The sequence below is a fragment of the Anabrus simplex genome, chromosome 10 (assembly GCF_040414725.1).
Source record: "Anabrus simplex isolate iqAnaSimp1 chromosome 10, ASM4041472v1, whole genome shotgun sequence".
Taxonomy (NCBI): Eukaryota; Metazoa; Arthropoda; class Insecta; order Orthoptera; family Tettigoniidae; genus Anabrus; species Anabrus simplex.
Genome location: NC_090274.1, coordinates 5647998 through 6779587, shown reverse-complemented (window position 1 = coordinate 6779587; position 1131590 = coordinate 5647998). Strand labels below are relative to the sequence as shown.

Sequence of the window (1131590 nt, the reverse complement as noted above, 5' to 3'; positions counted from 1 at the left end):
TTACAATATACTAAAATAAAATGCTACAAAAAACATTCACTTTCGCACAGGAAATGAACATATTCTACAGGGCTATCATTTATTATGAAGACTAGATTTGAGTAATTAATTCTGAATACAGATCTTAAACTAAGTAATCTTTTCTCATTCTACACTTAGATTACTATACTACCTCCATTTCTAAGGTCTTTGGTTTGTATACAACTTTAAGAAGTTGTATCTTGAAGTTTAAAAGTAAAAGTACAAATAACAAATTGTTCCATCTTTAAAAATCACCATCAATTAGACAGTTTTCATTGGCATTATCAAATATTTAAAACCACATATGAAGGAAGAAAAGACGTTTGTTTTGGTTCCTCCAAAATGTATGACAATCTGAACCAATGGTGCATGAGCAATACCTCGTATCCCACAATGCTCTTCCGATCCGTTATCCTCCTTAAGACTGATCATGCCTCCAAACCACACGTGGATATGCAGTCCATCAGAACAACGTTCATTGCAAAGGAAAACGAACCTTATTGTACCGTACTGTAGGAACGTATATTTTCATGAAATATTTACACACTCCTACATTATAATGCATTTCAGGTTCATTTTCCTTCACAAATTAGCTCAGGAAAATGAACACAACAAACATTGTTCTGATCGACTGCGCATTCACGTGTACCTGGGAGACGTGACCAGTCTTAAGGAGGATAACAGATCGGAAGAGCATTGTGGGATACGAGGTATTGCTCACGCACTGTCCACACAACATATTACGGTAACAACAAAAGAAGAAAATAACTGGAAAATTGCCAATGAATCAGTAATACAAACATGCACATATTTACAATACATTACAAACAAAATGCTACCAAAAACAGTCACTTACACACAGGAGATGAACATATATCATAGGGCTATCATTTATTCTAAGACAAACCTTTTGATGACAATTCCCATTCTATACTTCGATTACTATATCAGCTCCATTTCTAAGGTCTTTGGTATGTGTTAATGTGTACAACCTTAAGAAGTTGAATCTTGATGTTTAAAAGCAAACGTACAAATAACAAATTGTTCCATTTTAAAAATCACCATCAATTAAACAGTTTTCATTGGCATTATCAAATATTTAAAACCACAGACGAAGGAAGAAAATAATTTTAAAATACTCATATGAATCAGTAACACAAACATGGAGGATATTTTAAAAAAACACTACTTTAAAATGATACCAAAAAAGAAATTTATAGTAAAGGCTTAAAAAATACAACAATACTTAGGTGATGCTTCTGTGAAGCAATTCTCTTTAAGAATTGTTCATGTTTTTCTCAGGGCCCTCATAAGATTCCATTTTCCAATCTTCCACTCTCTGTAACCAATCCGGTTTCATTACTTTGATACCTCTCTTTAAAGTTGGATTTGATTTTGAAAGTCCTGACATAGTATTACCTCCAAATACCTTATTATGTAATTCTGAAAACTGTACCACTGTTTCGGTAGTTGGCCTTGGTCTTTTCCTGGGATAAATTTTCACTGACTCAGCAGGTACCACTGTTGCTGGATTTACATGATGGATTTCACCTTCAATAGCTGTCTTCACATGCCTACTTTCTTGTTGTTCACTGGCTAATTTATTAACCGTTTTCTTCGTTACTTCTAACGTAATAGTTTGTACCGTCTTCCCTGATTTGCTACTCACCACAGACTGTGCGGCTGACAATCTTGATCGTCTCCCTGAACGTGTTTCTACCCCTGATTGTGATGAAACACTCCTAGCTCGTCTCACTCGCTTTGAAGCAGTAGTTACTCTCCTTGAAGCTCGTCTTTGGGTATCCTTTTTCATTCTAGAACCGACTATCTCCACAGGCCACAAGGGGGAGCTTCCTCGCACAGACTTCTGACATCCTCTGCCTACGACAGTACCTCGAGGACGGCTAAAATTCAGAAGTATTCCTGTTAGAGGAGGTAACTTCCCTTCCAGCTGCCATAGCCTTGGTGCCGATCGTGTTGAAAATAAAGCAGGATCAGAAATGAGAATAAATCTGAATTCTCTGATTTTTTCATAGGTTTTCACTATATGTATGGAGTAAACGTAGAATAACCCTTCATATCGGTATCCAGCTGAAGGAGAGAATGCATTTTTCATGGTGTGGGAACGCACTATACGTATAGGGTTTTCATATATCATAGAATAGTACAGAGCAACATTTCCACCAGTCATAGTTTGATCACACTTCTTTTTAGACTTCTTCCTTCGTTTGTTGAATGTAGAAGATCGCCGGGTCTTGGATTTTCTGGCAGTAGATTTGTAATTAGGCTCACCATACACAACAAGACTGTCTCCAAAATCTTCGACTACCAAAGCATCTTTCAGCAGAAGAGAATAGGCTCCCTTATCACCAATGTGAATAGAGCTACGCAATGGGCGATGGCAACCACTTCGAGCTAATTTCACTCGATGAGTCCAAAGGGACTCAACTTCAATTCCAGGATAATGGCCGTATATTTTTCCCAAACTAGGGTGCACATCTGAATCAATGTCCAACAATGAAATTCCAGATGTACAGATAGTTAAAGCATCGGATTCACAACCTTTGATGCTGGATGGTCTTGAGAAAGATTTTCCAGTGCTACTCTCTGGATAAAAATTAGGAAGGGATAAATTTGTTATACTCTCACAGTGACGAGGTCTACTGTATTTGTCAGTATCACCAATGAATTCACCTTCTAGATCTCCAGCATCAACAATACATCCACTATGGAGACTTTCTTCTTCCTCTGTCTCTGTTTCCAACACTTCACATTCTGCTACTTCTTGTTCATCGCCCATCCCATCAACACCTCTACCATAATTCACACAAACGTTCTGAGGAACTGATGACCTATGTTGCATTTTATTCTGTAAGTAATCTTTAACTGACCTAGATAATGCTAGCTGTTTCTCACAATGATCCGCACTCTCCTTGCAGTCTTCAGCCCTAGCAGGAGACTCCTTGTCCACTTTGAAGTTTGGATCCAACAGGTAGCCGTAATGTGTTTCATGATCATAAGCCTGTATGAGTTCACTTTCAGAAAGCTCAAGTTTAATGTGAAGTGGTTTCTTGGGTTCATCCTGAGGGAAATATGTCTCAGTTGCTACCACAAATTCACTTTCACGTGAAAGGAAGTACCTCCGTACACTGTCAATTAGTTCACTGCGTGTAAAGCCAATAAAATTCCTAGGATTACAATAATCATGTTCCTTTGCAGTGCCTTCAACATCTGAATCATACGCCGTCAATCGATAAAAGCCTATCCTTGACTGTAAATTCTGGCTTTTGCGTTGAAGAGGGCAACCAACTCCACTAATCTTGGGTAAAATTAGAGACGGTCGTTTATATTTCAGATGGCCAAGTAAATACTCATAATTATTTTCATTATCGTGAAACCGTTTCCGAATTTCAGCTATCTCAGCACGCATCTTCGCTTCTAGAGCACCAGTTAAAATAATCGGCCTTTCCATGACAATAGAACCCGACAAAACGCGCTCCATTACGGATGGAGAATGAAGCTCTTATTTACTCTTAGTGGCTACGTCATTTGGTCGGACAGTGCTACCATCCGTTCAGGTAAATCCCGAAGGATGTAACCATATGTGGAATATATCGAAGTGCACTCGGAAGACCATAGGTCTCCTGTCGTTAAGTCGGTTGAATGGTAAGATCTTTGGTCTGGATAAAACAACTACATCATCTTTCGTTAAATATTATTATTATTATTATTATTATTATTATTATTATTATTATTATTATTATTATTATTATTATTATTATTATTATTATTATTATTATTATTATTATCAATAATTTAGTATGGACTGTCTTACACATGTACAATTTTAAACTTCCTTAATGTAAGGTTTTTGTATACCCCTAGATGTGGTATTTTCACACTCTCGCCCACACAGTTCCCATAATATACACTCGCTGGTGTGTTCATGGAATAGCTTAAGTCAAATACAGTAGAGACTGTACTCTACTGTATTTGCTTAAGTGTATCGGTACCGGTACATACCGTAATTTGTGCTGAAAACCATGGACACAATTCTAGAATTCTAGGTTTACACTGGCCACTTTCTCTTTTCGTCCGAATCGTTCGACCCCACGCTGCTGATACCGGTAGCTGGAGGTGATTCCTCAGATATTGCAGGTAAAATGTTTCTTTAGCCATGATATGATGATGCTTGTTGTTTAAAGGGACTTAACATCTAAGGTCATCGGCCCCTAGCCATGAGATATAAACTTACAAGCCTGGGTAGGGTGATATAAGTACATATGCTGACGGCATGGTCATTGACTCAACACACCGAGATAACTTACAGGATGTATTGGAAAATCTTGCAATCTGGGGAAACCTAAATGGCCTACACATAAATGAGGCCAAAGCGATAGGTACCGTATGATGTTCAGAAACGGAGGAAAACTAGGACTCCGCGATAAAAACATATACTTGAATCTTTGGCACACCTTCCGCTTTTATCCATGGAAATGGCTATGCAGATGTTCCGAATACAGATCACACCTACGGTCTAAGACGGGAACACCTGACAGAACGCAATAGGGAAGATATTGAAAAACTAAAAGTGATTTTCCTGAAAAGGAGTTTTGAGGGTTTTTTTTATTGCAGCGTAGTTGGCAATGTCATGTCTGTCTGTAATGAATTATGGGAGTGACGCCATATTGAATAATTTAGCCAATAGTAGTGTTCCTTCGTTTCCAAAATGTCGTAGATTTATTATTTATTATATTTTACTATAACGGTAAAGTAACTATTTATGGCTGGGTGGTGCGGCAGTAGCAGTGAACTACATCTGTCTTTCGTACATCTCATATGAAGAAAGATTTTTTAAGATTCCACATCCTTAGTGTCAGGATAAAGTTCCGGGACGGTGCTCCACGTCTGCCAATGACTTAAATTCTTGTATGTCACTTTATAAATTTGATTTCCAAAATCGCATTCTACTCTTTAGACAACGCATTTCCTGTATTTTTCGTTCGAGAAATCTGGCAACCCTACTTAGGTTTTGTATCAACAACTGTGGGGGCATATTTCTTGTATCTTGTAGTTGGATCTGCTGAAGAGAACTGATGTGTTTTAAAATGCCCGCCTTCAAGGAGACAAGTTAATATCCTTCTGTCATAACATTTATTTATTATTTTATATATTAAAAAATATTACATTTATTTACGTATCGTATATCAATATAAGAGTCGGTTTCCAAAACTCAACATGTCCATGTTAAAGTGAATTGAGAAAAAAATGAAGAAACCGTTATCAATGTTAATATCGAGCTTAAACCTGTGAGAATGTGTAGTGTATTATGATAAAGCCAAATATCATTATTGAAATAACAACAATGACAATAATGTAGGATTTCACTAGAGTTCTCTTTGGAGGTAAATAACAATGAAACTGTTTGTGGACATATGGAGCTTGTGGAAGTACAATTTGTCATGTTCGGTACTGGAACAAACAACAATGAACACGTCGCAGTGTGTTTTGGAATGGATTTTGAAGGAAGTTGGAGATTTGATACAACTAAGCATTCGTGTTTTCACGTTAAGTTAAAGATAGCTATTACCTATTTGATGGCAATGTTAAATTTTAAAATGGGAACTATTTCATCTCTGTGGTCTTGCTCCTTTGTATGATGAATCTTTTCGTGGGAGCAAATTTCAAATGCCAGTGAGCAGGCGGTGATAAAACATCACTGACTGCTTTCTTATTATACATTTATAAACATTGTTGGCGCAGGTTGCAGTCCCGAATTTGTGGAAAATGTCTCTATAATCCCATGGCTTTAGAATTATTTCCCGTCTTTGGATTTCTTTTTTCAATGCGAATAAATAGGGTACTCTGTCACGTGGTATAAAAGAATGTGCGTGTTTTTATGTGATTTGGAGCGTCACTTTGCAACCACTTACGTAAGTAACATAGCCATCTTAATTTGATTTTTGTTTTGCTCCCCACGACCATCGGCAAAAAGGCGAATAGTGTGCACAGTCGCAGACAAGACCATGTTGTTTAACCTGTGATGAACACTTTATGCTGTATTGTTGGACGTTTTAAAAACCGTCACTTTCTGTCGAGCAATAAATAAATGTGTTTTCGAGCTGTCGTAGATGTTCCTCCGCATATTGTAAAATTAAAATGTAAAGCTGGTGAGAGTAATAGAGAGTGAGGTGGGGGGGGGAGTTGCACTCAATGTATAGTTGTCCACCGTTTCACTCTTCACTGTAAGCTTTAATCAATTTTAATTTACTGTACTTATTTTTTACTGCATATATTATCACACAAACTGTACGCCTAGCTTACACACATTTCATTTGATGTATGGCATTGGCTGTTTTTGCAGATTTTATAATGTAATCAGTGTGTTGCTAATCTTGTTACCATTTGTCTCAGTTCTTGGTTTGCTCCAGTCCAGGTTCTGTCGATCATGGTACCCATCGAGAAGAGTCTTCCCATATGCTTTACTGTACCTTCTACCCTTGGTGTGCGAGGTAGCTGATATCGAGTTGGCCGTGCGGTTAGGGGCGTGCAGCTGTGAGCTCGCATCCGGGAGATAGTCCCCACTGTTGGCAGCCCTGAAGATGGTTTTCTGTGGTTTCCCATTTTCACACCAGGCAAATGCTGTGGCTGTACCTTAATTAAGGTCACAGCTGCTTCCTTCCCATTCCTAGGCCTTTCCTGTCCCATCGTCACCATAAGACCTATCTGTTTCGGTGCAACATGAAGCAAACAGAAAAAAAAGATATATATATATATATCGTAGTTTTTCTAGAAGAAATGGTTCATTGTATAATTCATACTCTAGCATAATGTAGTATTAATGTCAAAATCCTGGCTTTCGCTCGTTTTAATTTTTGTATGTTATGTTTTCCTCGTATATCTATCCTGTATGACAGTGTTGGTAGTATTTTAGCCTTGAAGATTCTGATTGATGTTTGTATGAAGAGGTTTCTTAAGTTCTGGATTGTGTACATAGCCTACACTTTATAAATGCTATATGTTCGTTTTTTTAAATTATGTGCATTGTAAATGTTGTTGATTCTAAAGTTACTCCTAGGTACCTATTTGTCCGTGGTGTATACTGCATAGTGTCCACATTCTGGAAAGTCAGGGAAATCTTCCCCAATGATGGATTTGAGGGGATATTTTTAGGCTCTAGTCTGCTGTAACCCAGGCTATTGTAGCATTTCTTTTTCACGTTTCTTTTCACATGAAGTGCTCTACAATTCTACATATTTTGTTGTGCCCTTATGTCATTTCTTTCAACCATTTTTATGTTATTCTTTTTATTTCAGTTCTAGAATGCTTGCTTGAAACTCATGACATTGGCCAACAAGCAATGTACATTAAATAAACTCTGGCCAGACAGTAAAGTGTTTCTCGAACTGAGTGGTTGGTTGGACATATTGGTAAATGATGCAACTTCAGCATATTGCAAAGTGTGTTGTAAATCGATCAAACTTAGTAATATGTTACCCATGCGAAAGGACTTACTCATATAAAATATATGAAAGCTAAGTCTTTCCAGCCAACAATTTCTTTTTTTGCAAAGAATACTTCTACTCCATCTCCACTTGAAGATATGCAGCCAAGAGTTAGCACTACATCCACAGTTGCAAAGGGATTAGCAATGCCAGGAACAGGTCAGATGAGTTTAAAGACTTTCAGTGTGAATGAAGATGATGTTACATCGGCTGAAGCCATGTGGGCTCTCCAGGTAGTCACTGGAAAGATGTGTCTCAACTCTTGTGATGAAACCTCTGCAGCATTTAAAACAATGTTCTCAGACAGTAAAATTGTTCAGAACTTTACTATGGGCAAGACTAAGGCTTCCTATGTTATAAATCATGGATTAGCCCTATGTTTTAAAGAAAGTTTGCAAAATGACTCTGGCTATGTTGTTTGTTTTGATGAATCATTAAACAAATTTGTCCAAAGAGGACAAATGGACTTGTGTGTAAGGTCTTGGGATGTAAATCTTCAAAAAGTTGCAACAAGGTATTTGAACAGTGTATTTTTAGGCAGGGCAACTGCTAATCTCTTAATGAATTTGTTTATACATGAACTCTCCTTAACTTTAGGAAATATTTTGCAAGTCTCAATGGATGGTTAACCTCAGTTTTATTTAAAAACTTGGAAATCATTTGCAAGTGCTAAACCCCAAGGGCACATCTCTTCTCAATATAGGCATATGCAGTTTACATACAGTGAATGAAGCCATGAAAACTGGGATCTTCAAAATTGACTGGGACCTTTTTCATTTTTTCAGATCTCTGTACAATCTTTTTAAAGATAGCCCTGCTCAATGTGCTAAAACGAAACTGTTATCTTTTAGATAAGTGCAAACTTTTCTTCTTTCATTTCTGTCTTTTTTGAGTGATCTTCAACTTTGAAAACTGCTTTGCATATAGACCTAGACTAATTGGAATTTGTTATATTTATCTACATTACAAACACAAGTTACTGTAATTGCTTTTGATCTCAAGAGTGCTTTAAACCCACATAAAATAGCATTAGATTGCTGTGGTAAAATAACTTCATTTTCATATTTGAATTTCTCGATTAATGAGTTGGTTGTACTTTGTTCGTTGCAAATTATAAGATAAAGGTTCATGTTACCATTAAAATTGTTCCGGTGAACACAGAGAGGTGAAAGAAGGTGCGGGCTAAATGAGTCTATCTACGAAAGTCAAAGATCCTTTTAAAACTTTGAAATAAAGGTTATATTTCTTTTCAGAAAATCAAATTGTTAACAAAATTCTTCACTTTGTGAAAGAACACGGAATCAGGCACAATGACTATTTTGACACCACAATAGAAAACCTGAGAATAGATGATTTACAAGTTCCTTGAGCTTCAAGCTCCAAATTTACAATTTTATGACGTTGCTAATGTAGCTTTTAGTTATATAAGGAGGGATATCTCGTAATAAATAATTTTCCAGAGCACTTTGCTCCAACCATTATAATTTACGGCCTTCCAAAGGCACCACTCATTATTACACAAATCTCAGAAAAGAGCTTACATGCTCTCCAAATTTTACCAAGGAGGCTGGCTCCCAATTTCTCACAGCCTACTCAAGGGAACATTGTACCAACCTTACAATTTCTGGCCTCTCTAGGCCCAATTTACAATTTAGTTAACACAGGGGTATCAAGTACCCATACTAATGGGCCTTCGTGAAAAAGAAGAACAGGTTAAATTACTGGCCCAAACTCAAAAATGTATGGAGGCGTACACTTGCGCTCCTGAAAAACCAAGTTTTAAAACCCTACTTGGGCTTGTGGCCCGATGATGCAGAGGCAAATACCACACTACTGAGGTGACTAGAAAGAAAGGTTAATTAATGCTTTACAGGAAGAGAAACAGTTACAAAATCGTTGTCACCTCAGATAAATTGAAGGGGAACTCGAGAGGGTTCTATCCCGATTTACACTTTAAGTCTTTATGAAATTTTACATTAGCAAGAAGTAGTTTACATTTTTAGGAAACGGATGGTTACATAGTTAGAAATTAGAACCTTTCCCTTGAGTAACTTTGCGGAGATAGCTACAGAGATGTAAAACTGGTGGCCATTACCTCGGCTGATGTTCTGCCTGCTGAAGAATGAGGCACTACGCCTCCTGTCTTAACACATACACTCAATAACTTGACGATCTATAAGACAAGATAGCTTGAAAAAGCTGCAGCTTTTATACCCGAGGGGAGGGTTCGAGAAGGCTCTGGATGAAATCCAGACACACCCTCTCATTTTTAATGGTTAAACCAAAAACCTACAAGAAGCCTGTGATTAGCTGAAAAACAATTACAGAAAATTTGTTATTGGCCAGACTCCAAAGCTGGCGGGATGATAAGGAAGTGTTGCAAACCCTGAAGTACCAAAATAAATGAAAGTTAATTTAGTTGAGAAAACTTATAAACACAAAACTTCTTCCAATCACTAATTATTCCACTTTGCACCAGAGTGCATGACCTCAGTTTTTTTTGTAGAGACATCTATGGAGAAAAGTTCAAACTTCTTGATGTACACCAAAACAAATAAATCCAATCAGTTTAGGAAACTTTAAAATAACATATAACTCAGTTATTCAGTAGTGACATCTTCTGGTCAATGTCCCAACTTTATGCATTAGTTGTTTCAAGATTGTTCGATAGATAGTGTTCTTTAAAGCGCGTCTTTTAAATGTGCGGGGTTGAGGTGTGCCTCCCGGTACAAAAATAATTGTTTATATGTAAAGTGCCACCAATGTAATTGTTCTTCCATAAAGAATTGGAAAAGAAAGTGGAGAGAGAATTAGGCCAGGTATGGTTATGGTGGAGGCTGGAATTTCCTTTTTTGTTCCTTGTAAAACATGCTGTTTGGCGAATTAACTTGTCACTCAGTTTGTGTGAGTCAGGGAAATTTTTCTTTGTAGGTCAGGAAAAAGTCAGGGAAACTTGAGAGAACATTTCTATGTACCGGAAATAAGACGTGGGCTACCAATTCGGTTATCCCCTTTTCGATGGCTGGTTTAATAAACGTCAAGCCATAAGCATTTTGAGCTGCAGCCAATAGCCAGCGGAGTAGCCTGCTGTGTTGTCAAGGCTGCTTCACAAGCTCTGGCCTCTCCTACTGTCAATACTCAACACGTGATCAGTGGGGATGGTAGCTTAAGGTTTAGCAAATTAAAGCCCGGCTTTGTGGCTAAATGAATAGAATGCTTGCCTTTGATCCAATGGCCCCAGTTCAGTTCTTGGAATCAACCTACTCATACTCTTAATTCCCCAGGCTTGGGGACTGGGTATTTATGACATCTTTGCCATTCATTTCATCATTAAATCACCACCAAGCCTTTCAGGCTATACACTGTTACTATTATTATTATCAAATTAAAATATAGAATTTTACAGCATTACCAACGGTCATACCTGTCATTCACTGATTAATGAGCTTCTGCGGTAGATTGGTCGTGGTGTGTGACCCATGATCATAAACACCCAGTCCCAAGCCAGGGAGGAGGTTGATTCCAAGGAAAATATGGGGTAGGCTTACCATTTTAAAATGTCAGCAATTTATCTGCATACTTCAGTTGCGAGAATGGTTTACCCAGTACCTGTTGTGTTACACACAGTTCAGCCATTTTACAAAAATAACCCCACATGGTCATTCACAATGTAACTTCAAATAAACTAAAATTGTTCTAAGAACAATAATACTACTGAAATACACAAATAATTTTCTCATCTATAAACAATCAGTAAGATGTCTTGCACATGCAGCAACAAACACGTGACACCGTAGTGCATGGGTCAATCGTGTCAGTTCAGAGTCTTCCGGAGAACTTTCGAGTCCTTGAGCTCTCTCTCCCTTGTTAACAGTGGCGAACTGACAGAGCACACCTATCCCCTTGGTTCCCGCAAATTCAGCAGCAAACCGCATCAGGTGAGTCGAGGGGAGATGGATGCAGCGCCTGGGCTGCAATATCAGTCTCAATAAACGAGCAACGTTTTTCTCATTGCTTTCAAGTTTTGTAAATAGAACAATGTGTCATATGCTTACATTATAATGTACTTTTAAGATTTCCATCGTTCTCATTTGAAGTTTGGGCTTCACCTATTGGTATTTGCAGGTTTTTGTTGTTTTGATGGGTTTTTCTTCAAGTGTAATTTGTTCTGCATTCCCTTTTGTTGAATGTCATTTCTTTCTGTTTTATTCTGGTTTATGATTAATATATTGTCTTTGGCCTATTCTGCTAGCCAACAGCCATACCATGTTGAATACAGCGGTTCTCGTCCAATCACCGCAGTTAAGCAACATTGAGCATGGTCGTACTTGAATGGGTGTAGAAGCTGAATGTAGTACCTCAAAGTCACTTGTTTGCGTTTGTTGTTTGTAGTTGCTCTTGGTCACTATCTCTGGGCACAGTTTCTTGTGAGGCTTGTAAAATAATCGGTGGAAATGTCCAACATCTTGCATTACAATTGAAACCGAATCTGGATGGATGGGTGCAGTTTGGCTTCTTTGGAAGAGATTTTTATGAATGCCTGAAAGAAATAAAAATGTGATCATTTTGATACCCTAAAGAAGTTGCTTTTTTTCTTATTTATTCATGATTATAAGTTTAAACTCAGACTAGTCTAATGCTGTGATAGTTTTAAAATGAAATATTGTAGATACAGTTCTCACCATGCTAGTTTATATCTATTTTTCTTCCATGTACAGATATCTCTATCTTTTCCTACTACGTCCTGGCTCGGCATCTATAATGATGTTTTCACAGACTCTAATCTCTTGTTCAGAGCCCATTTCATTAGTTATAAAAGCTACGTGAGTGTGCAAGTCACTGTTAATACATTAAACTACACATTATTTCTTACAAAAGTAAGTTTCGTTCTGTTACCAGAATACTTTGAACAGAACTTAAACTTTAAGCTTTAATATCTAAGGAATAAGAAGAGTTATGGAACAAAACTTTATCATGTATTAAATAGAAAGGCCCAAAGATTATGAAATATAATATATCTCATTTTTAAAATTTTTGTAGACATGTTGAGTTTTAGCACACAAGTATGAAGGATGAGTTCTCCACCTAATCAATACTTTATTTTACATAGTGTCAATATTATTTACATAAAAGGACAGTACGGGTTTCGACCTGTAAATAGGTCATATTCAGCTGTTGAAGAACCTGCTTATTAGCGACTGTACAGAATAAATACTACTAAAATTAAACAAGAATGCCATTAAAATAAACATGAATGCCACTATTCTAAAAAATACTTAAGGTTAAGATATATACATATGGTACAGTTTTGGGGGTTAGAGGGCTTTTTCCCTGGTCCCATGATTTCTACATATTTCAAAAATTATATTTGCTGAGGTTGAAATTGGATACAATTCTAAGAGTTTATCAAGAATCACTGACATTCTGGTGTCGAGTTCAAATATCTATGTTAATACCAATACTATGTCCAACGGTTTTATGAGATGTATCAAAGTGCATTGTTGGGCCGCAAATATGCGGGGACGTCGTGTTCATTAGAATAAGAGGTTTAGTAACCTGTTTACATATACATAGCTCATTCTCAGTCTATATCAATGCTGAAAAACATGATAGTTTATATTAAACTTCCTTGTTGAGGTTTACATTGCTGTGTGCGACATATTGTAATCAATGAAAGTAAGTTGTGGGTGCTCCCCTCTTCATACTTGCTTTCCCTCAGGTAAATTTAAAAAATCTGAGAAAGAAGAAAAGGAAGGTAGGTATTAGAATAACTGATAGAGAGTGCCTGTTAAATAGGTTGTGTAAATGGTGTGTGTGTGTTACTTACATGTGAGCTGGATATGTCCTTGAACATAGTTGGGAGCGTGTTGTTTAATTTTAATTTTAGTAGTATTTATTCTGTACAGTCGCTATTTAAGCAGGTTCTTCAACAGCTGAAGATGAGCTATTTACAGGTTGAAACCGGTACTGTCCTTTTATGTAAATAATATTGACACTGTGTAAAATAAAGTACTGATTAGGTGGAGAAATCCTTCATACTTGTGTGTTTGAACTATCAATACGGACTATGCAGCTAATAGATTATAGTATGTTGAGTTTTGGAACTGACTCAGTGAGCATTTGGCTGCAATAAAGTTATTATTTATCATATATCTAGCAAGTTACGTACCATTGAGTGCAGTCCACATATGGTTTAATAAATTTCTTCTGCTAGTTGAAATTAATTTGTTGACTTATATAAAAAAACAAAACATTGACAGAGCCGTTAAAGAATCAGAGGAGCCCAACACTCATGAAAATCATTGATTGTACTGTGCAGAAGATGTCTTGCAGTTACTGATAATTACAACTCTACTTTTGTATTATATCAAGTCTTTTGTAGAAAGAAGGAAACATCAACACATAATAGAATAAATATACCGAGAGAGATGGTTGTGCGGTTAGGGTCGTGCAGCTGTGAGCTTGCATTCGGCAGATAGCGGGTTCGAACCCCACTGTCGTCAGCCCTGAAGATGGTTTTCCATGGTTTCCTATTTTCACACCATGCAAATGCTGGGGCTGTACCTTAATTAAAGCCACGGTCCCTTCCTTCTCACTCCTAGCCCTTTCCTATTCCATCATCGTCATAAGATCTGTCTGTGTCGGTGCTACGTAAAGAAAATTGTAAAATAAAAAAGCAAAGGAACAATGTATGTGGTGGGTTTCATCTTGCCTCGTGACATGATCATACCAGTGAAAACTGACATTAAACATTCCTTGTGGTTGTTTATTTTGGAGTCGATCCTTCAAGCAGATGCCGGCAGATCACCGCAGCATTCAAGTTGTGTACCCTGCATCTTTCCAGCATATGAATGCCCCCTTCGATTTAACAACCTTTCCACTTTCACCTCGGACACTGGTATTAATATATTTGCATTTACCGCTGAGATTTTTCAGGGTTGCAAATAAGTTCTTTGATCACCACGTTCTGTAGTTTCCTTCACATCAGCAGCTATGTTGTCTCAGTATTGTCCAGTGGCGTAGTGATCGGACCGGTCGGTTGGTGGGGAAAGACGATAGAGAGTGAAAGTGCGCTAGTACAAACAAGTAGTACAAGTGTGTTATTTGTGAGTATAGGCGACATATATGCGTATGTAGCAGGTATTATTATATTGTTATATTTACATTTTATGGCCTTCATTGGCCCATTTTAGTCAGTTTTATAACAATGGTTTGTCAGTTTTCAGTCAGGCCGGTACTTCTTCATTCCCTTCGATCTTAACTTTCTTTCTTCATCTGAACTCACTCATTCCATTGTGCAGCTGTTGATCTTCATTTATAGTCTGATTGTCTGGTTTCTTTCTGTGAGGTTCTTGATTTTGTTTGTTATTTTTTTAAATCTTCTATTGTAATTAGTAGTTCTCTCATATCTTCCTTGATTTCTGTAAACTATCTAAAGTTGCTCTTACTGTTCCATGATTTCTCTATAATTCCGATGATCTTGTTTTCTGGTGTCCTGAGTAGATGTGAAAGAATGAGATTTTATTTCTTTCTGATTGTGCTCATTGGCGGTTCCATTTCCTTGTAGACTGTTTCATTACTTCATTAGAAGGCAGTCTCTAGTGTAGATTTTCTTGGTAGTTTTAGTTTACACACATTCTGATTATTATTATTATTATTATTATTATTATTATTATTATTATTATTATTATTATTATTATTATTGTCCCGTAGCTCAGGCAGCAGCATGCCGGCTTCTCACCACTGAGTTATGTGGTTCAAATCTCAATCACTCCATATAAGACTTGTGCTGGAGAATGTGGAGGCAGGGCAGGTTTATCTCCAGTTACTCCGGGTTTCTCTGTCATCTTTCATTCCAGCAACACTCTCCACTATGATTTCATTCCATCTGTCATTCATTAATCATCGCTCCAGAGGAGTGCGACAGACTTCGGCAACTGGCACACTTCCTATTCTCGCCACTAGATGTGGGCTTCATTCAATTTCTGACCCGGTTGAATGAGTGGAAACAGACTATGGATTTTCATTGTTATTACTATTATTATTAGTCTTCTTTCAGTCTTGAGTTTCTATCAGACTCCTTGGCTGAATGGTCAACGTTGAGGCCTTTGGTTCAGAGGGTCCCTCCCTCAGGGGCTCTGAACTTTGGAGCGTGGGTTGGCGACCACGAGGCCCTAAGCTGAGTCCTGGCATTGCTTCCACTTACTTGTGCCAGGCTCCTCACTGTCATCTATCCTATCCGACCTCTCTTGGTCAACTCTTGTTCTTTTCCAACCCCGACGCTATTAGGTTTGCGAGGGCTAGGGAGTCTTTCATTTTCACGCCCTTCGTGGCCCTGGTCTTTCTTTGACCGATATCTTCATTTTTCGAAGTGTCGGATCCCTTCCTTTTTTTCCCTCTAATTAGTGTTGTACAGAGGATGGTTGCCTAGTTGTACTTCCTCTTAAAACATTAATCACCACCACCTCAGAGGATCCCCGAGTTCGATTCCCACATGTGATTCATTCTTCTGGCTCGAGGACTGGGTGTTTGTTTGTGTTTGTCCCAACACTCTCCTCTTCATATTCAGACAACACAACACACTACCAACCACAACAGAAACGTGTGATAGCGACAATATCCCTCCACATTGGGTTGGCGTCAGAAAGGGCATCCGGATCATTCAGCTTTGTGAATTCAACTGAACATGGAAAACTTGTCTAAAGGCTCTGCAGCATAAATGACTTTATAGCGGAATGAAGTATCCTACTTACAGTGATCCCCATGAGTTACTGCTGTCCCATGAACACAGTAATTAAAACTGAGAGGAAATTCAACGCCTCACTTTTCACACCGTTAACCATCATACCATTGTCTGCTGTCCATCTCCTAACTTTATCCTTAATAGGTTTAATTCTAGGTCATCAGAAACATTGTTTTCCGATTTGCAAATCTTGTATTCTTTGCATATATCACATCTGTCCCGCTTTGGTTGAAAACAAATCCTCTTTAAACATCTTCCTGTACATTGATCATTTTACAAATTGACAGTTTTATTAATACAGTCCTGGTGGTAAATATCTTACATCTTGGTGATATTTAAATTAGAGTCAATGTACTCTTTGCTAGTACTAGATCTACAGTAGTGAGGCTCCTTCGTGGCCTTAGGTGTTCCTGCCATGGAACCATACAAACCGCCCTCTTGAGGATATTTAGGGGTTGTTCCTGCCATTTTGGCATTGTAGACATCTTTATTGAGATGAGCATTGTTTATCATTTCCTGACATACAACAAAAGTGTTGGGATAGATTTTTTTTTTAAATCATCAAGTTCTCTGTTTCTGGCATAGAACTTGCAATTGAAGGTATTCTTCTTTTGTAACTGAAGTATATTTCTTGTTGCATTTCTTTTGAAAACAGTAAGATATCATCAGCAGGTAATTTACTTTCTCTGAATGACTTTCTAGCTTGAAAAATGAAAAGAATTAGCAATTTTGCTCTAGATGACCAATATCTTGTGAGCATCTGCAAGCACAGAACACTGTATGATTTACAGTCAGATTAACTTCTTTAGCCTTGATCATCTTACCTCTGTAATTTGTATGCTCCAGGCCAGCTTATATACTTGCAACATTTTTCACTCCTGCTGGTTGTGTTTTCTCTTTCTGGTGGGCTCTTAACTTTCTTTCTTCTTAAGACGCCGTCTCCAAACGGAGGTTGGCAATCCTCGTAGCCAGCTGTGATCTTGAAGGTGCAGTACAAAAAACTCCTTCTGATGTACATCTTGTGCCATTGTGAAATATCCTTTATCCCTGGTTCCCTATGGGAATCAACATCTGATGGCCAGGTAGGTGCACTGCCGGTGGCTGCATGTAGCCTACCCTACACAGTGGCCTCCACGGTATGCACTAGCCATGTGTCTTGGTAGACATGCTATTTTATCAACTGATGAGCCCAACTTAGCACACTTGGGTGAAACGCTGCCAAGCAGGAATGAGTGAGCTGGAACATTTATAATGTCTTGAAAATCTCATTTCGATTTGCACTTCTGTCTTCCACTTGAGGTGACACCATTTCATGTCCAGCTCTCAAGAGGTATAGCTTTCACCTGTTATGCTTTGTAAGATTGAAATATACAATGTAGATGCTTAGAAAATATTTATAAGACCATAGTACTAGTCAAGGGACAATTCTTCAAAAGGAGGAGGATCTGTGAACATTTTTAATAATAATAATAATAATGTTATTTGTTTTACGTCCCACTAACTACTTTTTAAGGTCTTCGGAGATGCCGAGGTGCCGGAATTTAGTCCCGCAGGAGTTCTTTTACGTGCCAGTAAATCTACCGACACGGGGCTGTCGTATTTGAGCACCTTCAAATACCACCGGACTGAGCCAGGATCGAACCTGCCAAGTTGGGGTCAGAAGGCCAGCGCCTTAACCGTTTGAGCCACTCAGCCCGGCGTGAACATTTTTAAGGAAACTGTCAGTGATATGTAGAGTTGTAAGTTTAATGAAGGTTGTGCCACCACTAGTTATTCTACCACCGGGCGAGTTAGCCATGCGCGTAGAGGCGCGCGGCTATGAGCTTGCATCCGAGAGATAGTAGGTTCGAATCCCACTATCGGCAGCCCTGAAAATGGTTTTCCGTGGTTTCCCATTTTCACACCAGGCAAATGCTGGGGCTGTACCTTAATTAAGGCCACGGCCGCTTCCTTCCAACTCCTAAGCCTTTCCTATCCCATCGTCGCCATAAGACCTATCTGTGTCGGTGCGATGTAAAGCCCCTAGCAAAAAAAAAAAAAAAAGTTATTCTACTACCAAAGAAACAATATTGATCTACTTCCTTTGACTTCATTTCCTGATCTAATCTAATCTGCATTATTAAATTCTTTGTTTCTGGAATACTGGATACTGAGTTTCATTTGTTCTTTTCTCATTTATTTTGTAATTCTATATAGCTAATCTGTAGCCAATATTATTACGTTTTTCATTTGTAAATTTTAATCTTAAATTGTGTTCTTAATAATTGTTTTCTTCTTCTAATTTATGTTTTGATATCTTTAGAGTTTAAATTTGATATGTCACGAAGGAATGTAACTTGTCAAATAAATATATATAAGGTACATAAAATAGGAGTTATTCTGTACTTTGTTCAGAATTTAAACAAAAACAAAAAAAGTATTTCTGCATTGATCATGTCCACAATAACAAGAATATGCACTTTTCAATTTTCCATCATTTCTGTCTGTATGTATGCGCATCGTGAGAAAATGGCTGAAGAGGATTTAATGAAAATCGGTACATACAGTGTAGGTTATAAATAATTTTATTCATGCTGAGTGAAATGGTAGTTTAGGGGAAGGCCTAAAATTTAATTCTCAAATATCTATGTTATTAATGGTCCTATCGATAAATACTACGTAACTAACGTTATATAGAATTAAATTTCTGATAAATTATGTCAAGTTTTACAACTGGATGCCCTTCCTGTGTGTGTGTGTGTGTGTGTGTGTGTGTGTGTGTGTGTGGGGGAGGGGGGGCTGGTTCATCTTGCAGTGTTTCTGTGGTGGTTTGTAGTGTGATGTGTTGTATGTAGCCTATATTAAGAGAAGTGTATTGAGAACGAACACAACACCCAGTCCCTATTCCGGAGGAATGAATCACATGCACCTAAAATCCTCAGCTCGGCTGAACAGTAGGCAAGTGTGCTGACCATTCATCCAAGGAGGCGGACTGGATTGAAATCTGCTTCACTAGCTGAATGGCCTTATGGCATAATTTGACAGAATCCTTTTAAATATATATATATTTTTTTTGCTAGGGGCTTTACGTCGCACCGACACAGATAGGTCTTATGGCGACGATGGGATAGGAAAGGCCTAGGAGTTGGAAGGAAGCGGCCTTGGCCTTAATTAAGGTACAGCCCCAGCATTTACCTGGTGTGAAAATGGGAAACCATGGAAAACCATCTTCAGGGCTGCCGATAGTGGGATTCGAACCTACTATCTCCCGGATGCAAGCTCACAGCCGCGCACCTCTACGCACACGGCCAACTCGCCTGGTTCTTTTAAATAAGATTACTGTTTATATACCGTAACTAGCTGATGTGCCCGTGCTTTGCTACGGGATTCTCAGAAAGACTGACTTTGTGGATTTCCTACCTAAAGGCAACATAGGCCATTACAAAAAGGTCAGTAGGAATGTAGGGATTAAAAGCAATCTTATCGTATAAGATACTCGATCAAATGAAAAACAGCACATTTTCTCACTTTTAATGACCAGTACTACGGTGCCGATCTAACAGTCCAAAGTTCCATAGCTGGAATGACCAGGCCACAGACTGCCGTGAACACTCCTGTGCTATTGTTCCGTTAAATATGCACACTGCTCATTCCAATCAGTGCCTCAGAGTAGGGATTGAGAAGCTCGAATGCTATGATGAACCAGTGTGCTACGTACCAGTAGTATCAGAAAATTTATGAACCAGAGGAACCGCATGCTAAAGAAGAAAGTTATCTAGCTCCCCAGCTACTTCCTGCCAATATTCAGACAGGCTGTTACACTCGCTCGGTACGACCGGGCAAGTTGGCCGTGTGGTTAGGGGCACGCAGCTGTGAGCTTGCATCTGGGAGATAGTGGATTTGAACCCTACTGTTGGCAGCCCTAAAGATGGTATTCCTTGGTTTCCCATTTTCACACCAGGCAAATGCTGGGGCTGTACTTATTTAAGGCCAAGGCCTCTTCCTTCACACTACTAGCCCTTTGCTATCCCATCGTCACCGTAAGACCTATCTGCGTCTGTGCGACATAAAGCAAATTTAAAAAATATTTGGTATGCAGCAGTAATCCTATCTATTGGAGATGAGTTGCAGCAGAAGGCACAAAGCACATCACAACAAACGACGATCAGTGTATTGTTATTGTTGATCCATTTTATGAGCTTTCTATATTGTAGACCTTCACATTTAGTTTTCTTTAGATTCTGTGATATTAGGTCATCTTATAAAATTATTTATAGTGTAGACTGTAGTTCCTTATTCTCCAACTTTACACACCGATTTTCATTAAATTCTGCTAACCCTTGTTCTCATGACTCGGCGCTGATATGAACTTAGTAACAAAAGTCCAAATTCATGAATATATCTGTGATCATAGTTGGTAACAATCTATAAGACATAAATGTTCAGAAATTTAATACTATACAACTTTAGTTATGTAGTATTTATCGATACGACCATTAATATAAATATTTGAGAATTCAATTTTAGGCTTCCCCTAAACTACCATTTCATTCAGCATGAATAAAATTATTTTTGGCCTAGATTATAGCGACTTATATGACTTTAAATACCGATTTTCATTTAGAATTGGACCACTAATAACAAATATTTCAGAATTAAATTTTAGGCCTTCCCCTAAACTGCCATTTTTCTTACCACAAATGCAATTATTTATTGCCTAGATTGTAGTGACTTATTCCCTGACTTTGGGTACCACTTTTCATTAAGATACGACCACTAACATAAATATTTGAGAATTCAATTTTAGGCTTCCCCTAAACTACCATTGCATACAGCGTGAATACAATTATTTGTGAGCTAGATTATATCGACTTATTATCCTGACTATGCATACTGATTTTCATTAAATCCCCTTTAGCCGTTTTCTCGTGATGCGTGTACATACGTACAGACAGGAATTACGGAAAATAAAAAAGTGCATTTCAATGTTCTGTGGACATGACTGATCCAGAAATACCATCCTTGTTAATTCTGCGCAATGTACATCCAAAACTCTTATTTTATATGCTGTTCTTGACAATCACTGAATCAAGTGACATGAATTGCATTTTAATCCTCTACATACAAAATAAATGTCTAGGTAAGAAAGTTAATGAGTGCTGACAGTCTTCTTGCTCTTACAGCCTCAGATGTTGGACGTCAGCCAGTGCTCTGGTCCAGGGAATAACCCGGCCTTAACACCAGATTATCACTTTTTTCTATCCTCTTCCCTACCGTCACTTATCCTGCAGCAGTGTCTACTTCTTTACCGAGCAAGTTAGCTGCGTGTTTCGCATTACGTTCCCGTGAGCTTTAACTGGTGAGGCAGTGGGTACGAATCTCAACGTCAGCAGTCTTGAAAAGGGTTTTCCATCATTTCACATTAGCCTAATGCTGGGGCTGTGTATTAATTAGTGCATTGAGCACTACCTTCCCAATCCTTGTATCACTGAAAAATTTCTATGTGTACCCCCTGCAGGTGGGGGTGGAGAATACATCCACGGTATGCCTTGTCTCTTGTGAGTGACTTCTGTCCCACACAACGAGAATCTTTGAAAGGGTTCTCGACAAGCACGAGTGTGACATTGTACAGCATAGCTATAATCAGTGTGGCTTTGTTAAACAGTGTGGAACAACAGATGCAATTTTTATTGCTCAATAAATCATTGAAAGACACCGGGAGAAAAAAACACCTCTGCACATGGCATTTCCTGATCTTGGGAAGGTCTTCAGTCGCATTCCTCACCAACTAATATGATCTGTTTGGTGTGGGCACGGAGTACCAGAACAGCTCATAAATTGGGTTCAGATGCTCTATCAGAACACCAGCAGTCGAGTGAGGTGTGCCATTGGTATACACTATACATATGTAATGCGTGGCAGAAACAAGGACATCTCTTTCAAAACAAAAAACTTATCCCTGCAAGACTTTTGTGCCACACTGTGTAACTATCTCCACCAGCATACGTAGGTTTGCACCTTCCTAGAATCCTAGACCACTGCCAACAGCAAAATGATTGAACTCCAAATTACACTACAATTTATCTCTCTTTTTCTCTGATTTCCAGGTTATCTGAAGCATCAGCCCAAGTGATACAAAGTTATGCTTGAGTACTTACCTAATTAACTACAAGTACAAGAAATATATTACTTGGAAGATGCCGAATAGTTTACGAATTGTAAGTGTCAAGATCGAGATAGAACTTTCATATCACTGCTTAAGACTTCGTATCTGCAGTTTTTGTTTACAGACATTTCGTAAGTACAAAATAAGGTCTTAAAACAATTTGTTTATACTAATCAGTATGATTATTATCAAATTTTATTCATATTACTGTATTTGGCATTTTCTTTTCCATGTTGGACAGCTTTTAGTTCTCCTTTGAAATCTGATTTTGTTACATATAAGGTCTCCCATTGTTAAGCGACAATATGTTGCTCAGTCTTGTGCTACTGCAGTCAGAAACCTATTTGTTGTGCCATTTCTTCACAGTAAGTAGGCAACTATCATGGAACAAGTCATCCTATTTTGTGTTTCCCATATCAGAGTTGTTGTATTTTATGTCAAACCACTGTTCGAGGTTTCCCTTCTCCAATCTGTTGTGTCAGGCTGTATTTGTCATTTCCTAAGGTATAACTAAAATAGGCTCTTTACCCGCGGTTTGAGAGGGTTAAGACTTCGCACGACGGACACAGTCTACAAGAGATCTTGAACATTCTGCGATACATCCACTATTCAAAGCCCTGCAGTCGGTTCATTGACAAAGCCTTTAGCGTCCATCCTTCTACACTGTGAAGTCGCACCGGTAAAACACTTCACGACATGTCAACGAGTTTCAAAGAGGTCTTGGATGCAAACAAGATTTTGACACAAGTATGTCTTATGGCCGGGGGTCATCCGAAAATTTGTTTAACATGACGCAAAAAAATGTGCGATGGAAGTGTAACCATAGCAACCGTTACAGGTATGGGTGAATGGTCAGACATTGTTACCTAGTAGCCGTGAAAGCTGTGATGTAAGGTATGGATGGATGACCAGACAATGTTACCTAGCAACCGTGCAGGCTGTGATGTAAGGTACGGATGGATGACCAGACAATGTTACTGTACAGGCTGTGATGTAAAGCTATGGATGGATGACCAGACAATGTTACCGTGCAGGCTGTGATGTAAGGTATGGATGGACGACCAGACAATGTTACCGTGCAGGCTGTGATGTAAGGTACGGATGGATGGTCAGACAATGTTACCTAGCAACCGTGCAGGCTGTGATGTAAGGTAAGGATGGATGACCAGACAATGTTACCGTGCAGGCTGTGATGTAAGGTACGGATGGATGGTCAGACAATGTTACCTAGCAACCATTCAGGCTGTGATGTAAGATATGGATGGATGACCAGACAATGTTACCTAGCAACCGTTCAGGCTGTGATGTAAGGTATGGATGGATGGTCAGACAATGTTACCTAGCAACCATGCAGGTCATCTGAAATTAGCAGCTGTTGGTGGATGGCAATGACTGAGAAACATAATTATATGATCATTTGGTTTTCGCAAAGGGAAAAGTGGTGTGTGTGTGTCTCTCTCTCTCTCTCTCTCTCTCTCTCGGGTAAACGCTCGCTTACGTAAACCTAAAGACATATAGTGTACTAGTCTTAAAGGTAAGAAAACAGAATATAGGCTTACTTGTCAATTAAGTCACCTTTTAGCAGGTGTGTTATTTTAAATGCAGAAATACACTGTGTTGACCAGTATCCTACGTTCTTGAATTATAACTTTCACAGGCTTTTCTGTCCAATGTGATGTGTTGGTGATCTGCTTGCTTACTTCCATGAATTTAGTTTTCTGAATGTTTCTTTTAAAGGCCAGACAGGCTTCTTGCTTACTTTGTTGAAGCTCTTTAGCAGGAATTGAATGTCTTCCAAATTGTCAGGCTGTCAATGAAAGTTTTCTGTACCAGCCTCATTCCCAGCCTACTCGTAGAAGTAGGAGTTTCACCTTTTACGAATAAGGAGGTAGCAGATACTCCTTGCGTACGTTGCCAGAATTTGTGAAGTGCCACAGCCTCCATGATGGATTGACATGGTGAACGGCCTCCTGCAGTGTTCTCTCAGAGTAACCACATTGAAAGCTTTAGGTAGGGAAGAATGGCGGAGTATGGTTCATCGGCTAGAGGGCTGAATATTATGATAGTCACGACGCCTCAGTCATGAGGCAAAACGAAGAAGAAGAAGAAGAAGAACAGCAGCCTCCATGCTATCAGTGCATCTCTTCAGTACCCAGTACCATCAGAGGTACCAGAACTGGCTGAATGCCACACGGCTGGTTGGGATTTGAATTGACAGCTTGTGTCATGAGTTAGATATGGCTGTCGGCATTTGTCTTCAGTGGACCCATAGCGAAATACCTCTGTGGCTAGTTCCACGATAGGATGTGCAGCTAGATCTACTCCGTGGATCAAAGGTAAACACGGATCCCTCTGTTCATCGGCGATATTTCCAGGAGTTCATTCACCAGTATCCGGTCGTGCAACGTCTTCAGAGATGGTTCCAACATCTGTGAACATATGGTAAGCTCTTTCATCTCTGATCATATTAGTTCGAAGATCTCGCTTCCTAGTGTCTGTCGCGTGTATACTGCGGAGCTTTTTGCCATCTTAGAAGTTCTGCAGTTTACACTGGTTGACGAAGGAGACCACTTTCTCATGTGTACTGACTGCTAAGTTCTCTGCAGTCTCTTGACACCTATTTCCCACAACACCCACTGTTACAGCAGAATCAAGAACTAGCCAGGTTGTGTGAGGCTGGCACAAGAATCACATGGCTCCCGAACCACGTTGGGATTGCGGGAAATGAACATGCGGATGAAGCTGCAAAGGAAGTGGTTCTTTCACCTCCTAGACGTGTGAATGACCTGCTAAGGATATTTCTTCTCAACTACGTCGAACCATCTTGGTGTCTTGGGAATCGGAGTGACTAGCTATCCAAACTCCCAACAATCTGAGTTCAATCAAGAAGACAACTGCCGGGTGGCGGTCCTCGTTCCGGCCTTCACACAAAGAGTCCATAGTTTTGTGTAGGCTGCTGATAGGTTACCTCCTAGTTTACCATGGCCCACATCCTTGCAGTGTGTGCTGATCTCTCTGGCCTAAGACAGAACCTCGACCAGCAGGAGACACTCAAACTCTTACTAGCTGACAGCGAGAATAATGATCTCATTCACTTTATATGCGAGAGTGGATTAATAAAGGACTTATAAACTCAGTTTTCAACTTCCTTTTCGGCTTAGTAAAATTGTTTAATAATTTTTTAAAAATTTATTTCCAAATTTCTCTGTTTAATACATATTTTATTTTCATTTCCATGTGACTTTTTCAGAGAGGATGGTTACCTAGCTGTACTTACTCTTAAAACAACAACCACTACCACCACTAAATTGTTAGCAAGGATCACACCGTAATTTGCATAGAGGGTGATGTTTCCTTTATCAACTTCATCAAGGGCAATTTGAAAAATAGTTAAAATGACTGGAGAGAGGATTATAACTGTCTCGCAGCTGTTTGGTTCCTGTACAACTTTTTGATGATGTCTCTACTGCCGAGTCCCGTGTACTTCAAGTCTAAGGTTGTCAAAAGCTTTCTGATAACCAGTGAAGCAAGCAGTCACAGTTCGTTGTTGGTCAAGACAGTTTCTAAACCCAAGCTAAGTTTCATTGATGATTTTGTAATTTTTTGTCCATATTCTGGAGTGTAAAATTCTTTTTAAAAAACTCTCAAAGTCTGACTCATTGGTAGGGGTGATGATTTTTAGCATTTTGATTTAAACCTTTTAGTATTTTGTAGCATTTATACATTTTTAACTTAGCATATTATAGCATTTTGGAGAAAAAATATACAGAATCAGCTCTACCCTTGACTCAGCCCAGCCCGTTGAACAAGCAGGATTCTGCAGCAGCTTTAGCACAATGGACCACATTCTGACTCTGCGTGAAGTGATTAGTAGAGCAAATGAATACCAGATGCCTCTGTGCATAGCCTTTGTTGATTTTGAAAAGGCATTTGATTCAATTTCCATATCCAAAGGGCCCTACAACATCTTCCTTTCCTTGTCTTTCAATAGTACTTCCTTATCTTCTATCTGTCTCTCCACTTCCTCTAAGAAGTCCCGTTCATCTATGCAACCAGTTTGTGGGGCATACAATCACGCCATTTTCAAACTGGAGTCTCATCATCATCATCCTATTGCTGAGGTACTTTGTATACTCCAGATATTCTTGGATTTCTCTTCTAAGTATGATGGCCACTCCATTTTTTGCTTCAGGTCCTCCGCTGTAATACAGCCTGTATCCTTCTCTGAGGAATCTCCCCTGTACCCCTCTTCTTGGTCTCGCACAGTCCAAGTATGGCTATATCTTTTTCTATCATGAAGTCAACTAGTTCTTCTGTCTTTCCCGTTAGTGTCAGTACATTAACTGTTGCAATTTTGATGTAGTTTGGTGCTGGTTGCCCATTTTTCACAGTTCCCCCAGCACATGAAGAGCTGCGCGTCGCTTTTAGCAGGGGACGCCCTAACCTTTTCCGAGGCACCATATCTGTTTTGTCCATATAGGCTATTGTTACGATGGGCTCGCCACATATAAGGCATTTTATACCTACTGCCAGGTTCGATACAGGAAAATCAGTTTGGTTTCAGAAGTGGAAGGTCAATAATAGAGCCCATTTTCATTATGAGACAACTAATGGAAAAGCATTGGGAGTACGGGAATGATATGGTGATGACATTCATTGATATTGAAAAGGCATATGACAGTGTCCCTAGGACGAAAGTTTGGGACAGTCTGGTGCAAAAAGGAATTGGACAGGGATTAATAAAAATGATCATGGCATTGTATAAGGAATGTTGTAGTTGTAGTCAGTCGGCTTGAAGATGAACCTTTCCAAAACAAAAGTCATGTCCAGCAAGTGGGTCACAGCAGGAAGTGTGAGCATCAACAACATGGCGTTAGAGAAGGTCAATGAATATATCTATCTGGGTCAGTTGATGAATGTGAAAGGTGATATAAGACCAGAAATTTTTCGACGCATTAAGCTAGGATGGCAGGCGGGAAGAAACTCAACTGTCTTCAGATCAAATATGCCAGTAAATCTGAAGAAAATAGTTTATGATCAGTGCATTCTACCTGTGCTGACTTATGGCTGTGAGACATGGACACTGAACGAATTTATGAAAGGGAAACTTAGGACAGAGCAGAGAGGCATGGAAAGGTCAATGCTGGGTTTTACAAGGAAAGATAAGAAGAGAGCTGATGACATCAGATCAATCACTAAAGTTAATGACATTCCTGAGAGAATAGCCACCTTAAAATGGCAATGGGCTGGACATATTGCTCAAAGGGAAGATGACAGATGGACGAAGCTAGTGTTAGAATGGAGTCCAAGAGATCACCAAAGGCCTAGAGGAAGACCGCCAGACAGATGGGACAAAGACATCAAGAGAATAGCTAGTGCTACCTGGCAGAGAACTGCCCAAGACCGTTCTACCTGGAGAGTTCTGTTAAAGACCTACCTGAGTTCACGACTTAAAGAGGCCACATCATGTAATGATAGAATTGGCTGATGATGATGATGAATACTGCTAAATGAATAATATCTTTTGAATTAACATTAATGTGAAATTAAAGTCACAAGGTTAATAGTGAGATGAAAATTGATAAAGCAGATTATGCATTTATTTTAAATTAAATTGATATAGGTTAAAGTAAGAGTAAAGTAGAACAATTGATACAGCCAAAAATATAACACAGAAAAAAAAAAAGAGATTTATACTGATGCAAAACTAAAGTGAAAATAGACCCCCAAAAAAAGTAAAAACTTGTCATGCAAGTTCATGAATTAGCAACACTGTTTTCACCCAGAGATCAAAAACATCTTTAAAGCATCTAAATAGTTGTTATACTGAGAGTCAACTCAAGACCTTAGCGGTTCCTTTGATGTTAGTCAGACGTTTGGTTGGTGAAAAGGCTTCCGCAGCGCCAAATAGTTCCCTAGGTTTGTTACTTGTTCCTGAAGTCAGGAGCTTCCTTCAGTTTGGTTAGATATTCTGGTGAACTGACTTGATGAATTCAAATTTTTGGCCTGTATAAATATGGAAAATATATCACAGGTTGTGTGTTATTCGGGTTCGTTACCAACTCTTATATTTCATACGTAGATGGCTATGAATGTGATATTGATATCTTATTGCACTGTGTACTTAGTAAGTTTGTTCGAGTTCATTCCACTGTTGATAAGTTCGCATAATATGTGGGACGTTGAAGATGGATCCAAGAAAACTGTTGGCAATACTGGCTGCAACAGCGTGTTCAGTATTCATAATGGCTGCCAGCTGTGAGCAAGACGTGAGTGATGCTGTGACGCTTGAGTCCCCTGTGAAATACTTTAAAGCTAACAAGAGTGGAGAAAAATAAAGTAGAAAATCTAAACCAAATTGTTTTAAATGTTTACAGTAGCCTACGAGATTAGAATCCACTGTGGACTGTGAAAGACTTGAAAAAGACCGCGCAGCTGATCGGCGTTTCTGTGTACAGTGTTTACGCTGCTCGCTTGGAATGGAAAATACAAGTCTCCAGCGAAAGATCGATGTGTCAGCTCAGCATTCGCCATAAATAAAACAGGTTAACACAGTATGGGAATAGGATCCTTGGCGTATTCGATGATGATGATGATAATAATAATAGTAGTAATAATAATAGTGTGTACTTTATATTCGTAACTGCCCTCTACCTGCAGAAATGTTGTCATGAGAGGATCACGAGTTCGTTTTTACCTTCCGAATGACGAGACTACAATATTTACAACATTCCTGGAAGCATTGTATTTTGCAATCCCACTCACGGGTGGGTTTTTCAGCTTTTTTTAACTGTGAGAAACTGCCACTGACAGTCGTTGCACGAGAGCGGAATCGTATACGTATGTTGTAAGACTCCATGTGCCTCACACAAATCGCATTATAAAATAAAAATAAATCTTGCTTCTCTTGCCTCGGAATTCATCAGTAGTCTGTAGGTTTTACATGGTCAGTAAAGGAATAAATAGGTATGGTACGTAATCAAAGTACAGCTACGTGAAAGGAAGTGATTTCCTTTGATGCTTCACTATTTCAGAATGAAGTATAGTATGCGCACTTTTTAGTGATAGATTTTTGTACTCGTTGGAGAAGTAAGAAGGGTTCCGTTAATACTGCCAACTGAATGGAAATGAAATCTGAATTGAATCGATAATATGATCGATCGATATGAATTTTATAAACCTTTATTATTTTAAGCAAACAACTGTGTCACACACACAATATATAATACTATATAACATTTCCCGTTGCGAAACGTGTTCCTAGCATGAATTCTATAGTTTGGCTTTGCTGTGTAAATAACAACAGTACGAGTACTTAAAGTGTACGCCAGATGTCGCACGGCGATGATAAGCAATTCTGAGTTTGTGTTTCAAAGGTTGCCAATACGAATCTCGAAGATAACCTAAGTCGACCACTTCAGCACTAGGGTGTAAATCTATCACTAAAAAGTGCGCAGATAGTACTGTACTTGTCAGATGGACGCACGGCGTTAATGATAAGCTGGTTGTGGCGAAGATGGAGAATGGCGACGAGACGGGAAGGGGGAACAGGGGACGTGCTCACATGTGGAAGGATACTTTTCCTAAACTTTTGACTTGAATTTCAGTATAACATATTCCTCAGATTGAAACTATGAATTCCAGCTTGTGAGCACGGGGTAAGGAAATATTACTGAACAACTTTCCTCAAGAAAATTAATACACGCACTTTTCATTTTTCTTGAATGTAAGAAAGCTACTTTCATTGTGGGTACAGGATGGTTTATCTGTGATATTTTTAAAAAAATCACATCTCCAACTAAGCCTTAATAAACATTCCAAGGGTGTACAAACTCCTCAGTGGAAGATTCCAGAAGGAAAGTTTTTTTTAAATCGAGGATTTTGTATTTATATAGCATTTTGGTATAATTTTTTGCATTTTGTTGCTTTTTCAAAACACATCAAAAAGTGGTTTAAAGGTTGTGGAAAATGAAAATACAAGAGTACAAGCCTTTATGAGGATTTTGTACTTTATATTGCATTTGCAAAAAGTTCACCACCCCTACTTGTTAGTAGAGCCCAGATTTTTGAGCGCCAATAGGTTTAAATAGGGCAAGTAGATTAACAAGTGTTGGAACTTCCGTAAGGCTCTGTAGTCCAGAGAAGTTGGTTCCATATTTCAACACCACACGTTGCACAGATCATTTGGTCTGAACTGGTAGCAATTGAATTGGACACAACGTACAGTTTAATATTGTTTGCATGTGAATTGAGTGTTATTAAATGCAGTCAGCATGTAAAAATTAAAGCACCTCAATCCTAAGGTTTTTCTAAGGATGAAGTGCAGCATTTTAGCAGGTCAGTTGCGACAGGCCTGGCGCTTTATGGAACACTTAGTGTGCATAGATTCGAAAACTGAGAAGAACCTTTCAAGTGATAAGAGCAACATTTTCAATGCTATGGATTTGAAATTGCCGATTGAGGCAGCCTTAAAATTATGACAAGCATCAAAACACACTGAAAACTTTCCACGAAGTTATCCAACGTACTGATTACAGTTTAATCTATTGTAACTGTACGAGTCACCACCAAGAGCACACTGTATTTGGCAGAGCTCTTTTCGTCTTGCACGGGGCTTAATCAGTCACGACCAACCCACCTCTAGTTTTTAAATCTCCTTTTGTGTCGGCCTATATGGGCTACGTACCGTGGAAGGAGTTTGCTCACAGTTCACTGTTGACCACAAGCTGTCCTCACGCATAAGATGAGATCAATGGCACGGGATGAATGACGGTGGAGTAGAGGAAAATGGAACAGATAAGAGACACTATTTCACTAATTAAACCAGGCTCAGTCCTACAGATTTGTGAGTTAGTAAAAACAGTTCAGCTAGAGCAGCGATACTCAAGTGTATGATTCATGTGGCTGCTTGATTCACAGAACAGGAAACAAAACTGAACTACGCAATGAGAGTGTGTGAAATCGTTAGAATATGATTCTTAAAGTCAGTGTGTCCTTAGTGATGTACGAGTTTCTTCCAGATTAGGGTCTTTGCTGGTAGTGACTCCAAAAGTCTCAAATATCTAGAGGATGGTTGCCTAGCTGTACTTCCTCTTAAAACAATAATCACCACCACCACCTTCTCAAATATCCTTTGTTAGACTTCTATAACATGGTGAAATGCATAGACGCTACAATGGAAGAAAAGCTAAAAATGATAAAACCTGTTGTGGGGTGACTGTGGATATGACGTATGAACTTGTTTTTCTAACATTTTTGCTCTTCAGAGAATCAGCTGCTACCACATTTAACCAAAATGGTAATGCGAAGTCCAGATCATCTTGTAAAACAGCAGGAAAAGATTTTAAGTTTCTTTCCAACTGGAGGTGATAATTTTCAATAACTGTGTATACTCTCCATTTATTTTGACCATTTCTTCCTGCAAACAGTACTGCAGTGTGTTCTATAGACCACCTAATAATAGGTGCATTAATAATTAATTACATGAAGTCTAGCAATATAGCGCCGACAATCTGTAGGTTCAACTGTATCCTATTGCGCTACGAAGTCGTGTTAAGACCAATCAACACTAAACTACAGGAGTTCCACCACTTTACACTTCATTCGCTCTGGTTTAAATAAGCTTGTATTATGAGGAGTAGCAAGTATCTTTTTGCCCGCACAACAGTCCTGCAAATTTGCATAAATATACTATATATTACTCATCTACACAACTGAAGAGTTGGCTAAAAGCCTCCAAAGATGTGCATTCTAACATACTAGTGCTTAAAAATGTGGGCTGTACTCAGACTTAAACTAATATTATGATTAGAGTGAATAGAATGGACAAGGTATACTGGGTAAGGAAAGGTAATTAAATAATCAACAGTAACAAGACAACCAAATCAGTTTCATTTGTTTATTATTAATATCATAATAATAGTGAGGAACCATAATCTTTTAAGCATTACTGTTGCTTATATTTATTTCTCATGGACTTCAACAGAGAAGATAAGACCAGTTTCTTATAATAATGTACAGATGTCACAACTTGCCTTTTTTTTTCATTTTTGGTGAATTTTATACAACAGTACACTGTTTTTGCTGCCTTTAAAATAATTAAAGTATTTCTTATTTACAAATTTCTATGTAATAATAATATATTGCAGCACAGGGTAGGTAACATTTACATTATCGCATATATATATATATATATATATATATACATACACACATTGTCACACCCCACAGAAAAGGTCATCAGATTAATATTGCCTTCGCATAGCAATTTACAGAGGAAAAAACTCAAAATATATCTTTATTCTTCCCTACGTATACAAATAGTGCTATCATATGGAGAAGCTCATCAAATGTTTGTTACATGGATGCAGGTTTCTCATTACATATAAATCTTGAAAACTTCCTCAGCTTAGAGGAATGCAATCAACACTAGTGTTCGAACCTTTATTAATTATATAAAACTGCCTGCTATAGTCTAAACTTAATGCAGCAGTATTATTCATCACATAACTAGTCTAATCTTGAAAAATAGTTTCCAGAAGAAAGGAAATGTTGAAAAACATTTCTTTCATCAGAACAACGATACGACTTTTTAAAAAATCATATTTAAACACAATGAGAGAAACTTTTTTTTTCTTTCAAAAATATTAAGCAATATCATGGTTACACATTTAGGCCTTAGATCCTTCACATTGTAATAAGATTATATGTAATAATATAATTCTACAACTCATTTTGCTCATATCGATGACTTTATTAGAACTATGTGGTCATGCAGCAAAGCTCTGGATGCAGCAACTAAAAGAAGGAATGGGGAAGGCAAAAAGAGTCTTCTCAAAATATTGAACTTCTCAGGAACCCATAATATCTATAGTCAACATATTTTATGAATTACAGAGATGATCAAAATAATTTCTAAGAGACATTTTAAAGACGCTCGGCAAGTTGTGGCCGAATCTTAAGGGAGGGGGGAGGAAGTTTAAAAAATTAAATAGTCACTTTTTTAATATATACATAATAATTATTACATCTAAGACAAAAAACACTATTCTATATACACAGGTATAATAAAAAACTATCTTTTTTTATTATTTAGCACAGCCATAGTGACATTTTCCATCTCTAAACACGATGACATGTTTTTATGACGAGTCAGGAAAAAACTCAAGAAAAAGCAAAAAAAAAAATACTGAACAAGTTACATGGTGTAGGAGCAGAAATGTACACTGAAATGATCAGATTTTATTTTTCAAGTAGCATATTCAATTAGTGAACTACTGGATCATCCATAAAGGTCTGGGGTCCAGAGGCGTTTCGTTGTCCATAATAGCAAAAATTCTGAAGTATTACAAATGCACACCCCCTTGCATACAATATCAAACAGTAACTAAATAGGGAGAAACAGCCATTTTCCTTTCCTAGTACATATTTTGTAATCATTGCAATGAATGTGACACATCCCAGAGTAGCAGAAGAATACCCATCAGATTTAATAGTGGTGTAGAATATTTCAGGGATGCCAACATGTATGGTAGTGAGACCTAGACTCTGAATAAAAGTGACGTTAAGAATGTCGTGAGATGTGCTGGCACCATTTGAAGAAAATAAGCTGGGTACAGCAGATGACCAATACGGATGTGCAAGATCGATTTATTGATCAATCAGCTCCACAGAAGGGTTCAGACCGTTGAGACTAAAGTACGTGGTAAACACCCTCTCGCGGAAGGCTAAGAAACCCGCTAATAAAAACTTTCTTCACTGGTAGGTGCCATAACAATTATTGAAGAGGCTAAAAGGACAGCCCAACAAACTCACTTGGGAGAAACTAATCATAGGAGAAACTAGCTGTAGGACTGAACAAACATGATTAATTTGCCCCATTTGTGAAACAACTGATCCATCTCAGCACTAAAGATGCGAGTAGTATACAGTCTGGTATTTATGATTTGTTAGGACTATAAACACTAATCTATGAATTAGCAACTGCTACTGCGCTCATTTTCTGTCTGCGACTCCATCTACTGGTTCATTCCAAACTGCTGGCTTTGCAGGTTGCTTATCAAGTGTTTCAGGCTTCAGCCCCTTCAATGACACTGCCAGAGCATACAGAAGCTTCCCGAAAAATTAAGTCAAAGCTGTGGACGTATTAGTTGAAGAATCTGGTGGTACGGAAATTGCTCTCCCATGATAAATTAAAAAATTTACCATCTGGCCCTAATACTTCGCCCAGTTTCACTGAGTGAAAGCCAGCACAATGCCATCTGTGCATCTTGGTCATCATTTTGACATGTAATGAGATATTTCTGTTTATTAAGTGATTTGTCTAAAACGTACTATAATACTGCTTCAAAACCGAACAATTTTTAAAATTTGTAAGAATGTTCTGTGTAGGAGTTTTCAATCAATGACTTGGCCAATTTCTTTAGAAAAGAGCACAGAAAACTAGAAGTTACTAAACTAATGCAAAAGTCCTTTAATCACAAAGTCTAAAATGTCACAAGTCGTCCATTTCATGACCGTATCAATGAGTATAATCAATTGGACTGATTTAATTATACTAAACTTTTACTACTAAATGGTTCAATTTTGTCAAAATGGTCTCTACTTAAAATGGTCAGACTGCTCAATTCACGCAGAGCTTCGATATTTATTTGTACAAAGAACTTGCCTGAGTGATTCAAGTTTAAAAAAAAAAAAAGTATATACTGTAAATGCAATTGAAGCAGACATTTTGAAGAGCTTACAAAAGTTAATTTTAGAAACTAATGCTAACCTCAACAGTATAATGTAGATATATCACTATAAAAAAATACTTTTCCACTACTGGAACATTTGCACTCAAATTATTGATATTATGTTGACCTATTTTAATAATCCCATTTCTGGGTTTGTGTACGACTTGTTTTTGAATACCAGTATTTTTTACATACAGTATATGTGTGTGTGTATAAAATCCTTAATTTTGTCAGTCATTCACAGCGATACTGAGAAAACAGGAAGGTTTCAACAGCTGAAATTGGTTCTAGAATAAAATGAATGTTTTCATGTAACCAGAGGATGTATGAAAAATGTCATCCAATGATCACATGCTGTGAAAATAAGGGGGTTCAACTGGGAAAGTAACATAATAAAAACAAACAACATACCCCCCTTGGCCCACCACTGCTGAGCATCAAGCCCAGCGGATTATGAGGCGACGTGCAGTCAGCACAACAAATCCTCTTGGTTTTCTAGACCGGAGCCAACTTTTACACCATCAGACAGTTACTCAATTGTTCTCGTGTAGTCTGAGCAGACCTCAAAACTGCCCTTAGATCGAGGTTTAAATCTATCTTAGCCAAGATTCAAACCCTGAGGCCTCTGGTAAGACCACGGGGTCCGAATATCCCTTGAAATGCCTCAAAAGGAACTCCTAGGAAGTCTTCCATCACACCTTCTTGGTATCTGGTGGACATGAAATACAATAATCCCTGCACTCACACTGTCATTCGAGAGTCAAAAATTGAACCGAAACCAATTAGAACGACCCTGGAGACTCCCACGAGACGAATTATGGTTCTAAAACTAAATCACATAACTTTACCCCCAGTTGAAAAACTCATGGCTTACCGAGCGACCGCTGCTCAACAGGTTATGAGGTGATGCGTGATGAGAGCAATACATCCACCCGCACCAGGCACACTTCAATTGTTCTCATGAAGGCTCAGGTACAGGAAAAAAAGTTCCTAACATGGCCAGGAATTGAACTCGGGGTTCTCCGGTAAGAGGTATGCTCGCTACCCCTAGATTGCAGAGGCCAAATATCCCTTAAAATGCATCAGCATGAACCCCAATAACATGTTAAATCAGTTATGTCCAGTGGTCATGAAAATTACAAGTCAAAGGGTTGTCTCCCATCATCAATTTAATATCGTTCTGATCAGTGGCGAAGTGTGAACTAAGTAAAGGGGAAGACAGAGATTTTAAAAAAAAAAAAAAAAAAACCTATTTTAATCATATTATATATGGAATTTTATTTTTGATGCATACAGATCTGTATTCAATATTATGTTAACGAGAGTTCAATCCGCCTGTCCTTCATTTCGCCAAATATATCTATTAGTCCCGTCTTGCAGTCAGGCGTCTTGCTACGATGCCACAGCAGTTCCTTCTCTATAGCTGAAGTTCTGAAGTTAGACAGTCTCTGATTGGTCATCGAAATCCTTAAATAGGTTTTCGTTTGAAGGCATTCGTGGCGTGTTCACTGGAAACTGACATTAACGGAATAAACAGCATCAAATTAAGCAATTTTGCTGTTTCCGCATGCACACTCTGGAGTTCATTATTAAGAATGTAAGCCAATAGTAGTTGTGGTTATAATACTGTAACTAATATTGGCGGGCAAGAAAATGCATGGTACTTGAAGGGTTTTGATGCTATCATTCATTTATTAGGTGTAAGTTTGCTATACTTCGTATTTTAATATTATTATTTTTAGACGTGTTTTATAATAAAGTAAATTCAAATTAATTACATTGAAAGCATGTCTGAGATGGTAGCCAATAAGAACACCTTTATAACTGAGATCCAAATACTAACCAATGAGAGCAAGAAGAGACGCTGGTAAGTCTGTCTACTGGGCGGAGAAATCTCGCTATAGGAAAGTCCTAGTTCCACAGTCAGTGCCTACAGATAGCGTTAGTGTTGCTCTATCTGAAAGCTTTGAAAATCGAAGGGAAGAACACAGAATGGAGAGCGTCTACTTTCATCTACGTGCTTCGTGTAACTGACGTGAGCCCTAGCATTGCCGAAGTGAGACAAAAATAAGTAAGCGGGGAATACAGTAATGTCATGAATGTGGAAATAATATTCTAAAAAATAATTTAACTAGAGAATATTTTGTTCACAAAATGTTACGGGTACACGCTGTCTACCCTGTCTCCCTTGACGCTTCGCCCCTGGTCCTGATTCCCTTAATCATGGCTTGTGATGAGCGGCATTTTTCCTATATCCTGTATAAAGAGTTACCAATGTACAGAAGATAAAGCCTTTAATCCTCTGAACAAAGCATCCCGAAAAGTTGGTAAATAGATGAAGTGAGGAGATGGCGAGGCTACGATTACAATCAGAAGTTGTACAACATATATTTATGTTTTGTTTATGCAATATGAACAGAAATGTCTTCATTCATATATTACTATCAGCCAGGGTTCATGAGACAACCCCATCTTTGCACCCTAGACTGTCAAAGCACTGCAATGAAAGAAGACCAAAACAAAATTTTGCTGTTCCAACTTGAGTAAGTAACAACAAACAACAACAAAAGAATCAGTGACTATTTTAGAAGGCGGGCAATGCATGGAGGAATATTATTTGACCGAGACTTGAGCCAGCAAGTCTTCTCTAACTGTATACAAAATTGAAAGTTATGGCACAATGAATGTAAGCAAGAAGATGATTTCAGAAACTCTGGACGGTTTGGTTACCTTATGGATGGCCCATTCCCACAACTTGAACAATTAGCTACCAGATGACGGTCATTCAATGTATCAAACATTCACCATTGCAGATAAAGCAAATTTTTAACTAGACAATTCTGTGGTAAGCATAACAGTATTTATAGAAGGAAGCCTTTATATCATGCTTTATGGAGAGAAAAAACGAATCATACCCTTAATACAATCCTGTAACTACTACAATTATGCTTTGCAGTAATATTGTATTTTAAGAGAGATTTTTCTTTAAATAATTTATTTCCTTTCTTATTTATTATTAACTTCTTACTGAGAGATTCATCATTGAGGATATGAGAAAAGCAGCTTGATATGTTCAGCGTGCAGAACTTCGTACTCCTAGTAAATCACTGCAAACAAATGTTTGCAATGACTTTTTTTTTTTTTTTGCTTGATCCACATAAAAAGTGATTAAATAACATTAGTTTCACTAGAGAGTAATTCCAGGGTTCAAAAGCGCCACTCCACCAATGGGAAGAGCACAATTTGAAGCCTCATCTGCTAGCACCTTAGATTTGAAGAATTTGCTAGATTAAAATCTTCAGTCCTCTACCATTATTGTGCTAAATGTTGCAGTCATCAAAACAAGTGGTACAATATCATATCACACTTTTATTACTATCGATAATGAAAGCATGCACAGGTAGTCTTATAAAGACACCTTAATTTTCTGCACCAAGATGTCTCGATGTAAGAAAAAAACAGCAGCGACTTTCAGACGTATCTGCAAAAAAAACGATTTGACTTAGCACAGACACACCAGATCTTACTCGAGAAGAAAATCAGCCACTCTCAATAATCTCTCTCATTCTCGCAGCAGGAAATGTCTTGCCACACATCTTTTGCAAACAGGAATTTTTAAAACGTGTTGCGTTGATCATCAATTTCTATCTATGCCCTTCGTTGCATTTTTTTTGTATATTTTTTCACTAAACAGAACTTATGGCACTAGGTGGACAATATTCCTGTTGCTGCTAATGTGCTGGGTGATGACATATTCCTTGCGCGCAGACCTAACCGAACCCAAGTGCATCAAGCACATTACGAGACCGATCCGTTGGAAGGTGGCTGTGTCTGCTGGTTCTTGTTCCCTTGCTGCTGAGGGTTGTTACCACTGAGCTGTGCCAACGTCTCCTGCGACGCATGAGCCTTCAGAATGGTGTTTTCGAGCTCCAACTGGTTTATCCTATCCATTAGCTCTGCTATCTTCTCTTTGAGGACCTCCACCTCTTCGCGCACCGCAAACATAAGGTGACTCTTGACAAGATCCTGCAAACAGAATAACAAACTTGAATTAGGATAATGCATAAAGACAGATTACAGAAAAGTACATGGCATAAATTCTTCAAGGAACAGTAAAGAAAGGGAACAGTTATCATGCAGATAAACGAGGTGAGAGCAAGTCCGTTAGAAAGTTTCATGTTATTGAAACACAACATAAGGAGAGACTGTTTTTTCCTTCTTAAGTACAATATTCTGATGGCAGAAAGCGAAGCCGAGAGATCAAAAGACGCTTGCTCGTGGGCGAAAGTTTATGCTGACCTGGACTGGGTTCCTAAAGGCAAAGACATTAGCTTCAAAATGAAGATTCCTTTGGCGAAGGCTATAGTGTTCCTACTGTAACGTATGGTTGCAAAAGCTATTTGTTAAGGAAACCCAAACCATGAAAAATAGACGACTTCGAACTGTGGTGCTGGAGAAGGCTACTGGGAGTTTCATGGACAGCTCTTGCGCCGCCCTTTTCATCGTCACGTAATAACGTCTAAGTCCCACTTTTTCCTTGATCTCTTCCAATTATTGTTTCCTAGGACGGCTCTTCTTTTCTTCCGTAGTACTTTGCGTTCAAATATATTGGTGATGAAGGTGTTGTGTCTAATGGTACTTAGGACATACAATAAGGAGACCCGACCCGCGGGAAATGGCTACCATGCTCGGAGAGATCCAAGGAAAAAGGAGTCGAGGGCGGCAAAGGACGAGGAGGATTGATGGTATCAAGGAAGCATGTAATATGTGTTTGTAGAAGCTGCGCTGAACCGACTGCTGTGGTGAATTTTAGTACATGGGGTCACAAATAGTCGGAAACGACTGAACAACACACGTTCTTAATTTTCCTTATAGTAATTACGTTTTATATACAAACCATACTGCATTTTTAAATGGCATCAATTTAGTCAAAAAGCTCCATAGTTATAAGCCGGGTAACACAATCTAGCAGTTGAATGTTCTTGTAAATGCATTTTATTTGTAGTAAACTATCAGTAGCTGCATCTCTTGAGAGCCATCATGGAAGTTCCCAGTAAATATCTTTGAAATGCATTATTTTACAGTATTCTTCAATGTGGAATTCTACTCTGGGGAGACAAGGCGAGTTTTACTTCTCCAGGAAAAAGGCGCTGCGCATTATAACAAAATCCCCCGTCGTTGCCCTCTGCTGATATCTTCGTTTCATGACTGTTAAGCAATATGTCATAAAAATATAAGTTCAAAAATTTATGCAGAAACCGATAAAATCAAACCTAGAAGTGATCACTAATCCAAGGTAGTTAACAAAGTCTATCCCATGTATATTTTTATATGGGTTACATCGCGCATTCCTATCTACGAAATGTCACTGTAAAATTTGTCACAAATGGAACATAATAATTGCTTTTACTTAAATGAAGTGAAAAATCTGCGGTAAATTAAGAAATACCGTCGTTATTAGAGAAATATGAATACATAATTAAGGCCTGTATACAGGACGCCTTTATGTCGTATTTCGCTTCTGGTGCCGTCTTTTGTTAATTTCTTGAGGTCCAGGACTAGCACCGTGAAATAGGAGTGCTATGTCTGTGGACTCTTATCTTTGTCCATATTACTAGAGCCAAGACCAACTACAATATATCAGACCTTAATGCAGCTATCGATATTAGTTAAAATGGCGGCCCGATCGGTTTGTTCAAATGTAAACATGAGCATGTGCGAAGCATCTGTTTACTTCTTTCTGTTGGTTTGGATTGATTAGGAAACGTTAGTGTAGTCATGTTTTTTTTTTTTAAATATGGTTTTAAAACGTGTCGATCGTATTTTATGCCTGGATGTAATTCATAATACAGGAGATACACTCGCATTCAGATCAAGTGTACTTAATGCATCGTGACGATTTCGTACTTACAAGTAATTTATTACGGTGCATTCGGGGATAAATTTGTCAATAGAGAGGATGTGTTCCGTGTACTTGATGAGCTGTTTTTTTTTTTCCGGATAAGACCAAAACTCTGTGTTGGTGCCAATCCTAGTACATTTCTCAATTACTATACCTTTTGAGGATTTTAAAAGTCAGGTTACAAAAAGTGATAAAGCTATTTATTTATCTGTGAATGAAGATTATATTCTCCGTGTTAAATTAGAGGACAAGGTATCAATTGATATACTGTCCCTTACAGTACGTATTTACGTTACCAACGATGTGGATGTTAAAGTGCTTTATACGAAAATGAATATGCTACTAGAGAAGTTCAAGTTCATTCTCCTGTAGATTCTCTGAAGTGAACAGATGTAGCAGTTTGGTGGATCATTAGGCACTATCAGAATCATTGTTATGAGAGAATTGAAATTCGCGACAAGTTTATGTTTCTAAAAAATTTCTTGAACGAGGTAGGTTATTATAGGCCTACTTAAAACATATGGTAATAGAAAGGTCATTCAAATAAATGTATTTCTAAAACAAGTATTGATTTATAGGAAGAAGAATTACAGTCTGGAATAATTTACCAAGGGTGCTCCCTACTATATCTACACCAATTCGACAAATTTCCAATTTCTTTGAAATCACTTAAGAAAATACTAAGTAGACAATTGATACGTAATGTGCCACTTGGTTGACAGCCCTAAATTCAGATCATAGGAGATTATTAATTAATTGACTGAATTGAAACGTATCAAACATTCCCCCAGGACTGTTATTTTAGAATGCAATCCTATTATACCTATTTCCTTTACCATACTAGTTCATAGAAAATAGGTAACGTATATTTTGAATTATCCACATATTGCTTAGCTAAACAGAGGCTATTTCTAGATAGTGTTGGTCTATTACCCAAAGTAGAGTTTCTGTTCGTTATTATTGACATCTTAGCAATTCAATACGATAATCAAAAGGTTATCTTTGTGTATCACAGGCGTGTTTACATGGAACCGATTCGTCGGCCATGTTGTTTTTGTATTAAGGTCTGATATTATTGTAGATGGTCTTGCTAAAGCGGCCAGTTGAAACAGCAAAATGGAGGTCAATAGCATTCACGATAAGAAAAATAGCATGATCCCTGGACCAATAAATCACTAGTCCACAGAATTCTTCTTATGTACATTGGCCATAGCTTTTTGTCGCCTATTAAATCTTTCATATCGCGATACAATTCAGGAAATGATGTCATTGACACCTGAAGCAATAAAACGAAAGCGAAGAACTTCAGTGAACACAGACATCACACACGAAATTGTTGAAAGCGTAAGACAAACAAAAGACGTACGTGTGTTACTGTGAGCGTAGCACCAAAAGTACTTGTTAAGTAGTACAGTAGGTATACATAATATTCACCAAAGTAAAATATTTCTTAATTTACCGCAGATTTTAGACTTCAACTGTGTAAAAGCAATTATTATGTTCCATTTATGACAAATTTTACAGTGACATTTCGTAGATAGGAATGCGCGACGTAACCTTTTATATGCTTCAAACCACAAGTCCAAGCCATTTTATTGTACAGTTCAAAATTTTTAATAAATTGCCCTCAGATCTAAAAGAAATTGCATTCTATGTAAGACGATGTAAGCTTAGAAACGGATTAAATCCTGTAACTTTTCACTCAGTACAGGAATATTAGAGTGACGGGTTTCTCTGGAAACTGAGACAAACCAACTCAACTATTAAATATATCAAGTTGGGGTATTATATTCCCCAGCCCAGAAAACTAGACATTCCACGTCAAAGTGTGAATTCCGTCAACTTTACCGCATGCGTCTTGTAAAAGTACTATGAATCGATTACTAGCCGAGCTATTAAAAGCTGTCTTCGGAACATCATGTAAATTAATATAAAATTGAAAACAATGGAAGGAAGCTCGAAAGGCGAACCACACCTCTTTCCTTATTTTCGGTTTGCAGGTAAAGAAATTCCCAATAATTCTTCAGCCCATTATATTTGTCCATGCAAGCTGGTTTTATTGCATGTTATTGGCTAAAAGGAATAATACTCAAAGACATCTATTATTCCGGACCATGAAAACAACATCAAAACAATATTCATGTAAGGCAATTTACCTGCGTGTCAGGAACAATAACATAGCAGGGGTTTGGTCGACCTCTCTGCCGGATCTCGAAGAGACAGCTTTCAGAACGGTTAAACGTAGGATGAAAGACGGACTGCATGACATCCAACATGGCAGTGTCAAATATGATACCCCGACGAAGAAAAACACCCAGCCACTTCCTTCGCTCTTGTCGGAAAGGCAGCAAGAAAACCTTTTATCGATCACGAGTGAAGGCGCGCACACGTGCAAGCAAGCAGACAAAGCACAACCGCCTGACGCTTCCTGATGCACAATTCTTGCACTGTTCTTGCTGGGAGGGCGTCCAAGAGTCTAGCACTGTGCTCACTGCAGTACACTACTTATACAGTCTGTATGGTATCAGGCACAGGCCGAAGGTCGAGCTCTGCTTTTATTTTAAAAAACAAGGCCATAAAAGTAGAATGCAGCCAATGAGAGCGCCTGCTGATAAGACAAGGCTGCCTAGCGATAAGCTGCCTGCGAACAGCCATTACTAGCAGCAACAACAACAACTATCACATCAATTAAACCTTTCTCTTCTGGAATTCACATAACACTACACAAAACAATTATAACAAAAGGAAGACAGTCATGGCTCCACACTGATCCTTCGGATACAGACAAGAAATTTAGGTATCCCTATCATAATATATATCAACACTTTAATTTCGCGTGGCTATTTCTAGCCGAGTGCAGCCCTATATCAACACTGAAAAAGCAAGTGTTATGTTATGATATTAATAATATTATTTATAGCAAAGACTAGGTGTTTTCTAAACAGTTCTGCTTATGGCCTTTTCTAGCTGCCTCTGTGGATCCGTGGTAGAGTGTCGGCCTCCGGATCCCAAGATAGCGGGTTCAAACCCGGCAGAGGTAGTCGGATTTTTGAAGGGCGGAAAAAAGTCTATTCGGCACTCCATGTCGTACGATGTCGGCATGTAAAAGATCTCTGGTGATACATTTGGTATTTACCCGACAAAATTAATTCAATCTCAGCCATAGACGCCCAAGAGAGATCCGGTTTACTCTGTCTGCCATCTAGCGGACCTAGAGTAAAACGGAACGTCGAAATTGACGAGCAGACAGCCAGATGGCGTCAAATCGAAATGTCTGCACACGGTAGCTGAGGCCATACGATTATTATTATTATTATTATTATTATTATTATTATGGCCTTTTCTGGCCATTATGAAATAAAGTTATTCTACCGCACACTTCATGACCCAGTGTATTATATCACTGCCTTCACAATGTACCTACAACACAAAGTTAGTATTTCCTGTTAAAATACAAGAAGAAGCAGCTTCGGCAACTTCATTATATTTGATATTACTTTATCTAGGTTATTTTAGAGATGCCTATGAACTGGAGAAAAAATTAACAGTTCGATGTATTACTTCATAATATTCCTGTTCCTCTAGATAATTCAGGGTCTTCTACACAACATAGCCTTCCCCATTTGCTTCTAAAGAAACGCAATTGTGATACATAATACCAAAGCGTAACCTACATATTCTACCAACGTAAACGAAGAAATACTAACAATTCTTATGTTTCTTTCCCTAGAATTAATCGTTCTGCTATGGTAATATATAAAATTATTTGTGCAAACTGTGCGACGTGAATTTTTTTTCAATCGGACAAAAGAGGCACAGTTCCAAGTGAATAATGGTCAGAGGTCAATCAATGCCCTGTGGATGACATTTTCGTCAGAAAAAGCTAGGCTGGATCAGATTCTCTGCTTTCTCGTAATTAAAAGAAATATTTTCCATCTTTAAGAGATACTGCAGTTTTGGAATTTTGCATTGGGATAGTTTCTTTTGACTATGCTAGTAAATCTACTGACTCAGCATTCCCCCTTCCCCCCCCCCCCCCATTTATATACTGATCAACTCGGCCGGGATTCAATGTCGCAACCTTAAGAGCAGGTGGCAAGTGTTTGACAGTTAATTACAGATTTATCACCTCCCGACGAGCGACGGTGTATCAATCCGTGACTCAGCATGTAACTGGTACCAGCCAATCTTAACCAGATTACCTGCTGATGACATAGAAAGGGTGAACTTGGGGATGTGGTTTGGCCACCGCGGGACCTTGTGTCAGTCTCTTCACTAATCTCACTTGGTCAACTTTTGTTTGCTTCTGATCTGGACACTGTTTGGTTTGCAAGGCCTAGGCAGTCTTTCGTTTTCAACCCCTTTGTGGCCTTTCCCTTTCTTCAGCAGATAACTCAATTCTTCTCCTTTAGATGCAATGTGCCCAACTACACATCCTCTTAAAACAATAAGGATCCTCGGCTGTATAGCTGGGTTGTTCGCTGCCTCTCGTATCAGATAACTCCGTACAAGCCGTCAGTCCAGAACCTCGTTTACCTTGCAATAAATAAAATAATGTTCTATTTTAAACAGCGATTTTAGTAATGCATCGGTTTACTCGAAACCTCAACACGTACTTTCAAAATGGGTGAACATCTTCAGAAGTGGACTGTGCACTTCAGTGTCACACTTTAATTCTTTTAAATACTGCCCTTGCTTGGAGTGATTCTGGAAGTTCTGCGGGATTTAGCAAGTAACTTCCTGAGAACTTTCAGACAACATACAAGCAAGACCGATGACAAAGTGCTGACGAGAGTTACTGCATGTGCAATCTTTGTTAGATGAGTGGTAAAGTGCAACTCTAAAATCAAGCCTGGTATGTCTCTGAGTGGAAATGCTCAATCAATCTTCCTCTGCACAAATATCATGCAAAAACCTGGGTTAGTTTGTTGAGTTCCTGCTGCGTTTGCCTGAAAAAAAAAAAAAAAAAAATTCTGCACAGACATGCTCCGAGCAATGCTCATAACTCACAACTACAACAAATTTTATAACTAGGTTGAGATGTTTCCAATGCTCAAAGAAAACAAGCCATTACAGAATAAAATTCACTCCTCAGAAAAATGAGTCGATGAAAGGAACGTATGAGATCGGAAGTGTTTTTGTTCCAGAAATCTACGACCATCTTTCAGTAACTAAGACGAAAAACGCCAAATTTCGGCTCAAAATCAGCACTGACATCCACCAAAAGTTCCACTTAGAAATAAATTTGAAAGTAATTTTAAATTAAAAAAGAAACTCCAGTACTCTGATCGGGTCCTGCACTTGCCTACGTGTAGTGTAACAAAAGCCGCGATCAACACATGATAACATATAATACCGGTCATTTAGATAAGACAGATGATAAGCTTTATATCTGGACAATCCACGGGTGCAATCACTGTCTTACAAGAAACTAAACCAACTTAAACCACCTAAGTCATGACCTTTAACTCTACAAGATAAGGCAGAACAATATTTGGACAGATTTTGACAATCACTTCCTGCGAACACATCCGAATATTACGCGATCCAAGTTTATACTCAGTGGATTACAACTCTTGAGGTGCATTTACGTGGCACAGTGCGATAATTCAAAATATTACACAATACACGAATACTATCGCCCATAATCCGTCACCAAATTACCCTCAGAGGGTAAATGAAAAACAACTAAGATCACCAGCCTCAAGAAGACCCATCGGTGGTTAAGGGTATAGGGCTCTGGATCCCACGACCACGAATTCTAACAAGTCACAGATAGTCGGAGTTGTGCAAAAAAAAAAAAAAAAAAAAAAAAAGTAGATTGGCATTCTGTCTCTCCATGTAAAATATCTCCGCCAACGCTTGATGTTCACCCGACAAAATTAACAAACTTCAGGTATAGATCGAAGAGATCTGGTTTCTCTGTTATCTGGTAGAACTGTCAATTCAGGAACGTCGGAATTGACATGCAGGCAGCCGAAATATATTCACAGGGTAGCTGTCACAGAATAACCACTGTCGGCGTTGCCACAGTGAGATTTAAACACTTGGTCAAACCTTGGGTTCCTGTCCATTTAATGACACCCTACGGAATTCACATCATCGTATACGATCTATGACTGCTGAAGCCCTGAGAGAAAAGCCTTATACAGTCTACGAGGAGGTACATGGATTGTATCAGATAGGGTCAAGCCAGCGGATTGGCCACCGAGTTTAAGTAAAGGGTTCATAATAGACCCCACAATTAGAACCGAAGCATCACCAACTCAACCACATGTACAGCAGAAGAAATGTGATATGTATGAACCTACAATTCCATACTATGCCGAGAAATATCATCTGGACTCCATAGATGTTTTAGGATTGATGATAGGAGCATGAGGCACCATTACTCACACATTTCACAACTTTTGTAAGAAATTTAATTTGCATAACCAATTTATGAAGGACATTGGGTTAGCAGCTCTGAAAGAATCATCTATAGGCCTACTCTTGTTATTTGCTTTACGTCGCACCGACACAGATTGGTCTTACGGCGACGATGGGACAGGAAAGGACTAGAAATGGGAAGGAAGCGGCCGTGGCCTTAAGGTACAGCCCCAGCGTTTGCCTGGCGTGAAAATGGGGAAACCACGGAAAACCATCTTCAGGGCTGCCGACAGTGGGATTCGAACCTACTATCTCCCGGATGCGAGCTCACAGGTGCGCGTCCCTAACCGCACGGCTAACTCGCCTGGTCATCTATACTCTTAGCTATATCTTTGTCCTATGGGGAATTCCTCATAGATATAAAAATTGACTAATACACATTAAAAAAAATATTAAGTAGGCTTTAATAGATATCTATCATTAATGGACATATTTTAAACGACCCTTTTAATTAATTACTAATCACATTTTCATGTAAGCTTTGTCTTTTTGACAGCCTCCAAATGGGGGAAGCAGAAATAAATGCTTTACTCTCTCTCTATGATTGATTATAGACCATACCCTGTAGCGATCGGTATTTCATATACACTGCCTACCAACAGAGGCTGGGATGGGAAAGGATGTGTAGGGTTTGAAAAGTATCATGTCAAATTGTTTATGAACATAGAAAAACCCACGCTAATATCGAGTAACTTACATTTGATTCCCGAACCCCCCCTCTCATAGAACAAGAAATATTTAGCATTAGCTCCACTGCTCGTCGCTGACGACCTAGGCACTGTATTTTATGTTCCTCAATATCTTCATTATCATGAATCACGCAGTAAAAAGGTATGGAATATAAAATATCGAAAAATGAATTTCTTACAATTTTTGTTATGAAAAATGTAATGATCGCGATTATTTCCATTTTATTTATCGTACATAAAAATGCATCACCGAGTGAGTTGGCCATGTGGTTAGGGCCGCGCAGCTGTGAGCTTACATTCGGGAGATAGTGGGTTCGAACTGCACTATCGGCAGCCCTGAAGGTGGTTTTCCGTGGTTTCCCATTTTCACACCAAGTAAATGATGGAGCTGTACCTTAATTAAGGTCACGGCGACTTTCTTCCCACTCCTAGCCATCTCCTATCCGAGTATCGCAGATTGTATTAAAAACCCCGCAAGAGATATTTTTGGGTACAGTTCAAATTAACGGTTAAATTTGACATTTCCTCCCCCACGGTATACTAATAACACAATCCGGCTATCTCGGAACTTAAATACCGAGTTACACTGTTCTCCTCTGCTGTCGCCACAAACGAACACGCACATATTGAACTCAACCTGCTTTCGACTTGCGAACACCTAAATCGAGATAAGGCAAAAATGTGCAGTGTACCAAAAAAAAGAAAAAAAGTAGACACAGGAATCGAACAATAAATTCTTCCAAGTTGGCTAAAAAAGGGGTGGTTTCTTCAGGGTGATCGCCAACTTCTGGGGGACCGGATATGGCACTTTAAGAAGAATCGGCAAAATTACTTTTTTTTGCTAGTTGCTTTACGTCGTACCGACACAGATTGGTCTTATGGCGACGATGGGACAGGAAAGAGCTAGGAGTGGGAAGGAAGCGGCCGTGGCCTTAATTAAGGTACAGCCCCAGCATTTGCCTGGTGTGAAAATGGGAAACCACGGAAAACCATTTTCAGCCCTGCCGACATTGGGGTTCGAACCTAGTATCTCCCGAATACTGGATACTGGCCGCACTTAAGCGACTGCAGCTATCGAGCTCGGTGGCAAAATTACTAGAGGGCGGTCAATTATAAGTCTGCTGAGAAAGCATACGCTCCACGTTTTATACAAAATCTTGAAGGCTATTCAACCCAGTCCATCCCACAGCATACACGGGTGGTCAAGATTTAACACGATAATCTATAAAATAATTTTGGAAACTGAATTAGTCTGATTTTTCCTGGTGAACAACCTACGAGGTCCAGCTCAGAGCGGTTTACAAGGAAACAAAGTGCAGCGTTTATTAGCAGGGAATCACTTTTATCGAATTAACCTTCAAGACTTAGCAGAGATTCTACCACGTGATAGGAATTGTACTCTTCTATCATCGATAGCAAAGGTCAAGATGACGCAACTCGCGTGCTGACTAGAAGACAAAGAGATGCTACTCAAAAGAGTGTGGTAAACAAAAGCAAAACAAAATGATGTAGTGCAGGTGCTTGTCCTCTAAGCAAAAATATAAGAATAATAATAGGGTGCGGCCTCCGAAGGTCTTTTCGAGTTCACATCTGTAAGGATGGGGCCCTACCTATGATGATTTCTAATGATGAAGACCCAGCCCCCGAGCAATCGGAATTAGCCAATGAAGATTAAAATCCCCAACCCGGCCGGGAATCAAACCCAGGATCTTTTGAACCAAAGGTCAACACGCTAACCATTTAGCCATGAGGCCGTATAGCATTCTATGATGGCCTCATGGACCGCGTAAAGCAAAGCACTTGCAGCGTAAGTAAAGTTGTCTCTACTGTATACGAGAGGATAGGTAAGAGAAGGAATTCCGTAAGAGTGGAAAAAGCCCATTCGACACTCCATGTCAGAACCTTTCATTTTCTGCCTTAGTCTATCCCTGAGTATCTCGATTTGTCTTAAGATACAGCCTAGCATTCTCTATCTTCCTGGTCAAATTTCGTCAAAGCGGTCTCTTTACAAACACGATTCGGTATCTCTTCACTTGCGATCCGATAATTAAGTTGTGTATGAAACTGTACATGATGCTGGATTTAGAATGTTAAACTAGTAGTATTTCTTGTAATTTGTTTTCAATGGAATTGCTTTTTGTACTCGAGTTGTTTGGTAGTATGTTTAACTTGACTTTATTATCACTTACAGTGTAAAGCAGACCCTACACGGTCAATAAAACTGTCAGTATCGAAAAATATTGACAGTAATACTGATCGCGTGTGGACTGGAATGATGGAATGAAGGCCAGTACTGAAGCAGATCCGGATTTCCTGATCTGCGAGCGTCAGTACTGCAGAGTGGTGGGGATACTGACAGTTATACTGACCGTGTGAGTGCGCTTGTCATTATTTCTGTCAGTATCAACGGAGCAGCGGTGGACGACAAATGAGTTTCTCACCAAGGCCAAGTAGAGGTGCTTGTGGAACCGTCAAGTAGGCCTATTGCAAAAGTTTATCGAGGTATATAAAACGCTGCCAGAATAAACATAACACAATACTTTACATGTTTCCACAACTGCTGTACTGATGGAAACTGGTGACATTATAGCGGAAAACTTTAAATCTTCAAAATGTATATCAGTTGTAAGATACCTCACTGTCACCCCTAATCACTCTGCCACCGATAAACAGCACCGCATGTTTGTATTTTGCCTTATTACAAAAGGCTCTACCATTCGTAGTAATTTCGCAAAAGTACTCTCACGCATTCGGAGATAGTTCTGATAATCTTCTGCTTCGGTATATTGTGTTTCCCTCAACACTTCATATGAGAATATTCTTCTTTTCCTAAGCCGATCTTTAACCCATCGTTTACGTTTAAAACTGCGTTTCGTACAGTACTAAAATGATAGCTACAAAATGTCCGTCTTTTACGATCCATTTTGATAGAATACCGCAATTGCATGTTATAAATCTCATTCCGTAGTGACGGTTATTGACTTTATATGTAAAGTGAGAATGCCGCAATGGTAAGCTAGTGCACTGGTACTGACCAAAATATTGACAGTAATAATGATCGTGTAAGGTCGCTACAATATTGATGCGTACTGTCAGTATTACTGACCGTGTAGGGTCTGCTTTAAGCTAGTAGTAAGTTCAACCTATAGTATTGTAATTCGTAGTGTTAAGTACTGGAAATGCTTAAGTAGTGTGCGAATTTGTATATGATTATGCTGGATTCAGAATATTAAACTAGTAGTAGTTCTCGTAATATTTTCTTACCATGGATTTGCTTGTTGTACTCTTGTTTGTTTGTTGTTGGGTAATTATGTTTACTTTATTATTACGTTACTGTAAGCGACATTTGCCACCGGGATATTTCCCATTTGCAATGTATTTGTTGTTAATAATAATAATAATAATAATAATAATAATAATAATAATAATAATAATACCCATATGAGCAACATTCTTCTGAAACATCACATCTGAAAAGCTGCTTTCTGCACTAGTTATTTTCCATGTTGAACTTCCAAACAATGCCACACTTCACGCTAAATTCTTTAAAAAACGTATTTCTGTGTGTGTGATATGAGCATATTTATTTTCTAGCATTTATTACATTCTAGTCTACATTTTATGTCCTCCTCCTGACATAGTTATTCTACTGCCCAGGTAACAATAGTCATCTCCTCTGACTTGAGCAAGAGGAGGACAGTATCAAACATGACGAAGCAAACAGGGCTCTCCGGCAACAGAATTAATGGCAATTAAATTACATTAACGGCAGCGAAGAGTTACAATTGCTCACGGTTATGAACGCCCTCTGAAATAAAAGCGGCTATAAAAATGTCACGTGTAAACCGGATCGATCGTATGACCAATTTATCTAAATCATCACTTGCGAAAATTCTGTAATCGCAGCACTGCTCGGAAAGCCTCCTAAATCATCACTAAGTGGATTTCCATCCCACCATCCTACAGAAAAAAGTTTAAACGAAGGGAGCAATGGGTGGAGAGAGGATCTTTAAACGTTTCACATTTACCGAGACGAGGATTTTATTTTTAACGAAATACCAGACAGAAGTATGCTAGAGGACACAGATACGCTTTGGTCACCATTCATAATTATTTTCTAAGCGCTCCTTTTTTTATATCATTATTGACTTTCCAATAAAGGGGGAATGATTGTAGGCAGAAACATAGTCTACTAAAAACAAGACGCACATGAAACCAACGTAGCACTAGATAGGGATGGGCGCGACTGAAGCCTGGAATCCATCGGCTCCGAACACCGGGGACCGGGCTCGGTTCGCATGAAGCATCGCGACTAACTTGACTCCCGTTGCGGAGCCGCTAGCATGTCGAAACACGGAAAATAACATGAAATATCATGCATGTTCCTGCTCATTTTCCCATTGGGATTTTTAAGAGTATTGTAGAATGAAGTACGGTATCGTTAACGAAGACGACGAGCGTAATGGTGTAATTGAAAGTATCGGCATAGTAGACCACGGGCATTTAATTTCACGCCTTTGTCGTAATCAGGAAACTGATAAACAGATATCGATGGTAAATTATTATGAATTGCACATAAAAGATGAAAACAAATCTAATATGGGTAAAGCCACTAACATAACTCGAACATAGATTAAACCATTAAAAATAAACACACTATGCACTCTCCGGTTTTTCTTTCTTGTGTATATTATTTATGGGGTATTAATTTTCACTGTGAGTGCGATGTTACCCGGAAAGATTTTCCAGTGAACTGGTTTTAGGTTCGTCATAGATATGTCCTTTCAATCCAAATTGGCGACTATTTATGAGTTCTGTTTTCATATTGTTATTAACAATAATGAGTACCTACAAAATTGTTGTAATATTGGACTTTATGTAAGATATTATTATGATTATTTATTATAAACAGTAACTGATAAATTCTTGTCATATTATATGTAATACGTTCGCCGGTGTTTTGTTATAATGCAAATGAAGTTCATATTGGCGATTACTTCAGATTCTGTCACAATACATTTTTAGTACCGGTATTATAAACAATAATTGGTGAACAATTTGTTGTAATATTCCATTAGTAAATGAACCTTTTTCGTATTATGTAGTTCAAGTTCACGTTGGCGATTATCGGAGATTATTCTGTCAGAATATATTGTTAAGACCCTTTTCGTGACAGCTCTGGCGTGTCTGGGCCTCCTCTGCCCAGCCCGAAGGCCAGTAGATCAAGAGGTGACGCGTGGTCAGCACGACGAATCCTCTAGACTAGGGCCCCTACCAAACAGCCATTACAAAGCAGAAATACAGCTAAAAATCCCTGACCTGACCGAAATCTATTCCGGGGCATCCCTAGACTGCGGAGGCGACTATTATGAATCACAGTCGTCTTCTTTCTTTCCCTACCGCTTTTCCCACTCCTGAGGGGTCGCACATGTCGATTGGGCCTTGTTTTACGGCCGAATGCCATTCCTGACGCCAACCCTATATGGAGGGATGTAATCACTATTGCGTGTTTCTGTGGTGGTTGGTAGTGTAGTGTGTTGTGTGAATATGAAGAGGAGAGTGTTGGTACGGACGCAGACATCCAGTCTCCGAGCCAGAATTATTAATCAGAAGCCATTAAAAAATCTCCGACTCGACCGGGAATCGAACCTTCTGAACCGAAAGCCAGTACGCTGACCATTCAGACACCGAATAGGACATTATCAATCACCGTAATTGGTATAATATTTGTTGTAAAATCATACTCTAAGCACTCGCTTTCTTTTTCTTTTCCTGTCTTACGTCACTGAAGTGAATATTGCCGATTATTTAAAGGTATACTGTCAGATTATTATTACCACTACTACCATTATCCTCGTCACCATCGTCGCCAAAATAGACCTACAACATTAACAATAACGATGCTAATAACCCGAAACAATATTTGATGTCTGCTGGCTAATTGTCATTCATCGTATCACAAGGGAGGAGGAATGTGGAACTATAATCCACGCAGTTCCGAAAACCGTTGTTAGATGTCGTTATTGCATCAGTGGAGTCGAGAGTGTCGGTTCCATAGGCAGCAGTCTCGACTCTTCGCAACTCCGTTCGCAACCCATCCCTAGCACTAGACACACAGATCTCGGATCAATGACCACCTCCCTCCCAGCAGACAACAGCTGAGCGCGGCGCCACGCAGTCTAGCCCGCACTGCTAGTTCCCCACCATAACACTGGGTAGCGCTACGCCCGCCTGTCGGTCATGATCGTTCAGGTCTGACACCGTGGTTAAGCAGACCCCACACGGTCAGTAATACTGACAGTACGCATCAATACTGTAGCGACCTTACATGATCATTATTACTGTCAATATTTTGGTCAGTATTAGTGCACTTGCTTACCATTGCGGTATTCTCACTTTACAAATAAAAAAGTCAATAACCGTCAATACGGAATGAGATTTACAACATGAATTGCGGTATTCTATCAAAATGGATCGTAAAAGACGGGCCTGTGTAGCTATCATACTAGCACTCTGCACAAAACGCAGTGTTAAACGTAAACGATGGGTTAAAGATTGGCTTAAGAAAAGAGAAGAGTATTCTCATATGAAGTCGTTGAGGGAAATACAATACATCGAAGCAGAGGATTATCAGAACTATCTCCGAATGAGTGAGGATAGGCCTACTTTTGCGCAATTACTAAGAATGGTAGAGCCTTTTCTAATCGAGCAAAATACAAACATGCGGACCTGTTTATCGGTGGCAGAGAGATTAGCGGTGACATTGAGGTATCTTGCAACTGGTAGAAATTTTGAATAAAGATTTGAAGTTTCCCGCTATAATGTCACCAGTTTCCACCAGTACAACAGTTGTCGAAAAATGTGAAGTATTGTGTTACGTTTATTCTGGCAGCGTTTCATATAACTCGATAAACTTTTGCAATAGGCCTACTTGGCGGTTCCACATGCACCTCTACTTGACCTTGCTGAGAAACGCTTTTGTCGTCCATCGCTGCTCCGTTAATTAGTGATGGGCGAATGATACTCAGTTCGAGCAGGCTGGAGTCTGCTCGATACGGTATCGAACCTGTTCGAACTGTCAGGCGACCCCACACATATACTATGCGGAGCGCTGACGGACCAGTCGTCGTATTGGACTTTTTTTTTTTTTTTTTTTTTTTTTTTTTGCAAGTTGCTTTACGTTGCACCGACACAGTCAGGTCTTATGGCGACGATGGGACAGGAAAGGGCTACGAGTGGGAAGGAAGCGTCCGTGGCCTTAATTAAGGTACAGCCCCAGCATTTTCCTGGTGTGAAATTGGGAAACCGCGGAAAACCATCTTCAGGACTGCCGACAGTGGGGTTCAAACCCACTATCTCCCGAATACTGGATACTGGCTGCACTTAAGCGACTGCAGCTATCGAGCTCGGTTCGTATTAGACTAATACTACACTCAGTATATTTATGTGTGTGGGGTAGTGAACACAAGGGAAAGAGCATTTGTTTAATAGTCGTTCTGGTATTACGAACAACAGATTGATAAAAGCTATTTATTTCGTTAATACTTTCAATTTGCATTTTACATTTTGTCCGCTCTTCAGAAAGGGTTTTCTTTATAACTTTGTCGTGTTTTGCAGGCTTATTGGTGTTAATCATTACTTTCAAGTACCGATAGTTAACATGTTTTTCGTATGCTACGAGTTATTTCCTCATTAATAATTATTAATAATATATTATAATATACGAACTTGTTATTCCTTCAGACAGAGCAGTCAATGACCGGTAGAGAAAGGTCATGGACTTGGGACTACTTTGAAGAGCTTCCAGACAAATAAGTAGTAAAATGCACACGATGTGATGAAATATTCAAAAAACGATAATAAAAATACACCGACGATAAGGCACTTGAAAAAATTCATAATCTTCGTCCTTCGTCGAATGACACCATTCCAAATGAGCGGGAGACATCTCCACCTAAAACGACGTCGACATTTGCAGGTAAAATATCCTTAATAGGCTTCTTTTTAATTTCATGAATAGCACAGTGGACGGCCGCTCGCATTAGAATGGTGAAGGGTTCAGAATGTCTGTCTGCATGGGCGCCCGCAAGGGGGGGCACTTGCCCCCCCCCTGGAATTCTAAAGATGTTGATGTGCAATTGTTTAATATCATACCAGATTATTTCATAAACTGAAATTACTGACAGTCATCTAGCATATGTTATAACTGGAATTTTCTGTAAACAATTGAATGTTGCTGACGTTATATTGGTTTTTATATTCAAGAAAATTGTTAATGTGCCCCCTCCTGGAAAAGATCCTGCGGGCGCCCATGTCTGTCTGGACAAGGTCTACAAAGTTACTCTACTGTAGAGGTATACAGTTTATACCGATTTTACGTGCATAAGCATTACGTTAAGAAACCATGAATTTATTCACTGACTAGCTGATGTACCCGTGCTTCCCTACGGGATTCTCAGAAAGACTGAGTTGGTGGTTTTCCTAACTGAATTCAACATAGGTCATTACAAAAACGTCAGTAGGAATGTAGCGATTGAAAGCAATGTAATCATATAAAATACTCGATCAAATGAAAAACCGCACACCTTCTCACTTTCAACGAACAGTACTGCGGTGCTGATCTAACAGTCCAAAGTTCCAGAGCTGGAACAACCAGGTCGCAGACTGCCATGAACACTCCTCTGTCATTACTCCATTAAATATGCACACTACTCATTCCAATCAATGCCTCAGAGTAGGGATTGAATAGCTCGAACGCTATGATGAGCCAGTGTGTTACGTACCTGCAGTATCAGAAAATGTATGGGCCAGAGGAGTGGCATGCTAAAGAAGAAAGTTTTCCAACTCCCTAGCTATTTCCCGCCGATGTTCAGTCAGGCTGTTATACTCGGTACGCAGCAGCAGTAATCCCATCTATCGGAGTTGAGCGGCACGAAGAACATCACAACTAACAATGGTCAATGTAAAGTTATTGTTGATCAGTGTTATGCGCTTTGGATATTGTAGGCCTTCTGAAATACCACTCTTATCATAGTCGGTACAGTAAAACTGAATGAAACATAAATGATCGGAAATTGTATTGTCTATAACTTTTGTTATGTAGTACCGTACTTTTCGATAGCACCAATAACATAGGTACCGGTATTTAAAAATTAAATTCTAGGCGCCTTCCCCTAAGCTACCATTTCATCTCGGGAAAATAAAATTATTTACAGCTTAGACTGTAGTTTCTTATTCCCCGACTCTATATAGCGGTTTTTATTAAATTCTGTTAACCCATTTTCTCGTGGCTCGGCGTTGATATGGACTTCGCAACAAAAATACAAATCCATTAATATCTGTGTTATCAGAGCCGGTACGGTAAAAATGTATAAGACATAAATGATTGGAAATTGAATTCTATATAACTTTAGTTATATAGTATTTATCGATAGGACTGCTAATAATATAAATATTCGATAATTAAATGTAAGGCCTTCCCCTAAACTACCATTTCACTCAGCGTGAATAAAATGATTTATAGCCTAGATTGTAGCGGCTCATCCCCCGACTTTATGTACCGATTTTCATTAAATTCTCTTCGGCCGTTTTCTCGTGATGCGTGTACATACATACATACATACATACATACAGACAGAAATTACGGAAAAGTAAAAAGTACATTTTCTTTTTACTATGGACATGACCGATACAGAAATACCATTCTTTTCAAATTCTGAGCAATGTACAGACAAAACTCTTATTTTATATATATAGATTGGCAATTAGTCCGCCTCTGTGCTATAGTGGTTCGTGTGATTACCTGCCACCCCGGAGGCCCGTGTTCGATTTCCGGCTCTGTCACGAAATTTGAAAAGTGGTACGAGGGCTGGAACGGTATCCACTCAGCCTCGGGAGGTCAAATGAGCAGAGGTGGGTTCGATTCCCACCTCAGCCATTCTCGAAGTGGTTTTCCGTGGTTTCCCACTTCTCCAAGCAAATGCCGGGATGGTACCTAACTTAAGGTCACGGCCGCTTCCTTCACTCTCCCTTCCAATTTTCCTATCCCTCCGCAGGGCCCCTGTTCAGCACAGAAAGCGAGGCCGCCTGGGCAAGGTACTGGTCATCCTCCCCAGTTGTATCCCCGAGCCAGAGTCTAAAGCTCCAGGACACTGCCCTTGAGGCGGTAGAGGTGGGATCCCTTGCCGAATCCGAGGGAAAAACTTATCCTGGAGGGTAAACGAACTAATAACGAAAATTATCATTATTATTATTATTATTATTATTAATAATAATAATAATAATAATAATAATAATAATAATACCGAGATCAGTAAGTCCAGTCAGTTAAGTGCGGCCAGTATTCAGTATTCCGGAGATAGTGGGTTCGAACCCCACTATCAGCAGCCCTGAAGATGATTTCCCGTAGTTTCCCATCTTCACACCGCGTAAATGCTGGGGCTGTACCTTAATTGAAACCACGACCCCTTCCTTCCCGCATGTAGCCCTCTCCTATCACAATGTCGCCATAAAACCTATCTGGTCGGAGCGAGGTAAAAGCAAATTGTAAATAATTGTCTAGTAGTTACACACTATTCCCCCCGCCCACCGTCCCTGATGCGCCAGGATAGTAGTTCCTGCAACGGTACAAATTACTCGCATGTTGCCGCAACATTGTAAGAAGAACTTGTTTGTATTGTACTACATTCACATGAAGTTCTGGAGGCAATCTGTATATTCTGGGGAGGCATTTACAACGAATCGTCGCACATACACAGATTTTGGCTGTCTCTAAATGGCGAATACAGTTTGAAGGGATTATAGGTCAAAATATACAGAAGTGCACAGCAAACACAGAACTTGTTCGAACTATGACGTCATCTGTTCGAGCACATCGCTACCGACTACAGTATCCCCACCACTCTACAGTACTGGCCTTCATTCCATCATTCCAGTCCACACGCGATCAGTACTGTCAATATTTTTCGGTACTGACAGCTTTATTGACCGTGCAGGGTCTGCTTTAGAATGTTGGCCAGCAGAATACGGAAGGTGGCGGTATAGGCTACAATTTCTAATCACCAGATTGCGTGCCAAAAGCCTGGATTAAATTCCAAATCTTTCCGTAGTGCTCATATGGAGTGAGCGCACATGACGCCTTGAGCGGACTCCTTGGTGTTACTCGACAGTAGGCTATTTCTCGACACCGGGGTTCATCCTCTCACTACCACATCATCTCACATCCTGACGCACAGGTCGCCCATGACCGTCAATATAAAGGGCCAAACATACTTCCGGCACTAACAGTCATACGCTAAATACAAAATAAATCTGAACTACTGATCTACACAATGCACTAAAATTCGCAGTTAGGAGCAACCATCAACACTGCACAACCAGAGAGAAGAGTTTCACGACAATGATCTCAGGAGACACCTCGCGTATTTGCATTATGCACCCTTATTTAGCCATTGTTCGGGTAAAAGCTATTCGAGTTTGATGCAGAATTTGAAGTTTTCTAGCGCGTCCCTCACATTCCTAAACAACAAAATGTTACAAATTCACGTGCAATTCGAATATGTAAGACTCCAAGTGGAGCTGTCAGCAGATGAAATGAGACATTCCACTGACATGAGTGTTCTAGCAGAAAGCGTTCAACGAGTGTGGAAGTCCTTTTGCACAATTCTAGATCATTTTAAATCCTATTGTATAACGCACAGTACATTTGATTTCTGTTTGTAGCAATCCCTAATTTCGGAACATTACGTACCTCCCAACTGATCATACTGGAGAAAATGCTGAGTCAAGAAATGGCAGGCTATCAGTGGTCAATAAATTGATACACGATGACGATTACCATACTGACAAGGTTACAGCTTGTTTATCTTATCACAGCAGCATCACGACGAGCTCACATGTGCTACGTGACTTCCCACAGACCTCTCAACAAAGAACTGCTTCTAGCCCGCTGTCGCTATCACGGCACAAATACACAGACCAGCAGAGTATATGACGTACTTATATTCACAAGTTGGCAGGTTCGATGTTAGTTGAAGGTTCCCAAATACGGCAGCCTCATGTCGGTAGATTTCCCGGCACGTTAAATAACTATTGGGGGGGGGGGGTGAGGAAATTCCGCCAACTCAGTCTTCAAAACCGTAAAAATACCGTAGTTAGTGAGACTTAAGGGTCCCGACTTCGATTTCCAGTCAGGTTCGGGGATATTAATTGCGAATGGTTATTTTCTCTGATTCAGGGACAGGGTGTTTGTGATTGTCTCAACACACCCCCTATTGAATACATCCTCCACATCGGCCATGAAACAAAGCTAAGACCACACGTGCGACAGAGTTTAACCTCTACTACTGAGAAGATAAAGGGTGCTTTGACGTACAAACTGGGGTCATGTGAGGAGAATTTAGTACTACAGACTGATAAAACAACTGTGATGAACTCCTAGGGACCCCGGTACGTATCCCGGCTAACTCTCTCACAATGGAAAGAAAGAAGTAGTTCGTAATTTATTCCAGTCTGGTTCAGAAAGCTGGACATTCTTGATAGAAGGCAGAAAGCATTAACAGACACTGGAATGTAGTTGTTCAGAAGACACACGAAAACGACCTGGAGTGAAAGAAAATCCAACGAAGCCTTGGAGACAAACTACTAGTTTTTGGCTACTTGTTCTGACAACACAACAGCTTTATGGTGAGAAATTTCGGGGGTCCTGGTCCCTCCTGCCATGTCTATTTCCTAGCCAAACAACAAGGAAATAATTTAACAAGAAAAGTAAATCAGATCCATTCAGCAGTGGATGTCTAAATGCGACCAATAATATTTTCCTAATATCCGTGTTCCTCTCAAGATATTAGCTGTTTTGCCACTTTCGACTGTTTCTGCAGTCCACAATGAGATAAAGATATATCTGAGAAGTACGACATCCGAATCACGATTAAATAATCGTGTGTCAGATGAAATTGCACGGATACCTCACTGACGCTTGACCGCTGTCTCGCGAGGCTTCATTTCTAGGTGCCCTCTCGCAACAACGGGGGAAGAAAGTGATTACCATCTGCATTTCCTATTTTAAATTATTTCTACAACATCTGCAGGCACAGAGTGCCATAAAGATTTGGTTAGGCATGCACTGTACGTCGCACCGACACAGATAGGTCTTACGGCGACGATGGGGTATGAAAGGGCTAGGAGTGGGAAGGAAGCGGTCGAGGCATTCCCCAGCATTTGCCTGGTGTGAACATGGGAAACTATAGAAAACCATCTTCAGGGCTGCCGACAATGGGGTTCCAACCCACTATCTCTCGGATGCAAGCTCACAGCTGCGAGCCCCAACTCGCCCCGTAAGCTATCCTCGATATACGTGGTTCCTAATATTGTTGGGAGATCAGATGAATGCACATGCCCGGTGAGGCACGGGGCGAAGCGGTTTTCACCAGCAGAGCCAGTGACGCAATGGTTACCATTGCAACTCCGCTATTACCCAGGCGACTTTATATCAGCTCTTCGCTCTTGTCAGTTGTAATCCAACAAACTGCAAAGTGTGAGTCAATGTTTTCGCGCAGCAGATAAGAGCCGATCTGTCTGGGCAGAACAGGAAGTTCGTGCTTACAGCCCACATTCCTCATTCTTGCATTCTTCTCATCTCTACACAGCAATAGAGACTGAGCCTTTTAATGCAGTGACAGTGGTGCTTACAGAAGTCTCCAAAAAGTTTGGGGATGCACGACGATAACTTGGCGGCACCAATACTGTTTACCTTGAGCTGCACGTGGCAAGCCTTTGCTCTCCCCCCCCCCCCCCCTTTTATTGACATCCCTTTACATTCAACTTCAGTGCTTGCCACGCAGTTCGATCTGGAAAAAAAAAATGACTTTATATACATACTATATATATAAACAAACTCCTCATTGAAAAACGTTAATGTGGGGGTCTTTCAGTCTCTCAGAGACGAATGTCCAGCTCTTCCAGCCAAGAGAGTGCCTCAGGGGGTCACTCGGTGAATGTCCTCGATGGAACCAGCAAAAGCTCGCAGAGGGCAGTCCTTCAGAATGTGCAGGATGGTTTGCACTTCAGCACCACAGTCACAAGCTGGAGAGTCTTTCCAGCCCCAATGATGCAGAGCAGAAGCACTTCTTCCTACTCCGCAGCGTATCCTGTTGAGTGTGGTCCAGGTGGAGCGAGGAAGGTTGAACCCAGGCAACTTTGTAGTTGGATCCCTGATGTTGACAATGTCATGAGGGTGTGATCGAGACCATTCGCGTTTCCATATTTTATCAGGCTTGAAATTTGAATTAACCAATTCCTTTGTCGTCTTCCAAGCAGGTGTCCGTGACTTGAGTCTCATTACGGCATTTTCATCTGTATCTTGATGTATTAGGAGGTACCTATTCTTCGCTATCCTGGTCCACAGTCTAACAAGGGCACTTTGCCGTCTGATGTGAGGAGGCTGAATGTAGCTCAGTAATGGCAACCACTGAATAGGAGTAGAGCGCAATGTACCAGATATAATTCTCATTGTGTGGTGCAGGTGGACATCAACCAGACTAGTGTGGGAGCTATTGAGCCATACAGAGGAGCAATATTCAGCTGGAGAATATACTATTGCTAGAGCAGTTGTTCGTAGTGTGCATGCATCTGCGCCCCATGAAGTACCAGCTGGTCTACCCAGCAAGTTGTTATGGCTTAGCAGCCAGTTTCTCAAGATGGCGTCGATAGGTTAAGAACCTGTCTAAAGTTACACCAAGATATTTTGGGTTGGTATTACACTGCAGTGTGTGAGTTCCGAACCTGATCGTAGGCTGATGGTTTGCCAGCCTGTTATTTAGGTGGAACGCAGCTACCTCAGTCTTTAGTGGACTGGGTTTCAGGCGCCATTTTTTGAAATAATCACCCATCTTGTCAAGGTCTTGGGATAGAATGTCTTCTGCCTCATTGAAGTTTGTTGTTCTTGTATGGTAAGGTTGATATCATCTGCATAGATGAACTTGGGAGATACGGTTTCTGGGAGATCATGGATGTGTAAGTTGAAGGGAATGGGAGACAAGACTGATCCCTGTGCCAAGCCATTATTAAGTTTATGGAATCTGCTATGGACATGTTCTGTACGAATTTGGAAAAATCTCTTCCTGAGCATATTTTTTATCAGAGTGAAAATTTTAAGACATGGTAGGTATAGTCCTGATGAGTTTCAGGAGAAGTCCTTCTTTCCAAACGGCGTCATAAGCTGCCGTGAGATCAAGGAACAAGATCTTTCATTTTCCTCTCGAATCCTGCTTCAAGGAAGGAAGTCAAAGCAAGAACCTGATCACCAGTCTCGACAATGCCGGAAACCAGCTTGATCAAGAGGAATAAGGTGTTCAATTGCAGGAGAGATTCTATTGAGGATCAGTCTTTCTAGAAGCTGTTAAGAACTTGTACATAGTCGATTGTCAACTGTAGCACCAAACGCTAAATAATAAATAATAGGTTCGATCTGAAAGCTATATTTCGACATTACATTCCCGTTACACTTTTATCAGTCATATTGAGATAGACACTTCAATTCCGTCATGTTCAACATTGTTTCAACGCCTGTAACAATAGGTTTATTCTAAGGTCGATGACAACGATAAAATATCCCATAACCATTGTAAAAAGTGTCCGAATTGAAGAGAATCAAAACGTAGATACACTACTGCTCCCCGTATGGATATGTGGTAACCTGGCTCAAGTAACAAAAATCCCGACATTTATATGCGCTTTAATCAAGCGTATACATGATGATGGATCAGAATTTCAAGACTGCGCTGTGTTAAACCATGAGTTGTACAAAGAGTAAGAGATGATCTCAACCATGATCACGAGGAGGAGGATGGCGAGGCCTTCGGGTATGAGACTAAAATATGCCTCTCCGATACATGTCTACTTCAATTCTGCTACTGAAACTAAAATCTTCGTAAAAACTGGGAACTCCAAATATCCAGAGAATTGTATTGAGATGAATCGTAGATGACGGGTACTGTGTTGCCGCTCCGCATAGTCCAGACCTTAGCAGACACTTCAATTTGTAAATAAATGTACATTAAAACTTCTGCAGCACAACTGAACTTGGAAACGTTATGTTACATGGCCCTTTAAGGTCTATAATTAATATGTTCTTTAATTACATCGTAATGCCATTCTTTTTAATTTTTCACAGTGCTACTTCTTACACCCAAACATAAAGCTTCATAGAAACTCAACTCCAAATATCGGTTTCGACAATACAGGACGTTTCTGAAGAGAAACCTAAGGTCCACGAAGAACCCACTTCCGTTGCTTTCATGTACGTCGTTTCTTTATAACATTATGAACCTTCTCCAATCAGCATTAAGTGAACACATCAAGTATCCTTCGCCCTGGTCCAGTTTAAACTTCCTAAGGAACTCGCTTCTTCTGCTGTCTTAAGAAACAAGAAATGAGCACGAAACGTCTCCTTTGTAAGAGATGTGGCCCTAGGCAACGATATAACGGGAAGAGAAGCCTTGGTAGCGGAAACCCTTCAAGCGTAAACGAGAGGTGTTTAAACTGGTTACTTCAATCAGCCATTCAATAAGCCCACTGCGCCCACTAGAAGCAATTACACTGCGCAACAAGTGCATTCACATCAAATATTTCGTCACTTGAAAAATCGAGTCGCACTGCGATGGACGTGATTTTTGAACACATTCCCTTTTCTCTGTGATGCTTGTTTTAAGGACACAGTCCTATTTGCTAGGTTAATGCTTTATAAATGTAACAAGCCTAAACTTACTCTTGGCATATCCTTCACCAGCTCTTAAGATTTATATCTTTCTTCCTCCACTCTTTCATCATCTTCAGTTTTTAGAGAAGCATATTTTCCTACCAGCGACCCATCCTACATTCCCACGGGAACAATACAGGTCTTATTTCCTTTCGAGCCTGTACAGTATATTTACTGTAGGTACTATACACCTCGACTCGGCAACATTTATCTAGAGAGCAGAGGTACACGTCATGTCATTTATTTACATAGGGTATGTCTATAGGTTCGCTGTTAGTAGGCGTCAGAATGGGAAAAGCGGGCGATCTCTCCAAGTTTGATAGAGGTCAAACTGTGATGGCATGGCGTCTTTGTACCAGCACCTCTGAAACGGCTTGTTGACTGCGCTGTTGCCGCTGTCGAAAGTGTTGCAACGATGGGTAAACAACGACATGTCGTTCAGCGGGTCATTGATACCGGAGTCCAGCGGAGGTTGTCGCGCATTGTGACCGCAGGACCCTGAGCCAACAGCGGTGACCAGGGCATTATTTCACAGCATACGATTCAGTGAACATTGCTGCACATGAGGCAGACACAAAATCACCAACACTGGATTGGAAAATAGTAGCCTAGTCCAATGAATCCAGATTCGTAGTTCATCACATCGACGGTGACCATCGGAGGCTATGGTACCTAGCTGCAGTGTTGGGCGGAGGTGATGTGGTGGTGTGGGCGATGTTTTCACGGAATACAATGGGCCCCATAATTCCGGTACACATCCGTGACAGCTGTCTGGTATCTGGACATTCGTGTCAACAGGCGATCACTTCCAACACGACAATACGCGAAACATTGCTGGAATTGTGAAGGACAGTTTCGAGGAACACGAAAGTGAATTTGCTTTAATGTGGTGGCCACCAAATAGTCCGAATATGAACTTAATTGAACATTTTTGGTTCGACTTGAAGAAGCAGGTTCGTTCTACGTCACCGCACCGCAGTGCATGCCAACTAGAGGACTTTTGTTGTATTTGTGATATGATACACCCCAGGATGTCTTCCGCCACCTCGCCGAGTGACGGCGTGCCGAATTAGGTAGGTGGTCGTAACGTAATGAGTCATCGGCGTACTTAACTCAAAGCTGCGGTTTTTCAATGCCTGCCTGTTACTTCGTTCCTTTCTCGCCATTCCTGAACTGTCAACTTGTCAACGGTATTTTACCTTAATAAAATTGGCTTGATATTTTGATAAGAATTACGTGATTAATCTCAAAACAGGGTTTCTAAATTTAAGGTTGATGTTTTGCACTAAACTGTAACATAAAAGTGCTTATTGAGGGTTACCTTTTACAGAGGGAGGTGTATACCGCCATGGACTTTTCTTGCAGAGTTTCTTATACCCAACAATTCTTCCACACATTGGTAACAGCTGACTCAGCATAAGGCAAGAAAGCGCTCGGGTTCCTTGCTTTTCTTCACTAAAATTGCCACTACTCGGCTCCCTTTTCTTCGACATTAATGTTTCATATACCTGAACTTTCATCAACGGCGAAAACTGCACGATGATTCTCGAGATATCCCGCATAAACACATACGCATACGTACCTGGGATTTTATGACGAAAACATTGATTTACAATAGTGATTAAACGTATGCTAAAAAAAACCAATTTCCAAATTAGTATCCTAATGTCACGAGTACATCGTGGGTATGCGAAGAGAACATCTCAATACTTCTAACGTTCGTACTCGCAACAAATTTATATATTCAGTCCTTATATCTAAGGAGTCAGACATTACAATTGTATAATAATTTCTCCCTGCTGTTTACATTAGCCTTATTATCTTTCGAGCCTTTTTCTATCTACACTACCACAACGAACCCTCCTCCACACGTATGTTACCACTTGCTAGGGGCTTTACGTCGCACCGACACAGATAGGTCTTATGGCGACGATGGGATAGGAAAGGCCTAGGAGTTGGAAGGAAGCGGCCGTGGCCTTAATTAAGGTACAGCCACAGCATTTGCCTGGTGTGAAAATGGGAAACCACGGAAAACCATCTTCAGGGCTGCCGATAGTGGGATTCGAACCTACTATCTCCCGGATGCAAGCTCACAGCCGCGCGCCTCTACGCGCACGGCCAACTCGCCCGGTGTGTTACCACTTGAGCAACCTGCAGGAAATGAAGGGTGTACGGCATTTGATCCGATTAGCTTTCAACTTTTAGTAAGAGTGGGGAAGGGGAATGATGCAGGAGGGGAGAAATATAGTCTCATACTAGGCAACTCAAGATGACTTCGATGAAAGAAGCAAGTACAGATGGGGTACAAGGAAAATTAACACTTTCCAAAATAAATGAGAAAGATACAAATTCAGATTTTAAAATCTTTTAACTCGAGACTTAGTAATGAATTTCAAATAGAACATAAGGGATCCGAGAATAATGTTACAGGCAGTGGAAATGATTCTGCATCTTCAGATGACGAAAGCGGTTCAGACGTGAATAAATTTAAAACGTAAATCCAGGGGTTAAATTCCTTACATATCCATATTATTTATAAGAAGGTTTTATTCTTTCCTCATCGTCAACTTTGTGTTTATGTGAGGTTGGTGGACCGTTGAGGTTCAATATAGGACTTAATTCGAACACGCATTAATTCCAGTGAAAATGTATACTGAAGTCGGCAGTATTCAAAGACACAATACTAGGGTGAAGTCGTGCAATTAATGTTCTAAAACAATACTGATAACCCGTTCATTGTTAACAGCTGTACCAGGGGTATCATTAAATCATCCTTTCAGAATAAAACAAACTGAATAGCATATTGTAACATCAGCTGTAACATGAATCGAACGAGCATACAGAATGACCTTGGCAGGCACTGCTACAAGTGTTACGGCTAACCAACACAAGGAGACCTTGGGAGAGTCAAATTGTGTAGTCAGGATTTACGACTATTATACAGTAGCTCTCGCGATAAACAGCAGGTGCAAGTGGCTGCAAAACTCCGGGAAGCTAAATGGAACAGGTTACAACGAACACAACAAACAAGGTATCCCTACATTCTTCTTTAAGCGCCGGCTGTAACAATTGCAGTACATTCTTCGTGGGCAGTTGGAAAAACTCGCACTTGAATAGTCTAGTTTTAATTCCAATGGCGTACAATTCTTGAAGTAGTGAAAGTCGTTTAAAATATCAATCTACAAATAGCCTATCAAATTCCCCGGTATGTGTTTCTGTGAGGTAATATCGTGAACCACGGAACAGATTTAGAGAGCATGTATTATCCAGGAAGGTTTAGAACCTACCATAAAAGGGAGCCGAGCAGTGGCGACCGTAGTGAAGGAAGTAAAAGAGGGGGGGGGGGCACTAGAGCGCTTTCTTCGCGTATGCTGTCTAAATCTTGGAGGATAGACACCAAGTACTGTACGTGTTGAAGAATAAAATGTTTAAAATCTGTTTGTAGTAGTCTATATAGTTTGCATAAATGCCTCGGAAAAGCTACGTATTCGCCCGTACAGGAACGGCGATTCAGGCTCCTTAGCCTCTAATACATGACACGTTACTTCTCTACTAATGAATGTCTGTCTGGTCATCAGCCCAGAGGCTGGTTGGATCCTCAAATAGCACCACCAAAGGTTATGTGGTTATAAGGAAACCGAAAAAAACAATAGCAGCACTAAAATGAGGCGTACTAAGCAAGACAAGGAGTGAGGTCGTTTTCCATTGCTTTCCTCACTGGGTCAGAAAGTGCGATTGCAGCACGACTGACCCTATGAGCAACACCTTTCATAACACTCAGATGCACTGGTTGTGCTCTGAATGTCATTAGTCAGGACCACCCATACCCCAGCAGCTTCCATATTGTCACAGCCATGGATGAGACAGGGACTTCGATAAAAGCTACACTTTACTCTGGCCTGTGCCAAGGGATGGATACAAAAGTACTGTATCCATCAAGAAATGACAGTAGGCAATTACTAATGAATACTCTCCGTATTTACTCCAGTCATTTATATCCGCATAACATCATTCAATGGCTTAGTTTTGTTTCTCAGGGTTTACTTTAAGCTAGTTACAGAGGTAAATGTGGAAAAACGTTATGGAAGAAAAAGCACTTTTGAGATCTACGGGAATGGGTCAGATTTTCTGTACACAAGTATCATCACCACAAGTGGTTGGACTCATTGCTGAGCGTCTTGACCCCATGGACTAAACGTCGCCAGCTTGTCTCAAAACCTGCTGAAAGAAATCGCAACTGTATCAGGAGGAAAATTACGAATGTAACCTCTAAGGAAATCTCGTACGTTCCCGTGCGTAGCCGAGAGAGTTGCGAGTCGGAGATGAAATAAGTTCCACTAGCTCGGGAACTGTGTGTCTGTGTTCATCTACATACAAACCACAAGAGGGTTGCCATCAGGAAGCGCACCCGGCCGTAAAACTGTGTCAAATCCGCACCAAGTACCGATACAAATGAACTGGTAAAAAGGCCAGGGAGAAAATTCTCTAGACGTGAAAATAGCATTTCTAAAAGTTATGTCTATGGCTCGGAAGCATAAATCGTTGGCAAAGAGAGGATTAAAGCCATTCCAGCAACTGGAAAGAATACCCTAACGAGAATGTGCTTACTGGAGGTCAGGAGCTACTGAAACGAAGAGATCGGTTCTAATGGGATAACGCTTTTAGGCGAATGTTTTTTTTTGGGGGGGGGGGGCAGGACAATGCAGGCCAAAATTGCACTGAAGATGTAAATGCGAAATTCTTCGTTAGAATGAAACAACTAGCTGAAGAGAGGAGTAGTGTCCACCAATCTTCCACGCACGTAACGTGAAGCGCCAAATTTTCTTTGATTATGAAGTAAACAACAACGATCTATGTACCCTTGACGCCCTGGAGAGACAGACTTTAGTCACGCAGGTTTCGCACGGCTCGGCGTCTCACAACAATAGAGAGCGAGATTGCGTATTCAATCACGTGACTCTCGCCACCACCTGAGCGGATGTTTACACAACCAGCCAAGCCAGCTGCCGCTCATATTCTTCACTGTTCGATCACAAACTGTACAACTTTACATCACCAAAATTAAGCTTGAAAACATCTATTAGCAATCGCTCAATCCCTATCCCGAGATAGGTTGGCTAATATATGTATAATAGTCCTTCTGTCTGAACTTTTTAAAATATTCACTTACTTTTTATACCAGAAGGATGAAGTCAAATAAGCAGCAGCAAAGATGAAGCTGCAAAAGACCAGAGAGAGGCTAGAACTGAGCTACCGGTACGTCACGACAAGCCCGCCCACAGGGCGACGTGCGTCGGAATCTCAACAACATGCTGGGCAGTGTTGCCAGAAAGAATATCGCTATGAGTAGGAGGACTACGATAAATTAACATAATGATCACTCATTCTGTCAGTGCCACTGTCAAATCGAATTAAAACTTTACAATAATAATAATATATTAGAGACGAAAGGTAGAATGCCAATGTCCAGACAAAATTCTGGAACATGGACGTCTCCGAAAACCGTAAAAGTAGTTAGTGCGGCGTACAGCTATTATTATTATTATTATTATTATTATTATTATTATTATTATTATTATTATTATTCTCGAATGAGCCACTCATGGACACAAAGTTAATTAAAGTCATTTGCAGCTTTGGCTGTGCGTTCCAGACAGCTTTCTTCCTTGTGCATATTTATCTTCAGCTCAATTTCTGCATCTTCTAACTGTACACAGATCAGTGTTTAGAAAAATAAACGGCATCGGAAAATGATGCGAAGCGATATTTAAATGAGCAGAGAGGAGAGATCCATCCTTTATGTTTGCCAAGGACCCACCAATCCGCCCAAACTACTACTACTACTACGACTAAAAATAACACACTCGTATCTCTGGCTCTGAGATTTCACGTATCAGTCGTCTAATATCATTCTTCGGGGCGTCAAGAGTACTTCCATTACAAAGCCTCAACCCCCAAAACAGTACACTTGAAATCGGAGAAACGAGGGGGGGGGGGGGGGCAGTAATGAGCTTATGGGCAGTGGCGTTATCTTGCTGGAAGTAGTCCGCAGTCAGCTTGGTTATGTACTGTCTCGAGGCACTGCAGCAAAGTCACAGAAAAGACGCAGAAATTTGAGAACGGTTGCCGCGATTTCTTCTTTACCAGAATGTCTCGACTATACTATACGTCACCTTACTGATAGCTATCACAACGTTCAACAAGTATAGGGATATAAGGCTAACAAGAACTCTTACCGCTAACCATGCCCGATCGCGCACTATCCCCGCCACTTAAGAACACCTGCGCGACTTTTCGCTGCCTCTTCCTGTATGAGAAACTGCAAATCTGCGAAATGCAACCATTTTCTGTGCTGCTATTGGAGGGCTGTGATTAAGGCCGAGTTCGCAATATGTATGGCCACAGGACTGCCACATTCTGTGAATATAAGGAAACCGCCAAATTTGAAACTGGCATGGCGTGTGTCGGATGCGACTGCTCTAACCTCGACGTAATTCACCCCCTATGTACATAAAGCTGAAATATGACATAAGGTAAACAAGGAAATCTAATAAGGTTTATCACCATAAACTGAGAAGCCGGGTCGCTAGTTGACGAAGGCCATGAACACAATAGCAGTGATAACACTCTGCGCTAGTAACGGCCAGGAAGCGAGCTAGCAGGTGACCTCGGCGGTCTGCCAGTCCACACGACGTGTCCACTTCCTCATACACAGTCGCTAAAAAGTGTGTTGCACAGCTCGCAAAATTCCCGCAGTAACTGTCAATCAGCAAAGCGTTTTAAACGGATAGTTCTTCAAAGGAATTCTGTGGAGTAAGATGGCATCATACTCGTCCGCATATGATTAGTGAATGCGAAAGAAAGCCGAGAAAGATTCAGGTACTATTACACCGAGACAAGAATGTTTTCTTAAAGTTACAGAATTAAAATGAAATATGCCATCTATATAATTCGAAATTTCTCTCGCTGAAGTTGTTACGCACGGTCTGGGGTATGTAATATAAAAGATTCGTTTTCCAACTGAAATTCGAATGGATGAGGAAGGTTTTGACTACAGGGCACATTAATAAAAGCAAACTAGGCCTCCTATGTCTCAAAAACTAAGTGTCCAAATGAAATGAAATTTGGTGTACGTACTGTTCTCCAAACATACAGCCAGCAGTAGGCTATAAATTCCAAAAAATATGTTGGAAAATGCCGTATGAAAGTTTCGAAATTTGGCCTTAATATTCCTTACCTAGTAAGATTGTGGGCTCAATATTCTGAAGGTCACTTCTTTTCTCAATAAACTGTTTGTTAATGTTCCTTTGGTGGACATCGTTTATCGAAAGGCCGGAATTATTGGTTCAAAGATTAAAGAGAAGAGAAACTGGCGGTTCTGCAGTTCTGTAACCAATGATCTTAAAGTTGCAGATGGCTTCCCGGTGCATCAAACAGTGGCAGAGGAGAGCGCTAGCAGGTGTACGGTATCAGGCAAGGGTGGAAGGAGGGGAGTCTGGTTACCAAGGCAGCGAGCTTTTGTTCCGTCTGGCCGAGCCATCGATCGAGAATAAAACAGCACTTGTGCGAGTCGAGCTAAAAGCTAACAAAACGTGATATTCGAGATTATGTTTAAAAAATAGTTCGTATTATGTTTTTGTTATGGAGATTCGTTCTAGCAATGTCAATGACCAGCCAGTAATCCAAATTCTTGGCTTTCCATACCCAGAATATTCATATGATCATGCAAGGGAGCTGCGAGTAGCGCCATAAGTATTCAATTCCTTCACTAACGTTCTAATTAAGACACCTTTTCTTTGTGTTTTTCAGCTCAGATCCCCCGCGATCAATGTCTGAGCCCATGGGCGGAGTATGCAAAGCGTCGTGTAAATATGGCTCTAGCAGACACGATATTTTTTTATTTAGCGTATGGCCCATACAATCAAGTTGAGTACAGAAATAAATTAGGTACATAATTTACATACAAGAAAACAATGAAGAAAAGACTCCTTACAAATGAATGTCAAGATCATTGATCCACTGTCCAGTAAGTGCTCACGTCCGTAGGTTTAGCCTCAAAATACCCTACACGTGACACCTGGGTGGTGCTAAGCGAGCAACAATATATTTGGCAGCCAGTCTATCACTGCTATCTCCTGGCAATTGCATACAATGACATATCAAACACATCACAACAGCTCTCTAACAAGAAACATTGGACAAACCATTCGACTCCTCCAACTAAATGTCCAAAGTATCAGCAGACACCAATGCAAGTTGGCCACTCATCCTGCTACACATGAACAATAGAACGGGAGTTGCAGGGTAAGAGACTTGGGAGTTCATTTCTTGTTAATTGCCAGATAACAAAAAAGCATATTTCTAAGAAAAGGTTAATGATAACAATGGTATGACCTCAGCTACCGTAAATGTGGAAACCTCAAGGAAAGTATCGCAGGTAAAGTGTGATGTGGAATTTAAAATACTCTCCCTCTCCTTGATAAGACCAAACTATTCCAAGCATGTCTAACAACGGCCAAGTGCAGTAAAACGGAACAGGCTGGCTCCGGCAGTCTTATCATGAGCACATCCTTTCTCATGTAACAGTTACCACCAACACGGAAGTTTCCTCAATCTTGTTATTATCCGTTTACTTAGGGACATTTCTGTTCACAATTCCGTGTATTCGCAAGGTCTTACGTCCATGTGCTCATTTGCGATTCGAACCCTGGGCCTACAACAACACATGGGATAAGCGCAATTAGCGTCACGAATTAAAAATCTCGATTCTTTGAGAGTTGTAGCCTCCAAGCAATAGGCCATGCAGCAGAGATCGTGCTTAGCTACTGGTTCGAGGATGTTCTTATATTAGTGTGTGTAAAATGACAAAAATCAGGTAACAATGTAGAGTGGGTTTTCAGCACTTCCGGCCTGGCAATCGAGAACCTTACTAGAGAGAGAGGAAATATAGTACATCATAATTTTCATAAATAATAAATGAAACAAAACTTGAATAAATCAGCTAGCACTAGCAACACGAGATGTATCTTGTCTACGGTTCAAAAAAATAATGATAATATAATTCTAATGTATACTCCAACTAGTCTTAGACGCAAGGACGCCTCAGAGGTTCCTTAACATGTTAGAAGCCAACACCGTCAAACAAACGGCATGTGGTGTGGAACCCGTGATAATAATTGAAATGCTGCCCCGTTGCATGAAAGCTCCGGCATCTTGCTAACCTAGAAAGTGCTCGTCATAAATAGTCAGCTAGTATCAAGCTTCGCACTTTCGCTTTCCAGCGGCGCTGTACTCCCACGGTTCTTACTCTCAACTAACAGCCCCTTGCCAAAATAAAAAACTCCAAAATCCCGAAAGGAAGAATTTTTGTTTACTTCAAACCTATAAAGGTTTTTTGATGACTTTTCACCGGAGTGACACTGATACAAACAGTGCAGAAAGAAAGATAATAGAAGTTCTTGAAAGGAGTACACGAATGATGAGGAAGAAGGTTTTCTTTTTGCTAGTTGGTTTACGTCGCACCGACACAGATAGGTCTTATGGCGACGATGGGATAAGATAGGCCTAGGAATGGGAAGGAAGCGGCCGTGGCCTTAAGGTACAGCCCCAGCATTTGCCTGGTGTGAAAATGGGAAACCACGGAAAACCATTTTCAGGGCTGCCGACAGTGGGGTTCGAACCTACTATCTCCCGAATACTGGACACTGGCCGCACTTACGGGACTGCATCTATCGAGCTCGGTAGAAGGAAGAGTAAACTGGATAACAAGATAAGAGATTCCAGATCAAGTTGGTGGCGAGAGGAGATTGATGACAAACAACGGTTACGAGTGTGTGTGTTTTAATTATTTTTATTACAAACTGCTTTACGTCGCACCGACGCAGATAGGTCTTATGGCGACGATGTAATAGGAAAGGGCTAGGAGTGGGAAGGAAGCGGCTGTGCCCTTAAGGTACAGCCCGAGCATTTGCCTGGTGTGAAAATGGGAAACCACTGAAAACCATCTTCAGGTCTACCGACGGTGGGGTTCGAACCCACTATCTCCTGAATGAAAGCATATCGCTGCGCGCCCCTAACCGCACGACCAACTCGCTCGGTGATTACGAGTGTTTTATTGATAAGTTACATGAGCGTATGTCCATGAAATGATCAAGGTTTACCTTCATTATACCTGAAATGTTTTATAAACGTTTATGTTCGTGTACGAGTTGTGTTATAACTTACTTACGACGTAATAACGATAAAAGCACATATCTTTAGGTAAAATCAGATAAATAAAACGCAGTTTTTTCCGCGATTATTATTCAATAATTTCGTGCGACATTCAATATACGTGGGAGAAGGTGTTTACAAACTAAGTCAATTTATGTTAGAACATGTTACAGCCTTTTAATTTTTGATATCTCTGCAACAGCTCGAGTCTACATTGAAAAATAAAGGTTTTTCGTAAAAACAATGTTATCGAAACGTATTCCTTCTGGAATCTATACTCAATGCACTCACCTTTCCACCAGTGAACACATGAAGCCTCCCCACGTCTGATAAAAGCTCTTAAAATTTCTTAATGAGATGCTTTGCTGAAAGACATGACTTATTCAGATCTTTAAATTCTGTAAAAAAATTCTACCTTGGAACAGATATGACAGGAAGTAATAGTAATTTCGAACAACAATGTGAAAGAAGTCCATCGGGTGCTAAGAAAGTATGGAATCAAGGCAAAAGAACGAAACGGAGAAAGAACCAGAAGGAGCACGAGTAAGCCAAGGGATGAAAACAAAGAACTTGAAGAGATGACAAGTTGTGTAATCGCAAAGAATATGTGGTTAATAAAGAAATAATGGTGCTTATACGCACGTCCCAGTAAATATCTTCACGGTTTTGGGAGACGCCGAGGTGCAGGAATTTTGTCCCATATTTCACGTGCCGGTAAATCTACCGACACGAGGCTGACGTATATGATCACCTCCAAACACAACCGAATGGCGTCGGGATCGAAACCACGAACTTCAGTTCAGGAGGTCAACACTTGCGTTACTAGCCCGGCGCTCACAAAATTAAACGTACATATGTGAGTATGGTATACATAATAACTGTAATCCCAGATCATTTTATAAAGACAGGCATAGCTCCCAGGTGCCTACAGTAGTTGTAGAGACAGTCTCTACATTCAGTCCACGAAGTTTTCATAACGGGTGTGTGTCCTCGATAACTCAGACAAATGCTCGAGAGTTGCGTTTTAAGAACTAAGACCTAGCTCTCTTTTTGGATCAGTGCTAGAGTATCGGCCTCAATTTCAATAACAATAATAAAATAATGTTTGTTGTTTTACATTCCACTAACTACTTAATTTTACGGTTTTCCTTCCGGATATCAAAATCACTTGTTGAAAACTCACAAAGATAGTTGGACTTTTGAAGGGCGGAAAAGTGTCCATACGACACTCCATGTCGTGTGGTGACTGGTGTTTCCCTAACAAAATTACTTGAAACATAACCGTAGATCGCCCAACCGAGTTCTGGTTTCTCAGTCATCGGGTGAATAAAACGGAACGTCAAATTGACACACGGGCAATCTATATGGCGTCAGATCAAAATGACTGTACACGGTAGCCGAGATCATACGATTATTATTAATGCTGTTGTAAACATTTCAGTCAGCTAAGGGCTGCGATTACACAACTCACTTTCCAGAGTTATTTCCTTCATTCTCTGCTGTCTTACCCCACATTTTTGTAAATCGCGATGGGCTTCTTTTACACACGGGATTTTAGTTTTTCTGTTTTCCTGGGGGGAGGTTTTTTTACCGCAATTCTTTCTGAGTCTAAGAATAAAGTGTCTATTAAAAGCTAGTCTCCTTTTCTGTATTGTACTAGAGATCTTTTCAAACTCTTTGGACAGCTCTTTGTTTGGTCTGCTATGGAAAGTGAACTTATCTGCTGTTATTTTCCTTGGGTGCCATGATTTCCCTTTAAAATTTCCTCTTTTATATTTCCGAGGGGCCGATGACCTTCGATGTTAGGCCCCTTTAAACAACAAGCATCATCATCATCATTTTATTTCCGACAAGTACTTCCTAGTTACTGTTTCTTATAAACGGACCGTCGAAATCATCTAGCTTTAGCTGAAGCTGGCCACATCCGCGGTTGTCCATGCTGCTGCACTCACAATGGCCAGTCCCTTATCACGACATTCCTGAGCGAACAATGCTCAATAAAAGTACAAGTATTCGAGCGATAAAAGGTTGAACACGACGTCTTGCCATCCTGGTTAAACTGGTCGACATCTTGCTGAATAAGTGGCACAATACGGAACTGCAGCCAACTTTATATGTAACTGGTGCAGCCGATGGCGCGCCAACACTACATGTGTGGAGGAGCCAAAATTCTCAGCCCACGAGAACAACATTAGCTTTCAAAAAGGGTGGTCACAACTTCAGTGAAACTGCCGAGAAACAGAAGGAACTGAAGTATGTCCCAATCACAGGCTTAACGAAGTCAGTGGAACAAAAAATTATGGAAACAAATTAGTTGCATGACAATTAGACATGTTGGAACTGTATAAACACTGCAATCGTGAAAGACATTCACTGATTGAAGATAGTGATGGCAATTCATTGGATAGGGCTTTGTGTACCTTAGATTCTACGAACAGTGTCCGGCTCCGCCTGTCACCCGGTTACTGCATTGTTCTCGAGATCTTTTCAAACTCTTTGGACAGCTCTGCTATCAGCTGTTATTTTCCCGGCCGGGTCAAGGGGTTTTTAATTGTAAATGATTAATATCCTTGGTCCGCCGTCCTTAACGTTCCTTTCCTCACATTCAACACTCTACACTTCCGCAAATACACGCAGGTTCCTATCATATGGTGAAAGTAGTGGCAAAAGATCTGCAAAGGTCGATGCCACGAACAAATATCATTTAATTTATTCATGGAACACTAAGGTCATTTCGAAATATTTTTTGAAATAACGAGAGTGCTGGGAAGCAGAAAAATTGAGCGGATTGTTTTGAAATTATTCCAAAGCTTATTGAAGTAACAAAAATATGTCTGGAACCATGGAATTCTGTACACCTTCCGAAAATAAAAATCCACAGCGTGTTTCCCATCATTTGACCAGATGTAAACTGAAATAAATGTTGGGAACCAAGGATGAGTAAACTGGTCTATTTGAAATCCACGACGAAGCCTTCTAATCTTTAGAACGACCAAACTGGTTTTGATGCGGTTTCCACCTCTGTTTAGAGCATTTATCGAGGAAGGTTTTAGCGTATGAAATGGTGTTCGACAAAATGAAGCGAGCAGTGGCCATTTTACTGAAGGAAGTTGAAGAAAACACTGTCCATCCCCGAGTGCTTTCTTGGTTTACGCTTCCTACAGTCACTAAGTACGTGTTGAAGAATATAAGAGCATATACGGCTCTTTGTCAGTTACGTTATATACCTACCGTATATTTAAGAGGTAGCCCTCAATAAGCATTACGTTATAGTTTGCAGTAATTAAAAAAAAACACCAGGCGAGTTGGCCGTGCGGTTAGGAGCGCGCAAATGTAAGCTTGCATCCGGGAGATAGTGGGTTCGAATCCCACTGTCGGCAGCCTTGAAGATGGTTTTCCGTAGTTTCCCATTTTCACACCAGGCAAATGATGGGATTGTACCTTAATTAAGACCACGGCCACTTCCTTCCAACTCCTAGCCCTTTCATATCGCATCGTCGCCATAAGACCTATCTGTGTCGGTGCGACGTAAAGCCACTAGAAAAAAACAAAAACAAAAAAAACCCCAACACCCTTAAATTAGAAACCAAATTTTGATATTGATCATGTAATTCTTGTTAAAATAAATAATTGTCCATTCACTTCAATAAATTTATGAAGATAAAAATACCTTTTGCAGGATTTGCAGGAATGGTTTACATATCCTGTAAGAAAGGAACGAGCTAACAGGCAGATCTTAGATAAAGGACGTACGGAGGTATTTCCAAACATAGCCTACATCAGGAAGAACTAGTCAGGGGATGCCAATTCAGCCCCATTAACGCAGGGGAAAAGAAAACAAGAGCTCGATTCCGTCGCGCGTTCTTCGGAGGTCAAGTGGAGTCCTCCCATTACCTGTACGACGAGGGAGAAGTTACTATTTGTTTAAATAACAATGGTGAAGTTACAGCATGGACAAAAGAGAAGGCAGTGTCTCAAATTTTTGCCAATAATTACAAGTACAAAAAAATGACAAACATACGTTGTGACAAGAAGTTTCAGAAATATCAGCAGCAGCATCCTTTCTTTCGACACTGAGGTGGAGCCCTAGGGCCGTGAAGATTATAGTTTGTCGACCTCTATAGGTCTTGAATGCCCTATCCTACAAGTGTGTTGTCCTGCTTTAATGTTTTTTTTTTTTTTTTTTTTTTTTTAATGTATTGACGTTTACCCGTGGCTTTCCCGTGTGGAACGAATTCCAACCAATAGCGGCCCGCGTGAGACAACTGCGTCCTCGGTCGCAAGCAACCCACGAGCATCTTTGAATAGACATTTTTCTCTGAGTGTAAATCCCGTATGTATATACTTGCGTTTTTAAACTAAATGTATAATTTAATGCAGTATGTACAGCTAATAACTATTACATATCTACATTCATGTTCTTTTGATTACCTTATTCGGTGGTCGTTTAGCAACAGTGTACAGTACGAACACAGTTACAAAAGCAATTTACGTAATATATTACACAAAGTCCTAAGTCCGCAAAGTGGGAAGGAATTCCACCACCCCCTATGAATTCCTGGACGGAGCTCTAACAGCTCCAAACTACTCGTAAGGCCTGTCATCATAAATTAAAAAGCTAGTATACTGGATAATTCAAAAGGCTGCACAGAAAGTGAGGTAGCCCATAGAGGGGTCGAAGTACAATGTACAGTCTAGGATGAACACAAGCCTGGGAATGTCACGAGCAACATAATGGACTTTTCCCCCCAAAATTGTGTGCATTCCTTAACAATGCAGAACTGATAACAATGAAGTGCACACAGTAGTTAGAATGTTTACAAAAAACGGTTTGAACTTCCCCCACCACATTCAATGGACGTAGTAAACTCTGGCGAAGGTGAGGACCACCTAATTGATTATTAGAAATATGGAGCATTTTGGAAAAAGTAAATCCTGGTGCACAGTTTCGTCCTAGACAATACGCAGCCAACTGTCCCAAGTTTTGGTGCATGTGTATTTACCTTCATGTCTGCGCTGTAGCCGAGTGACGAGGCGCGCCTGACCAACCCCACAGCCTGACGCTGACTGCGGCCCAGCAATATCGACCCGCCTGCGGCAAGCTCCGTCCCGGGCCTAGCGAGCTTCCTTTACTCCAGACATGCACGTGCTACTCACAGACGTGGGTGGGCGACTGGTTCGATACAGGGGTGGATTTACTCAGAGAGACCATGCCACACGATAGTCCAGTTTTAAATGGCGAACACATATCTCGGCACTTGACATTCAGAAGAACTGCGCTTTCCTAGCTGGATGGCACCACTTTAAAAGGCCATACGATTAGCAGGGACATTCGTAGTTTTACGTGACTTGACATCCTGATCATAACCACGGAACCTCAAACTTTCTGTGGAATTCGAACCAAAAATCTCAGATGCATTGACTCGGACTAAATCCACGGCTGCCTAGGTGCATATCATTCGCACTACATGGTTCAGCGGAATAAAGGCTTCAATAACCCGGGCAGCAATTGTAGTGTACGAGATAGCACCCGGTCTACACGAATTCAAGATTGGATTTTTGGGATTGGAAGGGGAACATCTAGTCCCAGATAGAATGTTATTGCTTTTACGTCCCAAACCAACCCCCCATGGCTCAACAACCCCGAATGCCATGGCGTACCAAGCGAACGCTGGTCAGCCCAAAGGCCTGCACATTACGAGGTGCCATGTGGTCAGCACGACGAATCCTCTTGGCCGTTCTTCTAGACCGGGGCCGCCATCTCACCTTCAGTAGCTCCTCAGTTGTAATCACATAGGCTGAACCAGCCCTCAGCCCTGACCTGGACGCAGATACGCTACCCCTACACCGCAGAGGTCTCTACACTTTTCCGAGACGCCGACGTCGCGCGCACTGGTGTATTTGAACACCTTAAAAAATCCGCAGGACGAAGGTGGGATCGATCCCGCTTCTACCGCCTGAGCCATTCAAGCCCGCGAAATATCCAGATTTTTAGACCTCTTCGTAGATTCTCAATTGTTTCTATGCGTTCTAGGCCGTAAACAAGTATCATATTCAATTTTCCGGAAAACGTGGGATTCGACCAAGAGCTTCTCCAAGTTGTTACGTCACTATTATTGTATCACGTAAGTTGGGATCTGCGAGATGCGAGTGTGATAATTATTGGGGTTCCACCTAAATCGGAAACTGCTGATACTTGTGCCAGGCACCTGTCAGCCACCTTTGTCTGTAGGCGATCCCCTCATTCTCAAGAGGTAATCTCAGTGTTCCTTCCAACCCGACGAAAATTATTCCGCTTATAATACAGTAAGGCAGAGCAGGCCTACGAGAGGGCTGCTGGTGACGTACTTTGTCCTGGGTCAGTGTGTTGTAAGCATCCGAACGCCGTATATAGTTAAAATTAAAAACCCTATGTTCGTTCACATTCACATAATGGGATTACGGAAAAACTGTGATAATGCAGATCCTTATTGCATGATTATCTCATTAAAAAAATTACGTATACATAACCTATCACTTTCGTATTTTTGAGGGGGGTAAAAGAAGGGAAGGCGACAATTCGTGAATGGGGATACGTGTTTAACAATCGAAATTATATTGATTACACATCAATAACAAATATACAAGACATTCCGTAACATTTCTCTTGACAAGAAATAAATGGCCTCCAGTAATCACAAATAAACAAGATATTACTTTTATTCCTAGGTCCGACTCACTGGCTGAATGGTCAGCATTGAGGCATTCGGTTCAGAGGGTCGGGGTTTTTAATCGCTTGTGACTAATTCTTCTGGCTCGGGGACTGGGTATTTGTGTTTGTCCCAACATCTTCATATTCAGACAACGCACGAACACTACCAACCACCACAGAAACAGGCAATAGTGATTACATCCCTCAATATAGGGAAGGGCATCCGACCGAAAAACAGGACCAAATCCACATGTGCGACATAGTTCGCACCCGCAACCCCACACATGTGGGAAAAGCGGTAGAAGAAGAAGATTACTTGTATTCCTAGTCAGATAATACAAAAACTAAGGTACGATACTTATTTTACCATGCATCTAGTATGCGTTACTTATTTTGTTTACACTTTTTAACTACATCATTCATTGAATATTTGGTTCTATACGCGACCTCCTCAAAGCAGCCAAGGTGGAACGCCTGCTGTGGGTGAACTAGCGCAGTGAAGAAGCCAATTGTCTGCAGTGCTATTACCCTCCTCTATCTGCAGTGCCATCTCTATACATGCAAACACGCGACCTCAGATGTGTGATGTAGCACGCCCAGTCACGAATTTCTAACTCCAACGTGTAATACTGCCAGCGATAAATATTACAGCACGAGGGAAGCCATAGGACCATCTTCATAAAAGGTGATTCACGAATAGTCATCCAACCCATTTCTGAAGACATCTTGGATAAAAACCTGGGTTCCAAATATCATGGTCACGCTAAAGTGAAACTGCAAACGAAAAGTAGAAAATTCAGTTTTAAGTGGCAATTTTGCGAACACAGTAAACTGTACATTTCGATTGTGCTTTTGAGCTGGAACCCATTTTTGGTGGGAAGTGTTTCAGTTCATCCAAAATATAACTTTGTTAGTCTTGAAGGTCCTATGCCACTGGTCTTCCACAGGATCCTTTGCGTTTAGCGTCGGTTTCTCAATCCAGCCGCAAAAAAAATACGCTGCCTCAATCCGCCCTTTGAAGAGGCCGTTGAAAAATTGAAAAGAAAGCCAATACGTGCATAAAGACACTGAAAAGGACATCAAACAACGTTTACCAGTCAGGAACAAGCTATAAAACTCTAGAAAGTTTCCTGGAAAAGCCTAGGAAGAAGAGCGGAGTTGTTTGGATCAGGGGAAGGTGCAGATAAATCGAGACAGATTTCAGAAATGTAGAAAAGAAAGAAGTATAGGAAGAAACAGTTGCATAGTGACTCATACGTTGAGTACTCAACCCTAAAGTTCGTTGCACCTCAACAGACCCACCGTCAGCCGTTGCTTTCCGCCCCAGCAGCCCACTTCGTATCTAGCCCATACCGAGTATTCTCACCAGAATGTGACTCCAAGTGTTGTAGATGGTAAGGTTTACACAAGTACTCAAAAAATAACTTCCAAAAATTCCTCGGATCAAGTAGGTAAGAAAAAACGCATCGTATTTTCAGCTTTGCAATGAAGCCTGTTTCGTAATGTTACACTTGGAATATAGTGAACAGTAATGTACCGTCTTGTAACTAATTCCACCAGTTACTGTCACAGCCACTCAGGACGATGACAATCGCTTTGCTTCACACACCATCATATTCCCTCCCCATAACTTCAAAAACAAACGTCAATGCAGAGTAACTTGGCACAGGCTGAAAAGCAACACCTTACCTATAATGTTTTAGAACACATACAGATCCATGTCATGTTGTAATGTTACGCGCTTTGTTGCTTGCAGACTTCGGTTATGAATAAGTTCTCCCCATCATAAGATAATGCACGTTACACAAATCAATGCCAACTACACGGAACCTCCTCATCCCTGCCTTACCAATATGCAGAAATCTAAACTTTCAGATACATTAACGATCTAGGGAAGGTTTCAGAAAGTAGAAATGAACGGGTGTGGACTCACCATTGCTTGCTCGATCTTGTTGTCAATAGCTACGGCGCTCGTCCCCGAAGCACTGCAACACACAAAGAGAAACACCATGTAAGAGATCACACATCAGTTACACTTATCTTAAACAGGTGGGAACGAACTAGTTCAGACATGACATGAAAAGTCATCAAAAATAAACATTTTGGTCGTTTCACTTCTTTGTATAGAGTAAGCTTTGCTGAATCCAAGAATATAGGTCTGTTCCTGCAATTTAAATGGCGGCTGTCAGCTAACATTACATCTCCGAAAGTAGCATTTTTCAAATCTTGAGGCACATTTTTCTCACGAGCCATAAGAGCTTCTTTCATTGCCTACAAAGAAACCTTACAAAAAGTATATTATTACCTCAAATTAAAAGTAGTTTGGCATTAAACAACTCCCCCACTTGAATAGGGTAAAATGCTTTTTGGATACATTTGTCTTTCTTGCTGGTACTAAGGTTGTTAAGTTGTTAAGCGTGATTTGTGTTGCTATTTGTCGATGAACGAAGGAAGACACAGACAGCTGATATTATGCATGTATTTCTCTCAAGTCGATGTAGCAAGTTTGGAAGTCTTCGGAGAAATGGTTTCATTGATGCGAACCTACAAAACGGACCAGGGACTTTTTTCGCTCAGGCGAGTTGATCCAGTAATGACGCTACAAGTGTAGTCTAAATACTCGGTCGAAGGAATGCATCAAGCATGCTCACATCACCCTGCCAACAAGGACATCTGTCAGCAGCTGCACTGTGCCACACTTGGGTGTTACATCATTTCATGGTGAACAGGTTTTGGGACGAGTTGCAACTGGACTCGAAGGAAGAGCACGAGGGAAATGAAAGAGGCGAAGTACTTTCATGAGAAATTAGGGAATCGCAATTCACTGTCTGTTCTACATTTAAGTAACGCAAGAGCTTTACTCGAAACTGGAATGAAAATCGAAGTTCAGTACAAGTTATTCCTGTATTTAAAACTGAATGTGTCACGTATCAAATAATAGGATGACCTACATACGAACGGATGAAGAACTTCCTGCTGGTAGATATTTTTCTTTTCTTCAGATTAGGAACATTTAAAGTGCATACGTCATAGTACATATACCTTTATTATAAACGATTGTGTCTTTCAGTGATCGGTCTGCAAGCCTCTGTGAATTTTTTATTTATTTATTTTTTTAAATTTTTTTTGCTAGTTGTTTTACGTCGCACCGACACAGATATATCTTATGGCGACGATGGGAGAGGATAGGGCTAGGAGTGGGAAGGAAGCGGCCGTGGCTTTAATTAAGGTACAGCCCCAGCATTTGCCTGGTGTGAAAATGGGAAACCACGGAAAACCATTTTCAGGGCTGCCGACAGTGGGGTTCGAACCTACTATCTCCCGGATGCAAGCTCACAGCCGCACTTAAGCGACTGCAGCTATCGAGCTCGGTCCTCTGTGAATTAACGAACACCTCGACAATCTGGCTTCATGGTAGTTTCCTACATCCTTTTAAACCGTTAAAAACAGTCAGGATAGGGAAGGTAGCGGCCCAGCATTTGGCTGGTGTGAAACCACGAAAAACCATCTTCAGGGCTGCCGACAGTGGGATTCGAAACCACTATCTCCCGAATGCAAGCTCAGAGCTGCGCAACCCTAACCGCACGGCCAACTCGCTCAGTAAAACCGAGTCTAATGTCCATCGCGTTGGTCTCCCTCTGCTTCTCTTACCATCCATAGCAGAGTCTATTATTCTCTCAGATAAGCTATCCTCCATTCCTCTTACAAGACCCCACCACCAAAGTCGGTTTATGCGTACAATTTCAACCATGGAGTTCATTCTCATCTCCTCCTATCACTGTTCCCACACGTTTGTATCGGCAATCATTCTCGCTACTCTTATGTCTGTAAATTATGAATAAGAAATCCTGAGTCCACTCAGCTTCCACTACCGTGCAGCAAAGTCGGTCTGAAAACAGATCGATTTAAAGATTAGTTTCGTCCGGGAGCTGAAATACAGCATTTTTCACGATTCTTTCATTTGAAGATTAAAATGTTTTGAATTTCTCAAGGTCTTTTATTCCACGAACTTCACGAAGACAGCTTTCCAGTGAACTCCCAAGTTTCTAGTACAGTACTGGTAGCAATCCTCGTGCTCCAAAAACGGAAAAACGGTATTAACTTTCTGTAACGCAAGACATTCTGAGAACATCATGAATACATAGCCTCTTTTTTAAATTTATTGTTATACACTGGCAGGTTGCGTTGAGTTGTTGGTTTGGCGCTCGTCAACTATGTTCAGGGCTACAGGATCGAATACCTGCGTAGTCAGTTGGAATTTAAGAGTACTTCATGATGCGGGATCCAAGAAGCCATCGTTAAGAACAGGACAAAATTGCGATACTCCAGACCACTGACGAGACTCAAACAGATCACCTCACCATCATTATTTACAAGGGCTGCCTGGTCGAGGCAGTTCACTCGGATGGACATGGGTTCGATTTCCCGTCAATAAATCGAAAAATTTACAAACGAGATTTTCACTTCTGACGACACACAGGGCGGTGGAGGTTCACTCGTGAGTACCAGGCTGGTCACATATCCCACTTAGAGCTCCTCCCAGCGCCTGTATGAAGTGGTGATTGTGATTGTTTTAACAGGAAGTACAACTAGGCAACCTTCCTCTATTAACTCTAATCAGAAAGAAAAAAATGGAAGGGATCCGACACTTCGAAAAGTGAAGGTATCGGCCAAAGGAAGACAAGGACCACGAAGGGCATGGAAAAGAAAGACTCCCTAGGCCTAGAGTGCTCTAATACCGTCGGGGTCTGAAAAGAACAAGAGTTGACCAAGGGAGGTCGGATAGATGAAAGTGAGGAGCCTGGCACAAGTAAGAGGAAGTAATGCCAGGACTTAGCTGAGAGCCCCGCGGTTGCCAACCCACGCTCCCATGTTAAGAGCCCTTCGGGCTCTTTTTAGTCGCCTCTTACGACAGACAGGGGATACGGTGGGTGTTATTCTACCGCCCCCACCCACAAGGGGACCAGCGACTTCATGGCTTTGCTCATTGAGGGCTACCGCTTACAGACAGGGTTACATCATTATGAACTTCTTGTAACGCTCAACAATTCCTCCACACATACTTGGGTTCTGGAGTAGGCAGCGTAAGTCATTTTCTTCGATATCCTTCACCAAAATCGCCACTGCTGGTCTTCCTATTGTCGTGGATTAATGTTTAACAAACCTTTCCTGATAAATGTCCTATGCAAAGGTTAGTGGTTCTCGCACAGACTTCCATGCATTGTCGCATGTAGTAAGTTACATTGGCTCGTCAGATATCTGATTTGTAAAACCTTACAACATTTGTGGCCAAGTAGATAAAAAGCAAGTTCACAGCCACAGCTAGAACAGGTCGATAATTTCAACTATTTAGGTTGTGTGTTCTCCCAGGACGGTAATATAGTAAGTGAGATTGAATCAAGATGTGGTAAAGCTAATGCAGTGAGCTCGCAGTTGCGATCAGCAGTATTCTGTAAGAAGGAAGTCAGCTCCCAGACGAAACTATCTTTACATCGGTCTGTTTTCAGACCAACTTTGCTTTACGGGAGCGAAAGCTGGGTGGACTGAGGATATCTTATTCATAAGTTAGAAGTAACAGACATGAAAGTAGCAAGAATGATTGCTGGTACAAACAGGTGGGAACAATGGCAGGATGGTACTCGGAATGAGAAGATAAAGGCTAATTTAGGAATGAACTCGATGGATGAAGCTGTACGCATAAACCGGCTTCGGTGGTGGGGTCATGTGAGGCGAATGGAGGAGGATAGGTTACCTAGGAGAATAATGGACTCTGCTATGGAGGGTAAGAGAAGTAGAGGTAGACCAAGACGACGATGGTTAGACTCGGTTTCTAACGATTTAAAGATAAGAGGTATAGAACTAAATGAGGCCACAACACTAGTTGCAAATCGAGGATTGTGGCGACGTTTAGTAAATTCACAGAGGCTTGCAGACTGAACGCTGAAAGGCATAACAGTCTATAATGTTAATGTATGTATATGTATGCACAGCCACGAGACTTCCATTTTTTTACGTGAAATATGAACTACAGTGTCGCAATGTCGGGATTTAGAACAGCGGTCACCAGTACATGAACCTGTATTTAACATAACGTACGATGTACGGCAAGGTAAGACACGTACCGTGGAGGCGGTTTGGGCGGCTCTGGCTCGGCCTGTTGGATGAAGGCGACGGGAATCTGTCCCGGTACGAAGGACAAAGGGGTGGGACGAATGACATGTTCAGGAATTTGGTACAGGATCCTCTCGGGAGCGATGTGGTACGTCATCGGGCTAGGAACGTGAAATGCAACCGGGATTGGCAGGGGCTCTTGGATCTGATATGATGGCAAGGTGTCTTGGGGACAGCCTTGCGCCATATTACACTCACAATTTGTAACTAATACACAATTCTTAAAAAAGAGCCGAAATAGAACTGCGGATCACACAGCCAAGATGGTATTACCGCAACCATGGAAACAAAAAGACTGATCTTAACAAAGCGGCATCTCATATTGTTGATGGTAACAAACCATAGTCAGGACAGGTCGTCTTCTTCAAATGACGATCCGTTTCATGGCAATCTTGCCTTTGTTTAGTGCAGTTCGGAAGACTTCAATGGATGAAGGCCCGCGCCTACCAACCATTTTTCCTTGAATAGACTAAACGAGCCTCGTATCTCGTCACATGGCCCAGCTATTAAAGCTTCTTTGTTTAAATTGTTTTTACGATTGTTCACAATACTAACAGATATATCACCGAGCTGGTTACCCATTTTCACACCAGGCAAATGCTGGGACTGTACCTTAAGGCCACGGCCGCTTCCATCCCACTCCTAGCCCTTTCCTATCCCATCGTCCCCGTAAGACCTATGTGTGTCGGTGTGACGTAAAGTAAAAAAAAGATCTATCTTCAGCCCAAGAAATCCCAATATCCATCAGTAGATCCACTTCTCGGTGGCAACGTCCATATTTCTGCTCCATAGAAGAAAAACTGAATATTATGCTTAGATGGCTGTTCGTGTTCGCAGTCTGGTCCCTAGATTTTAAATTCATTTATCTCCAATTCCCATACCGTATAGTAATATTCTTTCTGGAAAGTCGTCCTGTTTACTAACGACCATATATTTTGTCTCTTTTACATTACAGTACTTGTGATATTTCAGAAACCATTTCTTGTAGACCTTCCAATGAATCAGCAAATACGACTGGAAAGTGGCTTTATTCGTCCTATAAAGTAGATTCAGTTTACGTAGTATATTTAATGGGAGAAGTTAATATTTCTGTGATGCTAGTCCTATCTGCACTAAGTGTTACTACTTCATTACTTGTGACTAAATAAGAAAGTTTATTATTTTGGCTAAACAGAACAAATAAGAAATATTTCCCAAGTTATACAATTTTAAAAACTTAAAAAAATTATTTCTGGTTTCAGTGGTCCGGCGTCTTGGCTCAATGTTCAGTGTACGGCCATCGATTCAGAGGATCCCAGGTCAGTCGAGGATTTTACTCGTGTCAGGTTAACTGATCTGCTCGGTGTTTGCCATCACAGCATTTTTTAATTCTTCTTTGCGTTTAGGGCATCTGTGGACCACGGTGCTTGTGTTCTGTGTTTTAATCGTCGCCTGTCCCTTTTGGCGTACTGGATCGTGTTCTTAGCGGCCTCTTGAGCCTTCCTGTTGGCCCAGTATTCCTTCCATTTTCACGCTGAATTCTTTCCTGCGCTCCTCTGACCAATTCCCGGCTCCTTTGTGTCTAGCTGATGTAAGGAATGATAGGAAAGGTTTAGTTTTGGCCATTAAACGGTATGCATTCCTGTCAGTAATGGCGGCTTTAAGCTCTGCAAGATCTTTGTCCACTTAATAACTGGCACTGCAGAAAACGCAAGTTATCAACTTACTGCAAATTATGAATGGTATGAGACTGAAGAGCAAACCGCTACGCAGCGATCATTTTGAAATTAAGAACATTTACTTTCGAGTAATTTATACCGATGATGAAGTTCACCGTCTCTCATCTAAACGGGCAGGTTCACTTCTTCCCGTCTTTACGACATTCTCTAAGAGGATTTCTCTAAGATACGGAGAGACCAAAAACATGCTGTTTATTTTAATAAAGGTGACTGACCAATCAGGTTCCTTCTACTAGCGATTTCGTTGACCGATCCAAAGTCTTTCAAACCACCGCTATGTACATAATCGCTTACAACAAATATTTCATTTTCTCAAGACCTGTGTGTATGTACACAAGATAGCCCACGGTAGCGCTGGTGGCATGTCAACACACTCACTATGCTCTCCGCCTCATGACCGTCTTCACAATCACTGCCCGCTGCAAAATCCTCGGGCAAATTCTGTAGACTTTTACAAAATATCTGTATTCATTACACATGCCAAATTGACGGAAAATTGATGTTTTATTAAATATTTGATCAAGTATAAAACCTCAAGGAACCCGTCGCTATTAGACAAACTCATCGCCTGGGGAAATTGTCTACGTAGGATAAATGCAGTTGTTTAAAATACTGTACATGTAAAAAATAAGCATCATTCCATGCTATAATTATTTTATATTATGGTCTTGACTGTATCGTTAAACAATATCACAGAAGGCTTGGCGGGCTTATTCTACTGTAAGACTGGTTGTAATGTTATGCTGAATAGTTCTGTCGGTCAGATTTTGATGCACAACGCCTAACTCTTCACAGGGATAGGTTTTTGGATCCTGCCATAATCAGTAGTACTAATGACGCTTTATTTTTCTTTTCGGAAATTTACTTTGTTGAAAAGAGCGCTACTGTCACAAGGGGTATCGAACTGCCTGTAAAGCAGAACGTTTATTCTTTACTCTGTGCCGTTTATAAGTTTTCTACTAACGACAAGGAGTCAAGATCGTCTTAATCTAGCCATGCTTCGTGTTTACTGTGAGGCAACTAATTCCAATGGCACTGACCGGAGTTCAGTACGCCGCAACACTTGTTAATCCCTCTTCTAAACTTCAGTCCATTGGCTAAAATTGTAAATTACTCTAAGGTTGCGATTGTTCAGAACATAATATATCTTTATTAACTAGTAAAGGTAGTGGAAGATACTTATAGTCTCCTTCGTTTCAGAGGGCCCTGGGTTCCATTTCCCGTCGGATCTGACATTTTAACCTTAAAATGGTTATTCCCCGTGTCTCGGGGACTGTACTGCATCTCACACACAGCACGGCAGATGCTGCCACCCTCGTTGCAGGGCTGCACCACGCTAGGAATAGCCACGCGAAATTAAAAGCATACATAGTGTGTACGGTCTATACGTACAAACAACCCCGTGGCCCAAACAAGACTGGCGTGCGAGGTTTGCGAGGCCACTACAACACGAAGGTAAATGTAACATGTCGAGGCGTCCATTAGGTATGCCAAGGAGCAGCTCACTGGCTGGCGGTGCGGGGAATGTGGGAGAAGAGAAAGTAGCACGCGGGGACATGCATGTACGCAAGCCTTGAACCGTGTATTAGCAATGGGGGGGGCTCAAACATGGCTTGGAAAATGAAAACCCAATCGCTCTAACGTGATTCTTTCTGATTCTCTAAATGGCCATGAAAAAGTTGTAATAATAAAAACTTGATCGATTCCTACATCCTTAACCCGCGGTTACTCGCATGGTGAGCGCGGCGCTCACCTTCGTACTATATTGCTTCTTGTTGGAATGTTACAAGACCTCCAACTTTGAAACTCCCTGTACCTTTCTAACAGATTGTTATGAAGGGGATGTGCCAGTCACTTTCACTATCTTTGAAAACAAACACCCGCAATTCATTATTAGGCACGGTAGTGTATGTTTGGTGAGCGGTGCGCTCAGTAGCGAGTAACTGTGCTACTTACATTTCGCGCTGTGTAATAAGTCAGGGTTTGTTTCATGCTTGTGTTTAATGTGAAATCTTTATACTGTGACTGTTGTTAGACAATATATACAAGTTACAATGCCATCCACTAATCAGATACTTTCGTGGTTGGCTGAAACGGAGGAAAAAGTGCTCTTGAACAACGAAACTGAAAGTAATGAAACAGATGAGGTTTACGAAACTTATCATAACTGTGTTTCAGAGTGTCTGCAAGTTTTGGGAAGGAGAGGAGATTTCGTTTATTGAATTCTGTGATATAAGTTTAAATGGCTTGTTTTATGGCCAGATGCCCTTCCTGACGCCAACCTTAGTTGATGAGTTAATAAAGATGAAATAAATTATGGTGAATGAAGTTGGCTAAATAGGTGGAAGGAATCGGCTGTAGTTTATGAATAGAATCTGTCCCGGCATTTGCCTGGACGCGTTAACAGAAAACTATTCTCAGGACAGCTAACGGTGGGGATCGAGCTCGCGCGTCTCCCAAATGTAGAGCTTGCCTCCATAGCCATTCCACTCGGCCGTGTTCCTAAATAAATAACTATCTCAAATTGACATATTAAAAATACCTCCAACTTTATATGGGCATATTATTACCTTTAAACGTAAAGGTGAGCGCTCCGCTCACTAGCGAGTAACGACGCACGTAAAGACCTAGCGAGTACTGCCGGGTTAACGAAATGTGGCATGGACAACTCTAGATATCAGATAAATCTGCACCTGTTTACGGACCACCTGTCCCTGTCGTAAAGCAAATAATAAAGGGAAAAATTCTGCTTCATCAGAGCTAACAACAATAATTGCATTAATAACCATGCAGTGAGCATAACAATAACATGTTTATTCCTATTTATTTATTGCCGAGCGCTGTGAAAGTACGTCGGCCTGTGGAGCGAACTCACCAGTCGCATGTGGTAAGAAGCGAGGCTCCTATTGTTATGTAATGTGGGACCCTACTACGGTATGGCCACTCAGCTACGGAGCAGATTTGTAAGGGGCTTGTATTAACGACAATAAATCTCCCCCTTTTCGCTGTCCCTTAATTGTATCGTTGATTTAAACGGTAATAGCAAATTTTAACTGGACTAAAACTCCTCATTTCTTAGGTTAATGTACAACTGATTGAAAACAGCAAATGCCATTTCTCCGTTAATATTAGCTGTCTCGAAAAACCGTACACAACAAAAGTTGTGCACAACGTACCGTGATTTCTGATCTTTTAAGCTTCATAAGTTTTTACCGCACGAGGTGTAACAACGGAGATATTAGCGATTATTACATTTTTACGTCAGTCCAAATATTATATTTCACCGTAGAGCTATTCACGGATTTAGATTTCCATTATTCTGATGTACATCAATGGCGAGCAACGCTGATGTGTCGTCTAACCGGCAACAGCGGTGGTAGTTATTGTGACTATTTTGTAAGGAGCGAGCCCGCGAGTCATTAGCCCCTGGAAGATGAGAAGAAAAACGTGAAGAAGCGATCACTCCATGAAAAGGAAGGTAGAAGAGGAGGCGTTGTTGAAAGCCTAGGTATACAGCAGCTAGCCATTCATAAAAGTCTTGATTGTCAGTCGTGATTCTTTTCCATGCCAACGTGAATAGCGTGGCGAATTAGGGATTTATCCGTACGTTACAAAACAGCTGCCTCTTCTGGAAACGAACCCGTGACCAAGGGGACAATCTTACATTCTACGTGGCTACTTGTGCCGACTTAACGAATCGCAGACCGCTTCATTATTTATATATACTACTTAACATAGCGGAGACATTTATCTGCTAGAAGGGTACGGATGAGTAAATTCAAGGCCCCTTGAAAGTTCAAGCCATATCGTAGCGGAAGGAGCCTTGGTCCTACACTGATATCACTTAACATAAAAAGCAGTAAGAACTGGTTCTGCTAGTACTATCGTTAAAAAAGTGAAGGTTACAAACAGGTGTTATCGTCACAAAAACTCTAGCGTCATCACACAATCTTCTTTGTATACGTGTAAACAAACATAGGAGCAGTTTATCGGCGAAAACAGCAATCATGTGTAATCTGATCGGAAAATGCCAGCGCAGGTTACAAGGTCCGACTGTCGCAGATTGCTCATACCTGTTTACCAAGAACAGGATAGTGTACGCTGGATGGCCTCAGCTACCATGTGCAGGCTGCCGTGATCACATTTGTGGATGTTCATTTTATAGTTACTCCTTGTCTCAGAGGCCAAGATCATTACTTGAGTGTATGTATTTCAGTGTCTAGTCTGATTTACAGAACAAGAGTTGCGAAAAAACGATCCTGATACAGTATTGTCCTCCAAGAGGAAACCTGTTTCCAGTTCGATAGATAAAACTAACGGCTCAATAAATTCACCAAACCGGTTCACCGTATAGTCCACAACAGGAGCCGAGACAATACAATATTCATTCCTTCGCCAAAAGTTTCAAGTACTGGAACAAGTGTCCGACCTTAATTACTAGCGACCTGGTGACCTACATGACGAGCTGGCTGCTGTACACGAAACGGGAAGGACCAGGCTGATGGGTAAAATACAGTGTATAGAGAAATCTCGCCAGAGCGCAATATCCTTCCTAATATTATTGTTTAAATCTGAATGTTTGCCTGGCTTTCTAACTTTCTTTCAGGTAAAAACTACTTGACCGAGCGCGCTCAAATTTGGCAAGCTTGCATCTGGTACCTTCGATTAACGTACAGACTGCAGCAAAACAAAATATGAAGTAACTCTTACGAATATGTACGCCTGAAACCCTTAAAAATGTGTATGCTGCCTAAATGATGAGTCTTACTAAAATGGACCCTTCCAAGTATAGTTAGAATTAAATTTCGGATAAAAGAGTTATGCTCGCTTTCTTCCTATCTCTAATAGTTTTCCTGGATGTACAAGAAGATTGCTCCTTTTTGCGTGTTAAAAGGCACTCACATGTCGAACGCGGAGTCGGAAAAACTATATATAAAATGCACGGAGCAAAGTTCTCAAAACCTCCCAGATCTTCTGAACATCAACTACACAGTAAAGAAATGAATTTTAAAACTCTCCTTCCCCCTTTATGTAGGCTTCTGTGCGTTTCCCCCTCGGCTGCTAAAGCCAATGTGTGTCGACGAATATAATTTGGATTAACTTCAAACAAGCCGAGCCGTTACCGGAGCGCAGCTGTGAGCTTGCATCCGGGAGATAGTGGGTTCGAACCCCACTATCGGCAGCCGTGAAGATGGTGTTCCGTGGTTAAGGCTGTGCCTTAAGGGCACGGCTGGTTCCTTCCTACTCCTAGCCTTTTCGTGTCCCATTGTCGCCATAAGACCTATCGATGTGTCGATGCGACGTAAAAGCATATTGTAATAATAATAATAATAATAATAATAATAATAATAATAATAATAATAATAATAATAATAATAATAATCGTATAGTCGTCAGCTACCAAGTTGAAGTATTTTGATTTGACAACATCTAGGCTGCCTCCTTGTCAATTCTGGTGTTCCTTTTTTACTCTGAAAATGGCATCTCTGTTGGGCGATCTAAGGCTGAGTGCCGAATTGACTTCATTCCGGTCTTCAAAAATCCGACTACCTCTACCGGCTATTGATCGAGGTGTCCGAGTAGCATAGTGTGTCCACAGTTCCCTAACTTGTGGAGACTAGTACGATAGTTCCAGTGTCACGTACGGTTGGGAGCTTCAAGTGGACTAGGATCGATACTAATGACGATCTGTCTCAATGGCTTCCAGCTAGTCCCGGGAGTGGCTCCAAACAAGACAGCACCTCTCGGATCTTCAAATACGTACAAGAGGAAATCAAATTTAAAATATTATTTCTTCCCTTAAGTATTAGGTGAATTCTGAACAGATCCGAATCCTTAGAACCTGACCAATCTTTCTCATTAAATAATAACCTCTAATGCAGGATTAGATATGAATCCGATTGTGTAACTCTGAGTGATTTAATTGGTTGTCTTGATTGCGAACAAGAGATTTAGTGTTGACGTGAGATACAATTTTAAAAACCGTTTCATATGTAATTTTTGTTCTAGTAGTATTAGCCTCCGTGGCTCAGGCGGCAGCGCGCCGGCCTCTCACCGCTGGGTTCCGTGGTTCAAATCCCAGTCACTCCATGTGAGATTTGTGCTGGACAAAGCGGAGGCGGGACAGGTTTTTCTTCGGGTACTCCAGTTTTCCCTGTCATGTTTCATTCCAGAAACACTCATCATTTCATTAATCATTTATGAATCACTACCCCAGAGGAGTGCGACAAGCTTCGGCAGCCGGCACAATTCCTATCCTCGCCGCTGGAAGGGGGCTTCATTCATTCCATTCCTGACCCGGTCAAATGACTGGAAACAGGCTGTAGATTTTCACTGGTACATTGGAATGTTTTAGATAACCTAACCTTATATTAAAAAAAAAAATTCTTATTGAATATGTTTAATAATTTAGTCTGAGGTAATCTTACCATTTAGAAGATTATCTTTTTTATTGTATAACATAACTAGAGGAGTAGTCGTTTATGGTGGATTAGTGAGAGGCCTAGGAGTTGGAAGGAAGCGGCCGTGGCCTTGCTTGAAACCACGGAAATCCACCTTCAGGCCTGCCGACTGTGAGATTCAAACCCACTATCTTTCGGACGCAAGCTCACAGCCACGCGCCCCTAACCGCACAGCCAACTCACCCGGTATTATTATTATGCCAATGAAAGAAGCGAGTGGTTGGGTCGACGAGGCATTAGCCTTTAGAGTATTGGTTATTATTATTATTATTATTATTCAAAATACATAAGTGAAATAGTTTATATTTGGAAACAAGTGGTTTTTGTCTTACATGCTTTTAATATTTTGTGTGTATTACCCAGTATTCCAATTGTGTGTACCAACTGAGGGTTAATTTTTCTGCAGCCCGTCAAATTAGAATTTTGTTCATATCCAAGTCAACATTTCTAGTCAAGTGGGTTGGGCAACTTGGTATTTCGGGTAATACTTAAAGAGGCTTTCTGAAGAACTTCGGAAGACTGTAGGTGCCTCTAGTGATTCATACTGCTGCCACAATCCACCCAAGATAAGCAGCGTGACATATCAAAATGATACATTCCTGCTCATATTCTCGCTTAAGCGCCTCTATTAATGTGTGTGAAACCCAAATCATCCCCTTCAAGTACCCACTTCTTTGCAATCTGGAAGACACCACTGAACCATTAGCTCCCTCTGTGGATTAGTGGTAGTGTCGGCGTTTCGATCCCAACCCGGCAGAGGGAGTCATTTTTTAAGGGTGGAAAGAAGTCCATCCAACAGGCCATGTCGTACGGTGTCGGCATGTAAAAGATATCTGGTGACACGTTTAGTGTTTACCTTACAAAGTTCATTAAAACTCAGCCACAGACGCCCAAGAGAGATTTGATTTACTCTGCCATCTAGTAGGCCTAGAGTAAAACGGAACGTCGAAATTGACAAGCAAAAACTCAGATGGTGTCGAAATTAAAATGCTTGCACACCGTAGTTGAGATCATACAATTATTATTATTATTATTATTATTATTATTGTACCCGGCGGTACACCTCTACACCGCACATTTAAATCTTACGCCAATTAGAACTCCTCTACAGGAGAAACACAGAACTTGGAATTAGATCTACTTAAACTTTTACTCAGAAGATGTCACCACCTTAATTTTGTGATGGGGAAGTTTCCAGTACTGTATGAAATTTTACGTGTTTTGCTTACCATTTATCAAGAAGTTTGGACTTTCTGCAACAGAGGACGCTACAAAAACTATGATCATGCACCCTGGTGCGAAGTGAAGGAACTTTATTTGAAGAAAATTTGTATTCATAAGTTTGTTTTTTACTAAAGTATGTTCATTTTTGGGTTGGCAATATTGACCTTTTCTTTCCGCCAGTTTTGAATTCAGCCAATCCCTAATTTCTGTAATTAATTTTCAGCCTATCACTGGCTTCTTCGATTTTGTGTGTAACTTTTCATCTACCAATAAAAGTAAGAGGGTGTGGCTTGATTATTCATGAAAGGTCTCGAACTTTCCCCGACGGTTTATAAACTGCGGATTTTCACGGCTCTTGGCCATTTGATCAACATCTGAGTGTATGTATGTGAAGCAGGAGGCGGGTAGTGCCTCTTTCATCAGGCAGCAGTTCTTCAGCAAGGTAATGGCCGTTTAACGCCTTTATTTCTTGCTAGCTCAGCAGTTTAACCCGCGGGAAAGGTCCGAAACTTTTACCACGTAACCTACTTTTCTAAAATATGTAATTTTCTGCCGGATTATGTAAAAAGTTCATAAAATCTGCAACTGTAATTCGGGGATAGAGAGTGATTTACCCTCTCGAGCTCCCCTTCATATTGGTTTGAGGTGACTACATTTTGTAACAGGTTTTCTTCCTTTCTGTAATGTCTTAAATTATTCTTATACGAGTGACCTCCATAGTTTGGGAACATCCCCTGTTTCATCGGCCAAGTGCCTTTTAGGTTTTAAGAATGCATATTTAGGAGTGCAAGTACACGCCTCCATTCAACTTGGTGTTTCGGGCCATTTACTTAACCTGTACTTTTTCTGCTAAGGCCCAGTAGGTTGAGTACGAGATACCCCCGTTTCATTTGTGTAAGTTGTGCCTTGATGGCAAGTAATGGTAAAGTCTGATATTTGCCTTGAATAAGCTTGAAAAAACTGAGAGCGTGTCAGCTCTTTTCTCGTGTTGTAAGAATGCCTCTGGGAGGCTTGACATTGTAAAGTGGGAGCAAGTGCTCCATGAAGTAGAATGTCAGTCCGAACAAAAGGCTTACCGTGTTATATAAATGCTAATCCAATAAAAAGAAGACCCACAAGAATGAAATTATGCAAAGCTCTTCCTAGTCAAGCTACTTCCTCGATCCCAGACCTCCTCTGAGAGAAAATATGTAGGCTACGTAAAACCTCCTTTAACCACACATTTGAAGAAGTCGATCCTGGTCAAGCTGTCAACTGACGGCGGACGAAACAACATATCGTCGCTGCCGGGACAAAACCTCCTATGTGAAATAATTTTAGCTTAGAACTTTGGCTGGTAAGGTTCTGTCATGTATGGTGCAATATCGTGTGCATATTGTCAAGGCATTCTCGCTCTTCACAATGTATGTGCTGCGGGTCAGTATATCTCCAAAACATATTATCACATAGGAGGTTTTGTCCCGGCAACGACGATATGTAATAGCGCTAGGAACATTTCCAGGTCATACATTCTGATTCGTAAACAAAGACCTGGCGTACAAATATCATTGTCGCTTATAATTTTATCTAGTATCTAATTCCGTTATTTATAAATTAGAAGATACATTAAAATGTCCTTGTTCTATTATTTATTTACATTCAGCATACAGTTTTGCTGCAAAATCAGTTTACTTGTTCTAAAAAAGATACTGCCCACTTAGATGATGGAAAAGATGAAATTATGTGAATGTTTCAACTCAACTTCGCGATTTTTATTAGTATATTGCTTTATTTTATTTTTTCTATATTATTTTATAGTTACAATGGAATAACCGAGTCCAAAAACTGACATTATACGGGAGAAAAGAAATAAAACTCTTAAACTGATATTTTTGTGCCTTTTCTAACGGTAATTTTATATTTTTTAAACAATGGTCGAGTACTCGTTTTGTCCCGAAACTACAAAAACATTGTATTTTAATGTTTTATTTTGTTTTGCTATTTGTTTTACGTCGCACCGACACAGATAGGTCTTATGGCGACGATGGGATAGGATAGGCCTAGGAATGGGAAGGAAGCGGCCGTGGCCTTAATGTACAGCCCCAGCATTTGCCTGGTGTGAAAATGGGAAACCACGGAAAACCATCTTCAGGGCTGCCGACAGAGGGGTTCGAACCCACTATCTCCCGATTACTGGATACTGGTCGTACTTAAGCGACTACAGCTATCGAGCTCGGTGTATTTTAATTTACTTGCCGAATTAAGTATATTATTAAACAATGACTGGATTTCGCAAGTTATTTCTTGAATCTTGTAAGAAACAAAATACATTCTAGAATGTTTGCGCCGGAGTAAAAACACATGGAGTTATAGAACACGGTGCGCATGTGTGTCGATTCTAGCTGAAATGGACGGTGTTGATCGAGATGGACTGTTGGTTGTTCATTTTCAGGTAGTTTTGTCAGCGTTTTTTTTCAATCTCGTATAATTCGGGATGTATTACATTATTCTCTGTAATGATTTTACATAAGGAAACAGCCGATAGAGCAGCACACAGTGGTACCAAATGACTTTTTAATACTCTGTTTTTTCTTCCTACCTTTCAAATGTATATAAGAGTACAATTGTAATAGGATCATAAATATGTCACAGGAAAATAAATAAATAAATAAATAAATAAATAAATAAATAAATAAATAAATAAATAAATAAATAAATAAAACAACCCCAATCCGAGCGAGTTTCTCTCTGAAGGGGATTACTTAATATGCTACTATATGTATAACAGAACGTTTTGGCCGGCCGTTGAAAGGGAGGATGTTATTTCAACCCAAAACAAAGGAGATTTTGTCCACCCACTCCAAGAGGCCGCGAGCCCACTTTGCGCAAGTCTGATTCCATTGATCAAAGTCGGTGTCTGGACGGGATCTTTGATAGCCAGCAGCCTTCGCCACCGAGCTACACTTGTTACAGCATCGTAATCGCATGATCGTATCACACGACATCAACGTACTGCTGATACCTGCCAACTTTCTCGATTTAGGCGGTAGATTCCCGATTTTCGACAGTTTTTCCCGCCTCCCGATTTTAGCTTATTTTTTCGGTGAACATCCAACATTTGCCAGAATTCCTTCGCTCATTGGCCGCTTTCAAATTAAATATCGACGTTTATTAATACGAGAATGTGTGATGTTTATTGATACCTGTATATCGATTGTCAATCTCTCGTTCTCGCGTGCTATGTTCGTGTTCGCTCACAACAGTCTAGTCAATTCTAGAGACTAAAAGCTAGATTTCCAGTACTTTTTAGTAATTTAGTGACAATTTCAAAGATAGCGACTAGTGACTTTTCTAGAGATTTTAGCATAAAGTCAATTCTGGCGAGTTTTAATTTATTTCTTGATAAAAATAACACTGCGGGCGCGTGATGCAATATATTAATCTATGCATTTGCTAAGTAATGACATCTGATTCACACGTGTGGAGCACGAGTTAATACTGTTTTCGGAAGACTTATCTCACTCGCATACTTCCTGTGGGGGAATAGAGATAGCCTCGTACAGCAACAGTGTTATAATATACCATAGCACTCCTGTATTGCGCAAGACATGTGGAACAAGGAGTTTCACCAATCGAATCTCCTGATTCCTACCGAATTTTCCTGATTTTCATATCCATATCTGCTGACTTTTGCTTTTGTAAAGTTGGCAGGTATGTAAATGAAGTAATGGTATAACTTTCTTTAAAAAAACACACACAAACATTTTGGGGACACCTTTCCGAGACGCCGAAGTGCCGGAATGTTGTTCCACAGGAGTTCTTTAACATTCTGGTAAATCTGCTGACGTGAAATACCACCGGACTGAGGCAGGACTGAAGCCGAACCCCTAACCTACTCAGTCCGGCAAACGGTTAAGTACCGAGCTCGATAGCTGCAGTCGCTTAAGTGCGGCCAGTATCCAGTAATCGGGAGATAGTGGGTTCGAGTCCCACTGTCGGCAGCCCTGAAGATGGTCTTCCGTGGTTTCCCATTTTCACACCAGGCAAATGCCGGGGCTGTACCTTAAGGCCACGGCCGCTTCCTTCCAATTCCTAGGCCTTTCCTATCCCATCGTCGCCATAAGACATATCTGTGTCGGTGCGACGTAAAAAAAAAGGTTAAGTATTACGAAGAGCAAGAACTGGCAAAGCGTTACTGAAACTGATAAAATGCCGGAAACTGGAATATTTCAGTAAAAATTATGTGAGAAAACAAAGACTATATTTTATAAATTATATTGCATGGGAAAATAGAGGGTCACCGTGGAGTTGGACGCAGAAGGAAGATCAAGTGAATCTTTAAAACTTCGTTAGGGAAACCATTCAAGTCAATTGCGAAGGCAGTAGAGGTGTTCATTTTTTTCTTCTCGCACGAGATAGAAAAGCGTTTGTCATAGTGACCACCAAAGTCTGGAGAACACGCTCAGCAGAAGAATAAACACCTCCACTGCTGTCGCTGTTGGCCTGAGAATAGTTTGTTTTCATAAAGCACAGCCAATCGATATGGATCAGAGTTGAGCAGTTTGTCTCTCTACTTGGCATGGGCTGATAACGCACATCCATGACTATCAACACTTCGCTGAGGAAACGTCCTCATATAATTGCATCATGTTGGGATGAAGCTTCTTGTAAATATAACCTAGTTATTTTCATCGCCAAACGAGGTGATGTCGGAGAGCATGACGGCGACACGATTCTCTCTCAACGACGCCTCAGCTAGACTGTAGGCAGTGAAACCCTCCAAACAGCATTGCCACTATTGTCAAGTCTATGTGATGTTATAAGTTGGTCCGAATTGTGATTGAAAATACATTTTTCAAGTTTATCGTCAACTCCAAACTCTACTGTACACGATCTCAGAGTTATCTTACCGAAATTTGTTTACAGTGAATACAAATCTTGACTTTCAAAATAAAGATGGGATTAATTTCGGTATCATTTCATAAAAACCTCAGAGCCCTCATGGTGAAACAAGAGATCTGCAACATCAAGGGAACATTTAAGCTTTTATTTTGAACTTTTTAACGGTTATTACTTACCTGTTACATAGAGAAACCGGCTACAAAATCAAAGCTGCATTTTTTAGAATATAAAATGAAAGGCATTACCGGTACATGCATTTCTTCATTAAAATAAAATAAATTATATACAAAATCTGTGAACATAGAACATTATAATTTTATTAGATATGCATTTTTACTGGAAAATATTAATCACCAATTTTATGCCACGCTGGAAGCAATGCGATTACTGGCTATGGCGTCCGACCAACCCGAGTCAGGAGGCCGTTCACAGCACTAAACTTTATTATGCAGTGTTCTTCGTTAAATGTTACGTAAAAATAAGGAAATTCGACAGGAAAAAATAAACATTTTACATTAAGATGTCAACTTCGCGTAAAGCACAACATTTCGCAAGTGTAAAATACTGATGACATGGGAGGCCAGGAAACAGAATATACCCGCTTTATGTACGATATAATCATGTTTTTTGCAAAAACTAAATATTCTTACTGATTACTCTGGAGGAGTTGGTGGTGTCAACAGCCTTTCTAGCTGCGTGTGACAAGAGGCAGTAGGATTTTTGAAGGGCAAGGCACATTCTATACTTGCTCCCCCCCCCCCACACACACACACACACTCTCTGGCAGAGTAAAACGAAATGTCGGAACTGATATGCAGGCGGTATAAATGGCACCAAATAAAGAATTTTTTTTGCAGAACGTTAGGCGAGATCATATTATAATCATTATGAGTTTAGTTCCTTTACTAAAGGCATCGTTCAGGTCACGTCCGTTTTACTGAAGAAGCGACATGTGATCGTCCCAATGGGCTTTGCGAATGGAGCAACTGTGATCATTTGCGCAGATGGTGATCTAGAACTAAGCTGTAAGGATAGTCTGAATGCTGTATTATCCCGCCATTTATACCTCCGGTGGTATTTGAAGGATTTTTGTATCCGTAGATTTACTGGAAAGAAAACACTCCTACGGGGCAAAATTTCGGGAACTTGGCTATTAAATAGCAATTAGTGTGACGTAAATCCACTAAATTACTATCAGCACAAGAGTACCGGGCAGTACCATCGAACTGAAGATGGAATGTGGACTATTTGGACGATAATATTTAATGACCCTCACGACGCGAGGAAGAAGCATGTTTATTAGCAGCGTAAAGGGCTAGAGAACAATAAATTAACTTCATAAAAGTAGAGGAATGTTGTCACGTGTACAACACGAGAACGATGTAAAACTAGTAATCTGATACTGCAAGGGCCGGGTCACCACTCGCGATCAAATTGTCTATTTCATGGCTCCTATGCTGCGATATCTGCAACCTGTAAACAAATCCCCCATGAATGAAAACAAACATTAGTCCGGGTAAAAAAACAACGGCTCTTGATACACTGTACCTGAACTGTATACCGCATAACAGATCGGCGCCTGCGCAATGAAACGAGTTGGAAGAATGTCCCCCCTTTTCTACTTCTGTCATCTCTGTAACCAACCACCTGCGCCACGAATGTTCTCCAGAAATAATCCATCCATAACTGAAATGAAAAAAAAACTGCCTCCACAGAGAAAGAAAAGTTACGATGAGACGTTCGCATTATGAGGACATACGGATTGGGAGGCCAGCAGCGAACTGGAGTCCAGTCCACATTTTTAATTTTCACAATCATATACTTTAGCTTTATTCGTCATTGCTAATATTCTGACACTCAGTGGCGTATCCTGGAATCTCCACTGAGGCATGCAACTAGTAACCATGCAGTTAACACAACGTATTAAGTAAATTTCATTCTACTCACCCTAATTACATGTAGGTGAATTCGAGCCAAACAGTTTTACTGTAAGTTTCTGGATTGAACGTGCGTACACAATTCTTGTTTTCTGTTTTTAAATTTACGAGGGTCCACCTCTGTGGTGTAGTGGTTAGTGTAATTAGCTGCCACCCCCGGAGGCCCGGGTTCGATTCCCGGCTCTGCCACGAAATTTGAAAAGTGGTACGAGGGCTGGAACGGAGACCACTCAGCCTCGGGAGGTCAAATGAGTAGAGGTGGGTTCGATTCCCACCTCAGCCATCCTCGAAGTGGTTTTCCGTGGTTTCCCACTTTTCCCCCGGGCAAATGCCGGGATGGTACCTAACTTCAGGCCATGGCCGCTTCCTTCCCTCTTCCTTGTCTATCCCTTCCAATCTTCCCATCCCCCGCAAGGCCCCTGTTCAACATAGCAGGTGAGGCGAGGTACTGGTCATCCTCCCCAATTGTATCCCCCGACTCAGAGTCTGAAGCTCCAGTACACTGCCCTTGAGGAGGTAGAGGAGGGATCCCTCACTGAGTCCGAGGGAAAAGCCAACCCTGGAGGGTAAGCAGATTAAGAAGAAGAGGAAGAAATTTACGAGGGAAGGTTGAGGTCTCCCGGCTTTAACTATTTGAATCTTTTCATCAAACGAACGGCCAGTAAATGGCTTTTCAAACTGATTTACAATTATATCCGTTTTAGACTCATCCATCGTTAATACCACATCTGCGCAAGATATAATAAAACACCGAAAATACAATGAATTAACTCACTAGTTAGCCACAACTCAAGCACTGGAGGTAAGTCACCCCAGTTGCATTAGTCAGTTTCGTCACGTTGGGTTCTCGCTGGGGGGTAATCTGTGGGTCCCGTTCGCTGTAAAGATGCCGACTTTCTCCAAGTTGCTAACAGATGGCAGAGGGTAGTACGGATATAGGGTGACAAATTCTGACCAAGTTCCAATTGCAGCGACATCGTTCGGAGGGTTTCAGAACTACGTCTGCCACCGAATGCAATTTTAAGATTGAATGCCTTTCTTCCTGAACTCGTCCATTCGCTGTCTCTTTCTTCCTAGAGTGGTGTAGACGGCGAGACTACACCAGCACCACACGTAGTCAAGCAACGGAACCAGTACAGTTGTGCGGACCTTTTAAACTTCTGAGAGATGAAATCGTTAATATTTGACTTGAAACAACCTAAAATCGTACATCAGACAGTTCTTAGTGTTATCATAACGCATGCAATGAATGCCTTGCATTCAAGGAGAATACGCCCCTGCTGACACTAACCTGATGTATTTCCCTCCGGACCAGCAGAATACAGTAAATGCCACGATAACGAGATATAGCGCGGAACAGTTCAGGCATGGCTGTGTGTCGCCTGCAGCAAACGTCATTTTAACATTTTTATTTTGTTTGGTAGCAAGACACAGGTAGTGTACTCTGTTTTACACTGGTTGTATAAAAATATAAAATATTAACAGTAAGAAAATAAGCAATAAAGGAGGGACTTAATAAATTCTTTAGAAATTAAATTTAAAAATAACAAGGGGAAAACATGTTTGTGTCACTATTAATGTCCCGACCAAGTTGTCAACGAGAATCGAGAGATTAGTCCTTCAGTATACGCTTCAGTTTGGTTTTGAAGAGATGATAGCGAATGAGTATGTCAATTTTGTGAAGGGCATTTGCTGTTGTGGGACGGCAATAAAATATGGAGCGTTACTGAAGTGTTAGATGCGCGCCAGAAATATGGAACAGTAGTCTATTTCGGACGAACACGTAACGGGAAATGAGGTACCGGTAACAAAGATGTGCGTTTAAGAGTGCCATTGACAATTCTGTTGAAGAAAGCAAGAGAATTGTGTAAGGCCTACTGTAGACCGTTACTTGTAGCACTAAATTGTAGGTAGTAAATAGGTTCCCGTGTACACGGAGATTGCTCACTACGATATATATGCTCAACATACGTCAGTCAGCGAGCCTAAGCATGAACCTTTTCAAAATCAAGGTTAAAAAATGGGTTAGGACAGGTGAAATGTATCTACTTTGGTCAGCTTTTAAATATGAAAGGAGATACAAAACCACAGATCTTCCGAGGCATGAAGCTAGACCGGCAAGCATTGAGGTGGCACTCAACAATCTTCAGATCGAACTGGTCTGACTTGTGGCTGAGAAACCCTAACAATGAATGAGTTTACAAAAGGGAAACTCGGGAGCTACATTCACCAGCTGAGATTTCGTAATGGTGCATATAGGTACGAGAAGGCCTGTGCAGCATCGTACAGTCCTCCCAGTCACATCTGGAGTTGTCGGAAGAGGTTAGAAGATACGAGACAGGAGAGAACACCCACCTTGAAATAGCAGCGGGCCGGCCATGTTGTTCGCTCGAAGGACGAACATGGAAAAACTGTGGAGACCTAGAGGAAGCCCACCGAACTGATGGGAGGAAGACATCCAGAAGATCCACCAGTAAAGAACTTGGACTTAAAACTTTAAAGAGGCCACACAGTTAACTGGCGGATGATCATGATGAACTAGAGCCTTGATAAACATTACGGGGAGGCATAACAAGCTTACCGAACTTATGTGGCGATAAACCTGGAATAATTACGTCGGCTAAGAATTCGTAGACAGGCAAGCGCAAGAAAAGAAAGGTTTTCAAGACATGCGAGAATAGACATTCTGCAGAGCACAGAATGTAAATACACAAAAACAGAAGCAGCAGGAGATAAGAGAAGTACGAACAGCTTACGTAAAGGAAACGCATGATATTATGTCAGCGGCGTGTGTATCAACAACACGACAAAACTCGCGATTATGTAAAAGTAGTATCTCGCAACATAACCTGTTACAGGACCGGCCACGGGTCACATCTTGGGTGGAGTACTGTAAGTTCAAAGGGAACGAGGCCGGCTATAAACAAACTTGTAACGACAACACTCAATACTAGACAGGATCCTCTTTTTATTATTATTATTGCATACTAATGTACATAGATGAAGTAAAAGGAAAATTCGCACCTATATAGTTACTCTTTGCTATAGTCCACGATCGATCTTTCTCGTTTAGGACACATGGTTTTTTCACAGTGGTTATTACACAATGCACATACACATTCATTGTTTGGTTCATGAAACTTTTTGTTTTGACAAATTTTATGGTGAAAACCATGCACTGCCAATCTTGTAATTACATTTCTAAGTTCTTGATTTTCTTTTACCCATCTCCTGTCGATCATTGCATCTGTGCTATAGAAGTCCAGAGGGATTTCTTCGCGCTTCTTCTCTCTTGCCTGGATAAGTTTTGTCGCTTGCTCAGTAGATGGCAGGGATAGTTTGTAACGTAAGTCCTCGGTGTAGTCAATATCAAAATGACGTTGCTAGGGGAACTACGCAGTTGAATGATCGATGACCCATACATTCAATAATTTCATTATTTACGTTTCAAAATGCTAGCTGGATCCGCATGTAAGCATCAAAAGCAGAATTGGCATTGCAAAAGTAGAATGGTGCACGATCCCACGGTCATCTCAAGTGTTAAACCAGGCGAAACGCAAGAAAACACCGTACTAAACGCAGTCTGATATAACTGATGTTAGGCGGAGATATTTCCTACAGTGGTTCGACAATCACGATACAGAAAATGCAAAGCAGGAAAAAAATAGTCCATTGCAGTCGCAAAGGTTCTGTGAAGAGACGACTCATGTATGCAGCACACACTAGTAGCGAAAATATCTTCACTCTTCTGTCCGGTCATCGCTGCCCAGATAAGGTAGATACTCTGACGTCAATGGCAGACAATTAAGGCAGTGATATAACAACTTATGAACACCTCGGAATGTAGAAATATTGTGTAATCGTACCATAGAGGCAAATTACATTTGAAAGAGTAATGACAACTGTGCTCCAGCCTGAATCGCGCGGCATTTACCTAAAATACACTCGAAATTATAGAATGCATAAGTGAAGTAAATTAAATCGAATAGCAAAGCTTATGCAGTAAGCTCGCAGTTGCGATCAACTATAATCTGTAAGAAAGAAGTGAGTTCTTGGACGAAATTATCTCGATATCGCTGTTTTCAGGCTGACGACGATAACGGAGTGAAATCTGAAGGGACTCGGCGAATCCTATCCATAGCCTGGAGTATCAGCCTAAGTTAGGCATGAACTCAAAGATGTGCTTATGAATCGGCTTCGGCGGTGGGGTCATGTGAGGCGAAAGGAGGATAAGTTAGGTGCGAGAATTCAGCCATGGAGGGTAACAGAAGGAGACTATGACACCATATAATAAAAACACGGTAATTTCATCCGAGAACTCTCTTCTCACAGCATATCGCGAGTTCACTGCATTAGCTCTGCTCAGTTTTTAATGATTTAAAGGTAAGAGGTGTGAAACCAGAGGTAGTTGCAACAGAGGTTTCCTGGCCTGGAACTAAGTCATTAATTCTTGCCTTATTTCATATACATGACTGCAATGCGACTGTTTAGCTGTCAATGGAAAGGAGACTGGCCTCTGCTCCGGAGCCTCCTATCGTTACTCAGGACGAGTGGCAATGAGGTGGCGGGAGATCAACATATCGCATCCAAGGTACGTAACTACCTTGTATCACATCTAGGACTGGTCTCACGAGAAAACGAATGGGCAAAAGTTCCTTTATAACAAACCGCCTTTATCTAATCAGGAAGTGTAAACAGTTTTGTTTGTTCTGCTAACCAGACAAGTCTCACTTGGCAGTGTACAGCCCCACGATCAGTGGCGTACTGGGTTGGAGAGTTTAACATCCCCTCCCCACGTTAAGTCTATTAGGTCGTGATGAGTACATGGTAAAGAGATGTTAAGCACAGAACAAAAATAGACACCAGTGGCTGCTTTACCGTCTGAGCTACGGTCCCTATGTCATATTTGGTCTGAGTACTTCCAGCAAAACTAGGGTGCGCTGTGGGCCAGTCCAAGTTCGGATCCCGTTCGCCATTTTAGTTCTCCACTTAACATCTATTCAGCATGTACCACACACAACAAGTACAACGCGGTCATATTCTCTTCAATGTTAACGGTATAATTACAGTTTCGGAAAGGCTGGGATACTCCCCGCCCCGTAACACGACAGAGAACTCGAGGGAACACATCCCTACTTTCATTCCATGCCTAATGCTTAAATATAGTGATTTCTGGAAAAATAAGTTAATGCTGAGCGGCTTTTCAGTGTGTTTTACCTACCTTTAGCCTTCAATTTCCCCAGCAAGCTTGCAGTGTTCACGAATCAGACTTGCATAGCCCGGGTTGCTCGAAGCATTCGATATTATAGTGCTTACTTATTCCTGGATACACAATACTGTAGCGATGTAGAGACCTCCATAATCGACACAAGTAAATCAATCAGAGTGGGCCGCATTCAATGCTCGACCAAAACCTCTGCATATTAGTACGCTGTATCTTGTGTCCTAATGTAAGACAATCAACACAATTCGTTTGAGGCAAGTACATTCGTAGTCCGACAAAACATGCGATGGCTACTGATACAGGTCCCTCTTATACTATTGGAATATATGCAGAACCAAATTACAAGATGAAACTCAAGGAAATCTTCAGAGAAGGATGGCGTAGCCTGTGGTAAGCTGGTTTCTACATCTGGCTGCACAACACGTCTATACGCCACATGCTAGTGGTTTACTTTGTTTTTGACAAACCTGGTAGCGGTCAATATGCTGATATTGGGGAAAATACTATGTCTAAAATTCTGTATAAGAACACCATTTGAAGCGTTCATTATTACACACACACACACACACACACACACACACACACACACACACAAATGTTCTATTCTGGGATACCCATTAGTTTAGTCCCAACGCTTATTGGTCACGTACGCAAATGTGTTATCAAATTAGATAACAATACTAATACAATTTCTAAATCTGCAGCTAAAGTGAATTACGCAACAGTATAACATCTGCATCTCTCATAAGTACGGTCCGTAAGTTGCTTTTCCAATACACTTTCAAAGAAAAAGCTGAGGCAACGCCCTGTACCTATTCCAGTAATTACAGTTACTGTACGGTAGACTTAATGATTGAATGTACATCATTTCTTTAAAAATAAGTGTTAAGAGTGGTGGTGGTGATTACTGTTTAAAGAGGAAGTACAACTAGGCAACCATCCTTTCTTTTAAGACACAAAACAGTTATAAATTCACATAATCTAATCATAATTTATGTAATAAATGCGCATAAAAAAATCTTAATATTCCCCAAGAGCAACCAAATGTGGATTCCTATTCAACATTCTCTCACGTCACCTAGACTAGGAAGTCCTTAGGAGTGCTAATCATGCACAGCACAAGCGTATTCATTTTAAGGTTCAATATCAATAGCTATTTATACAACTTGTGCGGCAAATACTCATTTGTTGCCAGAATGGTAAGCGCTTAAATTCCATGAGTGCAACAAGAAATTTCACGCGCCACTCAAGTTGTATACGTCATTTTATCTATTGTATTACCATAAGAAAAATATAGGTTGTACGAAAACACAAAACATTAAAACGAAGTAAGCTTTTGGATTTCTTCGTTTACAGTGTTGTAGCAAATACGTAACCTTTGGTATTGAAGCACACGAAGAAGCGGAACAACATGGGTATTTACAAGGTGAGGTTTTACGTCAAGCGGAGATTTTTACAGGCGAGTTGTGAAGGCAGTGAACTTAATTCAGTAGGTCATGAAGCGGGTGGTAAAATAACTTGAGTTAAAGACACCTATTTTTGTTTGGTAGTATATAAATGAAATAGCTCACCTGGTGGACATGATCGAGGCATAAAATCTATCTGGTCTGACACCGTGGTTAGTGGGTTCGAGTCCCGCTGGTCAAAAAAAAAAACGTATCAATGTTGGCTGGCAGGGTAGGAGAGGTCTCTAATAACTAAATTGCGTGCCAAAAGCCAGGATTCAATCAATTCCAAAGCTCTTCGCAGTGAGTGAGTGAGTGAGTGTTGATGGCAATTCGTACATTGCAGACCCCTCTGTGTTATTGGACAGAAGTATGCTATGTGCCGGTTTTACCATCTCCCTTCCTACTGCCATATAACACGTCATTTTATTTTACCTCATTCACTCCTCTGATAGGTTGACATCGGGAAGGGCAACGGTAGTAAAAACTCGCTACCAACACTGATTTCACTTCATACCAAACCCCGCAGAACAAAAGGGACAACGGTTGGACGTACACACACCCAACGAGGTTTCAACAGAGTGCAGGTAAATGTGTAGTGAGAAGTCGAGGGGCTACACTAAGAATGCTGCCTTGAAGCAACTACCGACAAAACAGGCAAGAACCACAAGAACTGTACGCCTACGTTCCATGTACAGAAATGTTGCCATCGCAGCGGATGAGAACGTTTAATGCTTGGCCACGTGCTGCTTAAAAGTCCGTAGTAAAACCTGTGCTCCACTGGGTCACAATAAACTACAGAAAGAGAAAGGTCTATATTATTACATGCCACGTTCATATCAAACAAGGCAAAAGCAAACCTGACGACTGCTTCTTAGGAATCCCAATCCAGTATTCCGGTAATAAATACTGTAATAGAAACGTTTACTTAACACAAGCTAATTGCTTTTAGAATCTCTCACTAAGAGATGCAAAGCAGTTCTGTACCTGGTAAGTGCAGAAAATTTATGTGAAAATGGTAAGTCACCCACAATTCTTGTTTCATTTACGTAATAAAAACATTGTGATTCGGAGGATAGTGGACTGTACCTCAATGCCACGACCACTTTCTTCCCAGTCCTTGGTCTTTCGTATCCCATCGTCGCCAAAAGCCCATCTAGTTCGTGCAACGTTAAAAAATAAAGAAAAACACAACCACCTCACAAAAACTGCGAAGTTATTGTGAGCGTGAATCCCAAGTTATAGTGTAGTTAGTATCAAAAGATGAGTGATGTACTGAGATACTGAATGGTGTTGCGGAATTTAGGGTAAAACTCCAGTGATGTCGGAGGAATAACAAAAAACAGTATACACGAGATGGTCACAAAGTTGCCAATGATGAAACCATTTAGATTAAACTTTAACTGCGCGACCCCTACGTGGCATCCACATAATGTTTAGTATTTCATACATGTATATTTTGCAAGGTAGCCACTAAGAGATGTGTGAAGCTCAAATGAACCCAATGACGATTACAATCAGCACCACATCGAATAAAGGTTGTCCTTAAACCCTAACAAGAGGTACCCGTATGTCAAATTCCTGGCAAATTCACTGAACTACAAAGCTAATCGTATTTCCTTCAAACTGCCATTCTAATTTCTACATTGGTTGATAGACGTAACCAACACCTCCGAAAACAGAGAATTTGAAGATTTATGACTATGTGAGAAAGGTTGTTCTGATCTTTTACATCGACGGTGTCTTTCACAGAACGAGCCAACACACATCCATTCAGCTAGCACGTCCAACATTAAGGATTGTTGTGTCAGTCCATAAACTTATCGTTCCCAGACAGGAAAACATTTCCTTGCATTTTATGTCAATAGATAATAGAGAACAACATGTTCGTTTGCTTGAAAGACACCACTTCTTAGAAAATGTTTGCCTTATAACTACACCACGCTCGTATGAAGTAATGGACGCCAAACAGTCCAAGCTTCGCGCTATGCCACTACGCATACCAGGCAGACAATCCATCACAGGGATCGATATGCATTACAAGTGCAAGCAAGAACTGCCATGTTCAGACTGCAACAAACATCACTTCACTTGGCAAATACGAAGCGTTTCAAGACCTTGTCATCGAGGAATTTAAAAAAACAGGAAAATGATGGAATTTAGTAAGAGATAAAATGCGGCACGGCGAAGCAATGAAGCAGCAAATATTGTTCTCGTTAATCTCAGCTGAGAAAACTAGCAACAATACTTACTTGGGGAAGAAATGGTCGATATACTTGAGAACGACCTCCCGTAGCCTATCCTGCTTCATGATGGTGGATGGATAACCAACTTGACTTAATACATCTGCTTTCATTTTCTTGTATAAAAATGGAACAATCGTTGTTGATGTTACAAAAAAAGAATACGAGTCTATGTAAAAAATAAAGTCTTTCTAAAGAATAAAATAAAATTTATCACAAAAATCAACAATAACAAAAGTAGCACACCCTAATATTATTCTTCAAGCGACACACTGTCTTCGCTTCCGCAATCAACTTCACACGCGCCGACAGAGGTATTATATACTCATTGCATGAAGCATGCAACACCGTCGTATATGAATCTGTTATGACGTGCCAGGAGTTCTGTGTATGACAGACGAAGAATCGCGCGTACTCCTACTCCCAAGCTTGCCTAAGGTGCGACTGACTACTTCCCGTCCGCTACGTTTTCTAGACTACTGCTAACTCCTGAAGGTAGTACTCCAGCGGGCCACTGCATGGCGCTAGCTGTACCGTCGCTGCAATATTACAAGGCCGGGAAGTGGAGAGGACGCGAGCTTCAACAACAGCTGCTCTTGACAACACCACCGAGTAAACTGTGTTCAAGGGAATGCATCAAAACTGTATTGTTTGACAGAAATAGCCGTTGAGCGTCAGGTATAAGTCTACGAGCCCTGCACGGATGCGGATATCCGCGGATTCGCGAAGTTTGTGTCTTGGCGGATACAAACTGTGTGGCAGCGCGGGTAATTTTGCTGATAATTTATAAGTAATGACGTTTATTGATTTTCACTCGGGTATACTCTTGTTTTTGCTTGTTCTTAGGTGACCCTTGACATTGGTATGGGAGAATAGTGATGCATAAAGAGCATTGAGACCATAAAGCCGTAAATGTGACCTAAGCCTAACTGGCTCCTGTCCGCAATTAATGGAAGGAAGGAAGGAACAAACGTCAATATGTCGGTAGTTGTCGCAAGAGAAGCTGCTAGGTGTCAGGCCTATTGTATTATGTTAACAGATCTACCCGTTTCAATACCTTGGGTGTAATATACTGAAGTTAAATACTTAAATTATCCGCGGATAACCATTTTGCGAGTGCGGATGGAGGAAGTGCGGATATTATTTTGTATATCCGCGCAGGGCTCTAGATATAACCAAACACTGCATTCAATAGTAAGAATAAAGTCAGAACTGATTCCAATACAAGAAGCAATAGCTGTTTCACGCAGCAAATTAATCCCTCATAAGTACAACTGTAAAAACAAAGTAAATGATTTAAATTAGAAGATTTAGAACATAAAGAAATTATTTACTGCACTTTGAAAGAACAAGTCTGTTAGGTCATGAGCCCAGAGGCTGGTTGGATCATCAAATAGCACCATCAAATGTTATGCGGTTATAAGGAAACCCCAAAAACCAATGGTAGCACCAAAATGAGGCGTACTAGGCAAGATGAGGAGTGAGGTAGTTTGCCATTGCTTTCCTCACTGGGTCAGAAAGTACTATTGCAGCAGCATGACTGACCCTATGAGCAGCACCTTTCATAACACTCAGATGCACTAGTCATGCTCTGAATGTCATTACTCAGCACCACCCATACCCCAGCAACTTCCATATTGTCACAGCCATGGATGTTGACTGGGACTTCGGTGGAAGCTACACTTTAGTCTGGCCTGTGCCAAGAGATGGATGCAAAAGTACTGTATCCATCAAGAAATGACAGCAGGCGGGAAAGAACACGAACTAATTTAAAATTATTTTACTAGTCAGTGTAAAAGCGAAGGGTGAACGGACGAGTGTTTCAGACTGATTTAAGACATAACACTGGAAGTTTTTGTTAGACTTAATACACGGTAGATCTCACCACCAACCGCGAAATACAGTTGTTATACCAGTATATTAAATAGTATTTGTACGACTGATTTATGTGTGTATACGAGCAACGATAACTTTCCCAAATAATCAAGCCCGACACTTCAAAATTTTCCTGAATGTTTACGAATAACTTTTTTATTTCAGTTATGATTTGCTTCATGCGAATTAATTTCGTATATGAATAAACTTGCCTGCTTCTTTCATTTTTCATGTACGTCATTTGGTTTGGAAGATAGAAATTGCTGGTGCTTTTTACAGTTCTAAAAAAGCAGAGGATAACATAGTCCTACTGCCGTTTATCTGGAAGTTTATAATTATATTAGAGACTCGCACTGTTGTAAGAACAAACAAGACGTACAAATCATTATGTTAGTCGTATTTGGAAATTGGTACTTTAAGTTACCTTAGTAAACAGTTGTATTTAAATCAAGAAATGGGTTGAAATAGAAAATGCTGTACTACGCGAGCAGCGCCAACTTCTGTCTTCCTACTTTTAATGTATTTCAGTACGTGGTATAAATTTCTTTCAAGGAGAGAATTTAGGGTTGTAGGTATACTTGAAGACCGATAGTTAAAGTACCCTCTTCTAGATCATCATCGAAGAGTTGTACGGGAGGTGGATGGTTTGAATTAGAGCTGTGCAAAACGACGTGTAGACTCGTTAGAAGAAATTGGTCCCGCCCAGTCTAGACTCCTGCTCGAACACGAATTGTCGATACCTGTTGATTCTCGCGGCACACTGTTCAAATATCGCCCACTTGACTGAGCACAATTGTGTCTGTCCAGTAGTAGAAGTGGACTCGCTCACTGCACGGCTCGAATTTGAATCCCATCGTCGGCAGGCCTGAAGATGTCTTTTCATAGTTTCCCCATTTTCACACTAGGCCACGGTGGCTTCCTTTTCAGTCCTAGTCTTCTTTTTAAATCCGCAACTCGTCGAGAACATGTTACTAGTGCTGGTAGTTAATGGGACGCAAGACTGATAACATCAACAAAACCGCTACACGATTAGGTGTCAGTGAATTGGGATGCTATTTCCTCAGCGAGTCTTACTAGTCGCCAAGCCTCTTATCTTCACAGGGACTGCCTGCCCTGTCCTGCACGTGGTCAGCCGTATTGTTTGGCTTTTGTGACGCATCACTAATATATTGTTGCATTATACCACAAGGCTGATAACTTTTCCCGCCCATCATAAAATACTAAGAGCGCTGTACCGTTGCCTACGAGAAACACAAGGCACACAAGGAACTGAAGCGTTGATTATAAAATCCGGGCACGGCCGACTAGATCTGTAGCTAGCCTAGAGCGACGCATCAAGTCGGCTGTGATCCGGGCTTATTGAATTCACAATCTCTCCTCTATATGTCAGCTAAAAGAAATGTTTGGTAGCGTTAACATTAATGAGTTAGGAAAAGAAACTGATTTACTGTGGGTTTTGTTTGTCAAACTTTGTGCACTGCTCATCAGACAAGAGGGTAGAAATGGAAGTTGTTACTTTTACTCTACATCCAGCAGAGAAAAATGGATGATCGCTACTTCCAAATAGAGCAAGAAGCAGAAATCTTCGTGATCGTCGAGGTCTGCACTTTGAATTTTCAGTAATGTCATTTCTGTGCAAATACAACAGTGAAAAGACAACCAACAATGTGCCTTCGGTGTTAATCTACTGTCCGACTTATAAACAGAAAAGTGAAAGTAGTTGTAATGTCCATTGCGAGACATCACAGCCTAAAGTGAAGACAGTAGACAATAATGCCACCAAAGACGTGGGAGCAGAGATTGATTCACCAGCAAAATGTATATACAGTTTGGAAAAAAATCAAATCACTGACTGAGAGAAACTATAGCTAAACCATTAAAGAGGATAAACTGAAAGAAGACCTACGAAAGAGGGAAACATTTGCACTTGAAGCCTCCATTTGTTCAGATCGAAGCCTGCGCCAAAACTTTTGTTAGATACAATTTGTGTTTTGTGGCACAGAACAGCATTGACGATTTATGAGGTTACTGAAGTGTCTGTGTATACAGTACGTAGTGAAACGATTACATACGAGCTGATTCTTACACACTACCCATTTAAGCATAAAAGGTTGCATATCTCAGAGAAAAATACTCTGGCGGGCTTGTTTGAAACGTCGCCTTTCTGTTATGTTAGTAGGCAGTAGCACACTGGCTTTTCATGATGCTCGTGAACATGAAGCTGCAATAGTATGTTACCTTAGTACAATTTTCTCGAGAGAAAACATGTGTATTAGAAAGTGTCCGTTCCAGTACTCACACACTTGTGTGATGATGGCAGTTCGCGTTTAGTTTTGAGCGCACCGCACGAGTGTGTGCAGCGTGATGAATACATGTTATATGTTGGATTAAACTATAACAATTCGTGAGATACTTCCTGCTTTAAATCCAGAATACGAGTTGTTCCAAGATTTGAAGCATTTTTTTAATTTATTTTTTTACAAGTTGGTTTACGTCGCACCGACACAGATAGGTATTATGGCGACGATGGGATAGGAAAGGGCTCGGAGTCGGAAGGAAGCGGCCGTGGTCTTAAGATACAACCCCAGTACTGGCCGCACTAGCTCGGTGAAGCAGATTTAATATCACCGATGTTCAGAAGCAGCCTCTTATGCCACCATATCCGGCTAGCGGCGTGTGCTAGATCGAAGATTAGCCTCCTGCCTGCCAGCCTGCTCCCGAGTTTAAGCACTCTCCCCTGCCATCTCGCTCAGGTACAGAAACTACAGGCACATGTTCATAACGCGGATGTGGAGTGGAATACCCAACCCAGGGGGCGGCATTAGATCATTCGAGGCCTAGGAGTCTCATCTTCACGCCCTTCATGACCCTTGTCTTTCTTTGGCCGATACCTTCATTTTTTCGAAGGATTGAACCACTTCCTTTTCCCTCTCTGCTTACCTTCCTCTCCACCACCACTCATCGTGGAGGTTCCGCAATCTTCTCCGTCCAGTCCACATTTCCTTTGTGTTAGACTCTATTCTGGGAAATATGTTGCTTTGTGCGAGGGTTAAAACTTCACATGATTATCCGGCCTGACGAAATACCTCATCGTGGGTACAAAGACGCAGAGATGTTAAAGCTCTGAGAGTTTTCAGGACAACAGTTTTGAAAAACCTGCCCAGTCTAGAAAGCCAAGAATAACTGCCGTTTTTGGTATAATATTTGTTGTAAAATCAAACTCTAAGCACTCGCTTTCTTTTTTTTCCCTGTCTTACGTCACTGAAGTTAATATTGCCGATTATTTAAAAGTATACTGTCAGATTATTATTACCACTACTACCATTATCCTCGTCACCATCGTCGCCAAAATAGACCTACAACATTAACAATAACGATTATAATAACCCGAAACAATATTTAATGTCTGCTGGCTAATTGTCATTCATCGTATCACAAGGGAGGAGGTTCCACGCAGTTCCGAAAACCGTTGTTAGATGTCGTTATTGCATCAGTGGAGTCGAGAGTGTCGGTTCCATAGGCAGCAGTCTCGACAACTGACTATGCTGACATCTCAGAACGGGGAAGACAAACCTAATGAACTACGCTGCATAGCCAGCTAATGTGAAAGCGGCCACTGAAGAAAATCCATTGTGTAAAAAATCACAAGTACTGTAGATCTAATCTCACATTTGTTCATCGAGTTGTAAGAACAGTCGGCTGATTAAAATTCCGGTTTAAAATATTAATCTTACACCCCTGAATTATTGTATTCCGTATTTGAACTAAATCCCTAACATTTCTTTCCTTGAAACTAATTAGCATTTCTGGAGAACATTACGCAATACTGCCTAGAATTAGTTCAGGGTTCTAAAGAGACAGACTTCTATAGAACGGTCCGATTCCTAGCAAGACATTCCACGCGTGCGTACTATTTCTTGGAAAAAAACTTGTGCAATTACAAACAGACCTTTCACAATTAAAAAAAAGAAAAAGTATTTCTTAAAGGAGAAGGAAGTAGCTAGAATGTGCTCTACATCCTTCTGAAAAGAAAAGCCGTGTATTCGAAGTACAGTAGAGGAAGTGTCGTCTTCCACATGAAGGGGGGAGAGAGAATTACTAGGCTTCGTTTTTAACAATTCTCGCTCGAAGGTGATGTTCCTTGTCTCTGGGATTTATCTTAACACATCGATAGATTGTTGTGTTTAAGAGTGCGCACAAGATAGAACTATTTTTCAGGCTCTGCAGGAGTCGTGCCAAGAGGTCAGAGACCGGTAAGTCAATGGAATAAATCAAAATAACTTTTCAGCCCCTGTACACGGAACAATCCATACATACATGAACAATATGTGACAACCTCATCGAGTATTCTTATCTTCAACAGTGATCCCACATTCTGTGAAGTGAAGCCTTGCTCTTACGGGTTAGTGCTCGTTTCTCATCGTATCTCTGCGTACCAAAGGCAATCAAATATCACTTTCTGCACTTCTATATAAATACAGGTTGAAATGCGAGGAGATTTACTGCAACTTGATCACGTTTCAGGGCGTCTCTCCGTGTACCACCAGATTTAAAGTATTTCTCCACATTTCGTGCACAATATTACAACGATGTGGTGGTGGTGATTATTGTTTAAAAAGAAAGTCAACAAGGATCCTCTATATAACACAAATCAAAGAGAAAAAGTGGAAGGGATCCGATACTTCGAAAAATGAAAGTATCGGCTAAAGAAGGACAAGGGCCACGAAGGGCGTGGAAATTGGAAGACTCTTTAGGCCTCGAGTGCTCTAATAACGTCGGGATCGGATAGATGAAAGTGAGGAGCCTGGCACAAGTGGAAGCAATGCCAGGACTCAGCTGAGGGCCTCGTGGTCGCCAACTCACGTTCTCAAGTTGAGAGACCCTACGGCCCCTTTCAGTCGCCTCTTACGACAGGCCGGGGATACCTTGGGCGTTATTCTACTGCCGCACCCACACGGAGAAATATTACTAAGGTCCTCTCAAATCTAGCTCCTACCGGACGAGTTGGGCGCACGGCTGTGAGCTTGGATCCGGGAGATAGTGGGTTCGAATCCCACCGTCGGCATCCCTGAAGGTGGTTTTTCGTGGTTTACCATTTTCACGCCAGGCAAATGCTGGGGCTGTACCTAAACTAAGGCCACGGCCGCTTCCTTCCAACCTCTTCGCCTTTCCTACCCGATCGTCGCCATTAAGACCTATCTGTGTCAGTGCGAGGTAAAGGCACCAGCAAAAAAAACTCCCAAAGCTCTTCAACAAAAAGACACGAGCTTATCATCCAGTAAGGGTACACTTAATGTGAAGTAATTTGCTGCCATTTTTACCTATGATGACTTGGCTATGAACAGGTCTTTGTACCTGATCTTGTGCTGCTTTACAGTGTGAATATGCCGCAACATGTTTGGAGATCCCTCGTCACCGACGGCGTAAAAATAGCCTATCTGGTGAAATGATAAATGCAGCCTGACATGAGATGGTATACGGTACAGCGGTACAGGACACACTAAACAGAAGAACGTACTCCACGATGGTCACCAACTCCCTCAGGGAACAGGCTATATGATGTTTCCCTCCCAAAACAAGCTCCGCAATGTGCGAGCAGCTACGATCACGTCCTTTACATGTGATGATGCCATTTGTGTTTTTGTTCTCTGTATCAATAAGGAGGCACAGCTGCGAGTTTGACCCACGCTGACGTACTAACAGTCAACTATTTACTGTAGGTCAGGCGAGTTGCGCTGGAGCAAGACGTCACACGGAGGACCCGACGATAATTTCTGCAACTAAAGAAGCAGCTGAGGTGTGGTTTTGGAAACGATTAAACTGAAAGAAGTTCGCACTCGCGCAGAGAAGACGAGAGATCGAGTTCGTATTTCAGACAAACACGAGGATTAAACGATAAGAGGAAACTTACATGACTTACAACCGCCCAGGGTGCTCTTAACTCACAGTCCAACCGATAAAGTGGCTCCGCGGTTTGTCCCACTGCCGGCACTGTAAGGCCACCACCACTCCTATCCCACTGTCACCACAAGACCGGTCCGTGTCGGTACGAGGTAAAGAAAACTGTACAAACTCACAATCCAAAAAGAAGCAAGGGTCCGGAAAATGTCGAAATTTAACCCTCATAAAAATATAGTTTTAGGTGTTTTTGAATGACCAATAGTTGATGGAAAACATGAACTACTGTTTTATCGGGCGTTTTTTCAACAATAATGAAAGAGTACAAACAAACCTCCACATAAATGCACATATAATCGACATAGAATACACATGAAAGGTAAAAAGGTGAATTAAAGGAATGGAAGCTAAAGAAATGCATACAAAAACTACTACCTTCTTTAGACTAAAGTCCATTCCGGATTTATGTATAACGACCACTTACATAGCATCGAGGTGACTGGTCTTCCCTTGGTTCACGCTGTACCATCTCAAAGTGATTCCCGGATTGGCGAGGACGCTGCAGAGATCAGCATTATGGAAGACTCAGTAGTTATACGGCATTCGAACCAACGGGCTATAATCACTCACTGGTCCCTCGGGACCTCTGAGAATAGTGGTCTCAGGAAGCGACCACAAAATGCCCTATGATAGGTGAAACTCTCAAATATGTCATAGCACGCCCGACAGCATTTATTTCTGTTAAATAAAAATTGCCGATTTCACTTTCATGGAGCTCGTAGTATGCTAAACAGTAACTGTATTAAATTACATATTGGACTAATTTGCATTACGTATTCAAATAAGAAGACCTAACCAGAACATGAAATAGGGGGTTTTTCGCCATGTTTAGAAAAGTTTCAAATAAAAGTTGCTTTAAATTTACTTTAGACCACTGTAGGTTGTAACAGCTTTTTTGATACGGTAGAAATATCTGAGATAACTGCAAATAACCGTCTGGTCCAGAAAACGAGAACATTTTTTAAGTTCCCACGTGAGCTAGATTATTTGTTAACAGTCTGAACATCTTCCTCTCAGAGAACTCTTATGGTCGCCCCTACTGACACAAATGACCTCGGTGTCATCATTACTCGACAGTGTATTATTTAACTAAAGCTAGATAGATCAATACGTCAGAATAAATTAATTCAGACTCCTCTAGTTACGTTTACATAGATTCAAAGCTGCCCCGAAGGTACTTTCCGACACACGGTCCCGCGTTTGCGACGTCCATCTTTGAAGCTCGGTCAAAAATCTTGGCACTCCATAACCATTGTTGTTGGCATGTAAAATATCTCTGCCGTAGGAACCGTCGCAGCAAAATTCCGCTTTTATTGCTAGGCAACAGGTGAACAGGATTATCGAAACTGCAACTCTGATCGCCTCGCAAACTTGGTTTTTACGTCCTACTAACTCCTCTGAATGTTTTCGGAGACGCCGGGATTCCGGAATTTTGTCCCGTAGGTTTTCGTTTACATGCCGATAAATCTACCGACATGAGGCTGGGACTCAGAGTAAGCCCACATTATTATTATTATTATTATTATTACTACGCAAAATGACCATTTGTTGCTCCACCACTAAAACATTAACATAATTACCCCTCATTTTGTTCTGAGAAAGGAAACAGCAATTGCTAAGGAGAAACGAACATTTCCAGGCCATGTTACGAGTGATGCTGAATTGGCAACAGTGCTCCTGTAATAACAAGCGGAACCAGAGAAGCTGTCTGTAGCCATGCAGACTGGAGGAGCTCGTCTCGGATGTTGCATCATAACGGTAAAAAGTGGCCAATGACAAGAGCGGCCGGAGCGGCTATCACAGCCCCCACCAAGTCGGTCGTATTAAGCACATTCGCAAGTCTCTATAATCATTTCTGTCAAAGACTTCTCCCACCGATAAGAGAAACACAAGGTCAATTATGTCATCTTTTTACACACGCACATCTACTCCTCGCTGCGATTGTCAAGTCTCTATCAAATTGTGTCTGTCTCAAATGTTTGCCTCATGCCATTATTAGGCCTATATTTTTCACAATCTATCAAATGTCTGAGGAAATATTAGTTCTAACCAAAATGTGTACGACCGAACGAGCTATTTGCAAAACTTCCATAAGCTAATTGTTGGATACAAAATAAAAGTGGCGGGATACCATTAAAATGATAGCTATGCCGGCACCTGGTTGGACACACTGCTTCGAGCAGTCGCTAACTCAGCCCCAAGACGTGGACAATAAGAAGAAAATCATATGTGAACACTTTCTTCAATCATATGGTCTTAACCGTGACCGGTTTATTTCTAGGAGTTCGTGGCACTACAATAAAATCCTTTAACTGGTGTGCGACGAACGAAACAGAGAAGAGCTGATAATTAATTAGTAGCTATTCTAAAACAACATTTATAAAATACTAAATAATGTTACCTATTCCGGACTTAGGTACGATGTTACTTTCTGTTTCTAAATAACACAAGGTATTTGTTTCTTATACGGTATAACATCAGCACAAGCGACTACAAGCACCCTGAATTTTACAAAAAAAAAAAAAAAAAACGCTAGTAGACGTAATGTCTACTTGGAAAAGCTGCTTGGACTCATACTGTACGGAATGCAACACATTCGTATGGGATAGATTTAACAATTATAAAACATAAATGTGGTGGTGCAGAACGCTTAACGAGTCTGAAAATGCCTATTATGTTGAGTATATATCTGGGGGTACCTAATCCTTTCAATATGTTCAAATGTATTTTGTTGTACCTCTCCTGCTACCAAATAACAACTCTTCAACTGACCAATGCTCAAGTCGGATGCTGCAATATTCGCTTAAATACAGGACGCACAAATCCAGACGTGGATCAGATAATAAATTAAGTGGAGATGTTCACGAATGTTTATCAACGCTGACGAGAATATCGTTACGGTTTGTTCTCACCGCGTGATCATTAAACCCTACTGACGAGGGAGGTATCGAAATGAGAAGTGCTTTGGAAGCCAAGCGGGAAGAAAAACTAAATGTGATGGTGTACAATGACTGACGGCAGTGGCTAAACACCAGCAAGTCCATGTCGTAAGAACTCTGGTGAAACTCGACAAAATTAATGAAAACTCAGCCAGTCTGAGATCTGGTCGAGCTGAGGCCAAAAGACAGCCTGCGATGTCCTGAGAATAGTTATTCCTGCATTAAGACAAATATCGGGACAGTTCCTAGTGTAGGCCACGGCCGCGAACCCTCTCACCTTCTCCGATACAAATCTTCTGGCCTGAGAGACGCACGCCACATTGCAGGAGGCCCGCCTCCCCCTTCAGGGAAGGAATGAAAACATTTACTAGTACTGTGACGTGAAACCATGGCAGAGTCTCATACCCTCACTAGTAATATCAGTGTTGCAGTCGCAGAGGCTTCCGCACTTAGGGCTGACATGGAGTGTGGTTTCTCTGCTCTAGCCAAACGCTGGGAGAAAACCTAAAATCAATGATAGTTTTAGGACTCCCTCAGTTGATCGGCAATCAAAGTGTAGTGTCAAAGTGTAAAGTGTATCCTTCCAGATATTTTCGTCAGCTTTCGCCTTTTCCATTGGACCTCGTTTGGTCAGTTATTGTTCTCTTCCAAGTAAGTTTACGAAGCCTAAATAAATCATTGCTCTGCCTCTTACCCAGCTTTCCTATATTTAGCCGATCTTCAGCAGTGACGGGGTCGGAATCCTTCCTCTTCTCCTAAAAATCCTGGTATGTTAGTCCAACCGTTTAAACTCTTAAAACTGCAATCATAAGAGTTGCATAACGTATCTTGAGAGAATCTGGAAGTAGAGTTGTATTTATTGTAACTATTTAACGAATAAATACAAAATAAAATAAGTAAATATAACATAAAGCAAATTCAACACACCACGTATTGGTAACGTGTACAAAGAACGGGATATTCAGCACTGCATTATATTATTTTTGCACTTAAAATCTGTGTGCCGCAGTCTCTCAACATGTCACCTGTCGGCTTCATCAGAATAAGACGCCGAGGTTCCTCGTGAACATCTGACACGAAGCTGACATTTGAGCACCAGGCTGAGCCACTGAGCCCTGCATACAGAAAGTGCTGTATACTGAGCGCTCTGTGGTCAAATAAAAAAATATTTCAATACTGATGAATTTAAGTATACAAACAGATGCGATAAAATGAAAGTGATATCATGAAGATATAAACGCCAACATTGTGGACGTAGAAAGCTACTGCTATTCTTAGTCACTGGAGCCATGTGCTAAAGAATCATAACACATTCGAGAAAACAGAAAAACACATCTACTGCCGATTTGTTGAGAAGAGACACTATGATTTTCGGCGACAGATACACAAATATTTAATAATAATAATAATAATAATAATAATAATAATAATAATAATAATAATACCTGGGTGAATGGATCCAACTCAATGGACTGGATAAAAAGGCAAACAAGGCAAGAGTCAGAAAATTAGATCTGGCCTAAAAGCTAACACAAAACAGGTATAACAAACGGGCAATATCCTGCAAGGCCAAAATCGGACATTATAACTCGGTATTAATACCAGAAGGATTGTACGCTTCAGAGTGCCTGATTTTAAATTAAGAAAAGGGGAGCTGCAAGAACTCGAAAAGAAGGAAATGAAGAAGGGTGGACCACAGGAGACTACTGACGGGACTTGGAAGAAAAGGAGAAATGAGGAGTCCTACAAGTACACTGAGGACACCTGGTAAACGGCTGACCGAAAGGTTCTTAAAATACATCATGGGATTAAAGGCAACCTCCAAGTGGGCACAACAGGTCAAGGGGGATGCGGAAGAAGTTGGATTTATACTGCAGATAGAACAGAGTTCAGAAGAAGAGTCGACAATCTGAAATCATTTGAAGAGAAACCACTAAAACGGAGGCCCGAACGGATCGTTTCCCAAGAGGTAAGATGAGAAGCGAAAGAATGAAGAAGTTTTGGGAAGAGAAGAGAAAAGGCCAAGAAGCCTTAAGTTCTACGCGGTCAAATTCGGAAAGAAAAATAAAAGGTTTTATGTCGTACTAACTACTTAACGGTTTTCACAGACGTCGAACCCACAAATTACGTTCACAGCATCTAAGCCGTTCAGCCCATTGGAGGCCGTCTTCGGAGTAGGAAGCACGCAAGAGTTCACAGCGAAGGACGTGGAGCAGGCGACCAGCAAGACTTACGAACTGCAGGTGAGTCTGGCCGCCGCAGACTATTTCAGTATAGGAATGTTAAGCCGAGCTGAGAAATGCACCGATCTGCTGCGATGGTGCGTCGCGAACTCCACTTGGCCATGACATACTTCAGTCATCGGAGGCGAACAACAACGTCGGCCGTGGGTTGTGAGTCACGCTACCTACACCACACGCACTCGAGGGTTAGAAATTTCGGCCAGAAAGGACACCCACTCATTTTTGTTGAGAGGAAACAGAGAGTTTACTACCGAAGCGCTGTGCAGAAAAGCTAATTAATAGGAGTACATTACAACTTGTGTCAGTGGTGCTGTTCTGTTGGTACATTTCATGACGTGATATTTTTCACACTTTTTTCCGCACAAACCGCAAATACAGTCGTCCGTTGCCTCGTGGAACGACTCCAGACTACAGATTCGGTGGTGGAAACAATGTGTTGCCAAACGTGTCACTACGTACCTCAGTTGGCATTCCGCTTCCTTCCAGTCTTCGGTTTCGTCTATGTTATTCCTTTTCGTTTGCAACTCTTGTAGGAGCACCGTGTATGCAAGAGCAGTTGTAGCCTCAGGTCCTCTACTAGAAAGGTTTCCCTTACCAGTACGTAAGTGGTTTTTTTTTCTTACTGGCTTTACGTCGCACCGACACAGATAGGTCTTATGGCGACGATGGGACAGGAAACGGCTGGGAGTGGGAAGGAAGCGGCCGTGGCCTTAAAGGTACAGCCCCAGCATTTGCCTGGTGTGAAAATGGGAAACCACGGAAAACCATCTTCAGGGCTGCCAACAGTGGGGTTCGAACCACCCATCTCCCGAATACTGGATACTGACCGCACTTAAGCGACTGCAGCTATCGAGCTCGGTGTACGTAAATGTAGCGCGACCACGTGTATTTTTAAGTATCTCGCTTTTAGGTTTTCAACCTCCCTTAACTGCCTCTTAGCTAGGTGTTCCCATATTAATTCCAGTCCATAAGTAAGTACGGGAATAACTTCCACTTCCAATAATTTCATTGCCGTGGCTACGGACATTTTCGATCTATGTTTGATGTCGCTTATGCTTTTTTTATAGCAACAGCTAGTCTTTCCCTTATATGGATTGTACAGGCCGATGCGGTTATTTTGTTGGTGATGCCCAGGTACTTAAAATGATTCCTTGGAGTCAGCACTTGTCCTCTGCATGTTATAGCTTCTCTTCTCTGTTGTCTACCTTCTTTTCTAAAAGCTACAAATTCCGTCTTTCTTTCATTTATCACCAAGTCATTCTCTTCTGTCCACTCTGCAACGAGGTCCATCGCTTTCTGTAGATCTTCTATGTTTTCTGAGGCGAGAGACATGTGCATAAATGTAGATGCGTGTGGTCGGTGCACCTTCCTTGACTCGGGAGACTATTTCGCTCGTGTAGATGTTAAACAATGCTGGACTAAGTGGATCGCCTTGTAGCACACCAACCGTTTGACTTATCCAATTTGATTTTGATAGACCATCCCACACCTGTATTTGATTTTCGGCCAGTATATTTGTAATTAGTCTTGTCAGCTCCGACTGCCCTACTAAGTTCTCCAGTTTTTCCATAAGCGCACTCCTATTCACTATGTCAAACGCTCTGCTGATATCGATGAAGATGGCAAATATCTTATGGTCTTTAATCATCTCCTCAATCTCTGTGAGTAGGTTTCCAACAGCCATCAAGGTGGATCGACCATGTCTAAAGCCAAATTGTTCTTCTGACAGAAGCAGGTCCACTGTGGTACTCAGCCTGAGTCAGTAGTCTTGTTAGCAGTTTAAAGGGATCTGATTCTAGTGAGGTTCTCTTCGTATAATGGAAAATGGCATGCGCTTTATACCAGTGGAAGTAAGGAAAGTAATATCTACAAGTAAACCTCTCAGGACACCCAGTCTGAAAGGGATCTGCAATGAACACTTAAAGCTATCATTGCCCTATCTGGAAAACAAATGGACAGAACTCTTAAATAGTGTGTTAAAAGAAGCCATATTCCATTTGACTGGCGTAAATCGATCATCAAGTTATTGTACAAAGGGAATAGCTAATTAATCCTCATTCCACCACCTATCCAGTAAGGCTCCCACCATTGACATAGGCTAATAGCCAAACAAACGGATCTGACCTTTCTCTGGAAATTCTTCTCATCTATAAATATATGTATTCCTTCAGAGGCTTTTCGCTAAACCTCTCAGGACACCCAGTCTGAAAGGGATCTGCAATGAACACTTAAAGCTATCATTGCCCTATCTGGAAAACAAATGGACAGAACTCTTAAATAGTGTGTTAAAAGAAGCCATATTCCATTTGACTGGCGTAAATCGATCATCTGAGAAAGATTTATTCTTTTTTTCCCGCGAGTTCTTCTGCCTTCCAGAAGTGATTTTACTAGCGCCCCGCAAAGCTATGGAATTTGATCATGGGATGTAAAAACCTTGCCCCTTTTAAAATTTAAATTTTGAACTGTATATACAGAAAAGCATTATGTAAAGGAATTGCTACATTTGTCTTTGAATGGGTGAATAAATGGCTGAATGTTATTGATTAGTTAACTAGTTGAGTGAGATAATGAATGAGCAGTAAGAAATCATACATAAATGATGATGCCTGTTGTTTAAAGGGGCCTAACATCTAGGTCATCGGCCCTCATAATACAGACATCAGTTATAGGTACATATTTTACAAATTTATTTGCTTGTTTATTAATTTAATAAACAATGTAAATCATGAACTTCTTCTTCGTCTTCTTGTCCCATTTAGGTGGGATCGGCTTTGCTGGTCGCTCTCCTCCAATAGCTTCTATCTTTAGACTCTATTTACGCACGTTCAATCGCACAAAAATCTGGGAAACATAGAAGATGACTTTCTTTCAAAATTCCCCTTTTGAAATAGTATGAACCTACTGTACAGGCGGTACCATCTCTTCTCGACCACCGGCTATCAACAGTTTACGAATATATTCGTCTTACAAGAATATAATATAAAATTAAATATTTCTTTCCAGCCAATTATTGTGCGGTGAAGTTTACGTAGTAAACAATGTCAATACTGTATTGCAAATATTATCTAATTTTAAGTATTGCTCTATGAAATATTTTATATGTACGTGGAGCTCGCCCTTCCGAATTGCGGTACCGATATTGCCTCTGACGATGGTCATATCCTTGTAATCCGGCTCCTTGGCCGAACGCTCAGCGATACCCTGCCGGGCTGGCTCGCAGACTGGGAGATTCTGTTCCTCTTCGTGTACACAGAAATATAAAGGGCATCCGGCCGTAAAACCTACATCAAATTCCGACCCCAGAAAGTGGTGGTAATAATTGTTTTAACAGGAAGTACAACTAGGCAACCTTCCTCTATATAACACTAATCAGAGAGAGAAAAATGAAGGGATCTGACAGTTCGAAAAATGAAGGTATCGGCCAAAGGAAGGCAAGGGCCACGAAGGGCGTGAAAATGAAAGACAAGACTCCCTAGGCCTCGCAACCTAATAGCATCGGGGTCGGAAAAGAACAAGAGTTGACCACGGGAGGTCGGACAGGTCAGATGAAAGTGAGGAGCCTGGCACAACTAAGTGGAAGCAATGCCAGGACTCAAGTTCAGAGCCCCTGGGACCCCTTTTAGTACCCTCTTGTGACAGGCAGGGGTTACCGCTCCCACTCACAGAGGGACAACACCGGAAAACTCAGATTACAGCCAGGAAGAAGACGACATACCGTTATAATCCGTCAAGCAAGTATTAGTATCTGTGCTCGCAAGATGCCGTGGTTCTCTAGTTCAGTCCTCCAGAAGAGTTGTTCAGCTTAAGTGGGCCAATGCCTATCACGGCTTGAGGCCCCGTGGTCGCCATGAAACACCGTCACATTCGAAGGCCCAGTTTTGCCCTAACCCAAAACAAAAGCTTTAATTTCTTTTTAATATCATGCATATGTAGGGCAGACCTCAAGGCCAGCACTCAAAAAGTTCACTGGTCGACTAATTTGCAAGCTACAATTACGTGCGCTAAAGGTCGACTGTAGAAAGTGCGCCAAAAGCTGATGCAATCGTCCGGACATTGACACCACCACCGGGTGCCAGAATTCCAGCGCGTAAATAAACTTTGAATCACTTCAGTTTGGGCAATATTTACACGAAATATCATCCCTTATGCGGTCTAGATGGTTTCATGCATGTGATGTACAAATCTGGCCTAATAATAACAGTCGACGAGGCTCCCTGTCGGTGGACTTCGTAATAACAATCTAAATCACCGAATACCTTTATTATTACAACTCACCCGGTAGAAATGATCAGATAGTGAGGACTGCATCTTCCATAATGTCTATATTTACACTGTTTAAATGGAACCATATTTATTTATTTATGTATTTATTGTGTCTAGGTCTGGGAAGGTAGCGGCCGTGGTTTTCATTAAGGTACACACAGCTAGCACTTGCCTGATGAGAAAATGGAAAACCACGGAACACCATATTCAGGTCTGCCGATGGTGGAATTCGAACCCACTATATCCCGAATGCAAGTACACAACGAATACCGGTATTTTGGGAGATAGTTGTAAGTTTGTGAAAAATGTAATAATCGCGAACATCTGCGTTATTCTTCCTCACAAGGTAATCACGCATCAAACACAAATAATCGAGGATCGTAAATGTTATAGGGTACTCTCCAACTTTAGTTGCGTAACATGTATTGATAGGACCTGTATGAACAGAAATGTTCGAGAATTAAATTTTACGACCTTTCCCTAAACTACTCTTTTCCCCGCTGGAATTTAAAAAGAATATAGCCTAAACCTAGACGGTAATGCTTTCTCCCCAGTGCATACATACATTACACTACGGAAAGTAAAAAAAAATCACTACCTTCTTATTCTGGACAGACCAACATAGAATAGCAATGTTTAAAGAGTTCTGACCAAGGTAGACAAGCAGATACAATGAACAGCAGTTTCCTCCTTACAATATTGAGTGATACATCAACACAGTATTCAATTTTAACCTCACATTGGTACATAACAGAAGAATAAATATTTTCTTAAAAGCGTTAAACAAAATTATAAACAATAAATTTGATTCGCTAGGACTAGTGAACTGTATCTCCTTCCATGTTTCACAAGTCAACAGCTCGCAATAACGTAGTATTTCAAGTTCAAAGATTAGAACACCTCTTCACCTGCAATTTACCATTTATTAAAATGCTATGTTGTTAAAAGAATCGCACATACAGTAATCAAACATTTGAAGGCCCGTCCTTTCAATTTATAAATTCAGATGTTATTCTCTTGTTTTGTCGTAACTGGTGTTCCCTTATGTATTAATCACTTATTCATTAATCACTTATTGTTTTAGTTTTGTTTTTGTTTTAATTCCCGTATTTTCATATTATGGAAAAATCCTGGATGAACTTTGGATAGTTTCCTTTGTATGCTTACATTCTTCAGTCTTTATTTTGTATTTATTTGTAATAACATGTAAGCCTGTATCGTTACCCTAAGTCACTGGGAACCAGGTAGGTTTTTTCTTCTTTTCTTTTTTCAGAAGTAGTTCAAGGAGGAAAAATTGTGCGTCTGGTACCGTTAAAAGCCAACACACTACCTGAACCATTAGTCCTGTTAAAAATAGAGCTCTAACAATGTTGCAGGAACAAAAAAAGATTGTTGACTGCCTTCGTGTATGCTTTATCCGAAAATAACGGGTACACTGTTAGTCTTATCAAAAAAGGAAGGTTTTACATTTACTATGCAAACAAGCCTATGCATTTTCTTTGTGACTTAACAGTTTTCTAGAAGATTGTATTTCTGTCGTGATAACGGAGCATGCGATCGCACGTCGATCACTGTACAGCTGAGTGGATCGTTATTTGTACCCATTAGTGCCGCAAGTTCAGCAATAGTTATACTCTGTGAGAGAAATGGGACAATGAAAGAACATGGGTGCCAAGGCGAATAAAACTGTACACCTGAATCATTACCTTCATCATGCAAAACAAAGAAGATACAGTACTGTTCCCTGGCTTCACGGTAACTGATGTAGAGGCAGAAGGGATCAGAGATTCTTAACAGGCACAAATCTTAATAATAATATATTTAATGCAGCCAAATAGCCATAACTGAGAATATAGATTACACTGATGGGTTACATATTTACATAATCATTTACAGACATTGTTCTTCTTGTACATAATTCAATGTGGTACTGTTCACACGTTTTTCCACACAGTGGGCACTCACGGTCTATACTTGGGTCACGGAAGTGTTTTAATTTGCAGAGTAGGTGATGAAAACCGTGAACTGCTAATCTTGTAATGACATGTCTTAATTCAAAATTAGCTTTTGTCCATGAGCGATTGTGCCATAGAAGTCTGGCTGGACTTCTCTCTTCTCCGTCAGTTTTGCCAGCAGTTTCTCTGATGCACCTGTGTTCGGTAGGGGCATACTTGTCCTGAGATCGTCTGAGTTCAACACGGGCGGAGCCGCAAGAACGGTTAATAATAATCGACAACGCTCGGGTAGGAATCAGAACAAGAGTAGGTAATTTGTAGCTACTGCCCGTTGGTTGCCACGAAAACATCTTCATTACTGTTTTTCTCGTAAATCCGTATCACTCTGTTGCCGCCGAACACACCACTGGTAGAGCGGCACGCTATTGGTGGCCAAGTTCTCAGTTCAGTCAACCTGTCTGTTCACCGCGACAGGTAGACAATATTGTCTGACAAAGTAGTTTTTGGCTGTTACAATCGATCATATTCCAACATAATATTTTGTTAGCTATAAAAAGTAGCATTTCCAATCCCGAATCAAGTGTTATCTCGGAGAAAAAAACAAACACGGCCACCAATTCAATCGGAATCGTATTACAAAGGACAACATTTTTGCATTGGCAGATAACATGTATATTAATTAGAGGTGGAGATTTACTGTGGTTTGAAATAGCAAATTTATAAATTTGTTCCATTTATGATTTGTACTTCAGCGTTCTGAACAAAAACCATTTGAGTTCGTCTGCTAGATAGGTAATGTCCTTCGCTGACATTAGTGTGAAATTAGAATCCCATTTACAGGCGTTGTCATCAGCAAGCGTTAAATCTTGCTCTGATCATGAAAATGGGCGAAGGGGACATTGATACATATGGTTCACTGTTTGTTCTTCACCGCAGTCGCACTTGCTGTCCTCTGATGTGAAACCCCATAACTTAAGTGAGGACTTAACCCTGCCGACACCAGTTCTTAATCGGTTAAGGGACCTCCAAACACTCCAGTCTTCATTGTAGCCAGCCGGAAGTTGTTCACGCGGCTCCATCCATTCTTGCTGCTTAGATTTCCACAAGGAAAGTCTTGCCTTATCTGGTGGTCCTTTAAAGGGCTTTGATGTTTGGAGGAAGCATTTCCTGGATTTCAGCCTAGATTGAGATTGTTGATGACCAAACACCGGGTGAGTTTCAACGTTGTCAACCTCCGGTCGTTCCTTGATCGGCAGCGACTTGTCAACGAACACTTGGAGGTGCAACGCCAGCAAGACAGTCTAGCTTCTCAACAGGGGTAGGTTTCGCGCATCCTGCGATTAATCTACAAGCTTCATTCAGGCCAGGGTCCACAGTCTCGGCGTGGGATGATCTATACCACACAGGGGATGCGTATTCTGCAGCCGAGTAATACAGAGCCAATGCAGTGGTTCTAAGAACTTGTGGTTTTGCACCCCAGTTTGTACCTCGAAGCTTCCTCAGCAATAAAATAAAAGTTAATTATGTATAATGAAAGTGTGCATTTAATTATAACATAAAAAGGGCGCATTTATATTGATAAAAATCAGAATAATAAATTTACAGAATAAACAATTCATGAATCACTGACGCTGTTGAAGGAAATCGTAGAAAATTTTGTTTTGTCGTTCGTATTCTCAGTCACAATTACCTGGGAGGGTCGCAAATACTTGAACAAACTCTACATGACATTCCAAGGGCGCACAAACTCTTCAGTTTAAGTTTCCGAAAGGAAAAGAAAAGAAAAACGTTTTATTTTTAGACGTCACCCGTTTCGCATTTTAGTAGGCTACATACAGTATTTTGCATTTTGAGTAAATCTCACATCTTATTACGCAGTCAGAACACATTCAAAAGTGGTTTATATGTCGTAAACAATGAAAATACGGAAGTACAAGTCGTAATAAACATTTCGCGTAATATCACCGGGAAAACTCGCGACGCCTACATGTGACACAACAACATGTGTATATTAAACAGGATATTTTGAACAATCTGTTGTGAACTCAAGCCCATAGCAACATGTTAAATGGATTATATTATATTCAGTTACATAGGTAACATAATATCAAGGTAGGATTTTTTGTTATTTTACGTTGTATGAAAAGGATGCTTGCTGTAATTGGGGTAAACATTCTGTCACATGTAAGCTATGTAATTGTGTTACGGAAAGACAAAGGAGGAAGCGACAGCATTCTGGTCTCTGACTATTCGACAAACAAACCGCCTTTCCGGGTGAGATTTTTAATATGACCATTGTATGGCCGTAAGAAGAATAAGAAGGAAAATATTCAACTTTCAACACAGTCCAAAACTGAGTTTGGGCGTACAGCTGATCGTATCTAAACGTGTCCTATTTGTTTTACGTCGTTCTGGCTCAAATAGGTGTTAGCACAGGTCTATGACTGGGAAGGAAACGATCGTGGCCTTAGCTGCTGTGAAAACGGGAAACCACAGAAAACCATCCTCCGGGCTGCCGACAGAAGGGTTCGAACCTGCCATCTCACAAATGTAAAGTCATAGGTATGCGACTCTAAACGTGTACCCAACTCACTCCGTAATAAATTAATATAAGAACATGAAGTAATAATTCCAGTCCCGTGGTGTAAGCGTAGGGTGCCTACCTCTTAACCGGAGGCCTCGTGTTCGATTTCCGACGATTCTGGACTAAAACCTGGAGCGGGGTTCACCCACTGAGGAGCAACGGACGCGGTCAAGTAAGCCAAGCAGTATGGTCACAACGCTGGACCCTGGATTCGTTTTGTCTGTTTTGTATGACTTATGCTGCCTGCATGTCAATTTCCATTTTACTCTACCAGACGACAGATGTTGGGCAATCTATAGGCGAGTGTCGGGTAAACTCCAAACGTGTCACTACAGACCTTCTACAAGACAACATCGAACATGGAAGTTTTGCCGTCCTTGAAACATCGGACTATCTCAGCGGAATTGGAACCCGTAATTTTGGTAGGAGACGTCAAACGAGGGAAAATAGCGGTGCTCAAAGAAAGAGATGAATGCGGAATGGCTGGATCGAAAGAAAAATGTTAGAGATATGGAATCAAGTTGATGAGAACTATTTCGCGGAAGTTGTTCAAGGGAAGTTTAGAATAAGAATGACAGATAGGAATATGACTGTACATGTTAATAGGTACATAAAGCTACATTAAAAAAAATTGCATGTCCTCAGCTACTGAGTTGCCATTTAGGTGGTTTCTCTGTGTTCCTGTCTATAAACAACAAAACAGGTGGTGTCGCTTTCATCGGAAACATCGCCCGGCACAAGTATCCCTACTTTCAAATGTCCTTGAGGTTAAGTGCAGACCCCGCCTTAGCGTGCATATCGTCACTTACCATCAGCCATTGGATTGAATTACTGCATTTATACTGAATGTGTAGGTATATGATATATTCCTTTGTATTGAGGTTACGGCATTGACCAAGTTAAAGAACGACCGTGGCCTTTTAGCAGATGCCGACAAACAGATTGACTGGCTTTTGGTTTCCCAAAGGAAACGTTCACTCACAGCTGCTTTATCTTGCCTCAGACACTTTCAAACTAAGCCCCATCCCCACGACTGACGAGTCAAGTAGCAGTATATCGAAGTGTCTAATATGCTCTATTGAGATGGGTTTCTGATCAAATAATACTGTATATAAGTCAGCGTGCTGCTTTATCGTTATGTTTACTCGTATTTACTAAACTCGAATATCAAAGAAAGAAAGAAAGAAAGAAAGAAAGAAAGAAAGAAAGAAAGAAAGACAGAAAGAACATGTATAAGTCGCAGTGGTTTGAAATGGTTGTCGTATATGAAAGTGTACTTCCGTGTGATATGACTGGTGTTGGTTCTGACTCCATAGCCGTGGAAACATAACAGACAGATTTGCAGACTGGATAACAAAAGTATGAACAAGCTGGCCTTAGAGCCTGTGAAGTGTTCCGCAGTTTTGAACGATGAACCTCTCTCTGCTAGAACTCTCTTATCATCTCGATCAAGACGACACGTACGTGTCTACTTGGAGGAAGCTGAATGGTTACTGCTGTTGAAAATAAACGTAAAGAGGAACGGGAAAACACTGTATTTTTATGAAAATGGGCGGTTGTTTCTACTGAAGACCAATATTTCGAGGAAAAAGCGTTCTTTATACAGACCATGAAAGTGGCACTAACGCAGGATGGCGAGGTCGCCTCTGTCCCCAGTAATGAACCAGCTACTCCATTCTCGTGTACGCCGAGTGAACTTCAGGACATTTGTCTCTCCAGAAGTGAATTCCTAATTTCGAGAAAAAATAGAACAATTTGGTGTTTTAAACCAATGTTCAATTTTATCACTGAGAATGTAAAATAGGAAAAAAGACAAAGCCAGTCACTTTTTCATCTGACTGACGCTAGTAATAGCTGCGACCAGTCCCTCTGATGAGTGACATGAAAGTGTAACTCACAGGCTCAGTTAGTGAGAACATTTGAGTGTGCGGCGAGAAACTACTTCACTCATTTCGCTAGTACAAGCTGGAGAGCCTAGCTTCACACATGACCAATTCTGGATTTATTAGATAAGCCCAAGAGGACTTTTTGACAATTCGCTTTACGTCGCACCGACACAGGTAGGTCTTATGGCGACGATGGGAGAGGAAAAGGGCTAGCAGTGGGAAGGAAGCTGCCGTGGTCTTAAGGCACAACCCCGGCATTTGCCTGCTGTAAAAATGGGAAACCACGGAAAACCCCCCAAAATATCTTTCTAGATAACATTATTCGTTCTTCCTTCCGACCTCATAGCGATGTTTTTCCAAGACCCTTCCATTAGGTCGCTCCTTTTACCCATGTGATATTCTAACCACTTTCACCAAAATGGTAACTCCTAAAAGAACTCAAGCAAATTATACACTGTAAAGGGTTTGCAGATTATTGACGTGAATAAACAATTTAGTTTAACAAGGATTAATCTCAAACTATGGTTTCTAATTTTAAGGATGACATTTTTACCGCAAACTATAACAAAAACGCTACCTTTTACAGATAGGTGCGTACAGTCTCATGTACACAAGGGACACTACCCCAAGTGTACACGCCGATTTTGATGAAACTGGTCTCACTGAAAATACCTCCAAAATGACGAACAATGACACCTATATTGTCTCGTAATCAATGGTCCTAGAGTGAGAGGAACTGCTCCTAGATCTGGTAAACTAACAAAGGTTCATCTGCAAACACAGTTTAGAACTGTATTCTTTCCACATGTCGATGTCTCTCACTTTTATATTATCACTATTGCCAACATTGTGTAGCTTTATCAGTTAATTAAACCAATTTCTCATGTTCCTTGCTATTTACTAGTTTACAAATAAAGGTCCCAACATCCTGGGTACTGAGAAAGCCAAAAGGGCCTTGAATCTTTGTAACATTTGCAGTCGATGAAATTAAGTTATGGTTTCTTTCTGGGAATTTAATATATTCATATCACAGGTATCGTTGTTAAAAGTAATTTCAGTAACACTAGTTTAATCAAAATCGGAGTGTACACTTTGCCCCTTGTATCGCTGGTGGTTTAGAGAGCGTAAGCAAAGAAACCGCTCGAATGACTGCTTCTATTTGACTTTCTTCACTAAAATCGCGTCTGCTCAGGTCCCATTTGTACATCTAAACCTTCCTCGATAAATGCTCTTATAAACAGCGAAATCCGCATCAAAATCTATTGGATGGTCCTCCTATCAAGGACTTAATTATACATAATAAATAAAAATGTGTATATATTATAGACTGTGTGCCTGTGACTCACGAACAATGAAGGATGAATGGAAAACTTTCCCAAGGTTGGACACGCAAGTACGCAGGAAGCAGAGCGATGACTACTTCTGACCAAGTGTGTGAACTCGCCGGTGTAAAGCTCCCCTCGCCGGTTCGGTTACAACAGATTGGGCGGCTTATCAAACAACGCTTCGGTGTGAAGCTCAACTACGCCTCAACAGGGAAAGGAAGATTCGCCAAAGGTGGGCGACACTTCAGCAATACCGCAGGCAAAGCCCATGTTCCTCTGCAACATACAGTGATCCCAAACAAGTCCCTATTAACGTATGCCCTACGGTCGAATTAGCTAGAATGAGGGGAGAGTTCATACTTATGATTAAATTTGCAGTCAGGCAGCCGTTACGGGCATTACAGAACTTCGCCAGGATGTGCAACAGGTTGTAATCCAATACGTCTGGTATCCGCCAATCAATGAGGCTTCGTACATGCAAACACATGGTGGACATTTTGAGCACTTCTTGTATATGACGATAGGTACTCGACGTGCGATGTAGGTCTACCAGGTACGTTTGTTACAAATACTCGCGAACGATTGGCCGTAGGACAAATGCTCATCGGGACATTTTGTGTTAGATTACTTCCCTAGTGCTCGGTGCTTCTAAGCTACATCTACATTCGTCTTCACTTGGATAACAACTGGGGTAGTCACTAGCCTAGACCAGGCCTATTCATGTCAGATGAGGCCCGCAGGACCTCTTAAGAATGGCTTCTGGATGAAGAACTTCATTACGTATACGCTATGTTTTGGATATTTTGTGTTCAAATGTATAGCCTACTTTTAAAGATGATTATTAAAAAGGCTTGCTATCACTACTCTTCCAAGAAGTAATTAAGTTTGTATCCGTTCAAATTCGAAGGACAATATTTTACTGAAAATGCAAACACCTTGTACGTAAGATCACTGAAAGCCCTGCGTAGTTGGAAATAATTGCTCTGAAATAGTCAACTGTATTGAGGACCGCTTTCAGGAAGTAAGAATGGTTTAGTTATGGGCTGATACTATTTCAAACTTAATCTCAAATATCGGAGAAACTTGCGTTGTTCTTAATAATCACGATGTTCGGGTCATCATACGTTCCTGAATCGGCCTTTTACCCCATGATGATTGCACTGACATAATACGAACCTCAGTTTCCCAAGTCAGCGCCACTACTCACATTTATTAGTTTCTAGATATATATAATAATTTGCAGGCCTTCGCGCTGAGCAGCGGTCGCTTGGTAGGCCTAGGCCCTTCAAGGGCTGTAGTGCCATGGGGTTCGGGTTCAGATATACATATTTTGTAATTTTGCAGTTCACATAATTTCTTGAGAGGAAGTATACAACTGCCTGTTATCTAAGTTACATATCATTTCTGTTATTGAAAACCTAAAACCTGTTTTCCAGTCAGTGACTGGGTCAGGGATGGAACGAATGAAGCCCCCATCTTGCAGCGAGGATAGGAATTGTGCCGGCTGCCGAAGCCTGTCGCACTCCTCTGGGGCAATGATTAATGATTGACAGACGAAATGAAATGATAGTGGAGAGTGTTGCTTGAATGAAAGATTTCAGGAAAAACCGGAGTACCCGGAGAAAAATCTGTACCGCCTCCGCTTTGTCCAGCACAAAACTCACATGGTGTGACGGGGATTTGAACCACGGAACCCAGCGGTAAGAGGCCAATGCGCTGCCGTCTGAGCCACGGAGGCTACTATTTGTTATTACCATTTAAAATAAAAACGATTCCATTATGTAAGAACTCTGTGTAATCAGTAGCTAACTAATCAAGTAATTCAATTAATACGTATCGTTAAAAAAACATCCCAGTGGCCCGTACACAAGACAGCACCTGTTTATACACAGAGGGCACAACATCACGTGAATTCGAAGCCATTTGTGTGTCGTGGACGAAACCTCTCGAGAAAACAGGGTAACATATTGAGAGAAGAAAGTGTCTTTCAGCGTGCAGAGGGTGCACTTAGCCTGCACTCCGCTACTAAAAGTCTGTCTCAAAATACAAATAACGTTATTAGTTTTACGTCCCACAAACTACATTTGTATGGTTTTAGGAGAGGCCAAGGAGCCAGAATTTTGTCCCGATGGAGTTCTTTTAACATGCCAATAAATGTACCGACACGAGGCTGTATTTGAGCACCTTCAAATACCACCAGCCTGAACCAAGTTGGGCTCGTAAGACCAGTTCTTTACCGCCTGACAACACTGACTTCTTTCTCATAGAATACCGTTGAAAGCGACTGCGAGCCAGTGTTGCCAACTCAGCGGATTTTCCGCTAAATTTGGCGGAATTAGAAGATTGTCGGCGGAGAAAAATATCATTTAGCGGACAGCGGGGTTTTTGGCGGAATTCTAGATTTATTACAGCGGAATTTAGTGTTTTATTAATTTTACGTTTTTTAAAAAAAATTGTACTCCAGTCTGTCTCCGAGCTATTCCGTATTTTTTATCAGGAGCTAGTAATCACATGAGAAAAACGTGTTATGAGATCATAGTATCATAAATTTGTAATGAGTGGGGAAAGGATACTTATCTCTTAGTTGACGAATGACGACAGATAATGAACGTGAGAGAGTAGCATTTATATTTATGCTATGAAGGAAGACCGTTTAATGAACTGACCTGTTTTGTGTGTGCCCTTGAGGTAGGGGATTCACCTAGTTTGCACCCGGCACTAAAACGCCCACAAGTTTTGCTAGTTGCTTTACGTCGCGCCGACACAGATAGGTCTTATGGTACGATGGGACAGGAAAGGCCTAGGAATGGGAAGTAAGCGGCCGTGGCCTTAATTAAGGTACAGCGCCAGCATTTGCCTGGTGTGAAAATGAGAAACCACTGAAAACCATCTTCAGGGCTGCCGACAGTGGGGTTCGAACCTACTATCTCCCGAATGCTGGATACTGGCCGCACTTCTGCAGCTATCGAGTTCGGTCCTACAAGTTTTAGCTCGCCGACTCGCAGGCAGGGGGGTTAATCCCAGTGAAAATCACAGATCAGGTCAGTGCAGACATTTACTTTTATTATTATTATTATTATTATTATTATTATTATTATTATTGCTCATTATTTGAGATCGGATTTCTTGGCGGAATTTTAGCGGATTTTTAGTAGCATTTAGCGGATCTTGGAAATATAAGTTGGCAACACTGCTGCGAGCTCACAGCATTAGCTCCGTCTAGCGATGGGTCGAACTAGTTCATTCCTATGAACTACTTCACTCATTCACACTCTTTCCTGTGAACCGTTCAAATGAAGTAGTTCGTTCATGAAGTAGTTCATGAAGTAATCAAGCCTGATGAAGCTGCTGAGTATGTCGTTCAGCAGCGACTTCGTTCACGGTATCTCACTCACTCAATAAAGCTTCATAATACTTAATAATATTACCAACAGACGGCAGAGCTATGTAATTATGGACCAAATAGCTTGCTTGCTTACAACATCTAGATGATGGTTGATAAGGACAGGGAAAAGATAAAGATATAACGAAGGAAATACATTTAATCTGGGGTCATCTTATTCTTTATCTGCCACGTGAAAAACACAAGGGTTACCAGCGTTATTCCACATATCATAATATTTTTTCCTCTTAAAATTCAATCCGAAATAGAATGAATATGACTACCACTGCCACAAATATCTATTTATCTACCTTGATGAATCTTTCATATAGTTATCCTCCTGTGAGCGGGGCGGTAGAATAACACCCACGGTATCCGCCTGCCTGTCGTAAGAGGCGACTAGAAGGGGCCCCAGGGGCTCTGAATTTTGTAGCGTGGGTTGGCGACTACGGGGCCCTTAGCTGAGTCCTGGCATTGCTTCCACTTACTTGTGCCAGGCTCCTCACTTTCATCTACCCTATCCGACCTTGCTTGGTCAACTCGTATTCTTTTCCGACCCCGACTTTATTAGAGCACTCGAGGCCTAGGGAGTCCTTCAATTTACGCCCTTCGTGGCCTTTGTCTTCCTTTGGCCGATACCTTCATTTTTCGAAGTGTCGGATCCCTTCAGTTTTTTTTCTCTCTGATTAGTTTTAATAGAGGATGGGTACCTAGAAGTCCGTTCATTTTGATTTATTATTTAATTCGTCTATTCCCCAAGTGCAGTTTTGTTTAATGAATTAAATGTTGTGTATGATATGAACACTGCTGCAAGGAAGATACTCTTTCGGTTGTGGATTCAGCGCACTTTTTACTTCCAGATTCTCAAGGCAAACATTTTATTTGCATGTCTGCTGTGCTCACTCTGTCGGATTGTCATTGTCTTTGTAGGCTATACATCTTTAATGGTGTAATAACACAATTGACAGGTAGGATGGGATTGGGAGTATTTAAGGAGGAAATGAATGACGTAGGTAGAGAAGAGAGAGAGTGAGCGAGCGACAGACAAATCGAATGAGTTGTGAATGATATGAAGTTTTTGAACTGTGAATGACGTGAAGTGTGAGAACTGTGAAGTGTTTGAACTACCAGTTCATTGAAATTGAGTGGTCAGTTCACACTTCATAAGAGTGAAGCGTTCATTATGAACGACTCATTCACGAGCTACCCATCACTAGCTCCGTCACACCTTGAATCAAGTGCACTCTAACCATCCTGGGAGACATGTTATTAGTTTTGCAATTCAATTTGCAAACGGCATTTTGGATTATGTGATAGTGAAGTTAGTTGTGGTATCTCGTAACAAAGGGTAGCAATAAGAGACAGATAACATTACTTAGATACTTTTTCATGAAAATAATCATTGTAAATAATAAAACAAGTGTTTAACAGGCTTTTTTTCGTTTGAAAATTCAAGTGATCCATGCAGTTTGCCGGTCAGTGCATTATAGATTCTGGTATAAACTCCAGTATTTTGATATATCCATACACTATGTGTGTTTTAGGATTTGTTACCTGATCATTCACACAACTGAAATCTGAATTTACGATATATAAAACATCTGATCTCCCATCTACCATTGTGGAACGGCCTTGTGGACGTTTGTAAAAAGGAACGAAGTAGACAATGCGACGACGCCACCATTTCCCTGAGCAAGCCCTAATCTATGACGTGAAGGATGACTACAGCGGAACACCGGTTAGGCGTGGGACACTCGACTCATTCCAGCGGTATCTCGTAGCGGCCCCCAAGGTCAGCGTGATAAAGCTCGCCACTTTCTCACAACCAAGGAAGACTGCTACAACTTGAATAAATAAATAAATAAATAAATAAATAAATAAATAAATAAATAAATAAATAAATAAATAAATAAATAAATATTTCATATCCACTGATGAGGATGTTGTAACATCCTAAAGAGACATCGAGGAGCCGAAATGTTAGTCTTGGAAATTTTTGCCTAATTTGTTGGAAAAAATAAAGAGTCACCCACATTATTAGTATTATGTTACAGATTTAAAGTCGCACTTAGTGGGTTTTTGACGACCCAATAATGGAACATGGGACTGGGTTTCGAGATTTTTACTTCTGGAGCGCCACTCAGGCTACATAAAAATGAGCACACAATTCGAACCCACTATCTGCCGAATGCTAGCTGATAGCTACGAGACGCAAACCGCAGAGCCATTGGCACGGTCATCTCCGACAGTTGTCAGTTTGCCTGGGATACAAGAGACAAGCGGCTAACGTCAACTGTCAATCGGTACTACAAACAAATTGTTCATTGCCCTCCAAGATGGCATGCCATAGTGAAGTGTGATAACACACACTTGGCTGACTGTCATGGCAAGGAAGGGCGTCGACGCTTCAGAAGACCCTACGAAACGGATTTTCATCCTTATGAGAAAACTGAAATAATATTGAAAATAGCGGTTCTTTAAAGCGAATGAAATGTATGTGCAGAAATCGATGATTATACGGTAAATTAGTGAATGATACCTGGCTTTCTAGTATCCTATTATACAGCATTCATCAGTAACAATTTCTTAACTTGCGAAGAGTCCACATTAATTTGTACGTAAACTGAATGTCTGTCACACCTGACAGCTAAATGGGACGCGGAGGCACATCCGGCCACAGAAAACAGCAGCAGACAGTGGACGGACAAATGGAAAACACTAGTAGTTGTGTTCTCTGCAAATCTTAATTCACAAAACAACACGCAATGGTGAATACAATCCTCCACATTGGCTTGGCGTCAGTCGCAGGCAAGAACAAGCTTTACATTGCGCTAAGTCCTTCGATCTCCATCTGTATCACGTCAAATGGGTTTCTCCTTTAAGCTGTATTCCGGGGACGGTACGTTCGAACCCCATCGTCTACACCTGTGAAGATCTATTTCCGTAATTACTCCTTTTTCGACCGGCCGCTTCCTTCCTTCCTTCTCTTAGCCCTTTCTAATCGCATTATCGCTGAAAGCTTCCCTGAGTCGCCCGCCTGGTAGTGTCGAGTCTGACACCATAGTTTGAGGGTTCGAGTTCCAGCGATGGGAACAATTTCAGCACCAAATATTGGCAGTGGCGGAAAACAAACGTCGGGATTCAATTCCAAACCTTTTTGCAGTGTTTGTATAAAGTGAGGGCATATGACGCTGTTGGTGGTTATTCGTCCGTCGGATGAGGACATTACGGCTTAAGCAAACCCTTTGGTGTTATTCGACAGGAGTAGGCTATGTGCCGGCACAGGATTTCACCCCATCACTGTCCCGAACCCAGACGCGCAGGTCAGTCATGGGCGTCAAATACACACACCTGCACACGGCGAGCAGAGTATGTTCTCGGACACTCCCGGCACGAAACATAAAATAACAAAATGCATGATTTAAGAGCGACGTAAAACATTTCGGAATTAATAAAAAAATCTTCCATCAAGTTATTTTAACTGGCCTTGGGGCGATACTACTCATTTGTGAAGGAAACATTCAAGATGCCCCCCACTGGAATGAGCAAGGACAAGTAACAACGGCAGCGCCACACACTAGTGAAGACGCCAGTGAATGCCTAAAGGTTTATCGGCTTATAGCTGACTGAGGGAGCTTACCTGATCCCAGAGTCGAGAAAACAACAAATTTACAAAGCTTCGGGGAAATCAGAAGTGTGTTCCCCCAGAAATAGCGAAGAGAATTGGCAGAGCGGGCACAAGGAGTGCAGGACTCCGTGACTCATACACACTTGAGTGTTTAGCGCTGGCCAAAAGCTATACATTCCTTGTACCGCGGCTATATTTGCACACGTTAGTCTGGTGCTGAAACGTGCCGGAGAGCTGGATTTCGCTTCAAGGTTTATTTCCTAGTCAATGGCGAAACATTCCGCAGATTTGCCAGTTACTTCTGTCACCGTAGGGCTACTCGTAACAGGAGGGGACGAAACAAGCTCAATAAACTCCCGTCAGGGTAGTGCACATGATTTGCTTACATATATCTTTGTGTGGGAAGAACGACTGTGCTGTCCGGCAATAAAACGGACGTCACTTATATGTCGTGAGTCATGCCGACATTTGTCAGGTGATTCAACCCATGTCAGACCACTTCAAGTTGTGTCCACCCTTGAGCATGACGTCTTCTCGATTTCTAAAATGGGCAAACAAACTGTTAAAAATTTACACACAGTAGTTACGGAACAAATTGTTTATATTGTATTTGCACACTTACTGAACAATTATGGAAAGAAACCACTAACAACCTCATTTCCACTATCCTCACAAACGCATAATAATTCACTAAACATCCAAAATATTTACCTTAATTGTACTTTCCTTACACATGGACACAGCCATGTTTGGAAGACAATACAGTTTGATTGAACAGTCCTCATGTTAAGATGAACTTATCTTTCACCTAATTAGATAGACTTTCCACCTACTGGCATCCAGTCCTGAGCAATACCATGCCACTTAACCTGTCTGTACAACTTCTTGTGATTCGCGGTTACGAGATGATCTGAAGAATCTCAGGTCTGGCTATCCACGACTGTCCAAATCCGCCAAACAGAGATTAACAGACTGTCATTTTGACGCAGATTCCTTGTGGAGGAAAGAATGAACCTTGAACACCAGACCTTTGTTTTTTGGCTCTATCTGACTAGAAAAAAAATCAACGGGGCTGTGTCGTGGTCGATGGAGAACGGACAGAGAAGGATCGAGGAGGGGCTCCACAATATAAAGCACATTCTGCAGGTCGACGCTCTGTCCACAACACTGCAAGTTCTGTTCCAGAAGGGAGGCCGAACACGGTGTTGCGTGCCGAAGGACTACCGAGGAATTCGAGAGAAACTGGAGATGTGAAGCGTGGATGGAAACGCAGAGGGACGGGGATCGTCACCTTTCCCTGTTCGCTCTGGCTTTCCAGTCTGCAGCAGCAAGGTCCCTCTTCGGCCGACCTGAGAGCCATCCTGCCCCAACCGACCGGTACTGTCTGAAACGGACAAGGAGACCGGAGGAGGTCCGGAAAAGTTTGAGCATAGACAGCAACCGATTGAAGGCACGGTACAACCAAGGAGCGGACACGACCGGAAATCATGAAATCGACCTAGGGTGGCTGTATAAGGAAGGTTTGATGGGATTAAATGACGTCATCGATTGACTAAAGGCTTTATGAATTCACCGACTGCAGGGCAACGAGGAGCTACTGAAACTTAACCCTTGCAAAGCACAAGAAAGCAGCTTGTTTCGGTCAAATAAAAATCAATGCTGAGGAACTTCTGAAAGAACAGTTTCTACAAAACATAAAATTCACAATAATTTGACAGCCAGGACTACTATACTTTGAATATGAGTGAAGAGGGTATAGTAATAGCAGGCAATGGCTCCAGTATCAGGATGTTCTCATTACACACCACCACAGATAAGGTCAGGTACTTACAATCCCCAGGTGTTGGATCTCTTGACCACTGGCCGAGTCTTGGACCCGGTTATCACTTGCTTCTTGACGACGGCTGCAGCTGGAGGCGGCTTCTTGGGGGTGTAGACAAAGCGCACTCCCGAGGGACCAGCTGCGATCTTCAAGACATCATTCTGACTGAGAGCTCTAGCGCGTTGTGGGATGGGTTTACCATTGTCATCAAGAAATTGGTGCGACATGTCAACTGTGCAACATCAACACGTACACCACACACCTGCAAGTAGCAATCTAGCTAGAACCATCCCAGAGTTAGTATTCTCATAGAAGAAAAGAAAATGGCTGAAGTCGGGATACACAGGGAGAGGCTCGTGAGGCCAGTCCTGGAATATGGAACAGCCGTATTGGACCCGTTCAAGGTTGCCAGGCGTTAGAAATGATTAAGATGGACACAATTTCCAGCATACCTATAATACTCAATGGATAGTGATAATGGTAGATGTTACACAAGATCGACACTTAAAAAAGAAACTTTATATGAATTAAATTAATATGAATCTGGTTTAACTTGGTTGCAGTTCTCCATATATTCAGGGTTATTCAACCTCAAATAACTCGACATTCTGTAATGTTATCAACAGGATCACAATACGACAATATCGGCTAAGATAACAGTACTAACTTTGTTTTTTAATGGAACTACACTTTATTCTAAACCTAGAGTACATTACAAATTCAGTGCCGTGATTATTTTGAAAATCGGACAAATACTTCGAGAAAATAGAATGTATTCAAAAGTGTTTCATTTGCCAGACGTGGGCTGCCCTGTTCAACAGAATGACGAACCAGACGACCAGAAGTAATGTAAGCTGTTGACATACACTATAATTCTTTAGAAACCCTATCCCAAGATAAATAGACGTTTCCAGAAAATACTTCAATATTCTGCACATTTTGTGTACATTTCTGTGTGATAATTTTGTGTAAGTCTCTGAACCGCTCAGTGTACAGTAAATCATAGTAAACCCTAGTGTTAAGTTATTGGAAATATTTTTGGATATGTATGCGATTGCGTCGTATTATGCTAAACTAGGGTTATTTTCTACATTGTAAGTGAATGTCTGGTGGTTATGTTACGCTATATGAGGAAATATTTCAAGGTTTTTTTTTGCTAGTGGCTTTACGTCGCAGCGACAAAGACAGGTCTTATGGCGACGATGGGATAGGAAAGGCCTAGCAGTTGGAAGAAAGCGGCCGTGGTCTTAAGGTACAGCTCCAGTATTTGCTTGGTGTGAAAATGGGAAACCACGGAAAACCATATTCAGGGCTACCGACTGGGATTCGAATCCATTATCTCCCGGATGCAAGTTCACAACTGCGAGCCACTAACCGCACGGTCAACTCTCCCGGTTTTCAAGTTATTAAGCGAAGAAAGCCAAGTCAACAACATTGTACTAAGTTTCACACCTCTCACCAACAACTGATTTTCACAATCGATAAGGAATATTATTAAAAACTGTCAGTAGAGAAATCGATTATCAACATGGATAGGATGCAGTAATTTTCACTGAACGAAACATAAAACAGATGTACATTCTGATGAAAGTGAGAACAATAGTAACTCGACGCCAGTATCAAGACAAAGAAAATGCCGTGTCATACCTTGGACCAGGAAGAGATTTGAAAAAGTGCACGTGTGACGATACGATAATTATGCGAGACACAAATTACCAGTTAGAGAATAGAATGTGGAACACGCAAAACACGACGTTCCTAGAATTAGCAATTGGACGCCGTGAGTCGAGAAAGAGACCAAATGAAGACGTTTACATTTATTTCATATGGGATGATTAAACACGTCGCCAGGCCGCAGTTTAGGGGTAGCAAGCATATCTCTTACTACCTTGAAGCCCAATTCAATTCCCCGCCAGGTCAGGGATTTTTACCGACATCTGAGCGCTGTTGGTGATTCACTCAGCCTACGTGACAATAATTGAGGAGTTTTCTAACGGTGACATAGCGACCTTACATTACGAGCTAGCACCTTGACCACTACGCTACGAGAACGCTTCTCAGAAAGCTGGCTTATATGACGGCCTATAACCGATGTTTGAAAATAACAAATCCTAAAATCTCGAAAATTAACTCTCATTTGCGAGAATTTTCAAACCGGTGTTGATTTTGTACCCGTGTAGAAAAAAATCGCCGGTACAGGTAATTTGAAGAATATTAATATGGTTCATTAATCCCGTATGCAAACTTGAGCCAAAAACCTGCAAAGTATCGTAACTCGAAGAACAGCCGCAAAACATTTGTAAGACCACGGCCTACAAGCCCGGAAAACGCTGACGTGATTTGAGGGAAAATCCTTCGAAATTCATTGTAACTTGAATACGCATGAAATATTTGAGGAAAAATCCTTGAAAGGTTTATTGTAATGATAAATTTCAAACGACACAACAAACAACAAAGCTTCCCACTTTTCCCAGATTTAGGTCTGGAAGTTCTTATCACAACGGAAAATGATACATCAAAAAAGTTCATCAAGAATGGTTAAGGAAGATCCTGTTCTCGATGTCCATTACCTTCAGTATTTCTAGAGTTTCGTCTGAATTATGCAGGACGGAAATTGCTTTTTCTGCAAGATTCCTTCCTGCGTACGTAAACGACGCGCACGACAGCTATGCACACTAAAAGCGACATTAAAAAAAATTCTCTGATTGAAAATATTTAAATTGAGATATTTCTTAGGAAAGATTCAAATATATTTATTGTAAAGATGTTACGTAGTTACCAGCCAGGTTTGAATTCCGTCCACCTAACTGCATACGGAACCCTACTATATAACTGTTCGGCAACCAGTCATTCGCTCTAGAGCCAACAGAAAATCTTGACCTAAGTTGGATCACCCCCTCTCCCCACTATTCCTGTGCGGCCATGGCAAACACATTCTTGATGGTCACGTCCAATTCAATCTATTTTGGGCTGCTGTTCGTCACTTATTCTACCACTGACCTCCGACGTTCGGCCTCTGCTTCTAATTGGCTGATCCACATTTTCTGCGGAGCACTGCGTACAATTTTCCAACCAGGACTACGACAGCGATCCAACAGTTGTCGGATTTCAAGCACGCTGCATACGTGTCCAAAACCAACGAAGTCGCCACTCACCAATTATATATTTGATAGCTACTTGATTAGAACATACCCTTCTAATCTGCGAGTTCCAATAACGGCCTAAAAGCGAGATGCCAAGAATTCTACGTTGAAAAACCAGCTTACGCAGATCTGCAGGTAACAACGGCCAGGCTTCGGAACCATACAGGAGAACTTGAATAATAACACCATTTTACGGGTGGCAATGACAGTTATTTTACTAAATGACGAGCAGAAACGGACACCTGTTCCTCAAATTTCATGCATCCAACCCCCGAAGCTCAAAACAACCCGTGTCCGCAACAACACAGCCTCCCCCTTGTGAGATACGAACGATTTTCGGCCGTGTGGCTATGTGACGCGAACGGAGGAGTCATCGTGAAGGTTTAGATAAGGAGATGATCGGATTCAGTAAAGTAAGAGGAACAGATGTTAATGAGACAAAAGTACTAGTTGCAAATGGGAGATTATGTCTATCGAGGTGCTTAGTTGACGTAAGTAGCCTATATAATGAACATGTAATTAACCCTTGCACTTCCAATGGACAACTTTCAGACCATTTCTTCGCCCCATCCCCAACTTACGATCGCAGAGCAAACACTAGGACACACACACAGGACAAGAATCTGGAGTGAACTGAGAGTAGACGGGAGGCGAGCTACTTGCTACTTGACATTCCTCCACAATGAGTCTTCCTCATCTTCGTGACGGCCACCCGCGCTACATCACACAGCACCACTAGTTGGCTCCTGTTAAAAGGTCACCTGCTAACACTCCACACTCGCGTAAATGAGTTATTCTAGTACAAGTGCTCACAGCGTCTCGAATGCTGATACTGTTAAGATGTTGATAGTTTTTCTTGCAGTCTCTAGTGTGTGGGGATGAAGACTTCTCGAGTGTGAAGTATTAACACTAACACCCCTTACCTAAGCTAGCTTGCCTGTCGCCGTAATTTGCTGTCGGGGGAGGGAGCACAGCTCCGCCTCGAGGAAGCTTCAAGTGCATGCGTCACCCAAGCGACCTTAAATTTCGCTGGGGGTAGCTCGCTATCGCGCCGGCACGGAAACCCAGCTCGCTGGAGAAGCTGAACTGCGGTAGTGCGAGCGGATTGACGAGACAGCTGTACTTGGTTTGGCTTACATGTTCGCAATTCTTTTTCTGCTAGTGGGTTTACGCCGCACCGATACAGATAGGTCTTATGGCGACGATGGGATAGGAAAGGCCTAGGAGTTGGAAGGAAGCGGCCGTGACCTTAATTAAGGTACAGCCCCAGCATTTGCCTGGTGTGAAAATGGGAAACCATGGGAAACCACGGAAAACCACCTTCAGGGCTGCCGACAGTGGGATTCGAACCCACTATCTCCCGGATGCAAGCTCACAACCGCGCGCCTCTAACCGCACGGCCAATTCGCCCGCAATTTTTAAACATTATAAAAAGCGTTCTAAGGAATAATTAGGAAATGTTAATACAAAATTCCCTACCCAGCAGCGCTGGGGTAGATGGCGTTCAGTGCACGCCACTGCGTTCGAACCACCATCATAGGCTATGTTCACGTGACTTCCAGCCCCTTCCCAACTTTTCTTCCTCTAAACGCAACAGGCAGAGAATAAAGGAAGAGGCCCTGCTAGCATCTGAGTAAAACGGAACATGTCCATTTTAACACAGGGAATTATTTGATTTATTGAGTTTTGATCTGTGGCAGTAACAGAGAGCTTTCATGTGCCAAAAACAAATATTTGAAAAATTGCCCATCCAAAATCTGCTATCCAGTTGCTAATTTAAGTTTACTTTCGTCTGGAAAGCCTGGATCTGAAGGACATATTTGGTTTACCTGGATGCTCCTCAAATTAGAAAACAATGCAGCCATTTGCTACTAGGTATAACGCAGCATACCTTCGTGTTTGAATTAAGAGGGCGCTTAAGAAAACAATACGCAGAGCTCGTAATATGTGAACTAGTATCTGTTAAATAGGAGCAAGTTTTTGTTGTAACAGTAATTACCGTTTTCTCGCTTTGCTGGACATTATTCCAATATTTATGAAATACTGTATTTCGCGAATGACCTTGTACAGTAAGATCAGAAAATTAACATTTAGAAGCGTCTTAACAGAGTACAGACACTAAGCCAAATCAAACACAATGCTCAAGGTGAACAGGCCACCAGACAATATTACATTCCGAACTATGGGGCATATAGTACATAAAACTATAACATAAAGCAGTGCCACACAAGGATCAGAAGTGTAGGAAACTATGGGAAGTTGCAGGCGTTGTGAATGTTACTGTCCAACTAGATACCTCTCGGAAGGAAAACATGGACGTGGCCACCCTAGGCATCGGCAAAGGAAAGGGAAGAGCGTCGCAAACCTAATGCCATCAGTGTTAGAGAAGATGCGATGTTAAGAGACGATACCTGAGACGCTTCCAAACGTGGACACGGAGAAGACGTTACTTACACGATCGAGCAGCACTTCACACTGACATTCCAGAAGGCCATGGCTCTTCTCTCCACGCCCACAAGCAGCGAGCATCACTCCAACAAGACCGGTTCGTTACAGGTAACGGCTAGCGCGATACGATTTGAAAACTGAGCTTGAACATTAACACGCCTAGATTGTTATTGTTTACGAATAAGGCCATTCCTTACAGGGAACTTGTAGGACTATCAATTAAGACATATTCCTGCTGTTACATAGGCTGCCTACAGCATTCTGAACAGAAATTCGGCAGTTTCTTCGTTTTTGCTAATAAGAAATGAACACGTTTATATAGAGCCTTAAGATCCACACTAAATAATATTTTAGTTTCCGTTATAAACAATAAAGAAGTATTAACATTTTACTTATTAGTTTCATATATTCATGTAGTGTTAGTAGAATTGCTCGTATTGTGTTTCATATAACTTTAAAATAGAACCATCGGTATATTCTACAGCCATCGCGTCATCATCACCAACCTGGTATTCTTCAGCAATTATAACACTATCGTACGGCAAAGTGATTATTATCATTAAATTTAGGACACGTTAATTGATCATTCGCCCAAATCAGGCCCACCACAACAGTTCCTTGTGACCACCGCTATGTGATGATGTAGTGGCAGCACACACCGGCCAAGGTTCCACAGAGCGCAGCAGTTCCCCTCATCTCGACATCTTCCTGCCAACTGACGGTTGTTCTTCATACGGCTTTACTCCTGTTTTCATAGCATTCAACTATTTGTTCCCGTAAAATTTCAATCCCTTTTCTAATGTTAGTGTGAACTGTTTGTGTTGTTCGTCTGTGAGTTTGTCTAGAATGTTCTTAGAATGCTACTTGCTAACGGTGACACAATTACAGTCTTCGGTGTCCTGAAACTATGAATACGATAGAACACAATGAGTAGATACCATACCAATAGAGGTGCAACACCCACCGACACTAAGCACCAGAGCACACACGCCTGACTCCACCAAGCGCAAGCAACAAACACGCATAACCTCCTCCTCCTCGTGCGCTAAAACATTATCCAACATGTGCCCGTTCTTTTATTTTCTCCGTGAGTTCGCGTGGTGCCAAAATTACGTCACTGCCTCTGAGAGGGACCCGGAGCAGGGCCATCTGGTACACAGATTGCGTCACGAGGCGTGCGACCGCCGGCAAGGTCAACATCGTTAAGCGATTTTTTGTAACGAGCTCATTAATTATTTTGCTCGTCGGCCATTGTTTTGTTTTCAACAAGAATTCTCCAGAACATCATGGAGTTGAAAGAGACAACTGCCATCAAGTTTTGAAAAATTTGCTTCTCAGGAAGGGAGTGTAGTTGTACTTCCTCTTAAAACATAAACCACCACCACCAGAATTAATTCCCAGATGTTATAGCAATACGTATGTAAAATCAGAATCATGTTTGGGAAATATAACCAGAGAACCGATTTGACTAGTAAAACAAATGTCTCCTTCAGGGTAAAAAGTTCCCGAGGTAAACTAGTAATGTATGGAAACTGTGATATTTCAGCGTACACTACATGGCTGTGCATTGCGCAATATGAAGATAAGACATACCAAGAGAAATCCTCCAAAGATCTCTCAAAGACGGAGTGTAAATATCGCCACCTCTGTCTCTCTTACCCTCCGTGACCGAGTATATTATTCTTCTCCATTCGTCTCACAAGATACCACCATCGGAGCTTATCTATACGCAAGGCTTCATCCCATCCATGACTTTTTAATAGTAGTTCCAGTTTTGAACTCAACCTGGCACTGAATCAGACCGGCTCAGGTCGCTTGCCACATGATCAACTACAGAACGGTGACTTCATAAGCCCCAAACGCCTTAAAATAAATTCGAAGTCTAATCTCCTAACCCTCCCATTTCTCTGTACCACCATTAACAAGGAGGTGATCGTTGTCCTAAGTACCAGAAGAGATCTCCCAGGCTTTCAAATTAAATACCGTTAAGAAGAGTTTCTACCTTCTCTACTACCTACGTGTAAAAAGCCACACACCGATATACAGACTGACTTCCACTGAGAAGTATGGACTTCCTTTCAATAATATTATTATGCTTTGCTTGCTTCAACCGATTATTACAAATGCTTACGTGAGAACGTGAAGTGATGGTAGCAAAGCGGGAAGCAAATTTATTGGCAGGTCTTCAGGAGCCATAATATTTTACAGTCCTACTACATGTAACTTGGGGGCCCTGATTGCAAACGGATCAGCTCCAGCGAACCAGTTCCAGGTTTCAAGAAACATCTGATAGCTGCAAGTTTCTTCTGATCCTCGAAGTGCCCGATAATAATTGACCCTTCAAGTAAATAAAGTATACCGGGCGAGTTGGCCGTGGGGGTAGGGGCGAGCAGCTGTGAGCTGGCATTCGGGAGACAGTCGGTTCGAACCCCACTGGTTTTCAGTGGTTTCCCATTTTCACAGCAGGCAAGGCCGCTTCCTTCCCACTCCTACGCCTTTCCTATCCCATCGTCTCTTTAAGACCTATCTGTATCGGTGCGACGTAAAAGCAAATTGTAAAATGAAGTGTATGCTGCCAGAAGGGTCAATCGGAAGTCAAGGCCCTAATGAAGATATACCTAACACAACGAAAGAGAGGCCTTGGAGAGACATTACATCACACAGCAGCTTGCGTAAGAGAGCTGTATGTCATTAAACAGCCCGTACAGGATCACAAAAACACGATGGATAATATCTGCGAGTAGTACTAACGGAGACCCCCCCCCCCTCCAATGACAGATCTGACTGGCTCGCTTCTTATACCATTCCACGTATCTGACTTCTTGTATATTTTATCATATGAACGCCAGTTTCAACTACTGCACAATTCTGGTGCTTTTCAATTTCTTTATTTGTGTTATTTATTTTCTTAGAAATTGTATTGCATTTTACAATTTACCAAAGTTTATTCGTATATTTTTGAAATTCGTAATGTGATCTCTCCCTTTTTTAAAAAGAGGGAAGCTAGACTTTTCTAAAAGGGAATCATTGTTTAATTTCATCAACTGCGAATATTGAAGTATTTAAGCTGCACGATCGCGATAAAAGTCAAGCAGAGGTACATATCTCCCCTAGTGCACCGTCAGTGTGGCGGACTACCCGCCAGCGTCTTGGAAAGATGTGGTAATCCAACTGATGAGCCCGCTGCCACACCAGGGCGATCGACTACGTCAAGAGAGCTCGAGACCTTTGAACAATTTGTTTTAGTATTGTAACACTATTCGGCTTGCAGAGCCACTAGATTCACGTATTGGTTGTATTAAAGGTGCGATCTGCACTTGTAGAGAGAATAATGGCTTATGAAAGAGGAAATCACGTGGGAAGTCAAAAGAATGAAAACTAATGGACAGGCAATTCAAAGCCTCATTGCACTGCGTACTAGCAAATACAAGCAATATTATTACATACCAGGTTTTGCTAATCCTAGATACAAATCACTCATCCCAGGGGAACAATTCAAGTTCTCATGTTTTTGTTTGTAAACAATTCACCAATCATTCTGCGTTATTTGAAACAGCTTCTTAACTAATGGTCTCGGTTGGATGTTGTGTAATTCAAATTGGATCGAGAATGTACTGACCAGGCATTATTTTCTGATGTGGACCAGTAGAAACCAAAGCGTGAATTGTTTAGCTTTAACAGAAGCAGCTGAGTAAATTCACTGCCAACAATTCATTTACAAGGTAATGTTCACATCCATAATAACCACAGAAAAATGTATTTGCACATAAGACAATCTCATTTATCCGGGTGAAGCCATTTTTGTTAACAATATTCAGAATAATAACAAGATAACACAACGTATTTGGTTCTTACCGGGGACTGTTTTGTATTGAAAAATGAAAACCTACAACCTGTTTTCCAGGCATTGACCGGGTGAGGGATGTAATGAATGAATCATATATAGGCTATTATTATGACGGGGTCGCCACTCCCAAAGTGATGTATGTTAATGACTGATAGATGGTATGAAATGAGAATGGAGAGTGTTGCTGGAATGAAAGATGATAGGGAAAACCGGAGTACTCGGAGAAAAACCTGTCCCGTCTTCGCTTTGTCCAGCACAAATCTTACATGGAATGACCGGGATTTCAACCACGGTATCCAGCTGTGAGAGGCCGAAGCGCTGCCGCCTGAGCCACGGAGGCTCTCTGTTTTGTATTCTTGAATGAAAAAATGAAATGGCGTATGGCTTTCTTTTAGTGCCGGGAGTGTCCGAGGACATGTTCGTCTCACAGATGCAGCTCTCTTGATTTGACACCTGTAGGCGACCTACCCGTCGTGATAAGGATGACATGATAATGACGATATTCTTGAATAATCTGGAAGTAAAATTTGGCTGTTTTTTTCAATATTATGAAGAAATCACTTTTCTTGTTAGTGTCAAAGATCAGAGCAATGACTTTGGTAGGTTGCTGCAAACATTAAAAAAGATAACTGATCTGTTTTTCCCCCGCAACGAGTGGAATCATCTCAACGAGTTGCGTAATTTTTATTCGTCAGCCTCGCACTGTGTATAGTGCACTATGCTTGTCTCAGTCTCATCCTTGGCTTTGACTGAGTGCAGAGGTTCCCTGTTATGAATGATATGAACATTTTACTCCCCTGGAGTGTACCTCTGAGGGGGCTTGGCAGGCAGATATCCACATCCTGGAAAGCAACAGGAATGTCTCTCACTCTTCTTCGCGGTAGATCTGTCGGGGATACGACATACAGTGTATGGTAGAAAGAAACATACTGTCAGAATTATCCTCATAATAATATTTTATGTTATACCAATTTCAAGTTACACTGAAGAAAACGGAAATTGCAGCACCCAGAAGGAGTGGTGCTACATTGTTGCAATTGAACATGCAGGATAAGTGTTCGGTTGTGATTCGATGATTACACTTTCAGGTCCCTCTGACCGCAAGTTTGGACAACAATCAATACAGGATGTGCCCACCTCGAGCTGCAATACATTGATGAATTCGTCGAGGCATGGAGTCAATAAGGCCCTGGATCGCTTCCTGAGGAATTGGGGCCCATGCTTGCTGCACTGTACGGGTCAGTTGTTACAGAGTTGTGGGTGGCTGAGGACGGTTGGCCAGTTGTCGACCCATCATGTCCCACACATGCTCAATAGGACTGAGGTCCGGGGATCCGGCGGACCATTCTAAGGTTGTGATGTCGTGGAGAGCTTCTCTGGAGATGCGTGCAGTGTGAACCCGGGCACTGTCCTGTTGAAACATCCCATTAGCAATGTTCGCCATCATAGGGACAACCACTGGATTGAGTACCCGATCAACGTACTGTCGAGCAGTCAGTGCCCTCAACAAGCACTAATTATGATTTCACATTAAAGCCAATAGCTCCCCAGACCATAATGCTTGGTGTTGGCCCAGTGTGCCTCTCGACAATAAGATCTGGGCGGCCCCTCTCCCCGGTACGTCGGCGCACACGATTCCGGCGATCACTGTGGGCAAGACAGAAGCGCGATTTATCACTAAAGACGACCCTATGCAATTCGTCGACCCACGTTGATCTTGCTCGACACCAGGCCAGCCTTACACGTCGCTGTTGTGGGGTCAATGGAACACCTTCGGCAGGGACACGGGCTCGTAAGCCAGCTGCACGCAGGCGATTAGCAACTGTTTGTTGTGTAACGTGGGGTGCCACAGCTGCTCTAATTTGCGCTCTTGTTGCATGGGGTTCCATCCGGGCCATCCGAATGATGCGGCGATCCTCTCTCACAGTTGTCTGTCGCGCTGGGCCTGTGCCAGGTCTACGAGTGTCGGTACCTTCATTTGACCACTGCTGCCATACACGTTGTACAGTAGATGCCTGTCGGCCAACACGTGCAGCGACAGTTCTTAGCGATAATCCAGCCTCACACAGCCCAATTATCAGAGCCTTCTCAAACTGCGACAGTTGTTGATAGCGTGCTCTTCTCCGTCGTCGAGGAATGTTTGACGGGGAACACTTCACTGCACAGACTGCAAGTCAACTACGCTACACCAGATGGAGTTGATTCCTCCGCGATCAATCACGTGGGGAGACCTGTAGCAACAATCCAATGGATCTGAAACTTTGATCGTTTACATACCTAATCAACACCAACGACCAATGCCTTCATGGTGTTGCAATTTCCATTTCCTTAAGTGTACCTACGAACAAAATCAGCTTCTTTGGCATACCTCTCGAAATGCAAATATATTATACAAGAATGAGGAGAAATGCAGTGTCTTCCCCCAAATTCTTTTAAACTTCAAGGACCAGCTGTTTCTTCAACGCTGAAGTTTTCTAAGGCCTTAACTCGAAACGCAAACAGCAAACCAGTGTGAGTTGTGACGGTCAGCGTCATCTGTTGAGTTGTGGAGAGCTCTCCATTACGTGACAAAAATACCTCACCTGTTCCAGTGCACGACTTCTTTGTCGTTACATTGACAAGACTGCTAGTCGTAACAGTCAACACGTTACTAAGAGCCTGGCAAAAAAGCTGAATCTGCGCCGTAATACAATCGAAAATACATAATGCTTACATTGATATTAGCGCTAGAAATTAGATAAGAAACATAATCCCAACGATGTTTATAGTTGACTAGCTGATATACCCGTGCTTCGCTATGGAATTCTAATTGTATACAGAATTGTAGATGGTATTAAATTGCATAGCTCATAACGTTACCATAGAAACATGACGGAGAAACCACCAAACGTCTTTTCTCATATGAAGACTGCGTTAGAGAATTTTCATTGTAATGGTAGGCCCGCATGCCTACCATCAGTCACAATCAGGTTGGGGAATTTCATTATAATGGCAGACACTCACTCTCCATCTGCCTTTTTACATCCTCAGAAAGACTGTCTTATTAGTGGTTTTCCCAACTGAAATGAACATAGGTCATTACAATGACGTCAATAGGAATGGCGCGAGTAAAAGCAAGATTTCACACGGAATAGTTGATCAAATGAAAAACCACACATTTTCTCACTTTTAACGAATAGTACTACGCTGCCGATATAACAGTCCAAACTTCCAGAGCTGGAAAGGCCAGGTCGCCGACAGCCATAATCCGTGAACACTCTTAGCCTTTTTTCGAGGGGGGGGGGGGACTATGCCCTTTTACTAATCTGTTTCCTAGGAGTACCCGATTAGTCGGAAAATCTCATTTCACTACAATGGCGACGGAAAAATTTATCTGACTTGGAGGCAATTTTTTCCTCCAAGCCAGAAGAGAAACCCCTTTTCACTAATAATTTTGAATAAAATGAATGTAGAATATCATAAAATTGAAGAGGAAGAAGCTCTTTTTAAGAAACGGCTCTTTTCAGGGTTGAATTTTGAGTTATTTAGTGCATTGAAGTGCTATAATTTGGAATATGCCTAAACTGTAATTCCAAACCAGGATACTACTACTACTACTACTACTACTACTAATAATAATAATAATAATAATAACGCCTCTGCCTTAAGAGTGCACACTGCTCATTCAAAACAGCGCGCCAGACTAGGGATCGAATAGGTGGAATACTATGATGAACCAGTGAGTTATGTAACAGCAGTACGGTGTCAGGAACCACAGGAATGACATGCTAAATAAGAAAGTTTTCTAACTCCCCAGCTATTTCCCGCCATTATTCAGTCAGGCTGTTATACTCGGTACACATCAGTAATCCCATCTATCGGAGTTGAGTGGCAGCATAAGAGACAAAGAACATCACCACAAACAATGGTCAATGTATTGTTATTTTTGATCAATTTTATGCGATTTCAATATTGTAAACCTTCACATTTAGTTTTCTTTCAACTCTGAAGTACCACTCTTATCATAGACGGTGCGGTAAAATTGAATAAACCATAAATGGTCGGAAATTGTATTCTCAATAACTTTTGTCATGTAGTACTTTCCAAAAGGACCAATAACATACGTATTTAAAAATTAATCTTAGGCGCCTTCCCCTAAACTACAATTTTCATACAGGGCGAATACAACTGTTTATAACTTAGACTGTAGTTTCTTATTTCCCGACTCTATATACCGACTTTCATTAAATTCTGTTAACCCATTTTCTCGTGGCTCGGCGTTGATATGGACTTGGCAACAAAAATTCATGAATATCTGTGTTATCAAAGCCTGTACAGTAACAATGTATGACATAAATGATCGGAAATTTAATTCTATATAACTTTAGTTATGTATTAGTTATCGATAGGACCACTAATAATATAAATATTTGAGTATTAAATTTTAGGCCTTCCCCTAAACTACCATTTCACTCAGCGTGAGTAAAATGATTTATAGCCTAGATTGTAGTGGCTCATCCCCCGACTTCACATACCGATTTTCATTAAATTCTCTTCGGCCGTTTTCTCGTGATGCGTGTATATACAGACAGATAGATAGATAGACAGACAGACAGAAATTACGGAAAAGTAAAAAGTGCATTTCCTTGTTACTATGGACATGACCGAGACAGAAACACCATTCTTTTCAAATTCTAAGCAATGTACAGACAAAACTCTTATTATATATATATGAGCACTGCATGCTGTGGTGGAAATCCCTACCAATATTGTGATGGTACACATATCACACCCCTGCAATGTATTTATCACAACGTATTATTACTATTATTATAAACTGGTGTATTAATATAGTAATATTTGAAGCATAAACGACCCCATATTAGATACCGGTACCGTAGTTTACGAGTATTTTGTACAGGCAGTTGGGAAACAGAGCTATCTGCAGGTCTGGAAACATATCTCGGGGAATGTCTTTGTGAGCCACAAGGAGAATCCAAGTTTTGGACAAGGAAGTACTTACGACGTAGCTAGCTACAGTACGCACCCAAAGGTCGGGAGGCGGCCATGTTGGTACCTATGCGCGGGAGATCTCTTGCTAATGATTGGGCAGACACATCTGAACGAGCTGGGACATAGAGAGATGGAGTGAGGAAAATGAAGACTATATATATGCATGCATATGAACGCCTCAGTCCAGCAAACGCTCTACTATTTACTGTTACGATTTGAGCACTGTTATAACTTGCTTACTGATACTTAGACAACTCTAGTTCTAGTGTACTGATCTAGTACATATACTTGGTCTTTAAGCTTTCATGGCCACTTCCATTAACCCCTATGACCTGGTGTCAAGGCATAGACTAAAAGCGTGTGTTTGTGCAGGCGAACGTATATCTAAACCAAGTATTAGAGTCAGTGCATAAAGAGATACAGCATGTCCAAATTGAGAGTCAGCAATTTGTGTTGATGCGCAAAAAGAGTGAAGGGCAATATCACTAAACTGAAACTATCGGTCATTGGGCTCACTACAAATGGCAGTACCGAGCTCGATAGCTGCAGTCGCTTAAGTGCGGCCAGTATCCAGTATTCGGAAGATAGTAGGTTCGAATCCCACTGTCGGCAGCCCTGAAGATGGTTTTCCGTGGTTTCCCATTTTCACACCAGGCAAATGCTGGGGCTCCACCTTAATTAAGGCCACGGCCGCTTCCTTCCCAATCCTAGCCCTTTCCTGTCCCATCGTCGCCATAAGACATATCTCTATCGGTGCGACGTAAAGCCAATAGCAAAAAAAAAAAAAAATGGCAGTGCAGTCCTTGCTGCCGTTTCCCACTGCTGCTGTTCTAGGATTATTGAATGTACATAAGGAGTCTTCCAGCATTGTTAATGTTTTGAGGGTGCACAGTATATTTTGTGTACAGATGAAGTTCTCATGTAAGGATATGTTAGAATATTTAATTATTTTAGAATCTATCGATCGAGAAGTTATTGGAGAACTTACGCACAGTTCCTATCATTTTCAGAGGGATAGGCATGGCCCGTAGCAGATGTACCACTACGCTGCTTTTTGTAACGCCCTGAGAGAGAATTATCATGTTCTATCAAAATTCTAGGGATCCATTTTAGTGAAACCTGGCGTGTACATCGATGATAAATATAACCAAGACAGGGTGAAGATCATTCCCCTCTTCGAGTTGCTAAGAACCTAGCTGACCTCTAAAAAGTCAGCAATGACTTCATGTACTTGACAAGTTCACTGCTATAATTGCAGTCGGGTAAGATTCCGACAAAGCAGCGACACACTTACAGAAATTCTATATTTGGATCACCGTTAGAGTGATGACTTCAGACAAACAAGGTTCTTGCTGTTAACTCTGAAGAACACAGAGACGAAACATGAAGAGGAATCCACTCAAACACTAAACATCGCCAGCAAATGACTCCGTCAGTGTTGAACGTTAATGCGAGAACCTACCTCAAATAATAATCCTATAAGAAATACATAGGGATCACAGAAATAACCGCAGAGAGTTAAAGGTGGTGTTAATTTATAGCTGTTAAAACTAGAGGCTCTACGATGAGAGCCAAATCGCTCTGAAGGACGGCCGATGATGGTGCTATTGGGTAGAAAGTTATTCTCCAAGCGTAACGGGACACAAGAGGAGAAATTGTTAATAACACAATGGAATGCGTTGAAAGTCATTATGATTACTTTGTACTGTGATCAATGGAACGTGAAATCCATTACGTACGGCTTAATGTAAAGAGGATTACAAATTGAAATGTATGTGCTGGTAAAGCAACACAATCCTTCACAGTTTACCGTTCACTCAAAGACACTAGTGTCCTGGTACACAACACTTCACACGTGGGTTTTTACAAAACTTGTCCAGAAGTCCTTTTTACCAGAGCTGAGCAGTGAAGATCAGAATAACTAGTGCTTCTGTAGAAAAGAAAAATGATGTTTAAAGCAAATAAAAATATAAACCGATGAAATATAAGAGCATCTGCAACGAAAACATAGCGCACGTATTACAAATTTAAAACTAACTGGAGAGGGCTCCACAGTTCATTCAACATCTCTAGATCCAGTAAATCTACTGCTTAGACATAACCCGTCGAGCAAATAATGTCTAGAACTATAGTGTTTACCACACGGTTAAATGGAAACACGCGGTATACAACTTTGATTGTTTAAAATGTGGACCGGAAGACCTTCTGAAGTGACAGTTCCAGTTACTAAAAACAACAGACTTCAGACTGTAACACATTTGACGTCTCTAACATACTAAACACCAAAGATCTTCAGTTATTCTTTCTGAAACTCGAATACTCGAGTTTCGTGTGGAGATACAAAATACATGTGTATCAGATTGAAAGGGTGCAAAAGAAATTCTTTTTAACTTTACATTTTCAAAGAACATCTCACCATTTACGTATGATTTGGTAGAACGAACTTATAATACAAAAATACACGGTTTAGAAAATCGAAGAGTAGAAAGATGTGAAGTTCATTTACAAAATAATATATTCACAAATTGATAATCTGAATTCGTTTCCCTCCGCACCCAAATCACTTTACAGACTATGCGATATCTGTAACAGTGCATTTCAGAAAAATAACGTTTTTTAACACAAACACCTAGAACATTTTTTTAAAAATCACCGTTTCCATAGACAGATAGCATAGCATGTTATAACCAGAACTCGTGCGTGGGTCACCTCATTACCCGAATTACGGCATGTCCACTGGGAGGGGCCAGTAAAATTGGAGTACAGAAGGTTTCCGAACGAAAGTGCATCACCCTCTTCTCCACGAGTGTGCGCACAAGACGTACTGAAGTTTGCAAGAGTGAACAAAAAGTTCGTTGTGCTTTACACACTAGTAACGGGCATGCCCAAAATACGGAACACCAAACGTTCTCTGCAGTACAAACTTAGAGAAGATGCCGGCAAAGAATATGTTATTATAAAAGGGAACCACACTATATTTTCGCAAAATTTGTCGTAAAGATGTAAGTACAGATAGAACTCAATTCTTTGCGAAATACTATAATGGCAAAAAAACATAAAGAAAATATTAAATCATGTCTAGAGTAATAAACATCAAAATTAGAACCGGAAAAAAATTAAAAATTGCCAAAATTTCTGCATGATTTTTTTTCCCTACTTACTTTAGTCGCACCGACACAGATAGGTCTTATGGCGGCGGTGTGATAGGAAAGGCCTAGGAGTTGGAAGGAAGCGGCCGTGGCCTTAAGGTACATCCCCAGCATTTGGCTGGTGTGAAAATGGGAAACCAAGGAAAACCAACCTCCTGTCTGCCGACAGTGGGATTCGAACCCACTATCTCCCGGATGCAAACTCACAGCCGCGTGCCCCTAAGCGTACGGCCAACTTGCCCGGTCTGTATGATGTTAGTATGCGGGAACACCTCTTTCAACAAGGTCAAAATTTGATATTTTTACAGATTTTCTTTTTAAAAAATACACAGGTAAGAAAATTCCCTCACAGTTCCCTCTAGACCCTGCTAGCCAAGGTTTGATCCAGATAAAAGACGCAGTACAAAACCAGAAAATATGGGTTTTAAGGGACGAAATGAAAGGCAGATTCGTGGCAAACGTTACTGTGGGGAAGTTGCTGACTGATCATGTTGGAAAGAAAACGCTGTTAAACGAAATTAGTCCTTAATAGAAAAAGTTAACCATACTACGAATGAAAATACGATGCATCTGTATTTTGCGGCTAACTGTACTTCGACGGTAATATTACTCCTTCACTAATGTCACAACGAGCACAACACGGTGGCCTGCGTGCTCTTAACCTTCGGGTAGCGAAGCATGGACCGTGATTATGACAACACCGTATATATACTGTATTACAAATATCAGAAACAATTTATAGTAAGCCCAAGCCCGAAATAACATGTTCGTTTAATTACATTAGTTTAAGTTATATTAAGTGGTGATTATTGTAATTTTACTATATATCAAAAGGAATGCTGCTGTAATTGGGATAAACACCTATATTAAATCAAATTTCACTATGATTTCCGTGTAACTGGAAGTCAGGTTGAAGACTGATAGTGTACGTACGAGCTTCAGCTTGTGTTTACGTTTTATGTGCAATGCTCATTTCCCAGTTTGATCGAGTGAGAACTGAAGCAATGATTCAGGGCGGACAGACACAAGAAGGAGTATCATACATCAAAGGGGTTACCCAAATGCCGTATCAAAACCATGGAGAAGGATCCGTTAGATCAATGTTGCGAGCAATGTAATTGGATATTTTTTTCTTTTTGCTATTTGCTTTACGTCGCACAGACACATATAGGTCTTATGGCGACAGAAGTTTGATAAATCAACCTACTGTCACAGATTATTATCGGGGGTAACAAAGGGTTAAAAGCGAAAATTAGAGATCCACATACTCACATTTTTAATTTTGAACCTAAAGGACGATAGCTTGAGTGTTTCTAAAGAGCGAGCTGAAAGTAAAGTAAACACTCACTGTTTACTGCATACCGGAGTCTCCGTCACAAAGACCTTCTGTACTCTTGGAGTACTGGCGCCACAACTTCACTCTTTGTCTTCTGTATACACGCAGTGAAGCTTTCTAGGTCTAGGGCTCTGTAAACCGAGTGGACGAACGAAACATTTGCAATACACGCTTACATAAACTCTTTGTTTCTCATCTATCAGCCTCGAGGACATTGGGACTACTTCTAACGAAAGTTTGGATAAAGACTGGAACAAGCATATTGTTGAGGAATGCCCACCATCTTGCGATGCTAAAAATTGTCTGCATTTCTTGGATGCTGATCTAGAAGATGTGTAGCGATATTGGTAGAAAACTCGAGGGAATGAGGAACATTTCCGATCAAAGTGAGCTTTGATCGTTGGGGCCTTAAATAAATAAATAAATAAATAAATAAATAAATAAATAAATAAATAAATAAATAAATAAATAAATAAATAAGAGTGATTGTAGTTCGTTGTTGCTGCTGCTACAACTTATAAATTATTTAGACATTAACGTGCAACTTTCTTCTTTTTGTTTTAAATCGTGGAGGGTTTAAAAGATTGTAACTGCTTCCATACAAGTTTGGCACTCACTTATACATCAGAGCAACATAAGTTTCTCAAATTACGCGTGACTCAAAATATGCAGCTAAAAATTTTTTTAATTATCGTGGGCGTGATACGGCGTGTGCAGTACATGGTAGAAAGCACTGTAGCCTGTACACTACAATACAATAGATGCGTGTGCCTACGGTGTGTAGTAGGCTACTCTGCCATATCAGATAGTGTACGTACGAACTTCAGCTTGTGCAATGCTCATTTCCCAGTTTGATCGAGTCAGCAATGATTCAGGGCGGACAGACACAAGGAGGAGTATCATACATCAAAGGGGTTACCCAAATGCAGTGTCAAAACCATGGAGAAGGTTCCGCTTAGACCAATGTTGCGGCTGACAGACCGAGGGCGACCTCGCCACATCAAGATTGGTATATCCGTGTAACAGCGCAGAGGAGACTGATTTCAACTGGTCTCAACAATTACAAGATGAGTTATTGCGGGCTTAATTCTGGACGACCGGGGTAAACTATCGTGACATTTTACTGACTTCAAAGGACAGCAGAAGCTGACATTGCCTTTAAGGCAGGTGAACTGTAGAAAGAGCCAATACGATAAGGAGTGCGGGGGACAGCATAAGGCTGAACTGGTGTGCGATCACTTACAATAACTGTTTATCTCTGGGTTTTCCTTGCACATAGCTTATCTTCATTCCTGCGAAACATACAATGGTATACTCCTAAGAAGATACGATCAAAACAAGTCACACTGATCAAAACCTCAACTGTCGCTTTTGCTTTACGATAGTTTACCTCTGACGTCCAATGTCATGTTTGCAGATGAAACACGGATGTCATTTAGGATACACACACGACGACAAAGAGTGTGGATACAGCATGTTCAAGAGTTACGTGGTGGTATCACGTCTTGAGCTGACACCATGCGTGTCCGTCGTACACTTATGATACTAATTCGAGCTACGTTAACTGCCAAGGAGTATAGGGACGAATATGGTGGCGAAGACGACAATGCTCGCCCACAACGAGGTGCGGGTATCAAACACATGAATTTGCGGAGTGTATTTACGTTATACTGGATTCAAATTGAACAGTGAGGTACCTCGGCAATTACTAGAGAGGGAATGTTCTTACAACTGCAGCTTTCCAGCGCACGCCTCTCACTCTGCTCTCGACCACAAATTTCTCCCATGCTCCACGTGCTCCTAATTTTCGTAACTATTTTTGTTGTTTTACGTCGCACCGACACAGATGGGTCTTATGGCGACGAAGGAATAGGTAAGGGCGAGGAGTGAAAAGGAAGCGGCCATGGCCTTAAGATATAGCCTGGTTCGAACCCACTATCTCTCGAATTTCGATAACTTCTTGGTTAGATGGTCACCTTACAAAGACATTCAGACTACAACTATCACTATCCCCATGGCAAATGAACAATATTTGCAGCTCAGCGAAGTTGATCGACTTTGCTCCTTTACGGTTGGCTCTATCAACTTTGACATGAACACATTCAAAATCAAAATATGTTTTGTTAGGAACTTCTTGGAATGAAGCTTCTCCCATATTTTACATTTATGTTATAGTGAACGGCCAGCTACTCAAAGTATATGATTTTATAACTTTTTGTTTATGTAATAACTCATTGAAATTCAAATTTCGTTTTTCTAAATTCTGAAGGAAACTGACGGATACCTTATTCGTGTGGACGTCCTTGAACCTGGAGCTCGACACCGCGCTCATTAGGATCTGGAGACAGTGAGTGAGATATTGCAGCAGGTGACAGCTTTGACGCGGAAATATTACCGTGAAGAAATAAGAACTAGTCGACACACAATCAGAGTGTAGCTGTAGGCTGTGGCGCACTCTGAACAGGATTCTGAACCAAATAAGGTGTTTTTATTAATCCGTGACATCAAGACCGTACAAACGATTTTAATATTTAGCCACGATTTTACACAGCCTATTTTGAACATTCCTGTTCCTAAAGATCTCAGACATGAAATTCACACGTTACTGTCGAAAGATCTGTCTGGAACTGACGGCTGGAAGATTCTCGAAAACAGAAGTCTCTTGACACACTCCTCAAATTCGAGGCAAGCAACCATGTTTGCCGATATCGGCATCATAGCGACGTGACCATCAAATGTACACGGAACCCGAACCACTGACGTTACTTTTCATCTCAAAAATCCCACAGGTATTGACAGGATCTCACCAAGGTTACCACGTCTCGAGCCCTGTCCTCCTTACTTTCTCGAACGAATCCAAGACATCAACATGAATCGTTCACTTTTTGTTATTTTCTAAAGGAAGTCTTGATCGTAACATAGGCGAAGAATAATTGTTAAGTCATTGGCTTTACGTCTCACTAACTACTTTTACGGTTTTCGGTGGCCGAGGTGCCTTAATTTAGTCCTGCAGGAGTTCTTTTACGTGCCACTAAATCTACCGACACGAGGCCGACTTATCTGAGCACCTTCAAATACCACCGGACTGAGCCAGGATCGAAGCTGCCAAGTTAGGGTCAGAAGGCCAGCGCCTCAACCGCCTGAGCCACTTAGCCCAGCTCTTAAGTCCCTAACGGATTATTTACTTTGGTTATAATGGATGAAACGTGATGTTATTGGTTTTTCGTTCACTAATTCCAGTTGTCGAGCACGCCGAGGTGCCAGAATTTTGTTCCACACGAGTTCTTTAACGCTTTCGAAGCCAATGGACCAGTGTTGTCGCATTTAACTACCCTCCAATGAGACCCACCTCAGCCACTTACATATAACAATATACCGTATTATTATTATTAGACACACACAGCAAGTATTGCCGATACTATATCAACGAAATAAAAAAACTAGATAATAACAAGCAATTACGTGAAAATAAGAAAGAAAATGTGTATGAAAATTACTAATGACTAATTCAACGTAACAATTACAAGCAATCGCACAGTAATTTTTACGAAATTGACAGAAGATGACAAAATATTCCGTTGCAGGTAGCTTATTACAACGCAGTCTCCAAGGAATTCACACAAATTTACAAAATATCCTACAGTTATATGAAAAGGTAAAAGTTTCGCTACAATGTTCCAAAGAAAATATTAATTATAGCAAATGTTCAGATTTATTAAGGATGATTTACAAATACCCTACGAAAACTGAAGTCTTTCTCATGTGCTCTTCCGCGCGAGCGTTAAAGTACCAGTAACTCAGAAGCCGGAACTTAAACCGCACCGTTGATACATCCTGGAACAAGTAAGTGTTCACATAAAGAAATAAATGAACTGGATTAAAGCCACTATATATATTTATTTAATAATACGTTCATTAATAAGTAAGTGTTCACTTTTCTCAGGACATCCCTAGTCAGAGTTGTGCCGCAGTTCCTTGTAGTTCTGTACCCAATAACGTCCAAATATTTCCGACTCTACGTGCCAACCACACACACATGATCAAATCTGCGGATTTTATTACTCTGGACCACGTCCAATGACTGTGGGCGAAAATACCTGAGTCAACAAGGTCAAGCAGGATCTTAAATTTTGCATGTAAATAACAAACTAACTCGCCGTTCTTCTGTATGAATGTATTTAATTTTCCTATAAAAAGCAACGTGACCTTCTGGATGTGAAGTATTTCTATGTTGCCGAGCCAGGTAGATTATAAACAGGATTGGGCTGTTATTGTTGATAAATTCTAACAGATGTGAACAGGAGAGAAAAACTGTTTAGAAAATCTTGTGTCCGCTAAAAATTACACGTATGAGCGTTTAAGAAAAACGTAAAATATTTTCCGCTGGTACAGAGGATGAAGAGTACTTCATTAGGAAACAAAATAACAGATGAGAGTGGAAGTAAGATTCCGCTAGCAGATATCTTGGACAGAGTTAATAACGAAGAAGTACGAGGAATAAGACACATCATGCTTGAAAAAATACACGAGGAAAAGAAGGAAAATCAGGCATGCAATGTTTTTTTATTCTTTTTGCTATTTGTTTTACGTCGCACTGACACAGATAGGTCTAAAGGCTAGTACACACCTAGCGACAAAGTCGCGGGATATTGTATGGGGACAGTTGCGAGACACTGTCCCGCGTCCACATCTATACAGCCAGTTTGCACAACAGGAATCGGCGCGAAATGGCACAAGAAATTGCTTTATGTGCTTTTAATGTTGTGAATCTATTTCTCCATCTCGTGAATGGACATACTGAACTTTTTAGCCAGAAACTCAATTGCTTCCCTCCTTCTGTCTGTTTTTATACTCTGTAGACGTAACATCCCACAGACAAGGGAGGGTGTGTAAATCCTCAATGATTTTTAGAGTAGTTTCCATCGCAAAACAACAGAACACGAAACACAACACCAACACGTGGCGGCAATCTGCACGCTGGCATCGGCGTGTCCCGGGACTTTGTCTCGCGACACGTCCAGACTACATAATGTTGCGCAACTTTTGTATCATGTATCCCATTTCGAATGGGAGACCTGCGACATGCAACTTTTGTATCGCGACAGTCCCAAACACGGAAAAAATGTCGCAGGACATCCCTGGAACTTGTCGCGATACACGTGTTCCGCAACTTTGTCGCTTGGTGTGTACTAGCCTTTATGGCGACGATGGGACAGGAAAGGGCTAGGAATGGGAAAGAACCGGTCGTGGCCTTAATTAAGGTACAGCCCCAGCATTTCCCTGGTGTGAAAATGGGAAACCACGGAAAGCCCTTTTCAGGGCTGCCGACAGTGGAGTTCGAATCCACTATTTCCTGGATGCGAGCTCACAGCTGCGCGCTCCTAACCGCATGGCCAACTCGCCCGGTGCATGCAAATCTGCTAGTCACTGTCTTGGAGGATTTTGCAGAGGGAAGAAATGAAGACTAGGACTATTGCAGAAGTACTACAACCAACCTTAGCAGCAGAAGCAGCAGCAAACGAATTAGAATTGATTTAATGTATGTATATTTAGGGCTTCTTTCTGTAGCTAGGGAGAAACATAGTAATCAGTCCTGTCTGGCGGAGGAGATTATCAAGTTTTTGTTGGCAAATATAAACCGAAGAAGGATGAGTTGGACTTCTTGAAAAAAAAAGTTTAAGAGGAAGACAATTTCGAAAAATAATGTTTTTAAAAATCCCAAGGTTCGCAAATGTAATACTGTCGAAATCAGAAAAGGAAAGATGAAAGATAACTTGGCCAATTAGTTTCCGTTGTTGTTTGCAATTTTGTTGATGGATGCATGTTCCATTTGTGGCCAAATTCCAATAAAGGAAAAGTACTTTGATACGCAGGTGAAAGATGTACCGACATTGCTTTACGACATATTCTGCCCAAAATGGGGGAAGGCGTGTTTCTAGCGGCTACGAGTGAAAGAAGGATCTGAACTGGTCAGATAGTTTCCAAGTCTACGTTAAAGTAAACGACAGCTGGCCAGCCAAGCTCTTCAAGGATGATTAGCAGCGGCCAATTAGCGCGGACATCCTGGCGTCATCGCCAACCTGCACGAGCTCCACTCTCCTTGCTCTCGAGCACCATTTCCATAATCTTTGTGGGTTATGTACTTTAACTACCGAAAAAGATCATCTGTGAGATATGAAAGAGGTGTAGTGCATCCGTGGCTCAGGCCTCTCACCGCTGGGTTCCGTGGTTCAAATCCCCGTCACTTCATGTCAGATTTGTGCTGGACAAAGCGGAGACGGGACAGGTATTCCGGTTTTCCCTGCCATCTTTCATTCCACCAACACTCTCCACTCGTAACTGTGCCAGATGCAGCTGAGATCCACGTGGTGAGTAGACATTCATATCACCGCGATATCGTTATTTCGTTTCCTACATATTAATTTATATTTTCTTCCTTTTTAGGCCCAATATACAAAAATGATGTGGATTACGTAATAATACGAACGTCCTGTACTGTGAACCAACTTCTTAAACCGCTTTGTGTTAACGAGAAATGTTTTATGCCATCTACCGGGTGTATACTGTACCGTTGAACTGGAGCGATGTGGTGTTCGTTAGTTTCAAATTGAAAATGCAGACTCTCACAAATATGTCTATTCAAAGCAAGAATGTGGCATTTCAGTGCAGTTTCTAATATTTCTCTCGGGACACACACTTCCAAAATAATCTTTACAATGACCGGACCTTTAAATGACAAACATTATAAAGAAATACATTATTAACAACACACACATTTTCTCAGCGATGTTCTTTGTGTCTAAGTCTTGTCTGAATAGGAGAGAAATATATTTTAAAAAAATACAGCGATCGACATGTTGGCAGGCCTGACATACTATTTAGATATAATTTCGAGAACTGACTATGATGTTAAAGGTCTCTTTTGCTGGTATTTAATAACAGCATGAAGGGCAGCAGTTCTTCAATTGTTGAAATCTTCGAAAAACTTCTCTTTTACCTACTATAATTTCGAGACTATTGAAGACGTTGACTGTGGCTGCTCCATGCGTTGTCGTGATGATGGAAGACATGTCGCAAGCCATAGAGTCTCTCCCAACACCCTGGACGTTGGCCAGGGTCTAGACCTCCAACACTTGATTTGCAACTTCCTACAGCCAAAGGAATCATTCTCTAGCGTAAAAATAGCAGTTTAGACAAGCCAAGGTCATCCGTTCACTGCCGGTTCGATTTTAATGCTCTGACGTACCTTTTGTTTTATTACCTTCCAGAAGGTCAAATCAACGATTCGAAGAATGGAGAAATCGACTCTTCTCAAACTCATTACACTTCCTTAAAGCTATCACGGCAAAACTGCATTCACGAAAAGTATACGAACGGAAAAGAACGGCATTTCCTCACAAAGCACAGTTTGGTAACTTGCATGAGTAGAAGATGTGTGTAGCCTATTTTTGTCGGAGACGGTAAATTGCTTCCTCAGTTTAAAACAAACTGACTCCTGAGATAACGAATGCGCTTGCTGTTTATAAATACACGACTGTAACCAAATTTGCAGGCTTACTTGCAGAATTCGCACAAATTATTGGTATCGTTAAAACAGTGGTCAGCTTCAGTTAGAAAGAATCAGTTAATTACTGTACCACTTGGAACGTTTATATCTCCTCAAGTAGTTGGCAACTCTGCTTCTTCTTCCATTCTGTTCGTGGAAAGATTCTACTTGGTTGATGTCGCAAAGAATGAGACGACCCATTATTATTATTATTATTATTATTATTATTATTATTATTATTATTATTTGCTAGTTGCTTTACGTCGCACCGACACGGATAGGTCTTATGGCGACGATGGGACAGGAAAGGTCTAGGAGTGGGAAGGAAGCGGCCGTGGCCTTAATTAAGGTACAGCCCCAGCATTTGCCTGGTGTGAAAATGGGAAACCACGGAAAACCATTTTCAGGGCTGCCGACAGTGGAGTTCGAACCTACTATCTCCCGAATACTGGATACTGGCCGCACTTAAGCGACTGCAGCTATCGAGCTCGGTACCCATTATTTTAACATGACCACAGAATGCGTACTTTTGATGAAATGGCGGTGACTATCTAGAGAGACTGTACTCGTCTCTTCTTACGGCACGGCCAAGGTGTAGACGAGAAGTTACACAGAGTAGTAAACCACTGGTGTAGGTTCAAGCCGCATTCTATAACACCGACTGGAGTCAGCAACGAGAAATGTGAAAGAAAAAGAAAATCATGGACCACTACTCGTCGTGTTTCCTGGGCATTATAAGAATCGATGAAAATGTTATTATTTCCTTATATGCAAACATCCCCTAAGTTTTCCTCATTAAAAACCTGTCGAACGATCGGGTGAATCTGCTAGTACGAATATTGGTTTCCAAATCTAAATGTTTTACTTACTTTGGAAAGAGCATTATAACTAATATAATGAATTCCAAAAATTGACGATGGTAATACGTATCACTGTACATAAGGAAATCGCAAGAAGGCATAGAAGGTGAAGAGACAAATATCTCAAAATTATGAGTTAAGTATACAATACGCTATTAGTGCCGTACTATTCTTTGCTTGCATAAACTTCGCTCAAGTAAGGGAACAGAGAAAAATGAAACGATACTCAGCGTGGTAAATATTTGATTATATTATTTTTATTTCATTATAATACAGCAATTATAACAGATAACAATGAATTCTCAGTAATGAACCTTGTAGAGCTAACAATTATATACAGTCTTCTTCTTCTTCTTATTCTTCATACGTTTCTGCTTATGCAGATCGTTCACAGAGCCTCTTCCAATCTTCTCTTTTTCCCCATATTATATCGTTCACCAGTATCTGCCACTGTAGTGCTCTCCGATTTAAGTCATCCTCTACCTGATCCCTCCATCTTGTTCGTGGTCTTGCAATTGGTCTTCTTCCAGATTCTGTCCACATTCCAGAGCTCTTCTTGGTAATCTTTCTAGACCCATTCTTTTGACGTGGCCGAACTATTTCAGTTTATTTCTCTCCATAATACGAAACATGCCACCGATCAACCCTCTAAAAACAGTTATATGTCTAAATTAAACTACTTCCAAAAATCTGCTCTAAATACGGAAATAGTCCCTCGAGCCCATGCCACAAATGTCTCTCGATCCATATTTGTCTTAGTAACGAATAGTCAGTTCATAGATACACTTATTTCCCCTTTCAACTTTTTATGGCTGGTCGGATGAAGTTTCGTTATATCCTACAAAACAATTCCCACATCAAGCAATGTCTGGTGCTCTGAAAAGCAAGATTTTGTGAATTACTGAAGAAAACAACTAAGAAAGTCAAAGTAATTAACTGTCAAGACTGCATCTTAATTGACACACTAACACATAAGAAAACTTAGAATTTTAATATTTTGGAATACTATTTAAAGATATAGTAGAGAAGACTAATGATTCAGCTGTGGTGTAGAAAAACGTGTCGGCCTCTAACCAGGAGGTTCTGGTTCGATTTCCGATGTATGCAAGGATTCTGTGTCGAAAAGCGTAAAAGTAGGCAGTGAGATGTCAAGCCGATAGCATTATAATTGTTATATAAGGATTTTAGAGTTGCCTCGTGAGGTCAGCTGAGGAGCTGGCCAATATCCACACAGCTCCGAGGGCAGTTGTATCTCTATATTAACGACACACACAACACATGTAGTCCTTGACCTGCAGTGCGTTTTGAAATACGCCCAGGATTATTGAAAGAAGAATTCTACGTATGATGAATCCTTGAGGAGAAGAGAGAACGGAGGGGACAGTAAAACCACGAATTGTGTAGCATCTTCATGGAACTACGAAATGCATACGAGTTGCTCTATGTCGCACCGACACATACAAGTCTTATGGCGATGATGGGGCACGAAAGGTCTAGGAATGGGACGGAAACGGCCGTGCCCTAAATTAAGGTACAGCCCCAGCATTTGCCTGGTGTGACAATGGGAAACCACGGAAAAGCATCTTCAAGGCTGTCAACAGTGGGGTTCGAACAGACTATCTCTCGAATACTAGATACTGGCAGCTATCGAGTTATAGAATTATAGCATTACAATTCAACATCTGGATCCTTGCACGTAGTTAACACTTGATGCGTTTCACATCCATCTCCTTCTGTTAATCTTTTTGCCCTTTACAGTCCGGTTCACCGATAGTGACACTATCTAATCTGAGTCGATGCACAGGCTGTTCATTCTAAGGTGATGCCACACATTCCGTTGGAGTATTGGGTTGCTGGGAGGAGTGCTGTAGGAATGACAAAAGGTTCTGTTCAACAAGGGAGGATAGTCTACCCTAAACCTCGGATATTACTGTGTACAGGTTGTGCGAAAATATTACTTTGCACATTGGGAGCCACATCTCGCCGAATGCAAACATGACGCTGCAGTACAGCTGAGAGAAATGGCGAGTGCGAATCCCATTGTCGACAGCCCTTTCACAGGGAGTGAATGCTAGGGCTATACCTGAATTAAAGTTACGGTCGCCTCTTCCCGGTCCTATTGCATCGTCGCCATAAGACATGTCAGTGCGACGTTAAACCCAGATTTAAAAAAAAGAAAGAAAGAAAACGAAGTAGAATACCACTTCAGATGAGTTACTGCGGTCTCAACATTCGAGCTCAGTGTCCAGACTGCCGCAGTAATATCGGTACTTCTGGATGTGCGACCAATACACGAGCACTCGAGCACGGCAAAGACGATTCAAGGACATTCTAGAGCAGCAAAAAACATACTCTGAACACCAACATACGCCATTATAACATGAAAGGTGCCTGAACCGGTTCGATTCCCGGCTAGGACACGGATTTTCATTTCACGTGGACCTGAGGGCTGGTTCACTGGCCGCGCATCATCTCGTAATCAGCAGGCCTTCGTGTTGAGCAATCTGCGTTCACGTCTCATAACTGTCGTTCCTAGGTGTGAGATCCGGAGAGTGGGCGGCATTATTCCCCTTTCTGGATTTGCCTAACTAGAACAGAATATCCTACCTGCTATTGTCCTCTCTCAAATCACGTCCAGAACCACAACCTCCATCCTTAAGCTAGTCTACACATTCGAGAACAATGGACGATGTTGAAAAAGACTGAAGTATTCATACCTGGTTACAAGGACAGACAGAAAGCAGTAAGCTCTTCAATACGTACCTGAAACAAAAGAGAACACGTAATTAAAGTCTTTTAAAATACAAATATACTTTATAGTTTCACTATTAAGGGTATTCACTTAAGAAAATGGAAATTGCAACACCATGAAGGCACTGGTCGTTTGTGTTGATTTTCAAGATATGGAACGATGCCATGTAGGTATGTAAACGATCAAAGTTTCAGACCCATTGGATTGTTGCTACAGGTCTCCCCACGTGATTGGTCGCGGAGGAATCAACTCCAGTATACGGACTCTGGTGTAGCGTAGTTGACTTGCAGTCTGTGCAGTGAAGTGTTCCCCGTCAAACATGCCTCGACGACAGAGAAGAGCACGCTATCAACAACTGTCGCAGTTTGAGAAGGCTCTGATAATTGGGCTGTGTGAGGCTGGATTATCGCCAAGGACTGTCGCTGCACGTGTTGGCCGACAGGCATGTACTGTACTACGTATATGGCAGCAGTGGTCAAATGAAGGTACCCACACTCGTAGACCTGGCACAGGCCCAGCGCGACAGACAACTGTGAGAGAGGATCGCCGCATCATTCGGATGGCCCGGATGGAACCCCATGCAACAAGTGCGCAAATTAGAGCAGCTGTGGCACCCCACGTTACACAACAAACAGTTGGTAATAGCCGCGTGCAGCTGGCTTACGAGCCCGTGTCCCTGCAGAAGGTGTTCCATTGACCCCACAACAGCGACGTGTAACGCTGGCCTGGTGTCGAGAAAGATCGACGTGGGTCGACGAATTGCATAGGGTCGTCTTAAGTGATAAATCGCGCTTCTGTCTTGCCCACAGTGATCGCCGGAATCGTGTGCGCCGACGTACCGGGGAGAGGGGCCGCCCAGATCTTATTGTCGAGAGGCACACTGGGCCAACACCAAGCATTATGGTCTGGGGAGCTATTGGCTTTAATGTGAAATCATAATTAGTGCTTGTTGAGGACACTGACTGCTCGACAGTACGTTGATCGGGTACTCAATCCAGTGGTTGTCCCTATGATGGCGAACATTGCTAATGGGATGTTCCAGCAGGACAATGCCCGGGTTCACATTGCACGCATCTCCAGAGAAGCTCTCCACGACATCACAACCTTAGAATGGTCCGCCAGATCCCCGGACCTCAGTCCTATTGAGCATGTGTGGGACATGATGGGTCGACAACTGGCCAACCGTCCTCAGCCACCCACAACTCTGGAACAACTGACCCGTGCAGTGCAGCAAGCATGGGCTACAATTCCTCAGTTAGCGATCCGGGGCCTTATTGACTCCATGCCTCGACGAATTCATCAATGTATTGCAGCTCGTGGTGGGCACATCCTGTATTGATTTTTGTCCAAACTTGCGGTCAAAGGGACCTGAAAGTGCAATCATCGAAGCACAACCGAACACTCGTCCTGCATGTTCAATTGCAGCAATGTAGCACCACTTCTTCTGGGTGTTGCAATTTCCATTTTCTTCGGTGTAAATGCGCTCCTCAGTTGAGCGTAACGACTCAAGAAGAATTATTATTACAAGCAATAAAGCCCGCTGGATGGAAAAATACAACGGACTCTACGATAAACAGTACTGTTGGCAATTTCTTCAAATGAAACCGGAAATACCCACATTATTGTAGGGTTTTCATAATATATGAAGTTGTGTGGAGCCTTTTCCATTACAGCTTTTGTCAATTTCAAAGCAATTGACTTCATTTTTATGGACTTCCGCTTTTCCGGTAGGTTTCTCCGAGAAACCCGTCACTTCAAGACTTTTCGGAATCCACCCAGCCAGAGCTTTAGAACGACGTAACAGCTGAAAATGGCCTGATAGAAATGAGTTAACATATGAAGCCGTAGCCTTTTAAACATCGTCATCAACCTTTTAAATTGCTATCGATTTTAGGAGATGCCAGCGTCTTAAAGTTTTGTCCCGACGGAAGGTGAGGACCTTATACCATTTCCTTGTAGACGACATTCGTTGTTTTTCTTGCTGATCTATGTACAGTCGCTCATAAAAAGATAAGAATTAGTGTACGGTATTGTATAAGTATCCCCTTGTTGGTGACGTGTTCTACCCAGCACGGGATCTTCGACGCTACATCCGTTCCTCAAAGGCTTTCAGTCTCGTTATAACTTCTTTCTCGATTGACACAGAGCACGAGTCTTGCACGAAGAATTGAGATACAGCTGTGCAGTTATACTGGTTAACTCGCCACCGAATCCCATGCGAATGAGACCTATCAGCTCCGTTAAAGAACATCTCTTCATGGCAAATTCCAGCAATTTAAGTTCCCATAAGACCGATAGTACTGAAAGGTATATTTAGCTTTGTGCTCACCCAGAAGCGCCTCAGGGTTTCACATTTCCCGCTTTGCACCTCAGTCCTGTCATAAACCATACAAGTGAAGTCATTTCCACAATACGTCTGTTTGTTTGCAACATGTCCTGTTTTCTATATTACGAATGTGAACAATGCGTCGTCTCGAGTGGAGCGCGAAGAGCCACCTAGTACTTGATTGAGGTGAACAACAGTGGCATGCCAAATACTCGCTGCTCGTACTGCTGTCACCGGTAGATGTGTGTGCGGGCTAATCTCGAGAACCACTCAACGGATTCTGATGCGGTTTGTTCCGTTGTATAGAACATATAGCAGGGAAGAAATAGACGTATTAAATACTAATCTGTGAGAAAGAGGAGCCAGCAACGGTGATTTTAGTGACGAAGTCGAAGAAAAAATTGTCTTCCGAACGATTTCTTGGATTACTCTGCCTAACCGTGAACGATAGACCCTAAGTGGAGGAATTGTTGGGCATAAACAACCGGGACAGTATACACCTATCTGTAAAAGGTAGCCTTCAACATGCGTTCTTAAGTTTGCCGTAAAATATCAGCCTTCATATTTTAGAAACCATATTTTGAGATGTATCTCGTAAGCCTTACCAAATAAATTGTCTATTTAGTGAAATATAATTAATAGCTAAATATCGTAGGAGGAGAAACGAAGGAGCTAATGGGCAGGCGACCGGAAGATAGTTGAAAAACATCACACTGAGTCCTGTCCACTGAGTAAGATACAACAGTCAAGCGATGTCAAGGAGGGGGGAGGGGGATGGGTGGCGAGGGCACATTACGCACAGTTTTAAACTATTACCCTCTCAAACAGTCATACAGCGCACACGGTTAATTGTGTTTAACGTCTCCAAGCGAGATTCAAGATGCACCTGCAGAAGACTTGATCGGCTAATTCATTTGCCCATTATTTCGTGGAGGGGGGCGTTTTCCACCAGCCATGTGGGCATCTCAGGACAAATCATCAGATCGGATAACAAATGCCCGTGAAGTTAATCATAGTGCGTTAGGCAAGCAGTTTAATCATTCACAAATATTTGTGTTTGTTTCCTTATTGACATTTTAAAAAGTAGCCAAGCAAATGTGTGCTATACATACTGTATATTCAATTTGCATTTCACCGGAAACTGCGCCTGGCATTCTCTGGGAGTCCGGTCTTTCCGACAACGGTCTATACACCTGGAAAATTATTTCTTCTATATTCATCAAGACGCCGGCTGTGAAAGCCGTGCTCAAAACAAGACACTTGTCAAAAAACATAGCCGATTAAGATATTCCCGATACACCCCTGTTGGGAAAGGGGGCCATATTTGTCTCGTATCGTCCCAGCATCATTATTACATACCTGTGACACCTGCGAGATCTTACTGCTGCCTGGTTTACAATGAATTGATGCATTCACAAAGACTTTCACCGTTTGCACACAATCAAAACTTGGACAACCACGCAGCCTGATATGAATGTTGAACAGTACACGCATCACTCGTCTGCGATGTAACATTATCCGTTCTCTGGCTTATTAGCCAACGAATGGCAAACCTGCCTCAATAAGGAACAATATTGACGCAAGGCAACTTCGATTATGACTTTTAGATTGGAGTCAATGGTTGAAGGTCTCTTGGTACAGTAAATGGATAATTGGCATGAAGCAGTCCATCAGCAGCAGAAGACAGCGTTGGCAGTCATCGGAAGGGTCACGGCTGGTAAAATAAAAAGTCTTACGAATAAAACATTCGCCTATCCCAGTGATAACATTCGCATCCTGCAGCTGTATCAGTATCTATGAGAGCAAATAACACGTCAACATCTTCTAGGATACGATGCAAAGTAGCGAGCCTAACATATTTCAACTCACAAAAATGGAAAATATAGCAACTAAGACAGAAATATACTGTACCTCTCACTAGACGAGTATAATTAGATCTGAGATGGGTAGTTACCAACAGGAGTAATGAAGGCCTGAAATGTATAAATGAAAATCAAGAATCGCTACTTACAGTCAAGAAAAACCGCATATCTGGGACATATCTTGTGATGTACCAAATATTACCTTCTATAGTTGATCAAAGAAGAATAAGTTACCCGGAACATTTGCACAGAACTGGAATTCATGAAAGACTAAACTATATGGAAGACCTAAAGCAAACCACCATTTGTTTGTTGAAAGAGTACATGGGACTATAAAGGACATTACACTCTTCTCTACCAAACTGAACAATGAATTTATTAACATGTCGTAACACTCGAAAATATCTCTCTCATCGTTAACGTAGTTTCTATCCACAGCCAATATATGAATTCTGCTAGTTATTTTGAAGATCAAGGATCTGATGCATAGTAATAAGCTTAATACATTTCAATGGGGAAAAAATGGAAAACATCACATAACATTAGTAAGTTCTCATCCAATACCTAACAAGCAGTACAAAATGTGCCACGACAGCTTCTGAGGTGAGACGACATAGTGATCTATTCATCTCAAAATCGCATAGCAAGATTTTCACTGTTATGTACTCCAATGTGTTCTCAAGAAGAGCAGAAGTTTCCCAGTTTTGTACAATTATAAATACACCAAGCAAATTTGAACAATTCGCCAATTAGTGTCGATATACGTCTTGCAAAGACGTGAGGGGTGAAAATTTGGACTCCCTTATTTAAACAAACACGTGGCAATCCTCTCCAGTCTGCAGGCATATTCTTGCTTGCTGTATGAAAAAAAAAAAAAAAAAAAAAAAAAAAAAAAAAAAAAAAAAAAAAAAACTATACACCGTGTTCTGAAAAAAAAGGGTTGCAGTAAATAGTATGCAGAAAAAGAACCAGATATAGAAGTTCTACAAACATAGGTCATAAACTGAATATCCTCTGTGAAATGAGCACATGTTTACCAGCACTGTGAAAAGAGCATATCTCCCACTGTGACCTGTTTTGCAAAAAAACACACGAGGAAACAGAATGCAGCCCTTTGTGTGCCGCACCAAATGCTCTTTTGCTTTATTGCTCTAGCTGTTCTATTATTCTATTTCCTAGAGGCTATAACATATGTTTGTTGTTCCAATATTGCTACTTTCTTGGACTTGACTGACTTCCCTAACTTGACAGATGGCCCCATCATGCCACTTCGATATTCCAAGACATTTCTTTCTTCCCTACACTTTTGCTTTTATTATCTCTTTGTGAACGAGAGGGGCTTTGAACAAAAAGATGGCGAGACGGTGTTACGAAATGTGTATTATGTGGTACACATGATTTTTGAAAGAGATGCAAACCTTGCCTTACTTAATTCTCTGTGCTGACTATGTTCAGCATCACTTGAAGTGTACGGAATCTGACCCCATGTATTTGTTATTTTACCTTTATTTTTGGTTGCCACGGCTACTTGGTTGTATGTCTTTGTGATCCCGTTTGTGTTACTTCTCGTTTTATCGCTGCGATGTGATATTCTCTGTTTTCCTTTCGCATTATTATTATTATTATTATTATTATTATTATTATTATTATTGTACCGGGCGGTACACCTCCACGCCGCTAATTCAAACATTGCGCCAGTTGATACTCCTCTGCTGGAGAAAGCCTGAACTTTAACAACCATGTTAATTCTAAAGTTTCTCAGAAGATGTCTCTACTGTAAATTTTGAAGTGTTCTGAACTATGTCAATTTCGATTCGTGTTTGTCTGCTCCATAGCAAGAACTTTGAACATTCTCTAACAGATGTCTCTACCAAAACTGATAACGCTCTCTGGTGTAAAGGAATGAACTGTCCGGAAGAAATTTAACATTCCTAAGTTTTGTTTTTGCTAAATTTTGTTCTGTGGTTTGAGAGTTGGCAATATAATCCTTTCTTTCCGCCTGTTTTGAATGTAGCCAATCAAGAATTTCTGTAATTAATTTTCCACCAATAAGGTGTTTCTTCTTCGTCTGGTGTATTAGTTTTTGCTGTTATCCAATAAAATTTTGTGGGCGGGTTGTAATCATTCATGAAACGTCTCGAATTTTCCGCGAGGGTATATAAACTGCTGATTTTCTGGTCTCCTCGCCACTTCAGTAACATCTTTCCTAGTGTGATTATATAGCAGGGGGCGGGAAGCGCCTCTTTCTTCAGGCGGCAGTTCATCCATCAGGTAATGGCCTTTTAATAACTTCTTTGCTTGCTACCTCAGCAGTTTAACCCTCGGGGCAGTTTCGAAACTTTTATCATGTAACCTTCCTTTAAAATGTAAAAGACACTTGGTATAAATTCCGTCGCTTTAACTACCAATCGGGATAGAGAGTGCCTAACCCTCTCGAGCTCCCTCTCATAGTGTTTTTGAGGTGACTACGTTTTCATAACCTTTTTTTTTCTTCGCTTCATAATGTAATAAAGTTTTCCTATCGTGTCACCTCTGTAGTATGGGATTAGCCCTTGCATAAGCGGCCTAGTGCCAAATAGGTTTTAAAAAGGTGTATTAGCAGTGCAAGTTACGCCTCCACTCAAGTTGGTATTTTGGGGCCATGTAATTGAACTGTTTCTTTACTTAATAGGCCTCAGTAGATTGGGTATTATTACCCCTGTTCTTATGTGCCTGGAGGGCAGCTTAAAGGTGGAGTTTGGTGTGGCCTTTGAATAGGCCTGAACTTTGAGAGCGGGCTGCTCTTTCTTAAATTTGGTTTTTGTGTGCCTCGAGCAGGCTTAACTGGTAATTGGGAGCTAGTGCTCCTTGGCATGATTGGGGTTTTCTGCCCCTTTGTTGAACCTTGTTCATAAGTAAAGTTGAGCTCATTGCTCAGGGATTGTGAATCTAGGGCTCGAAGCCCAAAATCCATTAATAAACTGTAATTGTACATCCTTAACTTGTTGATATGCTACTGAGTACCTGTTATTCTTGTTATTTCTTGATCTTGAAAAGAAAATATAAACTTTGTTAAAGTTTTAAATTAACTTTAATTTCGTAAGTTGAGACCTATTCATCCCAGCACCTTCTTTCACCTCTAACTACCACTAACTCCGTAACAATTATTATTATTCCTGAATGTATTTATTTATACTATTATGTAAGGACAAGAAGGTAACAGACCCATTTTGTGTGTATAGGTGCATGTCATTGTCTGTCTAGGTTGTGTATTCGAGTCCTGTACCTATTTCTCCTTCCTCGACGTCTCATCTTGGGCTCATTATGTTATGTGTGCATATAACGCTATCTTGGGTCAATTCATTTTCGCCACTAGAACAGATGTGAATGTGTCCGATAGCGTGATTATTCTGTGATTTGTCGCCGTAAGACCTATCTGTGTCGGTGCGACGTAAAGCAACTAGAAAAAAAAATTCTGTGATTTTATACGATAGGATGAGCCTTGTCTTATATTTACGGCCACCCTAAAACTTGGATTTAATCTTTCAGATCGAGCCCGTGTTCTGTGAGCGTACATGCTGCTGCGATTCCATCGAAGAGTGTGTCTGTTTTCCTTTTATGATACCTTGGGCATTTGGTCTACGTGTACACATGTATGAATGTCGGGTTTGTGCAATATTTATTTCTCGTATTTCCTTACGGGAGTTACTTTTTTTTTCGTGTTTGTTCTAATCCCCATCTTAGGCTGATTCTGCCATTTATATTTGTAGTTTGGGATCTCATTCTATTTTTCTTATTTTATGCTCTGGGAGGTGTTTTTTTTTTTTTTTAAGCTGTGGGAACCTATAGTTTTCCTCACTTTCCTATAACCTGTTTGTGTTTCACGGTTCATATTTTGGCAAAGTACTTCTTTGCCCAATTATTATCCTGTTTTAAATGCTAATTCCTTGGGATTGTTGTTACGCAAGAAGAAGAATTCTTAATTGATGTGTGTGATCTCGCCCCCTTTTTTCTGATAAGGTTGTGTATACGATTTCTCCATACAAAGAAAGAAATGTTTTGACCTTCTCTCATCATATCGTAAATCAATGATTGTTCCCCAGTCTCTAAATTATTATATTATTCTGAAGAAAATATGATCCAATTGAAAGAGAAGCTCGTAACATTAAAAGATCTCCCAATCATGTCATGCAACATTAAAAGGTCCATGATTATGCATGTAAGTTGTATTCACTTCCCCTACGTTTCCACTTTATGTTATACTCTGCTTTATCCTTACCTTTAGCCAAAGTTTAATTGAATAAACCCTATTGTGTTTTAAACTACAGCTGTCTTAGGTTATTACCTTTCTATACTGGGTGTTATTTGTCCAAGAGGCACGGGTCCAATTCCTGACCAGAGTCAGTTTCGACCACTCCATGTGTGTTTCTTCTTTGTAACGTTGAATGATGTGTGTTTGCGTATTTCTGTTTACTGTATTTCATTAGGCCTGAAGGAGGGTAAGTGTGGGGTTGATTTGTTACTACGTATTACACAACATATCTTTGTCTGTTTGTATCAAGAGGACGGCAATAAGTGCAGTTCGTAACAACATATTCGACAGTGCAGTATTATACAGCATGTTTTCCTGTAACAGTAATAGGGCACTGCCGTTGATTTTTCAAGTTCTAAGTGGGCTTATCGCAAATAATAATAATAATAATAATAATAATAATAATAATAATAATAATAATAATAATAATAATAATGGTATTACGCCCCATTCACTCCAGTCACCGTTTTCGGAGACAGCGCGGTGCCAGAATTTTTCCTGGAAGAGTTCTTGAACGTACTGATAAATCTACCAATCTACTAATTCCCAGCGGACTGAGCAGGGATTGAACTCATCATGCTGAGCAACTCACTACGCACTAAGATGATCATCAGGTAGCACCGGAAACAAAACCAATTCACTTCCCAATAGTTCAACTTTCAATACAATTAACGGCTAATAAACCATCAATAAATTTAAAAAATATTGTAGAAAGAGATCACTTAACAGTGGTTGAGCCGCACCCAAAACTCAGTGAGGGTTAGCTCTTAAATATAGTAATGACATCATACAAACGTCATCAACGACCTGGATTTGAAGCAGGTACTCGTGCTCGCGGTGACGCCTACGTGGGCGGACAACACAGAGACACGAAGGTGCAGTCAGTGCTCGCTGTATTTTTAACGATGACGACATTCTAGAAAGTAACAAACACTAGTGATCTCTCTTGGCTAGCGCAAAACTTCCTACGGGGTGACAGATACCTTTAAAAATACCAATACCCAAGCTATATATCAACAGACAAGGCCTAATCATTTCTAATAATAATAATAATAATAATAATAATAATAATAATAATAATAATAATAATAATAATAATAATAACAACAATTGTATAGCTTTAGGCACCGTGTGCAGATCTGGTACCAGTGGTACCAGAAGAAATTTGAGTTTGCTAACAGGTGACTACACGTCTCCAGTTATGCTAAATGACGCCATTCCCTACTACAAGTCAGTGAGTAACTTGAACAAGACGTTAAATTCGACTGAACATGTGACAAGTACCTGCAAAAAGAAAATCTGAAACGCTGCCGAACTATTTTCCCCAAGACGCCTCAAAATTCAGTTTGTTCGCTCCCTCATCTCACCTATTCTTGGCTACTCTTAGGCTATATTAATGGGCATAATTTACGAAAGTAATAATAAGAAACTAGACCAAACTTCAAATACCAGCATCAGATTAATTATTTAATCTGTCGTATGTTGTGATAGTCATTAACACCGGTCAAGACCGTCGTAAACGCATAACTCTTCTCGACTGAATAGAGATAAACCCCAATTATCTTTCTCCTTGCTTTAAATTCATGTACCGTAATCAAATATCACCATAACACACGATGCGGTTCCTCTCTCAGTTCCCCAAACTGCTATTCAAAAACGTTCTTTCGCATTGTTTACCAGATCATGCAATTCCCTCCTTGCCAGCATCAGGGAAGTGACTTCTCTTGAAACGTAAGCTGGATTGCCAAATGTAATGCACGAGTGAATGGCTGTTATTAATAGTACACTATTGTGACTACATTATTATTATTCTTGCGTTAGGGCCTACTAGGGACCACGTTGCAATTTCAATTCATCCTTTGTTGTTGTTCCCTCCCTTTCTTCCAATATTCCTTCATTGTTTCACTATGTTTCTTTTTTCTTTCTTCAGACCACTTTGTGACGGTTTTCTTTGCCTCCCTCCCTTGGAATCCTTCCATCTTTAAAACTTTCTTCCTGAAAATTTCTCTTTCCATTACTAATTCTTCTCTGATCTTTCTTTTCAAGTCTTTTTGATCCCTTGAATCCAGGTGGTTGTTGACTTTTTTTTTTTTCCAAAGATACGTGAAGATCTTTTCGGTTAGTCTATCGTCGTCCATTCTGAAAATATGTCCAAAAAATAGGAGTCTCCTCTTTCGTACTGTTATATGTTTTCGATGTTCTGATGAATTTCGTTATTACTTCTTAATTTTCAAAATTCTGTAGTTTTTAGAGGCCCTAATATTTTTCTTATAATTCTTCTTTCTAGTACTTCCAATCTTTCAAGTTTATAATTAAGTACTAAGCATTCACTGGCATATAAGTATTCTGATTTCACAACTGTGTTGTAGTGCTTAATTTTAAGATATTATTATTATTATTATTATTATTATTATTATTATTATTGTCAGTTGCATTGTTTAATTTTCTAACATTTTGATAAAATTATGTAATAGTGATTATTAAGTGTAAGAAATAGCTCAAAGCCCTAAAGACGATATCTGATCTAATTTAATTCGACAATTTGCATGTCCCATTTTATTCTGCCAGATGACATATCTGTTCGCGATCTACGGCTGAGTTTTAATTTGTCGGGTAAACATCAAATGTGTCACCAGAAATACTTTAACAGTGTCGTATGGACTTCAAAACTTCGACTACCCCCAGCAAGTTTGGGGTCCGGAGGCCGACACACGGAGGAAGCTCAATTAGTCAATATACGCCTCAAATGAAAGTGCATGTGCGTATTTTCGAGCGGTTTATCGTCGCAATAACACAAAGTTTTCGACGGCGGAAGGTTTTTTTTTTTTTTTTTTTTTTTTTTTTTGCCAGTTGCTTTACGTCGCACCGACACAGATAGGTCTTATGGCGACGATGTGAGAGGAAAGGTCTAGGAATGGGAAGGAAGCGACCGTGGCCTTAACTAAGATACAGCCTCAGCGTTTGCCGGGTGTGAAAATTGGAAACCACGGAAAACCATCTTGAGGGCTGCCGACAGTGGACTTTGAAACCCACTATCTCTCGGATACAAGCTCACAGCTGCGGCCAACTCGCTCGGCAAGGTTATTCTTAACTGTGTCAAAAGTCACATAATATTAAAGCAGAAAATAAATATCAATTTGACAGTGGTGCTATAAACACTACGAACAATTACAACCTGAACGTAAAAACAAGGACGGTGTCTCCCCGACAAGTGTGACGATTTCTCTAGCAAACGGTGGTCCACCGATTGATCCTTCCACACCGGACGCACCAGAACTCATATACACTGAAACCTACAGTAAAACGAATTGCTTTATGTTAGGGAACATGGGAAGTGCGGAGTTTTAACATTCGGAGAATGAAGTTGAAAAATCAAAAGCTGATCGATCCCAATCACTGTTATATACACAGACTTCAAATATCCTTTACATTCCGACATTTTAAAGAGTCAACAATTGATATGAAGGATGTGACAGTAAAATTACATACGGATTCAGCACTTTACTCATCCGATGTGCAGTTTTATCTCGGGACACATTCTATTAACAATTTGATCCCCATAGTTCGCTACTTTGTATACAAATTATTTGCTTTACGTTCCACTAACTACTTTTACGGTTTTCGGACACACCGTGGTGCCGGAATTTAGTCTCGCAAGAGTTCTTTAACGTGTCAATAAATCTACCGACACGAGGCTGACGTACTTGAGCGCCTTCAAATACCTCCGGACTGAGCCAGGTTGGGGTCAGAAGGCCACTGAATACAAGTAAAAGGAAGGCAATTGGCATGGGGATCCCTAAATATACGGAGAACAGGCGTTCAACTGATATTCATCATGTTGACGTTTGCTGAGAGCTGACTGCTCCATATTTGGGCCGTATAATTGGGACCGCTGAGAAGTAAACATGCGCCAGGAAAGGAGAAAGCTACAGGCGCCTCATTTTAATCCGTGAAGAGGAAACGTCGCAGTATTCGCGTGAAAATAAAACAATGTTAAGACGCCTTTTCAAACCTTTCAGCATTGTTAGAACAGTTATGGCCATAGTCCGCCGAGTTCATCTTCTCAGCACACGGAGCAAAGTCTTCGCGAAACGCAAACACTCCTGCAGTTGCCTTTCACAGGACAAATGTCTAAAGAATACACGTTATCTATAATTAAATATTGGAAAATTTGCTAAATATCCCTAAATTTAAAACTTACTATTTTATTAGGCTATAAAATCGTTGTCTAAAATAAATTGGGAACTGTTTGGATTCAACTTCACTGATTTCAATGAAACTTGAGAGAAAGATCCGTTCACATATCCTAAATTTAGTGGTAAGAGTTATTACAATAAATCCAACGATAATAATAATAATAATAATAATAATAATAATAATAATAATAATGGCGTATGGCCTCCAGAGAGGCCTTGTGCAGGTCTTTTTCTAGTAGACGGCCTATTAGGCGACCTGCATGTCTGTGAAGATGAGGGCCCTACCTAGGATGGTGTGTAATGTTGAATACGCCACATACACCCAGCTCCCGAGCCATTGGAATTAACCAATTAAGGTTAAAATCCCCGACCCGGCCGGAAATTGAACCCGGGACCCTCTGAACCGAAGGCCAGTACGCTGACCATTCAGCGAACGATAGTGGTATACTTTTAATTGCAGAAATACTGCTCGATGGTTCAGAGCACTTAGCTTAAGACCTTGCATATGCACTGTAGAAATTCACCGAACACTTCTACATCGAAAATGAGATTTTGACAAAAACAAATCAAACAAAAACCAACAATTCGCGTACGAATATATAATCATAATATTACGGTATTAATATTTCTGTGTTGTTTATACTAAAACTTTAATATCATGGAGTATTAAATATTGATCTATTTATAAACGTGCATAACTTTCTATCGTTACAAAAGAGCAAGCTGGTGAATTCCTATTCAAAATCACTCATTTAGTCATGCTGTGGACAGCCTGTGATCGGCGATGTTCTGGTGTCAGCCTGGTTCCCTTGTGAGAAAGAAACGTGTATTAACTTTGTTTTAGTATATTATCACTAGCTTAACTGCTATGGATGTAGCGTGGAGAACGACTAAATCACAGACTTAGGTTCAACTACAAGAGAAATGTAGCTCACCGATACCCACGTTATTTTTTCCAGGCAGGGTTTGATTACACATGATCCTGGAATTTTCTTTTAGGGATTTGGTCTTCTTCGGCCATGAAACCTTCCTCTGGTCAACTGTTGCTGTCTTCCCGTTCTTTAGCCGATACCTTCATGTTCATCGCACTTCTCGTTTCAGCCTCTGATTGAAGGGGAATCAAACCGCCCATACTACCGAGGAAGTTATTAAATCATGGTTATAGTGAGTTGAGTATTTACATTGTATTACACACAGCAATCGTTTTAAGTGGCGATTATATTCACACAACGCCTTAAAGGATCACGTCCCGAAACCACGATGAGATCATTGCGGCTTCACACAAGAACAATGACGAGCGAACGGTGACGACACATCTTCAAACAAACCTCACCACAGTGACGACATATCCGCTAAGTGGATTCTTTAGCAGTCCATCCGCCACACCAGAGGAGCCTTGTGACGATTTCTTTTTTAAAAATTATGAGCCGTGGAGAACGGTAAAGCGAGTCAACTTAATACTGACAATAAGCATTAACGAAAAACCGAGCGAAGATTTTGAGCGATGTGGCGGGGAGTATGAAAGGCGAACTAGCTTCTGTGCGTTTCCGAATGCATCTTCAAGCAAAATTTAAAGATACTCCTACAGAATTACAAACAAGGATATAATTTAGAATTAAAAACGCTAGTTAAACTTCAAAAAGAAATGGCAAAACTTCATGGCCCTGAAGAAATCTGTCTTAACATGCACAAATTGTACGATTGCTCAATTACCATGCCTCCTACACAACTAAAGAAAACAGGTGAGTTGTTGCCCTATGTCCCTTGACGTGAAGCATGATTTTTGTCGATATAATCGAAGCTCAAACTCGGGAAAAACAAAACCAACATGATTCACTACGAGTAAATAACCATTTGATTTTTTTGTAATGGAAGATTTGACTTGGAGAAAACCTGTGTTGCAACTTCCTAATTTGTTGATTACAGATATTCAGTCCTCGAAAATATTGCAAGATGTAGAATACAAAAAAGAGAATGATTCAGTCGTACGTTTTCTGAATAAATATTCTGAACTATTTTTTACGTTTGTAACATTGATAACTTCTTTCTTGAGTTCGCGATAATGAGATGATTTCAAATATTTTCCCCTCTACACATGCACTTGTATTCGCAATGATTTCCAAGTCATGAGCTCGCAGATCGGAACACACATTTTTTAGCCTTACTCTTTGCTACGTACAACTCCCATATCGACTGGTATGTCTCTCGCTATTCAGTCTACAAGCCTATGTGAATTAACTAAGCGCCTTTACAATATTTTGTGGTCTCGTCTACTTCCACACTTCTTACCCTCAAATCATTTACAACTGAGCCTGAGCTTGAGCTTCCTCTGCTTCTCTTACACATTATTTTACTTGGAAGCTTCTCTGCCTCCATTCGCGTCACATGACACTGAAGCCGCTTCATTCAACGAGTTCACTTCTAATTTAGCCTTTAACGCCTCACTCGAAGTGTCAACCTGTTTACATCAGCGATCATACTTTCTGTCAACTTTAACTCTCGTGCAACAAAGTCAGTCCCAGAGCTGACTTCTTTCTTGCATTAGCTTTGTTGCACCCTGATTATCACTAAGTATACTACCATCCAGTTCAGGGCTATCGCAATTACATGGGAGAGATTTTTTCTCTATTATTTTGGATTTCTCATCAGTTTATTCATTTTTCAATACAGCTTAATATGCATAGCGTAGGCAGACAGACCCCGAAAGGTTCAAATGTTTCACGTCTTTCTCAGATCAGATTCAAAATAGAAAGATGACATTAACATTGAAGGCCACGACTGTTTATGGCTAAGAAGCCGAAAGTGTCTACCGCGAACCAGCCTTTGTAAACTAATAAATACGAGTGGCCGTTAAAACCTACACATTCCGAAACCAGTTCTATTCGTAGGCGGCGGCAGAAAGCAAGGAAGGTCATGCATGTGACGTGACAGCAGTGACGACACTGCTCCAAACAAACGTCATGTGGGTACACTCATAGCGTGTGGTTATCCTGATTGTGTCATCGTCAATTATGTAGCGAGCGACATACCAGTGTCATACACAGTACTCCACGTGTTAACATGTTCAAGAATTTGGACTTTTTGTAAAACGACAAGCCACTCTATTCTCTTCGGTGTGTTTTTTCAATAATTTTGAAGCTAAAAAAAGAAATATTTGGAACTTCGCACCACAATGTTACAATCAGACATTAAACACTGTGGTCTAGGAATAATTTCGAGTTAAAAGCTAGTAAGTTTTTGTGCCGCCCACTCGTCCAAATACGGTTCCGAAACTATAAATATATCAACAACAAATGTAAAGCGACTGTTTGTATCCGTCTGCGATGGGTTAATTTTCGTAGCATTGCATCAAGTGAAGATGACTGGCAGCAGAAGAGACTAAGTCACTGTACTGTCATTGTTGATTTTGACAATTTGTTTTCTTCAGGTTCAGAAAAGTTAAGAGCATCGAGACCCCGCCCCCACGTCACCTCTTTTGTCCCTCACTCTTCCAGTGTAGTTCCTTTCAAACTTTTCTTCTCATTTCGACGACCATCTTCATTATATTCCTGAATGAAGGGAGCAGCTGATCACATGATTAGCACGTTACAAAGACGATCACCATCACCACCACTATCCGCATTAAGATTTTCATGGAAGTGAAGTGGTGCGGGCGGTGATTATTGTTTGAAGAGTAAGTATAACTGGACTCCCGTTGATGGACTCCAACAATATAAATTTGTATTAGTTGTCTGTGTTGGATAAGACATACGCTGAGTGTTATACAAGTATGTCCAACAGACAATTTCCCCTCTTTTGGGTGGTGGTGATAGAATACATCTACAATATTCCCTGCGACTGAAACGAGACCCAATGAGCTTGGCATTGCAGGTTTGCGAGGCCTAGACTTCCAAGGATCGCATTAGCCCAAGCGTGCTTTCTCTTAAAACAAACACCGCACCACAGCCGGGCAGTTCGGCTCGCATAGCTGTGAGCTTGCATTCGGGAGAGTACGCGTTCAAATTCTACCACCGCCGGTCCTGAAAATGATTTTCCAAGGTTTTTCATGTTCACATCAGACAAATTAACTAAGGAAATGGCCGCTAGCCCTTTCCCATGCTTGCGTCGTCGAAAATCTTCCATGTTTAGTGCAACGTTAAAGTACCAGCAATACTGTATATGAAAATATACAACCTGTTTTCCAGTCAGTGACCAGGTCAGGGATGGAATAAATGAAGTCCCCACCTTGTGGCGAGGATAGGAATTGTGCCGGCTGCCGAAGACGGTCGCACTACTCTGGAACAATGATTAAAGACTGACAGATGAAATGATATGATAATGGAGTGTTGCTGGAATGAAAGATGACAGGGAAAACCGGAGTACCCGGAGAAAAACCTGTCCCGCCTCCGGGTTGTCCAGCAAAAAATCTCGCACGGAGTGACCGAGATTTGAACCATGGAACCCAGCGGTGAAAGGCCGGCGGGCTGCCGTCTGAACCACGGAGGCTCCAATACCGTATACACGTACTGTATATGAAGCTGAAGTCAACTCCAATGCTGGATGACACATCCGTTATTAAGAGATTATTTAAACAAATATGACTGCCCGTGCCTCTTTCCCAGGGGCAGCAATTAAACAAAATATCCTCCCACATGTAAAGAAACTCCTCGATTTTATAAAAGAAAAAATATTATTAATTATTTTCGTGGGACTATTTCTAGCCGAGTGCAGCCCTTGTAAGGCAGACCCTCCGATGAGGGTGGGCGGCATCTGCCATCTGTAGGTAACTGCGTGTTATTGTGGTGGAGGATAGTGTTGTGTGTGGTGTGTGAGTTGCAAGAATGTTGGGGACAGCACAAACACCCAGCCCCCGGGCCATTGGATTAACCAATGAAAGTTAAAATCCCCGACCCGGCCGGGAATCGAACCCGGGACCTTCTGAACCGAAGGCCAGTACGCTGACCATTCAGCCAACGAGTCGGACAAGAAAAAATATAATCATGCCCTATTTTGAAAGAAGGCTAAGCACTAAATGTAACGATCGAGCCTCTTACCCGGAGGCCCAGAATTCAATTTCCGGCCTGGTCAGAGACTTTGAGTCGATCTGAGGGTTCTTCGAGGTCCACTCAGCCTCTGTGAGAACAACTGAGGAGCTACTTGACGGTCGAGAAAGATAACGGTCAATAGGATTCGTCGTGCTGACCATGTGCAACCTCTTAATCTGCAGGTCTTCACACTGAGCATCGGTCGCTAGGTAGGCCAACCGCCATCTTTTACCTTTTTATTTTGAAAGAGGTTTCATGTATCTGGTTCAGTTGTCGCAAGTCATGATGCTCGTTTAAAGGGGCCTAACATCTAGGTCATCGGCCCCTAATGGTACGAAATGTAATGACGAATTAAAAATTCAAAGTCATCCACTGACCAAATTAAAAAAGGTCATGAAGAATGAATGGATGGATATGAATTTAAAACAAACAGTGGATGCGACCAGAAATAGTATTACTGACCAAGGGACCACTTCTAAAGCACAATCCTGAATCGAGGATGCTTGTTGTCCAAAATCCAGGTCAACGGCCCCTCATAATGGTACTTATCGCTAGTATTTGTCGTGTTGGGGTATTAATCAAGCGTAGGCTCACGGTGTTCCACACATGGTACTACTCACAAGTATTGGACGTCGTAGAGGTAACGCAGGCCCATGGTGTTCCTCACATACGTGTACTAATCACGGAAGCCGGTATTCCCGTGGTGTTCTGCACATGGTGGGTGCTAATCACAGGCAACGCCCAGACCCGTGGTGTTTCTCACAATTATACTAATCACGGGTACTGGAAACCCACAGTGAACCCCTCTCCGCTACTACTAATCACAAACCTCTAGTGTACCTAACATAGTGGTACTACTCGCAAGTGAAGGCGACCCATGGTGTTCCCCGCGAGATGGTACTAATCAAAAGTAGTTTCATGGTTCTAATGCAATCACCCCTTGGTCGCCCCTTACGACAGGCAGGGGATACCGTGGCTGTATTTTTCGTTTGCGTCCCCCACCCACAGGGGGTAGACAGAAAGAAAAATGAACGGACGAAGAAAGACAAGGGCCACGAAGGGCGTGAAAATTAAAGACTCCCTAGGCCTCAAATGCTCTAATAGCGTCGGGGTCGGAAAAGAACAAGAGTTGACCAAGGGAGGTCGGACAGGATAGACGAAAGTGAGGAGCCTGGCACAAGTGGAAGCAATGCCAGGACTCAGCTAAGGGCCCCGTGGTCGCCAACCCACACTCCCAATTTTGAGAGCCCCTTTTACCGTGGGTGTATTCTTCATCTGCGTCCCCCACCCACAGGGTCATGTCCGGTGTGTCGTAGTGAAGGACAGCGACTACTAGTGCAAAGTCATCCAGGTTATCTTAAATCCTGTTCAAATATTTGCGCAATGATAGTGCAGTTCCGATTCGTGCGTAAGTCAAGAAAATCGAATGAAAAATTATCTCTGTGGCGACTGAGAGTAAATAACAAAAGTGACCTGGCGGTCGTAGATTTACAGAAAATACAACATTGTAAAGAGAAGTTTGTCTGCTACGTACAAGACTCGCTTACATTTCAACACGTGCAATCTTCTTCTCCTTCCTCGCAACGGTTGTCTCACTACACATTATCAAGGGAGTTTATTTCAGGCTTAACACTCAAGGACTATAATATGTCAAACACTGCAAAGACCATTTGCATTCGCGAACATATTTTACCTGGGCAGGTCAGGACATGAGCGCCATGACCCCACTGACTTTCTTTTGCTTGCTACATCTCTGCTGTAGCGTCGCCATCCTAGGGTTTCCTCATGGTGTTGATTATTGTTTTAATGGGAAGTACAACTGGACTACCAACTTCCCATTAACACTGACCAGAAGGAAATAGGAGGAGGTCAGATACTTCAAAAATGAAGGTATTGGCAAAAGAAATGAAAAGGCCACGAAGGACGTGAAAACTGGAGCACTCCCTGGATCTCGCGGTCGGCAGAGGACACGAGTTGACCAAGGGAGGTAGGCACAAGTGGCACAGGCCCAGCTTTTAGTAGCTCTCACGGCAGGCGGAGCATACCGATTCCATTGGAAAGACACGCCACTTCCTCGTGGTTTACTTTCATGATCAACTTCTCTATATTATGTCCAGGTGGCTACGCAATGTATCTTCTGAAATGATGCGAGAGGAAAGCCGTCAGGTCCTCCAGAATGTATCTTCTGATGGTTCAGAGAACTCGGCATTCTGCGCCACCACCACTTAATTCGACGTTTATGAAGTTACCAACGTTCAACGTTTAAGATTTTAAAGGGTGAATTGAATGACTAAAATACTGAAAATTTTAAAAAAACTAAAAAAAAAAAACTAAAAAAAAACCCCGGAAAGTGAGAGCTTTCTTTCCTACAAATTATAAAGCCCTCTGGAGGAAGGTAAGGTAAAGACTTCAATATTCGCAATATCGGTATCTACTCCATTGGACACTCAACTCTTGTAGTATATTATTACAAAAAAAAAAAAAAAATGCTATCTTCAGAAAGAAGACTTGTATCTATCTGCTCAGTTCTCGTAAACCTGATTGTACTATCTAATATATAACATATGTGCCTACGTTCCTCACTAAACATATAAATGTAATTTTATAATAATAATACTAATAATAATAATAATAATAATAATAATAATAATAATAATAATAATAATAACAGATATAAATGTCGGAAGTGTTATAGCTGAAACAAAACGGTAAGAGCTGTCTCTCCATGCACTGTCTAATGAGGTAAGGTAAGGTAAGGGTTATTCTGCCCGAAGGCAGGTCCGAACCTCCGCAGAGGTGTTCCTGAGCCGGAGTTTACGTGCGGTAGGGTGGCCAGTTCCTTTCCGCTCCTCCATTCCCTTACCCCCCACCAACAGCGCGTGGCAACCCATCCAACTCCTGACCACGCCCAATGTTGCTTAACTTGGGAGATATCACGGGATCCGGTGTTTCAACACGGCTACGGCCGTTTGCACTGTCTAATGAAGAAGATACCAATATAACTATAAATACTTTGAGAAATCTTACGCAGTTATGTTAACACGTCAAAGACGAAGGAGGAGGACCTGTTTCCGTTCTACGAGCTCTTGTCATAGAGATATACAGTAGTAAAGTGCAAGGGGCTAAACGAATGCAAAGTATTAAGGGGAGCTATGACAGACATCTTGAATTTGTACAGTTTAACAGTTAGCAAAACACGAGCACATATTCATGAGATACAGCCCCACGCAAAACTTGGAGCTTATAGTTAATTGATTGCAAACTTATTGACAAATAATTTTTATTTTTATATGTTGCATGGAAAATACTCCCTGCGGACAAATTTTCATGTTCTTTGGCTATAATTTGTCAGACTTGTCAAAAATGCTCGGGTAGAAACTACTGGAGATTTAACGTTTTCAATTTTACGTTTATTCAGTAGGGCACAATCTAGCTTCGTGCTATTTCACGAGTAGTAATACTCAACTGATAATAAAATGGCAGAACTACTGTACATTTAAAAAGATTTCCGAAAATTTCAGGTAAAGCCAATAAGAACCCTGTCGCAAGGAACATTTTATGCATGGCAGAGAGCTTTAAAGGTTTGAAGGTACATTATTATTATTATTATTATTAAGCGTATGGAATTTACAAAATGGACGAGTATATACAATATTATACAAAAGAAAAACGTTACTCACGTCCGCAGGATTTACCTCCATATTGCCCTGCACGAGGTGGTGCTAAGCGAGCAACAGCACATCGGCGGCCAAACTATCAACAGTCGATTTCCTCTGAAGGTAGATGAAAGCAATTGAAAGTTTTAAGAAACATGCAACTACCCTGGACTGTAAATTACTCCCTGAGGTGTCTTACGCATAGACTCATACTCCAACGGTATTATTGAAATGGTTGTCCAAAGAACGGAGAGACTCAACAAACCGCTACACTTTAAACCCGACATTTACAGGTTTAGAAACAGTGGTAGGAAAAAATTGATAACGGGATTGGAAGAGGAAGAGTTGAGGGATTTTTAAAAGATTAAAATTGAAACATCGCAAGTTTTCAGTGATGACTCGCCTTAAGCGGGAAGGAACTAAGTATATTCCTCACCGTAAAGGACAACAGTACTGCATCCTTCTGAGGTTCCAGCTGCGATGACTTCTTTTAAATCGTCCTTAATGCAAACGAGATGTTTCTGGTTAAGATCAGTCTTTTCATAGTGCTTTCTCAAACTTTTAAATTAGCAATTTTCCTTTTCACACTTACAATGGCAGACACGCTTTCATAACACTGAACACAACTGAGTGTCCAGGTAAACCATTAAGGGATACAATGAAAACATTTCTTCTCTGTTTCCTTGTCCACGAGTTCTACAATGGTAACATAACTTGTTCTTAAATTGGCCTCTAGTCTGATTGCGACGTGTAAATGTCAACCATACTCTGCAAATAACGTTTAGCAGATCTGTACGTACACTTGCGTCGTCGGAAAGCAGTTGGCTTCACCGGACAGCCGATTATATCAAATAGTTCAGCCTATTCCCGAGGTGAAACAAGTGTCGAGAACGGCGCTAGTTTCAGTTTAACGCCGTCCTTGTTCGTACGAAGCCAGCGCCTGCTGAAATCTTCCACTAATTGTTATTTATATTCGTGCGTGGGAGTTCCTCCTAGTTAACAGCTTCACAATGCTCCCAGAGTGAAGGTACTTTCAAGATAAAGACACTTCTGTTATGCGCCGACTGTTCCACCCGGTAATCCTCAGAGTTGGAAAAGTACAGAGGCATAATGTCAAAGTCGCCCTCCACATATAATAAACGGGAAGACTGTTAAGACTGAGAACATCTTCAAAGCTTCTATCACCACACGTAAATAAGTACGGTCAATTGAAGAAGCACGAAAAGAACAAGAAATAGAGGGGAGGAGGAGACGAAGAACAACAACCCGGATTTCTGAAGGGAGGAAGGAAAACGTTCAGCACTCCACGTCGAAGAATGTCGGGAAGTAAAGCGATTTAAGGAGTATCATTGCAAAAAGTATAATGTTCAGTGAACGAAATTTTACGAGAGAGAAAAGAAGTGAGTGCAGCAAAACCAGGCGATTAATCACGATGCAGTAAAAGTGTAATGCCTGTGCCGGAAAATGGCGGAAAATGTAATCATTTCAGAATTGGATTTCATGAAAATAGGAAAAAACACATCTGACGACATACGAACCGTTACGAAGCGTTTATGAAACTGTATTGTAACTGAAGAAAACTAATGCTTTTACAAGACCACATATATATTATAAATAAAAACTTAGGCTGCTTCCCTTTACGGACGTTCACTGTTATGGTTTCATACATGTCGCTATGTAAAGAATCTCTGGCGACACTTGACAAAATTAATTAAAAACTCAACCACAGATCGTTCAACAGAAATCCGGTTAAGTAAAACGGAACGCTGAAATTTACACGCAGGCAGCCTGGCTGGTTGAGTACTCAGCCCTCAATAGCTCCGGCATCAGCTATCGTACATGGTCAAGCCTTCGCTGAAGAGACATACAAGAGAAATGGGGAGTAAGGCAGTTTCCCGTTTCCTCACTGAGCCAGAAGTTGCTATTACATATCAGTCTGCCGGTATCGCTCAGACCTCAGTTACTTGTCTATTCTCAAAGCCAAGGATGAGACAGGTCAGTGTTCTTGAGCACTGTAAACACTACGTCTCATTGGCCAAACTGCTAACGTACCGAGTCTCACATATTAGTTGGCGTGCGATTTTTATCTTTCTTCTACATCTTTCGGTTTACCTCCCCTACACTGATATCTTGCTCCAGCATCTGTCCGTAAGCGAATGGCGACTAATTTGCAGAATATCCAACGTAAGGATGCAACGAACTTGTACTGTGCCCAACGTAACAGACAGAATACATCAGAATACACGGGTGTCTGGTCATTTCACATTAAAAAAAAAAAGATGATTTGAAGCCTCGTTTGAACCAGGATAACACAGGGTTTGACAAAATTTCATTTCATAGCATGAAAGAGTACACGAAAAAATTACACGAAACCGCACCAATCTCAATTTTGTCCACAGGTGGATATACGCACACCAAAAAAAGTTTTACATCGTCCTAGTGTGTTATTTGACCGTGTTGCTATCTTGACCTGTTCTGTGCAGAGCGGAAAGACCAACTAAAGATGTCCGTACACATACCCCAAAACACAGGGAGAACGCCTAGCTCAAATGGGAGGTAGTGTTTCAGTTGAAGTAGTACTGGTGAGGAAGCATTATAAGCCGTGCAGTGAGTGTGTAGGAAGGCGAACGTGTACACATTATGTCAAGGAGGGTCAACAAGGGCAGTTGCTCGACGTGTGGGCCGCAATCAAAGTCATGTCGTGCGAACATGGAAGCGGTACAGGACGACAGTGACTGTGCTTCACATAAGTTGTCCAAGAGGATGACCATCAAGCTCGGAGGAGCCACAGGCACAACTTCATGGTGAGACATCAGGGGCGCGTTATGCCTGAAAAGTCTCTTCAGTATTGGAATAAAGAGTCGCATAAGTCTTGTTCCTAAAGGTCAGGCCTCACGTCTCAAAGTCTGTCCAGCACGTGCGGCAGAGTGGTGGTGGGGCCCATGAACGGCACTCCTAGTCATGCAGAGACGACATCCTCCGACCCGGAGTAACACCGCATCGACATCAGTTTGGAGAATTCGCCTTAACGGAAGAAAAAGCGCGCATCCGTCGTACGGTTGCCATTAATTACTTCCTTCGTGCTCACGAAACCACGCTGTGCACGCCGGACAGTAACACTATCGAACATGTCTGGGATAAATTAAAAGTTGTTTATGGACGTCACAAGCCACAAACGGCTCCGTGAGATCTACGCCAAATCACCATTGAGGAGTGCGGCAATTTGGGCCAACATTATCTTGATGAACTAGTCGACAGTATGCCGAGAATTTGAACTCCTCTCATTACTTGTTTTGCTGGGAAATAACTAACGCTGATACGGTACCTCTGTATCTCTCTCCCCATTTTTTTTTTTTTTTTTGTTGAGTCAGGAATTCGTTGGTGCCAGGTGATGCAAAAGTTTTAGATGTGTGTAATACGGTCAGTAACGACACTCCTGGTGACACATTTAGTCTTTCTTTTTCTGCTGCTGCCACTTTTCCCACACTCCAGTCGGGTTGTATAGACCTGGACCTGTTATATAGCCGGGTGCCCTTCTTGACGCCAAATCTCCGTTCCCTCTGTGCTGACTAGTTAATATGGAGTATTGTGTTTATATGTAGACAAGTGTACTGAGACAAGCACAATATCCGAGTCCTAACTATCGAGCTCATGGATGACAAATTTAGTGTTTACGTCACAGAGCAATGTTAAACCTGGTGGTAGTTGGACCTGAACCGAAGATCCTTCTACTTCTCGTAGTGTAATTCACAGTAATGGGATAGGAAACAAAGGTGTTAGAAGAGCACGTGTCTTCACAATCTGTGGAGGACGAGAGAACTACGTCTGTTTTGTTCTCCGAGCCTCACGACCTCGACGTATCACAAATGAAGGCCTGTGCGTTGAAGAGCGCTTCCTGTTTACCGCGTTCAGCTATACACTGAATCATTTTAATACGACGCTATAAATAGTGGCATGCGAACTACACCGTTAACTATAACGATGGGCAGAGTAAAAGTTATTTATACAAACCAAGCGTAGACATTTTTTACATAGGTGGAAATATTTAAATTACACGAATGGAAAGCAGGTCACGTCCCGATATTGCATCATTTTATCTATTAGCATAACAAAAATATCAATTCTATAGAATTAAACTTATTAAAATGTTGTTATTTATTTAGCGTATGATGAATACTGTTGTATGTCCGGCGCTCCCTTTCTCGCTCCGCCGGCCAGCTGCACGCGCGCCTGTGTATCATTCTGCTAGCTTCGACGCGCAGCCCTCAGTGCGCGTGCCTGACCATCGAGTGTACTATAAATAGGAGCTCCCTGCCTGCTCACTTGCCAATGGACCAGTATTTGACACGCGGGAGAAGGCCGAAATTATAGCTGACACATTAGAGGCAGCATTCACACCGAATGACAGTCCTTCCGACCCCGAATTCACGCGGCAAACCGAAGCAAAGGTAGAGGAATTTCTGAACAATGCACCTAGGTCAGAAGTTAAAAAGACAAATATCCATGAAATAAAATGGATTATTGATCACCTCAACCCCAAAAAAGCCGCAGGGCCAGACGATATCATGAATCTAGTTCTCAAAAAACTAAGCACGAAAGCCCTCATAATAATTACCAATGTATTCAACGCCATGCTTAAGCTGCAATACTTCCCAGAACAATGGAAGCTAGCAAAAATCCTTGTATTCGGGAAGCCAGGGAAAGACAAATCGGATCCCAACAACTACCGGCCCATAAGTCTCCTAACAGCCTTAAGCAAAGTATTTGAGAAAATACTGCTAAAAAGGCTCGTAAACCACATAAAGGAGAAAGGAATACTAAGGAACGAGCAATTTGGGTTTCGTAACGGACATTCCTCCACACAACTCCTCACGCGGTTCCTAGAACATGCCACTATCGGGTTTAACAAGCGAAGGGATACAGGCACGGTATTCTTAGATATACAAAAGGCCTTCGATAAAGTATGGCATGAAGGCCTGTTAGTAAAACTGATAGACTACGAGTTCCATCCAGGATATGTAAGGCTAATTAAGTCTTACCTAACTGACAGGAAATTTCAAGTAGATGTGCATAACACTCTATCAAGTACTCGAAACATCAGAGCGGGCGTAGCCCAAGGCTCACTAATAGGACCGATCCTATTCGTCCTGTATACCAACGATATGCCGACCGCAGAGCTCGCTACCACGTACCTCTATGCAGATGACACAGCAATTACCGTCCAACACCCACAGCTCCTGAGCACAAGAAAGAGGCTCCAGGTAGCGCTGCGCACACTGGAACCGTGGCTCACTAAATGGCGCATTAAAGTCAACGTAGAGAAATGCCAAGCAGTGATGTTCACACGCAAAAACAGACGCACGCACCAACCCACCAACATCAAACCGCTGACACTATTCAACAAACAAATAGAGTGGCACGATAAAGCCAAATATCTAGGGATAATCCTAGACAAAAAGCTAACGATGCTACACCACGTCAGAGATTTAAGGCGGAAAGTTCAAATAAGGCTTGTTAAACTGTACCCCATACTAAACAGCAGATCCAGCATTAACACCAAGGTAGCAGTCAACATGTATAAAGCCTTAATTAGGCCAATCATCATGTATGCTGCCCCAGCTTGGGGATACACGGCCAAAACCAACATAAACAGCCTTGAGCGCATACAAAACAAATGCCTGCGAGCAGCGGCAAAACTCCCTTACGGAACGGCAATAAGGGAACTACGCACTCTAACAAACACTCGCTCTATAAGATACCACCTTAGAAAGCAGACACTACGAATGTACACCAAGGCGTGGGGCAACAAAATCAATCCCCTAATCAGGGGTATTGGAAGGTACGACCCAGACCAATACAAAAAGTACCCCACGCCAAAACAAATACTATTCAGCCACAGGAATAGAAGGTAACGGACTCCACACACCTTCTAAGGCATAACTCATCAAAATATACTCACCAAAATATACTCAAATCGACACCACTCAAAAAAAAAAAAAAAAAAAAAAAAAAAAACCACTGTATGTAAATTGTAAATAAAATTGTATATAACAATTTCCGCTTCCTTGTTCTATGTATATGTTTCAGTAACACGAGGGAAAGCAGCTGGCCAGCCCCTCAAGAAGCACCCATGGACAACAATCGCACAAGATTAGCCTCATTGTTTATATATATGTATGTTTCTGTGTATGTTTTTCTCTAGATTAGACGTGACAAGAGTGGCCACCACCGCAACGCAGGGACACACCCTAGGGATGAGCAAGGAAGAAGACGCTAAAGAAGACGCTAGCCCCAGCAATACAGCTGGCTTGGCTCATCCCTTCTCCATACATGGAGGCTTGGCACCAGGGAACAGTGGCGGCTGGACAATGGGACCTTTCCTGTGGTTCCAAAGCCCAGAAGCCATTGGACCCGCGCACAAAACCCCGCAGTGCCAAGAAGGCTGATCCCCATATAACGAACAAACATTTCTGGATAATGGACATGACCTGTGCATGATACCTACTCCTCACTAACACAACCTGGAAAAATTTCCAACCCACATCCTTGCATGTGCTATCTACAAAATGTCAGGTTTTACATGTAGGCATCTTTCTATTTCCGCCTATGTGGTTTTTTCCTGACCCTTACCACCCGATTACACCACTATTGACACCCACCACCACATCTGGCCTGGTAACATGCTGTGCATGGGGACAGGCAGATACTCCTGTAGTATCACTTCCCACTCTACCCAGCTATCTCTTTTCTTCTTAGAAACTAATAGCATGTCGGAGGCCATGTAGATTGAGTCGATGGTCACGGCGGGGGAGCGGGCTACGGGGGCCCCCCGTAAAAAAAAAAAAAGCTCACTTGCCCACTCGCCCCGGTGTCCAGCTCCAGAATACACCCTACGTCGAGCACGGAGGCTACTCCTCTTGAAAATGTGCTTCGACCAGGTGGACTGAATTTCTGGCAGTACGAGGTTTCACCTCTGGTCACCGTTCCCTTACCTGTTTCCGCTGCCTATGTTCCGTAATTCTTTGACAAGCCATTGTCATTCCCTAATTTATGCAAGCTCCCTTAGTTTCGCTAGGTGGAATTTCTTCAATCAATTGAACTTGCTTTTTAGGAATTCAGGCACTTCAACAAACAAGGACTCTCAAAGACATTCATGTTAGTGTGCCAGATAGTTCTCGACTATCAACGTGTCAATTCACAAAGACTATCTTTTCAAGATAGAAGTGTATATAAAGACTGTAAACCTGTACATATTGTATAAAGACAGACTTTTCTCAAGCTTCAATATTCTTTTTTGCTTCAAAATAAATTTCAGTTATTTGTGTAAATATCATAAAGTGAAGCAATAAAAGTTGTGTTTTGTAAATTTCAACCTTGGTTACAACAAATACAATATGCACAACAACCATCTCAAGTTCATAACTAAAGTTCCATATCAAAAGTTGACAGCCAGAAAAGAGCTTCGCTGGAGACACAGTGTATAAGCATGAAGTAAGGTTATGTTGTTATGGTGTGTACTCTTAAAATGCCCACGGAGAAGATTACCAGGAATTGCCAACAGAAATACACGGGTCTCTTTAAATAGCCTGGATATGGTTATGAACAAAATTATAATCCATTTTTTTTAAATATCCACCTTTATGTTTCCCGGGCATGTTGGCCGCGCCTGGGGTACGTCTTCTTGTTTGATGCTCATGGGCGATCTGTGCGTCTGGATGTAGGATGGTAATGAGGTAGGGATAGGGGGACACAGAGCTCCATTCAACGGACGAATCACCATATGAACACTGCGGATAGGCCCTAGAAACTTGACGGGTATGCCAGGAAGATGATGATCATACAAGGCAAGAAAGGAGACGTGGACGCGGAATTCCCGACACACGATGTAGCTACGCTAATACGAAATAAAACCACAACCTCCTTGAGAGAAAAAGAAGAATGGAAAGGGGTACGAACTGCAGTCGCTTTGGTGAGAAGCCAGTCAAATGTGATACCTAACGGATGAATGCACGCCGTAACATTAATCTAGAATTCGAAGGGAAAAAAAGAAGTTCGCTTAGGTGCAGCCAGTATACAGTATTCGGGAGATCGTGGGTTCGAATCCCATTGTCAGCATCGCTGAAGATGGTTTTCCGTGGTTTCCCAATTCCACGCCAGGCAAATGATGGGGCTGTACCTTAAGGCCACGCCTGCTTTCTTCCCACTCCTAGCCCTTTCCTGTGCCATCGTCGCCATCTGTGTCGGTGCGCTACGATAAGGGCAGACCGCGGGCCACACTTCAATCGTGCTCGTTCATGGCATGAAATGAAGAACGCTGCCAGTGTTTCGACTCCCCCACCTCCCTTGGTCAACTCTTGTTCTTTTATGGTTCTTCTGTCTCCAAAACAATAATCACCACAACGATAAGGATCTAAATGAATCCCTGAAAATTCAGAGCTTGAAATCACAAATCATTATATGAACACACCTGTGTCTTTTGATCTTTTCATATTATAAATACCCTCAAAGTATTGCTACAGGTAATTCTGACAACTTACGAAGACCCACAGTGGGATAAATTAAACAACTTATTTTCTCTCTTTCAACTCGGATTTTATTACATGACAACGCCTTTTTTTCTTTTGCTTACATTCTCTTCCAATTATTGTACGTTTGGCAAGGAGGTGCATCGCAATTTGCTTGTCTTTCACAAAATCTACAAATTCAGAACAACTCAAAATTAAAGAAGAAATTAAAATATCTGCTTTGATCAATTCGACACCTCATGTTAAATCTATTAACATCCGTTATATTGGTATAAACTTAAAATTAATTCAAGGACAAGAACGGAATTTGGGACATCCCACGTCCCGAAAGACTTTCATCCGGGACGCTGGATTCCCTCAAATTCAAGAAGTCCCGAGAAATTTAGGACGGGTGGCATCGCTGGTGTCCCCCCCCCCCCTGGTTGAGCAATGAAAGTAGGGTTTTTGAAATTTACTGCGAAATTTTACATGATTTTGATTATAGAACTAGGTGTCCAGTTATTATGATCACGATATCAACAGTCACACAAAACTACAAGGATGACTCCTTACTTTGAAGTCACTACGGCGAGGATTTTGTTGAAATTTCATCTTTTTCTGGAGACGCAGAAAAATAACGGCTTTACAATTTACAGGGTTTCGTGATAATTGGAGAATTTTGAAACATATTTTTGGGACACTTTTGTCTGTTAAAAAGCACTTTTGTTCATTCTTTTCATTTTCCAGGCATATTAGTTGAACTTCGTCCAAAATCCAAATTACGACCATAACTTCGAGCGTGTTTTTTTACTTCCATTGTTATTGCATTTTTTCGTTTTTTTTTCCGTTAATACCCGTCCTCTAAAGGCACACAGATATTTTACACATTCAATATTTGCATCTGAACACTCACCCCCACCGCAATGATGTGCAAGGTTACATCTAGAGAAGAACTCTCACTCGAAACATGAGATGGCCGTAATTTAGTAAACAGCGATAGTGTACATTTTAAGTACGCCCCATTCTTTCAGTTGAGGGAGAAAGTACATTTTCAATGTTAGCTGCACAGCTGAATCCATTACTGACAGTCCCAGTGTACAAAGGAAAGGCTGATAAACATACAGCGGATAATTGTAGGCCAGGCAGTGTTGCACATAAGCTCTGGAAAAGTATTTTTTCTGATTATAACAGACACGTTTGAGAAATTACTAACTGGTTTGACAGAAGGCAATTCGGGTTTAGGACAAGTTATTCCAGCAAGATATAATTTAGATTCAGGAGGTCTAACGGACTCTATCGCTAGTGGTTGATCCAAAGCTTTTATAGGCAAACTGGTGACGAAAATGAGGGCTACTAGACAGAAGTGACTATATTTCTGGAAAACAGAACTCAGATAATTAGAGCAGATGGAGCATTGTCTAACCCTGTAATGATTATGAGGGGTTCCACAAGGCACTGTTAGTGGAACTTTGTATTTCCTTCTATATAGGCCTACGTATGAATAAAGAACTGGAATTACCTTCGCGAATGACGCTATATTGCATTTTTTTTTTATTTTTTATATAATAATGTTATTTGTTCGGGGCATCTACCCATGTGGATCTTTTGCCCCTACTGGCACCATATTGTATGAACTTGCGTGTAACTGGAATGGTGGTAGTGTGGAATGTTGTGTGTAAGTCCCCATGCCAGGGATATTAATCATTACAATTAAAAAACCCTGACCCGGCCGGGAATCGAACGCGAGGCCGCCGGGTGACAGGTGGACGCGTTGTCCCCTACACCGCGGGATCGGACCTGTTATACTGCAAAGGTTAATATAATATGTTGCAGAATTATGTGACTGCAAAACAACCTCAACAATGTTGTGAAACGGACAGGAGACAATGGTATTATGGACGAAGGTAAGTTTCACCGAGAGGAAAAGTCCTGTGTTGACAGAGTGAAAGTACCTCAAGGGGATCACTGTTAAGTAGCCTACCTGGGCGTTAACGCGGTTGTACATAAAGGCTACAGATCTCTTCATATGGTTATGAAGGTATTTTGGATTAGAGATGTGTCGTTCCTGATTGAACTGCTCCTAAAGAACTGCTCCTCGGGATGAGTAAGTCTTCAAGGAAGGACTAGCTACGGAGTTGTAGTTCTTTAAGTCCCAACCGACCAATGAGACGCTTGCATGCGATATGAGCGGGACATGATGGAACTAAGAGTAGGAGTACACGGCCGACTTGATGCGTCGCTCTAGCTAGCTCAGCGCAGCGAGGGATCCAGTCGGCCGTGAGGAGTAAGACTAACCTGAACAGAAGGTTGGCCAATGAATAGTAAAATGTAAATTTTATTTGTGTAGATTAGTTGTATTATGTGATACCAGTTGCGAAACAATAAAACTTAGAGTTTATTTATGTTAGTGTCGACATAATCTTTTACATTTTCGTGTCGGGAGGACAGCTACAGAGCTGTAGTTCTTTTAGTCCCAACCGACCAATGAGAGGCTTGTATGCGATTTGAGCGGGACGTGATGGGACTAGGAGTAGGAGTTGGAGTAAGACTAACCAGAAGGTTGGCCAGAGACTCTTCTACAGGAGTGCGCTGAGGAAACTTTCTAGTGAAATGAAAATTTACTTGTGTAGATTGATTGCAATACGAAACACCAGTAGGGAAACCATAAACTTGGCCTAAATTTATGTAAGTATCGACACATTTTTTTTACATTTTTGTGTTCGTGATGTAAAGTACTCTAAGCTAAAACAGGCATAATCCAAACGCACATAATGTGATATTTAGAGAGTTTGAAATCATAGCCGAAGTTTCATGATCAAAATATTAATAATGTGGAATCACCGAACTCACAGTTTATCGCCGACCGGTGTAGCATGACGGTAAGCACTGCTTGCTTGTAACCTGGACTCGAGAGGCGCTGTGGGTTTGAATCTCCCCATTGGCTGTTCTCTAACGGTTTTCCGTACTTTTCCCTTTTCCCTCGAGGAACATGCTAGAACAGTACCTTCTTCAAAAACCATGGCCGATTCCTTCCAAATCCTTTTCCAAACCCCCACTTGCAAGTGAAATTAATACCACGGTTCGTGATCTATCTTGTGAATGATGGCCAAATTTCAGAGGTATTGTAACAGTGTTCCTGTAGATATTTAAAGAAAATGCACTGAAAATCCAACCATTAATAAATTTATTCTCAGTAACCTAATTGCTATGCCTTTTAAAACAATCATGATTGTTAATTTTTAAAGGTACATTCGGCTGCTGTGGTGCGAAGCGCGAGCAGATATAACATACCCACGTGCTGATCACGGACTTTAGCGAGCGAAGTTACTGAGGGAGAAGAGTAGGAACTAAAAGAACTGCTCCCAAAGAACTGTACATTTCAGGGACTGAGCAGTTCTGACACTAGTCCTTCTGGTGAACTACTCTTACCCATCTCTATAGTCCTCTCCGTGTAAGGACGTACCCTAAGGGTGCAACCTTACCCTTTCTCCCCTGTAATATTAAGATATTGATTTATGGTTACTTTTCTTGCTGTTGGGTCTTTTTCAGTGTCGGTAACCATACAGTTTAGGGACCCTACTTGCCGATACGACGTCTTACATTTACCGTTAATCTGGCACGTTGGCAACGTTCAATCACTGCTCTAGCGTGAAGTGCGTGTTGCCACCGCATCGCCGTTAACGTCACTAGTGATACATTTGCGAGAATATTTAAAGCATATTTTCTTTTTCTGTGGGATTGTAAATCTATTTGGCTAATACCAGGTAAGTAGGATTGTGGCATGTTCGGATAATGCATTTAATAACATAGTTTGTGTGAAATGATGAAAGTGCTCAAATACGTCAGTCTCATGTCTAGATCTACCGGTACATGAAATAACTCTTGCGGGACGAAATTTTGGCAGTAGAACTTATAACATTATTATTTTCAAATCTGCAGTGAACTTGAAAGCTGACCTAAATTCCGTTCACGGAGCTTGGCACATTAGTATTCCTATATGTTTCCTGATAAGCTTGAAGATATAACCAGCCTGCAGGCTGAAAATATGCCCAATAATCTCTCTCCTTACTGGTTATCGGTTTTGAAGAGAGAAGGAAATATTCGCGCAAAAGAAAGGGAAGTCATTGGATGTCTGGAACTTTCGAAAATCACACTGCAAAGACTTATTAAATAAATTGCATCGTTTAACACGCCCCTCTTTTCAAGAATATGGTTATAGTACGCCTACTGTATATCAAAATAAAGACAGATAATTTAAGTGAGAAAGTGTGTTTATTTCCTTAATTCCTCATTGAGGAGATATTCATAATTATCTTGATTTATTTCATCTTATCTTTTATCATTTACTAGGGTAGGGAAACATTCATTATCGGTGTTTACATTGAGGTTAGTTTGTTATGGTTATGTCTGATGATTTTAATATGTAACCAGGCAGGTTGGCAGCAGTGATCAGCCATTACAAAAAAGAGAAAAGAAGAGCATCGGGCGGCGATATTTACTTTCTGGGGTATTTCCTTACGTGGCAATTACTATATATTAGGATGTAAAGGACATGGCGTGAAGGTCCTCCAAAAAGCAATGTTACGAAAATGTTGCAAACTTGGGTTAAAGAGTAAGGGGACCAGCTACTTGGTTCCGAGCTGTCAGTGGGAAGATTACGTGGAATGTCAGTAAAGTTGTAATTCAAGAGAATAAACAGGCGAGAATAGTCGTTTATAGGACGAGGAATTAGGGAGACGTTCGACATCTCGTTAAAGGACGGTGGGAGAAACACGCAGACATTTCGAACTAGGAGGGAGGCGAGATATCATAAGGACAATGGGATGGCGGACTGCCAGAGGCAGCTTCCGTCTCCTGGAACGCAGCCTTGCCCTTCGAGACCCTTGACCGCACCCGTACCAGTCAGCTCGCGAAGGGATTATTTATGAAATATTAATTTCAATTTTCCCTTTTCTGCTTAGAATGTTAAAAATATTCTTAGATGGAGTCTGAAGCGCTTGATTTGTTTAGAAGTCAACATTTTAAATGCTGCCTGGCAACAGTAATGCCATTTAGAGCATGTAAGTGACAGACGAAGACAGAGTTTTAGGGCATCATCACGTTTTGTTTTCTTCACGCTCGCCTAAGTCTGGGGAGTCACTTCCCCCCAGACCCTAACTTTGTAATTCCTTTTCCCCTCGTTCTCAGAGTGCCCGTTCATTCACGTGTTTCTTCCTTTTTAAACAGTCACCACCATTATCTTCCCAGCTAAAAGAGGCAATCAGGACTCATGACGACTTCATACCACTTCCATACCGTCAAAGTTCGCTGGCAATAAAATTTGAATTAGCGAATATTTCGTGTAAAGTACGAGTCTGTTGGTATATGCTGTCCAGTCGAAACCAGAATCAAGGATGCGAAATCTATTCACATTTACTCTATGTCTTCGCTATCAGTCAGGGGTCGCTATTAGTGAAATGGCGTGTGGGTTCTTTCTTACGGAAAACGCGAGACGGTGGAGGCGAAAGGACAGACCCACCTTGACGGGAACAACGTGCGTGGTGGGTGCGTGGACATCACGTGACCGTGACAGCCAACCAGCGTGCAGCTCGTCCAATGTCAAGGCTACAGTCATCATCAACAAGCCACAACCATGAACCATCTCAATGCGACAGCAGCCCACATTATTTATGCATGGTCTTCGAAAGAATCCGGAAAACAACGTCAACCTTATCTTGGCAGCTCAACGTTAGTCCCCGAGCGCTGATGTGCCAAATAATATTGAAATATCTTTTCCCCGTCAGTCGAGCTTAAAGTATTCCTAGTCGTAAAGGTAGAGAGTTTTTATCTTACGTTCATCCCTACTACTACTACTAATAATAATATGAAAATATGTTTGGATGCTAACGAGCTGATGCATCTTGGATTAAATTTCACATTCAATTACGGGTTAACCAAAGTCAGAGAAAAATATATATGCCTGGGACCCTTCCGAAAAGGCTAGTCCTATAAAATATCGAGTCTTGCCAAGTGAATATGCATTTTCTTCCCAACCCTAACGTTAAATTTTCCAGGAAAATATGCCTTCGTGTGTTTCGGCGCATGTTTTAGCCGATAAAAACAAAAAGAATGATCAACTTGTTAGTTTCCTGCAAAAATAATCCTTTGCACTTCACCAAGAGTTTGCGTACAAAACATCTACAGCACTGTTGTCAGGTGACAGCTGAATCTCGGACACGCGGAAGAGAGACCATCGACACTTCCTTTCTCTGCAATATTGAACATAAAGCACTGAAACTTGGGATCTTCTTAATCCAAAACTAAAACAATGGAATGAGGCATGCTTCCGCATTCCTGGAAATTATTTTTCAATTTAGATGAAACTTTCCCCCTTTTTCTGTATTTAGATTCAGGCAATAGCAGACAAACTTTGTAAACTATATACACACATATGATTTATATACAACTCAATTCATAAGGCAGGTGGGAAATTTTATACCACTTTTTATTACTTCATTAGAAAAATGTATCCTTAATATTTGAATTTTGGTATCAGACTTAATTTCATTGAATTCGTTCTGAAGTAAGGTCATGAAAATCCAGAACACTGCACCCAATGAGTTTATTTCATGCAGAGAGAAGGCTTTATTAATAGGCACTTTGTGGTAACAGCGGTTTGTTCGACTCTTGTCGGGTTTTCATCATCATCGCCAACCATAATGTTGTACTACTATTGCGAGTATAGACGTCATTAAGTTTCCATTTTTAACAAAATGCTATTTATGGATTTAAGAAATAGAGGGACATCAAATTAATAAACAGTTTTCATGAAAACATCGCAAAATGTATTTTTATAATAATGAAACGATATAAACATGTACACCCAAAATGTTATTTATAATACTTTAAGGCCCGGTTTCATCAACACATGTTAGTACTTAACAAGGTGTTAAATCATTTTAACATACGATTTAAGAAAATTTGCGTTTCATCAACAAATGTTAAACTGCGTATTAAAGTTAACATCAGCCATTTCCAATGTTAAATGGCTAACATTAGCATTTATCAACCTGTTCCAAAATGGCTGCTGTGAATCTCGCTTTCGAGGCGGAATTGCTCTATTTAGATCTTATACAAAACAATCCTGATCGAAGAAGAGTTCAGCGACGTAATGACTTTGAAAATCTGACGGATCCGAAATTTCTTCATAGATACAGGTTATCGGAAACAGTCGTTGCTAAGGTTGTTGACGAAATTCAAGTGAGGTTAGAATATCCTACGAAGTGAAACTTACCTCTTTCTCCAATGTTGCAGGTACTGATAATATTACGAGTTTTTGCTACTGGTTATTTTCACATAATGGCCGGAGACAATGCTGGAATTTCTAAAGCCACTGTTAATAGAGTTGTTTGTCGAGTGTCTGCAGCAATAGCATCCATGAGAAGGAGGTATATAACATTCCCTTCAGTAGAAGAGCGTCAGCAAATTATCCGCGACTTCTATGAAATAAGCCGTTTTCCTGGTGTTTGTTCTACGTGCAATAGATTGCACACATGTAAGAATCCAATCACCTGGAGGCAATTGGGTTGAAATATATCGTAATCGAAAGGGATATTTCTCTGTTAATGTTCAGGTGATTAGTGAGCCTAACCTCCAAATCGGGGATATACTTGCTAGGTGGTCTGGTTCTGCACACGACAATACAATATTTAATAACTCCCATATCGGAGCACAGTTTGAAGTGGGACAATTAACGAAGTGATTTTGTTAGGTGACAGCGGATACCCGCTAAAAAAAAGTATCTGTTTACCCCCATTGAAACCCTCGCGGACTTTTCCCGCGCCTCGTCCTTTTCTTTTATCGTCAAGCCATCTTTGTGCTTGCACTCAATAACTTATATATATATATTTACTAACTAATTCAATTAACAACTCTTTTTCGAAGGAGGAAAAATTAGAACTACGATTCCGTTTCACTTCACGCGCCATATATTACAGCTGTGCTCAAACAAAAGCGCATCGGAGCGCGCTGTAAAACAGCATGTTCGTACCACTGCCTCCTTGATTCGCACCAGTTCGCAATATTGGGAGAGTTAACAGTCGATTAGTTAACATTTCACAAGATAAGTTTGATGAAACGCAAGAAACCTAACAAGATGTTAAATTTCTAACTCCGTATTAACTAACTACTTGTTAGTATATATTTAACATGTGTTGATGAAACCGGGCCTAAGCGTCCGACGTCACTCCCTCCTATTTAGAGGAGCTTTCACTTTTCCCACGTGTCAACCTCGGACTTATCAACATTACATAACTGTTTACGATGCATATACTATTACTGTTTTATTCTGATATGCTGAAAGAGTGTTTAAAATTACACACTCTGATAGTATACAAATAGTGTGTTCGCATTCTGGAGTTTACTTTATCGTGACTATTGACCGTGCGCTATACGGTTGTCACTTTTGACCGAATAAGCCATTAACAGTACTTCGTTAAAAATGAAACATTTCCGACATTACCCAAGAGTAAAAGTATCGGGTGCTGTTAAAGCGGACAGAGCCGCACAAATGATTGTGCAAGCATGATAATGCCACCCTCACCATATTCTAGATCCAGCTTCACATTCTACCCAACTATCTCCGAAGAATCTCTTTGATAATAAAGCTACGTTCCCTTACTGCCGCGATACACAAACCTTGTTTCGCGATTCAAGCTACGTTCTAAATTATTGTTCTCCATCTCCCCTCGGTCAAGGGAGTAACTGTAGGGGGAAAGTGCACGACGTCACAAATGAGTTACACAATTTGGACGATATCATAAAAATTACATATTTGGGAAACAAAATAGCAAACGGAGCGCCACGGAGACTATACTATAAGCAGGATCCATCAGGCAAAAGTAGCCTTCGAGACTGAGGAAAAAAATAAAATGAAAAGATGGAGAATCGATCTGTGTGGCTGGGAACCGTGGAAAATAGGAGCAGCTATTAGAGGCGCTAGAAATGTGGTGTTGCAGGCGTATACTACAGGACAGCTGGGTAAACAAGACTGCAAATGAGGAAATCCGTGATAATATTCGCAGAAAGGAAAACTGTTGGTGGAACTGAGTGAAAAGAAGACACACGATGGGCTACTCATGAATATGTTGGAAGGGAACACACTACAGAGGAAGGCCGCGATACAGAGGTTATCAATGATGCCGGTTGCAACACCTACCTGGAAAAGAAAAGGATGGCCCAGAGAGCTGCAGGAGATCTGAGTCAGTATTTTGTGTGTAGGCGACATGGATAGACCAAATCAACATCTTACTGAGAGCAAATACTGAAAGTTAGCAAAGCTTATGCAGTATGTAAAGATGCAGGTGCATTTTTTGTATTTGCAAGGTTTCGGTTTTCTTTAGCCAGGGATCACGTGAAGAGAGCGTGTTCGTGAAGTCATCAGTTATTGTCGAGCTCTGCTGTGTCACTTCATTACTCTCAGTGTTTTCTGGAATGTGAAGGAACTAGAATTCTGCTATTCGAGCTATCGCCTCTTAAACAGCTCTTGGGGAACATAAATATTACTATTGTATTATTTATCATTATTATTCGTGATGCAGCGACTGAATATCAAGAAAGGGAATACCAAACGAAAACAGGTGGATTATATCCAGTATTTAGGACGTGCTTTTCCCAGGATCGTAGTACAGTAAGTGAGATTCAATTAAGGTGCAAAAAAGCTGATTTAATGAGTAGCGATCAGCGGTATTCTGTAGTTTTAAAAGATCAGTTCACTGTCTGTTTTCGGATTGACTTTGTTGTACATAAGTGAAAGCTGGATGGAGTCAGGCTATATTATTCATAAGTTGGAAGTAACTAACACATAGGTAGTGGGAATGACTGTCTGTACAAACAGGTGAGAACAATGGCAGGAGGGAATTAGCAATGAGGAGATAAAGGTAAGGTATAAAAGTATGAAAGATCACAATATGAAGATAAAGTTGGAATTCAAGAGGACAAACTGGGACAAATATTCATTTATAGGAAGGGGAGTTAGGGATTGGAATAACTTACCAAGGGAGATGTTCAATAAATTTCCAATTTCTTTGAAACCATTTCGGAAAAGGCTAGGAAAGCAACAGATAGGGAATCTGCCACCTGGGCAACTGCCCTAAATGCAGATCAGTATTGATTGATTGATTGAAGGCTAAGTTACGGATAAATTCCATGAAGCTGTACGTATAAACTAGCTTCGGTAGGTGGGGTCATGTGAGGAGAGTGGACTTGACCATGAAGGGCAAGACAAGTAAAGGCAGACTGAGTGACGATACTCAGTTTTAAATGGCGACGACAGAACAAGGAAGGGTTAGAAGTGGAAAGGAAGCGTCCGCGGCCTTAATTAAGGTACAGCCCGAGCATTTGCCTGGTGTGAAAATGGGAAATGATTATTAATATCCCAGCTGGTGGCCACGATTGGTAAGGCGTTATAGTCTATACGGTCTGACACCGTGGTTTGCTGGTTCGTGTCCCACTGGTCGAAAACTATTTCACCAGCAGGATGTTGGCCGGACGGGTAGGGGAGGTGCTGCTATACAACTTCTAATCAGTAGATTGCGTGCCGATAATAATAATAATAATAATAATAATAATAATAATAATAATAATAATAATAATAATAATCGCATTGCCTCAGCTACCGTGTGCAGACATTTCAACTTGACGCCATCTGGCTGTCTGCTCGTCAATTTCGACGTTCCGTTTTACTCTGGTCCTACTAGAGGGCAGACCGAGAAAAACCGAACCTCTCTTGGGCGTCTATGGCTGAGATTTAATGAATTTTCTCGGGTAAACACCAAGTGTGTCACCAGAGATCTTTTACATGCTGACATCGTACGACGTGGAGTGTCGAATGGACTTTTTTCCGCCCTCAAAATCCGACTACCTCTGTCGGGTTTGAACCCACCATCTTGGGATCCGGAGGCAGACACACTACCTCTGATCCACAGAGGCAGCTTGCGTACCAAAGGCCTCGATTAAATTCCAAACCCAGTTCCCATATGGAGTGAGGGCATATGACGCTGTCCGTCGGATGGGGAGGTAAAGCCTTGGTGTTACTCAGCAGGAGTAGGCTATGGGCTGACATCGAGTTTTACCGTCTCCCTTCCTACTATCATATATCACGTCATTCATTTCATATCATTAACTCATCTGATGAGGTTGACGTCAGGAAGGGCACCCCGGCGTAAAAACTCGCTACGAAGATTCATCTCCCTTCACACCCGACGGAAAGGAACGGGACAAGGGTTCGACATATATACATGCAGTATTATAGGTAACAATAAAATACATTAAAACAATTACAGGACTTTAGAGAAGTCATTAGTTTCCTTAAATAACCGGACAAGGTTGTTCCAACTATTTCAGGTACACGTGGGGTTGGATCAGTTCACCAATGTGTGATTGTAACCTGGAAGAACTGGTCCAACGCTGTCCTCTTCATTCGTACCGTGGCACTCCTGACGATCTGTCCGCTCTCACACCCGGTTTACTGAATAGCTGAGAAGGATGGACCTTAAAGTTTGATTTTGCCTTGTGTATATATATTGTATAAAACCACCATACGATTAAATAAACAAACTGTATTTTTAAAAGGAATTAGTTCCTCACATGCCTGGAGGAGCGCACTGGTACTTCACGAGTATTCAAAGTAATCCAGTCCTTGCCCTGTAGCTGTATCCACAGACAAGCACTTTAATGTTACGCTAGTTGTGTATTCGATTCCCGATGACCGGCACATTTTCAGTTCTTGCGTATTAGAAATACAGTTTCATCTTTCGTATCCCCTTTCTCATGCGACGTTCCTCTAGGTTCCATATTTCATGTTTGTGTGTGTGTCAAGGGAGCGGGGGGGGACGGAGCGTACATAATAGCAAGAAAAAAGGAAATATTTGAAATGTGGTATTGTAGACGAATGTAAAAGAGAAGAAATTGGGACTGGAGCATAATGTGATTAGAATAAAAAAATGTTGTTTTGCAATAACACGTCAAAACTGAAAATCAGGCTTCCAGATCTTCCATCCTCTTTTACAAGAGTCGAGTATTTGTCCTTGACAGGCACCATTTTAAAAGGGCTTGAAGCATCTGAAATGTGGGTTTATAGACACATACTGCGCAAAGTACGAAATGTGGAGCTGCTGGAGAATATGAAACAAGCAAAGGAAATAGTGAGTACACTTCGTTCATGTCATGCGACACACAGAGAAATACAGTCTCTTCTACAAAGGAAGGTAACATCGAAGGCAAGCGAAAAGAACAGCGTGGCTAAATAATCTGAATGACTGGTATGGAAAATTTACCTTCGAACTGTTTGGAGCAGCAGTCGCTACGTGGATAAGGCACAAAAAGAGGGCAGGTTAGCTGACTGAAAAAAATATTCTCGACGAGGTAATTAAGAACTGCACGAATGAATGGGGAAATAAGATCTCGTTCTGGATAAATGCTATCTCCTAGAAAACTCTCTGGTAATGCGGGTTAGATCTTCCAAGCTAAACTGGAATACACAACGCTAAAACTTATCATGCACACACAAACATCAGGTTGAAATGCATACCCTACCTCAGCATCCGAGCCATATTTCGATGTAAGTTGGCCCTGAGTTGCCTGCGGCTGTACAGGCGTCCAGACGACGTCGTCGACAGTGCCTGAGAGTCCAAAGGCACGAGAGGGCAGCCACAGTCTGTATTTTCGGGCCCTACCATCTTCGGTCATTTCCACGTCTCCAATCTTGATTGCCAGCACAGTACACTAACAGGTTCTCTTGAAGCACATTCCATTTGAGACGCGATGAGAACACCACCGTCACTGCACTAAATGCTCGCAGACTTTCAACGAAGCCCTCTACAGTGTCGCATGTAATTTGATTAAGTTGTCTCTCAAGTTAAAGGAGAAAGAGGATACGGCTTCCTTCAGCGCTAGAGTTTTCGGCTTGAAAGGACAGGATAGTTACATCAATTTCACAAATATTTCATTCCTACAATTCAAAATCATTTTTATTCAACTGCAGAAGACTTTGTTTCCTTGTTATACGAAGGTGGTGATACCGAATCAACTGTATTACTGGTAAGATTCGGAAAAGAATAACACTAGTTGGCGGTGAATTCACTGCCTCGGAAATTTGCATATTTTTAGGACACTGACATCACCTGTAAGCACATACCGACTGTTTGATACTAAACAATATATTATTCTATCACCTCTCGACGTACAGCTTGGTTTATAAAAAATGGTGGCCGTTATAAATACATTTGGATAAATTTCCAACTCATTCTGAAGGAAAGTTAAAGGAGGGTTTATTTAATGGTCCCGATATAAGAAAGATCACACTTGAGTGTTTGATAGGCACGAAAGGGAAGGCGGCATAGGGAAAGCATTTACAGAAGACATAACGTTTCTGGGTAACAATAATCTGGGCTCTTATTTTTTTTTTAAATTAAGGTTTGCAATATTATCGCTGGATTTTATACAAGAACGTGACATAATTGATGAATTGCAAGATTGTACACACGTCACCATAAGACCTATCTGTGTCGGTGCGACGTAAAACAAGGATTGTACACATGAGAAATGAGACTGATATCAGTCATTTGTGAACTATACGAACATTCTACCACATATTTCAGTAGACTGTGTTACAGGTCGAAGTCAACATTCCTTGCGCGATAACACAAAACGAGTTAAATTTTCATATTTAGAGCCGCAGTGTTATAATGAATCAATTTAGTTTAGGTAATATTAAGTCGAAATTTTACTTTTTGCAAAGTCTGTTGGAAATAGATCTGGTAAACTGAAGGCACAAAACACACCACTGCTATGTGACATTAACAAGCGAGGAAGTAGTTTTACAGAAACTGAGAGCTGCCAATGTTAAAGACAAATATCAGATTTTACGTATGTCCACACTGAATGAAGAAGTCATAAACATAGCATCAAGACGAGCGAAAGTCACTGTATATTAATCAACGTCGAGAATGGAAACACGAGATTCACTGCATTTCTCATGTCTTGTCCTCTGACATCATTAACACTATGAATCTTGAATTGAATACTAACCGCATTAAGACTAATTTCCTTCTCTTCCCCGTGAGAGTTTAGTACACTTGAACATTCAGCTGCAGCAAAGTACGCTCTGAGAAGAAACTATTACAAAATTGAAAAATAAAATATTTCTCAACATATTAACAGGTGGACATAAAATCGTAAGTGTTAGTAGAACATTAAAATAAAAGCTTACGGTATTTTAAAATATACATTGAAAATATCTAGAGTTCCTTTTTCGAAAATGATCCAAAATGAAGTCTAACTAGTCATTCACAGTTATTTTGTCTGTCTGTTGGTGGAAATATTAGGTAAGTTACATGATTTTAGTTGTAATGATCGATAGCAAAACTAGACGATAGATTTTCTTTGAAATATCTGAACTGAAAAAAGTTTCTAAGCATTTCTGTTGAACTGTTGCATGAATAATAATAATAATAATAATAATAATAATAATAATAATAATAATAATAATAATAATAATAATAATATGGCCTCAGCATTTGAATTTGATACCGCCGACCAGGCCGCCTGCATGTCAGTTAGGCTGTTTCCGACTTCCTCTACCACATGCCAGAGAAATGGATGTCCGGCTTCATGGCTAAATGGTAGGGTGCTGGCCTTTGGTCAGAGGAGTCCCGGGTTCAATTCCCGACAGGCTCGGGAATTTTAACCATCATTGGTTAATTTCGCTGGCACGGGGGCCATCATTTCACCCTCATCACGACGCGCAGGTCGCCTACGACGTCAAATCGAGGCCTGCACCTGGCGAGCCGACATGTCCTCGGACACTAAAAGTCATACGCCATTTCATTTTTAGAGAAATGTATCTCCGTTAGCGATCCTTAGCCGAGTTTTAATTAATTGTGTCTGGTAAACACAAAATGTGTCAAGACATCGTATGACATGGAGTGTAGAATGGACCTGCCTCTGGCGGATTTGAACCAACACCCTACAACTGATCGAGATGATCACTGCCACGGGACCTCCAGATTTACGTGGAATTCGAACGGCAAGGACGTCACCTCTACACGAATTGCCGGGCTTGGTGAGAAGCCACTCGGCAAAGTATCCCTGCACTAAAGGGCTTCCCGTAGTTTCCCACCAGACAAATACAGAGGCTGTATCCTAATGAAAGCCATGACCCCTCCCTTTCCAGTCCTATGAACATTACCTTTTTTATTTTTACAAAACTGAAATTAAAGCACGTGTTCAGTACTTTTAGTGGATAAAACAGGCCTGTGTCTGCACTGAAGATCTCAGATATTCCATACTAAGTTTCAGCTCAATCAGCCCCGTAATTTAGGTGTAATTGAGCGATCTAAAGCTACAACCAGTTTGAGAAAATTTAGAAAACAATGCAGTTTCAGGTCGAAATTTTGCCTGTTGCCTCTGAGAATATTTGAGCAAAACTTCCATGAAATTCCGACGAGTACTTTAGACGCAATGTCGTTTCATTTTTAAACACTAGGATTTAAAATAAAAACAAGTTCAACTATTGGAGGATAACTGCACCAGCTGACGGAGGAAATTACCACTTAGTACGTTAAACGCTCTGGAAATACTTGAACTACGAGTTGTGCAAGTGTAAACAAGAAGATAAACTGTGGTCCTCTGCCTTAAGAAAGAGTGTGGGCGGAAAGATTATCGCCAGAACTAAACGAACCAAAGCTACTACTAGCTGTGCGGTTGTTGTGGCGCTGCGTGGCCTTATTTTAGCCGGACTTGTGTTTCTCCAGCGTGTGGTGACCCACTTCTCCAAGAGAAAAGTGAAAACAGATGAGAATTCGCCAACTTACTGCCACGCTCGTCATCACAGATCGAATGTTGGACAAAACGATACTTGGGTTTTCTCATCTTAAACAGGTGTTTGCACGACCTGAATATCGGGATTTCCAACAACTATGTTTATTTTTAAAATTTTAAAATACTTCAGCCAAAAAATGTGTTTTATTTTTTCCCATTTAATAGTTATTTTATTATCCTACAGCTTACGCCAACGGTGCGCAGATTCCAAGAGAACTTTGGTTCAAGGTGTCTTATGAATGACCCCTGATTTAGCTGGGCTGTATCGATCAAATGGTTGTGCGTTCTTGGCCACGCAGCTATCAGCTTGCACTTGGGAGATAGTAGGTTCGAACCCCACTGTCGCCAGCTAACCAAGAGTTTTCCGTGGTTTCCCATTTGCACATCAGGTGATTAAGGCCACGACCGCTTCCTTCGCTCTCCTAGCACGTTCCTATCCCATCGTCGCCATAAAACATATGTGTGTCGGTGCGATGTAAAGCAAAATAAAAAACCACCAAATTGTCGACTTCTAGGACTGCAAAATGCAAAGGGTCAATGTTTAAAGTTAAATTAGTTTCACACTAACCCCTCGAATATTCGTAAAGGAAACACATAGGTACAAGCAGTTTCCATCGAGTAAATTCTCAGTATGTTGACAGCACTGAGGCTTCCATTCAACAGTGTTGAGACATAAACCTGGAAAGAGCATCGAATAGCTCAAGCAAGATGTAAATAACTTTTGAAGAAATGTGTGTATATGCAATGGAAGTTTCATATGTTTTAATGCAAAAAAAGTTAGTTTGGTGTTAATAAAGAATAAAGTCGTTTAATTCATAATCGACTGTCCTACAATATACATTCACTAATTCGACAAGCTATATTCTGTAGTCATGTAACGAGAGAGATTCTGGAGCTAGAGTTGTATTCAGCGAACTGCAAAATTAACTAAGTAATGATAATAAAAGTGGATAAATATAAAGTAAATCAAAAACACAACCTATAAGCGCGCCGCATTCTCCCAATATGTCGGCTTCAACACAAAAGCTCTTTTTAGTTAAATGTATTGTTGGAAATGTTTCGTTTCAAACACGTGCGATAAAATGAAAGTAATCGAAAGCGATTGTCTCGTACCGGACTGGTCATTGCAGTCATGAGCTGAACAACAGTCCATCACATCATTTGCTTCGTTTTCGTCTTCTATTTCACAAATGTCAAGCACTAGAATTTTTTACTTTTATACATTTATTGTCCAATTCTTTTATCTTAACGTTATAACTCAATAAGCAACAAATGTTAATAAGAAAAAACATGAAAAAAAACGTCAACTTCTGATGACATTCGAATCAGGAGTCAGAAAAAACGCGCATTAATTAACGATAGGGGTAATTAAAGTGCTTTTGGAGCCTCATTTTTAAAGCTATAATTTTCATTTCCGGTAACATCGAAGCTACACTAGTACGCTACATATATGTGGAACAGACATAATGTTTTGTACCGCACAATTTTAAAAGTATCTGCGATAAGGGACCACTTTGGAGGCACTGATTTTTACAATTTGCTTTACGTCGCGCCGACACAGGCGACGATGGGACAGGGAAGAGCCTACAGCCCCAGCATTTGCCTGGTGTGAAAATGGGAATGGGTACAGATTTATCGGTATTTTAGTATTCCTTGCGGTGCCGTTTAAGTAATGGTAACGATATGTTTAAATAAAATTAAACACCTAAATTTACTATTGTGAAAAGTCAATCTGACAGTACCGGTATAGTGCTTCCAAAACCAGATTTATGTGAATGCAAATAACCTTCAACATACTGAGAATTTACACGATGGAAACTACTTGTTTGTTTACCAATAACTCGAGGGCTTAGTGCGAAATTAACTCAAATACATAGGTCTTTACAATAACTGATAGTAAATTCGTTCTACCTGACAACAGATCATAACTCAGCTCCCAACAGTCCCGTATATAATACAATTACTAACTAAAAACATCATAGTATGCTTCAAGTGAAATAAACGCACTGTCCGTTAAGAGTAGTACTGTAAATGAAACTTGGGACGCTTTATTGTCTATCCAATACCATAATTTCTACCCATTAAAATAAAGATACGAAAGAGGACATGTGCAGTGAACAAGAGAGTTAAGAAAACGCTGTCTTTACAAAAAAATATACCTCACATGTTTCCTTCCACTTGTTTGGTGAAGTAAAGATGTACCTCAAGAACAGGGAGGGGGGGGGGGGAGTATTAAAAAAAGTATCCGTTTGCACCTCACCCCAGAAATTACATCTCCAACTATCCCTGAATAAACTGAAAATATCCTCAATTTTATAGACGTATGTTCTGAAAGTCTCCTACTTCGTGTGCAAACAAAATAGCACTAAAGGAACAATAACAAGTGTAGCACTTTAAGTATTCTAGCCATGTCAAAACTCAGCTGCTTCATTTTTTTCAATTTATCTCTAAGAGACATCACATTAATTAAAAAACTGAACTCTAATTATTTTCTGATGGGCATTACACTGCATTTACGGCCTTATTACCAAACCAAGGCAGTTCAAAACGTCAATGAGCTAAAAATAGAATAACGTTATTACACGGGACCATGAATGCGATACGGATATGCACATTACGTACCCCTTCCGACAAAAGTACAAATAAGATCGTGAGGGTTCTCTCACAGCATTTTAAACAGGTCAAGTTCACAGAATCAGAGGTGAAACTCGCTAGCACTGAATGTTCGTACAATCAATTTTTTTTGCAGGAAAAGAGAATAAGAGAAGAAAGTGACACGAAACGCGCACCACACACTTACTCAGCAGCCAGCTGGTGAACACACTAACGACGGCACACCGGCTCATAAGCTAATCTTGGGGCGTCGTGACGTACGGCGTCGTGTCCGCCAGCTGCAATGGCTCGCGCTCCCCCAAGTACAGTCCGGCACATCTACATTACAAGTTTACAATCAGTGTCCAAGAGCTACATTAATTAAAGCCGGAATTTTGGCGTAAAATTCTTTATGGTGCAATTTAATCTACTTATCCAAACCCCATGACACTACAGCCCTTGAAGGGCACTGGCCTACCAAGCGACCGCTGCTCCGCCCGAGGTGTCATGTGGTCAGCACGACGAATCTTCTCGGCCGTTACTCTTGGCTTCATAAACCGGGGCCGCTATCTCACCGTCAAGATAGCTCCTAATCAAGTAAGCTGAGTGGACCTCGAACCAGCCCTCAGGTCCAGGTAAAAATTCCTGACATGGCCGGGAATCGAACCCGGGACCTTCGAGTAAGAGGCAAACACGCTACCCCTACAACACGGGGCCGGCTTAATCTACTTGTAATTAAACAAATATTGTAAGGAGGTCACATCACTATTTCGGACGATGTACTTTGCTTGGAAATCAACGTCATTACGTGGCAAACGGAGCACTGTGTACCATACAGAGAATTCTTATGAAATGTGAAATTTGAATGTTGGCGATACATTGGATGATTTATTAATATGAACAATCACATTTCCGAGAAATTCAGATTTCCATCTCGGCCTCCTCCAGGAGCTTACAAGGCACGTCTTATTAAGATGTATGGAGAAACTAACAAAATGAAACTAGAAGCTGTGTTCAAATAGAATACCAGGTCAGTTAACCAAGTCGCTCAAACTCAAGACAACTTCAAGCCGTCTTACTATTCCGTGAGAATTGTTTAATAAATTGACGTCAAATCTAAAAGAACTACCATTCAATACTACTTAGTGCAGGAATACTTTTAAATCAATGAGTTAGTTATATATTGAAATATTGTATGTGCATGTACATTTAAGGTTTCTTTTTTTGTACTATATCTATTAGGTCTGTAAATAACTTAACGACTGAATACACTGCGTTCTGTTTCTAGGGTGCTTCCAAGTGTGTCATTAATTCACATCTATTTGTATTTTTACATCGCTACACATTGACGTTTTGCTATTCTCCACACTGTTCCTAATTCTCCCAACTTCTCGTTTCCTGTTCTTCGAATCCTTTCACATCCTTTCCTCAAACCGCAATCTCATCAGCTACAGTTTTGTTCCATTCATTTTACGCCATGAGTTCGTGTGTATCCATCACAACTGCAAACAGTTGAGGTGACCATGCATTTAATACACAGTTCAAAAAAGGTAGGGGAACATGTTTTGTAACGTCTGGTATGCGAACGTCAATTTGGTAGATGGGGTTCCAATAGGCGTACAGCATATCTTGGGACATTAGCTACTCAGTGTATGTCAAATCGAAGTTATAGGCCTGCTCCATCTGCAGGCGTAACCATGCATTAAACAGTCAGGTGAACCCTCAAAGCAAAGTGAATAGCGGTACGTCCGTGTGTCGTTGAGAGGTACACAGACTACGGCGGTTATTTGAGCACGTTGTACGTAAACCAGCACATCGCATGAGACATCTTAACGACGTTCAAGTTGAAGGGCTGTCACTTTGATCCAGGAAGGATGGACTTTTCGTCGTGTTACTGTGGATCTCAATGTCTCTCCGTCAGTTATTCACCGCTTGTGGAATCGATACAATGAGACAGGCCAGTTCACAAGGAGGGTTGGATAAGGTCGTGGACGCATGACAACCCCACAGGATGACCGATATCTGACCATCTGTGCGTTGCGGTGTCGTTCTGCAACTGCCAGAGAACTGCAAGAAGACCTCAGGAGGGTCACTCGAGTCACAGTGTCTGACCAGACAGTAAGGAACAGGTTAAGAGAAGTGTCCTTACGACCCGGACGTCCGTTCGAGTGCCCCGTTTAACGCAGCAACATCGCGCAGCTCGCCTTCTGTTTGCCCGTACCCACGTCAACTGGCAACTTCGCCAATGGTGACCTGTGCTGTTCACAGACGAGTCCAGATTTCCCCTGACACAGTGTGATGGACGTCAACGTGTATGGAGTCGCCGTGGTGAGCAGTAAATGCCAAATGTTGCCCAGGAAGGCGACCGATTCGGACAAGGTTCTGTGATGGTGTGGGGTGGCATCAGTAGTGATGGCCGTACGGATCTTTCCGTCGTCCGTGGTAATCTTATCGCTGCCGGGTACATCGAGCAGATACTGCTACAGCATGTGTTGGTTGCTACAGCATGTGTTGGTTGCTGCATACGGTGTTGGCCCTGAATTCGTACTCATGCACGACAATGCCAGGGCTCATGTAGCGCGCATTACGAGAGCTGTCTTGCGAGAACTGGACATTCAAGAGATGAAATGGCCACCAGTGAGTCCCGACCGTAATCCCATCCAGCATGTGTGGGATAGGATTGACAGAAGTGTTCGTGGGCGTCCTGTTCCACCATGACTCTCCAAGACCTCAAACAGGCTCTCATTGAAGAATGGGACCTGAAACCGCAACGTGACCTCCGTCAACTTATACGGACATGCCACGTAGGTGCCAAGCTGTGATAAATGCTCGTGGAGGACAGACAGCGTACTGAAGCTCTCCAACTGATAAAAACCCACCCTGGAGGACTGCTATCGCTTTGTTTTCGCCCCTATTTGGACATTTCCGTGTTCTTCTGTATACTTCAACCATGACGAATAGAATACCAAGTGAGATCACTCACCGAGTTCAAGCGCGCTCCCACAGAGCGGCGCTAGTGGAGCTTAACAGCAATGCTACCCGGTCAGCTGTTTTACACTGATACTCAAATAATCAAATACAACATATGAATAATACTGTCAGAGAGTTATAAATAATATTCTCAGTCCCCACGAAGAAATATCTTTGAACTTTAATAAGAGAACACACGAAATAAATTGAAACATTACGAAAAGCGAAAGCAATATTGTGCTTTACATAATTAAAGAATACTTTTTAAACAGAGTACATTAAACATACACCATATTGTAAATAACACTTCACACTTTTCTAAAATAAATTAAATGAAGTAAATTACTCGCCAAAACTAGTTTGAGGCTACTTTCGATAGTTTAGGAGTAGACTTAGCAGATTGCCCGGCTTGCAGTTCTATGCGGATTTATCTCGCTCTGAAGACGAATGGGCAATCTAAATAGTGGTAGACCAGTTTTGGAATAATGTTCAAAGTGTGTTCAATACAACAGCCAGCTCCTGATGGCACAACTGAGATTGCCTCAATCGAGTCAAGACACACGTAAAAAATATCGCCCCACCATAAATTGAATCTCTTCTCTTGTTCAACTTCATCGAATATAACTATCCTATACCGTTTATTCTCGTCCATTTCATCCTTGAAGTAATCTGAAATAGCACTTATGCAATGAGGATTTACACCATAGGGATATTTAAGGCCTTTGCAGAGTTTCCTCAAATGGCTTTGTAAGGGAAGAGGTAACAAATTATGCCGCAGACAGTGTTATATCCTTCAGGTGATTTTATTCTAAGTAATAAATTCTCTAAAAGAAAATCACTTCTGTACCTCATACCATTGGGAGATTTTACTTGGCATTTCTTTAACACAGTCTCTCTCTAATAATTTTCTGCTTCTTACTAAGAAATTTACAATCTTTAAATTGAAATTCTGTGATCTTAATCTGCCCCTGTAGGAAATAATCCTAGCTTTGGCTGAGGAAAGACTGCATTTAGCTCGCATTATACGAATTGCATTCTTTAGTCACCTTTTGACAGACACTATTGTCTTTTCGGCATCGGTAAGAGAACTAGACTGACCCTGAATTTGACTACAACTAGGCTGACTTTGAACTTCACCGCCTACTGTTCTCATCACTGTTTCACTCACTTCGTGGTTCTTATTCCTTATCCTCTTGTTACTGTCCTCACTCCTTTTCCTACAGGGTGCCTTTCGCGATTTTACCTCAGTGGATAGATATTTCGGTAAATTTGGAAATAGATGAGGCACCGCTCCTGGCTTCAATTTCCACCTCACACGAGGAAGTCCATCGTTTTCACCATTCACAACGAAACAGTCCGCCTTTATAATTATCTTTCCGCGGAATAACTCTAGCCACTTCGCAAACAGATTATTTTCTTTTGGTGGTGTAAAAAATCGCTTCCTTCCGTAACCCGATTTACAACCAGAAACGAAACAGTACGACATTTTCCCGAAATAATAGGAAACTTGTTGATTGCACACACAAAGCACTGCACAGATACTAACACGGACTTTCAGAAAATATTAAAACAAAGAAACAAACGTTAAAATTATTACCACGACTTCACGCCGACAGTTTGGCGCACGTGTATTGCAGCTGGTACATTGTGACTACAGCGCCACGCACCGGCAGGGCCACTAACTACAATGTTAAGAGAGCGGAGTGATCACACTTGGTATTCTATTCGTCATGCTTCAACGGTAAAAAATAAAGGTTTAATTGGTAATATACCAGGGTGTGAGGTATTGTTTTGTGGACCATGGCAAACGTTCAAAAACATGTTCCTCTAATTTTTTTTGAACTGTGTAGCTTTTAAAACAATTTGCAGACCATTGCTTTCAGTACTGATATAGAATAAAAAATGTATTCGCTTACTTGTACATAAGGATACAATTTATTTGATCGACTTCGCCAATTACTAAATATTTATGTTATTTAAAGGCCAATAAATAGTTATATCTTATTCCATTTATTATCATAGACGGATATGCCTGCCTCTGCCATCATTCCATGTTTCTATAAAGTGTTGGGATCAAATACGTACACTGATTATTAATAATAAAAAATGAGAATAAGGTGAATGATAAAACAAACTACTATCCAATCACACTTGGTTAAGTTACTGGAATGAGAATGGTATAATTAAATATTTATTGCAATCAATCGCATATAAAATGCAACAGCAGAACTTGGTTAGTTCGAACCTGAAGGGTCCAGAGAAAAAATTGAATTGCGCAATATGATGCACATTAAATAATTACCGGAATCACAAATTCGAAACGATCCCCCCTTTTTCAGTGGTTCCTCGAGTTGCAATGGCTATATGTGTGGCCATAAAACTGTACACGACATTATATCAATAAACATAAAATAATCATGCCACTACAAATACTATTAATCCTTCACAACTACTTTAAAAAACTGTTAATTTTGCTTTGTTTCGTTTAAATTATTTGCGTAATAAGTGCAAAGTCTTCGAGTTTATCGACTGAAACAGATAATCACTTCGATGTTGTTGTCCAGCCCTTGTCGCTTAATCCATCAGCCATTAATGACGGGTATTGTACCAAGTGTCCACCGTCCAGTCTTCAGTAGCCAGCGGAATGTCTCAATGTGCCGACAGCTGTCTATCAATTCTGGGTTTAGGCCTAATGAGCGGATTTTCTCGGCTATTGAAACTGGAAAGTTCGCTATCTAGAAGGTTATTCGCATCAACTACAACTCCGTTTGCAGCACCTGCGTGATTGTAGTGTACGTTACTTTTCTCTTCCAGCCAGACAGCGTTCCACCATTCTTAAACACCCTTAAAAATATTAGAGTAATAGGGCATTTATACTCAATATACGAATTAAACACGAATGTTTAACACTGTGTTGTAATGTAATGTCAGGGGTATTAGAATTAAAAAACTACGTTCCGCTATATTTAATGATATACAGAACTTGTATAGGAAACATGCAGCACGCCTTTCAGTTAGAACTCCAAAATATTGTGAGGGGTTCGCGCCTGTACCTGCAAATTATGATGTGGTATTATCCAGAAAAAACTCCAGCGCACGCAAATGCAATCTGGACCAGAATACTGAGCGTACCTTTTACTGTATCGGCATCACAGTCCAAAGTACATAGTATGTTTTAAGTTTCCAACAAGGACTATACGTGTTGTTGGCAAACGTGTCGAGGTGTGACTTGGAAACAGACTGAAGGAAGGACATGCTTTGAAGTCTGGCTGTCAAGAGCAGGATCACTTTGCCAATATCAGTCGTTTATTTTGGAACGAACGAAAATTTAAAGCTAGCTTGGTCAAATGGCAACGAAGTATCGACTTTTGGCAATGGCAATAAATTCTAGCCCGGTCAAGACAACTCATTCTACATTTTCATCTAATTGTACCCCTTTATTCAGAATAAGTTTTGTATTCGATATCAAGATTATGTGACAGGTGAGTCTAAAGACTATGCTGAAGAGTTGTGGAAATAATTTATGACACTGATGACAAACACATTATTCATCATGTCGTTTGCTGGGGTAACAAGTTAGACAAGACATCAAATAACAAGAAAGTCAGACCGTCACCAAATAACTTGCCAAGCAATTAATTAGTTTAATGAGCAAAAGGAAGTCAATTTCAGTTTCAAAGCCAAGTTCATTTGCTCACAGATAAAACACTATGTGATGATAATTTATCACCATCATCATCACTCTTATTATGAACAAGTCATCCTTCCGCGTTATCACACAGTTTCGTGAGTAAACGACTTGGTTCTGAAACTACAACTGACTTTCCTTTGCCCAATATTACACAGTATCACGGAGCTTGAAAAAAAAATGCAGCAAACATCATATAGACATTTCCAGCTCGACAATACAAAACTGGAAAACATGAATGAATCATTTCAAGGATTAAAGACGTATATTCTCCTTAGATGGTGCAGGAATACTAACGCAGTACGCTCGCAGCTGCGATGATCGATATTCTGTACGAAAAAAATCAGCATTCGAACGAAATAAATTTTACATCGGTCTGTTTTCAGATCGAGTTTGATGTACGAGAGTGAAAGCTAGATACTGTATATTTTATTCACAAGTTGGAAGTAACAGACATGAAAGGGGTAAGAATGAAGAATGAGGTGTGTGAATAAACCGACTTTGGGATCATGTGAGACGGATGGAGGAGGAAAAGTTAAAGAGAATGGACTCAGTAATTGGGGGAGGAAGGTTATTTAATGAGATGGTAGAGCTTGTTGTAAATAGAAGACTGCGACGGAGCTTAGTTAATTCGCAGCGGCTGCAGACTGAACGCCGAAAGGCCTAACAATCTACAATGAAGATATACGAATGTGAGATGTAAAAAAAAAAGACAGTATTTCTAAAGCTACGAGGAGTATCGGAATTGCGCTCGTTGCAGTAGCATTTTCTACTACAGCCAGATCTCTTAAACACTACATCAAACACGTGTGTGTGCGCAACACGAACAGCGTAGGTACGTTTCTGTGAAAAGCACAGGAAGTATCGGATCGACGTCAAGTTCCAGGATACTTCAAAAGGAGAGACAATCCACTTCTCCCGCGTAATATCGGGGATAATTTGATCTCCAGTGAAGATATAAATATATCGTGCAGCTCCAAGTACCATAAATACGGATGTGCAACATAATTGGCGAGGATTTCTTAACTAAACTGAGCTATTTTAGGGGACACGCTCGAAGAATGAGCTGTTGCGTGACAAAAATGAACACAGTATTTGGGGAAAGGAGAGGCAATAGAATGCGAGGTACACTGCCCACCTTCGTAGCTGATTTTAGCTGCCGGTGAAGGCATTACATGGGATCGAATGGTGGTACATCAGTGGGTTCCAAACAACCACCACCGATCACGTACAAAATTATTTCTAAAGCTCTTTTAAACCGTTTAGAAAAGTAGCGAGTACCAAGCGGGTTTCAGGAAAGCTGAACAAATATGGAATTTGAAGACTATATTAAGGATCCGTCAAACTACCAGCACGATCGTCACTTCTGTGGACTTTAAGAAGGCGTATGATTCTTTGGACAGACAGACCGTTTTTGATACTCTAGAAGAACTCCGAGTGGACAGGAGGACCAGAGAACTAATCCAGCAAACTCTCATGAATACGACTTCCAGAGTGAAATTCCTGAGCCTTTTGAAATATGTACGGTAGTTCGTCAAGGTAACTGCATCTCTCCCATTCTGTTTAACTTAGTTCTGGACAAAGTTATTAGAGACTGGGAAAGGGACGTCAAAGGTGTGAGCATCGGAAACTTGGGAAGCAAAGTCAAGGTGAAATGTTCAGCCTTTGCTCATGACCTATGAGACATTAACTAAGACTAGAGATGAACTCAGATACGCCGCAGAGATATTACACAATACAGCATTAAAGGCAGACCTCCAGATATCGTACGAGAAAACCCAGTTCATGCAAAACCTACATAACAAAAAAACTCCACTGGAGATGGAAAATGGCACAATTTCACAGGTGTCCTCCTTCAAATACCTTGGAGAAATCATAGCACCATGGAGACTAGACAGTAGGGTAAACATGGAAAGAGCCACTAAACTTCATAAGGCGTACAGGCTAACGTGGAATTACTGAAACAAGAGAGAGTCATATCGCGCAATGCATAAATACGACATTACGGGACAGTTGTATTGCCGGAAGCTTTATACTCCTCAGAAACCGTAACCCTAGGAGGTCACTCTAAATTATAGAAATTTGAAAACGAAAAAACAAAAAGAAAATCCTCCATAAAATGTATGATCCCACGAGAGAAAATGGAATATGGATTACGAGGACAGGTTCACTGATGCTGTACGCAAGAGATGCCGGAAATTATAAGGCCGTATCTATAGAATGGAGAGCGACAGACTCGCCCAAAGATTATTTAAAGTAATCAACTCAAAATAAACTGGCTAGAAGAAACTAAGGCCGACCTCCAAGAAATGAGCATCACAGACGATCGTGGAGTAGCCAAGCACAGAAAACTGGTAGGAAGTGGTCCACATAGAACGCAAGATGCAACACAGTGCATTCATGAAGACATTTTGGGAGGAGAAGGCGGAAACCATTAGGCTAACGAGCACGTTCAAACGCGCTCTTTGAATGGACATAACGAAGAAAGAAGCAAAGAGGAAGAAGAAGAAATTCATTGCCATTGTGAGATATCGCAGTGTAACAACGAAATTAAAACACACATGACGTAACAACAGAGATTACATGAAACACCAACATATTACAAGAAATTACAGTCTATCAAAATGGGACATTAAACGATAACGAAAGACGAAAAAGGTATGCCTTAAATACGTGACCAACATTTCTTACGAGTAGTGTAACATAATTAAAAGCAATCGCACATCAATGAACACGAAATCTGAGGGAAATAACTCAGAATATTCCCCGACATGTAATGTAGCCTTCGCGAAATGTACGGAACTCCTACGGTTTATTTACTCACGTCCATCAATCGAAATGTGCGTTTTCATTGCATGAAAGGGTGTCTGTTTGGTTGGCGCAGACACATTATTGAATGTGGCCGACGAAGCTGGTGCCTGCGCGGTTTGTGTTGTCACCTTTCGACACTGGGTTTGAACCCCACTCTCGGGAACCCTGAAGATGGTTTCCCATTTTCAAACGAAGTAAAAGCTGGGGACGTACCACTTCCTTCACACTCCTAGTAGCCCTTTCCTATTCCATTGTCGCATTATACCTATCTGTGTCTCTTGAGATGTTAAGTAAACTGTAATACACATTTAAAAAAAATTAAAATTAAAATGTCAGTGGACGTGACATTAAAAAACGCTACGTTTCTCCAAAAATGAAATTGTTGCACTTTAATTATAATAGCTGCAACGTTTACCTACGCAATATTTAAATTTCCTGGTATTGTTTTCATTCCTAAGGGTGGTAATGAATTAAAAGACTAACTTTGAAAAAGTACTGCCCTCTATAATAGATCTGCAATGTTTCCATTCTCGTTGGAAATTAGACGACGTGGATACGTTGTTCTTCTGCCTCTCCTCTAGCCTGTTCTATCTTTACTAACATTCTTCCGAAGTGGAGAGGCAAAATAACAACTATCAACTGCATATGATTGCAAATATGCCGCATGTTAACACAACTGTTTTATATTATATCCTATTCAAACGAAAGTAATTTCGATTCTTTCCGTCCACTTAATATCCCAAGTCGTCGTGACTGACCAGCAACAAGGCGGAGCGGAGTTTGGAGCACTTCCTACTTCCACCTGCAGCACATCACTTACTACTTAGTCATATCGCAATGCCGCTACAAATTTGTTGACAGACTCACTCATACAAGGTGGCCACCAAGCCAGTCTTTATGACACTCGACCGCTTTCGATAACCCATAGCTCTACAATGTTTTTTTTCTGTTTTACTTTTTCGAATTCTTACAAGCCGCTAATTCCCTCGAACACTTTTTCGATTATTTTGAAGCCATTTCTTGTCCGTATGCCGCGATAATTTGCGTAAGAAAGAAATCTTTCGCACATCTTCGCAACAGGTTCCTGAAATGTTCGCTATTTTATTTATTTTTGCTGTATATGTGTAGAAGCAATTGAGACGACTCAGACAACACCTTACACGCCGGAGTACACAGCTGTTAGCCGGGCGGCACGGCGATTTTAGTACCCCAAAATAGCGGCGCTATTGCATCATCCTTCGGCGCCACACTCTTATTACATTCGCTGATCCTTCCTCTTTACAAGTGGTCTGAACATCAACACCCACAATAATTACAGTTGTCTATGGAACAGGTAATATTTAACATGTAGAGGTTATAGTAGCGGCGATTAGTGCCCGCCGCCCCCCCCCCCACACACACACACTTTGTGCAGAAAACATTAAATATTTATTCCATTTTAGCAGGCTGAAACTAGGAGTTATAGGATTCTTTTTTTTAAAAAAATGTACAAGCCCTGTTTTTTTATCAGCTAATTCCTTAAGTATTAGCGGAAATGCGCGCAAAATGTCGTTCATAGCGGCTAACCGTTTTGCACAGCGCCACAGCAAGTAGTGAAGACTATGCATATGCTGTGAGGAAGAGTAGCAGGGTTATATTTTTTTGCCGAGATCGTGGACACTGAGGTAAGATTCACTTGCACCCATTCTTCCGTCTGGCAGTCTCTTTAGTGCCTGTTAGTTTCATAGTGTGTAGTCAAATACTAAATGATTTTAATTGCATAATCACAACATACTTCTATTTACTTGTAATACACGTGTATATTGTTCCTTTGGTGGAAATTTTATTCTATAGTCTAGTATTGAATAAAAATCTCCAAAACTATTATTACCGCACTTAAGTTTGTAAAACCTTTACCTCTCTGTGGAAATTCGCCCAGAAAACATAAAAAATTACCGCTTTGTAGCTTTATTTTCAGTTATATGCATATACCCCAGGTACTTTTGTTGTCTGTACTCCAGTCGTCGCAACTGTAGATAGAATAAACAACACACGTACCTGAGATAAAGGCAACCCTAGCAAATGTGTTCAACTGCCGTGGGTCAGGAATGATGAGCATTACGTACCTAGAACAAAAGAAAAGTTCGGCAGGTTAGTAAATGTTTTTTGTGTGTAACAAGTCGTGAGGACTGGTTCAGAACAACAAATTACTAATAAACATAAGAGGTATTAGCACCAGACGTCCACTTAGAAAACAGAATAGAAATGTAGCCTATAAGGAGTAAGGCATTAAGGACAGCAATATTGACTTCTCTATGGAGTCCAAGTGGTACCTGGAACAGATACACAGCATTATCGTCATTAACATTGTCGAAGGGACAGTGTTGGGGCAGAAAGGAAGAAGACAGCCTAGGAAAAAGTAGGCTACTTGGAAGACACTGAGAAGGGACTATGATGAGACAATTTCATGAAAATGGAAAGGCCAACAAATGACAGAGGAGAGCGGTTGCATCGACAAGGCGTTGTCTTTAGGATGTGAATGAATATAATAATAACAAGATACGGACACTTAAAGACTTTCAGTGTTTCAACCGCCTTGGTTTGTTATTTGACCCTTCTACGTCCAACAGCCCAGCTTCATTGCGAAGGAAGAAGCTCCTTTTAAGGCAAGAGCAGAAAGGACACGACAAGAGTCCTCTAAAATACATTTTCTTCTAGGAATCAACAACCTGGTAGTTCACAACTTTTATTTTCGGACGGCTACACCTGCACATCCGACAGCATGCCAAGACAAGTGTCAAAAGAGCCGCAGTCTGGCAGACCACTACCATCATTGCATCACAAGGAAAAGGACCGACAGTTCACAGTGTTGCAATGCAATTCTCATTAAATGAAGCGGAAGTGGCGTCTTTCTTAAGTATTTATCATGTGGATCGCCATGAACTATTCTGACGACGTGTGCACCAGCGAATCAAAATGATACAACTATCTTCCTAGTTTTAAAAGGGTGAATGACATCTTTTGTAACTCTTTCAGATGAAGGAGCGTGCGATCAATGATGAAGTAAGTTCAATGAAAATCAGAATGGATTCAGACCGCAAAGGAAATGTCAGAACTAAATGAAAATGTTACGAGTTGAACAGACAGTTATGTTCCACAGATCATGACAGAGTAACAAGGTAGATGTTAGCTGTACTGAGCGATTAGGGGATCAGGAGTAGGGCCACGGTGAGAAATGATAGTAGAATGAGTTCTTGGTTCAAGAATTTCCACGGGTTAGACAAGGCTCTAAATCTTTCACCATTCTTGTTCATAGTACTCATGGATCATTTACGCAAAGTGATTAAATGGCAGGGAAGAATTCAGTCAAGTGGAAATGTGGAAAGTCATTTGGCCTATGGTAAACGGTACACTGTATCGAGAACCTGTTGTATATTATCCTGGAGCTTAAAAAGAGATTCGGGGAGTATACTAAAACTGGCATTACCAAAACTAAAGTAATGTCAGTAGAGAAGAAACCTAGGAGAATCGAATGTCAGGAAGGAAAAGAGAGATTGACAAGGAATTATTTTAAGTATTTACGATGTGTATTCTCCCAGGATGGAAGTGAAACTGAATCAAGGTGTAACGAAGCTAACGCAATCAATTTAAATGATAACATTCGCTACCAATTGCCTTTAAGGGCAACGTACTAAGAACGATGCAAGTTAATAGTACAAGAAATATTTCATTACGAAAGGCAAAGGACGAGATATTCCTGGTTCTTGCGTACCAGCATCCGCTAGGTTTTTGTGGAAGTTCAAGTGGACCAAAAAAGAATAAAGTCGGCTTGCCAAGCTGACAGTTAAAAATCACACTTTAATGTGACAAACTGGGCGTATCACTTGGACCTCACAAGCTAACGCCAAGCGTCTCAAGAACCGTGACGCCATCCCGCGTCATGCACATCAGTTAGGACGTCAACAGTACACAGTTCTGCTGTTACGCTAGCTACTTTATGACTTTGGCACACCATCTCGAAAGTCATGCGCATTGAAAATAAATTGAACCCATGATTGTCCCCAACGTACCAGGCACTTCTGAAAGGTCAGTGAAAAATGAGTTCAGGTGGAAGAAGTTAAAATACCTTATCCCCGGAGACTATCACCATGGCATTCGATACGTTGAATTATCTCTGGAATAGGTTGCAGAAGTATCTTAAATCAATAGTAACTCATCGATGGAGACGTGAACTATTTATGTTCACTATATCTACTGTAATAAACTGGACATCGAAGGCTTCGTTAATGAACCGACTTGAATGTGGATATATCACTGAATGAGGAAGATCTCGGGGGCAGACCATAACTCTCTCAAAACACAGCAAATCAGTCTATTCCGTCACAAATACAGTCTGATACAGTTGACCATAGAAGGGAAAAGTGGGGAAGTGTATCCTGGACGTGGAACTTCAGCAGCGGTTTGACATCCACGACATGGCAACTCTAAGACTGAACACACAAGGCAGGAAAAATTACTCCATGCTGGTGATCAACATTCTGTGAATAGAATAAGTTAATATGCCACATTTTCGTGATCCTAGAACCAGTGCCATATGCTGACATTTTAACGAATAGCCAAACGGGCATCATTGCGTAAATGTATTTGAATATTGAGAAATCTACAAAGTAACGTCTTCATAAAGGAAAATATGAGTTCTGTGGCAAATTTCATGATCTTATCTAAGAAATTAAAGGGAATTACACATTTTTCCAGCTTATCATAGTTATTTCTGGGGCCGCTTGCGCTTGGCCGATGCTTTAGGACCTGACGTCATGTGAGATCTCAACCCAAGATTGACCGGGATTCATTTAAAATACCAAATACATTTCTGTGGAACGTAACGTCACTGCTGCTTGTTTGTTGTCGAGGGCACAGAGTTCATCTGTCCCTAACACTATAGGAACTACTGCCGAGTGGAAGGAGAAAGAACAAAAGTTGACCCGTGGACAGATGACAAATATGTGAATGTGGTACCGAATTCAAGACCCCCTGATTGCAAATTTGTGATCACCTGAGAGGACAACAACGGTGAAGCCCCTGGCCGATATAGCAACGGAAGGAACGAATATACCAACATCAACACAAGCCCAGAACAGTACCAAACTACAAATCCTCAACACTAGAACTCGAAATATGTACTACAGAATTCATAAGGACCAATATTTTTAATGAATAGACAACTCAGATAGGAGTATATACAGATTAAAGAGTATAACACACCATAGTTACCTACTATACCACAAGCACATTACTGAAAGAAAAAAACCCGTATACAATTCTTTATTAGTTCAGGGTCGGGAGCAAAGCCTAGCCCTTGATCTATCATCAATCAATGACCAATATCTTCCCAGCGCATTTGGAATTTAAAGCCCCTTCCCCCCCGCCGGGAAGAGGGGTTTGGTTACTGCTGCTGGTACCGGTGCGAGTGAACGCTCCTCAGTCAGCCGTTTAATGGAAATTAAGTTGTTATTAGTGTAAGTAGCTAAGTTATGAAGGATGAATAATTGTGGTCATTGGTCACCCAACCTGTGAGTGACCATGCCAGATGTTGCTTAATGTTTGGAGTGTAGTTCTGAGTGAGTTAATAATTGGTTCGTAATAACTTAATGTAATTAAATGGAGCAAGTCTGATAATCCACTAAGTGTATGGCTGACGCAGTTATTAATGTTACAGATATGCGGCAGTATCCAACCACTAACCACGCCCGGAGTTTACCTTGATGGGGTAATGGGCATTTATTTGACAATTCCGCAGTGACTACGCATTCACTAAACTGTTGCGTTATACATTTAATGTGAGTGTGCCGGTGTTAATTTAGAAAGCGTCCCCAATGCCTTGAATAGCTACTGGAAGTTTTCCGTCGTTGGTGGTTTGGCAGACATTTCTTCAGCACGTTTACTAGTGAAGCTGTCAAAGTTTTCCACGGTAGTAACCCAGAGTTTAAATGCGAGAGCCAAGTTTCCAAAATGTCTTCCTGTTGCCAAGTACCGTCTTCTACTTCTTGTTCGCATACCGCCTCCGTACGCAAGTTGGCGATCCAATTGATTATGATAACTCACGAAACAGCGGCTCGAAAGATTTCAACGGAAGTTCGTCCATACCAGCGGCTCAGGTATTTTAAGTGCCTGGGAAAGTAAAAGTAACTAATTTACATTTGCAAAAACAAAATATTTTCAGTTTAAATTGCGAAATATACATTCTCTCTCAGAAAAGGTCGTAAGGCCCAAACGAAAATATTCTTAGAGACAAGTTTGGTGCCGAACTAAGAAAAGTACCAAAATCTCGTTCTGGAACTGGCATAGGTGATTATGCTAACGAAGACACGGGTTGCCAAAGCTACCCGACAGCGCTAGTCACCGCTTCACTATAAAACTACACATCCAATTAGTATTTTCATTCTTCCGCTTTCGTCCCCACTGCTCACCTCGCTCAACTATATGCTACCACTCTTAATTCTATAAAATAAATGCAGCCCATTCAGGAATTTTGCTGAAATTGACAAATGCGTGACTATGCTTTACCGAAGGATCTCTCACTACATATGAATCATATTGTCTAGTTTTCCCACAGTGTACTGTAAGAGACAGGATGTGTTCTTCGCGATAAGAGAGCTCACTGCTCAGCACGCGACCCAGACGATAACACAAAGAATACAAACACCAAGAAATATTTCAATCTGAGAGCTCGGGATCTTTAGGAAGTTGGAGGTTCACAAGGCCAAGCTCCAAGCAGATCATGGCTACAATTAAAGGGTTGTGTCCAAGATCGTGGTAACTTCATTTTACCAAAACTTTTTTACGAGACTCAAAGAACTTCCCGGTAACCGTCACTTTTGGGAGTTCCAGGACGTGATAAAAAAGAGAACTTGACTGCAATTTTTAAGACACTTGTTGACAATTTTACACAATCATCTTTACTGCCAAAATTAACAGTAATTTTGATATCCACTTAAATTATTTTAAAATCTCTTTTGATTAATTGTCGTTTATTTTCTGCTCAGAAAACTGTAAAATATCAATTTTTACTTGTGTTCTGAATGGGATGCCAGGCAGATGTCTCACGATTGTGAGGAAATATATACGGAATATTATCCCTGTTGCCATTTCTTGATGGATGCAGTACTTGGCACAGGCCAGAGCAAAGTGTAGCTTCTGATCCAGTGAGGAAAGCAATGACAAACTACCTCAGTCCCCGTCTTGCCTAGTACGCCTGATTTGGGTTCTGCCACTGTTTTTCTTCGGTTTGCCCATTGGTGGTGCTATTTGAGGATAGAACCAGCCTCTGGGCTGATGACCTAACAGACACATGTATTGTCCCAATTAACATTATTAGTGACAAGTGTGACAAGTTTCAAATGACATGAAAATAGCACACAGAAGTGAGATTTCTTCGGAGAATTATGTCGATGTACATAATATTGGTCTGACCTTCGTTGTGACCGGCCGAAGAAAAATACAAGGAAGGTATCTAAGAGACAATGTCGATATCCACAGTACAAGAAAGTATGTAGTCTCAAGGCAATCAGAGATCTACTGCTCATCCTGAATGCTGTAATTCGATGACGTACATTTGCATTGAAGGTTTTCGGCGAGCAAGGATGGGGGAAGAGCTAGGATTGGGAAAGAAAGCGGCCATGTCCTCAGTTAAAGTACAACCACAATATTTGCCTGGTGATGTGAAAATGGGAAACCACGGAAAGCCATCTTCAGGCTGCCGACGGTAGGATGCGAACCCACCATCCCTCGAATCGGTGACGCAGTACTGTATATTTATAAAACTCAGTAACTTTTGTCAAGCTTCATACTGAATGCCTCATTTTCTGTAAGAGGCACGTCGTATTCAGAAATCGGACATTTTCAATGGACAAAACGGAGGAGGAAATTGAACTCATCCTCTCTGCGGTGTGGTTGATTCATTCACGGCACATGCGTGACCCAAGAGACAAGCTACACTTTGGAATAGATGTTTGAATAAATTCAGCATATGCCTCGACGTTGTTTTTTTTAAATTTCCTCTCAATTACTAGGGTAAGGTGGTACATTTTTGATCAAAATGTAATTAATCGTCCAAACGCTTCATCTGCAGTACTATAAACATTCTTTCACATTGACAATGAAGTAGCTACCTCAAACACCGGCCACACATTACTAATAATAGTATTAAAATAAACCCCCATTATCAAAAGTGTACGAAACAGAAGCAATTGTACCACTTATACACGCATTGCAGTCCTCGCGTTCAATCCAAGGCCCTTTTATCACGAAATTCTCACAGTTATAATCCAGAGGACAAAACCACACCGGTTGTCTTTCGAATGCCCACGTTGAGATTTATCATCCTGAAGATTTGTTGTGCTTGATATGCCGGTTATCTTGTGATTTACTTTTACACTATTGTCATTCTTAAAGATAATTTTTGTTGGACTTAACAATCCGAAAATGCTGATCTGATGTTAAATGGGATGAAGATATTACCTTTCATTTTTTTTTTGGCGTAGATGTTTTTCAGGCGACGGTAAGATTATTTCCATAGAATCGTCAGGTAACACGGCGTTTGTAACTTTAAAAGTTGAAGTTCAAGTACCTTCCACAATGTTTGAATAATCTGGCGTTGAATTAGTGCTGAATTGTAGTCATTCATTACATTCGGCGACAGCATGATGATTCATTTTAGGCTCACTGTTTGAAGGAGTCTCAGGAATTTTAGACACTGTATTGTTTCGTTGATAACCAAATGACTGAAGGTTAATGAAGGTGCATAATTGACCATTTCATATAAACTCTCTTCTCTGACCTTCTGAGCTGCACCTGCAGTGATAAAAAAATGCAAAAATCTATGATCGAAATTGTACCATTCCATCTGATTGAAAATGTACCGCATATACGTGAACAATGGATCTATAAACTAGTTACAGTATCAAACTCCCGTCTTGAGGCTCGTAGAGATATGGCGTTATTACACACAGCACTTGACACTTCAAGAAACGGTTCCAGAACTGAACTACGGCAGCAATGTAAAATCGGTAGTTCCTTGTATTATTTTTCACATGCACAAAGGAGATGCTTCACTCTTCCCATAGCCGGTCACACGGAAGAATGAAATACCGCGGGTTTTCTAAGTTTGATCGGGATTGTACCACTCTACCCAATAGTGGTACCACCGTTATGACGTGTTGTATATAGTTCACTAAATTCTACACTACTTTTATTTCACTCAAATCGGTGAACACATCCTCAAAGTAGACTGGCCACCCGAGAACCGTTCTTATTGGCAAACACGTACTTGTAAATACAACTTTACTGTACTATTGTATAACGTTTTATAATCTTCACTCTTTCCGTCTCTCTTAACTCCCGGTTTATGAAAAGGATTCAAGTCAAACGAAGTTGAGGTGCACGTAATACCTGACAGAGAAACAGGAAGGCGAACGATCTCAAGTAAAAATGAGTGCACTTCAACTGTGGCCACGACTAGCCTCATGTAGGTTGTTACGTAACCAGGTAGCAGATCAAGGCCTTGTTACACGATCTGCCTGGCGACAATCTCGACTCGCTTCACACCTGCTCAACTGAAAATCTCACTTCTTTCTAGAGCTGAAATACGAAGAAACAATACTCAGCACTTCTAATTAAGAAATTCCAAGAAATACGATCTATTTCTGGAACATCGTAGAACAGTGACTATACCAGATTACACATCATGTGATGAGCAACATGCAGGTGTTCCTTGTGCTGGCATTGCACTTTTCTTACATTCATACAATAATTCTTAAAAATCCTGCTGCAGAAGCAGCGGGTTTTATAGCGTCCTCCCACAAACAAGAAAAAGTGATAACATTATCTGGCGGTATTCGTAACGGACATGAAAGAAGCGGGAATGATTGCTGGTATAAAACGATGAGAACAATGACAGCAGAGTACTGTTTGCAGTATCAAACTTGGAAGGGACAGTTGAGCCTGCGAGCTGCACCTTTGGGACAAAAATTCGAATCCGAGCGTTATCTTTACACTTATTCTGAGGATAGCAATACTCTCCACGCCGTTGTTCTTTCCACGCAGGAGTAACTGCACGGCCCTTTCTCGAGATCTTCCTTCAGGACACACACAAACATTACTTCTATGCGCTTCATGAAACTCGTAGAATTCGTCTCCGATACCCCGTTTCAAAGGAGTCTATTTTATTTTTGTCGGAGGGAGCAGTTTTTCCAGTGAAATATGCCTGAACAGTCACCTCTATTCGGCGTTCACCTTAAGAAATAGTAAGTTTTCTCTGGAAACGACTAATTTTCCCACGAGGCTTGTTTAAATATGACCACACTTTAGCGGACAGTGGCCACAGAATATATTTTTTGCACTGATCGGTCAGACACGAATTTGTTCTGAATACTCTCTGTTTAGCCCTGTAATTTGACTTCGTTCACAATTAACGTATCGAATTTATGTAGGACAGTTTTCGATGTTTCGTGCATGTCACCTACGGATCCACTCCCTAACTCAACTGTTCATCTTCCTGGTTTTCCTGTCAATGCATTTTTGTACCTTGTGGAGAAACGGTGCAGTCTCAAACTATCCGACCATGAAACTGACAGAAAGCAGTATGAAAATATCCGAGAAGTATAGGTAACAAGGGCTTTGAAACCAAATAATGTTTATTATTACTTCGCCTGATTCAATTTTTTGAAGATTTTTTTAGACTACTTCGTCGACTAGTGGTTGGACAATCCGCAAATGCCACTAGACTGTGGAATTGTCATGGAAAACTACACCGAACACACAATGTCGCTGAAGGATGAACTGTAAGTTCAATCGTCTGATAAAAATACATCATCCCCGCTTCCAGGAGTTGGTATTTTGTTTTAAAAAAGAAGCTGAAACTTCTGATTTTCAAATAGACAGGATGGATATGAATCTCGAAAGAAAAATGGCATTTTAGACGAAAGAATGGAAAGGTCTATGGCTAAATATGAGGACAGTGGAGACATCTAAATTGTTTTTAGAACAATTTCTTAATCATGAAAATAGACTGAAACCCGTGCCAATATTCTCACGAAAGATTTGTAAATATTTCCATAGTCAAATTTGTAAATAACCAAGATTGTACATAGACGATAAAGCAAGAGCTTTGCGTCGCGTCTCGTATGTGATCGTGCGGGGCTCTACGGCAGCCACATGCAGGGTATTTTAAAACGGTACCACTATTGGAAATGAGACTAGTCCTCCAGGTAGCAAACTGACCCGTTAAAACGCCCTGTGGAATTCGGAATTTTAAGACGACACGGGAGCAATGATTTATGTGAACGACTGGATTACTACGTTACGCATTTCAATGTCAGAGCTATGTCTACCAAATTATATTCACTAAGAAAAACAATGGAACATGACAAGTACTGGCTTAAAGTACTATTCCTTTAAACTTTCCCCATCTAAATCGCAAGAATGACTTGTTTCAAGAAAATGTTGCCACAACAAGCTATGAGATTGGAACCTAAGAAGGAGTTGCCACTCAGCTGTGTACGTAAGAATGCACAAACAATGTGACCGCAAGTGCAGTGATAAACCCTACAAGTCATGTCCGGGCTCGTGTGCTAGGCGGATATCGTGCAACCACATGGCTCTAGTCACACTTATTTCAGCATCAATTCCACGACACAGCGAAAGATTTCCGGAGATTCATACACTTTGTCAGCTGATTCACATACCCAGTGTGGAAATGTACTATTCCACCGGAATAAATTTCCTTATGCCTGTTCCATGGCTGACTGGATGTCTGCGCTGTCCTTAACACGACACACAACACTAAATCCTTTCCTGCACAGCAGACGACACCCAAGGGTCTGCCTAGCCGGCAACAACGAGTGTATTGTCCCTATGCTCGTGACCATCTGCAAGTTCACAACAATGACTTGGATAAACATAAAATGTGCACTAGAAGATGACGAAAACAAGGCGATAAAAGTGGTTCACAGGTCTTCATCTTTTCTCCTTTCCACATATTTTTATACTCCCTATGATATAAAAACAAGAATGCAATAAGGCACAGACATCTGACTAAAGTACTTCATACAAATGTTCGCGATAGCGTCAGCCAAAGTGCGCACGCCATTTAGGCTGCCTGCGCGTCGATTTCGATTTTCCATTTAGTTACCAGATGACAAACGGAGTTCTGTTGGTCTACATGTCGCTGGTTTCATTTTAATTTTGTCCGCTAAGCACTAGAGTACGACTACTAAACCCGCGATCCACAGAGAGAGCTAGCAAGATGAAGGTCCGGAAGATCTGGGAGGGTTCTGATATTTCTGTTGAATGCTCCACGATCCAATGATGGTGAATCGATCAATCATCATCTATATATTAGCCGACCTAGAAAGATTTAGGAGGGCCCGTTACCATGCACTTCGATATTGTCATATTTTCTTCGATTAGCCATTGATTCAGAAAGAAACATCAGGCACGACAGATGTTGATGAGCTGAACCGTAGTATCGGAGAAGGAAGATCTTGTAGGCCGTAAAATAACAATGTGCGTTTTTTTACATACAGGCTAAAAGAAGTACTGTACATCAATACAGGAACTTGAATTTCAGCCGATACATCTTCAATATTAATTTCACAATTGGAATTACTCAGTTTCTTCTGTTTTATCTCGTTCACTGTCCGGAAAGGATTTGACGGTTCTTAAAATTACAGATTTTTTAATTCCTCCCATGATAAGCTATAGCATAGGAAATGAGTTCTTTATGTTCTCCACCCAGAAGTTATACCAAATCTTCATTTCAACGGGGCCGCAACCGGAATGGTTCAGATAAGGAGTCAGTGTCTTCTCGTCACAGGGCTATACCCATGTTCCAGACATCTAAGCTGCCTGCGTGTCAGTTTCCAAGTTCCGGTTTACTCTATTAGATAGCAAAGAAAGGGATCGCTGATGGGTGAGCTACGGCTTGTCGGGTAAGCATCATGTCCAGATTGTGTGCACAAGGAACCTTTGTCACCTCTTCGAACATCTGGGTATCTCGGCGCGTTTCAATGCATGATCTTGTTGGAATCGGGAAGCCACTAATCCACAAAAGGAGCTGGAACCTTAAAATGACCGAGTTTTTAGTCCGCAAATGAAGCAATAACACCACAATACTCAAGACCTAATTCCGCAGCAGCTATCAAAAAACTTTCTCTGAAGGAGGTAATAATAAAGTCTAGAATCAGGAATAAAGATGACTGTTCTTTGCAAAGCTGATAAAGGATGACGTCAGCACTTTGCTATGCGCTGCACCTCTGACGACACATCGTAGTGAGATAAGAACGTAGGATGTTATTTAGGCTTATCATACAGACAATCTGATACTTATGCTAGATTCCCACATTTGTAGCTTTCTCTGTTCTTAGCAAACGAACCGGCTAGCGAGGACGAGACAGACATACAGACGACACAAAGGTAGTTTCTTTGTCTTCTAAATCCGCATCCCAAGGTAAATCCATGAGCTTCTGGCCAAAGTAACTCCCGAACAGAAATGCATGAATGTTTTGAAAATATCTTTAGTTGTCGGCTGATGGATATTCCTTGCAACTTCCGAGTGATATCGTAGTTCGTAATTAATAACAGTAATGTATAATTTCAATCATATTCATGAAAGAAACTGGATGGTAAACAGCACCACGAACGTTATCACCCTGGACGGGATGGGATCAGGATGTCCAGATTGCAAGACGCGTGTTTCTGAGGGTTCTAGGACATTTCGTACCACTTGAAAGATAATGGAAGTATTGCGAAGTTATATCCAGTGTCCACTAATGCCGCAGAAGCCTCCGCACGGTGTGACCACCTTCCGTCGGGCGCAACTGACCTGATTGGTGCACGTGTTAATTTTTATCTCGTATTCTCCATTCCACCTTTCAGTGACCGTCAAGCCCATATCGGCCAGTTCATCAGAATCTTTTATTTTACTTACTTGATAGTGAAATAATGCAGTAGTTTATAAATAATCACAATAATAGTAATAATATCCATCCTTGTGCTCAATGCGCCCGAAGATAATGTATATTGTATTGTTTAGTTTCAAGCTTCATATTTCCAAAAATCGACGTTCTTATGATACCTACCTAAACATAAGTTATAATTTAAACGGCAATAGTTCTCTTCAGCAAATGTTGTAACTTATTTTCGTTGTTATTTGCACCTCTGTTGATAAGCTAAGGAAGAGTTGATGTTATACATGTATTGTGATGTCAAAATGTGAAGATAAGAACGTACAAAATGGATCTTAAAACATACAGATTTTATGTGCAAGTGCTTTTAAGGTGTTCATTTTACATGAAGGTTTATTTTATCCTTTGCAGAAATCTGCTGAGAAGTTTCTGGTGGTAAATACTACACGTGTGGTCTGCTGACTGTCTTCCCGACATCTTAAAAGCAGTGCTTTTCTCCAGAAATTTGGGTATTACCGTACACTAACCAAAGAGCACATGCACAAAAGAAGTGATCTACTAACTTCATCTTACCTGCCGGGACTAGTCAGTGCAGCCTACAGACGAGCGCAACTACCACAGCACAGCTCCCGGCAGGCCACTGAACATACTAGTAGATCACCCGCTGAGTAACACGGGAAATACGTATTACCTTCATTTACATTTACCATCATCCATGCCCAGGGCCTCAGTGAACTCCTTTCAGAACAAATTAGACGGATCGCTGTAGGTACTTAGGAAAGATCTTCATTAATGGGATTGTGAATGAAGGTTGCATCTCTCTTCATACGGTTATGAGGACATTTAGGTGTCGTAGTAAGGATGTGAAGAAGAGGGCGTATAAGGTGCTGGAAGACCCCAAATAGAGTATGGTTCCAATGTATCGGCCCCTTACCTATATTACTTGATTCGAGAACGGGAAAATTATGATTGTTGTTTAAAGGGGTCTAACATCTAAAGTCATCGGCCCCTATTGGTACGAGATGGAACAAAACGACACGATAATTCAAATTTTAAAATGTATCCAATGACTGAAGTATATAAGAAATTGTGATGAAAAATGAGTATCGAGATTAAAACAATCAGTGGCTCTAATTCGCAATGCCCTGTTTTTAATAAAATTATAGAGAAATATAGGTGAAAATGGAATAAGGCATTGCGTGGACACACACACACACACACACACACACACACACACACACACACACACACACAAATTCAAATTACGAGTTACTGTAAAATAACACATTAAAATACACGAACTAAAATAGAGTCAATGGGATGAAATGAAATGTCGTATGGCTGTTAGTGCCGGGATATCCCAGGACGGGTTCGGCTCACCAGGTGCAGGTCTTTCTATGCGACTCCCGTAGGCGACCTGCGCGTCGTGATGAGAATGAAATGATGAAGACAACACATACACCCAGCCCTCGTACCATTGGAATTAACCAATTAAGGTTAAAATCCCCGACCCGGCCAAGAATCGAACCCGGTACCCTCTGAACTGAAGGCCAGTACGCTGACCGTTCAGCCCACGAGTCGGACAGTCAATGGGATAAAAGGGCAGTTCACAAAAATAAACTAAGACAAAGGACAATATTACACACGATAAAAAAAGGCCACTCTCCCTCATGAAACGGATGACGAGGTCTGCTGACTGCTTGTCATCGCGCAGGATGAGGGAGATGGTACTCGGGAGTTTTAGACTACGGCGTAGAACGACCAGGTCCACACACACGCTAAGATAATCGCCGCAAGTACACAACGGAAGGGGTTCTCCTTTCAATAAGTTGGAGTGCGTTAGTATACCATGGCCGATTCGAAGACGACATAATACCACTGCTTCCCTCCGAGAAGCCCGAAGGGAAGTCCTCCATACCTTTGTTATACCCTTTATCGCTCTCAGTTTATTTGGAAGTGGAGTGGTAGGGAGTGGCCTGTCACTCCATCTCCCAATGGAACATAACCAAATGTCTGAGCCGAGAGCGAATATCACTTGCTGGAACCTTGTAAGGTAACGGGGGCAGTGTTACTGCCTCCTTCGCAGCCTTATCTGCTAACTCGTTTCCCCTCTACACCCATGTGGCTTGGAGGCCACATAAACGTGATTCCCGGCCAGCAGGTCCTGGATCCGCTGCATCAGAGGGTGCCGAGGGACACAGGTATCAATAGACTGTAGCGAGCTCAAGGAGTGGGTACACAGAAGGAAGTGTCAGCGCTCATCGGACAATGCGTACCGTAGAGCTTCACAGATAGCATAGAGCTCCGCTGTGTACACACTACAGGTTTCCTGGAGAGCAAAAAGAAACCTATCAGTGTCGAGAACGAACGTACAGCCCACTTTCGTGTCTGTTCTCGAACCATCCGTGTAGACGACGACTGGACGTGGATACCGGCCAACAACGGACAGGAAGAGCCTCCGATAAATCGAAGGGTCCGTGTTTTCCTTCGGGCCAGTGTGCAGATCCAGGATTATTTCAGGGCGTCGTATTATCCACGGAGGTACCCCACATGGTTGCCTGACAAGGCAAACAACCGAAGGTACATCAAACAATCTGTGACTGCTATCCAAGCGTACTTCAACCGGCCACGTTGCTCGAGGACAAGCAGCTTACAGCCGACGGCGTCCACTGTTGAATACATAAGGATATCTTCGATGAAGTGGCATCTGTCGCAAATTTGCAATATACGATACAAGCATTTGGTTTCGCCTCAGGTGTAAAGGCGGCACACCAGATTCAGCGAGCAGACTAGGGGTTTGTTCGAAAACCTCCCGTCGCCAACCTAACCCCGCTGTAGTGGATGCTGTTACAGTTTCGCAAGGACGCTTCGTCTTGCTGAGCCATATGCTGCACTGCCATATTTATTTATTTATTTAGCGTATGGTTAACACATCACATTACATACAAGTACAATAGTAATACATACTATGTATAGTTTGAAGTATTTACAGGTTCAAATTCTTTACATAGTCAAGACACAAGGGTGAGAGCAGAAAAAAGTCTCTTGGGTTTCCCTGGTAGGCAGTGGGAGGACACTGCTCCACAATGTGCCGTACTGTGTTTCACTGCACCACATCTGCCATGGCCAGTGCGAATCCTGTTGATAGTTGTCCAGGTCTTCCGTGGAAGATCAAAACCCTTTGGTTTGTTTTTCAGCCATGGCAGATAGTGATATTGTGATGGAGCACTGGATATCCACACTTGCTTCCAGGCCTGAAGCAGATTAAAATTAGCATCTGCTAGGTTTCTGGTTGTTCTAACAGGTGGGTGTCTATAGATTTTAGCCTGTTAATAAGAGCATCATTCATGTTACGATGGAATGACAACTGACAGTTGTTCGTTATTTTCTTATAATCTCGTAGGAGAGCATTTTCTCGACGGAGGTGAGGTGGTGGAATATGGGAAAGGACAGGTAGCCAAGTGGGAGTAGATCTAATTCTCCCTGATATCATACGCATGGTGTGATTCAGCTGAGTGTGAATTAATTTGATAAGACTGCTGTTCAGCCATATCGATGAGCACAATTCTGCAGCAGAGTACACAAGACCAAGAGCTGAAGACCGAAGGGTAGATGCTAATGATCCTCAGGTGGTTTCACACAGCTTCTGTAAGATGATGTTTCTTGATCGTAACTTAGCAGCCACATTCTGAAGTTGTCTCTTGAAAGACAGAGTACTGTCAAGAGTAATCCCTAGATATTGTGGATATCTGATGTGGGCAAGACAAGTGTTCTCAAACTGAACCTTCAGTTCATGCTTGGCCATTTTGTTGCTAAGGTGAAAACATGCAACTTCACTTTTATTTGGATTCGGTTATAATCTCGATTTGCGAAAGTACTGTCCCAAGGTGGTAAGATCAGCTGTCAGTGTTTCTTCAATGTTTTCCATGAATTTATCTTGTACAGCCAGAGCCCAATCATCAGCATATCCGAATTTCCCAGAGCTAGTTTCAGGTATATCAACTACGTACAGGTTGAAAAGCAGAGGAGCAAGTACAGAACCTTGGGGAAGACCATTGTTTAAGAGTTTTATCACTGTTAGTGCCATTTCCCAGTATTACACGAAACTTTCTCGTGGTCAGCACGCTATCCATAAGTTGTGCAATCTTCTTACATGGCAAAACACGTAGTAGTTTGCAGATAAGTCCTTCTTTCCACACAGTATCATAAGCTGCACTGCCATAGTCTAACCGGGATAAAATATGTGCCCTATAGAATCGTAGGAGAAGCGTGCGGTCAGCTCCCCCTCCCCCACAATTAGTGCTGCTAAGAAACTTCAAGAGATTCAGTTTCTTGGTGCAATGCACTTTTAACTGCTGCACGTCTGACTCCCACGATAACTTGCTACGGAAAAGGAGTCCAACAAATCTGTAAGTGTCAGCTACGGGAAGAACGACATTTCCAAAATAACGCTCCGGATGCGGGTGAAAAGTGCGTTGCCAACAAAAGTGGACAACAGAGGCCTCTGCGGTAGAAAACCGAAAGCCATGTTCTAAGGTCCACTGTTCCACCCTCCTGATACCTTGCTGTAATTGTCGCTCTGCGACTGCCATGTTACGTGAGCTATAGTGCAACTCGGACACGGAATAGACGGAGGGACAAAAATTCGCAATAAATACAGGCAAGTTACCTCGGAATCTCCATTGATGCAGGACTGAAAGGATACCATATCGCCATGTGGTGCCATAGGCATTTACTAAGTCAAAGAAAACAGCAATCAAATGCTGTTTGCAGAGAAACGCATCCTGGATAGAACTGTCCACGGCGTACCTGGTTGTCAGTGGTCGAGCGAGCGGCTCGAAAACCACATAGGTACTCGGACAAAAGTCCATGTTTCTCCAGACACCAGAGAAGTCTGCGATTTACCATCCTCTCAAATAGCTTACGCAAGCAGTTAGCGAGACAAATAGGTCTATAACTTCCTGCATACTTAGGATTTTTGTCAGCCTTGAGGACAGCAATGACTATGCCCTCTCACCCTCTATCCAGATTAAAGATAAAATGGACTATCGTCACTAAGGTGTTTCAACATCTGGTTATGGACATTGTCTGGCCCAGGAGACGTGTCCTAGCAAAGCGCCGAGGTGCTGCAGAGTTCCTCCTCCGCAAAGGCACCTTATAGTCCTCTGAAGCTTGAGTGGCAAAACTAAGGTGATGACGTTCTGCCTCTCGCTTCAGAGCGAGGAAATCACGATGGTAATTCCCGGAACAAGACACATCCGAGAAATGGTTAGCAATCGAGAGTGGTTCAGTGACGAGACTGCCTGCAATGGAAATTCTCGGTACAGAAGATGATCCTTGGGTACCCGAAATACGTAGAAGGTTAGTCCACACTTGAGATGATAGAGTATGTGACGCCATATACGACACATCTCTCCCACGAAGCTTGCTTACTTGGCGAATAAGAACTCGCGCCTTAGTGCGGAGTTTCCTAAATATTACCAATTTGGCCACTGTCGGCTGTCTACGATAACGTTTATGAGCACGACGGCGTTCTTTGATAGCTGCTGCAATTTCTTCGTTCCACCAAGGAACGAGTTTTCGGCGAGGAGTCCCTGAGTAGGAGGGAATGGACTCCAAGCAGCAGCAAGGATAATTTGTGCCATGCAATTTATATCGCCGTCTACGGTCCGCATGGTCTTGTCGTTAAAGAATGCGAGCGATGTGAATTTTTTCCGATCAGCATGTTTAAGAATCCATCGAGGAGTCGACGGATTTTTGTTTCAACAAAGTAAGAATGATGGGAAAATGGTCACTGTCGCAGAGATCATCGTGTGTATTCCACCGAAATAACGGAACCAACGTTCGACTGCATAGACTTACGTCTATACGAGAGTGCCGTAAAATACACTGAAATGAGTTAGTTCACCTGTGTTCAAAATACATAAATTCAGCTCTGTTGCTAATGTTTCAGCTCTCTTCCCCGGGGGAAAGGCGTCTCAGAGCCCTATATGGGGCGATGGGCGTTAAAATCGCCCAATAAGATCCATGATATGATTTATGTTAGGAGGCTGACCTGGTGGAAAATAAACGTTACACACTGTTGCTATGACAGGCAGCGGTATCCAGTGGGGTTCTTAGAGGAACCTCCTGGCTACAGGTATCAGAACGAATAAAAATACCCACGCCACCGGTTGCCCGGTGAGCATAATATTGTTCTGTCGACTATAGTCTGAAATTTCCCAAGACCGTATGATGACCTGGTCTGAAGTTTGTCTCCTGAATACAGACTATACTCGTCGCGAACTCACTAATGAGCTGACGCAGCTTAGCAAGATGCCTGTCATAACCATTACAATTCCACTGTAACAGTACCACAGTGTGGACTAAAAGAGTGTTAGGTTATGAGCGACAAGATGCTCTTAAACCCAAACACTAAAAATATCAACATCTACATCCCAAGATTTAGATGACAGCTCGACGTCCATCCCGCCATCAACAAACGGCGGGACAGACCCCCCAGAACTACGAGGGGAGCGCGCATGTTTTGGAGCAGGCGTACCTGCTGACGCAGACTCATACACTCAGGATGGAGGGCATAATTTCCCTTCGCGGGAGAAGTGCGGGAGCGTCCGGTAAGGGCGCTCTTCTTCTCCGTCTTCTTTTCGAGTTTAGACAGGCTGGGACATAATTTCCCAGCCCTGGTCGACGATGCCCCGTCCGCCGGCATGGGCACAGCTTTCGCCGGCCTCTTAGGGGGTGGGGGGGACTTAGCCAGCCGGCACAGACTTCTTGTTGGTCGAAGGTTGGGTGGTGTCCCCCCCCCCCCCCTTCGAGTTGTACTCTTTGCGACTTTGCTCTCAGGAGCAACAGTCGCCTTGGGTGCAGCGATCATCACGGGTAACGATGCCGTGAAAGACGAACCTGGGAGACCCTGAGCTATCATGCTGTAGTCTAGTGTACTGGCAGGTTTATTCGTGGCATTAAACTTACGGCGCACTTTTTGCTGGATCTTCTTCTCACTCACATATGTCGGACAGTTCCGATCTCGAGGGGAATGAAGACCAGAGCAGTTAGTGCACCTGTACGGAGTTGTGCACTCCTCCGCGCCGTGAGCTGCTCTTCCACATGTACCACACACAGACTGATTCGAACAACGAGATACCATATGTCCGAATCTCTGGCATTGATAGCATCGCATAAGAGGCGAGATGTACGGCCTCACGTCGTAACGATAAGTATTAACTTGACTTTGTCTGGTAACACTGACACAACTTGAAAGGCAATAATAAGATCCTCGAGTTCGCCGTAGACGCCTTTAATGTGTCTAAGAAAAAGGATCGATTTTACCAGCTTAAAATCATGCCCATTGGTTCTCGTAGCAACCAGAAACCTAGGGAAGCTGGATCCCATTCCTTCACACTGCGCTTGTTCCCTGGGAGTTAAACCTCTCAAGGAAGCAAAAGTTAAAGACTTCGGTGGGGGACCACTTTGGGCTGGGTGATGACGTTTCGAAGCCATGCTCGAAATAATCCTCCCCGAATGCCACCCACTCCGATCAGGGGTCTCTGTAGCCGAACCAAGCAGCCAAGGCAATACCCACCTGGTCGTAGCAGGTACTGCCCAGCGTCCGATGTTGGATGACTGAGGCAATGAGCATGTGGACTTACTTCCTCCACTCACCCGCAACAGCACGTACCCCATAGCGTATACTGAGCACTAAGTATATAGACGTAATGATAATATGTCCTTCTGGCATTCGGCTGTGCGGGAACCTGTGTTGTCAGGCGCATACTACTGCAAGGGTACATGACGCTCCCACCCGCCGCTTCCTCGGTGGTTACTGTGCGGGCTTTCGGGCGTAAACGCACACGTAAGATGCCCATCTCCGAGCAGAACGCACATCAATCATTTGGAATAGGTCTACAACTAACCCTGAAAAAACAATAAAAAATAAAGAGACCATGGCCACATGATCCTTTTAGTCGCCTTCTACGACAGGCAGGGATTACCTGTGAATGTATCCAACCCCTCTCATCCACAGGAGGTCCAACACATGATATCAAACCGCAATCCATACCCGCAGGGGGTGAGAACGGGAAAAGATCCAGAACGATTTGTTCTGGGCGATTTCCGACAAAACAATAGTGTTACGAAAAATATTGCGAATTTTGTGCTGGGAAGACTTGGGAGTAAGGAGACAAACTCGTCGACTAAGCGGTATGTTCCGAGCTGTCAGTGGAGAGATTGAGTGGAATTACATTAGTAGACGAGTAATGTTTGAATGGAGTTTTAAGAAGTAGGAAAGGTCATAATATGAAGATGAAGCTGGCACTGAAAAGGACAATTTGGAAAAAATATTCGTGTATAGGAAGAGGAACTAAGGAATTGGAATAATTTACCAAGGAATATGTTCGATAAATTTCCAACGTCTTTTAAGAAAAGGCTAGGCGAACAACTGACAGGGAATCTATGACCTGGGCTGCCCTAAATGCAGATTAATAGTGACGTACTGATTGAAATCCTCTACAGGCCGGGAATAGAACCCAGGACACTGTGAACCGAAGGCCTCTCATCAATAAATGCAGATTTCAGAGGCATATTTCACTAACGGATTGTAAAAGTCGTAGAATCCATCACTTTCAACCATGAGAACAAAACAGGAAGCTGAATTGCCAACTGTGGCCTAGCACAACAAAGAGAGAGATGCAGCCTACGATCTATCACTCCAGAAGATTCGTTTTTTCGTGTTATGATTCCCTTATTTTATACCTCGCTTGTAGAATTTTTCAAAAGAAATTTCTTAGCTGTTAATTATTAGCTAAAAGGATTCTCTATGCCAAATTTCACTCTAATCGATTAAGAGGTTTCTGAGATATCGTGACGATTGAGTGAGATTTCGCACTAACTCACTATCTTTGGGTCAAATATAAGCATTCATTCAGTTTAATCTCGTTATCTTAATGGCATAATAACTGGATTCTAACCTAGTATAGTGGAGACTTGCTTCTTTTGTGCCCTTAATTTTCTTTCTTTCTTTCTTTCTTTGTTTCTTTCTTTCTCTGTACCATTTTACCTGGCGGTAAGGTCTCAAACGCCGGCTCGCAAGGAAGCAGCCGCGTCCTGCGGGCTGAAATTGTGGCGAGAACCTATGACGTCACAGAGCGGGTATAAACATACTCTGACCGGGCGAGTTGGCCGTGCAGTTAGGGGCGCGCGACTGTGAGCTTGCATCCGGGAGATAGTGGGTTCGAATCCCACTGTCAGCAGCCCTGAATATGTTTTTCCGTGGTTTCCCATTTTCACACCAGGCCAATGCTGGGGCTGTACCTTAATTAAGGCCACGGCCTCTTCCTTCCAACTCCTAGGCCTTTCCTATCCCATCGTCGCCATAAGACCTATCTGTGTCGGTGCGACGTTAAGCCACTAGCCAAGAAAAAAAAAAACCCTCACCATACTCTGTGCGCATGCGTGGCGATGAATCACAAGTTATGACAGCAAAACTACTGAATTCTTCTAAATTTGAAAAGTATTCAAGTCACTTCCCTGAAAGAGAATATGTCACACACACCTAAATTATTGAAGACGCATTTTTCAGTTTTATATTAAAGAGTAGCAAATTATAAGACGTTCTCTCAAACTACCAGATTGTTGAGTGTATTCATCACACACCTGTGACAACTACTTAACCGGAAATATGCTTTTCTTCCCTCAAAAGAACCGAGATCTTTCTTCGTAACAGCATGTCGCAGCAACGGCTTAGTGGCCTTGTTATAGTCTCAACTGACAAGGAAACGCTTTCATTTCTAGCTCTCCGATCTAATTGAGATCTGGTACAACTACAGTAGGATACGATTATTACTATTATTGTTATTTTATTCAGCTATATCAAAATTAGATTCCCAGTCGTATGTTAAGCAGCGCGTGGACAGGATTGAGCGGCGGGAAGCAGGTAGAAGTAGGGGAAGTAATGTGTGTGCGAGAGAGAAAGAGTGAGTACTATACCTGGTGTCGCTGCTGGAGGAAGCCGTGCTGGTGGCGCGCGCTACAGGGTTCCTGCCACGGAACTGACTCCTAATGTTACCTTGCAAGACCTCCAGATGCTCACAGTATATCGATTGTGGAACATCCTCTCTTCACATCGGAGGAACTACACTAAATATAGCCGGCTGCACGAAAACTCGGCCAAGGCTGGTTCTCTGTCACCAAACGCTTATCGCAACCGGACAGCTTTTAAACTCAAGGATCGTTACGTTACTTATCCATCTACATGCTCATGCAGAAATCAAATCAGAATTGTCAAGAAGCAGGTCGACAAAAATATTAGATTTTGGATGGTATGTGCAAGTAGGTCATGACAGTTTGTTACGGCCAAACCTTGACTTATCTTCAGAGGATAATTAATCTTAACTCTGTGGTAGCTACTTACGAGTCGAGCCACTTATAGTCCCAAACACATACAAAAACTTTTTTTTTTTTACAAGTTGCTTTAAGTCGCACCGATACCGACAGGTCCATATGGCGACGATGGGACAGGAAAAGGGGAGGAGTGGAAAGGAGGCCACCGAGGGGTTCGAACTCACTATCTCCCGAATGCGCCCCAACCGCACGGCCAACTCGCTCGGTAAAATCTTTTCTTGGAAGTTATCGTTTCATAAATCTTCAGTTAGAACATGACACAAACGTTTTCTGAACACTAATACAAGAAAACCCATAAATCGAGTTTAAGAATAGTACATTATGCCTATAATGGCAATAAATAAGACACAAGTATGTTTATAAAACGAGCGAGTTGCATACGACTGTCTATGCTCGACGATAATTATAACTATTTTTTAAATATTCATAAATTTCTGTCGAGATGTCGCTTGACAGTTGAGTTTTCTGAACAGGCGCAGGAGGGTTATTGATTTTCTGTGATTTGATCAGAGACGCTTACAATGTCATATGTTTTCAAAACTTTGATAGACGGTTATTACAAGCTAGCTTTATTTCAAGTAAAAATTGTTTATTGTACAGTTGAAGTGAATTTGCAGGAATGGGCCGTGTGGTTGTGGAGTACTGGAAGTAGAAGTTGCACTAATGTTAATGTGTGTGCCCGACAGGTTCGATTTTGCATTCCTTACCTAAATGGGTCAGTCAGTTGTATCATGATGAAAATCTAAGCTCTGATTGGTGAAGAACCTGTATCATAATGAAACATGAACTATAATGAACCTCATTAAGATTCAGTTTTCTGGCATATAATACTGTACTTATATTTCGGCTCCGTCGACCATAAAATAACTATTTTTACGATTTTCAGAGACACCGAGGTGGTGGAATTTCGTCCCCTAGGAGTTCTTTTATGTGCTAGTAAATCTATCGATACGAGGCACCTTCAAATACCACCGGACTGAGCCGGGATCGAACCGCCAACGTGGGCTCAGAAGGCAAGCGCTCTACTGCCTGAGCTACTCAGAACATATTGAGACGAAAGGAATCGGAATGAAAGAGATGTGGGCGAGGAAGAATGTTCTCAAAAATCTAAGCTGCAAATCGTTTCCATAAAGTCTTGGAATCCACAGTTGACTTCTTGTTCTGCTTATAATAAATATCGTGCTTTTTCCGCCGCAGGCGTTAGATATCATGGTGCCTTCAGATTTCGTTTCGGCAGAGGCCCTATAAGTAGAATATCCTGTTAAAACTGAGACTCACCTGGATTTCTTAATTCAGAATCAAATGGAACAACAGCTGGCTGCTACATAATCTCTATTTATGTAACTCGTCATGCATTTGTGACCATGTGGAATTGTTAACCGGAAGTGGGTCGCAACGACTTGCGAGTGTCGAGGTCACCTCGTCGCTTCATGGAGTTACCACTGTTCTTCGGCTCCGACAAGGAGCATTCCTCACTTGGAGAAGGAGGTTACTATAAGGCCGGGCGCACATTGAGAAGCAGTTGGTCGCAGAGCAGGACAGAGCAGAGCAGGACAGCACGCGGTTGACGAAACTGCGAAGTGCATGTGAGCGCACATTGCCACGCAGGGTCTCGTCGGTTTGCAGAAGCATCGTCCTCTAGTATATACTAGAGGGCGATGGCAGAAGGAATAAACATGTTTTCTTCAGACTATGTGATATTGGGGCATGCAGCGTAAAGGTGCTTCTTTTCTTATTCCTCAAGCATTCATGAATTTTTCTCATTTACCTTGTGCTGATGACCACGCGACCAGGCCAGTTGGCAGTGCGGTTAGGGGCGCGCAGCTGTGAGCTCGCATCCGGGAGATAGTGGCTTGGAACCCCACTGTCGTCAGCCTTGAAGATGTTTTTCCGTGGTTTCGCATGTTCACACCAGGCAAATGCTAGGGCTGCACCTTAATTAAGGCCAAGGATAGTTCCTTCCCATTCATGGGCATTTCTTACCCATCGTCGCCGTAAGACCTGTCTGTGTCGGTGCGACGTAAAACAAATCGTAACAAGGTGACCACGCGGTTGAACATTTTAAGACAATCCCAATAAAAACCACCAGTTTACAAGACTGAACAATATTTCCATGCTACGATGTTCGGCGTTCATATGGACAAAGCAACAAAAGTCTAAATTCATTTTGCCTGGTGTGAAAATGGGAAACCACGGAAAACCTTCTTCAGGGCTGCCGACAGTGTTCTTCGAACCCACTGTCTCTCGAATGCAAGCTCATAGCAAGGTGACCCTAACCGTACGGCCAACTTCCTCGGTAAATTCATTAATATATATCTCCGTTATCATAGCTGGTACGATAAAACAGTATAACCCCCCCCCCAGTGGCACTACAGCCCTGAAGGGCCTTGGCCTACCAAGTGACCGCTGCTCAGTCCGAAGGCCTGCAGATCACGAGAGGTCGTGTGGTCAGCACGACGAATCCTCTCGGCCGTTATTCTCGGCTTTCTAGACCGGGGCCGCTATCTCACCGTCAGATAGCTCCTCAATTCTACTCACGTAGGCTGAGTGGAGCTCAAACAAGCCCTCAGATCCAGCTAAAAATCCCTGACCTAGTCGGTAATCGAACCCGGGGCGTCCGGGTAGGACTCAGGCACGATAAAACAGTAGAAGACATAAATGATCGGAAATTGCATTCTCTTTAATTTTTGTTTCGTAGTATTCATTAACAGGATCAGAGAGAGAGAGAGAAAGCATTTATTTACAAATGTACTGCTAGTTGCCACAAGACACAGTCTACTAAAATAAATCAACAATGACAATCTATTGTGAACACGTTTTCATTTGACAAGATATGGTAAATTATTTTCTTTCCTTATTTCTTCACATAAATGTGATGGTAGATGACGGCCGCAGAGTCGGCGATGATGATCTCCATAATCAACATTAGATCTCGAAGTGAAATACGCAATGTTACGAGAACTTGGGTCACGGATTGTTACATAGATATTTGAGAATTACATTTTAGGCCTTCCACCAAACTACCATTGTACCCAGCGTGAATAAAGTTCTTTATAGCCTAGACTGTAGTTCCTTATTTCCCGAACTTTCATAACAGAAATTAAAATTAAAAACTGCATTGTAGTCCACATAGTACAAAACATGGTAAGACCGAACGGCTATGGTAATTTTCTCCTCCATTCCTCAACTAACTGCGTGACACGTGCGCAGGAAACTGTGTTTCGAAGACTGCGAGTGGTAGGCGGAAGTAGGTGCAGAATCGGCCTGCTCTGCTCTGTCCTGCCCTGTCTGTCAACTTGCGATGGTGCAATAATTTGTGTGGATTACAAAAATCTGCTCTGCGCTGCGCTGCTTTAGCTGCTTCGCCTGCGTCCCAATGTGCGCCCGGCCTAAATGTCTCCCCATCTCGGGAGTTCGCGCTTGAAGCAGATGCACAAAACAAGAGTGCTACCTCTCCAATCCTAGTTCCGATCAAAACAAGCAAACGCACACATGATTCAACTTTACGGTGTTGAAACACGAAACACGAGGTCCACGTGATAGGTAATGTCGACATTTGCTTCCACCACTGGGGCAGTGGATGTGCTTGGCTGGGGTTCCGGCAGCACGGAACTCTTGACAAGCTTTTTCACACTAGGCACTGATGCTGTGTCGTCGTGCACCTTACACAACGTATTGCGACACTGTTAGCCCCGCACCATTACAGTTTTAGTACTTCAAGATGGCAGACTCTCCGAGATGCAGAACAATACAAATTATTTCGATTTTAAAACTGTGACGTTTTTGCCACGCTGTCAAGTGTGGAACAAGCAGTGTCAGGTGCTGTATCGTTATCTCTGAGTTTCCATGACATTCTTATATTACTTGTAATACAATATTATAAGATATTTTCAGTGAATTTTTACTGACTGTGTTGTAATATTTTAAATTACATACTATGTGATGGGTGTGTCAAGCTACTCATTGCTGTCTGCTGTGCGTTCCCTTTCTTATTCTTATTACGTGTTCATGGAATTTCTTGCTTTGATATAATGTAACTACCTGTTGCATTTTCTCTTTTAATGAAGGTTATATTTTAACTTCACTGTTATACTAGCGTAATGGCTTTTTCAATCTGAAATCGCCATTGAGACTACTTTTTACCACAATGCAGTGATGGAGCACTTTGGGGAGATATCTGCGTTGACTCATAAATATCCGCCGCTTTGATGCAATGCACTTCTTAATAATAATAAACAGTCACTGATATTCATTTTAAACTGGTTCTAAAATCTTAGAAGTGCAGCATTTTCCTGCTAATGTGTAGTTAAACTTGCATGTATTAACAAGCTAAGGACTGTTCTGTACTCGCGGACGTGATGAAAGGGGTGCAGGAATTCCTAACTCTTCCTCGCTCAGACATTCATTCCACGACTCGTCCGAAATGTCTCGACAACGTCGTTAGTAGCAGACACCATCTTCCATCATAGCGCCGTAAATGAGCAAACAGAACAACTCACTGCCCGCCCTGGGATTCGCAGCAAGACAACTTCTCACTCGTACGAAGGTGTGTAAATCTTCAATAAGGACTGGATCCAAAGGTTAAAAATTAATCTTGCAAGGGGAAGCCACAGCTTGATCTACATCGAAAATGTTCGAGTGTTCGTGCCATTGACCCTCATTTGACGAGACGATGGCCTTGCACACAGGCAAGCAATTTAGTCTAGATGTTACTGTACAGCGGGCGTCTTTACTTCCCCTCTCCCCTTATTTTCCCTTTGATCACTTTTTCTCTGTCCATGCGCACTAGGAAGTACAGAGATTAAACATACACACTATGTAGCCACTCGTGGTTTGACAAATCTTCGGTTTTCGTTTGTTGTTTTTATAACCAGTGCTGGAGACTGAAACTGTTTACTGTGTATACCCAGAAATCAACTCAACACGACTGTACGATACAATTGGTATTTCATCTGTACCTTTCCCAATAAGTCCGTAAGGACAAAGAAAGAATACTTATATAGACATATAAAACGCTAACGTCTATGTTTCACAAAACTCAAGCTCTTAAACCGGAGGGAGTTTGTACCAAAATCTTCCAAATAGTCTCAATAGTAGAGGAAAAATCTTGCATTTCTTCAAAAGTCAACGGAAATATATTCATTTTCAAGATAAAATACTTCTACAAAGCCACACCGAGATTGAATCGACCTTGGACAGAGCGACAGCGACGCACTCTGTAAGAAATGCTGTATAGAGGAGGATGGGAACACACCGCCATGTTTTATGAAGTACCTTTCTTACTAGGAGGTTCCTGTAACTAGGTCACTCAATCTGTTCGTTTTCACACCAATTGGAAAAACAAAGAATGTCGTCTATCCACTCGCGTTGTAATGAACATTAATAAATCGACAATGTAAGCAAATAGAAATAGTTTGATCAAATTAATAGACATAGGAATCTATAAAATAGAACATATTTACAGTAAGTAATTATTTCTTTGATTTGCAGGTGAAATTACAAGTAAATGTAATAAGAAAAATATAAATTAAAAACAACAAAAAATCATGAAGAAATATGTTAATAAATCTTGAATGACTTAACAAACACATGTTATTTATTGAGGCAGCGCACGCCGGGTATGTACTAGTATATAATAAATAAGAAGAGAGAGGGGGGGGGGGGGTAAAAGGTAAAAATGAGAACGAAGCGATTCGAACCCGAGACGTTCGCTACCACACTGGAAAGACATCCCGCTAGCAGACCCACTTGCCTGTTGTATACTGAAAGAAGGAAGCTGACTCCTACACCATTCAGTATTTTCATGATAGTGCAGTGCTGAATGCATTAATAAACTTAATGGCGGCAGGCTTCCTCATAATATTGGGTTCCATGGTCAGCACATGCAGTACATGCCGAAGAGAGAAGTACAGAATAAACAGAGCCACCCGGACAAAAGTGGGATCCGAACCTACAGACCTTTCGATTTCATTTCGGGTGACCTGCCGCTCGTGTTCTACGCTTAACATCTCTTCGGCATGTACAGTGAGAATAATTGAAGTGTTCCGACTTCTCGCATGCCGTGGGAAGTCACGGGTGAGCGCCATATGGCTTCTGTCAACACGGCGCGATAACAAGTGTTCACTGCAATGCGCAGATGTTAGCACTCTGTCCCTCAGTTAGAAAATTTAAGGTATGTTGTGAGGTTATGGTTAAATACACTATAGAGCAAAGAGTATTTTTGGTCGAGTGTTATTTGCACAAGAAGAAGAAACCAGTTAAAAGGTGCCTTCGAAAATTCCGTAGACAATTTCCCGGTGCAACAGTACCATCAAAACGTTACGTGCAACAGCTCGTTTACAAGTGGCGTAGTACTGGTTCCGAAAGCAATAAGAAAAAGAAGCGAAGGAGAACAGCTCTCACACAAGAGAGATTAGAAGATATACAGACAAGACTCCAGGTCAGTCCACATAAGTCGCTTCGCGGATTAGCTCAGGAAAGTGGTACTTCACCTTCTTCAGCACGTAACGCAACAAAATTGTTACGTTTACGATCTTATCGGACTCATTCAGTCCATAGCATACTGCCTACAGATTTCAATGCAAAAATACGATTTTGCAATTGGCTAATAGTGTCCACGACGGTATTGTTGATCCGAACTTTCTTTTTATGAGCGACGAAGCCTGCTTTCATTTGAGTGGATATGTCAATTCACAGAACAGTAGAATCTGGCATACAGACAACACGCATATTTTACAGCCGAGACCTCTGTACGATGTGAAGGTGGGTGTGTGGTGCGCTATCAGTGCCCGACCAATTATCGGTCCGATATTTTTTCAGGACACGATTACTTCTGATCGTTATATTCAAAACACTCTGGACTGAACTGACTGAAGAAGAGAAAATGTACGGCTATTTCCAGCAGGATAGTGCAACGGCCCATACGGCGCGTAGCTTTATATGACGGTCACGGGAAATGTTCGATGATGATGATGAGATCATCAGTAAAGGCTTATGGCCCCCTCGTTCGCCTGATTTAAGCACATGTGATTTTTATCTATGGGGAAATCTTAAAGGAAAAGTTTACAGGAATAATCCTCGAACTGCAGAAGAATTAAAAACTGAAATTAGGAACATTGTGTGTTCTATCGGTGTCCATGAAATACAAACTGTGTTTCGAAATCTCATTACAAGATGTGAAGCTTGCATTGCAGCTGAAGGAGATCACTTTCAGCATCGTCTGTAAATACTGGTGAGTTCAGTTTAATTTCCTAGTTGATTTATTTATTTATTTATTTATTTATTTATCTATACATTTATTTATTACTGGCGAATTCAGTTTAATTTCCTAGTTGATTTATTTAGTTGTTTATTCATTTACTTATTCGTCCAGAGCATCTATATAGCCGGCGAGTTCAGTTTCGTTTAGTTTCTATAAGCGTAATCATGCCGCTTCTTTGAGCCGACTATGCCTGCTTGTCATGGCGGGCACTGCGCTCGCTGTCTCCGCTTCGCAGCGCGCCTAATCCTCGGCACTCCGCTCTGTACTTTCAAATTAATCACCCTGTATTAAACAGTACAGGATATATCCAAATTCCTATTACACACTTCGAGAGCTTGTGGGCGAGACCGAGTAGATGAACCCATGTCCAGAAACGTAGGCTCTCGTCCATTAGAAGCGGTCAGGGTCAGGAATTTTGACTATCACAGGTTAATGAGGTTCGTTGTTTAAAGGGGCCTAACGCTAAGTCATCGGCCCCTAATGATACGAGGTGTAACGAAATGAAAATTTAACCTTCGAAATGTATCCATTGACTGGAATCTAAAACGAATGGTGATGAAAAAATGATCGTGAAACAAAAATGCACAATGTCTTAATCACTGGTATGATGCTTACTACCTAAAGGGGTCAAAAATCCAAGTTACCGGCCCTCACAGTGGTACTAATCACACACCCATGGTATGTCACACACAATGGCACCACTTTCAGGTAACACAAACCTATGGTGTTTCGCACATAAGGGCACAACTCACAAGCAACGCAGACCCATGGTGCTCCTCACATAATACACAGTTTTAAAAAATTAGGGGAACATGCTTTTGAACGTTTGCCATCCTCCACAAAACAATACCTCACACCCAGGTATATTACCAACTAAACCGTTATTCTTTACCGTTGAAGTATACAAAAGAACATTGACGGATTCGCGTTCATTTTCAGAAATCAAACGGATATGTCCAAATAGGGGCGAAAACAAAGTGATAACAGTTCTCCAGGGTGAATTTTCATCACAGTTGGAGAGCTTCAGTATGGCGTATGTCCTCCACGAGCAATTACCATAGTTTAGCACCTACGTGGCATGCTCCGTATAAATCGACGGAGGTCACGTTGCGGTCTCCGACTCGTTGGCTGAATGGTTAGCGTACTGGCCTTCGGTACATAGGGTCCAGGGTTCGATTCCCGGCCAGGTCGGGGAATTTAATCTTCATTGGTTAATTCCAGTGGCCCGGGGGTTGGGTGTTTGTGTTTCCCCCAACAACCCTGCAACTCACACACCACACATAACACTATTGTCCACCACAATAATACGCAGTTACATGGTAGATGCAGCCCACCTTCATCCAAGGGTCTGCCTTACAAGGGCTGCACTCGGCTAAAAATAGCCACAAGAAATTATTATTATTATTATTATTATTATTATTACTTTGCGGTATCAGGTCCCATTCTTCAATCAGAACCTGCTCGAGGTCTTGGAGAGTCTGTGGTGCAATAGGACGCTCGCTCGCTCGCGCACACTTTTGTCAAGCCTATCCCATACATGCTCGATGGGATTACGGCCGGGGAGTCACTGCTGGCAACATTTCCTTTTTATTTCCGCCAGTTTTGAATCTAGCCAATCCCAAATTTCTGTAATTAATTTTCAACCTATCACAGGGTTCTTCTTCGAGTCTGAGTGTAACTTTGAAATTAACCAATTACATTGAGAGGGTGTGGCTGGTTTAGTCTTGAATGGTCTCGAACCTTCCCTGAGGGTTTATAAACTGCGGCTTTTCACGTCTCTTGTCCAATTGATCGTCGTCATACTGAGTGTGCGTGTCAGAGCGGGAGGCGGGCGGCCTCTTTCGTCAGCTGCTAAAACATCTACCAGGTAATGCCCACCTAACTTCTTTCTTTCTTGCTACCTCCGCAGTTTAACCCGAGGGAAAGGTCCAAATCTTTAACTATGTAACCAACTTTTCTAAAATGTAAAAACTTCGTGAAATCTTTAACTGTAAATCGGGGATAGAGAGTGAATTACCCTCTCGAGCTCCCCTTCACCTTGGTTTGAGGTGACTACGTTTTTATAACTGTTTTTCATTCTGTAATGTGATAAAGTAATTTCTATACGAGCCGCTTCAGTAGTCTGGGAATAGCCCCTGTTTCATCGGCCTAGAGTCCCTTAGGTTGTTTTAGTGTTCATATCTAGGAGTGCTAGTATACGCCTCCATTCAGTTTGTGTTTCGGGCCATTTACTTAACCTGTTCTTTCCCGCAAAGGCCCTGTAGTTTGGGTCCTAGATACCCCTGTATTACATTACCTTTCAATTTGTAAGTTGTGCCTTGATGGGCGAAAAGAACAGGTTAAGTAAATGGCTCGAAAGACAAACTGAATGGAGGCGTATACTAGCACTCCTAGATATGAACACTAATTTCTGATATTGCCTTGAATAGGCTAGAAGAAACTGAGAGCCTGTTAGCTCTTTTCCAAAATTTTGTAATTGTAAAGAGTGCCTCTGGAAGGCTGGATATTCAGATTTTGGAGAGCAAGTGCTCAATGCATTAGGGGATTTCTGCCCTTAACCAATAATTCTTCTTCCAGTTGTAATATTGTAAAAATAGGGGTTTCAAGCTCCAAAGTGTTAAAGTTCTGAATCTTGGATTTTTCCCAATCTTGTTTAAGTATTGTTACTTGTACCCGTAATATTAACATTAAAAAAGTGGTTACGTTTGAAGTTCTGAAAATATAACCTTTAGTTTGAGTTTTAAATTCCATTCTTGACATTGTAGTTAGACCCATTCACCCCGGTACCTTCTTTCACCTCTGTGCGTTCCACGGAAACCCCGGAATAATAATAATAATAATAATAATAATAATAATAATAATAATAATAATAATAATAATAATCCCAGAAGAATGGAGGGAGGCTATCATCCACCCCCTGCACAAGAAAGGAGACAAAACGAATGTCAATAATTATACAGGGATATCACTTTTGCCAGTAGCCTACAAGATACTTTCTATAGCACTCAAGCATAGGATAGAAAGGACATGTAGATAAACAATTAGTAGAATATCAAGCTGGCCTTCGAAAGGGGCGGTCATGTGCAGAACAGATTTTCACCATCAAGACCTTAATCAAAACTAAGACATTAGCAGTGAGAAGAAAGTGATAATGACATTCTTGGATTTCTTTTTTTTTTTCTTTTTGCTAGCGGCTTTACGTCGCACCGACACAGATAGGTCTTATGGCGACGATGGGATAGGAAAGGCCTAGGAGTTGGAAGGAAGCGGCCGTGGCGTTAATTAAGGTACAGCCCCAGTACTTGCCTGGTGTGAAAATGGGAAACCACGGAAAACCATCTTCAGGGCTGCCGATAGTGGGATTCGAACCTACTATCTCCCGGATGCAAGCTCACAGCCGCGCGCCTCTACGCGCACGGCCAACTCGCCCGGTAATTTCTTGGATTTCAAAAAAGAGCATACGACTCCATAGACCGGGACACACTAATGGAAGTGCTCAAGGAATTTGGAATAGACAATAAGACAACAACCCTGATTCATCAAGCACTAAAAAACATACGATCGCAGATAAAATTTTTAGAACTGCCAGAACCCTTTGAAATCAAAACAGGTTTGAGACAAGGAAATGACCTCTCTTCAATTTTGTTCAACTGTGTTTTAGAGAAAGTTATCAGGGAATGGCGAAAAGAAATGAGCAAGTTCAACTTTCCAAATGGAATTAGATTAGGTCATAAGAGAACTGGGCTTAAATTTGAATGCCTCGCATTAGCAGGTTATAAAGTTTTTTTTTTTTTTTTTTTTTTTTTTTTTTTGCAGAGTATTTGCAAATGGCAACTAAGCAGATTGAAGTCCTCAGAGAAACAGCAGAAAATTGCAAATACCTTTTGAGAAGACGGAGTACATGAACATAAATACCACTGACCCAACCTGGACAATGAGGACCAAGTACGGTGACATCAAAAAAGCTACAAAATTCAAGAACCTAGGAGAGATTTTGACTCCAAACATGAATGAGAAAGCAGCAATTCAGGAACGTGCAAGAAAGATGGAAACTGCATTTAGATTATGCCAGAACACCTACAAATCTTAGTCACTCTCCTGCCAGGCCGAATTAAAGCCCTACAGCACGATAGTCAAATCTGAGTGTTTATACGCAGCTGAGACAACAGCCACGAAGGGACTCTCAGATTTGGAAAAGAAAGAAAGAAAGGAGGTTCCTTAGAAAGATTCTTGGACCCATAAAATCATCAGACAAGTTTACGTTTCGCATGAGACCAAACCAAGAACTATACCAACAATTTGAAAACATCACCACCAGAACGAAAAAGAGGAGATTGACGTTCTACGGACATATTAAAAGGATGGGATCAGAGAGACTCGCCAACAGGAGAACAGAAAGACACAAGTCCCATGGGTAAAAAAAGTTCACCGAGATTTAGAAAAGTGTGGGATCACGGCAGAAGATATAATAAACAGAAAAATCTTCAGGCAGAGAGTTGCGGAGGTGAAGGACCTCGCTGATGAGAAAACGATGAAGAATGGAGTATTCTCGGCAGAAGAACGAGCACGAGCAAGCCAACGGATGAAGGAATACTGGAAAAAAGGGAAAGGAGAAAGAACTTGAGAAAGCAATGAAGTAGCCCATAGATGGCTGAAACGAAAATAATAATAATAATAATAATAATAATAATAATAATAATAATAATAATAATAATAATAATGGTCGTACGTCCTACGAACTACTTTTACGGCTTTCGGAGACACCGAAGTGCCGGAATTTAGTCCCGCAGGAGTTCTTTTACGTGCCAGTAAATCTACCGACATGAGGATGGCATATTTGAGCACCTTCGAATACCACCGGGCTGAGCCAGATTTGAACCTGCCAAGTTGGGGTCAGAAAGGCAATGCCTCCACCGTCTGGCTTCAGTTCTCTCTTTGGTACTAATTGTTCTGGTCGCCGTCTTTGATTTATCCTTTTCTATGTACAGTACCTCTGCTTCCACAGAATTTGTCTATTTGTCTTTTGAGTCTGCGTTTTTTGATGTGACTGTGCCTGTATGTTGTTCGCCCGTGAGCTTTGGGCCTACAATTTTCTCATCATTTTCCGCTCTTTTCTGCACACGATAGCAGCTCAAATGAGATGGATGCATCATAAGAAGTCGCAAGGGAGTGGTACTACAAGTGTGTCACGGATGACCTGACGGACAGGCGGTATTTTTAGATTTTGGCAGCAGCTAACAGCAACTCGCCCGCGACTTGAGGCACGTTCTACAACGGAGAAACAAATCTGCCACAGGGGTCCAAGGTGGCGAGTGGCAAAAGGGAGAAATGATTCAGCTCAGGCGATGGGCGTCGACTGCTTGGTTTCTTTCCCGTTCAGTAGTGGACAAGCATGGTTCTGATGCTCCCGCAAGTGTCGATATAGACCCAAACTGGACAGGAAATTTGTCTCGACTCATTACTCAAGTGCCCGTCAATTACCCTCTAAATATAGGTTATGTTCGCGAAAAGTGATATATATATTGTGCAGTAACAATAATCCATGACGGTGGTTTAAACAATATTATATATTCAAAAATTGAAGTTCTTAGACGGAAACGATTTCTTGGATACACTTTCATCATGAAAAAGCCTAAAGATCTTCAATATTTTAATATTCGCAATCGATGAAATTAAATTAATGTTTCCTTTTGGGAATTTATTTTTTTATATACAAGCCAAAGGCAGGTAGTTTTCCCCTGGGGCCTCCGTCATTTGCAGTGGCGTGTCTACGGAGCACTAGCCGACAGCGTCTTGGAAAAGTGTGGCAGTCCAACTGACGAGCCCATGGCCACACTGGGGCAAAACACTGGTAACTTCACGATTGCAGAAACCTAAAGAACTTTAATATTTTAAAATTATCTGATCATATGATTCGAAAGTCTTATACACACTAAAGACAACATTTAAAATTCAATTTTCTTTGCTTCAAAAGTCAAAATATTTCTTGGGTAAGATTCCAATTTGTTGCAAACATTTTACCTACCCGACAGAGGTAGTCGGATTTTTGAAGGGCGGAAAAAGTCCATTCGATACTCCACGTCGCACGATGTCTGTATGTAAAAGAACTCTGGGTACACATTTGGTGTTTACCTGACAAAATTAATTAATACTCAGTGACAGACGCCGCTCAAGAGAGATTCGGTTTAGTCTGGCAGTCAGGAACACCGAAGTAGACAAGCAAGCAACCAGATGGCATCAAGCCATACGATTATCATTAATGATAAAGTAATCTCCAAAAACTAAACTATGCCACAACGTACGGCAGGCACTTCACCCTTCCAACTTTTGCTCTGTTTACGTCGCTGACTGTACGTGAGAAATGCAAAAGACGGTGAGAAGTGGATAAAAGTTAGTCTATCAAAGAGAGAGCAAACAAATTTTCCAAGTCATTTAACTGTTTCAATACCTCATGTAGTTATCCGCTTTGTTTGAAGAGGCTAAAGAGCCAGCGAACCAGTCACCTTCGTACGAGAGCAATTTTGAATTTATAGTGAAGGCCTTGTAGTCCACATGCATTGTTTTTCTCCTGATGCATGTTCGTTCCTCGCTGGGACGTTTTTCTGAGCCTGTTAGCTCGCTCATTTATCCTTGTGCGATATTTAAGCAATTCCTGCGCTCGGACTAAAACGACAAAAATTCTTAAACCATCATGCTAACGAATATTTTCATCTTAACAAGATTACTGAGGTGAATAAACAATTTATTTTGATAAGGATTACGTGATTAATCTCAAAATATGCTTTCCAATTTTAAGGTTGATTTTTAACAGCAAACTATAAAAAACGTATACCTCTTCGTCTATGTAGTACAGCAGTGACTTCATGGTCCATAGCCTTCGAAACAGTGTTACATCCTACTGCGCTGCAATTCAGATTCACAGCCTTCGGAATATTTATATCCTGTCGTTGTGACGTTCGAATCGATGACCTTCGAATAATAGTATCTTGCTGGAGTGGCTTCCTGGACCATAAGCTACCATAAAGAAGAGAAAAAATCATTGTTTTCGGAGAAGTTATATACCACTACAAGGACGTTCAAGACACTAAGTGAAATATCTGTTTGCGTCGCAAAAACCAGTACACATGTGGATCTTTTGGAAGTTATCCCCACTCAAGCGCAGCTTACAGGCAGACGGAAGTACGTAAAGCTACATTTACATGTACAACAGACAGATCGTCACACAACTTGCGGCACATGACTACTGAGTATGTATTCAACTTTTCTGAGCAAATACTCGCTTAAGTGACAATGTTTGAGAAATGCTACATTTCCCAACCTCTCGTCATGTATAGAGGGCTAGTCGAAAATTTCCATCTTGAGGCGTGAATGATGCAGAATAGTTGTGGTGAGTTCAAGTAACTATTACCTGAGACAAGGAGAATGGTACTCTTGAAAAGGGCGATTTACGAAGTATAAAGAGTTAAAAAGTGGTCATAGGCTACCAAACTCGATTCTAGAGAGGCTACTGTGAAAGGAGGCTCAGATACAATCTCCATCGTAATCCCTTCACGTGTGGTATCTCAGATTGATGAGTATATGCTCACCTTGTTTTGTGATGGCTGATAGGTATCTTAGGAACGGATATTTACTGATTTATATTGCTCACAGAGTGATATATGAAAAATAAGTGGTTGAGTCTGTTAATGTGGTAGCCAGACCCGTGGGTGTAGGGGTGGCGTGCCTACCTCTTACCCGGAGGCCCCGGGTCCCATTCCCGGCCAGGTCAGGGACTTCTACCTGGATGTGAGGGCTGGTTCGAGGTCCACTCAGCCTACGTGATTAGAATTGAGGAGCTATCTGACGGTGAGATGGCGGCCCCGGTCTAGAAAGCCAAGAATAACGACCGAGAGGATTCGTCGTGCTGACCACACGACAGCTCATAATTTGGAGGCCTTCGGGCAGAGCAGCGGTCGCTTGGTAGGCCAAGGCCCTTCAGGGCTGTAGTGCCATGGGGTTAGTTATTAATGTGGTGCCTTGTTGAAAACTTGTCCCAAAGAACCGTGAACATGTGAATTCTAAACTTAAAACGTCTATATCGTTCTCCGAAAGAAAATGTGGACTGGTTAAGCCAATATTTATTTGAACCAGGAAAACTGGGCAGTTAAATTAAAAGCATTTTTAAGACCAGTAGGTGTTCTGTATTTCAATGTGGCATATGGAAATATCTCAGTATTCAAAAAACAACTCATGGACCTTACAGGGAATAAAGCTGAAGTGTGAATTAAAATTTGTCCTTCCTGACCCCAATATTTCTGTGATGGTTGGTGGTATGGTGTGGTAAGATAAACAGAAACACTCAGCTCCCGAGGCAGAGGAATGAACTGAACGCGGCTAAATCACCAGCCCGGCCGGGGCTCTCTGAACCGAACAATTCAACCAAGGAATCGGACATTAAAAAGGGCGAAATAGTCCCGTAAAATGTTTTACAATGAGCAACATTAAGTGCTCGGCAGTTGAGAATCGTACACAACAATGAACAAGCCGGACAATGGCCTCTCCCTAACTCAACTCTGTCGTGTGCCGCGTGATCTTCATTGCTCTCTTCTTCACCACGGGTATCATGACACAACAACGACTAGTGAATTTCAAACAGTTTGCATGGCTGCGCGCTAGAGTATCAAGGTTCTTTTTATTCTTACGAAAATGAGAACATTTTACTTGGTCTGACAACCTCTTCTTATTAAGAGCTCACACTCAAATTCCGAGTAAGAAATCAGGCTCACGGTGATACCAGGTAGTGAGGGCCACAGAAGATGTAGGGACGGGCGAACTGTTTTTGAGCTGGCACACGCAGGAAATGTTTCACAGACAAAACAAAGTGGCAGCACCCAAGTGAACATGAAAAACAGGATTTCTCAGTTTCTAAGTCACGTGTTGTTTGTGTTCAAGTGTAGTCAAGGACGGAGAAGGCTACTTAATTAATATTCAACATGAATATTCGCTTTCCCACTTTAAATGGGCTTGCTCAAATCTCATGAATTACAACAGAGGAAGCCGTCCGGCATAAACAGGTTTTTGAGGAAGGTTACTGCATAGTCCAGTTGTATCACACTGTAAGAACTCCATGATACTGTATAACAACAATAAAGGCGGCGAATATCGACATTTTTCAGATGACAAAAGTTACGGCAAATTATTTTCTAAAACGGTTTTGTCCTTTCATATTTTTTTCCTGAACCCAGTGTTAAGGAAGATATTTCGAAGTTTGTATTTCTCGCTACTTTATAACGTAGTGGTAAAATTTAAACTCCGAAACAAAAGGTATCCTAAACCTTAATAGTGGCCTACCTGTGTCTAAATGCCAAGTTACAACAAATTATCCTCAGCGGTTCTTGCGTGATGTTGGAACTTACATTCTGTACATACACGAAACATTTATTTGCCATGCATAAAAGGGGTCTGAAAAAGTGTTACACTGAAACTGCGGCAAAAATATCGAAAGGACAGTCAGACATTATTATTCTATTAATAATATGCCACACACAAATTTCCATCTTAGTATCTTAACTTGACTCCGTTAAGTATCAGGTGGCCACACCGCTATACGCCGCAGGCCCAACACTGACACCATATAACGCCGCGAGATAATATGTTGAGCTACCATCCTAACATTTCCGTACTGCGGGGCTGTATAGCAACCCCTACACATAATTTTTCACGCACTTGCAATTTTAAGTTTTCTTCAAATATCTTCTGTAACACCCAACACAGAAATATTGTACGCAATAACCAAAACATCCCGCTACGTAGGGCTGGCGTCAGGAATGGTACTCGAGCGCAAAACTGGGCTAAATCCACACAGAGTGCTGATTCCATGAAATTGGGAGATCAAGAAGAATAAGAAGATAAGAGTCTTCTTCAAGAATCCATATTAAAAACGAATAGGAAGAAGGAAAACGGTTCCAATCAAAATTACTACAAAAAAGTGCGAACAAATTTCAGCCAGTAAACCTTCGGACCAACAATTTCAGAATTCTAAGAGAGCGGTCAGTCCACAGTAATGAAGGCTTCGTTAAGTCCTTCTTACGACAGAGTATATTAGAGACCCCAAACTGAAGGAAAGCAAGCAAGAGTCTAGACTAACGAGATTGCTGATTCCGTGATTACAGCCAGAGGCCTTCCAGTTTCACTACAAGGATGTGTCTCAGGTGTTGTGCCATCATTCCACATGGAGTAATATGGATTCTTATCTTCTTATTCTTCTTGATATCCTATTTCCTAGGACGGCCACTCAGATTCTTCCCTAACAATTGTTTAAAAATGTGATAATATCGTGTGTAAGGATATGTCCAATAAATTTAGTTTTAATTTAATCTTCTTCCTTCTTTCACTTCTCCTTCCAGCATTTTCTGTAAATTGCGTTTGATCGTAGTTACTACGTTATACTTCTCGTATATTCCCTCGCACCTTACGAAACTCATAGATATTAAAAGTGCTTTTTTTTAACGTTGCAGTAACACATCCAAGGTTTTTTTGCGACGCAAGGTGGGTAAGTGATGGGATTTGGATGGTAGCAAACGTGGCCTCAATTGAAGTATGACCCAGCCATTTAGTGATGTGAAAATGGGAAACCACGCTGGATTCAACGACGGATTAGAAAACATAACAAATGCCCATTCCTTTATAAAACGCATTATCTTATAGATAACACTTTATTGGTTCTCTAGATTCGTCTTTACGTTGTGAAATCGCCACAACATAATCCACTGCATCAAGTGATATAAATAATGTTTAAACAAATTCTTTATAAGGACGCGATAAATTCATATTCTTCATATCCTCCATGCTGCTGTACGCATCTAGTCCTATAGCAACAGTGTTGCCAACTTAGCGAATTTCCCGCTAAATTTGGCGGAATTAGAAAACTGTCGGAGGAGAAATATATCACTTAGCGGACAGCGGATTTTTTGGCGGAATTCTAGATTTATTTATAGTGGAATTGAGGGTTTTATCCATTTTATGTTTTTTTTAAAATTTGTACTCCAGTCTGTCTCCAAGCTATTCCGTATTTCTTGTCAGGAGCTAGCAGTCACATGAGGAAAACATGTTATTTGGATCTGATGTTATGAGATCATGGTATCATAAATTTATAGTGCGTGAGGAAAGGGCACTTGCCTCTTAGTTCACGAATGATGACAGAGAATGAAACTGTGAGAGAGTAGCATTTATATTTATGTTATGAAGGAAAACCGTTTAATGAACTGGCCTGCTTTGTGTATGGTCATGAGGTAGGGGATTCACCTAATTTGCACCCGGCAATAAAACGCCTACAAGTTTTAGTTCGTCGGCTCGCAGGCAAGGAGTTAATTTCAGTGAAATTCACAGATCAGGTGTGTGCAGACATTTACTATTATTATTATTATTATTATTATCGCTCATTATTTGAGAACGGATTTCTTGGCGGAATTTTAGCGGATTTTTAGTAGTATTTAGCGGATCTTGAAAATATAAGTTGGCAACACTGTATAGCAATAGAAGCGAAAGGGAGTGCTAAAAGTTCACGTACCGGGCGAGTTGGCCGTGCGGTCAGGAGCGCGCAGCTGTGAGCTCGCATCGGGGAGATAGTGGGTTTGAACCCCACTGTCGGCAGCCCTGAAGATGGTTTTCCGTGGTTTCCCATTTTCACACCAGGCAAATGCTGGGGCTGTACCTTAATTAAGGCCACGGGCGCTTCCTTCCCATTCCTTGGCCTTTCCTCTCTCATCGTCGCCATAAGACCTATCTGTGTCGGTGCGACGTAAAACAAATAGAAAAAAAAATGTTCACGCATTTTTCGTACGATAGCACCAACTGTTTCTTCAAATCTTTGCATTATGTAGAGCACACCACATGAACTAAATATTGTAACTTCTGTAGCCGGGCTGAGTGGCTCAGACGGTCTGACTCCAACCTGGCTCAGTCCGGTGGTATTTGAAGGTGCTAAATACGTCAGCCTCGTGTCCGTAGATTTACTGGCACGTTAGAGAATTCCGGCACCTCGGCGTCTCTCAAAACCGTGGAAGTAGTTAGTGGAATGATATTAAATTCTGTAACTTGCACCACTGTTACCTGTGCTTCTCCATCAGCCTTATTCTCTGGCAGACTTTTTTTTCCTATGAAATCGCAGCCGGGACTCCTGATCCTTCCAACTGCCTACCAGTGGAAACGGCATGGGGAGCGCGTTGACTTATCAGAGGAAAAGTAACTAGCCTATAAGTACGTCCCTTAAAGAGCTAAATGGAAGTTCGGGTAGTCCGCGGCATAAGGAATGGAAATAGGAGTCATAAGCAAAGGTAGATCGGTCACTGGTAAAACGATATGCCTGATAATGACAGCTTAAGACCGCTGAATTTTGTGACAAGTTCTAGCTCGCATTTCGTTTAGTACGGATCACACTGCAGGAATGTATACTCAACCTTGCGAAGATCATTTACCTACGTCAACACTGTGATAAGGAATTAAATTTTGTATTGAAACTTGACTTCTTGACTGTGACACGACTAACTATTATCTGCCAACAAGCCGAGAGTGAGGAAAGTGTCGGTTAACAAGGAACAGAAAGAGATTTTCATATCATTTTCTAACACCAACACCACTTAGCGTAAAAAAATATCTACAATGAAATGGGAAATTTTGAATCTTATTTTGGCAATCTTCGCTGCAGAATATTATACATGCATACATACATCGTTACAGACCGTTATGCCTTTCAGTTAGGGCATATAAGCTGGAACAAAAACATTATTAAACGTAGGATGTCATTTCATAAAATAAAACTGGCATTTTCTATATTCCTTAAATGACGCCGAACAAAAATAAAATCAATTTGAAAACACATGCAAGTACCAGGCGTGTGAAAATATTGCTATGTGACAATGTTGTCGCGGCACGTACATCATTAAGAACGATCATCATTCTTTGATAGAAATTCGCACAATATTGAACCTTAGAGGCCAGAGATCTACATACATTATCACTATAGCGTTCAGTCTGCAAGCCTCTGTGAACTTACTAAACGTCGACACAATCCTCTATTTGCAACCAGTGCTGTGGCCTCATTTAGTTCTATACCTCTTATCTTTAAATCGAGTCTAACCATCGTCGTCTTGGTCTCTCTGTACTTTTCTTACGCTCCATAACAGAGTAAATTATTATCGTAGGAAGCCTATCTTTCTCCATTCGCAAGGATTAATAACTGTTTTTGGAGGCGCCGAGCTGCTGTCCGACACGAGACTCACGTATCTGAGCGCTCTAATACGACCGGCGAACATGAATCCGACAGTTGATGTGTAGTTTCCCCGTTTTATTGATAACGCGTTGCCAATTACAGGAATTACTTTCAGCTGCCTAAATACCATCAAGTAGCAGCAACAAAAACAGTGGCGATATGCGCCCTGTTTCCATTTAAAACTACGAGATTATATTTCACTTGTCAACTGTTGAACCACATTGATGCAGATTAGAAGTTGAAACTTTACTTGTAATGAAAACAAAGAATATTACACGAAAAAGGAAGCGATGGAGGAAAAGCGTAATCTCAACAAAATGAATTACACAAGTGTGTACAGAAAAGCATCGTGACCAGACTTTACATAGTCAATACCTCTCTGTATTTATGTCTCTCCGCCATTGTCTGTTTGCCGCGCGTGTTTCATCTTCGCTCCAATTTGGGTACGAAGTACATACACATACATTTCAAGCTTACAGTATAATGATCAAAATTACGAGTCTGCTATACGAATGAAATTATAATAATTACAATATTTATGCATCAACATTTATAATAGTATTTAGTTTTATGAGCGTTCTTTAAGTTTCATTGCTTGTGGAGAAACACTAGTTTCGTTACCTTTTCTGCCCTAAGTCGATTCCCGATTTTCGATTGCACTAATCCCAAAGAAAAGAATCTCGATATATATACAGATAATTACTCCAAGAAGTTCATGTTGCTCGTTGCCAGTGTAATCCGCTGCCGAAATCACACACCGCGGAAAACAGTTGATTTTAACAGCTTTCTTGTTTGCTTGACTAAAAACTCAACTCGACGTTCCACCTCGAGATCTTCTGCCTTGTGAAACAGTCTTTTCCATGTGGAAAAAAAGCAGCTAGCTTTCACTTACACTTTGCAGCTAATTCCGGTTGCCACACTCTGCGTGTCGCTAACTCTGAGTGTTTCACTTACACCGTGAAAATATGGCTACGATCAGAAATAATGAGAGTTCAATACCATAGACATACCAAGTGAAGAGGAAGGCATGGAGAGCTTTGGCCGCCACACACCGAAACCATGCATCAAAAAGTGATGTACATACCTGAAAGAGAAGAAATGAAAATAAATTAGGAACGATACGAAAAATACAGTAAAAATTTAAAAAACATCAGAACAATGGATTACAATGTCATCTTTTCAAGTAACTATGATTACAGAGACTGTCTGTCGCCTAAAGGGACCGAAAAACAGAGCAGTGAGTCATCATGGCAAGAAAACTGCGCACCTCGGAGTTCAGAACTTTCAAGACACACACATATCAGAAATTTCAGTAGTTAAAACTTGCAAATATCCAAAATAGGAACAATAATATATTTGGGTTGAGTGTTTTAAATTCGTATAAAGTAGATGTATGTATGTATGTATGTAGCCTATATCTACACCTGAGTCACCTTTACCTGAACAGGTGACATGTTCTTACGGCCGGATGCCCTTCCTGACGATAATGAAAATGAAATGAATGATGGCGAATGAAACTGAGTAGGAAGGCCCGGACGTGGAAATGGGGAACCACAGAACCCGCTCCAGAGCCGTGGCCACTCCGCTCGGGAAGTTGCATCATACATACTTCTGGGAAAAGGCAATCTGTTTCAAACTAACTCGTTATAGATAGGATATGAGCTCATATGAGGTGTGACGATATACACCCAAAAGGAAAATAAGTATAACGCTTCCGTACCAACAAATGCACCACCTCCAAAAATAAAACCTAAATTTTGTCCATACGCTATACAAACCTTTCCATGTCATAAAATCACCTTAGCAGTACGCACACGCACCTTAGAGACCGTTAGTTCACTTTATTTCTGTAAATGTTCATCTACTGTAGTTGGAATGCTAGGTGAAGATCCATTACCCTATACAAGAAGATATAGCTAGAAAGCTAAAACGATTTTGGTTAAGGACAAAAGGGGACAGAAATAGTGAATTTAGCGTGACAACATCAGCTGAAACATTTCAATAATGATTAAGGCGAATGAAATTAAACTGGACGCTAGACAGAACAGGAATGGGAGACTGTTTGAATGAAGAGAATCAGGACGAAGATAAGAAGCTGTTCAATAAAGTAACGATTAAAATGAAAGCTACTGAGAAGCAGATGATTATGGCGGAATATTGTTGGAATTCTGCGAAACTGTCCAAAAGTTGTTAATAAAGAAAGACTTACGAACAGAGAGGTATGGTATGATGACTAGTATATTTATATTACCAGGGTCAAAGAGAGAAACATGATGAAAACCGTTGTTTATGAGGAGAAATAATGAAAGAGGCGCATCTATTGAGAGCATGTAGGGAGACTGGCTCAATTAGGGTTAAATATCTGGGTAGTGAATTCATTCATATCCTCAAGGCAAGGCCTTGTCTCTCCTCTGCTGAGCGTTTCAGCCTGTCCATCACGGAATCCAGATACTTCTTCCTCGGCCTTCCTCTTCCCTTCTTACTCAGAACTTTTCCTTCCAGCATACTCGTGAGGAATGTGTTATGTCGAACTGTGTGCCCAAGGATTTTGATTTTCCTCTTTTGTATAGTGCTGATCAGTTTCCTTGTTTGTCTATTTCCTTAAGGACCGTATTGTTTGACTTTTTCTCTGTCAAAGTAATATAAAACAAAAATCCGTACATTCTAAAAGGAGAAGGGTGTGTGAAACAGCCTCTTGCTGATATTTTGAAAATGATCCACGTTATTTAGCACTTACTTTGTCATGACATCTTTTTTGATAGAGCGAGCGACGGCTGATAAAATATAGGAAATGGTAGCATGTATTTCGCAAAGGACTTGGTGCATTTAAATTTGTACATGAAACTCCACAGGACGTCTTTACAAAAGATAAATACTGTCTATTCGAGGTATTGGCACTATGTATTCATAAACCCCCATACACAGGAAAAATATAGGTATATTGCCTGTATCTGTCAACATCTATGAAGAAAAAAATAGCTGAGAGAGCCCATGTCCCTGTCACTCTCCAGGCCAGGAGACCACATGCGAACACACCGTACGGTTTCAGCTCTTGAGAGGTTTCTGACAAAGCGGTCACTGACCTACATCTCAATCCCTCTACCACCCTCAACCAGTCCTAGATGGAGCAGGGACGAGACGCAGCCACTAGTGGCTCTCGCTCTCGTTTTGGCACGAGCTCGGGGCTCAGCATCCCAGAGAGTGTGAATAATAATAATAATAATAATAATAATAATAATAATAATAATAATAATAATAATAATAATAATAATATTATTATTATTATTATTATTATTATTAAACTCTAATTAAACTTACGAAATAGAGGTGAGCCGTATTTATTTTTGTGTTTCGTATCCAGAGCTAAAAAAGAATGTTTCGAACGAACATTTCGGCCAGCTATGGCCGACTATTCCCTCAGGCTTTCTCGGTCGGCATCTTTTCTTTCTTCAGTCCACATTTTCAGCTTAGGCTTCTCCTGGATAGCTGCTTCTTTCTGACAGGACTACTATCCTGGACATCTTCATTTGTGATAACCACTTTAACAAAACCTTCATTTTCTTGTTTCAAAGTAGGAAAAAACGCTGTTGTTCAATATTTCCGGCGTAACGTAATCCACCTCTTTCTTTTACAATTCGCTTTACGTCGCACCGACACAGATAGGTCTTATGGCGACGATGCGACAGGAAAGGCCTAGGAGTGGGAAGGAAGTGGGAAAGTACAGCCCACCTGGTGTGAAAATGGCGAAACCACGGAAAACCATCTTCAGGGCTGCCGGCAGTGGAGTTCGAACCCACTATCTACCGATTGCCAGCTCACGGATATACGACACAAACCGCACGCCCAACTCACTCGGAATAATAATAATACAATTTAAAGTAGCAAGTTAAGCATGTTCTCGTGATTATCAGCTGATGCATTACGAGGACACCTGTCCTGCCAAATTTGGAGGTGCTTCACGGCAGGCTAATTGTCTGCTGTGTCACGACTTTCATCAGCACCTCTTCCAAAATAACCCGAGCGCGCCAGGCCTGACTCACGATAGGTGAGTCTTACATAACAGTGCAGCCACTGTTTAGCGACATTTACACCTAATACTGCCAGCTCAACTTCGCATAGGCAGAGCTCCTTTATAATCCACAGCCTGTTTCTAGTCATTCGACCGGGTCAGGAATGGAATGAAAATAAAGCCCCCATCTAGCGGCGAGGATAGGAATTGTGCCGGCTGCCGAAGCCTGTCGCACTCCTCGGGGCAATGATTAATGAAATGAAATGATAATGGAGTGTTGCTGGAATGAATTATGACAGGGAAACTAAGTACCCGGAGAAAAACCTGTCCCGCCTCCACTTTGTCCACCACAAATCTCACATGGAGTGACCCGATTTGAACCACGGAACCCAGCGATGAGAGGCCGGCGCGGTGCCGCCTGAGCCACGGCGCACAACAAATTCTACTTCGCTATGGATTCAATACAATTTCAAACGGTCAAGCATATCCAATATTTAAATGCAAAATTAACAAGAGATGCTATGCCTCATTTAGTTAGAAATCCTCCGGAGATAAATAAAGTCTATAAGATAGTAGGTGAGATATATTTATATTCCGGATTCAAATTCCAATTTTTGCCACAAATTGAAAGTATATTAAACAAAATTATGGGTTGACAGATTACATTAGTATCACGAGAAACAAGAAATTTCGCTTTTGAAATTTTATACATTACGTACATATAAGAATAAAATCAAGTGGTGCAAAATACGGGCTGTCTGAACAGTCTGGGTTATTTCCAATCACGCTAGGGGCTAATAAAATCGCAATTTTTAGATGCACTTTCCAGAAGAGCCCACACAAATCTCGTGGGACTTGTTATCCAGTCTTCTTTTACGGGACTTTCTTTTGAGTAAATGAAATGGCGTATGGCTTTTAGTGCCGGGAGTGTCCGAGGACATGTTCGGCTCGCCAGGTGCAGGTCTTTTGATTTGACTCCTGTAGGCGACTTGCGCGTAATGATGATGATGAAATGATGAAAACGAGACATACACCCAGCGCTCGAGCCATCGAAATTAACCAATGATGTTAAAATTCCCCACCCTGCCAGGAATGTAACCCGAGACCAAAGGCCAGAACGCTAACCATTTAGCCATGGAGCCGGACTTCTTTTGAGTGATACCTCATATTACGGATGCCACGGCTCTTGTCTTCGAAAGAACTTTCGATTTCCTCAACGAAATATCAGGATGGCTGAAAGGCCGCAAACCAGCCAGCAGCATCAATTTTGGAGTTTACAAAATGTTTGTAAACAGACAAATCCCGATGCGATGTGCAACCAAAACCTCGATTAACACTCTTTAATCTGTCGGCCAAGACCTTTTCTTCTATTTCTGAGAACAATTCGTAGAAATTATAGGCAAATATAGATTAATAAAAGGACTTTGTAGAAAATGAAAATTTTTAAATAACTTTTTTGACTGCATAATTCTTTGAATATTTGGTTTTGTACAGTGACGTGCGTAGTGCCTGGTCTACATTAAAAGGAACGAAGAGCAGAGTGCCATCCAATTAGCGGCCCAGTTGATGACGTAAGACATGGAGAAACCCTGCAATGTCACGGCTCCTGGAGGAGGTTATCGTCCTCGTAGAAAATGAAAATTTTTAAATAACTTTTTTGACTGCATAATTCTTTGAATATTTGGTTTTGTACAGTGATGTGCGTAGTGCCTGGTCTACATTAAAAGGAACGAAGAGCAGAGTGCCATCCAATTAGCGGCCCAGTTGATGACGTAAGACATGGAGAAACCCTGCAATGTCACGGCTCCTGGAGGAGGTTATCGTCCTCCTTACAAGGCGACAAGATGGATGGGTGGGGCCAAACTAAGCAGATTATGTTTCTTATGAGGTATATTGACAACTTCCATGACGCTGCATGTTTGCGAAGGTTGAGAGTTGACAAATTACAACGCTCGTTGCGCTGGTGGTTGCTGTACAACTGGGCAAACATCCCCTATTGACACTAATCAGAGGGAAAATTGAAGAAGTCCGACACGTATCTGATAAGGCAAGGAGTCGAGCTGACCACGGGAGGAACCTGGCTCCCCTCTTACGACAGGTTCAGAACTCTTATCTTTCGCGTGTATTAATTCCCCTTGATATTCGTTGTTATCGGATGCTCCGCACCGGTTGGTTAATAAATGATTCTATCAGTCTCCTGATAAAACCAATTATATGATTTCAAGGACATTTCAGAAACATAGCTCAGTTCAAAAATGGAGACAGAACAATTACAAGTTTAGCAACAAAAAGGTTTCTGCTTGAGCTGTGTGCGCCTTATAGGAGAAATGGTAATTTTCATATAATAATACAGTCGAAGAGCTCTTGAAATGTGGATGTGGCACTGTGCCGGGAATAACTCCCAATTCTTGCAAAATGCACCACATCTTAACTAGTGATAAATACACGAAAACGTCCACGCAGGTGGAAAAAGATTCTCCTGGCCGCGGACAATGGTTCAACATCCACGAGACAGCACAAGAAGAAGAAGAAGAAGAATTTATACTGTGTTGTACATAGTTATTCTTAGAATTGTACATCAAAACACATGAATGAAAAGAGAGAAATATGAGCAGTATGTGTTCAAAAGGCGCTGTTTCCACCGTGGAAAAACGCACGAACATGGAGCATGAGATGTGGTCTAACTGGTCTAGATTGCTTCTGGGGGCGAAACAGCAAAACATTTTCTGAAGTGGAAATGACACCTTTTGAAGGGACACTCCTCATACATTCTCAATAGTGATCGCGAAATGTTGTTAATGTTTAACATTCCATGCCAACAGTTTATGTAAATACAGTTTATCTGAAAAAGACGAAACAAAAATTATAAGAAGGTTCACTACTTCAATTTCTTAAGCTTTATTGCAAATAACTACACAAGTCTTTAAACTAGAGTGGACGAAATATATACAAAATAAACTATACACATTATGCAATAGTGCATATTTTACTGTTATGTAAAAATAAACTTCGGGACTTGTTAGCAAGAGAGAAATATGGGAAGAGAAACGTAAAAGGCAGAATAGTTATTTTTTCTCAAGTTCTCAATGTAAACTTATAAAAGACAGAACACTTCTGACTAATCTTATGCAGCCCTTGTCTGTTATTCTTTATGAAACAAAAACTGTTCCCGTTTATTTGCTGCTTTCAGGTGGTGAATTGTTGCTCTACAAGAATATTATGCTATTGCATTTAAGAGTATGAGCTATGTGCAGTATGTTGACACGGCTACAAGCATCAATGTTAACACAAGAAAAGGAATACAGTATATCTGGACAGAAACTACTACTCACGCTCAAGGAGTGTCACAGGATCGCACACAGTCTGTAACGCTCGGAACTTTGTTCACCATATCTACACACGCAAAGAATAACCGATACCGCACTGCACAGCAGAAGAGCACAACTACTCAAATTTCTTGGACACGTGTCAAAGGCAGCACGTGCTAATCGAGCGGCTGTTCCACTGTAAAACTCCTTGATGGCTATCGCACATTATCACGTGGTCACATCTTAACCTATGCCAAGCCTGGCAGAGGTCATTCGCCTTCTTCCCGGGCACCAGATCATGTGACGTCCCGGCATCCTATCAGGGTGTAGACACAGAATACGCAAGACAGGTCAGGATCTGGGCAACATCAGGTTAACGCCCTTTAAATGATTTTTTGGCAAGAGAGGACACACCGGATAGAGTAGAGCAGTCTCTACATGGAAATGTAAACAAAAATAGGAGGTGGAAATCGATAGGTATGCGCAACGCAACAGACCGCGTTGAACACGTAGTGATCTGTGTACACCAGGCATCTCCATACAGGCTTCCACTCTCTGACATCTGCTTTGTTAGGACGATCAATTAAGACATCAGAACATCACTGCGCAAACTGTTCCGAGCTGCTAACTATATCATAGATTTTTAACATTAAACTTACGAAATGCTAACTGATCATTCACCAAGTTTCATTGAAATGTGCAACTGAAACAGTTCCCCTGTGAGCGGGTGCAGGCTACGTAAACCTCACGATCATGTGCTTCCCCAGAAATGGAAATATTTCCAAATTTTACGACTTCCTAACGGGGAATTGAACTCAAATCCTAACTGCCTCAGCTAGGCAAATTGGTATTATGTCGCTCAAACTAAATTTGTATAGTTTGCGGAAACCCCGAGGTCGACATGCTAGTGAATCTACGGGCGTAGTTGAACCCCTTCAAATACCACCGGACTGAGCCAGGAATTAACCTGCCAATTCAGTGCTCTACCGCCTGAGCTACTGAGCGCTATCTTAAAGAGACGTGGAAATGCCCAAATTTTCCCTTGCAGACAGGTACTCAATGAGCCAGTAAATCTTAAGATACTGACAAGCATTACACACTGAAGCACTCTTTAATGATTAGTAACTCCATGTGGATTCGATCCCACATGGAAGGCCCAGTGTTTATTGTTTGTCGAGTTCGTGGAACATTGCATTTTCAAACACATTCCTTTTTTAATTGTAATATTTCACTTTTTTCGATTAAGCAATTACAAAACAACTGGTCTGAATTTACTTTCTGGACTAAGTAGAGTGCTATAAGGGGTTTACTCAAAAATAATTTGACAGCATTTTTAAAATACTGTCCTGTCACCTCCTCTGATATGGAGATCATGTTTAACGACTTTTTTTCAGACTAGAGGCATTCAATGTACACAAGGCGACTGTTGCACACTGTCACAGTAATGTCAAGCCCACGGACGAATACTTCGAAATTTAGTTCAGTGAATGTATTTATTTTGATTAATGAAAACGTAGTTTCTAACATGAGCCTTGTCAATTTTTTCAATAAACTACTACATTTCTTTAATTTTTAGAGAGTATAAGTAATAATTTAAAAAACAGTTGCAAACAATTCAATGCTACACTGCGAAACTTCAGTTTTTATAACTTTCCGAGTTTCCTTAAACGCATATTTGCGGACCTGAACTGTTTTTAATGCATGTAATTCAAGGTCTACTTATGATTTTGATTACATAATAACCATCCGGACTTCGATTCTTTGGTGACCAAAATTACAAAAACAGTTTGGTACCAAATTTTAAATGTCTAGGGTACGTGGAAATGTCTTATTAATTCATGTCTACATATCGCTACTCTCAGACTTCCATTCTTTAAATATATATGTCTGCTAATGCAAACGCCTGATCTAATTCTGAATAATAAGAAGATAACGGAGAAGGTTCTATGCTATGTCCTCTTAGAAGGTCGGCTACCATCATAGAGAATTTTGATTTAGATGATGCAACGCGGAAGAGCTTAAGAATGGAACAACTGGACCGAGTTTTCAGATTGTGAACCCAAGAAATGCGTTCTTTTGCCTTGCATCTTCGCTTGAATGACCATCTGCAGTAGAAGTGGATTTAATACTTCCTTTCTCTTTCCCATTCGCCGTATTACCTCAGCCGCAGTATCCTTCTGTATGTCCATAACACAACTGCCTCTAATCTGTCCATTTCTCTTTTCTTCACGGTCCATAGAACACACACAGCTTTCTTATCGGATGCAATTCGAGGCGGAGGTGGTTTTCACCATTTGCGATATGTGAGCAATTTGGCCAAAACATTGTGCGTATAAGTTTAGTTGTTTTAAATTCGAGGCAAAACGGGAATGTTTTTGAGAAATAAATGAAAGACTTCTGAAATGTCCAGCAACATGTGGACACTAAGAGGAAAGCCTAGCCAAGAACTAAATTGTATGAAAGTATATACCATACATACAGTACAGTAATTCACAACGTTGCTAGACTTCGATCGTCTACGAATACCGACCCGCAACACGTCACTTACTCTACTAATATGCGGGATAAATCCAGCGGAGAGAGTAAAGAAGTCGTGAAGCGTTAATAGAATGGTTACATCGAAACCTATCAGACGTGTCCTCCTTTCGACAACCACTATACCGCGATAACGTCGTCGTATAAAGAACTACAGCATGTGGTCTTTATTTCTCTTATGACATGCACATAAACGAGTGTTTGAAAAATTTAAGAATACGATAACTAGACAAGTATGTCACAATGATAAGTCCAGATAATTTTAGCCGCTCATGAGCCACGTCAGATAAAGTAAAGAGTTCGAGTGAATGCCCTTTTGTCACACTCGAAAGCAATGTTTCGAACGGTGTGCAGCACGTAGAAGTACTTAGCGGGACGTACAACATAAGTTCGTTTTCGCTTGGGCCATCTAAGGGCCTCTCTTCTTTATGGACTCGTTCCCTGTTTACAAGAAACTGTATGAACTACTCCATTGTACCGTTGTACCTTCCTCTTTCACCCCGATCTTTGTCCGGGCGAAATCTCATTCCATAATTATTCAAATAACGAGGGGATCGAAAAGAGAAAACGGTGCTCTGGAAACGTGGTGAGGAGTTTCAAATTTATTATTTATTATTTATTATTATTATTATTATTATTATTATTATTATTATTATTATTATTATATAATGCAAGGTGGCACCGCGCCGGCCTCTCACCCCTGGGTTCCTTGGTTCAAATCCCGGTCACTCGATGTGAGATTTGTGCTGGACAAAGCGCAGGCGGGACAGGTTTTTCTCCTTGTACTCGTTTTCCCTGTCATCCTTCATTCCAGCAACAGTCTCCAATATCATTTCATATGTCAGTAATTAATGATCACCCCAGAGGAGTCCGACAGCCTTCGGCTTCCTATCCTCGTCGCTGGATGGGAGCTTCATTCATTCCATTCCTGACACGGTCGAATGACTGGAAACAGGCTGTGGATTTTCAGTACATATGCAAATAAGCCAATTAGGAGTACGCAAAGTACTTGCCTTCCTTTGTGCCCATATTTATTTCATTCTTTTACTGTGGGCTTCCAGACCAGGTTGTTCCAGTCTTCTTTGGTCTGTCCTCTTTGTCAACTTGCCATTTGTGAATTTAGGATCTGAAGATTACGCGGATTTGGATATCTACTGGTGTAACTCCTGCCTGTTTGAGATCGGTTTTGATTTCCCCCATTTGTATGTAATAATTCTTTCAAGAGTCGGATCTCTTTCCCCTACAACTAGTTGATAAGAGATGCTGATAACCTACTAGGTTTAGCCATCGAAATAGCAAATCCATCACACCAAACAACCAAGCCACGCAGTCTATCAACATCATCTATATGATGGATATTTACTATACGCAGTGACCTCGTATTTCGTTTCAATTTTTTTTTTTTAATGGAAGTCTGTGCTACTCCGTTATTTTATTGTACTTCTTAAAGAATTTGCGCATGCTCCCTGCCATACAAGCTGATTGCTCTTGTCTTAGCATTAACGCTCACATTTGGCACAACTAAAATACCGGTACTGCCTTTAAGCAAACACCAACTGCTGCTATGCTTGAAGTTCCACTCAGAGGCTCACAATGACGGTTTCCTCCCACGAGTTCAATTCCCGTGAGTTCCGAAAACAAATTGCTTAGGAAAAACGTCCCATGAGTAAATAAGTTCTAGTTCCGAATGTCTCTGGAAAATCCTGCTGTCAGTTCTGAGGTTTGACCGGTTAATAATAGTACGACGCGACCTTGAAGAGTTAAATGGCGTTACCACCAGGTACCTAAGGGCTATTTTCAAGTCATTCGTGTTTGCGCCTTTGAGTGGAGCAGATAAACATGGAGTTCACGACTAGCATTAAAAGAAACCAAATTTTGATATTTAATGGTTAACGTTTATGTAAGAAACGGGACAACAAATCAAGTGAAGTGTGGATTTGTGCTCCAAAACCATGTGCCGGAAAAGTTATTTTTAAAAATCGGGAATTGATTAAAGAAGTGGACCATGATTCTGTTCCTGATGTGGCCAGCGTTGAAGGAAAAGAGCTCGCGAGGAGAATAACACTCCAGTCTCACAGGTAAGGATGATTCATATAACTTCTTATGATTTCTCTTTATTTATTTTTACAAGCTATTTTACTAACCAAATACAGAAAATGAACATAAGGTTGTTGGACTTTTGAGCCACTTTAAATGATTATATTAAATATAAGGCTAAGATTAAAACATGAATGATTAAATAATATAATATTTATCTTCATCTAATACGCTTAGGAATAATATCATCATGCTTAGGGAATTAATATGATTCATGTGATATGCTTACTTATTTAACAATTATTGTAATTTAACAATATTGTAATAATTAATTACATAATTACAAGCGGTAAAATGAACCATTCTAACGCCATGTATTGTTTTCAGATATACGACGAAGACTTCCGACACTTACATCAGACAGGATACGAGTTAGTGACTCGAATGCCTCAGTTCCAAAGTTTAAAGACTTCATTGTACAGACATCGGAGGAAAGCACAAGGAGTGCACAAAGAACCAATGCATCGAGATGAAGTAAATTTAGCTGAAGAAACTCTTTGTATGCAAGATGACACAAACTTCTTATTGGCTGACGTCTGTGAAGGCGAAAGATTGTTGATATTTGCGAGCCCTAGAGGCAAAGAAATATTGAAAAAAGAAAAAAAAGAACACTTCTTAATGGACGGGACATTTAAAAGTGACAGTAAGCAGTTCTGTCAAGTGTACACCATTCAGGTAGACTTGGGAAGCAACAAAGAGGAGATAAATGTAACGCCTGCTGTTTTCGCACTGCTTCCAAACAAGAACAAAGCCACTTATGTTCGCCTCTTCGGAGAGAGAAAAAAAAAAGTTGATGTAATACCTGAATGGTCTCCTGAAATAGTAAACATGGATTTTGAGGTTGGAGCTATCAAAGTATTTACAAGAACCCAAGTGCAAGGTTGTTTTTTCCACTTAAGCCAAAGTGTATGGAGAAAAGTGCAAGCAATTGGGCTTTCGGGTATGTATAAAACTAGCCAGGAAATCAGAAATACCATCAGGCAGTGTGCTGCACTTGCATTCCTCAAACCAGAAGACGGTTGGCTACACATTCATACCACGACCCCGGACAATGAAAAGTTAATCGAGTTTTTTTGTTTACTTTGTCCAGCAATTGCTTGAAAACATGCATATTTCGATTGAAATGTGGAATTGTCATGGGAAGGGGCATAGAACGAATAACTCGGAGGATTGGAACCATAAGCTGAATTTTAAATGCGGAAAACCACATTCCCGTGTAAGAGACTTTGTGTTGTATTTGAAGAAGTCTCAAAATTCAGACAAAAAAATTATGAGGGCAGAGTTGAATTTGCAAGCCATAAAAAGGAAAAGAAAATATGTTGCAATGGATGACAGAATCCAAAGGGCAACTCAACAGTGTGAAAAGACCGGTGATTTAACAGTACTTTTAGGAAATTTTTCTCTTGCTGTACATATTGATTAGAGTATAAAGAGAAGAATAATTCAGTTAAAAGATCAATTTGACGAAGCTACGTCCTGATTACTAAGTAACTTGTAAATAATATAAAAAACAGTTCAAAGACGAAGCGACATGCTGATACTATTTTAAGAACTTTATAAATATAACTCAAAACTGATTATTTTGACGAAGGCACATGCTGATACAGATAATGACAAGGCGAAAGCTGCTTATGGGAGCCACCGGTCCATGGCAGCCGCCCCCTCTTAGAGGAACCAATTCATTAAAGAAGGCACGCACTCCCGGCTGGCACTAACAATGGACCTTATTTGTTTCAGTAATAAACAAATTAGCACACTTTTTCTGTAGAAAACTAACCTGAAACTGATGGGACTCGCTGAGGTAGTGTAATTGGCAGATAGCGTAGCGCGGTCGTCTGCTCATAATAAATGTTAATTATTGGGGAGTGATTTCGAAATCCGAACATAGTGATTTTGCAATAATCTTCAGATATAGTTGATAATTTTAACTTCTTGGTGTTTTCTGTCCGATTTCGTTTTATTTCGTTAAAAAAAATCACACCTGCATTTCCAATTATTAACATGCGTAATGTCTAGAAGGTCGTTTTAGTTGGTTTTGTCGCAAACGCGAAAAACGCTGATTTCTAACTATAAGATATATAATCAGATGAATGTTGTTGAATGGGACAACTGCTTAAAGGACAATGTGACAGATTTTGGCAAATATTGTTCAAATACTCGAAATTTGCTTTCTGTCAAGGGGATCACGTGGCTGGTAAGAAAAAGCGGGGAGGATGACTTACAACATCAGGAGTCAATACATGATGTAGGGAGAAATGTTTAACGCAATATGTTGATAATAAAAGAGTAACGTTCTCATAACTGCATCGTTATGAGAAATAGATTACATGTGAAAAACATCTTTAGAACGAAATGCCTGGATCGTGCTCTCGCCTACAACATGGGGACCACATCCTCTCGCGCCCAGTCAGGACCCTCCTGACATTTCTATCAGTCAACGCACACCTCATCGAGCCCGAATTGAAAAGTTGCGCACAAGGAGCACAGAGAGGCCACGTTCGGCTGTTACGAGATGCACGTGGGGATGCGGAGCTTAGCAGACTGTGTCCTCCTCCTTCCTCTATGAAGTATACCCTACATCCAACACCAGATGCTTCGAACGCTGGGAACTTGTTTGGACAATCACAGTCTGAAATTGACCCTCAAGTCTATATTATACATATTTATACTATTTTAATTTATAAATTATAGCAGAGATTCTGACAGAATTGTATGGGTATATCGAAATGTTCCACACGCATCAAATTTTGTCTAAATTCAATGAACTTGTCTGAAAATGTTCAAACTTAAATCTAAAATAAAACTCCAGGTGTCACTGTACCGAGACAAGGAAAATATCACACGTAAAATAAAATGACAAATATAATATTAAACATTGTTGAGATTATTTCTGAATTTATCTCAAATATCCCTGTAATGTTGTTGAGCATGGTCTGCGGTATGCAATATAAAAATACGTTTTCAAATACAAATTTTAATGCATGTGGAAGGTTTTGATTACGAGTATTTTTAATAACCAGACTGAGGAAAAACTATTTCTCAAGAACTGATTGACCGAGCTCGACAGCTGCAGTCGCTTAAGCGCGGCCAGTATCCAGTATTCGGGAGATAGTGGGTTCGAACCCCACTGTCGGCAGCCCTAAAGATGGTTTTCCGTGGTTTCCCATTTTCACACCAGGCAAATGCTGGGGCTGTATCTTAATTAAGGCCACGGCCGCTTCCTTCCCACTCCTCGCCGTTCCGTCCCATCGCCGCCGTACGATCTATCTGTGTCGGTGCGACGTAAAGCAACTAGCAAGAACTGATTGTACAATTAAAATTAAATTTGGTGTATTATTCGGCCAGCACATAATAAGAAGTAAATACAGAATTTCAGACAATTATATTCAGAAATGTTTCAAATTCGGTCCTAAGGTGGCGATAGTGGTATAGGACATTTTAAGGGAATATGGATACCACCAGCAGCTTCCCGCCAGAGAGCAGACGAACACGCAGGTCAGGCTGGGCATGCGTACTGGGAGGCCTAAAATCGATAGCTGAGAGGCGAGGTCAAGAGCGTTGTCACTTGACAAACACACAGAGTACTGTATTTCTAAGAACACTACTTCCTTTGAGAGCAAGTTTTATACCCCCACTAAGGACACCGGATTAGGTGATCAATATTCTGACGTTGAAATGGAGCCCAGATCACTCAAAATGAACCCCCATGTCGTTTTATATTATGATACCCAACCGGAGATCAGGCAGCACATGATAATGATACATTCCTCGTCTTTCCTTCTTGATGCCGGGGATGGCTAATAGCGGGAACTCGCAGCGCGGCCGGGACTCTCTGAACCGAAGGCCGATACGCTAATCATTCAGCCACCTGATAACTTATGGTCGGTCGTTTCCCCGAGCTGACTAACCAGATATCTGTGGAAGCCGAACTCGCGTCGGATGCTCCACCGTTTGAGTTAGTAGCTATGGCGACTCTCTTCAACATGTGCTGAACACGAACTAATCAGATGCAAGTAAAATGCGGTCGTCAAAATTACATACTCCATAATCCTCTATTTAAACAGATAACTTGAATAAATTGAATACATTTTGACAGTTATTCCTTCAGTTTCATCAGCTTCATCACTGAAAGACGAACGTGATTCTTCCAGAACATTAAGAGCGACCGATAACAAGCGCTTCAACTTCACCGTCAACGACTTCTAGTATGAATAAAAATTCTTAGGAATAGAAACAAGTACGCTGAACCAGGCTCTGTCCTTGCATGCCAAGAGGCACTGATCTACGAAGATAACACTGTATGTCCGTTTACAACGCTGTATGGACAAAAATTGACAAGTGGAGCGTTCAGACTAAATACTCATCTGTTTTCTTGAAACATAGGTTGGAGATATTCAACTATGACAAGAATATAAGCAATGTAGCAACACTGTAAAACATGTTAGTAAAAAGTTGTTTGTAAAATATGTTTCAGTTCCATCTACAGTAATATTACAGCATTATATGGAAAAGTAAAGAAAAAAGGACGATGTACACCCTCCAGGTAGAAATTATCAACGTAAATAAACCTATTCTCGAAGTATTCCGCAGGGGTGTGTGCCATCACACAGCAAGCGAACTCCACGGCACGCTCGCCGATTCCTTTCTAGCAGCATACCGATGCATCAACGTCTTACTAACGAACTATTTCTTGATGGACACACAATTTTTGCACAGCCCGTAACCACACGGATAGATCATACAAAAGAGTATCCAATCATTAAGCTCCATCGTAGTGTAGCCCGGTTCAAACCCGGATTTCAGATCTCTATGTTTATCCCACAAAATCAATCGTCCGACAGAGGATCTGGTAGAGTTAAATGACACGCAGGTAGCCTAAATGGCTGTACATGGTACCTGAGGCCATATCATCCAATCATTTCCCCTCAGAATTGAACGAACGTGCTACATCAGAGAGTGAAATACTACGTTATGGCATGTTCTGTAATTGCCTGGCCCAAAGAAAGCAGGTCTGTGGCTGGAAGCTCGTTAGTCCAGAACTGGGTTAAGGAAGATTACACACTTACTCGGTATGAGAAATGGTTCCGTGAAAACAACTCGCCAAATGGAATGGCCTTCCCCGCATTTCACAACACACCGCTATTCCCCAATGTCAATCGGCATGAGTGGTCGTGATCTGAACAACAATAATGCAAACAGAAAACAATGGAACTCATTAACCATTAAAATCAAAAGTCAAAAGATAGTAACTTGTTCACAAGTACCTTCCATTTGCTAGCTTGTATCTTAAGGAAGTTCTTAGCTTTCATACAAGGCCCATCCAGTCGTATTTCTTTTAGAACTGGAGAAGGTCATTTTATTATTTGTGAATAAGCCCATTTTGAACTACACAAAATACTTCGTTTGCCCCGATATTTCTTCTATTATTGTATAATAACATTTCTTGGTCACACCCCACTTACTACTTTTTCGGTTTACGAAGACGACGAAGTGCTGGAATTTTGCCCAAAGAAATTATTTAACGTGCCGGTAAATGTACAAACACGAGGCTGAGATCGAATCTGCCAGCTGGAGGACAGCGCTCTACCGCCTGAGCTAGTCAGCCCGGCTTTCATTATTTTGCCGTGGACTGCAGCTCCCCCTCATGTACGATGAAGCATGTGGTGACACATTCGGTGCCTTCAGACAAGTTTACTCTGCCTAGAATAAAACGGAACGTCGAAAGTGACGAGCTAGCAGCCAGAAGGCGTCAGAAGATGAGACCCCGTCCTTATGCCCGTCATGTGACTAATGTAGTAAGTAATGTTTTATTTTACCTCTTCCATCTAACCATATATTTCATTGTATTGCTTCACTCTAATTAGATGAAATACAAATTCCATTAATAATAACAGAAGAATGATGGATGAGATTAAATTAACATGAAATAAATTGGATTTAATAAATGGAAAAATCCTTAAAACTACTATCCTACATGTGGAAGAGAGGTAGTACACAAAATTTAATAACATTTGAAAAACAAAACGGTTAAGAATTTCAAAGTAATCTTCTACCAGGGCATCCAGTACAAGAGAATGGTTGTGGGTAGCACCATCAAGTTAACAGATGATCCTTACCGGTGCATAAAATGTCTCCAAAGTGATTCCTCTGGTACTTTCGGGAAGGAGATTCCTCCAGTGACGTATGCTGGAATCAAAACTTGGGCAGGTTACCCCTTTTCGATGGTTTGTTTAGTGAACGTCAAGCCTTCAGCGATTTGAGCTGCAGAAGCCTGTTGTCTTCTCAAGGCTGCTTCACAAACTACTGCCCTGGCGTCTGCCACTGCCAGTGCTCAGTGGAGATGGCAGCCTAAGGTTTAGCAAATTACAGTCCGGTTCTGTGACTTATTGGATAGAATGCTTGCCTTTGGTCTGATAGCCCCGGTTCAACCCCCTCATACTGTTAGTTCCCCTGGCTAGTAGACTGGGTGTTTATTATGTCTTCGCCTTTCATTTACCCTCATTAAGTCACCAGCCTATACAGATGTCATGCACTATTATTAGACTATTATTATTAAATAAACATGTTGAATTTTACAGCGATCGTATCAATCATTCCTCGGGAGATCAGTGGTGGTGTCCGACCCATAATCACGGGTTCGATTCCAACCAACAAAAGAGAACACTAAACATGAAATAATGCATTTCATTTTAGCAGATCTACTTATAAAAAGAAAACTGTATTACTCCTATAACAGCAGCCCTATAAGGATGTAGAAGTCTTTTTTTTCTATTGGCTTTACGTCGCACCGACAGAGATATGTCTTATGGCGACGATGGGACAGGAAAGGGCTAGGACTGGGAAGGAAGCGGCCGTGGCGTTAATTAAGGTACAGCCCCAGCATTTGCCTGGTGTGAAAATGGGAAACCACGGAAAACCATCTTCAGGGCTGCCGACAGTGGGGTTCGAACCTACTATCTCCCGAATACTGGATACTGGCCGCACTTGAGCGACTGCAGCTATCGAGCTCGGTGGATGTAGAAGTAAACGGGAGTGAAATACCAGCGCTCTGTTATCTATAGGCACCGTGCAGATAGATTGAAATGCTACTACTAGCGCTACATAGTGGCCCGTTCTGAAACAAGAGGTGAGGTGTAGTGCGAGAGTCTCAGTACAACCTGTGTGACATTCGAACAAGTAGCGGGTTTAAAGCGATTCAATTCGGGGATCTAAGTGAATCATCATGCAATAAAGGAAGAAACCTTGCTGTCAGTGGCCACGTGAACGGCGTTGAAGAGTTAATTTCGAATGGTTTCGGATACATCACAGGAAAAGTCACCCGACAAACGTCTGTCACTTTGCCGCCTTATATCGTGAAACTTCAGGTGGGCAAGGTGTAGTTAGGTAACAATTTATAAAGTTTATTTAGTAAGGATTACTTAATGCATGTTTGCTAAGTTGTACGCATTTTTATTTTGTGTTCAGATTGACCAGAATCGTAATGTCTCTACCAACGAATGTTCCTGCCCTGCCGGCGCCAGAGGAACTTGCAAACACGTGGCTGCGGTAGTGTATTATATAAATAATGAAAGTGTTGTCTCCAAAACAGACCGTCCGCAACAATGGGGAAAACCGAGCCTGAAAACAATGTCAACAGAAAAATATAGAAAAGGCAAACGCGTAGAAGAACTGTTCGGTAAAAAGACTTTGAGGACATATCTTCCCCCCATCGAATTAAATGAGAATATTTTAAAACACATCCCTTGCAGTCTTCGTACAATGCTTCGAGGAGAAGCAAGTACTGAAATCGAACAATCGTGCAGGGCCGTAGTCATCTCATTGATAGACAGGGTAGTGAATGATGTGGAGAGAGAAGAATGTGAGGAAATTGTGACACAGCTATTACATTTACAAAGTCTCTAACGACGTGCGCTTGTCAGACAAATACACCTTTCGCACTGTGAGTGACGAAATGTTTTTTACCAGCAAAGTGCAGGTTGATACAGATCATATAATTAAGATCTCCCTGGATACTCTATCTCAATCAGGAAGCCCTCGGTGGTTTCAAGAAAGAAAAATAAGAATATCTGCTAGCACGAAAGCACATCGGATCAAAACTAGGCGATATAACTTTGATACTTTAGCTCTCGCATTTGTAACTGAATCTCCAATTGGGGGAGCTGCTTTGAACAATCTTTCTTACGGAAGTGAAATGGAAAGTGAAGCAATAGAATGCTATGGAAGTTCATTTGGTGTTCGTGTTATTCGATGTGGGTTAATAATCCACAAGAAAACCTTGGATTCGTGGATCTCCAGATGGCATAGTTCTCAAAGGAAATGTAGCTGACAGAGTGTTAGAAGTTAAGTGTCCATCTTCCTGTAAAGATAAACCAATAGTAGATGAGTCAGGAAATGTGCGAGTACGTTATCTTTACTTTGACGAGCAAAATAACATACAGTTAAAGACAAGTCATATGTATTACACACAAATACAAATACTGATGTACATAACTGGCTTGGAAAAATGTGATCTATATGTATACAGCAAAGCACAACAGTTGACAATACCTATTTATCAGGACAATAAGTATGTCGAGGAATGTCTCACCAAAATGACCAAGTTCTATTTCAATAATTACTTGCCAAACATTAGCGGTATTCCTAATAATAATAATAATGATAAAAATAATTAAGTATTTATTTGTCAATTCTTGTTTTTTGAACGTTGAACAGATCAAAATGTAAACAAAGAATATATAAAACAAACTGATAGTAGAACAATTCTTAAACTATTCTTTAATTATTGGAGCTTGCAAATTCGTTAACACGCAACACATATGCACTATGTCATCCACGTGTGGAAAAAGTTCTGTTGGCAATTTCTGTAATATATTGTATATTTTAATTATTTGAATACACCGTTCTACGTGAATTCTAACACTCGCAATATTGTAAGTACTGTCAACTTCCTCAGCTGTTAATCTCCCGTCATGTAAGAACAGTGGTGTCACGGTTACGACACCGCGGCCAGATAAGTTAGTTCTGATGCCAGGAAATCCTTTATCAGCCACGAACTCATCGCCAGGTTGAAGGAAAGTTAATAAACCACTGTCGGTTGTTATGAATGAGTCGCTAGCTCTTTCACCGTAACATTTAGACTTAAAGGCGATCATACCACTAGGCGTGATTGCAATTAAAACTTTTCCAGTGTAGCAACCCTTGTATTGAGTATAGAAATACACTCTCTGATCTACTTGGGGAGGCTGTTTAATCCTAAATTCCGTGCAGTCAATAATGACTCGACAATTACCGTAATTTCTCTTAAATGCTGGAGTCATTGTTTCTTGAACACTTTCCTTACTAGGCCAGAATATGAAATGTTTCGTAAGGAGTGTCAGTTGCATAAGCACGGTCGTATAAATACGTGAAATTGTTGTCCTGTGAACACCGAACAGCACTCTCAAAGCATAATAGGACAGTCCGGTTTTCATTTTCACTAGGAAAAACAGTAATCTGGTTTCTTTACATAATTTCGAAACGTTACAGTTTGGTAATAACGCAAGCAGCAAGGCAAAGACGTTGATGTTCACACCTGTTAAATCACGCATTTGTGTATTGTTCCTTATGGAACTGTAGCCTTGGAAACCTGGATCCTGATCGTCTTCCGTTCCACACATTTTATCACGTTTCGCAATGTCCCCTCCCAGACCGAAATTAAGTGGAATAGGACAGTGTATTTACGTCGTTTTCATTTATTGAACAAGAAAACATGAAGTCTGAACAATGAAAATCAGATGCCGCTGTTCCCACGGATGCGTCCGTGGTTATGTTACTTGGGCAAACTGTTCTCGAAAATTTTCCGTCTGATTCTTCCCTTTTTAATCGCTTGAGTTGTCTGTGAAAGCGCTGTAAGCTGGGTCGCAGCGACACATTCCTCTTCTTGTATTCATCCGAAAATATTGTCGGAACATAGGCTGGACTTAGTGGGTGTCCAGATCTTCTGTTTCCGACGAAATGTGCACTACATATTCTTGAATAAGTCGTAGGTTGCCAAAGTGATCCATCAGTGCTAAAAATTAAAGCCAAAATTAAATTAAATTGAACTTATTGCAAACATGTGCAGTACGTATGTGTAGACCTACTTACTTCGTTCGGTTAACTACTTGTATCCATCGCCTCCTTCGGTCCACTTCTATCGCTCGTTTTGGAAAACAATAAAATTGTACTTCACTTCCTATATTTGCGTAAGTATTGGAACATCCAACAACACAACGATTGCGTTTACTTGATCTCCTTTTCTCTGCCATTTTCATCGGAGTAACTACACGCTCACTCATAACAGAACAGCTACTGCGAGTCTGCAGTCTGCCTCACTTGTTGTTCTCCGCGCGGCCGCTAGAGCGACACGCACGGTGCCTATAAGCCAGAAGTATGAGGTAAGGAAGTATATACGATGAATAACGCATAGTTGATAGTCAGCAGTGGCGATCTGACGAACCGAAGCCTAGCACAGCTATCACCCCGGTCCCAGCACCGCGTGAGGTGGGTCTAGGGGTGAGGGACGAGAGTCTGGGCTGCAATATCAGTTCCTGATGACTTACTCTCAGAAATAAGTGCGACGTTTTTTCTCACTGCTTTCAAGTTTTGTAAATGGAACAATCTGTCAGATGCTTTAGACTTCCATCATTCTCAGTTGAGGTTTGGGCTTCACCGATAGCCTTGGTAGCCCTCAGTATCCACCACCGAGGTTCCAGTCACGGCAGGCAATTACTGTGAATGAATAATCGTAGATGGCAATTCTAGATGCATTCTTCTTCTTCTTCTTCTTCTTCTTCTCCTCCCAAAATCTAGTCATTCTCTCACAACTTTTTTTTCTTTCCCTGCCTTCTTCTGTCGAAGTGTTAGTGGTTCTGGTGTTGGTTTCGCCTACAAATTAGTAATTGTGATTAGGGTTCGGAATTTACATCTATCCCATATAATTTCCTGGAGGTCTGTTTCAATTTGACTAAGCCAGTTTATTTTTGGTTTTTAATGAAAGGGCAAAGTTGAAAATTATTTTAGTCAACCTATCCTCACTCATTCCAAGAATATACCCAAAGAATTTTAAACCCCTTTTTTCTGAAGATGTGCAAGATGTTTCGGCAATGACAATATATATCGTGAGATTTCCTTCTCATCCAGATTCCTTCTCTACAAACTGGGCCGAAGATTTTCCGGAAAAAACTTCTTTCTTGCTTTTCTATGTCTTTGGTTAATGATCTACCAGTCCTGATCAAGGTTTCCGATGCATGCAATGCTTCGGTTTTGATTACTGTACTATAATGCCTTACTTTTGCTTTCCTAGACATTGATATTTTGGGTTTATGAATTCCAGATGACCCTGTAGGCGTTTTGTTATTTACAGATTTCTCTCTCTTTATCTGCCTCTATCTGTATTTGAATGACCTCTCCTAGATATTTAAACTTGTTTACTCGAGAAATGTTGCCGAATTCGTAATCAAAGGTTGTTCACTGACCATGTAAATACCGTGGGGGTCCTTTCATGTACTGAGTTTTCACGTACGAGATTTTAAGTCCTGGTTTGATGGCAATTTCATGGAGTTTTTTCCCAAGCGAATGAATTGCTTCTTTCCTATCACTGCAAAGAATTGCTAAGTCATCTGCAAAGGCCTCGCACGTCACCTGAATTCTATCTCTGAGTAGAGCTGACCGTGCGGTTAGGGTCGCGCAGCTGTGAGCTTCAATTCGAGAGATAATGGGTTCGAACTCCACTGTCGGCAGCCCTGAAGTTGGTTTTCCTCCGTGACTTCCCATTTTCACACCAGGCAAATGCTGACCACGGCCTAGCTTCCTAGCCTTTCCCTTTCCCATCGTAACTGTACGACCTATCTGTGTAAGTGCAACGTAAAGAAAAATTGAATATTGTCTTACTTCTGAGTACTCTGCAAAATATCACTCCTTTAATTTCCTTTTCCCGGGTTCTAATTATTTTTTCCAAGTACAAGATTGAATGAGATGGGTTAGTCCATCTGCTTGTGGGATCCCTGTGTCAATATTAAAATATTCTTATTATTTATTAGTATTTATTATTATATCTGAAGCTGTAAAGATTTTGAGGGTAGCTTCCTTTCTGCGTAATGCTGGCCAAATGTCATGACTTGTCTTGAGCTCAGATTGTAGACAACTTGTTAGCAGACGGAACACAAAGAGAATACATTCGCTCGCTACATATTGAAGGAGCCCTCTACCTGTGCTCTGTAGCGTTAATAATGAACGAACCAAGATTTAGTAAGGCAGGCAGGATACAGCTCCTCTCGGTGCACTTTCAACACTACGTCTGGGCATTCGAGCGAAATTCTTGATGTGTTTCTCATTTTCAGAACGTATTTTACTGCAATAAAAGTTTCACACAACTTCAACTTTATGAATACGATCCTCCGTCCAGAACATGAAGGCTATGGCTCCTCGGCATTAACAACAGAAGTGTTTGGGTTGAACCAGACTGAATGCACACAGGTTGTCCTCAATATGATAAAATGAGTGATTGTCACCCGTTTCCTCGTCTGAGATAATAAGAGATTAACATGTTTATATAAATGTCAAATATTTAATACTAAATATTTTAGCTTCTGTTATAAACGATACAGAAGTATTAAAATACCAGGAATTATATTTATATCACGTACGTATGAGTAAAATGTTTATAGGGCGTGGAATTCTGTTAATGCTGTAAAAAATCTCATTTTCAGCACAAAATACTTCAGGTATCATTAAAACACAAGTACCGGTATATCTTTTAACACTAAATTTAGTCAATGTTAATTGATCATTCATTGAAATCTGTCTGGTTCGCCCTGTGAGATAGAGAGGTCGCCCCAGGGTCATGAGCCTCTCTACAAGTGGAAATATCCATGTCCTTGCAGGTGAATCGAGCAAGTACATTCGTAACACGTTTAAAATTTCCCCTTTTTACAAAATAAATCGGCGGTTCAGAGCAATACTATCGTAACTACCATTATTCAGATTTTACAGTAAAGCAGATTAGAATCTCGTGCACGCCGGATTTTTTTTTTTTTTTTTTTTTTTTTTTTTTTTTTTTGCTGGTTGCTTTACGTCGCACCGACACAGATAGGTCTTACGGCGACGATGGGACAGGAAAGGGCTAGGAGTGGGAAGGAAGCGGCCGTGGCCTTAATTAAGGTGTCTGGTGTGAAAATGAGAAACCACGGAAAACCATTTTCAGGGCTGCCGACAGTGGGGTTCGAACCTACTATCTCCCGAATACTGGATACTGGCCGCACTTAAGCGACTGCAGCTATCGAGCTCGGTAACGCCGGAAATCACCATGGAGACTTATGATATGACTGTCAGAGCTCTAGGCAATACTGACAGCCATAAGTCTGACATACACAGAAACTGTTCATTTGCTTCAATGTAAAACCTGAAAAATGCTAGTTACGATAGTATTGCTCTGAGGTGGTGGTGGTGATTATTGTTTTAAGAGGAAGTACAACTAGGCAACCATCCTCTATATAACAATAATCAGAGGAGAACATGGAAGGGATCCGACACTTCGAAAAATGAAGATTTCGGTCAAAGAAAGACAAGGGCCACGAAGGGCGTGAAAATGAAAGATTCCCTAGCCCTCGGAAAACTAATGGCGTCGGGGTCGGAAAAGAACAAGAGTTGACCAAGGGGGGTCAGATAGGATAGATGAAAGTGAGGAGCCTGGCACAAGTAAGAGAAGCAATGCCAGGACTCAGCTGAGGGCCCCGTAGTCGCCAACCTACGCTCCCAAGTTTAGCCCCTGGGGCTTCTTTTAGTCGCCTCTTACGACAGACTGGGGATACCTTGGGTGTTATTCTATCGCCCCACTCACAGGAGGAAGACCAATTTAAAAGAAGAAGCACTTTTATTAGTTTTGTAGAAGTAAACACAATAAGTGCTTACTCAACCACCCACGTCGTAAGAACCAGTCTGATGTAAAGAAACCAGACGCACCTGAAGGTACATCTCCGAGCAGACCTGCCTGTAGCCTACTTGCACTAAGTGTATACATATTTGGTGTAGAATGTGTGAACTCTAGGGTCATGACGGAAATCTCCTTCCTAAGAAAGGTGGACTTCCTGAAGGAGAACCGAACCGATGTGAGGAACATTTCGAACCTCGGCGTCTCGGAAAATCACCACAGTAGCTACTGGGAATAAGTCTAATAAGTTACTGTTATCAGAATTGGCATTTGTGATACTTATCAACACTGCACACGAATCAATGTGGACAGACGTACATATTTACTACTTTGTGTCGTCATTTTATTTCTTTAACGCTTCCCCCCCCCCCACACACACACATTGGAGAGATTGCACATGTGCACTTGACCCTGCTTTCCGGCTGGACGCCCATCCTCAAATCGTCGAGGGATGTATTCGTAGAAATCTTCCCTTCATATATTTGGCCCATTTTATATTGTTGCTACTTTAAGTCGTTTTTAAGGATTTTGTGACATATATTTGGGTGATCAAAATTCGGGGCCTGATTATTATTATTATTATTATTATTATTATTATTATTATTATTATTATTATTATTATTAATCCGGAGTACAAGGTACGCATTTCTCATTATTCCCAGTAATACTTTTAATTTTACACTTTCATGAACATTCCTGCGCGCGATATTGAAATACCACACTCAAGTCCTGCAGGATCAGGCGCCCCGGGGGATGAGAGAGCCAGGTCAGGGCCGCGGCTCACAAGAGCGGCACGTGCAGCGGGCAGCCGCTCAGCAGGGGTAGCGAGCAACTTTTTGGTCACGACCCGGGTACACTGTAAACAATTCTGGTATTATATTCCACAGATGGCTGCCTATGTACTGCAATATTACCAGCGTAATTGATCTCAGGTATCCTTACATAAGATCCCTGTGTCGATCACAGGTTCGCCGGTTTAAACCAGTGCATGCCAACACATTCTGCCATACGCTTCCCCCTCCCGCCCCATAAATGTCACAAGTCTCGGTATTTGAAAACTTGCGACAAAACTTACAATGAGAAATCCTACGCGTGTAGGGTACTATTTTAAATCTCTGGAGTGAACTATGTTCCAGTAACATTTTATCGAGCAAACCGCTAAAAACACTGTGAAAAAGACCCGAAATTAAACACTGCTTGAAAGCCGCCAGAGGGAGTAAGATTTTTCAAGGGCCGAAACACACTGTCATATCGTACGATGTGGCATGTAGAGATCTCTGGTGACATATTTGGCGTTTACCCTACAAACTCAAGTGGCAGCAATCCGCTTTACTCTCCTATTTGGTATGAAACTGACGCCAGGCAGCCCAGACGACGTCAAATTAAAATGCATACACTGTAGCTGAGGCGACACTTTTCAAAAAGGACCAAAATAAGAGTTTACCGTATTAATCCTTAGAACTAATCATCGAAGAAAGAAGTTTCGAAGAATGAAAGTATGATCTAAAAAAGGGAAGTTTCATAAAATGCGGCTTTGCAAATCTTGAATCAAAGTCGGACAGCGAAAGAAGAAGAGAAAGCAACGTCAGGTTCAAGAGGAGTCCTGCAGCGAAAACTAAAGACTCCCGATACCCTGAGAACTTAACAGGACGCGATCAACGGAGAACGGACAGCTGCTATGAACAAGTAGCCCCCGCATTCAACGACACTGCCGAAATATAACGAAGAATCGAGTTAAAGCCGTGCTGTAGAATGTTGTATTAGAGAACTTCCCCTTCTAAGACAACATTTTTTTCAGTTACCGTCTGACCCTGGCGCCTGAATGAATGCCGACGCCGTGACACTTGCGTAACTTCGTTATCATCTTGACAAACGTTAACACACATTATAGACTCTTATGCCTTCCATCTATTTGTGACTAGCTCTGCGACCTCGTCTCCGCTCCTCTCATCTAATTTTTAGAAAATGAGTGCCTTATATTCCAAGACAGAAGTTAAAAAGCTGCTCTGTATTCAAAGCGCTTTATATTTACAGTATTTGTTTTACAATTGACTTTACGTTGCACCGACACAGATAGGTCGTATGGCGACGATGGGATAGGAAAGGTCTAGGAGTGGGAAGGAAGCGGCCGTGGCCTTATAACCCACTATCTCCCGCATGCAAGCTCACAGCCGCGCGGCCCTAACCTCATGGCCAACTCGCCCGGTCAGGTCTTTATTGAACGAACTATGCTTGAGTTGTAATCATTTTGACCGGCAAATATCAAATGTATGACTAGAGATCATTTACACGCCTATATTGTAAAACAAGGCATGTTTTTCTGCTCTTCAAAAACCCGACTCCCTGTGCTGAGTTTGAACCCGTGATCTTGGTATTCTGATCCACCAAGGGAGATATAAATGGTAACTTTTTAGGTGCAAATATTATAAAATGAGTGCAAAAACGACAGAGTGTTGGAGAGTGAAAACAAAAGAAGCTCCCTTTGTCTGGCCGCGGCGCCAGCTCTAGCACTGCGGAATGCGTACTCCCAGCTGGGGGAGGGGCAGGCAGCTTCCACCATGCTGCACCACACTGCTGTATTATCGTGCACAGAGTACAACACGACAATGAGTTACAAAATGGATTTCGGGGCTCACGATGCCGTTTCGTGCGATGAAATGATTTGTTTTAAAATATACATATACGTCCATAACACACTTGTTCAACGTCGCAAGGATGGGAGAGGGAAACAATCTTCAGGGCTGCGTGTTTCACCCACCCTGAAGAAACCTGACAGTGGTTCTATCTACAAAACGGCAACACTGACACTACATGCGCAAAGTAGAAACAGTTATTGCATGAAGGCAGCAGCACTAATGGCCGGTTTCTGGTACACCACAGTTACCTAAATGCACTTGTAACTTTAACTGCGCTGTTAACTTTAACGAGTTTCCTGAAACTTAAATCCAGATTTATAATCCCTGGTAATAAACAGTACAGTTATCGTCACGTTTACTATCTCTCATCCTCCAATAGATGTCTCTACGCAAATGTTTTGGAGTTATTTTGGTAATATCTAGTTACTTTTACTAGCAGAAGTTTTCTACAATGAAAAATGGTTGGCAAGTATGTACACAGTCATCTCAATGAATCTGATTCAGCATGTAATAATCTCTCATAATATGAATATATGTACGATCTAATAATGCAAAAATGAGATAAATTTCCCCCTTCTTTCTTATTTACGGTACGCAGACATCGTCTTAAATTTCACCTTGATCGCTGTCGTCAATAGAATGATAAAAATACACCCCAATTTACCAACAGATCATTTTTCACTGATCCGGAGCAGAACAAGCGTAAACGAAAATAATCACATAAATGAAAATGTGCAGCACACTTTGGAACCTATCATTCCGGCAATGAAGTTCTGAACTAATGGTGCGATATCCATTTTCTCTCGCTGCAATTGTTGCAGATTTTTTTAGTAGACTGCAAACAAACGGAAAACTCGTCCTTAAAATACGCATATGCTGTTTTTCTCTTCAATGATGCTAAACATATTCGGAAAGATTACCGTTTCTTCAGTATCTCGGCGCCGAGTCCTACGTGCAAAATGTTGCTTATTCCTGCTCGTATCTCTCTGGGAACTCGCTCATTTATCATTCTTTTTTGATATGTAATTTCGCCTGATCTGATGCCAAACCCATTTTTTTTTTCGGGCTTTCATGGCACAACTTCAACATTACGAAAGCATTACAAATTGCGATCTCCAACAGCCGAAAGAAAATAGCCTTATCACTCAATGTTTCATTAGTAGTTCTCTAATGTACTCTTCGAACTGAGAATAACACTCGGGATAAGAACTCAGTGACGATACCAGGAACCTGCTAAAGAGGAGGAGAGAACTGAAAATTCACTCTGACTGTGACAAAATACAGTACTCTGAGCTGTGCAAAACCGTAAGAAAGAGAATTAAAACTGACTTAAAGAAATTCAATGAAGATACTCTAAGAACTTGCTTATCTGAAAAAACAAGTTTGAAGTCTGCTAAAAGGAAGCTACAGATCGGGAAGAAGCAATTAATTGATTTAGGTGGGGACAACGGACGAATTACTGATAGGGAAGAACTTCTTGAGTTCATCAGGAAGTTTCATAGCAAATTGTACGAGAAGGCTGATGATAACCTGTCTTTGCCTGACTTATCCAACATTTCCCAAGTCCCGGAAGTTCTCCCATCTGAGATCAGACATGCTATAAACAGTATGAAAAAAAGAAATCAGTCGCTGGTAGCGATAACCTTTCAGTTAGCGTTCTCAAACTTGCTGGTGATGAAACTTTAAGCACTTGGCAAAAATATTCACGTCTTGTCAACGCAATGCATTCACCCCTCCATCATGGAACAGAGCAATGATAATTCTCCTGCACAAAATAAGGAACATACATGACATTAGAAATGATCGTCCTATTAGGTTGCTTTCTGTCCTTTACAAGGTTTTCACCAAGGTACTGACAAATAGAATCAGTTCAACGCTTGATTTTGCCCAGTCAATTGAACAAGCAGGTTTCCGCCGAGGTTTTGGAACAATCGACCACATACTCACCCTTCGTGAAGTTATCAGCAGAAGTAATGGATATCGGTGAGTCACGCTACTGTTATACAAGCCTTAGCCCAACACGGCGTCGATGCTGCCTACATAAGAGTACTCCAGCATATCTACCAAACCTTTTCAGCCTTCGTGAACGTCAATGTGCCAACCGCGGATTTTCCCATTCAAAGAGGTGTAAAGCAAGGCGACCCCATATCTCCCAAGCTGTTCTCAGCAGTATTATAAATGGCCATGTCAAAAATCAACCGGCAAAAGTACAGGAATCAAAATCAATTGGAAAAGGCTGAACAATTTAAGGTTTGCAGATGACATTACACTTTTGGCCAACGACATCAATGAACTACAAACTCTAATACAAGATCTTGTCTCAGCCTGTCAAAAAGTGGGACTATCCATGAACCTTTCTAAAACCAAAGTAATGCTCAACAAATAGACCCTAGTAGGAAAGCTACACGTGAGAAACTCAACACTAGAAAAGGTCAATGAGTATGTCTATCTTGGGCAGCTTGTAAACATGAAAGGGGACTTAAGACCGGAAATCTTCCGACGTATCAAACTAGGATGGCAAGCCTACGGAAGAAATTCTTCAATCTTCAAATCCAACATGCCAACCCACCTAAAGAAGATAGTCTTTGACCAGAGTGTTCTCCCTGTACTGACTTACAGTTGCGAAACCTGGACATTGAGCGAGTTTGTTAAGCAAAAACTCAGAACAACCCAAAGAGCTATGGAACGGATCATGCTAGGCTTCACGAGGAAAGACAGGAAGAGAGCAGATTACATCAGGTCAGTCACAAAGGTCAGTGACATTTTAGAAAGGGTGTTTACCCTAAAATGGCAGTGGGCAGGCCATGTTGCTCGGGGAACTGATGGTAGGTGGACAAAGCTTCTGCTTGAGTGGAGTCCGAAAGATTATCTGAGACGTAGGGGAAGACCACCGGACAGATGGGATAAAGACATCCGGAAGATTACTGGGATCAATTGGCAGAACATCGCTCAAGACCGTCCCAGATGGAGAGACCTCATGAAAACCTACCTTGCTTCGGACTTAAAGAGGTCATAAAGTAAAAACGATTGAATATGGCTGATAGTGATACTGATAGTGAATAACTGCCACGGACTATTAATTTGAGATTTACTTATACTGACCAAGCAACATGCACGGACAAAACTATTCTCGTAACTCCTGACGTGAAGTCCACTTGAGAATTTCAATCGAACGTAACAAGCTAACCCTGACTGAGTGTGTGAAGTGTGTTAACACAGATAAGGTAACATAAACTAAAGCTCACAGCAAGATTTTTAACTAAATAAGTCCAGATGTTTTATGTTTATTGGGAGTCTATGAGACCTCATGTCACCAGTAAAGGATATTTCAACATTAACAAAAGCAATTAAAAATCAATATTTATTATTCAGCAGGCTTATATTAAATGCATACCGCTACCTAAGATATTTATTACTTAGTACAAATATAAATATTAATGGCAGATACTTCATAATTTCAGACTGGGTGTTCATTAACTGTTGGCGAGACTCATGATTCAAAGCCTGATTGAAGAGATCTTAACGTTATAGCTACACTGAAAGATCAATTTAATCTTGATGGAAATACGTTTGATTCGAGTTCTATTTTATTTGGCGATCCATTTCCCGTATTGGAAGATATATGTATAGCAGACGCGTCATGCTCTGAGGAGATTGTAACCTAAACACCTGGGACAGTGACTAAAGCCAGTGGTAACGTGGAAGTAAACGTACTGACCGAAATATTAAAACTCCAGCACACCCCAGCACGGTAAAACTACAATACATATATTATAATCAGTTCATTAAGACTAGAGCCCGGATTTCCATGCAAATGCATGTTTTTAAATAAGCCGGTCACACCTCTCAAACTTTGCAGATATTTGTTTTATGGTTTAACGATTTCAAATAACTATTATTTTTCCCTGCATGTTTACCTTTTTAGGAGAAAATTCATGCATAATGCATATTTTGAAGATTTTGGATTTAATAGCGAATATTTGGACATTTAATACTGCATAATATGACTTATCTTCTGACTTTGCCTTTTATGAACATCGGTGTGCAGAATTTGGGACCGTTTTTTCCACGTTATGCAGTATGTCTATTACTGAGAGACGGCGAGAATGAATTCGTGGCATCCTACGTTACAACCAAAGTATGTACATGAAGTCGAGATCCTATAAACCAATTAACCAAGCAGTTTCTTATTTGTTGCTTGTGTAAACACTGACGTAACCCGGATGTCCCCACGTCGATCTCCGTAATTCTTAGGAATGAAATGTCCCAGTTATACATTGCTATAAACGAAACCTTAAATTGTGCATTACTCATTTGTTCGTCTATAAACCTTAGTTTAACACTGAAGACTCTTCCCGGAACTCTCACTCGTCTGTTTTCTCCGGAGGCAATCGTTACCGGTTATTGAGAACATTCCGCAATCATCGCACGGAGAAGTAGGTGCACCAGATAGAGATAGGTTCAACAAAGTGATCCGTTCAAATCCTGACTTTGAATTCGTCAAACTTATATAAGAAGCATTGTGGTGACGAAGGAAGATCATTTTCTAAGTTGAAGAATATGCTGACAGATAAACGGATGAGCTCAAATCAAGGCAATATGGGATATTACGGTACCGTACTAGTTGTACACATTTCCTAAAGGAACTGAATTTTGATAGTGCATATTTTCCAGTTTATCATGCATCTTTTGCCATACGATAGTGCATGCAGTTACCAGTCGTTGCGCAGATAACCGTGAAGAAGCCGACAACTGTTGTTTCGGAACCTCATTTTAAACGTATCACCATGTTAAGTCGCTGTTAACTACGCATCTACAGATAACTATCGTTCCAGAAACCGCCCATAAGTACGTCAAAGTGCTGGTATTTATGTCCTGCAGGAGTTCCTTTATGAGCCAGAAAATCTACGAACACGATGCTGGAGTATTTGCGCACAACAAGAAGAAGAAGAAGAAGAAGAAGAAGAAGAAGAAGAAGAAGAAGAAGAGCTCGAAACATGCTGCCAATCTATACCAATATAATAAAGAGAGTGCGAATTTGAGTTTGTTTATATCTAGAGGGTAATCTCAGAAACTACTGGGCGGATTCTAAACATTCTTTCACTAATATAAAGATACATTATTCCTGACTGCTATAGGCTATATTTTATTTTCAAAACGATTCGGGGGTGGGGGACACGGGGGAGATATAAAAATAATAGGCTAATATAGGCGAAACATCGAATATGTCGTACAACGACGAGACAAAGCTCGTTTAAAGCCCCTTGACGCAAAGAACAAAACTTAGTAAGCTCTACGGGTCCGAAAACCATGTTTTAAGGCCCTAAAACCAACCGTTATGTAGATATTGGCACCACACTAACCTGCTCTAGGAATCGGATAAAGAAATGAACAGCCGTAATTATGGCAACAACAGCTCCAGGATATTAGAACAGCAAGATTATGCGTGTACGTTTGGGCATAACTGCCAACCAAAATTGGTACACACAATCCCTGAGCATATCTACAGCATCTCAAAAACTTAACATGCTATAGATGTGAAAACTGCTATTTGTAATATTTTAAAAATAGAAAACAGGTTATTATTTTGTTTTTGGAAAAACCACTTAACGTGGCGGGTAGGGGGGGGGGGGGGTAAAGGTACTGAAAAGGAGGTTGAATTACTTTTATTAGGATACTGATATCTCCGAACTGAAGATGTTACAGACGTAAAAATTGGTATTTGGAGTTTCCTATTAAAAGAAAGAAACATGTATTCTTTTATTTTCTGAAAATCCAGTTAAGAAAGGATGGAAGGATTGAAACATTAGTTGAATTATTTGTATGAGGACACTTACACCTAAAAAAACCTAAAGATGTTACAGACGTGAAAATAGATATTTGGAATCCCCTTTAAAAATTAAAAACGTGTACAGTTCTATGTCACATGGCCATCTTAGCCCCAAAAGGCAATACCACAAACTTATTTTACAAAGAGTTTCTGGGGTAAATAAAACTCAGTTTTGCAGTGAAGTCTTATACTTTAGGGATTTTCAGATAATGTGTTAGTACAGTGCTATGGAACGATTACTTTCATCAAATTACGAAATCCACGCGAGAGAAGCCGCGGATAACAGCTAGTATGAAATAAAATTGGCAGATTTTAGAATGCTAGAAATAACTACAGGGATAGCTTTTCAAGGCAATATGAAATCGAAGAACCATATGGTACTTAATCCCCAGTCTACTCAGAGTGTACACCGCCGCTTCATTTTCAATGTAGAGAAACGCGCCTTCCAAATGCGTGCATGGTCATGTCGTAACTCTATTCATGACCTGTTAGAACAGAGGAAAACTTTTCCGGGTCACAATGCTCTTTATCATTATTTAATGTGGGGCGAATGAACAGATTATCGTACCGGAAAAGTGGAAAACTTCAGTATTATTATTCGAAAATGTCCATAGGAAACGAACAAGTCTACACGAAACAAAACAAAAAGGCACGGACCGGGAAAAAATATAGAAGAGTATATCAATTGCCTCTCTTTGTGGATGATATGACAGTCCCTGTGAATGACGTCGATTCAGTAATGAGAGGAACAACAATATTTTAAGAAATGGCCATAAAGAAGCCAATTCCAACAATGATGAGCAAAGAACGAGGAAATATTGAGAATTCAAATTTACTGGGGAGATAGCACCTTCTGTGGTAGATCGTCGGCCTCCAGTAACCCGGTGACATGTTTCGTATTTAACCGACAAAACTAATTAAACGCCCAGTGACGGAACGCGCAAGATTACCGACAGCCTCGATGGCTTGCACTAGATAGCTCAGCTGGAGAATAACGTGGTGTACGCTGCTCAAACTTACGATGACTACAACTGGAAAGGTAAAGAAAGAAAGATCTTGAGCAAGAAGAGACAAGAGAATTGCACAACCAGGGTATCTCTTCAGAATGAACGAAGACAGGCGCACACGAAAAATCCCTGACCCACTTCGAGAGGAAACAAACTGCCTCAGACGGTTCACTGAAATCAGTTCTGATAGGCAGAAAATGGCCATCAGACAAAAGTACATTCACGATATAAACCTTTTCCCATGAATGGTGTCACAGTTCAAGATAAAGTGCTATTTTCAGAACTCTGGTCCACTGTGACCCGTGCCGAACATGCATCTTCATCATAGACCGTTATGCCCTTTACCGTTCAGTCTGAAAGCCTCTGTGAATTTACTAAACGTCGCCACAATCCTCTATTTACAACTAGTGCTGTGGCCTCATTTCGTTCTATACCTCTTATCTTTAAATTGTTAGAAGCCGAGTCTAACCATCACCGTCTGGGTCGCCCTCTACTTCTCTTACTCTCCATAACATAATCCATTATTCTCCTCGGTGACCTATCCTCCTCCATTCGCCTCACATGACGGTTTCTGCGTACAGCGTCATCCATCGAATTAATTCATTCCTAACGTATCCTTTATCTCCTCATTCCGAGTACCCTTCTGCCACTATTCCCACCTGTTTGTACCAGCAATCATTCTTGCTACTTTCATGTCTGTTACTTCTAACTTATGAATAAGATATCCTGAGTCCACCCAGCTTTCGCTCCCGTAAAGCAAAGTTGGTCTGCTAACTGACCGATGTAAAGATAGTTTCGTATGGGAGCTGACTTCTTTCTTACAGAATACTGCTAATCGCAACTGCGAGCTCACGGCATTAGCTTTACTACACCTTGATCAATCTCACTTGCTATATTACCATCCTAGGAGAATACCAAAGAGCAGGTACTTATTTTAGCAAGTAAACGAAAGAATCCCAACTTTGAATGTTTTGTACATAATCTTACTTCTTTTTTAAATATTTTTTTTTCCATAGAACTGATATTTTTGTTTTACTAATAGATAACATTCTGTATGAAAGTGTGCAGTAGAACTATTTTCTACTCGTGTGATTAAAATATCTCCACCCATGCAAAGAAGGGTTCCTTTTACGCACGAGTTGCAGAAATAACTGAATCGGGTATTGTAAAGGAGATCTAAGTCCGTAAATTGAAGATAAATACATTTTGGTATTAAATTAGGATCACTATATTTAACGAACTCAGTTGGCACATACTTGTTGTGTACACTATATCAGGTTGTATGTTGCCCACTCTGTAAACTGGCTTCACTGGAATATTTCATGGAATTAGCTTTCTCATTCTTTGTTTAGCGCAGACACACCATGGGAAGCATTATGGTTACGCAAGTCATAAAAATGAGACATGACAGCAATGTACCTCAATCTCCTAAACAGAAAGAAAGAAAACGGCACGATGAATCCTACAAGAGATATATGATGTCTGTTTAAAGAGCCCCGTGTTGTTGAGTTGCCACCCATAAAAGCATATCCTGCAGGCAATGTACCAAGAAAAGAAAGCAAAATCAAAGATTTGAGAAGGGTTTATGAGTATGTTGCTCAGGAATTTAGAGAGATTACCGAGTGAGTGGCTAAGCGGTTTCGACCCGTAGCTGTCGGTCTGTATTCCAGCCCCACTGCCGGCAAACGATCGCTTCCTTTCCACTCCTACCCCTTTCCTAATCCACATCTCCAAACGCAACAGACTGTGACTCCTCTCTGCTTTGTATGCTAATACAATAATGTTTTCATTTATACATATTTTGTTTTTTCAACATGCGTTTGTTCATGCCCAACGCAAGAAATGATTTTCTGACAAATATCACATATTCCATTAATCATTTCCCTCAATAATTCTGAAGATTATGATCGTAAACAACAGCAGATTGTAAAAAAGGTACCCACATTAAACCATTCAAAAATCCATAAACGTAGACTCAAATTACAAAATACTCCCACCAAACGAATTATTTTCACATTCATTTCAACTAAAAAATGTGATCATATTAAGTAAATACACAATTAAGAAACTTGAAACTAGAAGTGAATGGCTCAGGTACCGTTTTATAATATCCGGTCCAACTATTTTACATTCTGTATGATATGACAAACTTCGGGCAATGCCATCTTTAAATCAACAAAACTGCGGCTGCACTTACCCAATGAAGTTCTTGATGAAGCAGTAGACGGCGAACAGGGTGCTATCGTTGAGGTCCAGCTCGGGTTTCAAGCGCGGTAGACTGGTTTCTGCAGGGGGATGAGCGGTCGAGCTTCTCAACATCCTATGGTCTGTAGCAGTGGTCATCGTGTGTCACTTATAACCACCTTCTTCTTGCCTGCTTCCCATCGACACAAGAAGAAAAAATCTCAACTCTTTGTTCTCACTAAACGCTTTGCTTTCTCTTGCTGCGATCTCGATTATTGTTGTGTTTACTTCTCAACTTCTTTGCAATATATGATGATATAATTTAATTTACCCGTATTTTCCTGAGAAAAATTGAGGTTAAAAATAAAGATATTTTTGTGTGTTGTGCAGCAAGGCGGGTGACTGTGGTGGTACACTACGAAAATACAAACAAAGAGAGAATGTGTCCTGTGGATGGACTATGCTGGAGCGAAGGCAGGGGAGGTCTGTGCGTGTGTATTGCTGGTATTCTACGCTGCCCGGGATGTATTGATCTGAGCCAGGGCGCAAGGACGGAAGAACAAGGTCCGCCTTCCTCTACTGCAACAACATGTGGGTTCAGCTTTGTTTACACTATGGTCACTTCGATACACAAGGCACACACCTATTGGCTCAATTTCCAAACAGTCTTTCATAGAAAAATGTATTATTCAATTACGAAGCACCAAGTATTGAGCAAATTGTAAAAATATCGTATTACGGATCTTCAAAAATATTCAGCCTCAAAGGTGATTCTAGTTGATTAATATTTTACAAATATCATGAGTTTTTCAACAACAGCAAGTCCCTCCTAGTCAATTTCTTCCAAACAAAATTCATTAGACTTTAAAATATCTCTCAAAATATTTTTCCTCCTCTTGTGGGTTTTATTTAAAAAGTGTCTGTTTATTAATTGCCAGTCAAGGCGAAAATTAATAATAAACTTCCGACTGATACTAGTCTTCGTACTATGAAGTAAGGCACCTTTGGTTTATCGTCTTTCAAGAGTTCAGCACAGATTTAGAAATGCGCTACTCAGTTTCATATGTATGGTCTCCATTCAAGTACTGTAGCAGTCCGTCTTCTTCCCAAAGCAGATCATTCAAGTGAAGGCAGTATTGACATGTCAAATGACGACAGAATCTTGTAGTATGTAGCTATAAATATCAGAGTTTAATGTAACACAAATTTACGTACAAAAATTTGCTATCTTCAGTAAAACTCTTACAAATGATTGGTTATATATTTTTTTGAACTGTGCAACTCATGAAATATTCAACAAATTCGGTATTTTATAGTCTCTCAGTCAATAATTTCATGACATGTTGGGACGACGCAAGAAGTATGGAATAAGAAAGATTGAGAGATGGGTCAATTCAATGATTTTATCTAGTCAGGTCTAATGTCCATATAAAAACTTGCTAAGTAACATCTACTCTCTTCTTACAGCATGTTTTGGAGCAAATCTTGAACCAGGAGTTTTATTAAGTCTCTAATGCTCCTGCGCGGACGTAACTTCTATTTATACTGCTAAAATGCTGGCGAACCAACGGCTCCTGAACAGCTGTTGTGCTAAACTTAAATCCTTCGCTACATTACATTCCTTCAGCCAACGAAAACAGCATTTTCCATCAAAATTATACGCAAATAAGACGTTTTTTTAGAAAAAGGCTAGCTAATGTACTTTGAAAAATGTTTCAGGTCAAATGCTTCGCTAGATAGTCCTCAAATTGGTAAAGAGAAAAGAGGCACTTCAGTTTTAACTGAACACCGGCACTTACGGGTAGTAAATTGATTCTGGTAGAAAATATGTTTACTTTAAAGAACACGGTAGATTATCGAAAGAGTACAGTAGATTTCGTGAAAAAACGTATTGCACTGTTTGAAAACAAACTTCGGTTAATACAACTGAAGTTTCAACATAAACAGATGGAAGAATCCAGTTAATAGGAGTGTGTCAGTGCACAATCACTCCCAGGGCAGGACAGCACACCGATTACCACTTTTAGAGCTACAGTATTCACTCCGTGTCCTACAGTATACAAGCAAGGCGAAACAAATTAAATGGTCAGGTATAAGTTGTGTCGCATGGAATATGTCTAAAGGGTGGGACTGGACTTGGTCAAGGTAAACAAAACAAAATAAAACGCAGCAAGTGATTGCTGGTATGACTGGTAGGGTAGGGGAAGGGAGGGGTTTCCGGCGCGTGTCCTCAGGTAGGCGTGATTGGCACAAAATGTTCACGTGTCTTTGCTTTGCATGCAGTGAATGACCGCACTGCTCCACAAAAAGTCTTGCATGACGCCCACTAGACAAGCAACCACCGAACACTTTGCAATCTTGCCAAGTTATGAATAGCCAATACACAAAGGGAGCATTTGCTGAGACAATGTTCCGACTCCGAAGGACTGTATTCTGACGTGCTCTCAATGTGGATCGTAAAGAACAAATTTCAACAGTCTTTTATTCATTTCAAGGCAATTCTTGTAAACAACCGTAATCAACTTTCACACGGTATTCTATTCCATTTTTAAACATCGATGATGACAAAGATGAGATAAAGAACCAGAAAGAGCCAGGGTAAAAGAATGTACATACAGACCGTCATTTGTCCAGGATCTGCTGTTTGCGTCCACGCGGGCGCAGTCCACCAACCAGAAGAAGGAGAGAGGGCGTAACCAATCAGGTTCTGTAGAAGATCCAGTTTGACTGCATCAACAAGCAAAATATCTAGAGGAAACACGTGCTCCTTGGTTCGAAAAGCACGTTTCTCTTCAGCGATGTGTTACTACAATCAGAAATGAACGCAAGTTTAACACGAACACTGAGGACTAGCACAATGCTTCACGCTTCTATCCTGCGCGTGTCTTCCAGTAAACACGCTCTACACATACAACTTCAAAATGAAGTAGAAGAGAATCACAACAAAGAGAAGAGACTTGGTTTCTTCACTATTACGCAGATATGGGCGTATTCTTAGCGCGTTGAAATTAAAATCAGCAGGAAATGCCAAGGCTTGAGAACAGTTGAGCACACGATACTGTGAATACAGCGGGTTCTCTCAGGTAGTGATAGACATTATGATGCTCCTTTGAACGTGAAGAAAAAGTACGCCGCTGGCTCTTCCCACGTAGTTGTGAACACGTGACTTAAACGTGACGTCACAGAGCTGTTAGCAGCAGCGTGGCCACTGACCGACTGGCACGACCGAACACCACTTCTACTTACCTTTCTTTCTTTCGTAAGCACAACCGAGCTAGATAAGAGGACACTTGAAACATCAAGCCGAGTTAAAGAAAATTGTTGTTCAAGTAAGAGACGGCCTTGTGTCAGGTTTTCGACTCTTGGTTCAGTCCGCTGTGCTCACACATTCTACCACAACTGTGATAACGACGAAGCAGATGCGAACAAGCGGGAAAGAGAGAGAGCAAGCGAGCGGGATCAAAACATAACAAAATAAAAGCGCAGAGGAATGGAGAGTTGCCAAGGTAGGACAAGGACATTCGGTCACAGCGGTGGCACAGAGGAGGGGGGGAGCAAGCAACACACCGTGAAACAGGGTCACAGGCGAACGGATGTACAGCCCATGATGTCCACAACAACCCCCGGAGTCTTCCAACAGAGAAAGTCTTCTCTGCGAGAGAGCCACTTGTTGCATTTCCACCGCGCGTCATGCACTGGCGACTCATATTTTAAGTGTTTTCATATAATTATAATAATAATAATAATAATAATAATAATATAAATAATAATAATAATAATAATAATAATAATAATAATGTATGTCCTACCTTTGTCCTATTTCTCTACGGGCTTGGGTATCAAATGAGATGAATCTTCGTAGCGAGTTTTTACGACTGAATGCCCATTCTTACGTCAACCTCATCGAAGGAATTAATGAGATGAAATGAATAAATGAATGACACGATAAATGACAATAGGATGGAAAAGAGCGAAACCCGGTGCCTACACCTGTCGAATAGCACCAAAAGGTCTGCTCACGGCTTTACGCGTCCATCCGACGGACGGATCACCGACAGTGTCATGTGCCCTCACTCCACATGAGCACTGCGGAGAGGTTGGGAATTTAATGCAGGCTTTTGGCACACGAACTAGTGATGCCGGCCAACAATCTGATGGTGAATATTTTTTCCACCAGCGGGACTCGAACCGGATAACCACGGTGCCACACCTTACAGACTTCACACCTTAACGATCATGGCGACGAGGCGGGCCAATAATAATAATAATAATAATAATAATAATAATAATAATAATAATAATAATGTAAATTGAGTCCCCACGTCGAAGGCTGGTTCATAATAATCAGATCCACTACCAACTGCCACAGATAGAGTGGCCGTCTCCGAATAGATGTATTACAGATGAGGAGAGAGGTAGTTTCCCGTTGCTTTTGTCAACGAGCCATTCAGTGTACCAAGCTCACTGAGAAGCGCGCGCACACGCACACACCAAACAACCCTATGACTACACTTTCATACCATTCAGTGCAGGGACTGGCTGCATAAGGAGTGGTCATCGCTCATACCTCATACCACTTTCATATGGTCAGAGACAGGTCAGTGTTCAAGCAATCTGAACAGATCTGGATAACTGCTTCGTTCGCTCAATAAATAAACGTGATCTAAGAAGCCAAAGGCTGGTCAAGGGTTATCAATTCCCAAGCAACCTTCGTCTGATGACACGAGGCCGCGCCCTTATCAGTAATTGAAGGATACGAATGCTTGGTCTATTGTTCGTTCTCCGCTACACTATCTCCTGCTCTACGGTCTCCACGGGGTCGGGTAAGAAGTGAGATGACGTGGTATATAACAGTAGAAAGAGAGAGGATGTGCCATATGCCTTCACTCCAAATGAACACTGCGGAGAGGTTTGGAATTTAATCCAGGCTTTTAGCTCACAATCTAGTGATATATCACCAGCTGCCCTACCCTGCCGGCCAACACGCTGACGGTGAAAATGTTTTCGACCAACGGGACTCGAACCGGCTAAGCACGGTGTCAGACCACATAGACTTCAACGCCTTAAGGATCACGGCCACCAAAATTATAGGGTATTTATTTTCAACCCATAGTCCAAAATGGTGGCACAGGATGAATTTCCTTTCAATCGAACGTTTATAAACATAGTGCATTATATGTTCCACTAACTTCTGTTACGGTTTTAGGAGACCCATAGTTCCCGACATGAGAGTCTTCAAGCACCACCGAAGTGAACTCCGACTGAAGTCGAACTTAAACGTCCAACATGAATCCTGTCTCTGCCGTGAACAACTACTGACAACGAGGGTCACGCCACTTATTTCGGAGAATACAACAAAATTATTTTAGTTTTGTCAATGATCGGAAACAAACTGCTTTCAAAGATTTAGCTGCTATGGTGCAACGGTGTGGACAGGAGGTGGAGGAACTGGTGGGGCACTGTATTTTTCCGCTATCTACCTGCAAGCGCCGAGTGGTCGCTGCTCCCAAGACAGGTTTGTGTAGATCACATTACCCGTGTGATGTGGAAGTATGTTTACAGAGTGAGTCCAGTCGCCCTCGACAGTGAGACTCGAGGCAATTGTAATACTGTTAGTAGATTACTTTGCTATTTCGGAAAATGCACCTGCAGGTGAAGTGTCTTATCTGTAAACAAAATAAGAAATAATTGCCAGAAATAGAAGCTGCAATAGCACAGGTGAATACACTTGTAATAATCGATCATCAGGCATCATATGAAGATTGTCGTAGTACCATGGCAGTGAATGATAAAGCAATGTCACCAGTGGCGGATATCGACAGAAGCAACCATTCATGTTTTCAGGGATCACCTCCAAGAAAAACAAGATAGATATTTCCGGAAGGACATCTGGCTGATGTATAATAATAATAATAATAATAATAATAATAATAATAATAATAATAATAATAATAATAATAATTTCGTGTGGCTATTTCTAGCGGAGTGCAGCCCTTGTAACGCAGACCCTCCGATGAGGGTGGGCGGCATCTGCCATGTGTAGGTAACTGCGTGTTATTGTGGTGGAGGACAGTGTTCTGATAATAATAATAATAATAATAATAATAATAATAATAATAATAATAATCGTATGGCCTCGGCTACCGTTTGCAGACATTTCGATTTGACGCCATCTGGCTGTCTGCTCGTCAATTTCGACGTTCCGTTTTACTCTAGGTCCGCTAGATGGCAGACAGAGTAAACCGGATCTCTCTTGGGCGTCTATGGCTGAGATTTAATTAATTTTGTCGGGTAAATACCAAATGTATCACCAGAGATCTTTTACATGCCGACATCGTACGACATTGGCTGATGTATATAAAATACGGACAAAACAACGTAGGGAAGAACATGGAAATGTTGATCCTCCCCATCTGCGTCGTCCTGGATTAGTAACAGACGGACACCTCGTCCGAAACTTACTGTATACCAGTCATGCCACAAAAAATAAAACACTGTGTTACAAAACTTCGTAAACACTCTCAAACAACGACGATCGTTGGATCCAAAACAGCCTGGAGGATATGACAAACCGTGAAATGCGTGACCATTTGATAGGAAAGACAGGAAAATGCCCTAATGCATTGCGAGTCAGGCAGTTAAATTTAAGAAGAGAACTGACCATCACAATTCCCTGCTGTTCAAAGATTCCAACTCGTGGGTAAATAACTTTATTATTTCCTTTTTGTTTTCGATTTGCTTTACGTCGCACCGACACAAATAGGTCTTATGGCGACGATGGCTGCGAGTGGGAAGGAAGCGACCGTGGCCTTCATCAAGGTACAGCCTGATGTGAAAAGGGAAACCACGGAAGACCATCTTCAGAGCTGGCGTCAACGGGGTTCGAACCCAAGCATTCTGATAGCTACGTGACCCAAACTGTGCAGCACTTGTTCGGTTAAATGAAATAATAAGATCGTTTGTTGCAAAATAACACACAAATTTTGCAAGCGATTGGTTGAAGGGGTTTAAGCAAAGAGGTCATGAATTCGTGAGAAAAATCAAGTTGCTCATTAAGGAAAAAATCTGCCCCCAGATCAAGTACTTCATGCCGTCCAATCAAAATCTGGCAAGAGAGCTGCGATCAGAGATAGAACGCTGATGTATGTCCTCGTACGCAGCCCGCTGGCCGCTTTTCCGCAAATATGGCCATCACCGAACATCAAGCACATCTGGGGCGAACTCTACAGTTCGTGAAGGTGCGCAGCCTCTCCCGTTCATACAAGTATATTGTGAAATGTATCACATATAAAATGATGGTATCTTCTGACATCACAACATCGCACAGATACCACTTTTCACGCCTTCAATCGTTTGTGTATTTCCGGTTTCAGCTGCAAGATTCTCTCAACTAAGCAAATTTGCTGTTTTCCAATGCGCTACACCAAAGACTTTTCTGGAGTATTTCAGACACCCTTGAAGTACTGCTTCGAAGGAGGATTGATGGAAGTGTGTTTCCGTGAGAAATGTGACCAACCTCCTAGAATCAAATGTGCAGTATGCATGGACTACGCTTTTATTGTTGACTAGAGTATTTTTTGTCTCCCATCATCCAGTTAGGTCACAAAACTCTGCTGTTGGGTGTATGCCATATTAATTATTATAATACCATTGTTTCATTATACAGTAATCCATAAATAATGTCTCCATAGTCACTGTGACGACTCCGGTTGTAAGAGACCATACAAGCTACAATTTATATAGCGTATTCTTTTTCACTATTAACTGCATTACACATTAATATAAATGCCGCGACAATATATCGCGACCTTCCCTTGTGAGGGCTGATATCAAGACCTTATGCACAGGCCTACATTCCTATTCATTATGGGAAAGCTGGGGACATAGTTTGCTTCCCGACACACGCTAGAAATAGCCCTAACACTCGATTACACAGCCCGATAGCAGAATCTGCTAAGTGTGCACAAACAAATCGTCCCTGTAGATCAGTCAATTCTGCGCTTTATTGTGATATCTCACGACCAAATTGTGGTGACTATTTAGCTCATGGCTCCGATGACCAATCCGATATAATCAGGAAGTTAACCAATCAACAACTGCCTATAGTCCTAATTGCTGTGGGTGGAGGCGGTAGAATAACATTCACAGTATCCCCTGCCTGTTGTAAGACCCTCAGCTGAGTCCTGGTATTGCTTCCACTTGTGCCAGGCTTTATCCTATCAGAGCTCCATTGGTCCACTCTTCTTCTTTTTCGACCCCGACGGTATTAGAACATTTGTCGCCTAGGAAGACTTTCTTTCATTTTCACGCCCTTCGTGGCCCTTGCCTTTCTCTTGAGGATACCTTCATTCTTAAAAGTGACCGACATCTTCCATTTTCCTTCTAATTAGCGTTAATAGAGGATGGTTACTCTATTGCACTTCCGCCTAAAACAATCACCAGCACAATTTTATCGGTCCTTCGTGTACTTGTATTTATAGCGCACTCAAACATATTAATACACTTGACCAATCAACAGCATGTAACTGTGTTATTCTAATAAAGCAGACAGACACATTAACAGACGGCGGCTCAAAGTGTTTAGTTTAAGTTTACAAATTATGACAGTATATTTCCGTGCTCTAGGTTATGAATAACTGTGTGTTGTTATTATCATTACTTACTGATAATTTTATAGCTATTCAGATTCTCTGCCGATGAATTTTGGAGTTCTCGTTACATTACTACACATAAAACTGGCAACGTACTGTCCATACCACCCGTTTCTGGATAAAGAGAAACCGGAGAGACGGGCAGAATAGAAATAATTAAAATATGACTGGACTAAAGCCTTCGCGACAGAAGATCTAGATATCACCTTAACTTCGAGGGCCGCGCCAATCCAACGGATGAGCCCAAATGCCACGTCTGGGCGAAACTCTGCAAAAGCGCACGGCCTAACCACCCGAAAGCTGGTTCTGCATGACCGGACTTGGTCCACCCACGAGTTATAGCGACAGTGAGGAAAGTTTCTTACACCATACTTTTGGAACAGTACAACGCTAACAGAAAATAATTACATTTAAACAGTATCTTCAAAGAACAGTCACTTCGTTATCCCGTACTGTCATGTAGATTGCGATGTAAAAGTCGTTTTTCTCAACCACCGGGATATATTTCTGAAGTTGGTCATATCGCTTGCCGCAGCGGTAATGGTCATGCACTCGTCTCTTGCTGCGCTTGAAGTTGTTGTAAAGTCCACTCTCACGCACCAACCGATAATTCTAAACTTACCAGCACGGTTAAAGAGCCCCAAATCCGGGAGATTGCGGTACTCGAAGGTTGTAGTTGAACACACATCACCGTCATGTTCCGGCTTGGCGATATTTGAGCATCCCATGCCTCATTCTTCGGGTACGCGTTCCCTCGCTAGATAGTTATTTTCATTATCTTTCCAATTACAGCGGACAGATGACCACGCGGTTATGCACCTTACACAGACCACCACTATTCTCTAGAGGACTTACACCGAAGTTCGCAGTTGATGATTCAAAGGTTTTTTATTACAGATGGCGTAATAATATTCTGAGGTATCCATGCACAGTACATAGAAAATAAAGACGAATAACAATAAAACGAGGCATCACAAGTTGTTCACATTATCTTTTAATTGATGTACATACAGTTCTTCAGAACACTCACGATAGCTGTGATAAAAGCAGTTCAAACTTCGAAGTTCACTTCAAGTTGATAATCAAAGAAAGTCGTGATCTGACCTTGGTGAGACGAGATTGTATTTCGCGATCACCTCATTTTCGACACAGAGGTCACAGGCGATTATGAAAACACAAGGGTTATTATTTTGTAAAAAAAAAAAAGTACAAGTCATGTTAAACGCAGATTATATCCACACAAGAATGCAACACGATGCGTAGCGCTAAATGCTTACCTAGGCTCAAGGTTTAGGGATAGAATATAGACGTTGTCTATTGATATTTACGAGTGAAGAAGTCCTCAAATACCTTAGCAGAATATGAAACTTCCCGCCCGTAGCTATTTCTTCATGGATGCAGTACTTTTCATCTGCCTCTTGGCACAGACCAGAGGAAAATGAAGCTTCCACAGAAGTGTGACCTTATGGAAGTTGCGCAGGTATGGGTGGTGCTGAGCAAGACTAGAGCGTCAAGATGGTGTGGAAGGTGTTATGAGCCAGCCGTGCTGTTATAGCACTTTCTGACTCATTGAGGAAAGCGACGGCAAACTACCTCACTCCCCATATCGCGCCGCCATCGGTTTATGCATAACCTCTGGAAGTGTCTAGGCGTAAATGATCCACCAGATGGCAGTATAAGTTTTAGCACCCCATACTGACTCGTTCTGTTTGACTCCAAAGTAGGTGCTAACGTTTGTGAGGGAATACTGTAATCTGTAATTAGTGAATTCTTGAGAATATGCATTTGTGTTTTATCTTGCACAGTGAGAATTATGTTATCGTCTTCAATCATGTGAAGTCTATGAGGAGAAAAGAGAAATGGCATACACTATTTTCAGTTTGATCATGACCATCACTGAAATCCTAAAGGTTGAAGAACTGGTACAAATGCCTTCCGAGGAACTACTGATGTCGAGTCTGTTTATGAGCTTTCCAATGATGTAGCGAAATACCATGTTCCTCTCGACTATGTAAGGAAGGCAATTGAAGCTAAAAACAAAGCATGGTCATTGAAATAAATCCCCCATCACTTCAGGAGCTGCATACTCGTTATCAGAGAAGAGCGAGAAACAAAACCTGAGAAACTAAGGGTCATATCGGAGTACATGGAGTCTAATTTAAAGAGGTAAAGACTAATCTACTGGTTAAGCATCACAGTGATATAAGGCGCGGGGGGAATTGCATGAAAGATAGAGCGGATGGATGATGAACTGAGTGGGTGGGTGATTGATTTCGAAGCTGAATCGACGTGAGTTTGAAATTTCAAGGCAGTTCACGAGATTGTTAGTCGCAAAATTATGCAGTTTGTAACTTACAAACATGCTGAATAACAGAAATACCACGACTCTCCGGAGACCACACAGGACATCAATTCTTCTACGTTTTAAGAGAGACCCGCGTACGTCTGAATTTTTTAATGTGTCAAACGCCAAGGTTGCATTCAAACTCACTCTAATGTTAAAGACCGCAACCAGGATCGAAATTTTGGACGGAAACTGATTGGGTCCCGTCGTCACCAAACCTTGCCAGTCCATGTGCTCGAAGTCTCTTTTCTGGTACACCAACCACGTGCTGCCAACAATCAGAGCGAATTAAAAAAGCAATTACTTTTTGCACAAGACATTTCAAAACAGAGCCCACATAACCAGCCCAGAGAGCATTGACCTACCACTCCCAGAACAGAAGTGGACCGGTCAGAATCATAACACCGCTGCTGTATCTCTACGGAGCAAGATTACAGCTTCTTAAAACAATAACCACAACCACTCTGGGACGTTAGATACCGATACACTTGGCGCTAATACTGGGTGCAACGTCATTTAAGTCCTCTAATCGTCTGCCGGCGATACAAATAACTGTGCCGCGCAGAGAAACCAAAAACTGTACTCGTCCACCACCAGGCAAACATTACTGAAATTTCCGGTTTAGGAAGTCTTAATTCACGGGCTGGCGGGCGCCCTGTCAATCCGTGCTTGAAACAAGGGCCACACACATCTGGCAGCAGCGTGAAGCACAACTTTTACATACGGTGTTACTATGATAGCTGACATTCAGACTGCACATCTAATTCATTCAGTCACTGGATCACACGTGCTTAAGTCTTTCGATGATCCCTAGCATGAACGGAGTGGACATTCATGCAAAACTTCGCCACTCCACATTCAGAGTTGGGCGAGATTCGAAACCCCACTTATTGAGTAAGGAAACATATCTTCCATGTTTTGTTCTCACCCTGTTAGCGATGTGAAGGTTCTGTGACAGAGATCAAAACCTCGTGGAAAGCAACTGTTCTGTACCACTCCGGAGTCACTTGTGACCATTCCTCTGCCAAGCCGAATCCTGTTTATGTCAACTATTTGGCTGGTCTAACTGCTGCACAGATCCTTGATGTTCCTATGAAGTGAGAAGGAAGCATCAGATGACATCTTGTTGTACTCTCCAAGTAGTGTGTTGGAACGGCGCAATGTGGGAAAGGAATGGCAGACAACATGCTAGAGAAGACCGAGTCTTAGTGTATGCGTACTGTTCAGCCATACTCAATATTCAGCTGTGCAAGACAGCGAAACGTCCTTCTAAGATCCAATCAGCAAGAATTTGCCAAATTAATACCGAAGGCATAAAAGGATAAAAAGTGCACCTTTCTTCTTCTGCTGCCGTCTCATCACACAGAAGGTTGGCGAGCGAGCATCATGGAATATCGTGTATTTGAAACCACTGTCGGAGGCTCCACGTCCACCAGAATCTTCACATTTTATCGCGCTGTATTTGCCATTTTGGAAGATGTGACCAAAATAGGCTGCTCTACTGCTTCTTGCGAAGGTTAAGACTTCGTAGTTTACCTTATCTACGCATGGCATCTCGAACATTCCGTGATAAATCAATATTTCAAAGGCCTGTTGCCGGAGCCTTTAGTGTGCATCCTTCATACCGTCAACTCGTACGGCCACTTTCGAATCGGAGCTTACGACTGCACACAGGATGTTTTAATTTCAGAAACATACTCCTTCCAGTGCCGTTCTCGTTTTCATTTGGTGGGTATTATTATTATTAAGAAGAATGTTTAACGCCAGTAGCGGCGATTGGGAATTAAAAGTTGGGGGGGGGGGGGCAAAAAATGTACAGACAACAAAAAGTACATGGGTTAGTGGCATATAGCGGGAGGGTTGGGAGGGAGGAAGACGGCATGGTGTATGCATGTAAACTGAAAAAAACCTCCAAAGTGGGAATTGTCTATGCTCCCTGAGCTAAATTCCACAGAGAGGTAAATGTTTTACCAACTTAAGTGAGGCAATAATTTGAGATGATGATTCAATAATAGACTATACAATAAAAATTTCACCAAAGGAACAATAGTCTATATACATCTATTACAATTGAGTAGAAGTACGGCGTGATTATGCAATTAAAATCATTTAGTATTTGACTAGGTCTATACACTAAGAAAGTAATAGACAGTAAAGGGACTGCTAGACGGACGAATGTGCGCGGCAAGTCGGCGAATCATACCTCAGTGTCCATGATCTTGGCAAAAAATTATACCCCTGGTACCCTTTCTCACAGCTTATGCAAAGTCCCCACTACTTGCTGGGGTGCTATGCAAATCAGTTAGCCGCGACGAGCGACATTTTGTGCGTATTTCCGCTAATAATTAACGAAAATAAAGTAAAGAATTAGCTGAAAAGAAAACGAGGCAACTGCCCCCCCTCGCCGCCGCTACTGCTCCTTCTCTTCTCTTCTCTTCGTAACCCTCCTTCAGGTACCATCGATCTTAAAAAGACGAGTGTTGGAGTTTTATCCTGAAAATGAACTCTTCAACATACAGTATACTGGGCAACAGCAGTTTCCGCACGCCGACTGTACTGTATGAAGCATGGCCTACATGCGAGAAATGCCTTCAGTGCGAGGTTTCTTGGCTAATGCATACAAGGTCGGTTATGAATCAGCCCGAGGACAAATAATTTTCCCACACTGCGTCCTATTTCCCAATAGTTCACAAAACCAGAGAGTTAGATTAAACAGTAATGAAAAGATCCCTCTTTAAACACATGGGAAGAACACAAGCATTAAATTCCACATTAATCCGCAGCACGAAAGAAGGCCTAAACAGTTCCAAGATAAGTCGATTATTATATTTTCATGATGAACACAAACATTCTGCTCTCTCCAAGGACTATGTAACTGCTCCTCTACAATCAACATAGATGACTTGTATTAACTATAACGTGCCATTTTCAACTCCAGCGGTATAGTGCGTTTCGGATATGAAGAAAATGGCGGACTTTGCAGGTCTTCCTTCTTTTAAGAAAACCCACGATTTTGAAGACTGATAATTAAATTTAGAGAGCATTAACATTGAGAACATCGGTGCCGTACTTTCCAAAACGTGCGCCGCGCTGGAAGCCACGGAATATTACAACAATTTCATAAGTACATTTTCATTTCTAAAGCAATGTGACATAATGCGACAGTTAGCCAACGTAATGCAACCCAATAACTCAACTATTAACTAAATTTCCTAAAATATTACTAGATGAAGTCCTAACTTCCTGGATTGTTTTGGGAGCTTACCAAACTGAGAGGTACAAGATGGGGAGCTCACGCATGTACCGTACAACGTTATTAGCTGCCATCCTCACAGGACCGGGTTCAATTCCCGGCACTGTCAGAGATTAAGTACTGACAGGAGGGCTGGCACGTGGTTTAAAAGGCACATGCAGCTTACCTAAATTGGAGGTGTACAACAATTCGGGGATAAAAGGACTTGCATTTACTTTTCATCAACGCACAGCGAGGATATGTGTTACTGCGTTTCTTCGGCATAGCACAGTCAAACCATACTAAAAATGTACACATGGCATCTGATGAGTACTGCCGTATTATTATGGGCTACCTCACAAGGATTATTCGGTATGGTGTGGGACAAATTTCGCGTATAATGATTACGTTACATACTTAATTCTATGCAGGCTTCTTCGAAGAAAAACATATCTTATTATCCAATTGGATTTAGGAACAATGTGAGTAAATAGAATTACTATCAGTACACAAGTTCTAGAAGATACAAGTTTAATGATCTGATTGGAATAAAATAGTATTTCTTCATCCATCTCTCCGCAAAGGCCAGGGTAAAATGAAGCTTCCATCCAAGCCTGTTTCATTTATGGCTACGACAGTATAGTAGCTAGTACGGTGTAAGTGGTGCTGTAATAGCACTTTCTGCCTCAGTGAGAAAAGCAATGCCACTTCTCATTCCGCCAAACACAACTCATTTTGGCGCCGACGCACGTTTTTGTGTTTCACGAGGATCCAATCACTTGGAGCCGAGACAAACTGAATGTAGTTAGTGACCATCTTCATGTCCAGCTCCATGGCTAAATGGTTATCGCGCTGGCCCTTGGTCACAGCGGTCGCGGCTTTGGTTCCCGGCAGAGTTGGTAATTTTAACCATAACTGGTTAATTCCTCTGACACGGGGACTGGGTGTATGTGCCGTCTCCATAATCATTTTTCATCCTCATCGCGACACGCAGGTGACCTACGGGAGTCAAATCAAAAAGACCTGCACCTGACCTCTCCGGAGGCCACACGATTAAAAAAACGTCATTACAAATTCGGACTCTGCAGCATATGTCGCAGAGTTGTAGAGTGCTATATGACGTGCGTAATGAAACATACACACTCACCTGGACCACATGTTAATGTCACTACGTCACGACCAGGGAGCTCCTTACCTGCAACATAACAGAACAAAGATCATCACTCAATGGATCACATTATCGAGATCAATTAAGATAAATCAGCTCGAAGTCATATATAACGACAGTAAGTTATCAAATCGATAATGTTAACTAAAGTAACTTTCCATGGCATGTGAAGACCTTAAGAGACCACTGTATATAGCAGCAACGTCGTTTGTCTTCTGGCATGCTACAAAACTTCAGTAGGACTAAAGCCCGACACAACAGTTATATTACTTCAAATCAAAAAGAACTGAAAGGACGATAAACTAATAAAAGCAAACCAACCAATAGATAATAATAATAATAATAATAATATTAATAATAATATTAATAATAATCATAATAATAATATTAATAATAATCATAATAATAATAATAATAATAATAATAATAATAATAATAGAAAATGATCATAAGCGGAGGCAGCGGAAAACAATCGTCCTTAGCATCAAAACATTACAAGAATTCATTAAATATTTATCTTCACAAACAGAAGCTGCCTCTGTGGATCAGTGGTAGTGTCGGCCTCCGGATTCCAAGATGGCGGGTTCAAACCCGGCAGAGGTAGTCGGATTTTTGAAGGGCGGAAAAAAGTCCGTTCGACACTCCATGATGTACGATGTCGGCATGTAAAAGTTCTCTGGCGACACATTTGGTGTTTAACCGACAAAATTCATTAAATCTCAGCCATAGACGCCCAGGAGAGTTTCGGTTTACTCGGTCTGCCATCTAGTGGACCTAGAGTAAAACGGAACGTCGAAATTGACGAGCAGACAGCCAGATGGCGTCAAACTGAAATGTCTGCACACGGTAGCTGAGGCCATACGATTATTATTATTCACAAACAGATATAACAAATGTTTGAGGAATAATCCTGGTTATTTAAAAAAATATAGTAGACAACTGGCAACCTCTGACTATGAGCAGCACAAGACTAGACAGCGTCATGTCTATAATTGCTCATGATACAGCGCGGTCACGTTGAGAGAACCACCTTCATCCATCATGAGCATGACAGACTAGAATGAACTTTCCAGCAGAGGCCAGGTATTCAATAAGAACAATTCTCGATCCCAACGAGCACGGCGAAATGACTAGAATGGAACGTTTGTAGAGTAACTAGCGTCGAAATATACAAGATGAATTCGAAGCAGAGAGTAATCACTTCTTCTTAAGTAAGTACGGCCGTGAAAATAATTACGCTCAAGTTGATAACTAGATTCCAACAATAAGCATTCCTAATCCCAATTTGGATTCATAGGAGCCATGGGCTAGAATAAATCATTTTTTAAATTCCTTAAAAAAAAAAAAAAAAAAAAAAAAAAAATCGTGTCACATAGAGCCTATTGAGAAACAGTGGAACTCAATTTTCAAACGTCCACATTTCTGAGCAGAGATTTGGCACGGAAAGTAGACGTTACAATGCTTGTTTTGTGCCAATACTAACCTATTCGGCCGAGACTTGGGCAACGACCTCCAGGGAAAGCAGCAGAATCCGGGCAACGGAAATTATGTTCCTAAAAAGCGTGGAAGTTAAAACTAGCAGGCATAAAATCAGAAACGTGGAAATTAGAGGGAAACCGGAAAGAATTGAGATTATGGAGCAGAGGCCAAGAGGAATACTGAGGTAGAGACTGAGGAGGATACTGGAAAACGACATGTGGAGGTGGACAGAATACTTACAAAGCAGTGATGCAAGGAGAAAAACCAAAGAGGTGGCTGACGATCTCCCTGATCCAGGAGGTTCCCCGACAGGCGTGAAATACCCTATAATCAAAACGTTCCACATGCATTAGAATTTCAATTTTTTTATCTTATACATTACACACTACAGACCATGCAGAAAACTTCACAGAGATAACCGAGCGAGTTGGCTACGTGGTTCGGGCTTCTCATTTTCACACCAGACAAACGCTCCACACGGTCGCCTCCTACCCCGTCGTCGCCGTAACACCAGTCTGAGTCCGTGCGATGTACAACAAATTTAAAGGGAGATGCTACAGATAACAGAGCTGTAATAATTTTTTATGATGTACCAGACACATCTGATTCTCCTACTGTGAATTTTACGTTTTTTTTTTTGCCTCAGGATAACCATAAGTGAAATACTACAGCTGAATTTTATTTTTTGGTCTAAGTTTAGACATTCATGAAAAATATCACTAAATTTAGACTAAGACTGATGCATGAAAAACATTTCGAGAATGTAAAATAACATTTTACCTCCTTTTTATCTACTGACATGATTCATTCAACATCTACTGTATCAATACGTAATTTGGCCTTAATACAAAAAGGAAATGTCTCGGTCAAGTGGCCTGGCTGGTGGGGTCCGCCACTCTCTCATCAGACAGCTCTTGAGAGTCCAGAATTAATATAGTAATTCGCGGCGTACTCAAAGAATCCGTTTTTCCAAGATGCGGCAACATGTTCGACAACCACAGGACCGTTACGAGACGCGAGGGTGCACGTTATACGTGTTCAATGTTATAAGAACGTTCCTTGATGTTGAGAGCATGTTCCCACATACTGTACATAAAAGTAGTGTGATAAAGAAAATCTTCCATTACATCATCACCACACTAAAAAGACAACACAATGGGTAGAAAGTAAATCAAACCCCATGGCACTACAGCCTTTGAAGAACTTTGGCCTACCAAGCGACTGCTGCTCAGCCCGAAGGCCTGCAGATTACGAGGTGTCGTGTGGTCAGCACGACGAATCCTCTCGGCCGTTATTCTTGGCTTTCTAGACCGGGGCCGCTATGTTACCGTCAGATAGTTCTCAATTCTAATAACGTAGGCTGAGTGGACCTCGAACGAGCCCTCAGGTCCAGGTAAAAATCCCTGACCTGCCGGGAATCGAACCCGGAGCCTCCGGGTAAGAAGCAGGCACGCTACCACTACACCACGGGGCTGACAAAATGGGTAGAAGGAACAAGAAAAGATTAGGAGAGAGATGGGTTCAATCCAATCGAGATCTGGAATAGAGAAGTTGACTTTAAAGGGTTCCAGAAAAGCAAAGTAAAAAGAGCCACAATCATCTCGTCACCGAAAAGAGGAAAGGAGAACGAACAACACGAAAAAAAAGACCAAATTCTGGGAGAAGAAAACGAAGTATTTCTCGTGGTCCAGAATAGGCCAAACTCGAATAAATAAATAAATAAATAAATAAATAAATAAATAAATAAATAAATAAATAAATAAATAAATAAATAAATAAAGAGGAAAGGAGAACGAACAACACGAAAAAAAGACCAAATTCTGGGAGAAGAAAACGAAGTATTTCTCGTGGTCCAGAATAGGCCAAACTCGAATAAATAAATAAATAAATAAATAAATAAATAAATAAATAAATAAAATAAATAAATAAACGGGAAACACTTGAATAATATTGCTCGTTATCTCGTCTCGACTAACGTCCCGTCTACCCTCGCGTAACCAGTAAATTCAGAGACTACTTAGGAACAAACTTGTACAGCAAACGTAAGCAAAGAAAAATACTCCCGTCGGGTGGGAAAAGTCTTGGCAAAGAGATTTAACTCTTCCAAAAACTATGAACCTCATGCAGCGCAGTTACTTAAGCGAAGGTTTCGAAAAATACGACAGACCTGTTCTCAGAGTCCTAAAAGCGTCTGTGTTATTAATACCGTATGCCAAAGCACCTGTTGTCTGACAGCAGGAAGTGACGCTCGTTGTCAAAGGAAAACTAGCGTGTAATTGAACAAGCTGAAGTCTTGCAGCGAGTAGGGTCAGCAGTTTTAGGAACACAAAGTCTCCGAATTATTTTGTACAGTACAGTAACAATACGTAATCGTGACCGGAGTATTGGACTCCGCTCTACATAAAATGGTACAGTGTTTTTGAGATGGGCCTCACTTACTGCCTCTTGTACAGTTTTTGCATTGTGCGGGGAAGTCTATATCGGGCTAACTGCACAGAACATTGCTGTAAGATATTACGCAAGATAGGATTAAAGGACATTTAATACCTAGCGGGTTGCATTTCTGCGGGAAAATCTAGGGACAGCTGTACCACCCGGTATATCGAAAATGTAAATTTAGCTCAACGATGTTTGAAACTTAATAAGAACAGTTTCTACGAATATCAGGTGAACTTTACTCAGACGCGTAGGCGCACGTTACCTTACAATTTGTGACAAATATTTATTTTCAATTAAAATTACTAGACGCAGAATGCAGAAATCTATATTCAAAACTTTCACAGACAAACCAAGTACATGGACCTTACATAACGCACAAAGAGACGAGGTTATATTTCGGTCTCATCTTCGGTCAACGCCTCTGAGAACAACAACACATTAGATGGCGTGAGCGTGTTAGCGGGTCTGTCATGACGTAATAGTGGCAGACCACAGGAGGCCATGAGGAGAGCAGAAAGCCTGTTAGAATGGAAAACCTGTTTTATTTGCACACAGTACAGCCGCCTCGGGGCGAACACCTGCGTGATGGATGAGAGCTTGCCACTCTTGGGTAACCGCATCACATCTGCACAAGGGCAGTAAATGGGCCCTACTTGACCTATTTACACATTCAATACGTTAGAACTGTATAGTTTATCCAGCACAGCTTAGTAGTGCAGTGGATATAAACTTCCCGGCAAAGACTCCCACCATCAGCTGTTGTTGGCGTGTGCATTAATGACTTGCCCCAAAGCGGAACTAGTTAGAGCGTTGCGATAGGGTAGTGTAATCAATAAAGCCCGGATACTTAGGCGATACAAACTTACTGAAGCGAGAAACACGGGCAACAGCCTGCACGGCCTATCAGAACCCTTACAGTGATGTTGCTCTACTATACTACCTAAACAACTGGGGTATAGTAATCACATACGATTATATCTTTGTACAATTTCATAGTCTGCATGCATCATTCACTGAAAGCTGTAAAGTTACAGGGAGGGATTTCGACGGGTGGAAACGATTTAATGCGTTTGCCCTATGCCGACGACCTGGTAATACTGGTAGACTGTCCTGGAAAGCCTGCTGGATCTTAAAAAGTGGTACAGTAAGTATGATATGAAAATTAGCATTTTCAAGAGTAATATGATGGAAGTTCGGAGTAAATCTAGGAGGAACGAATGTCAGCAAGGGAATACAAAACTGGAACAGGTGGATCATTTCAAATACCTACTGAGATCATGTTATCTATCAGGATGGTAATATAGCAAGAGAAATTGAATCAAGGAGCAGCAAAGCAATGCAGTGAGCAAGCAGTCGATCAGCGGTATTCTGTAAGAAAAAAGTTCTCGTACGAAGTGGTCTTTACATCAGTCTGTTTACAGACCGACTTTCTACTTTTAGTTATTATACACTACTCGTAAGCCATGTTTAACTGTTTTGCATTTTTGTTTCTTTCTTTAATGATTTTTGTTATGTAATTTAGCCTATGTTTTACTTGAATTTCGTTGCAAAACCAATTTACTGAATGCAGACACTGCCACCATGATCTTTCCGAATTGCAATGTATTCGAGTTTAACGGAACGCGCTAGGTCGCTTGGCATGCTGAGAATCAAACCAAACTGCTGATTTTCGGCCATTTGATCAACGTCTATCTAAGGGTGTGGATGTGTAGCAGGAGGCGGGTGGCGGCTCTTTCATCAGGCAGAAGGTCTTCAGCAATGTAATGACCGTTATGATCTTATTTCTTGCTAGCTCAGCAGTTTAACCAGCGGGAAAGGTCCGAAACTTTAATATGTAACCTTTTTCTCTAAAATGTAAGTTCTGCCGGCTTATGAAAAACCTTATGAAATCTGTAACTGTAATTCGGGGATAGAGAGTGATTTACCCTCTCGAGCTCCCCTTCATTTTGGTTTTGACGTGACTACGTTTTGGTAACTGATTTTCTTCCCTTCCTTAATGTTTTATTTTCTTTCTTAGATGGGTCACCTCCATAATTTGGGAATAGCCCCTGTTTCATCGGCCTAGTGCCCGTTAGGTTTTAAGAAGCTGCATAGAGGAGTGCTAGTATTCACTTCCTTTCTTTTGTGCTTGGGCTATTTATTTAACTGTTATATCTTTTACACGAAGGCCCTGTAGGTTGGGCACGAGATACCCCTGTTTCATTTTTGTAAATTGTGCCTTGATGGCAAGTTATTGTAAGGTCTGATATTGCCTTGAATAGGCTTGAAAACTGAGAGCGTGTCAGCTCTTTTCTAGTATTGTAAAAGTGCCCCTAGGAGGCTTGACATTGTAAATTACGGAGCTGGTGCTCCATGTTTTAGGGAATTTCCGCCCTTTGAACAAATCATTGTTTGATGATGCTGAGCTAGGAGCTCAAACTTGTAAATCTAGGGGCTTGTAGCCCAAAAGTGTTATAATTCTGAAATCTTGGATCCTTCCTAGTCTTGTTTCTTCATCTAGTCAAAAGTTGTTAGTTTTTTGTTGTTATTAATTGTTAAAACTCAGAAAATATAACTTTTGTTGAAGTTTTAAATTAACTTTGATTTGGTAGTTAGACCCATTCACCCCTCTGCTGATCCACCAAACCACGGTAATAATAATAATAATAATAATAATAATAATAATAATAATAATAATAATAATAATAGGGAAGATGCTATAAAACATTTTCCGTTCGTAAGTCTGGAATCTGATTTACATTAGCCTATTAACAGCTAATCTAATCTATAACACACGCATCAAGTAAGGCAAGCACGGACAAACATTTTCTAAGACTGACAAATTGTATGTTTATGCCTGTTGTACACGATAAAAGTGTTGTAAAATTCTAGACTTCATAAGAACTTTCAATATTTCACAAGTTTACTTGTCAAATAGCTTGCAATAGTTGATAAGTTTTGAAAACTCTTCAAACTTCTTAAAAGTGATTTAGAGCAGGTTCTAATCGATCAAAGAATTGCCAAGTCTTCGACAGAATTGACCAACTGAATTCGAGTATAACGAAACGCGCTAGGTCGCTTGGCATGCTGGGAATCAAACCAACGAAAATGGCTTCGTCTTCATGGCCGAGAGATGTGTGTGTGTGTTAGTTGCTAAGCATGAGTCACATCCCTATCTATAATCAGTAGACTCTATACAGTACCACAATAAAATGAAAACGAGGAGATTGCAGGAGAAATATATCTAGGAAGTGGACAGCTTGTATGTTTATTACCGTAGTAACCTGTAAGTAAACACTATCACCAATGTTCGCTTTATACCAATCCTCGCATATTATTATTATTCAATTAATGTGAGACACTGTAATATATTATAGCACATCTGCAAATGATGTTATTCCAGTAAATTGCATGTTGAAGGTAACCAAATTAATCTTTTCACCGTGTAAATTATGCTTTATTTAAGGATATATCCACAGCAGCTGCTTGCCTTGCCTCCATTTGAAAACAGAATGCTATGAAAACCTGCCACATCTTTTCAAATCTTGTCAAACCTTCAGCAATGTTGAACAATTTTTGACAAAATTTGACTACTTCTTCTTGTGAAGTTATTGAACTGAAAGAAAAATACGTCACTTTTCCCGATAATGACATACAATATTTGTCCATTATTTTCACTTTTTTTTAAATCTAGAGAATCAAAATATCTATCAATCTGCTTCCTGCCGGATCAGAAACCTTGGCCTTAAGGCTGAAGGTTCCTTGAGTTTTTCCTGCCGATCTCTTGGTCGCTTTCCTTCCTGTGACCTGCGGAGAAAGTCAACAGCAGGACAGGCAGAGAAAGCAAGCGAGCTCAGGGACATTCATTACTTGGCAACTTTCATTTTTATTCAACACCATCACATCACATCACATCACCGCTATTGTTTGACACTGCAAAGCACGACGAAAACATCCGGCAGCACGCCTCACCCCGTTGCTAGGGTGGCAAAGGTGGTAGCGGGAAATCAACGTGCCAAACCGTCCGCCTCCATGGCTAAATGGTTAGCGTGCTGGCCTTTGGTCCCGGGTTCGATTCCCGGCAGGGTCGTGAAATTTAACATCACTCGTTAATTTCACTGGCGCGGGGGCTGGGTGTATGTGTTGTCTTCATCATCATTTCATCCTCATCACGCGAGCCGAACATGGTCCTCGGACACTCCCGGCACTAAAAGCCATACGCCATTTCATTTTCAACGTTCCAAACCAAGCCCCATAAACGTTAACTGACAGTGGAAGAATTCCACAAGTTAGATAAATTAAATGACTATCCTTCCCTACTTCACAGACCTGGACACGGAATAAACCCACGAACCCGAAAAATAGTAAACTCTTCTGATAACATAGCTAGTTTTTATAATTACCCTGTAAAGAAAAAAGATGACAGTTATTTTCATCTTCGTGAATTAAAACAATAAAGAAACGCAAATGTTTCGTTAGACTTATCACACTTAGCATGGTATCACACGACCTATGAACTCTCCATTAAAAAACTGCTTAAGTGTTCCTGTTCTACAAGTTCCCATTTCGAATAAAGCGGATGTTTTTCGCCGTTATATTTGTGTAAATAATACGCGTTAGAAGCCCAGTAATACTGGAATTCTACCCAGAGAGGGAAGGGGGTTCTTAATTGGCACCATGCCTTTCAGTAACTCTGAACTCAGACCAAGGAGCTGCCTAATATGAGAAGCAGCGAACTCAACCGCGGAAACCAAGCAATAGGCTGAAGATGGTGTCACCAAAATTTGCAGACCATCCGACTGAACAGCGGTCGTTCTTTTGTGCTTGCTAAAATAGCATTGCAGCAATGAAGTTCAGATCTCGTATATTCAGAGACACACGCGTAGACAGGTAGCAGCTATAACGCTGGCAGGGAACAGTTGGATTAGAATCCAAGAGCCATTACTAAAGGCGTCTAACACTTGTGGCCTACATTCAGCAGCATTACGTAAGGCGCTCAGTCCACTAGCTTCCGTGAACACACTCGTGTGAACCAATTACATCATCAAACTAGTGATGTGGGATTCCTGAAACTACTTCTAAGGAGCTTCATTAAACATTTTCCAAGAATGAAGGAAAAAGTGCACCACACAACCATCATTCTCGTCGACGAAATTCTAAACATTTTAAACTGTCGTCTGTATGATATTATTAACTGATGATGAATTATTCAATCGCGAGAGAGGAAATGGCCGCTCTATCTCAACATTTGTCGATCTAAATCAACAGGAAGGGTCTTGAAAAGAGGTATTCAAGGACAAAATTAAGGTGAAGAGAGCGATGGCTCTTATAAGGGCGGTACGTATATCTTGCCCTAGCAAAATAAATATTAGTATAGCTAAGTTATAAATGCTACATACATAAAACCTGGCTCCTTGGCTGAATAGTCAGTACAGCGGCCCTCAATTTGGAGGACCTCGGGTACGATTCCCGGCCGGAGAATTCTACCGCGTCTGGTTAATTCCTCTAGCTCGGGGACTGGGCATTCTGTTCGTCTTAATACATACACAACACACCGCACTACAAACACCATAGAAACGCGCTACGTGAATACATCCCTCCAAACAAGAGGATCCAGCCGTAAAAATGTGCTAAGTCCATGCTTTATTTAAAAAAAATATGTTTCACACTTAATGATTCCAAGCTATTCCTGACAAAAATTCAATGTAACATGAGTATTTGAAAATAGATCCTGGTATTGCTATGAAATGTGGAAAGCAAGTTCTGCATTTCGCAAATTCAGTATTTCTTGCTGGTTTTGGCCAAGTCAAAACTGAAACTCTCTGTCCTGTGGCTTTCATTTAAATTATTTTTCACCATTTCGTGTTAAAGCAAACTGCATTCTTCTTATAAAAAATGTTAGACCATATTTTACTCCATATTTTGATGTTAACCCGTATGTATGCACACGTTTAACCATTTCTTTACATCATATAGTAGTTTCCAAAATACGTCTTTCAGTTCTACCACATGGCTTCAATTCACAAAAAAAGACGCAACGGTAAAGTAAACGAATGCCAGAGAAGGAAATATAGGAAGGAAAAGAGGCTGGCACAGATAACAACAGGAATATCCGACTCAGTTCCCAGACTGCTTGACCGCAGAGTTCCACTGTTCCGAGAATCAACCCCGGGTCAAACATCTGACCTGTTTTTATCAGTGTAACAACTCTACGTTTATCCGCGCGAAACATCTCATCAGGCAGTGCGAGTCCGCCCCGCAGTCTACTTTAAACTGACCTTTCCTTTCTCAGTTCTAAGAAAACAAGAAAAAGAGAAATGTGCAAAGCGACGGGATGTCAAAATACGCAATCCCATTTTAACAGAGAAGGTATCCACATTTCTTAGGAAACATTTGAGAAGATATACTTGGGTTTCTTCCGCACAACTCAGAATAAGCAAACCCCACCGTTAAGCTGTGATGAGAGACAGAACCAGCAGATTTACATGCGACTTCTCAGTTCTAATACGTATTTTACACGTCGTGACGGCAGTCACCGCAAGTAGAAAGTTAGGAACAATGCCACATATGTCAAATATATTTCCACTTGATTAATATAGCCTATTATGTGAATAAGCTTAATAAAATTCTTAAGTTTATTTCGTGAAAATATACCGGGCGATTCTCCAGATATTCAGCTTCAAACTCGAGTGTACATACTTTCTGCGCTCATAGTAATAAAGTGATGAGTGCTATCCATGCAGTGCTGTATCGCCAAGCATCGGCCCGTCTTTGTTGTGTGCGATAACTTAAGTTGGTGTGGCCAAAAAAGAGATCAATGCTGGAGACTCGCCCGAGTTTTGCTCAGTTCCGCCTCATTTACCACGAGCTTTCAGCCCCCTTCATATTTCTTGTATCAACTCTGCGGATCGCAGCACATATTCAAATAACCTCGCAGCTCAACGAGGATTCACAAAGAACATCGCAGTCGCCGTCTAGAACTTAGCATAGTATTCTTAGCTTTCTTACGGAAGGCGGCGATGAAAGGCACTTAATGACCATTAACAAATGTCTTGTCCACGCTCCGCACGGAAGGAAATTTACTGTATAGAACTGATGAACACTAAACTGTTCAATATCGTAGCTTCTATTGATTTGTAGACAGAAAGTGAATATTTTGAGAAAAAAACAGAGTAACAATGAACTCGCCGAAAACTGCTGAGAGTGAACATACAACACCAAGATCGGCAAGAAACTCTAGTATTGACGTCTGCAAGTGAGACACCAACAAAACTGAGGTCTAAAATTAATGCGTGTGGTGTTAAGAGTAAGCATAATATCTCAGCGAAGCAACAATAATAAAGTCTCGCAATCGAAAAATGTTACAGAGATGCATTCCACACAACGAGCAGAAGACAAGAAAGTACTAAAACACAGCCGGTACTGTTAGAAACAACCTAACAATGGACCAGGGCGTAGGATCGGTGCCCCGCGAGGGATGTAGCTGAAACCATTGTTCGCTTTTCTCTGGCTGTTAATAATATTATTTTTCAGCTCCTAACGAACGGAGTGCAGGAAAATTCTGAATGCAATATTGGCAAGTTTAATGAAAACCGGAGCAGCAGTGTTCGTGTTTATTAATTTTTTTTTCTAGGGGCTTTACGTCGCACCGACACAGATAGGTCTTATGGCGACGATGGGATAGGAAAGGCCTAGGAGTTGGAAGGAAGTGGCCGTGGCCTTAATTAAGGTACAGCCCCAGCATTTGCCTGGTGTGAAAATGGGAAACCACGGAAAAACATTTTCAGGGCTGCCGATAGTGGGATTCGAACCTACTATCCCCCGGATGCAAGCTCACAGCCGCGCGACTCTACACGCGCGGCCAACTCGCCCGGTTTTATTAAATGTAGACAGATGGACAAAACTTATACAAATTATGGATATGGTCACCGCATAGTGGAAACTCGCAACAAGAAAACGAAAATACGCATACAAACTACATTCTTATTGTATTAGTAAAATTCAGTAGCATAATAAAAACATTATTTTCGGCAGCTGCCAAGACGAAAGGTGCAATTTCGGTATAATTCTCGCAAGGAATACTGTTCTGTAGCTACATATTATTTGAGTAGTGTACATGGGCGTAGCTATGTTAAGGGAGCATACGCAGTACATGTCAAATTTCTCTGTTAATATCACCTACACAATGCGGCTCCTAAATGGTTAGCGTGCTGGCGTTTGTTCCAAGGGGTCCCAGACTAAAACCGGTGATTTTAACCTCCAATGGTTTACTCCGATGGCTCGGGGCTGGGGGTTTGCACCGTCCTCAACATTAGAATTAATTATAGGAAGGTCCCCTTCCTCGCGCGGCCTTTCTAGACGCCACACAGCATTACTACTACTACTACTACTACTACTACTACTACTACTACTACTACTACTACTATTATTATTATTATTATTATTATTATTATTATTATTATTATTATTATTATTATTATTATTATTATCATTTGCATCTATGTAAATAAGTAAAGTTGTGCAATATATAAATTGGGATCTTTTCATTTTCATGCATTTTTACGACACCAGGAATAACTGCGATACTCAATATTATTATATGTTTCACATATTTCCTAATATTTCCGCAACTACAGTATTAAACAACGTTCAATTTCCAATTTTTTACATCTGATGAATGTTTACCGTACGAGCTCGAAGAATGTGGTTTACATCAAGGCCGCAGGAACTAACTGGCCCGCACTGATCAGGAAGATAATGAAGAAGACTAGAGTTGATCACTCGAATAATGAGGGGACTGGGGGAGGAATCATAATGGAGAATGCCTAATATCACGTGAGCCAGAAGAAAACAAAATTTGGTGACCTACAACGAAGTCTCTGGAACTATCAACAATAACAGTTTCTTTTGCTAGGGATTTAGGTGGCACGGACACGTCTTACGACAGGGAAAGAACTAGCAGGAAGTGACCATCGCCTTAATTAAGGTACAGTTCCAACATTCACCTGGTGTGAAAATGGTAAACCACGGATACCCGTGGGGTCGAAAGTGAGCGTAGTCATATCGCTCCGTGACAGCCTGGTTATACTGACTGCTGTTAGCTGAGCACTCATTTCTGCGAGATAGCATTACAGCTGGAATTAAAAAAACTAACACGTCAACGATGGGTACAGAAGCTAGACTTGAACTTGTCCGTCCAGCAGTGTGTGGCCTAGCGCCTGAATCTAGACCACATACTTCCTGTTAAGCGTAGGTGCTCTGCGGGTTGCAGAAAGGGTAGGCGTATCGGTAGCATTTTCTGGGAAAAGTTCCTTAGAAATTGTCCCTCGCTTGCAGGCTTTACTGTCCAGACGAACAATTGATCGTTGCAGGAACTCGCAGGCATGTTTTTGTTTCTCGTGCAATCGCAAGATCCTGAATGGAAACCTCCATCCCACATGTTTTATTGCTTCCTGTTTCTGAAAGAGGAAATTGAGTTCTTCCCAAGAAAGCTCCCAATACATAAAGAGAGCTGTTGTTAAAGTTTACCGATCCAAAAATATGTTATATAGAGGTGTGTTCATAATGTTCAAATTAGAAACAAACGAAATAACCGAGCAGTTTCCTAAAAGACACCAATGAATTTACACAGGAACGTTAATAGGTTCTTGCAAATATGCCTACAGCTATAGAATTCAATTCATCCTTGAAAATAATTATTAATTTCTTCATTTTAGGATTACTGCACATAGACATTAACTAAAACAAATTGAAATGTAATGAATGTAGTTGTTTTACTTATTCCACTGTTTAGGAGAAATGAAATAAGATGGTTTCATACTATTTCAAATATGACTTTAATTTAAAATTTACGAGAAATTAAAAATACGGTTCCAAGCTTCTTCAATTAATAGTTTACGAACACAAACTTTTAAAACGAAGTTGTTCGTAAGAAGTCCCTTGTCTGTCAAACTGAGTGCAGCTCCGTCACTCCCATACGTGAGGTTTGCTGAAAACATTGTGAGCTCTGTAGATGTCAGTGAAGCAGGATGCCACCTCACTTACACATAGTCCCAGTAAAATCTCCCCTGCAATGGGTGGGTCGTATAGTCGTAGCCTATTCCATAGCAACAGGTGTCCCGATTCTCGAGACTCAGCCGTTGCCCATATTACACGAACTGGGATGTGACTTCAGTAAGTCACGGAAGGTGCGACCACGGCGAAGATGGTTAGACTCTGTCTACCGGGCGAGGTGGCCGTGCAGTTAGGAGCGTGCAGCTGTGAGCTCGCATCCGGGAGATAGTGGGTTCGAATCCCACTGACGGCAGCCCTGAAGATGGTTTTTCATGGTTTCCCATTTTCACACCACAAATATGCTGGGGCTGTACTTTAATTAAGGCCACAACCGCTTCTTTCCCATTTCTAGGCCTTTCCTGTCCCATCGTCGCCATAAGACCTATCTGTGTCGGTGCGACGTAAAGCACTTAGCAAAATAAATAAATAAATAAATAAATAAATAAATAAATAAATAAATAAATAAATAAATAAATAAATAAATAAATAAATAAATAAATAAATAAATAAATAAATAAATAAATAAATCAAGACTCTGTCTAGACTGATTTAACGTTAAGAGGCGCGCTAACACGTCGAAGCTTTTCGGCTATGGAATAGCACTGGGAAGGTAGCCCCAGCATTTGCCTGCTGTGAAAATGGGAATCCACTGAAGACCATATTCAGGGTTGCCGAACCCACTATCTCCCGACCGCAAGCTCACAGCTGCGCGACCCTATGCGCACGGCCAACTCGCTCGGTGATAAGAAATGTGAATCTCAACGATGACATACACAGTATTTTGGAGGCGCTTGTTTTGCAAACTGAATGCTAAAAGGCATACGCGTCTATACATGTACAAAGGGCACTAGAAAAGTTTTGCAATACGCAAAATCGGTTGGCTGGACATACCTGTTATGGTGAGGGATGAAAAGAGGGGTCAAAACCGGTCTAAAAGACAGCAAGGCGCGACCTTCACACCAGTTGCTACCAAGCAGTGGGACTGAAAGCCAGTTAAGATGTCAGTGTGCTCTAAAGGTGAATATCGCGCAAGTTTTCGCTACAAATTTGCTCGTGGATTAACTGTTGACCAGTGCCTGGAGGAAATGACTCCTGTGCTGGGGAGAGACTGTCCACATCGGAGAACAATTTTCCGCTGGTACAAAAAGTTCCAGAAGGGAAATTTTGGGGTTGAAGACGATCCTCGTTCTGGGCGACCGTCTGAATCAGTGACTGAGGAAAATATTGAAGCTCTGAGGAAAATGTTGCAGCAAGAGAGGCAGTTGACATATCAGCAGGTAGAAGAGACTCTTCACATCCCTGCACCACCTATTCGTTCATTTCTACACGACCATCTCTATGTTAGAAAGGTTTGTTCCCTTTGGGTGCCCCATTCACTTTCAGAGAAACAAAGGGCACATCGAGTGAAATGGTGCCGAGAAATGCCAAAACAGTTTGAAAATGGGACTTAGCGTAACGTCAATAGCATCGTTAGAGGTGACGAAACTTGGCTTTATTATTACGATGTCCCAACAAAATCCCTGAACAAGGTGCGGGTGTTTGAAGGTGAGGGTACTCCTGTGACTGTGCGAAAGTCAAGGTCAGTGAAGAAAAGAATGATTGCAGTATTCTTTACTAAACGGGGCATCCTGACTCGGGTTGTGCTAGAAATACTGCAAAGTGGTACAGTGAGACTTGTCTGCCTCAGGTCATCCAGGCTCTCAAGCAGCTCCGTCCAAGGTCACGGCTCAACACTTGGCTCTTGTATCACGACAATGCTCCAGCACATCGTGCTAATGTAACAATGGATTTTCTTGCCAGATCAGGGTTTACTGTGCTTGATCATCCTCCCTACAGTCCTGATCTTGCCCCATGTGACTTCGCACTCTTCCCAGAAGTGAAGATGAAGTTGAAAGGGCGGCGTTTTGCATCCGGCGAGGAACTTCTGGCAGCATGGGATCAAGAGTGTGAAAATGTAACCGAAGAAAAGTGGCAGAGTTGGTTCAGTGACTGGTTTCCACGTATGGAGAAGTGTACTGAGTGTGGTGGAAATTATTTTGAAAAAGTCTAAAGAGTTCACTCACATTGCAAAACTTTCATAGTGCCCTTTGTATTGAAAAATGAAATAAAATGGTTCGAAGCTACCTCGGATAATATTTTACGAACGGATCCGTACTGTAAATACGTTTGCCTCGTTAGCTACTGAACATAACGAGTGCATTTATAAAATAATTTTCTAATTTTGTATGGAAATAGTAGGAAAAGAAACAACCTAATGAGGATTACAAGGTTCTCAATTCACTTTTAGCTCTGTGTTTATAACGTGTCCCTGTGCAGGTTGGTTGTCACACCGATACGTAATAACAACAAGCAAAGTTTCCCCACTATTGCCTAGACTCCCTGGGTTTTGGTCAACACAAACCGTCGGAGTAGGAAGAAAGCAAGAGCTGACCAAGGGAGGTCAGATAGGAAAGATGACGATAGCTTAACCCAAGTGGAAGAAATCCGAGGCTCAGCTACAGGCCTCAAGGTCGCAAAACTACGCTCCAAAGTTGAGGTCCCCCATTTTCGACAGGCAGGGATTCCGTGGATATATTCTACGACATCCTCCTCCAGTCCAGGTCAATGTGAATAATAATTAATGCTATTTTGTTTACGTCCCCCCAACTACTTTTGCGGTTTTCGGAGGCGCAGAGGTGCCGGAATTTAGTCCCGCAGGAGTTCTTGTTACGTGCCAGTAAATGTTCCGGCAAGAGGCTGTCGTATTTGAGCACCATCAAATACCAACGGACTGAGCCACTCAGCCCGGCGAGTAAATATGAATCTTCTGTATAAATAAAATAATATTGTCCGTACACTTCTAATTCTGGCCTCATACTTCGCGTTTTTATCTCTTATTTGCTATCCTCAAGTCAAAAGTGATTATCTACAGTTCAATTTGTGTCTGTCTGTCCGTGTGCAAGTGTATTTAAACATTACGGGTTGACAGAATTTCTTGAAACTTTAAGTACAGGGATATCTGGAGAGTGCACAGTGGCGCAGCTGCACATTATGAAAGCTGTGTAAAATATAATTTCCAATCTTTTAGGTTTCATACCTTCATCGTACGAATAATATTTAATATTTATTAAGCACAATAATAATAATGTGAAATGTACAGAAGCATTACACACTTAATAAGATAGCTGCAGGTCTTTAGTAAATGCACTGAGAGTTGTGTTCTGTTGGAACAGGTCATTAAGGGATAACGAGAACAGGGCATGTCACAGTCATCACGTGGCATGTAAAATCCATTCGTCAGACATAGGCCTATCTTCCCATGGAAGCCATAGATGCCAAAGCACGACCTTACGAATAATAACAAAGATATTCACGATTATCACATTTTCATGAACTTAAAAATACCTCCGGAAATAATACGAACGTCGAACCCATGTACCGTTTCTCTACGGGGCCGCGTATAAGAATTGAGATGAATCTTCGTAGCGAGTTTTTATGACTGGATGCCCTCCTGGCGTCAACCTCATGAGAGGAGTAAATGAGATGAAAAGAATGACGTGATCTACGATAGTAGGAAAGAGACGGTGAAGCCCGGTGCCGGCATGTCGAATAACATCTAGGGGCCTGCTCAAAGCTGTACGTCTCCATCCGACGGACGAATCGCCACCAACAGCATCATATTCCCGCACTCCAAACGAACACTGCGGAGAGGTGTGGATTGTGGCACGCGATCTAGTGATTGTATACCACCACGTCTACACTTACAGCCAATATTCTGAAGGTGGGAATCGAACGGCTAACCACGGTGGCAGACCATACAGACTTCACGCCTGAAAAATTATGGTCACCTACGGAAATAACAAATACATCTAAACAGTGTATAGGCTACTACAACAATTACAGAAAATCTGCTTTTTCATTTTCTATGCCTGATACAGATTCCCCAAGTCCATCGCTGACGAGCTAACTGACGGTGTTCCCTACTTGATCAGGAAGACAATGAACAAGACTGTCGCAATGAGAAGAAAAACATGACGGAAGAATTGGGGGGAGAAGGAATTAAACGCTTTAACAACACTGAAAACAAAACACGTGATTGTCACCGACTGAGGTGCGCTTCATCCCTTCTACTACAACCGATCTCCGTTAGATGATAGCTACGATAGCTAGTTGATTATAAACGCGGAGGTGTCCAAGTAACTCAAACAGCACAAGCAATTTCAAATGTACTGTCTAACAGATATATCAACGCTTAAAAAGGATAACTTCGTATGTACGATTCGGCGATGGTCCGATTTCAGTAATTTTACAGAGGCAAACAACGGTTTTTTTTTCTTTTCGATTTCACAAAATCTCTCAAGAGGTTTTTTGATGGTGATACTGCATGGCATCTTACAAAATATTTACTTCATACGACAGTTACTGGACATGCACGTTTTTCACCCTTTGGTGGTTGTGAATGACGGGGTATTCATTATATTTAAATACCTTTTTGAGAGAATCTTATAAAACTCACATTGAATGAGAGGCAAAATAATTTTATTTTTACTTGAAAACATTGCTTAGTTTAGGTGACGTGTAATTTGACAACTAGATCTGGCATCATTACAAACAAGTATTTCCCACTATCCGTGGTTTACTAGTTGGTCGCTGGATGGCAGTATAGTTCAGTTTTTCTATTTTGCTCATTGAACAATTTGACACACGAGGTTTTCAACCACGGGTCCAAATATCTGTACTTTAAGAAGTCCCACTTATGAGGTTTTCATCCTTAAGTGTCGATATTTGTTAATGTACTTGTTCCCTCTGGTCGTGCTTGTAGTTTTAAGCCGATCTACTTTTAGTCACGGGAAGACGAGTGTCTCGCATTCATGCAAATCGACTATGTCGAAATTCGACCTCGTAACCTTCAGCATGATAGGTATCCACTACGTGCCGAGGAAAAAAGAACAATGACAAGAAGAATATTATCACCGCAGTGCAGCTGCCACAGTGCCAATGGGCTCGCGAACAGTTCAGCTGATTGTGGGCAAGAGAAGTCACTTAGTGGTTTAACGTCGCACGGACATAAGGATGGAAAGGTAGCGGTCGTGCCCTTAATTAAGGTCCAGTCCCAGAATCTGTATGGTGTAAAAATGGGAAAACCATCTTTAAGGCTGCCGAAAGAATTGGAAAGTCCCCACCTCCCGAATGCAATCCCGCAGTAGTTCTTAGCGTTCGGTTTCTACACCGGTTACTTCAAGACATGTTCATGGATCTCAAGATCCAGCCGCAGCACGGAGGAAGCAGGCTAAGGCTGTCGCTGTGCCCTCAGCAAATAGAGAGGGCGGGCACGTAAAAATATTTTGATAGTAATTAAGTCTGATAAAACATTAAATATGAGGAACCCAGTGCCGGTAGTGACTGGGTAGGAAGTGATTGTGGTTTGTAACCATCCTGGGATTCTCCTGATGTTCCTGAGGGCAGTGAGATCAGAACTAGCATCTCCATTGAGACCCATTCACAAGGAAAATAAGATGTGAACAAACCAGTCACGTTATTCCATTACACCATTCACAATGACACGTAACACTTTAAGACTGCGAACTCGAAGCTTTCGTGTCAAACGGCAGAGCAATGCCTCAAGCAGCTGTGCCTTCACTATCAGGTATTTTTAATCAGCTATACATTTGTTCTCATTTATGAATGGTTATTATGTACTTTCCTGTTTTCCATTGTGAATGCTTCAGATATGTACTTTCTTATGTTAATTTTTATTGTGAAAGGGCCTTAAAACTGAATGCATATTTAATTCCAATTTTTGGATTTTATATAATAATATTATTATTATGTGCGTATGGACCCAATGGATCACGCAAAGCTCTAACGATTCTGTTTTCTGAGTTGCGAAACAGCTCTCATCCTTTCTCCGTGGATCCTTTTTCGTTCTTCTGTCCACTTTGCTCCAGTCTTCTTTTTCACTTCGTTCTCTGGTTGCACTTTCCATCCATTAATTTTTTTCCTATAAAGGTTTCTGTCCGCGGTGTCATTTGGGTTTATCTGGGCTTTTTCCAGATCCTTCTTCACTTCTAATACCCATGGAATATTTTTTAGATGTTCTATGTAGATGAGAATCTTGTGTGTCAGTCTACTTGCCGGCAATCTGTGGACGTGCCCATAGAATTTCAGACGTCTTTTACGGATGTCTGCTGCAATGTTGGAATGCTCTTCTGTCTCTCTGCGTAACCTTAGTCTATATCCATCTTCTGTTTTTCGGGGGCCGAGAATTTTCCTCAGGATTCTCCTTTCTTCTTTTAAAATATTTTCTAGGTCACCTTTCCCATTTAGTGTAAGGGTCTCACTGGCATATAAGACTTCGGGCTTTATTACTGTATTATAGTGTCTGATCTTTGCATGGCGGGACAAGCACTTTTTATTGTATATATTGTGAACCCTACCGTAGGCTTTCCGAAATTTTTGTAGGCGAATTTTCTGGGCAACCTTCTCGCTTCCCGTTGGTTCAAGTATTTCTCCCAAGTACTTGAAGTGTGGTACTCGGTTGATTTGCCCATGTGTCGTGTTCAAAGTTTGGATGTCAAGTTTTGAGCAGAAGAACTTGGTCTTTTCAAAGGAAATTTGTAGGCCAACCTTTCCAGCACATTCGCTAAGAGTTTCAATTTGTTTAATGGCTGTGAATACATCATCTGTAAGTATCGCCAGGTCATCTGCAAAAGCGAGGCATGATATCTCAATACCGTCTTTGGGTCGTCCTAGTCGTATGGGGCGCCAGTATCCCATGTCTTTCAATACCTTTTCCCACTCACGGATGACTTTGTCTAGGACGAGGTTGAAAAGAAGCGGAGATAAGCCGTCACCTTGTCGGACGCCAGTTTTAATCGGAAATGGTTCAGAGATCTGTCCCATGAATTTAACTTTGGAGATAGTGTCAGTGAGTGTTGCCTTGATGAGGTTGAGGGTCTTGGAATCAAGCCCCAGTTCCTCAAGAATAACGAAGAGAGACTGTCGATCAACCGAGTCGTACGCTTTCCTGAAGTCAACAAAAATGCAGATGACCGGTTTGTTCCTCAATGCTTTGTATTTAAGTGTTGCCTTCAAGTTGAATATTTGTTCTGCACACGAGCGACCAGGGCGGAAGCCTGCTTGATATTCGCCAATACTTTGTTCAAGTTGTTCTTGCGTTCTCTTCAAAAGGCAAGCTGAAAGAATAATAATAATAATAATAATAATGATAATATGTTTTCGCCTTAAAACATCATAGGACTGAGCCAGGATCGAACTCGCCAAGTGGAATTTAAAAAAAAAGAGCCAGCGCGCTATCGACACAGTCACTTCCCCTGGCTATCCGTATAGATACTGGAGTATAGAAATGAATAAATGAATAAATGAATAATAATAATAATAATATGTTTTCACTTTAAAATATCACAGGACTGAGCCAGGATCGAACCTGCCAAGTTGGGGTCAGACCGTCTGAGCCACTCATCACGGCCAAATTTAGCAAGCAAGCTTCTTGTTTTACAAAGCACATGCAATTCGAACAGCACGGCCGAGATATTTCATTTAATTTACAATTACCTAATTAAGAATGGTCCAAACCCCTTAGTTATGGCCCGACAGCTAAGGATAGTGATGGTTGAAAGTTCTACAACCCACATTCCTCTTGCCTTAGCTGCTCTACAGGCGGCATCGTAAACGAAAGTACGTACGACAAAGACATACACTTTTCCAAACATCCTGTCTGTACCTACCAGTTAGTTAGTAGTAATGCTCTGTGACGCGAGAGGAGCAGTATTGGTAACAATGAGGAAGCACATAGCAAAGAAACGTCATCGAGACTTCATCACCACAGGGCACGACTTCACGTTATGTATCAAGTCTTGCAATGTTTCGCTAAATTCCACATCCGCCTGAGAGCCCCGATTTCGTACTAGATGACTTTCTTTTACATTCCTGTCACTGAAGGCATTCGATTTGAGGCCTCTGAAGCAGTGCTCAGGAAATGCGGGGCGATTCTCAAGTACCTGGCGAAGAACGACCCGCGTTGTGTGTTCGAGGACCGCCAGAAACGCTATACCAAGTGAATTCAAGTAGATGGGGACTACTCTAAGAAAATATCATGTAAATAATGAAGCAAAGTAATAAACATCAGTGAGGGGAAAAGTCTGTCGTCCTTGATCCGCCCCCGGGACAGAGTTCGGCTTTCCCTTCGAAAGGGTAAACGTGCGTTGGTGACATTAATTCGTTTCAAGCAATGCAAAATGAATTACAAATGCAGTGTATGTCCTACAATACTTTTCTCTTAAGTTTAGATTAATATAGTAAATATATGTTGTATGAATAACCGCATAGCCTCTGATGGTGCCATTTGAGGATCCAATCAATCTCAGAGAAAAGACGTTGTGTGGATGTAAAAAGTTTTAGGAAGTTCACCCATTCAAACGAAAATAAGTACGTAATATCTTTCAAATAAATATCAATTTCAATCTTACCTAAGAAACGTTATTAAACAACAAATATTTCCAAGAGAAAATTACACTTATAAGGTTGATTTTAGTGTGCATGAGACTTTGAAATTGTGAAATAAAATAATACAGGATGTACCACCGAAAATAAAATTATTCCTTCTTATTAATAAAAAATATTCGATATTTTCAGGGTAACTAAAGGGCATCCAGCAGCAACACTTTCGGCAGCGCCATTTGTTCTGGGGACATACCTGTGCAGTAACCGGCCCTACAGCAAACAGGCCACTGATCTAACATCACAGATGATGCCTATAGGCGCAACTTCTAAAAGTAGCACCTTTCGATCTTGACTGTGTCGAAAGAACTCTGATAAAAAGGTAAATAAAACAGGATGTGAAGTAAACGCTTCAATCTGCAACGGGAAGCCCCACTTTGATATAGAAATACAGCCATAAACGTCCCCTCATAAAGAAGACTTCTCAGAATAAGTCTATGGCGCAAACACGAGGCACTAAGATTAGAAGCACAAAGGAAAACGTGCCGAAGAGGAACCATAACCTCTACACCTCTAACGTAAGAGCTGAGTGGCTGACCACTTTGCTCAGGGAATTACAAAAATGGCCCAGTTCTCACTGCTTTCAAATAAAAATATCAGGCTTCTATGACCCCCAGGTACTCATGCCGTGGGGGCGAATAACGTTATGTGGCAAGGCCACAAGACCAAAGCCCTTAATCCTTAGTTATGGAGCACTCTTATGTCTCCTTTACATTTACTTCCTGCTTGCAGGTTAACGCCCTGGATGTTTTGTTTGAAGACTTTCCAGAATTCATTCTGAAGCAGTAATGCTCAGCCTATGTAGGCTTTCCATTTATGCAAAACATTCGAAACTCATCACGTTTCAGCTCTGAACTGACAAACATTCTACTTCTGTCTAGCAATAGTACCCGCCGTGGACGGAATTAGCTGAAATGCGCGGCAGCAGAACAGACAAAGCATACGTCCATTAACAGCCACTGTATTGTTACTGCTGGTAGGGTCTCAGCATTTTGTAGGTCAGTGATATTAAGACATTGTAGGCCCACATTTTTCTCCTAATTATCTTCCTCGTCAATTACACCTTATAAAAAATTACAATCACCCCAACCAACTTCGCCAGTTCGTTCGTTATTATGACGAGTGAACGATATTTTCACGTCAGCCATGCTCGCCGTTGATGAACTCGATAATAAATACTTAAATGAGATACAACAAATATTTCAGGAAATATTTCGAAGTTCGTAAAAAATGTAATAACCTGAATATCCCCGTTGTTATTATTTGTAAGGTAAAAGTGCATAAAACAAACGATCGGATAATTATATTTTACACAACTTTTTCATACAGCTAAAGGTATCAGGGATATCTGAATTTCTTGTTTTAGTCCTCTGAATATTGCTACGCCACCCCGAACTACAGCGAGGCATCGACTCCAGAAGGTGTTGGAATCGTTCAGGAGGGATCTGGACCCACGCATCTTGCACTGCTACCTACAATTGGTCTTGTGTAGTTGGTGCGGGGTTCATGGAGCTTACACCAAAATCGACAGCATCCCATAAAAGCTCGATTGGATTGGCGCACTGTCCTGTTGAAACATGGCATCTCCATCAGGGTACTCTAGGGCCAGAAAGAATGTCCACATAACGCACATCTGTCAGCGCTCCCTGCAGCCGGACAATGGAGCCACACCAGAACTGAGCCACCTTCCGCCTGGACTCAACCTTGTTTACTCGCAGGATCCGGGGCATACGCCACTCTCTCACGCGCTCATCAGCTCGATACAACCGTTCCACTGTCCACTGCCGATGTTCGCGGGCCATTGTGCGTCGTAGAGTTCTGTGTCAGCAAAGGGACAAGGGTTGGTCGTCGGCTGGTAAAGCCTATTCAGTGCAGTTGCTTCCTTATAGTTCTGGTAGAAAGGGGTTCCTGGTTCCCAATATTCAACTGGGCGGAGATCTGATTCACAGCGGCCCGTCGAGCACCCAGTATGGTTCTGCGGAGGCGACGTGATGTCCGTTCCTCACACACCTGTGGTCTTCCCGTGCGGCGGTTTACGCGGGAGGTAACATTCTCCCTGCGATATTGAAGACCTCCGAAGCCCGAATTCGCGTGTAATCTCTGCAATGCTATGACCCATGCGCCGGCCACGTTCAAAGTCTGTAAACTAGCGACGACACTGGTGTCTGTGACAGACTGCTCAGCCACAACGCTCAGGGGTCATGCACGGCACATTTTCTAATGGGACACCCCTTCCCGTGACTTTTGGCCACTCAGTGTAATTTTCTTTGTTTTTTGCTAGTTGCTTTACGTTGCACCGACAGAGAGAGGTCTTATGGCGACGACGGGACAGGAAAGGCCTAGGAATGGAAAACCATTTTCAGGGCTGCCGATAGTAGGGTTCGAACCCATTATCTCCCGGATGCGAGCTCACAGTTGCGCGCTCCTAACCTCACGGCCAACTCGCCCGGTCCACTCAGTGTAAATACCGCAGTTCAAGAAATTATGTCGTGCCGTTTCCCTGGAATGTTGAGAAAAACAAAAATTGACCTGAACCTATTTTCGACTTTTATGCACCTAATCAGAGATGAATACAGACAAAATTAAGATAGTATTTATAGACAGATGATTATGTATTACTTTCGGAACGAAAAAGGTAATATCTGACAGAAATAATGAACCGTGCATTTGCGAGTTAATTCTATAATCGGATGACTGCCGACCACTCCAAGGATGAAGGTATCGGTAAAAAAAAAAGAGAAGACTATGACAGCGTCAAAAAAGAAAGACGCTTTAAGACTCGTGTAGACCTAACATTTTCGGCTGATTCCCTGATAGTGTAATCTTAGTTCTTCTGAAGTTGTGGAACCAAACACGAAACTTCTTCAACATTAAGGTACTACTACAGTACTATCACTACCGCCGCCATAACACGGGCAATTTTCATGAAAAGGTTTCTTTCACGCGCCACTAAATCTATTGACAGCAGTTTCTCGCACGTAAATACTCTGAAATGCCAAGCTAGAGCGGCGGTAGGTAGTGCAGAACGTTGTTTCAAGAGCCAAACCTTCCACTATACATTTGGCAAACAGCAAAATGACAAGAAGTGCTGTAAGCAATTCAATCCATGAATTTGAAGAAATGAAATACCGATAGAGAAATAAGCATCCCCTGAGTAAACCGACACTTGTAATTTAGAATTTCTTAATAAGCCCGCTCTCGTCCGTAAAGCGAATGCCGCCGAACGTCTGGGTGACGTGGCTCTGAGTCTGGGTTCAGGAGATGGTGGGTTCGAACCCCGATGTTCACACTCGGCAAATATTCAGGCTGAATTCTTCCGCACTGCGTCAGTGTGCCGTTAACCACTAGGGAACGACGAGATCTACAATACTCTTCTCATTGTTAATAATACATTGAAACTAGAAAGACGTCCAGAGCTACCACAGCGATCTGCACACTTAGAGAGAAAAGTGGAGCACTGAGGGATCTACCCTCTCAGCCTACCTCTCTCGGTGAAGACCGAGAAGGGGGCCGCCACAGCTCAAGTTATCCTCAGCCTGTTCGGACAGCTAGCCACGGCAGCAGGAGATAGTTGACACACTGTACCTCATACAACCACGTGATCACACAACACGCTCTGGAGGACCAGGTATCTGTTCACAACCTTACAATAACAGTGAAGATGAAGATATTTATTTGCATTATGCGACTGAGCCCATTTACGGCTGCACTAGAGGCGTCTGTTTGTCTTCGATATGTCTTTCACTCTTTGCTTCAATTCTCTCTTCGATACAAGTTCCTTCGGTTTGTCCTCATGGTCAGCTTGCCACCTGCGAATATTTTATCTAAGGAACTCCCTGTTTTGGATGTGTTCCTGTGCGATACTTGCCAATTTTAAGGTCGTTTCTCATTCTAATTATCCATTTCTTAGTATGTATTTTTGCTTTGATTCGACTACTGCACTGTTTTGTGAGTCTATCCGGGTTCGTTCTTCTGATGTTCCCGTAACAGTTTAAATGCTCGCCGGTGAGTTTTGGACCGACAACTTTAACAATTATTTTTCATTCTTTTCCTCTATGTCTGCTTTCCTGCCCTAAATTACTACTTCGGATCCATAGATACATTTTCATTCAATGCCCGTGTTGTAATATCTTAACGATATGTATTTAGAAACTCGTATTTGCTGTAGATACTTCGGGTAGGTCCATATGCGTTTCCAGTGTTTTTTACATATAATTTCGTAGACTTTTGTATAGATTCCATTTTCCTGACTGGTTTCACCGATATATTGAAATGATGTGTGTCATTTGTTTTTGCCGTATTTTACTTCTATTGGTGCCAGTTTGTTGCAGGTAATGTATTCTGCTTTTGTCGAATGATGTCTGGAGACAGACTTTCTGTCCTAGCAATTCTATCTGTTTCTGGACTGCTGGATGTCACAAGTCGTCAGCAAATGCTAGGCAATCTATTATTTTTACAATGTGCTTTACGTCGCACCGCACCTTACGGCAACGATGGGAAAGGAAAGGGCTGGGAATGGGAAGAAAGCGACCGTGGCCTTAATTAAGGTACAGTCGCAGCATCTGCCTGGTCTGAAAATTGGAAACCACGGAAATCCATCTTCAAAGCTGCCGACAGTGGGGTTCGAAGCCACTATCTCCCGAATGGAGACTCACAGTTTCGCGACCCTAGCCTCACGGCCAACTCGAGGCCTTCGGGCACTTACACGGAACTGTTTCATCGGAGAGCAGTGAACGAAAAGCCAAAACCTGTTTTCCAGTCAATGGTCGGATCAGAATAGAATGAATGAAGCCCCCATCTAGCGGCGAGGATAGGAATTGTGGCGGCTGCCGAAGCCTGTCACACTCCTCTGGGGCAATGATTAATCACTGAGAGATGAAATGAAATGATAGTGGAGAGTGTTGCTGGAATGAAAGATGACAGGGAAAACCGGAGTACTGGGAGACAAACCTGTCCCTCCTCCACTTTGTCCAGCACAAATTTCACATGCAGTGATCGAGATTTGAACCACGGAACCCAGAGGCGAAGAGCCGACATGCTGCCGCCTGAGCCACGGAGGCTACTCATGTGAGAGCAGTATGAAGTTCAAAGTAAGATGCCCAGTGAGAAATTTTCTAGAAATTCTGAATTTTGAAAACACGGACCAAGGAGAGTATTCGATCCCAATTACGATCTGCCATAATTATATCTGCAAATAATCCAGTGTGATGTTAGTCCACACCGAAGTTAACGAAACGAAGTTAATGAAAACATTTTTCCACATATTAATAAACTTTTGTAAACAAACTTCTTCAGCATTGTGTCCACACCAAAAGAGCTGTTGTGAGGTTACAATTGAAAGGGTCAGGAAGAAGAAATACAACTGCAGCTTTTATTATTTTAGTGAGTACAACTGAAGGTCCTCCCAGAATAAGGGTCTATGCACAAAACTAAAATATTCAGGAAACAGAAAAAAACGTCTGAATAATGAGAAAATGAAAAATATATATTTTGAAATAAATCAGAATGTTTAAGGATCACTTGAAAACCGAATGATCACAAATTAACCTTATTAATGTAGTAAAAAAGCACTTTCTCATTTTGAAATCATGGAATAAGGGTCTAAACCACATTTTCACAGTTTAATAAAGTGTTACTTATTGCGAGATGAATCACTTCAAATCACTATAGAATCCTCTGAACTCTTGAGCCATATAGTCACACATCTTCAGTAGGTCATTCTTTTTTCTTTTTTAATGGGCAGTGTTGAGCCGTAGAGTTGAGGCAATTCTTGAGGCAGGAATAGTAGCTGATTCCGTCTGTTCTTGACACCTTTAACTAAGGTATGTCTTTCCCGAGGAGCAATCAAATTGTGGCATCTTCGCTTAAACACAGGTGTGGGGTCATCTTCAGAAAACTTCAGTCACACTGCTTCAGTAACCTTGAATTTAGGGCCTTTCGCCAACATTTCGCGTCTTTGAAGTCATAACTCTGGACAGACAGACTAAACATGTCTGAAAAAGTTATTTTACATACCTGCAGTGAACTACTGTCACTACCTTTTGCTGGAACGTGGTATTCAAAAGAAGGTTTCCGATGTGAAGTGGCATCTGTTCTCTGATTACACCTCCTTTTCGGTTCAGAGATTTTGAGGCCCTTATTCACAAGAAACAAAGACTGCTCATAGTATTTTGTACACTACTTCTCCTTTTCACAGTCAGTGAGCTGAATACACCCATTCTTGTTACAGAACTCTGGATCATACACACGGCCCCGAAACAACGAAGAAGCAGAAAATTAATATAATGTTATACCCTATACCATTTTTTTTTTTTTTGTTATTTGCTTTACTTCGCACCGACACAGGTAGGTCTTGTGGCGACGATGAGATAGGAAAGGCCTAGGAATGGGAAGGAAGCGGCCGTGGCCTTAATTAAGTTACAGCACCAGTATTTGCCTGGTGTGAAAATGGGAAACCACGGAAAACCATCTTCAGGGCTGCCGACAGTAGGGTTCGAACCCTCTATCTCCTGATTACTGGATACTGGCCGCACTTAAGCGACTGCAGCTATCGAGCTTGGTCTATACCATTTTACCGTAGTGATAATTAAATGAATGGTTTGTATAATGCATTATGTAACAATGACCAAATTTATTCTAAGGACCTTCCTTAGCACAACATAACCTATTTATTATAGACCCTTATTCCACTCACCTGTTGTGGCCTCGTTTTTGCTTCTTTTATAACGCCTTTCGTTGTTGTATAAGCCTCACCGCTATTTCGTTTCCTTTTACGTTCATTATCCTTCCAGTTATCCATATTTATCTTAGTTTTTCTGGTTTTATTCAAGTTTTTTAACTCGTTGGACGAAACATTCAACACACTGGCAGCCATCTTGAATGAGTGGCATAGACCCTTCTTCCAGGCAAAGAAGTTTTTTAACAGATAAATGACCTATTTCTGTTAAAGTTATGACTATCATAGTTCGCATGCAATAACCGGAGAGGATATAGACCCTTATTCCGCAAAAAACTCAACTTGCTGAAAAATGTGGCTTAGCCCCTTCTTCCGGGGGGGCCTTCAATTAGAGAAACGCGCAGACGCGAAGTGTGGCAAAGAAAAATACTGGAAAGGTTAGCAGAATTAAGTTTCGAAAGAACACTTATGACAGAAATTTTAATTCATGATGGAGGCTTTCGAAATTCTCTTGAGAATGCCCCCGCGTGACTTTCAGTTCTCATTGACAGTAATTGGGTCGGAAATTGCCAGTACAAGTACATTTAAAGATTCCTAGCAACTGGTGAGTTACATACCTATTTGTCTAGAGTATCAATACAAGCAATTTCATTTGTTGAGTCTGAGGTGTTTGAAGCTTAATACATCTCAAGGAATTGGTTAAGGTACGACATAAAGAAAATCTTCGTTTTGATGATATACAAGCGGTTATGGGAGGTTAGGTTTTTCAGCGAGGAGCGAAGCTGGAAATGATACTATATTAGAACACAGCTAAAAGAACATAATACAGAATTGAAGGTACTGTATATCAGAACTTTCACTTGCGATTTGAGAATCAATTTTTAGAAGAAATCACTGTTTTCCGCGCTACGAATCTGCGTCCTCTAATTGCGTCGTTGCGCATGTGCGAATCGAAATGTTAAAGAAAACACGAAATGTTAATGAAAAGTTTCATTCAAAAGTAAAAGAAATGTTGCCATTGAATGTTCTCTGCGAAACGTAAAGAATTTAACCTTTTTTTCTTGACACGGCGGAAGCCCAAAAGCCAATACAGTATCATGTCTATAAAGAAATGTTGTTTATCAACATGCTCAATGTTCATTAACAGTGCTATTGGCAATGTTTCACTCTTTAGTCGTGTTTCTAGAAAGAAGTGCAAAATTCAGAACACGGAGAGTCGAGTACAGAAGAATCAACGGCCCATGCTACTGTCTTTCCCCATGTACTACACTTTGTCATGTATTTGTCCGTGAAGTAGGTGACACGCAATTTGTAGCGTCACTGTATTAACTAGACAAGTGAATGCATTTAAGGGGATGTTAGCTAGATGGCAGAAATGCTAATACAAAAAATACCAGCCAATGCAAACAAAAAGTGTAACAAAGCTCACGCGAATCATGACCTTCCAAATGCTATCCTAGTAAAAATGAAATGGCGTATGGCTCTTAGTGCCGGGAGATCCCAGGACGGGTTTGGCTCGCCAGGTACAGGTCTTTTGATTTGACTCCCGTAGGCGACCTGCGCGTCGTGATGAGGATGAAATGATGATGAAGACAACACATATACACAGCCCCCGTGCCAGGGAAATTAACCAATGATGGTTAAAATTCCGACCCTGCCGGGAATCGAACCCGGGACCCGTGTGACCAAAGGCCAGCACACTAACCACTTAGCCATCTAGCCGGACTGCTTATCCTAGTACTAATAGCGTAATGTTACATCGGGGCTAATAATTCTTTAATAATAAGTTATGTTCATCAAATTTTGACAAAAGTAATACAAATATTTCCTTCATATTCTCAAAGATTCAATAAAAATGGAAAGTCAATAGAGTTATTGGCCCTAGAGAAAAGTTAGATTGAATGTATAAACCAAACGCCGCGATCAATATTCAGATTCGAACGCTCAAATAAACATAGAAATATCGAGATCCTTGTAAAGAAAATCAACTTATAAAAGACAAAAATGATATTTTCCATATTCGCTAGCGGAATTATTCCTAAGAGCACAGCAGCATAAAGTGTAGCCCTCAGTTTTGGTTCACTTGCACTTGGGGACTCAGATTACCTTCTGTGTCAGGAGATGTACAACTTGTGCTCACATTTCCTGGTTGTGCTCCTCGCTCTGGAAGTTCGGTGAAGTGAAATTAAGTTTTTGAAATTAAAATAAAACAGGTTTAAAAAAATTTAAATCAGACATTTTACTTACTGGTTATTTTAAATATTTAACCTGTGAACTAGGCCGTACATGCTTGTAATTATTTTAAAGGTGTTTGTTAAATGAACTGGCAACACCGCTTAATATGCAGCTTCATTACACTTTTTAGTATGAAAATAAAAATATTAGGTGAAAAGTAACAATACTAATAATGTATTTATATGTCAATAATATTAACATCTGTGTAGTATACAAAACATAATACTGCATTTCAAAAGTGAATTGAAACACCGCAGAAGGGATTATGCAATTAACAGATTTCTTTTTCATATTTAATAACGTATTATAGGGCAACATTGGATCACCCGTTACGAGTTTTATTAAAAATAGCCATCAGGGAGATTTCTCTGGGGCAAATTTATTACTATGTTAACTGCAATGCACGACAAGTAGAAAAATCTCCTTCCATACTTGCCGATGATAAAACGGCTGTCATAAATTCAGAAATTAGGTTGTTCTGTTTTATTTTGCCTGTGCGTTGTTGGATTTATATTTCAAGAATCACACTGGGATTTAAATAATTAAAAACATTTTATTTAAAAATGCTGCTGCTATGATTAAGGAACGGGTGAGAAAATTTGCGACTATCACAGGATAGTTTCAACGGGACTTCTCGGCCTAAGTTAGCCCCAGATAATGACTATTTTTTACGCTCAGTATCCTGGACTGATGACCCCGATATCCCACGCTGGCTGTGTGGGGACATCAAGGTCGTGTATGCCATTTAGTGTCCAGCTTGTTGACGGTATCCAAAGGAGACACGTCACTCAACTGCTGTCTACAACTCTTCCTTTAATTATTTCATTAATGATGTACAGTGCTGGGATTTCTCTCTTGAAGAAGCCTGCCCTCATTCTCTCTCTTGCGCAAACCACGATTCAAATACGTATGCTACGTGTATTCGCCAGCACACTTGGGCCGATGGGCATTAGAAAATCTTGGATTTTTTAAATGGAAATAACTTCTAGTTAAGACATGAGCAGATGGCGTTCAACATCATCTCGGAATGAACTCATCGGGTAATTGTCAGCTCTGAACTCCGGCGTGCCACTTCATTAGTATCAATGACTTTTACACATATACGGCGGAACAAAATCAAACGGAGAATATTTTAGAAACGTGTGGTGCGAAGAATTGCGAAAATCTTCCTTCTTTCCTAAAATGTCGCGACATGTGAACAATAAATGGCTTCACAATGATCTAAAACGGATTCGAGAGGATGGAGCCGTTTATTAGAATGCCGAGCACATCTACTGCCCCAGTGATGTGAAAATACCAAATCCATGCAAACTAGATTCCACACCCATCAGACAGTTAAAACTCCGACAGAGCGCGGTTCGAATTTTCTCGAATGTACAGACGTCTTAGTCTTGTTCCAGACTGCGGACCAACGCACATCACTTCGTGCGGTCCTAACGCGTCCTCTGTTTGAGGTCACCGTTCGCCTGCCGCATGCACTCAGCCTATGTGAGAACAACTGAGGAGCAACCAGTCGTCGCGCTGACCACACGTCATCTCGGCAGAGCGGCGGTCGCACAGCTCATTGTGTCCAGCTACCTGGTGTTGGCGCAAGATTTGTCCGTACCAACTTCATTCCTGCATTTTCTGCTCTTCTCTAATGGCTGTGTTATGCATATGGACTGTAAATTTCACACCACTCAGCACCAACGTCTCAACATCCCTTTACCAAAGTATGAGCTGTTCCTAACATAGAATGTGACGAGAAGACGCCAGTGAAGTTAAAGTTATGTGATCAGCCTTTACCTGGTCGCTTAAAGAACACCAATGCAGCGGGAGAAAGTGGTGGTCGTTATTATAAGAGGAACCGTCTCCTTGTCATCAGATACAAGAATTCCAACGCTTCAAATAATCAAAGTATCGCGAAAGAGCAAGAATTGACCAAAGGAGGTCGGATATTGTAACAGTAAATGTTATTTTCGTCGACTAGCAAGGCATGAGACTTGACACAGCGCGTGTTCGGTCTCTATCTGAATCGTTACAGAGGAGAGGGTAGCAACAAGTAAGTATAATGGAATATGTCTAAGTTTATTGACGAGTTTATTCATAAAGTAAAGGTCAAAATTCAACATCACCTTAGTACACACGTTACAGTGGATTGGGCTGGTACAGGTACACTGCGGTTCGTCTGCACATCTTCCGAGAAGGTCTGAAAGATCTTGAAGATCTAGGAGCATTTGTAGAAATGGGCACGACACTGCGCTAGTGTTCGAAATGTACTTGTTAAGGCATTCGACCTCTGCACAAACAAAGTTATTATTAATAATTATTTCAAACAGATCACGGTGACGATAAAATGTCTCGAAAGTCCGACTGCACTTGATAATTATGATAGGTCACTGAAGTGAAGTTCACAGTCCATAATACTAGATCGAGTTAAATATGGAATTGGACTGAACTCGTAATGTTAACTGAGATTAAATCTATGAGATATCAGCCACTTAAGAAAGAAGTAAACACATCAGTTTATCGCAGTCAAATATTAATGATGTCGTAGAAAATAAAGTATTTCACTTGTGATTATTTTCAAGTTCACACAGTTCTATTTCGAATTAACAACTTGAAATAAACTGTAACTAAAGAATCTTATCCTGTGAATTTAGTCCCGTTCACAATTAATAATGCTGAAAAGAAAACATAGTTTGTTCTAGAACTGTCCTGAGTTCGATACAAGTCCTATCTTACGAAGTAAGAAGTGTCTTTCTCACGTCACAGATTCGAAACTAGTCTTACCAAGAATTTGATCACTTGGGAAAAATCTAAGTTCGTTGGCACTGTTTAATTCAGTTAACTATGTCAGTCACTTGGCAAAGTAGGCGTACACCTTGACGTTTTACTACCATGAAATTCTATCCCCTTGGTAAATTTAAACAATGAATTATGTACAGTTTGACGTTTCACTGCCAGAAAAGTTCTATCACGTGTTAAAGTTAAATACTGAATTATTTACAGGTTGACGTTTCACTGTCTAAAAATTCTGTCACCTTTAGAATTCAAATACTGGGTTATGTTAAGTCACTTTGTAAAGAAAACTCACTGGTTGACGTTTCACTGTCATAACATTTCTATCACTTGTTAAATTTAGACACCGCATTATGTTCTAGTACTTGGTAAAGTATCGTACTCGTGAGAGAAAAATACAAGTTCGAACCACACTGGTCTTATAAATAGTTAATCACCTGAAATACACACGTCTTAGCTTGTAGTGAAACTTTGTCACACGTAAACGATGCTGAAATTGTCTAAGTCTGATCGAAATTAGAGTTTTGTCACGCGGACTTTAACTCTCGTCGAGGATCGAACTGGTGTATTACATCACGGCGGCGGAGAATAACCATCAGCCGACCGACCGGCCTCGACTGTGGCCCAATGTAAACTGATTTTACAGCAAATATGCCTGCCTTTTTATACACGATCTTGGAGAATTGAGGCTACTTTATTCATTCAATATCTCCCTTAATATTTGACGTATTTCTTTCAAACTCGAGAATAATGATCACAAAAAATTAGGCTACACGATGACGTAGTTCATTTTCCCGTACGTTACTCCAATTAAAAGTTATTGATGATAGACTGTTTGGAATGTTCTATTGGCTGACGTCACAAGCTCCACGTCGCTCACAGCTGACGCTTGCAGGCGGCCGGATGTGCTCTCCTGGCGCGGAATATGACTTTATACATCGGACCAACATTCCTGGTACAATATGGATGATGAAAGTGAGCCTGGCTCAGGTGGGAACAATACCAGACTCAGCTAACGCCTCGTGGTCGCCAATCCATAATCCCAAGTTGAATGCCCCTGGGGTCCGTTTCTCTCAGGACAGGCAAGATGCATTCTACACGGTAAACTACTAAGCTAAAAACGATTACATCAGCGGCAGCTTTAGGCCGGTATGACTGAGCCCAACCACCTACTCGTTCGTGCTTGATTCAGCCTCCGAACAAGATGGATGACGGCATTAAAAACAACGGTTTACCTGAAGGATCGACCTTACAGAGGGACTGTAGTACAAGAAGATAGTTCGTACTAAACCTAGCAGATCTCACGCTGCCTCGAAGATGTCAGGATACAACGTCTATGAAGAGATGTATGATACGTTCTGTTCCCATCATTAATACATTATGTAGAACATTAGTTCTCGTACATCTTCCACCTGCTTACCAACTAACGCTTGGTCACTGGCTGCAATTTCCATCTGGACAATACTGCTCAATTGCAATAAGTATTCAACGCACCCTACATTATAAAGCCGATTTTTAATGTGTAATCCCTTAATAGTGAAAGCATATAGTTTGTTATCAAGCAATAAAAATTATAAAATACCTGGACCGTCGAACAAACATCAGAGTCTAAGAAGCAACCGATATTACTGATGGGACATTCGATTCATTTTTCTGAATCGATTCATTTGATTCCGTTCACGTTACTGAATTGATACAGCGATCCGATTCACGGCACATTAGTCACCGCTCCTACTGCATCTATGCTCGCTGCTGCCATCTGGTCTTCATACTATGAACTCCTTTCTTCGAAAAAAATGCTAGTCAATCTAATACATCGAAGGTTTCCGGCGACGCAGGATGGCAAAGGTCTGCGATTAGGAAAGTAGCAGCCTTAATTAAGGTACTGTAACCGTTCATGGCATCGTCATATGTATATAGAAACATCCTGGATAAAGAATATACCGTTTTCCGCACAGTTCTACGTTAAATAGCCGCTAAACGAGGATATTCTTGACGGTTCCGGGGCTAGAGCTGCTCGCCGTAGAGTCGCGCGCCCCTCCTCTCGTTGCGCGCAACTGGGAAAAATAAGGGAGTACAAGCGCTTGTAAGTGAAGTTCGCTCTTTCTCTGAGCGAGAGAGCTGGAACGAGAAAGATGTCACATGACTGAGAAGTGAGGTCACGAAACAGCCTGAAAGAATTCGTCTCAACATATGAGACAATATCACCCCATGTATTCCCCTAAATATCTAGTGGTACTAATGCTTAGCTTTCAACTGTTTCGATGATATTAACATTAATAACTCGGAAACACTTGATGGATAATTTCGAGTTACGACTTCGATGAATGAGGAGATTTTATACGGAGTTATCACGCCGAGAACCATTTACATAATAAGAATAATAGGAAGTACGCAAATAGTTGATGGCATGAAGAGAGTGAAACCAGATGCCCGACCCTGACAGGAGCAGGAAAACTTAAAAATCCCAGGAGTCAGGCTCCACCTACTGAGAATTGATACTGACGCTTTGATGATTGCAGACGAACACGCGAAGGACTCGGAGCGAAAATTGATCAGTGGAAAGAAGGATGTACAGGCTTCAATTTGATATCAAATTCAACTTTTAAATATACCTTCCAACGGACCGTTGTTTGACAAGGGGGCGTGGTCTGACTCCCTCTCCAAAAATAAGACTTCTCCCTATAAAGGCGAGTGGCGAGGAGGCAGTATACGCAGTATATCCAGCGCATTCTGTCTAATCAGCAGACACATTCATTAGTAAACATTCAGTTTCAATATTCAGTGTTTCACATTGTGAAGGTTCTTATTGAACAGTATTGTGTAGTGGTAAATGACAACACACAGTGAGTGACAGTGCGCTGAGTACCAGATAATCGTTACGTCTTTAATTTAGTTTGCTATGACTCGTATGTGATTAAAAAAATACTTCGATTGTGTGTCAGAGCGGCACGGGGTTGTAAACAAGGAGAGGTGGTCGATTGAAGTGAATTACTACGTGTGCAGTTATGAAATTGATCTGAGTGAATGTGGTGGATTGTGCCTAATTATACGGATTATATAAATGAGTTTAAATGAAGCAAGTAATTAAATACAAGGATAGTTCGATAGCAGTGTTACAGTAAGGCTTGAACCTACAATAACAGTAAGCGGCTTATTAGCTATCATTTTAGGAGATCGGGCGGCACCCTCCGTATTCTCTCAAACGCAGTGAGTTGTATATCGTATCAATGATTAATGAAATGGAGTGGGTCGACTAATGACCAGTAAAAAAAATATTAATACCTAACATTCATATCCTGTGATGGTGACCCGCTAGTGTGTGATGCTCCGAGATTAAATTACTTGTGGAGAACTGGAGTATGCAAATGAAAGTATCGATATCGGGCTACAGGACAAATACCGATATAGGGCTAGGGTGCTTGAGTTTATAAGTATCCTTAGTCATAACAGAGTTATAATGCATGACATAATTAATGCATTTACGACAAATTAGTTCTTCCTCATTTGCATATTTGACCTCCGAGAGCGTCGGTTTTGAAGACGTCCTCCGAGCAATCCGCCGTACGGTTACGCCAACGGAGCAGTGATATTCGAGAGCTTCCGACGCCAGACGAGGATTCAACCAACATGCAGGCGAATCGACAGAGAACGATTCTGGGAGCCACCGCAAGTGAAGGCATGCTGATGGCAGCTTAAATACATGACTGTACTTCCTGAGGAGAGCTGATGGCAGATATCTGAGTGCTAAGTACATGTTTATTGAACATAAGAGCATGATAGACACATTAACGTAAAAATGTAGCATGCATGTAAATACTCTGAATTCTATTTGGCCATAACGGTGCTTTAGAGGGATTATAGTTTTTTGTAAGATTTTTCTGTAAGATTTTCTTCGTGGTGCTGAACCACTTATTTCATTCATTATGGGAAAATAGTGCATGATAGTTATAAGATCCTAGCATAACTGATAGGTAACGTGACGTAATGTAAAGGGATAAAATTTCGTAGTATGATCCAGTCGTCTTGAAGTTACAATTAAATGCTTTGATTCGTCATAAGAGTTTCCAATTATTCATTCTTGATTGCACGTCACATAGTTGTAGAAACTCCTCCTGTCTAGATTTAAGACTGCAAACTCCACGACAACAAAGGTCAACTGTGGGGGTGTAAGTGAATAATGTAGATCGTGTTTAGCTGTGAATTCTCCCCTCTTTGAAGGTTAGGATCTTCTATTTAAATATGCATGTTCTCGGGGCATGAGGAATGAGAAGACTGAACCTGATATGTAAGTTCGTAATTTTGAATGTGTAGTGGTGTTAAATATATGAGTTCCCCTATTGAATATATATAATTAGGGCGATGTAGAATGCCGTCTTGAGAATAAGATAATTGAGGCCAAATGTAGGCGGGTATATGATGTTACGCTGATAATGAGTCGAAGAAAGAGATTGTCTTTGTGATGATATGAATATTTAAGATTAGCAGGTAAAGTATGAAGCTTTGCTTTGCGGGGAAGAAAAAAAAAAAAAAGAACGAGCGGGTCCGTCTGACAGTTGCATGAGGGAATGGCCAGTGGAAGCTCTACCAAAGTTTGTTTGCCAATTTGCTCTTTTCTCCCTCTAGTATAACGGAGACATGCATAAAATTACGAAAACGACATCGTCGTGTAGATCCCAGATGTGATAAATGAATGAAATCCTCCCACCTTTCCATTATTTTGGTTTATTAAAGTAAAAAACGCTATAGGGTTTTCAGGTTGTGACACCTCTCACATGTCGAAGTCCCTGGATTCAAGTCCCAGATTCTAGCGAGGACTGTTGCCCACCAGTGGCAAATGAGATGGATTGTGCCAAGATCTTGTTCTCTGCGTGGAGATGCAATGCAGACCGTTATGTTATTTCTTCTAGTGAGTGTTTATCACGTATCATATGTTGTAAGATATTGGTTGTTGATTGCTATATTCACTGTTTATAGGAACATCGTTGAAATGTCATATGTTAACATTAATGTATAGATAATCCCAGTGAAGCAGACGTTATGAAGGAGTTAATACTCCGTACGATAAGTTAGACACGGTCATTAACGTAGACAATGTGACATAACTATCATGTGTTTAAAATGCGCTCAGGAATTTTGTAGTAAACCTCAATTAACATGATCTCAGGATATTGTGATATATAACTTGAAGGATAAATTGAATGAAATAATTCATGCCGTAAAGTAGATATGCCTTCGGAAAAGATGTGTACAGTGTTGTAATAGGATATAATTACAAGAAGGTTTTCCGTGTGTTAAGTGGCTCTGAAAGGGGACGTTCTTTCAATGTATTCTCAGTGATTGAAGGTTATGAGGTGATAGATGCGTATTTGAGATAGACAGAGACATCCAATGCTCAAATCTAATTTATGAATCAACGCATTGTATCGGTAAATATCTCGGCATATTTTTATGTAGCGTATTATACAAGTGTTTCCTTAGCTAATTAAAAGGGTTTGTGCAAAAATAGATGATTTTCTTTATCATTTAGTAGTATATTCGTATTCCTCTGATATCCGAGACTCTTTTCCCCTACTTAGGATTAAATAGTTTAAGCCCCTTTCCGGGCATACCATGTACCCAAGCTCTTGAGCCATCCGAGGAAAAACTCAAGTAGGGTTTTCGATTCCAGTGACTTTTCGAGGGTCTCATCAGAGAAATCCTTTCAGCCACTTCATAAGCCAATTAAGATGAATTATTATGCACTGGAACGCTGAACAGGTGCTGTACAGTCCCAGCATTTCCTGGTGTGAAAATGGGGAACTACGGAAAACCATCTTAACGGCTGCCGACGGTGGGATTCGAACCCACTATCCCCCGAATGCAAGCTCATAGCTACGCGATACTAACCGCACATTCAACTCGCTCAGTTAGTTTTAAAAATATGTATTTTTCTATCAGCTGAGGATTTTTTTAAAAATCGTCATATTTTGTATAGGCTACCCGAGATGTACAGTAGCCCACTGGTTTTCTGATTCAACATACTGTTGGTTAAGTTATTGCATCAGTCGGCTCACTTACTGTCCACACATGATTGAAGTCTTATGCAACGATGTGGCATACGAACTGAGAGAATGCTGAGTCGTTCTTCCAAATATAAAACAGGTACTTTTGAGTGGTCATGAGCACGACTCAAATCATACGGCAGGCTAGAGTCGAGTTTAATTAATTGTCAAATGTCAACTAAGTTATAATTAAACTAATAAATAGTGTAACCTAATAGCCTATCTACTTATTAGCTACTTTAGAATTATGTTTAGACTACCTTTTCAACACTGCAAATGAATCCATCTATTATTTAAACCTCTCTGTAAGAAGAGGACAGTGAATGCAATAAACCGTATGTGTGTGTGTTTTCTCGCACTGATCCGTGACTGCGTACGATTCCTTCGGTGTGCCATGGCTCACTGTAATGTCTCGCTGCCGTTCGGTGCGCCATGATTCACTGTGTCGCTGCAGCGGAAGCTCGGCTCCCCGACAACGTCCAGTGTTCCGCTAGTGAGCCGTGAGTGCGCTACTCAGCACTGTCCGCTGGGAGTAAGCCGAATCGTGTGCCGTGAGCTCGCCGTTCCTGTGAATCGATTCACTGGGACACTTGAATGAATCGATACACTGCTTCGAATCATGCATTCAGTAGCCACCACTAGCCGATATGAGGAGCATTGATTATTAAACATCAAGTTCGGACTGTACGGCTACACATGCCTTCCAAAGCAGGTGATGTGAACTTTTAGCGAGGAGCAAGTGACAGAGGAGCCAAGTGACATCGACAACCGGAAGGATGTAGCCTCTGATCGGCCCACAACAATGAAGTCCTACAACAAGAAATCTCAGAAAAGAAAGAGAAAAATCACAGTGACCATGAGGAGCTTTGTGCCAGCGCAGCTTGTGGTTTCCTTTAGCCATTTAAGGACCCATAAGCTGTGACCTTGTTGCACACTTTTTATCATCACTGCAGTCAGAGTTCGCTTCCTTCCAATCCGTCGTCCGTTAACGTTCTAGTCCCCAACCTTTTTAAATGTCACGGCACCCTTCACATGTTTATCTTTTTCGCGGGACGTTCATAAAACATTGCATAATTTAGGCTACTGAACATTTTTATGATACATCATAATATTACGTTGACGTACCCATGAAAACAGTATTTTACAGGACATAAAACCATACTTTTAAACAAAATACATGAAAATATGTTAAACTTATCTCAAACAGTCAATGTGGTGGTTGAACGTGTCACTTTCTCGTGATTTGGTCCAATTGTAGACATTTGACTGCTGTGTGTGTGTTTTACAATTTTTCTCAAGCAACATGAATCCCAAGTCTAAATAACTTCAATTGTCTGTGTTTTTCTCCATTGTATGTTGAAGTTATAAACTCTTCACTATTCTTTCTCTTCAGTGAACTCGATTCTAACCATCAAACCATCGAAAATCAGGATCGCGGAAAGATAACAGAATTCAACCAAAGTGTACGACAAAATAAGTTATCACAACACACGGAACATAAAAACTGACCCAAAATTTTCTTCTTTTATTGCTAAAAGAGAAAGTGGTTTTACAAGTGCCACTGTTCTGAACTTGTGCCCAGCCAATGGTACATACACCTTCCTGATACACTGAGATAAACTTTATTTTAAAATATGTATTTGAAAAATAGACAATATGATTAGTTAAATCGGCGTTCTTCCAGGATCGGTGGACCACTATCACCGCTGTAGTACCATTACTTCATTTAGTTTCTTTATAGCTGCCATGCATCCAACAACACGAACAGAGGTTATCTGTCAACAACAGTACAGAAGCGGCTGTCTCAACAGAGTTCATTTACTGGCGAACAATTATTACCATGTAAGTGGTATTTTCAAATGGAGACCTTGCGTATTAACGTTTCAACGTATCATCTGTTGGACTTTCCAGGTTGAACATTAACAAATATGTAAACTGATTTGAACATACTTACTCAAAGTAATAATTATATGGATTCAGAAATCAGAAATAATGTTATTCTGTCACTTTGACAGGCTCGTTACAAAATTTAAACTTGACATTCATTGTACCTGTTTAGCCCGACATTCAGTGAAGACAATACTGTTCAAGATACGTGAACTTACGTCAAGTGAAGTACTCGCTGAAAGTTCAACAAACGCATGGAGGGGTGACCAGCTTGAACCTGCGTCAACCTTCTGATCCAAAGTCAACTGAAAGAACAGTAAATACACACAGGGAACAAACTCATTCATCATAGCGAATTTCTTCGTACCCATAAAAATGCAATTTCGCTGTTATTTCACGGAAACTCATAAATTGTACATCTTATCGCGGACTGGAAATACACACCATTGTCTTTTACTCTTTTATAGCATTTGGTCACGTTTCGATTAGGAAAATCCACAAGCATCATGTCGATCACTAGTTCTTAGATGGCTGAAGAAACCAATTCTGGAATGCCTCCTTGTTCTTCCACAACCAGGAGGCAAAATAATACTCCAAGGTTTAAGATGCCAGTTATTTTCAGGGAAGATCAACTAATCCCTAATGCCAATCAATCACCACAAAGACGGAAATCTTGAAAAAGCATGGAATCCAGCACACGACTTTGGAAAAAATTATAGTGGACATTTTAAAAGTTTCGTGACAATTTTAAATTAGTGTTTCCTTTCTGCACAATAATTTTAATATTTTCGCTTATGTTTATTCATGCTAAATTGTGGTCATTGACGGCTTGTGAACTGATATAATCACAGGTCCAAGGGTTTTGGGTGAAAATTTCCATGTTCGAAAGCCCTGCCGCCTTGGCAGAACTAGCGAGTTCTCGAGCGCGAGAGCTATCTACTGCGTTATTTCCGTCACCCTTTTTTGAACGCCTACTTTCGTTTGGATGTCCCATTTTAGTTTCATGAACCTGTGATCCGTAGTCACGATGAAGATGGAAGAATGTTGAGGCGTTTTGAGACTGTCGTTATCAGTATCACGGGCAGAGTACGAAGCTCGCACCACAGCACATTCGTCGTTCCAAGTTCGCCAGTACACAACGTCCCTAACGTCTAGTAAATCGCAAACAGTGGATTTTAAACAAAAATGTAAATTAAAACTTCGTTAAGATGCAATCCTGCTGTAACCGATGGACTAGTTTTGGTGGCGATCCCACTATCACCAGCACCACTGCCAGTTAACTTGTTCCCATGACAAATGTACATTTCCACCTCGGTGACGGACATGCCACAAACATCTAACATCCTGAATCTCCATTATTATAGCTCGTAAAGACATTTAAAAACTGGAAATTGATACTTAGATCATTTTGTTTACGTACACTATTTCGATAAAATTATTTCCGAAAATATTTCGAAGTATGTCAAAAATATAATTGTTGCGGATATACTCTGTTACTGATAGCACGGTAAACACGCATTAAACACAAAAGAGCACACATACTTTACACAGCTTTTACAATGTACAGCTATTCGATACTGTATTATTAACGGAGGTTTGGCCCCTCAGTATTCACACCATCCGTTTGTCCTTAAACTTAAATACCGAGTTTAAGAAGTTCTATCGAGAGAAAAAAGATGAAATGAACATACTTTCCACCTTAGTACATCTAATCCGAGATACCAATGAAATATGACCCAAACATTTAAGTGTTTTTATACAGATGTACAGTCAAAAGTGGACGTTCCGATCAGCACTTGCGAGTAAGAGTAGTATTCCAGATAAAAATGTACAGTAAAATACTGCTGTAACCACACCAACATTCTACTACTTCCCCTCCACAAAAATAGACGTACACTTACCTTGTGCATATGGAGCACAATGTCATCCAACTGTCGCCCGGAATTTTGTATTTAAGAAATTATCATAAAAGGATGCGTGGATAGGTCCTCAGTATTAAAATAAGACCTCTCCTAACTATAGAAGAAAATTATTCAGGAGGGATTCTCGAATATTTTCATTTTATGATGACCACTTAAAAGTGGATATTGAGGAGAGTTTTGTGGTAGCGTACTTAAGTAACTATCGGCGTGGAAGAAGAATAAGAAATTTGAGTAGTGGCACTTTCCGCTATCGAAAGCGAGCATTCATCAAAGATTTGGCGTTTTGGTTAAAAACCAGGAAAGCACGTTCCAACCATGTGCATCGTGCTATATCAGTGACATAAGCAAACAGCTGGGGAGATAAGGAACAAGCCAAATGAACTGATGACGAAAACATTGACATTGGAGAGCAAATGCCTTTTATCCCGATTTGTACATCATGAAATATAAACAGTTGAGAAACGTTATCGATATAGAGCTGACATCCTTGAACTTCTACACTCCTGGACCACCGATGCCCCGCAATACCGTGTCTATCCAACATGAAACATCCCTTTCTATGAATGAGCCCGCTTGATCGGATTCGTTTCCTACAGTCTACTGGATGTCAAAATAACACGAGTGTTGCGCTTGTTCATGTCAACAATGTTCTTACTTGCTGCGGTTTTCTTCAATTTGCACTGGATTGTAATTCATTTTTGGATAGACTGAGAAACATACTTCTTTTGTTAAGATTGTTCAACTTATTCAGAGCCTGTGAATGAGACGATCAGTTCCCAATGTTCATCTTTATACGGAGGAGGTCCATAAGTCTCACCAGATTTTTCAAAGAGGTTCGTGCTTTAATGTCTTCCATCCGAGTCTAAACGACAGCTGTTACTGTGTTTGCTGTACTTAGGTTTCGCCCAGATCCTACTGCACTATATCATCTGGTATGGGCTTTGATAGTATGAAAGTGACAGAGGTATGAGCATTCGTTATGCAGCCTATTTCTGTGGTAAATAGTGTGAAAGTGCTGCTTGTAGAATCACTTGGTGAAAGCATTTCACTAGCTTGGGCTCTGAGGGGAAAGCAACGGGTTCACTAGTGGCCTACAGAAATGCAAACTACAACGGATCTTGCGTACTCGCGAAGGTTTTCTCGCATGTACTACGGCAATTAATACAATTAATACAGTGATTATCACAAACTTCATTTTCCCTGCGAACATGACCACAATGAAGACTCGTTGTTAGAAAATGTTCGTGAAAATGGCGGTATAGTGACACTTGTCCACAGACTTTAACGTTACCTGCGATTTAGTACTGAGCCGCCTACCGTTTAAACGTAAACACAATGAAGACCGTGGACGAAAACAATCTGCAAGTGTTATTTCACACGTTGTTTGGTTCGAGATAACCTCCCTTTATCTGCAGATCATGTCTCTGCTTGTTCAGTGACGCCTTCGCTATTCGTAACAGCCGACGGTGAATCGCGCTAAGGAGTATACATACTTATTTAATGATAAATTAATCACAAACCGACGTTCATTTGATTCGCTGACGGCTGAAAATCCAGCTAACAAAACATCAGACCAAGAGAACTGACAAAGAGCCTGAAAGAAGCGGAGGTTCTGTAGACCACAATTGCAAATCTGGAAACCAGATCTGAAAACAAAGGAACATGAAAGAAGCTGAAGATAATTCAAGAAATGCCCAGTTGACCAATTCAAAAAAAAAAAAATGACTGGACGATATTTTTGAGCTAGAGTTCATAAAGAACAAGGAGGTGGTGTACTGAACATTCAAAGAACTGTTAGGAGAAAGAAAAGAGAGGCAGTGCAGCAAGCATGGGCCACAATTCCTCAGGAAGCCATCCAGGGCCTTATTGACTCCATGCCTCAACGAATTCATCAATGTATTGCAGCTCGTGGTGGGCACAACCTGTATTGATTGTTGTGCAAATTTTCGATCAGAGGGACCTGAAAGTGTAATCATCAAATCACAACCGAACACTCGTCCTGCATGTTCAATTGCAGCAATGTAGAACAACTTCTTCTGGGTGTTGCAATTTCCATTTTCTTCAGTGTACCAGATGTCAATTGGGAAGGAAATGCGAACGACAGGAAGCATGACCAACAAATGGCAGATAAGTTAATATGGGAAGGACAGCTGATTCAGAAAGTGATGGAACAAACTAGAGGGAAAAATATCCTGGATGTGGTGCTGGTAAAACCAGATGAGCTCTATAGAGAAAACGAAGTAGGCCCTAATAAATGGGTATTAGTGATCATGAAGCTGTTTCTGGCGTAGTTAAAAATAAATGTGATAGAAAGGAAGGTCTTAAAAGTAGGACTATTAGGCAGTACCATATGGCTGATAAAGCTGGCATAAGGCAGTTTCTAGAAAGTAACTATGATCGGTAGAAAACGGTTAATAAAAATGCAAACAGACTCTGGGATGGGTTTAAAGCAGTTGTTGAGGAATGTGAAAACAGGTTTGTACATTTAAAGGTGGTAAGGAATTGTAAAGACCCACCTTCTTATAATAGAGAAATAAGGAGACTAAGAAGGAAGTGCAAATTGGAAAGAAAGAGGTTTTTTGCTAATGGTTTTACGTAGCACCGACACAGACAGATCTTATGGCGACGATGAGATAGGAAAGGCCTAATAGTTGGAAGGAAGCGGCCGTGGCCTTAATTAAGGTACAGCCCCAGCATTTTGCCTGGTGTGAAAATGGCAAACCACGGAAAACCATCTTCAGGACTCCCGACAGTGGGATTCGAACCTACCATCCCCCGGATGCAAGAAATAGAGTTAGAAATAGCTGTGGAAGCAAGGAGAAATTGAAGGAACTTACTAGGAAATTGAATCTAGCAAAAAAGTCAGCTAAGGATAACATGATGGCAAGCATAATTGACAGTCATACAAATTTTAGTGAAAAACGGAAGGGTACGCATAGGTATTTTAAGACATAAAAAGGTTCCAGGAAGGACATTCCAGGAATAATTAATGAAAAAGGGGAGTGTGTACGTGAGGATCTTCAAAAGGCAGAAGTATTCAGTCAACAGTATGTAAAGATTGTTGGTTACAAGGAAAATGTTCAGATAGAGGAGGTGACTACAGCTAAGCAAGTATTAAAATTTACATATGATAACAATGACATTTACAATAAGATACAAAAGTTGAATAGAAAAGCGGTTGGAACTGATAAGATTTCTGGGGATATACTAAAGACAATGGGTTGGGATATAGTACCATATCTTAAGTACTTATTTGATTATTGTTTGCATCAAGGAGCTATACCAAATGAATGGCGAGTTGCTACAGTAGCCCTTGTGTATAAAGGAAAGGGTGATAGACATTAGGCTGAAAATTACAGGCCAGTAAGTTTGACATGCGTTGTATGTATGATTTGGGAAGGCATTCTTTCTGGTTATACTAGACATGTTTGCGAAATTAATAACTGGTTGGATAGAAGGCAGTTCGGTTTTAGGAAAGGTTATTCCACTGCAGCTCAACTTGTAAAATTCCAGCAAGATATAGCAGATATCTTGCATTCAGGAGGTCAAATGGACTGTATCGCGATTGACCTGTCTAAAGCATTTGATAGGGTGGACCATAGGAGACTACTAGCAAAAATGAGTGCAACTGGACTAGACAAAAGAGTGACTGAATGGCTTGCTATATTTCTAGAAAACAGATCTCAGAGAATTAAGAGTAGGCGAAGCTTTATCTGACCCTGTACTAATTAAGATGGGAATTCCTCAAGGCAGTATTATTGTACCTTTATGTTATATATATATATATATATATATATATATATATATATATATAAATGATTTGAGTAAAGGAGTGGAATCAGAGGTAAGGCTTTCTGCGGATGGTGTTATTCTGTATACTGTAGAGCAATAAATAAGTTACAAGATTGTGAGCAACTGCAACGTGACCTCGATAATGTTGTGAGATGGACAGCAGGCAATGGTATGTTGATAAACGGGGTTAAAAGTCAGATTGTGAGTTTCACAAATAGGAAAAGTCCTCTCAGTTTTATTTACTAATTTGGTGGGGTGAAAGTTCCTTTTGGGATCATTGTAAGTATCTAAGTGTTAATATGAGGAAAGATCTTCATTGGGGTAATCACATAAATGGAATTGTAAATAAAGGGTACAGATCTCTGCACATGGTTATGAGGGTGTTTAGGGGTTGTAGGAAGGATGTAAAGGAGAGGGCATATATATCTCTGGCAAGACCCTAACTAGAGTATGGTTCCAGTGTATGGGACCCTCACCAGGATTATCTGATTCAAAAACTGGAAAAAATCCAAAGAAAAACAGCTCGATTTGTTCTGGGTGATTTCCGACAAAAGAGTAGCGTTACAAAATGTTGCAAAGTTCGGGCTGGGAAGAGCTGGGAGAAAGAAGACGAGCTACTCGACTAAGTGGTATGTTCCGAGCTGTCAGCGGAGAGATGGCGTGGAATGATATTAGTAGACGAGTTAGTTTGAGTGGCGTCTTTAAAAGTATGAAAGATCACAATATGAAGATAACGTTGGAATTCAAGAGGACAAACTGGGGCAAATATTCATTTATAGGAAAGGGAGTTAGGGATTGGAATAACTTACCAAGGGAGATGTTCAATAAATTTCTAATTTCTTTGAAATCATTAATGAAAAGGCTAGGAGAAACAACAGATAGGGAATCTGCCACCTGGGCAACTGCCCTAAATGCAAATCAGTATTGATTGATTGATTGATCATAGAAGGTAAGATAGAGGCGGAGAAGATTATCTTGGACGCGCAACCACCGACAGTAACTCATTCCATTACAGTCGCCAATCTCCTGTGAGCAGATGACACTCCAAGAAGAACGTTAATTTGAACATACATCTCATGTTCCCCGACCGAAGAAGCGAGTTCGTCTGGTGAACTGGTGTTGCTCAATAGCAAGGGTCTTATTGTTCGAGTTTGAGTAGCCTATTTTTTTAAATCGTTCTTAATTCCCCAATGTTTCCTAATTTCTCCACATCTCAGATCGATCACTCTCAAGAGAGAACAATGAACGTTATCTAGACAGCTTTACAAGGCACTCGACTTGTAAACAGCAAAACAATAACCGGATGGAACCGCTCCCATATGGGTCGCCATTTTCCTGATAAAGAAAAACTTCGCCCTCGTGGCCGAAGAAATCTCAGGCTATATTATTATTATTATTATTATTATTATTATTATTATTATTATTATTACAGACTGCCCAGTCGCAACAGTAAAGACGTGTTCAGTCCACCTGTAAGGATGTGGATCTAATACCCCGTCAGGGAAGTTGATACAAGTTAGAAAAGAGATTTCCGCTTCCGCAAAATGCACACGGCCCTGAGGTGTCTAAAAGGATGCAGTAATAAACTATAAAGATAAATTACACAGGAGTAATCCGCCCGCAAGCCTTGTAAGCCAAGAAGTCACTAAAAGAAAAGAAGTCATTGAAAACTGGAAGTTAGAGACAGACATTTCTCAGAAAGACTCTAGGCCCGGTACTGGAAGATGGGGAATACAATTCACGGCTGTACTCCTCGACAGAAGGGCTCTCCGACTGTGCCAGGAAAAGAAGGGTCATTTTTGGTACCGGTAATATGGCAAGATTGTCTCCGAACAGACCAATCAACCATTTGTTCACCTTCCGGCAACTTGGATGACGGAGACTGAAGACGACAGAAAAGAAGAGGGGCTGACAGACTTACAAAACAGACAGACTGTGAGACAGATCTTGAAAAACAAAAGTCTGCGAGTTTCAGAAGAGAAAAGGAGTAGGAGGAAAGAAAAGAACTACACCGGGAGAAAATGCGACAAGACTGGGCAAAAGATTAAAGCCCAATGGCTGAACAAACGTGGTCCCTAGTAGGCACATTCGAAAGAAGAAGAGAGCAGAATAAAAGTTGGATTTTTGAAAAAGAAAAAAGGAATACTGTTAGTACTGTGTGAGAAAGACATTTCATATTCCATGCTAATATGATTACATAATAATGATGTGAATATCGCCCATCCTTAGACAACTAAAATAATCGGGCCGATGACCTAGATGTTAGGCCCCTTTAAACAACAAGCATCACTAAAATAATAAACGGACTGTTTTCAGTCGTTTACCGATAGTGCGATGAAATTTGGATGTGGTGGAGATACCTCGGCAGGGAAGACTGATATAAAATCAGCCAAGTGAAGGAAGTTGAGAAGATTCGCCTGGGACCCAGAGACCTACGCTCACTACAGACCCACGACCTCCCGCTCAGCCATATTACTCACTCAATGATAACGAGTGTAGGCCTGGGAACAGCCTGACTCACACAGGAAGAGACTGGTTACCGCTCAAGATGTGCTGAGCCCACAAACTTCGTTAACAGTCCAAGTGGCTGCCTGCATCCGTTTGTATCCACTCCTGCAGTCAGGAAGAGCTTGTCCTAGTTTATGATTGCTATATGGGACAGTACCGCATAACTATAATCTACCGTTTACCTGAGACCGGTAAATCATGCCCGCACGCCCTGTACGACAGAATTTACAATAAAATCACCGAAAAACACCTTCTACAATTAATGTTCCGAATTCTTAAGACTTCGTATTATTTTAGGACCACACAGCTAATTACAAATAGAGGATTATGGAGGCGTTTAGTTAATCCACAGAGGCTTGCAGACTGAACAATGAAAGGCATAACAGTGTACAATGTCTTATGTAGTCATAATTCTACAAGTTAAACCTTAACATTCTAATACACATGTCCGACCAGATACATAATGACATTTTCCCTAATAGGAATCTTGGTTTACCAGTGAGCGCGAACTGAAGAAAGAACGCATGTTTGTATACAATGAATGGTCTGTCGTTCCACATTTTTGAGGTTTCTTTAAGACAGTACGCATAAAGAGTGCGTTTCATTAACCAGTAGAAAGTCGCATCAAACAAATATTCTGACCCCTCTTTGGGAAAAGACGAAAGATTTCCAACGAAATGGGAAGTACTGCCTGTATTAGTGCATTAAATGTAAATGTGCCTTGGGACGTTTCTCATGTTACCGTTTCCGATAAGCCAAGTGCACAAATCGCCAATGAACAGATGGAATGCTTACAGGTGACTCCAGTCGAAAGTACTCCTAAGAAAGGGCAACGCTGGTGCAGGAGACTTTGTTCCAGAACTGTGATTGGCTTGAATGAACCCACCCAAAACAGGTCTTTTAAAAATCATACCAACCACAATATAAACAGTAAATCAGGCAAGATAAGTGGGCCTTTAGTTTTTCTTGATGAGCCTCTATTCTGTCGTTAGTTGCTCCTCAGCGTTGAACGTAACAATTCTAACCTCTCAGCTAGAGAGGTTACCACCTATACCATGCTCGGGTTCACCGTAGGTTTCTTGTGTTTGGTACTTTCTTGCCTTATGCCCGCTGTTTAGATCTGAAAGCAATTGGAACTAAACTCATCCTTCACATGTGCACTGACAAGAGATTTTGTCTCCGACTGTTATTTCACTGAGTTCTTTGGACTTAGTACCTCGCTACCTTTAGCTCTGCACATGCGAATCATTTCGAAGCTACAGCAGTAGCCCTCCATGTTCAACTGTAACTCTCTGCGTGCAATCTGTACTTAACTCTAGCACATCACACGTTGTTCCGACAGCTCAGTTTTAGCGTTGTACCCCTTAGAGGCACATGCACTCTACTAGTTTCTTGCCGGTAGTGCTGTTAAACGTCCACTCTCAGCCATTTTCCAGGGGGTAAAGATTTAGCTATCTTCCTTCTGGAAAGATTCAACTTCCGGTACAAATAAACAGAAGCCAACAAACCGAAAGACATTCAACGCCGCCATTCATAGGTCTGTCGGTAAGAGATTTCTCTTTTAAAGAAGATGTTCGAGAAAAAAATATATTGAAAACCACTTCCGACATGTCAGACCAGTTACAGCATTTTCGCCATAAACAGCACACATCTTCCCTCTGGTTTGTCCAGCGGTTTTGCCCTTGCGAGAGTAAAAGTGTGTAAGGCGCCTAAAATACTTCTTTAAAACCCCCATGCTGACAAACAGTGAAGTAGCCAGAGTGGAATAGATCCTTGGGATATCAGAATATAAACCGAATTAACAACTGACTAGATGGCTGTACCCTTGATCTGGGAACTTCTCCGCCATGGTTGTATAGCGGGCAAGTAGCATCGTCATGCGAATATTCGTCGTACCATGGCATGAACCCAATATTTATTTATTTATTTATTTATTTATTTATTTATTTATTTATTTATTTATTTGCATGTTTAGCGTATAAGATTACACATATTGCTAGAAAAGAAAAGAAGAGAAAAAAAGATAAGAAAAAGTTATAAATTACCGTCTAACTTGTACTGGAGTACATTCAGGGAATTAGAACCTCGACAATATGTTTGATCGCCCACATTTGCATGTTGGAATCAGAATTTGTCCCCCATTTGTAGAACAGGTTTACACAACTGCTATGATTCGTTCTGATCCTGTTGAGCGTCGAATAGGTTCTGCGAGGAATATTCAGCATAAGAGTGCCTGTGAGGAAAGTTCTAATCCCTCCATGTTTCTCGGCCACAAGGATATGGGAGCCCTTATAGCTGTCCTGATCGATGATTGTCTAGAACGGAGCCTGGAATATCCTCACGGTTAAGCAGATTAGGACGAATATCAAGGTCACGGGTCTGATGACTGGAGCTCGTTGTAAAATACGAAAGGTCATGGTCGATTTCTGCAAAATCTTTCGACCCGCATACGGATATTTTGATATCACTCTGGCAGCGTTAAAAGGATCACTAGCCATCTACAAAAATCATACATATTTCCCATATATTATGGTGTTCATTTTTAGGTGAATGCCATTTCATAGATATTGTCTTTTCATTTTATTCTTATTCCCCAAAATAGGGCTTCATTGTTATTACATTGTTTTTCATCATCACACTGCTTAATGACTGTTGCTGGTACTCTGTCACTGCTGCTACGGTGAAGTGAAAGGCTGGCAGCTGAGATGGATTTCATTATGATAAGCTCAGTATTAGCTGGTCGTCGACGAGTCTTGAGTGGCGACTATATCGTAAAAAGAAGGGAACTGTAAGGGCTGATTACCTAAAGATTGAAGCTGCAGTACGTAATAAGGTACCACACAGCTTTTGAAGGACGTTATTTCTTGAAGTCATTTCTGCAGCTGTCCTAGTTTCGAGTTTTTATTCTTAATATCCAAATAGCTAAAACATCCTGAAAATTCTGGATTACTGCAGGGGTTATCGAATCATAGACTTGGAGTGTTGGTATGAAGAGAAGTTTCTCTCTTTGATAATCAAGAGCAAATAGAACGAAAATGAGAGGCAAGCACGAAATGACGTCAGCCGAGCAAGCCTACAGGTTGCCATGGCAACGCATGGAACCCAATACGTGCTTCAAGTGGTACAGTCACACATATTGCTGACCACCACTAGCAGTACCTGGCTGCAGCTCCAAAATCACAACTTCAAACCCAACAAAGGTGAAGGGATTCTAAAGGCGGAAAAAAGTTTAATTTGGCACTCCATGTCGTAAAAGATATCTGGTGACACACTTGGTGTACCGCGACGTTAATTAAAACATAGCCGCAAGTCCACCAATAGAGCCATCTGGTGCAAAGAAGACAGAACGTTGAAACTGAGACGCAGACGCGTCAAACCAAAATGCAGCAGAGGCTATACGATTATTAAAATACTGCGTTAGTCATGAAACTGTTACAACCATATCTTTGGTACCTTCTTTCTGTAAGGCGGATTCAATAATCCTCTCCAAGTTGCCTTTTACCTTCCCCTTCAGTACGGCTCGTCAACGTCCCCAGGAATGACGTATGAGATGGAATTCATTTCGTGTCGTTATATGATCATACCAGCGGAACTGTTCCTCTTGAATCCTCTCGCTGGTAGTAGCAAATAAACAGCAACGCTGGAAGTTCAAATAAACAGACACAAACAAGTCGGAACGATGGCACGGAGGAAATGAACAAAGCGGTACGCATAAATCGGCTTCGATGTTGGGGTCATGTGAGGCGAATGGAGGAGAATAATGGACTCGATCGGAGGGTAAGAAAAGTACGACGAAACCAAGCCAATGATGGTTTAGACTCGGTTCTAATGATTTAGAGGTCAGAAGTCTGGATCTAAACGACGCCACAGACCTAGTTGGATACGGAGGATTGTGGAGACGCTTGGTTAATCCACACAATATTGCAGAGTGAACGCTGGAAGGTATCTATAATGAAGATGTATGTAGAGACCCAGTTATCCGATGTAAACGGACCAGCGGGACGTCGGATTACCGGAATGTCAAAAGTAAAAGAGAAAAACACATTATCGTGAAACACTTCTGGAAGTAGTATTATTGATACGAAGGTCGATCAAATATACACGGGATTTTTGTTCCTGAACATCAACAGTTGGTTTCTCCTATGCTTAGGCGGGACCGTTAGGAGTGGGGAGAGCGTGTTGTTAGATATTCCCCGCCGTTTCGTCAGTTGCTCACTATGTCGGAGCAAAAGGCACACCATTCCACTGCACAACCCATAATTATAAAATTTCTTGCTCGTCCACGAGTTACAGCGGCGGAAATTTGCCAGAGATTGACTGCACAGTTCGGTGATCAAACAGTGCCAAGGACGCGTGTGTTTGCCTGGCAGGACGATCGCCGTCCTCGGACCAGCATTACAGACTTACTAACGACGATCGACGGGCGACAGTATCAGAAATTGCAGAACAAATCGGAATCAGTTATGGGAGCTGTTAGGCAATCATCACAAACGACTTACAGTTCCGTAAAGTGTGTTCCAGGTGGATCCTTTGCCTTTTGAGACGTTTGGAGGTCTGTCAGAGGCTTACAGCAATGTTTGCGGAAGAAGGTGATGCATTTTTGAGTCGGATAGTCACCTGCGACAAAACATGGGTCCACCATTACACTCCCGAATCCAAACAAGCCAGTAAGGAGCGGCGGAGGAAAGAGGAGGCAGCACCAGTGAAAGCCAAGACTCGACTGTCAGCTGGCAAGGATCTTGCAACCGTTTTTAATTTTCTTTTTTTTCGATAGGCGAGGCATTTTGCTGACTGATTTTTTTGCATGAGCGACGCACAATCAATGCTGCTTACTACTACGAGCTGTTGAACAAGGCGAGGGTTGCATATCGCCGCAAGGAACGAGACCAGCCGATTCGACAGGTCGTCCTCCTCCACGACAGTGCGCGGCCTCGTACTGCAGATCTAACTGTCTCGAAGCTACAGAAAATGCACTGGACTACATTTGATCATCCTCCTTACAGCCCTGCGATATCCGCTTAAAGAAACTCCAGGAGGGCAACGATTTGAAGATGACGAGAGTGTGGTGACACGACCCTGTTCCTTTTACGATAACGGCATCAATAAGCTGCCCATACGCTGGGACAAATGCATTTCAAAAGCAGGAGACTATGTAGAAAAATTGTCATTGCCTTGTGTTTTTCAATAAACGAGTTTAAAGAAAAATAAAATCCCGTTTATATTTGATCCCCCCCCCCCTCATATTTACATTCAATGTACATTACGTTTAAACATCTAAGAATCAAAGGATGTTGACATAAATTTTAATTTGTTTCTGAAGTTTATAGTAGATTTTTCCTTGCCTGCCGACTGTCTTTTTTCACGTCATCATGTTACATTTTCTTTGTAGAAGTAACACGCCAGTGCTGCAGGTTTTTCCTTCTTGCTGCAATGCTCTTTCAACGGCTCTGAATCCTTCATTTTCTGTAATTTTGGCACCATCTTCAACTATGTTTAACTCTTCTTTTGTTTCGTTTTCACCACTGTAAACAATGCCGACAAAGCAGTCACTTCAAACTCGTCATTAAGGACAAACCGCTCACTGAGGTCTTCATCAGTTAAGCAATGGTACCATATTGCCCATATTTTCCGTGCTGGTTTCTTAACTGTCAGATTTTTTCTCTGAACCCTTCTTCACTTAACAAAACTGACCACGATTTGCATGTTGTATCAGGTAAAATTAAATGCTGGATAAATGAAGGTCGGGTAAGCGGGACTCTAGTGTATGTATCTACCAGGTCTCAAGCTTGCGGATTACTCACTGGAAGCTTGGGAAATCTTTGGACATCACACACATACACACAGTGAATCCAGGGACAGATTATGTCAACCTTGTCGTGAGGCTTAAGCTAACGCGCAAGGCTGACATGTGGAGTGTTGAATGGCTACATTAGACGGTGAAAACAAAGATAACGTACATGACTCAAGCATCACTGCGATAATAAAAACCTTACCGTCCATAAAGTGTGTAAACATCACACCTCCACCTTGATGTTTGACAGTACGTGTTGCTCGCCACCTTCAGCAACAACCGACCTCCTCCCAGAAGATCACTGGAGGGTAACACTCGCTACTCCAATCATACCACATTTCATTACGTGTGGCTAGTTCTGACCCACTCTTCATTTCATACCGAATGTAACATTGGTGATTTGTTTCTCTGGATTCACTTCAAGCCAGTCACACGGAACAGCAGCAAGACTGCATGGAGTCAGGTGTTAGTCAGGTAAACGCAGAAACCTAACGGAAGAAGAAACACCTATTGTGATTTTCTCTCCACGCAGTTGTACATTTACAATCACGTGTGCAGCATCAATAATTTACGACATCAGAGACACTTGTATTTTCAAGGCAATGAACCATGAAAGTAGCAGGGGTCACGCAGCACGAAGTGTGTAACCCGGCCAGGGATGTCGGGGAGAACCGCCCAAAAAAGAAAGTTGCCTACAATTTCAAGAAGCTGTTGAACCGCTTCGTGATGCTGACAAGCTGGTCTCGAACAACACGTTTATACTGACGAGTAATGAGAGTAACCATGAGCAATAGGATCTGCATTACGTGAAATAAACCGGCAAGATCAGGAAGTCTGAACGAACAACGACACCTGCTTATGTAATTCAATCCATTTCACTGGTAATTAAGCTGAGGATATTTCCTAAATCGCCCGTTTGTTCCTGAAACTGTAAAATATGAAGAGTAAAGTTAAAAATCCGCTTTAGGTCAACTCATGACGAATGAAAGGCATTCGTAAGTGGCTACAAATTCCAACCTTGACCGTTAGACCCTCATTTACGATAAATGTTTATTTAAACGCCTAAAACCCTTATTACATTTCTCTTTCGGTATATCTCGATAGTCGACGGGGAGTATAGTCATAGCACACTTTGCAAGGCTAAGACAACAGTTGTTTCCGTACAGCTTCAGTCTGGCACTTCCGAATAGAGTAGAAGTGCTGTTTAGGAAATGATTTAACAAGTAGCTGCTGTGAACCACAAGTGTCTTGGATCTATTTATGAGAGCATCATCATACAAAAAGCTCGCCGCAGCATGATACTATTATTTCAATACATTGAATACAATACAAAATAAAGCAACTACAATTTCAAACATATTCGGTTGCTGAGGTATCATCTCCTACGTGAGCGTACATAAAACACACGTGACTGAACAGCCGCACACTGACACTGTTCATTCGTCCGTCACTTTTACTGAAGGCCACAATAGGCTTCTACATATTTGTTCTGAACTAAGGGTTGCATGAGCTAGATTGCTCCTGAGTCCTAACAAAGAAGAGCGTTTGCGTGTAAGCGAGCGGGAAATAAGAAACAGAAATTGAAAACCCGCAGTTTGTTTCCAGTCATCAGACCGGGTCAGTCAGTCTAGCGGCCTGTCGCACTCCTCTGGAGATATACCAAGACATTTCCTGTTTATTTAAAGAATTTATGTCAGTTTTATTTGACAAGGAAAACTACGATGTAAGATAGAATATGAGTGCACCGAGCGAATTACCCGTGCTGTTAAGGGCCCGCTGCTGTGAGATAGTTGGTATGAACTCCACTGTCGGCAGCCTTGAAGACAGTTTTCCGTTCTTTCCCATGTTCACAGCAGGCAAATGCTGGGGCTATACCTTAATTAAGGCTACGGCCGTTTCCTTCCCAATCCTAGCACATCGTCGCCGTAAGACCTGTGTGTGTCGGTGCGACGTAAAACAAATTGTAAAATAAATATGAGTGCAAAGTTTGAAATTCCTGGTACGTCGGGAAGTCTAAAAATCTTCGGACATAAAGCGTAATACATTTTGTTAGTCAGCTAGATCTAAGACGTATGTTAGGCGGCATAACACTACAGCTGACAGTACAAGACCCTCTGACGGAATACGAGTTTGGTGACTTCATCGCTCCCATTAAACCCGAGCAGGTGAAGTTTTAACAAACATTTCACTATCTTGTTCGCATTATCTATCCGCTGTCAGTTCACTGTTCCACTTTATAACGCGAGTCATCGCTAAATATAGCGATTGCGTGATAACATATGAACAAATTAGCACGCAAGCAAATCAAGTCTCCAGGCCGAAAAACATCCTAATTCCATTTCTAAAAGGCTCACGGTGCATGGTACGTTCTCCTAGCACTATCACTGTGAGGGAAATAGTTTAACTGGTTTATCTTATGTTGCACGACGCTTTAAAATACGCATTCAAACTTCAGGTGGATTTTTTATAAGAGTCGGGCAAAAATAAAATGTTTATTGTTACTGTTTGTTTACTTGTATACCACTTAAGCGTAGACCCATTAAGAATCAACTATCATAGTACCAGTTTTAAATTTCCGTCTTGCCATTAAAACCCTTTCTAAGGACAAACTGATTATATTATATAACATCTTATGATTTAATTGTGTAATAGATTATATCCGGTCAGATGAATACATTGACAGGACGGACCAATCACCCGTTGTACATTATATGAAACTAGTCAATACAGACCAACTAAGGGACCGAAAATGGTCAAAATTGTCGAATCTTTTATGTGGAATACAGAAAACAAGTTGTCTATTGAAAATAACGAGGAAGAGAAAGGATAATATTTAGTTAACTTTCAATTACATGAAGTTTCGTATTCACTAGCAAGTAAACTATCCATAATCCCACAGTATGGCTAACACCCTGCTTCTAGTACTCATAAAATGATAATAGAGTACTTAATATATGGCAAATACGTATGTACTGTACATTTTCTGTATAAAATGTGAATTAAGTGCCTCCACAATCCTCTGTTCCTTCGTTTAGTTCCACATCTCTTAATATTCAACTGACCGGGCGAGTTGGCCGTGCGGTTAGGGGCGCGCAGTTGTGAGCTTGCATCCGGGAGATAGTGGGTTCGAGCTCCAATGTGGGTAGCCTTGAAGATGGTTTTCCGAAGTTTCCCATTTTCACACCAGACAAATGCTGGGGCTGTACCTGTACGGCCGCTTCCTTCCCACTCCTACTCCTTTCCTATCCCATCGTCGCCATGAGACGTACCTGTGTCGGTGCGGCGTAAAAAAAAATGTTCAAAACTAGATCGGATTTTTTCCAGGCAAGTAATATAATTACCGGTATGCGTTCTGTGGGCCTGTTAATAAATACAAAACTGTGTATGTAATTTTAAAATTACATTGAAATGACCTTTTTGAGACGCATATTGTGCATTTTCGATTCTGTTCTGCTACAAGAACGCTTCTCTGAATTCTAGCTTATAACTAGTGTACGTAAAGAACTTGAAGGCCATTAGGAAGCAGTGTTCGCCTTAATGGACGCACCGCCCGGCGCTAGGTCCGGCCACATGGCGTGGTGGGGCCTCACAGGTCGCCTATAAAACCTGCACCAGGCCACACGGCATAACATTAATAGATTTGTGCTCCAAATTAAAACGTTAATACTGCAAAACTGTATATTTAAATGATAAAATAGTCATTATTGTCAGCAGAAGTGCTGGAATCGCACGAGAGCACATGGCGTCACCGGTATTATGAACGAGCAGTAGAACGCTACAAATCCTGTTTGTGATAACAGCAAAATAGTTCAATTTTGCACTTAAAGTTTACCCGTGTGTTGTTCAGTCGTTAGCCTAAGAGGAATAAAATACAATTTTACCATGTTCGTTTTGTACAGTGTATTCCCCGCCCGGCTACCTCGCTGACGAAAATTTCTGGGGAGAACTGACGAATGGATATTCATCGTGTACGCTAACCACACAACGGACTCCCCTTGTTAGCTGTACGAAGAGAATAATGTCTGCCTTCTGTTTAATTCGCGATTTGACACTTCGAACAGTTACAGCTTGCGTCAAGGTGTGTATTCTTACGCTGCAAGGAATGGAGTATTGAACCAAGAATACTCTCAAATCCCTAGGTTTAAACAGATGCTAAAATATGGCCAAAATTTCATAATGTGAAGTTCTCAAAACCAATCACTAGGCAAACAATCCAGTTGTATCGCTAGTCTTTACACTTCGGAAGCGGAAAGTTCCGGGAGCGCCACAATTATTCGTTTTTGGCGATGGCCAAGTTTCAATATTCCAGAGCTAGTACTTACACAGTTGTTTTATTGTCTTGATTGCAATGTACTGTTCTGTACGCCGTAGGTCGTGACAACAATCTTCCATGCAACTTTTATTTCTATCAGAGTTTTAATCTGACTGTTCACCTTCTGTCGCTCAGGTTTTTCTCTGAAAGGTAGTTCAATTCTTTCCCTTTCAGAACTTGCTTTCGTGGATATAAGAGATTCGCAAGGGCTGGCCACTCTTTTCTGTAGACAAGAAGAGAACTGGGAGGCAAAGCAGCCCAGGAAGTGTTCGGACCAGGTAGTCCACTATATTTAACGATGAGGTCATGCTGCACGCAGACTGCACGACGCCATCCCAACCAACACAACGGAGTCTTTGATATATCGCCTGCTCGGTCAGGCTTGCCAAAAAACTTTAAGTAGGCCGCGGAGAGAACAAGACAATGGCCCGCCAACCAAAAGCATTCTCTAGCTTTCCTTTGCGGTATAATTTATGTCTCGAAAACTACAGACTTTATTTGTATGGAGCACAAAGTCTGGTATCTGCCTTCAGTTTGTAATGAACAGACCAGATTTTAGACACTGCTAAAATAATATAGGCTCAATACAACTATTAATCACGCCAGTAAAACATTAAGTTCCATAAGCAGGCGTGCTCACTAGAAGGCCTTTGGGAGCAGTGTTCTCCTTATGACTTCAATGGACGCAGCGCCCTGCCAGTTTTACAAACCGCACGGCTTAACATAACATAGATATTATGTGTCCCAGGGCTAAATGGTTAGCGTGCTGGCCTTTGGTCCAGAAGGTCCCCGACTCTAGGGAGTTAATCATTTAAGATTAAAACCCCCAAACCGGCCAGAAATCGAACCTGGGATGCCGACCATTCAGTCAAGGAGTCTGACCACAGACACAACAATTTTAATTTCAAAACAATCTTGGTGAGAAGTCTGTGACGATGCCGTCTTAATTAAGAGTTTCCACTTCGCTACGACTGGTTTCCTGACTTTGAAAGAAAGAAAGAAAGAACCACTGTATAGTCTCAGACCTGCCTGCCATTTCCGACATTCCGATTGCCCTATCTAGCAACAAAAACAAAATTCTACTGGACGGTTCCTATGGCTTATTTAATTTAATTTTGTCAGGTGACCCTGAATGCGTCACCACAGACTACTTCAGCCAGGATCGAACCCGTGCTCGGACACTATTACTGGCCATCGAAATAGCTAATACATAAAGCAATTTGATCTTTCAACGACTATTATCCTAGTTTGTCAGCTCTGTGACGTAGGCGTCTTACCCAGCCCCGTGAGATATAAGAAGCAACGGACACGGACCTGGTCAAGAAAGCCCAAGCGATATGGCCGAGGACACTCCAATCCAATACCTGCAGGCCATTTGGCCATTTGTTAGGCCAAGGACCTAATGGGCTGTAGTAGCATTTTTATTTAGCTTGAATTTAGTAGCTGACAATAAAGAAAACAAACAAATACATAAATAAATATAAATAATGTTGATCTTTCAACGAGTATTATGTTCGTTTATTTAATACTTTTCATAAATATTTTTCAAACCTACAGTATTTTGCCTTAAAACAGAAAAACTCTTAAATAAAAAAACATAACCTGCAGAAAAAACTATTCCCGGCGATACCAACGCAATCTTGTGAATGCAGTAGGTTATACAGAACTGATGACGACTACCTGTAGCCAACGCCTAAGCACCTCGCCCATCTGTTATCTGGACTGTTCAGCGATTAACACTCCATGACATCATACACTCACATTATCGAGTACCTGACATGTACAGTACCCGGTGTGCTTTGGTGGAATACGCTTCTGGGAACAAGACATTTGAAGTATGGCTTCTACAGTACCATCACCAATTTCCACATTTTGTAAATTGTAGATATAGTAATTAAAAAATTATTGTAGCCTGCATACATTATGAACATGGTAATTTTGTTCGACTAAAAACGTTCCCATATTATGAAAAGACCTTCCAATGTATAGATTAAATTGTACCTAGGTAATATTTTAAAAACGTTAAGCTATGTTTTAAATAAAACTTACTTTAAATTTAAATTTCAAACATTTCATGTCTTATGATAAGAGCCAATCCTAATGGACACATTAATAAATTCAATGATTTACTGGCAAGTCCAACAACGGAGCGCTTTGCGTGACCATCTCCCCCTTGAAGATGCTTATCGAAATGAAAAGAAGAGGAAAGGTGCTCGCGAGAGAGCCCGGGCAGGTCCCGATCGCTTCCTTCCCACTCCTGGAGGGACGAAAAATAAGGAGGAAAGATAAGGGGGAAAGAAATGAAATAGACCATCCATAAACAAATCACCTAACTAAATACAGATAAAATATGCCAAACGCGAGGAAACACAAGGCAACATAATTAAAAGGTGTATATTTATCCGAAACATTCGTACGTTAAATCGCGCACCCCACCTGTCTGGAGTGCGTATTTCTGGTCGTTTAACATGGATTTTCCATCCCTCCCTCCCGTGTTGGCAAGCGAAAGTGCGGGGTGACACCCCAATAGCACGTCTTTGTCTACAAGTTACATTCTTTTAATTCTTCTGATTGCACGGTATCCTAGAATTCACACAATATTAATGAATAAAACGACCCAAACCACTCGTACTAAAACATTTATTTTCTAATCGAAAACAGAAGATATTTGTTTTCTGTTTTCGAACAGAATCCCACATGACCGAAGCGTTAATTTCGGCAGTTAAAGGAACCACGTGTTCATTCAATAAGCAATAAAAATAAGATCTAATAGTCAGTGAAAAACACTTGTTTTAACTTTTCATGAAAATTTCCTTGTCCATTATCTGGCAATACACATTTACTCATTTTAAAAAACCGACTCGTATCTATTAGACAACATGAAACACTGAAGTATTCATCTATGGAAAATACAAACATTACTTCCACAACTGTTCATGTGAAGGCTAACTTTCATAATAAGACCCGATCTGCGTACGTTGTGTCTCCCAGAATTACATTTACATAAGGAAAAAAAAAACCTCGTCGGTTTTCCGAGAATCAAAAGCATGTATTTCTGTAACATATGGCCTTACTTATGTTAAACGGTCGTTCAACTGCAAGGCTCACATTGACAGATAACGTAATGCAGACTCACTGTAGTGCTCCATATAAAGCCAGCAGCGATTTGCATTCAGTAGTGGGACGAGAGTCTGTTGTTAAAGGACCGTACACGTTCGACGTAGTACGAATGAAGCTACCAGTACGGAGGAGGCGATGAAGAATGTAAAACATAGGGGAAGCTTGCACTTAACCATTAATGCTATCAACGCTTAATACACTGTGAGAACAGGGAACAGTATTCTGTCATTAACAATTGTGTAAGTTTTAAATAGTAGTTTGAAGGTCAGTGGTCTGTCTCAAATGCTTATAGGAGGTACAACGGTACATCAATATCCCTCTTGTAATCCATCACACCACAGGAATTGAACACAGGCTCATTAATAGGACTGCGTACTTTAGTTAAGAGCACAGCAATAACGGACTCGTGTCAATTCCAAGAGGCTGCACTACATCCGGAGCAATGCGGACGGGTCCTTGCTACACTAAGAAAGAATAAACGACAAAAAGTAGTGGGTAATTTTGAAGCTCTTAGGAATTCATAGTTTGACATTTACTAAGCTTATCCCTGAACTTCACAGAATGCAGATGACGTGGCATTGAGTTGTCGCCCACTTCTGTGATCAACTCCACAACCATGAACAGATAGCAAACAATGCTACAGCACAGCATTAAGTGCTCGTCACTTTAATGGCCAACAACAAATGACATGCAAACGCTTCTAGTATCATCATTACCGAACAGAACTTCCTGTGGCTACCCATCCAGTCACGTTGTCTGAACATGGACTCCATCCACACTGCCACCGACAGCACTCAACGAATACAAATCGAGACACAGTCGTGCAGGAGTAACGACCTCGCTAATACCGGACATGTCGGAAACCATGAACCATTTCGACTGCTACTTCCTCCAGTATTCGGTTTGGAAACTGGTCAGCCTCTAACAAGCGAACTGTTTGCATTGGACCAGACAAGCTACGCATACACTACTGCAGGGCTGAAGTTTGGTTCAGTTTCTAACGTGACGGACTGTTCAGGGGGACGGCAGGGTTGCTATCCATTGTCAACAAATATTGCCTTCGTAGTGGTATCTTTAACATGATCCAGAAGACCGTACAACAAACGATAATTACTTACACCAAAACCCGCCCGCAACTACTGCAAAACGATTTCAATACTTTTTCACGCAGTAATAACCATAATTATAATTTCCAAAACATGAGATGAACTTACTCTACATTTGTAAACTCAAGCATTCCAGATGTCTTCATGTTAAGTGGAACAAAATTTCTAATGAATTAGATTGTCGCGCTTTCAATATTTTACCAGAAACACATTTTAAGAAGCGAAAAGAACCCGTTTATTATATCATTCGTATACATCACCTTCAACTGCTCATTGCCAGACCCATTCTGACTTCATAATTGTGCGACTCCCTCGTGCAATGCATTTTATCTTAAAAGTGTATCATATGATTGTAAATTTTACTCATATTTTGTAATTTTCAATACATTAATTCTAAGCCAATGTAATTTCTATGCAGCTGAAGATAGCCTAATGACACCAAAACATGTACTGTTATTTTTAATCTGATGTTTTTGCTATTTCGAATAGTGAATAAATTTTAATGTACTGACTAGGTGGAACAATTATACTAGCTTTTTACAACTTGCATAATTATGTTAATTATGTCGTCAATAAGGAAACATAAAGAAAATCATTTCATGTAATAACCATACATAAACAGTGCATCGCGACCAAACAGGATGCAATGAACGCGGACATACTGTACGTAAGGTACGCGCCGCAGTACTGTGCTGCGACTCTCTCCAGTCACAAGGAGAAGCCACCTGGTGTGACAGAACTAGCAATGTAACTTGCACTCCCCGTGTGTCCCAGTGCCATAACTGTGCTTACAAAACTCGCGACGTAGAGCAAAACTGAAAATATTCACTTTAGTCCTTCTGCGGGACGTTGCCAACTGTACTATATTGTAGCTCTCACTTTCCTTCAAATCCCGCATAAAATATTATATTTCGTTAGGTCAAACAAGGAACCTGTCTGCTGTGGACAGTGTCTTCATTAATCATTCTGCCAAGTATCATTGCAATCTGTCTGGATACAACGGTCCACGTCCCGTTCTTCCACCTACAGTAAATGAGCAGGTAACTCGCCCGGCGTGCTACGACTTTCAGATAACGCTCCCACCTTGCACTTCCAGGGTCATCTATATATAAAATAAGAGTTTTGTCTGTACATTGCTCAGAATTGAAAAAGGATGGTATTTATGTATCGGTTGTGTCCACAGTAACAAGGAAATGCATTTTTTTTAAATTTTCCGTAATTTCTGTCTGTCTGTATGTATGTACACGTATCACTTGAAAACGGCTAAAGAGAATTTAATGAAAATCGGTATGCAAAGTCGGGGAATGTCACTACAATCTAGGCCATAAATAATTTTACTCACGCTGACAGTAATGGTAGCTTAGGGGAAACCCTAAAATTTAATTTTAAAATATTTGTGTTATTAGTGGTCCTATCTTAATGAAAATTGGTATGCAAAGTCTTGGTGTAAGTCGCTATAATCTAGGATAAACTAATTTTATCCACGCTGATTGGTAGTTCAGGGGAAGGCCTAAACTTTAATTCTCAAATTTTGTTGTTATTAGTGGTCCTACCTCAATGAAAATTGGTATGAAAAGCAGGGGAGTAAGTCGCTATGATCTAGGCTACAAGTAATTTTATTCACGCTGAGTGAAACGGTAGTTCAGGGGAAGGCCTAGGATTTAATTCTTAAATATTTCTGTGGCTTGGTTCTAAAAGGGCCAATGTCATTTTTTATTGAGATATTAACTGATACAAACGCTTGCAACATGTTAAAAGGGCCAATATCTCTGTTAAGCACAAAACGAACACTTAACGTTTATTCAAATAAGCCCTTGCCAATAATGTTAGATTACCAATAAAGATTAGAGACCTGGAAATTTTTAAAAAATACGATATAAAAATGAGTGTTTAATAAGGTGAATTCCACAGAGAAAGTATAAAGTTATTTAAAGTTAGATGTTGAAAAAAATAATTAGAAAACTATAAGCAAAACGTCAATAGGTTTTTTGACATTGCCCCTTTTAGAACCAAGCCACAGATTTATGTTATTAGTGGTCCTGTCAATAAATACTACATAACTAAAGTATAGTACTAAATTTTGGATCATTTATGTCTTATACATTTTTACCGTATCGGCTATGATAACAGAGATATTCATGAATTTGGATTCTTTTTGCTTAATTCCATATCAGTGCCGTCACGAGAAAATGGGTGAACGGAATTTAATGAAAATCGGTATGTAAAGTTGGGGAATAAGGAACTACAATCTGCGCTACAAATAATTTTATAAGATGCCCTAATATCATCGAGTCGAAAGAAAACTAAATGTGAAGGCCTACAATATGGAAAGCTAATTAAATTGTTCAACAATAACATGACACTGACCGTTGTTTGTTGTGATATGCTCTGTGTCTTCCGTTCCCACTCATTTCCGATAGATGGGATTACTGTTCCGTACCGAGATTTTTAAAATTTGCTTTACGTCGCACCAACACAGATAGGTCTTATGGCGACGATGGGATAGGAATGGGCTGGGAGTGGGAAGGAAGCGACCGTGGCCTTGATTAAGGTTTAGCCCCTGCATTTGTCTGGTGTGAGAATGGGAAACCACGGAAATCCATCTTCAGGATTGCCGACAGTGGGGTTCGAATCCACTATTTCCCGGATGCAAGCTCACAGATGCGCGCCCCTAACCGCACGGCCAACTCGCCCGGTTGTACCGAGTATAACAGCCTGCCTGAATATTGGTGTGAAGTAGCTGGGGAGTTAGATAACTTTCTTCCTTAGCATGCCATTCCCGTGGTTCATAAATTTTCTGATACTTCTGGTACGTAGCATACTGGTTCATCATAACATTGAGCTGTTCAATCCCTGCTCTGTGGCAATGATTGGAATGAGCAGTGTGCTCACTTACATTAACAATGGCAGAGGAGTGTTCACAGCTGTCTGCTTCCTGGTCATTCCAGCACTGGGACTATGGAGTCTTATATCGGCACCGTAGTACTGTTCGTTAGAAGTGAGAAAATGTGCTTTTTTTCATTTGATCGAGTATTTTATATGATAACATTGCTTTTAATCGCTACATTCCTACTAACTTTTATTGTAATGACCTATGCTGACTTCAGTTAGAAAACCACAAAGACAGTCTTTCTGAGAATCCCGTAGCGAAGCACGGGTACTTCAGCTAGTATATAATATTACCAACCAGATATTTGTCGAGAGCCGTCAGCTCAGCGTGTAGATAAAAATACAAAGCCCAGCAACACTTATCCGTACCGTACGCAACAAATGTATGTTCACAATTTCTAATCAAAAACCATGAATGACTTGCTTAATATTTCTTTTTTCGGTAACGACCATTGAGCTGATGGAACAGCAATTACGGGGCACAGATGAATATAGAAGATCAACAAAAGATGTGTGGTTGTATTATTCTTCTTTGTCGTTTGGGCCTAGTGAGAACCACGGGGCTCGTATCTTCTCACTTGAGCCTTCTGTTTTCTCCTCTTCCAGGATTCCTTCAATTTCTGGCTGTGAGCCAGCTTTATTTCTTACGTCCACATAGGTCTGCTGGTTCTTCCTACTCGTAAGTGACGTTGGAAAAATCCCCCGCAGGATGGCTTCCCGAAACCGTGGGCGGAGATGTATGGACTCTTTTTTTTTTTTTTTTTTTTTTTGCTAGTGGCTTTACGTCACACCGACAGATAGGTCTTAAGGGTACGATGGAATAGGAAAGGCCTAGGAGATGGAAGAAAGCGGCCGTGGCCTTAAGAACAGCCCCAGCATTTGCCTGGTGTGAAAATGGGAAATCACGGAAAACCATCTTCAGGGCTGCCGACAGTGGGATTCGAACCCACTATCTCCCGCATGCTAGCTCACAGCTGTATGGACATGACTGAAGAGATCCACTTATTCTGGATGCCTTCCCTATACCTTCCACAGCGAAGATCCTGTTGATAAGTCATGTGGGGTAGGTGCCCATAGAAGACCAGGCGCCTTACTGTTGTACGGGGCAATGCGTCCGCCTGTCACCCGGCGGCCCCGGGTTCGATTTCCAGCCGGGTCAGGGGTTTCTAATTGTACATGATTAATGTCCTTGGCCTGGGGACTGGGTGTTTGTGTCGTCCTTAATGTTCCTTTCCTCACATTCAACACTTTACACTTACGCAATTTCCAAATAAACGTAGGTTCGTAACATATGGTGCAAAGTAGGAGCAAAATATATTCTTAGGTCGACGCCCCGAATAAATAGCATTTAAAAATCATAATTATTAATAGTTTGTTCTTGTTAACATTTGGAAAATTTATATCACAACCTTGTGTCTAGTCTAATGTATACGGACCTTGGGAGCCTTCGGTACTGAGAAACGTTACATATTCAGCATCGTAAGCTAATTAAGGAGTGAAGCTAGATGACATCTAATGTTGAAGACTGCTCACCCCGACCCAGCCGGGAAACAAATGGAATCCGGTCCCGCTGGACCCAAGGTCACTATACTAACCAGTTAGCCACGCATGATTACGGCGTTCTAATATGATACTTGTCCATTTCTTATTGTTCTACGAGCTGATGTACCCGTGCTTCGCTACGGGATTCTCAGAAAGACTTGACTGTGGATTTCCTAACTAGTCAACATAAGTCATTACAAAATGGTCAGTAGGAATGTAGTGATTAAAAGCAATGTTATCATATAAGTATTCGATCAAATGAAAAACCGCACACTTTCTCACTTTTAACGAACAGTACTACGGTGCCGATCTAACAGTCCAAAATTCTAGGCTGGAATGACCAAGGCCGCACAGAGCCATGAACACTCCTCTGCCATTATTCCGTGAAATATGCACACTACTCTTTCCAATCAGTGCCTCAGAGTAGGGATTGAATAGCTCGAATACTATGATGAATCAGTGTGTTACGTACCAGTAGTATCAGAAAATTTATGAACCAGAGGAACCGCATGCTAAAGAAGAAAGTTATCTAGCTCCCCAGCTACTTCCCGCCAATATTCAGGCAGACTCTTACAGTCGCTACGACCGGGCGATTGACCGTGTGGTTACGGGCACACAGCTGTGAGCTTGCATCTGTGAGATAGTGGATTCGAACTCCACTGTCGGCAGCCTTGAGGCATTCCTTGGTTTCCCATTTTCACACCAGGCAAATGCTGGGGCTATACGTTATTTAAGGCCAAGGCCGCTTCCTTCACATTCTAGGCTTTTCCTATCCCATCGTCGCCATAAGACCTATATGTGTCGGTGCGACGTAAAGCAAATCATAAAAAAAATAAAAAAAATAAATCTCGGTACGCAGCAGTAATTATCGGAGATGAGTGGCAACATAAGACACAAAGCACATCACAACAAACAATGGTCAATGTAATGTTACTGTTGATCAATGTTATGAGCTTTCTATACTGTAGACCACATTTAGTTTTCTTTCGACTCTGTGATATTAGGGCGTCTTATACGCGCAGGTCGCATACGGCCGTAAATCAAAAGACCTGCATATGGCGAGCCGAACTTGTCCTCGGACACTCCCGGCATAAAAAAGGCCATACGCCATTCCACTCCATTCAGGGGCGTCTTATAAAATTATTTACAGCGAATACTGTAGTTCCTTATTCTCCAACTTTACATACCGATTTTCATTACATCCTGCTTACCCACTCGTGACTTAGTAACATCCAAATTCATGAATATCTCTGTGATCATCGCCGGTACGGTAACAATGTATAAGACAAATGATAGGAAATTTAATACTATATAATTTTACTTATGTAGTACTTACTGATAGCCTCCGAGGCTCAGACAGCAGCGCGTCGGCCTCTCACCGCTGGATACCGTGGTTCAAATCCCGGTCACTCCATGTGAGATTTGTGCTGGACAAAGCGGAGGCGGGACAGATTTTTCTCCGGGTACTCCGGTTTTCCCTGTCATCTTTCATTCCAGCAACACTCTCCATTCTCATTTCATTGCATCTATCATTCATTAATAAATCACTTTGGGAGTGGCGACCCCATCGTACTAACAGCCTATATCTGCTTCATTCATTACATCCCTGACCCGGTCAATGACTGGAAAACAGGTTGTAGGTTTTCATTTTCAGTACTTACTGATACGACCACTAATAACATAAATATTTGAGAATTACATTTTAGGCCTTCTCCTCAACTAGCATTTCTCTCAGCATTAATACAATTATTTATAGCCTAAATTGTAGCGACTTATCCCCTGACGATGCATTCCGATTTTTATTAAGATACTACCACTAATCAAATAAATATTTGATAATTAAATTTTAGTTCTTCCCCTAAACTACCATTTCAATAGGCGAGAATAAAATTATTTATGGGCTAGATTGTAGCGACTTACTCCCCGACTTTGCATACCGATTTTCATTAAATTCTCTTCATCCGTTTTCTCGTGATGCGTGTACATAGGCTACATACAGACAGAAATTACGGAAAATCAAAAAGTGCATTTCCCTGTTACTGTGAACACGACTGATACAAAAATGCCATCTTTTTTTAAAATTCTGAGCAATGTACAGACAAAACTCTTATTATATATATATATATATATAGACTGCGAGCTCACATTTAGATGGTGGTTTCGCCAGCCTTAAAGGCGTGACTGCCTCCCGTTTACCATCACAGAATCGCCAAACACCTTCAGTGAGAGGGCGAAATTTAATCTACGGAGAGAAAAATCTAACCCTCAATGTGTACCAGTTGTTCGAAGCCTTTATAATAATGTTACTAGTAACACATTCCACCGAGAACCTTTCACGGTTTTCGGAGATTAAGGGAGGACCGAATCTCGATCATGGGTTGTCTTAAGTGTCAGTAAATCTACGGACCGAGTCTGGCATATGTGAGCACCTTCAAATATCACCACACTAAGCCTCTAGCAACAGCTCTTTCTATTCATAAACAGGTAGGTCTACAGTGGTGGAAATATTTATTGCATCACCTTTTATAATTAACAATTTTTGTTATAATCATTGAATAACTAAGCTCAATTGCCCTGATTTATCCCTATTTCTATCAGAAATGAATAGGCGCAATATTTTTTGTCAATTTCATTTTATTCTTATTTTTTGTTTCTATAAAAAGATTTTTTTAATCATTTGACACTTTCTTGAAAAATGGATGTAAGTGGATGTGTGAGCTATTCTGTTTGCTCTTCTGAAAAATGAATACTAATTTTGAAAGAAACACTGCAAATTAATGTTGTAAAATCACACTGATCGATTTCAGTGTTTGTAACAGCACAGTTGCCCCATATGAATGCACTATTGCCATTTAATACTTTGTTGTTCCACCACACACCTTAATCACCGCTTGGCATCACGAAGGCATTGAATGAATTAAATTTTTCATGTACTCAGTACATGAAGCCACAGACAAACAAGGGTCTCCAACAGTTCCCATTTATTCCGTGCCTTGTTTTAGGTGACAGTATTTCCCATAACCTTCCAACAGTTCTCAATAGGATTGAGATCAGGGCTATTTCAAGGCCACTCTAACACTTGAACCCAATTTTGTCTACGAAAGGATTTTACCTGAAATGTAAAAATATGTTATAATAACCACGAACGTTGTCTGGTTCGTGATTGGTACAAATAATCATAGGGCTCACCTTCAAAGCTCTGTGGCAAGGAGCGGATTCATCCTGAAAAATCCAAGTGGAAACATCTCCAGACAGGTCTCTTATTGTTGGCATAAGCTTCCTTTCGATGATGCTTATGTAGGCATCCGCATTGACAGTGCCATTTATGAAATCCAGACGACCTACTGCGTGACTGGAGATGCACCCCCAGACATCTGTCCTTGTGGGTGTTTGACTGTATGATGGCGAAAATTCTTCACTTTTCCCCTGACGCACAAATACTTTTCCATCTGAGCTATGCAGATTCAATTTGGACTCGTCTGAAAAGATCATTCTGTTCCACATATCTAGTGTCCATGTCACATATGCGTTTGAGCATTTTAGCCACTGTTGGTGCATTGTCTTGGTCAATAAAGGCTTCCTTATAGGATGACAGGCTGAGACTCCAGCTTCCAGTAGCCTATTTTCTATAGTTCTACTGTTTACCGAGATGTCATACATGTCTTCCCAGTCTCGCTTTAGTACAGGTGATGACAGGCGACGATCCTTGAGTGAATGCCTTTTCAATACCCTGTCCTGTTTCGTAGTAGACGCCCTATTTTGACCTCTTCCTTTCTCATGATCAACATTTCCTTTTTCCCTGTATTATTCAGTAACCTCGAAATCGTTGACTGAATAAAACTTGTCTTAGAGGCTATCTCTAAACCGACAGATGAATAAGCAAGTATAGCAGCTTTCTTTTCTGGCGATAATTCAACTGATCTACCCATCTTCTCCCTGCAAAGTCCCAACTCAAAATGACTGTATAAACACTGGCTTCATTGTAAAAACAAACAACAACAACAAAGAGTTGTGCATTGTTGGAATGAATATGAGAAGAAGTCAAACTTTCAAAGCAAGAATATGTCAACAATGTTTAACAACAATGGGAATGGTATAAACTAAAGCAAACAGCTGGAAAAGACAAAAAAACAAAGTGATTCATGGTGATGCAATAAATATTTCCACCGCTGTAATTTACAGCTGTAAGAAAAACATACCAAGCTATTATGTGTAAATGCTGTCGTTTTTATTATGTGTTTTGATTTGTACTTCATTCTTAGAATTCATTAAATCATGCACAGCATATTTTAAATTATTGTGTTTATAGCTGCTCCTGAAGAGGGTTCTAATTTTCTTTAAGATTTAAATATTTCTCATTACTTAACTTTAATAATCTTAATTATCTGATAACTTTATTTTATTTGGTGTTAACCTTACGTCCAAAATTGGACTTATGTAAGTTTTTAACATTAATTTGTTATACATTTCAATTCATGTTTAATTCCATTAACTGTACTTTAATGTTTTCAAATTATTTTATCTTAGTCTGCCTACGAAGCCCAACGGTTACAACTTTTTAGCTGCCGTCTTCGAAGGTCCGGGTTCGATTCCCATTGCGGCCAGAGATCTAAGAATGGCAGATGGGCTGGTATGTGGTTAAAATGGTGCAAGCAGAACACCTCTGCACCAACTAGGGACGAGGACTCAAGTTTCCCTTTTTAATATTTTATTTTAGACTTATAAACATAATGTGGTTAAGTGTAAGAGAGGGCCAAGAACTTTAATTATGCCACTGAACAAGCCAAAATAAATAAATACATAAATGACGATGTCCTTGAGAAAAGGTTCGATGTTAACCTTGCTCATTGTGTTCCCCCAAGAGACTACTGCGCTTCTTGCTTCCCACCAAAACAAGCCTACGACTTCCTTGCGGTGCACTGTTAATAATAATAATAATAATAATAATAATAATAATAATAATAATAATAATAATAATAATAATAATCCTATGGCCTCAGCTACCGTGTGCAGACATTTCAATTAGACACCATCTGGCTGTCTGTTTGTCAATTTCCACGTTCTGTTTTGCTCTAGGCCCACTAGATGGCAGACTGAGTAAACCGAAACTCTCTTGGGAGTCTATGGCTGAGATTTAATGAATTTTGTTAGGTAAACACGAAATGTGTCACCAGAGATCTTCTAGAGGACTTTCTTCCGCCCTTCAAAAATCCGACTACCTTTACCGGGTTTGAACCCACTATCTTGGGATCCGGAGGCCGACGCTCTACCACTGATCCACAGAGGCTGGTGCACTGTTGACAACTGAGGATACAGAATAGAGATTTTTATTACCATAGTCCGAGTAAAATTAGAACTACCCGTGGGGAAGCAGCTCACTCCGATAGCTGGCCCAGTAACCTCATGGATTCTATTTTTAGCTCAGAAAGAGACCAATCTACTGTAATTCTACAACTGAAAAATCTTTACACGACTTACAGCAGAAAATACATTACTTCTCTAAAGCAACAACATGTTGGTGTGTATTTTTCGAATATTTAGACATTCGTAACTCGTACAACACGAAGACAAACTCAGTAAAACATAGCAAATGTACCCAATAAGAGAAAAAAGTAATCAGTGAGGCTCTAGGTGACATTTCATAGTAAGTAGGAACTTTATTTGAGCCGCGCTGAGTAGCTCAGACAGTACAGGGCTTGCCTTCTGAGCTTAAGCTGGTGGGTTCGATTCGGGTTCAGTTCGGTGGTATTTGAAGGTGCTCAAATACGTCAGCCTCGTGTCTGTAAATTTAATGGCACGTAAAGAACTCCTGCGGGGCAACATTCCGCCATCTCCAAAAAGCGTGAAAGTAGTATGACGTAAAACAATAGCATTATTATTATTATTATATTATTATTATTATTACAGTATTTGAATATGGTCTTAAAACTCTAAACCGTACTGTACTATGACATTTTCAAGTAAGCAAATTAATTCTGAAAGTATAAAGTGGCTAACTGCGTGAGAGGCTGTTTTGGCCTTGACGTATCTCAGTGGCGCGTGCGACCTGACCTGGTTTAAAGTATTGATTGTGCCCACAGATAGCGGGCGCCCTTGCTGCTCGCTGTTCAACCCCCTTTACTTAATGAACTCTCGTTATCTTCCCAGTGTTATGGAATTAATATCTAATTTCTACTTAAATTAGGCCCAGTTGTTTGCCTTTCCTTCTTTAAGCCCAAATACGCCTAAAGCGCTATTTTCAATTTCTTCTTTCTCCCAAAGATCTCACCTGTACTTACTTGTCAGTACCAGAAGTGAAGAAATTATCCGAGACAATTTATGATTTTTTTTTGTCAATTTTCGTCAATATTGTATTTTATCCCTGACAGTTTCAATACTGTGAAACAAACAACTGTAAACTGAATAATCTGAGAAACGACAAGCAGATAGCGGCGATGCCAGAAGAAAGTTTCACGTTGCTGTGCCCACACAAGGTTTTTAGGCAGTAACAAGGCTCTTCCACAATGTAGTGTACGGGTTCTGATGGGCCGTGTGTACACAAAACTCCTGTTGTGCAGTGTGGAGTATACTTGTAACTCGCTTCCTCTCAACAAAAAGGGTGGAAACAAACATTTAAAAAAAGTAAAATTAAGACTATTTATTGAACAGAGAAATTTGAAAATGAAATAAAATAAAAACTATTTTTAAGTCTGAAATAACATAGAAAACTTGAAACTTAGGCCCTTAATTAAGCCACGGTTACACATCTCGTGCACTCTGCACCACATGAACCTCTCTCCGTCAATGCCCGAAAGACAACCGCCACATGGTAATTAGCTCTCAGCCCTCCTGGGAGTACTGATAGCCAGCCACTCCGACGTAGCTGAGAACACATATCCGTAGCAGGTACGTTTATAGACCTAGGTGGTAAAAGTGCTCCTTATCCGCCAGTTCATTTCCCGCAATCCCACCGTGGCTTGGAAGTGATTCTGGTGCCAGGGATGTGATAATGACGCAATACTTTCTTCTTACTTTTTACATTATTTTTAACTGACTGCTCATATCCAAGGCTCAATGTTGCAGGATTTAATCTCGAAACAGGATGATGAGCGTGTTGAGAGAGGTCTGCACTTAAATACTACCGAGTGTTCACACTGCTACAAAAGACGCAGACATACTGGATGTTTATTTCACGTGCCAGTCAATCAACTGACACGGGTGTCTCATTTTTTAACACTTAAATGGAGTGGAGTACGGTGGGCCCATATAATGTCACCACAAAACATCAGGGAACCACCACCTTGCTGCACGTTGCCCACAATAGTCAGGAACAAGGCTTATGCGACACTCATAGGAGAAAAGGACTTTGTGCCAATTCTGCAGAGACCATTCAGCATAATGTTGGGCCCAACTGTAGCACGCCTTATGATATATAGGTTTGAGATCTAGTCCTTGCCATGGACGTCGAGGGTGAATTTGTGCCTCTTGTAACCTCTTTCTCACAGCTCGAGTTGAAATGCGGCGACCTGCGGCTGCCCGAAGATTCAGCGTCCCTCCGAATTGATGGTCATCGGCCGTAGTCGTAGCTATGCAAGATAAGTCGTCCACAGTTCCTGCCTCCATGTCAACACTGCACGTCCTGTCGTTCTGAAGGCTCATTACACCGCTTAGAACACACCTAGAACTGAAATGGTGCCTCCTATGTGAGCGTTGCGTTCTTACAGGACCTTCAAGATTGGCAACAATCGGAGACTCATATTTCCTTTCTACAAGAAACTCAGAACCGTCAGGTAATATCTTTAAAACTCCTTCAAATCCTGTTCTCTTCAAATACTACGAATTTATTATCACTAGAAGATAATAGGGTAAAGTGTCCCCAGTTCACATCACTAAACAAGGATTTCCTAGTTGCTACTAGTTTATTTATTTATTTATTTATTTATTTATTTATTTATTTATTTATTTATTTATTTATTTATTTATTTATTTATTTATTTATTTATTTATTGTGTACGTAATATGATCATGAGTCCCAATTACAATGTTCACAATTGTTACTCAGACGTTAAAGAAAACACTAGCCAGAATATTATTTAAATTACTTCCAGTGACGCACGTCACATTAGAAAACATGAAGGATAAAAAACTAACATTATATTACAGTTCTAATTAATACTAATTAAAATTTAATATAATACTTATTCATAATTATTAGAACAGCATTTTTCATTTGCAATCTAATAAATGAATAATATGATTGACAAAGTTTATGATTTTTTTGAAAGTTCTTCATATACTACATATAATGTTCAGAAGTACAGTGTATCGTGACGAAGTGAATGTAGCTCCTGTCATACTAAAAATATCAACGTAGGGATGAATATTATTGTAAAGTCGCATTGCTTTGTTAATTGGAGAGGTGTAATGAATGTAAGTATTAGCCTTTGAAAGTCATTGAGATTGAGTCATCAATTCTATAATTAGTCTACAAAGGAAAGTCAAATCTTTGCAATTTTGTCTACGGTGCAAGCCATTCACACCACGTTTCTTCAGTATACTTGAATAATTTATGAATGTTGGGTAATTTGCTGTGACTTTGTAAGTCATCAATTTTACAAACTTGGATTGAGCATTCCCGATAAGATAGATGTTTCTTGTAGTCACGGGATTCCAAATAATTGAGCCACACTCAAGTCTGCACCATACAAATGAGTTAAATGAAGTCAAGAGTGCCTTTGGGCGAAAGGTACAATTGCGTATAAACATTTTGAGGTCGCACAAGCTCTTAGAGGTTCCACGCTCTTCTGTTACCGACGATAGGATTCGAACGCAAGCTTACAGCGCTGTGGCACGGTCTGTATCCGTAACTTCTTAGGTCTTTCTTTTGTTTCATGAAGTATTTGTGTTTCAGGTTGCTGAGAATCTGAACTTACAGAGAAACCGTCCACCAATGTCTCAAAAATGCGAGATCTCGTGTAAACGAATGAGGTTAATTGTCCACGCATGTTTTAATACGTAAGTCGTGTTACCAGGAAAAGGGCGACAAATTACTCACACCTCAGTGCGTACTACGTAACACTCCTAATGAGAGGTGAGAAACAGATGCTATTGACTTACAATGTTAATGAGAAAACAAATACAGCAGGTAACACTGACGTCATCATCGTGGCGTCGCATGAAGTCACTGCAACCAGTAGGTGGCAGGTTGAAGGGAAGAACGTACAATACCACCACAACAGTAAGGTAAAAAAGTAACTAACATACCTCAACAGATAATATTAACATCTGCGGCAGTGTCTGCATCTTGCTTACCTGTAATGAAACAAGAAATAATCATTTAGAAAATGACCACAAGGACAATTCAATTTCTTTACACTACAAGCAGTATTTTAGTTCGACCATGATTATCATCTAAATGGAAATCTCGATCAAGTGATACGATTCTGAAAAGTGGCCGACTGAACAGAGTGGGATTGTGTTGAGATACAAGTAATCTGTCTGCTGCAATCACTGTTTTAATTAGAATACAGCAACGGCATGTCCAATCAAGAGAAGAAGGTATCCCGACCTCCTGCAGGTATCCTCTTGATTTTAAACTTCCCGGCCTACCAATAATAATAATAATAATAATAATAATAATAATAATATGCGTTTAACTTCCTTCAGAAACTTTTTTTTTTAAAGTTGCTTTACGTCACACCGACACAGAGAGGTCTTATGGCGACGATGAGACAGGAAAGAGCTAGGAGTGGGAAGGAAGCGGCCGTGGCCTTAATTAAGGTACAGCCCCAGCATTTGCCTGGTGTGAAAATGGAAAACCACGGAAAACTATCTTCAGGGCTGCTGACAGTGGGGTTCGAACCACCTATTTCCTGAATACTGGATACTGGCCGCACTTAAGCGACTGCAGCTATCGAGCTCGGTTCAGAATCTACTGATGTTAAGAAACCGATCCTACATGAGATCTTTAACACACTGGCAGTGCCGAAGGCGAGGTACTCGGCAGCTGTAAAATATACGTGTGATAACATTCTCTTCGGTCGTGCTTGTACTCGAACTGATCAGTCTTCGAGTGCGCATTTATTGCTAAATTTTGAATGAAAATGTAACAAGACTTATATTCCGGCTGTATCTAAATTCCTATTACACAACTGAAGGGGCTGTAGATGGGACCGAGTAGATAAGATTTTCAGTAGAACTCCATGTCCGGAAACGACCAGCGCTATACCGCCTGCTGTGTCAGTGAACGGAGCCCTCCAAGTGTGTCATTTAGATTTCACGACTGTGCCTAGGATCACCTTCTCGTATATTTCCTTCACCAATTAATACAATGAAATATAAAGAAATGAACTAGCCTATCTAATGATAAGAGTATGTAGAGTTATATTCTGTTCTTTAGCAACATTACTGAACCGGGTGGCTATGACCGTCAAGGCATCAAGTCTTCATGGTTAGCCAGTTACCTTCAGAGTATTGGCCGGCGGGTACGAGAGGTAGTGCTATACAATTTCGAATCACTAGATTGATTGCCACAAGTCTTGAGTTCAATTCCAAACCTTTTCGTGGTGTGCACATGGAACGAGGGCATGTGACATCCTAAACACAGTCGTTCGCTGGATGGAGACGTTAAGCCCCTTGGCGTTATTGGACAGGAGAAGGCCATGTGCTAACGGCGGGTTTCACCTTCTCCCTACTTCATCATCGTCTCACCCAGACGCGCAATCAACTAGAGACCAGAAGCCACATGACGTCAGTGAACCTGGATTACACTACTCGTCAAATGTTTATAAGAAAAACAACTGTAGGTGTGGGTGCTGGTCAGGCGAGCAGTGATAACGTCGCTAACGAACGCCAAATGTGGATCTAAACAGCGCACAGTCCGTGCAGTGGGCAAAAGACTGCATAATTAATTAAATTAGCGAACAAAGTAGCCTGTGTACGAGAGATGCGAGGCATGACGTAACGTAACGGCCTTCACTATCCGCGGAACTGAAAATCACAGCACCGAGACAAATAATCTTAGGGCCATCTTTCACTGTAAGCAACGAAGTTCTAAGCCTGCTACACTAAACAGCTCTTCCTGAGCTAAAAGTGTTCTATTTTAACGTCAACTGATCGTGTCCACATATGAGCATGCCAGACCAAATCTGGTCACGGCGGTGATGAAGAACTGAAACAACCTTTACCAAACACCGTGTTATTTGATCAATTACGGCAAGACAAGGCTCACACCTGAGGGCATGCGAAAGAAGAAGGGGTGAAAGAAGAAGGAAAAAGCTTCAGGAATGCTGTAGTTAACACTTTCTCCCGCTCACTCCACATACCTGATGAGTCATTCATGCGAGATCAAAATTCTTCCTGGCAGAGGATGCACTTTCGTTTGTGTGAATACTATTTCTCAATCTGTCATATGTGTAATGTAATTTACCCTCAACAACCACCACAATTGGTATAGAAAAAAGCAGCAAGAACCACGCTCGATGATTTCGGTCCTACAAGGCGTGTGATAGAAATGACAGAGAAACTTAGGTGGTAATCTCTGGAGGCTGGAAAGAAGAAAGGCCGAGTTTCTGTCATGTACAGCCATAGGTACACTTTTCTTAAAAATAATAATTGTAATCGAAATAATTGTATGTAATCGAAATGATTGTAAAGTTTGTTGTCGGTATCCACAGGGTTGGTTTGTATCTACATACGAGGTGAATTCTATTTTGATAATAATTAAAATAGAGTCTGATGAGACAGTAAATGCGAGGAACATCCAATATCATGCGATCATTTTCCCTTTTTGAGTTACTACGTAACACCTGTACAGAAGAACCGGCGTGGAAGGATATGAACAGTAGGCTGGGAACAAGTGCATTTGATGTTGCCTTGAGCAGGTCTTCCGTTGTGCAACTGGCTGACTTTTACCGCATATAATATAAACTTAACCCTTTATTTACTGATGGGGCTGTGGTAACAGTATTGTGAATCTAGATGTTAAGACTAGATGGGATTATGATGGTGTGAACGTATTTTATGAACGCTTCGTAAACTTTTCGTCCAAATCTTAAGTAAAAGGCATTTTTGTTTACTGTATATTAAGGATGCTTCCAAAATGTAAATAAAATAAAATTTGTTCAACTGATTAAAATGGCAGAAGTATAAAAATAAATGTAACGCGGGACTTTCAAGTCCTTGCAGGTTTCAGGCGACAAAATGGATTCCAGGATATACTACCGGGTCGGTGGGATTAATTTCAGTGCATTTCAACATTTCTGGTAAACACTAAATGGATTATTTCATAAGCAAGGTGATCGCGTTAACACGTTTTAAAATATTTCTTTGACACAGTATGCTTTTTAGGCACACATATTTCTAACGGTGATTTGTCCTCTATTATCTTAATTCTTTCCAGGAAATTTCAGATGAAATTATACACGAGTTGGAAAATATTCCTGATTGTGAAAATCACCAAATGAGTATGTTGGTGAATGCGTCTTGCAAGGAAGAACGAATCAAGACCACTATCAACATCTTCTGGATATAAATGAGAACAATTAAGTTAACTGCTTCCAGAACAACTGATCAGTCCTGACAGGACTTTGAAGTGCCACTACCTTATTTCAAGCATTTGTTTCCTTCATATTAATGTTTTATTCATTGAACACTTAACACAGAGACTTAACAAAAATATAACAAACCAATCTGTATATTGAGATAATTAAGTAAACATAGCATTGAGATGCCAACTTAGTGTACTGTTCTTATTAATTTTTGTTTAAAATTCCCTCAAATGCAGGGCTTAAGCGTAGACACGTCGGTGTGTTTGCCACACAACAACAGGTCCTTGAACAGAGGGATGTGGTAAGAGAGGTATGGAATGCAAGGTTTCCTACGACCAGTCTCTAGACGCACTCGCCACTGCACCGTCTCTGGTTCGCGGCACCTCATCTTGGTGACGCTCCCTTGACGTGTCCGTTCGCTGAATGTCATTTTGAGCTGGTTGCATTCCTCTTTATACTTTGATACATTCTTGCTATTTCGCCACCAGTCACGAAAACTCTCCTATTTTCCCTTTTCTATATCTTGATGATGCTCAACAATCTTTGTTCGCTGGTTCATTAGCTACAAAAGCTCACCTATACCAACGACGCTACAATCAGTTTCGTGTCTTGAAACAAAGGAAATCACCACTCATGTTGTTTGGTCTATGGTGTTATCAACAAAACTTGATGATTTCCCTTGGTCCTTTAGTCTTTCTTCTATAAATATATCATTACGTTAGCTCACGTACAATGTAACTATGCGTTGCAAATCAGTTTCATCAAATTTTTGAACGTGACGCCCAATTTGGAGACATTTCCACGCCAATCTACGGTAACAACTGAAATCTCTTTCTTTTCTTGTTTATGTAATGAAATAAACCACAGGTAGCTCAATACAGTCCGGTAGCAGCCTATATAACGTAATATGGAAAATGTCTACAAGCGATAATTGCCATCATTCCCTCTTATTCCCTCCGTTTCTACGACAAATCGACTTGTATCCAGCTAGAGCAACTGTTATCAATGGTAACCAGTAAGAAAAAAGCTAGTTCTGGGATGAATCTATCCTTACATTCGTCTACATTTAGCCGACTTTGATGAACGGGAGTGAAAGATAGGTAGAACAAAAGCCTCCACCCGGTCGGCCGGCGAGTACACCTACCAGTCTCGACGCAGTGAGTTCAGATATCACAGCCGACGCGCAAGGAACAAATAGGAAGGTAGAATTTGGTGTCGTCTCATTCGCATGCTGGATGACATCGAACTAACATAGTTAGAGAGAAATGTATATTAAGGTATTAAAGATAAGATTTATAAATTTAAAAAACAGGTTCATTAGAAAGGAATAAGCATGTTCATTATTTTTAGTGTCTCTTTTAATACAATCTAAGATTACAACCTAAAAAGTCACTACAGGAACAGCCAGCGATGTTGTTAGATTGGTGGAGCCTCATATCAAAGGCCTAGGAAATGGAAAATGTATTCCAAAGCGGCTTCTTTAAATGTAGTGCGAATTTCATGCGGAATTTCCATCTGCGACTTCTTTGGGACTCTCTCATTCCCTTATACAGCTGTTGCAAAGGCTTCCAAATTTTCTTTGACTGATATCTAATATGCAATATCACCTTCGAACAGAATCGTGTTTTCTTTGCGAAGGATGGACAACTTGACTCTTCTGCAGTGCAGCTACACGACTCGCAGGACGCCAGAAAGTCGAAACGTAAACTGTGGGGACCGAGCAAGTGGATGCGCGATTTAGGTCACGTAGCTGAGCTTGTATTCGGGGTTCATAAACTGTCCGCAGCTCTGAATATGGTTTCCCGTGGTTTCTCATTTTCACACCAGGTAAATGCTGGGTTTTAAAGAAATCTGTCGGGTTCGAACACTGATTTCTCGTGGACTCAGGATATCTTATTCATAAGTTGGAGGCGAAAGACATGAAAGCAGCGAGAATGGTACAGATGGAAACAATGGCAGGAGGGTGCTCAGAACGAGGAGACGAAGGCTAAGGTAGTAATGAGCTCGACAGACGAAGCTGTGTATATAAACCGTGTTCGGTGGTGATCATGGTTATGTGCGGGTATGTTACCTAGGAGAATAACAGACTGCCATGGCGGGAGGGTAAGAGAAGCAGAGGGACATCAATGCGACGATTCTTAGACTCAGGAGGTGTACTATAAATTAACAAAGGCTTGAAGACTGTATACCCAGTAGTGTAGCCAGGATCGACCGATGGGCTGATGCTGATGGAATATAATCAAGATGCACGCATGCATGTCTTATCTATAAAAGGACACCGATGAAAGTGAACTATGTTGACATTAAGATTGCAGTACAGGACATTAAGAACAATACGATCAAGGCCAACAGTTTTACAGCGAATGATATGTTCAGTTTACAATGTACAATCCAATTTTCGAGACTCTTAGAAAATAGATTCGACAGATCTGTTGATTTAACAATTATGTCTCTGAGTGTATGTTTAGTTTTGATAGTTTACTGTCAGATTCTGTTTATTTTCTTTTTGTAAAAAATCCATTGGGGAGGGGACTTCTAAACCCAGACCCCCCCCCCCCCCAATTGGTTACTCCCCTGACGCAACTTGACATACACCTCGGTGACAACTAAGAAACTTCAGTCTATTTCTCTTGTAATATTTGTCAATAACATAACACGGAGTAGAGCTCTTCGTTACCTGGTTTCACTGCATTATCTTTACCCGTGGACTGGCGACCTACTTCCTTGGTACCTGACTCAAACACAATGCTAATCCATTTTATCGCTGGTATTTACAAACAAGCAGGCAGGTGAGCGATGTGGGTTGACGCGTGGCACCTGGCGTGTTCTTCCACGTGAACTCTACACTTGGCCTTGACCATCAGCATCCGCGGACTTGATCAGCCTGACTGCTATTGGGGCAGACTCTTAATCTCTACAGAAATATACATCACTCGCTAACCTACACGGTTACTGCAATATCAGTATGACCAACACTCTGACGCTAACGTTGTTTCCGACCACACACAACCCCAAACAAGTTCCAAATCTTAGCTCTTTACGCTTATTGCATTTAATATATTCATAAATATTATCACCTTATCGATGATCGACTACTTACAAACCAACAAGCAGCTCGAGGAAATGTCCTTTTTGAGCAATTAAGCCCATTGTGGAAGTTCTCCGCAAACACAAGCAGGGGAAGATCGCACACCGTATCCGCTATGGCCGGTTTAACCGCTAAGAGTTTTCCAAGGCAAATCAAAACCACATGGATGATGACTGCTTGCTATTTCCACGGAGCCGTACTCTCCCATTCCTCTCGCTACTTCTGACCTTGCACTGCAGTTCTTGGCTGTTTGGAGATCTAGATTTGAGACGCTGGAATCCAACAGATATGACACTAGGAATGAGAACAACTCTATTCAGCGAAATCTAGACATTTAGAGCCTTTTTAATCTGGGAAACTCAACACTGCCGTCCTAAGCCTCAAACCCGTGACAGATGAGTAATTTCCTAAATTACAAATCGCATCACTTTTTAAATTAACGTCAGTATTAAATTAGAAGACGCTCCACAAGTATCGGAGAACAGAACGTACAGTACTTATGTCATCACTGTTTTATGAGACAAGGCGCCAACGGTCACGAGTACGAAGACTTATGGCCTCGCTACGATCTGAGTTCTTCACGACATGGTCACTATATGGCCCAGATCAAGGTTTTACTTGACGTTTGACGCCATGTTCGAAAAAGAGGCAATCCTAATGACTTAGATGTCGCCGTGTTGCCGATCATATGGCTTTGTTTATGTGAATATGTTCTGGAGCCTCAAGTTTCATTGTGGTTGACGCTTCGGTGTATTTTGTTCAAATATTTCGTTACCACTTAGTTCACAATTTATTTAAATTCTTTCGTGATACGTTTACACTTATACAAGAAGTTTAGTAAGATTGAGTAATTTTAGGTTAGTTAAATGTAGTAAGGTTTTATTTTTTCATTTCCCGTTACAATATAGTTAAACATTTTACTCATAACCGATTCCTTTTCTGTAGGTTAGCATCGTAGTTTTCGCATTTACAATATTTTGAGTTAGGGGACCAGTCAGCGAGTTTGAAGTGTATTTTTCGCGGGAGCTTGAACCCTACGTGAACATGTTGACGGCTGAGAGTGAACAGCGGGAAGGAAGTTATTCAGGAAGCCTGCGAATTCTGGATAGAGGATCATCTCTGTGAAGAGTAGAGGCTCTCATCATAAGACGTTATAAGTGAGGTACGTTACTCCATACTACTTTCTTTCTATATCCCTTGTAATATTGTGTGTTCGACTGACAACTTCGATATCGTAACAGCAAGTGCATTACTGTGTGTTATGATGTTCATTGTCAATTGTTGATAGTTCGTATATTATTTGTAAATGCGTGCTACTTTTCTTGCGTTAATTTCATAAGAGCGGGTAATTTCCTCGCTAATCCTAACTGTTTGTTTTTGTGTTTCATAAATATAGATATATCCGCAAGTAATGTACGTGTTTATTCTGTTTGACATTCCCCAAGTGAACTTAACATTCGCGAGTGATTCATTCAGCTGAAAGTCTGGAGAATAAATTCGTTCCTGAGATTGCAAGGTAGCAAAACGCTGAGAAGTACACTCCTTGCCCATAAGCAAGTGCCTGTTCCTCTATATCACGTCTGTTACAACACAACGAGCTCCCACTTCCTTCCTGCCCCTTCACCTAACGCCACCTCAGAAAATTGATCTAGAAAGTGTCAATGAACTTCAGGTAAGTCTACTAGTTAGCTTAGTTCTTTATTTTACAGCAATATTGGTCGTCGTTACTGTTACTGTAAATTCAAAATACATGTAAGGGATGAGACACAGAACTGAATAAAAATAAAATACCATCAGCAGATGCCCGCTACTTTTGAAAATTTGCAAGCAGACTTAGCAGATTTCCTTTGCCATGATGTAGTACCGGGAGGAAAAATATATGGTGGCGAATATTTTATTGTATCCCGATCTGCAACCCGGAACGGGCCAGAACTTTTTAACAAACACCTACACTACTTGCTATCACGCACAAGGAACAATACTGACAATCCTTCGGCACGGACAGAAACACGGTTAAACATACATCGCGCTAACTTACTATGTCTGCATCACGAGAAGTCGCAGCAGTTAGTAGGTATGGCACGAGGAATAAAACATTAGTCATGATGAACTAGGCAATCTCGCGGTGAAACAGATGCCAGTTCACTTTATAACCGATCCATTTTCTACATTTCGGAAGCGATTTTTCTGATATCTGGATTATAACGGCTCTAAAGGTATAGATACTTACGGTATCATTTGAATTAAGAATAAAGCTGGGTCATGTAGGAAAACGCGATTTCTAAAAAGAAATCATGAACAAGAGCGTGTGCCAAGATCCAAAATGTTCACCATACTCTTCAATTTTCCTTTTTGTGCTTTTTATACCCGAAAACGTTTTGAGAAAAGCCCAAAATAATTTTCGGAGAAAATATTTTTCGATAGGATGATTAGTTCTAGTTCTCTCACTATCAGGGTAAACAGTGACGCGCTGTTTTCTTCCCGAACACTGATAAGTGGCTTACGCAGAGTTATCACATTCCTTTCTTATACGTTGAATAGCTTTCACCGAAAAGCCGCAATATTTATCTCCCCTAGCAGGTGGGTTTGTTAGGGGAACATAAAAGCGTTTCTGTGCGACTTCCCCGTCATAGCATTTTGCAACGCTTCACAGTTTCGGTCCCTATTCTGTACTGGCATAATAACTATTATTCCTGAGCTCATATCATGTCTGACTATAGGGCTGCCATATACGGAGCAAATCAGAAAAACGAGCAGTTTGAAGTTAACGTGGCCTGCGCGCGATGCGACTACTCCCTAACCTTACTTTTTGTCACTCTGTAACTCGTCACATTTTAACAGGACTCCAGAAGATGCTACACGACCTAACCTGGGAGACCCTCAGAATGATCTTGTCACTGTCACGTTTTGTCACTCTAAGAACGGCAAGAAATTAATTCCAGTTTTGACCACTCTCAAACGCAGAATGTGCTAGTCTGCCGTGCAGACTTTTAATTAACCGACTTTGGGAAGTCTTGTTTTATTACTTCCGTGCCGTTATGTTGCTATGTTCTGCGAATGGTCAACGGAAGTTCTTCCTAACTATTACACAATTCTGCTTTCTTACTACTGTATACGTAGTCCTCAGGGGCTATCTACAGTTGAGTGAAGTTAAAATAAATATATAAAAACAGCTGTGCCAACAAACGTTCGTCAATCAAAGAGCATCTGTATTTTGACTTGGCATAGTTCATTTGTGAAAACAGTGTCTGACATGAAGTAGAAGCAAACATAGCCCAAACGTTTGCCCCAGATAATCTTAATTTCATGTGCTTAGCAACTGGCGAATGTGTGGATACATCTCCACTAACAGATGTTTAGAATCAAATCAGTCTTACCTTTACTGGTTGAACATGCATAAGATTTACAGAAGTCATCATTTTCCACGGTCTGCCTTGGGAACACAGGAAAACGGTTGTTCCAAATCACCAGCTCTCTTCGCGGATGTGGGAAAATGCCGGTCTCAGGACTGAGGGTTTAAATCCGGCAGAGGTAGGAGTTCTGAAGAGCGGTCATTCGGCACTCAATGTACAATGAAAAAGTTCGGTGTTTAACTGGGAAACTTAATTAAAAATCAGTCATAGATCGCCGAACAGAGATTTGTTTTAAAACTGAACGTTGAAAGTCAGCTGAAGTCCGATCACATAACGGAAAATGCACGAGAGAAGAAAACACTCGGTATGAACAGGAAAACGACCATCAAGCATAGAGGCCAGAAAGCACTCCGTGAAAACATTCGTATGGATTCTTCTAAACTATGGACCCTGCGAAAAGTATTGAGAATACCTTGAACTGCTAGTCACAGACGGGAACGTTCTCAAAGCTTACACAAGAGAAGAAACAACTTCGTTTGCCACTGACTTTCGTCATTTCGACTGGTGCACCACCGCGTCTGAAGGGAAAGCAGAAGGTAGAAGGAGCAAAGGAAGACCTAGTGTACAATTTATAGACAGCATTAAAGACAAGTACACCTACTGCCACTTGAAGCTGTTGGCCAAAGAAATTAAATCCTTGGAAAACGTGCATGTTAACCACCAACCTTAGGATTGAGGGTGGGGGGATTGTTGCTCTGAATGTGCCATGACGACTTTCCAACTGCAAGTGCACCGCTGCCCGCCACAGACTGATATTCATGTTCACGATACGAATGAGTGAAGGACGAAGTGCCATTTCTCGTAGTTTGCACGACTTGTTCATGAACCAGGAAAGTGGTATACATTATAGTCTCTGATTTCGAAGCAGAGGTTGTTCAACCGTAAGCCTAAAAGTAAGTTGTCCTGATTTTGGTAAAGCAGCCGCAACTTTTTTGTTTTTATTCACAACTGATTTGCATTTAGGGTTTACTTAGAATAATGAATAAAAATGTTATTGGCTTTACATCCCACTAACTATTTTTACGGTTTTCGTAGATGCCGATGTGCCGGAACTTAGTCCCCGAGGAGTTATTTTACCAACATGAGGTTGAGCACCTTCAAATAGAGGGTCGAACCTGCCAAGTTGGGGTCAGAAGGCCACTGAGCCACTCAGCCCGGCTAGAATAATTAAAAAGAAGACAGGAGTAGGCGAGGTGTGCAGTTCAAACAGAAAGACGCGAGCCGATCATGTCCTCGGAGACTCCCGGCACTATACGTTAAACAAACCCGTATCAGAGCTGCGTACCCGGAGGCCTAGGGTTCGATTCCTGGCCAGGTCAGGGCTGTTTCGAGGTCCACTCAGACTACGCGATTACTGATTACAATTGAAGAGTTATCTGGCTGCTCCGGTTTAGAAAGCCAAGAATAACGGCTGACCACATGACACCTCTTTTTCTCGTATCAGAGCTGCTGGGGATGATTAACCACTGCCGGAGGTATGTCTAACGTTGCCAAGAGCCTTTCAAAGATCAACGAAGCAAGCGAAGACAGTTTGTTGCTGGTCAAATCTTGCACATATACCAGGGTTTTCTCACTACAACAATAAATAATGTTATTTGTTTTTACGTCTCACTACATTTTTATGGTTTTCGGAGACGCTGAGATGCCGGAATTTAGTCTCGCAGGAGTTCTTTTACGTGCCAGTAAATCTACCGACACGAGGGTATTTGGGCACCTCAAACACCGGAGTTCTCAGTATCAAGACTTCCACTGACGTTTTCCTTATACAGCTACACGAGTGCAGAATGTGACTCATCAGATTTATTTTTCTTAGTTTCGACCATATTTTGGGAGCCGTACAGCAGCAGCACTGGTAGGACAATTGTTTTGTATATCCTGAATTTTGTGTTTCTGGATAATACGTTTAGGTTTTACCTCTTGGTATTCGTTATTATTCCAAATTACACTGCTATTTACAATCTTGAACCCCTTCAAATAATAGATTTTGTATTCTGAGAGCACTGGTTGCTGTTCTACCTGCCCTGATGATACACCTAAATTATGTCGTTAACAGCTGTCCCTATAAATTCAAATCTGTTCTCTTGCAAAGCTGGGGCGGGCCGTAGTTTAATAGAAAGACGGCGAGTGTCGCTAGAGTAGTCTCGTATTAGCACAGGAATTAAGGAGGTCAACTCCAAGGTGCAGCAGCCTCCATACTTCCTTGCAGATCTCAATGTTCACATCCCTGGAGGCTTTTCCGACAGCTAGCAAATATCTCATGAGCAGGATTGGAAAGTTCACAGCACAGCCCACACAAACCTTGTCTGTTCCCCTTCCTTCTAACTGCACGCATTCCTTATTAACATTCTTCTCTGTCAGCACCCACACGATTTCTCCGCCCTGATCAGCCTCATTTGGAGGGCCAGAATACCCTTCTCCGAACGTCCCAGCAGCAGCAACAGCAGCAGCATGTAACATCCTTGTTCCCCAACAAGAAGAATTGCTTTGACACTCTGTTCAATGCAGTAGACAGTCAGAATATACACAATGCCCTTTCCATTACAGCTAATAAAACATGTAACACCAAACGAACGATCACTAGAACATGAATAGAGAGAGAATAAACACAAAAAAGCATCACATCCATGCTGAACAAACAAGATACTTGTACATGCTTACATTTACAACAGCTACAGACCGCGATGCAATCAGCAGACCTACGAATACATCTACACTTCGTAAAACAGATAACAACCAGGGAACTTGTTCTAGGGTAGAGTGCGGTGGTGACTAAAGCAATCTCCATTACATCTCTACAAATCACAATCATCCCTTCCACGTCATAATTTTTTTTTGCTGTAACCTCAACGGAGCTAAGAAAACCAGCTCTGGAAACAAGACATTTTCATAGCAGACTTGCACAACAAGATCTTGACGGGTACGGAGTATCACGAGCATTTATCTTTATGGGAATATATTACACAAGAATAGGGATGACACCATTTTATTTGATAAATTTGATGACTCCGCTGGTTAAACGACGGAAATAGCAAAACATCTAGTGATCGTAAAGAACGTTACGGTTCATATCGATTAGAAATGAACAGAAACGCCTTCTGCTCCTGCTCGACCAGCCTGGTTCGCGCGAGTACAGCCAGTCTCGACGCAAAAGAGTTCTGCCCGCACGGAACATAACCGGGACACACGGAATAGGGGAAACTAGAGAGCGAAGAGTAGAAAACATGGCCACATTCCGAGAGGAATATGTGTTAACGATATGGTTTATAAAGTTTTCAGCAAGTAGTGGCAAATGGTTTCTTTACAAAGGAATTAACACGAAACAAGGGATATGGCAAGAACTAGTAGGACGATTACGTCACTAATTTCTAAGTTGACGAATATCCCGAAGTCGTCTCCTTAATATAATCGAAGATTACTACCCAAATGTCACATATGAGAAAGACACTACGGGAAAAGCTGCGGATATTTTGCCAGGTGCGACTATTGGTGGAGCCTCACATCAAAGGGCTAGGAACTGGACAATTTCTTCCAAAGAGTCTTATTTAAACGTAGTATCCCTACTTACGCAACTTCCAAATGATACGGTTTTTTCCTCTCATTTTCTTTGTACAGCACTGTAGCAAACTCTTCCTGATTTTCTTTGACTAACTTTAAAAATATGAAGTGAAGCGGTTATTTCGGAGAAGAAAACATGATGTACAACTACGTTGGATCGGTCTTCGCAGGTCTGCAGTCTTGCTACGGGGTTTCACCACTGACGCGCACTTCATCTCTAAACTCTACTAACCACGAGCATTTCAGCCGCGCCGTCTGAAGAGTTCACTGCACGCTTCGTAGCAAGTGATTGCCTATCGAAAGATCCGTTGTTGAATTTTGTGAATTAAGGCTCAATATTTGTTTACTACCGCACAACATGTGTTTATGATTCGTGAAGTTCAACCCCGATTTCAAGAAAGATAGTTCCAGGTCGTATTACAAATCAGGGTCATTATAACAAACGGAAAATGTTCAGCCTAAGCAAGGAGACAAACAGCGTAATGACATTCGTCATCATTAGGACAATTCTCCAAAAAATCGCTGAGGCACCCTTCACAACGGGTCTCCGCGGAAAGCTACTAAACTGTTACACACAAACCATACAAAATAACAGTGGCGCGTGCTCTTTACTCGAGTGATCCTGTATGAAGGTGCAGATTTTATCACCGGATTTTGGACAACATATATAACGGTGAAATATACCCCAAAATAATATTTTTCTCGGATGAGGCCACGATAATTGTTACTTTATGTCAGGGATAGTACGTCAAAGAAGTGAAAACACCCGCCAAGCAAATGGCAACATTAAGCAACGTGAACTACAGCGAGGGATGTTTCGTAACGCTAGTAAGAAACGCGCTTCTTAAAATAGTGGTACCTGCCCGGTGGATGAATGCGGAAAGAAGCTAAACTGAAGCATATCATCTTCTTTAAGGATACTGGGACCTTTGCACACCTTTCAATACATGCATTTCATGTCCTTCCATTTGCCAGAAGGGTGTGCAAATCCCAACATGAAATAGGAAATTCTTTCCAAGACAAAAATAATAATAAACCTAAATCCGTACTGACTAATTTCATACAGGACTGTATCAACATTATCTCAGAGAAAAAGATTTTTTACGTGTTTTAGTAGACTTTTCTCACAACAATACTCGCATTTTCTGAAGGAAGATGTAATTTATGTTTGTTTTAATAGCTCTTGTCACAAGCTAGTGTTCTCGCTGACCTACGTACACCTAACTAGAAGAATGTACCAAGTGTAAATTATTTTCATTGAGCTAATTTTCAAACAACATGTACGAAATTATGCAGTGTTACATTGTTGTTGTTATTATTTTGCTTCGAAAGACTTCCTTATTGAATATTGGGATTTTCATATCTCTCTGGTAAACAGAAATAGGCCTTCGTGAAATATAATTTGAAGTAAGTATTCAAAGGTGTAAAATGTGACTTGCTCGACCCAGTATAAACATTATCAGTGCAATCATATCAAAAATAATTTTAAACATTTTGACAATGTTATATGGAAGGAAGTATAAACAAACAAAACGAGTTAATGAAAAATACTAAAAATCAAAGTAATTTCTACTTAGTACATGGTATTATATTGCAAACGTGTAGCTCAAGGCCGATGAACTGGGGGCTGTTGTATAGCTCATCCCCGCTGCTGAACTTGGCGCTCGCCGATAGCAAAAACACTGCAGAGCTGGATCTTAGTTGAATGTGTAAGTTACATTTGTCTTCCTGAACCACTCTAACTAAATTTCACAGTATACTGAATCAAACGTGCTTAAGAAGAACGGGTACGTTTAAGTACAGCTACGACATGACTACAAAGAGGTGAACCAAGGGTTAGACGTTATTGGGGATCGTAAAGCCAATGTTAGCAGAAGAGCATCACAAGCAGTGTTATGACGAACTCGAAGAAACAGCAACAAAACACGAACAACATCAAGAGCACAGGCGAGGTGGGTGCCATACCTGTGCTTGTCAGTGTCTGAGGAGCCACTGGCGGGAGGTACTGGTGACGTGGCACGACTGTGACACGCCGTCACGTGAGAGGCGGGAGACACCGCGCCAGGCACGCTTAGCGTGTTGCTGGGGGTGGCCTTGGCGGCGGGCTCTGCCGCTGTGAGTGGAGGTGGAAGCAGACCCACCGTCGGGGGTGACGTGTCTGAAGACGAGTCTTCGGCCTCGTAGCCGGTGCCATCGCCACAGTCAAGATCTCGGGGGCGGCAAATGTGACGGCCCGAGGAGGTAGCAAGGGCTCGAGCCAATCCAGTAAAACTACAGATAGGGGAGAGAAACAAGAAAGACATGAAAGGTATACAGCTACATAAAGTACGCCAATGATACAAGGCTAGAACCACCTGTATTACGATCGACAGTTAAAAGCCCACGACAGAACTGCAATTAAATCTGTGTTTCACTATCTAGCCAACTTGTTCAAGGACAGTAACCTGCTCCATCCTGTAAAGTGTGCGTACATTTCTATGTGATGGTATGAAGTTCGTGGTAAGTCACTATACCCAATCAATCTACTGTAGGCCATTGTGTGAAGATGGATTTGTATGTGACTGTGTTGCAATGGCATATTTGCTAAATTTTGAGTGAACTTCAAGAAAGGAAATGAATATGAAAATCCATAGCCTGTTTCCAGTCATTTGACCGGGTCAGGAATAGAATGAATGAAGCGCCCATCTAGCGACGAGGATAGGAATTGTGCCGACTGCCGAAGCCTGTCGCACTCATCTGGGGCAATGATTAATGAATGATAGATGAAATGAAATGATATTTGAGTGTGTTGCTGGAATGAAAGATGACAGGAAAAACCGGAGTACCCGGAGAAAATCCTGTCCCGCCCCTGCTTTGTCCAGCACAAATCTCACATGGAGTGACCGGGATTTGAACTATGGAACCCAGCGGTGACAGGCCGGGGCGCTGCTGCCTGAGCCACGGAGGCTACTCAAGAAAGGAAATATTTCAAGTTATTTTCCGTGAACTTCGTACGAATTTCTTTGGGATTGCTTTTAATTTTTGTTATATACGAAACGTGTCGCCCACGATGTTTCGCATACCGATATCGTACGAATTGATTTTTTTCCTTAGATCCCGCCACTATACTACCACTGATCCACAAAGGGGCTTCAGACGTACACGGCCACTAAATTACATAATATATTGAGGGCAATGGTCATGTTTTCATCGTGCGAGCTAACACGTTTCGATCGTCTTCAGAGCTGGAACAATACTGTCACTCCATCAAAACTAGACTCCGGTCAGAAATGTGGCCTCCAGAGTCAAGGAGAAAGAAGATGAAGACAAAAGTATGACGGACAGCCATGGTCTACTTAGCACACAGCCGTCGCTTTTATTCAAATATTCAAATTATTTGGGTGTTTAGCAATTTCCATCGCGTCTCGAATGATTCGAAGTGTGAACCGTTTTACCGTACAAATGACAGATGTTTCATCAAACAGGATTTTACGGTCATTATGTACGGCATGCTCTGCCACAGCAGACTTCTCTGACTGGCGCGATGTTTTCCTTGACCCCCCGCTGTTACTTTCCGACATGTTTGGATAACATAAACAGATCCATAAGAACACGCATATATTCCAGCCCTAACAATATTACGTTTGAGTATGGTCTTTATATTGTGCCTTATGAGAATATTGTTAATCTTATGCGCGAAAGATGATGATAATGTGAATTGGCGTTGAAAAATCAACCCTCTGAATTATTATACTGCATTAATGAGGATCGGTTTAACTAGGGACACATTACGTTTAGCTGACATTGTTCGTTAATATCTCACAAATTACATAAAACAGCCTGAGGTTTGTTAGCCCGCTAATGTAGCCAACAGCAAATTCAAACTTCACACATGCCTGTACGGATCTCGTTCCCTGTTCTAAAATATACATGATCAAATCATGGATCCTTAACCGGCAATCGTAACACAGGCACTAGGAGAAAAACTAGGCATTCAGAGCATTCTTCAACACCGTTCAGGACCATGCATACACTTCTCCACGCTCCATTTGTAACCAAGTGTCAGCATCCCCACGTCCTCGAGTAGTGCCGCAGCTGAAGAGAACAAAGCCCCTTTCCGTCACTGTACATGTTGTTCGTCAAATGATCAGCCATTCCGTGCCCGAACGACAGCGTTTCACACAGAGCTACATACCATCCTGGACATTCTTTTCGCACAAATGTATATGCTTATCAATAATCCTCCATACATACTCGGGGTCAAGCGCAGACGTTCATATTTAGTTTCTTTCCTTTTTTGGTGTTAAATCCGTTTTATCACCAAGTTCCTTCGTTACAATCGTATTGCTCGACCGCTTTAGTCCATTCCCTCTCCGATAGATCACTTCAGTGGTTGTAAGGAGTAGCCCGTGGAAGTGGTGCTTTTTGTTTTAAGAGGAAGTACAACTCTGAACAAATTAAATGGAGACAAAATTAAAATAAAATAAATGTATTTATTCAATGGTGCAATTTGGAAATGGTATAAAACAGAAAACTAGCACAATTTTATTAAACCGAAAATATATCGAACGCCTCAAAAGTGAATGCAAGTTCCCTGAGTACCAGCACACTTGAAATGTGCGTGCCCTTGATTACTGTACTCTCACATACAAAGCGAATGACGAGATCGGCTAGTATGCGTTCGAGTGTCTCCTGCAGGCCACACTGCGGGATCTTCCCTCTTTAGGACGTAACAGTGCATATGACCTATCCTCAGCCTACACAAAACTACGGCCTCTCTTCGCGAGGACCGCCACATGGTCGCTCTCAGCGTGCTGGGAGTTTGGATTCCTTAGCCACTCCGATTCCCAGGAGGTAGCCAAACGTACCTTGAGCGCCAGCATCACACCACCTGTACCAGTGGGTATTGTGGGAGACAGGTGTCAACAGACTGCCGAGAACCTAACGAATGCGTACACAGGGAAAGTGGTCCCTTTCGGCACAAACGACTTCACGGACGTATTTCGTTTGCTTCATACTTCGTTTTTATCTCGCATTAGTAAAGCGTACAAAAGTGAAAAGTGAGTTCAGTTCAATTTCTGTCTGGCTGGATCACAGAAAAAGAACTAGACAGAATTTCTTGAACCTTGGTATTTAAGTCGTAGGATATAATATATTTGATCAGCAGTATTCGGGGATCAAAACAAGAAATGTCAAATTCCTCCGTTAATATTAGCTGTATCGTAGAGCTGTACAACATAAAAGGCGTGGAAAGTGTAATTTTCCATGTTTAATGTTTACGAATAATAATAATAATAATAATAATAATAATAATAATAATAATAATAATAATAATAAGATATTCGCGATCATTATATTTTTCAGGAACTTCCACAAGGGATCTACAGAAAATATCGTTCTTGCAGCTAAATCCTGCGCATGACAAAAGTTATAGAAACTACAATTTCCGATCATTTGAACCGCACAGTTTTCTGTACGAAGTCCATGGAAATGTTGTTCAACTGTCGCGCTCATCAGCTTTCACTGCTCAGGAAGAATTAAGATAACCATCGAAATGAGCGACAAACGCGAAGACAAAGAAAAGGGGAGGTGCCTAACATACCCTAGGACATCAACAATAAGATTACATTGCTCTCTCGCTCTCACTTCGGCCACCATGACGCAAACATCACTAAAGTCTTCAAATCTAAGAGTGCGTGTTGAGTGCCGGTAACTTTCTGCATCATTATCAGAATAAACAAACAGAAGAGAACAAAACACAGAGGTTGCAACTCACTGGTCGACGGCAAGATCAAAGGGCTCCCGAAGTGCGGTCGTAAACCGGGCTCGTGGGAGGGCAGCAGCCCAAACTACGTCTTCGGCTGGAGCAACGGACGGCCCAAGGTGAGCTACTCACTGTCGCGTGGCCTCCATTTGAACATCCAACATTTACCTCGAAATAGGAACTACAAACCATGTTCATGCTCAAGAAAAGGCAGATCCTGTGTCCGCGCATCTTACCTGAAGGCTCGAGTTCTATTCTGGATCTGAGGCAGCCTACGTAAGAACAGCAGAGGAGCTCAGTGAAATAGCGGCCCCGCAGGCCAAGGGTCACCATGCTGTAGCGCCACGAGGTTTGGTTTGTTTTTCGTTTAAAAAAAATAGTATTCTTAAAAACGCGGGAATAAGCAAGACATAGAGTTTTCCTTCGTCTTCGAGTTCCCTGAATCCTCAATACCTGAAGATATCGTATTCTTAGTCGTTTCTCTTCCAGGCTTAAACATTTTCTTTATAACATATCCACCCGCGCTGAGTTCTGGTCACGCTGCCTTGCACGAGACTTTTTCAAGAACCGTGCCAACATCTCGAGCGAAACAAGGCACACAGATTAGCATAACTATTCTTATGCTCTTCACAACAACGAATAAAAACTACTTTTGAAAACTCTCCCGAACAGAAGAGTAAGAAGAAACTATTAAGGTAATTATTTGACAATCTAATGTAATGAACCTGATCCGGTTCGAGACAGTCCAGTCTCAGAAAACAAAGACCAAGCTACTTAAAAACAGGGTCTCCATCGGATTATCTTACACACCACAAGTCGCTCAGTCACCTGAACTCCAGTTGGTACCGCAGCCTCTTCGGCCTGTCACCATGACATTCGTGCATCTCGTAGTCTGCAACGAACTCAGCGAATCTTAAATTTGCACGGCAGCCTCCTGTGTCTACAATACAAAACTAGGTCATTTCAAGTAAAGTACGAGGGAAGAGACCGCTCGGCCGACTTTACTGTACGTGAGAGAACGCTGGGTGGATTCGTGATATCTTATTCATTAGTTGGAAGAAACAGACTTGACTGCTGGTACAAACAGAGGAGAGCAATGGCAGGGTACGTTAGGAACGAAGCTGTGGTGGTGTCTCAGAGGAGGATAGAGGACAAGTGACAACTACATAGAAGCTGAAGGAGCCTCAGTTTCTGATGATCAACTACACGAGGTCACAGAACTACAGTAGTAGAGGACTGAGGAAACACACGGAGGCTTGCAGAATGAACGCTAAAGGACACAACAGTCTCTTCTTCCCAATTATCTGGGATCGGCACCTGTATGTTTTAGGCCAGTTTCACGGCCGAATGCCAACCCTACGCGTTGGTATGTATTCACTACTGAATATTTCTGTGGTGGCAAGCAGTTTGTTGTGTATCAGGACTGGCAGAACAAGCATCCCCCATACCAGCGGAATTAACCAATTATGGTTAGAATTCCCGACCGTGCCAGGAATCGAACCCGGGACCCCTGTGACCAAAGGCCAGCACATTAACCATTTAGCCATGGAGCCGGACAACAAGGTTAAAATCCCCCAAAAGGCGGGAAACTATCCCAGGGCCCTTTGAACATTACCACTCTATAATGAAGTTAAATCATGTACCTAGAAGTTTTGGGTGGATCGTTGGCAGTTCTTCAAATCATCTCACACGCAGACGCCATGGGCGTCAAATACAAAACCCTGCACCAGGAGAGTTAAACATGCTCTTGGACAATGTCGGCACTAAAAGCCATAATATAAATAAAAAAGTAATAGAAATAAATAAAATACAAACTGAAAACTATTTGCAAGCGTGTTGCCTCATTACCGCGTGACTCAGGACCATGGAAAAACTACGGATGGGATAAAAAAAAACAAGTGGGTCATGCTAAATGTTACGTGCGATACAATTGGTGCTGTATGAGCCTTGAGTTATTATGGCGGTCTTTTCGTCCTGGAAGCTCGCTCGTATAAACAAACAGAAGGAGCTGGTTAGAACATGGTGTACAGTTGTGCCGGCCTGTGCTTGACATAATCACGGTGCTATCCAAGCACCGTAAAACCCACGTACGAAAACACGTCGAGGAAACCCACAACAAACCTGCGCAACTTTCTCAATTTTGTGGTCCCTACATGTTCGGGATAATGACCGCTGCTCGGAAAAGCTCTGTGGTTGTTTTGGATGTCGGGTTCTCAGATTTTAAAAACTAGGATATCATTTTTTCCCAACACTTTTCTTTCCTTGCACTTTGCCTTACAAAATGGATTGCAGTAGCTGCTATCTGATTCTGTTCCTCAAAAATTGGCCAAGCTTCCTTGTTTTCACCGTGGTCCGTAAATCCTTGTCTTCCTTCAATCTCCACAGAACTTCGTTGTTTGTCACATGGTCTCTCCGTGATACCTTCAACATCATCCGGAACAACCGCATCTCCAAAGTCTCCAACCGCCCTTCTTTAATGACATTGAAGCGTGGATATTAACAAAGCAGAGAACACGTAACAGCGAAGAATTCTCAACTATGTGTCTATTGTTATATCCGGGCTTTTATCAGCCCGTTACAAAGCGTAAAAAAAAAAAAAAAAAAAAAAAAAAAAAAGTTTCTAGTTCGCAGAGGCTTACATGCCAACTTCGAGTCTACAATTTCTTCTACTTTCTTGTGTCAAGATTACTTCTTATCTTTTCTCTCCTGTCTTAGTTACGCCTCGTAAGCTTCTAAATCCGTCGGTATGAACATTTCGAGGCTAAAGTAGTCTCTTATTTTCTCCATCTTCCACTCCATTTACCTTCTGACAATCTTCGAGGGGTCGAAACATTCCTTCTATTCATATTACGCGGAGTCATTTCGCTATATAGTCCTCCGGGACGCTATTCCCCACTGTGTAACAATCTGGGAGCACTGAGAGAAGGGAATGGTCATCCGTAGCATACAGAAGTTATACAATGGGTGTAATTTAATTAGTAGAGTTCACAAAAATTGCCAAGTCCAAATTGGTCCTATTTTCTAAATCACAAAAACAGGCTGTCTTGCGAGGAATAATCAACAATATCGTAGATCTTAAGTGTCGTTTTTGAAATGTTAAGGAACTCTTGTGAACCAGTAGTCTGATTCTGAGTAAGAGATATTATCCAGAACCGAACAGGCTAGAAGTGTGTTGATCAGCATTAGAATCTTCTCCACCAGCCTTCAGTTCCACATTCGCTGAGCTGCGCTGTCGCATTTTCCCTGTTCTCTACGGAACGCCAAAATCAAAGCTTTCGAGATGCATTTTTTCAAAAGAATGCTTCGAATATCCTGGATAGAAAGGAAAGATGATACCTTAGATGGAGTGAAAGAAAAGATCAAAGACAGGAAGCTCCGAATGAAGTGAGCCGTGAATGGTATAAAATCGTTGAACTCGTCACTAGGAGAGAGATAGAAATGGTATGTTTTAAGAGGAAGTACAACTATGAAACCATCTTGAAGGTAGTGGGAGGACGCAAGATTTCACGATCAGGACCCTGTACCATTGGCTCGGACGAACGGGTATTCATAACCAACTGAATTACGAGCCTCGGATGGAGACGGCGACCTAAGAGTCCAGTTGCACGAGGATGTAAAATTCAATTCTGGAGCTGCGCTTACTCTCAGGCGAGCAGCGTCAAGCCTTGACCTACAGTGAACACAAACTGCATCGTAGTGTAGAAAGACACGCATAGCTTCCACCCTTGTTGTACATAAACATATTAACGTGGACATTTGTTTCCCTTTTCTTGAATTTCCGATTCAGTTCAGTATAATTAGGCATACCTTCCTTCACATGAGAAAAACACAAGCAAGCAGTTTTACGCGAGAGTGATGTTGTGATCATAACTCTGGGAACTCCAATGTTACGTAGCATCCGAACTAAAGCAATGCGAATTTGCATTTCAATCGAGGTGAGAAAACAGCGTCACCAGGACATCAGGCTCCCAACTTTAGAACCATCAAATCCCTAATGATACTACGAATTCAGCTACCGAGTTGAAGACCTCGAGCGGTGTCATCTATCAGTTTCGACACAACGATTGCTCTAGCCAATGGCGAAAACGGAATTCTACTGGACGCAGCCTATGGCTGACCAGGAGACCTTGGCAACGTGACCGCTCCGAATTGATCCATTTTCAATACACGTGCAGATTACGGCAAGAAATTTAACGGTATAAATTGCAATTCCAAGAAATAGAATTTGGATATTTCGAGAGTGGTTCACAAGACCAGCTCGCGACTCATTCTTACAGCGAACGCAGGGCGCAACAAACTCGCGATTTCACCTGCGTAGTGTTTCCGTGCGTTTTTCTTAACATTCGGACGGTATGGTTTTTGTATTACAAACACACTGAAGCTATGCGCAGTTATAATACCGGTTGACTAATGTGCTTCTCCGTAGGAAATATAATGTTATGTACTGTAAATGTACACCGATGAGCCATTATACAGGGTGTCACAAAATTTTACGACACATTCCTTACACATAGCCGAAGAAATTATGTTATATGAACATAGGTCCGGAAACCTCATCGCCTCCAACTCATTAATCATGGGGAACACAGAACGTACCAGCATACCACATGCAACTCTTTCTCACAGGAGATGTGCAATATGCCCTCCGTGAGCATTGATATATCCTTCAACTCGCCGTCGTAGTGAATCTCGGAAGCGCTGTTTCCCTGGAATGTCGCGTATGGTTTCGCAGCCTTCCATAATACGAGCACGGAGACTCTTGAACATCTTGTACAGGGGTTCGATACACAAGAACTTTCAAATGCCCCAATAAATAAAAGCCTAGTAGGTTTAGGCCCGGAGAGCGTAGAGGCCAGGCAATTAGTCCACCTCTACCTATCCCTCTGTAACCAAATCTGTTATTTAGAAGCCGACGGACATTAACACTAAAATGAGGAGTGCTCCATCGTGCATGAAATACATGTTTTGTCGCACAGCTAAAGGCACATCTGCTAACAGATCAGGTAGAACATTCTCTACGAAATCATGGTAATTTTGTCCGTTGAGCCTGGGTGGAAGAACGTCAGGCCCTACCAAACAGTCACCAATAATGCCGGCCGAAACATTGACAGAAAATCTTTGACGATGACTTGCTTCAACAGTTGCATGGGGATTGACTTGAGCCCATACGTGCCGATTTTCAATCTGATCCTGTGAAACAACGCTTCATCTGTGAACACGACCGCTGCACTAAAATTAGGGTTGACACTTTGTTGAATAAACCATTCGCAGAAGAGTGCCCTTGCAGGAAAATTAGCTCCTGCACACGCTGTAAATGGTCTGGATACAGCTGGTCAACGTTCACTGTTGCAGGTACTTGCTTTGTACTGACACGAGGGTCGTTGTCAACTGCACAAAGAATTGCCGCCTCCCGTTGCGGTGTCCTCGTCCTTCTAGGCCTCCCACGGTTGCGAGTATCAGGCTGAAATGCCCCATGTTCCCTAAAACGACGAACAATGGCTTCAAACGTTTTCCTGTCAGGGCACCTCTCGCGGTACAAACGTCGAGCGCAAGCGCTATTGCCGTCTGCTATGGGCATCTGACACCGCACGAGCCACGTAGTAACCCGTGAGGTCGTACTGACCACTGGAACAGCTGATGTTACATGTAAACAAGCAATGCCGTAAGTCGCATGGCAACAGGGAGATGTAAAACAAAACACTGACGGTGCATAACGAGACGTAACCAAGATTCTGAAGTTCTGTTCTTGAGTGTTTCCCATGATTACTGAGTTAGTGAAAATGAGGTGTGACATGGAAACAAAGCGTTTCCGGACCCATGTTCATATAAAATTAATTCTTCGTCTATGTCTGAGGAATGTGTCCTGCAATTTGTGCCGGACATTTTTGTTACACCCTGTTCCCGGACCCGGGAACGTTTTACGCACCTACAGCGTTGAGAGATACACGTGACACACTAGCAGCATGTCATACAGGACAGACTCACCGTTTGTTGATTCTTCGGCGTCAGAACATGAAAAGCGGGCGATCTCTCCGAGAATTTTATAGAGTTCGAATTGTGATGGTACAGAGCCTTGGTACCAGCATCTCTGAAACGACGCGGTTTGTTGGCTGCCCTTTTGCCGCTCTTAATAAATGACAGACAGCCGTGTGTCGACAGGCTCGTTGATGCTAGACGCCAGCAGTTGCAGTAGCGCGTTGTTCGGAGTGACCAAAGGGCTACAGTTCGAGGAATCGTCCAGAGGTACAACAGTAGCGCCCAGGGCAATGCGGCCGGGCATTCGGTTCAGTGGCAATGCTGCGCAGTTGAAGACACAGTGGCACCTCAATGATGACTGTCCTAAACCGACAGCAGCGCATGCGGTGGGCACAAAATCATGAACGTCGGGCTGTGAATGACTGAAGAAGAATCCAGATTCCTGGTTCATCACATGGATAACCAAGCGAATGTATGCCGATTACCATCGGAAGCTATGGCACCTGTTTGCACTGCTGGGCGGCGGAGACAGGTTCATGGCGATGGTCTGATGGTTTGAGACATGTTTTCATGGGGCAAACTGGGGCCTGTTATTTCGGAACACAAATCCCTGACAGTCGTCGATATTTGGTAGTTAATGGTAACGAAGTTTATCCGTTCATGTCAACAGTGAAGCACTGGTTCGAGAAACATGAGAATTAGTCCCCAAATAGCCCAGATACGAACCTATTTAAACATTTACGGTTCGACATAGGAGAAGCGGGTTCGTGCTACGTCACCACCGCCTTGCAGTGTGCGCCAACTGGAAGACCTGCTGTTATGCTTGTGGTATGAAAAACACCAGGATACTTTCCACTACCTCCTTGAATCAATACCTCGCTGAGTGGGTGCGGTTCTGTGGGCAAAACGTGGTGCTACACCGTATTAGGTAAGTGATCATAATGTAGTGGCTCATCGGTGTAAGTCCCTTGCTGCTAAAATGGCTGTTTCAAGAACTACGTGATTATTTCTAGTTTGGTGTCACAATCGGATTTCCAGTATTTTAGCCGTCTATTTGATCGTGACAAATATCATGCACCAAATCAACACGCGTCTTCGTCGATGTATGTATTGTTTGGCAATATTATACATAGGACATACAACGTTGTAAGAGTTGTGTTGTGACTAGGGGGAGGGGGATATCCCAAGCCTGTGAAAAACAGCAACAAACAAAAAACACTACGGAGGCGAGACAGCAGACAGACTGTTCGTTGCGTTGCGCGTTCACTCGTGCCATACGTGCTACTCTTGTAAAGCACTCTCGAAATGCGTAATTCCATTTGCTCGGAAGTGGGTGATATGAACCAGAAAAAGTTCTCGTTTAGGTCTGGATGAACACTCCAAATGGATCAAATCAGTAGATACATTTTGGTGAGGTTTCCTTGTGATTTGATTTAATGTTGTTTCTTTGTTTCACAAGGGCCACGGCTTTTGCAAACAAAAAACGATGGTAATAGTCGTATGTCCAACTTTTTGTTATTAACTACATAATATGTAAATTAACTATATATGTAATAGTTGGTTAAACAAGCTGAAAAGGATGCTACACAAAACAGGAATGGGAGACCGCTGGGATAAAGCTTTTCCGAACGAAAAGATGCTGAGTATGAAAATAACTAGAGTGAAAGATATTGAGAAGCATATCATGTCACAATGCAAAACCAAAGGAACATTCCTAGAATTCTGCGCAATTAGCATAAAATTGATAACAAATAAAGCGAGAGTTACAGATAGAGAAGGAAGAGATATGGTGAGGTGGTCAATGCGTATCTCTAAGAATACAGTCAAAGAGTTATTTGTTACGCGGAGAAACTATGGAAGGGATAAGTTACATCTTTTTAGATTTTGCAGGAGGCAGACTCACTTACGGTCAAATATCTGGGTAATGGATATGAAGCAAGCTTAGAAAGAAAGAAAAAAAGAAAGAAAGAAAGAAAGAAAGAAAGAAAGAAAGAAAGAAAAAGAATTCCATACAATTGTAACAACATTAAACAAAACGCAGATCCCGCCGGGAAGGACAGCAAAATTATTTTGTATTTTAAAAACTATGTCGCAAAAGAAAAGAAGCGTTAAGGTAAATAATGAAGGATAGAATACACATTTGCCCTGGAATATATAACGCAGTAGTAGGACAAAAGCGTGATAATTTTTAAAGTGGATATAAACAATTCTTACGGTCAATTGTAATGTTAAACTGTAATAAGAAATATCAATGCATTTATCAACAACAATCTCCTCAGTTTTAGGCGATCCGGAATTAGGGGAAGGGAGTATTCTATTCCAGATAAAGCAGTAATTCGCAGAATAGAAGACTACTTCAGATACAAAATTATACGTGAAAAAGACACAGAAACTCTCTGCGTGATAGAGTCTTTAAAATAAAATTACATTCTGATGTGTAAAAAACGTTAAGGAGGATCGATATTTATTAAATACGATAAAGAAGAGGAAAACGTTCCTTGGAAACTAACTGAGATATGTCTCTGTTCTCCAAACCATCATCGAGACCAAGGATGCCATAACTCAGGAACTCTGCCACCTGTTAGCAATGCCTGCAAACAGTAGCCGAAGCCATACGAATACTGTTATTACGGTGGATTACACTTTGAGTACGTTATTTACAATGATTTCTTCTTGTGATTTTACGAGCTGGAAGCTTCTGATATTGAAGTCTAACACAAGCAGCTGAAAGATAAATGATAGCCTCTGGCTTCCGACAACACGGAATATAAACCTTGACAGCTCACTTTGTAACTTACCGGTGAAAGGAAAGCTAGACAACATGAATCATAGTCATCAAAGATGTAATGCGGCAGACTTGAAAAATGTAGGCCACCGTGTAAAATGCCTTAAAGGAGTAATATTCAGATTTGCGTGATGGGCAGGGCAGACAAACTGCAGGACCACAAAGGTCGTCAACAAACCGGTCACGACATGAACACTCCGGTAGGAAGGTCACAGTACTTCGTCATGGCATAGTTCAGATGCAACGCTCGTCGCTACTTTTGATTTGTTTTCGCGCGCTCCTGAGAGTTGAAACTGGTGAGATGCCACCTTGCTTCAGAATTTCGGTAATAAGGAAGTGTTCGCGACTTCCGACAAATGAGTAGTGTTAATGTCGCACACTTGGGAGTGAGGAGGCGAACAGCTCGACTAAGCACAATGTGGTGAGACAGTAGCTTGAGTGGAGCTTTAAAGAGCACGAAGAGGACAGATCATACTCGTTTATAGGTAGGAGAGTTAGGGATTGAAATAATTTACCAAGGGATGTGTTCGATAAATTTCCAACGTCTATGATATTTAAAAAAGAACTAGGTAAACAAACAATCGAGTATATGCCATGTAGGCGACAGAACGAAATGCATATCAGCTGTGATCGATGAGGAGCAATTTTTAATTTCCTTGCATACAAAATTAGTTGTTTTTCCTCGTCATATGTCGGATGCACGTGCAGACGCCTGTTTTTATTTTGCGTGGAATTCTTTTCGGTTTGATATCAATTTCCCTTGCGCCTGCTGAAACAAGAGCGGCTCTTTAGTGCTCCACGCGAACAGTATGTAAGTAATACACGACAGTACAACAGACCCTCGAATTCAAGGAAGTCTGGATGCTGCGATAGCACCCAGACGCAAGGGGCCTGAACCTGCTTGAACACTTCCTAAAGCTATAGTAATGATCGAAGGTGCATACGTTATTAATTTCTTGTTCATTTCCAGGAGATCTGGGAGGATTTTATAGTTTTTCCGACTCCGCGCTGAGTCATAGTCGGTCGCATGCGCGAATGCTTCTTTAACACAACAAAAAGTGCACATTTCTAACAAATTGTTAAGATTTAAACAAATAAACCGTATAGGAGCATTTGTAAATCCTTGACGTATGCTCCCCTTGTTTGTAAGGCTAACAATTTAATCTTTATAATGATTTTCTTTGGATAAAGCAAGCGTTAAAACACAGAAAAACGTTCCCCTGGAAATCAATTAAGGTAAACGTACCAGGAATAGACACATTAAGAAAATATATATCATTCTTATAGCAGTATGTCACCATTGTTGCTGGCCTCTCTCTACAATAAAGATCATTTAGATGCACAAACCTTGTTTTGTGATATTTTGTCTAAACATAATGTATATCTTGATGCATTATACTTTTGAGATAGATTTTCTTGGAATGTGGCTTTGAACTGGTAACTGACACACACATTTCTTGAAATTCTGGTATTACACACACTCATGTGCCAGTAATTGAGAGGGGATATTTGCTATAGTAAATGGGTTGACTGGTATTTTATGTTTATTTACAGACATAAATGATTAACCCTATTAATAGAAATAAGTGATGAAACTTGAAATTAATTGAACATATTTCAATTGGCGTTTCAAACTGACATAGTTTCTTTTCTCCGGTGCCGAAAATAAGGGGCGGAGAAATAATTTTAATAACCTGGTAAGAACTGATTATCATCTTCTCTTCGACGTTCTTCATGAAAACAGTTCTCAATCTATTGCATGGATTAAGGGGAATAACTCAACATTGCTCGTTTACACTTCTTCAACATGACCAACTTGTTTGACCTTCCTTTTCGTCCCCTCTAATGAAAAAATCATTTTCATGAGCAGTTTCAGGTGCAGCTTCGTTGTGCGACAACTGTAAATTAAGTTCATCCAGCGCTCGACGTTCTTCATATACTTCCTCTTCTCGTATTTCTCCACCACTCTGAAATTCATCGCTGCTTTCGAAGTCGAAAGTAACATCATCTATGATACTTCTTGATGCAATAGACTCAGATTCATCTCCTGAAGATGAATCTATCACAGTCTTTTCCTTCTTCCTCCCTGATTCGCGTTTGGCTTTATTTGCCTTTTCTTGTGCCTTTTTCCTTTGTTCTTCTTCCTTTCCTTCCTTCTTCATTCTATTCAAGGCCCTCTCCTTCTTCTGCTCTTCGAGTTCCCGTTTTTTCATTTCCTTACGTTCATAGTATTCTTGCCATTGCTGTGAAGTGATGACACTTGGTATAGTTTCTTTCGGGCATTTCCTTTTCTTGCTTTTTAGTAGTTCTGGCCAGAATAGTGCTCTTTTGAAGGGGCTGGGTATCAAACTGGAGCGAATACTTTTATTTTGCTAGTGGCTTTACGTCGCACCGACACAGATAGGTCTTATGGCGACGTGGGATAGGAAAAGCCTAGAACTTAGAAGGAAGCGGCCGTGGCCTTAAGGTACAGCCCCAGCGTTTGCCTGGTGTGAAAATGGGAAACCACGGAAAACCATCTTCACGGCTGCCGACAGTGGGATTCGAACTCACTATCTCCCGGATGCAAGCTCGCAGCCGCGTGCCTCTAACGGCACGGCTAACACACCATCCCAAACTTGTGAAGACGTAAGTCTTAACCCCTTCTTCACCCATAAAATGTTCAAGGACATGAAGACAGATGGCTAAATCTCTTTCTTTCAATAGAGGTGTGTTCATTTCAGCACTTTTCTTCTGTCCAGCTGTTGGAGCGCTGGGATACCACATTTTCGGAAGCCACTTTGTAGACTTGACTGCGAATGTTTTTCATCAATAACTTCCTTTAAAAGCATTGAGATTGCCAGTGTTTGTTAGTCTCCACTCGTGACATCCATTGGTTGCAGAAGATGCGTAGCGTTTGGCAGAAGTGCTATAACTATTATACCATGTTCATCACAAAATCTGCTAGTATACAGAGTGAGAAAGGACGAGTGTCCATCAACAAAAAGAAAAACTGGGGATTGAATTTTCCTTTCAATGAGCCACGGATAAAAAACGTTAGCTATCAATTCGTAAAACAGCGCACCCGTCTGATTTTCCAATTCCCCATTCCTTGGGAACGCTGTTGGCTAAGTCCTGAGGAATTCTTTCATACCTAAAGACCACAAGGGGTGGGGCAAGCATTTCCCGTAAAAAGGAGAGTTGGGTACTCTTTTTCATCCGTATTTACTTGCTGGTAAACACTTTTGTCTCCTTTTTGAGCAAGTACTTTGCTTCCTTTTGGATTGAGAAAAAAGGCTGATTCATCAGCATTGAAAACTCCAATATGGTACTGGAGAACAGCAAATAAACCTTTGTCCTTCAAGTAGATTTCTACTTCCCGATACCAGTTTTGTATATCTTCTTCTCTCACTACAGCCCTGGGCAACACGACTAGATGTTGGGATTTCTTCTCAAAAAGCTACTGAACGATGTCCGACCAGGACGGCCATTTACAAATTTGTTCTCCCTTTTCAGTTCCTTAATTAGCTGCTGAACACTGTCCAATACATCGTCTTTTGAAAAAGGAAATCCAGATTTAGCCAGAGATACAATCCAGTCTGAAATAGTTCTTCTTCTTCTTCTTCTTCTTCTTCGGAGTTTAGGGTGGAACAAGGTTATTTTCTTCGGGCAATTGGAGACTTGCACTTTGCTTTATACATAAGTGTAATTCGACGAATACCATGTTGCCTCGCTGCAGTAGAGATGGGAACACCTCGCTTCACGTCTTGAATTGCATTGAGCATACTTTCTTCTGGATAATTCCAGACTTAGGTCCCATTACTTCGCTCTAGAAAAAAAATAATATCCTGCATTACCACACAAGGAAGTCATACAATATATAAAACACATCGATCTTATTTGCATTCACTGAAAACGAGACTACTGAAAAACTTTTTAAATTATAATTCAGTAATAGACATGCTGCTGCATCAGAAATAGACACCCCTCCCAATTACTAGTCACTGCAGTCAGAATAAAATAAAACCAAAACAGACATTCTCCATTGAATATACTGTGATCATTCATAGCAAAGAAACAAGTGAGAAAAGAAAGGTCAATATACCCAGCAATAGACATAAGTGTCTATTTCTGCACGAGGTCACTTTGAAATTTAAAAACCACAAAAAATGAAATGTACACTGTTTCCTGACTAAGAAATGACCGGAATCTGTTTCTAAACTGTAAGTACTTAGAATTTACAGACCAAAATTAAAACTCACCTCCTTAAACAAATCCTTAAGAAATTCACCTGTATACACACAACCGACATCAGCGTGCGGCAGCGCTAGTTCATACGGCGGCTCCTGGAGAGTGCGATCTACACCATTGTGCTTGGTTCAACTGTACACTTCGCGCGAAAACCTTATTTTTCATGTTTTAGTGTGAAAGTGACAATTGCTAATGCACTATCTAATACCAGTACATTTACCTTAGGGCTTCTCTAGGAAACTGAATTTGAAGTACGCTCGGCAGACTCCAGTTTTTAACAGGACTGACCGTTCAGGTAGCGCATTCAGATACCGAAGTCGTGTATTTCCTTTCGCTGCATGGTCCCCTTAAAAGACAGTGTGATAGGAGGTAGTTGACATATAATCCGAATGTACAAAATTTTGGCCCGATGGGTCAATTTCTCGTAAACGAGGGGATGTTTCTCCCCTTAAAACAATAATTGCCGCACCACTTCACGGGGCTTTCTTGAAGAAACTAGAAAAACCACCACATGTCGTCACGCAATATACGACGTGATTGACATGGATGAGAATTACGAGGCAGAGACAAAAAGAACTCCTCTTTGCGAACTTTACTGGCATTCTCGATGAGCGAATAAAGGCAGTAGGTTACAGCACGGCAAGTAAAACATGGTTACTATTCTGCAATGAGCTGTTTGCAGGCTCGAACCGACCACACAGCTACACTGCATGTCAAGTGGAGCGGAGAGGTGGTCCGTTACACACCAGGCAAGTTGGCTACGCAGTTTGGGTCACGTAGCTGCGAGCTTGTACGAACACACCGCTGTCGGCAGCACTGGAAGTTTCCATTTTCAAAGCCAACAAAGGTTGGGAGGTCGCTTCCTTCCCAGTCCTATCCTATCATCAGGGCGACGCAAAACAAATAGCCATAACGTCAATTTATGTATATTTTATATTGTTTGTAGAAAATGCCAGGGCGAATCTCGCCAAGGTGGAAGAGAAAGATGATTTATTACAAGAAATATCAAATGTCAGCTTCCCGCCAACAATGAACTAAGCAAGAAATCGAATCGTTTTATAAAATATTGAAAGCTCTTTTATAACTCACAAATGTCGCAATAAATTTGATAAATTGGAGAACAGATATGTCGTGAGATCCACGTCAATTACAACTGTGTTAACTCAGATGTTGGGCTAACTGGTATTCCGATATTGAGAAGTGAAACAAGACTTACTTCAAATTTAATTTTGAATATTTCATGTCATGACAGACTGACATAATAGGAAATGGTTTTGAATCTACGATGTTGACATCCGGACACCGACAGATGAAACCCCTGGAACTGACTCACTATGCTTCGTCTCTTGTGCTGCCACTCAAGATTGCATTACTGTTGCAATGGGATTAATCCATTCATGACTCATTCACAGGAGAGTGTTTCGATACCTCGAAGAATACGGGTATCGCTTAAAAGAACGATTACGAAATGTGGGATATATTAAATACTACCTAGACTTGGCGAACCTAAAACCGTGCGAATCGGATGAGTAAACAAGGGAGATCGAGCAGGAACGAAGTCGGAATCAGCTAGAGTCCTGTGATCAACATATCCACGTCCTACAGGCTGTAGAAATGGATGGGAAAGAAGTGGAGCAGAGGGGATTGCTAGCGCTCCCTAAACTTTTATTTTCATGAATAATAATTAGAGCTCAGATGTTCAGGTTGTAAAAGGTAGAATACAAATATACCAAAGCAAATAAGAAGTATACTCTACCCGGACAACAGTTCTGCTATGAGATTTGCATAAAGCGTAGGGTCTCGAACTATTAGAACCCCTAACTATTATGCAATCCTCGCTACACCACCGAAAGGCGGGTAGATGACAGTTCCTACCAGGTAAGTTTGTTTGCATTCTAACCCATTACTGCCTAAAAATTTGGGCAATAATAATAATAATAATATTAATAATAATAATAATAATAATAATAATAATAATAATAATAATAATAATAATAATAATAATAATAATGTGTTCGAGTTTAATCAGCGAGAGAAATCTTGACAATTGTAACATCCATCACGTGAGCGTGTGAAGGTCCCTGAGAACAGGTTTCCGAAGAGAACACCACATCAGTGGCCATGAAATAGTCGCAAATAAAGTACAATTTACGAGACAATCTCATGTCGCGGGCGCAGCTCGACACATCAAGGTTGAACAGCTTGGTCCTGCCATACTCTTGTTTTTAACAGAAAACAGTACTAAATATTGCGCTTTCACGGTGCGTGGTACTTAGGGGCTACGGAAAGCATACGTTCTTCACGACTATACTGTCAGTTACACGCCGCATTTTTCCTCTACGTCTCCTTTTATGACACGTAACGGGCGGAATTTATGGCACACTAACTCCATAAATTAAATTTACTTCATATCCATACATCAAGAAAATTATTTTGCTTGAGATAAACATTTATTGATGACATTGAAGGATCGCGGATTCGACTTCTATGTATGAATGTATGTATGTATGTATGTATGTATGTATGTATGTATGTATGAACCGTAGCGTGCAAATTAATACGAACTCAATTTTCTATGACTAATGCTGGCAGAATCGTGCGTTCCCGATTTCAATCTAACTGCATTGTAGGTGTATGGCGGCATTGTTGTTAACATTAGTGGATGTTCTTTATGACGCAGACGTATTCGGGGAAGGTCGTATACGTTTTCAGTATTGTGTCGTCTTATACTACTGTAAATTGATAATGGATACCACCACACGTAAACGTTTACATAATGAACATACTTCTATGACACAAAGAGAAATGACTTCACAATATGGTGCTGGTGTATTCAATTTCGAAGCGATACCTAGAAATCAGGTCATTTTTATTGCTGAAGGAAGGAAACTGTGGTTCTCGAGTGGGAGAGGTGTTCATGTTACAGCAGTGTTGGAGGAAGAAGACGAACACTAAACGCAAAAGGCGACTGATCTCGATCGAACTACAGTATGTGAAGACTGGACTATGGAAGATTGGAAGAAAGTCGTATTTTCAGATGAAAACCATGGGGTGTGCACGTTCCTCGGGAGTGTAAAGAAAGAGAAAACGTCGTCACCGGCCCATATTAAGTAAGGACGTGAACATGTTTTATCTAGAATGGTCCCCGCTAAGGGTGTGATGAACAGAGAAATCCTTCCAACGAGGATAGTGCCGGTGTTACAAAAACTTTCTTTAGAAGATGACAATTTTCCACAAGATCTTGCACCATGCCACGTATCCAAAAAGCTCTAGAAATTCTTCGAGGACAAAAACATTGAAGTGCTCCCTTGGCCCGGCAACTCGCCTAATATCAACCTCATCGAAAATGTATAGGCCATTTGTAACACGATAGGAAACATTGAAAAATGTTAGTGGAACGAATTTCCTACCAAATGATACAGGTAGTTAATCAGGAACATATTACATAATTGAAATCTAAAGGTGTCCTCAATGTTCTAATTTTAGTATTTAAATTCCCCTTAAAAATTACATGCCAGGAAAATATACATTAGAGAGCCTACAGAGAATCTTTGAGGATCTGACAATTCTCTCTCGAATTGAACAAAAATTATTCACATAGCGCTAGTGCACATTCATTAAGCTCAAGACATACGATGCTAGCGGTGATTCGCAAGGAGGAAGTGGAGGGAAAACAGTGTAAAATACCGCCACATTCCACTTCCGTGACGGGCTGTTTCATAACGTCGAGTAAGCACAAGGTTTCACTTCAAGCGCACGCAAAGCATAACGAAGTAATAGCACCACAATCCGATCTGTGGGCAGGGATTGCATTCCAGTAATAATTATTATGATACCGGTACTATTTGCGTGGCCGATCTCCTATAAGAATATCAGGAATTTCGTCCAATGACACCTCCCGATCGCCATAATGTTATCGTCTTCATGTTTTCGTCTCTTGGCGTACTGGCATCGACATGTATATTTATCAAAAGTTTACACTAATAATAATTTCGTTCTAGCCGAGTGCAGCTCTTGTAAGGCAGACCCTCCGATAAGGGTGGGCGGCATCTGCCATGTGTAGGTAACTGCGTGTTATTGTGGTGTTATATGTGGTGTGTGAGTTGCAAGGATGTTGGGGACAGCACAAACACCCATTTCCCGGGCCACTGGAATTAACCAATGAAGGTTAAAATCGCCGACCCGGCGGACAATCGAACCCGGGACCCTCTGAACCGAAGACCAGTACGCTGAAATATCTTTACACCTTCTCTGGCCTAAACATCACGTGTATTCAATAACACATTTGGCTACAATCAACAAGAAGTCGACACATTAGAAGGTTTTTTGCCAGAGCTTTCTAACGTCGGACTAGCACATCGACATCGAAGGTTTCCGACGCGAGGATTGGGAAGAAGTGGCCATGGCCTTAATTAAGGCACAGTTTGAGACACGTTTAGAGCTGCCGAGCAAGTTCACGGCTGCGCGACCCTAACCGCACGGCCAACTCGCTCGGTCCAAACAGTTTATTTCCATGATGACAGTTTTGTTCTCTGACAGGTCACAGGTTCGATGTTTATTGTTCATTTTGTAGTTACAGTGATACCTCGATATCTCGCACCTCGGGAGCTAGATTTTATTTCGAGTTATCGAAATGTCGATATAGAGAATACCGTTTTTGAGCATAACTGAATCATATGTATCTACGGGCTTATAGTGAATACATTATTGTTAAGAGTATTTCACGGCATCACTTCAAATTATAACCCTTAGTACAGACAGTAACACACACCCGTCAGTCTCTTCTCTTCACTTTGAAACTTCTCGTCAATACCACGCAGCCGAGATTCGTAAATGGAGCTTGTCATCCGCGACTTCGGGGGTTGCTTCCGTACGTGACCGGTAATTAATTTACAGCGAGGCTTCACCGATTTTCCGAACATTATAAGTTTTAGTTTTTCGGTTCCCGTCATGATAGCTCCCAACATCACTGTAAACCTCACAAACCACAAATGCCATACTGCACAAAATTCGAGTTGCTTCAACGGACGAAATGTTTGCTTCGAGGAATCGAGAAATTCATGAAACCGAATTTCGAGTAGCCTAACAGAGAAATAAATACACGTGAAGAATACGACATATGGCCGGGAAATTTAAGTTTTTTCGTGATACTGAAAATTCGAGTAATGGAGGTTCGACTGTAATGGCTACAAGTCAGGCTCCAGATTATCGCAGTACAAGATGCTTCTTGTGTGTGGGAGTCGTGAAGGTGAAGTCAAGGAGAGAAGCAGGTGCGGAATTAAAACAGTAAGGCGGGATGGTTACGAAACCGTGAGTTAAACTAAGGTGTGGAAGGTTACAAGGAGCAGGTCTATATAACGTGAAGAAAGAAAACATTGTTCAGCAACTCAAGGTTGCAAACAATAACACGCCAGCATTTCCTGTAAACACCAAAAACTGAGGCCAGCTTTCCTCTCCTGGTAATACACTTTCATCCTGTTTGGGCTGGACAATCCCGCAGTTTTATTGTCTGTGCTAATAAATATTCTCACATGCACGTTACTACGTAGACGACCAAACCTTCATATCACAGGTACATAATATTTTAGCTTCCACTTTAAAAGATGCAGAACTATTAAAACCGTAATATTTTGAAACATTCATCGCCTGTACTGTACTCATTTGTAAAATACGTATGTAAAGCGAGAAATTGTGTTCGTATGATCAAAATCTCATTTTTGGTATGAAATCGTTTTGTAACTTCAATCAATCAATCAATCAATCAATCAATCAATCAATCAATCAATCAATCAATCAATCAATCAATCAATCGCTACTGATCTGCATTTAGCGCAGTCGCCCAGGGGGCAGGTTCCATGTTTGTTGTTTTCCTAGCCTTTTCTTAAATAATTGCAAAGAAATTGGAAATTTACTGAACATCTTCCTCGGTAAGTTAATCCGTAACTCCTCTTCCTAAAAACGAATATTTACCTCAATTTGTCCTCTCGAATTCCAGCTTTATGATCACATTGTGATCTTTCCTACTTTTAAAGACACCACTCAAAGTTATTCGTCTACTAATGTCATTCCACGCTATATCTCCGCTGACAGCTCGGAACATACCACTTAGTCGAGCAGCTCGTCTCCTTTCTCCCAAGTCCTCCCAGTCCAAACTTTGCAACATTTTTGTAACGCTACTCTTTTGTCGGAAATCTTATACACTGGAACCATATTCTAGTAGTTGTCTTACCAGGCACTTATATGCCCTCTCCTTTACATCCTTACTACAATCCCTACATACCCTCATAACCATGTGCGGAGATTTGTACCCTTTATTTACAATACAGGATAGAACTATTGGTATCGCTTAACCAAGGTCATTCTAAGCCATCATCAGGTATTAGCCCGGCTGCGTGGCTAAATAGTTAGCGTGCTGGCATTTGGTCACAGGGGTCCCGGGTTCGATTACCGGCAGGGTCGGGAATTTAAACCATCATTGGTTAATTTCTCAGGCATGGGGGCTGGGTGTATGTGTCGTCTTCATCATCATTTCATCCTCATCACGACGCACAGGTCGCCTACTGGCGTCAAATCGAAAGACTTGCACCTGGCGAGCCGAACATGTCCTCGGACACTCCCGGCACCAAAAGCCATACGCCATTTCATCAGGTAATAGCTCCAAGCAATCCAGCTATTGCACAGCAAATTAATTATGATAATGCCGTTGAATTTACGGCAAAATCATTATCACCATTAAACTTAGAGTCCATTGAAATCTGTCTGCTTTGACCCGAAACGTTTCCTTGTTAGTTGCATGGTATAGTACACAGGTACACAAAAATTTACTCGCAAGTCTACGTGTGTTTATGAACCCATGAATACCACCTTTTGCCACTTTTACTTCTGAAAATGTAACCATTAAATCACAGGAGCACAAATTTGAGTAGTAAGTATATTTAGCTAACATTCGTTATTTGTAACCCCAGTAGGTCCCACAACTTCCCTCGCGTCAAAAACACTTTTCGAGAAATTAGATGCGCTTCTGATCCAATGTCCACGACGTTTGCTTATACACTTTTCGCCACCGAAAATTAGTCTATTTTTGTACGACCTATTCCTCAAATCCTGCAAGCCCTATTGCTATCAACTTCAATATGCCTTATATTAGTCCTCAATGGACAGAAAAAGTGTTCTTAATTTTTCCGTCTTTGACTGTTTTATCTTCAATTTTTTCACGGTAAAATTTGCACTAAACCATTTTTTTATAATTACGTTCAAAAATTGGTAACATTTGGCATGATTCCCCTTTTACTCTAAAGTCAATAATCAGATTAATAACCTGAAACTCAGTCGTTTAGATATTTGCACTGTAAGAGGAAGAAAAACAAGAAATTAATGACCTTTTATCAGAGAATATTTTCACACACTTTCTATAAAGGATGGACTAAAGTTTGAGGCTCAGGTTACACACAGATCCTGGGAAAATTTCACGTAACTATTTTGAAAACTGTAGAAGTTATGATGTAATGGTTTTAAAATAAACAGTTTTGAGAAAATATGCCATAAATGTATGTTTAAAATAAACAGTTTTGAGAAAATATGCCATAAATGTATGCATGGCAGGCAGGAGTTGACTTAAATGTCCACCAACTTTGATCACATGGGGTTCATTTTCATTCACGACTTCAATTTTACAGATATCTGGGGGGGGGGGGGGAATCAGATATGAAGGTGAAATTTCATTTCAGATTACTATGGCCATAAACAAAACCAAGTATTCAGGATTGAAAGTTAATGGGGAAAAATACACACCACCAGGAAAGGCAGAAATCACCAATGCACACGAGATACAAAATCTTCCATTTGATAAAGCTCTGGACTTCAAATATATTGGTCTCAAAATTACTGAATACAAGAGGAAATAAAAATTGGAATCATAAATACGAATAGTCAGAAAGCTATTAGGCTGAAAATAATTATCCAGAAACACTAAATTCAAGATCGACAATACAATTATTTCACTAACTCCACTCTGTGGTTCTGAAAATTTGAAAATATAATTCTGAGAAATGTGTTAGGACCTCTTAACACCATCCGAATGAGCAGCAACTAAACCTGATGTTAATAGGAAGCAGACGTTTGAGATGGTGTGGGCATATCCTACGTAATGATGGCCTACTTCATGAAGCGCTACTTTGAAAGGAAGTCAATAGTGATGTTGAACAAGCTTGGGATAAAACAACTTGGTAAGCACATATGGGCGAGGCCATGGTTCTAAACCACGAAACCAGGCGAGTTGGCCGTGCGGTTAGGGGCGCACATCCGGCAGATAGTGGGTTCGAGCCGCACTGTCGGCAGTCCTGAAGATGGTTTTCCGTGATTTCACATTTTCACGCCAGGCAAATGCTGGGGATGTACCTTAATTAAGGCCACGGCCGCTTCCTTCCCATTCCTGGACCTTTCCTCTCTCATCGTCGCCGTAAGACCTATCTGTGTCAGTGCAGCGTAAAGCAACTTATAAAAAAAATAAACCACGAAATGGTGGCATATCAGAATCGTTCAGAGGCTTGTATTCTATAATGAAGACAAATTAACTCATAAAAGGAGGTTAAATATTAATCTTTGTGCTAATACTGCTACGTTTTGAGACGTGGTTCAAACTGGCTTAGGCCTCGTAGAGAAAGAATTAATAATAATAATAATAATAATAATAATAATAATAATGTAATTTGCTTTATGTCCCACTAACTACTTTTACGGTCTTCGGAGACGCCGAGGTCCCGCAGGAGTTCTTTTACGTGCCAGTAAATCTACTGACACGAGGCTGTCGTATTTGAGCACCTTCAAATACCACCGGACTGAGCCAGGATCGAACCTGCCAAGTTGGGGTTAGAAGGCCAGCGCCTTAACCGTCTGAGCCACTCAGCCCGGCAAAAGAATTTATAGTACACAATAATAGAAATGAAACCTGTATCTTCTTTTCTTGGACGGTTTTTGACCTTACGATCTTTCTCAGCAGAGGTCTTGGTTATGATCGTCGTATTCCACCTTGACCAAGATTTACAAACCAGGTATCTGCATAGCCTTATCCTTTCGGTGGGAAGATTGATAAAGGTCAAGACTAGTGTACGGTGGGTGGTGAGTTGGCGAAGGTCAGTCTGCAGTCTGGGAGAAGGTAGTGTGTCTGCACAAGTTTGACGTATGTTTAGTCGTAGAACAACTCAGTGAACCTAACAGCTAGCTCAACGGCCCCTAATGGTACGAGATGAACGGAATGAAAATTAAAACTTCAAAATGTATCCACTGATAAAAGTCTAAAACGAATGACGATGAAAAAATTATCGTGAAATAAAAACAATCAGTCGATCATGTTCACAATGCCTTAAGAGCTGGGATGATACTTATTACCTAAACGGGTCCAAAATCCAGGTCACCGGCCCCTGATAATGGCACTAATCACCGGTAAAGCAGAACCATGGCGTTGCCCCTACAATGGCACCAATCGCAGGTAAGGCAGGCTCATGGTGCTCCTCACATAGTGGGACTAATCACGGGCCACGTATATTCATGGTGTTGCTCACATAACGCTACCATTCTCAGGCAACGCAGACCCATTCTGAACACAGTGAAACCGACCGGTGGAACAACGTCCAGACCCGTACTGTTCCTCGCAAGTGTTCCGCACGTCATCACAAGTAATTACATGGTTCTAATATCGTCATCCCTTGGTCGCCCCTTTTAGTCGCCTCTTACGACGGGCAGGGATACTGTGGGTGTATTCGTCTGCGTCCCCCGCCAAAGGGGGTGATTTTACTTCTAAACTGACAGCTGGAAAACCAGGTGACCAACGCCTTACCTATGCTGCCAGTTTTCTACTAACACGATCGCAACACACAGCCCTCGTAAAATGTAATACCGTATGCAGAGAAAAATTCACAACACTTTAAAAACGCTGTATGCACTTTAACATCCGACACTAGAAAGATTTTTTAAATTAACAATAAAAGATGAGGAAACAAATTACAACTAATGGAAGGAGATTATAGCCTACACAGGGGAACACTCCACTGATCTGAAGAGTCAATGGCATCCTCCAACGATGTATCACTGTCGCTATCAGTATCACCAACTCCCAGAGAGATTACCAAACTCCCGCCGGTACATTACCATTATAGCTATATTATACCATAATAATAACATGAAAAATACAAATTACTGAAGAGAATGCAAGAGATCGCGAACTGTACCGAATACCATATACGCTGAACGAGATACACTGGAGTCTCGAGATCACGCTCTACCAGTATAAGCCGATATGAACGGCAGCTTGGGGTCTGCTCGGATTCAAGCAACTCAAACCTTAATGCTGCTATAGAATGAGAACAAAATGGCGCGATCGTAATCCCGCCGGATAACAAGTTATTTCGACCGTATTGTTAAAGAACGGTATATACTGGGGATATTCGCACTCTAACGGGTTATTAGTATGGTGGAGAGTTAGAAGTGTACGGATTAAACAATGTAGTGGTGCATAATATCGTATACTTTAGTGCTGTAACATTTCCCAAAATGCGTCGCTCGTGCTGTGTACCATGTTGTAGATGAAATAATACTGTTACAGATCGAGTACTTCAATTTTTAAATTCCCTGAATACGAAGGAGAAATAAATAAGGAATAAGTCACCGACCAAACCGTTCAACATACCGAAGTAAAATCTATGGTTATGAAGTATCTCTTACCTACAGCATTCTAAGCAGACGAATTGAACTTTGCTAAGTGCTGCGAACAAGATTTTATCTACTTTTGATGACTTCAGAATAACGTAGTACTGAGGGATAAGTGCTATTTTATTAAGGTAGACGATTTTGGTAGAATGAATGCCTGTTTTAAAGTGTCAAGTACCTTAAATGTGTTCTTTTATTAAAAACATGCTCGTGCACCAACCGAGACCTTCAGGCTGCTCGCCCACTGAAAGCGACTACACGCGATTACGAGATCAAGCGACTTTACGTGCGCATTTTTGTAACGGAACCACGAGCAGTCGACAACAGGCTACAAGCGACAGATCCCCAATGAGATTTGCCGCTTAGTCGCCTGCACTCCAGGGTTCCTGGAAGCATCCGGCTGTCTGCCGTCGTCATATGCAACACTATTTTTATTATTACTACAGTATCAATAGACATTTCCCATGGATGTAGATACTGAAAGGTTGATAAGTGCAGTTTGTGAAAGAACACCGCTGTGAAATGTGAAACATGAACGCTAAAATTCTCGAGATATACGACGCAAACTATGGTCGAATGTTGCAGGGTAAGTGGGTGTTGATAATGGTATAAGTACTATTATTTATTAATTTATTTATTTACATAATATGCCGGGCTGAGTAGCTCAAACGGTAGAGCGCTGGCCTTCTGTGCCCAACTTGACAGGCTCGGTCCTAAGGTATTTGAAGGTGCTCAAATATGCCCACCTCGTGTCGGTAGATTTACTGGTACGTAAAAGAACTCATGCAGAACAAAATTCCCGTACCTTGGCGTCTCCAAAAACCATAAAGGGGTAGTTAGCGGGATATAATACAAATAACTTTATTATTATTAGTATTATTATTCCAATACGGTAACGTGTGCAGTTCCTGTTATAATGTAAAATGAAAAGAAAACTAAAAAAGCACATTTAAGTGGAAACAATACCTAAACATTTTCAATTATTCGGTTCGTGTCCACAGAAGTATGCTACAAATTTGTCTCTGATGCCATAAGCAGTAGTAACACTTCTATTTTCGCCTAGTGAAGCATATCTGGTGGGTGCACCACTGGTTTCTGATTGTGACTCCTTTTTCTTCTTCTTTTCCTACCTCTTTTCCCACACCTATAGGGTCACGGGTACGAACTGCGTAGCACATGAGGATTTGGCCCTCTTTAAGGCCGGATGCCCTGACAGTCGCGCCTAGTCGCTTCCAGTAACTGCTGCGATAAGCTGTACACTTTGACGAGTCATATTTCGATTTACAATGATGGACATCTTTCCACCTCCAGTAAGATTTATACCCCCAGTGAATATTTTAAAGGATGTCCTGATATGTGATATGGATGTATAAGACGTAGGCAAATAATATTACAAGCTCACAGCTATGTTAGTATTTCTTTAAAACGCAAACCACTGGACCCCGCTAGTAGCGAGATGAGTGCTATGTAACATGACCGCTGGACCAAGATAAGTGGGCCATCAGTCCAACATTCACGGCTGAGTAGTAATAACAAGCCTCCACGCTTACGTCAGTATTTCATAAACGAACTTGTTAGCTTTTCACAAATATAGGAGAAGTCTATTTTTAACCATCTATAAAAAGAGCAATGGTGTAGTGCTTTTTGAATTTTTATTGCCACGTTTGATTATTTGTACGACCTATCTGTGTGGCTCGAAAATGTAAATTTATATTGAACGCCGACGAGAATAAATTAGGGAATAAGAGACGTCCAGAAACTATCAACCAATATAAAACACAACAGAATCATATTAAAACTTGAAAAACAAGGTCAATCTATAAAAATAACATAATTTTGTCCGCAGTTTCAAAATCTTGCCTTATACTTAGCTCCAATCTCGGATTAGGTACGAAAGTATGTTCAGCTAATTTCCTATGATATCGCGGGAAAACGGCTAAACATATTTTCTGGGCAAGTGCACTGAGCTATGCAGTGACGTAGCAATGCCAAATTAGTCCGTTCACAAGCGAAGTCCTACACGGTACAAATTGTGCAAAACCAATTCTTTACGTTCCATGAGTTTTAAAATACGGGGAATAATTAGGGAGATGTTCGCGATTATATAATTTTTTTATTAACTTCCAAATATCTCTGTAATTATCGAAAATGAGTAGATAACAAAAGTGATAGAAAATTCAAGGTCCAAATCTTTTCAATATGATACATTTTTACCGTACGGCTATTATAATAGAGTAAGCCACGGTTGCCAAGTGGTCGTGGAAGAAAACTTGTTCAGTTGTCAACTGGCAATGATGATGGTTGTAGAACCTGTAAAGTGAGAAACACTGCGCGATCAGGAACACAATGAATATCACTAGCTTGATTGTCGTAAAAAATGACATGGAAATGAAAACAATATATATTATTTTATTACCTGACTTAACTGGCTCGTTCAGAGAGGAACTTCCATAAAGTATCATCTCCCAAGGGAATCAGCTCGGACGTTACTGTTTTATTAATACTACATAGCTATTTACAATTAATCATTTAGCGTATAATGAATACCATACGTATACCAAGCATACGAAGTTCTCGACGATCAATGTCGGAGAGCCAGACGAACAGCGGAAGTCTTCTATAGAGCCTCTATAACCACGCAATATGGTGGATTTAGACCTAGACGAGGATGATTTTTTTTTTTTGCTAGTTGCTTTACGTCGCACCGACACCGATAGGTCTTATGGCGACGATGGGACAGGGAAGGGCTAGCAGTGGGAAAGAAGCGGCCATGGCCTTAATTAAGGTACAGTCCCATCATTTTCCTGGTGTGAAAATGCGAAACCACGGAAAACCATTTTCAGGGCTGCCGACAGTGGGGTTCGAACCTACTATCTCCCGAATACTGGACGAGGATGTGATGACCAGATTACCCACACTGAACTTGGCTTTGACAACATAGGTTTTGCTATGATCTGACAGCTACATACGACACCGTATGGTAAATTAAACCGTTTACAATGATAAGTACTGTTGCTATTACAATTTTATTCTAATAGATAACAGCGTATCTCCACAAACAGTGTTTAAAATACACAAACAGACAAGCGAAAGACTTATATTTTCACACGTAAAAGTGGCTTATGGAAACCATGACCACGGTAGAATATACGGCTTTCTCCGGCAGAAAGTATTCTACGTCAAAGGAGGATCGAATGCCCTAATATCGCCGATCCGGAAGGAGTTCAATGTTCTAAGGCCCCAAAACTGTTCAGTATTATTTTATTTTGTTAGCTGAGAAGTGTTCTGTCTAATCTACAACTTATGTGCGCAACCGTGACGTGTACCTAAAAGTAACGACAGGTATAACAGGTAATAAATAAATATGAATGAATAACAATTTGTTCTGGGTGATTTCCGACAAAGGAGTACTCTTACGAAAATGCTGCAAATGTTGAGCTAGGAAGTTTTGGGAATGAGGAGGCGAGCTGTTCAACTAAGCGGTATGTACCGAGCTGTCTGTGCAGAGATGGCGTGGAATTTGCACACTACGAAGCTTAAATTCATTTTTTTTTTGTAGAAAAGATCATAATATGAAGACAAATACGCAATTCAAGAGGATAAACTGGGGTAAATATTCGTTTATAGGAAGACGAATTATAAACATTAATAATTTACCAAAAGAAATGTTCGATACATGTTTGAAATGTTAAAAAATCATTCATATAATCTGGACATCTTCTGCCAAAGTATTTTGCAGTGCAATCTGCTGATAACCCCGTTTTAGCCCATTGTCTCTACAGCTCCACACTATGACCAATAGGCAAGCACAACACGTCAAGAAGAAGAGTGAGATATTCTGTAAACAGTAGCTGATACGACGACCACATAGAGAAATGCACAAAGAACATGAAGACAGCAGTAAACCATGGCTTGATGCCAAGACGAAGGTTTTCTCTTTTCTTATCAAATAATGAAATCCACTTCAACACAAGCACATGACGATCAACATCAGTGCAGCTTACGTGCCTAGAATAATACGTGCCGTCGTCTGCGAAGAGGCAGACTTACGTAATACACAACGGCATTAACTGGTGTCAAAAGAACTCATCCGGCTCCTTGGTCGAATGGTCAGTGTAGCGGCCTTCGGTTCACAGTGCCACCAGGGTCAACATCTGGTCAATTTCTCAAGTTCGGAGATGGGTGTTTGTCTTATTCCAACCACTAGGGAAACACGCCCACATAGGCCGTAAAACTGGGCCTAACCTGCATCAGTGCCGACCCCAGGACAAGGCTGCTTGGATCTTCAACAGCTCCAACAGTAGCTGTAGGCCTCTCCGAAGAGCCTGAGTCCCGCCATATAAAACAAGACAATAAATAATAATAAAATAAAGAGGCGTTGCTTCCTTCACTGAGCCAGAAGTTGCTACCCAGTGAAATGCATGTCCCAACCGACCCTATGAGCGACATCTCCATACCATTCATAACAAGGGCTGGCTGCATATGGAATGGTATTACTACCACAACTCATACGTCGGTCACTTTCATATCGTCAAAGCCAAGGATGAGACTGAGACAGACAGATCCTAGCCCGTACCGGAAGACATAGTGCACTACGTCTTCCCAGCAAAGGAATAATAATACAATATTTGGGTTACAGTACTTTTTATCGTTTTTAGACACATCGAGGCGTACCTCGCATTTTGTCCTGTAGGAGTCAGTAGTGAGTATACGTTCAAATACCACCGGACTGAGTTATCCAGTCCAACCCTCCGGAGTCCGATGAGTGGATCCCGGACTTTTAATGTACCTAAAAATATAGTAAATAATAGTGAAGTATATAATAAAACATTACGTAATAAAATCAGTGCACTACATTTACAACTATGTTCGTATATTCCTTTTTTCTTATATGATGCAATAACATTTCACCTCCATATTTTTGACAAAGTCATCGTTGTTGCTGTAGATAATTCATACAGTGCGCTGTTTTCTAATTATGACAATATTAAATAATCAAAATATTTCCAAATTGAAAAACAATGTTATGCGCTGGGAATCGTGGAGTATATTACACAACGTATTGTTGCACTCATGCCCTGAAAATAAAAGCAATATTTCTAAATAAAGTTAAAATAGAATCTCTATTTAGCAACACAAGTTTTTATCGTGATGCGCAGTGTGTCACGGAGTACTTTTCCAAGTTTTCCATTGCAATGCTTTTGGTGTTGACCCGATAAAGTTCTCTTGTAGGCAGAGAAGGACCGTTCAACAACGCACTAATGATCTACCAAACAGAACAACCTAGGAGTCTGTTACAAACTCTGACCAATGAGAGCCATCCCAGATTCTGAGAAAGGATTAGTGCTGTTGTATGTAGTTGAGGCAATTTCACAGACCTAGGGTTAGAAAACCCAATGTTAAAGATATTTTAAAGCAACATTTCCACGTAATATGTGAAGGTATGTAATATTGCTACAAATATGTAAAAATATGCCAAATGAAGCACAGGAATAACAATATTAGAACCACAGTTCGCCGACACTTCCCATTCTCGGCTGACTGCAAATAAAGGAATGGAATATGTAATTCCGGGCGCTATTGATAAGAAGTGTCGTACGATGATGCGAGTTCCTTTAATAAAGTCGCATTTGAAGTTCCACATTTCGCACAGTGTGTGTCTCAAGAAGCAAGCAGATAGGGCGGATCAGTCGCCGCGACGTCATCCGCATCACCTTGGAAATACAAACATCGTACGTACAGTGCGATACACGAGCTTTTAACTTGTTAACAACCATGGGCCGTTATGATTCTCATCTAACATCATAGGCCCCGAAATGAGAATTATTTGCTACTTGTTTGTAGCGCTAACACATCGAAGGTTTTCAGCGACGGAAGGACGGGAACGGGCTAGGACTGGGAGGATTGCGGCTGTGGCCTTAATTAAGGAACTCCTCCAACATTTCGATGGTGTGAAAATGGGAAACCATGGAAAACCATCTTCAGGACTACCGACAGGGAGGTTCGAACCCTCCGTCTCCCGAATAATAACAATAATAATATTCGCATACTATCAACTACCATGTGCAAGTATTTAATTTGACGCCATCTGGCGCTTGCTTGTCAATTCCCACCAGCGTTTTGCTCTAGGCCTACTAGATGGCACAGCAAACAGAATCTCTCTTGGGCGTCTATGGCACAGTTTTAATGAACTTTGTTGAGTAAACACCAAATGTGTAAGCAGAGATCTTTTACATGCCGACATCGTAGTAAACGGAGTGTCGAATGAACTTCTTTTGACGCTAACAATAATAATGCGCATCAGAACCCCTGATCATCGGCGGTAGATCGCTAAGGGGGCTTCCTTCATTCCATTCTTAACCTGGTGGAATGACAGCAAAGAGGCTGTGGATTTTCGTTTTCAAGAAAGGAAAATCCTGAGAAAATTTTTTGGCACAGGAAGGTCTCCAGAGTTAAAGCGGCACTCTGAGAACATACCAGACATACCTGAGCAAGTGGCTGCGTGGTTTGGGTGACACTGCAGTCATAGTGGGTCCGAACCCCACTGTGAGCAGCCCCGCGTGAAAACACCCGGTCGCTTCCTTCCCACTCCTATCCCATGGTCACCACAAGACCCATCTGTGTCGGCGCGATTGAAATGTTATGGCCATATTGAAAGAATGAGTAATTAATTGAAAAGGAGCCTCCTCACTAAATGTCAACAATAACTGGATAATCGAACAAGAAATCATCACAACAGATGAAGTTACACGGGTCAGGCCTAATCTGAGCTACCATGCGGAGACATTTTGGCTTGATGTCAGCTAGGCTGCATGCGTGCCAATTTCCATGTTCCGTTTTACTCTCTCAGTTGGACGATCCATGGCTGAGTTTTTCGGGTTAACACCACATGGAGTGCAAACTCCAAACATCCGACAATCTTCCTATCCTGCCACTGATCCAGAAAGGGAGCTACGGTGATAATATACTCGTTAAACAACTGGAGTGCCGGGCTGAGTGGCTCAGACGGTTAAGGCGCTGGCCTTCTGACCCCAACTTAGCAGGTTCGATCCTGGCTCAGTCCGGTGGTATTTGAAGGTGCTCAAATACGTCAGCCTCGTGTCGGTAGATTTACTGGCACGTAAAAGAACTCATGCGAGACTAAATTCCGGCACCTCGGCGTCTCCGAAAAACCATAAAAGAGTAGTTAGTGGGACGTAAAACAAATAACATTATTAAACAACTGGAGTAAGATTGGAAAGAGCGGGAACTTATCGAAGCCACAAAGGCCTTGGACAGTCACCTCCTGTAGCTTCTTTCCATCCCACAGCAGCCTCCAATCCAGTTGTTATTCTGTGAGGCGGGTCTCGCCAAGACAGCGCCGCAATTAAGTCAAGACATCGCCAAACGGGAAAGTTATTATGAATAAGATATTCTGATCTACCCAGCTTTCACTCCCCTAGAGCAATGTCGATCAGAAAACAGGCCTGTGTTCACTGCAGCACCTCGGGTATATTACCATCCTGGGAGAATAGACATCCTAAGTACTGGAAATGAACCACTTGTCCTGGCATGCAGTTCTCTTAGGTTTCTTCCCTACTGCTTTATTCTACCATCAATTCTCACTGCGTTCAAGACAGAGCCTCTGACTGCCTGTAATAACTTACCCCTATAATCTCCTTTCCCTTGGTACTCTGCCATATGCCTTCTCTAGATCTATTTCAGGACGCATACGGATTAGAGCTGGAGATACCCGAGTAATTAGAAAAAGTTTGTTGTAAAATAAACTGCACCGCACTCAACGGCTGTGACATGCGACTGGGGTGCAAATGCCGCTGTAAAATAGTTTGCTTGTAAGTTCTTTACGCGGGGATTTCCTGATAGGGAATAGGCATTTGCCTCCACCTCATCAATGAATTGAAATCATGGTGTCTTAATCTCACACTAATATTTTAGTCTTCGGGATGAGTTCCTTTTATTCAAAAACATATTATTTAAGCCTACACATAAATCCTTTATTCACAAAAATACAACAAATGGCTCAATATTTATTAAACATTCCAACTAGTGAACGAATCTAACGAAAATTTGAGTTAACTATTTGTCAACAGACGGCAAACAACTGAAGAAAAAAAGACGACCCTCAATAAAGGGTTTTTTTTAGAAAATCTGTCTGTTTTAAAAACGTAAACAAGAAGCAAAAAATCTGAAGATCTCATGTCCTAGAGAATTGCGTTTAGCGAGAGAAACAATCTCGTAGAACGAAAGGGAATCAGCCTCATCGTCGGGAATACACGTAACAACATATCATTGACAATACTGTATGTAACGGGTACTCTGCTTTTCAATACCCGTACCCTAAATATCGAGTACCAGGGTACTTTCCCGTAAGATTTTAATTATTTATCCGTGTCCGAAATCACTACAATATATTTACAACTACTCTATTTACACTTTGTTTTTCCAGTATTCAACTGTCGAGATGGCGCATTCATTGGCTTCCACCAGATCATTAGATTTAGGCTGATTTCTACACATGAGAAGGTGTCCATGATCTTGCTTTTCACCACACTCACAAAAATCTTGATCACCTTTTCAGGTTGGTTTTACATCGTATCACTCCAGATCTTCCAATGTCCATACTGAAGACGATGTCCTGCAGCTGGCTTCTCTTTCACTTCCCATAATCCTACAGGCGACTTCATTCTCCCGAGTTCCTTTCGCCGAGATTCGGCTGATGATGGTATTGACGTTGAAGTTCTTCCTCGATTTCAATCTTGATGGGTGGGCGTGAAGTCCAAACATTGGAAGTCTTGGGTCTGTTTCTTGCTTCTTCTTCTCAATCTCTGCTGCAAATTGTCTCCTAACATCTGGAGGTGCTACTCCCGTAAGTGGAAAGATCTTATTAACAGGAGTTGGTCGTAAGCAGCCTATAACAATGCGATCTGTCTCATCCACCAACACCCTCTTGGTTTGTATGAGCGGAATTCCTCCAGACTGGAGCAGAGAAACAAGACAAGGGCAGATGTACGAAGGACATTAGGCTGTGCTCCCCATGTTGTGTGTGTGAGTTTGCAAATAAGATTATTCCTGCTTGGTATCTATTGCTGTTTATAAGTTAGGGCACGGTCCAACTTTACCCCTAGATCACAATGGCTTAATTTGTGTCCTTTCCATGTTACGTTCAACTCATTTCTTGCTTCCTTGTTGCACAGATGGAATGCACATACCCGAATTTTCTCCGGATTCTCGTCATAGTAGACAGCTAGTTCTTCAAGAGCAGATGTCAGTTTTAATTCTACTTCTTCAAATGTCACTCCTTGAGCAGCAAGAGCTGAAAGCGCTAGTTCCGGTGTTAAGTGACTGATCGTTGGTATAGATGTTATATAATATAGGAGCCAACACACTTGCTTGGGGGCGGCCATTCTTTTGACATCTTAATCGGTTTTTCTTGTTCCCGTCTGATCTTGAGCAGGCTGTGTCAGTCGATAGTCTTTGGTTGTTGAATACAGTTTCCTTGTCATTCTCTTGTGAGATCAATAAAAGCAACTCTTGTTATTTGTTTCCTCTCATATCCATCCTCGATATGCTGGGTTAGATTAAGTATCTGACCAGAACATCACTGCCCCGGTCTGAAACCTGATTCTTCCTTTACAATCTTTTTATCGATAGAATCAGAAATATGATTCAATGTCATCCTCTCCAGAATTTTGAAAAGATGACAGAGAAGAGATACAGGTCTCAAGTTTTTGGGGTCATTTGGCTCTTTCCCTGGTTTAAGCAAGCCACAACTTTTGCTTTGCGCCAGATCTTTGGAACACGTGTTCATCAGTTTCAAAACCCAGTCGATAGTTATGGAGCCAAAATATTTTATTTTCTCTGATCTTATGTCATCCAAGTTATAATTACCAGAGTCCCATCATCAGCTCTAATAAGCATAACCGTCTCACCTCAAGTAGCATTTTTTCAGTAACTCGACGAATACTTAAAATCCGGTTATACAAAAAATAATAATCAGAAGTTGTATTATCCTTCGATTTTCAGCAGTACAGCAACAAAAAAAAAAGTCCAATACAGCAAGGCTGACATCACGATTCGCACATACGAGGGAGTTCAGGAGACAGAGATATCACAATCCCCCAGGGGTGGAGTAGGTCTGTCAGAGAAAGCTGTAAAGTACAGCATCTCAATTACAGTACAATCACACCCGGCCCCAGAACTTTCTCCAATTAATTAGACATGCATGTCAGTCAGGCCGTCCGTATATGTGCAAGACAATTATGGTGAAATGGAGAGACTAACCACACATCAGCATCGGAACACCCCAGGGGACACCTCCGCTTTGAAAACAGCGAAATTTAAAACTTACTGGCGTTAACATGGAGCGTAAGTCCACGTAGAGGAACACTCCATTAGCTATTCCGTCTAAAGTTACTTCTTTTAACTTTCGTGGCTGCGAGGTATCATATCATTTTGAAAATCGTCCACACAACAAGATTAATAAAATGAACTACTGACACTATCATGAGCGATCTAAAAAAGTGTGTTCATCATTTATAATAAGAATAAAGCCACTTCCGAATTGAACAAAATTGTGGGTTTCATTATGTTATATACAGATATCTTTCTTTCTTTCTTTCTTTCTTTTGACGCGGCGAATTCTTACAACTCAACCACTCACGTTCGGAAAGTAAGTGCCACGAAATTTTGTTCTCGGGTCCGGGGACTTGCAAAATAAGCAGTACGTTTACTGTAATTGTACCAATGAATAGGTCGGTCGTTGGACTACATGCTTCAGAGAAAATCTAACGTCGGTGAAAAATGTGCTCTTCTATTATCTGCAATAACACTTTTATTAATGAGAAGTAAACATTCGTATTCATTACAGAACAAATACTGGCATATACACACATGGAAAATATAAACAGTAGTTCGACAGTGTCCATTCGACTTTCAAAAGTTAGTTGTCACTCCCAGAGTCGCATTTGAACGATGAAGAGAAATCGAAAAATTAAAGGTAATTTTCGACTACACATCAGGAATTTTTTCATCGTTCATGTGCAATCAAAAATATTCCCTTAGAAAAACATCCATATTATACTGTCTGAATAGCTCTGGTGAGCAGCTGCAAGTACTTTATGATAAGAACAAATACGCTACTGTCGCTCCACGATAACTTAGGTGATTAGTTTTAAAAATCAGGTTACCTAACACGAAACGATCACAGAAGAATAATAACAGAGTACAGTTTGATGACCTCATTTCTGAGGTAGAGTGGTTGGCCTCTCTCAGCGAGGTTGAGCAACACTGAATGGCTCAGACTGCCTGGCGACAACAGTGTCCTTGGGTTACTCCTCCCTGTGGACTCATTTCTAGTGAACAGTAGCTGACTTTTAACAATAGAACTGCAGTCTGGTAAAGCAAAATGGGGCCTAAAGACCGATGTTGACCACTCGTAAATTCTTGGGGTTATACTGTTCGGCTGCCACAGGTCTTCTTCCACTGGATGTGGGAAGATCATTTGGTCAAACGCTGCTTTATCGTCTGTTCTCTCTTGTATGTTTCTGAGCCAAGATATTACTTGTCACAACTAATTTGCCTGAAGAATTAGTTAAAGTGCCGGTACATCATATTTGGGATTCCTCATTGGGTGTTCTAAATAAGATGTTTTCTGTTTTTAATTTTATGGATTAATTATTTCTATTTCCTCATTCTTTCCAACAATCATTCCGTACCGATCAGTCGATAGAACTTTCAATGAGCGACGATACGTCCACACATGAAATGCTTATATCTTCTTCTTCTTACTATTATTATTATTATTATTATTATTATTATTATTATTATTATTATTATTGAAGCGTTCAGGGCAGACATAGCCATAGCACCGCGCATGACGAACCCTTCATTTAAAATTAATATCACAGGAAATTGAAACTTTTTAGCAGAAAGAATATCCAATCAATTGCAAGGTTGCATTTCTTTTTTCCCTAGTGGTCTAATGTCAAACTAAGACACTGAAGGTTTTTCGACGATACAAGGATGGGAAAGGAAGCGACCGTGGACTTGTTGTGATCAGGCCTGCCAACGGTGGAATTTGAACCCACCCTCTCCCGAATGGAAACTCACAGCTACGCGACCAGCTCGCTCGGATTCCATTTCTTTGATGGAGTCCCAATGTTCATGACGCCAGAAGTTCCTTTAAATGACTATACATTTACCCACCTGTGCCAGTTACAGGAAGGCCATTTCAAGGCCAGCACTGGGCGAACTGAGTCAGACATTCAACCTTCAAGATCCCTTGATGATGGTGAACGATATTCAGATTATAACTGCTACGAGAGAGTAATAGCTCCGACTGCCCAAAGAATACTGGAAGGCAGGGAAAACACCGTACATTTTGCATATCTTGACCCGTTGGGTTCGGGAAAGACCGAAGACAGAAGTTCGGCAATACTTCACCCACCTGGAACCCCGTGATCACGAGGACGCCTCACCATTACTGTTTTAACATCCATTCAATTACTACAGATTTTAAAGCACACCAAAGAACCAGAATTTTGTTCCGAAAAGTTCTTCGTGACACAGAGTTAATGCATATGAATACCCTACAAGTAAGTAGACCTCAGCCGAGATCGAACCTGTCTCCTTGAGAAAACAAAAGAACGATTACCGTCTGCGCCACTGAGGTAGACATTATTAATATTATGGCATGAAACATTTCTGGGTTAGGTTCATTGAGGAATTCTACCCGCCTTCACACCATTGAAACTCCCCAAGGACTGACTAAATTCAGTGGACTTGACACAGACTTTCTTTGAAATCGAATTCCGCCAAGCTCAAGGTAAAACTACAGCAGACAGCTTGGCGACCAACTACTTTCATAGTGAGAGTTTGTTAGTTTAAACTAGACCAAGCAGCTGGGGCGCCACTTGCCAGCAACGAGAATTTACTGAGAGACAGCAAGGCGCCTAGCCCCGCCCCAGTCTGACGTCGTCGTGCCAAGATTGACTCGCGAATAAAAAGGAGTGCGCAGGCGCAGTTCCTGGGTCCGCGCAACACGGACTACATTGGCCTGTGCTAGTTTCTCTGCAGCTTGAGCGGCCAGGTGGAATAATCGATGACCATACCAGGGGCGGGAATTTAACACTGCCATCAAAAGGCCTGGAATAATAATAATAATAATAATAATAATAATAATAATAATAATAATAATAATAATAATAATGATAATCGTTTAACCGAAATGGCCTGTTCTTTAAAAGTATATTTGTGCAGTTTTCGGAGACAATTACAAAAAACACGGCAATACCGTACTTGAGACTCATGATTTTTGTACACTGTTCGCTTTGTCAAATACCGAAAGTTGCTTGTTTCTGCTTCACCATTATGTGCAGTACATGTTGATTCTATAGCATAATCATTTGAAGTCAACTGAAATAATTATTTCAATGTAAAATGCAGTAAGAGTAAAGAGCCATATTCTGCCTTTCGACACATCTTATCAGAAACCGACAGCCCCCTCCTCCCTGTACTTCTGTTAACGGAGGTTTCACGGCAATGACAATAATGGGCAGTTTGAGGAAGTACATCTCTAAAGACCAAAAATCAACTGATACAAATTGGAAATGTCATAAACCGACACCAAGAACTGCGTTCGAAAACGTAACAACCCAGCCCAGATAATTTACCAATTCCTGCGAACTAGCAACAAAACGCAGAGCCACGTTACAGACTACAACCACAAACTGAAATCCAAAGTGATAAAATATAATGGAATTCTTCAGTCATCACTGGACCTCACTGTTTCAGATGAACAATATAAGACAACATGGATCGCACTGTCAAAAACACTGCTGTAGCGAACTCCCGTAACACGAAAACTAACGGCCAAGGAAAATCTAGCAAATGCATGGCTCGAGAACAGCAAACAGTTACAGTTGTCGCAATTGCAATCTCAATAACTGGAGTCATCCCAGAACAGCTGAAGACAGCTCTACGTCAACTGAATCTACCAGAAACTAAAGACGGCAGTTAATTATGTTGGACAGCTGTTAAAGTTTGAAAATTCCTAAATATTCACTAATACAATAAAAGTTATGTGTAAATATCGAAGTTTTACTGTAATAATAATAATAATAATAATAATAATAATAATAATAATAATAATAATAATTCAGTCCTAAATCTATCGCACGACAAGATCAAGGACGACAGAGGAACACTAGTTCTAAAACGAAATTATTACTATCAAAATGCTATTTGTGAAGGCATTACATAACACAACACTGAGGTTGACCTTAGACCTATTGGAGACAAACACCAAACCACTGCGCATCGCGGCGGGATAAAACATTTTATAGAAAAAATAAATGTACAGATTCATTTATTATCGCATTCTGAACATGAATTCTAGCTAATGGCCAAGTAATACACGTGACGTAATAGGATGGCTGACACCCGTCCAACTGTGCCGTATAACGATATGCGAGATCTGCAAAGCAACAACACCACGTTAGCAGCAGAGAAAGCTATTGTGTTGGAACAGAGCCATGACAAGATAAGTTCTCCGCCAGAGAAAACTCTCGTTGGCGGGAGTCTAATGAGATGTCTTATTGGGGCTACGTATTGGGCGGAAATCGTAAGTTACGCACCATACAACAATTCTGCTGGAGTTCATAAACAACAACTTCTAGATGGCCAAAACGTCTTCTTACCTTCCTGGCAGTCCATATAACTGGGTTATTAAACAGGTGTGGTTTGCTTTCCGTCACGACACCGATAGGTCCTATGTCGACGATGGGATAGGAGTGGAAAGGAAAATTATCTTCAGGGCTGCCGAATGCAAGCTCACACTAGCCGCACGGCCAACTCGCTCGGTACAGTTGTAATCCGATGTCCTTCACGGAGGCAGTCCTGCTACAGAAGCAGCACTGGCAAACATCCAGCATGTTGACAATTTTATAACCACCACCGCTGATATTAATTAGCGGTAGAAACAGGGTTTCCTCTTTTTTCTGCCATTTATAAGCTAACATAAGGGTTTCATCGGACAGACAAATAATTAAAATTAATTGGCGGGCTGGTGCTGAGCCAATAGCACGGCGGCCACAGTTGTCTGCATCTCTGTGGAGGGCGATACCCCATGTCGTACGATATCGGCAGCCATCTAGCACTGCCTGGAGCACACAAAGTTCAGTTCAAGTTACGACATCACGGGAAACGATTATCGATCTTTTATATCTCAAAATATTTCATCGTACAACGGAGACATTCGAGATTATTAAATACAATATTTCACGAATATCCAAATATCTCCTGAAATATAAATTCTACCTTTTATATTTGTTACATTTTACAGTACGAGGTATAATAACCGAGGTATTCACAAAATTTGATATTTATTTTAGCGTCGCCCCGTTCCCTGCAAACACTGCCGCCCGCAGCACAGCTACCGAACACCCTCCAGTACCACACCAGAGATCCAGACAATCAAGCAATACGTTATCGTATATAAAATAGGCCTACAGTCGAAACCGTTCCTTACGACATCGCTCTTAACGTCGAAATCTAACAGTCACGTCAAAATCCTATATAATCACCGTATTTTAAAAAATCGCTTAGTACGACAAATCGGATAAAACGACGTATTTTTATTACATTTTCGGAAAAATGTATCGACTATAACGTTCGATGTTAATTTTTGTTTGTTAAGTATTTGGGAATTGCTGATAACAATGTAAAGATGATTTTGAAACTATTGCTTTCACTAGATTGTACATTTCAAATCAGTCTGTTTGTTAAATAGCAGTGGTGGTTCGTGCATGTAGAACTTTTGGGGGCCGCGCCACCACCTTTTCAAAAGCATTTAACGTTATTTCACTTCTTTATGCAAAATGTAGCGAAGTCGAACTTGTGTGCTATTCAGTTATACAATGTTAGCTTTATTACGTCGACTGTAAACATTTTGCTTTTCTATTTTCAAGTTAATGGCAGAAACTTTCAGACCGTGGCTGCTGTCCAGCAAGCACGATGTACTGAGGCTCTGGGACTGTGGCAGAAGAGCCCTCAGTAGGTCCCTGGAGTTAGCAAGTGCGCGGGGTGCGGGAGGATGGTGCGGGAGGAGCCTGCGGCTTGTCAGGGGAAGGAAGAGTGCAGGCGGGTGTAAGCGCTGAATGGCGGAGCCCTCACCAACATCGCCAACACACTTTACAATGTACCTAGGCTTTTTCCCCCACGTCTTACATTAATTGTTGTTAGAGATTAATTCCGAAACATTTTACTAAACAATGAATGCCATTATATTGACTATTTCAACAATTCAGTAAAGAAGCTAAAATAAAGTTTAAAAAATGTAACCATAACGTGACGGCACTATTTGTAGTGTGGTCAAATTGTTAAAATGCGTTTTCATGCTTTGAAATTTGAGCAAGGAGAGAGAAATTCACTCATGATTGTGATCTGTGAATCAGTGTAGTGCCATAGTAGTCGGAATTGCATTAGCTGTTAGCCAGTTAATGTGTGTGCATAAATGCCATTGTAGTGTGGTTGATTAATTAATTAATGTTGTAGTGCAAAAAGCCAGAGTCATCGGATTATTGTTATTCTTCATCTAGAAGTATCGTGGTGCTTCTGCTTCTTATGACGCCGTCTCCCTCCCAAGGTTGGCGATCCAACTGATTATGATTACACGCGAAACGGCAGCACGTAAGATTTCTATCGACGTATGTCCATACCACCGCCGCAAGTCTTTCGCCAGGAATTTCTCCGCCTTCCCACTGATCTTTTCCCATCAATCTTCCCTTGAATGATCAGTCGGAGAAGTTCATATCCTGGTGCTGGTCAGAGTAAGATGTAGCGGTGAAGATGCCGCACAAGAAAGGAAATGAAAAGGTCACACAGAATATGGAGATTACAGACGTCAGCATTGGGAAGGAAGATTTCAATAATTTGGAAGGACAGAGAGAACATTTCATTTATTAGCCAACACCGTGTGGAAGTTTATATATCCCATTTCTCCAAAATGAAGAGTTGATGAACTGTTCCACGTTAAGCCTGCAGTTCTTCAGAAGAGTCAGGTAATTGCCATTTATGACATTCTGCAGGGACCCGAAGATATAGACTAATAGTCCGAAGGAGCAATGTCGGAAGAACAGGGCGGATGAGTTAACACATCCCAGTCCAATTACTGCAACGTGCGACGGGTCGTCTTTGATGTACGTTGTCGTGACAAAGCAAATGAAAACGACACAATTTGTCTTCTTATGAACCACGTGTAGCATTAATAAACAAAGAGACACCTTCAGTGTTTAAAATGTAGGTCCTTTCTCTTGAATGGTGACCTTCAATCGCTCCAAATGTGAACAGTATTCTCGGAATTGATGGCCTCACCAGTGGCAAGAAATTCATAGTGCAAAATTAATTTCTAGTCGCACCAAATGCACAGCATATCCTTCATGGCATGAAGAGCTCGTTTCGGAAAGGTGGCCAACCTTTCTTCCACTATGATTTACTCTTTCGTGTATTGTCATACACAATCCATTGTTCATGGTCTGTCACCAGCAGATATAGAAAATCATCCTTTTAATGGCGCCAGAATAACGAATAGCAGATGAAAACGCGCCGCACCAAATTCTGGCCATTCAGTTCGCGCGGAACTCGTATATTGTACAAATATGCGTAACCAAGGTTCTTTAAGTGACTAGCTACACTAGCACGATATGTTGAGCGCCGGAGTCATCCGCGATTGCTTGCAATTAACTCCTTTATTCTACGGACGTCTGCCACCACAGGCTGTCTTGTGTGGACGTTTGTCTTTTGGGGGTAATTTCTTATCGAAATCGCGAAAAATACTTTTGTTATACCAAATTCGTCACTGCATGTTCTCCATAGACTGCACAAATATGTTCATTCTGGTCTGTGAGGCAGTTTTACTCTTATAATAATAAAACAACATAAGATGTAGTAAATATTTCTGCCCATTCTCATAAGCACGGAAGACAAAAACCACAATGATGCACCAAGGTCAATCAAGAACACGAACTGACCATTCCGGGTCTGGTTGTTGACCCTACGGCGCAGGGGTGGTTCGGCAACGTCCATTACGTAGCTGTACAGCGGGGTAGTGTCGCCAGGGGTTACCGGATGGAACATACGGTATGGCACCTGCGAAAGAACTTTTGAGCCCTATCCGGAAAATGATGACAATCGAAATGAGAAGAAGGAGAAACACATGTAAAAACGATAACTCGAAGAATGCGGGAAGAAGGAATCATAAAGAGGTGGGCACTGAAAGCCCTAATATATTTCCTACACCCTTAAAACTGATCAATTATTGGAATGAGTGACTATTGTTGTTAGCTCTATCTCTTGCTGCCACTCACCTCCGCTAGATGGCACTACTGCTGCAATTACAAACAAAAATAACCCGTCAACAGATAGTTTGACACATTTTGTTAAGAACTGTCGACTCAGTCAACTTTTCCAGTCTGCCGAAGCACGAAACGTAACACCTAGAACACTGGAACACATTAACAGAAAGGTACGTTTCGTTCTACAAGAACAGCCTCAGATTCTATCAAATTACTTTTAAACAATAATAATGTTATTAGCTTTACGTCCCACTAACTACTCTTTTACGGTTTTCGGAGACGCCGAGGTGTCGGAACTTTTGTCGCGCAGGAGTTCTTTTACGTGCCAGTAAATATACCGACACGAGGCTGACGTATTTGAGCACCTTCAAATACCAGGATCGAACCTGCCAAGTTGGGGCCAGACCGTCTGAGCCACTCAGCCCGGCACTTTTAAACATGCTTGTATAACCGCAATATTGTTTACAATGCGTAAACTTATTTTTCGTGTTTCGACAGATTGAAAAAAAGTTGCATATAATTTGCAGAAATAAAGACATGTGTGTAACTGAACTATTAAACAGACCGACCTTAATTTTGGTTTAGATCTTCAGTCCATACGCCGGATTCATTCAGTTCTCGATGCCACCGTATCCGGTGCTAACCTTTTCGAATCTGTATCTACTCTTTATTGGCAATACTCATGTTTGGACCTCCCGTGCGATTCTTACCTTGTAACCTTCCCTCACAAAAACAGAACAAAGTTATGAGTGCCTAAAGGTGTGTCTTATCAATCTTTCCTCGCCTGGTTAGATTTCGGCAAATCCAAAATGTTTATTCCGAATCTACTCATTTGTGATCCAGTCTGATCGAGTAGTCTTCTGCACGGCATTTCAGATCTTCTAGCCTCTTTCTTTCTGCTGCGGGTGTTGCTGATTATCAGTCCCGTCAACTACCTAATAGCAAACGTTGGAGTACTGCAATAACGATACGTGCCTGCATATGGAAATGAGGTAAGGTCCCACAAGCGCTCGTTATCATCATACGTGAAATATGTTCTCGCTTCGAGTGCTCTGGGAAGCAGATAACTCTGCAGCACCTTAAGAATGTAAACTGTTTTCAGCTCTGACAATTGAGACTTCAACAGAGAGATTAGAAGATCCAAGACGACGTAAGTGTGGATGCTAATACAAAGTCTTCGAGACACTGGCAAATTTGATACAAGAAACTGCGAATGCTAGGTTAACATGAACTCTACTGCTGAGACGGGGCTTACAAGACGCAAGGTGGATGACGGGCTCTGCGCATAATGCAGTTGGGAGAAACCATAATATCCGCAATATGAAAAAATAAAATAAAATGGAGTGAATTCTATTCTGCAGACGCAATGCTAACGCAGACATTGAGGCAAGCAGATTACGATCTTCGATACATGATAACATTTGCATTTCACTTCAGATGCTGCAGCAACAAGAAGCGCCACGACCCAGATGACAGGTGGATCTGCGAACTGTGCAACGAACAGTGTGATCGTTACTACGTCATGATATGTGAGTAAAGAAAAGTGTCCGTAACAGTTCTGTACCAGCGAGTAGTAATTATTTTCCACCTTATGCACACTGTGTGAATTTCTTCTTAGAACTAATAATATCTGCAGAAAGGGAAATATCCTTCCTTTCAATACCAATGTTAAAACAACTTTGTAACACGCACGTGGAATCTGGAACGTAACGAACTGCATCAGGTACTTCAAATGCCAAGTCTTCGTCAACTGGTACCTGTACAAATCTTAACAAAAGATGATCTGAAATGTCATCAAAGGTGCAGTTGTGCATTGTAATAAATCTAACTGTAACAGAGTTGGACTGAGCAATACGTTCGAAAACTAGATGCTGCGGTGGAATGCCCAACGGGCTCGAAGGCAAGGAAAACGTTGAAGCAGTGGCTTGCAAAGCAGAAGTAAAGAACGTGGCCACAGTCATATAAAGATCATTCTCACAGGTTCCATGCTGCATACAGTACAAAAGAATTAAGAAACAATTGTTTTCCACGAGGAAGATTGGAAAACCTCACACTGTCAATTCTGTCAGGTCTATGATCGCGGAATTTGGACGACACTGCTTCCTAGTCCTACTGTACAGCGTGATTAAACGCGTCTACTAAGAAGACCGATGAGAGAAGCGTTGAGTGCCTGGGATATTAGCACGCTCACATAACAGGTGAGGGTATCTCGTGCTCCTAGTATTAAGGTTCGAGGTTAGATAAACAAAGCTCTGAGGGAATGTAGACACCAGAGGGTGTTGTCGGTAATTAGCTGTACAGCATGACCAGTCACTTCCCTTCTCGTGAGGCATGCACATGTGTGTGAGCCATAAAAAGAGGCGACGTCGGACACGCACCATCACTTCCTGCTGTGGAACATGACGTGGGAGAAAGAGTTGTATCGTAAGGGCTTCGCTCTTCCACCAAGAGTCCGGCTCCATGGCTAAATGGTTAGCGTGCTGGCCTTCGGTCACAGGGGTCCCGAGTTCGATTCCCGGCAGGGTCGGGAATTTTAACCATCATTGGTTAATTTCGCTGGCACGGGGGCTGAGTGTATGTGTCGTCTTCATCAGCATTTCATTCTCATCACGACGCACAGGTCGCTGGCGTCAAATCAAAAGACCTGCTCTGGGCGAGCCGAACATGTCCTAGGACACTCCCAGCGCTAAAAGCCATACGCCATTTTATTTTTTCCACCAAGGAGCTACATAACGCATTTCGTTAGGCTTACAGCTGTGAGATGGGAAAAAGATGGAGTGTATGTACGTTCAGCACAGACGGGCACCTCAAATATCGGCCGATCCGTTGAAGATATCCACATTCTGTATCGAGAAATCAATGGCAACCTTTAAAAAAATTACAAGTTGCTGGACGTCACACCGACACAGATAAGTCTTATGGCGACGATACCATAGGAAAGGGCTAGGAGTAGAAAGGAAGCGGCTGTGGTCTTAAGGTATAGGCCCGCCATTTGCCTGGTGTGAAAATGGGAAACCACGGAAAACCATCTTCAGGGCTGCTGACAGTGGGATTCGAACCGACTATCTTCGAATGCAAGCTCACAGCTGCGCGCCCCTAACCGCACAGCCAACTCACTCGGTAATGGAAACTCTTTTCTTAAATGGGAGTGACAAGTTACCAATCTGCTTATTTTGTAAATTCAGAGAACGCTTTTCGAGATATTAAAGGTTTTTCAAAAGTGTTGGCAGTCGAAGGCTCCATGTCATCAGCTAAGATGACCTTAAAAGATGCTTCATATCAGGATAAGTATTTTATGAGGTGCAGTGTGAGTGTTCTAAAGCTTTTGTTTCACTGTGTTGAACTGAAAATAGATAAGGCCGTGTAATAATAATAATAATAATAATAATAATAATAATAATAATAATAATAATAATAATAATAATAATAATAATAATGTAAGCGGAGGCGGGACAGGTTTTTCTCGGAGTACTGCGGTTTTTCCTGTCATCTTCCATTCCAGCAACGCACTCCAACATCACTTCATTTCATCTGTCAGTCATTAATTATTGCCGCAGAAAAGTGCGACAGGCTTCGGTAGCCGGCACAATTCGTATCCTCGTCGCTAGATGGGGCTTCATTCCATTTCGTTGTTACTGATGACATGACCGGTACAGATATATCATTCTTTTTAAATTCTGAGAAATGTACAGACAAAACTCTTATTTTATACATATACATATAGATGGCAGCCCTGTAGTCAGACATGTTGCGAGTTCTATCGGAGACATCAGGAGTCTAGTGTTCATCATCGCCGGACAATTGAAACACAGAAAATGGTCACTTCTGCAGATTCCCGCAGCCTCGGTTTTAATTCTTCTAGGTCCTATATAAGAATACTTCTTCGTGCCTTTGCTGGCGAAATGTAGTGTTTACAGTGCACTATATCTTCTGGTATGGGCTAGAATAAATTCTTACTTTCATTGCCCTGTTTCAGTCTCATCCTTGGCTTTGACAATATGAAAGTGACTGAGGTATGAGCGATGCTAGTTAATACCATTCCTTATGCCGCCAGTCCCTGTTATGAATGGTGTAAAGATATCGCTCATAGGGTCAGTTGGTGCTTGCATTTCAGTGGGCTTGGCAGACTGATATGTAATATCTTCTGGCTCGGTAAGGAAAGCAACGGGAAACTATATCACTCCTCATTTCTCTAGTATACCTGTTTATGACAGCTGTTGGCGGAGCCGTGGAGGACCAAACCAACCTTCGGGCTGAATACCCAATACAGATAGATAGATAGATACATACATACATACATCAGGCGGATTGGTGAGCCCCTGGCAAGCACAAAGTAAGGATCTCTCCTGTCTACTACATTACGTATCGTTTCAGATAATAATGCTCTTTGTCATTTCTAAATGTGCTTTCCGGATCGAAGCGTTGACGTTGATCTGCTCTTCAGCAATCATATCAGGAAGAAGAGACGGGAGGTAGACCCTACTGACCCACTATCTGCCTGCGTACCAAGGGACCAGAGATTTCTCCGAATGTAAAGTGGTTCACAGTGAACTATACTAGATTTGCTATATATAAAACATTTAGGGCGAAGTGTCTAGCTCAGCACCACTGCCCTGCAGGTGCCAAGCTGGTTAATTGACGTAACCTAGTTGCACATCTCACGGACCATTTATCAAGTGCTCTCTGCTGACAAGTCGATGGGACACACACACACATTCACTCCTGATACGAAAAATTAGGCGATGGGGTTCTTAGTACAAGACACCGACGTTTGTCAATCACCAGACCCTCGCCTCACTTATACCAGATCGCTAATTATTCTCTCGGAATTATTTTTCTTTTCCAAATATTTACCACGAATGCATATTTTATAGCGGAACTATTCTTAAGAGATTGTCGAATAGCGCAAGCCCAAGTACTGTCTGAACTTGAATTTCTAAGTTCAAACTCAATGGCGTCTAACAAAGGTCAGTGGTCACTTGCTGTTTGATGGACCATAACATTACAACAATCCTCTGTTCTGTGTTGCAGAGAGCAGGCCCTCGGGACCGCCGTCTCTCGAAGGTCGAAATACATACAGCGTACATTTCATTTCTAACGGAACTAAAATTAGTATGGTATAATTAGAAGGAGTGAGTCTACTACTTTTTATTTTCAACTGTATTTATTAAATACAGTATTCCAGTTCAAAAAGTAGCAAAACCGATGTAAGTAAGGATAGGCCTAAATGAATCCAACACTCAGCATTGGTAAAAATAATGAGGTAATCAGTCACAAAAAATTCAAAATCATTCTTTCAAGAAAGTGTTCCTAATGTGAAATATCAATTATTTTTAACAACAATCGTAATTCTTTGTGCAGAAAAGTAATTATAAAATCGTTTAAAAAGATCGAGTAAAGATTTTTACGATGACTAACTTTCAAGTATCGTTTTCGTATTATCGCACCTGCCTTCTTTGTTGCAATATGGAGTTTCAGTTGTCTTCAGTAACACACTTACGGAACTTCTGTTCTCTGTACGTACATATTTGATTTGCTTTATATTAATGCATAACATAGACTTTACCTCCAAACCTCTAGATGGCCTTGACACTTCTGGAAGTGTCCTTCAGACACTTTCTTCCACATAAACATTTGTATCTTTTTTGTTTCCATGTTTTTCCAAATATTAATGCACTGACCAGCAAGATCTGTTGGTTTTTTTCCACATTCACGGAAATTGCAGAGGAATTGTTTTTACTGGCATTAATTTTGGGGGGAAAAGGCAGCGCGTACTCAACATTACTGACTCAAGAAATAACCACATGTAGGTTCAATTGGTTACTGTCCACTTTTATGCTTGTTCTGTATCAACAATAAAACGCCTGTGTAACAAGAAAGTCAAAAGCAGAACTCACCATCAGCTCTGGAAAATGACTGAAACATACTCCTTTATTCTTCATAAGAGGTATTTTTCGGTAGGCATTTTCGTTTTTCATAAAAGTAACTTGCCCTCATACGAAAAAAATTAAAATATTAATGTATATATTACTTGTATAGTTGTATTTTTGCCGAGGTACGCACAAGTTCTTAGCATTGAGGCAACTGCGAAATTTGCAACACATTATACTTCCACAGAAACGTGTTATGTGATAATTAAATGAATACATTCCACGAGAAGTATTACGTCCCTTACATTTATATTACTCACCACATTAAGATACCATACCTAACCTAAACTATGAGGTCTCGTTATCTTAATAACAGCTGTTTACGTAAATTCTGATGTGATAAATTTAAAGAACGAGCATGCAATATACTTAAATATAAATTTCTGTCATACAACAATACCAGTAATTATCCAAAGAATGCCCTCCAATTCTTAGAATTGCATTCACAATTATAATAATTTGTAACATTCGCTGATTCAGCTGATGGGCTTGGCGCGCTAACTACAGTACGGCCTGTTTATTACGAAGGCAGTGATTTCGGTCAAAGCAAGGCAACTCCATATCGACGATGCCATGAGCGTTGCTGTCAATGTTCGAGATCTACAGAAAACAGCCATGCCGTAAGTAAGGATCGCCATGAAAGGACTGGGCTGACAGACGCTGGCAATGCACAGACCTACTCCGGCGTAGAGGACGTCACTAAGAAGTTTAGCAATATCCATTCCTCTCATTTTCATTTGGTGGAACAGAACTTAAGACAACACTGCTGAGCTTTCGTTGTTTCTGATCTGTCTCTTGTTTGTCGTTTTAATTTATTTATGACACCGACCATTTCTCTTTCCATGTTTTTCTTGTGTTCCTAGATTTCTTTCTGTATTCATCTTGATCATTTTGTCTGTTCTCTTTTCGTATGTCTTTCGGAGACTTCTTAATGAAGCTGGGAAGGAACGAGCCTGTCGAGGGGAGACGTGGAGATTGCAGAATGACCTGCCACTCTGTTTATCCCATGCACATTACCAAGATAATATACCGGTGAACCAGGTAGGTCAAACGCGTTTTTCAAATAAATACTTTCAGTAAGATATGTAAACATATCTAGATTATTGTGGTTGATCCCTCCAATTAATTCAGAATAATTATGTTTTACTGCATTTGTGTATCTGTGGTGAAGTGATATGCTCCGGATCCTAAGATCGCGAGTTCGATTCCGACAGAAGTAAACTGTAGTTGAGGCCATTCCAAAACATCGTCGTCAACGTCGTATTTGTAGCAGGTCCGTCGCCTCTTGCCAGCCATCGGGATCTCAAGAATACAGCTTACTTTGATGATCAAGTATTATCTCCCTAACCGAGCGAGTTGGCCGGGAGATAGTGGTTTCGGACCCCACTGTCGGCAGCCCTAAAGTCCCATTTTCACACCAGGCAAATGCTGGAGCTGTACCTGAATTAAGATCACGGCCGCTTCCTTCTCAATCCTAGCCATTTCCTATATCATCGTCGCCTTTAAGACCTATCTGTTCAGGTGGAAAGCAAATCGTAAAACTTCCATACTTTCTCATGGTAAAACTTAATTTGGACTTTCAGGACACCCCTACGCTTACAAATGAAAGAAGAAACACACACAAAAAAATGTTTCCCACTGAGTGAAAAAATGCTTATGCTTGCGTGGTTTTGCTGTTTTCCTTTATTTTTTCCTTTGCCTTTGGACTCCAATTTGTACGAAGGTAGGAAATGCACCCGTTTCTTTGAACAATCCCTTCTCTGTACTTGCGAAATCAAACTAAACAAATGCTGATGGCCAACACATTAAATTGGCCGGAGAGCACTTGAATCAACTTCAAAGCAGTTCAAAGAGCTCGGACAGCGTTAACAAAGGGGAATGTCCACGAATTAAACTCGCCTGGTCTCTTTAAATAGTAGCACTTCTATTTACTGCAGGCAGAAAACAAACAAAACTACACCACTTTAGTAAAATAGCCTCACTATTAAAGGGTCGTGATGTCTATACATACACTTCTGACACAAAAACCGAGCTGACTTTACCACGGACCTTGGTATACTTCCTTCTGAACTGTGTAATACAATATGTTTAGTCTTACATGTATCCAGGAGTTCTAGTATGTAAGGAAAGTTACAAACAGCGTAATGATTGTAGCTTAAACCTTTCCAGGCCAAATTATTTACGAAATGAATTTTTGGGAACTAAACATGTTTTTGTAGTGATGGAATGTCAAGGAATGAGAGGCTATTACTTTAAAAATTTCAAACACTGGAACTGTGGAAAAAAATGTGGAGACTATATATCCCAATGGCTGTCAGTATGCCTAAGTGACACAAATGTGGGAACTACAGTGGTGGTCAAAATAATAGAGCCACCTGGCAAAGGTTTGGAATAAAGTGCACATTTATTACTAGACATGTTTGTACTATGATGGAAACAAAATTTTACGTTGTACAGGAACCATTACAACAGAGTCACATTGTACCACAGTCAGTTATATATATAAAACAACTCAAACTAATTAATAATATTCAAAAGAATACCAGACCACAGGGTCAGAAAAATAGAGCCAATTGACACAAATATTTTGTACTTGATCTCAGTCTTATGAAATTTACTGGAACAGTCGTTTTTGCATAGGAGTGCATTAGTACTTCGTGGGGTAACCATTATTTTTGAGGATTGCCCTGAACCTCTTACCCATAGAGTCGACTAAACACCTGCATTCGTCGCTGCTGATCGCATACCAGGCTCTCTGGATTTCCTCCCAAAGTTTATCTAAAGATGTAGCTTTTGAGCGGTCAATTCTCTTGTGTACGAACTCTCATAAGTTCTCAATGGGTGTTGCGTCAGGGTATTGAAGTGGCCACTCTAATACTTCGATACGGTGAACTTGAAAAAAACTGCCTTATGATCCTTGCAGTACGCTTTGGATCGTTATCGTGCTGAAATTTCCATTTCAGCGGCATTTCCTCTTCAGCATAAGGCAGCATCACATTTGCCAAGATGTCTTTGTACATTTCTGCGTTCATTATGCCGTTGATACGGTGTATTGGACCAATGCCGTACCATGAAAAACATCCCCATACCGTAACACTTCCGCCACCGTATTTCACAGTTTTTAAAGTGTACTTGGGATTAAATTCCTGGTTTGGAGAGCGGCGCAAATAGACTTTTCCGTCTGAGGCAAACCTATTATACTTGGATTCATCGGACCAAAGGATGTTCTTCACCAAATATTAGGTTTTTGTTCATTTCTCCGGGCGAATACCAACCTTTCCCGAACATTAGCTTTTGAAACATGTAGCTTCTGTCTCGCAATGCGCCCATTCAATTTTGCGGATCTCAGTCGTCTTTGAATCGTTGAGGTTGATGGTTGAACATTATTTTTGTCGCTAAACAAAATGGCTTTCAGTCGTGGTGTTGACAAAAATGGGTCTTTCTTTACTTCCCTAGTGATGAGTCTGTCTACGCGGGGAGTGCTTACACGAGGTCGCCCCCTGTTCTCCACCTGCGGCTTTGTTTGTTTAGCCAGTCTAATGGCGTTCTGGACTCGTTTTCGCGAAACGTGTAAATCTTTGGCTATTTCATTCATGGACATCCCACTTTTGAACATCCGGAACATTACTATACGCCCATCATCACTTGTATGCTTTGCTCTGCCCATCTAGAAGAATGTAAACAAAACCAAACGTCAATTTGCATATAAAATAATACTGAGTGGAGGTTTGTTGACAAATAACATCGCTAGCTCCCAAAACAGCAAAAAATCAATTTGAACGGGACTTCTGTAAAACGGGTCTATTATTTTGACCCATAAGAATCTTACATTTATGCCTCTTTTCGCACGTCTAGCTCAAACGCTTCCTTACGCACGACTACAGATAGCAGCGACGTCTTCCCTGATGTTGTCTCAAAGGGACTGACAACACGGCACTCGTGGAGATTTTGCGAACTAACAGATCTCATAGTTCTTAATCCCGTCAATAGAGGTGGCGCTATTATTTTGACCGCCACTGCATAACCAAACGCTAGCACACATAAATCAGGACATAGAATGTGAATATGTGCATTCATCTTACACCACACAGAAGTGTATAACTAATTTACACTGAATATAGCATCATGTTAGGTAGAATAAGGGGTGTACAAAGTGAACGCCAAACAAATAATACATCAGTTATATATTGGAAAGGTAATCTGAACACATTTGTCATGAAACAAGCTACTAGTAAATTACATTTTAGTTTTCATGGAATTTCTGGAACTCAGTAACATAATAAAATGAAATAAAATAAAATAAAAGTATTCGGGAGATGAATAATCATGACAAGATGAAGAACTTATGTTCCTGTGTTCCACCTTTACATAAAGCCTATTTATTTACCTATGTTGAGACAAAAAAAATGCTCAATCTATATCTGAAGCACTACAGAATACTTTATGATAACGTATATAGCTTAGAATTACAACCATCCATCTTTGTGGCGCAAACAATCATTCACTTCCCCAAAATGCGCGCACCTGGCAGCCATTACACTACACACATGTAAACAAAACACGTCCACCAACCTAGAAACTGCAAATATACCAGAGCAGAATTTTTTTTCTAAATTTTCTGATGCCCACACCAGGTAGCACGAAAGGGTTAAACCCCCGGTCCAGAAAGCCGAGCGTCACCTCGTGGATGAGCAGCGGTCCCTTAGCTGTAGTGATTTCGTTAAACTCGTTCTAAAAACAGAAATGACCAAGTGTGCTCTAGGTAACGGTGGACTGTTGGGGAACAACCCTCAACATAGCCACACACGAGAGGCGATATCAACAGTCACGTAAAAATACAGTTTTATGCTGTCACATGCTGAAGGAGGCAGTGGACAACAGAGGCTTGTCATTTTGGAACGCTTCCGGGAAAAACGAAAATTCTGTACCCTTCCCTTTGGATATGATCCTGAGAACAATTTTCGTACATTCCGAGATTTCCATCGAATTTTCGCAATAGCAATATTAATTAGCAGCTTTTGGGGGCAACAACACCAATTTATTGAGACAGAGTGGTGGTGGTGATTTGTAAACATATTCCGATGAAGTGGGAAACCAATTTATCAAGACTTGCGCTTTAAAAAAGCGTCTAGTATATGATGTTCTTTACTTTGCATATCAACATTTTGGCCTGTACATTTGTTGGAGTCTTCGCCCGACTGTACACCACAAAGAGCTGCCCATGAGAACAAACGGACTTAGGCAGAAACATTCCAATTGTTGTTGGCAGCCCGTAATATGGTTTCCCGTAGTTTTCCATTTTCATAGCAGGCAAATGCCGGGCTGTGCCTTAATTACGCCAACGGACACTTCTTTCTTTCTATCCCACTGTCACCGTAAGACTTGTCTGTGTCGGTGCAACGAGAAAGGAATAGCAGAGAGAAAAAAACAACAACCAATTACCGTAGCCTACATTCCAAGTTACCAAGCATCAGATGATGACGTGATTCTCCCTTCCACTCAACCGTCTCGAAGCCTCCGTCCAGAAGAAACCATAACCCTACACTAGAGTTAATTTTTTTTTTCAACTGATATTGAAACTAAAGGTATTTATTCATTTAAAGCTTCAACCACGGAAACCCATTCGGTGATTAAGGCAAAATTTATATGTATTATTTATATAAAGAAACATGATACTTAAGTTTGAACATTTCTCAACAGATATCGCTACTATGAACTTATGTTATGCCCTCTGGTGTAAAGATGAACTATTAAAATTCAAAAGTTATCAACACTTCTCCCTCTTCCCGCCAACTTAAGATGATGGCCAATGAGAAGTATTGTACATTGATTTAAACAACCTATCACCGTTATTGACATTTATTTGGTTGTCCAATGAGTACCACAGGAGCGTTCCTCCATCACCGCCTAACAGCGAGCGTCGCTCGTCTACCACGCCAGCCATCTACCAGCAACCATAGCGAGCACTGCTCGCCCCAGACAACGCCACCCACGCAGCCCAGTTTTCTTCGCCTACCATTCGCCGGCAAACGGATAAGTGTTGTAACACGGTGCCCAGTGATCGAGAGTTTTACCAACCTCCCAACGCTACCATGAACGTCCAAGAGGAATTCAACCGACATGCCACCATTGCAAACCTCCAAGCTCTAACCCAACAATCACCTCACATCTTCCCCTCCTGCACCAAGATGACGCCCCATCAGAAGGAGACTGGTCCCTTCTTCTGTATGCAAAACAACTCTGAATTCCCAGTATCAGCCAAATGCCAGTTATATACTAATATTTAAGCTCAATAACCCCGACCAACCCGTCAGACCATCATCAGCAACGAACATCTTGCAGTCACAGAATACTGGTCACTCCTCGCCGAAACACTCCCGGCCGTCCAATTCTCAAAATTCTGGACAAAACTAATATCCCCACCCCATCAATATTAATCCTATCCACAACATAGCCAACCAACGAGTTACCATCGAACCAGAGGCCGTCAACCAGCAAACCCAAACCTCCTCCCCCCCCCCACCTCCTCCCACCGACTAAGCAGTCACCCCATCAAAAAAAAAACACATCGCCATACAAGCCACTCCTCCTACAGTAGACTTCTTCCAGTAAATCAACTTTCTTCCCCCCAAACCTAAAAGAAAAACCAAAGAAACCCAGGCAACTCCTAAAACCACCGATTTTACCACCCAAACCACACCTCCAACAGCAGACATTTCACTACAAACCTACCTATAAATCAAGATGTTCAATCACAAACTATACCTACCCCTGCATCACCACCTCCCGTACCACATATCCACAAATCAATCCAAGCAACCAACCAAACTACCACTATCTCCCGCAAACCACTGCACCCCCACAACCATAGAAAGAAAAGCCATCAAAATACAAACAACTTACACCCCAGAAACACTCCAGTAACCACCCCAACCCACCTAACCCTTCTCTTACTATAATCTGCTACAATTAAATCATCATGCCGCAAGGTGCCCGAACTCTACCCGCTGCAATAGGTGCGGCGGCCCACACCGTCACACCGAATGTAAGGTGCCTCGGGACCAGGCGAAGTGCGCGACAATCCCTGGATGCGCGTACTTCAAGAAGGCAGTAATTGCAGAAACCAAGGCACAACAGCACTCTCTACCACGCGCAAACCTCAACAACCAAGCCAAACTCACACCACCCCCAAACAACCAAGTTAACAATACCCTACTGCTATTGCTCCTCAACCTTCTTAATAGCCAGTCTACCCCACTTCAGGGTTACCTCGGTGGAATGAGTAGCTGAGGTTCCCAATATCAACACCTCACCCCACCATGAGCGAAAAAGCCATAAAATCCACTACCTGGTCTTCTAACACCAAACCGCCTTCCTAGTACTCGGAGACGAGGCGGTGCAAACACAAAACATGCTGCATGTCAACGATGATATCTTATTTAAAATTAAATCCGCACACCCACGCTAAAGTAAATTCTTCGTTTTACTAAAGTGGTCGTCACTGCGCAATTTTATCGGTAAGAGTCTGTCTGTTCACAGACCAGCAACACAGACCATCCAGTACTGCCACTTACCGACACATGAAAATGTTGTGCTTGTCATGTTCACTGAATGAGGCTAGTTTCCCACCCCCCATTCATTTAACTCGACACTTACTGCTAAAAACAAATAATGAAACACATACTGTATAAACACACATATATATAATAGTAGTTAAGCAACATTGGGCGTGGTTGGATGGCCAAACGCCCGCACTCTCAAGGTTTCTATTGAGTGAGTTACCCTCTCGTACTGACTTTGTAATCTTTTCTATCTTGTATTTTTCTCCGCCCAGTCACCTTAGCCCCTGTAATGTCGGGCCATATTGGTTTTTAGTCCAGTGAATTTAATCTTTTGCTTCAACCAAATGCCTTCTTAAGCTCTATTTCATTCTTTTCATATTAAAGATATTTAAGACGGTGAATACTGTGTGGAAACCCACAGCCTGTTTCCAGTCATTCGACCGGGTCAGGAATGGAATGAAGCCCCATCTAGCGGCGAAGAGACGAAATGTGCCGGCTGCCGAAGCCAGTCGCACTCCTCTGGGGCAATGATTAATGAAATGAAATGATATTGGAAAGTGTTGCTGGAATGAAAGATGACAGGGAAAACCGGAGAAAAACCTGTCCTGCCTCCGCTTTGTCCAGCACAAGTCTCACATGGAGTGACGGGGATATGAACCATGGTATCCAGCGGTGAGAGGCCACGGAGGCTTCAGTGAATATTGTTTAATTTTGTTAAATGTAGGTTGTACATTTGACAGGCCTGGAAAGTGTGAATTTTCGGAAATAGATTCCTAAGTGTAAACTGATAGAGCAATTGGGAGATCCGTCTCCTTGACTACTGCAAGGTTGCTAATTCGTTATTTGTTGATTGTCTGATTATCTACAATTGTTACCCTAGCTAAAATGTTGTACCTGACTTGTCAATTCTAACAGAGGAGAGAAAGAAATATAGCTCTAATTTTAAAGTTTTAAATTAATCTTCCGACTGTTTTATATCCACGCCTTCTTTCACTTCTGCGTTCCACAGAATCCCCAGTACGGCGACATCGCGATTGTTTTGCCACCTACAAAGGAAAGTGGAATTGTACTGGACGGTTTTCACGGCGAGTTAATTTAATTTTGTCAGGTGAAACAATGACATGGTCCTCGACCGTGATCAAACCCATGAACTTGGACACTGTGTCACCGTGCTGCACTGAAGCAAGAGAAAGGAAAGACATGTTGAACCGGTACTAACTGCCCTGATACAGCGATCACAATACTCACCGCTGAAGTCTAACATTCTATCTCCCAAACTAGTCGGGATGCAATGCAAAAAACATCAAAACAATAATTAGTTAAACATTTATGTCCTATTATGAAGACTCGTACCACGCAGCCAACTCGGTCGGGTAGTTGCCTAGCAAGCTGGCCTTGGGTCCAGGAGGTCTCGAGTTCAATAGCAGGCCAGGTCAAGGACTGGGGTTTGCGCCGCTTTCAACATTAGATTTCAGTCTCACAAACACGCAGGTCGTCCATGAACGTCCATTCGACAGACCTGACCAGGGTTTCTTTGTTGGGCCTTCGCTATTATTATTATTATTATTATTATTATTATTATTATTATTATTATTATTATTATTATTATTATTAATGTTCTAGACAAAGTCATTCGGGAATGGGAGAAGGAATTAAAAGTTCAGAAGCACTGGAAACCCATTCAACTTGGCCGAAAGAACGATGACATTAAGGTCAGTTGTTTAGCTTTCGCAGACGACCTAGCGATACTAACAGACAGAGAAATTTCAGCGATCAAACAGATTGAAATCCTCAAGGAATGCGCTGAGAAAACTGGACTTAAAATTTCATTCGAGAAGACCAAGTTTATTTGCACTAAATTCGACATTCAGGAATTACAAACAAAATATGGACACATCAAACGAGTTCCATACTTTAAATATCTCTGTGAGATCCTAGAACCAACAGGGTTGGAAAAGGAAGCACAGAAAGTTCGATTACAAAAACTCAAAAGAGCATATTGGAGAACCCGTGACATCTACAACAAGAAGTGCATGTCCATACATACAAAAATCAAACATTATAATACGGTGATTAAACCTGAAGTGCTGTATGCAAGTGAAATCTTGGTTCTTAATAATAAAGGTGATCTGGAAAACATCTTGAAGGAGGAAAGGAAGATCTTGAGGAAAATTCTGGGCCCAGATAAAAAGGAAGAAGGTTATAGGCTCAAATCACGCAAAGCTACGGAAAGACTGTCTAACCTTGCCGCAGACGTCAGGAAACGAAGACTGAAATTCTGTGGACACGTTCACAGACTATCGTCTTCAAGGCTAACCCACAAGATTTTGACATACACCGAAAAACTGAAGAACGTACCATGGATACAAGATGTCAAAAATGATCTGGAAAAGGCCCAGATAGAACCAGCAGAAATAGTGGACAGAAATATTTACCGTCACAAGATACATAGATGGGTAGTAAAGCCAGAGAATGAAGTCCCTAAAAGATCGGGGACTAAGTGGTCAGAAGAAAGAAAACAGGCACACAGCGAAAGAATGAAAGCAATATGGTCTGTTAGAAAGGCGAATCATAAATGTAATGCGTGATCCAACAGGGTCCATACGCAAATAATTAATTAATTATAATTGAGAATTACGAGGATGAATACTGTATTGGAACCTTAGCTGGAGATTTCTCTCGAATGTCTGCAATACAGCTTCTACGTATCAACTGTCTACCGCAGCACTAGAAACCACGCACTAGTAACGTCATTTCGTCTTGAAAGGGTTTTCTTTAACGTGCCAATAACAGTACAATCTCCTGGCACGAATGTCTCATGCCAGTTCCATCAAGCGCGACTGCCAAAGCACACAGCACGTGAAGTCATAGAGTGCAGAGTTAATTTTTGCCAACAGCTTCATCTTGCCGTACTGTTTCCGGGTTCACTATTACTATCAGCGAGAATGTAAACCATCAGCACAGCAACTTCAATAAGTTCACAATTTTACGGGTGCCCAGGAACATTTTACTGTAACACCGAATGTCCTATTTCCTTGCGACACATAAGGAACATTTTCTCAGAACCTACTGACAGTTTTGTTCTCTGTAGTTGGGCTTTGAAAACCAGCGCTTCTATCCTCGCAGCTCCTCACAAGACCCTGCGACGAATCTACTTCAACGAGCTTCGACACTCATCAGTAACTCGTGTACAATGCAACTTGTATATACTTGGGGAGTTACGACGTAGTCAACCGGATCGGTGCCGAGTGGTCACCCTATTTGCCTGCGAACCTCGACAATGAAAGTTCGAGTCTTGTCGCAGCTATATTTTTTGTAGGCCTACAAAATAAACTATTATTTGAGGGAACGTGAAGATAAAAATGGAAAAACATTATTACGCAAACTGCAATACACTTTATTTTCTTCTTAATATTAACATAGGCCTAAACGGTCTCACAAGACCATAACAGCTATCTTTGTCGGTGCAACGTAAAGCCAATTTTTAAAAATAATGTACAGTATATTGTACAAAAATTATACCTGCGACGAGACTCGAACTCACGTCGTTGAGATTCGTATTTGAGCACCTTCAAATACCAACGGACTGAGCCAGGACCGAACCTGCCACGTTAGGCAGTCCGAGTTATTTAGCTCGGCTTGTAATAATAACTACAGCCGTGTGGACTAAATGTCATACTGGTGATCTTACGTTGCTTTTATGAGAAAACTTGAGGAACATTTTACATCTCTCTCTGAGGATTACATGTGCTCAATGTGGAGGTTTATGTCGACCAACACGTCTTTCAGACAGAAATGAAGCAGATCGAATTAGATGGAACAACAATAGAATCCTACCAAACGCACCTCTTCCACTCAGAAATGGGCTGTGAGAACTCCCTACCAAGTATAGTACGCGAACCTTTTCTCGAGCCCTGAGCTCCATAGTAATGAATGGGAACTTGGGCTCAAGAAAAGGTTCGCGTACTATACTGGGCTGTACGGCCTACTCCGGACTAATTCGATCCCTCAGATTTTCCTCTATCCCCCGAACGCATTTACGGTAGATTGTTATGGTGACTACGAGCACCGCAGAGTCGTCAGCTATATGCTACTAACTTTACTGCGTCACTTCACTCTCCACTGGAACGCAAAATGGACATGTTGTCACCGATCACTGAAAACAATTTCAAAGAATATTTCCACTCTTCCCCTTCTTCACTGTATACTAATTTGATAACCTTTACAGTCGCCAACTTCTCACGCGACACTGGAAATTCTACGCGGCGCACGTGGCCCTGAAGCACACGTTACAGTAAATGAACCATCAAATAGAACAACCAACATGTTCCACGCTCCAGTTAATTTTACGCCGCATGGCGAGACGTGTATGAGGACGCTATTCCTGGGGCGGATTCCTCCCAACCAGGTGGTGCGGCGAGAGATATTCTGGGACACACCAGCACGGTGTGGGGGCGCTGCCTGCTCTGTCTTCACGAGAAGGATCGTCATTTCATGATGCTTGTTGTTTAAAGGGGCCTGACATCTAGGTCATCGGCCCCTAATGGTACGAAATGAGATGAAATGTAATGACAATTTAAAAGTCTGAAATCATACACTGACCACAATTCAAAACGTGAGGACGTAGAATGAATGGATGGATACGAATTTAAAACAATCAGTGGATCCGACCCGCAGTGCCTCACATTCACAGAAACAATAGTATTACTGACCAAGGGACTGCGCCTATAGCATAATACAGAATCAATGAAGTTTTTAGACTAATGGGGTCCAAAATCCAAGTCACCGACCCCTCATAATGGTATTTATCGCTAGGAAAGTAGAACTATGGTATTTGTCACGTTCCGGTACTAATCCAAAGTAGCGTAGATTCACGGCATTCAACACATTATGGTACTACTCACAGGTAATGAAATTCGCACATGGAATACAGACCTATGGTGTTCATCACATACGTGTACTAACCACAAGGACCCGCACTATTCCGCGGTGTTCCTCAGAGTGGGTACTAATCATAGACAAGGCAGTACCATGGTGTCGCTCCTAAAGTGGTACTAATCACAGGTACTGTACAAGACGGCAACGCACTCTGTTGCTACCAATCACAAACCTATTTGGTACCTAACATAGTGGTGCTACTCGGAAGTAAAAGCGACCCACTGTGTTTTCCGCGTGGTGGTACTAATCACAAGTAGTTTCATGGTTCTAATATAATCATCCCTTGGTTGCCCCTTTTAGTCGCCTCTTACGACAGGCAGGAGATGCCGTGGGTGTATTCTTCGTCTGCGTGCCCCACTCACAGGGGGTGATAGTCATTTGATAATAATAATAGCTTTCTTTTCTGAGAGAAAAGGTACCGATACTCACCACGTAGGTGCCTATTAGGGCATCACTTCCAACATCACTCCGATATACCCTCCTTTCTCTCGAAGAAGCCTTTTTGCCCCGAAAGTCTCCACCGGTCTGGGCAGTCATTATCAGAATCTGTTTTATTTTGACCCCGTGCCTCTTCGGTACTAGTTTTGTGTTTTACAGAATGACAAACAAATTTCACAACTTCTACTTCTTCAGCCTTGCTTATTTTGTTCACTGACTAAAATTTACTACTGGTTATTATTTCATGCCTTTTTAACAATGTTTGCACTGATTTCACCCGGAGGAGACGTACTGTATTCAAAACTCACGTGAACACCTGCATGTTGCAGAACAGATAGTCTGACATTGGAACCAATCGGAAAGTGAAAACAGCTTCCTATTTCCGGCCGCGTTACCAACCTATGAACCCTATGAAACATGTAAGCATGGTACCAACTTGCGAGAATCAAATCTGAAAATTCAATCCGTGAACACAGTACCATTTGCTGGAATACTGATACTAAATTACTCCGTCAATGAATCGCAGTACCGCTACGTAGCCCCACGATGATGATAATAATAATAATAATAATAATAATAATAATAATAATAATACAGACTCAGCTACGGCATTTTCTTTGACGTCATTTAGGCTGCCGCAGTGTCAATTTTAAAGTTATATTTTATTTCACTAGAAGGCGATCTATCAGAGAGTTTTAATTAATTTCGTCAGGTAAACACCAAATAGGTCACCAGAGATTTTCTACATGTCGACATCGTACGACATGGAGCGTCTAATGGATTTCTTTCCGCCCTTTAAAAATCTGACCACCTCTGCCGGATTTGAACGTCCGATACTCTACCACGGATCCACACAGGGAATTTACAACACACACTGACTTACTGTAAAGAGGAATGGTCTGCCACTCACCCTTACACAGAGAAAATCTGACATATTTTGGATCTAATTTGAACGCGCGAGTAAACAAAGTTAGCGTAAAGAAGTGAACAGAATCTTCACAACGACAGGCAGCGTTAAAAATAAAGATGTGTGTTTACAGACTGTATTAGCCGGGGAACGAGAATTGATGTTAGCCATCTGTTTGGTAAAACGGAAGAACCACTAAAGTAGAGAAATGACAGAACAACATTTACATAAATGCCATGGGGGCTCGCGGTATATCTTATCCCACATCATTAAATAACGGACGGTATATTTACAAGTCTTCCTGGCTCATCTTCGAGGTGCTAACGCATATATCCGATGGATAGGTCAAGATTTTCTACAAGACATAAGGTATGGGCACGCAGGAAACAGATGTGACACAGTTTACAATATAGTATTATTATTATTATTATTATTATTATTATTATTATTATTATTATTATTATTATTATTATTATTATTATTATTATTATTGATGTCCGAAGGAGAGGCAATGAGCAGAGGACATGTTGGGGCGAACAGTATCTTGTCTAGTATTTCATAACGTGTGCAAACATGAAGCTCTTAGCCGCCAGGTGTGGAAAACAGTTTTACATAACGTTCGTGCTCCAGCGACACCAAGATCAGAGTCCAACAGCTGACTAAGGGATGATTGATTGCTGACATCTTCGACCAAGTTTACTCCAATACTGATTCCAGCTTCTATCATTCTGTTTCTGATTTTATAACTATGAAAGAGAAAACATTCAAGGCAGACAGGCCACACTTCTTGATAGATTCGGGCGAGCAATTTTAGCCCTTCAACCCATGAGGCCTTCAGTGCAATTTCGAGACATCTACGGAGCGGCATAGATGTGGAAGTGGTAACGAGCTGCTGGGTGGGTGGTTGGTTTAGTAGGGATCTTAGGCCCATCCTACACGAGCTGTTTGGCCGCCTGCAAATGCGAATTCGAACATCGCCTGGCTAATAAGGCGAAAAATTCCCATAGTGTATACGCGAGCGTTCTCACGGCTTCTTTGTTGGCGTTTAAAAAGCTCAGACGGTGGCAGCGACTGCTGGGGGGTAGGAACTCGAAACGATCTACACGAGGAATTAACAGGCCGTTAACGAGTAGTACTTTTCCTCATGACGGCACGACGTTCTGCAATTGCTTAATCGAATGAGGGAATAAAATCACTAAAATTCTTAAAGTCGCAAATTTCGTTCTATAAAACAATAATAGGCATTATCAAGGACTCATTAAGCATTCTGCACCAACACCTTTATATGTCACACTTTGTGTGATAATTCCCCATAGAATGTTTTGCGTTCCGTAAAGTCCAAACAATTTCGTTTTTTGTGCAGACGAGGATCCAACTAGCCTTAGGGCTGAGGATTGAACATACATACGAATAGTTTGTTGTACGAGCGTTCCTTGTAAAATTCAGGATCCCTGTGGCCACACACAGTACGCGTGCTGATGTTCTTATGAAGTATATATACATCAAAACTCACGCTTTTTGAGGGAATGTAAATTGGCTCCAATTACCACCTATGGATAATTAAGCCTGGCGAATATCCAATGCTGTACAAACATGTATGACGCACGTTAAGATTCCAGTTCGTTCAAAACAACAGCTGTGTCCAGTAGGCTTGAGTTACTGTTTCGGAGTCAAACACAAAACTTGGCAAACTATAGCGGCGGCTTCTCGAAGACACAAATCGCACATCTCAAGTTCAGTTTAAAAGCTGCTGCAAACAGTATAACACACAATTCTACTGCACGTCCGATGGACACTATACACTACGCAGTAAGACAACAAAGAGCTAAGCTATTTTCATAGCAGTACTGTGTCAACCAGACAAATGTTGACACTGCCTCCTGTTCTTGAGTTGTTTTTTTTTTTGTGCTATTTTTATCCTCCATTGTGATCTTATATTCTGGAGAACCGTTCATACTTATGTGTACACATAACTCGACTGTACTGGGCACCATTTATATTTTATAACGTTTCAAAATCTTCCCTATTATCGTGTATCTCAATCTCGAGATTAATAAAATGTATTCACGTGGAAAAGCGAAAAGTATAGACACTGAACAGAAAAAGTAGTTGGGGAGCAATACTGTTGAACATATAACCTTGTGAAAAAATAACATATCCAAAATTCAAACACAAATTGCTGGTAAAAAGTACATATGACCAAAACAGAATAATCCTCCATACTATCCATAAACATCAATACAATACTCACAATATACTGTATCACAAATTAGATAGCCTCTTATGAAAAACTCAAGATAAAGTGTTCCGGCGCTTCTCAGTCCATTGCAAAGTAGCGCGACACTAAGCGCCCTCGAGTTCTTCTGAACTGTAGAACTATCATGCTATATGCGCTGACTGGCCAAAAGTCATGTGAAGACACTGAATGTGATGTTAATAACGAGTTGCCCCTCCGCGAGCCCTGAAAACGACAGCAATACACTCTACAAGGTGTTGGAATCGTTCTGGAGGGATCTGAACCCACGCACCTTGCACGGCTACCCATAATTACTGGTCTTGTGTAGTTGATGCGGGGTTCATGGAGCGTACACCACCATCGACAGCATCCCATAATGCTCGACTGGATTATAATCGGGGGATCTGGAGGGCTAATCCATGGTCGTAACTTCACTGGAGTGCTCCTCCAACCACCTGTGTGCTACCACAGAGCGATGATATGGTGCATTGTGCCGTTGAAACATGGCATCTCCATCAGGGTACTATAGGGCCAGATGGTCTGCAACTGCCAGCGCTTCCTGCAGCCAGACCGGAATTGAGCCACCTTCCACCTGGACACAACCTTGTTCACATACGCCACACACTCACGATGGGATTCACACCGCCACTGTCCCATGCACGTCGTTGAAATCAGTAAAGGGATACGAGTTGGTAGTCAGATGGTGAAGCCTATGCGGTGCAGTTGCCTCCTTACAATCCTGGCAGAAATGGGTTCCTGACTCCCAACGTTCAAATGGGCAGTGATCTGACTCACAGCATGGTTCTGTGGAGGCGGAGTGATGCCCGTCCTTTGAACAACTGTGGTCTTCCCATGCGGCGGTTTGCGCAAATGGTAACATTCTGTCTGCGATATTGAAGATCCAACCTCGACCCGAATTCGCGTGTAATCTCCGCAATGCTATGACCCAAGCGACGTGTTGCCATCTTCATGACACTGGTGTCGCAGCTAGTCGCAACGCCCAGGGGTCATACACGACACATTTTCTAATGGAACACCCCTTCCCGTGACTTCTGGCCACTGACGTGCATGCCCCGATTTCTCGTATTTTTCGTTCTTTTACCCATGATTCTACAAACAGTAGTATCACTTCAACCAACTGAAATGACAATTGCACTCCAAATCATATACGCTTTCTGATCAGAAGCATACGGACATCCAACTGTCACTATGACCGCCGACACAAGGAAGCCAAAGGCCCGATATCGGTCAGTGCTAAGAGATATCTACAATCTGTAAAAAAGTCTACATACTCCTAGTAAATGTTCTACCAATACAAGAAACACAAATAAATATTAAGAAGTGTTATATCCCCTTGCTCCTTAACAGTGACATAAACGTTGTCATAAATATAAACCTTCAGGTACTTATTTTGTAACAAAAATGGAAAACGAACTAAAGGTAGCACCTCACAGAAGTTTACACCAATGTTCACTCTCAATACTTCGCAGGACCTCCATCTGCGTCTATAACAGCCTGCAGTCTTCTAGGCATAGATAACACAACATGTTCTGTCATCGATGGAGTTATTTCGGACCATGCCCTCTTCAGTGCACCCTTCAAAGTATCTTTCTTTGTGATTCGATATATTTGCGAAGTCTTTTTTGACTTCTGCCCAGATATGCTCGATTGGGGTGGTGAGTGCAATTGTTTAGGAACGTTATACAGGATCCATTCTCGGACGGTGCGAGCAGTGTGTTTTGGATCGTTATCCTGTTGGAAGATCCACTGTCGTCCAAGCCCTAAACTTACTGCAGACGCTTTCAGATGTTGTCGTAATACGATGAGATACTGCATGTGATCCATTAAGCCTTCAATAAAAACCAAATTCCGCACCCCAGCTGCCGCTATTGATCCCCATACCATCACAATGCTTCCACCATGTTTGACGATTGGTACAAGATTTTCAGTTTTCATGGCTTCATTTGCCTTACGCCATATTTTACCATATCTGCTCTAAATACTTTGTATGAATTTCATGCGTAAAAAGAACTCATTTCCAAAACGTAACATCTTTCCCAAGATGCTCTGTAACTCTATCCTCTTCCTCCGATTCTGCTCCGTAATTAGAGGTTTACGTCTTGCACTTCGTCCTCGATATCCGTTTGTCCGTAAAGTCCTTACAGTTTCGGGGTGTACTGACTTGTGTGTAGTGTTTGCAATATCTCCCGCTATTTTAGGGACCCTTGTCCGTGGATTGGACTTGACTGTCTTCAAGACTGAGCGAACATCACGGTCATTTAATGTACGTGGACGGCCAGAAAGTGATTTATTTCATCACACTACCATTCAATTTGAAATTGCGCACAACTGTTTTAACAGCTGCACGAGTCGTATTCCCGTAAGATCTACCTTCATAATGTAATTTTACTATTAAATTACGAATAACCATGGTTACTCACTTTCTCTCCGCACTGTCACAAGTGAACACCTGGATGGTTGGAGCATGGCCCTCCTTAACCCTCGCAAGATGTAAACAGTGGACTAATGCACAGGTGTATGTTGACTTCTGTGAGGTGCGCTTTTGCTATTTCTTTATGTCTTCCCGGAAGTACTTTCTTGAACAGGACATGTATGAGTAGAATAGATTATTAAATTGTGTAGAATTAGTTTACGAGGGTTCAACAGGCAAATATCCTTTCAATGTCCTATATTTTGAAATTGTAGGTGTATGTAGACTTTTGTAACTGACTGTACATAGCAGTTCAGTGGCTTCCAACGTTGAATACCACATAAGTAAGCAGTCAGGGCCATTTCCAGGCTTCTCAATTTGGTCCCAAGTCAAGGACGTGATTGTGAAATGGAAAGGGAAGACTCAACCACAACAAAACCACGGCATAACAGACCATGTGTGTTGACCGTCAGGGAGCGTTAAGCATTGAAGAGGATGGTACGAGAAAATCGAATTACATAATCCAATACCTCTGTGTAGCTCGCGCCATGACTGTGCGTTGGGAGATACGAGAAGTCAGATTCAAGACTCTGAAGACCCACACCTCAAACTACGCTTGCTACAGCGCTGCCATTCCCCCGAAGACGTTCGGACACCTAGTACCCGTCGCCTCCGCCAAGGGTTGGTCAACCTCGTATTAATGCTCACTATTGGGCAGTACATCCGAAGGAAGCTTAAAAATAGCTGTTCGGATACCTTGGATCAGATAGCGTATTCTGGGCGTACGTACGTAATAAATTCCAAAATACCATTTTGAAACTGTGAGACTATTCCTATTCCTATCGGACAGGAAGAATGCTACAGACACTTACTTTCAAAGCAACACAGAGATGTCTAATTTTACACATGGAGCTTCAGATCTACAACATTCTCCCACTTCACACAGGTGTTTGAAAAGAGGTACTTCCACATTTGTAACTACTACACTTCACAAATAGTTCTTGCCAACAAGATCAAGGAAATTACTGACATACGTGCATGGATTGAAGAAAACATCCAAGGACTGCCTCATACCTCCAAAGTGTACACTTCTTACCTGAAACAAAATACAGAGAACGTTAATATTTATTGACTAAACATACATTCATCACAGAAAAACAAATATACAATGGAGAAATGTTACAATAAATTAAAACTCTCGGAGCTTGATACAAGTAAATTTACTGACACACTGGTCTGTTTAAATCAGATGTTTTAGTTTTAGTTAATATCTACTAGTTTTCATGTTGTGGTCTTTTTAAAGCTTATACTGAAAGGTGGGCGGGGCATGCTTATTAAGTAGAAGGTTTACTTTATGCCTTATTTCCCAACATTTGCATTTTATCGCACAAAGGGAGCATTTTCTTCCTTTAACAAGAAATTTTCAGCACGAGTTCTTTTTATACTTGCGTTTCAATGCGAACTAAGACAATAGTAGTAGGATAACATATTCATACTTAGAAATGAAATACTGTAAAAAAAAGCCAACTAAAATATATTCTTAAAAATTACAGTATTCACTGAGAATAAGAAAATTTTATTACAAAAGATTACTCTTAACGCTCCGAGGATATAACAAGAAACAGTTGAGATCAGTACGATGGGTAGTTTCAGAGACAACGTACAATAAGTAATTTTTGCAAACCCGCAGGGGGGAAAAATTATTAAAGAAAGAAACTATCCAAGATATAACTTGGCAAATTAAGTTACCAATAAATGCACAGTACGTGGTGAAAATTTTATACAGTTCAATTGTATAGTTTAAAAGATAATAACTGTTTTGTCCAGCAATGTCAAAAGGTTCCTGTGGTGTACGCTGCTAGTTTCTACGTTCCGAATGGCATTTGATGGCATTTTCTGGCGCGTAGTATTTAGTGTCCAGAAGCTGTATGAAAGGGGACTCGACCGATATGCTGGAGGAAATAAAGAGTCGCAGAGCTTTTAATCCTGTGAACAACTGACAATTGATCTCAAATATGTTCCATTCGTGCAGGTTCGGGACTGCATACGAAGAGCGATGGCATATAACGTGTCAATTTTACTAACGAACCATGAATTTTATTAGAGATTAGAATCTGAACTAGAGTGCGAAAAATTGATAGAAAAAATCTTGGTTACATCACAATTTCCAAAACCCAGCTGTACCCATTGTATATTGCAAGAATAAGAAATGAAAGTAAACCACATCATTACCATGAGTTTCAATTAAGAAATAAAAGGTCCAAAGAGATATTAAAAGTATACTGGAAAGAACGCAGCGAGTTTCAGCAGTTAAGAGAATGCTTATGGAGGAAAACCCAACGTAACATTGATGATGGTGGTCATTACTGTTTTAAGAGGAAGCACAGCGGGCCAACCATCCTCTGTTAGTACTAATCAGAAGGAGATTTGAAGACGTCGGATAAGATTAAAGGTGTCTGCAAAGGAAAGAGACGAGCAGAAAATGCCTCGAAAACTTAATATTGTCGGGATGTAAAGAGAACGGCGGGGGCGATCAAAAAGGAAAAATGAGACAGGAGCATGGCATAAGTAGGACGCAGCTAGTAATCCAGTGTCGTCACGCCACGCTCCCCAGTCTTGATTTTTCTTTACGTCGCACCGAGACAGATAGGTCTTATGGCGACGATGGGATAGGAAAGATCCAGGAGCGGGAAGGAGTCGGCCGTGGCCTTAACTGAGGCACAGCCCCAGCATTTGCCTAGTGTGAAAATGGGAAACCACCGAGCTCGATAGCTGCAGTCGCTTAAGTGCGGCCAGTATCCAGTATTCGGGAGATAGTAGGTTCGAACCCCACTGTCGGCAGCCCTGAAAATGGTTTTCCGTGGTTTCCCATTTTCACACCAGGCAAATGCTGGGTCTGTACCTTAATTAAGGCCACGGCCGCTTCCTTCCCACTCCTAGCCCTTTCCTATCCCATCGTCGCCATAAGACCTATCTGTGTCGGTGCGACGTAAAGCAACTAGCAAAAAAAAATGGGAAACCACGGAAAACCATCGTCGGGCTGCTGACAGTGAGGCTCGAACCCTGTATCTCCCGGATGCAAGGTCACAGCTGCGTGCCCCTAACCGCACGGCCAGTTTGCCCGCAACTTCATCATTTAATCGCTTCTGGTGAACGTGAGGTTGTGCACTACTTCGATATAGTTTTCTTTTACACCTCGCAAGTCCGCAGGCATCTCTTAAGCTCGTCTTTACAATCTGCTTCACATCGCACCGACACAGCGTAATTTGTATCAAACTGTCGGTATTTAGATGGTGCACCGGCATTCAAGAGGGCTGACTGGAACGCACTCTGCCACTCTATACATCTTACGAGAGATCTGTCGTGCTTTCAGCCCGTTTGTGCAGTTTCAACTCTAGTATATCCGTCGTGCAACTTGCAGGCATTGCACGTAGCCGGGCGAGTACTCAGTATGTGGGGGTGATGACAACTATGCTCAGATCCGAGTAAATATCATCAGCTACCGATGATTAGGGCAAGAAGAGATCCGCTGTGGTTGATTACAGCTCACAGAGAAAACTTAGAATCTAAAATAATGTTTAATCTATTGAAAAAACTAATGATAGTTGTTTTAATTTAATTATTATTATTATTATTGCATACTAATGTACATAGATGAAGTAAAAGGAAAATTCGCACCTATATAGTTACTCTTTGCTATAGTCCACGATCGATCTTTCTCGTTTAGGACACATGGTTATATGGTATCTGTCACAGTGGTTATTACACAATGCACATACACATTCATTGTTTGGTTCATGAAACTTTTTGTTTTTACAAATTTTATGGTGAAAACCATGCACTGCCAATCTTGTAATTACATTTCTAAGTTCTTGATTTTCTTTTACCCATCTCCTGTCGGTCATTGCATCTGTGCTATAGAAGTCCAGAGGGATTTCTTCGCGCTTCTTCTCTCTTGTCTGGATCAGTTTTGTCGCTTGCTCAGTAGATGGCAGGGATAGTTTGTAACGTAAGTCCTCGATGTAGGTTTCTCTTGCCAATTCGTAAACAAGCCTGGAAGGTGGTGTTCTTGCCACTCCAAGTGCTCTTTTCAGATATCGGGCTTTTACTTTCTCCATTGAGTTTAGGTCTGAAAAAGATAGGTTTTCCCATATCAATTCTAATCCGTAGGTCAGCACTGGCGATATTTTGGCATTAAATAAGATCATAGCCGTCTGGAGGGATAGACTGGTTATGTTCTTTATGTCATATATTCCTCTTATAGCAGCTGTTATTCTTTCCTTTACGTGTATCCTGAATGAATTGCGTGTTGTTTGTAGGGTGATTCCTAGATATTTATAGTAGTTTACTGTCTGCAGTTCTTTCCCTCCTAAAGTCATTTTATCCTCTGTTGCTAATCTTCCACCTTTCCGGAACACCATGTTTTGTTACTATTTATACTGAAGTCATTTTCTTCTGCCCAGTTATGTAAGTCATTTAGTGCTTCTTGTAATTCAAGTCTGTTTGAGGAACCTATGACCATGTCGTCCATCTCTAATTTAGTCCTACCCTATAACATGACATAATGGCGGAACGGGAACATCGTGTTCTAATGGTACTCCGCAGTACACAATGAAAGCATTGGAAACCTTTCGATGCCTAATTCATGATACTACAGAACAGCACTGACTTCTCCTGTGCTACCCGGATATGCATCTGCTTTCCAGACCCTAGCGCAGTTTTATTTCCTCTATAAGTAATAACCACCACCACCACCTCCTCCACCACCTAGCTCTAAAACCAAAATTATCGTTGATACAAATGTGTGAAACACAGTGGAGATCGATATTAGCATTTTAATCGACTCAACCTTTGAAAATTAGGTTTGATTTGCCAATCAGCTGTGATGTTTACACGCTGTGTTATTTTCCAGTGGTGTAATTCATTGTACCCGTGGAGCATAATGAAAAACAAGCCACGTGAGACAAACAAATATTTCAGATCGGTCACAATTCCCACGGTCACGAGTCGCCCTCCATGGCGCAGGATGCACAATATTCAAACAGAAATTATTTATTCTGCTTTAGCTGATTCAGAACGGAAAACGTTAATAGAGAACTAACTACACGACTGCACGAGGTGTGCCGTTCAGTTTTCCTGGCTATACCTTTCATCTTTGTACTGGGATAGTGTCTTATTTTAAGATCAAGATAACTGTTTCAAAGGGCCATCAGCGCCTGATGAAATAAAATCAAGGCTTAACCCACTGGAGCCTTACAAAATTATTCGCACGCACACCCAGAACTTCTCTGCAAATGAAGTGACTTCCTATATTGATTTATAAATCAAACTAAAACACATTTACATTGAGATCAATGCCTCCATGACCGAGCAAGTTTGCTACGCGGCTTAGATCCCGTAACTGTCAACTCGCATTCGAGGTATGGTGGGATCGAACCCCACTGTTTACAGCCTTGAAGATGGTTTTTCCTATTTTCACATCAGGCAAATGCTGGGGCTGTACCTTAATTAAGACCACGGTCGCTTCCTTCTCGGTCGTAGCTCTGTGCCATAAGACCTGCCCGTATCGGTGTGATGCAAAACGAATAAAGAGTCTCAACGTCCAACAACTGTCATTCAGTCTCTAACAGTGAAAATGAGTGCCATTTTTTTTAAAGCACATCTCCAAATGAAGCGGAACACCATACTTTTCGCAAGTACAGCGAAATTCTGCTCTAATTTCACGAGCTTTTACACACTTTGCAAAGCCTAAGAACGAGTTGTTTTCTTCGCTGGTGGCGAAATGGGAATTGAAAAATAACACCACGCTATCCCCTGACACAGAAATATCTAGCCTCTGTACTTAGCAATATCGTTCTAGTAACCGCCAAGTTTGTTTACAAATTTTGTCGAACTTGGTAGGGAGTGTTCCACTTGAAGTGCCTGTCACCGAAACCACGTGCTTACGGAACGGTTCCATATGTTGGCCCCGACTGATAAAGTTAATGCCGACTCATTTCTTTTTTTGCGTGTGCTATTTTCATAGCACTGTAATTTTTGAAGTTTAATAGATTGCTTTTGTTGTCCGACTCATTGGCTAAATGGAATCTTACGTATTCATTCGGTGTCCAACTAAATGATAACATAGTGTACCCTGTGATAAGGATTAGTGTGCACTCTAACCAACATGGCCTTTGACATCAAAATGTAAATATAGCCTACGTTTTGAGTTTTCTAATGAACTCAATGTTTTTTGCTCATTCTAGATTTCTTATAAAAGGTTGGCGTAGAGAAGTGATCATAAAATTTTTCTTTAGGAGGTTTTTGAGAAAAAATAAGGTCCAACTTTTCATAGCTCCATTTCAGACCTTTCTTCTGGGTTTGCAATTTTTTTTTCTTTTAGTTTTGCTGTGATGTGACTGAAAACATATTTATAAAGAAAGTATGCACAATAAACAACAAAAAATAAAATGGTGATTTAAAAACGAACAAAAGCAACCGATTTTTCTTTTTCTACCGCTTTTCCCACACCTTAAGGGTTGTAGGTGCGAACTGTGTCGCACGGGTGGATTTGGCCCTGTTTACGGCCGGATGCCCTTCCTGACACCAACCCTATATGGAGGGATGTAATCACTATTGCATGCTCCTGTCGTGGTTTGTAGTGTAGCGTGTTGTCTGAATAGGAATGTGTTGGGACAAACACAACCACCCAGTCGCCGGGCCAGAAGAATTAATCAGAGGCGATTAAAATTACCGACCCGGCCGGGAATCGAACCCGGGACCCTCTAAAACGAAGGCCTCAACGCTCACCATTCAACCAATGAGTCGGTCAACAAAAGCAACCAATTAAAGTTCAAACTTTACAGATCAATGAAAACAGTACACGTAAGAAAGAAAAGAGTCGGCAATGACGTCGCATCAACTCGGACAATTTTTGTTATGATGAAGGTTTAGAAAAGGGAAGCGACCGTGGACTTAACTAAGGTACAATCCCAGCATTTTCCCGGTGTGAAAATAGAAACCCCCAAGAAACCATGTTCATATTCGAACTCACGATCTCCTTAATAAAATCTAACACCCACACAGCGCGAACCACGCAGCCAATTCACTCGGTACCGAGCTCGATAGCTGCAGTCACTTAAGTGCGGCGAGTATCCAGTATTTGGGAGATCGTGGGTTCTAACCCCACTGTCGGCAGCCCTGAAGATGGTTTTCCGTGGTTTCCCATTTTCACACCAGGCAAATGCTGGGGGTGTACCTTAAGGCCACGGCCGGTTCCTTCGCACTTCGAGCCCTTTCCTGTCCCATCGTCGCCATGAGACATATCTGTGTTGGTGCGACGTAAAGCCAATAGCGAGAAGAAGAGTTCACTCGGTAAAAATTGTAAGACCAAGGTAAAGTTTGATGATGATGATGATGATGATGATGATGTTTGTTGTTTAAAGGGGCCTAACAGCTAGGTCATCAGCCCCTAATGGGAAGAGGTGAACGAAACGAAAATTAAAACTTCAAAATTTATGCACCGACAAGAATCGAAAACGAATGATGTTAGTGAAACAAAAACAATCAGTGGATCCAACAATAACTCTTCATTATCGTCGAAAGATACGTTACAAAACTTCATAAAGCCTGAATTACTGGGATGAAGCATTATTATCTACAGGGGTCGAAAAACCAGCTCGCCGGACCCTATCACTGGGAGGTAGAACCATGGTGTTTCTAATCACATGTCGCACACAATGGCATCACTCACAGGTAATACAAACCCATGGTATTCGTCACATAATGGAACTACTCTCAGGTAACGCACATAGTGGTACTAATCACAGGCAACATGTTCCTCGTAAAGTGGTACCACTCACAGATAGCGCAGATCTATTCTGAACCCACGGGCATCGACACATTCCAACAGAACGTTACGGCACATGGACAGTACTTCACCCAGCCGAATGCTCGCTCCCCCGCTTCGATGGAATACGTACGATCGTAGATCCTACTAACCACAGAACCGTGGTGTTCCCCACATAAAGGCACTACTCAGTGGTAACGTAGATCCATGGTGTTCCTCTCGAAATTGTACTAAACACAAGACGTAGTTTCATGCTTTTAATGTCATCATCCCTTCGTCGCCCCTTTTAGTCGCCTCTTACGATACGCAGGGGATTCCGCGGGTGTATTCTTCATCTGCGTCTCCCACCCACACGGGGGTTGTGTGTTTGGTCCGCGAGAGTTATTTTATTGCGCTCAAGCCCGCCGGCAAGCCGGTTAGGACCCCCCACTGATCTCTATACCTGGATGGCTGGTAGCTTGGGTAGCAGTAAGCCGAATAGAAGATGACTGGCGTAGTAAGATGGCAGCGAGCGCATGGTGCAATAGACCACGAGGAGCGCGCTTGCTTTGTTTATGCTTAGTTCAGTGACGCCAGGCCTCTTGATTGTAGTTCCACGAGTGTTCTGTGCTTTGTTATTGCAAAGTAAATAGTAGTGTATTTTACGAATTTAGGTTCGTTGCCTTGTAGTATACTTGTGGATTACAAGATTCAATTTAAATATGTATGTGTATCTGAAATATGAATGAAGAAACATTCTACGGGGTATTAACATACCGCAGTGGTCAGCTTATGGATGTACAAACAGAAACGATCAGCAGAAGGAGAAATCATTTCATCGGGGAGTTAGGTTTCCTTTCTCGAGACCCGAGCATCTAAGATCATCGATTAGGAGTATCAGGCGGGAGAATTGGGAGCCTTCTAAAACAGCTGTTCTCTGCTCGGATCACTTAGAGGAAGACTGTTTTGATAGAAATGGACAAACTGTACACTTTAGAAGTGATGTACAGCCAACTGTTTTCAATTTTACTGAACATTAACTGCAAGTAAAGATTTACTTTTTTTTTTTTTCTCTCATAATTAAACTGACGGTTTCGATGAAATAATTGACGTGACCTTATAACAATCTTAGAAAATGAAGTCTGGGGGAATTCTAGACCTTATTTACATCAGTAATAATTATGGGTTTCAGACACTGGAATGGTGGGAGAAGGGAAAGTGTGGTGGGTGTTTGGGGCTATCCCATTATACTATTCGTGGTATTTGGGACTCTTTTAACTGGTGTTACATATTTCTGATGATGACTATCAATATCGCTTTGCTAGGTGAATTTAATTAAAGAGGTCTGTAATAGTAAATTAAGCTGCAGGTAATGTGATATACTGACAAGTTTTGAATATTTGCTGGTTTTATAAATGTGTACATTTGCTTCAATGATATTTTAATTTGATAATATGCGCATTATTTCATGGAAACAGGAAACAGAAATTCATTATCAAGCATCGATTACGATATGTCGAATCTAGGCCTGTATAGTGAGCTACGTTTATAGGTACATCATTTTAAGAATGCATAATTTCGTGACAAACATGTATACAATTTACAGCAATGTTTCCAGAAACTGGTTTTCACTCGTGTTGTGTTACCGATCGCTAATTGCATGTATTCAGCACCTAAGTTAATATTTGTTGGCCGTTATTATACACTCATGTTTATTGCTATCCCGGAGATTTAGTGACCTCGGAATGACGTGTCAGTGATCCCAATGTCCTTATGCTTTGAGTGAACATGTCTCTATATTTTTAATTATTCCAATGCGCCATTAATTGCGACTTAAAATTGACTATATTATCATTGCTTCCCCATAAGGAGAGCTCTAGGTTGGGTACGCCAACATGGCGAACCGCGCACTCAACTTGGCGTACTTTCTCCTGCAGCGGAGACTGGGGCCTGTTTCATAAAGCTATAAGTCTACAAGTGTACAAGTTGTAGTTACAAGTGCATGTTCCTACACTTGTAAGAAATTTTTGTTTCATAAACAAAATTTCTACAATTGTAAGGTTGGTACTTTTCACTACAAGTCTTACAAGTCAGCTGATTTCTGTGAGATAGACAAGTGGAGTCAAAGGAGTCAAAGATGAGTAGTAAACAGCAACAAAATGCCAACAAACTTTTAATCCTTAATAAAATCAGGGATGCAAAATAAATTTTGTTTGGAGGCTTCTCTTCTTCACTCACAAAAGAAGATAAAGTTAGAGAGTGGAGGAATATCCACAATATTGCCTTATATGTGGGTCTTATCCCTGATACTAAAGATTTTACCTATGCTAGAGATGTCTTGTGGCAGAATCTAAAGAAGACCACTGTTGTAAGTATTAAAACATATATTGTCACATAGGCCTATATTCTTATCTCTTAAATTTTAAGGTTAGGTTATCATTGTATACAACTTTGTACATAATTTTTATAATATTCTGAATTTCAGACAAATAGTATTCATATACTTACATTTATTACACAGTCAGAATATGAATTTGTTATACATGTACATTTTCCATCATTTCACAGGCAAAATTGGACAATGCCAAAAAAACAGGTTCTGCTGGTGGCAAAACATCAAAGCTGACAGATATAGATAATATAGTAATTGATATAATTGGCAAAGAATCCCCATTGTAACAAGTTTAGGGGGAAACGAAACATGGGAGAAACCATTAGAAGAGACTACTAGTTGTGAAAACAATGCCGAAGCAACACCAGTAGTAGTTGGTGATGAAACACCATGTTCAAGCAAAGGCAAGTTAATGTTTCTTATTTGTTTATAAATTTCAGATACATTCTAATATTTTAACCATATTTAACCATTTTAACAATATTTTAACCTTTAACCATAATATTCTAACCATTTATGAACATTTCAGGTCAGAAAAGGAAGAAAATTTCCTCTTGAGTCTTCACTTCACCATACAGATTACCAGGAAATTCAGAGGAGAAAGAAGATAGCCCTTCAGAAAGAGCTATTAAAAATACAAATATATAAATCAAAATTGGAGGCTTTGAAACTTGAGAGAGACTTGGGCATACCCACGTCTCATTATACAAAGGACATTACAAAGTGTGATGATAATGTAGAAGAGGGTGTTTATTATTTATTAACAAATGGAGTGGCTGAAGAAGCTAATGAATGATTTTACATCTAAGTTTGATTATTTTTCTCATGTAAATTAAACAATAACATTAAAATAGTTTGTCTGTGTAAATAACTGTCTTTTATCACATTATTTCACTATATATTTTACAAGACATTATTTCACTGAATATTTTAGGTAAGCCTTAATCTTAAGCAAAATGGTTAATGAGTTGTTGTAGGCGCCTATGTGCTGCTGGAAGTGGTACATAGTCAAAATCTGGTTCATCGTTTTCATTTTCATTTTCAACAGGTTCTATGTTCATCACATTCTGATCTTGAAGTTCTCTTGAAATGTTGCAAAGTGTAACACAACAAATAAAAATATTAGCTGCAAAAGTAGGGTTAACTCTAAGATGATTAAGACATGGAAATTTCTCTTTTAAGATTCCAATAGCATTTTCAATTATACGTCTTGTTGACTTATGAGCTTTATTAAAACGCATAACTGCAGGGTCGTTTATATTATTCAAGACATGTGTAATGAGCCATTCCTTAAGTGGGTACTCTGAATCACCAAGAAGAATAGCACCTGGAAATGGACGCCACCCAGCACCAAAGCGTTGAGAAAGAGTGCTGTTTCTTAGTACACGTGCATCATGCACACTTCCAGGCCAGTTAGCACTTGCATAGTAAAACTTAAGATTTGGTCCACACACTACCATGCAATTTATGGAATGGTTCCCATGCCTATCAATGAAGTCATTCTCATGTCCTACTGCAGGAGCATCAATGTTTATTAGTGTTCCTTCAATACAGCCACATACTTGAGGCATACGAGCAATAGCATGGAACTCTCGAACAATGTGGCCAGTTTCCTCTGGCCAGTCAACAACTGTGGGAAACTTGACAATATTCACTGCATTCAAAACTGAATAAACTGCTCTGCACACACTAGATTTTGATACACCATGCATATCACCTACTGCATGATATTGCCCTCCATTTCCTAACCAGTGTAATGCTATAAGTAACTGTTGTTTTGGGGATAGAGCACAGTTTCTGTTAGTTGCATGTTGAAGTTGATTACCTACATCTTGAAGGAGTGACTCCAGTTTCACTGAACTCATTCTAAACCTTTCATTGTATTCATAAAAGCTTGTGAAAGCCATGTTAACCCTACTTCTGAAAGTTCTTTTACGTCTTCGCCCATCCCCTACTATATCTTCATCACTATCACTACTACTATATAACAAATCCATATTCCACACAAAAATGAACACAAAGCTTGAAAACTAATTGATTATTGGGTATTTAACAGCAAATTACACAGACTTGTAATCAACCTTACATGTCTCAAACAACTTGTAAGAAAAACTGTATTTTCTACAAGTTCTTGTACTCTACAAGTATCTTTATGAAACAAAACATGAATTTTGACTTGTTGACAAGTCTTGTAACTTGTATAAATTCACTTGTACCTACAAGTACTTTTATGAAACAGGAATTAAATTTTTCCTACAACTTGTATGAAAAATTACTTGTAACTTGTAGACTAGTAGCTTTATGAAACAGGCCCCTGCCATCAGCGATCCATGTAAAGAGATCAGTGGGACCCCCCTATCCGCCACGTGGGAGTATCACCTCTCCTCCTACTAGTAGGTTGGTGGAAGGCAAAGTCGTATGTACAACCATCGGCCCACGGGTCGAATATGAAGTGACGTTAATCTCATCAGAGGAGTAAATGAGATGAAACAAATACGTGATATATGATAGTAGGAAGGGAGGGAGAGAGAGAAATGCGGCTTAACGTCTCCATCCGACGGACAAATCGTCATCAACAGCGTCCTACGCCCTCATTCCATATGAACACACTGCGGAGAGGCTTTTGGCACCCAATGTAATGATTAGAATTATATACCACCACCTTGTCGGCAAACATTCCGATGGTGAACATTTTACGTGACGTCTTATCGATCATGCCATTAGGCGGACTTGAAAGTCATATCAGAATTAAAACTGATAAAATAACCTCAGAGTACGAGGCCAGGTAGACAGTAGCAGTACGGTGCCGGATCCGCAGGCTTTATTTCGAGACCCAGACATCTCTTCCCCAGTTTAATGAACATGAAATGAAAACCTACAACCTGTTTTCCAGTCATTGACCGGGTCAAGGATGAAGTGAATGAAGCAGATATAGGCTATTAGTACGATGGGGTCGCCACTCCCAAAGTGATTTATTAATGACTGATAGATGCTATGAAATGAGAATGGAGAGTGTTGCTGGAATGAAAGATGACAGGGAAAACCGGAGTACCTAGAGAAAAACCTGTCCCGCCTCCGCTTTGTCCAGCACAAATACACATGGAACGACCGGGATTTGAACCATGGTATCCAGCGGTGAGAGGCCGACGCCGGAGGCTCTCCCACTTTAATAACAATGTTCATTGCTTTACATTCCACTAACTACTTTTACGCTTTTCGTGGACGCCGAGGTGCCGGAATTTAGCCCCTCCGGAGTTCCTATACATGCCGATAAATCTACCCACACGACGCTGACGTATTTGAGCACCTTCAAATACCACCGGACATGCCAAGTTGGAGTCACAAGGCCAGCGACTGACCCACTCAGCCCGCTTTTTTCCCCAGTTTCAAAACCGTTATACATAATTTGGCACAGTAAATACATAGAATTGACGACTCAGCGGTCCCTAGTTCCTAAACGGAGCAATGGACATTTAGAGCGATGTACAAAAGCATGAAAACATACACCAACCTGTCACTCTGTGCGCAGAAATTAACTCTTAACGTGGTGGGTGACCTCGTACCACATTCTCCCCACTCCTATACTTCTTGCACAAAAATTCCTTCCTACACGCAGGTGAAAATATTCATACTCCCCATTTGTGCAGATAGCATTGCTTCATCCATCATTTTCTCCTGTACTACCGTTAACATTTCCCTGACTACAAACTATGCGGCTAGTTTTGAACATTTCCGATATAATGAAGTCTGCTCCTTACATCAAACAGAAGAGCACGGAGCCTGACAGCACATGCTCCCCTTCACTTTTTCCCAGTTTGAGCGGAACACACACCAAAACATGTTTCCTTCGCCCATTTTGACACGTTCGCTGCTTCAAATGTGTAGCGTTAACTCGACTCCTTCTGCGCTCACGGATCATATGACGTTGCTCGCACCTAAGGCTTTGTTTTTTCCCTGCAACTTCACAGATTCCGTGAACAAACGTAAGTTCTCCTACACATCGCCTTTATCTTTTTAATAATAATGATAATAATGCAAATGGTTTGAAGTCTAACTAAATAGTTTTACGATTTTCAGAGATGCCAAAATGTTGTTCCGCAAGATTTTATTAACATGCTAGTAAATCTACCGACACGAAGCTGGCGTATTTGAGCCCATTAAAATACCACTGGACTTAGCCAGGATCGAAACCGACCAGCACGGGTTCGAAAGATCAGCGCTCCAGACAAGAATAATATATTTATCACGTAAGCCCAATACCTCCATAAGATGGTACGATCCGCAAGACTGACATTTTCAGGTTTGAGTTCCAGTGGTCTAACACGTCGACTTCAGATGTATCTGCAATTCCAGAAACCTTTCTCTAACAATTACTTTAAAATCTAATTTTGGTGGGACACCTGATGAAGTGCCTTATCTCGAGACACGAGACATCGCTAGACTTAAGATAAATGTCCATTATATCGGCAATTACCGTCATACAGTTATCCAGCTGACACAGAGACTATGTTGATCAAGGGTGTAGAACCTCTGATGACGAAAGACGACTACAATAAGGCAATAGCTCTTAGACCATGTATTCTGAACTTCAAGTCAGTGTTGTCAAGAATATCTCAACATGACGTACGAAAGGAAATGCTTAGTCACACCCCTGCGGATGGGATAGTAGAATAGGTCGACCCACGGTATCCCCAACCACTGGAAGGTGGAACATGACAGCGTGGTTTGAAAACCACTGGTTACTTCAGTATAAGGTCAGCGCTGTAAGGCTTTCGTTCTCGTTTTGGCTGAGCCCACAGCCTGGAGGTCAGTCCTCCCACCATACCAGAGTGTGAACAATGGCTGCGTGTTTCGGTTTCACGCACCAAAGACAATACGATCCCCCAACTATCAGAAGGCCTGTTGCTGCTGATGCAGAGAGGACGAAGCAGACTAATGATTCTCACCATCCACTGCATGATCACCAGGCTGTATTCTGTCGACTGAAGTGGAGAAAGAGTTTCATCACCAGGACTCTACCACTGATAGGAACATCGGAGTCCAACCGCATCACCAGGTGGAAGAACATGCTGCCATCTGATACCCCTGCAAAGGAAGAACTAGTTCCAGGGAATGGCCTGCCCTACACTATTTGGAGATCACTTAATCGTCTTAGGGTGGGCGTCCCTCTTTGCAAGACCAACGTGCAAAAATGGGGCATACTTCCAGCTTATGGAGATGCATCCTGCGAGTGTGGTGTAACACAAGATCCGCACTACCCGCTCATCTGTCCTCTACTAGAACAACCCTGCACCACACAGGACCTGATCGAGGCGAACAACAAGGCCATCGGAGTTGCTACATTTTGGAAATGCTGACCGAACACGGAATGATGATGATGAATATTGTAATAACAAAAAAGAGGTCATAACATTTATTTTTGGTTGCAATCTCACGCACATCAGAGTATGTGCTTATGTTTAGTAGTAGAGCAGCAGACGTTCACGAACACTGCTGCATTGTACGCATTTCGATCTTGTGGCAGGTAAAAAGAGGTTGGTCCATTCCTTTTTTCCTAGTGGTTTAACGTCGTTCTAACATACATCGAAGGTTTTAAGCGACACAAGGATGTGAAAGGGCTAGGGTGCACATTGTGAGAGCTTCAAGCCTTCTGTGCCGTAAAAGCAGTACTGACCAACAACAGATCCTACCTCACCATACTCTGCGGTATTTGCAGTCATTTGCGTTCTGGTACCATTATTTATCCACCCCTTAACCCGTTTCTTGATACGTGGTACAGGATGAGGGAGAAGAATTTATATCGCGCGTTGAAGCTCTCTCTTTTTACGTCGCACTGACACAGATAGGTCGTATGGCGATAATGGGATAGGAAAGAAGCAGCCGTGACCCTAAGGTCAGCAAGCTTGCCTCGTGTGAAAATGGTAAACCACGGAAAGTCACCTTCAGGGCTGCCGACGATGGGGTTCGAACCCACGTGTCTCCCGAATGCAGAGCCGTGACGCGTTCACTTCGCTGTTTCTGGTAGCACCATTTGAGCTTGCCATACGATCTTTCATTTTCACGCCCACCGTGACCATTATTTTTCTCCTTCATTCTTTCATTTTCCTTTATGATTAGAATTAGAGAGGCCAGTTGCCTACTGTAGTTCCCTTCAAAACAATGACCATCACTGAGACCCGGCTGGTCAGACCTCCCTAGTAGGAATTTCTTGAGGTACGGTAAACCCGCCAGTCAGCTTGCCAATCCATGTTTTAAGGTCCTTAACTCAGCAAACCCAACGGGATCCACCACTTCAATTTCGTTCAAGGACAGTGCGTGCTTACTTCCTTCAGTGAGAAAGCAAGAGTGTTCTCTAGTCTAGTACGTAGGTCATGGAGTGTTTGCACTAATTTAGGAGGCTCCAGAGAGATAGAGAAGTGGCTGTTTGGAGAGAAAGAAGCACGTCGAGTGTTGATTCATGCAAGGGCCGTGCACGTTACATCATCACTGAGATTCCATTAGCACGTACGAGCAAACAAAGGGATGTCCTGCTTTACATACGGACCACCGTATCTCTGTCCGCAACTAGACACACCAATGTCTGAGCATTACACAACCCAGCTATATGTATAAAACCGTCTTACTGTCTACAATTTTTCAATATAAACCTGGTGCTTAATTTTTATGTCGGATAGGACAAATGTTAGTCAATGCCAGGTTCAGTCTGTTACACATCATGGGATGGCGGATAGGTGGATTTTCATTCAACTTAGTAGAGGGCAAGTAGGACCTTAGCTATAAGGCAAAAAGAAAGAATGCAGGACAAAAATAAAGGTCACATAGGGCGCTCCAAATAATTAAGCAGGAGAGGAGATTAAGTTGGGAGGGGATTTCTAAAATATAAAACTCCACGTATCTCTCTCACGGTTGGTTTTAGAGGAAAGTTACTCATGACAAAACTTAACATTGATTTTATTCCTTCCCATACAGTGAGAATATCAGTGGCGGTCGTGTGAAAATGGCGGTCCTGTACACACATTATAGACTGCTAAATGAAGCAAACACCTGCGCAATGCTCGTTGAGTTCTCCGAGTCTATTATTATTCTCTTCCATTCGCCTCACATGACTGTTGACACTGCACGGTGAACTCGCTCGGTAGCTGCTCGTACTAGGCCGTCCTCAGCAATATCTGGGAATGTGCCCCAAGCAACTAAGACGTCTTCCTTCACCAAAGATATGCTGTAGAACTTCGGCGTTGATCTGATACGTCCAGGTCACTACATAAAAATGAGTTGTCATTCTGTATATACTGTACATCTAAGACTGCAAGAATTCCCATAAAATTTAACGACGCCTATCGGACGCCATGCGAGCTCTATTTAGACGAAAGAAAAACTCCCACAATGAACTGCGCGCCACTAGTGCAGGGTTAACTCCAACAAGTTTTTCCTACTTTCCTGATCCTGCTCAAAAAGAATCGAAGGTCTACGGTTACAGCACATTAGACAAATCTGCAAATCATGACTTATGTTAGCTGTACGGTATATGAGAAAAACAGGAAAGCTCGAGGGGATGATGCTTATAATTCAAGGCGATTCACCCATCGCAAGGAGGTGACAGGAAGTTGACGAATCACGGGCCACCCTCTGCTCGCCAGGTCGTAACACACAAACCTATTAATATACGCAGCAAATATTGCCACATATTACAAGGTTAATGGTCTCCTAAATCTCGAAGCGAATAAACATGGCCATAAATAAGTTGTCAGTGATAAATATATCTTCCATAACAAGAATTTACAGCTATTTTATTTCGTGCCCTCGACTGGTGCATTTACAAATTACTTTTTATACAGCGGAGGAAACGTAATCAGTATAAACAAGACAACACAAAAAACATTCGCAGGTAATAACAAGGGCGAGTTCCTTGACGTAAACCAGGGTTTGAACGGCTACTACAATGACAAAGCACGCTTTCATTTTCCAGACATCAAAATTTAAAAAGTTTCTAAAACAACGGTGTAGATCCTAAAGAAATAATCGTTGAACTTAATTACAATAATCTCCATTATCCAAAATATGTACAATGAAAACCTGAAACCTGTGAGAAGCTTATGCGCAAGTTCAGAGGAAAATGTAGTTGTTGGAGTGCTTCGGGGATAAACTGTAAGCCCTTCTCTCTTCGTAGCAGTAACGGACGGACTAACAAGACATACCCGGGAAGACGATGATGATAGAGTACAAACAGCTGAAACTGTAACGGTTTGTCAAGAAAAACTTGACATCCGGTAGGATGTGATGGAAGAAATATGCTTAAAATAAGCACAAATAAAACGAAATATCTGCACTGCAATTTCTCAAAGAGTACACAGAGTTGAGAATCACTACAAATTGGAAATGAAAAGATGATCACAACAAATAGCTTCCGCTATCTTTAGCAGTATGCAAACATTGATAAGGACGTTATCAATAGAATAAATAATGTCGGGCAACGAACTGGGTAGCAACGGTGAATGAAAGGTGTCATTCCATCTGAAGGGAAAAGGTTCATACAGACGGGCTATCCCTCGTTGACGAGTATTAGTTTTTGAAAGATCTTAAGCGACTGTAGAGGCCAATTCTACAATAGCAGATTTTTCCGAATTTTTAACAGACATTTGTTGTGTTAGGGACTCTATGCCTTTCAGCGTTCAGTCCGCAAGCTTTCACAATCCAGCTCTGCGCCCTCGTTTAGTTCTAAACCTCTTATTTTTAAATAATTAGAAACGGAGTCTAACCAGGACCGAGTCCATTATTCTTCTGCGTAACCTTCCTTCCTCCATTCGCCTCGCATGACCCCCACCACCGAAGCCGCTTCATCTCCTTTATCTCCTCATTCCGAGTACCCTCCTGCTATTTTTTCCACATGTTTGTACCAGCGACCATTGTCACTCTCAAATCTCTTACATCTAAATTATGAAAAATATATCCTTAGCCCACGCAGTTTTCACTCCCGTTCGTCTGAAAACAGACCGGTGTAAAGGTTCTTCGTCCGGTATCAGAATAATGCTGATCGCAACTGCAAGCTCACTCCATTAGCTTTACTGCACGTTGATTCAATCTCACTATTCTACCATCCTGGGAGAACACACATCCAAAATACTTGTAATTATCTACCTGTTCCAGTTTTGTATTCCCTAGCTGACATATAATTCTCTAAGGTTTCTTCTCTACTGACATCACTCTAGTCTTGGAAATGCTAATCACTGCTTCTATTTTCAAGTTCTCATATTTTAGAATACAGGGTTTCAGCAGAGTCTGCCAGTAAGACCACTGCCACCTTCAGTAGGTGTTCCATGTAATCTATGAACGACAAAGGTGAACCCCTGCAGGTACCTTGAAGCAAGAACTTATTCTACCCTGAATTCCATAATCCTTCAGTATGGCTAATACATACATACTCTGTCATACGCATTCTCTAGATCAACGAAACAAACATAACTGTCTATTCCTCTAGTACTATTTTTCAATTACCTGCCGCATTCTGAAAATTTGATACTGACAGCCCCTTCGTGGTCTGAATCCACACCGGTTTTGATCCAACTTACTCTTGACCACTGATCGCACCCTCTCTTATATAATGCTAGTGCACACCTTGCCAAACGGACTTGAACTTGGTTATGCAGCACAGTGTTTCAAGCTAGCCCACCATATTGCAACGGAGACGAAAAATGAGGACACGTACGCGACTAGCACTGCACGGTCTTCCTATCTTAACAATCCATGACGAAGGTCTTTTGACGAAACAGATTTCGTTCCCCGAACTGAACTCATTTTCAGTAAGATTAAGAACATACACATTTCAGTTATTTCCAGATTATCTCGTAGCCATCAAACTGCTCTGTAGATGTTTTTGTAATTATGATCGTTGAAATAGTAATTTCCATGGGAAGTAAAAGGTGTCTGACGTTTAAGTTTCGTATGTGTGCTATCAAAAATTATAATTTTCTTTATTAAAAACTATTTCCATGCCAACTAAAGAACCTAGAGGCAACCAGTCAGCCAGTATACATGTGAAAAAGACAGGACATACGTTTTAGAAACAACATTGTGTTAATTTAGATACTGGGTTAACTGGCATTACGAAATTCAAACGAGCGAAGGTTTCATGCTCAATTTTTTAAACTGTCGACTTTATTTCGAAAATTTTCAAACAAAACTTTCTTTGAAGTTAATAGAGAACCCTTCTTACCGCAACTTCCTTCTTTGGATAGAATCAATTCTGACTGAGATAACTGCGGGAGAAAATCCAGTCTAGGAACAAGAAAGTTCGTACACGGGGTAACCGTAACTACGGCAAAGGGACAACACTTGAAATGTTCGCCAATGTGGTTGAGTTTTCTCCCAAGTTTTTCTAGGATACGAATTGAGAATATTTCTATGAACCGATCATTGACAGTTACTGTCAAATAAAAAGACCAATCAAAATAGAATATGATTTTTAACTAAAGTTTGAAACTGATAGTCTGCTTGCCTGGCTCAGCTACTTCTCGTGTCAAGAAAATGAGTGGGGAAAAAAGGGAAGAACGGTTCACGGTTTTAGCGCAGGATCGCTCCAGTTTTATTATAATATGTACTGTCGAAGCGAGTACAAAAGACATCGGGACTACCAACAATTACGCACCCGAGGCACCCACATTTGGGGTATTCGCAAAGGTCAACCCAAGCGAAGTGCAATGCAAGAGGAACCCCTACGCCAGGTGACCCTTCATATAATATCTTGAAGTAAGATGAACGTGGACACTGAGCATGAGAGGTAGTTAAGGAAATGACGGCAAATACATGAAGCTGTGTCAAGAACTGTGCAGCAGCCAGTAGCGCTGTCCCGTGCATGTCCAGGGTAGCGCGTTACTCAGTGATATAGGTCATGCCAGCCTATGTAGGGCAGGTCGGGTCATATCGGCTGGCTCACACACAAGGTGCCAGAAGCAAAATGAAATAATTCTCAAAGTCACGGATCTCATATCATTAGTCAGCCTTAGCAGAATAAGAAAATAACAACAGTAATGATTTAATGGTATTATGTACAAATAACTCTTTCTTACTCCTGACTTTTTCCCAGTTAACCGAGTCGATAATTTGTACGGGTTTGGATCATTTTTAAGCCGGCCCGGTTGTGTAGGCGTAGAGTGCCTGGCACTTACCCAGAGGCCCCGGCTTCGATTCTTGGTCAGGTCGGGAACTTTTACTAGATCTGAGGACTGGTTCTATGTCCACTCAGTCTACGTGATTAAAATTGAGGAGCCGTCTGACGGCGAGAGAGCGGCCCCGCTCTATTGAGCGAAGAAAAGCAATAGAGAGGATTCGTTGTGCTGACCACACGACACCTCGTAATCTGCAAGCCTTCGGGCTGAACACCAGTCGCTTGGTAGAACATGGCCCTTCGGGCTGATCGTCATGGGGTGTGGTCTTTGTTTTTAGCTAATTTTTACTGAGCGGAAGCCTTACCTGACACCACCCCACTTGCGTGTTTCTGTGGTGCTTGGTAGACGAACACAAATCACCCAGCCCTCGAGCTGGAGGACTCTGTCAACCTGTCTATTCGGCGAAGGATATCATACTATACCCGACCGGTTTGTCTACATACAGCATAACATGCCACATAGCGAGGGAGCAGGTCTGAAGATGGCTTTCCACGGTTTCCCCATTTTCACTCCAGGCTGTACCAGGCCTCTCCTAAGACAAAAGTCACCGAGAACCTATCCGAGGTCAGCGGTAACCAATACTAATATTATACAGAGTGTCTGTCTATAATCTCGACAACCACCCAACCTATTTCTGTGATTCTTCCATCATTAGAAAGATAATCTCTTACACATTATTGAAGGATATTTGCCACCTTATCAGGGCAATGGGTAGATTTAAAGGAAAAGCAGGGTGATCAACATCTACGGGACAGGATATGACATTTAAAGAAGAAAGACAAATCTCAAAAATTGTGAGCTGAGACCCTTAAATTGTTGGTCCTATTTGGAGGACATTAAGTGACCTAGAATTTGGTTGTCTGCAACAACCAACCAAACCAAACCAAACCAAACCCCATGGCACTACAGCCCTTGAAGGGCCTTGGCCTACCAAGCGACCGCTGCTCAGCCCGCAGGCCTGCAGATTATGAGGTGTCGTGTGGTCAGCACGAAGAATCCCCTCGGCCGTTATTCTAGGCTTTCTAGACCGGGGCCGCTATCTCACCGTCAGATAGTTCCTCAATTCTAATCAGGTACGCTGAGTGGACCTCGTACCAGCCCTCACGTGCAGGTTAAAATCCCTGACCTGGCCGGGAATCGAACCCTGGGCCTCCGGATAAGAGACAAGCACGCTACCCCTACACCTCGGAGCCGGCTGCAACAACAAAAGAGTTCATATTTATTTTCGTCCTAAAGTTTTCCAGGAAAAATGAATTTCTGTGTTTTGGTTCATGCCATAAAGACCAAAATAAAGCCAAACTGTTAGGCTTATTTGGGATTACATGTCCTATTCAAATACTGATATACATTTTCTTCGTAATTCTAACAACTTGCAGCATGCGGACCAGGGCGCTAACAGCTGGCTAGTTTAGTGTGAAAATCGTTCTTGGAATAAATCTAACAATCGCTCTACATTTTCATGCAACGGGCAAAAGTCTGAGGCAATGTACAAAAACGCGATCCAAGATAAAGGAAAAGTATGCCAGGAACCCTAAAAAGGGATTACACTACCTTTCTGTTTTGGACACGCCGAGGGGTGAGGACTGCACACAAACAAGTCCGCCTTGAGCGCGGGTATTGCTGGTAGTAAAGCAAAGCCATATCCTTCAGGAAGTGGAAGGAATGAACCTGATACTCAATGTGGTGTGCCTCTTAATAAGTAGAAATCTCATTTTTAAATCTTCCCATTCCTGACAGAGAATCGAACCCTATATTTCCATTACGGGCGTTGAATTCACTGCGACTGTTTAACCAAGAGCGGTTTCCGATTTTCAACTTAGGTTTATAAATCTAACCCCGTTCTGAACTTCATTAGGATTTTTGAGAGTTCAAATCCATTCAAGCCTTATAATTAGAGCTAGTTCACAGAATAAACGTAAGATAAGGTTTTCACTAATTCACGGTAACCGTTTTATAGTGATGTGACTGCATAACTTTTGCAAGTCACAACACTGGTGCAGGTCCAGAAACTGCTCTCTATAACAGCATGACAAAGTTCCATTAGAATACATTTTCCATGACATGCTTTCGTAATAACAATAATCACACAAAGAGTTGCAAACCCTCCCACTTACCAAGTATGGTTGCTGTCCGCTACTCCAAACATATGGGTCATTAAACCCAGCCTATTCCTCAAGGCAGTCATTATATGATAATGTAAGAACTGCTTAACACACTGGCAAGTTGTTCACCTCTGTACTTCTAATCCTGCCTCATTTACATGCATTTATTTAGTGAGCAGGATGAGGTCTATTAGCAGCGCTAACAGTGGCTTTAAAGGATGTCCCGGTATCGCAACAAACTACAGTCCTTATTTTAAGTTTCAAAATGCAATAGAACGTAACACAATTTAAAATAACTAAAATCAGACATATATTTCTGCCTGTATTTTTTGAATAGTGACTTGATGCTTGGCTTTTACACTGAACAGGACAGCATCACGCGAGAATGGATTGGTTGATTTTCATGTCAACTTTAGGATGTTTGTCCAACCCTTGTCCCGTTTCTCTACGGGGTCGGGTATGAGGTGAGATGAATCTGTCGTGGCGGGTTTTTATGACCGAATACCCTTGCTGTCGTCAACCTCATCAGAGGGGTTAGTGAGATGAAATGAATGGCGTGACATATGATAATAGAATGAGAGAGGGTGAAACCCAGTGCCGGCACATAGCCTACTCCTGTCGAATAGCACCAAGGGGTCTGCTCAAACCTTAACGTCCCCATCCGACGGACGAATCACCATCAACAGCGACATATGGTCTCACTCCATATGAGCACTGCGGAGAGGTTTGGAATTTAATCAGCCTTGTGGCACGCAGTCTAGTGATTAAAAATTGTACAACACCACCACCTCCCATACCCTGTCTGATGGTGAAACTTTTTTCGACCAACGGGACTCGAACCGGCTAACCCCACGGTGTCAGACAGTTTAGACTTCAACGCCTTAACGATCATGGCCACTAGGCGGGCTAAGGGCGAGTAGAATCTAAGCTATAATAAGCCCCTCCTGGTGGTTTTTGAACGAATTATAGTTTAGATCTCTCTCGCGGTTGGTTTTACACGATTATTGCTGATAAAATCTATAATTTACAAACTCTCTGTGTTTAGCGATACAGAGAGAATGTCGGCGTCGGTCGATAACTACCCCAATGGAGAGTTTCTATGGAAATCATCCCGGGAACGTTTCAACTCCGTGTAGATCTGTCCGTTATCTACTACTTTTAATATTAACCTGATACTTGGTATTTATGCCAGAAGAAAGGTATCCAATGAAGATCAGGAATAATGCAAAAAAGATGAAACTGTGAGGAGCCACAGAGTCAGGGCAATCCCAGGAGCAACTTGAGGGCACGACAAAAACGTAGTCATGCTAAACGACACGTACACCGGGTGAGTTGGCCGTGCGGTTAGGAGCGCGCAACTTTGAGCTCGCATCCGGGAGATAGTAGGTTCGAACCCCACTGTCGGCAGCCCTGAAGATGGTTTTCCGTGGTTTCCCATTTTCACACCAGGCAAATGCTGGGGCTATACCTTAATTGAGGCCACGGCCGATTCCTTCCCATTCCTAGGCCTTTCCTGTCCCAGTGTCGGTGCGACGTAAAGCAACTAGCAAAAAGAAAGAAGACACGTACAGGCCTCGTAAAGTAACTGACTGCAGGCAGAGACACAACACAACAATGCGCTGGTGCTGTTAAAATGCAGCGGAGTTGAACCTTGTTTGTTTAGGATCACATGAACCTACACCCTGTACACCGTGTCTGGGAACTTAAGGCTGCAAGTACCCAGCTCGCTCTTAACATGTATTTAGCCTTAAATAATGAAATAAGGTTTACAGAAAAAGAAAATATGTACTTAGGTTTTCGAATGTTATTACGTTCACAGTTACGTGATTATGCTGTGCTTTATTCTTTTTTCTTCGCACATGGTAAACTATGGATCATAAGTTTTGCACTGAACCCTACACTACACACATTTACTTTTTTTTTTTTTTCCTGTCAAATATTGGGATTATCTCATTCACTTCCATTTTACTTTCCATTTTCATTTTTCATCTCGGCATTACGGCTATGTTCCCACTTATTTCCCGTTAAAAACGTATTCGTTACTTCAAGTATTAACACCACCAGTAACCATTTTGTCTCGGAACGAAATGACAGCCCAGACAAGAGAGAGTCCAAAACTACGTTTATTATTGTGCATTGAGGGAGGATTGGGCGTTCTTCAGGGTTCTGCATTATTTCCTCAAATCCTGTTCTGACATGATTTCATTTTTCGTGGATCCTGGCTGCTTCGTGCATGGTGTGGATAGAATCAGTCTTCCGTTTCTCTTGCAAGTTTTCGTTCAGTGGACATGATACGCCTTGCAAGGATAATTCCTCGTACGCATACATGGGCATGTTTATTACAAATTCTCTACCTGACAGTGCCACTCGCATTCCATGGCCCACGAACTAATATAACCGTAAGCGTAGTACCATGAAGCACCCCAAAGTCGGCTTTCTGTACCTTCCAGGCAAATAAAGGGACACGGCCGATTCGTTACACCCACCATCATCCATTAACTCCTTGACGTCAGGAAGGGCATCCGGCCGTAAAACCATGCCATACAATTTCATCTCGCCTCACCCCCGACCCCGTATCAGGGAAATTCTCCTGTAACTGAAGGAAATTTTGTACATTTCGTAGTGCTGCTCTACACTGAGCTACACGAACTGCACAACATGACATATTCTTTATTCTTTTTTCTTCGCACATGGTAAACTATGGATCATAAGTTTTGCACTGAACCCTACACTACACACATTTACTTTTTTTTTTTTTCCTGTCAAATATTGGGATTATCTCATTCACTTCCATTTTACTTTCCATTTTCATTTTTCATCTCGGCATTACGGCTATGTTCCCACTTATTTCCCGATTTGCTCGATTTGACAAAGCGCACGAGAAACTACACGAAACCGCACCAAACTAAACGTTGTCCATGGGCAACACTCTTGTCTGCCTATCTGAAGCAACACCCAGACTGGTACAGTACAATAGCAATAGTGCTGTGAAAAGGGCTGGCCTTTGTTCCTCAATGACTGCAGCATAACTCGTCCAGACAGGACGCTGACAGTTCTGGCACACCAACGCGTACCGACAAACCATACATCTTAAGAAACGTGCGACCTTCGAACGCATAGCAATATTTTCCGGTGAAAGAAATACAATTTTACCTTCTTTGTAAATTAGCTTATAACATTGAAAACCAAATTTACACGATTCGGCTTATAGAAAAATGGATGTGGTATCTCCTTGCATATTAATACATGTGTATGTTACCGTATTGTGTACAGGGCAAATAATTTGCGAAATTCCTGCCAGAAATATAGGAGCCGCGCTAATCACTTTAAATATTCCAGCTATGTTTCACTACGAATCCCTCCTCACTTCATCACGTAAACCTATACACAGAAACATTTTCCACTATTTCCGAAATAGTTCACTATCATATGTGTGCCGAGTTATGGACCCCTTGGCGATGGTGATGACGATGATGTTCTTCGGCTCATTGGTCTCGGGTTCGATTCCCAGCTGTTAATTTCTCCCACACTGCGACTGGGTGTTTATCTCAAGATATGTCTTCATGTCCACACCACATTACCAGCCGCCACAGAAATAGTGAAAACAACCTCCACATAGGGCACCAGGATGTGGGAAAAGCAGTAGTATAATATAGTGACGAGGTGACGCCTGTACTAGCGGCCACTGTTGTTTTTACCAGCCCACGAGCAGAGAACAAAGGATGTTTATCCAGCACACACGGGGCTGCATTATTCATCGCGAAGACTGCCCCAAAGTGGAGCGTTTTTAAGGAGAAAACACGCTTGTTTATTCACGGGAAGCTCAATAACAAGGAACTCGGGTGCTGTTCACAGGATGAGTAAGCTGTTAGCGTGTGTGAATACCAAAATCAGCCGGGTTTAGAACGCATTCCAGTGGCTATCGAACCAAGCCTTTCTACTTTAAAAATCCTAATGTATGGCCATTTAATGTGTCCCACTGACATCTACAACAGCTGTGCACGACGCCGTGTGAGAGTTTCTGATCCCCGGTGCTGGTGGTTTCAAAATGAATTGACTGCTATTCAAAGTAACAAGTTAAAAGCAAAATTTGACGATGTTTATTTCTACGTGAACATAAATGAAAACTATTTGGCAACATGTACGTGTGCGGGCATCATTTTCCGAAGGACGATCCCTACTTATCGACAAACTCAGACTTTATAAGGTCAAGCATCCCTGGTCTATACCATTATATGAAACATTTCCGAATAAACAATATTATGTTCGTTTTTCTTCATTTCCTAGTATATGGCCTAATTTCTCACCGACTTCAATGAAAATGTTTTTAAGTTTTCTTTGAACTTCGTTCTGGTGAGTACAACCATAGGACATGTGCTGGGTATTCAGCCCGAAAGCTGGTTTGATCCTCCACAGCTATGCCAACAGCTGTCACAGATGGCCTAGGCATCACTGAAGAGGCATACTAGGGAAATAAGTGACGTAGTTTCCCGTTGCTTTCCTCATTGTTGACATATTGCTTTGCTGTTTGAGTCATTAGTCCATAGACTGGTTTGATGCAGCTGTCCATGCCACCCTAACCTTTTCATTTGTACGTAACTATTGAGTCCTACATCTGCTTGTCATATTCATACCTTGGTCTACCCCTACCGTTCTCACCACCTACACTTCAAAAACCAACTGAACAAGTCCTGGGTGTCTTAAGACGTGTCCTATCATTCTATCTCTTCTTCTCGTCATATTTAGCCAAATCGATCTCCTCTCACCAATTCGATTCAGTATCTCTTCATTCGTAATTCGATCTATCCATCTCACCTTCAGCATTCTTCTGTAACACCACATTTCAAAAGCTTCTATTCTCTTTCTTTCTTTCTTTCTTTCTTTCTTTCTGAGCTAGTTATCGTCCATGTTTCACTTCCATACAATGCCACTCTCCACACGAAAGCCTTCAAAAACATCTTTCTAATTCCTATATCAATGTTTGAAGTGAGCAAATTTCTTTTCTTAAGAAAGCTCTTCCTTTCTTGTGCTAATCTGCATTTGATGTCCTCCTTACTTCTGCCATCGTTAGTTATTTTACTACCCAAGTAACAATATTCATCTACTTCCTTTAAGACTTCATCTCCTAATTTAATATTTCCAGCATCACCTGCCTTCATTCGACTGCACTCCATTACTTCATCTTGTACTCTTTACCATACCATTCAGCACCTTCTCGAGATCTTCTGCAGTCTCAGATAAAATAACAATATCATCCGCAAATCTCAAGGTTTTGATTTCCTCTCCTTGGATTGTTATTCCCTTTCCAAATTCCTCTTTGATTTCCTTTACTGCCTGTTCTATGTAAACATTGAAAAGGAGGGGGGGCAAACTGCAGCCTTGCCTCACTCCTTTCTGGATTGCTGCTTCTTTTTCAAAGCCCTCGATTCTTATCACTGCAGACTGATTTTTATACAGATTGTAGATCATTCTTCGTTCTCGCTATCTGATCCCAATCACCTTCAGAATCTTAAATAGCTTGCTCCAATCAACATTATCGAATGCCTTTTCTAGATCTACAAATGCCATGTAGGTGGGCTTGTCCTTCTTGATTCGATGCTCTAAGATCAGACGTAAAGTCAGGATTGCTTCACGTGTTTCTACATTTCTTCTGAAGCCAACTGATCTTCTCCCAACTCAGCTTCAACTTGTTTTTCCATTCTTCTGTAAACAATACGTGTTAAAATTCTGCAGGCATGAGACAATAAACTAATGGCGCGATAGTTTTCACACCGGCTTTCTTGGGAATAGGTACAACAACATTCTGCCGAAAATCAGATGGGATTTCTCCTGTCCCATACATTCTCATACATCTTACACACTAAATGGAATAACCTTGACATGCTGGTTTCTCCTAAGGCAGTCAGTAATATCATCAATTCCAGGTGCCTTGTTCCTATTTAGGTCACTCACAGCTCTGTCAAACTCTGACCTCAAAACTGGGTCTCCCAATTCATCAGCATCAACAGCCTCTTCTAGTTCCAGAACCAAATTATCTACATCTTTACCTTGATACAACTGTTGGATATGTTCCTGCCATCTTTCTGCTTTGTCTTCTTTCCCTAGAAGTGGCTTTCCATCTGAGCTCTTAATATTCATACACCGAGATTTCCTTTCTCCAAAGGTTTCCTTGATTTTCCTGTATGCAGCATCTACCTTTCCTAGGACCATACAACCTTCGACATCCTTGCATTTTTCCTTCAGACAGTCTTCCTTAGCTACCTTGCACTTTCTATCCACTCCATTCTTTAATCGCCTGTATACTTTTCTGCCCTCTTCGTTTCTAGCATTCTTGTATTTTCGTCGTTCATCAATCAGGTCTAGTATCTCCTGAGTTTTCCACTGATTCTTAGTTGATCTTTTCTTCCTTCCTAACATTTCTTCAGCAGCCCAGCTGACTTCATTTTTCATGACTCTCCACTCTTCCTCTATAGTGTTTCCTTCAGCCTTTTCATTTAGTCCTTTTGCAACATGTTCCTTGAAACAATCCTTCACAACACTCTTTTCCTTCAACTTGTTCAGATCCCATCTTATTGCATTCTTTCCTTTATTCAATTTCTTCAGCTTCAGATGGCATTTCATGACCAACAAGTTGTGGCCAGAGTCCACGTCTGCTCCTGGAAAAGTTCTGCGGTCCAACACCTGGTTTCTGAATCTCTGCCTAATAATAATGAAGTCTATTTGATACCTCCCAGTGTCTCCAGGTCTCGTCCGCGTATTGCTTTATTAAAGCCGAGATGATGTGGAACTGTCGCCTTTAGAGTGTGCCAATCTAATGGAGTTTAATTGTTTGAATATCAGATTTTTAAAACGTGCAGGGTTCTATGTGCCGACCCCGTGGTGTAGGAGTAGCATGCCTGTCTCTTACCCGGAGGTCCCAGATTCGATTCCAAGCCAGTTCAGGGATTTTTACCTGGATCTGAGGGCTGGTTGGAGGTCCACTGAGCCTACGTGATTAGAGTGAGGAGCTATCTGACGATGAAATAGCGGCCCCGGTCTCGAAAGCCCAGAATAACGGCAGAGAGGATTCGTCGTGCTGACCACACGACACCTCGTAATCTGCAGGCCTACGGGATGAGCAGCGGTCGCTTGGTAGGCCAAGGCCCTTCACGGCTGTAGTGGGCTTAGGTTTTATTGGGTTCCATGTGGGAATTTTGTGTCGCAGTTTTCTAGGCCTTCTAGTCTGCAAGATATACAACGGAACTTGGCTATAACGACATCCAATTGTGTCATTCGAGTGTGAATGTAATCGAGATTTTAGCTATCAGTCGTATGAAGTGGAAAATGATACAGATTTTACATATTTAAACTTTGATATTAAAATAAAGAACAAAAACAAATTACAGTACTACATTTCATACAAGAGTTCTAGCTCGTCCAACTACAGAACTCGTCAAGGTTCTTCCTTTAAGAATAATATCATTACTGCCTGTCTTCTCCTGTTTGATTAATGCCAACTTTCTAAATTACGTTCCATGTTCATAATTTGCATCGCTATTTCACTGCACCCTCCCATGGTTTGTAAAGCGCCACTAACAGCTCTTCACTTCACTTACACGATCGTCGTCCGTTTGTATCATCGTCTATCACCGCATAGTGAATCAGCTATGTAAACATCAAGTAGCTGATCACGTTATTTTTCAAAGCGGAGAGCCCCTGGGTGTTTTATCCAGTCGGCGTCACTCAAGCAGTTTGTCTCCAAGAAAACAGTCGAAGGCAAGGCCGACATCAACTTTTCTGTTAATTAATTTATGGCAGTATTTGAACCCCTACAAATACCACCAGTCTGAACCGGTACTGAGCCGGTTAACTCACGCTCTACCGTTAAGCCACTCAGCCCCAAAAGTATCAACTCGAGGAACCAGTAGGTAATTATTTCAACAATGCGTAAATTAGGAACGAGAGAAAAGACAGGGCGTTATGAAAGTGGCGAAAACCAAGATCGATAGCTGCAGTCGCTTAAGTGCGGCCAGTATCCAGTAATCGGGAGATAGTGGGTTCGAGCCCCACTGTCGGCAGCCCTGAAGATGGTTTTCCGTGGTTTCCCATTTTCACACCAGGTAAATACCGGGGCTGTACCTTAATTAAGGCCACGGCCGCTTCCTTCCAATTTCTAGGCCTTTCCTATCCCATCGTCGGTGCGACGTAAAGAAAAGAAAGTGGCGACTGTAAGGATAATTTATTTCCGGGGATTGTTAATATCATGAAGATAGCCACAGGGCTTCCAGTTTTAAGTAGAAACATAATCATGACTTCATTCAGAAGTCCTACGTGTACTGAGTGGAATTCGAACAACGGACGCCTTGGTAAGAAGCCACTCAACTATCACACGCTCCGAGCTTTGTAGACAGACATCAATCCCATCGGCAATGTTCACACTCATGCACTTTATGACATAATCACAATTTCTCGCCCGCCAGTAGGTTTCATTACAGAGTTTCACTTTGAACAACATTACGCTCATTACTTCGTATGACGTATTTAATATTCCGTGACCTTTTATAGTCCACACATCGTTAGCTTTATGATACCCCGTAGCTTGAACACATTACATAAGCAAGATTACTACGTTGGCGTAGCTACGGGGAACGGGTATTTCTCAACAAGACACCACTCAATTAAGCCACGGATAACGTAAACGGCGTTTCTGAGTTCCGTTCCCGCCTTGTCCAGCTCTATCACCAGATTCAATAATATGATTTATTTTCATAATTCAGTATACAAAAGCGACTGGAAGGCATTGGTTCTGAGTTATGCGTTAAATAACATTGTATTTGTATAATGGTTTTGTGCATGGAGTTTATTTTCATTCAAATAGGCTATTGTTAAAGAATTCGAATTATTTAAGATAATGTCAATATTACAAAATTCAGTGTTTATGATTATCAAGCGAATTTAAAATAAAGGGTGCGGATATGGTAATACTGCTGAAAAGTTTGTACGGTCTTTCTCTACGGCAACATAATCAAGTTGGTTAGCTCATGGCTCGCAAACCTTCACATCAGCAGCTGGATGAGATTTTCATTATTTACACGAGCACTGCGGTAAGGACGGCAGTGACTTTCCGCCGACAATGTGGGCGGAGATTAATGGCAATAGCTGCGAAGCGTTCCACTCGAAATTTAAGCCCAATTTCAATCCTCGGCAAAAAATAAAGAAACCGACACATTGTTGCCATATAAATAGTGTAAGTTTGCGCAGTAACAGTGATAATCAATAGAAAGCCACATAATTTACATGTAAAGAGTCTTAATCTATGAAATCAATCCGGATGTTGCCAACGCGATACCCTGGTTAGTCGGATCCAGTAATTTCCACACTTCGCAAGGCTAACGTATTTGAGCACCACAGGACTGAGTCAGCTTGAGCTACTCATGTTTACACTATATATTACATTTGTCCTATACAGGTGTAAAACGACAGTAGACGAAGCACAGTGCGAGCAAACGAGAGGCTTGCCTCAGTTTAACAGTTTTTAAGGATTTACGAACAGCTCTAAATATACAAGCCTATAACTAACGAGTGAACACGTCATATTCCTCCCAGAGACCACTGACCCCTGAAGTTAAACAACGAACAGACGTCCAACGAGAAAGTCTTCGTAAGGATCAATTTTCGAGGTCGCGTGACTCATTTCGGACGTAGATCGAATCGTACCGCTGTTGCTATGTACAGTGCGGATCTGTCTGCGTCATAGTTTGGCCTTATTTTGTGAATGACGTCGGAACATTTCTCCCCAAGCAAGCTAGGCCGCGATTAATCAATGAGATACGTACGAATAATATTCTATGAGATGAACGAGCACGGAAGAAGTTAATGCTCTCTAATTCTGTCTAATAAAACTGATTATCAAGGTAAGCAAAGAAGATTGGATAAATAATGTTAATATTACGCCCCTGTTTTCGGAGACACCAGAATGGGCAAGTGCAATCACCGGACACTTATATTAGTAATCTAGTCAAAATTACAGATGACCACAAGGATCCGGAATATTATATCAAATGTATAAAAATAACCCACAGCAGTTATGGGCAGAGAGAATGAAATATAAATAGAAGAAAAAATCTGTGATTTGCGGGTCATTGAGTGTATTAACATGAGGATGCATGTGAGAGTAACGGCACGGATGGCATCCTTGTTTCTGACCGTACGTCACGTGCGTCGCATCAGTCTCGAGTCTGACAGTTGGAGCCATCACATAGCTAGAGCCCTGCGCGGATATACAAAATATAATCCACATCCGAGAAATGGTTATCCGCGGATAATTTAACTACAGCATATTACACCCAAGGTATTGAAACGGTTAGATCTGTTAACATAATACAGCCTGTGACAAAGTTCGGTAAATGAAATCACAACGGTAGATCCGGCAACACTGGCGACACACAACGATGCACCTGCGTAGCAGCAGGTTTTGACCATCTGCTCCCAACGTTGTTCAGTTGAGCATCGTGTGTGTGCCGTGTAAGACCTGTTTGACACAGTAATTGTTCAGTGCGTTGGTTCTGAACTGCGAACAGGAACATGAACGACCAAAAGATCAATGTACAGTTTTGTTTTAAGCTTGGCAAGACACCGAAAGAAACGCATGCGATGCTTGTACGTGTTTATGAAGATCAAGCACTGTCCTTGAAATGTGTGTAAGACTGGTTCGCCCGTCTACGAGGAGGCCGGGAAAGTGTTTCTGACAACCCCCGTAGCAGAAGACCGGCGACCACCGTCAGTGACGAAAACATCGAGAAGGTGAGGACATTAATCACGAACGATCAACGATTAATGTGCGCATGACAGCGGATGAACTGCAGATTAACCGTGAATCCGTGTGACAAATCGTTACCCAGAAGTTAGGGAAGAGGAAAACGTGTTCTTGTCCTGTGCCATATCACTTGACTGACAATCAGAAGCAGGCACGTTTTAGAGACTTCACAGGTTTTTGTCGAAACGGCGGATTAGATACCAAATTTCTTGAACTGCATTGTCACTGAGAATGAAACCTGGTGTCTCGGGTACGACCCTGAAACGAAGCGGCAAAGCATGCAATGGCGTTCTCTGGGTCCCCTCGTCGGAAAAAAGAGCCGAAAAGTCACACATCAAAACGATCCTCATCATCTTTTTTCGATAGTCAAAGCATTATCCACAAGGAATTTCTACCTGAGGGAACGACGTCGAATGCTGCACGGTACATTGAAATTTTGACCCGTTTCATGAAACGTCTACGCACAACAAGGTTCATTATTTTCTTTGTCCATGACAACGCTCGCCCACACACAGCCAATATCGTCAAACAGTTCATGGCAAAAAAAAAAGGCGTGGTGCAACTTGAACATCCCCCACACTCGCCAGATCTCAATCCTCCAGACCTCTTCCTATTCCGACGACTCACACTCGCTTTGAAAGGAAAAAGATTTGACAATATTCCTGACATTCAACGAAACATGGCGAGGTTTTTTGAACACCATCCCAAAGGAAGCCTTCTTGCAAAGTTTCCAGGACATGTATCGCATCTCAACAGTGCATAGTTATGGGAGGGGACTATTTCTTCGAAAGACATTAAGGTCACTGTCGTGCATTGTTCATGTACGTTGATAGTACAGGACTATTCACAGGCCTGACATCTGGCACCAGACCCTTTCAGTCGCAGGTTTATGAGGGATTTTCTCTTGCGACAACTACCGACGTAATGAGATTTGTTCCTTCCTTCCATTAATTGTGGGCAGGAGGCAGCTGGGCTTAGGTCAGATTTACGACTATGGTTTCACAAGGATTGCCTACCCACAAGCAAAAATAAGAGTATACCTGAGTGAAAATCAATAAACGTAATTATTTAGCAATTATCAACAAAATTATCCGCAGTAACACACAGTTTGTATCCGCCAAGACACTAACTTCGCGGATATCCGCATCCGTGCAGGGGCTACTTATAGCCGCCTTTCCTTTTTCTGAAGGCGACGATTTCTATACGACGTAGTAGTAGAGACGGGCAGCTATGCCGAAATATTTGAAGTTCTTGGCCAGGACAGAATGAATGACCGTGATATCTGGTATTGTACGAGCAGAGGACGTGAGAGAGCGTTTCGATCTCTTGACTACGTCATTCCTGCTCCAACTTGAGGCCTTTACTGTTGCTGGACGAGAACTAGCCAGCGAGACATAACAAGAAAGCGAGAACTGCAGGATATATGGCAAACCCTAACGTGATAGCTACTGCAAAGAATGTCCCTGAAAATAATGAAAACAACTTATGAGCATTTGTGACCCTTATTCGAAACTCGGTGTGAGGAGGACACAATGCCCTTCGTATCAAGTTACAGTACCAAGATCTTCATTAACGAGACGGAAGAAACAGGATGACGGAGGGTCTGACAGCGGAGATCTATGTTTCCAAAACATACAGTAACTCACTTCGTTATCAGATGATAATTGGCAAATACGAGCAAGACGACGACGATATTCTCCGAGTATGATCTTACTCAAATCTACACGTACGAACTGCAACCACAAGGAAAATTGACACCTGGTCACAGATATGTGGGATGTACAATGAGAATGTCATTGAAAAAAACATCTTTTGACACTTGCATGAACGTTATTTTTTTTAAAATTGTATTCACATCAGAAGCTTTGGAAATCTCCTGCCTTCATCAACGTAGATAGAGATGAATCATCGCGGGAGAGTCCGGCTCCATGGCTAAATGGTTAGCGTGCTGGCCTTTGGTCACACAGGCCCTGGGTTCGATTCCCGGCAGGGTCGGGAATTTTAACCTTACCTGGTTAATTCCCCTGGCACGGGGACTGGGTGTATGCGTCGTCTTCATCACGACCCTCAGGTCACCTACAGGCCTCAAATCAAAAGACCTGCACCTGGACACATCCCGGCACTAAAAGCCATACACCATTTCATTTCATTTCATTTCATTTCATAGCAGGAACTGCCAGATCAATGAAAGTAACAAATTTGTTCTAGCCCTCATCAGAAGAAATAGTGCACTGTAAATACTAGGTCTCCCCAGAAAAGGCATCATATTATTATTATTATTATTATTATTATTATTATTATTATTATTATTATTATTATCGAGTCCATGTGTGTAAAATAGTGTCCAGAAAATCAGTGTTATTGTGAAGTCTATGCTCCAAAGTGTTGAGAGGTATTGTAGAATTTTAATTTTAGAAAAATTACTATGTCAGTATTCGATGGGAACAAAAGAGAAAAACTGGTGAATCTATGCTCGACGAGTTGAATTTCGGATCTGCAAACTTGCCAATCATATCGTAGAGTGGGAGATAATGAAGTGATTCGCTCCCAAGGCCCGGGCTAACCACCTTACAATATTCCGTGCAGACTCCGACGGGCGCCACAAGAGTGCACCAGGATACTCCATGCATAAGAACCCTTAAAATGCCTAGGGAGCACTGCGCTGTACACGCGCTGCCATCTGTGAGCGATCTAGAGAACTCATTGAACTTACAACAACCATTTTCTTGATTTAAACAGCTCCCACACAGCTACTTTTCAGAAAGTCTTCAGCCCGAAAGAAGTTGATAATAATAATAATGTCGGATATAGAAAAGAAAGAGAGAAACGGCGCAGAGTCCACATTGCACCGATGACCAAACGAAGAGCTGTACGAAAAGTCTGAAAAGATTCCAGAAACTGAGAAAAGATAACTGACTTTTCATGCACACATTAAAAGAATGGAGTCAGAGAATAACAAAGATGATCCTCACATTCCAGGAGAACAGAAAAACCCAAGTCCCAAGGGTGAAAGAAGACCAGTAAGTTTTTAAAAATATTGTGAATTCAACACAGAAGACGTGGAAAATAGAAAACTGCAGAAGGGAAGGATTTGTCCAGGGAGAACAACAGACTAGGGCAAGCGAGTATGAAAAGAGGAAGGAAAGAGAAAATAACTCTTAGAATGTAATGGAAGTTATATAATCGTAGAAAATTTCTACGTTTCTCTACGGAGTCGGGTGTGAAGCGAGATAAATCTTCATCGCGAGTTTTTACGAACGGATGCCCTTCCTGACGTCAAGCTAATCAGAGGAATTACTGAGATGAAATGAATGACGCGATATATGGTAGTACGATGAGAGAGGGTGAAACCCAGTGCCTGCACATGGCCTACTCCAGTCGAATAGCACCAGGCCATCTGCTCAAGGCTTAAGCCCCACCGACGGACGAATACCATCAACAGAGCCATATGCCTTCACTCCAAGTGAACACTGCGGAAAGGCTTTTGCACGCAATCTATTAATAGTGATTAGAAATTATATACCACCACCTGCCGGCCAATATTCTCATGGTGAATATTATTTGCATCAAAGTGGGACTCGAACCGGCAAACCACAAACCTATCCACGGTAATATGTCTGGTCTGGTATTCAACTGGCCATTGTGGGTGAGTGCTAGCCCGAACCTTGATAGTCATGGCATAGTGTACAGGACATGTAAGGCGTGAACTCAAGCGAGCCTCCTGTTAACATTCAGAAACTGATGAAGCTGCTCACAATGAGTGGAACAATCTGCCCCGAAACAAATCGGATTCTTTGGTGTCTCGTCGTGTTCAAGCATGTCTCAGGACGCCAAGTACACACATGAAGGATAATTTCGTGTTCTGTATTCCGCATTACCACCTTTGTGGTTTAGTTGCGATTCTTCTTAAGATTGTATAGCTAACTGCATGTTGTTTTCCTTTGTATATACTCCTCGTACACACACATATCAAATAAAAAAGTGCGCTAAACCAGAATTTGAACAGGTTTTGAAGAGATGGTGATAAAGTTGGTAATTACTGTTTTAATAGGAAGTACAACTGAGCAACCATCCTCTATTAGCACTAAACAGAGAGAAAAGATGGTCGGGGCACAACACTTCGGTCAGGGAAAGTCAAGGTCTATGAAGGGCCGGAAAATGATAGTCTCCCTAGGATTCACAAGCCTAATACCGTCGGGGTCGGAAAAGAACAAGAGTTGACAAAGGGAGGTCGGATAGAGCCGTTTTCGAACACTGTATGTACCAAGGGTAGAGGCTACTACTACTGTTAATCACAGGGAAAGAGCCGTACTAAACATACATAATGAAGACAGACATCTGCAATTGTAAAATCGGATAATCGTTTCTTACAAAATAGTCACACGATTCTCTCTCCGCGTTCCTTCCTGCTGCACAAGAGTCAAAGTCTCCACACTAGGCAGTCATACTTGAACTATATTTTCTAATCCACCTCCCAACTCTCTTTAACACAGTTAATAAGAGACAAGAGCTTGATATAGCATCAAGTAAAAGTATATTCCAGGGGCATGTAAATACTCTCATAAGAATAAGACGATGTGAAGCGGTTATACGTTCAGCTTGACCCACGACCACTAGACTCATGGTTTTCGATTTCGACAGTTGTCATCAGTAGGCTGTGTACCTGATTTTGTAACTCATTTGTTAATTTGTCTGTTGAAATACGCTCAGTGTTGCTGTATCTTATGCTCTGTGGTTTGCGGAGGGCCACCCCTAGGTGACACGTATCGATCACCGCAATGAGGTAAACATTGAACTAGATGCGGGCGATGCGACATGGGACGAGCACCTCGCCAACAGCCGGAACCCAAACACTGACTGAAATTGACCTTTAGCTTTCGTCTCAACCTCATTTTCCACACTTCATGTCTACTGCAATTATTTTAAATTACACTGCAGACTAGCTGTTTAACCCATTAGTTTTTATGCTGCGGTAATGCCATCTAGGGGAGATGAGTGGCAACCGAAGAACGAGAGCATATTATCATCTCAATGTAATGTTATTGTTGAACTCTTCCTAAGACATCCGAAGTCAAGGGACTCTCTTTCATGATTACCTTCTAGATCAATACGGACTGGCGATGACGCGGTGACCGAGCAGCATGGCACCTCATAATAGGTAACGAAGGTGTAATATCGTACCTAAAGGAGAATGGCGCAGTGCGAGTGTGACGAGCTCGCTACACGGGACAATAACAAGGCATTTAAAGTAGGAATACCACTGTACCGGCCGAAGGAACACACACGACTCCTCCAATAATGACTGTAACGGACTAAGAAGAGTTATAGGAAGTTTACACCATACAAGAAGCTCCAATGTATAACCTGCAATATAGAATTACTAAAGAACTCGATACGTATTATATCGTAGTATTTTTTTTTTTTTGCTATGGGCTTTACGTCGCACCGACACAGATAAGTCTTATGGCGACGATGGGATAGGAAAGGCCTAGGAGTTGCAAGGAAGCGGCCGTGGCTTCATTAAGGTACAGCCCCAGCATTTGCCTGGTGTGAAAATGGGAAACCACGGAAAGCCATCTTCAAGGCTGCCGACAGTGGGATTCGAACCCACTATCTCCCGGATGCAAGCTCACAGCCGCGCGCCTCTACCCGCACGACCAACTCGCCCGGTATGTAGTATTATTCGAAACCTTTTTAACAGAGGAATGGACTCCAGCAGATCAGTACGCGGTCCATGTACTAGCAACGCAGGGGCCGAAAGGGCGCCCAAAAGGAGGTATTTCATGTTTAATAAGTCCAGATCTATCACCTTTTGAACTGATTCTTAAAAATGACAACGTTTTAGTTGTAAAAACTACAATGTGCACCATAATGGGTGTATACTTCCCACCAGACACCCATGAAAGTATCATAATTGAGGAATGTAGCACAGCCTTCAGTAACAAACAAGAATGAGCCCTTCATAATGACTGGTGATCTGAACTGCAGAATAGATTATCAGACTACAAAGACAAAACTCGTTCTAGATTTCCTAGAAACAGAGGGTTTGAACCTCCTTAATGATCCAGAGAAGAAAACACACTTCTCACATAACGGGAGCAGCACAATGGACGTCTTCTCGAACATGAAGAGACTCAACCTCAAAAAATAGTTCTTGAAGACGTAATTACTTACCAGTAGAAACGACCTTCATCATCGACAGAGGATACGACGGGGTTTTACGCCCACGACATGAGACGAATTCGAGGATGATTGATGGCGCCCTCCTAGCTGAGGAATTAACAAGAACACCGTATCTCTTAGAGAGGATACGTTTGGGAAATCTGAACGAGGCAGTACATATCATAGAAAATATGCTGAAAAACTCAAATGTAACAGAACGATCAAACAAACGTAGAGCTAAACCATGGTTCAATGCTGCCTGCTACCAGGCAAGGAGGAATGCATTAGATACTCTACATAAAGTGACCAGATTTCAAACAGAAACGAACGTACAGACATACTCAACACTAAGGAGGCTTTATAAGAAGGTGATTAAAGAAGCCAAGGAAGTATTCCAGCGTATAACCGAAATTAAATTGATAGAAAGGAACAAAATCCCTACAGGGTTCTGCAACCAAGGCAACCAAAATTCCCAAGGCACATGACAATGGAAACGTGGACATCACATTTCACAAGGACTCCAGACCAACTAAGAAGAACGACAATAAAATTACCATTACCCGACTATTCACAGAAGACGAAGTAGAGGAGACAATTCGGAAAAGTAAAGACCACAAGAAAGTAATTTTTGAAATCGGTTCAGTAGTGTTTGAGTCTATCCGTTACAAAAAAATATACAAATTTTTTCTCTTTATAATATTAGTATAGAAGTATAAATTACACCCCTACACATACGGTTGCCGTCAGGAAGGGCATCCAGCCGTAAAACAGGGTTCAATCCACATATGTGTGTGACAGTTCGCACCCGCAACCTCACAGGTGTGGGTAAAGCGATAGAAGAAGAACATACGCATTTTAAAAAAAATTCACCCACTTTTTTATTCTTTTCACCCCCTTAAGTGGATTTTCCAAAAAGAGTGTGTTCATTTTTAAAGGAGATTCCAAGTACAAATTTTAAAGTCTGTAACATCATCTTTTTTGAGATATATGTATCCTCATATAAATAATTCAACTCCTTCACTTGCTTTCACCCCCCCCCCCCCCTTAAGTGGATTTTCTGAAAACGAATACTTGTGTTCTTTTATTTTTAAAGAGGATTCCAAATATCAATTTTCATGCCTGTAAGATGTAAAGTTTTTGGGATTTATTGTAGATAATTTCGCTGTAGAATCCTGGAGCAGACGTTGCCATGGTTACGGCAGTTCAATCTTTTATCCGATTCCTATAGCAGGGGTAGAGTAGTGCCAATATCTCCGTAACGGTTGGTTTTAGGGCCTTAAAACATGCTTTTCGGGACCGTACGGCTTACCGAGTTTTGTTCTTTGCGTCAAGAGGATTAAACTGAGCTTTGCCTCGTCCTTATAAGACAAATTCGATATTTTGCCTATATTAGCCTATTAATTTTTATATCCCCCCCGTGCCCACCACTTCGAATTGTTTTGAAAATAAAATACAGCCCATGTTACTCACTCGCAATGGAGCTTTCTATAGGTGAAGAAATTTTAAAAATCGGTTCAGTAGTTTTTGAGTCTATTCGTTACAAACAAGCAAATTTTTCCTCTTTATAATATTATTAGTATATTAGTATAAGTATAGAATTATAGATATAGACAAGGTCGCTGCTACGGTAATAGCCATGAATGAAATCAAGCATCTGCGGAGTCTCTCGGTGGATACAGCGATGAAGTTGTTTAAAGTGAAGATTTCACCAAGAGTAAGTTACGGACTACATCTAATATGGGACCATCTTACCAAGAGTAATTTAAGAGATTTAGAGAAGACGAAAGCCGTTTATCTAAAGAAAGTTCTAAGCCTATCGAAATTTACTCCCTCACGATTGCTATACGAACTAGTAAGAGAAAGGTTCTTCATAGAGGACCTGCGAGAGTGGATGCTATTACATTCTATACCTGCCTACAGCGATGTTCTACAAGAACTTCATTCGAAGAAGGAAATATGGAGCACGTTTTATACCACGGATGCCATGACGACTCAAGATTGGAAACAAACTATGAGTTATGGCATGTCATGATACGATTTGCGGTACATTGCTTCCATCACAGAATATGTGACCATACGAAACATCATGATCCGCATGAGGATTGTATGTGTCGCCTGTGCAAGAATCGTTGTGATCGCCATCACCTCCAGGAATGTGGAAAAAAACTGGTGTGCTTGGCCAAATTTTGAAGTGACTAACACAGAGAACTAAGTGAACATTTATGTCATGTATTTATGTATACAACTATCCCATGACCAATGGCCGCATTAAATTAAATTATTAAAACATCGCCATTTAACTCGTCACAATGACGACTGAACGATATTTCCATGTCAGCGATTTTCGGCTGTGGATTTCTCTCGTTATCGTAGTCCAGCGGTAAAAATAAATGAAACGCTGTATTTTCTATAACATTTAAACAGGTTCATAAAGAAAGGACATGTCATTTTTTTTTTCTAAATTGAGTTAGCATTGAATTTCTCATCTTGAATGGTCATAACATCGTTTTATAAAGAAAAGATATCAGTCAGCCTCTCCTTCACTGTGATATTGTGATTGGAAAAATGGCGTTTTGTAAAGGAAGGGCATCGGTCCGGACTGAAGCCCTACTTTTACGCTACTCAGTTGTAAACCTCTTTATTTCAAGAAAGGTGATCAGTCCACAAGATCCAAAAAATCTGTATAATTCAACTACTGATGATAAATTCACGAAATGTGTTCAGAGGAATCCTAATACGCATTCATTATTTAATAGAAACAATTTTTACATTTGTGTTATGATAGTAAAATGTCCAGAAAGTGTTTCTTGATTTCCCAACAATCAACTAAAATGGACTGAAGCCCTTTCTTTATGAACCAATTCATTTAGTATGTAGGTACAGGTTTTAGATGGAACAAATATTTCCGAACATATTTGGAAGCCAGTGTAAAATGCAATCATGGCGGATATCTGCGTCGTTATTCGTGAGCCGAAAGTGCATAAATCAATAACTTTCATGTTGTGCAGTTTTTTCGATACAGTCAATATTAACGAAAGAAACGTGACTTTCTTTTCCTCCGTAATAGCGCTACGCCGCTGAATACAAATCAAATAATATAGACAAATGCACTTGAATATCCAGTTTCAAGAAATTATATCAAGCAGTTTCCCCGTTATGTTCACACAAACATCCACACAGACGAACAGAAATTGATATTAACCCAATTTCGGCTTATGTTCACCTTATGTTACAAAACACCATCATAAGGCAAAAATTGTAAGTACGAACATGAATGTTGTAATTTCATTTAAGTAAATTGAAAAATAAATGCATTGTTTTGCAGAAGTTCCACAATACAGCAGTGTTCTCCCGCCCTGTCGTTTTTACAGACCGCCCGGCTAACATATGTGCTAGTTACATAATATTAATGCATATTTGAGTCACTGGGTGCTCCAAATTAAAATGTAAATACTATAAAGCTGTTTATTTAAATGATAAATCATGACTGTCAGCATAATTACATCAATTACACCAGAGTTTAAAGATTTAGCTTGACTAAATGACGTAGAGTAGCGTGCGAGCTCTCGATTCCGCATAACACTCAACGGCAACCGAGTGGTGAAACCCCGGGTTACACGATTATGATCGAGCAATAGAACGCTACAAGTTCAGAATACTCTGTTGTGTCTTGTTCGTGGTAATAATACTGAAATAGTTCAATTTTGCAGTTACTGTATACCTGTCTGATAATGTTGATGCTCTGAGGGGAATAAATTTAAATGTTATCATATTCACTTTGTAAGTAGTTTAACCCCCCGGCTTCTCATTCCTGCTAACGAGTTTATGAGGAGAACAATGTACAGTATATCGAACGTATTTTCAGCGACATTAGTTTCATAAAAATCAGAGTGTACGCTTTGGATGAGTAAAATCACCAGACTGAAGACTGCTCTTCTGAATGTCGAAACTTCTCAGTGAACTCGCGTGAACAAAGCATTTACATAAATATGAAGGAATATTCTACTTTTAAACTAGCTCCGATGAATAAGAGCGGTCTGGAAATGTCTTGAGTTTTTATTTGTCCAAGCCTCACTGCCGTAGCAAACGGCTGGTCTGGCTAAAGTATTACAAAGATGTAAGCGAGTGTGTTTTTGGACAAGGATGGTTCATGATGTTATTTTTAATTCCTGTTGTTCTGGTAAATTTTGCAGAGATATCAAATTCCCCATGGTAAGATAAATTGCATCCCAGATAATTGATTTCATTGTCTCTTTCCACAATTGTATTATCTAAACAGGTTTTACTGGGGATAGGGTCATTCCCCTTATCGGCCAATATTTTGCTCTTTTCTGGTGAAATGATAATGTCGAATATTGATAAGACTTTCTGAAGATTAAATACTGACCACTGAAGATCATCTTATGAAGATGCCACCAATCAAATGCAACATCACTGGCAAAGAGTATGGCATCCAGATATGAGATATCTGCCGATTAGGATTGATCCACGCCCTTCATGCCTCCATTCTTGCATTATGTTATTCGTGCAGATTATGAACAACAAAGGAGAAAGTCCACAACCTTGTCTCACACCTCTGCTGATCGGTTATCATTCAGTCTGATGATTACCTAACTTAAAATCACATTTCATAATACCTGAATAGTTTTCCTTTGACAATATTAGAGTAAATTTTGTAACCTAACTTGAGTATACTTATCCCTCTGTACTCTCCACAATCTTTCACACTGCCCTTCTTATGAAGAGGAATACTATAGCTTTTTTGCCAATTCTCTGATGGCCTGTCGCCATTCCAAATTAAATTGATAAATTTGAGAAATCTTGGCTTAAAGATGTCACTGGAGTACTTGAATAGCTCTGCATTTATAGAGTCTTCTCCAGATGTTTTCTTCATTTCTAAGTTTTCTGAGTACTAGCTCCAGTTCTTCGAGTGTAATGGTTTCCGAAGACTAGTTAAGAGATATTGGCAGAAGAAATGGCTCACTATTTGAACCCCTCCAAAGATTCCGAAAATAAATGAGCCACTCCGTTAGAGGTATTGCATTAATATGTATGTCTTCTTTTACATCACTATTCAGTTTCTTCAGTATTTGATAGGCCTGTGGCTGTGGTCTTATATCAATCTCCAGGTGTGAAACAAAGTTTTCCCAACTCTTTGTGTGCTTTTTTCGCACTTCCCCTTTTTGCTATTGCTCTCTTGTGGTGATACTCTATTTTATCTTCTAATTTACTAAGTTGACAAAAAAATGTATAAGCATTTCTTTTGTCTGAAATAACCTTTTCAATTTATTCATCCCAGATTCTTAAACCGCTTCTTCTCTGTCATTTTGTCTTAACTCTTAAACTCTCAAAAGTAGACTGCTTTGAGATTGAACAAAAAATTAGACCACGGCATCTCCACGTTGTCGCTAACTGGTGTCATCTGTGTAAGATTATTAAATCTGTTCTGGTACAGCCATTTTATTGTGGGGTCTCTTAATACGTTAACCTTGTAAGAAGGTTTAATTTCTTGTGTTGTTTGTTTCTTTCTTTTATACCATCTAGGCCTCAGGCAAATAGGTGCTACTAATAGATAGTGATCAGTTTCCAATTAGGGGCCTCGATAGACTCTTGTATCCAAAAGTAAATCTGCCAATTTACCATTACAAATTATATAATCTATAATTGATTTCTGATTTCGTGCGGACCACGTGTACTTGTGACTGTCCTTGGGTGGGAACATTGTGCTCATGATCTTTAACTGATTGAAGACAGTGAAATCAACTAATTATATTCCATTGTTATTACGGGTTGTTTCTCCATGAATTCCGAGGTTATTCTGAATTTTCTCATTACCAGCTCTAGCAATGAAGTCTCCCAGTAATAGTAGCATATCTTGTTTGTTAATTTTACTGACTATATTTTGCAGATCATTATAGAACCCATCGTTTTCTGTTGAATTGCCCTCCGCTGGAGCGTATACCCCTATAACTGTAATGCCCCTGGATAGTCTTAATTGGATAATCCTTTCATTCCAAAAAGTGTAGCTATCATTTGTTGAACTTATCTTTCCTGTACCATAAAGAGTACACCCCCCGCCTGTGCTCTAGTATGTCTGTCAACCCCACTGTAAAACTGTAAATAATTTACTCTCTCTCTTGATCCCTGAAGATTTATTTTTGTTACTGAAATTGCCGCAATTAAAATTTCTTATATTACGAGAATGTCGTCCAGCTGATCATCTTTGTGTGAGATACCAAGTACATTCCAGGTAGCACATGTAAAAATATTTTTCTTCTTCCAATCTTTGTCCATTTCACTGACCTTTACTTAGCCAAGTTCGTCGTCTTTATGATCCGTCCAGTTTTTCTTTCTCTTGCAAAATTTGAAAGCAACCAAATGTCCTTCCGACGGGTTGCTAGCCTGAAGGAAGTAAGACCACTTTTATTTACGAAGTAAAAGGTTTTCATCATTAACAATTCAACATCCTTACCTGTTAAACTGTTTTTACTACCCAACTCATTCGTACAAGTATACCAGCTACTTATCTTTTGTTATTAATGTTAAGGGGAAATTTATTTATTTATTTATTTATTTATTTATTTATTTATTTATTTAATCGTGTCAGAAAAATGCATTATATCTTACAATAATATCAGGACAATAACAAATCTGGTACTATAACCATTAATTATTTCTGATGATGGCAGGTAACGATGTGATTAAGGGGAAATGAAGTCCGGCTCCATGGCTAAATGGTTAGCGCGCTGGTCTTTGGTCACAGGGGTCCCGGGTTCCATTCCCGGCAGGGTCGGGAATTTTAACCATAATTGGTTAATTTCGCTGGCACGGGGGCTGGGTGTACGTGTCGTCTTCATCATCATTTCATCCTCATCACGACGCACAGGTCGTCTACGGGCGTCAAATCAAAAGACCTGCACCTGGCGAGCCGAACATGCCCTCGGACACTCCCGGCATTAAAAGCCATACGCTATTTCATTTCAGGGGAAATGAAACCTACTATAGTGAAGTAATATTTTATAATTCCACTGCATTATTTCATATAACAATGCACAGGACACCACACACTAGTTACATATTGTCCGCTGCTGTCGCACTCCAAAACCACAACTGTCTCTGGATGCCCGCTCGCTAGTACAGAATGTGCTGACTTCGCCCTCTGCCCACTTTTCCTTGGGCCGAGGCTTCATAATCTGAATAATTTGAACACACCAATCATTTAAATATTCAATGAACTGTAGTGTTTATGCTGCAAACGCCATTTAGCTGGGGAAAAACATGCAAATCTGATACAATTTATGTCGGCAGTTAAAGGCTTTGGAAAAAATGAACATTTCCTAAATGGTAATGAACATCTCTAGGATATTGGTGACCTATAAATTATCAAAAATGTCCTATACATAATGTATTGTGGCTTAAAGGTCCTTCAAAAATGCACTAAAATTACAGTTTGACTAGTAATAAATAACAATCCTACTCAATTAAATTCTAGTACCACATAGAACAATGAATACTACATTATTTATTTAATTTTGTACCAATTTTATCTAAATGATTTCATAAAAATTAGTTTAACTTGTGTAGTTTCCAGCAATCAGCCCTAGTTAGTTGTTACTTTTAACTCTAATTTACTGAACTGCAGTATATTATGCACACTTCAGGTAAGTTTTTAAAGATGAAACTCTGACAGAACCTTACGCATAGAAAATATATTCTCTACCTCTACTGAAACAAGAGGGGCATGCCTAAGGTACAAAATGTCGCTAGACACTTAAATTTCTGTCATTCGCTGGACACTAAATCGCTGTCATCTCTCACCTAAAGTGAGAACAGTTTTCCAGATACGGAAAACACATTGCGAAACTATATTGAAGGGGTTAATTGGACTGGTATGTTTATAGAGCTGGAAAGAAGGAAATGCTGAATGTGTAGAAAAAACCTATTAAAATATGTACGTAACATTTGCAAACATATGTTGCCCAAATGTGAAATATCAATGAATATGAAAAAAGTCATGGCAATAATCGGGATTACAATAGAGTAAAATAATATATTATTATTGGTCCACCTTTTCAATACAAAATGAAAATTACATAGGGACTAGTTTCGACCTAGTAATAACTCTTCCAATTATTTTTAATATATCTCTACTCAAATTCCCACATGGTATGTACCTTTAAAAAGACTGTACTTGTGTTTACATTGTTTATGTTTTTCTTCGATATTTACGCTTTAATTTACTTCAGGCTGATGATGACCTATTACTAGGTCGAAACTAGTCCCTATGTAATTTTCATTTTGTATTGAAAAGGTGGACCAATAATAATATATTATTTTACTCTATTGTAATCACAGTTCAATACGGATCTATCATTATGAAACTTATTTCTTTTAATAATCGGGATCTCTCGACAAAATTCACCTTAAATTCCCCAAAACTGTAATAAATATGTCTTAAAATACTTCACTTACCATAAAACACGCAAATACTAAATCAACCCTGTTTGCATGTGTAAGACCGAGATTAATTCTAGCCGCAGTCATGAACGTAATACGTCGGTCTGGTTCAAAAGTCAGCTAGTTCTGAGTTAGATGAGACAAAGTTTACGTGGCTCTATAAAACCAGACATTCTTGGTAGCTCATTATTCTTTTATACTTCCGAGCCACTGTAGAAAAATGACACGTAACATATTGTTCCTGTTCAAAAGTACTGTCTTTCGAAAAGGTGGAGCTGTGAAAACTTCAACACTACAATTGTAGACATTTCTATAGTATTTTGTCGGTTTACTTCGCTTATAATTAGCGATACGACTTACTGCAGTACTCAACCAGAGAGAGCTAGAAACATGGAAGAAAATGATATTTATAACTAAAAATAGACCATTTTTTAGTTGTCTCACTTTTGAACCAGACGATCGTTATGTCGAGCATACGACATTTTGTTTAAGCTCTATTTCTAATAGGTGAGCTATAAACATTTGAATTTTATTACATTTAAGCTAGCGAAAGGTGTACCTTCCTTAAGCTTTGGCTAGAAATACACGACAGAGCAAAGTACTGTATGATCTGTCTTCATGATATTATGATTATGTAACGGAAGACACCACTCACCACACGTTATGGCTTCAAATAAATGAAATGCAAGTTATTTCAGTTGAATGAAGATCAAGTTCCACTCACCTGTGAACAAGAGAGAGAAATATTAATTAGTTCTCCATTCTCTCTGAAAGCTAGAGCAAGTCTCCCACCAAGCACACACATACTAAAAGAATTCAAATTCCAAGTAGTTCCGGAAGGAGATGAAATTTATCAAGGGTATATAATTTGAACATATCCTTGGATGTGTATTCTGGTGCTAGGAAGAGAGGTTTAAGAGAATTCTACAATTGCTCGGAAAAAGAATGAACGAAGGCCACGGCCGCTTCCTTCCACTTCCTAGGCCTGTCCTATCCCATCGTCGCCATAAGACATATCTGTGTCGGTGCGACGTAAAAAAAAAAAAAAAAAAAAACCGCATGGTATCGGACATGTTATGACTCAGACCTACAGAATGGATTGCAGCTTTTGAGCCAGATAAGTTAGTACTTTCTCAAATCTTTCTGAGTATAGTAAATTGTTTCAATGCTACGTAAAATACATGCCAAGTAGAATAACAAAAGACAAAACCCCAATATCTTTTATTGATTTTATTCACAAAACTAACTCCCAATGGATGTATACCCACATAACAATATTAATTAGCATTACAACTATAATTACAATATTAAAATATAATAATATGATGTAAAATTTCAAATACCACCTTGAAGTGTGGATTAAGATGGTGATTCAGAATTTGACAACTCTTCTTCAGTACTATGGTGACCATCTCATATCGTACAGAAGTTAGAATGTGATAATTTTTCTTTTCGAAATTACTAAACAAAACGAGGTATAGCACCTCGTGTTCCTATCAGCAGACCTATTACATTAACGCATTCGAGGTTGTACCTATCTTTGAAATCATTAACGGTAGGTTCATAGATAGCTTTCTTTTCTTTATCCGCCTCCTCAGCTTGCTGAAGACCAACCCCGAATCGTACAGAAGGGTCAATTACTATGCCATGCCTAGAGGTGTTGGGATATGCAATAATATCAAATCTTCTAGTAGACCCATCTGAGGAAACGCACGGGATTTCTTCGAGCACTTGCCACCCTTTCTCTCGCAAAGCATCAGCGATTTTAGACCTCACCATGTGATGGCGTGAATTACGTAATAATGTTCCTCTACCACAGAATCCTAAGACATGTCCACGTGATTCGTACTCGGTGCAGTGTCTGTATCGGGTACCGTCCAAGGATCTGCCTGGAATGGTCCGGACATACAGTGTGATGAAAAGAAAAGGCTGGAGAGGTGTGGGAACGGGTCTGAGAACATTTTCTTTTATCATGGGGATGGATGGGGGAGAAGAGGTAAAGTGCCTGAGAACCGCCAGGTTAAATATATTAGGATGTAACATGACGAAATTGTGTGAACCATACGTCGCTATTCGATTGAACTATTCCATCCCGATGTATTCTGCGAGTCAAAAATCAGTGAGCTACTCGACGTATGCTCAGTACATACTGCATACTTTGGTTTTCCTGACGGATTGCGGGTATTAGGGGCAAAACAACGAGAACGCAGGCGCCTCCCCTATCAAAACTGGGTACGGTACTCCAGAACATAGTTAGAAGCATTTTCCCAATCCGCAATCCACTTAAGGGAAATTTAATGCCAATAAAACAAAGGAATGAGACTTGTAAACGCACGCTTCACCAATTCAGCAACATGCGATGTCGCGAGTTTACTTTGGCCTGCACGTGTTGGACTGGAAGCTAAACGGGCCACTTTTACGCAGATCGCTTTTAAACATGCACATTTAACACGTACTTCCCATACCGACACGAGCAAACTGGTGATAAGTCTTAACGTTCCCTAGCAGAGGAGCTCAGTCGGGGAAAAATGCCAGTGTTCCTGAAAGTATCATAAGTTTCGAAAGTCCCATCTAAGGTCGCACTAGTACAATAGGAGAGGCTAGTAGGAAGACAAGAGACGCGGCCTTTATTGTACAGCACAGGTATTTTCCCAATATGAACGTGAGAAACCTGAGTAAACCACGTTCACGGCTGACGGCGGTTGAACGTACGACTTTTAGGGGAAGTACAACCAGGCTGCCATTCTCTCGGCACTAATCAGAATGGATAAAGGAAGTGTTCTGACCCTTCGGAATACGAGTATATCGGGAAAAGAAAGGAAAGGGTCTCGAAGGTCGAGAAAAAATGAAAATCCTCTGATACCGCTAAGGTCGGAATAGAACAAGAGCTGCATAAAAAAGGTCAGATTGGGAGCCTGGCACAAGAAGGAATGCCACGCTCCCAATCTGAGAACCCCCGCAGGTAACCCCCATGTATTTACCGTGTACGCATCCTACCGCCCACGCACAACAGTTTTTCAAGAGGAAGCACTACTTAACACTAATCGAAGACAATACTTTGAAGAATGAAGGTATCAACTAAGAATGGAGAATCGCCATGAAGTGCTCCCTACGTCTCGCACAGCTAAAGAAGAAGACATTGGTTAAAAATAGGTGAAACCAAAGGGTTCTTAATTTCAGAATCACCGAGAAATCGCAGTAGAAAAAGAAAGAAACTTTGCAAAGTAAATGATAGTCCGTACTTTAAGACTTCAAGTTCAAAACCAGAAGGAGAAACTCGGAACACTCAGCTCATACACCCGATATTTTCAGACTGGATGGTGAATAGAACTGCCCTCTGAAACTTACAAGCCGTGAGATTCACAGAAAGTGGCAACGTGCAGATAAGTTGGGAAGAATGTAATCAAGAACAAAATAGATTTATCTGCATCTTTTCCAGTAAAATAAAGGGTGATGCTTCACGCAGCACGGAAAGAAAATGCACACGCGAGCATACTCTTACCAATTGTCTGTTACATATTAACTAACGGGTGTACTGCAGGTGTGGGGAGGGGGCTGAGAGGAGAGAAGAGGTAAAGTGTTCGGTTTAGATACCAGGGGTGTAATATTCAACTGTTCCATCCGGGGGATGTATCCTGCCATTCAATCAGCAGCTTTATTTTCATTTGTGGAAACAAACATACTGTGTAATTGAATTTGATAGATAGAACCTAAAATAAAGTTTTACGTATTATTGCAGCATCCGTAGAATCCTTCGTGTCTTAATATGACCTGCTTAAGAATAACATTTCCCGTGTAATGCGGTACGTATGCCTATGACTAAAAATGTATTTCTGTAAACTAATTTTTCAACTAACATTTATTTAAACAGTTTCAAATACATAGGAAATATTAAGTGCCGGGCTGCAAGTCGAATTATGATAGCAGTTTGAAACTGAATAGAACAGTGTCCACATTTTCGTTCCCTGAAGAAGAGGTAAGAAAACAAATGGATTCCTGCCATCCCATGACAGAAGTTGGGTATGTAATACAAACATTAGCAGATGACATTATAGCCGATGGAAACTGGGAGCAGCCACAAAGGTAGCGATTTATTTCGCCATACCAAACATGCCCTGCAAGTTCCCGCATACCCAAAGGAGGGTACTCGGAAAAAAAAAGAAAGAAACAGAAAAGGATCTGTAATTCCCAAGAACAAGATACCACAATTCTGATGACAATTTGTTTGTCAGCTTGCAGTATTCCCGTCGTGACACCTGCAATACGGCCACGGCGTTACACAGAACACTATCTGGCGAATGAAAGCAAAAGCTCCAAGAATAGCTCGCACACCTAGCGCCATCTGAGATCGACTGTTATACATTTCTACCCTATGGGTCAATCTTGGAACTACGTCCCACTATTACTCTTGTTAAAAGAGCGCGTCGTAGTCTGTTTGTGCTCTGGCGGAATCTTGCTGAAACACTATCGATCGCTTGCCCCCGCCATATCCAAGTTCGCAGTCACTCGCGTTACCTAACGGCGATATTAATAACTAAATCAAACTCTGACTGCTGTTACATTATTTTCGTAGACGAGCCTACATTTTTCATTTGAAACTATAACATTCTAGCCATTGAAAATAGCAACAATTCGCTGGTAGAAGCCCTAGCACAACACAAACCTGAGAAGTTCGAACCAAATGTAGTTTTGAAGTTATGTTATGTAATCTAGTTTCGACCAGCCATGTACGTATCACTATCACTTTATAACATGACATTTTGGTTAAAATGACATTTTATAACCAAAAGCATACTGGTAAGTAAGTGTAAGAAAATAATAAGTGATAAATAAAAGTTAAAAAATGTAGCGCCCGAACAGGGACTCGAACCCTGGACCCTTAGGTTAAAAGCCTAATGCTCTACCGACTGAGCTATCCGGGCCCATGAGCACATTTACTTTTGCAAATGGATATAATAGAAGACAACGAACTATGTACAACTCAAAAAAATGTTTATTCAATCATAAGTTATATTTCTTCGAATACAAAACAGTAACGGGGAAAAAAAAAAAAAAAAAACCGAGTGAACTTTGACGAAAAGACCTTTGCATATTATCTCATGTTTCTGTGTTTTAAAAATTAATTGGCATTCTCTTGCATAATCTATGTTCTTTTTCGGGTATGTTCTAGTGTTGTTATTCCTGCGTTGGTTTCGACATACTGAAACACTCCCATGTAATAGATGACATTTTTCAAGGTGGAAACACTAAAAGGAGCAGTTTCACCGGTTAAACTCGAAGGCCGGAAGTCGGCAAGTTATAGACTTCCTGGCTTAATACGAATGGATTCAATGATTCACCATTCCTTTTCCTTTAAATGACAATTGCATTGGCAATCATCAGATAGGGTAGAACACACAACATGTAACTGACATGCGTATCATGTAGTTGGTCTTAAAATTTCATCGAGTCATTATGAAGGAAAGTTCAAAAAATATTTATGTGGATTGTTCACAAAATACTAAGTTATTTGACAATTCGCATTACGTTTTACTGTATTAGTCTTCACACAGAACGACGTCACGACAACGTAATCAGTAATATAACTTGAATCAATGGAGAATATGTATCGTCATGTAACTCGGGAAAGTTTAGGATTGAATTATAATTCCAGATTCTTTTCAGATTTTAAAGTATCCCATAAATGGTCCAGGGAATAACCTGTGCTATTTTTACGACATAAAGTAATTTTTAAGTCTTCATTAATGTATCATTTCGTGTGTGTAGTGCCAGTGACGAAAGAACATCCCTGTGCGTGCAAACAAAGCAGTGCCCTGGACCATTCGTTTATAATATGTAATGAAGGGGGCAGCAAAGCAGTAACATAACTTATTATTTTCTGATTAATCCGCACAAAAATGTATCTTAACTTTTCTTCAGTGACTTTATAAACATGTTAGGATTAAACACATCGTACTCAGGTATGTTACATATTCTGCACTCTGCCCAGCAGATATAAAAATATCAACTCGTCAGCCCTAAAGTATCTTAAGCGAAACGTCATGAAATTAGAATCCACTGCCATTTCCATGAAATTTAATTACATTCATAAAATAACGTTAGTAAGTACGTACAAGAAATCAACATGCTTTAAAAATAAATCTAATGATATTTGACTTAGATTCATTAAGTCATCTTTAATCAATTTGTAATAAATAGGATCCGGATCTTATGTAATTACACATTCCAATACTTTTCCTGTAGACAACTGAAAATATCGGCGAATCGTGGTTCTCCCTGTTTTCCATTTTACATATTCTTAGTAATATTACATGTTTTTACATATTAGGCCTATGTGAAGAATGTAATATTTTTGTTCTCATACCTATTTAGATGGTTATTTAAAAAATGAAAAAGTGTAATCAGCTCGTTTAATTTTCAGACTATAGTAAACTGACTTTCTGCGATGTTGAACGTTCTTCTCGGCGTACAAGAGAATTTTATCGTATAAGCGTCAAAACATCAGAATGGAAAACATGGATAAGTACTTGGTGACACGATGGGCATCACGAAAAAGAAAGTTATCATAAACGATGACCGTCAGAAAATATGGAGGTATTTAAAACAAGTTATTGTCTCCTATAACGATGTCATAATACAAGGAATATACAACAATTTTAAAAAAAGTTACCTAGGATAATAACAGTTCAAGAAGTAGCGAGAGACAAAGCGAAAATGGTCTAAGTTTTTAATTATTTAATGACAAAAGTTGTGGAATTTAACGAAGCCACAGAGGTAGTTGCGTAATTCACAGGAGCTTACAGACTGAAGACTGAAAGGCATGAATCTGTTTTCATTGTGTATGTTTAGTCATCAGCCCGAAGGCTGGTTGAATCCTCAACAGTTCCGCCATGAGCTGTCATATAATGGTATAGGCATCACTGAAGAGGCGTACTAGGGAAATGAGTAAGGTAGTTTCCCGTTGCTTTCCTCGCCGAGCCAGAAGTTGCTATTACATATCAGTCTACCAAGCCCACTGAAATGCATGCACCAACCGACCCTATGAGCAACAGTTTCACACCATTCATAGCAGGGACTGGCTGCATAAGGAATGGCATTACTAGCATCGCTTATACCTCAGTCACTTTCATATTGTCAAAGCCAATGATAAGACAGAGACAGATCAATGAAAGTAACAAAATTGCTCTAGCCTATACCAGCAGACTTAGTGCACTGTAAACACTAGGTCCCGCCAGCAAAGGTCTTCTTTATCTGAAGGAAAAGAGGACTTTGTAGACATCAAGCCACCTGGCCAACAACTACTAACAAAGAAGACCCCTTGGAGGAAAAGTTGAAAGAACAACGGCATCTCCTCAAATATATCACGATCGAATGTCTAGGGAGCAACGAGTTGGGGTGCGAGACAGTGCTTTTCAGTACGACTCATCCAAATGCAGACGCTGGGAAGCTTCCCTAACTCTTTGTTCGGTAACAAGGATGGCGACTACCTGAACTCTGTATCCATTTCATTGATTTCTTCAAAGAATGGGCAGGAATTTGCTAAGTAATCGCACAACATTCCCGACAGTGATCACTGTCAGCGGTAACTTTGAGGGTTTGTCCCACTGGCCCTTATTAACAAGAAAATTGCCCTTTAAATGTAACAGCATGCATAACTGACGGTAATTTGCTGCGGTACCTATCACTAGTTGGTCAGCGCAGGCGTGCCGGGTTCGAAGCGCGCAAACGCCACATGTTCACCTTTTCTTTCCTTCTCCCTCTTTTATATTGTTATTTATCTGCTTTTGTCTGTGTCCATGCGCAGACTAAAATTTAGCTGTATCAAACTCAACCACCGTCTTATCAATTGTGGAGAGAGAGAGAGAGAGAGAGAGAGAGTAAAACATTAGTTTACAACAGAAAATCAGTCTAGGGCCATCAACAACTCTGAATCACACTGGAGCTTGACAGTGACGATGTGACCGTCATCAAGAAGCTGTACTGGAACCAAACAGCTCACATCAAAATTGGAAAGCACGTTATTGAAGGAAATCATGGTACAAAAGTGTTGAGACAATCCTTGGAAACGTACTAAAGCCAGTCTTCGAAATGTCATTAATGATAAAGGAATCAAGTTCACCGGGAAGCGAATGAACACCATCCGCTATGTAGACACTTACTGAACATTTAGAAGACTCCAGTTATTTTAACAACATCGACGACATACACAGGGAGTTCAGCCTTAAAATACGCATACAAAAAACCAAATTCATGGTAACCGGGAAACAAAAAATCATCAGCATTAACACTCTGGACGGAAACAGCATTGAAAGAGTGTCACACCCGAAGTACAAGAATGGGATCTACACGTACAAATCAAAACCAGAATCGGCACTGGAAGAAGTGAGTTTCTGAGTGTGTTACCGGCGACGAAGGCAAGCTTATGAAATGTAGATGCATCGTAGAATGTTCAAGATCAAGGTACTCCGCCGTGTCGGCAAGTCACGCTACGTCCTAACCCTCATAAAACGTAAGAGGCACCCTGTTTTAAAAAATGGCAAATACAGCCTGATACAACCGATTATAAAACGTGGACGTGAACGTGGGTGGAGACGATAATAATAATAATAATAATAATAATAATAATAATAATAATAATAATAAAGGTAGCAGGTAGGGACCCTCTTCGGAGGCAGCCCTGCCCAGGGAGTGGTGCCCCTGCCTATGTGAGTCCTAGAGCATACTGACCTGGTGTGTGATCATCTGGTAAGGGTCCCAGCTCAGGATTACGAGTGTCTGGCGGAGGAGGCACCCTTGCCTTTTGGGATAGTAATAAAAAGCCTGTTTAAAATCCAGGTGCGTCTGAGTGGTATCCACCGGCTTCCTGGTCCGCGTCTGACACCTTGCAGGTGCGGCGGCAATACCAAGCTCCAGGAACTAACAATCCCTGGTTCTAAGCACCCAGCACTGCAGGATCTCCTATTGCAAGCCAAACGTGATTCGTGAGCGTAGTAACAACATTACCCCAGGTGGTATCCAATCCACCCGTCGCATTGAGACGGCAACCAGGCTTTCGGATTCTGGGGAGCCTGGACAACAACGAAAACATGGGAGAGAGTCGGAGCTCTCTGGTAAACTATCCCACAAAACCTCCCACTTACATAGGTACATTCAATATCAACACTTTGATACGACCAGGAAAATTACTAAATTTAGTCACAGAACTTGATCGGCAAAAAATTCTCTTTTTTTTTTTTTTTTTTTTTTTTTGCTAGGGGCTTTACGTCGCACCGACACAGATAGGTCTTATGGCGACGATGGGATAGGAAAGACCTAGGAGTTGGAAGGAAGCGGCCGTGGCCTTAATTAAGGTACAGCCCCAGCATTTGCCTGGTGTGAAAACGGGAAACCACGGAAAACCATTTTCAGGGCTGCCGATAGTGGGATTCGAACCTACTATCTCCTGGATGCAAGCTCACAGCCGCGCGCCTCTACACGCACGGCCAACTCGCCCGGTCAAAAAATTCTTATCCTTGCCCTGCAGGAAACTCGATTTACTGATGAGGCCACCTTGGATTACGGAAATGACCGTATATTCAAAAGTAAAACAGACCAAAAGATTCTAAATAGGACCCCTTTATTTGGTATGAGCTTCGCAGTACATAAAAGTATATTGAACTCAATCCAGGAAGTTATTTCCATCAGCAATCGCCTAATGACCATGAGGATTCAGTGTAACAATAACAAATATACATTAATAAATGCACACGCCCCTACAAAAATAAACAAGAAGAATCCCCAAAACGTGGACAAATTTTGGAACAAACTTGAAAAAGTAATGTCAACAATTCCAAAGGATGGCGTTAAAATCCTCTTAGGCGATTTCAATGCACAAATCGGCCGAGAAAAGGAACACACGAAAACTGTCGGACTCTACCCGGCGCACAAATTTACCAACAAAAACGGTTCAAGACTCATTGAACTATGTCAACAGTGCAACAAAATCATGTCCACATCCCTCAGGAAGCATCCCAAGAAACAAAAACGTCGAGGTCCCCCACTGAATCCATTGGTGAATTTCAGATTGATCATGTAGCTATCTCGTATCAGCTACAGAAAGAGGTACATGATGTACAAGTGAGAAGAGGAGCAAACATCGACTCTGATCACTATCTCACAAGAGTTAAAGTAAAATTTACTCCAAGAAAATACCACCCCAAGAAAACCCAGCAACAGAAATTTGACATAAAACGGATTCCTGTTACGGATCTAAAAGAAGCATGGGAAAATCAGCCAGCGAAAACATGGGAAGAATTCCACACCAAAATCATACAGAAGGCACGAGAAATGGTACCCTTAAAAAGGAATACAAAACACCCCTGGTGGAACTCAACATGCAACCAAGCCCTAGAGATAAGAAAATCTGCGTTTCAGAAATACAACAGTAGAAAATCCCAGAAAACTCAACGAGAATTTTATGAGACCAGAAAACAAGTATCCAAAACCATCAGGCAAGAGAAAAGAAAGCACCTGAAAGAACAACTGGAGTCAGTTGAAGAAAACTTTAGAAACCACAACACAAGGGATTTCTACAAAACATTCACAGAAAAAATCCGAGGATTCATTCCACAGAACTTATGTTTCAGGAAACAAGACGGAAAATTGGCGCTTACTAATAAAGAAAACTGCCAAGAACTTGCACAGTACTTCTCAGAACTTCTTAACTGCCCCGAACCCACTGAATGATTTCTTGAAGAAGCATCCAGTTTCACTCACCCAGAATCACCTCCACCAAACCAGGAAGAAATTCAGAGCCACATTAAACGACTAAAGAACAACAGAACCACAGGAAGAGACGGGATTGTTGCAGAATTCCTTAATAATCTTGGTCCAAATTCACTCAAAGAACTTACAGAAATCATACAGAAAATCTGGAAAAACGAAAAACTTCCAGAAGACTGGAAATGTGCCTTGATTCACCCACTTCACGAAAAAGGATACAAAATTGATGTGAACAACTATAGGGAAATCTCCCTCCTTGAAGTCAGCTACAAAATTGTCTCTGGATGCCTGTTGAAAAGAATACAAGAACAACTAGAGCATAAGATTGGTGAATATCAAGCTGGGTTCCGCCCTCACAAATCATGCACTGAACAGATCTTCAACCTCAAAACCGCTCTAAAATTCAGGGCCCTCAGAAACCTTCCAATCATTATTATTCAATAGATTGTCAATCTCCGTTCAACATCCTGAAAGAACAGGGACTCGACTCCAAAACACTAAACTTGACCAAACAGACCCTCACTGACACGAAGTCAAGAGTGAAATTCATGGGAGAAATCTCAGAAGAATTCCTGATAAAAACTGGTGTCCGGCAAGGAGATGGACTGTCACCCCTCCTCTTCAACCTCGTCCTAGATAAGGTGATGAGGGAATGGGAAAAAGAACTGAAAGCACAAAATAGCTGGAACCCAGTACACATCGGGACACGAAAAAAAAAAAAGGCTTGAAATTCCATGCTTAGCCTTCGCGGATGACTTGGCCCTTTTGTCCGGCGATGAAGTCACAGCAATAAAGCAAGTTGAAATTCTCCAAGAATGTGCCAGAAAGGTCGGACTTCATATCTCCTTCCAGAAAACTGAATTTGTCTGTGCAAAACTAGACATCCATAGTCTCAATACAAAATACGGAAAAAACAACAGTCCCTCACTTCAAATACCTGGGCGAAATTCTCAAACCAACTGGACAAGAGAAAATAGCCCAAAACAACCGTGTCCAAAAACTCAGAAGAGCTTATGGGAGAACAAGAGAAATCTACAACAAAAAATGTATGTCTCTCCACGTTAAGATTAAACATTACAATACTGTAATCAAACCTGAGGCTTTATATGCAGGGGAAACTCTAACGCTTCATAGAAAGGGTGAACTGGAAAATATCCTAAAAGAAGAGCGAAAAATCATATTCCGAAAGGGACCATTCACGTATAATAATAATAATAATAATAATAATAATAATAATAATAATAATAATAATAATAATAATAATAATAATAATAATAATAATAATAATAATAATAATAATCTTAACCTATCCCATCGTCGCCATAAGACCTATCTGTGTCGGTGCGACGTAAAGCCCCTAGCAAAAAAAAATCTTGAAGGGCAGTGTACTGCTGGCCTGGAATTTGATCGAGAGACGAGCCGTGCAGCTGGCATCAGGTAGATCGAACAGTGAGACAGCTTGTTTTCATCACCAGAAGCTTTACTGATAACAGCTGGCCATCATCCAGGTTGGCTGCTGCAACTGGCGAAAGTCCCGGGTAACTGAAACAACTATAGGGTCTGATAACCGACACAACATCGTGCTTATTTTACTTTGTCGAAAATCTGTGGTAAAGAAGACACATTTCATGAGCAATGTGGCTCTCAAATTCGTGCGCGTCTGTACAAAAACATTTCTTGTGGTAAACAAAAGTAAGAAAGAAATGTCTTATTTCCACCTCTGCGGTTAGACAACCCCGTCGCTCCGCGATGTAAGGGTTGTTCACCCTGCCTTAAGAAACTATTTGAGTGATTTAAATACTTGTTTCCGCGTTCCTAAATCGAAGCTGTAATTCTCCTTTGCCAGATGGTACCAAGCTGTGGTCGCCGTTCCACTGCACGCTGAACAATCTCACCTGTAGCTACAGTGTCTGTATAATTCGGGAGTTTATTTCGGGCTCTTCCTATACCACATCACCAACTAAGTCCCAGCTCGAAGAAGGTGGCACTTGGGCAACGCGTACCCAGCGGCATTCAAACAGTTCGGCAAACTTTTGATCTCCCTGGCCACTCACTGACCTAGCAGGGGTTGATTTATGACGGCAGTGGGCTTTAAAACGGAAGTTCGCATTCCCCTTCGGAAATCCTTACAGCTCTGTTGCCAATGCGCCTCTTGTTAAATAGACGTCAGTCTCTTTTTTCAGCTCAGACAATTCACACTTGCTTTGTTCGCTGTTTGAAAGTTTTGGATTATTTCTTTGCTTCGTTAATTAATATTTGTGAAGTGCGTTGCTTTTCACTTCTCTTCATGCAGTAATGTGGAGGCCGTGGGAATCACACCTGGAAATTATCGCATCAGAAAATCCTGAATTAAATCTGCCAGTGCACGCAAACGATTCTCAACCCAGCACCACTAGCAGTGATACTCAGCCGGGTAGTAGTCGTTCCGCGGAGAAAAGAAAGGCGATTAAAACTTTAAGTAAGCTAAGTTAACGGCTGGTATGTAACTCATTATGAATACGTTATGAAGAACGTACGCAAGGGTTATATTTCGGAGAGATCTAAAATGTTGAAACTTAACAGGAAAACTATAAGTAAAATAGTAAAGAGGGGGGCCTACAACTCCGAAGAAGTGTGGTAATAATAGGGTTATCTTCAATAAAATTGATGATTTTTGCTGTGACTTGGTGAGAAGCGAGGTATATACATTATAAAGGTAAGTCACCAACCGTACAGGAACTGTTAAAACATTCGAAAAATGTCTGTGGCTACTCTACGACAGCTGTTGATAAAACTTGGGCATTGTTTCCGTATTCTAAGGGAAAATCCGATTGTTTTTTTTTTCTAGTTGCTTTACGTCGCACCGACACAGATAGGTCTTACGGCGACGATGGGACAGGAAGGAGCTAGGAGTGGGAAGGAAGCGGCCGTGGCCTTAATTAAGGTACAGCCCCAGCATTTGCCTGGTGTGAAAATGGGAAACCACGGAAAACCATTTTCAGGGCTGCCGACAGTGGGGTTCGAACCTACTATCTCCCGAATACTGGATACTGGCCGCACTTAAGCGACTGCAGCTATCGAGCTCGGTAAATCCGATTGTAATGAAATCTGCTAGAATAGTAGCTTGGCGATATAAATTCAAAGACCGTCTCCGGAAGTTGCGTTGTCTATCTAGATGAAACTTGGTACGATACGCATGGCATTGAGAAACTTGCCATTGCATATTGAAAGCACCAACATCGCGAGGCAAGCGTATTAAGGTATTCCATGCTGGAGGGAGTGAGGGGTGGGTTGAGAATTGCCTTTATTTGACGGCTAAAAACATTGGAGACTGCAAAGCTGATAGCCATGACGAAATGCCAGCTCAAGTTTTCGAAAACTAGTTTAGGTCTCATCTTCTACAGAACCTACCACGTGACCGAAAATGTGTAATCGGGATGGACAACGCAAGCTATCATTCGCGGCAGCTGATTAGGTTTCCTACTATGAACACTAATATTAAGGACATTATCAAATCAGCCAATATCAGTAAAAGGTACGCCGTAGAGGAGATCGCAGCCTCAAGTGAACACAAAGTTTTGCGACTCCCTCCATATCACTGTGTTTTAAACCCCATAGAAATTATCTGGTCTCAGCTGAAGGCGTATGTTAGGAAAAATAATGTTACCGGTACACCAACTTTGAGTGCTAGTGTGTGTCAACTTCTGCGTGAAGGAGCTGGAACGATCGGTCCTGAGAGGTGGTCTGCTTGTGTTCGAAGCACCATTAAGACAGAAGAGAAGAACATGAAACACGACACAGATAGCGATGATGATGATGATGATTGTTGTTTAAACGGGCCTAACATCGAGGTCATTGGCCCCTAATGGTACGAAATGAAATAACAAAAAGTTCAAATTCATCCACTGACCAAAATAAAATAAATGTCATGAAGAATGAATGGATGGACGTGAACCCTACAAAAACAAAACAAAAAACAAAAAAACAGTGGACCAGACGCAAAAAAAAGTCGTAAATAATAGTATTACTGACCAAGGAACCATTTATAAAGCACAATGATGCTTGATGTCTAAAGGGGTGCAAAATCCACGACTAAGGCCCCACAGAATTGTACATGTCGCGAGTAAAGTAGAACCATGGTATTTGTCATGTTGGAGTACTAATCCAAAGTAGCGAAGACTCACGGTGTTCCACACATTATGGTACTACTCACAAGTATTGTACTTCGTACAGGTAACGCAGACCTATAGTGTTTCTCACACAATGACGCCAATCATAGCCAACGTAAACCGATGAGGTTCCTCACTTAGGTGTACTAGTCACGGATGTCGGTATTCCCGTGGTGTTCTTCACATAGTGGGTACTAATCACAAGCAACGCAGACCCACGGTGTCGCTCATATCGTGGTACAACTCACAGGCAACGCCCAGACCCGCGGTGTTGCTCACATGGGTACGACGCACGGGTACTGGAAAACCCCCAGGCCAGGCTCTATACTGCTACTACTCACAAACCTATTTCGTACCTAATATAGTGGTACTACTCGAGAGTACAGGCAAGGTACGAATCAAAAGTAGTTTCATGGTTCTAATTCAATCACCCCCTTGGTCGCCCCTCACGACAGGCAGGGGATACCGTGGGTGAATTATTCGTCTACGTCCCCACCCACAGGGGGTAGTGTGTTTGGTCCGCGAGAGGTATTTTATTTCCCTCAAGTCCGCCGGCAAGCTGGTTAGGACCCCCCCCCCCTATCCGCCACCTGGGAGTATCACCTCTCCCCCTGCTACGCCAGCGTAGTACGTTCGTGGACACAGATAGCAACCAAGATAGATTTGTAATTCACCTAGCAGACAATGAAGAGGACGACGAATAGAGGTAAGGTAAATACTGCATTTGTTTTAAAAGTAGCTAAGTTTACTGGCTATTCTATGTACGAACTACATACTCCGATATTTATTATTATTATTATTATTATTATTATTATTATTATTATTATTATTATTATTATTATTATCATCCCAGTTCCTAGTTCGTAATTTTACTTTTCCTTTGCCGGGCGAGTTGGCCATGCGGTTAGGGGCGCGCAGCTGTGAGCTTGCATCCGGGAGATAATGGGTTCAAACCCCACTGTCGGCAGCTCTGAAGATGGTTCTCCGTGGTTTCCCATTTTCGCACCAGGCAAATCCTGGGGAAGTACCTTAATTAAGGCCACGGGCACTACCTTTCCACTCCTAGGACTTTCCTAGCCCATCGTCGCCATAACACCTGTCTGTGTCGGTGCGACGTACAGCAAATTGTAAAAAATTGTTCTACTTTTCCTTATTTTTACTAAAAGCGAGACACTGATATTTTTTGCTGAATACCCAACATACATACATTACGTCGCACCGACGATGGGACAGGGAAGGGCTAGGAGTGGGAAGGAAGCGGCCGTGGCATTAATTAAGGTACAGCCCCAGCATCTGTCTGGTGTGAAAATAGGAAACCACGGAAAACCATCTTCAGGGCTGCCGACAGTGGGGTTCGAACACACTATCTCCCGAATACTAGATACTGGCCGCACTTAAGCGACTGCAGTGACACTGATATTAGCAGCATAAAATTAATATTTTAATAGGCCTACTTTAGTATCAATTTAAGTTTAGTCTTTGTCGAGTTTATTTACCAATTCCTTTTTCCTGTTTCTTTCTTTCTTCCTTTCTTCCTTTCTTCCTTTCTTTCTTTCTTTCTTTCTTTCTTTCTTTCTTTCTTTCTTCTAACATCTGCGACCACCGCACGGGTTAAGCACGAAACAAATTATTCTGCGATATTGGTTTGTGCTGTGGTTCATGATCTGGTTTTTATATTTATGTTATGACTTTAGAATAAATTAAATGTTAACATGTTTAAATAATCGACACAAAATATGACAGCCTTGCTCTCGCAGCGCTCACTTGCCTTTTAAACGACACGCGCCCCTTGTGTCCAGAGAAAAGAAGCCGACTAACAACCCTCATTATTACCAGGGTGGGCCAAGTTTTGAGATCAGAAGATACCGCATGGGTATGCGTTAGCGTCAGGACTATACTGCACCGCTAGTGCGTTTGGATGCTGCGAAAGGTGTCATACATGCTGACTCGGTGAGGAAACCAATAGCAGACGACCTTACTCTTTGTTTTGTCCAGTACGATGATGATGCTTGTTTAAAGGGGCCAAACATCTAGGTCATCGGCCCGTAATGGTACGAAATGTAACTGTAATCAAAAATCCATAATCCTCCACTGACCAGAATTCAAGACGTGAGGACGAAGAATGAATAGATGGATATGAAGTTAAAACAATCAGTGGATCCGATCCACATTCCCAGAAACTAGCGTTAAACAATAGTATTACTGACCAAGGGTTTATAAAGCACAAGACTGAATCGATGCTTGTAGTCTAAACGGGTCCAAAATTCAGGTCATCGGCCCCTCATAATGATACTTACCGCTAGGAAAGTAGAACCATGTTATTTGTCATGCTGCGGTACTAATCATAAATAGCGTGGACTCGCGGTATTCCAAACATTATGGTACTATGCACAGGTAATGAAATTCGCACATGTAACACAGACCTATGGTGTTTCGCACATTGTGTCGGTATTTACAGGCAACGCAAACCTATGGCGTTCTTCATATAAGTGGACTAACCACAGGGACTCGCACTATCCCGTGGTGTTCCTCACATAGTGAGTACTGATCACAGACAAGGCAAAACAATGGTGTCGCTCATATAGTGGTACGAATCACAAGTACTGTAAAATGCATCCTGAGCACACACTGCCGCTACTAATCAGTAATCACAAACCTATTGAGTACTACGCGCAAATAAAAGACGACCCATGGTGTTCCCTGCGTGGTGGTACTAATACAAGTAAAATCATGCTTCTAATTTGACCATCCCTTGGTCGCCCCTTTTAGTCGCCTCTTACGACAGGCAGAGGATACCGTGGGTGTATTCTTCATCTGCGTCCCCCACCCACAGGGGGTTGTGTGTTTGGTCCGCTAGAGGTATTTTAATTCCCTCCAGTCCGTCGGCAAGCCGGTTAGGACCCGCCTATCCACCACCTGGGACGCGCCACCTCTCCCCCTGCTACGCCAGAGTAGTAGGTTCGTGGTTGGCCCAATACAGTCTCCTTATACGTATTTTGGATAACCTTCGGTGTTGCTATTTGAGGATCCAACCAGCATCCGAACTGATGACTTACGCACACAAATATAACATTTTCTCAGGAAATTACAACATTACACCCACGCTACATGAAAAAAGCACAGATATGTTTCTGAAGAGGTTTGCGTGGAGCGTGTAACACTGCAGGTTTTCGAAATGTGGTGTTAAACAGAAGGACGCACGTGCAATTCATACATCAAGTCCCGAACTGAGATATGAAGTAGGCCTATAATGCAGCAAGAGGAAGATTTAGCGAATACGAGCAGAAGAGTCAGAGGCAAGACAAATTCTGACACACCCGGCACTTGTTAGTATGGTTTTGAAAGGAAGCACTACGGAGTCAACGGAGATAATGAGTAGTTAAGGAACTCATACTAGCAGTCGTTTGAAAAAAAAAAAAAAAAAAAAAACATGTTATATAAACCGGAGTCGGTTTTTCTTCTTTCAACATTTTCCTACAGCGTTATGCTAATTCAGAAAATTAATAACAGTAATAAAATTGTTTTTTCGTCCCACTAACTCCTTTTCCGGTTTTCGGAGACGCCGAGGTGCCAGAATTTTGTTCTGTAGGATTTTTTACATGCCAGTAAATCTACCGAGACGAGGCTGACGTACTGAGCCAGGATCGAACCTGCCGAGTTGGGCTCAGAAGGCCTGAGCTACTCAGTCGGGCTTTAGAAAATGTAAGTACAATAAATATTACTTTGAAGGAGACTTAAGAAAATCGGAAATAATTAATATTCCAGAATTCATTGTTTCTTTGACTCAGGTATTCTGAAAATGAAAATGTCCAAACAGTATATCGATGCGGACGGTGGCAGTTTTGAAAGTGATTTGTAGAGTAAAAATAGCAGAATTTGGTAGTTATGGTCAAATATTTTTATAATATTGCCTGTACGAATCAAATAAGAACTGTAAATACTGGTCAAATACAGAGTATGCTTTTCGAACTACTGCAAAAGGTCTTTAGCCAACCTGTCCCCAGGAAGATCCCGACTGAGTCGGTGGTTTATGAGGACGATTAAATGCGACAATTCCCTGTCGTTGGCTTCCAGCATGTTGAAGAATGCTTGTCTGTTAAATATGTATGGCAACTCAAGGAATGTACACACAACTTTCAAATTAGTGTAACTCTATAATAGGATTAAGGTGTACACTGGAAGAGTTCCAAATGTCTTCCCCAAAATGAAGAACGTAAGACATCAAGCTCACCGGCAGCACGAACACTGATAATATACAACTGCCAACGAAAATGAGTTACGGTATCTCTCCTTGGGAGGTGAAATAATACAGAAGAAATGTTAAAACTGGCTAACGAGATGTGTTATATGCCCTAGAAACGTCAGAGGCTGTTGAACATGGCACAGCGCACTCTTTTACCATCACACAAGGAGAGCAAGATCACCATGGCCTCAATTCGCATATAGGTTATGAGAGCTCTATGACGACCTCAGAGAGATATTAAAATATAGCCATAAAAACCATCTGCACTGCATCTTGCGACAGCGACAAAACACAAACGGACATCGATCTTCAGAACAGGTGACAAATTCTCAAACACGTCAGAATTACAGTATGCGCCAGTAGTAAACAGATAGTTTACATACAGAAGGATATAGGCTGTAAATTAGCTATGGTCCTCCTCTACAAATGTCTATTTGTGGCCTCGTTTAGTTCTACACCTCTTCCTAAAAACCTGAGTTTAAATATCGTCGCCCTTTCTCCATCTACTTCACGTATCTGGTTTATACGCATTCAGTTCCCTCTCATCTCCTCATTCCGAGTACCGTCCTGCAGTTCACCCAGTGTTCACTCCTGTACATCGAAGTCTGTTTGGAAACGGACAAATGTAAAGTAATTTCGTCCGAGAGCCGACTTCCTTCTTACAGAATACTGTTGATCTCAACTGCGAGCTCACGGCATTGGCTTTGTTACTCCCTGATTTGATTTTTAACCACATATTATATACATTACCCTGAAAAACGAAAAAATGGCGGACGAGATTAATACACAACTAAAAGGGGCCTTCAAAAGTTTAGGGAATATCGCGGAAATAGGGAGGTTATCTTAAAAAAAAAAAGGGCATGAAAGACGATATTCTACAAGCGGTATCATTAGAACTTGTTTCATTGATATGAAAACCGTTGTATACGTTCGGAATGATGAAATTGAGAATACCCGAAACGATGTTAGGAGAAGTTAAACTGATGATATAAAAGGAGAAGGCAACTCATCTACAGGAAGAGTAGCACCATCTGTCAACATCATAGAGCAACAAACTAATGGCAATCAACGTCAATCGACTTCTGATGGTCACCTGCCTCAGACACAATATTCAAATTATTCAACTAACTCGATGCAGATGACATCACCTATGCAATGCGTAAACACAATTAAAGAAAAATACGACATAACATGCATAAAAAAGGCGTACATTTTATAACGGACTTTATATCAAATAACCTGAATGTCTAAACCAAAATACATTGACAATAAGTGATAGAAACACACGAAATGTTAATGAGAAGCCATTTCACGCAAGCAAAGGGGAGATTTATCGCATTATCGACCAGAGAGATTCACAAGATATAACAGTACACACACGAGGAAGCAAAAGACATTTTAATCAAGTAAAAACCATCATTGGGACAGAAGCACTAGAAAACAATGAACTTGAATCTGCGGAAAAGAAGGCATGGCTATATTTAGGTAACCTAAAGAAAAACGCAACTACAGAAAATATAAGACATTGCCTAGAGAAAAAAAAGGAATCAAAGATAGTATAGGTTGCGAAGAACTAACCCAGGGAGACAAAAAGGCCTTCAAAATAGGATTTCTGTTCAGTTTTCTCGCGGACACAGAACGAACAAATTTCTGGCAAAAAGGAGTAAGGGTAAGAAGATTTCGTTTTCCAAAGATTCGATACAGCAGTGGTGCAGAATTATAATGAGCACTGAAATGTTACTATGGAACATTGAAGGTTTACGAAACGCGATACCATTTATCCCAACAGAAACATTAACAATATATGACGCTATCATATTAACAGAAACCTTTCTTACAGAAGAATATACTATAAAAGGATTCTATGGAATCCATTCATTTGCTCGCCAAACCTTAGGTAGACTAGCAGGAGGTGTTTCCACCTTCCTTAAACCTTATCTAGGATTAATAAAGGAAGTAATAAGAGATGAAATCACAGTTATAGTTAAAACAAATTATCTTACAATAATAGGCATATATGTTCAACCTCAGATGACTGTAGAAGACGTCATTTAACGAATAACACAAGCTTTAACACGAGCGGTGATTGGTAAACGAGTAATTTTTGCAGGCGATTTCAATGCACGAATTGATAAACTGAGCTATAAAACAGATCTAATTCTGGATACACTAGAAGAAAGAGAATATAGCCTCATTAACAAACCTGACACGATAACATACATAGCGCACTAGACCTTGTATTATTCAGAGGAGAAGGCATAAAAGTAATTAAACAGGAAGCATTTTGGACATCGTCAATAACACCAATAAGAAAACATGTACCAGTTATAACAACTTTTGATTTTAGTCAACCATTATCTTCAATCAGCCTGTTGATTGGCGAAGCACACCAAATAACGAAAATACTTTCAGACATCTTACAATAAAAGTTCCTCCAAGTATCTGATGATATCACCTAATTAAAGAGTTTAATTCAAACTAATGGTGTTCTTCAAGGAGATCCGATTAGCCCATTACTGTTCAGTATCATGACAGCAGACATTACAAATATCAGTAAGGACAGTTCAGCAATACTTGTATTCTACTCTATGCCGACGACATGGTAATAGACAGAGAAAAGCTCCAGATGGTACTAAACAGACTCACTTTACGGGCCCTAGAAAATGACTAACAAATAAATCATGACAAAACTAAACAAATGACTTTCAGAAGAGGTGGTAAGCTATCTCCAAAATAAACCTCTAGATGTAGTACCAAAATTACTCTTCAAACAACATTGTCATCTTTCAACAATCATATTAAAGAAAGAACTACATCAGCAATAAAAACAATTTACAACATTCCATAACCACAAAAACTTTGAACAAAAATAGCAATGATACTATTTAAAACGACTGTAGCACCAATAGCAACTTACGGGATCCATATAATCTGGGATAAACTTAAAATTAATGACCTGATGGTGCTAGAGAAAGTTAAAACTCCTTTTATGAAACTAATCCTGGGTATCGGGAAGACAGCACCATCAAGAATGACTTACGTCTAACTTTCCTTATAGAAGACATAAGAATGCAGATAAACCTGCCTACGAGAACACAATCCAAATTCTAATAGAAAAACGCAGCAATATCTGGAATGACTTTTATTCAACAGACGCCATAATGACGGATGATTGGAAACAAGCAAATTACGAGCTTCGACATGTAATGACGCGGTATGCAACACAGGGTTTTTCATCACAAGTGCTACCAAAATAAGAGATTTCATCACCCAAATGAAAAATGTGCGCGGGAACTGTGCAATGAACATTGTGAAAGATATCATGCATATATCTGCAGTAAAAGACAAATATCAATAACAAAACTAGGACTAGAGTAATGTAATATAGTGTTTGTATTTTGTACATTGTGCGCATTTTCGTCAATAATAATAATAATAATAATAATAATAATAATAATAATAATAATAATAATAATAATAATAATATGGAACCACTACAATAAAAGAGTGATGTCACGAAATGCAAAACTTCGGCATTACAAGACTGTTGTTCTTCCGGAAGCCTTGTGTGCCTCAGAAACCACATCTCTAGAAGGCCACTCTAAAATTGATGAAATTGAAAAACAACAACGAAAAATTCTGAGGAATATATACGGCCCCGTTCATGTAAATGGTATATGGATTAAAAAGAAAACTGTAGATTTGTACAAAGCAATCAACAAGTTCACCGATACCGTACGCAGGAGACGACTGAAATTCTATGGCCACATCTGTAGAATGGACGACAATAGATATGAAAAAAAAAACTGCCTGGTATAATTAATTCAAAGAAGGTCAAAATAAGCTGGTTTGAGGAAATAAAGCAGGACTTAAAAGAAATGAACATCACAGAAGGTATCATCAGGGATCGCAAGGCTTTTGGCAATCTGGTTGCAAAGCACACATTCACAGAAAAGGCTAAAAGAACCACAGGGAAACAATGGACGGAAGAACGCAAGAAACAGCATAGCGAGTTCATGAAGAGATTTTGGAACGAGAAGAAGAAAGGAAAACCTTCATCAAGCTAACAAGTTCCAACGCGCTCTGCAAACGGGCATAAGGAATAATAATAATAATAATAATAATAATAATAATAATAATAATAATAATAATAATTACTCTATCAGGACATAACGAATTTTTACAAATGCATCGTTTTCATCTCGGAGGAGATTTTTAACGATAAATTCCACGTCGCTTTCATTTTGTCTGTGTAAGTATACACCAAATCTATAAAAGACACTGTAGAAGCCAAACTGCAAATACAAATAGGTTAAAATTACTCCAATTTTCTTAGAGGGGATTTTAGAGGGAGGTCCCAAGTATAATTTCTGTTAACACTGTATTTTCCCGGAATTGGTACGAAAAAGTAGGACGAACCATTAGCGATATAGCTGTGAGAAACCGTTTTTGAAGGAGCAAGTTGGGAACGCAGTTTCGTGACGTAGTCATGAGCTTGCATCCGGGAAATGGCGAGGTAGTACTCCACTGTCGGGAGCTCTAAATATGGTTTTCCGTGGTTTTCCATTTTCACACCAGGTAAAAGCTGTACCTTAATTACGGCCACGGTTGCTTCATTCCCAGTTCCATCTGACCGTCGCCATAAGACCTCGGTGCGACGTAAAAGAAAATTTTTTTTTTACACAATAACTTTATGGTCTCTGCTACCGCGAGGAGGCATTTATACTTGGCGCCTTTTTTTTACAACTGGCTTTACGGCGCACCGACTATGTGATAGGAAAAGTCTAGACGTGGGAAGGAAGCGGCCGTGGCCTTAGGCGCATCGCTGAAACTCTCCTGAACAAGCTATGGCTGTATCTGAATGGTTAGCGTAGTCGTCTGTGGCTCAGAGGGCTACGGGTTCGATTCCATGCCGGATCAGAGTTAATTCCCGTGGCCTCCAAAGTTCCTGCCACTCATACACGCCACCCACCTGTTCAGGAAAAACCAGGCTAGAAAAATCCACACGGAATTGTATTGCATAATTAATTGGGTCGCATAAACGCCAAATGTCACCAGATTTTTTTACATGCTGACATTTTACGACATGGAAGGTCGAATCGACCTTTGGAAGTAGGAAGAAGGGAAAAGGTAGGAAAGGGAAATGTAGAGTAGAGGATAGGAAAAGACAGGTGGAACAGGGTCATGGGAAGGAGAAAAGGGAGGAGGAAGTAGCTTCTGCAGCTATCAGGAAAGATAGAGCTGACCAGGAGGGGAGGGGATCAAATGAGGTGGGTAGGGTTGAGGCTCTGGTCATGGGGGATTCCATCGTTAGACACGTGGGGAAAGTGTGTGGAGGAAAGGGAACCAGGGTAGAATGTTATCCAGGAATTAGGTTGAGGCAGATGTTGAGGAAAGTAGAAGATAGGGAGGAGGGGAAGGAGAAGGTGGTAGTGTTTCACGTTGGTACCAACAACGTAAGGCAAGCTGATGTAAGTACCAACATAGTTGGAGATGTGTGGGATCTGGTAAATGCAGCACGGGTGAAGTTTAAGAAAGCGGAGATTGTTATTAGTGGAATACTGTGTAGGAGGGATACTGACTGGAGGGTGATTGGGGATTTAAATGAGACTATGGAGTGGGTATGTGGGAAACTGGGAGTGAAATTTCTAGATCCTAATGGGTGGGTAGGAGAAAGGGATCTGCGCTCGGATGGCCTTCATTTAAACCGCAGTGGTACGTATAAGTTAGGAAATTTGTTTGGACGGGTAATAGGGAGGTACATTCAGGGAAACGGGATGGCCTAGGGAGCGGTGATAAGGGAACAGGGAACTGGAAATCAAGTAGGGATGACATAAAATTGTTAGTGTTGAACTGTAGAAGTATTGTAAAGAAAGGAATAGAATTAAGTAATTTAATAGATATATATTTACCAGATATTGTAATAGGAGTTGAATCATGGCTGAGAAATGATATAATGGATGCAGAAATGTTCTCACGGCACTGGAGTGTGTATCGTAGAGATAGGATAGGAAAGGTGGGAGGGGGAGTTTTCATTCTGGTGAAAGAAGAATTTGTAAGCTACGAAAAAGTTAAAGATGAGACACATGAAATTCTAGGTGTAAGGCTCATTTCTAAAGATAATAGGCAACTTGATATATTTGGAGTGTACAGATCGGGAAAGGGTAGCACTGATGCGGATTCGGAATTATTTGATAGGATAGTCAGCTATGTGGGAAACGACATGGAAAGAAATGTGATTGTAGCGGGAGATCTGAATTTGCCAGATGTCAATTGGGAAGGAAATGCGAACGACAGGAAGCATGACCAACAAATGGCAAATAAGTTAATATGGGAAGGACAGCTGATTCAGAAAGTGATGGAACCAACCAGAGGGAAAAATATTTTGGATGTGGTGCTGGTAAAACCAGATAAGCTCTATAGGGAAACTGAAGTAATAGATGGTATTAGTGATCATGAAGCTGTTTTTGTGGTAGTTAAAAATAAATGTGATAGAAAGGAAGGTCTTAAAAGTAGGACTGTTAGGCAGTACCATATGGCTGATAAAGCAGGTATGAGGCAGTTTCTAAAAAGTAACTATGATCGGTGGAAAACGGTAAATAAAAATGTAAACAGACTCTGGGATGGGTTTAAAGAAATTGTTGAGGAATGCGAAAACAGGTTTGTACCTTTAAGGGTGGTAAGGAATGGTAAAGACCCACCTTATTATAATAGAGAAATAAAGAGACTAAGAAGGAGGTGCAGACTGGAAAGAAATAGAGTTAGAAATGGCTGTGGAAGTAAGGAGAAATTGAAGGAACTTACTAGAAAATTGAATCTAGCAAAGAAGGCAGCTAAGGATAACATGATGGCAAGCATAATTGGCAGTCATACAAATTTTAGTGAAAAATGGAAGGGTATATATAGGTATTTTAAGGCAGAAACAGGTTCCAAGAAGGACATTCCAGGAATAATTAATGAACAAGGGGAGTGTGTATGTGAGGATCTTCAAAAGGCAGAAGTATTCAGTCAGCAGTATGTAAAGATTGTTGGTTACAAGGATAATGTCAAGATAGAGGAAGAGACTAAGGCCAAAGAAGTAATAAAATTTACGTATGATAACAATGACATTTACAATAAGATACAAAAGTTGAAAACTAGAAAAGCGGCTGGAATTGATCAGATTTCTGGGGATATACTAAAGACAATGGGTTGGTATATAGTACCATATATGAAGTACTTATTTGATTATTGTTTGGCCGAAGGAGCTATACCAGATGAATGGAGAGTTGCTATAGTAGCGCCTGTGTATAAAGGAAAGGGTGATAGACATAAAGCTGAAAATTACAGGCCAGTAAGTTTGACATGCAGTGTATGTAAGCTTTGGGAAGGCATTCTTTCTGATTATATTAGACATGTTTGTGAAATTAATAACTGGTTCGATAGAAGGCAATTCGGTTTTAGGAAAGGTTATTCCACTGAAGCTCAACTTGTAGGATTCCAGCAAGATATAGCAGATATCTTGGATTCTGGAGGTCAAATGGACTGTATCGCGATTGACATGTCTAAAGCATTTGATAGGGTGGATCATGGGAGACTACTGGCAAAAATGAGTGCAATTGGACTAGACAAAAGTGTGACTGAATGGGTTGCTATATTTCTAGAAAATAGATCTCAGAGAGTTAGAGTAGGTGAAGCTTTGTCTGACCCTGTAATAGTTGAGAGGGGAGTTCCTCAGGGCAGTGTTATCGGACTTTTATGTTTTCTTATATATATAAATGATATGAGTAAAGGAGTGGAATCGGAGGTAAGGCTTTTTGCGGATGATGTTATTCTCTACAGAGTGATAAATAAGTTACAAGATTGTGAGCAACTGCAACGTGACCTCGACAATGTTGTGAGATGGACAGCAGGCAATGGTATGTTGATAAACGGGGTTAAAAATCAGGTTGTGAGTTTCACAAATAGGAAAAGTCCTCTCAGTTTTAATTACTGCGTTGATGGGGTGAAAGTTCCTTTTGGGGATCATTGTAAGTATCTAGGTGTTAATATAAGGAAAGATCTTCACTGGGGTAATCACATAAATGAGATTGTAAATAAAGGGTACCGATCTCTGCACATGGTTATGAGGGTGTTTAGGGGTTGTAGTAAGGATGTAAAGGAGAGTGCATATAAGTCTCTGGTAAGACCCCAACTAGAGTATGGTTCCAGTGTATGGGACCCTCACCAGGATTACCTGATTCAAGAACTGGAAAAAATCCAAAGAAAAGCAGCTCGATTTGTTCTGGGTGATTTCCGACAAAAGAGTAGCGTTACAAAAATGTTGCAATGTTTGGGTTGGGAAGAAATGAGAGAAAGAAGAAGAGCTGCTCGACTAAGTGGTATGTTCTGAGCTGTCAGCGGAGAGATGGCGTGGAATGACATTAGTAGACGAATAGGTTTGAATGGCGTCTATAAAAGTAGGAAAGATCACAATATGAAGATAAAGTTGGAATTCAAGAGGACAAACTGGGGCAAATATTCATTTATAGGAAGGGGAGTTAGGGATTGGAATAACTTACCAAGGGAGATGTTCAATAAATTTCCAATTCCTTTGAAATCATTTCGGAAAAAGCTAGGAAAGCAACAGATAGGGAATCTGCCACCTGGGCGACTGCCCTAAATGCAGATTAGTATTGATTGATTGATTGATTGATCAGTATTGATTGATTGATTCCACCCTTCAAAAATCCCACTACCTCTGCCGGTTTCAACCCGCGACCTCGGGATCCAGAAGCGGACACACTACTACCAGACGGAAATTATTATTTAAAAATAGGCTTTTCGTCCGGCACAGACTCGTAAATGTACCGACACGATTTTGGGGTAAGCTGGGATCAAACTCGTCAACTTGAGCTCAAAAGGCCAGTGCTCTTCCGCCTGAGCCACTCAACCCGTCAACACTAAGTACTAGAGCTAGTGCTGTATAAAAATATCCGTACCACGTGCAAACTTCCTGTTACATCTCGTAGATGACGTGGATGCTCCGGAGCCAAAGGTCATAGCCTCGAATTAAGAGTAAAGTAGTGTAGGCTGCTCCAACTGAGAAAGGTTAGTGCTTCCCATGACAGTGGGCCGCCGGCAATGACAGGTGTCACTCGCTGATTTACTCTACCAAGTAAGAAACGTTCCCCTGATTATTTTATCCTATGTTCTTGTCATGGTAGCATAACCTGGCTGAATTCTACCTTCAAATCTTCTCAGCTACAAAGAAAAATCATCGAATCATGAATACCTTTTTAGGTTCTGAAGATGGAATAATGTCATGTTTCCCCGTTAACATTATTCACCACTGCTTTAAAGGTCTAATACGTCCCACCATCCCCCTGTGGGCAGAATAACACCCACGATAAATCCTGCCTGTCGTAAGAGGCCACTAAAAGGGGCTGTTAACTTGCGAGCGTCGGTTGGCTGAGTCCTGACATTACTTCCAGTTACCTGTGCCAGGCTCCTCACTTTCATCTATCCTATTCGACCTGCCTTGGTCAACTCTTGCTCTTTTCCGACCCCGACGGTATTAGAGCACTAGGGACCTAGGCAGAGTTTAATTTTTACACCCTTCATGACCCTTCTCTTCCTCTGGCCGATACCTGCATTTTTCGAAGTGTCGGATCCCTTCCATTTTTTCCTCTGATTAGTTTTACACAGACGATGATTGACTAGCTGAACTTCTTTTTAAAACAATAATCACCACCACCATCATCTTCCAAAAGCATGTTTTGCTATGCACCGAAATGGCGTCGTTCTACCATCCACATGACGTAGACTCGTTGCCTGGTTACGATGTCGGTTTTATGTCCACGCAAAATTGCTTACAGTATTTCTAGACAGACCCCCAAAGCATATCCGTGTTTAAAACGTTCTTTGGCGTATCATCAGATCTTCTGACACGGTTCTGTGTCAATTGTGCGCTCTTAAATGCCAACATTGCAAACGAATTCCATAGACTGCTCCACTAGGATTTTTCAGGGTATTAATTTGCTCGGTACTCTCCGAGTCGATTAAGGATACTGGGAAAGTATTCGCAATTCCGTCCGGTTTCATGGTTGAATGGCAGGCGTTGTGATCTTCGGTTGAGAGGGTGCTGAGTTATATTTCTGGCCGGGTCGGGGATTTTCACTACGAATGGTTAATTCCTCTGTTTGTGATCGCCTTAACACACAGCTTCATAGAAGCTACAAGAATAATAACATGGCACTTGCCAGTGGTTGAGAAGCTCCATGCCCCACCCCAGAAATAAAGCCAAATGTTAACGGTGCAGGAACTCCATCTCGTAATTTCGATGACAGGAGGCGAGTATGCTGGATGAAAACAGAGAATCTATGCAATTCCTGATGCTAAAATGTTAACAGTTTCGGGACATAGGGTGGCGCCAGGCCTGTATGTGGCGCCGGATATGCGGTCCACTGCCAGCAGCATGATTCACACTGTGTAAGCCGAACAGCACACTCATTATCGACAGGTCTACATTCGAGTTTCTGCGAGAACCGTTACTAACAACGGTCAGCTGTGATCACCACACTTACCAAATAATGTATAATGTCCATATAAACACGTTAAACAAAATAAAGTCAGCCAATACATTTCAAATATTATCTCGTCCAAAGTTTTGGTGAAAATATTTAAGGTTTTCCGTCCCAGTAAATACCACCGGCCTAAACTGGGGTCGAAATAGCTGCCTTGGGGTAAGAAACGCAGTGTCCTACCGGCTGAGCCACTCAGCTTTGCGATTCGATTACAGTGATGTCCTAAAAATAATATAGAAACGGTAACGTTCGAATAAGTAGGATTCTGTTATAGGGATGAGAACGTCTATACTGAATAACTGGGGCACACAATGGGACACTCTGAAAGTAGCTGACAGTCGTGGACGGGGAAAAGCTGCGATAACCTGGCTGAAACATCTGACGACTGTTTTATACTTCAACAGAACGACTTCAAATTGCAGAAAAAGACAGACATTGTAAAGGATCGGCATTGACATTGTACAGTGGTCATCTCGCAAACAACTGATCTGATTTCGGTAATTCTTTCACCAGATTGTTACTGTACAAACTATATTGTGTTAACCAGGGAAGCAGGTAGGTTTCCTTCTTAATAGTGCAAATCGGAAATAAACGTAGCCTACACCCGGGACTCTAGCGAATATGCTCAACTGTTGGTCCTATTAAAAACTGTCCTAACAGTATCCCACAAAAAAGAAACGTTATTTCTGTATTTTTGCACATGCTCTATCCAGCCAAATCAAAAGAAAGGTGCTGATATTATTTTTAAAAAATCACGATTTTAGAATTACATTTGCTAATCAAATATTCATATATATTTTCTTTCAATAATTCGAACAGCTTGCTAGAAAATTTAACTTTTACATGCCACCATGCGCACCAGGACAATCGGAAGTCAGCACAGTGCAGCTGTTTTACGTCTATCCATTAGTGTTCCAAGTCAATAATCGGTATATTTTTTCACCCTGAGAAAAAGCTGAGGCGGAAGGCAATGAAAGAATTTTTTTTTTTTTTTTTTTTTTGCTAGTTGCTTTACGTCGCACCGACTCAGATAGGTCTTATGGCGACGATGGGACAGGATAGGCCAAGGAGTGGGAAGGAATCGGCCGTGGCCTTAATTAAGGTACAGCCCCAGCATTTGCCTGGTGTGAAAATGGGAAACCACGGAAAACCATTTTCAGGGCTGCCGATAGTGGGGTTCGAACCTACTATCTCCCGAATACTGGATACTGGCCGCAATTTAGCGACTGCAATGAAAGAAAGAAAATGTGAACGAAGTCAAAGGAAATGTATATCTCGAACCCTGAAAGAGAACACATTAGTACAGGTTCTGGAAAAAGGAAACCCTCCTGGACACGCTGTCATAGTAGCCGAAGAGAGAGAGATGAAATGTGACAGAGAGGTTGATCGGAAGTAATTGGACTGTTAACAATAGTGAAGAAATCTAATTCTAATTTCAAGGTGGCAGATACTGCTACTTACTAATGAAATTATTAAAATATATGCATGTTAAAAGGCCTTCTCTTTCACCAAACATCCGTCGTGAATCCAAGCCCTTACTGATTTTCTACAGCCTACCTTCGGATAGAGTAAGGAGTAAAGTGTCCTCATCCCAGGTGGTGCAGCTCTTTTCAGGAACACCCCCAATGAAGGTGAGCTGCATGTAACCACATACCAGCCCTCCTGCCATTATTACATTTCTGGCAGAACTGAGAATCGAACCCGGAGCCCCGAGGACGGCAACTAATAACACTAACCGTTACTCTACTAAAATGGGGAGAGCAAGCATATTGGATTATTATTATCATTATTATCATTATTATTATTATTGGTACAGCGAGAAGATCACATGGTTAGACCAAGTCACTAACGATTAGGTACTACGCCGTGCCGGAAAATTACGCTAAGTTTTAACCCTCGCAAAAAGCAACAAAGCAGCCTATTCCGGCCACATTTTCAGAAAAGACGAATACAATCTGATACAACTAATGTAGAAAGCAAGACAGGAGGGAAACGTCGCCAGGGACAGAGATAATTTCCAGTGTTATATCTCCAATAGCGCTACTTCCATGATACGGCATTCCTGATAAGAAAATCATAAAATAGGAACAAATTACTCCATGATGGTCGCCAACGTTGTGAGGAGAAACTATTATTATTATTATTATTATTATTATTATTATTATTATTATTATTATTATTATTCATCGGCATCACAGAAGAGAAGGGGGACCCTCGCGAGGCAAACGAGGGATGGGAAAAGTCGCCTGTCGTTACACAACCAATCTTGCCTCGTTTCTTTCCTTACATAGTACACTAACGGCTAAACGGTCCAGTAATGAAGGGCAATAGCACATAATAGCATCTCATCTCTAGTCCGACATTCAAGGACACTCAACTCTCCAGCGCCACGGAGCGGCTAACTAGGCAACTGTTCTCACAATCGTGAGCGACGGGTTGCCTACAATGCGGTGCATTTCTTGGACCACGTCTCCTGTACATGTTTTCCTTTTTCCTAGTAACGAGAACCATGAAGCGTTGTTGTCGGATGAATCTGGGCCAAGAAGAAATTAGCGGAAGTATTTCTGGGATAAAGACTGCCAAGGTCGCTAACAGCTCGGCGCAAACCGGTCTACATTAACTACATTACACGCCACTGAATATCACATTCACGAAAATTTATCCGAGGGGAACATGTACAGACGCTTATAATTAAAAACGTAGGCACCTCGATTGGTTTTCTTGCTCGGAAAGTCAATGAACAGGCAAATGGTATTCTCAAGTGTAATTGTAACGGTGTGAACATGCAAGAAATCGGCTTTTAGTTTCTTCAAGCAAGGTATTCTCGGTCGAAGTTCCTCCCTTGAGAAACGTTAGGTTTGACATTTATACAGTTAAATATTTTCAGAGTCCGCCTTCATAGCGTAATAGTCGGCGCTACTAGCTGTAACCCTCGACTACCGGTACTGCAGGAGAGCTGGTACATGTTGGGTGGGAGAAGGGAAGTACACCATCTCGCGACAACGGCTCCAGTTTACTTTGGCAATGTTAAGTCACCTAATTTACATCAAATGGAAGAAGTCTCACCGTCGCCATCACACAAGTTATTATTCATTCGTTTCACGTGCCACTGACTACTTTTACGGTTTTCGGATTCGCCGAAGATCAGTAGGAGTTTTCTTCCGTACCGGGAAATCTACCAAATGAGGCCGGAGTATTTGCGCGCTTTCTAATACAACCAGACTGAACCGGGATCGAACTCACCTACTCGGGCTCGAAAGGCAAGCGCTCTACCGTGTGAAACCCTCAAACCGATATGGCATTTCGTGTTCACCTTCTTGAAACTTCATTTCTTACGCCTACAACAAGGCAATGCAGTTGGATGAATGGGTGTTCAGATTTAACGATATTCTGTATCATATAGAGGTACATGGCCTAGGGATCCGCCCAGTCTACAACTGATGAACCAGACCCCTTCTTTATCTCTCTTCTAAGATTTTTTTTTCTAGTTGCTTTACGTCGCACCGACACAGAGAGGTCTTATAGCGACGTTGGGACAGGGAAGGGCTAGGAGAGGGAAGGAAGAGGCCGTGGCCTTAATTAAGGTACAGCCCCAGCATTTGCCTGGTGTGAAAATGGGAAACCACGGAAAACCATTTTCAGGGCTGCCGACAGTGGGGTTCGAACCTACTATCTCCCGAATACTGGATACTGGCCGCACTTAAGCGACTGCAGCTATCGAGCTCGGTTCTTCTAAGAAAAGAGGAGAGAAGTCGTCGTAAAAATGAGATTCCAGGACAAACCACCAAGAAGGAAGACAGGTATCCTCTGGACGAATGAAAGGAAGGAACAACACACCCCAAATGCAATAGTTTAGTATCTTGGTACTAAGTTGGCCTGTACGGAACAGTAATAATAATAATAATAATAATAATAATAACAATAATAACGACGTGTGGGCCTTCGGAGGGTCCATGGGCGACCTGTGTTTCTGTGAAGATGCGGCCTACCTATGATGAAATCTAATGCCGAAGAGAGTACAGCACGGGACCGAAGCTCATTATGATAACATTACAGCAGAACACGGGAAACACTACACAATTAACTGTGTTCTCTGTTACCTCGATAAGTCGTTAAGCATGAGAACTCAGGGCGAACAGCTACTGGTGATAAAAGTGACGCTATCACGAGCTATATATCACACTACACTGACACTAAACACACTAACCTACTTTCTAATGCCCGGTTTCTGGAACGTGAGATATCGAACCTATAGCGGTATCGAATGGATAACTCGTGTTTTGGCGTTGCACGAACGTCAGCTACATCTATCGATTCGATAAATCTCCTGCTAACTTAGAGGGCCCTGAGCGTGAGATATCTATTTGTTAACTTGGTTGGCAGTTGCGCAGAACTTCAATATCGGCGAAGGTATCGGCAGCTAATATTGTGTTAACGTTTTACATGGCTTTCTCATCTTCTTCCGACGAAGAAATTATAGAAGCTGTCAACATTTTAGAACGACCACGATTATATCATCGTCGGCCTAATGTTATGACGATATACAGTGAAAGCGAATTCAAAGACAGATTCAGATTACAGAAGGATACTGTCATGCATTTGGTTGAGGTTATAGGCAATAATTTGCGTCCTGTGTCAAACAGAAGTTTTTCAATTTCCCCTCTTGAACAAATATTAATAACAATACGTTTTTATGCTACTGGTTCTTATCAGATTCTTGTCGGTGATTGCATTCGTGTCCATAAAAGCACAGTTTGTAGAGTAATTAAGAAGGTAACTCACGAGATTGCCAGTTTGAGGCCTAATTACGTACGAATGCCAGAATCAAGGAACGAACTGTTAAGGGTAAAGGAAGGCTTCTTTTCTATGAGTGGATTCCCTAATGTATTAGGCTGTGTTGATGGAAGTCACATTCCAGTTCAATCACCGAGCAAAGATATGGGTGAACTTTATAGAAACAGAAAGGGATTCTTTTCCATTAATGTCCAAGTTGTCTGTGACCATTTATTGAAGATTAGGGATATTGTCGCACGATTTCCTGGGTCTGTTCATGACAGTACAGTCTTCAACAGTTCCCATATCAGGGCTAGGTTTGAAGCTCAGGAGTTTGATGGCACTTTACTTGGTGACAGTGCTTACCCATGTCGTCCATATCTCATGACCCCATTTCTCAATCCTAATACTGAAGGTGAAGTGAGATATAATCATGCTCATATTAGAACAAGAGTATCAGTGGAACATACATTTGGTGTCTGGAAAAGGAGATTTCCTTGTTTATCTTTAGGCCTGAGGATTAAATTGGAAACAGCACTTGCTGTAATTGTGGCTACTGCTGTTTTACATAACCTAGCAATAGATGAACATGGACAAGAGTTTGACATTGAAGCTATTCCTGAAGAAAATAACATTGACCCACCTCTGCCAGACAATGGGTCCGGAAATGCTGTGAGAAGAACACTGGTTACCACCTTCTTCAGGTAAGAATGAAATATGATTTAATAAATGAAATTGTACAACACTACATTTTAATGAACAATATAACACACAATAGTAGAAAAAAAAATATTTTACGTTGTTTCCCTGCTTCTAAATATCAATGTTGCACTTTAATTGATCATACTGTGCTTGCTTTATTTTAAGTTCTAAGGTTTTAAGTTCATTTTCTATCCGAATATTCTCTAACTGGTTTAATTTCACTTGTCGTTCCAAACTTGCACTCTCCAGTTCTATTTCAAGTTTATTTTCAATTAGTTTATGGCATCTTTTCATATGGTCCAACACTAAAATACTGGTTTCCTCCTCCCTTGCCTTTACTGCCTCCTCAGTAGTCATTATTTTCAATTTTTTTTCATGAATTTCATGGTCATATTTGTCTTTAATATTTTTTCTTTTTATTATTCTGTCTGCCATGCACTCTGCTGCCCTCTTCCTTCTTATAACATTACCGTTACCATTACATTGGTCACTGTTTATTGCAGCTGATCGACTGCATGTGGGCGTTGGGGTGACCACTTCTGGTGCCCTATGGACATCAGGGACTGCCTGGGTGACAACTTCTGGTACCTTATGGACTATAGGGGCTGTTTGGGGGATGACTCCTGGTGACTTTTGAATCTCAACTTCAAGGGCTGTTTGGGTGACCACTTCTGGTGCCTTTTGCAGATGATCATCTGATGGATTAATCACATCTAGTACAACATCTGAAAAATATAATAGTATTTATTAATATAAAATAAAAAGGTCATAGTTAAGTTATAGTACTCATTCTAACAAAATAAATTATATGACAGAAAGGAAGATAACAGATGAAGATTAAATTAGATACCTCCAAGATATTCAGCACATGAATCGTAACAATTCCGCAGAGGCTCAAGCTGAGGTTTCACCATTGCAATGAATCTCTCATCTATATTGTCTGTTTTTGGAGTAAATGTTCCACCTCCTGTTTTGTAATGCTCCACCTGAAATAATAAATACATGCATGTTTACCAATAATCATAAAGCAATAAATCTCATTGAATCCTAAAGTAATTCACATAATAGCTAAGCAAACCAGCAAACCTCCTATCCAACAGACAGACCACTGAGGATAAAAATGGAAGAGAGGTATTATTTTATTCTAGCCTTGCATATAGACTAACCTATTCCTAATTATGTAATATTTACAGTTGTTATCCACATGTTGCATTATTATTTCATTACTGGTATATTAACAATAATTAATATTAAAGATTCATAACTGATAATTATTGTAGTATTCAATTACTAGCTGCCATGAAACGTTTTCATACCTTCCTGTGTCATAAACATATAGGCCTACTCAGTACCTTGTATGTATCTTAAGAATAGTTGCCTAAATTTGGACAAAACAAGTTCTAGCTCTTATTCAAATGAAACCACTGCACTTGCATTTCATTTTCTTATTGTCATGTTACTGTTTTTAATAATATCAGTTTGACTGCATGATAAGATTAGTAGATCTTTTATTATTATTATTATTATTATTATTATTATTATTATTATTATTATTATTATTATTATTATTTCCTCCAGGGAACAGAAGTAAGATTTTAATCACAAAGAAATTAACTTATTGTTTTCTTTAGTTAGTGCAAAGAAAGCTATTTTAGAATTTGAGAAAATAGTCTGTGTACCTTTCAAAGTGGTGGTGGTGATTACTGTTTTAAGAGGAAGCATTTATCTTTCAAAGACAAAGAACAAGCTTGGAAACAACCAGCTGATAGTTTCAATGAAATATGTGACTCCCAAGAAACATAAAACATCTGGGCCTCTTTAATTAAAAATCTTGCTGAGAGCTGTTGTTTATGTTACCTTCTTATCTGTGTCAACACACTTCACACCCTTCAGGAATATTAAGTGGCCTTGGTTAGCTCCCTACATTCAACTGAAATTCTCAAGTGGACTGCTAAACCTCATATCATGAGTTAAGAGAGGGATTTGGAGGTATTAACAGGTAAGTACGAAAACAGATGCTTCTTTTATGTTAACTTTAATTTTTTCCTTCATTGGTTCACCAACAAATCATAAAAATACTGGTGGATAGGATAGTTTGCTTGATATCATTTTCTGCCATATTTGGGAGATTGTTAATTCCCTGAGGAAAATTGTGCAGTGTGTTAGTGACTTCAAACTGGTCATCAGTAACAGGAGATATGCTTTCTTAACCTAAGTTGTACATTGAATCATTAGCCTATCTTCATCAATATCAGTCTATCATCAATAATTTCAATTAATTATTTCATTTTCTAATGCCAATAGGCCTACTGTTTTTCAGCTGTATTAAAAAGTGTAGTGTTTGAGTAAATAGTTCAGCAGCTTATTATTCAAATCTATGGTAACCTTTTTACTAGGAAATTCCCAGATACATTAATACAAACTGGGGGAAAATGGGTTTAGTTTAAACTCAGAATTAAGTAGTTTTGGGAGGATGGTTGTCCAGCTGTACTTCCTCTTAAAACAATAATCACCAACCAGAAATGCTAAACTGCAGCAGTTTCAAATAAATGCACGTTTAAACTCATTTGGAGGAAATGGCCCTAAGCCTAGGAATTTCTTTCTTTCTTCATCTTCCTGTTTTGCTATTTGTTTTACATCACAGTGCCAGATAATTCTTATGCCAATGATGGGATAAAAAAAAACTACGACTGGTAAGGAAGCAACTGATGTGAAAATGGGAAACCATCATCAGTGCTGCTGACAGCTGGGTTCAAACCCACTATCTCCCGAATGCAAGCTGGCAGCTACGTGACAAACCGCGTAGCGAACTCACTTGTAGGCATTTCTATTGTAAGGTTTATATGGATAGTCTAACCTACAATATAGTAGGAATAGATAGAAATATTTTTATTGAAAAATCTTACCTTATCATCTGCAATATGCTGCCGAGCCTTCCTCTTCAATGTGTCGTACAAATAGTGCAGCTGTTTCGGGAGCCTGGGTCCTGATTGACAATTAGCATTGTACAATTTGGTTATCTCCTCCCAAGCTGTATTCTTTTCTTTCACACTCGTTGCATCAGTCCTTTTGTTCCCTATAACACTTATGAACTGCTCTACAATATCTAACAATATATTTTTGTCTTGTTCAGTGAAGTTTTTTGCCCTTTTGCTATCCATGATGTTACCCTCTGCAGAATTTAGCAATATTATTCAGCGAAATGTACCGTATCTGTATTTGTGATGATGACTGGGACAGCTGGATAATAGCCAAGACTGTGAATCACTGCCTATTGGATTCTGCTCATATTATGCATAAAAACAAGGTAGTACTAGCGGAGGCATCTAGTGAGTAGTTACGAAACTTGATCAATGAGCCAATAGTTGACAGTTCGATAAGTTAGCTGCTATTACGCTGTGCAACGCAGCGAAGATTTATCGATTCGACAGCTGTAACAAATCAATAGCTGTCGGATAGATATCTCACCATTCCAGAAACCGGGCATTAATCTATCATTGCCTTCACTTGGGAGTCGAACTCGTCGCTCTAAACGCGAAATGAATGGAACTAATCTGTGAAGATTTTTCGAGGATATTGTTCTTAACATATACCAAATGGAAGAACGACTCATTCTTCACACGGGGCTCTTTTTCTTAATAAACACTTTGCCTTTGTCATATAAAAAAATATAATCCCAGGTTGCCCAAAGGAACACTACGAGAAATGCTCATGATTTCCTTCTCTAGTGGCATAAAATGAACTAATAGAGAAGCCCGTGCCTTATCAACGCTAAGAAGAATCATTGTAAGCTCTTACCTACCAGGCGCAGGCATTTTAATCTAACCTCATTACGCTGCTTGCGTGTCAATTTCGACGCTGAGTTTTATTCTACTAGATGATGGTGTAAACCGGATCTTTGAGTTTTTACTTTTGTCAGGTAAACATCAAACTAGAACATCCTACAACACGAGTAAACTACCGACCGGACTTTTGTCACACTTTACAAAAATACGACGCTTCTGCCAGGTTTGAGCCCGTAATCTAGGGATCACGAGGCTGATACATCAAATTGCAATAATAATCACTGCACCTACCAGACACGTGCAATTATTAAAGTAAAAAAAACAATGAATCTAATAAAATTGTAATATAATGAACTTCTTTCATTAACAAGTCAATTAATTTAATCCATTACCTACATAGTATAAGAAGTGCACAACGTATAGCATCTTAAAACACCAATCGTCACTATGGCCATCTCCTCTTCCCTTACTGAACTTCAGCTTACTTTGAGAAGTTTATCGAGACCACCTTTCCAGGAAAGCAAATGTACAAAACATGTCTGGATGTAATTAATGAAACTAACAGAGCGTCACTAGTCTTGATTGCAGTTAACTCGCGCAGAATAAATAACGGGGCACCTCTGTTGCGTGGCACAACTTAACAGATCTTCTCGAACTTACAAAGACACTACATTTGCTAGATGCCTTGCGTCGCGCCGACACATATGTCTTATGGCGACGATGGGACAGGGAAGGGCTGGGAGTGGGAAGGAAGCGGCCGTGGCCTTACTTAAGGTACAGTCCCAGCATTTGCCTGGTATGAAAATGGGAAACCACGGAAAACCATTTTCAGGGCTGCCGACAGAGGGGTTCGAACCTACTATCTCCCGAATACTGGATACTGGCCGCACTTAAGCGACTGCAGCTATCGAGCTCGGTCAAAGACACTGCAATATGGTGATAGTAATGAGATACACCCGCGCATAATAAGCAGGTCGCTAGCCTGCGAATTATCCTCAATCCGACGACGTATAGAGAAACAGATCTCGTACGGTGTAACAGGCCGTAGCTCGGTGTTACAGCAGATGGACAACAATTCCAGTGTCGTTTGTTTTGCCGTATACCGCAGAGACAAATAATATAAAGGAGCTTCAAAAAATAAAGTAAGAGGAGCTCACACGATATACAGTAGCAGGGCGACGTCATGACGGCTTACCATCCAGGTGCCTTGAACGGTCCGAAGAGACTGAAATCACTGGGTGCCATGTCAGGATTGTAAGGAGGATGGCCCAGACGAGGGGAGCGTCAGTGAATGCTGCCAGTTACTGAGACACGCTCGAACGTTTGCATACAGCAGTTCGCAGTAAACGACCTCCACTTCTGAACACGCAGCCAACAGTACACGTGAATTGTTACGGCACTTCCAGTAGCATGTACTGCCCTCGATGAGCACGGCTGGACTAATGCACTCGCATGGATATAACAGTCAATTCCGTCCCCACCCCCCGCCTTTTTTCCCTTTCTGTAAGAGGCTACCAGCCAGGTCTTATTTCATATCATGCAACTAACTTAGTGCCCGTTCCTAAATCTAAGCAGTATCACAATTTATTTTGTACAAAGCTGAAATTTGTGAATATACGTTCAATGCTAGCTGAACTTACAGGAACTGAAGCCTCCCCTCCACCAGAAGCTCAGCCAGCAGTTCGGCGCTAACCGGTCCCTTAAATTGTGAAATGGTCCAAAATATTTGTCATTTTACTTGTAGTGTATCGCAAGGTGGATAACCTCATGCCTATTCTCCTGAATACATGTCAATACGGATAAAATATGAAGTTCTTAACTTATGATGAAGCACAAAATCAAATTCACTTTCAATGCTTCCGCTGTTCAGCGATTTCCACAAGCTACTGTGTCATTGTCTTTTTATTATACTTATTTTGCATCACTATATACGTATTGCATTTTTATTTTAGAGTTAGCTTTATCCGAATGCAAATTTAATATCAATGCTATTAAAATACATTATCTATTTATCGCAATAACGCAAATTCTGTAGGCTTTCTTCAAAACGCTACAAAATGCTAAATTTCTAATTTGAAAACATCAAACCTCATCACTACTGGCAAGGAGGATGGTTTCACTAGTAAAATCCACTTTACGTGCTCTTCCTAGTCTTGAAATATTTCTGATCTTGAGTGTTTTGGATTTAGCATGTAAGCAGGTAATGCAGCTCATTTTGGGCACACGCCCAATGGAGCTGAGCTATGTACCGGTCCTACCGTCATTCTTAAATATCTGCAATTGAATCCAGGAAGCTAATAGTGCTGACAGTTACCATACGAGGCATATCATGTCTGTCCGAAACGCTCACATATCCTCAAAAAAATTTTTTCAAGCAGATATAACCACTCAATACATTCATCTACATTTGTGGTTTTTTCACTTTGTAACTGAATCTGGCTACATTTGACCAGTTAAGACTATTTTTAAACCAATTTTGAAAGTCTCCTGGTCAGTTTAGCCGGACTGAGTGGCTTTCTGCAGGGTCGATCCTGGCTCAGTCCAGTGGTGTACGTCAGCCTCGTGTCGGCAGCTTCACAGGCACGTCAAAGAACTCATGTGGGACAAACTTCCGGCACCTCGGCGTCTCCGAAAACCGTAAAAGTAGTTTGTGGGACGTAAAACCACCTTTTGCCACCCCTGTTATGGAACTGTATGATTTGAACTGAAGTTCCTGCTGAATCAGCTGAGAAGGTAGCGAAATACGAAAGTGCGAAATCGTGTACAGTTCATGACGCTCTGTACACACACGTTTTTATCTAGGACGAGGTTAGTGTCTGTTCAGCCAGGGTCAATACGTCTCATTAGTCGCGAGGCCCTGGGCGCAATATTCCTAGTGTGGCGGACAAAATTCCTGAGGGGAGGGGGACTCAGACTCATTACTCACATCACTCTCGGTGCGAGCTAAATATAGCACAAAGTGAACATGTCGGGGACGAGTGACAACTGTCAAGCAACTGGCTGTGGCTGCACTATACGAGTAGACCAGCTGTTCTACATATACGCACATGCGTACTGTCAACAGCTGTAGAGGCTATTCAATTTAAATGCTATTTTTTTGTTAAATGGAAAAAACCTTCGGACACGTACAGGTTTTTAATGCAGATCAACCTCCCAAAGTTTGAATGAAATAAGATACCCTATAGATGTGGCCTTCTCTCGTTAGTTCTGTGATTACCACGGTGGTGGTGGTGGTGGTGGTTTTCGTCTTAGGAGGAAGAACTAGGTAACTACTCTCTCTCCAAAAATTAAATGGATATAACAAATATTTATTAAACGGAGGAGTTTGAAAACGAATTAAAAATAAAACAAAGATTTTATTAAGCCGGAAAGGACACCGAAAACTTGAAGTTTAGTCTCCCACATAAAGCAAATGACGAGATCCGCAGTAGTGTCTCCTGCAGGCTGAGGCTCCGTCTTAGCCAGAGAGTATCTAGGTATTAATATGAGGAAAGATCTTCATTGGGGTAATCACATAAATGGGATTGTAAATAAAGGATACAGATCTCTGTACATGGTTATGAGGGTGTTTAGGGGTTGTAGTAAGGATGTAAAGGAGAGTGCATATAAGTCTCTGGTAAGACCCCAACTAGAGTATGGTTCCAGTGTATGGGACCCTCACCAGGATTACCTGATTCAAGAATTAGAAAAAATCCAAAGAAAAGCAGCTCGATTTGTTCTGGGTGATTTCCGACAAAAGAGTGGCGTTACAAAAATGTTGCAAAGTTTGGGCTGGGAAGAATTGAGAGAAAGAAGAAGAGCTGCTCGACTAACTAATATGTTCCGAGCTGTCAGCGGAGAGATGGCGTGGAATGACATTAGTAGACGAATAAGTTTGAGTAGCGTCTTTAAAAGTAGGAAAGATCACAATATGAATATAAAGTTGGAATTCGAGAGGACAAACTGGGGCAAATATGCATTTATAGGAATGGGAGTTAGGGATTGAAATAATTTACCAAGGGAGGTGTTCAATAAATTTCCAATTTCTTTGAAATCATTTAAGAAAAGGCTAGGAAAACAACAGATAGGGAATCTGCCACCTGCCCTAAATGCAGATCAGTAGTGATATTTTTTTCTATTTGCTTACGTCGTGCCGACACAGATATGTCTTATGGCGACCATGGGATAGGAAAGGCCAAGGAATTGGAAGGAAACGACCGTGGCCTTTATTAAGGTAGAGCCCCGGCATTTGCCTGGTGTGAAAATGGGAAATTACGGGAAACCATCTTCAGGCTGCCGACAGTGGGATTCGAACACACGACCTCCCGGATGCAAGCTCACAGCCGCCCGCCTCTACGCGCACGGCCAACTCGCCCGGTGAAATAAGATTGTTCCAAGCTACTTCACGTAACATTTTACAAACAAGCTGTCTATATTAATAGTGGAATTTTCTAATTTTGTCCGCATATAGGACGTCAATGATGAAGGAAATGCGGAAAGAAAACCTAATCACGGTGTAGCTAAGTCATCAATTACCTCCCCTAAGGAAACCTACCTCAAAGAAATTTAACCCTGAAAGTATGACGATCCAAAGAAACTATATTATTTTCTGGAAAATGTAGTCAAGGTCGCCGCCCTACGAAGAAAATAGATAAATCTTCATTTTACAACACCCTGCAGGGTTTCTGGTAACCATCCAGTTCCACTCTTTTAAAGACAACGTCCATTAATTCAATGGACGCAAGCAGCAGAGGACTGGTATTCCTGATTGGTTTATCAGACCTCCACATTCATGTTTCAGCAAGAATTCAAGGTTTAATGAATAATAAGCATCGTTTACATAACCTACCTCCAAGTATACATATTTTATTTCCATACTACAACATTTCTTCAAGTTTAGGTAATATTTAGCGAGGCCCGCTTTAAGGTAACCCTGAACTCATTTTCTCATTTTAAAAACGGGGAAACAAAACAAAGTTTCAGCGCTGGACATGGGCCCAGTTAAAATATTATACAACCCTAGCATAACTCGATGCACTAGTATTTTATGAACATTCTTTGAGGAAAGTATTTAGAATAATGTTGAAAATATTTTTTTATTATGGTCTATAAACTTCTGTTAAAAAGACTCCTATTAAACCTAGTTTTCTTTCGGTGTTGTCCGGCTCCATGGTAAATGGTTAGCGTGCTGGCCTTTGGTCACAGGGGCCCCGCGTTCGATTCCCGGCAGGGTCGGGAATTTTAACCATCATTTAGTTAATTTCGCTGGCGCGGGGACTGGGTGTATGTGTCGTCTTCATCATCATTTCATTCTCATCACGACGCGCAGGTCGCGTACGGCTGTCAAATCAGAAGACCTGCACCTGGCGACACTCCCGGCACTATAAGCCATACGCTATTTCATTTTATTTTTTTTCTCATTTCGGTGTTAAGAATTACCCACTTTTATGGAATTAACATTAACGTGATTTGGTGCATCCTAAGTGGACAGATGTTGTTGTTGATCAAAACATGCGTGCGCTTCTCTTCGCAATTTTGCCGCTTTACAGGACGTGCATTCACGTCTGTCGGTCGAAAGCTTAGTTAGGGGACACGTTGACGCCGGCGCTTCCTGGATTTTTCACGGGGATGGCTTCATTCAAGGTGGAGGTTCGAGGTCGCTTTGGCCATAGACCGTTCACGAGACTGTACCAACGTAGACGGGTTCTCGGTTTTCCTTTATCGGCGCCAATCTCCTGACTCTTCATACACGATCAGTCAGGATTATTATTATTATTATTATTATTATTATTATTATTATTATTATTATTATTAATCACTTGAAATTTCAATTTGCATATTTCAGATTTCTACTAATACATCAGTAATGGCTTGCTCTACGAAAAAAAAAAAAATATATATATATATATTTCCCACAACTTGATATACTGGTATATGTGTGTGTGCGCGCGTGCAGTAAACACCTAGGGCTAATTGCAAGAAAAAACTGTATTTAGACCATGTTTATAGTTGAACAATGTCTAAGTATGCCTACTGCATTGCAAAGACGTTATCACCTAGACACTGTCTAAAACCGATATTCAACCGGCCAAGTTCAAACACTGCCGAAAATACTGATTAACCTGCAATTCTTGGAGTGAATCACAAGCAGAGGTTATGTTCCATGACAACATATGACATAAGGGACAGTCCGGTAACGGGCAACTGATATATTTGAGATAATTTTCCCGAAATTATAGATCACTTCGACTATCAGAATTATTTGTCCTGATCGTCAGAGGACCGGGAGAAAGTAAGGAAAACAATATTCAGCGCTGCCAATGGTGCGTTCTCGCCTGTACAACTCAGCCCGTTACATAGTTTCATCTGCCTTTCGCCGAATCCATTTACATTACACGCACCATAACAACGCTATAATCAAAGCTACCGGTGGCGTGTCGCTTTAGTGTCGATAATATTATGAGATTTTATTTCCACGGAAAGAGATATTCAGATCTGTGGGAAAGTCGTGTAGGAAGACATCTGACTAGCGTTCGGCGCACGCACCGACGAACTTCATTGGTTGCGACAAGCAAAATGTGTTGCATGGAAGATGCTTCTATTTCCAATATTGAAGCTTTAAACGACGTTTAGCAAAACACTTTTTATGCATTAGAAGATCGTAATCGACTTGGACGTTGTTTAGGGCTGCTTCTGACCACTCTGCTCACTGGTTCACACTTGTTTCCCGGATTCGCTTCTAAGGGCTGGAAACCGTGCTGAAGGAAAAGCACTATTTGGAGCTACGTGCATGGGTCAAGTGTTGTATGTTGCAGGGGTATATTTAATTCAAGCTCCATGGGAAGCCGTCCTACAGCACTGTAATATCTAGAGAGAGTTAAGGAGAGATAATGCACACGTAAATGCAGTTAGAATGTTGGAAGATGAGTTAAAAAATATATGATTGCCTTAACTTTCCTCCTCCATCAGAAATAACCAATTTACGTGGAGGACTGCGTAATCGCGAGTTTGAAACTTGAAAATCTGTGGCCGGAAGACGTTCAGCACGATGGCCAAAGCTAAGAAATGGATATCTAACGAGAACGAGTGGGGTGACGTGATTAAAGATGAATGAACCATTTCCGGTACCCGGTGCAGACATGACTGCCCGGAACTCGCACCACCACATTGGAAGGTCAATTATAACTGACGTCCTGAGGAAGAAGGGTTAGAGTGCAGGCGAGGAAATTTCCTGCCTTGCTGTGAAAGGATCACCTCGGACAGTTGACAACATAGTGTACTTTACTAATACGAAGCGAGATGTAATTGTGGATCCCACAACACGATTTGAATTGGGAAATTAACAAGATACAAAGTTACACCAAGAAAAGAAGAATATTTATGGACCCATGGCAAATTTCTTCAAAGACATTGTTAGTTGTAGTCAATGAAGGTTTGAGGTATTACACTGGGAGCTCGAAGTGCCATACCAAGTTGTTCTTATTTTAAGGCGCCTAACTATCCTGCCTTAGAGATGAGATTGTAATGACGGTGCTGAGGAAATCCTGCCAAATCTTAAATCGCCACCTCAATCGAAATATTTGAGTACGATTTGCTGTTACGTAACATTCTATCAGTGAGTATACTGAATCCAGAGGCATAACGAGTATGATACGGGCCCACCTATCAATAACATGCGCACAGCAAAAACAAACTATATCCCAGTACAGTATGTGCAAAACAATAACTGTAAGATTACAAAACAATTTTTAAATCAAATATTTTGTAGGGACTGAACAATGACAAACTATCTTATGTATTTATATTTTTTTAAATGTTACTGTACTAAAATCGAAGTCTAACGAATCTGGACCATGGGGCGTGATTTGGAACTCTTATTTCAGTGAGTATAGTTAGTTCTTTGTAAGTTCTAGGTCGAAAATGACCGACCGGCAACAGGAAGTTAGACTCTGGTAAAACATCGTGCATAATTCCGGGACACTTTGTTAAGTCGGTTACACAGGTTCTCATGGGGAATTTTTTCAGTGCGTTTTGTGAGAGCGTGGCGAGAGACTGCCGTAATCCGTTCAGAATGGAATTGCGGTAAAATTATGTATTTATTTATTTTTGCGAGGAAGCGCCGCGCCCGCCTGACCATCGTTGGAAGCCAGTTTTGGAAAGAAAAACAACAACAACAACAAAAAGTTTATTGAATTCTATGTTGCTGATTGTTAGGCGCGTCTAACGAATATAAATTATGAGGTAAAATAGCATTAATTGTACAGGCTGCTATATACAATTTATTGAGCATATAATACAGCATTGTTGCTTACAGATAAGAACTGTCATCACTTCGTATTCGTGCCTTTGTTTTCCAGCAATTCAATCTGAACTACAAAGCGACCTGTTTGTTCGACTCCTACGTTGAATATTCGATTCACACGGACACAGGCTCGATTCCCGGCCACGCTAGGGCATCTGTGTTTGACTATACACACAACACTACTAACAACCACAGAAACGTCCCGGGTTGCCGTCAGAAACGGGAACTGATCGTGAAACTGCGCCAAATCCACGTATACTGCCGACCCTAAAAAGTTGGGAAAGGCCAGAAAGAAAAGACGACGTGTAACCCAAACTATTTACGAGAAGGAGAAGTCGTATACGGAACAGGTAAATCATTTCAAGTATTTAAGATGCGTGTTCTCCCAACATGATGGTACAGCAAGTGAACTGAATCAAAATGTCGCAAATCTAACGCAGCGGGCTTGCAGTTGCGATCAAAGGTATTCTCTAAGAAAAAAGTCAGGTTTGTTTTCAGACATCTTTGCTGTATGAGAGGAAAAGCTGGGTGCACTCGGGATTTCCTATTCGTAAGTTGAAAGTAACAGACATGAAAGTAGTTAGAATGGTGGCTGATATTAATAGATGGGAACAATAAAGGAGATAAAGGCTAAATTAAAGAACTCGACTGACGAAGCTGTGCGTACAAACCGGCTTGGTGTCATAAGAGGACATGTTACCTAAGCGAATAATGGGAGCAGACGGAGACCAGGAGGCTAGCAGATGAAAGGCATGGATGAACTCGTGAGCGCTGCAACATCTCCCAACGATAACTTAAAGGTCTTCTCATTACGTCACCTCGCACCACACCACAATACAGGAATCCATATGACCTCACCTGTTCTTAACCTACCCCAAACAGAGCACGTACAGTCACATCACGATCTTATATCTCATTTAATATATTATACACGCATGATGATAATGCTTGTTCTTCAAAGGAGTCTAACATCTAGATCGTCAACTCGTAATACTACAAGATGGAAGTAAATGTAATAATAATAATCAAAATTTGACCACGACTGATTCGAATTTAAAGGATGATGCGGAAAATGCTTTTGCAGGCGCCATGTCTTCTGGTATGGGCTAAAGCATTGACCTGTCTCAGTCTCATCCTTGTCTTTCACAATATGAAAGTGACTCCTTATGCAGCCAGTCCTTGCTATGAATGGTGTGAAAATATCGTTCAGTGGGCTTGGCAAACTGGTACGTAATAGCAACTGGCTCCGTGAGGAAAGCAACGGGAAAGTGCCCCACTCCTCATTTCCCTAGTATGTATCTTATCTGACACCTAAGATATCTATGAAAGCTCTTGGCGGAGGTGTGGAGGATCAAGCCGGCTTTCGGGCTGAGTACCCAACATACATATCAACAGGACGAAGAAAATTATTATAAATTTACAATAATCAGTGGATCTAATTAGCAGTGCCATAAATTGATTCAAAAATAGATTTAAGTGTATTAAAATGGAATAAGGCATTGCCTTTGAAGTGAAATCGTCACTCAAATTAAAAGTTTAAAAACATTTTAAAAATACACAAAGAGTAAAACCGAGCCAATAGAATAAAAAAGCAGTTAGCAATAAAACGGGCCACTATAAATTATAAAACGTATGACGAGGTCTACTGACTGCTCATCATCTCGTAGAATGAGGGAGATGGTATGGCGCAGAATGGCCCGGGGGGCTTCTCCCTTCAGTAAGTAGGAAGACGACATAGTACCACTCCTTCTCTCCGAGAAAACTGCACGATACCATCGTAATTCCTTTAATCGCTCTCAGCTTATTTAAGAGGGGTGGCCTCCCACTCCATCTTCAATGGGACATCACCAAATGTCTCAGCTGAGAACGAATATCACCGGCTCGTTATAACGAAACGGGTATTTCACGTGTAAATAACTGCTCTCACTGCTATGTGGTTCCTTATATATCCATGTCAATACCGGAGTAAATTAATTATTTTTTCAAATAATTTGCAATTAACACTAATTGAGGGGCTGAGTGATAATGATACTGGCTTTACGTCCCACTAACTACTTTTACGGTATTCGGAGAGGCCGATGTGCCGGAATTTAGTCCCGGAGGAGTTCTTTCACGCCAGTAAATCTACCGACACGAGTCTAACATATTTGAGCAACTTCAAATACCACCAGACTGAGCGAAGATCGAACCTGCCAAGTTGGGCTCAGAAGGCCAGCCTGGCACTGAGTGAAAATGCTGTATGTATGTACGAAAACAAGTGGAATTAGTTTACTTGAAAGTATCAAAACTAACTTGAAATGTTTGTAAGTGGAAGTTGTTCTGCATGACTTTGCACTGCAGTGTATAACCACGGTTTTCTGTTGCAAGACTTCCTACAACCGAACTATTACAAACTCTCCCTGTGATATTCAATTTTTTTTTATTTCATCGTTGCATGGAATAATACTAGGAACATTAACTACATAAAAATAGACAATTTTACAGTCCAAAACAGCAAAATAATAAAGCATTTTAGGCACCAACCGTTCGTATTCTGTTGTTGAAAAATGCACTTTATGGCTAGTTAATTTAGACTAAAATGATGGTCCAACATTTGGCATATGAAACGTGAAGATATTAAAGTATGTTTAGTTTAATCGTATAACCAACAAATCGGCATTTAGCCTAAAATCCATATACTACTACTACTATTGGAAAGTATTTTCATCACCTTTATTGTTATGTGCAATTTCGGTACATTACCGGTTTTCAATGAAATGCTATTAAATGTAAAATCTCATTCATCTTACATTTAGACGATTTAAGAGTGGGATCTAATGCTGAAATGAGATCGAGATTCTACTGTACTTTTAAAGAAATTTCCCGGATTTTTCCCGCAGTAGTTTATCGTCGGCGATGATGGTATACCGTGCAGGCAGCTCACTCTGTCCTCAACCTGAGAATAAGCTGCTCTCTGACGAACCACATCCAAACTCGCATTACGTCAGAATACCCACCACAATATTTCACTTCAACACCACACATGTGTGCGATAAACGAGCTATTTATAGAGAGGCCGGAAGTTCAATGTATTCCGTCTCCACTGATACCGCCGGTAAAAGAAATAGAGAAACATCAAAAGGCAGTGAACATGTCGCGGGGGAAACAAAGGGAGAGTGGAATAACGAAACTGAATAAAGTGAATTTCATCCCAGTTGTTAGTTCGAAGAAAGCTGGATTCAAATGAACTGAGCCGGATCTTCAAAATACGCAACGTTATAATACGTGTACCTCGATTTTCATGAGAAGAATTGGACCATGTTATGCATCACTAGACTAAGCGCCAAAACACCATTCTGAGATAATTGAGCTCAAAGTTTCCAGTCGATTAAAAATCCACTTATTGTTAAATTTCCCAATTTTTTGCAATAAGTAAGAATTATTATTTTTGAACTCTTTTGTAAAACCTCAACCTAATTACTTATCAAACAACGCTAAAAATAAATAAAATGGCGGTTAGTCTATTTACGTTTGTTGTTTGATTGTGCATTTTTGTTTTGCATCAACAGACTATGTGACTTTTTAAGTCCTTTGGTTGCGTTATGCATAACCAAACAGTGCATTTGGACTAGTCTGTGATAAAGCATAAGTAAACTACACGACGTTACAGGTCAATAAATAAATAATCATTTCACTATAATGGACACATAATCGTAAATGACGTTGTAAATTACATTACGTAAGATACAAATCATTTGTGAAATCTACAATTTAACGTTATGGAATTATGAAATAAGTCGGTTATTTTTGCTCTCAAGACTTGGGTAGAAATTCCTTTGCTTACCGGTAGTGTGAGGGAATAGCAATAACACGCACAATTTTGCAATAAAACGTACTTTATTCTTTACTAATTGGCAGAAAACATGGTAATGTAATGTAAAACAACTGAATAAAAATGGAAATAATAAAGCTTACAAGACAACAACAAATCCAAAATGAACCCGGACATTATGTATTTTACACTTTAAAGCTTTTTATTGCCTGGCTTGAATCACAATACTGTAAAAATGAATTATAGCGAAAGATACTTGATTAATCCTATAAACATAAACAAAACCCCTAAAATTAAAAGGTGCCATTGGAAGTCTTTTTCACTAATTAGCATGAAACACAATACTGCTCAGTAACTAAACAAAATTTAAGAAAGAAACATAAATGAAATCAAAATCTGTCATTATTCACTTTCTATTTCAAAGTCAAGTTGTCCATTGAACCCATCAATATCGTCTTCCACACTTTTATCGGTGAAAAATGACCGATACATTGGTCTGGCATCTTCTGGAATCAGCGGCAGAAGAGACTTCAAGTCTTCAAGTTTAGGTTTTGAAATTGGTTTCCCTCCTAACCACAGTTTAATTAAGTATTCACTGAAATGAACTGGTTGCGCAGAAGTTCCTCTTTCCTTTCTTTTCTTTGAATATTTAATTCATCTCCAGTGTCCTGGTCAAAGTCACTCTTCATGAAAATGCTTAGAGGTTTGTCTTTTCTGATTTCAGGTTCTCTCGTTTTCAGCCAGTTTATTTTGGCATTTTCCATGTCAACTTTACGGTTTGTTATCTGTTTTCCCAGCATTTGTGTTCCAAAGAATTATTTCTGTTCCATTCTGTGAACAGCCAAAGCATTCTTTCTACGACGTACTTTCATCACATTCATATAGTCATTCACAGTGTACAACTGTTGTTGTAGCTTCAACGAGCACTCTATGTCTCCAAAATTGCTGTCGTTGGGCAAAAAACTGTATCCTGGGAGAACATAGCGCAAAGTAATCTTTTCTAGCGTGGGGTGAGTTTCCAAAATCGTTCGTTTTCTTACCTGTAAAACCTCATAGTTATTAGAAATCGTTATTGCATTTGTAACAATGCGTTCGGTTCTTGCTCTGATAGCCTCCATTACTGGTACCATAATGTAGGAAATACGACAGCACAATCGTTTACCATGTAAACATGCACAGTAACAACATACTAGGTTAGTAAACACTACATAGCTGATGTTGTCTGGTCTGTTGTGAACCAGTGCAGCCACCTATTTCGTTTAGCATCACTAGACCACAGACCGGTAAAAGGCGCTTGGTCTACTGCTGCATAACTAAACATTGGCTTATCGCTTTTGGTTTCGTGATGCAAAACACAAAATCAAACATAGGTAAATTTGCACTTAGATTTTTCATATATTTTAAGGCAACTGTTTCTAGGACATGTACGGTGATTTTTGTCCATTTAAGTTACGTTGTTTCTCAACAGAATGCGCACAAATACTGATTTTTACAAGATGGCGCTTGGTCTAGTGATGCATAACATGGTCCAATTGTAAGATGAGATTCCTCTCATGGCCTTGGGGTGGTCACAGCGGCCTCCATTTCGAGAATGTCCCGGATTCGATTCTCCACTGTCATAAATGTAAAAACGGCAACTTCAGGCGAATACAGATTCCTTCAAAGTAAATTCTTCCAGAGTTATTCCATATCAAAATAAACACATTTAGATGATGTCCCAAACTGACAAATACTTCTGGAAACAAGTGTTAGTAAAGCAACAGCAATGGCAAGAGGTTCAATAATATCAACAGATCCTCAGTTATGACGCATAGGACTTCATTTAATTTTTAAGTCAATGAATTTGCTATAATTCCCTGATACGTCAGACAGGACCATGACATTTGACACAGACACCAATATTCAATAATATTTATACAGTTATGCCCTTATAGCGATTCATTTTATTTAAGGGAAGAATCACTACGTGATATGTCTTCTCTGCGCCATCAAGTCGACATCGACTCTCCGAGCGACTGCGTGTAGGTGTTCTTGTTTTCAAGTAGGTTTTTCGCGTTCTTCGGTGATGTTTTAGTGGCTTCTTTAATAAAGTGTAACCTCCTCCTCCGCTTTTCTAAGCATAAATATTTCTCGATTGAATCATGCTGTCTCATTACGTGACCAACGTATATCCGCTTTAGTTCCATCTGGTCTGGTCCTTGCTTTGTTGGCAGTCCGAGGTACACGTAAAAGTCTCCGCCTTCACCATGGAATAATGTGCTTCCTATCTCCTTCATGGTCCAACTTTCACAACCATACATAGGTAGCTACGGGAAAAACTAACGCCTTAAGCATTCTGTTCTTAGTGTGCACAGACCCATCAGCGCATCTAAAGATCTCATCAAGACGTCTGAATGCTACCTTACCAATCCTGACTATTGGTGTTTGATCGCAAGAAAAAAAAAACTACATCCACCACGTTGATCACATCAGCACTCGCCTTCATGTTCGATGGTCATCCTGTTGTTGGTCTTAATCTTGTTACGATACTCTTTCACTCTGCTCCTTAACTTTTTAGTTTGATATAGGATCGAACCTACCAAGTTGGGGTCAGAAAGCCAGCGCCTAAACCGTCTGAACCACTCAGCCTGGCAATTCCGAATCGTTACGCTACTGCGATTTAAAACGTTTCCTGGATTGTTGAATGCGTATCATTACGACTAAGATGTTCTTTTTATTGAATCAAATTGGTAGCAATACGAATTAACAATGCCGAAGTGACTGACTCTCATAGGAATTTACTGGCACTGTTAATCTAACCAATATGACGCATCGCGCAAAAAACTGTTTCAGCGAGGGAATGCATTGCAGTACGCATCACCACCTCCATATTATTCTGTGTTGGTTGGTGTCCAGTCACTCCCCATGTCACTCTGACATCTGGTTCCTTGCGTGGTTCAGTTTAGCGAACGCCAGTGGTCATTCTATTTACAATAGATGATCGGCCCCGTATAGTTCCACTGGACGAACGACCGTTCTTAAGTACCACGGGATCTTTCGGTCAAATAGAATTGCCGTAACCAGACTGCATTTACTCTGTTCGAACGTTCTACGAATAGCTTCCTTGCAAGCACACGGCGCTGTTGACCACCATAATCCAAGCAAGAACTGCAGTACAGTGAGTGGAAGTGCGTCTACACTCTTCACAGGAACACATTAATTCGTGTCGAAACGACATTCATTTCCGCGGTAGATTATCGCTATCGAGAAAGTCTTTCCCTGGAACAAACACACCTATCTATGAGCAAGGCCAACTAGATATACAGGCCATAAGGCTCCCCCTCCACTTCCGGCGCTACGTCACACGAATAGCCGTCCGCTTCATTTTTCGCCAGTGACTTCTAAGCTGATATGCACCTCGCAGCAGTAAGGCTATCAATGGTGTTGAATGACTTAAACTTATGTGAACATTGTAAATTATGCCCACGTCGTATTGTGTACCATGTTGTAGAAGCAACTATAGTTCAAAAGAGCCCAATATTTCATTTAAAGTTCCTGCTGACTTGGTTCGGAAACAAAAGTGGATCTTAGCCATCCATCGAACAGAATTTGTCCCTTCAGCAAGCTCAGTTGTGTGCACAAAACACATCGACGAACGTTACGTAATTAGGGAGGATTCTGTTAAAAGACCTGATGGGTCTATTTTAACAGTAAAACGTAACCATTTAAAACTCTCAAACGACGCTATTCCTACTAAGTTTGAAAATGTGCCTGCCTATCTGTCTAAAAATCTTCCAAGACCGAGGAAAACTCCTATCCAAAGACAAGAAGAAATTGAAAAACGGGAAGAAGAAAGAAGGAAAGAAAGCTGAGGAAGAAGATGACAGGATCAAGGACTTCGATGACGTTAAAGGTAATTTCACTACTAAATGCAAATTAGATTTTGACAAAGTTATTGTCAATTTCGACAGCCAAAGTCTATGTATTTTCGAAATTTATATGACTGAGGAAAATATTCCGAAAATTGGTACTTCTTTAACATTAAACGAGGCTCTTGATTTTAAAGCCATAAAACATGGTATTTTCATGAATGATAACCCTGATACATGTGCATTAGGTAACGGGGGAAAGATATTAAAATGGTCAAATTTGAAAAGTATCTGTAACTTCCTGTTCAGTCTTGCTTGCGACTCTAATGTGACTGTCCACGACAAAATAGAAACTGTGAACAAAATAATCGATGAAATTGAAAGTGAAGTTGATGACTGTCATTACTGATAAATTAGAATTTTGCAAGTAACAGTTAAATTTAGCCTTTGCAAAGAAAGTGTCTTACTCCTGTATACTAATAACATGGTTCGCTTCAATATTTTTCGTATTTCCTGGGGCGTATAAGAAGATAAGACAGTCAACGTTCCTTACAATGCCTCACCCTGTGTATTTGCAGTCTTTTACCTCGAAACTAGGCACGGGAAATTCGGGTATAGATGATTCACATTGGAATTACTTGAAAAAGAAAGTAAAATTGTTAAATGAACATGAACGATTTTGTAACTTGTTGTTGGATGAAGTCTATGTAAAACCTGAGCTTAACTATAAAGGAGGAAAGGTAGAGGGAGTTGCTTTTAGTAGTAAAAGTGGAGAAAATAACGCAACATTAGCTACAACTGTACAAACCTTTATGTTGCCATCCATTCATAAAAAAATAAAGACGTTGTTGGTTTGATTCCATGTAAGAACCTAACGTCACATTTCTTAGAGGAACTAACTTTGCAAGTCCTTAAAGTATTAACAGATATAGGTTATAAGGTAGTATGCATAATTTCTGATAATAACAGTGTTAATAGAAAAATGTAAATGTTTGAAAAGCTGTGCAAAAGCAATTTACAAACCACTTTTCAAAATTTATTTGACGAAACACAAAAGATTTTTGTAATGTTCGATACCGTTCATTTATTTAAAAGCTTAAGAAATAACTGGCTTAAGCAAGTCGATAACTTACAAACTTTCGTGTTTCCTGACTTTGACAACCCTGAGTCAGACAAAAAATGTTTTGCTAGTGTTAGTCACCTTAAACAGCTCCACAGAGGAGAAGAGAATGATGTAGTTAAGCTTGCTCCTGCCCTGAACCAAAAGGTGTTCTTTAGAGCGACAAAATGTAAACCTTTGTTCTAAGCTCTTCGATGAGAAAAATGTCGCCGCTTTAAAACACTTTGATAAAATAAAAAATGGAGATGGTTTTAAAAGAACAGCTGTATTCTTAGAAATAATTCTTCAGAGCAAGATTTGGGCAGTACAGGGAAATGAGTGATGCCTGCTACCATATTTCAGTGAAGCAAATTCTTGAGTCGGAACGAAAATTGAAAGCCCTGACGGTAATAGATGCATACTCTGCTAAACATGCAGCCATCCCTATTACTGATATTTCATTAAGTATGTGGATTGCAAGAGCTCAGATTGTAAAAGTTTCAAACCAACAGACATTTCACATTTTGAAAATGTGGTAGTTGAGTTAAATGATGTTATTGTATCTGAAAACATTTTGTTTTGTTGGGTCTAGTTTATATTGGTGGATATATTTGAAAAATAATTATGAAAAATTGTACATGTATAAATTGTCAAGATGTTTTATTGTTAAATAATGATAATGTAACGTCAGATGTGTAAAAGCCGGAGGATAATTTTTATTTCAATATAATTGACAGGGGAGCTTTGAAATATCCATCAGATTTTATTGTTAACATTTTGATCACACAGTTTAAATTATTTAGCGTACTTATAAGAGATCATTTTAAATCGAGGTTTTTACATGGTGATTCTCAAAGAAACATTCTGATTTTGCTTGTCAACAAAGTTCTGGAAAATGAAAACGTCATGTTTGAAACATGCAGTGATTGTAGAAGTAGTTTTAAAGATTACGTTGACAAATGTATATACATCTTTTGTAATATATTATTGAATAGCTATAGAAAAGTTATCGCAGACAAACTCGTTGCTAAGAAGAAGAAATCCTCAAGTAAGGATAGCCATAAATCGGCAAAGAAAAGGAAAATTGATAAACTGAATCCTTAAGAATTGTTAGATAAGTTTTAAGATGAAGCCTAATTTCTAAGAAAGGTTCCAGACTATTGTTGTGAATTGCTATCATGTATTTGCATAGTAACATTAAAACTATTTTTATACGTATTAATCTTTTGCATGAAACCGTGTTCCGTTACAAATGACAGATGTCAGCTTAATTTTACGTAAATATATGTACATAAACTGTTCCGCTAGTTTTCCCCCGCATAAAACTCGTGTAGTGCACAAGCCTAAATAAAACCCCAATTGAAGGCGTGTTCAGTTATATCGTTAAGGTTCAATAAATTAATCATATCATGGAGACAGTGAGAGCTGAACGGCAGCCACTCGCGTGCCTTGTGGCCTGTCTATCTAGTGCGGCCTTGCTATGAGTCACTTCGATTAACGAACATTTCTTCAGATTAGCTTACTGATAACTAGTGAAGGGATTTTAAGGTTCAGCACCTTCTTTCATACCGATAGGTCAATTATGTATTTGGAGACATGAAATGAAGCGAAATAAATGCAATTGTTGCATTTTTTTTTTTTTAATTGCTACGTGTTACCGACTTTTCCCTTCTCTTTCCTGCTGCAGAACTTACCCTCACCCCCACTTTTATCTGCGCTTTTGAAAATTTAGAGAATCTTTCTTTCCTGTTTCAACAGATTTTCTTCGGCGAAAATGTTGATAAAAGCAAATGCTTCAAATGTACCATAGACACAAATTAATCATTAGAACCCAGTAAACGGGATAAGGAAAGTTCATGTGACTGTTTTAAACCTTAATAACGTGATTCCATCAACACCTTTTTTGCACATTTTTCTATGTATTTTCAGAACCTCGCCCCTCGCCCACATTTCCGACCATACTTTCCACCTCAAATCATTTCCCAACTGATAACTGTGTTAACAGAAAGAAAATGCACCTGAGTTATGATAAACCTGCCGAATGTACTACATCGCTGGTTCTCAAACGGTGGGGCGCGAGGACTGGGAAGACAGCCGCAACATACTTTCCTACAGATAAAGAAAAAAACGTGTCTAAATAAATTGGGTATTTAGTTTGAGAAATGCATTTGCGACGTTTGTCGGTGCGATGTAAAACAAAATCACAGACTAGGGTGGACTCGTTCTACTCAGGGCAACTGGTTGTCCGAGATTCCCGACAGAGAAGTTTGTCATTAATGAGTGCTTATGTAAGAGAAGCTAGTGTGTGGAAGTAGACTTACTGGTAAGTTAAAAAAAAGCAGTTTCCAAACAATCATTTCAGCATTTAAGAGTGACTACCATCTACGGAATGTTATTATTATTATTATTATTATTATTATTATTATTATTATTATTATTATTATTATTACGGTCCGGAAATTTATGACTTAAAGGAATACAAGATATTCAAGCAAAAAAGTCCTAAAAACTGGAAATATTGTAATGACCGAATAAAAGGGAAAATATGACATGGAATTTAGTGACAGGCAGCAAACAAGAGAGTATTACTAACATTAAACGTCTTGGGTACCAACAAATGATTACTCATAACACAGAAAACATTAAAACTTTCAATAATATATGCATTCACATTAAATCGCTTTACTGCCGCTTGACAAAAGAGAACTGTTCCGTCAGCAGACTACTGAAGATATCTTCACATAGTTTCTTAATTTTACATCATCTCTACGGACACGTTCGAATTGGGACCACATTCCCCTGGGGATTACCGAAGGGTCGAGGTATGTTCAGTGGAGTAGGTCACTCCATTTTATAATAATGATGATGATGATGATGCTTGTTTGAAGGGACCTAACATGTAAGTCATCGGCCCGTAATGGTACGAAATGAGACGAAATGTAATGACAATTTAAAAGTCCAAAATCAACCACTGACCACAATCTGCTTCGTTAGTCGGGTTACATCCATCCTGAAAAGATGTCCATAGAAGTTCAGTTGCCGTTTCCTTACTGACTCCATCAGCCGTTCTTTGTCCTCGTATGTGTATCCATCTGTTATCTTGTGAAGGATCTTGCGCTCACAACACTTCTCTGCTTCTCTCACTCCAACCTTTCCCGCCATTCTGAGCCATTCACTTGCGTACAGACACTGTGTTATAGTGCCTGAATTTAGCTTTCCTTGAGAGTGCCTTTTTCTTGTATGGGACATGCATCCTATGAAAAGCTGCGGCTTGGTGTTCTTAGCATATTTCTCACTCGTTTTTACCTGCACTCTCTCACCAAGCCATGTGAAACTGTCCACTTTAGATGTTGAGGTGTTGTTCGGATATTAGTTATGTAAAACTTACTTGGTTTTCTGCTCTTTCAGCACGTTTATTTGTTCCATAGCTGTCTCTATGTTTCTTGATAGGAGCGAAGGCAAGGCAGTTGAATCTCACGCCGTTTTTTGAGCCTCCAATGTAAACTTTGCTCGGTAACTCTCTCCCGGCTAATTGCTGTTCCTATTTTCGGATCACCTCTTCTAACACGCAATGGAAGTGAACTGGGGACAGTCCATTACCTTATCTGACGCCAGTTTTAATAAAACACTCTTTGGATAGTTCTCCACTGAATTTTCCTTTTGAATCTCTCTGTGTTAGTTTGCTTGATAAATTCCACTGTTTTACCAGGGTGTCTACTGAGTTCCATTTTCAAAATTCCAGTATATTCAGTATAACTATCAGCAACATTCCAGTACCAAATGCTATGAATTTTTTGAAGTTCTTTAGGAGGAATTACACCTTCGATGATTTCAGGTTTATAATATTTTGCCAATAAATGCATATTTTGTTTTCAGTAAATTCAGTTAGCCTTGATTTTTAATACAAGCAATGTTTTAATATTTTTACAGGGCCTCCCTCCTTAAATTAGAAAATGTACACAACTCTTGCTTTGGAAAAAAATGACAATCCCAATACAACATTGTTTGTAAGAATATTAAAACAATTACAAGACAAAAAGTTGACAACTGCCAGTTTTATATACATGAAAAAATCCTATTTATAGCTTCATACTATATATCTGTTCGTTTTCAATTTACAATGCTGTATTACACACACACAGAATATACTTGAAAAGCATTATCGAACATCACTGCTTATAAGTGGCAATGCACCTTTGGCTGTCTGGATCACTTCGTTAACACTTACATCCAATAAACACAGCCAAGGAAAGAGTGTCACATAACACACATTGTGGAAGTAAATCGTACTTCAATAGATTCTGTACCAGGCTTATTCTAAATAAAAACTTGTTCTATATAATAAGTCACAAGAAAGACATATATATTAAATAAATAACTACCGAGATCGATACCTGCAGTCGCTTAAGTGCGGCCAGTATCCAGTATTCGGGAGATAGTAGGTTCGAACCCCACTGTCGGCAGCCCTGAAAATGGTTTTCCGTGGTTTCCCATTTTCACACCAGCCAAATGCTGGGGCTGTACCTTAATTAAGGCCACGACCACTTCCTCCCCACTCCTAGCCCTTCCCTGTCCCATTGTCGCCATAAGACATATCTCTGTCGGTGCGACGTAAAGCGACTAGAAAAACAAATATAACTTTTATATGCATCACAGAAAAAACAAAATATCATACTATATATATATATATATTTCATTTCTTCTGCTGCTAACTTTCTTTTGGCTGCGATGATATCTGTACTCTTTTTATACTTTTCTAAAGATGCGTGGTGATGATGATGCTTGTAGTTTAAAGGGGCCTAACATCGAGGTCATCGGCCCCTAATGGTACGAAATGAAATGGCAACAAAAAGTTTAAAATCATCCACTGACCAAAATAAGAAAATGTCACGAAGAATGGATGGATGGACATGAACCCCCCCCCAAAAAAAAACAATAAACAAACAAAAAACAGTGGATCCGACGCAAAAAAAGATCATAAATAATAGTATTACTGACCAAGGGACCACTTATAAAGCATAATCCTGAATCGAGGATGCTTGATGTCTAAAGGGGTCCAAAATCCATGTCTAAGGGCCCACAGAATTGTACATGTCGCGAGTAAAGTAGACCCATGGTATTTGTCATGTTGGAGTACTAATCAAAAGTAGCGAAGACTCATGGTGTTCCACACATTATGGTACTACTCACAAGTATTGTACTTCGTACAGGGAACGCAGACCTATGGTGTTTCTCACACAATGGCGCCACTCAGAGCTAACGCAAACCGATGAGGTTCCTCACCTACGTGTACTAGTCACGGGTGCCGGTATTCCCGTGGTGTTCCTCACATAGTGGGTACTAATCACAGGCAACGCAGACCCACGGTGTCGCTCATATCGTGGTACAACTCACAGGCAACGCCCAGACCCGCGGTGTTGCTCACACGGGTACTGGAAAACCCCCAGGCCAGGCTCTATACTGCTACTAATCACAAACCTATTTCGTACCTAATATAGTGGTACTACTCGAAAGTACAGGCAACCCATAGTGTTCCCCGCGTGATGGTACGAATCAAAAGTAGTTTCATGGTTCTTATTCAATCATCCCTTGTTCGCCCTTTTAGTCGCCTCTCACGACAGGCAGGGGATACCGTTGGTGTATATTATTCGTCTGCGACCCCCACCCACAGTGAGTAAAGAGATAGAGAAAAGAAGAAAGAAGGGATCCGTCGCTTCGAAAGATGAAGTAACGGACGAAGAAAGGCAAGGGCCAAGAAGGGCGTGAAAATGAAAGACTCCCTAGTCCTCTAATGCTCTAATACCGTAGGGGTCGGAAAAGAACAAGAGTTGACCAAAGGAGGTCGGACAGGATAGACGAAAGTGAGGAGCCTGGCACAAGTAAGTGGAAGCAATGCCAAGACTCAGGTAAGGGCTCCGTGGTCGCCAATCCACACTCCCAAGTTGAGAGCCCCTTGGGCCCGTTGTAATCACCTCTTACGACAGGCAGGGGATACCGTGGGTGTATCCTTCATCTGCGTCCCCCACCCACAGGGGGTAGTGTGTTTGGTCCGCGAGAGGTATTTTATTGGTTACGTGCCAGATGCGACCCATCAATCACTTACAACTGATCTGCATTAAGGGCTGTCACCAAGCTTATAAGTAGCTAACTTGGTCTTTTCTAAAATAAAGGTCTGACACCGTTGTTAGCAGGTTCGAGTTCCGTTGGTCGAAAGAAAAATATAATAATGTTGCTGGCCTTGCGTCTTAATAACTACTTTTATGGTTTAAGGAGACGCCGAGGTGCCGGAATTTAGACCCGCAGGTCTTATTTTACGTGCCAGTAAATCCACCGACACAAAGCTGACGTATTTGAGCACGTTCAAATACCACCGGACAGAGCCAGGATCGAACCTGCCAAGTTGGAGTCGGAAGACCAGCATCTCAACCGTCTGAGCCGTATGAGCCACTTAGCCTGGATGAAAAAACCATCAGAATGTTGGCCGGCAGAGTAGGAAAGTTGGTGGTAGACAGTTTCTAATCACTAGATTGCATGCCAAAAGCCGGGATTCAAATCCAAACCTTGTTGTTGTGACTGCTGGTCTGCTCGTCTCGCTTGCAACTGGCGCTCCCTCCAGTGCGGGCTGGCCTTATATAGACTTCAAATGGAGTGAGGGAATATGATGCTGTTGATGGTGATTCGGCCGTCGGATGGCGACGTAAAGCATTGATCAGACCCTTTGGTATTATTCGAGAGGAGTAGGCTACGTGCCGAAACCGGGTTTCATCTCTCCCTACTTCATTATCATAACCCCACATCCACACGCGCAGGCCGCCCAAGGGAGTCAGATAGAAAGACCTGAACCAGGCAAGCCGAACACGTCCTCGGACACTCCTGGTACTAATAGGACACGATAAGTAAGTAGGCCTAAGTCGTAAATAATTTCAGAGAATTAGGATTTTTTTTGCTAGTGGCATTACGTCACACCGACACAGACAGGTCTTAAGGCGACGATGAGATAGGAAAGGGCTAGGAATGGGAAGGAAGCGGCCTTGGTCTTAATTAAAGTACAGTCCCAGCATTTGACTGGTGTGAAAATGGGAAACCACGGAAAGCCGTCTTCAGGGCTGCCGACAGTGGGATTCGAACCCACTATCCCCCGGATGCAAGCTCCGGGCCGCGCGCCTCTAACCGCATGGCCAACTCGCCCGGCGGGAAAAGACGTAAACGCATCACCATGTTTCGTGTTGCAAAACGAGTTTCACCCAGAAGTGTTATGTAAAGTAGGGGCAGTAGCTGCTTATAGGACTTATTGAAATGGCACTGCAGTTCGTTTAGCTTACCTTATCTTGGGTGATGACACAACTTATCAAATAACAATTTGCTTGTCAACGCCGGTCGCATCCGGCACGGTTACAGATTATGCGGTCGCCAGTGGCACGGGTCGCATCTGGCACGCCACCATTTTATTTCCCTTAAGTCCGCCGACAAGCCGGTGAGGACCCCGCCTATCCGCCCGTGGGAGTATCACCTCTCCCCATGTTGCGCCAGGGTAGTAGGTTCGTGAACTTTTCTAAAGCTTCATTCTCAGTGTTGATCCATTTTTGGCTGCAGTGATCATCTTTTTCGAAACACTGATAGCTAATACTCCACCAGCTGCAGATACTGCATCATACACCAGACACTGTGCAATCAAGCTGTTTTCATTAAGATTCTCTACTAGGCATCCTTTGTTTATTGAAAAGCCTCTTTCTACAGTAGCGTTGCCGTGAAACAAAAAAAAAAGAGCACTTTTTTGTGTGAAGTGGATCAGTTCTTTTGAAAGAAAATCGTCCAATCGACCGGTTTTGGGATCAAACTTCTTGCGATACTTCACTACTTCTTCCTTTGATGAGAAATCTAAGTAGTCTCGTTTTTCAATATCAGCTTCCATAGCAGATAATTGTTTTGTCTCAACAAGAACTTCTAATGCAGCAGTTACCCTGCATGTCCTAATAGACGAATCGGTCATAATTGCAGGATTGAAGCAGCTGGCACCTCCAACGAACTTGAAAGCAAGAGGGCTTTTGACAAAAATCTTCATACAAACATCAACAAGAAATTTTCTGCAGTCTCCATAGAACTTCTTCAATTTCACATATTTTATTCCCTAACCTTTTAAAGCTGCTGAGGCTGCAAATCTAATGTCAACAGCATGGGAGGGCTTGAGGTTTTCTGTTTTCTTCAAATCAATCGACAGATGTTTCTTAATATTATTTGCTGTCTCTAAAATCTGTTCTTTTACACTTCTTCCAACAGGTGTTCAAGCATAGTACTCAGATCAGAGAACATAAAATGCAAAAGATCATCACTCTGATACTTAAAGAGATACTGTTCCAATTCAAGGGAAACAGAATGCATGAATCCCAACTGTTCTGGGAGCAGATCATTTCCTACATTTTTCTGATGCAGGAGGTTTTCCTCAAAAGCATCAACATACTTCTTAATATGTGGCAGCATTTCAACAGCTCTTTCAATAACTTTTGAGTTTTCGACCCATCTGATAGAGCAAAACTTCAGAGGAAACATATGTGTTTGTATTCTGCACGTCTACTTGGAAAGTCCTTAAGAAGTAATATAGAAAGCGCAAAAATCTGTGAATGTTCCATTCAGAGTTGTGTGCCGTTTTATATGTACGAAGCAGGTACCAAAATTCAACAGCTCCGGATCTGAAGGTGAATCACTTCTTCAGGTTTACATTCGCCCCCTCCATTGATACTTGCAGCATCTTTTTCGCATCCATACCAACGTCTTTCAAGTTTTGCAAAAAAATGTCATCTGAAGGGCCCTCAGCAGTAGCATGACCTAAAAATGCAGATGTAAGGTATTTTGTTTGAACTAAGTTTCCATCCCAAAATCTAATGGTCATATGCATTTGACCCTTATGGGAGACAGAATTTAAACTTTCGTCAAAAGAAATGCAGGTAGCCTCTGTGGATCAGGTGGCAGCACACCGGCCTCTCAACACTGGGTTCCGTGGTTCAAATCCCGGTTACTCCATGTGAGATTTGTGCTGGACAAAGCGGAGGCGGGACAGGCTTTTCCCTGTCATCTTTCATTCCAGCAACACTCTCCACTATCATGTCATTTCATCTGTCATTCATTAATAATTGCCCCAGAGGAGTGCGACGGGCTTCAGCAGCCGGCACAATTTACATCCTCGCCGCTTGATGGGGGGCTTCATTCATTCCATTCCTGACCCGGTCGGATGACCGGAAACAGGCTGTGGATTTTCACCAAAAGAAATACAAAAGCAAGGAGACTCTTTAACCAAGTTTGACAATTCTTTTTGGAAGTATGGACCCAGTCCATATGTAACTAGGTATCCAAATTTATCCTTGTGTAACTTGAACTACTTCGCAATTTCGCTGTCAGGAAACATGATTTTAAAAAGATCACTACAAATGCCAAAACTTCTAGCAGAAGAATGGGTTACAACTTGAGTAATGGCCCACAATATTTCTGCAGTTATACCTTCATCCTTGATTATAAAATTGTTAAGAGTGCCTCTAGGCACAACACAAGTATGCTTATCATTAACTGAAGTTAGCACTTCACAAAGTTCAGCTTTAACAGGAACAGAGTCTGTAGTTGCTTTCTTAGGAGGTATCATGTCAAACAGATTTTTTGCTGGAACTTGAAGCATTTGCTCTTTCGATGTGCCTTTTATCTTTGGCATGAGATCGAACTGAAACTAGTCCTACACACTTTCCTCTCTCTGAAGCCAATTCCAATCTGAATTTATTGTTCTGTCCAAAGAGTCATCTTTGAAAAAAGTATTTCCTCTCACTTTACTCATTTTCTCTGAAAAATAAGTGCAACACCAATGTAAGTATAACTTATTTACAAGTTGCTTTACGTCGCGTCAGCCGGCCCCGTGGTGTAGGCGTAGCGTCCCTGCCTCTTACCCGGAGGCCCCGGGCTCGGCCAGGTCAGGGATTTTTAGATTTTTACCTGGACCTGAGGGCTGGTTCGAGGTCCACTCAGCCTACGTGATTAGAATTGAGGAGCTATCTGACGGTGAGAAAGCCAAGAATAACGGCCGAGAGGATTTGTCGTGCTGACCACACGACACCTCGCAATCTGCAGGCCTTCGGGCTGAGCAGCGGTCGCTTGGTAGGCCAATAAAATCACGAAGTTATAATGCCAACCTAAACAATTGTTCTTATTACCTGGACTTTTGGAGTGCAAATATCCAAGACAGATTACAAACAGTGATATTTGTTCCGGTATATTTTATAATTGTTTCAGTATATGGTTCAAAATTACAGTATATTTCCAGTAGCTATATAAATTCCAGTATAATCCAATACTTCCTGTATGTCCAGTATCAGTAGACACGCTGTTTAAAGTCCACCCCAAAATTCTATCAAGATGTCAAACAATACTTCCCGGTTGACCGACTCATGGGCTTACTTAAAGTCAACGAAGACCACTACCGGGTCCTTAAGAGACGTAATTTTCCAGTACCGTTTTCAACCACCAAGTCTGCTCAACGCAGGACCTCCCTTTCCTGAATCCACCTTGATATTCGCCAAGTTGAAGATCCACTTGCTCTACTAGCGTAGCCTGCAGTGCTTTGGAGAGTACTGTACGTTGTAAGTGTGAGATGTGATAGAAATGCCACCCTTTTTGTGCAGAGAATAAATCAGTGCTGTTGTCCATTCAGCAGGTATTATTCCAGGTTCCCAGATCTTTTCCATCTCTTGACTTAGGGCATTACTGTTTATTTCTCCTCCACTTTTCAACATTTCTGCTGTGATTGAGTCTTCCCCGGCCGCGTTGTTATTCTTTAGTTCCTCAACTATCCTCCGAAGGTCATCAGGAGTAGGAGGAGCTGAATCATTGTTTCTTTGCCCTGGAATTATTCTCGGTCATCTTTCTCTGGGTTCTTCGCAGTTAAGCAGTGTCTTGAAGTAGGCCTACTTGGCTAGGATTTCACAGTTTTCTTTATTGTTCACTGTCAGTTTCCCCTCGTCTCTTTTTAAGTGCAAACTTGGTGGTTGATAGCCATTTACATGCTGCTTGAAGATCCTGTAAAAGTTTCTACTGTTGTTTCTTTCGAATTCTGACTCAATGTTCTCGACTTCTGTGATTTTGGCTCTTATGACGTTAGTAGTATAATACAGGGATTCAGCCGCCACCTCCACCTCAGGCTCCCAGTGGCCACCTCCACCTCCACCTCAGCCAGAGGCCTCCCAGATGCCTCCTCCACCTCCACCTCAGCCAGAGGCCTCCCAGAGGTCTCCTCCACCTCCCGCGGGAAATTTGAATTTGTAAACAAAGCCACGTGCTTTTTGACAGACAACAACGCATCGCTAACCTCAGTACTGCCATCTTGACGGGCCTAAACCTCAGTAGTGCCAACTTAGCCTAACTAGCGCGAGGTAAACAAAGCCACGTGCTTTTTGACAACCACGTGCTTTTTGACAGATTTGTAAACAAAGCCACGTGCTTTTTGACAGACAACAACGCATCGCAAACCTCAGTACTACCATCTTGACGGGCCTAAACCCCAGTAGTGCCAACTTAACCTAACTAGCATGAGGTAAACAAAGCCACGTGTTTTTTGACTGCCACGTGCTTTTTGACAGCTGTCATCCGCCATCTTTAAACTACAGAGCGCTGTGCTGCCCTCTTTCGTCACCTGTCATCGGCAGTGCTGCCGTCTTGGCGGGCCTAAACCTTAGTGCTACCAACTTAACCTCACTAGCTCGAGATAAACAAATCCACGTGCTTTTTGACAGCCACGTGCTTTTTTGACAGCTGTCATCCGCCATCTTTAATCCATAGAGCACAGTGCTGCCCTCTTTAGCTACTTACCTTTGAAATGTGGTGGCGGATAATTTGAAAAAATGCTTTTTTGACAGCAGCCATCTTTGAGCGCCGTGCTACACTCTTTAGTTAGTTACCTTTGAAATGTGGTGGCAGGCAATTCCACATGACAGCAGTCATCTTTAATCAAGAGAGCACCGTGCTGCCCTCTATGTGGTGGCGGCAAATTGAAAAATTCTACATGCTCTTGTTTGGAAACAAACTCACGCGCTTTTTTGACAGCCGTCATCCGCCATCTTTAATCAACAGAGCACAGTGCTGTACTCTTTAGCTAGATACCTTTGAAATGTGGTGGCGGCAATTTGAAAAATTCTATGTGCTCTTGTTGGGAAACAAAGCCACGTGCTTTTTTGACAGCTGTCATCCGCCATCTTTAATCAATAGAGCACTGTGCTGCTATCATGCGGGCAATTTCGTTAGCTGTCATCCGCCATCTTTAATCCAGAGAGAACAGTGCTGCACTCTATGTGGTGGCGGTAAATTCCATGTGCTTTACAAACCTATGTGCTTTTCTGACAGCTGTCATCCGCCATCTTTAATCTAGAGAGAACAGTGCTGCACTCTATGTGGTGGCGGCAAATTCCACGTGCTTTACAAACCTATGCGCTTTTCTGTCATCCACCATCTTTAATCTAGAGAGAACAGTGCTGCACTCTATGCGGTGGCGGCAAATTCTACGTGCTTTACAAACCTATGCGCTTTTCTGTCATCCACCATCTTTAATCTAGAGAGAACAGTGCCGCACTCTATGTGGTGGCGGCAAATTCTACGTGCTCTTATTTGGAAACAAATTCTACTCGCTCTTCAGCTGTCATCCACCATCTTTAATCAAGAGAGCACCGTGCTGCCCTCTTTGTGGTGGCGGATAATTTGAAAAAATTCTTTTCGACAAGCAGCCATCTTTAATCCAGAGAGAACAGTGCTGCCCTCTTTAGCTACTTACCTTTGAGGCGGTTAATTTGAAAAATTCTTTTCGACAAGCTGCCATCTTTAATCCAGAGAGAACAGTGCTGCCCTCTTTAGCTACTTACCTTTGAGGCGGTTAATTTGAAAAATTCTAGCTGCCATCTTTAATGAAAAGGGCATCGTGGTGCTATCTTGCGGGTAATATTTTACGTCACAGCTGTCATCCACCATCTTGCATTGCTAACCTTAGTGCTGCCCTCTTTAGCTACTTACCTTTGACAAGCTGTCACCCGCCATATTGCATCACAAACCTCAGTGCTGCACTCTATGTGGTGGCGGATAACTTGAAAAAATCTTTTTGACAAGCAGCCATCTTTAATCAACAGAGCACCGTGCTGACATCTTTAGCTACCGCCATCTTACATCGCTTACCTCGCTGCTGCACTCTATGTGGTGGCGGTTAATTCGAACAAGTTTAATCACGCATCGGGTAAGCTAGAGTAAGCACGTGCTGTTGTGATGACATCATCATACAAGTTTAAACCCGTTCGTTGACTAAAAGCTTTAGTCTTCGGGAAACAGTGATAGAGTGTGGAGAGCAAACATGACGAAAACATTAATAGTTGATGTGCAAGGCTTTAAAGTAAACGGAAACAAGTTTGTGTTTAAAGAGGTGGCTGTGTTAGATTGCTGTGTGTTGTGGGCACCAAAACTTGTTAGTTTAGTATTTAGTCCACCGTTCCCTTACTGTTTGCAAACAGATGAAGATAAAAAGCAGACTCAGTGGATTGAAAACAATTTAGGTTTGAAGTGGGAAGAAAAAGGAATACCTTATCGTTTTCTACCTTTAATGATGAATGCACATTTGTCAAGAGCAGATCTTGTTCTTTTAAAGGGTTGTGAAAAGAAAGAATGGTTGCGTGATTTTCTACCATCATCATGTGAAGTTATCGACATGCATGAATTGGGGTGCCCATCATTTAAAACTCTTCCGAAAGAGCATAGTAGAGAAACAACTAAACAGTCTTTACAACATGTATGCATGCTCTTTGATTGGTTGTGTCGCAGTGCATGCCGGGAAGTGAACAACATATGTAAACTGCAGTGTCGAAATAACCTTAGTGTAAAAGAAACATTTGTAGAGTAAAGACATCATGTCATTTCTAACAGATACTAAGTGTAACGCAGTTGAAAAGGCGATCGTAAAGTTTTATGCATGCAAAAAGAAACTAAACACTTTTACTGAAGAAGAGTTAAATGCATTACGAAAGGCATTTTTGGTCAATGTAGCTGCGAATGCTGTAAAGAAGATTTGGGATAAGGTGCCTCGTGAGTGGACTCAAGATCCTGTTCTGTCAGAGCTTCAAACGTGTAGTTTACATCATGAACACGTGAGTTTAGCTAGAAGACCTTCTGTGAGACAGTGCCGTACATGTCAACTAATTAAACTGTATCACGGACCTAAAACTAACGAGTTGTCTTCGCTTATAAACACTTATCATGGCTGTGGAGAGAGTAAACAAGGAAAAGGTGAAGAAACGTGCTGGGAGAAAGATGAGGAAGCATGTTGGGCGTGGACTCATCAATAGAGTGATTGATCTTCTTTTCTTCGTGCTTCATCTCCCCTGCAGCCCTAGAACACATTCGCCTGATACGTAGTTACATGCTGCCTGCATAGAGTGTAGCTGTTAAAATCTGCTTCGTAAAGTTATGCTGTGTGTGTATGTGTTATTACCTAGTGCTTTAGCTGCTCAGAAGAATATAGCAGCACTTGTCGTTGTTGGTGTAATAAAACGAAAACTGAGTGTCAAAGACCGTAACATGAACAAAGGATAAAAATGTATGTATATAGTCTAAAATAAATATGAATTGTCAAAACATATTACAGGTGTTGTTTAATCCTACAGCATGTCCTAGTGACTTAGAAGAAAGGAAACGTAGAGGATTAAAAGAAAACACACATAAGATTTAAAGTACATCCTCTTTATTAATCCATGAATTAAAGCTGTTATTAAAACCAAGCCATTTAACATACAGTTTATTACCACGACGTCGAATAACACGTTCAACTAAATAGTGATCAGGATATTTTGTTTTCTGCAGTTCTTCGATGTAGAATCCTCCTTCAATAGGCTGTCCTCTGAGATCGCGAAGTAAATACGTAACTGGATTAGTAAGCTTAACACTTATGATTTGAAAAATTTCAGTGCTCCAGTTAGGTGTGTATCCTTTTGCAAAGATAGACTTGTGTTTGCTGATGCGAACGAAATCACCTTCTTTAAAGCGATAGCGACGTGGATCAGCTGTTTTGATTACAAGATGAATAGCATCTAGACGAGGTGTATTCTTTGTAACAAGACGTGGCTTTGTTCCGATAGTGCGATGAGGTGTATCGTTGTAGGTAGATAAAAGTCTAGGTAGCAGATCAATCCAACGATATGAACCTTGCGCTGTAAATTCTCGCCACATCATTGTTTTGAGTGTACGATTAAAGCATTCTACAACACTTGCCTTGAGATTACTGAACGTAGAGTAGTGTTGAATGCCAAGTAACTTGAGGTAAGAAGAAAAATCCTTGTTGTAAAACTCTTTACCTTGATCAGTTTGAAGAAGCCTTGGGCAGCGTTTCGATTCTTCAACAATATGTTTAAATGCTTCTTTAACTTGAGCTGCTGTTTTAGAACGCACGGGTTGTGCAAAAGCAAACTTTGAGTACACATCGATAACAGTAAGTAGATACTTATAGCCCTTATTACTAGAAGCATATGGAATCATTTCTACTAAGTCTGCTTGCCAGAGATCATCTTTTCCTCGTGTAATAACGCGTCTGCGACAGTAGGTGCGACGTGCTGGTTTATGTAACTCATGTGCGATGTTTACCTTTACAGGTGAGATCTTCTCTTGACGAGCCATTACAAAATAATACCGGCATAACGTAGTTCTCTTTCTATTTCTAGAATTTCTGATCCGTGACCAGTGTGACCAGCCTCTTGCGATGCTCTTAAAAGTTGTAATCGTTCAACGAGTAAGTTTGGATCATTCCAGTATCTTACATCCACATACGGCAACAAAGGCTTGTAGATAACGTCTAGACTACGTGCAGTCGGAAACAGCTTAGAAATAAACTCACGATACTTGTAACTCTTATTCGCATTTACAGCTTCTGTTCTCTTGTAATTACGTCGTGTTGCATCGGTAGCAAAAAGTATTGCTTTATACTTTTTAAGATCATCTTGTAAAATTATATCCTTGTCAGGTATTCGTGAGAAAAGAAGTTCTAAGAGTCCTTTCGTAGGTTTATAGGTAACACCTTTTACAATGAGTTTGTTGCTATTAATCTTAACATTTGAATTTCCTATCCGGAAACAGTCATCTTCGTAGCGAATACCATAGGTAGTGTCAGTTTGTCCTGTAAAAAGTTTTTCTATATAAGGTGCAAAGAGAGATCCATAGGTATCTTGAATAAAAGTTCTAAACTGATTGCGATACTCTGGTGTAATCATAACCTCAGACAAAGATGGTAGATTTTGCGTCGATGTAGTAGGTGTTTCTGCAATAACATCTGTAGTTAAAAACTCAACACGCTTAGATGGTGATGCATCATTAAGTTCTTCTTCTTCTTCTTCTTCTTCCTTATCTTCCTCTTCTTGATCTACATCCTGCTTCTTCTCTTCCGTATCTTCTTCATGCTTTTCTTCTTCATGCTTCTCTTTATGATATGATGTTTGCATAGAAGCAAAACTTGAAGTAGACTGCGGTAATGAAGTAGAATTAAAAATTTCTTTGAGTGGTGTACTTAGTTGTGTTTTTAAAAATAAATCCGTGTCTGCTTGAATACGTTTAAGCTCTTTAAATTTCCGTCGAATATTGTTTCGAGCTTGGATGATATGTTTTGTGATCTCCTTGCTAGATGTTAACATGATGGTGGTTTTTAATCAAGTAGTTACTGTAATTCTGTGTTAATGCATATAAAATGATCGAAACCCATGCGATATCGTCCATGCTGTACATCACTTTCTTTATCAATAACTAAAAAGCTGTAACGGTGTAATGACCAACATTTAACACACATACGTTTAAAGTCATCGAATGTCATATCAGTGTTAACATGATCGTTATACACATGTCGCATGTTGCGCTCATCTTGCCGAAAAAGCACAATAACATTTGCGTTGTCGCGTATCAACTGCTTGGGCACACGAGAATAGGTTTGACACGAATAGATGCAATCAACATATTTATGTCGACCCATACTAAAGAATGCACGAATAACGTTTTGCTGTTCTGTTGCGACATCATCAAAGATCATTAGAGAATTAGGAAGCACATCGTCTGGTGATGGTACTTGCTCATGTGAATTAAATTTAAAATATCTTATTCCATCTTTAACTAGATCGTGCATTACAGTTTGTAGAATAGTATATAGCGGCTGATAGAGTGACTTTGCGAAAACGTAAATATTCTCGAAGCGTACACCATTTACAGAAGTAATAAGTGTGAGTAAAAGATTTGTTTTACCGCATCCCGACGGACCTGATATAATACATCGAACAGTAAGGAAACAACGTTCCATGACGTTTTCTTGTAGTTGTACTAGAACTAGGTAAGAGATGTGGTACAATGTCGGTAACAGGTAGCGTGTCTTGCTGCTTTATAATCTTCATGATAACTGAATCATAAAGTACGTAATAGTAATATATATATTAAACGAAACAAGAGGCAACGGTTAGTTTATGATTTGCTCTTGACTAGTAAAGTCGTGTCCAGCATGGTGAAACAACGATATCTAAACGACATGAAGGAGAAGAAGAAAGTAAAAACTGTTGGATGGAAAGATGTTAGAAAGGCTGCGCAAAAAGCTATTCGAGGGGAATACAATCCTCGTGTAGCTATTACTAAGGCGTTACGCGCAGCAAGAGCGAGAATTTCTCCAATGTGCAGAGCAATATTTAGTAAACGTGCGCGAATTATTCCTGTACCAAAACGAGGAGGATTTCTTCCTGCGCTGTTTGCTGGCTTAGCAGCTTTAGGGTCATTGCTAGGTGGTGCTAGTGCTGTAGCGAGAACTGTCAAAGCTGTAGAAGAAGCGAAACAACAGTTGAAAGAGAGTGAACGTCATAACAAGACGATGGAGGCAATTGCGTTACGAGGCAAAGGTGTGAACATGAAGCTAGCGCCATACAAGAAAGGGCTTGGTATCTACATTTCTCCAAAAAACGTCTACTGAATGCACTGCCATATCGAGCTCTAACGCATGATGAAGTTTTTACGTTTGCTAAACAACTAGGAATTCATTATTTTCGAGGAGTGCATATGCGCGATCAACTACCAGCACGTCCACGTGAACGTGAAAGTGCCGTAATTAACTTGGACGACAGTCGTGGACCTGGAACTCATTACGTTGCTTATGTAAAACGTAAATCTAAAGTATGGTATTTTGATAGCTATGGAGATTTACCTCCTCCTTTTGAGCTCATACGTTATTTCGGAAGCAGTGCAGACATTGTTTACGATAAAAACCGTGTGCAAAACTTTAATACACGCATGTGCGGACGATTATGTCTTATGTTCTTATATCAAACCCAGACAGTAGAGAAAGTGTATTAGTATCTACGTGATGACGAACAGTGAAAGAACGTTTGCTGTACGTGGAGAAGGACCTGAAACAACCATCTATTTTAATCCACCAATCGAACTTGGTTATCAGCCGCATAGTCTTGGACTAGTATCGTTTGAAAGCTACAATAAAATCTATAATGTGCGTGATGGTTTAAACAAGTTCTATTACGATGAGTATGTGCTAACACTACCCTCAGGTAGTTATACAGTAGATGATATTCACGACTATATTGAAAGTACGTTAATTGATCAGTTTGGGGAAGATAGTTTTAGTAATCATAATTACAAGTTCTCAATCACTATAAGCAACATTACGCATAAATGTGTTATTGAATCATCATTTAAGATTGACTTCAAATCACAACCTGATTCGATTGGATCACTGCTTGGATTTTCATCGAGGGAGCTCCTACCGAACGTACGTTACGAGTCTGATCAACCTATAAAACTCTTCGATGATTATAATGTGAACATTACTTGTAATATTATTACAGACTTGAATAGTAATCTACAACCTTCGCACGTCCTGCATGACTATTGTTACAGAGGAACGTGGATATACTATTTGTGAGAAACCAGCAGTAGTTCTTTATCATCCTGTGTCTGTAAAACACATTAGCAACATTACTCTTAGACTTTTAAATAAACATAATCAGCTTATTCATTTAGATCAGCACGCGTACGTAGCTTACAAACTACATCTTAAACCAGTATGAAAACCATCTATAAAACACGGTGTACATTCCGAAGACATACTACATGTGTGCAGAGACTCATCGAGTTAACAGATACCCATAAGCAGATACTCCAAGATTTAGGATATACACTACTACAACAGAATGGAAGAAATGCTAGACATTACGAATACAGTAGAAAGTCTTGAAGGTGTAGTACGAAGTGAGCTTCATTCCTATCAACCTTTTACGTTTGGATTAAATAACAATGATGAAATTCATTTTATTATTAATCAACAAGATGTTTACACCTTACCACACGAAAGCTACCTCTATATTGAAGGACGATTAGAAAAGTCTGATGGAAGTGGACCAAGCACTTCACAACTAAACAACCATGATCTAGCTTTTCTCTTTTCTGAAGCGCGATATGAAGTAAATAATGTTGAAATAGATCGAACGAAGAATGTTGGTATTACAAACGCAATGAAACTCTACCCTTCTTTCTGTGATGAAGAAAGTAATCTTTTGCGGATGGCTGGATGGTGTCCAAAAGCTACTAACAACTGGATGATAAATGAGGATGGAACTTTTACGGGTATGTTATCACTGAAACATATTTTTGGATTCGCAGAAGACTTTACACGTATTATAATCAACGTAAAACAAGAGCTTATTCTAATCCGTGATCGAAGTGATTACAATTCTCTTAAAGCAGTAGAAACACCTGTAGAATCGAAAATAACACTGCATCGTATACTGTGGCGGATTCCACATGTAACCTTATCTGATCGTGAAAAACTTCGATTGCTCAAGATTGTAGAAAATGATACACCATTACCTATACGTCTTAGAAGTTGGGAGCTGCATGAATATCCTGTGTTACCACCTACAAACAAGCATAGCTGGGCTGTTAAAACATCACGTTTTACTGAGAAGCCCTTGTACATTATTTTTGGATTTCAAACTAATCGTAAATTCAATCACGAAAAAGATAGCTCACTGTTTGATCACTGCAAATTAAGACACGTTAGACTATATCTCAACGGAATTACGTATCCCTACGAAAACATCGACATTAACTTTGAGAAAAATAAGTTTGGGATGCTCTATGACATGTTTTGTAAATTTCAATCATCGTATTATCAGAAAGAAGATAGTCCGCTATTTACACCTCAAGAATTTAAAAATAAAGCACCGATTGTAGTTATAGACTGCTCTTATCATGAAGAATCTATAAAAGAATCTCCAGTTGATATTCGTTTAGAATTTGAAACATCTGAAAACATTCCTGCTAACACAGCAGCCTATTGTCTTATTATTCATATGAGCGATGTTACTTACCATCCGCTAACGAATATTGTTACGAGACTATAAATAAGAATAGATCTTTATCATTTTCATTAGTGTGTGCTTCGACATCGTACGCTATGGAACAAAACTGTAAATGTGCATGCTGTTTGCATGCTCATACGCAACATCTTATTTATGTTTCACGAGTGAGTGAGGCTATTAAGATGTTCTATAAACGTAGATCGTCGATGCCGAAACATCTTATTCAATACTTACCACCAGGATTTTTATATACGTACGCTGCCTCTTACGTACATAATTTTTGGGACATCCTTCCTCTACACAGTAAGATGTCAATCGAAGTAGCTTTATGCAGAACTTGTGAACGACATTACAAGCATCGAGGAGAAAATGGTGATGATGATTGGGATGGACCAAATCCGAGGATTGAACACTGTACACAGTGTATGAATGAACTTTCTCTAGTACTTCATGATGATGATGATGATTCCGAAAAGGAATAACAGCAAGGTAAGAAGTACATGATCTTCTCTGTAAAGCATAACATACTTAGTATAATATATTTCTAAATGCTTTGTTTAATTTGAATGTTGCAGGAGGCATTTCAGAAGCATACGTTGTTAAGAAGCACACCAACCTTGTCAGCAGCAAAAAACGAACACTGTTGTAGTACATTTGTAAATAAATATTTGATCGCGTTCAAAAATGTTGTACTTATTGCATTGCTTTACTCCGACTTACTCTTAAGAAAAACGATCAGGTCTAAACATGCACAATGACGTCATCACAACAGCACTTGCTTACTCTAGCTTTCCCGATGCATGTTTAAACTTGTTCGAATTTACCGCTACTACATTCCTTTACATCGACTTACTCTTAAGAAAACGGACAAGTCTAAACATGCATGATGACGTCATCACTGCAGCACGTGCTTACTCTAGCTTTCCCGATGCGTGATTAAACTTGTTCGAATTTACCGCCACCACATAGAGTGCAGCAGCGAGGTAAGCGATGTAAGATGGCGGTAGCTAAAGATGTCAGCACGGTGCTCTGTTGATTAAAGATGGCTGCTTGTCAAAAAGATTTTTTCAAGTTATCCGCCACCACATAGAGTGCAGCACTGAGGTTTGTGATGCAATATGGCGGGTGACAGCTTGTCAAAGGTAAGTAGCTAAAGAGGGCAGCACTAAGGTTAGCAATGCAAGATGGTGGATGACAGCTGTGACGTAAAATATTACCCGCAAGATAGCACCACGATGCCCTTTTCATTAAAGATGGCAGCTAGAATTTTTCAAATTAACCGCCTCAAAGGTAAGTAGCTAAAGAGGGCAGCACTGTTCTCTCTGGATTAAAGATGGCAGCTTGTCGAAAAGAATTTTTCAAATTAACCGCCTCAAAGGTAAGTAGCTAAAGAGGGCAGCACTGTTCTCTCTGGATTAAAGATGGCTGCTTGTCGAAAAGAATTTTTTCAAATTATCCGCCACCACAAAGAGGGCAGCACGGTGCTCTCTTGATTAAAGATGGTGGATGACAGCTGAAGAGCGAGTAGAATTTGTTTCCAAATAAGAGCACGTAGAATTTGCCGCCACCACATAGAGTGCAGCACTGTTCTCTCTAGATTAAAGATGGTGGATGACAGAAAAGCGCATAGGTTTGTAAAGCACGTAGAATTTGCCGCCACCACATAGAGTGCAGCACTGTTCTCTCTAGATTAAAGATGGTGGATGACAGAAAAGCGCATAGGTTTGTAAAGCACGTGGAATTTGCCGCCACCACATAGAGTGCAGCACTGTTCTCTCTAGATTAAAGATGGCGGATGACAGCTGTCAGAAAAGCACATAGGTTTGTAAAGCACATGGAATTTACCGCCACCACATAGAGTGCAGCACTGTTCTCTCTGGATTAAAGATGGCGGATGACAGCTAACGAAATTGCCCGCATGATAGCAGCACAGTGCTCTATTGATTAAAGATGGCGGATGACAGCTGTCAAAAAAGCACGTGGCTTTGTTTCCCAACAAGAGCACATAGAATTTTTCAAATTGCCGCCACCACATTTCAAAGGTATCTAGCTAAAGAGTACAGCACTGTGCTCTGTTGATTAAAGATGGCGGATGACGGCTGTCAAAAAAGCGCGTGAGTTTGTTTCCAAACAAGAGCATGTAGAATTTTTCAATTTGCCGCCACCACATAGAGGGCAGCACGGTGCTCTCTTGATTAAAGATGACTGCTGTCATGTGGAATTGCCTGCCACCACATTTCAAAGGTAACTAGCTAAAGAGTGTAGCACGGCGCTCAAAGATGGCTGCTGTCAAAAAAGCATTTTTTTCAAATTATCCGCCACCACATTTCAAAGGTAAGTAGCTAAAGAGGGCAGCACTGTGCTCTATGGATTAAAGATGGCGGATGACAGCTGTCAAAAAAGCACGTGGCTGTCAAAAAGCACGTGGATTTGTTTATCTCGAGCTAGTGAGGTTAAGTTGGTAGCACTAAGGTTTAGGCCCGCCAAGATGGCAGCACTGCCGATGACAGGTGACGAAAGAGGGCAGCACAGCGCTCTGTAGTTTAAAGATGGCGGATGACAGCTGTCAAAAAGCACGTGGCTTTGTTTATCTCGAGCTAGTTAGGTTAAGTTGGTACCACCGAGGTTTATTCCCGTCAAGATGGCAGTACTGAGGTTAGCGATGCGTTGTTGTCTGTCAAAAAGCACGTGGCTTTGTTTACAAATCTGTCAAAAAGCACGTGGCTGTCAAAAAACACGTGGCTTTGTTTACCTCATGCTAGTTAGGTTAAGTTGGCACTACTGGGGTTTAGGCCCGTCAAGATGGTAGTACTGAGGTTTGCGATGCGTTGTTGTCTGTCAAAAAGCACGTGGCTTTGTTTACAAATCTGTCAAAAAGCACGTGGTTGTCAAAAAGCACGTGGCTTTGTTTACCTCGCGCTAGTTAGGTTAAGTTGGCACTACTGAGGTTTAGGCCCGTCAAGATGGCAGTACTGAGGTTAGCGATGCGTTGTTGTCTGTCAAAAAGCACGTGGCTTTGTTTACAAATTCAAATTTCCCGCGGGAGGTGGAGGAGACCTCTGGGAGGCCTCTGGCTGAGGTGGAGGTGGAGGAGGCATCTGGGAGGCCTCTGGCTGAGGTGGAGGTGGAGGTGGCCACTGGGAGCCTGAGGTGGAGGTGGCGGCTGAATCCCTGTATTATACTACTGACGTTACGGAAGGTTTCCGCACGTCTCTCTTGGGAGCGTATCTTCCGTTTTGTCTGCGTACTGCCTTATCACAGCCTTCAGTCCACAATGAACGCAGGGTGCAACTTCTTCTGCAGTATGTGCCGTATTTCCTCGGATATCATGCCAAGTCTCTGTTTTTCTTTGCTGTAACAGTTCTTTGAAATGTAGCTTTGTTTTGATTTGGCTTATCCGTGTCAATCCTCATAACTTTTTTCTTATTTAATGGATGAAATCTAGTCTTTATGGGGGTCAGGAAGTGATCGGCTCCTTTTCTTACTTATACATTCATAATATCTCTAATATTCCGTTTCGGTATTGCGACGTAGTCCGACTGAAATTCACCAAGATCTTGTCGTTTTCTCTTTCCTGGGAAGTCTTTTGAAATGAGTAGACATAAGTTTAAGACCGAAGGCGTCGCAAACGTCAGTAAGTCTACTGCCACTTCTACTTGTTCTATTGTGGGGAGGGTGGTTAAATCGTCGTTCCTTCCCAATTTGCGCGTTGAAATCACAGTAATGTTATTCACCAACGTCTTGCTGTCCTTTTAAAAGTATGGCAACTTTACTCATAAAACGAAAAACCTGCTAACAGAAAACAAAGGTTGGGAACTATGTCATTACTTTCTAGCACATCTATCAAAACATTTCCCACTTTTCCTCACGTAGAGTTCCGTGATTAGTCCATGTAATTTTATTTTCACTCTCTAGCTTGATCTCTCCTAGCGTGTCATAAGTCGATTCTTCTGCTGTTTCAAACTGTGTGAATTCTGTAAGAAACTTTGAGGTCTGGACTTTGCAATTTATATAAAGGAATATCAGATTTAAGAAAACAACTACATAAATGTGCATGATATAGATGTGATATGAAGTGGCACATTCTACTGTATGTATACTACCTGCTAAATGCCGCTGATCCGCATTTACGTATTTTTCCTTTACTTGTAAAAGGTCGACTAATTCAGTAGCATATTGCTGCAAACAAGAGTGAACACTTGCATTCACTTTCGGTATTTATGACGAAATCTTCACTTCCATACCGGAACAGCAAAAGCAACATTCCAGTTGAATGCAGTGCTTCATTTCGTAGACAAGGGATTCCCCTTCCAAGGGAGAGCGAGCCAGCACGAGCAGTCAATGTCATGATGAAATACATTTAAGAAAAAAATTCATTCACATAGTGTTTTTATTAATATGTACAAAATTAGAAATGAGATTTCGTAACGAAGAGAACAATTTACGCATTTATAGCAAAATTACTTAAAATATGTATTTTAATTTAGTTTTCTTCCGACACTCTGATATTAGGGTATCTAATGTAAAGGGAGTCCTTCCTTTTCTCAACCTTCAGCATTTGTTTGTCGATGACCACGCCATCGCCAGTTAGCAATGCTCGGCGTTGATATGAAGACGACCTGTGCAAACGTTATTCTCTCAAACATACAGTATGCACGCAGGTACCGACAGAAGACTCATATTTCTTGCACTTACTATTTTTTCGCAAGCATTTTGTGTAACTCCACTGTGCACAAACGAAACACTGAAGGAGAGTGGTGACACAGCGTACTTCACAACACCACTTGGACACTTCTCAGTAAGCGAGTAGATTTTGCATGAGCTTTTATACCTATAGCACCACGCATTAGCTAATAAACCATATAAATTCATTCAAAAGCATTAAGTAGAACTCCTTTCGCCATTCTAATATTCCATAAAATATGACATATTATATGATTTCTTTAAACCTGGGACCAAAAGCTCAGTCACACTCACCCTGAACGTCTTGCTCTAATGAATTACAAGGTGCTACGGCCACGTTTAACATGAAAGACAAGAAAAACAGGTAAGTTTATTTCAGTTACAGTACTGCGACACTAATGTATACCGTTCAGTCCGGAAGCCAGTCAGCGAATTGTGCACCACGTGATTCTTGTAACAATGTTACTGGATTGATGAACTACTAACAACTTTTACGATTTTCGGAGACGCCCCGCACCTGTTCTGCCGTGGTATCAGACCACCAGAGCCCGCCAGCGAGCACTCTACCGCCTGTGCTCTCCTTACTTCGCATCCAGAACTATCACAGACCTTATGAGAGATAGATTTAGTGGACTACCGTACTGAGAGGATATTACCTAATAACTTGAAGTTTTTTCACGATTCGATCCAGGATCACCGAACGCAAAAGACCTTACCAAGAACTCGATCCAATTCTATAAATCTACTTCAGACTTACCGAACACGATATATTTCATCTTAAATCCCTGCGGGTTACCCAAATGTGCACAAATTGTTTTCATATTCGACTTTGATAACAGAAGAATGATTAAAGAAACTCGCTCCCTAAAGCCAGAACGTTCTTCTTGATGCAACATAAGACTTAATTACTGAATTCATAACATTGAAAATTCAGAAACTGCTATCTGACACAAACGTGATGGGAAAATTTGTGCTCGTAGGTACAAATAAGCTCCATTCATGACCTCACAGTGATGTCAGAGCATGAATGACCCCGAGGCCAACTACGTGCTCATCGTGTGGAATGTGGGCAACGTCAACATCAGCAAAACTACGCATTAATTCAACATGCCAGATGAAGTATAAACCTTCGTACTTATAATTAATCTTAGCGTAAAGTACAACAAATTTCGAACAACGTATGAAATTTAGGATATCTAAGAATTTACTGAATAATGTTGTTACTGATAGCAAACGTCGTTAAATTTGTTACTCACATTTCCAAGGACTACTTATTTAAATGTAGAATGTATCTCTCTGTATTTATTAAATAAGAAATGGGCATTCTTTATAACGGAAAAGCATCACACTTTTTCTTCATAAGAACGTTTGCCACCATGCCATTTTGAACTTCAAATTTCTTGAAACATCAGGAACTTGAACAGCTCTAGACATTGAATGAGTCGTTTAGGCTCTTTTCGTTGAGTTAGACATAGATTCAGCAACTAATGTTGCATACAAATAGACTTTCATTATAGTCTTATGCCTATTAGCCTACCGTTTACTAGCCTTTATAAATTCGATGAGCGTCTTTACAATGAAGAGAGCAACTTTTGTTAAGAAGGAAGCCATGTTTTCAATGTCGACGCAGTTAATGGGTTTTATAAGATTTTCACTCTGTTGAAACAAGACAAGTAATAACACTCATAACATTATAACATACCTGTCCATTTTTTTTTTTTTACAGGTATATCGCCGTATAATGTTCTAAGTTTTATATACCGTGAGTCGACAGACTGAAAAGCTTGCGACTTCTACACCAATTTACTAGCAGATTTCTCGCTTGTTACCTTGCAATTGTTAAAAACTTGCTCGAAACCCCTACAGTGCCTTCATTCTTTCGCGTAACAAATCAAAAGCCATACGGCTCGCATAACCCCACCATCATAGCCGGTTCACTTCCACAGCTTCATTCCTAAATTGGCCTTTCAGCACTCCTGCCATTGTTCCCACCTGTTTGTACCAGGAATCATTCTCGCTACTTTCATGTTTGTTCCTTTCAGCTTATGAATAATATATCCTAAGTGCCCCCCCCCCCCCTAATTTTCACTTATGTACAGAAAAATCGGAATGGAAAGGTTTAACTACAATTCCGTTTCCTTCTTTAACCTTTCAATTCGGGATTTGAATGTCTTGGCCTATCCACTTCATTGTTGATGCACCGGGTCGGGATCTATATCATTAAATTATCTTTTGTTCTTCTTTGACACCCGATTCTTCCCAGTCAAATTCATGCCCTGGTTAAGAACGTAAATTCTGGAAAACGAAAGAACAGATGAACTTTGCTTTACCTTTGTGTAATATGTTCCACAGCAAAGCAGTTGATTGTTGGATTATAAATATAATTCACTGGAAACTCACGAGCCTGAGCGCTATTAACTTAAATGTATTCCCGTGATAGGCATTTTTTTGTTAGTTGCTTTACGTCGCACCGACACAGATACGTCTTATGGCGACGATGGGATAGGAAAAGCGTGGGAATTGGAAGGAAGCGGCCGTGGCCTTAATTAAGGTACAGCACCGGCATTTGCCTGGTGTGAAAATGGCAAACCAAGGAAAACTATCTTCAGGGCTGCTGACAGTGGGGCTCGAACCCACTATCTCCCGATTACTGGATACTGGCCACACTTAAGCGACAGCAGCTATCGAGTTCAGTGATCGGCATTTCTAAAACTAATCTAAGGATGTCGGGAGGAGATGGATTTGTATATGACAAAGTAAGTGAACCGACGAGCAATTGTTTACAAGAGGTTTTCAAATTTCTGGTCTCGTGGTTCCCCTCAACGGCCAAAATCTCCACACGCCTCCGTTACTGGAAGTGGAATAATGTACATACATATGTACATGCGAAAGCCCAACCACAGAATCCGTTACATGAAGCGTGTGTGTTTGCTACGGATATTGATACATATTCAAGAAATGGGAATATAATGTGTGATCAATACAAGTAATACAAATTGTGAATGTTATTCAATCGCTGATACGATATGCATGTGCAAAAGTGCTTTGGATATATCTAAACGCATGTTTTATTCGCATTAAGGACAAACGCGACAAAAAGTATTCTGAAGCGATTTTGAGATATCTTAACGAATCATACGATTTTGTTTTCGCGAATTACAGCGAAGTAAAGCGACAAGGCCAGTTCAAGCGAAATTTACTTATTTTGTGATAAGTGCAAAAATGCAGCGAAATTCATGGAAAATAACGATCTTGAAGTTGTATTCCAATATCACGTGTGTGAAGGGAAACTGAAGACAGAATAAGGATTTCTTATTACGACAGAAGTAGTTCTTCGTATTAATATTCTATAAAATCCCTCAATGGTATGGCCATGTAGGGTGAAACGGTAATTCAATATGTAATCTTGATTAGGGTTATATTATACTTCTAATCAAGATTAGATAAGGAATAATGAATGATTATCGAAATCGCTCGTCTTATTTGCACATAAATAGTTCACAAATCTCACGAATTAAACCTTTTCTGAATAACTTTAGGAAAGGATTAAAGCGAAATTAAAGCGATGGGGTCAGCTCTATTTCGAGAAAAATAGTTTCATTTTCACGAAATCTAACAAATTAATGCGAAAAAATCATGCCTCCAGATATATCTGTAGTGCACCTGATACCAGAACCTGCACGTGAGAAGCACGGCACCGTAATCCGATCGATGATACAATCTGAAGTCTTCTTTCACAATGCCCAATTCTTATGAAATTACAACGAAAATAAATGCTTATTGCTTAGCAAATTCTTCTTCTTCTTCTGGTGCCATCTCCTCCCTCATAAAAGGTCGGTGACCATCATACTCGTAGTTTGTGTTTCTGTCGCAGTTTCTGCACCCAGGATAATCTCCTCACATCTCTACGTTTCTCTTCAATTATCAGTTCTATCAAGCAGTATTCGTCATTCCGGAATAGGAGGCCAAAATAGGCTGCTTTCCTACGTTTTAGAAGGGTTAAAACTTCACATGATTTCCCGGCACGACGAAGTTCCTCCTCGTTGGTGACTCCGTCCACAATGAGAATCCCGATACAGCCTGCAGCCTTTAAGTCTATCTTTCTACACAGTAAAGCAACACCGGTAACAACATTTCACGACACGCAAATGAGTTTCGAATCGGAAGTGATAGATTTTAATTTCAAAAATCCACACCATTTCAGTTAGCCTGCATTTTAAGTTCTTAAAATATGATGTGTAGACTGTGCCAATTCATGCTACGTGTGTCAGCTCCATTTATTGTATTCATCGACTCACAAAATAGTTTTTACTGTATTAAGTTAGTATTAAGTTCCTTCGCACCCCTGGCGAAACTCTGGCGACTACCGAAGGGGCCGCGCCACACAGTTTGTAAAGGAAAGATGTGAACTCTGAACCACGCTAGACCTACATCTCTCATCGAATCGACTCAAAACACCGTAAACTCAGTTCTTTAGCCTTGTGACATCTTGATTTGGTATCTCCCATTATAGCTATGTCCTTATATTTGAAGAACGTCAACGGAGCATTAGCGGGAATACCACATTCTTGTACGATGTTCTCTTATCTAACAAGCGCTCGGTATTTGAAACAACCTCAAATTCAACGTGTTTACCTGAACATTTGAACACAGGAATGTTCACATGCCAGTAACCAGGGCTGGCCGAACTTTCCTACATGCAGGGCCAGAAATTAATTTGAGCTACTGCTCGTACGCCACATGTAGAGTTCACCAGAATATAATATTTTACGGAACGTCGAAATGACAAAACGTGTTTTAGCTAATGCTTAGCAGTTTTGCAAAGCTTGGTGCGCACTAATGACAAGTGTAGAACTCAGATGTTTGGAGACGTAATTTACCAAGCAGAAGTAGAGTGGCTAAGTCGTGGACAAATGCTACTTATCGAGAGAAAACACTGAGATTTCTAGAGGAGATCACGAAAGTGAATTTTAAGGCGAACCCGACTGGCTATCTTTCCTAGCATTTCTAGTTGACATGACCAAACATTTGAATTACTTCAACCTGGTATTACAAGGGAAAGATACTTATCAATAATGCGCCGAGTGCAGTGAAATTATGTTGGTTGAAATTGCCATTGTTTTATAAGCAACAGAAACTAAACCAAAAGGTCTTGGAGGGCCGAATGTGGCCCCCCAGGCCACAGTTTGGGAGCCCTGAACTAGTCCTTAGGTCTGAAACCATTTTATTAAAAAGTTCCTTGAATAGCAAATCTCCGATGGACACGCATAAAAATTAGAGGTAAAACACCCTTATCAGTGATGGTGGCGATTCTTAACAAATCAAATGGAAACAACAAAAGAAAGCAAACTACGGTACATATGCACAAAATAATAAATACGTGCCGTGTACAGATTATTAAGGTGTCAGATATTGAAGTGTCACGTGATCATATTACTTTGCTTTCCCGACCAGGTCCACGCAGTTCACCTCAGGACGCCGTGTGTTCACAATGAAAATTCCTGGAATCGAACCTGGGCAAGCACACAACTCCAACACCTGTATAACAACTAACAATCGCATGGCCTCAGCTACTGCGTTGCAGGCAGACGGCATTCAGACTGACCTTTTGTTTACAATTGGTTTTTACGTCGCACCGACACAGATAGGTATTTTAGCAACGCTCGAAGATGGTCCATCAAGCTCCAGGTCGTTTGTGTTTAGACGGGGGGCGATCTCTTAGCCCGCCTGCTTCTGGAGCGACCCAGTTCACGGTGTCGGTTACACGAAGTGTGCAAAGCCAAGGCAGCATACATAGAAGACTGCGTGCAACAGTGACGTACAGGCTCGGTGAAGGGATGGTGATGTCAACTTACCATATCTTCAGAATCCGTCGCAGACCACCATGATGGAACACTGATCTTTCTCTAATACCAGCTGTAATCTTCCACCTTTCGCTTGCATATAGTGGGTTGAGACAGCGGTGGTAGAGTACTGACCAGCACAGTAATGTGGTGCTTAGCGAGATGTATATGATGATCTCGCAGAGGCTTCGTGTTGAAAACGTAAAGGGAACGAAAGAAAAACAGCCATCGAAAACATTAAGAAAACCGAAAGCAAAATCATAAGGAAAATTCTATGCCCAAAAACTTGCACACAAAAATAAAAACTCAGAAACAATGCACAGATATTCATAGTGACGTTACAAAATGCCGATTGAAATTTTACGGAACCCTGACAGATTCACATTAACATATAATAATCGAATTCTAAGAAAACACGAGTCAAGTCAAAACAGACCCTATGAAACGGATCGGCGAATAAAAAAACGACCTTACGCAAGAAGACATACAAAACGGGGATACCTTTCGATACAAAGTTCATAATGATCGTTATAACTTTGACCAAGAGGACAAACCGAAGAAAAGGAGCGGAACTTGACCAAAAAAGACAAAAGAAGCCCACAGCAAATATTCGAAAGAAATGTGGACACAAAGGAAAACAAACTAACGCCTCCGAATACTTTGCGTAGTCCTAAATAAATTTATTGACAACTAATAATATCATTGCCGTGGCCATGTGACCAAAGCATATGGTATCAAAGACATTCCTTTCAAATTCATACCAACTGGTTAGAGAGAAAGAAGTATATTTCGGCTTCCCCCATTTGGAAACTGCCAAAAAAGTTTACATAAAAATGTGATTGACAACTACAAGGGTCGTGTAAAATGTCTATAAATGATTGGTAAACTATACTATAGCACATCTATTACTTGATAAAAATCGGATCAATCAATAACTGTGAAACTCATGGGGAACTGTCTATGGACAAAGATATAACAGTATAAATAACGTCTTACTATTGTTAACGAGCCTTTCAGGGCTGCTAACCCAATGTCCTTAATAAATTGGTTATCCAAATTAAATTTCTTACAGAAGTTGTGAAATGTGCGAGTAATAGTGGCGCTTGCTCCTCTGATAAATCCGAATACTTCCATGGAGTCCAGATGATATTTCTCAGCGTAATATGGAATTGAAAGTTCATCACATTTGTCCTCGTGTACATCATGTGGTTGAGTAGATGCCTCGGTCCTAACTGCGGGGTCTATTATGAACGCTTGTTGGGCCCGGTGGTTTAGCTATGATGACCCATCCTCAGACAATCCATGTACTTCCTCGTACACTGTATAATGAATTACGATGATGTCGTAACCGAGTGTCCCAAGGCCGACAGTGGTTGTACTAGTTTTAAAGCCCCATCCTTAATCCCTGCCATGACTCAATTTCGGACTTCAATGACATAACAGATGAATTTCACCTTCCCAAACACTTAATAAAGGAGTACACAGTCCCACGAGTCAGAAGGGAACAATAAATAATGTTATTTGTTTTACGTCCCACTAACTACTCTTTTACGGTTTTCGGAGACGCCGAGGTGCCGGAATTTAGTCCCGCAGGAGTTCTTTTACGTGCCAGTAAATCTACCGACACGAGGCTGACGTATTTGAGCACCTTCAAATACCACCGGACTGAGCCAGGATCGAACCTGCCAAGTTGGGCTCAGAAGGCCAGCGCCTTAACCGTCTGAGCCACTCAGCCCGGCAGAAGGGAACAAAACAAAACAACAAACTGCTCTCTTTAACAGCTGTACGTATATAGGTTCGAGTTACGGGCGATGTAACCAGACTAAAATTAAACCAGAAGCGCTGTGATGTCACAGCATGCCATTCATCGAACGCCAAGATCGCCTGCCCACCACAACTTCTGGTTGACAGAGCGATCTTAACGAACCACGCTTCTCTCCAAGAATGTACAGCCTTATATATGCTCCAATACGGCAGAACACAGTTTGAGGGCTGTATCGAGAGATCAACGCTCTAAATCTTCTGAATGATTTCCCGAGCATTCCACATGCCTGGCTCTCCGAGGAATTTATAGCAAACACAAGAAAGCAGCCTATTTTGGTCATACCTACCGAAAGAAGGAATAGAAAAAAATTATTTCAAAATTGTAAGCTCAGTTATAATAATAATAATAATAATAATAATAATAATAATAATAATAATAATAATAATAATAATAATAATAATAATCACCATCTCATTTTCCAAGTGAAGTGGAAGTCGCAAACTTCTTCCAGACTTCAAGAAGTGCACCAGGACAAGGGCGAACATTCCAAGGGGAGTTGTCTGGGACAGAGCTAGTTTTAGGACGAAAGTCACGAGGGGTAAAGGATCTCCCTCGAGAAACGGTTAAGATTTCTGCAGAGAAAAAAATAAGATGTAGCGAGTCAGAAGGATCTCTGCCAGGAAAGGAAAAGACCACACTAAAGAAGGAAAGAAAGGCTGCTGAAAGGTACCCCGTGAATTTATTATTATTATTATTATTATTATTATTATTATTATTATTATTATTATTATTATTATTATTAATGATTCGTAATGCCCAACTAAGGAGCGCCTTTCCCTACTCTTCCCAACATCTCTTCATCCTCTCGCTGTGCTCCTTCTTACATTGTTCAGTCCATCCTGTATTTAGTCGGGTGGGCTCTACAGAGAATTTATGTTTGTGAATTAAGATTCTCAATTTTACTGTATCTTGGTTTCTTCATTAACGCCAATTTCATTTAGATCTTCACTGATTTCTTTTAGCCAATTATTGTGATTTTTCATTGGTAAGGCTAAAATTTTCGTTGTCAGTCTGTTATTATCTATTCTATAGAAGTGACCATAAAATTGTAATCTTCGTTTCCTGGTTGTATCTGTCATTTTTTTCTGTAACTTGACAGATTTCATGCGATTTCTTTTTCATCCAAATTCCATTTCGCACTTTCGTCCTAAGATTTTCCTGAAGATTTTTCTTTCTTGTTCTTGGATCATCTTTAATCGAGATCTGCCACTAATTATAATAGTTTCAGATGCATAAAGTGCCTCTGTTTTAACAAATCTTTTATGTCATAATTTTGCCTTTTTGATATAGTTCTTTTATTGTATCAGTTCCAAGTAATTTTGTATGCTCTTTGAAGGTTTTCAATTCTTTCTTTGTTAGCTTGCTGATTTAATCCTGTTGGTTCAATAATTTCACCTAGATTATTATTAATGCAAAGATGGTCTTTGATAATATGGAGATATAAAACGTATATTAAAATAAATGAAAGAGAAGACGAAGAAGACACAGATAACTACACGTAAGCTTTAATATGAAAAGCGTGTGGCAACGACACTTGGACTGTAACACTGCGATGGATGAGATATAAAATGCATACGTACCGTATTTATCCCGACAGGGCAGGAAGCGGTTGGCTCTTAATAAGCGCTGCTTTTCTTAGAGCTCGGTCGATTGTATTGTTATCACAATGTCCTAAGCGGAAATATAAATGAAATGGCCGAAAATAAAAATTATCATAACTATCTATGGCCGACGTACTTCCCCCCCCCCCCCCCCCTATTGAAATCGACCACCTCGTCTTTCCCTCGAATGTTTATCGCCTTCCGATACGAATAATAAATTCTAGAAACGAACAGTAATCAACAAGCTGGAGAACGTCTCCAAGAATCACTGAGTGCGCAAAGATGTAAACGAGATACGCCAGTTACCAGTGAACTTTATGAGCCGCGTTGATCGTTCTAGCAAACGGGCTATCAGAAGCAAATTGACAGACGGAAATCTTTATTCTATCCGTCAACCAAGCTTCCATTTCCTCGCCCTGTAGTGACCTACTGCCCGTTCAGAGATAAAACCACAAGGGCGTGTTTCATGCAGTCAACGAAGTAAGGAAAGATCTTCATTGGGGTAATCACATAAATACGATTTCAAATAAACGGTACACATCTCTGCACTTCGTTATGAGAGTTGTAGTAAGGATGTAAAGGAGAGGGCATATTCTCTGGTAACACCCCAACTAGAGTATGGTTCCAAGTGCATGGGACCCTCACCAGGATTACTTGATTCACGAACTGGAAAAAAATCTTTAAAAGCAGCTCGATTTGTTCTGAGTGATTTCCGACAAAAGAGTAGCGTTACAAAAAAAATTACGCAAAGTTTGGGCTGGGAAGACTTAGGAGAAAGAAGGCGAGCTGCTCGACTAAGTGGTATGTTCCGAGCTGTGAGTGGAGAGATGGCGTGGAATGACATCAGTACACGAATAAGTTTGAGTGGTGTCTTTGAAAGTAGGATATATCACAATATGAATATAAAGCTGGAATTTAAGGGGACAAATTGGAACAAATATTCGTTTATAGGAAGGGGAGTTACGGATTTGAATAACTTACCAAGGGAGATGTTCAATATATTTCCAATTTCTTTGCAATCATTTAAGAAAAGGCTAGGAAAACAGATAGGGAATCTGCCACTTGGGCAGTTTAAGAGGATGTGTCAAAGCGCATATACTGTACTAAGTCATTTTAATGCAGGTTTTAGTACAGCGATTCAGATATTACTGTTTTTGGCCTTATTGCGTGCCAGTACCGGTGTCGCTTAGTTGCGCTCCTCTGCTGGCCTGTTCAGGAAAATAAGTTTAAGAATAATAAGTTCATAATTAGTGATAATAATAATGATGATAATAATAATATTGTATTCTATATAGTGATTTTCGGTAAAGTGAAAATTGAGAACAATTCGAACTTCGCGTTGAGTGGACCATGGCTGTATAGGTAATAATTCGAATTTTTCTAAATTGTTTTGACCAGCGACAAGGGCCGAGCACGGTTGGTGACCCATCCAAACTCTGACCACGTTCGATGTTGCGTAACTGTATCGGGCCCTTTCGCTGGATTGTTCGCCAGAATATATGCATATAGATCATATATTCGGGTGTGTCGTTGTTGGTGACACTATTTTTAATTTTAGAAGAAAAAAAAACATGTGGATTCGCAGCATTTGTGTGCATCCCGCCTAGGCGTCCTGTCTGTTTTCAGTGCTTCAATTACGGTTGTAATGATTTTTGTTTTATGTGGTTGTATGGAATTTTTTGAGGGTTATTGACTTTGTTGAGGTGGACTTAAGATGGTGTGAGGCAATACGGTGTTTTTGGAAGGAAGTAAGGCTAGAAGGCCCTTTCTGGATGGAAGTGAGAACTTTCATGGTTTTTTTAGGCTTAGCTTGGCTGGGGTTGTTTTGCTTGAGGTGTCATGGATATTGGGTGCGTTGGTCTGAGTTGGGTCCAAAGTAGGTTCAATAGTAATTGAAGTAGGGTGTCTGTATCTGAGGTAGGTGGGGCAGATGGGGTTGTGACTGGTCGTGGGTTCGGTCGTGGAGGGGGTGGAAGTGGAAGACTGAGTAGTGAGGGTGGTGCTTGATTGACGTGTATTTTTTTTTTTTTTGCTAGGAGCTTTACGTCGCACCGACACAGATAGGTCTTATGGCGACGATGGGATAGGAAAGGTCTAGGAGTTGGAAGGAAGCGGCCGTGGCCTTAAGGTACAGCCCCAGCATTTGCCTGGTGTGAAAATGGGAAACCACGGAAAACCATTTTCAGGGCTGCCGATAGTGGGATTCGAACCTACTATCTCCCGGATGCATATTGACGTGTAAGTGGCGTGGCTGTTTATAATGTGCTTTAATTGCTACTTTGATAAAGCGCCAGCCAGGAAACGAAGAGGCATGGCTGCCTTGGCAGTTGGTACACTTCGCCTGGTCCCGTGGTACCTTGCAATCTGTGTGGCGGTGGGATACGCCACACCTATTACAGCGGGTGGTATCAGAGCAAGAAGCTGCTGTGTGATTTAATTTTAAGCAATTAAAGCACTGTGTGATGAGGGATGTGCGTGAGAGTGTCTGGGTTCGATTCTGAGGTAGTGTTTTGTGAGTATGTGGCTTTGGAGGAGGTTTTTGACGCCTGCTCCTTGTCGTCTTTTTTTTTTCTATTTGCTTTACGTCGCACCGACACAGATATGTCTTATGGCGACGATGGGATAGGAAAGGCCCAGGAAGTGGAAGGAAGCGGCCGTGGCCTTAATTAAGGTACAACCCCGGCATTTGCCTGGTGTGAAAATGGGAAACCACGGAAAACCATCTTCAGGGCTGCCGACAGTGGGGCTCGAACCCACTATCTCCCGATTACTGGATACTGGCCGCACTTAAGCGACTGCAGCTATCGAGCTCGGTGCTCCTTGTCTGTGTGTGGGTGTCAGCGTGGGTTGGCGGTGGGTTGGTTTGGGTTTGGTTGGATTGATGGGTGGCGGTAGTAATGGTGAGGGCGGTTGGGATGGTAGGGGGTTGGTTTGGGCTTCAGATGTGTTGGTGGGTGGTTCCGGGTTCGTTTGGGTGCAGGCGTGATGTGTCTGGGAAAAGTTCGGTAGTGAAATTTGGAGCTGACTGATAGCGGACTGGGTTGATTAGAATAGGTGTGGGTAGGCCTGCGGCTTGGATGGTTTCTAGGATGGTGGGAGTGAACTTGTTTTTCCTTGGGGTGATCATGAGTAGGTTATTGTGTGTTTCTTCTATTACTGCGATGAGGTCTTCTAGGATAGGCTCTAGGGACTGTATTGTGGTATGTCTCATGAGGGGTACAGCTGCACATGGGGTGAATATGTGAAGAAAAAGTCTCCTGTAGAAATTTCTCCCGAAATATATAAACTCAATGCTATAATCCGTCCTTCAACCAGAGTGACTTCAAAACCGCCAGCCAGCCACACTTGCTGGGAATTCATTAGGAAACTAATTTCAACACGGTCTAAGAGATTACAAAACTTTTATCTTAAAATTGCAAAATAGACATTTTAACTTCAAACCACTTAATCTTCCTGTGCTAATCCGGACTTCCATTTCCTCGTGACAGGAAAGAGGTCGAAATGCTGGTAGTGAGCACTTACTTAGTGATGCACAGCGTACGTCTACATGAAGAAACAATTACACAACCATTTAGGCGTAGCACAGTGTCCCAGACGGATCCTCTTGACATCCGGCACGTGGAGGTATTCAGCAGCGCCATTACTCATCCTATATTGTCTTCTCACAGCACACGACCAAATTAGCGTACAGGTATCTTACTCGGCCACTGACACTTCTGTCTCTGTAGCTTCTCAGATATCCTTAAACTCTACTCCCTGTGATCATAAACAGTGCTTCCCATTTTTGGGGGGTTTAAACGCAGAAGGAATTATGTGTAGCTCGACTGATCTGTATTTTCTTTCATCCGAAGTACTTTTGGGGAATATTTATAACGATACGATTTTTCTATTTTTCTTCTCAAACATGGATTTGTATATTGCTTTTAGCAAAATCCTTGTCTCATTCGAAATAAACCTATTTGGACACAGCTAACGGTATTATAGGAAGTTTACTGGCACTGTATTGCAAGAGAATAATAATTACTGTATATTAATGGCTTATTTTGTTTCTCACGTAGAAATGCAAGTACAAATGAACAACCGAACGAGCTGGACGCACGGTTACGGCGCAAATGTGAGCTTGCATTCGGGAGATAGTAAATTTGAGCCCCAATGTCAGCAGCCCTGAATATGGTTTTCCGTGCTTACCCATTTGCACACCAGGCAAATCCTGGGACTGTACCTTAATTACGGCCACGGCCACTTCCCACTCCTAACCCATCGTCGGCATAAGACCTAGGACTATCTGTCCATGCGACGTAAAAAAAAAAAAAAAAAAAAAAAAAACCTATTTTGGTTACAGTTCTTTTCAAAGAAAAACTGATTTATAAATTTACTAGAGACTGTGACTTCGCAATTGCGATAGTCGAAATGGATATAAAGGCTTGTACATTTACATTTCTGAAGACCAGTACACTGCTTTTTCATGTGTTCTGAAAATGACAAAAAACGCGAATTGTACTCAAAATGCGGAATTTATACTAAAATGAGATGTAAATGCGATAATGACGATTTCAGATAAAACATAAGCTCAAATACCCCGAGTTTGTCAAAGAAGCTCTGCAATGTATTTGAGGTCCTACCAAGATTGCAGATAGTGGAAGATATTTCGGCAAAAACAATTTAATTGTGAGAACACGAATGACAGAACAAAATGCCCAGGTATGGTCTATGATTTCCTTTAACAGTATCACTGATTCATGAATATTACCAAGGTTAATTTTGCAAATTTCCCTATTTTTTATTATTCTGATTTTACAGTGGTATACTTGCTTTGTACATTATGTTTTAGCCAAGGAATTGAGCGAGAGAGAGAGAGAGAGAGATAGTGCCATAACTTCTATATACTGTATAAGGGGAAAGGGGATTACAGAGGAATTAAAGTCATGTCGCGTAAAATGAAGATCTGGGAAAAGTTACTGAAGGTAAGCTCAAGAAAGAAACAATAGGGGAGGAACAATTCGGATTTATGCCAGGGAAAGTAACCACGGATGCTGGTTTTGCTCTTAGACAGGTCATGGAAAAGAACAGGGAAAAGCCGAAAGAAGATATGGTGTATGATAGGGTGCTCCGTCAGGAAGTGTGGAGATGCATGATATGCAAGGGAGTACCAGAGAAGTATGTGTGCCTTGTTCAGGACACGTACCAAGGATCAAAGACGAGATGCGTGACAAAGTTTGGAAAAGCATACGTAGACAGTAATGTCGTTTTTTTTTCTTGGCGTTGATATATCTGAGTGATTTCCTGCCTGGTGTCTTCCAAAAAGAAGGAATGTTCAGTGTGTATTGTCTTATTTGCCCTCTAGGGAGAGCTGCCAAGTTTTCTCTATCGCCATAGAGTTACAGCAGAAACATTTTGATCCAAGGTTTGTTTCTTGAGAGTAAGCATTACCAAGACTTTATACTGTATAACTGAAGGGTCAGGGAGTCAGACTATACACTGTCGCTAAATCATCATACCACATTGTTAACTACGGTTATAGTTATTACGATTTAGGTATTATCGAAACTCTAAAGATCGTAATTACATAAATATTCCTTGAATAATTTATTTAGTTCTCTTATTAGAAGCATTGGAATATGCCCCTATAATATGGAATGTTCTGTGGGTGGTTTAAACTAACTGAAAAGTGTTGAATAATAGTTTCTTACTACCGACAAACTTCGACAAACGATGAAGGAGTTGAATATGGATAGCTCTTAAAGGGATCCTGCTATCTATTATTAACACACCGCAGAGGAATGATTAAGCATATATATAAAAGAGTTTTGTCTGTACATTGCTCACAATTTTAAAAGAATGGTATTTCTATACCGGCCGTGTCCACAGTCTATCTGTATGTATGTATGTATGTATGTATGTATGTATGTATGTATGTATGTAAGTAGTATAATGCAGGGATTCTGGCGCCTCCGCCGCATCCTCCGCCTCCTCCTCCTCCTCCGCCGCCGCCGCTGAAGCAGCATACTACGTGACCGTGACGTCACGACTACGTGCTCTTGTTTGGTAAACATAACCACGTGCTTTTTTGACAGCTGTCTTCTTGACGAACCCTAACCTCACTTTGAAGGACAATAGAGCGTCGCTAACCTCACTGCTGCCATCTTTACGGCAGTAAACCTCAAGGCTGCCACCTTATGCATGTTACAGCGCGGAATTTAAAATCCAACAGCAGAACGTCGCTAACCTCACTCTTGCCATCTTGATGGGCTTAAACCTTACTGTTGCTACCTTGGTTATACGCTTTTGTGTTAGTTTACTATTAATCGCTAAGCTGTTCGCATCATCGAAGTAGAGAGTAACAAATGTCGAGTAGATTTAAAGAAGAATCTGTTAGCAGAAGATAAAAGTCCGTCATGGAAAAACCTATTTCTAGGTATATTTGCGAAGAGTGTGGAAAAGCATTTTCCCGAAGCTATCACAGGAGACGTCATGAGATATCATGTAGGATGATTTTTCAATGCAAACATTGTAGAAGAGAGTTCAAGAACGCATACAACGCTCAACGTCATGAAGCCGCGTGTAATGTAGCTTCATCGGGAACAAAATACAAAGAGCTCAACCATATTCCAGCGAACACTGATTTATGTTTAAAAAGTACACCTCTGCGAGAGATTTTTAATTCTCCCTTGCTGTCTAGGCCTGCTGCAAGTTCTGTTACTGAGCACAAACTTCAAGATAAAGAGAGGCAAGATCATGATTATGATAATAAGGATAATGATGTTGATCAAAACAGTAGTAAAGGGAAAGTAGAAGAAGAAGAAAATTCATTGCCATTACAGCTTGATGATTTTACTTCATTTCCTAAGCCTACTACACGTTCTGTCGAAGTGCAAACATCTCAAGAAGAGATGCAAGGTAAAGAAGAAGGAAATTTCAACGCTTCATCGCTATCGAAACAAGTTATGTTTGTACCTAGAAACGCTACTGCTGAAGCACGTATTATATCAAAACAAGTCCCTGCACATCAACTGTCTGCATATAGACTCAAAGTTCACAACAAGCCTCTGTTACCCTATGTAGATATAAGCTACTGTAAAGACCCCAACGTACTGGTAAAACGTTTACAACTGCTAAGAGCCTATCATGATGCTGGTTACACACAGTACAAAGAAGATATTTTTGAAATAGAGCATGAATTACGTCGTGTTGGTATTATTAAGTAAGCGCTTACCCTCACCTAAGTCATCCATCTGTAGTATATAGTCGATCGAGTAGCTATATTCGTATAGATTATTTCCCAACATTCTCCCTTCCTTAGGGTGTTAACTCCGCCTCTAGTTGTAGAGCCGGTCTCAAGCCCGGATAAAGAGAGGAGAGGCGCCCTAGCCCTTTAGCCCATTAGCCCATTAGCCCTTTAGCCCATTAGCCCATTAGCCCTTTAGCCAAGGAATGTGCGGTAATCTAATCTTCTTAGAACAAAGGTATCCCCTGACATGTTCTAAACACATGTTGTATCGAGTACAGTGTTCTATTATAGTCTTGATCACTTATTTAGTGTTCTAAACACTTCAATCAATGTTCCGATCACATGATAAAGTTAACGGCATAGAGTGCGGTGTTCGATTCTAGTCTTGTTATGTTTCTTTAGTGATTTGCAAGTCTAAACATGCATAATGACGTCATCACTGCAGCACATGCTTACTCTAGCTATCCCGATGCAGGTTTAAACTTGTTCGATAGAGCTATACCTTGACATAAGAGGAGGCCTTAACAGCTTATGTATAGCCGCTATTGTTTAAAGATAGCTGCTGTGAAGAAAAAGCACGTCGAATTTTTCAAATTACCTGCTACCACATTTCAAAGGTATGAGGTTTAGTGCTGTAAAGATACCTGCACGATGCAAAGCTAACTTTCTTCATCAGAGCAGCCACCATCTTGTGTGAGCACCTCTAGGCCGTATCATAAGCAGCTGTGTATAGTCACCGTCTTGTCGCTGCTACCTCCCGCAAGCACCCCTAGGGCGTCTCATAAGAGTAGCAGCCATCTTGTGCAAGCGCTCTTAAGCTGTCTCATAAGAAGCTATGTATAGACACCATCTTGTAGAAATAGATAGCTGCCAATGCCAAAGGGCCTAAGTAAGGATCGAACCGTCGATCTCATCATTAGACTATGTTTTTTCATGTTCCTGATACTGCAAACCTAGGTATCAGGTAGAAAAATTTTATCCGTTTTCGAGATATTTAACATTTTGCATTTAAGCCCCAAATTTAATGAATCGAACCTGCACGGCACGTTATACTCTCTACCATAGCTAGAGCTGATCATGTTACGAAGACTTACTTCAATACAAGCTAAAACAGAGTGAATGCCAAAGGGCCTAAGTAGGAACCGAACCGTTGATCTCATCATTAGACTATGTTTTACTTGATCCTCGTACTGCGAACCGAGGTATTAGGCGGAAATTTTTTTGTCCGTTTTGCTCTACGATGCACTGCTTTCGAGATATTTAACATTTTGCATTTAAGCCCTAAATTTAATGAATCGAACTAGCACGACACGTTAGTCTCTAAGCTAAGAGCAGCAGCCATCTTGCGCAAGCACCCTTAAGGCGTCTCATAAGGAGACGTGTATAGCCGCCATCTTGTGTCCGCCATCTTGCGCAAGTATCCTTAGGGCGTCTCTAGCCATCTTGTGCAAGGACCCTTAAGCCGCCTCATAAGAGCAAGGAGCAAGGAGCCTTGTATAACCACCATCTTGCGCAAGCATCCCAAGGGCGTCTCATAAGAACCTGTGTATAGCAGCCATCTTGCGTAAGCACCCTTAAGGAGTCATGTATAGCCGCCATCTTATGCAATTAGCGTTGAGAGAGGACTGCTGTAGAATTTTTCTTTTTAAATTATCCACCACCACATTTCAAAGGTATCTAGCTAAAGATAGCAGCACTGCGTATGACAGGTGACGAATTTACATCTACTGCGATAAAGAGGGCAGCACGGTGCTCAAAGATGGCGGATGATAGCTGTCAAAAAAGCACGTAGCTATGTTTACCAAACAAGAGCATGTGGAATTTGCCGCCACCACATTTCAAACTAAAGAGGGCAGCACTATGCTCTGTTGATTAAAGATGGCGGATGGTAGCTGACAAAAAAGCACGTGAGTTTGTTTCCAAACAAGAGCACGTGGAATTTTTCAATTTGCCGCCACCACATTTCAAAGGTATCTAGCTAAAGATGGCAGCACGGTGCTCTCTTGATTAAAGATGGTAGATGATAGCTAACAGAACTTTTCAAATTGCCCGCTACTACATGCTTAAGGTAGTAGCCATAAAGAGGGCAGCACGGTGTTCTGTAGATTAAAGATGGCGGGTGATAGGTGATGAAATTGCCCGCATGATAGCAGCACGGTGCTCTGTTGATTAAAGATGGTGGATGACAGCTGTCAGAAAAGCACATAGCTTTGTTTCCAAACAAGAGCACGTGGAATTTGCCGCCACCACATTTCAACTAAAGATGGCAGCACGGTGCTCTCTTGATTAAAGATGGTGGATGATAGCTAACAGAACTTTTCAAATTGCCCGCTACTACATGCTTAAGGTAGTAGCCATAAAGAGGGCAGCACGGTGTTCTGTGGATTAAAGATGGCGGATGACAGGTGATGAAATTGCCCGCATGATAGCAGCACGGTGCTCTGTTGATTAAAGATGGCGGATGACAGCTGCACATGGCTTTGTTTCCAAACAAGAGCACGTGGAATTTACCGCCACCACGTTTCAAACTAAAGAGGGCAGCACTGTGCTTTAAAGATGGCGGATGACAGCTGTCAAAAAAGCACGTGAGTTTGTTTTCAAACAAGAGCACGTGGAATTTTTCAATTTGCCGCCACCACATAGAGGGCAGCACTGTTCTCTCTGGATTAAAGATGGCTGCTTGTCGAAAAGCATTTTTCAAATTATCCGCCACCACATTTCAAAGGTAAGTAGCTAAAGAGGGCAGCACTGTGCTCTATAGATTAAAGATGGCGGATGACAGCTATCAAAAAAGCACGTGGCTGTCAAAAAGCACGTGGATTTGTTTATCTCGAGCTAGTGAGGTTAAGTTGGTAGCACTAAGGTTTAGGCCCGTCAAGATGGCAGCACTGCCGATGACAGGTGACGCAAGAGGGCAGCACAGTGCTCTGTGGTTTAAAGATGGCGGATGACAGCTGTCAAAAAAGCACGTGGCTGTCAAAAAGCACGTGGCTTTGTTTATCTCGCGCTAGTTAGGTTAAGTTGGTACTACTGAGGTTTAGGCCCGTCAAGATGGCAGTACTGGGGTTAGCGATGCGTTGTTGTCGATGACAGCTGTCAAAAAGCACGTGGCTTTGTTTACAAATCTGTCGAAAAGCACGTGGCTGTCAAAAAAACACGTGGCTTTGTTTACCTCATGCTAGTTAGGTTAAGTTGGTACCACTAAGGTTTAGGCCCGTCAAGATGGTAGTACTGAGGTTTACGATGCGTTGTTGTTGATGAGAGCTGTCAAAAAGCACGTGGCTTTGTTTACAAATCTGTCAAAAAGCACGTAGCTGTCAAAAAACACGTGGATTTGTTTACCTCGCGCTAGTTAGGTTAAGTTGGCACTACTGAGGTTTAGGCCCGTCAAGATGGCAGTACTGAGGTTAGCGATGCGTTGTTGTCTGTCAAAAAGCACGTGGCTGTCAAAAAACACGTGGCTTTGTTTACCTCATGCTAGTTAGGTTAAGTTGGCACTAGTGAGGTTTAGGCCCGTCAAGATGGCAGTACTGAGATTAGCGATGCGTTGTTGTCGATGACAGCTGTCAAAAAGCACGTGGCTTTGTTTACAAATTCAAATCTCCCGCCAAAATTCAAATTTCCCGCCAAAATTCAAATTTCCCGCGGGCGGCGGCGGCGGAGGAGGAGGAGGCGGCGGAGGATGCGGCGGAGGCGCCAGAATCCCTGCATTATACTACTTATGTACGCGCATCACGAGAAAACGGCTGAAGAAAATTTAATGAAAATCGGTATGCAAAACCGGGGAATAAGTCACTACAATCTAGGCCATAAATTACTTTATTCACGTTGAGCGAATTGGTAGTTTTGGGGAAAGGCTAAAATGTAATTATCAAATAGTTACATTATTAGTGGTCGTATCGATAAATACTACATAACTAAAGTTATATACTATTATATTTCCGATCATTTATGTCTTATACATTGTTACCATACCGGCGATCACAGAGATATTCACGAATTTGGATATTTCTTACTAAGTCCATATCAGCGCCGAGTCAAGAGAAAATGGGGGAATAGAATTTAATGAAAATCGGTATGTAAATTCGGAGAACAAGGAACTACAGTCTACGCTATAAATAATTTTATAAGATGCCCTAATATCACAGAATCGAAAGAAAACAATGTGAAGGCCTACAATATAGAAAACTTATAAAATTAATCAACAATAACATTATACTGACCATTGTTTGTTGTGATGTGCTTTGTGTCTTCTGTTGCCACTCATCTCGGATAAATGGGATTACTGCCGCGTACCGAGTGAGTATAACAGCCTGTCTGAATATTGGCGGAAAGTAGATCAGGAGTTAGATCTCTCTCTTCTTTAGCATGCCATTCCTCTGGTTCATACATTTTCTATACTATTGCTACGTAATACACTGGTTCATTCCAGCTATTCAATCCCTACTCTGAGGCGCTGATTGGAATGAGCAGAGCGAGTATTCGCGGCTATCTGCGGCCTGGTCATGCCAGCACTTACATCGGCACCGTAGTATTGTTAGTTAAAAGTGAGAAAATGTGCGGTTTTTCATTTGTTCGAGTATTTTATATGATAACATTGCTTTTAATAGCTATATTCCTACTAACGTCATTGTAATGACCTATGTTGACTTCAGTTGGGAAAATCACAAGACAGTCTCTGCGAATTCCTGAAAAGAGCTTCACCCCGGTGGAGCTGGACCGGTCGACACCACCACTGAGAGTGTGTGAGACGGAAGGGTTGGTCTGCGTAGCGTCTTTGTGTCTGCTGGCGCCGGTTCGCCGCCCTTGCCCCGCGACCAAGCTCGAAAGTGTGTGCAGTGTGTGCAGCGACCGAACATTTTGTGCGACACGCACAAACCAAACACGACCTCAGAGCAGGCAAGACTACCCGCTGAATTTAAGCATATTATTAAGCGGAAGAAAAGAAACTAACAAGGATTCCCCTAGTAGCGGCGAGCGAACAGGGAAGAGCTCAGCACCGAATTCCGTACCGAAGCACAGGTACATCAGCTAGTTATAATATAATACAATTAACGGATTAATATATATTTCTACAGTCTTTAAAAATGTAAAATTTGCGTGAATTGGTGTATTTATTTGCAATTTCATAGAATTCTTTCTAAAGCTTCGTTGCATGAAAGATTAGGCTACTTGCAATTAAAAGTGGAGAACTTTACAAGACGATAGATAATATCAATTCTTGGACTTTGCTAGTGGCTTTATGTGGCACCGACACAAATAGGTCTTATGGCGATGATGGGACAGGAAAGGCCTAGGAGTTGGAAGGAGCGGCCGTGGCCTTAATTAATGTACAACCCCAGCATTTTCCTGGTGTGAAAGTGGGAAACCACGGAAAACAATCTTCAGGGCTGCCGACAGTGGGATTCGAACCCACTATCTCCCGGATGCAAGCTCACAGCTGCGCGCCTCTAACCACACGGCCAACTCGCCCGGTCTTGGACTCTCTGCAATGCCAGCCGGAAAATATGTGTCCTGTTTAAGAAAGTAATTTTTGTATAAAATATATTTAAGAGGATTAAAAGGATTGTAGTTTAGAATGCATTGAATTACGATCGTAATTGTTTAATTAAATATTGAGTCTGATATGAGTTACGCTCGAGCATATTTCCGTGTAATGTCACCACTTTCATTTGTTATTTAATATGTTCACTAATCTAGTAGGTAAGTTTTATTATTAAATGATTGGATTCCCTAGCTATATTATTGTATTTTTTTTTATTTTTGTAGCATTTATCTTCATATTGCATATTGGAACTGTACTCACTAGTGTAACTGGAAATCACTCTTTGCAATAAATAAACAACACTGCGGATATTGATTTACTGCCGATTCAGTTTCAGTCAGAGGGGATTCCAAGTTAATTTGGCGGGTTACTCGAAGAAAACCATTAGCAAAGAAATTTGTATGGAGATGACCCTAACAGTTTTGAGGATGTTCCATTAAAGGTAAGTTAGGCATTAAACGGAATAAAGTTTCACTACTTAGACAGACTTGCTCACCTAATTCCTTGTCACAGTGATGACAGAAGTTAAAGCTGACTAGATGCTTACCTGAAATGAAAAGAAACCTGTATCAGAAATAGAAATTCATAATATAAACTACTTGTCGCTAGATAATATTTTCAAAAAATCTTTGTCGAATGGCAAAGGAATCTATAGATGAATTATTCGAGAACATTCAAAATATAATATCTGCAAGAACACCAAAAAAAAAAAAAGAAACAATCCTTAGTATAATACAAACAGAAGTCGTCCCAAGATTCGCTCAATGGAAACTGGAGGGAAAAGGCAAAAGCTCGTAATTAGGGCGTAGTGATTTTTTGTAAGTACGTTAAAATACGAAGTCTCTGTTAAACGTTCTTAGTTCCATGCTGTCATTTGTGAAATGGACTTACAATGAAAATATTGTATCAAAATGTTACCAAATACGGCCACTGACTTACAGCCTTTTCTTATTATGAAAGGAAAAATAAGAAAAATTGTCTAAAGATCTGAATGGCATAATCAGAGTTCAGCAAAAATGGACGAAGGAAGATTCTGTGCTTGTTTAGCTACAATGAGTTCAATATGTGTACTACTTAAAAAGAAACAAGAACAGAAAAAACCAATATCTCTGGGTTAAACCAATGATTGCAAGACGTGACAAGGAAAGTGACCATCCAAACTGGAAGAAATGGAGTACGAGAATACGAAGAAAAGTCACATAAATTATTTGAGAATGGATGAAGATACATGCAAGTTCGCTGACTCTAAATTGTCACCATCTATCGCTAAACAAAATACTCACCTGAGAAATTGCTGAACTTTTGTAGATCGCCTTATACTTACACTGCCATTTCTAGCAACGGGCGCAAGTCTGGAATACAGTACCCAAATCCCTCTCTCTACCATTTTTCAAAAACCTGTCTATCGACCATTGAGAGATGAAATTGTGAAGGTAAGAATATTTATTGTATTTCATTTTTATCTTTCTTAAATTGAATTAAATCACAACTACACTTAATTCATACTCTGAAATATGCAATTTGGTTACAGTAACATTCCAGATGAACTGTGAACAGCCATGTATAACTAAAACTATTGCAAGCTGTCCACTTCATGGCCGTATCGATGAGTTTAATCAACAAATTAATCTAAAAAGCCACCTAATCGATACTTTATTTCTTTTGCCTTTGGCAAACTTAAAAATACATTAACAAACACAGTACATGTTTCGACCACTTAGTGGTCATCTTCAGCTGTATATAAAAAATCTTAGATGATAACATTTAAAAGCAAGCACATTGGATCTTAAAACTATATCCCATGGGAATCCAAAAACTATTGTTCTAGATGCTTTAAATGAATTGGAAGATTGGGGGGGGGGGGGGCGGTTGGGGGTAAGGAGATTTATGTGAATGATACTTAAATTACAGTATCGTTTACAATTGTGTTTAAAAAACTTAAATGATGAAAACATATTTAAAATATTTAAAAGCGTCTATGGTGAAATTCTTTTTAATAAAATTAGGTGGCGTGAATAAAAAGTTCGTGTTTGTAATAATCTTCAGGCATTTGTGAGGAAAATAATAACTTAATTAAAATTCGCGTCTGTGGTGCTGTTAAACACTTTGTTTTTAATAAACATACTTTAAAATATTCAAAAGTGTCTATGGTAAGGCACTTATTCAAAAACACTTGTGCTTGAATGAAAGTTTATGTCAGATGCACCAGTCTTCAGGTATTTATTGTTTATATTTAATAACTACCTTGAGTGATATTCTTGTGGTTAAAAGGCCGTGTTGACTGTTTAACTTCCGAGAATTGCTCTTCGGAATGTGATAAAAGAAATTGTGTTAGTCGTTTAACTTGTTAAAACCCTGTGGTGGCTTGTTATACAAAATGGCGATCTGATTCAGGCAGCTTGCCTCGCGATCTTATCTGGCAAATGTTTAATCCGCGTTGCCTTGGAGAACTGCCTTCGTGCACGACCTAGTGTGATAGCGGTGTGAACCACACACATTCCGAAGAGCAATTCTCGGAAGTTAAACAGTCAACACGGCCTTTTAACCACAAGAATATCACTCAAGGAAGTTATTAAATATAAACAATAAATACCTGAAGACTGGTGCATCTGACATAAACTTTCATTCAAGCACAAGTGTTTTTGAATAAGTGCCTTACCATAGACACTTTAGAATATTTTAAAGTATGTTTATTAAAAACAAAGTGTTTAACAGCACCACAGACGCGAATTTTAATTAAGTTATTATTTTCTCACAAATGCCTGAAGATTATTACAAACACGAACTTTTTATTCACGCCACCTAATTTTATTAAAAAGAATTTTACCATAGACGCTTTTAAATATTTTAAATATGTTTTCATCATTTAAGTTTTTTAAACACAATTGTAAACGATACTGTAATTTAAGTATCATTCACATAAATCCCCTTACCCCCAACCCCCTCCCCCCATCTTCCAATTCATTTAAAGCATCTAGAACAATAGTTTTTGGATTCCCATGGGATATAGTTTTAAGATCCAATGTGCTTGCTTTTAAATGTTATCATCTAAGATTTTTTATATACCGGTACAGCTGAAGATGACCACTAAGTGGTCGAAATATGTACTGTGTTTGTTAATGTATTTTTAAGTTTGCCAAAGGCAAAAGAAATGAAATATCGATTAGGTGGCTTTTTAGATTAATTTGTTAATTAAAACTAGTCAAATATTTTTACAAAACATAACTCTATGAGTAGGCTTAATACATTTTATCAAAGAAACTGAATAAAATTTTCTCTCACTACACTAACACGTTGTCCTTTTTTTTCGAATGAGCCTACTTGAGACCATGCTTGTTCAACCGCTGGCCTTTGATCTTTGCCCATTATTGCCACATCACCTTCCAGTGTAGTTCCTTTCTTTTCTCCGACCAGGAGGCTTCTCTCTTCTCCAGTGATTTTCCTTACCACCAGGGACTTTCTTCAGTATCTGCTTCGCAGCCTGTATATTTCTGATGTATTTGATCAGGTAGATATTTGTAAATGTTTTTCTGTATGTATGTGGTACCATAAAATAAATAACTTGCGGGAAGGGCTGTTTTCTCCGTCAAGCTGCATACAGCACCATCATTCAATGTATTCGGATTGGGATCATATTTACAGTTTGAAGAAACGATATTACATGAATGCCCTGGTCTTATGCCAGCTATTAAGTCGAGTGACGAATGTTTACATGGAGAAAGGAAACTCATTTCCGTGCATGAAGCGGAAATGACGAAGCATAGAAATTGCAATTCCTAAACAATGAAACTGTAACTAATGGGACAGTGCAATAATGGCCATCAAAGCAGCGATTAGATTAAGGTATTATGCACGAGATGGCAATTATTGTTATTTCGCAACAATATTCAACATAGTCAAATTTCTGTAACTCGAACGTCTGTAGCACGAAATCACGAAGGAATGTTCATTCCCCTACAGAATCAAATGTATTTTACATGCTGCACATTTGCTATAACTCTTAAGTTCTATTACTTATTCTCGAAGAATATTACAAGCCCAGATGTAAAATACCTTTCTGTAACTCGAAGGTACGCAAAACATTACACTTACGCATACTCGATTACCCTCACATAAAACTAAGTAGTAGGAACCTTAAGCATTCGCTATATTGTCTAACCCAATACAGTAGCATCTTAACGGTACCAAGCTGTTTACAGCACGGGATTACAGAAACCGTAACGTCAGCGCTACAGAGATGAAGCGAGTACGAGTGCAAGTAATAAACAGAAGTTGGTTACAGAAGTGCAGAAAGATGGGATAAAGAACAAATAATATTACGATAATATTTAAAATGTAGGTGTAAAAAACAGTGACATTGATGACAAAAATTAGGAAGTAAATAATGATACAGGTGTGTGTGTGTGTGTGTGTGTGTGTGTGTGTGTGTGTGTGTCCGAAGTAGTAAACAAATTTTTCTATACCTAGAATTTTCGATGACTCAAAGTATTTTCAGCCTTCGTAAGTACTTGAAGATATCGAAGTTCGAGTGTAACTTCATCTTACAACGCGACGTACAATAAAGAACTGCAGTGTATAGATTTATCGATGTTTCGACGTTATTCATTTTCGTGCGAACTCTAATCTTCCCTACTACAACGTGTGCTGTGATGAATATGCCTGATCGCTAGAGAACTAACGCTCTAGAAATGTGGTGGTATCAATTACTCCAAATATTTTGGATGACAACAGTGAACTAATGAATCCATCCAGAATCAGCTGCTGTCAGTGGCCGTGCTAGAGGAGTCAACCCTTCTTCCTCGGAAGAGAGAGGGACGGACGCGTGGATAGAAGTACGCTGTGTTGATTAACCGGCAATATTTTCCGTTTGAGCAATCACCACAGCATGAGTACCGTGTGGCGTGCAATGTCACCAGTTGTTTACCTTTCCACACGGCCGAAGATCCCAGCAACTAAACAGTAGGTCACATTGCCAGGAAATGAGAGAGAGAGAGAGAGAGAGAGAGAGAGGCATGCACCACCACGATGGATCCAGAGTCTGACTGGGATAAGTCTACAGCAAGCAGTTTTCCATGTGCAAAACAGACTACTGGACGCAGGCCATCAACAGGATTACAGCAAGATCGATGATACCCCACATTATCTAAGAGAACTCGGAACTCTGTAAACTGTTGAGAAAATGTCTCGGCACATTCTGCAGAGAACATCGGGGCTGAACACAAACATGTATGCTAGGCTTTGGTATCTGACTCCATGGTAAATGAACCGGAGCGCTTATTCCTTGGGCCATATGAATCAACAGAGAGCAGATGGTCATTTAGAAACAAATCACCGAAAACCAAAAAGTAGTCAGTGGGACATAAAGCAAATAACATTTTTTTTTAAATCTGTGCGTAACAAGTCCATGAGGTATCACAACGGAGAAGTTCTGTAGTTGTTCTCATAAGTATCTATGTAAATAAAATTATAATTTTGTCGGTACACTTGCCTATACTTCCTTATCTCAGATTAGGTACACACAAGTCACAAAAGGTTCGCATCACTTTCGTTACAGGATAGAAAAACGCCGAAAGAGAATTTCTCGAAACTCGGTATTAAAGTTTAGAGATGCCGGGTTACGCATTACGCTATATGTCATTTGATTAGTACAAAGCGGCGTAGCAATATTATGGAGGAGGCGGGGTGATGAAACACAAAACTGTCAATAATAATAATAATAATAATAATAATAATAATAATAATAATAATAATAATAATAATAATAATTTACCGGGAGGTACATCCCAACGCCGCGCATTTAAATCTAGCGCCTAAAGAACTCCTCTACTGGTGAAACAGTGAAATTGAAACTACACCTACTTAGAACTTTGCTCAGAAGATGTCACCACAGAAATCTGATGTAATTTTGTTATTGTGAAGTTTCCTGTACTGTGTGAATTTCTACTTGCTTTGTTTGCCATTCATCAAGAAGTTTGGACATTCTTCCACAGATGTCACTACTAAAAACTATCATGCACCCTGGTGCGAAGTGAAAGAACTTTTGATTTAAAGAAGTTTTGTATTCATAAGTTTTTTTTTTTCTAATTGATGTTCATTTATTTTGGGTTGGCAATATTTTTCTTTTCTTTCCGCCAGTTTTGAATCTAGCCAATCCTTAATTTCTGTAATTAATTTTCTACCAATCACAGTCTTCTTCGATTTTGAGTGTAACTTTGAAAGTACCCAATAAACATGAGAGGGTGTGGCTATGCAGTTTAATCTTGAATGGTCTCGAACTTTCCCCGAGGGTTTATAAACTGCGGCTTTGCACGTCTCTTGGCCAATTGATCGTCATCTTACTGAGTGTGTATGTCAAGCAGGAGGCGGGAGGCCTCTTTCATCAGGCAGCAGTACATCGACTAGGTAATGGCCACGTAACATCTTTATTTTTTTGCTAGCTCCGCAGTTTAACCCGAGGGAAAGGTTCGAAATCGTCAATTATGTAACCTACTTTTCTAAAATGTAACTTCTGCCGGCTAATGTCATAACTTGATAAAATCTTTAACTGTAAATCGGGGATAGAGTGTGCTGTACCCTCTCGAGCTCCCCTTCATCTGGGTTTGAGGTGCCACGTTTTGTTTCTGCAATGTATTAAAGTGATTTCCATGCGTGCTACCTCAGTAGTTTGAGAATAGCCCCTGTTTCATCGGCCTAGTGCCCTTTAGGTTTTCAGAGTTCATATCTAGGAGTGCAAGTACACGCCTCCATTCAATTTGTGTTTCGGGCCATTTACTTAACCTGTTCTTTTCCGCAACGGCCAAATAGGTTGGGTACTAGATACCCCTGTTTCAAATTTGTAAGTTGTGCCTTGATGGCGAGTGATTGTGATTTTCACGTGGTTGCCTTGAGTAGGCTTGGAAAACGAAGACCACGTTAGCTCTTTTTCAAGTGTTGTAAAATTCCTCTGGGAGGCTTGATATTGTAACTTACCGAGCAAGTTCTCCATATTTTAGGGGAGTTCTGCCCTTGTATACAATGTGTGCTCTTTTGTAAATTTGAGCTAGGAGCTCAGGAAAAGTTAAGTGAGGGCTTGAAGCCCACGATCTGTTTATACCACCAATTTTGTCGTTCCTAGACTTGTTTAATTTAGGCTACTTGTACCTGTAAATTGTGAAAATTTGAATTTTGAAAATATAACCTTCAGTTTAAGTTTTAAAAACTCATTCTTGACATTGTAGTTAGACCCATTCATCCCGGCACCTTCTATCACCTCTGCGATCCACGATAAAAGCACGGAACAATAATAATAATAATAATAATAATAATAATAATAATAATAATAATCACAGTACGGCCTGGGCTACTATGTGTAAATAACTTAATGCCATCAGGCTGACTGCTCATCAATTTCGACGTTCCGTTTCTCTCTTGATATTAGCTGCATCAAAAAACTGTACACAATAAAGGTTGAGAAAATAATGTTTGATCTTCTTCGTTCCATATATTTTGCTTTCTTGCTAGTGGTTTAACGTCGCATTAACACACTGTCAGTTTTTCGAGGCGCAAGGATGGGAATGAGCTAAGATTGTGAAGGTAGCCACCGTTGCCTTAATTAAGGTACAGCCGCACGATTTGCCTGGTGTAAAAATGAGAAACCACGGAAAACCCAGCCCACACATTCTGAATTATCTCTCAAACGGCTCATTTGCGGACCATGTTTACTAAAACCATTTTTGCTTCTAGTATCGTGTACTTACAGCTGTTTCCATTAGCGCTATTTATTATGATACACCCTGTATTTATACATTAATTATTCAAGTACCTTAATAATAATAATAATAATAATAATAATAATAATAATAATAATAATAATAATAATAATAATAAATTTATGCCGAGTGAAACGGATAACCAGAAATCTTGATGTTTCGTGAAAAATTTTGCTTCCCCTCAAGAAACCACAGTGAAAATAAACTGTTATTTTACCCTCGAATAGAGCCTCTATGGACCCCACGTGATTTTAATAAAATTATTATTATTATTATTATTATTATTATTATTATTATTATTATTATTATGTGCAAAAGAACTTCAACTGGCGATTTTGCTGTCATGGTCAGTCCTCCTAAATATCTGATAATAATGTTATTGGCTTTATGTCCCCACTAACTACTTTTGCGGTTTTTGGAGACGCCGAGGTGCCAGAATTTAGTCCCGCAGGAGTTCCTATACGTGCCAGTAAATCTACCCACATGAGACTAACGTACCTGAGCACCGGACTGAACCAGGATCGAATCGGCCAAGTTGGTGCTAAAGATCTGAGAACGTCTGTTCTAGAACCAAGTTTCTACGACAATACATCTCGAAAACGTATCATAACTAGTGCTGGTGGTTTCTAGAGTTTTAAGATTAGAGATTCAACCTTTTGATTTGTACGTATAGTATAGCGTTTAGCAGAAAATCAAAGATTTCGGCTAATTCTGATAAACAGGTAATCTGATAAAAATTCGCTTTTGTATAGAGTTAAATGCATTAGGCCTAATACAATCGCACATTCATTTTAAATTGATAGAGGCTAAAGCATAACAGATAAGATATATTCATTCAAAACATGAAATGAAACATTGATATTGTTTTTATGTCCCACTAACTACTTTAGACTGTTTTCACAGACGCCGAGGTGGCGGAATTTAGTCCCGCAGGAGTTCTTTCACTTGCCAGTAAATCTAACCACACGTGGCTGACGTATTTGAGCACCTTCAAATACCACCGGGCTGAGTCAGGATCGAACCTGCCAAGCTGGGGTTAGAAGGCCAGCGCCTCAACCGTCTGAGCCACTCAGCCGGAAATAAGAAGTGAAAATGCACAAAGTCAACTTAACACACGTTCATATATCAGTAATACTGTTGATGTCCGAGAGGGGGCATATCTGTTTAAGTATCCAGAAGAAGAATAAAAAACTAAAATTTCGCATTCCGAGTAAATTTAGCAATTCATGACGTTAAAACAGACTGAAAAGTTGTTTATAGGTCATCAAAATTATAATGCAAAAGTTCAAGCCTTTATAAACATTTTGCGAAATATCGAAATTGCGAAAAATAATTTCCCCTAACGAAACTTACGTCGGCAATAAGACACTCAGGGCCGAATTCATAGACAGCACTTATACATAAGTGCCCCCTTATAAGCCAGGTTTCATTTCATATTACCTACTTAAGTGTCCCACTTATTGTTATAAGTGGACCTCCCACGGTTGTGTCCCATTTGCGATCACAGCAAAATTTGTCCCATTTGCGATCACTCCCAACACAGTGGAAAAAAGGAATGTGAAGAAAGACCAGTTCGTGTCCCATTTGCGATCACTGTACAATTATCAGCAGCCTATCAGGGTTTTCCAACGTCCATGCAGCAGGGGGACTGCTTATTATGGCCGTACTCCACACAACCGCGTGATAAGGATTCTCCAACCTGCCCCTTTCTCTTGAACGTTTTTTGAGGTAATGTTAGTTTACAGTTTTTAAAATACTGTAATTATTCCAGCTGTAGACATCCATCGTTGATGTACTGTAGATTTTCTTGCTATATGCGTGCTTACTTATGGCATGCAATTCATCGAGACGGAGAGAGGCAAGCCTTGTGCTTTACATAATGGATACGGAAAAGTCAGGGATGTTAGGTGATATGGGTATTTTGTTTACCACTGGCTTTACGTCGCACCGACACAGGTAGACCTTATGGCAACAATGGGATAGGAAACTGCTAGAAATGGGAAGGAAACGGCCAGGACCTTAATTAAGGTACGCTCCCAGCATTTACTTGTTGTGACGATAGGTAACCACGGAAAACCATCCTTAGGGCTGCCGACAAGGGGGTTCGAACACACTATTTCCCGAGTGCAATCTCATCTTTTCGCGCTATCATTATAGAATTATCATTTTTCAACTTATTTTAATCTAAATATTTTCGTAACATTAAGTTCTGGAATCTCGTACATCTAATCTGAGCGTACAGACAAAAATTATCACTTTATTTATATAGGTGAAAGTAGACTGAGTGGCCGCGCGTATTAACGCGCTACGGCTATGGAACCAAGCCCTGCATTCGGGAAACGCGTGGGTTCGACCCCTCCGTCGGCTGTTCTCAGAAAGTTTTCTGTGGTTTAATATTTTAATTCCCTGTCAAATGGCGGGACAGTTTCTATCCATAGGCCAGAGACGAGTCCTTCCACTCCCTTACCCAATTTCATTCACCATAACACATTTCATCTTCATTAGCTTTATCAACTGAGGTTGGTGCTAGGAAGAGCATTTGGCCGTAGAAACATGCCGTATAAATTAATCTCATCTCATCCCCGAGTCGGTATCAAGAAACGAGAATAAGGGGTAGACATACATACATATAGATGAAAGTTAGGCTAATTACATTTTGAGCAGCTGTTTACTTAACATGTTAGTATGAATATTCGAACAGTTTGAGCATTATTTAAGCAGTAATGTAATAGTGAAATGAAATGGCGTATGGCTTTTAGTGCTGGGAGTGTCCGAGGACATGTTCGGCTCGCCAGGTGCAGGTCTTTCGATTTGATTCCCGTAGGCGACCTGCGCGTCGTGATGAGGACGAAATGATGAAGACAACACACACACCCAGCCCCCGTGCCAGAAAAATTAACCAATGATCGTTAAATTTCCCGACCCTTCCGGGATTCAAACCCGGGACCCCTGCAGCCAAAGGCCAGAACGCTAACCATTTAGCCATGGAGCCGTACATTTAATAGTGTCCCCTATTGCATAAGAAAGTGTAGGTTAACTGCTAAGTTTGAGATGAGCTACAATTGCTTCAAAAAGGGTAGCAATGCCGAAGAAGCAAAGTGTTACGGCAAAATCCTTTGTTTTGAATTTGGAACCGCCTTTACACCCACAACCATCCGGTAACTCCAAATAAAAGGTTCATTTGAGTCCTGTTTATTCTCTGTCAGTCTCGATATTAACGCATGAGTCGCAAACAGTAAATATAAGGTGTTTTTTTTCTTTCCGTTGCACGGACACAAGGTCTTATGGTGACGATGGAAGAGGAAAGGCCTAGGAATGGAAAGGAAGCGGTCGTGGCCTTCACTAAGGTACAGCCCCAGAATTTGCCTGATGTGAAAATGTGAAACCACGGAAAACCATCTTCAGGGCTGCCGACAGTGGGGTTGGAACCCACTATCTCCCGGATGCAAGCTCACAGCCGCACGCCTCTAACCGCACGGCCAACTCGTCCAGTGTATGCCTAAATATAAGTAATTTAATGAGTTTCAACATACGATTCGTAAGAATCCTAGTATGCAGTTTCGCCAGTTACTTGCTGTACCAGTTATTCAGTAGGGAATTCCCTCACAGCAACCTGACTGTTTGTATGTCACTGATAAGAGTGATCGCAAATGGGACAATGCTTAACCCGTCAAAAATAAAATAGTCTTGTATTCTACCTGAGTGATCGCAAATGGGACGACACCCCTCCCACACTCACTTAAGTGACTCACTTATGTTGCAGCAAGATGGAGGATAATGAGTTTGCTGAATATGTTGCATTTTATTCACAGAATGCTTTCCGTGCACACAGTAGAGGTGGAAAATCCTGTTGAAATGTAATGTGACCAACAATATAAAGAAGGTTTCGTTTTAGTAAAGTGAGAGTTATGGATACTGCTATTCTTGTTCCTTTTTGTGAGAGTGAACATAACCTCTAGAAGACCCACTATATCACCATTAATGAAGATATTGTTTTGAGATTTTATGCCACCTCTTAATTTCATATTATTATTATTATTATTATTATTATTATTATTATTATTATCATCACAATCATCATAACCGGTATTTCGCTCAATTAAATGGAAACGTGTTACAAGTTAAGTTATCAAGACTGTAGGCCTATGGAATAGATAAAAACTATACTGAGTTATAACAAAAATGAACGTGTTGCACTACTACCATTTATTTTAAGGTTGATTTGTGCTAATTATATCAGGCGAGTCAACCAATCGTTTCCGGGATTATATCAGAAGTTTCTGAAATTACCGCATCGCGCATCAAAACATACTATTTACATTTTATTGGGGAAGTAATTAGGCCTATTACAACGTAACGGCTACGGATATATTTGTCAAATCATTAAAAGCGTTGTAAGGCTAATATTCTATATTTGGATGAATATTTGTATAGGTTCGAGTACCTGAATGACTATAAAAATATTATATTAAGAAAAAAATTAGACTGGGCATTTTCGTAGTTTGCATTGTCCGCAAGTTTTTCCCACGTCATTCATATTCTGATGAGAAACTGCGTCGGTCTACTTGTTTTATATTATGTGCATGTACTTCGACACAAGTTCTTGCAGGTGCCGTCTTAGCTCGCTGTTTTGTTACCCATTCTGATAACCAAATACAATATAGACGATCTTTTAACCTCAAAAATGTCGCGCGCGATGTCCTTCGAAAAACAAAAAACAACAGAACAACCCACTATTCGGTAGCCAGAACTACACGATCCAGGAAGCATGGGCATAATATACAACATTGCCACATCTCCAGTGACACTTACTGTATCAATGAGTGTGCTCTTTAAGTGCTGTCTATGAAACGTAAACTCATATAAGTGATCCCTTATTACTTAAGGGTCCCACTTATATATAAGTGCTGACTATGAATTCGGCCCTCAATGGAAAAAACAAGAAGTTGACATTCAGAACATGAATGGTTTATTGTTTATCGGACACGTTTTACGGTGCACTTGACCAATAAACAGTTAAACATACCGGTACGGCAGCAAGAAGTCAATGCCCGCAAGCGCCAGACCGTAATACAAGGTAACAAATATCTTAATGGCCTATTCACAGCTGTGAGGTCCATCTTTCGAAGGAAAAAACAAAAACAAAACACACACACCAGACTACGCGAACTGCTAAGAAATTATATTTGTTCTTCTTATATCGTTACAGGGGGTCCTACTTGTAATTTTCATCCGATATTAAATTAATAAACACACAAAACATAGTTATGTTGTCAAAATTAGGATTATTATAAAATTTGTAATATTTTGGTATCATAGTTTCAGATTTATAATACATTTCACACAAATGTAAGTAATTTCAAAACATCCCTTGCATGCCATTTTTGAGTTTTTAATTAGAAACGTTTTTGGACAGTTTTCAGGGGCATGTGAATAATAAAAAAATGACATTATTGACGTACTTTTTCTATCACCCTTTTGCATTCTCTTTAGAAATTCTCAAATTTTCGAATTTGACTCGAGATATCTCTGGCATAGTTACTTCTGCAAACGGATACCAACTTTGAAGACAATCAGGCACGAACTGTAGCGCTTACAAAATGTTGAATACTGAAAAACACAATTTTGTATTTTTTAAAAAAAAAGAAGCTAACTTCGAATAAAATTACAGCCGCTAAATCAGAACTTCCAAGCACCATACGTGTTTCTTTCCTTGGCACTTTTCTTCTTTTTTTTCTATTTGCTTTACGTCGCACCGACACAGATAGGTCTTATGGCGACAATGGGATAGGAAAGGCCTAGGAGTGGGAAGGAAGCGGTCGTTGCCTTAATTAAGGTACAGCCCCAGCATTTGCCTGGTGTGAACATGAGAAACCACGGAAAACCATCTTCAGGGTTGCCGACAGTGGGGTTCGAATCCACTATCTCCCGGATGCAAGCTCACAGCTGCGCGCCCCTAACCGCACGGCCAACTCGCCCGGTGGCACTCTTCTTCTCCTCAGCAAAGACTTTAAGATCTGCTTTGGGACTGGTTTTCTCGTGTGGTGAGTGCTGTGCACCAGTTTGGCTCAATAGTTCATACACAAGACTCATTGATACTCAGTTGAATGCTAGCATGTGGTTAATATCTGTTACTATCCAGTCCACACCCCTTTATTGGCTCCCAATTCTGTAAGGCATAATGCCGCCTGATTTAAGAAGATCAAATGCTCTCATTCGAGAGAATAAGAAGATAGAAATGAACCCTCAACTGCCTGTTGCTCTCAAGATAACGAGGCTCAAGTCACGTGTGATGCTGTCACATTGGCTGACGGGAATTTTCACCCTTGAGAAGAACGGAGAAGTCATTCGAAAGTTGCCACAGACACATATTTTCTGCTGGACATCATCTACCGCGTAAGACTTGGACCACTCTGAATCGGGTGAGAACAAATCATGGACTGCGACTGTGGTGCCTCTCGGCAGACGATCCCCCATACTGTAAGTGAATGTATACGACGTTCCTACACAGGTAGCCCGCGTGACTTTTTGTAACCAACAGAGGAAGCCATACAGTGGATCACCCAACTAGACATTCTGCTATAACTAAATCTTGCTCCCAAGAAACGTGTTTTTGTCTGTGTATATTTGTAAATATTACGTACTTGTATATATGAATAACTTGTTGCCATACGCCAATAATAATAATAATAATAATAATAATAATAATAATAATAATAATAATAATAATAATAATAATAATAATAATAATAATAATAATAATAATAATAGTAATAATAATAATAATAATCTCCTCAGCAACAGTTTTTAACATTTTACTTTACTTATTAGTATTAAACTCTATTATACAAAAATACGCACCGCTAACAGCAATGATCGAACTTTGAACGGTGAAAGCTTAGAATAGTATTCACTAAAAATTGTTTGTATATCCGTTATGATAAGCCACGTCATAATTATACGAGTTTTAATTTACTGATTCCTGTTAACAATTATTGGTAAATCTAGCACGATGAACCCAAGCTGAACTTTGAAGATTGAAATATTCCTCAGCAAACGTAAACAAAAATACAAGACACTAGCGCTGGGCGTTTTCTGCTCGACATATTTAATTTGTTGTCTCTAATGGTTAGTCCACACCAAAGTTAATAAACAATGTTAACGAAAACATTTCTCAAGATGTTAATAAACTCTTGTTAACAAACCTCTTTAACATTGTGTCCACACCAAATAAACTTTTGTTAACAAACTTCTTTAACATTGTGTCCACACCAAAATATCTGTTTGTGAGGTTACAATGGATAAGGTCAGGAAGAAGAAAATACAGCTGCAGCTTTCATTATTTTAATGAGTGCAATTAGAGAAAAATGCAGACGCAAAGTGTGGCAAAGAAAAATATTGGAAAAGCGTTTAGAATTAAGTTTGGAGAGGACACTTAGGCCTATGTCAGAACTTTCAATTCATGATGCAGCAGGCTTTCAAAACTTTCTGAGAATGTCCCCACAAGACTTTCAGTTCTTGTTGACAGTAATTGAGTCTGAAATTGGAAGAAAGGATACAAATTTATCGCATACCTGCCAACTTTTAGAACCCAAAAATAGGAAGATTTTTTTAATTCTTGGATTTCATCACGCATATTTCACCACAGTCAACGTGAAAATAGCTCAGGATAAAAGGCATACATACCTTCAGTTACAATGCGAATTGATCATTAAATTTAAAATCTTAAACTAAGAAAACATAAAAATGGTTACAAGAAAATGTACCTAATCACTCTCATTTATGACACTTACATACGAATAATAATATTTGTCACACCGACACACACAACAAAATCCATAACACCATATTTTCTCGCGTAATTAACGCACTTTTTTGACGAAAAATACAGGCGAAAACTGCGGATGCGTAAATTATTCACGGAATTCAGATCTTTACAAATTATTTATAATTCATTTACGTTTAAAAGATACGTCAAATATAATATAAAGACAATTGGTTCAACTCATTTGCGAGTATCTTCATACAGCGTAAAATTCCGGCGTGAGATTTTTTCTGAAAAGTCAAATAGGGTACATCAGGTAAGTTAGACACGTGGGTTTCAAGTACCGACACTAGAAAATATTCTTCTCATTACGAGCTGAAAATACGACCTGAATGGCATACCGAAAAAAAAAAGAAAAAAAAGAAAACTATCCAACACGAGAAGGGCCGGGCATCGAAGAAGGGACCCTGCTACATTACCCCAAACTGTTCGTATCTAATCTTGTACGAGTGACGTGTCCATCCATCCTTTCTGTTGAATACGAACGTGGATCACTCGCGGAAATTTTGCTTTAGGCATTGTTTTTCGTTTTAGAACAATGTAAAGTGTAACCTTTCTGCCATCAGCAAGCATTGCAGTACATCGTTGTTTTTGGCTTCCGATAGCGCGTACGATAACACTATGTTCCTTTCTCATCGATTCTTCGACTTTGTGGCGTACGGAAACTGGCGTCTGACGTGCGGTTCCTATAAAGGGAGATCAAATATTCCTTCATTTCACGCTTCTCAATCACAAAGCGATGACAATGGTTGAAATCACTCATCATTTTTTGGCATAATGTTGTTCTTCGTCGAAGAGAGAGTTCATTTCTCTTCAGAAAATTAATCAAGCCTCGGCTAACCTTCAAATCCGAGACACTGATTCCATGTGCCGCGGCTATTTCTCATTCTTTAAAATACAACATTTCGTGAGAAACGGCTTATCCAACATTGCCCAACAAAATCATATATTTAAGCAGATAATCCTCTACTTGCAGAAACTTGCCGCTTTTTGGTCCGCGAAATGCTTTGGGAGACTTGTTGGCCGCTTGAAGTGCACTTCTGTTACCGCGGTAGCGTACGTTTCATTTGGACACTGAATACTTGCTGCCCGCTGCCCTATTCCCGTATGTTTCGACGTAAATGATCACCGCGAGTTTGTATGATGCAGTATTACTGGAATACTGTGTACTGACAAACAATTTTGAGATCACAGAAGGTCCCGTACCCGAAACACTCGTAAAACTAGTGCAGTGGGATTTCCTGACGGCTAATAACAGCAAGTTGCCGTGTGTGTGGAATGCCTGCTTCGCGATAGGAAGCCTACTACTTGAGTTATTTCGAAGTTGTGGGTGCGTCAAATACGTGAACATTTCTTTTTCTCCACTTTGGACCCAAAATTATTGGGATGCGTAAATTACGCAAGGGCGTTAATTACGCGAAAAATACGGTAGTTTCCCTTAGACGGTAAAATGAACGGAAATTTATAGGTATCTCTGAACACTTGGAGATAACATTTGTTATATTTTTTGGCCATAACGAGAAAAGAAAATGCCAGAAACTGTCACCGACAAGAACCCCCTTAAAAACATTAAATTCATTAAAATTATGCACTTAAATACGCGAAACTACCTCATGCAAAACAATTCAATATGTCCCATACATTAATAACAAACGACTTTGACAGAGAGGGGGAAAAACACGTGGCCTACCACTCCGACGAAACTGTGCACAGAAAAGATGTCAACAGCGCGCGAACAGCACAATAAACTCGTTCTTTCGTCCCGATTAACCGAGTCGCTAGCGCGCGCTAGCCTCTTGCTTGCAGGACGATTGTCGCCCCGAATCCCCAGCTGCATAAAGCGCGCACGCTGTTGTGGTGTGCGGGAAACACGATACACGGAGGCGACGGACGAAACACTCACGAAATAAAGCAACAAATAAATACGCTTGAAAATAAGGTTTCGTAAATTACACAAGTACGTAAGAATTTATCCTTTATCGAAGGGGAAGACTATTGGCGGTACTAGAAGTTATATTAGTCAAAAATCGGAAGAAGTAAAAATAAATCGGAAGACGAGTTAAAAACCGGCAAGTTTCCGGGTAAATCGGAAGGGTTGGCAGGTATGTTATCGGAATGTCATCTGCATTAATGTTAGACTAAGTATAACTTGAAGATTTCTAGCTACTGGTAAGAGTGTAAGAGAAATACTCCTACACTTCACTTATGTATTTGTATGGTGTATATGAGTTGCTTGCAATTCGACAGTCGATTTCAAAAATTAATAAAATATTGTATTCCGCGCTACGAATTTGCGTGTTCTAATTGCGTCTTTGCGCATGTGCGAACCGAAATGTTAACGAAAACACGAAATGTTAATGAAAAGTTTCATTCACAAAAGTTAAAGAAATTTTGTTTATCAACATGCTCGAAAAGTTAATGAACACGCTATTTTGTTTATTAACAGACAAAAATGTTCATGAACATTGTTCATTGTTTATTAACAAAGTTAACGAAAACATCTTGGTGTGGACGCACCTTAACGGGGAAATGGTTGATTTGATTTTTTCTAATGTTCCTCTGTGTAGATGACTTTGGAAACTGTCCCGAGATTACAACACAGACCAGTACGTCAGAAATCGCCGAAAATTCCTAAGCGGAATTATGAAATACAGTGAAATTCCGAAGGTATACATGGAGGAAGTGGGCACAGCCTTTCGAAGGAAGTGTTAAATACCTTAGCAGGGTATTTAAAAATGGCTGCACCCGAAAAATAATTATACCGCCGTGTGCCCCAAGGAATGGGGTAACTATAAGGGGGGAAACCTCAATTATGGTTTTTTGACCATTTTGGCTTAAAAACTCAGAGTCCCCCCCCCCCCCTTAAATGTTACGACATAGTTTTACTCCATTATTTGTTTTTCCTGGCCTTTTAGCCACTGTGTAAGGATTTAGTGCCTTTTTACGGCCGGATGCCTTCCCGATGCTCACTATAGCGTGTTTCTGTGGGAGTTCGTAGGGCGGTGTGCTGTGAGTGAATGAACACGAACACCAAGCCCCGAGCTACAGAAATTAACTATACGAAGTTAAAATCCCTGAACCGGGCCCATTCAACCAAAGATCCGGACTAAACGTTTAACACCTTTCAGCAAACACGTCATGCATAGATCATAATTTAAAGAATTTATTAAAATATACACGATAATACACTTAAAATTTACTACGGTATGCTTTAAAGGATCTTCGGCAGTAAGTTAGTTCAAGACCTCGAATTCATACATTACGAGCTGATGTTAGATTTTACCAATTTTAAATGTTTGAGCATGAAACTCTACATTACCTTACGAAAATATTATCTAGATTAACCAGTCAAACTTTCCGTAAGAGAATATATTGCTGATCGAGGTACAACCCAGTGCAGGCCTACTATATACGGAAGGTTTTTATGAATAACCTTTAGAGAATATCTGAGAAAAGAAAACATAACACATTATACCTTCATTAAGTTGTTACCTTTAGAGAATATCTGAGAAAAGAAAACATAACACATTATACCTGCATTAAGTTGTTACTTTTTCAGGTATCTCTCTCGGGTACAGTCACTTCCACAAATATTCGGCCACTAATAAAATACGCGAACAAGTGATAATAACGCAACCATGAGCAGAATGTGAAACCAAATGTGTCCAAGTAATGGAACTACATGTGGTTGCTTATGCCGAAGGGGAATCACGAAGCATTGATGTACAATATGCTGTAAAATAAAAGGACATTGCGCACATGGGTGAAATGATACGCCTCAAACATATTCGGTCACCCGGAAAGGCCAGGATTGCCGCTGTGTTCATTGACAGCGAGATGGCAGGTAGCGTTGCAAAACGTTCAGATAGCGTTGCAAAACGTTCAGTTTAGTAGTGCAGTGCCGCAAGACACGTCGTGCCGAAGTCATTTGCTGCAATGTTGCGGAGAGGTATCAAATTGGGTGCAAAACTCAACACAATACCACGTTTGAAGAACGCCAGCTCGTAATAATACACCATGCTCGAGGTAAATCGCTTTAAAGATATCGCAAATGCGTAACATAAGCAGAACAACAGAGATATAATAAGACTATTCAAAAATGAGGACAGAATTGATTCAGTTCCCCAGATAGGCAGACCAAGAAGCCCCGGCCAGGCAGACCAAGAAGGCTGAATACACCATGCTCGAGGTAAATCGCATTAAAGATATCGCAAATGCGTAACATAAGCAGAACAACAGAGATATAATGAGACTATTCAAAAATGAGGACAGAATTGATTCAGTTCCCCAGATAGGCAGACCAAGAAGGCTGACAGAACGAGAGGAGCCGTTTGTGCTTCGGAATGCAAAACGAAATCCGAAAATTTGTGCCCCGCAACTGGCAACACCTGTTTTAAAGAAGTGTGGGAAGAAAGTGGGTAAGGAGAGCATGGGAAGAGCACTGCGAAGAAATGAGTTCTTTGAGAGAAGAGCTAGGAGGAAACGACACATTAGTGTGGTTAAAAAAAAAAAAAAAGAACCGGCTAAAGTTCGCAAAAACGAATGTAAGCAAACCCAGTGCGTGGTTGGAGAATGTGTTACTTGTTGATGAGTCTATGTTCAACGTCTTCGGGTTCGATGAAAAGCAACTGGCGTGGCGAAAACGTAACGGGAAACCGAAAACAAGCAATTTACAAGCAACTGTAAAACATGGTGGAGGAAGTGCAATGGTGTGGGGATGATTTGCATCGGACGAGTTTGGTGCACTGAGTTTCAGTGAACATATTTTGACAAAAGAGGGCTATTTGGCTATCTCCAAAAACAATTTGCGACACTCTGCGCAACAACTTGGTATACAGCGTACTTTCAAGTTCTAACAAGATAACGACCCCAAGCAGTTCTAACAAGATAACGACCCCAAGCACAAGTCCTACCTTGTCAGGCAGTGGCTGCTGTACAACTGCCCGAAAGTTTTGGAGTCTCCACCACAATCACCCGACCTGAACCCCATCGAAAATGTGTGGTGTCAAATGAAGGCAGCTCTGTAATTGCGGTTGCCAAGTTCCCTCATAGTCTTGAAGAGGAGTCTGCTACAAGAATGGGCGGCATTAAGCCCTGATTATATCAAGAAAGTTATCGTCAGAATGTCGAATCGACTGGAAGAGGTCATAAAACATCAAGGAAGACCTACAAAGTACTGAATGTGTAACAGGGTTGTGAATTATGCGAGTTTAGTATAGTGACCGAATATTTTTGAGGCGTCACTGAAATTATTGCTTTTATTTAATGTACTACTGACTGTCAGAAGAGTTTGACTTACATTACAATGTTTGCAAAACGTGTTGTTATATTTTCCTACATGTTTGTTATATTATACGTTATCATTATAGTGTAAGATTAACTACCCAATACAATTGTGTCAAAAATCAGAGTGACCGAATATTTATGGGAGTATCTGTATTTTCTAATTTATTCATAAATTAGTTCCCTCAGACTGAAGAACCTTACAGTTATCAATTGACAGTCGAAAAGAACAGAAATGGCTTCCACTATAACAAACTATCTACAGAAGTTCAGATAAATAGTATGGTCAGCGTACTTTCCTTCCGTTCGGAGGGTCCTGGGTGAGTTCCCGACCAGGATGCATAGGGAAGAAGGCTTTCCCTTCATCTATACAAAACACACCACAGAATACAGTGAATACACATTACTCGTCTCATGAAGTAGGATCAATTTGTTCCTTCGTGAAGAGAGGATTTCGAGCCACGTCACACCATTAGAAACAATGGCATACAAAAAGGAAACATTCGCCAGGATTCCAGCAAATGGACGATTCGTTCGAGGACTTCAGCGAACTAATCTCGAAGTAAAGCAGAATGGTAAATAGTACTCCACAGCACGACCTATTTAACACTTAACGCGTGTATCGGGGACTTCTCCAAATCTGCACGCTAAAAAGAATTCATAACAACAATCATCAGAGTAGGTTTACCCCTCGAGAAGAGCAAGTCACCTGTGTTACATATGTAAAAGAAGTTGCTTGCAGTGTCAGAGGAAGTGTACGTAAAGCATATTGAGAAGGAATAGTTGACTTACGAGACGCAAAGTTGATCTACTGTAGGTTTCCTCAGGGTTTCTATTAAGCTGTTCTGCTGCTATTATTTAGCTAGAGCGTATTATTTCATTTTTGACATGTTTATTTCTGTGAAAAGCTTACTATAGCATCGCGTATATACCAATGATATTCCGGTGACTTCATCTTCTAAAAATTGTATACTGAAGTGCTAAACATGAGAGTTAATTTTTCAATTTCCTGTGGTTCGGGTTTTAGGAAATAAACATGTAGGCTAGCATTTTATTGCAAATTTTGAAATATTTTTGTTTTATCAACTGCCACTTGAGCGTAGTCTCCCGGAACATATGTCATACGCCACTGAATTGTCAAATGAAGAACCGGGGAAGAAAGATGGAGTGTATGATTTTTCACATTAAATTTTAATGTGCAACATTAAAAATATTCTCCAAAATCGAAGATTCTTTGTGGAATTTCAGGGAAAAAGAACCAGATGGAGAACACAGAAGAATGGGTTACCGCAAGGCAGTGTGCTCGCACCACTGTTATTCAACATTCTATACTAACTAACGATCAGTTTTGTCTATGCTGATGATTGTGCAGTCACTGCTCAGGCCGACTGTTTTGAGAAGGCAGAACAGACTTCATCCAAAGCTCTGGAAGAATTTACCAACTACTACAGTGAAAATCACTTGAAGCCAAATCCTGCCAAAACTCAGTGCTGTGTATTTCATATCAATAACAAAAAAAGCAGCTAAAATCCTACAAATCACCTGGGAAGGAATTCCTCTTCAACACTGTTCGAATCCAAAATATATGGGAGTGACTCTGGACCGTACGCTTACGTATAAGAAACACTGTCTAAACGTGAAACAAAAAGTATCTGCCAGAAACAACATAGTGCGGAAACTTAGAGGCATCACCTGGGGAGCTCAACCTTGCACTGTGAGAACAAGCGCGCTAGCACTGTGCTACTCCACTGCTGAATATGCCAAAAACATAGATGTGGCACTAAATGATACCTACCGTATTACCAAAGGTTGTTTTGAGACCTACTCCCATAGATAAACTCCACTGTCTCGCTGGTATAGCACCACCTGAAATCCGACGTGAGATGAAATGAAATGGCGTATGGCTTTTAGTGCCGGGAGAGTCCGAGGACATATTCGGTTCGCCAGGTGCAGGTCTTTTGATTTGACACCCGTACGCGACCTGCGCGTCGTGATGAGGATGAAATGATGATGAAGACGACACATACACCCAGCCCCCGTGCCAGCGAAATTAACCAGTGATGGTTAAATTCCCGACCCTGCCGGGAATTGTACCTGGGACCCCTGTGATCAAAGGGCAGCACGCTAACCATTTAGCCATGGAGCCGGACCGACGTGAGATTGCTCCTAGATATGAGAAAAGCAAGGCTATGACTATGGAAGCCCACCCTTTGTATGCCTGTCAACCAGCACATCCTAGGCTGAAATCAAGAAAGAGCTTCTTGGCAACCACTGAAGCTCTTAAGGGAACACCACAGCAAGCAAGAGTCTCAATGTGGCGGAAAAAATGTCAACATTTGAGAGAATGTATGGTTCCAAAAGAAGAACTTCCTCCTGGACATTCTGAAAAGTAGACAACATGGAAGGCTCTCAATAGATTACGCTCCAGTACCACGAGGTGCAAGAGCAACCTACAGAAATGGGACCTTCCTGTGGAGACAGTTTACTGCAAGTGTGGCACTAAGCAGACCAACGAGTATCTTCTACTGTGTCCTTCTCCAGCCACTTGTACCATTAAAGACCTAATGAGGGCAACTCCAAATGCGCTTGTCGTGGCCAATTTTTGGTCAAGCAGTGTTTAAACCTTCCTCTGTTTAATTTTTGTCTCGTTTACTTTGTACTTCTGACGCGATAAATAATAATAGTGGTTTTCCCAACTGAAATGAACATACCTTTATACAATGACGTCAGTAGGAATGGCGCGACTAAAAGCAATGCTTTCATATGAAACACTCGATCAAATGAAAAGCCACACATTTTCTCACTTTTAACGAACAGTACTACGTTGCCGATTTAAAGTCCAAAGTTCCACAGCTGGAATGACCAGGCCGCAGACAGCCGTGATCTGTGCGTCTTTTATCCGGGGGGCGGGGGAGGTCGAATAGTGGAGAGTCCCAGAGCAAAAACTATGCCCTTTTATTAATCTGTTTCCTAGGAGTACCCTATGAGTCGGAAAATGTCAATTCACTACACTGGCGGCGAAAAAATCCATCTGACTTGGAGGCAAATTTTTCCAAGCCACAGGAGAAACCCCCCTCTTCACTGCTAATTTGGAATAAGATGAATAACAGAGTTAATAAAAGTTAAGATGAAGAAGCTCTTAAGAAACGGCTTTGTTCATGGTTGAATTTTGAGTTATTTAGTGAATTGTGGTGTTATAATTAGGAACAGGCCGAAATTGTAATTCTAGACCAGGTCGTACTACTACCTAGGCCTACTACTAAGTGAGCCTCTGCCTTAAGTGTGCACACTGCTCATTCAAAACAGCGCGTCAAAGTAGGAATCGAAGAGCTGGAATACTATGATGAACCAGTGTATTACGTACCAGCAGTATCAGGAAATGTATGAACCAGAGGAACGGCATGCTAAAGAAGAAAGTTTTCTAATTTCCCGCCAATATTCAGTCAGGCTGTTATACTCGGTACACAGCAGTAATCCCATCTATCGGAGTTGAGGGGCAGCATAAGAGACAAAGAACAACACAACAAATGTAAATTTAATGTTATTGTCGATCAATGTTATGCGCTTTCGATATTGTAGGCCTTCACATTTAGTTTTCTTCCGACTCTGAAAAACCATTCTTATAGTCGGTTCGGTAAAAGTGAATAAAACATAAATGATAAGAAATTGTATTGTGTACCTAACAGAGTGGTACTAATCACAAGTAGTTTCATGGTTCTAATACAATCATCCCTTGGTCACCTCTTACGACAGGCAGGTGTATTCTTCGTGGGCGTCCCCCACCCACGGGGGGTAGAGAGAGAGAAAAGAAAAATGAAGTAATGGACGAAATTCACAAATGACACTACTACGCCACACAACGTTCCCGTTTAATCGTGGAACAACATGATCAACGTCAGAATGTTACAAGCATAATACGAAAGAGGCTTTGACATTAATGTTTTCTCGGTCACCTCCAACGTAACTCACCAAATGTGCATTTGTTACAGATTTAAATCATATCATCCTAGAATGTACAAAATACCATGTATCGCGGTAAGAGAAGTATTCGAAGATCATCAACTTAGGAACAAGTGTACCAGTGTTTCTCTCTTAATGCAACCAGCACATCTACACAATACAGTATTTGCACAATTCCTACAAGAAAGTGGCAATTAAAATATAAATTACGTGGTTTGTATAAACGACTTACAGTATTTTAACCAAAATAAATGAGTGAACAAATTTCTTGTGGAAAAGACTAAAAAGTAATGCCTTTGAATCTGTAGGGCAAGATTTTTTTTTTTTGCTAGGGGTTTTACGTCGCACCGACACAGATAGGTCTTATGGCGACGATGGGATAGGAAAGGGATAGGAGTTGGAAGGAAGCGGCCGTGGCCTTAACTAAGGTACAGCCCCAGCATTTGCCTGGTGTGAAAATGGGAAACCACGGAAAACCATCTTCAGGGCTGCCGATAGTGGGATTCGAACCTACTATCTCCCGGATGCAAGCTCACAGCCACGCGCCTCTACGCGCATGGCCAACTCGCCCGGTAAAGATATCTATTTGTAAAGCGTGTAATTTATCTGTCTTGTATATGATCTATATGATCATTAGACAAAAATAAATAATAATAATAATAATAATAATAATAATAATAATAATAATAATAATAATATACTTGATGTCATTTCTGCCCGAATGTCCTCATTCCTTCTACGATCTGGGCGATCGGCAACAGTGACACCTAGTACCCTCCGCTGAGTGGAGCGTCCTTTCTTCCTTGTTTCTAAACGCCCATCACTCCAAGCGTACATCATGCTTGTTTGGTCTTAAAACTTGTTTATACACATTACTCTTTAGTTTCTTTGGCATTGATATATGCACAAGCACTCCCGACATCTCTCAAAATTGAGCCCAACCTGTCTGGACATCGTCCTCGCATCCACCGTTGTAGTTGAACACATTCCCAAGGAACTCAGGAACTTCTCAGCTTTAACAAGTATGGCATTCTCCTGCCTGTCGCATTCCATGTTCTCCGCTTTCCTTTCATTAACGTTCAAACCTTCACGTTCCAATGCTCCCATCCACTTCTTCAGTTCTTCTGGTTTATTAATAATAATAATAATAATAATAATAATAATAATAATAATAATAGTAGTAGTAGTCGTATGGTCTCAGTTATCGTGTGCACGCATTTTAATTTGGTGCCATTAGACTGCCTGTTCGTCAATTTCGACGTTTTTATTTACCCTAGGCCTACTAGGTGGTACAGTAAAGCTAATCTTTAATGGGCGTCCATGGCCGAGTTGTTAATGAATTTTGTCCGGTAAACACCAAATGTGCCACCAGATATCGTTTAAATGCCGACATCGCACGACATGAAGTGTCGAATGGACTCTCTCACTAACATTGAAAAATCCAAATACCTCTGCCGGGTACGAACCTGGCATCGTTGGATCAAGAGGTCGACAAATTACCAGTGATCCACTCAAGGGGTTACAATACATTCACTATTGTTTACACTGAAAAGTGCTAACCTCTCCTTTAGCTTAAAATGACTCTTGCTTTGATGATAACCTTGAGTGGAGAATAAAAAGCACTCATGGTATCCCTCAGCTGTCGTAAAGAGACTTTTTTACGTCGTACAAAGATAAGTTTATGGCGTCGATAGGATAGAAAAAAGCTAAGACTGAGAAGGAAGAGACCGTGGCCTTAAGGTGCAACCCGTCTGGTGTGACGATAGGAAACCAAGGGAAATCATTTTCAAGGCTGGCGACAGAGGGGTTCGAACCCACTATCTCTCGAATGCAAGCTGAGAGCTAACTGACCAAAGCGCATACCTATTCATTCATTCATTCCTTCATTCATTCATTAAGAAGTGATCCTCCATGGACCCTTGTTCTCCTCCGACCTCGACAGTACTAGGTTAGCCAGTCCTATGGACGTATACCTTTCAAGGTCTGTCTTCTTTTCTTTATCAGATTATCTTCATTTTTACAAGTTTCGGACCATTACTTCTCCTTGAATTAAGAATACTTACCTCTCTGTATACCTCCTTACATTTTACCCCATTACAACATGTCCCTACTGTGTCGCAATTTCTACTTCCCTATTCTAAAAGTCGTCATATTTATTTGTGCGGCGCAAGTGCGGTTTATTGCTAGGACGAACGTTTCGCCAGTGTGTTATTGAAGTCGCTCTAATTCAGCAGTCTGCTATGTTAATTAAGTGTGGGTGAAGGCTGTTTGTTCGTTCCATTGTCACGATCTGTAAACTGCCATGGAGAAATCTGCACAGTGAAAGTACGGAGCATAGAAAATTTCTCCCTCATTTATTTCCATCGATCAATCAACTCGTTCAGATTCCTCCTTTTTTAGTGAGTGATGCCAGTCTATTGAATATTTGTCTGGTCTGCACATGGTTTCGTGCAAATCTCTCTCTTTTAAATAGGGTGTGGCTCGTTCTGATGGGTGTTTCGGGGACGGTTATTATTACGCCTGCTTCTAGAACTAGAGATCAAACATGCAGTGTTGGCTATAAGCTGTTCTGCATGATAGTATTGGTGGTGTGGTTCACATTAGGGGCTTATATCCGCAGTGTACTAGCATAGGACTGGTGGTGATTAATGAATTTATAGAGCTCAAAAAATCGCAGTCAACGGCCTCGTGTACTTCCAGTGTGTGAAGTCAGTACGTGTCTTTACGTCGCACCGACACAGATAGGTCTATTGACGATAATGGGGTAAGAAAAACGCTAGGAGTGGGAAGCGGCCATGGCCTTAAGGTACAACCCCAGCATTTGCCCGGTGTGAAAATGGTAAACTACGGAGCATCTTCAGGGCTGCCGATAGAGGGGCTCGAACCCACTATTTCCAGAATGAAGTAAGCTACGTGACGCTAACCGCACGGCTAACTCACTCGGTGAGTGTGATGTCCGATCTAGTTTCAGGATCAGCAAAATTATAGTCAGAGTGTGGTACTTCCACGAACAAATGTTATTTATTAAATTCATTGGCATTAATATTAAGGAGTGAAGGGGAAGCGGCTAGCCTTTTCCCGGTATTCTGCAATAAAAGTCATCTATAATGTTATTAACTAGCTGATGTACCCGCGCTTCGCCACGGGATTTTCAGAACTGACTTTGTGGTTTTCCTAACTAAAGTCAACATACGTCATTACAAAAGCGCCAGTAGGAATGTAGCGATTAAAAGCCATGTTATCATATAAAATACTCGATCAAATTAAAAAACGCACGTTTTCTCACTTTTAACGAGCAGTACTACGGTGCCAATCTAACAGTCCAAAGTTCCAGAGCTGGAATGACCAGGTCGCACAGAGCCGTGAACACTCCTCTGTCATTATTCCGTGAAATATGCACACTGCTCATTCCTATCGGTGCCTCAGAGTAGGAATTGAATAGCTCGAATACTATGATGAACCAGTGTGTTACGTACTAGCAGTATCAGAAAATTTATGAACCAGAGGGACCGCATGCTAAAGAAGAAAGCTATATAACTCCCCAGCTACTTCCCACCAATATTCAGATAGACTGTTACACGCTGTACGAGTGGGCAAGTTGGCCGTGTGGTTAGGGGAGCGCATCTGTGGAGAGACCTAAATAGGAACAAGGCACCTGGAATTGATGACATTCCCTATGAATTACTGACTGCCTTAGGAGAAACCGCAGGGGCATCGCTCTGGAGAACATACCGTTCAAGATATTCACAAAAACAATCGTGGCGAGAGTCAGAGAAGAAATAGATGAGTATCTACAAGAAAATCAATTCGGATTCAGGAAAGGAAGATCAGCTATTAACGCCATACAATTACTACTCAGTAACATATGGGAAGTCCTTGAAAGAAGAGAAAAGTTTTACATAGTGTTTATAGACTACACAAAAACATTCGACTTCATAAATCGAGAACTTGTGACCCAGAAGCTGGAAGAAGCCCTCAACAGAAACAATGTGTGGACTAAAACCACAAAAACGATACTACAATGGAACAAAATAAGAATCTCTGACAATATATCTCTCTCAGAACCGATACTTCAAACGAACGGGGTATTACAGGGTGACCCAATTAGCCCGTTACTTTTCATCCTGGCAGCAGAAGAAATGAGCATAACCCATAAGGAAGACGTAGTATCGTATGCCTACGCCGATGATATAGTGATCGGATCAAGACACATCACGAAACTACAAAAAGTGATAAAAGACATGGAGGAATGGTGCTACGAACATAAGTTTGAAATTAATACATCAAAAACAAAAATGATGGTATTTAGGCAAGGAGGAAATATCCCAGCAATGGCAAAAATCTTCATAAAGAGGCAGAAAGTAGCCTTAGTAAACGACTTCAAGTACCTTGGCATTACTCTGCAAACAAGTGCCAAATGCTTTACAAAACATGTAACAGAAAGCAATACAGGCGGTACGGTCAATGCACGAAATCAACTACATCAGACTCAGCATAGAGACGGCGATGGCACTATTTAGATAAAAAATCATGCCTATAATAGCATATGGGATAGAAATCATATGGCCGTACCTCACAGAAAACAACATATTTTCTCTAGAAAGAGTAAAAGCTCTATATACAAAAAGAGCGATCGGTGTATCCAAGACTACAAGATCAAGACTCGTCTACCTCCTAGCGCGAGAATCCTTCCTCCTTGCTAGTTGCTTTACGTCGTACCGACACAGATAGGTCTTATGGCGACGATGGGACAGGGAAGGGCTAGGAGTGGGAAGTAAGCGGCCGTGGCTTTAAGGTACAGCCCCAGCATTTACCTGGTGTGAAAATGGGAAACCACGGAAAACCATTTTCAGGACTGCCGACAGTGGGATTCGAACCTACTATCTCCCGAATATTGGATACTGACCGCACTTAAGCGACTGCAGCTATCGAGTTCGGTAGTTCCTCATTGGAGACTTCAGAACACACCTGACTTTACCCAACACCAGAGCATCAGAAAATCTCCTAGCAACACTCAGCAAAAAAACATTCCTTCAGAATTCTTTGGAACTGGGGCCATGATAGACCGGACATAGGCAACATCCAACTTCGAGATGAGGCACGTATTCACAAGATTGGCAGTACATGGTTTCCACCATCTAATTTGCACCAACACCTCATACCATGAACCGACAGAGACATGTAAGTGCAAACTATGTGGATACATGTGAAGAACAAAAACAATTAATATGAAATCCAAGGCGCAAGCGCGCGAGTACAGTGCATATATAAATGTATTATTTTTCTCTCTTTCTGTATGGCTATTTGGCTGCAATAAATTTATTATTATTATTCTTCTTTCGAATGGGCCACCAGAGGACCACGTGCCAATTTCAATTCCTTCTTCTTTGTTCTTTCCTTTTCTTCCAGTACGCTTTCATCTGTTCACTATGTTTCTTCTTTCTGTCTTCAGACCACTTTGAACCAGCCGTTTTTACTTTCCTACCTTGGAATCCTTCTATTTTCAATACTTTTAACCGAAAGCCTTCTCTATTATTTATTTCTTCTGTTGTTATATTGTTTTTTTCTAAATCCTTTCTTACTTCGTTGACCCAGCTTGTCGTTGATTTCTTACTCCACAAATATCTGAAAATCTTACTGGTTAATCTACTATCTTGCATTCGATATAAATGTCCAAAAAACATAAGTCTTCTTTTCCTCATTACATCTGATATATTTTCTATTTTTTTATATATTTCAGCATTACTTCGTAATTTCCAACCTTCTGCTGTGTTTTGTGGGCCTAATATTTTCCTCATTATTATTATTATTATTATTATTATTATTATTATTATTATTAGGAGAAATCAGCATGGCAAGGTTATTCCATTTAGTGTGTAAGATGTATGAGACGGGAGAAGTGCCATCCGATTTTCTGCAGAATGTTGTAATACCTATTCCCAAAAAAACTGGTGCTGACAGGTGTGAAAACTACCGCACCATTAGTTTAGTATCTCATGCCTGAAAAAATTTAACACTTATTATTTACAGAAGAATGGAAAAAAAGCAAGTTGAAGCTGAGTTGGGAGAAGATCAATTTGGTTTCAGAATAAATGTAGGAACACGTGAAGCAATCCTGACTTCACGTCTGATCCTAGGGGATCGAATCAAGGACAAGCCCACGTACATGGCATTCGTAGATCTAGAAAAGGCATCCGATAATGTTGATTGGACCAAGCTATTTAAGATTCTGAAAGTGATTGGGATCAGATACCGAGAACGAAGAATTATCTACAATCTGTAAAAAAAATCAGTCTGCAGTGATAAGAATCGATGGTTTTGAAAAAACAAGCACCAATCAAGAAAAGAGTGAGGCAAGGCTGCAGTTTGTCCCCCCTCCTTTTCAATGTTTACATAAAACAGCCAGTAAGGAAATCAAAGAGGAATTTGGAAAGGGAATCACAATCCAAGGAGAAGAAATCAAAACCTTGAGGTTTGCCGATGATATTGTTATTTTATCTGAGACTGCAGAAGATCTCGAGAAGCTGCTGAATGGTATGGATGAAGTCTTGGGAAAGGAGTACAAGATGAAAAATAAGTCCAAAACAAAAGTAATGGAGTGCAGTCGAACGAAGGCAAGTGATGCATAAATATTAGATTAGGAAATGAAGCCCTAAAGGAAGTACATGAATATTGTTACTTGGGTAGAAAAATAACTAACGATGGCAGGAGTAAGGAGGACATAAAATGCAGACTAGCACAAGCAAGGAAGAGCTTTCTTAAGAAAAGAAATTTGCTCACTTCAAACATTGATATAGGAATGAGACTTTCGTGTGGAGCGTGGCATTGTATGGAAGTGAAACATGGACGATAACTAGCTCAGAAAGAAAGAGAATAGAAGCTTTTGAAATGTGTTACAGAAGAATGCTGAAGGTGAGATGGATAGATCGAATCATGAATGAAGAGATACTGAATCGAATTGGTGAGAGGAGATCGATTTGGCAAAATTTGACGAGAAGAAGAGATAGAATGATAGGACACGTCTTAAGACACCCAGGACTTGTTCAGTTGGGTTTGGAAGAGTAGGTGCTAAGAACGATAGGGGTAGACCAAGGTATGAATACGACAAGCAGATTAGAGCAGGTGTAGGATGCATTAGTTACGTAGAAATGAAAAGGATAGCAAAGGATAGGGTGGCATGGAGAGTCGCATCAAACCAGTCTATGGACTGATGACTCAAACAACAACATGGTCTCAGCTACAACATCTAGGCTGCCTGCACGTCAATTTCTAAGATCTGTTTTACTCACTCTCTCTTGGGCGCCTATGGCTGAGTTTTAATGAATTTTGTCAGGTGAACACCAAATGCGTCACCAGAGATCTTTTACATGCAGACATCGTACGATTTGCAGTGTCGAATGGAGTTTTTCCCGCCCTTCAAAAATCCGACCCTATTACTGATCCACAGAGGAAGATCCACGTCCCACTATTTTTACGGTTTACCGAGACGTCCAGGTCAGCTTATCCCAGTTATTTTTGGGGTCGCTGGAGCCAACCAGGATCATTTTGTTTTCGGCACGGAGCTGAAGGCCGGATGCCCTTCCTGGAGCCATCGGAAGTTTTTTAATTTACCGATACGAGACTGGCGTACTAGGGCACCTTGGAATACCAACGGATTGTGTCGTGATCGAACCCACCAGCACTCTACCGTCTGAGCCACTCAGCGTTAGCGCCGACTAGGGACCTTCACCCTTTGTTGGTCGTCCTTCCTTTTCTTCCAATATTCCTTCATTGTTTCACTATGTTTCTTTCTTCTTTCTTCAGACCACTTTGTGACGGTTTTCCTTGCCTCCCTTCCTTGGAATCCTTCCATCTTTAAAACTTTCTTCCTGAAAATTTCTCTTTCCATTACTACTTCTTCTCTGATGTTTCTTTTCAAGTCTTTTTGATCTCTTGAATCCAGGTGGTTGTTGACTTTTTCTTCCAAAGATATGTGAAGATCTTTTTGCTTAGTCTACTGTCGTCCATTCTGTAAATATGTCCAAAAAATAGCAGTCTCCTCTTCCGTACTGTTATAGATATGTTTTCTGTGTCCTGAAAATTTGGTTATTACTTCTTAATTTCGAAAATTCTGTAATTTTTAGAGGGCCTAATATTTTTTGTATTATTCTTCTTTCTATTACTTCCAATCTTTCAAGTTTACAATTGAGTACTAAGCATTCACTGGCATATAAGGATTCTGGTTTTACAACTGTGTTGTAGTGCTTTATTTTAAGATTTTTAGATAAACATTTTTTGTTGTATGTATTTTTTGTTATACCATATGCTCTTATCATTTTGTGTATCCTTGCCTCTATAGCAGATTTTTCCAAACCATTTTCTTTGATTGTTTCCCCCAAATATTTAAATTGCTTTATCCTTTCGATTGAACCAACATCTGTTCCTAGCAATTTCGGAGCATTTTTTTTATATTCGTCATGAATTTTGTTTTCTCTGCCGAAATTCTTAAGCCTGCCATGTTGGCTGTCTCTTGCAGAAGATTTACTTGTATTGCTGCATTCGTCAGGCTTTCAGAGAATATGGCAAAATCATCTGCAAATTATTAGTATTAGTATTATTTACGTATAGTAAATCATACATAAGGAAAAATACAATAAAAATCACGACTATATTACACTAATAACAATGTCAGATCTCAGTAAGTTCAGCCATTATAACAGTTTCCTGTTGCATTGCGCAATACTCTGATGTATTGTTAGTCTGGTTTCACACCAAGGAAGTCTTTGCAAGTCGATCCAGTCACGTCTAGGTCCGTCAAGGCTAAGCCCGTCTAGTTAAGTCCTGTTGGTTTCAAACCAAGCACGTCCAGTCCAGTCACATACCCAGAAGAAAGGACAAAGTGTGGATAGAATTCAGTTTTCTTTCTGCCTTGGAAATGGAAGGTGAGCTAATTAAATTTATAGTTTTGCACCGGATAGTTCGCCGAAGAAAAAAGCAAGATCGCGGCTGTGGGTTTATCTGATTAACTTCAGGAGGGATATCTATGGTGCTTTCTCTCATTTGTTTCCCGGCTCGGTGAACGATCCGTTCAAATTTTTTATATATATATATATGAAAGTTGTGAAGCTTAAGGACCTGGTTCGAAAGGAAGTTGATAACCGAAAACTAATTACCCAACAGGCCATACAACCAGAGCTTCAGCTAGCAATATTTTTAAGGTAAGTTGACACAAATACTACTTTTAATGCAAATTAGTATTTATTACACCACACAAATTAATTTCAATACAAATGATTTTATTTTAACATACGTATTATAATTACAATGATATTAACATAATTACAACGAACAGACATTTAAGAAAATTTTATAAAATAAAAATAAAAGAATTACTAACTGCTGAGTTCAAAAAGAAGTGTTTTTATTACTCAGGACGTTGTTGTTGTTCATAATAGCGTTGGGGAAAGGACAACTGCTCTATGTGTTGATCTTGCAAATTGCCGGTTTCTGTGTAAGTACTAGAGGGCGAAGATTGGAATGATTCGCAGGAAGGTGAAAGATGGACAACTGACTGGAATTTGCACAGAAGTAGTTGAGCGACCTCGACTTTAAAACTCAAGTTCTCATTCAAGTTCAACTGTTTGATTTGTGGCAGAAAACTTTTGAAAAATAATAGATCTGGGTCGTTGTTGTCCCCAGCAGCCGACGATAATTTTTCTAATTGTTCTAAATATCGCCTGTCTATCTCATCTTCAGAAGTAGTTTGCTTCAGTTTCTTCCCCCTTGACGCGGTAGTTTCAGCAGTGGACCTTGAATTTCCTGGTCTGACTTGTAGCTGTGGGTCAACTGAGGTTTCACAACTGGCATGGATTTCTGTAGGAGTCACACAGTTATTGCTTGCTACTTGCGAATTTCCAATTTCATGGGCAGTTCCAATCATCGCTGTCTCTTCGCTTTCACTTTCGTCTGGAACGTTTCCTTTGCTTTTCCTCATTCGAAAGCTTTCATCCAAAAATGACATCACAGAGAAGAATGGCCAACTGACCTGTGCCCCGTCTGCCTCAGACCCTGAAATTGCCGTCTTTAGCCGTCGGTCCCTCATGAAATTGCTTCTTTGGTTTTGCCATTTGTTTTTCGCCTCCACATCTGGAACAACGATATCAATAATCAATAAAGATAAACATCAAGTAATAAATCTAAAAATAAATATTTTTCGATTAGTTATTTTATTATATTATGTATTGTATTAATTTCAGTTATCCTTTTAGTTGCTTTAGTGGCTACTGCTAGCTTTATTATTTTATATTTTTTTTATTTTCAGATATTTTGGCAATTGGGGAAAGTTTCACATCCCTCAGCTACACCTTTCGTGTGGGGGCGAGTACTGTTCATGGCATCGTTTCGGATCTGAATGAAGCAATATGGCTCAGGGTTGCAGAATCATTCAGTGAAATGTGTCAAATTCCTAACTGCCATTCAATGTTCTCCACAAGCAGGTTCTCAATTACAAACATTTTTACTCGCTGACGCAAAGAGCAACTTTATAATGATAGATGTTGGAGGTTATGGCCGAAATAATGACAGCAACATTTTCAACGAATCGTCTATGGGAAAGGCATTTGTACGCAACAAACTACATATCCTTAGACCTCAAGAAATACCTGGAACAAATGTGACAATCCCTTCCCGCCTCGCTCCAATTTAATGAGACCGAACGCGAGAAGACAACTGGATTTTCTAAACGTATATTTAACTACACGATTTCCGTTGCACGTCGCACTGTTGAATGTGCTTTCGGCATACTAGCAAAAAAGTCTCGTATTTTCCAGAAACCAATTGCAACTGATGTAGAACTGACCGAGGCGTCGATTCGAAGTGCTTGTGTTTTACATAACTATATTCGACAAAATGAAGGGGATAATATGTTCGAAAAGCAATTTCTTGAAGATATGAGAGAAGAGAAAGAGCTTCCCACTATCCCACCAACTTCCGATCGAAGAGGTACTTGTGAAGCCATGAAAATCAAGGAATCATTGACAGACTATTTCATCTCGCCAGCAGGATCTTTGCCTTGGCAAAATGACTGCACTGGTTGCTCAACTGTGTCAGTTTGTTTAATTTTCTACATTTTATTTTTCCAGTTTAAAGACACTAAAACACTGACGTGAATTATGAAAGGTATTATTAAAAATTATTTTGTACTCACCAGAAGTTTTCAGCTGATCTATTTCCTTCCAAATGGCAGCTATCATATTCCTGTTGCGGTGATTTGGGTGCGTCACATTGTAAAGCTCCTCTCGTTCTCTCACTAGTTCAATTAGTTTTTCGCAATCCATTTTTCCAGATTCATGCACAAAACAAAAGGAGGAAAAAACGCTAAATAAGTACACTGCTCAGAATGTGACTCGTGTTGTTAAAGCAATGAGACTGGACTGACGCATCAGAATCAAGCCTGGTTTGGTTCCCTTCCACTTGACGGGACTGGTTTAACATTGACTTGACTGAGACGTGGTCTGTGTGAATGAAATATAGCTGTGGTAGCCTAAAACAAAGGGAGATTTCCGTGTTGGATTTTATTGTTGACGGACTAGACGTGACTGGATGTGTTTGGTGTGAAACCAGCACCACAGTCGCAACGCAGGGTTGCTATTTTACTCCACTTAGATCAGGTTTGAATGGTTCAATCTCATTCTGTTTAGCGTAAGTCCACGTTCTACGCGGTAAATTAAAGCATGCATTAGGAATATTTATGCCTCCGTGGCTCAGGCGGCAACGAGCCGGCCTCTCACCGCTGGATTCCGTGGTTCAAATCCTGGTCGCTCCATGTGAGATTTGTGCTGGACAAAGCAGAGGCGGGACAGGTTTTTCTCCGGGTACTCCGGTTTTTCCTGTCTTCTTTCATTTCAGCAACACTCTCCACTATCACTTCATTTCATCTGTCAGCCATTAATCATTGGCCCAGAGGAGTGCGACAGGCTTCGGCAGCCGGCACAGTTCCTATCCCTGCCGCTAGATGGGGGCTTCATTCCATTGCTGCCTCGGTCGAATGACTGGAAACAGGCTGTGGATTTTCGATAGGACTATTTCTCGCTGTCTTCAGGAATGACATAAGCTGAGCACGGACTTTTCAGAGTCATTCTTCCGTCCATTGGGCATTGGAATTGAAAAATAGTCCCTTCCGAGACTCGCTCCCATCGCCCGCTTAATTCTAAGGGACGTGATCTCCGAGGAGGTACTTGTGGTCCTAGGCCAGACGTGCTGCACCAAAGAGGTTCAGCCCAGTCTATATAGTCTATTAAAATATTACGAGCGAATAGAACCATTTACTTACACAATCATACATCATTCATTGAGGCAGTTCTATTGTTTACGAAATAATATTTGAATAAGTGTTCCTTTAAGCTAGTTAGTAGATATATTCTTTAGGTATTAAGTTGATATCTTTCTGTTATTATCCACTCTCCATTTATCCTATAATTTTTCATTAATAATAACTGTACTATTGTTATTTCTTATCTGACTTATCTCAATAACTGTAATTGATTACAATGATATTTTAAATTAATACTGTAAAAATAAAAATATTGTATGTGGGTAAGTGTAAGAGATGGCCAACAGCCACTTAATAAATAAATAAATAAATAAATAAATAAATAAATAAATAAATAAATAAATAAATAAATAAATAAATAAATAAATAAATAAATAAATAAATAAATAAATAAATAAATTCTCAATATTCTTACTTAAAAATTATAGGTCTTGATAAACAGGCAAGCTTGCACTTCCTTAGAACATCGACTCATAAAACGACTCCCGAAATATCGTGTGCATCAAAAGCAAAGGTGTTTACGTGCTGACAACCACGGCTTAGAAGAAAATAGCTCAGATAGTTTATTTTTTCAGTACGTCGTTAACGAGAAGTTGTCTCTTCCTAGAACATCGCATTTTCATGACAATACAGCTCTTCCTACTACGTACTTTCCGGGAGCACTCCTCGATGGAACAGGCAAACCGCCAAGGTTGCAAATTACAAAAAAGAATTCCACTTGCAATAGTAAGCAGACTTCACCGACCTTGTACAAACAAGATAAATAAAAATATAAACACGCCTTGTTTTGAACTCCGCCAAGACGACGCGAGTCTAGGCGCCCGTGTCTCTCCGTCCCACACGATCAGGTGGTGAGGAGAACCAAAACATTACTAAGGGCCAAGTCCGACCATAACACAGCTAACCAAGCAGCAGGCAGGCACTTCTTAGTCTACGAAATGGGGAGGAATGGTGTTTCGTCTTGTGTGTATGCACGTATTTATTTAAACACTGCCTTCTTCGAGACAAGATCAAGGTAGAAATAGTCAGAATTCTTAAAAGTCACCTATGCCCATCTTAAGAAGAAAATGCAGTCATGTATGTATGTATGTATGTATGCATGTATGCACATCACGACAAAACAGCTGAAGAGACTTTTATCAAAATCGGTATTAAAGATTAGTGGACAACGCTTAACAATCTGGGCTATAAATAATTTTACTCACGCTGGGTGAAATAGTAGTTTAGGGGAAGATCTAAAAATGTGTTTACTGGGCGAGTTGGCCATACGGTTAGGGACGCGCAGCTGTGAGTTTGCACCCGGGAGGTAGTGGATTCGAACCCCACTGTCGGCAGCCTTGAGAATGGTTTTCCGTAGTTTTCCATTTTCACACCAGACCTTTATGGCTTCCTTCCCACTCCTAGGCCTTTCCTATCCCATCGTCGCTATAAGACCTATCTGAGTCGGTGCGACGTGAAACAAATTCTAAAATAATAAGATTTTTAAAAACGTGTACAAGCATCTCTCTTGTTATCTACCTTATCGATAAATACTAAATGCCAAAATTCGTAAAAAAAAAATAAAAAAAAAATTACAATTTTCGATTTTGTGCACAGTTCAAAGTGATCCTACGAAGAATATTAACTGACATTTTAACGATTTTTATTTATTTATTTATTTATTTATTTCCTAGTCTCCGTGGCTCAGGCGCGACGCGTCGGCCTCTCACCGCGGGGTTCCGTGGTTCAAATCCCGGTCACTCCATATGAGATTTGTGCTGGACAAAGTGGAGGCAGGGCAGGTTTTTCTCCAGGTACTCCGATTTTCCCTGTCACCTTTCATTCCAGCAACACTCCAATATCATTTCATTTCATTTCATCTGTCAGTCATTAATCATTGCCCCAGAGGAGTGGGACAGGCCTCGCCGCAGGATGGGGACTTCATTCCATCCCTGACCTGGTCACTGACTGGAAAACAGGTTGTAGGTTTTCATTTTCAGTTATCTACTTCCTGCGTACTACTGTTGCAAATCTTAGAGAATAATTCCCTTGTATCTAGCAGAGGACGAGTATATTATAATCGCACCAGAAAAGTTACCAGTCCCGATATATGAACGTATTCTGCCCGAAAGCGAGCACTGAGCAAGTAGAAAAGTGAGAATTTGTGCCGCCTTTTATTTGATCACATGCTAGCAACATTCAACTCTGTTCTAGAAATAAACCTGAAAATAATCTGCGTGTATTCATATGAGAATAATACTGACGTTATTATCTTGTTGGAAATGGAATTAAGCTACATGGTCGGGGTGTCGAAGACCGCTACCATAGCTAGCAGACAAGTAAGACCCTAGGGAAATAAGATATTTGTTACGTATAGAGGCCCCCCGTTTTTCTTCATTAAGCCTTACAGGTTTTTGTGAAGATATAATCATATTTTACGGTACACTTGATACATTTGGGCACAAGGCCAAGGCCGTAAAAAATTCAGGAACCCGCTCACCAAGGCAGCGAATTTTTTTGTAACTGCCTAAGATTTTGTAACTGTGGTTTCTAAATTCTAGTTTGAGGGCAACGCAATATTTTCTGGATTTCTTTCCACTATAACAAGATAACACTTTAACTGGTGGCATTTAAAACACCCCTAGAGCATTTTTTATAAGTGTTTTGTGAGTGTCATCTCTCTAGCGTATGTAAAGACGGAAATTCCAAGATTTAAAAGAGGTTATATAGTCTGTTGCTATTTCCAGACTGGATGTTATGGAAGGCACTGCTCAGAGGACTGGTCGTGCTGCGAAAGCCCTGGCAAACGAGCTCATTCCTCAACATGTCTTGTATGGCTCACTGTGGCAAGATCATAGATTTCTGTGATTTCCCTGTAACCGCATACATAACATTCGGTGGTGCTTTTTGGGGATCCAACCTACACAAGCAGATATAAACATCAACTACAACTGAACGGTATATAGGTATGTCACAACCGATCCTGACCTCTACGTGAGTTAATTGCCGAAGTTGTTCATATATGAATGAAAGCCTGCCGCAGTGTTGCCAACGCCATACAGTTACATGTGAGAAAGGAATCTACTAAACAATAAGCTGAGATCCTCACTTCAAAGAGAGAGCATGAACTACCAACTAGCACTAGTACTACTGAAGGAGGAGGCGGGCCAATTAGACGGTGACACCGTCTATCAAGCCAAGGTGAAGGAGAGACCGTGGTCCCGATATTCGCCTTAGTGCAGGAGAGCACAGAGGCGTTCCTCTGCTCGGTTGGTCGGTCGGAGTGCAGAGCTTTCGGACTACGAACCAGCCATAGCAACTAGTAGGCCAAAGCCTACTCTGCAACCGCCGACGGAATTAACGATGACCGATGTGAATGGACTAAGTCAAGAAGACTCTGAACCAACAAAATCAGCAGAGTATCGGTACTGGTAAACAAAGGGATACAGACACGTTAGCAGGAGCGCATTAGTTTTGACGACTCAAGCTGATAAGATCGAGCTGGTTAATGCTCTAGAGGCATGCAAGCAATTTTTAAATGTTATGGATTCTCAAAAAGTTGCTTGATTCCTACACTTACTCATTTCTCCGGCCTTGCAATAGCCTAATATGATAATGTCCTTGAATGAGTCATACTGCATTATATTTACCGGATATTATCAATAATCGCCGACTCGTAACGGTAAAAATAATAAATTATATAATAAGCTGAAATATAACAAATGTATATACAAATAAATCAAACGAAACTCTTCAAATTAAAACTGAAATGACATCTGTCAGTCTCCCGAAACATCACGTCTAAACCGCTGGGTGCGGTTTCATAAAATTTTGAACGAAGATTCTCAAACGCAACTGTCACGTGACTATGCTCTATTTCAAATTATTCGCCGGATAAATATCAATCCTAAAGTTATTTGCAAAAAAATCACACAACAGCTTAAACTGGTTTGATTAATGTTTCTTTCTCGCACAATCACGCCAAAACCACACGGTCAATTGAGCATACATTGGTACAGATTTACCTCAGATATTCAGTTCAAACGCAGGCCCATTCTGAGTTTCCATAACTAATCATTTCAAAGTAGGGGCTATTTATTGAACTCGTGCACATTTTATCCACTAAAACCAAAATAATGAGCAAATAGTTTCTCTCCGATCACAAAATAAAGCACAGCAGGTGTTCATGTGAACTAACGGTTCTCCAGGAAAGCACGCGTTCCGAAGCACCCAAGCAAAATCAATCACCGGGCAGCATCGCTGCCGTAGTCATGGTACGCCTAACAAACTGACTGGTGATGGCGGGAGCTGTTGTCGAGACTGTTTTTATAAGCTGCAAACCCGCGTGATTGCTAACCCCACTGCTCATGAATACAGTGAAGGGACGATAAACCTAAAACTGTTCGCATCAGCTTCATCCTGAATCATCAAACTAAAGATTTATCAAACGCTGATATAACCAGCCCTATGGTATGGTGCAAAATCATCGACCAGCCGATGAATTTGTGCGGAAAATCTTGAAAATAACAGGGACACTGGTTATGATTGCAATTCAACTTCGGTCTACAACGGCGCACGGACCTGTAAGAACAATACTTGAATCACGAGTGTGAACGATACTGGGTGCACTATATATACTTCAGCAATGCTGCTAATGAAATAATATTTACTCCTCAACTCTGGTAGTTTCTGAATGCGACTCAGAAAGTACAATATTGTCCACCCCTTGCTCATGTAGATAAACAATGGACAGACTCACCAAAAAAAAAAAAAAACAGACAAAATAACTCTTTCATGGACATGGTCCAAATGGGTACTGGTTGAAAACACATGCACCAGTTCGCGTTAACTGCACACGAAATGCTCCACAACCAATACGTTATTCCTAAACCACTGCCAGGGAGAAGGCCATGAGTTCAAACTAAAGTAGCAAATGTGTCACAGCCTCATTCCACATGAGATAAAAGGCTGGAGAATACGCTATTCTCCTTCTTTCGCGTAACATCCCTGAATTACCTCTTCATAGCTCTATAGTTCTGGCTTCAACAGCAATGATGTACCAGGTGTTGATTTTATTGTGCCAGATACAATTCTCATTACCTCATTCAATTGGGCATCAACAAGTTTGGTATAGCTGCTATTGAGCCACACTGGAGAACAGTACTCAACTACTGAGTAGACCAAACTGAGGGCAGTGCTGCGTAAAGTGTCGGCTGACGAACTCCATACAGTGCCACACAGTTTCTGAAGTGTGTTGTTTCTAGACTTCAGTTTTTCAGCCGTTTTCTTCAGGTGTTTCTTGAAGGGGAGGGTTCTATCTAATGTGGTCCCCAGATAGTTTGATTCATTCGTGTGGGTCAAACGATTTTTACCCAGTACACTTCTAGTTCATGATTAGCTAGCTTATTGCATAAGTGGAAACATGTCACTGTAGTTTTGTTTGGGTTTGGCTTCAGCCTCCATTTTCGGGAGAAAAGATCTCTCTCTCTCTCTGTAACATTTCCTGCTACTCGCTCTACAAGTCACAACGTTTCACAATCCTGTTAAACTGTAGCTTTTATTAATTCAATAATGGGCAATTAAGACATTCAACAACAGTTTTCGGGCAAACAATTTCAGAATACAAACAAAAACAAGTGGATAAAAATTACATTTCCACTAAAAAACAGTCGAGACCGACAACCTGTGCAGACAAAGATCTCAGACGTAGTGCAGACTTCACAGCTTGAGATGAATATGAGTGCAATTAGGTAACTTCAAAAAAACGTTCTCATGTAGTGTAGCAATGTACGTTCTAAAACACCTCGTCAGCATTTTTGTGCTAAGTCAGCACCCGATGTCAATGACCTCGGCCAAGGCATTGGCCCCGTGACCGTGACGTCAAATTGTTTGTAAACAAAGTCACGTGTCTTGACAGCTGTCATCTTGACAGACCCTAACCTCACTTTTTTGAACAAGAGAACGTAGCTAACCTCACTGCTGCCATCTTGATAGGTCCTAAACTCACTGCGGCCATCTTAACCACGTGGGCGCGAAACTTGAATAAGTGACAGCTGCCATCTTGACAGGTCGTAACCTTACTATTTTGGCCACGTGGGACAAGAGAATTAAAATTCGTGTGTGTTTACGCGTAGTGATAAAATGTACGTAAGGGCTACCTCATAGTAATTGGATGTCCTACAATCAATTCCGTATTTTGCGTGTGTTCGGTTTTTACGATAGAATGTGTTGTGCTCGTATAACATCAAAGAAGTGCACAATCGAAAATAAGAAGTAGTGCGTTTGTTAACATGTAAAGTCTGTTATCTTACACATCAGAGAGTTTCAGTGTTCGATTCCACGCATGTAATTTTTTACGGTAACTGTGTTATGAATCATGTGTAGACAGCATACGAAATAAGGAGTGAGGTATTTTTATTCTGCCATTAATCCAGTGAGAACAAGGTTCGATTCCATTTGTTGCATGTATTAGAGATTTGTTTATTCTAACGATAAACTGAGAGAACAGGGTTTTCATCCATGATTTTTTAATTGAAGGGCTGAGAACCATAGTGGGCCAAGTGCCATTTTTTAAAAATGGAGAAAATTAAGGTTAAAGTTTAGTCAGTGCTATAATTCGCAGACACAGATTACAGAGACTACAACATTTGCATGTTATAGTTAATAGATCCATTAATCACTACAAAGCAAAATACAAAGATTGTCTGGCTTTTTAATACAAATAAAAAGTAAATGAATACCATCATTTTCCACTGGAGTGGATTTGGCCCACTTTGGCTCTAAACAGAAAGGATGAATTTTAACAATTCGCCAGTGGGCCAACTCCATATGGCACTGTAAGGTACTTTATTTTGCCGTAGTTACATCACAATATTGCAAATCCTTAAAAAACTTATGATTAACTGGTGGAATGAATGAATGAATGAATGAATGGCAATTAAATCATCATATTTAGCTTTTGTCAGCTTAATGGGTGCTGTGTAAGCAGGACTCAGTTCCCATGGTGAAGGTACTGAAGTTGTTACCTTTACAGATGGCCTGCCCTTACGAGAAGGTAAAATATCAAGGATTTTCCATTCTTCCATTTCGTTGAGGGTATACCTGAACTTAATCTTAAGAGGTTCATTAGACTGGAAACGAAACCACCTAATTTTGAGCCACTCAAACTTCTCCCCATCTACTGTTTACTTACGATACACAAAGTTTTTTGTTCCATTTTCTTCACACTAAAGGGCTTATTTCTCCTACATTCCTTAACTAAGGTCACAATCTTCTACCGAAAACAGTGCTTTTGCCTTATGTTTTGAAGTTTCGATGGTACTAAAATGTCTATCATTAGGCAAATATGAATGGCCAGGTTCTAGCAACTTATGATCAATAGTTTTAAATTGGGAATAATGAACTAATGTGGCCCACAAAGATGCAATATACTGATTCCTATTCTGACCACCACTAGTGTCTGAACAGGCTATTAAATGATTTGCTGTTGTGCTGAAGTTCCTCAGGTAATACAGAATACAATCATGAACCTACTTCTGTTGGGCCCCTTTGTGCTGTATCTTCACCCCACAAGTACATGTACCCTTTCCTACATTATACACCCAAAACTTCCTCTTGTAAAAATAAACGCTACTTGTTATTAAGGGAAGGAGGAGGGTTTGCTGCATGTCAAATCACTGCTTCTATTTTCCTCGTGGCCGATGTCAGCCATGATACTACGCATATCACGTGACTCAGAGCAAGCGAGGGATTGGTCATGCGGATTTGGCCCACTATGGCACTACCTCCAGCGGGTAGTTCAATTTGGTTGATATTTTGTGACCCTGTAGCACATAAATGGGAAGACGTAGAGATAGCCCAGTTGGAGAGATAATACCTAAGTCAGAAATGAACCGCTAGGTGGCATAAACTCAATTTCGACGGTTGGTGGATTTGGCCCACTATGGTTCTCAGCCCTTCAATTCTGTCACCGTGACTAAATCAGAGTTCGAATCTATATCTGTAATACAGACATCTTCTGTTGCATGTGTCAGAGATTTTCTTTTTTAATCTATCATTCAACAGACAGATCAGTGTTCGAATCTATCTCAGTAATAGCGAGAGATTTAAAAAAAACAGTGGTTATGTGTTTGTGTTACACGAAATAAGGAGTGAGGTATTTTTATTCTAGCATTATTCAGTAAGAACAGGGTTCGATTCCATGTGTTGCACGTATCTGAGATTTTTTTATTCTGATGATGAACTAAGAGAACAAGGTATGAATCCATGACTTGTTTTGTTTTGTCACGGTGATTAAATTATTCGAATCTATATACGTAATAAGATTTTTTCTGTTGCATGTGATAGATTTTCTTTTTAATCTGACATTTAACATAGATCAGTGATCGAAGCCATCACAGTAATAGAGAGAGATTAACTGACAGTGGTTATGTGTTTGGTATTTTTATTCTACCATTAATCAGCAAGATCAGGACTCCATTCCATGTATTAGAGATTTTCTTTTTTTAATCTGACATTCAAGAGTGAGATCAGTGTTCGAATCCATCACAGTAATACAGAGATTTTTGTGTCAAAGTTTAATTTATAGTGAATGTGTAGACAGCACACGAAATAAGAAATAAACGAAATAAACAGTATTTTAAAAATGAATAAAGAAGTGAGGTAGCTTTTTATTCTTGCATTAATCAGAGACATCAGGGTTCGAAATCCATGTGATGCATGTATTAGAGATTTTTATTCTAGTATCGAACAGAGAAATCAGAGTTCGAATCTATGATTTTTTATTCTGTTTGTGTCATAAAGTTGATGTTACATTCGTGAAATAAGGAGAGAGAAAGAGGTAGTTTTATTCCATGCAATCATCATCTGCCTGCGCGTTAAATTCTCTTGGGTTTTTTTTGTTTTTTTTGCTAGTTGTTTTACGTCGCACCGACACAGATAGGTCTTGCGGCGACGATGGGACAGGAAAGGGCTAGGAGTGGGAAAGAAGCGGCCGTGGCCTTAATTAAGGTACAGCCCCAGCATTTGCCTGGTGTGAAAATGGGAAACCACGAAAAACCATTTTCAGGGCTGCCGACAGTGGGGTTCGAACCTACTATCTCCCGAATACTGGATACTGGCCGCATTTACTCTTGTTTTTTAACAACGAAATACCGCGCCCTACTTCTATTACATATTTATAATCAAGGATATATTTTTCTGCTCAGAACACGATGGGAATGTCTGCTGATTCAAATCTTTACTGTAAGATAACAACAGACTATATACGTTCTGAACACACACAAAATTGATGCTCTTGGTAGAGGGCACATCATTTCCGGTCCTCTGTAACAGGCTTGATTAGCAGCATGTTTTATCTTGTTCACGAGGGGGAGGTCACGCGTCGGATAGAGACGTTAAGCCTTAGCGACAATGTAGTTAGGCTTCCTCCAAAAATAATAGAGGGAGGGGGAACTAGCGCAGAAGGGCATCTGTACGTAAAACTGCGAGGAGGAGGAGGAGGGATTGAGCTGACCTCCGTGACGTCACGCTGTCGGATACAAAGCGTTCCATTTTCATATCAGTCAAATAAGATGACGTTCGGAAGGGGCGTCTCGCAAGATGGCGTCGGGAAGGGACTCGTCGAGAAGGGCAGCTAGCCTTAAATTAGGGTCCTTCTGAGGTTAGGCCCCCAAGTTGGTAACATGTCGAGAAAGGCAGCATCCCTTAAACCAGGGTCCTTACGCCCTTCCAAGATGGTGTCGAGAAGGGCAGCTAGCCATAAAACTAGGATCCTCTAACGTTAAGCCCCTCTAAGATGGTGTCGCACATGGCTAAGTCTCGTCCAGATGACAGCAGGAAGGTTAAGGTTCGTTTTGAATATTCCGCGCCTGCACGTGGCTAAGTCCAGTAAAGATGACAGCTATGTGGTTAGGGGCCGTTCAATTTTTCAAAATATCGCGCCAAAACAAGTGCACGAGGTTAAGAGCTGTCAAGATGGGCAGCAGTGAGGTTAGCCACGTTCACTTGCTCAAAATTCCGCGCCTACGTGGCCAAAATATTAAGGTTAGGACCTGTGAAGATGGCAGCTGTCATCTTGACGGCTGTCACTTATTCAAATTCCGCATCCACGTGGTTAAGATGGCAGCAGCTTGGTTAGCGACGTTCTCTTGTTCAAAAAGTGAGGTTAGAGTTGTCAAGATGACAGCTGTCAAGAGTACGTGGCTTTGTTTACAAACAATGTGACGTCACGGTCACGTGGTCATGACGTCATGGTGTCAATGACCTCGGGTGCCGACTCAGCACAAAAATGCTGATGAGGTATTTTAAAGCATACATTGCTATGCTACTTGTTCACATTCATTAAGGTACTGAACATAGAATTTTACCCTACAATGGGTTTGCACTTAATAAAAAAAATCACCAGTTCTTAATATTTAATAACATTTACACACACTAACTGGAATTATATACTACTCATACTGAAAGACAATTGATAGTATCCGGTGATCTTTCACGCACAAAACATGGCGGTTATTAATTAAATGTTTTGTTTTCTAACTAGGTATTTTATAGTATTTCTCAACCTTGCATTAGTTTCTACGGACTTGAAAACAAAGGGCAAGTTAACTAAGTCGAAACTGAACAGAAAAGAAAACTGCTTATACTCTCCATCAATTATCACTCAACAGCTGCTGACGTGCAAATGTGCTGAGTATGTGTGCAATTGCCGATATGTCTCAATATAACGAGCAGCTCCAAACTGAGCAAAACGTTCAGCGACAATATTCACAAAAAACCGAAGAGAGCGCGGCCAGTCGGGTCGAACTTCAACGAAAGTGTTGCTGACGGTCTCTTTTGACGTCAACGGTGTTATGCACCATGTATACCCGAGAGTCAAACAGCTCTATTGTTTCGAAGTCTCAAGACGTTTGAGAGAATGTCAGGGAGAAAAAAAAAATAATAACCACTTGTTGAGAAACAACTCCTGGAACCTGTACCATGTCGACGGGCCAGCTCACGTATCGCAACCGCTTCCGCATCTAATTACTTGACCTAGCGGAAGCAGACTTTCTTCTATTCCCCAAACTCATATTCACCCTGAAAATATAATCATTTCAGTAATGAAATGGCGTATGGCTTTTAGTGCCGGGAGTGTCCGTCTTCATGTTCGGCTCGCCAGGTGCAGGTCTTTTGATTTGACGCCCGAAGGCCACCTGCGCATCGTGATGAGGATGAAATGATGGAAAACGACACATTCACCCAACCCCGTGCCAGCAGAATTAACAAATGATGGTTAAAAATTCCCGACTCTGCCGGGAATCGAACCCAGGACTCCTGTGACCAAAGTCTAGCACGCTAACCATTTAGCCATGGAGCTGGACATAATTTCAGTCAAATGAACAAAGAGATCGAACAGAAATCGCAAGCGGAACTGCCTCCGTTAGTGAAAACTGCATTAGGAGCCCTTTGTTAGAGGGGAGTGCTTCGAAGGAAGCAAAACTAACTAGGCAGCACGTAAAAGCCCTAAATAATTATTTCGAAGTTCCGTTATTTTGTGAACAGTCGAGCGATCTAGAATGACACCAAGTCCCAGTGACTCTTGAAAGAATAATCACCGACATCACTTGAACACCCCTTGGTGGTGTTCGACTGAAGTCGGCTATGGGTCTCTCTCTCACACACACACACACACACACACACACACACACACACACACACACACACACACACACACACTCACACACGCGCGCGCGCGTTGCGAACTTCGTCTCCTTGGCCAATGATGGTGCGCACGAAGAGCGCAATTGCCCATCACAGACAGTGCTTGCGCATTGGAACACACACGTTGGTGCACTAGAAGGTCAAAGACGGTGCAGTGTGGGAACTGAGAAGGACAAAGCTTCTTTAACGTAGCTAGTGAAAGTGTCAACTGACCGCACTACAATCCGACTTCTGTAGACACTTGCGTGATCCTGCTGTCGGACTTCGTACCTCATGCTGTATCGTTTCGCAGCGGTTAAGAATGTCGGCTATGTTCCGGGTCAGAGGAGAGAAATATATTAGCTTGTCAGTGAGCTTTACTCACGAGATAAGAAGTTTTACATTTTTACTGAGCGTCTGCCATACGCTTATTCTACCGCTACTATGTGATGAAATAACCGTTATTGCCGTGGAGGAAATGTAATAAAGCAGACTACAATGACCTTCCCTTCTGAAAGCCACTGTTTCCACAGTCTTGTCTTCGCAACTAGCCCAAAAATCTACTTTGCTCCGGCGCCTCTTTTACCTTGAAAGCAATAGTGCAGTGATGACGGCTGGTCTCAAGGAAGAGACCAATTACAAGAGGGGGGCGGGGGAGGCAATCGGGTAAAGAAAGAGAAATTGAAAGCAACCTTATAGTTTTACGCGACTGTTAATCTCGTAATCATAGCTACAGTATAAGACCTTCATCTTTACGTGAAATCCGAACCATCTGCAACAAACTGATGTTCTAAAAAACACAGGATTATTATGAGCTTATCATGAAGAAGGTCTGGCAAAATACCACTTCAAAATGAAGACCAGATCAGAGGGAAAAGTGCTTTCTTACTGTATGTTTGACAGACACCCGTAATTTTCAACAACAACAATAACAACAACAACAAAAAGAAATTAAGTTGGGAAATGCAGCTAATCTCCTTGTGCTAACTGCATGTCCCAACTCATTGGCTGTATGGTCAGCATTAAGGCCTTCGGTTAAGAGGGTCCCGGATCGGGGATTTTAATCGCTCTGATTAATTCTTCTAGCTCGGGGACTGGATGTATGTGTATTTATCCCAACACTCTCCTCTTCATATTCACACAACACACCACAGAAACACGCAAAAATTATTAACATCCCTCCACGTAGGGATGACGTCAGGTGTGGGGGGGAAAACAGGAGAACAAGAAGAAGTTGTATGTGACATATGCCTGTGAAGTTAACCCAGCCCTGAGTTCCACTGTGTGTTGTGATCTATCCGTAAAGTGAATTGAGTGGAAGTTGGAAGGACGACATTATTTGGCCATCCTTTCCCAGTGAAATTGTAAGCGTATCTCTCTTCGCGGCCACGTAAACGAATTATACCATTCGGAAGCGATTAAGTGTGTCATCTATAAATTACAGAAAAGATGAAAGCCGACTTGGCTGGTCTGGACATGTCCTGAGGGCGGTACCCTCACAGTTGACAGAACTATTTACCACCTGTAAATCGAAGGTCAACGGCCACATGGGTGGCCAAAGCAGAGTTGACAGAACACCACTAATAGAATATACAGTAGATACATTTGACAGAACTAAATGGCGTTCAAAGATCCGAAGAACAGACCCTACACCTGCAAGTACACACTAGGATGATGGTAATGATGATGATCTAAATAACCTAATATGAACAACTGATTCAATTCAATTCACCGCTGTAGGGTCTCAGGGGGCCAGTCCAGAAGGATATGCTTCACTGTTCGCTTCTCAGGGCCGCAGATGCTGCACAGATCTCGCCATACCCTGTGATTTTTCCGAAGTCAATTTAATTTGGTTAAAATCTTTTGAGACCTATCAAAGTCAGGCACCTTTTCTGTGATGGACTACATTTCAGAATGATCATAGAAATTGGTTGCTATAAGAGCCCCTGCTATGCAAATAGGCGTAAGTAATCCTGAAATAATTAATCTCTTCTCCTTCTTCTCTTATCCTCAACGACTGAATCTATCAGCCCCTAACCAAACCGGTTTCTCAGAGAAAGATTAGAAGTTTCCAAAAACTTAAGCGATTTGTCTCGGCATATTCGATACTACTTGGAAGCCTCAGTATCCACGGCCTTCGACGGCTATGCGGGTGTCATATTCTTATCCTGTTGAAGGTACACGGCCGACCTACATTCCTCGAAGGTGATGTGAACACGAAGGTCAGAAGATCTGCAATCTAAGTGGTAGTACAAACAGGGAGCTAATGATTTGATAGCGAGTAATACACGGCAAGGTCATGGAGTTCTATTACGGCAAGTTAAGAAGAGATTGACTGACGTGGATGATCACCGCCGGAGCTGTTTGTCATTCCCATACAAGAATAACCAGCCAGTGACCCTACTCTGATCTTTTGACCTACGCGTGTCGCAGCACACACAGTACATCGGCATGCCAACTCGCAGAAAATACTCTACTTCTAACGGAATTTCACTGTTAAGTTTGAGAATATCGGGAACTTCTACAATTTACTCCTAAATCGCAAAACATGCGGGAATATTTGCTTTCATTACCAGGAATGTTATTAAAGGGATCATAATCCAACTTTTTGTACTTTTCCAGAGTGTCCATATCTGCTTTGATAACGGTACTAACTTCACATTTTAAATGGAATTACACTCTTTTCTACACCGACAATGTAAAATCTGGAGTGTGATAATTTTCGAAATAGAACAAGTTGCCTCGGGGGGGGGACCGTATGCCGATCGCCAGTACAGGACCGTCCGATTCGAATGAATATTGTTCCTTTACACGTTACCTGTGGAGTTATCGAAGTTCTTAAATCGTACCCCCTGTGGGTGGGGGCGGTAGAATAACACCCACGGTATCCCCCGCCTGTCGTAAGAGGCGACTAAAAGGGGTCCCAAGGGCTCTGAACGTTGGAGCGTGGGTTGGCGACCACGGGGCCCCTAGCTGAGTCATGGCATTGCTTCCTTGCTTGTGTCAGGCTCCTCTCTTTCATCTGTCCTATCCGACATCCCTTGGTCAACTCTTGTTCTTTTCAACCCCGACGGTATTAGGTTTGCGAATCCTAGGGAGTCTTTCATTTTCACGCCCTTCGTGGCCCTTTTCTTTCTTTGGCCGATACCTTCATTTTTCGAAGTGTCGGATCCCTTCCATTTTTTTCTCTCTCTGATTAGTGTTATAAGGGAGGATGGTTGCCTAGTTGTACTTCCTCTTAGAACAATAATCACCACCACCACCACCATCTTAAATCTTAGAATGGTGTATTTAGGGACACAGTTATCTGACTGAAGAAAGTGAGGGAACTCCGCAGGTAGCGCGTGTAACGAATTTCAACAACTGAAGACATCAAAGAGGGTAACTTATTGATTTAATAAACGAATGGCTAAGCAATAGCGATGCAACGTAAATGACTAGACTCGGGGCCCACAAGACTTGGAGTCCAACGTTTAGCGCTAGCAGCGAGAAAAAATTGACTAACGCTGCTCGAAATGGGTTTGTTTCCATAGTAACGATCCCAACGATGCCACATTTTAGGGATGCTATAGCCACGTGGCTTGACTTGCTATCAGTCGCTTTTGTGATATAATAGGGAACATGCATGATCCGGGGTTTTAATTAAAAATATGCTAATCTGATTCAAAATTTCATGCAGAATTCAAAAATGTGATCAGAATGTACAAATAATAACTCCAAACATGATAAAAATCTACGAAAATGTCACGTCACGCAAGTACGCGATCTCATTGGTCTGACGTCATCGTACAGGTTGACTGAATTAGCAGACGAAATAACACGTAGTGCGCTGTGAGAAGCAGGATACACTTCGCGTATTTCTACTTTACGTTAGTGTCTAGTATTATTAAATTCGAGGTCTATACATCGGATAATAATCTGCGTGGTATATTTTAGACTTAAAATGAATCCTGCGCAGACAGTGAGGCAGAAAACTTATAAATGGTGTAGAGTTCCGATGTGCAATAGCACATCGCATACCATACCAAACAAATTGTTTATACATGTTCCAAAGACGCTAAAACTAGGGAGAAATGGATTTGGGCGAGCCGGAGAAATGCTGGTGATATATCGGGAAAGTCTACAGTTTATTTTTTTGAAGATTTTAACGTAAGATGAATTTGTTTGAATTTTCAAATCACTTTTCCATGTCCGCTGTTCTAGTGGTAAAACTTTAAATTGTAATGCATGATGCTTTATTTAAATGCTTCAATTACATCTTGGAATATGAAAGTAATAAACAGTGCATTAAATAATGCTGATTATTAAAGTATTCTCCAAACCTAACCTGTGTTTTGGGTGATCCATGTCAAGATAATAAATCAAAGGGGTTATGAACCATTTTGACAGCTCTAATTCTACCAATATATCTTGGCATGGGACAGTTATGTATGTCTTTATTAATGAGCTTAATTGGTAAAGAAATTTAGGCTATATCTAAATACTCTATAAAGCAACAAAGAATAGGCGTGTACATCATGAAAGGAAACAACGTGAATTTAACAAATGTATAACTCTACACAAAACCAATGCTTGTTTGTTGGGGTCTTATAAGTTAACAATGCTGAATTATAATAATTATCATAATATTAATGAAATAAATACCATAATTGCACACAGGTGAAAATAGTGATGTAGGTGTTTAAAATATTATCCAACTTAGCCTAAGTTTTAGGTTATACAAGCCAAGTCAATAAACCGAAGGGTAAAAATACCGCGCGAGTTGGCCGTGCGGTTAGGAGCGCGCAGCTGTGAGCTCGCATCAGGGAGATAGAAGGTTTTGAACCCCACTTCTGGCAGCCCTGAAGATGGTTTTCCGTGGTTTCCCATTTTCACACCAGACAAATGCTGAGGCTGTGCCTAAGGCCACGGCCGCTTTGTTCCCATTCCTAGGCCTTTCCTGTCCCATCGTCGCCATAAGACCTATATGTGACGGTGTGACGTAAAGCAAACAGCAAAAACAAAAAAAAAAAAAGTAAAAGTCACAGCACCCAAAGACATTCCTGTATTGAGCGACTAAAATGTCACCAGGACACTTTTCTTTCCTGATATGCTCAGCTTGTTAAAAGCCAAATGCAATTAATGTTATTGGCTTCACGCCCCGCTAACTACTTCTACGATTTTCGGAGACGCCGATGTGCAGGAATTTAGTCCGGCAGGAGTTCTTTTACGTGCCAGTAAATCTACCGACACGAGGCTGACGTATTTGAGCACCTTCAACTACCACCGGACTGAACCAGGATCGAACCTGCCAAGTTGGGGTCAGAAGGCCAGCACCTCAACCGTCTGAACCACTCAGCCCAACTTGTGAAAACTAGATGAAGTCATATTTATCTTTATCATGTTTAACTTTTTCCCTCCACAAAGATATTTAATTCTCTTTCATGGGCCCCGGAAGTGGGTAGGCCAGTTGCCCCAACCATAATTTTTTTTTTTTTCAGAAATGATAGGTTATAGACCTACAGTACTATGATCTTTCTTTCTTTCCTTCTTTCTTTCTTTCTTAATCAGTTTATCCTTCAGGGTTGGTTTTCTCTCGGACTCAGCGAGGATTTCACCTCTACCACTTCAAGGGCAGTGTCCTGGAACGTGAGACTTTGAGTATGGTGATGAAACTGGTGAGGAGGGCCATTACCTCGCCCAGGCGGCCTCACCTGTTATGCTCAACAGGGGTCTTGTTGGAGGATGGGAGGATCGGAAGGGATAGACAAGGAAGAGGGAAGGAAACGGCCGTGGCCTTAGGTGCCTGGAGGAGAAGTAGGAAAATACGAAAAACCACTTCGAGGATGGCTGAGATGCGATTCGAAACCCTTCTACTAAGTTGACCTCCCGAGGCTGGGTAGACCCCGTTCCAACCCTCGTACTATTTGTTTTCAACTTTCATGGCAGAGCCGGGAATCGAAACCGGGCCTCCGGGAGTGGCACACATTAACCACTACATCACAGAAGCGGAGGACTAGTACTATAATGCTACCTATATGTTTATGTTAGTGCTGAAATCCGATTTCTTACTTTACTAATGCTGAAAGCCCGAAAATGTAATGTTATTCTTTAATAGGGGAATCAGTCTAGAAGGAAATGTTGAAAGTGATGTGATATCTATCCAGGTTCGTTGTTATCCTAATACTATGGGTTACAGTACATTGCACGTATATAAAAGACGCCACTTACAAACTTGCTTGTTATCCGCTAATTTCTGCGGCCACAAAAGTCACATTTTTCAAGAATGATGACATCTACACATGGTAGATTGTCTGACTGTGCTGTTTTGAACCTTTCTTCTGACATTTCGAAGTTATTCGCGATCATGAATAATAAACAATCGGCTTTTAGCAACGGCTGATGCACAACGGCTGGTAGAGCTCCATGCGGTACTGGATCGTGACGTCACAGCGCGCCGCTTACGTCAGAGGCCGTTTCACTCGCCTAGCGGAAAGGCACTATTAAATATTTTTTTAATGGTTTAAAACAAGGCAACATACCACAATGTAATACGTTTACGTACTATTTCATTGGTGTACTTTTCAAAAAATATATTTTTGAAATAGATGCATGTTCCCAATTCGCAATGGTACTGGAACTGTGTTAGTTGTATTGCTGTACGTTTTTGTTTTCCCAATATTTTTTTTTTATTGTTAGTTAGTCAGTGGCCAGTTCACAATATTCCTATTTGTATCCTTGAAGTGTACAGTTTTTCGACGTTAAATAATACAAATCCAATGTGGGTACTGTTCTATTACAACATAACTTCCTTATGACTGGCTGATGGAAGTAAGAGAGGCCCTGACTGAATTTCTTTTTCATATATACCGGTACTATACATTTGTTGGTGTAATTCTCAGTAGTTAGTGACTTAGTGATTGATTATGGGATCTCATATTTATCGGCAATGACGTAATTCTGCCTTAAATGCTGAAATTAGCACGAGCGTAGGAAACGGTCCAAGTTTATTGAATTCCATTAAGCCTGCATGTCTTATTCAACATTCAGCCTGTATTAACGGATGATAATATCGCATGGCAACACTGCACCTCGCAGTTACTGCTTTCGCCGCTCAAATGTCAGACTCCAGCTCTTATGGGCCCTAGTATACCTTACCGGGAAACAAGCTACGTGTACATTTTCCAGAAAGAAATAAATCGTAAAATATTTTCAAATACAACATATATATGTTCATTGGACTTGGAAGAAATCTTGGAAACGTTTCTACTGGCCAGTCCACATAACCGAGTCAGTATAAATACTGGAGTGAATCGTCGACTTCACGACCCGCCATTTCCAGCAACATCATAATGAATATGAATTCCTGTCCGGCTCCATTGCTAAATGGTTAGCGTGCTTGTCTTTGGTCTAAAGGGTCCCGGTCTGGTGCCAAATCCCGTCACTTGATTGGATAACTGTTAACAGCCCCATTAGGTCTACGAAGATGGTACCCACAGTCAGCAGATTGGGCGGAACAGGAGGGGAAAACGGGGGAGGGAGACGACTTTTACTATCGTCTGGAGTAACAGGCCACGTCTAATTGTACCGATTCCCTCTTGTTTAATAGAACAGAGACTGTGGAAAACTTCGAGGTCTGTTGGAGACTTTTCCGTAATACCTACGTTAAACAAAGCTTCCAATTGCAATTGTGCTGACGCATGTTTCACCGTGGCAATATGTTGATTTCCGTTCCGGTGTTTCCAACTCTAAAACAACTACGAAGAATATCAGTCGAAATTGTTCGATCTTCAGCACTAGATCAATAGATTGCTCCAAAAAAAAGACTGATCAGCAAGAGACCAAAGTCGACATCATCATTATCTATGATTTGGTTAGTGAACTGCAATCTTCGTCTGCCTCTTCCTCTTTTCCCCTCCACTTTCTTCTCCAAAACATTAGCTATAAAGGCGTAACAGTAGAAGTGTCCAATAGCTTCTTCTGAGGACGATGTTAACTATGACTCCTGCTGTCCCCGGATGGCATGACATGAAGTAAGTTAAAATTTACCCCCCGACTAATATGACTGGTATGCGAGAATAAATCCGGGAATCTGATTTAAAATGGTTTACTTTCTATAAAATTAACATGAATAAAACGTTGTAAAATTCAATATGGCATTGATCTGAAAGCCAGTTAAATATTTTAAAAAAGACAATTGTATAGCTTAAACCTAGTAGATAAAAACACAGTCAAAATTCAAATATTTAAAGGGTTACTGAAACGAATTACACATTTACTCCTTCCAAAGGCCTTTCTCTTTCCTACAACTCTGACAGGCACATCATTAGTCATTTTTGCCGTCCAGGGTATTATTTTTCCATTCATCCCTAACACCAGAGTCCGAATGCATCTAATCTTCTCTTTTCATTTTTGCCCATGGTCCATAAAGAGCAACAATCCATATGTATAACTTTTTATATGATTTATTTTAACTTCAGGGATTTTTTAATTGGTCAGAATAGTCACTTTACCGTTGAATGCCACCTTGGATTGGGCAATTCTTCTCTCTATATCAACTGTGCTTCGTCCTTCTGCAGTAATTTTGACCCCAATATCGTAAGAGCTTTCAATTATTTCAGTGGAATCCCCTCATTTTTATACTAACGTCCATTAGCTGCTGATCGCATACAATTACTTCCATCTTACGTTAATCTTCATGTTGAATTTAGCGTTCAACATTAGGTCCAAGGATTTTGGTAGTATTTCTTCACTTTCTCCAATGACTGCGATATCTCCTATCATTTTATTTCTCTCACCGTTAATTTGTATCCCTTCCATTACATTTACATTCATTCATAAACTCTGGATCTACCGCAACGTTTTATTTGTCACCGATTTTCAGTAGACTTAAGTCAGGCCCTAAGATTATTAATACGTGGATTGAGAGATAATAAATCTGATGCAGTGCAGAAATCTGACAGTTGGCGGTTCAAGCTGACCTGACAGCTTCTTAAACCAATACGACAGAAACGATATTTAAAAATATTCCCCATGCTGGCCCCAATGGTTATCGCTCTTTTATTCTTAGAAAAAACTGATATGTTGTCACGAAGGTCACCACAAATGTAAGATCATGTTTGTATTTCTGTATTCCAGCAGCTCTTAACGCCTCATTTCCAACAGCTTTGTGCGCCGCTAACCATAACCCACGACTGTAATATGACGGTAATACAGTATTATTACTTACTGAGACGAAATAATACAATATATTATATTAATATTGAGCACGGTTGGTAGAACAAAATATGTTCCTCCGGCTACTTTTACGGCTTCTTTGTCCCACATGAGTCTTAACAAAATACGTTTTCTGTAAATACTGATTATAAAAACAGCACTTTCGACGTTAAACACGACTTCATCTGACTTTGTAGTACTTGGAAACGCATTCCACATTAGACAGATCACGTTTTCAACAATGATCACTGAAGTCTGTAATTGTGAAAGTGTTAAGAATACTTAAAACTACGACATATTAGTTTATTATGATCGGAAGGCGCGTTTGTAGTTTTGAAACATCCAGGTTTGTCCGCTAACTGCTGAAAACCAGGTTCTTCTTTCGTTCTGGTTAAAAGAGCTAAAATACTTAACACGTTCGGTATATCGCTCCCAAATGCCGACAGAATATAGCTAGTAGATTTGAGACTGGTACTGATGTTTAAACTCGAGTATCCATACTTTTGAATCCAAACTCCAAAGCCATGCTCCTTTACAGAAATGAAGGCATCCAGATGTGAAACTGAGAGTTGTTTCGCGTGAATCAGATGCGTCTGATAACTTGAAAAGGTTTGTAAAAAAAAATGACAAATTCAATTCAATATGAAATTCTAAATGAATTACTACGTATTCATATTTTCTTGGACTCTTCTGGCGACATTCCATTGGATTCCGATTATCTATATATATAAAATACAAGTTTTGTCTGTACATTGCTCAGAATTTGAAAAAAATGGTATTTCTGCATCGGTCATGTCCACAGTAACAAGGAAATGCACTTTTTACTTTTCCGTAATTTCTGTCTGTCCGTCTGTCTGTACACGCATCACTAGAAAACGGCTACAGAGAATTTAATGAAAATCGGTATGTAAAGTCGGGGAATAAGTCGCTACAGTCTGAGTCATAAATAATTTTACTCACGCTGATAGAAATGGTAGTTCAGGGGAAGGCTTAAAACTTAATTTTCAAATATTTATGTTATTACTGGCCCTATCTTGATAAAAATTGGTATGCAAAGTCGGGGAATAAGTCGCTATAATATAGGCTATAAATCATTTTGTTCACGCTGAATGAAATGGTAGTTTAGGAGAAGGCCTAAAATTTAATTCTCAAATATTTATAATATTAGTGGTCGTATCCAAAAATACTACATAACCAAAGATCTATAGAATTAAATTTCCAACCATTTATGTCTTATACATTTTTACCGTACCACTATGATAACACAGATATTCATGAATTTGTATTTTTGTTGCCAAGTCCATATCGACGCCGAGCCGCGAGAAAATTGGTGAACAGAATTTAATGAAAGTCGGTATATAGAGTCAGGGAATAAGAAATTACAGTCTAAGCTATAAAGAATTTTATTCACCCTGGATGAAATTGTAGTTTAGGGGAAGGTGCCTAAAATTTAATTTTTAAATACCTGTGTGTTTGGTCCTATCGAAAATACTACTTAACAATAGTTACAGAGAATACAATTTCCAATCATTTATGTTTCATTCAGTTTTACCGTACCGATTATGAGTGGTATTTCAGTCGGAAGAAAACGAAATGTGAAGGCCTACAATTTCGAAAGCGCATAACATTGATCAACAATAACATTACATTGACCATTGTTTGTTGTGATGTTATTTGTCTTCTATGCTGCCTCTCAACTCCGATAGATCGGATTACTGCTGCGTACCGAGTATAATAGCCTAACTGAATACTGGCGGGAAATATCCGGGAAGTTAGAAAACTTTCTTCTTTAGCATGCCTTTCCTCTGGTTCATACATTTTCTGATACAGCTGGTACGTAACACACTGATTCTTCATAGTATACCAGTTATTCGATCCCTACTCTGATGCGCTGTTTTGAATGCACAGTGCGCATACTTAAGGCAGAAGCCGAGTTAGTAGTAGTAGTAGTAGTAGTAGTAGTAGTAGTAGTAGTAGTAGTAGTATGGCCTGGTCTAGAAAAACAATTTAGGCCCGTTCCGAATTATAGCACCACAATTCACGAAATAACTCAAAATTCAACTCTGAAAAGAGCCGTTTCTTAAGAAAAGCTTCTTCCTCTTCACTTTTATCATCACCGAGCTCGATAGCTGCACTAGCTTAAGTGCGGCCAGTATTCGGGAGATAGTGGGTCGGCAGCCCTGAAGATGGTTTTTCGTGGTTTCCCATTTTCACATCAGGCAAATGCTGGGGCTGTACTTTAATTAAGGCCACGGCCGCTTCCTTTCCACTCCTAGCCCTTGCCTCTCCCATCGTCGCCATAAGACCTATCTGTGTCGGTGCGACGTAAAGCAAATTGAAAACAATCCTTTTATTACATTCTACTTTCATTTTATTCCAAATTATTAGTGAAGAGGGGCGTTTCTCCTCTGACTTGGAGGAAAAATTTGCCTCCAAGTCAGATAGATTTTTCCGCCGCCAGTGTAGTGAACTGATATTTTCCGACTCATCGGCTACTCCTAGGAAATAGATTAGTAAAAGGGCATCGTTTTAGCCCTGAGAGTCTCCACTATTCGACCCTCTCCCCTCCGAAAAAAGACGAAACGTGTTCACGAATCACGACTGTCTGCGGCTTGGTCATTCCAGTTCTAGAACTTTGGACTGTTAGATCGGCAGTGTAGTCCTGTTCGTTAAAAGTGAGAAAATGCGTGGTGTTTCGTTTGATCGAGTATTTCATATGAAATCATTGCTTTTAATCGCACCATTCCTACTGACGTCATTGTAATGAATGTTCATTTCAGGTGGGAAAACCACTAAGGCAGTCTTTCTGAGAATGTAAAAAGGCAGGTGGAGAGTGAGTGTCTACCATTATAATGAAAACTCCTCAATCTGATTGTGACTAATGGTATGCAAGCAGGTCTACCATTACAGTAAAAATTCCCTAACTCAGTCTTCATATGAGAAAAGATGTTTGGTGACTTCCCCATCGCGTTTCTAGGTTAACGTTAAGAGCTATGCAATTTAATACAATCTTGCTCACAACGTGTACTCTACATAACCTACAATTCTGTATACAATGTAGAATTCCGTAACGAAGCACGGGTAATTCAGCTAGTTTTTCATAAAACAAGTTGATGAGGTGTTTTGACTCCCTTGTCATTTACTATAAATCGAAGATAGTGTACAGTACGGTGCATTAAATTAAAAACTGCCTTACATTTCACAAAAGAAAAAGACAACTCCCGTAGATCTCAATGACGGAAATACCACTCTTACGGGTGGATTCTGACATGTCCATCACTCTGGATATACCGTGGCTTTTCAGACCCGACCACTGATGCATACGTGATTTACACGAGGTCAGAAGGTCAGGTTTGTTCCCAATTATTGTAACGATCTAAAATGGGTGAGAAACACGGAGCAAGCGTCCTCTCGTGACACCGTCAAATGAAGGGTCGTTGACGCGTCGTTACGTAGCACCTACATTGAATACAATACACAATTATTTCAGGAAAACTAAAATCTTAAATATATATACTGCCTTAGCACTACAACATGCCGGTCCTGTGATGCAGGGGTAGCGTGCCTTCCTATTACCCGGAGGTCCCGGGTTCCATTCCCGACCAGGCCAGGGATTTTTACCTGCATCTGAGGGCTAGTTCGAGGACCACTCAGCCTACGTGATTACAACTGAGCTATCTGACGGTGAAATGGCGGCCCCGGTCTAGAAAGCCAAGATTAACGGCCGAGACGATCCGTTGTGCTGACCACACGACACCTCGTAATCTGTGAGCCTTCGGGCTGAGCAACAGTCGCTTGGTAGGCCAAGGCCCTTCCAGGGCTATCGTGCCGTGGTTTTTTATAGCACTAAATATAAATGAGTATATATTGAGCAAAGAAGAGGGAATAAGATTGGAATATAGAGGTCAAAACCTCAATCGGCATTGCACGAAGTGTGCCTCTGAAACTGCATCTTGCCTGCAACCGTGACCTCAAATTCGACACTAACTGTGCTGCTTCAAGGTGTCGAAGGATGGATACTAAAGGCTCCGTCAAAGAAATGACAGCAGATCTAGGTCCGTTATGTCGGGCACCCTCGCAAACCCAGGAAAGAAGCCTATTTCGATGATGTCTCCTTACAGCCTGATATAACTGACGCTAGAAGGAAAACGTGGACGTGGGAAGAAAGGATTTTCCTGGACATTCGCGATACGGGAAACACAGATGAGGAAAATTACTCCACGATAGTCGCCAACCTTCTGTGAGGAAAAAGGCAATGCACATAAATTTACAGCTGGTTCATTTCAATTACTGTATTACTAATTGTGTTAACTTGTTTGCAACAAAGTACTACAGTACGTTAAAGGTGAACTAAAAGAAGTTTAATTATCTTAAATGCTGCAAAAGGGAAGCTGCCCTTTTTTTTTCAAAGACAAGATACCATTAAGATTTTTAAACTTGCTGACTTAGGCCTATAGACAGGACGATGTAGTGAACATCTGCTTACCCGGCTAATTACAGATTAATCAGAATGGTCATACAAACTCATTCAGAGAAAAATCACATTAGACTTTTGCTGCTGAGGCAATCAATTTGACCTGTAAGGCCCAGACAATTAATTTTAATTAAGCAAAGTCAGTGGGCAGCAGAAAGACGAAAGAGAAGGCGTACGGTATTGCACGCTAGATGAGAACTGAACCCTTGACATTTCGTCGGAACCAGACAGACAGACTGACAATCTGGAAATGTCAGAACGGAGTGAGGATTTATGGTCCAATTAACAAGCCGTCACCAAGTGACTTCCCCGGATACTCATGAGAAGGAAAGGGAGTCAAGTTTGAAAGTACAGTACAGCTCCAGCTGCTCTGAAACCACAAAATAATAATAATAATAATAATAATAATAATAATAATAATAATGCACCTGAAACTCTGATCATTGGCGGCAGGTCACAAATGAAAAGCACTGAGAAACAAGAGAGGAAAATTCTCAGAAAAATCCTAGGACCAAAGTTCGAAAATGGAATTCGGATGAAAAAGAAACCACACGAAATTTTTCAATTCACAGAAAAAAAATCACAGATACCATCAGAAAGAGACGACTAAAATTCTACGGACACCTACACACAATGGATAACAGGCTGACAAAGAAAATTCGAAATCTAGCTCTAACCCTGAAAATCCGCAACAATTGGTTCGCAGAAATTCATGAAGATCTACAAGAAATGGGTATTGAGGACGAAACCATTCAAGATAGAATGAAATTTAGAAGCTTAGTAAACAAACATAAATTTGCAGAGAAACCAACAAGAAAAAATACAGGCTGGACAGAAACACGCAGAAAGGAACACAGTGAAAAAATGAAGAGATATTGGGAAGAAAAGAAGAAGAAACATTGTGCAAAATAAGTTCAAACGCGCTCCACAGTTGGGCACAACGAATCAAAAAATAATAATAATAATAATATACAAGAGACCTTCTAACCCAAACCCCGATAATCCGGACACGCAATTAATACGAACTAACAATTTTGAAGTACAACGTTGTAACGAAATGAAAAGAACGTATTTCTGAACGAAAAATCATTCACGAATGAACTCAATATACTGCAATCGGCACTGTGAGAACAAAGTTAATCGAGTTACGCTCCACGTTCAGTAGTTATTTCTCTTTTCATGCCAGGTTACTACACACTACTTTTTGTAGTTGGGGCGTATTGCTAGATTTCGTAAGAAAATTCTTATAATTCGAAAATTAGTCAATCCGAACATACTCCAATCCCTATTATCTGGGATTATTATTATTATTATTTAGATTTATTTATATATGTAAGGGTGTATTCTGCCCGAAGGCAGGTCCGAACCTCCGCAGAGGTGTGCCTGAGCCGGAGTTTACTTACGGTAAGGTGGCCAGTTCCTTTCCGCTCCTCCATTCCCTTACCCCCCCCCCCCCCAACAGCGCGTGGCAACCTATCCAAATCTTGACCACGCCCAAAGGTGCTTAACTTCAGAGATCTCACAGGATCCGGCGTTTCAGCACGGCTACGGCCGTTGGCAATATATATCAGATATTAATTATATAATAATAGGGTTCGCTGCCTCACTCTTTCATCAACGTCCAATCACAACCGCTATGGCAGTACCAAGAAAAGTGAAATTAGGACAGATTTAGAGAAGTGAAATTAGGCATATAAACTCGTGTTTTAGCCCTTTTCGACACTCAATCTTAACAGCGGTGAATAGGGGAACGGTAAGTTTTCTATTAAAGGTGAGTTTTTTTAAAAAAATTGAGAAATGCATATATTTCTGCCTCCCCATTTGGAAGCCGCCAAAAAGACAAAGCTTACATAAAATTTAATTAATAATTACAAGGGCCATTTAAAATGTGTCTATAAATGATAGGTATACTATAATAAAGCCTAAATAATAAAAAATTATATCAATCAATAATGTTGAAATCCATAAGAAATTCCTCATACGACAAAGATATAACTAAGAGTATTTTACTATTGCTAACGATCCTTCCAGGGCTGCTAACCCAATGTCCTTAATGGGATGGTTAGTATACTCGTGTCCTCATCCCGAGATCGCGCGGCTCTTTTCAGACACAACCCCAATGAAAGTGAGCTGCATGGGCATTTTAATCGGGCAGTACCGCAAATCGAATCCGCGCCACCGACGACGACAGCTAATAGTGCTAATCATTACGCTACGGAGACCCATATGTGGTGAATGGTTCAAGTTCGAGAGGTAAAGTGCGGCGCATTAAAAATAAACAATCATGTTCTTCACTGTTTTTCGAAATTCAATCCTAATAGGAGGTAGGGGAAGGGAGTGGTTATCTTAAAGGTACTCATCTCACGAGCTGCTAAATAAGAGCGATAAATTGACTGCAACCACAAGCGAGGTACAGCCCACACCGCGAGGGGATCACGAGACATTATGCCCACTGACACCGGCATGGGCAATACTGAAAGAATCAGTTTCGCGGTCAGATGACCCACCTAGGAATATTTCTGAATTACGAGAACAGCAGTCATGTTTTATGCTCTGGCGGTAACTTATTTACGTGTTTATTCAGCGCATGGCTAATACACACTGTTACCACCACCAACAAATGCATACAAATATACACACATTTACAAGTGAGAAAATTGTATACAATTTGCTTTGCGTGGCACTGACACAGATAGGTCGTACGGCGACCACAGGCTAGGAAAGAGCTACGAGTGAGAAGGAAGCGGCCGTGGCCTTAATTAAGGTTCAGCCCCAGCATTTGCCTCGTGTGAAGTTAGAAACAATTAACTCAGCAGGGTAAGGGTGCACATGCTGTACCGGCGCAGTCGTCACCCCGCATGTTCAGGGCAGATTTGTAATTCCATTGTCGCATACTGTATAGCTTGATTAGTATAGTGGTTGCAATTTAAGAAGCTCATATTTGGGTTGTTCCGAATTGACTTTACTGTAAAAAGTATGTAATTAGTGCACCTTTGTCAATACAATAAATGTGTTCTTTAATGTGATTTTAGTTTAAACCAGCTGATGTACCCGTGCTTCGCTACGGAATTCTACATTGTATACAGAATTCTAGGTTAGGTGCGTACACGTGAGTAAGATTGAATTAAACTGTATAGTTCTTAACGTTACCCTAGAAACGCGATGGGGAAGTCACCAAACGTTGTAACCGTCCAGGCTTCTCCAGCCCTACTAATTTAATATAATATCATTTTACGCGATATCATTTGATATCAAGTTTATCCGCCATCGGCAATTATTTGTAATAACATATTTATTCAAGGTCAATCATTTGTAATCAAGGCTTTTTGGAATCATATTGTATATATGATAACATCGTTTTATTATTTAAATTATTATATTATGTAGGATAAGAATTCATTAAGTTGTAAATACGGTCAATATGTTGAGACATAGTTGTTTTCATTTCATCCCATGTTTGTGTATACGGAGGGTTATTCTTGAAGCCTGGGATTTTGCGTGAGTCATGGGTTTATTTTATGACCAAGGCTAGTAAACAGCGACCCGTGCGCGAGGCTTGCAAGCTGGTCAGCTATATCATCGCCACGCCTTCTGGACTTGTCGAGGAGGAAGAGAAGGGGAGTTGATGCTTCGATCTATCGAATCAGATACTTCGTTGTATATGAGTTTTGAGATTGAACTGTTACCAAGAGTGGGGGTGAGCCCGGATATATACTGATTCTCAACACGAGAACGGGACCTTACGACCTTACAACCTTACAACTTTACAACCTAACTACGGATACTCCATCACTACTACTGCTACGATGAACATCTACTTTGAACGACGTTATTTGATTTTTGAAACAGTGTGTGGTCGCTCCGCGACATAGTTACTTTTGTACAATGTGTTGTCGCTTCGGTTATGTTATCGGATCTACGAGAAACGAAACAAGCTTATGGATCGTGTGATATTCAGTAAATATTGTGGACGAAGAACTATGTTTAGTTCAAGTCTACGGAATTTTGCTACAAGTCTGTACCGTATAAATAGTATAGCTCAGTTGGATTGAGATTTCTACTAATATGGAAAAATTCATATCTCTGAATTCTCTCCTCTTACGATCAAAGCTGATAGGTTTTTACAAGTATACGGCCAATGTCTAATTTAAAGACTAGGCATGTAGGGAGTGCTAGTCCAGATAGCCCGTACCATATCAGAGAAGGAAGGAAGGATGTCCATGGAACAAATTCTACATCGAGAAGAAGAGAACGAGCAACCACGGAAACCAGATGACTTCAACGGAAGCTGTAATTGGTGAGCTTCAATTAGATAAAGCAAGCAATAGTAAATTCAGTAAATTATAAATTCCTCCACGCTTTAAGGAAACTTTTCCGATTCGTCTCATTTTTTTGTATAATAAATTCATTTGTATTTTATATTGCGTTAATTTTCTTTCTTAAGCGATACTTAATGGTTAATTATTTAAAATCTTACCCCTGCGATTTAAGTATAAGTCTCTGTGCTAGTAAATATAAATTTTGGTTTACCATGGAGCCCAAACATTACATAGAGAAATGGGGAACCATGGAATGTTAATTGTTTCTATTTGCGTGGCAATTTGCGGGCAAGCCACAAATAGTTTATTTAATATTCATGTGTCCCAAGATAATAACTTTCATCTCCCCATGTGTTATGACGAGAGGGAACAGTTACAACGTCTTTCTCATGTGAAGACTGGGGTAGGGAATTTTCATTGTAATGCCAACCATCAGTCACAATCAAGTTGGGGAGTTTCCATTATAATGGCAGACACTCTCCATCTGCCCTTTCACATCCTCAGAAAGACTGTCTTTGTGGTTTTCTCAACTGAATTTAACATACGCCATTACAATGTCATAGGAATGCCGCGATTAAAAGCAATGATATTATATCAAATACTCGATCAAATGAAAAACCAACATTATCTCGCTTTTAAAGAACAGTACTACGCTGCCGATCGAACAGTCGGAAGTTCCAGAGCTGAGGGGTGGGGGATAGTGGAGAATCCCAGGACAAAAACTGTGATCTTTTACTTACGTTTCCAGGGAGTGCCCGATGAGTCGGAAAATCTCAAATCACCACACTGGCGGGAAAAAAAAACTATCTGACAAGGAGGCTAATCTTTCCTTCAAGCCAGAGTCGATCAATTGTATGAGCTTTGGATATTGTAGGCCGTCTTTAGTTTTCTTCCGACTTTGAAATACACTCTTACCACAGTCGGTACGGTAAAACTGAATAAGACAAATTATCGGAAACTGTATTCTCTATAATTTTTGTTATGTAGTGCTTTTCGATAGAACCAACGACATAGGTATTTAAAAAATTAAAATTTAGGCACCTTCCCCTAAACTACCATTTCATCCAGAGTGAATAAAATTATTTATAGCTTAGACTGTAGTTTCTTATTCCCTGACTGTACATACGATGTTCATTCAATTCTGTTTACCCTTTTCCTCGTGCCTCGGCGATGATACGGACTTACGAACAAATATACACATTCATGAATAACTGTTATCATAGCCGGTACGGTTTAAATCTGTAAGACATAAGTGATCGGAAATTTAATTCCATATAACTTTAGTTATGTAGTGCTTATCGATAGGACCGTTGAGTATTAAGTTGTAGGCCTTCCCCTAAACTACCATTTCACTTAGCGTGGGTCATTCTCCGACTTTGCGTACCGATTTTCACTAAATTCTTTTCAGCCGTTTTCTCGTGATGCGCGTACATACAGACAGAAATGACGGAAAATGAGGTAACGGACGAAGAAAGGCAAGGGCCACGAAGGGCGTGAAAACGAAAGACTCCCTAGGCCTCGAATGCTCTAGTAGCGTCGGGGTCGGAAAAGAACAAGAGTTGACCAAGGGAGGTCGGACAGGAGAGACGAAAGTGAGGAGCCTGGCACAAGTAAGTGGAAGCAATGCCAGGACTCAGATAAGGGCCCCGTGGTCGCCAACCCACACTCCCAAGTTGAGATACCCCTGGGCCCCATTTAGTCGCCTCTTACGACAGACAGGGGATACCGTGGGTGTATTCATCATCTGCATCCCCCACCCACAGGGGGTCTGAGCAATGTACAGACAAAACTCTTATTTTATATTATTATTTATTGTATGTTGCCTTTTTCTTTGGAATAATTCATTACTACATCGTTCCTACTTCATTTAAAAATACGAAACAACTTCTCCCAACTTTAAGTTATATTCTGTTCATTAAAATGTTATCTATGTCACCGGTACCGTATAGACGAACCTCAAGAACCACCAAATGCGGAATTCGCTGCTGTGTAGTGCATTAACCAAGGAAGATTTAGGTGTATGAAAGATTAATCTACAACAAAAGGAAGCGGAACAGTGGCAATTTAAGCGAAGTAATAAAAAACTGTCATTCAAGCAGGGGTTTTTTTTTTTTTTTTTTTTTTTGCGTACGCAGCCTAAACCGTTAACGACAGACCCAAGCATGTGTCGAAGAATTGCCGAGATTAAAGTATACGAACATAAATAGGGTTTGGAACGCTATAAACTTTTCGAGGGGCCTAAGCTGGGGCGGGGTTTGATACTGGTGCTCAGAAGTAAAACAGCAGAAACTTATTACTTTTGTAATATGAAATGAATGAATGCTTGCACATTTCTTGACCTGTCCGGTATCGGTTTAGCTCTATACCCATATAATTTTAATAAGTACCAAGATTTGACACTTCTGTTTCGTTGCATTACTTTCAATTTAAATTGATTGCGGATGCGTCTCAGAAGGTGTAACAACATACCGAAATGATGTTAAGAGTGATCAACGGAACTGAAGGAGTTACTACGCGAGATTTGAAAAACACGAACACCAGCTAAATACCATCTGTGAAAAAAAAAAAAAAAAAAAAAAAAAGGCCATCTATGAATCACGCTCAGATAACCGAAACGACACACAATTAAAAAATGGCAAGTGGTTAGTCTGGTGACAGTCGCCAGAGAGACTCTTGAGGAGGAGCAGAACACCTGAATCCACCACCTACGCTATAAAAGACTCGGGGCCATCACACTTATTTTTTATCAGACATCGCCTGTATTCCACGGCATGACTAACAGTAGGACTCTTAAAATGTCAATAAAGGTTTTTGCTATTTGCTTTACGTCGCACCGACACACATAGGTCTTATGGCGACGATGGGACAGCAAAGGGCTAGGAATGGGAAGGAAGCGGCTGTGGCCTAAATTAAGGTACAGCCCCAGCATTTGCCTGGTGTGAAAATGGGAAACTACGGAAAACCATCTTCAGGATTCGAACCCACTATCTTCCGGGTGCGAGCTCACAGCTGCGCGTCCCTAACCGCACGGCCAACTCGCCCGGTGTCAATAAAGGAGAAGACAGAAAATCTGTAACGAAACCACATGGTAGTTACCACAATTATTGTTCTGTGTGAAATGATAAGGAGGTCGATCAATCATAGGAGCGGCTCTATTCTGATATAGCGTTGCTTCTGATACGAATAAAGATTACACATAATGTGAGGGAATGGGAGCGACACTAGCTCACACGCAGACACGTTCCTTATGATAATACGCCAGCAGCAACTTGAACAATAGAAATTTGTGATATGAAATTAACACTAACTTCGATAAGATAAAACTCAAATACGCTATCGAATTGCCTGCTGCCATTTCTTGATGGATACAGTACTTTTGTATTCATCTCTTGGCACAGGCCAGAGTGAAGTGTAGCTTTCACTGAAGTCCCAGTCTCATCCATGGCTGTGACAATATGGAAGCTGCTGGGGTATGGGTAGTGCTGAGTAATGACATTCATAGCACAACCAGTGTGTCTAAGTGTCATGAAAGGTGTTGCTCATAGGGTCAGTCGTGCTGCAATAGCACTTTCTGACCCAGTGAGGAAAGCAATGGCAAACTACCTCACTCCTCATCTTGCCTAGTACGCCTCATTTTGGTGCTGCCATTGGTTTTTGCGGTTTCCTTATAACCGCATAACCTTTAGTGGTGCTATTTGAGGAACTAACCAGCCTCTGGGCTGATGACCTAACACACAGACACGCCATCGAACGGCCACAAGGATAAATCTTACTAACTTAACCGAATCGTTCAAGAAACTGTGATGACTGCTGAGAATAAAACAAGGGTATGGACTAAAAAGCGAATCAAAATAGCCAGATCCTCAGATGAACGAAGGTCATACAGAAATTAATGATTAACTTCGCAAAAGAAAAACAAAACCTAGGATCCATAAAAACAGAAAATCCAGTCTGGATTCATTGTCTTCAATTGCTAACAAGACTGCCAATGTCAAGCCTTTCTGTCCTAAGAGGACCTACAAACCTTCCAAAATCCACACACTTGCATCATGCAAGTGTAATTCTGCGGATGTTTATCATTAATACTTGCCTTATTCTAAAATGCTGAAATCATGTATCGTCGCGATAGCAACACGAGCACGATGTCATTTTTCTGTTTGTGTACTGGGATGTTCGTCAATTCTTTGCTCTCCCCTTAACAACAAATCAAGTGTCCACCTCCGAAGTGTAACAGCGCAATTAACTAACGGGTTCGATTCCCGGTACTGCCCCTGGCAGGAGGGCTGAAGTATCACATGCAGCTCACCTCCATTAGAAATGTGCCTGAAAAGAGCTGTGCCGTCTCGGGACGAGGACAGGAATTTACAATCAATCAAGTTTGCAGTTTGACGTGACTTTTAACATCATGGTCATAAACCCGGAGACAACAGATCTACGAAAATTTCAGACGAAAAACATTCCAAAATTGAGCTGGCGTTGGTAGTAGCTAAGCGATGACATCAATGAGATAAGCACCTACTTCACGCCTTTCGAATTACAATATTCTTTATTATATTACATGCCGGCCCCGTGGTGTAGGGGTAACGTGCCTGCCTCTTACCTAGAGGCCCCGGATATGATTCCCTATCAGGTCAGGGATTTTACGTGGATATGAAGGCTGGTTCGAGGTCCACTCAGCCTACGTGATTACAATTGAAGAGCTATCTGACGGTGAGATAGCGGCCCCGGTCTAGAAAGCTAAGAATAACGGCCGAGAGGATTCGTCGTGCCACACGACGCCTCGTAATCTGCAGGCCTTCGGGCTGAGCAGCGGTCGATTGGTAGGACAAGGCCCTTCAAGGCTGTAGTGCAATGGGGTTAGTTATTATATTATATTATATTATATTATATTATATTATATTATATTATATTATATTATATTATATTATATTATATTATATTATATTATATTATATTTATGCAATATGTACAGATGAGCAATCGCATTATCACCATCTACCTAACACGATGCAGAACCGCGGCCACTCGGCATGGCGGAAGGTATCTGATCCAGTAGGCGTACACCGCTGGGCGGTAGTGATGTAGCACGAACCCATTTCTCCACGTCAAACCACGGTCCCGTAACTCCATGTGTACCAGGCTACTGTAACACGAACACTCCTTTAAGGGTCTGAAACTTGGACCACTTACAGCAGGCACATAAAGTACTTGGAGAAATATCATCAGCGCTGAGCAGGATCCTTAGGGTTAAATGGCAAGATCACCGAACTAACATCAGTATCTGTACCATCAGCTTTGAGGTTAATGATCATGAAACATCGACTTCGTTTGACAGGTCATGTGGTTCGCATGCCTGATTTTCGCATCCGAAGCAAATTATGTTTGCCCAACTGAAGGGTGGCCGTCCAAACCAGGATGGAGAACAAAAGAAGGTTCAGGAACGTACTCGAGTCAGACATGAAGAATTGCCATATCAACACCACTAACTGGGAAAGTAAAGCAGCTAACCGCCTGGTATGGCGTCGTCCTATCCACGAAGGTCCTAGAACTCCGAACATCGCCAGATTTGAAACTGAGAAGAGAATTGCTGGGAAAGAGCGGGCGTTCCTCAAGATGAATAACCCTCAACAACTGGATCTCAACGCTGGCAATGTTTGCCACCACTGTGGAAGAATTTGTGGCTCGAGGTTTGGCCTCCACAGTCACCTAGGGACTCGGACTCACTCGTAACGTCTGAGGGAAACAATCATACGCGTCAGCCAGTGATAGCCTATCATCATTTGCAGGCCAGGGCATTAAAGCAAATTCACTGTTATGTTCCTCGAACAAGTCCTTCAAAATCCTGGCAATGTGGTATAGCGCATAACAACCAGATACCGGATAGATGTTAGGAATTAGTGAACCAGAATAATGGGCCCTAGTGTGTCCCGTGGAAACATCGCTCCAAACATTACATCCTCGCCAACCTGCCTCCACCTGAAAGTGCAACCACGTGCCATAGTCTCCGATGGAAATCGGCGTACACGCGCTCGGCCATCGACGTGATGAACTACGTTTCTCCAATCAACCACAGCCCGCCTCATGAGTTACTTTCGGTGTAATGTGAGTGAACGCTTTAGACTTTTTCAAAATTATTTCCACCACACTCAATACACCTCTCCATACGTCGAAACCAGTCACTGAACCAACTATGCCATTTTTCTTCGGTTACATTTTCACTCTCTTGATCCCATGCTGCCAGCAGCTCCTCGTCGGATACAAAACGCCACCCTTTCAGCTTCATCTTCCCTTCTGGGAAAAGTGGGATGTCACATGGGGCAAGATCAGAACTGTATGGAGGGTGATCAAGCACAGTCAACCCTGATCTGGCAAGAAAAATCCACTGTTACATTAGCACGATGTGCTGGAGCATTGTGATGCAAGAGCCAAGTGTTGAGCCGTGACCTTGGACGGAGCTGCTTGAGAGCCTGGATGACCTGAGGCAGACAAGTCTCACTGTACCACTTCGCAGTAACAGTCCTTTGTGTTTCTAGCACAACCCGAGTCAGGATGCCCCGTTTAGTGAAGAATACTGCAATCATCCTTTTCTTCACTGACCTCGACTTTCGCACAGTCAAAGGAGTACCCTCATCTTCAAACAGCCACACCTTGTTCGGGGATTTTGTTGGCACATCGTAATAATAAAGCCAAGTTTTGTCACCTGTAACGATGCTATTGACGTTACACAAAGTCCCATTTTCATGTACTGCAGCATTTTTCGGCACCATTTCACTCGATGTGCCCTCTGTTCCTCTGAAATTGAGTGGGCACCCAAAGGGAACAAAGCTTTCTAACATGGAGATGGTCGTATAGAACTGAATGAATAGCTGAAGCAGGAATGTGGGTGGTCTCTTCTACCTGCCGATACGTCAACCGCCTCTCTTGCTGCAACATTTTCCTCACAGCTTCAATGTTTTCCTCAGTCACTGATTCACACGGTCGCCCAGAACGAGGATCGTCAACCCCAAAATTTCCCCTCTGGAACTCTTTGTACCAGCGAAAAATTGTTGTCCGATGTGGACAGGAGTCATTTCCTCCAGGCACTGGTTAACAGTTAATCCACGAGCAAAATTGTTGCGGATAACTGCGCGATATTCACTTTTAGACCACACTAACATCTTAACTTGCTTTCAATCCCACTGCTTGGTAACAACTGGTGTGAAGGTCACACCTTGCTGTCTTCTAGACCGGTTTCACCCCTCTTTTCATGCCTCACCATGACAGGGGTGTCCAGCCAACCGTTTTTACGTATTGCAAAACTTTCCTAATGCCCTTTGTACTACTCGCCGTACCACGCTGCAGGCAGTAATGTGTAAGAAGCCATTCTAAGTGCAGGAGTACACATCACCTCACCCCGGGTTCAGGACGTATTCTGCATGTGTAATGTTACGAAAGATTTCTAAGTACATCACTTTACATGTACTGCAGCTTCAGGACGTATGCATTCGTTATGTGCAAGAAGCAAAAAGCGAACGTTTTCACACAAGAAAATATTGTATGTCAGTAAAGCCGCAAGTCGTTCATCAGATTCATTACATACTACCCGAGCTATGTCTGGCTCCGTGGCTAAATGATTAGCGTGCTGGCCTTTGGTCACAGAGGCCGCAGGTTCGATTCCCGGCAGGATCTGAAATTTTAACAAACATTGGTTAATTTATCTGGCACGGGGGCTAACATTATGTGTCATCTTCATCATCATTTCATCCTCATCACGACGCCCAGGTCGCCTACGGGGGTCAAATCGAAATATCTGCACCTGGCGATGCGAACATGTCCTCGGACACTCCCGGCGCTAAAAGCCATACGCCATTTCATTTCATTACGCGAGCTATAAATATCAAATTTAATATTATTTGCGCTACAAACATTATTTTGACGGCATATGTGTATACAGCACCATGCTGCCAGCATGCCAGGCGTCAAGCTCCGTTCACAATGCAAACGTAACGTTAACTTAAAATTACAGGGTTTTTTTTCAAACTGCTTTACGTCGCATTGACACAGATAGGTCTTATGGCAACGATGGGACAGGAAAGGGCTAGAAGTGGGAAGGAAGCGGCCGTGGCCTTAATTAAGGTACAGCCCCAGCATTTGCCTGGTGTGAAAATGGGAAACCACGGAAAACCATCTTAGGGCAGCCGACAGTGGGTTCGAACCCACTATCTCCCGAATGCTGGATACTGCCCGCACTTAAGTGACTGCAGCCATCGAGCTCGGTACCGTTAAATTAGAAGTTTGGGGCATGTTATCGGATGTAACTATTCACAATGCGCCGACTTGAACTTAACTGCGAGTCAGTAAAATTAAGAGACTGCAAACTCCAAGCTCCTTTACGTCAAGTTTAAGAACGAACTAATCAGAGCATACGTAAACACTGTATTTTGTGCGCGATATGACGACTTCTTTGGACGAAACACTTGCAAATCTCTTTCTAAAGAATCCTTGTTTGTATGCATGACAAAAAGAAAAAGAATTACAAATATGCTGTACTGAAAGAGAATACGTGGAAATAAATATGCTGCAGCAATGAAATCTGACGGTAAATGGCGGGAGACAAGTTCGCAGCGATGGCGACTGGGCGAGTGACATCCCCGTCATAGTTAAGGATAAAACAGTGTCCCTGTATGTATATTTCTTAACTTTATAACAAATTACTAGTTCACGAAAACGATATCGTAGCAAAATATCTCAACGGTGTACGACAGCTGGGCGCACAGACGTCGGCAAAGGAGACCTTATATTTCTTTTTTATTAGAAAAGGGGACACAAATCGTAAGATAGTGTCTAACAGTTCAAGTTTCATCCGCATGTATAAAACGAACTGATGAGGATCATTTCTTGCAGTACACCACCGATATCGCCCTGAGATAACCTTCTCTGATTCAGGGAATGAACCCATTTTCTGCACCGTTGTATACTTCGCCTCCAGGTACATAGTTCCAGAGAGCAAAGCAAGATATATTTGGAGTAATATGAATTCCGCAACGACATTGTTTGATTCCATCGAGGTATTAAAATATAAAACTGCGAGATAGCCTAAAACTCTGTAAATAACACAGCAGTGTTTTGATTGGCTGCTGTGTACACTTTACGTTCCTCCATTGTGAATACCACAAACTTTACGTTAATTTTAGGGTTACGTTAACGTCGCAATGTGAACGGGGCCTTATTAGCTCATGCATGCTAAATATATTACGCAATGGCTCATTGTTACACAGCTGCAAGTTCAAATTAAAATCCATGATTGGTCTAGCTAAGAAGTGGGTTGCTGGTGACCTGTTTAAAGAGGGCCTAATATCGAGGTCATTGGCCTCTGATACGAAGTGAATAACAATTAAAACTTAACCACTAAGATAAGAATGTAAAAGAAATGGAAAGTAGAAGGACCTACAACTAATGCCTTGATAATAGTGGAATAGTGTATACAACATTAATAAAACCGATTCATTTATGATTACCTGTATCATAAAACTACAATGCATCCTCATCTTAACGCACTTTAGCGCTGCAAATTAAAACTCTCATTCACCTTCATTCATGATGTAGTAATCTGGAGCCTTGTATTACCTGTCATTTCAGCCAAATTAATAAATAATAAAATCATGATTTAAAAAATCTTTTTAAAACGTTTATTACACACTGAAGATTATAACACTGTGGATTTCAGCAACCCGAGTAAAAAACTTAAGAAGTTGTCGTTGGGATGAATTTTACGGACATGTCTAAAAACCATGACGAGAGAAATAACCACATAAAATTTACAAGGTAGCTCGAATCGGAGATCTGGTCGTAGGAAAAATTAGGGTAAACACACACGAAATTTCTCAGTGCGGCGTATTCGACCACTCGAGCGTCAATGTATTAAATATTCAATTATAAAAGTTTAAGTAAAAAATAAACCCAATGTACATTAAAACAATTAAAATTCAATTTTATAACGATTAAACCGACTATTATACCTTGTCTACCGTCCGCTCGCAACACGCAAGATTAGGGACGTGGTGTTTAGACGGGTCGAAATTTATTTACAGATCAGCAAAACCACGCACTCCGTGAGGACTTGGACAATGAATAGAGTAGTAGCAGCAATTGGGGAACTAATTGTTATTTCGAGAGAACACAGGGCCAGGGTCGATTCAACTTGTGCATCACTTCTCAGAGGATGTCTTGCCTGATTACAGTTGTTTGTCCAAACCTTGTCCCGTTTCCCTACGGGGTCGGATATGAGGTGAGATGAATCTGTCGTGGCGGTTTTTTATGGCCGGATGCCCTTCCTGACGTCCTCATCATAGGAGTTAATGAGATAAAATGAATGGCGTGATATATGATAGTAGGGAGAGGGTGAAACCCGGTGCCGGCACATAGCCTACTCCTGCTCAAGGCTTAACGTCCCCATCCGACGGACGAATCACCATCAACAGGGTCATATGCCCTCACTCCATATGCACACTGCGGAGAGGTTTGGAATTTAATCCATGCTTTCGGCACGCAATCTATTGATTAGAAATTGTATACCGCCACCTCCACTGCCCTGCCGGCCAACATTCTGATGATGAAATTTTTTTTCGACCAACGGGACTCGAACCGGCTAACCTAGGTGTAAGACCGTTTAGACTTCAGCGCCTTAACGATCATGGCCACCAGGCCTTGCCTGACTACAGAGCCAGTTAACAAATATGTCAGCCATGGGACACGCTAATAGCTCGACAGGTTCACTCATCTCAAAGTGAAGACCCAATTACCAGCACGCACACAGTTTTACAGCGGTAATATCATCTCATTAGAAGTTTCTAATGAATGGACGGCCGCTCAACTGTTTACAACATGCAAGAAGCACCTGTATTAGAGTTCATCGTCAAAGACGAGGTGGTAATGATGACCACAACGACGGCTAAGATTAAAGAAGGAATCGGCAGCATCCAGAACTTGCAGGAATTCCATGAGAGGCTCTTCGCGATACGATGTCAGTCCAAGTCCTCAACTATAGGAAAGAAAGGAGCACATTATCAGCAGTAAGAGCTCTAGTAGGAGATAATCTGGTGTCCGAGTTGTATTCAGTGAATAACTACAAAATTAAGTACGCAATAATAAAACCAAAACAAATCAAATACATAGGTATTCATAACCTCTATAGAGAACAATACTCAAGCACGGAAATACTATTTTATTTGTTTACATTTAAACACTTTGGGCCGCAGTTTCCCAATATGTCGGCTTCACAATTACGTCCGGTTACTGTGTGGTCTGTACTCAAATGTATTATTTAAGATGTCTAAATACATGAATCTGCTTAATTTATTTTAAAAAAACAAGTCCAAGTCGGTGCGATAAAATGAAAGTGATAACAAGAAACTATAAAATCGTGGCGACAGGCAGCTGTTTATTGGTTGAATCCCCGATATTCTCATACCGACTGTCATTGGAACCATGAGCTAACTTGCCGTATATACTTCGCCCATACTGTAAAAGCGTGTCCATCTATACTATCAGAAACCAAACCGAATCCCATGGCGAAAGAGCCCCGCTCGCTGCAAATTGCCCTAAACGCTGCTTGTCGCTTTCTACGTAAGTTAATGAGCAAAACGCACATCAGACCATCTAGGCAGGACCTAGACCAAGTGGCCAGTTACGGTCTCGATCCATCTCTTAGCGACCGTCCAACAAAACATTCACCTCCTATTTTGTTGACATGGTCCTTCCTGTTCTTCCGGTACCTTCCCGGTCATTTTAACCTTTAGCTCTTTCATCATTTCCTCGTTCCTCTTGTGATCTAATCCCGAATATCCTGTTGTCGTCGTCGTCGTCGTCGTCGTATTCCGAAGGTCTTTACAGACGCGTGGTGGATAACACAATGACTACGGTGTTCAGCCAGCCGGTTCCCTTGCTCCAGGTTGGTGGCCTGCCACTCGTCGCTTCGGGTTGGACTTCTCCTGGGCTGCGAGCGATATGCCTATCACGGCTGACAATCGTTGTTGCGGTCGGACTTTCTCGAGAACGAATGCGTTAGTTCGGTTTGGTATCCACGGAATTGAGAAGCATACATCGCAAGCACATTTCAAATGCTTCGATGCTGTGGCGGTCAGCGGTGCGTACAGTCCACGTCTCTGATGCGTAGTACATAAGAGCACAAGAGTGTTTAGAAGATTGTTTTTTGTTGCATTGGTTATTGAAGAGCCCAGCCCGTCAGTACTCTCGATGCTTCTCAAGTATATGATCTGGGTATCCAACTGCACGCTGACTAATTTCATCTCAGTAGGGGTGATTCTGCTTTCATCTCTTTTCCACGCTTAAAGCCCAGCTGGTAGCCATCATTGTTAAGGTGTCAAAGATGGTAAATACCTAGCACTGACACGGATTCAGAATTATTTGATAAGATGATCAGCTATGTAGGAAACGACATGGAAAGAAATGTGATTGTAGCGAGAGATCTGAATTTTCCAGATGTCAATTGGGAAGGAAATGCGAACGACAGGAAGCATGACCAACAAATGGCAAATAAGTTAATATGGGAAGGACAGATGATTCAGAAAGTGATGGGACCAATCAGTGGGAAAAATATCCTGGATGTGGTGTTGATAAAACCAGATGAGCTCTATAGGGAAACTGAAGTAAATAAAAATAATAATAATAATAATAATAATAATAATAATAATAATAATAATAATAATAATAATAATAATAATCGTATGGCCTCAGCTACCGTGTGCAAACATTTCGATTTGACGCCATATGGCTGTCTGCTCGTAAATTTCGACGTTCCGTTTTACTTTGGTCCGCCAGATGGCAGACAGAGTAAACCGGATCTCTCTTGGGCGTCTATGGCTGAGATTGAATTAATTTTGTCGGGTAAACACCAAATGTATCACCAGAGATCTTTTACATGCCGACATCGTACGACATGGAGTGTCGAATGGACTTTTTTCCGCCCTTCAAAAATCCGACTACCTCTGCCGGGTTTGAACCCGCAATCTTGGGATCCGGAGGCCGACACTCTACCACTGATCCACAGAGGCAGCTGGGAAACTGAAGTAATAGATGGTATTAGTGATCATGAGCTGTTTTTGTCGAGTTAAAAATAAATGTGACAGAAAGGGAGGTCTTAAAAGTAGGACTATTAGGCAGTACCATATGGCTGATAAAGCAGGCATGAGACCGTTTCTAAAAAGTAACTATGATCGGTGGAAAACGGTAAATAAAAATGTAAACAGACTCTGGGATGGGTTCAAAGAAATTGTTGAGGAATGCGAAAACAGGTTTGTACCTTTAAGGGTGGTAAGGAATGGTAAAGACCCACCTATTATAGTAGAGAAATAAAGAGACTAAGAAGGAGGTGCAGACTAGAAAGAAATAGAGTTAGAAATGGCTGTGGAAGTAAGGAGAAATTGAAGGAACTTACTAGGAAATTGAATCTAGCAAAGAAGGCAGTTAAGGATAACATGATGGCAAGCATAATTGGCAGTCATACAAATTTTAGTGAAACATGGAAGGGCATGTATAGGTATTTTAAGGCAGAAACAGGTTCCAAGAAGGACATTCCAGGAATCATTAATGAACAAGGGGAGTGTGTATGTGAGGATCTTCAAAAGGCAGAAGTATTCAGTCAGCAGTATGTAAAGATTGTTGGTTACAAGGATAATGTCGAGACAGAGGAGGAGACTAAGGCCAAAGAAGTATTAAAATTTACATATGATAACAATGACATTTACAATAAGATACAAAAGTTGAAAACTAGAAAAGCGGCTGGAATTGATAAGATTTCTGGGGATATACTAAAGACAATGGGTTGGGATATAGTACCATATCTGAAGTACTTATTTGATTATTGTTTGGTCGGAGAAGCTATACCAGATGAATGGAGAGTTGCTATAGTAGCCCCTGTGTATAAAGGAAAGGGTGATAGACATAAAGCTGAAAATTACAGGCCAGTAAGTTTGACATGCATTGTATGCAAGCTTTGGGAAGGCATTCTTTCTGATTATTTTAGACATGTTTGCGAAATTAATAACTGGTTCGATAGAAGGCAGCTCAACTTGTAGGTTTCCAGCAAGATATAGCAGATATCTTGGATTCCGGAGGTCAAATGGACTGTATCGCGATTGACCTGTCTAAAGCATTTGATAGGGTGGATCATGGGAGACTACTGGCAAAAATTAGTGCAATTGGACTAGACAAAAGAGTGACTGAATGGGTTGCTATATTTCTAGAAAATAGATCTCAGAGAATTAGAGTAGGTGAAGCTTTATCTGACCCTGTAATAATTAGGAGGGGAATTCCTCAAGGCAGTATTCTTATATATATAAATGTTATGAGTAAAGGAGTGGAATCGGAGGTAAGGGTTTTTGCGGATGATATTATTCTCTACAAGGTAATAAATAAGTTACAAGATTGTGAGCAACTGCAACGTGACCTCGAAATGTTGAGATGGACAGCAGGCAATGGTTTGTTGATACACGGGGTTAAAAATCAGGTTGTGAGTTTCACAAATAGGAAAAGTCCTCTCGGTTTTAACTACTGCGTTGATGGGGTGAAAGTTCCTTTTGGGGATCATTGTAAATATCTAGGTGTTAATATAAGGAAAGATCTTCATTGGGTTAATCACATAAATGGGATTGTAAATAAAGGGTACAGATCTCTGCACATGGTTATGAGGGTGTTTAGGAGTTGTAGTAAGGACGTAAAGGAGAGGGCATATAAGTCTCTGTTAAGACCCCAACTAGAGGTTGGTTCCAGTGTATGGGACCCTCACCATGATTACCTGATTCAAGAACTGGAAAAAATCCAAAGAAAAGCAGCTCGATTTGTTATGGGTGATTTCCGACAAAAGAGTAGCGTTACAAAAATGTTGCAAAGTTTGGGCTGGGAAGTATTGAGAGAAAGAAGAAGAGCTGCTCGACTAACTAATATGTTCCGAGCTGTCAGCGGAGAGATGGCGTGGAATGACATTAGTAGACGAATAAGTTTTGAGTGGCGTTTATAAAAGTAGGAAAGATCACAATATGAAGATAAAGTTGGAATTCAAGAGGACAATCTAGGGGCAAATATTCATTTATAGAAAGGGGAGTTAGGGATTGGAATAACTTACCAAGGGAGACGTTTAATAAATTTCCAATTTCTTTGAAATCATTTAGGAAAAGGCTGGGAAAGCAACAGATAGGGAATCTGCCACCTAAGCGACTGCCCTAAATGCAGATCAATATTGATTGATTGATTGATTGGATTGATTTTACAGTCCGACGCCGAGATTAGAACAGAATGCAGGCCGGCAGGGTAAGAAAGGGTGTGGTATACACTTTGCAATCACTAGATTGCGTGTCAAAAGCCTGGATTCATTTCTAAACTTCTCCGCAGAGATGGCATATGATGCTGCTGTTGATTCGCCCGTCGGATGGAGACACCTGGCCTCGCCGGAGGCTAGACGACTTCATTTTGTCCATGCTTCACTGTTCTGATCTGGCTGGTGTTAGACAAACATTTTATACCAAGACCAAAGCAAAGGACTAGGTATACGTTACAACGGTCGGCGCTCATTCCTCCGGATAGGAGTCTGATCGTGGTCCGTTGGTTGGACGTTCCGCTGATACCGAGTTGGAGGAGATTAGAAAGTTTTACCATTCGTCGACTCCCAAAATAACTGAATTTCGCCAATGACCAACTTCACGGAAATTAACTATGAAAACAATGATATCTGGAAATGCAGTTTATTCAAAATATTTATATTTACAATATTTACATACTTGGTCTCACACGAAACAACTCTCCCTTTGGAACGTTCTATGCTAAGCACCCCTGAAGTATTACACCAGAACCCCCAGACTTTTATTCCAAGCAGGGCCATTAAGTATCACGAGCGATTGGTCGCGGGCCACATGCACAGTTTAAGAAAATGATAAAATACATTTTATCGAATGTCAGAACGGCAAATGAGATATCAGCTAATGCTTTTGAATTGATATGGTGTATCCGTCAGTTTTTCATCTGAGAATAACTTACAGAAATCTACGATATCTTCACGGCTCCTTCCATAGCATCGTAACACCGCAAGTTAATTTCTCCCCGTGCTCTTTCCTATCAATCCTGCGCCTTTTCAAAAGCATTTTGCCCTTGTAACACTAGAGCACACGAAGTCGCTGAGAATAAAATAATACGGGCGGCGAGTGGGGGCTTAAAGGAGTGAAAAGGATGTGTTTAGCGATACATAACGGATTAATGACTTATTAGTGATGTTCTTGACTGTTGGCTGGGGTGGACTTGTAACATTAAAAACGAACCGCCTGCTACAAAAATTGCATGTTATTCCTCAAAAGCTATCTGGCTTTCGAGTCTCATTAAATAGATAAAAAGATTACCACTAGAAACTAAACTCAAAAATGCATGATAGTAACATAACTTCAGTTCAAGCGGGCCGTACTTGGGGCGGCCCTGTGTTAGACCAATGGGTTTTGTTTCGAGCCAGAACGAGAGCAGACCAACAGAGAGCTTAGCTAGTTGTTAATTACACGGGGTCTTGAAAAGGACCATTGTTCTTGTTATTACTTAACATCTAAACTACATAGACGATTACAATTCTTGCGATGGAGGGTAGAACAACAGAGCGATTAGGACATTAGTCATCGGTGCACCTCAAAAACTGCGGGACGTCCAGGACTGAATATGGTGTTTTCTTTCTTTTGTGCGAGTTCATGGCAATGATTAAATATTTAATGAATAGTCCAGTGTGAGAATTCTCAGAAACAAAAGTATCATAAGGATCATGAGCGATAGAAAGGTACGAGAAAGGTCGGTGCCTGCCAGGGCAAGCCTATGCGCACCTCTACTACTAGTTCTGTCACTTCGTTTAGTTCTACTCCTTCCTCTCCTTTGTCTTTTTTCAATTTCTTAGGGTAAGTATTTACGTGTGGATTTGGTCCAGTTTTACATATGGATGCCCTCCCTACCACCAACATTGCTACTACTTCGAGTTTTTGTAGTGGTAGGTAGCGTGGTGTGTGAGTAGATGAGATGCTCGAGACGAACACGCCGAGCAAGACGAATTAACTTATGTGCAGTTAGATTACCCGACCCGGCCAGGAACCGAACCTGCGACCGTCTCAAACGAAGGCCACAAGCTTAACATTCAGCTAATGAACCGAAAGTTCAAATCCACATCTCTTATCTTTAAATCATTAAAAACTGAGTCTAAACATCGTTGTCTTGGTCTCCCTATACCGTCTTACCATAGATGACTGAGTCCCTTAATTCGCCTCGGTAACCCGAGTGACCGAAGCCGGTTTAGGGCCGGTTCTACCACCTACTGGTAAAGTAGCGCCCTCTGCGTCAAAGGATGTTTCCTTTCGACCACTCCCAGGTAGTGCTATCAGCAGCATAAATCGTAGTTACCCGGCGCGTAATTTATCGGCCACATCGAGGGCCCGATAAGACAACCTGCCGCGCTCCCTACTACTCACAGCAATTCACACTTATAGAAATCCATTTCTAGCGAAACTATTAGTCTAAAACCTACATGGCATTACACTTTATGTTCAAATTGTTGTCCCTCAGCTGCAAACACGCCTCGTAAATAGGTGTGCAGTCCGTGTGATGTTCGAAATAACTTGTGGAATGTTCTCTTATAGTTCTCTTGTGTAATTATTGTCCACATACACTTTTCCCTTCAGCATCCCCCACAGGTAATAATCACAGGGATTTAAATCCGATCTAGGGGGATAATTAACCACACCATCTTCGAAAACTTCCCGTATTACCTCCATAGACCGATTAGCAGTGTGTGTCGTCGTATTATCTTGCATGAATTAACCATTACTCCTTTCTTCTTCCGTCAGTTCTTGAAAGAATGGTCTGAGAATGAGGTCTATATATCGATCAGCATTAACTGTTTCACGGAAAAATATAGGTAGGCCCTGTAATTCTGCGAGCACTTATTGCGCAGCAAACTTCTATCTTTACATCATGAAGTGGACGGACATGCAGCTAGTGGGAATTTTCTGAACACCAGCAGCGATTGTTTTGACTATTTACATAGCCGCTTAAGTGTAGCCATGCTTCATCACTATCAAATAAAAGTTCTGGGTCAACATTCCCATCGTGAACTGACTGAAGCAACCAGTTACAATACCGAACCCTAGCGAAACTGTCAGCTCCTCTTCAATATTGGGCAGCGGTAGGTTTGGACGTTTTTGCTTTTAACACTTTAGTTGATTTGTGGGCAGAATATAACGACACATTAGCTTGTACGGCGAGACACGACAGGGATTTTGTTGGTGTTCTTTCCAAGAGAGATCCTATTTCATCAAACTTTTCCTCTGTTAAGACGGGTCGTCTCCTGCGTGATTTCTTGTTAAGAATGGACCCGGTGGAGCGGAACTTTTTTTACTAATTAACGTACCGTACTCCTATAGGGAGGGAGGATGGCAGGAAATTTGCGAATGAATCGAAAGTGGTATTCTGCATAAGAAGAATGCTTCGCATGGCACAACACAATGAATACACGCTGTTCTGCTGTATGCATCACTCGTTAAACACACGATTGGTATTCCTACGTAAACTACGCTATTTTAAAGCGACCACACTTAACACGCCACCAATACCGCAGATGCTGAACTAAACTATTGCCGTGAAGCAATGGTTATCGCTACCGTACTGCAATATATCTCTCGGCAAATGAGTCACTCGGCAGCGCTATCACCTTCCGTGCCTGTTCCCCTGACACACGGAGCAAGCAAAAAAACATAATTTAAAAAAAATGACCCTGTAGTTCCGTAATGGGTAAGGCGCCCGCTCCGTAATATGAGGTATGCAGGTTCGAGTCTTCATTATGCCTAATTTTTTTTCATTATTAGTGTTGTATTCATCTGTATTCTTCTTTCCACACGATCTTTTGTTAATGTATTTCAATGAAATGTTTATACTCATAATATTAGGTATGTCTACTAGGAAAATGCTTTACATGTGTGCTACTTATAGAAAGTGATGTTATGATTAATATAGCATATAGGACTGTCGCCCAGGTAGCAGATTTCCTATCGGTTGTTTCCCTATTAAAGAAATTGGAAACTGTTCCATTCCCGAATTCCTCTTCCTATGAATGGATATTTACCTCAATTACTTCTACACATTTAAAGTATCTTCCAACTTTATCTTCATAAAGTTAAACATTAAAATTAAATGCATTATCAATAAATGGAAGCATGTGGAAGTAAACGAGGTCACAGAGCTAGTTGCAAATAAAGGATCGTGGATATACTTAATCAATTCAAAGAAGAATGCAGATAGAATGCTCAAAGGCGGTAAGTCCATAAGGAAGATGTGTGTGTTTATACGTATATAGAAGCGCTTCGCATGGCGCTTAAGAACAACGGCAGGGAACGAAAATAAATTTTTTAACGTAAATTAGAAAGACTAAGAGAACCTGCGTACCTTCTATTACGGAGCGAGCAACTTGACCAATTTACTACGAGAATACTCTCCAAAAAAGCTGCCTTACATGACAGGTTATAACTGGCGTAAGAAAATGTAATCTCGAGATTTGAATCCCAATTAGGTATTGATTTTGAAGCTCATAGATTAAAATCACGAAAGCTTGCATAAATCGTTGTTCATAACACTTAAGACTCCCCTTATTAGGCTTTTTGGTGATAATCAGCAGATGCAAGCACAGGAAAATTAGAAAACCGAAATGAGTTCATAGGTACATGTAACGATAGATAGCACCTCACTCGAAAGCGAGAAGTTGCTGAAAATCAGTCTAGCCAACTCCATATATCGGTGTCTAGCTTGCGAGGAGGTGGTTGCACGCAAGTCGAAGTACCAGCTGATTTACACCTCCCGCGCAACTGCTAGCCAGTTTACCAGCAGATGGTCCAACCGGCCCTCATACGGAAGTTTCATGTATCTAGTTCATTCCCAACTTAGTCTTTGTCTCATCAATCAGAGTATACTCCTGCAACTTCTAACTTATCAGATATTCTGAACCCACCCAACGTTCACTACCGCACAGACCGATGTAAAGATATTGTAGTTTCATCCGAGAGCTGTCTTCGTTCGTAGCGTTGATCTCAACTGCAAGCTCCTGCAATAGTTTTGCTGCATTTAGTTACCAATACACATCAAAGTTCTTGAAATAATCAAACTGTTCCTCACATTCATACATCTTAGGCAGGGTTTCTCCTGAGCATATCGTATGCATCTACAAGGACCCCTTAGCCACTTAATTCAGTAAACAAAAAACAGAATAATGTAATGATACCATGTTTGAGTTTATTGGCGTAATTTAGGACTAATATTTACTTTTTTTGAAAATTTAATTTAACTTCATCTATATAAAAAAATACCTTATGCGTGCATAGAAACTATAAAAAAAATCTGACACTTACCCTAATAATTACAACAGTCCGGGTCTGGAAATTGACCTGAAAAAATGCACCTGCTGTTGTTGGATCAATAAGACGGATGGTGCAGTTTTCCATAGACCAAGGAAGAGTTTTATAAGCGTAGTAGCTCGAACCGAGGATCAGCCTCTACATTAGCTCCGTCTCTGCACTTCGTTTTCATTTGTTGAGCAGAAAAGGTATTCTCACAGAGGTATGTTGTCATAAGGCATTACATCAGCATCTTCTTTCTAGAAATTTTAGGGTATGGGGGACGTCATGGATTCAAAAGTCAATCAGAGACGGAGTTGTGACACATTCGTGGAATTTCCTGGAGCTAAACACGCCACTCCATCTGATTCCCCACCCATATCATACTTCAATTTATTTTTCACTTTCTCTCTGCCAAGACATTTCGGCTGGTTGATCTTCCTCAAGGGAGTGCAATTCATGTTCAGTTTCAGAGAAGGGATTTCTGAGCCACCAGATTTTTTCAACCAGAGGGGGAAAATATGGTGTGGGTACTAGCAATTCCAAGTGTGTCTATCGGTCATATACATACACTGTATGAGAGTTATACAGTGAAGACATAGTTCCTAAATGCATTACAATGTTCTATGAACTGCGTGTGAATAATGACAGTAGGCTACTTACAAGTCACAGTATTATTATTATTATTTACGTCGCACCGACACAGATAGGTCTTATGGGGACGATGGGGTAGGAATGGACTACGAGTGGGAAGGAAGCAGCCGTGGCTTTATTTAAGGTGCAGTCTGAGCATTTGCGTGATGTGAAAATGGGAAACCATCTTCAGGGCTGCCAAGAAAGGGTTCGAAACCACTATCTCCTGGATGCAAGCTCACAGGTGCGCGGCCCTAACCACACGGAAAACTCGCCCGGTTTATTATTATCGCCCCCCACCCCTCCTTCCCGGAATAGGCAGACCACAGTTTGGGAATGGCTGCTCTTAGGTTTCTTCCTAACTGACATCACTTTAGTCTTTCTTTGTCCAACCCTTGTCCCGTTTCTCTACGGGGTCGGGTATGAGGTGAGATGAATCTGTCGTGGCGAGTTTTATGACCGGATGCCCTTCCTGACGTCAACCTCATCAGAGGAGTTAATGAGATGAAATGAATGACGTTATATATGATAGTAGGGAGAGGGTGAAACCCGGTGCCGGCACATAGCCTACTTCACACATCACTTAAGTCTTGGTATTGCTAATTTGGATATCATTCTCCCTGCACTCCTTCCAAGCGTCAAGATACTGGTTTGCAGATTTTCGGCACAGTCTGCTAATAATAATAATAATAATAATAATAATAATAATAATAATAATAACAATAATTTCGAGTGACTATTTCTAGCCGGGTGCAGCCCTTGTAAGGCAGACCCTCCGGTGAGGGTGGGCGGCATCTGCCATGTGTAGGTAACTGCGTGTTATTGTGGTGAAAGATAAAGTTATGTGTGGTGTGCGAGTTGCAGGGATGTTTGGGACAGCACAAACATCCAGTCTCCCAGCCAGCGGAATTAACCAATGAAGGTTAAAATCCCCAACCCGGCCGGGAATCGAACATAGGACCCTCTGAACCAAAGGCCAGCATGCTAACCACTCAGCCATGGACCCGGACAAACTTGTGTCCTCATCCCGAGGTGGTGCAGCTCTTTTTCAGGCAGGTGAGCTGTGTGTACCATTTTAACCACACAGTAGCCCCCCAGCCAATCTTACATTTCTGGCAGTATCGGGAATCGACCCCGGGCCCCCGAGGACGGCAGCTAATAACACTAACCGTTACGCTACGGGGGCGAGTCTGCTATTAAGACCAATCGTCGGCATTGGCTAAACAGCTTACCACATTTGCGCCGAACTGAATCCCTTCCTGCCATTTTACACCTTTCAGTAAATGATCAACGATGGTGGCGCCTTGTAACTACTTTCAACCAAGAACTCATTCCACCACAAATTCTCAATGCGGAGTTCAATAATCCTTTAGTATGGCTGACATATTTTCCTCTTGGGACTCGGTCACAAAAAACAAAGTCGTACCTCGGTCGTTTGGTGGGACAGAAATAAACAAGAAATATTACCGACAGTATCTTAAACGAGCGTGGAAGAAGCCAAGCTCTTGACAATTACTCGTGCCGAACATCCATCAATCGACGGCCCCCAGTAATTACTGCAGTGCCAAGCAGGAACCGTTCCAACAAAGTGAAGTACAGTACTGTAGTCGTTAGCACAAGATCCTAGCAGCTTCAATCCACACAACTGATAACTAACAGAACGGGCTGATTGTTGTCGATGTACGGATGAATACCTGCAACAATTGCTTGTCTTTATTCCCAGAAAACCAGCAGGGTTAAGGTTTAAACAACAATAATATTTTTTGTTAATGCGTAGATTCAGTCCATGTCTACACGTATGAATAGCCGCCATTTTCAAACGGATACATACTACAAAATGAATTATGTCTAATATGAACTGAGCATCTCAGATATACCATTAACAAATATCAGCCCAACTGGTCCGGTAGTTACGGCGTGGTTCTCCCTAATCCGCCCAACTCTGGATGGGCAAGTGTTCCGAAGCATGTGCTTTTAAGTTAACAGGTTCTTTATTTTTGACTCATAACAAACAGTTTTACCTAAAATATCCGTAGAATGAAACGTAAGGGAAGCGGGGAGGAAAGGAATACCTACAAGCAACGTGACTTGAAACCAGCGGTTCCTCAACTAATAGACTCGGGTACTACCTACTGAACCACAAGATCCGCTGCTACTTCGGCGTTCATATAAAACACTTGGAATTTGTCAAAGATGTCCCCTTGTTAAATAGTGCGATAGCACTGGGCTAGGACTAGGAAGTAAGCGTCTGTGGCCGTAAGTTATAGCCAAAGCATTCGTCAGGTGTGGAAATGGGAAACTCTATGAAGCAATACTCACGAAAATAACGAAATTAAACTAGCCTTTACTTGCGAAGGCGAAATCGGAACAAAAAGGAAGCGGTGGCTGGACCGAATTAACGAATTAAGCTATTGTCATCTCCGAGGACGCCTTTAACCGTAAAAAGTAGGGCAAACATTGCCCGCGTGCGGAATCCACAACCAGGCGCGAATAAAGTCAAGAAAGGGAGAGAATAACGCGTGGTTGCAGCAGGTACCTCAACTCAGCTAGGGTGCGTCTCTGAACTAACTGATAATTGGTGGAACTAAGATTGTGATACGTACTCCAAGTCTTGATATAGGCCTACAGATCACAGAACTGAGAATCTTCCGAACCTTAATGAGAAATAATAATAATAACAATAATAATAATAATAATAATAATAATAATAATAATGTTATTGGCTTAACGAACTACTAAATAAACAGTTCGTGTACACGTCTTTTGTAACGTCTGGTATGTGAACGTTAATTTAGTACATGGGATCCCATTGTCGTACAGCATACCTTGAGACCTTAGCTCTCAGAGTATGTCAAATCGAAGTTATACTCCATCTGTAGGCGTAGCCATGCATTAAACTGTCAGGCGACCCCTCAAAACACAGTGAATAGCGATGCGTCCGTAAGTCGTGGTGATGTACACAGACTACTGCGGTCATTTGAGCACGTTGTACGTAAACCAGCACATCCTATGAGACATCTTAACGAGGTTCAAGTCGCAAGGGCCATCACTTTGATCCAGGAAGGATGGACTTTCGGTCGTGTTGCTGTGCATCTCAATGTCTCCGTCAGTTATTCACCGCTTGTGGAATCGCTACAGTGAGATAGGCCAGTTTACACGGAGTGTTGGATAAGGCCGTGGACGCATGACAATCCCACAGGATGACCGATATTTGACCATCTGTGCGTTGCGGCGTCGTTCAGCAACTGTCAGAGAACTGCAACAAGACCTCAGGAGGGTCACTCGAGTCACAGTGTCTGACCAGACAGTAAGGAACAGGTTAAGAGAAGTGTCCTTACGACCCGGACGTCCGTTCGAGTGCCCCGTTTAACGCAGCAACATCGCGCAGCTCGCCTTCTGTTTGCCCGTATCCACGTCAACTGGCAACTTCGCCAATGGAGACCTGTGTTGTTCACAGACGAGTCCAGACACAGCGTGATGGACGTCAACGTGTATGGAGTCGCCGTGGTGAGCAGTACATGCCAAATGTTGTCCAGGAAGGCGACCGATTCGGACAAGGTTCTGTGATAGTGTGGGGTGGCATCAGTACTGATGGCAGTACGGATGTTGTCGTCGTCCGTGGTAATCTTACCGCTGCGGGGTACATCGAGCAGATACTGCTACAGCATATGTTGGTTGTTGCATACGGTGTTGGCGCTGAATTCGTACTCATGCACGACATTGTCAGGGTTCGTGTAGCGCGCATAACCACAGCTGTCTTGCGAGAACTGGACATTCAAAAGATGGAATGGCCAGCACTGAGTCCCGACCTTAATCCCATCGAGCATGTGTGGGATAGGCTTGACAGAAGTGTTCGCGGGCGTCCTGTTCCACCACAGACTCTGTAAGACCTCGAACAGGCTCTCATTGAAGGATGGGTCCTGATACCGCAACGTGACCTCCGTCGACTTATACGGAGCATGTAGGTGCCAAGCTGTGATAAATGCTCGTGGAGGACATACACCATACTGATGATCTCCAAATGTGATAAAAATCCACCCTAGACGACAGTTATCACTTTGTTTTCGCCCCTGTTTGGACATTTTCGTTCAGTTCTGAAAATGAACGCGAATCCATCAATGTTCTTTTGTATACTTCAACGATAAAGAATAAAGGTTTAGTTGGTAATATACCTGGGTGTGAGGAATTGTTTTGTGGAGCATGGTACACACTCAAAAACATGTTCCCCTAATTTTTTGAACTCTGTACTTTTTAGTTTTCGCTGACGCCGAGGTGCCAAAATCGAGTCCCACAGCAGTTATTTTACGTGCCAGTAAATCTATCGACACATTCGAGCATCTTCAAATACCACCGGACTGAGCCAGGATCGAACCTGCTCACTTGGGGTGGGGTCAGAAGGCCAGCGCCCCAACCGTCTGAGCCACTTTATTAGTTCTGCTACAAATTCCCAACGTCACTTAGCGAGGTTGGTTGCAGCAATGTACAAACCGCAGATTCCTGTGTGCAGTCTCCTGAATGGTTCGTTCCGGGCCTGGACCACGAAAAGTCTTTGACCTTGGGCTCGCGAAACTCCTCTATTACCCACTATTATGTCATTACATCGTCGTTGGCTGCTTGTCTGAACCCAACACGGCTCCACAGCCATAAATAACGTTACAGAACGAGCATTGGATGAACGCATAGAGTGTAAACAAAAACATCCGAATAAATAAACCCGTGTTTCTATCTATATGTTCTGAATTTTCAGCTAATATTTGCTTTTTTTTCCTAATAATAATAATAATAATAATAATAATAATAATAATAATAATAATAATAATAATAATAATAATAAGAGCACCGTGGATTTAAGTAGGCTGCCCGTTGGCCTACGCTCCTGCAATGGCAAAAAAAAATAATCGCACATCCTCAGTTACCATATACAGGCATTTTGAGGATGCCATTTAGGCTCCCTACATGTCAATTTCGACATTCTATTTTATTCTATTCTACTCGGTCAGCTCAGATCCATCAGTAGCGTGCTTAGTTTCTCTCCCCTGGTATGCTAGATCAAATTTGTTACTTTGAATTCTCTGCCTGGCTCAGTTTCATCCAGGGTTTTGACGATTTGGAAGTGACTGAGGTATGAGAGATGCCATTCCTGAAAGGTGTAAAAGGTGTTACTCATGGGGTGGTCAGTGTACGCATTTCAATGGGCTTGGAAGACTGATATGCAGCAGCAAGTTCTGGCTCAGTGAGGAAAGCAACGGGAAATTACCTCACTACTCCTTTCCCTAGCAATAACACCTAGGCTATACTTGGGCACAAAACATGACGGCCTCAGTTCTGCAGTCAATCACACCCTGTACCTGCTGAGTTAACGAGTTCTAAGTGATCCTTATTTGGTGTGAAGAGGTTGCCGAACCACTTTCTTGAACACACTTCAGTCTTTACTCGTTCTTCGTGTTTGAGTGCAGCAGACAATTTGGCAGCTCCGGTACAGTAGACGTAGTAAATCCTGTAAGCCGCTAATAGACACCGAGCTGCCGCGGGGGAAGGTCGTCATGTTTTGTCCCCAAGTATACCTATAATCTGCTGAGAATCCAACCAGCCTCACATACATACAACCTATGTTGGATAATCTACGGAGGGGTTTTAAAGTTGTCGGGTAGGCCTATACACCAAACGCACCATATCACCAGAAAGCTTTTACATACCAACATTTTACGACATGTAATGGAGTTCCGAGTGGACTTTTTTCCCGCCTTGACTGCCTGTGCCGTGCTTGAATACGCGAACTCGACGTCTGAAGGATGACACTAGAAATATCGACAGAGATATGCTAAATAGTTGTGATGAGCTTGCATCCGAGAGATAGTAGGTTCGAATCCAACTATCGGCAGCCCTGAAAATGGTTTTCCGTGGTTTCCCATTTTTTTTGCTAGGGGCTTTACGTCGCACCGACACAGATAGGTCTTATGGCGACGATGGGATAGGAAAGGCCTAGGAGTTGGAAGGAAGCGGCCGTGGCCTTAATTAAGGTACAGCCCCAGCATTTGCCTGGTGTGAAAATGGGAAACCACGGAAAACCATCTTCAGGGCTGCCGATAGTGGGATTCGAACCTACTATCTCCCGGATGCAAGCTCACAGCCGCGCGCCTCTACGCGCACGGCCAACTCGCCCGGTGGGGCTGTACCTTAATTAAGGCCACGGCCGCTTCCTTCCAACTCCTAGGCCTTTCCTATCCCATCGTCGCCATAAGACATATGTGTCGGTGCGACGTAAAGCCCCTAGCAAAAGGAACAAAAATAGTTGTGATAGTAACCCTTGAAATTCGTCGGTCGTAGGTCAGGAGATGAAAGTAAGAGAAATGAAGCCAGCTGTTCAAGAAGAGTTCGATTTGCAGCTGGGTATGAAGTCTTGTTACCCTGGGTTAGGGCACCGGTCACAATAAGTATTTTAGCTCCCATTAGAAGAGCCAGTTCATTGCAGCCGTTGCGGTGTACTAGCTGCGGGACGCTCATTCATTTCTAATTCAGCGCACAGTTGCGATTCGTTCCGCAGCAACCTGGATGGAGCGAAAAGATTCAATTTGGCTACTTGCAGCTTTACGCGAATAAATGTGCGCACACAGGCTGGCTCACAAAACGCGAGGCACCACCCCGCCCAACAGACGTATATTTATTAGTCCAGTAGTAGTCAAACTGAAAATCGACATAGACCTCCCTCTTACCCTTGTTAAGACTTCATGTTTTCGTTCGCTTACCAATTAAAGTACTGTCCGGCCCCGCGGTGTAGAGGGCAACGCGTCCGCCTGTCACCCGGCGAACCCGGGTACGATTCCCGGCCGGGTCAGGGTTTTTTAATTGTAATGATTAATATCCTTGGCCTGGGGACTGGGTGTTTTGTGACGTCCTTAATCTTCGTTTCCTCACACACAACATTCCACACTACCGCCATTCCAATTACACGCAGGTTCATACAATATGGTGCGAGTAGGGGCAAAAGATCTACATGGGTCGACGCTCCGAACACAAATAGCATTAAAAAAAAAAAAGTACTGATGTTAAGTAAGAAAACGTTTTCAAAATGCATTCACAACGATTATTCAGTTCGACACGCCTTCCTTCACTCCTACACATTTACCAATACGCCCACGCGTTCGTTAAAGCTGTCGCACAATGTTAGCACAGGTGGTTGGTGCAACGTGGGCTCTGCTGTCAACAAGGGAATATTCCATGACCATAATGCAATAAGAGTAAAGTGAAATGTATTCTGATATTTGTCAACAACCGCTACAATTTAATACTCACAGAAAACAGTAGGTAGGCAGAAACCCAGACCATAATTTGTTCACATGAACTACAAAACGGGAGAGGGGAAACTTCGAACTACCTCAACGGATTTCCATCTTTGAGGAAATATCAGATTAAAAACACTGTAAGGCACAAATTCATAACAGACATGAAAATGTGTTCATATTTTTATGGACCATTTACAGTAAGTTGCATACTTTAAAAGGAAATCATAGAGAAGGTGTCTATGAAAATAACCCCTTGCTAAGGTTAAATTTCTGTAGCATACTAAAGGCAAATCTGACAAGCCAGAAAAATACTGTAGAATATTTACATGCCAAATAGGTACAAATATGTAATATTATTTGTCTATTAGGTACAGTTGACTCTACGAATATAGATAATGTCGCACAATGGACAGACATCCTTTCAAAGAATAAAGGACTAATGTATGTGGTATGGACAGAAGAAATCGTTGACAGAAAAGGATGACGTTCTCCTACCTCCAATTATCAACCCAATCACTTCGATATTAATGATGATGATGATGATGATGATGCTTGTTGTTGTTTTTTTCTAGTTTTACGTCGCACCGACACAGATAGGTCTTACGGCGACGATCGGACAGGAAAGAGCTAGGAGTGGGAAGGAAGCGGCCGTGGTCTTAAGGTACAGACCCAGCATTTGTCTGGTGTGAAAATGGGAAACCACGGAAAACCATTTTCAGGACTGCCGACAGTGGGGTTCGAACCTACTATCTCCCGAATATTGGATACTGACCGCACTTAAGCGACTGCAGCTATCGAGCTCGGTGATGCTTGAGGTTTAAAGGGACCTAACAACTAAGGTCATCGGCCCGATATTATTATTATTATTATTATTATTATTATTATTATTATTATTATTATTATTATTATTATAGGCTAATCTCGAAAGATACTGAAATGAGTTTATTCCATTTTCAACGTCGTATACTTTTGTTCAGTTTTTTTTACCAACAGCTATGGCCAAAAAAACGTCCATTTTGCCCCATTTATCGAAGAATGATGAAGGGAATCAATCACTACTGATCTGCATTTAGGGCAGTCGCCCAGGTGGCAGATTCCCTATCTGCTGTTTTCCTACTCTTGTCTTAAGTGATTGCAAAGAAATTGGAAATTTATTGAACATCTCTCTTGATAAGTTATTCCAATCCATAACCCCCTTCCTATAAATGAATATTTGCCCCAGTTGTCCTCTTGAATTCCAACTTTATCTTCATATTGTGATCTTTCATACTTTTAAAGACAGCACGCAAACTTATTCGTCTACTAATGTCATTCCAGTACGGCCCCGCGGTATAGGGGGCAACGCGTCTACCTGTCACCCGGCGGCCCCGGGTTCGATTCCCGGCCAGGTCAGGGGTTTTTAATTGTAAATGATTAATATCCCTGGCCTGGGGACTGGGTGTTTGTGTCGTCCTTAACGTTCCCTTCCTAACATTCAACACACTACACTTCCGCAATTCCACTTACACGCAGGTTCCTCTCATATAGTGGCAAAAGATCTACAGTGGTTGACGCCACGAACAAATAACATTCTTTTAAACTGTCATTCCACGCCATCTTTCCAGCTCGGAACATATCACTTAGTCGAGCAGCTCGTCTCCTTTCTCCCAAGTCTTCCCAGCCCAAACTTCGCACCATTTTTGTAACGCTACTCTTTTGTCGGAAATCGCCCAGAACAAATCGAGCTGCTTTTCTTTGTATTTTTTCCAGTTCTTGAATCGAGTAATCCTGGCGAAGGTCCCATACACTGGAACCATACTCTAGTTGGGGTCTTACCAGAGACTTATATGCCCTCTCCTTTACATCCTTAGTACAAATCCTAAATACCCAGTATGCAGAAGTGTCGAGTCTGATAGTTTCAGTTTCCCTCTACGGTACGGTTACCAGATTAGGGTTATTTTCTTCACTATTTCCGAGAACAGATATAAACAGAAGTAAAAACTGCTTTTGTATTGTTCTGTATGCTAGTTTTCCATTCGGTTACACTATTTCAAACTCTTTTTCAACGAATGAAAATACTAATTCTGCTTACAAATTAAGAATAGTATACATACTTAGATACTACTTATTTAGAGTACGGTACTTCATGTTGCAACTTTCACACTTCTTTTGTTCTGACATGTTCTACGACAGAAGTGTTCCTTCCATCTCCAACTCTAAAGGTCATTTGGCATATAAAGTGCTTTTTTTTTTCTTTTCTTACAAATCGCTTTACGTCTTATGGCGACGATGGGATAGGAAATAGCTAGCACTTGGAAGGAAGCGACAGTCACCTTAATTAAGGTACAGCCTCAGCATTTGCCTGGTATGAAAATGAGAAACCGACAGTGAAGTTCGAACCCGCTATATACAGAATGCAAGCAGCTATTGACGTGACCCAAACCGTACAGCTACTTGCTCGATGGCACCAGGAAGCAGAATTGTTTACATGCGCGTGAATGGTACGCATACTATGGCTACTTGAAGACGCTACAAAGTAAGCGGAATTGACATTTACTTGTATCCAAAAATCGCACTGCACGTGAGTTAACCAAAGAGATAGCAACCAGAGAGTACGCTGAAGGGAAACGATAAAACCTCTTTTCATAAAAATGACAAGTAAAAAAAGTCAAAGAACATTACTGTCCACGTAAAACCATACTAATAATGAACACTGGAAATCTGGGGATAAGTGGTTAAATCGAGGGACATTGTAGCGGCAGAGTTCCTTTGCGGACAAGTAAAATTTGGGGAATGTCCCCGGAAGACCGTACTCTATCGAGACGAGACATGGATTCTTCGTGCTACAAACCTGAAGAAAATCGATTGTTTTGAAATGCAGTGCTGGTGAAGAATGTTACGCGCATCTTGGGCAGCAATTCACACTAATGGATTCCATTATTAACCCGCTCAACCTCAAACTCTATTACCATAATGTATAAGCAAAGAGTTTTACAATTCCTTGGACACACCAGGCGACAAGCCTAGAAAAAGTTATCATTCTCGGAAATGCTCCTGGCAAGAGAGATCGCCCGAACCTCTCTGGTGCAGCACGCCTGACGAAGAACCGCAAGAGATAGAGAAAAATGAAATATCACGATCCTCGAACTGAGAGGAGAATAAACGGCCGTCCGAACAAGAACTGTTCAGGTTAAAAGCTCTAGCATGATTTTATTTTTTTTAAATATCCTTTGCAGTATATAACTTGCAGGAATGGTTTTAAATATCACATGGGGAGAAAAGGAGCGATGCGAAGGAGGGCAAGATCACTCGATGGTGACAAATACCACATTATGATGTATAGGTATTACATTTATCTCGCGTAAACGACTCAAGTAGACAGGAAAACGGAGCTAGATGGTAGTCATCGTAGTTTTAGGCGCAAATAAAGGAAATTCTTATAAGAACTTCGTAACGTTCGAAGAGAAAAGGATGTTTGGTACGAGTAAAAGGGTATTTAGAAAAAAAATGAATTTAAATGATAAAGATACGGACTGGACTTGATTGTAGAATATAAACACGTACATCAAAGGGAACTTACATCCCCACAGTGAAGTGACAAATTTCTACCCACTCAGTCAAATGGAGAAGAAGAGAGGTCTGCTCTTTAATATAAATGAATATGTAACCTTGCCCTCACAAAATGCGTCATTTGCTCAGACTTAATGAGATGTTACGTGTTCCCTGCAATGTATGAAGCGAAGCTCTGACAATAAACAAAGCACAAGAAAGAAAAATAAAAGGCTGACGTGGATTTGTTGACGGTTTTTAATGATATCTGTGATCGGCCTACAGGTAATGTACAGAATGGATCAAGGAGGAGAACTGAGTTATGCAATGAATACTTTGGCTATACTACAAGGTACGAGTAGGATGTATAGAATATCTGTCAGTTCATACTTTTTCAATGTAAGTAAAACAGCTACCGTAGAAACTTACCAGTTAGCTAAAGTGTGTCGTTTGCGCAAATTTGACGAGTCAATGCATCTTTCGATTGATTCTTGAATGATATCGATTCTCCCATGGATGGTGTCGACTGCTTGAATGGTGGGCCCTGAATTGAGCATAACGTGTTCATCTTAATATTAGCCAACTACTTTAATAAAATAAATTCAACACGGTATGATAGAAAATATTGTTCACTGCGTGCGTGAAAGTGTTTCACGTATTCCTTTCGAAAATTGTACGTGTAACCTCAGTTTAGACCCTTGTGACGTAAATAACTAAGAGGAAACGAAATCTCTATCTTCAGAAGAAATTTTCGGAAGAATCGCGAACACCAATAGACAGTCTTAGGAGTGGGGAAGGTGTCAGAATAAGACTAAGGATCTGTCCTCAATTGGTATAAAATAATAAAAGGCAAACCTCCGTGAATACACTACTTTGTTTCGACATCGGTCTGTGCTGAACACTCGAATTCAAAATATTGCATGGTGCGAATGAGAGAGAGATCTCAAGAAGGTACATTCATCGATCGAGGTAGAAGTGGAACTGTCTCTATTTCCTACAATTTCGATGTGGTTTCAAAGCCAGAGGACCTTCTGACTGAATGCAATCAGGCCAATACGTCATGAATGCGCTGCACTACCCAAAAAAGTTAAGTTTACGAATTCGGAACGAAAAATGAGTTTCGTTCATTTTTATATATTCAAACTGCAAATATTCTAAAATGTACAGCTACACAGTTTCGCGGAAAGCTATTCAGGGTAATCTATATGGAACGAATCTTCCATCAGCGAAAAGGACTTACTCGAATCGAGAACAGACGAATCGGCAGGGATAATTATCCTGTACTCTGACGAGTGTCTTCTGCAGTCAGCAGAAAAAATGTCTAACTAGTACCGAAATCGGGTGTGTTCTAAACCTACTGTTTTAATCCAGTCTTCAGAGAATGAGTAATAAATTATCAATAACCTAAATCACCGAGGTTTTGCAAAAGGAAAGAAATATTAAAATAATAACTAGGCATAACTTTACATACCAATTAGCTGAACCATGGTAGAACTGGTGCTTACCTGCAATGAAGAGTAATTAAAATTAGGAAATATTAAATTAAAAAACAACATTCTTACACTTCACAATGAACTTAGGAAACATGGAGGGGAAAAAAGCACAATAATGCCAGGTACAAGAGAGTTACTGAGAGTGAGAGTTATGGATAAATATCCGGAAAACCAGACGGCGCTGATATATATTGCGTTTGAAATAGTTCTAAAAAGCTTGCGATATCAAATTCTCAGAGTAAACTGAACATGAGCACATTATCATCGTGCACAAGAAAACCAAAGCAAAACAGCTGAATGACATTATGCTGACAGTTCTAAATAGGATCTAACAATATGCATTCATACAACCGTCCCCCGTCTCACAATGCAGATTTCAAAATGGTAATTTTTCTGAACCACGAAGCTAGTTAACGGCTGAAATTGAGGCATTTCGTACGTGAATTAATAATGCAATCAATGTTGTTGGTCTACTGCCTCTGGCACGGAACGATTACTGTCCTCCCAACATATTTTTTTACTTACACCCAATCATCTGGCGATACCTGTTTGCTTCGCGATCAGCACACCAAACACTTCTTCCTTCTTTTTGTTCAAGGTTATAATTATCTATTTACTTGCCACTTATTACTGGTAGGATTCACACTCTAAGATCAGGAGATATCAGGTATAATAAAACAATGTTATTGATTTTTACGTCCCACTAGCTCTCCCTATGGATCAGTGGTCGAGTGTCGGCCTCCAGATCCCGGATTCAAACCTAGCAGAGGTAGTCGAACGTTTGAAGGGCGGAAAAAAGTCCATTCGACATTCCATGCCGAGCAATATCGCTAGGTAAAAGATCTTAATCATTTTATATGTTAACCCCATAAAATGAATTCTCAGCCACAGCTCACCCAACAGAGATCTGGTTCAGTCTGTCACCTGGTAGAGTAAAAAGGAACGTCGAAATTGACGCGCATACTGCCTAGATGACATCAAATCGAAAAGCTTACATAGGCTACCCGACGCCATACATTTATTGTATCCAAGTGTCAAGAATTATTCATTTCTTTCAAGTAACTTTATTGAATTATGCGCATTAACTTCAGCAGGCTTATTTACTTACCGCATTGCTTTTATTGCCGGCGTCGCGGTGAACCGGGGGCAAAGTGCCTGTCTCTTACCCGGAAGACCCGAGTTCGATTGCCGGCGAGAACAGGTACTTTTACCTGAATTTGAGGACTGGTTCGGGGTCCAGTCAGCCTACGTGATTACTGATTGCAATTGGGGAACTACTGACGGTGAGGCAGCGGCCTCCATCTAGAAGAGGATTCGCCAGTACCTATCACATGCCACCTTGCACTATGGGGTTTGCTTTGGTCTGATTTTTTATGTATGTATGTTTAGTCCTCAGCCCTAAGGCTGTTTGGATCCTCAACAGCTCCGCCATCAGCTGTCATACATGGCCTAGGCATCACTGAAGAGGCGTACTAGGGAAATGAGGAGTGAGGTAGTTTTCCGTTGCTTTCCTCACTGAACCAGAAGTTGCTATTACATATCAGTCTGCCAAGCCCACCGAAATGAATACACCAACCGACCCTATGAGCAATATTTTCACACCATTCATAGCAGGGACTGGCTGCAGAAGGAATGGCATTACTAGCATCGCTCATACCTCAGTCACTTTCATTTTGTCAAAGCCAAGGATAAAGCTGAGACAGATCAATGAAAGTACTTTTATTTAAATTGCAATTATTGTCAGAGGAATTCTCTTTGGTATTAAAAAAAATAGTTTTAAAAACTTTCATTTTGTTTTCGATATACGGTGCAATAGCATTCTAAACGTCATACACCAACACGGTACACAAATTCCTGTACAAACATGGAGACTTTGTATCAGAAGAAGGAGAGCTTTGAAGTTCCATATACCACTCAGTTCAATCGGAAACGCAACCCTCTCGTTGCCACGGCACGTATCGCTCCTGACCTCGCAAATGCCGTACAAATGACCTCAGATTATTACATCATTACCTTAAAATGTGCCGACGTGACTCAATGTACGCAATGAAAGAAGCAGAAGAGGCAGGAGTCTGAAACGCATCTACAGTAGCGACTCGTAGTTATGTTATTCATGAGTAGGGCTCGGATTTCATATTTTAATTCTCGTCTATTTCTAAAAACTTAAATTATTTGTCGACATGGTCTCATAAAAGCATATTTTACTTGTGGTCTGCTGTCTGAACAACACAATTTTCTGAACAATTTTTGAACTAATATTTAATTTCTTTCGCGTCATATTTCTAAAATTGCAATAATTTTCTGGGTTTAAGTGTCTGCGTATTTCGAGAGAGATTACGTCATACAAATTCGAGCCCTTTTTATGAGCCATGAACAACACAACTCCGGATGAACAGCGATACAATGTAGAATTTATTTATATATTTGGCAAATCAACACACTGCGCGCACACGGTAGCCGAAAACATCAGATTATATACATTTATCATTTCTAAACTAATGTGCCCCTTTGAAAACAGGGTAGCAAAATCATTTTAATTTTATTTTTTATTGAATTCAGATTTGTAAAACTGTAAATCAGATTCAAATTAAATCTTAAACATTTACATCACGCATAACAAGCATGTACAACAGTTTAATGTACCGAAACTAATTTCAATGAAAACAAATTCGGTGCAACAAGAAACAACAAAACTGATTAAGAAGAAAAAAGCTCCATAAACCTTACATAACATTAAAAATATTTTAAGTGATACAATCCTCTCTTACGAAACACGAAGTCAGTAGTAGTAGTAGAATGAACAATACAATATTGTTATTTTCCGCTCAAAATATTAAGAAATATTATGAAACGTGTTTTGATCATTAAAATGGAGATTTCCACGAAAAACGAGACAAAAGTTTGTTGCGTACAGTATATTTACAATTTGTAACCAGACAGACGCAGTTAGGCACGTTAAATTTGTAGTTCAATTCTTATTTATTTTGTTTTACCTTTAAAATGAAATGTTAATGTAAAATTTAAAAACTATACGATATTTCAAATCAATGGCTTTGTAAAAAAAACTTGAAATAATCGTAACAGTGTTTGAAAACCCATCGTAACAAGCCGCCGTCTTGATGTCTTCATATCCAGTAAGTAAGTGTTCAACTCTGAAGTACGCTAGTGTGTTCAGCTCCGAGAAGTGGTTAAAATTCCATTTTTGGCCATTCTAGAAGGCGTTTTCTGTCGTTTCGAATTCAAGCTCAGGAAAATAACGCAAATTCAAATACCCAAGGAAAGCGCCAACGCGAAGGTATCTTCAGCCGTATCAGAGAGTTCCTCAGTTACCATGCGTAGACAAGCCCAGTATTACGGCCGAATGCCAATCCAATGTGTTCACTATAGCGTGTTTGAGTGATGTTATATTTAAGAGGAACACAAACTCCCAGTCTCCGAGCCAAAGAAATTAACCAATCCCCAGCTAGGCCGGGGAACGAATCCGGGACCGCAAGCTAATACGGAGACCATTAAGCCAAAGAGCCGTTGCCAGAACAGAATTAAAATGGAAAATATCGCTACATTCGAAACAATTCGCACAGAAATTAAAACTTTTAGACATTGTTCTAGAATTCGAGTGCCATTGCTGTTCCTTGTAGCCGTCTCAATAGGGGCTATAAAGACCCCAGGAGAAGACGAAAGCCAAGGTCTATCCAGAAGTCGAAATCTCATATATTTTGGCGACTACCTAACAGGAGAATCGAACTCGAGTCCTTCCTGTTTAATCGAGCACCCCTTCACAGCTTTGGCTAGGCACCCCCGAGATTATCAGGCTTTTTCGAAGTTCCGAACTAAAACACTCCAAAAATGAGATGCGAACTTTTGTAAACGGAACACATTCTTATGTTCTCAGACAGCCAAGCAGCACTATGCGGTTCGCTGAGTTTCGTAGTGACTTCACGGTAAACTAATATTCCTAAAACACGATGCAGAAAAACAACACATACTACTTAAGAACAGTAAAATTCAGTTAAGATTCACAGAACCACTCCTCACAGACCATGCAGATGAAACACTTAAATGCAATAGGAATTACCGAGCGAGTTGGCCGTGCGGTTAGAGGCTCACAGCTGTGAGTTTGCAATCGGGAGATAGTGAGTTCGAATCTCACTGTCGGCAACCAGGATTACGGTTTACTGTGGTTTCCCATTTTCACACCAGGCAAGTGCTGGGAATGTGCTTTAATTAAGGCGACGGCTGGTTCCTTTCCACTCCTAGCCCTTTCCTGTCCAACTGTCGCCATGAGACCTCTGCAACGTAAAGCAACTTTTAAAAAAATAATCTAAAGAGCAACCGATAATGCAGATTAGGCCCTTATAAAGGAAGAGACAAACTGCTCATCATATAATCTCCTCCTGCAGAGGTGCATAACCACTGACCAAATGTAATTAAACACAGGATCATTACGGGGAAAAAATACTCTAGTTACCCCAGAAATAGTGAACTGGTGTTAATTTCAAACAGGGTAGTACAGGCTGCGGTGCATCCGGGGCAATACTGACGGGCCCTTGTTACCCTTAAAAAAATAGAACACTGTGACACACCAGAGTCTATGGAACGGGGAGTTCGGATACCTGCCCGCCAATAGGCAACTGAAAATGTCTAGTCTGGAATAGTTCCATGTTTTATCTGCGATGGAATTTTGCGTCGGTCCGTATTCACATGAACCAATCAGGGAAGAAGGCACCAAGATCACGATACGAGCAACGCAAAGGTCAGCCTAAAGAAAACAAGGATAGTGAGCGAAGCAATTTCAAGTATATTATTAATCGTCTTTTATCTCCAGACTGTAGAAGATTCAATTTGCACCAAAATCTGCACGTGGGTTCTATAGACGTCATTCTGCTCGGGTAAAAAAAAAAAAAAATCCGGAGCCAATACCATTATCTACCTACAAAAATATTTTAGACGTGTCACTGAAGACAGCGCAAATCGCTGTCTGCTAGTCTAGCAGTACGTACAACGGAACTAATGTTAGAATGAAGATCCCCTCTCGGAGTTGGACAGGCAAAGAAGAGTTTCTTTATCAAACTGTCTGATTAATGCAGATACAAGCAGTTCAGGGAAGAAGTGCTAAGTGAATCACTCATCAGGCAGACAACACATCTCGTCAAACAGTGATGGATATACCACTCACTAGCCGGTACTGAGCACGAAACAACTTGGCGGTATCGGGTGGGTGCACAGTGTTACTATTAACAGAATCTATGACAGCATTGTTCCATTTTGACCAGAAGTCAGTGCCCCGAATTTTTAAGTCCTAAAGAGGAAGTGCATTTCCTCTCTCAACAACCAGACATTCTATAACACCAACGCAACGGCGCCTTTTAGTACAGCCCTGCCTTACGAACTGAATGGACTCTTCATCTCTCCCGCTTCAAGTTCCCGGAGCAACACCCGACAGACGCTTGCTTTTCGTCTCCCAAAATGAGGGACGGCAGCCCAATGAAATTCCTGGCTTCTGACGGCCCTGCACAACTTGGAGATTCAGTCGATATTTTCCATTCCCCAACTGATGAAGTTCAAAGATTACCAGAGAGATTATAACGACAAATAATGGATAACAACAGAGAGCCCTTTACTCACATACGTGTGTTATGTATGCACATTTCTCAGTAATTTCTGAATTCCCGTATAGAACTTCGTTTCTATGTCAGATTAGGCATACTAAAGTCGAAAATACGCGTGCCATTTCAAAACTTCTGCATAGAACGCAGGCGCGTCCGTTTTAACAGTGGAACGATTCCCGAACGCGAAGCCAGACTTTCAGTTATCACCACGCGTTTTCAGTGTTATAATAATTTGTGTTTTGAGTTAAAAATTATGATGTGAAATGGAGGGAGAAAATTACTTAGGTCAAATCTCACGTAGTGACCAGCGAACTTACATCAAAATTGACTGTCGCAGGGAAAAACGTCTCCCAAAATTCACAACGCTCTAGCTGAAGTTTGTGGGATTATTATATTTGTCACATATGAAAGGAGGAATATCAGCTCTTTACAAAATGTGAACAAAAATACACACATATACACACTCTCAAGTTCATAAAAATATTCACAATACTATGTCCAGATGGTTAATCTACTCAACGGCTTCTTGTGTTAGGTTGTGGAGATCCTTCATTGAGCCTCTAATCGCTCTGAGGGGACACTCGAGCACTGCTGTTCTTCACCGCAGTCGCAATGAGGACAGGACTTGTAGAGTATTGCTCCCCATCTTCCGTGGCCAGTACACACCATTGTCGTCGATGTGGGCTGCTCTCAAGGAGTTTTTAAGTAATGATGTATCAGGGAGTTTTGGCTCTGCCACTGATTGTTCCATGCATCTAGTATTTTGAAGTGATTGTCTTGCAGGTTGATTGCTGTTGGCCACGATGGTTGTCTGGACTTTATTCGCTGCGGTCATGATACTGGACAATCTGAATGTGTTGGTAACAGTGGGTTCTTTTCCATTTTCTTCCTTGTGTTCAGCAATGACTGGGATCTTCTGAGGGGTGGTGGTGGTGGAATGTTACTTAGAACAGACAGCCAGTGCGTGTTACTAGATCGAATACATCCTGTGATGAGGCGCATTGCTTGATTGAGCTGCGTGTCGATTATTTTAGTGTGAGCACTGTTTAATCATGTAGAACAGCAGTAATCTGCAACTGAGTAAGAAAGAGCCAAAGCTGTGGATCTAAGGACTGATGCATTGGCACCCCAGGTGGTATTTGCAGGATCGTATGTGTACACATTAAAAAGGAGTCGAGCCAGCACAGACCCTTGTGGGAGCCCGTCATTTATTTTGTGCACCCTACTTGTAGAGTTTTCTGAAAGCACTTGGAAATACCTATTGCTCAGCATATTGCCTATTAGAGTGGTTACTTTCCGACAAGGGATGACAATAATGAATTTGAGCAGCAGTTTGCCATGCCAAACGGTATCATAAGCAGCAGTTAGATCTAAGAAGACACCCATGCTTATCAACTTCTCAAAGCCATTTTCGATATGAGTTGCTACTGCTAGCACCTGTTCCTCACATCCTCTTCCTGGTCTAAATCCAGCTTGTTCTACAGGGACAACCTTGTTGATGGCTGAGGAGATTCTATTGTGAATCAGTCTTTCTAGCAGCTTGAATGTGACACTAAGGAGTGCAATGGGGCGGTAGTTTTCAACTTTTGAAGGGTTTTCTTTTCTTGAATAGTGGAGGCAGATAACTTGTTTCTACAAAGTTGGAAAAGGTGTTCAACTATCTGACAGTAGCTGAACCACACTATAACAGAAATTCGTAAATGCCATCAACACCTGCTACCTTTCCAGGTTTCATGCATTTCATAGCTTCTTAGTCTCTTCTAGTTGAAATGGGGCAGAGAACTCAGATGACTGTGGACCTGACCTTTTCCTTTTATTCAATTGATGTCTGACTACTCTTATGATATGTTTTTCTTTCTTGACTTGGAGGTAGTGATCATGTGTTTGGCCATATCATCTAATTTTATGTTACATTTTTGCCTGATGGTATTTTTTGCTGTATCCAGTTTCCGAATTAAGGACCAGGCCTTTCTGCTGGAGTGAGTATGGTCCAAGGATTCTACGGTTTCTTGTCGTTTATTTAGTCTGTTTTCATTTAGTGATTGTAAAAGGACAGATGCAGCTGCAGGATCACCATTGTCTTCATATTCCTTGAGAAGCATTTCGCTGTCTTCATTCCAGCCAGGGATGTACTCTTTGCGGTAACCTCTCGGTATGTATCGTTTTCCTGCACCTTTTGGTATACCAATAAATCTGCTGTAGTTGTTGAAAGTGGGTTTTATCCATCTTATATTGGAGTCAGTCTGCTTTGAAAATTCTGTCCAATTTGCTTTGTTGAAGTTCCATTGTGGTCTCGGATAGGAGAGGATAATGGGTATGAACCGACCTGTCTGGAGAATTACTGGCTGGTGCAGGCTATGAGGGAACCTGGCTAGTACTGTGCGATGTACCTCATTGGGAACGTTTAGAGACTGCGTAACGAAGCACAGGTCAGGTGTATAGCCATGATTCCATCGTGCACAGGTAAAAGTTGCCTTATCTTTAGCGACATAAACGAGTTTGAGGTTTTCTGTATCAATCCAGTCAACAAGTTTTTGTCCATTTTCATCACACTCCTGATATCCCCAGATAGTATGATGGCCATTGAAGTCTCCTGCGATGATGCTTGGATGTTGTAGTGACGGTTGGGGTGGAGAAGGCCAGATGAATCCGGGTGGTTTGTTTAAGGTGATTATCGTCAGTTTACCCACCTTAACTGTTGTTGTAAAGACAATGTCATCTGAAGCTGATGGCAGGACTTCGTAGTTGCTGATGTTATTTCTTATCTATATTTGGGATGATTGTTTGTAGCCACAAACTTAAACCCTGGAATCCTTCCTCTACTGTAAAGCTGTAAGTCATCTTCAGCATGGGTTTCTAGGAGTAAGATGACGTCAATTTCATGTTTCTTCAAGCTTTTGGATAAATATTCACATTTTGCTCTGCTTATACCCTCTACGTTGAGTTGTATTGATGGTCCAATGTTAGGAACTTAAGGGTCCTATGAAGGACCTATTCGGGTATGTTTTCTCCATAATCTTTGACCGAGAGGTCGTTTAAGACAATCCAGTCTCATCGTGATTATTGTTGCTTGCTTAGCACCACCCGGGGGACAATGCACTGGATCGAAACACAGTGTCACGGCGAGTTTCCCGTTTCCGCGAAAGCCGGACAAGTACTGAAAACAAACCACGGAGTGGCCAGGCGGTAACTGCAACAGACTACACTTCCGCTGTCATTATTGACCGACGCAAAACATACGAAGAAAAGGCAAATGAAGCTGAGCAATACTGCGAAATGTTTTGCGGCCAAAGATTCGCTAAAGAAGGTCCCAACACTTTTGCAGCAGAAATGCTCATTCTGCACGGTAACGCACGACGGCATACTGCCGAACCAGTACGCAGAGTTTTGGAGAATTAATATTTTTTTAATGCTATTTGTTTTACGTCCTACTAACTTCTCTTTTACGGTTTTCGGAGACGCCGAAGTGCCAGAATTTAGTCCCGCAGGAGTTCTTTTACGTGCCAGTAAATCTATTGACACGAGGCTTGAGCACCTTCAAATACCGCCGGACTGAGCCAGGATCGAACCTGCCAAGTTGGTGTCAGAAGGCCAGCGCCTTAACCGTCTGAGCCACTCAGCCCGGCATTTGGGAGAATTAAGGATGGGAAAATCCACCCCACAGTCCTGACATGAGCTCACTAGACTAATTTGTTTCCAAAACTCAAGAAACTACCCCGAGGGAAAAGTTTTCAAAACCACTTAGCAAGCTACTGACACACTGGTCCGTGTAATCAGACAGATCAAACGAGATGGCGTCCTAACGGAAATACAAGACTTGCAGAAACGCTAAGCCGCTATTATTGAAAAGTATGGAGATTACACTGAAGGCATGTAAACTCATTTTGTGAATTTTAAAAAAATTAACCATGATTTTACGATGTGCAGAATTTTTGAAATTACCTTAGTACATCTTCAAGCTGGTCTGGTTAAAGTACAGAGAATACTTCACCAGACACCTCTCGTCGACCCGATGAGTAAATAATAGACATTCATTTTCACTTTGCAAGGGAACCTACGGGACTATATAAATTATTACAAATTCTATAATTGATCATTAGTTTTAGAATATTGTGCAGCATGGGGGACCCATACGGACCAAAATGCTCTTGTTTACTTATTTATAGGTTGAGTTCCATTTTAGTATGTTATTTTTTTGTCCGATTATGGCTGAGATTTAATTAATTTTGTCGGGTAAAGACTAAACATGTCATCAGAGATCCTTTAAATGGCCACGTCGTACGATATGGAGTGTAAAATGGACTTGATTTTCCGTCCTTCAAACATTCGACTACCTCTGCCGACTTTAAACCCAAGATCTTGTGATCCGGAGCCGACAGGAGGAGGATTACGACGAATATGGTGAACTGGTTCACCAGGATATTTCTATTATTGACAATCGATGAAAAACTCAATTGTTCTTTTTTTCTTTTTCGATAGTTGCTTTACGTCGCACCGACACAGATAGTTTTATGGCGACGATGGGATAGGAAAGATCTTAGGAGTGGGAAGGAAGCGGCCGTGGCCTTAAGGTACAATCCCAGCATTTGCCTGGTGTGAAAATGGCGAAACCACAGAAAACCATTTTCAGGGCTGCCGACAGTGGGATTCGAACCCACTATCTCCCGGATGCAAGCTCACAGCTGCGCGCCCCTAACCGCACGGCCAACTCGCCCGGTACTCAATGGTTCAAAGATGACATTTCTGCTGGACTCTGCAGACTGAAGTACCTTACTGTAAACGTTCCATATGAGCGTTACGCAGAGACAACATATGTGTTAAACAAATTCCATCCATTCTCTAGCATACAGTCCATTGTAAAATATGAAAAAAAAAAACAAAAAACATAAAAGCGAGAATAGCTTCTAAACCTGAACTAATCTAGCTTCTTTATTGTCATTTTCGACTTGTGTGCCATAAAGTGTATTGCCCAGTGAAATGTATACTGTAATCTAAATTTGTCAAGGCACAAAGGAAATCGAAATCCGATTAATTACCGTATTACGCATTATAGGGGAATCATTCTTAAAGCACGGGAACACCCTAGAAAGATTCAAAAGCCTTAAAACTCGAACACAGACTTACTCTTATCAGTTTCATTTGCGAAAAATGTGCTCTAAGTGAAATGAATACAATGTCGTTGGTTTTACGTCCCACTAATTACCTTTTCAAAATCCTAAGAAGCATGGAGGTACCGGAAAATTTACGAACATGAGACTGGTGTATTTGGGCACGGTGAAATACTACCGGACGGGATCGATACTGCTACATTGCGCTCTACCGACTGAGTCACTCGGTGAAATAAGAAATATGTGGATTTCAATGGGTACAAGACAATAATAAGACAGCACAAAAAGCTCTAATTAGAGATACTGAAATGATTTAGAGGTGCAAGGCCAAGAACTGCAAAATGCACCAAGCGCTTATACAAGTACAAACAAACCGACCAATGATAAATGTCTCCTAACTGGGCCACATTATTTATGCAAGGTCTAACATGTAAATTGATCCGTAAGGTCGTCCGCTATGACTAATAACCCACCTTACGTCACTGCACAGGGATGCGAGGCCGACAGGGATGCTATCCATGTGCACTGCCCGCTAGCGTAACAGCTATTTACATAAAACGACACAGGGTCTAACCCGGTCGAGGACGGTGGAAGTTTTACGATAGGATAATCCATAGACCATCATGCCGACATAAACAAGTATCATATAGGTTTTCGTCGACGATGTGATAGAAAAGGGTTAAGATTGAGAAGGTAGCGACCGTGGTCTTAATTAGGGGGAACCCCAGTGAATTTTCTGTCCTGGTTAATTTTAGCCTGATTTATGTCAAATTTGGTGAGACAGTTTATATATTCTAAAGGAAAAATCAAATCTGGTTTAAAATGAGCAATTAGTTTCGGAATCTTTATTCGAAAAATAACGTAGTCTTCATATATAAAGTTATTAAAGTACCCTAAAGGAAGTCCATAGATTTGAGGAAAAAACCGAAAATAGGTAGGCCTACCCCCTAGACTGATGAAAGAAAGGAGTAACACCGGCAGAAAATGTGCCAATAATGGGCAAAGATCAAAGTCCAATAGTTGAACAGGCATGGTCCAAAATAGGCCCATTCTAACCAAGAAGAAGAAAGCTATTAAGTTTATTTTCCAATGCGTGATTCAAGGTATTTCCGAAAGTTTTCAACCATTTGAAGGCTACGGTACAACAAATTATAAAAAACATATAGAGCCATGTTTGCCCAAAGTTTAAAGCAGATCAGGTTAAAACTGATTTATCTAGATCACTTAGAATCCTAGAAAAAGTTACTTTTGAGAACATCAACGCTGGAGTGGGAGTGTCCGGCTAAAAGGACGCACAGGTGTGACTTAAATGTCTATGAAGGGGCTTTAAAAATGGCCCCGCATGACAAAGAAAGGTACCACCGTGTGCCCTAAAGCCTGGAGAGTTCACTAACACCAAAATCGCATTTTCAGACCACCTTTGGTCCAAAATCTAACCCCTACCCGATAATACTTTTAAATTACTAGTAAATCCATTGTCGTATTTAAGCACACTCAAATGTCAACCGACGTATTCGCCATCTTGAGTACATTATACCAAACAGGCTACACAGCCACTCCAGCGAAATGGAACCTTAGCAGTTTTCGATGTTTTCTTTCTTATCGGAAATCTACCCTACGTATACAGAGTTCTGAGGTTACAACTGTAACTCTTCTTCAAGAAGGAGAGTACTCCCCGATTGCCTGGCATTTTGCAGCTGGGTGTTGAAATCTCCTGGAATAAGTTACATTTGGAAAATTAAAGGAAAGGATATCGAACAGATTCGCTGCGCGGTTCAGCCTATATAGCTGGGAGCTTGCTTTCCAGAGATGGTAAGTTCGAATCCACCGCCGGCACCGCTGAAGGTGACCTCGCAAACTTAATACCGTAGGGATCCGAAAAGAACAAGGGTGGTCGGATAAGAAAGCGAGGAGTTTGACATAAATAAGGGGAAGCTAGTACGCTGAGAAACGGGAAATACCGTTGGATGTATTCAATGTATCCACACATACCGGGCGGGTGTTTTTACAAAATCACATGGGTCATGTATTTTGCCGTCCATTTATTTAGATCAACGCCATCCTAGACCCACAACCAACCACCACTAAACACATTTAGGGCTGTCGCCCAGGTGGCAGATTCCCTGTCTAGTCTCTTCTTAAACGACTTCTAAGTTGACACTTATGAAGCATCTCCGTTGATAAAAATGAAAATCCACAGCCTCTTTCCAGTCATTCGACCGGGTCAGGAATGAATGAATCAATGAAGCCCCATCTTGCGGCGAGGATAGGAATTGTGGTAACTGCCGAAGCCTGTCGCACTCCTCTGGGACAATGATTAATGACTGACAGATGAAATGAAATGATAAAGGAGTGTTTCTGGAATGAAAGACGACATGAAAAACCGGAGTTCCCGGAGAAAAACATGGAATGACTGGGATCTGAACCACGGAACCCAGCGGTAAGAGGCCGGCGCGCTGCCACCCGAGCCACGGAGGCTTTACATCTCCCATGATATATTATTCCAAACCCTAATTCCTCTTCCTATAAACGAATATTTGCTCCAATTTGTTCTCTTGAATTCCAACTTTCTATCCATTTTAATGACCTTTTCTACTCTTCATTCAAGCTTACCCGTCTACTAATTCTTAAATAAAATATAATAAAATATAATAAAATATAATAAAATATTTAGAGCAGAAGTGGTTTCATATTTTAAATATCGCACAATACCTCCATAAACACTACCTACATTATGGTACACGTGCACGCTGAACGAAATTCACAAACATGACCCCGTACGTGAAAAACACAGCGTGTCGTTTCTCTACCGCATCGAGTTTGAAGGGGGTTGAATCTTCGTAGACCGTTCCTGACATCAACCTCATCAGAGGAGTTAATGAAATGAAATTAATTCCGTGATATGACAGTAACAAAGGAGAGGTGCCGGCACATAGCCTAGTTCTATCGAATATCACGAAGGGGTCTGTCTGTCCTAGTTCTGTCTGCTCTGTCTGTCCTGAAAACCTGTGCAAGCCTGAATTTTTGGTTTAAAAATCGCTCTGCTGTATATCTCTGGTTCCAGTATTCCCATTTCTTCTAGATCCCTTTGTAACCCTTGGATCCAGTGTACTTTGGTTCTCTTATTCACAAGAAATTGTATTATTTGCAGTGTTAACCTCCCCTCAGGATGTGTCCGAAAAGCACGCTTCTTCTTTCCCGTATGATATCCGAGATTTTCTCTATCTTGGTTCGCTCGTCTTCTAAACTGACCGTCCTCTGTTATTTGCGGTCTCAATATCTTCCCGAGAATCTTTCGTTCCACCATTTCTAATCTCTTAAGTACTCCTCTTTTAGAGGCTTAGGATATTGTGTTTTCTTGCAACATTCGAGGCACAGGCTTCCAACCCTCAACTCTTTCATCCATCGAGTGATCGTTCCTTCATGTTTTCTCATTTCAATCGTCTTCTTCAGTATCTTCCTCGTCAATAGCGGCTAATAACCAGCTTACAAAAACAACCATAACCATCGCCAGCCAGTGTGTTACCATAACGGCTGAAAGTCCAGTGATGCTCGCCGTTGATCATCTTGGTAATAAAAATCTAAATTCGTAAATATCTCCATTATTACAACGTATATGGTTAAAACGCGTCAGATATACAAGATAAGAAACTGGATTTCGTATAATTTTTGTTATGTTAAACTTTTAGATGGATCTAAAAAATTCCGGAGATATTGGAAGTCTTAGAAAGGTGAATATCTCCCGCATTATTCTTCGTATGGTGAAAACACATGAAACATAAAGGTTCAAAAATTATACTCTGCACATCTTTTACTTTGTTCAGTCTTTCGATAAAGGTAAAGTTAACAGAAACTTGATATCCTATTTTGGTCCCCATAATATCGGCTAACCAAATAATATACAGTCCAATGTGCAAGCCAGCTACATCGTAACTCAAATACCGAGTTTCACGAAAATAGGTTATTTTGTAGTTAGATTTATCTTCTAACTAGCAAAGCAACGTCGGTACGCTACTAATATGCTGATTAAGGATATGTTCTTGCACATCTTACTTATCCTACGATACTGACAAATTATGCTACTTGAGTAGACCATTGTGTTCTGGCGAGACAAAATAAACCACAATGTGCTGCCACTCGAGTGTTCGGTCAACCACAAAGCCCCCATAACGGGATAATGTCTCATAATATGATCCCACATGTAGATTATTCACGTATTTATTCCTGGACCGCATTCCGCACGGTGCACTGAACGTCCTTGTCGGCACGATCTTGCAGATCAGCGTTCGCTGCTAATACACAAACATTACTAGTCACTGGCCTAACTAATACTGCCAAAATTCCCACAATGCAGGGAGTGTGCTGGGTGGCGGAAGTCAGCCTTCTAAACGACATGCAGTCGAGGAACCAACAGCAACACATCGCAGGCATGAAGCGTTGATCACGTGTGCGTATAACAAAAACCTATAACACACTTTTCAATATCGCTTTCATTAAATTATTTAGCTTGGTAACTCTGTTGTTATTGCATGGTTACTAAGAAAAATGTGAACCTGGCATACTGCATCGCAACACTGCATGCAATATCAATTGTATTTAATTTTTTTCTACTAGTTTTCAGTAAATTATAAACAAGCCCACAAAGATCCATATTTGTAACTAACTTTATAATACTAGCCAGAATAAACCACAACGTGCTGCCGCTCCAATACTCGGTCAACCATCAAGCCCCCACAAACAATATATTCTATTTATAACTATCATGTCGAAAATGTCTCCATGATTAACTAAAACTTTTAAATATAGAACTGGCTTTGAAAATTTTCAAAAAAGCTATTCTAAGTCAAATTTTAGTATTTTGATTTTAGCGACTTGTGAGACCGCCGTCGACAATATGAAATGATTCTTTCTTGCATTACAGTTTGTGGCTTTATATGATCGTAGAGAAGATTAGTTGCACAGAAGTTGTTTGGACTTTGATCCCCACATATTTCGTATAGACATCGACGACTTAGGTATTTACTAAATGACTGACTGAAGAATGACGCCGTTGTTACTCTCCATGACTCGTACAGTTGAAGGACAGAGTTGCTCTCGTGAGAATGGTAACAGATACACCACCCGACACACCCTTACAGTACACTGCTGATCATTTCCTGGCCTTTGTGTCGCCGTATTTTCGTGTCCACGTTAAATGTTCTCATGATTTACTCCCGTATTGCTCTAGCCATATTTCCAAGGATTCTATCTATTCTGAACATAGGTCGTGCCACAAATCGATAATAAAATACAGCGATTAGAAAACAGTTCTGAAGGATTCATATGACTCCAAAATGTAAGTACAAGCAACTGATAAACATCCATGCTATCGGAGTTTGATGTAATCAGTCACGGAAACATACAGAAAGTTACGATGTAATATCTCCAGAAAAACCCATGGAATAAGGGCTGCCCAACCATTTCAGTGCCACGCCATACTGCATATATGAGAGGCGAAATAGCGAACAAAAAGAGACCCCAATAAGAGTATCCTCTCTGACATTAAACAGAAGAGGAACATGGAAGAGATTATCGACAACACTGATGGGATGGGGCACAAAGAGCGTCAGTCACCAGAATGCAGCTCAAATGTGAGGAGCCTGGCACAGTGGAAGGTGACTGGTCACCAACGCATATTTCCAAGTTGAGAGTCCCCCCGGAGGACAAGCAGGGGATACCATGAATACCCTGGCAAGGACGCACGATTACAGGAATTTTCCGTTAAAGTGTGTTCTCTAACGTCCCCATATCGGTCTCTCACATTTCAACGCACTTAAATGAATACGCCTGAGCCCAAGTTGACAACTTCGATCTCGATCCAGTCCAATGGACTATGAAGGTGTTCAAGTGCGTCAACTTCGTGTCGGTAGATTTACCAGCATGAAAAAGAACTGCGGAACTAAATTCTGGCACCTCAACGTCATCGAAAACCGTAAAGTAATAAGTGGGGCTTAAAAGCAATATTATTTATTTATTTATTTATTTATTTATTTATTTATTTATTTAAATGATTAATTTTCCACCAGCCGTCTTCCCAAGGTAACGAGTTCGAAGCCAGCTAAAACCAGAGTCATTTGAGGGTGTTTAAATGCAGCTATTACGAGTCGCTGGTGTACAACGGAACAACATTCCGTTACGCCGATGTATCTCAAAAATATGTAACAGAAGAGACATTAAACAAAATTACTATTGGTGGTAGTAAATTATGACTGAGCCGGTCTCGAAACCTCGTACATAGGAGCCGAGGGTTCAACAGACTACAACATTTTTTTTAAAGCGCGTTTAAGTTTAGAAAAGATCAAAAGCCAAAGAAAGATGTAAATAACGGAAGTTACCTATAATCTCCGATGCCGTAATTATGTCAGGATCGACTGAAAACAAGTTTTGAATATCGAAGTTAGAACAGGAAAAATGGGAGGCAGGAAAGCGAAAAACTAACACTGTGAAGTAGTATCATAGCTAACTCGTGTTCATCAATAGTGTCTCGACAGCTTCAGGGAATACTGATTTCCTGCATAACCTGACAAAACTGTCAGGCAAATGGAGCGAAGTTGGACGTTATTCCCCTAGCAACACAGGACTTCCAAGAAATCAGGAGTTGACTAACAACTTATCTCACATCTAACACTATCTAAGGTTCAGCGAGCAGTTGCACAGTTAAAAGTCAACAAGAACTATAGACAAGAATCTCAAGAAACTGAAATGGACGTGCTGAAAGTTGCAGTGAAATTATTTTTCCTCTCCACATTGTGGCATTTCTTGCAAGTACTCGTAAAATGTAAATATAGTTCCTAATTTCAAGCAATGTGCGGTATTTATTGCTTCTAACGTACCAAACTAAATTTATTTTCAGAAACTATCGTCCACTTAAAGGCACGTGCGTCACTTAAAACGAAGCGAAGCGAAGGCAAATGTTTTTAAACTTTAGTGCATTATCGCAGAATTCCTACATAATTGCTACTGTAAAACAATATCATTGCTCACAAATCTCATCTACATACCTTCCTTCAGATCAAGACAAGCAATGTATTAATTCTGACTTAGTATATAACATTACTAACATACAACACAAGGAAAGAACGAAAAGAAGAGTATTACAAATGGATGTCTGGAATAGCTCCCAAAAAAATCTAGAAAAGTTCCAGAGTAGGTAGAGTGAAGACATTCCTGGACTGTATGTCGAAAGGTTTGTCTCCGTATTTGAAAATTGGACTCAGGACTTTAAACAACAGGTCGCGTTCTGCGAGGTAAATTCACAATATAAACTATAAATCTGCTGCAGTGGAGAGCTATTATAATCCGCTCTTGCTTCCAGGCCAGACTATACGGATGGTAAAGCAGTCTTGGTGCATTATCCAAACCAGTATAGAAAGCGTAAGTCAAATTCACATTGTGAATTATGTTCAAGGATACTAGTAGCAGCTTTGTCCTCATGATATATAATTTACATTCGGCAATATTTTTTTACTTCGCGGTAATCACTATGATTCGTAAATATTACATAGTTCTGATCCCGAAGTTTCACACAGTAAATAATTTAAATTCATTCAACAGTCCACAAAACTGTAATCATAACCCTGCTAAACAAAAAGACGTAGGGCCTCAATTTAAAATTTGAATATCCTTCCTATCATTTTCCAAACCAAACTCCGTATCGAAGTGGGGAATAGATTTTTTTTCTTTTTTTGCTAGTGGCTTTACGTCGCACCGACACAGGTCTTATGGCGACGATGTAATAGGAAAGGGCTAGGAGTTGGAAGGAAGCGGCCGTGGTGGCCTTAATTAAGGTACAACCCCAGCATTTGCCTGGTGTGAAAATGGGAACCGCGGAAAACCATCTTCAGGGCTGCCGACAGTGGGATTCGAACTCACTATCTCCCAGATGCCAGCTCACAGCTGCGGGCCCCTAACCACACGGCCGACTCATCCGGTGGGAAGAGATTTATTGCGTTACAACGTTGTCGTAAAAACTGTCTCAGTCTCACCACCCTTGACTTTGCCAATATGAAAGTGATTAGGGGTATAAGCAATGTTAGTACTGCCACTTCTTATGAAGCTAATCCCTGTTATGAGTGGTATGACGATGTCGGTTGGTGCGGTTTCAGCAGGCTTGACAGATTGATATGTAATACCAACTTCTGGCTCGACAAGGAAAGCAACAGGAAACTACCCAACTCCGCAGTTCTCTAATACGCCTCTTCAGTGACACCTAGGCTATCTATGACAGCTCTTGGCGGAGCTGTCGAGGAACAAACCAACCTTCGGGCTGAATTCTCAACATACATGAAAAATGAAAATCCACAGCCTGTTTCCAGTCATCCGACCGGGTCAGGAATGGAATGAATGAAGCCCCTATCTAGCGGCGAGGATGGGAATTGTGCCGGCTGCCGAAGCCTGTCGCACTCCTCTGGGGCAATGATTAATGAATGATGGATGAAATGAAATGAGAATGGAGAGTATTGCTGGAATGAAATATGACAGGGAAAACCGGAGTACCCGGAGAAAAACCTGTCCCGCCTCCGCTTTGTCCAGCACAAATCTCACATGGAGTGACCGGGATTTGAACCACGGTATCCAGCGGTGAGAGGCCGACGCGCTGCCGTCTGAGCCACGGAGGCTCTTTCTCAACATACATATGTACTTAAATTATTACAGCTCTGATTCTGCGCATATGTTATGTCCAGTGTCAGTGCCTGGACTCAATCTTTGACAAGTTTATGCAACGTAAACAGTATTGTTTAAGCATGTTTAAAAGTGATTTGATAGGAAAAAACCGTTATTAATTTGTTGATGATGATGCTTGTTTAAAAGGGCCTAACATCTAGGTCAACGGCCCCTAATAATACGAAATGAGACGAAATGACAATTTAAAAAACCATAATCCTCCACTGACCAGAATTCGAAAATGTGAGGACGAAGAATGAATGGATGGATATGAGGTTAAAACAATCAGTGGATCCGAGCCGCAATGCCCCACATTCCCAGGAACTAGCATTAAATAATAGTATTACTGACCAAGGGACTGCTTCTAAAGCACAATACTGACTCGATGATGCTTGTAGTCGGCCCCTCATAATGGTGCTTATCGCTAGGAAAATGGAACCATGCTGTGTGTCATGTTGCGGTACTAATCAAAAGTAGCGTACACTCGCGGTACTCCATACAGTATAGTACGATGCACAGGTAATGAAATTCGCACATGTAACAGACCTATGGTGTTTTGCACACTGCGGCGTTATTTACATGCAACGCAAACCTACGGTGTTCTTCACATAGGTGTTACACAGGGAGCCGCACTATCCCGTGGTGTTCCTCACAGAGTGGGTACTAAACATAGGCAAGGGAGAACCATGGTGTTGCACATATAGGGGTACGAATCACAGGTACTGTAAAAGCCGGCAGCGCACTCTATTCCTACGAACCACAAATCTATTGTGGTACCACGCGCAAATATAAGCGACCAATGGTGTTCCCCGCCTGGTGGTACTAATCACAAGTAGAGGCATGGTTCTAAGACAATCATCCCCTGGTCGCCCCTTTTAGTCGCCTCTTAAGACAGGAAGAGGGTACCGTGGGTGTATTCTTCGTCTGCGTCCCCCACTCACAGGGAGTTGTGTGTTTGGTCCGAGAGAGATATTGTATTTCCATGCAGTCCGTCGGCAAGCCGATTAGGAACCCCCTATCCGCCACCTGGGGCGCGCCACGTGGAAATATCACCTCTCCCTCTGCTGCGCCAGCCTAGTAGGTTCGTGGTTATTAATTTGTTATTTTATTATAGGTATGTAATCGTGTTATAAATTTTGTATTTTCTATTTCGACAGACTGGAAAACTTAGTTATATTAACTGAGTCGACAACGAAAAGAACTGCTTCCTCCTTAATATTCCGTTGATACCACACAGTGGTGCCATCAAGCAACTACTGTATGTTCCAGAAGTGTTCTTCCGCTCTGAACGTCCAATACAAATCTGTTAAAATTCTACATGAAGGACCGTCTTGGACAAAAATGTCAACCGTTGTCGCATGAATACGCTACTGCATTAATGCAATGAGGCTTATTTTAATAAGTAAATGGGAATACAGGCCATAATGACCGAAGTAATTTTTACGTATGTATATGAACAATATAGAAAGCAATTTACAATATATGTGACAATGGATATTGTGATCATAGTCAAATGTCTCAACCACAATGACATTTTTTGTTTACCACAAGGCGGACTTTAAGAGATGTGACAATGCCAGCCAACTAACACGTCCCCCTCTTCCTTCACGCGAAGCAACAACAACAACAACAACAACAACACGAACACTTAGGGTATGAGAACTAATTATACAAGCAAATCAGTGCATTACGATTCTTTAACTGTTATGGGTTTTAACACACACCAAATTATCGAAATTCTATGCTATAAAGATTTTCTAAACGTATCAATAAATCAGCGCTAATACAGTACACTGTAGTAATAATAACCCTGAGCACTCGAATAAGTCTGTCCGGTTACACAACTCTAAATGTAACTTATTTATTTTTCTGGGAAAGTACGGGTGTAGTGCTCTCTATTATTATGGCAAAACTGAACAAAAAGTGAAATAAAGTTCTTTACATGATTACATAAATTTGGAAATGAAGAATTTGTAGGTTTAGTTTCATCACGTCGCGAAGTAAACATCTCGATGAAGGTCTAGTTAAGCGCAAAGATTTTGAAGAAGTGGGTTTTTTTCCGCCTTTCTTTATTCTGTGTTACTGCACTTTGTAATATTCTGAGTATGCGCATAGATGGAGTGTGGTACTTTACAGACACGATGCCGTTAACGCGCACATTGTTCTCAGAATACGAGTGCAAAGGGATGATGATAATCTACTCGACCGGTTTGCTTCATTTTTGTTTTATTCTCTCCCGAATTAACCCTTTGTAAGGCGGTGGGAAGTATTTTCCCATCAAGGTTTTTTGTCATTTCTGGGAGCTGGGAGTTTGTGTGTGCTGCACTCTCGGGAATGTCTGCGGAACTATTCTGATCTCTTTGGAATCTTTAGCTTCTTTGGAAAACATCTGAATAGCGATATTGTGCCAGCGCAACGCCTGTTGTGAACAAGATTTATGATCTGAAAATAGGGTAAGAAATCAATATTTTATAAGTCTATTTACTATTTACATTGTTTATTGTGCATTTCTCTCATTTGTTCCGAGATTATTTACTACCTTTTACCAACTGAAGAGTTCTGAGATATAAATTTATTGTATGTGAGAATTTGCTTCCCATAGCCCACATAGGTGTCCGAAATATTTCTGCTAACTGTAAAGTGGACTAACTGAACTGAAATTGTGTCCGTACGTGGGCCACGGGAAATATGTTCCCACTTCTGAATGGTAGACAGACGGCGGTGGGAAGTAAATTCCCATCTTATTACTGACCTCCTGAGCACTGGATTGTCTTTTTTCCTGTTAAATTGTATTATTTAGCACTTATAGAGCACGCAAATAAAGTTAGTTAGAAAAGAAAGTGTATTCATGAGTACTGCCTTATAAAGGGTTAAATGCCGGTGAACCATGAGACATTGATAGGTCTCAACGTTCAGCCAACTTTGAGTAATCATATCATTAAATGATCACTCCAATAATTGCAGGCGAAGCCTTACCCTAACCCGCAATACACGCTGAACTTAGCAGGTTGCTAAGCAAATAACAGTTTCAGTAGTATTCTGATATAAGCTGAAACTCTTGTCGGAGTCGTATAACCGTTATGTGATTTCCATCCTTAGTAATGTCATTGCATGAACCATGTTTGATTACTACCTGTCAAGCCAAGATCACTTCTGATCACGGAATAATAATATTCCTACTAGAAACTCTTTGATTCTCTAACCTTTCCCAGTTTCCAAATATATTCAACAGATGGCACAGCGTTCCTTATAACTTACATGTTGCCAAGAGGAAAACAAATCTACGTACGTCTTAGACATTACCTGGGAACACCTATCGAAGGATGACTTAGCTACACTAAAAAGGATGAAGGCCATGTATCTGAAAAAAGTTCTCTGTCCGACAAAGAGCGCTCTTTTGAGATTAACCTATGAGCTCACAAGACAACCGTTCTATATAAAAGAACTGCGATTAAAAATACCATTGCCTTCTACGACAAAATACCAAGCTTTACATCAAGAACTGCAGTATAAAAAAGCTAAGATATGGATACATTTTTATCAAAAAGACGACATGAGGACATCAGAATGGATGAATTAATGCAGCATACCATAACGCGCTTCTTAATAAATGTTCATCAAACCATGGAAAGGGCAGGCAAAACCATTTGATTACGACAGGCATATCAAGATGAGTTATCTGACCTATTTATAACGAATACTGCGAAGCAGCAGTGGTCCTATAGTAGATATAAATTTCTGTTCACTCCTTTTTGTTTTCGCAGAAGCCGTGTTGCTGGAAATTTGTCCCGGAGGATTTCTTTTACTTGCCAGTAAATCTTTACACATACACTAGGCTGACTTCTTTCAGCACAGTCACATACCATCGAAATGGGTCAGAATCGAACCCGCCGGCTTGAGCTCTACCGTCTGAACTACTCAGTCCGAACCTTTCGGCATCCTTCAGCGGAGCTCTGCCAACTTATATAAATTAGCCGTCTACTCTAATAATCATATCTGTAATCAATGTGGGAAGTCGTGACTTAAAAAGAAAAGTAGTCAGAAATTTTACTTAAGTTATGAGACACCACGGGCCTTGTAAGGAGTAGTGATGCACGTACCGTGAATAGAATCGTGGCATGTGACCGGCGATGGCGATGAGCTGATGAAGCAAGCAGAACACACAACGGCAAGGAAGCAACTAACCACTTTCATAGCGAGAGCGCTGTCTGCAACACTGGTGTGGGGGAGAGTTTCAAGTCCATCTGGAGCTGGATCACACATAATCTAGTGCAAACGGATGACCATGGCAATCACAGCGCCCGTCCGACCGCTTCCAGCACCTGTTCCTCGTAGGCAAATCAACAGGTGGTTCTGGACCACACTCACATTCTACAGGAAATGATTCCTGGTAAATTTGAGTAATAATAAACTCCAAACAAAAATTGCATTTTAAACCGGTTCTTTTCCCTCTTTGCGTTTAGGCCATCTGTGGACCACGGTGTCTGTGTTCTAGCAGTGTTTTTTCGTCGTCTGTCCCTTTTGGCGTACTGGATTGTGTTCTTACCGGCCTCTTGAGCCTTCCTATTGGCCCAGTATTCCTTCATTTTCACGCTGAATTCTTTCCTGCGCTCCTCTGACCAATTCCCGGCTCCTTTGTGGCTAGCTGATGTAAGGGATGTTAGGAAAGGTTTAGTTTTGACCATTAAACGGTATGCATTCCTGTCAGTTATGGCGGCTTGATTAATATTAAGCTCTGCAAGATCTTTGTCCACTTGTTTGGTTCAGGGGAATCCAGTAGCTTTGCCTTTGTTAGCAACGTTGAAGATCTTATGGGATAATCTATTAGGATTCATTCTGTATAAGTGTCCATAGAAAGTCAGACGTTTTCTTCTGATGGCATCTATGAGGTTTTCTTGATGCTGGTAGAGCTCATTGTTGGGTTCGTACCATCGCCTTCCATCTGGTAGGATCCTTGGCCCAGAGGTGCCAACTTTTGAAGTGGGTTATCAGTAATCACCCTCCGCCCCTCAAAAATTTTCGAGTTTAAGTCCAGAGCATGTCCTCCATTCTCGAAGATAATACCCCCTTTTTCCTTCCCGACACAATATATTATTAAGTATATCATATTACGAAATAACATTTGCACAGTACCTTTTAATTTAATAATAAAATATGCTTTGTAACTTGTTTCGCATCCAGCAGATTGTTTGCAGTGTAATTATTCTTGAAACATCCGTTCCCCCTGTGATATTTTCGTCTTCTGAACCATAAACGATTCCAGTGTACATGTCCTTAATGCGGCCTTCAATTCTGTAAATACATTTCTTAAGGATTTGTTCAGGAAAAGAGCAGAGTAACTCCTTCATTCGCACAATGATTTTTTTTTTTTTTTTTTTTTTGCAAGTTGCTTTACGTCGCACGGACACAGATAGGTCATATGGCGACGATGGGACAGGAAAGGGCTAGGTGTGGGAAGGAAGCGTCCGTGGCTTTAATTAAAATACAGGCCCAGCATTTGCTTGGTGTGAAAATGGGGAAACCACGGAAAACCATCTTCAGGGCTGCCGACAGTGGGGTTCGAACACACTATCTTCCGAATACTGGATACTGGCCGCACTCAAGCGACTGCAGCTATCGAGCTCGGTACACAATGAATTTCACAACGCTTACGATCGAATAAGTATCGTTGCCAACTCACAAGCAATGAAACGAGGAGGATTTATCAGACAAGCTGGAAAGGATTGAACATATTTGCTTCTTTATTTCTTCTCTTCGTAGAAAATGACTTTCGTGATAATGTCGCTTTTCCGTAATAATTTTCCCTTTGACCGTAATGCCGTAATCATGAGATGAAATCCGTAATAATTACGGACAACCCGTAATAGTTAGCACCTCTGTTGGCCCTATTATTTTTCTCAGGAATTTCCGTTCTTGCACTTTCAGGGCTCTCAGTGGGGTCTTTTTAGTTAGGGATAGGCATTCTGCTGTGTAGAAGACTGAAGGTCTGACTACTGCATTACAGTGTCTCAGTTTTACATTCTTGGATAAATGCTTTGAGGCATACAGTTTACTGCAGGCATGGTAGGCCTTGTCTAATTTGATTTTCCTTTGTTCCAGAGCCATCGTTTCACTTAGGTCCTCCGATATCCACTCTCCGAGGTACTTCACATTTTTAGCTCTCTCGATATGCTTTGTATTACTGACTCCCATTGTTGTAGGGGCATCTTTGAAGTTGGTGATAACTCGGTCTTTCCAATGTTGATTATGAGACCCGCTTTAGCTGCTATAGAGTGCAGTGTTTGAAGCTGCATAGTGGCCTCATGCATGTCGTTTGCTAATAAAGTAAGGTCATCACCAAAGGCCAGACATGAAATCCTCAAGTTGTCTGCTTTAAACCCAATGCTTAATCCGGTGTTCTCAGGTAATGACCTGGTCCATTCTCTTACGATATTTTCCAGGACACAGTTAAATCATATGCATGAGATACCATCTCCTTGCCTCACCCCTGTTTTGATTGTGAAGCTCTCTGATAATTGACCTCTAAACTTAACTTTGGAAGTTGTGCAAGGTGACTTGCACCAACTTTCAACCGTTTATTATTATTATTATTATTATTATTATTATTATTATTATTATTATTATTATTATTATTATTATTATTATTATCTATTCGCTGAGGCCATCGAGGGCCACGTTGTCACATTTGGCAGTGACCAAGGAACGCCGTATCTTCTTTTCGGTTGTTCGTCACTCTCTTTTTTCGAAAAAAACCTGTAATCCATTGATCCATAGCACCTGAAAGTTTTTTTGTTTTTTTTTTCGCCTTACGTCGCACCGACCAGATAGGTCTTATGGCGACCAAGGCCCCACACCGCTGGCTGCGCAGTAGCGTGTGACTGGGGAAGACATGTCCATGCGCGTACCGCCATGTTGCGGGCGCTCCTCAGCTTGACACGGAGATCGTATGTAATACGAGCTTTAACTTAAATTTCGCACTCATGAAAACATCTACCCTACAAAATTAATGACAGCCTACACCGACTACCGTGTACACACGCAATAAATATACATAGTATGAAGACTGTGGTAATATTAAAATATATTTCTCTATAAAAACGGAACAATCTACACAAATCCTTTGGATAGCCCATAGATGGCGCACCTAAAAAAAAATTAAAAAGACAATAAGAAGACTGAAAAATACACTACTATGAAAATACACTAGCAGTACCTCGAAAATTATCACGTCGCTCACTTTAATACTGTATAAGGGTCATGTTTGTAACTAATTTGTTCGAATATTGTACATATCGCAAGAAGGCCAGACTCAAAGGACGAGGATCACGTAACAATCTGTCTCTTGAGAAACGTAGACTCTACAATTTAGCTTTATTGAAAATAAGAAGACATGTTCCAAGAGCAGTCTACAACTTAAGTATGATTACATATCGTGAGATAAAAATTGCCTGTCTCTCAGCAGACTGCAGAACACAAATATTTATGAACTCCTGTACCGATAATAATAATCTTCAATATCAACAAAAAAGGAAACCTGTGAAATAAAATCTTTCTATGAAAGGTAACATAGCTTACGATTCCTCTCTGGTAAGTCATTAGGCCTACAGCAAATTTTACTCAATTCTCTGAATACATTGTTTAAAAAGTACATGACTGCAGAAATCATTCTAAAACAATCAGATACATGTTTTATCATTTTCTGAATATGAAATGCCGGCTCTGCGGTGTAGGGGTAGCGTGTCTACTTCTTACCCGGAGGCCCCGGGTTCAATCCACGGCCAGGTCAGAGATTTGTACCTGGATATGAGTGCTGGTTCAAGGTTCGCTCAGCCTACGTGATTACAATTACGGAGATATCTGACGGTGAGATAACGGCCGAAAGGATTCGCCGTGCTGACCACATGACACCTCGTAATCTGTAGGCCTTCAGGCTGAGCAGCGGTCCCTTGGTAGGCCATGGCCTTTCGGGCCTTTTGTGCCATGGGATTTGGTTTGGTTTGGATATGAAATAACGTAACTGGATGAGCAGAAGTTAAGTTACTGTATCATTATTGTGTGATTTGGATTTAGGTAAATGCTGCCTGACATTTGTTACACTAGTGCTAGTCTTCTGTTGTGTATTTCTTAAAATGAAAATGAATATATAGGGTTAGTTTGAGTTTCTCTGCGTGGTTTAGGGTTAAGTTTTATTTTTACCAATTTGCTTTACGTCGTACCGATACAGATAGGTCTTATCGCGACGATGGGATAGGAAAGCCTTAGGAATGAGAAGGAAAAGCCCGTGGCCTTAATTAAAGTCAGCCGCAGCATTTGCCTGGTGTGAAAATGGGAAACCACGGGAAACCATCTTCAGGGCTGCCGACAGTGGGGTTCGAACCCACTTTATCCCGGATGCAAGCTCACAGCTGTGCGGTCCTAACCGAACGGCCAACTTGCCCGGTTAGGCTTAAGTAAGAGTGGTATCATTTAAGATGTAAAACCCTCCTTATAATATTATCTGCTTGAATAATACTGCTTTTACAAACTCATTCCGAATTAACATTATCTGAGCACATAAAAATTGAAAGTGCGTTCTAATTTTTCTCTAATATGAGCACCATGATTTACACCAGAATGGAAATAGGTGAAACTGAAAGTAAAGCACTTGCAAACAAAAAGATCAATATCATAGTGAACAGTTATTTTGATTAGCGTTTTCTACTGCAGACTAGGATTGACAAGACTGTAATGAGCTTTATTTAGACTTTATATTGTCAGATCTTACTGGAATAGCGTATTAACAATTGTATTCTTTTATTATAAAGCAAATGGGAAAAACTGAAGAAATGAAGACACACGATACTAATAAATCATTTTTTAGATAACTGATAATTTGAAGCAATACCTTACCCTAATATTAAAAGGTTTTATCAAGTTGTATCAATCATATCTTACGGATTCTAGGCCCAGGTTTATCAAATTTGCAATACCGCAACGCAGTTTATGTGAAAAATATGTAGCCTTTTTCAGAACAGCTGTTTAGTTCTAAACAATTATCTCCGATGAATTGGGAAAAGGCAAACAAAAAAGAAGAAGCAGCCTAAATATTCTAAATGTCATGTCCATGCGTTCTCTGAATCAATCACCCTATAACCTGTTTAGTTCTCGATTATGGTAAATTAAAGTTATTTTATAACAGTTCTATTTCTACTCACATGTGAAAAGAAATACCAGATCCCTTCCGATAGCAACCTGTACAAATGAAGGCTGCGCACGAATTCACCCTCGTGAATATCTTTCCATTCTACAGGTAAGGCCTAACTTTAGGCCTAATATTGCCGAAACTACTGTAATATATCAGTTCCCACATTCCTTGAAAATATTTGACAATATATTAACACTCCGTTACATATAATACTAAAATAGATCCACTAACAGGCATGATTCAAATGAAATCGAAAACATGCAAGGGTCTGTAAACATTACAACGTGCTAGTCATCCATTCGAAGCTGAAGCGCCCGCAACATGGCGATGCGCGAAAGTGTTCAATATTCCGCATAGCATCAGCGCGCTCTGTGAGTCTAGATAAGTAATATTAAAGTCTTTGATGGCGACGATGGGACAGGGAAGAGCTAGGAGTGGGAAGGAAGCGGCCGTGGCCTTAATTAAGGTACAGCCCCAGCATTTGCCTGGTGTAAACATGGGAAACCACGGAAAACCATTTTCAGGGCTGCCGACAGTGGGGTTCGAACCTACTATCTCCCGAATACTGGATACTGGCCGCACTTAAGCGACTGCAGCTATCGAGCTCGGTACCTTAAGGTCTAAGCCAAGGCATCGTGGTTTTAGGTTTTGAATCAAACGAGTGAAAGATCTGTTTGGTCAATCTGTTTCCGTCCATTCGTTTGAGGTGACCGCAAAATTGTACCCGTTTTTTGCAGATCGTGTCTGTGATTTTCTCTATTGTTATAGACTTGTTTATTAGATCTTTGCCATTCTTGTAATTGGATCCCATGATTCTCTAATGATTCTGCGTTCCTTCTTCCCCAATTCTTCGAGGAGTCCTTTATTGGCACTCAGAGATAGCGTTTCAGCTCCATACATTATCATTATTTTCTTTATCATAAAGGTTCAGCTGTTTGCACTTTTGAGATAATGCGCCAAACTGAGGCCGTCCCTAATCTTTCGAAGTTGTTTGTGACATGGAAATCATCCAAAATTGGGGAAAAGCATTGCAAAGTTATTTTCTAAAGGCACGTAAGGGAAATATATAAATAAGATTCAAAGCTTCGTCATACCTCCAATAAAGTATAAATCTGATAGATGGTACAGTGCTCCATTTCATAGTATTCCTACTGTGTGTGGAGGACAAAGTTTTCAAAGCACTATCTATAGGATATAACGGGAAACGTGAATGATGCTCTTTGAATCTGTGACTCCACTGAAAGTCAGGGTTGAAATAAAAGTAGCAAAAATATAATAACGTAAGTATGATCATACATGTTAAAAGTTATTCTCATATGGAAGAACGCGATGGAATAGCAACAAATGCATGTTACTATGTGCTCCACATTTTTTCACGTTTTGCTAATTTTACTCGTGTTTCTAGTGATAGAGGTGTTATATTTTTTATAAGGAGTTCTTTTTCGTGAAAACAATTATTAGTGAAGCAGTTGGGTGCACATCGAAGTGAAATATTCGTATTAGACGTAACAATTTTTTCTACAGTGTTTGCTGGTTTCTTGTACGTGTTTACTTGCTTAGTAACAGAGATGATAATAATAATAATAATAATAATAATAATAATAATAATAATAATAATAATAATGTCATTAGCTTTACGTCCCACTAACTACTTTTACGGTTTTCAGAGACGCCGCAGTTCTCTTAACTGACACAAGGCTGACGTATTTCAGCACCCTCAAATACCACCGGACTGAGCCAGGATCGAACCTGCCAAGTTGGGATCAGAAGGCCAGCGCCTCAACCGTCTGAACCACTCAGCCCGGTAAGAGATAATATTTCACAGATCAGTGTAGGTTATATAATTTTATCCTTTTAGCTTATTTTATGATGGATTTTTATGATAATTACTATCATCACTGTAAAAGAGAATTTTAAAATCAAGTAGGTTTAAACATTCACTTCGCTAAAAACCATCGAGGAACCTCATGTTGCTACTCAAAATAACAACCCGAAATACCTGGCAAATCCATCAACCTCTAACCTTAATACTAATAACTCTCAACCTGGAAATTATTTCCGTCAAAATTATAAACATCCGAATTCGGACTCGCACAGTGAGATTAATAGTATCTCTAGCGCAGCCGCTCAAATAAGCAATCGAATAGACTGAAATCACATCTCGTGTAAATAGAAAACAAACACTAGGTAACCCATGGTCTCATTGCAGGAAAACATTCCGCAGCATTAATGGTCATACATCATCCCGATTTCTACAGGAAAAATATCACTCGAAGATACAGTTCAGAGAGAAGTGAGAATGATGATGATCATGTGGGCGAAACCGTTCAAAACCTAACCGCTGCGATTCCTGTGAGTGATGAAGTAAAGAACTGGGAAAGCAAATTTCAGTCATTAACGGTTCAAGATAACGATGTGCATAGTTTTGATAGACTAATACAGTAAATATATTTGTCTCATTTTTGCGCGAAGCTACGTCACATTGCAAAAGTCCTACCCATCAGGCCGTTAAATATTACAGGGCTACGAAAGCGTGGCTGCCAAATTATCAGCAGTCAGATTATCTGAATAAAAATCCACAACGTCGCGATAAAAGATGATAACGACGATGATTGTTGTTTAAGGAGCCTAATATCTAGGTCATCGGCCCATAATGGTACGAAATGAGACGAAATATAATATACAATTTAAAAGTCCAAACTCATCCACTGACCAGAATTCAGAACGTGATGACGAAGAATGAATGGATGAATAAGAATGTAAAACAATCAGTGGGTCCGACGCGCAATGCCCCACATTCCCAGAAACTAGCATAAAACAATAGTACTACCGACCAAGGGATTGCTTCTAAAGCACAATCCTGAATGGATGATGCTTGGTGTCTAAAGGGGTCCAAAATCCAGGCATCGGCCCCTCATAATGGTACTTGAAAATCCACAGCCTGTTTCCAGTCATTCGGCCGGGTCAGGAATGGAATGAACGGCGAGGATAGGAATTGTGCTGGCTGCCGAAGCCTGTCGCACTCGGAGAAAAACCTGTCCCGCCTCCGCTTTGTCCAGCACAAATCTCACATGGAGTGACATGGATTTAAACCACGGTATCCAGCGGTGAGAGGCCGGCGCGCTGCCACCTGAGCCACGGACGCTTCATAATGGTAGTTACCGCTAGTAAAGTAGAACCATGGTATTTGTCATGTTGCGGTACTAATGAAAAGCAGCGTACACTCGCGGTATTCGCGATAAAATATTAAGATAGAAGAGAAACAATGAATATCGATATGACCTCATGCAACACTTTTATTACTACAGACGGAAGAAAGCAGTCCAGGCTATGGGCCTCTGCGACATTAAAAGATGCAATACAGAAAATGAAGATGTTTAAGAATTATTTTCAACATCAGTTCTTCGTAGCACGCCGTCTCCCCACGGGAGTTGGTGATCCAAGTGATTATGATAACTCGCGAAACAGTGACACGAAAATTTTCAATGGAAGTTCGTCCAAACCAGCGGCGCAGATCGTTTCCCTTCGATGATGAGCTCGAGAAGTTCATATCGTTCACCTCTCATAATGTGCCCGATGTATCTCAGCTTTCGTTTTTGAAGGTTGTTAGAAGCTCTTTGCTCTTATTTAACAAATTGAGGACTTCCTTTCTACCCAGGATATTTCGAAGCATTTTTCTGTAAATGTACATTTTGAAAGCTTCAATCCGCTTCTCCAGCAAAGAGGTCAGCGTCCAGCCTTCAAAACCATACAGAAGGGCAGGAAAAATATAGCATCGCAACATCCGAACTCGGAGCTGAAGCTGAGCAATGAGGATTGGATTCGGTCTTGATCCAACAAAGGCGACATTATCGATCCACATCAGTCAGATTTGAGCGAGATATAAAGCAGACCAAAGAAGGTGAAAAATGAAAGGCACTATGAGCCGCCTTTCGCGACTTGGGAGAGAAGTATACAATTAGTAAGTGGGAAGCTATTGGTATATTGTTTGGTGCGCACGTAACAATCACAAATTTATCGGTGAATATTTTCGAAAGGTTTCGACTCCAAGCTAATAATCTACAAGAAATGTCAACTGCGATTTTGAGAGATTCACCCCCAAATAGTACAAAATCATCTGTATAACTTAAAAGTTACTTGAATAAATAGTATCCATCAGGGGGGAGAGGTAGCTGCCCGAAAATTAATAAATATTGCATTTTTTAAAATCCAATGATAATTAAATGTATTTTCTTATTGTCCTTATGGATTAATCAGGAGACTGAACCTTTGTGGTTTCCCTGGTATTAGGGCAGCTATCCTAAGCTGAAAACATGCGTAGAATAGTCTATGGTTCCGAAACCGTACCTGGTACTCCTCATCTTGCCTAGAACGCCTCATTTTGGCGATCGGTTTTTGCGGTTTCCCTATAGCTGATAACCTTTGGTGATGCCGTTTGAGCACCTAACCGGCCTCTGAGCTGATGACAGAGAGAGAGGTACTAGCCGGTGAGCACTTCAAAAAGATATATATTTTTTTTGCTAGTTGTTTTACGTCGCACCGACACAGATAGGTCTTACGGCGACGATGGAACAGGAAAGGGCTAGGGGTGGGAAAGAAGCGACCGTGGCCTGAATTAAGGTACAGCCCCAGCATTTGCCTGGTGTGAAAATGGGAAACCACGGAAAACCATTTTCAGGGCTGCCGACAGTGGGGTTCGAGCCTACTATCTCCCGAATACTGGATACTGGCCGCACTTAAGCGACTGCAGCTATCGAGCTCGGTAAGAGATGTTTTAAAATCGAAATAATTACTAGACAGAGTTCGATATGAGGTCATTGAGATCCAATAGTGCTGCCACCTTGAGACACTCAAATTGCTGTGCCGTGGGTTAAAAATCAGTGTAGCTCTGAGCTCCGCACGTCCGGTGACGTGTATCGATTCGTCTCGGTGGGTTCTACACGTATACTACAGAAGTAAAAAGAAAAAAAAAGAAAAAGTAATGAACATTTGAGAAAACTGTGGTGCGAACAAAATAATTATTTAGTTAATTAAATACAATAAACAATATTATGTGACCAAACATTGCTTCAAATTGTACAAATAGATAAGTTACACGAAACATGTAATAGCCTTTCACACTCTGCAGTTCTACTTAACAGTGGTTGTTAAGGCTGTCTGTGTGTCGCTTTTGACTAAGTAGGTCTTTCAATTTCTCTATGGGGTCTGATATGAAGTGCGAGTTTTTACGACCGGGTGTCCTTCCTGACGTCAACCTTATCAGAGGAGTCAATGAGATGAAACGAATGATGTGATATATGATAAAAGGAAGGGAGATGGTGAAATGTGGAGTTGACACAGCCTGCTCAACGCATGACGTCGCCATCCGACGAACGAATCACTATTAGCAAAGTTATGTGCCATCACTCCATATGAGTACTGCGGAGAGGTTTGGAATTTAATCTGGGCTTTTGGCATGCAATCTAAAGATTATGAATTGTATACCACCACCTCTCCAACATTCAGATTGTGATTTATTTTTTCAACCAACGGGACTCGAACCGGCTAACCACAGTGAGAGACAACGACCGGGTGGCCTCTTCGAATAAAACGTATTGTACGTTCAAATCAGCTGCCAGGGCCAAAAAGACTCGCCCAACGTGGTCAGAGCGATGCCGGAAGAACTACCGTGAGATAACATTTCTGGCATTTCAGCGTCACAGGTATGCAAAACCATTTCTTGAACTGCCGCTTGTATCAAGACAGTTTCTCAGATGCTCTCATGAGGCTGAGTGAAGCCCGTTCTAGTCCGAAGTCCAGAATTAAAATCTCTGAACTGGTTGGAAACCGAACCCTAGCTAGCGACCCTCTCAAATCAATCACTACCCATCTCGTACTGAACTGCCTTCTAGGAGCGAAGTGAACATCTACTTGGTGCACTTAATTTTGTCGGTTGTATGATTTAACAATAATGTTAAATACTTCTACAGTTTCAGAGACGCCAAGTCACGGAGGAGTTCTCTTACGTGCTGGTAAAGAGCACCTTCGTACACCACCGGACTGAACTACGATTGAAACTTGGTCTCGGAAGACCAGTGCTCTAAAGTCTCGTCCATTCAGCCCGACCTTCCTTCTGAAAATACACAATATATTAAATTTGTTCTGATACTAGAATAATGTATCATCGATTTTATAGTTTGTATACACATCAGCACAAAAATTAATCAAGTTTCAAAATCGTGATAAAATATTTTATTCATTGTTAAAATATCTAGCAGCTAATAAAAGATTTAATGCTCCAAATATTAAGTAAATAAAACTTTGTTCTTATAGTTCCTAATCAGAACACAGGGCGTAGCCTGGCCTTGTTGACTGGCGATTATTGTTATAACAGGAAAGATAATTTGATAACATCACCTCTTTCATAGGAAGAGAGTAGTTTCCTATGTGGATCATAGGCAGAGGCATCAAGATCCCAAGATCATGAGTTCAAACCTACATTGTAGAGGCACGCCATTCCATGCCATACAAAAAAAAAAAAAAAAACTCTGGCGTCATATTTGTTCATCATCATCATGCACCTTCATTACAGACTGTTATGCCTTTCGGCGTTCTGTCTGCGAGTCTGTAAATTCATTAAAATGCTGCCAAATCCTCTAATTGTAACTAGCTTTGTGGCGCCATTTAGTTTTATACCTCTTAGCTTTAAATCATTAGAAACTGAGCCTAACCATCGTTGTCTTGGTCTCCCTCTACCGACTCAATCATTCTCCAATATATCCTATCCTCCTCCATTCGCCCCACATGACCCAACCATCGAAGCCCGTTAATACTTACAGCTGTATCAATCGAGTTCATTCCTGCTTCAGCCTTTATCTCCTAATTCCGAATATCCTTCTACCAGCTCCCTTCTTAGGTTTCTTACCTACTATTATCAGTTTAGTCTTGAAAATGCTGAATTTCATATCATACTTATTGCACCTATTTTGAAGTTCCAATGTATTAGACTGCAGGCTCTAAGCACAATTTGCCATCAAGACCAAATCGTTCTTTCAGTAGATGATCCCTGTAAACTATGAACAATAACGTTGCAAAATTACAGCCTTGTCTAACCCCTGTAAGTATCTTGAACCAAGAACTCATTCTACCAACAATTCTCACTGCAGCCCAATTGAAAACATTAAATGTCTTTGATTGCTTTTAATAATCTACCCCTAATCTCCCAGTCCTTCAGTATGGCTAACATTTTTCATCGCCACTCTGCCTTATGCCTTTAGATTTGCGCAACAAACATTACTGTCTGTTTCTCTCGGAGCATTCTTCAATCACCTGGCGTATACCGACAATCTCATCTTGACAGCCCCCCTGTGGTCTGAAACCACACTGGTCCAACTTACTCTCAACCATTGATCGCACCCTCCCTTCCAATATACCAGTGAACATCTTGTCCGGTATACTGATGAACGAAATACCTCGATAATTGTGGCAATCCTTCCTGCTGCCTTCCTTATATGAAAATCCACAGCCTGTTTCCAGTCATTCAACCGGGTCAGGAATGGAATGAACGAAGCCCCCACTAGCGACGAGGATAGGAATTGTGCCGGATGCCGAAGCCTGCCGCACTCCTCTGGGGCAATGATTAATGAATGACAGATGAAATGAAATATTAGTGTGTGTTGCTGGAATGAAAAAAGATGGCAGGGAAAACCGGAGAAAAACCTGTCCCGCCTCCGCTTTGTCCAGCACAAATCTCACATGGAGTGACTGGGATTTGAACCACGGAACCCAGCTGTGAGAGGCCAGCGCTACCTTGCTTGTAGATAGGTACTATTACTGCTTTCGTCCAATCGTAAGGTACCTTACTAACACCCCATGCTAATCTTATTACTCTATGAAGCCATTTCATCCATGCCTTCCCACTTAATTTCACCATTTCAGGTCTAATTTCATCTAATCGTGCTGCTTTATGACAACGGTGTTCATTTACCATCCTTACCACTTTTTCAGGCGCAATTTCACTAACAAAATGAGCTCGGTTGTTCGCGATGTCACCAGAAAGATTTCTTTCAACGTTGAGATGATGTTCAAAATATTCTTTCCACCTGTTCGGGTGATTCCCTGTGTTCTGTCATGAGTTCACTTGATTTACTCAAAACATTAATTTCCTTTTTCCCCCCTCTCTTTCTAAGATTACTTGTTTACTGTCCATAAATGAGAAGAAAACGTGACAGAATCATAAAAGCTTAAACTTGGAATGCCCTAATATTGTCGCCCCGAAAGAAAAAGGAAATGGCCTCCAATGCCCAAATCCCCTAAAACTTAACAACAACAACAACAATACTCTGATTGCCTATTGTTTTGTCTCTTCTGCTGACACTCATCTCATCTAAATGGCACCACGGGTGGAACTAAAATCTAACTTATCAACGACGGGTTATAACAGCTAGTAAGCAATATCATGGATGATGGTCAGTGTGCAGGTACTCAACGTGCTACATCACGGCCGCCTCACTTTCTCCCTCCAGTCTACAATGCCTCCGAGGTACTAATCGGGGACAGATATTTAACGGCAGTCCGTGCATGTATTTTTAAACCAGTTGCAGACTTCTCAGAAGAACTACTGTAGTGGAGGGGCACGAACACGTTCCTCTCATCGGAAATACCGAAGTCTGTCACCTCTCACCAACATTCCAGACAAGTTTCAAAGCATATTCCAAATGCCTCTCACCTACAACTGGGAAATCGCTATACGAAAATAGCCTCTACCTCCACAATCATTCAACACTGTAGATTATGGGTAGAGGCGGGACTTTGCCTATTTTATTCCTGTGTTCAGAAACGTAGGCTTTAGATATAAATCCGTTTTAGGGTCCTTTAAGCTAGATTTCGTTAGTTTTATTGTGCCTATAAATGCCTATTTGGAGTACAATTGCCTGTTTGAAACCTTTTGAATCTATTTTAAAGAAGCTGATTTTCTCCCAGTGCATTATATTGTAACTGATGAAATGAAATAGCGTATGGCTTTCAGTGCCGGGAGTGTCCGAGGACATGTTCGGCTCGCCAGGTGCATGTCTTTTGATTTGACTCCCGTAGGCGACCTGCGCATTGGTGATGAGGATGAAATTATGATGAAGACGACACATACACCCAGCCCCCGCGCCAGCGAAATTAACCAATGATGGTAAAAAGGACCCCTGTGACCAAAGGCCAGTACGCTAACCATTCAGCCATGAAGCCGGACATTGTAATTGATGTGCTCGACACAATTCTCTTCTCATTTCTCAAGATCTGTTTACCCCGCGAACAAAAATGGGAATTCTCGGAAGTCACCAGGAATAGTTCTTGGGAAATTTCCGTCAGGAGAAACACGGAACAATTTCACCTGGAAGCCTTCAAACCCTCCAACCTTCCAAGACATATGCGAGAACCAATAACGTCGAACTACGTTGCACAACCCATATCTCTTATACCTCCTTCTCGATGTGAACTGTTGTACGCATACGCTATCTTCAGGACGTGTTGTGATTTATTGTAAAGAAGTGTGTCTGTGGCAATGCCCAAAGAAAAATCACCGGGCGAATTGGCTGTGCGTTTAGGGGCGCGCAGCTGTGAGCTTGCATCCGGGAGATAGTGGGTTCGAGCCCCAGTGTCGACGCCCTGGAGGTGGTTTTCCGTGGTTTCCAATTTTCACACCAGGCAAATGCTGGGGCTGTACCTTAATTAAGGCCACGGTCGCTTCCTTCCCACTCCTAGGCCTTAAACATCCCACTGTCACCATAAGACCTATCTGTGTAGGCGAGACGTAAAAACAATTGTAATTGCAAAGAAAAAAACGTCGAAATCCTACTGGCTGAAGCGGTGGATCACAGGGGATCCGAATTTCACTAAGGATGGAAGGGTAGTCTTCCGCCAAGCTTACTGTAAGGAGGTGAGTTTGGTTGTTCCTTTTATCTCTTTTTGTAACTGAACGACGATCGCATTTCATTGAAGAATTTATAGGCCTATTAATTTGCGTGTTGTGGAAAGTTCTTTTGTTGCAATGCTGTATTAGCCATAAACTTTCAATAATTGACATTGCTAAAATGTAAATAATCATTTAATTACTGAACGAGGAGAGAACGCCGGCGGTCTATTGTCACAGAGTGGATGAAAATTAAAAATCGGTATTTTGAAATGCGATTCATTTCCTGTGAAAATAGAGATTTACAACTGAAATATTTTCTTTCATTCATTCATTCTTTCTTTCTTTCTTTATTAAACTGTTTACCCTCCAGGGTAGATTTTTCCCTCGGACTCAGCGAAGGATCCCACCTCTACCGACTCAAGGGCAGTGTCCTGGAGCGTGAGACTTTGGGTCGGAGATACAACTGGGGAGGAGGACAAGTACCTCATCCAGACAGCCTCACCTATGCTGAAGAGGGGCCTTGTGAAGGCATGGGAAGATTGGAAGGGACAGGCAAAGAAGAGGGAAGGAAATGGCCGCGTCCTTAAGTTAGGTACCATCCGGGCACTTTCCAGGAGGAGAAGTGGGAAACCACGGAAAACCATTTCGAGGATGGCTGAGGTGAGAATCGAACTCACCTCTACTCAGTTGACCTCCCAAGACTGAGTGGAACCAGTTCTAGCCCTCGTGCCACTTTTCACATTTCGTGGCAGAGTCGGAAATCGAACCCGGGCTTCCATGTGTGGCGACTATTCACTAACTACTGCACCACAGAAGCGGACTACAATTGAAACGTAATTTTTAAAAATCGGGAGTTCTTTCACCAGCGCTATGTGTAGGCTCTCGTGAACTCTTATTACGCTGCCGCTAAGCCTTCGCGAAACATAGGTTGAAGATCCAATGTGGTGCAGCAAAGGCGATCTCATAGAGGCTAGGCATACAAGATGGCACGGCTTGGACGATGTGACAGCGTGTTTTACAAAGCTGCAGAGACTATCTTTACAAGACGAGCCCAGTGAATAGACCGTTGGTCTGGATTGCTGAGGTCCGGTTAGTAACAGTTGTGCTGGGCGGGGGACAAGCTCTAGAATCCCATCTAGAGTCTTGCTAAATTGCGACAAAAAGTAAGGTTATGGGCGTATGCCACGACAATTTCAAATGACGCGGTTTTCTAATTTTCAACGAGGATGGCAAGCCTTGTGGGCGCACATGATGCAGGATCTATGGCAGGTAACAGAAAATAGTCTTCATGACAGCTGACCCGGCGGACCAAAGCCGGCGAATAGCAACATATAAAAAGTACACAAATCTGAGATTTATAGTGCCTTCTTCTATATGTAAGAATATTGCTAGGGGCAGCTTGGTGAGTCCCTGGCAAGCGTATAGGAAGGATCTCTCCTCTACGCTACTCAGGTATCGTTTCACGTCATTTTTATTATTTTTCACCCGGTGAACTCGACGGAAAACTGCCAGATTATAACTGAACATTTCTGAGGACATATTTCCATGTAAATTACGAATTCTCTTGTTCCTACTTTAAAGTTTTGTACTTCTAAAAACATCACCTCTAATAGTATTTTTCTTTCCTTTATGAAATAAATGCATGTTTATACTAAGCATTAATGCCAATTAGCCCAGCTGTAGAAATGTAAGATGTAGGAACATTGTAATTTAAGTCATTTTTTTATTTTTCAGATCAAATGTGAGAATATACCATATAGATCAACACAGAAATACTATGATGCATTTGACACGAGTACAGAAAGCTGTGTCAACACAACTTTTCTACCGGTCCACTGTGAACAGCGAACAATAATAATTTTCTGCAGACCTGCGCACTGCAATGGTGGGAGCTAATATCCCCCTGCATAAACTGGAGCATCTTCAAACTTCAACAAGCTGCCGGGAGCAATCACCGAGTTGGAGAAGAGTGGCTATCCCCTGGTGGAGTCATTAAGGGTTGTGGAAGAAGTCAGGGGAAGTTTTGGCGAACCTCTAGGAAGGTGGCCGCTGTCAGCAAAAAGTTCCATAAGAGCCCTACAGCAGAATCCATGCTGGAAAGCGACGGTAACAGTAGCTAGGGTGCTACGAGGTGAGGTAGATGAAGCAGTTGAACTAAAACCAGATGAAGTGGCTTCATGGAAATTTCGTCCAATCAGTTCATGTGATGTTGAGAGATCTTTCTCTCAGTACAAAACATTCCGACAGGAGAACAAGACTGTTACCGGAAAACATTGAAAAGCTGCTTGTTGTACATTCCTTTTATAGTAACTGTGTTACTAAATTATAAGTATTTTTTCATGCCTATTTTACACGTTAGTGCCTATTTTGGCTAATTTATGAGCCTATATGCCTGCCTATTTTAACTGTTTTTAGTGCCTATAATTCTCATCTCTAATTATAGGAAAACAGACGTCTTACTTAATCGGAAATATCCTCAGTTTAAAGCCTTTATCGATTATAAAAAGAAAGTACAGAGGTCCAAGCGGAATGCTTATACGAATAAGAAACTTTTAGAAAGGGCCTGTCGGATACAAAAAAGAAAAAGAGGAATTTTGGAAGGATAATCCTAGAACTAACAAAATACGTCAAATTATGCGTGAGAGAAAGTGTCGCACAAAAATTCAGAGATCACAACTACAATGAAGAAAAGGATACTGCCTTTTGTGGACAATTTATAAGATGGACCCAGCAAGAACAGCACAGAACCACCTCACATTCCAAAAGAACAGGAAAAACCCATGGCTGAAAGAAGTACATCACGAGTTACAAAGATGTGGAGTTATGACCCAACACGTTGAAAACCCGAAAGGGATAAGAAAGAAAACTGCGAAAGCAAAGCATCTCTCCTAGGAGAAATCAAACGAAATATGATGAGCCAGAGAATGGAGTACTGGCGAAAGGGAAATTGAAAAGAATTGAAGAAAGTGATGGGAGTTGTGTAATTTTAACCTATTGCTGCCTAAAATTAGCACAAGATTATAATAATACTATTAATAAGAATGACAATAATAATGAGATATTGGTCCAAAGTAGTTAAGGAGGTTAGAAGTCTCCACTTCATTGTTCATAATTCACATGGATCATTGACTTAATGGTATAAAATTGCAGGGAGTCATTCAGCTGGGTTCATATGCACAGTTTACCACTCTTCAAACAACAGATAAGTATAGAAGTGAAACACACTAAGACTTTTCTAGAAAAATATATACCACAGAGTTATGTATCTCGACTGTTAAACGGTTTCTACATGGCGAGTCTCTCCTCTATGGCAAAAGGCAGGGAAGTGAGGATAGCAAGCCAATGAGTATGGTCCAATACTCTACTACTGTTTGTTAATTGCAGAGATAATGCAGTAAATAGAATTATTCATCTGTGCAAAACTGTGTAATACTTTTTCCTCTATTAGGGCGCATTATCACATGATATCTATCGCATATGCTATCACACCGTTCACACACACAGTCATATGTGGGGTCATGGTAGGTTTCTGTTTTGCAGATCTTAAAAATGAAAGCCATTCGTATCACAATGTGTCGTAGTTTGCTCTCATCCATTACTTGGTCAGCATTCCATCAGTCTAGTAGAAAACTGGCCATATGTCCCGTCTCTCTTGTTGTGTAAGGTAACTGCATCTTGAAGCGAAGTTCCTCAATCATATAAGGTTCTCTTGTCAGTACATAAACTAATCGCGATCGTGTATATCCTGAAAGGTATGTGGCTTTTACTTAAGGTGACCGGTGTGTGGGTGTTCCCCTACGAGCACCAAACCATAGATGACAATAGGCAAGAGCTGGATCGCGGCATCCTTAACGTCTAATATTACTTTGGTTGCTGAAATGGTATTTTCTGTTATGTGTTGAATGTGAAGACATTCAGGTCTTTACCACTATAGGTTGTAACATTTGACATACTGTCCGAGTTTCACCTCTATTGTGCAAATATTACTAGAGTCGTAGCTTTAACTGGAATTATCAACTACTTCGACATGTGTTTATGATGATGCTTGCTGTTTAAAGGGGCCTAACATCTAGGTCATCGGCTACTAATTGAACAAAATGAGACGAAATGGAATGACAAATTATACGTTCAAAATACTCCACTGAGCAGAATTCAAAACGTGAGGACGAAGAATGAATGGATGGATGGATGGATGGATGGATGGATGGATGGATGGATGGATATGAATTTAAAACAATCAGTGGATCCGACCCGCAAAGCCTCACATTCACAGAAGCTGGCGTAAAACAATAGTATTACTGACCAAGGGACTGCTTCTATAGCATAATACTGAATCGATGATGCTTGTAGTCTAGAGGAGTCCAAAAGCCAAGTCATCGACTCCTCATAATGGTACTTAGCGCTAGGAATGTAGAGCCATGGTATTTGTCATGCGGTACTAATCAAAAGTAGTGTAGACTCGCGGTATGCCACACATTACGGTACTACTCACAGGTAACGAAATTCACACATGTAATACAGACCTATGGTGTTTATCACATTGCGGCACCATTTACACGCAACGCAAACCTATGGTGTTCATCATATAGCGGGTACTAATCATAGGCAAGCCAGAACCATGGTGTCGCTCCTAAAGTGGTACTAATCACAGGTACTGTTTATTATTATTATTTAGCGTATGGCTTATACAGACAATCAGTAACATACATATTTACAGCTGAGAAACAAAGCAACTTGTGCTTCACAATTGAATGTCTAATTCTTCGATCCAGCGTGTAGCATCCGGAGTTAGCAGCAGGAAGTCATCCTGATCACCGTGATAGGCTCGAATCCTACATTCCCTGACGATATGACGAACAGTCTGGTGAGGAGCTCCGCAGTCACAGTCTGGATTAGGTAGCTTTTTCCACTTATGAAGAGCGGCTCTGCACCGACCATGTCCTGTTCTGATTCTATTCAGGGCAGTCCAGGTCTTGCGTGGTAGGTGGGATCCACTTGGAAGTCTGGGACCTGAGAAGAAGGTATGAAGGCGCACATCCGTTGCTGCTTCCCATCTACTTTTCCACTCTGTCGCTACTAATCACAAAACCCATTGTGTACCTGACATAGTGGTACTACACGCAAATAAAAGCGACCCATGGTGTTCCCCGCGTGGTGGTACTAATCACAAGTAGTTTCATGGTTCTAATACAATCATCCCTTGGTCGCCCCTTTTAGTCGCCTCCTATGACAGGCAGGGGATACCGTGGGTGTATTCTTCGTCTGCGTCCCCCACCCACAGGGGATGAGATGTGTTTATAAGTTAAGACTTCCACGAACTTGATACGAGGTGGAGACAATTTCGTAATGCCGCCTACTAGCATTGGAATATTGGGAGAAGATCAAGAGGAAGGAGAGATCCAGGGAAGACTACGAAACCACTTCCATTCCTCACGTATGCTTATCTCCATGCTCACGTTCTCGGTGGAAAACGAGACAACAGTCAGTTTTGGATATTTATTCCATCGTACACGGAACACCTAAAAAGTCGTTAGCGATTTCCAGAAATCACACTACAATAAGGGTCGACCAAATCCCTTTCTGAGGAATAATGTCGCAGAAACACACAATAAAAGTTCTCAATTACAGAGTTTCAAGGATAACGGGGATTCATATGAGAGTGTTATTTTCATAATGGTACACTCAGTATCCAGTCATTCTGAGAAACGGAGCATTGAAGTATGAATATCTGAAGGAAATCAAGAGATGAAATATTTGAAAAATAGTGATTCCTAGATGCTTGCCAGAGATTAGCTTTCTTCCTACGTTTTGAGGTTTATGAAAACTGTATTTTAACGCATGTCGACATGCCACTGGCGTAGCCAAGGGGGGGGGGGGGGCAGTGGGGCCGGGCCCCCACCCAAAATATTTCCTGAAACTAGAGCGAAGATCAGCCGTTGTTTTACGTACGGTACGAACAACTTAAAAACGTACGCCAAAATGTTAAGTTAATGTAGCGACAAGAATCTACTAGCAGGGCTCAATAGGGCCATACATAATTCTCCACATTTGTACTGCTTGAATGAAAGGAAGACACTTAGGATCAAAGAGGATAGAATAGAATAGAGATGAAACTCAATGATAAATTTCGGTTCCAAGCCACTTGGCGCTAGTAGTTTTAGTCTCTTTTCCGAGATAGCGCCACAGTGTGCATTCTGGTCCAATACCTTAGTATTACTATCAACAGATAGCGCGGAGAATTAACATCCGGCGCAGTGACGCACATCCGGTTATGCTTCAAGCCCCCCTCCCTTACCCCTGCCCGCAACTTCCTAACATCCTCTCGCCGCCCCCCCCCCCCCCCCTGCCATTCGTCGATTGGAATGCAGTTCTACTATTTCCATGCCAAATACATTGTAATTCATATATTTTTATTTTCAAGTACTTACTAAGTTGTAAATAATGATCTGATACCCCTAGTTTGTATGGCATACTATGTTACTGAGAATATAACCTCACGCCTCAAAGCAGCTTCAAATCAATGTTTGACACATTAACACAAAGCTGATATAACAAATAAGAAATCCCTTCGAAAGCAAGACAACAGAGGACACCATATGCAAGACAATGGGGTATCACATCAATATCCAAGTACCACATGAAAATAAAAATAACAGAATTAAATGCACTGAGACAGGAAATATATAGAACTACATTAATAGAACCATTCAGCTTTCAGCCCCTGATGTGTACTCAAACAGGAAATACAGGATTTCAGGAGAAGTGGCGAAGATATATTTCAAATAAACAAGCACAAGGAACTAAGATTTACAGCACAAGCACATGAACACTTGGAATTCAAACAACACAAATACTGTAGCATCATGGGAACTATCGATTAAAATCGTTATAAGTTCGAACAAGGTTAATCGATTTGGTAAAGTCGAATTCGATGCAATTCAGCAATATTATCTCCACAATGCTCGACGTTTTATGACTAATTAATTTGTGAGAAGTGCCCACTGATTGAGGTTCGACTTGAAATACTTTAAATACTTCACTTCGAGACAAACTGCCTTTAATTATTAACACCGCTCATTTCATGCTTACTTGCGTGCCATCTACAGAACGTGTATATAACTATTTACACGGTATGAATGACCTCCAGCGCCATCTACAAAAAGAGACTGAAACTACCTGAAGCTAGCAACAGATTGGAACCAAAAGCCCTATTAGAGTTTCACCCCCCTGCTTAGGATTGTGATGCGCGGGGATATTTCCCTGTAGAGGCCTCACTATTGGGAATGTAACCGTGTGTTGACAAATGTTAAGACATGAACAAAGGGGCAATTAGCAGGGGATTACTCAGTAGGGGGCCGGAACGTGACCACCGAGATAACGGGGGGCCATGTCCAGAAACAGTTGCAGGCCTACAACATCGTGTCAGCTTTTGCATATCGGTTCCAGGAAACAACAATGTCCTAGGGATCCTCGGGTTGTACCGTGGTTGAGAGATGTGCTGTGTTTAAGTTGCAGCGTTGGGAAGACTGTGACAGGATTGTGAGCTGCACGTTAATTCCTCATTTTGTGCCATATAAGTAACCTTTCTTGAAGAGGGACCGTTTTGCCACTGAGAAGCCAACACTATATGCACCCTCGGTAAGTTATGAAAAAGGTTTTTTTAACTTTTAAAATAGCAAGACAATCGCGGAGTCGTGTCTAAGTTCGATAGGTAGGCCTATATATTTTGTTAAATGCCTGGGGACTGATTGGAACCTCAAATGGCACCATCAAAAGTGCGGGTAATTATTTTGTAATTGGCGGGCGTGATAACTCCATTCCAAAGGTTCTATCTTCTCATCAGGACGGCCCAGGCTTGAATCGCAGTCGATACATGAAACATTTTTAAAATGGGAAGTCACGTTCTATTGATACGGATTCTACTTAAACACTAGATCCCGTCCCTTACGTTTCCTTACACTTTTGAGCCAGAACCGCATCATTTATGGTGGCGTATTTTGAGTATCCAACCATTCTTCGGACTTACCTTGTACCTTCAATGGTGAGTGTATGCAGTGGCGTACCCACAAAATAATTTCAGTCTAGGCCAGTATTGTGGATAATACTTTTCCTTGGAAGGGGCTCTGAAAATATTTTTTATTTAGAATTTGCTTTACGTCGCACCGTAGGTCTTATGGCGACGATGGGAAAGGAAAGGGCTGAGAGTGGGAAGAAGCGCCCGTGGCCTTAATTAAGGTACAGCCCCAGCATTTGCCTGATGTGAAAATGGGAAACCACAGAAAACCATCTTTAGGGCTGCCGATAGTGGTGTTTGAACCCACTATCTTCCGGATGCAAGCACACAGCTGTGCGCCCCTAACCGCACGGCCAACTCGACCGGTGGATATAAAAAGAAAGCCGGTCCTACCGAGTGCGGTGACGGATCTTCAGTAGATATTGTTGGTTTTGATTGTTACCATGTACAATCATAGCTTCTGTACTCTTAACATACACCGGCTGCATTATTGAAACTGTTCGTAAAATTGATAATATCGTTCTTCGTTTGTGAGGAAGTAGAATCTTTATTTAATTTGTCTTCTTAAAAAAGGAACCACTTTGGTACTACACTCCGTGAAGGTGACTACCTTCCAGGCCGTACATATTTCGATTACGGGAAACTCAAGGAAAACTCCACTGCACCCAAAAACAAGGTTGTGTCCTCCCCATCCCATGCCTTTCTTAACTCTGTCAGTGCCGGGAATCGAATGCAGGATGCCTTAAGTCAAATTCGAAAATAAGGAGACCTTAGGACAGTAAGAAAACGTACGCCTTAATGAATGCTCCTCATAAAACCTTTGTAAAAATACTAACTGCATCTATTTATAACAATAATCACAAACGCCTTCTTTTCATGTGGCTCAGTTGGTTGTGTCTCTGTCCTGAGTCCGAGTTCGCAGGTTCAAATCCCGGCTTAGATCGGTAACTCTTAAAACGGTGTTGACATGGCAACAGCCCAGTGTCGTTGGTTTCTGACACGTTAATAAAAATTATACATACGAATATTAGCGTCACAAAACTCTAACTTTATACTACTATATTCTGTACCCCAGGCTTGCGAGGAAAGTAATTAACAATTTACTTTATGTCACACCGACACAGATAGGTCTTATGGCGACGGTGGGATAGGAAAGACTTAGGAGTGGGAAGGAAGCGGCCGTGGCCTTAATTAAGGTACAGCTCCAGCATTTGCTTAGTGCGAAAATTGGAAACCACGGGAAAGCATTTTCAGGGCTGCCGACAGTGGGGTTCGAATCCACTATCTCCCGGATGCAAGCACACAGCTGCGTGGCCCTAACCGCGTTGGAAACTAATAGGACAAGTTAAACCCTACATAACATATGTTGTAACGCGTATTTTTCTTTCCCAACTAACAAAATATCTATACCCATACGCTTTACATTATATATTTATTTGTTTGTTTGTTTGTTTGTTTGTTTGTTTGTTTGTTTGTTTGTTTGTTTGTTTGTTTGTTTGTTTGTTTGTTTGTTTGTTTGTTTGTTTGTTTGTTTGTTTGTTTGTTTGTTTGTTTGTTTGTTTGTTTGTTTGTTTGTTTGTTTGTTTGTTTGTTTGTTTGTTTGTTTGTTTGTTTGTTTGTTTGTTTGTTTGTTTGTTTGTTTATTTATTTATTTATTTATTTATTTATTTATTTATTTATTTATTTATTTATTTATTTATTTATTTATTTATTTATTTATTTATTTATTTATTTATTTATTTATTAGTGCCTTCAGTACAATGGCGAAGTTAGGGCTCCAGGCCCTCTCGTACACTTAACCACATACTAATCAGAATCTTAAATAAAATACTGAGATACTTAAAATAGTTAAAACTACATAAATTAATAGAACTGAAAATAAATTTAAATACGTTACTTACTAAATTAATATTAGAACTAATTAATATTAAAAACTCTTAAAAATGGCTAATCCTCAGGAACGCACACATTCATACGTCAACCATTCAGTCAGCTGTCCTCAGCAGGTAGTCTCGGCAGGTGACCTTAAATCGTTATTTAAAAAAGCGTTTCTCTGACCTGAACTGGCAGGGAATTACATAATCTGGCGACAGTCACCACAAATTTTCTATTAATTTTATTTGTGCGGTGCAGTGAAATAGAAAGAATGAATCTAGAACGTGTATTTAAGTTGTGAAATGATGATAGAAAGATGAATTTAGAAGAAATATACATTGGCTGACTTTCAGCTACCACTCTGATCACCATCGTTAAAGTGTGTAGCTGTCGACGTTTATCAGACATCAGCCATGAGACAGCCTGATAGTATGGGGTGATATGAACATTGTACCCGATCTTGTAAATAAATCGCAGGCAGGTATTCAGTGCTCGTTGAAATTTAAGTGTTTCTTCTTTCGTCATGTCAACTAAAACAACGTCACAATAATCAAGAATAGGGAGAATGAGTGACTGTATTCGTTTGGTCTGTAGCTCAAATGGAAATACATCCCTCTGCCGTTTAAGAGGGTGAAGAACTCCAAAAATCTTTTTACGTATTTGTTTCGTGTGATCAGACCAATCAACTGCTTCATTCATCATTAAGCCGGGATTTTAAACCGTTTTACTGTAGGGAATAATTCAGTAGGTTAGGAGGGATTGCGACATTGTTTGAGCAGCTCAGTACTTTTCGTGATCCAATTATAATTGTCTGAGTTTTTTTGCAGTTTAGTATAAGAGAGCTTCGTTGTGCATATACAGTACATTGAGTCGTCGGAGATCCCTGTTAATATCTTGTCTTGCAGTGTCGATATATGAAGATCGTCAGCACAGAGGTCATGTGTGTTATTTCCTGTCACAGATGGTATGTCATTGATAAAAATAGAGAAAATTAGGGGCCGTAGAATACTGCCCTGTGGGGCAACACTAAGTTTCATTTTCCATTTAGAGGCTTTGTTATTTACTGTTACACGCTGTTGACGGTTACTCAAATAAGAACTAAAAACGTTAAGCACAGCCAGGTCAAAATTTAGCTGTTCCATTTTCTTTATCATAGTCGGAATTACTATAGTGTCAAAGGCGCTACTGAAGTCAAGAAGGATACGTATAGTGAGCAGTCGTTTGTCCATAGCATTTCTAATGTCTTCAGTAATCTTTAAAAGTGCTGTCGCGGTACTGTGAACCTTCTCAAATCCAGATTGTAAAGGGTACAAAAGAGCATTTTTATTTAGGTATTCCAGAACTTCGTTGTGCATATACAGTACACTGAGTCGTCGGAGATCCCTGTTAATACCTTGTCTTGCAGTGTCGATATATGAAGATCGTCAGCACAGAGGTCATGTGTGTTATTTCCCGTCACAATAATCAAGAATAGGGAGAATGACTGTCTGTATTCGTTTGGACTGTAGCTCAAATGGAAATACATCCCTCTGCCGTTTAAGAGGGTGAAGAACTCCAAAAATCTTTTTACGTATTTGTTTCGTGTGATAGGACGATAGTCAGAGGGTGATTGTGGGTCTAAACTCTTAGGTACCGATACAATATCGGCTGTTTTCCAGACAGTAGTGAAAGTTCCGTTTAGTAAACAGTATTTCAGTATGTGCGTCAGCATAGGAGAGATAACACCCATAATGTTATGTATAAAAGTAATAGGAATACCATCTACACCTGTAGTCTTTGATTTAATCGAGTACAAAGCCTTTTAACCTGATTTTCTGTGACACTGTGAAATGTGAATGGTGGATTGGCTGGAGGAGGGCGGTGAGTCGGTGCAGTTAATTTGGGTAGGTTGATTGTTTATTCTACTAAAGTAATCGTTCAGTTTGTCAAGTGGAATGTCAGGAGTTGTCTGTCTGTTGATGTTTTCCTATTCCCAGAGCTCTATGCTGGTCCCGTGCGCGATTAGAATTTAAGTTGTTAGCTAAATTCCGAAAATATATACATTTTTTTAAATTTCTGATTAACTGCTTTGTGCGATTTCTTAAGATGCGGTTAGATTCGAAGTCTGTGTCATCTAGGGTTTGTAATAATGTCGAAATAACGAGTCACGGTGAGCCATCATTCTCTTGCCTTCATCATCTAGCCATGGACAAGAAGGACGAGAAACCTGTATTCGACGCGTGTGTGTGTATATCTTTGCCGCATTATTTGTATGAAATGTTACTCCTTTATTGCTTATCACATGACCATTATTATAATAACTTTTCCGTATTTATTCTAAACCAGAATATTGCATCCTTACTCAAACTGTTTATTCTTGCATTCATTTCACTTGTACTCGGAATATATGAAATGCTGCAGTTATGTTGGGATGGGAGTAACAGACGTAGCCGGGGGACGGGGTTGTCGTCCAAGAAGTCCAGACACCCCAGGAGTTTTAACGAATGTACTTTTATTGAGCATTTTATACATAATGTACATTAATATTAGCTTCCGGAGTCCGACTCATTGGCTGAATGATCAATGTTGAGGCCTTCGGTTAAGACGGTCCCGGGTTCGATTCCCGCTGGGTTGGGGATTTTAATCGCGTCTGATTAATTCTTCTGGCTGGGGACTAGGTGTTTGTCCCAACATATTCATATTCAGACAACATACTACACTACCAACCATCAACGAAACACACAACACTGATTACATCCCTCTATATAGGGTTGGCGTCGGGAAGGACATCCGGCCGTAAAACAGGGCCAAATCCACATGTGCGACACAGTTCGCAGCCGCGACCCTACAGATGTGGAAAAATCAGGGGAAGAAGGAGAAGAAGAAGAAGATTACTATTAGCTTCCGCAATCCGCACGAATCCACCACTCTTACTTGGATCCAAGGACACCCATTTCCTTTATCGGTATTCTACACCACCTAAACTATGGAAGTATGGACACCTATCAAAATAAAATTCTGGATGAATGGGCCCCCCCCAAACTGAAATCCTGGCTACGCTACTGCGACATGCCTAATGTGGTCGGAGGGAAAATAAAGATGTACTACATTCAAATATCCTTTACACTGAATTAGGTTACTGTTCCAATAAAATGTTCTGTTTGTCCAACCCTTGTCCCGTTCTCTACGGAGTTGGGTATGAGGTGAGATGAATCTGTCGTGGCGGGTTTTTATGACCGGATGCCCTTCCTGACGTCAAGCTCATCAGAAGAGTTAATAAGATGATATGAATGACGTGATATATGGTAAAGGGAGAGGGTGAAAGGCTGTGCCGGCATAGACTGACTCTCCTGTCGAACAACACCAAGGGGTCTGCTCAAGACTTAACGTCCGCATCCGAAGGACAGCGTCATGTGCCCTCACTCCATACGAGCACTGCGAAGAGGTTTGGAATTTAGTCCAGAATTTTGGCACGCAATCTAGTAATTAGAAATTGTATACCACCATCTCCCCTGCCAGCCAACATTCTGATGGTGAACGAGACACGAACCGGCTAACCACGGTGTCAGACCGCCTTAAAGATCAACGCCACCAGGCGGGCTAGTGTTACAGTTTTAGTAAAATGCGTTTAAATAAATATCAATAAAACTACAATTCTATCTGTATACTTCAATATTTTGTTCACACTTAGTTTTTATATTGGATTCGGTGTAGAAAAGTCGAAAGTGGGTTCAGCTTAATGTCTGTGTGATCATCACGGAAAAACATTTAAGTTCAAGAATATCGTAAGAGCGCACATGGCTCTTGATTAGTGTACGGGGACCAAAACGGGAAATGTTAAATTTCTCTGATAATGCTAACAATGTCAAAAAATTGTACACAACAGTTGTGGAAAATATTATTTCCGATCCGGAGGAATTCGCGATTCTCCAAGGGAAAAAATCCATGTAAAACCCGTACATAAGTGTAATTTCCAATAATTTATGTCCCATGCACTTTTACCGTACGAGCTATGATAGATATTAAAGCATTTGCATTTTTAGCGCTAACAAAAAGTTCATCAACGCCGAACATTGCTGACATGGAAATATTTTTCAATTGTCATCGTGACGAGATCTGGTAATTATGGTCGCTGTTGTGAAGACAATAAATATGACCATCAAAATAAGAAGCAAAACTGCATTAGCCTTGTTTCACCTAGATTCAATTTTGATTACTGGGTCCTCAGAGAATATACATCCTAGTACTCAGCTCGAAGGTTGGTTGGAGCCTCAACAGATCCACCATCAGCTGTCATAGACAGCCAAGGCGCCACTGAAGAAGCATACAAAGAAAATGAGGAGCGAGGTAATTTTCAAATTTGAGTAGTCTCTCCGTACGGTAACCATACGTCCAGAAAAAGTCAGGACAGTTCAGAATTTCAGAGGTCTGTTCCGATTAAATAATATAAGTTCTCCCCTGCCTGTAACACACATTTTCATTGCATTCTATTCAGCCGTTTACTCGCGACATACGGACATTACGGAAATATAAACATTGTATTTCTTTCTTAATCTGGTATGATCGACACAAAAATATCTCTATTTTAATTTTTTACCAAAGTGCAGACGAAACTCTAAATTTACTTACCGTATACAGATTTCTTAATGTGTTAGTATTTTAGGGACTTTGAAGAAGTTTAAAAATAGTACATAACTATGATACCCTACGTATATTTTTGTCACGTTACTGCAATCGTTTCTTGGAGCCGTGAAAAGCATGCAACACAGGCACCGCACTCCTCTATATCTGCTTTAATTTCTGTTCATTTATACGTACACAGTTAACATACATCATCTACTAAAGGCAATACCTTGACTCTGTAGCCACATCTGACGATCTTCTGCTAGCATCTTCATGTTGCTATATGAACGACATTCCCGGTACTTTACCTTCAACGATGCTTTCACTACGCGTCCAAGGAACTTTGTTTTCCTGTTCTTTATCGTATTTAATAAACATCGATCCTCCTTTACAATCTTAAAAACAAGGTCATTTGTTTTTTATCCATCCAACTTGTTTTTGCAATTCTTCTCCAAAACCACATTTCTGCAGCCTGAAGTTTTGTTTCTTCCTGTTTCCCTAATGTCCACGTTTCGCATCCATACATATTCCAAACAAAAGTCTTGAGAAATGATTTTCTGGTCTACAAACTGAGATGGTTGTTTAGCAATTAGTTCTTTTTATTTTGGAAGGCTTGCTTTACTACCACTATTCCTTTCTTGATTTCTGAAAGGGATCTATTATCAGTAGTAATTACACTACACAAATGGGAGAATTCTGTACTTTGTTCTACTGGTGTGTTATTTAATTTTAGGTGTTTTCTATCTGTAGGCTTCATTTCGTCTACTACCATGAATTTTGTTTTCTTTATATTTATTTTTAGTTTATATTTTTTACAGGATTTGTTGAATGTTCTTAGCATCTTACTCATTCTTTTTCAGAATTAGTTAGGTAAGATGGCAATATCATCTGTAAAGCGGATACTCTGCACCTGAATGCCATTAAAATTCACCTTTTTAGTATGCTGCTTCATTTCTCTATCTCCATTTTCTATGAACAGATTAAAGAGATATGGTGACAGTGGGCAGCCTTGTCGTACTCCTCTTCCTGCAATACCATTAATATTAACTTCCGTGGTTTGAGCTTTATATAGATTCAGAATTAGGCGTCTGTTTTTCCAGTGAAGTCCCATAACCCTCATTACTTGAATAAGCAATTTCCACTAAACATTATCGAAGGCTTTTTTCCAAGTCAATAAATGCTACATAAGTTTTCCTGTTGCCTTCCATCCTTCTTTCCAAAATTTGATGTACTGCTAATATAGCCCTCCCTAGCTCCTTTCTGGGTTCTAAAGCCATATTGATCGTTATCCAATTGTTCTATTTTCCTTCTAATTCTGTATTTAATAATAAGTAAAATCTTAGAAACGTAAGGATCGCTAATATTCTATAATTCGAACAACCGCATGCAGAGAGTGTAACTGTTCTACTTTTAATGAAATCAGTTGGTCAAGTTCCTTGTTCGTAGCATTCAATAATCACTTCAAACAGACCGTTTTTTTCATGGTATCATCACAGCTTTTCAAGAGTTCTGCTGGAATGGCATCCATGCCAGTGGCTCTTCCGTTTTAGTTTAGAGTGTGCTGCATCGAACTCTGCTGCGTACTGATGGGGCGGTCCTCTGTCGACTTCTTGAACTGATTCCTCATCCTACAAATATTCTTTAATACTGACATAGGAATGAACTCGATGGATGAAGCTGTACGCATAAACCGGCTTCAGTGGTGGGTCATGTGAGGCGAATGGAGGAGGATAGGTTACCTAGGAGAATAATGGACTCTGTTATGGAGGGTAAAAGAAGTAGAGGAAGAAAACCAACCAAATCAATGATCTACATTTAGGACAGTCGCCCAGGTGGCAGATTCCCTAACCTTTTATTAAACATTTTTAAAGAACTCGGACATGTATCGAACATTCCCCTTCATAAATTATTCCAATCCTTTACTCCCGTCCTATTAATGAATATCTGCCCCAATTTGTCCCCCTGAATTCCAACTTTATCTTAATATTATTATCTTTCCAACTTTTAAAAACTCCGCTTTAGGCTATTTTACAAAAGATAAGATCAAGGCAATATCCTCTGTAAAACAATACAAATTCTAACCAAGGAGCTAATTGAGAAAGAAAATAAGTAAATTCATACTTCTTTGGGGATCGAATATAATAAATGTATTTCTGTACCAAAGCAGTCCACAGACATATTCATGTCTTCAGTTTAAGAACTTTTTAAAATTCTGTATCTACAAACTGCTTCAAAAAAGTTGTCCATACTTGCTATAAAATATGAAATTCTCTAGAATAACTTCATTACAATGTAGGAACATTTCAGACATGACCATTATAATGAACAAATAAATCAAGAGAGCTTGAAGGACCGGAAGGAAGAAAACTGAAAGAACTTCTAAATCTGAAACCAGTCAGCATAAAGCACAGAAACAGACTTCTCAAGTTCTTCTTCCAACCAGATTGTAACTACAGAAACTCAATTCAAAATTGTCAACAAAAGCAGATTATTCTGTTTCCAAATCAAAATTTTCTTGAACGCTAATTCCTTATTATTTGCAGGGCTACCAGCAAAAGAGACAGGAATTTTTTTTAAAAACAGTGCTTTAAATATTACTTTTAAAGAAGTTTCTTCTTTACTACCACGAATTAAGTAGTTTCTCTTTGAACCAGGAATATACCTGTAATCTAGAAATAGCCCCTTCTCCTTCAAATTATGATTTGGACAGACCTGTGATAACCTAAAACAGTGCTTTCATTATCATTTGTTGAGTGATCAAATGAGAAAAGGGTTGTTCGACGTGCGACTCATGCTATCAAACTATCCTACACCAGTGTATTGGAAGCTTCCCAGAACTGGACTACACTTCAGAATATTCCTACACAAAGCCATTTGCCATTTATATCTTCATTTTATGTTACTTGAAATCATCATGCCTAAGATACACTCACAATGTCCCTAGAAATAAAATGACAGCCTTTCTGCAGTCACAAATATTCGTCTCATACTTTATACATTATCAACCTCGTGTCGCTGACTGCAAAGTCAAAAGACATGGCTGGTTTCATGGAACAGGAGAATATAGCAATGATGGGATTGGGTGAGGTTAAGTGTAGATGAAAAGGAAGAGATGCACTCTCTACTGGAGTGGAGGACGTATGGTGTAGGGATAGAAACCAACAAGATCTTAGACAAGTGGACTGCATAAGTGATAGAATAATCAAGATACAGTTAACGTCCGAGGAAATATGGACAAATTCCTGGAGACTCTCGAGAGTCAGAAATAAGGGATGTGAAAGTGACTGTCATGGAAGATTTTAATGCAATGGTGTGATGCAACACAAAAAGAATGGAACAAGTAACTGGATCTTTTGGATATGGAAAGAGGAAGAGAAGTTGGTGGATTTCATGTGAGAAATGGGTTAAATGTGAAACACGGATCGGGAGAAAAATGATAGAAAAATTACAAGATATGGGTGGGGAAACAGAAGGACAAAGACACTAATTGATTACTTCTTGGTGAAAAGATCAAATCGTAGACAGTTGTTAGATGTAACAGCCTTGTCAGAAGTTACCACAGACTAAAGGGCCTAGCTTATAAACCCAGGCCATCCAGCGGCGTTTGTATAAGTCGGCTCGACGGGGACGCGATGCATTTGTTTGGCAATTTCCTGGTGAAGTACCACATTCATGAGCACAGATTCATGTAACTGTAAATAAGTTTGAAACTACTGGCTCAGTACTTAATAAAAACATGCGCCCACAAGAACAGTTTTAACAGAGGAAAAGCGAATCTTGAACAGTCACCAAATAAATCACAAAATTAGCACAACATGTAGGAGTTTTGGTTTCTACTGCACACAAAGCTACAAAGTTGTTACACATCAAACCGTACAGGTTTACACGGGCCCATTGTTTAAAACCTGCTGATCTAGCCACAAGAGTGTGATATTGTGAGTTTATTCTACCCATAGCTGGTGTTCTTTTCCGATGAGGCCTGGTTTCATTTTAATGGTCGTGTGAACAGTCATAACTCTCACTATTGGTGTGCAGAAAACCCTAAAGGTGTTTATGAAGTGCCTCATGATGAAGGACGACACTTCCAGCATCTTTTTATAAGGCAAGATTTCATATAAGATTGTACACACGCTTAAAGCAGGGCAGCTGCTGTAGCACAAGAGTACAAACACTGTAGTGGTAGCAAAAATTAAAGTAGGAAAAACAGTGAAAATGGAAGAAATAAGAGAGAAGAATATAAAAGTATGGCAGTCAAAAAATTTGGAATAAAAGAAAAATTCCAAAATAAATTGAAACAACACATGGAAAAGGTTTTCGAGAGAATGGAGAGGGATAAATTTACATGGTTTGGACACGTTAGGGCAGGATGCCAAAGTGGATGATGGAGACAAGACAGGAGAAGGGAGAGAACAAAGAGGGAGAACCAGACTAACGAGGAGCAATGGTGGTCATATAGAGGAAAACATCACAACCTGGACAAGGTTCGTATATCAGATTAAGTCTACAAGAGACGGTTCAGTTCAATTTTGTGTGTCACCGGCTTCTTTTTTTTTTTTTTTTTTTTAAACAAGTTACGTTACCTCGTACCAATAGAGATAAGTCTTATGGTGATGATGTGATAGGATTGTGAAGGAAGTGGAAGTGGCCGTGGCACTGATTGAGGTACAGCCCTTGCCTGATGTGAAAATTGGAAACCATGGAAAACCATCTTCAAGGCTGCCGACGGTAGGGTTCAAACCTGCTATCTCCCGAATGTAAACATGACCTAAATCGCGCAGCTACCAGTTCCGTAGCAAAGTATCGCCCAAGGACAAATTGTTATTCCTTGGTGATTACAATGTCCGAGGTCATGTTCAGCTCGCCATGTGCAGGTCTTTTGATTTGACTCCCGTAGGCAACCTGCACGTCGTGATGAGGATGGAATGATGATGACGACAAATAAACCCAGCCCCGTGCCAGCAAAATAAACCAATCATGGTTCAAATTCCCAACAATGCCGGGATGCAAAACAGGACCCATGACCAAACCAAGACGACAATGGTTACACTCAGTTTCTAACGATTTAAAGACAAGAGGTATAGAACTAAATGAGGCCACAGCACTAGTTGCAAATAGAGGATTGTGGCGACGTTTAGTAAATTAACAGAGGCTTGCAGACTGAACGCTGAAAGGCATTGCCTAGCAGAAGCAGACTGTCTACTTAGCAAATATTATGCTATCATTTTCTGAATTAAATTATGTTCAGACTTGGCTCGATTTGTTCCATTCTCTTTGGTTCGCAACTTCGGAAATGAATACCGAAGCGGCACTCTTCCCACTCTCCAACAAATCTCGAGCGTACAGTCGGGACCCAATCTACCGCATCCTTCATGCTCGGGACCCAGTTTACCTTACCCCTCATCTGATGTGCCACAACAGTACAACAGTTTAAACCTTACAACAATTAATTTTATCTGATGAGAAACAGCATCGCCTGCCTGTACCCACCCAGTGCATGCTACTCTAGAGAGTAATGGTTCAGTTTTCTACCTTTCAACGGCCGTCCCGGTTGGATGGTCGATGCAGACCGAAGACCAGTACCGACAACACAGGAGCCTATGAGGACAAACAGAGCAAAGCAGTTCTTCATCAAGCTTTCTTTCGGATCGCTGCTGCCACTCGCCTGTAATGAAAGGAAAACTCACGCCTCAGAAGATGAAATCCCATGTTTATCTGACAGCCAGAAGACAATAAATAACACCCTGACCATGATCTGAAATACCGCTCACAGCCAAACCGCAGACAAGTAAAAAGCGTTACATCCGTATGGAAAGAAAGTCTCGGCTTGTGGTGTGTGCAGTGTCGAATCAACTGAGAAAATTATGAGGGCCCTTTTCATATTTTCTTACGTTCAAAAATAATAATATACTGGATAAGGAATGAAGAAATCAGATAATGTGTAAAGGTGATAGATGTCGAACTGGACGAAAGACGGCAGCAGTGGTATGGACACAATCTGAGACGAGATCAAGGGTATGATGGGAGGGGAGTATTTGAAATGAATGTGGATGGGGGTAAGATGACAAAGACAAAGAGACAGAGCGTGCGATAAGGAGATGCGAAGGAGGAGATTGACGGAAGATGATGTTTGGGACAGAGAAAGGTGGAAGAAACGCTGACCCTGTCTGAACAGGAAAGGTGGAGTAAAATAATAATAATAATAATAATAATAATAATAATAATAATAATAATAATAATAATAATCCTACGGCCTCAGCTACCGTAGGATGACATTTTAATTTGACGCCATCTGACTACCTGCTCGTCAATTTCGACGTTCCGTTTTACTCTAGGTCTACTAGATGGCAGAGTAAACCGAATGTCTCTTGGGCGTCTATAGCCGAGTCATTTCAATGAATTTTGTCGGGTAAACACCAAATGTTGTCACCAGAGTTCTTTTACATGCCGACATCATACAACATGGAGTGTCGAATGGATATTTTTCCGCCCTTCACTAAAATCCGACTACCTCTGCCGGGTTTGAAGCCACTATCTTGGGATCCGGAGGCCGACACTCTACCACAGATCCACACAGAGGCAGCTATAATAATAATAATATACTCCCCCATTTTAAAGTCTCAAGTAATTCCATTGGCGGATGTGGAGGTGATATTCAAAACAAAAACAAACAAAAAATCCCTCTTTCCCCCCTACAAACTTCTCCGCAGCAAAACCATGATTATAACGCGATCTTTCAACATTTCGATGTGACGAAACTATTTACAAGTTGTTGTATCAAAACTCGGCAGCAAAACTTTAGGAATGGGTTCCTCATATAGAGAGAAATAACGGGGCGGGGGGGAGGTAACAGATCCGGAAATGATACTTAAGAGTTATCTGACCTTTCAGTAACGTAAGAACACTGTTGTACTGAATACGTCAGCACACGCTGTTAAGTGACCTGTCTTCGCATTGCGGCCTGCCACAGTGCGCGCCGGTTCAGCAGCAGCAGTAGAATACAATCCAGAGGAGCGTGGTGCTAACTAAAGGCTGGGTAACTATGCAACTGTGCATTTCCGGACGCATGTTGAGATACCATTATTTTTCATCTCTACATAAAGAATCCATTCATGAAGTTTCGTGCTCGAGTTGTGATACACCTTGCATAATACGGTTGGTACTCAACAGCGACGGAGATTAATTCATTGTTGTGGCATTTCATCTATGGAAGTAATTCGAGATTTTTTAAAAGTTTATCTTCATTTATGTACTGGGATAATGTTTATCAGGGCTCGAAATAGAAATTTATGAGTGTCAGTATAATTCCCAAGGTTCTACTAGCGTTATACTGGTTTGGCGGATATTATCAACGTTTCAGAAACATCCTGTACACTGCCAAGTATTACTCTGAAACACACAAACTGCGACCAATACTGTGCACCGTCAAGCGCATTCTGCGGTGCCTGAAACAGTTCATCGTCCGTGCAAGAAGATGGACAAGTTATCAATAATATTTTGGTCAGAAACTCGAGACTGTCGACGTACAATGCACCAATAAACGTTAATATGAACTGCGTAAAAGTGAATACTTCAGCAAAGAAATGAAAAAGGAGGACAATGACACAAGCAACGTTAAGATTAAACAATATTTTAAATGATCCACAGTGAGCAACGATGTTTTTCTATTGTAAAAATGTAAGAGGGGGGGGGGTGAGGGGGGGTGTGTGGCTACTGGTATTTGTAAAGGACCCTGAGAAAATGCTTCATTCTGGAACCTTGCTTCGAAACGCAGGGAACGGTGCTGCAACAATAAACTCTCTAATGGGGAGATATCAGCTTACAAATAGAAGTGACCACGGAGATCCTGAAACACGAACACAATTTACTTGCATTGTTGGTATAGTTTAGTAATAGGATTGACTCCCTATCACGTGGAGTACAAATGGTGATGGAGAATTTAAAGTACGTCCTTAATAATGTTTAAAGCGATGTCATTTAGACAAGTTACAGACAACCCGCGGCTTTTCATATATTTCCAAGCCAACAGCAGCATAGCACAGCACCGCTACTGCCAAACAGCAGTCCTGTAACACACCAGTTTTTCAATGGAACATGTTAGCGACCAGTGAGGTATGGTAGACAGTGTTCGTAGAGGTCAACTTCAGATGCCTAATGTTGGTCCTTTTCAAAGCAAATTGTTGGACCTAATACAACAGCTTTCCCACTGCGCCGGTGTATTGCGACAATTGGCCGGTTCTACCACCTACGGGAAAAGTAGCGCGTAACTTGCCCTCTCGACGACTCCCGCGTAGCGCGCTATCGGCTGCATAAATCGTAGTTACCCGGCGCGTAATTTATCGGTCGCTTCGAGGGGTCCGGGAAGACTTTACTTGCCGGAAAGTTTTGAGAGCTGAACATTAGCTGCATTTTTTGTGACAAAGCTTAAATGAGTCTAGTATGTTAATACAAGCACGATATCGTAACAGTGATACGTTCTGTGTTGCAGGATTTTGAACATTAATGCTTCCCTTGAGTTGCAACGGTCACAGAAACCTGTCGCATCAGCAGCGTTGGGGCCACGCATTAAATGTCAAGCTTTTGCGAAGAAACTCTACCATGATACAAAATGAAAACCTACTGTATTTGGAAATCATCTCAAACGGGCTTTAACTTTTGCATCTTAATGTTTCAGTTTTCAGACACAAGGTATAAGTTAGCATACGTCACTGAGTCTCCCCAAGCGTTTTCGTAGCGAAATGGCTAAGGCGCTCGCTTCGTAATGACGTACGTAGGTCCGAGTACTCATTATGACGAATATTTTTCGTAACTAGCTGTTGTATTAATCTGCATGCCTATTTTCATACGATCTTTTGTTTATAATTAATTTCATTGAAATGTTTAATCACAATATTATGTCTGCTAGGAAAATGCTTCTCATAGAAAGCAATGTTATGATTAATTCCAATCATCACTAATCTGCAGTGAGGATTGTCGCCCAAGTGGCAATTCCCTATCAATTGTTCGCCTGGTCTTCTCGTAACTTGGAAATCTAAAGATGGCGTCCACCACTGATCCGCCATTTCTAAAGCCATACTGCTCCTTCCATAACTGTCCTTCCAACTTTCCTCTCAATCTCTTTTCCATTATGTTCGCAACTTGTGAGAAGAGTGCAATTCCTTGACAGTTATCGCATACTTTTTGTCCCCCCTCTTTATACACTGTTAATACTATTTCCTTTCCCCACAACCTTGGCACATTTCTTTATCAATATACAGCCAGGTGAGGTCACAAAACAAGCCACTGTTGTAGTTTTGATTTATTTGTTCAACATTTCATCTCTCTTGCAGTCTCGACCAGTAAATAAATCCCTCTTGACGGTTGACGCCACATGTGTAATCAGGTGGTAGGAATGATCGTTGGTTTAAGAAAGTTCAGGCCTGTATGCACTTTAAAGGGTGAAAGAAATATAGCTGGCAATGTGCGTGCATTAACATGAAACTCTTAATTTGAGAGATAAACGAAAAAGAAAGAAGACCAAGGCGGGGAGCAAATAAATTATTATATATATTGCATTTCACTCTCTAAGGAACAGGTAGAACCATTAATTCCTACTCGTTTCTTAGTTGTTCTTATCGTTCGTATCTTCCCTAAAATTTCTTCTTTCTTGCGTCAATGCGTTTTTTAGTTTCAAATTCCTTCCTGTTGGGTTCTTGGGTATGAAATTATGTGTAATGATTTTCTACCTGTATGCAGTCCGTGTAGTTGCCAGTGCATCAATAACGATTTTTGTGAGGTCACACCAACCAACGTATTTTGGCTTGTCGGGTTCCATTGATGGTGTGGAAGATTTTCTTGGTCAAGCGAGAGTCGTCCATTCGTGCTATAATATGACCGTGCCAAACATCTTTTCCGTACAAATGAGGTGAATCGTTCAGTCAGCGAATACAGTTCTTCTGAGCCGTTACGCATCCAGATACCACCTTGGGTCCAAATATTTTCGTTTCATTTTCTCGATGTCTTTGACACTGGTAATTGATGATGTCTCCAGCGGCTTAAAAATCTATAAAATTTTCTAGAAGAAAATCGTCGAAGAAAAGCCTTATTTGGGCGAAACAAATTCTCATTTCCCATTGTTAACTAATAATAAAGGACACTTATTTAACCTAACAAGATAGCGACAGGGTCGCCTATATTCAAATAATGAAAATGAAATATCGTATGGCTTTTAGTGTCGGGATATCCCAGGACAGGTTCGGCTCGCCAGGTGCAGGTCTTTCTATTTGACTCCCGTAGGCGACCTGCGCGTCGTGATGAGGATGAAATGGTGATGAAGACGACACATACACCCAGCCCCCGTGCCATTGGAATTAACCAATTAAGGTTAAAATCCCCGACCCGGCCGGGAATCGAACCCGGGACCCTCTGAACCGAAGGCCAGTATGCTGACCGTTCAGCCAACGAGTCGGACATTCAAATAATAATAATAATAATAATAATAATAATAATAATAATAATAATAATAATAATAATAATAATAATAATAATAATAATAATAATATTTACGTCCCACTAACTACTTTTACGGTCTTCGGAGACGCCGAGGTGCTGGAATTTACTGCCGCAGGAGTTCTTTTACGTGCCAGTAAATCTACCGACACGAGGCTGTCGTATTTGAGCACCTTCAAATACCACCGGACTGAGCCAGGATCGAACCTGCCAAGTTGGGGTTAGAAGGCCAGCGCCTTAACCGTCTGAGCCACTCAGCCCCGCTATATTCAAATAATAGTGTGACCCTAAACGTACTGGCAAAATTGTAGTTTTCCATTAGAAAACTTCAGTTAATGGGGCTTTCTACAGAAAAGTCTATCAATTTAATTTATTTAGGGTCAACTCTGACCGTACCATGTAAGTTAAAGAGAATGGTGTTTATGTAAGTTCTGGTATAAGTAGTGGTCGTGGTGATTATTGTAGATCAGTGGAAGTAAAATAAGTTAACCATCCGCGTTGTTGGTCTGACATGGCATCGATCTCTTTTATTTAGTGACAAAATTAAAAACTCAGCAGCGGGTGGCGACCTAATCCGGTTTCTCTGACATCGGAGGAGAGGGACTGACTGCACTTGCTGGTTGTATTCAGTATTAGAATTTCCAGTACTTGGTAGCCTGAAAATCCTCGTGATCCCCCTGTGGGTGGGAGCGGTAGAATTACACCCACGGTAGCCCGTGCCTCTCGTACGAGGCGACTACAAGGGGCCCCAGGGGCTATCAACTTGAAAGCGTGGGTTGGCGACCACGAGGCCCTTAGCTGAGTCCTAGCATTGCTTCCACTTGTGTCAGGCTCCTCACCGTCACCTACCCTGTCCGAGCTCCCTTGATCAACATTTGTTCTTTTCCGACTCCGACGGTATTACGTATCGAGGCCTAGGAAGTCGATCATTTTCATGCCCTTCGTGGCCCTTGTCTTCTTTGGCCGATATCTTCATTTTTCGAAGTGTCAGATCCCTTCCATTTTTTCTGTCCGATTAGTATTATATAGAGAATGATTGCCCAGTTGTACTTTTTCGTAAAACAACTATCACCACCACCACCCATCTTGGTGATCTAGTGTCCTCTTTCTGGCCTATTCCCTATTAACTGAGGACAGCACTTCGTGTAGAGTTACACAAGTTTTATGGCCACATTCCCTTCCCGGCGCCATCCCTATGTGGATGAACGTACTCACTATTGTATGTATTTCTGTGGTGGTTGATAGTGCGTCGATGTGTATTAAACTTCAACCTTGGTCTCAGTGGCAATGTGGAACCATACGCAGTTAAAATCTCCACGGCGGTCGGGAATCGAATCGAGGCCACGGCGGTCACAAGGAAAAATGAAGTACTAAATCTCTGCCAAGAAGGTATTAGATTCGAAAAAAGTACGAATGGTTATTTAATTCTGAATATTAGTGTTATTCTACTTAATGAATTACTAGTAACAGACAAAAAGATTATTAATATTAAAAGGAGAGTATGAGTTAGATCCTGCAGGATGGTATTCAGATAACATTAAAAAAAAAAAACTTACAATGATTTTCTCAGTTTGCGTGTCACGATTATTCATATCCAGCCCAATACTTACGTCTGTTCTATAGGTTCAACGAGGAAATTAACAACTTGGAGTACCGAGCTCGATAGCTGCAGTCGCTTAAGTGCGGCCAGTATCCAGTATTCGGGAGATAGTAGGTTCGAATCCCACTGTCGGCAGCCCTGAAAATGTTTTTCCGTGGTTTCCCATTTTCACACCAGGCAAATGTTGGGGCTGTACCTTAATTAAGGCCACGGCTGCTTCCTTCCCACTCCTAGCGCTTTCCTGTCCCATCGTCGCCATAATACCTAATCTGTGTCGGTGCGACGTAAAACAACTAGCAAAAAAAAAAAAAAATTGGAGTGTGAGAAAAATGTGACAGAGTGTACAGTACTGACATTACGGTCTCCATAAACGGTCAGTAGATCGAGCATTATAAAAACATCACAAATAGGCTCCTCAAATTGTATGCATTCAAATAAACATTTTCCATGTGTCTCAGAGAATACATTAGATTTTCATACAAAGTACTTACGTACCAGAAAATTGTAAGCACTAGATTTAGTACGAAGGTACTAACTATGGCAACCCTGCCCACGGTCCTTTGAACAGATCAGTACGCTGATCATTCGCCCCCAAGGAGCCGAACTTACACTGGTCCTTCTAAGGACTGGGATTTACTGCTGAGAGTGTCATAGGCAGAGCTAAATCCAAATGCTTGTGACTTCGTTTTGTTTTTGTTTTTCCCTTTGCTGTAGCTTTCTCATGTCTCCTAGCACAGATCGGAGCAAAATGTAGTTCATAACGGCCACAGCGAGTGTTACTCATAGGGCCCGTTGTGCTGCAATAGCACTTTCTAGCCCAAAGAGGAAACCAACCTCGCTGATCGCGGTATGCCTTACGTTGGTTCCGCCTTCGGTTATTGCGATTTCCCTAAAACGGCATAATCATCGGTGGTGCTGAGGATCCAACCAAACTATGGGCAGATGACGTAACAGATAAGTTGCAATTGAACAGAGTTTAATGCCTACAATGTAACTGCCATGTATGATTAATTTTGTTTTTGTATGACGTATCAGATGGAAATCAGGCACTATCCTACACTGTACGGAAGCAGTATCACCCCACGCTAAATAGCGAAATACGCCTGCACACGCCTGCTTAGGCCATGCGTGATTATTATTATTATTATTATTAATAATAATAATAATAGCATGTCTCGAAGAATAACTTTCTTTTTCTCTTCATTTTATTATTATTTCGAGGCAATTAATTGAGAATTTAGTGACCAATTTACTGAAGCACATGCATACTAGGCCCCAGACAGCGATGCACGAACCAGACGAGGAGCCTTCACCTTTCCCCATCACCTGTACTCGGTGACTCATAGCGCTACGTGGTCGACTGAGCAAGCCGCGCTGTGAATTGCTTACCACATAAGGAATACCAGCTTGGTATCCAGGCCATGCACACGGCCCTTGCTCGCTCGTTCCCACTTCCGTTCTTCGAGAAATTTTAAAAAAGACTGAGTTCAGGTGCAAGGTGGAACCTCCTGCTGTAAGGGGCGTGGGGGTCCTGCTGATTTTTTTTTAGCTTCGTTAATCTTAGCATGATTTACACCAAAATTAGTGATGCAGTCAACATAAGTCTACTGCAAATTCATAAAAATTCGAAATTTGGATTAAATTGAGCAATTAGATTAGGTAGTATGGCTCTCTTTCGGTAGTCTTTTATTCAAACTACTCGAGTCATACCATTTTTTTTTTTTTGTTTCTGCCGTATGACTGTTATAAAACTTAGAAACATCAAAAGAACAATTTGTGGTATTACGAGGTATATTTAATTATTTTAAAATTCTTCCCGCCACTTGGACGCTGCCTAAGAAAAAAATACACTACATCATCGTCATTAAAATATAAAATAGAAGTAAATTAGTCCGGCAAATACAAGTGGAGTCGTGAGTATCAGAAGTGAACCGCTGAGCGCTTTCAGCCCCAACTCCTTGGTACTTTATCGTCTTCTTGTCCCGCTCGCACCGATCATGAGACCCCTCACTCCTACGTCGTCCGGCTCGTAGGCAGGTCTCTGTCTACTTCGTCTGCTTGGTCGGAGTGCGTTTCAAATCCTACTCTTGGGTCTAACGGCGATAAACTTCTCCATGCACTTAAAATCCTTTCTCACGGAGCGTAGAACTTTAGAAACTGAAGGGTCCAGAAATAAAATTCTAATTAAACGATCACACACTGCATCCTGAAACTCGAATTCAAAACGAACGAAGCACTTGACTCGTGTACATTACCTTATTAGTTTTGGGTCGGGAGCAAAGCCTAGTTGTTGAAGCTTCATCTATCAGCAATTCATCATTAGTGTCTAAAGGCAATGCCTTTTCTATCCTCAGCTCCTCGTTTCATTTCATAATAAGAACTGTAATGAAGACTCTGCCAAATCTTCAAGGATTTTTTCCTCGGTCGTCCTCGGCCTTTCAATCCCCGTGATTTTTCCTTTCAGCAGATTGGTAACAAAGGTATCATGTCGCAAGATGCGGCCAGCGAATTTAGTTCTTATTCTTTGTGTCGTTAACATCAGTTCTTTCTTCCCCTTAATTTCTTCCAGAACGCTTTTGTTTGTTCTCTTTTTAATCCATTTAATCCTCGGCATTCGTCTCCAGACCTACATCTCAAACGCTCCCAGTCGTTTCCAATCCTGATCTCGGATTGCCCACGATTCACAACCATACAATAGCACACTCCATACAAAAGAAATCACAAATTTCCTCCCAATTCCAGCAATTAATGACAGTTATTTTACCAAGTGTCCACCGTCCAAGTCTTCAGCAGAATTCCCTCTGCACAAATCTGTCAAACAACTCCATGTAGAGTTCTAGGTTTAGGTCTTCTGAAAGGATTTTCTCGGTTACAGTTCGCTACCCACGAACATACCATCAGGCGGCCAACGGCAGTTCTGTTTCCAGCACCAGCACGTTCTTCCACTACTACTCTCTTCCACTCAGACAAGGTTGCACCGGGGGGATCCAATATGGCACTTTTCGAATTAAACACGAAATGTTCACTAAGTATTGTATAGGAATGTGAAGGGACTGCTAGAGAAGTCCAAGTTACTCCCCAATTTGAATTAACTGAGTTGTTCTGTATTTTAAAAACATTAATAAGAGCAATCACATGTTAAAAAATATTTCTCATAACTTCTCAAAGTTTTCAACTATGAAATGAAATGGCGTATCGCTTTTAGTGCCGGGAGTGTCCGAGGACATGTTCGGCTCGCCAGGTGCAGGTCTTTTGATTTGACACCCGTAGGTGACCTGCGCGTCGTGATGAGGATGAAATGATGATGAAGACGACACATACACCCACCCCAGTGCCATCGAAATTAACCAATTAAGGTTAAAATTCCCGACCCTGCCGGGAATCGAACCCGGGACCCCTGTGACCAAAGGCCAGCACGCTAACCATTTAGCCATGGAGCCGGACAGTTTTCAACTATATTTGAAACGGATACTACTATTACTGCCGTCCTAAGTCTAAAGGGCGTATCTCGAACATAAAAGTTTTTAAACCATATTTCCTTAGCAACGTAGCCGCGTCTCCTTTAAAAAGTGATGAAAAACACTAACAAATTATGCTGTATCACAAACGTTTATTGAAATCACGGGCGAATTGGCAATGTCGTGATTTCCTTAGCGTAATAATGTAGCCTCGACTCTGAGACAAGTGTACTCAGTATCAATACACGGCACAAAAGAGAAAGCTTTTATTTAAAAAGAGGTGCAATTTGTAACTTTGGAAACTTGTCATTTGCCAAACATTTGACGGTCTTGAGATACGCCCTTTAGGCTTAGGACGACAGAATAGGTAATTTACATTCTGAGATGTAATTGTACTTTTTCTGATGTCTGCTGAAATTTCGTTTGGTAGAAGCACTCGTCGCCTGGATTGTTAAAATCTGGCTGTTTCGACGACATGACTGAACTCTTAATCGCACGGGCGGCGCGACCACCACACGGCAAGCTACAACTCGCCACAACACAAATGGAACTAGCTGCACGCCTCTGAACTGACCGCGTCCACACTTTTTTTTTTTTTTTTTTTTTTTTTTCAGTTGTAACCTTTTCTACACTTCTAAAAGTTCCAGTCATACCCGTATGAACCTGATTATTTTCAAACCTTGCACAATTTATATGTTAGACATGACAACGTAGCTTTTGGGCTACGGCAAAAAAAAAAGAATTTTTCCCTTGTTTTCTTGCGACGGCAAAAGCCCAAAAGCGACCTTATCATGTCTCTCAATGCGGGCTGTGAAAGCATCGATCTAAATATAAATCTATATGTTGCTCATAATTTGTAGGATCTCAAATATTTTTAAAATGGTTGAAAACATTTGGAAATACCTTGAGTAAACGCATGGAAAAATAAACTGAGTTTGATGCGACGCCACTTACTAGCAAAAATGTTGTGAAAATATAAGCTTTATTAACAACAAAACACTATACATATATGAATATTCCCTGATATCCTTGCAAGTTCAACAATGTTCAAAACACAAACAATATTAATGCGCACTGAGCATTTTGATAAAGAAAACGAACTTTAACTCCGAAACTGACGGCTCAAATTTCTATTTATTTTTCTTAATTTATACTACATTAACTGCCTCACCAAATTAGGTGTAAGGATAGAAAACTCGGTACCCGATCCACAGTCCGATCACAATGGACACGCCTGAACGATAACGCAAAGTAGGAGAGATGTTTATCTGAAGGAACAATGGGTGCTAGAGACAGGAGCAAGGACATAAAGGTCAATTCTACCGAGCTCGCAAAGCAAATGGAAAAATTATACTAATGACCGCCTAGGAATACGATATCATCATTCCAATCTGGTCACAGGGAACGAGAGTTTCACAGAATTATGAAGAGACACAAATTGAACAGGCGGTTAAACTTGATCTTTTAATGAAATGCAGTAATAACAGGAAATTCAGTGGATTTTCTGGAGGTAATTAAACTATAATAATAATAATAATAATAATAATAATAATAATAATAATAATAATAATAATAATAATAATAATAATAATAATAACAATAATTGTACCGGGAGATACACCTCTACGTCGCACATTTAAATCTTGCGCCTTAAAGAACTCCTCTACAAGAGAAACTGTGAACTTGAAACTGGACCAACTTATGAATTTTCTCTGAAGATGGAACCACTAAAATTTTGTTATTGTGAAGTTTCCAGTACTGTGTGAATTTCAACTTGTTTTGTTTTCCATTTATCAAGAAGTTGGACATTCTCTTATAGATGTCACTGCTAAAAAAACTTATGATCATGCACCCTAGTGCGAAATTTTGTATTCATAAGTTTTTCCTTACTAAATTTTGTTCATTCATCTTTAGGTTGGCAATATTTATCTTTTCTTTCCGCCAGTTTTGAATTTAGCCAATCAAGAATTTCTGGAATTAATTTTCAACCAACCTCGTATTTCTTCTTCGATTTTGAGTGTAACCTTTTCATTTACCAATAAAATTGTGTGGGTGTGGCTGTTTTATTCGTGAAAGGTCTCGAACTTGCCCTGAGGGTTTATAAACTGCAGATTGTCTCGTCTCCTGGCCATTTGATCGTCGTCTAACTTAGCGTGTGTGTCAAGCAGGGAGCGGGAGGCGCCTCTTTCATCAGGCAGCAGTTCGCCAGTTAACATTTTTATTTCTCTGCTCCGCAGTTTAACCTGAGAGAAAGGTCCGAAATCTTAAATATGTAACTAACTTCTTTAAAGTGTAAATCTCCTGTCGGTTCATGTAAAATTTCATAAATCTTTAACTGTAAACCGGGGATAGGGAGTGATATACCCTCTCGAGCTCCCCCTCATCTTGGTTTGAGATAACGCATTTGTTTCCGCTATGTATTGAAGTTATCTCCATGCGCGCTACCTCAGTAGTTTGGGATTAGCCCCTGTTTCGCTGGCCAAGTGCCCTATAGGTTTTTAAATTTTTTTGGGAGCTCAAACTTGACTCCATTTCGGTTGTACTCGGGCCGTTTATTGAACCTGTTCTTTTTCACTAAGGCCCCGTAGGTTGGGTACTAGATAGTTCTGTGTAATAAGATAGCTATTTGTAAATAGTGCCTTGTAAGGCCAGTGATTATTAGATTCTCATACTGTGTTGCCTGGAATAAGCTTAAGAACTGAGAGCGTGTGAGCTCTTTTTCAAGTGTTGTAAAATTGCCTCTGGGAGGCCTGATATCGTAATTTTGGGAGCAAGTGCTCCAGGTATTCGTGGATTCCTGCCCTTTGGGTAAATGTATATTCTTTGTAAAATCGAGCTGGGTACCCAAAAATTGTAAAACTAGGGGCTTGTAGCCCAAGAATGTTCGAGTTCGGAAATCTTGGATCTTTCTAATTCTTGTTTCTAATTTGCTATGTCACTGTTATTTCACTAAGTGAAAAGCTGTTAAAGTGTTGTTATTTTTCGAAAAATATAACCTTTGTTAAAATTTTAAATTAACTTTGACTTTGTAGTTAGACCCATTCACCCCGGCACTTTCTTTCACCTCTGCTGATCCACGGGTAACCCCGTAACAATAACACAGGGGAATCATTTTAAAATTATTTTCTGTTGACTTCAATTTTGATGCTGATTTTTACTCGAACGGACATCCTGATTTTGAATCTGCAATCAGTTTTCTTGTATCACGACAGGTATTTTCTCTACTGCTTATCTCCTTGCGATAGGCACGCTGATTTCGAAACTGTTTGGTTTTTCTATCATATCAAGTTTCTTTTTCCTGTCACATCTCCAAGCGATTTTTACGATCTGCCCTCAAACAAAGTGATCCAAGCATTCTACATGAGCCACTTGTTGATAGAAAAAATATTGTATGCCCACCTTTGCACTTGAGACTGGGGCTCATGAAGCAGTACGTAAAAGCTTTGGAAACTGATGTAGGCTCCTCAAATATATCTCTACTGCAATTCTTGGTCTTTCATATGAAAAAATAAAGACCGGTGTGTTTGACATTCCACAGATTCGACAGCTAATCAGAGATTCAAATTTCACTGGGACAATGACAGAAGTGGAAAGAAATGGTTGGTTATAATTCAGGGCCATTGTCACAAGCTTTCTTTGAAGTACACGAGCAGAGAATTGCACTGATATCATCCAGAAACTCTTGGACTCGTACAAAATTCTTGGATGCAACATGAGCATCAAGGTGCATTTTCTGCATAGCCATCTAGATACGTTCCACGAAAATCATGGTGCCATCAGTGTTGAACAAGGTGAAGGATTTCACCAAGGTTTGAAGGTTTGAAGCTATCAGGGTAGATGGGATCGACATATGCCGGCTGACTGCTACTGGAGTATTCGGAGGGATTGTCCACAGATTTCACACTCCAGAGAAAGCTATAAATGTAAAATTTTGCCAGAAGTGATAAGAATAAGTGATAAGAATTTATTCACAGAAGTAATACATCCTTTGTGTGAACAAAATTGCTGTTTGAATTTAACTTTATTCCTTTATTTCCAGTCTATGCATACAATTTGAATGATTTTGGAGGGTACATGGTATCGTAAAAGCCTGACGTGACAGGGAAAAAAAAAATCATACTTGGATTCCCCACCAAAAAAATAGCAAAAAATGAGTCTCAGATGTAAGTCAACCAAAACTGTGTTCCCCCCAGTGTAATAGTTTTACGTCCATCTGCTGTGGTTTTCAGAGACGCCTAGATGCCGAAATTTTTACGTGACGATCAATCTACGGAATCGAGGATGGCGGATATGAACAGGTTGAAATACCACACCCCATGAACGGCTCAGTCAGCGCTCTACCACGAGAGCGACCCAAAATTAACTGGCCGTCGCATTCATTAAGTACAACTCTTCATCGATACGTATATAAAGGAAGCACGCTTATAGTTTTACGTGAATGACCAAGGGACCATCAGTTTTACGAAGAACTCGAACACGGAGTGATGAAATTCCGTTTCTAAAATTCCACGTGCACTGGGTAGGATTCGAAATACTGTTGTCTTGGTAATAATAGTGTATTTATTCTTGAACATAACAAGCGTTCAGCCCCAAATACATGTTCACGTCTTGGTAATCAAATATACCAATAACCATATACCTAAAGACCCTCATATAGAGAAAACAAACAGCTAAGGTACAGTAAATTTAGTCTACACTTACTGAAAATTAATTTCTTTTTTGTTCCTATGTTGTGGTGGCGATTGTCATTTTAAGAGGAAAAAACAACTGGAACTAAGACGAATAAAGGTATCGGATGAACAACAAAAAAGTTTAAGAAAGGCGGGGAAATGAAACACTTCCTAGGCGTAGCAGTAGGGTCGAAACGGAACAAAAGTTAAAAGGGAATACGGACAGGGAGTAATCTGACGGCAATAAGAACTAGACACAACAGCCATCAACTTAGAAGCTCAGTCATTACAGCGCTGGCCTTCTGAACTCACATTAGCGAGTATTATTTCCGGCTCAGTCCACTGGTACTTGAAGATATATGAATATCTGACATTTCCATTGTAAATGGTCTATCTGATTTAAATTATACTCTTCCAGCCAACCACTTTTCATTCGACTTTGGACTTATTTCTAATCAATCAGTACTAATTTTTATCAAAGCAGGACTGGAAAATGATAGTTTAAACCAAAATGAGCTTTTATTGTATACTGTAAAATTCTTTTCTTATGTACTATTATTTATTTGAATGTCTTATTTCTTGTGCAACAAGCTGAAAATGACCTTAACATATATCCTTTAGACATAATATTTAAACAGACCATTTTACTTAAAGGGGTAATATTTTATTGCGTTGAACTGATGGACAATAAATGTAAATTCTTAATAAGAATTTTTAAATACAAATACATGAAGGTGCTCAAATTCGTTAGTTTCCTGTTGCTAGATTTACCGGCACATAAACGACCTCCAGCGGGGCAAAATTTCGGCACCATATCGTGAAGTAATTAGCGAGATGTAGAACTATTATTATTATTATTATTATTATTATAGCAATCGTGCATGTCTCACAAATTCAGATTCCCTATGGCAACTAGGCTAAGGGTCTCCAGAAAAGACGAAAGGACATTCTCCTCTAGACCACGATCAACAAGCCCTGGAAACGTCACGTCGGAAGTGAAAACCTACATTTCTTTCTGATTCTTATTTTAACCATTTCCCCCCTCCAATGGTGCTTACAAGTGGAGTTTACAGTGTTTCAAGCTTTCGCGAGGTTAATCTACACGGGTATACATTGAAGCTATTTGGAAATCGCTTAAATGGATGTTTATTTTCAACATTTTCGCGTTTTTATTTTCAAACGCCAGTTATAAGCCAAAATGTAGGCAAGCGTTCTCGTAGCATAGCGCTCAGTGTGCTGGCTCCGTAATGTGTGCTATTTGTGCTATTTGCTTTACGACACAGATAGGTCTTATGGCGGCGATGGGATAGGAAAGGCCCAGGAAGTGAAAGGAAGCGGCCGTGGCCTTAATTGAGGTACAGCCCCGGCATTTGCCTGGTGTGAAAATGGGAAACCACGTAAAACCATCTTCAGGGCTGCCGACAGTGGGGCTCGAACCCACTATCTCCCGATTACTGGATACTGGCCGCACTTAAGCGACTGCAGCTATCGAGCTCGGTGGCTCCGTAATGAAAGGTACGGGGGGGGGGTTCGAGTCGCCAACGAGCCTTCTTTTACCTCCCTTTCTTTCCTTTCTCTGCATTTGCTGTTTCGTTACAATCTGAGAAGAAGCTGTTTACTTAACTTACCCTTTTTTTATTCCTCGTTATATTTCAACACCGTATTAGAATGTTTTTTGTATGTGCCCCTACAGCAAGTGATGTTCTAAAGAAACGTTAGAATGAAAAAAAACATTAATAAAAAGACACACTGTTAAAAACAACAACCGGCTGTAAACATATTTTAAAAATTAATTAAAAAATTACTGGTGTAGAATCGAACCTGTGCTTACGGAGCAAGCGCCTTGATTACTATGCTAGGAGAACGTTTCTCGGAATTCCGGTTTATAACCGGTGTTTGAAAATTGAAACGTTAAAAGCTCGGAAACCATGCCCATTTGAGAGAATTCCCACACAGATACCAATTTTGAACCCATGTACATTAACCTCGAGAAAGATCGATAAAACTAGTCTCCGTCACGTTGAAGACTTTCCTTCTTATTTGAAACTGGTTGTTACTCAGGCCGGTCTATAAAGCCAGGAATAACGACCGTGAGGATTCGTCGTGCTGACCACACGACACCTCGTAATCTGCAGGCCTTCGGGCTGAGCAGCGGTCGCTCGGTAGGCCATGGCACTTCGGGGCTCGTAAGCCATGAGGTTTGGTTTGGTTTTGTAACTCGGGTTTACAAGCAACGAAAGTAAAACTAGCTTTGAACTCATTTTAAGCAAAAGTAGCGCCGAGCAGTGACAAATGAGACGACGTTTGTTGGGTACATTTGTCATCCACAACTAACGTGCTTGCACAGGAAGTGCTGTCGGTCCTACTGAACTTGCAGAAATTCCCCGTGGTCTACGCTTCACAGAAATCTACAGAAAATAACAACGAAATAGGACAAATCTACTTCAAACTTCAACGAATCAAAAAGAAACCAGATCATGTCTCAATTGAAACGGCAGGGGTTGACTCGACCATTAGTGATCAACCCCATTTCCCATTACACACTTTAATGGCTTGTAGGCGGGTTATTTTGAATAGGGACCCATATTCGGAAACGCCCCCTTTCCCTGCTACAAGAAAAACACCCCCACGCGTTTAAATGTCCCGTTCCTGCTGCGTCAATGAGCGGAACGGAGTACGTACTTCCGCGACTCCCACAAGAACGTCGACGTGGCGACCTACTTCAATACAAACATTGTACCTGCGTATCACTCGCTCAAAAACACCTGGTAGTCTAACATAACCTGCACAAGCACTTTTCTTGTAAGTTCTTGTAAGTGAAAACCATGATGGAATGATCACTGGCAGAATGAGGAGGAAAAAGGGATCATAAACGAAGGGACTGGATGGCTAGGCCTCCAATGCTTTAATATCATTGAGCCGGAAGAAAGCGAAGTGACGGCCGACAAGGTTCTATGTACCTAAAACTTAACAGAGCTCGAAGGCTGCAGTAGCTTAAGTGCGGCCAGTATACAACATTCGGGAGATAATGGGTTCGAACCCCACTGTCGGCAGCCCTGAAGATGGTTTTCCGTGGTTTCCCATTTTCACATCAAGCACATACTGGGGCTACACCTTAATTCATTCCAAGGTCGCTTCCTTCTCACTCCTAGCCCTTACCTGTCCTATCGTCGCCATAAGACCTATATTTGTCGGTGCAACGAAAAGCAAATTGTAAAAAAATAATTAAAAATGACTGACTATTGTTAGTTAAGATGTGCTGTTGCCACTTATCTGCGCTAAATGGCATTACTGACGCATTGTCCGGCTCCATGGCTAAATGGTTAGCGTGCTAGCCTTTGGTCAGAGGGGTCCCGGGTTCGATTCCCGACAGGATCGAGAACTTTAACCATAATTAGTTATGTCGCTGACACGAGAACTGGGTAGTATGTGTCGTCTTCATCATCATTATTATTTCATCCTACGAGCGTCAAATCGAAATACTTGCACCTGGGAGCCGGACATGTCGTCGGACACTTCCGGCACTAAATGCCATACGCCATGTTATTTTTTTCACTGACGCATTAATACAAAAGCTACCTCATCACCGACGAGTCCGACAGCAAATATATAATTTATCTTACATTTCAATTCGTTCTCAATACCTTTGGTCCAACTCGATTATATAACTTCCAAGACGGCAATAACATTTGAAGTGTACATGAACTAGAGCTTTCCATAAGTATACAAAACATAACTGTCATCATAAGAGCTCGTGTTCCATTCTCTTGGTATTCAGGAAACATGTCCAGAGTACCACCCGCTGCAACTCGGGGACTAACTTCACAAGTGTCGATATCAGCAGAGAGAGACTGGGTTAAAGCAATCTACACACAAGTCGCAGGCTGCAGTACGTACAGTATCCATCCTGCTTTGTATTTATTGAAAGATGCCAATTCGCTGAACGACTAATCAGGTGTACATCAACAGATTACATTATATTTACAACTCTCATTCCTGTGTCACAAAAGGGGGAAGTAGCTGCTGGCTTCACACACGGAAGGCTGAGGTTCGAATCCTGGTCGATCCAGGGTAGAGTTTTATCTCTAGTATCACGTGAAGTCAGTAAGGACCCAGCGCCTCAAACCACCGGTCAAAGCCGAAATGAACTTGGGTGGCTCAAGTGACCCCAGTAATACCTGAGATAAACAGTGCATCCGCGATGCATTCTCTCCGACGATGTTCTTACTCGTGCTTGACATTATCCGAAAAATGTTAGGAAGAAAGAAGAGATGAATACAATGAACAATGGGAGGGAGACTTGAAAACTTACGAGTGTTATTCCCTAGAATTAGTGATACAAAACAGGTGGTGGTGGCTTTTTTGTTTTTGTTTTTTACAATTTGCTGTAAGTTGCGACAAAAATGGTTCTAATAGCGACGATGGAGTAGGCAAGGGCTAGGATCTGGAAGGAAGCGAGCGTGGCCTTACTGTACGGCCTGGTGTGATACGCGAAACTCCGGAAAGCCATCTTCAGAGATGCCGACAGTGGGGTTCGAAATAACTATCTCCCAAATGCAAGCTCACAGCTGCGCGACCCAAACCACGCACCCACTCACTCGGTATGAAATAGCTGCAGGGAGTAACAAAAAATCGGACGACTCTATATAATTGTAAAATGAACAAGAAAATAAGAGTGGATTCTAAAATCGGCGAAAAGCTCGTGTTGGCTGGGGAACATATTGAACAAGTCGATAGCTGTTCTACTTGGTGACGATATGACAAGCATTAACACGTAACTGTAATCGGTGTGGAAGAACAATATTTCACGGAAGACTAAAATACAACGTGGAAAGTTATTAACAAACTACGATTACATACTTTCATAACGTTGTCTGCGACAAATTATTGCCATCAGATGGCCAGAAACCACATCCAATGAAAAACTTTGTAACGTTACCCACCATGTCCCTGTCGCAGTCGAAATTAAAAGTGAAAGTTGATTGGCCACACAGCGAGAAAAACCAACTGGATCAGTGGAGAAGAAAGCTATGGACTGAAACCCGAAGGAGAGGTTTTCCAAAAGAAGGCTTGAAACATAACTACGGAGGAAGAAGCCTGGGAAAGGTCGTTACAGCACTGGAAAATCGTTCACCACAACGGAGACGTTTTATGTTAGTGTGAACGAGAGGAACTAAGTTAATGAAATGAGCAATTATATTTATAACTCACATTCGAGCCTGATTAACAACACTATCGCTGTAATGGGACGGCCTACTCGAGACGGTGAATTAGTGCTTGAATCGCCCGAAAAGGCGTGGATTCGATTCCCTGCCCGCAAATTAAATACTTGTGCTTCGTGGCCTCTGCGATCACTCGGCCAATATAAATGAGTACTAGGTTAATTCTGAGGCAAGGTGGCCGGGCATAGAAGACCAAGGTTACCTTCTCCTCCAACTTTTTCAAGGGCATTTATTGCCAGTATGAAGACAGGTTTGATATTTTACATGATCTAGTAAGCGGAATTCCAAGCCTCAATATCCGAGGTTTGCATTTCATCTTACGTGAGGAAACATCCATGTAAGTCGGCCCGAGGTAAGCAGAAAATGGCATGTTTTTGCCTCAATTAGAAAGTCAGACAAAAAATCTGTTACTGTCATGATCAGAGACATCACAGGCCCGAACAAGATTGGTCACCAATCAGCTGAACCCTGGTGTCCGAACAGACCACTAATAGTGATACATCTCTCTACAGGCAATGGAGGTCCTTGGAGAAGTGAAAAGTAACTAACAGTAACTTCGTCACTAATTGGGATAAAGTGGCTGGCTCCGATCTTGTCTTTCCAATGGAATTACGCTGTTACTTTTCTGGAGGCTCCGTGAACCTCAGAGCCATGTAATGTGCTTCTCCAGAAGAGGCAATCTCTTTTCTAAATGTCTTGACTTCCTGACCGACGTCTTCAACCCCGCCCATGGTTAGACAGGCCCTAGCAAAACCAATACCTACAAAACATTAGCAACGAACACGAAGTCCTGGTCAGCGTAGTGATCTTCTAACCCCGCCCGGTGGTCATGATCGTCAAGGCATCAAGTATATATGGTCTTTGACATCGTGGTTAGCCGGATCGAGTCCCGTTGGTCGGAAAAATGTTCACTATCAGAATATTGACCGACAGGGTAGGAGGGGTGGTGGTATACAATAATTTATACTCACTAAATTGCAGGCAAGGTATTTGTGATCGGCTCAATACACTAAAAACCACCACACAAACACGCCAACAGTGAACACAACCCTCCTCAGGAATGGATCCGAGTTTAATCAACCTGAAGTGGTGTTGGTTTAATCCATATTGCCGCCCTCTGCAGACAATAAAAAAAAAAAAACTTGGAAAGGCGGCGATTCAGGTGAAAATAGTCGACCAAGGCAGCCCGGACAAAAAAGATAAAAGAGAGAAATCACACATATTTGGGAACTGTGACAGATTCAGCTAGAGAATACGTCTCGATGTGTTGTCTCTCTGAGAATGCTTAATTTTTTCAATCTTAACTTTCTTCATCACAATCACAAGATAGTAAAAATATTAGGTAGCCGCTACTTTCCCTACTGAGCATGCATTTATACCTGTGGGGTACTGAAGCGCATTAATCACACGGAGCCGCCTCGCAGTGTGACGGGATCGAATCTCTGCTTGTTCTCTGCACGGTAACAAAACCACGCCCCATATCCGGCTATTGTGAGAAACAAGTACAGGTCGGCGAGAAAAGTGCTTACTGCACCAGTGGCCTAAATATAGATTACCTGATGACAATGGGATGTACAATACTGTCGTGAAGTGGACTCTAGCGAGTATCCAGTCCAAAGAAATGTAATGAAGTTGAGTGTTGCAGTTAGGAAAATCACTTCGCATGCTCTCAAAAGATGATCTACAAGGAGTGTTCTGCATTCTTTTGTGGCGTTTACTACACGTTCATACGTACGCCAACTAAACATTTTCAGAATAAAACTCACCACCCCAAAATTTAAAACTGTTGAACTCCTTTAATAACCACGATAAAATATCTTATTTTGGTGGCTAAATGAACTTTTGAACGTGGCTAAACAATATATTTTCAAACCAAATCTAAAGACATTTGCGGCTAAGGATTTCTTCAGAAGAGTCAGATTTAACAACTAGTGGTTGCACAGGCGGCAGTGAAATTCATTCGTCCTCTAGTAACCGGACAATGCGACGCCTTAGCGTTTTCTTTTCAATTATACGAAAAACTGCTCCGAGTACTTGAGGCGCCACATCATAAGTTTAAATTAACTAACTGCACCTCTTGAGAAGGGTGTCCATAGATTTGACGAAAATCAAACAATGGACAAAGTGTTTCAAAAAACCGAATAAAATATATATTTTTAAATCAAAATTCTGCAGACGCGGAGAACTCGTGAAGAATTTGCAGCACAATCAGATCAGATCCTTCCATCACACTAGTTATACTGTAATACGGTTCAGTCGGCACCAAGTTCTCTGTGTATCTGGGGTCGTCAGACTGTTGGTTTGAAGTTTGGGATGATGATGATCTACTGTATGTTGCCTTCCGCGCTTCATCGATCTTAAATCTCTCGTGCTGGCTAATGATTCACAATGGTTTCCTTGACTTCATACGGGGAAACCTTTACAATTAGACTACAGTTTTATATATATCCATTTGTTATTTACAGGCTACCATTAAAACAAGGTAACGTATATTCAATTGCATATATAAAGTTCTGTTAGTTACGGAATTCTCTAAAAGGTAACGAAGATATGGCATTACAGCATAACTAGTCCGGTTAGAGGTGATGTCTCAGGATCTCAATGGAGCCTCGGAGGATGAGAGTCACGATTTCACGGATGCACTTCATTTCAAGCTGGAAGAGCTTACACGCGGCGACAAAGTGACGAGGTACAATACCACGAGCTTAGACCATTATCGCTGTTACTTCAATTACCTGTAAGCCCTAGGTGATATTTAGATTTGTGTTGGTACTAAGGGATAATGGGTTCGTATTTTTTTTCTTCATTTTCTAGATTGATCTACTCTGGCTGACCGCTGTGGTGCTGAGACCTGACTGTTGGATCTAAAAATGAATCCCTGAGAACTGTTTAATGCCTACCTGTGCGAACTTGCCGTGTAAGGCCAGTCGGTATACATCCTCATGAACAATGAATCACTCCTCTCTCCCTTAAACACTAATCAGGAATTAAAATAAAAGATGTCCGATTATTTGAAGAATGAAAGCATCAGCAAAAGAAATGGAAAAGGCGATGAAAAGCGTGGAAATAGTAGGTAAACTTTATATCATTTGAGATGTACGCGTTGGACTCTACACAAGAGGAGGCACGAGAGCATTTTTTCTTCGTTTTCTAGATTGATCTACTCTGGCTGACCGGCAAGCATTGAAAGGTATTGTGTGACAGGCTCCAGCTTCGATCCCCACGCCGGGCTAAGCAACTCGAACTGTAGCGCGCAGGCCTTCTGAGCTCAAGTTGCAGTCCGGTGGTGTGTAAAGACACTCAAATATGTAGATTTACTCGCACTTTAAGGAACTAATGTAGCATCAAATTCCGGAACCTCAGCGTCTACGAAAAACTCTAAAGTCGTTAGAGGGACGTAAAATCAATAACACCACCATCGCACCAACCTCTATCTACCTACTTCAAACTCGTCTAGTCTTAACACGCCTAATGTCTCCAAGGCTCTGGATAAACCAACAAGAACAGCACGTTGTGATGTGTGGCGAGCATCTTTCTGACTGGACGGTGCCTTCTGAATTTCCACCCCGTGGTCGTCATTTGGAATGGACAACCTGGAAGGCACTGAAGGAGTGGAGTACGTAAATCCAAGGATAACCTACAAAAAAGGGGGTTATTTGAAAGATCAGTCAGACTTCTGTGACTGTGGGGAGCAACAAACTACCCAACACCTTTATGACTGTCAGTCCTGCCTTGTTCGTTGTACACTTCACGACTTGACTCAAGCCACTGTTGCTGTTGCCCATTTCTGGGCAGACTTCGTGTGAAACATGTTTGTGACCTAAGGTGTCCTTTGTTTTGTTTGTATATAATACCTTATTTATATTTTCAATCTTTTCAATACTCTGACATGAAATAAATAAAAACTCCCATGTTTGAGAGCAACTGGTGCTAATGCAACCATCCAATGAGTGTTCCTGCCCACTATCCCGTGACCCCACCACCGCCAGGACGCGTGGAAATTACAATGCTCTAGTACTTTATTCTGGACAAACCAGCCAGTTGCAACCGGTGTGTGTGTGAAACTAGCCTAAAACATTCGAAATTACTCATGAGCTCCTACACACTTCCCCGTCCCACTGTCGACCGTGAACACCATACGAAATGGAAACAGACTAACAGCGAAGCGGTTATGAGGGGCCAAGCCTCATGTGACTGCCACAAGTCTTGGCGACCATCGTGGAGTGACAGTATCGCACACGTCGAACCACTGTCGGAGATTCGTGTCCAACTGTGTCCACGTTTCTCTTCAATCCTGCCCTATATGATCAGTTGTACCAGGCTGCATTCATCAAAATAAGAACAAGACCGAAATAGGCTGCTTTCCTTACGTTTTCCGAGTTTAAACTCCACACGATTTTCTGGCAAGATGGAGACCTACTTGTTGGTCACGTGGTCTACGCATGGAATCCTGTGATGTATCCATATTTCAAAGGTCTGCAGTTGGTTCACTGACGAAGCCTTCAGCGCCCGTCCTTCGAAGAAGATAACTTTAAAAAACAAGCTACCGGGCTAGTTGGCCGTGCGGTTGGGGGGCGCACAGCTGTGAGCTTGCATCCGGGAGATAGTGGGTTCGAACCCCGCTGACGACAGCCCTGAAGATGGTTTTCCGTGGTTTCCCATTTCCACACCAGGCAAATGCTGGAGCTGTACCTTAATTAAGGCCACGGCCGCTTCATTCTCACTCCTAACCCTTTCCTATCCCATCGTCGCCATAAGACCTATCTGTGTCGGTGCGACGTATAGCAAATTGTAAAAAAAAGAAAAAAAAAGTAAGCTCGCTGTTTAAGATGAAATCCGAACCACCGGTACATGAGTTCACTTCAAAAATCCCATTTGCATTGTCTGAAATTCGAACCGTGACCGCTTTGAAATCAGTGGAGTTTTAAAGGGCAAAACAACACTATAGAAGTAGGTCCTCCTGACACCAATCACAGATGAAAGTGGCGAGGATCCTTCGATGAATTAGCATTATTGGAATCTTTCTTCCTTTTCTTCACGCTTTTTGACAGATAACCTGCGATATTTTGCCGCGATGATGTGGCACGAAAGAGGCTAAGGTTGGGAAGGACACAGTCATAGCATTTGCCTAGTGCGAAAATCGGAAACCACGGAAAATCAACTTCAAGGCTGCCGACCATGAGGTTCGAACCCACCATCCCCCAAATGCAATCTTACAGTTACCCATCCCATAACACACAGCCAACTCCTGGTATTATTATTATTACTATTATTATTATTATTATTATTATTATTATTATTATTATTATTATTATAGCTGCCCCTGTGAATCAGTGGTAGAGTATCGGCCTCCAGATCCCAAGATAGACGGTTCAAACTCGGCAGAGGTAGTCGAAATTTCGAAGGGCGGAAACAAGTCCATGCAATACTCATGTTAAAACACACACACACACACACACACACAGGTAACATTTGGGGTCCGCCGACAAAATTCATTATAACTCGGCCATAGACGCCCGAGCCGCCCAAGGAAAATTCGGTTTACTTTGCCGTCTAGTAGGGCTAGAGTAAAATGGAACGTCGAAATTGACGGGCAGGCAGCCAGATAGCGTCACACTACAATGTCTGTGCACGGTAGCTGATGTAATACAATTATTATTATTATTATTATTATTATTATTATTATTATTATTATTATTATTATTATTATTATTATTATTATTATTATTTACAACATTTGTCCCGTTTCTCTACGGGGTCGGGATTGAAATGAGATACATCTTTGTATTGAGTTTTACGACCGGATGCCCTTCCTAATGTCAACCTCATCAGAGGTATTAATGAGACGAAATGAATGACGTGATATACAGTAAGACAGGAAGGTAGACGGTGAAAGCCGGTGCCGGCACAAAACGTACTCCTGTCGAATAGCGCCAAGGTGTCCGCTAAAGGCTTAACGTCGCCATCCGACGAACGAATCACCAACAGCGTCATATGCCCTCACTCCATTTTGGCACGCAATCTAAATATTAGAAATTGTATACCACCACCTCTCCCACCCACATAGCCTTCGTGGCTCAGGCGGCAGCGCGCCGGCCTCTGACCGGTGGCTTCCGTGGTTCAAATCCCGGCCACTCCGTGATATTTGTGCTGGACAAAGCGGAGGCGGTACAGGTTTCTCTCCGGGTACTCCGGTTTTCATTGTCATCACTCAATCTAACAACACTCTCCAATAGCATTTCATCTCATCTGTCATTCATTAATCATTGCCCCCGAGGAGTGCGACAGGCTTCGGCGCATTACATATCCTCGCCGCTAGATGGGGGCTTCATTCATTCCATTCCTGACCCAGTCGAATGACTGGAAACAGGCAGTGGATTTTCATTTTGCCCCTCTCCTACCCTACCGGCCAACATTCCGATGGTACTGGGCGAGTTGGCCGTGCGGTTAGAGTCGCGCAGCTGTGAGCTTGCATCCGGGAGATACTGGGTTCGAAGTGTTCATTGGTTTCCTATTTTCACACCAGGCAAATGCTGGGGTTGTACCTTAATTAAGGCCACGGCCGCTTCGTTCCCACTCGTACGCCGTCCCTATACCATCGTAGCCGTAAGACCTATCTGTGTCGATGCGACATAAAGCAAATAGAAAAAAATCATTCCAATGGTGAAGTTTTTTCGACCAACGGGACTCGAACCGGTTAACCATGGCATCAGATCGTAGTCTTCACGCCTTAACGGTCATGGCCACCAGGGTAGCTACACTATTATTATTATTATTATTATTATTATTATTATTATTATTATTATTATTATTATTAAAATTGGTACATCTGGGAACATTGTACGGGGCTTAAAATAAACTAAAAATGCATCCGGTGTGTGGAATAACGAACTCTCCTGATATGTGGCTGGAATTGGAATCATTCAACTTTGGCTTCATCACCTTCCGATGACTCTCCAGACACAATGATGGTGGAACGCGGATCAAACCAGTTCAGTGAAGAGGTCGAAGTGGGTCGATGACACAATAACACAGAGCTCAGCAGCAGGTGTCACTGTCGTAGGAGAAGACTTCAGTAAGTCTAAATTAGAACCAATTAGCAGCCACTGTACTTGAAATGCCAATTCACCTAGACAAGGTTACATTCATCACACACAGTGACTGCTAATTTACTGAACACGCGTTCAAAGATTCCACAGCATGCACTCATATGTCTAGTAACAGGATGACATTGTTCATTACTATATTACACAAAAACTATAAAGGTCCAAATCGTAGTTGCGCCTAGAAAAAAGCTAGAACTCTGAGCAGAAAGGTTCAGTACACCATGAATCATATCAACGAATTTTGTTTGTATCATTTAGCACAGAACTGACATGAGCTGTGCGTAACAGAAAACAGGGCCGAGGTCTGAAATTTAGATTTTCGGCTCCTAAAATATTTCTAAGAATAACATTTAGTTTCATAACAACATTAAGCAAATGCTCGTACTGGATGACAAAAGACATCAGAGACCACACGGAAGTTTGTTCGACAATCACTCTAGAACGGTGAGGCGTACTCTTTCAATGGAAAGCTGCACATATTTCACAATAGTGTACATTTAGATGCTGGGCTGATTTACATCACGATATTCAAAGGAAGGGGTCTGAAATGGTTTAATGCTAATATTTTGAAATGTTTCAAACCAACTTTACTTCAAATTTAATTCTGTAGGTTACCTTTTATGAAATGACTTTTTCCTGTTGATAAGAGTTAACATGAATGCGAATAACCGAGAAAATGGTACCGCTGTGTTTCAAATGTGCGAGCCTCAAGAAGGAGCAACAACAACATTACACTGACCGACTGCTGTCAATACTGACGTGTGCTCTGTCTGTTCTGCAGTCACTCACCTCCACTCGATGGCATTACTGCTGCAGTTGTACGATAACTAACCCATCAACAATGGGTAAAGCAAGTAATGCTCAATGGAAGTATGAAAAACCCATCATGGGTGTGGAATGGAAACAAAAGGACAATTTACCGTTAATCATTTGTTATTTTTAAAAAATACCATCTTAATCTACAACTTCCCTTCACTACAACAGACGTGAAAAAAATGTGACTCGCGATATTATTTTGACTCGCTATACATTTCTGTTTCCTAACCCCACCCCTCTCTGGCAAGTAGCAGACTTAGTTTCAATTTGTATTTGACGTGCTGTAAGTGACGTATCGCAATGCCTCTCTCGAAACCATTCTTTTTTCTTTCTTTCTTTCTTTTTTTTTTTGTTGCAAATACAGTGAGAATACAACTGTCATTTGTTTACGAGAAATAAGTGGAAAATTGAAATAAAACATAAAATGGCATCCCAACCACAATGAGAAACATGCAAGGTAATGGTTTTATTATTATTAATACACCTTTCTGATAAATGGCGTAATTCCTAATTATGAAACGCTACTACAAAGGAGGTCTGAAGACAAGTAAATTTTGGCTTATGATTTTTCTCTCAATATTTCCTTGGACGATGAATATGCTCTTCTTTGTACCAAACTTATACTTTTATAGCCCTGTACAGCAAACAATGACATTTATTATAGATACAATGAACATCCGCCACTTAAGACCGTTGCTTCATTCACCCGTCGGGTTTCCTGTGTTCTACAGTATGTAGCTTGCATTACCGAAGTGCACAGAGACTCGGCTCACCATCACATTTTTTCCAGGGCAACAATTTTCATTTCCTTGCACATCGTTCTCAAAGCTTCAAAATACGCTTACAGTAAAAAATCCGTTCCAGCAGCCCGCAGACAACATATGTACTCCACCTTCTCATAGTGTTGGCTTCGCATGTTTCTTCTCAAAACCGTTAAAAGTGTCAGACGGAGGCAAGTCAGGGCGTAACAGACCTTCGCACAGTGGGTAATTTCTAGCATCCAGCCGGCCAAAAATAATATTTTCAACCCTTGTCTTTGGTGCGCGTATTCTGTGAGTCGCGTTTATAAGACTCTTGCCTACACTAATTAGGTATTGAAAAGTCGCGCTGTCTGATTATCTAATCTCACCGAAGGCCTAAAGTGGCTCTCCTCCGTTAGGGCAACATATCCTGGTGAGGCGAGCGCGCATTTATTACTATGTGAGGGCTCAGTGAAGACGTCAGAACTAAATATTTCTTTAGCTTGCAACGTGATTATATTAGATGAAGTTATGCATTTTATATAGTATGCAGCATTTTCTGAAAATTACTATACTCTTGTCCGGAGTATGCACTTAAAATTCAGGTACACGGTGTCCACGCCCTATCTAATTATACAAAATTTGAGCTGACTTTCAAAATGGATTGCCTATGATTTCCGCAATGAAAGTCTTTTGGATGAGTTATCTATACTTTAATGAATAGAAAACTGTGACTTTTTGCTGCGACCAGCCGCGAACATGAGAGCAATTAATTTTTTTTCAGAAGCCATGTACTCTGTAACCCGGAGGTCGGTTTTCGAGCTGTTGAGCGATGATATTGCGAATGTTTTATTTGAACATTGAGGATTGTTCCGAGGATATATCCAAGTCAGTGAGGAAATCTGTCAGTATTTTGTGCGCTAAAATTCGATCACGCTGGACAAAATATAGTAGAAAAAGGGACAAATTACTGAAGTACAATAAAAGTTTGTTCGAGCAGAGAATAAGCCTTGCAGAAGGACGTGCATCAGGATGAGCCTGCCAGTACTATAGCTCATTTCATGTTAAGAAAACAGTATTGTTCTTATGACAACAGGGTTGCCATGTCGAACGGCTCCGCTCAACGCCATCACGGGAAAACAGCGGCACATAAATTTGTGAAATTCAGTATGTAAGTTCAAGACAAAAGGCTGAAGAAACTAAGCTTGAAATTACTTTTATGAACTAAAGGGGACGTATGGTTGACAGGGGCCACTTTTGGTTTCTACAGAATCAGAGGTAAACTACGGCACGTACGAAACATCAGCACTGAAATATAAGACAAATCGCGAGAGAAAATAGACAAATAACTTTATGGGCTCGGGGGGCGGGGGATATATTTAACTGAATTTAATAAATTTATCCAGACAATAAAGGCTAGAAAACAGACGCAATAAATAAATACTGCAGATGACTACAAAAGATCACAGTATTTATCTCAAAGAAATAAATCATACACGTAGGTTTATCGCATAACTCTCACTCAACACAAAACATTTACGCACTGATTTAAAGCCTAAAATACACACGCAATAAATAAATAAATAAATAAATAAATAAATACTGTAGATGACTTCACTGCAGAAGTTCAGGGAGGAAACGCATCTATTAGTTGATATCCGAAGCAAGGTGCTGGCAATACCAATGATGGAAACCGCTAAAAGATTCTTCAGAGAGGCTTCCACTTCTGCGGATATTACTGGAGTAGATATAAATGCAATAAACCATCTACGTGCCAACGTAGAAACTCTTTCGTGTGGGTATGACATTGATAAAGTGACATTTGGCATGTACGCGAAGGAAACTGTACAATTGTACTTACACCAAAATAAAATTAAAAAATCGTACTACATGCCTGTAACTTTACATAAACTCTTGGTTCATGGAGAGGAGGTCATTAGGCACTGTATTATACCTATTGGACAACTCTCCGAGGAAACCCAGGAATAAAAAAATAGGAAACCTTCCAGAGAGACACAAATACTGACCTTTTCCATAGGCTTCTTATATCATCGGACCCTTATATTATCAGCTTAGGGAAATCAAGGAGGAGAAAGAAGATTCCGCTTTCACGAGAAGTGCTCAACTTACTGTCTGAGCCTCCTGTATCTGGTTCTGCCGAAGGAGATAATGACAATGACGATAGCGATTCTGATTTAACTGCATCTAATGAATAAATTGTTTGGCAAGTGCATGTATTCCTGTATCTGTTTTTAAACATTCTAAACAGCATGTCAAACTATTAACATCTATTTAATTTCTTAAAGCTATAACGAAAAATGATTAAAATTACAAAGATTTCTAATTCTATTCCTGGCGTAGTAATTTGTTATTTGTATTTGATTGACCACACACTTAATTATCTCCCATAATAGCAGTTACTTACTAAGTTTTATGTAAATCGGTCCACTAGTTTCCGAGATACGATTTTTGGCCGGCTAGATCCTGAAATTACGCACTGTGCTTCGCATCCTATTTTCCCAACTTCCTCGTTGGTAAAATGAGCAAAGCGAGGGCGCGATTATCGTCTTGAAAGCCAAACACATCTTTCCATGGCGTTCAGTACGCAAAACACGAATTTTTCCCATGTTCAAGGAATTCAACCCTGAACGAACCCCTCTGAATCCCATAATTTTCTCACATTTTAAAAAATCAGCGAATTCAGTTGGAGCCATTCCATGCGCAGCTGTATTGTTTCTGGTTCGTAATGATGGAACCAGCTTTAATCACCTGTCAGAATACTAAATAAAATATCCACCTCCATTTCTATATTTGAAGGAAGTCTTGATACCCAAAGATTACAAACTTTTGGACGAGCTATAAATCATTCAAAAAGCAAGCAAGTTAGATTTTACGTGGCCATAGCCTTGGGAACTCCAGTTTTACGCGGAACATGACCTTTCTCTCTCAAAACTCCCGCGTGCTTTGGCTGGGACCCGAATCGCGATCGCCGTAGTGAGTCGTCGTGCCTCTGCAATCCACGTGTCCTATTTCTTGTCTCTGCAATGGCGTTTAAAGGAGTAACAACCAGCACGGGTTTTAAAATGTTCAGCATATTCTACGTGTTATCAATACTAATAATAGCGTACAGAGAAAGTTCGTGTATGGAGGGTAACGTTGAGATCAACTCAACCGATTTCAATGATTCTTTCACCAGTAGCAGAGTGCATGTAACGGTGCTCTATGCTAGTAAAAAAAACTAACAATTAATAGCCACATCTGCAAGCATCACAATGAAACGCGCTACTTCCTCCGTTATCGTCCAACAGTACAAAAGGGAGCAATGAACGGTTACGAGAAGTAAAGCTAGTATTTTTACAAAAATAGAACTGAAGTACGGCAGACACATTCTAGGCGTCTCACAGACACATTAACGTCTACTTGAGTGCACAAGGAATGTTGTTAGTAATCCAACAAGCTACAAGCGGGTATTCCCCGGCTGCTGACCCACCCGCGCGTACTACACGAACTGGTGGAATTAACTCCCCCGTGACATCAGGGACGATACATCTAAAACAAAACAAAATTCAACGTCATCTTATAAGCACTTCCAGTCTAACGTGAACATGAATAAGATGCATGACAGAGAGAAAATGGTTGTTTATTGCCATATCTTATAAAACGTAGTATGGTAATTCAGAATATTTCAAACACGTGAGTAAGTTTTATAACGATAACGATATTGTGTATACTTTCTTTTCCACACAGTCTAGCTCGAGCGGTCGAGGAGAGAGGTTGCGTAGCGAAGTGCGTGCTGTAAACATGGTCGGCATTGAACAGTACCGGGCCGCTATTGGGAAATGGCAGGCAAGGCAGAAGAAGGAGACCAGGAGTGGATTGGTGCTAAGTACGGACGGATTGAAAATGAGTGAAGCGGTGCTGGTGGTGACAGTGATAGCAGTGCTACTGGTTATTGGGGGGGTGGAAGTAAACCCAGGCCCAAATACCAGTGGAAAATATAGTACGGAGGATTTGGCCGCACTCAGGGTGGTTGTAAGTGAAGTTATGCAGGAAAAGTGTCAATGGGATAAGGTACAGGAAATAAAGGACATGATGGAGGAGCAGAGAAAGGAGATAGGGAACATGAAGAAATGGCTTGAAACGAAGACAGAGGAATCGAGCAGGAGAGTGGTCAATAATGAGAAAGAAATCGAGTTATTGAGAGGGGAAGTGAAACATCTGAAAGAGGAGGTGATGAAGATGAAGAAAGAAGCGGAGGGGTACAGGCAGGAGAGATTGAAAAAAGCCATATTTATATATGGAGTTGAGGAAGGGGCGAGAGAGAGCAAGATTGAGCTGATATATAAGGTGGTGGAAGTTATACGTGATGTAATGAAGATTAACTTTAGTGAGTTAGACATAGATGATGTAGAGAGAGTTGGTAAAATCAAAGGCCGGAGGCCAATTAGGGTTAAATTTTTCTCAACCTTAATGGCAGAATCTGTGTTAAGTAACAGCAAGAATTTACAAGGACTGAAAATAGGGGTGAAAGGAGACATAGGAAGAGAAGGAAGTGAGAATATGAAGATCTTGAATAGGCACCTTTGGAGAGCGAGGAACCAGGGGCTAAAGGCCCGAATAAGAGGTCTGAGGTTGGAGGTGACAAACGGGCGATGGGTTAGAGTACATTCAGTGACGAAGCTAAAGGAAATGGACGAAAACGAGAGGGTTGAGGGTGGTGAGAGGACAAGGCAAGATGGGAAGAAGAAAGAAGAAAAGAAGAGGAGGAGGGACGTGGCAGGAGAGCAGAGCATCTCGGAAGAAAATGGGCAGTGCAGCCGGGAGACAGAAGATCAAGATAGTGAAGTGGATGGTGAGAGTGAGCAGCAAGTAACTGGGAGAGTAGAGTGTAGAGGTGCAGTGAGCAAGAAAGGACAAAGGAAGGTGGATTCAGAAGTCCAAAATAGTGAGGGGGTGAGTGGGGGTGAGCAGCAAGAAGGGGTGAGAGCAGGGTGCAGTGGTGTAGTGAACAAGAAAGGTCAAGAGGAGACAGATCGACAAGAAGGTAAAAAAATTATGAGTAAAGTCAGAAGTAAGAGCTTAAAAGACATATGGGGAAAAGTACGTAAAGGGATGGAGGATACAGAGGAAGAGAGGTCGATAAATACTAGAAGTAAGAATAGAGGGGGGGACCTAGAAGGGAGGGAGGGAAAGCTATAACTATATTGGAAGATAGGATGTGTGAATATTGAGGGATTAAGGAACAAATTAGGAAACAAGAAAGTTCGGGAAGAAATTGAAAGTTTTGATGTTGTGGCACTCTTGGAGACGTGGTTGGAAACAGGGAGGGAGATTTCATGGAAGGGGTTTGAGATAAAATATAAATATAGAAGAAAAGAGAGGAATAAGGGACGAGCACCAGGAGGGATGATAGTTCTAATTAGGGAAGAAATTAGTGAAAGAGTAGAGGTTATAGAGACCGATATGATGGAAACCATATGGCTGAGATTGAATTTGGGAGGGAGTGAGGGAAGGAGGAAGAAAATAAACCTAGCTTTTGTTTACTGCCACCCTAGTAATTCAGCATATGCAAATAAATATTTTTTTGAAGAGTTATTGGTGGATATTGGTAGGATAAGGGGAATGTATCCAGGTGAGGAGGATATGTTGTTATTTGGGGATTGGAACGCGAGAATAGGAGAACAGAGCCCAGTTTATAGTAGGGAGGATGGAATGTGTTTGTTGGAAAGTAGAAGGAGTGAGGACAAAATTACAAATAGTTATGGAGAGAAGCTCCTAGAGATGTGTGCTGTGGGAAATTTGTATATTCTGAATGGGTGGATAGAGGGTGACAGGACGGGGAAATTGACATATGTTACGGAGAAAGGGGGTAGTGTGATAGATATGGTTTTAAGTTCGGAAGGGATGATTGAGGAAGTTGTAAGTATGGAAATAGGAGAATGGATTGAATCACACCATTTCCCGGTGAGGGTTATGCTGAAAAGGGAGGAAGAGAAGTGTACAATGAAGGAAGATGAGACAAATGACAAACGAGGGAGTGGTTATAATAAGTATAAATGGACAGAGAAGGTGGGCCGGGATTGGAATAGGGTAGTAAAGGAGGAGCTACATCTTCTGAAATATGGGTGGGAAGGGGCGTTAGAAGAGAATAATACTGATAAAGCCTTGGAATTGTTGCTACATCCAATAAAGATGATAGCGCAGAAGGTGAAAGCTAGAAAAGGAAATAAGAAAGAGGGAGAAGAATGGTTTAATAGGGAGTGTGAAGGATTACGGAAGAAGGTGATGGACGCGTTAGGAGAATATAGAAGGAAAGGTGGGAGCCAAGAAAGGGAGTTTTTCTGTAGATTGAGGAAGGAGTATAAAAAGAAAATCTCTGAGACAAAAAAGACGTGGTTAGAGGAACAAATGGAAGCCATAAATAATGACTGCAAGACAAACAATTTTGAGAGAGTTTGGGATAAGATTAATAGAATTATTAAGGGTGGAAGGAATATAGAGAGAATGAGTATTGAGGAAGTGCAATGGGTCAGGCACTTTGATGAATTACTAGGAAAAAAGGGGGGTGATAGATGGAGAGGTTCGGGAGAAGAAGTAATTTGGAGGAATAGGGGAGTGGCAATTTATGACCTGGATAAAGAAATCACAAGAGAGGAAATCCGGAGAGTGATAAGCAGAGCCAGAGCGAAGTCGGCCGGGGGGTGTAATGGTATAAATAACAAGTTTTGGAAGGAAATTAGTAAAAATGAGATAATGATAGAGGGCATGGTTAAACTATTCAATAGGATATTTGAGGGAGGAAATTACCCTAAGGAATGGGAAACAGGAATTATATGCCCTATATACAAGGGGAAGGGTAGTAGGAACAATGTGAACAGTTATAGAGGTATATCTCTGTTGGATTCTTTGAGTAAAATATATACTGGGGTGCTAGCGAACAGAATAAGCGGGTGGGCGGAAGAAAATGAAATTTTGACAGATTACCAAGGGGGATTTAGGAAAAAGAAAAGAACAGTGGATAATATAATGATAGTAAAGACTATTTTAGAAAAGTATAAGAATATGGCTAGAAGCACGGTTTATGTAGCAGCAATAGATTTTGAGAAAGCTTTTGACAAGGTGAATAGAGAGGCCCTACTAGAGAAATTAGGTAGGTTAGGGATTTCGGAGAAGATGTTGAGGGCAGTGGAAGGAATATATAGGGACGTCAGGTTTTGTGTAAAATTGGGAGAAGGGAGACTGAGTGGACCATTAGAGTCCAAGGTGGGTTTAAAACAAGGATGCAAGTTATCGCCAATACTGTTTATTTTATTTATTAACGATATTTTAGACGGGTTTGGGGCAGAAAATTGGGCTGTACCAGTAATTAATGGTATGGAAGTACCAGGACTGATATTTGCGGATGATGTGTTATTGATGACGCTTACTTCAGGGGCGATGAATAGGGCCTTAGAGTCAGTGACGCTATTTGCGAGGAAATGGGGATTGAAAATTAATGGAAATAAGTCTAAAATATTGGTAGTACAGGTGGACAGAAGAAGAAAGATAGAAGGGAATTGGGTAATTCAGGGAGAAAGATTGGAACAGGTAAGGAAGTTGGAATATCTAGGAGTTATTTTTAATGATAAAGGAACTTGGAGTGACCAGATCAAAAGAGTGAAATATAGAGGATTGGCAGCCTTAGCCTCAGTCAGAAATTTGCTACTTAAGTACCCGGGGATCAGTTATAAAACACTGAGACTCGTGTTCAGGTCGGTAATCGTTGGGAGGGTATTATACGGAGCAGAAGTTTGGGGGCTGGATGAGAAAAGAGAGGAACTAAGAAGGATTGTTAGTAGTTTTGCTAAGTTAGTGATGGGCTTACCGAGGTGTACAGCAAATGTAGGGGCGGAATTAATGTGTGGGGAGGATTTGGAATCAGAGGGTGTGAAAAGAATAGTTAGATACTGGATGAATTTAAAAAGACAGGAAGGTGGGAGAGTTTTACAGGCAGCATATGTACAGCAATTTAAGAGCATGTATAAGGGTGGATGGTTAGAAAAAATAAAGGGATATTTGGAGAGGATAGGATTAGGACACCTGTGGGGGGAGGTTTGGTCAAGGACAGAAGTGAGAGGGATGAATATACTGGAAAGGAGAATTAGAGATATCCATAGGCAGAAATTATTGGGGGAAAGCAGACTAAGAAATTCGCTGACTGTTTTGACGAAAATAGAGGAGATAGCAGGGTTGAATATTAGATACGTCGATAGGTCAAAACGATATGGGATGATGTGGTGGCTTTTAGGTCTACCAAGGAATACAGGCTGGTTACAGGGGAGGGATAAGACAAGGTGTGTACTTTGTGGAGATGTAAATGATGAGTTTCACTTGCTAAGAGACTGTGAGGTAACGAGGGGGTTAAGACATGGATTATTGAGTGCCGAGCATCGGGAAATATTGGGGAGAGGGGTTGAGAACGCAATACTGAGATGGATTATTAAACAATGGGAAAAAGGGGGTGAATTGAACAGGTATTTTTGTGCGACAAAAAAGGCCTGCGAGAGTAAAATGAAGGAGAGTGAGTTAGAGGGTGGGCAGGGGAATAGGGGGGTGGAATAGTTATCTGTATAAGGGAAGGGGATAGTATGTTAAAATTCTAATGGATTAGGGAATATGGGGACTGAGTACTTAGTTAGGTGGAGTTGGGTAAGAGGACAGGATTGCATGGTCTGTTTGTTTTAAAGTTAGCTGGAATGCAAGTGCTGAATTGCTGAGTGTTGTTGTTTGAGTATGGATCAGGTGTAGGTCAGTAACAAGAATGTGACGCAAGGTACAGAGCATAATAAGGACACTGGATGAACACTGAGTGAGTGAACTGCTTCAGCTATTGACTGCTAATTATTCTTATTATTATTATCCTTATTATTATTACTATTATTATTATTATTATCCATTTTATTATTATTATTATTATTTATTATTCATTTTATCATTATTATTATTATTATTATTATTATTATTATTATTATTATTATTATTATTATTATTGCATGTGAACATGTATAGGGGCGAAGTCGCCTGTTATGTTCAATAAATGTATGTATGTATGTATGTATGTATGTATACTTTCTTTTCGGTAAAGACAGGCGATACCGGTATATCTATACAGTGTGAAAAACGATAGGAGCAAACTTCAGGAGATGATTCTTGAAAATAAATGGAACAATCAAGTTTATATCAAAATATGTCCGAGAAACGCATGGCATATGGTACTGCTATGTACATCATTTCCCCACAACAATGACTGTACTTTCTCATGTTGCAGACTGACTTGAGTGATCGTAGTGAAGTGGAGGTGCAATAGTCCGGTATTCGTATCCGGAACAAGCCGAGATGGTATTCACACACGAACAAACACAAGGATATGGCCGAAAGGCCACACGGATTTATAGAGAAAAGTACCCCCACAGACAGCCCTACCAGAATCGCAAACCGTTTGCAACCATTTACAATAGTAATGTTATGTACTAATAATTACGGATATAGGTAATGTTGATATGAGCTTTTGTAGTTCCTTTTCCTGTCAGGAATCACCTCCTGAAGTTTGTCCTTAAAGTTCACACTGTATAAATAAGACTGTATGCACTTTGGTCAGAACTTTTGACAATTGGTAGGTGTGTCGGTCATGTCCAGAATAAGAACGAAATGCAATCTTTAAAATTTCCGTCATGTACAGTATGTACACGTACGCATTTATTTACGGAAAGAGAATCATCAGAAAGCGGCTGAACAGAATTGAATGACAATCTGCATCTAAGGTCAAGGGAAAAGACACGCAAATTCAGGCTATACATAAATTTATTCACTCTGCCTGAAATCCTAGTTTAGGGGAAGTTTAAATATTAATTCTGAAATATCTCCGTTAAATCTGGTCTAGTCGATAAATGCTACAGAATGAAGTTCTAAAAAATAAAATTTCCGATCTTATACGCAATACATAAAATTCTACGATGAATAACTGAAATATTTATGATTTGTTAAATCCATTTCCTGCATCCTACCGAAGTTAATGTTAATCTTACTGAAAAATGTTTGTAAAAATAATGAGATAATGAATAGTCAGTTCTAACCTACATCTCCTACATTTTCATCCTCGCAAGAAAGTTACCGATTCCGATACTTGAATGCAAGTGGGCCGTGAGTTTGACATTCGATCTAGGGGAGTTACCTCGCCAAGTGGAACAGCCTCCCTCTGACCACCCACAGGGAGGAACTGGGGGGTAAGATAACATTCCTCTGGTTGATAGAGAATCTCATAACTACTAGTACTTGACACCTTGTGCATTATAGTATTCATTAATATATTGTGCAATTCAATCCGTATTATGGAGCGCAGATGCGAACGGAAGTTTAAAGCCGAGAATCAGATCGCTTGTCTCCATTTTCCTGAGCCACCTACATGGCTGACCTGTCGTAGACAGGTACGATACCAAGTACAACGTAATTATACTATTTTGATGGTGATAACAATATATGAAATGAATCGCCGGAATCAAATACGACCTTTCACTGCAAAAATCAATGAAGACATCCAAAACGGAGATCTTTATGTGACTTGACAAGAATATGCCCAATAATGGTTATACTGTAGTCATAGTAAGCTATAAGAAACATATGTACATCATTAGTAAAACACTCGGCAAGGGGATATAATAAAGGTGAATGATCTGTAAGTTAACCAGACTGGACATGAGCGGTGATGGAACATCCGTCGTGAAGAAAGTAGCACTTAACGAAGTGTCAACAACTGGGAAGTAGAACGAGCTTCTCGTACAAGAGTGTGTCAACACCAGACATCGGCCAACAAGACAGCAGTACAGCACCGAAAACAAAATGGCTGCATCGAGTGAGAGTTGAAATAAGTTTATCTGGGACTAGTATAAAAGAAAATAACGTGCAGATGAGAAACCAACATGTATGGATTCTAAAGAAATGCATTTACCTCGCAGAGTGACCAAAATAATAATAGCGCGTGGCTCTGAGTCTAGTAACCGAGGGCTCTTTCCTTTATGTCTTTTTCTTCCAATATGCTATACATCGCACCGACACAGATAGGTCTTATGGCGACGATGGGAGAGGAAAGGACTACGAGGGGGAAGGACCACCACCCACCCTATTCTTTCGTCGACTTTGCGACGCAAAGTCGCGATTATTGTGGCCTGTCAACCGATACCGGTTTTGAGAGCCCTGTCTTGATCTGATATTTCCCCGCTTGCTTTAATTGCTTGTGGAGTATGGATTCGTTTTGACGTGAGGTCATGGCTGGCCAGTGTGTGGCCTGGCGCTGAGCGCGGGTTTTAAGTCAGGATTACCTTTGGCCTCTTATACTTGAGGCCATCGGTTTCGTAGTTGCCTAGCTGGTTGATAAGCGGGTTGCTTGCGTTTGGTAGCCGCTTATAAAGCTTGCTAGCCATGAGCCTCCGTCTTTCCCCCAGCGTGGTGATTTGACATTCGTCATGAATGTCAGTATTCCTAGTGTGCCACTCAGCCCCTGAGATAAGGCGAAGTGCCCGGTTCTGGACAACTTGCACCTTATGCAGGTTGCTGTTGGCGGCAATGCCCCATATTGGACAGGCATACTCGAGTAGCGGCCTAATCATAGTGACAAACAGTTGGAGCCTGTTTTCTGTGGAGAGGCTATTATTAGCGTTAAGTAGGGGGTATAATTGTGATACCCTAGTGTGGGCGATGGCCGAAATTTGAGATATATGCTGACGGAACGTCAATCCTCGATCTAGGGTTACCCCCAGGTACTTCGAGGTTGGGGACCATCGGATAACTTCGCCAAAGAAGTCCAGACCGCCCTCAAGTCTCGAAGTTCGCTTCGTGAAGAGAGTAGCGTGACTCTTATTAACGTTAATTTTGATTCTCCACTTTTCGAACCAGGGTTCGAGAAGGGAGAGGCTGTCCTGAAGGTGTTTCAACTCTGGGGGCCTGCCATGAGACCGCAGAGATCGCCGTGTCGTCAGCATATAGGTAGGTTTTAGCCTTCGGAGGTTTAGGCATGTCGGAGATAAATAGGTTAAACAGGCAGGGGCTGATCACGCTGCCTTGGGGCACGCCCGCCGTAATAGTACGTGCTGATGATAGTGCCTTTCTGATTGAAATTTGGAATTTCCTCTCTGAGAGGTAGCTCGTAATTAGAGCGGTCAAATGAGGCGGGAAGCCGAAATGTTTCATTTTATAAATAAGCCCTTCATGCCAGACCTTATCGAAGGCTCTAGAAATATCCAGAAAAAAGACTCCTGTGTATCTGTTGTCATTAAAGTTTTTGGTTATGTCTTCTGTCAGTCTGAGTAATTGGTGTGTCGTGGAGTGCCCTTTCCGGAAGCCGAATTGCTCATTCAGTTCCAGATTGAGGTCGTCTATAGTCGCTTGGAGACGGGATAGGAGGATCATTTCGAATAATTTCGAGATGATAGATAGGAGAGAGATAGGCCTGTAGTTCTGTGGGAACGTCCGGTCAGATTGAGGTTTGGGTAGCATAATTACCTTCGCTGTTTTCCAGCAGGCTGGAAAATGAGCGAAACGAAATATGGCATTAAATAGTTTAGTGAGAAAGGTGATAAGGAATCGGTCGTGGCCTTATTTAAGGTACAGCCCCAGCGTTTCCCTGGTGTGGAAGTGGGAAACTATGGAAAGTCACCTTCAAGGCTGCTGAATGGCTTATCTCCTTTCAAAACCAGTAGCCCCAGCAGCTAGGTTCCGTTCCACTGACCATCGCCGATCCGCTGATCAGGTCATTGGATGCTACATAGCAACAGCTAGGACTAGATTACAAAATATGTAGCTGAAGTGATCATTCGTAATCTAAACATCAGGCTGCTCTTCTCCCCACCGAGAGGGTTTTTAACTAGAGAATACTCATTTCAACCTTCTGTGCCCTCTGTCCCTATCGAGGTAATTCGTTTCATGCATTGCCTGTCTCCGGCTTTGATCCCCTTTGGCCTCACTTCTCGTGGTGACAAATCAGACAGACAGTAAAATATTCCAAGTTATTTTCACCAATATTTTCGTTGGCAGATTAGTTCCCGGAGGAGAGCCATGACAAGAACACGATAAACTGCTAAAAATATAAATAACCGTTTTGGCATGGGCATGTTTGGAATTTCGTCTCTGTATCAAAGATTAAGGAAGTTATAAAGGCCTGTGGAAATGTGGATGAATCGCAGAATGTTGAAGATATCGTGGTCGGATCAAAATAAGAAAATACAGCCGAGTTCGCGGATTCTCGCCGATATATAAACAGTAGTTTAGTTTATATTGGTAATGGAATGCTACAGCGCCTCTGCCCCGCCCAGTGCCGAACCCTTACCCAGTTTTAGCAATTCCTAGCGTTGATTGGCGGCCTACCCTTACCCTTTGTTCGTATTCGATGGATACAAGAAAATACTGTCAGTGCTAAAAGAAGTGACAGCTACTATAAGCACTCCACGCGGTCAAAATTGAAGCAACAGTTAGGGTGCTGACCGTATGATTACTGGGTGTGATGATTTGTATTTTTGTCCAGTCGTAAAGCCTAAAGTATTGCCAGAAATATCAATGTGGATGCGTGTCATTTTTCATGTTTCCAGGAGACAAAGAAACGTAAGTATATCCAACCAAGAATAAACATTCTGCCTTATTAGAAACAATAAATTTCAGCTAAACGTTTATATTAGTTTTATCTATTTATCTTTATGTATTGCTGATATAAACATGTATTCCAATCCTGACGTTGCGCTTAGTGGTTTCCATTAATTCGAAGGACGGACTTATACACTATTTTTCAAGAAATATTGTCGTCAGAAATTGAAGAACAATATGATATGTAAAAAACATTTCCAGCCATCGGATCTTACGAATATGAATTTAACCAGCCATAGGCACGAAGAGTCTTTATCGTTCAGTTTCAAAACCCCATGGCACAACAGCCCTGGGAGGGCCTTGGCCTACCAAGCGACCGTTGCTCAGCCCGAAGGCCTGCAGATTACGAGGTGTCGTGTGGTCAGTACGACGAATCCTCTCGGCCGTTATTCTTGGCTCTCGAGACCGAGGCCGCTATCTCCCCGTCAGATAGCTCCTCAATTGTAATCACGTAGGCTGAGTGGACCTCGAACCAGCCCTCAGATCCAGGTAAAAATCCCTGGCCTGGCCGGGAATCGAACCCGGAGCCTCCCGGTAAGAGGCAGGCACTCTACCCCTACACCACGCGGCCGACATCGTTCAGTTTCAATCTACTCAATATCAGATGCAACGTTTCACTTAACAAGATGGTATCAATTCATGGTAATAGGTTGGACAACAAAGTTGTTCCTTCTCTGAACTTATCTGGGCAGGCAAGGTGGTATCCAACGCAGAAGACGTAGCCCAAAGAAGGTAGTAAGAGAAAACGCTGGGACGGGAGGGAGGTCATACCTTCGGAGTAGTTCCACAGGCCTGTGTAGACACACTTAACAAGACAGTGTGTTTCAACTGCTCAAGGTCCCTTTCCCTGTATTCTAATAATAATAATAATAATAATAATAATAATAATAATAATAATAATAATATCAATCAATATTGATCTGCATTTAGGGCAGTCGCCCAGGTGGCATATTCCCTATCTGTTGCTTTCCTAGCCTTTTCCTAAATGATTTCTAAGAAATTGGAAATTTATTGAACATCTCCCTTGGTAAGTTATTCCAAACCCTAACTCCCCTTCCTATAAATGAATATTTGCCCCAGTTTGTCCTCTTCATATTGTCATCTTCATATTGTGATCTTTCCTACTTTTATAAACGCCATTCAAACTTATTCGTCTACTAATGTCATTCCACGCCATCTCTCCGCTGACAACTCGGAACATACCACTTAGTCGAACAGCTCTTCTTCTTTCTCTCAACTCTTCCCAACCCAAATATTGCAACATTTTTGTAACACTACTCTTTTGTCGGAAAAAAAACAGAACAAATCGAGCTGCTTTTCTTTGGATTTTTTCCAGTTCTTGAATCAGGTAATCCTCGTGAGGGTCCCATACACTGCAACCATACTCTAGCTGGGGTCTTACCAGTGACTTATATGCACTCTCCTTTACATCCTTACTACAACCCCTAAACACCCTCATAAACATGTGCAGAGATCTGTACCCTTTATTTACAATCCCATTTACGTGATTACCCCAATGAAGATCTTTCCTTATATTAACACCTAGATACTTACAATGATCCCCAAAAGGAACTTTCACCCCATCAACGCAGTAATTAAAACTGAGAGGACTTTTCCTATTTGTGAAACTCACAACCTGATTTTTAACCCCGTTTATCAACATACCATTGCCTGCTGTCCATCTCACAACATTTTCGAGGTCACGTTGCAGTTGCTCACAATCTTGTAACTTAGTTATCACTCTATAGAGAATAACATCATCCGCAAAAAGCCTTACCTCCGATTCCACTCCTTTACTCATATCATTTATATATATAAGAAAATATAAAGGTCCGATAATACTGCCTTGAGGAATTCCCCTCTTAATTATTACAGGGTCAGATATAGCTTCACATACTCTAATTCTCTGAGATCTATTTTCTAGAAATATAGCAACCCATTCAGTCACTCTTTTGTCTAGTCCAATTGTACTCATTTTTGCCAGTAGTCTCCCATGATCCACCCTATCAAATGCTTTAGACAGGTCAATCGCGATACAGTCCATTTGACCTCCAGAATCCAAGATATCTGCTATATCTTGCTGGAATCCTACAAGTTGAGCTTCAGTGGAATAACCTTTCCTAAAACCGAATTGCCTTCTATCGAACCAGTTATTAATTTCACAAACATGTCTTATATAATCAGAAAGAATGCCTTCCCAAAGCTTACATACAATGCATATCAAACTTACTGGCCTGTAATTTTCAGCTTTATGTCTATCACCCTTTCCTTTATATACAGGGGCTACTATAGCAACTCTCCATTCATCTGGTATAGCTCCTCCGACCAAACAATAATCAAATAAATACTTCAAATATGGTACTATATCCCAGCCCATTGTCTTTAGTATATCCCCAGAAATCTGATCAATTCCAGCCGCTTTTCTAGTTTTCAACTTTTGTAACTTATTGTAAATGTCATTGTTATCATATGTAAATTTTATTACTTTAATAATAATAATAATAATAATAATAATAATAATTGGCTCAATCAAGTAAAACAAAAAAGACTTAGCTTCTGCTGGGATTTCCGATATTGATGTCTCAGACTGCCCCAAATTTTGTAAAATGGTAAACTCGTGGTCTCTTCTAACAAATTTTGTTACATCTCGCAAATCTCTTTTACCGAAAAGGAAGGACAAACTAATAGCAGGGCTCAAGAGATATTGGGAACGAAAGCGAGCATTCAAAAAGTACTAGTCATAAGCGCCTAAGTGGGCTTAAATTACTACTACTACTACTAATAATAATAATAATAATAATAATAATAATAATAATAATGGTTTTACGTCCCGGCAACTACTTTTGACGGTTTTCGGAGACGCCGAGGTACCGGAATTTTGCCCCACAAGAGTTCATTATGTGCCAGCAAATCTACCGACGCGCGCCTAACGTACCTTCAAATACCTACCACCGGAGTGAGCCAGGATCGAACCTGCCAAGTTGGGCTCAGAAGGCCAGCGCTCTACCGTCCGAGCTGCTCAGTCTTTCTGTATTCCTCCCGTTTCACTCGACACCTACAACTGACCACTATTTATAGGTTAGTGTTTTGTGTCGGAATATACGTTAGTGTTCGCGCATCGAAATAAACGTCAAGCCATAGGTAAGTATGTGTATCGGAATATACTTCAAACCATACGTTAGTGTTTTGTGTGTCGGAATATACTTCAAACCATAGGTTAGTGTGGGTGTGTCGGAATATACTTCAAACCATAGGTTAGTGTGTGTGTCTGTGTATCGGAATATACTTCAAACCATAAGTTAGTGTTTGTATGTCGGAAAATACTTCAAACCATAGGTAAGTATGTGTATCGGAATACACTTCAAACAATAGGTTAGTGTGTGTATCGGAATATACTTCAAACCATAGGTAAGTATGTGTGTGTGTGTGTGTGTGTGTGTGTGTATCGGAATATACTTCAAACCATAAGTTAGTGTTTGTATGTCGGAATACACTTCAAACCATAGGTAAGTATGTGTATCGGAATACACTTCAAACCATAGGTAAGTATGTGTGTGTGTGTGTGTGTGTGTATCGGAATATACTTCAAACCATAAGTTAGTGTTTGTATACCGGAATATACTTCACACCATAACTTAGTGTTTGTGTGTTGGAATATACTTCACACCATAACTTAGTGTTTGTGTGTTGGAATATACTTCACACCATAACTTAGTGTTTGTGTGTCGGAATATACTTCACACCATAACTCAGTGTTTGTGTGTTGGAATATACTTCACACCATAAGCTAGTGTTTGTCGGAATATACTTCACACCATAACTTAGTGTTTGTATGTCGGAATATACTTCAAACCATAGGTTAGTGTTTGTATGCCGGAATATACTTCACACCATAAGCTAGTGTTTGTCAAAATATACTTCACACCATAACTTAGTGTTTGTGTGTTGGAATAAACGTCAAGCCATAGGTTAGTGTTTGTAAGTCGGAATATATTTCAAACCATAGATTAATGTTTGTTTATCAGAATATACTTCAAACCATAGGTTAGTGTTTGTATGTCGGAATATACTTCAAACAATACGTTAGTGTTTTAATGCCGGAATATACTTCAAACCATACGTTAGTGTCTGTATGCCGGAATATACTTCAAACCATGGGTTAGTGTTTGTATGTCGGAATATACTTCAAGTCATAGGTTAGTGTTTTTATGTCGGAATATAGACTACTTCAAACCAATAAGTGACTGGCTCATCATGAGGCTGATGTGCCCAACAAATGTTAACACGGGTTTGCCTGAAACAAGATGCATCGGTACAATTTCGTGCTCTCGTCTGTACTCCGTCGTACTGGAGAAACGTGCAAAACCTTAACCTCGTGAAACGCAAGGAAGGTAACCTATTTCACTCATGACTTCCAAAATGACAAATGCAGCTTGATACAACTGATCACAGAAGGGAAACGCGGACGTAGAATACTACCCCGGGCAGGGAACTTCCGACTGTGATTCGACGTCCACCCTGATACAAGAAGCACAGGAGAGTAATAATTGACCATGATCGTCGCCAACCTTCTATGAGGAGACGGAACCAGGATATAATTACTGTAGGAGTATATGGTAGAAATTGTTTCACATCAAAATCGTAACGAGCGTTTTGGAAAGAAGAGAATGTGGCATATCAGGCTATTTTCTTGACATTGGTAACGTCTTGTACGTTGAAAATTTATTCCATTACAGTCGAACTTCGAAGTATCTAAGTGCTTGCGGAGGCTGAAAATACTTCGAGTGACATAAAAATCTGAGATATACTACTTCGGGTCCATAAACAAAAAATCGGCTCCAGCATTATTTAATTCCTAGTGTACGTCAACAATTTCACTATTGTCTTACATTGACCATTTTAATATTATATATCGAGAAATTCGAACACAGAACTTCAAGTTAGGCTATAGAATATATACGGGGTGTGTCTGAAAAGTTCAGTTAATGCTATCAGAAAACAAAACAGAAGATACAAACTAATTTCCTTTATTGACCTTTAAAATAATCATTACAGCTTATGAAAAATGTCAGTAAAGGGCTCTTTAGAAATCGATCGCGAACGGCTGTCAACTAATCTTGAACAGCTGCCACATTCGCAAAATGTGCACCTTTTATGGTCCTTTTTAGAGGAAGAAGACTGCAGATGCCAGGTCAGGTAAAATATGGCGGATGCTCAAGAACAGGCATGCTACGCTGTGCCAGGGATTGCGTATACGGATCGCACTGTGCGAAGGGGCATTTTCTGCTCACGGATTCCCTCCTGTAAACTTGTACCAACAATTTCACGTGTTGCTCCATTGTGCTTTTACACTATATATCTCGCTGTATTTCTGGCCACAGCTGGTTCATCCTGCCGGTCACAAGTACTCCACACCAAGTCTCTGAAGAGCCATATGCAAGGGATTTTTCGGCCATAACAAATACAAAACTGAAGAATAGTCAGTGTAAAAATGCTATAGTTACAAGCACGAGGCAAAAACACTAATAAAACGCTATGTATCGCGTTACAACGATATGAATGCCGACAGTCTGTGTTTGCCAAATTGAAGCAATTTCCCAGTGTTTTCTGATAACCTCTAGAAAGCACTGAAACGTTAAGTTACAGTGAACCCTGTGTAGTTACATCATCTCATCTCACACCACAAAGTAAATACTGTGACTAACAGTGAACCGCCAGAGCACACTGGAAAATACATGATTATTCTCTCTCTACTGCAGTGCGTAAACCTCCCTCCAGATCAATGAGTGGAAATACGATCACAGCAAACATCCACTAGAGCAGAAAGTGGAGCAGATTACTAACACTCTTCAATCAAAGGTCTCCTAAGCCGCTCACTCACAGAACATCAACATTTAGTACGTTTACATGCAGGATTCAGATCGATTTGAGTACACTTCAGGTATTGAATACGCCATGTAAACGGGGACTCAGTTCGGATCGAGTCTCAAGGTCGATACGGTAAAATCTGGGATCGTATCCGTACTCGGTTCGAATTGAGCTCCATGTAAACGCGGATCGTACTGCGATCGTATTGAAAACGACTACACACACACTCCATGTTTGTTCTGACAAAATCATCATCTTTAAAGTTCTGTCGAAATAACAAATATAATAAGTCAGTAAATATATTTACTTGTGTAAATGATCAGCAACTGCAATCATACTATAAGACGGCCAGCCCTGGTGGTTAAGTAAATCACGATAACCTTCTGTTGCGGGTAAAATTGGAATGTGCGTTCTATCTATTGCACCAATTACATTTGAAATACCACACATACTTTCAAAACTGAAAGTTATCTCCTGGGCTTCTACTTCATTTGGCGTTTTTAAATTCTAAGAGGTGATATCGACTTTACTACAATTCTGCATCATCTGTATACGTCGATGTTGCCTGGCGGATTCAATACGATACTCAAATACTACATGTAAACGGGGATCGTATTCAATACGGTAGGTGTACTCAAATCGATCTCAATCCCCATGTAAACGTACTAATTTACTAGTCAACCGGTGGTTTCACGCGGATAATGAGGAGCAATGGGATCCTGCGTGAAAGTTTCTAAATCCTAGATTATTCTCCAGAAATGAAACGCACATTTACCATACCACCTGTCCGGCTCCATGGCTAAATGGTTAGCGTGCTGGCCTTTGGTCACAGAGGTCCCAGGTTCGATTCCTGGCAGGGTCGGGATTTTAACCTTAATTGGTTAATTTTGCTGACACGGGGGCTGGGTGTATGTGTAGTCATAATCATGTCATCCTCATCCCGACGCGGAGGTCGCCTACGTGCGTCAAATCAAAAGACCTGCATCAGGGGAGCCGAACTTGTCCTCGGACACTCCCGGACTAAAAGCCATACGTCATTTCATTTTTCACCATTCCACCTACTACGCCGGGCTGAGTAGCTCAGACGGTTAAGGCGCTGGCTTTCTGATCGCAGGTTCGATTCTAGCTCAATCCGGTGGTATTCGAAGGTACCTCGTGTCGGTATAATAACTGGCATGTAAAAGAACTCCTTCGGGACGACATTCCGGCACTTCCGCGTCTCCGAAAACCATCATTATTATTAGACTCAAAACATACGTAGTCTACATAAATAAAACAGTTGAAGCCGTGTCTGGTGTGTTTAACGACGGGAAAAGTCTTATTCCTTGGGTACTTTGCCCTCGCAGAACGTTGTCGAACATTAATTCTACACCACTGTTTTCAATGGATTAAGGTCTTCCGCTGCGATGGGTTTCCTTTTTAATTTTTGAACGAGTCAGACGTCGTCTTCCAGCAATTTTCCTTTAAAATATACCTGCAACATTTCTGTGGTATATGGTATATGACCAAAGTACTTACTCTAAATTTCTTCTCTTGGAGGAAAAAAATCCTTTCTTCAGCTTATCCGAATTATTTCTGGGGTCGCTAGTCACCCAGCTATAATTTTGGTTTCGGCCAGGAATTTTAGGTCGGATGCCATTCCTGATGCCACATGATTTTTGGAATGAAAATCTCAACCCAGGATTATCGGCGTTTCGAAACTCAGCCTTCCGGGTGGAAGCCAGTAACTAATCTAACGAGTTAATCACGCCTCTATAATTTCCTTCTCTTTGTAATAATAATGATGAAACTGTATAGCCATACCATTTTTCTCTCTGATTAGTGTTGTATACAAATGGTTGCCCAGTTGTACTTCCTCTTAAAACAACAATCATCACCTCCTTAGCCATTCACATTCATAATGATTTCAAATTCATTAGCTCCACAACTGAGGAAGGGCAGTCGCGTCACCTCATCCCCGACCCCGCATCATACATTATAGACGTTTTGTCTCTCAGCTCCTCCACATTTCTCTGTAACTACCACAGTTGCCTACATTTATCATTCAGGTCACATGACCCCACCAACGAAGCAGGTTAATACGTAAACCTGGAGTACATTCCTAACTTCGTCATTCCCTCATTGTGAGTGTCGTCCTGTAATTGTTCCCATCAGTTTGTACCAGCAATCTACTTTCATACCAGTCACTTCCAGCTTATAAGACGTACCGAGTTTACCTAACTTTCACTCTTGTACAATTAAGTTGGCCAGATGAAAGAGCGATGTAGAAATAATTTCGTCCAGAAGCTTTTTTCTTTCCTTTTTTCTTTCTTAGTTATGGAATACCGCTGGTCACCGTACTAGCTTTCCTGCATCTTGGACCTATTTCTCTTAGAAAACACACATTCCCGGTCTAAATGACTTAAGTCGGCGGGTTCGGTTCTAATTCAGACCGGTGGTATTTGAAGGAGTTCAAGTACGCCAGCCTCGTGTCGGTAGATTTACTAGCACCTAAATTAACTCGTGCGGGACTAAATTCCGGCGCCTAGGTGTGTCGTAAAACCGTCAAAGTAGTTAATAGGATGAAACACTAGTAACATTATTATTACAACCTAGCTACAAAATCTGTTGGATTTCCGGTTAAATTTGACGATAAATTAGTTCAAGTAACCCGTCGGTCGTGTCGTCATACCCATCGAACTGCCTCTGTTAACTGAAGGCCGAATTCAAGCGAAGTGCGCATATATGCTTTTACTTTTTCGGAAGCAAGGTCTTCGCTAAAGATCAGTAACTAAAAATAAAGATATAAATGCAAATCCCTTCTTGATGATGTTATCGTTGTTGGAATATTCAGTCCATAAACTGGTTTGATGCAGCTTTTCATGTCACCCTATCCTGTGCTAACCTTTTCATTTCTGCACAACCACTACATCCTACACCTGCTCTAATCTGCTTGTCATACCTTAGTCTACTCCTACCGTTCTTTATCGCCTACACTTCCCTCAAAAACCAACTGAACAAGTCTGGGTGTCTTTAAGATGTGTCCTATTATTCTATTTCCTCTTGTCAAATTTAGCCAAATCCATCTCCTCTCACCAATTCGATCCAGTATCTCTTCCTGCGTGATTCTATCTACCCATCTCACCTTCAGCATTCTTCTGTAACACCACATTTCAAAAGCTTCTATTTTATTTTTTTTCTGAACTAGCTACCGTCCATGTTTCACTTTCATGTAATGCTACACTCCAGACGAAAGTCTCCTAACATATTTTTGAGTCTTACATCAATATTCAGATTGAGCTAATTTATTTTCTTAAGAAAGCTCTTCCTTGCTTGTCCTAGTCTCCATTTTATGTCCTCCTTACTTCTGCCATCGTTAGCTATTTTACTACCCAAGTAACAATATTCATCATCTTCCTTTAAGACTTCGTGTCCTATTCTAATATTACCTGCATCACCTGACTTCGACTTTTGTTTAGTCTTATTTATTTTCATCTTGTACTCCTTACCCAAGACTCCGTCCATACCATTCAGCAATTTCTCCATATCGCAAATCTCTGGTCTTCAGTAAAAACAGATATCCTCCCCTCAACTGCAGGTATTCGGTAACTATTCATTCATGCAACATGCGACAGATTTTGTCTGATACTTCCTTAAATGTAAATCAAGAAAGAGCCTGTTGCTATTTCCTGATAGATGCAGGTCTCTCGGCACACGCCGAGCTGATGAGGTGTGGATGGTGCACAGCTAGTGCGACTGGATCATATGAAAGGTGTTGCTCCTAGGGCTAGTCGTCTGCAACACCACTTTCTGACCCAGTGTGGAAAGCAATGGAAAATTCACTCCTCAAAATCCTTTCGGCGTTGCCACCGGGTTTTGCGGTTTCCTTATAACCGTGTAACTTCTGGTGGTACTTGAGGATCCAACCAGCCTCCGGACTGAAGACTTAACAGACTTCCCAAGCAATGTGTAGCGTACTTAATTTCCATTTAAATTTACTGGTTGGTAGTAAGATGATGCACGGAGTAATTTTAAGACAGGTAACTTTCCATTCACAATAATGTATCGCTACGTGGCCGACTAACTTATGCTACCAGCTCCCGGACAAACAACTTAAGAGCGTGTATACCCTTTAATTAGAGAATGTTGTACTGAATGGGCTCCAAGAAGTGTTAAAATGGACGTCGAGGTTACTGAATGTAACGCACTAATTCCTCCGCGCTTTGATGTATAGGACGTCTCAGAAAATATCAGTGCTCTTGGTTTATATTTCTTGATACTTCCTTGAAGGAATCGTAGTTCCATCCATTGCCTTTGTGGATCAGCGGTAGAGTGTCGACCTCCGGATCCCAAGATGGCGGGTTCAAACCCGGCAGAGGTAGTCGGATTTTTCAAGGGCGTAAAAAAGTCCATTCGACACTCCATGTCGTACAATGTCGGCATGTAAAAGATCTCTGGTGACACATTTGGTGTTTACCCGACAAAATTCATTAAATCTCAGCCATAGACGCCCAAGAGAGTTTCGGTTTACTCGGTCTGCCATCAAGTGCGGACCTAGAGTAAAACGGAACGTCGAAATTGACGAGCAGATGGCGTCAAATTGAAATGTCTGCACACGGTAGCCGAGGCCATACGATTATTATGATTATTATTATTATTATTAGTGCTCTTGGTGATACTTTTGATATTTTCGTTCCCATACACATTGAAACAAAAAAGAAAATTCGAAAACTTCAACCCCTGAGGTTTTTACTGGTTCATGAACCACAAATGGTTCTTAACCTTCGCGCAAACTACAAGAGATGGCACTACGAGGTCGGTGTTAATTTGTCCGTCACTCTCTTGTATCGTCAAATCTGAAAAACAGTCAGTCTTAGAAAGTCGATCTGCCGATTTCAAAAACCTGTAAAATAATTTTAATCTTTTCGTAACACGTAACAGAGGTAAGATTGGGTTTGCAGTTCAAATTAATATGCGTGAAATAATGTTTTTTTTCCAACATCTGTATCACGGTAACGTTGGCATACATGTACACAAACATTTCATGTTGCTAAACTCACGAAATCAAGATTATCTCCAGCTAAAATGTTGGCTATGTTTACCTCTAACGAACTGTTTCCACAAATTAACTATGCCAAGTCAAAATACAGACCCCGTTTGACCGACAAACATTTTTGTATAGCTGAAAATAGTGTTATAACAACTGTAATTAAAGCAAAAGTAATGTTTACAGTACCGGTACACTAACGTACAGTCGCTCTAGAAAAGAATGAATGCATGGTACTTATTGTACGTGCATCGTATTTATTATTTTATCAGACTTAATTGTCATTATTAACAAAGTATAATTCACCTCCCATGTAGATACCCACAACAAACGTGATATCTGTAAGTTCAAATAATGTTTGTGAGAAAGTGTACTTCCGAGAACTTCTACAATACCATGCCCTCATTCATTTTTGAGCGACTGTTGAGATAAATCAGTGTGTAAGGATCAGTAACCGCCATTGCATTAATCGTCTGTCTGTGCCTCCATCTATTCTGAACTACGTGGCGTTTGCACGTTGCTTATCAAGTCGTTTGAGGTGTGTCGAAACAAGTCCCATGCTACAAGTGGGTAAAAGCACGAAAACTGGGCAATGCTTCGGAGCGATAGATCGCTGGTTTCTACGACAGTAAACTGTTATGCTGCTTGATAGAATTAATAGGTAGCGAGCTGCTAAAATAATCAATTTGATGCCACTTGTAGTGTGCAAAATAAAATAAAACTCCAAAAGAGAAGGAAATCGAGGACATCAACTCGTGGTGTTGCTCGAGACATCGTAAGAACGAAGGAAGATGTTTTCTTACAACAACAACAAAAATGTGCAAAGATGATGTAATTTCGCTAGTATGAATATAACTGAAATGGGTCATTGACCTTGTTCTTTAATATCATCCGGTAAATTTGACATGGATCTACCCTACAGAGTGAATACCTGTTGTGAGCCATAATAATAATAATAATAATAATAATAATAATAATAATAATAATAATAATAATAATAATAATTTCGTGTGGCTATTTCTAGCCGGGCGCAGCCCTTGTAAGGCAGACCCTCCGATGAAGGTGGGCAGCATCTGCCATGTGTGGGTAACTGTGTGTTATTGTGGTGGATAGTGTTATGAGCCATATACAAAGATCGCGTAAAACATGTACTTCTAATAGCTTCAGACAAGTTATAAGTCTAGGATTGTCTCTAATTGATGAAGTAAACAGCCATTCACTGACAATTACAAGACGGACATGAATGATACATTTCCTGCTTGATCGATGCCTTCTGTTCTGCTGAAGTATGACAAATTGTGTGTGTCGCTAGTTCTTTCTGTGTCATAAATAAAATCTCTGTTGACTAAACATCCTAAATGGGCATTTATGATGAAGGTAAAGTAAATATTGAAAACCGCAAGCAAGATACATTTTGACTATTTAAAATGTTTGTGATGTTTGAGCCCACTTTCCAGATCCATCTATATTTTAATAAAGCTATTATTATGCTGGTACGGTACTTGGCACCCCGGACACAAACTAGATTGCTACACACATGTGTATGGGCACTACATAAGACAGAAATAGACCACCTGGAAGTATTTCCAATATGGTGCTGTCGTAGGACGATGAAAATCTCGTGACATCTCTAATGACAAGCACCTTGAGACGATAACCAGAGATCTTTAATAACCTGGCACGCAAGCGGCGTTTGCCCCGGCGGGGACATGCGATGCGCCTTTCAAAATTCATACAGACACCACGTGGACGGCCGAAGTACCAGCTTCGTCAAATAACAGTGAATTACCAAGGAGCGGGCAGCTAGTGGCAATGAACAGGACCAGCGAATATACAGGAAATTACGACAACTGACCAGTCCTAAGACTGATACTGTAATAAACGTATGGCCTCTCCCAATACGTGAAGGTATTTTGATTTTACACCGCTTAGGCTGCCAGCGTGTTCATTTCGACGTACCACGTTTAATAGATGGCACAGAAACAGATTCCCGTTGGGTGACCTATGGCTAGGTTTTAATTTAATTTTGTCGTGTGAACACCAAATGTGTCATCAGAGACCTTTACACGCCGACATCGTACGACAGAGTAAGGCGAAAGAATTTTTTCCCGCCCTTCAAAAATTCGACTACCCATGCCGGGTTGGATCTGATCCACAAAGGGAGCTAAATATCATATCAGTTCGTATAACTTCGTCCACGTCGCCCCTATGAAACACTTCAGAATTTAAATTCGTCGTGATAGTACCAGGCTCCGTATCTGAGTACTCAACCTCGAGGGCTGCATACAACGCACCACAGATAAATCCCTCCGCAAAGGCTGTAAAACAGGGCTTAATCCACACATGCTGAACCCGAGGCCAGGAAGAAGAAGAGTGCAAGGAAAAGCTCACACGAGCTGCCTACTCTGGGCACACAGCTGGTAGCTACCTCCAACTAGTGGGTAAAGGAAAGTTCTTTGAGAGAATATAATTTTCAGAAAACCATTTGTGTAAAATATATCTACCGTATGTTCACGATCATCGGGAGAATAGAAAATGGTTGCCCTGTTGTACTTTCACCACTCATCGGGAGTGATCAGTACTTAAAATTGAATGTTCTGATGTACAATTTCTCTAACTCTTCGACGAAAACAGTTTAGTTCTGGACATCAGATCCTGAAGTACAGAGTGAGTTGGCCGTGCGGTTAGGGGCGCGCAGCTGTGAGCTTGTTTTCGAGAGATAGTGGGTTCGAACCCCAGTGTCAACAGACTATTTTCACAATAGGCAAATGCTGCCACAGCCGCTTCCTCCCACAGTCCTAGTCCTATCTCATCGTCGCCACAAGACCTATCTGTGTCGGTGATACGTATAGACTGTGAAAAAAAATCCTTAAGTTCCCGCACAAAAATGTCTGCAACGCGGTAACCGAGTCTGTACGATTACTGTAATTACTTTCCTGCCATCTATCAATACGTAATCAAACAATATTAAATATAATCTTTCTTCAATTTGTATTCCATGGATGATATTTTATAGTACCAGTAACTAGTGAACACTCCTCAGAAGCAAGTTGACCTGAGATTCGACAGGCCACTCAGAGGCTGCCACAAAAATACGGTCCCTAGCGAATTTTCAATTCTCCATAGCCTACTAACTTAAAAAGCTGATTAACATGTGGCCTCCCATAATAAAGCTATTGTTGAAATTATTTTGTAACGACCTTGCCGTTCTATCTGGGTCATAATGAACTGTCAAGAATTCGAGAGTGGGTTTCCTTTCATTTGCATAAGGACGCATATAATTAGTATCATATGTCATTCTTGGAAGCTGAGCAAATACATTACACTTAGGCACATAAAATAAGACAAACTCTGAATCATCTGAATGAAGTTAGTCAAATTAGCAATTCTCTTCAGTTTTACCAGAGTGTTTCAACAGAAGGTTGCTTTTGACCATCTTCTGCAAGTTGCTCTTGAAAAATGTTCAAAAATGCTGGCTAAAACTTTTATTTTCAGGAAAAAAAAAGGGCACAAGTCCCTCATTCTCCTTGTGTGCATTTTAGGAAGATTACTTTCCATTATTTGTAAGTGATATTCAATTCATTACTAATTATTCAATATCAGTATCATTAATAGTCAACGAACACGTTGTGCAAGAAAAACAGCTGTTACTTGTAAATCGCAAAGTGATAATTCTGTTAAGAAGGAAGACATATCTTCCATGTCAACTCAGTTAAATGTAACTCAAAAGCTCTTCAGTAACACAAGTTACATATAAATATTAGGTATACTACAACATACCGAACTTGTGTGTTCGACAGACTGAAAAGCATAATATTGATCATGAACATGTACTGAGCAAAGAAAGAAAGAAAGAAATAAAGTGGCAAAAAACTGTTTCTGCTTACAAATTACTTGTAACCTGGATAACCCAACCACCAACCTACTTGCCTTTACCTAATCTGCTTTGCTGACAAAAAGAGTAGTAGACCATAATTTAAGATTCTCAACCTGTTTAATTAAGGTTTAATTCCAGTAAAAGTTTCATTAGAATTCCAAGTCTACCAATCAGCCAGAAGAAACATCCAGGCTCATCGACTGCATGAAGTCAACTTCCTGAATAGGCAATGAATTACAGATGGAAGCTGAAAAGATAGTTTGTGAAAGTGGGCTCTCCAGAAGTTCTATGGAGTATGTATGGGGAGAAGAAGAAGAAATTCTCACGTACAACAGAATACTCTCAGTCCATCAATCTGCACCTTCAAAGGTCTGATGGTAGCAGGTGTGAAGTTGTGCACTACTAAGAAAAAAATATTGGAGAGCTGATTTTGTCTTTGTACCTTTCTTCCTTTCCAGTATACACATGTAACTGTATGAGAGCCCGCCTCCGTAGCGTAACGGCTAGTGTTATTAGCTGCCGTCCTCGGGGGGGCCTGGGAAGAGCTGCAGCACCTCAGGATGAGGACACGAGTTTACTGTATAAGAACAACTTTATACATATTTCATAAAAGATAAATGGTAGTTTTTTTTGCATCAGACATGAAATGCAAAAGAAAAAAATGTTCTTGACCTTCGTTTGTAGTGACATTCGTAGTGTCAAAGTCCACCAAATCCCTGTCAGCCAATCAGCACTTTCCATGATTTCCCAAAATGTGCTGCGCGTCTTTACTGCTACTCAACATGTGACACCACTGAACCCTTTTCTTCTCGTGAATGACGCATATTAGACCACATACTTTAAAATAATGATTCTTGAAACCTGTCAAAGTACGCAATGTGTCGAAAGTACTATCAAAACAGTTTGGTGAAAAACATAAGAATAATGAGCCGCTTCAGTTTTACTCTGCTTTAGATAAACAGCAAGATGTAGGATTTCAGATTGAAGAAAATGAAGATGTAGAAGTTTATGAGGAAGAAATAGAGATGTAAATACAACAAAACTGTAAAAAATTAAATAAATAAAAAAAATCATTTTGATAATGAGTCCTGAATTGTGTTATAATCAAATTGCATCTTCCTTTACAAGGTGGTAACAAAATTTGGTTTTCAGATAGCTGAATTAATTTAAACTAGTAACCATACTGGCACTAACAGTAATAGAAAGTAACACCTCTTCCATAGTTATCTGTATTTTCATATCTTTCATTCCTTAGTTTCAAAACCCACTAAGTCCTTATTCCAGCATCAAACCCCACCACATATATATAAGAAACAAAGTTGAGGAAATTGATCAAAAATCATATTCAGTAAGACTTTTATATATTAAAATTATACGCTGCCCGTCTCTGTAGTGTAGTGGTTAGCGTGATTAGCTGCCACACCTGGAGGCCCCGGTTCAATCTCCGGCTCTGTCACGAAATTTGAAAAGTGGTACGAGGGTTGGAACGAGGTCCACTCAACCTCGGGAGGTCAAATGAGTAGAGGTGGGTTCGATTCTCACCTCAGCCACCCTCAAAGTGGTTTTCCGTGGTTTCCCACTTCTCCTCCAGGCAAATGCCAGGATGGTACCAAACTTAAGGCCACGGCTGTTTCCTTCCCTCTTCCTTGTCTATCTCTTCCAATCTTCCCATCCCCCACCAAGGCCCCTGTTCAGCAGGTGAGGCCGCCTGGGCGAGGTGCTGGATATCCTCCCCAGCTGTGTCCCCCCGACCCGTCTCACGCTCCAGGACACTGCCCTTGAGGCGGTAGAGGTGGGATCCCTCGCTGAGTCTGACGGAAAAACCAACCCTGGAGGGTAAGCAGATTAAGAAGAACAAGATTTCACGCAAAATGGCTAATTTAAAATTTGAACGTTAAAGCTGTGGTACACAAGTTAATGGTTCACACTGGACAGTTTTTTGAAATTTGGCAAAAACACAGGTAAATGAATTTTGATACTAGGTGCCTCATATATAGTTGTAGAGTGCAACCAAGAGACAGCATGAGTGAATATGTGATACAGCACCTGACCACCCCGACAGCTGTTGTAACCAATATCTAGCCTTTAATTACCTAGTTGCTTCCATTAATCTTTGTTTGGTGCAAGGCCATTCATCCAATCTGGTGTTTTTAAAACCTTAAGGTAGTTTTAAACTCGTGACCATACATCAATAACTTTTCAGTCTTTTAATACATCTACTTTCCTCATGACAAATCACAAATTCTTGAACCATAAGGTTCGTGTACCATATTCTTACCAAGAGGCACTCGATTCTACTTCTGATTTGTTGAAGGATTTTAATTCTGGACTGTCCGCCTCCGTAGAGTAATGGTTAATGTAATCAGCCGCCGCCCTCAGCGGCCCGGGTTCGATTCCCTATACCGCCAGAAATTTAAGAATGGTAGGAGGGCTGGTATGTGGTTAAAATAGTACATGCAGCTCACCTCTTTTGGGGGTGTTCCTGAAAAGAGCTGCACCACCTCGGTATGAGGATACGAGTTTACATTTTTTACAATTCTGGACTGAGGGCTGGAATAAGGTTCACTCAGACTCATATGATCAACTGAAAGAGGTGGACCTGGTCACGAAATCCCATCAATACAGCAGAGGTGGTTGACAGACCAAAAATTATGGTACACAGGGGGACAATTCGTGTATGAGTTAATCGTGGTTCAGAAGGTGACAAGCAAAACCCTACGTTTCTTTGCTGCCTTGTCAGCAAAAGGATTCCTTTCGTGAAAAAAAACTGCAGATCTGCAATGAGAAGTGGATTTTTTGCAAAATTTCACAGCATTATGTCCTTAGTGCCCCACAAGCTCATTCCAAAATCAACTGAAAGTACCCTTGCATCAAAAGAAGGTTATGCTCCCTGTCTGAAGGAATGCTAAGAGCACAAACTGCTGCTAGATGGACAGACAATCAATGCCACTGAAAAAGCACAGCAACTGGATAGAATATGTTAAAAAGAATCTGAAAGTTGTCAGACAACAATTTGTGAATCAGAAAGGTGTCTGTCATTCTGTTGCAATGTAACAGAATTTGCTATGAGAATGGAGAACAACTACATATCACAAGCAGCTATATCTAGGTTATCACACTGCAAACATTATAGGTGGCACAGCAAAAATGGGGGGCAGTGGTTTTAATAGCGATGAATGACAACCAAAAGCTAAATAAACTCTCAAATGAGATAGCAGCAAAATGATTCCATGCCCAAACTTCTCCAATAATCACGTACATGTTAGAAATGATTAAAGTGCCTTAAACAGAATCTAAAAGAATTTGAAAACGTGAAAGCAGTTGCATGAAGGAACTGCTGCGCCTCTCCAAGTTTACTTCATTCACAAGCTCACAAAAGAACTCTACAGAGAGTTTTCACAGTCTTTCACATGCTACACAAAGACTGTTTGCGAATTGCGTGGAGGGCATGTGATACAGCATTGTGTAATATAATCCAAACACAGTCATTAATGTTGGAAGAATCGTGCGTTCCTGCTTTCAAGCTAATTGCGCTGTAGGTGTATGGCGCCATTATTTTAAGCATCTTTAGGCATTACTGGAGGTTTTTGCTAGTTGCTTTAAGACGCACCGACACAGATAGGTCTTATGGCGACGATGGGACAGGAAAGGCCTAGGAATGGGAAGGAAGTGGCCGTGGCCTTAAGCTACAGCCCCAGCATTTGCTTGGTGTGAAAATGGGAAACCATGGAAAACCATCTTCAGGGCTGCCGACAGTGGGGTTCGAACCCACTATCTCCCGGATGTGAGCTCACAGCTGCGCTCTCCTAACCGCACAGCCAACTTGCCCGGTATATTGGAGGTTTTTATGATACCATAATTAGTTGAATGACTCCAGGAAGGGTTTTATACATTTTCAGTATAATGTCCTCTTATTGTACCGTACTGCAAATTGATAATGGTTACTACCCACCGAAAACGTTAAAAAATTGTGACATTAGCTGATCACTGTTTCGAAACGTGGTGTTGGAGTGGCTTCGATAAATTGAATTTTGAAGCAGTACCAAGAGTCTTTTCTATCGCTGAAGGAAGGAAACTGTTTGAAAACTTAAGACTACACCCAAACAAGACAGTTTATTCATTAGAAAGACTTTCTGCTGTTGATGTATACTGAGATTTAAGCCAGAGTGATTAACATTTTGGTAGATGTTTAGGTGCTTGTTGAATATGGACCAGTGAAGTTTTTCTGTGATGTTTCTTTACACACACAAAATATTCTGGGGATCGAAATCGAAACAGACTTTCAACGTATTAGGTCGTGTTACGTACATGTAGTACGTGTTGAAGAGATGTTAAGTACAGAACAAAAATGGCCAGCCGGACACCAGTGGGATCCGAACCCACAACCTCCCATGAATTAGGATAAATTTCATAAGTAATGCATTCTTAATGCTTAGCTTGATAAACAAAATTTTGTTGTTGTGGCCTGTCTGTTGGAACAGCCAAAATCAGCTGTAAATCAGTTAAGCAATTATAGAAAGTTATACCTTAATAGTTAATGTGACCTCCTTCGTTCTTCAAAACATCACTGATACATTTTTGCATGGATAATACAAAATTTTTGTAAATATTGTTGATCTATCCATATTTGCCATTCTCTTCTTGCGGATAGCTCATAAATTTTTGATGGGGTTGATAGTGGCTGAGTTAGCAGGTCAAGGGAGCACTTTAGTGTTTTGTCTTCAAAGAATTTTTAGACCTTTTAGAATATGTGGCATGGTGCAGGATCTTCTTGAAAAACACTTTCACCACTTGGAGAGTGAAATGAATTACTACAATAAAGTTTTACACGCAACTAAGATCACCCATGACACTTAACTATTAGCTGGGAAACACTATGCATCTAACATAGCCTCTGACACGACATCCTTTACGTAGACAACCAACTAAGAGGACAACAATTCCAAACTGCTGACAAAATGTCAGAGGTACTAGATAACCAGTAGAGTACAGGGTCTTTCAGAGCATGTATCATCAACCAAGAGCAAAATACCTTCGGAGCCAGCCTGCTCTGTGTTTTGGAAGGGAGGGAGCGGATGGGAAGTTCAAGAATTCATACGAACCAAGGCTCCGTGGTGATCCATGTTATTCTCACACAATGCCACATTCAAGCCAAGTCGGTACGCAAAATTTCATTCTTTTTTTTTTTTTTTTGCTAGGGGCTTTACGTCGCACCGACACAGATAGGTCTTATGGCGACAATGGGATAGGAAAGAGCTAGGAGTGAGAAGGAAGCGGCCGCGGCCTCAATTAAGGTACAACCCCAGCATTTGCCTCGTGTGAAAATGGGAAACCACAGAAAACCATCTTCAAGGCTGCCGACAGTGGGATTCGAATCCACTATCTCCAGGATGCAAGCTCACAATCGCGTGCCTCTAACCGCACGGCCAACTCGCCCGGTAAGATTTCATTCACCATGGAAGATAGTTCAGCACAGCATAGGCTGTAACTTGCAACCCTTCATGCGGGGATGAAGTAGGTATTTAATTGAACACAATAAAAATGTTCATTTTTAATCTGCATGTTAAAAGAGTTTACTAAAACAGCGTTGGCAAATCCGTCCGTCCATTCTCCTGGACTGATTAGCTTCATTTTCGTTTTATTCTCTGCGGAATTACCTTCCGGTGAATCACGAGACATTGATAGGTCTGCACGTTCAGCCAACTTTGGGTAATCATAAAATCACATCATTAAATGATCACTCCAATAATTGCAGGCAAAGGCAATACACGCTGTACTTAGCTGGTTGCACACAACAAATTAATTTAAAACACCACCTTAACAATACTTTATTTCTGCCTTTTGGCAGATTTATAAAAACATTAACACATACAGGACATGTTTCGACCACTTAGTGGTCATCTTCAGCTGTCTCCAATTAGCTTAGATCAAAAGATGACAAACATGAAATTCTAGGTGTAAGGCTCATTTCCAAAGATAATAGGCAACTTGATGTCTTTGGAGAGTACAGACCAGGAAAGGGTAGCGCTGACACGGATTCAGAATTATTATTAAGCGTATGGTATTTACAAAATGGATAAGTATATACAATATTATACAAAAGAAAAACCTGCAAAAAATAGATGGTAAGTAGGGAACAATTACACATGGATATCTAAATTGTTTATCCACTGCACTAGGGATACTGAGACATCACCAAAATCTTTTTGGTCTCCACCATAAGCACGCAGAGGGCATTCGTCCATTATATGATGCATGGTCTGGACTAAAGCACCACAATCACGCGCTGGAGAGTCCCTGAAGTCCCACTGGTGAAGGGATAATGCAGATCTTCCACAATTAGTGCAAAACCTGTTTAGTGATGCCCACGTTCTTCTTGGCAAACTGAAACCAGCTAGGGCGTGGTTTGGATTAAAGGGAATTATTTGATAAGATAATCATCTTTGTGGGAAACGACCTGGAAAGGAATGTGATTGTAGCGGGAGATCTGAATTTACCACATGTCAATTGGGAAGGAAATGTGAAAGACAGGAAACATGACCAACAAATGGCAAATAAGCTAATATAGGAAATACAGCCAATTCAGAAAGTGATGGAACGAACTAGAGAAAAAATATCCTGGATGTGGTGCTGGTAAAACCAGATGAGCTTTATAGAGAAACCGAAGTAATAGATGGTATTAGTGATCATGAAGCTGTTTTTGTCCTCTAAAAATAAATATGATAGAAAGGAAAGTCTTAAAAGTAGGACTATTAGGCAGAACCATATGGATGACAAAGCAGGCATGAGGCAGTTTTTAAAAAGTAACTATGATCGGTTGAAAACTAAAATAAAAATGTAAACAGACTCTGGGATGGGTTTAAAGCCATTGTTGAGGAATGTGAAAATAGGTTTATACCTTTAAAGGTGGTAAGGAATGGTAAAGACCCAGAGAAATAAAGAGACTAAGAAGGAGGTGCAGACTGGAAAGAAATGAGTTAGAAATGGTTGTGGAAGTAAGGAGAAATTGAAGGAACTTACTAGGAAATTGAATCTAGCAAAGAAGGCAGCTAAGGATAACATGATGGCAAGCATAATTGGCAGTCATACAAATTTTAGTGAAAAATGGAAGGGTATGTATAGGTATTTTAAGGCAGAAACAGGTTCCAAGAAGGATATTCCAGAAATAATTAATGAAAAAGGGGAGTGTGTATGTGAGGATCTTCAAAAGGCAGAAGTATTCAGTCAGCAGTATGTAAAGATTGTTGGTTACAAGGATAATGTCCAGATAGAGGAAAAGACTAATGCAAAAGAAGTATTAAAATTTACGTATGATAACAATGACATTTACAATAAGATACAAAAGTTGAAAACTAGAAAAGCAGCTGGAATTGATATGATTTCTGGGGATATACTAACGACAATGCGTTGGGATATAGTACCATATCTAAAGTACCTATTTCATTATTGTTTGGTTGAACGAGCTATAGGTACTAAATGAATGGAGAGTTGCTATAGTAGTCCCTGTGTATAAAGGAAAGCGTGATAGACAAAGCTGAAAATTACAGGCCAGCAAGTTTGACATGCGTTGCATGTAAGCTTTGGGAAGGCATTCTTTCTGATTATATTAGACATGTTTGCGAAATTAATAACTGGTTCGATAGAAGGCAGTTCGGTTTTAGGAAAGGTTATTCCACTGAAGCTCAACTTGTAGGTTTCCCGCAAGATATAGCAGATATCTTGGATTCAGCAGGTCAAATGGACTGTATCGCGACTGACCCGTCTAGAAAGCAATTGATAGGGTTGATCATGGGAGACTACTGGCAAATATTAGTGCAATTGGACTATTGTCGCGGCCACCAAATTAGGCGGGTGAGGAAGACTGCGCTGTCGTCAGATATGGGAAAGGCGAAGCGACAAATGGTCGAGAGTCGCTTGTCTCCGAGCACGGATTAGCAACGCTGATCGTGCAGTGCTGTCTAGTTGAAGCCCATGCACTCCAGGCCACCTTACCGAAACATTCCCTGTCATGCACCTGTTGAGTTTGCACCGTAAGTGCAGTTAATGATGGATAGTAAATGTGTTCAGCCTGGTGTTTCTTCGGGGCTATTATCTAAAAAGGCCGAAGTAAGTGCAAGAAACGAACAAGAAACTCCTCTGAAGCGTCGTCGGTTGGAAGGGCTTAAGAGAAAGGATTTAGCTAGCCAGACAAAATCCGTAATTATGAATGTATTGCAATACATGCAGAAGTTGGCCGACTCAAATATTTTGCAGACTGTGAACTTCAAGAAAAGTGAAGAATTGATTGCAAAATGTGTAATGTGTAATTTTAGCCTTCGTTCGGTCCAGAGATGTGTTAATGAAGCTAAATAAGCAAAATATTCACCCAACCATAAAAGTCTTTCATCTTCAAGGAAAACTTGATAAGTTAGCTCTCTCTTGGGACCATGAGGTAGTAAGGTTACCACCCTACCACTGCCAATACAACCCAATTGAAATAATTTGGGCTCAAGTCAAGAGAGACATGGCAGAGTGCAACAAAATCAGTCAAAATAAAGGGCGTAGAAAAACCCGCGTCAGAAGCCATCGACTGTGCGACTGCTGTAGATTGGGAAAATTCCTTAATCGCGCGGAAAATCTTCAAGGAGTCGACTGGGCCAAGGAAATAATAAGGGACAAAAGAATGGAGCCATTCATCATGAGTGTAAATGACGACTTGACTGATAGTGCGATGAGTGATGACAATGACTAAGAAATTTTAGACTGCCTTTCTAGAAACCGATTCTTAATTCATTGTAAATTATTGTAAACCTATTCTTTAAAGTTGTTCTTTTTCTATATTATTCAGTACAATATACATTAATCAAATATTTAAGGTTATAATGTAATAAAACTTATACAGATTAATATGTAATCTGAAAGTACTTAGGCCGTTCTGCAGCCTGTGCTTGCGCGCGCACCCCAAACTGCCGCAGCTAGCTTCATTTACATGATCCCTTTCCGGGCAATTTTTCAGGAAAACTACAAGACGCACAGAAATATATTTCAGATAAAAAATGTAAGTCAGGCGATTCTTTACATTTTTTCCACAGACAAAATTTTATTGGTTGAAGAAATAAAAACATGGCCGCTTACTGAAATTTTCAATACATGAATCTACGGATTTAAATTTACTCGTTCAAGATTTTATTTTTAATAATTATTTAAAGTGGTTTATGTGGAAAATAGTTATATCACTGAAATGAGCAGTCTTTTCTGAAGCTTGCAGTATAATTCGTTTCAAAAAATTGTATGAAGTAACATTAGGAGCTTGAGAGAGAACAACCTGCCTCGCGCACCGAAATGATGTGTTCAGTTAGACATTTCTTCGCCAGTTGCTACATAACCTTGGCAACAGCGTAATTTCTCTGACCTGCCTAATTTGGTGGCTGCGACAATAGACAAAAGAGTGACTGAATGGGTTGCTATATTTCTAGAAAAGAAATCTCAGAGAATTAGAGTAGGTGAAGCTATATTTGACCCTGTAATACTTCAGAGGGGAATTCCTCAAGGCAGTATTATCGGACCTTTATGTTTTCTTATATATATAAATAATATGAGTAAAGAAGTGGAATCAGATGTAAGGCTTTTTGCGGATGATGTTATTCTGTATAGAATAATAAGTAACAAGATTGTGAGCAACAGCAACGTAACCTCGATAATGTTCTGAGTTTCACAAATAGGAAAAGTCCTCTCAGTTTTAATTACTGCGTTGATGGTGTGAAAGTTCCTATTGGGGATCATTGTAAGTATCTAGGTATTAATATAAGGAAGGATCTTCATTGGGGTAATCACATAAATGGGATTGCATATAAAGGGTACAGATCTCTGCACATGGTTATGAGGGTGTTTAGGGGTTGTAGTAAGGATGTAAAGGAGAGGGCATATAAGTCTCTGGTAAGACCCCAACTAGAGTATGGTTCCAGTGTATGGGACCCTCACCAGGATTACCTGATTCAAGAACTGGAAAAAATCCAAAGAAAAGCAGCTCGATTTGTTCTGGGTGATTTCCGACAAAAGAGTAGCGTTACAAAAATGTGGCAAAGTTTGGGCTGGGAAGAACTGAGAGAAAGAAGACGAGCTGCTTGACTAAGTGGTATGTATATAAGAAAATATTTATTATTTTGCCACCTATTCAATACAATACAGAATGTTAACATATGACTTAAAACATGTGTGTTTTGCACACAAACACATTCCCAAGGCAGCAGAGAATAGACACCATTCCAGAAAAGATCACGAGGCAAGCTGCCCAAATATGAAGGCCGCCATTTCACGCAATATACCAGAGAAGTTACCATAGGTCTATTGCAAGTCATACAGTTCAACATAACCTTTTATTAAAATTAAAAATGCAACTCCCAAAGAAGAAACTCAACACAACATACAATCAACAAATACCTGAAGACTGACATACACATCGACTTTTTAACATAAACAAGATCAAGCCACCTAGTGTTTTAACAAGAAGTGCCTCATCACAGAGAAATGTTTAATTAGAAAATAAATTTTTAACATCATTGTAGATGCAAATTGTAATTTACGCATCTTTCTCATACACTACCTCACCACCCCACCCCCCTTCATTTTCCAGCACCTTTAGCAATAGTTTTGGGTTCCCAAGGGAATATAGATTAAGGTCTTAATGTATTTAATATTCAATATTCAAATGGTTTCATCTAAGCTAACTGGAGACAGCTGAAGATGACCACTAAGTGGTCGAAACGTCCTGTATGTGTTTATGTTTTTACAATTCTGCCAAAAGGCAAGAAATAAAGTGTCAATTAGGTGGTATTTTAAGTGAATTTGTTGATTGAACTCATCGATACGGTCATGAAGTGGATAGCTTGCAATGGTTGCACAGTTAAGGAGCAACATCTTTACGTAAAGATATCAGCGAACGATTAAAAATCACGGCGGCTATACGCAGACCTGTAATTTCAACCAAAGTTGGTACATATACGATTTAATACTATCTGGAGACAAATACCGTGGCAATAAGACACACCTAGCATCCCTAGAGGTGGAGTGGGGAAGGAGCGACTAGTAAAAATTATCGAAAACAACTAATATTAATGTGAAATGCACACTTTTCAGTGATGAATTATGACAACCTGGATGCTGTTTTAGTCCAAATTCAGCCTCTTCTGACATGCGGGTCAGAAGGGGTGAGAAAGATTATGTCCAAAATGACCAAGATTAGTATTGAATTCACAGCTTTCGGGTTTGCTAGGCGGATTGGTGACTGTCCCAACGACAGTTGGAATCGTGTAAATACGTACAGTTATCACTTATTTTTATTATCTGAAAGATCAACTCCTTCCCAGACAATCTGAGCTGACACAAGAACAAAGTTCCACGCAAAACTTTAAATTAAACTGAAAATAACTCTAAAGCTACAAAATAGTTTGTAAAACCAAATGAGTGGCTTGCATCGAACCCCACTGTCGGCACCTCTGAAGGTGATTTTCAAACCAGGCAAATGCCACGATCTCTTCCTTCCCCCTCCTAGCCCTGTGAGACCTATCTGTGTCCATGCGACGTAAACCAAATTGAAAAAAAAAACTTCACAAAATATCAAAAACCATCACGATAAAGAAATCTACAAACATTCACTTCACACATAATTAACAGGTAATACAAAGTAAACTGTCAAAATTGTACCCAGGCAGCGCATCAAGACATTATATGGCATATGTATAACAAATGCCGCAGTGCAGCACGATCCTCTAGTAAAATATTAACTCATTAAAAAATTAACCTGCAGTGTCATTATCCCTCTTATGCCAACATATAAAATAAATATGAAGGCCATAAAAGAATAGCTTTGCAAGCACAACTCAAAAGGAACATGTGAAGTACACAGTCGAAACTGTTTACTGCAACATCGCTTTTAACGAAATATTGGATATAACGGTCCCGTCTAAATCCTGTATACACACCGCTTACTACGATATCACTTATTACGACATATCGTATAAAACGACTTATTTTTATCACATTTCCGGATAAATGTATCGGCTATAACGTCTATTGTTGATTTTTTGGGATTGCTCATAACAATGTAATTCCTATTACTGTGATTTCAAATCAGTCTGTTAAATAGCGAATGCAACCATCGCAGTGAAGATGTCGCAAAAGAAAAGGAAAGTCATGCATAATACGGCGATTCGAAAATGGAGAAGCAAATGTCAGCATCGGGAAGGAATTGGGTGCATCACACTGAACGATTTCTACAATTTAGAAGAACATAGAGAAAATACAGTCTCTTTTGGAAGGAAATTCTTTAAAACTCAAGCGACCCATATCATCTGAGCACAAAGATAATGAAGAATGTTTAATTTCAATGTTTAAGCAGCTAAGAACAAATGTGCCAATCAATGGACCTGCTCTTCAAGCAAAAGCCAATGAAATTCCTTGCAGTCCCACTCCACTAATACTGTACTGGAAACACAGTATTTATCTCACTTACTGGTACCTTTTCTTGGACTTTTTAACTTAGTTCTGTTAATTAAGTGTGCAGCCTAAGAGATATGACATTTTTAACAACAACAAAACCTGTTTTGTGCGACTATCACCTAACGACCGTTCATTGGCGGGTCTTGTGGGTCGTTATAATCAATCTCGGCTGAATTATCTTACTTAAATCTTTCCTTATTATACAGATTGGTAATGTTTAACAGATCAACCTGAATATTTTTAAGATGATATGCATCTCAGTGAACCTGATGTTCAGGCCAGCTGAAAGATTGCTTTATAGACAGGAAGTGCTTTATGTTCAGCATTCGTATTGTAGCATTCTTTTTGTAAGGTTAGTGCAAGTACCGTCACTGTATGTATGAAGCTTGTCTGCTTCTCCGCTCTCCCTCGGTAGCCAGCTGACACGAGTGGAGCAAGTGGTGCCTGCTTCTTGATGAGCTTGTTTCAGAGCACTGGACAGAGATAGCTGCCTCAGTGAATAAGCAGTACAGCAAGTCCGGCTTCAATGTATAATAAAATAAAAACTACCACAATATCTTGAGAAGTAACAAAGGTAATTATTGGCGGCTTGATTCTACAAGTAGAGAAGCTCAAAATGTTTCTTTACGTACCTAATACACCTCGACATGTGCATCGTTACTGGTGCGAAATACGCCAAATCTGTATTGCACTTCCCCGCCCATCATCGTGCTTGAAGTTGTGGGTCAATATCGAAAGTGATCTGCCAGTTTCCCGAAGATGTCCATGTCATTTCCATATGCACACGGGGAACACCGTCACTTAGTCGCAGTTGATTCTCCAGCTGAAATACACGTTGTACAAGCCTGACAGCAAGTGCGATGCATGCTGTGTTGCGCAGCCGCCTGAGCTGCCTAACCTTCAAAGAACAGAGACGGATGAGACACTCATCTTGCAGAGCATCTGTACGTTGGGATGCTTAATTAATTAAAAATACATATGTTAAATGCAGATTTCACATTTAAATGCAGTAAAACTCATGGAGAGAAGTAGAATACAGTTTTACATATGTTGAGATGCATTAGATATGTTTTCTTTTAAACATTCAAAGTTTTTTTACTTGTAGAAATAAACCACCAATAATTACTGTATCTCTATTATTTCTCAAGATATTCAAATGTATTATAAATGATATTACATATTCAAGTTGAACAACTCTTATATTGTGCAGATCCGGATTCCCAAGTTCATGGGTTTGTTAGCAGCGGTGCTCGTTGCTTAAGGGTGGTCAAAAATCCAGATACTCCGTGTAATTGTCAATTTAAAGATCTCTGGTGGTGCATTCAGTGTCTCTCAACCAAAGGAACAATCCGTAAAATTCTGCTTCCTTCATTCAACAGCAGCACAATCGGAATGTCAAAATTGGTATACAAGCCACCTAGACACACCACTTCACATGCATAGCTTGGTAACAGAGGCCACACGATCATTATGTGCCAAGATTTTCAACCGGCCTTCAAAAATAGTTTACACACGGACTAGGGATCATAAGTTGGACCGTCGTAGATTGACAGCAGCCACAACACAAAAGATGAAAGACAGAAGCTGAGCACAACAAAATGGAAGAAACTTACCAGTCTTGATTGAGCTCCATTGAAAACTCAGCATTGAAACGTGAATGAATCATCTAGCTGTGACCTTAAAAACTCCCCCTCCTCCTTCCTTATCATCACCACTTCCTTCTTCTTTTATGGTCTGTTTTCTTGCTCGTCTTAATTTTACTTCTCTTGACCTCTACAAAGACAACATTTTGCTTTATTTATAAATATAAGTTACTTGTTACTATACTCTCTGCAGGTAACTCGACTTACGTGCTGACAGCTGTACCTTATTCCCTATCTAGCACTTTCTCTTTGCGCAATGAACCACCGAGATATGTGAAGGTAAGTAGAGTAACAGTGGTTAAGTAAAGAAAGGGAATACTTTCCTAACCTTGCCAGGATAAGTATAAAGTGTACTCTTTAGGGATATGGCGAGATGAAATGATGTACGTTTTTAGACTGGATGCTCTTCCTGACACCAACCTCAACTGAGCAGCTGAGATGAAATGAATGATGGTGAATGAAATTGGTAAGGAGGTGTCCTATGAATAGGAACTGTCCCAACATTTGCCTGGAAGTGAAAATGGGAAAGGAAAGAGAACAATTCTTAGGACAGCCAACGGTGGGTTTGAACCCATTCATCTCCCAAAAGCAGAGCTAGGCTCCATAGCTGTAGTGCAGCCACTCTTCTTGGTAAATAAAACATCTATCTTATCTTAATTCATAGATTCTAGAGTAAATAGACAGTCTTATAATTCCTCAATGCACAAGTGTATTCTCATCCAAACTTTCAGCTCTAATCATGTTGCACAGCATGTAAGCCTAAACTGTAAACAGATTGTAACCTAACCTGTATCTAACAAGTCATTTCAAAGAGTTGCTGCTATGCTGTCTGCATAATAACGTTCCTCCGTTGACTGTAGAGTCAAAACTCGGAGTGGAAAGCTAACATCCTACTCTCAAGATCACAGGCAGTAGACATTACACAGGAATCTTTCTTCACACAATTAAAACACTGCCCCTGTAGCAAACTAGCAAAAGTGACAAACTAGTAAATCTGCACTGAAGGTCAAGATTTTACTATTTATATATATAAGATCTACCCTCTCATAAAGTGGTATATATGAAGCTCGTTCTGTATGGCTAAAACACAAAACCACCCATAAAAACATAAAAATAGGTTGTCGGTTTGTCCGAAGTGGGACAACATCACCGCCCGAATATAACTTCACGACAAAGGCACTACATTCAACACTTCGGTAGTTTGAAGTTAAGGGCAAATAAGACTAGAACTTTGCCTGAGAAAATTAAAACAAAATAAACCGTCATAAAACGAGGTACTGTATGGGAAGTCATCAAGACAGTCACAACATGAGCAGTATCAAGATAAAAAGGTCAAATAAAAACTGACAAAAGAAAGAGATAAAGATAAATAACAGTGGTAAAAGACTAGGAATACAGGACAAAAGGAGGCCAGTGGATTTTTTTTTTTTGGTAGTTGCTTTACATCGCACCGACACAGATAGGTCTTATGGCGACGATGGGACAGGAAAGGCCTAGGAATGGGAAGTGACCGTGGCCTTAACCAACATTTGCCTGGTTGCCAGTAGATTAATATAAGTAATCTTTAATAACCACTTGTATTCATTATTACTCTATGTCTTTTCCCTTTCGCTGCATTTATCCGGCTTTCTTCCTGTCTTACATTTCCCACGTCAAGAGCGAACAAAAGAAACGAACTCGTCGGCAGTTGAGCAGAAACTGATGTAGAAGCAATGGAACTGATGAGCAGAAACCTCATTTATGCGAAGACGATGGGATGCAAGGATGTGGAAATCGTCCCTGTACTTTTGTGTTTTCATGTTTGTCTCATCTTTCTGTTTCTCTCTCTTTCTGCACTCACCCATCATTGTGTTTCTCCTAGAGTACTGTGTGTTCCTATACTTCGATACCTACAAGACTTAATCTGGTATTTGTTTGTTTTTATAATAATAAAAATAATAATAACAGGAAAAAAGAGGAGAAAACGCAATTCATAACTAACATAAAAGAGAGCTAAAAGTAAACCAGGCGGCAATCAAATGGACAGATAAGTTTATGTATCTTAGCGAGTGGATAGAACCAAACATCTCTGAAAAAGAAGCTTTTGTGTCGAGCTTGGATAAAATAGAAATGGCTTATCAACTGACCAAAGACGTTTATAACAAAAAGCACATATTCTTGAACGCAAAACTCAGACATCACTGCACTGCCATAAGACCAGAGGCTTTGTATGCAGCAGAATGCCTTGCTATGTACAAGAAAGGTCTGATAGAAAATTTGGAAATTGAAGAAAGAAAGATCGTAAGGAAAATTCTTGACCCAATTAAAGACAAAGATGAACATAGTCATCGGCATAACCATGAGATTTATACTCACGTTCAGAAGCTTTCTGATGTCATGCGGAGAAGGAGAATTGCATTTTATGGTCACCTGCCAAGAATGAAACCCACACGATTATCGAACCAGACCGTTACCTATTTTAAAGATAAGACGACCCAGCCAAGGAGGTGGAAACGGACCAACAGGAGATGAGGATCACTTACGAAGATATACAAGAACGCTACCCACTCAGGAGGAAACTAAAAGAACTCCAGGGTTTTCAAGAAAGACCAAAGTTGAAGATGGGAAAGACGTGGACAGAAGAAAGAAAATAACAATATCGGCAACGAATGAATGAGCACTGGGCAAAGATCAAAGCCCAGAGAAGACAGCAGGCCAATACGAAGAAAGAAGAATAATAGCAAACGGTCACCCAAATGGGCATAAAGAGGTTAATGTTTTCTATCTGTCACATCTCTGAGCACACTAATCACACATATGCATTTCTCACTGGGCACATGATACATTACGTGTGCATATCTTATTGTGAAACACACATATGGTCCAGCTCCATGGCTAAATGGTTAGCGTGCTGATCTTATGTCCAAGGGGTCCCGGGTTCGATTCCCGGCCAGGTAGGGGATTTTAAGCTTTATTGTTAAATTCCGATGGCTCAGGGGCTGGGTGTATGTGCCATCGTCTTCTTTAGAATTCATCATAGAACTATCCTCACACACACACACACACACACACACACACCTGGCATCACCTCGAAAGACGTGCACCAGCTGCTTCGGAGGCCACACGCCATTATTATTACACAAATATGGTATAGTGTTAGGATGAGTCTTTGTTTCTGGGTCTACTTGGTCCAGTTTATCTCCAGAAGTAGTGTAAAAGTCTGGGCCCTTTTCTCTTCTCTTCAGAATTTCAGGGTAAATTCCTGTAGATGGCAGAAACATCTACTTTCTGAGGTCCTCAATACAGAACATTTCTTTAACTAGTTCGCAGACCATCCTTGTTGGTGACGTTTTACCCACTCTCAGTGCACATCGTAGCTGGTGTTGTTTTCTCTTGTATGCGATATCTAAGACTTATCGGTGTTTTATGTTCAGATAAGGTGACCTGACGTATTCTACCACAGTGTCACAATATGTATAGCCTACAGATGATCTGCCAAGTTTGCCGTAACTGAATAGCGTCAAACGTCTTTACACCAAAAAACACATTACATAAATCGATGGTATATAGCCACCTGGAGGTCTGGTTGTAGGTAAAACACTCTGCTCTGTAAGCAAGTCCTAACCTAACAGAACAACAGTGCCCCCGCATCTGTCTCTCCAGGATCCGAGGACACACTGGTTCTCCTGAAAATGAAAAGGCAGACATTCTTGCAAACTCCCCCAGCTACCCACAACCTCAAGACAAAACTTAGGTACACTCAACCAACAAAAACTGGCCGTCGCAGGTGACTACTTACTTTCAAAATCCTTCTGTTAGAAATGAATTAACATATTGTGCAGGTGGTAGGATTCAGAGTATCATGTCTTCGGCTGCCAGCTATCCACAGTTTACCAATATCCTCGTGTTTTGAGAATGTATAAAATTACATATTTTCTTTGCAAGTTAGGCCTAAGTCAGTAAAACAATCCCTGGACCTCAATTACATAAGAGAACTATTATTTCCTAATGTACCTTAGATCATGAATTCACTCTCACTCAGTTTCTTGCCAACCTTAGGAAGTTTCAGTTCAACTTTGAATACTTTAAAATTAATGTAAAACTTTATCAATGAGGGTGCAAAAGAGAGGTTAGGAACCCAACATGGTGCAGCTCACAGGACACTGTAACATGCTACCCAAGGCTACGAACTTAGGTGCAGCTAGTGACAAGACCATTGGTCTGGACTGGTTAGACCAATGGTCTGGGGGCAAACAAAGGAAGTCTGGGAGTGTAAACTCTCAGGTTAGAGATGCAAAGCGGCCCACAGGACTCTCGTATCCCCTGTGATAGCAAAGAACACTGGTCTGGATTGGTTAGACCACTGACTAACGACTTACAAACCTCATGGTTTTGTTATTTTCACAGAATATGACAGAACTCCAGCCACATACCATGCAAGCTCTATCTGACATAATAATAGCAAACTGCTTTGGCCAACAGGAGCATAGAAAATGGCCATGTTTTGCAAAATGACAAAGTCTTTCTCTTAATTTTTCTATTTAAGAATACTTCTAGGGGCAGGTTGGTAGGTGTAACTGGCATACATCAGAAGCTAACCATCTCAAACAGTCATGTTTACAGGAAACACACACACACACACACACACACCCACTCTTCAACAAAGCCCAACCTCTTTCGTCGAGTGAATGGTGAAAAATTCATTCACTAAGCCCTACCAATACACATGAACGAAGTCTAACTACTCCTGACTCACGACTATAAACTGACCAATGGCGAGATATTAATACGCACACGCATAAACAAAGTCAAACCTCTTCCGCTAAGTGAATGATGAGAAATTAATGCACACAAATCAGAACAAAGTGTATCCCATTATGCCTCCTATTCGGAATGGATACTACGAACAGACCAATGATGGTAAAGATACACCCGCTCTAAAAAGTCTAACACATAACGCAATAAACAGACCAATGGTGATAAATAAATACAAATACACTCCTACACAAAACCTAACCTCTTTTGCCAAGTGAGAGATGAGAATAACACGTTACATCTAACCTATAATACATTTTACACTCAAAGACCAATCGTGGTAAATATAGATACATACCTAAACGAAGTCCAAACTCTTAAGGATATATACTGAAGAAAAGCCTATAATTTAACATTTCTCATTGATCACTGTCGTAGTTCTGACTACGGTGTTGCCCAACATTCATCACGAGTTTTATCCAAGTTTCATCACACAATAACATTGCTAAAATTTGAAAAATGAACTAATACCAATAAATCAACAGCTGGAGCTTTAACAACCTTACAACGTAGTGTCAAAAAATTTAAATTTCATCAATGTATTCTGTTTGCTAAGTTAAAGATGTCAAACGCATATACTGCTAGCTCCTCTAAAACACAACAGTAACGTACCTATAAACAACGTTCATCTCTTATAATCAGATACATAACAAGCTTCTAGATACCTGTCAACACAAACAATAAATATGGGAATCAAAGAGGTCAAAACAAGTCAACACTGTAGGGTTACTCAAAGAAAATAAATTGAAACCTGTGAAGCAAATGGGAAACAAGTCAACAGTCTTCGCATCAGAAAAGATCTCAATTCACAACTAGGCTAAAAATAGATGAAAACATTTTCTACCTTTCTGCGTCATCTCCCGAATTAGACGGTGCAGCAGCGTGTGTTTCCTCCATGGCTGACATCCCATCTGGTAATGATTCCACCATCATGTTGTTGGAAGTATCTTGCTGAACTTCTTTCGGATTATTCACTGTTCCGACGACATTGCCCGTATTGGGATCCATCACATTACTCACACCCGCACCCACCTTCCCCACACTTCCCACCACCTTATTCACACTCATACCCATCGGAGCACCGGCAACATTAGTCGCAGTCACTTGCTGAGGAAGTACCGACACCATTGGGGCTGCAACCGAACTTGCAGTTACCATGGGAGCAAACGTTTGGTTAGGCGCACTAGTACTGGAACTTGAAAAACCTGCTGAAGCAGGAATGGTCGAACTTGAATCTACCGGGATTGTCTGCACCGTGTGTTGTGGCTGACCCTGTTGATTTGGTAATAGTGGAAGCTGACGATGTACCTGAGGCATGGCAGTGGCGGCTGGCTGCATGTTAGGAGCACTGGCAGGAATAATCTGAGGAGGTATTCCCTGTGGAATCTGCATGCTTTGCATATGCATCTGATGTTGCATCTGTTGCTGTGATTGTATTGGTTGCTGTTGTGAAGCTGTCATTTGCTGTTGCATAGATATTTGGGGCTGCTGCATTGGTTGTGATTGTATCTGTGGTTTAGGGGCCATCTGAGACTGCTGAGGGGGATGATGTTGTTGTTGCTGCTGTTGATGTTGCGGCAGTGATTGCTGAGACGTCATGTGAGGCATTTGCTGCTGAGGCGTCATGTGTTGTTGTTGTTGCTGCTGCTGTTGTGAAGCCTGCCCTGCCTGCTGTTGCTGCTGCGGGATCTGTTGCGGAGCCTGAGCCCCCATCTGTTGTTGAGGACCGGGAGCTCCCATTTGTGGTGGTACCTGAGATCCCATCGGCTGTTGTGGTGTTTGCAGTCCCATCGGCTGCTGTGGTATTTGCTGCGGAGCCATTGGTTGACCTAACTGTTGCTGCGATGTCATTGACTGCGGGACCATCTGTGGCTGAGGGGGTAATTTTTGTTGCATTTGTTGCTGTGCTAACATCTGTTGATATTGTTGGTGTTGCTGAGGTGTCAGTTGCTGCGGATTAATCATCTGTGCAGGAACAGGTATAGGAATTTGCTGCATTGGAAGTGGTTGGGATATTGAAACAGGAATTCCAGCTGCTGTATTGGATACACTACCACCCACAGGAATAGAATGAGCCGAAACTTGAATCGGTAATGATGTAATTGGTTGCTGCAGCTGGGGTTGTGATGTTCCCACTATTGTTGGAATACTATGCACCGACGTGGAAGATGGATTTGCTTGCGTCTGAGCAGTAATGGAAGTTTGCGGAATCAACTGCATACCAGAAACAGGAACACCCATTGAAGTCGCAGCATAGTACTGTTGAGGCTGCATGTGTGGCATTCCCTGAGCAGCGGCCATCATACTCTGTTGGTCATACTGTTGTGGAACATAACCCGGTGGTACATGCTGAGGTAACACTGGTTGCGAACCTACAGCTGGCATATTCTGCTGTTGCATTTTCTGCATGTTCACTGCGGCAGCCATTGCCTGCTGAATCTGCTGCGGAGGCATACTCTGATGATGTACCACCTGCTGTGGCGTTGGAATGGTTTGCTGCATTGGCACCTGCGACATACTTTGCGGGAGATGTTGCGGAATAACCTGAGCGGGTACCATTGGCTGTGTCTGACCTTGAGGAATTTGTTGCTGCTGATTCACAACTTGTTGCATGCTCTGCGCTACAGAATGTGGATTATTTTGATCGGGTAAAATACCTTGCTGCACCATCTGCTGCGGCTGAAGTGACTGATGTTGATTTATTGCCATGGATACCTGTTGAAGCGTCTGTCCAGGAGATATCGTTGAATATGGTGTTGGCATACTCTGTGCGGCAGCCATGTTTGGCAGAGGATGCTGATGCTGTTGCTCCATATTGTAGTGGTCGTCTCCATGCTGCATGCCCAAACCATCAGTAATAACAACACCACTATCTGCCCCCACATACTGAACAGATCCAGTATCAGTAGATTCTGTAGCACGAACAATGATAGGTTGTTGAGACTGATGATGCTGTTGCATAGTATGATCTAAATAATCCATACACATCCACCTGCCACGTTTAAATGGTTCCGTACTTTCAATTTTAACCACTTTAAAGCGTTCATTTCGCCCAGTATGAGAATGTACATCCCTCATTTCTGTTTCGTTTTGTTTTGCACCACTCACTATATTAATAACGTTACCAGACTCGGTAACACTCACATGAACATCACCACCACCACCAACACTATTAGCACTAGTGACAGGAGCACTGTTGTTACCTTCCCCTTCTGAAGCAACAATAGCGAGTCCGTATTGAGAACTTGTTGGAATTACAGGAGCAGTTCCCAAAGATGCAGCAGTAGCGTTAAAAAACACGTCTTCCTTTGAAAATGTGTCTTCTGAAAAACTAGGCGTTTCATTTTCAATGTCAGTAATTCTTGAAGTGTCTAACACATCCGAAAAGTCATCAGTATGACTTTCATCTAAATCATCAGCTGAATCATCACCACCATCATTAGTAATCCGTGGTCCTACAGTTACACTTGTAATCTGGAAAGCTGGTGTCTTCTTTCTCTGATTGGGAGTTGATGAAGCAAGCGACGTAGGATGGTTCACACTTTTCTCTGGTTCACCCAGACGCATCGTCTCACTCGTAGTACGGTTTATAGCGTTAGTTAACTTCGTTTTGTCACCTGGTTTCGGTGATTTCTGGCTCAAATTATCAGCCATGTTTGGCTGTCGAAAAAGGGCCTACCACCAAATAAAAGCGTATTTGAGGAGTTGAAATACTCCTCCAAATGTCACCTACCCGTATAGCTATCGTGACACACATAATCCATGACACTTCAAAATCAAGTAAGGAAATCACACACGCGATATTCACAGTAAATACCACGAGAAAAAAAAAGTTCTCGATAACATACAATTATTTACACTACCGTATACGGCTCAACCAAAGCAACATGGCGACTGCCTGTGCAAGCTGTGATAGTGATAGCTGTGAATCATGGGAGTGTAGAAGAACGAGGTCTGCAAGTCAAAGCATGCATGGAGTATCCCTCCCTTCCAAAGAGGTCGGTGAATGGAGCTGTATGGCATACCCGCAAAGTAAATAACACGCTAGTATTAATTTCTGCAGCTAAATGCGAATTACGTAAAGCAATAAGAACCAGTTTCCATCAAAACAACTAACAAACACGTACAAAACAAAAAAAGAACCTCTAGAATACATTTTAAAATACGATTGTGATACAGCTACTCAGATAGTAATAAATGTATAAAACACAGATACAAATATTATACATAGTAGAGAATTGTAGATTTACATATACCTGAATGGATTAAAACGTTTGCATCGGCCGGGAATCGAACCCGGGCCGCCCGCGTGGCAGGCGAGCATTCTACCACTGAACCACCGATGCTACACTATCATTCCCTATACAATACTGTTTTAGACAGAACTACATTTATTTTTATTATTATTACAATTTCCCCCATGCGGAAGCTGCCACATTAACGTAATTAGAAGAATTCATCCTTTTAGACATGTCAGCTGATTGCTAACTTATCGGTTACTAAATCATCATCTCTCATTTGCCATACTAGAAAATGACAAACGCAAGTGCGAAGTGCATAACCCCGGTATATTTCAAGTAACTTATCTCGAAGATTAATTAACTTTGTACTCAGTACATTATTTCATGTTTCGTGAACGAATTGGAATGACTATTGATTATTGTGATTGTTTAGAATAAACGTGAAACTTTTCATTCTGTGTGGTACCGGTATATTTTCTGTATATTCGGACACTGGAAATCGAGACCATCCTAAACACTTACTATTAAGTATTTTGTCGTACAGAATTTTCTGAAATACATTCCGTATTATACAAGTTGTCCCCCTCTGTGGTGTAGTGGTTAGCGTGATAAGCTGCCACCCCGGAAAGGCCCGGGTTCGATTCCCGGCTCTGCACGAAATTTGTAAAGTGGTACGAGGGCTGGAACGGTGTCCACTCAGCCTCGGGAGATCAACTGAGTAGAGCGGTGTTCGATTCCCTCGAAGAGGTTTTTCCGTGGTTTCCCACTTAAGGCCAAGGCCACTTCCTTCCCTCTTTCTTGTCTATCCGTCCCAATCTTCCCATCCCTCCACAAGGTCCCTGTTCAGCATTGCAGGTGTGACCACCTTGTCCTCCTCCCCAGTTGTATCCCCTGACCCCAGGTCTCACGCTCCAGGACACTGGTTTACACTAGGCAAGTGCTGTACTTTAACTAAGGCCACGGTCACTTCCTTCCCGCTCCTAACCCTTTCTTGGCGACCACGGGGCCCTTAGCTGAGTCCTGGCATTGCTTCCACTTACTTGTGCCTGGCTCCTCACGTTCATCTATCCTATCCGACCTCCCTTGGTCAACTCTTGTTCTTTTCCGACCCCGACGCTATTAGGTTTGCCCTTCGTGCCCCTTGCCTTTCTTTGGCCGATACCTTCATTTTTCGAAGTGTCGGGTCCCTTCCATATTTTCCCTCTGATTAGTGTTAAATAGAGGATGGTTGCCTAGTTGTACTTCCTCTTAAAACAATAATCACCAACACCACCATCCTAACCCTTTCCCATCCCATCGTCGCCATGAGGGTTTCAATTCCTATCGGAACATGCATCTGTTTTGAAGAAAAATAATAACAATAACAATAAAATTAGTATAAATTACCTGTAATGGCTAATCAACACCAACGTTAATAAACAAATGTTAATGAAAACATTGCTCAACATAGTTAATAAACTGTTGTTAGCAAACTTCTTCAACATTATATGTAGACCAGAAAAGCTGTTTGGGGTGTTACGATGGATAGGATCAGGAAGAATAGACGCAAAGTATGGCAAAGAAAAATATCGGAAAGGCGTTTAGAATTAAGTTTGGAGAGAACCCGTATGTCAGAACGTTTAATTTATGATGCAGCAGGCTTTCAAAATTTTGTTGTGAATGCCCCCAGATGACTTACAGTTCTTGTTGATAGTAATTGGGCCTGAAATTGCAATAAATGATACAGATTATCGGAAAACCAGCTCCACTAATGATAGGCTATTTTTTTATAGGCACCGGTATAACTTTAAGATTCCTGGTGACTTGGACATTTCACTTATATAGCCTATTTGACTAGAGTATCAAAACAAGCAATTTCAGTCATTGTTTCTGAGATGTTTGAAGCTTCATAAAACAATATCAAGGAATTGGTGAAGGTACGAAATAAAGAAAATCTTCATTTAACCTAGTTAGGAAAGTATTATTTTGAGGATATACAAGTGTTTATGGAAGGGTAGGTTATTCAGTGAAGAGCGAAGCTGGAAACGAAATGAAACTGCATTAGAACACAGTTAAAAGAAGATCATACAGAATTAAAAATATTAGAACTTACGCTTCCGATTTAATACCGTTAGTCAATTTTTTTTCTAGGGGCTTTACTTCGCGCCGACACAGATAGGTCTTATGGCGACGATGGGATAGGAAAGGCCTAGGAGTTGGAAGGAAGCGGCCGTGGCCTTAATTAAGGTACAGCCCCAGCATTTGCCTGGTGTGAAAATGGGAAACCACGGAAAACCATTTTCAGGGCTGCCGATAGTGGGATTCGAACCTACTATCTCCCGGATGCAAGCTCACAGCCGCGCGCCTCTACGCGCACGGCCAACTCGCCCGGTACTAGTCATTTTTTAGAAGAAATGCATTGTATTCCGCACAATGAAATTGAGTGCTCTAATTGCGTCCTTGCGCATGTGCTAACCGAAATGTTTACGAAAACATGGAAAGATAATGAAAAGTTTAATTCACAAAAGTTAAAGATATGCTAAAAATGTTAACGAACACGGTATTCCGTTTATTAACAGTCAAAAATGTACATGAACATCGTTGGTTAACAGTGTTTATTAAGAAAGTTAACGAAAACGAAAACATCTTGGTGTCGACGCACCTCGATGGATGAAGCTGTACCGTGCGTATAAATTGGCGGTCATATGAGGCGAAAGGAGGAGAATACGTTATCGAGGAAAATAATAGGCTCGACCATAGAAAGTAATAGGAGTAGAGAGAGACCAACACTACGATGATTAGAGTCAGTTTTTAATGATTTAAGGATGAAAGGTGAGGAACTAAACGAGAACCCGTGATCACCTAGCGTTTCGTCCGAAAGCAACACTGCTACAGTTCGTCCGCGACAGTTTTACGGATCAGTAAATACCGAACTTGTGGCAAGCCAGCGGAGCGGAAGGGACGGAATGAAGATAACTAGGAATGATGCTATATATAATGACATTGTGTAGAGTCAGGGCTGTTGTTGTTTCGGCAATCAGTCCATAAACCATAGAGTGGTATGGTGCAGCTCTCTACGCCACCCTATCCTGTGCTAACCACTTCATGTCTACGTAACTACTACATCCTACATCTGCTTGACCGTCCACACTTCCCTTAAAAACCAACTGAACAAGTGGCGGGTGTCAGTTTTCGCGAAATCGTTCTCCTCTAACCAATTCGGTTCAGTATCTCTTCATTCGTGATTCGATCTATCCACCTCATCTTCAGCACTCTTCTGTAACACCACATTTCAAGAGCTTCTATTCTCTTTCTTCCTCGGCTAGTTATCGTCCACGTTTCACTGAGAATAGTTTTCTGCGGTTTCGCATTTACACTTCCAGGCAAATGTCGGGAATTCCTGTTCACAGACCACAACCTCGTTACATCTCCATTAGCTGCTCGGAACTCACCTCATCCCCCCTGCCCCCTCAGATGCAATGTAAAACCTGTGAATAACTTAATTACAGCAGGTAACTGTCAAACTGGTTATTTGTTATTGTAAAGTAATGTTTTATTAGACTGCCTCCGCGGTTTAACGGCTAAGCTGAGCCACTTACAAGTTCGTACTGAACGTTAATTGTTTCATTTTTCAGTAATTTCAGAACTATACACTGTCACCGACACCGAAGTCCCGGTTACAATAATACAACACAGAAAAATATACAAAGTTAAATAAAAAACTTTTCAAATAAAGTTTGAAAAATATCAAACCGCACAGCTGATAAACTTATTAAGAGATCCTAAGTGAGCTCGTTCACAGTTGGGTTCACCGACTGCTATTACAACTTCTTATTGACATTATAGACTGTTGTCGAATAAATGTGTGACAAAAGTTAAATGTTCTGCAAAATTTGTGCGTAAAGATGCGTCCACACCAAGATGATTTCGTTAACTTTGTTAATAAACACTGTTATTAATAAAAAATGTTCATGAATATTTTTAGATGTTAATAAATAAAATAGCGTGTTCATAAACTGTTCGAGCATGTTGAAAAACAACTTTTGTGAATGAAACTTTTCAATAACTTTTCGTGTTTTCGTTAACATTTCAGTTCGCACATGCGCAGGGATGCAATTAGAGCACGCAAATTCGCAGCGCGGAATACGATGATTTCTTATTTCCTCTAAAAATTGACTATCAAATCGCAAGCAAAAGTTCTAATATATAGCACCTTTAATCCTGTATGATATTCTTTTTGCTGTGCTCTAATGTAGTCTCATTTCCAGCTTCGCTCCTCGCTGAATAACCTAACCTCCCATAATCGCTTGTATATCATCAAAATAGTATACTATCCTAACTAGGTAGGTTAAATGAAGATTTTTCTTTATTTCGTACCTTTACCAATTCCCTGATATTGGTGTATAACGCTTCAAACACCTCAGACACAACAAATGAAATTGCTCTTTTGATGCTGTAGAAAAATAGGTATATAAGTGAAATGTCTGAGTCACCAGTTGCTAGGAATCATAAAGTGGTGCCGGCTTTACGATAATCTGTATCATTACATGCGATTTCAGACGTATTTATTGTCAACAAGAACTGAAAGTCATGTGGGGGCATTCTCAAGAAAATTTTGAAAGCCTGCCGCATTAAAAGTTCTGACCTAAGTGTTCTCTCCACACTTAATTTCTCTCGCCTTTCCAATATTTTTCTTTGCCACACTTCGCGTCTGCGCTTTTCTTTATTTGTTCTCAGTAAAGTAATGAAAGCTGCAGGTCTAACTATTTTCTTCTTCCTGATCTTATCAATTGTAACTTCATAAACAGCTATTTTCGTGTGGACACAATGTTGAAGAAGTTTGTTAACAAAAGTTTATTAACATGCTGAGAAATATTTTCATTAACATTGTTTATTAACTTTGGTGTGGACTAACCATAATACGACCTCAGGTACACAACACATCAGTAAAGAATAATTTCCTAACTAAAATATGATACTTTTATCCATTTTCATTGCTGTAATTATTTTGTACATGTCTTTTCTGAAGAACGTGTCGCGCGGGAAGGGCTGTGTTACACTCGGTACGATCAATTGCTGCTACATGCAACCAAGTGGCAATTCCACCACGTAAAAATTGTAAAACTAAAAAACTAAAAAATAATTCGACTTATTTTTCAAAACCGCCCAGACCACATCCGTGCAGGGTGAGTTTGTGAGACCTCTGCGGGGCCCCAACGTTACGCCCCTGACTAAGGGGTAGATATACAAAGTTAGAAATCATTTCAATCTCATGAAAAAAATCTCAGTGGTCCGTAAGTTTCGCGTTCTGAGGAGTGATTGTAATTTTAGTGATCGTAACTCAGCCCCATTACTTTTCATATCAGTGAATGTGGCATTATCAGGGCCACGATTTTGAAGACCTAAAAATGTTTTAAAATAATCTATAAAATGACGGCTAAAATCAAGTAAAATAATCCGAAAACTTTTAAAAAATGATACATTTTAAATGAAATTTTACAATCCATTTACTAATAGATATAGGCTATATTTAAGTTGTAGACATTATAATAAGTAGCGCCCCGATGTTTATGAATGTCATTTTTTCTTTATATTCTTTCTATGGAAAATACAACTTAAGCATGATTTTATCTACTGTGACTAAAAGTATGCAATTTTCACGGGTCATATAAAGTCATAGATTGGCCCTTTTAATGTCTTTTGCATTTTTCCGGTAATTTTTCATATTTTGGTCACATTTCCTCCTGAAAATTTGTGTTTTTGTCACGTTCTTACCTTTTTATTTCAATTTCGCATACCTGCTTTCAGTCGTCTCAAAGACGGATTCTTCGCACATCCTAATTGTAGTCTGCAATTTCTTACAATTATCTTTCTTAGAAATATTATGTGAATTAGGACGATGAGCTGTATAGAAAGGGACAGTCTCAACTGAACTCTAACGTATTTCAAATATGCTCCAATAACATCGAGCGATCTTTTCCCGTTACAAGTCAATGTTGTGTGAAAATAGAAGATCGTTCCTATTCGAAAACTTTAAAATGTATGTAATTTGCTATTGGAATTCTTTCTGATCGCCCATCAAAATGTGACGTTTATTTCATTCTGTGCAGAGTCGAGACTTACCTCTGGAACGACTATTTAAATAAATTCAAAATATAATTGTACCGGGAGGTACACCTCAACCGCGCACATTTAAAAGAAGCGCCTTAAGGAACTCTATTAAACTAAACATGAAACAACTAATGCATGAAGTTGGGACATTGACCAGAAGATGTCACCATTGAATTATTGAGTAATGTGTTATTTTTAAGTTGCCTAAACTGACTGGATTTATTTGTTTTGTTTTGGTGAACGTCAAGAAGTTTGAACTTTTCTCCACAGATGTCATTACAAACAAACTGAGGTAATGCACTCTGGTGCAAGATAGAAGAATTAGTGATTTAGAGAAATTTTGTGTTTATAGGTTTTCACAACTAAACTTTCATTTATTTCTATATTTCAAGGTTTGCAACACTTCCTTCTCATTCCGCCAGCTTTTGAATCTGGCCAATCACAAATTTTCTGTAATTATTTTTCAACCAATAATAGGCTTCTTGTACCTTTTCAATTTGCCAATAAAAATGAGAGGGTGTGTCCGGATTTAGTCCAGAACCCTCTCGAATCATCCCCTCGGGTATTTAAGCTGCGGCTTTTCCAGGTACCTTGTCTTACTGATCGTCGTCTTACTGACTGTGTGTGTTAAGACAGGAGGCGGGGCGCCTCATTCTTTGCCAGGCAGTTCAACAGCAGAGGTAATGGCCACCAGTCTTATATTTCTGTAGCTACCTCCGCAGACTTACACGAGGGGAAGGTTCTAATTTCTAATTATGTAACCTCCTGTTTTCTAAAATGTAAACCTTCTTTCGGCTAATGTAAAAATTCATAAAGACTTAAATTATAAATCGGGGATAGGGAGTGCGTTACCCTCTCGAGTTCCCCTTCAATTTATCTTGAGGTGACTATGGTTATGTAACTGTTTCTCCTTTCTGTCAAGCATTAAATTAACCTTCATTCGAGTCACTTCAGTAGCTTGAGATTAGCCTCTGCATCATCGGGCCGCGAGCCCAATTAGGGTTTTATACTTCATTTTCTAGGAGCGCAAGTTGACGCCTCCATACATTTTGTGTTGGGGCCAGTAATTTAACCAGTTCTTCTTTTCCACGAAGGCCCAGTAGGTTGGGTAATAGATATCCCTGTGCACGATTGTAAAATGTAAATTGGGCCTAGAGAGGCCAGGAATTTGTAAGATTGTTGGTGTAATGTTGCCTTGAGTGGGCTGTAAAAAATTGAGAGCGCAGTCTCCTTGGTTAAAGTTGGGGATCATGTAAGCTCTTTTCTGAGATTGCTGTAATATTGAGGGGTGCCTTTGGAGCTGGAAGCTCAGTACTTGTAACCTTGTTATTTCACCTGGTGAAAAGTTTGTTAAGTTTGTGATTTATCCTTATTTAAAGTTTTAAGTTAATCTTTGATATAGTAGATAGAGCCAATCAGCCCGCACCTTCTTTCCCCTCTCTGCGATCCACAAAAACACGGTACCAATAATAATAATATTGCTAGTATTACGTATTTATTTTTACTGAATGTTCTAGATTGTAAAAGGAAATTTTTAACATAATGTTAATTTAAACAGCGGAAAAATGTTGAAGATTTCGAAAATGCGACCAAAAATATGTTAAGTCATATTTTAAAACATTTTAGGCCACAAATGCTTGCATATTTCTAAAAAAAAAAAAATAGGTCATAAATATTCGGGCCCTAATAAGGTTCGGATGTTAAGGAAAAGTCAAATTTCTTTCCTGAGCTCATTTTAGTCAAAAACTGAAAAATAACCGTGTATGATGGGTCACTGACCAGTGGTGCAAGGTCTCCCGAAATTTCGCATCTCTCGATTTTTTTTAACAGACCAGAAAACTCGAAGAAACAAAAAATCGCCCGAAATTTCTTCCAACCCAAAGTTAAGGAAAACGAATAACAATGATAATAGTACATAATATAGTAAATCTCTTACTGAACTCAAAACTCAGGCTTGACTGCATCATTCGAAGGGAAATCCCCGCCCCGCATATCTGCATCCCGCGACAACTTCAAAATTGTACACAATTTCTGCGCCTGATGAATAACTGCATCTACAGGAAGAGTAGGGAGAAAGAGAAAAAGAAGAAACAGAGTGACCAGAAAGTATGGGTGAGTGAAATTGTATATTTTTCTCACAACAACTTCACATCACTATTGCATTCTTTAATTCAGCTATAGTGCAGCATATCAGTGCTCTAGAAACTACCGAAATTATCATTAAAACTCCCGAAATGTTTGCGTACAATCTACCAATTTTTATTTGTACATCTGGCAACACTGTCTCTGACCTCGTTTAAAGCAATTTTTTGTTGCATATAAATGGATGTTTCGGTCATTTTTATTTTTTAGTCATATTTTGCTCAATTTAGTGATATAAGGTCATATATGGTTAAACTTTCAGCTTTTTTGTTTAAATTAAGGCGTCGCTTTAGCAAGGTACATATTATCTACGTAGACTTTGAAACACAGGGTTTCCAAATACTGTGGTAGGTGTATTTTACTTTCTTTTGCCGAAACATACAGTGTAGGAGGGAGGTTTACAAGACATGACTCCGAGAAAGAGATGCTGTATGAACGTACGCCGACAGATACCAAAATGCATGCCAATATTTCGTTCTTTTTTTAGGAATTTCGCCTCAGAGCTATGATACCGAATGAATGTAGGAAGTTTTATCTTGGATTCAGGAGGTCAAATGGAGTGTATCGCGATTAACCTATGTAAGGCATTTGATAGGATAGATCATGGGAGACTACTGTCAAAAATGAGTGACAAAAAGGTTGCTATATTTCTAGAAAATACATCTCAGAGAATTAGAGTAGGTGAAGCTTTATCTTACCCTGTAATAATTAGGAGGGGAATTCCTCAAGGCAGTATTATCGGACCTTTATGTTTTCTTATATATATAAATGATATGAGTAAAGAAGTGGAATCAGAGGTAAGGCTTTCTGCCTTAAATGCAGATCAGTAGTGATTGACAGTTTGTGTCTGCTGTATTATCGCTCATCATGTCAGTAATACTCTAATACTTGATACGCTTCCCTAAAATGCTTAGCTCATATTTTACCTTTTCTGGGCATATTTGTTTGTTTTGTAGCTCCTTAGGTCTTAAGCTTCTGCCGTGTCAAGAAAACAAGGCGAAACTCTCTACGTTTCGCAGAGAACTTTACACCGCATCTTCAGAGGAAAATCTCGACTGTTGATGGGGAAGACTGGAATGTGGACATTTCCAAGAAGTAAGGGGTGAGCAAAGTGTTCTCACGTCTCCGTATTCATCCTCACTTAAAGCTGTGTTCATATCCAATACCAAACGCGCAAATGCTTCAAAATCCTCAAATATCTAAGAAAATGACTGAAAAAGTACAAAATTTTCTAATGAATTCCACAGAATGACCAAATAATGACGTATAATTTTAGGGAGGTCAACTGAGTAGAAGGAGGTTCGTTTTCCACCTGAACCATCCTCTAAGTGGTTTTCCGTGGTTTCCCACTTCTCTTTCAGGCAAATGCGGCGATGTTACCTAACTTAAGGCCACGGCCGCTTCCTTCCTTCTTCCTTGTCTATCCCTTTCGATCTTCCCATCCCCCCCGCAAGGCCCCTGTTCAGCATAGCAGGTGAGGCAGCCTGGACGATGCACTGGTCCTCCTCCCCAGTTGTATCCCCGACGCAAAGCCTCACGCTCCAGGACACTGCCATTAAGGCAGTAGAGGAGGGATACCTCGCTGAGTTTTTCTAAACCGATTCCAGAACAAACCAACAACTCATTTAATGACAGCCGGGCTCAGTAATGCTGACCCTCTAAGCCCAACTTTTAAGGTGCTCAAATACGCGAGCTTCATGTCGGTAGATTTACTGGCGCGTAAAAGAACTCATGCGAAACAAAATTCCGTTATTTCGGCTTTTCCGAAAATCGTAAAAAGTGGTTAGTGAAACGTTCCATGCAATGCCAAGCTCCAGACGAAAGTCCTGGGTTCAAATTCCAGCCGGGTCGGGTCAATTTTAGACATAATTCCTACATCAATGTTCGAGGTGAGCAAAGAAAAGCCTTCCTTGCTTGTGCTAGTCTGCATTGAAGGATGCTTTAGCAAATGGACTAAGTAGTTGAAAAAATTACAAATATTTATGTTCCGAGGTATCTGTGGAACAGCAGAGATGAAAGAAGGTGCGGGTTGGAATAGGTCTAACTACAAGTTCGAAAGATGAATTAAAATTTCAACAAAGGTTATATTTTCAAAACTTAACAATGGTGACATAGAATTTGAAAACTTAACAAGCCAAAATCAGATACAAAGAAATTACAAGTGTTAGGGGATTATTACAAGGTCTGGGCTTCGAGCCACACAATCACAATCCTTGAGCTATTACCAAGGTACAAAATTGAACAAAGGGGCAGAAAACCCTATCATGCCAAGGAGCACTTGCTCCTAATTACAATGTTAAGCCTCCTAGAGGCACACAGAGATGAAATTTAGGAAAGAGCAGACCCGCTCTCAAAGTTCAAGCCTATCAGGAGGCCATAAGCAGACTTCACACTAACTGCCCTCAAGGCACACATATAATGGTACAGGGGTACCTCGTACCCAATCTACTGGGCCTTCTCAGGAAGGAAAACAAAACGAGTTAAATAAATGGCCCAAAATACAAAATTGAATGGAGGCGGTTATTTGCACTCCTACACTAAAGTTTTTTTTAAAACCTATGTGGCGCTAGGCCGATAATACAGGGGCTAATCCCAAGCTAGGGAGGCGACTCGTATGAGAAAACTTTAATACATTAATGAAGAGAAGAAATGGTTACAAAAACGTAGCCACCTCAATTTCAAAATGAAGGGGAGTTCGAGAGGGTAAAGCACTCTCTATCCCCGCTTTACAGTGAAAGAGATTTGTAGATTTTACATAGACAGAAAAGGAATTTACATTTAAAAAAGATGGGTTACATATTAAAGGATTCGAACCCTCCCCGAGAGTTAGACTGCTGAGCTAGCAAGAAATAAAGATGTTAAAAGGCCATTACCTTGTAGAAGAACTGCTGCTTGAAGAAAGAGGCGCTTCCCGCCACCTGCTACATATCCACACACTGAGTTAGATGTTATACTAGTGGCACCGAGACAAGAAAATCAGCAGTTTTTATACCCTCGTGGAAAATTCGAGACCTTTCAGGAATGAGTAGACACCCCCCCCCCCCATTGTATTGGTAGACAAATAATTACACATGGAAATTCGAAGAAGAAAGCAATGATTCGGGGAAAATTAATTACAGAAATTAGTGATTGGTTAAATTCAAAACAGGCGGAAAGAAAGGATTAATGTTGCCAACCCACAAACCACAGAACAAAATTTAGTAAAAACAAAACTTAGGAATACAAAATTTCTTCAGGCGAGTACATTTCATTACACCAGAGTGTATTACCATAGTTTTTATGTAGAGACATTTGGTAGAGAACGTCCACACTTCTTAAGCATTACTTTGTCAATTTTATATATTTTTCATCTAAACAGTGTTATGTGGCTGAAGATGTTGATAAAATACGAAACATGTACCACTTTTAACCATTAAATTGCCTTAAGCAATCATTGTATCGACTAGGTGGAAAATAATAAATACTTAATTGTGAATCTATTGAAGTGCGATACGGACCATGAAACTGATTTTATGTAAACAAAAACACTTCAAAATTCACACAGAGCCATCTTCTGAGAAACTGTTGAGTTAATACAGTTTTTTAAAGTTCAGGCTTTCTCCTGTGGAGGAGTTTCTATTGGCGCAATATTTGAACTAGCGGCGTGGAGGTGTACCGCCCGGGACAATTTACAAAGTTGTTGAAGAATCATGAAAGGAAAACATTAACAATTGTTATCTCAGTGTGAACAGTTTCATCAGTGCAAGCTCGTTTCACTATCGTCATAAAAGCCACGGTGTTTCAAATATCATTCTCCATCTTGCTGGGTAGAGACATAGCCAGCTGTCAACGTTGAACACAAGACTCGATTGTTGTGTCCTCGGAGCCCTGCTGGCCTTTAGATAAGGTGTCCTGGGCTCAAATCCCAGCTGGGTTGGGGATTTGGTTAATTCCTTTGGCTCGAGGACTCGGTTCTTGTGTCATCTCAATATTAGATTCCGTCGTGGGTAGGTGCAAGACCGATTCCAATCTACTCTCGAACGTTCCAATATGGCGAATTAGTAACTGTGCATGTTGGAAACGAGGGTTTGTTGTTTTCGCATGCAATCGGTTTAATTTCATGAAAGTTGATGATAAATTTCAGTTTCTTCGGAGAATATAAGTGTGCGAGTGTTCTTGTATGAGTCAGTGGACACTTAGGATCTGTAATTATATGCAGTGAGAATGTGTTTGTTTTGATCGTGTTGTTCAAGTAACTACGGCAATGCCTCTCATATAATAATTATTCGGAAGTTTTCCTAAGGAATAAAACATCAAGAGAGATATGGATTATGAATACACATCGTGACTGTTTAGAAGTAGATAACAGAACAGTAGTGTGCATACGACATCATTTTGATCTGGTTCATGCTGTGGTTAACTGTTATCAAGCAAATTGAAGCTCGTCCATGTAGGTTAAAGACACCCATGGTTAGAGTCAAGAGGTTTTGCATTCGTGTACCTTAATGGGTAAAGACCTATTATATCTTTAGTGTCTGAACGTTTCATTACTAAGTTTACCATCATTGTGTGAGGTGCGCTATGCCATATGTCAACATACGTTTTAAGAGTTCCCAGGGCCGCTAATTGGGTTATTATCATTTCGGGTGTACTTTCCTTTCATTGGGTGCTGAATATTAGAAATTGTCCACCACTTCGAAACTAACTTAAGACAACAAGTTATATTTCATAGTTTTCATGAGAGGAATTGCGCATCAGAATTTGTTTTTAAGCATTCAAAATGACGTTATAAATATAATTTGAACATTTTATTATGTATTTTCATCTCTCCAGTGACGTGAGATCTAAGAGAAAACGTTATTAGAAATGTCTAAGTCGGCCACCCCCGGAGGCCCGGGATAGATTCCCGGCTCTACCACAAAATTTGAAAAGTGGTTACGAGGGCTGGGACAGGGTCTACTCAGCCTCGGGAGGTCAACTGAGAAGAGGGGGTTCGATTCCTCCTCGGCCATCCTCGAAGTGGTTTTCCGTGGCAGGCAAATGCCGGGGTCGTACCTAACTTGAGGCCTCTTCCTTGGCTATCCCTTCCAATCTTCTCATCCTCCGCAAGGCCCCTGTTCAGCATAGCAGGTGAGGTACTGGTCTCCTGCCCAGTTGTATCCCCGACCCAGAGTCTGAAGCTCCAGGACACTGCTCTTGAGGCGGTAGAAGTGGTATCCCTTGCTCAGTCCGAGGTAAAAGCCAACCCTGGAAGGTAAACAGATTAAGAAAGAAGAAATGTCTAAATAATCAGCTTGTTCTCTTTTAGTGTGGGGCTGTCCATGAATTCTAGTAGAATATATATCATTGTAGTTTATTGTATGTGATGCGCAGTTGTTGGCGGAGCGTTTTAATGTGTGCAACACTGATTTTCCTTATGATGTTACATTTATCAAGTTAAATTACCTCCATTAGTTAAATAAATTCATGATATGTTAGTGTTAGCCAATAACAGCAGTCCGGCTACTTCGGCCGCCATGTTCTTTTAATGTTATGGTCTGAGTATTGGGGTCGGTCTTGGTAGAGGCTCATCCTCGCAGAACCGCAGGTCGCTCATGAGCGTAAACTCGACAGGCAGGCCTCTCCGGAGTCCATACGCTATTATTATTATTATTATTATTATTATTATTATTATTATTATTATTATTATTATCGAGTGAGTTGACCGTGCGGTTAGGGGTGCGCAACTGTGAGTTCGCATTTGATAGGGAGTAGGTTCGAACCCCACTGTCGGCAGCCCAGAAGATGGTTTCCGTGGTTTCCTATTTTCACGCCAGGCACATGCTGGGGCTGTACCTTAATTAAGGCCACGGCCGCTTCCTTCCGACTCGTAGCCCTTTCCTATCTCATCGTGAGCTTAAGAACTATCTATTATTATTATTATTATTATTATTATTATTATTATTATTATTATTATTATTATTATTATTATTATTATTATTATTATATTTTATTATTATTATGCCTGAATGGTCCCTTTCGGAACACATGAAGCTTTATTTATGATTTCGACTAAAGATCCTTTTCCTTTCTTCCGTCCACTTGGTACCTGCTCTTTTTGGTACTTCATTCTCTGGAGTAACTTCCCATTTGTCGATTTTCTTTCTATATATATTTCGATTCAAAACGTCTTCACAGAGAATTTGTGCGTTCCTCATGTCCGCTTTTGTTTGTTGTATCCAAGGAAAATTCTTCAGTTTGTCAACTCTTTCAAGAACTTGGTGGGTTAGTCTAGTTTCTGGAAGCCTCTTAACATGTCCATACAATTTTAGCCTTTTTTTCCTGAGGTCTGCCGCAATAAGAGATAATTTTTCTGTGGATTTCCGGGTTTGGAGGCGGTACCCTTCTCCCGTGTGTCTGGTCCTAAAATTTTCCTCATGATTTTTCGCTCTTCTTTTAGGATATTTTCCAGTTCGCCCTTTCTATGAAGCGTTAGAGTTTCCCCTGCATATAAAGCCTCAGGTTTGATTACAGTATTGTAATGTTTAATCTTAACGTGGAGAGACATACATTTTTTGTTGTAGATTTCTCTTGTTCTCCCATAAGCTCTTCTGAGTTTTTGGACACGGTTGTTTTGGGCTATTTTCTCTTGTCCGGTTGGTTCGAGGATTTCGCCGAGGTATTTGAAGTGAGGGACTCTGTTGATTTGTCCGTATTTTGTATTGAGACTATGGATGTCTAGTTTTGCACAGAAAAATTCAGTTTTCTGGAAGGAGATATGTAGTCATTATTATTATTATTATTATTATTATTATTATTATTATTATTATTATTATTATTATCGATTTTGGCCATCTAAAGACCACATAAAATAAGCCAGTGGATTCATTTCGGTTTGTTTCCTGCTTCCTAATAGTTCTTCATTATTTCACTGTGTGTTTCCTCCTCTCTTCTGTCCAGATGTTACTTCGTTCCTTCTTTCCTTTCTCCTTGCTTTACGTTGTTCTGTCCTGTGTTATATCTGCTGTTATTCCCATCTCTCTTCACACTTGGCATTCACCGATTGCCTGTAAACATGATTAACAATGTGTTTTGTGAGTTGGCAGTAGCCATCCTCATTATGTGACCAAAGAACTTAAACTCCCATCGTCTCAGACATTCATTCAGTTTCCCTTGTTCCTGTGTCTGAACTCCCCATTTTCCGTCTTTAATGAGCCCCAAATTTTTCTTAGAATTTTTCTTTCCTTTCTTTTCACTAGCTCTCCTATTTCCCCTTATTTCATGGAGAACATACACACCGTAGCATACAGACATTTTGGTTTAGTTACCGTGTTGTAGTGCCTGATTTTAGTTTTGATAGAGAGACTTTTCTTATTACAGGAATCCTTGTTCAGCTGGTAACCTTGTTGCAAATTCCTTGCTCTTAATTTATTTGCTTCTTTGACTATGCCATTAATTTGAATTACTTCCCCCAAGTACTTGAACTTGTCTAACCTGTCATTTCTCCATATTCTGTTATTAACACTGTAGATGAATTTCCAATATTAGTCATAAATGTAGTCTGAATTCCAACTTTCTCTGCAGTTTCTTTCACAAGCTTTACCTGGATAAGTGTTGTTTGTATATTCTCCGAAAGAACTGCAATATCGTCAGCGAAGGTTGAACAATTTATACCTACCCTTTTAAATTTCGACCCTAGCCTTATTTCACGGTGAATTCCTCTTTCTTTCATCATTTCTTCCCATACTATTATTATTATTATTATTATTATTATTATTATTATTATTATTATTATTATTATTATTATGATTATGGTTACGGGGTTTCCCGTGGAACGCAGAGGTGAAAGAAGGTGCCGGGGTGAATGGGTCTAACTACCATATCAAGAATTAAATTGAAAACTTAAACTGAAGGTTATATTTTCAGAATTTCAAACTTAACATTTTTTTCATGGCAATATTACAGGTACAAGTACGTCAAGTAGCAATCATTCAACAAGACTGGGAAAAATCCAAGATTCGGAATCTTAACACTTTGGGCTTTAAGCCCCTAGCTTTAAATTTCCTGAGCTACAAGCTCAAATTTACAACCGAGCACAAATTATTCAGGGAAAGAAATCCCCTAATTCAATAGCACTTGCTCTCCAAAATCTAAATATCCAGCCTTCCAGAGCCACCCTTTACAATTACAAAATTTTGGAAAAGAGCTAACAGGCTCTCAGTTTCTTCTCGCCTATTGAAGGCAATATCCGAACATTACAATCACTCGCCCATCAAGGCACAACTTACAAATTGAAAGGTAATGTTATACAGGGGTATCTAGTACCCAACCTACAGGGCCTTTGCGGGAAAGAACAGGTTAAGTAAATGGCCCGAAACACAAACTGAATGGAGGCGTATACTAGCACTCCTAGATATGAACACTAAAACAACCTAAGGGTCTCTAGGCCGATGAAACAGGGGCTATTCCCAAACTACTGAGGTGACTCGTATAGAATTTACATCACCACAATACAGAATGAAAAACAGTTATGATACGTAGTCACCTCAAACCAAGATGAAGGGGAGCTCGAGAGGGTACATCACTCTTTATACCCAATTTACAGTTAAAGATTTATGAAGTTTTTACATTTACCGGCTGAAAGTTACATTTTTAGAAAAGATGGTTACATAGTTAACGATTCGGACCTTTCCCTCGGGTTAAATTGCGGAGTTAGCAAGAAAGAAAGATGTTATGTGGCCATTACCTTGTAGATGTACTGCTGACCGAAGAAAGAGGCCGCGCGCCTCCTGCTTTGACATACACACTTAGTAAGATGACGATCAATTCGCCAAGAGACGTGAAAAGCCGCAGTTTATAAACTCTCAAGGAATGTTCGAGATCATTCAAGATGAATCAGGACACGCCCTCTTGATTTTATTGGTTAAACACAAGGTGAAGAAGAAATACGGGATTGGTTGGAAATTAATTACATTTAATTCGGGATTGGCTAGATTCAAAACTGGCGGAAAGAAAATGAAGAATTGCCAACCCAAAAATAAATGAGCAGCAATCAGTTACCAAAAACCTAGAAATACAAAACTTCTTTAAATCATAAGTTCTTTCACTTCGCACCAGGCTGCATGATTATAGTTTTTGTAGTGTCATGTGTGGAAAAAATGTCCAAACTTCTTGATGATTGGCAAACAAAACAAGGAGAAATTCACTCAGGTTATGCAACTGCATAATAACGAAATTACATAATATTTTAGTGGTGACATCTTCTGATTAAAGTTCCAAGTTGGTGTAGTTTCAGTTTCACTGATTTACCAATAGAGGAGTTCGTTTAGGCAGTAGTTTTGAATGCGCGGCGTTGAGGTGTACCTCCAGGTACAATTATTATTATTATTATTATTATTATTATTATTATTATTATTATTATTATTATTATTATTATTATTATTATTATTATTATTATTATTATTATTATTATTATTATTATTATTATTATTTACATGGCACTGTCAGATGATACCGCCTCGTGATGAGCAACGGATCTGCAGAGTCAAACTGAACTCGGGACTGGGAAAGAGTCTGACATTTGCAATCCGTGTTAACTGGAGGTTGGGATGGTGAGAAATGTGTTGAGTTCCGACTTAAATGGAGGTTGGAATGGAGTTCCGACTTAAATGGAGGTTGGGATGGTGGGAAATGTGTTGAGTTCCGACTTAAATGGAGGTTGGAATGGTGAGAAATGTGTTGACTTCCGACTTAACTGAAGGTTGGAATGGTGAGAAATGTGTTGACTTCCGACTTAACTGGAGGTTGGAATGGTGAGAAATGTGTTGACTTCCGACTTAACTGAAGGTTGGGATGGTGAGAAATGTGTTGACTTCCGACTTAATTGAAGGTTGGAATGGTGAGAAATGTGTTGAGTTTCGACTTAACAGGAGGTTGGGAGGGTGGGAAATGTGTTGAGTTCCGACTTAACTGGGGCGTGGGAATGAAAAAAGTTCATGTACGTACTGAATGTATCTCTTAATATAATACTGGTGTTAATGTTCAATATAGTTAACCTTGAGAGAGAGAGCTGTCAGCTGGGAAAGAGATTAAACCATCCCATCACTTGAAGCACCGCTTGCACGTGCGACGTATATTTACGGAACGTATGTCAACACAGATGAAGTTAGAGCCAAACAATGGACTTATAAATAAAGAAGATCAAGTCGCTGTTGATCCCGGTAGGTAAAGAACGTTATCTTGTTTGGAAGTATAAATCAGTGAGGAGAGAGCGGCGTCTCCCCTCCACCACTATTCAATAACAATTCATCCTCTTTGAAAGCAACAATGTTGTTAAAAGCAACTTTTTGCGCAGGACAAATAAAGTGAAACTTTTCCAGGTGACGGCCGCTGACCAACAACTATGAATTTCAGAAAACAAACAATATAATTTATAAGGAGCAGTCAGATGAAAAGAGAACGCCCACTACACTATGACCATGGAACGGTTTTATTCAAAAGTAATTGCCAAAAGCGTTAATACATTTATTCCACTGGGAGACAAGACGATCAATTAGAGTTTTTCAGAAAGAGGTAGGTCGCTGACGGATCCACAGCCGCACCCACTCTTGCACTTTCTCGTCTGAATAAAACCGACGCCCACGAATATCTTTCTTCAGGTCGCCAAAAAATGTGAAAATCACAAGGTGAGAGATCCAGTCTGTATGGAAGATACCAGAAGACTGGAAGTATGGGGGCCGAGCATTATCATGCAAGAGGATGACTCCGTCCGACAGCATTCCACGGCGTTTTGACTTTATGGCGCGTCTTCATAGTGCTGCGCATTGATTGTGGTTCCACGCACGAGGAAGTTGCCAAGCAGAGGACCGCTTCTGCCAAAGAAGGAGGTCATCATGGCTTTACCGGGACTTGTGTGAACAGCTTTGGCGGAGGGAGAATTGCGATGTTTCCATTGATGGCTTCGCCGTTTGCTCCCAAGGCTCGAAATGGTGGCACCACGTCCTCGGGACAGAAACACATGCTCTTCCCCGTGGTAGCGCTGTACATGACTCGCCATTCTGTCAGTCTTTTGTCCCTCCGTCAGTTGATGCTGAACCCACTGTGCACAAATTTTGCGGAAATGCAAGTGATCTTTGATAATGTCATGCACGGAGCCATGGCTAATGCCGACCTGAACACGAATTTCTTCTTCCGTGATTCGTCGGTTTTCCCGCCCTATCGCATCAGGAATAATGGCTCGATGAGCCTGTCCTGCAGTGCCAAGGACAAGCTGTGTTCGCCATACACATGCAGCGATGAGTTTCGCGAACCCCAGCACCTTCAGCAACCAGAAAACGAACCATACTTCTCTGGTCTTCTTTGCTTGCCCCATTTCTACAGCTGGATGAACACATTAGACCAGTCCGCACACCAACAAAGACATAAGCATCAAAAAAGAAGAAAACCTATTTCAAGTGTGTGCATCAGTTCGTGGCGAGCAGCCGGACAGGCAGGTTGTAACATAGCTCGACTCCACTATAGCTAGTGAGACTTGTCAGTGCGGCAGTGAAACCATCTTCAGACATAAACATTTCATTAGTGAACTCATCATAGTTTACCGTTTAATACAGTGAATTGTGGACAAGTTTAGTATCAGTTAGTTAATACTATACAATGGCTGACCCCCTAGATACGGGGCAGTCCATTAAGTTGGCATTAGAGACTTGTTATATGCACGACTCGCTACCTCAATTAGACTCAGTGAACCATAGGCCTACTCTATTGAACGGAACATCAAAATTTCAACCAGCACCTGCCAGTTATGATCATCAACAGTTAGCAAGCTATTCTCATCAGCCACACCAACATCAACAGCAGCAGCAGGACCAGCACCAGCAACATAACGCCGCTCAGAACACGGGCCCTCATATCCCCTCACTACAAGAGAGCATCACACCTGCAGGTAATAATCTATGTACTCCTCATCACGGTAATGACCTACTAGATAATAGTGTAGATGTACCTAATCAACCAGCTAAACGGTTTTGCGGACAAATGGTAGGACAGTCAAATGGAACCATAAACGAAGTCGAAAAGTTGATAGACATGGATATGTCAGACGCCAGTACTTCAACATCTAGTAAATCCTCCGTCCAAGACGTGCCAGTAAATACTAACTCAAGTTCAAATAAGCTTAGTTCTGCTAAGACAGCGCCTACCTATCAAAGTAAAGACAATAGATATAGTCGCACAGACATAGGCCCGTACTGTATTTTCGTAGAAAGTTTGGACAGTAAAGTTGGTCATCTACACCCTATGTCGATAGGTAAACTGCTTTTTCAACATAACAATGCCTTTAAAAAGGAAGTGGTCGACATACGCCCTATTGGAAAAAATCGTTTAAAAATTGTAGCTCGCACGGCAGGATCTGCTAATTTAATTGTGCAATGTGATGTTTTTAAACAAAGGAATTTAGAAGCTTACATTCCCAACTTTCTTATCCATAAACAGGGTATAATCAGAAATGTCGACACCACGTTAAGCGAGCAGGAAATTTTAGAAGAAATTGACTCTCCATATCCAGTTGTGCGTATTAAGAGATATACCAAAAGATCACCTACGAACCCAGATCAAGTTGTAGCAATCCCAGTGTGTCTCGTAACTTTTCGATCGCAGTCCCTCCCCACTCATATAGCTATATTGGGAACTCGCTGTGCTGTGGAACCGTATGTTGCTCCGGTAGTGCAGTGTGAAATATGTTTACGCCTGGGCCACAGGCAAGTACAATGTAAGTCAAGAGTAGCGCGTTGTAATAGATGTGCGGGTCCACACTTAACAGAAAACTGTGACAATACCACGGAAGTTCGGTGTGCACTCTGTCAAGGTCAACATTTTGCTTCAGATAAGAACTGTCCGGTGTACGTCAGACAGCGGGACATGAAAAGGGCAACTGCTTATAACACACCTCCTATGCATACAACAACAGAGCAGCAAAGCCAGGGATACGCTCAGGTGGTTGCTACTGTACCACAATACAGTAGCCGCGAAGAATTTCCTCCTCTACCAATACAACCACTACAAAATTCATCTATAATAAACACTCAGTATCATACAGCATTGCCATCAATGCAATCATCACAACAGTTATCCCATCCACAATATCAAGGACAACAGGAACAAGGGCTACTCTCACCGCATCATGCCGCGCCTATGCAACGACAACTTCCCTCCCTCTCCACTCAACGTCCTACTCGCCGCCAAGAAGCTCCCCCTCCCTCCCCAACTTACCCTCCCCCACACCAACGAGTGTTTGCTCCTCAACAATTACCAATTACACCTATTAGACAAAACCCATATCCTCCTCGCCCACATAACATTCCTGATCATTCCATCAATCGAAATACCTTCATTATAGAAGAATTAGTCAAACTTATCATGCATATAATCACCTCGTCTCAGATAACACCCATAGACAATCCCCTTGTCATTCGGGATTTAATATCTAGTTTAATAAATAAATTCAATGGGTTTTAAGGTCCTGCAGTGGAATGCTAGATCTGCCATTGCTAATAAGGAAAGTTTAGAGCACGAACTTGGTTGCAGAGATATCAAGGTGTCAGCGATTTCCGAGACGTGGTTCAACGCATCAAAACTTATAAGATATCGAAATTACAATATTCTACGAGACGATCGGTTCGATGGCAAAGGAGGTACAGCACTTTTCATACATAATACAGTTCCTTTTAAGGTACTGCCTGTCACAGTGGGGGTAGATCCTGGTATACAACTCGTTGCAGCACGTATCCATTTACCTGCGCTTGAGTTCACATGTCTTTCACTATATTGTAAACCAGGCAGAATTATAACACCGGCAGTTTGGAATCAAATTTTATCTGCTTTGGCACCACCGTACCTTATATGCGGAGACCTCAACGCACACAGTACTACCTGGGGGTGTGCCTTCACCGACCGACAGGGTTGCAATATTTTAGAGACAGTCGACACTTTCAATCTATCTATATTGAATGACGGCTCACCAACACTAGTTCCGTCCTTATATCACCGTCCATCGGCAGTTGATATAACAATGTGCTCTCCCGCCATTGCCACAATCACCCACTGGAATGCACTTAAAGACTCGCTTGGCTCAAATCACTATCCAATACTTATAAATATTGATATTTCTCCTACAAGTAACCCCTCACCATATCCATCAAGCAAGTGGAATATGCATGGTGCAGACTGGACGCTTTTTACGGCTAAAATACTTGAGGAAACACGCTGTTTCCGGATCCAAACATCCGCCATGGACAATTATAATACCTTTGTCGAGATGATGGAACGTGCTGCTCATATATCTATCCCCCTGAGAAAACCTCCTGGTCAGAAAAACACTCCAACAGTATGGTGGAACGCTGATTGTTCCCGTGCCATTGCTCTCCGGCGGACGGCTCTCCGGGAATTCCGAAAACACCCTACCCAAGAAACATACCTACAATATCAGAAGATTTCTGCTCGAACCAAGCGATTTCTTAAGCAAACCAAGAAACAGAGTTGGCAAAAATACTGCTCCACATTGAATAAGGAAACCCCAATAGCAGATATCTGGCATCGCATACGCCATTTGCGCAACAGAAATTATAGTACTCAGGATTCGTCACCTGATACCTCTTGGTTAGAAGATTTTGCTGATAGAATTACGCCACCATCACCTAGTTATCCACCGTGTACATTTAATGAAGAGCACTCCGAACACTTTCTCTGTTCGCCATTTACAATCAACGAGCTCCGTGTGGCCATTAAGAACTCCGCCAATACAGCACCGGGCATCGATGAAATCCGATACCCCATGTTACAACACCTTCCTGACGAAACATTGCAGCTTTTCCTCCGAATTGTCAATGAACTTTGGTTTCAAAAATGCATACCTGAGTCATGGAAGACACAAATTGTAGTTCCCATCCTCAAGTCAGGAAAAGAGCCAGGAGATCCAGCAGGATATCGAGCTATTGTTCTTTCTTCCTGCATTGGTAAAACGGTGGAAAGAATGATTAAAAATCGCTTGGATTGGTGGCTAGAATCACAATCTCTGCTACCTTCTACACAAAATGGATTCCGCAAGGGTCGTGGCACGTATGATAACCATGCCATATTAACCGCAGCGATTCATACAGCTTTTCTAAATAAACACTACCTTTGTGCTCTCTTTTTGGACATATCCGCTGCGTATGACAATGTACGAATACCAATACTGATGGACAAACTGATTGCTCTTGGATTGCCTCCAACTTTTGTGTCTGGTATATATCAATTTATACATGTTAGATGGCTTTATTTTCGTTATAACCATAGACTTCTCGGGCCACGACGATCGACCCAAGGACTACCTCAAGGTGCAGTACTTAGTCCCCTACTGTATACCATTTATACCCGAGATTTGGAAAATATTCTGCCTCCTAGAGTTAGCCTTCTTCAGTATGCTGATGACGTATGTATGTTTACCTCAGCGACGACAGTACCTGCTGCCAAGTGTCGTCTTGCAGATGCTATGCAGCATGTAAATCAGTGGTTACATCAACATGGGTTAGACCTCTCTGCAAGTAAATCCTCGGCAGTAATATTCACAAAAAGAAGAATTGAACCACCAATTTACAACTTCATCCTGGGATCACATAGCATCTTAGTTCAACCACAAACCAAATTCCTCGGACTTGTGTATGATTCCCGTCTCACGTGGACTGCTCATATGCAACATATTATTCCAAAATTGGAACAAGGGATCAATATCCTACGCACATTAACTCGAACTTGGTGGGGAGCACACCCAGCTGTACTCTTAGTGCTATATCGCACGCTGATCCGATCGAAGATGGAATATGGAAGCATGTTCTATTACAGTGGCAATAAACGCCTACTAAATAAACTAGATAGTATTCAATTTCAGTGCATTCGCATTTGCCTTGGAGCTATGAAAACCACACCAACTAATGCTCTACTCTTGGAAGCCGCAGAGATGCCCTTGACTATCCGTGCACAGTTTCTTTCAGATAAGTTCATACTAAAGCACACTCACACTAAAAATTCAACAGTTCTAATACCTCTTCGCAGATTACAACATTTAGCAGACGATCAAGACCGGCTTTCTTTGAATCAAAGATATCTCCTGCTGCAAAGTGTCACATATATAGATTCACTACTGACCCAAAACTGTCAGAAGAGTGTGGCAGACGTATATGATATTCCATTTGAACACTGCATATGCCCTATGGAAGTGGACAGGTCACTAACATATCTACAAAAGGATCACAGATTGGCGCAGTTATGTCAAGAGGATTTGACTCTCCGGTATCCTTCGTCTGTTAAAATTTATACTGATGGCTCAAAAATACCAATAAGTGGCGTAGGATGTGCATTCTATTGTCCTGATCAACATGAAGCTCAAGGTTTTCGTTTGCCAGAACATATTTCTATCTATGCAGCAGAAGCTATTGCCATTATAGAAGCGCTCAAATATGCCAGACGATTCTACCGTAAGAGTATCACTATCCTTACAGATTCATTGAGCGTCCTTTCCACACTATCTACACCGCTTATCCTCCAGAAACCCAATATCTACCATATAAGTATTATTCAAAAAACATATGAACTCCAAAGACGCGGTTCTAGAGTAAACTTCGTATGGGTCCCAGCCCACATCGGGATACCACATCATGAATATGTAGATGACTTAGCGAAGAAAGCATGTGTCAGTGGACAGGTCCTGAATACTCCCAGCAACTTCATGGATTATACAGTGATTATGTTCCAATGAGCCTATAGTCAGTGGTCACAGAAGTGGGAAGAAACAAAGAGCCACAAAGGTAAATTTTACTCAACGATTGAACAGAATCCCCCGCGACGTCCTTGGTTTGCACAATGGAACACTCAACGACGATTCATCTCGACTATCACCCGAATGCGCTTCAACCACGGAAGTTTTAGAAGTCACCTTTATCGCATCAACGTAGTGGACACACCATACTGTTCCTGTGATGGTCAGTCGATTCAGGACCTAAACCATCTCTTTTTCGCATGTGCTCATTACCACCAACAACAAAATGTGTTTCTTACAGCTCTGCTTCACGCTAAGCAACAGTTACCAACCTGTGTAAATACACTACTGGCGACCAAAAACAGAAAAGTGTATACTATTATTGGGAACTATTTAACAACAACTTGTCTACAAATTTGATTGATTTGTTTGTAAAATTATGTGATTTCAGTGTAATGATGTGCAACGTTTATGTCTTTTATATGTATATGTATATATTTCACACTGTGACAATTACTTGTAATGAATTGTAAAGTTCAAACCAGCGTACTGTAATATCCAGGTGGCTGTTTGGTCTGTAACTGATCTAAAGCCAAATAAATTAAAAAAAAAAAAAGTGTGTGCACCTGTGAGTTGTCACTATGCAGTGATGGCAGGATCGGTGTGTTATGGCAGATGTTTGGTTTTCATTTCACTGATCCTCATATCGTGTTCCGGACGACCAAAAATACTTCCGGTGCCGCAACGTACAAGCCCTGTTCTTGTGCGTCATTGCACTGTAAGAACGGTTTAACGCTGCATCAACACACCGAAGAGTTTCAGCAGCGCGAGGATTGGGAATGTAGCCCCAGCATTTGCCTGATGTGAAAGCGGGAAACCTTCTTCAGGGCTGCCGATTCAGGTCATATAGGTGTCAGCTTCAGATGGATTGGAAACCCAGTGTCAGCAGCCCTAAATATGGTTTTCCTTGGTGTCCCACCTGGCAAATACCGGGCCTGTGCCTTAATTAAAGCCGTGGGCGCTTCTTTCCTAGAGGCTGATTTACTTGAAGCCGGTCACAAAGAAAACACCCGCTCTGAGCAGATCCCGTGCTGTTATTCGACGGGAGTAGGTAATGTGTCACCCTCTCCCTAGTTCATTATCATCACAACCCGCAGGTCACCTATAGGCGTGACACTCGGACACTCCCGGCACTAAAAGCCATACCATAAATAAATAAATAAATAAATAAATAAATAAATAAATAAATAAATAAATAAATAAATAAATAAATAAATAAATAAATAAATAAATAAATAAATAAATAAATAAATAAATAAATTTTGCTTTCTGGAGTATTATCATACAAAGTACATAATTACCTCACTCGAAAATAACATTGAGAAGCTTTCTTTGTCCTATTAAGTATTTCTTGGTTTATAGTGTTTACCTTTTGAAATGGTATTTCCAAGGTACTTGCAGTTAGAAACAGACTGTAGCAGAGTTCCTGGAAAATGTTTGAATCTGTGCCTTTCCTGTTGTTAGTCATTTTAACAGTTTTTGTTTTACTGTTGTTTAGTCCATATTGTTTACACTTGCCGTTCCAAAGACAAATCATTTGGTTCACCCTGTAGATCGGAGCCGTCATCTCATCGCCAAATAACTCCTCAACTGTTCTCACTTAGGCTGAGAGGACCTTGAACTAGCCTTGACTTCATATCCAGGAAAAACCGCTCATCTGGTCGGAAATCGAATCCGGGACCTTTAGGCAATAATCTACAGAGATGGAATGTCCCTATATTAAAAATGATTTTAAGAAAATGTAAATCCCGGTCACTCCATGTGAGATTTGTGCTGGACAAAGCGGGGGCGGGACAGGTTTTCATCCGGGTACTCCGGTTTTCCCTGTCATATTTCATTCTAGCAACACTCTCCAATATCATTTCATTGCATCTGTCATTCATTAATCATTGTGTCAGAGGAGTGCGACAGGCTTCGTCAGCCGGCACAATTCCTACCCTCGCCGGTAGATCGGGGCTTCATTCATTCCATTCCTGATCCGGTCGAATGAGTGGAAACAGGCTGTGGATTTTCATTTTTCATCTTTTTTTTTTTCCTACGCAGAGGGAAATGTCCACCGATCTAGCAACACTGACTATAAGTTATCGCTTTTGAACAAATCAGATTATTTGTTCCCTTCTTGGAAGTGTTTGTGAGGGAACGGCTACCCCTCACTTCCTGAACCTGCGATACCATCTGTTCACGCCCGCCGCTCCTCCAGATATTGATCTCACCGTGCCGTTCCGCCGATATTTTAAAAATAGGAATCCGTGATAATTGACTTTGTTCACTTTCTCTACCCTTGACCAACAAACAATCATCTGGTGTGCGATTTGTTGCTTACGTCAGCGAAAGGAATTGATTTACATGAGCCACGTGTCTCCAGCTATCTAGCTACTGTAGATACTGATAAGGTGAATTAGGACAAACTGTTTAACATTCTTAAAGCTACAGGTTTGAACTTGATACTGCGACTCTATGGACAGACCACGATGGTAGATATCGGACGAAGTATCCAGAGAGCAAAAATCATGAAAGGTGTAAGGCAGGGCTGCTCTTACATGCATTCATTGAAGAAGTCATACACATCAAGGCAAATAGCAATGGGCACCATGTCCAATGCATTCGATTTGCAGATGACAGAGCAATTGATGCAGACTCCGAGAAAGAGTTGTCCAAGATGCTGAATGTATTGTCATCAGCATTGTCAGATTCGCGCTTAAACATTATTGTTAAGAAGACCAAGATATTAGTCGTGAGTAAACATCGTGAACGAATTCACACCAACATCAATCTTACTGGCAAGGTAGTCAGTTTCTCCGATCTACGAAGCCTGATTACCAATGACAATGAGTGCAGCAAAGAGATCGAAAGGCGAATAGCGCTTGCCAAACAGGCGTTTAGTAATAAGAGAAATATTTTAATCAGCGCAATTTTAGATTTTGAAATTAGGAAGAAATTTGTAATGTCTTTTGTATGGATGTGCTTTCGTATGGCTGTCAATCTTGGACAATCAGAGATCAGCATTGGAAACGACTGGACGCGTTTGAGATGAATGCTAAGGATTTAACGGATTAAGAAGAGAACAAATAAAAGCCCAAGAAATTAAGAGGAGGAAGAACTGATGTTGACGATACAAAGAAGAAGAGCTAAATTCACTGGTCGCATCTTGCGACATGATATCTTTGTTACCAATCTGCTGGAAAGAAAAATCACGGCGAACGAAGGCTGAGGACGACCGAGGGGACAGAATCTACGGTTCTTATTACGAAATGAAACGAGGAATGGCTGTATAGACAAGACATTGCCTTTAGTTAAGTCACTTTTCCACGAAACCGGGGGAAGGAATTTTTCAGTATAATCAGTGAGTAGAAAATATATCGATTACTAAAATGTAACGATCAGAATTTTATTTTCACAGTAACGATTGAAAATGCACAGCTTGTTTCCAGTCGTTCGACCAGGGAATGGAATGAATGAAGTCACCATCTAGCGGCGAGGATAGGAATTGTGACGGCTGCCGAAGCTTGTCGCACGCCTCCATGTTTGTCTGTCTATGAACCACTGCTCTCTCGTAATCTTGTACTCTCTCCTCGACATCTTTCTTCACCAGATCGGTCCGTTTTCCCCTGGGTGTGCCTGCTGGTATTTTAATTCTCTTCTTACAGTCCTGCTTGCACTCATCCTCTCGGACTGCTACATTCCTCGTCTTCTGTTTCACGGTGCGTAGGAACTTCATTTCTGCAGCTTGGAGTTTTGAGTTGTCTTGTCTCGTTAACGTCTAGGCTATACGTGAGGATGGGTGTATAATATGATTTATATAATGTCACCTTCGTTTTCAATGCTACTTGTTTATCCCACAGTAGCTGTCTTACTTGGTGGTAAAGTTGAGTTGCCTTGCTAATTCGACTGTCCACCTCATCCTTTGCAAGGTTGTCTTTGGATACTGAACTACCCAAGTACGTTGGAACACCGTCCAGTTTGGTGTCATTTATTGTGATTTGTGGTTTCTCATCTCCCCTCTGTAACTTCACGGCCACCGTCTTAGCGTTGTTGATATGTAAATCGTATAGCTTAAACTCCTGACTCCATTTGTGCACTTTTTCCCCCGGTTTCACCCCAGACCACCACGTCTGCGTAGGGATGTGGCGATCCCACCAACCACTGCAGTCAGCCTCCCGAGTATTGGTGGTTAACTGACATCTACTTACGCGAAGATCCACGATAGGCAAGGCGTCTTTTATCGCTTTCAAGCGTAAAAAGACCCTCGGATCGAAATTATTAGTTACCTAATATAAATAATATCAAACAAAATTAAATTTCCATTCAGGCACCAGAATTTTGAAGGCAAATAAACCATGACTATAGTCGTAACTTTCAAGAAACAGTGTTCTGACAGGAGGGGCGGCTACTGCTGGCTCTACCTCTACTCACGTCTGTCCAGACAGGTGGTGTTTAAGTGCAAGTACGCAAGCATCCTCTATTAACACTTATCAGAGAGAAATGATCCGACACTTTAAAAAAATGGAGGTATCGGCCATAGAAGAGGAAGGGCCACGAAGGGGTCGGAAAAGATCAAGAGTTGACAAAGAGAGGTCGGATAGGATAGATGAAAGTGAGGAGCATGACACAAGTAAATGGAAGCAATGCAAGGAATCAGCTTAGGGCCCCGTGGTCCAACCCACGCTCCAAAGTTCAGAGGTCCTACGGCCCCTTTCAGTCGCAGGGGATACCGTGGGTGTTATTCTACCGCCCCCGCTCAGAGGGGGTACAGTGAACGGACCCTCCCTGCGCTAGTTGTCAGAACGCGTATTTTAATATTAGGACTAGAGTCCGGTTTTCTTTTCCTGTCTCATACAGATGTGGCCAGGTACGGTTATGTCTCAAAACTCACAGCAGGTGCTTGCGATGACCTCAGGAGGGTTGAGGTGCGCGGTGACTCACGCTTTCCTTACGACAGGCAGGGGATACTGTGGATGTTATTCTGCCACCCCATCTCACAGGGGAAACATAATGTCTGATGAATGAAAAAGACCAAGGTGTATTATTATTATTATTATTATTATTATTATTATTATTATTATTATTATTATTATTATTATTATTATTATTATTATTATTATTATTATTATTATTAAAATTTGCTCTTGTCTTAAAGCTAATATAATGCATTTTTTTACCTTCCACATCAATTTATGATAATGACGTGTGGCCTCCGGAGAGTTGTGTTTTTTTTTTTTTTTTTTTTTTGCTAGTGGCTTTACGTCGCACAGACACAGAGAGGTCTTATGGCGACGATGGAGAGGTCTGGTGCAGGTCTTTAGAGTTGACGCCGTTCAGGTGACCTGCACGTCTGTGAGGGTGAGGCCCTACCTAACGCTGAAGACGGCATGAACACCCAGTCCCCGAACCATAGGAATTAAGTAATGAATGTTAAAATCTTCGGCCCGATCGCAAATCGAACCCGGGACCCCCTGGACCCCTTGGACCAAAGGCCAGCATGCTAACAATTTATGCATGCAGCCGGATGACATAAAATTAAAGTGGGTATATTGCCCGCTGCTAGTTAAAAGAAACTGTCAGTTGGTAGTACTGGGGCTTAGTTCCATTATGCGGCCAGAAGGCAGCTTTTAATTGAATAAGAAATTTCGTTTAGAGATATTAATAAAAATAATGCTATTTGCTTTACGTCCCACTAACTACTTTTACGGTTTTCGGAGACGCCGAGGTGCCGGAATTTAGTCCCGCAGGAGTTCTTTTACATGCCAGTAAATCTACCGACACGGGGCTGTCGTATTTGAGCACCTTCAAATACCACCGGACTGAGCCAGGATCGAACCTGCCAAGTTGGGGTCAGAAGGCCAGCGCCTTAACCGTCTGAGCCACTCAGCCCGGCTGTTTAGAGATATTAAAGATGAAGACAGTTAATTCACCTCATTTAGTTTCAACATTGGGAGATACATTTGGAAAAAAAGGCGTATTTCTATTTTTCGTAAGAGTTCATCTATTCGCTTATTTCAATAGATTGTCAACCCGACACTCAAACCGAATGCTTTTTTTTTTGCTTTACCGACACAAATAGGTCTTAAGGCGACGATGGGACAGAAAGGCCTACGTGGCCTGTTGTGAAAATGGGAGACCACGGAAAACCATCTTCAGGGTTGCCGACAGTGGTGTTCGAACACACTATCTCCCGCATGCGAATTCACAGCTGCGCGCCCCCAACTGCACGGCCAACTCGCCCAGCAAAAAAAAAAAAAAATATTCATGACGCATCCGATTATTCTATGCGATATAACTAAATGATATTTGAAACTCATTCGATTATTTATTAATTCGATTATTAAAAGTATTCCATTATCCCATCACTAATAGGGTGGACATGTATCCATTCTAAGGAGAACTGGTCCTGCTCGTGAGTTTGGAGACGACACGCCAGGTACAGGCACAAGTATGAATACGTGGTCAACCACAAGCGGCAATGGATTCCTCTTGCCATCAGAGTACAGTTCAGGCCGGTAGTGGTATCCTCGTGCCTGCTAAAGATAGCTGTTCTCAGCTACGTCGAAGCATCTTGGTGTTCTGGGAATCGGAGTGGCTAGCTAGTCCCAACTCCTAACAAGCTGAGAGCAATTAAGGAGACAGTTACCGTGTAGGGGTCCTCTTTCCGGCCTTCACGGAGAGAGGCTGAGAATAGGTCATGGATGATCTACCCACTCTTATCTCCTAAAGAGGGAAGACCCCTCACATCCTCACACAGTGCGCCGATCTCTCTGGCCTCGGCCTGCAGGAGACACTACTGCTTTATGTGTGACAATCAAGTGTTCTGTTACTCAGGGAACTTCTTCCTATTAAAACAAAAATCACCACCACCAGCACTACCGGACCCCTGGTGGTCTCTCGCCAGTGAACATTACGTGGACCTGTTCGCAGGCCGTGCTCACCCCAGCACACTGTAGGCGCTCCCGAACTGTGGCTGACTGGTTCGATGAGCGTTCCACGGATGTGAAGATGCTAAGCTGGTCCACGTCGAGCCGCGATCTCAATCCCATTGAGCACATCTACGATGCTGTCGAAAGGTCTGGACCCTGCTCCCACCAATCTTCGTGGATTATGGGAGGCTGAGCAGAGATCATGCTCCCGGTGTCTCGTGGAGTCCATGCCATACTGTACAGCATCGCCACCGTCATCAAATAGAAAAGGGTTGTATCTCTAATTCAGTTGCTCACTAATGTAACAGCTTATGGAGGCACACGCAAGAGAGGCAAGCTGACGTGTTTATATCAGAATAAGCCGTATATCAGCCGGCAATGTTGGCTCACAATGATTTATCTCCTCAAAGGATGGGGCGAGGACAGCGCTTTAATCTCTTCCCCCCCTCACAGCCAGTTTAGTTGCTGAATTCAGCGAGAGTGCACCTCTTTCCTAATCTCGTGCATTCGTGGTAAACTAGACCACAGTAGTCGGTGAAGTGAAAATACATTTTCTTTTGCTAACGTATAGGAACGGGAAATAAAGGAGATTTTGGGACTGAATACCGTAGTTCAGAAATCATAAGAGCTGTTTATACTCTTCTAGTTTAGAGGTATAATAACAATTCGCCTGTTCAATGTATTCAAAACTCTAACAATAACAAAAATAAATATGAGAAAAGGCGGCCTTTAGACAGAGTCTTCAAGAATTTATTATCGACTACCGGTAATTTGTTTATACTTTTTAAACCACAATATTACTGACGTAAAGAAACGTTCATATCTAAAGTGAATATGAAGAGGATTCTATCAACAAGATACTGTTTTTAAGAAAAAGGAATATCTTCTCAGCGTTATTGATATTCTAAGCAAATAAATTGTACTTTTATGGACTTCAAGAACGAACTGTACACAGAAAGTTATAATGGAACTAATGCATAAATCTGGTTAGAGATTTTTCTACGTTTTGAACCACAGCAAAGAATAACAAAAGCTATACTTTATGAAGAAACTGCGGATTTGAAAGGAATATTGTCCAATTTTCGTTACATACAACAGTCGTATTTTTATCAAGAACACGTTTCATTAAAGCATTTAGGCGATTTAAATTTTAAAATACTCAGCAGGGCAAGATAATTATCGCTCTTTTGTTCAGAAATCACGCTTTTGGAGCATTCTAAGTTACAAATAACACCTTCTGCCGAAGATTTCGAATGTTCTTTTGAGCAGAATAACATCATCCAGAGAATTTGAGCATAATACTATCTGTCAAAGATATTAAACGTTTTATATTACATACAATACCTTGTGCTGAAAGGTGGTAATCGTTTTTCTATTAGAAAATCTCGTTTCTAAACAACTTCAGCTTCCCAAGTGAAACTCAACCGGCTGTTTCTTTATGAAGAAATTACGTTTGCAGAAAGTTCTCGTCCTCGTATCCCATATCAGTAAATTTATTAAACTCTATCTAGAGGCAAAGAGAAGGAGGAAGTGCAGGACGTAGAGAGATGAAGAAGGCGCCAGAGAACGAAAATGAAAGGTCAACAACAGAGCAGTGGGCTGCTTTCCTTGAGCGATGGCACATCAACCCGAACCTCTTCATGCTCAAAGTCACATTGTTCGCAATGTATGGCGGTGAGTACAAACTATTACTATATACAATACAATGTCACCACCCCCGCCCCCTCTAGTTACATTTAAAAGTTAAAAGTTTAAAATGTTGATTTCCGGGCTCGGGGTTTGATGTCAGATCAAATATATCAGGTATTGGAACCCGAGCAACCTCTGACATTTTACACACACTGCTTCATCAAACTTCTGCTTTACAAGAATATGGTTTTTTTTTTTGCTAGGGGCTTTACGTCGCACCGACACAGATAGGTCTTATGGCGACGATGGGATAGGAAAGGCCTAGGAGTTGGAAGGAAGCGGCCGTGGCCTTAATTAAGGTACAGCCCCAGCATTTGCCTGGTGTGAAAATGGGAAACCACGGAAAACCATCTTCAGGGCTGCCGATAGTGGGATTCGAACCTACTATCTCCCGGATGCAAGCTCACAGCCGCGCGCCTCTACGCGCACGGCCAACTCGCCCGGTCAAGAATATGTTAGGCGCTATCTCGTCTCTGCTTCTGCACGTCTGCTCTTCAAAGAGTGAACCTCATATCAGTGAGTCTAAAGCATTTTGTCCTACTCATTGGGTAGAAAAACATGATAGCTTCATTGTATTTCAGGAACTAATCTATATTTATAAATGACATGTCTTGACTGACTGACTGACTGACTGACTGACTGACTGACTGACTGACTGACTGACTGACTGACTGACTGGACTGATTCATCATCGCCGAGCCAAATCTAATAGACATAAAGAAATGAAATTTTGAGGATGCATTTATATTACAATGTAGGTGCTCACAAAGGATGAATTTTTGGATATTATGACGCTAAGGGGGTGAAAAGGGGGATGGATTTTTAAAATGAGTATATCTATATTATATCAAAAACTTAACAGTTTGATGACGTGAAATTTGGTATTTGCAATCTCCTTTAAAAATAAAGAAATACTACGTACTTTTTGTTCTCCTAAAATCCACTTAAGGAAGGCAAAAATAGGTAAAAAGGGGTTGAATCCTTTTTATGAGGATACTTATATATCAAAAACTGAAGATGTTACAGACGCAAACATGGTTCGTGGAATCTCCTTTAAAAATAAAGGAACACGTATTTTTTTATTCATTGAGGTATATTTTGGGCTTATGCCGTGTAATTAATTGTAAAAACACACTCAACGCGTTTAGAAAGGAACCTTGCCTTTCTTCATCAGGAGACAACAGAGAAATAGATGAAACGACGAATTAATGGTTGCTAGGAGAAAGCAACAAGGAACTTGAAATGGTGCCCTAAGGTGTAAAAGGGACGCCATTTTAGCCCAATGCCAGAGACAACGAATGGCAACAGCAAAGCATTACTCTCTAATGGTTCTGATAGTAAGTGGCCATGATTCACTGAGGTTGAGACCTGTATCGCGGTTGAAATTATTTGGGTGTTTACGTATTTCAACGGCCTCCCTGATAATTCTTGGTCTATATTGCTTTATACAGGCAAGAACATCCACTTCTTGGAACATGACATCATGACCAGGTGTTAAGGCATGATCAGCAACAGCTGATTTATCAGGTTGGTTGAGTCGGATACATCTGGTAAGTTCTTTGATGCGAGTACACACCGTTGTCGAAGTCTGCCCAATACAAACCTTGCTACAAGTACAAGTACAGATACCAGGTTGTTGCAATTTAGGCAAACTATCTTTAGTTGGTCGCAGGAGTTGCCTAATCTTAATTGATATTCCAAAAACAGTTCGTACATGGTACCTACGTAAGATTTTAGCAATACGATCCGTTGTGTTATGTATGTAAAGTAGGTAAGCACTACCTTTTACATCTTTTTCCTTAACAGACGTCCGATTATGTGTCGATTTCAGAACCCTTGAGATCAAAGCTCTGCTGTAACGTTGCTCTCAAAGGTGGTCCTCAAGGTGTTAATTTCGTCTTGTAGAGCTGACACCTCACAAATCCTCCTGACCCTGGTAGTCAGAGTTGTAAGGATACCATGTTTCTGGGCAGGGTGATGGTGAGAATCTACGTGGAGATATCTATGGGTATGTGTAGGCTTACGAGATACGCTGTGTCCTAAAGATCCATCCTCTTTCTTGGTGATGAGAACATCGAAAAATTAAAATGATTAAAATGATCCAGAAAGTTACTAAGATTGTCTTCACCTTCTATCCTTAATCGCCAGCACCCTTCCATTTGTTTCACCATAGAAAAGGAATCTGACGGCAAAATACAATTTTTCGATGTTCTCGTCACCATGAAAGAGGATGGATCTTTAGGCACAGCGTATCTCCTAAGGCTACACATACCAATAGATATCTCCACGTAGATTCTCACCATCACCTGCCCAGAAACATGGTATCCTTACAACTCTGACTACCAGGGTCAGGAGGATTTGTGAGGTGTCAGCTCTACAAGACGAAATTAACACCTTGAGGACCACCTTTGAGAGCAACGGTTACAGCAGAGCTTTGATCTCAAGGGTTCTGAAATCGACACGTAATCGGACGTCTGTTAAGGAGAAAGATGTAAAAGGAACTGCTTACCTAATTTACATACATAACACAACGGATCGTATTGCTAAAATCTTACGTAGGTACCATGTACGAACTGTTTTTGGAACATCAATTAAGATTAGGCAACTTCTACTACCAACTAAGGATAGTTTGCCTAAATTGCAACAACCTGGTATCTACAGAGTTCCATATACTTGTAGCAAGGCTTGTATTGGGCAGACTTCGACAACGGTGTGTACTCGCATCAAAGAACATACCAGATGTATCAGACTCAACCAACCTGATAAATCAGCTGTTGCTGACCATGCCTTAACACCTGGTGATGATGTCATGTTCCAAGAAGAGGATGTTCTTGCCTGTATAAAGCAATATCGCCCAAGAATTATCAGGGAGGCGGTTGATATACGTAAACACCCAAATAATTTCAACCGCGATACAGGTCTCAACCTCAGTGAATCATGGCCACCTATTATCAGAACCATTAGAGAGTAAAGCTTTGCTGTTGCCATTCCTTGTCTCTAGCTTGGGGCTAAAATGGCGTCCCTTTTACATCTTAGGGCACCATTTCAAGTTCCTTGTTGCTTTCTCCTTAGCAACCATTAATTCGTCGTTTCATCTATTTCTTTGTTGTCTCCTGATGAAGAAAGTAAGGTTCCTTTCGAAACGCGTAGTGTGTTTTTACAAATAATTACACGGCATAAGCCCAAAATATACTACAATGAATAGTTACACAGGCCGTAAAAGTCTAAATGATAATACTTTGTTTTCGGAAAATTCCTTTTGAAGGTAAAAAGAAGTGAAAATGGGCAAATTGTTAAAATGAGTATATCTAAAAACTTAACGTGTTACAGACGTAGAAATTGGTATTTGGAATCTCCTTTAAAAATAAAAAAGCATTTCTTTTTTTGTTTTCGGAAAATTCACTTAATGAGGGGTGTGTGTGTTCGAAAGTAGTTAAGAAGGAGTTGAATTTTTTTAATGAGGATTCTCATATCTCAAAAACTGAAGATGTTACAGACATGAATATTGGTACCTGGTATTTCTCTTAAAAATTAAAAAAACACGTGTTTTTGTTTTCAGAAAGTCTACTCAATGAGGGAGGGGGTGAAAAGAATTGAAGGAGTTTTCCTTTTGTGAGATACATATATCTCAGAAACTGAAGATGTCAGAGACATGAAAATTGGTACTTGGAATCTCCTTTGAAAATAAAGAAATACGTATTTTTTCCGGAAAATCCACTTAGATGGGGGCGAGGGGGAGGAGGGAGGACTGATAAAGGGTTTGAATTTTGAAGATGTTACAGACGTGGAACTAGGTATTTAGAATATTTTTTTCGACTTGAGAGAGGGCTGTTTCTCCCATGTACAGTTCTATGTCACATATTCCAGAGTTAGCTCTGCCAGTAGCCTGGTTACCTTAGCCCCAAAAGGCAATACCACAAACGTAGTTTACAAAGAGGTTATGGGGTACGCCTAAATGAAACTAACTTTTTCGGTGAGTTTTTGTAGTCTAGGGATTTTCAGATAATGTCTTGGTGCAGTACGGAGGAACGATTGCTTTGATCAAATTACAAAATTACGCGAGTGAAGCCGCGGGTAACATGTAAGGCTTCTTGAACAAATAGCAGAAAGTAAAACGTTATGTAAAGCTGTTGCCTTCGGCGCGGCTTTCAGAAAAAATGAATTTAATATTGGTTTGTAAACAGCTGCATTGTCTTACATTGGCGCCCTTGTAGGGAGGTTGAATATAATGGGAAAAATACCGATGAAAAGTCACTTTCATTGCAACAAGTGACACGGCTGCTTCTATGCGTGAAGAAATCCGCCTCCCACGTATTTATGATAGGCAAATTCAAAGAACGAATATGTCAACTAAGGATCCTGAGGAATACTTCAGGAAGGTAGTAAGCTATTCTTGCCTTTTTCGATCCTTTAATAAGAGCTTGCGATAGTGTTAACAAAGTGACTTGTTTAGAAGGGGTTATTCCCAGTAGTAAAATTTCTTAAGTTTTCAGCAGAGATGTATGAAGAAGTGCTATGGAGAGATCATTGGACAACGTCTCATCCAGAAGGAAACAGAAGGCCAAAAATGTGCATTGTTACCTCTATGTAATGAAGACTTATTTCCCAAATATTTGCCATCCTGCCGGTCATGACAGCCTCTACAGAGAAAAGTTTCTCGGCCCTACAATGGAAGAGAATCGGCAAACAACCATAAGGAAAGGGCAGTAAGTGTTGAAGATCTCTTAATTCAAAACCATGAAGGCTGGATATTTCTAACTGGTCAACTGTTGATTGATGTGAACTGCTAAAAAGTAACTGTATATAGTAAAGTTAATGTAGAAGGTAGGTACTTTAAACATTATTTAATAGAATTTCCAGTATATTACCTGAACTAGCGTTTACGATTTCCTTATAATAAACTTGGGAAATTTTATCACTACGGATGTAAAATGTCGGAATTAGCTGTTTTTGCTTTGTGGTATGGTATTTTTTAAAGTTCCCTGTAGGGAATCCTGGATCCGCCTCTGCTGTAGAGCAGGCGGTGCGGTAGTTCACCTTGAGGCGGACAAGGCCAAGTGGCAACAAGGTTCCGTACCGTTATGTCTCTCCCACAGGGCTATTTTTAAATTCATTCATTCAATTAGGGAGCTTGCCTCCCAGAAAACAAAAAAACAAAAAAAAAACGAACAGGTAAACACGGAACAAACATTGTCAAAAAGTGATCTGAAAGCCCGAGGTTCGAGCGCTGGCTATGTGAAGATAAAACCATTAAAGCCAGGAAAGTAACAACAATACTGGTTAAGATTAAGAAGGGAGGGAAATACAAGCAACAGATGGTACACTTAAAGGATGATTACTGGCTAACGAAAGTGAAAGGGATGTTGGACAGAACAGGAATGGGAAGCTACTGCGATAAAGAAATTCAGTATATTTATTTATTTATTTATTTATTTATTTATTTATTTATTTATTTATTTATTTATTTATTTATTTATTTATTTATTTATTTATTTATTTATTTATTTATTTAGCGTATGGCTAACACATCACATTACATATAAATACAAAAGTTATACACAATATTTACAGTTTAAAGTATTTAGAGTTGAAATTATTTACATAGTCAACACACAAGGGTAGGCGGTGAACTGTTTGTTTCACAGCACCACAACTGCACGCCGCCGAATTAAGTATTCCCCATTTAGGAGGGATTCGCCGCATCTGCCATGGCCAGTGCGAATCCTGTTGATAGTTGTCCAGGTCTTCCGTGGAAGATCAAAACCCTCTGGTTTGTTTTTCAGCCATGGTAGATAGTGATATTCTGATGGAGTACTGGATATCCATACCTGCTTCCAGACCTGAAGCAGATTAAAGTTAGCGTCTCCTAGGTTTCTGGCTGTTCTAGCAGGTGGGCGTCTAGATTTTAGCCTGTTAATAAGAGCATCATTCATGTCACCATGGAGTGGCAACTGACGTTCTTAGTTATTTTCTTATAATCTCGTAGGAGAGCACTTTCTTCACGTCCGTAGGTTTAACCTCAAAGTGCCCTACACGTGACCCCTGGGTGGTGCTAAGGAAGCAGCCAGACAATCCTTGAGATCTCCTGGCTTAAAACATATCACAATTCAGTATAAAGACAAGGAGTTCAGTAAGAAAGTAATGGTTAGAATGAAGGATATTCAGAAACAGACGATTATGGCAGAATGTGGCACTAAAAGGACACTATGGCAATAAGGAGAGAAACGCTTCCTAACAGACGCGTGAGAGGAATGGTGAGATAGCTAATGGGTCAGAGAGAGAGAGAGAGAGAAATAAGGAAAATCAGTGTCTACAATGTGGAGAAGAAGCGCATCTTGTGGGGCACTGGGAGTAAAATATCTGGGAAGTGAATATAAAATAAAAATAGAAAAAGAGAGAGAGAATTGCTAAACTATTAAATAAAGAGTGGATTACATCGAAAAGAATGTATTTTTAAAAAGTATGTGGAAAAAGGAAATTTAAAACATCAAAACAAATAGGATCGAGAGTAATGAAGGATAAGAGACCTGCGTATCCTAGAATAATGGATATAATTAATAGGTTGAACAGAATATAAAATGTAGTAATATATAAATTGCTGTATTGTCGTATCATTATTTTCTATTCATAATTCAGCCGTTAAGTCTTGTTAATGGTAATACTTGTGACACAAAAGTAAACATTCAATAATATAGCATTGTTAACGTCAGGACAAAATTACATTATATTTAGTGTAATGCGAGTGTCCCTGGGGAACTGATAGCAAAGCTAATTCACTAAAATAAGCCTTCTAGCAAGTGTGGCCTGGGCACGCTTACTCCCGCTTTGCCTGTTCCCAAAAGCAATTCTTTCTACAATTCAAACTTCTCCCTGCACCTAAATGTTATTCATAATGTTTGTACCCACTTTTAAAATGATTGAAAACTTTCAGAAAGACTTCGAGTCAAAGATGCAATACCACTTTTTGTTGTTTTGTTTCCGAATTTGGCTAACTGCGGACAGCATAGAACTTAAGTCTCTTCCCAAAACCTCTTTGTTCTTTCGCTTCTCATCTTTCTCTCCTCTTCTCAAACGATCCGTTTGGATCTTCCTTTTAGTGGTTTCTCTTCAAATGATTTTAGACTGTCCACTCATTCTATTGTGGATCATCTCTAGTGTAATTCCAACTTCTTCTCTACCCCTCTCGACCTCACGAGCCACTGCGAGGTAAAGATCCTTTTGGGCATCCATTCTTTCTTGGCGTCCGTAGAATTTCCGCACTGTGTCCGTGATCTTTTCAGTGTTCCTGTAGAGCCCATCATTTATCCTTTTCTTCCAAATCCCATCACTAGTCCCAGAATTGTCCTCACAATCTTCTTCTCCAGTTCTTGCAGCTCCCTAAGACACTCTAATGCACACACTCCTTCCGGTTGTATTATTATTCCATTCGTTTTGCCCTCGGATCCCACCTCTAGCGCCTCAAATGCGGTACCCAACTAAGGAGTACCTCATCCAGGCGGCCTCACCTGCTATGCTGAACAGGGGCCTTTTGGGAGGACTGGAAGGGATAGACAAGGAAGAGGGAAAGAAGTGGCCGTGGCCTTAAGGAGAAGTAGAAAACCACGGAAAGCCATTTCGAGAATGGTTGAGGTGAGAATCGAACCCACCGCCCCTTCTACTCAATTGACCTCCCGAGGATAAGCGGTCCCCATTACAGCCCTCGTACTACTTTTCAAATCTCGAACCCTGCTAATCACACTAACCACTACACGAGAGATGCGGATTCCGGTTTCATTACTGAGTAGGCCTAATGTCGGATTTTCACCTTGTAGAATATTGCCCGTTTGTTATACCTGTTCTATTTATCTGGCTCTTGCCTTGTTTGCCTCTTTATCCAGTCCCGTTGGGTTGGATCCATTCTCCCAGGTACTTCAATCAATCAATCAATCAATCAATCAATCAATCAATCAATCAATCAATCAATCAATCAATCAATCAATCAATCAATCAATCAATCAATCAATCAATCAATCAATCAATCAATCAATCTCCACTGATCTGCATTTAGGGCAGTCACCCATGTGGCAGATTCCCTATCTGTTGTTTACCTAAACTTTTCTTAAATAATTGCAAAGAATATGCAAATTTATTGAACATCTCCCTTGGTAAATTATTCGAATCCCTAACTCCCCTTCCTATAAACGAATATTTGCCCCAATTTGTACTCTTGAACTCCAACTTGATCTTCATATTGTGAGCTTCCCTACTCAAACGTATTCGTCTACTGATGTCATTCCACGCCATCTCTCCTCTGACAGCTCGGAACAACTTCTCCATACCACCTGTCGCTTTGGTGCTTGTACTCGATGTATTCCGTCTTTTCACGAGGGACTTGAAGACCCGCTTTTCAAAAACAAGTTGTTCAATCTAAAAGCTTTTAATCATTAACAAACATGATAATACAAACAAGTCTTTTCACTTTCAAAAACTTAAAAACAAGTCTCAAACTATAAGAAAATGTACCTGGAACATTAGAAAACCACTTCTCGAAAAAAAATAATAAAAAAATAATAATAATAGAACCGTAAAGCCGTCCTGAATTTCCATGTGCCAAAGCCAAATTCAATATATATATAATTTTAAATGTTAAAGAAAGACATGTAGAATATCCGCCACTTTACAGATCATCATTTTAACTCAAACTTGGGAATATTTTTAGAAGAATTCATGGCTACTGCTGACAGGTAAAATCTTATGACGCAACATTTCCTGCAAATTTTATGTCTGCCCCTTAGTCCCGTCTGTTTTTCTTCTTCTTCTTTTTACAAGTTGCTTTACGTACACCAACACAGATAAGTCTTATGGCGAGGAGTGGGAAGAAAGCGGCAGTGGCCTTAATTAAGGTACAGTCCCAGCATTTGCCTGGTGTGAAAACGGGAAACCACGGAAAACCATATTCAGGACTCGCGACAGTGGGGTTCGAACGCACTATCTCCCGCATAGTAGATTCTGAAGTCCCGTAGGGGATAAAGTGAGATAGTATGGTATGCTTTTACTGACGGATGACCTTCCTGACGCTAATCATATGAAGATGAAAGGAAGGAACTGGCGTGGGCTCTCCCGGTAGGTGAGTACAACTAGGCAACCATTCAATAGTCAGAGAGAGAAAATTAAAGGGGCCCGACACTTCGAAAAATGAAGGTATCGGCCAAAGAAAGACAAGAGCCACCAAGGGTGTGAAAATGAAAGACTCCCTAGGCCTCGACTGTTCTAACAGCATCGGATCGGAAAAGAACAAGAGTTGACCAAGGGAGGTGGGATAAGATAGATGAAAGTGAGGAGCCTGGCACAAGTAAATGGAAGCAATGCCAGGATTCAGCTCAGCTAACTCACGGTCCGAATTTGAGAGGCCGTGGGGAAGTCGCCTTTTACGACAGGCAGGGGATACCGCCCCCACCCACAGAGGAAGTTGACTAAAGGAGAAAATGGCAAACTACTGAAAACCATTCTCAGGACAGCTGACGGTGGGGCTGGAACCCACACGTCTCCCACAAGCAGAACTTAGCTCCTCATATTAAAAAGGAACATTTTGGAACAATTTATTGTTAGCTTAGATCGGATTGTATTGAATTCCATCAGGGTAGGTCATATTAAGTTATGAGTTAAATGAACGTGTGTTTGTGTGTTGCAGCTACTGCCTCGCTGTTACCCTACCTGACAATCCACATGCAGAGTATTGGTTTGACCGTGGAGGAGATCGCCATCGTCTATTTGGCTCTTCCCTTCACCACGTTCCTCAGTCCTCCGGTGACAGGTAAGTGCCAGTCGCTGGCAGAGAATCCCTTCCTATTTGCTTCCGTGTCTTCCCGGTATTTACCTGTCACCATTGGCGTCTCACGAGTGTGGGAACAGTAGCTCACATCAGCCGCGATCGTTTTCAGGTCACTTCGATATTATACTGACCGTTTCGTCTCAAAATATCCGAATTTTCAATGATGGTGCGGTTTTAAAACAGCCTGCATGTATTATCAAGAACACAAAGTAATGTATAGACCTTTTGATTCTTTCGTCTAAAAGAGCAATATTTCTTTCTTCTCGTCGAACCTTGGAGATTCAAAAAGTAGTGCTACCACAATAATCGGACAATCCTAACAACTTAAAACACGCGCGTACTGCGTTAGACACTGACATATACTGAAGGCGTTGTGGAGGAGGAAGAAATTTGGCAGCCTGCGACGGGTCTGCAAGATTACAGGGTAGATAAACACGTGCTTCAAATATCTCCAGACTCCCTTTGATGCCCCCTGAAGATGAAATGGCCGTGGCAACTTCATCTATTTGTAATAGTTATTTTATCTTCTAGTTTTCAATGAAAGATCATCTTAATCATTAGTTTAGTTTAATCACGCAATCCTTACCAAAATAAGAATTTCCTACTCACCTCGATAATCCTACTAAGATACAAATAATCGTTACGGATGGTTTAGCAGTTATAATTGTTTCTGTGAAAGCATAGGAATGATTAATGTATATCACATTAGGAAAAAGAAGCGAGCTAATACTAGGCCTTGAAAAGACGTCACACAGAACTAAAAATAAAATTAAAATGAGTACCGGTACATAGTAATTCTGACAAAATATTAAATAAGGGGAACATGTACTACCATGCGATAATTCTTTGTACATGGATATGTTTTGGGGCTGGGTCATCTGGAATTAGTGTGGACAAAAAACCGACACGGTGGCAACCACTCAACCAGTGTTCGTAATTTTCTTCCCCAAGTTATTAGCAGAACACCGCCTTCTATATATAGAGTAGGATCAAATGGCGCCGTATTTTAAACGAGTTTCCACTGTCTTTGACTGGTGTTAGCAAAGCCCCTTACACACGATAACGTCACCGAAAGCTGCACCATTCTTTTTACAATACGTAACTTATCTTGCGAACATTTATGGCCATAAAATTGACCATATTGTTGGACGTAGATCTCATGACATGGCATGGAAATGTTGTGTGCTCTAACCGCTGCAATGTTGTTGGAAGTAGATCTTGTGACATGGCATGGGAATATTGTGTGCTGTATCAGCTGCCATATTGTTGGGCGTGGATCTTGAGACATGGCATGGGAATGTTGTGTGCTGTATCAGCTACCATATTGTTGGACGTAGATCTTGTGACATGGCATGGGAATATTGTGTGCTGTATCAGCTGCCATATTGTTGGACGTAGATCTTGTGACATGGCATGGGAATATTGTGTGCTGTATCAGCTGCCATATTGTTGGGCGTGGATCTTGAGACATGGCATGGGAATGTTGTGTGCTGTATCAGCTACCATATTGTTGGACGTAGATCTTGTGACATGGCATGGGAATGTTGTGTGCTGTATCAGCTGCCATATTGTTGGACGTAGATCTTGTGACATGGCATGGGAATGTTGTGTGCTGTATCAGCTGCCATACTGTTGGACGTAGATCTTGTGACATGGCATGGGAATATTGTGTGCTGTATCAGCTGCCATATTGTTGGTCGTGGATCTTGAGACATGGCATGGGAATGTTGTGTGCTCTGTCAGCTGCCATATTGTTGGTCGTGGATCTTGAGACATGGCATGGGAATGTTGTGTGCTGTATCTGCTGTCATGTTGTTGGACGTAGATCATGTGACATGGCATGCGAGTGTTGTGTGCTGGATCAGCTCTCATATTGTTGGACGCAGATCTTGTGACATGGCATGGGAATGTTGTGTGCTGTATCAGCAGTCATATTTTTGGGCGTAGATATCATGACATGGCATGGGAATGTTGTGTGCTGTATCAGCTGTCATATTGTTTGGCGTAGATATTGTGACATGGCATGGGAATGTGTATTGTATCAGCTGCCATATTGTTGGGCGTAAATCTTGTAACATGGCATGGGAATGTTGTGTGCTCTGTCAGCCGCCATATTGTTGGGCGTAAATCTTGTGACATGGCATGGGAATGTTGTGTGCTCTGTCAGCCGCCATATTGTTGGGCGTAAATCTTGTGACATGGCATGGGAATGTTGTGTGCTGTATCAGCTGCCATATTGTTGGACGTAGATCTCATGACATGGCATGGGAATGTTGTGTGCTGTATCTGCTGTCATGTTGTTGGACGTAGATCATGTGACATGGCATGGGAGTGTTGTGTGCTGGATCAGCTCTCATATTGTTGGACGTAGATCTTGTGACATGGCATGGGAATGTTGTGTGCTGTATCAGCTGTCATATTGTTGGGCGTAGATATCATGACATGGCATGGGAATGTTGTGTGCTGTATCAGCTGTCATATTGTTTGGCGTAGATATTGTGACATGGCATGGGAATGCTGTGTGCTGTATCAGCTGCCATATTGTTGAGCGTAGTTCTCATGACATAGTATTGTAATGTTGTGTGCTGTATCAGCTCCAGTAGAGTTGGGCGTAGATCTTGTGACATGGCATGGGAATGTTGTGTGCTGTATCAGCTGCCATATTGTTGAGCGTGGATCTTGTGACAAGGATGGGAATGTTGTGTGCTGGATCAACTGCCATATTGTTGGACGCAGATCTTGTGGCATGGCATGGGAGTGTTGTGTGTTGTTTCAGCTGCCATATTGTTGGACGTAGATTTTGTGACAAGCATGGGAATGTTGTGTGCTGTATCAGTTGCCTTAAATCTACTAAGTCAAGTGGGCCAGATGGGATTCCTCCTTACAAAGTAAAGGGCTGTTCAGATATATTAATGCAACCATTATGTTACATATTTAATCTTATAATAGATACAGGTGTGGTCCCAGAAATGTGGAAAACGTCAAGGATATGCCCGATATATAAAGCCGGAGATCATTCTGATGTACAAAATTACAGACCCATTTCCATAATATAGCCTTCGTAAAAGTTTTCGAAACAATTATTTATTTCCGGATTTTTAATTTTGTTAAAAGCTACATTTCACCTTATCAGCATGGATTCTATCCTGGTAGGTCAACTATCACAAACCTATCAAATCTAGTTCAAGATGTGGCTAATGCTTTAAACAGTCATAAATCATTTGATGTGATTTACACGGACTTCGAAAAAGCGTTTGACAAGTTTGATCACAGTGTGCTTCTTAGAAAACTATCTGGATTTGGATTTAACAATCCTATGCTAAAACTTATCTCATCCTATTTAGATAACAAATATCAGTTTGTCACCTATAATCAGACCAAATATTTCGTGTTCAATGTTAATTCAGGTGTACCTCAAGGTTCAAGGACCACTCTTGTTTATGTTATTTATAAATGATTTGCCAGATGTTGTTGTAAATTCCAAATGCCTCATGTTTGCTGACGATCTTAAGTTGTACAAGGAGGATCACATGTTAGTGACTGCATTTCTCGAAGCAGGGACATTGAGAATATCTACATGCGAAGCGTCAAGAATAAAATACATTTAATATCAGCAAATGCTTCGTGATGACTTATTCTACGGTGAATGATCCTTTTCAGTGCGAATACTTCATGAACGGACAGAATCTAAAACGAGTCGAGTCCGTAAATGACTTAGGAGTTACAATGAGTAGTAACTTATCATTCAGTGCACATGTTGAAATAATAGTAAATGCAGCACTGAAACAACTAGGTTTTATCATACGAAACGTGAAGGACGTAAATAACATTAAGACTTTACGTGTTCTTTATAGCTCATTCGTGAGGTCAAAATTAGAATATGCATCCGTTATATGGATGCCAAATTACAAATCATATAATAATTTGACATGGCATGGGAATGTTGTGTGCTGTATCAGCTACAATGTTGTTGGACGTAGATCTTGTGACATGGCATGGGAATGTTGTGTGCTGTATCAGCTGCCATATTGTTGGACGTAGATCTTGTGACAAGGTATGGGAATGTTGTGTTCTGTATCAGCTGTCATATTGTTGGACGTAGATCTTGTGACAAGGTATGGGAATGTTGTGTGCTGTATCAGCTGCCATAATGTTTGACGTAGATCTCATGACATGGCATGGGAATGTTGTGTGCTGTATCAGCTGCCATAATGTTTGACGTAGATCTCATGACATGGCATGGGAATGTTGTGTTCTGTATCAGCTACAATGTTGTTGGACGTAGATCTTGTGACATGGCATGGGAATGTTGTGTTCTGTATCAGCTACAATGTTGTTGGACGTAGATCTTGTGACATGGCATGGGAATGTTGTGTTCTGTATCAGCTACAATGTTGTTGGACGTAGATCTTGTGACATTGCATGGGAATGTTGTGTTCTGTATCAGCTACAATGTTGTTGGACGTAGATCTTGTGACATGGCATGGGAATGTTGTGTTCTGTATCAGCTACAATGTTGTTGGACGTAGATCTTGTGACATGGCATGGGAATGTTGTGTTCTGTATCAGCTACAATGTTGTTGGACGTAGATCTTGTGACATGGCATGGGAATGTTGTGTTCTGTATCAGCTACAATGTTGTTGGACGTAGATCTTGTGACATGGCATGGGAATGTTGTGTTCTGTATCAGCTACAATGTTGTTGGACATGGCATGGGAATGTTGTGTTCTGTACCAGCTACAATGTTGTTGGACGTAGATCTTGTGACATGGCATGGGAATGTTGTGTGCTGGATTACCTGCCATATTGTTGGACGTATTTTATGATGCTATATATTTCTTTCGATATATCGGAACTCTTTAATCTCCCCTGTGGGCGGAGTGAAAGTATGCATTGTCTGTACCTCTGCAGGTCGTAAGAGGGAAACTACCTCTCGTCTTCTAGCCCCAAAAACATATCTATTATTTTACGCTTTCCGTTTAGAGGATAAATTTGCATATACTTTTTTTTTTTGGAGCGAATATATACATCAGAAGGAAAGTCAAAATGTCGTCTACAAGGACATGTTATAAAGCCCATATAGAACTAAAATACTTTACGGAAGGAACTGCAGAACATTCACCAAATGGCAGCGAATGACATCAGCGAACGGAAGTTAGAAAAATAAATTACTGATTGTTTCATTTTAGGCAATTTTCAAAAAAGTATAATTTTTTCCTATCAAACTTAATCATTTGGAAAGAAAACTGTTTCAAGAAGCCATTTCAAAGTTTTACGAAATTACATTTTCTACAAGCAATTATTTAAGAGTTTGTTATTGGAAGTATACAGGTGGAACTAGAGGAAGTTGACTTTCCTATCAGCGTGAACAAGTTGCCCGTTATGCGAATCGGATATCCGTGACTAACTGGCTCATAAATTGACTAGTGACCCAATTAGTGGCTCTGGTATTTGTCTAGTTGGTCTGCTTTCACCTGCCTTGGATCGTGTCTGCACAATAACAATACTCTAGCCTAGGAAACGCTATGCTTGTGTCTGGTAACTCTCACAGAATTTCTTACCGAAACCGAGCTCACTACGGTAGCTATAGATAAAATAAATTGTCTTTCTTCCACCATCCTGCCATGCTATGGGCCGTGAAACGTGGCGTAATGATTCGCCTACTGAGTTTGACATTGCTTCGACAGGCTTTTCTGTTTCATATTGTCCTCTCCGACCCAGGTTTGGAAAACGGTTCGTCAGCGATACTGGCTCAATGCTTAGAAGAAGAAATGTTGAGTAGTTTCTCTCTCCAAAGTTAACGACCGACTCCCTGCCAGTTCAATAACTTTAGCGGAGCAGACATAAAAATTAACCACCACGTTTTATTTTGACCATCCTTTATCCTGAAACCTTTCTTAGTCTAAATCAGCATGAATAGTAAAGGAAGGAGGGTGGGAAAAAGATGTACGAGAACGGATCAAAGCTGGATGAACGGAATGGAGAGAGATGCATTCGACAGGAGAGTGTCTTTGACTCTGAAGGTAAAATAATATGTACGTTGAATATTCTGCCCCAAGGCTGGTTGGATCCTCACCAGCTCTGCCAACAACTGTCTAGATCACCTAGGCATCACTGAAGAGGCGTACTAGGGAAATATGAATGAGGTACTTTCGCGTCCCTTTCTTCAAACCGGCGGGAAAAGAACATACCAAATGTTAATAAGACCGGCACTGATGTAACGAGCAGAAAAGAGAACAGGCTCTGTTGGAGAGAAGTGAAATGAGATTGTAGCGGCGACTGACGGGTGCGTGAGATAGAGAGAGATTACCTAGTGGTGGTCGTAGCTGAGAAGAAAAAATAAACCACTTTTCCCTTTGCGAAAATCAAATGGTCATAAACATATCTCCTGGTCATGGCCATCCATCCATAGCTTACATCACAGCCTGCACGGTCGCTAGGTAACATTGTCTGGTCATCCATCCATAGCTTACATCATAGCCTGCACGGTTGCTATGGTTACACTTCCGTCACACGTTTTGTCGCGTCACGTTACACACATTTTCGAATGACCCCCAGTCGTAAGACATACTGTATTTATGCCATAAGGAAAGTAGACTGAGGTGGTATAGACATAGTAAATAGAGCCTGTAAAGCAGTACGGAATACTCGAGTCAACAGGAAGACTAAAGTTGCGATAGAAGGAAAGGATTGGAAAGGACCTAAAGGACAAAAGTCTTCGAGAGGAAGACGTAAGGGACGGTGACGTCGTCTCTCAGGCCGGGAGATTTGTTACGGGGAAGGAGATGCTCGGAGAATGTGAGGGGTTGGCGGCCGTGGCCTATACTAGAAACTGTCCCGGCATTCGCCTTAGAGCAAGAGAACGGGAAACCACGGAAACACATTCTCAGGACATCCGACGGTTGTGGGTCAGCCGTGAGGTCCAGCCTTGTCCCGTCTCCCGAATCCAGAGGCGTAGAGCCACGGTAGAGACGTGGCCATCCCTCCTTTGCTCGGTTGGGCGGTGAGAGTGCAGAGCCGTTGGACCACGAACCAGCTGTGGCCACTTATGGGCCGAGACCCACTCTGCATCTACGACCAGGGACAGATGACATGGAAAAGACTCACTACTGCAGCCGACCGCTGAACTGTGATTGATACGGTGAGGAATAACTTCTTATGTATCAACTATGAAAAGCAAAACTTAAGCAGACGAACGTAGAATCAAATCTGCTATAGATTAAGTTATGATGGTGTCGTCACTGCCATGAATATCAATTTGGAAGTATGTGCGAGCGTGTGGTTGAGAATATTCTTGAACGATCTCTCTCAGGTAGACCATACATACATACATACATTATCATTATAGACTCTTATGCCTTTTAGCGTCCAGTCTGCAAGCCTCTGTGAATTTACTAAACGTCGCCACAATCCTCGATTTGCAACTAGTGTTGTGGCCTCATTTAGTTCTATACTTCTTATCTTTAAATCGTTAGAAACCGAGTCTGACCATCGTCGTCTTGGTCTACCTCTACTTCTTTTACCCTCCATAACAGAGTCCATTATTCTCCTAGGTAACCTATCCTCCTCCATTCGCCTCACATGACCCTACCACCGATGCTGGTTTATGCATAGAGCTTCATCCATCGAGTTCAATCCTAAATTAGCCTTCATCTCCTCATTCCAAGTACCCTCCTGCCATTGTTCCCACCTGTTTGTACCAGCAATCATTCTTGCTACTCTCATGTCTGTTACTTCTAACTTATGAATAAGTTATCCTAAGTCCACCCAGCTTTCGCTACCGTAAAACAAAGTTGGTCTGAAAACAGACCGATGTAACGATAGTTTCGTCTGGAAGCTGACTTCCTTCTTACAGAATACTGTTGATCGCAACTGCGAGCTCACTGCATTAGCTTTACCACATCTTGATTCAATCTCACTTACTATATTACCATCCTGGGAGAACACACAGACTAAATACTTGAAATTATCAACCTGTTCTAGCTTTGTATCACCAATCTGACATTCAATTCTGTTGAATTTCTTACCTACTGACATCAATTTAGTCTTCGAGAGGCTTGCAGCCTTGTCTAATCCCTGTAAGTACCCTGAACCAAGAACTCATTCTACCATCAATTCTCACTGAAGGCCAATTGTCAACATAAATGCCTTTGATTGATTTTAATAATCTACCTTTAATTCCATAGTCCCCCAGTATGGCGAACATCTTTTCCCTCGGTACCCTGTCATATGCTTTCTCTAGATCTACGAAACATAAACACAACTGTCTATTCCTCTCGTAGCATTTTTCAATTACCTGGCGCATACTGAAAATCTGAACCTGACAGCCTCTCTGTGGTCTGAAACCACACTGGTTTTCATCCAACTTCCTCTCAACGACTGATCGCACCCTCCCTTCCAAGATGCCAGTGAATACTTTGCCTGGTATACTAATCAATGAGATACCTCGATAGTTGTTGCAATCCTTCCTGTTCCCTTGCTTATAGATAGGTGCAATTACTGCTTTTGTCCAATCTGAAGGTACCTTACCAACACTCCATGCTAATTTTACTACTCTATGAAGCCATTTCATCCCTACCTTCCCACTATACTTCACCATTTCAGGTCTAATTTCATCTATTCCTGCTGCTTTATGACAATGGAGTTTATTTACCATCCTTTCCACTTCCACAAGCGTAATTTCACCAACATAATTTTCCTCCTCCCCATGAGCTTGGCTGTTCGCAACACCAACAGGATGATTTCCTTTTACATTGAGAAGATGTTCAAACTATTCCCTCCACCTCTCCAGTGATTCCCTGGGATCTATTATGAGTTCACCTGAATTACTCAAAACACTGTTCATTTTCTTTTTCCCTCCCTTCCTAAGATTCTTTATTACTGTCCAGAAAGGTTTCTCTGCTGCTTGACCTAGCCGGTTCGAGTCCCTTTGGTCGAAAGCGTTTCACCGTCAGAATGTTGGCCGGCAGGTTATACAATTTCTAATCACTAGATTGCGTGCCAAGAGTCTGGATTCAATTCCAAATCTCTCCGCAGTGTTCGTTTGGAGTAAGGTATGGTGATTCGTCGGATGGCGACGTTAAGCCTTGAGCAGACCCCTTGGTGCTGTTCTGCAGGAGTACGCTGTGTTCCGGCAGCGAGTTTCACCCACTCCCTTTCTAACTATCATATAACACGTCATTCATTTCATCTCATTAACTCATCCTGTTGTAAAAACTCGCTACCAAGATTTATCTCATTTCATACCCGACCCTGCGCAGAAACGGAACAAGTGTAGGACATACATTCACTTTAGATTTTTTTTTATTCTTATGTTTGGGTAAGTTTTAAATGACCGAGCGATTGGCTACGCGGTTAGGTTTCGTAGCTGTCAGCTTTCATGGTGGGCAGCCCGGAAAATGGTTTTCCGTGTTTTCCCATTTTCACATCAGGAAAATGCTGGGGTTACCTTAATTGAGACCGTGGCCGCTTCCTTCTCACTCCTAGCCCTTTCCTATCCCATCGTCGTCGTAAGACCTATCTGTGTCGGTGCGACGAAGAGCAAATTGTAAAAACAGAAAGTGTTCAGTGTCATTCGCATTATAAACCAGGAGTATTTTTATTTCTTCGTCCAGTTACTTCATTTTTACGGTTGAGGATTGCTTACAAATTGCTCGTAAGTTTCAACTGTCTGTCTCATCATAGGCTGTAGCAGTAAATACCATAAGTTACTTCTATTTTCCCGTCTGATCACTTCATTCTTATGCATCACGTTAACTCGACCGAATACGCAACCACAGAACGCGTTGCGTACGCACGATTTCCGGCGAACAGACTTAGTACCGTACAGATTCGTCTGAAATGGCAGTTCGCAGGGAAAGACTTCGAAGGGCGTTAAAATGAAAGACTGGCAAAGTCGACACCATTGGGGTCGAAAGAGAATAAGGGTTGACCTGGGGAGATCAGATAGGAAATTAACCTCAGAAGGCTGGCACAAAAAAATACAAGCAATGCCCGACTCGTTCAGAGGGCCCGTGATCGCCAATCCGTGCTGCCAAGTTAGATTTCGGGATGTATTTTACTGGGCCCTGCTTACACGGTTACTATATAGTTAGTAAAGGTTAACAAGGTTAAAAAATACAAACGAATCCTACCTACCTTCATTTCACGAAATGCGCTATGTCATTATTCCATTGCGCGATGTTTCAGTTAGAACTGATGATAGGCAGAACGTTGCAAATAGTTCCTCTCTGAACATCTGCACAGAACACCATTGAACTATACCTTGAGTTCAATGCAGAACACCATTCTTAGGCCCTCCTTGCTTAGGCCTACTCACTGCCGCCCAACACTGACGCACCGCTAAGCGATAAAACGACGTACCGAATCGATATATCGAGAGACTAACTGAAGATCTGGAATGGCAGGAATATTCTATCTTCTTTGATCACGTCACTGAAAGAAAGAGTGAAAGACCAGAGCGAAGAGGATTATAGATCAGTGTACCGCACCTATGTGATCGACTCTTCTCTGTTCCTACAGCCATTCATGCACTCCATTATATGTTAGAACGCGGAGTGCTTTTGAGTCAAGTTATAAGTAAATAGCACTTTTCAATCGGTCTACGCAATCATGCGTATGTCCGATTACCCTGGGCGTGTAACGAATAGCGTCTACAATCTTATCGTTTCGATGAGCAACTTCACGAGCCGACGTATAATATTACCTGGAATTGGAAGAGTTACCGACCTTCTACGAGTGAAATCGAGCATATTTGCTATTTTATGTGACTTGACTTAATTTTGTTTAAGAGTGAAAGTACTGGCTAAAGCATGAAAGCAGGAGATGAAAACTTCCGTTGACGGTTACCATTAACCAACATGGCGATGTTGTTAAGAGACCCATTAGTGATAAATCAAAAAGCAATATCCACTCACTTCAACGTAGTCTAACATTTTATGCTTCGTAACCCTGTAAGTATACAAATAACCTTCATTTTACACATACTCTTTTAATGAAACATATAGGTACCGTTCGTCATGACAACATGCTCCATTAGGCCTATAGGCTTCCCGTTGGTTACACAAAAAACATCCAAGTGGTACCTACTATCTAGATAATCAGGCACTATTCTCAGCTATAAATTACCGTAGTCATATTGTCCGTATTCACCTTCGCCTCGTCATATAGCGAGGAACATTTCCAGTTCTGATTGCCATAGAAACCTCTATTCCTTTGGTAGGGTCGCGAGTGCGCATATATGCACTTTTACGGCCGGCTGGGCTTCCTACCACCAATCTTTTGTGGGGGAGTATCTTCAGTATCAGTACCGTAGTGTGTTGAGTGTAAATGAAAAGTGTGTATTGAGACACAAACACCAGTTTCCAGACGCGGTTAAAATTCCCGGGCCGGAAATCGAACGCAGAGCCCTCTGTGAACTGAAGGCTACGACGCTAACCTCTCAGCCAAGGAGCCGAACTCTTTCCAGTAACGATTCTTAAATATTTACCTATTAGGGTTGCTGTTAGACAAACACCTTCTTTACCGGGCGAGTTGGTCGTGCGGTTAGGGTCGCGCAGCTGTGAGCTTGCATTCGGGAGACTGTGTTTGAACACCACTGTCGTTAGTCCTGAAGATGGTTTTCCGTGGTTTCCCAGGCTATACCTCAATTAAGGCCACGGTTGCTTCCTTCCCAGTCCCATCCCATCGTCGCCACAAGACCTAACTGTGTCGGTTCGACGTAAAGCAAATTGAAAATTGACACCTTCTTTGTAAGTTTTGTCAGGTATGAAGATGAAAGACTCAGATCACACACAATTAATATCATCTCTACCAGAAAAGAAACAAATAATGCCGAACTTGACACAGAAATAGAAGTACTAACAGACTCAGTTCGAGATCCATGGTCACCAGCAGAGTTGCCAGGTATCCCTATTTACGCAGATTTTTCTGGTGACAATCTGGCTCCCATTTAACACCAGGTGGAGCTGGTTAAAAAATCCCAACAATAATAATAATAATAATAATAATAATAATAACAGTTTAATACATGGCTAACGTTAGCGTGGTGAAGCCCTTGTAAGGCAGACCCTCTAACGAGGGACCGCCTGTGGGTGGGAGCATAGAATACACCCACGGTATCCCCTGCCTGTCATAAGAGGTGACTAAAAGGTTTTCCAGGAGCTCGTAACTTGGGAGCGTGTTGTGTGTGGTGTATGAGTTTTATGGATGTTGGGAACAGCACAGACACCCAGTCAACAAGCCAAGGGAATTAACCATATAAGATTAAAATCTGTGACTCGGCTAGGAATCGAATCCGGGCCCCTCTGAACCAAAGACCCCTGCAGGCAGACAAAATCTTAATTTACTCCAAAGTAAGCTTAGACACTATTTTACATAAGTTAGTCTCTACTTTTAATGCCCATTAGAAGAATGTGAGATTTATAATTAAAAGCCAGAGTGTAGAGACAATGTAATAGACAACGACATGAATATGGTGCTCACAATATTGTGCTTCCCCAAGTTCTGTGGTAGTGTTTATTCCACTCCAATCAGTAGCAAGTCAGTTGTTGGTGATGTCAGTTCCCTGTCTGTCAATGTAAGAATTAGAGAAATTCTTGATGACCTGAGACAAACCGCTTGTCAGTGGCAACATTAGAAACTGAACTGATGGTGACGAACTATTCATTTACATATCCACTTTTATTGTTTTCTAGTCATAAACTAACTGTGGAGGAGTTTGAAAAGTCAGCAGAAATATTAGAAAGATAGGATGTTGTGCTTAGTTTCATTTTAAAACTCTTTAGGCTACAAGATGTGACTGAGCTGCGACATTTTCAGAAAGCAGCTGGACATCATAAAATGATAAATTGAGGAAGTTTATGTTTAACATTATATATGGGTATTTTCTGGGTTTAGAAACCCAATTTCTTTCAGAAATAAGTCCTGTTCATTCAGAAAAACGCCTGGGAGCCCTGGTACATTACATCACAAGTTATGAACCCCTGGAAAAACAGACTTAAATGCTCTGCTGTGAAGATGGTTATCTTCCAGGAAAAGTGGTGATCCACTTAGAAATTTTTTAGCACTAGACCATTTTAAAAATTTATATCATTAAAATAAGCTTTCTTCCAGTGGCTGTCAACATATTTTGAGATAAAATAAACACTCGCCTAATTAATAAAAACTGTTGCTGCTGAATGTTTGTGACGAAAATAAATTTGAGGCTTGAATACCGGTACCCTACAAAATTATATACCTTTACTGGTTTGATCCTTGGGAATGTTCAGAAGTGGAAGTGGCCTTCTCAAACCTTGATTTCAAGTTCTTCTCTAATGGGAAACTTAAAAAATTAGGGTGCAATAACTCCAGTTTTCATGAGTAAACAGAAATATTCACCTTGTAGCTACTTTTGAGAAAATTTTCTTAGGCACACATCGGCTAATTCTCCCTGACTGGTTTTTAAGTTTTAACGATACATAGACTAACCCTGCTTTTGTTCTGCTGGTTCCCAGCACGCCTGTGGAGAGGAGGATAGTGCGAGTGACAGAGATGGGGAGATTTGTTGGGAGCCACAACATTCCGTGGTGATATCAGTGTTTTTTAAAATCATATTTTTCCCTATATCTCATAACACATTTTAAAAACTTCTGCTGATTTACTTGGCAGCCGAGCTGGTTTTAACTCCCTCATGTTCTAAGCCAAGAGGGCCAAACAGTCAGCAATATCCTCTCTGATTTCAGCTTTAGGAAAATAAGTGGCTTCTTAGAGACAGAGCGTTCAGTGAACCATTGAACCTAATTAGAAGCCACGCCAGCTCTAAACATTTAAATTAGCATATTTTACTCTAAACTTTTGAAAAAGTAAGAGTATGGCTTGTGTCCTTTGTTAATTTGTGTGATTTTCTGATTTCCCAGGTTATTTGGTGGATAAGTTCGGCCAGTACAAGCCTGTGGTGATCTTCGCACTGATCCTGAATGCTGTCTGTCACCATTCCCTTATGCTGATTCCACACATGGAGCTGCCAGGAGAGACACCACCTGCGTACGTCATGCGTCATCCTCAGACTGAGCGTGTAGAGGTGAGCTAATGTCACACTTAGCAAAATTGATTGAAAACTTTCTTCTATTTCTTTATATACTTATACTTCCTGCAACAAGCCTTTCAAGAATGGCTCCCTCTCATCCCCACCAGGGTTATTCTAGCAGTGGTTGAAGATATGGACTTTTTCCTTGTTCCTCTCAGCTTTACATGAATAGGAAGATAAGAGCATCACAGGTGAAGAGAAGACAACAAACATGTAAACATAAAAGGACAAAAACAACCCACTATGTGTTTATGTTGATACATTAATTTGTAGTATTAAATCTTTATTTTTTCATCTTTGGGACATAAGGACAATACAAACTAATCAGTTCCATACTCTCTACATTATTAATGACTTTCTGCCAATGCTGGGACAATTTCTCAATTACACACGGGATGAAATCTACTAGTTCAGAGTTAAAGAAGTCGTCCGGTTAAGTTTGAAGAGCATTTTCATTATCAAGGCAGTTTCCTTGGATACTGTTGGCTAGAGAACAGAAATGATGGAAATGATAGGGCACAAAATTGGGTAGGTAAGGAGGGAATGGAAGAACCTCCCAACCGAGCTCCTGGATAAATTCATTTGAAAACGAAGCAGAGTGCGGGCATGCATTATTATGTTGATGAAAACATTGTTTCAGTTTGCTTGTGACCTGGATACAATGTGATCGCTAGGAATTTGCTTATCGATTATCATTTGTAGTGATTGTTGTTAACAAATAAAGAAAAAAAAAAGCACAAAGAAGAAGACACTAAAAGTTTCTGCACAGCTGATGACTTGTAGATGTTGGGTTCCTTTTTCTCTTATGCAGCTTTCTTCTTATCCTATGCTTCCCATATCTTACCCCCTGTGGGTAGGGCGAGTAGAATAACAACCACATTTCCCCTGCCTGTTGTAAGAGGTGACTAAACGGGGCTCCAGATGCTCTTAACTTGGGAGCGGGGCCCTTGGCTGAGTTCTGGCATTGTTTCCACTTACTTATGACAGACTCCTCACTTTCATCTATCCTGCCTGACCTCCCTTGGTCAACTCTTGTTCATTTCCAACCCTTTAGAGTATTAGGTCCCAAGGCCTAGGGAGTTTTTCGTTTTCATGCCTTTTGTGGCCCTTATCTTTCTTTGACCGATATTTTTTGAAGTGTAGGACCCCTGCTGTGTTTTCCCTCTGATAAGTGTTATATAGAGCATGGTTGCCCAGTTCTACTTCCTCTTAAAACAATAATCACCACCACCACCGGCACTTCCCTCTTCAAGACTGAAGATCTATCAAAATGGCTCAGTTACGAGGAAGCTGGGAAGTATCAGTGAGTTCATTGAGGGATGAAAAGAACTGGGGCTGATGAGAAGAGAGCCTTTCTATTTGGGGACAGCAAAGATGTGGAGATCCTTTAGTGCTTTCTTTCTATTCATCCCATTTCCATTTATTCTGTAACGTGCTACTTCCGATGTTCCTATCTTTCTGTACATGACTTGATTTTCACTTGTTTGTTCCTTTCCATTACTTAAAAATCCAAATGTATGTGTGTCCAAACTGTTTTCCCGTTTCTCTACGGAGCTGGATAGAATTTGAGATGAATATTTGTAGCAAGTTTTTACAACCTGATGCCCTTCCTGATGTCAACCTCATCAGAGGAGTTCATGAGATGAAAGGAATGACGTGGTATATTATCATAGGCAGGGAGGGGGTAAAATCCGGTGCCATCACATAGCCTATTCCTGTCAAATAACACTCAGGCTTAACGTTGCCATCTGATGGATGAGTCACCATCAGCAGCGTCATATGCCCTCACTCCATATGAACACTGTGGAAAGGTTTGGAATTTAATCCAGGCTTTTGACACACAATCTAGTGATTATAAATTGCATACTGCTGGCCAACATTATGTATAGAGTTGGTGCCTTAACAATCATGACGACAGGCAATTTTAGTTTGTGTATTAAATTTTCTGAACAATGTCTTCCTTCTTCATAATTTGGCTTTTTTAATATGTTAAAGACTAATAGCCAACTGGATCCCATGAGATCTCATTGAGCATGTTAACCACTTGGATGGGTAAACCACATGCTGTTTGGATATTGGAGAGGAAAGGATCAGGTCACCTATCAGCTCAAGATGCCTGATCAGTGGCCTCTGACCTAGCGGAGGGTATGATCACCAACATCCAGGTTTGGATAAGGCACTAGATGGGAAGTAAAGACCAATAGTATGCCGATGTCTCTTATTTTTATCTGAGAAATCTGACAACCCAGATGACTTTAGCTACCTTATGCAGGTATTTTGATTAACACATTTAGGTTGCCTACAGAATCCTGAAACTCTTGTCAAGTAAGTACCGAATAAGTCACCAGGGATTTTTTACATGTGAACATCGTACAACATAAGTAGTGAAGCAGAAATAATAATGACAAACTATCAACAAATACAAATTTCAGGTAAATAACTAAAAGGTCTGCCAAAAAATGGAATGTATACACACTTTACCGAAATAAAATTCCATTTAATTACAGTGGAACCTTGAATTGTGAAGATAATTAATTCCGTGAACATGCTTGTAATCCAAAGCGTCGTATGTCAAATTGAGTTTTGCCATAAGGAATAATTGAAACACAGATGATTTATTCCACAGCTCAAAATATGTATTCATATAAAATAATCCACATGAGAAGCAACATTCCTACATCTTCTTGATAATCTCATGACTCCTTTTGCTGCATCTATACTCTTTACTTACTCTCTTATTTAATATTGTGCAAACATTTTGTGTAGACTCTGTGTAAAATCTTGGGATATCGGGTAGACAAATGCCTTGTTTATACTTCTTGATGATTTTCTTTTTAACTTTCACCATAATTATTCCCTTCTTATTGCCTCAACGTTTTCCTTCATGGGGCTCCCCAGTAAAGATACTAAATAATAGTCTCTAGAGAATGCACACAAGTGATTACAATGCTGTAGTATACAGTACAGTACTGGAATTGGTGTTGAATATATGAGCGAGGCACGCTGACTCGCTAACTGAACCTGAGCATGGTAGACCACCTACGATCCCAAAGCACGAGGGAAAGGGCAGGGGAAAACGATTGACTCAGTTGTTGATAAACTTAACCATGATAGGTTAATATGGTTGTTTGATCCATATTGACTAGTCTGAATCTACTACAGAACTATTTAAAATAGTTTTACTTGAATCTGCCTTGTCAATACACCTTATAATGAAAGAAAACTAATTATTTAACCATACATGTTTCGGGAAGTCATCCATTCCCTTCATCAGTGGTCAGTGGAATGGATGACTTCCCGAAACATGTATGGTTAAATAAACAGTCTTCTTTCATTATAAGGTGTATTGACAAGGCAGATTCAAGTAAAAATATTTTAAGTAGTTCTGTAGTTGACTTAGTTGTGGTTACTTGGTACTCAGTAGACAGATCAGTACTATTCGTAGTGCAAATCCTTGCTCATTTATCAAATTAGAATTCATTTAAAATTTGTGCTCCTCTTGCAAAACACTTACAGAGCAAGATGCTCTCAATCCAAGGTTTTACTGTATAGTTAATTACAGTTGAATACAAGTTTCCTGCACCTGTACAGTTCAGAGAGATGTTACCCGTTGTCGTGAGCGGCTAGACACCTGTTACAACAGCGAGCAGTTGATTGAGCAAAATTAGTTAAAAGTGTTAATGGGATAGCTGCACCTGCTGGTGTAATTTCTGCACAAAGGTCTCCCAGTGGAGCCATTTTCCTGCCATACACATCCTTCAAGGTTCTCTAAAGGTAAAAGTCCAGAGGTGTTAAATCTGGTGAACATGGTAGGAACCCAAATGTACTTCTTTGTAACAGATTCTTATCCAGTATCCTCTTCTTCCACTATCATATGTCATGTGACATGATCTTAGCCATGCGTGTGGTCACATCTGTTGTGTAAACACCATACTAATTATTGTTACGACAACTCAATTCAACTTTGACAACAGCACACAGATATCATCTGTTAAAGTGTGTATACATTTATTTTGGTGGACCTATAGTTTACTGTGGACAAGCTTAGATAGTTTTCCAGGATATAAGACCTTGTAAAAATTTAAAAAATGTGTCAGTGTTTCAGCTACATTGCAGTAGCCCTTGCAAGATGAAATTATACAGGCTGGTGTATGTCCACCATAGACTTTTCTCTTTCTCTCTTGTATTGTTGGTTACTAATTCCTCTGCAGTTATGTTGTCTGTCAGTGAGTAACAGTCTCCACACTCTATTCATCTTCTTTTCAAGTCATCTCATCCAACTTGATGACAATGGTGTTAGTGCTATGTATGGTGGTACTAATATAAACCTTACCACATGAAGTGGGAATGTGGTACATATCAGTGCTGGAGAGAAAGTCCTAAGGGTTCTTAGCTGAGCGTAACTGCTAGGATACTTTCTCTGTAGTTGTAAAGGTGATCTTCATATTATGACACTTGCCAATTCTATCCATAATAACTAGGATGTATGGAAGAAGTCTCTTCTTGTTTCTCCTGAGATTGTGGAGGAGACCTAACAGCCCTCTCGATCTCAATTTACCTGTCTCTATTAACTTGTAAAGCCAAGAGGAGATCTGGTACAGATATGGCTGACACAATCACTTGGCTTGTTCAGACAGCATCTTCATCATGCCGGAAAACTACCCGACATTAACACTGACCATGGAGGCCTGCGCTAGTATATTTTATTATGCTTTTACTATGGTATAGGGTTTTGTATTGTAGCTCTGGTGTCTTCGTTTGATTCTTGATTCTTCAACATTGTGAGGACAATCGGAAAGTGAAGTAGGTTTGAAATGTACTCTCACTCAACTTGGAATAATTTTTTTCCTAATTTCTCATCTCACTTCAGGAAAATGCTGGAATGGTGTGCTATGTATACTGTGACTTCCTTCCCGATCAAAGCCTTGATTAATTTCAAAACTCATACAAGCTATCAGATGAATTTTCCATACAACAAATACATGAGGCAACGAACCACAATTCCCCAAGCAGTATTGAGAACAATTTATTATAGTTTCTATCACACTTCAGGCTAACAACATAGAAACTGCTTTTGGTTCATGAATTTATACTTTATGTGTGTTCAAAAGATTATTTCCCGTTCAAGGTCTGGTGGAGTCCTTGCCCCAGTCGAGAATGTCCGGATGAGGAAGAGTTAGATCTGGTTCTTGCCAGTTGCCTGGACCACTGTCAGTTGAGAGACGTTACAACTCTAGCACCACACCCTGAACTGTCCACTCCTCAACCTGTCACGCCACCTGAATGTCCGTGTCTCAAAAAGGTTCAGAATGTGTCGTCTCCTCCAGAACAAGGCCCAACACAGAAACCACTGCATTTCATCATGGAAGTTGATGGGAAGAAGCAGAAGAAAAAGAAACATAAACGGTAATTATACTGAAAGTTGGTAATTTTGCTCTTTATTGCCAAGAATCCACTATTTGCCATACTTATAGAAGGTGTCCTGCAGTGACAGTGCACAGTGTTTCTACTCTGCGCTACAACAGTTGCCTCAGTTCAACTTAAGTCGCGTGTGGCCGCCCTGCTTTAAGCGTGTATACAGCCTTGTGTGAAATCTTACCTTATAAAAGATGCTGGAGGTGTCATCCATCATAATGAGGGACTTCATAAATACTATTAGGATTTTCTGCACACCAATAGCGAGAGTTATGACTGTTCACACGACCATTAAGATGAAACCAGGCCTCATCTGACAAGAACACAGGCTATGGGTCGAATAAACGATCATGCAATCATGCAAGATACCACTCACAATATCTCACTCTTGTGGCTGATCAGCAGGTTTTAAACAATGGGCCTGTGTGTAACAGCTCTGTGGCTCTGTGTGCAGAAGAAACCAAAACCCCTACTTTTGTGCTCATTTTGTGAGTGATTTATCCGGTGACTGTTCATGATTCGCACCAATGTCAGCTAGCTTTTCCTCTGTTAAAACTGTTCAAGTGTGCACATGTTTTTTATTGAGCACTGAGCCAGTAGTTTAAAATTTATTTACAATTATGTGCTCGTGAGAGTAATTGGCAATTGTTGAACATATGCATCGCGTACCCGTCGAGCCAACCCCTACTTAAAATAACTTTTACATATGAAAACCCGATGTTGCAATGATAATTGTCTCACCATGTTAATAGCTGAGATTCAGACTGCCTGCTGATGCTAGGTCAAACACATGCACACTCCTTGCAAGGTCAAGAAATAAGCGCACCCTTCTGTACAACTGCTTCGGTCTTGGAGAGTAGAAACGCTGCTGGACAGTCTGGGTTTATAAGAGAGGCCCTGTATATACATATAATTTGATGTGACCTTTGTTTGTTGCTTTCCGTTACTGAGAAAAATGTTATTTAAACCCTCAGTCACAGTGTGCATCACTTGGTGCTGCCAGAGGAGGCTGTTACTTGCTGTGAGTTAGAAGTGCACAATATAACATACTTTCTTAGGCCAGTTACGTATCGCTTTCACTTTCTGTGTTCATTTCCACCACAACAACATTACTTACCAACGAACTATTGTTAGAATCACCCGAGTTTTTGTATCTGCTGTTCACAAACAAAGAAGCACTTTCATCAGAAAACCACTCTTTATACTTCCAGCCATGGTCAGTTGTCGTAGTGCTAAAACTGATGACTTTCAAGTTGCTCAAATGAAAGGAAAAGTTTGGTAGAGTAAGTACATATATTTACCAAAACAAGGAAGAGGAAACAATACATTATCCCTTTGTAAATCAAGTTATACTGTATTTAGAAAGATAGAAACATTGAGAAAATACATAACAGGATAAATACAATGATAGGACAGTGTGCAAGAAAGCCTGTCCTCCTCTTAGCTGGAGGCTCCGGATTTGATGCATGGCCAGGTCAGGAATTTGAGGTCCACTCAGCCTACGTGATTACAACCGAGGAGCTATCTGATGGTGAGATAGCGATCCTGGTCTAGGAAACCACAAGTATTGGACGAGAGGATTCGTCGTGTCGATCACATAACACCTTGTAATCTGGAGGCCTGGGGGTGAGCAGCGGTTGCTTGGTAGGCCATGGCCCTTCGGGGTTGTCGCACCATGGTGTTTGGTTTATGTACAAGAAAGTTTGACTCAGTTCACAATCCTACTACAACTAAAAGCTTTTCACTCTATAGCCTGATGGGGTACAGCAGGATTCTTAGATGGTAAGGCCGTCTCTGAGCCCTGCGAGATTTGTATCGGTGATGTAAGTTATGAAGAAGGTGACGTGGGTGCGGCCATGGCCTATAATAGGAATTGTCCCGGCATTTGCTTTTCACAATCCCTATGACAGATGGTAACTTTATTCAGAGGCTGGACATTACATACTGGTACGGCACTCCAAGCTATCGATTAATTAGTGATGTTTCTCCACTTCTCCAAGTGAGAGTTTTTGACAGCAAGTACCATTGTATTCTCCAGAGTGCGAGACAAAAGAGGTGTTACAAGAAATGGCAGTGGTAGATTGCATCGACCGTCTGCCTGTGAAATACTCCATACAACTTAATAGACACCACCTCTGGTAGAGAGCGTTTTCCTTGGCCAGAGATGCCTTAATTTCTTCGATTGTTGCTTTAAACATGGTTCATACGAACAAGTTCAGGTTTCGTTCCTAGTAGTAGCAGTCCTTTCAGAGAAGTCTTCCCCTTGTCTTTGGTAATGCTTCAGCAAGTCCTTTGCAAGTACGTAGCATTGCCCATGAATATCACTCAGAATGTGGAACAGGGTTTTATATTTTGTGGCAAATACGTGCCTCTGTGGCTAAATCATGCCCAGTCCATTGTTGAAACCCCTTCACCAGGTATTTATGGTCAACGTGAGTGGCAGCCCTGGTTTCACAAACACTTTCACCCATCGTCCAAGACTGTTTTCAGGGACTGTGTGAAACACACAGTGATGCCGAGACCTTTCAGCTAAGGAGCTGCGATGCTCATTCAGTAGTGATTTATGTGGCTCATCACATGCTTGTAAATTTAGGATAGCAACTCTAGCATATTAGGTATAGATTCTGAATCTGCAAACTTTAGTGACAAATAATCCCAGACACTTTTCATGAAACAATTTTCTACAGGGTGAGCCATCAGTTACATTACCTCCTTTGTTTCATAATAATGTGGAACAATATTAACAACTAGCGAATGTACCCGTGCTTCGCTACGGTATTCTACACTGTATTCGAATATCGAAGTAAATAGTGTGCATGCAGTCAATAAGATTGTTTTAAAATTGCATGTCTCTTAGCGTTATCCGAGGAAGAGCATGGGGAGGTCCCCGTACGTTGTTTCCAATGTAAAGTGTTTGTTATGGATTTGTGATATAACGGCAGGCTCACTGGCCTACTGCCATTCACAATCGAGTTGGGAAGTTTACATTATAATTTCAGGCCCCATTGCCTACTATGCGGACAGAATCGATTTGGAGAGTTTTCGTTAAAATGGCAGCCCCCCTTTCCTACTTCCAGACAGATTACAGTTTTTATTATAATGGCAGGCAATTATCCTACTATCACTCGAAATTGAGTTGTGCAGTTATCATTATAATGCCAGGCCCATTTTCCTACTTCCAGCCAGCTTACTGCCAGTCACACCAAGTTGGTGAGTTTCCATCAAAATAGCAGGCCACTATGCCTAATGCCAGTCACATTTTAGATGAGGACATTTCTTTATAATGGCGGGCACCCTTGCCTACTGCAAAACACAATCGGGTAGGGGAGTTTTAAACAAAACTGCATGCTCACTTGCCTTCTGCAAGTCAAATCGAGAAGTGAACTATTCATTACAATTGTAGACCTTCCTTACTAATGACAGTTACACAGGAGTTGGAGAAGGAACCCTTTCATACTGCCAGTCAAAGTCGGTGTGGGGAGTACTGATTACAATAGCAGACCCACCCTTTCTCGATCGCTAAAAATCGACATCAGTGAATATATATAGATCGACATACGAAAGTATATGCGTGTTTACAATATTGAAGACCTTCATTTACAGATTAACTGCTACTAAACGTACGTCATATCGACAAAGGATTATACAATAAGACACGCTGGATTTAGTGGCCTAAATGGCTGGTCCTATGATATGTAATCTATTCTTGGGTCAGATTGAGTTAGAAACGTGGAACAGGGTAACGTTCTTGTAAGATTATCTCACATTACATTAATTTTCGAATAATTATGTGACGGCTACATACATAGCATTTGGCTCATATATGGCTACTGGGTGGGCCAATTTTCGTGAAGAGTTTGATGATTCTGTATTTCATAGAAGTAATCGAAGGTATGAATTATGCATGTGAAAATTCCAAATTGACTTAACATCCATTAATAGAGAAAAATCAAACGTAAAAGTGATACAGATACGGCAAAAAGTCATAAGACGAAGGTTGTAGATCATTCCAAATTGAACGGAGATTGTGCAATCTGTTATGTGATAGGAATTTCCGAAGGTCTGCACCATCATAAAAATTGCCTGCATATTTCGATATTCTTCGGGGATAAAAAGTGAAAAATTTAATGATCTTGGATGTTTTCCGTTCGTTACAGTCTAAAACGTATAATTTTGTCAAATTTCAATTATCTTCTTTTTCTTCTGGCAGATTATGCCGCAATCAGGATTTTGGGTGAGGCGGGTAAAAATTAGGACTTTCAGGAAACTAAACCAAAAATTATGCAGATGGTCATTATTACCCCTTAAACGGAAAGCTGTACGAAAATTTCGCCAAAATAGTCATTGTAGAGGCACACAGTCGTTACGATTTGATTTATGTAGATAAGGAATCTGCTCCATGTAAAACACCTTTTTGGCTATGTCCGCTGGACTTAACCTGCAAAACTGACCATTCATGATATCTCGCTTATTAATCCTCCTGACGAAAAAATGCACATGAAAAAAAGGTTTAGAGGTGGAATTCCACCACGTTTGGCCGATTTCCAGTCAGGTTGGTCTTGTTCTCTATATATTGTGGAAGAGTAAAATCACCATTTCGGTTCCCTATAAACCGCCAGTCCATTCCGGAACATGAAATGTTATTTACGTTTAAAACCTACCTTTGGACAGGTGGATGCTAAATATGAATTTTGGTTCGAATATCTTCAGTAGTTTTCAAGTTGTAAGGAATAAGCTTTACACGCACCCGCTCGTGTGTTAAGTCCGATGGGACTTGTACAAAAAACGGTCCGTTAATGATATCTCCCTTATTAATCCTCGTATCGAAATGATGCACATGAGAAAAAAGGTTTAGAAATTAATTTCTACCGAGGCAGGTAGATTTAAATTAACGTTGGTTGTGTATATTTTGTGGAAGTGCAAAATCACACTTTCGGTTTCGTATAAACCCCCAGTCAGTTCAGGGATTTAGAAACAATATTTGCCCTAAAACCTATCAAGGAGAGGTGTATTCTAAATATGAGTATTGGTGGAAATACATCCAGTAGTTTGTAGCACTCGCGTACATACGGCGTAATTAAGGAAGAAATAATACAGTTAAGAAAGTTGAAAGTAATAGAAAATGGATTATAATTGAGGGCAGCCGGAAAACGACAAATATGTAAATGCCAAGTTAATGTATTGGAAAATCAAATGCCCCTCAATAAATTATGCTAGTGTGAGTTATGGATATAATAAAGCGGTAACAGAGGAGAAATTTAGGTCCATTGATTCCTAGGTAAACAAATAATAAGAAGATGACTAATGGTGTTATTACTTAATCTATTCGAAGGCGGTTATAACATCCAACGATATTCCGCCAATATCCCGCAGATAGGCCGATTGACGCCTCTCTTGCCTTCTACCTAAGGAACAACCACGAATTTAAAACCATGATGAGGAAAATGGCAATACGCTACTTCCCTGCTGACATGCAGTCAGAGACGTTGCCATGGTAACCTGTAGGTTCGTTGTCGGTCTGTCGGTCACTCAATGCAGAGCATGGTACCAGCAGAAAATTGTAAATTTCTCCGTCATGTAAAGAGTAAGGTAAATTACAAACATAACGAAAGTTGTTTATAATTAAGAGACGTTTCACGTACGGTAAACGAAGTTTACAGAAAATCAATAGTATAAGAGAAAATGGAGGAAAACCATTCTGGTTTTCTTATAAACCCCCGTCTATTCAAAGATTTTAAAATGATATGCATATTGAAACCTTCCCCGGGATGAGTATACTCTAAATATGAAGTTTAGTTGAGATCTATCGAGCCGTTTCCACGTGATGGTGGAAAAACCATTCTGCTTTTCGTATAAACCCCCGTCTATTCAAAGATTTTAAAATGATATGCATATCGAAACCGTCCCCGGGATGAGTATACTCTAAATATGAAATTTGGTTGAGATGTATCCAGCCGTTTCGACGTGATGGTGGAAAAACCATTCTGGTTTTCCTATAAACCCCCCGTGTATTCAAAGTTTCTAAAATGATATGCATATCGAAACCTTCCCTGGGAGGAGTATACTGTAAATATGAAGTTTGGTTGTGATCTATCCATCCGTTTTGACGTGATGGTGGAAAAAAACATTCTGGTTTTCCTATAAACCCCCCGTGTATTCAAAGATTATAAAATGATGTGCATATCGAAACCTTCCCCGGGAGGAGTATACTCTAAATATGAAGTTTAGTTGAGATCTATCCAGCCGTTTCGACGTGATGGTGGAAAAAACATTCGGGTTTTCCTATAAACCCCCGTCTATTCGAAGATTTTAAAATGATATGCATATCGAAACCTTCCCCGGGAGGAGTATACTCTAAATATGAAGTTTGGTTGAGATCTATCCAGCCGTTTCGACGTGATGGTGGAAAAACCATTCTGGTTTCCCTATAACCCCCCGTGTATTCAAAGATTTTAAAATGATATGCATATCAAAACCTTCCCCGGGAGGAGTATACTCTAAATACGAAGTTTAGTTGAGATCTATCGAGCCGTTTTGACGTGATGGTGGAAAAACCATTCTGGTTTTCCTATAAACCCCCGTCTATTCAAAGATTTTAAAATGATATGCATATCAAAACCTTCCCCGGGACGAGTATACTCTAAATATGAAGTTTGGTTGAGATCTATCCAGCCGTTTCGACGTGATGGTGGAAAAACCATTCTGGTTTTCCTATAAACCCCCCGTGTATTCAAAGATTTTAAAATGATATGCATATCGAAAGCTTCCTCGGGAGGAGTATACTCTAAATATATAGTTTGGTTGAGATCTATCCAGCCGTTTCGACGTTATGATGGAAAAAACCATTCTGGTTTTCCTACAAACCGCCCGTGTATTCAAAGATTTTAAAATGATATGCATATCGAAACCTTCCCCGGGGTGAGTATACTCTAAATATGAAAATTGGTTGAGATCTATCCAGCCGTTTCGACGTGATGGTGGAAAAACCATTCTGGTTTTCCTAGAAACCCCCCGTGAATTCAAAGATTTTAAAATGATATGCATATCTAAACCTTCCCCGGGAGGAGTATACTCTAAATATGAAGTTTGGTTGAGATCTATCCAGCCGTTTCGACGTGATGGTGGAAAAACCATTCTGGTTTTCCTATAAACCCCCCGTGTATTCAAATATTTTAAAATGATATGCATATCAAAACCTTCCCCGGGAGGAGTATACTCTAAATATGAAGTTTGGTTGAGATCTATCCAGCCGTTTCGACGTGATGGTGGAAAAACCATTCTGGTTTTCTTATAAACCCCCCGTGTATTCAAAGATTTTAAAATGATATGCGTATCTAAACCTTCCCCGGGATGAGTATACTCTAAATATGAAGTTTGGTTGAGATCTATCCAGCCGTTTCGACGTGATGGTGGAACAGACAAACAGACAAACAGATACAATTTTATTTATATAGATATGGAAAAGGGTCACATGCACCAGTGTGAACTAGAACATCTATCTGTGATGGCGGTTGACAGTGTTTGGTTGCTGCAGTGCGGGTGCACCAGGAAACCCAATACTGTTCTGGATTGATGATAGCAGACACTATGAATAACTTCCAAGAAATTTTTGCAGTTTTACCACCTCTGAAAATGACATTATTACATTAGGAAAAACGTGCATTTGAAAAAGGGAGTGTGAAAGATTGAGCATGAAGTAGAAGACCCATCATGAGAAGGGTAGCATGTGTCAATGTACAGACACCTGTGGAGCATTTGCCTGTTAAAACAACACTTTAACACTGAGCTAAACTTGGCCTACCCTGGACAAGCATGCAATGCATGAAAGATTTAGGCCTAAAACCGTTTCAACCACTGTCTGGATGCTTGATGCAATGCTTGTGCTGTCCTTCTCTGAACATTCCATTCAGAACGTGATCCGTGATCACAGTAACACCATTTTCACAAATGAGTGTGCAGTTTGCTGAAGTTCAAGAAATCACAACATTGTGTTTTGGCCCACGAATTGGAGAAGATTCCACCACATATTATGATCTCATGACTGTGAACCACACTTGTGGACCATATTCTTTTAATAGTCCTATTAATGGGATACAATGAGACTGCGATGAATTAAATTTTTAAGCCATTTAGAATGAACGAATAACATCAGACTTGCTTATCAAATACAACATTTCTGCAAATGAAATGTAAGAGATCAAAATGGTATAAGCAAGTAGAGAAATACCTCACTGAATTAGTATCACCAAATCTGTAGGATAGAAATGCAATCAGGAAAATTGTCCATGGATTTGAGGAAGATGAGAAGAAACTGACGCGACGTTCCTGGTCGGAGGAGCAGAAATTACAAAAACCGGTGAAAATGAAGAACTATTGGGCAAGGAGGAAAGCTCAACAAATATTGATTCTGTGTGGTCTTAAGTGACCCATTTGTGAAGAAGAAGAAGAAGAAGAAGAAGAAGAAGAAGAAGAAGAAGAAGAAGAAGAAGAAGAAGAGTCATGTCTCTCTCTGCAGTTGATGGATGCTGGAATAGCAGATACCATAGCCTTGCAGCAAGATGGAGCCCTTGCACATTTTGCTGTCAGTATTAGAAAAGACTTTAACGAACTGTTTCCAGGTAGGTGGACTGGAGCCCTGACTTGGCCACTCCTGACAAAGCTTTGTGAGATTTCATAAAGGAAAAAGTCAGGCAACAGCGCTACCAAACATCAAACGAACTGCAGGCTGCTGTGGATATCTATTGCAAAAAATTTTTTCTACAAAACCTCTCATCGAACATGGCATCATATTCTCTTTTGTTACGGTAATGGTGGACCTCACTCTGATTCACACGAGTTGAATACACTTTATGACATAAGTCAAATGTTATTTTTTTATACTTACAAATAAAATAGAGAGTGAGTAACATGACTTATGGTCCACTCTGTAGAACCTAGCCCAATCGAGTGGAAAGCAATGCTATACTCAGCTAGGGACCCCGTGGTTGCTACTCCCAAGTTGAAAGCTACTAAGGATGAGTGAAAGCAGTGAGTAATGCCATGCAGTATATTCTTGTCCTCTTCTTTTCATACTTGTCCTTGGACTTATTATAGGTATTGTTTATTTTTTCTGTTTTTACATTTACATTTGTTTGTTTCCTTTTCAGGTTGAGATTGGTTTTGTTTGCTAACATCTTAGTTGCATTGCAGAATTCCTCAACTTGTAGCAACATTGACAGTGGTCTGATGGTTGGTGATGCAACAAGACCTCTCTAGAGGCAGGGACAAGGACTTGTCTTTACAAAGTAATGCTTTCTCTTTTCAGAAAACAGCGGCCCGGGGACAGAGTCGTTCGTCCCTTGACAGTCAGTATAGAGCTGGAGGTGTTCGACGACCTCAAGGGCCCTCCAGAACACCTGGGTATCAAGGTGGAACCAGATGACGACAACGACACCGTGGACTTCCGACAAAGGTTTTTTCTGTGTTTAAAAGTACTATTCACCTTCCTTATGAGCTTATAACATGTGTTGCGGTTTATTGGGAAGGCTCGAGACGTTGTGACCTTACAGGCTGGCTGCCACCTGAGGCCATATAGAGAGCTGATTATTACAATTTTAACCCATTTTATTCCCACAAAATCACTGAGAAATTTTATTATTGATTATGAAGATAAAAATTTACAGTATATGCATTTCTTACAATTTAACTGGTTGCTTTGATGCTGACTGTTATTTAAATTAAATACCATTATTCAAGTCTTTATCAGTAATGAAAAGGAACAACCACAGATTTAATCAGGTCATATATAGAGATACAGGAATTTGAAAAGGAATTCATAATAGGATAAACCCAAAGACAGGTCAGTGTGAAAAGAAAGAGAAACAGGAAGAGACAAGGACAAACATGAAAACGAAAAAGGACAAATGACCACCTCCACATCTTCATACATTATTGTTTTAACACAGATGAGCTCTCTCCTCACCAATTCCATTTCTTCTCCGCCCCGTCATGCTCTTTTCTGCTTTCCAGCTTCAACCCTCATTGAGGGCCTTCAGTCTTGACGTGGAAAGTGTAGGATAAGAAGAAAGAGAATAAAAACAGGAGAAGGGATGACACAAAGAGATAAATACAGGTGTTTGTACCGTGTTGCTAGTCTTTTACCATTTATCCTTTGCATACCACAATTCATCCATTCCCCACTTTCATTTGTGTGACTGCAGTTTTCATCTTTTCTGTTGTCAGTAGCAGCGATTGGGAATTAAAAGTGGGGGGGCACAAAAAGTATGGACAACAAAAAGACCCGTGTTCCAAGGGATACAGTGAGGGTAGACATCAAAAATAAAATAAAAAATTGCTATAAAGTGGTGTTTGATGCTCTCTGAGCAAATTTTGATAGAGACGTAAAGGTTGGCAGTCTACCAAATTTTTTTTTTTTTTTTTTTTTTTTTTTTTTTTGCTAGGGGCTTTACGTCGCGCCGACACAGATAGGTCTTATGGCGACGATGGGATAGGAAAGGCCTAGGAGTTGGAAGGAAGCGGCCGTGGCCTTAATTAAGGTACAGCCCCAGCATTTGCCTGGTGTGAAAATGGGAAACCACGGAAAACCATTTTCAGGGCTGCCGATAGTGGGATTCGAACCTACTATCTCCCGGATGCAAGCTCACAGCCGCGCGCCTCTACGCACACGGCCAACTCGCCCGGTAGTCTACCAAATTAAGGGCAATAATAATCGTACTATACAATGAAACTTTCACCAAAGGAACAATAGCTACGTATGTATTACAATTAAATAGAGTACGGCATGATTATACAATTAAAAGTACTTTAGTATTTGACTACACACCAACAAAGTAACAGTAGAACTGAACAGACATATTGAGTGAGACTGCCACACAGACGAATGTGCGTGGCAAGCGGGTGACCTTGGCAAAAATATACCCCTGTTACCCTTCGTCGCAGAACATACTACACATTACTCCGCGAGTCTCCACTAGTTGCTCTGGCACTGTACAATTCCATCAGCCGCGAAGAACGACATTTTGTGTGTATTTCTGCTACGTATTTTTCTTAATAATTTAATAATTTAAAGGAAAGAATAAGTTGAAAAGACAACAGGGTTTATACAAATTGTTTTTTAATAATTTCCAGTTTCATTTGGATAAAATGGAATAAAAATTTAATTTTTCTCCACAAAGTGGGGGGTGGGCAACTGTCCCCCCTTGCCCCCCCCCCCCCCCCAATCCCCAATCGCCGCTACTATCTGTTGTGATATTCTTGGATTCTGTCTCTTCACACTATTCCTTATAATGTCAGTCTCGTCTAAACCATCTTTCCCTTTCAGAAGGTCACCAAAATAATCTTTCCATCTTTTCCTTATCCCCTCTGGTTGAGTTTCAGCGTGCCTCCTTATCCAACTCTTCTGTAATTCCTTCCCAGCATTTCTTTTTTCCTTGCACATCATTTTGATTTTCTGATATTTTCCTCTGTCTTCTTCTTTTTAAAGAAATCTCTGTTCCATACTTACCATGCTTTCTTTATCCTCTCATTCCACCAAGGGGTTTCCTTGTTGATTCTACCTAGTGCGCTCTCTACTCATGTCAAATTCTCCACATCTGTTCTGGGTAAATAATTTTTCAAATTATCCTGGAATTTACCCTTAATTTCAATATCTTTTAATGTCCATTCTTTCATTTTCTTCTCTCTTATTTCTTTCATTCACACTCTTTTTTCTACTTTCATTTTTGGTACCATTACCCAATGATCACCATCAAATGTTCCTTACATTTTTTATGTTACTATACACAGAGTGCCAACGGCCGTAGCCGTGTTGAAACACCGGATCCCGTGAGATCTCCGAAGTTAAGCAACATTGGGTGTGGTCAGGAGTTGGATGGGTTGCCACACGCTGTTGGTGGGGGGTAAGGGAATGGAGGAGCGGAAAGGAACTGGCCACCCTACCGCACGTAAACTCCGGCTCAGGAACACCTCTGCGGAGGTTCAGACCTGCCTTCAGGCAGAATAACTCTTTTTATACACAGAGTGTCCAGAAAATGGTAAAGCACGGTAGAGGGATGTAAGTTTTCTATGTCAAAATCCTGTGAGGTGTAGTTTTGATGTTGCAATTGTGTTGGCATGTTGCACAGTTGCTGTTTGGCAGGTTGTATATAGTATAGCAGATGGCACCTTACCTAGGTGGGCCATATGTAGGTACTGTGTGATGTAGCCAAGTTCATCAAACTAGACTCATTGTAGAATAGACATATAAAACGATGTTAACATCCTATCACACTCATCACTCTCCTGAGCTTGGCTTGCCCTGCTATTTGACCCATATGCACCCAGTTCACTTGTTCACTGACATAGATAGGAATTGGTTAACTTTCTGGTGTGGTGTTATAGACTGGAGTCAAAATGCCACAAACAAGTCTGAAATTGTCTTATCTGCAATGAATAAGGTATTGTAATAATAATAAGAAAGAAAAAGAAGAAGCCACATTGATTGAGTAAGCCCTCAGCAACTGTTCTTTTTCGGTCTTTCTCCACTGTTTTTCCTGAAGGAGAAGAAGAAGAAGAAGAAGAAGAAGAAGAAGGAGGAGGAGGAGGAGGATCGCTTAAGCCCTCAACAACTGTTATTTTTCTTTTTCCACTGCTTTTCCATATGCATAACAAGAATAAAAGAAGAGCAAGAAGAGGATGAGAATAGAAGAAAGAAAGAAAGAAAGAAAGAAAGAAAGAAAGAAAGAAAGAAAGAAAGAAGCCATATTTGATTGAGTAAGCTCTGAGAAACTGCTCTGTCTTTCTCCACTGTTTTTCCTAAAGCAGAAGAAAAAGGAAAGAAGAAGAAAAGAAGAAAATTAGGAGCCATATTTGATCGAGTAAACCCTCAGCCATTGTTATTTTATTCCTTTCTCCACCGTTTTTCCTATACTCTAATGGCGTTGCGGGTGCGGACCGTCACGTTTATGGATATTTTACCCCGTGAGACAGAGCGCTTAACAATCTGCTTATGGGTGCATTTGGGTCAACAGACAGCCTGTATATCACTGCATGTACGTACCAGGTGTATGCATAAGTTTCTGTTGGTTTTCTAGTAAAGAAAATCGTAATTTTCAAGGGAAATACATTTTTTGTTTATTCAAAATATTGGCCATCGGCTTCTACACACTTCGCCCATCTTTCAGGTAAGTTAAGAATACCATGCCAGAAAAAGTGCTTGTCTTTTGCGGCAAACCATTTGTCGAGCCATTTTCCAACTTCCTTGAAATTGCTGAAGTGCTGAGTACGTGCCCCATTGATGCGAAGAGGTGATAGCCAGATGGCGCCAGGTTGGGGCAGTACGGAGGGTGCGGAAGAATGTCTCACCCAGGTGATTTCAAGGTGTCTTGCAATGGTTTTGCTGTGCGAGATGGCGCATTGTTGTTTGCAATAGCGATGAGCATTAACGGTTTTGCTGGGCTTCAAGAGTTCATAATGCACAATACCGCTACCAGAGCGTGCACTTTCACATTGAAATCATCACGTTTAAATTGTCGAAACCATGTCTCACATGTTCTAATTGATGGAGCGTGTTCACCACATGTCTCTACCAGCAAACAATGACTTTCCACAGTCTTTTTCTTTTAATTAAATAAGAAAAGCAATGCGTGTCGCAAATGTTCTTTTTCAAGCACAAACGTCAACATGGTCACTGAATGATACAACACAGACTCTGGTGTTTGGCGGACAGCTTGTGTGTGTTGGTAAGTTAATGTCAGACGAACAAACCGACATATGTGTCAAATTCATACGCTGCATACTGTTCGCTGATGCCATCTCTTAGTGAAACCGGTAAAGACTTATGCACACCTGGTATCACTAATGTGATGTTGGTGGTTAGTTTCAGTGAGAAGCTGCTCCTAGCTGAGAGGGTGAATGTGACGGCTCTAGTGGAAGAGGACGTGCGGTGTGGAGGAATGGTACTGGCAACCAATCTCACCAAGAACACCATCAAGGAGCTGACGGCAGACTGCATTCTGCAGAAGTGTAGCTTCAGGTTGGAATAATTTAATATTAAATCATATATAGACAGACAGGAACACATAATAAAGCAAACACAATGTCAGATCAGCGGGGGATGAAACAGGAGACAAGGACAAACTCACATCTACACACACCGTTGTTTTTCTAGAAGGACTTTCTCTTCATCAATACCAGTTCTTCATAAACTATGCCCTTAACATGTTGCTTCAGTTTCCCAGCTTCACTGACAGGAGCCGGGCTGAGTGGCTCAGATGGTTGAGGCGCTAGCCTTCTGACCCCAACTTGGCAGGTTCGATCCTGGCTCAGTCCGATGGTATTTGAAGGTGCTCAAATACGTTAGCCTCATGTCGGTAGATTTACTGGCACGTAAAAGAACTCCTGCGGGACTAAATTTCGGCACCTCGGCGTCTCCGAAAACCATAAAAGAGCAGTTAGTGGGACGTAAAGTAAATATCATAATCATCACTGACAGGACAAGTATCGACATGTATTGAGAGAAACACTCCCAAGTGATCTTTTCTCACAGCAGTAAAGGAAGTTTATGGATGATACCAAATTTCCTCACCCAATTCTTCATGGTGAACTTTGCTCTGGCATGAGGATTAAAGGAGTCCTTTCGAAGCATTACAAAGACCAACTTAAACATAACATGTACTTGACAGGTGTCAACTTACAATCCTGTGATGCACTTGCTAAAAATTGTTCAGTTTGGTGACACACAGTCTCTACTGCCATTAGTACATTTCAAATGAAGAGGCTAAACAACAAACTCAAAAGCGTTAAACTCAACCAAGGTGTTCACGTCCAGTCAGTGCAACTTAGGTGGACATTGGTTTCATGCTAAAATCAGCCTGTTTAGTAATGGGAAGCATAATCATAAACTATATCGATGTTGTCAATCTTGACCCTAAAGCAGAATATTGTGATTACCTGCCAGTGGCATACATTCGGGAACTTATCCACTTACATGATGTAATTGAGGATGAGGAATTGGATTCCACATAGAGTACATATGCTGAATGGCTACAAGAACCATTACGCAAAGATGTGGATGACAACTGTATGCTGTTTGATTGTCCTGGGTAGATTGAATTTGATAAAGAAGTAGCTTGTCCAGTTGCTAGATGGATGTCTGTTGTGGACTCTCAGTTTATGGTTCATGGTGACAAGTTTCTGTCAGGGTCTATGGTTGCTTTGAGCCTGTAACCTCTAGCCGGTGCATCCTCAGGTGGTGGAAAGGGGACCTACAGATATGTAGGCTGTTTAGAATCAACAGGCAGCCCAACTCCTGGGAATACTGGGGCACCTTCTCTCCTGGGGTCAGCAAGTAAGGTAGTGAAGAAGGACTTCAGTACAGTGTAGGTGGCAGAAGAGGAGATTAAATGAGTATACGGTTTGAATATTTTGAACACACTTTAATGCAATTGTAACAGCCTTGATAATCAGGCAGTATTTTACACGATTACAATTAAAAATTACTTTTTCAACAAGTAATCAGAAAAATTACATTTACAATTAGTTTACAGAGCACTAGTCTTAAGGAAATCACTGATATTTTATCACTGACTTTGGCACAGTTTGCAAGGAAAATATATTATTTCATTTTGTGTGTGTGTTTTTTTAAAGCATAAAGACATTAAGCGGCATTCATCACTTAGTGAGACTAGACATGATACCTTTGAACTTTTGAAATTATCCTTTCCTATAATTTTTATTTTAGTTAATGACTTGTGGCATTTCTAATAATTTGCCATTAACTGGTTGTTCTCATCGCTAAGCCTTGATGTCTTTTGGAGAGAGCACACCCTACAGGGGCATGTGACAGAAGACTTGTGGTTAAATGTGGTGTATTTGGAAGAAGTAGAGAGCTACTGGTTCTGCCGCAGTAGAATTGAAGAAGTTCTCTTCATCATCATTTATTTTTTCCTGTTTCTGCTCCTGAGCAAGGTATATCAATGACTAGAATTATTTCAAGAAATAAATAACAAGTAAAAATGACATTTTTTAAAAAGTAATGATTACAAGTAAAAATAACTGAAAATGTAAGCGTTACTTTTACTCAATACTTCCCAACTGTGGTTATCGATTCTGGAAGTGAGGCATGATAAGCAGTAGCAGCAGTTGTCCTGGATCATGTGACAGCCCGCTCCCTCATTAGTGCCGAGGTTGTTAGTCACCGTTTGATGAAAGTGTCCTTAAGACTGACTAAATCGTAATACAAGCCTACATGCCAGTCACAACCAATGAAGAAAAACAAGTAGATGAACTGTATGAATAAACAGATGAACTCATTAAGTCTGCAAAAACCAGCGGTAATGTAATTCTAATGTGTGACTTTAATGCAGTAGTAAGAGAAAGCAGTGAAGGAAACATAGTGGAAAAGTTTTGTGTAGGCACTGGAAACAAAAAGATCAATGATTAGTTTGATTTTGCAGAGAAAAGACGTTTGTAATTGCCAACACTTGGTTTGAGGCTCACTTGAGAAGGAAGTGTTCCTGGAAAAATCCTGACAACAGAAGACTACATAGCTGTAAAATTAAGAAAGGCCTTCACTTATCCAGGTGCAGATATAGACTGGTTTCAGCAATGATCAATGTCAGGTTTACAAACTTGGATGTTTCAAGAAGAACAAAAAATGGAAGACTGAAACATTTTGCAAGCCATAGTACTGAATAGTAATTAACTTAAGGCTAAAGGAAAACCTCATAACCACCAATGAGGTAGATTTAAAATGGTTCAAACTATGAGAAACTGTTTGCAATGCAACAGAAGACCTAATAAAACCTTCAGAATCAGCTACAAGAAAACCAAGGGTCATGGGAGAAATACTGGAAAAGACTGAAGAGAGGAATTGCTAAATACAGGGAAAAGCAAAAGGAACTATAAAGTATCTGAGAACAAGTTCGAAGAGTCAATGATACGATGAACAGTGCAGAGATGTGGAAGAACTGATTAAAGTGGTAGGACAGATAAAGCCTACACAGAGATTAAGAACTTGATGTACTCTAGGACTAGAACCCAATGCACAACTCGTGGATCTAGGAGAACAATGCCATCAATAGAAGAATGTATGGAGGCGGTGCTAGCATTCCTGATTATATACGAGTGGAGGAACAATTTTACAAAGCACTGCAACAGATCCATGGCAGGAAATCTCTAGGGATTGATGACAGTCTGTCTAGAGTTCAAGTGAGCCTCATTGTACATGCATCTAAAATACTGTAAAGATCATGAAAATTCAGTTGCATGGATCATTAGATCTGAACAATTCCCAGTTTGGGTTTCAGAAAGAGAAATCGATAACAAAAGCAATATTTCGTTTTCCGATTTTTCTACTTTTAAGTGGCCATATATTTCACTGTCTTTGATGATTTAAATGAAAATGGTTGACAAAGTAATTCTGCTTTCTGAAGTAACTTGCTCTCTTCTTGTGGATCAGGTTGGGCGGTCCGGAGGTGTGCCCACCGGACTACAAGGAGAGTGACGACCGCACTTTCTGGATCTACTTCCTACTCAGATTTGTGGGTACCACCATGCTGACTGCAGGTGTCACCATGCTCGATCCCATAGCACTCACCATGATCCAGAAATACGGAGGAGAATTTGGTAGAGAGAGACTCTTCTCTTCACTAGGAATGGCTTTCTTCTCGCCACTTACAGGTCTACTCATCGACCAGAACAGCAAACACCTGGGTGAGTATTTTACAATTTGCTTTACATTTTAAACCGGTCTCGAAAGCCAAGAATAACGACCGAGAGGATTCGTCGTGCTGACCACACGACACCTCGTAATCTGCAGGCCTTCGGGATGAGCAGCGGTCGCTTGGTAGGCCAAGGCCCTTCAAGGGCTGTAGTGCCATGGGGTTTGGTTTGGTTTTACATTTTAAAACTTTAATTTAATCAAGTTGTTTCTTTTTCAGGAGGTCGTCTATAAATCTAGTTATTCAAATTTAGTTTCGGCAGAATGAAGAACCCAAGTTATACATATATATTTTTTAAATTGCTGTACGTCGCACCGACACACATAGGTCTTAAGGTAAAAATGGGATAGGAAAGGGCTAGGAGCAGGAAGGAAGTGACCATCACCTTAATTAAGGTACAGCCCAAGAATTTGCCTGGTTTGAAAATGGGAAACCATGGAAAACCATCTTTAGGGCTGCCGACAGTGGGGTTTGGAAAAAGCTTATGGGATTAGGCTGTGCTTAATTAAGAGTAGAATGGAACCATATGGCGTCTTGATATGTAGAAAATACAAATACAAGTGAAGTTTGGAACAAAGTTGTGTATTTATCCCTAGCCTAATTCCATAAGCTTTGTTTTTATGATGTGCCTCTGTATTATAGTATTTAAAACCACAAGTCTAAGGAAGTGTAACCCCATTTACAACTATGATGTAAATTTGATTCCATTTTAAAATGAGCTAGCCCTGTATTATGATACAAATTTTTTTGTGAATCTGTACTACAATTTCAGGAAGTGTCACTTCATGTTTCAGCAGGACTGTTACGCAATTTTAATTTTAATCCGACGACGTATACCAACTAAGACTTATTTTTAATTTCACGTAAAACCTATTTTTAATATTCATTGTTTCTATGTTCTATATTCTATATTCAGTCAATTTCAGAATACAGAGAGTATGATACACAGCTGGGACTTAAGGGCTATCAAGACAAGACAATTCTAGTTGCTGGTGACTTTTGTTTCTGACTTGTCGAGTGTACATAATAATTTTTTGCTGAAGATGATCTCAAGTAAAAGTATTGAATAAGTGGAAATATTTTAAGCTTTTTGGTTTTCTATTTGTAACGGAGACCTGGCAATTGGAAATATTTATGCTCTGCATTAATTTATAACTGTTGGGTTCTTTAGTCTACAAAACTAATTTTGAATGAATAAATTTATAAACTAAGTTATCTGCGGGGCGGGAACCATGGTAACAGAATTATACCAACAGTTACCAGCTACAGTAAATTATCAGAATTGTTTGTTATGAAGTTACCATTTTACTGCCCCAAAGAAAACCACTAAAATCAAAAGATTATATAAGTAACTTAGTATGATGTACTAACATAAAAAATTCACAATGAAAGGCAAATATAATTTTATTTGGCTATTAATAAAGCCATTAGTTTTTGATTATGAAACCAGAAAATAAAAGAATGGCATCAAACAATAATGAAATTCCTCTCTAAGAGTAAGATTCTCTGTGCTTACGAGAACTCATATAACACTGTCCTTAAATAACATGAACACTTAATATTATCATTTTGTTGTTCCATAGGATACTGAATTGATATTTTACTTTATCTCTCATGAGGAATTATTTTCAGCAACTGGGCTCTTCATGTAAAATGAATGATGATATACAGCTGGGACTTTAGGGCTATCAAGACAAGACAATTCTAGTTGCAGGTGACTTTTAAAGATACTCTCTGTATCCTGAAATTGACTGAATATCTATAATGTCTGTACATCTCACTTAGTGTCATATGGGTCATCTCTTAACTCTGAGTCTGTAATGTCAGTGGAGTAGATTTTGCATCTGGAATGTAGACACCTCTCTGATATTCAATAACACTAAATCTGCTTCAGACAGAAATTTCTTCCTACTCTGAGGTGTTGTCTTGCACCAAACAAATGTAAGCAGTCATTTTATAATAGTTTCAGAAATCACTCATAGATGGCAGTTACAGTCAAGAGAGAGTGAGCATACAGAGTACCTTTAAAAGTCACCAGCAACTAGAATCGTCCACGTTTGCACTAACCACTATCATACACCAAGGCACAGATTTGGTAGTGTCGTCAATTGTCTGTTCCATGACATCAGCCCTTAGAAATTACAGTTGTAATTGGGGTTTTAATCAGATCATCAGACCATGGTTAACAATTACGAAGGAATGGGAAAGATTCTGATCTCTCAAAGAATTCAGATAATTTTTAAGAAATATGGAAAAGTGAACAACTTTTTAGACCTTATAGACTTAATAATCGTCAGTGTTGGAGGAGACCAGGGGAGGTCAGATGGAGAACAATGTCAAGGTGTCATCGGTCTCTTAACAACTGAAACTTACTATTGATATGACTCCCCTTGCAGGTTACACCGACTATTCGGCTGCTTTCTACACGTATGATGTCCTGCTTCTCATCTCGGCTGTGACTGTAGCCCAGCTGCCCCTGCAGGCCCACATCCCAGCAGACAACATTGTGAGGGATCTCCTACGCATCGTCCGCCTGCCTCACGTCATACTCTTCATCATCTTCCTCTTCCTGCTCGGCAATTTTTGGGGATTTATTGAGTCCTTCTTGTTCTTGTATCTCAAGGAGTTGGGAGCCTCTAACTACCTTCTGGGTGAGTACAGAATGCTTGCTCACTGCTCTCCCTAGGATCTTTTTAATGGGCACATCACTCTGCCGTTTTCACAGAATGCCTGGCTGACATAATATTAATGCATATTTGAGTCACTGGGTGCTCCAAATTAAAATGTAAATACCATAAAACTGTTTAATTAAATGATAAATCATCATTGTTAGCATATCGCATCAATTACATCAGAGTTCAAATGTTTAGCTTTACTAACAGGTAATTTCGTGAGCGAATGGTGTATAGATAAGTGTGGAATCGCGTGTTACATGATTATGATTATGAACGAGCAGTAGAACATTAGGAGTTCTCTGTTATGCCTTGTTCGTGATAATGACACTAAAATAGTTCAATTTTGCAGTTAATGTTTACCTGTCTAATATTATTGTTAATGCCCTGAGGAGAATAAATTGAAATTTTTTCATATTTGTTTTTTACGTGGTATTCCTCGCCCGACTGCTCATTTCTGCCACCCGGGTGATGAAAATTTCTGGGGAGAACACTGCTTGCTTCATATTGAAATCATGTTGAAGATCATAGACGTTCTTAGCAATAGTCCTTCAGATCTGGAACTGAGTATGATATGATAATTAGCATTTCCAAGACAAATACATAAATGACAAATCAAGTCATAGTACAGTATAACATCATCCACTAAACACCTAGTTCTTTACTAATATCATTTCTGTACATGAAAAAAAAAAAAAACACAAGACACAATAATACTACCTTCCAGAAGCCCCCTCTTAAGCATTACAGGATCAGATAATGGCCTACTCTAATTCTCTGAGTTCTGTTTTCTAGAAAGTTCAATCATTCTTTTGTGTGGTCCAAGGTCTCAGTTTTGTCAGCAGTCTCCAGTGATCTACCTTATCAAAAGTCTTGGATAGGTCAATAGCGATACAGTCCATTTGACCTGAATCTGAATGGAACGGAAAGGCTCCCTAGGCTTTATGAACCTAGGAAGAGAAAAAAAGGAGTTGAAGTTGGCAGGTTTGATAGGGAATTTGAAAGTGAAAAGTCTGGTTTACAAAAATGGGAACAAAGCTAGACTCAACTAAGGACACTATGGTTGCTACTCCCACACCTACACTACCAATTTGAGAGCCTCTAAAGAATGGATGAGTCACCCAACTTCAGTCATGCCTTACGACTATGGCTCGGATCGATATGCTCGAAAACCACGTGTTATATGCTCGATAGATATGCTCGAAAAACCCATTATATGCTCCATAGATATGCTTGAAAAAACATTATATGCGGTTAAATATGCAGAATATGCTTGAAAAACACCGTTAAAAACTATAGAAAGGAAAGTGAAACTAAAAAAACCAATAATATATCTTTATATACGAGCTTTATTTTCTAATTGTATGTATACACTGCGATATACTCGCATTCAAGTTTGATGAGAAGTTTTCTTATAAAAGTTACAGTTTAAAAGTTCATTTTCAAGATGTTCAGAATTAGGCGAGTCATTGAAGTAGATCTGCATTGCTCTGTACAACAAGAAATTTTTCTATGTTTTCAGTTTTGAATGATTTTCTTACATCAGTCAATAAAAGTTTCAATGATGAGAACGATCTTTCGACGTCAACTGACACGAGAGGTAAATACTTGAATGATGCTACTTCTTGTGCAGAGTAGTTCGGAAAATCCTCTGACGGTGCAGACTCGCCACGCAGCATCCTCTCCAAGTCCAACGCTGAACTCCAACCGGGATTTTGAGCCAGCACAAACTCCAATTTTTGTTTCACTGTTTTCCCAGTCTCTCCAGGCCACGAGTCAGCTTCTTGGATGACTCCTTGTATTGTAGCGACCACTTCAACCAACTCCATCCCTCGCGATTCCAACTTTAGGATGGCCTCAGGAATGACGCTCATGTAGGCTTTTATGAAAGTCAAGGATGGCATCAAACCCTTCATTTTAAAAGCAGCCTTAGCTTTTGCGATGTACTTGCTGTCCGCCTCATCAAACGTATTGATCACCTGGAAAAAATATAAATGAAAAACATTAGCCAAGGAGAATAACCGAGAAAATTACAAAATTAGGCGCCGTATGATGGAGTAAAGATAAAAGATATGAAAAGAATGATGGAGAAAACCTCGAAAATGATAAGATTTTAAACATTTCAACTAGTCTTACCTCTTCAATTGCCCTATGATTTTCAGCGTAATACAAGGCAGCTAATATTCAAGTTCCCCATCGCATCAATATGGGCTCAGGAGGTAAAGGCAGCTCTGGATGCATCGTCTTGAAGGCACGGACGCTGTTCACGCTGGGCGATTTTTTGCGCAGCTCCTTAGCAACTTTGTGCATTGTATGGGCAAGACAAGTAACATGTAACATCTTCAGGTAGAGAAGAATGAAGCTCTTCCCAGCCTTAATCATGTAGGGAGCAGCGTCAGTCACCAATGCAAGTACTTTGTTTACCTCCTCATCTGAAAAGGTTGGCCACAGCTAGCCTGAAACAGGAATGCATAAAATGAAGGGTGAACCGTTCAGTTAATGGGATTCTGACATGTCGTACGATTGTAAGAGATATTTAACTATTTGAACTATCAGAGTCTTCACTGAGCATACATAGAATGCATTGAAATTATAACCAGACTGTACTTATTCTTCTTTGGCAAAACACTCAAAGAATAAATTAACAAAAATATACTTACACAGAGCTGCTTACGCTGTTCGCACAATGGTACCATGGTTTGTCACATCTAGCTCCCTGCACAGAATTAGGTGGCCCTTCCCCAGTTCATTGGGACTGAGTTTTCCAACAATAACATTGGCCATGTATCTTCCACAACTGTCTGTGGTCTCGTTGATAGATAACCAAATTGAGTGGCTTCCGATGTCATCCCTGATTGCGTGTAGAACCTGGTGAAGAAAGTACCAGAATGAATATTCTTCGCGGAATGAAGGTATTATCGAGAGATTACCTTCATTACGACAGAGCCAGATCCATGTTAAAATTACTTCTAAATTGTTTAAACGAGAATGCGGAATACGGCAATCATGCATGAATTCATACCTTTTCATACTCCGAAGAAACGTAATTTTTACTCATGAGGCAACTCTCTTCCTGCAAAGTCCTTGAAGAGAGCTCTAATCTCAGCATGTTCGACGTTGTAGAGGGGTATGTTGGCACTTAAAAACGCCCTACAAACTCTGGAAGAGAACTCGTCCGAGTGCTGTTTCTTCAATTTCCTTTTTTTAAATTCTTCAACTTTTTCTGAGTGCCCACTTGTGGCTTTATGTTGAGAAAATTGAAAACCCTTTGAAATCTTGATCTGAAAATAAATTCGGTAGAAGTCCGCTATAGCGAGTACGGCTTATAACAAGAATCCCGTTATACCGACAATATTTTGCTGTCCCTTCAAAATTCCTATATTGAACTGTGTATTATCCTTCGGTTACAGCGAGAGCCCTATCACTGATGCATTTGTTATTACGAGCGATTAAGCACGTGCGCGCAAATTTTTCCGGTATAGAAAATTATGCACCCCAGCGATTATGATGCATGCAATCGATTATCTTCGGTGTTGTTTCCTCGCTATGTCCACTAGCGAGTTCTCTTGTAGACATTCGAAGGTGATGTCGGAGTCTATTAGTAATACCCGTCGACTGCTGTTCTGTAAAGAAAATTCGAAATGAAACAGAACATATTTTCGTAATAAATGCGTAAATAACATGTCCGATAACAGTTCTTAAATCATTAAAAACAAAGGCTGACTAAACGATCGCTTAATTTTAATGCTAATACTACAATTAAATGAAAATGGGATACACCTCGAGATATGGCAGAGTGCATGATTGATTTCACAGGTTAGTTTATATTTTCTCGCTTTTGGTTAAATTACGGAAATGTTATTATCGTGTAAATTTATAGCGGGAAGTTTATAATATGTCTAGTAGCGCTTGAAGTATGTTTTCATCATATGTATAGTACGGTTAAGTTAAGATAGGTGACGCTGTTTGTGATGTATACAAGGAACTTGGTATACAGTAACACAACATAAAGTTTATTTCTTCAATAGTTTTATACAGTATTTACAAGAAATGAAATGAAATTTGTATTGAAGCTTGATTGATTGCATGCAGTTAATGCTGTTATTAAATGCTAGATTGAAAGTCTGTGGCACAAATATATATTTACAAAGAGCGAGTCCTATGTACACATTAACACCTATCTTGAGGAGATAGTCTATTCCATTAGGAAATGTCCTTAGATAGTTGAAAACTATCCGTTGTGGGATAACAAGAGTAACTTGTAGAGAGAGTAGCATTAGTGTAATGCTGGTATTGGACTTAGGCTTGCAAGGAACTTGCATCAATATCTTAATTTGCAGAATGCTAAGATAGTCGTCGAAGCACTGGTGAGGACTTGGGAGTGTAGCAGAATGCTTGACTCGGGGCTCAACGTCGCTACGAGCATTAGGGAAGATGAGGCAATGTCCGGAGGTGAGACCTCACAACCAGCAATCTGTCCACCTGTTCAAGACACGTTTTTAAGAGGAATGCCTCCGTGTTTGACTTGCGGTGTGGGCTGGCTGTTGGACACTGGGGTAGTCCTTGGTAAGGCGAGGAAAGTCGCTCCTTATATAGCGCTTGGCTGACGTCATCGACGAGCATGCCAGGCGCAGTGCAGTCCTCTCGTAGGCTCTGGAAACATGGGTGATGCGGTGGGTTGCGGAGCTTGTAGGCGCGGAGGACACGCACAACAGTTTGAATAAGGAAACCAAAACGTTTGCCACAAAATGCGATCGATCATCTTTGGTACTGTATAGTTTTCTCACTACGTGCATTTGCGAGCTCTCTCGTCGACATTCGAAGGCGATGTTGGAGTCGATTAGTAATACCTAACGACTGCTGTTCTCTAAAGAAAATTCAAAATGAAAGAGAATAACAAGTTTTCATAATAAGTGCGTAAATAACGTGGCCGATAGCAGTTGTTAACTCGAAATAACGGCTAAAATAAACGATCTCTTAATTCTAATGTTATATACTGAAATTAAGTAAGTACCGGTACTGTATGTGATACACCTCAAGATATGGCAGAGTACATCACTGATTTCAGAGGATAGTTCATATTTACTAGTTAAATTTCCGAAAGGCTATTCACATGTAAATTTCTCTACGTGTGTTTCAAATGTGTTTTCATCACACAGAAGAAAACTCTGGAGTGATACCGTATTTCTCTGAATCCAAGATGACGTTTTTTCCTCAGAATCTCATGCGAAAAATCAAGGGTCTTCTTGCATTCGCGGCCTAACAGTAATGAATACCACTGGCAACTCCCGCGGTAACCACGCTGCTTCTTTTCACCCCAGCACGCGCACTCACACACAAAATTCGTTGACATTAAAACGACCGTCTCTTTACTATACATCGCTAGCTGTGACAACTGGTTGTACAGTGCGTGTGTGTAACATCACTGGATCTCGGGAAATAGTGAAGAGAGAATTACATTCTATTAGCCTCTACAAGACCGTTTCTCAAATCTGCAGAATGGCATCAAAACATGCGAGCCTTCGAATTCTTAGAAAGGCCACGGCTACTCAGTGGCAAAGTTATAACGCGTCTACTGTACCTGACTCTTAGTAAAATTAAGTTTCATAGACAGCAAGAATATTTTCGTGATGGATAGTCGTAAAGATACGTGGAAAAGGCATTGCCGGCAAATTTTCAGCGGGTTCTCATCGATATTATGCCGATTTTAAGTTAATGGTTATTAAACACTTGGAAATGTAGAATAAATTTGCAGCCGCAAGAAAATATGGTGTAGGCCTAACTAAAGCCAATATTTGGCGTCAGCGCGAAGACAAAGATACAAAAAATGCATTCAGTAGTCCGCAACAAGGACGCTTTAAAGAAGTCGAAAATGAAATTGTGAGGCATGTGCACGAAAAACGCAAGGCCGGAAAGGCCATGCCGTGGCGCAGTAAACTCATTCATTGACCTTCAAGGTCCGCGATTAGGCCTATACATCGCTAGCCGCTGAAGTTGACCGAACCCGGCAAGCGAGATGTGCGTGTAGCGGTATCCGGTTATATCTGGCGCTTAATAAAAGTATCGTAACAGTTTTTATAGACAGCAAGAATAATTTCCTCATGGATCACCGTATTGTAGAGAAACATGGAATAGGTTTTACTGGCAAATTTTCAACGTGTTCTCTTCGGTATTATGATGCCAATTTTAAGTTAATGCTCACGGAAATAAAGAATAATTGTGCAGCCGCAAAAAAATGCGGCATAACGAAATGTTCGGCGTCTAAAAATAGTGTAAAAATGCGTAGGCTATTGTAGAACAAAGGCATTTATATGATTCTACAAAGCACTTTTTGAGCCTGATTTAAATTTTTTTAAGGAAAACGTGGAGTTCGTCGTGGATTCGGAGAAATTCGAAAATGTAATTTTTTCAGAATGAAATTAAACATACACTTTCACGTAGTATCGGATTACGTAAAATAACAAATAAGTCGTAGTGTGGATATCATCTGCAGAAATGCAAGTTTTGAACAAACTGATTGCCGTTTCATACCTACTTTAATGTGTATGGGGGTTTTGCGACTTTTGACTTTTATACAAAAATAGGATATAACGACAATCCGTCATAGCGAGTAAATTTCCCGCTGTTGTGAATTCTCGCTATAATGGACTTCTACTGTAGGTAGGTACGCATAAGTGAGAAAAAATACATTGAATGAATAAAAATAAAGCATTGTGGACTATGAAATTATTTTCAAATATTGCAATTGAAATACGAGCACCCTCTCAACGATCCCATGAAAAACCAGCAAATCCAAACGTCAATTTCCGTCTCGGAAATGTAAAATCTGAGGATCTAATGGGTCTACACTCCGAATTCTTAGACTCCTCTCTACTTACCTAGTAGGTAGGCACCGCATGCTGCACATACGGCTTACTTGAAATTTCAACCGTTTGACCAGTAATATCTTTAAGAACATAGATGTGAAAATGTCAATAAGAACTTACCTCTTTTTCACACATTTTGCAGAAAAGAATTTTCCCGTCAGTAGAAAACGAGTCAGGGTCTTCCTTTGCACATCGTCAGAGTAAAACACTCAGAGATTCCTTAACTTTAGGCATCGCGTACTTGGAAATCACAAGAACTCGATAGGTACGTCCGGATACGATTACGAACTGAGAACTGAGAGTAGAATGCAGAAACTTCACTTGACCGGGTCGGATCTTCCACCACTTCATGGGAAAAGCCACCTAAACAATACTGGTTCCAAAAATAGGCACACCACTAAAATACCTCACATTTCAAAGTGAAATGATGCTTGGGGCTTCCAGAGCTTATCTGACGAGTCGCACTCTAATCCGGCAAAGGCCAATTAGGGCGTGTGAATGACCTCACTAAAGCTTAAAAACCTGCGGTTCTATTATTCGCACCAGACAGGCTTTTCAACAATTATTTCTGTTTTAGAACCTTAAGGATTAAGGATGGTCAGGGCCCGAATTCGGGGCGGGGGGGGAATTCGAAGAAAAACAAACTATTTAGACGAAAACCAATGCTTCTATTCTGAAAACCACGGTTTTATGCATTTATATGCTCGATAAATTTAAATTCTGTTGGTCCCAGAGAGATGAAAATACTACCGGAAGGCTTCTTTCAACGTGTACTATTCAGGAAAAAAATATGCTAATATGCTTCAATCCGAGCCCTACTTATGACAGACTATCTGCCGTTGCAGTCGCTTAAGTGCGACCAGTATCCGGTATTCGGGAGATATTGGGTTCAAATCCCACTGTCGGCAGCCCTGTAGATGGTTTTCTGTGGTTTCCCATTTTCACACCAGGCAAATGCTGGGACTGTACCTTAATTAATGCCACGGCTGCTTCCTTCCCAGTCCTAGCCCTTTCCTGTCCCATCGTCACCATAAAACCTATCTGTGTCGGTGCGACGTAAAGCCAATAGCAAAAAGAAAGAAAAAAGAGGAGGCATTAAAGTATGTCTGCATATCTAACTGGGTGTGATGATTTCATTTCTACTACATCATCATCTTTTTCCTGACAAGATTTAGGCCAAATGACCTGTTCTGGCTTCAGTCCAGGTGCAGTTTCTCCATAAGGACTGTAGCCCTTCCCAGTGCTTGGCGAAGGCGAACAAAAATATACTTGCATATCCGAAATGTTTACTTCCTTTGAAGTATTTAAACTAGTGTAACTCATGCTAATTCTGCTAGGGCTGGAGAAGGTGAGTGCAGTATGTGACAGTGTCACTAGCAAGTAGCGAGGCTGGATTCCCACTGTTCAGGCTGCGCAGTTCACTCGGCGCACGGAGGAAGTGCGTCAGCCGGACTAGCCGCCAGCCTTTCTCGAAGAGCAAGTAGTGTGTCGTGTTTGTTGTGCCTTCTAACAATCAGCATTTATAACGTGTCAATTATTTTAAATTCTACAGCGTGCATTTACCAGTTTCAATGCCTCAAGGAAACAGTTAATTGTAGTTAAAATCTTATGAACAGACATGGAAAAGAATAGTGTTAGGTATTTACAAGGCATTTCATTTTCATTTTTCGCTGAGAAGAATGAGCTGAAGAATGCCGGTCATCCTACACCTGATTTATATAATAGAGTTTGAGGGATGTTCCACCATTCAACACACTGTAAAATATATTAAATTTATTAGTTATACGGCAACACGGAAATGAAAATCATAACCTATGATGCTAAACCTGATTTGTCTATGTGTCAACCATCGTCAAGTAGATAACAAACTTACGTAAGAAAGATTAATTCTTCAGTGTATAACAAATGGAAGTAGTTAACTGGTTGTGCCAAGAGAAATGCTCTGTTTTGCTTTCCGTGTTTGTTGTTTGGAGGTGATATAACTTGGACAAAAACTGGAGTGGTGGATTTGAAGTATTTAGGTGGAAAGGCTAAAAACATGAACAACCAGCTAAACACCTCAAGAACGAGGTTGACTTCGCTATGCTACAAACAGTGAATATTGCTTCACAATGGAAAATTCTAAGTTCCCATGGGGGGAATTGCTTCACAACCAAACGAGTCCTACATATAAGAAACAAACAGATATGAGAAAGTGCGTAAAAATAAATGACTGTATAAAATTCTGTGGTAAATTTGAACTTCCACTAGGAGGCCATGACGAGAGTGATCATTCAACAAATCTCGGCTTTTTCCAAGGATTAATAGAATTTGTTGGGAAGTTAGAGAATTCCCTCAAAGCCCATTCACTGTAGTCCACCGTCTTTAGGGGAATATTTAAGGTTATCCAGAATTAGCTTCTATAACGTATTCTTGACGTGTGTAAAGAAGAAATACAAAGTGAAATTAAACGAACAAAATTTTTAGCTGTAATTTTGGACGATACGACGCATGTTTCTGAATTACTCGACAGGTTATTGTTTGATATAGATGTTGATTCCCATAGGGAACCTGAAATATTTGTCTTGAATGAGTAAATTTATAATACCAATATATATGGTCCATTATTGGACATTATAAAATTTCCAGCTAACTCATTCCTGGTTGCCAGCGTTTCGTCAGCAGTCTAGTCACGATACCAGTATTGTTTTCTAAATTGCCTTCATGGTTAGCCGCGTTGGACGGCATAACCATAAGTTGGGCTCATCAAATGGTACTCAGCACATCTGATGGCCAAGCAGGCATCAATTTTTGGTAATGAGACAAAGTCTCTCCATATGCATTGGCACTGCCGGTGGCTCCAAGTAGCTTACGCAGTGGCCTCTAAGGTGTGCACTAGCCATGCGTCTTGGTGGGTGTGCTAAGTACCAACTGATGAGCCCAACTTAGCACACGGGGGCGAAACGCTGGCAACCAGGAATGAGTTAACTGGAAAATTTATAATGTCCAATAATGGACTATTTATATGGGTTATTGTTTTCCAGTATGAACTAGATGGTGCTGTGTATGAGAAAATCTGGGGATTCTTTAATCCTGAAACTCAGAATGCAGAAGGACTTGCACAGTGTATTTTAGGGCAGTTAGAGATTTTTTAAATGGCAAAATTGTTAATCTTATCGTGCAACATACGACGGGGCAGTGGTAATGAGTGGTGAAAAAGGTGGTGCACAGACAATAATTAAAAAGTCCTACCAGCATGCGCATCTTGTGCATTGCCATGTGCACCAGTTAAATTTAATTACGAAGGCGGCCGCATCACAGAATCTCGACAAGCCCAAATTTTCTTTAGCAGTCTAGTCGCGATACCAGCATTCTTCTCTAAATTGCCTTCACGGTCAGCCACGTTGGACGGCATCACCAAAATGATCCCTCGTGGTTGTAACACAAGGTGAAATTTTAATAGCCGACTCGTTAACACAGTCTACGAAAATAAAGAGTCTCCTCAAGAGTGTTTCCAGGAACTTCAAAATAACAGGAATCAAGCAACAGTACAAGCAGCCAGACGGCTTTTACACATGATAAATGATCATGACTTCAATTTTTGGCTATCATTTTTCCACCGCATCATGCCTCGTGGACATATTGTATAGCCAACTACAACATGGTTTTGCTAATTCATTGAGTATTCATAAGGCAGTGAATGAATTTCTCCAGGCTATCAATACAGAGAGAAACAAGATCCCTTTATTAGTCGATCAACCTGAAGAAAACCGTCCTCCGGCGAGGAAAAGAAAGGAAAAAATGAGGGCATAGTTGTAAAAGAGTTGTGTGACACTATTTCCTGTCAGGCAAAATAAAGATTTGCTTTCACTAAGCATTTGTCCACTGCGAAGTTGTTCAGTGTATCTCTTTTTGAAGGAGCTACTGACTCCCACAACTTTCCATCCAGTGAGCTCGATGTCACTATTGAAACCTACAAGTTCTTGTGCAAACAACGACCGGTGACCGAACTGACTGTTTTATATCAAAGATAGGAGTTCTGAAGTCTCTCCGGATTTATGGAGATGTATGAGATAATGTTGAGTATTGGAGTTAGCGAATGCTGCACAGAAGTATTCACTCTGCTCCGAATAACACTGACCACACCCATGACAACGGCTGAACCTGAAAGATGCTTCTCTACTTTAAAACGAGTGAAAACTTTTTAAGGAGTACAATGTCAGAAGAACGGCTTTCAGCATTGGGAATGGTTAGTGTAGGAAAGAATCTGATGGACAGTATTATCAATTTCATCAACATAGTGATTGGCAAATTCGCTTGGCATAAAGAACGGAGAATGGATTTTGTGTATAAGTAAATGTGAAAGTGAAAAAAGAAACAGCTCTTTTAAATTAAGTGTATATTATTTCTGTGCATTAAATAATGTTACAATTTATTGCAGACTTGAAAACTAGAAATCAGTAGTGTTTGATTCATCAAAACAAAGCAAAGCAAAGTCATCTCCGTACAGGCCATGAAGGCCCTTGGAGGGGTGAAAGGTAAAGGCTTCCACTATCCGTAACCTCGGCACTTGATGGGATAGAGTGGTTAGCTCTACGCCCGGCCACCTTTGCCCCTGGTATTCATTTTTGGTGTCGAATGAGTGAACCTCGGGGCCATGTGCACCTCCGGAAGTGGAAATCTCGTTTCTTAAATTTTACGACTTCCTGACGGGGATTCGAACCCATGTCCTTCTGGGCGAACCGAGTATGCCTTTACCACCTCGGCCAGACAGCCCCTTGATTCATCATAACAAGGATAATATTTAAGCGTGTTCTTTAGATTAATCATATTGCAATGTTAGCTGCAGCCCTACCAAAAGAAAAATCCGTGAGCCACCACTGCTTCAGTCCATCTCTTTTCCTTGGTTTTCCTGTGCCTCTCTTGCCATAGGGGCATTTCTGATATGCAATCTTGGGATATCTGCTTGGGTTCATATGCTTTACATCAGGGCCATCCAAACTATGGTCTAGGGGCCATATTCAGCTTGCCAAGTTTATTCTGTGCCTTGCCTGAACTGAAGTTATTATTAATTTTTTTTTTGCTAGTTGCTTTACGTCGCACCGACACAGATAGGTCTTATGGTGACGATGGGACAGGAAAGGCCTAGGAATGGGAAGGAAGCAGCCGTGGCCTTAATTAAGGTACAGCCCCAGCATTTGCCTGGTGTGAAAATGGGAAACCACGGAAAACCATCTTCAGGGCTGCCGACAGTGGGGTTCGAACCCACTATCTCCCGGATGCGAGCTTACAGCTGCACGCTCCTAACCACACGGCCAACTCGCCCGGCAGAAGTTACTTTACTATCAAACTTTTTGAGTTTAGGTTCTATTGGTTATAGTAATTGGTTTCAGAGAGACTACAAACGACTAAGGCTATACATTACTCCCTTAAACCATAAGACCAGATAGTGTTTGATAAATAACAGATTGTTTTGTACATCGCTGTAACAGAGGATAACTAAAACAGGCAGATCATCGATACTGCCTCAAGACCACCCGAGCCAACAATCAACGTCACTGTAGTCTGTTCGGTGAGTTAAGAGAATTTTTCCACCAGTTATTTGAATGGCAGACATGTGCTCTGCATGCAGGGGTTGCGAATACCTGGCGTTTCATTATCCAAGCACTCTGCTTGGGACAGGCAGTGTATCTCCCATCAGGTAGTTACATACAAGGCTCTTCTGATGCTATAATGTTAATGTTTTGGTAAGCAAATGAAGAAAATGCCTTTAAGCAATAGAACTCTTCATGAACAAATTATACAATCGCTCAAAGTGATATTTGAAGTTATGAAGAAGTGAAATGTGAGATAAAAGTATACGTTTCAGCGTTCCCCTTTAGCTTTAGAGGTCTGTAGTAGGCTATAGCTTTCACGGTTTGATCCCAAACTCTAATATTGCATGTTAATGATTTGTCATATCTAGCATCTTCAGACTCATTTTGAAAATATTCATGTTGGCGATAGACTAGCTCCTTATCCCTCCAAGGATTCCACTAAACCTACACTAGGTTATACATTTGATTTTATGGCTTCTGTTGTGTACTCTTGATGAGTAATGGCAGTTTCAACAGCAACTCATGTGGATACTCAACAAAGACAAACATTTTGTTTAAGTGATAAAATTGGGGCCAGTTTCCTGTCCACAGGGCGCATGAACTTCGTAGCCTTCCCTCCTCGTCCCTCGCTGAGCTGTCAGCAGGTACCAGTATCCACCCTGTTCACAACTCTCCGTCAGTCTCTCCTTTCTTCTCAGTGCAACAGTGTTACAAAAAGTGCAAAACTGGTGTAGAGTGCTGGAATTATAATTTTTTTCAGCTCAGTTATTTTTCAAAAGAGCATGGGTACAAAGTAACTTCCATTGTGACATGCAATGAAAGTAGCATTGATTCCTTAAAATATTTTCAATTTCTACAATTTATTACCGCAAGAAAAATATTCAGTATTGAAGAAACAAATCCAAAGCTTGATCTTTATGTTTCATCAATTTATATGTGTGTGTGTGTGTGTGAATAAATATTTTCAAAAATCAATTTAAAATCCAGCTTGAGTGATGAGCATCCTCAAGATAAGATTTTCCTGACCACCTCTGAGTGAAAAATGGCATCAGCAACTTACACTTATCATTAGTGGAATAAATTTTCATGTGCTTTTACACATATAGCACCAAACTTTTCAAAACCGGCTAATATACCATATAAATTAATTTAGAAGCATGATATTAAACCTCTTTTGTCATTCGATAAAGTGTGGCATTACATTTTATATAATTCTGATAAACTGTACATATGACCTGTGACCAGTCACTCACGGTACTTGCTGATGCTGCATGTAAGAACTTGGGGTGGCCCTTTTCTACAGGTTCTGTCTACTTTGTCCTACTGTATGTTCAACTATTTGCTCAAAAATATAGTTAAATTGTGGAAGATTTGACCTGTTATTCTTTCCTTGAAGCTTACAATTATTTAGATTACTTTGAAGAAAGTTGCCCACCTTCTTTATAAACCCTAACCTCTAGGACCAGGGTCTCTTCTTTCAATATTACTATATTTTAGCTAAGAGGGCTCAGTTTTATGCTGACAGGTTCTCACCCTCACAGCACTGATATGATCTGGCAGCTAAAGCATTCCTTGAGTTTTAGTGACCATATGTACTTGACTCATTGTAATAATCAAGTCTCCTCATTTATCCAGGCTTGGGACTGGCACAGCTTATCTCTGTGTGTTACAGGAATTACAGTGACAGTAGGCACTATCAGCAGTATGCCATTCCTGTTTGGAGCCGACAGGATCATCAAGAAAGTGGGCCACGTCAACATCATTGTGATAGCATTCTTCTCTCACGCCGCCCGCCTCATGGGCTATTCTCTCATTGAGTGAGTACATACTGCTATTGGCAACAAGTATTCTCTTAAACAAAACTAACGTCCTGTGAAACCGTTCTTAAAATATCAGTTTCATCCAACGACAGCATAAAACTTGTGTTACTATTACATAAAATACAATTAGAGATTAACGGTTTGCTGGCACAAAAAGTGATTGGCTGAAGATATCTGAGTACAGGCACGATCAAAAGCAAGGAGCACATTGTCAAGGAGATTTCTTGGCTAGTTAATACAAGGTGTGCACAGGCTCATCCCCCATTTTGTTGTTAAAATGCATATTATATAAAAATGCTGAAGTACACATATATGACAATAAATAATATATTATGCGAAATTCATCTAATGCAGCATAAGTTTAATATGACTGCCATTTTTAACATCAGTTAAAGAAACTCCAATGTTATGAATTATTCTGTGGCACAAGTCTTCCACAATTTCACAGTAGACTTGAACAATACATCTTCTGAGTTCCTTTAAATCTTGTAACCTTTTTGGAATCACTTTTACTTTGGAAACCCCCAGACAAAGTTTGTCGGTGTTCCTCTGCATAGCAACTCTTTAACAGCTTCAATACTGTCGGAATTCTGTTCCAATACCGTTCCTTCCACATGAAACTTCTCGTACATCTGTGTTGAAGGGGGCCATTGTGTGTGAAACTGCTGTAATAAATGCCTCTGAATCACTACAATGCTTCTTGATTCAGCAAACAATAACACAGGCTATTACATTGTAACTCTTCTTTTGTCTGCTCTGCTGTACATACTAACACACCTTGGGGCTGCAACATGAATTACATTTCAGTTGTTTTTTCAAGAACTACTGCAGCTGTTATTCAATGTGCCTGTTCATATCAGTGTTAAAATATATGAAAAAGAAATGGGGAATCACGTTGCACACCGCCGTGTAAATTGTGCACCAGCTAACACAAGAGATAAAAAGGCACCTGAAGAATGTTACGATACACGATATATGCATGAAGTTTGGAAGTGTCCGGCAGGGATGTGTCGCTTGCAGTGAAGAACAAACAGCTTTCCCAGCATTGGAACAATATAAGGACACCACAGTCCATACAGCAGCAGCAAATCATTATTCCTGAGGACTCCAGATTGTCCACAAGTGCCATTACCAGAGATCTTCAGATCTCCAAGTATCCAATCCACATGAGGACGTTCGATGCAAGTTGTATGTTATGAACAATCAACAATGGCTGCTCTAAGCAGAGTGATTACTGAACATGCTGCGACATTCAAAGGAACTTGGCTTACATTTTCCAATGAAAAACATTTCTACCAGTATCAACAGATGAGCAGAAGAAAACCTTCTGACGATTTTAGGGGCGGTGAGTGGTGAAGGACATGCAGAGCTACACTGAGGTACTGGACACAGCATATGCACACAAAAATGAGATGACTGAAAACTGGATGGCAGCCAGTCTGCACAACCGTATCACACCAAACATGTGGTTCAAATCATTATGTGTGGAGTTAACATTCCCACAGTACAACTGAATCCTTAAAAGGCACTTCTCATGTGATTTGTGTGTACCAATGCTTGTGGTCCTGTACTAAAGCTGCCGTTGTAGATAAAAGTGGTTGTACGTGTCCGATGCATTACTGCATCTGTTTCAGAAATTTTTCATCAATACATTTAGTTGTTTCTTGTGCTGCCTCTGATACATTGTGCACCTTGTACAAGGAGGTTTACCTCATAACATTTGCTACAAATTGCCCTGCATGCTGCTTGTCATTTCTTAACATAACAGACAAAGTTTGGAAGTAACTAATTACAGGTAATCAAATTACTTGAAAAAAAAAAAAAAAACCTTCGTAAAGTAATTTGTACTTGAAATAAACACTTTTTACGAATCTTCATTCACACACGACACACCACTGCAGAAACACACAATAGCGATCCTCTACACTACCTAAGTCCATACAAAGTGCTAACCCCAGTTAAATGGGATAAGGTTAGTGAGAAGAACATTAAACAACTAAATACATGAGAACTCTATCTTCTACTGTGCAATGTTATATCTTGCAGGAGTCCTTGGTGGTGCTTCCCCTTTGAAGCAATCGAGTCTCTGGCCGTCCATCTAATGTGGATCGCTGCTGCCACCTACTGCGTGCTGTTGGCTCCTAAGACTCTGCTAGCAACACTCATTGGCGTTCTGGGAATGTCACACTTTAGTTTAGGTAAGAATAAATCATATTTATCATTGACATTTCCCTTTATCTAGGTTCAGGCAGCTCGTGGTAAATACCACCACTCCTCATCCTCAGTCATGCTCCAGTTCATGGTCCGTTGCCTTATGTTGCTCTTAATTGCATATTCCTCAGCCTGTCTCTCCTTTAATTTGTAATTCTGTGGTTTGTTTCGATATCCATGGAAAGTGTTCAGCCTACGAAACCAAACAGACAGTGCAGAGTTCTCACCAAAGAAAATCCCCCTATGGGTGGGAGTGGTAGAAGGCATGCATGGTATCCCCTGCCTGTCATAAGAGGTGACTGAAAGGGGCTCCAGGGACTCTTAACTTGGGAGCATGGGTTGGCTACCATGGGGCCCTTAGCGGAGTCCTGCCATTGCTTCCACTTACTTGTACCAGGTTCCTCACATTCATCTATCCTATTCGACCTCCTTTGGTTAACTCTTGTTCTTTTGCAACTCCGATGGTATTATGTATGGAAGCCTAGGGGTCTTTCATTTACATGCTCTTAGTGACCCTTGTCACTTGCAGAAATTAAGAGGTTAGCATGGGATAGGGCGGCATGAAAAGCTGCATCAAACTAGTCAATGGACTGATGACCCAAAGAATCACTACCACCACCACCAAAAACAACACCACCACTGCCGCTGCTCCACCGTTATTGAATTTACATCCCACTAACTACTTTTACATTTTTTGGAGACACCAAGGTGCCAGAATTTAGCCTGCAGGAGTTCTTTTACGTGCCAGTAAATCTACCGACGTGAGGCTGATGTATTTGAGCATCTTCAAATACCACCGGACTGAGGCAGGATCGAACCTGCCAAGTTGGGGTCAGAAGGTCAGTGCCTCACTCAGCCTGGCGATGGCTGGATACTTGTACTTCCTCTTTAAACAGTAATCACCACCATTCATCAAAGAAAAATTTGACACTGTTGTGGAAAATGCCTCAGGGATATTTTTGGAGAATTTTCCAATGTCAGCAAGTGATGTACAGTATAGTTTCGTTCAGAGGTGCCAAAGATTTATAGCCACTGAAGGCATCCAAGGAGAAGAAAACCCAGGAATAACGACTAAAGAACCAGTCTGAGTTCATTTTCTGAATTTCCAGTGTAAAGAAACTGAGTTATGAAATTACAGGACATTATATGAAAGTTTCCTTTTGCTGTAGTAGTTATAGTTAAGATTAAATCGACATAATAATTGGTGACTTGTCATTCCTCCATTTTACATGTTCTACAGGAAGAGGGAGTGGTAGCTTCCTGGGTGGGTTCCTGATCGGCACCCTGGGAACGCGTGAGTCCTTCCGCTTCATGGGCATCATGGCCATCGTTGGAGGTATTGCGTATGGAGCACTGCACTACTTCTGGCTGAGGCACGTCGAGAGGAGAAGCGAGAATACATCACCTGCCAAGACGGTAACAGAGGCTACGATGGATGAACCTGAAGCAGCAGGTTCGTCTTCATTAGTTTTTAACAAGTGGAGATCATTGCTACTAAACTGATTCTAACCAAATCCAGCAGATGTTCGGCATCAAGAAAATCCATATCGGTAGGTCACAATCTTGCGAAATGTAAAATAAACCTAGTGTACTTATTGAGTCATATGTGTGTGTGCATATGAAAAGGGAACACATGTCGGGTATTAAGATAAAAGTACTGTCGTGTTCCATAATATGTAACTAATATCATATAATTGAATTGAATGCCTCTGAAAGAAATTAAGGCCTTAAATTAGCATGTAATATTACAACATAAGATTTCATAACTTTTCAGTAGAGCTGTTTCCAACAGATATTGTTTACGGTCTAATTTTTTCTTGGAGATCTATCTATCGATGCTAAGTCTCTGAGGTTTTATGACTTGCAGAAGGTCACTGAGGACAACTCATTTCAACACTACTGCACTTTACAAAAGTTTATCACATACCTTAATGATCGTTAATCACAGCCAGCATAAGACAGGGATATCAGTTATTCTTGCTGAAGCCTGCGTTTTGGGAATATTATATGCCCTTTCACCATTTGGTCCTGATGTCCTACCTCTCCACAGTAGCTGCAGGTGGGTCGAGACCTCTTCTTTGGGGAGAATTTTCTTGGAGTTGGTGGTTTTCTCTTCTGAGCCTTGTTTTTTTAGGCGTTACACTTTTTGAAGAAGATGATGATGGTGTAATTATTGGCAGAGGAGGAGAAACAGAAGGCGGTTCCGTATGATTTTCACTTGATGTGCTTGGTGGTGGCATTGTTGGAGCAGGGAAAGATGTTACAGCAGGACATAGTACATCTTTCTTATCTTTTGATACGAAGAGTCTAATTTTTTCATGAAGATACACCTCTCTATCAATGTTAAGTCCTTGAAGTTTGATGACTTGCAGAAGGTCACAGAAGTCAGGCGATGGATCTTCTGGAAGGATGGTGTAGGGTACTTGGTCAGAAACTATGGATTTCTTTGTCAACACTACACCAGGGTGCTCTTTCATATACACAAAGTGATGTATCTCGGCTATTTGTGGAATGTTTTTCATTCCAGCACAGAACTTGATTTGCCAGTCAAAAGTAGGAATTGTTACATTTCCAGATTCTGTGCCAACAGCGACAGGAATAATAGAGCTAGAAACCTGACAACTTTTACGGGCGACATTAATTACATCTTCAATAACTTCACTTTCATTTTTCCAGAATGCTCTCTTGAAACAATCAAAGTACAAACCAGGTTGAAATTTCGTGTGTCCCACTGGCAAAAGTGAAATTTTACAACTGCTGTTCTTTTCTGTCCTAACTCTCCACATGAGGTATCTCATTAAGAAGTTGTTTTTATTTTGCCCAACACAGTTATCAGCATGGAATTCTAAATGCTCATCACCTACTGAAAATTTTTCCAAGAAGTGATGTACAAGAGATAAGACAGTATTTACTCATTTACCTGCAATACAAGCTTCTGGAATAATGTATAAAACAAATTTGTTAAGTGGTTCACACACGACACCAAAGAGACCCACTTTGTAGCCTGTTAGAAAGAAAACGGGTCCAACTTATTGTAGATTGTATGTTAAGTGCACCTGTTGGGCAAAATCAAAACTATAATGCATAGTGCCTTTGTATGTGGCCCAAGAGACAAAGGAGTTTCCAGTTGCCCAATTCCTTGTCTACAATTGTCTATGGTGTTTTTATAAGCAGTCTGCTCTGCTTGGACATGATTTTTTTTTTTTTTTGCTATTTGCTTTATGTTGCACTGATACAGATAGGTCTTATGGCAACGATGGGATAGGAAAGGCCTAGGAATGGGAAGAAAGCGGCCGTGGCCTTAATTAAGGTACAGCCCCAGCATTTGCTTGGTGTGAAAATGGGAAACCATGGAAAACCATCTTCAGGGCTGCCAACAGTAGGGTTCGAATCCATTATCTCCCGGATGCGAGCTCACAACTGCGCCCCTAACCGCACGGCCAACTCGCCCGGTTTGGACATGATTAAGATTTCTTTTTTCCTCCTCATACATAACTGACAGTTTCCCTATTACAGTTTGATTGCTTCTACAAGTCATACAAAGATCAGTCTTGGGTTTCTGAACTACTATGTTACTGCAAAATGTATGCCAGATGGAATATCAAGATGAGAGTGATACAGGAATTCTCTCTATTGATTTACAACTGTCAGAGTATAATGTATGAACGTACTTCTTAGACATGCTGGTTGGGAGAAGCATGAGATCACTTCTTCGTTTTGTAGGGATCCGGCCTGGCATGACAAGTGCATTTTGTTCACTGAAATTATTCATAATGTTCACTGCATTGAGAAATCTTTAATATGTTTCAGTGAATTTTAGGCTGCACCCCTTCTTTCTTGAATTGTTCTTTAAATTTTTTAGTCTCTTAGAGCCACAAGCGAATACAAATTGAAAAAATGACTGACACACCTCCTGCCCTCTTAAGTGATAAATTGTGAAAGTGTCTTTCCTGTCATAATTTTTTCTCTTAGTATCAGTCGTCATTGGCTGGTTTCGTACTAATGCATTCATCGTACCCGTCATTAATACGTGGTGGTGATTGACATATTCTCCACTACTGATTTTACATCCCCACTTATTTTTAACGATTTTCAGAGATGTCAAACAAAATACACTATGTGTTAATAAAAAATTGAGAAAGCGATCATACAAAATTAAATATTATGTTGCTAAAACACATTACCACCACAACTGTAGATATCCATAAATGCGACAAACTTTCTTATTATTTATTTTTATTCTTTCCGTCGTGGAACTTCTGGCAGTATTTGGGGACTTGTTAGGATACCTAACCTGTAAGTAATAATAATAACAACGTAAACGTTTCCACCTTTTCAATACTAAAATATATTCACAAAATTATAAATTACACGGTACTAGTTTCGACCCATCTAGGGGTCATCATCAGCCATATTGGAGCAAAGATCACTTTTGGCGAAATCCTAAGAAAATGTTATTTTAAAGAATAACAAGTGAAATGAGATATTATGGTAATAGTTAATAATACAAGGAATATACATACTAAGAGGTTTTTAACAAAGAATAAAGTATAAATGGGGTGTTGTAAAAATTGTAATCATGGAAATCAGTAAGTTCTTGTGTTGAAATGACATATATAAAATTATATATGGCTTAGGAAGAGGGCTTAAGGTGGGGCTGAAGGGTGCGGGAGAAAGTGTAATTGTCTTGGAAAAGTACCTTTGATTAAATTTAGGATTGAGTTTTGGTTGGCTGCATTATTGTTTCTGAGGAAGGTGATAAATAGATCGAAGAGTATGTTGGGTTTCTCTGAGATTTCATTGAGATTGTGACTGGCATTAAAGTATTGGTCTAGGTGTATGTAGTAATTTTCCATTATGTTGAGTAAAGGGCCCTTGTTTGCTAATACGAGGATGTCCATGTCTTGTTCAATATTGGTGAAATTATGGTTATAATCTTGCATGTGTTGGCCGATGGCTGAAAACCTGTTGTATTTTATTGTGTTAGTGTGCTCGTGGTATCTGATAATGAAGTTTCTCCCGGTTTGCCCGATGTAGGTTTTTTTACAGGTGGTACATTTGATCCTATAAACTCCTGATTTTAAAAAACTGCTGGTCTTGTTGATGTGTGAAGTATTGTATAAAACGTTCATGTTCTTATTGTTGGTTTTGAAGGCTATTTTAACGCCTTGTTTCTTAAAGATGTTGGTTAACTTGTAGATATCATTGTTGAACGTGAAGGTGGAAAATGTTAGAGGTTTGGTTATTTCTTTTTTGAGGGTAGTTTTTGGGCGATGTTTGTGTTTATTGATTATCCTTTCTATAAAATGATTGCTGAAGCCGTTGAATTTTGCGATTCCGCGGATTGTGTTGAGTTCGTTTTTTAGATCGTTATTGGACATAGGTATGCTGAAGGCTCGGTGAACTAGGCTGTTGTATGTGGCTCGTTTGTGGGACTGGGGGTGCACTGAATCTTGGCGAATGGTGGAGGCTGTTTGAGCGGGTTTTCTGAAAATTTTATAACTGAAAGAATCTAAGTTTCTAGTGATGGTTAAATCTAGAAAGTTGATTTTTTGATTTGATTCGGATTCTAGTGTGAATTTGATATGAGGATCAATATTGTTGAGTCTTAAGAGGATGGTGGGTGCGTTAATTGATTTCTCATTCATGATTACAAAGACATCGTCGACATATCTGGCCCAAAAGAGAATGTTTTCGAATTCGTTGTCAATTTTGGTGTATTCGAGGAAGTCCAGGTATATTTCTGCTAAGATGCCTGAGGCCGGTGACCCCATTGCCAAACCATTTTGTTGATATATGACATTGTCAAAAGTGAAGAAGTTATTGTCGATGATAAGTTTTAATATTGTGATAAAGTCTTGTATCTCTAGTTTGCTTAAGTGGCTGTTTTTGTTTAAATTGTTTATAATTATCAGAATTAATTTTGATACTTGTATGCTTGGGTACATGTTTACAATATCAAAAGAGTGGATGGAGTGATCTGGTTGCAAATTGAACTTGTTTAGTTTTTCTACTAGCTCTAACATTTTCCACCTTCACGTTCAACAATGATATCTACAAGTTTACCAACGTCTTTAAGAAACAAGGCGTTAAAATAGCCTTCAAAACCAACAATAAGAACATGAACGTTTTATACAATACTTCACACATCAACAAGACCAGCAGTTTTTTAAAATCAGGAGTTTATAGGATCAAATGTACCACCTGTAAAAAAACCTACATCGGGCAAACCGGGAGAAACTTCATTATCAGATACCACGAGCACACTAACACAATAAAATACAACAGGTTTTCAGCCATCAGCCAATACATGCAAGATTATAACCATAATTTCACCAATATTGAACAAGACATGGACATCCTCGTATTAGCAAACAAGGGCCCTTTACTCAACATAATGGAAAATTACTACATACACCTAGATCAATACTTTAATGCCAGTCACAATCTCAATGAAATCTCAGAGAAACCCAACATATTCTTCGATCTATTTATCACTTTCCTCAGAAACAATAATGCAGCCAACCTAAACTCAATCCTAAATTTAATCAAAGGTACTTTTCCAAGACAATTACACTTTCTCCCGCACCCTTCAGCCCCACCTTAAGCCCTCTTCCTAAGCCATATATAATTTTATATATGTCATTTCAACACAAGAACTTACTGATTTCCATGATTATAATTTTTACAACACCCCATTTATACTTTATTCTTTGTTAAAAACCTCTTAGTATGTATATTCCTTGTATTATTAACTATTACCATAATATCTCATTTCACTTGTTATTCTTTAAAATAACATTTTCTTAGGATTTCGCCAAAAGTGATCTTTGCTCCAATACGGCTGATGATGACCCCTAGATGGGTCGAAACTAGTACCGTGTAATTTATAATTTTGTGAATATATTTTAGTATTGAAAAGGTGGAAACGTTTTACTTATATATTATTCTCAGGTCAATACAGACCAAAAACATGAAATTCATAACAATTAATACCTAACCTAAACAATGCGGTCTCTCTTATCACATTTACAGCTGTTTAGGTAAATCCTGATGTGATAAATGTAGAGAACGAGCATGAAATATACTTAAAAATAAGGGTCTGGCTTTCAACAGCCGCAATTATCCAAAGAATGCTTCCAGTCACCACGTATTACAATCGGAAGTACAAGTCGTAACATACGCTAGTTATAAGCTGGTGGTTTGGCACACTTTCTACAGCATGGCTATATTCGGAAGGAGTGGCTTCTGCTACACTAACTGGGAATATCAGAGACCACCTCCAGAAACCATTGGGGAATAGATTCTTACTGTTTGGACTCTATAGTTGGGAAAGAAGCTATTTTTAAAAGTTTAAAGAAAACGGAACCTCGAATGCTCTCGAGTCTCGATGGCATTGCATGGCTGACCAGATGGCAGTGAAGATGACGTCATTTGGAATGATGATACGCCAGTAGCAGGAAAGTTGGTGGCACAAGACAATAATTCAAATGAAAGCAGAGATTAGGTTTCCTCAGGTTTACTGTGTGGTAGGCCTACTGCTCAACTGACAGAGACAAATGACTGGCCATTAATTTCTTTTCTATCAATATTGCATAATATGATAAAACAATACTCTTATTCCTTTTCTCTACGGGGTTGGGTATGAATTGAGATGAATCTTCGTAGCGAGCTTTTACAACTATATGCCCTTCCTGACGTCAGCCTCATCAGAGGAATTAATGAGATGAAACGAATGACGTGATATGAGTAACTAAAACTGACTATATTTACTTTAAATGTAGGCCTAAAAGTCGTGTTCACTGGGCGAGTTGGCCATGTGGTTAGGGGTGCACAGCTATGAGCTTGCATCCGGGATATAGTGGGATTGAACCCCACTGTCGGCAGCCCTGAAGATGGTTTTCCATGGTTTCCCATTTTCACACCAGAAAATGCTGGGGCTGTACCTTAGTGAAGGCCACGGCTACTTCCTTCCCATTCCTAGGCTCTTACTATCCCATCGTCGCTATAAGACCTATCTGTGTTGGTGGTTTATAGCTCTGTATAGCTTAGAAGTCATGTGTTCACAGCAAAAAATGTGAGGTAATTGCATAATGGACCCCCTTTCTTTTTTTTTTTTTTTGGCTGTAGAAGTGGAAAAAATGTGGGGGGGGGGGTCTAATACGCGAGTAAATATGGTACTTGATTGTTGTTTGCATGAAGGAGCAATACCAAATGAGAGGAGAGTTGCTACTGTATCCCCAGTGTACAAAGGAAAGCGTGATAGACATAAAGCAGACAATACGAGATCAGTCAGCTTGACATGTATGCACGTAAGCTCTGGGAAAGCATTCTTTCTGAATATATAAGATACCATTTGCAGAGTTACTATCTGGTTTGATGGAAGGCAGTTCAGTTTTGGAAAGGTTATTTGAGTGAGGCTCAACTTGCAGGATTCCAGGATTCAGGGGGTCAAATGGACTGTATCGTTACGGACCTATCCAAGACTTTTGATTAGGTAGATGACGGGAGACTATTGATGTAAACGAGGGCTACTGGATTAGGAAAAAAAAAGGGGAGGGGGGGAGTGAATGATGGGCTAAATTTCTAGAAAACAGAATTTGCAGAATTAGTGTGGGTGAGGAATTGTCTGACCCAGCAATGATGAAGAGAGGGGTCCCACAGGGCAGTATTATTGGACCTTTAAATTTTCTTATTTATATACAGTAAATGATATGAGAAAAGAACCAGGATCAGGGATACGGCTTTTTGTGGATGATGTTATACTGTATTGAGTAACAAGTTGTGAGCGATTGTGAGAAGACCGCTACAATGTTGTGAGATGGACAACAGACAGTAGTATGAAGGTGGTAAATAGAGTGAAAAGTCAGGTTGTAAGTTTAACAAAGAGGAAAAGTCCTCTCAGTTTTAATTACTGTGTTGATGGCATAAAAGTACCCCACATGAATCACTGTAAGTACTTGGCTGTTTATATAAGGACATATTTTCATTGGGATAATAAAGTTTACCAGATCTCTTCATATGGTTATGAGGGTATTTAGGGGTTGTAGTGAGGATGTAAAGGAGAGAGAATATAATTACAGAATAGTTTCAGTGCATGGGACCCTCATCAGGATTACATACTTGTTTCAAGAACTGGAAAAGATTCATAAGAAAGCAGCATGATTTGTTATTGGTAATGTTGGAAAAAAAGGGGAAATGTTACAAGAATTTTGCAAACTTTGACTGGGAAATAGACCATGTTTAAAACTTCCCTCCCACCCATTATGACGTACAGTTTGGAGAGTTGCATCATACATAGAAGAAAGTCAACTGCAAGCTGCTGAAATGAAGTTCCTTAGATCAGCTGTACAGAAAATATGGAAAGTCAGAATTAGGAATGACTGGATTTAAAGGGACCTGCAGGTCAGCCTGACCATGGAAGAAAGGCCGAGTGTTGCAAGGCTGAAGTGGCTAGGATGCGTTAAGCGGATGAAGCTGAGTCAAATTCTAAAACAGTACTTAGAGAAGATCATTCCGGGATGCCCTAGAAACAGGTGGTTAGACAAGACGGAATGGAATGACATTAGTAGACAAACAAGCTTGAGTAATGAAATGAAATGGCGTATGGCTTTTAGTGCCGGGAGATCCCAGGACTGGTTTTGCTTGCCAGGTGCAGGTCCTTTTTTGATTTGACACCCCGTGCCAGGGAAATTAACTAATGATGGTTAAAATTCCCGACCCTGGCAGGAATCAAACCCGGGACCCCTGTGACCAAAGGCCAGCACACTAATCATTTAGCCATGGTGTCGGACACAAGCTGAGTGGAACTTTTTAACTTTGGAATTAAAGAGGACAAAGTGTTTGTTTATAGGGTGAGGAGTTAGGGACTGAGAGAGATGTACAATAAATTTTCAAGTTCTTTAAAATCATTTACAAAAAGAATAGGTAAACAACAGATAGGGAATCTGCCACCTGGGCGAATGTCTGATTGACTGAACATGGTTATATGCACGGTTGAGTGGAAGTGAAGTGGCTTGTACCAGTAGATTGAAATAGTGTTTTTCCTTCCAGAAGGTTTCTGCATCTAACACCAGCCATTATTGCTTCTGTTTATGACTGGCTTGAAGTAAATCCGGAGGAACGATTATGAACGAAAGAACGATTTTACAGGTAAAGGCTCCCCAAATGAAATTTGCTATGATTGCTATAAAAGACCTATTGGGGTAAGTAACTTGTCAGTAATGTTACCAGAAGCAAACAAGAGGGGAAAGGAGGTTGACAATGTAAATCGCCATTTCTCCATTGGCTCGCAAGTGTGTAACAGCAGGTGAACATGTCCAATGAAGTGACTGAAGAATGGGGAATGAAAATTAATAATTTGATGTTCTTACAGTCCAGGGGGAGCCACTAGATGTAATACAAACATTTCATTACCTTGAGAGTGTGGTATATGATGCAGGAGACACGCAAATGAGTGAGAGGAGTGCCAATGTCATGTACAAGAGCTACTTTCCACCGGTCTTAATGTACGAAGCTAAAACTCAGTTAATGACCAAAGCAGAGGACAAGGCAAGTCAGAAGTAATTTCAAAGAAGTAAGATCATCCCAAGGTCAATGCTTCAGGTGGAGCTTAGAGGAAAAAAGACCCAAGAGTGACTCACTAAATGATGGACAACACAAAAGGACAAGAACAGTCTTCATATAAAACTACTCTCTCCTTATCAACTCCAGTGCTTCTGCATCCATTTCTTTTGCTTCCCAGCTTCATCAGCCAGGCATTTTGATAGATCTTCAGTCTTCACGAGGGGATCTCAATAGGTCACTATAGGTTCCGTGCGCTGCTGGGAAAAATGCACCGCTGCGCTGCGAGTGGCGAACATTGTAAGTTAATTCGATCACCGCGCACATATCTCTGTCGTTTCACAGCGAGTTGCTATGGCCGACTAAATAATAACAGTGGGATTTCAGAGTGTTTTATGCAACAACAATCGGCCAAATCATTCCAAACTTCAAGAAAGTGGTCATGTATTAAATTTACAAGAAGAACTGTTCGCAGGAAATAGCAACAGAGCGAATAACTGCAAATATGATAAGAGAAAAACGTTGATTCACTAGAGAGACTACCATTTCACGATAGAGGCAACGTAGTAATTTATGTATTATTTGTGGTGATAACGAGATTGATTTTCATGTACACATTCAATAATGCTGTCTTCAGAAAAATATATTTGGTCTATCTCTAATACGATATCATGTTAGCGTAGGTTAATGTTGCGAGTGAGGCCTTGGTAAAATAATAAAAATATTTCCATGAAATGTAAGCATATTTCTGTTGTTATTTATACAGTTTACTCAGAACATGTCACCTCGTGTACCGATCAACCCTGTTAATTGTCTGGATCTCGCATATAAAAAGCGCGGAAAGAGAAATCCAACAAGGAGAAGAGCTTATAGAGGAACTTTTTCCGATAGAAAGGCACAGGTTTGATGTTGGACCAGTTGAAAATATCAGAATATCTTAACATTGCCAATAAATTATTGTGTCTGTATTTATAATATGATCGCGACCACCTCTGTAATATAATAGTTGGCGCTACTAGTTTCCTTCGTCTGGGGCCCGGGCTTGATTCCCGATAGAGACAGAAATTTAAGATTGACATGAGGGTACATGCAGCTCATGTTCATTAGACGTTGCTTGAAAAGAGTTGCACTACCTCGGTGCGAGAACAGAACTTTACGTATGTAAAATGCGGTATTTCTGTGAGCTATTGATGTTGTGTAATGGAGGCCAATTTCTATAATTACAGTATATTTGTCCACTGCCTTTTTAAATCCATTTCGTGAGGTTGTGACAGAATACTCTAAAATTTCACATTGTGGTCTGTAGTACGGTATGTTATTATTATTATTATTATTATTATTTATTTATTTTGCACACTTTCGTGGTAATGATGTTCAAGCAATTGTACAGATTTTAGGAAATCAAAGCAGAATAAACCTTAATGTAAACCACAGTTTTACGTAGAATTTGAACCCATAAATTTCCGTACAATTCCAGTCGTGGCAATGACCACCGTCTTCTTCATGGTCTTGTAGATGTTGGTGTTGACATCCAACTTCTTCAATAATTTGTTTGTAATTGTTAACCTTTGCATTATGTTAAGAGTAAGGTAAGGTAAGGGTTATCCTGCCCGAAGACAGGTCCGAACCTCTGCAGAGGTGTTTCTGAGCCGGAGTTTACGTGCGGTAGGGTGGCCAGTTCCTTTCCGCTCCTCCATTCCCTTACCCCCCACCAACAGTGCATGGCAACCCATCCAACTCCTGACTACGCCCAATGTTGCTTAACTTCGGAGATCTCACGGGATCCGGTGTTTCAACACGGCTACGGCCGTTGGCTTGTTAAGAGTAATGTGTATTAAATACTGTAAATGTACAAATCCGGAATCATTTCCTGCGATTTACAGCTAAGATCCACCGTCTTTTCAAATTCATTTCGTGAGGTCGTGAATGAAAGCTCTGTATTACTGTATCTACTAATGCAGCCAAGAACAAGCACATCATTCTGTCGGAACCTTGTGACATTAAAAAAATATCATCTGAAGACGGCACTGTAAAATAATTGAATAAATGCATGTAAACGTCACACACATTCCAGCTTCTTATGGCGAGCTGTTAATGAAGATGACTCTAAGTAGTTCTCGTAGTATCCACCCGCAGCAGCACAGTGCTGTACGCACGGAGCCTATAACTGATGAAAAGGAACAAATTAAATGACAATCTGTAATTCTGAAGCTGGAAAGCAGAAGCGGAGAAGAAATGGATGTAGAAGTGGGATTAATGAGGGGAGTCCCTGTCCCCCTCTTCCCACGCCGACCAGTCATTGCGTTAATGCTGTTATGTGTTCCCATTCATGTTTCTGTGCTACCCGTTACTTCCAAGAATTTGAGTTGCAGTACCATGTTCTCATATTAGGTGCCTCTTGGTGTGTTTCAACTCTGGCAACTGGCGACCTTGTAAGTGGATGAATTTCCGATTTTGACTTCTTTTCTTTACATCTTGTTCTTGTGTTTCTGCAAATTTTGAAATGGCTGATTTTAAGGAGCAAGAATATGCATTAAATTTTGCTTCAGGCTCAATAAAACTGCAGGTGAAACCCACTGAATGTTTAATGAGGCTTTTTGTTTCCAAGCTTTAAGCCAAGTAAGAACATTTCAAAGAAGGCTGGGGATCTGCGTAAGACGATAAACATTTGGGTCAACCATCATCATGTACGACTCTAAAAATGATCACCGAAGTTTTACAGAGATGTTTCGAGACGACTGAGGGAAGAAGTGAGGTATAAAATGCTTGAAGTATGGAATACTGAGGACTAGTTATTGCACCATGACAATGGTCTCTCACACATCTTGCTTATTGTGAGAAAATTCCTGACAAAGAGCAACATCATCATTGTTCCGCCTGACCTGGCCCACTGCGACTTCTACCTCAGCCCTAAAATGTAATTCCACTTGAAGGGCGGTGTTTTACTCCATTGGAGACATCCAAGTGGAATCACGGGTCCTGAATACAATGAAGCTGGAAGACTTCCTTGAGTGGTTATAAAATGTGAAAAACCAATGGAATCTTTCTATTTAAACCCAGGGCAACTACAGTACTTTCAAGTAACAATTAGAATGAATAGTTGAATAATTGATGCTGGAAATAAGGTATTAATTTGAGTATACATGTTTCTATGAGAAGCCCGCCTGGTGGCCATGATCGTTAAGGCGCTGAAGTCTAAAACGGTCTGACACTGAGGTTAGCCGGTTCGAGTCCTGTTGGTCGAAAAAAATTTCACCATCAGAATTTTGGCCGGCAGGGTAGGGGAGGTGGTGGTATACAATTTCTAATCACTAGATTGCGTGCCAAAAGTCTGGATTAAATTCCAAACCTCTCTTCAGTGCTCATATGGAGTGAGGGCATATGACACTGTTGATGGTGATTCGTCGGATGGGGAAGTTAAGCCTTGAGCAGACCCCTTGGCGCTATTCGACAGGAATATGCTATGTGCCGACACCGGGTTTCACCCTCTCCCTACTATCATAAATCACGTCATTCATTTCATCTCGTTAACTCCTCTGATGAGGTTGATGTCAGGAAGGGCATCCGGTCATAAAAACCCGCCATGACAGATTCATCTCACCTCATACCCGACCCCGTAGGAAAACGGGACAAGGGTTGGACAAACAACAACATGTTTCTATGAGAAAATTTTTCTGGGTAGCACCTTGTATAATCAATCAAATCTACATATGAGGAATATCTGTTCAAAAGTTTCTATTTCCAGCACAAGAAAGTTGTGGGGAAAACGCAAGAAATGTATAGCAAAGGGTACATGGGACGGGTAAGGTACAACTGTACTGTGATCCCAAATGTACACAATGGATGTTCTATCATCAATATAAATGTAAACAAAATGGTAATAGCTCTTTTCGATCAGGTATCACACAAATAGCTCTTTTTGTTCAGACACATTGGAAATAACTCCTTTTGAATGGCAACGAGAAAATAGCACACAACAAAACATCATAGATTTAACTAGTTTTGTAACAATTTGGGATAAGTTATACACTAATTAACAAGAGAACATGACACTCAACCATCATACACATCATGTTCGATGTAATAACAATCCGTTCCTCCATAATCAATATCTTCACAATGTCTGTGTACGATCACTACATAATGTTTGTTACATACGGTCCACTAATGCATTAAATTAGTTTACTACAAAATATCAACAGAGACACCATTACTTTACCATCACATGCGTATGAACACGTAGTGATCACAGCAAGGCGTGGCCCACATCCTCACAGAGTGCTCCGACCTTTCTGGCCTAAAACGGAGCCTCGGCCTGCAGGAAACACTCGAACGCATCCTAGCCGATGACGCGACTACTGCTGATCTCGTCATCCGCTTTATGTGCGACAGTGGACTTATCAAGGGTATATAAATTACAAGTGTACTGTTACTCAGGGAACGTACGTTCCCTTTTAATATGTTAGTAATCCTTTCGGCCTAATTCTATAATTATTTTTTTGTTTTATTTTGTACTGCATTTCCAAATTCCTTTGTTGAATAAATACAGTAAAACCTCCCTATAACGGACACCTTCGGGATCGAAAAAATGTCCGTTATGAAGGGGTGTCCGCCCGCGAGAGTTTATGAAACCGGTTAAACATAAGTTGGAACACAATAACCCATGTATTGTATGTGTTAACAATTCTCGCAAATGTACCTTTAATTGTATACTGTATACAGTATTGTACAATATTCTGCACTGTACTCACATGAGAAAGTTGTAGATGGGCTGCCGCAGCTGCGATGCACTGTATTAAAGAGACAAAAACACTTCTATGGAAACCTCTATTGAGCACACTGTACACTATTAGCGTTCACCATGTTCAAATTAAGAAGAACGTATGAGTTTTTGAAACTTCAAATGAGTATGTAGATATTTAAAGTTAAGAACTTCATTTTGGTCCGTATTGAATCTAGATTTACACTATAAATTGAGGATAATTATGTCCACCTTTTCAATACAAAAACAATGTGACGTCATTAACACATCATATATTTATTACCTTTCAAACATTGGGACCGGTTTCGGCATTATTTGTATGCCATCATCAGCCATAGGAAACTTTGTGACAAGGTCTAAGTACAATATTAACATAACTTACAACATATATATATATATATATATATATATATATAAATTGAACATATTCTTACATGACTATTAAAATTTGGTGTATACCATAAAACCTTAGATTAAAATTGGTAGCATATTTTATGCGACATATTATGACTATTTCCTTTATACAATTTTTTGACTAAAGTTAAAGCTTTTGTCAGTATTTATAAATATTACAAAATGCTAATTGAGCATCCAGTTAACAATTTTTTCAATCTTTAAAAACTTTTATAACTACTAGGCGTTAATGTTAATAGTGCATTTGTTTGGTCAAAAATACTAAATTGACATGCATTAAAATGAAATCGCCTACTGTCAGATTGGAAACAGTGACCTATTTGTACTAGGTATGGGGATAAGTTACATTATAAGTCTTTCGTAATTCTATATCTTACGTTAATATAGTTTGGTTATTTAATAACAAGTCGAATAAAATGATAAGTTCGGCTAATATTTTAAACTTTAAAACATTATTTGTCCATTATAGAGGTCCCTTTTTTCAGTGAAGATATATAGTGAGCAAAACAGTTCCTCTTAGAATTGATTACAGGTTCACTCTGTTTTAGGTGGATTTTGGATTGAATAAATTTCTTATTTCGTAATCTAATGTCGTTGAGCAATGTTCGAATATGTAATATTCCGTCTTTTATGCTAGTGTTCTTAAAATGTATCGACTTGTTATTAAATAACCAAACTATATTAACGCAAGATATAGAATTACGAAAGACTTATAATGTAACTTATCCCCATACCTAGTACAAATAGGTCACTGTTTCCAATCTGACAGTAGGCGATTTCATTTTAATGCATGTCAATTTAGTATTTTTGACCAAACAAATGCACTATTAACATTAATGCCTAGTAGTTATAAAAGTTTTTAAAGATTGAAAAAATTGTTAACTGGATGCTCAATTAGCATTTTGTAATATTTATAAATACTGACAAAAGCTTTAACTTTAGTCAAAAAATTGTATAAAGGAAATAGTCATAATATGTCGCATAAAATATGCTACCAATTTTAATCTAAGGTTTTATGGTGTACACCAAATTTTAATAGTCATGTAAGAATATGTTCAATTTATATATATATATATATATGTTGTAAGTTATGTTAATATTGTACTTAGACCTTGTCACAAAGTTTCCTATGGCTGATGATGGCATACAAATAATGCCGAAACCGGTCCCAATGTTTGAAAGGTAATAAATATGTGATGTGTTAATGACATCACATTGTTTTTGTATTGAAAAGGTGGACATAATTATCCTCAATTTATAGTGTATATATGTAGATATAGCAATATCTAGCACAGTACAGTAAAACATTAGCACTTGAAAAAATTCTTAATGTTCGTTTGTTTTGTCCATTTTGGTTTAGCAATGATGTTTTCACTATGTGCAATTAAATCCTGGGTCAAATTTATACCTTTTTCATCGTTTTGTTTGTACAATTCTTTCAGTCGCTTAACAATGCCGAGAGCCTCACTGTACGAGGTTATTGGCAGCACATTCATTTCCGTATTTTCTTCAAAGTCGTCATTAGCATCACCTTCACTCCCGCTTTCGTCAGAATCTTCATTTTTGTCCTTCTTCCCTAGGATTGACTGAAGAATCGTTTTCGTGTCTCCACTCTCACACTCTGTTGGAATATCTGAATCAATTTCGATATAGGTGTTCACTTGTACACTGTAACCTGCTGCATTAATCAACTCTTGTGTTGTTTCCATGCTGTCAGGAAGGGCATCCGATTCTATTTCGGGATGTCCACCACTAGCGGGAAACCCAGCTTTCAGAAAGCAGTTACGAATTGTTGAGGCCGTGACGTTTTTCCATGCATTGGTTATCCATGAAATTGCTTGGAGAACATTCAGCCCCTTTGTCAGTGTTTGAAGGGTTACTTCATTCCCGTTAAGTTCTGATACTATGTGCTTCATCACTAACTGTCTGTACATAACCTTGAAGTTCTGGATCACTCCTTGGTCAAGCGGCTGAGAAACTGATGTTACATTTGATGAGAGAAACACGATCTTCATATTTTGCATTTTAATTGTATTCGGATGCGATGCTGCATTATCGAGGAATAATAACACTTTTCGCTCCTGGCGAATCATTTTTCTGTCCAATTGTCCTAGCCACTCTGTCATTATTTCTCTGATCATCCATGCTTTCCTATTCGCTTTCCATTCAATGCCAAACTTCGTAACGTCCATATTTTTAAAACACCTTGGTTTTGCAGCTTTTCCTGTCACAAGGGGTTCCTCCCATTCTCCACTCATACTTGCACATAAGACCGTAAGACGTTCTTTCGCAACTTTTCCACCAGTACGATTTCCTTTGAAACACAAAGTTTTGTCGGGTAAAGCACGAAAAAATAATCCAGTTTCATCGGCATTCAAAATATTTTCCGGAGCATACCTGTCTACGATTGAAGGTATTTTATCTTGCCAGTTGTCAACAATCTCCATATTAACACTGTATGATTCTCCGCAAATCACTCTGAAGTTGATACCATGTTGCTTTCTGAATCTTTCTAGCCAGCCATTCGAGGCTTTGAAATCTCCAATACCTAATTCTGTCGCGAATTCTAACGCTTTTGCTTGTATCATTGGTCCTAAGACGGGCATTCTGACTTCTTATTTTAGCGAACCACTCTACCGTTGCCTTGTCAATGAGAGCTCCACTACCACTTTGAAACAGTTTAATGCGTTGTTCGTTGCCATTTAAATGCCATTCTTTCGCTAGTTCCTCTTGCTTTTTCACAATTTCAGCTGCCTGTGTCTTCCCAATCTTAAACACTTCTCACGTTTATGATAGTCTATTATGCCTACCTTTTCTTTTAAAGTTGAAAACTTCCTCGGAGTCATGTTTACACACACTTACTAACGTAAAATTGAACACGTCAAAAGCATACGAGTCAATGAAAAGTAACCTGACAGTGAAGGTATGAATTCCAGGGCTGTCGAGCATGTCAGATCACACAACTTCCGGAAGTGATAGCGTAGCTTAGTGTTGCCTTCCATAAATGTGTACAGCCAGGATCAAAAGTTATGGTGTCTGTGATTCTTGGAAGTACTGGCTGTGCAAAAAGTAAGCGAATACATGCTGTACAGGACACAAATACAGAATTTTTTGAAAAAGAAAGTGTCCGTTAGAAGAGGTTTAATCGGAGTTTCTCGTGGCTATGGTGTGTCCGTGTCCGTAATAAAGGGTGTCCGTATAAGTGGGGTAAATTACTCATACACAACATGGCATTTAATTACGGACCTAGAAAATCGTGCGCAAATGAGGGGTGTCTGCCGGTGAGAGGTGTCCGTTAAGACAGGTTTTACTGTAATTTTGTTTTATATTTTAAATTCCTTTTCCACTTATTTGTTCAGAGAGGATGATTACCTCGTTGTACTTCCTCTTAAAACAAAAATCGCCACCACCACCATCACAGCAAGGCGCATCCAAACTACGAATGCATTGTATCATACTGTGTCTTTGCGGCCGAGGATACACCTGCCTGCCAACAGGTGTCGCCACACACACGCCTCTGTGTCCTGTATAGCTCTCGTACTTTAAATATGTCAACAAAAGCCCAGAGAAAATACATCCTTTTGAATATCTTTCCTACCACTCCTAATGCAAAGGAAGTAGTCTCGTTTGTTCCCGACTTTCATTTGGTGATTCTGAATGCACGTGGTATTCAATACATGTCGAAATAACACCTTTTGAACAGACACTCCTCATACATGAGTAAAAAGTGCTAGGATTTTGTTGATATCAATTTTTTTTTTTACAAGTGATAGCATATAATAGAGAAAGTAAAATGCATATTTCAGAGGAAGGTGAATGCACAGCAGTGGAGGACACTGCACCTAGCATCAGCATGGAGAGACTGAGCTTTGTTATTGAACTCAACCATCGTGGTTCTATCTCTTCCTTGGATCCTGGATCCAGACCAGAGATTGCCTCTCGCATACGCAGGAGCAGCATTGTACAGCCATCAGAATGCATGGCCTTTCCACTGCGCCCAAATCCAGGTAAGACAATCACCGTATTTACGCAACTATCCCTGCATATTTAAAAAAAAAATTTGAGGCACGAAATCGGGGTGCGGGTTTTATTTGCGTCAAGGTTGGCAAATTTTCAGTGTTGGATGTACAGTTATGCTTTGTGTAACCACAGACGGAAGAAAACTGCCCCCATATCTCATATTTAAACAGAAAACAATTCAGACTTTTAATTTAAAACTGCATTTACATAAAAAAAAAAAAATAGTACAGGGTCTGTATTTATGCATGGCTGGGATTTTCTCGCTCGAACTTGGCCCCCAGTTAAGGTTCAGTTGCCGGCTACCACGCGTGCATATGTACGGCAAAATACGGTGCTCAAAATCATTATCATGCATTTTACTCACCATGTTTACAGTTTATGCTCAAAAATCATTATCATGCATTTTACTCACCTTTTTTACTGTTTATGCTGCCAAAATAATCGGCATCTGCTAATGAAGTTTTCGGTTACTCTGCCAAGTTCTTCAGCACTGATGGATGCAATTGCAAATCTTATATTGTCTTTAAGTTCATCGAGTGAGGGTTGTTCCCATAAACTACATTTTTTAACATTCCCCACAAAAAAAATCACTTGCCGTTAAATCTGGGCTACGAAATTTTTACTTATGATCCTCGTACCAAACACGCTTCAGTAAGGAGATAACGACCTTTACGTCTATTTCTATTGTTTACTGAACCTGTAGGTTTGAATCTCTTGGCCAGTTGTTTTATTGTTCGATTGACAGGAATGGGTCTTCCTGGAAATTTCGCTTGAAACTTTTGTCTTGTCCTAGCGCATTATTTTCTGCACTTAATGTAAGTATTATGCAGATATATGCATTCACGTAACAAATATTTCACATACATTACAGCACTATACACAGTAAAACACTATACAATACGACATACAGTATGCAGTATCTTCATTGAACACCCTACTATCTCGGAGCTCAGCTCTCAGCAACTGCAGAAGTGCCGGAAACCGCAAGTGCCAGTGGCCGGTAGCGATCTGTCATCGGAGGCCAAGTTCAAGCGATAAAGTCCCTGCCAAGCATAAATAAAGACCCTGTATTTTACAGAGTAATTTAAATTTAAAATTTCTCTGTGTGAGGATAGAATGTGTCTTCCGGAACGTGCATGGGTAGCTTTCCACACTTTCTTTCACTTTGGTGTGTAGACAGTGTGTTTCATAGTTGCTAAGTTCGAGTGAAATCTTAATTCTTTTGTATTCAGCATTTTAAGGAACGCCACAATATCACGTAACAGGCAGTGTGCGGAGAAGTAGAATCCGCAAACACTAGCAATGCAGACAGATGGCGAAAAAGCGCGGCTCATAATTATAATCAATTCGTATGCACCAAACAATATTCTCATTACCAATCAAACTGCACAGTTTTTTCTTTTTAATGCCTAGCCAAAATGGACATTTCTAAAGGAGATGGGGTCACTGGACTGTGTTGCAATGCAGATGGAAGCAAAAGACTTCCTCCCCCATCATAGCAAAGCTTGATAAGCCACAATGTTTTAAGGGCGGGTACTTTCCGTGCAAGTACAAGGCATCTAAAAATGCAAACAGTACAGTAATCCAGAAAATAGAGCATTTGCACAGCAGAGCAAACATAATTTGTCCTCATCTTTGAATCGTGTGTTTTTTTTTCGTTGCGTGAGGTTATGTTTGCGACTGAGTTATCCAAATGCATTATTTGAATACTGTAAATGTACCTTGTTGGATACATTTTGGAATTATTTTTCCATGGCATTTGAAAGGTTTAAATTGTGAATCAATGTTAGTTACATGCAGTAATGGGTCTTGAATATTTTGTGATGTGGCAAGGGTTGGCATTTCTGAAGCACGAGTTCAAAATCACGTAATTGGAAGCGAGATTTTTTGCATCCCAAAGAGTCCAAATTAACGAGATTTTACTGTATCACAAAACTAACATCAGTGTTCACCGGTGTGTCTGTTTCAAGTGTTTATAATTCACGAAAGAATTATCCACCATCGGTCGTGTTAATATCCGAGTGAAAAGTGTTTTAGACGTGGAGTGTGACGAATTTGTAACTATTTTACAAGCGGATTCTAGTGATGCAAATGACAATGAATCTTCTGATCTACAGGGAATTGAGCCTGCTGAAAGTTCAGCTTAATGAAAAACCTAGGCCTACTTGCTAATTTTCATGGCAGATATGTTTTATAGCAGTGATATGTATTTATATCATCTCAAATATATTCCAGCAAAGCAGCAATATCCGTAAATTTGCACGTTCATATTTGCGTAAAGACCCCGTGAACTTCGCGGAGTGATATGAAATGTTTGTTTATGCCTAATTTACTCCTCCGAGGGAAGGAATTTTTGTTCATTTCAATTTTTTCAAGATGATCCTCCCTGAAATTAGGGTGCGGGGATTATTCGCGTAAATACGGTATTATAAGTAGGACTCAATGGCTCTGAATTGTACACTATCTGATCAAAAGTATCCAGATGCTACTTGAAATTATATCCTGTAAGTTCCTTGGGTGTACTGCCCAGCAGGGGACATTATTACAGCTCAAACTCTGCGAGGGAGTCTACTATGTGTCAGAGAGTCTCCGGGAGAATCGAGCGAACTTACTGTTCTAGTTCATACAAGAGGTATTTGTTAGTACTGAGATGCAAGCTCTGGCCTGGCCAGTCCATTTCCGGAACCACTCGCAAACAGACCCCGCTATCGTGATGAAACTCACAGTGATCATCTCTGAACTGATCTTCTACTGTAGACAACACACAGATTTCCGTATATCCGCATCCATTTAAAGTGTTCTGAAGTATTACGAGAGTGCCAAAAGTTCTTTCTGTGAAAACCATCCCCACAGGGTCACCTCACTCTGTGAAATTTCACTGTGGGCGCTGTGTATGCCAGGTCCAAACCCATGCATGTGACTGCCAAGTGGTATGGCATGCTTTATCATTCCAGTTCTGAGGCAGCACTCTTTACACAACCGAATGAGGCACTGAGCACTGTGTGGTTTATGGGTGTACCAGTCCTCTATCTCAAGTCGCACAGTTATACTACTAGCTATACAATTAGTGGCAATGCAGAATTCAAGGATGATGTCATGTGATTTTCCCATACCACTTTCTTCAGTGCTCGATGATCCCTGTTGGTGAACACACATGGCATACCCGGCTGATATTGTGCCTTCCCGTAGCTATGAGCTTGCATCCGGAAGATAGTGGGTTTGAACCCCATTGTTGGCAGCCCTGAATTGTTTTTTCCTGGTTTCCCATTTTCACGCCAGGCAAATGCTGGGGCTGTACCTTAATTAAGGCCATGGTTGCTTCCTTCCCGCTCCTAGGCCTCTCCTATCCCATCGTCACTGTACGACCTATCTATGTTGGTGCGATGTAAACCATGTTGGAGAAAAGAGAAAAAGTCAACTTGTCATTTGGCTATCTGTTGACATGGAAACAGCAAGGAAGTTGCCGAAGCTGTGCCGACATCTCACGAACAACGAATTGACTCGACATGTTTTCCACTTGGAGCGGAAAACACGCCAACATGTTAAAAGTGTTAACCTCAACATTCTGAGTTAAAATGCAAAGTCAATTGGAAGTCACAATCACAATATTCATGTCAATTGTAACATGTGAAATTTAACATGTTCGTGTTAAATGTTAATCAGTGCAGACCGGCCTTTAGAGTGGCCCGGGAACTCCCCTGACATTAATGCAATAGAAAATGTTGATCATTTGCGAAAGGAGACTCGAGAAACTACATTTCTGAACTGTTTAGTCTACTGCTGTTTCTTTCTGAGGTGGAGCAGGTCTCTTCTCATATGAGATTATGCAGATGTAGTAAGTAATTGATGAACAGAATTTGTCTCGTCCGGGATTGAGAAGAAATAGATGTAGATGATCTGGAAAGTGAGAGCCTATCCACAGGATGATGTATCCTTTTCATGTTATTGTTTGTCTCCATTTTCTATTGCTCCCACTTCCCCACACTGACCTACCATCCTGTTTATCCTATTATGTTTTCCTATCTTGACACAACTTGATTCAGTAGCTGCACTATTGTTAAGAAAAAATACATTATAGAATTACTTGTTGTTTCCATTACTTATACAGTGAAACCTCGGAATGCGAGTAACTTGGTCTACGAGTGTTTTGCAAAACGAGCAAACATTTTAAATAAATTGTAACTTGATAAGCGAGTGAGGTTCCGCAATACGAGCATCACGTGTGCCTACTTTTTCCCCTCCCCTGTGCCTTTGTTGGATGGATGAATGAGATATTTGCTCCTGTAGTGAATAAATAACTTTCACAAAATAATCTGCCGCTCAAGGTCTTGCTGTTATGGACAGTGCTTCTGCTCATCCTCCTGGCCTTGAGGACGTCTCACAGGAGGAATTCAAGTTTGTTAAGGTTAAGTTGCTTCCTCCCAACACTACTCCGCTTGTCCAGCCTATGGATCAACAAGTCATGTCGAACTTCAAGAAGCTATACACCAAAGCACTATTTCAGGGATGCTTCGAAGTGACCGAAGGAACAAACATTACACTCCGAGTGTTTGGGAGAAATCATTTCCCCATCGTGAACTGCCTGAAGATCATCGATAAAGCCTGGGATGGAGTCACCAAGAGAACTCTCACTTCCGCTTGGGGAAAGCTATGGCCTAACTGTGTTCTTGGACATGACTTTGAGGGGATTGTTGGTGACAATGGTCTGCCGATTGTCGATGAAATTGTGTCCTTAGGGAAGACTATGGGGCTGGAGGTGAATGACGTGGACATTCAAGAGCTGGTGGAAGAACATACCACTGACCACAAACGAACTGATGGACCTGCATCGCGAACAATAGGAGGAGGTTATGGAGATCTCATCCGGGAAAGAGGAGGAGAAAAAGTAAATGGAATCTCTCACTTCAACTGAGATTCAGTATAAGTGAAAAATGCGGGAAACGGTGCAAAATTTTGTAGAAAATCACCACCCGAATAAGGCTGTAGCAGTGAGAGCGATGAATCAGTTCAATGACAATGCAATGTCATATTTTTGTGAAATCCTCAAAAAGAGGCAAAAGCAACAGTCATTGGACGGGTTCCTTGTTAAAGTTGCACGAAAAGAAAACAATTCCAGTGAGCCAACAGATAGCAGTGATTCCGTTAGTGAAATTCGTGTTACACAGTAACTCTTCTCATGTCATCTCTCGTCTCCCTCACACCAGGAATGATTCTATTGTAAGGAAAAGTTCATTTTAATTTGTTTTATGTTATATTTTGTTTCAGAAATGGTATGCGAATAAATATTTTTGTGTTCTGGACAAATCATCCGCGTTTCAATTGTTTCATGCTCGCAGTCCAAGGTTCCACTGTATTTACTTTTCAGTTGAGACCCTTTTACTGATACTGTACATTTCCAAGTTAATACTCCAGTGACCAAGCCTGTGGATTCTGTGGGCTTATGTTCATTTGAAATTTCATTTAATTTAAAATTGCTGCTCATAGTTTTTATGAGCTTGGTTATAGCACTGCCTTCATGATATACAGGCCGTACTGTAGAAAGCGCGCCAAGCCCATCAGCTGATCAGTTGAGGCAAGCTAAGCGAATGTTACAAATTGTACTTGAGAATGTAATCCATAAAGATTGGGGGCATTCTTTGGATAATTGTGACTGTTGAGAGACAGAAATTTATATTTAAGTGCATTGCATGTTTTTCCTTTAAATTTATCACATCAGGATTGACGTAAACAGCTGTTATTAAGATAATGAGACCGCATAGTTTAGGTTAAGTATGGTATCTTCACGTGGTAAGTAATGTTGATTCAAGTGACGTAATACTTCTCGTGGAATGTATTCATTTAATTGTTATCGTATAACACGTTTTTGTGAAAGTATAATGTGCTGCAAATTTAAGTACAGTGTGTGAAATTTCGTATTTGCTACAATGCTAAGAACTTGTGCGTACCACGGCAAAAATGCAACTATACAAGTAAATGTACATTAGTATTTTCATTTTCTTCGTATGAGAGCAAGTTAGCTTTATGAGAAACGAAAATCCCAACCGAAAAAATACCTTTTACGAAGAATAAAGATGTATGCTTCACTCATTTTCCAGAGCTGATGATGAGTTCTGCTTTTGACTTCCTTGTTACACAGATTTACAGTAGGGCGTTTTATTGTTGATACAGAACAAGCATAGAAATGGACAGTAACCAATAGAACTACATATGGTTATTTCTTGGGTTAGTAATGTTGAGTATACGCTACCTTTTCTCCCAAAAATTAATGCGAGCTAAACCATTCCTCGGCAGTTTCCGTGAATGTGGGAAGTAACTAGTAGGTCTGGCTGATCGGTGCATTAATATTTGGGAAAACATGGGCTATTCCTAAAAAGAATTATACAAATGTTTGTATAGAAGAAAGGGCTCAAGAAAGTCTTCGAAGAATAGCGCCAGAAGTATCAAACAACAACAAAAAACCAAGAAAGCTACTCTATTTATGGCCATCTTGAGGTATGGAAGTAAAGTTTATTATTGCACGTTTGTTGTCTCCATATTTGTATTAATGCATAATCATTATTTGCTGGGTACTCACTCAAGCTTTGACCGCGTGGATCGCACTTCAAACCTACTTCTCCTAAAATTACATAGACCTGACTTACGAGTTATGATGCGATAACAAGTTATAGTGATCTCACCTGTAATATTAATACATTTGTAAATATTTCATAATTACAAAAGGTACAGACGCATCATGTCCTTGCATTACACGGGTCGGACGGAGGAAACAGTTCGCCTCTTTGTGTGACATCATCGGAGCTACAGCAGGGCCTGTACATCACGAAGGCGGTGGTTATAGCTACTATGTTACTATGTAGAAACAAGTTCTGTCATTAGATGGCAGTTTTCATTATATTTTTTACAATTCAAGGATGCAGTGCAGAGAAGCAAAATAATGTAATCATTAATCTATGATTGTAATAGTAAAAGATAGCACAATAAAGACTAAGAGAAGATGAAATAGTTGAATTAATTCATATAGAATGTAATACAAACAACTCTGATAGTGGAATACAGGTGACTCAAAAGCCTGTTAACATTTGACGAGGCAATACTTCATGGAATATTGAAGGTAGAGAGGTAATAATTGACATACAATTGGCATGACATGGGGTTTTATCGACACCAAAATAAAGTACACAAAATAACCAAAAGATGGTGCTTCATACGATATTGGCTTTATATCACACTGACACAGATAGGTCTTATGGTGACGACGGGACGGGAAAGGGCTAGGACTGGGAAGGAAGCGACCGTGAAGGTACAGCCCGAGCATTCGCCAGGTGTGAAAATGGGAAACTACGGAAAACCATTTTAAGGGCTGCCGACAGTGTGATTCGAACCCACTATCTCCCGAATACTGGATACTGGCCGCACTTAGGCGACTGCAGCTATCGAGCTCGGTCAAACAATAATTAGCATAATATTCGAGGTTTAGCAAAGGCGATGTTCTTTATACACATGCTCAACATTTCGACAATCATTCATCAACAATACCTGTAGTCGAGTGACAATGTTATGGAGAACAATGCACAGCATATCCGTAGGTATGGTGTTACGTTCTTGTAATCATTAGTGCAGTAGTAATTCCTAAGGAAAGAGGGAGGGGGAAGACTCCCATCAACCACACGCTAATGTGCCATAATAGAATACGAGATCAAGCAGAGTGCAGGGAAGCATGAGATAGGAGATGATTCCGGCGTCCGATTATCGTGATCAAGCAACAACAAGAAATAAATATATATTTTGGGCCTTTTCCCAAGAGGTGTTCCGTGGTAGGGACACTTAGAATAAATGGGAGGGGATACAAGAATGACAACACCCAAAATGACAGGTTACAAGTAACAGATTGTATTATAATAGCATCAAAAAAGAAAGACAACATGCATTATGCAAGAGTGAAAAAAAATAGATGTCTTTGGCATACACAGGTACAAGAAAATTGTGAATAACAGGCGATCAAACACAAGTTATTATTATTATTATTATTATTATTTTTTCATTTCTTTTCAAGTACAAAATAACTAGATCAGAAGGATTTTTACGTGAATTGAAGTCATACAAAGTTGTACCACGAAGAAATTTTGGGAAAGCGTATTCAATTTTACACAAGTAGAATGGAACATTCCCTAAGGTATTAGGAGGCCAAGTAAAACAACATTTTATCCCCCAAAGATCAACATACTTCACTTCAAATAGGAGAGAAGATAGAATGTTTCACAAGCAAGAGAAGGTATACTATCTGATTCGCAGACCACGATTTTACCATTGAATGGCTTTTAAAATCTTCATAATGTAATATAGAAAGAAAGGAAGGAGGAAAGGAAGAGGGATAACACCTCTAAAAGAAAAAATAAGAAGGCAAAAGAAAGGGAATGGAAGAATAGGTAGGTATCAGGCTGCAAAGTCTCAGTTCAAAATGATGGAATACATCATTCACAACACCGCACAAAAAGGTTCCAGGTCACTTATAAGGTTGCTGATCCACAACTCCTTTTCCTTCACACTCCGATAATAGGTCACAGAAGTGTGAGTTAGTGCACCATAATTTTGTTGAGTCCTGAAGGGACTAAAGTTCAGAGACAAAAATAGTGGCAAGGCCAATCGAGGCAAGAAAAGGGCAAATATGAAAGCATAATAATAATAAGTTTGCTCACCCGGTCTGAAGAAGATTGAAGTGAGGTTAAAACCAGCACGGACCAGCTGTGTGGAAAGTACAAGCTCCCACTGCTTATTACAATATGCAAAGCACACCTGATCGCCCGTCGAAGGGAGGTGGCGAGTTATATAGGCCAGGGAAGGCAGGCCTAGAAAGTACTGGAGACAGATGACGTCAAGGTGTGCCGCAGAGAGGGGTGAGAGCCCAAGCAGTAGTGAGGGAGACTAGCAAGCAGAGAAGTATAATGTCTACAGGAACGGAGCGATGAAATACGCACAAGGTAAGAAAAAAGTTGAGATGGGGAGCACGTAATAATGGTGAGAAACTGCCATCAGATGTTGTCGTTTAGCCCTAACGAGGTTGGACGATCACGGTAACCCTTGCGACTTCTGGTAACCCCACAACCAATAATCACAAGGATTGAGGTCGGGGGACCGGGGAGGCCAAGCATGATATGCTGCGATTGCAGGCGCATCTGACGCCCTCTCTCACGACCATACACGGGTGTCATGCGCCATCTGTTGGTCATTTTGTGTACTTTATTTTTGGAGTCAATAAAACCCAATGCCATGCCAATCACGTATGTCAATTATAACTTCTCTACCGCCAATATTCTGTGAAGTATTGCCTCGTCAAATATCAACGGACTTTTGGGTCACCCCGTAGAAGAACCGCGAGATGCGACTGATGTATTTGAAAGTTATGTATTATAGACAGTTTTGAATGGGCCTAAATTGTAAAATTTTAAATACCTAATTAAAGTTTAGGCCTAGCCTTTATAATGAAACTGTTGACGAGGGACACAGTTTAACACACCAAAAAACAATACGATAGCTTTGGAATTAGTTAGTAGATAATATGTAGCTTTTATCACTTTCATAAGTTGTATTTAACATTAACAGAGAAACAAATACATTAAAATTTACTTGTTCTCTCTTTGGTTTATATAATGATCATGAACACAGAATAAATATACATTATTCAGAATATATGAATGCAATAAGTGGGTTATAAATATAGAAGATGATGTGTCATATTTTTGGAATAATCACTAAAATTGCCTTATTTCTGGGAAAAAGTTTAAAATATGAGCATGGTCCTGAGTGTGTTAAACACTAGGGCAACTAAGTATCCTGAAGCATTTCCTTGTTGATTGCTAGTTAACATCATTCATGTCTGCCTAGGAAAAAAGGATTACCTGAGTCCAGTAGCAGCTCTGGTTCTAGAAGATGTTGTGTTTCGTCGCGACTCCATCCCAGAGGAAGATGAAGCACGGCCACTTGCTGATGAGGTTGAAACATACAGAATTCTTGCCAAAAGAACAGAGATCATTAGGAAAGCATTAAGACAAATAGAAGATTGACTCTGCAGCACATTGTTGGTCAGAAGTTACAGAACATGTGAGGCGTTACAAATACAAAGGGCAAACTCAACAAATAAATGTTTTAAGGAAAAAACATTTATAATTATTTTATTTGGGCAAACTCAGGGAAAAATAGGACTGACAAATGTTACGTGCTTCTTTCAGTTAAAAATATTTATTCCGTAAGCATACAATTGAATTTTTTTCTATTTACAGTAAATTAGGAATCTACAACACAGGTTTTATCCAACCAAATCTTCTTCTATTACAAAAAATAAATTATGTCGCTTATTCTTCGTTATTGTTACCATGCTCTCCTTCTTGCTCCTATGTTTCCCGAGTTTGGGCATCGATGAGGTTGTCAAAAAACTTGCTTCAATAAAGGTAACAATGTATGTCCTTAAGTTTTTCAGGAGGAATGGCGGTTCAACAGTCATACCATTTTTGCTGATTATTTTCATTTCCAAGACAGAATTATTCACAGTTCTAAGTTTTGAAGTTTTACTGGTGTTTTAAATTGCAAATTATACTCTTTGGCACAAATTAGGTTGAGCAGCCGAAGAGGTAGGTTCACTCGAAAATGTATGAACTATTGAGAGCTATCGAGTTCACCCTTCACATCCGCAGCTGCATCACCCAAAATCTTTGCTTGTTGTTTTCAAAGCTTATCAGAAGGAAAGATGTGTGAATTCAATAAAGTTGATTCATATTACTGTACTCTTCATAATGGCTCATAATTAAAAAATTTAACAACATTTTCATCCCATGGCGAGTTTGCCTTGCACTTTATATTAAGCCGTTCATTTATATATATATATATATATATATACACTGACTGACAGAGCAAATGCAACACCAAGAAGGAGTGGTCAGAACTTTATGCCAATTGCAGGGTAGACTGACGTCACTGAGGTATGCTCATGATGTGAAATGCGCCGCTGTGCTGCGCACGTAGCGAACGATAAATGGGACACGGCGTTGGCGAATGGCCCACTTCGTACCGTGATTTCTCAGCCGACAGTCATTGTAGAACGTGTTGTCGTGTGCCACAGGACACGTGTATAGCTAAGAATGCCAGGCCGCCATCAACGGAGGCATTTCCAGCAGACAGACGACTTTACGAGGGGTATGGTGATCGGGCTGAGAAGGGCAGGTTGGTCGCTTCGTCAAAACGCAGCCGATACCCATAGGGATGTGTCCACGGTGCAGCGCCTGTGGCGAAGATGGTTAGCGCAGGGACATGTGGCACGTGCGAGGGGTCCAGGCGCAGCCCGAGTGACGTCAGCACGCGAGGATCGGCGCATCCGCCGCCAAGCGGTGGCAGCCCCGCACGCCACGTCAACCGCCATTCTTCAGCATGTGCAAGACACCCTGGCTGTTCCAATATCGACCGGAACAATTTCCCGTCGATTGGTTGAAGGAGGCCTGCACTCCCGGCGTCCGCTCAGAAGACTACCATTGACTCCACAGCATAGACTTGCACGCCTGGCATGGTGCCGGGCTAGAGCGACTTGGATGAGGGAATGGCGGAACGTCGTGTTCTCCGATGAGTCACGCTTCTGTTCTGTCAGTGATAGTCACCGCAGACGAGTGTGGCGTCGGCGTGGAGAAAGGTCAAATCCGGCAGTAACTGTGGAGCGCCCTACCGCTAGACAACGCGGCATCATGGTTTGGGGCGCTATTGCGAATGATTCCACGTCACCTCTAGTGCGTATTCAAGGCACGTTAAATGCCCACCGCTACGTGCAGCATGTGCTGCGGCCGGTGGCACTCCTGTACCTTCAGGGGCTGCCCAATGCTCTGTTTCAGCAGGATAATGCCCGCCCACACACTGCTCGCATCTCCCAACAGGCTCTACGAGGTGTACAGATGCTTCCGTGGCCAGCGTACTCTCCGGATCTCTCACCAATCGAACACGTGTGGGATCTCATTGGACGCCGTTTGCAAACTCTGCCCCAGCCTCATACGGACGACCAACTGTGGCAAATAGTTGACAGAGAATGGAGAACCATCCCTCAGGACACCATCCGCACTCTTATTGACTCTGTACCTCGACGTGTTTCTGCGTGCATCGCCGCTCGCGGTGGTCCTACATCCTACCGAGTCGATGCCGTGCGCATTGTGTAACCTGCATATCGGTTTGAAATAAACATCAATTATTCTTCCGTGCCGACTCTGTTTTTTCCCCAACTTTCATCCCTTTCGAACCACTCCTCCTTGGTGTTGCATTTGCTCTGTCAGTCAGTGTACTTTGTTCTTTGATAACACGAATATGATGTACAGCTTACAGTTCCTGTTCCCTTTTTGTGTTACAGTTGTCTTCTGCCACCTGAATAAACCTCTCTCCCATTATTGTGTTCATCCAATGTTCTCCTTATCCTATACTTATCACAAGAGACCATAAGTATGGCAAAAGGTTTATGCTTTATTTTCACAAATATAATACGATTTAATGTACGATGATGATTATGTTGTTTAAAGTGGTCTAACGTCTAGGTCATCAGCCCCGATTTAATATAAGTTCATTTCACGGTCTTAGGATTCCATACAGCACTCGAAAATCATCCGGTTTTAAACCTTGGCCAAAACCAAAATAAACCAGGTTGGTTCCAGCGACCCCAGAAATCACATCTTGATTTATGAATTTATATAATATTTTACCACATAACAACGCAAGATCCAAGCAATAAGTATTTTAGACTTTAAAGTACATTAGTGTGTTTATGTAAAAATATTTTATAGAGGTCAACACGCATTTATATTTTGCCTAAAATAATATCACTCCAGCAATAAGGTATAAAGATGTAACATGATATTTTATTATAATTATCATGCAAGCTTTATTTATCAAATTTTACTGATAGTCTATTCACGATTGTACATAAGTATAAAAGGGTTTCGATTCAACAGAATAAGCAATACTTAAGATATGTGCTTAATCAACCCAAGGATGCATTCTGTCAGCCCAAGGGCATGTATATAATAGACAAAGTTTTATAATTTTATTTTTTAATTTTAACACAACGCTTAGAAATTTGTAAGTTTTTAGATAAGTTTTCACTGAAAAATTATGAAACAATACATCATGAAGGTCTTTTAGAGGTATAAGATAGAAATGCAAATGTGATTCTGATATAGCTGAGGATGACCTATGAAGGGTCGAAACCGGTCCTAGATTGTAATAGTTTACAAGAAAATAAATGTATTGATTAGGTGGAATTTTCTTTCCTTTTATGAAGACCCAGAAATCACTGCGATAAGCGGAAGAAAAAAAAGGTTGCATACAGCAAAGATAATTTTAACTATTTTTATATCTACGTTGCAACTGCAAAAATCCATATGTGAAATATTTTACCTTAGAACGTTGGCCAGTAAGGTTCTGTCATCTAAGGTTCAATATTGGGCGAATTTTGCCAAGCAATTCTCACTCTTCATAATATATGTGCATTAGGTCAGTATTTCTTCAAAAATATTATCACATAGCGGTTTTTAGAGGTGCAACGATATATAATGCTCATTTGTGTCCTTTTAAAAATTAAATTTGCATTGCATTGGAAACAGATAAAATGTGCTTTTCAGTTTCCAAAATTACATGATGCACCCTCACTGCAAACAAAATATGAATGCCTTGCCAAGGTGGTAAAGGCGTGCTTGGTTAAGCTGGAAGGCTGTGGGTTCGATTCCCCTCAGAAAATTCAAAAATTCAAGAAATAAGATTTCCACTTCTGGAGCAGCACATGACTCTGCAGTTCACTTAGTGTACACCAGAGTGAGTGCTAGGTTAATTCCTAGAGGCAAAGGCAGTGGGATGTAGAGCTAACTACTCTACCCCACTTGGTGCTGGTTACGGAAAGTGGGAGCCATTTCCTTTCACTCCTCCAAGGGCCTTCATTGATATGGCTTTGGTTGTTCTTGAAGTGGAGTTGCACTGTTGACCTGCAAGGCTTCTCGTCCACTGGAAGCGGAGAACTGCGAACTATGAGTCTGGGTGAATCTGTGAGAAGTCTGTTTGACTGAAGTCCTGCGTTCACTATGCATTCTTTGGCTTCGTATTCGGCCAAGTTTAGCATTTGTCGGAGGTAATGGGGTTTCCTAACGATCTGCGTAATCTTTATGTATCATCAAATGGCTAAGAAAGCAATGTAGACGCTTCTTGTATGCAAGTTGTAATAGGTTAATTGTGTTTGACATTTTATTCAAAATTCTGATCAAGAATACATTATTTTAAATGAACTTATGTTCTTACCCGAGTACTTCCACCACTCTGTTGTTTGGCTTATTCAAAGGTTCCAGAAGTAATTTCCTGGTCTTTCCTTCCTCACATCATTTCCCAAGTTTTGCTCACAATGTTTCTTTTGCTGCATGACGGAATTCATTCTTGCACATCGTCACTTACACTCGCTCAGGAGAGACTGATCTATGTTCCAACTAAATGTTTCTGCCATGTTTAGTATAGAATGGAATATGCTCACAGCTTCCCAATTGTGCCTATACTTGTCTGATGTGAACTCTATTGTGAAATAATAGTGTGTAAATGATTGCGTACTGTTTCTTTTCTGTACAACAGAAGTATTTTGAAGAAATTATTACTTACCCTATCTGTCACTGTACCATCCTCAACTGCATTTATCCATCTTCATCTTATCTAATGTATTTCTTATGTTGACGGAGTTCTTATATGTAAAAAATGTAGTGTATACGGATATTTTCTATCTTCAAACATTCAGTTACCTTGGTTAGGGCAGAACCAACGATATCAGGCACATTAAATTCTTGCCCACTGGTGTTGACTCATAGAAATCAATTAATTAATTAATAAATTAATGTTATTTGCTTTACGTCCCGCAGGAGTTCTTCTATGTGCCAGTAAATGTACCGACACGAGGCTGTCGTATTTGAGCACCTTCAAGTACTACCAGACTGAGCTAGGAGCGAACCTGCCAAGTTAGGGTTAGAAGGCCAGCGCCTTAACCGTCTGAGCCACTTAGCCCGGCAACGTAGAAATCAAAGCACAACTTTTGGTGAGAAGTGATGTCACCAAACTATCAAGTCTAACTTGCCTGGTTCTCAGTAGCAGTGCTAGTAAGTTTGTAGTACAAGGTTGTATATTATTACAATGAACAGAAACGATGGCAATAATAAAATAAGTTACACACAATTAGTTTTCAAGAAATGCATATTTCAATTATAGTAACCAAAACACGCTGGCCGTCACAATATTAAGAAATAATCTTGTTCCTAGGATCAAATAATTTACAACTCAACCGTCCATCATAAACCTACTTAGATACACTGACTGCCGAGAGTTATAAACCGGCTCAAAACTTCAGTATTTAGAGTTTAGACAAGGATGATATCTTTGTTATCGCATCTTCGTTGACTACTGGGTTCTCAGAACTGGCTAATTACTTCAAAAGCCTTGTTGATTGTTGTGAGCGGCAGCCAGGGATGGTTAATATTGGAACAGGTTGGGAAACACACATTCTTTCAGAAATGACTACCATACTTCTATTAACAAAAGAAGCTCTGCACTGCGACGGCGTGAGTTTGCAATAACCCTCTGTAATGCAAATAATACTGTGTTGTGTGCTGTAGTCTTCTCAACATGTAAAATCACTCTTCAGCTACTGAAGTAATAAACAGTCATGGGTCTCCCCACCCCGCGGGGTCCTTATCGCTGCCATTGCTAGTTCTGAAGTCTTACGCCACTACGTACATACTTAGATTTAGTTCCTACAACGATAAGTTGCTCATTGGGCAACAAGTTTACTCTAGAGAATACGACAAGCCACAAGGTTTTTGGCTGTATCCCAGTTCACTACAGAGTCTCTTGCAAACGCTCATTTCCGGTGTTATGAAGCGTTCCTCTACTCCCATTTCCATTCAGCACCGTTTTGGGGAGTTTTTCATAGCCCATGTGTAGAACTTACCCTGCAAGCTTTAATATTCTTTCAGCAACAAATTTGTACAGGCTGAATAGATCACTGTTTTTCACCACTTCATCATTCATAATGTGGTTGTGATAACTTATACTTAGAATTCATATCAGGTATCATTGATGAAAATCAAAATTCTGTTCTGATTTCAATGGCTGTTTCGAAGTCTCACATGCATATATAGCCGGGCTGGCCACAACGAGGCTCGCGAGCCGCATGAGGCTCTTGAGTCAGTCTCGTGCGGCTCGATACCAAGCTTAGAGTAAAATCTTATTTATATAAAATATCTCAAAATCGTAGCATGTTACAGACGTCAAATTGGTATTTGGAATCTCCTGTAAAGTAAAGGAACACGGATAATTTGTTTTCTAAAAATCCACTTAAGGGGAAGTGTTAAAGAGGGTAACTTACATATTTAAAATGAACATATCTACAGTATATTTTAAAAACTTAACATATTGCAGATGTGAAAATTGATATTTTTAATCTTTTAGAAATGAAGTAACATGTATTTTTTCGTTTTTGAAAAAAAAAGTTAAGGGGGGTAAAAATGACTGAAAAAGGGGGTTGAATTATTTTTATTAGGATACTGGTATCTCCAAAACTGAAGATATTACAGATGTGAAAATTGGTATTTGGAACCTCATTTAAAAATAAACACTTTTTCTTTGGAAAATTCACTTAAGAGGTTGTGAAAAGGAATTACATAGGGAGTTGAATTATTTTTGTGAGGATACTTTATATCTCAAAAACTGAAAACGATACAGGCATGAAAATTTCTATTTGGAATCTTCTTTAAAAATAAAGAAACACATATTGTTTGTTTTTGGAAAATCCACTTAAGGGGTAGGGTGGGTGAAAAGAATTGAAGAAAGAGTTGAATTCTTTTTTATGAGGATAGAGATCGGGCCAGTTAGGAAGACGCCTGGTCGCGCATGCGCACTTTGGATGATCCAGCGTAGTGCATACACTCCTAACAGAACTCCTGGTATAAGGACAGTTCAGTACATAAGTTTACACTCAGCTGTCACGCGCTGCTTTCTAATTTCTCTTTGTTTAGTAACTGTGGTTAGTGGTTGTGTACGTTACACCTATCTGTGACACTATGGAAGGCGTTAAAAGTAGCCTGTATCGAAAGTTGCTAAAGAGTCAGACTTGTGCAGCAATCTCGAACGTTATAGGATTTATGGAAAGGGAGGCAATGAAAGAAAAGTTCGTGATAGATTGTAAGAAAGTGCAGGAAAAAGTAGCAGCAGCTTTTGGAGTGTCAGGAAGTTTTGTGGCACGGATTAAGAGCGAGAAATGAAAAGCGATAGAATTAGGAAAACTTATGGACAGTCTGTTTAAAACACTAAATAAAAAAAGAATGCGCACAAAGAATGTTACTGGACCAAACGACTTTGACGAAGGTGCCGTATGTCGTATTGTTAACAATTTTTATTTAGTTGAAAAATGTTTACCTACAGTTACAAAAAATTCGTGCAAAGTTAGAGAAAGACTTAAAGTTCGAAGTATCCAATACTAGTGTAGAGCGAATCTTTCGATCATTTGGATATCGTTGGAAAAGAACTGAAAATATTTGTTTATTTGAAAAAAAAAATTCCCAATACCGGGCGGAGGATAGGTCTATGGTTTACACGGATGAAACCTACGTACATACATCCCATGTATTCCGCAAAGGCTGGTCTGATAATTCAATATCCGGTATATCAGCGCCCATGTCAAAAGGAAAAAACGTATAGTTGTACATGCGCTGGCAGGGAAATGCGTTTCGTCGAAAACTGTCTGCTAATCTGGAAGTCTGGCAGCAAGAGTGGTGACAACCACGATGACATGAATAGCAACAATTTTTTTAAGTGGGTGAAAGATATGCTTATTCCTAATCTTCCACCTTGCAGTGTTCTCGTGACTGACAACGCGTCATAACACAATAAGGAAGTAGATCGTGCTCCAACCTACAGCTCATGGAAAGTGATGATATCTACTGGCTAGTGAATAGGAACATTCCACTCCATGAGACGATGTACAAACACAAGCTTCATGAGCTTATCAAATTGCACAAGCCGGCACACAAAACCTATGTCCTAGATGAACTCATGGAACAGTATGGACACTCGGTCCTTCGACTGCCCCCATATCATCCTGAATTAAACAGTATTGAAATAATGTGGACAAAAGTGAAGAACTGGGTCACTTTTCACAATGTCACCTTCACTATTGACGACATAGAGAAACTCGCTAGACAGAAATTCGCGTCAATGTCTGCCGAAGACTGGAAGCGTAAAATAACGTGAACACACAAAGTAGGTGGAGAAACACTTCGTGAGGGATGAGGAACCTCCTGAAGACATTGTAGAGTCCTTTGTGATCCAGCTGGGAACCGACGACACGTCATCCGGTGAGGACGACAGAAGTAACGACGGAGGAGTCAGTGGAACTGAAGAGCTGTAGAGGACATTATAAAACAAGTATGTGCTCGTTTTGTGAAGAGGGTGTCATTATTTTATTATTTATTTTTTATTTCAAGTGTAATTTACGTCATCATTGTATACACATGTTCTTGCCTTTTACTCAGCACACTGAGCATATGTAGACCATTTATGGTGTTTCTTTTCATGAATTATATTTTGTTTCTGTACCTGAGATCCATTATATCGTTGTAAAATTGTCAAATTTCTTATTTTACAAGAGAGCAACACAATTTTGGCTTTAAGGAGCTGCTTTTTCGCCTTGTAGCGAAAGTTATTATTATTATTATTATTATTATTATTATCGACTTAGTTTACATGGCGTGGCTCAGGTTATGAAGCCTGCTGTTATACCAAACCATATTCTACACTGTACATCTACAGCGTTGTAAAGTTAATTTTACATCTAATTATAATTTTAAATAATGGCTATGCAAATTAACACACAAAAGAGATTTTGACAGCTACTATAATAAGAGGTTAAATTATGTTCTAACTCCTTAAATCTATCTATCATCTGTAACACTTCTAAATACATTAATTTCGGCTAGGTATGTCTGTAATTGACGGCTGGATGGGAGTTCCACTAACTAAAAATATGCGGAGTGTTACATGTGAGTTATAACAAATATTTTCGGGTCAACTGTACGTCGTCATAACACCGAACGAGAAGGGGAAGTCAGCGTTCTCACTCCTACGGCTTTGCTTTCTCACGCGCACACTTCCCATCACCGCCTGTCTTCCTAGCTGGCCCAATCTCTACTTATATATCAAATACTGAAGATGTTACAGACGTGAAAATTGGTATTTGGAATCTCTTGTAAAAGTAAAAATGCATAATTTGTTTTCTCAAAATCCACTTTAGGGGAAGTGTTAAAGGAGGGTTAATTTTTTAAATGAGCATATCTACACTATGTCTCAAAAACTTAACATATTACAGACGTGAAAAATGGTATTTTAAATGTCTTTTATAAATAAAGTAACATGTATTTTCTGTTTCAGGAAAAAACCCTTAAGGGGTGGGGGTTATAAAAAGGACTGAAAAAGGGGTTGAATTATTTTTATGAGGATACAAATAAGATATGGAATTAAAAACCCCAAGGGGGTTTTGACTGGGCAGTGAGGAATGATGACAAAAATATGCAATTTATATGAAACCGTTTGAATTATGAAGTTAAAATTTCAAATGATATCCTAGGTGTTAAATAACAGAAGGTAGGGTTATGTCAACTTTTACCAATGAAGCAGATTTGACAACCGAAGCTGGCTTCATCTTGGTTTTTAATATTGCAAAAGCAAAAAAGCCTTACGCAGAGGGGGAGTTTATATATTTTTTTTGCTAGGGGCTTTACGTCGCACCGACACAGATAGGTCTTATGGCGACGATGGGATAGGAAAGGCCTAGTAGTTGGAAGGAAGCGGCCGTGGCCTTAATTAAGGTACAGCCCCAGCATTTGCCTGGTGTGAAAATGGGAAACCACGGAAAACCATTTTCAGGGCTGCCGATAGTGGGATTCGAACCTACTATCTCCCGGATGCAAGCTCACAGCCGCGCGCCTCTACACGCACGGCCAACTCGCCCGGTGGGGAGTTTATTAAGAAGAACATGGCACAAGTTATTTCTGTTTTAGAACCCGAAAATAAGAAACTGCAGAAACTGATCAACAAAATGCCTGCTGATACATACAATAGAGAAGCAAGTTTCTGTTATTAAGGCAGTATTTTAAATAATTTACAAAAAACCTGAGCGAGTGCTCAACACTAAGTCTGGCGCTAGACAAGTCTACTGATATCAAAGGTAAACCACAAGCCATATTTGTAAGGTATGGGTCAAGGGACTTGCAAGTGGTGGAAGAACTTTTAGGCCTGGTTACTTTGAAGGGTAGTTTCAATGTGAGTGAATTAACAGTGATGTTTTAAGGAAGGTGATAGGTAGTCTTCCGATATATTTAAACACATTCAAGTGTAGGGAAAGAGGCGTACGTCAATGAAGTGTTATGCTAACGGTATTTCAGCTTATTCTCGAGAATTAATACCAAAGATAGTGTGTTTTGGGGAATATAAAGTACAACATAGGTTCATATCAAGTTATAGGTTACAGAGGTCATAAACATCGACAACTTATTGTCATACATAAGTCAATATAGGTTAAATATCGTAATGTTTTGACAAGTGAAATGCATATTGCTAGGAATATGTTAGTTGTTGATCCATAAAATATTAATCTTGCTGAGTTGAGAAGTTAATCAAGTTAAGCGTTACACTGAACTGATTAAATAATATTTGCATATGCGGCGATATAAAAATATGATGAAAATAGGAAGTAAGGAATGTGAGATTAAGGAATATTATTATTTTGGATAATGTAGTTGAGGAATTATGATAAATATGACGATGTATGAGGAAAGATTTTTATGTAAGGTTAATTAATGAAAGAGTAAGTAACGCAAATATGGATCAAGGTTATAATAGATGCTAGTAATGATGTGAAATATGGAATAACCTATAATATGAGTTTATGGCAATTTGATAATGGACTTATACGTTAATAATAAATTATGGTAATTAAAAATAATTTCGAGTAACCTATTATTAAGAATCTGGTGGCAACTTCAAAGAGAATTTCATATTATATTTTAGGTTTAAGCTTATTTAAGCTAAAATAGTAGATCACTGATGGCAGATACGATCTTAGTGTCCTCATTATGTTAACCTATCACTATTAAAGAATTAGGAAGTTCACCTATGGTATTCCTTGTCAACCTACCATCATACGACTGAATTTTATGAAGTGATATGACTTAAAAACAATCTGTCAACAAACTTGTTGAAGCTATTTAGGGTAATTTTACCTATTTCTTAGAAAATATTTTGAATATATCTAGTAATGATTAAAAATATTTTTTAAAATATTATAATAAGCAGCCATTGAAAGCTACAGAAATGAAACACCTTATTCTGCGAATGTTTAGTCAAGTAATTTAATCGTGTACATTGAAGATGAATGAAATATTTTCTCTTGAACATTCTTAATAATCCTGAAGAATTTTATTTTATTCTTATGGCATAATTTCATTACTTTCAAACATGTTAATTGAATTATTTATTTTTTATGTCAACATAAAGAATTCTTGAATTTTTATCATTCATTAAAAGGCATAGAAGATATGAATTGTAATTTATGAGAGGTCAAGATGATTTTCATTAAGTAATTTCAATCCAAACAAACTTCAAGGAGAGGAATTATTTATATTTACGAAGTCAAGACCTTGGAAGATGATAGTAGATTTATGATTGCAAACTAGAATGTCGAGATCATGAGAATGATTACGAAACAATACTCTCAGAATGATTGATTTAACTTATCTGAAGTATACTATATTATTCTGAATAAATATTAGTAATTAAGAATTTACAGTAAGTCATTATTATTATTTATAGATTATAGTAGTAATATAAGATAATCTCATAGTTGATAGTAAGCTAATGAATTTACAGTTGATTCTTTACGACACAAAGGTCTATTACATTTAGATATCGCGAAAGAAAAAGAGATGACGGGTAATTCTCAGTTGAAGTCACGTAAAATATCTTGTGTATAACATAATCCCCGAGATGTTCTCCGACGTTAGCTGCGGATTTTCATGAACGCCAACGTGGAATAAAAGGAAGAGAGTTAGGATACCCAATAACCACGAAAGGCGCATTACAAAGAAGAGTAAAACTTATTTTTGATTTGGCGCAGACTGTATTTAGCTTTCATAGCAAGTTAAAGCTTTTCGGGAAAGACCTCCAGACTAAAACATTTGCTCACTTCAAATGTTTGAAGAAAATTACTGAAAGCCTTCCTGCTGAAGATTACACAAGTAAAATGTCTGGTCTTGCTGAAGATATAATGATTTGAGATCACTCAAACCTTCATTTTCATTCCTGGATTATCCTTTTGCTGTTGATGTTGGGAGCGATGGCAGTCTTGTTTCATCACCAGTAACAAAGGATACAGCAGCTGTAGAGTTGGAGCTACTAGCAGTGCAAGAGGACGAAGGACTAAAAGGACTCGAACCAAGTGGCATTTCTACCATAGAATTTTGGAAGAATGTTTCAGAAGAAAAATACCCACTAACAAAAGAGTGTGCTAAGAGACTTATCTCAGTCTTTGGAACTACTTATGTGTATGAATCACTGTACTCAACGCTTAAATTCATGAAATCTAAATATCGTTCTGAACTTACTGATGAACATTTAAGTGAACTTGTGCAAACCGCGCTTACCAAATATCGGCCACATTTCAAAAAATTAACAGCAAAAATGAACACTTGAAAAAGCACTTCTCTAAAGTAAAATCTCATTCCTTGATGTGTACCTGAACAATAATATTCTGTGTACTGTAGAAAATAAATGTTCCTTCATTTGTTACAAAATTAAAAACGTGTCTTCATTTTATAAACCATTTTCTAAACATGCTCCCAATTTTGTGTCATAAATTTTCGACTTCCAAAATTAAGGTTAGTGCCACCCCTGATATATAGCCATCGATAAAATGATAGAGAACAGTTGAAGCTTAACGGACGTAGTCTATTAATGGATTCGGACGAGCATATGTATTGCATTGCACACACTAGAAGAATGCAAAAGGCTTCTAAATACTGCCGCTGCTGCCTGCATCTCAAGTTGCCTTAATTTCCAATAAGGCTGCCAAGGTGTTGAAATTGGTCATTGTCTTGCAGTACATGCTGCTGCATTGTAATTCGGTCAGATACATTTCTACTCTTTATATGCATCATATTTGCTGCTACTGCAGCACCTACAATCTTCCTTACCTTTCCTAAGAAGTTCTGGGGGCACCTCACCACCTCGGCCCTACACATAAAGAGTTCCACAATGACAAGCTCAGGAGTTATGATGGAGTCGTTACATTAACACTTTACTTTCAACACACACACACATATATATATTTACATAATAGATAATAGATCATAGTGATATATACATTTTCAATAAAAATCTGTCTCACTTAGGAAAACTCCTTCAATCGCTGCAACAAACATCATACAAAATACAATACCGTTTTCGAAAAATACAATCTCATTCTATGTCATGGTAACGGTCTCACTTCTTTAACATTCGGTAACCACAAAGCTATGGTAATCAGTACATTCAGTCCCTACGTTGTTAACAGAACGTCTTCAACAACACAAACTAAAACTGTCTACAGATACTTGACTGCTGATTTAATTTACGGAGTGTTACCACAGAATCAGCAGCTCCATGACTAAAATAGGAAAAACAGTTCTAACCTCTTCAAGAATCAGGATATCAGATAAAGGAATTGACTGGTAATGAAAGATTCCCAAGTCTCTGTAACCTAATGTTACTATGATACTATGTGGTGACTATTGTGGTTGGAGGGAGAGAACAAATGGAGCAGCTTGGTGTAAGTGGGAAGAATTTAGTTGGGGTCTTACGTCTCAAGTCTTTTACGTGATGAGCCACTGGAGACAGTGATTGTCATTACAAGAGCGAAAACAACAACCCCTGGAGACTGACGGGTTGTCTGCAAAGGATTCAATTACTTCAATGTTCCCTTCTAAATGCTCTTTTCTTTTGACATAGATACGAAAACATTGAAGTTTTAAAATCATTTCTAGACAACGTACGATGACAGTGTTCAATATATCTTTTTAAAGAAGAAAAATCAGTGTACCTGGCAACAATAGACTGATCTTGGTATGATGTAATCGGGTGTTGCAATAGAGCCACAACTTTAAGGTACATGCATGGCTAACAATTAGTGTAGCTTTGGACTCCTGCATGGTAGCACATCGTGTGAGAAGTCTTCGTCTTGGTCTGTTATATAACTATACAGAAAAACAAAATCGAACAATGAATATTTGAGAAAACTGTAGTTCAAAGAAATGCAGAAGATTTCATTAATTCTCAAAATGTTGCAATATGTGGACCATAAACAGATTCAAAAGTATCAAAAATGCATTCAAGAGGATAAAACAGCTGTCAGAATTACAAGAAATCCAAAACGTGTCTCAAAGTTAAGGCGACCAAGTGTCATGAGGCGAGTTCCACACTGGTGGAGCTCCAGCCAAGCACTTCTTATATCCCAGTGGAGGAAAATGGATTGGAAGGTGTGTAAAGTTGTTTAGAATAATAAATAAAACATCAACAATAAAATTTCAAACTCATAGGGCCAATTGCAGAAATGATGATTAGTTTTAAGCCTCAGACAACATCTACTTAACGTCTAAGATGCGCACGGTCTTCCATTGCATAAACAATGTTCAGCCGGTGTTTAACTAGACATCGTTTAAAGTTTCAATATTGGTTCAAAAATGGAGATAGAAGTATCTTTCATGCAACTCTTTGCTTGTTGCAACCAATGAAATTCGTCGGTGCGCGCGCCGAACGCTAGTCAGCTTTCGTATTCTTACACATTAGCTACTCAAATATGGCTAAGCATGAACATGACTTGCCCACAGATAAGAATATCGCTTTCAGTGGAAATAAAATCTCAAAATATTATTGACACTAAAATGATGTCACCGTACAAGGAAGTGTAGCTTTGATTATAGTGTTGTTACGGTAAGTGTAATCTACTCGTAAATAGCTTCGACGAACGAAAGATGAAACAATAGTACTGTGTAACCGAATGAGTTGTACGGGCCATATAGATGTAGTTTGCATTCTGGAGTTCATAGGTTCGAAACACATCATCGGCAGCCTGACGATGATTGTTTTCGTAGTTTCCCTATTTTTACATCAGGCAATACTAGGGCTGTTATTATGACCACGGCTCTTTTTCCCCAGTCCTCCTCTTTAAACAATAATCACCACCATCACCACCACTTGCCTTTTCCTATCTCATAGTTTCCAAAAAACTTATCTCGTGTGACATTGGGAAACCACGGGGAAACTATCCACAGGGCTGCCAACAGTGAGACTCGAACCCACCATCTCCCGAAAGCAAACTCGCAGGTAAGCAAACCAAACTGCGCTGGCAATTCACTTGTTACCATTTTTCTTCTGACTAATGTCGAGCGAGGATGACCGTTCATTTGTACCTGTTCATAAAACAATAATCACCACCACCAAGCCATCAGGTTAATAATAATGTTATTGATTTTATGTCCCACTACCTACTTCTACGGTTTTTGAAGATGCCGATATTAAGAAATTTTTCCTTTAGGACTTCTGGTAAAAGTAGACTTTATCTCGGAAAGACAGCAATCTACCATTCGACCTGATTGCCAGAAATAGGTGGAAATGATGGCAGGACAACACTTGTGATGAAGGGAGAGGCTGTGTGTTATGCGTAGCTAAAGAGAGGTGTATTAAGACTGACACAAACACTAAGCTACCAAGTCAGAGGAATTAACCATCTGCAGTTATGAGCGGCTGGGGCTCCAGTAGTGCAGAACTCACTGCCTTAACTTTTACGCTCGACACTGGTGGTTTTGGATTTTTTTTTTGGAATATTGGGAAGTTAATCTATAATCTAGAATGTATTTTTAATAATTTGAAGGCCTTTATATTCATATATCAAGACATCATTCAAAAGAAAAGCATCTTTTGCTCCACAATTTTCTCAAATGTTCACAATTCGATTTATTTTTTGTGGCATGCTTGTAGAATTGAGATAAATCAAATGACACCTCACTGGACATTCTATCACGTAGGATTCTAGAGCTACACTAATTTTAGCGGTGATTTTAATCCAGCCCCCACGCCAGAGGAATTAATCATACGCAGTTAAAATCCCCAGCCGGCCATGAAAGGATTTTCTTTTACAAGCTGCTTTATGTCACACCGACACAGACAGGTGTTATGGCGGCGATGGGATAGGAAAGGGCTACGAGTAGGAAGGAAGCGGCCATACCACCTCAGCATTTGTCTGATGTCAAAATGGGAAACCACGGTAAACCATCTTCAAGTGGTGTTTGAATCCACTATCTCCTGAATGCAAGCTCACAGCTGTGCTCCTCTAACCGCACAGCCAACTCTCACTTGGTGGAACAGAAACAAGCGTATAAGGAAGACGAATGTGTGTACCTAGGTGTCCCTACCCTTTTGTGTTTTCAAATTTGCCCTTGTCTCCTCCCTCCCTCTACCCACACTGTATTGATCTTATTATGTATCTCTTTTAGTGCTCTTTCTTCTTTCATTACCGTTATCCATGTTCTTATCTTTTTATATATGACTTGATTTGCCACATGGAGTGACCCGGATTTGAACCACAGAGGCTCCTTGGGGCGAGTGATGACTGGGTTTGAATTAATTTTGTCAGGTAAACATCAAATGTGACACAGATATGAATGGACTCCTTTCCACCCTTTGAAAAGAATCCAATTGCCTCTGCTGGGTTTGAATCTGTGATATCCAGAGGCTGACACTCTACTACTGATCCACAGAGGGAGCTATCATTGTAGTACTGTAATAAGTAATGAGAAGGAATACAGAAGTGTGAGCCATGTTCGAATGGCTGTTTCGTAAAGTCACCTTTCTATTATTGCTAAAGGCCTCTTGCGGCTTATCGCAGATTGACTTAACTATTTCCAAGGTTGTACTAGAGAGGGCAGCACCCTCAGTTGTGAACACGGAGGGTCCTTCTTTCCAGCGAGACTGTAACTTTATCTCTTTGACTCGAATGTTTGTTGTGGTTATGAGAGATGAATATAAAATGGACTCCACACAGATCGGAGTGGCGTTTCTGAGCTATAGATGAGTATTTATTAGATTTAAACTCAGCCTATACTGCCATCCTTCTTTTTATTTTGACGGCTAATACTGCAGGTATGGTGATCCTAGTTTTAATATATTTTTCTACGGTTCTGTAGTGATAGTCTCCGCATTTAATTACAGCTGATTGATATGCACCTTTCTGCTCTGCGGTGTGAATGGGCCGCGTGTTTGTTGCTGTTATTGTGATTGCGTGATGTTGGTAACTGGGTCTCTGTTCAATTCTATTTATGCGCACTGCATTCTAATGTATTTTGCCATCAAATGAATGTATGCCCTGGGTGTCGACGCGGAGATCCATTCGTGTCGTACGGAGTGCGTAAGGTGATGGGTTTATGCGTGGCCACTGGGTCCCTATTATACTACTTCCTATTGTCTGTGCCATGCACGCTATCTTTGACATATGTGAGACCTTTGTTTGTGACCATGAGAGTCACACAATATGAGTTTGTGTTCAACTTATTGACGGAAGCTACAGCTCGCACTGTTTGCCGTTACCGGCAATGTCTGAATGTTTGGGGTGTGTGTTGGTGAGTGAGGAGAGTGAAAAGATGGCGTATTGGTCAGCTTAATTTTTTCCTTTGAGCTTGTTTCCGTACCTTCTGTTTGTTTTCAGTACGGTGTTATTTTGCCTTGGTCTCTGTCTTGGCCATTTGCCTGCCCACGAGGCCGCCATGTTTGTTTTCTTATATTCAGGCTATGCGCATGCCTGTGATTCTCCTTGGGTTTTGAATATTGTTTCCTTGGTCCAGATATGTTTTCTCTCTGTGCCATGCTGATACCTGCATTCCTTTATTTTATCTGCTCTGAGTTTCTTCTCCCGGATGCTTGGGGATCTAATCTTTCTATAGCTATTGTTGTTGAGATGACGATGGAGTTTGAAGGACGTGTATGTAAACAATGTATGACATGCTCTATTGGTGAAAAATACCTAATTCCCTCCATGGGAATTTAGAATTTTCTATTTACTTTAGTACATTGACTGAAGCAAATGAACATATGTACGTATCCTTTTAATACTTTAAATTGCTGGCTTCATTTTCTTTTTCTTTGAATTTTATTACATCAATAAACCCTCATTTAAATTTTATTTTAATTTTATTGCTAGTAGTATTAGTCTCATCTCTGTTGTGCATTGTTGATTAGGGTCATTTCCAGTTCAGGGCTGTGTCTTAGGCCTTTCCTAGTCGTGGTCCACGCCTCGAATCTCCTGATGTGCGTATTATATTATGTCATATATTATCGGTAAGGGAGGAGTGCAGTTCAGGTGTCAAACCAAGTTATATACAGAAAGATATGAACATGGATGGAAAAACACAATAGGATTTTTTCTTTCCATTTGTTTTACATCACACTAACACCGACAGGTCTTACAGTGGTAATGGGATGGATATGACTGTGGGCTAAATTAAGTTTGATGTAATCATGGAAAATTATCTTCAGTGCTACTGACAGTGGCATTCCGACCCACCATCTTGACAGCTCAGCTACCCAAACTGCGAAGCCAACTCGCTCGGTCATAACAGGATTTAAAAAATGACAAGTGCAGTGTGAGAGGATGGAGCAACAGAAAGAGATGACAACAACAAACATGGAAATACAAGAGGACAAGGACAATTTTTACATCTTCTCCTCGTCAAGGTTCGTTCCCAGCTTCATCACGACATTTGTTGAGAGGCCACCAGTCTTGATATCAGAAGTGTCATTTTCATGCTTGCCCTTGTCTGCTCTTCCTGCTACTCCCTTTTCCCACTGTATTTATCCTATCCTGTGTTTCCATTCATGTTTTCCTTGCCTCATCCTAGCTTTCCACTTTTTAGATACATGTAATTCCCCTTCCATTTCAAAGTCTATAATGAAAATATATAGAGACCTCAGAGAAATAAATATAAAATGAAATAAGGAACTCTTGACTGGAAAACTGAAGTCAGAGAGAGAAGAATTCTTGGAAAGATCCTAGGTACAATACTGGAAGATGGGAAATAATGGCGACGTCACAGTTCCGAGCTCTACTCTCAGATAGAAGGGCTCTCTGTGCAAGACTGTCTCCCAATAGTTTGATCAACAACTTGTTCATCTTCTGGCAAAACAAGAAAGTCCATATCACCTGGCCGACAGAGACTGACGAGGAACTAAACGCAATGGGACTGACAGACAAATCCTGTCAGAAATATGTGGTTTTGAGGAAAAACTTCTGAAGAAGAAAGGTACCTCTGTTCAGAGAAGATGAGATAATACTGAAGATCAACAGCTGAACAAGCATTTTCCCATCTGAAAGTAGAAGAAGAAATGAGGATGTCAGAACTGAGTTAACAGTCATGGCTTTGCTAATTCAAGGTTAAAGCTGTAACTATTTACACTCTACATCTACATATCAGAGCTCCCTCTGCTGTACCCCATGTTGTGATGAATGTACGGGTTACCAGGGAAGGCTGGCACACTCATGCTACCCGAATGGGCAATAGCAGCCGCTACAGCAGATGGCATAGATTCACTGTGATGCTGATAGAAATGGTTGAGCGATGTGTAATTCTGCAATCCTCCGATAGGTTCACCCGAACCACTGGCTGAATGCTGGGCGTGGTGCATTCGGTTCAGATTAGAAGCAACTCCCATATCCCTATCGGCCAGAGATCGACTCAAAGACGTCAGGCTCTGATGTTGCTGCTGGCGATGGAGTTGGATATTAGAGTTCAGGTTTGGAATGTGATGTCTGGAATTTACAAAACCATCCAAAGCCCTCCTAGACATATAACTGGAATCTTCCATATCTGACACTGTTGAAGATTCATTTATGTGGTGCTGTTGACGATTAGCATGCATTTCAGATACGTTGAGATTCAAGGGCGTCAATGCTGCCATGTGACTGGAATTTAGTAGAGACTCATTGCGTCGTGATACGTTCAGGTTGATAGTAGATGTATTGCGAGTCTCAGACGTGGGAGGAAGGTTGTGTGCACTCCTAAAATTGTCCAACGTGTTGCTGTTGTTCATTCTTGTCATGGACATGCTCGACATCAAGCCCATGTCGGACAGAGGTTGTATGTGTTCGTTAACTTGACCAGGGTGTTCACTACCACTTAGAGCACTAGTATTTATGTACTTGTGATCTGGGTGTGAAGGTTCATGATACTCCTGAGGACTTGTCCTTTTTACAAACGAACTGCAACTATCAAGGGTTGTTCCAAAAATGGAGTGCTTCTCCATTGGCAACGAGGATGCTTCCAGTTCACTCGTATGCAAACAGCTGATGGTTGCTTTGGGCTGAAGAGACAGTGCTGGGGAGTTTTCTGTTGAAATGGGAGGAGATGAACTGCTTGCTAAATCGGGAGCAGAAACATTGGAGTGTTGCTCTTCCAGGTTAGCCTTGTTGATTCCCGAAGAAGCTGCCGCCGCTGCTGCCATCTTGACGGCGATCTGAGCTGCAGAAACTGGACTCTTGGAGCCTTCATTCTCGGCAGCTGCCAAGGCGGCTTCGTATATCCTCAGCTCTTCAGGATGCATTTTACGCTTGTGGGCTCTGCAATTGGACCCGTTGGCAAATGTCCGTGGGCAGAAAGTGCACGTGTACGGCCGCCTTCCTGTGTGAAGATTGTGATGGTTCTGAAAAATAATTGCATTAGGGTCAATTGATATCAAATCAAACAAAGAGAGACAGACTTCCTGTCCCATCTCCAATTTGGAAAATATTTTTCCTGGATATAAACAGCAGTGCAGGAGGAAGCTATAACAAGCAATCAAAGGCATTTATCCAGACAATCATGCCACACTCAGAATTGATCTTGCTTTAAGGTAGTTACAGGGGTCAGATAAGGCTGTAATATTTCATTGTTATTGCTCATAGTTTACGAGGATCATCTACTGAAAGGTATAAAATGGCAGTGAGGGATTCAGTTGTGTGGAAATCTATTTCGTGGTTTGGCACATGTCGAAGACTTAGTCTTAATGATAAAGTTTTGAGTATGTAAACGACGTTGTGCTACAAATTTGTAACATCACCTAGGAGGTAACGCTAATGTAAACAAAGACTAATTATTAATAAAGTCCCAGTAAATGTATATTATTGCACAGTGGAATGATAAGAGGGGCTCAGAAAAAGAGGACTATCAGGACCGATGAACATAAAGGCAAAACAATATAATGGGATTTCAAATAACACGTATATATTTTTTTCCCCGAACTAGCGGAAGAACAATTTGGCAAGATTATTTTCTTTTCATAAATAGAAAGACTGTGCAGTATAAAAAGGAGCATAGAAATAGACATCAATTAATATTGGCAAGATTGAGAAAATGGAACATAAAAATTGAAAAACTGTACAGTGAGAATGGAATATACAGATATCAGTACCAACTTGAAGCTAGTGGTCGCTATATGAGCAAATTGCTCACGGTCATTGAAAATCATCCACTCATTTATACAGCATGTAGTTTCAAATCTGAGCCCTGTTGTACCTTCGTACTGCAGTTTTGAGAGAAGGACGAATGCACTGAAACGCACATCTGTTACCTTGAGAAGGGACAGGGAGGAAAAAATTATTCACGCGCGACCAGTCATGTTGGTGCTAATTTCTGTGTGTGTTATAGTTCCGCTATTGTTGTATGTTGTTTCATAGTTGAAACAGTTCTTTGCAATTTACTGTATTAATATATTGTGTAATTATTGCATAACGATGGCTTCAAGTCATGGCATTTTAGCTTGCTTTGATGAAATTCCTAGTGATCAACTCGAGGGCAAAAACAGTGAGTTGGCCTGTGAAAGTGAACACAGTGAATATAATATGGATAATGAACAGTCTGAGCCAGAAAAATATGCTGATGGAACCATACCTGGAGACCAATCTGTAGCTGGCAAACAACATAATTATGTTGGAGGTAAATGAGAATTTCATGATTAGTGACAATGTGGGGCAAACACCCATCAAGAAGAAATCCACGCCCATGTACTTGTGCTGAAAATATAGTGACTCATCCTCCTTGTGTAAGGGGCATTGCGAAAGACACACACACTATTTTAGAAAGTGGGGAATTGTTTTTCCAGATACAGTTATAACTATTTGAGATTTATTACTAATTGTAACTTTATTTGTAATTTTTAGTGTTCTTTATAACAATTGGAGATTTATTCACATGTTCATTTAATGTGTTAATACATTTACGCTTGAAATCGGTTGGTATTTGTTACGAAAACATGTCATATTATACTGTGAGTATTTTGCTCAACGCGCGACCACTCGCATTACTAACGTGCTAGTGACCACTGGCGGGTTAATATATTTAAAGTTTGTTGATGAATAATAGATATTCTAAATATAATAACTAAACCTAAGAGCAATGCTAAGGGTAAACGTGTGCTAAATAAATGCACAGATGGATAAATATGTGATATACATAAAAAGCATTATAAGCAATTCCAAATACATATTTAGAAGAAATAGGTTATACGAAAATTTGTTAACATCAAGATGTGAAAAAAAAATTGATCGAAGGGATCATAGCACATACTTAGAATGTATAATGATTGTAACAAGTTCCATAATAACGTGAGTCTGCCTTAAAACGAGAAACATTAATAGAAAACTAGTTCCAAGGGATCATAGTACATGCTTAGGATTTGTAGTGATAGTCACACATTCCATAATAATACAAGTATGCATAAAAATGTGAAATATGACGAGAAATCTTCTATAAGGTACAAAGCTAGTACAACCTATGGTATAAAGGGTCGGGTCGGGAGAAATAGGATACTACAAGAACACAATGTGAAGTGTACGTCAGATGTATAGAGGTTATGGCATACGGCCATCCAGTTCTATAGTTGCAATTTGACATGAATAAAGGTAAGTTCTTAGCATAAGTATCTTGATTGTCCACAAAGTGTAGACCACTCCCGCAACTCCTGCCTAGATGCCCATAGAAAAGAAAGGTTAACTTTAACATTTTAATAGGACGTCTCCATATCTCTCACCTCGAGGTAGCAGCAGCAAAGTGATGGGCAGAGAAAATCTCATGCCTCGACGAGGTCTTGTGCTCTTTCCAGTTCTCGATTCCACCTGCCGAAGTAGGCAGGGTGGCAAGAAGATACAGGTGGAGAGATCATTCTAGAAAGTGTATTGTGACAAACAGATGACTTGGTGACGTATGACGTCAGCGCAGGAAACAGATGAGCATCAAATATGGCGACTAGACAAATATCAGTGGGAGGGAGTGGAGGATTAAACTGAAAAGATATGCAGAGTAGAGATGAAGAGGTAAGTTCACCAAAACTGTAAAGTCAGTACATAGAGCAGACAGTGCTGAAAGTCTGCATCTTGGAGATGATATAGATTTTGATTACCACAGAGAACTTCAATATTTGTCTTGAATAAATAAATAAATAATTCCAATATAGGACCAATTATATATTATGTTGGAGCTCGATAAGAGCCGAGGCACGTTTGACATAAAAATTAGCATTTCCAAGACTGATGCGATGTCAAAGGGAAGAAATCTAGGAATACTGAATGTCATGTTGACACAGGTAGATCATTTCTAGTATTTAGGATGAGTGTTCTGCCGTCACCAAGAGAACCGAACATTGTATATCCATATGTATCCATCCGCGGTCTGAATGCTGATTGGAGGATCACCAGGCTACTCCCAGGCACATGGCAAGAACCACATGGGCGGTCTTGGACCTGTCGTTACTTCGCTTGATTGTGGCGATTACATCAGAGTTAGCTCTACATAGATTGTTGCCGGACACCACCGATTGACACACAATTGTGATGCGGATTACGAGACAAATTATACTCAATGTCCGCTAGAAATAAACAACAATCAAATGGCAAATTACTTTTGGATATTTAACACATCAGAAAAGAAAGGTAAATTTGAATTTATTGCCGAAATGTAAATACGTAAAAAATCAATCACAACCACACATATACATTTAATATTTCAATAAAAGGAAATTCTAGAGGTAAATATATAGCATAGAAAAGGCATTAAAACAACAAAAAATGCAGTACTTTACCTAATCAGAATCTGATAAAGGACGAACTCCTGCGTGCAAAATTAATGCTCCATTCCGAAACACCAGTGAACTAGGATGTTAAATTTACAACATCCTTCAAAGCTTAAGTCGGGTATTTCTCACAAAATTTATGAAACACATTCAATTGCCTTTTTGCCACTTTTCAAATTTTCCCTTTGCGATGCTTAGCAAACTCAACTCGGTGATCCATATTGCACAAGAACGAGTCAGTCAGTGTATCTGGTGGCTTCCCATGCTCATAGCTTAAGAAATGGCAGGTCAAGCATGAGCGCGTGCGTCCCTGGCACTCTTCAATTTGAAATGCTTGTTTATATTAAATAACAATGAATACAAATGTTTTTTTGTATATTTTTCTGACTTAAATTATTTGAGGAATTCTATATCGGACATTTTGTATGTATGATCACATTAACCGTGATGTGGCTAACGAACTAGTTTCGTGTCTCCGCGTAGGTGTCCTGCGGCAGCACTAACCAATAAACGTTAACCCAAGCATGTGCTCATGTTTACACCACGACTGGTTCTCTGGGTGAAATCTGTATAGTTACTGAAACTGAAGCCAATGCACCAACCATGCAGTTCTTGGACAAAATTATCCTTACATCAGACTGTTTTAACACCAACTTTGCTTTACGGAAGTGAAAATGGGTGGATTCAGGATACGTTATTCATAAAAGAGAAGTAACTGATATGAAAGTAGCGGAAAGGATTGTTGGTGTAAACAGATGGGAACAATTGGAGGAGAATACTTGGAATGAGGAAATAAAGGCTACATTAGGAATGAACTCAATGGGTGAATCTGAACACACAAACTGGCTAAGGTGGCGGGTTGTGAGAAGCAAATGGAGGAGGATAGTTTACCTAGGAGAATAATGGACTTGGTCATGGAGAACAAGAAAAGAAAAGGAGACCAAGGCAATGATGGTTGAATCAATCTACACAAAGAGAAGAGGAAATAAAGGAGGACAAAGACCTACAAAGAAAGAGGATTACAAAGGCTTTGGTAATTCACAGAGGCTTGCAGACTGAGTGCTGAAGGCACAAGGTCTATAATGAAGATGTATGTACCACAAGATAGTAAGAACAATGATAAAGACGAGAAACAAAATGCTATTTGCTTTACATCGCACCAACACAAATAGGTCTTATGGCGATGATGGGATAGGAAAGGCCTTGGAATGGGAAGGAAGCGGCTGTAGCCTTAATTAAGGTACAGCCCAGCATTTGCCTGGTGTGAAAATGGGAAACCATGGAAAACCATCTTCAGGGCTGCCAACAGTGGGATTCAAACCCACTATCTCCCAGATGCAAGCTCACAGCTGTACGCCCCTAACCGCACAGCCAACTCACCCGGTGAGAAACAAAATTAAGAAGAAGAATACAGGATGATTTATGTAAACCAGGTAATTTACAAAACAACCCCATTTCTGTTGATAGCAGACAGGAAAATGTGATTGTTTTCTAAAATGTGAAGATACTCTGGGAGATTCACTAGCCAACATTTGTCAACAATACCCAAGTTATTCTTTGTTAGGTGTTAATTGTTTCCTCAATTTTGCTTGTTGTTTTACTGGACATTCGTTCAAGATGCAAAACACATAGTTTCAGCAGGTAATTTTAGTGAAAAATTATTGGATTGCAGTCGATCGTAGCCACACAAAGAGCGTTCAGTATGCTATACGAGATCCTCTGAAAAGAGACACGATACTGGTTATAGTGAGAAAGCAGGAAACAACTGGGTCTTTGTTTAGTGTGTATGGCAACCATCGCACATCTTGTTTGGCAGACGTGGCAGATGATGTTCAGACTCGTTTGCTTCGGTCTCCTAGGAACTCCTTACGTCGTTTGTCTCAGGAATCGGGATATTTGTATTCTGTCACAGGTGAACAATGTAGTGGAAGTGGAAAATGTTTATTGAAGACTTTATTTGTAGTGTGGTAATAGGTTTTATTTGTAATGACCTAACCTGTACTGTTTAATATTTGTAACATATGGTATGTGTAAACAGTAGATTTCAGTTCTGTACTTAATGGAAGTATCCAGAAAGTTACATGAATTTTTGAACAGGGTGTGTTGTCTTTTGTTGGTTATGTGTTCTAGAAGGCATTTTCTAACTATTCTGGAAATGGAAGATTCGCGATCGTGCGTATTCGAGAAGTTTAGTTAAAGTTCGCAACTGAAAGTAGGAATTGTTATTGGTGAAACTAGGTGGGGATGGGTGGACTCATGCATTCTGATTGGCTACTCCATGGCCAGGGTTTACCTATATATAGAGAGCGAAGCTGCGTTCGTGATAATTCGGACTTGTCTTGGTCTGCCTTAGTCTGTCTTGGTCTGTCTGAAGTTTTACGTCGTGTGCGACGCTTCGCTACCGGGATGGGCCACCTTCGGGTAAGCACTCTTGAATTCCGTTCCGGCTAAAATTTCCGTAATGTTCGGTTGCTATTTCGTATAGGAGTCTGCCCTAGCCTAACCTAGATTCGCCAAATTAATTATTTATGACGCCTTAGTTTTTCAGCTGGGCTTGCCTGTTTGTTTTCGAGGCATTCCCATTTCTTATTTCACTAAATATGTAGATTGTAATTTAATATATTTACCTTGGGGTTTGCCTCTGGTAGTTCCGTGTCACTTTATGTACGCTAGAGTTTAGGAGAGTACGTTCACTTCACTGTAAATTGTAATTGCTTTTTACGTTGCTTTTAACCCACTAAATTGCATTGTACAACTGGATTTGTAACTAGTTGTATAGTTGGTTTGAAGTTTGAAACTTGTAGTGAAGCCATTATCAAAGAACCTCTAAGATATGTATATCACGGAGCTTATAGTTCGTGAGTTGCAAGTTGGTGAATTTTGTTTTGGAATGTATTTGTAAAATTTCACTTGTAAATAATATTTTTCAAATCTAAGAATCACGGTTGATTCATTTCGGAATCTGCAATCTAAGCCATGTCCATGCCCTCGGTAGGTCCTAGCTGTTTCCACTTTCCTGGTTTATTGTTCACTAGTTTGATTTCTTGAAAGAAAATTAACAGTAGTCTTAAAGTGTCTACAAAGTTCTACAGCTCTGCTTACCGTCCTAACCTATTGAGTAGAAACCGCTAGTTCCTCAGGTCAATACACAACGAGGGACAGAATCATAAATGATCAGTTCACCTTTGGCTACGGCTGAACAAAGTACACCTGATATTTTGGTGAAGTCAAGTGATACCAATATAAATGGTCCGTTATTGGACATTATAAATTTTCCAGCTAACTCATTCTTGGTTGCCAGCGTTTCGCCCTCGTGTGCTAGGGTGGGCTCATCAGTTGGTACCTAGCACAACTATCAATACGCTGGCTAGTGCATACCGTGGAGGCCACTGCGTAGGCTAACTGGAGCCACTGGCAGTGCCAATGCACTAAGAAACTTTGTCTCATTATCAAAAATTGATGCCTGCTTGGCCATCAGATGATTTAAATGTTGATTCCCATAGGGAATCTGAAATATTTGTCCTGAATGAGTAAATTTATAATACCAATATAAATGGTCCGTTATTGGACATTATAAATTTTCCAGCTAACTCATTCTTGGTTGCCAGCGTTTCGCCCTCGTGTGCTAGGGTGGGCTCATCAGTTGGTACCTAGCACAACTACCAATACGCTGGCTAGTGCATACCGTGGAGGCCACTGCGTAGGCTAACTGGAGCCACTGGCAGTGCCAATGCACTAAGAGACTTTGTCTCGTTATCAAAAAAAGATGCCTGCTTGGCCATCAGATGATATAGATGTTGATTCCCATAGGGAATCTGAAATATTTGTCCTGAATGAGTAAATTTATAATACCAATATAAATGGTCCGTTATTGGACATTATAAATTTTCCAGCTAACTCATTCTTGGTTGCCAGCATTTCGCCCTCGTGTGCTAGGGTGGGCTCATCAGTTGGTACCTAGCACAACTACCAATACGCTGGCTAGAGCATACCGTGGAGGCCACTGCGTAGGCTAACTGGAGCTCCAGTTTATAATGTCCAATAAGGGACCATTTATATTGGTATTATAAATTTACTCATTCAGGACAAATATTTCACATTCCCTATGGGAATCAACATCTATATCATCTGATGGCCAAGCAGGCATCAATTTTTGATAATGAGACAAAGTCTCTTAGTGCATTGGACTGCCAGTGGCTCCAGTTAGCCTACGCAGTGGCCTCCACGGTATGCACTAGCCAGCGTATTGGTAGTTGTGCTAGGTACCAACTGATGAGCCCACCCTAGCACACGAGGGCGAAACGCTGGCAACCAAGAATGAGTTAGCTGGAAAAATTTATAATGTCCAATAACGGACCATTTATATTGGTATTATAAATTTACTCATTCAGGACAAATATTTCAGATTCCCTATGGGAATCAACATCTATATCAGAAGTCAAGTGAAACGGTTTCGTCACCTGATGAATACGGCGCTAACCTGAACACCAAAAGCCTACTCTGAAAGAGAAATATCCGTAAAAAGACCTCGAGGCAGACTAAGTGATACATACAGGACACAGCTAGGAGTAATCTGAAATGGGAGAAGATAACTGAAGACAAGTGGTGGCAGGACAGAAGATTATGGAAGAGGCTTGTTCATTCCTACACCCAAAATGCAGAGATCGATCGATGATGTTATTCGTCCTTTTCTCCCCTTTCTGATGCATCCACTGCCCTGTCAATGTGTTTCCCACCTTCAGCCTCGTTTCCTATCATTAATCACTCTTGTGTTTTCCATCCATTAGATTGTCCACCTCGATATTTGTCGTCATCTTTGAAGGTCTGGGATTCATTCCTGGTAGTGCCAGTAATTTAAAATGAGCAGGAGGGCTGGTATGAGGTTAAAATGGAACATTCAGCTTTGCTGGAGGCGTGCCTGAAAAGAGTTGCGTCACCTCAAGATGAGGACACAGATTTTGTCTGGTTCCTTGGCTGAATTACGAGCACAGCAGCCTTCGATTCAACGGGTTCTATTCCTGACTGCGTTGGAAATTTTAATCATAAAAGGTTAATAACCTTCCCTTGGGAACTGGGTGTTTGTGCTGTTCTCAACATCCTTACAACTCATACGCCACACACATCTTCACCTTCCACCACAATAATGCAGCGTTTCCTGTACACAACAGATGCCTCCCACCCAAGAGCCTTAATAGGCCTGCATCAGGCTAGCAGGCTATCCTCCATGAGCTAGATATGTGCACTAAACAGGCAGCTGACGTATTTGAGTATCTTCAAATACCACTGGACTGAGCCAGGATCAAACCTGCCAAGTTGAGGTCAGCCCGGTGCAACTGAAACTTGCTGTGACTAATAAAAATAAACTTCACAAAGTCCCATTTTACTGCTAAGATTGATCAATGCATACAAACCTTGAGGTCTTTTGCTCTACGGAATGCCTTGCCGCAGGTAGCGCACTGATAAGCCTTAGTATCTTTGTGAACCACCAGATGCATGCGCAGTGTTCGCCGAGTGGACAGCTGTAGAGGGCACACGGGGCATTGGTACGGAGTCTCACGGTGGGTGTCCATGTGGATCTTCAGCCGGTACTTGGTCTTGAAACTACAAGGAAAATAAAGCTTCAGTTCCAATTTCTCAGAACACTCAGTGTTCGTGTAGAGTGCTGGAAAAGAATGTATTCAGAAAAGCAGTCACAGAGAAGAGTGGTAGAGAAAAATAAAAATGTCTTTCATTTGAATTAACAATAATGTTATTGATTTCATGCTCAACTACAGTACATTTATGGATTTCGGAGATGCCAAGGTGCTGGAAATTTTGTCCCAGAAGTGTTCTTTTACATGCTAGTAAATGTATGGCATGAACATCACTTGAAACCCCCAGATTAGGCTCAGCCAGCCAGTTAGCAGGACATAAAACCAATAACATTATTACATTCTAATTTTTAAAAGTTCTTCTAAAAATCATACAGAAACGTCTTGCACCCATCCTTGAAGCTCAGTTACCTGGCTGGTTTCCGTTGAGGCCGTGGCACCCGCGATCAGATTGCTAATCTGTGGTGGATGGTGGAGAAAGCACGTGAACACCAGAAAACAGTCTACATGTGTTTTATTGACTACAGAAAAGCCTTTGACTGCGTCGAGCATGACAGACTATGGGAAGCCATGGTGGAGTTGGGGGTACCCTTACATCTGACTCAGTTGATACGTTCGCTTTATACAGAACAAGAGGCAGCAGTTCACATACCATATGGCGACACTGAATGGTTCAAAATTGAAAAAGGTGTCCGTCAAGGCTGCATTCTTTCACCATTCCTTTTCAATCTGTATGCAGAAATAATTAAGCAGAAGTTAAATTTAGAGGAACTCGACATTGGTGTGAAGATTGGAGGTAGAACTATAAACAGTTTGAGATATGCTGATGATACAACCTTGCTGGTAGAAACAGAAGAAGATCTAAAGCTTTTAATTTCCCGCCTCAATGATGAAAGTGAAAAAATGGGCCTATTAAAAAGATTGAAGTTATGACTACGGATGAGGGTGCTACAGTTTGTCTACAGCAAAATGGGGAAGAGATAGAGAGTGTGCGGGATTTCATCTTCTTAGGAGCCAAAATCAGTCAAAGTGGAGATTGCGATTTCGCTTGGACGTATCGCTATGATGACTATTTCCCCCATCTGGAAAAGCAGAGATATCAGTTTGGCTACTAAGTACAGATTAGTCAATGCGATTATATTCTCACTGTTCATGTATGGATGTGAGAGCTGAACGCTGAAACAGGCAGACAAAAGGAAGATCGACGCTTCTGAGCCCTGGTGTTGGCGAAGAATCTTACGAATACCATGGACTGCAAAAATCACCATTAAAGCAGTTTTAGAGCGCATTAAGCCCCGTATGTCATTGGTTGGTAAGATTACGAAGCTGATAGTAGCTTACTTTGGCCACGTTATGAGATCAGATGCATTACAAACAACAATAATGCTAGGAATGATCAGCAGTACAAGAAGACAAGGTCGCCAGAGGACTCGCTGGTTAGACACCATTAAAACAGACACAACCCTCACCCTTGGACAACTAAAGGACGCAGTGAGGAACAGGACAACTTGAAGAGTGCTAATTCATAGAATCGCCGATGGTCGGATTCTACTGAATGGATGACACCATCAATTTTTAAAAATATTTAAAATTTACTTTTTAAAAAGCTTTTTTACGTCTCTTGGTATTTCATCATATAATCTTATACATTGGTCAGAAATGACATTGTGAATACCAGTGACTTGGAGCAGACTGAAGTGAGTAAAAATGCACAAGTCTCCATTGTTCATGTTCACAACAACGAATTAATGAAAGCCGTTTAGTATGAGGCCTATATTTGTTTCATCATTATTTACTTATTTTCTTGTTTCCTTTTTCTTTTACGTGACTATTTTAGTCTGTGTTACACTGGAACATACATCTCCTGCTTTCGAAATTAGGGATTTTCTCACCAGTAGCCAGAGAGGGCTGATGTCTGTAGCATGTTCTCCTCCATAATTTTGGAATGTTCATTAAACAATAACTGCTCTGAAATAAAAGTAGACCCGAACACAGCTGCAATTCTAGCAGCAGATTATCTGAGAAGTAAGCAAATAGGCAGTCAGTATTTTAAAAGATATCTAAACCAACATTTCAGAAGATAGTGTAAATTCTAGATTTGCCTCTGGTACCACTTTGAAGCCAAGTAACATGGGTGGGTGAGGAGGGATATGTTCTGACATCTTAAGGCTAGTACACACCACGCGACAAAGTTGCGGAACACGTGTATCGCGACAAGTTCCAGGGATGTCCTGCGACATTTTTTCCGTGTTTGGGACTGTCGCGATACAAAAGTTGCATGTCGCAGGTCTCCCATTCGAAATGGGATACACGATACAAAAGTTGCGCAACATTATGTAGTCTGGACGTGTCGCGAGACAAAGTCCCGGGACACGCCGATGCCAGCGTGCAGATTGCCGCCACGTGTTGGCGTTGTGTTTCGTGTTCTGTTGTTTTGTGATGGAAACTACTCTAAAAATTATTGAGAATTTAACACCCTCCCTTGTCTGTGGGATGTTATGTCTACCGAGTATAAAAACAGAGACAAAAGGAGGGAAGCAATGGAATCTCTGGCTAAAAAGTTCACTATGTCAATTCACGACATGGTGAAAAAGATTCACAACATTAAAAGCACATAAAGCAATTTCTTGCGCCATTTCGTGCCAAATCCTGTGGTGCAACTGGCTCTATAGATGTGAACGCAGGACATTGTATCGCACCATTCTAGGGACAGTGTCTCGCAACTGTCCCCAGACAATGTCCTGCAACTTTGTCGCTAGGTGTGTACTAGCCTTTACTTCCACTTGTAAGAGTTCAGGGGCTTGTCTTACACAACCACTGATATGTCACACTGTACATGCACAAATAATCCTTGCATGTCCTTTTCAAAATCCGACAGGAGTAAGTCTATCTGTGTCAGGGCTGGCACAGTGGTCCTGGCATACAGAAATCGGAAAGTTGGTATTTTTCCACCTCCTCTGTTCCTGCCAGTACCAAGAAGCGTACCGTGTACATACTGCATTCTTTGTGCGGCATCAGTTTAGGATGGCTGCTGTATGGAACGCTCGTCCACATCGTACCTTCTTCCGCACTGTAATTACCAATTTGCTCTGTCTCTTCAATAATGGGAAGCTTTTCTTTAGCCTGAACGACCTGAAATGAGAACTCACACCAGCCATGCTAAACACAGGACACACTCGTTCACCACTAATCTGCTATCATCCAGGTGGCTGTTTCCTTATCAATTGTTTACCTAGGCTTTTCATCAATGATTTCAAAGAAGTTCATGGCAAGCTTCTTGCTCGTGGCGGGAGCAGAGCAGCCAACAGAAAAATGTCAGCTTCTAGATTTCTTTATCTCAGGAGCATTGTACCATACATGACACAAATATTAGTTGAAACCCAATTTTTGCCACCAGATTTTGAAAGAAAATGCGGGGATTATTGGTGTATATACGATATACTGCGTTCTTGAGTATGCCGTGAGCACTTTAGTTCAGTGAGGCTGAAACGGGAATGATGAAAAGGTGCCCACTAATTCGGTCATTCTACTTGTGATATTTCTGCCAAGTTTTAGTTACCACATTCAACAGTGAGTGATGTAGTGGTGAAATGGAAATGCCAGTAAGTCATAAAAGCTAAAAGAATTAAAACACGGTGACTGTTGATGTCTTTGATGTGTGAAGTCAAACCAGTAAGCTTCCTAAGAAACCACAACCACAGACTTTTGACTGGTATCTCAAAGTGATGCCAGTACTTGTACCATTTCTTTGGGGTGTGTTTGCACTGGGTTTCCAAGGGCGAATTGTGACCTACAAAAAACAAGGATCATTAAACTGAAAACTCATTGCAAATTACAGCGATACAAAACATATCTGTGGACTTGAGATCAATGGAAGAACAATGTGAGGAGTTCCTCGAACCATGAATCTTGAAGCCTATCTGCCAATAATAGACAATACCCACTCTGTGGCAAAAAGTTTGAACAGGCCCTTTTAATTTTCAACGTGACAATGTATCCATTCATAAAGCACAGGTAATGATCAAGTGGTTTGTTAAAATGGGAGGGAGTGAAATTGAATGGCTGGCCCAAAGTCTTCATCTAAACCAGGGCCTCTCAAACGCCCAAAATCTCACGCGTGCAGATAGAGGCGCAAGAGCTCCGTGCATTGTGCATTGCTGCCGCTCGGCATGGCTCGGATCAACGCTTCGTCTCTGGGCTACTCGGCTAAGCTCGGCTCAACTCGCCTATGCTCAGCTCAAGTCAGCTTGGATTTGGAGCGCTACGGCGCAAGTGGGGCAGAGGGAGACAGGCGGAGCGAGCGAGACAGGCGTGAGGAAAAAGAGAGTAAGCGCTATTGCTCCAAATCGAGGAGTGGGGGGTCTGCACTCTGGTCAACCAAGCCAAGTCGTCTCTTGCACCATGCACAGTGCATGCACCACGCGCATACACCCTGAGAGGCCCTGATCTAAACCCAACTGAGCACCTTTGGAAGTGTTCGCCATGTTGCTGGAGGAATGGCAGAATATACTTCCTGAGAGTAGAGCAAGCTGAATTCAATTTCTCATTTTTATTTTATACTACGTTCAAGGCATTGAATATCCGCTGAATGTCTGTAGTAAGACAAAGAACTGGCATCATCATCATCATCATCATCATCATCAATGTCCCAATCCAGTCGTCCGGGTGTGGTAAACAAGCCTCCTCCACTCCTTACTATCCTTCCACTTTTCCTGCTCCATTACTTCCACCACATCCAATCCAGCTTCTCTGATGTCCTTCCAAATCTGATCCATCCACCTTCTCGGTCTTCCAACTGGTTCCTTTCCCATTCTTCTTACATGTCTGAACCATCTCAGTCTTGCTTTCTGTATGTTCTGTACTAACGGTTCTATATTTAGCTATTCTCTGATTTTAATATTTTGGGACCGAGCTTGATAGCTGCAGTCGCTTAAGTGCGGCCAGTATCCAGTATTGCAAGAGACTATCCTCATAGCTGGATACAAATGTTTTATTGTTTCTCCTTTAAACAGTATCCAGTATTCGGGAGACAGTGGGTTCGAACCCCACTGTCGGCAGCCCTGAAGATGGTTTTCCGTGGTTTCCCATTTTCACACCAGGCAAATGCTGGGGCTGTACCTTAATTAAAGCCACGGCCGCTTCCTTCCCAGTCCTGGACTTTCCCTGTCCCATCGTCGCCATAAGACCTATCTGTGTCGGTGCGATGTAAAGCCAATAGAAAAAAAAAATTGGAATCTATCTCTTCTTATCTTTTTAACCAAATTTCTTAAAAATTTCATTTCTACTGCTTGGATCTTACTATCTTGTCTCTTATTAGTTACCAGCATTTCTAGTCCCATCATCATCATCATTATCATCTGTAGTTTCCAGCTGTTGGCCAAGTCTGCTTATGAAATACTGTTTGTACAGTATAATGTTAATTTCATTCTCTTGTTTACTTTGTCATCCCATAAAAGCTCTCTGACTTGATGATAAAATGATGTACCTTTACTTAGTCTGTTATTAATTTCAGGGATGATTTCATTACTTCCATTAATGATGCTACCCAGATATGTAAACTGTTCTACATTCTCTAACCGTTCTCCATCTTTGTTCACTTGGCCTCTCTCTTTCTCTTTTCCACAGTGCATGACTACAGTTTTCTTTTTACTTTCTTTTTGTTATTTGCTCTACGTCGCACCGACACAGATAGGTCTTATGGCGACGATGGGAGAGGAAAGGCCTAGGAAGAGTAAGGAAGCGGCCGTGGCCTTAATTAGGGTACAGCCCCAGCATTTGCCTGGTGTGAAAATGAGAAAACACGGAAAACCATCTTCAGGGCTGCCGACAGTGGGGTTCGAACCCACTATCTCCCGATTACTGGATACTGGCCGCACTTAAGCGACTGCAGCTATCGAGCTCGGTTTTCTTTTTACTAATTACCATTCCAAACTCCTTCAGATTTTCATCCCAAATGTCCAGTCTCCTTTGTACTTCCTTTTCTCCTTTTCCCCAAATCACCACATCATCTGCAAATACCAAAGTATTCACTTCATCACTACTGGTACTCTGTTTTACACGTTTTATGATTTCATCCAGCAATATAATAAACAATAATGGCGACAGTGCACTTCAAAGAATTGGAATATCGAATATCTAACCAAAATGTTTGCAAATAATAATAATAATAATAATAATAATAATAATAATAATAATAATGATGATGATGATGATGATGATAATAATAACAACAACAACAACAACATATATTGCGAGGGAGTGTGGAAAATCTTTCATAAGACGCTTGTGAGGGTCCGCACTCAACAAGTGTGTGGAGATTCTTACCCACTAAAAACCACACTCCCTTTTCCTATGACGTTTATCTCCACCCCGCAAACCGTTCTCGCATTACTTCAGGACGGATGTCGTGCTTAATGCATCTTGTGCTTCATCTTCCTTCTTCTGCTTTACTGTCTGTCGCAATCATCCAGATCCTTCTTCTGACAGAGAATATTTTCTACGTAGACTGCCACCTGATCCCAAGACTCTTGAATTCACAGCATTACTGACACGATGCCTTCTGGTGTCAATTCTCCATGTATAACTTCTAAGCATATAAATTGTGAAGAGATCGCTTACAGAACCAAGTGCTGTAGCATTTACCACTGCTTTTTGGCCTTTTCTAGTGCTTCACGAAACACGATACACTTGCTTGAGCCGAGAGCATGCATCGTGGATTCATTTTGCACCCTACTGCGTTGTGACCAGCCTCCCCGCACTTAAAACAGAGTTTACTTCTGTCCACTCCTTTGCAGTTTCGTGCTTGATGCCCATATGACAAACATCTAAAGCACTGAGGAACTACGACCCACCTTCTTACTCTGTAATATAGCCACCCTGGTTTAATTTGGCCTATTTCTAACAGCTTTCGTGCCTTGCTATCTTCTATCTCCACAATGGCGAGTTATTGCCCCCTGCTGTTCGGATTTGAGATTGAGACCTTCAAATCTTTATTAGGATTTTCTAAGCATCGTCTTACAGCCTCCTCTACTTCAGTAATAGTGGTGGCACTGTCCATATCTCAAATTTCGAATGCAGTTCTAGGCGTCAAATCTTTTACTTTGCTGTCATGTCCAAGAGCACCTCTAAGTGATTTATTAAAATTTTCTCTATTCTCCTTTTCCATGGCCGTATTAAATTCAAGAAGAACCGTTCCAGATATAGTTTTCCTGATCGATCTAATACCAAAGCCACTGTCTTCTGGCTTCACCTTGCTACGGATTTCCTTCACAACATCTGCAAAAGTCTTGCCATTCATTGGTTTGATAAGTACAGCTTCTGGGCGGCTTCTTGTAGTTAAACATTTCCGTTGCTCGTTCTTTTTAACAGTTTCAGATACTGGTTCAGGTTGAGTACCTTCATCTTAATTTGTCTTCTGCCTCTGATCCCTGTTCTTCTTCTTGGATAACGCCATTACCCATTTATCCTGTTCTACGTTTCTGTTTGTGGTGCACTGTTCTACCTTCGCTTGAATGGGCAAATCCTTTTGCAGTAATACTCTAGTTGCATTCCAAGCTTTTCTGGCGTAGATCCTGCATCTAGAGCTTCCTCCAATTTCCCCAATTTCCTTAAACCTTGCTGAATTTCTATTTTCAGATTTTTCTGCTGAATTGAAAGAATACATTTCCCTGGCGATTTCCAGTTGTTCTTCCTCTTTTAACATATCCTCCATTATTTGTTGAGTGATATCAAGCCTCAAATTCATTTTCTCATTTTGTTCAATACTGCTATTGCATTTATCATGCGTCCACTCCATTTCTGTGATAATGTGGCCACGTTCTATAGATGCTAGATTGAACTCCGCAGAGTCACACGGGATTCCAGCTTCTGACATCATATCTAGGATGCTAATTATTTTATTATGTCACCTATTCAATACATTCGAAATTTTAAACATTTAGGAATTTATCATTATTTCCATATGAGACATGTTTCGCCCTTCTTTGGGGGCATTATCAGTCATAGTACTACCTCAGGGCATAAATCAGGTAATTGATTTGTAATTAAATTGTAAATAGTAAGATATAATATTGACATATTACAGTGGGAAAGCCAAGAGAAAAACAATGTTCAATGATGATATAGATAACAATATATCAGCCGTTGGCTGTAAATTTTGTGTGTCGCCTTAAGAAAAGTATATACTGTATTGTCGCTATCACGAGCCAGAGGCTCACGGGACCCTTTGTCACCAATAAATAATAATAATAATAATAATAATAATAATAATAATAATAATAATAATAATAATAATAATAATAATAATAACAGCATCAAAATGTTAGGGTATGACCTACAAAGGATGACTTAACATATTAACATGGGGCAGTTTAAGGGAAAGATAAGTGACTTGCACTGATAGGTCAGTGTGTCCAGAGCTTTTCTTTTGAGAGCCAGCGCTGACTGAAATGAGATACATGTATCTGATAAATGATTTTATGACATAATTGGAAGAATATCAGCATATTCTACGTTCTCTTTTCTTTCATATTCAATTAGCTTCCTAAATTTCTTCTTATGATTTATTTTTAAATGGGTGAGTATGTGATTTGTAGATATTAGATGTATGTTGACTTAGTTTTTAAGTTGTTGTTCATGCGATTTACAATGAGGACTGCGGTGATTTTAAAAATGCGATAGGATGGAGATGTTCTTCCGGAGATACATATGTCGCGTGCGATCGGAGCCTTTTCTCTGAATTCACGTTAATCTAAACCATTTATGAAGATTTACTCTGAGGAGACAATCAGCTACCGGGATATTTTTACGTGTGTCGTATCTGGACGCGGGATGGGCGCAGTACGTATACTAAATATTACTTATACTCACTTTCCATGTCAATATACGGGTGATTACCAACGAAAGCTTCGATCATTGCATGCACAACTGCCTTTCTGATCTTGTCACTACCAAAACGTACAAAAACAACAACAATAATAATAATATTAAGGTACAAATTTTTCTAGCCCTCACCAGCACAGGAACTGCTGTTTAATGTTCATTTGTCATTGGGCATGTAAGTAAGTCTTGGCGACTGGTATTAACTGATGTAAAATTAGCTTCATGGTCCGTATCACACTTCAGTAGATTCACAACTAAGTATTTATTTATTTTCCACCTAGTCGATACAGTGATTGCCTAAGGCAATTTAATGGTTAAAAGTGGTACATGTTTCGTATATTATCAACATCTTCAGCCACATACCACTGTTTAGATGAAAAATGCATAAATTGACAAAGTAATGCTTTGGAGGAAGTGTCCTTAAAATGAACATAAGATTGACAACATTAAAAAACAAACAAAAATCTCAAGAGAAAATATATAAATTAATTCTACAATTGAAAGCAGTCGTCAAGGAAACACTTGTACAACATTTCCTATTCCATAGAGAATATGTCCTAATGAATATTCTCTTTTCTAAATAATTCATGAAAAAAGGTCAATTTATAAATTAAAAATTATACAATTTATAAGTAATTGTCAAAATGAAGAAATCCAGTTATCACAATGTGGCTCTTATTATTAATGCAGATGAAAATATTACTAATTCCTAGTTGTCAATTCTTATTAAGCCTGCTATCCTTTGGAACAGTAACTCCTGTCATTATTTCACAGTCTTGTGTTTGGTGTAATACTGATGATGCGTTCTTCCTTGTTCTTGCACCTGAGGAAGTGGAGGAGCGGGGGATATAGGTGTGTCAAGAACCTCCTTGCTGTCACCTGTAGCTTCAACAGAGGAGGAATAAGTTGTAGGGCTATCTGTAGGTGGAGAAATTCCAATTCTTTTTTCGTGATCTTTCTCAAGCATTTTCAGATATACTAGAATTTGATAATATAATGGATTTTTATATTCTACAGCCTCATTAAGGTTATCATTTTTCTTTACAAGTTGGTTTAGATGAATGTATAGATCTTCAAATGCGTTCATTAAGCTGCCCTTTTTAAATTTTTTAATGATGGTCAGGTCTTGTTCTAAGTTGGTAAATTTATGACCTATTGCAGTCATGTGTGATCCCATAGCCGAGAATCTTCTATGTTTTTCAGCATTCACATGTTACAAATATCTTATTTTAAAATTGCGGCCAGACTGTCCTATGTATGTATTCTTGCACTCAAAGCATGTGAGTTTATATATTCCTGAACCAAAAATTTATCTTTTTCTGAGAAATTTATTGCATCATGGTTGAAAATACTATATTTCATGTTGTTATTGGTGGAAAATGCAATTTTGAAATTTTTTCTCTTAAATAAATTTGTTATTACATGTATGTTTGGATTATTATATGTGAAATTGTTGTATTTCTCAGTTTTACTAGGTTTGATTGCTAATTTAGATTGTTGCTTCTCCGAAAATTTATTAATTATTTTATCAATCATGTTATTGTTGAAACCCTTAAAGAGGGCTTGTTGTCGGATAAACAACAGTTCTTTATTCCTTTCAGATTTAGATAAAGGAATACTAAATGCTCTGTTAACGTAACTATAATATGCTGATCTTTTCTGTGCCTCAGGGTGTAACGAGTTGTTCTTGATAGTGGTCAGTGTGAAAGTGGATTTTCTGTGTATTTTGAAAGAAAATCCTTTTTCTTCTCTCGTCGTTACTACGTCCAGAAAATTCAGTGATCTTTCTACTTCTTCCTCTAAAGTGAATTTTATATTGGAATCCAAATTATTCAATATATTTAAAACTTTTTTGCTATCGGTGAGTCTGTTATCTATTATAGAGGAAACATCGTCCACATATCGTGTCCAAAAATCCAAACCCTCTATTTGATTAATAATTTTCGTGTGTTCCAAATAGTCTAAGTATATATTAGCCAATATTCCTGATGCTGGGGCTCCCATCGACAGTCCTTTTTGTTGGTAAATTTTATTATTAAATGTAAAATAATTTTGATTTAACACAAATTTTAAAACATTAATAAAATCTTCAATTTCTGGTATGCTTATTAATTTGTTCTTCATTAAATTATTTAATGATTCTGATACTGTCTTCTATTGGAATGTTTGCATACAGGTTGGTTATGTCAAACGAACATGTTGTGTGAGATGATCCAAGTTTAAAATCTTTAGTTAGATTGCAAAAATCCACTGAGTTTTTGATTGGTGTTTTACAATGAAATACGTATTTACTTGATAAGAAATTATGTATAAATCTAGAAGTTTTATAAACAGGGCTATTTTTGAAATTTATGATAGGTCTAATCGGTTCTCCCTGTTTATGTATACATATAATTCTGTTTCCATTATTTGGGTCGTATGAATTCCAAGAGTGACAACAGCGTAATCTATGCTTTACAGTGACGAGATCTGTAATTATTGTACCTCTAGCTCTGAACAATTTTAACATGTTATTATTTGTCTTTCTTATTCATAAAAGTCATAAGTGGCGCAATCTATGCTTTGCAGTGTTGAGATTCGTAATTATTGCATCACTACCTCTCTCAACATTTTTTTTTTGCTAGGGGCTTTATGTCTCACCGACACAGATAGGTCTTATGGCGACGATGGGATAGGAAAGGCCTATGAGTTGGAAGGAAGCGGCCGTGGCCTTAATTAAGGTACAGCCCCAGCATTTGCCTGGTGTGAAAATGGGAAACCACGGAAAACCATCTTCAGGTCTGCCGATAGTAGGATTCGAACCTACTATCTCCCGGATGCTCTCAACTATTTAAACATGCTGTTATTCACACGGTAGCACGAATGGACATTGCCACTGGTTGAAGATTTGCCCTATGAAATGTCACTCCCATAATTCAAGACAGTGAGATGATGTTATTCTTATTAATTTCATAGGCTTATTTTTTCTATTCTTACTCCGGACTACAAGGATGATTATCTTGTCCGTAACATTGCCTCATTGTTTTAGGTCTTTTTATACCGCGTAAGTTGGTTATAACTTCTCGCTGTCTTGAATTATGGGAGCGACCTTTCACTGGCGTTATTTTCAACCAATGGCAGAGTCCATTCGCCCACCGTCAGCCATGATACTATGTTATTTACCCTGGTGAGGGTTATAAAACGTTTTACCAATAATAATATTCGTATGGCCTCAGCTACCGTGTGCAGGCATTTAAATTAGATACCATCTGGCTGTCGGCTCGTCATTTTGACGTTCCGTTTTACTCTAGGCCTACTAGATGCCAGACTGAGTAGACCAAAACTCTCTTGGGCATCTGTGGCTGGGGTTTAATGAATATGGTCGGGCAAACACCAAATGTCCCCAGAGATCTTTTACATGCCGACATCGTACGACATGGAGTGTCAAATGTAGTTTTTTCCGCGCTTCAAAAATCTGACTACCTCTGCCGGGTTTGAACCCGCTATCTTGGGATCCGGACGCCAACACTCTACCACTGATCCACAGAGGCAACTTTTTCAGGAAGTGTTCATAATAATTAAATAACTATGACATGGATGAACTGGGTACACCTTCCATTAATTGCAACAAGCTGCTGTGAGGAAAAAAAAAAAATGTACTAGTGCCTCACACTGCAGTGGTATTGCTTTTTTTCTTTCTTTCTTTTTGGCAGCAAAATGATTTAATCAGCAAGTTAAAATCCAAAAATAATAATCCTGCAAGGAAGATTCAAAAGGCTACAGCTAATGGATCACAACACACAAGGATTTAAAATCCTTGTTAACCCTTTAACTTCAAAACTGGTAAGTAAAGCCAATTTTGAGCACTTGACTAAATATGATACATTGAAATATTCCAAGTCAAGCAATCAGTATTATACTGTTAACAAATCTGTAGGCTAGGTCACTTTTGTAGAATAATTTTCTACTGTTGTTATTGAAATGTTACACAGAGAGAGAGGTTCTGTTAAGAGGTAAAAAGTTCCGTGGGGCTTTCTAATGTAAATGGAGCCTAGGATGAAACAGAAAAGATGTATCATGAAAAATGTTTTATATTCATGCTGGACTGAACTCCTCACCTCTTCCTGCACTGAGCACACTTGAAGGGGGTCTCATCGCTGTGAATTGTCAGGTGCTCCTGGAGAATTCCCTTGGAAGTGAAACTGTGGCCACATTGGTCGCACACGAACGGACGTTCACCCGAGTGCACAGCCTTCAGGTGGTACGATACTGCTGCTTTGCTGCTGAACCTATGAACAGATCAAAACATTTAACTGTGGCACACATGTAAGATTTACGGATATCTTACCAAAACAGAGCTAATTGTAGCAACTAAAAAGTAGTGACATATTATCATATACTTCATGAAAGTACAAATAGTAACAACTATGGCTACTGTGTTAGACATTTCTTTTATTTGATACAATTTAGGATGCCTGCATGTCAATTTCAATGTTCTGCTTTACACTATCGTACGGCAAAGAAACAGAGTGCTGTTGTGTGAACCGTGTCCGAGTTGTTATGAATTTAGTCAGGTAAACACCAAATGTCTTATTAGAGATCATTTACATGGTGAAACTGTACAGTATGGAGTGTCTGACTACCTCTACTGTGTCTGAAAGCAAAATCTCAGAATTCGGAGACCAACATTCTACCATTACTCAAAGCAGCATTGTTAGTACAATTCAGATCATTAACCTCATGCCATACTTTGATGAAATGTTCTGCCCAATGAGCGAAAGGTGCAAACATACTCCGACAGACACGTCCGTCACCATGCACAGACGCGTATTTACAGTTACCGAGCCAGCAAGGTTTGTTCTACAAGTTTAGAAATCTAACTAACAGATGTCAGAAGCTACCATAAACGGTAATCACTTCTGCAATAAGAAAATTAAAACTCACCTCACCGTGCATCATTTGTAAATAACAATGGCAGCAGCCTGGAGTGGCATGGATGATGTTATTCATGACTGGCTTGAGGATAGTGACATTGAGGATGACGCGAGGTGAGAATAATTCATCTTCAAGTGATATTGGTGAAGGTGACTCTGAGTCAATTTCTGAGCAGCCACCGCCAACAGATAATTTAAGCCTTGGAAAAGGTTAGGACATCCCCAGTAAAAAGCGACACGCAGCTCTGGGGTAACTGTGAGAAGTGCAACAACATCAAAAAGTAATGTCAGTAATGACTGGATTTGAGAACTTGTAGCTAATAATTGCCTTTGGGTGTGGCAAGCGCATCGTAACAATAGCCTATATGGACAAAGCCTTGGAAAAGGTTAGGGCGTCCCCAGTAAAAAGCGACACGCAGCTCTGGGGTAACTGTGAGAAGTGGGCAACCAGCAATAAACTACCTCAAGATTGCGACAGTAAATGTCTTGACACTGACAGGAAAGACAGAAGAACTGGTTAACTTCACGAAAGAAAAAGGTATAGCCATACTTGGACTGTGTGAGACCAAGAAGAAGGGTACGGGAGAGATTCCTCTGAAAGATATATACAGGCTGTATTACAGCAGAGGACCTGAAGCAAAAAATGAAGTGGCTATCATACTTGGAAAAGAAATCAAAGAATATGTGGAATCTATAAAATGCATCAGTGATAGGATGATTGTTACGAGACTCCAGTTCGAAAATAGCATGAAAGGTCTATTTCAATTGCATGGCCCACAAATGGGTTGCACAAATGAACATCTAGAGAACATTTTAGAGGGAGTGGAGAGACAGATAGAAGATAAGGAAGTGTTATTGATGGGAGATCTAAATGCACAAGTTGGAATGGAAAGACAAGGAAAGGAAGATGTTGTAGGGGCCTTTGGATATGGAAATGTAAATCCAGAAGGCGAGTTGTTGGTGGATTTTTCCATGAGGAACCAAGTGATTTTTGGAAACACCTGATTTAGGAAGAAGGACAGTCAGAAGATTACAGGGTATAGTTGATGAGACAAACGAACAAAGACCATGATTGATTATATAATAATAGAGAAAGAACACTGGAGAACCTTTTAGATGTTTAGCCATGCCTGAAGAAGCCTTTGGTGGAGATCATAGAGTTATGACAAAGTTACATTTTGATTGTTACGAACTGTTACTATGTTGGTGTCAACTGTTACTAGGTTATTACAGTAGCATGTGGTGACAGTATGTTAGGCCAAGACTATGGTTCAATGACAGATGAGCCATGCTAATATGGCATGTTCATCAAAATGATGTTTCCCATATTGCAAAGAGCTTGTATCGGCCTCGCCTCAATTGACTTAAGTGTTTCCATGATTGTACCCGAGAGGGCAGCTCCCTCGGTCATGAGCACGGAAGATCATTCTTTCGGCGAGACAGTAGTTTTATCTCTTTGGAGTGATACTTAGCATTGTTATGTGTGTGGAATATAAACATGGACCCCATGCAGTTTGGAGTGGCATTTTTATGCCAAAATGGGTTTTCAATAGATTTAAACTTGACCCATACTATCATCCTCCTTGTTACTTTGATTATTGATATTACAGGTATGGTAATCCTTGTATTTATGTTTTTACATCAGTTAAACTGTACCGTTCGCCTCCTCTAATGATGGCCGATTGATATGTGTCCTGCTCTGCTGCATGAATGAGCTGCGTGCTAGTTGTGTTTATTGTGATTGAGTTATGATGTTAGTTGGGTCTGAGATTGATTTTATTTACGTGCACTACATTGTGAAGTATTTTGCCATCAATGAATGTATGCCCTGCGTGTCGACGCGGAGATCCATTCATGTCGTACGGAGTGCAAGAGCTGATGGGTTTATGTGTGACCACTGGGTCTCTATTATCCTACTGCTATTTGCCTGTGCTGTGCACGCTATCTCTGACATATGTGAGACCTTTGTGTGTGACCATGAGAGTCATACTATATGAGATTGTGTTCAACTTATTAACTGGAGCAACTGCTCAAACTGTTTGCCGATACCGGCAATGTCTGAATGTTTGGGTGTGTGCTGGCGAGTGAAAGGGGACAAAGGATGACGTATCGGTCAGCTCATTTTATATTTAAATCTTGTTTCTGTGCCTCATGTTTGTTGCCGGCACGGTGATATTTATTTTGCCTTGGATTCTAACACGGCCTTTTACCTGCCCACGAGGCCGCCATGTTCTTTTCTTATTCAGCCCATGCGCTTGCTTGTGATTCTCTTTGGGTTTAAATTTTATTTCTTTGGTCCAGAGACGTCTCTCTGCGCTATGTTGTGATCTCTCGCATCTTATTTTTACCTACTTTGGACCCCTTTTTTTCTTCTCCAAGCCGCGTGGGAGCTTTGATCTGTGTGGTAATTGTTAAGACGATGTGGAAGTTAAACAGACGCAAATGTAATGAATTCTATTAATCTCGCGGAAAGAATGATGAAGTTAATCCGTGTGGATTGTATTCACATTACCACATTATGTAGCGAGATTGCAGTTGAGACGATGAGCCCGTCTTATGAATAATTTAGCCTTTCCTAGTCGCGGTTCATGCCTCGAATCTTCCGACGTGTGTGTTTTATGGTGAGGTAGGTTGTCGGTAAGGGAGGGGGTGCGGCTCACAGAGTACAGGTTTAACATCAATATTACTGATAATAACAACAATAACAACTAAACACTTATCTGCATAGTGGAATATAGCCCAGAGGGATCCGGGACGTAGAGGATGGTAACAAGATATACAATGAAACGAAAAGATAATTTTGATAATAATAACAACAAACACCTTTTGCTAGAATAGATATACGTGTGTGTACACAATCGACCAGCAGGTACAAAGCATAACAAATATAATTTGATAGATAACTGAGACACATATTGAAAGAGGTATAAAGTGTGTTTAGTATAAATACATTATATAGTTAATCCAGATCCTTAGATGTGCAAACATTTATGCCAAATCGTTAACAAGTCTCATAAATTTAACTGAATGAGTAACCCAATTCAAAAGAATCAACAGGAAGATTGATCAAAACGGCAGTACACACCGGGCAAGTTGGTCATGCGGTTAGGGGCGCGCGGCTGTCAGCTTGCATCCGGGAGATAGCAGGTTTGAACCCCACTGTCGGCAGCCCTGAAGATAGCTTTCAGTGATTTCCCATTTTCACACCAAGCAAATGCTGAGGCTGTTCCCTAATTAAGGCCACAGATGCTTCCTTCCCACTCCTAGGCCTTTCCTATCCCATCGTCGCCATTAGACCTAACTGTGTTGGTGTCATGTAAAGCCAATTGTAAAAAAAAAGAGTTCTTTACAAATTAGTCCTACATTTTAAATACAATCGCACAAAATTCCAAATAAGATGAGGGGTGGAGACGGGACAGGAATGAGGGAACCGAGAGACACGACTGACGCAAAAAGAGTTCTAATAGGAGAAACGGCAGATACATAATGATTGAATTTGCTTGAAGAGTGAAGTATTTCAAAATACGGTAAAGCGTGTAAGTCCAAGCTTGCGTCAAGGATCAGTAGCCAAAAACACAAATGGATTTTAGTGCCATGTAAATGTGTGACTCTCCCAACTCCGACATTATTTAGAAAGATAAATGCAATGATGTTTTACATGACTTGATCTCTATGTCTCACCTGAAACCAAAAGCAGCAGCAGTTGAAGGGACTAAAGAACCAGTTCTGTCCAGTGTGGTGTGCTCGCACATCCAGCGAAGAAAGGGCCTCTCGTTCAACCTGCCCAGCTGGGTGAGGTGAGGTGTATTTATTTGATCAACAGTTCATTCTAGAATGTGTGAGACATTTGAGCGACGACAGGTGAGCGGGAAAGTCAGCTGATCGTTCAAAGTAGCGGTCAGTCTGTGGAGAACAAGGCTGGCGGATGGTAGTGTGATGTGAAGGGCCGGTACACAAGGAAAGTCGGGGCACAACAGCACAATAGGAAAACTGAAAGTGGGAAAGATTGAAAAACCCCTTTAAGAAGAGAGAAAAGAAATTATTGAAGTTGAAGGAGAAAAGCATACAAGAAGAATTTCAAAGGGAAATAATAACCTTGGTACCCAGGACAGAGATGGGGAATGGTGAAAATGAATGGAAAAGATTTAGGGAAGCACTGGTTGGATGTGCAGAAAAGGTATGTGGTAGAACATCAGGAAATATGAAATACAAAGGAACACATTGGTGGAATGATAGGGTAAAGATTAAAGTGAAGGAAAAGAAAATGGCATGGAAAGCATGGAAAACATCTAAGACTGAAGAAAGTAGAAGAAAATAAGTGGAGGCCAAGAACTTGGCCAAGAAAGTAGTGGAGGAAGAAAAGAGGAAAAGCTGGGCCTTATTTACACAGAAATTGAAAGAAACAAAAAGAGAAATAAAGTAAAGAACAGATTTGTGAAGGATGAAGGCAGCATAATATTAACAAAGACAGAAGAAATAAGAAAGAGATGGACAGAGTATTTTCAGAAGTTGCTGAACATGAGAAATAATAACAGTCATTCAGCGGACCACCAGGAAAGGCAACTAGTTGATGAAGAAATGGATAAAGAAATTACAATGAATGAAATTGAAATGGCAGTAAGAAAGATGAAGAATAGAAAAACTGCTGGAATAGATGAAATTTCAGTAGAGATGGTAAAGGCAACTGGAGCTGTAGGTCTGCAGTGGACATATCGAATAAAGAGAACCCTTAGGATTGACAAAAAGGAATAATGCTAAGATACGTGCCTTTGCTGGCGGGACCTAGTGTTTACAGTGCACTATGTCTTCTGGTATGGGCTAGAGCAATTTTGTTACTTTCATTGATCTGTCTCAGCTTTATCCTTGGTTTTGACAAAATGAAAGTGACTGAGGTATGAGTGATACTAGTAATGCCATTCCTTATGCAGCCAGTCCCTGCTATGCATGGTGTGAAAATATTGCTCATAGGGTCGGTTGATGCATGCATTTCAGTGGGCTTGGCAGACTGATATGTAATAGCAACTTCTGGCTCGGTGAGGAAAGCAACGGGAAACTACCTCACTCCTCATTCCCCTAGTACGCCTCTTCAGTGATGCCTAGGCCATCTATGACATCTGATGGCGGAGCTGTTGAGGATCCAACCAGCCTTCGGGCTGAGGACTAAACATACATACTGGAAAGTAGAATAAGGTTGAGGGTTGAAAATCAGTTTGGATTCAAAAGTGGAGGGTCAACAACAGAGCCCATTTTCATTATGAGACAACTAGTGGAAAAGCAATGGGAGTATGGTTGATGATGATGATGCTTGTTGTTTAAAGGGGCCTAACATCAAGGTCATCGGCCCCTAATGGGACGAAATGAGACCAAATGAAATGACAAGTTAAAAGTCCAAAATCCTTCACTGAACAGAATTCAAAACGTGAGTACAAAGAATGAATGGATGGATTTGAATTTAAAACAATCAGTGGATCCGACTCGCAATGTCACGCATTCACAGAAACTGCAAGAGACTATCCTCATTTTTTCCGTATTGAAAGTCTATTAAAAGGAGAATAATAAAACTTTGATTTCCACCTATTCAATACATTAAAAGCAAATACAAAATTAGGATCTCATCCTTATTTTATTGCTTGTTTGTTAACACATAGGACATGTTTCGTTCATTTTTTGAACATCTTCAGCCATAAATATTGGTAACATTGTTCCAGAACTTACGCTTATGGTTTGCCATTAACAAACTTATCCATAATAAACTTTAAAAAGCCTCTTAAATATAAATCGTTTATATATTACGTCATGTAATTAAGAATGATATGACAATTTGTTGAGCTTGAAATTTAAAAACTTATTCTAATACTCAAAATACAATGCCATGAGTTGGTCTCTGTATAACTACATTTACAATCTATTAATCTGCTGAAGGTCTTAAAATTATTCATTGAACATAAAAACATTTTGTTAAAATCTGGTGTAAACTTTTTTAACATGTTATACCAAATGGAAATGAAATCTCAATACACTCTCAAAACAGCTGAACAGCTGAGTTTAGGCGCAAGTATTATTCTGTTCGTCCACAAAATGACTAAACTGCTGCGCCATATTGATTATAGGTTATGAATTTTGTAACACTTTAAAATATTTAACATCAGAATTTATTGAATTCACAAATTTCCTGTAGTCTTAACCAGTGTATGGCAATCTTATGAACGTAAGCAGGGTCTAAGTCAGATGGGGACACTCAAGCTTTGGTGATATATAAGTAGTGATTTCCAAGCTAATGTAAGTAAGCTGTTGACATATCTGTAACAGGGAAACATGCGTAAGAATATGCTAAATGGTGTGATGTTGGAAAACTAATGTTGAAGGATCAGCACTTACCTCTTCTACTCCATCCTATATTAATGCTAGTGCAAATTTGAGATCAATCCGTCCAGTGGTTTCCAAGATATAACAAGTAAAAGTTTGGGAAGTATTATCACAAAATTTGCAAACATTTTTATTCCGGATAATAATAAGAGTCATTCTACGACTATATATACCCCCTCCTACACTACTTCTGAACATTCCCCTCCACAAATCACGCCATTCGCTAGGACACCGTCCTCTGCTACCTCCCCTCCCAACGCCCTGCAACTACAGAGACACAAATACAACACAGGGAGTGCAAGTAGAACGACAAGCAGTCGTCAAACAGCTGAGAGCACTAGCGTAAATACAGGCAGGAGTAGAAGGGGTAAGTGCTGATCCTTCAACGTTAGTTTTCCAACATCACACCATTTAGCATATTCTTACGCATGTTTCCCTGTTACAGATATGTCAACAGCTTACTTACATTAGCTTGGAAGAAATCACTACTCATATATCACCAAAGCTTGAGTGTCCCCATCTGACTTAGACCCTGCTTACGTTCATAAGATTGCCATACACTGGTTAAGACTACAGGAAATTTGTGAATTCAATAAATTCTGATGTTAAATATTTTAAAGTGTTACAAAATTCATAACCTATAATCAATATGGCGCAGCAGTTTAGTCATTTTGTGGACGAACAGAATAATACTTGCGCCTAAACTCAGCTGTTCAGCTGTTTTGAGAGTGTATTGAGATTTCATTTCCATTTGGTATAACATGTTAAAAAAGTTTACACCAGATTTTAACAAAATGTTTTTATGTTCAAACAATGAATAATTTTAAGACCTTCAGCAGATTAATAGATTGTAAATGTAGTTATACAGAGACCAACTCATGGCATTGTATTTTGAGTATTAGAATAAGTTTTTAAATTTCAAGCTCAACAAATTGTCATATCATTCTTAATTACATGACGTAATATATAAACGATTTATATTTAAGAGGCTTTTTAAAGTTTATTATGGATAAGTTTGTTAATGGCAAACCATAAGCGTAAGTTCTGGAACAATGTTACCAATATTTATGGCTGTAGATGTTCAAAAATGAATGAAACATGTCCTATGTGTTAACAAACAAGCAATAAAATAAGGATGAGATCCTAATTTTGTATTTGCTTTTAATGTATTGAATAGGTGGAAATCAAAGTTTTATTTTTCTCCTTTTCACAGAAACTGACGTCTATATGCCTATGCCTATAGCTTAATACTGAATGAATAACGCTTTTAGTCCATAGAGGTCCAAAATCCAAGTCATCGGCCTCTCATAATGGTACTTATCGTTAGAAAAGTAGAACCATGGTATTGGTCATGTTGCAGTACTAATCAAAAGTAGCTTAGACTCGCGGCATTCCACACAGTATGGTACTACTGACAGGTAATGAAATTTGCACAGGGAATATAGACCTAGTGTTTCGCACATTGGGGCGTTATTTACAGGCAACACAAACCTATACAGGCAATGCAAACGACGACGTTCCTTACAAAAGTGGACTAACCACAGGGACCCGCACTATCCTGGGGTGTCCCTCACATAGTGGGTACTAAGCATAGGCAAGGCAGAACCATGGTGTAGCTCATCCCATGGTGTTGCTCATATAGGGGTACAAATCACAGGTACTGTAGAAGCTGCCAATGTACTCTATTGCCACTAATCACAAACCTATTTGGTACCTAACATATTGTTACTACGCACAAATAAAAGCGACCCATGGTGTTCCCCGCATGGTGGTACTAAGCACAAGTAGTCTCATGGTTCTAATTTGATCATCCCTTCGTCGCCTCTTACGACAGGCAGGGGATACCGTGGGTGTATTCTCCGTCGGCGTCCCCCACCCACATGGGGTATGGGAGTATGGGAATAATATGGTTATAACATTCATGGACATTGAAAATGCATATGACAGTGTCCCCAGGACTAAAGTTTGGGACAGTCTGGTGCAAAAAGGAATTGGACAAGGATTAATAAAAATGATCATGGCAATGTACAAGGAATGTTGTAGTTGCGTGCAAACATGAGTTGGCAGGACAAGTTTGTTCAAAATAACTACTGGGCAGAGACAGGGAAGCGTTCTTTCGCCAATTCTGTTTACAATAGTAATGGATGACATCATGAGAACAGCAAAAGCAGGTTATGGAGGAAGAGAAATGAACATGTTATTTGCAGATGATATTGTGATTTGGGGAGAAGAGGACATGAATGTTCAAGAACAGTTGAATGTGGTGAATGGGAAGATTGAAGAATGTGGATTGAAAGTAAGTGTAGAAAAGAGTAAAACTCTTGTTATGACTAGAGGGGAGAAAGAAGGGAAAGGTCAGACTAGACTTGCAGACAAGCCCCTGGAAGTAGTGGAGATGTTCAAACACCTGGGGAGTGAATTGATGGAGAATGCTAGACAGAATGCTGAAATTAATAAGAGGATTCAAGCTGGAAGCTATTTCTATTACAGTGTAAGAAACATGTTATGGGACAAAGATGTGCTAATGGAAGCAAAGGAAACTATGTACAAGATGTATTACGTACCCATAACAACTTACGGAGCAGAAACTTGGACAGTGACGAAGAAGGATGAGAGTCGAATACAGGCAGCCGAAATGAAGTTCTTGAGGAGTACAAAACAGAAGAGTAGAAAAGACAAAATAAGGAATGAGAAAATCCGGGAAGAAATTGGAGTGGGAAAAGTGAATGATAGAATAGGGAAGAACCGACTAATATGGTTTGGGGACATAATGCGAATGAGTGACGAAAGAATGCCAAAAAAGGTGATGGAAATGCAAATGCAAGGAAGGAGAGGCCGTAGACGACCACGACTGAGATGGAGGGACACAATCCAACGCAGTGTTAGAGAAAGAAACTTGGACTGGGACACGGTGTTGGAGGAGGAGTGGTGGAAAGACTGAAGAAAGTGGAGAGGAACCATATAACCTACCCGGCTCAAGCTGGATAATGGGAAAATTATGATGATGATGATCATGATGATTGCTAATAAATCTACAGATGTCACATACAACGTGCGTTCCATAAATAATGCGACCAATTTTTTTCTGATGCAACTGTACACCGCAGCGTGTTCTAACCTGCTGGGCTAGGTGGAGGGGAGTGTTAGCTTCAAACGCTCTTTGTCTCATTCGGCAGCGAGCTGCCGGAGAGTCAGGACGTGCGTTTCCGTCAAGCCCGTTTTGAGTTCATGTAACACGGCACGATGGATCATTCTGTAGACCAACGGTACGCTATCAAATTTTGCGTTAAACTTGGGAAGTCCGCCACCGAAACGTTTCCATTACTTCAGCAGGCCTTTGGGACTGATTGCTTGTCCAAATCACAAGTTTTCCAATGGCACAAGTCGTTCACGGAGGGCCGAGAAGAGATCATCGACGAACCTTGCAGTGGACGTCCATCAATCTCAAGAGTCGACGAAAATGTGACGCATGTGCGCGATTGTTTGAACTAGACGGCTGAGCCTTCAACTGATAGCACAAACTCTAAATATGGCAAAAACAACCGTTTTCCGCATTGTGACTGAAAAGGAGAGTCTCGCGCTGCCGAAGCGACATCAAAGACGCGTCGAAAGTTCATCACGACAACGCGCCGAGTCACAGCACCTTCATTGCCAACGACTTCCTGGCCAGGACCAACACCCCATTGGTTCCCCAGCCTCCCGTTGACTTTTTTTTTTGTTTCCTCGGTTAAAAGGAGTCATGAAAGGAAAACATTGGGACATGATTGAAAGAATCCAGGCGCATGTTACATCGGCTCTAAAGGACATTCCGGAAAAGGCCTTCCAGGCTTGGAAACACCGCCTCCAGAAGTGTATCGACGCAAGAGGGTGCTATTTTGAAGATTTTTGATTATTTGTATGAATATATTCAATAAATGATTTTTTATGAATTTGGTCGCATTATTTATGGAATACCAATATAATGGTCCGTTATTGGACATTATAAATTTTCCAGCTAACTCATTCTTGGTTGCCTGCATTTGCCCTCGTGTGCTAAGTTAGGCTCATCAGTTGGGACTTAGCACACCACCCAAGACGCAAGGATAGTGCATACCGTGGAGGCCACTGCATAGGCTACTTGAAGCCACCAGCAGTGCCAATGCACTATGAGAGCTATGTCTGGAAAATTTATAATGTCCAATAACGGACCATTATATTGGTATTATAAATTTACTCATTCAGGACAAATATTTTAAATTCCCTATGGGACTTAACATCTGTATTATTTATGGAACGCACCTTGTATAAGTCAGTTTGTGTATTTCGCTCTGTGATAATCCAAAAGAAAAGCAAGTGGTCAAGGAATTTCTAACCCAACAGTTCTGGGATCATGTACCAAAAGAAACCAATGCTTATCTTACATCCTTGCCAAATTCTCCTTACACTTGTAACATTCCCTTGATGCGTCAGGCTACTCATCTCATCATCATTACCATCATTTTCCAACACCAGTTTCCTGGGTGTAGTGTACAAGTGCTTGCCATACATCTCCTGTTCCAGGACAACTTCCCATTTGAGACCTGTCTCCTCCACGTCTGATTTCACTGTGTCTATCCAGCATTTTCTTGGCCTTCCTCCGGGTGTCTTTCCTTGGACAATAATGTCGAATTATTTTCTGGCAGGTTTCTTGCTCTTCATTCTCATAATGTGCCCATACCACTGGTAATAAGGACCTCACTACCAGCTATCCTCCTGTTTACTTCATTCCTCATTTTGTCCTTTCGAGTACTTTGGTTCATAGTTCTAATGAATCACATTTCTGTTGCCTGAATTTTGCTGTAGTCATTGTTTAGTAGAGTACACGTCTCTAAACCATACGTGAGAATTGGTATAAAGTAGGTGTGGTATAGTGTTGTTTTTGCTTTTTGTGGTATTTTGCAGTCCCAGAGTAGATTTGACTTGATTGTTGAAGTATGATACTTCCTGTATCCTGCTTAACATTGTTGTCTTTGGAGATTTAGCCTCAGGCTACTAGCCATCAAAAACTGCTACAACTCAGAGGAAATTAGGCAAAGAGGCATTATTTTGTGAAAAAAGTATGCCAGTGACATCCCTCGACAACATCCCAGTTGCAACTCAAACTACATTGTTAATTCCGCAGGCACTTTACAAGCAAGATCTAAGGTATCAGAAGCTATCTATTTTTGTGAAGCTCTCGCTCCTAACTTGAGTGGTGCCATCTCTTGGATTAGTTTCCATACATTCCATCCTCCTGATGTACAGGTGGTGACTATCTTGGCAGAAGTGGATGTTCCATTTAACTTGGGATTGCAACTGTGCTTGGGTGGTGTCTGTGAGCGCGATATCGCCGACGTATAGGAGGGTGCAAGGAACATTGCAAGTTCCAAATTATAGTGTCCACGACGATGGTGACGAGGAACTGTGACAATACTGAGCCCTGGTAGACACCACCTTAATGGGAAAGCAGTCTGAGCTGCTGACAGCACTGCTGGTATTCGTATATAATATTCTGACCCAGCTGATAAGCTGCTCCGTCATGTCATGGTCGCGGAACACAGTTAAAAGCCTTCTCAAGATTGAGAAAGGCAATATGAAGTACCAACTGTTCAGCCACGTGGGAGTGTCATATTCACGTGTAGCGAGCTAGTAATAATAAGTGATGGTTCTATTTCCCACCAACTACTTTTATCTTGCTTTTACCTGCTTGTAGGAAGATCAGCTGTTGGATTCCTTTTTTTCTTTCTCTTTTACAATGTGCTTTATGTTGCACCGGCACAGATAGGTTTTATTGCCATGATGGGTTAGGAAAGGCCTAGGAGTGGGAAGGAAGCAACCATCGCCTTAATTAAGTTACAGCCTGGTGTGAAAATGGGAAACCACGGAAAACCATCTTCAGGGCTACCCACGGTGGGGTTCGAACCCACTATCTCCTGGATCTGTTGGATTCCAATGCTGCCCAAAGTACACATGACTACCACTTATATTTAGCATATGATATAGCAGTCCACATGGCGGATCCTTCTTTGTATATGGAGTGCCGAATGGGTTTTATTCTGTCCTTCAAAGATCTGACCACCTCTGCTGGGTCTCATCATTCAATCTTGGGATTTGGAGACCTCCCTTACCCAGTACGCAGGTCACTGTATCAACTGAGAGAAGGGGTCAAACCAACCTTCAGAACTGAGGAATGCTACCTACGACATCCAAAATGCCGTACATCTCCTTGTCTGCAGCAGACTAGGTGAAGGAAACCTGCACTATTCAAGATCTCAATGAAACCATTGACTTGATCTGGACAGAGAAAGTTTTATGAATTTCAGATATGCCGAAGTGGTAGAATTTTGTCCTGCAAGAGTTCTTTTACGTGCCGGTAAATATACCAAACTTCAGCACCTTCAATGACCAAGATGGATTCAGAAGGCTCTACTGTCTTTGATGCAGTAATTAGGATGAAATACAACAAATTCAGAAAAAAGCAGGACATTATAAGTGCAAAATACAAATGTCAAGACTGAGAAGAAATGAATGTAGTAGAAGGGGGAGCGGTGAGGAAGGTGTCCATCATGAAGATGGTAGTAAGTTAACAGCTTGTGTTGTTGCATGTTTTGTCTTTCTTCTATTGCTCCATCTGATCAGAATATCCTGTGACTGATGTTTATTATCGATAACACTTGACAGGATGGAAAAGAGTATTTGATTGTGAAAGTAGCCTTACTTTTTGGAGCACACAGTACATGGGTAGATGAGACGCTCTTCCTTTGGGAGGTGAACCCGCTCGTGTTGACGTAACAGAGCTTCTGAGTGGAACCTGCGAGCGCACTTGCAGCACACGAAGGGTTGCTCCTCCTTCGGGACATGCGACAGGATGTGGAGGTCCAGCAACGCTTTGCGATGGAATGCTTTATCACACTTCTCGCATCTGGAATGATCACACACATAATAATTTGGCAAATTTCTAAACAGAATAAATCCTAGCTAAGGATGTTACAAGATGCCACATAAGAATCTTATATAAGGGAGAAACTTATTTTAACTTTTCATCACCTTCCCTTTTCATGTAGAACATGTCTATAGCTTTGGAACTGTACCTGTGAGTGTCACAAAATCATGAAAGTTTGAAAATCAAAATATTTTCTGGACAACACAAACAATGGCAATGCTCAATATCTCAAGGTAAAGAGGAAGGTCTTACCTCAGTACGGTGCCATAAGGTGATGCTAACAATTAGTGCACATCTGGACTCTGGTGTGGAACTAAGTTCTACAAGCACAGGATGGAAAACACTGTAGTGCAAACTAGTGTAAAACATTCTTTTCTTTAGGAAAATGTCCTGAAATATGGACAATGAACGGCTTCGATATTATTGAAAACATTTCAAGAGGATAGAGCAGCTTGTCCGAGTTCCAAAAAGTCCAAAATCACCTACTGCCGAGCATCTCAAAGTTAAGGCAAGTTCCATGCTACTGAGCAAATCTACTGCCCCGCTGGTGGATCTCATGGATCAGAATTAAAAATATGAGGTGGTTGTCGTTAAAACAGTTTTTGAGCTGGAGCTCTTTTGTTGTAATATTCTTCTTGTCCCCTGATGCAGTTCAACTGATATCTGTACAGTGTTGACTTAATTATTGGGTTCAGTTATAGGCTGCTGAACTGCCTGTTTTCTAGTCTGTAAAGTGGATCATCATGTTTTTTTGAGGAAAAATGTTTTAACAAGCACTTCATATTGTGTGTCTAATGCTTTAAGTTTATTATATACATTTGACTGAGGATGACCGTATGTCAGGTCAAAACATGTCTATCTAAAATTTCACTAAGACGATAAACAACACAATTTTGTACAATTTGTAAGAAGTTCTACCGTCAATACGGATCTAAAATGAGATTTACAGTCTAGAATGTAATTTTCTCGTCACTATTTCCTGAGAACCAGCGACGTTGCACAGAGGCACTGTACAACCAGTTGCCATGGCTAACGATGTTTAATAAAGATGCATACGTTGATGGTCAATGACTTTTGCTTTTGTGGGCGGGGGGTGAAGGGAAGCAGCGTGGTTGCCATTGTAGCTGTCAGTGGTGTTCTTTACTGTTATGTCGTGAATGCTAGACGGCCCTCGATTTTTCACACGAGATTCTAAGAAAAGAGCGTCGTCTTGGATTTGGAGAAATACAGTATCTTGATGCAGCAGCAGCAGCAGGAGTAGTAGTAGTAGTAGTAGTAGTAGTAGTAGTAGTAGTAGTAGTAGTAGTAGTAGCAGTAATAACAACAATTCAAGAGGCTACTATAACATTACACTCAATAACGGCTAAAACACATCTCGTGGTCAACATTGGAAAGACCCAGTTTATTACCGATATCAAAGATGGCCCTAGAACGATGAGAGTTAGTGACACCAAGCATATGAAGAGAGTCAAAACTGTAAAGTATCTTGGATAGTGGATTTCAGAAGACCTTAGTGGAACAGTTGCTCTCAAACAGAGGAGAATCAAACTGGACAAGGCCTAACTTGCTAGCAGAAAACTGTACGCATCAAAACATCTATTAATGAAGACCCCACTAAGAACCCACAAAGTACAAGAAAGGAAGTTACTGACAAAGACAGTAGGACCAAGGATCCCCTCAGATGGAAGGCGATGGTAAACTCTACCAACACCAAGAAACCCTCATAGATGTCATCAGAAGACAGGTGGCTTTCTACAGACACCTGTATCGAATGGGCTCCCACAGGCTGTCCTGTAAGATCTTCAAAGCAGCCAGCAAGGGTAAAGCCACTAGATCCCTGTGGATCAAGCAGGTATAAAAGGAGCTTGGAAAACTTAATATTAATTAATTAATTAATTAATTATTGATTTATTTATAAATTTATTTATTTATTTATTTATTAAGACAATGCTGTGAACATTACAGGTTCCCCAAATTACACTGTTCACTACTTTTTAAACATTAACAGCCAGTAAAACAGAAAATTAATGGTTTGAACTGATAAAAGAACTTAATTACAAAAGAAAAAAATAGAGGAAGAGGAAATAATATTAATATTGGATACATTCAATTACATCAAGATGCCATTTTATTTTACGAAGACTGTAGCACTCCATCACAGGTTGTAGCAAACTCATTTTCCGACATGCTAAAGATGTCTGTATCAAGATGGTGTACTGGATTATATTGAGTCATAATTCTGTATAAAGGGGAGTTTTTGTGTGAATATGTGTTAGTTTTCGGTACGAAGAATTTTTTCCGGAATTTACTGGGAGTTACATTTGAAACATATATGTGAACTCTTTTTCGGATTTTCTATACAGTAGAACCTCGATTATACGTTTCTGGAAACTACATTTTCCCGTATTATTCGTTCAAATTACATAGTCCTGCAAGCATCCTATTAAGTTACGCAGTAAAAATCCCGCATTATCCGTTCCTCAAAGAAACGATATCCCAGATCAACCGTCCAGAAATGTCAATCCCATCAACGCTAAATCCTAGATCACGTGTTTTTCAAGAAACTGTATCTCACGAAAGGACGGCTACGGCATACTTAGGGATCTTGGTGTTAATGTCCCGTCACTGCAGTAATTTGAGGAAGTACTGTACCGTACTGGAAAAGCGATCGGCTGTGAACTTGCATAAAGGACCATCTTAGCATTGCATTGCATAAAGCAGAGTGTGTCCACAACAATTGGAAGGAGACAGAGCGCATTTCGACAGCTCTACTTGAAGACGGAACAAGTTTCGTCAAATGTTAGTAGGCTAGACTACTTGCAAAACGTCTACATTATGTCCAGTGTTACATGTTTATGTTTTATTTTTTAAATTTTTTTTGAGTGTATCGCCGTACAGGTTTTTGGCATTTCCCTCAGGGCACTGTATAGTCACTGGGCTTTCAGGCAGGAATCGAAACTGCTCCTTCTTAACAGAAATGTAGTACTGGTACCAGTATTTTAATATCATCATATACGATTATGTTATCGAGAACAGAACAGATGTTGCGCCTTACATACATAAAGCCATGGGAGGTTTTGGGATTGCCTTTTACTGTTTTGGTCCTAATATAAGACTGGGAATTTCACGTTTTTGTGTTAAAATGTTATAAAAACTGGAGTCGTCTTATTTGCGCACGTTTCATTTAGAAACTTTGTATCATTTCGCAGTCGTACCGACTTGTACAGCGAGCGCACTTTCCAGCTGAGCTCAAGGTCACAAATAACCGTAATTTTGGAAGTGTTAATGATATTTTTTCTTTCCAATTCGATTGTGATTAATGACGGGCAGAATCAACGGCAGAATTGAATTTAATGCATTAGAGAACTTGAGGATCGATACTTACATTCGAAACCATATTCTCGAGTTCAACATAACGTTTAGAAGTTGATGTAAGCCTGATTTACGCAGTACATGATTTCCATAAACTGACTATCAACAGTATACTGGTGACTAAATTACAATGGAAGATTTAAAAAAAAAAGGGAGTTCGTCATCATGTTGGGCGCTTTTGTATCTAATGTGCTTTATTTTATTAGATTAGAGAATTAAAAACTACTTGTGGTTGATTGTTGTTTGGACTGGCATTATGGGTATTAGATTTTTTGAAGAGTTTGACTGATCAAAGTTGCTGAACTGAAAAAAGTTTTCAGAGAAACTGACGAAGTTTTCCCGGTAAAACTGAATGTTAAGTTTCGAGATTTTTAAGTCGCGTACCGGTAATTAATGTTTGAAGCCGGCCCCGCAGTCTAACTTGCCTGTCATTCACCCGGAGGGCAGGGTTCGATTCCCGGCCATGTCAGGCATTTTTACCTGGATATGAGGGCGGGTTCAAGTTTCAATCATTCTATGATTACCATTAATTGAGGAGCTATTTAACGGTGAGATGGCAACCCCTGTCTAGACAGCCAGGAATAACGGCCGAGAGGATTCGTTACACTGACCATGTGCCACCTGGTAATCTGCAGGTCTTCGGACTGAGCAGCGGTCGCTTGGTAGGCGGAAGGCCCATTGGGGCTGTAGCTTGGTTTAGTTTAGGGGTGTTTGTAAGATTATAAGTATACATATTTTATTTTTTTTGATGTTTAGCCAAATTGTTGATGGTTCATTCATGACCGGATTTTCCGTTTTCCCGTGCTGTACATTTTTTTTTCGTGGTCCCTCCAAAAATGGAGAATCGTGGTTCCATGGTAGTCAATTTTGTTATTTATTAATTTATGAAGGAAATACATACCACAGTAATTAACATAAGTACAGTGAAACCTCGTTAGTGCATTCCTCATTTAGCCTACATATTTTCCCTGCTTAGCACGTCATAAATTCAAAGTCCCGATTCTCATCGTATTAAATCTATATAAAAATAACTCACTTATTGCATCACAAATTTTCGCTCTAACTGCCTAGCACGATCACGTTTTCCCTAGCCCGGAAAATGTTATCCCTTGTAAAAGAAACGTGATTTCCAACTCGGGTAATAGCCATCGCCACAGATGCGTGATTACAGGAATAGGCCTTGAAATCCTGAACTTCACAGGATAAGTTGCACCTTCAGGGAGCAAGGTGTTAGCCTCAAGAATGTTCAGTTTTGCTTGCCGGTTAGCAGTGAGCCTGTTTGTGTGTGTATTTCGCATTCCATTCAGAAGTTAGAAATTTGTTTTGTACAGTGAAGTGTAGTCAATATTTGTCGCGTGATACGGTAGCCTATATCTGGTTTAGGAACATAATCGTGTGAAACTGACTAGCGTGGTGCGTATTTGACTTGTGATAGCCTAGTTTTGGATAAGGACAAAGTGTGAAATTCCTTACTAATGAACACAAAATTAAAATCCGTCAGAAAATGGACTGGCATCCGCATCTTCAAGCTCGCACGTGCAGAGGTCACGAATGTTGAACTCACACCTTCGAATTTCGTCTCGATCACTCAAGTTTTCACTATCAAAGGGTAGAGAAGGGTTGACCTATTCAAAACTATTAATGTCCTATACAACTGGAACTAGTTTCAATCTCTCATCTTCAGCCATGATCCAATTGGAAAACATATTAGTTTATGTGAGCACGTGGCTGAAGACGACCCAATATATGTGGGGTCGAAACTAGTTCCAATTATAATAGGACACTACAGTGTACTGAAATGAAATGTCGTATGGCTTTTAGTGCTGGGATATCCCAGGACGGGTTCGGCTTGCCAGGTGCAGGTCTTTATATTTGACGCCCATAGGCGACCTGCGCGTCGTGATGAGGATGAAATGATGATGAAGACAACACATACACCCAGCCTCCGTGCCATTGGAATTAACCAATTAAGGTTAAAATCCCCGACCCGGCCGGGAATCGAACCCGGAACCCTCTGAACCGAAGGCCAGTACGCTGACCGTTCAGCCAACGAGTCGGACACTACATTGTACTAACAGTATTGAATAGGTGGACCCTTCTCTACCCTCTGATAGTAATCAATTGTCAATATGGACCATAATGAAATTCATAACTTACGACACTCAAGTTTTGTTGACTTCAAAATGGCGGCTAAAGCGAGACCATCTACAGCAGTATTGTAGATGGTGTTGGCCAAAGTCATTCCTCCTCGATGCACACGGTCGAGCATAACTTCAAATTCATTGTGCAAGAGTGTGACCAAAAAACAATGCTTAATAACCAACTGCTCTGAAATAAAAGGCTTTTGCTTTAATGTTGATAAAAAATACCTTAGGAACATTTTCTTTTCATATTTGGATTAACATTTGTTTCAAATCATGTATAGGCATCAGGAAGCAATTTCACCTCAACCAATTTTCTCTGAGCTTCGTAAAGGACATGAAACTATACAATTAGAGTCCCGGACTCACCTGTACTTGTAGGCGTTGGTATGCTTCAAGCGATGTTTGATGATGGACGTCCGACTGGCCAACACCTTGGCACATACACACACCACCTGCGCAGGTACTTTGTGCTGTTGACGGCAGTGGATTGATAAGCAATACCAGTTCCGACACACTTCTCCACACACATGGCATTCCCATCTGTGGGGTAAAACAATACGTTTCACTTAGACTTTATGATTTATGTCCACACTAAATGAATTCGAGAAGTAATAATAATAGCAACAATATGGTCTCAATTAACTTATTGCACACATTATTGATTTGATGTCATTTAACCTTTTAAGTGCTAAGTTACAATTTACTACCTCATTGCCGAGTTTTTTTGATTCACATATAAAATATGTTTAGAACCCAAAATTTTTACTGTATTGGGAAAATGGAGAAAGGACGAGGGTGGGAAGGTTAGTACACTTAACTTGCCAAGACATATTAGGTCTTTATTTATTTAATTGCAAAAATCCTAGACACTTGTTGAATTTATTCTTAGCAATATTAACAGTAGTAAAAAAAATTTAATTTTTTGAGCCTCTGCCTATATAATCTTCATACAAACTGAAGGACCCCAAGTACAATTATTTTCTTAAATCTGTAATCTAATATACATGTTGCTCCTCCCTTAAAAGTTAACAATTTAACAATTAGTTATTAGTGTACGAAATGCTATGCCTGTGTCATACAGCCACTTACTGCGAAGTTGCAGGAATTACATTTTAACAAATGTTGTGTTATTATTCTTGCCAATAAAAATGAAATGGTGTACGGTTGTTAGTGCAGGGAGTGTCCGAGGACAAGTTTGGCTTGCCAAATGCAGGTCTTTTGATTTGACGCCCGTAGGCGACCATGTCGTGAAGAAGATGAAATTATGATGAAGACGACACACACACCCAGTCCCTGTGTCAGGGGAATTAATCAATTATGATTAAAATTCCCGACCCTGCCGGGAATCAAAGCGGGGACCCCTGTGACCAAAGGCCAGCACACTAGCCATTTAGCTACGAAGCTGGACATTCTTGCCAATAAAAGTACAGTATAAGAGGAAATCAATGCAAAAAAAAAAAAAACACACACACACATATACACATTTAGTTATTTTATGAAACGAACGCTGTTTTTTGAAAATATTGCCACATCAATAGATTACTACTTCTTAAATCTCTTTTTTATATTATGAGCTTTATAAAATAATTAATGTTACCTTACTAAATTACATACGTGAGGCAATGCAAATCTCTAAAGCAAAAATAATTGCGAGCAACAGGTTTTGAACCCACATTTATAAAATATGATTTCCACACTTTAGCATCGAGCTGTCATAAGTAGACCTCGGATTTTTAGGCGCTAAAATTTGTATCTTAGGTGCCTAAAATAGGCTCTCAAATATGTAAAAATAGGTTCTAAAAATATGTTTTAGGCAGCTTCAATTTTACGTATTTTAATAAGCACTTATCAATTAAAATGCCATTTTTATTTTTCTAAATTGATAAAAACTTAAATGCATACAAGTAATAAGGCAATAACATGTTAATACAATATTTCACATACACAATGGTTCACCACATTTTCAAGTTTTTATGTCTAAATAATTAAAACATTGAATTACAAGCACGTTACTGCCCATAATTTGATGCACAGTAAATCACTAGCACTTTTTCTAGATTTTCTGTTGTGAAACTACACCGCTTGTCCAACAACACTAGCTTGTACGCTGAGAAAGTATGCTCAACGTCAACAGAGGTTACAGGGCTGTATTTGAATTTTGGCACAAGACGTGGAGAGATGTCACATTCAACGTTAGTTTTGCCAATCAAAACATCAGCCACAGCACGAAGCGTTGACAGTCCTGGGTTCTTCTGTAGTACTTTATTAAGCTTCTCCCTAATTCTATCCCCAGCGGGGCCTGGAGCTAAGCTAATTTTTTCTTTCACCTCTTCTAACAAATCCAATTGTTCGTAAACAGGTTTCCCGGAAAACTCAAGTGCAGAAATAACAGGGACCAAAAAAGTATAATGGGACCTGATGTAGGCAATTTCTTGAGAAATGGTTACATCTTTTAGAACATTTTTGGCCGAAGTGATGCACACGGCATCTTTATTTAGGGTGAGAAGAAAACCTCTGATTGCATCAAAATATTCACTGTAGTACACAATGGCCTGAAGCCCAAGTCCCTCAGCGCGTAAGGATGGGTTCTGGTGGCAGTGGAAGATCAGGTAATTCATTGCGGAACAACTAGATTCGAGTGGGAGCCTTTACAAAAATTTTCTTAGTGGAGGAGATCATCTTTTTGACTTGAGGAAATTCGGCACGTATCCGTTCAGCCACGCGATTCACAGCATGAGCAAGATGTGTGACGTGAATCCAAGCAGGGTAAAATACCTTCAGCAACTTAACAGCAGCAATCATGTAGGTGGCTGCATCAGTAAATACACTGACTGACAGAGCAAATGCAACACCAAGAAGGAGTGGTCAGAACTTTATGCCAATTGCAGGGTAGACTGACGTCACTGAGGTATGCTCATGATGTGAAATGCGCCGCTGTGCTGCGCACGTAGCGAACGATAAATGGGACACGGCGTTGGCGAATGGCCCACTTCGTACCGTGATTTCTCAGCCGACAGTCATTGTAGAACGTGTTGTCGTGTGCCACAGGACATGTGTAAGGCTAAGAATGCCAGGCCGCCGTCAACGGAGGCATTTCCAGCAGACAGACGACTTTACGAGGGGTATGGTGATCGGGCTGAGAAGGGCAGGTGGGTCGCTTCGTCAAATCGCAGCCGATACCCATAGGGATGTGTCCACGGTGCAGCGCCTGTGGCGAAGATGGTTGACGCAGGGACATGTGGCACGTGCGAGGGGTCCAGGCGCAGCCCGAGTGACGTCAGCACGCGAGGATCGGCGCATCCGCCGCCAAGCGGTGGCAGCCCCGCGCGCCACGTCAACCGCCATTCTTCAGCATGTGCAAGACACCCTGGCTGTTCCAATATCGACCAGAACAATTTCCCGTCGATTGGTTGAAGGAGGCCTGCACTCCCGGCGTCCGCTCAGAAGACTACCATTGACTCCACAGCATAGACGTGCACGCCTGGCATGGTGCCGGGCTAGAGCGACTTGGATGAGGGAATGGCGGAACGTCGTGTTCTCCGATGAGTCACACTTCTGTTCTGTCAGTGATAGTCACCGCAGACGAGCGTGGAGAAAGGTCAAATCCGGCAGTAACTGTGGAGCGCCCTACCGCTAGACAATGCGGCATCATGGTTTGGGGCGCTATTGCGTATGATTTCACGTCACCTCTAGTGCGTATTCAAGGCACGTTAAATGCCCACCGCTACGTGCAGCATGTGCTGCGGCCGGTGGCACTCCCGTACCTTCAGGGGCTGCCCAATGCTCTGTTTCAGCAGGATAATGCCCGCCCAAACACTACTCGCATCTCCCAACAGGCTCTACAAGGTGTACAGATGCTTCCGTGGCCAGCGTACTCTCCGAATCTCTCACCAATCGAACACGTGTGGGATCTCATTGGACGCCGTTTGCAAACTCTGCCCCAGCCTCGTACGGACGACCAACTGTGACAAATGGTTGACAGAGAATGGAGAACCATCCCTCAGGACACCATCCGCACTCTTATTGACTCTGTACCTCGACGTGTTTCTGCGTGCATCGCAGCTCGCGGTGGTCCTACATCCTACTGAGTCGATGCCGTGCGCATTGTGTAACCTGCATATCGGTTTGAAATAAACATCAATTATTCGTCCGTGCCGTCTCTGTTTTTTCCCCAACTTTCATCCCTTTCGATCCACTCCTTCTTGGTGTTGCATTTGCTCTGTCAGTCAGTGTATAAGAAGCACCTTATTTTTGCCCATGCTATTGGGGAAAAGCACCTTGAGACTTTTATTTGCAAACTGAGCAACTGTCTCCTGATTAGTTTTAGTTAACTGTCTGCTGCAGATCAAATATGGCGAATACGGCATGTCGGGATCTAATTTTCTGACTATCAAGTGGGCAATATAATGACCTAGTGTGTCAGTAGTCTCATCGATAGAGATCCAGATGCACGAGTCACCTATATCTTTCCTTATAAGCCTGACTGTGTCTTCGTACAGAGTGTCCAGGTAGTTTTTTCTTAATGTTGATTCAGATGGAATGTTCCGATGGCAATACTTTTGTAAAAAAACTTTTGAAGGAAGGATTTTCAAATGAGTTGAAGGGAATATTTGCCGATACAAGAGCTCGGCATAAGTCCGCATGGAATTCATCTTTGCTTCCTTTATTTAGCGATTCTGTTGTTAATAATCTTTGTTTAAGATTTCACCCTGGACCTTTAAGTGACGCAGTAGAGGTAATAATTCCATGTGACTATTCCTATCCTGGTCCAGCCTTTGTAAGGCAGACCCTCCAACGAGGGTGGGCAGCATCTGCCGTGTATAGGAAACTGCGTGCTTTTGTAGTGGACGATAGTATTTTGTGTATCAGGAATGTTTCGGACAGTACAAATACACAGTCCCCGAGCCAGGGGAAATTACCATTTAAGGTTTAAATCTCCAATCCGGCCGGGAATTGAACCCAGGGCCCTCTGAACCGAAGGCAACTATGCTGACCATTCAACCAAGGAGCCGAACACAGTAGAGGTGAATTTAATTCAATTCTTTTCCTGTTTTGTTATGTTCAGTTAGATTATGTTGGCCAACATTTTTTTTACTACCAGTACTGATGCCCGCGTATGGCTGAATACCGTGTTTTCCCCTCCCTACATTTACTGTATGCCTATTAAAAAAAAATCATTGCTGTATATATTTACAATGTGTATAATCTGTCATACACTTCTTACAATTGATAAAAGTGCACATCTAATTTTCTTACAATTTCCACTTCGTATTTTTAGGTTCCCTATGGCAGCGTGGTATTTTCATTTTTCAATATGTTTGTACTATTATTCCTCTTCTAAAACCTGCTTGAAAATTTGCCTTTCTCCAAAATGAATAGACTTTACAGTACCACACAAACATGGCCAGTTTTTATCAAAATATCGAGGGATCAGGATGCGATACAATCCCCAATTCATATTTACTGTTATACTTCATTTACTGTATGTACGCTGAATTGATGTATAAAATGTATAAAACGTAATACAACAGAGAGATAGAATGCCTATGTATTAAGTACGACTCTCACACCAAAGTACGTACTTCAGAGTGAAATAGAAAACAAATTTCACTTACCTCTTTGCTGGAAATGTCGCAGAATATAATTTTTCCATCCAACGTGAAATGGGGAAACTCCTGCAACCACTGTTTAATTAAGGATGTCTTGGAAGCTGCCACTTTCGGCATAATGCAAACACTGAGCAAACGGACGCACTGAAAGTTTCTCACAGAATGGAATGAAGAGTTTCGCTTCCAGCAGGTCAATGGACACTGTCCCACACCTCGTGACACACAGACTAAGGGACAAAGGGAGTATTCACAGCGGGAGGTTCTTAAGGACTTCCGGGGAGTGATAATTGGTTTACAGCTTCACATTTTGTCTGAAAAGAATTTCAAGAAAATACTATTCAAGATACTTAGTCGGCAAATATTTAAGTTTCTCCGACTAAATTAAAAGCGTTTTTAATCGATTTAGGGATAAAATATAGCAATTATAGGAATATAGGCAAAAATAGATTCTAACACCAATTTAGGCATTTTTAGGCACTATAGGACCACCGTTTACAACCTTATAAATACATGAAACATGTAAATACAACTTCATTTTAAGTTATCTCTTAAGGAACAAAATAGGTTTTTGCCTAAAATCCGAGGTCTAGTCATAAGACACAGGCATAATATTTGTAATAGCTACTTGACACGACATGATTTTTAATAAATATGAATATCTCTAAAATAGGGCATCTTAAACTATAGATCATTTTAAACCATCAGAGGTGTCCTTTCATCTCTGCATAGCGCAAACACATCAGAGAAATACAAAACGTGATTACACTTTGTTAGAGGAACAATTTTATTTTTATAGGGATCCTGCAATTATGGCCTGAAGAATGAATTACTCCCAAGGTCATGTGACTAACGAAACTCTTGCAAATTTGTGTTTGTTATGGAATTATACACGAGTAGCATTGTAACAAATATGATCGTTTTTTCACACGAATTATATACAAGTTCTAATACCATCTGCAAGATGATTACAATTCTGAGGTCTACGAGTCTGAAAAGTTGTCAGTATTGAAATATGTACCTATAATTAATGGCCAATTCCATGATCACTTTGTGACAAACTTGTCAGCAAATCACGAGAGTTGGATTTAGTCATGTGATTACTGAGTTACGGGATGTGGAGAAGTTTTTAGAAAAATATTATGAGTGTAGGTGGGATAACAGAGATTAGTTGAAATGTTACAGAAAATTAATCGGTGACAAGAAGAAGAAGAAGAAGAAGAAGAAGAAGAAGAAGAAGAAGTAGAAAATAGTGATAATTCAGAATGCGATTGCATGAATGCAGAAAGTGTTGATGATGGGAAAGGTACTGAAACAGTGTATGCTCAAAAGTAGAAAAAAAAAAAAAAAAAAGGAAAAAAAATGAAAAGACTGGATTATTAATTATGAAACATTACAAAAACGTTTAGTGCAACAGAACTTTTAGATTTGACAAAGTAGAACACAGGATGTGTCAGCACAAGATTATGTTTTAAATACAAAATTGTGTTCAGATTTTTATATTTATAGGTGAAGTTACTCTTATACTGTACGCGCGCTGCTCCGCAGCATTTGTTATAAACAGGTCAGGTTGATATGGTGTCATACCAGCACATAATGTAGTTTACAACACTTCTTTCCGTACAATATTCACAGTGCTTCGACCATTTGGGCGTATCTAACATTTTCAAATGATCTCGCTTGAAATATGCTACATACGATCGACTGGTTCGGGTAAAGACAACCCTGCGCTTTATCAATGGTCATACAGAACGCTAGTCGACTTGATACCTCCCCGTCTGTGCATACATTGTTAGTAGCATGTAAGTTATTAGGAATACTCTGCCATCTGTTGAGTATTTAGAAGCTGGGAATAGTATTCTTACATGATCAAAGGAAGTGTACACTCTCTGGCTTCACAGGTAGTAATCAAACATGGCTGCATGCAATCACACGTCTCACAGAATGTATTTCATTTTGAGGATTCACCAGCAGGTAGTTAAAGAAGGACGAATGAAGCAAATCGGTCTAGTAGAATCACCGAATGGACTGGACAAAGCTGTTTTCAGTAAACTTCTTTAATATATAGATACTACCACTGTTCAATAGTCTATGAAGGTAAACTCCATGTCTTGGTTACAAAACTTGCTAACTATGTTTTTCATTTTGCAATAACTAATAATTTTTAAAACTTTTAGGCAAGGTTAAGCTTGAATCAATTATTAATCTGTCCCTGAATCTATACTAAAAATAACACATTCTTAATTACTGTCCTTAACAGGTAAACAGGTTTTGCTCTCCCCTAAAAAAAAAAAAATTCTGGGACACCTAGATATTCCTGAAAAACAAAGAGTACGGGGCCAAATTGGTAAAAGCAAACAGAAGAAGACCTTCAAGAATTAGGATCATCATCAAATCTACAGAACTGAGATACAATCAGAAAAACTCACACAAACACGGCACACATGGTCTGAGTAACACAAACACACCTATACTGGGTGAGAACGAAAGCCAACAAAGATTGATTCCACGTTGTCCTAAGCGATCCATTCGCAAGTAGTGGTAGGTAATAATAATAATAATAATAATAATAATAATAATAATAATAATAATAATAATAATAATAATAATAATACAAAACTACAACCACCAACATGCCTCTGCTCGGAACCTGCTTCTACGTAAACAAGAAGGTAGTAAACAATGTCACAGACTTCACATCAAAATCTGAAAGACTGTCTCTACTAACTATTAAATGCAAGAATAAGAGGTACACTCTCATCAACTGTCACGCCCCGATCAACGAAGACAACAAGAAGAACCCACAGCAAGTTGATGACTTCTGGCATCTTCTGGAAACTGAAATCACCCGGATACCCAAGAGCAATGTAAAAATCCTGCTGGGAGACTTCAACGCACAGACTGGGAAGGAACGAAAGTACAGAGACATCGTAGGGGAATATCCAGCACATAAGAGGTCAAAGAAGAATGGGGAAAGGCTCATTGGACTCTGCAAAGCTTTTCAGTTGAAACTTATGTGAACACAATTCAAGAAACTCCCGAGAAAATCAAAGACATGGTATCTCCGAATCCCGAACTAGGGAAATTCCAATTGGATCACGAAGCGATAACAAGGAAAAACTCAAAGGAGGTGATGAACGTCAAAGTGATTAGGAACGGTGAATTCGATTCAGACAACTATCTCTCCAAAGTTAAAATCCGTTTTCTCCCAATAGGACAAAGGAGAGACCCACCTAAAATAATGAGATACAACACAAACAAAATGAACGTCACTGAAGACATCATTAGAAACTTCAGAGACAAAATCCGGACCAGCAGAAAGGGGAGCTGGCAAGAACTATGCACAGGAATCAACGAAGCCGCAAAGAAAACGCTCGGACAGGCCAGGAGGAAAAGAGGAATATGGTGGAATGAAGAGTGCGAGGAAGCTCTCACGGAGAGGTCCAAGAAATGGAGAAAATGGAAATTTTCCAGAGGAAAGGAACACATGGAAGAATTCAGGCAACAGAGGAAAGAAACATCCAGGATATTTCGAAGGACTAAACAATCATTTGAAAGAGCTCAACTGGAAGAGATCCAGACCGACTTTGTAGAACAACCAAGAAAACTGTGAGATATTAGCCAGATACTTCCACACTCTCTTGAATTGTCGTTCCCCAAACTCTAAACTAAAATTTCCAGGCATACCAGAGAACTCAAAATATGACGAACTACCAACAAAGGAAGAAGTCAAGGAAGCTCTTGAAAACCTCAAAAACAGGGAAAGTCGACAGGACTCAATAACGGCAGAAATGTTGAAATGGGCAGAACCGGAAATCTTAGATGATCTTCACCAAATCATCAAAGAAATCTGGGAGAAGGAGACAATCTCAGAAGAATGGAAAACAGCACTTATCCATCCGCTGCATAAAAAAGGGGACAAGCAGGATGTCAACAACTATAGGGGTGTGACTCTCCTCCCGATCGCCTATAAAATTCTCTCAAAACTGCTTCTTAATAGAATAGAAGTGAATCTGGACCAACAACTAGGGGAATACCAAGCAGGGTTTAGGAAAGGCCACTCCTGTATCGAACAAATATTCAACCTGAAGTCGATACTCCGCCACAGAATGTTGAATGGTAAGAAAATTGTGGTGTCGTTTATAGACTTCAAAAAAGCCTTTGATTCAGTGGACAGAGAGACTTTGGATAAGATCATTAGAGAATTTGGAGTCAAAACCAAACTGGCAAATACTGTATAATCATAGAGACCCTAACAGGCACAACCTGCAAGGTAAAATTCTTCGGTCATCTCTCACAATCATTTGAAATCAAGACAGGTGTGAGGGAAGGGGATGGACTATCCCCACTTCTATTCAACTGTGTCCTAGAAAAGATAGTGAAAATATGTAACTCAGAACTTGAACATCAAGGGATAATCCCGATCTGTCTTAGGGAGAAAATCAGGTGGGATTAAAGTCAACTGCTTGACTTTTGCTGACGACTTTGCTATACTATCAGAAAGTCCAGAGATCGCAACCATCCAGATTAACCTCTTGGAAAGAATCACCAGCCAAACAGGACTGAGGATCTCAGCAGAAAAGACCAAATTCGTGACGAGCATCAAAGATGGACCAAAATTCCTGGAAACAGAGATAGGACGGATAGAAAGGGTCAAGAAGTTCAAGTACTTTGGTGAGACGATACAGGAGAATGGACTAGAAAAAGCTGCAGTGGAAGATCGGATCTCAAAAATGGAGAGAGCATACGGCTTGACAAAAAACATCTACAATAAGAAGTGCTTATCTTGAAATTCCAAATTAAAACATTACAACACCATGGTCAAAACAGAATGCCTGTATGCCAGTGAATGCCTGTCCATGAACCACAATCTGGAGAAGCTAGAGGTCCTGGAAAGTAGAATCCTCAGAAAAATTATGGGAGCTGTCCAAACTGAAAGCAGATGGAAAGTTCGGAGTAACAAAGAAGTTTACCAGAAGGTGGAAAGAATCTCAGAGACCATGAAGAAAAGGAGGCTGGTGTTTCTTGGACATCTATACAGAATGAACGCAAACAGACTTACCAAACAGATATTTGATTACTTCTGGAGAAAAAAGACCACTACAGCATGGATTAAGGAAACGAAGAAGGATATGGAAAGATTAAGCATCTTGGAAGACCAGCTGTTAGAAAGGAATACGTTTAGGAACACACTGAAAAATTTGGAAGGTGTTCAAGCTGCAGGAAGAACTAGGAAAGACCGGAAGAGCCTGGACAGATGAACAACGGAAGCAGGCCAGCGAACGCATGAAGGAGTATTGGACACAGAGAAAACTTCGTACGAAGAGAAAGAAATCAAGTTGTAGTGTTATCCTTAGTGGTCCATTCGCTTGTAAAAAAAACAAAAAAACAAAAACAAAAACAAACCAACTACAAAGCGCCAGGAGAAGATCACACCTTTGCAGAAATCTGGAAATATGCAGATCAGCAAAAGTTGCTCTCCATCAACAACTTGCTATTTGCTTTACATCGCACCGACACAGATAGGTCTTATGGCGATGATGGGACAGGAAAGGCCTAGGAATGGGAAGGAAGCGGCCGTGGCCTTACTTAGGGTACAGCCCCAGCATTTGCCTGGTGTGAAAAGTGGAAAACCATGGAAAAACATCTTCAGGGCTGCTGACAGTGGGGTTCGAATCCGCTATCTCCCCGATGCAAACTCACAGCTGCGCGCCCCTAACCACACAGCCAACTCGCCTGGTCCATCATCAACTACTCTCTATCTGGATTAAAGAAGAACTGCCAGAACACTGGACAACAGCCCTCATTCATCCACTGAAAAAAAAAAAGAGAGAGAGAGAGAAAACTGACCCTAATAACTACAGGGGAATCTTGCTCCTAGACATAACATACAAAATATTTTCAATAATCATCCTTACTAGGATAAGTTTACAACTTGAGAAAGAACTAGGAGTATATCAAGGAGGTTTCAGACTCTGGAGGAGCTGTCCTGATCGGATCATGAGTCTTAAGTTGATAATGTACTATAACAAGAGAAGAAACAGAGATATGGTGATAACATTTGTAGATTTCAAGAAAGCTTATGACTGCATCCATAGAGAATCTTGAAAATTTTAAGACACTTTGGACTACACCCCAAATTAATAAACATGATAAAATTGATTCTCACTAACACCAAATCAAAAGTGAAGTTTAGAGGTGAAACATCAGAGTCATTTGAAATTAAAACTGGACTACGGCAGGGAGATGTGCTCTAGAAATGGTAACGAGGGAATGGTTTACGAAATGTACCCCAAAAATAAAGAATGGCCAAAAAAAATCAAAAACTGCCTTGGTTTCACTGACGATTTAGCATTACTGGCAGTGGACATAAAAGAAGCAAAAACCCAGATATCAGAACTTCAAAACATTGCAAATAAAATTGGCCTCAAAATATCACTTGAAAAAAAAAAAAAAACCCAGAAATTATGCCCCAAGAACCAACACAACTAAAAGAAGTTACCATAAATGGTAATAAAATCAATATAGTAACTCAATTTAAATATCTTGGAGAAGTAACAACACATAACCTAAATGAATACTGTAAATCTCAATCCAAACAAGAACAAATAGATTGGCTAAAGCACAAAAATTAACATGGGATATCTACAAAAAGAAATCTCTATCAATAAATACAAAAATAAAACACTACAACACAGTTATAAAACCGGAAGCTACATATGCAGTGGAAACACTTTTTCACCTGAATAAACAATCAAAGGCTGATAGACTTCAGAAAATTGAAAGGAGGATTGGAAGAACCTGCATGAACAAAAGTACCAGAAAGATGGACAGTGGCGGTTAATACCTAACAAAGTCGTGTACAAAGAGCTAGAACCCATTACAGATACTATGCATAAGAGGAGACTGGGATTCTTTGGGCATATCGTGAGGATGCAGGATTCGAGACTTCTGAAACAACTAGTACAACACAATCTTGTCTCAAAAAATACCACAAAGGATGTAAATGGATCAGAGAAGTAAGAGAGGATCTGAAGGAAATACGCCTTACAAGAGAAGACACCACAAATAAGATAAAACTGAATACAAACCTCCGCTTTACCCTTACATGAAACAAACCAACAACACGCATATTTTCAACCGAGGAACGGGCACGAAGATCCGAGCGTCTGAAGAAGTACTGGGAAGACCGCAAAGCCCGAACAATCCCTTCAAAGAGACCTGAACGATGGATTGACTAAAGTGATCCTATGTTGTCATAAAAGAAGAAGGATAAGAAGAACAAAACCATCAGATTGAGACTACTCATATGAGGACTTTGGACCACTGTAGAGCTTTTCTTATATATGTGTGTCACTGCTGTCCATTGTTTAATTCAGTTCTGGTCAGCTGTCAATAAAGACATTAACAAAAGCTACTAACTTGAATATTGATGGTTGAGTATTGGAGTCGTCGTCGTTCTTCTCCTTTGGATCGTCATCTTTCTCCTCCACGTCGCTACTACTCCCGTTACTATCACAGTCGCCGAGATCGCTAGCTGCTCCATCCTTATCGCTCTCGTCTGTCTCTCGTTTCACCACACACGGGACCTTTGCCTTCCTCTTTGCAGCTCCTACCAAGGTTTTACTAGGACGCCCACCTGGTAGTCATGACAAAAATTAAATATCAAGACTGTATTCACAAGTAGAATTTAATTCACTCACTTATTCTCAAATAGGGATAATCGTGCTAAATAAGTGGGCAGGGGAGACAGGCAGAAATATTCCTCCATAGAGTGAGAATCTTGGTGTGGAGAAAAAATGTCCCCCAAAACAGAAAAAGAGCGATATACCAGAGGTAACATATCCCAATACTGACATCTACTTCAGAAACTTGGGTAATGAGCGGAAGAGAGAGAAAAGCAGGATCTAGGCCAGTAAGTTGAAATTCTTGAGAAGTAGAACAGAAGGAACCATAATGGATAAGATAGGATAAGAGAAGGTCAGAGAATGAGTGCAAGTGGATCCATTGCCAGATAGGACACAGGAATCATGGGTTAAGATGTTATGAACATGTGAAGAGAACGGAGAAGAGGATACACAGGAAGATCCATGAAATGGGAGTCGAAGGCAGGAGAGGAAGAGAAAGACCATGAGAGAAGCAGGTGAAGAAAGAAAGTGACAAAAGAGAGATGGTGGGAAGACAAAAATTGATGGAGAGGCTTATGTTCCAAATAAGTCCGCCCAGTGGCTGGAAGCTGTGGAAGATGATAGGATCAGGGCTGTTTTATCTGGCAGGAAGCGCCTGAATGGCATTCTGGAATCTCTAAGTGGAAACAGAAGTGAAAAAGTTATAGATTCATACATATATTTTTCATGTTAATGAAAGAAAAATATTGAATTCCACGACCGCATTGTACTCGAAATAAACTTTCAACATATTAGGTCATGTTCAGTTCGAAGGCAATTCAAATATAAACAGGAATTTGAATGTACCACTGCTGTTACTAATAATTCTGAAGGCAAGGCAAGGGGTTTGCAAGTGAGAAAGGCAGTGGAGAGCTGGCTGCTTCAGTATGTCATGAGTCAGGAAGAGGTGCACAGGTCTGTTGCACAACGCATCATTATGAAATTTCTCGCAAAAGAGGGCACTAAACCTTCCAAAATTTTGAGACGGCTAGGCACACAGTTTGGGGAAGAAAGACTTTTGCAGACTCAAGTGTATGGGTAGGTTAAAAATTTGTGGCTGGAAGAGAAGTTGTGGAAAATGAACCTCATGAAAGGAGACAGAGGACAAGCATCACTGCAGACAACATTGTTGCCATTCGTGACATTACTGAAGAACGGCGAATAAAAATTTAGCAATTTGTTTAACTGTAGGCGTAATTTAGAGAAGTGTTCAAACCATCATCCGAGATGAACTCCACTTCAGAAAATTGTCTGCCAGGGTGGGTTCTTGTCTCCTCAACCAGGAACAAAATACTTTACGCTGGGAAGTTTGTCAGAGAGTCCTGTGTCGCTATGAGGAGGAAAGAGAGGATTTCTTGTGTCATATTGCGACTTGTGATGAAACTTGGGTGCATCATTACATTCTAGAGTCAAAGTAAGCAAGCAAGCATGGAGTGGTGGCGAAGAGACAAAACAGGTCCGGTCAAGGCCAAAACATGCCCATCTGCTGGAAAGGAGCTTGCAACCGTTTCCTAGGACTCTGCGGGCGTTTTGCTGGTGGATTTTCTTCATGAACAAAGGATAATTAATGCAGCCTATTACAGTCACCTTTTGGATGAAGCAAAAGCTACGTATCGCAACAAGCGACGCTGGCAACTGGTCTGAAATGTCATTTTCCTCCATGACAATTCAAGGCCGCATACTGTCACTTTAACATAGGAAAAACTGGAGGAAATTCACTGGACACCACTGGAATACCCTCCGGACAGTCCAGATTTATCGCCCTGTGACTACCATTTGTTTGGACCACTCAAATAAGAGCTTTTTTTTTTTTTTTTCCTTTTCTATTTGCTTTTACATCGCATCAACATAGATAGATCTTACGGCGACGATGGGACAGGAAGGGCCTAGGAATGGGAAGGAAGCGGCTGTGGCCTTAATTAAGGTACAGCTCCAGCATTTTCCTGGTGTGAAAATGGGAAACCACGGAAACCCATTTTCAGGGCTGCCGACAGTGGGGTTCGAACCCACTATCTCCCGGATGCGAGCTCACACATGCGCGCTCCTAACCGCATGGCCAACTCGCCCGGTCAAATAAGAGCTAAGAGAACAGTGGTTTGATGATGATGCGAGTGTACTGTGGAAGATTTTGGGTGCTGGCTTTGCACACATCCCTCTTCTTTCTATCAGGACGGCATCAAAAATTTCCCAATCCAATGAAGAAAATGCATATCAAAGGCAGGATACTATGTAGAAAAGTGATATCTATGTGTGTATTTTTTTGATTGATGCAATAAATTTTAAAAAATATTACCTGATTTGCATGGGTTGCTTTATGCAACTGAGCTTGGTGGCCCAGGTCATATTTGTTCTGTTGGAAAGGATCTGGCACCACTGCCGTCACAGTGTAGAATACGTGAAAGTCGCCCGTTGCGGGCCAAGTCATACGTCTGCAAGATTAACTTCATGAGCCCAGCACTGTACACAACCAAGGCTGTCACCAACAAGCCCCATTAAAGTACTGGCACATGCACTCATATAACGAGCCGAATCAGTAACTAAGCCCAAAACATTGTCAAACTGAACATCGTACTTGTTCACGATGGCCACAAGTGGCACCGCGGCTTTATCGAGCATCACATTGGCATCTAAAGATACATCCTAGCTGTTCCTCGCTTCTCCAAATTGTCTGTAGTTTTGTCAGAAAGAACAAAAAGTTTTTAAAATCTTGAATGCTCATCTTCAGTTCTTGTTGCTTTTTATTCCCTACAACATGAAGTCTCTGCTACTTTTGATAACCACCCCTTGGGGTTGTTGAAGTTCTCAACACTAATACTGGTACCAGCAATAAAGTTGTGTCAATCATCAATTCATTTTTATCTTCATTAGCCTTCTTTGCCTGTGCGAGCGATTCTCCCACAGATAACTGCCGCATCAATGATCCCTTGCGGTCATCACTAGCAATGTGTTTAATCACCATGTCCTGTGTTTTGAACTCCAGACATTTGTCACAAAATTACACATCAACTTTTTTTTCCTGTTCACATAAAACGCCTCCGAGCTGAATTTGCTTGCCCATGAATATACTGAAACACCAGTCTTAGGCATTGCATCTGGTCAGTTCTTTTCAAGTACTGTATAAACACTCCAATCACTGAGCCTGAGAATGAACAACATGGTCAGAGTACTCAAGAGTGGCATGGCTTACGGATAACATAAAATGTGATATAGATGCTGATTCCCATAGGGGATCTGAAATATTTGTCCCGAATGAGTAAATTTATAATACCAATATAAATGGTCCGTTATTGGACATTATTAATTTACTCATTTGGGACAAATATTTCAGATTCCGTATGGGAATCAACTTCAATATCATTTGATGGCCAAGCAGGCATCAATTTTAGGTAGTGAGACAAAGTCTCTCATAGTGCATTGGCACTGCTAGTGGCTTCAAGTAGCCTACGCAGTGGTCTCCACGGTATGCACTAGCCATGCGTCTTGGTAGGTGTGCTAGGTACCAACTGACGAGCCCAACCTAGCACATGGGGGCGAAACGCTGGCAACCAGGAATAAGTTAACTGGAAAATTTATAATGTCCAATAACGGACAATTTATATTGGTATTAACATAAAGTGTACCGAAAATTGGAACACATCACAACAAATGTTTCAGAATTACAACATTATCCATTGAGAAAGACTCATTTCTGTTGTTGCAGGGATTTAAAACTTTGCTAAATACCAATTCAAACAACAAAATATTATAAAAATTATAGCAAAAAATCTATTTTGATGACATCTTATGTAGAGACATACTGGGAACACTACTACATTGCACAGTGCAAATAATGCGCACCAAAACTTTCTGGCGCTGTGAAGCAGGCTGTGTTCACAAACTACCTTGTGTCTGCAAGTGCGTCGAAGTATGATTAAAAAAAAAAAAAAAAAGATTTTCCAAGTCACATACAAAATGACTTTGCATTATTTTGTGATACAAAAATGTATTTTTAAGATAAAATGATTAGCTTAATATTAAAAGAAAAGTAAAAATTAAAGCAAATGAGCGTTATCGTGTCTTGTGAATTTCATGGAACTCTACTGACCATAGAGGGCAAAACAGAAGAGAAACGTGGACTCGGGCGGAGAAGATTATCCTGGAGTGGAACCCTTGAAAATTATTTGACATTAGGATACATCTATTAAAGAAACTATTTAAAATAGCTTATGTTGGGTCCACCTTGTCAAAAATGACTGAAAATTATTTACTCTATCATGCACATTTCAGGAACAATATGCATTCCCTGAATAGATTTAGACAAGTCAATACAGGATCAAATAAAATACCTATTATAAGTAAGTTTATCAACATTTACGATACAGGAAACACAAATAGGAGAACTAACTCTATGATGGCCACCGATCTTTGGTGAGGAGGCGATACCAGATAAAGTTTACTTTATTCAATTTTCATAAGATCTCTTGAAAAATGAAATTTTAATCCATCACCTTACTTTGATGGATCTGTCTATCCAACACTCAAATAGAAGGTTCTCCCAGACATTACTACCGTGCGCTTACTGAGGTTTCAAAGCTTGTTATAGTAGTTACTGTACGTAGCTGGACCGGTAATGACAAAATGGAATATTTATGAATAACAAATTAAATACATAATGAAGTATGATTAGAGTTTGAACACCGAGCTCGATAGCTGCAGTCGCTTAAGTGCGGTCAGTATCCAGTAATCGGGAGATAGTGGGTTTGAGCCCCACTGCTGGCAGCCCTGAAGATGGTTTTCCATGGTTTCCCATTTTCACACCAGGCAAATGCCGGGGCTGTACCTTAATTAAGGCCACGGCCGCTTCCTTCCAATTCCTAGGCCTTTCCTATCCCATCGTCGCCGTAAGACCTATCTGTATCGGTGCGACGCAAAAAAAAGTTTGAATGGATTTCAACTCAACCAGGGGTTATGATTCTAAACATCAGCAAGTTATACAATCCCTTACTGTACACATTATCACAAGACATTAAAATATGTAATGACAATATAGTGGGAAGGTTGGTATGTGGGATGGAACTCTATCAGTATGGACTACTTGGCCTTCCAGTTACTTGGAGTGAACCAGGCTCACCTAGGTCATCACAACTTATGTTCGTGCCATTGCCCGGCTGATCTGGTTTGATGTAATTCTCCACAGCACCCTATCCTGGGCCAGTTTCTCTATAGCTACATAATTAGCATATCATCCTTCATTTGCTTGTCATACTGTTTAATCCTGTACGCCTCCCTACAAAGCTAAATGAGCAAGTCCTGACCCTCTCCTTTGAGTCAAATATCACTATATTCTTCTCTTCACACCTGCTTGGTTCAATACCTCTCTGTATGTGATCCGATCGAACTATATAACGTTAAGCATTCTTCTACACCACCACATTTTGAAGGCCTCTATTTTCTTTCTGCACCAGTTATTGTGTATATTTCACTCCCATACAGGCCCATGTTCCAGACAAATACTCTCTCAAATGACCGTCTGACATGTATATCTATGTATCTGGTGAGTAGATTTTTAAAAAAATTTCTTTGAATTAACAGAAATTCCAGGTCTCCTTTCAAAATGCTAAAAAATTGTTAAATGAAAAATTTACAAATGCTAAAAATAGGTAAATATTTAAATCAAAATGCAAAACATCTCTACTCTAATACAAAAACAAAGACCTACGTTTCCGACTTGTGGACTGGACCGAAACATTTTCTTCATCACCGCTGGATTTATCTCCACTGTTGCTAAAAATTTCATTATCCTGTATTTCCACCTTCACTGATACACTCGACAGAGAAGCTCGGTCTCCCTGGTGATGCTGCTGTTCCACGCTGCTGTCTAGTTGCATCTCCTTGTCTCCTTCCACCTTCTGTCGGGTGCTACGAAGCCTTCTGCCACTTGTCATCTTCGGCTTGCTGAGCTTCTTAGCACTTGTTTTTGATTTGGATTTTTTCACCTCATCGTTCTCAGGTGAATCCAAGGAGGGGGTCTTGACTGCTACAGGATTATTGGCCTTCTTTTTCTCCATCACCTACAACAAACAAGAAATTACCAGATCCTTAACAATGAAAATGATACTTGCAATCAATCAATCAATCAATCAATCAATCAATCAATCAATCAATCAATCAATCAATCCTGATCTGCATTTAGAGCAGTCACCCAGGTGGCAGATCCCCTATCTGTTGTTTTCCTAGCCTTTTCTTAAATGATTGCAAAGAAATAAGAAATTTATTGCTTGTTGTTTAAAGGGGCCTAACATCGAAGGTCATCGGCCCAGAAATTTATTGAACATCTCCCTTGTTAAGTTATTCCAATCCCTAACTCCCCTTCCTATATACGAATATTTGCCCCAATTTGTCCTCTTGAATTCCAAGTTTATCTTCATATTGTGATCTTTCCTACTTTTAAAGACACCACTCAAACTTATTCGTCTACTAATGTCATTCCATACCATCTCTCCATTGACTGCTCGGAAGTACCAATGTCCAATAATAGACTAACTATATTGGTATTACGTACCACTTAGTCGAGCACCTCGTCTCCTTTCTCCCAAGTCTTCCCAGTCAAAACTTTGCGACATTTTTGCTACTCTTTTGTCAGAAATCACCCAGAACAAATCGAGCTGCTTTTCTTTCATTTTTTTCCAGTTCACGAATCAAGTAATCCTGGTGAGGGTCCCATACACTGGAACCATACGCTAGTACCAGAGACATATATGCCTTCTCCTTTTCATCCTTACTGAAAATCCACAGCCTGTTTCCAGTCATCCGACCGTTCCAGGAATGGAATGAATGAAGCTACCCTCTAGCGGCGAGGATAGGAATTGTGCCGGCTGCCGAAGTCTGTCGCACTCCTCTGGGGCAATGATTAATGAATTATAGATGAAATGAAATGATATTGGAGAATGTTGCTGGAATGAAATATGACAGGGAAAACCGGAGTACCCGGAGAAAAACCTGTCCCGTCTCCGCTTTGTCCAGCACAAATCACACATGGAGCGACCGGGATTTCAACCACGGGACCCAGCAGTGAGAGGCCGCTGCGCTGCCGCCTGAACCACGGAGGTTTTTACAACTCCTAAATACCCTCATAACCATGTGCAGAAATCTGTACCCTTTATTTACAATCCTATTTATGTGATTACCCCAATGAAAATCTTTTCTTATATTAACACCTAAGTACTTACAGTGATCCCCAAAAGAAACTTACACCCCATCAATGCACTAACTAAAATTGACAGGATTACAGGACGTACGCATAAGAGTAAAAAAATTAAAGTTAATTTGACGTAAAACGTAATTCAAATTGACGTTGGGTCTTCTTGGCAAAAAACTGATGGGATACTTCTCATGTAATGCAAAACAAGATTATAACTCAAAAGGTATTACACACATGGGAATGTATATTTACTGTATAAGACTGGAGGCAGAAACGGCAATAACCTTCATTATCGATTGTTCGATGCGCTGGTGAATGGTCAGCTGTTGAAAAACTTATGTCATATCACAGGCTACAGGTCCTTACATGGGGTAGACTTTTCACTGAAAAATTAATTGGAAAGATTGATTGGCATGCACTGTCTGCATAAATTATTTCATTAATTAAGTTCCAGAAGGAAACCATAATTTGTTTTCACTGCTCAGTTTAGTGATATAAGGTCATTTGCTTATATTTTGAGAATTTTAGTTGAAACTGAGGTTTGTATTTAACAAGGTACATCATCGAAACAGACTTTCAGCCTATTAGATCGTGTTACGTACATATAGTACGTGTTGAAGAGATGTTAAGTACAGAACAAAAATGGCCAGCCGGACACTAGTGGGATCCGAACCCACAACCTCCCGATTTCACGTCGGTTGCTCTATGTAGTCACAGATATTTGAATGTTTACTTGCATATTAGGGTTTATTCATTTCAGAGATGACCATAATAGAATTCAAGTACATAAAAGGAGAGCAACCGACGCAAAATCGGGAGGTTGTGGGTTCAGATCCCACTGTCGTCCGGCTGGCCATTTTTGTTCTGTACTTAACATCTCTTCAATACGTACTACATGTACGTAACACGACCTAATAAGTTGAAAGTCTGTTTCGATTACAATGCGGTTGTGAAAATTCAATATTCATATTCAAGGTACATACATGTTATCTGAGTCAATTTTCAAACACAGGATTTCAAAATACTGTAGTAGATGTACAGTATATTTTCTTGAAAGAGATAGGTAGAAGGATTAGAAGACATGATTCTGGGAAAGATTTGCTATATGAACGTACGCCGACAGATTCTGAAAAGCGTACTAATACTTCATTTTTATTATTTTTTAGGAAAACAGAATGGGAACTGCATCTCAAGGCTATGATACTGAATGAATGTACGTCTACAACGTTTTAATTTACCTACTGTAGCTCTTTTAGTTTGCATGATTAAATGTGTCTGCTGTATTTCCGCTTATCACTTTTTGACATGTTAGTAATACTCCAATACTTACTACCTATCCCTAAAATACTTAAGTCAAATTTTACATTTTTTTAAGGTCATATTTAGCAAGTTTTTAGCATAAACTTCTGAACCGTAATAATTACAAACATTTTAATTTTGGACCTTTATGAAGCTAAAGTCATCTTGAAATTTGTATTAAGTAAGTGACCGTGTGTAAAACTCTCCTTTTATGTACTTGGAACCGTGGGAGCTAGATAGTATTTGTAATTATTACGGTTCAGAAGTTTATGCTAAAAACTTGCTAAATATGACCTAAAAAAAATGTAAAATTTGACTTAAGTATTTTAGGGATAGGTAGTAAGTATTGTAGTATTACTAACATGTCAAAAAGTGATAAACGGAAATACAGCAGACACATTTAATCATGCAAACTAAAAGAGCTACAGTAGGTAAATTAAAACGTTGTAGACGTACATTCATTCAGTATCATAGCCTTGAGATGCAGTTCCCATTCTGTTTTCCTAAAAAATAATAAAAATGAAGTATTAGTATGCTTAGTTGGAATCGTGAAAATTGGCTCACGCAAGCGTGCTAGTTGTTTCTGTCCTCATGACTGTGAATCTGCCTTGAGAAGAGACTGTGTCTGTCATCACGAGGATCAGACGCCGTCCCAAATTTAAGATGAAGTGGCAGCCTACCTCGGTCCGTGCAACAGGGATAGGATGAAGCTTAAAAACATCCTGTGCTACCCTTTTGTGACTGCTCAACTTAATCTTCTGAAGGAGAAACTTGCAAGGATACAAAAAATGGGTAGCTTGTATTACCTACAGGAAAGCTGTATGTATTTCGGGTTACACTGCACGCAAGTAAACAATCGACTTAACGAGGGAAATTTCTGCAACTATTTTTGGTTGATTTTGGAATCTGTGTGATCAGAGTTCGTTCTTGCTAAATGGAAGTAGGCAGCACCATGAAGCAAACAATGGGAGCCACTGTACCATAGCTGATATTTTAAACTATTATGAATGATTTATTCTGTTCAATCTCCTAATAATTTCAAATTAAGTTACATGTAATATTTTTACTTAAAATGGGTTGCCCTTTTAACTTAGAAAATATGTGGATGCTCCGCAGTAATATTGTGGTATGGGCTTATTGTTTGTTATTTTGTTTTAGTCACTTCTTACCATCCTAAATAGTACTGAAGATAGTCAGCTATTGTGGTGTACGATAAATTAAGGAATATTTTATGGTGGTGAAGTAATAGCCATAAAGATGAAATCCATTAATCAGATTTTTATTACATTTTATTTATTTATTTACCTTACTGATGAAACATTTGTCTCTCTCTCTAATTATCATCTGCCACTTGCAAATAAAAATGTATTGAAATGACTAACGTGTCTTTCATTTCAACCTAAGCCAGACTTTGACTGGGGTGATGTCAAGAGCACTCAGCAGGACAGTCCCTCCTGTCCCCACCCGTACTTTTTCTTCTGATTAAATATACGAGGGGATGGTTATTTAGTCGCATTTCCCTTTAAAAATCACCACAACCCTATTCGTAGGGGCAGTTTCCATCAAGAGAGCTATTTCCTAACATCTGCACTCAGAGTATACTGTATGCCTAACTCTGAAATTACATCAAAACCTATCACCATGAAATATGGAATAAAAGCACATAAAACCATTAGTTGTTCCAATGTTCTATTACTGTGATGCTGCAATAACAGATTAGGAAGACACAATGGACAATGAATTAATGCATCAGATTTATTTTTCCTATACTATGACAAGTCTCATTCTATTACAAGCAACTTTCTCCCCTAAATTGGAAAAACACAGAGAACTATGATGCTTATCTTTGTTCCAAGTATATACATTTAAAAATCACCACTGGGTAGCCATGGCTATGTAAAAACCGTGTAGGTGCCCAAAATGTATGAGAAATATTTCCTTTTCTCAATAAACTCATCAACATTGTTGTAGTACTGCCAACTTCAACAGCTTCATATGAAAGAGCGATTAGTACAATGAATCTACTAAAAAATAAGTCGAGGTCTTCACTGCAGACAGACAGCATGTATCTATCACCTATTGCCGCGGCCACCAAATTAGGCGGGTGAGGAAAACTGCGCTGTCGTCAGATATGGGAACGGCGAAGCGACAGACGGTCGAGAGTCGCTTATCTCCGAGCACGGATTGGCAACGCTGATCGTGCAGTGCTGTCTAGTTGAAGCCCATCCGCTCCAGACCACCTTAACCCGAGTCGTTCCCTGTCGTGCAGCTGCTGAGCTCGCACCGTAAGTGCTGTTAAAGATGGATAGTGAATGTGTTCAGCCTGGTGTTTCTTCGGGTCTATCATCTGAAGAGGACGAAGTAAGTGCGAGAAACGAATAAGAAACTCCTCTGAAGCGGCGTCGGTTGGAAGGGCTTAAGAAGAAGGATTTACCCAGCCAGACAAAATCCGTAATAGTGAATGTATTGCAATATGTGCAGAAGTTGGCCGAATAAAATATTTTGCAGACTGTGAACTTCAAGAAAAGCCATGAATTGACTGCAACAGTGAGTAATGTTAGCCTTTGTGCAGTCCAGAGATGTGTTAATGAAGAGAAATATTCACCCAACCAAAAAATACTTTCATCTCCAAGGAGAAACGTGACGAATTAGCTCTCTCTCTTGGGGCCATGAGGTAGTAAGGTTGCCACCCTACCACTGCCAATACAATTGAATTGATTTGGGCTCAAGTCAAGAGAGAAGTGGCAGAGAGGAACAAGACATTCAAAATAAAGGACGTAGAAAATCTCACGTCAGAAGCCATCGACCGTGTGACTGCTGCAGACTGGAAAAAGTGCTCCAATCGCCCGGAAAATCTTCAAGCAGACGATTGGGCCAAGGAAATAGTAAGGGACGAAAGAATGGAGCCATTCATCATCAATGTAAATGACGACTCGATAGATAGTGAGATGAGTGATGACAATGACTAAGAAATCTTAAGACTGCCTTTTAGCTAGAAACCGATTCTTAATTCATTGTAAAATAATGTAAACCTATTTTTAAAGTAGTTATTTTTTCTATATTACTCAGTCCAATTTACAGTATTCAAATATTTAAAGTTATAATGTAATAAAACTGATACAGATTAATATGTAATCCAAAAGTATTTACGGTGTCCTGCAGTCTGTGCTGGCACGTGTCCCGATCTGCCTCAGCTAAGCGACGTTTACATGATCGGTTTCCGAGCCATTTTCCAGGAAAACTACAAGACTCACGGAAATATGTTTCAGATAAGAAATATAAGTCAGGCAGCTTTTTATATCTTTCCCGCAGACAAAATTTTATTGGCTGAAGAAATAAAAACTTGGCCGCTCATTGAAATTTTCAATACATGATTCTACGGATTTAAATTTACTCGTTCAGGATTTTATTTTTAATAATTATTTAAACTGGTTTATATGAAAAATAGTTGTACCACTGAAATCAGCAGTCTTTTAGGGAGCTTGTAGTAAAATTTGTTTTGAAATATTGTATGAAGTAACATCAGGAGCTTGAGAGAGAACAATCTGCCTCGCGCTCTGAAAGTATGTGTTCAGGTAGACATTTCTTCGCCAGTTGCTGCATAACCTTGGCAGCAGCATAATTTCTGTGACCCACCTAATTTGGTGGCCGCGACAATAATGATGATCAAAGTCCAGAAGATTTTGAACCGTGAAAATCAGCAAAGGACTGGCGTAACAAAGGGGTATAGAAATGTTAGGAGGAGTGATAAGAAGGAAGCAGAGGCGATGGCTGAATTTGATTATAGAGGTATGTACATGAATTTTATTTTTTATTCTTGGTTCCTAAGAAATTTTTCGTGTTTTGTCCAGCCCTCAGACAGTGCACCCACTGTTCCAAAAGTTTTCTGAACATCGTGCGGAGATATGACAACTGAAATTAAATCCTGCGCACTAGCGTCTTCACAAATATAAACATCTTTGAATATCAATAATAACCTACCTTTGCTTCGACAGTGTGTCTGTATGACCAACATCCATTCTCCTGGTATATTATCTACAGTAGATCTGCAAAATGTAACTCTGGATTTCCTTCCTGTTATATCTAAGTAACTTAGTCCATACCAAAGCTCTAGTCCTGACAGTCCTTCTGCAAGCTAAGACCAACTTTTGTGGTCCATAATCCACTGAAAATGCAGAAATGATGCTTATCTAAGGGCCCTTTCACACGAGGCGACTAGTGGTGGCGATCGGTAGCGGCAACTTACAGCAGAGTATTATTTTAAATGAGAGCTTTCACACGGTGCCACAGTTGCTGCTACTTCTCACTGTCCACTTCAGTTTGATCCAGTTCGTGTAATTTAGGAAGTCGTGAATAAGGAGCTTACTGCGTTCATTGACAGATATGAGTGCAAACGTGGAAAGAAGTAGCCTTACTAGATTAATAGATGAATAAGTGAACACGGAAGACCTGATATATGGAGTTGAAAAATATCCCACGATTTGGAACGCTTCAGTCGATGAGTATGGAAAAGTGAACGAAGAAACACATGGCATAGCATTATATTGAGGTTCTTCCCCGAGTTTGATGACAAAAGACCAGCAGAGAGAAACGAGATATGTAAGCGTTTTCCTTATATTTTACGTACCTTTTGTTAATTTGTTACAAGAAAACTCAATTCAGCAAAACAAATCTGTAAATTACTGAGTATATTCATAAAAGAGTTTTTCATTCATTATTTGCTTGTTATTTTTACTTTAGTGAAAAGTTTTAATCATGCAGGAGATTTATATGGTAAACAAGACAGCAATAGAATGAAAGATAAACAATCATCACTACTTAACTAATGTTGTTAAAAAGAGCCCATTGGCAAATTAAAAATAATTACGAAACGCATGTAAAGTACAATTATATTTTTGGTGTCCATCTATGATTGTATAGTACTGTAGACACAATACTTTGTTCTTAAATACGATCTATTTGCCATGAAACTGCACCTTCCTCACTGACAAAGTAGTTGGCAAACTTGTCTCGTAAATTTCTGGCAAGCCTTGATTTAGGTCCTGAAGCAGGGTACTTTTCAAACAATTCATCTACTATCAAAGTAACTTTGATTTGAACATCATCCCTCTCTTGTACAAAATTGTGCAAAACACAACACACTTTCACTATGTCCTCCGCTAGTGTGGTGTCAACATTCAGTGGTCAGTGGAAAATACGCAATTTGTTTGCAAGTATTCCAAAGGTACATTCAATGTACCTGCGCGTCGTTGAAAGTCTGTAATTAAAAGGCGCGTTTCTTTACACTCAGAAAAGTGCCCACATATGGTCGCAGTGTATGACAGGAAAGACCAAATCCCTCATCAGCTGCAAATACAAAGGGCATTGACTCATCAAATCCTGTGTACGACCTCTGTGATGGAGGATGCACCTACATTGCTCTTGCCGTGCATTTATTCCTCTTTTTCTTTTGGATTAGCAAAGAAAGCAGAAACACTTCCTGACTCGTAGATACCATTTTAGAAATGGGGAGTTTTTTTTTTGTTTTTGTTTTTTTTTTGCTAGGGGCTTTACGTCGCTCCGACACAGATAGGTCTTATGGCGACGATGGGATAGGGAAGGCCTAGGAGTTGGAAGGAAGCGGCCGTGGCCTTAATTAAGGTACAGCCCCAGCATTTGCCTGGTGTGAAAATGGGAAACCACGGAAAACCATCTTCAGGGCTGCCGATAGTGGGATTCGAACCTACTATCTCCCGGATGCAAGTTCACAGCCGCGCGCCTCAACGCGCACGGCCAACTCGCCCGGTAATGGGGATTTAAAGTTAAGAACTTCATTTTGGTCCGTATTGAATCTAGAATTGAATTTATAGCGGTAATGGGGAGTTTAAGACCTGTTTTCCGTACAGGCAATTGGCTGCCGCCACTAGTTGCCTCGTATGAAAGCGGCCAAACAGGCTAGGCACTTCACCCCTATATAACTATTCCAGTTAAGCTACCGCATCATTACTTTGTGGCAAGAACTGGATGAGGGGAAATGATGATGATGATGATGATGATGATGATGAAGTAAGCCCAAATGATTACCCAATTATCCTGGCAGTTCCAAAACAATGCCATTTGAAAACAGAAGAGTAAAGATGAAGAGCTGAATTTGGTGAGATTAATATAAGGAGGTTGCTTTTAATCTCTGGTAATGACCTTCAGATGTCACTGTAGCACTGGCATGCGCAAGCCACTCTAAACCAGTTTAGCTGTTGTCTGTGTAGTATTAACAAGAGTGCAGCTGCAACGATGCCAAAGAAAACTGAACTCTACACACTATTATGACCCTTTACAATGCAAACTACAGCTATTCTGCTATTTTGAAGTGTGCACGAAACAGAATTTTACAGTGTCAAAGAAAGGGATCAGCTCAGTGTTGAATAAGACAGGGAAGACTGTAGAGCATTAATTCCAAAAGGCAAGAAACAAGTGAACCCGCAATCTGTGACAAACTGTACTCTAGACATCGTGAGGAAGGTCAAGGTCCTCTGGCACAATAGAAATTTGTGGTCACATTAGGTGAAACATATGTCCATCTAAGCAGCTGAAACAAACACCATGCAACTGACTACTGGGGAAAAGCTGAAAACGGACATGAAAAATAGTACGCAGAATGCAAAGAAACTTTTTCGAGGGGATTTATAGCTATTGCTGGATATTGCTATGATGGGAAGTTGACTATTCGCTGCGTTGCTTAAAAGTCAAAGTGAACTCGCTATACTATCAAACTGAAGTCCCGACTCCAATTTACCATATTGAGATCCCGGCTCTGTATGGTACAGACAGAAACTGGTATACATCAAGATAAGGCGTCAAGTCATTGTCGTCAGCTGTAACTCGATCCGAGTATATATAACTTCTTCCTGCAAACACTGACCAGTTCAACTCAGTTTATGGATGTGTTTACAATGACTAAACAGACCAATCCTGGCGTAAAACATACGCCCACACAAATCACACTGAATGGGTGGAGGAGGGCGGGGTTGTCGCTTGGCCTCTTGATGTCTGCAGCGTTTTCCTTCCATCCCATTCAACACTCGTATTCTTAGAAAGAATGGAACAAGACACATGTTGTAACCTTCAGTGAAATCACTTGATGCTTCTCCCATGAACTTTTGTGCGTTTGGACTTCCAAGAAGGGCATCGGGTAACAGGTGTGGGGAGGCGTACGAAAAGCCTGTGAGGACGAGTGGGAACAGAAGTGAGGTGTAGAGCTATGCTCGTGTGAAGGGACGTCAGATAATGTAGAGCATGATCGAGGGTCAAGACACAGCTTTTTTGAAGACCTTAGTGCAATTTATCACAAATAACCTTGGTATTCCCAGGAAACAAACATCCATACATAAATCTTCTTTACAGACTGAGTATGCCTTTAAGTGTTCAGTCTACAACCCTCAGTGAATTAACTACACAACCCTAATTATCCATTTACAACTAGATCTGGTAGATGTGGAATATCACCCAAACAATTTATCATGAAACAACTTAGGATGTGGAACCTTATAAATCCTACCTTTTATAACATGTAGGAGAGGGAGAAGTGTTCATTACCACTGCCAGGGACCCACCACACAGCCCTTCACTTTTGTTAGGCATATGAACAAACACTGCTATATGGCATCTTTCCCATAATTCAGAACATATACAACAATGCATGTCATTTCCGACCAAACCACAACAAAAACTTGTAAACAAGTGCTGATACGGGTTGTGCTCCAGGATATACTTGAGGCCTGTACACTGCTTCACAGTCTAGGCCTAATCTTTCTTTGCCGTGGAAATGAGTTCTGTCCAGACCAAAGGACTTGTCACTTGCCAGGGATTAATGCACCAATCAGCTGCACCAAGCTAGACTTCTAACCTGTGTGTCAGTACACGGGATTTATGTGAACAGAGCTTCATTGTCCGTGCCTAGTGGGGCGTACTCATGTGCGCTACTTGTACGAATCATGTTCAACGTCTGCCCTAGTTCCGTGACCTTGTTTTGTTCCACATACCTCTGAGAATTAAATCATTTAAAACTTGCTTCAACCATTGTTTTCTTTGTCTCCCTGCATTTATCTTACCATCAATGGCCAAGTCCATTACTTACCAAGGTAACTTACTTTCTTCCACTCGTCTCACACAAACTCACCACCGAAGCCAGTATATATGCACAGATTCATCCATCAAGTTCATTCTCAACTTGTCCGGCTCCATAGTTAAATGGGTAGCGTGCTGGCCTTTGGTCACAGGGGTCCGAGTTTGATTCCCGGCAGAGTCGGGAATTTTAACCATCACTGGTTTATTTCGCTGGCACAGGGACTGGGTGTATGTCATCTTCATCATCATCATTTCATCCTCATCATGATGCGCAGATCGCCTATGGGTGTGAAATCGAAAGACCTGCACCTGGCGAGCCAAACATGTCCTCGGACACTCCCGGCATTAAAAACCATACGCCATTTCATTTCATTCTCAACTTGGCCTTTAGGCGTATGTCCTCATTCCGAGTAACTTACCCCTCTAACATTGCTCTCATCCATTAGTACCGTACTAGTAATCATTTTCAGTACCTTCATGTCTTATTCCCAACTTACGAATAAGATACCCTGAGTTCACCCAGCTTTCACTCCCACACAACTAAGTTGGTCAAAAAACAGACTGATGTGAAGGTAATTTCACTTGAGAACTCACTATTTTCTGACCGAATACTGTTGTAAGACCCACTGGAAAACAAAAAGAATACAACCTAATTTCATCATCAATATTTTCAGAACTGTATGAGGCTGTGAAAATACGAACAAATCTGGCAGTTCATATACTTCCTGTCATATACCATTTTTGGTCAAGGAGAGATGTCTCTAAAACTCACCCCACTGTTTGTCTTCTCTCCAATGACATCTTGTAGAAACTCTTCACGAAGCAAGTCAACCTTCTCCGGATTATCGTCTCCGTCCCCAAGTATGGCACCAAACATAGCCTGCACTCGTAAACATTGTTCAGCATAGTGATCAAATGATACTAAACGATGTGAACAAGATTGACACACGAATTTAGGCATGCCATCTTGACTGTCAACCTGTAAAGAAAAATATTTTTAAAACATAACAAAATGACTACCTGTCAGTGTCAAACGGTAAATTATAGCTTACTCCATAATGAAGCGGCAAGTTTACAGTAATAACTACCTTTACGTCCCATCAACTATTCTCAGCTTTAAGACGCGTGATTTTATGGACTAGGTAGCAATAACTTACCGAAATTGAAAGATATTTAACAATTTTATCTACCAGCTGATTCTCTTCACTAAATAAATTAATGTCAGGAACATTATAATCTGCACAGAGACGACACCAGTCCCTCCATCCTATACTCATATTAATCTTCAAAGCTGTTAGCACTCATTCTCCTTTAAATATTTAATCTTGAGCCAAATTATGGAGTTGGTAATTCCCATCACAAAACTGACAAGAGGTTTCGAATGGAATACATTTATTACACCAGAACTATTCATCTACTGTATTTCTAATGTCGTAAACATTGTTTCTTTACATTTTTTCATCATTTTGCATCTAATAATTTTTTGTACACATAATGTTTGAAATGTCTCACTGCACGCATCGTCCTTCAAGCAAACTATCAACCCCAATCCCAATCAGCAATCTCTGTATCAGACCTATATATCTTCTTTGATTCAGACGATTTCTCTTTGACACAGACAGCGAACCTCAAAATCTTAGTTCATAATAATGCTGTCAGGGTGCACAGCGCTACCGAACTGAACTCGAGTAAGCAAGTATCGAAAATAATCCCACACCACCTGTTTTAGGTCCTCCTTCACGCGATATAAAATTTTAGAAGCGCGTCCGTGATTTCCCAAGAGAGCTATAAGAAAAACGTTAACCTCTCATATAAAAATTACATACTGGATTTGCAGCATAAGGCACTGCATTACACAGAACACCAGTACCGACTAAGTGGTTAGCTTGCCGGCCTTTGGCCAGAGGAGTCCCGGGTTCGATTCCCGGCAAGGTCGGGAATTTTAACCATAGTTGGTTAATTTTCCTGACACGGCGACTGGGTGTACGTGCCGTCTTTTCACCCTCATCACGACGCGCAGGTCGCCTATGGGTGTCAAATCAAAAGACCTGCACCAGGCCTCTCCGTGGCAACAAGAGCAACGCTGTCTCTATGACTTGCTCTCGGATCTTTATGGAGTTTCAGTTCAATGTGTTCAGTTTTGGTACAAAAGGAATGCGCATTAATATAAACAACCTCCTTAAATAAAAAAAAAATAATAAAATAAAAAATTGTTTGGTACCAGTATAATTTGTCTCGTGGCAAATTTGGGAAGTGTTCTGAATGAATGAATAAATCATCATCATCATCCTAAACAATCTCCAGTTTCCCGGGTGTGGTATATGAGCCTCCTCCATCTCATCCTGTCCTTGTACCATTCTTCCTCCACCAACTTGTCCCAATCATGACCTCTCAGCAGTACATCGCTCTTAACTAAATCTATCCATTTCCTTCGTGGCCTTCCCACGGGTCGTCTTCCTTCTACCTTTCTGTCAAATTCCTTCCTTGCAGTTCTGTTTACTGGCATCCTCTTCATGTGACCAAACCACTTCAGTCTTGATATCTGAATCTTATTGAGGAGAGAATCATCTATTCCTTATTCTTCTCTAATTTTCTCATTCCTAATCTTGTCTTTCCTGGTTTTCTGGATCACAGTGCGTAGGAATTTCATTTCAGCTGCCTGAAGTTTGGAATTATCTCTATTGGTCAGTGTTGTGGTTTCGAGACTGTATGTAAGAATTGGTGTATAATAGGACTTGTACAATGTCATTTTTGTTTTCATGGGCATTTGCTCATCCCACAGCAGGCGTCTTACCTGGTGGTAAAATTGTATTGCCTTATTGATTCGATTGTTCACCTCATGTTTTGCTAGGTTGTCATTTGATATAACGCTACCCAAGTATTTGAAAATTGGAACGCTGTCCAGTTGAGCTTCATTTAACATGACTATTGGTTCTGGTCCTTCCCCATACACTTTCATCACCACCGTCTTGGTCTTGCTGATGTTTAAACCATATTTCGTAAACTCCCCATGCCAGCTTTGTATTCTCTCTCCCAATTCATCTTCTGAGTCACTCCAGATCGCAACATCATCTGCAAATGTGAAGGCTTTGATATCTCCATGTTCTTTCCTTTTAACAGATTTCATTACTACATCCATTACAATAATAAATAGAAGTGGTGACAATGAGCTGCCCTGCTGCACTCCTCTCTTTGTTTCAAACCAGTCCGACAAACCACATCCTACTTGAATACAGCTTCTGTTCCCACTATACAACATTTTCACTTTGTCTATGAGGCTGTCTCGCACTTGAAGTTCTTTCATGCATTGCCAAATTCTTTCCCTTGGTACACTATCGTATGCTTTCTCAATCTCCAAAAATATTAGAAATAAAGGCTTGTTCTTCTCCCAGTATTTTTCCATTAGCATCCTGATTGCAAATATAAGGTCTGTAGTTTACCTTCCTGGTCTGAAACCATACTGCTCTTCTTCCAAAATTGGTTCAACAATATCTCTGATTCTGGTCTCTATTATTTTTTCCAATATTTTCAGGACATGAGACAGTAGTGTGATACCACGGTAATTAGTACATTTTCGTCGGCTTCCTTTCTTGAACAGAGGTACAATGATGCCCATCTTCCAGTCCTCAGGAATAGTATTTTCCTCCCATATCTTGTTGAGCAGTCTGTAGAGCCAATGGATTCCTGGAATTCCCGCTGCTTTTTCTGAATGAATAAATATAAAAATAAAATAATTTTGTGTGCACCCTTCAAATTTGAGCCTTCATTGCGCTTTTAAGTGAATATGTCTGTAACGTCGGTCAAGTGCAATGATGCCGTCGTTAGACTGAGTGTTAAAGGCCTGGTTTGAATTTCAAACCTCTCCAACACTGTTCACATGAAGTAAGGCCATATAACGCTGTTGATAGCGACCTGTCCATGTCTGTTGAATGGAGATGTTAAGTCTTCAATAGACACCCTTGGTACTGTATGAAATGAGTAGACTATATACAGACACGGGGTTTCAGCATCTTCCAACATCATTACCATCATCATCATCATCATCATCATCATAGTTGTAAAAACATTAGAACAACAGGATGCGTTTCGGCCGTATTAGGCTATCTTCAGCTGTCCAGAAATAAGTTAAAATTATTAAATGTTACAAAACATGAATAAAATTTACATTCATATACCGGTAACATCATCAACATAATCAAACATCATCAAATGAAAGAGCCGCTTGATGTAGTGTGATGAAGTCAAAATAAGTCTGACAATGAACAGTTCTACGTAACAAATAACGATGATGTAATTAAAAGTTTCTTATGTTCCTTACAATTTGTTTCGCGTAAAAATATTAATAGTCGATTCATTAAAATTGTTGTTCCACTTCATATAAAAATTTCTAAAATGTTACGAATTTACAAATGCAAATTAAATTAATTTAATGCCAGCCAGACCACTGAGTGGAAATGAACTGCCGTCGGGTCATGTTCCGCAATCTGAAATTTTCAACAGTTTTGTGTTTGAGTCCTGTACGCTGGCTAGGTAACACGTTCATTCTCCTGTTCAATATTGTGAGATGGACAGCAGATAATGATGTGATGGCAAACGGGTTGAAACGCCATACCTGCTGAAAGTTTTACCAAGAGGAGGAATTAGTGATGATGATGCTTGTTGTTTAAAGGGGTCCAAATTCCAGGTCATCGGCCCCTGATAATGGTACTTATCGTTAGGAAAGTAGAAGCATGGTATTTGCCTCATGTTGCGGTACTAATCAAAAGTAGCGTCGACTCGCGGCATTCCACATATTATGATACTCCTCACAGGTAATGTAATGCGCACATGTAACACAGACCTATGGTGTTTCTCACATTGCGACGCCATTTACAGGCAACGCAAACCTACGGTGTTCCTCACGTAAGTGAACTAACCACAGGCACTCGTACTATCCCGTGGTGCTCCTCATATAGTGGTACTAATCATATGTACTGTAAAACCCAGCCGGAAGCACACACTGTCGCTACTGATCAAAAATATATTGTGTACCGGTACGCAACATTGTGGAACTACACGCAAGTAAAAGCGACCCGTGGTGTTCCCTGCGTGATGGTACTAATGACAAGTCGTCTCATGGTTCTAATTTGATCATCCCTTGGTGGCCCCTTATAGTCGCTTCTTACGACAGGCAGGGGATACCGTGGGTGTATTCTTCGTCTGCGTCCCCCACCCAGAGGATGAGAGGAGGAATTTCTCACAGTTTCAATTACAATGTTGATGCGATGATAGTACCTCATGAGGATGGCTGTACGTATGTACTTAGATGTTAATATAAGGAAAGATCTCAATTTGGGTAATCACATTAAGGGGATCCTAAATAAAGGTTACACCTTTCTTCATATACTTATGGGGGTATTCAAGGGTTGTAGTAAGAATGTAAAGGAGAGAGCGTAGAAGCTTCTAATAAGACCGCAGTGTATTAGAGTATGGTTCAAGCTGTCGTGGGAGAAATGGCGTGGGATGACAGTAGACGGATACGTTCGAGTGGAGATTTTAAAGTAAGGAAAGATCATAATTTAAAGATAAAACTGGAATTCAAGATGACAAATTATGGCCAGTACCGGTATCCATTTTCAGGAAGAGAAATTAGGGATCAGAATAATTTATCAAAGGAAATGTTAGATACATTGCCAATTTGTCTGAAAGCATTTAAGAAAAGACTAGCGTTAAACAAGAGTATTACTGACCAAGGGACTGCTTCTAAATCAAAATACTGAATCGATGATAGGGAATTTGCCACCTGGGCGACAGTTCTAAATGTAGATCAGTGATGATTAATCGATTGGTTGAGTTTACAATAACGTACGTTAGTGAAGAATAATTTTCAGCATTACATTAAGAAACTGAAGAGATTTATTTTTGGGTGGTTTATTCGTGTTTCTTTCCTGTATTGAATAACTGTGCAAAAACAGGGACTTCTTTACTCCCTGGCAAAATATAAATAAAAAGTAAACTTCGCCAAATTTTCCACTGAGCTGCATGATTAACTTTCTATTACATATTTGAAGATTTACAGATAGCACAGATAAAACATTGTATAAAGTTCCCCGTTTGTACATGTTCTATTTTTTTTTTTTTTTTTTTTTTTTTTTCGCGGCACACCTTTTGAGAACCGATACAGTTTAGTAACATTGTAGTAACATTTTGCATTTATATCCTCTTTGATCGACACATTCAGTTGCGTTGGCAGCACTGATTACAAACAATTCATTCGTAGCTTCAATACACGTGGGTTATGTAAACGAACCGGCTGTTTAGAAGTGTTACTTAGTTTCTTGGTTAGCAGTGTGTTTGTATTTAGTAACTGGCCATGAAGCAACTTTCGGATGAACGCACAAAACTATTGTTTGAAAAGCTAACACAATTGTAAGTCGATTTTGTAATAATCTTTCTTCATCATGCTACGTAAATGTTATGGTGACATCAGGATTTGCAAAACATTTTCTTCGTTTATTATTACTTGAATTGAGAGTTAACAGGCAAGAGTAAAAGAGTACGATTGCTTTTCTTGTTTGGTGGAGGTCTTTACTTCAGCAGAACAAAGACGTTTCGTGTCGCTTCTTTTTTAAATGTGTGGTGATATATGGGGTTGTACGGTTTGTTATGAAACACTGTTGTTGAGCCGCTGAGAAGTACGACTCAGAAATTTCTGAGTGGAGTTACCAAGCTACACATGTTGTTCATGGGTTCTACAGTAGGCGAGTATAGTAACTGAATACCCGGCCGCAGTCTATCACACCAACTGTCGAGATCTGTTTGTCACAGTGTTTGTGAATTTAGTGTTTTTTGCATGCTCTTCCTGTGAACAGTTAACATGCATAGACCACTTAGCCACTCGTCGTCCATTGTAGACTATCGCTGTAATGTGGTAAATGTAGGTTGAGTAGTACGTTGTCAGGGCGATTAGGTCCTTGTTGTCAACTTCTAAGTTGTGGCAGCACGTCCTTCGAAAATACGCGAAATAAAATACAAACCTGCAAACGCAACAGTATGTTCCTTTAAATTCATCTTTAACATCTATCATTAATGTCAAAATAGGGCATGCATGTATAGAAGGAAATGAAAAGGCAGATAAACTGGCCTGGAAAGGGGCAGAAACATATTTTGTAGGGCCAGACCTGTATGCAGGATTTCCTATGGACAAGCCCGACACTACATAGGAAAATGGGTACAAAAGAAACAAATGGAAAACTGGAAAAATACTCCAGGATGCAGACTAGCAAAGGAACTGATAAAAGGACCAAACAAGAAGCTTACTAAAGAACTGTTGAAACTCAGAAGAGAAAATATAAGATGGGTTGTAGGACTGTTGACAGGACACTGCCATCTGAAAAAACAACTACATAGAATTGGAGTAGAGACAATATATGTAGGAAATGCAATGAAGCAGAGGAATCAGCTGACCACATACTTTTCGAATGTGAGTCGCTGGGTAGAATCAGACTCTCCACTCCAGGACTACCAGGTGAAGAGAGAGGAAAAATCCAAGAAGACCCAATAAGAACAACCTGCAGCTTTGTGAAGGGAGCAGGTATATCTAGGTGGGAATGAAGGAAAAACATGGTAGCAAATGATCTTAGAGGTTGACGCTAATTAGGAACTAATATTTAGAGGCCCCATGAAGAAAAGAAGAAGGTCAAAATCATCTTTAATCATAATTAAACAAAAAATAGCATATGTTATTTTGTAGAATCTTTCTGTAGGCCTCTTTTTTTACTTCAGGTTTAAAAAAATGCAACTACTTAAGTAAAAATTGCAAGAATTACTTGCAATTAACTGAAGTAAAAAAGGGATGTTTTAGGTAGTAGCCTGTTCAGATAGGCCTGGGCCAGAGATTTTAACCATGTTTCGTTAATTCTAATGATGGCCAATGCTGTCGCTCGAGACTGACGTCACAGATTTCGAGACTCGTGAGAATCTCAAAACCGATTCTCCTGTCTTGCGATCTGTGCAAAGTCCTAGTAATTACGAGTGTAAGCTTGATAGTATATCATCAGCAGTTATTGAGTAAAATAACGTTCTTATATGGAAGCGTGTGTGCCGATAAATTTTGTCAAATGCTTGGAAAAGTACTGCATGTTCAATCACGAACCCCTTAATACCATCAATGAAAGTGAAAACAGAATATCACTATCGGTTCACGAGTTATTTGAGGTAGACATCTTAGCCAGATAACCCTGTATAATTTGTTAACGCTAGATAGGATGAACACCTATCTGGATACCCCAGAACTGTTGTTGACAGCGTATGGAAGTACTTAATTATGATGCAAATACTGTATAATATTGTAAGGAATTATTTCCTTCGTCGCCATAATGCCGGTAAACGCAAGCATTCGTCAAATGGATATTGAATGTGGGGTCTGATAGCGATGTACACCTACATTAGCCGTCAGTTTCTGTACTTGGCCTACTCATTCGTGTACGTACCGCTGCATACAATGCCAGAATGCGTATCCATCATAGTTATATTATATTGCGTCAATAATAGATCTCATTAGAAATTAACGGCCTAGTCTCTTGTTGACACATATTAACGGAATGGAGATGGCCTGTGGTTGGCTATTCGCATACCCGGCACAAACAACATTCAGCTCCAGCTACTTGTAGGCCTATGACACGCTGCTCGCCGCAGAATGTGGGGACAACTGTCTTGAGATCTCTCGCAAGAATTAGGGAACTAGGTGCTTGAGCTAGTCTCCAGAAATCTCGGGACCCCATCTCAGACTATTCCTACAGCTCAGGAGCTGATCGTTTTGAACATATCTCTCCATATAGCAATGGCGTATGGAAGGGCATCAGGCTGTAAAATTGGGCTTAAGCCACATTATTGCAAGGATTTGAGAAAAGGCCATGAAAGAGGAAAAATTCTGACATGAATATGTGGGGTGGGGGTAATCCGAAAATTTGTGTAACGGAACGCGACAAAATGTCATTACCGTAGGCCTTGGTCGCTGTGGATTTGTATAAATAGAAAATGTACCGTCAGTGGTGGCACATTAGCCGTTATCGTAGGCTCTGGTTGCCAAAGATGCTCGAAATAAATCGTTCGTTATCAACATTTGATTTCATTTATTTATTTATGATCATTAGCTTTTTGGAAAGGGAAAAGTTTCTTTTATTGTTAATGGAGTGAAATTGCAACACCAGGTAGGCTACAGTGTTGTAGCAATAGTGGAAATGTTACGATTATACAAGGGACGGTATATCAGAGGAGAGACAAGAACAGATAACCACTGAGATGGGGTCCCAAGATTTCTCGAGACTAGCACTTAGTTCTCCCGAGAGATCTCAAGAGAGTTGTCCTCACATTCTGCGGCGAACAGCGTGTAGTAGGCCTACAAGTAGCCGGAGCTGAATGTTGTTTGTGCCAGGTATGCGAATAGCCAACCACAGGCCATCTCCATTCCATTAATATGTGTCAACAAGAGACTATTACAAGCCAATTTAAATTGTTCAAACGTGCGTCGTCCTGCTTCAGTGCACACTTTGCAACAACGCGCCACTGCCTGCTGTACTCCAGGCATGTGCTTTAGAGAGAACGCAGCCAATACACCCTCCAGCTCTGCACTATATGAATGGAAACGTTCTGGGTGTTTCCAGAGTACAGACATTTTGATATAATGGCATGTTTAACAGAATATGTAATATAGATGATTTGTGTTTGAAGAATGAGTGATATTAAGTTATACACTTGAAGTACCGTATACAGTTTCTGATTTTGCCAGTCGGTAATTCATTTCAGACCCATGGTCGTACAACGTTGAGTATTGAAGTTTGATACACCTTGTATCTAGCAAGAAATGCAGTATAAGGAAATGTCAGATCATGCAGACTAGTTACTGCTATTTGTTAGTAAGAATTTGGTAATAATACAAGGGAGTATCAAACAAAACCACCCAGGCCCCTATAACTTGTTCTGCTGGGTGAACATCAGTGACTGTTGTGGGTGGGGGGATGATGTATGTTGTTTGCCTGTATGGGCAGTCAGCAAAAATGGTAGCAAATCCAAATTTATCAAAACAAGATCTATGTGATTCCAAGTGAAATTCATTGCCACATGCATGTTGTGCATGGTCAGAAATATGTGTCAAAGACAACAGTGAAGGATTAAGGGTTTATATTTTGGGCATAACATCAATAAACTGTTGACCTTCTATAGCTGGTGTATGTGGGTGCAACAGATGAGGTCATTGCCAGAAAGCAACAATATATAAGTAATAATAATAACAACGTAAACGTTTCCACCTTTTCAATACTAAAATATATTCACAAAATTATAAATTACACGGTGCTAGTTTCGACCCCTAGATGGGTCAATACGGACCAAAAACATGAAATTCATAACCATTAAGAAAGCAACAACCTTCTTCTTCCGTCACCTGGTCAAGGGAGCTCCTGTGTCAGGCAGCGGATCTCTGACCTTGTTGTGATTCACTTTGATGCTTCATATAGGCTATTGTTATGGTGAGTTACCACACTGAAGTGCACTATACCGCTAACTGCCAGGTTTCAATGACGCCACCCTTAAACTGGAGAAGAGACACTGCTTGCTGGATTTCAGAGGTATTTCCTCCACTGGTATGCGTGCGTGTGTCCACCCGAAGCCCCTTCAGAGTGTCAGGTTATTTTCCGCCCTCTAACACTCGGCGCTGAGTTGCTGGCTGTATGGTCTGTCTCAATCCCGTAGCAGGTAACCATGGCCAGACATCTCAAACATGTGGTGCAAATTTCTATTTGGGCCTTGCCTGCAGGTCAAAAAGTGCTATCGTCAGCCATACTGTTTGGCTTCGGCAGCATCTCTTATCAACAGCTCCTCAGTTGTGTGATGAAGCCGAGTGAACCTCCCCCATCCCTCAATGCAGAAGTAAAATACCTGGACTGGCTAGGAATCAAACCCAGGGCCTCCAGGCACACCACTGCACGACAGAGAAAGCAGAATATCTCATATGTAATTTTAAAAATATTTTATTATTTACAAAAATGGACCAAAATTACTGGAGTGTAAAGAATACAGCAGTAGAGCTCAGCAACTCCAAGTGAAACCCCACAAGAAATGCGTACTTCGAATAATTCCTTCTTGACCTTCCATCTCTAGTCATGCAAGACCAATAGCTTTCTAATCTGTAGAGGGGAGTGTCTGGCCGCGAGCCAATCGAAGTGAAGATTGACCAATATTGCCGAATAGTGACCGCACATCAGTTCTCGCCTAGCTCTCACGGGAGAAGTTTCCATTAAGCCAACATCGAAGTTTTGTAGCTCCGTGCTTTGTCTGTCACTGCGCACGGCTTGACAACACCAAGGCGTAAACAGCTAGTGCTGCTGGTTCTCGTAAGCTGAGTGTTGCACTGTACTGAGTGCAAGATTTTTGCTGATGTCTTTGTTGGAATATTTTTTATACAATTGAAAGTATATTATCTCCTTGTGCTAAGTGATGGCAAGTGCTAAAATCAAAGTTGTTTATAGTGAAGGGAGAGAGATAACAACAGCGTTTTCACTTTTATAGTTTGGCTTCCAGTGTCTTACTTCAACACCTAACTGCCAGGTTTCAGTGAGGCGTTCTCATTGAAGAGTTTGCAGCAGGTCTTCAGAAGGGAGTGACCCTGAATCGTGCAAGAGGCATCAGTGAATAAATTGTGGGAGGTTCTTGATCAACCACCCATCATGTTACAATTTCCATTTGTTTGGACATCTCCAAGAAAAATCTAAAAGGCACAACAATAAACTGAAGGTTGTGGTGCTGGAATAGTTCAAGCAGCAACTGTGGTCCTTCTTTTTGGATGGTATCTGATGCTGAATGAAGCTGTAAGATGCGTTTCTTAATGCACAGGATAGCTTTTTCCTATGGTGGTTCTGCATTTTCGTTCCTTAAACATGGCTCTTTCTGTTTACTTTGAAATTGCATTCTATTAGTTTGTATCCATTATACCCTGCACTACAGTGCACACTGACACAAAACCATCAAAGATCAATCATTACATGGTAGGGATTTTTTCATACTTTTTTTTTAGTATAGCACATAGAGGAATTATACTTGCCAATAATGATGCATCAGAATAAAGATGTGTGATAAACTTCAAAACACTTCAGGATGGGTCTCATAATAATATTATGGTCTCAGTTACTGAGCACAGGCAATTTGATTTTATGCTGTTTTGGTTGCATACATGTCCATTTCAAGATGGTGGTGAGACCAAGGCCACAGTGTTAGTTAAAAATGGAGGATTGTGGCAGCACTTGTATTTAAAATACCGCTGAGTTTACTCAGAAACCAAATTTAAATCTTGTGACTTATTAGTTTGAAGCTCTACCCCACACTATCACATAATAGCGTGTAGAGGATTTATACTTGCCAGTATGATAAACTTTATAATACTTCAGGATATGCAGTGTTGCTCTGTAACTGGCACCCTAATAAAACTGACTTCACTCCTTACCTCACACAATCTGTGCCATGAAACATTATCAGGACTTTAAAATGTGGCCATACTCCCAGCACGAGGCTTATTGAACGTTGACTTCTCCTCATATGACAGCTTGAGTTCCACTCTCTACTCACTTTGCTTTTGCCTGCTCCCTCACTAACCGCAGCACTGCACACCTCACTTGTTTTGGAAAGGTAATCCTCAGATTTTAAACCTGCCTTCTACCTTCCCAAACCTCAGATATGCATGTGCGAATTCATGAAGGTAAATAGACATGATTAACACAGGAGACAATCTTTTTCTTAAAAGCAGATATCACACCAAAAATTCTCATGTTCCTCCACACAGTCCCATTGAAGGTAACAATGGTTAGAAAAACCAGTAATCAAAATTAACTATCAAAATCATAAAATACAACCAATCAGGTAACATGAAGAGATAAAACCAGTTAGGAAACTGGTCCACGCACACGTAAGGATTATCCATAACCAACCCTCTTCCCTCGAGTGATTTTAGAAGGCACAAACCTCTTAGTGTCAAAGAAGATGATAAAACATACAACCTTTGACACAATTGGTTCGTTTTATGATTTTGATACACAAAAGGCTTTCAGAACCTCATGATTCACAATCACCAGTATTGCTGTCACAAATACTAACCTAACCTTCAAATGCCAGTAATGGTAATAAATATTAGATCGCTGTATGACCTAACCAAACTGTAGCCTAACTCTGTCACCAACAGTGCTTTCTGGTAAACCAGAACCTAACCTGTCACCAACAGTAACCATATGGGGTCTTTTAGCGGGGCATTTGACCTCCATAGAAGCATCATGACTAAGAGTCATTTTGAATTTGTTATGTTGGCAGCTATGTAAAACCACCGTCCTTCAGTGTGCTGAGCGCAGAATAAGAGAGTAAGGAGAGAGTGAGATCGAAGTTGGCGTGACGTCAGTGTAGTTACAACTTCCTTTTGCTCCAGTACTATTGAATATTGGGCTTTCGAACCTGTAGTATTAGAATGTAGAGAAGGATCCTTATTAGCGTCAAAACTCATAACATCATCCACCCATTTTTTTCTACTTTAATCAGACATAATAATTTGTTTTGTGTGTTATAACACATTATACATATAATCTAGAACTGAAAGCTTTGTTGGAAGAAGATGATCGTGATACTTATTCTGAAGCGTTTCAGTTGTTTTACAGTTTCTGATGAATGAATGAACGAACGAAAGACTGCGTTGTTTTCCCCGCCATGCAGTCATCTTAATCTTTCCTCACAGGTTTTTGTTGTGGCTGTGCTGAATAAACCGTAATCTCATCGCCTCTTTAGGGCAGATAGCTGTCAGCCTCAGTTAAATTATCATCATCTGCAGTCTCTTCATATAACTTTCGCTTACTTCTCATCCTCTTTTTAAAACACTTTCAAGCAGATTCTGAATGCGGTCATATTCACTACTCCAAGCTGTAGGGAACTGAAAAGCATGTAAACACATCAACTAAACAAAAGATAACAGTACAGGCGGTAACACACATGAGGGTAGGACAGCCACATTTCTTAGCTGTTCATAGAACCTTAAATACTGAAGGTACAATGAGAAAGATAACAGCCTGTGGTCGGCAAATGGGATTCATCCACGCTAAAGGCCACAGATGATGTAGTAGGCCTGCCTCGTCATCTGAGGTTCACAGAGGAGTGCAGACTGAACAGCTAAACACATAATAGTCTAGACTGAAGATGTACTGTATATAACAGTCTGAGTGGCCAGTCTCTAAGACTACTGCTTGCCAGCTGCATCTAGCCACATAATTCTAAATCACTCACTTTTGAAGCAGTTAATAATAATATTTCGCGTTTCTTATTTTTCAGTATTGGAGCAAATGTCAAACTATTAATTGACCGTCCTGATGGCACATACTGCTTTAGAGAAGATCACAATCGGGTTTATTACATCTCTGAGAAGATACTGAGTTTAGCATCGAATGTTGGCCCGGACCATTTGATGAGTGCAGGGACATGTTTTGGGAAATTCACCAAGTCTGGGAAATTTCGACTTCACGTCACTGCACTGAACTATCTGGCTCCATATGCTCAGGTAATATTCAGTCCTCTTTCCCAACTTTACTGGCTATTTGTAAGATACAGGTAAAACAATGAATAGATTTATCTCAAAATAACAGATATGTATTGACATTTTGGACTTTGACTGGGTGTTGAAGGTTTGTTTATATTAGACACAAGAGACACGAAGATAGGGAAGAGAATGTGGACAACAGGCCTACATCATCATCATCATAGATTCTCCACTCCTGGAGCCCAGCTGTGGGAACGAACACGCCTCCTCCCAAGGCTTGTTCAACCATTGTTTAAAGCAATCTGTCTTTCTCCTGGTCTGGTGACTTCCTGTGCCTAACATAGTTAGGGTTATTTGTAGACCCCTACTTCAACTACAAGGGAGGATATTGAGTACTGGAATGCATCATCCATCAGTTGTATTGAAGGTGTCCTCTGCAGAAGCTGCCGTTAAGGACTTGACCGTAACCCTGGCATGGTGCCCTTAAAAGGTTTTTTTTTTAAAGAGGTGGTACCTCCTCTATGACTTGCTCTTTGTGCTAGTTTGTGACAGGCAGAGGGCCTTCCATATATTGGGCTCAGGTTGGCAGGTCAGCAGTCCATAGACGTGTATGATGCAGCCCTACATGCCACCCTATCCTGTGCTAACCATTTCATTTCTACATTACTACTACATCTACTCTAATCTGTTTGGTGTACCCCTACCATTCTTACTGCCTACACTTCCCTCAATAAAACTATGTGAAAGAGCCCAGGGTGTCTTAAGATGTGTCCTGTCAAATTTTGGCAAATCATGCTCGTCTCACGAGTTTGATTCAGTATCTCTTAATTTGTGATTCGATCTACCCATCTCACTTCAGCATTCTTTTGTAATACTACATTTCAAAAGCTCTGAGCTAGTTATTGTCCATACACTGCCGTGCTCCAGACGAAAGCCTTCAAAAACTTCTCTCTAATTCCTATAGGTCTGATATGAACATACATAAAGGACAGCAGAAATTTAGTATTGTCCGCCACGTCATAATGTCAACTTGACACACACCTCAGAAGTTGTTGAATTATGATTAAAACCATGCATAAAAATGAAAGTTATGGAAGTTTGACAGAGTGGGCCACAGCAAGGGTTATTCTTTTGGAGTACTTAACGTAGGTAAAAGGAGATCACTAGATTAAAAAGGGAAGTATATTCCATAGGCCATGAAGGTGTTTCTCTCACCTTCAGTATTCTTAAGGATATTTGACTTTTCTGGTGGGATTGCACATTAGATCAACACTGAAACTCTCTTTTGCAGTACAAAATATGGTTGAAACCCTCAGCGGAGCAGCAGTTCCTGTATGGACACCACGTCTTGAAGTCAGGGTTGGGCAGGATAACAGAAAGTACACCCAAGTATCAAGGAGTTGTCGTCCTCTCCATGAGTGACCTTCCATTGGTAAGTACTGTATTCAAAACAAACAAGTGACTGAGAAGAAATAGATGCAGAAGAATTGGATTGGTGAGGAGAGTGTATCTATGTGAAAACTGTCCCCTGTGTTTTCATGTTTGTTTTTCCCCTCACCGACTGACCATGTGTTCCTATCTTTCTAAAAATGACAAATTCACTTCTTCAGGTTACTCACAGCATACAGGAAAATGACTTTTCACATCAAAATTAAACTTTCGATCTAAGACTGGACCCAAACGGAATGATGAGTGAGACTGATATGTAGACACGACGCAAGTCATACGCAGTGAGTAGTATTTTGTGACAGAGATAGGGTCAGATAGAGGGGGCGTGGATGGTAGGGAAGAAGAGTGAATTGAAATGATAGACATACTTGCGCTAACCACTCAAAGATGTCGGCACGAGGTGTGCATTAGTTCCGAGTGTGCTGTCGCTTACAATTCAGTCTTGACGATAACGTAATTCCAGATCTGTACTTTAATAGCAAAATTAAATGTACATAGTTCATAACTTTCCTCCATTAATTTGTAATTATCATTAAACCAAAACTTTAATTATAATGTATGTATGTCCAACCCTTGGCCTGTTTCTGTACGCTGTCAGGTATGAAGTGAGATGAATCTTCGTAGCGGGTTTTTATGACCCGATGCCCTTCCTGACATTAACCTCATCAGAGGAGTTAACGAGATGAAATGAATGATGTGACATATGATAGTAGGAAGGGAGAGGGTGGAACCCAGTGTCGGCACGTAGCCTACTGCTGTCAAATAGCACCCAGGGGTCTTCTCAAGGCTTGACGTCTCCATCTGACGGACGAATCACTATCAACAGCATCATATGCCCTCGCTCCATGAGCACTGCAGAGAGATTTCGAATTTAATCCAGGCTTTTGGCATGCAGTCTAGTAATTAAAATTGTTTTATGTCTATATATTTTCTGTAACTTATTTTTACCCACAGCAGTCCATCTCGACATGAATGTCGATACTGCAAGAACAAACATGTGGAAGGAAAGAACTGGTCATCACTCCAACTGGATAACGCCAATAGAAAGTCTCCTTCCTGGCCACGAGGAGGACTGGGCTACATGGAAGACGCTCACCAGACTACGAACTGCAGTCGGCAGAACCAAGCTGAACCTGTAGAAATGGGGGCTTTCAAGAAACTCTCCCCTCTGCGACTGTACAGGCAGTTCAACACTTTTACCAGTGACTTTTCTGTCAAACAACCTGCACAAAGGAAGATTACATACTTGCCAACCCTTATCCTGTTGACATCGCCTGCTATTGGGCACAGGTCATTTAATACCTGAAACCCCACTGTCAGCAGCCCTGAAGATGGTTTTCCGTGGTTTCCCATTTTCACACAAGGCAAATGCTGGGGCTGTACCTTAATTAAGGCCATGGCCGCTTCCTTCCAACTCCTAGACCATCGTCGCCATAAGACCTATCTGTGTCGGCGCGACGTAAAGCCACTAGGGAAAAAAAAAAAAAAAAAAAAAAAAAAAAACTGACGACCAGACTTTTTTTGAATGCTTGAATTGACTTGTGTCTCGCTGTCGTGAATTTATAATGTTTGATTTGGAATAGTTTGAATACTGTATTTTTATTAATATTTTACTGTACTATATCTTAATTTTCATATTTCATTTCTTACTGTTCCTCATCCGTGTTGTATTTAACTGGTGCTTCTGAGATGAATAAAGAAAAATACTCTTATGTAACTTCATGCTATCTCATGTAGGGCTAATCTAATATTGTTATTCAGCCACCTGCAGCTGATGGCAGGTCAATAAGTATCTGCAATCTTGCTCTGATTGTCTTTAGGTTGGCTCTATGGTGTTGTGTGCTCACCAGCCGCTACGTCTGTGGTAGGTTTCAGAGCATTATGAGATCAGTGCAGCTTGCGCTGTTGCGACGTAGCAGAACCATGGCTAATGTGCATACAGTATGCCACGTCCTCAACAGTCACTCGTCTGTTATTCAGGATTATATCACGCACTTGTTCAATATGGGCATCAGTTACAACGGGCGCAGATGGACACCTGGATCTTTCTAAACACTTTGCTGTGACAAAACATTGTCCCCGTATTGTGCTGAAAGTCTTCTATGAATTTCCGCTCCCAGTATATTCTCAGACCACAAAAAAACGGATTAAGGAACGCTGTTCTTCCTTGGTGCAAACAAACAGTGGCGCGGTCATCTTTACGTCGCAACAGCGCGAGCTGTACTGATCTGACAACGGTGCCATCTAACGGTTGGTGAGCACACAATGCCATACAGCCAACCTAAAGATAATTAGAGCAAAATTGTAGATACGTATTGACTTGCCCTCGTATATTAAAAGCTATGAGTTAGGGTTTGGCACTATGTCCCTGTTTCGGCACAAGGTGCCGGTGCACAGTTATGTTCCGCTGTTCCAGAACACCGAGTGTCAATTGTTCCGAAACATTCTCAAGAGAGCTGGAGACACTGACTCGCTGTCCCATCAGAAGCGCCACTATGCACTGCCCTTCGCCTACTAGCTGAACTCTGCAGCGGGCGCACGGGACGCGGGACTGTAACTGCGCAGTGTAGAGAGAACTTCGAGAGGCAACATTACATGCTCCGCGCCAGTGGGAACTGGGAGTGTGCCTGTACGGAACGTGCTGTGTGGTGTGTGCCTGTGTGTAGTTATGGCCATGGTCCAGCATAAAGCTGCAGGGAACGTGAACAAACAGTCGGAACACTGAAATTCGCGCCCAATAATCACGTTAAAGGCTGCTTTTAGGTTAAGATTTTTCCAGTCAATATAAAATACACATAACACGGTTACAGTGCCAGTGCAGGTGTTTAAAAGTAACCAATTCAAGAATATTTTCACCAGTTGAATGTATTGGCCTGTATTGTGAGTAATTAATATCTCGAAAATTTCCCTCAACACTTTCTCGGGGATTGACGTTAAACATTAATTTGGACTTTAAGGAAACTTTTAAGCCCAAGAAAAATATGGGTCGTCGCTTTGGAATTAAAAATATAACTGGATGAATACATAGTTGTACTTTAGGCCGGGCGCACATTGAGAAGCAGTTGGCCGCAGAGCAGGGAAGAGCAGAGCAGAACAGCGCGAAGCTTACGAAATTACGAAGTGGACGTGAGCGCACATTGCCACGCAGGGTCTCGTCGGTTTTCAGAAATAACATGTTTTCTTTAGACTCTGTGATACTGGGGCATCCAGTATAAAGAGGCTCTTTTTTCTTTTTCTTCAAGCATTCGCGATTTTTCTCATTTTGTTAGTCATCTTCACAATTTCCCTTGTGCTGATGGCAACGCGGTTATTCAGCTTAAGACAATCGCAATAAAAACAACCACCTTCGCCAGTTTACAAGACTGAACAATATTTCTATGTTACCGATGTTCGGCGTTCATATGGACTAAGCAAAGAATTTAATTCATGACTATTTTTTATATTTTTTACGTCACACCGACACAGATAGGTCTTATGGCAACGATGGAATAGGAAAGGGCTAGGAATGGGAAGGAAGCGACCGAGGCCTTAATTAAGGTACAGCCCCCCCCCCCAGCATTAGCCTGGTGTGAAAATGGGAAAGCACAGAAAACCATCTTCACGGTTGCCGACAGTGGGGTTCGAACCCACTATCTCCCGAATGCAAGCTCACAGAGGCGCGACCCTAACTGCACGGCCACTTGCTCGGTGGATTACATTTTAGGCCTTTCTCTAAACTACCTTGTTACGCAGCGTGAATAAAATGATTTATAGCCTAGACTGTAGTGCCTTATTCCCCGAATTTACATACCGATTTTCATTAAATTCTGTTCAGCCATTTTCTCACGAACATACATACATATATACGTACATACTGCATTGCAGTCCACATGATTCACATAGTACCTACAAAACATGGTGAGACTGAATGGCTGTGGTAATTTTCTCCTCCATTTCTTAACTAACTGCGTGACACGTGCGCAGGAAACTGTGGTAGGCGGAAGTAGGTGCAGAACCGGCCTGCTCTGCTCTGACCTGCCCTGTCTGTCAACTTGCGATGGTGCAATGATTTGTGTGAATTACAAAAATCTGCTTTAGCTGCTTCGCCTGCGTCCCAATGTGCTCTCTGCACTTCGAATTCCTTCCCTCTCAACTTCCATTTACTTTCTTCAATATCTCGAAAATTTCCCTCAACACTTTCTCGGGGATTGACGTTAAAAATTAATTTGGACTTTATGGAAACTTTTAAGCCCAAGAAAACTACGGGTCATCGCTTTGGAATTAAAGATATAACTGGATGAAAAAATGTTGACACTCCAACACAGGGCGGCACACAGCCGGTATCGACAGGCAGACAGCCAAGGCCAACTAATCTATCTAGTGCGGCCTTGGCACAGCACATTCGGTTCAGGCACATTCCAGCTGAAGCGGAGCATGTCCTGTTGCCTCTCGAAGTTCTCTCTAGGACGCAGTTACAGTCCTGTGTCCCGTGTCTCGGCACTCTGTACCGAAACACTCCGCCTCAAGTTCCTAATGTTGCGGAACAAGTGAATGTTCCGGTCTGCCCAACCCTACTATGAGTAGCTTCATATCGCATAACTAAGTTGTTTTAGTATTGTTTTGAAGGTTATCTTAGTGTTCAGAGGCATTAGTTGGATGGTCTCGACATTGAGCCTTTGGGAAGTGATTTATGTTTTAAATCTGGACTTGCAAAAATTTCCTAGTTTAGTGTTATATTTCTTGGTAACAAAGTTTTATTCTGTCTTTCCATAGGGACTGGGTGTTGCTGCCAAGTCAACTACAGAGTGCAAACACACTGATCCCTTGACGGTAGTGTGTTACCATATAGCAGATATAGGTGAATACATCAGATCGGAAGATACTCTCACCTAAAACACTTCACTTGTTAGTTATTAAGGAAAATAAAGTTTCTTTGTAAAAAAAAAATTTAAAAAAATCTTATTCACAGTTCCTGGTACTGATAAAGAAGGAAGGCATGGTTTAACTTTCTTACAAGGAAACTGTTTGAGGTGGACCCAACAAAATGAAACTTGGTGAATGATCAACTGATACATCCTAAATTAACAGTGATATGCATTTTGCTGGAAAATCAATGGCAGTATGATAATTATGGTGAAAAATAGCTTGCGGGTCAAAGCAGTTAGATAACTATGACCTTCCGTATGCACTGTTATAATATACCAACAGTTATATAATATATTCAAGTTACATAAAACACTTTATATCAAAAATTATATTTTTACAACAGAAAACAGAATTTTAGACTTTACAAAACATATCCGAGTAATACTGTATGTACAGTATGCGAATACACAATACCTTAATAAGACATTTCTGCAGGGGACGAGGAAAGAGAATGTTTCAAATGATATAATGTACTATTGAATACGCAAATAAAAACTATCCAACAGGGATATGGAAACACTACGGTTTTTTGTTTTCTGCAATGAGAGTTCATTTTATGACTTGTATGTGTAAGTACACTGAAAGCTACAGCTACCACTTCTAAAGATGAGAGGAGAGTATTAAAAGGTGTGACAAAACACGAGAAAACAAACATGAAAACATTTGTTTTTGGGACCATAAAACTAGCAACCTTTCTAAAACAAATGTTAGTTGAAGCCTTCTATTTCAGACCACTGGGGTATTAAGCATAGTTTTCTGGTCATACTTATCAACCACGAATTATTTGGAACTTACACTCAGCTATGTGCAAGAAAACGACCTTGGCCATCATTCTGAACGCGACAAAACATTGATCGACTCAAGTCGAAAATGTGAGTTGCACTTAAAGATGCAGATGCTAGTCCCACTTCTTGAACGATTTAAATGTTATCTTCATTAGTAAGCAATTTCAAGACCTTTTCCGTATCTATAACTAGGCTATTGCACGACAAATGTTTGCTACCCTTCACTGTACCACTCTAAACAAAAATTTCTTCTCATTGGAATAAGAAATACAAGCACACAGGCCAACTGGGTTATTCAGCAATCTCACTGCTAATCGGCAAGCAAAATTGAACTTTCTTGAAGCTAATGGCTGCTCCCAGAAGGTGTAACTTACCCTGTAGAGTTCGAGAATTCAAGGCCTTTTCCTGTTACTGTGCAACTTTCCCTGACCTGCCTGGGCTGACGGAGATGTTTCATCTGTCCACTTACATTTTTCATTTTGTCTGCTTATGGTTTTCTGCCACAACAATAAAAAACGGTTTGCAGTGTTTTGCCGAATAGCAGGAGGATACTGTTATTAATAAGTACACACTTCTTTCTGTCTTACACTTAGGCCTGGTTTCTTCAACTGTATGTTAAATTTTACTTAACAAATGTTAACTAACAATTGTTATTAATTTAACACTTTGTTTAAAAGTGCCCTGTTTCACAAACACATTTCCAACATTTGTTACGAAACAATTGTTAAAGACAAATTAACACATTTCAGTGAGATTTCTGAACGCGTTTGGCAGTGAGCGTCTTTTGTTTCTTTACATAAAGCGCTCCTAGTGGTGTGTTGAAATAGTATTT

At 40.7% G+C, this 1131590-nt stretch overlaps 7 protein-coding genes and 2 non-coding genes across 13 annotated transcripts; 3 read left to right on the top strand and 6 right to left on the bottom strand.

Moving 5' to 3' along the window:
* Positions 1 to 32298: 32298 nt before the first annotated feature.
* Positions 32299 to 317828, bottom strand: LOC136882067 (protein bunched, class 1/class 3/D/E isoforms). Of its 4 annotated transcripts, none has more exons than XM_067154572.2 (3): positions 317258 to 317828; positions 83761 to 83812; positions 32299 to 39174 (listed from the first exon to the last, which is right to left on the bottom strand). In XM_067154572.2, the coding sequence occupies exons 1-3, from the start codon at positions 317401 to 317403 to the stop codon at positions 38947 to 38949; spliced, it is 426 nt and encodes a 141-aa protein (XP_067010673.1). In that variant the 5' UTR covers positions 317404 to 317828; the 3' UTR covers positions 32299 to 38946. The 4 variants fall into 4 exon arrangements, with proteins under 4 accessions (XP_067010673.1, XP_067010674.1, XP_067010675.1 ...); XM_067154573.2 differs by lacking the exon at positions 317258 to 317828 and adding an exon at positions 219497 to 219869; XM_067154574.2 differs by lacking the exon at positions 317258 to 317828 and adding an exon at positions 113141 to 113582.
* A 108262-nt stretch (positions 317829 to 426090) lies between these two features.
* On the bottom strand, positions 426091 to 886887 carry LOC136882238 (protein bunched, class 2/F/G isoform). The gene is made up of 2 exons (XM_067154792.2): positions 883868 to 886887; positions 426091 to 426547 (listed from the first exon to the last, which is right to left on the bottom strand). Exons 1-2 carry the CDS (start codon positions 886675 to 886677, stop codon positions 426091 to 426093), a joined length of 3267 nt encoding a protein of 1088 aa, XP_067010893.2. The 5' UTR covers positions 886678 to 886887.
* On the bottom strand, positions 550233 to 550305 carry TRNAK-UUU (transfer RNA lysine (anticodon UUU)). The gene has a single exon. It is a non-coding gene; the product is annotated as a tRNA-Lys (tRNA).
* Positions 580666 to 584029, bottom strand: LOC137502407 (uncharacterized). The gene is made up of 3 exons (XM_068229485.1): positions 583461 to 584029; positions 581405 to 581540; positions 580666 to 581279 (listed from the first exon to the last, which is right to left on the bottom strand). Exons 1-3 carry the CDS (start codon positions 583713 to 583715, stop codon positions 580666 to 580668), a joined length of 1005 nt encoding a protein of 334 aa, XP_068085586.1. The 5' UTR covers positions 583716 to 584029.
* Positions 886888 to 887298: 411 nt separating the features above from the next.
* On the bottom strand, positions 887299 to 887369 carry TRNAG-GCC (transfer RNA glycine (anticodon GCC)). The gene has a single exon. It is a non-coding gene; the product is annotated as a tRNA-Gly (tRNA).
* A 32311-nt stretch (positions 887370 to 919680) lies between these two features.
* On the top strand, positions 919681 to 1017669 carry LOC136881765 (major facilitator superfamily domain-containing protein 6-A). The gene is made up of 13 exons (XM_067154200.2): positions 919681 to 920888; positions 930574 to 930696; positions 944611 to 944774; positions 949909 to 950186; positions 959500 to 959646; positions 964051 to 964206; positions 967633 to 967886; positions 970291 to 970545; positions 984681 to 984825; positions 986875 to 987026; positions 988280 to 988492; positions 1006585 to 1006785; positions 1016681 to 1017669. Exons 1-13 carry the CDS (start codon positions 920762 to 920764, stop codon positions 1016857 to 1016859), a joined length of 2394 nt encoding a protein of 797 aa, XP_067010301.2. The 5' UTR covers positions 919681 to 920761; the 3' UTR covers positions 1016860 to 1017669.
* LOC136882210 (GPN-loop GTPase 3-like) lies at positions 965055 to 965399 on the top strand. Its single transcript, XM_067154774.2, has 2 exons — positions 965055 to 965192; positions 965280 to 965399. Exons 1-2 carry the CDS (start codon positions 965055 to 965057, stop codon positions 965397 to 965399), a joined length of 258 nt encoding a protein of 85 aa, XP_067010875.2.
* Positions 1017670 to 1035804: 18135 nt separating the features above from the next.
* On the bottom strand, positions 1035805 to 1110645 carry LOC136882013 (zinc finger protein 37). Of its 2 annotated transcripts, none has more exons than XM_067154505.2 (9): positions 1110530 to 1110645; positions 1109850 to 1110056; positions 1098194 to 1098545; positions 1092251 to 1092467; positions 1079589 to 1079762; positions 1073482 to 1073685; positions 1059585 to 1059755; positions 1046428 to 1046617; positions 1035805 to 1037614 (listed from the first exon to the last, which is right to left on the bottom strand). In XM_067154505.2, exons 2-9 carry the CDS (start codon positions 1110036 to 1110038, stop codon positions 1036379 to 1036381), a joined length of 2733 nt encoding a protein of 910 aa, XP_067010606.2. In that variant the 5' UTR covers positions 1110039 to 1110056; positions 1110530 to 1110645; the 3' UTR covers positions 1035805 to 1036378. The 2 variants fall into 2 exon arrangements, with proteins under 2 accessions (XP_067010606.2, XP_067010604.2); XM_067154503.2 differs by lacking the exon at positions 1110530 to 1110645 and adding an exon at positions 1110235 to 1110487.
* Positions 1110646 to 1115340: 4695 nt separating this feature from the next.
* On the top strand, positions 1115341 to 1131035 carry LOC136882417 (60S ribosome subunit biogenesis protein NIP7 homolog). The gene is made up of 4 exons (XM_067155054.2): positions 1115341 to 1115485; positions 1123415 to 1123640; positions 1124911 to 1125051; positions 1129821 to 1131035. Exons 1-4 carry the CDS (start codon positions 1115430 to 1115432, stop codon positions 1129938 to 1129940), a joined length of 543 nt encoding a protein of 180 aa, XP_067011155.2. The 5' UTR covers positions 1115341 to 1115429; the 3' UTR covers positions 1129941 to 1131035.
* Positions 1131036 to 1131590: the final 555 nt, after the last annotated feature.

Coding starts and splice junctions, on each gene's coding strand:
- LOC136882067 (XM_067154572.2), bottom strand. CDS start 317,403: ATGACCACTGCTACAGACCATAGGATGTTGAGAAGCTCGACCGCTCAT. Junction 83,813..317,257: donor TTCATCAAGAACTTCATTGG/GTAAGTGCAGCC, acceptor TGTGTGTTGCAG/TGCTTCGGGGACGAGCGCCG. Junction 39,175..83,760: donor ACAAGATCGAGCAAGCAATG/GTGAGTCCACAC, acceptor TTCTGTTTGCAG/GATCTTGTCAAGAGTCACCT.
- LOC137502407 (XM_068229485.1), bottom strand. CDS start 583,715: ATGGATAGCAAAAGGGCAAAAAACTTCACTGAACAAGACAAAAATATA. Junction 581,541..583,460: donor AGCATATTGCAGATGATAAG/GTAAGATTTTTC, acceptor TTATTATTTCAG/GTGGAGCATTACAAAACAGG. Junction 581,280..581,404: donor ATGTGCTGAATATCTTGGAG/GTATCTAATTTA, acceptor TATATTTTTCAG/ATGTTGTACTAGATGTGATT.
- LOC136882238 (XM_067154792.2), bottom strand. CDS start 886,677: ATGGCTGATAATTTGAGCCAGAAATCACCGAAACCAGGTGACAAAACG. Junction 426,548..883,867: donor TCGGGAGATGACGCAGAAAG/GTAGAAAATGTT, acceptor CCCTATCTGTAG/TTTTACTGGATTGGCTCGAG.
- LOC136881765 (XM_067154200.2), top strand. CDS start 920,762: ATGAAGAAGGCGCCAGAGAACGAAAATGAAAGGTCAACAACAGAGCAG. Junction 944,775..949,908: donor CTCAGACTGAGCGTGTAGAG/GTGAGCTAATGT, acceptor TTCCCGTTCAAG/GTCTGGTGGAGTCCTTGCCC. Junction 987,027..988,279: donor AATGTCACACTTTAGTTTAG/GTAAGAATAAAT, acceptor CATGTTCTACAG/GAAGAGGGAGTGGTAGCTTC.
- LOC136882210 (XM_067154774.2), top strand. CDS start 965,055: ATGGGAAGCATAATCATAAACTATATCGATGTTGTCAATCTTGACCCT. Junction 965,193..965,279: donor AGGATGAGGAATTGGATTCC/ACATAGAGTACA, acceptor TGTCCTGGGTAG/ATTGAATTTGATAAAGAAGT.
- LOC136882013 (XM_067154503.2), bottom strand. CDS start 1,110,354: ATGAGTATAGGATGGAGGGACTGGTGTCGTCTCTGTGCAGATTATAAT. Junction 1,098,546..1,109,849: donor GAGAGAAGACAAACAGTGGG/GTGAGTTTTAGA, acceptor TGTTTGTTGTAG/GTGATGGAGAAAAAGAAGGC. Junction 1,092,468..1,098,193: donor CCAGTCCACAAGTCGGAAAC/GTAGGTCTTTGT, acceptor CATGACTACCAG/GTGGGCGTCCTAGTAAAACC.
- LOC136882417 (XM_067155054.2), top strand. CDS start 1,115,430: ATGAAGCAACTTTCGGATGAACGCACAAAACTATTGTTTGAAAAGCTA. Junction 1,115,486..1,123,414: donor TTTGAAAAGCTAACACAATT/GTAAGTCGATTT, acceptor CTTATTTTTCAG/TATTGGAGCAAATGTCAAAC. Junction 1,123,641..1,124,910: donor ATCTGGCTCCATATGCTCAG/GTAATATTCAGT, acceptor TCTCTTTTGCAG/TACAAAATATGGTTGAAACC.